The sequence below is a fragment of the Canis aureus genome, chromosome 1 (assembly GCF_053574225.1).
Source record: "Canis aureus isolate CA01 chromosome 1, VMU_Caureus_v.1.0, whole genome shotgun sequence".
Classification (NCBI taxonomy): domain Eukaryota; kingdom Metazoa; phylum Chordata; class Mammalia; order Carnivora; family Canidae; genus Canis; species Canis aureus.
Window position 1 is genome coordinate 66,746,904 of NC_135611.1, and position 1,022,122 is coordinate 67,769,025.

The window sequence follows — 1,022,122 nt, forward strand, 5'->3', positions numbered from 1 at the left end:
ACTTCCTTCAAGAGAATTTTATTAATCAAACTGAAATGATAAGTTTCCTTAGGATAAATGATACCCAATCTAGGCTATGCTTCCTAACATTAAATTCCAGATGATGGCTAGCATGCTTAGACCAAAGGATAATCTTCAGCTTTTTGATCTTGTACGAGAATGACAGGCCTGAGTTTACCAGAAAGTCAGGAAAGCCAGGAAGTCAGAAAAGAAACTGAAAAACACCATGACTAGGACTTTCTGGTATGTTCAGGTTTTACGATTTCTGAGTAAGATTTGAAATTATCTGATTCCTGAATATTCAGACAGCATCAGAGATGAAAAAGTGTAATTTGATTGAAGTTAAAACACAGGCAGGGCAAAGTTTGTTTGTTTGTCTTATGTGTGTGCAAAATGGAACTGGAATTTCTGACTGTCTGGAACTCACCCTATTTGAATAGTGGAGTACAATTTCTGATTTTTCCCCCTCTTCTTGTTTGTTCAGGCCCTTGTGGACCACTGAACAAGTAGGTCAGTTACAGAGTCAATTGGAAGTTCAGAAGTTGAGGTACATCAGAGGAGGGGCAGGAGCATAAAACAAGGCTGTGGGAAGCCAAGGCTTACTATTGGGATTTCAGAAGCAAAAGCATGCCTTATTATAATAGCTGAGCCTAGACGTCTTGGGAATACAGAAGTGGAGTAGCCGTCTTTGCCACTACTCAGTAAATCTTCTTGTTTCAGCCCATCTGATGCTATCAGGCCACCTTAAATAAAACCTTAAATAAAACCAATTTATTTAGAAACCAAAAGCAAAGATCAGGCCAACATTTTTGGAATCACTTAAATTCATCTTCATTAAAAACTTAGAATTATAACATTTTAGAAAGTTATTTCATAAAGACCTTTTTAAAGCTTATTGATATTGTTTGGAGTTTACTCTTTAATTTTGTTGTGGCCAGTCTTGCTAAAGGTTTATGGATTTTAGGGATCTTTCCAGAGCATCAGCTATTATTTTTGATATTGTTTTCCCATTCTCAGCTATTTAAGTTTATAGTTTCATTTTCATTATTTCTTTGCTTCTAGTATCTTAAATTTAATTTTGTCATCTTTTTCTAGGCTCCTACAGTAGAATTAATCATAGGTTATTAATTTTGGAATTTTTCTAATTTCATTTTTTTATAATATATACATTTAAAGCTAGAAATTACCTTCTAAGTGCCATTTTTACTGTATCTTACTAATTTTCATTAGCTGTATTTTTATTTTAACTTAATTCAAAATATATTTTAATTTCTTTTTGATCCTTTTTGCTTGACCTCCATGTTATTTAGAAGTGTGTTGTTTAATCTCCAGATATTTGGGAGTTTTCCAGTCAACTTTCTGCATTATTTCTAGTTTAATTTCATTGTGGCCTGAGAACAGTTTGTCTGAAATTTATATTTTAAATTTGCCATGTACAAAAATAATGAAAATAAAAACAAAACTTTAAAAGGTTGAAAATAAAGAATACAGAAAATAAACAAAAGATTTTGAAAAGATTAATAAATGATGATAGATGAATAAACCTCTAGCAAGGTTAACCAAGAATTCCACCCCGATCCCCACAACAAAAAAGGAAGAAAAAAAGAAAGAAGAAAAAAGAGAGAAGACATGAATTACCATATCACAAATGAAAGAGGGATCATCATCACTGATCCCATGGACATTCAAAGAACAGAGAGGGGATAGTGTGAATAACTCTTCCCTCACATTTGATAACTAAATTAAATGGACCAACTTCTTGAAAGACACAAACAACCAAAACTAACTCAAGGAGAAAAAAATAACCTTAATATCTCTGTACCTGTTAAAGAAATTAACTTCCTAATTTAAAATGTTTCAAAAAAGAAAATACCAGATCCAGATGGTTTCACAGGCAAATTTTATTCAAACATTAACAAAGCAATAACAGTGATTCTCTATTCTCTTCCCAAAAATGGTAGCAGAGGGAACATTTCCCAGTTCATTTCATGATGTCAGCATTAACTCCATTGCTTTCCTATATTCTATCAATAAACAATTGAAATTAGAAATTTAAAAAATATCATATATAATAGCACCAAAACCCTGAAATGTTTGGGTTTAAAAATCTAACAAAATATTTATTGATGTGTATGTGGAAAACTACATAAAATTATGAAAGGAATCAAAATGATCAAAATAAATTAAAATGATCAAAATAAATGAACAAAATAATAAGCAAAATAAATTCCATGTTAATTCATTGGAAGATTCATTATTGCTCAAATGCCAGTTCTTCCCAATTTGAATTATGGGTTAAAAGCAATCACAATAAAAATCACAGTAAGACTTTTGTAAATATTGATGACATGTGCTAATATTAATAAATAATAAATTAACTAATTTAAATTAATAATTAATAACTGAAGGAAGCCAGTCCGAATAGTCTATAGATGGTATGGTCCCATTTATGTGACATTCTCAAAAAGGCAAAACTATAGAAATGATAAACAGGATCAATGAATGCCATAAATTTGGGAAGGGGGGAGAATGGATAGATGAAACTTTACAGTACAGAGAATAAATTTTTAATGTACTAAAATAAAAAAAAATGCTTAGAAGTTTGAGAGACACCAGGATGGAATGTTAACTGTGACTTTACAAAATTCTGAATACTCTCACTAACAGATATGAGGACAAAGGATGCCAAGCTAAGTCACTGTGGAAATGAGTGGAGACCTTTAGCCTCTGCTAGTGCATAAACACTATAGCTGGAAACATCGTTTCCCATGAGGGGTATGGGTTAGCAATTCTAAAAATCACTGTACGTATGCTGGAATTGAATAATTAAGTAAATGAATGAAGAGTGGGAGTTAGGTTTCTCACTTTTGTAATGAGAGATTGCAGACACGCCAAGGAAGAGGCTAGAATAGCGTATGCTGTAATAGATCAGAGTTGGAGACATCAGGATGACCTCTTGTCTAGTGTACTACAGCTACATACGGCTGTTCACAGAAATATTTATAGAAGCCTCAGTTAGTATATATCCATATTGTTCCTGATCTGTCAGCTGAGAGGGCCTAGAAGCAAGGACCACTTGGTGGTAAAGAGCTTGGTTTTTCATTCTATTCTTCAGTACAAGGAACAGAGGCTTCTTGGGGGGAATGGCTGATACTAAGACTGGGGAAAGAAACATCCATGGCAAACCTAAAGCATTACATGGTGCCAGAAACCAAGGAAGTGCTCTGTCATCAACAGCCCCCTGCCCATAAACCAAAACAAACAAAAACAAGAGCAGAAACATCCTGCATAACACGTGAAATGCAATGATGTAGATACATCAAAGAGGCATAGGAGCCAATTGGAAAAACTCCTGAGAGTTAAAGCTGGAACAATTTGAGCAAAAAATAGCATAGTATTGTATTAAATCCAAAATATGAGACAAATATTAATGAGTCCATCCTGATATAAACAAGGACTGGATAAATAACTCCCCCCACCATGAGTGTGGGCTGTGCATGGTGACTCCTTTCAAAGAGAACAATACAAAAAAAAAAAAAAAAAGAACAATACAGATAGAAAGGGATAAAAGTAGTAACTTTACAATGGAGAAACCTCACAAATAGGACCTCGGCCAGTCAGTCAAAGTTAACAAGAGTGATGCTGTGTACACTTGACAGGATGTCATGGGAGTGGTACTCTACCTATGTCTTCTTCCCCCAAACCCATAATCTCAGTCCAACTATGAGGGAAATATCATAAAATCTCAATAGAAAGACATTCTGCAAAGTATCTGACCAGTGTTCCTCAACACTGCTGCAGTCGTTAAAAGCAGCGAAAGACTAAGAAACTATTACAGTGAAGAACATCGAAGCCAGACAAGCCAAGTAAGTGTAGTTCTAAGTGGGACCCTGGAACAGAAAAAAGAGCACAAGATGAACACTAAGACATCCAAATAAAATACGGACTTTAGTTAATAATGACGTAACAGTGGGGGCTCATTATTGTGACATAGGTGTCATAGTAACGTAAAATATTAACAAGAGCTCGACGTATACGCCTTTGCTTGTCTGTAAATCTAAAATTATTCTAAAACAGAAAGTGTATTTTAAAAAAAACAACAACTGGATATTATGTTCAACCACAATGGGTCCTAGCAGTCTAAAGCTGATAAACAAATACATCGTTTTATTGCTACATCAGCCAAAGATGATCAGCGTCCATCATCTCAGTGGGGAACTCCTTCATGGCCAGTGAACAAGAGGATGTGTTTTAACTGATCGAGTACAGATCTACACACTAACACCTACCCTTTCCTGGGTCCATGTTTCGATCCTTTAATGATCCTAATCACAATAAGCTTTCTGTTTCCGTCTGGTAAGGGTTGCTTCTCCCCTTCAGAGGGCCGTTAGGGAATTCCTTACTGGGATACTCTTTGTCTTGCCTGAGCAAGCAAAAACAAACAAACAAAAAACCCCAAAACAAAATAAAACCAAAAAACAAAAAATCCCCTCACTGTTCATTTTATTGGTGGAATTGTTGACATTCTTTTTTTTTTTAATAAATTTATTTTTTACTGGTGTTCAATTTGTCAACATATAGAATAACACCCAGTGCTCATCCCTTCAAGTGCCCCCCTCAGTGCCCGTGTGTGATATAGACGATCATATAGTAACATTTTAAGCATGGCCACTAACTTGACTCAATTAAAGTCCTTTTTACTAGTAAGATAGACTTTAAAAGAAAAAGGTTTTTTAAAATTCTTTTAAAAAGAGATACCATTGAGTGAACTTATTAGCTTTTCCTCGTCTAGGCCAGGGTTTCTCAACTTCGGCACTTTCCACACTGTGGGGTGCTGTGCCGTGCTCGGTGGGACACTTAGCTGCATCCCTGGCTTCTGCCCTCTACATGTCAGGCCCACCCTCACTTTCAGGTATGACTTTGCCAAATGTCCCCTGCTTGGCAAAATTGCCCTTAGTTGAGAACCACTGGGTTAGATCAACACAGAGCTTGAGGCGTCCATCATAGAGTCTCTTGAGTCGGTAGTGGCAAGTAGCACTGAGGCAATATTCATTACTCTCACTGGTTTTGGGGTTTTGTCCTAGCCAGCAATCTTCTATGAGTGATACACAATCCACTTTGTCTCCACCTTACAGTTTGTTGATGGAGTTCCCGTCCTTGGCTCGTGGTGTTTGTGTATTAAATTTCCATAGGGGGGAGAATAGTTTTGCCATCAGGATTTGAAATACCTCATTGACTCAATCTGTGCCGAGTCTGTTTGTCCTCTGTATCTTCTCCTCATCTCCCATGACATAAAGACCGGAATTGGCCAAAACATTGATTAAAAGTCTGTTGCTCTGTGTCATTTCTTTTATGTTACCTTTGTAGTATCTCGCTAACTTATCTTTTGATTCTTTGTTAAATGTGGGGGAGGGGATGTCTTTGAATTCAAAAGAGCCAACAGTCTCCTAAAAGGAATCCTCATTCCTAACAGATCTACTTGTTGTATTTTAATTTATGTGCTGATTGGCTTATAATGACTAATATATTGCTTACATCATTTTGGAAAAGAGCAATTGAAGGATTTCAAAAAAAATTATTACTCCCAAATTAAAAAAAATGTTGATCCTTTAAGAAAACCTTTTTCTTTTAAAGTTTATCTTACTAGTAAAAAGGACTTTAATTGAGTCAAGTTAGTAGCCATGCTTAAAATGTTACTATATGATCGTCTATATCACACTAGGAAAAAAAGACTTCCTAACAGAACGGGAGCACTTTAATAAAACTTAGAAGTTTTAGTTAATGGGTTACACATGTAAGATAAGTTCAAGTAAGATCCTAAAATTTGGTAAATACTTAGAAGTTAGACTGAGTTGGTACTATCTTCCTGATTTTCTCATAGTTTTAAAATAATGTTAATACAATACTACAGTCTAAGCAAGACATAAAGTTATATTTTTAGAGACACCTGAACAGATAACATTACTTTGGGTAACATTACGTTGACAAAGTTTTAGGATTAGGAACATATAAATATATGTGTTTAAGGAAATTGAATTATAGTAGCCACTATCTTTATAAAAGGGATTGATTCTTATAATTTGTTTTTTAAATATTTTAAAAATAACGATTATTCTTCTATTATTTTCTGACCATCTCAATTCAAGGAGAAATTATATTCTCAACTCATGTTAGACTCCACGAAGATGCAATTGTATCAGAAAAACATGATAATATTTGTATCTATTTAAGTCCATCTAATCAAAGATGAAATATTTGCTCCATGTTACAGAGAAGAATTTAATATCTATTCCAAAGCGTGCAAGTGTATAAATCATTAAGGAAAAGAAATAACCCAATAGAAAAATAGGTTGAGAAATCAAATAGGTAATTAATCCAAGAGAGCAGAATTGGCTAAAAATCATTTGCAAATGTTGCTAATCTCACTAAAAGGAAAATAAAAAATAAAACCATTAAAATTTTATTTTGTCAGAATGGCAAAGATGAAAACAATTTATAACAGTACTGCTGAGAATTGTTGGGGTGTGCAAAGTTATTCAGTAAGTGTACCCGCATACATCCTTAAATTCCACATGAAGTCTCTAAGGATCTCTAGGATCTAAAGGATCTCTAAGGATCTAAAGTTCTACACAGTTTTACCTAAAGGCAAAGGTCTGCTATTGCAGATACAGATTTTTTTAATTTGGCGAACGTTTATTGTCAACTATTTTGTGCCAGACATTATGTGAAATACTGGGAATAAGATGGTAAGTAATATAAAACTTCAAAACTGTTAAATAAAAAATTAACTGAGTAGAATTTCAAAGATCTAGTTGGCATAATATTGATTGATGCCTCGGGCAGCATGGATCCAGCAAGCAGGCTGACTCCATGGGGCTACAGAACAGGGAAGACTTTAAAGGTAGAGATGAGGGAGTGGGGGGCCGATCAGTAAATTTCCCAGTGCTGACTGGTTAAAGGTCACATACCTGTGGGGTTAAGAGCACAGCTAGTTTGGGGATTAGGTCTTGCTTGGCTTACTGATTTAGGGCCTTAAGTGATGCCATTTGGGGCATGTGGTTTTCTTTTCAACAACCAATTAAGGGGCACCTGGGTGGCCCTGGCAGTTGGGCATCTGCCTTGGGCTCAGGTCATGATCTCAGGGTCCTGGGATCCAGCCCCACATCCAGCTCCTGCTCAGCAGGGAATCTGCTTCCCCTCTGCTCATGCTTATGCTCTTTCTCTGAAATAAATAAAGAAAATCTAAAATAAATAAATAAATAAATAAATAAATAAATAAATAGGATCACTGGCCTAAATGAATGAATAAATAATTAAGGAAATAACCCAATCAAGGTTAGTCATTGAAAATTTAATTGCCTACTTTCTAAATAGTATTATTCTTTACATCATCCCCCCACATGGCATGATCAGAAAACTATGTTAAAAACTATTAATAGAAAGATCTTTGCTGTAAAAATCATTGTTATTTGTTTAAATAGTCTTTGGGTTGTAGTAAACCTAAAATGTTAGTAGTTATGTAACCATTGGATGGTTTGCAGGGGGTGAGAAGAGGGGAGGGAGGTTGTGGGGGGGGCTTCCTCAAAACTCAATGAAGTTGTTTCTCCTTTCTGCCTTTCAGCTGGGATCCAACGCCTCTTACCTTTTGCCACATGGTGGCAGCATCTGAACACTGTGGCTCATTTCCTTCTGCTCTCCGACCCATTTTTAGGTAAAAATCCAGCAGAATGATTAGAGGGGAATGTCTGAAGGAGACCCCTGTGCCAGGACCCTTGATACCCCATTAAACTATTCCCTGTGACAGAAGAAAATAATCTCAAATGTTTCATTGCCATGTATACAAATCATACATATTTTAGAACATTTTAACTTTTAGAAAAACCTTAACCACCAAGTTGGTAGCCCAAAGAATCAATTTTTGTAACAGTAATGCTTTCTACAGGTAATCATGCTTTTTTCCTTTTTTGTCTTAGAATATTTAGTAATCCTGATTCTTAATTTATGCCTGCTCTCTCTTCTTCAAAAGCAAGGTAAAATATGATTCATGTATTTTTTTTTTGGGGGGGGGGGTAAGGTGAGTACAGTTGGGAGAAGAACTCTGTTAAGGTAGTATTATATTCCATTTTAGAAAATTGCTCGTCACCATGTGAATGCGTCTGTAGGGAGGATAGTACACGATTTTCATGTTTACCGTTCTCTTCCTGGTACCCACCTTGGGATGAATGAATAAATTAATCATGGCCTCTTAATCACCATCTGATAACTCGCCTTTCCTGGAGCTGATGTGTTGATTGATCCTTAATATCATCTTAGAATGATACTGAAAATCATCTGTTAAGGGTACTTCTAAAATAGACTTGCCTTTCTCCCAGCTTGGGTGCTACTGGGCCACAGAGCATTCAGGTGTTTTTTGCCAGCCCTTCTGATCAGGAGACATTCTCCAGCAAGCAAGGCTATGTCTTAGCCCCCTTGCCTGGATGGGAGAGGGAGGGGATCCTTCAGGCCACTCTCCATTTCCCAAACAGGCCTTTTGGTTGGGTTGGGCTGAGATAGACCCTCAGCTCAGCCTTGGCTATGAATTAATCCCCCTGCCTGTGTGTAGTAGGAAAGCAAGTCTCCATACGTGGTACTGGCCTTGCTCTGGGGTGATCTGCTCTGTCCACCTGCCTCTTAGCTCAACTGCTCCCGGGTTGCAAAGTTTTCTGGAGTTGACCCCAGACCATGGGTGGGGCCGTGACTCAGCACCTTGCCTTGGTCTGGGCAAACTGAGTTCTAGAGCCACAGAACTCCTTGTTTGAGGATCTGCATAAGCAGGTCTGCATCCCACCTAATTCCCTGGCCAGAGTACACCCCTGACTTGGTTTTGTACCTGAGTGAAGCTGCTGGTTGGGATTACTAGCTGGGGTACTGCAGGTATGAACTTGGTCTGCCTAGATCCAGGTGCTGGTTATTGCAAGCCCTTTGGCCTTCTCTATCACAGTGAGTTTCTCAGGAGCTCAACACCCCCCCCCCATTTTCCTGCAAATCCTGTGTTGTAAGATCAGAGAAGGGGCTCCTGGAACGTGACCCACAATGCTGGGAGACACTGGCTGTCCCCCCTGGGTTCTCTTTTCCTCCTGGAGGAACTAGAGGCTCAGGCAAGACCTCTTCATGCGGTGCTGTGCCGGCCTGGGGAAGGGGCAGTGTGGGCAACATGGAGCTTCTTCTCTTACCTTCAAATGTAGTCTGTCCTGGTCTCTGAGGGGCAAGTGGGTACTTCAGCCTCAAGCCTCACCTCAGTGATATCTTATTCTTGAATAGATGTTAGTTGTTCTTCTTGTGAGGGGTAACAAATCAAGAACTACCTCTGTATCTTGGTGACGTCATTCTCCTTATATCACATTTTCTTTACCCATTCATTTGTGCATGGGTTCTCAGGTTGTTTCCATGTCGTGGCTATGGCGAACAATGCTGCAATGAACACCAAGGCACAGATGTCTTTCAGAGAGTGATTGTATTTCCTTCAGATATATACCCAAAAGTGGGTTTGCTGGACCCTATGGTAGTTCTATTTTAAAATTTTTGAAGAACCTCCATACTAGTTTCCACAGTGGCTGCACTTGTCTACATTCTGCGGTGGTAAGGGGAGGGGCTCATCTGGAAGTGAGTTTCCTGCCTCTCCCCAGCAGCAGACCCTTCCTTTGGATCAGTACCCAGCTTATCCACAAGGAGGTTTCTGCCCCTCTTGCAGCGACAGATGTCTTCTGTTTCTCTTTCCCCCTTCGCAGCAAGCAACCTTTTGCTGGGACCTGGGGACAAGAGGGTTTTCTGCCCTCCTGTGACATCCAAGCACTTGTGCTTCATGTGAGAGAATGGCCCAGTACTCTATCAGCAGCAGACAGCCACCAAGGGCAGTTCTCAATTATGGGGGGACCTCCTGTAGGTCTCCTGGCCAGTATCAGATCATTTTCATTAGCTATGTGATGAGGCTTGAGGAAAAGAGTTGCTGGGTAAATCTACATTCTTGTTGTGTCAGGGGACCCAGAGATTCTAAACTGTCACATTTGCTCACAGAAAACTTTAAAGAATTTGTTAACATTTCAGTTGTTTTCCTCTTACTTGCATTACGGCTGCCATCGCCTACCCTGTTCTCTCCAAAGGTAAAACTGTATATCTCACCTTTCCTTGGACGTGTTTGGTGCTCTCCAGGATTCAGTTCACCTAGTTGCCTTTGATTGCATTTATCTAATGGGCTCAAACTAAGTTATGACTTTGTAGATTATATGACCTTTATTTCTTACTGTGAGAGTGATATTTTCACATGGTTTCCACCTAAGTACTTATAAGCAGAACTGCATTTTTATATTTGGAGTATCTTGCTTATTCAGTTTATTGGGTTATTAAGAGTGTAAAAAAGACACCTCTTTTGCCATATAATCTAAAATGTAACTGTCCATGATATAGAAAAAGGAAAAATCCTGAAGTCCTTTCCTTCTTACACCAATACATGTTTATGAAAGAAAAGAGTAGCCATAGGAAGTCATATGCCATAGTTGTTTTTTTCCCTTTTGTTTCTTTGATATTTATAAAAACAGTCAGATACATCTGAGTAAACAAAGGACATCAGAGGATAGCTCTCTCTAACACACTAGGAAAACTGACTGCAAGTTCTGGAGGATATCTTGACAGTAGACTTCTTTTTTTTAATTTATTTTTTTATTTTTATTTTTTATAGGACTTTAATTCTATTTAGAGAACATGCAATGTTATATTAGTTTCAGGAATACAATATAATGATTCAACAATCATATGTCACCCGTTGCTCATCAAAAGTGCACTCCTTAATCTCCATAACCTGTTTAACACATCAGTCAACCACCATCCCCTCTGATAACCATCAGTTTGGTGTTTATAATTAAGTGTATCTTTCTTGTTTCGTGTCTGTCTCTTTTTTACTTTTGTTCATTTGTTTTGTGCTTTGGTTTCACATATGGAAAGTAGATTTCAGGTGTGGTGTGGTGTGAGAGAGGCTAGGGGGCAGGTGTGAGGTGGCACTCTTGCTTCCCACTGGGAACAGAAAGACCAGCGATTATTGTATGAAGAGACACAGAAATAAATCATCCATTGTGTGAAATTACATAATTCCTAAAGGTCAGGCTATTATTTGGCAATCACTGATATTGAAAGGAAGGTCTGCTAGCAGACCCTATAACTGTCTCTAGGCGGGCAGGGAAATGAGGAATCTTTTCTACTTTTTCCAACAAAGAAAAGTTTATATTTTTTCTTTTCAAATTTTTATTTGAGTTTTAGTTAGTTAACATACCGTGCAATATTGGTTTCAGGAATAGAATCCTATGATTCATCACTTACATACAACACCCAGTGCTCATCATGACAAGTGCCCTCCTTAATACCCCTCACTCATCTAACCCGTTCCCCACCCACCTCACTCCATCAGTCTTCAGGTTGTTCTTTACATTTAAGAGCCTCTTATGATTTATTTTCCTCTCTCTTTTTTTCTTTCTTTTTCCTCCCATATGTTCATCTGTTTCATTTCTTAAATTCCAATATGAGTGAAATTATATGATTGTTTTTCTCTGACTGGCTTATTTCACTCAGCATAATACGCTCTAGCTCCATGCACGTCATTGTAAATAACAAGATTTCATTCTTTTTGATGGCTGAGTAATATCCCATTGTGTACATATACCATTTCTTCTTTACCAATTCACCGGTCAATGGGCATTTGGGCTCTTTCCATTGTTTGGCTGTTGTAGATAATGCTGCTTTAAACAGCAGGGCACATGTACCCCTTTGAATCTATATTTTTGTGTCCTTCAGGTAAATATCTAGTAGTGCAATTTCTGGATCACAAGAAAGAAACGTTTAATTTCAAATAGATGGTAACAGTTTATTTCTCTACAAAATAACTTATTTTCTGACTCTTATGGATAGGTGTAGCAAAGTCCAAGAATATCTCATGTCTATAATAATTATAAAATAATGCATTCTAAGGTTTTATGCACTAAAGACACTATTTGGGCAGGATTTAGCTGATATAAGTATAATATGCAGATAAAGTGATCTGATACTCTTTTGAGATCTTGGATAATTCAGAACAAACTATATTGACAACAAATTTTATTGATACAGAGACTTAAAAACAAGAACTTCTAAAACGATCTTATGTACATTTGCAGACTTCTACCAGACATCTATGACATTCAGCCATCAGTATTAGTTATGACCCATAATATAGCCTTCTGGGTTTGAGCAGTAATGACAATAGTAAAAATAAAATAAACCAAAGATTGTAGAGAAACCACTGAACCAGAGACAAGATGGCACTTTTTTGGACCAATTTTCTATACAAATTGAAGCTTTTTGAAGCTGAAGAACAAGCAAGATGAATTAAGAAAAAAAACAATAAAGACACAAACTTAGAAGATTTTAATATGATAGTTTCAAGTGTAGTGCCAGCTTGTAGTAGAAGTGCCAAAAATGCCTCACATCAAGAAGATATTTCAGGTAAAGCAGGTTATGAAACCATGAACAGTACAACTAACCGTGGAGGCACTTCCTATATCACAATGACAAACTAAGGCAAAATACAATGGAGTACTATTGCTTGGACAGTAGGATGGTTGTAAATGATAGAACATAATAAGGTAAGGTAAAGTTACAATAAATTTAAGCAAAAGAAAAAACCCCTGTTGTCAACTTCAAAGTCAGCCAGACAATATTCCCAATGGGCCAATTCATACATATTTTATAAAACAGGACTCAAAAGGACAAGTGGTAAAATCTGTGCACTTATGTGCCACTTACAGAACATGAAGAAATGCATGAAAAACTGAAAATATTAAAAAACACATATTTTGTCGATGTATAGTTGTAGAGATAAATCTTAGTATATGTGTTGCTGAAGTAAGCACTGTAGAGGTAAATCTGAAGAAGCAGAGAAATTATCATTAAGCAGGATTACAACTTTCTAATTTATGTAATTCAATAAGAAAAAGCTAAATACGCCAATCTAAAAAGTGGGCAAAGATGGGATGAGAAAAAACAATAATAAAGAAATACAAACAGCTAATTAATTTACAAAAGTGTTTATCATCACAAGAATAAAAAATGAAAATTAAGACTTTTTTGATTTATCAAATCATTGGAAGACATGTAGAAACTATTAGACCAGTGTTACTAGAGGGAGAAAATGGACGCTGTCCTTAGCAGCTCTATGGCAAATTACGGCAGATTTTTTCATAGCAATTTGAGTGTATATATCAAAAGCCTTAAAAATGTTCATGTCTTTGGATCCAGAAATTCCAAATTCAGGAATCTATTTAAAAGACATAATTGAGGGGCACCTGGCTGGCTCAGCAGGTAGAGAATGTGGCTCTTGATCTTGGACTTGTGAGTTTGAGCTCCATGTTGGATGCAGAGATTACTTAAATAAATGAAGTTTTAAGAAAAGATACATAATTGAGCATGAAGGGTAATAAAGAGTGGCATGTAGGGACATTGGAAAAAGTTCTAATTGACTTCAGTTTTGTTTCCTTTTCCTACCAAAATGATGAATTTGGATAATTCTCAGCTCCCTTCTCCAAGATTAATCTATTAAAAAAAAAAAAAAAAACACCAAGAAAAAAAGTGGAAAAATGGAGAAACCTCTGGGGTGATTGTGACGATGGTGGTGGCTTGCACTGGAGCAGGAGACAGCCAAACAGAGAAGAAAAAGAACCTACCTTAATTAAGGAATAAATCAGTGCAGTATACAAGACCCCTGCTTTGGAGTTGCTAAGAAAAACTGGAGGGAACCGACTGACTTCTGGAAGTCAGTCTCATCCTCCTGTTTCTTCTTCCAAACTACCAGCATTGATCAACTATAATCTAAAGAGAATCTCTTGCATATTCTGTTTTTCTCTGGGGAACAAAGGATAAAATCTTCAACTAAAGAGTTGTTTTACTGCATAAGGAGAATTGACTGGGTTTGGGGTTGGGCTTTTCTGCTTAGGACTTATCGACTTCTCACCCACAAATGCAGTCTGACACTATGCAACGAAAGGAATTAGGCTTCCAGGAGAACATGAGCTTACAGGATAAAATATAATGGGCAGAGTTATTTCAAAGGAAAAGGGATATGTTGGATCATAGAGTCCATTAGAAGTGAAATCATTAGAATAGAAGGTAAAAGTCGTTATAATTAACCTATAAACATACTGAACAAGAGAAGACATCACTAGCATAACACAATAAAATATAAAAAGAATCCAAAAGAATGTTGGGTATGAGAATTACAATGACTGAAATAAAAAAAAAAAACAAAGAACCTCAAAAAATCAGATAAGAAACAGAATGGATACCCTTGAGGAACAATTTTATGAAATTGGAAACTAGATGATGAAACTCTTTCAGTGATGAAAAAAGACAAAGGAGGAAAATGTTAAAACAAAAACTAAGAAATATGGAGACTGCTAATACTCACAGAAAAATGAGACCAAAAAAATTGTTCTAAGATATCTAGATAAAAACATACATTTCCCAGAATTTTAAGAAATGATGAAAAACGAAGTGAACTAGAAGAGGGGAAAAAAGAGAAAAGTCACACTTAGATGTATAATAATGAATTTTAAGAATATAAAAAATTAGGATGTCTGAGTGGCTCAGTCGGTTAACTGTCTGCCTTGGGCTCAGGTTATGATCCCAGAGTTCCAGGATTGAGTTCTGCATCTGGCTCCTTGTTCGGCAGAGAGCCTGTTTCTCCCTCTGTCTGCAGTTCTCCCTGCTTGCCCACACGCTCTCTCTCACTTGCTCTCTCTCTCTCTGACAAATAAATAGAATCCTAAAAAAACAAAGAATATAAAAAATCGGGATACATTCTAAAAAATTGCAAGAAAATATCAAATCACATATAATTTGCTTATATACCATGCACCACTAAGTGTATGCGAAGAGACAATGGAGTAGTGTTTTCAAAGCACTGAAGGAAAACCTTTAGTTCCTAGAATTTTTTACCTAGTCAAACTGTCAATTAAATTTCATGACATAACTAAATATTTTTCCTGAACTCTAAGGCCTTCAAAATTTTGCACAGAGACCAGCATTGAATGAGTTTTGGATCAAGTGTTTTAAACAAGAGAAAGGATAAGTCCAAGAGATGTTGCAAGAGATCTATGAAGTTCATGTGGTCAAATGAATAAAATTAATCAAACATCTTGGTAAAATTTCTTTTTGCCTTAGAAAAACACCAAAGATAAATGATGAAAGTGTGTATGTATATCATGCATATTGTAAATGTATAAATATATATGCACATATTTTATACACCATATATTTATATATAAGCATAACTTAAAAATATATATCCAAAATGAAAATGGTAGTTATTATCAACATGATGGGAGTTGGAGGGGTTGGCAGATGAGTTAAGATATTATTGAGGGACGCTGTATTTTTAAAGTAGAGAGAAGCCTCAAATTCTGGTAAACTGTGTCAAAAATGAAATAAAAAATTAATGTGGTTGAAATAGATGAACAAGAGAGTTCCTATATCTATCATATAAGATAAAGTAATCTCTACAACATAAATATTTATTAAGATAGGAGGTGGTCATTACATATGTATTCAATCAAACTGGAAAACTTGATGAAATAGATAAATTCATAGAAAAAACACTTGCCAGAACTTACTTAAGATGAAGTATAAGGCTTCAACCATCTTTTCACTATTTTCTAATTTAAAAAATGGTTAAACATTTTCACATATAAGAAACAGATTGTAAAGGCAGGTTTTACAAAAATTTTAAGAAGCATATAATTCTGACTTTATTTGAACTCTATACTGGAATAATGGATTAAGTGAAAATACTGTCAGTGTATTCCAGAACTCTGCTGCCAAATACAGTAGCCACTAACCCTATGTGACTATTTAGAATCAAATAAAATTCAAATTCATTTCCCCAGTTACATCAGTCACATTTCTAAGTGCTCAATAACTACCTGTGATTACTGGCTTCCATACTGGACATCTCAGATAATTAACTTTTCCATCATTACAGAATGGTGTATTAGGCAATGCTGTTCTAGAGATCAGAACCTTTATAACAAAAACAGACAAAGCTATCATGAAAAAGTAAAATAAAAACCCATTTTACATGTGAATATAGGTGAAAATATCCTAAACAAAACATTATCACATTATGAGTCAAATAGGAATTAAAAAGAGAAAAAAAAACTCAGGTGTAACTAAAGAACATAAGGATTAATTAATATTAGAAAAATTCATACCTGAAATTATACAAATAGACGAAATAAATTACCCGAAGGCACAAGTAAGATGATAAAATTCAACATTTATGTATGATTAAAAGACAAATTAAAACTTAGTAACTGAAAATATAAAGTAACTGCCTGTAACACTGCCAAAATGTATCTACAAAAACCTAAACACCATTATCTTCTAATCATGTTAGACAAATTGGTACTGGATTTATCTTCTCTTTGTAAACAACTGAAAAACAAAACAAAAGAAATAGCAAACAAGGTTTGAGACACAGTACCAGGAAACACAGGACTGCTATCCCTGAGAAAAGCAAAACATACAGGACAAGCTCTCAAGGTGCCCAGGGTTCCTGCCATGAGGAACTTTCCTGACGACAGGGTAAATAAGGGGGACCCAAGCCGAGCATGGCAATCAAGTTGAGTGCAGGGGGTAGAGCACGGAGTCTGGGGAAGCCAGGTAGCTGGCACCTGCACCACAGGGTATCGGAGAGGGCTCCAGATATCTACATAGAGTTCCTTGGAGTCTATGCCTTGACACAGCTGTGGCAAGCCTAAGGTGAAACATCAGAAGGCTGGGCAAAAGCAGCTCCAGGTAGCTGAAGCTTAACGATACCCAAGAAGAAAGGGCACTGGACATGACATTCTTGCCCAGAGCATGGAAGACACTTTTCCTCATTAAAAAAACCCTTTAATGTGTAAGTAGACATTTAAAGCAAAAATAATAATTGGTTGGTAGGGGTGGTTTATAACACATGTAGAAACCAAATGTATGATAAGAGTAGCATGAAGACTCAGTGAGAGTGGGCCTTTCCCACCTGGGTCCTAGCCTCACCTTGGCTAGGTGAGAGGGAAGCACATGCCCAACCAATGACCTTAAATTTGAGGGATGCTGGGATTTGGGGGCTCACTTCTTTCCCCAGGTCCATATGTGACCGAAAGTCTCAATTATCTGCATATCATGCATGGAGCCGGTGCAGAGGGATAGGGAAGAAATCATCAAGGTAGTACAAGAGGGATCAGTGCTTCTCTGCAGGTGATAATGGCAGGCCACAGGCAGTTCTCTGGTTGTGTCCAGTTGAGAGAGTTCTGGTTACTGTGAACATGTGGGTAAGTCAGCAAGTTCAGTGTATCAATATTTTCATGCCTTAAAAATTATATAAAATTATTTTTCTCTGTGCAGTATAAACAGGTCTTCAGCATCTGCTGTAATTCAAATTACTACATTTTATTTTATTTATTCTCAGTATAAAGATCAGTGAACATGGAGAGGTTTGCAGAAGTGCATGTAGCAGTATAATTGGTGCAGGTCCTACAAGGCTTTCTGTAGCTGTTCCTCTAAAGCATGGCTACTAAACTTGAAGAGGACGTCTCCATGTGTCTAGCAGATACAGCTGTTCAAAGTGAAGCTCCAACTTTCTCAGGAACTTGCCTTGATTCATGTGCTTTTGAAGAACTCGTTTCAGATTGAAAGGAGAAAGGATTCAATACTTCTGTAACAAGAAGTCAGATTTGGAATTTTAACAGCGGAATATAGGATTCCTGGGCCATATTTCCCAGGTCTTTTCATGTATAATCATGGCGTTGTATTTTATATTTGGGACATTTAGTGAGCTGAATGGAAGAAAAAACAGAAGCTCTGGGTGTTGAAATATGCCTGGTTATCCTGCTCCTGAGGTCCTTTTCAGTACACTTAACACTGTAAGAAAACACACTTTTTTCAGGTGCCATTGAAATATTCTATAAGATAGACATGTGTCAACCAAAAAAAAAAAAAAAAAAGCCTTGATATATAAAAGAATTTAAAATATGTAATATACAGTCCTTACAATAACTCTCTATAGTCTAGAGACTATAGAACTAAATTAAAAACCAGTAAAAAAAAGATATCTGGAACATACCCCTAATATTAAGAAGTGAAAACACACTTTTAAATATCTCATGAGCTAAAGAAGCAAGCACAATGTAAATTAGAAAGAATTTGTATTCAATGAAAATAAGTACAACACATCAAAATTTGTGAAGCACAACTAAAGTAGTGCTTAGAAGAAAGTTTACACTTATATAAAAATTTTTAAAATGCTCACAATTAATGCCCTTAAGTCATTCTAAAATCTGTATTTAACGAAAACAACAACAAAAAAAAACCAAAAAAAATAAAGCCAAAAAAACCAAAACCAAAACCAAAACAAAAAAAGACATTCTGTAACTGTAAAGGACGTCAAATTAAATGCAAGGTACAGTAAGTAAAAACGAAACAATAAAAAGTGCAAATCAATTAAATACAGAATGAGTGAATAACAAAGAAAATCAACAGAACCAATGATTTTCAAAAGTCAATACGATTGATAAATGTGCAGTTTGATTGGTGAAGAAATAAGAATAGGACACAAATCACCAACATCAGGAATGAATTGAGATAGCAGTACATATTTTACCAACATTTGAAAGATAATAACACAAAAATTTATGCCAAGTTTGAAAACAGATAAAACTGATAAATTTCTGGAAAGATTAAAACACAAGACTGACACAAAAATAAATAGGTAAATATTTAAATAGTCACATGCTGAGGAAAGAAATGGTAAATGTAATTTAAAAAATCTTTCCCTACACACAATGAAAACTCTCCAGGCCCAGATGTTTTCATTAGTGAATTCTCTCAGACACAAAAGGAAAGAAAAATAAATCTTACACGTACTCTTTCTGCAATAACAAGAAAGTAATTATCAAGTCATTTATGAGGACTGCAGTGCTCTGTTATCATCACCGAAAACAAGAACAGGAAATTACAGTCCAATGTGCCTCATGAACAGATACAAGCAAACTAATTGTAATATTAGTAAATTGAATCCAGCAATATGTCAAAAGGGTCAATGGAGCTTCCAGCATGGTGAATGCATGGAAGAGCTGGAAGGGTGTTGCATCCAGAAAGGGCAAGGAAGCTCCTCTCCTCTCCCCCCCACATACTTTGGCCAAATGCATCTTTTCTATTTGGCTGTTACTAAACCAGTAAATATATGTGTAAAAAAAAAGGGAGGGAGATCCTACATTTTGGACAAATATATTTCATTCTAGCATAGTAGCTTAATTTGCCCTTTGAAAATTAATTAATGTCATTTATTATATTAACAAGATTTAGAGGGAAAATGTAAGATCATCCCCATAGGTTTAGAAATCTCACTTGACAATATTCAGCACATTTTTATGATAAAAAAGTAAGAAGGGAAGGAATAGAAAGATAATTTCACAAGATGAGAAAGTACATCTGTGAAAAATCTATGGGTGACATTTAATGGCAAGGATGGCATTTCTCTTAAGAACCCAAACAGAAATGTCTTTCTTACCGGTTCTATATTTTATTGGAGGTAGTAGGTAGAATGATAAAATAAGAAAAATAAAACTGCGTGGATTGAAAAACAAAAAAACAAGTGTGGATAAAAATACTAAGGAATTTTTAAAAAATATTTTATTTATTAATTTATTCATGAGAGAGAGAGAGAGAGAGAGGCAGAGACACAAGCAGAAGGAGAAGCAGAAAAAAAAAAAAAAAGAAGGAGAAGCAGGCTCCATACAGGAAGCCCAATGTGGGACTCAATCCTGTGACTCTGGGATCACCCTGAGCCAAAGGCAGAGGCTCAACCACTGAGCCACCCAGGCATCCCATACTAAGGAATTTTAGAGAAGAAGCTGCTGCATAAATTTAGCAAAGCTAAAGGCTGTCAAGGTGAATATACAATGTTTAATTGTATTTTTCCATACTATCAAGGAACAATTGGAAATTAATTTTTAAAATCTGATTACAATACTTTCCCAGACATAACATTTTTAAGAATATTTTTACCAAAATAAATGCAAAAGATAAATACTGACAAATAAGCATTGCTGAAGAAATTACAGAAGACATAGCTAAATGAAAAGATATACCATGATTATCAACAGGAAATCTGAGTATAGCTAAAATTTCCATTCTAAAACAGAATGCAATTCTAATTAAAATCCCAGCAGATTTTTCCCAGAAACTACAAGAGAGTCCATTTATTAGGAAGAAATAGCAACTATAAATTAATTAATCTAAAATTATGAATATGTACACATCTCTGAAGAGAGCACCAAAATAAACAAAAGAAAACCTAACAGAATTAAAGGAAGAAATTGAGAACTCAACAATATTGGTGGGAACTTCAGTACCACACTCTCAATAATGGAGAGGACAACTAGAAATTGTTGAAAATTAAGAATGACCCAGAAGAACCATTATCAACCAACCGAGCATAATTCACATTTATAGAACACCACCAACAACAGAGCACACATTTTACATGTGGAATTGTACATGTTGGACACAATTAAATTTAATAAGGCTTACTAAGTAGTACTTATTATTAAGTAATAAGGGATGTATCACATATCATACCTTGTGAACACCAACATTTTCTAATATACTTTATGTTGTGTGAACATAGATTTATTTATTTATAATGATTGTTTATGCTCCAAATCAACATCATGAAAGCCAGATGGTATGTGAATATAAGTAACAATGCAACAATAATCAAAGTGCCCATCTATTGGTCAATTACCTGAGCTTAGAGGAAGAAGGGTTCTCAAGTAGATATAGAAAGCTGCAGACAGGAGAAGGGATTGTACTGCATGTTGAAATTAGGTTAACATTTTAAAAATGGTGATCAGAAAAGAAGCTAAATCCCACAAAGAGAAATGCATACTCATCAAGAGGAAACAATTCCGTCAGCATCTATAAGAACATAACACCTAGTGCGATTGAGAGAGGTAAGTTTCAAAAGGGTTGTTTTGTTTTGTTTCATTTCATTTTGAGTAAGCTTTATGCCCAACAGGAGAATTGACTTCACCCTGAGATTGAATCACATGCACTATCAACTGAGCCAGCATCCCTGAAGTTTTTTTTTTTTTTTAAGATTTTCTTTATTTATTCATGAGACACACACACACAGAGAGGTAGAGACATAGGCAGAGGGAGAAACAGGTTCCCTATGGGGAGCCTGATGCAGGACTTGATCTCAGGACCCCAGGACCATGCTCTGAGCTAAAGGCAGAGGCTCAACCACCGAGCCACCCAGGGGCCCCTCCACCCCCCACCCCAAGAAGTTTTTAAGGTTCAGATTATGGCATTTTTGAATGCCAACCTAAAATATTGGGAGTTAAAAAAAGTTGATTAAAAGTCTTCAAGTCCTAAGGAAAATGACTTTGAGATCATGGTTCTATGGGATGGTCCTAAACCAACTCTCTAGTAATCCTTTCCACTCTTTCCTAAACACCTTAGAGTCATTTTAATGGTGAAACATTAATAAATTGAAGCAATGTCCCAGTCTTTAATATTCTAGAATTTTACATTTTTTCAATTTTTTAAAAAAATTTTATTTATTTATGATAGTCACACACAGAGAGAGAGAGGAGAGAGGCAGAGACACAGGTGGGGGGAGAAGCAGGCTCCATGCACTGGGAGCCTGACGTGGGATTCGATCCCGGGTCTCCAGGATCGCGCCCTGGGCCAAAGGCAGGCGCCAAACTGCTGCGCCACCCAGGGATCCCCATTTTTTCAATTTTTATTTAGAGTGTTCTTCCCCTTGTTTCCTTGGTTAATGTGTACTTATCTTTGAATATTCTGTAAAGTCTTCCCTGACTCCTGGTTTAGATTAGGTCCTATTCTTATTTATTGCATTATCTCAAGAACCTATTTGTAGAAGAATGATTAGAATTCATATTGGCAGCTTTGTTATTAATTGATCTTGCTTTAATTGCTTAATGTAAACATCAAAAACTAAAGATAATCCAATGAGTAACCAAGATAAAAGTCATACCTGTCTTTAATAGTGCATCAGTGATTTTTTTCCAGTTTTCCATAGGTTACTGTGAAGTTTCTTATGAATGATAAAATATGGGACAACTACTATGTAAGACTGTAATCAGGCACCTGTTCTGAATATTTTGACTAATAGGAAATGTGTTAAAATGATGTCAATGTTAATACAGGTGATTATGAGGATAGTTTTGATAATGATGGTGGTGGATTTCCACAAGAGTGAAAAAAATTGAGTAGATTACCTTGTGATTATGTGTAATAATTCAATTGCTGGCCTTGAAAAACAGGCTTTTATTAGTGAGAAAATGATTATGGAAGTTGATTTGAAGAGAGACTGCTTAGACATAAAATTGTGCTGATGAATCACGTGTTGCTTCATACTTGAAAGTCCTGTTCCTGACACACCATCAGATATCTAATACTAATCTGATGACAACCGTCATGTCAAGAATGGTAAATTCACCCCTCAATGTCCTCACAGCAACCAGTTTCTTTTTTTTTTTTTTTTTAAGATTTTATTTATTTATTCATGAGAAACAGAGAGAGGCAGAGACACAGGCAGAGGGAGAAGCAGCCTCCATGCAGGGAGCCTGACGTGGTACTCGATCCCGGGTCTCCAGGATCATGCCCTGGGCTGAAGGCAGCGCTAAACCACTGAGCCATCAGGGCTGCCCAAAAGCAACCAGTTTCAATGAGTATTTTAATGCATATATCTGTATATATCTGTATATGTTTATACATATATGTGTGTATAGATCTTAGATTAAACCTGAATAGTGTTTTTTAATGATGAAATAGGATGTACTAGAATATTTAATAGTCAATGCTTATCTTACCTTTTTATTTAACAGTCTTGCATATATAAATAAACTATAACGATATGTATGGTTTTTATTTAACTTCTTGAAAGTGAATGCTCACACATTTCATAGATACAGGTTTTTGATTTACAGAATATTGGCTCAGACTCTACCAGAGGTTATAAGACAAATATTACTTTTCTAAAGTCTGAAAAACTTTTGCATTCAAAATTACTAGTGTGTTTGTATCAATTGTCTATTGCTATGTCACAGACACCCCCCAAACCCAGCAGCTTTTAACAACATTCGCTTATGAGCTCAAAATTTGTGGGGCAGCAGTTAAGGTTAGGATCAACTGGGCAGATTTCTGTTGGTTTTGTCTTGGCTCAGTAATGTGAGGTCAGCACTCTGGTGGCAAAATTGAAACTGGATGGTCTAGAATGATCTCTGTTTTGGTGGTTGATGGGTTGTCATCTGCTTCTCCACCATGTGCCCCTTCAGTAAGCTAGATGGTGCCTGGGATCACATGAGGTCTGCTCTCTAAAAGGCCAAGAGCAGAAACTGCAAGGTCTTAAGGTCTAGGGTTAGAAGTTGCTCACCATTGCATTCTATTGGTCAGAACAAATCACAAATCATCTAAGCTGAAGGAGGGAAGAAATCGACTCTCCCCCTTCATGAGTGGAGCTGCAAACATTTGTGGCCATTTTATATCACCATAGTGATGTTAATCATACAAAATTATGGACTGGCATTATCCCTGGAGGACGACTGTCAAAAATATCAAGGAAAATATTCCTGTTTCTACTGGAGTACCTAATTCTAAGAATGAATTTTGATTCTTTTAACATAATGAATTATAGAAGACAAGGATAAACACCAGAGGTGAGGAATCAAGTTGATGATTTAAACAAGAAAGAATATTGTTTAAAATCTATAGCAAACACACACACACACAAAGGAGAAATGGAGGTTAAAGTGAATAGAAATGATGATATTATAGACTGTGTGAATAGGATGTTTAATTGGAGTAGCTCTCATTTTGTTAAATCTGCCTTGTGGTTTGTGAGGTCTAAGTGAATAAAGATACCTAGGAGCTGTTTACCAGCGAAAACCATTTGTCAAAGGAAGGACAATTGTCAGTAAAGACCAAAAAATGGAAATGGAAGGACTGTCCATGAAGAGGATGAAGATTATATTTGTTAATTACTTAAAATGGAGCAGAGGACACAATGGAAAAAGTTCAGAGAGGATTCAGCGTAGCAAAAGAAAGGGGAGTCTAGTGAAATCTAAGTTCAGATATTTTGAAGGAGGCCATTTGTGCTTGAGAGTATTTGATACCATTATTGAAAAAAAAAAAAACCCTCATTTTTGCTTGACAGAGTGACATGTCTCTAGCTGTTAAGATCCAGGGAAAGGATGTGAAGACCTCAGGGAAGAATTTTGTTGGGTAATAAAGGCAGTCAAAACATCATTGTATATGTTCCTTAAGTAAATCAACTTGATGAACTGTCAACATACTGAAAAAGAATAAAGATTTCTTTACATTTATACAAAGATAGATTGCATTGAATTCTGAACTATCATAGTTTAGGTCACCTCAGGGCAAGCAAGCAGTGAAGCTGGAAAAAGACATAAGTTCAAGAGAAAAGAAAGAGGTGGGTGCAATCTAAGGGTGAGTCTGGAAAGAGTTAAAGCTTCCCTGACCACTGTATATATAGTAGTCCTATGACTTGGACCCCTGGGTCTCAGGCCAAGCCTAACACCTCAGTCATCTTTCTGATTCCTCTTCTCTATCGCTTGACAACTACACTTCATAAGTAAAAATAAGATTTCTTAAGAGAAGATTAGAGACAGTCTTGAGAAAGTTTTCACCTTGATGCAAGTTACTAGAAGAAGAACCTAAAACCCCTCCAGGAGCCTTTTATCCTATTCCTTTATGGAAGAAAAGCCCTAATCTCTCCATGGGGATGGGGAATAATTGGGCAACAAACTGTCACCCTTAGGACACTGGTGAAAACCCACTGCAGGGAGGGAAGGTAACATAAAAATTCTCTATATGTAAGGAAAAGAATAGGAATACGTGCTAGGAGGCTCAGGGCAAGAAGAGGGGACTTAGCACTTGTGCCAGCCACATCCCTGATTACTGCCAACCAGACCTGAAAGGCTTCACCAGAATATGAGAGGACTCCAACACTCCACCTCACCAGGCTGACACGGACAAGTAAAAGTAAGTGTGAAATCCTGCTGGAGGATCTAAAGAAGCAGACTCTCCCTAAAGCATAGTACAGCACAAAGGGAAAATTGAAAGATCAAGATGGAGCAGTGACTTAAAAAATTTTTCTGGCAAACCAGCTTCCAATATAAAATGCAAAGTTTACATGCATTTGAGGCCTCTGGTTCATTGAGCGCAACCATAGCAACAAAACAAATATCACACTCCCACTACAGGCCTAACAGAAAGCCAGGTGTGCCCACATTCAAGCAAAAACTATTTGACTGTGGTATTTATGTCAAAAATTATTTGTCACCTTCCAACTCCAGTGTTTTCTTGCCCAGAAATGTTCTAAATTCCAATAGCTCAAAATTCAGTGTGACCTTTGTACAAAGATAGATAAATATGTGTTATTCTTTTAGATACGTGGCCATATTCAAAAAATATTTTGAGGCAGAAGAAAGTCAAGGAGATAAAGGTACTCACAAAGCTACAAAGAAATTAGCACCAGACTCAGAAATGTCCTGGATGTTTAAACCACCTCAAAAGGAATTAAAAAACATCGATTAATATGTTGAAGTCTCTAGGGGAAGAGGTGGTCAACTTATGAGCTCATATAGGTAATTTCAGCAAAGAAATAACAATGATAAGAAATAAACAGATGGAAATGTTAAAAATCAACACAGTAACAGAGATGAAGAATGCCTATGACACACTCATCAAGTCACTTTGCTGACGCAACAAAAATTGATGAACTTGAAAATAGGTGAATAGAAATTTACCAAAACTGAAATGAACAAAAAAGAGAGGAAGGAGGAAAACAGAACAGAGAAAACAGAATAGGGTGGAAGAAATATCTGAAATATCTGAAGCTAAAAATTTTCTTGAATTAATGACAAACAGGAAACTGTAGACCCATGAAGCACAGAAAACACCAAACAGGATTCGTAAATGAGTATTGCATTCTAACTGCTGAAAATGAAAGGACAGAGAGAAACTCCTGAAGACAAAAGATACAGCAGATCATGCATTATTCTTAGGAGCAACTGAGCTCCTCTTTCTATCTCTGCCCCTCCCAACACTCGCCTATTCAGGATACAACTCATTTGCTAAAGATAAATGAAATTAAGTTATGTTACAAGGGTTATCTACTGCATGCAAAGCAATGTGCTGAATCACAGAAGATTCGTGGAGGACAGAACTTGAATTGACATAAAAAGTATGATAGTGTTAAGTGGAGATGAGATGGGGAAAGATTCAATCAAACGGTGAGTAAAAAAGCAAAATCTTATTCCAAGAAACAATGAATGTGTTGTTGCTATGATATAGAGAACAGCTAGACAAGGTTACGAAGCTCACAGGTCAGCCAACTACTGTCGTCTTGACTTGGTCAAGTGGACAGTAGGTTTTCTTTTTTAAGATTTTATTTATTTATTCATGAGAGACACACACAGAGAGAGAGAAAGAGAGAGAGAGAGAGAGAGACAGAAACAGAGGTAGAGGGAGAAGTAGGCTCCCTGCGGGGAGCCCCACGCGGGACTGGATCCCAGGACCCCGGGATCACCACCTGAGCCAAAGGCAGATGCTCAACTGCTGAGCCACCCAGGTACCATGGTGTTTAATTCTAATACAAATAGCTTTACGATTTTAGTTTTCCATGGTTTTATACTCTTACTGCTTTTGTCTGCATCCTCTCATCAACGTTTCCCAGTGACTGTGCAGAAGTAGAGGATAGTCTTATTATTCTTGTTTTGCAGAAAAAAATTAGAATGAGAGTCTTCAAGTTCATATGGCTAATGCAAGGTTGAAATGATTTCTTTCTCATCTGCATCCTGAGTTACTTTGGGTAAGTGGTTTGATCCTGAGAGTCCTCAGTGTCCTCGTTGTGAAGTAGGATATTAGGGTTCATCTCACATTGATCTTTTGGCATTTGAGTTATTGCACATATGCATGTGCCTCAAATACAAATACAGATTGGGTTGTTTTAGGGTTTGTGCTTCAAAGTTAAATACAGATTTTCTATTCAATAATCGAATCCAGATTTTCAGTGCTATTATTACAAATTTCAAACAACATGAAACAGTAATAATTAGCGGTTATAAAAGTATATGACATCATGTCTACACTGCAGTTAAGGAAAGAGTCAGAGAGATATTAAAAGCCATAATTGGAATGTGAGTTCAGATCAGGTCCTCCAGATAGTAACAAATCCTGCAAAAGAGAAATTGTCTTGTACAAGATCAAATTTATTTTCTTTTTTAGAAACAGTAGTCCAGAAGCATAGAGGTTAGAGCTCCATGAGTATCAGAGACCCAACTGCTCTGCCACCATTTTTGCTACTTCATAATCTAAGAGGGTTTTTTTTTTTTTTTTGCCTCAAGTTATTCCAGCCAGGGGAAAGAAGGAGGGAAAAAATAAGAAAAGATGAATTGTCACTTAGGGATATTTCCTGAAATCTGCAACACCGCACCTTGGCTTGTGGTCAATGGAGCAGAACTTAATCACATAGTCACAACTTGCTGCAAGGGAAGGGAGCTAACATCACCTTTACTCCAGGAAGATCGTCCTCCACTAAGAGCATCGTTGTTGCCTTCTGAAGGAAGAAGGGAATAATGACTCTAGGTGCACGTGCCTAGCAGTCTATGCCATGAGAAGGCGAACATTCACTTGAGGCTTACTTGCAAGCTTCTGATTATTTTTTCTTTGGCTTGTTCAAGACACCCAGATGTACTGTTCATAGTTTTCTGGATTAGAAAATCCAGCTTCTTTTATTGACATTATGATTTATTTTAGTATTTTTAACAGATATCTGACTTCAGGATATATTTGTATTTTCCCACTGTGTGTAAGAACCCAATGTCTACCATGCCTGTAAGGACTGCACAGATCTAGCCCTACAATTCTGTTAAATTGCTCACTTGTTTTGAGATGGGGTCTTATTTAAAAAAACACTTTTTGTTGTGGTTCATCCAATGATCCGTCTGCTTATATGCTTATGGTACAGTATCCCACTGTTGACAGTGGGTATGGCTGGAGACTCTAGTGTCTTACTTTAATCATTGAGGTTTTAATATTGGTTAAGGGAAGTTTCCTCTCCTTCTTATTAGCTATTATTTTTTAGTTTTCCTATTTTCTCTACTTTTTTTTTAGAGACTTTAGACTTAGCTGTACTACTTCTAAAAATACTGTTAATATTTCTCATTGTGATTGTGTTGAATTTATAAATTAACATCTTGATAATGTTCAGTTTTTTCATGTAAGAACATGACATGACTTAAACTTGTTCAGTTTTATTTTATGTCTCTCATGAGTGTGTCTAAATTTAGACTTTTTTTCCATATTAATCTACACATTTAAATGTATTCCTAGATATTTCAGTCCCTTTGTTGACATTTTAAATGGGAACTTTTCTTCCAACATATTTATCCCTTTATGCTTCAGATTGTTTTTACATTAAAAACTACTTATTTATAGATACTAATTTAGTACATGGCCAGTTTATGAAATTCTCTTTTTAAAAATTTTCTAAAGAGTTTTATTTATTTTTTACAGTCTATTTTACTTTTTAAAATTTAAATTCAATTAATTAACATAAAATGTATTATTAGTTTTAGAGGTAGTGGTCAGTGACACCCAGTGCTCATTACATCACATGCCCTCCTTAATGTCCATCATCCAGTTACCCCATCCCCTAACCCTTTTGTCCTCCAGTGAACCTCAGTTTGTTTCCTGTGATAAAGAGTCTCTTATGGTTTGTCTCTCTATCTGATTATGCCTTGTTTTATTTTTCCCTCCCTTCCTCTATTATCCTCTGTTTTGTTTCTCAAATCCCACATATGAGTGAGATCATATAATTGTCTTTCTCTGATTGACTTATTACACTCAGCATAATACCCTCTAGTTCCATCCGCATTGTTGCAAATGGCAAGATTTCTTTTCTTTTCTTTTCTTTTTTTTTTAATGGCTGAATATTAGTCCATGATAGAAATATATACATACCATATCTTCTTTATCCACTCATCTGTCGAAGGATATCTGGGCTCTTCCCACAGTTTGCCTATTGTGGACATTGCTGCTATAAACATTAGGGTGCAGGTGCCCCTTCAGATTATTACATTTGTATCTTTGGGGTAAATACCCAGTAGTGCAATTGCTGGGTCATAGGGTAGCCCCATTTTCAACTTTTTGAGGAACCTCCACACTGTTTTCCAGAGTGGCTGCAACCAGCTTGCGTTCCTATCAACAGTGGACAAGGGTACCTCTTTCTCCGCATCCTCACCAACATCTGTCATTTCCTGACTTGTTCTTTGTAGCCCTTCTGACTGGTGTGAGGTGGGATCTCACTGTGGTTTTGATTTGTATTTCCCTGATGCCGAGTGATGTTGACTATTTTTTCATGTACCTGTTGGCCATTTGTTTGTCTTCTTTGGAGAAATGTCTGTTCATGTCTTCTGCCTATTTCTTGATTGGATTATTTCTCCTTTGGGTGTTGAGTTTGATAAGTTCTTTATAGATTTTGGATACTAGCCCTTTACCTGATATGTCATTTGCAAACATCTCCCATTCTGTTGGTTGCATTTTGGCTTTGTCCACTGTTTCCTTTGCTATGCAAATCTTTTTATCTTGATGGAATCCCAATAGTTCAGTTTTGCCTTTGTTTCCCTTGTTTTTGGTGATGTGTCTAGCAAGAAGTAACTGTGGTGAAACTCTCTTTTTCTTTGCAGCTACCCCTTTAGTGTACTCTCTCCCATTTTCCAGATACCATAATACCATCTGCAAAAATAATATCTCCTCCTCACTGACAATTCTATGCATCTAATTTCTTTATCTGTACTAATGTAATTGTATGGTATCTGGAAAGAAAGTTAAATGATTAAAATGATAGTGATTGTTTTTATCCTATAATTGGCTTTAAAGGAAATGCTCTTAAGGTTTCTCCCATTAAGTATGGTGTTGACATTTGGTTATAGAAAAATAGGTCTTGGGCAGCCCAGGTGGCTCAGTGATTTAGAGCCGCCTTCAGCCCTGGGCGTGATCCTGGAGTCCCGGGATCAAGTCCCGCATCAGGCTCCCTGCATGGAGCCTGCTTCTCTCTCTGCCTGTGTCTCTACCTCTCTCTCTCTCTCTCTCTCTCTCTCTCTCTGTTTCTCTCATGAATAAATATATAAAATCTTAAAAAAAAGAAAAATAGGTCATATAGTACACATCCATATATTAACCTCTTTATAAAGATAGAACATATTTTCTTGAACCCAGAATGCTTGTATTCTTGATCCAGAATAGAACAGTAATTTTCACCACTTCCCCTTTATAGTAATGTGTTTGGAAAGTTGAATAATAAGTGATCAGAAGACCATAAATAAAATGACAGGAGTCAAGAAGTTATATCCCGCTGAGGGCTATTCAGTGTGGTCCATGCCAGAAGCAAGCCTCACCTATGACCTGCTGGGAAACGGGTTTCTAATGATGCTCATAAGAAGACTTTCCAGATGTACTGCTTATATTCATGAGGCCATTATTTTCACTATATGTAGGTGAAATTCAAACTGTGGTTGAAATATATAGAAAGTTGTTTCTCAAAAAAAAAAAAAAAGAAAAAGAAAGTTATTTCTCTCTCAGGTGGAATCCATAGGTAGGAACTTAAGTTATATCTCATGGTTGCCCCATTTTCTGAGATTCATGCAATCTCCAGCTTTGCATTCTGTTAACTTCAAGATGGAATCATTGTCCATAAGCATTGAGATGGAATTACAGCCATCACATCTAGCCACAGAATAGAGAAAGGGATGAAAAAGTGGCCTATCCATTTTTTAAGGGGTACATGGACACCATTTCCATTCATATCCCAGTGGCCGGCACTTAGTAATGTGGCTGCTTATGCAAGGGATGCTGCAATTGCAGCCTTAATTCTGGATATCCATATTCCTGGCTAACAAGGATGAAAGAAAACTGGGAATTAACTGGGAGTTTTTGCCAACAGGCTGGCTTATTCTATTGGATAGATAGGCACACTTCAAGCTTCTTCCTTGCAACAGAACTTCTACTAAATGGATCATTTTTTTCAGTATATAATAATATTTACACATTATTTTATTTTTATTTTTTTAAATTTTTTTAAAATTTATTTATGATAGTCACAGAGAGAGAGAGAGAGGCAGAGACATAGGCAGAGGGAGAAGAGGGCTCCATGCACCGGGAGCCCGACGTGGGATTCGATCCCGGGTCTCCAGGATCGCGCCATGGGCCAAAGGCAGGTGCCAAACCGCTGCGCCACCCAGGGATCCCTACACATTATTTTAAATCCTGGTACATCCATCTTAATTATTTGTACAATACATTAAAAATTTTTTCAATGAGGAGGGAGTGCCCCAATATTATTGGTGATATATTTTGTAATCACAATGTAGGCTAGGAAACTCCTGCAAGGTTTTTGTTGACAGTAGTTTTATCTATACTATTATAGGCCATTTTAACCTATTTTTTAGATTCTGACACAGGAGTTCCAAAATTCAACTATTTTTAATGTTAGCTAATGTATCAAAGACTAGTTCAATATCCTCTGCATGGAGAAAATTCAGCTCTTTAAGGCATTCTATTCCTTCAAATTATTATCACTGGGAATTTTTTCTTTATATTGTTGAAACTTACACATCTGAAATTAAAACCTATTAGACTCTGTCTTTTCCTCTAGGATCTAAAGATATATGATTCAATATGGGGACTAGAAGTTTTTATTTCACTAAACATACTAAAATGTTTCAAAATTTCTTTCTTAGCCTTTGGTGAGAGATAACTGATGGGTAACTGAAGTTTTCATTCAGGGACCTGTGTTTAAACATTTTCTAGAAGACTCACAAGATTCAGCATACAATTCTACTCATTGCTAAGGTTCTTTGTGGTGGTGTAGTAAGCATACACAGCTGAACAATAAGGGGAAAGACAGAGGCAGAGTCTGGAGGAACGTATGCGTAGATTCCCACATGCTCTTTCCTTCCAATGAGAGGTCACACAGAGTGCACTTTTCCCCCAGTAACAGAAGTAACAGCAATATGTGTGTCATGTTTCTGCCCAGGGATGCCCATTAAAGAGACAATGCCCAAGCTGTTTACTGGGAGCTAGTCATGTACGGAAGTTCCAGACTCTACAAGGAAAGCAGATGTTGAGCATAAACCATAGTGTTTGCACAGTCTAGGTACAGTGAATCACTTGTCATTTTACTGTTGACTAAGAACTTTGAGAGCCAAGTAGGCAGATGCCAGCCAAGGGCCAAACTACAAGCAGGTTTATTTAATGATAACATTCTCAGATTTGCTATGTAAATCCTTTTCTGCAGACATAGGTGACTGCCCATACCCTTACATTTCTAGGTAATTACGGTCAAGATATATGTGTAGGAGGGTATTTAATTTAATAGGCACACAAACACAGTGTAAACCTAACAGAAGTTTTATGAAAGGGTTTAAAATATTTATTCATTCAACAATAGAATTTTCAACAGTTTTTTTGGACTATCATGTGGATAAGAAACTTTTGATGATGCTATTCTTAAGATAGGCACCTTATTTTCATTGGTAAGGCCTTCCCATCTTCACTCTGTCATCTTCCGGGAAAAGAGCAAAATGTGTTGATGTGCTGAGATAAAAGCAAATACCATGACTTCTTCCTCCATTTCCCAATAAAAGCCTTGCCACAATCTCAATCCCCAGCTTTGACACAATGGCTTTCCTTCTTCCTTGGACCTGTGTACTACTTGGTTGCTTTTCTGTTTCTTTAGCAGGAGCATCTAATTTCTCAGATCTGTATCCCCCGCTGTGGAAGAAAAGTGCTAGTCAGTTCAGTGACTACAGGGTAAAGAATGGAAAGTACATTATTGATCCCTGGGTATATCCTGAGAGAATGGGGATGTACAAAATCCTAGTGAACAAGACAGCAAGTTATTTTGAAAACATTCTATTAGACAATGAACAAAACATTTTATGGGGGTTACCTCTCCAGAATGGCTGGCAATACAAAACAGGTAAGAATGACTCTTGTTATCATCCTAATGATCTACCAGTATAACCATGGAGTAATCGGGAACTAAGACTCTGTATATACCATACCGCATCTTTGAGAATTGATCCTTTTCTTTTTTCCTCTTCCCCTCTCATAATCATATTTCTCTACTTCTACTCTTCTTCTTCCATAAGTCTTTCTTTTGTGTGCTTCTGTTTTGACTAGAAATCACAATGGTGCATCAGGCATAGCTGCCAAACACAAAGACATCATGTCAGATCTATTGAGCATTCTACGAGTATTCATTGAACTCCTGCTAGATGCCAGATGATGCCATTCTAAGCACTTAGATGAACAAAACAGTCAAAAGGATATACGTTAAAAACAGAAGGTGTTGTCAAATTAACTTGAAATTTTTTGAAGTCCCAATTGTGATTACCTAAACGTGGAGATAGGGCTGCTAGGCAAGGAGTGGCATCTTGCTCATGACGATGTTTCTCTGCAAATGATTGACTCCTTTTGAAAATACATTCTAGCATTTAGTTAGGAGATATACGCTCTGGGCCAAGGATTCATAAATTAGAAAGATATTTTTGTTCTGGCTGACAGAAGCAGCTCATGAAAGCGAGTGGTGCCTCCTGCCTACTCCATACTGATAACACCACCAATAAGGAAATTTCATTGTTGTATTCCAATGAAAAAACTAGAAGATCACAGTTTATCTTAAGTCTGAGCAGTGATCAGATTCAGGAACTCCTGTGGTTGACAAGTCACGCATCTTTGTCAGGGAATGTCCTGCGACCCAAATCTACTCCTATTTATCTGGCTTTCCTTGGCATCAAAACAACCCTAGTTCAAAAGAAATCAGTGACATTAAGTCTACTCTGGGAGGCAGCCCACCCTCAGGGGAGAGAGATGGAGTCTGAAAGGGCTGGTGGATTAATGCCCTTCTGACTCACTGAATTCACACATCAGGGTCAAGCCTGGCTAAACTCTTCCACTGATGAACTGATAAGTGTCCAGCATTTGCTAAGAGCAGTGGGGAGATGGGGTGTGAATAAGGACTTTCAGACAGTTTCCCTGCCATCAAAGAATTTATAACAACACAAGTGAAACGGGAAAGATAGCAGAAATTAAGTGGAAGAAAAAACACAACTACTCTTGGATAAAAGTTAAAAGTGCCAAACGAGGGGCAGAGTGGAGGAGTCAGCTGGACTAATCAGGAAAAAAAAAATGAATTTAAACTGAGGCTTGAAATGTGGCTGAAATTTTACTGGGGAAATAGAAAGTAAATCTATTAGGAAGTAAACAAATAAGCTAAAGCAGTGTTTCTCAGCCTTGGCTGCATATTGAAAATAACTGCCTAGTTAAAAAAAAATATCAAGGTTTAGGTCCACCATGAAAAATTCTATTCTAATGTAATAATATCAGAAATTAAGCCAAAGGACAGAACCTGGAAATGGGGTGGAATAGGGACATATGATTGAGTGTAGGGTGTGTGTGTGTGTGTGTGTGTGTGTGTGTGTGTTTAAGGAAGGGACAAGAAAAGGAAGGGAGAAGGAGATTGAGTGGGAGGGAGTTGTTAGGGATCAATGAAAGAATAAGAGACCAAATTAAAGCAAAATATTTATTGATACTCAAGAATGTTATTGTATAATAAATAATCCCTGCACCCCCTTCTTTCTTCTAGGAAGATTAGCTGATCCCAGAAGGACCGACTGTGGCTATGACTCTGATCCTCTGTGCGTCTCTGTGGACAGTTGGTGGGCTGGTAGGTTCATTTAAGTGGCAAAACAGGTACTAACCATCCCCCAAGGAAAGTGTTCCACCCGAAACCTTAGGGACGGAGAGAGGACAGTACTAGTTCTTTCTAAGAAGGAATCTGTTTCATTGTGCACCTTGTGGCCTTGGTGCCACATCCTCGAATTGGACAGCCGTCATGTCAGTAATGATTCCCTGGGACACGAGCTTGTCACAGAAGCAGAGAACAAGGGCCGGGAAGGGACCAGGGCCTCTGAAAGCCCGGCCTAGCAGGGAGGAGGGAGGCCGACGTGAGGGGGGTCTCCAGGATGAGGGGGGATGAGAAAGGAGGGAACAAGTGATTAGGGCTTTTTCCTCATTTCACCCCAACCAAATGTGTTTGCCTTTCATGCCCTAACACGTCAGGGTGGGTACCACAAATCATTTTATCAATCAGTAATCGAAGGCGTCTGTCAGACATTGAATCCTAAAATAACCAGAAGACATTTTCAAATTCTTTAATTCTATTTTGTGTTTTAGTAATTAAATTAATTTACATATATTTCCTTAGAGACATTTCCCGATAAGAGACAAGAATATATGAAGTTTCAGTTTCTTAGGGTGACACACACCACATATACCTTTACATATTTTTTCTTTCTCTCTCTCTCTCTCTTTTTTTTTTTACATATTTTTTCTAATACCGCACACACTGGTTCTTTTCAAAGACCCACGAATAGTCACGGTTTGGAATTCAGGGTTTCTTATCCCCAGATTGATTCAGGAGTTTGGAGCATCAGGCTGCTCCACTGGGGCATAGGATTACGTTCATAAATGCGTGTCTGTGATAAAAGACATTCTGCATCACCAGTGAGAATCAGCTGAGGCTTTACAGCCCTCTAAATTATAATGTCTAAATCTGCTGGAATAGGTTATATTTAGAGAGAAATGAAAAACAGCTAATTCATTGTCAATTTAATCATCCAGAGATCTACTGTCAACACTTATCCAAAATGTGGGCTTTAAAAACCTAATCTGAAACCAGGGCTTTGTGATATCACGGTTGCACATGAAACTTGGCTAAATACAAAGTATGCAATGTCAACACTCTAACCACACTAAAATGTCTTAGAAAAAAATTACATTTTATGAAAAAAACTTCAATTAGAGGTGTGTCATTCTGTGCACAAGTAGATAACTTCCTTCCTTTTTTTGCTTAATGCTTTGAAAAAAATGAATATTAAATAATATTAAATTAATATTGAATATTATATAATATTAACTTAATATTACATATTAGTTTTTATTTAAAATATCATAGACAAAAAATATCATAGACAACTGCTTAAGCCTATGTCTATGATTATAGGGTTATTTTTTAAAAAGGTTTTATTTATTTATTTTAGAGAGAGACAGAGAAAGAGAGCACGCACACGAGCGAGCACAAGCAGGGGGAGCAGCAGAGGGAGAGGGAGAAGAAGCAGGCTCCCCGTGGAGCCAAGAGCCAGACACGGGGCTCCATCCCAGGACCCCAGGATCATGACCTGAGCTCAAGGCAGACGCTTAATGCAATGAACCACCCGGGGCCCCTGATTGTAGGGTTATTAACAAAAGCATATTAAAGTTATGTAGATGATCCTTAGGGAGATTTTCAATTTTTTTTTTTTTTGCTAGGTTTCTGAATGTGTGATTTTTGCCTACTGGTTTACAGATAACTTAAAAATATTCTCTATCCCATTTGTTAGTATTTGCAGTAATAATAAGTATTTTGCTGTTACAGATATGAATTACTTTCTATGTGCATTGCCCTTCCTTGCTGCGGTTGACTCTGGCATAATGGGGATATCATCGGACCAAGTCATGCTTTTGCCACCACCCAAGGACCAGACAAAGTTTTGTCTTAATGTTTCTAGTTGCCGGTCGTCCTTTCCTGAGATAATGAGCAAGTGGAATGCCTTTTACCAGGTTGCTTTTTAAAGTTTTATAATTTATTTTCTTAGGAGGTGGTAAGAGAATTTTCTGTTTTGTATAGTGCTTTTTGCCTAGGTTTTTGTGTGCATCGTATATTTCCTAAGTGTAAAAACGTAAACTGTCAGGCGAATTATATTATTACATTTGAAGCGGGGTAGTAGGTGGGGCGTTCGTTCCCTCTGAGCCAATATGGCATTAACACAAACTCGATCCTCTCATTCCAAATAAATAATACATAAATGTGAGCTTGCATAAGATATCTGACTAAATGCAAAGATTATTCTGTTTAATTGAATCTGCATGGCAACGAAGAATTAACTTTTAGGAGAAATACAATTATGGAGTTGGTTATTAGAAGAGTCAAATAACTTATTCCAACTGAATTAATAAATGATCATATAGGTAAACTAAACAATTATGTGGCAATCAAAACCAAATATTCAATGAGCAAAATGTGAACATTGGTTAAACATAGATGTGGGCTAAGATGCACAATGAAAAGATGGATTTACTAGTTCCATAGATTATTAGTTCACTACTTTAGATATGATTGGATTAAAGATTCTAATAAAAATGTCCTCCTTTTCTTAAACTTTAGTGGTAACTTTTGCTATGGTAGCAGAAAAACAAATGACAAATCAAAAACAAAATCCAGTATAAAATACTGACTCCTGGGAAAATTGTTGCAGCTCATTTCTTATAGATGTGTTCAATAATATTATTTATAATAGATATTTATTATATTCTTTTACAAAGTGTTAGTCACTGAGAGCTTATACAGTTCTTAGAAACAAAATTCTCCTCTCATGCAGGATATTGCTAAATTATGTATGGGAGTAAGATTAAATTTTAAGGAGAGAAATTGTTGTATTTTCTCAAATATGAATAAATTTCTCCTCGCTGCAGCATTTACAGTATCCTTCCAGTACCTTTGAAGACCTGTTGAAGTACTTATGGGCTGCACATGTTGCAACCATAGATACTGTTGGCAAAATATTTGAAGATAGGTAAGAATGGATCCCAAATCATTTCTATTTAATATGGTAAATGATTTTGGGCCTCACTTATGCCTTTTTATTCCTCTTCTAAAGTGGTAGTCAATGTTCCTATTAAATAATATTAACCATTGGGTATTTTTAATGATGAAGTATAAGTATTTTAGAATGATTAGACTTAGAAAATATTTTATGAAGAAGAAGCAAATTTTGAGAAAAAAAAAACATCTGGTGCTAACCAATTATTTCAGCTAATGAAATAGCTAGCCAACCAACAAACAAATAAAACATATGACCAATTTCTCTATATAAAAAAAGAAAAGAAACTGTCTTCAATATATTTTTTTAAAGATTTTACTTATTTATTCATTAGCGACACAGACTGAGAGAGAGGCAGAGATACAGGCAGAGGGAGAGGCAGACTCCCTGCGGGGAGCTCGATGTGGGACTCGATCCTGGAGTCCAGGATCACACCCTGGCTGAAGGCAGGCACTAAACCACTCAGCCACCCAGGGATCCCTGTCTTCAATATTTTGATCATGGGCACAGTACTGGTAGGTACTTATACTGTGGAGAGTATATACTGGAAAAAGATCAACTAGCATCAAGGTGAGCATGCAGGGTAGCTCAGAAGATTATCAAGCACTCTAGGTGTATATCTAGAGGTTATTATAGACTTAGATAAGAAGGTGCAAGAATGATTTGTGCTTAGCTGTGAATGATACTATATTAGTCAGGGTTCTCCAGAGAAACAGCCCCAATAGAAGATAGGTAGGAAGGTAAAGAGATGATAGATAGATGATAGATAGATAAATGATAGAAGATGATAGATAGATAGATAGATAGATAAATAGATAGATGATAGATGGATAAATAGGTGATAGATGATAGATAAATAGATGATAGGTAGATGGATAGATAGATAGATAGATAGATAGATAGATAGATAGATAGATATAGAACCAGGAAGAGCCTATGTTCCAGTTTGAAGGCCATCAGCCTTCATCAGATTTCCCCCTAATTTAGGGAAGGTCATCTTTTTGTTCTATTCACACTACCAACAGATTGAATGGAGGCCGATTCGCACTGGGGGGGGGGGGGGCAATATGTTTTACTCAGTCAACTGGTTTGAAAAGTGAGATTTCCGAAAAACCCTCATAGAAATACCCCCCAAATAATGTTGACTAAATATCCGGGCACCCTGAGGCCCAGTCATGTTGATGTATAAAATCAGCCATCATCGACACTATCTGGGGGTGGGGTCAACCAATTGGAGAGAGATTTGGGATGGAAATCTGGGTACGGTGCAAAACAGGAACCAAAAATCAGGGTCCTTGGTACTGTCTGAGTAGACAGGTGAATCCAGGCAGGAACGTGGGAGTGTTTCTTACTTATTTCACTGATTGTCTCTCCCACCGACTCCGTCCTTCAGTATAGTAAATAAATCAGCTACAGTAGCAGATTCAAAACACATTTCCTCCTTTACCTATTGATATGGCTTCAAAAACTAGATATTAATTGGAGGATGGAGGAATTTTCTCCCATTGGAGCATTTGTAATTGGATTTGGGGCTGAAGCCAGCACAGCAGTTGCAATTCAACTGTTCTTTCCATTCTGATGACAGGAAATAGGAATGAGATTATTAGATAACGATTTCGGTCTCAGATTGCCAACCTCAAGATTTGACAGATAAGAAGTCATCTCTCTAGACTACTTTTTTCATTTACAGATGTTTCAGGTTCATATCCAAAGATAATTCACTAGGAAATGCAACTTTGTCCCTTGGAAATATGAGAGTCCTTTAGCTAAAGTTCAAGGAGATTGCAGAAATTTTTTTTCTTACAGGTACATTTCTTGTGTCTTATGGGTTTAGATTTTTAATCTTTTTGTATTTATTCCTATTTATGTCATGGAACAGTTTTGAAAGAAATATATTTTTAGCAGGCCAAGTTTATTTAAAAACTCTAAAATCACAGAGCGTATGAATTTTTTCATGAAAAATCTTGAATAATTACATGATTAGTTTGATCACAAGCATATGACCCAAATTTTTTTTCTGATACTATTAGAAGCACTTTCCTCACTAATTATAACAACAAAAAAAGAGTTTTTATTAACTTTTTTTATTCTCTGAAATTTGACCTTCTTACTTGACCTTCTATTTAGGTAGCAACAGGTGACTCTCTCGAATGAATTTTTTAAGTAGCTTCTGTTTCTCAAGTACAAGTAAAAGAAATTTCACGAAGTATCTTCATGTAATATCTCACTTTGAAATACCTCAATTTTTCTAGACTGAGTATGTGGTCGAGCTGTTTAGTAACTTGCTGAAAATCTTACAGCTAGTGAATGGCAGGGCTAATATTTAAATTTCTCATGACTCCATAGCTCATCCTCTTACTTGTAAGCTGTGCTGCCTGCAGTGTACACGGCCTACAGACTAGTTTTACAAGGTCAGTAATTACTAAAAGATAGTAAAAGACATTAAAAGGTTTTAATTAAAGAAGGCTTTCACCTTTTCAATATATAAGGAAGCGGGAATAAAATATAATATTCACTTCCTTGATGAAGAATCTTTTAATCCTGGGGCTTAACAAAATATAATTGAGCTGAACAAAATATCATTCATACCTCTCCTCTCTCCCTCTCAGGTAGGTTAGCAGGCAAGTGAGTGTGACCAGGGTCTCCCTGTCCTAGGAGTTAGGGTAGTGGATGGATGGTCCTTAGAATCTTAGAATCTTAGAAGAATCTAAGATTCTTCTTCAGAAGATTCTTTCCCTCCTTCCTTCCTCCTTTATTTCCTCCCTCCTTTCTTTCCCTCCCTCACTCTCCCTGTCCCTCCTTCCTTCCTATTTCTTTATTTTATATATTGAACTCAGGTGTGCCTCCTTATTTTTGTTTTGGATTATTTTTAGTTTGTCTATGATCCATTTCTTATATGTCAATGATTTAAAGAGTCAAATGGAAGCACTTGAGTGGCTCAGTCCGTTAAGGGTTAAGCTACTGCCTTCAGCTCAGGTCTTGATCCCAGGCTCTGGGATGGAGTCCCACCCATTTGGGGCTCTTTGCTCACTCAGGAGCCTTCTCCCTCCCCCTCTGCCCTCTGCCCCCTCCCCCTGCTTATAATGTCTCTCTCTGCGTCAAATAAACAAAATCTTGAAAAAAAAAGACAAAGAGTCAAATGGTTCTATGAGGTTTTGCCATCCCTCCCACCAAAAATACATAAAAAAATGACACAGCAGTATCCAGGGAGAATGCCACTATAACCACTGGTTACTGTGATATTTAGTACTATATTTCTAAAAATAAAAAAATCCTATAACATTTCCTGATTGCAGATTTAAGTATCCTTTTTATCACGACCATAGGAAATTACCACTCAGTTCCCCTCACCCCTACTCCACACAAATTCTTCCCACTTACCACTCTCTCTGTATAATTGTTTAATGATGTGGATTGAGTCAATGTTCAGTGGCTACATTATTTTAACTATCAATCACTATTCACATCACACGTACTAAACTGATTATAATTATTTTTCTCATTATCTCATTCCCTTTAGAGTTGATCATTTTTTTGTGTGAATTTTTGTTTACTTTCTATCATACACAACGCTAATTACTTCAAATTGGCAAACCAAACAAGTTTCTTCTTAAGGTGTTTAGAAGCATCCGGAATTATATCAATTTCTTCTTCTCGTAGAGGTTTCGTTCAGAACTGTGGACTTGCTCTGTTCTGCCCAGGTGGTCAGATGCGATTCTTAGGTCTCTAGGATCTTTGTACTAGATTGCCTTTGTCTCTTCTTTATGTTGACTCACCCATTTCCAGTATCCTGTATTGTTTTATTTCCTGGATTACTTTGTTGGTTAAGACTTACATATGAGTCGATTCAGAACAGTTGTATAAGAAGAAAAAATTGCAGGTAATTTGCATTCTTAAAATATCATTATTCTTTCATGATTTTTGACTGAGGTTGAGTGAATACAGAAACCTAGGCTAGCAATACTTAAGATTTTTTGAAGGCGTATCTCCATTAGTTTTTAGCTTCACTTTCACTGTTGAGAAGTTCCAATTTATTAGGTGTGTTGCCCTGTATTTCATTCATTTTTTTTTTCCACGAGAATGTAGCACGGTTGATAACTACAGAATCTCAGCGTCTATACAGCAGTGTTTATTCCTCACATGTTTAAGATCCAGTCGGGCAGGTCTGCTGATCTTCCCCGTGCTCACCTCATGTTTGTTGATTTGATTGGCAACACAGGCATGAATGGAGAAGCTCAGCTCTGCTCCATTTGTCTCCCATTCGCAAGCCTGAATGTTTGCCATAGTGATGGAAGAATGGCAAGGGAGAGAAACCAAATTGTGAAAACACAGTTCAAGCTTATGCGGTGTCAAGTTGGCTAATGTTCTATTGGCTAAATCAACTTATATGGCTGAGCCAGGGTAGAAAGCCTCTCTCCTTGCCGTCTCCTTTCTATGTAATAGGGAAGGGACATTGAAGAGACCAAAAACCAGAGATATAAAGACTTTTGAGAAATTGAGGCCATGTTTGCAATCTACTATATACTGGGGCACTTCCTTCAAATCTCATGTGTTACCTTTTTTTAGGTAAAATAATATATTAGAAAAAAAAAGAGAATATATTAGAGTCTTTTATTTACTTGAGACAGTCTTGAACTCTTTACAGTCTACGTCTACTTAAAGCTCTGTGGTCCTGGATCCTAAGATTGGCTGGTGCACCTATAACTGTATTTTAAATTAAAATGAGCTTTTAAAGGTGTGTTTTTATTTATTTATTTATTTATTTATTTTTACTTGACTCTCTCTTAACTGACTTATTAGGTGAACTGTCCAATAATATATTCACTTAAATCATTTAAAAGGCTTCCATTGGATCTGACTTTGCTAAACACCTCTGTGCCTTCAACCACTGCCCTCACTTCTTTCCTAGTGTTTATTTAAGCCATTGTTCTTAGGGCTTGAAGTTTATTTAAGCCATTACAGGTTATTTAAGCCATTGTTCCTCACTTGTGATGAGCACTGGGTGTTCTATGTAAGTGATGAGTCACTAAATTCTGCTCTTGAGAACAATATTACACTGTATGTTAACCAATTAGAATTTAAATAAAGACTTGAAATTCAAAAATCAAAAACAAAAGAAAGAAAATAATGAGGCTGAAATTTGGAGTGGATTAGTTGCAATTGTACCTGTTTCTACTTGTCTCTTAGGTTGGAGTATTATTCTAAAGCGGAAGCAAATTTTGGAAGAAATTGGTGTGTGGCTGTGGATTATTTAGCTGCTTCCCTGTTTCCTACAACTTTGGTCAGAACACATGAATTCCAGGAGGGCCTGCCACCACGAATGCTTGTTAATGGGGATAGAGCCCCCTTTATCAGCGACTTTACTGAATTTCAAAACACTGTCTTGCTCCTTCTAAGTTTTCTTTCCCAAGTGGATAACTTTCCAGGTAAGGGCCTTATAAGCAATATATTTTAATGAAAATTAATATTTCATTGAATAAGGGAAGAAAAAATGATTTTATCAGATACAAAGATTGTTATAATGCATACTGTTAAAGAAAGTCATGGTTCTCCATTGGTATCCATTCCACAGTTTTTGGCCCTTCTAATCCTGGTCTGTCCCTTCTTATGCATCTTTATTGATCCATGAAGCCACCAGACTACTCCAAGTCCACTTTTCATCTGTAAACCCATATATAATCCTTTGATGCTGTTATAGTAGTCCTTTTTTTTTTTTTTTTTAAAAAAAACAACTTATACATTGCTCTTAATTTAGAATGAAATAAAGAAATCTCAAAAGAAAACCCAGCATGATTAATGGGAAAACAAGCAAATTGACTTATAGGCGCTCCCTTCATCCAGCCTTACTAGCTGTGGATGATATATTCTGCTGGAGCTCCTCAACTATAGGGCTTCCTATCAGAATGAGAAACAGAAGGAATCTTTAGTTGTACATTTGAATTACCACATCATCTCAATTTTCCAGGTATGCTCTTATGCAGTGAACCAAGCTGAAAACAATTAAAATATTACTTTTTTTAGGCTCCCCCAAATAATCTGATAGATAAACAAGCCAAGTAAACATAAATACATTAAATACATGTTTTTGAAATCTTATTTGAGTTAGAGTCAAAAATAAGCCCAAACATTTAAGGCCTTCATGCAATTGCAGTTTCTTCTTGCTGTAGTAGTGGTTCCAGTGCAGTATTCTCAGTCAGTGGCAGCTTCCCTTTACACAATGAGGAGAGAACTAAGTCTCCTCCCAGCCTCTGGCTTCTATATTATCTACATCTCACCAGTACAAAGATGCTGTCATGTTTGGAGAAGCGAGTGGGCTAGGGAATTAAATTATTGTCTAAGAACTATTTTGTGTGACAAATCTATACCATGAAAGGAGAAGAATGATTTTTGGTAATCACCTGCTTAACTCTGCAAATGATCAGATGGTGTAATTGCATTGTATGTCTGGGTTGCATAAACTGGATCTTTCCTCTTAAGATATATAAGGTGAAGAACTGAGTAGATAATGGAAGTTGAAATAACTTTAAAGTTTGAAAGTACCGTACCACAAGATTTTTACAAGATTAAGTTTTACTGAAATCTGGCTTTATATCACTTAGTTTTGAATAGCTTTCACAGCAAAAAAATGGAAGATTAAATGTTGAAAACTACTGGTGAAAAAATGATCAGCCTTGATAGTATAATTGTGTAGACGTTGCATAATAAGGCATTTACTATCATCTAGTTGTCATTCTCTTGGCAACCACTCTCCATGCTCCCATTGACACTCAGAGTTCAGTCACAGTATCAAAGGCCTTGGAGTTTTCAGATAAGCAAAGAATAGAGAAAACAAATATATTGAAAACAAAGCATGAGTGAAAACCAAATATTGATATTTAAAAATGAGCATTTTCAATTAATCTTTGGTAACATATGTATACATTTACAATAAGGTTTCAAGGTGTCATTTAGCTACTTTTTAGTTTCCAGAAGTGTTTTCCACAAGACACTTAAGCTAAATTCACTAGATGTAATCTACAAAATAAAATTAACCTTTTCTGGCTTCAAATTAGCTCTTTAACATTTGCCAATTGTAAGAATTGGAATGGGGTTTTTCATTTTTAATTACATTATATTCTCAACCATCTCTTTGCCTATAATGGCATCAAGTTTTAATCCTTAACTCTATATATTCTAAGAGTAAAGCTCATATTAAAGTTGAAAGATAATTTTAGGTATTAGATTTTATTTTATAATAATATAATATTAGGTATAAATTAGTGAGAAAACAAAGCTTGCCTAGTTTTATCATTTTTTTCCATGAGTGACATTTAAAGTAAACAATGAAGACTGAGTGAAGATTCAAAACTATCAGAAGCTGATGCTTCATGTTAATGTAATTTAAAATGCTTAAGAAAACATTGGTGACATAGGAAGCTCCTGAACTTACTTCCTTTCATGAACACACAAAATCTACAGCCGCAGACAGAACAATTCACTCTGATACAAATCCAGAAACTGAGTGACTGAACATTTCTGGAAAATGAGAGAAAAATCCACATTGTGGCAGGAAAGAGAGGCTGAGACACAATCTTGTCATAAGTCCCAGCCTTGACGAAGTGACACACTATAGAGAGGAATCTCACAATTCCCAGCTTCTCCTTAGGGAGTGGTGGTTTTGTTTTTTTGTTTTTTTTTTTTTGGGGGGAGTGGTGGTTCTGGACCCCACATATGGCACTCCAACTTCTAAGGCTTCCATGTGAAGATGGGCTTCCAAAACATCTAGCTTTGAAAGCCAATGGGGCTTGCATCAACAAGACCCAGAAGGCTACAGCAAATGAAGAGACAGTTCTTAAAAGGCTTGTGCAGACTCACTGTGGCAAATTCCCAAGGATCTAGATCAGAGGCTGCAAATTGAAACACACCCAATCTTTTCATTAGAGGCCTGTTTGTTCATTTCAATAGCTACGGACTGAGGGAGCAGTCTTAATACTGTAATACTCTTCAGAAACCACGAACTTGATAGGTGCCATCTTTGCACTCTCCCTTTGTCTTGCTTCAGGATGGAGGCATCTCCTGTAAAGGAACTTATACATACATCTGGTGCCATGTTTCATTTTTTTTTTTTTCAGTTGTCACCCAGATGATACTTCTTGATTGCATGGCTCCAATGGCCAACAGGGCTTAATTAAATTCATGTGTTCCATAGGACTGTAATAAACAAAAGTTGCTACCCAAGTATGCACCTTAAAATCATCTGGCATCCAGGTGTTGACTGAGCTCTACCTCTTTGGGACACTGACAGGTTTTGGCCCACTTTCAATGACTGGGGCCATTAAGAGCACACTAAACAGTTTCACAAAGGATTGAAAGACAATCAAGAGCAAGGGCAACGTTGAATAAGATTTATCTGTTATACAGAGGCCTCTTCTTCAAAACTGGAAGAGGTGGCTGTTTTGTCTAATCCATAGAAACTAGCAGAGAAAGGCAAGGAAAATGAAGACCCAGAGGAATGTGTTCCAAACAATAGACCAGCATAAAGCCCCAGAAAAAGACTTTAATGAAATGAAGATAAGTGGTTTCCTTTATAAAGAGTTCAAAATAATGGTCTTAAAGATGCTCTCTGTGGTCAGGAAAATAATTAATGAACAAGTAAAAATTTCAATAGGGAAATATAAAATATAAGAAAGTACCAAACTGAAATCACCGACCTGAAAAAATGTAAAAATAGAGCAGAAGAATTCAATAGAAAGGTTCAACTGCAGTCTAGTGAAGCAGAAAACAGGATCAGGAACTTCAGCACAAGGCAACAGATCTCATCCAATAAGAGGAGCAAAAAGAAGGATAAGAAAGGAAGAAGATAGCTTAAAGGTATTTCTAGCACAACATCAAGTGGGCCAATATTTGTGTTCTAAGCATCCCAAAAATAGAAGGGAGAGAGAGAAAGAGGCATAAAATGTATTGAAAGAAATGATGAGTGAAAATTTGTAACTTGGAGAAGGACACAGACATACAGATTCAGGAAACCTAGAGAGTTCCAAATAAGATGGACGCCAAAAGACCTACACCAAAACACATTATAATCAAATTGTCAAAAGTTAAAGACAAAGAATCTTAAAAGCAGTAAGAGAAAAACAATTCATTATGTACAAGAGAACCACCCTCTCCCCGCATAAGACTCAGCAGGTTTTTCAGGAGAAGTTTTATCAGCCAGAAGGGTGGCATGATATAATTGAATGCTGAAAGAAAAAACTCCCAACCAAGAAAGAGTACTCTCCCTGGCAAAATCTTCCTTCAGAATTAAAGAAAAAACAAAGTTCTCCAGATAAGCAAAAGCTAAAAGGGTTTAGCTCTCTACTAGACTGGCTTTATAAGAAATGTTTAAGGCACTTCTTTAAACTGAAACAAAAGTGTTCCTAATTAGTAACAAGAAAACATATGAAAGCATAAAGCCTACTTCTAAGGTAAAATATAGTTAATGTAAGATAATCTAACGTAATGGTGGTAGATTCATAGCCTCTAAATTCATAAATTAAAAAATAATTCCATTTACAATTACATCAAAAGGAATACAATACCAAAAATTAATTTAAGCAAGGAGGTGAAAGACTTGTACACTGAAAACTGTAAGACACTAATGAACGAAATTTAAAAAGACAGAAATAAATGAAAGAAATTCCATGTTCATGAATTGGAAGCATTGATATTGTTGAAACTTCCATACTCCCCAAAGCAATCTGCAGACAATGCATTTCCTATTAAAATTCCACTGTCATTTTTCACAGAAATAAACAATCCTTTTTTTTTTTTTTTTTTTTTTTAAATTTATGACAGTCACAGAGAGAGAGAGAGAGGCAGAGACATAGGCAGAGGGAGAAGCAGGCTCCATGCACCGGGAGCCCGATGTGGGATTCGATCCCGGGTCTCCAGGATCGCGCCCTGGGCCAAAGGCAGGCGCCAAACCGCTGCGCCACCCAGGGATCCCAGAAATAAACAATCCTAAAACCTGGATGCAACCGCAAAAGACCCTGTATAGCCAAAGCAATCTTGAAAAAGAAGAACAAAGCTGAAGGCATCTCACTTATAAATTTCTTTTTTTTAAAGGTTTTATTTATTCATGAGAGACACAGAGAGAGAGGCCGAGACACAGGGAGAGGGAGAAGCAGGCTCCCTGAAGGGAGCCCAAAGCAGTACTCCATCCTAGGACCTCAGGATCACGACCTGAGCCAAAGGCAGACACTCAACCACTGAGCCACCCAGGAGCCCCTCACTTATAAATTTCAAGCTACACTGCAAAGCTATAGTTAACAAAACAGTAAGGTACTGGCATAAAAACAGACACAGAGATCAATAGAACAGAATGGAGAGCCAGAAATAAACCCACACGTGTATAGTCAGATACTTTACAACAAAGGTATCAGGAATACACATGGGGGAAAGGACATTCAAATGGTGCTAAGGGAACTGGATAGCCACCTGCAAGAGAATGAAAATGGACCATTATCTTAACCCAAATGCAAATTAATTAAAGACTTGACAGTGAAACCTGGAACCATAATCCCCCAGGAGAAAACAGAGGGTAAGGTCCTTGACATTGGTCTTAATGAGTTTCTGGATTCAACACGAAAAGCAAGGGCAGGGATCCCTGGGTGGTGCAGCGGTTTGGTGCCTGCCTTTGGTCCAGGGTGCGATCCTGGAGACCCAGGATCGAATCCCACGTCAGGCTCCCGGTGCATGGAGCCTGCTTCTCCCTTTGCCTATGTCTCTGCCTCTCTCTCTCTCTCCCTGTGTGACTATCATAAATAAATTAAAAAAAAAAAAAAAAAAAAAAAAAAGAAAAGCAAGGGCAACAACAGCAACAAAATACAAGTGGGACTATATCAAATAAGAAAGAAGCAAAGGAAATTATCAAAAAAAAGGAAATGGTAGAAGTTGTTTGCAAGTCATGTATATGATGGGGGATTAATAGCCAAAGAAAATAGTAACAATCTGATTTAAAAATGGGCAGATCTGAACAGATATTTTTCCAAAGAAGACAACAGATGGCCAACTGGTGCCTGAAAATGCGCTCAACATCATTAGTCATCAGAAAAATGCACAGATCAGGGAAAACCACAATGAGAGACCATCTCCTACCTGTTAGAATGGCAATTATTAAAAAAGACAAGCAGTAACAAGTGTTAATAAGAATGTGGAGAAAAAAGAACCCTTAGGCACTGCTGGTGGGGAAGTAGATTGGTGTTGCAAGTATGAAAAATAGTATAAAATTTTCTCAAAAAATTAAAAATAAAACTACCATATGATCCCATAATTCCACTTCTGAGTATTTTTTCTGAAGGGAATTAGGTCACTATCTCAGAAAGATATTTGCAGCCCCATGTTCAATGCAGCAGTATTTACGATAGCTAAGGAATGGAAGCGATGTGAGCATCCATCAGTGGATGAATGGGTGAGGAAAATGTGATATATACATATATATACATACATAGGTATCAATATGTATAAAATGGAATCTTATCAGCCATAAAAAAATAAAATCCTATCAGTTGCCATGGTTCATGGATGAACCTTGAGGGCTTTATGCTAAGAGTCCACCTTCTAATTCTAGAACAAAGTGGATTTTGCTGCCTTTCCAGGTACAAGGCTGCTAAACTAGTTAGGAAAATAATTTATTTCAGGCAGTTAAAATATATGGTAATTTAAAAGCCTCTGCTTATTAGGTTGATCAACCGAATTGTTAAAGTCTGACATTTTTAGAAAAGGAAATAAAATGAACAATTATACAGCCACTCTGTGGTCTGGCGGAAACGGCTTCTCCAGCAACAGTACCAAAGTAAGTAATAGTCTTTTTTAGCAGGTCCACTGTAAAAGAACACATCTTTTCTTTGAGAGTCCTCGTGTTCCCAATCCCCATAGTTTGCCTATTAACATTTGCCTTTCAATGCATGAGTCTCCGTGTAGGCAAGCCCAAGTGGTAACTATTTCCAAAGCAGCAACTTTGGAAATAGTTAGTGACTTCTTGACTTAGAGAAGCGTCTCGTAGTTGCTGACATTAACTCCCAAGAAATAACTACCTACTACTTTGAGAAGTAAACCTGTTAAAAAACAAAGTTTTAATGATAGATGAAACTGAAAAACCTAGTGACATTTTAGCAAAAACAGTGACTAGAGTTTTAGACCAACTTAAAAATCAACGTGTTTCAGTAAACTGATGTTTGGGGAGTCATGATCATTGTTTTCTATTTCAAAAGTATTGGGTTTAGAAAGCAGTTGTATGATAATGCCTTGATACGTTTGTCTCTTTCCATGCATTTTTAAATAACCAGTAATCAATACTTTAATAAAAATTTTTCTTTGGTGTAAAAAAAAAAGAGTTATTGCCAATCTCTTACTAATAAAGAAGCGGGTTTTACAAGTTTAAATAATTCACCAGCTGGTAAATAAGAAATTTGCACCCTGGTGTATTATTTTAAAGCCCATGCCCTTCTCCTGAACACACCATCCTCTTACATACTGAAATGTATTTTCTAGAAAAGTCTGAAATCTAGTGTCAGCCCTTTGCTTTCTCTTGGAATGTGTTGACTGACTCAGCATTAATCAAATCTGAAGATTGCAAACTAGCGTAACTTGCTCACTAGTTTAAATAGAAGAGAAAAATATTAAATAGAAGATAGCTTGGGTCTCGGGACTTTATAACAGATTAGCTGTAGCCAGAGGAAAAACATGCACCCAAGGCTCTCGCCCACAGATCAGGAAACATACTCTGTCTCCGTGGAAAGGAGTGAACACTGGTGAGAGGGATGGCTCAATATGGAAATTAAGCATTATCTTCCCATCCCCAAAGAGTGTGGGAAGAAAACAGAAGTAGACCTGGGGCCAAGCATTCTGGACACTTTCAAACCCTCACCTCCTGTACATTAACAGATCTAACCTGAAATATTTCTCATGAAAAATCATCTTAAAAACTCATTTTCCCCTTTATTTTAAAGGCATTTTAATTGCTGTGACTTCTACTGATTTATCTTAAAGCATATTTAATATATTCAACCTTAAAAAGCCTCAGTGTATCAACATAGTAAATTTTTTTTTTAAGATTTTATTTTATTTACTTATTAGACACACACACACATACACACACACACACACACAGGCAGAGGAAAAAGCAGATTCCATGCAGGGAGCCCAACGTGGGACTCGATCCCAGGGTCTCCAAGATCACACCCCGGGCCAAAGGCGGCGCTAAACCTCTGAGCCACCAGGGCTGCCCACAACATAGTAAATTAAAATTAAAGCCTTCTTCCCCACCTCTCTTCATTTATATCTCTTGGCCCCTCATTCAATTTTTTTCAAGTGGTGCAAATTTCCGGAATTTGTACATAAAACAGTGTAAATAAATGAATAAATAAAACCCGTGTTCTTTGCACAAATGAGATCATGCTGACTGCTCCTCACTGTTTTATTTTTTTACTGGAAAATTTTCTTGAAATTCTTTGATGTTAGGATATATTGATCTGAAGCATTCTGCTTAAAGGATATGTAGTATGTCATTTAATAAATTTACTATAACTGTAAGCATTATTTTCTGTTATAAGCTATTGGCAATAAGGCAACAATGGCATCTTAGGAATGTTTTTCGGGCAAAATTTATGATTTTACAAATAAATTTGTAGAGAGGAAATGAATTAAAGTCAACGAGTCATATATTGCCAAATGATACTTAAAATAGTTTTCAGGGGTTTATATTTTTGTCATAAAACTGAATTAAGGTTTCTGTTTTCTCTAAACCACTGTCACAGCAAACTCTATAACTTATGTTAGCTCCTTATGTAGAAAATGCTACTTCACTGTTGTATGAATTTATGATTCTTTCAGTGTGTTTATGCACTTTTCCTAGTTTTCTGATTACTTATATTTGTTACTGATTTTTTTTTAAAGATTTTATTTATTTATTCATGAGAGACACAGAGAGAGAGGGAGGCAGAGACACAGGCAGGGGGAGAAGCAGGCTCCGAGCAGGGAGCCCCATGCGGGCCTCAATCCCAGGACCCCAGGGTCAAGACCTGAGCCAAAGGCAGGCTGAGCCACCCAGGGATCCCTGTTACTGATTTTTATGTGAGGAATTGGTCAATAAAATTTAAATGTAAAAACTTCTTATGTATAAGTATCATGTAATGAACATATAATTTTATATGCAAAATACATAGAATTTGGTTGAAAAATAAACATTTTAACAACTGTGTATTAATTTGAATTTACATGTAATAATTTTATCTTTTCCAGGTTCATTTTCACAGACCATATAGGAAACTTTAATGAAGACACATTTTGTAAGGAAGCAAGTTCTAGCGCTTTCTCAAATAATCCTTGAAATCTTTAATCCAGCATTTCGGGGTGTTCCCATTTAATTAACTAAAAATGAACAATTCTAATTTGTTGAGCAATGGTAATTTCAAAATTGTAATCTGAGCATGATCATACAGTTTCCTCGCTTCTGATATTTTCGATTTATACTCATTAGTGCGGATTTTTATCCTTGCATTCTAACTTTAAACTCAAATTAATGCTATGATTATCTTGCTCGATTAATAATTCTTGATTTTTAGGCTTATCAATACTTAATATGTTTAGGATCTAAAGAAAATGACACCAGGCTATTATAAATCCCCGTGAAATCAATAAGCAGAAATTAAATGTATTCGGCTCGTTTGTTGTTCTTTTACGTAGCTTAATTTTGTGCAACTTAGAGCAATATGTCTTGCTGATTTATAACCAAAACCCAGAACATTTTATTTATTTATTTATTTATTTATTTATTTATTTATTTATTTATTTATTTATTTTTAGTTTATTTTTTATTGGTGTTCAATTTGCCAACATATAGCATAACACCCAGTGCTCATCTCCTCAAGTGCCCCCCCTCATTGCCCATCACCCAGTCACCCCCACCCCCCACCCACCTCCCTTTCCACCACCCCTTGTTTGTTTCCCAGAGTTAGGAGTCTCTCATGTTCTGTCTCCCTTTCTGATATTTCCCACTCATTTTTGCTCCTTTCCACTTTATTCCCTTTCACTATTTTTTATATTCCCCAAATGAATGAGACCATGTAATGTTTGTCCTTCTCCAATTGACTTATTTCACTCAGCATCATACCCTCCAGTTCCACCCAGGTCGAAGCAAATGGTGGGTATTTGTCGTTTCTAATGGCTGAGGAATATTCCACGTATACACAGACCACAGCTTCTCTATCCATTCATCTTTCGATGGACACCGAGGCTCCTTCCACAGTGTGGCTATTGTGGACATTGCTGCTATGAACATCGGGGTGCAGTTGTTCAACCCAGAACATTTTAAAATGAAATACTGATGGTCGACTAAAATCTTTAAAGCTCCTACAGCAGAACTGGCACATAGAGTAGGACACCCACCTGCTTTGTGTCTTGGTGCGCGTGTGCTGCCACCGACTGCAGTTTGAAGCGCTCACATGCAGATCCCCACTCTGCTGCAGACTTGGTAATGTAGACTTGGGGGCTCCAGCTTGTCCTGGTGCTGGCTTTCAGGAGGGGGTGACTTCCAGGCCTGAAATCAAAGTTTCATGGGCAGGTTGTCCTTAGGGCCTCACCCGCAGCCACATCTACCCTCTAACTGTTGGAAAAGAAATGCTCCTACCCTCTCTCTCTCTCTCTCTCTTTTTAATTTATTGAAGTTCAATTTGCCAACATATAGCATAACACCCAGGGCTCATCCCTTGCTCTCTTTCTGATGTAAGTGGTGTCCACATCATGGCCCGAGGGATCCTTCCAATTATAAGTCAGATCATGTTTCTGCTCTGCTCAAACCTAAAGTGGCTTGCTACCTCTCCCAGGGCAAAACCCACAGCATTTCCACACATGTGTGTGCTCACACCACTGACAAGATCTGGGTCCCTCACTGCCTCCGCCCGGCTCTCCTCCGGCTCCCCCCTTCCACACTGGCCTCCTTTGCTCTTCCTCAAACACTAAAGCACACCCGGGATGCAAGATTTTTGGAGCATTGTTTCCTTTGTGTGAAAAAAAAAATAAAATGCTCTTCCCCCGAGTCACTGCCTGTGTCACCTCTCCACCTCCTACTGGTCCTTTTCCAATGTCACCTTCTCTGACTTGTCGGGATATTCTTGGACTTTTTGTATATTTTTGCGCCCACTCAACACTCTCTATCCTTTTTATGCTGCGGTATTTTTTTTCCCTTCATCATCACTTATCTCCACCCATCACACGCTGTGTTACTTTCTTTGTTTCTTATCTGCCTTCCTGAACCAGTGTGGGAGCTCTATGATGGCACAGCTTTATTTTCTATCATAGCTGCATCCCCAGGACCCAGGCCAGAAGTTTTAGTAAGCACTCAAATATCGTCTTATTTGATTGGCTAAATGAAAAAAAAAAAAAAAAACCCTGAAAGTTTCAATAAATAAAAAAAGAATCGATGGAGGTTTCAAATGCTACATAGAGATTTGTTTTAATAGGACAACTATAGGCATATGCTATGGATACTGGAAAAAAAGAGTGGAAATCGCCTGACAAAGTGCATAACACATTTCAGAAGACAAAATCAGAGTAAGCAAGGCATTGTCGCTGTCCCATCTGATCACCAGTACATAGTTCAGGAAAATACTTACGCAAATAAAGCAAAAGTAATAAAATGGAATAGGACAAAAAGTAAATTAATTAACTATAGTGGGTGGAGGGAGTAGCATCCCTTAGACGCCTCTAATATGGTGATCTTTGGAAAAGTGGAAAGTACTGGGGCCACGGCCACAGAGGGAGCAGTTAGGAAGCAGTTAGGAAGTCACACTTGTCTGTGAGAAGTGACACTGATGCGTGCAGGATGGGGGCCAGCTCTGCCCAACTGAGAATTCAAAAAAAAAAAAATCATTTTGGACCCATAATACACTTCATTGCAAAGATGCAGAGAAAGGTGAATGAATAGAAAGTTTTTCAGTAATAAAACTGTGTTTTTCAAACCGTGCTTTTATTTTGTATGTCCTATATTATTCCTACACGTATCAGCTGGCTGCAATTTGATCTGTAGACTCATTAGTACAGGAATGATTCTGTACTGCTCCTAATTAGTGTAGAGTATGTTCTTTCTGCATTTAAAGGAGGCATAGAACTAATAAGTGAGCCCCCCGTTCCTCTCTGCTCCTACGCCCCAGTCATGTCCTTACGTTCGGACTCCGCTTCCATAGGCCGCACGTTGGTCTGATGGAATCTCAAGATCCTGTATGATTTCAGTCAAAACAAAGGAAGGAGAGAGAGAGAGAGAATCACAGGAGGAGTGATTCTGAATTGGTTTATTGTTTTAGGATTTCGCACCAGAACCTCATCTCCTGAAATCCTTTTAGTCCTGAGTTTCTGAGTGAGTGGATCTGAGAAATATGTATTTAATTAATTGGTGAACAGAGACTGAAATCAGAACCTTTACAAATTAATGAAATAAAGTCACACCACCCACCTAATCTCTAAAACTTATGGAATTCCAAGGAGCAGAATGTTTGGGGTGCTTAGCCTTGCATGCTGGGACCTGAAGCCACGCACCCATCTGCAACGTGCCTGGCATTTCTAGGGGTGTGCATCCCTTCAGCATTCTAATTAGTTCTAATGAACCATTCACTCCTTGTTTTACCGTTTGGGCTCCTTTTGGCATTACACCCACATAGTGTGAGTCTATGTGGGGTACCCAAACAATGGGGTAACGACCTCAGCTACACTTTTGGTGGAATGAGCAACAGCCTAGATTAGCAAAGAGTTCCTTTGGCTAAAGTGATGATAATCCAAATCCAACTAGCTGGAGCAAAAAGGGGGAGCTAGTGGAAGGACGCCTTGTCCAACGCGATGAAAGGAGAGTTGTTCGCCAGCCCTGGGGCCGTGAGCACAGCCAGGGCTCTCTGTGCCAGCCTCTTGTCTCTGCTTCTCTGTTTTCCGGCTTCATTTTCTTCCCTATTAGAAGCTTTGTTTTGTTTTTGTTTTTTTGCCCTGTCTCCCACATGTTGCTGCTCCTTCTACCAAAGGCACTGGCTGGCTTTTCCTAATTCTAATTGGATAAAAGCCCCAGGAAGGATACCGAGCTACTCTTCTTAGGTCATAGCTCTACCCTTGATGGATTCAGCCGAGGCAAAGAGGCCACAGTGCCGGAGCGCCCCAGCCTTAGTCTGGGGCTCAATCCTGGCCTAGTTAATATACAGGAGGTGGGGGGGCTTGGAGATCAGATCTGGAACAACGTCTCTGCTCCCCTTCAAACCCTGCGGCCTAACTGCAAGGGGAGGCAGCTCCACGAGGAAGGAGAACCTTGACGTAGAAGTGCTGCCAAGTGAACCAGGCCCCTACACCTCTATGGGGAGATTCCAAGGAGAGGGAGGAGGCCTTTCTGCTTCTCTAAAATTGGGGTCTCAGGTGCTTGAGGTTTTAAAATTCCGTACTAGTGATCCATACATTTCTTCGATTCGAGGTAGCATCCACATTAAAAAACAAATAGGGGCTCCTGGTGGTGCAGTTGGTGGAGCGTCCAAATCCTGGTTTCCCTTCGGGTCATGATTTCCGAGTGGTAGGATGATGCCCCCCATCGGGCTCCGTGCTCAGCTGTGAGCCTGTTTAGGATTCTCTGTCCTCTTTATCTTGGTCTCTCTCTCGCCTCTCTAAAATAAATAAATCTTAAAAAACAAACAAACAAACAAACAAAACAAAAAACAAAACAAAACAAAAACCAGAAAAAAACCCAAACAAACCCAAACACCAGAACTAGTCTTGGAGGAATGTGCAGCCTCGCAGAGTGGCCTGCCCAAGAGTTATCTTATTCCATTCATTTTCCTTGGGGATAGAACCTGCCTTTCTTCATAGAAGCTGGAGAGTCCCCTGAACCGACCGCCTTTTTTGGTTAGTTCATGGTAGGCAGCTAGCAAATGTTGAAGAATTGAGTGGTTAATGGAGACCAGCTGCCTAAGGAGCCCCAGCACTGCACACCGAGAGGCCACGAGCCTGGGGATCAAGGCCGTGTAGTTGGGAGTCATGTGGATGTTGATTCAAGTCTCAGTTCTGATCTTGGGAAAGTTAAAATTCGGAAAACATACACACACTCAAATATTTTATATCAAAATGTCTGGTAGAGTGTCTGGCACATAATAGGACCTAAGCAGGTGTACTGAAGAGCCCGGGAGTATGTGCTCATCCTCACCACGGGATCGGGGTCTTCCTCCAAGCCCCGGGGCAATGGCATTGTCCTTGCCCAGGTCACCTGTGCCTGGTTCTTTCTCTTAGCTGAGCTGAAGATTTAGAAACTCAACTGCCTCTGACCCCTCTCAAGAAAGCCGATATTTAAAAGGAAAGATTTATTGGGCTCACTGACAATCCTGACAGGACCCCAGGCTTTAGCTGAGTTAGGTTTATGATGGGAACCACATTGGGCTCTTTCCTCAGAACCTCTGTAGGGTAATTTGAAACGGGCAGATAGGGTAGGGAAAGGCTGTGTCCTAATCCATTTTATGAACCAAGTGTCTGATACAATGTGGCCTTGATGTCCCCTCTGTGTAGGACCGTCCCAAGTGAGTAGACTCTACTGGTGAGCGTCTTTAGATGAGGGCCCTGATACTGATAAGAACTTCCCTGTGGATCTTTGCATCAGAGACCTCACAAAGTTGCCTTGTTTGTCACATCCACTTCCCATATTTTCTGCTATACTGCTTCCTGTTGGAAACCACAGGACCCCCAGATTCAGGAAAACTTGCAACCTATACTTTTGTGAACATCCGCCATGCTTCTTGCAGGCATGGACATTTCTAACCCCCCTTATTCTCCCCCTTGATCTCTTCTTCCATATTAAGTGCCTGGAGCCCTTTCTAACTGTCCTCTACCAAGATGTGGAAGATTGAACAATGGAAAGACCAGTCTACCTACTGAAGTGTTGTTCTTGCTCCCAGAGCCTGAGATTAGGGCTTTTGCAATAGGCTACGGTCCATTTTTCCCATACCTAACTTTTTTTTTTTTTTCTGGGAACAAGTGTAAGGCAAATCTAGGATAGAAAGTTAGCCTTAGAAAATGCAATGTAAATCAGAGGAAGAGGCAGAGATAATTTTCACATAAAAACCCTTAGGAATTATACCTTTTGGTCCCTACTTGCTCCCCTGTAGCTAAACCCATAATGCTAGGTCCTTGGAAATTGGTGAAATGGAACACTTGACAACTTGTACCAGGGCAGGAGAAGAGGCATGAACTTGGGAGGAAGCAGAGGAATGGAGGGACATATGGAATTATGGTCAGTGGATCCAGAGAGGAAGTTTTCTTATTCTCTAATAATTACAGGGGTAGCATCTATGTTGAGTAGTCTTCAAACCCAAAGTATCAAGCTCTTTGGGATGGCACAGGGTTTGTACAGAGTAGAAAAGCATATATCGATGTCGAAGATGTGATTCAAACCTGAATCCAAGGATTGTTTTACACATTCCTCTAGACTCTAAGTGTGTGATAAAGAAACAGATTGTTCGGGACACCTGAGTGGCTCAGTGGTTGAGCAGCTGCCTTTGGCTCAGGACATGATCCAGGGTCCTGAGATCGAGTCCCACATCGGGCTCCCCGCAGGGAGTCTGCTTCTCCCTCTGCCTGTGTCTCTGCCTCTCTCTCTGTCTCTCATGAATAAAAAATCTTAATAAAAAAGAAACAGATTTTTCAATATGGGAGTTTGGGGGCACCTGGGTGACTCAGTCAGCTAAGCAGCTGCCTTCCAGCTCAGGTCATGATCTTGGGGTCCTGGGATCGGTTGGTCTGCGTCATTGTTGTTGGGCTCCCTGTTCTCCCTTTTGCTCTGCCCATCCCGCTGATCTTGGGCTCACGAGTGCTCTCTAAATAAATAAATGAATAAATAAATAAAATCTTAAAAAATATGGGAGTCTATCTCCCCTCTTTTCCACAGTTAGTCCATGGAACCAGGTTATCCGTATACAACTCTATCAGTCGTGCACCATCCATCTCCTCTTGGGCTCTTCCAATACATTCTGTGAAGAAGGAAACTCGATAACCAGGCTTCTGACAGGATTTTCTCAGCCTTACTGCTGTGCCATGAAAGGCTACCAGTAACTTTCACCAATTCTCTTCTGAACCAGCTCTTGGACACCTTGACCTTTATGAAGCCAGACCTCTGGGGTACACCTAACTATATGATTAATAACCAAACCATAAAGAAAGAGAAACATACTCCTAGAAATTTGTGAATACCACAGGTGCCTAGAGGTGCCTTTGATGCTCTGGTTTCTCCTGACAGCTGACGTACTAGATCTGGAATGATCTTCATAACAATCCCGAAATCATTGTTTATCTAAACAATACATTTTACGCGGCTTCCTTACATGACCCCTGGACCAAGTGTTTTGGGAAGATTATAGCAGCACCATATTTGGGCCAATGCTGAGAAATATAGACCTGAAAGACTGTACCTGAATTTTCTGGGACTGCTCCCTCTGAATCATGTGGAGAGCACCAGACAGAGTCTCAATTCACTTGGAATGAAAAGAGCCCCAACATACTAAGAACGGCCCATAAATCCTGGATTTCAATAGCTTTCCACATCATTTTCCAACTTTACTTCCATGTTTCATGTTTATTTAATTTTTTTTAATGAAAAAATAATCTTGACCAGATCATAATTGTTTTTCTACCTTTGGTGACATTAACTTCAAGGGTCTCTAAAGTTGGGATTATTCACTAGGATTTGTTCTAGTATTTCTGTGATTACATATCTTTAAACTCTCGGAATCATAAAAAACATTTTTTTTTGCACTGGTATGTGATTAATTTTGCTGAGATAGTGATCCACTCTGATTTTTAGTCACTTAGTCCAACACTTTATTGAAAGATCAAACTGCTTTGAAGCACTACTTTTATCCTACGCCCAATCATTTCACATATTTGGGTCATTTTTGATCTATCTATGCTTCATTTATCTGTTCTTTCACCATTGCCACATATTTTGTCAATCTTCTGATTTCTTTCTTTAGGTTCATCTTTTTTCCCTCTCAAATACAGGAAAGTCTTAATTTTTCTATTTTGATTCTAGGAAACTGGCTATTTAAACTCTTTCATCTGTGCTAATGGTTCTTTTATTATCTTTGACTTCCTAGGCAAACCATCTTATCACTTGTAAATCATCACAAACTTAATTCTTTCTTTTTCATATTTATATGCTATTGGTTCCCTTCTCCCCTCCCTCTGTCTCTCTTCCTCCTTCCCTCCTTCCTTCTCCTTCTTCCTTTCTTCGTTCTTCCTTCCCTGGCTAAAACTCCCTAAATGATGCTGAACAAGGGCAGGCTGTGATATAATCTTATCTCGCTTATATTATATTCTTCACAGCTTAAATGTGTATCACTAGGTTTGGTTTTGCTTTTGTTTTTTCCTTTAAGTAAATATCTGCTATTGGTTTCATTTACTCATTTACTTCTGGGCCAGATGCAAGACAGGAGTGATAGCTTGTGAGCCTTGTATCAGCATCTACGCACTTCCACTCCATGCGTGTAGGGCAAGGGTAACACCCTTGCCCTTCTCTCATCACCTGCCCGGCTTCAGGCTCAACTTGTCTGCATTCCTTGTACCTTGGAGCTTAATTGTGTTTCAAATCTCTCTAAAAACTGTCCATTGACTCTCCAAGTGGGCAGTTTACCACTCGCCAAATGAAATTCATCAATAGCATGGCTTCTAGATTGCTTGGAGTCCTCTTGCTCTGACTTCTCGAATTTCTTTCCCTTTAGGAATTCAATGGGAAGATAGTGAAAAAGTCAGTTCAACCAACCACTTGGAACAGTTAACAGTTCTTTTAAAAATAAAATGTATTCAATTCTCTGTGTCAAAGCACAAATGAGTCTACTCTTAAGTAATAACAGACGGATGGAAACGATGTATTAAAACTCAGCTTCTACCACAGGTCAGTGATGATAACTCTTTTGTAATTGTTATCCTGTTTGGCTTAGTTAACACTAGTTAATTGGTTCCAGAGTGAGAATATGGATATGAATAGGTCGTCTCTTCCTCCAAAAATGTGAAAACTAAGCACTTACGTTGAAAGAGTGCTTTTCATTCCATTTATTCTACAAATTCTTTTTCTTTTTTTCTTACGTTGGCAAAGAAACTTCCAAAGAAACACTGTTGGGTTTTAGATCAACACTGTACACTATTTAGAAAAAAAAAACACACCCAAAACTCGTATTCTTTGCAAAAAACAAATATTTATCCCACAGGACCACTGCAGGTTTGTGCAGTGGTCCTGATTTCTCAAAAGGTTTTAAACTATGATCAATGTTTTGCCGCACTAGGTCTCATTCTTTCACAGTGAAACGTCATCATTGTTCGGGTCACATTCTGGGCAGGGTGGTGCTGTTACATTCTCTAGGAATTGACAGAGGCTTTGAGAGAAGAGAGATGGCTCTTTTTACCTATGTTTACCTATGAAGCTATCAATCTGAAAATGAAGAGCTGCAATGAGAGGCAAAAGAGCAGTTATTTGGGATTAAAGAGTTGCCATTTGGGGAGTACGGATTCCCGCAGAAGAGTATCTGCGTTGTGGGGTGAAAACAACGAGTTTTTATGAAAAAAGAGGAAAGGGGACAACTATATGATTTGGATAAAAGAAAAAGAAAGTCGTCTATTGTTAGAATTGCTTTTGGTGACACACAGATTGGATTTTACGCTCTAAATCTCTTCTGGTTTTTCTTTTTCTTTTCTTTTTTAATTGAAATATATTTGACAAGCAATATTATGTCAGTTTTGGGTGTACAACCTACTCTCCCGAATTTTCCTTATTTCACTCGACCAGTTCTCAGATTTCTACGGCCCAGGTCCCTGATTTCCAAAGTAAAAGTCGGCTGGTCTGTCAAACTGCCTTTAAATCTAGCCATAGTCTTCTTTTTCTTTATGCTATATTGTCACATTATTGTGACTCTTTGTTAAAAATATGATAGTGTGAGGGGTTTGTGTTAATTTTCAGGGCCTAAATACTTATTTTGATAGGACTCTGCTCTAACTAGCTTGGGCATTTATACTGACTGCCACACTTACCATCCTATTGAGGATGATGTATAACTATTGTGCTATTTAAGAGAGAGAGAGAGTCTTCAAAGGTTATCTCCTTCTTGACCAGCTCCAAATGGAAGTAGCTTAACATCTTAAAATTCTAAAAGGTCTTCAAACAAATAGTCTTTAGTGACACAGACTGTGCTTGAGATTTACCGTTTTGGTAACTTGTCAGGCTGACAGAGACTTTTTTCCAAGTGGGCAGCTGTGTGCCCCCTGATGGCAGGTTGCCTCTCTGATCTGGACATTGCTGGTAGGCTCATCTCTTCCCTAGAACTATTTCTTGGTCCATATGGCCAGAACCTTCTCTAGATGGCTCTTCTCATTCATCCATTGCCATATAGCTTTTTATATGTAGGGCATGTAGTTTTGCAAACAAAAGTGCCAGATGAAAGGAACGGAATATCTGGGTTCTAGGCCTGACTCGATATGTGACTTTGGACAAATCAAATATGTCTCTGGACTCAACCTCAGTTTCTTAGGATATGAAGTGAGTGCTTAGGACTTTATTTCATATCATTTGCTGCTTTAAAGTTTAAAATTCTCACACATCTCAAGGTGACTACTTTATTCCTTTATGACTTATTATCATGGTCCATTTGCTGTTGGGAGAGGCAGTAAGGCAGCCAGGGTAGCTTTCAATTCAAAGTTTCCTAGATTGTTGGGAAATTTAATCCCAGACCTATATATGTGTTTTATTTTTCTCTTCTAGATGAAAGAAGAGAAAATCTCCACCCAGCGATTAAAAGTTGAAATAGAAACCCATACGTGCAGAGGAAGGGAATTGTTTTTTATAAATTTATTTTTTATTGGTGTTCAATTTGCCAACATATAAAATAACATCCAGTGTTCATCCCATCAAGTGCCCCCCTCAGTTCCTGTCACCCAGTCACCCCCACCCCCCGTCCACCTCTCCTTCCACCCCTAGTTCGTTTCCCAGAGTCAGGAATCTTCCATGTTCTGTCTCCCTTTCTGATATTTCCCACTCATTTTTTCTCCTTTCCCCTTTATTCCCTTTCACTATTTTTTTATATTCCCCAAATGAACGAGACCATAAAATGTTTGTCCTTCTCCGATTGACTTATTTCACTCAGCATAATACCCTCCAGTTCCATCCATGTCAAAGCAAATGGTTGGTATTTGTCGTTTCTAATGGCTGAGGAATCTTCCATTGTACACATAGACCACATCTTCTTTATCCATTCATCTTTCAATGGACACCAAGTCTCCTTTCACAGTTTGGCTATTGTGGACATTCCCGCTATGAACATTGGGGTGCAGGTGTCCCAGAATTTCACTGCATCTGTATCTTTGGGGTAAATCCCCAGCAGTGCAATTGCTGGGTCATAGGGCAGATCTATTTTTAACTCTTTGAGGAACCTCCACACAGTTTTCCAGAGTGGCTGCACCAGTTCACATTCCCACCAACAGTGCAGGAGGGCTCCCCTTTCTCCACATCCTCTCAACATTTGTTGTTTCCTTTCCTGTTAATTTTCCCCATTCTCACTGGTGTGAGGTGGTATCTCATCGTGGTTTTGATTTGTATTTCCCTGATGGCAAGTGATGCAGAGCATTTTCTCATATGCGTGTTGGCCATGTCTAGGTCTTCCTCTGTGAGATTTCTGTTCATGTCTTTTGCCCATTTCATGACTGGATTGTTTGTTTCTTTGCTGTTGAGTTTAATAAGTTCTTTATAGATCTTGGAAACTAACCCTTTATCTGATACGTCATTCGCAAATATCTTCTCCCATTCTGTAGGTTGTCTTTTAGTTTTGTTGACTGTTTCTTTCGCTGTGCGAAAGCTTCTTATTTTGATGAAGTCCCAATAGTTCATTTTTGCTTTTGTTTCTTTTGCATTTGTGGATGTATCTTGCAAGAAGTTGCTGTGGCCAAGTTCAAAAAGGGTGTTGCCTGTGTTCTTCTCTAGGATTTTGATGGAATCTTGTCTCACATTTAGATCTTTCATCCATTTTAAGTTTATCTTTGTGTAAGGTGCAAGAGAGTGGTCTAGTTTCATTTTTCTGCATATGGATGTCCAATTTGAGGAAAAGAATTTTATTATGTCAAACCCAAATGATAAAATTCCTTGGGGGAAATGATACACAGTCTAGGCCATGTTTCATAACAGCCAGTTTCAGATACTGATTGTCATGGTTGGACTATAGAATGAGCCTCCTCTACTGATCCTTGTGGAAATGACAGGGACTGGGGCTTACCTATTTGGCCAGAAAATCAGAGAGGAAGTGAAAAAAATCTATGTTCTGAAAGACAATAGAAAGAACTTCTTCTTCAGCTGACTCAAAATTCTTTCCTAATAAATCGAGGTATATTTTCCAATAATATACTAGTTTCATGCGTACAACATAATGATTCAATGTTTGTATTTATTATGAAATGATCACAATACGTCTAGCTAACATCCATCACCAGACATAGAATTACCAAATATTTTCTTTTCTTATCATGAGAACTTTTAAGATTTACTCCCTTAGCAACTTTCAAATATACAATACAGTATCATTATCATTAGTTCTAGTTCTAGAACTCTACTGTAATTAGCAACTCCGCATTCCTCCTTCCACTCAGCTACTGACAGCCATCACTTCACTCTTTGATTCTATGGATTTGACAATTTTAGATACCTTGTAAAAGTGAAGTCATTCAGTGTTTGTCTTTCTGTGACTAGCTTATTTCACTTAGCATAATGTCCACAAGTGCGACATTTTATTTATCCATTCATTTTTCGATGGGTACTTAGCTTCTTTTCATATCTTGGCTACTGTGAATGGTGCTGTAATGACTATGAAAGTGCTAATATCTCTTGAAATTCTGATTTCAATTCTTTTCTATAAATTTCATGCCTAGAAGTGGGATTTCTGGGTAAAAGAGCAGTTTTTTTTTTTTTTAAGATTTTATTTATTTGAGAGAGAGCAAGTGAGAGAGAGAGAGCATGATGGCAGGGAGGGGCAGAAGGAGAGGGAGAAGCAAAATTTCCACTAAGCAGGGAGCCTGATGTGGGGCTTGATCTCAGGACCATGGGCCATGACCTGAGCTGAAGGCAGATGCTTAACAGACTGAGCCACCCACGTGCCCCAAACATGACAGTTCTATTTTTAATATTTTGAGGAATGTCCATACTGTTTTCCATAGTGACCTCCCAGGTTGCATTCCCACTACGTGTATGAGGGTTCCAATTTCTCCAAATCCTTGCCTGTACTTGTTATATTTTTTGTTTGTTTGTTGGTTGGTTTGGTTAATAGCCATCTTGACAGGAGTAAGATATCTCATTATGGTTTTAATTTCCATTTCCCTGATGATTAGTGACACTGACCATTTTTCAAATTGAAATATTCAGACAATAATAAAATTTTAAAAAATCAAAGACTAATTTATAAAAGTATTGCTCAAAGTCACTTTGGATTTTTATTTTATTTTTCACAGATTTTTATTTTACCTTCGTGGATGTATCTTGCAAGAAGTTACTGTGGCCGAGTTCAAGAAGGGTGTTGCCTGTGTTCTTCTCTAGGATTTTGATGGAATCTTGTCTCACATTTAGATCTTTCATCCATTTTGAGTTTATCTTTGTGTATGGTGCAAGAGAGTGGTCTAGTTTCATTCTTCTGCATGTGGATGTCCAATTTTCCCAGCACCATTTATTGAAGAGACTGTCTTTCTTCCAATGGATAGTCTTTCCTCCTTTATCGAATATTAGTTGACCATAAAGTTCAGGGTCCACTTCTGGGTTCTCTATTCTGTTCCACTGATCTATGTGTCTGTTTTTGTGCCAGTACCACACTGTCTTGATGACCACAGCTTTGTAGTACAACCTGAAATCTGGCATTGTGATGCCCCCAGATATGGTTTTTTTTTTTTAAATTCCCCTGGCTATTTGGGGTCTTTTCTGATTCCACACAAATCTTAAAATTATTTGTTCTAACTCTCTGAAGAAAGTCCATGGTATTTTGATAGGGATTGCATTAAACGTGCAAATTGCCCTGGGTAACATTGACATTTTCACAATATTAATTCTGCCAATCCATGAGCATGGAATATTTTTCCATCTCTTTGTGTCTTCCTCAATTTCTTTCAGAAGTGTTCTGTAGTTTTGAGGGTATAGATCCTTTACATCTTTGGTTAGGTTTATTCCTAGGTATCTTATGCTTTTGGGTGCAATTGTAAATGGGATTGACTCCTTAATTTCTCTTTCTTCAGTCTCATTGTTAGTGTATAGAAATGCCACTGACTTCTGGGCATTGATTTTGTATCCTGCCACGCTACCGAATTGCTGTATGAGTTCTAGATTTTTATTTTATTACACATTATCAGAAACACTTAATTAAAGGGAGGACAAATAAATTTCAAAATGTTTATAAAAAGTTTTCTTGCAAAACATGGAAGCTCATTAAAGTTTCTATATAGCCAAAGACAATGCTCCAAAAAAGATAGTAAAGATGTTAAAAAGTTACAAGTCAAATTTAATTTTCCTCTTCAAATGTTAAAAGTTTGAAAACAAAATTCAGTTGTACTAATTTAATTAGTGCAAAATTATTATAAGTTCATGCACTTTTAAAAATAAAAACTAAATATTGATGTTTAAAATTAAGTTTTCTGCTTCAATACTCAACTTATAAGAAACATAAATAGGTAACATGAATAATGCTGTGTATATATATACAATCACAATTAAAGAAATGAAAATCCATAAAACATTGAGATGCCATCTCTCACGTAGCAAACCAATAAAAATTTAGAAATTTACTGATACGGGGATCCCTGGGTGGCGCAGCGGTTTAGCGCCTGCCGTTGGCCCAGGGCGCGATCCTGGAGACCCGGGATCGAGTCCCATGTCGGGCTCCCGGTGCATGGAGCCTGCTTCTCCCTCTGCCTGTGTCTCTGCCTCTCTCTCTCTCTCTCTGTGTGACTATCATAAATAAATAAATTAAAAAAAAATTTACTGATACTTCTTGTCAATGGCTATGGGGAAACAACAATCTTAATAAACATTTCATTTGTAGCAGGAAAAAAAACCCCTCCTATTTCAATTTCTATTTCAATTTCTATTTGTCAAAACCCAAGCCATCAATCTTTTTCTCACTAATTGACTCTTTAATAGTTCCTCAAATAAAGCTGATAAAATTTACATTTCAATTACATTGAAAGTCACTTCTGCATTGTCTGCAAGAGTATGGAACTGGAAATAATGGAAATCCATTTGATGAGAAGCTATATGTTCTTTTAAGAGAATGATGTATGTCAATACAGAGCAATATGAAGAACATAATCCCATTTTTGCAAACATAAAAGGCTTTATTGGTTTAAATTCATTGTGTACTCACTTGTGTGTATTTAATTTTTTTGCAAAAGGGAGTGCCAAATTTTGTTGAAAGGTATTATGTGAAGAACCAAGCCATGTAGGTCAAAAGGTGGTGTTAGAAAGGGTAAGTTTCATTTCATTTAATAACTTTCTCTAGACTTTTAATTTTAAAAATAAAAAGCATTCAATATACTCTAAAATAAATAGTAAAGAATTACCACTCTTGTAAATTAGGTACTTTGGAGAAATTTTTTAAAAAAGTGTGTGGTGTATAAAGTGATTTTGAGCAGAAGAGACATGTCAGGACAGTTAATTGCAAGAAATAATAGTTCTGCAGGATACAAGACGTAGGCCTACTTCTGCCCTTTCAAGACCTTCTATAGGATCAGCAGACCTACGATGCTCAGAGACTTCCTGACCGACATGACTCACCCTTCTTGGAGAAAGTGCTGAATTCATTACCGACTTCTTATTCAAAAATTGAATGCTGATCTCACCAGACTTTGAGAGTTGCTATTAGCAAAGCTATTTTATTTTGAGATTTGGTTTTGCATATTGGTGAGAAAGGCCATAAATGAAGACAATATTTTATACCCTCCTTTTTTTTCTATAGTCAAGAGCTTGATGCTGACAACTTCTTGGCCTAATAATCTCGCCCATCCTTGACAGCCATCAGAAACAGGATGAACAGTTGAGTCTCTGCTATAGACGGCTATAATGGCTTCAAGCCAAATGCAGCTCACAGGCATGACAAGAAAATGAACTCTTCCATTGTCTGATCTGAAAGCTGTCTTCCAAGAGACAGCAAATGCAAAGCGTTATGAATCTTCTAACCCTGTGACTTATAGGAAATGATGTCAGTGGGAAAGACGATAGATATTAACCAGAAGTCTCCAAACGTGAATATTACCCTTTACACATGTTAAGATGAGTATCTTTTCTCCTTTCTTTGTCCTTCTGCCCCATGGTTCTCCTACCAGCATGACAGGTACCACTCCTTTTTATCTTTTTTTTTTAAATTTTTATTTATTTATGATAGTCACACACATACACACACACACACACAGAGAGAGAGAGGCAGAGACACAGGCAGAGGGAGAAGCAGGCTCCATGCACCAGGAGCCCGATGTGGGATTCGATCCTGGGTCTCCAGGATCTCGCCCTGGGCCAAAGGCAGGCGCCAAACCGCTGAGCCACCCAGGGATCCCCCCCTTTTTATCTTGATTAAGTCCCAATAGTTCATTTTCCCCTTGCCTTCGTAGATGTATGTTGTAAGAAGTTGTGGCCAAGTTTAAAAAGGGTGTAGTCTGTGTTCTTCTCTAGGATTTTGATGGATTCTTGTCTCACATTAAGATCTTTTTAACATGGGGGTGGTGCGATGGGTAATAACTCTCCTGCCATTCTGGTTGTACAAGTCTGAGGACCCAACAGGCTCTTCCAAATGTTCAAGGTAGCAACGGAGGCACATCGAGATGCTGAACAAAGGATTACTGTAAAAAAATTAATCTTTAATGAATGCAAGGAATTTGAATATGTAATAGAAGACTTTTACCTTCTTTCTTCTTTCACTTCACCCTCTGCCTTCCCTTCAATGTAAAGGCGGGGCTTCTCTTTCTCCCAGTTGCATGCATGAGCATAGAGAACATCAGGCTGATGGGCCAGCTGCTCTCTCTCAGTTCCAAATCTGAGAATTTCAACATTCCTCTCCTGTGGTGCAACCTCACTGCACACTGAGGTGAACACCTGGCCCTCATTGCAACACCCCATGGAAATTAAGGCATGAGGCACCAAGATGTTCTATGAGTAACTAATGTCTGTTTTCTGATCCAGAGGCACCTTGCTTCCTGCCAAAAATGTAAATACACGAGGCACTAAAATACACAACTACACACATCTATATGAAATAATTTTTGGATATAAGGAAGATATTCTGCACGACACAGAGAATTGACAGGGATCATGACCCACATGCCACTTCCTACTTAACTGACTTCCAGGTATGAGGAACACAGTCTCTCTGAAGGGTTTTGAATCTCTTGATGTCCTGAATTGAACTGATAACCGATCAATTCATAGGAAACAAACAAACAAAAAGTACACGAGATTAGGCCTACGGGACACACTCATATGGTCTTTCTTTCTTTCTTTCTTTCTTTCTTTTCTTTCTTTCTTTCTTTCTTTCTTTCTTTCTTTCTTTCTTTTCTTTCTTCTTTCTTCTTTTTTCTGCAAAGTTTGCTTAAATCTATTGGTTAAATTTGGCGTATCAAATAATGCAATCACAGCTACAAAGAGATTGTGAATTTTGTGTAACTATAAAATTTTTGTGTTCATTCATCCTTCTCTAAATCATTGCAATAAATAACTGTGGTTCCAAAATAATTTTTAAAAATTGTCTATATTGGGGTGCTCAGCAGTTGAGCGTTTGCCTTTGGCTCACGGCGTGATCCCGGAGTGCTGGGATCGGGTCTCACATCAGGCTCCCCACATGGAGCCTGCTTCTCCCTCTGCCTGTGTCTCTGCCTCTCTCTCTGTATCTCTCATGAATACATAAATAAAATCTTAAAAAGAATAAAAAATAAAAATAAAAATTGTCTATAAACCACAGCTCCTGTCCTACCTCCATACTCAACAGTGTCCTAAATAAGCTCTAACTTGCCAATTTCTTCCTCATTGAACCCAACACTTTACACTTCTCTAAAGCAAATGTCTATGAAATGTCACTTTCCTGTGCCCATTATAGTCAATTGAGAAAATTAGCTTTTTCTCCCACTTAAATTCTCTGCTTTTTCTCCATTTCCAAGACCATTTCACCAAACTATAGGCCAGCTATTTGGTAAAATGTTCCACAACTTGGAATATCTGATGTTTGCTCATAATTAGATTTAGGTTATGCATCTTTGGCAGAAATATCACCTAATTTGTACTGTGTTCTTTCAATGCATCAGGTAAGAGAATACAGTTTTAATTTGTCTCATTACTGATGATGTTCACTTGTTTAAGGTTGTGTCTACCAGGTTTCTCCAATGAAATCACACTCTTTCTATTTATCATATATTTATATGCTTATTAATGTTTTATTTTATTATTTGTTATTGTGTATGTTTCATATTGTTACACTTCTTTCACTTAATATGTGAATATAGTATATATGAATATTTTTATATGCTGTATGTTATACACATGTATTTTATATATATATATATAAGATTGTGTAAGTTTACGTTGTAGGTACACATTTGATTTTATAGATATGTATTTGGAAGGTGTTTTGAACCTACATAAATATCTTGTTTAAATGTATTCATTCATTTATTTATATCCCTATATATTCTTGTTTTGTTATTTTATTCAATGGGTTTTAATACTGTATGATTGATTTTAATGTTCCATTGTCTTAGTATTGGCCAGTAGAAGCCTCTGTTGACAGTATATCCATCTATTTTAGAACACTTTTGTTTTCTGGAATAACAAGACATTCTAAGCTTATCTCTTCCCTTTCCTGTCTCATACATAACCAGCCATTTTTCTAAGGCATCCTCTTCCATTTATTGGAAAATGTGATTTTGAAGTCAAGATCTGAGTGGTAGATGTGTTCATCATTTTGGTGATGCCTCTACTCACAATCTCGTGTGTTTCATCTAATCCACCTATATAGAAAATCATGAGTTCACTCCAATACCTCTAATTCTAATCCAACAGCATAGGGGTTATTTTAGTTGTCATACTTTTCATATTTGTAATGTCCTTCTCTAATAGTGAAAAACTCACTTCCATTAGCCTTAAATATGTGTGTACTTAATTTTTCTGTGCAGGAGTCAATCTGTCATCAATGCCGCAACGTTATACTTTATATGGATGGATGCACTCTTCACCCTATATGGGCTTCAATATCCCATGCCAGGTGGCCTCTATCAGTGAATTCCCTCCTCACACAATTTGAACTCAGGCTGTTGATGCTGGGCCTCTCATCTCTGGGAACACCATTCTATCCAGGCTTAGACTCTTTGCACATTAAGACTCCTCTTTGTGAGCACACTTTCGTCACTTCGCTTGGGCTTTTGACCTTCAGGCTCAGGTAATGACTCCTCTTCTTCTGTGCCCAGTTCCCATCTTGCCTTGCTTCTCTAGTTAATTTTTCACTGAATAATTGTTCAGGAAAAAAAGATAAGGGAAGGGGATCATTTATAACATCTTTTTTCCTTTTATACTCCACACCTAATCTATTAATAACATATCATGTTGGCTCTGTATTCATAGTATATTCAGAATATGATCACTTATTACCTTTGCTGTATGATCCAAGATTACAGCATATTTCCTCTGGATGATCTCACTAGCCTCCTTACTGTTTTCTCATTACTTCTGTAGTCTAGTTTTAACCAGAGAAGCTAGTTTGGTCATTCATCTACTCAAAAGCCTTCTTTTTGTTCTCTATTCCATTGCAAGGTTTTTGTTTGTTTGTTTGTTTGTTTTTTAAATAATAATCCTTACAATGAACTACAAGAAGCTATATTATTTGCCTTTATATCTGAGTCCTAGCCCTTGGACTCCCAAATGCAATATTGCCCTAACTATACCTTCTACTTCTTTTCACCTTGTTTAATGGCCTTTTTCTGCTCTTCCAAAAATACCAGTCCTGTTTCCAACTTCCAACCTTTGTGCTTGCTCTTCCTTTTGGTCTGGGATGGTCTTACAACAGATATCCTCAAGGCTCATTCCCCTTTGCCTTCATCTTTGTTGAACTACCTCCTCCTTAGCAGGAGCTCACTGATGAATCTTTTTAAATTTAAGATGCTTGATGCATTTTAGCACTCCTTATCACTTTCCCTAAGCTATTATTTTTTCTTTGCACTAATATTTACTAAGGCTATGAGGTTTGCTTATCATCCAATTCACAACTGAGAATACAACCTCCATGGGGTCACAAATTTCTACTTTTTCTGTTCCTATATAAGTATGGTTAAGGATAGTGACTCTCGTGTAGCAGGCACAAATAAGTATTTTTTGGAATGAATAGTTTTTGTGTGTATTAAATGAAATAAAATTTTTGATGCATAAAGTTTTTAAAAAATACAAACTGTAGTCTAACTAATCTTCCTTCTTCATTAAATCATAAATCATTCCAGATAAGGGAAAACATATTATTCATTCCTTTCCCCCCCAAAGTTGCCATAATTAGAACTACACTTTGCTGTTCAACAGCATTTATTGTTCTTTTTATTTGTCAGTCAATCTTGAACTAGTGACGTATCAAAACAGTGTCTCCTAAATTCTGTCGCATTTGCTAAGATTTCATGGCTGTGTTTTCTTAAAGTCCTTGTTTCTCTGACACACTGTGGTGTCAGTGAGGGTCCAGGGATTTTCCCATAACTGCTAATTAATAATAGTTTTGCTGATGCAAGAAAGACTCATTATTTTGTTTTCTTCCTTAAGTATCTTCTCCTTTGTTTACTTTCACGCCCTTCGTCAGATTACTTTCTTATTCTAAGTTGTATGATTTTCAGTAGATCCTAGTGTCAGAAGAATCAGAAAATTTTCCATTAAACCAAATTCCTAGAAGGGTTCAGTTTTGCTAGGGTATAGAGGAGGCAAAGATATTTGCATTCAACAGTACTGAAAAATGGAAATCTAATTTAAATTTTTTTTTAATTCTAAGAGTATTTTGAGTTGAGTCTTCTGGATTTGTATGCCGAGGTGGAGTTTGGGGGCATAACATAGTTATAGAGATCAACAATCTGGAAGGAAGAAGGGAAGTAAGTAGAATTGGACAGAGATACAAGTCAAGCTGTGGTGCAGGTCCTACAAAGCCACAGCCAATCCAACAGGGATCTTGGGAGGGAATATTGCGGAGAGGATAGAATCCATGAAGCCTCAGATTTAAAGGCACTTCCTATGCAACAGAATGTTCTTCTTCATGGATCTTCCTGGGTATTTGCTAAACTTTGGGGACAGGGCAGGAACTGAAAAAGCTCCATCTTGGTGTGTGCCTGGAGGACAGGAGAGCAGCAAGAAAGGCACACCCTACTCAGAGCTTTCTCCCCATATCTACGCGATGGTACAAAATCCTTAATCTGCTGGTAGAGAGACAGCAAGTCTGACTCCCATATTTAGCTGGGAGAAAGTACAGGAAAAAAATTCCTAACCCTGTGGGAGAGGCAGGTAATCAACCTGTATTTATATCATTAGAAATCCCTACCTTTAGGTGGGATTGCAGTCATTGCTAAAGTGCTAGCTTGGAAACCCAGCAAAGCAGGACCTTAATTTTTTTCCCCATAATTTTCATTTTTTTTCGATAAGTATATTGAGGTACAGGAGAATTTTATAAATTGCTTAGGATTAACCAGTTGACATTGGCTGGAAAATAACAGAGCTTAGATGTATACTCAAGTCTTTCTAATATCAGTGCCGTGTTATTTTACCATACTATCTACCTTTTGGCCCAATTTATTCATTTTATTTTTCCAAATAGTTTGTTAGTGGATATGTTTTGCTTGTGGTTGAGGCCCTATGTAAAACCTGCTATCAAGTTGCATAAAAGCTATAGAAGGGAAGTCACCAAGAGGATAAGCGGGAAGGTGTGACACCTTCCTGTCAGTGCACATTGTATCCTCTGAAAGGAGAGAAATTTGAAAAAAAATTAAAAAAAAAAGAGAGAGAGAGAGAAATTTTGCCCTCTGTGACCCTAAAGTCCTTCATGATAGGTGTGGACTAAAAAAAAAAAAAGAGAGAGAGAGAGAGAGATGTTCAGAAAATAATTTTTCTAACTTTGAAAAAACTAACAAACCTCCAAGATATTGATGGATCAGGTAATGCATTCTAAAACAATAGTTCATTTTTAAATGCTTTAGAAATCCAAATTCATTATCCAAATTTTATTTAAAATCTTTTGCCTCCTGTCTATGGACCATGAAAATCTATTCCTCCAAATTCATAAAATTTATTTAGATAGAAGAACATCCAAAATTTCAATCAGGTTTTATGACCTTTATTAAATTATCAACATTTGTTTGTTATTCAACTGAATCTACATTAAAAAGTACACAATTATTGATACTTATTCACTAATTATTAATTAAGTAAATTAATAGCAATATATAAATTCAAACTTTTAAATATGGACATAGACAATGACAAAATTACGCACACATGCAAGGACTAATTTTTGAGATTATTGTTCTTCATAAATTATCATTGTGGATTTTTATTTTATACAGATTTCCAGAAGCATTTAATTAAAAGAGTGAAGGATGAATTCCAAAATCTCTAGAAACAGTTTCCTTGCAACTGTTGACTTCATTAAAGTTTTCCATAAAGTTAAAGATAGTGTCCCTAGAAAAATAGTAAAGATATGTAAGAGTTTTAGGTAAAATTTTAATTATTATCCTAAGTATTAAAATTATATAAAACAAAATTCAATATAATTCAATGAAATTAGACTGTTTTCATATACATCCTTTAATAAAACAATATTTTGCTCTTTAAAATTATGTCTTAAATTTTTCCTTCTTATTCAAACATGCATACAGAAGTAACTAAAGAAAATAATGAATACAGTAGTGACTGAAGCAATGAAAGCCCCAAAATGAAGTGCTATTTTTCACATATCCGACTCTTGAAAATTAGAAAGTTTGCTAATATTCATTTTTGGTGTCTATGCAGAAATATGAACTTTAATAAATAATTTGTGTTTCTTTTATTCTTGTTTTGACAAGAATGTAATAGCACACTGTGAATTGCTGCTTGGCAATATCAGATCCATGAATTCACTCCTAGTAATATAATCTGTCACTATCCCAACAAATTAGACTAAAAATCACACAATGAATGCCACTTTTACATTACCTAAAATTGATAAGAATATCAATCCATTCAATGGAAAGTTATATATTATTTAGAAATAATGTGTGTCAATATTTGCTGACTTGTGAATATCTCAAGTATAAATGACTAATGAACAATTTGTAGCACTGAGCAGTGCCATACATATAATCTTTTATGCAAGTAGCACAGTTTTTAATCGAATTATTTATTTATTTTATATTTACTCACTTGTTCATATAAAATTTTTTGTAGGAATAGGCCTAAAACTTAATATATTTTAATATATATATACAATAACTAACTTAATATATATTTTAATATATTTGTATAATAAATAACTATATATATATACATATATCAGGCAAGGAATTAAGGTGTGGAAGTTAAAAGATGATGGAGAGAGGGGAAGTTTTACATGTACTTAATAACTCTCTGTAGTGTTTTAATTTTTACCAAGAGGCATATATTGAACATATTGTTAAAATAAGTGTAAGCGAAATTATAGCCACAAAGTGAAATACTATTAAGAAATGGAGAAAAAGTGAAACGACAAATACCCACCATTTGCTTCGATATGGATAGACCTGGAGGGTGTTATGCTGAGTGAAATAAGTCAATCGGAAAAGGACAAACATTATATGGTCTCATTCATTTGAGGAATATAAAAGTTAGTGAAAGGGAATAAAGGGAAAGGAGAGGAAATGAGTGAAAATATCAGTGAGGGTGACAGGACATGAGAGACTCCTAACCCTCGGAAATGAACAAGGGGCAGTGGAAGGGGAGGGGGGCAGGGAGTTGTGGTGACTGGGTTATGGCCAATGAGGGGGGCACTTGGCGGGATGAGCACGGGGTGTTATGCTATATGTTGGCAAATTGAACTCCAATAAAAAAATTAAAAAAAAAGAAATGGAGAAAAAGTAGTACTGGTATGAATTTTCAATAGGACTAGTGTATCAGAAGGGGTTGATAAGCCAATGAGCAAAAAAGAAATACACAGAAGTCCTGAGTCTGAAGCTACTGCCCCTTTTCCTCTATTGATTCCCTGTTAGGAAAAGCATGTTTATTTTCCATTGCTTTATTTGAAGTACAACTATTTCTATTAAAATTCCTAGACTCTTGCCCCACTGTTAATTCCTCTCCAGGGAGGTCCCTAATTGGTGGCTGACAATTGGTTGGAGCTTACACGTCAATAGTTTCAAGAGTCAGGAATCACTCGCAGAGCACAATGGCTAAAATATACAGAAACGCAGTCCAGTTTGCAGTGTAAAGCAAAAGCTGACATTTTCTGATGTCAAAAAAGTAACCAAATGTCACACTAAAAAGTTTGTGCAAACCTATGTTTACTGACTATAAATCAAACGTGCTCAACTGTGAAACTATTTTTATTAACGGTGTGCTATTTTTTCTATACTCAAATTAATTAAAAATATCTGCCAAGTCTTTGAGCAGTTCCTGAATTCTGAGTACCAGTGAGTGCATGCAGTTAGTAGAGAAAGCTAGGAAGCAAGGTAGCTAGTTTAACTACATTCTAAGTTTTCTTTTTTTCCCTTTTTATTGTAGCGTATAGAGTCAATTCAAAACTCCTTTACAAATCCAAAGCCTATTTTAGTAACACTGGCACTTACAGAAATCTAGAGATCTGTTGTGTACAATCTTCAAAATGTACTTAATTCTAACCAGCCATTCAGCGCCTCACTCTACATTCTAGGCCAGTAGAGTTTGTTTGTATCATCTGAGCCTGGATTGGACTTTCTGGGTCTGACATTGTGGCAGCGATGACTGCCAAACAACGTAATTTATGATTCTCCTAACAGTGGGGCTCAAGCAGGAATGAACTTTCCCAATTCCCTCCTATGCCCCATCTAGTTAGGCTGGAGGACTTTTCTTACCAAAGGTATGTGAGATATAGTTAAGTTTGTCACTTCTAGTCTAGGCGTTCCAAAGAGGGTCCCCTTCAGCTCTTTCATTCCTGTGAATTACTTTAGAGGGAGGATACAGTAGTGAAGCTTGGAGCCGAACACGGAGATATCCTAGGTTTCTGAATTACCACGAGGAAAGCCATTTACCAATTGAATAAATATCCTACATCATTACAGGGGCCAGAATTTGAGTCTTGCCATTACAGTTTGAAGAAATTATTCAAATGTTGAAGATTTACTTGTTAAAACAGTGAGTGTTACCCTAAGTAATATACATTCAAGTATATTTAAAATATAATGCATTCATCTTTATTTTGACTCATATTTTATTTCTGAATTCTGTTTTAAGGAATCTAAATTAAAACACACATATGTACGCACACACATATTTTTTTTCCCTCAGTAGAACAAGGATAAATGGTATTTGGGAAATTGAATGATATAGTAATTTTCAAATTTACCATTATGTAATTTCTTCAATGTTTTCCACTATTAGTAAACCTAGGATTTTGAAATTTTGGAGAAATATATCTTCTTCAAAACTAGAAATTGGAGGGGGGAGTCAAATTTTTTGTCTTTGTGTCTATAATTATGGATGATGAGGATGAGGAGAGTTCATATAACAATTTATTTCATGGTTCTGCTAGCCATGGGAAGTGTCATTATTATGTTTATTATCTGTTGCATTTAAAAACAAAACAAAATAAAATAGCAAAATGTGTCCAAGAAAGAAATAGAGATTTCCATCGTCTCCTTGTGAAATTAACATATGGTGGCATTGATCTGCTTTGTGAAAGGGTCGCCGAGGAGATGACATGCTAAACAAGGAAGAGCCTGTAATATGTGCTCATTAACTGAAGCCAGTCATAAATCCACAAGGATTATTGTTAAAACGTTGAAACAGATATCTTAGGAAGTCAACATTTTCTTCTTTAGACAGTCTGTTGTAATGATTTATGATTCTAATGGTATTTAATTAGGTCTGAAATCAACACAATATACAGAATTTAAAGAAAGAAAAAAGGCCCCTGCGTCTCTTACCTGTATATTTATGCACTTTGTGGAGAAGATTCAAAGCAAACAGGACTGTGTTCTGAAAGCCACTAAAATCACTGATGAAGGGGGCTCGATCTCCACTAACCAGCATGCGTGTTGGCAGCTCCTTCTGGAATTCATATGTTCTAATTAAGGTCGTAGGAAAGTTTGGTGGAGCTAAATAATCCACAAATAAAGCCCAGCTTCTTTCAAAGTCAGCTTCTTGTTTAGAATAGTATTTTAATCTAATAAACAAGTGGGGAGAAAAGTATACATTTTGAATTGGTCTACTCAGAATTTTGCCAACTCAATTTTCAAACCAGATAATTTGTTCAAAATGGCATTATTCTACTTTTTAGAATATAGATTATAGAAACTTGCTTTGATTTTAGCCCAGAGATTTGAATTTTTTAAAAGATTTTATTTATTTATTCATGAGAGACACAGAGAGAGAGGCAGAGACACAAGCAGAGGGAGAAGCAGGCTCCTCACAAGGAGCCCGACGTGGGACTTGATCCTGGGGTCATGCCCTGAGCTGAAAGTAGATGCTCAACTGCTGAGCCACCCAGGTGTCGCAGTTGAGATTTGAAAATTTGAAGAGATGTCATTAAATTTTTATTTTTAAATTTTTAAAAAAGATTTTATTTATTTATTCATGAGACAGAGAGAGGGAAAGAGAGAGAGAGAGGCAGAGACACAGGCAGAGGGAGAAGAAGGCCCCATGCAGGGAGCCCGACGTGGGACCCAATTGCGTGTCTCCAGAATCAGGCCCTGGGCCGAATGCAGCCACCAAACTGCTGAGCTACCCAGGGGTCCCCTGTCATTAAAATGTTCAACTTGAAAATTTTCATCTCAGAACATGTTTTTTATATCACATTTTCCCCCTTTTCATAAAACATTTATTTACATTACTTACATAAACTCTGAAATGTGACCAAGTCTCATTATTTTAAAATGTAAAGATGGGGCACCTGGGTGGTTCAGTTGGTTGGGCCTCCAACTCTTGATTTCAGCTCAGGTCATGATCTCAGGGTGGTGGGATTGAGCCCTGCATCAGGCTCCACACTCAGCGGACAATCTGGTTGGGATTCTCTCTCTCCCTCTCTCTCTGCTCCTCCTCCTTCTCTCTCTCTCTCATTCTCTCTAAAACAAATGAACGAACAAATGAATGAATGAATAAATAAATAATAATGAAAGTAAAGACAAAAGTCAAAGAATATTAGCAAAATTTCTGCTGAATTTTGTTCTTAAAGAACACATAACTTTCATTTCAGGCAACCACTAAAAATGAAGTAACAATTTTTCTTGCTTTTTAGGTAGCTTGGTACTTATTTTTGGGTGATATATACTCGAAGGCTAACTTGTCTTTGTTTGTTTTTTCAGGTGTATAAGGTAATGATATGATATTTGTGTATTTTTTGAAATGTTCACCAGAATAGGCCTAGTTAGCATTTGTTACCAAACATAGTTACATTTTTTTTTCTTGTGAAGGGATCAAGATCCACTCTCCTAGCAACTTTCAAATACTCAGTACAGTGTACCAACTATAATGACTATGCTGTACATTACAACCCCATGAACTATGAATAACTGCAAATTTATACATTTTGACTGCCTTTGACCACTTCACCCAACACACACACACACACACACACACACACACATATATATGCCATTATACTATATGATACCAGTAAAATATATATGATGATATTACATATTTTTTATCCATTCATGTGTTGATGGATACTTAGATTGTTTCCATATTCTGGCCATTGTAAATAATACCAGAGTGAACATGCATACCTTTTGAAATTAGTGTTTTCATTTTCTTCAGAAAAATACCTAGTTATGGAATTGCTGGATTATATGGTGGTTCTATTTTTAATTTTTTGAGGAATCTCTACACTGTTTATCCCATGGTAGTTGCAGCAATTTATATTCCTGCTTTCTCACTAAGAAAGAAATTTTAATTTTGAATTTTTAGTGAATAATGTTATTATTTATTTATTTATTTATTTATTTATTTATTTATAGCACACCTACAGGGTTGGAGGGGACAAAGGAAGAGGGAGAGAATCTTAAGCAGGATTCTCATCCAGCAGAGAGCCCAATGTGGGGCTTGATCTCACCACACTGAGATCATGGTCTGAGCTCAAATCAAAAGTTAGATGTTGAACCAACTGAGCCACCAGGCACCCTTGTAGAGAATAATTTATATATATATATATATATATAATTGTATATATATACACACATATTCATACATATATAATTGTACATATAACTACATTATATGTACAATATTCACATATTGTGTTTGTATAATTATATATATACACACACACAAAATCTGTATCACTTGTTTTAACAATCTTCTCACCATATAAGCAACTTGCTATTCTGAAACACTTTACTCTCTATTTCTTGCTTATCACACCCTATGTCCTTCAAGGCTTATTATGGAAGTTATATGGTTTGTTATATTCCCCCTGGAATTACTCTAAGTAATACAGACATCAGGGTCTAGGTATTATGGATTCAGAAAGTAGTTGGAACATGTCCCCTGGTTAGCATCTGTGAAACATGCCTGTATATACATGGTTCATATAGAGCTATGGGAATACAGAGGATGAAATAACTAACCTGTCCTTGATTATAGAAAAATTTGTTGGCCCTCCGTGGTCTTATCAAGTCACAGCCAACTCTCAAGTTTAAGAGGAGAAAACATGAATATATAAGGATATTCAGTAAGGGTCACACAATTTTAATAACAGCACAACTAGACATTGCACAGATTGTAGGAGAGCTAATAGCACGTAAAAGAGAAAAGAGATACAGACATAAGTTTTCAGTTCTCTCTGATAGTTGCCTAGGAGGGCAATTGCTGAGTCACATAATAACATTCAGTTAACATTTTGAGGAACTGTTAAACTTTTTCCAAAGTGGATGTACCCCAAAGATGCAGAGGGATGGAAACAATGGGACACCTGCATCCCCATGTTCAGAGCAGCAATGTCCGCAATAGCCAAACTGTGCAAGAAACCAAGATGACCTTCAACAGATGAATGGATAAAGAAGATGTGGCTTATATATGCAATGGGATATTACTGAGCCATCAGAAAGGATGAATACCCACCATTTACATCGACGTGGATGGAACTGGAGGGTATTATGCTGAATGAAATAGGTCAATCAGAGAAGGACAACTATCATATGGTTTCACTCATATGGGGAATATAAGAAATAGTGAAAAAGACCATAAAGGAGGAGGGGGGAGGGAAACTGAGTGGGGAAAGATTAGAGAGGAAGACAAACCATGAGAGACTCCTGACTCTGGGAAAAACCCCAAACTGTTGCAGAGGGGTAGTGGGTGGGGGATGGGGTGACTGGGGGACGGGCACTGAGGAGCACACACGATGAGATGAGCACTGGGTGTTATACTATATATTATATAGTAAATTGAATTTAAATCAAATTTTTAAAAAGTGGATGCACCATTTTCCATCTTCACAGGCAATATGTGAGAGTTCCAAATACTCTATACCTTCTTCAACACTTGTTATTGTTTATCTTCTAGATTTTAGCCATTCTAGTGCTTGTAAAGTTGTATCTTATATTGTTGGTTTCTATTTCCCTAATGGCTACTCATTTTAGCATCTCTTTATGTACTTATTGGCCATTTATATATTTTCTTTGGAGAAATACCTACTCAAATCAATTTTCCATTTTTTAAAAATTGAGTTGTCTTTTAAGATTGACTTGTGAAAGCTTGAAAATATAAAATTAAAATGTTTCAGATGTAAATCTCTTACAGATATATGATTTGCAAATATTTTTCCCATGCTGTACCTTGCCTTCCACTTTCTTGATGATATCATTCACAGCACCAAAGCCATTTAGCTTTTATGAAATTCATTTTATCTATTTTTTTCTTTTGTCTCATGTGCTTTTAGCATCTCATCTTAGAAGAAAAGGCCTAACCCAAAGGCCAAAAGCTTTAGTTTGAATTCTATAGTTTTCGCTCTTACATTTAGGTCTATAATGCATTTCGAGTTAATTTTGTTGTTTTGGAGGAGATAAACTTTATTCATTGCATGTGGATTGCCAGTTCCCCCAGCACCATTTGTTGAAAAAACTATTCTTTACCCACCAAGTTATCTTACACATTTGTTGAATATCAACTTTTGTTTCTGGACCCCAATTCTTTTCTACTGATCCGTAAGTCTATCATCATGTAGTAACAGTCTGTTCTTGATTACTGTACTTCTGTAGTAAGAGATTAACAGAGATTACCTGGAATCTGTAAATGAATTTAGGGAGTGTTGCCATTTAAACAATAGTGTCTTCCAATCCACAAACACCGAGGATTATCCTTGAAATAATTCTTTCACTTCTTCCAAAATATCTTGTATTTTTCAGTGTAACCAAGTTTTACAGTTCTTTAGCTACGTTTATCCCTATATATTTTATTCTTTCTGATACTGTTGTAAATGTGTTTGTTTTCTTAGTTTCATTTTAAGATTTTTTTTTAATTTCTAGGACACAGAAAGACAATTTTTGCATGTTGATCTTTCATCCTCTTAGGTTGATCAACTCATATTAATTATAATAATTCTTTTTTGGATTTCTTAGGGAAAAAGTATTATTTCTTCTCTATCTAGATTACTTTCATTTCTATTTACTGCCTAATTACCCTGGCTGGAACCTCCAGTGCAATCTTGAATAGATGTGGTAAGAAGGAAAAACCTTGTCTTGTTTTTCATTTTAAGGGGAAAGTACTGAGTCTTTCACCGTTTGATGTTGACTCTAGGTTTTCCTAGATGCCTTTTATCAAGATGAGAAACTTTTCTTCTGTTCCTAGTTTTTTAAAATGCTTTTTTTTATCAAAAAAGAGTTTTATCAAATGTTTTCCTGTCTATTCTGATAATTTTGTGATTTTTGTCCCTTATTCTACTAAAATATGTTGTATTATATTCACTGATTATCTGATACTAAACCAACTTTGCATTCTTAGAATAAATCCTGTATCATCACAGTTTATGATCCCTTTTTATATGTTGCTGGATTCTGTTTACTGGCATTAAATTAAGGATTTTTGTGTTGTATCCATAAGAAATGTTGGCATGTAGTTTTTGTGTAATGCCTTTGGTTTTTCTGTCGGAGTAATATTGCCAATTTGCTATCTATTTTTATGTCTTATGTATTTGTTCTCTTTTTCTTCATTACTGCCTTCTTTTGTGCTAAATGGATATTTTCTAGTGTAAAGATTTATTCCCTGTGCTTTTTTTTCTATCATCTCTCTCTTTAATCTATCTAAATATTAATTTCTTAGCTCTTCCTCTTCACTGATAAGATTACAATTACTATGTCTCTTAAAACAATGTAGTTCATATTGACAGTAATTTATTCTAACCATTTACATAAAAGTTTGCCACAATATAGTTCCATTCCTACTCTCCTGCAGGTCTGCCAAGCTCTAGTAATCTTTCTTCATCCTTTTTTCTTTTTGTTTCTCACACTGGGTAATCTCAATTTACCTATATTAAAGTTTACTGATTTTTTTTTCTGCCAGCTTAAATCTGCTTTTGAATCCATCAAGCAAATTACTCATTTTTGCTATTATAATTTTCAACTGCAGAATTTCTATTTTTTCTATACATTCTAACTCTATTCATAATCTTTTTTAAGTTTTTAAAAAAGATTTTATTTATTCATTCATGAGAGACACAGAGAGAGGGAGGGAGAGGCAGAGACACAGGCAGAGGGAGAAGCAGGCTCCTGCAGGGAGCCCGACGTGGGACTCAATCCCAGGTCTCCAGGATCAGGCCTTGGGCCCAAGGCGGAGCTAAACCGCTGAGCCACCTGGGCTGCCCTATTCATAATCTTTACTTAGTAAAACATTGTTGTCATACTTCTCTTAACTCTTTAGATATGGTTTCTTTACTTTTTTAAACATGCTCATAAGAAGTGATTAAAAAATTTTGTCCATCATCTGAGCTCAGAGGAACAATTCCTATTGACTAATTATCTCTAAGTGTGTGTGTGTGTGGTGGAGAGGCATGCATGCACTACGTTCCTGGTTCTTTGCATGTCTCTCTCTCTCTTTTTGGACAGTTGGACAGTTCAGACACTATAAAGTAGAAAGTATTAAAATCAGATTCCCATCCATACCAAGGTTTGTTGCTCTTTGGTTTTCTTGTCATTATTTGTTTATTGCTTTGCCTGGACCAATTCAGTTATTCATTCTGTGTTCTCCGCAGTGAGGCATCACTGAAGTCTCTGCTCAGAAGTTTAATGGTTAGCTAATGATGAATGATTTTCTTTTTTTAATTTTTATTAATGATTTTCTTAAGTTCCTTCAACCAGTAAGTCTTCCACCTTTTGCTAAGGGGCTCTGTGTAGGTATAGCAGTATACCTTTTACAACCCTGCTGAGGCCTTTTACAACCCTGCCTAAGCCCTTACTTCCTATTTATTCAGGACCTTGGGGTAACCAGAGGTGAGACATTGCAGTCCTCTCGGTTCTTCAGTTCTTGCCTGGGTATACCCTCAGTTCCATTCATGTTGGTGGGTCTTAGAAAAAGACAAATACCTGTAGACATAGTAACAAGTAGCCACCAAACTGTTTTCAGATTGACTTCAATCCATCAACAAAAACTTGCTTCAGTGACCAAGTTTTTGCAAGCATCCAGTAAGTGACATGCCCTCATTTCTGAAAGTCAGCCAGTCAGGAATGGACTCCTCCATAAACATGCCTCTAATGCCAATTGATGGCTATCTCACCTGTGTAACCCTCTTATACTGATTACTCAACCCACTTAAATCCCTAAGAACTCAGCATCTCCTAATAACCCATCTCAAGATGAGAAGAATGCTCTGCTCAGTGATACTGTGCATGACAGTGTAGCTGTCCCTTCCTAGAATTGTAATAAATTCAGCTTTGTTGTTCAATTTCCAATATTGAGGGCTGATCTCATCATCCTTTGAGGGTTGCTATGAAAAATGCTATTTTTCTAGAAGAATTTAGTTTTGCATGTATTTGGGAAAGTCTACAAAATAATATTTTATAAACTACTTTCTATGAACTATAATGACTTAATTTCAATTTCAGTTTTGATGTTGACAACTCCTGTTTACTTTGTTGATTAATAATCTCTCTTCCCCTTGGGAGAGATCAGAATCAAGCAGCTGAGTCACAACAAAAAGATATTATGATGGGTACAAACTTAATTCTTCTCATAGACATGCTAAGAGGATGAACTCTTCCTTTGACCAGTAAAAATCAGCCTTTGAGGTAATATTAAGAAATAAAATATGCCAAGCAATGTAAGTTTCCTGACTGATTTATCTTCACTGGACACCCTTCAGTGGGAAGGATAACAATACGTGGTCAACAAGAAGTCCTCCAACATGAGTGCTTGTATTTTTATGTGTACTTCAAATCAGTCACCCATTCTTTAGTTCTTTCTACACCACGTCTCACTCTGGGTGGCAGGTACCACCCCCAATGCAGTGTCATTCGCTTCCATACCAAGCCATACTCATTCAATCTCGTTTGCTGTAAAATGGGCAGAGTTCTGACATTTTGGCTATATGGCATGGTAACCAAGATGCTTCTTGGATGCTTGCCTCCAGATAGGTGTCAACCATGCTATTTTTTTCTGATTGAAGTAATGCAGAGGTTCTATAATTGGGTTTGCCATCACATCCATTTTGTTTACAGACACCATTTTGTGTTTAAAAAGCTTTAAAAAGTCCTCTTTTACTTCAGAATTCATTTTGTTTTATTGCTGTTTTGTGGTACAAATGTACTTTTCTTCATATTTTCCTCTGCTACTTGTGACATAGTTTTGAGCTTTATCTAGTAAAACATTTCCTGTCAGTTTTCTCTTTGTCATAATACTTCCCCATGTTTGACATATTGGTGAATAGGTAAGTTAAAAAAAGATTTCAATGAAAAATATAGTATAAGATGGAAAGATCGCTCACCACATTTCAACTTAATTATTTTATTTTATTTTTAGAGAGAGAGAGACTGTGAGCGGGAGGAGGGGCAGAGGGAGAGAGAGAGAGAGAGAGAGTCTCAAGTAAGCTCCGTGCTCACCATGGGGCCCAACACAGGGCTTAATCTCATGACCCTGAAATCCTGACCTGAGTCAAAATCAAGAGTCAGGTGCTTAACCAACTGAACCACCAAGTGCCCCCAAACAAAACAACTTTAGATCCATTCTTACCTATTCTGAAAAATTTTACGAGCAACCTTCAAAGATGAGACATGTGCAGCCCATAAGTACTCCAACAGTTCATCAAAGCTACTAGAATGTGACTTTACATGCTGTCCAAGACAAACAATGTTACTGATATTTAGGCAATTATAACAATCTCCTTGAAAATCAATTCTATTTACAAACAATTTTTCAACATTCTAATTGAGGGGAGAACTTTTTTTTTCTAAGACTTTATGAAATATTTAGTGCTTAACACTCTCTACAGAGCTTGATTTCAGGTATTTTAATTACTAGTGATACTGAGTTCATATGAAAGAAATAAACCAAGTGTTTTAGAAATGTTCAGGATTTTGCACTGTTCAGAACCAGGCCTTTAGTATTTTATGTATGTTTTTTTCTCTTGCCATGTAATGAACTTTCCACCAAGTGTTAAGGTTAAGAGTGTTTTATCTAATAATATGCAAATATGATGAGAAATGTTCTCTAAAGGGAAACCCAGTCTTTGGTCATGTACTCTTCACCCATGACTCCTTACTGTGGACATCAGTATTTGATTCCGATTGTCAAGTGCTCCTTCAGTCAACTCATGTGATTTATCAAGACAGTTGAAATAAACTGATCAAATTGACTACAACCTATTACACAATTGTATTTCTATATCAATTATTGCTCAGGTGGCCTGAAATTATGATGAACTAAGATACTTCATGCACTGTGAAGTCATAGTTTCTCTGGGCTCATGTGTGTGTATATAATTTATTTGGAATGAGGATAGTAGAGAGTGTGGCCTCGATACACTATTAGTAAAGAGGATGCCAATAAGGTATGATGTCATACAGCAATCCACTCATACTAATACTGTTGTCGCCACAATATTTTCAATTGGGAACTTTGTTCCTTAGGAACACATTGCTCAACGCTAAAAAAATATCTATGTTAAGTGCTCTTCAAAAATTATCTGGTTACCCTTGAAGAGTATTAATTAAAATAGTAAAAAAAAAAAAAAAAACCTGGTAAAATTCATTCCACTTCTTCATTGCTTCTGGAAATGATGAATGACAGCTAGAAACATTGTAACAAAAATTCATCTGATCCTTGGATGGTGGCAGAAAAGTGACATTGTCTGATGATATCCCCATTATGCCAGAATCAACCGCAGCAAGGAAGGGCAATGCAGAGAGATAATAATTAAGGTCTGTATAAATAAAAAGTTATTAATAGTGTTAACATATAAATGATGTTGTTTTCAAAATAAAGATATCTATCATAAAAGTAAACCTAAAGATCTAGAAATGTGGTAAAACTTTAGCAATTTAGGGAGCTTTGGAAATTTTATATGCAACTTGAATATGCTTCTCTTAAAAATTCTACTCTCATAAAGCAAAATGGAATTATCTTGTAGACTTATTATTTATTTATTCCAGGGCAGATAATCATTGCACTGGAATTCCAAAATGTTAATTAAATTCTAAGGCGTAGTAAGTGAAAAGTTTAGAAATTAGTAATAGAATTAACTAACTAAAGTTTAAAAACTTGAAACCAAAAAATAGTAACAGAATTCTGTACTTTCCTAAGTTTTTATTCTAAGTCTGAAAATCTGATGCAGCTTTAAAATATTGTAATATTTAATCTAAGTATTTCTCTTGTTAACAAGGTTTTCATCTGATAATATAACACAAATTCTTATTTCGGTCTTATGTATTTAAATTAAGTTTTGAGGTGACTAACTTTCCCTAATTGATACTTTTGTAATCGGATAAACTAATCAGTAAATTTAAAAAATATCTATCTCAAAACCCATTTCAAAACATCCAGATTTGGGGCAAACAGATGGTTTTTGTAAAAGCAATGATCCTGGATTTTCCTAATTGGGATCCCAGGTTAAATTGATTTTTTTTTGTGGAAAGTTCATCAATTTGAGGTTTGATGGTCACAGTGAACTCACCAGCCCACCAACTGTCCACAGAGATACAGAGGCGATCTCCAGACTTATGGCCACAGTCTGTATGTTGGGTAGGATCAGCTAATCTGCCTAAAAGAGAGGAAATCCAGAGTCGGGTTCACTAAGCCCCTTTCTAAGCTGTAGGTACAAAATGGAACTCGGTACATTATGTGTATAGGCATAAAGAATTTTGTCAGCCTTCCCATCATTGTCTTTCCTTCACTTCATGACTTTCTGCTTCCCATCTCCCATTCATATTTTTTCCTTTTCCTTCATATCCCTACAATGATCTATTCTCTTTCGTAGGTCCTGTGTTTTCAACCTCTGTAGTATGCGCGTCTTCTATTACTAACTACTCCTTGTCTTCAATATCAAGGAGTGAATATTCATGCATAGTAAACAAGATCCAGGCTCTATTTGCTTAAAAGCAAATCCTTTTTCATTGCTTACCTACTTACTGCTTGACCCTGGATAAATAACATAGGCCTGCCTCAATTTTATCATATACACACTGGAGAGACTAGTAATAATCACTTCAGAGAGGCTCTGGGTTGCTCAGTGAAGAAGGGTGCAAAAAGTGTTCAGCTCAGAGAACATGTGCTTCTGTAAATACTAGCCATTATTCTATTTTTATATATTTTTGGTCATCCCCTCTTATCTCCTACTTTTAAAACAACCCTTTCTGTTTCTTTCTTTTTGATTTTTCTGTACCATCTTCATATACTCCCCGCATATCCCTTCAGCTGTCTCTGGCTCTATGCCCATCTTGTGCCCCATTTCCACCATTTTCACACTGGCTTATTCTCTTTACTCCTGCTAACTTTCTTTTCTCTGGCTTCCCCCTCACACTGTTTAGGTTCTTCACTTGCCACTCCAGCTTCTCTCTTGCCCAGTCCTTGCTCACCTATCAGGTGCCTCTCTTTCTTTTCTTCCAATGCTCTTTTCCTGCAACATTCATATTTTCTTCTTTCTCGTTCCCTTCCCCTACATTCGCTGTGTTATTTATTTTCACCAGTTCTGTGTTTGCCATGAACCTCTTCTGTTTCCCTCTTACATCCTCATTCTAGTCTCTCATTCAGCTTTTCTTGGCCTGCTTACCCTTTGGGGGGCAAGAGGAAAGACCTGGGTAGTTGTGCTAATGCATGGAAATTTCTCAAGATTGTTACTCCTTGTCTGAACTGGAATAATACTCAAGTATGTGAAACATGCCTCTCTCTTGGTTCTTAGGTTTTTGCCTCAGTTGGAAGTTGTTTTACATCTGTTTCTAAGACTCTCTGTCCTTTTAAAACCACTCAGTCTCTGAGAACATTCGCCCATGATGCTAATCTAAGGATTTCTTTATGTTGCCAATTTTCTTGTCTTCCACTCCAAATATTCTGATGTGAATATTCATTCTTGTCAAATTCTCACAGAACTCCTTTATTAGTGACTCCACGTCACCCCCAAGTGTGTGTGCTTGGGACCAAGCCCTTGATCTTGACAGTCAAGGAACATTGCATCACGAACTTTCTGTTATTTGTCAGAGGAGTTTCACTACTGTTCCGGACATCTTCAGAACTTTCTCCTTCTTTACAGCCAAGCTGTACCTGCTTACTGCTGTTTTATGTTCTAAGGAAATGTTTTTCCTTGTCTTCCCATAGCAAGAAATACCTCACCCTCAATAACCTTGACCAAAATTGTTTTCTGTCACACTTGTTTTTCCAGAAAAAAATAATGTTATGTTTGTCACTATTAAAATCAAAATTTTTTTTCCTGAGAATTTACCATATTTTCCAATTATATTATTTCTGCAGCATACAATGTATATATCCTGTCCTCCCAACATTTCTCTCTCTTTTTGTCTTTTTCTCTCTCAAATACCAAACTAATGTTAAACTCTGTCCTTTAGTTCACTCTCTATCTTTCTTCTTGGATTACTTTTTGAAAAAGCCCATCAACACTCTGCCTTTTCTTTCAAGATTAACTCCAAATGTTACTCTATTCCCAGATTATTCCAGTTTACAACATTCACTTTATTCTAGTGTCTTAGGATTCAGCTCTTTTTTTGTCTTATGGTTGTATCATTTCTAATTCTCCTTTTTAAAAAAGATTTTATTTATTTAATCATGAGAGACACACAGAGAGAGGCAGAGACACAGGCAGAGGGAGAAGCACGCTCCCTGCAGGGAGCCTGACGTGGGACTCGATTCCAGGCCTCCAGGATCGCACCCTGGGCTGAAGGTAGGTGCTTAATCGCTGAGCCACCCGGGTGTCCCTCTAATTCTCCTTCTTAACCATGTTGCAAACCCTTCAAGGGAAGGCAATGACATGTACTATCAATTTCTTGTACGCTTGCCACAATCTTCCCTTTTTTTAATCTATATTTCTCTTTGGTGTTGCTTCCTTATCCTGCTTCAGACTCCCAGTATTTTCATTCAGTTCAAACATTATTCCTTAAAAAAAAAAAAATATATATATATATATATATATATATATTATTTATATTTAGAGAGAGAGCAGAGCAAGAGAGCAGGGGTGGGGAGGGGCAGAGGGAGAAGGAGAAGCAGATGCCCCATCGAGCAGGGAGCCTGACAAGGGGCTCGATCTCAGGACCCCTGGATCATGACTTGAGATAAAGGCAAACACTTAACTGACTAAGCCACCCAGGTGCCCTCAAACATTATTCTAATTAAAATTTTGGCTAGCCAATAAAAATGAATGAATATTAGCATCTGCAACTAGATAGATGAATCTCAAAATAATCATGACAACTGAGATAAACCAGACTAAAAAGAGAGCACCCAATATGGAAATTCTAGATAATGCAGTCTAATCTGCAGTGATAGAAAGTGGATCAGTGGTTACTGGTAAAGTTGGGGAGTGAAGGGCATGAGAAGTTAGGGGAGTGGGGAGGACTGGGAGTGACCAGACACAGGGAAGTTCATGAAGATGAGAATACAAAGGAGAAAAGAGAATTTGTAGAATGACATTTATGTCCATTATCTGTGGTGATGAGTTCAAGGTTATGTACATATACCAAACTTACCAAAAATATTTTTAAATGTGCTGTTTATTGTATGTTTATTATATACAAATAAAATGATTAAAAAAAAACCTCTGCTAGGCAATCTAGTAGCAAACATTTAGTGTTTAAGTATTTTGTGAGCATTAGACACTTGTTCCTAAACTAAACCATGTTGCTTAAGGGCCCAATTAAAACTCCCTAGCCCAACTTTAAAGACATCTCTTCAACAGATCCTAGTTGATCTTAAAATTACCACCCACTGCTCTTTCACATCCGGGTTCTCCTGCCAATATGGTAGTCTTCGTCTGGTACAACTTGCTATCATTGCCATTTTTTAAATTTGTATTCCAGCAATTACATTCTAGCAACGACTCCATCAAGTTCTTTGGCCCTACTTTCTTCCCATGATACGCTCAGCCCATGGTTGTCACTCTCTTTCCTGAACTACTCTTGTACTTATAGTCCTTACCTCATCTTTGAGAGACTTAGCATACTATTGGTGAAATACTTTTATGGGTTACTTTCATAATTTGTAATTCTGTATTGATTTTCTCTAGTTATATTATGGAGTTCAACTCAATGAAATACTAAATAAAACCAGCCACTTAAGAAACAATAGAATCCCATTTATTGTATTCTAGAATGGAAATGAAATTTTGAAAGTACCTTGTCCAATATTCTACTTTGCTGTTCATTTATGACAGGACCCAAGGCTGAAAATGTTCCTAGAAGTAGGTGTGTGACCCCTTGGGGAAGCTGGTTATTGTTTCCAGGGAATTTATGTTTGGGGTCCTCCATAACCATATCTCAGGGGTTCAAATATTCTTTTCCATGCCACGGACAGTCTAAGAATGGAAATTATACTGGATGCTGGGAAATTCCCTGACAAGCTTGGTTGTAACATCTGCTTGGAATGTCATCACAGTCCAGAGCTTCAGTCTCTTCTTCTGTCTTTTCTATAATGCTACCAATTTTCTCAGATTCCTTTCTTCCAATACTGTTTTCTAGACATTGATAGTGAAGGTCCCTTATTTCTTGAAACCCATTAAAAAAGATACCTTGGCACTTTCAATATTTTTGTTCCAAAGCATATTTGCTTTCATTCCTCAGTGTAGATGCTATTTTTGGTAGGGAAAACAGAGGTTTTTCTTCTCCTTTGTCGCTCCAATCTATGACTGCAGTCCAATCATGTTTAGAACTATAGATAATGCAAATTAATTTTATACACCCATGTGTATTTAATGTATATCACCTTAACTGTTTTGTTCCTGGATGTACACTTCCTTGCTTAGAACTAGGTTTGGTACCAATAGCACATCAGTTAATAGTTATCGATAGTGAATGAACTAGGTCTAATATGCTGTGTCTCGGTAAATGTGGTAATCACTAGCCATTTGTGGCTATTAAAATGTAAGTTAGTTGAAATTAAAATTAAGAATTCAGTTCTGCAAAAGCATTAGCCATTTCTTTTTTTCTTTTAAAGACTTTATTTATTTATTCATGAGACAGAGAGAGAGAGAGAGAGAGGCAGAGACACAGGCAGAGGGAGAAGCAGGCTCCATGCAGGGAGCCCAATGTGGGACTTGCTCCTAGGACTCTGGGATCATGCCCTGAGCCAAAGACAGACTCTCAATCGCTGAGCCATCCAGGCATCCAGCATTAGCCATTTCAACTGCTCACTAACAATATGTAAGAATATGAGAGCACAGTATGGCTGTTACTATCGTACTGAGTATAGAACAAGTTCATCATTGCACACAGTTCTTTTGGACATTTCTGTGTAACAAAACCATGCATGCAGGGGGTATTCCATAAATACTTGATAAGGATTTGGCAAGAATGCAAACAGTGGAAAAGCAGTAGGAAAGAGAGAAAGAATCAATTTTCAAAAAGATGATGCTAAATGTGCAGATACGACTTCCTAATAAGTTCACACTTAAATCAAAGGATCATTGTAATGAAAAAGAGACATTCTTACCTGTATGATATTGCCATCCATGATGTACAGGCAGTCCCCATAAAATATTTTGTTCATTTTCTGGTGAAAATTTTGTGAAATACTTGGCTGTCTTGTTCAGTAGGATTTTATACGTCCCCAGTCTCTCAGGGTAATGCCAGAAGTTGATGATATACTTTCCATTTTCTATCTTGTAGTCACTGAACTGACCAGGACTCTCCTTCCACAGAGGGGGATACACATCTGAGATATTAGATGCTTTTGCTATGGAAGCAAAAATACAACCAATTATTACACAGGCCCAGAAAATATTGAAAGCCATGGTGTTTAGCCTGGAGATTGAGATTATGGCAAAATGTCTATTGGGAAGTGGAGGAGGAAGCTGTTTTGTTTTTTTGCACCTTGACTAATCAACTCTTTAAATTCCCTTCCTTGGCAGTAGGAAGGTGGAGATAAACAAATGCTTTACCAAAGAGATTAGGGCACCTCCCTTGTTAATCAACTCCCAAATTAAAATAGTTGATAATGTATCAGCCTCTAGAACTTTTAGTAAGACTGGATTTCTTCCTAAACTTATTTTTGTCTCTATCTACTGATCTGTCTCTCATATTAATTATAATAATAAATTGTATGTATTTCCTGGAGTTACTTGAATTTTAAAGGTCAGCTATTTATCCAATTTAATATCTAATTAGTGAGATTTCAGCCATATAAATGGTTAAACAAGCAATTTTAGATAGAATTTGTAAGAAATTTTAGTGTTATATGGGACTTTACCAGATCTCTTTGAAATTTTAGTCCATGTGTTAGTCTAGACTTGTATGTCAGACATGTCAATTCGAATTCCACATAAGCAAGATCTGAGCCAAAGGCTTGTGTGCAGACATTTGATTTGTGGTTATAGAGTAAAGTAAAAGAGGGAGAAAAAAAGAAAGAAAGGAATAAAAGTGAATATAAGGAGAGACTATCAGTTTACCTCCACTAAGTTTACGGGGCATTTTATGTTGTCTAGGAACTAACCAGGAACACTATCCTGAAAGAACCACTGGCTTTAGGGGATGGAATTGTGAAGCATTTTTTCTTTTTAAAAAAATATTTTATTTATTTATTTGAGAAAAGGAGAAAGAGTACAAGTGGGGGGGACAGAGCAAAGGGATAGGGACAAATGGACTCCCCACTAAGTGCAGATTCCCACTAAGCTGGATTCCAGGGCCCTGCGATCATGACCTAAGTCAGGGTCAGATGCTTAACCAACTGAGCCACCCAGGCACCCCAGAGAAACATCTGTGCTTATCATTCACTTGTCAAAGGTGACTCAATGGTTGGGAATTCTCTTGCAATTCAGGTTACACAGACCTGTGTGCCAAGTGAACTCTTGCAAGTGCCTCAGGTCGCAGCAGTGTACAGAAGCCCAGGGCGGTAGATACAAAGGAAAAGCAGATACTGAAGCTAAGCTGTACATTGCACCTGCATGAAGCAGGTCAGAGCTCCACGTGGAACTGTCCTTGCAGCAGCGGCCACAGTCAGATGGGAGACCAAGAGGATTCAGGAGTGAGGCACAGGAGACGTCCTTTCAGAGCCCCTGCACTGTGACCTGAATCATGGGCCATGATTGGGAAGATGCCGGCCAGGGCCTCATGCAGGCCTAGCCCTTCTCTTCGCTCATGTGCTGCGTGTTTATTATAACCACAGTGAGTTGACAGGGAACTCTTTATCAGATAATTAACCCCAAACCTCAGACTTCATTCAACAGATATTGATTGAGTAGTGTCCCCATTGCTGGTGCTGCATCACCCCTGCTCTGCCACGGTGAGCAAAACAGGAGAGATGCTTGTCCTTGAGATGCTGAACAAAGGATTACTGTAAAAAATTAGTCTTTAATGAATGCAAGGAATTTGAATATGTAGTAGAAGACTTTTACCTTATTTCACCTCACCCTCTGCCTTCCCTTCAATGTAAAGGCGGGGCTTCTCTTTCTCCCAGTTGCATGCGTGAGCATAGAGAACGTCGGGCTGATGGGCCAGCTGCTCTCTCTCAGTTCCAAGTCTGAGAATTTCAACATTCCTCTCCTGTGGTGCAACCTCACTGCACGCTGAGGTGAACACCTGGCCCTCATTGCAACAGCCTGTGGAAATTAGGGCATGAGGCTCTGGCACCAAGATGTTCTATGAGTAACTAATGTCTGTTTTCTGATCCAGAAGCACCTTGCTTCCTGCCAAAAATTGTAAATACATGAGGTACTAAAGTACACAACTACACATATACATATGAAATGATTTTTGGATCTAAGGAAGATATTCTGTACGGGACAGAGAGTTGATGGGCATAGTGGACATAGTGGCCAAACCATATGGTCAACCGGGAAGTATACAAGACTACTTTTTTTTTCCTTTTAAGAAAGTGGTTGGAGGTGGTTGAAACAAGTAGCCTAAGTGAGACTTTTGGTTTTGTTTCCAAGTGGAGCAATAACATGTCTACAGATACTCAAGTTAGTGTTGGTTTTGTGCAGAAAGAAAATATTAGAAGTTCATTCTTTGTGTTCTTCCCCAGGCTGGAGAACGGGTCAGGGAGTCCCAAGAGCTGGTATGAGGATTTATATCGACCACAACATTAAAAGCCAATGGAGTTGTTTGCTTTTGTTTTTGTCGTTTTTTGGTTATACTTTTTTTTCCAGGTAGGGAAACAGGTCAAGTAATTCAAAAGCTAATGGAGAGCTTTAAGTGGCCTGAAAACTATGAGTGTCCTACCACCTTGAAAACAAATATGACTTCTTTCTGATTTGGAGACACATACCCTGCAGCCCTGCAATCCTCTGCTTCCTCTCTGCACAGACCTCAGCTGCTCCAAGGGTTCCAGGTGCGGCCTAAGTCTCCTTCTCCTTAATAAAACCGAGGGCCCTACATATGCTGAGGAACTCCAAAGGCAGGGAGATATGGAACTCTTTGTAGCTCTTTTGAATACTGGGGCCCAAGTCACTATCTCGCTCAGTTCCATATGAAAAAGTGACGCTGAGCAGAGGTGGCCAAAGCCATGAATTCTAGAGTAGAAACCACAGTAGCATGTGAGGGGGGCAGAAATAAAGAGCTTCTGAGCCAGAGCACTTTCTAAACACTGAGAAAGACACAGTGAAGAATCAATGAGGACAAAATGCTTTTCCAACAGCTCCAGCCATCACCTATAGTCTAACCCACCTGCCACTTCCTGCTTCCCTAACTCCGAAGTAGGAGGTCACACAATGTCCTGAAAGAGCGATTGGATCCCTTGAAATGTTGAATTGAACTGATAACAGATCAGTCTGTAAGAAACTTTCTTTTATCAGAACATCATTCTTAAGCCTCACGCCTAATTTGACAGGGATTTATTGAGCAGTGACTTTTATTCTTGGTGCTATATCAGCACTGGCTCGCCATGGTGAGCAAGGTATCAGAGATGATGGTCTTTGAGATGTTGTTGGGTCACAACCCTTTCAGGAGCTTCCCTGGTGGTCTTCTAAAACATACAAGGAAGGCAGGGAGAGATGGAATAAAGAGACAAGCCACTCCAGGTTGGCAAATGGCAGCTTTCCTAAGCACCAGAAACTTGCCTGGGAGGCTTGTTTTGAACAGCAGCAAGATGAATGTATCCCTGTGCTCACCTACCAAATCTCAAAATTGATAAAGAGGCCTTAACTGTATTTAGTCACATATATCATGGAGGTATTTTCAATGCCACATCCCTATCTCAAGGCAACATCCTTGGAGTAGTAGCTGGGAGTGGGAAAGGCAAGTGGAATCCATATTTCAAGGACAGAGGGACAGAGGTGGGGGTGAGGAGCCTCTGGGGGCCAGAATCCAGCTCATGGGTCAACTGGTGGTCATGTCTGTTTTTCTCCCATGTCTTTTTGATGTTTTGCCTCAACAGATGTTTAACAAAGGATCATTATAGAAAAAAGAAGGTAATTCTCTTTGTGATAGATGAATTTTACCTTCAATTTGATTTTTTTCAAGTTCTATTGAAGTATAATTGACAACATTTGTATATATTTAAGATATGTGATGCCTTGATACACATATATATTATAAAATGATTACTACAATCCAGCTGATAGCCCTTCCAGCACTTCCCATAGTTACTGTTTCGTGTGTGTTTGTGTTTGTGTGTATGTGGTGAGAATACTTAAGATCTACTTTCTTAGCAGATTTCGAATATAAAATGTACCATTGGCTATACTTGCCGTATTGTACATTAGATCCCCAGAACTTATTCATCTTATAACTGAAAATGTGCATCCTTTGACCAACATCTTCCCATTTTTTCCACTCTCCAGTCCTTGGCAACCATCATCCTACTCAGCTTATGTGAGTTCAACTTTTTTAGAACTCACCTTTAAGTGAGATCATATATTTGCCTTTCATGTGTCCAGTTTATTTCACTTAACATAATGTCTTCCAGGTTTATCTAGGTTGTCACAAATGGCAGATTCCTTTCCTTTATGCAGCCAGGTAAAATTCCATTGATAAGTTCTTACAATTTATATTTTATACATAGAAGAGAACTAGATGCATATGCAAGGCTAGAAGACTGAAGAAGGGGATGAAATATCTTAATGTCTGAGAATTCTGACAGTGGAGTAAGAAGGGTTATGCATAATTTATGAGGTCAGAAAAATATTTTTTTCAATTATGATATATTTAATAATATTACTTTAGTCTTTTAGGCAATGTTGGCATTACTTATCCTAAGAACTCAGGATGGTATTTTTAAACTGTTTTTGACCTCATGAATCTAGATGTAGTGGAAAGTTTAACATTTTATTTCTTCTGGAAGAGGGACCACATGTACATCACATTATATATCTTCTGGTTTATCCATTTTTTCATAGATTCTTTGACTAACTATCCATTTACTGAACATCAAGTAAGTCCAATATATTATGGAGAATGAAAATTTTAAAGGAAACATTTCATTTTTTTCAAGAAAAAAGTCTCAAAAATTATGAACAAAGTTACAGAAGTTCAGAAAAGGGAGTAATATCTGTAGGCTTCACATAGCTATGGAATCATCAGATAAGAGAAGATTTTAAAGAGGAGGTGGTGTATGAGTTGGAGCTCATATACTGAGTTCTATGAGCAATGAATGGTCTGTCTTCTGATTCAGAAGCATCTTGATTCCTGTCAAAAACTGTACATACACGAAATAATGGAACACACAATTATACACATATATACATGAAATAATTCTTGGGGACACACATAGCTTTATCTTTATTTACACACGTAGCTTTATTTTATACACATAGCTTCTCTTTCCATGCAAGTTTTTCAACTCTAGTAAGACATGTTCCAGAAGCAGTTGAAAATAGATTGTGGTGAGAAGAATAAAGTGATACACACAGCATGAGGGAGAACTGATTTAGAAGTACTCAGTTGAATTTTAGGCATAAGTTGGTAGTATGACTAAAGGCTACATCTAAACTTTTTTATTGCCCTTCATGGTTATTAGTTCTCTTGAGTATATGCCAGTTTCACAATTCTTGAAATGAAACTTGATGTCTGTCAGTGCTCCTTGCATTGGGTAAAGAGAGAGGCCCAGAAAAGTTTGGCTACTAATTGTTACCTCCTTCTTACTTATGCAGAATTTTAATATAACTTGGTAGTGAAATCAGTTGAAAGTTTGTTTAATTGCCAATAATTTTTTCTTGGTTGACTATCAATAAGCAGCTAATAAATATTTTCAGCTACTTGTTCTTTGTCAAATCCAATAGGTCTCCTATCACTCATTTTGTTGAAACATCTTCAGGTTTACCTGAAGTTGATGCTTTATATAAAGGGGATGATATAGTGATATAGATTCTTGCTGACACTGAAACAGAAGTAGCCAAAGAATTATTTAATTTTATTAATAAATAAAATAAATATAAATATATATAAATATAATATATATAAATATAATATAAATATAAATATAATATAAATATATTATATATAATATAAATATAAATAAATATAAATATAAATAAATATAAAAAATAAAATAAAAATAAATAAAATTATGCAATTTTCCAGGACATGAGGTGGTTTACTCCATCACAGACACCAGGCACAAAACTAGGATTCCTTCACTTTTGCTATAATTTGTTGTAAAATTCAATAGAAATAATATAAACTAATTAGCCTGCTTGTAGCGTGGTGTGGCCTTCCATCAGAGGTGTGTACAAGTGTGTTTATGTGTGTTATCATTTTGATATGCTTCTAGGTTCATTTGTATATCTTAAGATTCAATTTTGATTTTAACCTATATTCATTGAATTTTATTTTTTAATTTAATTTCAATTAATCAACATATTGTACATCATTAGTTCCAGATGTAGAGTTCAGCGATCTATCAGTTGTATATAACACCCAGTGTTTGCCGCACCATGTGCTCTCTTTAATGTCCATCACCCAGGTACCCCAATCCCCCACCCAGCAAACCTCAGTTTATTTCCCATACTTAGGAGTCTCTCATGGTTTGTCTCCTTCTCTGATTTAATTTATTTTAATGTAATTGCTAACATTTTAAACACCAAAACAATAAAAAAGATAGACTTAAAATTTCATTCCTTTTCCTACCCCTTCCCAGCCCATTTCCATACAAGATGGATGAACCAATTGCAAGAAGATGAACCAACTGCATAATTTCTGGTTTATACATTCTGAGGAGGTTTTATCTTTTTGTAAAAAAATCAACCTATTTACCTATCTCTGTATTTATGTATCTATCTCTACTTCCCCTTCATTTCTTCTATGAAAGATAGAATACCATATATACTCTTTATATACTGAACACCTGCAGGCAGTCTAATACACAGGCAGGAGCAGTGGCAGGAGAAAACCTCAGGCCGTTCCAGCTCCCATTCCACAATTAAGGCATGAGTGGGTGGTCCCATCCTCCAACAGGCCACTGACATGAAGACCCCCTGTGTCTCTATGACCTTCACACCTGCAGCATTTGCCCCCACCTAGATGGTCCCTTGGTGACATTAGGTGCCTCAAGAAAGTGACTTCTGCTCCTGTAGATGGGACCAGCAGAGATTGAATGGAAGCCCAATAGCACCAGAAGAACACAACAGACCAAAATAACTTTGTAAGACTTGAGAAAGCTAAACTGTCATTGGAACCAAGCCCACAAAAGTTGACTGGAATCCATAAGCCAAGCCTACACAGAGTGATTCCCTGCTAAAATGATTTATATAGGATTAAGAGTATCCTAACATGATAATCAAAATGTCTACTATACAATCAAAATCATTGCACATACTAAGAACCAGAAAAAGCACCATTTTAATGAGAAATTACACTTAACAGATGCCAAAATTGAGATGAATCAGATGTTGTAATTATCTGCCAAGGATTTTAAAACAGCTATCATAAAAATCCTTCAGGACTTAAGGGACATTTATAGACACTCCGCTCAATGGCAGTAGAATAAAAATTCCTTTCAAGTGCCAGTGAGAAAGTCACAAAAATAGATCACTGCCTGGACAATAAAATTAACCTTAACAAACTTAAAAGAATTTTTAAAACAGAGTATGTTCTCTGACCACAGTGAAATTAAGGCAGGAATCAATAACAAAAGGATAATGGGAAAATCACCCAGGATAGAAGATGAACAAGCAAAAATCAACTGCATTTCTATATACTGAGAAATGTAAAGTAAAATTTCTGTAAAGTACCATTTACAATTGCTCTAAAGAAGATGAAATACTTAGGTTTACATCTTAAAAAAAAACTATTCATAAACAAAGGAATTCTTAAAAAAAGACATCAATACCCGTAAAGATATACCATATTCATTGTTTGGAAAATCCAATATAGTAAAGATGTTAGTTGTCCCTAAATTTATCTATGGGTTTAACACAAATTTCTTTTAATATCTCAGTGAGTTTTTTTCTAAGTATAAACAATCTTATTCTAAAACTTAGATGGAAAGGAAAAGGGCCTAAAATAGCTAAAAACTATTTTGAACTAGAAGAGTAAGTGGGAGAAATAGTTCTTTCTGGCTTACCACATAGCCACAGTAATCAAGTCAGTGTGGTTCTATTGGAGTAATAGACATAGGGATCAGTGGAACAGAACAGGAAAACTAGAAATAAATCAGCACAAATATGTGCAAATAATTTTCAGAAAATTGCAAAAGGAATTTAATAGGGATAGCTTTTTGGATAAATAATACTGAAATATTTGGACGTCTATAGGCAAACAAGTGAACCTCCATCTGATCCACATACCTTATACAAAAATTAAAGTAGATCTAGGACATAAATATAAAACTATAAAACTTCTAGAACAAACAGAAAAAAATATTTGAGACCTAGAACTAGGCAAAGAGCTCTTAGACTTGACTCCAAAATCATTTAAAGGTGAAAATCCATAAAAGGAAGTTGAGAAATCGGATTTACCAAAAATAAGAAGGATTGTGATTCAATTAAAAAGATAAAAAGAAAAAAAGATAAAAAGATAAGCCATAAAAAGAAAAATGATTAATTGGATTCAACTAAATTTAAAAAGATTCTGTTATGAGGATGAAAAGATAAGCTACAGACTGAGAAAACATTTGCAAATCACATATCCAACAAAGGGCTTGTATTGAGAATATATACAAAAAAATTCTCAAAGCTCAACAACAATCTCATTAAAAATGGCCAAAAGACATGAACAGACTTTTGAAAAAGAGATACAGATGTCAAATAAGCACATGAAGAGATGTTTAACATCATTAGCCACTGAAGACATTGAAAATTAAAACTACAACGAGGTATCGCTAAAAGCCCATTATAATAGCTGATGTAATAAATAGCAATAACACAAATGCTAGTAAGGTTATAGGAAATCGGATCATTCATATGCTGTTGCTAGAAGTGTAAAATGGTGCAACCCCTTTGGAAAATAGTTTGGCAGCTCCTATTAAAGGGAAAGATGGACTTACTATAGACATATGACTCTTAGGTACAACTAAACTTTTAGGGAAATGATCATTTATTTTAACACAGAAAATTGGACACAGATATTCACAGAAATTTTATTTGTAATAGCCTCAAGCTATAATAGCTAAAAACCCAAATAGCTTCAGTGGCTGAATGGAAAAACAATCTGTACATCTCTGCCATAGAATATTACACAGTAATAAAAAGAAATCGTACTTGACCTTTGAACAACATGGTTTGAATTGTGCAGGCCACTTATACGTGAATGTTTTTTCAAAAAACACGTTGGAAAAAATTTTGGAGATCTGCATCAATTTAAAAATCTTCACAGATGAACTACACAGTCTAGAAATATTGACAAAAATTAGGAAAAAGTTAAATATGTCATGATGTATAAAACATATGTAGATACTAGTCTATTTTATCATTTACTCCCATAAAAATACACAGATCTATTATAAAAAGTTAAAATATAGTAAAATTTACACACTTATCCACTGTTCATGGTGCCCTTCCCAGAAGAGAGAAATGTAAACAAATGTTAAAATGCAGTATTAAATCATAACTGCAGCTATAAAGCTACACCAGCAGGAGTGAAAACCTTGCACTTTTGGTGAAATATCTTTTCTATCTCGTATTGAAAATGAAGTTTTTCATTTTCATTTCAACTTTCATTTTCGTATTGAAAATGAAGTTATATAGGTGCAGGATTGCTATAAGAAAGGAATGTCTATGGAATCTAATTTGATTTGGAATAAAAGCAAAGTTATTACATGACACTTAAACAAAAGGAAGGTGAAGTATCTAAAACTGGAGAATTTAATGCCAGCAAAGATTGTTTGATAATTTTAGAAAGAGGTTTGGCTTAAAAAATGTCAATATGACAAGAGAAGCAGCTTCTGCCTACCAAGAGGCAGCAGGCAATTCCCAAGTGCTACTAAGAAAACCACTGAGGGAGGGGTGGGGAAAAATAAATCATTGAGGAGAAGGGATATCTGCCTGAAGAGGTTTTTAATACAGAAAAAAAAAAGCCCTATACTGGAAAAAATGCTACAAAGGATATTTGTTAGTAAGGAAAAGAAGTGAGCACCAGGATTTAGGATAGGCTACCTCTACTGTTTTGTGGAGATGTGCTTGGGTTCGTGATCAGGATTTTCCTTATCTATAAAGCTGCCAACCCCTGAGCCGTGAACAGAAAAGATAAACCCCAACTGCCTATCTTGTGGTTGTACAACAAAAGGGCCTGGACAACAAGAACACCGTTTCTGGATTGGTTCTACTCATACTTTGCCCTGAAGTCAAGAAGTACCTTGCCAGGAAGGGACTGTCTTTTAAAGCTCTTTGGATGTTGAACAATGTCTCTGACCACTCAGAACCTTATGAATTCAACACCAAGGGTGTCAAAGTGGTCTACTTCCCTCCAAATATAATATCTCCAGTTGGGCCTCTAGATCAGGAGGTCATGAGGACCTCATTCTACACTATACTCTATGGAAAGGATTGTCAATGTTATGGAACAGAACCCAGTGGAGAGAATATCATGAAAGTCTGGAAGGATTATACTACTGAAGATGCCAAGATTCTCATAGAAAAAGTCATGAAAACCAGCAACCCCCAAACAACAAATCACTACTGGAAGGAACCATGGCTAGATGCTGTGCATGCTTTCCCAGTATTTATGATGGAGCCAATCAAGAATATCATGAAAGAGGTCATGGATATGGAAAGAAAAAAGTTGGGTTGGTAAAGAGTTTCACAATATGGATCTTGGAGAAATTCAGGAGCTAACAGACACCACATCAGAGGAATTACCAGGAGACGATTTGATAGAGATGAGCACTTCCAACCCAGGGCCAGGAGGTGAGGAAGGAGACATAGGACAGACAGTGCCAGAAAACAAATTGGCATTAGACTTTCTGGCAGAAAGGTTCTGATTATTTGAGACAGCTTTTGGTTTCTTCTATGGCATGGACCCTTCTATGAGGTGGACACTGAAAGTAAAGCAGGTGATGAAAGGATTGGTAGCATCTAGGAACATTTTTAGAGAAACCAAAAAGCAAAAAAGTCAAAGATTATGATTGGGTTTTGGAAAGTTACAGTGAATGTGCCTGCCCCTCCTGCTTCCCCTCCTACCTCTTCTTGCCCGGCCATCCCGGAGAGAGCAGCACCCAGCCCTCCCTGCTCTTCCACATGGTCCTTCTCATCAACCCACTTGCTGTGAAGATGAAGAGGATGAAGATCTTTATGATGAGCCACTTCTGCTTCATGAAGAGTCAGTGACCATCTTGCTGGGCTCATGAGTAAATGTATCTATTCGTAAATTTATCTGTTGTGTGTGTTTTATTCTCTTTGCATGAAAATCTAATCACGGTAGGGCAAGAACTCTATGGGACATTTTTGTGTTATCATCATTTTGTCACCTGAGAATTCACCATGTAGAGCCTCATGCATAAGGCTGGTGTGGAGTGGACAGCCTGCCCTTTCCTATGCACATTTAATACAAAACTGATAATATATTCATTTTCATACTGTTTTACAACTTTGCTTTCAAAGAATGACAGTACTGTGCAGCACGCCCCTCTCTCATCATTGGAGAAACTGGGTATCAGCCTATCAGAGCAGTTAAGTGGTTTTTTAAAAAAGTGTAACAATGTTTCCAATATTGTATCAGGAATATGACTATAATAGTGCACGCCATAATGATCTGTTCGTTAGTTCACAGGCAAGGCTACCAGGAAGAAATTGTGCAAATTACACTAGGCTACCATTAGGCAATGACATTGCCTCTTCTTCATTTTCAATGCATGAATCATTTATCTGTAAATAAATTTAAATTTCTTTTTCATACTATCTTTCCACTGACGGTGTTTTGTTCCTAGACAATACTGATGTAGGCACTGACAGACGATTCATCGTGCCAACAGAAGAGGTAAACTTACGAATGGATAAATAGAGAACGGTAGATGTAAATGTATTTTTTTCTCCCTTATGACTTTCTTAATAACCTTTTCTTTTCTCTAGCTTACTTTATTGTAAGAATACAGTATTTATTACATCCAATATGCAAAATACGTGTTTGTTAATTTACTGTTGATGTTATCAACAAGGCTTCTGGTCCACAGTGGACAATTAATAATTAAGTTTTTAAGGAGTCAAGTTATAGGGGTGCCTGGAAGGCTCAGATGGTTAAGCGTCCAACTCTTGATTTCAGATTATGATCTCCTGGTTGTGAGATGGAGCCCCGCCCCCACCATGTGGGGCTCAGCACAGGGCATGGAGCTTGCTTAAGATTATCCTTCTCCCTCTGCCCCACCCCACTCACGCTCTCTCCCCTTTCTTTGTCTCTCTAACCACAAATAGTAAAATTTTTAAAAAGGAGTCAAGTTGTACATGGATGTTTAACCATGCAAGGGATTGGCGCCTCTGGTCCATATGTTGTTCAAGGGTCAACTGTATGTATATACAACAAAACTGTAACAAAAATTAGCTGCCATTCATTTTTCCCAACAGGAACAACAACAACAAAAAAACCCAAATGCATTGTAATTTCTTTTATATTTAAGAGAGCAACTGTTTGTATTTAAAAATAAGTAAGGCATTTGGTGTATTGCACTTCACATTTCTAAGAATTGAGATTCCCATAAAGAAAATGTAGGTTATTATTGTAATATCGTTAGTATAGAGTGATGTATCATTATTAATTACTTTCTGCAAAATATTAACACATACTCATCCATTCTTTTCTCCACAAATTAAACCTACAGCCACACATCTTGAAGGATGGAGAAAGAGGTGCTTAGGTTAATTGAAATTTCAAGACCGCCAAGGCTAACCCTCTTTGTATAGATATGATTGTGAAATTGGTTGATCAGAAACAATTTGTGGTATTTAAACCTGAACATTTGTTGGTCAAAAGTAGAAAGCAGACATGGTCTAAGTTTCATTATGGAAAACACAAGTCTACTGCACTTTTATGTAACTCAGTTTTGAGGGAATATTATTAGATTAAATGCTATATTTTTTCCTCAGTTCTCACAAGTGCTCTCATTCTAGCAGGAAAAAAAGCTTAAGCACATCCCCCAAATCTGGTTCTATCCTTTATGAATACTGATCCGCTTTGAAAGCATTTCTGCTCATTCTTCCAGATATATATCTAATACTACTGAAACTCTTTCCTGTGCTTTACACATGAAAGATTTTATATATACATGTGACAACCACAAATGGTGTTCTTCCCTCATTTATAACATTGTAAAATTATATGTGTAAAATTTTCAGTGAGAGGGATTTTACTGATGCATAAATATTAATCAGATTCTTCCCCGTGGTTTAACATTTACAAGCATCTTCTAGGAATTTGATGACCTATTAGGAACTAATGGACTGCATATAGTTTGTCCCTGGAAGTTGCTGGCAATATTTTTAGTGATGGGTAATATTGGATTTTTATATTACTCTAGATCATCTTTTCTACTTGATACAAAAACATACTTTCATTCCTAAATTTTCCTGTAGAAATATTAAATTTTCCAATTTACCTATATAATAATTGTTGAGGAGGCAAAAAGCAGAAAATATTATATAGCATTCAAAAATTAAAATAGGCAGAAACCTATGTGTAAAAAAAAACCAGTCATATACTCTCCCTCCAAACGCAAAAAATTAGAAGTTCATTTATCACCAATTTCTGCATATAACTCTTGAAGATGGAATGGAAAATAAATGTCTATACATCTGAATATTTTAAATCACAGAACTGAAATATGATCGGACCACTCTCGAATCAAAATTAGCATTATGATATGACAAATGAGGCAATGCACAAGAGCCAAACAGGGTTACCTGGGCAATCACTCCCCAGCTGGGTGTTATACTATATGTTGGCAAATTGATTTTGTTAAAAAAAGAAGAGAAAGAAAATCACCCCCTAACATACAACATATAAACACAATACAAAGGTATTGATACATGACCTAACCTGGAGCAGGCCATCAACTCTCCAGAGTGAGATAGACATGCATTAGGAATAGGGTATCCATAGATAGTAGTTTGCTTGACAGGGAGTTTGCCTGGCAAATTTTCACTTACAAAGTATCCAGGTTTGGAGGAGAAATTACATCATTCTAGACCATAACCTGGATGGAAGTACAAGAAACAAAGTAAGAAGGTATTACTGTTTGTATGAATATATAAATCCAGGCATGGATGTTTGAGGAATGTCGATACATGCTGTTGTTTATAAACAAGCTGAGTGATTATATAACATGTTTAAATGATAAAATCAATTCATAGAAAACAAGATTAAAACCATGAAAGAAATTAATCATTTATAATACTAAAACACAAAATGATAAAAATGTTAATTGAAAAACATACCATTCATAAATTCAATTAACATAAAGAAAACCAAAGCAATAACAGTTGAAGTGGAAATATTTACCAAAAGGAATAAAGGAATGACAAATATAGGCACCAACACAAAGTTAAGGATGAACTTACTTGAGTAAAAGACACTATATAGATAGATATACAGCTTCGAGGCTAAGGGATCTCTGACCTGGATGCCTTTTGAGGATGAGATTTATCGCACCGGGGTCATGGGGGCTGAAATCCAAGTTCAGCTGTCCCCGAAATATAGAGCAAAAGTTAGGGTGCAAAACTTAATCATAACCATCAGTCATCAGTTTGTCCTCGCTCATTAAATCTAGCAAAAAAAAATGTACTTACATCGAGTTACTGTGGAAGTTGCCAGGGAAGGATATTGTGCAAAACAAAAAACAAACAAACAGAAGTCTCTTTCTGCAGTCTTACATTTCAGGTGGCTTTCTGAACCTATTTTTTAAAAAGGATTTATTTATTTATTTTTGAGGGAGCAAGGAGAAGGAGAGGGAGAGAGAGAGAGAAGCCCAAGGTGACTCCCCTCTGAGCGCACAGCAGGTGGCGGGGTGCTATCCCATGACCCTGAGATCCTGACAGGAGCCAAACCCAAGAGTCAGACACTCAACTGGGGGAGCCACCCAGGCACCCCTTCGAACCTATTTTTTAATGCCAATTTTATTTATTATAGGTATAATTTATTTAATTTAATATTTAATATTTAATAAAATATTCAAATATTTTATACATGGATGATGCAATGTGTTCTTTTCCCCAAACTCTGGAAAGTCAATAGAAGAGAATTAAAAAAAAATTCTGTCATATTAAAAATAAACTACAAAAGTTTAGGGAGGGGGATTCTAGAAGGATCTTGCACTCAGATTACTTTCGAAGGATCCTCAAACTTTAGCTCATTTGCAGAAATGTATACAGGAAATTATAGGCGTTGTGTGGTTAAGACAAAGACAAAGCTGAAGTCTAACCAACCAAGCTGAGGGAAGGCTGTGGCTAGGAGCTGAACGCTGGCTCATACATAGACAATTTTAAGTTAGAATGAAATAGTTAAGTCATATTTCTATCTATGTGTTTTATGGTTCTCTCTCCAATTTCTTCAAATCACAGATCAACTCCTTATTCATCCAATTGTGGCTGTAGGAAGACTGAATTTCACTTTTGCTTTTCTGTGCTCTGCGTCTTAATCTGTGTCATCCTTCCTCTCTTCCTCTTTCTTGTGTTGCCAGCAACCCTGCAACTTACTTCATGTCTCAAAATCCTTTTATGCAGACTCCGCAGTCCTTACTAAATTCACTTGTAGACTCACTATTCTATTCCCCTGTGTTTGATCAGTAGCTGTGGTATATTGAAAAAAGCATTGGCCGACACCATATTGGGGAAGAACAAAGTTGGAGGACTGACACGGCCTGACTTCAAGACCTACTCTAAGACGGTGTGGAATTGCTCAAAGAATAGACAAATCAATGGAACAGACTAGAGAGCCCAGAAAGAACCATACGAATAAAGTCAACTGATCTTTGACGAAGGAACAAAGAAAACACAATGGGAGAAAAAAAAGATTGACTTTTTTAAACAAATAGCACTGAAATAACTGGACATTCACATCCACAAAAATGAATCTAGTAACTCAGAATGGATCTAAATGTAACACACCAGGGGTTAGGGTAGAAGGCAGGATGAACAGTTGGAGCACAGGGAACGTTTAGGGCAATTAAACTACTCTATACGATACTGTATTGGCAGATGTATGTCATTACACATTTGTCATAATCCATAGAATGTACAACGCCAAGAGTTAACCCTAATGTAAACTATGAATTCTGAGTGCTAATTGTGTGTCCATGTAGGTTCATCACTTTGGGAAACAACTGGATTTTGAGTGATGATGATCTATCAGTGTAGGTTCATCAACTGTAGCAAATGTTGATGGTTCATCAACTGTAGCAAACGGGCACAGGGTGTAGATCACAGGGGAGGCTGTGCACCTATGGGATTCGGAGATAGATGGGAACTCTGCACTTTCCAAACAATTTTGCTGTGAACTTAGAACTATTCTAAAGATAAAGCCTATTAAATGAGCAAAGGGGGAGCACTGAATGCTCCCCAAGGGCCTCCTGGGGGGAGGCAGAGAATGTGTGCTATTAGCATCAATTTCCAAAGGGAAAGCAGGCACTGCCATCTGCCATCAGTAACATCTTATGTTACTGTTTGTTCACCATTAAGAAGCAGGAATGAAGCAGCTACTGTGTAAGGGAGTCAGTCTGGCTGGTTAGGGACTCGGAGATGCGGAGAGCAATGAGAATCGAGTCCTGGTTCACTGCATGGAATGGTGAGCATCAGGACACACTACCCCCCAAATGTGGCACCTTTGCCACATTTGTTGCTGAATGCAAATGTTGAATATTTCAGGCGGAAGGAATCTGAAAAGTGGCTGTGGCAGGAAGGACTTTCTGATGCTTCCCGAAGCAGGTCACCCAACCCTCACATGAGAGGTGCCCTTTCTACACCAAGAGGAAAGGAACATCTTGATCTCCCAGACAAGGGGAATATGAACAATCCTATTAAGAAATTTCCCTCAGTTTAGTATATTTACCTCTTATCTTTTGTCTTATTAAATCTTTCCATTCTTCCTCAAACCCAGCGTAAAACCACTTAGGTTTAGCCAGCTGGATTTCCATCTCCTGATGAAGGTTCTCATGTCACATAAAACTTATATTAAATAAATTCGCTGAGGCCTCTGGGTGGCTCAGTCAGTTGAGCTTTGGACTCTTAGTTTCAGCTCAGATCATGATCTCAGGCTCTTAGGTTTGAGCCTCCATCAGGGAGGCTGGTGGAGAGTCTCTCTCTCTCTCCCCTGCCTCTGCCCCTCCCCTTGCTCACTCTCTTTCTCTCTCTTTGTCTCTGTCTCTCTCAAATAAATTAATAAAAAAAATAAATTCACATGCTTTTCCTTTGTTTTCCTGTCTTTTGTTACAGGGGTTGCAGTCGAGAATTTGAAAGAGTGGGAGGAAAAAGATTTTTTTTTTTTTAACCTTCTATGGGAAAAATAAACAGGTAAATAAATAGTCCTTAGGGAGTGAGGAGTATGGAGGAAAAGGAGATGATTAACTCAGCTCTGGGGGCACAAGGAAGCCTCCTTAAGATGACATAGATCCCCAGTCTTAAAGGATGGATAGGATTTAATCTCATGGAAAAAAAAATTAAAAAAAAAAGATTTCATCTCATGGAAATTAGTGTCAGAAATAATAGGACGCAAAAACAAGGGCAGGGAAAGCTCCTGGTGCATGCTGGACAGCCGACAGCACAGGCATAAGGATTTACCCAGTTGCAACACTATTCACTCACCTTAATAGTTACTTATTTATTTTTTTAACTTAAAGTCTCCCTTGAAGAATCCTGTCCTTTGGATCGAAAAAGTTAGCTTTTGGGTGGATTGCCACTTGAAAACTGTCACACTTTTAAGAAGGAATTCAAGTTCTTTCTCAAGGATGCTTCACATTCTACATGCTCCTTGATTTTAGTAAAACACTTCTCCTTGAAAGGTTGCCGGATTCTAGCAGAAATTTTGCCTCAGCTTCTTTGCTTTTTGACTCTGTTTCCAGCATTGTTTAGTCATGGCTCTAAACGTTGCTTTTACCTGGTATTGTGTTATAGTGAGCATTATTACGTGGGGGAAAAATAAGTAAAAATTAAACATTCGATGAGAAAATCTTTAGAAATTTAAAATTCTGACAATTTCATTTCATATTTTCAAAGAGTGAAGCTTAAGTCACCAATGTCTCCCAAAGTATTTATTCTACAGAGTGAACTCATGTACTTGATTTGATGGCAGATGCTATCTCATTATCCTAACTCGAAAATTAGGGAAGGTAAGACAAAAGTCAATCACTCTACATTTATTTCCACCTTATCTTTAATATTTTAATATTATGAAGCTGAACAAGCAAAACGCTGGTCCCTCTTTGTGAACTGCAACACTCATTCCTGTAACGTTGATAAAAAAAAAAAAAATTCTCCTAAAAGACCTCTCACGGTGGGTTCTTATTACTGGAGATAAAGACCCCTTCTTAGTGGCTTTGCTACCCTACAGGACAGCGTTGTCTGATTTATGTTTTCCCCACAAAGCTCCTGATTTTACAGGTTCTCCAGATTCTTTGATACATTTTACATTGTACAGCCTGGACTGGTAATGAATTAAGAGTTCAATCACAGATATAAATCACTGTGATACATAATTTAATAAAAGGAAGTGTGACTTGCTCTAGAGATGTCATCTAGTGTTTCTGCAACAATGGTACTGGGCATCTTCATGGCCTTCCTACACCCATCCTGCTCTTTCCGTGGGGTTTTCAGGCAGCAGACCCCTTGGACTTTCACTGACCTGGAGGTAATAGGAAGCCTCTCTATTCCTTTCCTGGGGCTCATGACTTTTGCTGCCTCTGTTTCTGTTGAATAGAAAGAAGTCAAGCGCAAATCCTTGCCTGACAGTGGAAGCAATAATTACAATAGTTTTACCAGAATTTTGCCCGTCAAGGTCTGTGGATTTCAGACATAGCCGCAAATCCTTTTCCCAAATCCTAACGTTCTATACCAGGCCTTCCTCAGCTCCCGGGTTATACAGAAGCACGCTGCAATTGAAAGTTTGAAAGTTACTCATTTAGCCTAGTTCCAGAATAAATAGTTCCTGTTGGACCAACTTAAAACATTATTATTGAATCATTTGTAATCCTCAAGGCAAAAGTATCCAAATTAATATGGGTATGGAAGGAGGCAGGTTATACCCATTAATTAAAAATTATGCTAAGACTAACTTCATAGAAATCATCACTATATTCCAGATTGAGGTTGTATAAACTAGTTATTACCTTTTAAGATATAATTAAAAGAGATTGAGTGGCGAGTGCAAAGTATTATTTTTTAACTTGGAGATGGTACAAGTTTTAGCTTTTTATAAGCTCCGATTTTACTGAAAGTTAGCATTGGATTAGATATTGTGTCTGGAACACATTTGTGAAGAAGCATAAGGTATAGGATTATCGAATCACTATGCTGCACACTCGAAGCTCAAATAACATTGTATGCCAACTATACTTCAATAAAAAGGAAAGAAAGAAAGAAAGAAAGAAAGAAAGAAAGAAAGAAAGAAGAAAGGAAGGAAGGAAGAAAGAAAAAGAAAGAAAGAAAGAAAGAAAGAAAGAAAGAAAGAAAGAAAGAAAGAAAGAAAAAAGAAAGAAAGGAAGGAAGGAGGAAAGAAAGAAAGAAAGAAAGAAAGAAAGAAAGAAAGAAAGAAAGAAAGAAAGAAAGAAAGAAAGAAAGAAAGAAAGAAGAAAGAAAGAAAGAAAGAAAGAAAGAAAGAAAGAAAGAAAGAAAGAAAGAAAGAAAGAAAGAAAGAAAGAAAGAAAAGAAAGAAAGAAAGAAAGAAAGAAAGAAAGAAAGAAAGAAAGAAAGAAAGAAAGAAAGAAAAAGAAAGAAAAATATTGGTGCAGAAAAGGGAGACGCAAGCTTTGGAAAAATAGAGCTGCTTAGATTTATAAACTAGATGACTAGCAACATCTAGTGGTCATTTCTATAATCAACCCCTTCTTCATTTCCATTGTTGCTTAGCATCCAGTCACATGACAGAAGTTTGGGCAGGGATTTTGAATTAAATAAAAATAAAATAAAATAATGAAACAGTTTTCACAAGCTCTGTAAATTGCCCTTCCTCTCAGCTATCTGTCCAGCTGTTGATGATGGTTCTCAAGGGCCTGCATGGCTGCCATCTGCCCCTTTACCAGGACTCCCTCTTCCGTATCGAAAGCTCTCCAGGCTCAATGAAATATTACACACTGCCTCGAAAAAAAAAAGAAAGTTAGTTAATTCCTAAGATATTTTATTTATAGATAAAATTATAAATTTTTGCATCATATTTTAAAATAAGAAAAAATTAAATAGGGGCACCTGAGTAGCTCACTCAGTTAAGCATCTGGCTCTTGGTTTCAGCTCAGGTCATGATTTTGGGGTCATGAGATTGAGCCTCAGGAGTTGTGCTCCTCCTCGCTGGGCAGGGAATCTGCTTGAGATTCTCTGTCTCTCTCCTTCTGCCCCTCCCCACCTCTCTAAAATAAATAAGTAGATAAATCTTTAAAAAAAAAAAATAACAAAATAAAAATGGGAAACAATGTAAACCTCAATCTAAGCATTAGTTTTAATACATATGTATATATAGTATACACATACACTACAGACACCATTATTTATAACTTTGGGTATATGAGCTATAGAATTTAAAATATTGAAATGCTAAAGAGTGTTCAGCTGCTTTACCTGTCATTAGAAGGGTGGTAACTTTGCTAAACACAGGAGACTGGACTTAATTTTGCTAACGTTAGCCCTAAAAATTAAACTGATATTTTAAGATTCCTGCTGCAGATAATGCTCCATTATTTTAACTGATAAAAATGTCATAGATTTCAAATCATTGTTTATTCTATTCAACTGTTGGAAATCAGGTAATAGGAATAACAGGTTTCGATCCTGGATAACACATAATCCGCCAATGAGGGCTCATACACATACAAAGAAATAATAATAGCTAATAATCACTTGGCACCAAAGTATATTTTTGTGTTTTTCATGGTCAATCTACAATTAAAAATCAGAAGTTGGATAGCAATTAAAAAGTGTCAGGAAACAAATTATTGCTACTAACATAATTCATGCTCTAAAAGATTATTTCCAATATTGCTGATATATATGTTATTGATACTGAAAACATAAGCAGAATTGCGAGCTAAAGACAGAGCGGAAGTGAAGAAAAGAGGCGAATGTTGACCGTGTACATTTCAAGTGCCAGTCACTGGGTGGTGCCTATCTGCATCTGCTGTCAGTCCTCATCTCCATGACAACTCTGGGGATAGATGTCAATAGCTCTTGCCACCCACCCCATTTTTTGGGTAAAGAAATGGACTCCCACTCCTGTGATCATGCAACTAGTAAGTGACAAAGGTGGATTTGAATTCAGCTCAATCTGACTTCAAAATCAATGCTGTTGTAGACAGTGCTGCCATAAACATCGAGGTGCATGTAAACCCTTTGAATTAGTATTTTTGTATTCTTTGGGTAAAATCTTAGTGCAATTGCTGGATCATAGGGTAGTTCTATTCAATCTTAGTACAATGAACACATTCTGTATTATTTCAATCCTTTAAAAGATTTGCCTTATGACCCAGTATGTAGACAATTGCACAAAGAACATGTTCTCAATAAGTCCATTTCATCAAGTTAATGAAAACTTTTTTTAGGGACACCTGGGTGGTTCAGTCCATTAAGTGTCTGCCTTCTGCTCACGTCATGATCCTAGAGTCCTGGGGTCCAACCCCACTTTGAGCTCCCTGCTCAGTGGGGAGCCTGCTTCTCCGTCTCCTTCTCCCCTTGCTTGTGTTCTCTCTCTTTGTCAAATAAATAAAAGAAATATTTTTTAAAAACGTTTCTTAAAAAATCAGCTTCTTCTACTATAGAGATTGGTATATTAAAAATCTCCCATTATAATTGTAGAATTTCCTATTACCATTTCTGCAAAATCTCTTGCTTTATCTATTTAAATCTAAGATACAGAAGGTAAAAAACTTACAGTTGTTAAATATCAGTCAGTGTGTTAAATTTATAGTTTAATATTTCTATTATAACATATAACCATTTTATTTTTGGCACTCATTTGGCCTTAAATCTTTTTTAAAAATCTGATTCCAATAAAGCCATACTAGCTTTCAAACTAAAAAAAAAAAATCAAACAAAACCAATGCTCTCAGTGTTTATCAAATTTTCATATATACACACTAAATTTATACCCTGGGCAATATGTTCTAAATATATCAACAATTTTTTAGTTCTCTCATTTTTTCACATGTCTTGTAAAAATGAATCCAGGATCACACATTGTCTTGAACAATGCCCCACTGGTCGAGTTTGACTTTTATTCATCAGGGAACAAAGTTCTTCATTTCACACTTTTGTTCAACTATTATGTTAGGCCCTCGAGACAAGAGAAAGCTCAAGGTACAAATCTAAGTTAAAAGCAACATACTACATTGAATTTATACAGCATTAGAGTTTCATCTATTTAAAAAAACATGTATTGTGTATTTTACAATGTGTCACTGCAGATTCAAAGACCTAACTACCAGGAACCCAGTGAAAATATTCACAAGTATTCACAACACTGAAGACACGTTATTGCACCATATGTACTATATTTGGTGGAAGGGAAGAGGTAGGAACGATGGTGTCTGCTTGAATGAGTCTTGCAGAACTGACCGAGGAGAGGTTTGACCTCTGCGGTGCACTAGCCCAACTAAGATGGGATGAGAGGAGTGGGTGTAAAGGCAAGAAAGAGATGGAGAGAAGTACATGGACTTCAGGCACACTTAGAAGGTAGTAATGCATCATGGGTAATGACTCTTTATGGCCTTAGAATAATGGGAAATAGACATCGTCACTGGGAAGCAGGAGATTTTGGTGCAGCGAGAAGGAGCTGTGGACTCCTGGACATTAGTCGGTCCAGCCTTACATGTTCCCTTCCACGGTATCATTCTCAAAGAGTTATTAATCGTTCATCTCTTATTTTGGTAACACTTTCTATTTAATATAGTTGTACCACTCTCCCATAGTTATTTTTGACACTGTGAGGTATTTATTGCCGAAGTTGAACTATATGCCTCCATAATTTAGATCCTCAGTCCTTGCTTTGCATGGTGGCAAGGAACCATAAAAATGATTGTGTAAGCTGGGATTGTGCAATGATCTTGACAGTCAATGAGAACCTTTAAAATGGTCCCATAACCTTTGCAAATTTTGACTAAGCATGCAAACAACTTACTATCTGTCATAAATGTATAAGGAAATGAAAATAGCAAAACTAATATTTGTCTAATACACCGTAAGTGAAAGCATTGGGAACGTGGGGAATTAAGGTGTCGTATTTCTTTGTAAAAGAATCATGTGGTCGGTCCTTGCCTCCTTCTCCCGGTGTCTCTTACAATACAGAGTGAGCAAACCTTGGTGAATTGTCATTTTCCTTTCTAAGTTTGGATGGCTTCCAGTGTCGCATCCTTTCAATGTTGTGAAATATCTCAGAGAGTTCCTCTAACATGCAGACTTGTGCAGTCACCACCTCCTCCGCTTCGTTCTCCTTCATGCTGTTGGGGTGGCCTTCACCAGGTTGCCTGGCTGCGTGCTTAGAGTCTCTGATGGCACCCACCCTAACCTACTGTTCCCAACTACATTCATGTCCCACTCAAATTTCACTGCCAGTGTTACTGTCTTTCATTTCTTTGCTGAACATGCATTTTTGTTGGCCCCTTTGACACCTATTTTGAACTATCTAATTTTCTAAAGTGTCAGATGAGTTTATCACTGGGGGACCAGGAAGCAGCACGATTACATGCTTTGCTGTCCTGTCCTGTGTGAACACAAGGAATAACAGATGTGCAGTGTGTGAGCGGCCACCAGCATACTTTCAAAGAAGTAACGTGATTAGTCACTGATCAATATGTACATGTGTGTTCTTTACGTAGAGATTTGCGGAATGAAGAGCTGGCAGCCCTGTTTGCACTTTGTACACTTAGCTCACTTACTGTGATTCTAAAATTTTAACCATGTTGTTAGGGGACTGTTATTATTTGGTGTATTTAACTAAATCATGGTAACTGAAAATTGTGTATAGTGGCAGCATGCAAGACACACACATACAGAGGATTGAACATACATCATGATATGGAGCAACTGGAAATCCCATATGCAGCTGACTGAAATGAACATAGAATAATTTTGGAAAAATTATTTTGAGAGTTTCATAAAAAGTTAAATATATACCTACCATATGACCCAGACATCTTATTCCTAGATATTTATGCATTAGAAATAGGAGCACATATCCACAAAAGGGTTCGTAGACAATTGTTCCTAGTAGCTTTATTTTTAATGGCAAAAAAACTGGAACTAATCTAAATATTCATTAGGAGGTGAATGAATAAACAACTTGTGGTATAGCCACACAGTGGAATGCTACTCAGTAAAATAAAGGTTAAACAATTAATATATGCAATACAGCATGTATGACTCTCAAAATAATTATGCTAATAAAAAAGTAAAAGAAAAAAGTATAGACTCTATGACTCCATTTTTTTCACTGGAATATACAAATTGACTTATAGTGATAGAAGACAGAAAGGAGGGACAGAGAAAAGTAGGGGCAGCAAATGTAAAGGTATGCAAGGAAATTTTTTGGCACTATGGGTATGTTAATTGTGTTTATTGAGGTGAGGGTTTTAGAGCTTAAAGATATGTCCAAATTAATCAAAATTTCCATTGTAAATATGTGCAGTTTATTGTATGTCACTTAAATCTCTACGAAGCTGTTGTAAAAGTAAGTAAATACAAAAATATATTCCATTTTTCTTTGTTTTTTTACTGTTATTTACTTTGCATATACTTTAAAATTGTATTGCTTTGTACTTGTTCAATGGTGATAAATATTAAAATAAATTTATTTTAATATTATTTTTCGAAATTTATTCTGAGCTTTTGTATTATAAGACAAGAATTAATTGATTATTGACACAATATGTTGTAAGTTATTTGAAGGCCCTTAGATTCCCATCCCAATCCCTCCTCAACTTTTACCCCGGGGGTAAGTACTATTCTGAAACTTATTCTCATCATGTTCTTGTTTGATCACACACATGAGTGAAATGCACCACTGCTCCATGTAAAGCTGGATGACCTTGTGCCTATGTGTATGCCCAAGTACCCAGACCATAGATGAAGATTTGTAACCTTTCTGGTGCCCCTGGGAAGTTCTCCTGTACCCCTCGCAGTCACTCCCAACTCCAATGCTGCGTACTTCCTCCTATTTAACAAAATGGTATTGCCTGTTCTTAAAATGAACATAAATGGAATCATACAGCATATAGTATTTTTCTCAGAGGTACAGGAGGGAGAGTCTAAAGCAGGTTCCGTGCCCAGCGCAGAGCCCAGTGCGGGGCCTGGTCTAACCAACTTCAAGTCACGACCTGAGCCGAGATCAAGAGTCAGATGCTTCACCCACTGAGCCCCCCAGGCGCCCCCAGCTTATGCCATTTTGGTGTCTGACTTCTACCATTCAGCATCATGGCTTTCCAATATCTTCATGCTGTTGCGGTATCATCGTTGCTGCCTCAATTTCCACAATTTGTCTGCTCTACAGCTCGTGGGCATGGATCGTTTCCAGTTTGGAGCTATTATGAGCCAGGCTGGTACGAACATCTCTGTGCAGGTCTCATTGGTGAGCGAATGTGTCAGTATTGCTGGGTTTACACCTAAGAGTGGAAATTCTGGGTCACAGGTCAGGCTAGGCTTTGTTTGAGGAGGTTCTGTGATTTGCCAAAATAAATGTATCAGATTAAACTCCCATCAGCAATAAGTGTGAGATCTGATTGCTCCACACTTTTTTCAAAACTTATTATTTTTTTTTTTGTTGTTGTTGTTTTTGCATTTTAGCCATCTGGTGGATTTGTAATGGTATATGTCATTGTGGCTTTAATTTGCATTTCCCTAAAGACTGCTGTGATTTTGAGCACATTTACATATGCTCATTATCCGTTTGGATATCCTTGTATATGAAATGCCTGCTTAAGTCCTTTTCTTCTCTTAAAATTAGGTTGTCTGCATTTTACTTAATGGTTTGTAGGAGCTATTTATATGTTCTGGATATAATTCTTGTGTTGGATGTATATATGGCAAAAATCTTCTCCCATTCTGTAAATTCTCTTTTAATATACCATTCCTTCTTGATTCTTAGATCTTTATTTCTGGATGTATTTTCTTTTTTGGAGTACATCCTTTATGCAGTTTTGTACTGAGAATTCAAGTTACGGCAAATCCTTTTTTTTTAAGATTTTATTTTGTTTTATTTTTATTTTATTTTATTTTATTTTATTTTATTTTATTTTATTTTATTTTATTTTATTTTATTTTATTTTATGTATTCACGAGAGACACAGAGGGAGAGAGGCAGATTCACAGATGGAGGGAGAAGCAGACTCCCTGTGGGGAGCCGGATGCAGGGGATCATCCCCAGGCAGGGATCAAGCCCTGAACCAAATGCAGACGCCCAACCATGGAGCCACCCAGGCGGCCCAAGTTACTGCAAATCCTGTTTTTGGTTATCTGTGAAAGCCTTTATTCTTCTTTTTTAAAATTATTTCATTTGGTTCAAAGTTCTTGAAAATTTCCCCCCCAGAACCCCAGCTTCTAGCTTCTGTTTTGACCTTAGAAAAGTCTAGTGTTTTCCCAATTATTGCCCTAGCCTTATCTTTGTATTCATCTTCTCAAATTTCACTATCATATGATGTATTGGGAAATTACTTTTTTTTTAATCTTTCTTGAGATAAGCTATACTTTTAAAATCTGAAAATTAGAATCATTTATCAATTCTAGAAAATTCTCACATATCATCTCCGAATATTGCCTCAGCTCAGCCTTGCACAACTCTCTTCATTTCTCCTGATTTAATTAGATAAATGCTAGGTCTTCTTAAATTCATCTCAACCTCTTTTAACATCTCATTTATATATTTTATTGTCTTTCTTTGATGCTAAATGAGAACTTAAGGTTTACCATCTCATCAACAATCTCTTCTGTTGTGCCTAACTTTTTTTTAATTATTATTTTTTTAAAAAATATTTTTGTTTCCTTTGTCCTCTTGCAAGGAAAAGACCCCTAAAATGAGTTTCACGTTCAGGTTGTCAATCAAATACGCCAGACACAATAAGCTCACCCAGCATTAAGCTCATTTAGCTTTAATAAAGGGAAGAAAGCAGATTGGAGCACTATGCAGGGAAGATAACCCTGGAAGCTTCAGACATCCAAGTGCAGCATCTCATGTGCCCAATCATTGCATTGCTCTAAAAAATGACAAAAAGGTGATAAGAGTGTCAGTCACATCAGAATAGAGAAGACAAAGAGGCTTGACTGCCCCTCAGTACAAGTATGTTTCCAGTCACCCATGGGGTATGTAGCTAACTCCCATTCTTTTTGAGGCTTCAGAACCCTAATGATAGAATATGTAATAAACAACCATAACAGTCATGCACAGAGTGCTTAAATTGATCCTCTCATAAAATAGGTCAAGTAATACACAGAGCCTTTGGGCCAAGTTTATCTCACGGTAAGTCTACTGGTTCCATAGACAGTACCAGTGGCCGTTACCTCATTTCTCAATTTATAATCAAAACAGACATATATAGTGGCCCTTGGAAGCATAGCAGTGGTCCCTTGGCCTGTGGAGAAAGAGCTAGTCTAGTCGAAAGAGCTGAGATGAATCCCTTGAGTCCCTTCTTCTCTTTCTTCTGACCAATATAGAGCACATAAAACAAATCATATCCCAGCTGTATTGGCATAAACCAGTGCCCCCCCTCCAGGATTTGAAGATTTATAGTATGTTAGGTAGAATCAATTATTAAGGAGAAAAATAAAATAAAATGTGGAAGGAGTTAGGAAGAACCAGGTAGAGTTGAGGTTATGATTTGAGGTAGTGTGTTCTGGTTGAGCATTCTCCCAGAACCTGAGGGAGTGACCTGTGTGGATATCTGAGCAAAAAACATTCCCAGAGAAAGAAAATGCAAAGGCCTTGAAGCAAGACCACCCTGGCGTGTTTGATGAGCAGTGGGGAGGCCAGCATGACTCGAGCTCAATGAGTGAGAAGAGAAGAGGCCAGAGAGGTGACAGCAATAAATAATGTAGGACTTTGTAGATCATTTTAGGAATTTTGGCTTTTACTCTTGAGTGAAGTGGGAAGCAATGTGGCGTGAAATAATACATGTTTTAATGAGATCGTGATGGCTACTTCATTAAGAGTAGATTGATTGGCAGGGAGAATAGGGGAAGGGTTAGTACAAATCGAAGCAGTACAAGTGGTAAAATTGTGGAAATATTTTTACACTTTCATTCTATTAGATTCAGTTTTTAGTATTCCAGCCTATCAGGATATATTCCCATGAATTTTATATATCCCCTTCCTTTTAGAAGTACATGTGTCTTAAGCCTTTGGATAGACATCCGGAAGTGTCATTATTGTGGACTTTGATCTTAAAACACACACTTTGTATATTAAAGTCCTGATTATAAGAGCTGAACACATCTCCAAAAAAAGAACATTTTCCTTTGTCCATTTCTCACTCCTTTCCATCCCCTTCCAAAACTACTTGCCTGATTCAGTTAGGAGGAAGGCAACATTAATAATTGGGAATCTTGGCAGCTATCTCTACAGCCTCACCATTCTGTGAACTTTGGTCATTGTGTCCAGCATTACAGGTCCCTGCTTGTGGCAGAAGGGCAGGAGGACAGTATCTCTCTTCTCTTGGCTTCTTTAGCACGTGTGGCCTTCTTCTTGATAGTGAAGAACTGATTTCAATTGCAGTTCAAGAATTTTAACTTAGTTTTTTATGAGAAGAGAATTATTCCATAGTTGGACATTAATAAAGAACACACACACACACACACAAACAAGTGAAAATTAGAAAATTTATTTTGAACCTTCTAAAAATCTTCCACAGATGAGTGAAGTTGATGAACACCTTTCAATAGCAAGAGAGCTGGAAAGCAAAGTACCTAAAAGGATTTGTATTAAGTTTGGGGTGTTTATATATGACGTCCACGAGAAAGACCCCGAGGGTTTCCAACCAAACTAAGACATGCATTCTCTTGATTTTCCAATCAAAGAACTGGGCTTACTAAAAGTAACAAATAAAAACCACTAATTATTCACAGTTGTTTGAAAAATAGAAAACTGGCCTGTGAGTTTCAGGAGTTTGCCAACATTGCTGAATCAGGAGAGGATTCTCTATGGAATTCAATAATTAAATGTGAGGACATAAGCTTTGAAAAGTTCTTGTTATAGACACAAGCCAGCAAGAGAAGTAAAGGTGAAACCATCTCAGAAAATTTCTGAAGTTGTAAATAACAAACTATAGCATCGCATCAAGTCACTAAACACTCTTTAGGGTTTTGGAAATCAGGATTCATTTCTGCCTAAAAAGAAAAAAAGGTAAGAGGATGTAAACTGTCAGAATATAAACATTTTGAGAAAGATCTCTTACTGTAGGCTTTTTAGTTTCTGTTGAAAAGATGTTTCATGATTTGTTGTCTTTAGAAATTCTTTGGTACCAGACCAATGAATAATTTTTATATCTAATATAATTATGAAATGGAAGATTAGCCAACAGTGTTTTGTACAGATATGACCTATGATCAAAGCCCAAAGCTTGCCATTAAATTCCTGTGTAACTAACAAGGTAACTCCTCTCTCTCTTCATTTTGCTAGAGGCAAAATAATATTGTCCCTGCATACTTAATACATAGTGATACATAAATGAGATGATTTTCCCATAATCCTGACAAGCATTGGTCTAAAGGGTTATCTGGTATACAGTACATAAAATACTACAGCATATTGTCAGATCTTTGGTGATATTTCCCTCATGAACTCTGGTTGTTAGGGTGCAGGGGAGAAAGTTCTAGAAAATCCCTGTGACTCAGGGTCCCTTTGGCTGTTAAGCCTCGAACACTTATTTACAGACAAACTGAAAATGTGAAGTCAAACTCGTTTTCACAGCCCCAAGGCAATCCGATAAGAAAGTGGGGTATTTTAAATCACTCTCAGATATAATTATTTTTTAAAGTTATTTTTAGCAGGCATGATGACAATTCTAGCAAAACGGCAAAACAAATTCTGAAAAACTGAAAATATTTGGTGAGCTTTCATCCTATTTCCAACTGGTTATTACTCAGGAACTGAAATATAAAATTACTGTTCAATTGCTTCATGGTTGGAAGAGGAAACAAGAACCACAAGAAGTATGCACATTAAATAAATATGTCCTAAGTAACAAAAAAATATATATACAAATTTGGGCACAAAGGAACAGACCATGTGAATTCCATATCATAGTTTTCCGTTAAGTATTATCTGTTAAAACTTTCAAGGTTGGTTTTTCCCCTCCTCTGCAGTGGCCAGTTTCTACTGAGGTCTGTTGGGGAATTGTTTTCAGCTTGAAGACGAAGCTTACTTTTCCATTGCAACATTTATGTTCACTGCCCAGCTGGCTTCAGTCGCATCTCATTATTTTTGATGTTTTTTGCTTTTAGAGATTTCTATAAGTAAAGAAAAAACAGAGGAGTTCATCAGAAATGTGTATTGGAAATAGCAGGAAAGAAAACCATGTGCTTTCAAATACCGTTTATAGTACACTCGCATGCGTGTATGTTTTTTGAAAAATAATTGGGGGCACAACAAGAGGAGGCAAACACACACAAAAAAAACAAAACAAAACAAAACAAGGAAGAAATATAAATTCTTTAGGAATAAGACAGGTATTTCTTCTTTTTTTTTGTATATTTTTTTACTGGAGTTTGATTTGCCAACATATAGTGTAGCCCCCAGTGCTCATCCCGTCCAGTGCCCCCCTCAGGGCCATCACCTAGTCACCCCGTCTCCCCACCCACCTCCCCTTCCACCACCCCTTGTTCGTTTCCTAGGGTTAAGAGTCTCTCATGTTCAAGACAGGTATTTAAGAAATACCTGTCTTAAATCTGTAAAGTGTTTCTCAATTTACAAAATGTTTTTCTTTGCATTTTAGTATCTCTTTCTAAAAACTCTAGAACACAGGCAGTGAAAGGTAAACAACTGAATTCGCAGTGAAGAGACTTGCCCAGCAATCACACAGCGAGTAAGAGACTGAAGCTTGATTGTGCCCTCAAAGTGTCTGATCGCAGACCCAACACCTCAGCTGTGACCCTATGCCTGCAAAAAGGAGCCCAAACCTGCTGGCGTTGTAAAGACTGCAGAGGAGGAAAAGAATATCTATAAATTAAACCGAAGGAAAAGCAACAGGTTTTGAGCCTAAGCAGAATGACCTACAGCTTCTAATGAGCATGTGCAGATTTGACCTGAATATAGAATAGCCTCATGTCAAAGCCTCAAATAAAGCGAGCTGCACTGCAAGTAGGACTTCAGTCTGTGTTCAAGCAGGACACCTCATTCCTTTCCATTTGGCTTTGTGGAAGCATGGTGGGTGGAGGGGGGGTTGCTGAAAAATTCCTGACAGCACGCACTATAAGGGTCAAGAGGTGTAGAAAAGCCGTCCTCTCTTGCTCCCCCATACGTGGTCTCTGAATGGCTACCACGTGGCCTGAAGAGGAACACTTGGAGGCTCTTGACATTGAGTTCTCACTAGCCTATGACTTCCTTCCTTCCTTCCTTCCTTCCTTCCTTCCTTCCTTCCTTTCCTTTCCTTCCTTCCTTCCTTCCTTCCTTCCTTCCTTCCTTCCTTCCTTCCTTTTCCCCCTTCTTTTCTTCCTTCCTTTTTTCCTCCTTCCCTTTCTCTCTTTTTCCTTTTGTTTTTTCTTCTTTCTATCCCTCCCACTCCCCTCCTTTCTCCTCTTTTTCCTCTCCCACACAGCCTCCCCTCCCTCCTTTCCTTCCTTCTCTGCTACATACTCGCTCTGTAACCTTAAGGAAGTTACCTAACCTTTATGCACCCCATTTCCTTATCTTTAAAAAGAAGAGAAGGTAAGGGGTAATACTTCCTATTTTACAGGCTTATGATGAGGATTACATGAGCCAATAGATATAAAGAGTTTTACATTTAACACTAAAGAGCTTTACTGTCTTACCAACTGTTAGCTATTTTTATTATATGTGTGAGATACAAAGACAAAAGAGAGTGTTGTGACCTCTGAGGAACTTGCAGACTAACTGGGAAGGAAGACAAGAGATGTCGAAGCAGAAAGACGTGGGGTTTCCCCATACATTGCGTTAATTTCCCTGGAGGTCTCAATTTTCATTCCTGTATCAACATCTCTTAGAGCTAAGTGGGGCTGGGGGTTGGGGGTGCGGGGTGGGGTGGGGTGGGGTGGGCTAGTCAGTGGCCTAATGATAGAAAGCCTGGATTCCGTGCTTTTCTTGATTTCATCCTCTCTCATTATCCGTTTAGCCCCAACTGCTGCCTTTATATTTTTAGGTCTTCCTCACATCACAAACAACAAAAAGACCACCCACTGTTGAATATACATTATAGATGAAAGAACACAGGCTTTTTAGGCAGTACGCCCAGATTTAATTCCCACTTCTATCACCTACCATCTTTGTGACTTTATCTGTAGAAAGGGCTAACAACATTATTTCTCCCTCACAGGATCGTTTTCCATGGGGGGAGAAGGGGGTGAGGGCAAATGACATCGAGATATTGTAGTAGAGAGAAAGGGACTCTGAAGAACTGGGTCTGATTCTTGATTCTAAGACTTCCAGGCCGTATGTCTGGAGGAACATCTCAGTTCCACTTCTCTATCATGAAATGAGTTGTGATAGTAATAACTGAATCACAGAGTTGAGGAAATATCAAACGAAATAATGGCCCTGCAAGTGCTTTGTACAATGGAAACTGCTACAGAAATATTACCTGTTACTGTCATCTCATGTTCACATAAAACTATTATAAGCCTGTAGTCTGAAAGTTCAATCTGTCATCTTGACAGTTATTAGTCTCACTCTCCCTTGTCAATAAACTGATTTAAGGTAGGACATAGTTAAGCAGGAAAATGGGAGGTGAGGGCATTAGAATAATCAGATTATCTCACTATAAAATAATAGGATTTAAATAATCGTAGTTTTGGAAGGGACCTTAGAAGTTGCCTTTCCTTGCCTGATCTGGCCCAATTTTCCAGCCAGTGTAAGAAGTCCCCAAATAACACCTGTGTTCTTGTGGCCGGTTGGAGTTGACAGAATGGATTTCACATAGAATAGGAATTGAGTTCTTTGTGGTGTTACCTTTTAAGAATCTCAAAATGTGTAGGAACTGATTTTTCTGACAATAATTTAGATTTTAAAATTGAAAATGCTTTAAAAGCTTCAACTCTTTTGGCATTCATTAACCATTCCTTTCGGAAATGTCACAAACTTAATATGGAGGTGATGTTTCTTACATTGAACTGAATATTCACTGATTGCTTCTGAATTCACATTTACTCAAACGATCAAATTAACTGAGGGGCGTAGCATCTCACACACCCCTTGGAGACCTAGTCAAACACTCCATCTGCAGGAGAACAGATAAACAATGCAGTTTGGTTTTGTTTTTCTCTCTAAAAAGTATCCTTTAGTGGTTAAAATCGACATCCTTGTAAAAATAGCTTACTATTCAATCCACAAAATAAAGCTTTACATACGTAAAATCGGATGAGTTTTTTGAATGAGAAGATTAAGGTGAGAGGAAAACCTCCATTTCCTCTTACTTTATAGGAATCCAGTTCAAGTCTATCTAAAATTGCTTTACATTCCCTTCTAATACTGATGCTTCCTAAAGAGTGAATTTGAACCACCACTAGTCATACCCCGCTCACTTTCCCTTTCCTGAACTTGGGGATCCAGTCTCTTCAAACTCCCCAACCGGTTGATGAACAGTAGAACCTGCAGTGAGCATATCCACCTCTGGCAGGGAACAGCTCGATTGTGAAATGCGGTTTCCTGGAATCTCTTCTGTACATTTTCAACTGGATTTTCATCCATGTACCCACTCTCACATCTGTACCCATCCTCTCCTCTCCTTCCCTTAAGGCCTTTTGTAATTAAGTCATTGGAGAGATTGAAATAGCTGCTTTATTCTTCCTCTCATCACATTGCACCCCTTTCCAGAGGCGGGTCTTATATTCCTACTCCTGGCAACTGTTTCTACACACAAGAAATGCTTGATAGTTGTCATGTACTATCTGTCAAGTACAAACTGGGAGCCTGGTGCTCATTTCTTTGGTAAAGAAATATTTATCGAGAACCTACCACCAGCCAGGCACTCTTCTAGAATCTAAGGATAGAGCAACCTGATAGAAATCCCTGCCTCCATGGTGCCTTCAGGTGGGAAAGGTGATCCCTAATCAAAGTAAAGAAGCAAAGTGTACAGCATGTTGGAAGACATAAGGGAGACAGGTAGCCCCAAACAGGAAGGTTAAAATTTTAAATGAAGTCTCAACAGAAGGTATCACTAAGAAGGTGGTGGCTAAGGAAAGACCTATGGAAGACGAAGCTGGAAGTCACGTCATTCTCTAGGGGAAGATACACCACTTGGAGAACACAGTCTGTGTAGGTGTTGAGGATAGAGTGCGTGGGGAGTGTAGGAGAAACAGCTGGAAGCCAACGTAGCTGAGTGGTGAGAAAGGATGAGGAGTAGAGAGATCATTGGAGGGTTTGGAGGAAAGGAGTTACATGAACTAAGGTTTTCACACATTCTCCTTGGCTGTTGTGTTGAGAATGAATGGTATGAAGCAAGGGCAGGAGCAGACTGACCGGATAGGAAGCCAGTACAAGAATCCAAACAAGAAACGATGATGACTTGGATTAAGTTGACAACAGTAAACATGTTAAAAAAAAAAAAAAAGTCATGTTCTATACATTGCTTGAGGATAAAACCAACAAGATTTGCTGATAGAGGGGGTGTGACAGTGTGATGAGTGGGAAGAGAAAGTTGTTCATAGTTCCTGCAAACTGCCTCATAGTCTTGCAAAAAAACATGTCAAAGTTGATTCCTAGTTTCTATCTGAGAGCTACCAAATCAGACTGTTTAGAGCAGAGGTTAGAAGACTTTTATTCTAAAGAGCCCGATGATAAGAGCCCTATTTGAAAGAGCCCTATTTTAGGCTTTGCATATAGTCTCTGTCGAAACCACTCCACTCTGCTTAGACAATATGAGAGCCATCATAGGTAACATTAAATGAATGAGTGTGGCTTTTGTTGCAAGTCAACTTTATAGGACCCTGAAGTTTGAATTTCATGTAATTTTCATGTGTCAGAAAAGATTGTTTTCTTTATCTTTTTCAAGTTTTAAAAAATGAAAAAAATATTCTTAGCTCGTGGACGTGAAAAACAGGCAATGGGGACAGACTCTCTTGTTGCCAGTTTGCCCATTTTGCTCTAGAGAGCAGATTCCAAGAAAATGTATTTTTAACACGCTCATGAAGTGACTTTTTTTTATATACAAGAAGTTAGAGAATCACTGCAATAAGTTTTGAAAGTTATTGTCATCTGTTCCTTTTTCCTTTGCTTTGTTCATTGGTCAGAATAAAGACAGGTTTCTTTAAAAAAATGAGAACCAGAATTGGTTTGGAATAACGGATACAAGCAAGATTCTCACCTGACAACCAGAAAAAAGATTAGGAGAAAGGAGAAAGGAAGCTTAAAATGATAAGATTGAAGGTTATTTATGAGGGTAAATAGGGAATTAGGGAGAGACTCCAAAGCTTATTATTTAGAAGTAAACTTGAGTTTAAAATTGCGTTTACCATTAAAAGGGATCAATCCATGATCTGTGCACGATTCCGTAACAGTCAGAGGCGGAGGTTACCGTACAGATGCAGTTCTCTGTTCTACACAAGTTAACATACTGTCCTCAGTCAGGAGAACAGTATTATTTTGTCCTATGAAAGAAAACCACCCACCATTTGCTTCGACGTGGATGGAACTGGAGGGTATGATGCTGAGTGAAATAAGTCAATCGGAGAAGGATAAACATCATATGGTCTCATTCATTTGGGGAATATAAAAAATAGTGAAAGGGAATAAAGGGGAAAGGAGAGAAAATGAGTGGGAAATATCAGAGAGGGAGACAGAACATGAGAGACTCCTGACTTTGGGAAACGAACAAGGGGTGGTGGAAGGGGAGGTGGGGGGGATGGGGGTGACTGGGTGACGGGCACTGAGGGGGGCACTTGACGGGATGAGCACTGGGGGTTATGCTATATGTTGGCAAACTGAACACCAATAAAAAAAAGCTCAAAAAAAGGAGAAAGAAGAAGAAAGAAAGAAAGAAAGAAAGAAAGAAAGAAAGAAAGAAAGCAAACCATCTATTGTAAGCTGCACACCACACACGCAGCTCACTTCTGCTTGTAAGCAACCCTGTGGTTTAGGTCTCAGTTATTATATGAGTTTGCACCATAACATATCTTTTCTAAATTTGATCATCTGATGCTTTGATTGCTCTCTCTCTCTGTTGTCTCACACTCAAATCATAAAAAACATGGGGGAAACAAGAAAAAAATTAATTTACTTGAACAGATCTCTTAATCATAATCATAGTACAAAAATCGTGATCATTCTGGGCTTAAAAATTTGACTTTGATTTTTCACTTAGTATTTCTCAACTTCATCGCTACTTACTGGCACTCTATTATCTTCTTTGTCTTTTATATATTTTTAAAGGATTTTATTTATTTATTTATTCATGAGAGATGCAGAAAGAGAGAGGGGCAGAGACACAGGCAGAGGGAGAAGCAGGCTCCCTGCAGGGAGTGCAATGAGGGACTCAATCCTGGGACTCCGGGGTCACGCCCTGAGCCAAAGGCAGGTGCTCAATGCCTGAACCACCCAGGCATCCCTCTTCTTTGTCTCAAGGTTTGATTCATCCAAATTTTATTTCTGAGACTGAATCAAATAGAAATTGATAGTTTTTATTTCAGAGAAAATATTTTTTGAAAATAGAACCCAAATGCAGTGTCAAGTTCTAGTAGATAGAACTAAAACTACTAGCAAACAGCCTTTGGGTTATCTAAAGAATTTATTGGGGAGGGACACCTGGGGGCCCAGTGGTTGAGCATCTACCCTCTGCTCAGGTCGTGACCCCGGGGTCCCGGGATCGAGACCCGCATCAGGCTCCCTGCAGGGAACCCGCTTCTCCTGCTGCCTGTGTCTCTGCCTCTCTCTCTGCGTCTCTCATGAATAAATAAATAAAACCTTAAAAAAAGAATTTTTTGGTGAAAAAAATGATAAGTTTCCAAGTGTTTAGTGAACATTATGAAAACTATATGAGTGGAGGGAGCAGGAAAAGGAAATGGAGAGGAAGCTAGGACTTCAAACAGGCTACTTCAATAATCCATCTTGGTTTAACACTCCTGACTCCTAACTGCTGGAAAACATATTTCTTCAAATTTCTAACTGATTCCTCAGTAAGCCCACATGAGACGCGGTTAATATGATGCCACCGCCATCAATACGGTGCTGAACAAAAGCTGTTGATTGACTCTGTAATAATAACGTTTTTAGTGTCTGCTCTGTGCCAGTCTCATTACACAATTTCATGTGAGGCAGGTATTTTAATTCTCATTTTACAGATAAAGAAACAAAATCACAGGAAAATGTGACACTCTTTGAAATAAGAGTTCAGGCCTGGGTCTGCCTGGGTGCAAAGCCTGCCTGCTTCCCTCTGTGCCTCCCCGTCCTGCAGGAGGCTTCCCCGGGCCTTGGTGCCCCCGTCCAGCCACAGGCTGAGGGGAGAAGGAGTGAGGAGACAAGAAAAGAAACAGGTTGCTTTGCCTGGAGAACTGCTTTTCCCTTTCAACATGGTAGATGATTTTGCTTTTATAATTAACATTCTGCTGATGAGATCTCCCATTGGCGAAGGCTGACGAGTCAGATTTTCCGTGAAGAGCAAGCACTGCAGGAAATAAATTAATCTACAGGGAAGAAGAGGGGCAAGGCTGTCAGCCCTCACACAACTGCCTGGTATTTCGAAACTGTTGAAAGAATGAAAGGACTGTGGGTTCTCCTTCCAGCATGTTCTTAAACATTTAAACCTTCCAAGAAGAGGGAAATAGGTTGCTATAAAATGAAGAGCGATCTTAGAACATTTCACTTTAGGCTGTCAGTACTTCCAAACTGAGATAGTATTCCCTGGAAATGGGAAAGAACTTCTACCAGAGTCGTTGTTTTGTTTGTTTTAATGAAAAACCTCCCTGGTGTTAAATGGGAGGATGAATGATAGTCCAGATTTTCTGATGACCAGGTTGGAGTGACCCAATATTTTATATACAACCTGTTCTCCAGGCTTCGGAGTAAAAGTCATTGTCGTGCCTGGAATTACACACAACTTACAAGAATGCTGAATTATTGGAGTGTTCCTTTATTAAAATTGAGAAACAGGAACATGTTCTATGATACGTGAAGAACGTGTCTCTTGATGGCGTGCATCCAGTCAGTCGCCAGTCAAGGTCTTTAAGACAGAGCACCAATGTTGTCTAATTCTCTAAGTAGTTCTGATAGAGAACCACCTCATGTTCTATTTCTCGTAATAATAATATAAGGAAAATCTGAAGTTTAGATTAAATATTAAGCTTAAAAGAAAACTCAGTATAAAAATTCCTTGGGGCATCTGAGTGGCTCAGTCGGTTAAGCATCCGACTCATGACTTTGGCTCAGGTCGTGATCTCAGGGTCATGGGATGGAGCCCCAAGTGGGGCTCTGCTCTGAGCACTGAATCTGCCTGAGATTACCTTCCTCTTCCTCTCCCTCGGCCCCTCTCCCTGCTCACACTTTCTCTTTCAAATAAATAAATAAAATCTTAAAAATTTCTTGATTTCCCTATAGATCCGTTCTTCATTTGTAGCTCCTACTTTGACCTCGGTGATGAGTTTTTCCATGGAGCTTGTTTTCTCTCCCTTGTTGAATTTAGTGCAATATGTAGGTTCCTACATGCGGTGAATCACTTCTATGTGAGTTTTGCTTAAAGATGATCAGCAGTTGCATTGCTTGATGTTATCAGAAGAGGCCAGACTCTCATGCTTTCAGAACTGACAGGGCACAAAGATTACTTGGTAGACTTCCTATTTTGGTGAGGAAAGCATAATAACTCAGGAAAATGAAGTGGCCTGTGAAGGGCGAGACCTCTCAGTGTGGTGAGCTGGGTCTAGACCTTAGGGTACCTGTTTTTTGTTTTCTGGCCTCGGGCTCTTCTCACTACTCGACAGGTTGAATTTATGGAGGATGAGTCACGGTATGAATTTAATCTAAAGATGGAGGAAGGGATCCCTGGGTGGCGCAGCGGTTTGGCGCCTGCCTTTGGCCCAGGGCGGGATCCTGGAGACCTGGGGTCGAATCCCATGTCGGGCTCCCCGTGCATGGAGCCTGCTTCTCCCTCTGCCTGTGTCTCTGCCTCTCTCTCTCTCTCTGTGTGACTATCATAAATAAATAAAAATAAAAAAAAAATAAAAAGGGAAATTAGAAATTAAAAAAAAAAAAAAGATGGAGGAAGACTTAGAAGGACATAGCTGAAATGTCCAAAGAAAGGAAATCCCATTAGATAACTTTCTTCAGGAGGCTATAAAATTTGCTCGGTAGACAACAGTCATGTAGGGCAAAACCAAATAGGCATATTTACAAGATTGTCCTTTCTGGCTGAGAAGAGACACATGATGAGGAAATCCCAGTTTAGCCAGTCAGGTCACCAGAAGCAATCTCTGCAATTAATGAGTGCCCTATGCAATAGCCGGAGCCTCTTCAAAACTGACCGACCATCTCCAGATCCCAAATGGCTTTGCTCTCAGTTGAAGGAAGCCACCTCACCCCTGGTTCTGCTTCCTCAGGAGCCACAGTACCCAATGCCTGACCCATGCAGTGCTATAAAGGCCTGGCCCCTGGCCCCTGGCCCCCAGCATAGGACAGCTCTCAAGAGCCACACCAGCTCCAGGGCTTCCGGTGGCATCAGCGAAGTCTGTGCTGTTCCTGAGGTCACTTCCCAGTAAATGTTCCACATGGAAGTCCACCCAGGGTACTAGACATGAAACAACTGAAAACAAACATTTGCACTTAACACGTGTTGTCTACTAAAAATAGAGCTTAAACTGAATAAACAGTGAAGGCCTGTGCTCTTCCTTGAGCTGCCGCAGCTGAGGTAAGATGGGGAAGGTGTCCATCTAGGGGAGGCCAGGGCTTCCAGGCCTCTGCAAAATTGCACTATTTCTTGGACTCAGAGGAGTCAGTGACTCATCTCCAAAGAAGGTTGCCAATTGACTTCCACGACCATGGCATTTGCAGGGGCCATGAAGTTCCCAGGAAGATACAGTTTTCAAAGGGAAAACAAGTGGAAGCAAGTAGAAACCCAGAAACTGTAGGAGCACAGCAGGTGGTCATGGTCAGCACTTTGCAGAAGGTGCTATCTGGAAGCAAAGTTTTTCTTGGCAATCAACCCCTGGAGATGCAGAAGTTAGTTAAAATGGCTATGGTTCAATTGGAGTTTATTATGTCCTGTACCAACTTTAACCTATTTCATCTAATGTAGTCCTCAAAATAGCCTATGGTCTGGCACTATGATCGAGCCAATCTCAGAAAGAAAGAGACGGAGACATTAGCAAATGGCTCGTGAAGCAGGTGGGAGTCACGATTTAAACCCAGTGGTTGGAGTTCAGACTCCAAAGGTTAACCACTTAATCATCCTGCTTTCAGGGGACTGTTCTTTTAGTAATTTATGGACAAAACAATGTACAGACCTAATAACAAAGCTCCTAAAATAAGACGTGGGCTTTGCCAAGCTGCCAAGTGACCAGAACGAGATCGAGGACCCGCAGAAGAAGGTCGAGCAGGAGACTGGGTGAAGCATTTTCATGAGCTGCTCAGAGAAGAGGAGCCGGGCCTGAAGCCCCGACCCAGGGGTACAGGTTACGGCTCCTGCCGCAGGAGAGCAAACTCTCATCACACGGGGTGCATTCAGCCGTTCACGGCGAATCTTCTAGTTATTTACGTTCAATTCCAAAATAAAGAATTCCCTTGGTGTGATTATTAGACACATGTTTGAATTGGTTCTACTTCATCTAACCAGAAGAATAAGATCTGGGTGCCCAGAAGGAGCAAACCTGGAGAAGCAGCACCCCAGTCTTTTTTTTTTATTGGAGTTCAATTTGCCAACATATAACATATCATCCCACCAAGTGCCCCCCTCAGTGCCCGTCACCCAGTCACCCCACCCCCCGCCCACCTCCCCTTCCACCATCCCTTGTTCATTTCCCAGAGTTAGGAGTCTCAGACTGGATAAAAAAGATGCAGTGGAGCACCCCTGTCTTTTTTTTTTTTTTTAATTTTTATTTATTTATGATAGTCACGGGGGGGGGGGCAGAGACACAGGCAGAGGGAGAAGCAGGCTCCATGCATGGGAAGCCTGATGTGGGATTCGATCCCGGGTCTCCAGGACCGCGCCCTGGGCCAAAGGCCGGCGCCAAACCGCTGCGCCACCCAGGGATCCCGAGCACCCCTGTCTTAATAATTTTTTTGTTTTTGTTTTCGTCTGTGACTTACTACACAGACTCTAAAACTATCATTCTTACCCAAAGAGAATGTAGGAAATGACTGACTTATGTCTAAGCACTCACAGACAGGAAAGTTCAGAAAGTTGCCCCTCCTGAGCTCCATGGGGGCTTGGGCTATTCAGAGGTGAGCTAGCTACGCTACATGGTAAATGTTAACTAGAGATCCAACGAGTTTTTTTTTTTTTTTTTCAAATAAAGAGGCATCTATTACACAAGATAAAAATGAAGTCTGAAGAATTATATTCTTGTGACACCTAACTTTTGCATTTTTACATATGGAATTGTTACACACTCTAATTCATAGGGAAGACAGATTCTGTGATTGATTGTAATTACAAATGGGAAGCTAATGAAGGTATTTCCCAGATGAGCATACTAAACAATTTCTCAAAAAATGCATGTTGAAATTCACCTGAATTTTACTCTTCTTTAATAAATTTAGGAGTCTCACTTGCTTAAGGCAACTACTTCTAGGGGCGCCTGAGTGGCTCAGTCACTTAAGCATCCGCCTTTGGCTCAGGTCACGATCCCAGAGTCCTGGGATCCAGCCCCGGCCTGGAGCCCGGCTTCCCCGCTCGGCAGGGAGCCTGCTTCTCCATCTCCTTTGGCTGCATGCCCTGCTTGTGTTCTTTTTTTCTCTCTTGTTCTTTCAAATAATAAATAAATAAATAAATAAATAAATAAATAAATAAATAAAATCTTAAAAAAAAAAAAACACACTACTGTAATTCCAAGTCTCCTTTTTCTTAAGCTTTCACTTACAGGCAACACATCCAAGCAGGTGCTGCCCTGGTCGGTAACATACTCTGCACTATTCATTCAGGGTACAGAGCTGGGGATGTCCCCTACCATCCCAGGAAGATGCACATGCAGGAGTAGATCAGATAAGGTTGTTGTTGTTGTTTTTCCTATGATCGAAACAAAAACTTTGATCTCAGGAATTTTGTTATCTGGTACTTTTTCGGATCCCATAATCTTAAGGAGGAACAAAAAGTTTTCCATGAATTAATAATGGCTTGAAATTCAACTCACTGTAGCAATATTTAGTGCAGTAGTTGTTTCTTTATAGTCACGCTTGATTAGTATTTGAAATTTGCAGGAATTGCAATATGCATGGTTTTCAAAGCCCTTTGCAGAATTTCATTTTTATCACTCAGCAAGAGTCAATGAAAAGGCAATAAGAAAAGCTCTATGGGATATTTTTATAGGAGTGTCAAAAGCCAGTAAGCTAACTACATGAAAGAACCCAGATTGTACAGACAGAGTTTGAGCAGAAACACTTCAGAGGCTTTATATCTAGTATTTTGACTTTTACATGCCCTTGGAGGAAAAAAAAAAGAGTGCTAGCTACAAAACCAAATAAGGAGGGGAAAGGAACAAACCATATGCTTAAGAATAATTACAGTTTCCATTTTCCTACAAATGAAATGTGAAGTTTCAAAGATAAAGTGTAATAGAAATTGTGCTGCTTTGGTGTGTCTAAAATATTGCCAAGAAAGAAAATTCTCATTTCCCTTGCTAACTCATCCCAGATTTCTACAATATGGAAGTTAGTCTATCAACCTCTCCACAAGCCCATTTGTTCTTGTTTTGCTTTTAGTAGAGATGAAAAATTATCAGATCATCTCTAGAAACAAAACTCTCATAATTCAAAGGTACATTAGGTTACTTATCTGACACATCTTTAAATTAAAGACATCTCAGTTACTGTAACCTCTTCTCAAGACATTAATCCTTCTTGTTAATTCTAGCAAAAATTTAAAAAATATTATTCTCTTGATAATACAAGCAATAGTAAATACTTCCTGGCCATGAAAACCATAAATGAAGAGAAAACTCTAATAAGAAGGAAAAGTGAATGGACCTATCATTATTGTGTTTATCATTTCACTGTAGTTACATTTCTTTTTTTTTTAGATTTATTTTTATTTATTTTTATTTATTTTTATTTATTCGAGAGAAGGAGAGAGAGAGAGAGAGAGAGAGAGTAGCAGAGCAGGGAGGTGGTAGAGAAGGAGAAAGAATCCTGAAGCAGACTCCCCACTGAGTGTGGAGCCCCACAGAGGGCTCGATCCTAGCACCCCAAGATCATGACCTGATCCAAAATCAAGAGTCAGCTGCTTAACTGACTGAGCCATCCAGGAGCCCCCGGAACTACATTCCAATGAGATTTGCAGCTGAGGCAATCACTTTGACAGAGCCTTATGTTCCAAGCAAAGCGGAAGTAAGAATCTGTAAATTAGGCCTGTGGCACATAGGCAGTTAAAACCAGTATTATGTGGCTTCACCAACCTCTGGGTACATTGGTGGCTGCTAGTTGAGTTGCCCCACTCTTGCTTCTCTCTTTCTCCAGATTGGCCAAATCACTTTGACAACCACCTGGTGCTTTTGAATCCAGGCCAGCTTGATTTGAGTGCAGTTTCTTGGATATGTCTACATGGAGACTCTGAAATGATACAGGCCAGAGTGAATGATTTCACGAGTAAATTATCAGTCGAAAACAAATGCTTCCCAGAGATAGGACAAGGATAAACATTTATCATATGGCAAGTTATGTTTGTGTATCTGAATCCGAATATTCTCTATGTCAAGGGGAGTTAATGATTACATTTTCATCAATACATTTTGGTAATCTAGGGGTGGGATTTTTGAGAAATTCACCCAAGTGACTAGAATAAGTCATCTCAGTCTCAGAAAATCTGCTTCAAATTCCGTTTGTGCATATCATTTTATTCTTGTGAAACATATTTTTCATTTAAAACATTTTCACTCAGATTTATTATTACAGTTGAATGACCCAGCATTTCATTATATATCACATAATTACATATCATATAATGAAGAGCAGGTTTCATTTCTGCATTCTTTGTAGCTTTTATATGAAACAAATCATAACATCTACTTGAAATTAACCTACATTTTTATCAGCATTATGCAAACTTGACAAAGCTCTTCTAGTCAATTATTATTAATAATAATAATTCATCCTAACAATGAATTATTAAGGCACAACATCAATGGACCCTAAAACACGTCTCCCATATAAGAGATGTCACAGTATTTGATGTTAGACTAACATTGTATGCTTCAAAAGAATCATCAGATAGGAGCAAAAACTAAAGACCTAAATAAAAAGTGGAACTTTCAACACTTTGCTTCTATCCAAATTCAGAGTAGGTTTTGTTGTTGTTGTTGTTGTTGTTGTTGTTGTCGTTGTTGTTGTTTTTAGTTTAATATGGATGCATAAAATTCAAAGGTTCATAGAGTCAAAGTTACCCAGTCAACCATTTTGGTTCACTAAAGGATAGGATGATTAACAGTTTTCCTTAAGTTCCTCCTACAGACTGTGTATAGCATTAAATTTATTAAAAGCTTCACTGAAAGCTTGAATCAAAGGCTTTTAAAGCTTATAAAGGGCCAGTAAGGAAATTGTGGTCTATGATAATTAAATAATTGGCCCAAATAAACCCAATGAATGGTGCCGAGCCTCAGGGATTTATCTCCTGACTCTTAGCCCAGTGCTCTTCACGCCACTCTACAATCCATTTGTTCATTTATCCATTCAATGTGGTGCAATAGTTGACCTGATGGCTCCCATTCTTCACCTCTCTCTGTATCTATGTCCTTCCCATGTAATCTTGCCATGCCCTCCTACTCTGACTTTTGACTCATCCATGTGACTTCTTTGGGATCAACAGGATATTGGCATATGCGACACAGAGACTTGAAAGATAATTGTACAATTGACTTTGGTCATTTCTGTCCTTTCACTACACCACGTAGACATGCCTAGACCAGCCTCCTGGAGGTTGAGAATGACAGAGAGTAAAGTCAGGTTACCCTAGTCATCAGGGCTGAGATAACCAAGAGTCAATAGAAACCCAGACATCTGGGTGAACCCAGAGTACATCAGTTGAAACTAAGTCAAGTCAGCTGAACCCCACAGCCTTCATGAACTAAGTAAATGTGTTTTTAGCTATATGCATTAAGTTTTTCTGGCAAGTATGCAGCATTGTGTGACTAGATAAATGATACCTCCAACAGCCATTTATCTATAGAATCCCAGATACTGGGTATGTGTGAGAATGCAAATCTAAATATAACATAGTCTCAGATTTCAAATTGTTCAAATGTAATTTCTTTTTTTTTTGTAATTTTTTTTATTGGAGTTCAATTTGCCAACATATAGCATAACACACAGTGCTCATCCCGCCAAGTCCATCACCCAGTCACCCCAACCACCGCCTACCTCCCTTTCCAAACATAATTTCTTAAATTGTTTAAGTGTAGAATTAATATAGAGTGTGGTAAGTCATTTGTAGATAATTCTCAAATTCCTTCTTTAATATCAAAAGATGGGATCCAGGTGATAGATACTACAGAGGGCAACTGAAAAGATCAGAGTTAGAATGTTAATATTAAACAAAACAAACCACGACTCCTGTTTACATGTGACTCATCCACAGCCCACAAAAATGTAAGTCCATCACTCAGTATGAATTTTTAAATTTATTATCAGGCCTGACACATAGTTTGTCTTAACACATATCTTTGAAAAAAAAAAGCAGATTCAACCAGCATTTAAGTACTTCCCTGATTTTGATATTAGATGCCTTTGGAAAATGTATTATTATTTCAAATTATTAGATGACTACTAAATCATAGTTTTTCAGGACTGAGCAATAAACTGGATTACAGAAGAAATGTAGCTTCTTGCTTTTTCATATCAAATTCAATTGATAATATTAAAACATTGAGGGGAAATATAAGGTCATGAAAATTATGTGTAGGATAATATATCCCAGATTTCAAAGAAGAAACACAGAATTTGAACAAAGCTCTTAAACCTGAAATCTATAACGTGAAAGGCTGAGCAGATCTAGGCTGATGGTTTGATCATAATGGGTCAAGTAACATCCCCGGTGCATCTTGGCAAACCCCTGGAAGATTGGGCATTTTATAAACACATTAGGGTTTCACTAAGAACCACATTTTGCTAGAGGCACTCCTCACACTGGGCTCTCCTCTATCTAGTCAAGCCATGCCAAGTTTTCCAACCTCTCCTTCACTTTACTTTTTATAGCCAGGCTCCTGTTCCCTAGTCCTTCACATTAGGACTAGGGATCAGGAAGGTAGATGTTTCTTAAGCTACTGATCCTGCCATAGTCTCTCAATCTTGTTTACTTATCATCAGTCCCTCCCTCCAGCACCCTGGCTCTCCAAACCATTGACAGGTATTGACCTTCCCCACAGTACTCCATGCTTCAGTGCTCAACTGCCATCCATTAAGCATCAATCCCTTCCTCTTCCTCTCTCTCTTCCTTGGCTCTCAGAGTCCTCCACCTTGCTTAGAACTCTGCTCCATAGTGTGCATTTTTCACTACATATTCAGCTTCCTCTTAGAACATTGTCTCTACCTCCCTACCTTGACTAAAATCCCATTCTCTATTGAGGACAGCACTTCTCCTGCAAACAGAAATGGCTGCTTAGTCTCCCACACCCTAGATACCCTCAGGTTGGTGCTATTCTGGCCCATAGTACTGTCTGTTGCATCTTTACCTCCTTGCTAATCCCTGCGGCTTTGATATCCTTGCCCGCTAGCTATGCTCCATCTCCTCTCTTGTTGGAATCATCCATCTATTAATCTCTAGTCACAATCCATCTTTCACAAAAAGACTGGGTTATTATTTGCCCTGCCAGCCATGTTGCCCTGGTTGGTGTTCACATCTTCACAGACATTCTTTTCAGCACCTTGACTGGATCTCATTATAAATGAACTTTTCATTTCTCTACCTTAGACTTTCACTCCAAGAATCACACCTGAAACCTGTCATGACAACCTTTTCCACCTCCAAAATCACCAAGTGTCTTTCTCTCTCACCTCATCTCCTATCCTTTATTATCTGTAGCCCAGCCAAGCTCCCATCTCCAACACTGCTTTTGCCACCAGGACAGTTTTTGGACCTCACCGGAATCTGAGCTCCACTGACCCCTTGCTTTCTCTGTACCCACCAGCTTTCTAGGCTCATTTCCCTTTGTTCTCTACACAACATCCATCCTGATTTGAAAACTTCAATCTGGCCAGTAGCATGTCAGACTTTATTTACCCTGCTTTACCCCTCAGCAGCATGTGATGTATCTAGCCACTCCTTTTCCTTGGCCCAGCATCCCTACTACCACTCTGACTACTCATTTCTTGCTCAGCCCCCTTTGTTGGGTTCAACCTTATTTACCTAAACATTGACTTTTAGGACATTCTCAAAGTTTTGTCATTGACACAGTTTTCTTCATACTATCCTGGATAATTCCAACAGTCACGTGGCTTAATTTACTGTTTATGTGTTTACATCTTCAGAAGTGAGGGGAGATTTATTAAATGTGATGACTATAGGCTTGTGTGCCATGATCAGCGCTCTAGACTCCCATTTTTATGTCCTTTAGCTCTACAGTTCCACCACTCTTTCTTCCTATCTCAAGGCTTAGGTTTTCTGTTTGACTAGAACATTCTTCACAAACTCTTCTTCCTTAATTTTACTAAGTCTCAGTTTCCTGCAAGTTTTCCCTCGCCACGTAACAGTTTTGCCAGCACTCTTATTCTCTAGTCTTTGATGACCTTGAAGTTTTATTGGGATGCAGTTTTTACAATATAATTAAATAATACCTGGTTTTAGTGTTTAATGTCTCTCTGTTTATTTTATTTTATTTTTTTATTTTTTTTTAATTTTTATTTATTTATGATAGTCACATAGAGAGAGAGAGAGAGAGAGAGGCGGAGACATAGGCAGAGGGAGAAGCAGGCTCCATGCACCAGGAGCCCGATATGGGATTCGATCCCGGGTCTCCAGGATCGCGCCCTGGGCCAAAGGCAGGCGCTAAACCGCTGCGCCACCCAGGGATCCCTGTCTCTCTGTTTAAAATAAAAACCTACTGAGGATAAGGACTATGCGTGTCCTATTCATTGTTCTCCATCCTTATCTCAGTGTTTTAAATATAGTTTGTATTAAATAACTACTTACTAAATTAATGGAGAAATGAAGGAGTAAATACAGACTTAATTTTTAAGACTTTTTCTTTGGCTAGCTTATCAATGACTACTACATAGTTACATTTTCATATGTTAGAAGTGGTATCCAGTCACTTTTGACATAATACTTAGTATATATTTGAAAGGAACACCTATTTTAACTTGTTTTATCCATAAAAAAACACACATTGCATTGCAAATTTTATGCTTTTAAATAAATTAACTGTTGCAATCACTACAAACACTTTAGTTATATGGTATCCCATATATTTCTGTGGCTCAAGTTAGATTGGTTCCTATCTATGAAAATTATAAATCCAAGAATGGTTATGCTAGGGAAATTGAGAACTTAGTGTGTATACACAATGGCCCCATATTCCCCAGGCACGAGATTGTGACCTGATATTAATGGAAGAAATAAAACTCTGTCAGGTACTGCTTCAATGATATCAAGCTTTCAACCTGGAGATCAGACCCAGAGGAAAATGAGAAAAATAAAATGCGTGTAAAGAATAGAGAAGCACACGGATAAATTTGAACTGGCATGCATCAGGCCTTTCTGACCACTCTACAGTTGCAGTTCAAAAATAAACCCTGTTTATTTTGTATAATTTCCACTTCACTTGTCATTGAAAATGAGTCATTATAATCCTGTCTGCTAATATAAAATGATTATTAAATCATTTTTCATGTTATTCTTAGCTTGTAGTGTGCGTATTGCTTTTAGTTCCCGCTGAAAGCCATGATCCAATTACAAGACGCTGAAAATTTTTCTTATGAACAAAGAAAAGAACAAATAAATATTACCCAAAAAAAGTATTTTTCTTTCTTCAAATCCGTCTTTCATCTCATACCTAAGGCCATGTGGTTGGGGGGAAAAATAATCCTTTTCCAAACAATCCACTGAGATTCCTGGTTTGTGATTACATTTATTTGTGTTCCTTCTCCCAAGGGCGAGGCTCGCTTTTCTTTAGAAAGTCACATAGGACCTGTCTTGGCCCAGGGACTAAACATCACTCACATTTTAAACAACATGAAGTATCCCAGATAACGTCCTTTACTTTTTTACTTGGTAAAAAAAATATAAAAAAGAAAGAAAAAAATCAATCACTCTCCTAACAGACTAAAAAAAGCATCCTCTTCTCAGCTTTTATAAACAACTGCTTCTTTCCACTGCCTGTACTTTTTCACTTCAGAAAAGTGAATCCAAGGGATACGTGGGAAGACATTTCAAGTGATATTTGGGAAGAAATTTCCTATTAAGTAACTTTCCTCCTCAGCATTAAATTACGCTTAAAACAGGAACAGTAGTAATAGCAATTCAGAAGCTATACATTAAAATAAAGAAATGAGGTTCCAAATCCAATCATAAGAAACACAGGTTTGCATATTCAAATTATCGTTCCAAGAGAACATGTAATCCTCTATGCCATCTGTCTTTTAATGTGTGTGTGTTTTCTCTTTTTGTTTGTTATATGGTTGAATCACCATAAATAATTTAGAAGGTTATTAAGTGGTTTTGAAAAAACTAATACATTTCTTATTGTGCATTATAAAGTCTCAATTAAATGGAGGCAAATGTTTGGTTTTACTGAGAAGAATATTTAAATAAGCGAGAATATAAACTGAAAAATAATTTGAAGTTGATCATCCATAGAAACAGTCCTCTCTTTCAGACAATAATCTGAGGTTTCACGTAATCATTCATCTGTACTAATAACCTGCCTTTCTACACAGAATACGTTCTTTATACCAACTGCACGAGAGGCCCTTTGAGCTTGTTCTATCCAATCCCAACAAACCATCTTTGACCCCTTGCCTGTCCCTTGCGGTCTTCGTGTGTGGTTTGCAGGGGTTTTGCCCAGAGCCATGGTTGGCAGGCCCCATCAGAAGCCCACTGCCTTCTCTTCCGCTCGCCCCAGGGTTCCAGAACATGGCCTTCCCAGGTGAGACTCTTTGCTGGCGCCCCTTACCCTCTGCAGCAAGCACTCTCCCTCCCTCAACCATGCACACCTTCTTCATACGGGACCATTCTGGGTGGGCTCTGAGCGGTCAGCTAACTGGGACCTGAGGAGCAAAACCAGGTGCTTGCATATGGCTTGACACTTAGACAGTCTTGGCCCAATTATGGCTAACACGGGGGCAGATCCTTCTCTCGCCTGCTGCAAGTACACCAGAAGTTCAGGACATCTCAGAGTTGGGGGTTTTCTATCTTTCCTGCCCTTTCCCTTGGACAGAGACCAGGCAATAGGCCCATGGAAAAGGAATATGCCTACTCTGCTTCTCTAGTTGTTCTGATAAAAAAAAAAAAAAAAAAAAAAAAAAGACAGCTTTCTATCTCAGCCCTCCAATGCTGAACTTACTGGGACCAGATCCAAGAAGACAAATCCCTGCTGGAACTATTAGAGATCTTATCATGCATCATATATCAAAGATTGTTCCTTGTTCTCTGGTAAAGAAATCATTTACTATTAAGATGACGTTAAGCTTTCATTTTCAAAGACATCTTTCCAGAACATATTATGTATTAAAGAAAGACATCATAAGTATGCATGTATTTCAGTGGCTTCTTCCTACTTCTTCGCTGCTGAAAACAGGGAACTTGACAATTTGACATCTGCAAGTGCTACCATCCTGATTTGATGTTGATTTGACCACCCTCTTGGGAAAAATCAAATCCTAGCTCACGAGAGCAGCAGAACTCAATACAATCACACACTTTGATTTAAACAAGTTTAAGAATTTTCCTTCAGAGTACTCAGGGTGAAGAACCTCTTCACACCCTTTTGTCAAGCTCAATCCAATCTGCTTCTTGCTATTCGAATCTTCCATAAATTTAGCCCAAAATGAAATGGACACTTGAAGCAAGGCTTAGCCAATATATCTTTATTGTAAAATGAGGCCAGAAGCGACAGCTAATCTGTACATTTGTTAATCGTAAGGAGATAAATGAGAAGTCCGGCTGCCCTCCAGCCCTCAAAGATGTTAGCGGTGTCACTCCAGATAACGGACAAGCACGCACAAGGGTTTGCTGTTTTAGAGCTGCTCCGGCAAGGGCATCCCCTACACAACACCAAGGTCAGCTCACTTATAATGTTGATGCATGGCTGCTGGAATAATTCTGTAGAGAAATAAATTTTCTTCTTTCTCTTTATTTTGCCTTCCTGCCAATTTTAAGATTATTAATTCATATGACTATTGTTATGACTTCCATAGCTCCTGCTTTAATTGGAAAATCATAACTCTTCGACTCCGTGTGGGCAGTCTGTGACCAAAGTACAGGAAAATTAATCTTAGTTTGAATTGTAGAAACAGAAATTACAGTAGAATAAAGCACGTGACTTATTTTTTTGTTTAGTTTTTCGTGAAATTAGTTTTTAATCAGTAGACATATGAATAGCATTTGAAAAGTGTCCAGCAGAGCAACGCTTGCTGCAGATGGCAGATGGGAACTGCAGTGTACCATATAATAGTTCTGTATCGAGGAAAACTACTCTAAATTCATTTCTTAAAAATTACATTTGAAATCATTTTAACCTTGTGGGTATTAAAGCACAGCCTTCTGTATAAGTCTTTGAAAAGGTATCCATCCTGGCAACCTGATATAAAACACTGCCATATTATTATTTGAGCTAGAAGTGATTTTGATGAATATGATTCATCTCACTGTTTCTTTAAGTATTCCCATTATATAAAATGTTAAATGGCATGTTTGCCACTGAGGTGTTGCTAAAATGTAAAAATCTCATGCTATTGTGAACCAGCCTCTAACACAGGGTGCAGTCCTTGAAGGCTGCTTCCCACCTCTTCACCTCAACTCAAGCCTGGCAACAATTCCTGCAAACCCTTTCCATGAAGGCTGTTCTTACACCCTGTGCCCCGTGCCCTTTGTAAAGCACCATCTGGGTCTACCATTCCACACCTTCTCTAAATTTCTACAGTATCCTGACATGACCCTATAGTCATCTCCAGGATCCCACTTTGCTCATAATGCGCTCTTCGGCTCACGTCCTCCCCTTGGTCATTCCTCTCCCGACATGACATCAGAAGGCCTTAACGTTTACATCTCTGCAGAACTGTTTTCCTCCTCTTTTTTTTTTTTTTTTAAGCCTCTTGTAAAAACAATCAGAACTTGGATCTCATGGTCCCTCAGAATTGCTCCGTCATCAAGATTGTGGATTTTAGCATGCTCCTCTGTGCTCCTACTTTCTTAATACCAGTCATCCCTCTCAATTTGCAATCCATTTCTGTCTCCCAGCTTCCTTGCCTCACTTTGTCTCCCTACCCAAAGGATCTCTCTACCTTTGTATGTACTTGAAATTTTTGAGAATAAAAAGTTAAAAAAAAAAAACTACACAAGTTGCTCCAAATATCTTTTTCTCACTGTGGTCGTAAGATCCTCACTTCCCATTCTATTCTCGTTGCCAGTCCTCCAACGGTGCTTATTGCTGATTATTTTTTTTAAAGGCTGATAATTTTCCCATTTGTCTCTAAAAAATTTATGTTCCCTGGTGATATCTAGGTCCTCAAGTTTGCTCAGTTATCTGAAGATCTCTGTTTCGGTTCCTTGTGGGGGATCCAGAGATGATATTTCAAATTTTTTCCTCTTTTTAGCAAGCTCGCAGTCACAGCCTGGCATTCCTCAATCTTAGGAGGTCATGTAATCATGTCATTGATGGAGATTGTGGACATCTGAAATCAATTCCCACAGCTTTCCCTGTTTTGTCTTAGAAATGCACTCGAGCTCTCATCCTTCTTAGGAAGGGTCCTGTCCTCTTTCTAAAGCCAGTGCCTCCCCCTTTTGACTTCATCCATTATTCTACCCACTTGCACTGTATTCTCTGACCCTGCTCTCCATTGCCTCATTCATTTTCTGCCAAGCTTTAGTAAGAGTGATCTATTCTTATTGCTCTTTTTCTTTCCCTCCCACTCACTTATTATATGGGTATTTACAGAATGCAATCTGGTTTCTGTTCTTACCACTTGACTGAAAATATTTCCACCAATAACTTTTTAGCCATCAGTCATAAATCCCATGGCTTTTTCTCAGACCTCACAGTTCCTAAGCATTCTGCTGAATGTAACTCTGATAACCATCTCATCATCTGAAAAAAATGATTTTCCTCTCAATATCCAGTAACATTGTTCTCTCATCTTCCTTTTTATTTCTTGGATCCTTATTCACTCATCCGTTTTGCCATCTTTTCTCTTTCCTGCCAACCTCTACATTGGTGACCTCCGAGCCATTCTGATTGCATGTTCTTGATGAAAACTTGAAACATTAAACAGAAATATCTCACATGAGATAGTTTTATAAAACTATGTATGTGCTCTACTACCACATATGTAACTATGTACATTTACTCTACTAATAATATATCCTGTGCATTAAAAAAGTAGACATTTTAAAATGATGAAGTTGATTAAAGTTGAGGTAAAAATATTTTAAGCAAAATTATTTGTTAATAATATTGAGAAAAATGGTTGAATCATTTTCATTACTTTTTAAATCTTGATTAATGTGATACAGCAATTCAGTTGTTTCATAATTCAGCCGGATGATACACTAAGTTTTAGTGGCTCTCACTGCTAAAAATGATATACTTCACAAAGCTACATGGATCCAAATGAAAAAGTACATTGTCAGTTGCTCCAAGTCATGATACATATTTTCAATGATGCCTACTAATTTTGCAAAGATATTGTTGAAATTGGCTAGTAAATTCCTATCTTCCCTGATGTCAAAGTGATAGTTAATATTTCAATATTGGATTTTTTTCATTAATTAATTAGTTTATTTGAGAGAGAGAGGGAGTGAAAATGCTCATGCAGGAGAGGTGGGTAGAGGGAGGAGAGAATCTACAAGCCGACTCCCCAGCTGAGTGCAAAGCCCAATGAGGGCCTCTATCACGGGACCCCAAGATCATGATCCGAGCTGAAGTCAAGAGTCAGCTGCTTAATGGACTGAGCCACCCGGGCACCCCTCCCTATTGGATTTAAACACACTGATATTCTGTGGAAGCTTTTATAAATGGTTAGAAATTTTGTTTGTAAGTTTTTAAAGTTTGCAAGATGAGAAGTTGCATTGTTTCCAGCAATGGAAGCATATAACATCAGAAATATTTTTAAACAATCCATTTTCAAAATATTCTATATAGGATGATTCTTTTGTTATAGCTATTTTTGGTCCTTTTTGATCGAAGGACCAGCTCAAGGACGCACGTGGGCATTCCTCTGGTGGCCGACTACTGATGGGCACTTAGGGCGTAGATTGACAAATTTGAACTCTCAACTCTCAATCAATGACATCTTAGTAACACTGAACTTTAATTTTTTTGTAAAATGAATCTTAATATTAGCACATCTTTAACTTGGAGAAAAATGACTTGTCCTAAGACAATCAGAAAATCTTTAAATGATACAAAAGAGTACCCCAGTCATTCCTCATGTCGCAAGGTATCATGAAGATCCTACTATATTTTATACTTGTGTTTCTATGAATTAATCTCATATTTAAAACACCATTCAGAACTTTGTAAACTTCTGGCTAGGGGTTCTTGGCTGCCTAACCTGCCTACAGTGACAGTGGGAATCTATTTCACAGGTGGAGTCCTATCTTTAATATTCCTTTAGAATCACTTAGAAAAGTCTAGACAATGCAGTTGCCCCATGAGTAGTTGTACTTACTCAGTTCCTCCATGAGGCAATGCTTGTGCTAAAGAGGTCGGTAAGGGATAGAAGAGTGGTTTCTCCCATGCATTAATAAAAAATACTTCATGGATTTTATTATCGAGCGCAGTCTAACAAATACAATAGGCACGTATGTTGGGAAAAAAGCAAGCTCTAGTGCAACTTTGCAGAAAATCTCCCTTACTGAGTCATTTGTCCATACAAATAATGATAACAGCTAAGATTTATTTTGTGCTTAGCAAGTGCCAGGTACTACTTTATGCCTGTTACATGTGTTAGCTTACTGAATTCTTCAGCATTTTTTTCCTAACCACCTTCCAAGAGTATTTTCAGGAAAAGAAATGGTTTTTGTTTTTCACCATATTGCTTCTTTATATTATTTTAGCCATTTTTAGGGAAGACTGGTATACCTAATAATATGTAGGGTTTCTTTTTCTTTATCTCTGTTACAAAAAAAACCCTCAAAAATGTTGAACATTAATTTTAAGGAGGTTTATTTTTTTAAAAGATTTTATTTATTTTCTCATGAGAGACACAGAGAGAGGCAGAGACAGAGGCAGAGGGAGAAGCAGGCTCCATGCAGGGAGCCCGATGTGGGACTTGATCCTGGGTATCCAGGATCACACCCTGGGCTGAAGGCAGACGCTCAACCACTGAGCCCCCCAGATGTCCCTTTAGTGAGGTCTAAAGGTAATGATGTACTGTTGCTTATAGCATAAGAATAAATAGCACTGAAAAACTGTAGACGATTGTCTTCACATTCTTTTTTGCTTAGTTTTCAAAATACATTGTTAATCATGAAGGCTTCATTTTCTCAGTTGCTAACATCACATAACACAGTATAAACTATGGTGAAATTCACTGTCACTTAAATCTTCATTTCAATTGTCTTGAAAATTTCAAATTTTTGGCTGACATTTTGATGGGTATGATTAGTTCATCTTCTCATTTTTCCCCTCCTAATGTGGCTGATAGAGAAGCATGAGAAATGTGAAAACTGTCAGTTCTACTTTTCTTTTTAATCTCTATTGTCTTTTGCTCATATTATAAATACAATATTTTGATAAATTTATCTTCTGAAGTATGTAATAGTTTTAGAAAAAGGCACAAATTATAAGGACAGCTCAATGACATGATATACATTGAATGCATCTATGAAACTACTACCCTGATTGAGAAGTAGAATATTAATAGGCCCCCAGCAGCTCTACCCTGCCTAACCCATCACATTTCCAACCCTTCTTCCCAAAGCTAACCAGTATCCTGACTCCTAAAATCATAGACTAGTTTTCTCTCTTGTTTGGAAGTTTTAAATACTTTAAATCATAGGTTATGTCTTCCTTTGTGTCTGGCTTCTTTCTTTTTATCCCTTACTTCAGAGCATCCTATTGTATGAATATACTAAAATTTATTTATCTGCTCTACTACTGAAGAACATTTGAGTTGCTTCTATTTTTTTAACTATTATAAAAAATGCTGCTATGAATATTTCTATACATGTATTTTTGTGCACACATATATCTCCCTTTTCCCCCCACATGTGCGTATGCTTCTGTAGGCATTTAATTGTTGGGTCATAATGGGTATGGATGCACATTAGATTGCACAAAATGGTTTTCTGGAATATATTCTCAGAAGGAGTACACAAACTTCCAGTTTCTCCACAATCTTGTTATGATTTCGTACTGTCCGTCTTTTTACTTAATCATTCTATGATTCTGTAGTATTATCTCATTGTGGTTTCCATTTATATTTCCCAGATGACAAAATTAAATAGTATTTTAGTGTTTTATTGATCTTTGTGAAACATCTATTTTGTGAAGTAACTATTCAAGGATTTTGCCCATTTTCTCTATTGTGCTGTCTGTATTTTTGTCATTTATTGGTAAAGTTCTTTACATATCTGAATACAAGTCCTTTTTAGTATCCTTTCTCTGTTTCGCAAATAAGCTTCCCCACTCTGTAGCTTGCCTTTTCTCTCCCTTAATGGTGTCTTTAGTAGTATAATCTTTCATTGATTTTTTTTAATTAAAAAAATATTCGTCCATTTTGTCAGATTAGATTTTGCTTAAAGTAAAAAATACAATTTTCAAACAACTAGACCAGGCTCATTGAATCTACAGCACAGTGCAATGCTATCCAATGAAGGGTGCCTATTCAGGTCCCATTCTCAGAAATATTCACTCTCTGGAAGGCCCTGGGCTGAAGGCAGCGCTAAACCGCTGAGCCCCCTGGGGCTGCCCCGGTAGCTGCTAACTTTATAAAAACAAACAAACAATAACAAAAAACAACCATATGCTATGTGTCTCCTGATAGAAAATACATAGTACTCATGATGGAGTAGTTTTCCCAGAAGTTCAGATCTGAATCTTTGAAGCTTCAAGATTTAACTATCAATTCACAGAAAAACAAGTCCAAAGGACATCTCGATAGGAAGCAATTCACAGGCAAAACAATTCTAGAATATATGACATAAAGAATATATATTTTCTAGAATATATGGCATGTGATAGACCAGGAAAGAAACTGATATACAAAAATCACAACAGTCCAGTTTCTGCACAAGTTGCTCCAAATAACTAACAAAAAGAAACCATTTCCAGTCCTCCTCATTGGCAATCACAAACCAACATGATTTATGTTTTGGGAAATTCTATAGAATTCTTAATTCTATGGAAGTAAGTCAGTTTCTCCAACAAATTTGAAAAAAACAAAACAAAACAGGAAGAACCTTTTACATTATTATTTTCTTTGGAAGAACCTTATACATTAAAAGACACTTAAAATATATCATTCAGATGCAATGTGTGCACCTTAGATCCTGACTCAAACTGTAAGAAGACGTTTATGAGACAAGCAGGCAAACCCAAATCCTAACATGATATTTGATATCCTTAAGGAATTTTGTTTTTAAGGATGATGACTATATTGTTTTAAGAATCTCTACCTTGCAGAGAGATTCAATGAAGTATTTGCTGATAAAATTAAATGAAATGATGTCTGCTCTTGTTTTCTCCCCAAAATATCCAGTCGGGCTGAATAGTGAGGGATCTAGGCAGAACAAAATTAAGTCTTGAGTTGATAGTCGATGAGGCTGGGTGATGCGTGTCTGGAGGTTCGTTACGCTATTCTCTCTACCTTTGTATGTACTTGAAATTTTTGAGAATAAAGAGTTAAAAAAAATAGCTCGGTCTGACTTGAGATCAAGACAATAATAGACTTATGTACATCTGAGAACACACAAAAAGTATAGTGTATTTCAGAGAATAGGCTAGAGTTTCTTAAATCATCTCATCTGCCTAAAATTGGAGTTGGTGGTTAGCACTTACTTGGCTGGGATGACATACATAGCTGGATCCCAGAGACTTGAACCCTACCTCTCCAGGCAGTCTGGACAATGTTGCAGGGAGTTGAGGAGGGGGGTCAGGAGTGGGGATGCAAGCTAACAGCAAGGCTGAAAGGCCTGGAAGCATTTGATGGAAAACAACACAGACCAGATCCTCCCATGTGGCCAAACTCACCATTCAACATGGCACTTGCTTTTGGTTAACTATAGGGAATAAAGAGAGAAAAGAAGAAGGTTTGAGTCCAGGTGTCTTGTCCTTCCTTATGTGAAATTTTCACTTGATAAAGAACTGAGAATTTAGATGTATCTCTTGATGGTTTAGTAGTAATGCACGTCTAAGGTATTGCATTGAGAGGAAATTAGTTTTATTCTCTATAACTTGTAGATTGAGCAGAGAGATTTTGAATTCATACTTAGAAAATACTGAATATGAATATCGTTCACACACACACACAAGAATGCATATATACATCACATTTAAAATCCTACAGAAAATGCCTCAACTCACTCCCACGTTACTTTGAAAAGAGAGAAATCTGGTGGACAGTAAATTGATAATAAGGGGTATGTAGGAGCTGAGCATTTATTGATATCTTTATAACACTGAAATCTAGCCTCAGGATCATATAAGCACCTCAACTGCGTTGACATCTCTACCTAAGCACGTGCGCATCTGCCAGTATTGTCTCCAAATGAAAACTCAGCTGACAGAGAAACTGAAAGCGTCAGAGCTGAGAAATGAGACTCAAGGCCTGAAGCAGCTGACAATATCCTCAAATGCAAACCGGGCTAGAGTCCAGGCTGAAGGCTCACTCTTTTCAGACCTGTGTCCAGATTCTTTTTTTCCCTTGCCATTTTATTCATTTCTCTAAATCCCTGACCTCCCAAAGTCATCAGAGCTGTGTGTGACGTTGCCCTTCTTGTAATTACAGAGTTTATGCCCGTTTCTGAAAACTAGGAAGTGATGAGTAGGGAAAACTGAGTGACCAGATAGAATGAAAGCAAAATATCTGTCATTTGTCATTTTCTTCTTCTTCTTCTTCTTTTTTTTTTTTTTTCACCTGCCAGAGAAAAGGTAAGACAGAACAAGAAGCACGATAGCAGGGATAATCACATAGCTTTTGATGCAATCATGACTCAGGTGGTGTTTGAGTTAAAATATCATTTCATTTTGCTCTAAAGTGTAGGCTGTAAACAAATTGGCGACAAAGCAACAGGGAGCATGGAACCGGATTTTAGCAGTGATTTCATTTTCCCACCAGATGGCAGGTCTTCCCCGGATCTTTGGAGCTGCTTCCAGAATCTAGCTATTTCGTTGCTGACAAAGCAGTGAGATTATATCTATGGACTCGGTTTGAATTCGGGAAATCTGCCAGGACTCCGTGGCTCCAGGATTAAATGTCTCTTATTTGAAAAGAGACTTCCATGGGCAGAGGTTTTTTATTTATTTATTTTTTAAGTCATACATATATCTTCAGGACAAAGGCTATTTACATAAACTCCCGGCTTAAGCTGAGCTTCCCAGGATCTCAGCTGGCACTTCTTCCTTGATGTTCAGCACCCCAAGAGGCTGGTAAATGCACTAGCGAGTGCTTCAGAGTATTGTATTTCTTAAAGCAGAGCCAAGTAAGAAGTATTCAAATGCCACCCATATCTCAAGCATTCTCATCTAATCTCAGCTCCTGGAGTATTTACTTAAAACATTTTCATTTTCCTGGCAAGGAGCTATGTAAATACATTCAATTTTTTACCTTTTTTTTTTTTTTTAAAAATATATATACACACATATGTCCTTGAGACATTTTGACTAATGTGTTAGGTTGGAGAGTTTTACTCTCTAACTACATGTGCACAAATATATCACAAACTAATTCCAGAATAAAAGGCTTATCTCAATGATCAGTGACATTTGCATTCAGGAATTATAAGCAATTGAGAATTCATCTACTCCCTGTCTTGCTAGAGAGACACTTGATGCATTTTCGACGTATGTATTTTTAATTTGTGTTTCTAAGAAATTCACATCCCTGACACAGATCAATATTAGTGGACTACTTTTTCAATACACAACCCTAGATGCCATCTGCACCTTCCATAGGGAGCAGGTAGGGACATTCTCGCGGGGGGCCTGCATAAGGCAAAGGGTCTGGCTTTGGGGAGACTTCCCAGGAGGGGAGAGCATGGGGGTGACCCAGGGAGGCACGTCTGAGGTGGGACTCTTGTCCTTCATCAGTCACCTTGGCTTTTTCCTACTGGTGGGCAACAGAAGATGCCTTCCCCGAGCATGACAACTGTAGGAGTCCAGGATATGCCACCCCCAAAGAGGCCGCTTTGGGATACTGATTACTTTGAGCTGTAGGCATTGAAAAAAAAAAGCAAACTGCAAGGAAAGACTGTCCCTGCACCCCCTTTATCTACCTAGAGACAGACCCTCCATCAATCAGAAAACAGACTCTTCGCATAGAACAGTCTAGAAGGTGACATCACACCCAGACAAACTTTGTCACATATTGCCACACCTCCCATCTACTTTTCTAAAGGCTCATCCGTTTTCCCAAAAAATTGTTTTTAGAAATCATTCTTCCTGAATAAGCCTGCTTCCCCCAACCCCTTTGGCCATTAGGATGGTATTTAGGACTAAGTGTAAAGCTGCCTCTTTGTGTTAGTCAGTTCCCCTGGGTGTCTCCCTTGTATACATGAGGTCTACGTGTCAGTAAACTTCTGTCTTTCTCTTGTTAATTTGTCTTTTAGGATATGAGTGAGCCTCAACTAGGAACTCAGAAGAGGAAAGGAGAAATCGCTTTCCCTCAGCTACGCTTGTACCTAACAGAGACAGGCGCGAGCTAGTGAGCAAAACTGTGGGTGAGTTGTACCCTGCCCTAAATCCTCATTCTCTCATTCTCTCCTCTCAACCCTACTCCACACAACGCAGTCTGCTGCAGACCTAGAGAATCTAAACTACTTTGCATATTTCATACGCATAGCAAGAATTAGAATTGACTATAACTTTTGATTTAAAAAAAAACCCCTCATTATCTGGAACTAAATTCACAGCCATTCACAGAGAATAGGTCTGGAATCCAGTTGCCAAGTAATGTAGCATATGTGGATACGATTATGCATAGAAAAGGGAAATTTTCTATGGATGGGGAATTGGGGACAAAATTATTTAAGTAAACAATCCAACAGGGGGAAGCTGCAAGTATTATTTGTGCTAGTTGAAAACAAAGAGTTCTATTTCAAAAGTGAAAAGTCCTTGGTTTTTCATATAAAATTAGACTTTTCAAAAAAATAAAAATAAAATTAGAGTTTTCAATTTAAACTCTTTTTTTATTTTTATAAATTTATTTTTTATTGGTGTTCAACTTGCCAACATATAGCATAACCCCCAGTGCTCATCCCATCAAGTGCCCCCCTCCATGCCTGTCACCCCGTCACCTCCACCCCCCGCCCACCTCCCCTTCCACCACCCCTAGTTTGTTTCCCAGAGTTAGGAGTCTTTCATGTTCTGTCTCCCTCCCTGATATTTCCCACTCATTTTTTCTCCTTTCCCCTTTATTCCCTTTCACTATTTTTTATATTCCCCAAATGAATGAGACCATATAATGTTTGTCCTTCTCCAATTGACTTATTTCACTCAGCATCATACCCTCCAGTTCCATCCACGTGGAAGCAAATGGTGTGTATTTGTCATTTCTAATGGCTGAGGCATATCCCATTGCATACATAGACCACAGCTTCTATCTCCATTGTTCTGTCGATGGACACCGAGGCTCCTTCCACAGTGTGGCTATTGTGGACATTGCTGCTGTGAACATCGGGGTGCAAGTGTCCCGGCGTTTCACTGCATCTGTATCTTTGGGGTAAATCCCTAAACTCTTTATTTAAAATTCTTCTGTAACTTCTGTTCTGTGGCCCAAAGGATTAATCCAGACCACTTTCTGTGACCTTTAAGATTAGTCCACAGCTCCATTTCAAGGCTCCCCTTCTCTGCTTTGGCTCAGTCGTTTCCTGAGTGGGCTGTGGGTTTCTTATTTTCAAGTCCATCCTGCTAGATAATATGCTCCTGGCCATTTTTCTGCTTGCTTACCTTTGACATTTCCAGTTAGTCCTTGATATATAGGTGATGATGTAATCAATCGATTAAGCAACTCATGGTTAGTTTTTTGACTATGCTATCTCTGTAAAATTCCAAAATGCCTGGGAAATATATGCATTGTTCATTTTCCCCTGGAAAACCCTGGACTACCTGTGGATTATATTAGTTCCCTAGGGCTGTTGAAGCAAACTACCACAAGCCGAGTGGCTTAAAGCAGCAGACATCTGTCCTCTAAAAGTTCTGGAAGTCCGAAGTTTAAAATCACAGTGTCATTCCAGGTGCTCTTCAGAGGCTCTAGGGGAAAAACCTTTTTTTGCCTCTTCCAGCTTCTTCTGGTTGTTGACATTCTGTGGCTTTCCTTGGCTCCTGGCTGCACTACTCCAATCTCCGCCTCCGTCTTCATATTGTCTTCTCCTCTATGCTTTTGTTTGTCTAAACTACCTGTGTCTCTGCCTCTCTTTCTGTGTCTCTCATGAATATATAAATAAAATCATTAAAAAGATTGCATAATGGCAATTAGGGTCCACAAGTTAATCCAGGATAAAATCCTCCTCTCAAGATCCTTAACTTAATCACCTCATTGCCGGGTAAGGAAATAGTCATTCTTCTGCCTTATAAAGTGATAGTCAAATTTTCAGGTGATTAAGCTGCTTTTTAGGGGCCACATGTAGCCCACCACAACCTGGGAGCAAATAGTTGAGGCCATAAGAATACAAGGTCAAAATTGGGTCCAGGGTATCTATCACCAACACAGTATTTTCTTGGCGAGACCTACACCCAGATGTTTGTATACCTCTGAGATGGAACCTTTACAGCTAGTACTCAGGTGGATTGCTAATCCTAAGTGAGCTTTAAATAAACAGACATTTTCTAAGGAACAAAGGGATGCAGCAGGAGACAACAGTGAAGATGACTCTGGTGATAAAAAGGTAAATTGGGAGACAGACCTGGGAGGCAGGCCCATGCTGTGAACATTGGGGATGGGGGGTGGGGGGTTGGGGGGGTGGGGTGGGGGGGTGGGGGTGGGGGTGGGAATGGAGACCTCAAATGCATAGAGTCCAGGAAGAATAATTTGGAAGCTAGATCCAAAAGGTGGATCAGAAGCCCAAGCAGAAGACTTAATTTTCATTTCCCAGTAATAAAGGAATTGAGAGAGCAACAGTGAGCAAATAATAAAAATTACTTCCAACTACCTCCAAGGGCTCAGAATAAAGGAAGCACCAGTCAGTGGGAAGGACGAGGGGCCACGTGAAACGGGGAGGGCATGGGCAGTCTCCTCAATGCTGTAAACCTCACAAACTGTTCCAAATACGTAAACTAAAATAAGGTTTTTATATGAACCTGCAGTCTGCCTGCCACTTTACCAATACTCTTCTACTCTGAGATTCCATGATACTGATCGTTAAAAACACAAAGGGTTTTTGCCATGATTAACTGCAGGGCTCACATTCAGCTGGTGTGCACCAGTACTGAGCAGACCAGCACTGGCTCAAGGCATGTTCTGAACAGTTAGCTCCCGTATTGATTGTTTTCTGGTATTGTCTCTGATTGTATGCATGGGCGTGTAGGGTAGGGTTGCAGAAAGAACCACTGGACAAGGGATCCCTGGATCTCAAGGAAGAGATTCACCCCTGACTCCTCCAGGGACAGAAATACAAAAATAATCAGAGTATTGGCAATAGGAAACTCAATTTTTATTTTTTCTGGGCAGGTAGGAATATTTTATCACAATGGACATCTAAAATCATTACAAATGCTTGTCAAATTAGGTGCTGGAAACTCAAATATGAAGCAGGGCTCAAAACAGAAAAAAAAAGTAAGGACTGTATTTGTGACTGAATCCAGGATTGAAGTTACCAGTTTGTCACCCTTGATTAATGAGAGTATCTTGTCAGACAAACCTACTAGTTTGGAAGGCTCTAGTGGATTTGAACAGTACTAAAATCTTTATTGGATAAAGTTCAAAATAAATGTTCATAGTCATAGCCCAGTGATTAAAAAAAATTAGAACAGAAGTGATTAATTAGGTGATTTTAGTCAAACTCAGCTTCCTAGCCAATCCAATTGATTCTTTTAAAAGTCTCTTAATTGGGCTAAAACCTCCCAAAGTCATTAAAAAATGGTGGCCATATGTAAGGGCAGCCCCATTTTGCTAAGTTGCTGCAAACAGACATGGGATCATAAACAACTTGACCATTTTTTTTTTCTGTTGCTATCAGAAAATAAAGCTAGTATATGGTTACAAATGGCTGTGGAGAAGGAGATGACTTATTTATGGAAGCAACCTGTGATGGACGTAGCATTATTCCTCCAGAGAGCATTTATGAGTTACTAGGACTCCAATATACAAATTATAAACCATTTACTACAATATTTTTTAAGAGAAAAGAAATAGGAATTTTGGGGGCATATATATATATATATATATATGGGGCATATATATATATATATATAGGGCATATATATATGTTTTATTTTGGCAGCAAGTGTTCAAACTAAAAATCAAAACCCTTTTTAAATTTTCTGCTCTTGTAATCATGTTTGAAAATATTTCCACCCTTTTCTTCCTCTCATCAAACATACATAGACATGCACGTTTGTTTGCCCATACCTGAAACGTACTTAAATTTTATATATACCATCAATGAGAAACCAATAAAATCCTACAAATACTGTAGCTCTGTAGAAAATTCAGTTTTAAATCTGTAAACTACTACCCAGCTTCACTATTTCTCAACAAACATGTAGTTAATAGACACAGGAGAAGCAAAAGATAATAGTGTACAGCACGTAAATTCTAAACCTATAGGAAAGATTACCATTTTCTTTAAACTTTGCCATTAAGTTTTCTGTTGTGTTATCTGAACTTTTAAGGGTCAAATAATGACCTTCACCTCATTTAAATATGAAAATATCATTTTTATTTCCTTTTGCGTTTCTTCTGATCTTGAAAAGAGCTCCTTGAATGAATCACATTGCTGTTGCTTATCAAATTTCATTTGCAATATTATAGACTTATAATCATTGAGACAGAACCTCCCAGATAGGATAAGTGTTTTATTCCATAATGAAATAAAGATGCAAAATGAAGTGAGGAGGATAAGCCATGTAAGAATGATTTCTCTTTCTCTTTCTTTCTTTCTTTCTTTCTTTCTTTCTTTCTTTCTTTCTTCTTCTTTCTTTCTTTCTTTCTTTCTTTCTTTCTTTCTTCTTTTTTCTCTTTCTTTCTTCTTTCTTTCTTTCTTTCTTTCTTTCTTTCTTTCTTTCTTTCTTCTTCTTTCTTTCTTTTTTTTAAGATATTATTTATTGATTCATGAGAGACCCAGAGAGAGAGGCAGAGACACAGGCAGAGGGAGAAGCAGACTCCCTGCAGGGAGCCCGACGTGGGACTCGATCCCAGGACCCCCGGGTCATGACCTGAGCTGAAGGCCAACGCTCAACCGCTGAGCTCCCCAGGCGCCCCAGTAAGGAATGATTTCTCAGGGCTTGAAGCATAAAAAAGTCTAGAGACACAGCAGAAAGTGTTCCACTAGGAATTTAGAAACTATTACAACCAGCTTCTCCACTTTCCTAGGTGACTTGTGGACGTCATGTGTGTTTACTCTGCTCTCCAGTTAATCCTTTACTATACCAATTCTCGTAATAGACCTGCTCATCTAATCTATTTCTTAATCTGCAAAATGGGAATCACAGCTACCGACTGGCCCCGATAACAGGTCCGGGTGACATGAGGCTGCTCAGGCTCGAGAGGAAACAAAGAAATCACTGGAGCTCAGACACTTTCTGTCAGGTGACACTTAATCCCCAAGCAAATAATAATAACACCAGTGAAAAATGACAAAAGAAATGACTGCTGCAGAAAAACAATTTAAAGAAGATCTTTGCAAGACAACCAGGACAGACACATTACACATGGGAGGGAAGGGGGAAGGGATATGGATCATTGTGGAAAACACAATGGTTCCTGAAGAACTCGGACATAGAATTACCATACGAACCAGCAATGCGACCTCTGGATATTCGAATCCAAAAGAATTGAAAGCAGGGACTCAAACAGCCACTTGTACACCAGCGTCCATAGTCGCGCTATTCACAACAGCCAAAAGTGGAAGCACCTCAAGCGTCCATCGACAGATGAATGGAAAAACAAAAACAAAATGTGGAATATCCACACAGTGGACTATTGTTCAACTTTAAAAAGAAATAAATTGATGACCCATGTTACAGCGTGGATGAACCTTAAAGACTGCTAAGTGCAAGAAGCCAGACAGTAAGGGACACAGAAATACTGTGTGATTTCACTCATGTGGAGTACCTGGAGTCATCAGATTTATGGAGACAGAAAGGAGGTGGCCAGGTCTGGGGGGATGGGGGGATAGGGAGCTACTGTTGAATGGATGCAGAGTTTCAGTTTGGGAAGAGAAAAAAGTTCCGGAGATGGACGGTGGTGATGGTTGTACTACAACGTGAATCCACTCACTGCCATTGAACTTTACACCTAAATTAGATGAAAACGGTAAATTCATATTATGTATATTTTATCACAACGAGGGATATTTCTTCCTGAGTTTTGCAAAGCTGATTTATGAAAAAGGGCCACCATGTAAAAGAACAAATTATTTTAAAAATAATATGCAAGATAAGAAAGGTGATTCATAAAAGAAAAGAAAGCGGGCCATTCTCTTGAGGAAGTTCAGCAAGCTAATAAACGGTCCAGAGAGGGGTACAGTCACCCCCAGGTGACTGTCTTCTCCAGATTAAAACAATGATATCTCAGTTCTGAAGATAGTTTTACATTACAGCCTCTTAATTTCACGTTTATCACTTGGCTGCTAATCTTCAGAGCACCAAACACTCCAGATATGAACTCTAAGCCTGAGAAAATGTCATCACCCTCAATTTTTCTCCCACCCAAAGCCTACTTAAATGAAAAAGCCGGCTTGGCATTTATAAATTTGTGGATGTGAATGAAATGAAGAAAGTTCATGTTAGAAATGTGCTTGGTGTTTAAGAGAAGTTAAAGGATGAGATGTATGGAAAAAGAGTAGAGCAGGATTGAATTGTTCGGAGGATCAGCTATTCAGTCCTTAAATGTAATGGGGATGGAGTATAAAAGGTTTCATAAGATAGAATCTCTTAAAGAAAGATGTGCTCGTGCTTCTTAGTTGCTATGGTATTGGCTTTGTGGGCAGATGTGGAATTCAAACAAAACTACAGACATCTATCTACCTTATTGTGCCCCAGGCTACTTGACATACATGGTGATGAAGATGATGATTCAATGAATTCCTTTCATAAATCTTAGCTCAAATTTCCCAAGTACATAATATATCACAAAAGCAAATCTCATATTTAGAATAAATTCTATTGAAAACAACGTATAAAGAGTGAAAAGCAAGTCTATGTTTTTCAATATTATTTTAGTCATTTCTGTATTATGCCTACAGGTGTACCCTCAGGTAAAAGAACCACAGCTCACTAGTTTTACTTCCAAGAATCTAATATGTTACCCTTTGAAGATTGCTTTTGGCCCAGAAAAAAATAAAGCTAGACAGTAAAGGCAAGTAACTGAGATTTCAAAATAAAACTTTTATTACATCATTGAAATTGGCCAACCTTCCAATATCTGACACAGGTACATTGACCAGAGTTGCCTCTACAACAATAGATTTTTCATTGTCTGCTCCAGGCAATTATCCTCCAATAAGTTACAGAAGCTGCAAATGTCTTTATTGGGTTTGCCGGGATCATCTGGACTTAGCTCAGGAAGTTAAAGAGGGGTTGATCTTTCGGAAATTTCAGTGGAAACAAAATTTGTCTTTAGTAGTCTCTCTTCTTGCTTATTTTCCCTCTTTCAATTCCCCAAATCCCCTTATTATCTTCATGTTATCCCAGACCCTTCATATTGTATCAAACATATAATTTAAAAGCATGGAGGGAAAGACTAACGCAAAGAAATAAAACATAGTGGTGCTTACATCACGATGGCTCCTGAGCTGTAGAGATATTCAAACAGAAACCTCTCTTTAACTTCACAAAGAAATCAGCCAAAGTGACCAAAACAACACTCTTACACATTCTAGCTTGGGAGAACTTAAGTTATTCCCAAACCTTTATGAAAAGCAATTTGTAAATATGTATTAAGGCCTTTAAATATTACTATGCCCCTTGACTGATAATTCTACTTGTGGGAAATATGCCTCAGTAACTAACCTTAAACATAAAATGTTTTATACAGAAAAATCAAAAATAATCTTTCAAAAGGCAATTAAAATCCCAAGTAATGCAGAAATAACTAGGGAAACTGTAGTGAATCTATAAGGTAGATATTCAAAGCCATTTAACAAGATGATCTATAATACTTATAAATATCTTCGTGCTATATAATTCATATGGAAAAAAGCAAATAACAGTACAGGTATATTACAGAATGCATTTGCATTACAGTATCAAATTATATGTGCCGACCCATTGATGTGAACATAATAGATTAGTCATTTACCTTATTATTTGGATTTGGGTCCCAATTCTGATTCAACACATTTAACTATGTTTCTTAAAGTTAAAAGTGCTTAACTGATTGTGTACATCAATTCTTCTGTATTTGTATATAGAAGAATATGGGTGGAATGTATATGGGCATACATTGTATATGGGTAGAATGGTCAAAGATTGTTCATACTACTAGAATAAGATCTGAAAGTATAAAATCCCTAAAGGTAACACCCAAACATAGAACATTGAAGCTGTTTGTTTCAAATTCGGTCTCTATCCAGCTATTTCTCCAAGCTCTCTCGGTCTCCATCCAGCTATTTCTATCCAGCTATTTCTTCCCAAGTTATCCTTTTACCCTCTTTTATTTCCAGCAGGTAATATTCTATCAAAAGCTACTAGGTTGGGCTACATGTGTGAGAAAACCGAAAATATTAGTAGCTCAATGGAGAGATTGTATTTCTTTTCCACAGCAAAATATAACAGAGGTACACTGTCCAGGGTTGGTGTGAACTGACCAGGATCAGGCTCGCAGGCATCTCTCTCTTTCCTCCTCCCTCTTCTTCTCCCACATCTAACACGCTCAAACTCTTGCTTCCTCCTCAAGGCCATGATCACTGCTGAAGCTCTCAGATGTCACCGTCATCCCAGTAACCAGCCCTCCATCCTCCATTGTAGGGACACTTCTTGGCGTTTATGGTATCATTTCGTGCTTATATCTGGCTGGTCATACCTTTGTCACATAACCAATGTAGATGCTAGGAAAAGCTGGGAAATATAGTGTTTAAACTGGCAGCCATATCCTAAAAACCAGGGATTCTAGATTACTGAGGAAGACGTACAGAAGAACAACTAGAAAACAATTAGCCATTGGCCACATAGCCTTACTCTCCATTATATTCTGAAGGCTTCTATAACAGTGCTTTGCACAAAACAGATGTACAACGAGTATTTCATTAATAGCATCTTTAAAATTTAATTCAACTGATAGAGATTATTCAGCCACAAATTTGGGAATACGATCTAGAAATGCCACTTCTAGTCATTGATACTAGGTAATAAAGCAAAGATGTGCTTAAGGATTTATTTATTTATTTTTTTAAGGATTTAACAAAATACACTGCTTATTAAAATATTGTCTTCAAGACTAAAAAAAATGGTAAATAATTAATGACCAACAATACAAGGCTGATTATGTAAATTACTATAGATCCCTAAAACATAATACTATACATGGAAAATGTTGGCTTGATATTAAATTAATTGAAAAGAGCTGATTACAAATCAGACTGAGCAGGGAAGAAAGAAGCTGAAAGAAGATTTATCAAAATTATTAAGGTGATTAACTAAGTAGTGATTGATAGGCAAGCTTATGTTCAGGTTGGCTTATCCCTCTTTAAAAATATTTTTCTCATATATGTGGAATCCAAAAAAAAAAAAAATCAGTACTAAGCTCATAGATACAGAGAACAAACTGGTGGTTGCCAGCAGGGGGGTTGGGAGTGGTGCAATGGGTGAAGGGAGTCAAAGGGTGCAAACTTCCAGCAATAAAATCCATGACTATGATAGTTCTGTGTTGCTTATTTGAAAGTTGCTAGGATATTATGCTGAGTGAAGTAAGTCAATCAGAGAAGGACAATCATCATATGGTCTCACTCATACAGGGAATATAAGAAATAGTGAAAGAAATTATAAGGGAAAGGAGGGGAACTGAGTGGGAAAGATTAGAGAGGGAGACCATGAGAGACTCCTGACTCTGGGAAATGAACAAAGGGTTGCGGAGGGGGAGGTGGGTGGGGGGATGGGGTGACTGGGCATACTGAGGGGGGCACTTGACAGGATGAACACTGGGTGTTATACTATATTTTGGCAAATCGAACTTCAATTAAAAAAAAAGAAAGTTGCTAGGACAGTAGGTCTTCATCACAAGAAAAAAAAATGTGTGACTATGTATAGTGATGGATGTTAACTAGACTTACTGTCATGATCGGGTGACAATACACACAAATATCAAATCATTGTACTGTGCATCTGAAAATAATATAATGTTTCTGTCAGTTATACCTGAATATAAAAAGGAAACAAGGATCTCAATCTCAATTCTGTTACTACGACTACATAACCTTGGGAAAGTCACAATTTCTCAGATACTTAGTTTTCATGTTAACCAATTATGATATATGGTACTTAGGTTAAAATTTGAGATTCGCACTTGAATTATTTCATAGTGAAAAGCAGCCTTGGACTGAAAGCCAGGAAATTAAAAGTCCATTCTCAGTTCCGGTTCTAATTTCTTATTGATTCCAGGCTAGACAAGGTATCAGGAGCTAAGAGCATATCTGTATATGCAGGTGTAGGATATGATGGACTCCAAAGTTTCACTGAGTTTAAAATCCCATGATTCGTTGAGCATGGCCTCTATAAATATTGCATGTGTCAGAATACTGCCATTGGCAAAAATTTCCTCATGTGTAAAACCTGATCCAGCTCTGAGGATATTATGCATTGACTCTAGAGCTCACTACAGTGTGAAACCTATTCTTCCTTTATCTGGAAAAGCATATAATTATTCAGTCTATGCCCCGCACAGGGTGGGTAACTTCTCTAGTCTCTCTTGTTCAAATGTGACAAGAGCCTAAAAATATATGGTGATTGTAAACCAAGCAACTGAGTTTGATATTTATTCAAACCCCAGGATTGATGTTCTCTGTGTTAAGTTAATGGGGGAAGAAAAGTCTTCACCAAACTAGATATGAAGCATTGTGTCTCAGCAGCTTATTTTGAAAGAAGATCTGAAACAGAAAAGAATGATTCATATTCACAAAATGGCTTTATCATATTTTCATTTCTCTCTTAGGATTTTTGCCACATGTTCCATTTGCCTTCCTGGGAAGTGGCGTCTCTAATGTAGCAGGAAACCTACAGGTGAGTCTGTGATAGATGCTGTGATAGGACCAGAGACTTTTTAGAGAATTTGTGAAAAGAGGTTAAGACTCCAATTAAGTAGTCGTATTTTGTAAGGCCCAGACAAAGCATTACCAGGCCACAGGGTTAAATGTTCCTGGACCTTACTAGATTGAAGATGAGGTTTAAGCCATAAAATAGGCCTCCTCCCTTGCACATGTAGCTGAACTGGAAGTTTATTAGAGCATCATACATCATGGAGAATTGCAGCCAGCTCCACTGACCACAGTAATACCATGTCATGAGTTTTACAGAATATAGAGATGAATTTGGAATTTTGAGTAGATCAAGGTATTAATAAAAAAGCACTTTGCTTGATATGTTCTGGGCCACTAATAAAAAGCCATTTCTAACCTGTGTTCGTTTCTTTATAAAATGAGGACACTGTTGCCTAGGGCACTTGAAAACACTGATCAGAAATGTTCTGCATAAACAAAGCGTCAGTGTCCTCATTATAATCCTTGTTATTAAAGGGTGTTACCATAGGTCTGTCTAGGTCTCACCCAACAAACTTTATTGGACCTGGGTTGTGATAAGAAAGCTGTCCTCACAAGGAAGAGGAAAAATTACAGATGTCTTTTCCCAACTAATAGCGTATTCTTATCACCTGCAGTTGATTTTTTCCCCCTTAAGTGGGAGAAAACAAGGACATGTTATAGTTTATATATCATTATTTTGAGTCAGGAATACAATTTTTGTCAAATCCTTGGCCTACATGAACAGTATCCCTTCATATATGCATTTCAAGCACTAATTCTGTTCATCGATGTTTATATACACCGCATACAGTATTTTGTACTGTTAACGTGAAAAGGAAAACATGAAACAACTGACTAATTATAGACATAATTTCGTGGATGCCTGATCACAAATTCTAAACCAGGACGCCAAAGCATTATTAATATAAGAGCTGTTCTTCCAACACCCTGTCTGGATGTGGATTTCCAAACGGTGGCACAAGACATGGCCAAACTAGACTTTTTATCTGATTGAAGGAGGGAAAAGTTTGTTCATTCTAAGACTGACTGGATAATTACTCATAAGAACTTAAGTTAATGGTTAAAATTTATGCAAAAGTTAAAATATAAAGAAGCTGCTTAATATTTATTTCACATTATTTAAATGCTTTACAAATTTTTGATTACTTAAATGCTTTACAAATTAAATGCTTTATAAAACAAGCAGTCCCCAACCTGTGAAGGGATTGTATTTCCACATTTGAGTAAAGTGATTCGGAGAATTTTTCCTTAAAAGCATTCTCAAGCCTATGCTTAGGCTTTAGGACTTCTTCACAACAGTTGCTTTAATGTAATTGAACTTTAGTATCAATAATATTTTTTAAACTTATATTTAATATGTCATTCTTATGATGAAATGTGTATAAAGATGAGGCACGATGCTGTGGTTCAATGACGCTGTCATGAATCCAGATTATAACAGTCTCCCCACTCTGTCATTTTTAGCATGTCAACTGTGTCCATCAGCCATCTCCTCCATGGCTAGAAGATAGCTACCAGCAGAAACTCAACGAGATGCTTCTTAGTTCACATCCACAGAAGATGGAGAAACCTCTCCCTCAACTAAGGCATATAATGTCCTCCCTTCAGTCTCACTGGGCAACCTTGGATCAGGTGCCTGCCCAACTCCAGACCAATAATCATTGTTAGGGAAATTGCCTTAACTTAATCATGAAATAACCCTGGAACTTGAGACAAAGGTATGAAAAAAGAGCAGGTTGAGGTTGTATGAAGAAGAAGAAAAACAGCAATGTATTCTGGGCTTTGGTATTTGGGGTGCAGGTTTAGGGGTCTGGGGAGAACGGCACTAGAGACTATGAGAACAGACGAGGAAAGAATGGTGAATGGTAAAAACTGTTCAAATTAGTGAATTCTTTATAAGTTATCTATTGACAATTTAGGGAATATTCATATTTTCATAATTGAATATGTATGTAGGGTCATGTTTCCAGAAATTATTGCAACCCATTGGAGAATCTTCCTAAGAAATCAGGCTAATGATTATCTTAAAACTCTATTACATCTGTTCTTTTCAAAAGATCTCCTTAAAAAAAATTCTAGTTTCTGGTACGGAAGGCATCTTTCCTTGAAAACTGCCAACATCTATAGAACATTGCTTCCAGGAACACATAATACTCCAAAATTATATCTGGCATTAGCATTATCATTACCAATTAGACTCAGACAACACAATTTGAGCCATAGCACATGATGGGCAATCGCTCCCTAAGTAAAAAAAGACCTACATACTTTGCAAATTAAATGTTATAAGGAACTGATTCATTTGGCTTCTCAGTCTAAGCAAATTTTGGATTTATACTGAGAAACCAATGGAGATGTCAATGAGCAAGAATTATGAGGTTTCCAATACAATGTTTAACATTCATGTTTTGATTCAAAATATACATTTTTTCCATCATCCTACAGAATGTTGGAAGAAACCATAGAGCATAACAAGATACCATTTTTAAAGGCTTTTTTTTGTTGTTGTTGTTTTGTTTGTTTTGTTTTGGTTTTTACCTTTAGTGTCAATGTACTATAACTTTAAATTGTGGGTTGGGCAAACATTCACAAAGTAATAGCAGGAAATAAGCAATATTCTCATCTTACATGTGATGCTTTAGCAATCAAATTTCAACACTACCTCATCCAAGTACAAAAAAGGACTCATGGTAGGTAACAAAGGTGTGTCCTTAAATCATCCCCTTTTTTTAAAAAAAGAGAAAGTTCCATCATCATTTTCTTTTTTAAAAAAGCTAACTGTTGGGATCCCTGGGTGGCACAGCGGTTTAGCACCTGTCTTTGGCCCAGGGCTTGATCCTGGAGACCCGGGACCGAATTCCACGTCGGGCTCCCGGTGCATGGAGCCTGCTTCTCCTTCTGCCTATGTCTCTGCCTCTCTCTCTCTCTCTGTGTGTGACTATCATAAATAAATAAAAATTAAAAAAAAAAAGCTGTTTAAGTTAGCTTTCGCAATATCTAAATGTAAAACAATCAATATGCAAAAGGTAGACATTTGTATGATTTCTACCAGAACAATTGTACAGAGCAGCTGCCAGGTTATAAAGGTAGCACGTACACATCTCATTAACTCGTAGATCAATGTCACAAAGGCAACTATACTATCATGGACAACTTTTACTATACCTAAGGTTATTACAATCAATTTCACTTTTGCAAAAGCACAAAAGATGAAAACCCTTTATGACATTCTCTAACAGAATGTTTCCATGACCAAGTTCAATGTTATTCAAGATGGTTGTATGCCCACTGCTTCTAATGACTACTTTTTACAAGATGATAAAAATAAAGAGGCCAAAATGATCAACATACAAAACATTTCAGAAAGCATTCAGGCATTTTTTAAATGAAGCTTTTGGCTTTTTCCTCTGACTCTGTCACTCAAATGCATCCTCTAGTATTTTTCACTAATTATTAGTTATTTACTAATATTATAGCTACTTTATTTAGCTGAAGAAATAAGGCCTAGAATTAGTGTATTTTCTAGTGTTTTAATATGCTAGTCGAATTTATTCCAAAAGTGAGTTTCATCAGAGTGGTTCATTGTTTAGCCTTTATGAGGGAGCAGTGACGTCACTTTGAACCCAAAATGTGTGTGCTCTGCCGTCCAATTATTTATATCCCAGCAGGAAATGCTGCCACAATTAGTCTTGGGACTTTTTTTTTCTGTTAAGTGGACAATATATAGTGACTTTTCTCTTTTTTTTTTTTTTTGGTCATGTTTAAAATTTTTATTTTTTTAAATTTAAATTCAATTTGCCAACATACAGTATAACACCCAGTGCTCATCCCATCACATACCCTCCTCAGTGCCTGTCACCCAGTCACCCCATCCCCTCGCCCACCTCCCCTTCTGCAACCCTGTGTTTGTTTCCCAGAGTTAGGAGTCTCTCATGGTTTGTCTCGCTCTCTAATTTTTCCCACTCAGTTCCCCTCCTTTACCCTATAATTCCTTTCACTATTTCTTTTTTTTTTCCTTTCACTATTTCTTATACTCCCTATATGAGTGAGACCATATGATGATTGTCCTTCTCCGATTGACTTATTTCACTCAGCATCATATCCTCCAGTCCCATCCACGTTGAAGCAAATGATGGGTATTCATCTTTCCTGATGGCTGAGTAGTTACAATGACTTTTCAACTCAGACATTTCCTTATTAGAATGTTCCTGCCAACTTGTGATTGTTCTGCAATAATAATAATGAAATAGTTCTATAATTTAAAAAGTAATTACCACCTGATATTAGAAAGGAAAAGCAGCAAATCAAAATAATCTGTACTGCAAGTAAAAAAAAAATTCTTCTATTAAATGTTAGAGCTTTCTAATGGAACTTTCTGGGATGATAGAAATGCTATATATCTGTGCTATTTACTACATTAGCCACTGGCTCCATGTGGCTATTGAGTTCTTAAAAGGTGACTGTTTGAACTAAGGGACTGTATTTTTAGTTTTAGCTAATTTAAATTTAAATAGTCTCACATGGCTAGTGTGAGACTAGCTTTAATGTAATTGAACTAGTTTAATGTAATTGAACTTTAGTATCACCATGATATATGGTGTGATATGTTATTAGGTTCTACTATTATTGTCAGAGTTACTGATATATCTAAGCCTTTGATAATATATATACATTTATTCTTGAAAAGACAAAAATGTACTAAAAATGTGACAATCTCTAAAAGCACCAGTGTTTAGGTACTTTATATTTAAAGGGACATCAATGTACTCATCACATAGATTTACACATATATACATACATACACATATATACACACTTAAATGCATGTATGTATATATATTAGTATCAACTGTATTTGCTCAAATTAGTTAGCTGTGATATCAACAACCACCAATTCTTAGGAGTTTACAACAATAAGACTTGTTTCTTACTACTGCTTCTCAGGATTCAGCTATAACTAGGCTCTAGAACCAAGCTAAAGGAGTGGCTACTATCAAGAAATTATCAATTTCTTGTCAGAGAGAAGAAAACAATGGTGGAACCAAGAACAGGCTCTTAAAGCTTTTGCTAGGAAGCGGCGTTTGTCACCTATGTCACGTTTCATCAGCCAAGTCAAGACATTTGGACAAGTCTGATATGAGTGGTGCTGAGAATATTATCTTCCTTCAGAAATAACCTAGCAGAGAAGGATCTGATAGAGAAGGGCAGGAAATATATTATTGTCAAAATAATATATATGTGTATGTATATTCATATAGATACAGATATAGATACACCACAATAAGTATATGTATATACATACACATATATGTATCTATACATATATCTTTATACAGCTTCATTACAAAAGATATTTAAATCATATATATATACATATATACAACAATTATATATAAAACCACTGGAATACAAAAAAATGAAGACTTGAGAATACAAGAAACATAAGGTATAGTCAAAAAAGAAAGAGTATATAAATAGGGAATCATAGATCCTTTATAATTGATAGAGTTGGATTGTAAAATGGATTCTAAAGTTTCTAGTATACCAAAAGGGATATATAATAAATCCTTACATTCATATTAATCATAAAATAAAAATAAATTAATTTCCTAGAGAAACATAGCTTTTATTGGTAAAAGAATTTACAAAAGCACTATGTGATAATGAAAGAAACTACCTCAGAATAAAGGTATATTATAAATATATACCAGTCCAATAAATAAATAGCCCAGATGCCTAGTAGGCATTTAGTAGATACTGAATGAAAAAAAAAAAAGGATGTTATGTTTCCTAAGACAGCATGATAAAAAGTCACTTAATGTGTAATGTTAAAACTCAACAAAATAAATATCTTCTATAAGAAGGCAAATATATAAATAATTATGTGACTTGATACAAGAAGCTTAGAGTATAAAGAAGAAAGAATGGACAAGATCATTTATGTAAGAAAGAAAGAATTATTAGATCATTTCATGGAAAAAGAAACTGGTTCTTTTATTAAGTAACATCAGAATTATAATAAAAGTTTACAAGAACTTTTAAACTAAATTGTGTACTTTAAAGTGGATACTTAGGTAGTTGGTGCAGTTCTATGCATGTTTTAAGGACTTATAAAATACCTAATAAAAGAATTCAATGCTAGGGATGCCAGGAAGTCTCAAAAGAAATATACTGAAGGATTGAAATCATATTAGATATTCCCTTTTAAAATATCTATGTGTCACATACAGAAATTGGTTATATTTTCAGAATTTAGAAATTTCCTAATCTAAAAAAGGAGTTTAACATATAAATAATAAATTTACATGTTAAATTATAAATGCTTATAAGCAATAAATTATGATATTATGCTTATTTACATTATATTATATTTATTCATAATAAATTATAAATAATAAATTTATATATTAAAGTATGAATTTATATAGGGAAGCTAAATGCATACTAAAGGACTAGGGTAAGGGTTAGGATGAGGGTTACAGAATTAGAGATTTCTTCCTTTAGCTTAGTTATTTCTCTCTTTCTATAGATCTGCATTATCCAATATGTAACTACTAGTTGCATGTGGCTATTGAATGCTTGAATGCCAGTCTGAACAGAGATGTGTGTAAGTGTAAGACACATGCTACATTTTTTTAAATTAAAAAAAATTTAACTTAAAAATATAAATGATCACATTAGTAATTTTATACTAACTACATATAAAACAATGAAATCATTAATATTTTGTAAGTAACAGACTAAAGTATATAAACCAAATTAATTTCATCTGTTCTTTTTTTGTCCTTTTTTTGATATGGTTACTAGGAAACTTAAAATTGCATGTATGATTAACATTTGTGGTGTACATTATAGCGCTATTGGATAGATAATTCTCAGAGGAGACATGCTAGAGCAATCTTATACATTCCTAAAGGCTGGCTCAACTTAAATTTAATTAAAAAAGAGATAAAAGAGAGCACAAAGTTATCTATCACCAGTCTAGAAAGACACAGGAACACGTGTGCACCATAATCTGTATCCCAAGATTGGTTGATAGAGGCCTTAATTATTGACAACGTTTACTGAGTACTTACTAAGTACCTGACATAGTACGTAATTTGTCCCATTTAATATTCATAAAACTACTATGAATGAGGTAGAGATGAAATCAGGACCAAAGGCATTTGCTGTGTATTTTTCCATGGTCATCTGTCAAAAATCAGTTTGTCTTTCTTTTGTGTTTCATTACAGTCTGCAAACTTGGGGCTCTTATATTTCAGTAGTTTTCCTTTTGTTTTCTGGTAGAATTAATAGTAAAGAAATGTTAAAACATTAAAAAGTAAAGGTGGTTATGACATGCGTGTATGCAGAAGGACCCTGTTTTTAATGAGATTAAAATACAAAGGAAACTAATTGGTAGGTATATATATAGAGAGATCATAGCCTCATCGCGGGACTGGGGGGGCTAGTCCATGGACACCTTCCCTGATCTGCACCTCGACTTTTTAAGACCCGTGGGTCATTGTGCATTCAGCAACAGACTGCACATTTGTCTTACTCTTGGCATTCTCCCATTCCATTTTGAGGACCTTTATGTTCTCACTTCTTATTTAAAATTTCCGGAAGTTCCAATCCTGCTTTTCCTGAAGAGGTTCATATAAATGTTACTGTTTGTTTTGCTCTCTCTCTTCTACAGTATCACAAGATCAGACCCCCCCAACTGCAGTCGGACTTCATTCTTCGTTTTGTCCTGACATCTCCTCTGTACAGGCCACCACCAGCGAAACCTCATTACCTGTGAATTTTAAAGCTTCGTATAAACTACAAGTATCTCAGAATTCTAATCCTGTTAGAGGAGACCTGTGCACTCTCAAGGGATACCCCCTGAGACGTTCAAGAACTCTCAAAGTCAAGAGTGCTATTATAGCACATAATTTCTTCCTTAACAATGCAATAACGCAGAATGAAAAAATATATATATAAGTGGATCCCTTCAGACTCATAACAGTTCTACAAACAAGGCCAAAATCATGGAGAAAGCTATTTGAGAGATAATGATTACTTTCTTAGCTCTCTATACTGCTCGGCAACATTATCATCCAGTTACTTTCTGGGAAATATTTCACAAAGCAGCAAAGTTTCCAGTATGTCACAAGTGTAAGTGTTTAGAAGATGATGAAGAGAGAACAATAAAGCCCAAGTTCACATAGATTGCCAGCTAGAAAAAAAAAAAAATGGATGGGGAAGTTAACTTTAGCACCTCCCTTTAGAACATGAGATTCAATTTCAGTTGTGGTGAATTACAAATTATTCCATGTTATTGTGCACGAAGATTGCAAAATAATGAAAAGAATTTTGTAACGCAAATGTAAAGGATTGCTCAAGTGATTTAATTGAAACTGGATTGTATTGGGGTGTATTTGGATGCTAGTTGACCACTGCAGCATTCCTTGGAAAACATCTGTCGTTATTCTTAAATCCTTATTTAAGCATCCTTACGTATGCAGTCTAGAGCAAGGTTTTATTGAGGGGCTAATGTAGAAGCACACAGACCAAAATTTAGCACCCAAAATTTGGAGCACCTGCCCACGTGACTTTCAATTTGTGGGACATATCTGAAATCACGGTTTAATTTTCTCGGTCCATGGCAACTTCATATGAGAATTCCAATAAAGTCTTGATCATCATCCAATGAGCTCATTACATTTCTAATTTAGCCCTTGTAATGATTGCTTCTGTCTTTGTGATGCCCACCAGGAATCCCCTAAGTGAATTTCACACATCCCATGTAGCTTTTCTGTTTGTTTGAAGCAACAAACAACAGATTTATTGAATGCAGCATGAACTGTGAATCAATTTTTGGAAATCTTTGTTTTAAAAAATGTTTACTGATATTCTTGGTAAAATAGTTGGTTATTAGACCCATATTTAGCCTCTTTTCTATTCTACTTCTAGAAATAAGAGAATTCCCTCCCTCAGGTAAGTAAAAATGCAAAAAAATATGTTCAACAGCTCCAATATCACAACTGATGAGTTCTTTATTAATGGCTTATGATAGAGCCTCCAAATATTCAAAAGTACATCTTCCCCTGTCCTCCTACCATCTCTCTGCCCTGTAGCACACAACTGCACACAAACACACAATTCACTCTGTTTAGTTCTAAGCCTAGGTATTTAATGATTTTTCCATTCATGCAGATTATAAATTGGTAGAATATGATGTTTCTTTCATTTAATTAGAGAATTACACTTGCAGAGCAAAATAAATGTTAACGAACATTATTTGTATTCCAGGGATTCATTTCCCATCCCTTCTAACTTAAATGCCATGCTGTGTTTCTGGATTCGTTAACAACTCCAGGCACATTTCCCTCCACTTGCCTCTGTCAACCCAGCAAGCTGTTCCTTCTGACTTCAAAGTGTGATAGTTTTTGCTTCATCATCAGTTTTGTAGTCTGAAGGGAGAGTTGGCTTACCTAAAAAGAAACCATACTTTCCAATGAAAACAATAGACTAGGGACGCTAATTACCACTTCCTTTTAAAATACGTATGCCTTTTCCTCCAAAAAGAAAAAGACAAGGGAGCTCTCTCTTGTAGAAGAATAAAAGCAAAGTGTAAAAGAGATCTCCAAACAGTCTTAATTATATTTTTTAAATTCAAGATATTAAAATCACAATACAATGATGAGCTGAATTATTTATGTTTTCAGACAATTATTCCGACCAGAAATTGAAGAGTTTCAAAAATATTAAAATGTTTCTAAACAAAAGTTCCTGAGTTGTTCATCATTTCTACAAATTTACCTGAATGTAGCTCAATGCTGAATGCAAGCGTATCACGTTGTATTCATCCTCTTTGCTCTGCTTTCTTCTAGCAGCTTCTAATCCCGTTGGCAGTCCTGGTCTTACCTGCCTATGGCACATAATCAATCTTGCTTGCCTATCACATAGCCAACCCTGAAGAGTCTTTTCTCCCTAAATAACAACATAAAGTTGAGCTCAGTCTAAAATGCAAATATTAGTGTTTCAAATACAACATCAGAAGACAACTCATTTCCAATTCACTCTCCTGACTTTCCTAAGTGGCTCTCTCGCTGAATTTTAGTCAACTCGTGGCTCTGGAAGGAGACGGAAACATTAATTATATTCAGAAGAATCGTTCAATTTCTTAAAGCTACGCTTCAAATGAAAGGTTTAATAAGGAAATAGACTGAAATAAAACTAATATTTTTAAGCATCCCATTAAGTTGGGTAAATCATTAGAGTTCGTGCTCCTTGGCTTTCTTCACTTTGTTCTAATCAGTGATTTAAATTTCTAAGTTAGTTGTATTTATTGTGAATAAATGAAAACATGCACCAGTATCTGAGGACTTATGTGCTTGGTAGTGTGTGAAATGTTTTCTTACAATATCTTCTTTGATCTCCCCTGGGCACTTATAAGGTATATATCATGTCCTCATTTTATAAGTGAAAAAAGAGTGGAATTAGAGGTGAAGCAGTATGTTCAATGTCACTAAGCCCATACACTCAGGCTTTGGTTTCCACTGCCAATCATGCTTATTTCCCTGGCTTAAGAAGATTTTATTTCTGCTCCATTAGATAAAGAACCTTACAAACTACCTTTATATTCCATAGCAATTACTAACATCACATTGAAATTTGGAACTGAAAAAGTGTTTAATTTTTTATGGTTCACCTAAACATAGTTTAATTACGATTCACCTAAGCATAGTTTAACACCAAAGATGCGATTCTTTTAAGTCGCACTTTGGATTTTTCCCCATTCTTTTTATATCTGCATAATTACAAAATGAATATATGAATAGCCCTTACTTCACTATTTCTCCCTCCTCCCTCCCCACGGTCACTATATCAGAATGGCATGCATGTACAATGTCACGTATATGTATCAGGATACAAGAAAGATCATAAACAAATGAGTAGTTTTGTGATTTTTTCTTTTTTCCTTTTTAAAAAATTATTTATTTATTTATTCATGAGACACACACACACACACACACACAGAGGCAGAGACACAGGCAGAGGGAGAAGCAGGCTCCATGCAGGGAGCCCAATGCACGCCTTGATCCCGGGTCTCCAGGATCACACCCTGGGCTGGAGGTGGTTGCTAAACCGCTGAGCTGCCCGGTTTTTTCAATAAATGGAAAAATACTGTGCATTTTGTTCTACAATTTTCTTTCTTCACTTCATAATACATCTTGGACACTTACTTTTCACTGCATCTACATCTCATTTTTAAAAAATGCATAATATGGATATTTTTAGAGTATATAATCATTATTTTATTAATAGACATCTATATTGCTTCCATATGTTCATTATTTGAAACAATGCAACAATGATTACTCTTATGAATGCATACAAGGAGGGATTTTCTAAGACATATAATGAGAAGCGGAGTTGCTAGGTCAAAAAAGTGTTCATAGAGAGTATAAGAGAAGCTATTTCCTCATACAATCTGATTAACTTTTTTTCTTTCTTTTTTTTAATTTTGCCCTTGATGAATTAAAATAGCTTATTTTAAAATTTGAAAAAAATTATCTATAGTGGGATTAATGACTGCTTTATGTACTTATTGGTCATTTTTATTTCTGTAAATGTTCTATTGCTATAATTTGTCCATTTTTCAAAGACAGTGTTCATCTCTTCATGGAGGATTCTTAAGGAAGAGTCCTTATATTTGAGCTAATAAGTATTTTATTAAAAATTTAATTGGTTGAAGATTAGGTTCTTGGGGTCATTTTCTGGGAAAAAAAAAACACTTGGATGTGATGGTTCATTTCTGTATATCCAAAATCATTCAAATATCTTCCATTCCATAGATTATACTCTCCTTTTAATAAGTATTTGTGCCAATGGATTCTAATTCCTATGGCCTTTTTTTTTCTGGAAACAATACCAATATCTTTGAATTCTAATGTGATTTTGATGTTTCTACTCCCAGAGAAGTCTAAAAATGTAAGCAGTTCTAGTGAATGATTTACAGGTCCAATCTTTTTGCTTGGGTGGTTCACTAAAAGAGGAGGAAAACTCAGTCTTCAAGGAATTCTATAAGAAGTACAATGTGTTTATTAGACTCCTCTTGGCCCTGCCAGCCATCATGTACTTAACAGACAAACGAAGTTATACTAAATCAAGTCGATACCACTGGATAAGTTCCAGAATTCAGTCTGTCTGTGTATAACGATATGCTGATTCAAATGATACACCTAAAGCCTTGGAGTTACTTGTAGCCTGATTTTGAGGATAGAAAAATAATTAAGAAGCTTTAAGTAATTTTAAGATTCTGCTGATAAGAGAATAGAACTTTGACCTAAAATGCACTTCCTTGGGGGAAAGGCAAAAAAAAAAAAAAAAATGTAGCTTGTTAAAACGGCCTCACATAATTAAGCTAATGTGGAAGCCTCAAGACTTAGAATGTTTCTGTCAAGGATCACTGTTTCTGATCATCACACATACTCTGGATATATTTCAGCATGACAAGTATGCCAAGTTGTACACTAGAAATTTCCAAAAGAAGAATTTACATTTTTAGAATGCATTTGAGCCTCTTTATCCCATTTTCCACCATTAAAAAGAGAACAGTTAAAAATACTCAGAGATATCTTAAAAGATCTTTATGTATTATTTTTAAAAAAGCCAACCTGCTTTCCTATGACTGATAAGCAGCTACAAATTTAAACTTCCACTAAAGGATTTTAAGAGATTTTTTAGTGACAACGAGAAGATTATGGATAGTTCCATCACACACATGACATCTGGTGTCTTCTTCCTTGCCAAGATCTATAAATGGCTTAAACTGTCACTTAACTTCGTAAAAAGCAAACTTTTTTTTGAAGCCAAACAACCTAAAGAATAATAATCAATACAGCAACAACTGTAAAAGCCTCTAATATTAGTGGTTATGCGATCACATGCCAGAGTAAAAGGCTTAAGATGAGCTCAAGTTCAAAATAAGAATACTACAGTAGCCAATTTATGGATTTTATTCTGTAAAATCTTTCATGTTTATACATGGTGGCTTGTGTGCATGTCCTAGCTATCTACCGCTGCATAACAAGTCATCTCAAGAGGTAGTGGTTTAAAACAGTATTTTAGGATCTCTCCGTTTCGTGAATCGACTAGGCCTCGTTTCCTGTGCTGTTGTCTGGGTCTGCAGTGTCCACACTTTGGTGGAAAAAGCTAGACTCCGCTGGGATGCTCTGATGATGGACATCCCAGGGGTCTCTCCAACAAGAGAGCATTAAGTTCCTGGTATGACTTCCCCAATGGTCTTCATGACAAACAGTCTCCTCTGTCTCCCAAGGCCTTTCCCTCATACACTCCTTAGATAAAATTCCTGCGAAGCTCACCAAAAACTCACTTTTTTCCCCCCCGCTTAAATTGACTGATTTAATCTTAGTCTGGAAACCCCAAAGCACTCCACCCTAGGGCCCTAATTGAGGCAGGTGCACCCGGTCCTCCCCCCTTTGCTGCACCTTGCCTTGATGTCTCCGTGTTGTCTCTCCAGACTTGCCCCGTATTTTCTCCAAGAAAGCATCTCTATTTCCATTCTCTTGTGGTCTTTTGTTGCACCACAGCTCACCATCTAACACCCCAGTGTTTAACTTAACAAATGTTAATCTAAAAAAATTAGGACTGTGGTCTTTTGTTGCACCACAGCTCACCATCTAACACCCCAGTGTTTAACTTAACAAATGTTAATCTAAAAAAATTAGGGCAATCTTTGAAGACTAACTACCACAGCTAGTCTTCTGGTCAAAGATGATACACATCTCTCCCATTTCCAACTGACACTTACTAGACTCCCTAAACTCTCAAGGTTTCATCCCATTTCAACCTCAGGATCACACGTGAACTCTGGGATCCCATGATGTAAATCAGGTTCAGGTGCAGTTGAGGTTACTTGTGGGGGGCTACCTCTTGATCAGAAGACAGTGAAGTAAAGAAACAAGCTATGTGGCGCCCACATACCTGACCTACAATGGGGAGACAGGATCAGGAGAACCTCAATAGATGCTTCCACTCAAAAAGAGGAGGAAAAATAGGAGCAACATAAAGTCACTGGCCTGAAAAATTACTGAGATGTAGCAAAGCACAGTTGCCATTTCACTTTGCTCAGAAGGCAGGGGCATGTTGCTTAGGATCAGATGATGCTCCCTGGGTGGTTCTCCGTGGCCGTTGGCCTGCCCTGGAGTCTGGACACTACCCTCTCACTCATCTTCCTTCCTTATGAACTAGGTCATATTTGCAGCTGAGGAGTGTTCTCAGCCTATATTCTACCAGGAGGAAGTTTGGGGTTCAAAAGCCTTATTTATTTATTTATTTATTTATTTATTTATTTAGCCTTTTTGTTTTAAATGCTCTGTTCCTTTCTGTCCCAAGTTTTATAATTCCTTTAAAACCTGAGGGTTTGTTATATATAAATTATAATGAAATTATCACTAGACAACAGTGATAGTCACATATTTTCTGAGTGGGGTTTTTACTTTGGGTCATGGGAGGAGCCACAGGCTCACAACAGAGAGATTTTAAAAGCCTTAGTTAGATGTGATTTCTACCGAGAGAAAAAATGAGACAGTCTTTTACGATTTCCTGAAGCCTCAAGAAACTTCCAGCCACCCTTTTGGTCTCATCTTGAACTACACAATGCTTTACTGGTAACACTGTGGCTTTGATTTTTTTTTCCTAAATTAAAAAAAAAAAAAAAGTTCTATTACCCCCTCACCCCCACCTCAAATAATTTCTTGCTCCGTTACAGTCAATGTCTCCCACCCCTGGCAACAAATGATCTGCCCTCTGTTACTATAGATCCGTTTTGCCTTTCTAGATTTTATAAAAATAGAATCATTTACCGTTTACCCTCCAATTGCTCTGGCTCAGCTTCCTGCCTTTGAGATTGATTCAGGCCTTTGCATTCCTTTCCATTGCTGAGTAATATTCCATTCGATGGCTCTACAACAGTATGTTTATCTATTCATGTGGGAAAGAATATTTGGTTGTTTCTTGTTTGGAGTTACAATAAATAAAGACTATATACATAGTCCTGTACATGTCTTTGTGTGGATATATACTTTCATTCCTCCTTGCTAAGTTTCTTCCAGTGGAATGGCAAAGTCTTACAAAAGATTTATAAAGAATTTCTTTTACAAATCTGTCATATAGGGGTGCCTGGGTGGTTCAGTTGGTTGAGCATCCAACTCTTAGTTTTGGCTCAGGCCATGATCTCAGGGTTGTGAGCTCAAACTCCACATGGGGCTCCAAGCTCGCCCATGGAGGGGGGGGTTGTCTGTTTGAGATTCTCTTTCTCTCTTCTCCCTCCCCCAGGCACCTCCCATCTCTTTCTCTCTCTTCTCTCTAAAATAAACATAAATCTTTAAAAAAAATCTGTCATACAGTTTCTTTTTGAAAGTTGTATCATTTAATTCCCATAAACCGTATAAGAGAGTTCAAGTTCCTCCACAAGCATACCAAAAGCTGATCCTGTTCATCTTTTAAACTTAAGCTATTTGGTAACTTGTGATTTAATTACTAGTAAAGATGATTTTAACGTAGAGCAGTTTTTTTCAAATATTTATTGAGCATTTTGAATGACTTCCTTTGTGAAATGCTCAAACATTTTTTTCTTTTCTTTTTTTTCAGTTGTGTTGTCTTCTCATGGTTGAGTTGTAAGTCTTTTGTTTTTAAACATACAACAGATATAAATGTTTTGTTAGTTACATGTATATAATATTTTCTTTCAGACTGGGGCATTTCTTTTTTTTAATTGTTTTTATTTATTTTATTTTATTTTTTATTTTTATTTTTTAGACGGGGGCATTTCTTTTCAGCTTTGATACAGTATCCTGAAAAAGAAGTTTTTGAATCTGATCTCATTCAATTTTACTTTTTAAAAATGATTCATTCTTGTTGTGTCTTATTTTTAAAAAATCTTTGCCTTCCCAAATTGTAAATATTTTATCTTTGCTTCTAAAAATTATATGAATTTAGCTTTTTGATTTGGGTCTATGATTCATCTTAAGCTATTTTTTGTGTGTATGGTGTGAATTTAAGGTCAAGGTACATTCTTTTTTTCCCAATTGATATCCAGTTGTTCTGTAAATACTAGTTGTTTCAAAACCTTTGATAAAAAGATTATCTATTTCCATTGAATTACATTGACACCTTTGTTGAAAATTGGTTGACTATTTGTATGTGCATTTATTTCTCTGCTCCTTCATGCTGCTTTGATCTTAGGTTTATTTTTATTCTAGTCCTACAATGTTTTGATTGCTGTGGATTTATTAGTAGTTTTGAAATGAAATAACATTTGTTCTATAACCTTTTGCTTTTTAAAAAGAAAGTTGCCTTGGCTATCTTAGGTCCTTTGCATTTGCATATAAATTTTAGTATTAGCTTGTGAATTTCTATTTTTATGAAATTAGCTGAATTTTTATTGGAATTGGGTTAAATGTATACATCAATATATATTATATATTATAAATTATCTTTTCAGAATGATAAATCTTTGAAAGTTTTGTATCTAGTATGTCTCTCCTTTAGATCTGAACTGGTATGATCTTTACTATATGAAAGATTATTAAAATGCAAAAATTAAAATATCTCATTTGAACATTAGAGATGAAGAAAAATTGCTGAACCAATATAGGCATTTTTTATTGCTTATTAAAAAATCAGAGGGTTTAGAATACTAATACACACAGCCCCAAACAAAAGAATATCTTTAATGAAAGGGATCACTAGGAGTATTGTGCTTAACATATGTATTTTTTAACATTATATTTTATATATACATATTATTTTTTAATTTAGGCTGCATGCCCAGCATAGAGCCTAATGCAGGGGTTGAACCCATGATCCTGAGACTAAGACCTGAGTTGAGATCAAGAATCAGATGATTAACTGACTGAGCCTCCCAGGAACCCCTATTATGCTTAATATATTCATAGAATACTGACCAAATAACTAGTTACATTTCATAATTAATTACTACTGCTAAATATTCTGAACTAGCCATTTTGGCTTTACATTAAACTTATTCATGGAATTCCCATGTACTTTCTCTGACAGGCTGGAGGTTGCTGACATTTAAGGCACCGAAAGAGCACTTCTAATATCCATTCTCCCCTAGTAGGGGATGTCTTAAGGAAACATCTTTATCATCAAAATTTAAAATATTTTATAAAAACATCAATAACTTGGAAAATTCTAGGTATTTCATAAAATATCATAAATTTTATATTCAATCCTAAGGCAATCCTCTCAAAAAGCCTATTTTATAAACCATGTTTCAAAAAAAGCACAGAGGCACCTGGATGGCTCAGTCAGTTAAGTGTCTGCCTTTAGCTCAGATCATGATCTCAGGGTCCTGAGATGGAGCCCAAGTCAGGCTTTCCACCCAGTGGGGAGTCTGCTTCTCCTTCTCGGCACCCCTGCTCCATTCTTCTGCTCTCTCTCTCTCTCTCTCAAATAAATCTCAAATAAATAAAATCCCTTTTTAAAGAAGTACACGCATAAACAAGTTTATTTTTCTGAGATAACAAAAGGCAAGATTACCCTGTTTTAGTATGGTTTTCAATCTGAACAGTTCTGGGAATATTCAATATAATAGAATGGAAAACCGCAGCTGTGGTCTGATACTTTGTGGAATATAATCTAGAAGTCTACCTACCCAGATAAACCAACTAAAAAATAAAGTGTGACTTATCCTGTGAATATTAGACCAAAATTTTAAAAAAGTAATAATAAAAAGTAGATTTGTTAACATCTTAACTGATGTATTTTAAATGAATCTCTTTGATTTTAATGGCAGGTGTTTATTGGGTGTTTGTTATGTGCCAGGTACTATTCTCGGTGATTTTCCTAAAATAAACTTGCTTAATCCTCACCACAACTTTCTGAGGCAAGATATGATCCCTGTTTTACAAATGTGAAAATAGAGAAAAAAGGAGGTTAAATAATTTGCCCAAGGTCAACAATTAGGAATGATGGACTAAGGGCCTCCGAAACTCCACTCATCTATAGAAGCAATGGACATTGGCAAAAATCAATAGGCTTAATTTTTTTCAGAAGTCTAGAATTAACTAAATATCTTCACCAACCCAAGAATATTTTATTCAAAAAATGACTTAATCTTGATGAGAACTGCAAGCTTTGTGCTGTCTTGACTTGCTTTCGTCCCATTCCTTCCCCCAGCTCTGTCGTAGCCTCAAAACTCAGCCAACTTGCAATCACCCACTGGCACACTGAGTTTGGAACTCCTTAGAGAACAGGACAGAAAATTCCTCAAGCAATTAAAGACATAACTACCATATGATCCAGCAATCCCAAATCTAGATATTTAGCCAAAAGAATTGAAATCAGGATCTGAAAGAGAAAGATGCATTCTTATATCCATTGCAGCATGATTCACAATAGCCAAGATGTGAAAACAAGCTGAATATCCATTAGCAGATGAATGGATAAAGAAAACGTGGAATATGAGTTTAATGGAAAACTATTCAGCCTTAAAAGAGAAGAAAATCCTGCAATATGCGAAAAATATTGTTGAATTTTGAGTACATGATACTAAATGAAATAAGCTACCATAAAAAGACAAATACTGCATGATTCTACTTATGTGCAGTATCTAAAATAGATTCATAGAATCAAAGAGGGGAATCATGGTTGCCAGAGCCTAGAAGGAGGGGAAAATGGACTTATTAATCAATGGATATAAAGTTTCAGTTAAGGAAGATGAGTAAGCAATCATACCTATACAACATCATACCTGTATTCAACAATACTGCATTATACACTTAATTTGTTAAGAGAGTAGATCCTTTGTTAAATGTTCCTACCACAATAAAAAAGATTTTTTCAAAGCCTCATTCTCAGATTATTATCACTCTTACACCAATCTCTCAGCTCCCTGGAAAAGCTCCTTTCATAGCCTGACTCCAGCCAGTCTGGGAACAGCCCTAACATGAGGCATTTATAGAAAACAATCAGCAGCAATTATTTAATATTGCATCTTCCTAAGGCTGTGATGCTAGTTGTAGCAATCAAAATGTAAAATATTAGGTTAACTCTCCATATTATAAATCCCCCCAACTTACTTGTTTTTTTTTTTAACTCTGACTCTCTCCAGCACTCTTGCATGTATACAGCCCTCCCCTCCACCACACACACCCTATATTCTTTCTTTAACCAGAAAGCAAAAACCTTACATCTATCTATCTACTCATGCAGATAAAAAGCCCCAGAAATCACCAAATCATGGCATGTGCCAACATGACACTTGGCTATAGTTGCCATGTCCTTTGTATGACATCATCCTTCATAGCATGTTTCAATGAAATTCAGACTTATTACTGCTGCCAAGGAAATGCTTTTGCCTATCCATCTCAACAGCCCTGCCAACATGTGTGTGTGAAGGACTCCATACTTATACATGTGCTACTTCTGGGATCTTTGTTAAATGTATCATGGAGAACCGATGACATACTGAATATCTTGACAACTAACACAAAATGAGTTTCATTCCCCATTAGTATGAATATCAAAATGCGTGAGCCTCATAAAGGGAAGACATCAGTGTTCAGTCTGAAGTTTAAGGGTCTGAGACAATGCTTGTAAGATAAGAAGTCGGCCTGTCACACTCTCTGGTAGCTAGGTAGATGGAGGATAGAAGATGATTGATAATTGATTGATTGATAGACAGATATCCTGACAGGAAACATGACATTTCTAGGTCAGAGCACAGTTTATTATCACAGAGCATCTCAGCACTGGTGAGGCTATAAGAGGCATCACTACTAAAATTCTGAATAAGTGGCGTTGATATAATTGGCTAATTATTTGGGGGGAAATGAGGATTTTGCACAAATAGGATTGTACCACAGACTCACAAAAGTATGACAATCAGAGGTTGACCAGCACACTGTCCCCTCTTCCCATCTGGAGAGGGAGAGGCTTTTATTCTGGGATAGAAGCAAATACTACAGGAGAAGGACGTCTCTGAATCTCTCTGAAGTAATAAACTATCCCTATCTTGCAGAACATGCTTCCTCTTCAGTCATCCTTTAACCAAATTTGCCAGTGGTCATTCCCCAGAACATTGAGACCATGAGGGAACATGAACGCATTCAGAGAGAATCGCCTTCTAACAGTCAGACCTAGGGATTGAAGCTTAACAGTCTAGTGACTTTCACTGATTTATTTTACAGCTTTCTAATCCTGAATAATGAAAAGATGGGTAGACTGATGTTAATGGGGAAAAAGAAAGCAAAATGTCTTCTTCACCATTATTGGCATCTTGATTAAAGAAATCAATGACATTCATAATTATTGTCTTGCTCTACACCACCCGAACTTTTAGAGTAATCACTTACTGACAGTAACATGGCACTAAAATATATTTTCAGATTGTAGTTCTCTGAAAGGAAGGGTGTTTTGTTTTGTTTTTACATTTTTATCCCTAAATCTTTTCTTGAAAATGTACGACTAAAACAATCGTGCTTCAGAGAGTCTCCCTTGATATCACTGAATAAGCAATAAATTTTTATATCTTACAAATTCTGTTCGGACCAGGTTACTTTACTTAATCCCCATTACTTTCTGTCCACTTGCTCAGAATACAGCAAAAGATTAGGGAAATAAAGCTGACTTCATTTACCTTGATATAGCAAAGATATTTCCAAATAAATTTCAAAATCAAAACAAAATGATCCTAGTATCTAGATCACACTTTAGAAACAAAACTTCAGTGTCCTGAGCATTACTAATGTTAATCATTTAGGACCCTCTCACAGCCATTGTGATTTTTTTTAAAAGGTTTTATTTATTTATTTATTTGAGAGAGAGAGATTTATTTGAGCACAAGTTGAGGGGAAGAAAAGGGAGAGAAGAAGCAATGCTCCCCATTGAGCAGGGAGCCTGACTGGGGGCTTGACCCCAGGACCCTGATATCATGACCTGCATCCAACACAGACACCAAGGTGCCCCCATGATGATTCTTTTCTTTTCTTTTGTAAGATTTTATTTATTTATTTATTTATTTATTTATTTATTTATTTAATTTATTTATCAGAGAGAGAGCACACACAGGGGAAGCAGCAGGCAGAGAAAGAGAGAGAGAGAAACAGGCTTCCTGCTGGGCGGGGAGTCCTACTCAGGGCTCAATTCTAGGACCCTGGGACCATGACCTGAACTGAAGGCAGGTGCTAACCAACTGAGCCACCCAGGCACCCCTAGTGATTCTTTTGAAGTATAAATCATGTCATGCCACATCTCTGCTCTTCCTTTTGATGGCTCCTTATCTCGGTCATAGAAAAAAATCAGAGTCCTTTTAGTGGCCTATAATGACTTTCATGGTCTACCCATCTTGAGTAACAGCTGCTTTTTTGCTTCCTTTGTTTTGTCTTGTTATATCTACATATTCGAACTAACTGATGGATGATTTGATAAATTCAGTGTGATTGGCATGTGGCCTAGAAATAAGTCCTAGAGTAATTTAGCTTTGTATTGAAATTGGATAAATTCTGTATGTAATCTAAAGGGTTTTCCCTGGGAGATTTTTTAAGTGTCATGGAAATGTGCTCTCTTGTTCAGCCCCAGACAAAGACTTATTAAACTTCTTTTGAGGACAATCATACACTCATGCAAGACACGGTATCTGCAGAACAGACTATCCCAGGTCTCACAAAGGAGATAATCTGTGTACACCAATATCAATATTGGCAATGTAGCAAAAGAAAAAAAATGAGGAAATCCTAAGGAATTCCAAGGAAACTAGTCAAGATCGCTCTATTACTTGCCAAACTGAAAGATTCTTCTGAGTGAAATGAGGAGTATCTAGAGATTTAATTCTGCTTGATCTCAGAGGAAGACAAAGCAGATGTAGGGTGACATTAATTTTATAAAATTTAAGCAAAAAGTGGGTACGGATGCCTGTGCACAATAGAGGTATATTGACTTAGCATCTTTGCTTACCTGGTTAGCACAGAGAACTACAGATTGAGTGCAGACCCAACCAGGAAGATGGTTGCAATACCCGTCCCTCCAACAACATGTCAGCAACGCCACTTTTGTACAAAAAAAGAAACAGGCTTGCTTCTAAACGTATGCTACTAATTTACCTAATCACAATGCCTTTCAATGAAAGCAAATGACTTTATTTCAGATCATGAATGTTGCATACAAAATTGAGCTTCTAGGTGAGGTCACGTTAATCCCCTTTAGATAGGGCTTGTTTTTTTTTTTTTTTTTTTTTTTTTTTTAAGATACGTGTTTTATTCCTTTGGATTTTGTTTTTCCAACCATCCTATGATGAAAGTGCTATTGCTCTGTTTTGACAGTGACAGAAACAATAAGCATGGATATAAAGCAAGGAGCAACAGAGCAGAAGAGTTGCTAGAGACAATCTTACACCACCTTTCTGGGAGGTGACATGAGACCATGAAGAGCCCACCAGAAAGGCCCACCCTGACATTGACTACAGTCTAGGAACTTTGGGCAAGTCTCTTCAGCTATAGTGTGGAGACAAGGAGACCTCCACCACAAGGTTGTGTTCCAGGAGCTAAATGGGATGAAGTACACAAAGCCACCGTGTGCTGTTATCACAGTTCCTAGGAAAGTACAACTTAAAAAAAAATTGTTATATATCTATCAATAACCCAATGTTAGAAAATTCTGAGAATCATCATTTTGGATTGTGTTTCTGGCTTTCTCAAAATGCTTCCCATTTTGAACTATTCCCTGAAAAGCCTATGTTGCCAATCAAATCTGAATTACTGCTGACCCCTGCAGACCACTCTCTTGAAGACTGATTACCTTTTAACTATGATTTGAGATTTAGTTTTCATAATAGGAAATAACAGTTTTGCAGAGTGGCCTGGCAGGGCTTTATAGAACAGCTTCAGTCAGGCTGACATGTGCTTTTATTAACCATATTTCCTGTAGCTCCACAGACAATGAGAAATCCACTTCTGTGAGCCGAACCAATTATAACTGAACAGGTACACTTTTTCCCCAGCCTGGTCATGATGTCAAATGTTTGATTAGAAAGATCTTGTGCTTTTAGCAAAATGGGGGTGAATATCTTTCCATTTGCAAGAACAACCTATTTCGGCCTTCCATTTGGTAGTTTCTTAGTATCTTAATTTTGGTCTCTCGATGTCAGATAGGGTTGCACATGCAACGCCCTTGAGATGGGAGAGAAACAATATTGTTTACGCGTTTCAAAACAGACTGAACGAGCTTCAGGGAGGAAGAAGTTGCACCAGGGCACAGAACCAGATGTAGTGTGTGATATAAAATAGAACAGAGACAAGGTACACATGAAGAATATATGCCCCAGGGGAGGCAACAGGAGGACAGACCTGGAAACCCTAGAAAGCTCTTCTCAAGGAGAAGATCAGATACAGGGAAATGTTAAGATGAAACAGATAAACAAGTGGATGGAAATATTGCCTTGTGCATGCATAATGCAGTGATCCAACCACCACAGATCAGGTTTTAGAAGCACAGGACTGAAACAGGAAAGGGTAATCCTGAAAAGACGCAGTTCCTGGGAAAATCCTTGCACAGAAGGTTAAAAAAGAGAGAGAGAAAAAAATGGGAACCCAGTTCTCTCTAGCTGTGAGATCACAAAGACAGAGTAGGCCCCGTTAAATCAAGCATTACAAACAAGGACCTGTCTTCAGCTGCCAGAGAGAGAATCTTGCAGCAAACATCAAGGGCAACCACCATCCCTTCAAAATACTGTAAGTTGGATACTTCCCATTTCTTAAAAATTCTTCAGTTATAGCAAAGCATTCTGTTGATATTTCAAGGATCTCCAAGGAATATTTGTCAGTTACTTTTAACTCTTTACTGACCAGACTACAGAGACAGAATCACAGATTGGTAGACTATTTACGCTAAAAAAAAATTAACATCACTCATTATACTCTAACCTTGTTTTATAGTCAAGAATGAAGAATGCCAAGATTGCCTCATACCACGTGGCAAACTAACAACACAGCCAGGATGAGAATCACATTCTCCTGATTTCCAAACAGTATTTTTTCCCACCACAGCTCTCTAAAATTAAATTTTCAGTATTTTCAAAAGAGAATTGCACCTATATAAAGTCCAAGAGAAGAAAATTCTGTGAATAAGAGAATCAGATCGGAATAAGCTAAACTTAAAAGTTCAGCAGCAGAGAGTTATAAGATGAAGATTCTTTAAAGGAAGTAGAAGGAGAAAAATGCACCCCAGATAGAAGTACCTTTGCTTTGCCCTCTACAACTGACCATTTTTTTGTTACCCCCATTGTTATCCTGTTGGCCCAGGGCAGCATCATATATAGCAATGTCCCCCTACTGGTTTCTCTGTTTCCATCCTTGCTCCCTCTCTAGCAGCAGCACAGAAGTCAGAGTGAGTCCTGTAAAGTGTAACTGTCATTCTCCCACCTGTTCCTCCAGGGGCTTCTTGTCTCATAAAAGATTAAGCCAAACTTCTTACAATAACCTACAAAGACATACACAATTTTTCTCCCCCATTTCATCTCTGAAATCATCCCCTTTTGTCTCTTTCTTCACTATATCCCAGTCCTCGTGGCCTTCCAGCCAAATTTTGGGTACATTAGTCACACCCCTGCCTTGGGGTTTGTACCATCTCTTTCTTCTGCATGGAACACTTACCCCATCCTCTGTCTGCATAGCTCATCTTATCCATTCAAGTCTTTGAACAAGTGTTCTGTTCCCAGCAAAGCACACGATGACCACCCTATTTAAAATTGTTCTATTCATCTTACACTTTTTAAAAAGGATTTTATTTATTTATTCATGAGAGACACAGAGAGAGAGGCAGAGACACAGGCAGAGGGAGAAGCAGACTCCCTAGGGGGAGCCTGATGCAGGATTCAATCCCAGGACTCCGGGATCATGCCCTGAGCTGAAGGCAGATGCTCAACCACTGAGCCACCCAGGCATCCCTCTTCTTACACCCTTGATCCTACTTATCTTGCCCTCTTCTTTTTTAAATAGTACTTACCATGCACTACATTGTATGTACTTCCATTAGAATCCTGAAAAGATGCAGTTCCTGGGAAAATCCTTGCACAGAAGGTAAAAAAAGAGTAGAGAAAAAAATGGGAACCCAGTTCTCACTAGCTGTAGGATCACGAAGACAGAGTTTCAAGCCACATACCAAGCTGTTTTGTTATTGATGCATGTGCCGCATCTAAAACAGTATCTAATATATAATCATCAGGAAAAAGCCGCTGAGTGACAGACTTGTCTAAAAGCAAAAGTCATAATCCCTGGTTTTATTCAAATGGAAATACAGAAGTTCTACATTGGAGAGAGTACCACACAACCGAGTGTTCCTATCTCTGAAGGAAGGAGTCTAATATGAAGAAATGGCAACTTGAAGAAATGTCAGAAGTACATCAGAAATTATTATAAAGACAGTGCTCACTTCAGCAGCACATATACTAGAATTGGAACAATATAGAGATCAGAATGGCCCCTGCACAAGGTTGACAAATTTGTGAAGCATTCCATATTTTTAAAAATTGTTATAAAGATATAGAAGAATTTAATTACAAGATTTAACTAAATGGAATATCAAACCATTTGCCAAGATGGTAAAATAAAAATTCATATTCCTCTAAATTAATATTTAAGTTTAATAGAATTCCAACCGAAATCCCCCCTAGATGTCTTTAGAGAAATTAATGAAATGGCTTAAAAGTTCATTTGAAAAAATAAGGAGCTGAGAACCTAAATAATTAATGCCAAGAAGAAAAAAAGTATACCAATATTATAACATATTAGAAAATACTACTTGTGAGCTACTCGTTTAAGAAAAGCCAGATAAATTAAAAAAAAATAGAATAAAAAATTGAGAAACTGCCTTCAGAACAGATAAGGAATACTTTAGTAAATATATGGAACTGGGAAAATGTTTTAAGCATCTACTTAATTTTTTTAATACAATATACAGCATGCAAAATAAATTCTCATGGATTAAGCAGTTAAATATGAAAATAAATACAGATTTAGAAAAATTATAAGTGGGTCTGATTGGAAGGCAAATCAAGCTCTCCAAATTAAGATTACATAACTAAATTATAAGATGAGCATTTTTAATGCATTAATAATACTAATGTTGTTATTGCTGTTACTAAAAAGCAAACAACCAACAATATGAGATGGTCCTAGAAGCAAAGGCATTAATTCTGTGAGATGAAAGCCTGGAGAGGGTTAAGGGTCAAGGATTAATTATTATTATTAGGGTTTAGAACTTCTATTTTCATTTTTTTAACTTTTTATTTTTAATTAAATATCCCAGGAGCCTGAGATCATGACCTGAGCTGAAGGCAGACGCTTAACCAACCGAGCCACCCAGGCGCCCTGGAACTTTTGCTTTCTGTTCCTAGCTGTTATCACCAGATCTTCAGCAAATTCATTTTACACACAAGTGCATTGTTAGTAGCTCCCTGAAAAACCAAAGAGAGTAAATTGAATTCATGGTTTGGGGCACTAAAAACCAGAGCAATCTGATGCAAGTTGCAGCACCAGGACTGAGACAAAAAATAAACATGAAGTAAAATTGAAAAGCAATAATAAAGGGGACGGCAGGAAACTTTTGGAGGTGATGGACAGTTTAACGGCATAGACTGTGTTGATGGTTTCATGGGTGTATACTAATTACTAAATTCACCAAGTTATGTACATTTATCATGTATAGCTTTTTGTAGATCAAAAATATAAAATAAAATAATAAAATCCAGAAAAAGAATGAAGAGCAATAGAACAAAGGAGACCAAAGGGGAATATATAAATCTCCCACATAAATTTTTGAAAATAAAGGAGGAGGGCACTGGAATGTCAAAAATTATATGAAACTGAGCGCTTGTTTAATTTTATTTGGACATTAAAAAAAACTTGATATCCCAAAGAATGACTGGAAATAACCACATTGCACGTACCCCCATTTACCTATTCATATCCAGAGACAATACACACATGGGTGGACAAACACACATAGTTATATAAACAATTTATTGAACAAGTTGGACTTGATAGGATATAAGAACGAACCAACTTCCTTCTTAAATCCCTTCAAGGTTCTGTAACCTGGTGGTTTTTGTTCTAACTCGGCATAGAATCTTAAGGCAATCCCATAGCTTTTAAGGAACAAGTAGTTCATAAAAATCCACGTTTGTGTATTAGCCACTTAGATCCAGTCCAGTTTAGTATAATAACCAGCTCAGAGAGCTTCTCCAAGACATACAGCTTAATCTCCCTCGAGGCTTCCAAATCTACAAATAGAGAAGAAAGTATGGCTGACTTCTTAATTATTATCTCCTTCCATTTCCTCCCTCTACTCACTAATTCTTTTATTACTTCTCCAGCACAGGGTCTAAGGAGAAAAGACAATCGGGAGAAAGGGTACACAGCCTTGGGTTGCTCTTAGTTCTGTAACTTGGGCGTGGCAGATGTGACAAACTGACCCTACCCATTCCTGGGATACTTTAGCATATCACTTGGAAATCATCCCAGTTGGGAACCACACTGTAACATCTTTGCCCAAGGCTAGCCACGTACAGCCATCATGGTCAGGTCCTGGACTTCGGGAAATATGTCTTTTGTTTAAGATCCCTTCCTATCCCAAGGAAACACACACTTGCTCTGCCATTGATAGAAGTGTAGTTTACTCTCAATATCGCTTAACCCGGAAGGGGAAATCTCCAGTAGTAGCCTCTTACCTTTAGACTTTGTAGATATGGGTCAAATGTCAGTTCTCATTATGGGTCAAATGTCAGTTCTCATTATCCTCAAATTCCCACAGCTCAATGACAAGGCCCTCAAATGGTCCTTTGAAGACCCCATTACATAACTGGCGATTAGAAAGAAAAATTCAACTTTCTTTATCCATATTGTCGGGGATAAAATCTTCACAGGGTATGATTAACTCTGAAAAAAAAAATATTTCCTTGACTTGCTAAACTTCTCAACCTTTCTCTTTCTTGACTTACGATGAGGAGAAAAATTCCCTAGCACTTAGAGAACATTTGCTCCTGGCTTCCAAGATGTAAGACTGGCTAAGACTGTTGGCACCAAACGTAGGACCTTCGTCTTTCAAGCCCTGCATCAATAGTTTAGCAACTCACTTTAAACTCTGGAGGTTCATGGGCTCACCCTCAGGTCTGGGGTTTGGGGCCTCTGGACAAGGAGTCAAATGTAATGATCTATTACGCTACACACGTGATTACATAGGCGTGTATGCCCATATATCACTTTATCACAGACAAAAACACAGAAGATACATGTATGTGTGCCTGAGGCTAATGAATAACGTAAATATAATGTTTATAGGAAAAATATTAAAGTGGTAAGATTACTGGTGATTCTTTCTTCTTTTGTTTTTCTCTATTTCCTAAAATAACATGCCTTACTCGTAAAACCATTTAAAAAGTGTATCTATAGACAAACACATAATAATGTATCCTATTTTAAAAATGTAATCTTGATTCAAAAGTAAAATAAAAGATCACTGAAACAGGTTTTTATATTAACAAAGTTATTTCATGCTAAAGAAAACATCCAAAAATTGGGAAGAACTACTTAACAAATGGTAAAGAGATATTTTGGAATTACTTTCTTAATAAAAGTCAGATGGGAGCTCAGTAGTGTATAATACATATTGTAAGATATACACACATGTACACATGCATAGTAAGTATACACAAGAAATCAAATTTTAAAAATATTAGAAGTAGAGGCTCCTGGGTGGCTTAGTCAGTTAAGCCTCTGATTCTTGATTTCAGCTCAGGTCCTGATCTCAGAGTTCAGAGATCAAGCTCCACGTTGGGCTCTAAGCTCACCTTGGAGTCTGCTTAACATTCTCTCTCTCTCCTTGCCCCTCCCTCCCACACATGCACTCTAAATAGATAAATAAATAAGTAAATAAGTAAATAAGTAAGTAAGTAAGTAAATAAGTAAATAAATAAATAAATAAATAAATAAATAAATAAATAAAATCTTTAAAAATATATTAGAACTAAATAGAATTTTACAGGATCAATTTAAAATCAATAAAAGTAAGTTTAAAGGCAATAAAAATAAGCACAAGTGAAAAGTTAATCAGTTTGGCTTCATGAGAATTTCAGACTTTCACCTAGAAGTATTAAGAAATTTGAAAATACCCCAAAATGTGACAGATTTGCAGACTCTTTTTCATATATGGACTAAAAAGTTTACTTGGAGAAAAATAAAGTTTCTTCCCTCTTCCCTCCTCTCTTTCCTTCCTCCCATCCAGAAATATTTATTGAGTGAGTGCTCTGAACCAAGAACTTTAATAAAACACCAGGGAAAGGGGCGCCTTGGGCGGCTTAGTCAGGTAGATGTCTGCCTTCGGCTCAGGTCACAATCCTGGGGTCCTGGGATCAAGCCCCACATCAGGCTCCCTGCTCAGTCAGTGGGAGAGCTCACATGTACACACATGCTCTCTCTCTCTATCTCTCTCAAATAAATAAATAAAATTTAAAACCACCAAATAAACAAGTACAAATGTGTGTGTGTGTGTGTGTGTGTGTGTGTGTGTGTGTAGATACATCTCCATATCCCCAAGCCTAAAGAAGTGCAGTAGCTCATTAGTATGACAGATAAGTAAGAGAGCCAGTGTAACACTTTATGGTAAATGGAAACCCAAATTAGGAGCACTAAACACAAACCTGTGAACTAGAGGATGGAGGCAGAGAGCCAAGGAAATTTCCTTAGAATAGGTAATGACAGAGTGTAACTTAGATGAAGGATAAAGGATAAGTGTTGAATTCTTGCTCTACCAGTTACCGAGGCTCTCTTTCCACGGATAATTATTCCCTGAGCCTCAGTTTCCTGGTCTATAAGTTGGGAATGATGATAACATTTACACGGACACTGAAAGGATTAAATGAGAACTGTTTATTTAGAATTTAGTGAGTCCCCAATAAACGGTTGTTAACTATAAACAAAAATAACAAAATTCCATTTGGAAAGTTGGGAACTCAGGAGAGAATAAAGTCTTCGCAAACTGCAAATTCAGTACAGTGAAAATATAAATGTGAGGTCTGGTATGGAGAGAAGTAAGGTTTGAGAAACAAATAAGGGACAGATGATTTTTAAAAAATGTAAAGGAAAGCCACAAAGAATTTTTAGCAAGAGACTCACACAGTAAGATTTTTCTTTTATAATGTCAGTGATGTGAATAATGAATTTGAATATAGTAGGACCAGACATAAAAAGACTAGTTGGGAGATGATCTAAAAAATCCAGAAGAGAAATGATGAAGACCTGAAGTAGAAAGGTATACATTCAAAAATGTTAAAGAAGTAGAATCCATAGGATTTAATGACGGATATATGGGAAGAGGGGGGAAAAATTGGAAGAACTGGTCTTTGATGTCTGCTTTAGGCTACTCAGTACATGCTGGTGGTCTACGCAAAGATAAGAACCACAGAAGGAGCATGAATATGATTATCTTTTAAAGATGGTATAGCTGCCCCTTTATGGTTCACTATTGTTTGATTTCCCTCTACTTTGAGGAAAAGGGGAAGGCTACACTCATCCCAAGATTGACATAGACACTATAATTTTACATCATATATAAATACAGTGGATATAGGTAAAGAGAGAGATCTTCATCAGTGCATTGAGTTCACGGTTCTCTACCTTCTCTTATGCAATGAAAACTGGCCAAGTTCCAGAAGAAAGAGACTCCCTCCATATGGGTCCCTAATAGAGGATGCTATGTTTCAGAAAATTTTCCTTTGACAGTATATAGTTCAATGAAATTTTAATTCCACCCCAAATAAGAATATTGATGATTTCCACAATTTTTTTTTCATGAGGAGAAAAATAAGCACCAATCAGCTGTAACTTGAATTTTGATGCTAATCACAAATATTCTCCATGGCACTGAGTCTCTTAAAATATTGCTCATTAGGGGTGTCTGGGTGATTCAGTCTGTTAAGCATCCAACTCTTGATTTCAGCTCAGATCATGATCTCAGGGTTGTGATATCAAGCCCCACATTGGGCTGTCACTGGGGATGGAACCTGCTTGATTCTCTCTTTCTCCCTCTCTTGTTGTCCCTCCTCCAAAAAAATAAAAAATAAAAAATAAAAAATAAATAAAATAAATTATTCCTCATTATTTCTACTGAAGGCCAATAATACAGACATTTGGCCTTGGAAAGTTACCCAATGTTGATAAAGCCTTAATCACCTGTAGAACTGGGTTTTAATCTTGAAAATTACTTTTGGGTTTTCCTGAGGATTGAATGAGTCTACACACGTAAAAAGCTTAAAATAGCACCTGATTCACTGTAAGCACCTAGTTAATAAAGCTCTCCAGCTGCTTATTTTTACGCTTTTTATGTATTTCTTTTGTCCCCTATATTTCGGATTTCCCCACAGAAGTACCTCTTTTTTCCCCCCTCATAAGCGATACACTCTCCAGCTTCATCTCATCCTGTCACAGGACGTCATTTACCATTTATATTTGCTGACACTTGAAACTCCAAATTCAGCCTGGAATTCTTTCCTCAACTGTAGACCATCATTAACTTCATACTAGACGTCTCAGCTCACACATCTCACAGACATTTTAAACTGATGGCACTTTAAACTCTTATCTTCTGCAAAACCACCCTTCTGTCTGTTTCTTGAGCTCCTGATTTAATGAATTTCACCACCATCCATGATGATGGTTATGTCAGAAATCTGGATATTTTCCTTATTTTGTGACTTTCCTATTCCCTACACTTCATCCACCATGTATCATACAAATACCACCTCCTAAAAACCTGAACAGAGGCCGTCAGCGCTCTCGCTGAAATTAGTACATTAGCTTTCTAACTGTTCTCTCTGCTTCTATTCGAATTCATTATCTGCTCTATAATTAGATTTTCCAAAATGGACATTTTAATAGATTTATTAAGGTATAATTGATGTTTTCACCATTGTAAGTGTACACTTCAGTGAATTTAATAAATTTAAAGGGATGGGCAAGCATCCAGATTTAGAACTTTTTCATCATCCAGAAAGTTCTTTCATGCCTGTTTGCAGTTCATCTCTGCTCCTACCCACCACTCTAGACAACCACCACTCTAGGCAACCACTTATCTGTTTTCTGTCTCTATAAATTTGCCTTTTCTAGATGTTTTATATCTAAAATAGAAGTTTTGTTATTATTTCCTTGCTGGAAACTCTAAAGTACCCTCAATTTTTCCTCTACCCTCTGTAGAAAGTACAAATCCCTTAAAAAATAGACCAGCTTAAAGAAGGACTAGTCTTTTTTTTTTTTTTTTCTTAAAGGAGTACAACTGATTTTGTTAGTCTTCATTCTTTTCTGTGCTAGAAGAATGAAATCCAATATTTCCTGTAGGATGGTGAGGTGAAAATGGGAACTAGCTTGTTTCAGGAACTAATGCTTTAGCTGTGGACTTAATGGGGCACCTGGGTCTATTGTTAAAAAAGGAATGGAAGTACAGAAAATAAAATAAATAAAGTAAAATGAAAACCAGTACCTCTTGGCAAAATAAAAAGAAAGGAAGTAATAACTAAAAAGAATAAAGATAAGGGATGGTATCAAGAACATAGTTGCAATCTTTAGGAAATTAGCCAAGGAGAGACGACAGGTCCACAGTCATGCAATCACCTGGTGGCTGAACCAGGCAAAGAAGAGATGCAGTAACGTGAAGACTGAGGCCTGAGCACCGGGAGAGCATAGTGTGGCAGGGAACCTAGCAAGCTGATATGGAGGGAGTCGCATTCCTCATTTGGGACAGTATGACTAAGAAGTAAACCAAACTACTATGGAGCCTGAGCTAAGAAATTTGGTAATTTCCATGCTTTTCCTGATCTGGCCCTCTTTGCTCTTCCACCCTCACAATATTGCTATGCACTGCAGCCATTATAAACCTCCCCAGGATCCTGATAGAGTTACCTCTAGACCCTATCACCAGCCCCTAGTGCTCCTTCTGGCTACATCACACTAAACATCGCTCTGCATCTAACCCTAATTGTCTAAACTCACTCACTTCAACTGGGACATCTAAATATCCTTTTTCTGAGCTCAATCTCAATTTTTGATAAATCACAGTAAATTGTCCCCCAAATCCATGCACTTTCCATCTAATAGCACTCTTCTCTCTGGTTTTCATACCGAGATTATTTTCCTGTGTCTAATCCATTAGACAGAAAGTCTCCTGAGTTTAGATATTGTGTTTCATTCTCTTAATGGGTCTCCAGTGCTTATCACAGCAAATGGCATGCAATTAAGGCTTTACCTCTATGGAACTGAAAGAAGTGTAAATAATTATAATAATAACCATTATTTTAACATTTAAAAAAATAATTATAGGTATAAATAATTTAAAAGAATTTTACAGGGGAAGTCCTGGTGGCTCAGCAGTTTAGCATTGCCTTCAGCCCAGGGCGTGATCCTGGAGACCCAGGATCGAGTCCCGTGTTGGGCTCCCTACATGGAGCCTGCTTCTCCCTCTGCCTATGTCTCTGCCTCTATCTGTGTCTCTCATGAAAAAATAAATAAAATCTTTTTTAAAAAAAGGCATTTTACATACAATATGCAATTTTAATATCTAAAGAAATGCAAACAATAGATTTTTAAATCTTTCTCCTCAATCTTTATTGCAACCATATAATTCTAGTTTTCCTCGATGTAGCAGTAATATACTCCAAATTGTCCTTAGCTTATTGTCCTTATTCTGAGCTCTTTAACATATTGATCTTTATCACTCCTTTCTTTGATAGGGTCATAGCTCCCTTGATGAAGAAAAGTCTTGACAGCCTTTCTCGATCTTGTGTTATCACCTACTTGAAGTGGAATTCCAAAATTATTGGTCCTCCTAGTCCTTGTTTGAGGTCCAGTTCCTTAAGTTGATTTCAGTGAAACTTGAATTGTTACTAACAAGCTTCTTTCTGCTCATGCCAGGAAAGGCCTTAGGCCTTCCCTAAAATTCTAGCATCTCTTACATAGTTTGTGGTACTCTCCAGCTTTTGCCATCACTGGAGCAGTTTAAAAAAAATCCTAAGCATGTTAAACCTACATTTGCAAGAATTACATCAGAAGGAAGTGTCTGTCCTCAACTGATCACTTCTCTGACCTCTGATATCTGCAACAGACCAGACACAATGTCGCAGGCTCCCATCTCTCAAAGACTCAACTTTCTTTAGAAGATGACATCTAAGTACATTAAAGTCGATTTTAAAGGGAACGGATGAGTTCATTTCCGGTTGCTTTTCTTAATCAATCCGTACATCATGTGACTAATTCTGAGAGCTGTTTTACAGGTATAAAACAAGGAATCTGTGAGTAGGGACGGGGACTTACAAAGTGGGCCTGGATGGAGAAGATACTAAGGATTAAGCTCTAAAGCACTCAGATACTTACAGTTAAGGGAAACCACCAGGGAGAAAGTCAGTCAAAAAATTCAAGGAGGATCAACCACTACAGTACAAGAAAACCAGAAGGGCATGATGTCCCAGAAAACAAAGAAAGGGTTTCAAAAATGAGGGAGTGTTCAACTATACCCTTTACTGCTTAGTATTCAAGTAATAGGACTTTGAAAGAAAAAAAAAAGAAAAAAGAAAGAAAGAAATAAGACTTTGGATACCAACCCTCTGTTGGATAGGTCATTTGGAAATCTTCTGTTCAAGAGGTTGCCTTTTAGTTTTGTTGATTATTTCCTTCACTGTGCAGAAACTTTTTTATTTTTATGTGGTCCCAATAGTTTATTTTTCTTCTATTTCCCTTGTCTCAGGAGACATTCTAGAAAAATGTTGCTACAGCTAATGTCAGAGGCATTACTGGCTGACTCACTTCTAAGATTTTTATGGTTTCAGGTCTCACTTTCAGGTCTTTAATCTTTATTACATTTATTTTTGTGCATAGTGTAAGAAAGTGGTCTAGTTTCATTCTTCTGCGGCAGCTGACCAGTTTCCCCAACACCATTCATTGAAGAGACTTTTTCTGCTTGTCTATCCATTCCACCTTTGTTGAAGATCAATTACCTATTTAATTGTGGGTTTATTTCTGGGTTTTCTATTCTGCTTTATTGATCTACGTGTCTATATTTGTGTCAGTGCCAAACGGTTTTGATTACTAAAGCTTCATAATATAACTATCCTGTGATCCAGCAACCACACTACTGGGTATTTACCCAAAAATTCAAAAATACCAATTCAAAGGGATAAATGCACCCCGATGTTTATTTTAGCACTATTTAAAATAGCCAAACTATGGAAGCAGCCCAAGCGTCCATTGATAGACAAATGGATAAAGAAGATGTGGTATATATACACAAAGGACTATCATTCAGCCAGGGTAAAAGAATGAAATCTTGTCATTTGCAATATGGATGGAGCTAGAGAGTATAGCTAAGTGAAACAAGTTAGAGAAAGACAAAAACCACATGATTTTACCCATATGTGGAATTTAAGAAATAAACCAAATGAGCAAAAGAAAAAAAAAGAGAGAGAGAGAGAGAGACAACCAAGAAACAGACTCTTAACCATAGAAAACAAACTGAAGGTCACCAGAGAGGAAGTAGGTGGGGGGATGGGTAAAACCGGTGCTAGAGATTCAGGAGTGCACTTGTCGTAATGAGCCCTCGGTGATGTGGGAAGTGGTGAATCACTATATTGTACACCTGAAACTAATATTACACTGTATGTCAACTGCACTGAAATTGAAAAAAAAAATAACATGTGGACTGAGCATTGACCACAAAATTTGCCAGACAAGACCCATTACATAACTTTCGGCCTCAATCGCTTCATCTGCCAAATAGGGATAATAACAGAACCTCTTTCATGAAGCGGTGTGAAGGATTCAATAAGATAATAATACTTGAAAGCACCTAGCATCATGCCAGTCATGGGCAAGTACAGAACACTGAGTAGCTTGGATCATAGACCTTATAATATTTTATTGAACGCAGGATGCCTGTCAACCCCATGAGAGCAAATTGGGCTTGAGAAGAGTCTAGTGCGAAGGGGAAAAAAAAAAGAAGTGATTATAGTGCAGGGGAGACGCTAGAACCAGAGACAATGAAGAGAAAAATATCTTGGGTAGGGTAAGTCCCATCCTTGGATTATACAATTTGTATGACTTTGTATTATATCCTATTTCACAACTAGTAAGCATGCACTATTTAAACATTAAGGTTTGGAAAGCATTTGAAAACAACAACAAATTTCCATGAAGAACAAATGGTATATGAAGTTTATTTTTCTAAATAAGCTTAACATCACAGATTAAAATTACATTCTGATATCTTACACTAGCAGAACAGATATTTCTTGCTTCTGATACGTTGTGTAACTCCACAATTTTATGATCTGCCCTTTTCAATTCTTTGCATAAATAATGATAGATTTATTATATAGTTCTTGTGGTCTGTGATATACATAGATTTATTCCACTTGGCTAATTTTGTAGCCAATGGCCTTATGATCTTAGGATTTCCTCTATTTTTTTTTCTCGCCTCACCAGATTTTCAATGAGCTATGTGATTGGTCCACGGTAAATGCCTTAACCAATGGCATATCTTACAAAATAGCTCAAAGCAATTTGTTCTATTAGAAGTGCGTATTGATAATAAAGTACTGGGTAGAGATTTTACAAGACATCATGATCATATTTAAGTTAGATTCTGGGTAAAGTATGATAAAAAAAAGAATTCAGTGCTGTAATAAGCTGAGTTTGTCCTTAAATAATTCATTAGTGTGAATCATTTCCTTCTCTTTGAATTTTTAGAGTTTTATGGACTCTCTAGTCTAAATTCTATGTTCACTTTTGCTTACTACTCTCTTCTATTATTGAGATAAATCTCTTAAGTTTTCTACTTTTCCAATTTTTTTTAAAAAAGTCCTGATTTTAGGAAGCCTATCCTTATGCATTCTTTCATAGCGCTCTTGTGCTTATTTTCTGTCTTAACATTTACCCAGGAAATTTGGTTTGGGAAGCAAAACATAAATGCTTTCATTTATATAGGTCTGGAAACACCACCAAAGATTAAAAGTAATGGTTCACTTGCAAGAAACTGAGTTGTAGCAAAACTTATTTGCTCAAATATATAGCTTATGTCTTATCAATTTATTCTAGGTAAGGTTTTTATTCTAAAATAAATTCAGAACTGATATAGTAATGGAAAACTCAGATAAATCAGTTTCTGAAACTGCAAAGCCAGCTGGAATTTACCTCCTCTACATTTCTCCAACTACTCTTTTAGATTTTTTTTTTTTTTTTGGAAAATTTAAAAAACAAAACTGAAGGTAGTGAGTTCAAAGAACAGAACTTAAATACCTAGTGAGCCCACACTCACCTCAGTGAATCAATGAATCCCTGTAGGGATTATAGGAAGTCGGCAATTCAAATGCCCTTACTTTATACATAGTGTATGCTGAACATTCCAAATTACTGATTATTCAGTGATAGCTGGCCATTTCTAAACAGAGATTTCCAGGTTATGAATGTTTAAAAAAATGAAAAATATCCTAATCTTCATACAAGCCAGAAATCTAATGCTAAACAATTTCCCACAAATATCATTCAGTCAATTGCCAATCCACTGGGAAAATAAACAAAATTTTTAAATGACTTTTTTTGCAGCTAAAAACTAACAATCACTATCACGGATTTGGGACATGTTATCACATGGGACACAATATATGTGTCCCAAATCACATATTTGGTGGTCTATTTTAGTTCTTGACTCCACAGACGGGAGAGGGCGGCAGGGAGGAGTATTCACTAATGTTTTTCATCAGTCTTTCCTCACTCCCCTGCTGAGAACATTGTCAGTTGAAAACTCAGAGAGGGTCAAAATTTTGGTTAATTCAAGTATTTCCGAGTAGGAGTACACTTCAGCTTCCCAGAAGGAAAACAGGGTTCTTTGGACATAAACTCTCCAGAGAAAATGAGTATTTTATTATTATTATTTTATTATTAGTTGGATAACATTTGGTAGCATTTATTTTTTTTTTGGTTGACATTTCCTGAAAATCAGGCCATGTCTCCTAATACTTGATTCTAACCTTTTTTTTTTTTTTTTCAGTTAAAAGTCATTTAAGCCATTCTTTGACTATCCAGCTACAAGTATTAGTAGGACATATTATGCCAGAGGAACACTTTAAAAGTTCTGTTTACCCTCCTACTTCCAGAAGCACACAGGGAACGTGTAACTATTCCACACTTTCCTTTGGGTACAGAGTTCTGTCTGCAAGGTTTCAGCTGGAACTTGACTTTGGCTGATTTTCAACTTAGCACTTCCTTTATTCATCCAGTCCCCTCACCTCTCCCCTTTTTCACTTGCTCCTACTACAGTTGGCTGTTTACGGGCTCAGGCCTCTACTAGGCTACAGATCTTGGGCAACTCAACACCCATGGCATCTTAATCTGTATGTGCCTTAACCTTGAGGACAGCTCAATGTCTGCTAAAACTATGCTAAATTTGTCAGCTTTTTAAAGGATGATCATACGTTCCCTCTATCTTTCTTATTTCTCAGATTTAAAATCCCAATTTTTCAGGTGTGTCCATGTTCCGCCATCTTTGCCTTTGGCCTCCGAAGGCTGCCAACACATTACTTTTCCCTGTTCTCAGGGAAACAGCCTTGCAGCTTGTACGTCAGAGGGAGAGAATGCATCGTGAGGAGACAGCATTCCTGGGAAGTGCAGAGTTGCTTACAAATCCAAACTACATCAGGTCAACAAAAACAAAAGCAGAGGATATAGCACTATTCTCTAACGATCTAGGTTCACCCTGGGAGCGTAGAGTCTTTCCTTTTCAGCCACTAATGGTCCCAGCAGGTCAGAAGCGAGTCCTGGCACCGGCAGCAGCTGGTAAGCGTGCTCCCTGCACCTCCCAGGAACTACTGCCTCCCTCTGCCTTTCTCAGCCCTCACTCTCATTCTGGTACCAGGTTTGTTTTCTGCTCAATTCACACTACCCTGCCATACTGCCTCCCTTGCTCTTTGCCTTAATGTCTCCTGTGGGTGTTCTTGTCGGACAGAAATCTAGAAATTCTGGCGGCAAAGTGGGCACTTGGGCATTAAATAGCCAAACAGAGTTAGTGAAATGCAAGATTTCTGGTCCCAGGTGCAGTCTCTGAAGCCGTGGAATATCTCATCTTTCAACCAAAGGTTTGTTTTTCTATCTGGTTATAGGCCCTTTCATCCGAATGCAGAAGTTACATTTCTCCTGTGTGGCACTCGGAAGTCATAGCCATATATTATCTATGACAGGCGAAACCCCCAGTGAGTCCATGTTCTTTCAAAGTCTCTGAAACTACTTCTGACATAGGAACTAACCCTCAGGAAAGGAGAGTTAGCCCCAGAACATTCCCATTTAGGAAACAACTTTCAGCCCATTTATTGAGTCACTTTATAAATTGTTTTCATCTGATTAAGAAACAGAATGCAAAGATCTTACAGATACGATGTCTACATTGTCATAAGCCCAGAAGGAACTTGGACAGGTCACTCAGGATGTTCTCATCCCTTTGTTCAGTCCCCATAAATTATCCCCCCTCACAGCTACCACATTTTCAAAACGACAAAAAAAGTCCTTCCACATAAAGCTTCCTAAGCCCTGCACTGTACTGTCATCTCCTGGCATCTACCCCACACCCCCCTCACCTGCCCCTGCTCATATCCATATTGCGATTCTCAAAGTGCTACTACAATCGATTCTTCGTTTTAGGCATTGCTAAAGGTAGAGAGCAGTTGGGATCCTACCCAGGAAAACAGTTCTTTCTATGTAGCCTCGTTTCTATAACCTGTCCCCATATATTCTCAATTTCTGAACTTCTTAGATGAACCAGTAGGGTTTATAACTGATGATGGATACCTGTGCTCTTCGGTGGCACATGCATCCATCCTGTGGTTTAACACTGCAAGAAATGATCTCGTAAAACTAATGGCCCACTGGGAAGGGGCAGGTAAACTTGCATCATGAGGAATCTAATACTCTTCTCTACATATATAATAAGTTATTTTAATGAGTGAAGTGGGTTTGAATACTTAAACTCTGAATAGGCCTTGCAAATTGTTCCCTGAATTTAAAGCAATATTCCATATGCAATTCAAAATCTTAGAGGCTTGTTTTCAATGGCTGCTTCCTGCCTGTGGAGTATAAAAAGTGTTCGAACCAATCACTTCTAAAAGCACACATAGATAGAAGGGCTTTAATGTAGATATCAGAAGAAACATAAAAGAAATATATGAAAGGATGACACTGTGATGATAAGAAATAGTTGGTTGCAAGACTTTTCAAGTAGATTATGCAGAAGCTGGCGGAGCTTCTGTTTATATTCCAAAAATGATCCACTAAGCAGATTTCTATCTTCATGGTAAAAAAAAAAAGTGTTGAAAATGAGGTCAGTAGGTCCGAGCACAGGTAAATTATAGCATTCTCTGACATTTTAAAGTGATTTCAGAGAAAATACAGTTCTTTATCTACCACAGCAGCATTGATGAAACCAATTATAAACAAAGAATTATAGACCCTTCTCAACTGACTGATAAACTTTCAACCAAGCAGAAGCGTCCTGATAACATCACTGACTTAGGGTTTCCTAGCTTCTTTTTTCACCTTTTCAGGGACAAGAAATCTGTTCCAACATATTATTTCAAAATTGTCCTCCCATTGACTCTCAGTCAAAGTTGTAATGGAAAATAAGAATGCGCTCTTTGCCACACAGTGGCTCCTTAAATGTGTACAATAGTACCGGCCAGCACCGAGTCATTTCAGTTTAGACTGTCACCCAGATCCCTCAGCTGTTTCTCAGGTGAAAGTAGCTCCTAGACTTTTAAGCATTTTAACAAATGACTCAACATTTAACAAACTGCTACTAATCAATATTTTTTAAAATGGGGCTCAGAGGGGCTCCCGGGTGGCTCAGTCAGTTAAGTGTCCGACTTTTGGTTTCGGCTCAGATCATGTTCTCAGGGTCACGAGGTTGAGCCCCGTGTCAGGCTCTGTGCTGGACACGGTCTGCTTGTGATTCTCTTTCTCCCTCTGACCCTCTCACTTGTGCTCTCTCTCTCTGAAATAAATCTTTAATAAGAAAAACAGAAATGAGACTTAGACGAAACCAGGTGGGGTCTAACCAGTGAAAAAGCAATTAGGAATTATCAAGTCGATCTGGAATCCTACACGTATGAATTCAGTCAAAGGTTGCATTAGTTTCATTTTTGTAACTGTGAGATCCTAGAAAATATATATATATATAATATATATATTATATATATATTATAATATATAATCTATATATATATATATATATACTCTTGGTTCCTGACATGGGTTCCTAAGTTCCTTGGAATTACCTAGGTGACAGGAATATACTTTTGTTCTACTGAGGTGACTCTGAGTGGGCTTCTGGATGGGAGCTGGTCACCAGAAAAACCACCCCACAACCAGAAGCTTGGAATTTTCAACTTCTCCCCCACTGTCCACTCTGGAACTCTCCAGAGAGGGAAGAGGGACAGGAAATGGAGTTAATAATTGATCATCCCTCTGTGAGGAAGCCTCCATAAGAATCCCAAAAGTATGGGGTTTGGAGAGATACACCAGGAAGGTAGAATGTCCAACTGTACAGGACACACACTCTTGTGTTCAGGACCCTACCAGACCTTGCTCTGCTTATCTCTTCTTCTGACTCTTCATCTGTATCCTTTACCATATCCTTTAATAAACGAGTAAACGTAATCCCTGAGTTCTCTGAGCCCCGCTTAGGGAACTCATTGCACCTGAGAAGGGGCTTGTCCAATCTGTAGCCTTCTTGGACAGAAGTTCTAGGCAACTGGAAGACCTACTACCTGCAATTAGCATCTGAAGTGGAAGGCAGTCTTGAGGGACTCAGCCCTCAACATGTGCAATCGGTTGCTAGCTCCAGGTAGGTAGTGTCAGAATCGATTTAAGTTTTAGGACATCCACTGTGTCAACAAATTGCTTGGTGTCAGAAACCCCACACATCTGGTGCCAGGAGTATTATGAGTGTGGCAGTTGTGTGAGAGTAAAGGAGAAACTCAGGAGGGGCGTCTGGAGGGCTTTCCAAGTCAGTAACCTAGGCATAACTGGTTGTTCTGTGAATTTCTCTCCTAATAAAACACTTTGATCGTTTTCATTTGATGCTCTGTGAAATGACATTTTAAAAACTTTTAACCTATTTTTTCTATGACTGTGTTCTTAGTAGTTTAGAATTTTCGACTCCTTCCTTTCTGATTATAATGGACAGCTCCAGATCTTCACGTACTGTTCCATTATGTCTACTGCTTGAGAGAACCAGTCCTCGTTCCCTTCCCCATCAATCTTGGCTGTAGTTGTGGCAGCCAATGAATTGATTGAACCAGGAGATGGGCATATGCTCCGAAGTCCCAGGTTTTTTTTTTTTTGTTTTTTTTTTAAGAGGTGCTATTCTCATCAAGTGGTGAAACTATAAGATGCTGGACCCATCATTGTAGTGCGCCTCGTATGAATAAAACCAGTCTGTGATGAGAAGCAAGACCCACTTCAGCCATGTTCAACATCCTGTGTCCAAGTGTCCCTGAGGTTTAGCTGCACCCTCATGTTCTCCAAGGGTGCATGAACTCGGAAATTCATTAAAAAGAAAAAGAAAAGCCACTTTGCCAAAAACAACAACAACAACAACAACAACAACCCACAAGTCCTAACTTATATATAGATTTTTCTATGTTAAGGTTTTACTTATCCACCCCCACTCAACTGATGTCCTATATGAGCTTTCTGCTGCTGCTATGACACAGACATGGTGCCTGTAACAACACACACTCATTATCTTACAGTTGTCCAAGTCAGAAATCCTACCCAAGCCTCTCTGGCTAAAGTGAAGGTGTTGGCAGGACCATGTTCCTCTCTGGAAGCCTTAGGGGAGAATGTTTTCTTACCTTGTCTGGCATCTGGGGACCATCTGTACCCCTTGACTCAACTCTCCCTGCCTTCATCTTCAAAGGCAGTAACCCTGCCTCTCTGTGACCATTCCTCTGAGTGACATCTCTCGCTGGCCCTGACCTCAACTGGGAAAGTTTCTTTTAAGGATTTGTGATTCAGTGGGACCTATCCGGTTAATCCAGAATAATCTCCTCACCTCAGAGTCCTTAATTGTAAGCACACTTGCAGAGTCCCTTTTGCCATCTCCTGTAACATCCTTGCAGGTTCTGGAAGCTGAGCATGGACATCTTGGGAGGGTGTGGGGGAGGATTATTCTGCTGACTGCTAAAGGTGAAGCCAGTATTCCATCTCTCACACCAGTCATTCAGCAATGCAAATATATTAAACAGGAGAAGCCAGACACTCTCCACATTAATAGCAGCCTGTTAACCAACATTATTTGGGACCAACTGTTCAATTTAAAATGACTCCTTCAAGATCATTTTTCTGGAAAGGCAGTTTCTGCTGCTTTTATCTTTTTTTCTGAAGATGAGCTGGAAGGTTCTTACTGGATGTATCCGGCCTACACTCAGAATGCAATCTTGGAGATGTAAAATTAAAAGTATTTTCATACCCACAGACTTGAAGCCTGCGGCTGCTATCATTCCTGAGTATAGAGAGTAAACACAGCATCTCTCTTTGTTTTACTAATTGCTTTGTTTCCCCAAGCTGCTAGCACAACATCTGCCGGGCCAGAATGCACTCCTTGCACACACCAGAGAACCACTGCCCGCTAGATAAACGACCTACGCTCCACGGTGTGAGGGCAAGTGCTTTCCAGGCACTCAGCAGGCGGCTATCAAGAGGCAAAAGAAGAGAGCTATCAAGTAGAAATAAAGCTGACACCCCCACCCCTCCCCAGATCTTTACAATGGTTATGGAGCTGTTGATTCTGTTAGGATCTCACACTGTCTGTGATTTTATTGATTTTGTTTTTCAATAGAACTGTTAAAGATTACAATCCTCAGATAGGCAGACTGTGGGCAGATGCTCATATGCTCACACACAGTTCTGCCAAGATATTTTTACATCTTTCTGCACATAAAACAAAATGAAGACATGTGTTAGAGATGCATGCTATTGGTAACCCCCTCGAAGATGGGAGTTTGTTGTATGCTCATTTCCTGGAGGAAGTACTAAAACAACTCCACCTAGAAAAAAGAAGAGCACTTCCAAAATAAGACAGATTAGCTTCGGAGGCACCTTATAAAACATCCCTAATTACTAAAAACCCATCGAGACGGCAATTTGGGTCATCATATCCAAATGTCATCCCTGCTATTTCTAATTCAATGTAAACTTCTTGTCACATCTACTGGTTAAGCATCAAGATACAAAATGCTGCAACAGCTTATGCTCTGTTGATGTTCATTCATCTACTGGGCATCAGAAAGGCTCATTTCAAATATGGCATGAAAGAGAGAAGTAAGCAAAAAAACACAAACTTGAAGGAGACTTGGAATAAATTGCCTCAAGAAAAATGCTAAAAAAGGAAAAAGCACAAAACCAAAGCCTTACCTTGGGAGACTTAGGCAGTCCCACAGCCCTGTCTTCGGGGAAGGTGAATGGGGTTAACTTTGTCTCCTCCACTGAGGGATGTTTGGGAGGGCGAGGCGGGGGGTGAGAGAAAGAGCTTTCATATCTTCGCATCATGTAATATTGTTCTTCGGTGATCTCTTCCACCAGAGTCCTGACGAGAAATGATCCTGTGTCCCTAGAAAAACTATTGACTAACTGAACTGTCATATTTAAGCGGCTGACAGGAATTTCCCAGCACTCCCTGGGGTTGGCAAAGCCACTGATGAGTAGGTAAGAGTCTGTGATAGCTTCCTCCAACCGCAGTCCCGGGGTAGCCGCCAAAATGTCTTCTTCAATGGAAAGGTCTCTCACAGATACCTTCACGTTGAAGGGCAAGCAGAACTGTGCACAGAGCTCAGAGATCTGGTACTGTTTCTTATCATGAATCACCTCTACGAAACCTCCTTCCATGTACAAAGGGAGCAGTGTTGCCTCATAGGATTTTTTGAGGATTTTTTCACAGGCCAGCACATTCACCACTTTTTTGATTCCCTCACAAAGGACTTCAGTCGTCTCTGAGTGATGCACTAGGAACTGGTCCCCAACAGATACGCATGACAGCTCGTCATGAGGGGGATGAAAGGCTTTGGTGGCCACCACGTGGAGAGGCTCCTTTTCACTCTTTGCTATCTCAAGGTCATAGGCAGTTGGGAACTCCCGAGGTCGCCGCTTGAATTTGCCTTTATAGCTAGTGGGGATCAAGAAGTGCCTTTTAGGAAAATTGCTTCGAATTTCTGAAGCTAAGATCCTTGATGCCTGGTACTTTTTATGGATCACAATGGTTTTCCCAGGCTTTAAAATGCTTCTGGGCAGCTGGTTTCCTTGAGGTGCCTCTATGACTTCAGCCACTATGGGGAACTCTTTACTGGTCATTTCATAGACATCTTGTGTAGATAATAGCTGAAGAAACCAGTTGGCATCATAACTGTCAGTAATGTCCTTGACTTCAACATCTAAACTGGGGAGGATGCGGACTATATCCTTTCGGACTGAAAAAAAAAAAAAGACTATGATATTTTGTCCATCAAAATGTTGCTCTGAGATAGTATTAGAACCTCTCCTGGTGCCATAGATAAATTCCATTAAAAAAAAAGTCAGATGTTCATGATATAACATTTCTTATGTATGACTCTCTTTATTTCACATTTTAAAATGAAGGTCATATGTAAAATCAACACCCATAAGCTCACTTGTGGGTGAGCTTAAAAAAGAGGTATTAACTGGTCCCTTGGAGCCCTGTGAAGCTTATCAAAATCTCAACCTCCTCACTACAACCTGAGGGTAACCATTCTCCTGATTCTAGAGTTGATCATTCCCATTTAAAAAATAGCTTTAGCATGCATGACATAGATAAATATATGTGCATGTGTACAAATGCATATCTTTGTGTGTATATATCTCTTTCAGAAGGTTTATAATATCATTTGAAGTCATGCTCTTGAGGTCCAGCCATAACCCATGAAAGTTTCTTAGAGGACGGTTTCAGTACTTCGAATAAGCCCCTTCCTGCATAAGGCCAAAGACATGCATTCTTTACACAAACTGTAACCTCTTGCAGAACGACACTGCAAGATCAGGGGATATAAGGTACTTATGATTAATATATGGAAGTGAACAAGATGAAATCCTTTTGCAACGTGATAGTTATTCTTTCTCTGCTAATGTTCCATTAATACCTGGATAAAAAAGGAATGTCACAAGATGGGTCACAGTCAGAGGAGCCATTCAGCCATTTAGATAAGCTGGTGGGGAGCTTACCAAATGTATTCTTTGCCTAATGTGGCACAGGGGACTAATAAATCTCGAATTCTTTCTAAGCACCCACTATCCTAAAAGTCTTTGTTTGAGACTACAGAGACACTTAAAAGACTGTCCTAAAATTAGTCATCTGCTGTCTATGCACTATCCCACATGGATGGTTATGGTAGTCTTGAATTAGAAATAAAGTTACTATTAAGAGGATTGTATAACAGTTTATATTTTCTTGACATTTCCTACCACCAGCATTTTCATGATCCATTGTCTTTTCCTAGTATCTCCAGCCACCCTTCTGTCAGCACACTTTCTGCCTTGCATGCTTTTGTAAACAAATAATTTGAGATTTTGAAGACAGAATTTTCTCTTAAAAAGCATTACCTATGTTATTATTTTTTATATTATTAACTTTATGCACCATTTGGAAACTATAACTTTATAATTTGTCATATTACTTGCAGATGCTGTGTAACAGAGTTCCTGAGGGCATAACACGAAAAAACATTATTTTATTTTCTTGAATAGAGAACAGAAAAAAGAAAAAAAAATCAATGATTGAAGGTCTGTAAAAATTCTTCATTTAAACAGATAAAAAGAAAAAAAATAATAAAGAGAGAAACGCCTGGGTGGCTCAGTGGTTGAGCATCTGCCTTTGGCTCAGGGTGTGATCCCAGTACAGAGGATTTAGTCCTGCATTGGGTTCCCTGCGGGGAGCCTGCTTCTCCCTCTGCCTATGTCTCTGCCTCTATCTGTGTCTCTCATGAATACATAAATAAAAATAATAATAAAATAAAAGTACAAAGATAAAAAGAAGGCTAAAAGAACACTTCTTACCTTGGTCAATTCATTGTAGATAGTCTAGCATACCCAAACTATTAAGATCATTGATTGCCACAGACTACCTTACCCCCCAAGGTAATTAAACAACTCTAAACTCTCAGCAAGTTGGATAGACATGAATGAGATTTAAGAATTGTAGAACTAGCACTAGGTAAGGATCATAGCCTCATGCCGTTTCTCAAGTTGAGGAAACAGCAAAACATTGGCAGAACAGATATCATTAAGGACTTTCTGCGGGCTCTAAATAGATCTATCAAAACACAGGGACCCTAGTGTAACCTAGACCCCAATCTATATTTGAGCACTATAGGTATTGTAGGTACAAGAGTCTTTGATTATTTTGTTGACCAATATATCCCAACATCGCGAATGGTGCCTGGTACATAGTAGGTATTCAATAAATGAATTGAATAAATTAAAAACCATTACCAGATCAATGTCCTTGATTGAGTATTAAAGGATATGACCTGTTAAATAAGTAGGCTTCTACATAACATTTCATTGGTAAAAAATGAATTTCTACGGCTAATACATCATAGAAAGTATTGTATATTTCATTTAAAGCCTATGCTCCGTTAGGTTGTACTTTATTTTACTCAATGGCTTATTCGGTGCAACAAATATTTTTACTATTTAATTTCTACAAAACAACAATCTAGACATTTTAAGGTATGAAAATAATCACCATAAATATGCCTTAGTAGAAGATTCAATAAGGAAAAAATAGTACATGCAGTAAAAATAAACGATTCTTCTTAGATCCACTAAAGAACTGAGGTTACAGGGCAAACTGTCACCCCCAAAATGAGAGAAATAGGTGAATATGGACTTACAGCTTATTGGGAGCAGAAAGTACCACTGGATCCAACAACTACTAAGAACACGTTAAGGGTAATTAGCTACTTGCCAGAGACAAAGCCTAGACAAGCTTGAGAGATAAAGCTTCTGGGGTCCAGGTTTAAGGGGGTCCTCCCACACTTTCTTGAGTTTATTCCCAAGAGACCCACCAGGTTCTCAGTGTGAAGATCAGAGAAAAATCCCCTCATGCTTCTGGCAGAGTAATGGAAAAAGCCATAGCATTCAGTTTTCCTTAAGAAAGGTCTACCCTCAAGGAAAACTTTTTTACCACAGCCTAACCAACTTGGGTTTTACCAGAGTTTAACTGATGTAGAGGAAGGGAAATACCCAATTATAATTTCTATCTTTCCACATGGGGGAAGGGAAATACCCACCTCCAGCCCCCACTTGCCATATCCTGTCTCATCTAAGGAGGCATGGGGAAGAAAGCGGAGAAGCACTTGTGAAGGGCACAGGGCACAGGGCACAGGGCCACTAAAAGAGCAGACCTAATTACAGGATTATAGAATGCATCTCCTCCCCTACACCTTCCTAATCCTATCAACAAGACCTCTGTATAGTAACAGGGGATTACAACTGAAGCATTTACACTTCTGTTTAAGAAGAGATCTCTAGGGAAAGACAACAAGGGAGACAAAAAACAAGGACACTGCATAAAATTTTAGCCTCTGACATCTAAAGCTACAGAAAGCAGTAAATACAGACTAACTCACAGCAAGATTAACATAAAGCCTCACATTAAAGGCCTATTTGTCTCGGTTTCTTTTATCTGATACATCATGTCTAGGTTTCAACAAAAAATGACGAACTATATTAAAAGGCAAACAAACAGGGTAGTCTGAAGAGACAAAACCAAACTCAGATATGCAGAGATTTTGGAATTTTCAGATTGGGAATTTAGAATACTATTAATATGTTAAGAGCTCTAATGGAAGTCATGGCAGAAAAGACGGGTAGCATAAGCAGAGACATGGAAATTTTGTAAAGAATTAAAAGGAAATGCTAGGTATTCAAAACGCAGCAGATGTGGTGAAGAATGACTTTGATGGGTGCGTCACTAGAGTGGACATGGCTAAGGAAAGAATCAGTGAGCTCGGAGATATACCAAGATATATCAATAGCTTAACTGAAAAAGCAAAAGAAAAAGAATGGAAAAAAAATGTACAAAACCAAAAAAAAAAAAAAAAAGAATGAAAAAAATGGAGGATACCTAAGCATTGTGGGATAACTATGAAAGGTGTAACATGCATACCATAGGAATGCATACCAAAAGGAACACAAGAGAGAAAGGAACAGAGGTGATATTTGAACTAATACTGGTGGAGAATTTTTCCAAAATTGAGGAAGCTTAGAAAACAGTAAGCTTGATAAATACCAAAAAAACCTACACTGAGGCATATCATATTCAAACTGCAGGAAATCAAAGAAAAAAGAGAAAACCCGAAGGAGACAGAAGAAAAAAAAATCTTACCTCTAGAGGAAGAAGGATAAAAATTGGATTGTACTTCTTTTCAGAAACCATTCAAGCAAGAAGAGAGTAAGAGGCATATTTACAGTGTTTCCAGGAAAAAACCCCCCAGTAATCTAATATTCTGTCTCCACCAAAATTATCCTTCAAAAGTCAAGGGTGACTGAATATGCCAGCCCCAAGTAAATCACTTTGGCACAGAGATTATTTTAAGCTAAAATCACCTGAAAAAAGCAGGTGCAAGAAGGGTATTCTAATTTCTCTTTTGCTTCCTGAAAACAGATAAAACTCCCATGTGAGAGATGCCTTCCCCATTCCAGGAGAGAAGAAATCTCCTTCTACAGGGAGTTAGAGCCCAGCGAATTCCGTCCAAACAGACCTGGTTAAAATAACTCTTACCTTCCGTAAGCCTCCTCACGTAGTTAGTTCAGTTACTTCACGGTTGCCTCTTTTGTTCAAACCAATATAGAAGGATGTAGGTTTTGCCCTTTTGGGGGCTCCCCTTTCACATAAACATATAAATCCTTCTACTTTTCTCTACATCGTCTAACTAATGTCAGTCTAATTCTCGGGCCCAGCCAAAAAGCCCTAAGAGATGATTGTCTCTACATATTTTCTTGAAAACGAGTTTTGTCAATTCTAGGCTTGCAGTTTCTCAATTGCTAGTTCCTCCTACATTATTATCTAATAATAATAATAATTCATATATCTTTTGGAAATTGTCACTTTCTACGTTTGATTTCTCTGTCATTTACTTTCCAAGATTATACTTATTTTTTCCTCAAAAGTGTTTTCACATCTGATTGCTCAGGCAATTGTTTTGTTTATATTTTTGTATCACATTATACTCTTTACTATATAGTGATTATTAGATGCACTAATAATTTCCAAGCTTTGCCTTATTCTAGGCTTTTAAATTAAAATTTTCTTTATAATTCATCCATTTGGTCTCAGTTTTCTTTACAAATATTCTGTGAATTATCTTCCCCCCCATTTATTCAACTTCATTTCAACTTAAGAGAAACTGTACTGTAAATTTCCATTTTTGTTAGCTAGTTCTTCCCTGGTCCTACTGTTGTTTGTATTTATGAATAGAGAAAGTGCCTTTTGGGTTGCTCTCTAACATCTGTAGCAGAAAAAAAATGTCATCATGACCTTCACTGAGAAATCAAGAGTCATTTAAAATAGATATACTTACATTTAATATGGGTCTATTTGTAATACTTTTTCTTATATTTTTATATAATTTATAAAAAATGACTAGCCGTTTTCTTATACTGGATGATGCATGTTACCGAGTGTTCTTCATTGATTTTCATGATGGTTATTTTTATGTATCAACTTCACTGGGCTCTAATACCCAGTTATTTAATCAAACACAATTCTAGGTGTTTCTGTGAAAGTATTTTGCATATGTGGTTAACTTCTAAATCAGTTGACTTTGGGTAAAGGATGTTATCCTCCATAGTGTAGGTAAGATTCATCTAATCAGTGGAAGGCTTTAAAAGCAAAAACTGGCGTTTCCCAGAGAAGAAAAAATGCTGCCTCAAACTACAGCATCAGCTTCTGTATAGCCTTATATATAGCCTGTCAATCTGTCCTATGGATGTTGAACTTATTAGCCCCCATAATTACATGAGCCAAGTCCCTAAAATTAATTAATTAAGTAAGTAAATAAGTAGTACATATTTTTTTCTTTAATATACAATATAATTATATATGATATTATAAATATCTTCCGTTTCCCTGGAGAAACTTGACTGGTAAAATATTTACAGCTGGTAGTATAAAAATAAATATGTATAGTCGGTAGTATAAGAATAAATAAATACATATCTAAACTGTACCTTATACTGTTTGCTGTTTGATATTTCTATTAGCAATAGAATTACTTGCCTAAAGGAAGAAAATGAAATGGAAGCAGGTTAAAGTGTTCACTGGTTCTAAATATCATATTAAGTCACAATATTTTCCTAGGCACATTAGGAGAAGCATCACTAATAAAAATTGAACCTATTATACAAACATAAATGATATCAACTTTGAAGTGATATATTCATTCATATATTCATTCACTTCAATGAAGTGAATATTCATTCTCCTTAGCTATTAAATTTGTAAATATGTTATCATAATAAATCAAATCTCGATATGGTGAGTGAAAAAGGAACTTTGTACTATGTAGTATATATACACAGAAACAAGTATTTTAGTTGCTTCATTCATTAATTCATGTATTTGATTTGTTCAATATTGAACACTTACTTTATCTCATGCATTGAGAAGATAAAAATAAATGCATCAGAGACTGACTCTCATATAAATTATTGAAGATCATGTTTTGTTAAAAATATTGTTTATAAATTATATTTGGGTTTTTTAAAAAGACTTTATTTATTTATTCATGAAAGACACAGAGAGGGGGCAGAGACACAGGCAGAGAGAGAAGCAGGCTCCCTGTAGGGAGCCCGAGGTGGGACTCGATCCCAGGACCCCGGGGTCACGGCCTGAGCCAAAGGCAGGCACTCAACCACTGAGCCACCTAGGGGTCCTTAAATTATACTTACCTTTTAGCAATATTAGCAACCAGTTCTTTGAAGATTAGGTCCAGGAAAAGCTCTAGGCTGGGATTAGTTTAAGTAAGTAGTGAGGTTTATAGTTGAAGTATGTGGCTTTCCAACACTTTGTTCCCTCAAATTTACCATGAAGGCAAAAAAAATAAAAAATTAAAAATTAAAAAAAAAAGAGAGAGACAGAGAAAGAAGAAAGAGAATGAGATTCAATGAATCTATAATGGACATCTGTAATTCTCACACTGAATGAAGATAGAGTTCAGATGAAAGGATGGTCAGAAATTTGGCAGAAGAGAAAAAGGAAAGCTTTTGTGCCTATGGAGCCACAGTTCAGTGAAAAGTCAGCCTTTTTTGCCCCATGGGACCTCCAAAAGACCCATAAATTGAAGGCCTAAGGCCCCTCTGACTGTGGATGAGAAGCTAGGAGTTGCCCGGATTCTGGAGAGGGCTTAACCACATGCCTCCAACTCTCTTCTGGGGAAGACAAGTGGTCACCCCGCCCCCCACCCCTCTTTGAAGGAAACTGTAGATACAGAGTCCCGGAATCTGGAATCTAGGAGGGGGTGGGCAGAGGAGAAACAAGGGACTGAAAACCAGGAAGTCTAACCCTGTGGGGGAATGGTGAAACCCTAAGCTACTACCCCACAAGCTCTCAGAGAGACTCTTCTCCACTGAAACTGAACAAGTCCTAGAAGAGAGGCTCAGGATCCTGAGTGGGGGGATGCTCTGTGTCAGAGCTGGCACAGGGAAGCCGAAATTTCAGAAACAAAGAGCTTGTATGTAAATAGCACCTCACTTTTAAATTAAAAAAAAAAAAGTGTGTCACCTATAAATATGAACAACTGGTAAAAAATCATCAGGCATTTTAGGAAAACAGTTAATGACAGTAACAGACCAAAAAAATATTTTTTTTTCTTTGAAAGAGAGAGAGAGAGAGAGAGAGAGAGAATCTTAAGCAGGTTCTATGGAGCCAGGATGGAACCTGACTCAGGGTTCAATGTCATGACTCGGAGGTCATGACCTAAGCAGAAATCAAGAGTGGAACACTTAACCGCCTGAGCCACCCAGACACCCCAAACTTTTTTTTCGAAAGCCCAAAAAGAGGCAGATAAAATGCAAGGAATACAGAAAACTTTAAGAAATTGTACAAGATTCTCAGGGAGATAAGATATTGCATTCTGAAAACAAGAACTGAGTAACATTTAAAACATGATGTAAGATATAACTCTTGGAAATTAAAAATATGATAGCTGAAATTAAAAATTCATTAAAACGGTTGGAAATGCAGTTGAGGAATTTTCCCTGAAGGTAAACCAAAGACAAGAAAGATGTAAAATAGGAAAGAAAATAGTCCTAGATCAGTATGGGAGCTCCAACACAAGATTAGAAGTTACAGAAAGAGAAAAGAGGGAAAAAATAGTTGAAATTATCAAAGAAATTATCTCAGAAGTGAAATATCTGAGTTTCCATACTAAAAAATGCCATCACGGTGAAAGAGCAGACCCACCCAGATGGTTTTGAATGGAAGTCCCAAGAAAACACTAATATAGATTAAATGCTTTCATCCCCCAAGTATTCACATAGTGAAACCTTACTCCCCAGTTTAATGGTATTAAGAGGTGGGGCCTTTGGGGAGTGATTAGAATTTGATGTGGTCAGGAGAGTGGTACCTCCATGTAGGGGATTAACGTCCTCCTAATCCTGTAAAAAGTCAATGTCTTGAAAAATAGCAATATCTTTATATTACTTGGAAATTTAAATGCCAATACAAAAAGCAGGGACAAAATATTTAAAGCAGTTACTTCAAAGTAGCAGAATGTGGGAAAATTTGGGAATGGCCAGGGACATAAGATGTGCTAATCACTTTTCTATAAATCTTATTACCACTATTTGACTTTTTGACTTTGATAAAAATAGAGATTACTTTTTTAAATAAAATGAAAGAAAGAAGAAGTATCAGAATACTGAAAGATCAGTGTTTGGGGGGGGGTTTGCTATTGATTTATCACTTATCGTACAATATTCAGAAACTGCTCTTCTGATACCACCGTTCTGCTTGGGTAAGATACGTCATGTATCTAAGCAAAAATGGGACCCTTAAATTTTGGAAGGCATTGAGGGTTTTACTTGAAATGAAATGCAGATTTTCAAGTCTTAACATTTTCATCAGGGGAGAAATGATTATCAATCTGTGCATCAAAACATAATACGATTATTAAGTTTCAACCAGCTAGACTTCTGATTTTCAGAAGCAGCTTTAAATAGCTGACTCAGTTTTTCATTTGTAAATATTATGCATTCCATTTGCCACACTAATATGAATGGTATCTTCCCATGAAAGGCACCAACAGATCCTGCTATGACTTAGATGAGACTAGTAGTTAAAGGTCTTGCGCAGTTATTTATATCTATTTTCCAAAGAGATAGAATGTTTTACACATCGTGAAACATACAGTGAGAGTCAGAAGGGCTTCAGGCCTGTAATGGGGATTATGACCAAGAGTTTCCAGGAACTAACACTTCATTTAAACATGTCTTGCTACTTTTTTATGATGCCTAAATTTTCACATCAATAACATACTAAAAAACTAACACCAGGACTAGAATATGGTATATTCCTTCTTTTCTCTATTTACTTACTATGTTCTCTTTTCAGCAAATCAATTTTTCAAAGCTTTTTATAGTTCTCAATCCTTTTCATCTTGCATCCACCCCTAAGGTTTCTCTAAAATAGTCTATCCCTGGCTCAGACCTATTCTTTTTCTTGTCCCTTTAGAAAGGAAGGTCTTGAGACAAGAGGGTTCTCAACTATGCCTGACACTCAAGGCCATTGGAAAGTAACTTAGCAAACAATATGTGACTTCAAGGCAAGTTTGAATCTTTACTATAAGAAAGAAAAAACTAAAACAAGACCACAATTGATTTAAAAAAAAAAAAACAGCCTACATTTATATTTAGAAGAAAACCGCCTACAACCATAATTTTTAAAATTGGACTGTTTGTGTTGGACACCCATCCTCTATTTCCAGGGAATATTGTTCAGTCAGTACACATGCAAAGCAATGCTATACAGCGTCTGTCCTGAAGTTGCTGTACAAAAAGAACTAATGTTTAAAATAATCCCTAAGAAATTAAAGATCCAAAATAAATTCAATGTTAATAGCATTAAAGAATGGAAATTGAACTAAAGAATTTTGGAAAGGACTTTATTTCAACCAAAGACTTTCTTCTGGGACCTTGGTTAGCATGAAATCACATATAAATTCCTCTAAGCAACTGTGTTAGTATGTCGTGTTCATCTGGCAATGTTTATATTTAGTAAACCGTATCATCATCCAACTAGATCAAGCCAGAAGCCTGGGATCAGGTTGGCTTTTTTCTTCCTTCCCATAGACTTCCAAATCTTGCTGGTTGTACTTCTTAAATACCCATTAGGAGCAAGTGTCCTGCTGATATCACTGTTGTATTAATCCCCGATAACCTGCCATAAACCCAATGGCCTCCTTACACTCCTTTGACCCTGTCCCTTCAACTGAAATCCTGTATTAATTTCCTCTTTTGACAAGTATTAACCCCTTAACATATATTTCAGTCTCTCCATGACTGATTCCACTACCCCGTTGCATGTTTTGATATTTGTCTCAACCTGTCCTCTCTTTTCTCATACCAGCTACGCTGGAGCTCCAATATCTTGCTTACTTGCCTTCCTGAAAACTGCTATCACTTCCTGCAATGTTGTGCTCTCTTTCTTTACCTGATAATCTTCTGTTCATCCTCCAGGTCTTAGTTTAAATGTCATTTCTTCAGAGAAGCCTTGTTGATCCCTAATCTAAACTCCTTAAATGCAGCAACCACCTTGTTCGCATGCTTAGGTTCTGGGTTGCTCTACATTTGCAGCTACATAATAGGAGATGACAATGATTTTTAAAAATTAACAAATTTTAAGATGAGAAAATGCGATATCCATTATTTACGAAAATTGAGGAAAATTCAATTATCAATTTCAATTACACATTTTGGGATAGCTAACAAAACACTAACGTGAGGTCTAAAATTTGCTGCAACTTCTGTTTTTTTGCCATATTAAAAAATGATCCTGCCGTGGCCTCAATTTTTTGCAGTAAGTATTAAAATATAATCACTGAGGAATTCCTTACCTGTAACTTTAATTCAGATAAATTAATTAATTTCTGGTTAAATTACTTACATGTAACAAAATTTAACATGTAGTTCTAAAACCTACACAAAGGTTCACATCAGACTTTTTTTCATATTTATGTAAGTGACCAACAGTATCTATGGGAGCAGAGATAAATAGAATTTGAGAGAGCCAAAATAAATTTTTTTTTGAGAGAGCCAAGAGATACCCTCTGACCAAACATTTTTGCATACTGCTTTTTTTCCTCCAGTGTATTATATTTAGTACCTTAATACAATCTTATTTCATTCTCAAAACAACCCTAAAAGGTAGGTAAAGAGCTGTCATCATCCCTTTTGCAAAGACACAGTTTAAATGGCTCAAAGTCACCACCCATTAAGTTATTGACTGAGAGTTAGAATCCAGGACTTTTGACTGCAAATGCAGAACTCTTTGCTCCATGGTTGCCCATTGATGTGCCATAATCTTGAAAATTCAAAATATTAATTCCTTTAGGGTAACAGTGCTCTCTCTGGCTATTCCTATTTTTAAATGCACACAATCCTATATAGGTTACATATTAAAACACACTTATGTGTCAATTAATTTGTCACATCATTTCCTGTAAGTCAGAGGGACTTCCAGCTAATAAGATCTATGACCAATGATGAGTAGCCGGCGGGGGGGTGGGGGTGGGAAGCTATCACAAAAATAGCAGTAAGGGACATATTAGGAAACTATGTATCTTTATCACTTTGTTGACCACCTCCATACAAGAAAGACTCTTTCTAACCAAATAGGCTCTATCTTTAAAAGTAGCTCTTTTCTGACCATGTTTAACCAGCAGTGATAGAAATGACTTGGTAGGTTAACCTGTCTGCACCTGCCAATTACCGCAACTTGCATTTGGATAGCACCTCACAATTTACAGTACGTATTTATACGCATTATTCAATTTGATCCTTGTGCCAAATACATGGTTTACTTATTTATAGATCAGAATCTTACTCTCAGTGGGCTTAAAGGACAAGTCAGGGACAGGGTCGCATTCTTCAAACTCTAAAGCCTTCCTCTTTCCCAAATCCCACAGTGCTCACCCTCGTAGAACAACATTCTCAGTGGATACTTACATTTCATCACACCTTGAATTTCATAAACAGGCTTGAGAATCAGAGCACCATAAAAGCCTTTAGGGAATGGATTTGTTAAGTCCCACTTATTTGAAAAACCTGTAAGCTTCACAGTCCGTGTTCTGTTCTTGGGTATCTTCCATTCAACAATCTCCTTTAGGGTATAAATATGTTCATCTTCACACTCATAAAATTCTCCTTCTTGTGACAAAGGCAAAGTAAACGAGTGATTTTGGTGACTCCTTACCACTCCACAGTTCACCATGATTTCTCCACTGATCTCTTCAATCGAGTTGAGCATGATTTGCTCACCCTGCTTTATAGTGAGATTCTCTAGCTTTAGGTCCTTCTGATGATAGAAACAAGGATGCCCTAGTCTACTTGATCCAATATGAATGGTCCGTGTTATTTCTTCCATAGTGAGGTATGGAGTTTTATCAGCCACAATCTTAAAAAGACCTAAGAACAGAAGAATTATGTAAATTAAAGAGTTGTGAGTTACAAAACCAGTACAATGTAGCTTTTAAAAAGAAATATATTTGTTTTAATCCTGAATTCCTCTGGTTACCATGGTAATGTATCATTTGTAAATTACTGGATCATCAGATGGAAACAAGGGGAAAATACCTAGAAATAGAAAAGCCCCTGTTCTTGAAGTGGGAAATAAGAACGAGATCCTGACCTGCTGTATCCCGACTAGCTGTGTCATCTTGAGGAGGGCATTTAATCTCTCAAAATCACACTTTCTATCTTTAATTTTTAAATTAAGAGGATTGGATTAGATCAGTATTTCTATAACTATATTTTCTGGACATATTCTGGAAGATATTCTGGAAGAAAACTGTTTCATGGTCAAATTGGCAAGCACAAAGTTATCTACCTTGAAGGAGACGGTAGTGATGGTTATACAACATTGTGAATATAATTAATGATGCCAAATTGTACATTTTTAAATGGTAAATTTTATGCTATGTGTATTTTACCATAATAAGAAATACCTACATATTTCCAATTAAATACTTCTCAGAAAATTTAGATGCAGCACTGCTCACAAGAAGAGAATATAATGTGCAGGATTTTGCAAATTTGATTATAATAAAATTCTTGGGAAAACATCCATTGATAAATTACAGCATGCCGTACCATAATATATTGGTGCTCCATATAACTCTCCTAGGAAAAGGCCAGGTTAGGTAGTTGTTCTGGATTGAATATTTTTGGTTATATATCATTCTTCTCATTGCTTCTCTAATTTTGCCAATTTTCACTATTGGAAAATTTTTCCTCTAATACTATTGGATAATCACTAATACAATTAATTTTTTTTAATTTTTTTTTAATTTATGATAGGCACACAGTGAGAGAGAGAGAGGCAGAGACACAGGCAGAGGGAGAAGCAGGCTCCATGCACCGGGAGCCCGACGTGGGACTCGATCCCGGGTCTCCAGGATCGCGCCCTGGGCCAAAGGCAGGCGCCAAACCGCCGCGCCACCCAGGGATCCCCAATTTTTTACTATTTAAGATATAGCTTTTGAGGCTTCTGTGTTTAATTCTCTTTAAATTACTTTTATTTTATGGGCACATCTGCCTTGTAGCATTTTCAGAAATGAATTTGTTGAAAAGTTTTTAATAAATTCCAGAGAAAATAAGAACAAAGAAAAAATTAGGTAATTGCTTTTTTAACACAAAAGTAAATGACTGATTATATTATATACTAGCATAAACTAAGAAGATAATCTTGCTAGATACTCATTAGACAATGAGACAATCTTACTACAATTGGATATAGCTTGAGAAATAATTTATTACTTTACTCAACAAATATATTCCAATTAAATTCATCTATATATCAAATCATTATTAACCAGATTATAATGTCTCCTGTCTATTCTGGGTCGCTGCACAAAGGTTTATGATCCATTACTATTGTAGCTGATCTTTGTTCAAACAAAAAAGGATTTGAGTTATTTTTTGACAGAAACATCCTGAGAAAGTACGTGTCATGCAATCCTGGCAAGAAGTAAGGTAGCATGTGCAACCTGTCCTGAAAAGCTTCAGAAATTGACTAGTGTTCACTCACTGTGTGGTGTGCCTGAAGCCAGTGTAAGGCAAAGAAACATTGACTTTGAAGGAATTTCTTGTTTTATTAGATCTTGCATCAGGGAAAATCCAATAAAAGAATATTCTGGAACTCTGCACAGTAAATGAATCTGTGTGTACGTGTGCTTGTGCATGTGCATACATATGTTTTATCTCATTTGTTCATGAAGATTTTTTGCCAATCATTATCAGGGCATAAAAAATTCACCAATGTTTGTGGAAAGTTAACAAAAATAGTTAGCTACCTAGAATCTCATAAATGGTACATAGTTTTATTTCTATTCTAGATATATTGATGACATAGTCACAGAAGAATTAATTCAGTATCTTCTTTCTTGGGGAATTGGATTCACCTAAGGTAATAACAGACCTAAAATGCTATGAAGTAGAAAAATCCTGAAACCCTAAGGGCCACCGTTATTTCAAGTTAATCACACACTTCAGAGCTGTCTTGTTGGATGTCTCTATTGCAAGAAAAATCTATGAATCTGTGTATTTTCCCTTAGAAGATGATTAAGTACACAGTTTAGCATACTAAGTGGAAGATACAGGAAAATATCTTTGATGAACTTATTTCTTCATCTACTACTGCAGCTGATCCAAAGAGCCCCTCCTTATAAGCAGCCAGTTGATACTATATAAACTAGGGCAAGTTTATATCATATATATATATATATATATATATATGCACATATATATATGATATCATACTGAAACTTCAATTTCATAATAAACTAAAGCACCATAGGCCTGATCAGCTTTAAATTTTATCAAGTTTTCCTATATCTTTTCACAAAGAGTACAATAGTTTTACACTGGAGAAAATATAATTTGCTGCTCTATCAAAAAGAAAGCCACACATTTCAGGAGCTGAGTGATCATAATGGTGACTGGAAAATAAGGCAATAAGTAACTTTCATAAAGTAAGCTAAGAAGTAGAAATAAAATATATTTCAATGTCCAGATTCGACTGTCACCTATTAAGAAGGATATTATTACTTTTAAATTAGGAGAAATTATTCATAAAAAGCATGCACTTGAGAAACAAAAATTATTAGGAAATGCAATTAATAGATCTATTGAAAATTAACTGATGAGTGAATTTAGTCTTTAAGATCCTGTCTCTGAATCTTAAGTTTTTGGAGAGTTTATAATTTTAACCAATTCTTAATGATCTTCAATTAACAGTAGTAATAACGATTGAAATTTGTTTGGAAATTTACAAGTTTGAAAGATTTTTTTCATGCATCATTTATCTTGACAATAATCTTTTAAGGACAATAAAATCAATGTTATTACTAGAAGATATAAAAATGGTCATGATTTTCATTGTCTTGGCTCTAGAATCTCAAATCAGGTCTTTGACAACCAAGCCTTATGCTCTTGCCACCCCACTTGGGTGCCTTCCTGTCCTGCATATAACTTACAAGGATTGCTCAGGGAAACATGTTTATTCCAGTTCACAAATTATGTACATGAGTCTCATTAGCCAGTTCTCCCTTTGCATGAATCAGCCTTTCCAGAGCCTCCAGTGTAAGAAGAACAAGAGCAATTTCCTGGTTCACTGTGCATATTTTATGCTCATCAGACATTTTTTCTACTTGTTTTATCTTATCAGTTCCCACTCAAATAGGGAGTAATTTTAAGAATTAAATTTTTCAATTTAAAATTACAATATTCTTTCCATTCTTTTTATTTTTTAAGGTTTTTTTTTTTTTTTCAAGTAGGCTCCATGCCTAATGTGGGGCTTGAACTCATGACCCAGAGGTCAAGAGTTCCATGTTCTAGCAACTGAGCCAGCTTAGCACCTCTATAGTATTCTTTAATGTGTATGACATAAGATCATCATGAAAATCTTCACAGTCTTTTTCATAGACTAATCTCTAACTTGCTTTCCCAGTTCTAATCAAAGATATTCCCTCCCTCTCTGAGATAAGGAATCTTAGAGTGAACTTTGCCTACTAATTCTCTGAAAGTAATGGCCTAACACAGTGTAAATGATCAGATATTCTGTTCTATAAAAGCTTGGATTTGTCCCGTTGTTAATCGCTACATCCCTAATTCCAAATCCTATGGTTCCCTCTTCTCTGAAATATCCAATAAATTAAAAATTAACATTCGGTAACAGTCATAAGTTTTTTTTCTCCTATTCATTCAAACACACTATTTATTTTGTTAAAGTCAAGCTGAATGATCTGTTGAGAGGTAAGTGATAAATGTCAAGCATGAAATATGTACACATTTTCCACAGTGGATGGCAGCATAAAAGTCACAGGCAGTACCCCTGACTGAAATCTCGCTGTACAGAGCATAACACGGCAGAGTTATGATGTACGGGGAGGAATCAGCCACCACTTAAGAATGCCAAGGGTAAAACATTAACACCTGATTGTTGTTGTATGCAGTAATATAGCTATGTTATGTACACTGACTAACTGTAATCTTTGGGTCCCCACTAACCAGACATTTACGAGGCAAAAAGGGGAATGCACCGAACAGTGGTGAGGATATGTGCTTTGCTGAAAGGCTAAAGAGCACTATATTTTGCTAAGGGATGAGAAAGTCTTCAAAAGATTGCATACAGATACGTAAATTTTACTATTTAAATTTTACAGATATATTATCAAAATGATCACAAAACTGTATTTGAGGGGAAAAGCAGGTACCCAAAGAGGTGAAAGACCTACAGTCCAAAAACTATAAAACACTAATGAAAGAAATTCAAGATGATGCAAAGAAATGGAAACTCATGCCATGCTCATGGATTGGAAGAACAAATATTGTTAAAATGTCTATACTACCCAAAGCAATCTACACATTTAATGCAATCCCTATCAAAGTACCAACAGCAGTTTTCACAGGGCTGGAACCAATCCCAATATTTGTATGGAACCACAAAAGACCTTGAATAGCCAAAGCAATCTCGAAAAAAAAGAAAAACAAAACTGGAGGCATTACAATTTGAGACTTCAAGTTATATTACAAAGCAGTAACAATTAAAACAATAGGATGCTGGCTTAAAAACAGATGCAGAAATCAATAGAACAGAATAGAAAATCTAGAAATAAACCCACAGTTATATGGTCAATTAATCTTCAACAAAAGAAGAATATTCATTCATTAATACAACAGGGAAAAGAGTCTCTTCAACAAATGGTGTTGGGAGAACTGGGCAGCCACATGCAAAAGAATGGAACTAGACCACTTTCTTTCACCAGACACAAAAATAAACTCAAAATGGATTAAAGACCTAAAAGTGAGACTTGACAACTACACAGGCACAGTACTGTCTCTGACATCAGCTGTACCAATGTGTTCCTAGCTACATATCCTGAGGCAAGGGAAATAAAAGCCAAAATAAACTATTGGGACTACATCAAAATAAAAAGTTCCTGCACACCAGAGGAAATAATCAACATAACTAAAAGGCAGGGAAAAGATATCTGCAAATGATATATCTGATAAAGGGTTAGTACCTAAAATATATTTAAAAATGTATACAACTCAACACCCTAAGAACAAATAATCCAATTGAAAATGGGCAGAAGGCATGAATAGATGCTTCTCCAAAGAAGACATACAGATGTTCCAAACACACATAAAAATATGCTCAATATTACTCATCATCTGGGAAATGCAAGTCAAAACTACAATGGGCTGTCACCTTACCACTGTCAGAATGGCTAAACTAAAAACACAAGAAGCAAAAGTGTTGGGAGGATGTGGAGCAAGGAACCCATTGTTGGTGGGAATGAAAACTGGTGCAGCCACTGGGGAAGACCACATGGAGGTTCCTCAAAAAGTTAAAAATGGAACTACCTCCTTACAAGCCAGGACTTGTACTGGGTATTTACCTCAAAAATATAAAGATATTCATTCAAAAGGATACATGCATCCCTATCTTTATAGCAGCCTTATTTATAATAGCCAAATTATGGAAACAGCCTGAGCATTCATTGATAGATGAATAGATAAAGAAGGTGTGGTGTATATACATATGTCGGAATATATATAATACATACATATATCATGTAATATCATTCAGCCATTAAAAAGAGTGAAATCTTGCCATTTGCAACAACATGGATAAAGCTAGAGTATAATCCTCAGCAAAATAAGCCAGTCAGAGAAAGACGATACCATACTATTTCATTCATATGCAGAATTTAAGAAACAAAACAAATGGGCAAAGGAAAAAAAGAGAGAAATCATAAAACAGACTCTTAACTATGGAGAACAAACTGATGGTTACCAGAGGGGAGGTGGGGGGGGGAGCGTGGGGGAAACAGGTGATGGGGATTGAAGAATACACTTATGACAAGAAAAATGAAAAAACGGACAAAAAATAAAATTAAAATATGCAGCTTAGAATGTGCTAGAAATGTACATGTATGATATTTAATTTTCATAATTACAGGATGAGGTATAGCTAAAATAAAATATGAACATTTCACAGATAAAAGGAAATGAAAGTTTGAAGAGATGCCATAAATCTTCTATCATGCCATAGCTCGCAAAATACATAGTAGGTTCTTGTGTCTTTAAAGTTCAAGGGCTTCATCACAGAGTGACCCATTCAACCTTTCATTGGTGTAAATCATAAACTGTCTAGACTTTCATTAGCTGGTGGAGAAGGTTCCCTCCTTGTGGGTGCAGACCTTTTATATCAAGCAACATAAAAAAGTCAACTTCACTGGTATTTGAGGTGTTGACTGGCACCAGTCTCATCTGCCCATGTGTCAGAGGGCCAGATGCCTGTAGGCGTAAGCGAGGCCTCTGAGGGGGGCCTGCAGGCGACAAGGCGACACCCAGTAAGTGGGTGGACAGACCTGCCCGCACAAGCTCATGCTGCGGGTCACCTGGCCATAGATAAGTGGGTTTTCAGGATTCATTATAGTCGTTTTTAAAGAAAGCAATTCTCACAAAATGGATAAATGCCTTTAAACATTTCCTACAAAGAAACCATGTATGAAAATAAAACTAATAGAAACACGGGTGAGCAAGAAAGAAATGAAGGAGTGGACATTTCTACTCCCACTCCAGCTTTGCTTCAGCCAGATTTGGAGGTAAAACAATGATACTCTAGTCTGATGATATATAAAAAGTGCCTGAAACTTCTTTAACCTCTCAAAGTTACCAACAATGTGGATTCACGTCCACTATTATTACAAAGAAATTTGCCTTTAAAATGCAGGTGAAGATATGTCAAAGACACACATACAATCTTAAATAAACGCATAGATATTTGGGATGCGAGTTCAAAAATTTCTAATGAACTGTGCTACGTGAAGAAGAAGACTTGGAGATGAATGAGACCACTGCATAATTTGATTTTGTGTCTTGTCTCTCTGCCAATGATGCCAAGTGTGTCTCACTTATTTCTGTGGGTGTGTGCTTCTGGCTCTTTAAAAATTTTAACTGCGCTCTGTTCTGCAATCAAATTCCTAAAGAGCCTTGGTGTTTTATACCTGTCCAAATAGACTTCCCATTTCACATGCTTCTTGTGGCTTTTCTATCATTTTTGTTACACGTCCAAGACACTTTTTGAGGTCAGCATACCCTACAAAAACTACTTTCTTAAATACCTTAAATCCAGTATTTCCATGAGAAATTCCAGCTCAAGCATCTCAATCCAATTTCAGATTCAGATTGAAATGGGGTCCATGAAATACCTTATCAAAGCAAAAACTCAAAATTCTTGAGCAAAGTATTGAGATATATAATGATAATGTCCAAACCATGAGAAAATCCTCCAGATTTCTCAATAATAGGATTATTATTAAACATCATCAACAAATGAATGACTCCAAACATCTTGTTAGAAGAACACAGAAGAGTCTTGCCAGAACAGCAGAAACAAGAAATGTTAAGTGAAGTCAAAGTTCACGATAAGAACATTTTGCATAGTGATTTTCCGAGTATTTGGGGGAGCAGGAGCCATGTTAAAGATCGTGACCACGTTTGTTCAATGTTGGATGATATCAAGTGAGACTGCGGGCTTCCTGTGTCCACACGCCTTTACATTCACAACGGGCTCCAAATAGCTTGTCGAAGCTTCTAGCAGTGTTTTAATAGTCCTTTTATCTGGAGATAACAAAGAATAACTCCTAAAGCCTTTTGATTCATCAAACTTTGTATTAAAGAACAAAACAAAACAAAAAAACAAACAAACAAAACCAAAACAGAAAAGCAAACAAGCAAAATATTTTCCCAATGACATTTAAACTCCTTGAGAGGAGTGGCCACATAATGTTTAACACATTTGGGTTGTTTAACAAATAATTTACACGAATACTGTTAGGTCTTGAAATCAAATAATAGAACTTGGTGTCCTGTCTACGGCGCTGGAATACTCTCAGGTTCCCAACAAATGGGTTGTGCCTGTTGCTGGGTCCGAGCTGGCTCAGGCCTAGGTAGTGAGGACCAGGGGCAGGTGGGAGGAGATGAGAGGACGTGAGAGCGTCGGGGGAGCCTGGCCAGAGCCTGGCCCCTGGACTGCAGGGCACTGCACCCTGAGCTCTCAGAAGGCTCAGGGGCTCAGGCCTGCGAAGCACCCCCAAGGGCTGCACGTGCTGCACCATCTCTCACTGGGATTTTTTAGGAAGTTCTACAAGAACGCTGCACATCTACTCTTTCTGGCCTCGGGGACTCAAGGCAATAGAACTTCAAGGCGAGCAATGCCCAACTGCCCCAAGAGTAAGATGGAATGGTCTTAAAAATGTTAATTGTTCATTTCAATAGCCTGGGTTTAATTCTGGCTTCAGTCCCTTTCATCACTGTGTAAACTCAAGAACTTACACCCTCAGGGCCACAATTAATTGCCTTTTCTGCATAATGGAAAAAACTCTATCATCTACCTCATAAAATCATTGTGATGATTAAATGAGTTAATACGTGTAACTTGCTTAGACAATACTTCACACGTACCCAGAGCAAGCGCCAAAAAAGCAAAATAATAATATTTCGAATAACATTATTCTCCCTCCTTCTTTTCTTTTTACTCTGGAATTCTAAACCTTTGTGCGATGCTTATAAGGTCAGAGAGATTAGTATCTCCAGTGCCAAAGAGGACAAATATTCCCATCTGGATCAAATTAGCTGAGACAAGATATATAGAATCTATAATTGAGTATCTGACACAGACCGAGCAACAAAACCCTAGCGACAATCATTTCTCCAGATTTTGCCAGTGTGTTGGAACATGGAAATGAGCCCTAGGTGACCTCTGAAGGTGGACTGCCTCTGCTTTGAAGAGCTGTCTGACCCCGTGCTTTGACAAATTGCTGAGAATTTAACCACCATAATTTCATGCCCATAATGAGCAGATTATAGGGAGACGTAAGCACATTCTAAATGCAAATATTGTGCCGCTTGTAGTTTACTCACAAGGTATGCATTAAACACAGTTGCTGAAGTTCCCTTGAACAAAGGAAACAGCAAAATGCCAAAGCATTTTTGAAAATGTGTTTTATTCATGGCCCTGAAAGGTAGTCGAAGCCAACTGACTGAGGAGTATCCCCTCCCTCTATTTTAATGATCTTAATCCCGCTAATGGAATGTTAGTGGAAGGAGTTGGGGAGCCATGTGGCGCTGATTGCGTTTTTCAGTATTGCTCTTGCCTGCAAATTAAATGTACCTAAGTAGCCACCTGTTTATGCTTACGATTATGTAAAGCCCCATATGTTTCCCTCTCTGCACATGGGAGGTAAATATTGAAAAAATTATTCTGGTGTGAAGGGTGAAAACAGCAGCAATTCTTCTATAACTGTCAACATATGCTGTGGTATTTCCTTTAATGTTGTGCTTTGTCTGACATATTTGCTGATTTTTACCACGCGGTGTTCAAAAATATCTGTGACTTGTGGTTATACAAAACAATTAAAAATCAGTTTACATTAAATTCAAATTAGGAAGAGATATAATTTCCTGATGTAACCATAAGTTCTAAATGGATTTCAGAGCTTAGGATTTAAATAGATTTTGATTTGCACGATAAAGAAAACTGAATTTTTTTTTTCTTCTAAATCCCCCAGTGTAAAAAAAAGCAACATTTTCTTCCTAGGCACATCCTTTGGACTCCTTATTACGAAGCAACAGAAAATTAACTTGAATAACGTGAATGTGAAAACTGTCAATGGGTTCTTGAGATGGATGGTCCAGCGCTGTGCCCACTGGACTTGCTCTGGAGGGGAGCTTGCTGAACCCCGTGCAGAAGATGTGACCTGGTACCTGTCAGCAAGAGTTCCTGAGACATCCTGAGAGAAATTTCCTTACTGTGAGATCTGGTGCAGGAAATGCCTGTGGAACTGCCTCAGGCTATTCAGAGATTGGCCCAGACAGAAGCTTATGGGGAAAGACCAGAGGGACTGGACTTGCTATTGTTGATTACTTTAGACACTGAAAATAAATGAATTAGAGTTTTATATGGTTTATATATGATCAAGAGGGATTTAAATATCAACTGTCTAGCAGCCTAGACATGAAAGTCCCTAACTTCTCTTTCTTTTGCAAAGAGACGCAGAGTGTGATAGAAAAAGATGAAAACTTATCTTGCCATCAAAAACTGAGAATAATACACTAACTGCCCCAAAAGGCAGAAGAGTTACTCTCATAATAAGGAAGACAGAGCTGAAATAAGAACCCCATACTCGGTCTCCTGAAACAGAGGAGCCCCTCTAAATTTTTATTTTTTTATTTTTTTTAAAAGATTTTATTTATTTATTCATGAGAGACACAGAGAGAGAGAGAGGGAGAGGCAGAGACACAGGCAGAGGGAGAAGCAGGCTCCAGGCAGGGAGCCCGACGTGGGACTCGATCCCGGGTCTCCAGGATCATGCCCTGGGCTGAAAGAAGGCTCTAAACTGCTGAGTCACCCAGGCTGCCCTAAATTTTTTAAAGGTAACAAGAAGATTAACAATAAAGAGAATTAAAATCATAGAGTAGTTTCTATAGACCAATGTCTATAGTATGTACTTAATGAGCACTTCATTTATTTAATTCTTGGAAGAATTTTAAGACATGAAGAGCACGAATATTTCCTGACTTTACAAATAAGGAAATTAATAAACGAATGCACTAAAACACATTAAGGAGATCATCCAATCTTTTAAAACCTTCGTACTTTTTTTCGTTCTTGACATACATATCAATAGAGACAGAAATGTTTTAACAACATTGAAACTATATCATACACATTCATTTGGATTCCACTTGTTTCGTTAAACATTGAACCATGATTAAACCTCACATTTTAAAATATTTTTTGTAAATACAATTTCTAATGACTGTAATAATATGTAGTAAAGAATGTATCATACTTATCTTTTTCTGCACTATTGGGCATTTAAATTGATTCCATTATTTTGCTATTACAAATAATTCTAAGATGATTATTCCCTTAGAGTTCATTTTAATATGTGGAGCCACTGAAGAAAAGGCCCTTTTGCAGCTAGACTACAAGCTCCAGGAGACCAGGGATCAAGACAAAAGTGTATCTCTGTCATCAATCACTATCTCTGTACATGCACAAAAGAAACATTTGCCAAGTGAGTGGCAGATGGCTCTCCAAATAGAATATCAAATTTAGGTTCAGAAAGGTTGTAACATTCTATACACCCTTCAGTTGGGTTTGAGAGTAATCATTTGACAGTATCTTTCTCCATTTTGTTATCATAATTATAAAGCTTAGTTAATAAATACATGGAAAATTGTCATTATTGTTTTAATTTACACCAAGTCCGAACTAATTTCTATGTGGTTATAAGCCATCTGGGTTTCTTCTATCCTTTGTTCAATTCGTGTTTTCCAATTAGCGTTATACTAGACTATTTAATTGATTTTTTTGTTTTACGTTCAGGGATATCTACTCTTTTGGAAATTGTGTCAGTTTGTTATTAACCTTTTTTTTTTTTACTGTTTTTACTTTTCTGATATGCATAAAGTTCCATTTTATGCAATAAAATACACTGTTCCTTTATGGTTTTTCATTATATTTATGATCTGAAACTTTTTTCAAATAAAATAGTTTTACTTAAAAGGTAACTTTTTCATCTACTTCAACTTTCCTTTGCTATATGGTATTAAGATGATGATCAATTTCACTTATTGTTTTCTAAATTGATAACCATACTACTAAATATTCACTAAATAACCCCAGACGTGTAGTACCAACTTCATTAAATACAAAGTAATATTCTATACCAAGGTCTCTTTCACAGCTATAAATGAATGCTTAAGTGCAGAGTCACTAGAAGTGAATTCAAAGCATTGCTTTGGCGCTTCTACAACTAGTACTACTGCTATCAATTCAGCTTTTGATTTTCTATAAGTGACATTTAGTATAATTTACTATGGCTTCCCATATTATAATCATAATTATTATAACCACAATTATGTTGGCTCTTAAGAAAGTAATTCTAAGGTTTATTTGGGGAGAATAAACAAGTGAAAATATTCAAGAAACTATTTTAAAAAACAAAACAATAATATGATTATAATATGGGAATTCTGTTTCCATGTGTTAATCTCACAAATTAATTCATGTGTGATTGAAATATACATACAAAAAAATCAGTTTTCTGATTCAAGCACTTAAATGTCTTTATTTTTAATAAATAAGGATTTATAATATTTTTAAGTAAATAAGTAAATCATAAGTTAGTCTTATATTATTTCTTATACTAGGTTATAAAGATATTAAGCCTAGTTGTTCTATGCTTTTACCTTGATATTTTAAATAGATTGTCCTTAAGAATTCTAAATGGTTATAATAGGGACATTATTACTATGTTACATATTCTTCTATATATCAATATGTATTTATTTATGTGCATATTTTATATATATTTGTTTTCTAGACATTTTTTACTGTCATTCTGCTAAACTCACTTGTACTGCTGACAGTGTGACCTTCTGACACCCTGTGTCAAGCCCTCCATTTTCTAGGATTTTAAAAGTTTTTAAACTCATGTTGCTAAAAAACAAAAATAAAAAATGAAGCTGAGATAGGGATACTAAAAACTACTGAATTGCATGCTTTACACAGCCGAATCTTATGCTATATAAATTATAGCTCAGTAAAGCCATTAATTTTTAAAACTTGAAGGGGGAAGGGATAGTCAAGTAGTAGATTCAAATAAGCAGTAAGATTGATCCTTTCATTAGGTCCTGGCAGAATGTAAATTGGCAGAGTGCTTATGGAATGTGATTTGGCAATACACATCAAACCCTTTAAAAACATTTTTATTTCTGAAGTCATAATTTCATGTATATGAAATTATTATAATAAGCAGACCTACAGACAAAACTTCAGTTAAAAGGCTGCTCATAATAGCATAAATTGCATAAGTGAACATGTTTGGGTTGGATTTACTAATTACAGTATGTACATATGAAAAACTATTACACAGAAAATAAAAACTACATTCTAAAGAATACTGAATGACACGGACAAGTCCCCTGAAACAGGCCCGTTTCCCATTACGTTGGAACATATGTCTATATGCATGCTCGTGCACAATGTACTGGAAAACAAAGGAAGGAAGTGTACCAAATAGTAATGCTAGAGAGCTCTGATGATGACATGATAGGGAGCTTTAATTCACTTCCCTGCATTTCCTTCCACTTTCTAACGTTCTTCAAGATATATGTGGTGTTTGTAAAATTGAAAAGAAAAATCAATGCATTTTGTAACTTTAAAAAGTTGTGTTCCTTATGTCCACACAAAAAACTTGCACATGGATGTTTACAGTGGTTTTGTTCAATTGTCAAAACTTAAAAGGAATCAGGGAGCCCTGCAGTAGGTGAATGGATGAATAAACTGTGGTACATCTGGACAAGGGGATGTCATTCAGCTTGACAAAGAAACGGGCTAGTAAGCCATGAGAAGACATGGGGGAAACTTGAACGCGTAATACTGAGTTTAAGAAGCCAATCTGTAAACGTCTACATACTCCAGGATCCCGACTGTCTGACATTTTGGAAAAAAACAAAACTATGGAAACTGATCTTTTGATGAGTGGTTGCCAGGGGTTGTCAGGGAGGAAGGATGAACATGAGAAGCACAGAGAGTAACCAGGGCAGTGACAATACTCTGAGCTACTTCTGTAATGATGGATATAATGGGTATATATCATCATACAAGTGTCTAAACCCATAGGATGTGCAACCCCAAGAGTGAACCATAATGTCAACCATGAACTCTGGGTGTTCGTGATGTGTCAGGTTAGGTGTGTCGATTGTAACGAGTGTGCGGCCCTGGTTTGGGGTGTTGATAATGGGGATGCTACGTCTCTGTGAGGGAAGCGGGCACATGGGAAATCTGTGTGCTTTCTCTTCAACTTTGCTGTGAACCTAAAGCTGTTTTTCCAAATAAAGTCTATTTTTTAAAAAAGTTTTCGTTCCAAGGGCAGAACCTCTAAATCGCTAACATGTAGTATTTGTATAAACCTGGTCCTGTGCTTTATCACTGTTCAGTTAAGAGTCAAGGAACTGAAGACCTGGGTAAACAGTTTAAGGACCACCAGATTCTTCTGGTGAGAGTACCTGTCTGGCAATATAGCTGAGATGGCACTGCAAAGACCGAGGGAGGAATTACGCACATAGACAAGTGGGTGGTAAGAGCGAAATGTGAGGAGACAGATTTTTAGAAGATGTACATAAAATAGTAATACAATGAAAACTTATAGAACAGTGCCAGTTGTAGAAAAGCCTATTTTAAAATCATCTTCCTGATAGAATTCAGGTGTGATGCTAAAATGTCCATAGGTGAGTGAAAAGAACATATTAACCTCAAACTCTCTATTTGTCTTCTTCCAGATAATATACATTTTAGTTAATCCAAAGAGCACAAGGTCTTAGAGAAATAATTTGACCCCATGCTAAAGAACAGAAGAAAAATAACGCCTCCTCCTCCAGGAATTGGAAATTAATGTGAAAGTCTGAATTTCTTGTGCACTTAGATTACTTCAAGTCTTCTTGCACAGTTTATCCAGAATATTCCTTTTTGTTACAAAAATATTTTGTATAATAGACATAGTTCAATTTATTTTGCTTAAGTGAGCACAGTGGGAAGAGATGCCTTAAGAGAAGTTGACCCAGAAAATTTGGAAGAATACCCCATGATTCTCGGAATAGCAAATTATCCAAAAGGCAAGAAGCCCTATCTAGGGCTTCTCTGAATCATATGCCATTATAACATCCAGATGGAAAAATAGGAGCAATTTATGCCCTATATCGTGCTTCTTTTAACAAAAGTCCTTCAAATAAACAAACAAAAAAGATTAAAAAAGTTATTCAGCCATAAGTCTATTAAATACATTTTAAAGATTTTTCGCATGACAATTTTTCCTATCAGGTCCTTTTAGAAACTGATATTTTAGTCAGATAAAAAATACCTACAGTCATAAAATGGCCAAACCTGAAAGATTTAGTCATTTCAATGGTACATAAAACACAAAATGAATGACCAGTGAATGTGATATTATATGTTGTCTACCAATTAAGTATGTAGTTTCCCAAATGAAACAATGGGAAAATCCATTTTAAAAAAGTGAATGTATTAAGTATTTTTCATAAGGCATAAAGGAGCAAGTTTTATAAATTCCAGGCATTTGATCTTAATTGATTTCTTGAAGAAATAATTATATTATTAATCCAAGTTTTGCCACTGATTATTCTAAGCACTTTTCCGTATTTTTCACATTTATATTTAAAATGATTCTGAAAAGAATCTTACTGTTCAGAAAAGACAGAGATCCTTTGGGAGCTAATTCTCCATGGCATGTCAACATCTTCAGAAGCTTCTTTGGTTTCCTGACCAGTATAAAAATGGTAGAGAATATCTGTCTCCTGAGAGACATTCGAGGATAGCAAAGTCTTCTTCCTTCTCCCTAAAGGAGAGTTTCTTACATTCCAGGATAATAAAAATGATGTTTTCTAGAAGGCAAGATGGGCAGGTTGGCCAGCAGCCCCTCACACATTTGGGACTTCCCACACGTAGCATTTCTCTGCTGTGCATTTAGCACCCACCTGCCCTACTCTATCATCGCCCCGTGAGACATGGGGCTTAGGGGACAGTAAGACACGAAGATGATGCTGTCTGCTGGGCCATGGCAATCAACCTGCTGTACTCGTCCCTGACCACGTTTCTGGAGGTGTGGGAACTCAACGTGGCAGCTTTGTGGCTGCTTAGGAATGCAGCCTGGACAGGTAAAATCCATTTATCCGTTTATCTGATAGAGATTCTTTTAAGTAGGAAGCACCACCTGAAGCTTATCTTTAAACCATGACTGAAATCCATTAAACATACGAAGGAAATTTTATATTTACTAACAGTCATCTATAAATTTCTATTTCATGTTATTTTAGAAGGATCGACTTAGATCATTTTAATATTACAATGGTTACTGCATATAACAGGAAAATTAGGAAGGATGCCACATATCCAAGAAATCTGTGGATCTTCATCCTAACACTGATGTTGGTTGACAAAAAGATCATTTCACTCCTTTTCTATGATTAAGCATGAAGTGCTTCGGAGCACAGGCTCTGCAGCCGTACTGTTCCCATCTGTATTGGTGCTCTCCCACGCAACACCATTGCTGGAGGCGCTGGACTGAGCATTTGAGATGTGGCTACTTGAAGTTAGCATAGCCCCAATCGAGATGGACCTAGGAGTGGAAAGCATATCTGGATTTAAAAGACTTGGTATGAGAAGAATGCAAAATATCTCTTTTTTTTTCACGATTACACATTAAAAGGATAATATTTGAGATATATATTTATAATAAAATGTGTTATTAAAATTAATTTCACATCTCTCTCACTCTCTCTGTGTTGTCTTGTTTTGCTTTTTATAGATTCATTTATTTATTTAAATGTCTGTGTCAGGTAGCCTCCAAGATAGCCGCCAAGAATTCCTGCCTCCTGTCAGTCACACCCTTGTGCAGTCCCCTCCTAGAGCATGCCAGCATTTGTCTGGGAGATCAAAAGAATACAGCGGAGGTGATGGTCTATGTCATTTCTGAGATTAGGTTATAGAAGACTGGAATTTCCATCCTGGGCGTTCTCTCACTCTCAGGATGTCCACTCAGGAGGAACTTTATGAAATGGGCATGTGCCCAAGAACTGAGCCTCTTAGAACAGCCGTGTAAATGAACTTAAGTGAATGAACATGAATGTGGCTTCACATTATATTTTATATTATATTAGATAATGCTAGCATGGATTCAATGAAACCACTTACCCACTGTTTGGCCTTGGGCAAAGTTCCTCATTTTCTCATATGTAAATGTGAATTCAATTCATTATATATACACATATATACACATACACACCTATGAATAATATATACATGTACATAAAAGTTTTTAGAACAGTTTTATATGTAAAAGTACTTAGAACAACGTTCAGCAAGTTATCAGGGTTCTAATTTGAGTGTATGTAGAGTAGTAGAGAATGTTCAATCTCTAAGCTTTACTATCACATTTCTTACATGCCTCCTCCCTGCAGCAATATTATTCCTATTTAGTAATAAAGTTCACAGAATTAAAATTCATGCCTAAAATTTCAGTCTGGCTATGTAATTTTAACAGTGGTTTTACAGATGTAACCACAACTTTTCCTGGACACGGTTTAGAGACACTTATGTAAATTTGCTGTTGGGTGGGGTGGGTTGAGGGGACTCTGATTATCAGAAAAATGTATTTCTTCTTTGTAACACTTCTTTCCAGGAAATTTCTTATGTCTAAAGAGAAGGCATTTAGTATTCATGCTTCATAATGGTCTTTCCAGGAAGTAATCCAGAAAGTTGGAACTTCACTGCAACTCAAACATTACACAAGTTACCAATCTATAATGTAATTCACTACCAAAAATCAGAATACATTTTTGTTGTACTTGGCAAAAATGGCACATTTTCTGGCTCAGAAAAAGGCTTAGTCAAAAGGGCTATCTTCTAAAAGGGCATATTGTACTTCTAAAGTAGTATGTCTATGTCCATAAAGAACTTAAATAATTGCTTTTTATTTTTTAAAAATATACTCAACAGTCTCTGAAGTGACAAAACAGAGATATATGGAAATATATCATTAACATAAAATACAACCAGTGACATATATTGCAAGTTTAGTTCCTCTTTTTTGGCAAAAATCAACTTCCAATTTGTCCCCTAAAAGTATCCTCACCAAATCTCTACAAAGCTTTCCTTTCTTGATGGTTACTTGAGCTTCCACTTGCTAGAGCTGCACCTATGAAGCTATATTTACTGATCAAAGCCTAGGTATCTTTTTCCAGTAGAACATTGTTATTTACAAAAATTATTATGGGAACCCTTATCAAGGTTTTGACCATCTTTCTCAAAACTTTTAAATTACAATGAGAAATTAGGATCTCTGTTAATACCCTTTAATATAGTAGGGTAGGTGTTGTTAGCAAATAAGGTTGAATAAGGACCTCTGAAAATCCTCTCCTCTTTTATAAGAGCAGTGGAGAAACTGGTTAAAAATAAATGGTCAGAATTAATTTTTTCAGAACTCTGGAAATTAGCCAAAGGATTGCAGTAATCTGGGGGGCCTTTATTGACCAAGAAAATGACTGAGTCTTGGTAAGATCAGCAAACTTTTTGACATTTTAACTTGTGGTATCTCACTCCTCCCACCCCATTCAACTTCAAATTGAAAACTAATAGCTTGCAGTCATGGCAAAACCAACACTGCTGCTGTCACAAGAGGGGGCAGAAAGGAGGTGGAATGGAATTCCTTGAAAGTTCATTCTCAGGGAACTGTTATTTTTTGACATTTCTGATGACTTCCTGGAAGATTCTACTTGCAACATTGTCTTTATTTTGTCTCATTTTGAGCTCACTCAGTAGGAAAAGACTTTTCCTAGGGAATATTTGTCAAAAACAGGAAGAGATAATTATTTAATTTCTGAGGCTGCCTGCAGTTATGTGTAACAGTTGGGGGGGAAATAGGTTAACCTAAACAGTTTAAAAGAAAAGCTGAGAAATGAGATATCCATAAGAATTTTGAAAAGTTCTAATATATTCCTGGATCTAGAAGACCACATGTGTAGGACTGTGCACATGCTTCAGATTGTGTGTATGCTCAGGAAAGAACTGAAAATGTTCTCAATTCTGGCTGAGTTTGAGGCTCCACATGAACGAACAACAGTTTTTACCTGCCTGATTGAGTGTTGAAGGCAGCCCCCAAATGAACACTGAGCCCCTCGACAAAGACTGGGAGATTTTCTGGTTCCAGTTGTTTAAGGAAATCTTTGTCGAGGCATTAATTGCCCACCAACCCACCTGAGCAGACTTCAAAGGCCCCACATGACAAACAAAGAATACAGATTTTACAGATACAGTTCAGAAAAGTTACGCAATAACCAGCAATAACAACAAATCCTGAGGAGGAGAGAAAATCAAATTTCTAGATTTACCACATTATCTTGTTTAAAATATCCAGCTTTGAACAACAGATTATGAAACAGGCAAAGGAACAAGGAAGTTGGACCCATCCACCGTGGGATGCAGGGGGGAGCAATTAATAAAAACTGTTCCTGAGGAATGTTCTAACAGACATTAGATTTCCTGGAGACAGGAATTTATGTATTTATTTTTAAGATTTCATTCATTTATTCATGGGAGACACAGAGAGACAGGCAGAGACACAGGCAGAAGGAGTAGCAGGCTCCCTACAGAAAACCCCCTCCAGGACTCAATCCCGGGATACTGGGATCACAGGGAGCCAAAGGCAGATGGTCAACCACTGAGCCACCCAGGTGCCTCGAGAAAAGAATTTAAATATGCTATTTTAAATGTGTTCAAGGAACCAAAGAAGACTTTGTCTAGAGAACTAAAAGGAAGTATGAAAATGAAGTCTTACTAAATAGAGAATATAAATCAAATTTAAAGATAGGTCAGTCGAGATTATCCAATCTGAGAAATAGAAATAAGAAAGTATAAAGAGAATTGAACAGTCCCAAAGATATATGTGACACCATCAAGCATATCAATATGTGAATAATGGGTGTTCCAGAAGGAGAAGAGAGAGAAAAGCATAGAAAGAATATTTAAAGAAATAATAACTAAGCCACCAGTGTGACTCAGTTGGTTAAGCATTTGCCTTCAGCTCAGGTCAGGATCCCAGGGTTCTGGGATTGAGGCCTGCATCAGACTCCCTGCTAAGCTTCTCCCTCTACCCTCCTCCCACTTGTGTTCTCATTCTCTCAAATAGTGTTTTTTTTTTTTTTTATCTTAAAAAAAAGAAAAAGAGATAATGACCAAAACTTCCAAAATCTGATGAAAAACATTAATTTATACATTCAAAAAGCTCAGCACATTCCAACTGGATAAACTTGGAAAATCATGCCATTCTGATCAAACTATTGAAAACCAAAGACAAAATAGGGAACTTTGAAAATAGCAAAAGAGAAGAGACTCATCAAGTACAAGCATTTCTCAATAAGATTAAAAGCTACTTTCTACCCTGAAACTATGAAAGCCAGAACTCACAGGGATGACATGTTTAAAGTGTTGAAATAAAAGAATTGTGAACCAATTCTCTATCCAGAAAATTTATCCTTTAAAAATGAAAGTTTCTTAAAAAATTAAGAATGAAAATACCACATGATCCAATAATTCCACTATTTACCCAAAGAAAATGAAAACACTAATTTAAAAAGATATGTGCATCCCTATGTTTATTGAAGCATTATTTAAAATAGCCAAGATATGGAAGTAAACTAAGAGTTCATCAACAGATGAATGGATAAGAAAGATGTAGGATGAAAATATATATGTTCATATATATCTGATATATATATTATGCAGCCATATTATGCATATATTATGCAGCCATATGGGATTGTGCCATTTGCAACAACATGTATGGACCTAGAGGGTATTTTGCTAAGTGAAATAAATCAGATTGAGAAAAACACATACCATATGATATTGCTCATATGTGAAATCTATAAAACAAACAAACAAAGAGCAGAATGATACTTGTAAATATAGAAAACAAACTAATGGTTGCCAGAGGGGAGGAGTAGAGAGGGATGGGTAAAATGAGTGAAGGAGAGTGGGAAATGCAGGCTTCCAGTTATGGAATGAATAAGCCACAGAAATAAAGGGCACAGCATAAAAAATATAGTCAATAATATTGGTAGCTATAGTTGTTGTGAGCACAGCATAACATGTGAAATTGTGGAGTCACTACATTGTACACCTGAAACTAATGTAGCATTGTGAGTTAACTACATTCAGATAAGTAAATAAATAACAAAATAATGGAGAAATTAAAATATTTCCAGAGAATGAAAACTGAGAGAATGTATTATTATCAAACCTGCCACACAATAAATCTTAAAGAGAATCCTTCAAGCTGAAGGACATAAGACAGTAAATTTATCCTGTGTCAAGAAATAAAAAGTAACAGCAAAAAGCACTATAGAGGTAAATATAAAAGAAAGCTTGCATATACTTTTTTATTTTCAAATATTTTTTCCTAATTTAAAAGATGATTGCATAAAGAATAATCATAAATCCAATGTTGATGCACACATAATGTACAAACATGTAATTTTTATGATAATAACAACTAGAAAAATAGGGTAGGGAGTAGAGCTATAAATGAGCCAAATTTTACATACTCTTGAAATTAAATTAGTTAATTCCAACTAGGTTGTTATAAATTAAGACACTAATTATAATCCCAGGCAACTACTAAAAAAATAGCTAAAATTATATTTGAAAAAGAAAAAAGCATTGGACTTCTGGTTTCTAGTCTGGTACATAAAATGTTTAGAAGTTGTTACTCTGTCTTGACAAAAAGTAAAAAGCCAAACAAACTGAAAAATCAAGAACTATTCGTAAATCCATTAAAGAAATGAGGTCAGAAGATAAACTGATACCTCCAAAATTGGAGAGACAGATAGGCAAGTACAGAGAACCACAATTTACCAAAGAAACCTCTACAAGAACCAATACCAGACTAGAGAAATCTGAACTATAATTGCTGAATTGCTAGAAGCTCAGAATGGACAACTCCAAGAGTAAAAACTCCAGGGTCCTAATCATAAGGGAGCTCCCATAATTTTGTAAGTTTTACACTTAAGACTTGACAAGGCTAAATGGGTGACGGGCACTGGGTGTTATTCTGTATGTTAGTAAATTGAACACCAATAAAAAAAAAAATAAAAAAAAAAAAAAAAAAAGACTTGACAAGGCTCTCACAGTAAATATCAGAGAAAAATCTTATGTTTCTGGCATGGGGAGGGAAAAAAACCCAAACATTTCAAAATAGGTCAGAACATTCTATTCTTCTTAATAAGTCCTGCCCTTAAGAGACATCATTGGTGTTTTATTAGGACTAACTGACCTGAGGAAAGGAAAATATACAATTAACACCCACTCTAGCCTTCCACTCAGAGGAAATGTACAACTAAAGCCCACTCTAGTCTTTCCATTTAAGGAAATGGAAACATGCAGGTATGTCCTGCTCTAGTCTTCCACATATGAGAAGGGAAATACTCAACCTACCGTAGCCACCTTTTCCCAACTAAGGGGTGGGAAACAAGACTGAAAAGTTCTTGTGAAGTTCACAGTTCAGGCACACAGATCTAGAAAAATACTGATACCTAATCAGAATGTTTCCTTTCCTACCACAACTTACTGTTAGATTACTAAAGTCCTATTAACCACACTGTCTTCCTACACAGTACATCACGTCTGGCTATTAAGAAAAAATTATCAGGCACACTAAAAGACAAAAAAAGACAATTGAAGATGGGACACCTGGGTGGCTCAGTGGTTCAGTGGCTGCTTTGGCTTGGGTCGTGATCCCAGAGTCCTGGGATCGAGTCCCTCAATGTGCCCCCCACAGGGAGCCTGCTTCTCCCTCTGCCTGTGTCTCTGCCTCTCTCTTTGTGTCTCTCATGAAAAAATAAATAAAAGCTTTAAAAACATAAAATAAAAAATATAAACCCACAAAAGGCAGAAAATGTATAGAAGACAAAAATAGGAACAAAGAACAAAGGCAACAAATAGAAAATGGAACCTGCTTGAGATTCTCTCTCCCTCTCCTTATGCCCCTCCCCCTCTGCTTGCTCTCTCTCTCTCTCTCTCTCAAATAAGTAAACAAATCTGAAAATAAATAAATCAATATAAGGACACATATAGATTAAAGTAAAAAGATGGATAACGATATACCATGGTAACTCTAATACCAAGAAAGCCGAAGTACCTATATTAATTTCAGACAGGGCAGACTTCAGAACAAGGAATGTTATTAGTAATAAAAAGGGGCATTACATCTTGATAAAAGGCCACTACTCCAGGAAGACATAGTAATCCTTAATGTGTATAGGCCTACCCAAAGAGTGTCAAAATATGTGAAGCAGAAACTGGAAAAACTGCAGGCCAAAATAGAGGAATCTAATATCATAGTTGGCAACTCTATATTAACAATGGATAAATCCAACAGGTGGAGAACAGTAAGGACATAGTTGAACTTAACAGCACCATCAATCAGTAGATATAATTGACATCTATCGACACTTATCCAACAGCAAAGTACACATTCCTTTCCATCTCACATGAAACATTCACCACATGCAGGGCAACAAAACAGACTGACAAATTTTTAGAAATAGAATCATACAATATCTGCTCTCAGACCAGAGTGGAATTAAACTAGAATCAATAGCAGAAAGATAACTGGGAAAGCCTCCAAGTATGTGGAGATTAAATAACACTTGGGGTCAAAGAAAAAAATCTCAACAGAAATTTTAAAACACTTTTAACTAAATAAAAATGAAAATACAACTTACCAGCTGTCAGATGGAGTGAATGTAGTGCTTAGAGGGAGATTGAATTAAATGTATATATTTAAAAAGAGAAAAGATCTAAAATCAGTCTCTAAGCTTCCACCTTAGAAAACTAGAAAAAAAAGAAAAACAAATCAGAAAGGGAGACAGAACATAAAGACTCCTAACTCTGGGAAATGAACGAGGGGTGATGGAAGGGGAGGAGGGCAGGGGGTGGAGGTGAATGGGTGACGGGCACTGAGGGGGGCACTTGACGGGATGAGCACTGGGTGTTATTCTGTATGTTGGTAAATTGAACACCAATACAAAATAAATTTATTATTAAAAAATAATAAAAAAAGGGTTAAAAAATGAAAAAAAAAAGAAAAACAAATTAAATCCAAGTAAGCAGAAGAAAGATATAACAAAAATTACAGGAAAAAATCAATTAAGATGGAAAAGAAGAAATCAATAGACAAAAAAATCATTGAAAACCCAAGCTTTTTCTTTGGAAATATCAATAAAATAGATAAGCCTCTAGCCAGGCTAAGTAGGAAAAGAAAGACAAGACATAAATTACTAAAATCAGAAATGAAAGAGAAGGCTGCATTATCCACCCCATGGACATTAAGAGGATAACAAAAGAATATTATGAACAACTCCATGACTCAAATTTGATAACCTACACAATATGGACCAGTTCCTTGAAAGACACAATGCACCAAAACTCACAGAAGAAGAAAGAGCAATCTGGCCTAAATCTACCAGTGGAATTGAATCAATAATTAATAATCTTCCTAATCAGAAAGTGCCAGGCCCGGGTGAGTTCAACTGTGAATTCTACCAAACACTTAAAAAAGAAGTCATACCAATTCTTCACAATATTTTTCAGAAGATAGAAGCAAAGGGAATACTTCCTAACTCATTCTATAAGCCAGCATTACTCTGATACCAAAACCAAAGAGATTACAAGAAAAAACTACATACCAATATTTCTCATAAATGTATATGCAATATCTTCAACAAAATATTAATAAAGCCAACCCAACAATGTATAAAAAGAATTATACACTACAACCAAGTGATATTCACCCCATTATGCAAGGATGGTTTAGCATATGAGAGACAATGTAATACATCACAGTATTAGGCTAAGTAGAATATATGATTATATCAGTAGATGCAGATAAAAAGTGACAAAAACCAATATTCATTCAAGATAAAAACAACATTAACAAAAAATCTTTCAGTAAATTAGGAATGAGAAAAACTGCTTCAGCACAATAAAGAAAATATTTTTTAAAAACCCTACAGATAACATCATACTTAGTGTCAAGAAACTAGTTTCCCACTATGTTCATGAATACTATGGTTGTATATATATAAGATCTAAGGAATTGACAAAAAAAAAAAAACCCTCCTCAAGTTAATAACTGAGTATAGCAAAATTGTAGGATAAAAGGTTGATATGCAAAAGTCAATCACTTTCCCATATACAAACAATGAACAAGTGGTTTTAAAATTAAAAACAGAATACTATCTACATTAGTGCCCCAAAATAAATGTAACAAAATATGTACAAGGTCTATGTGAAGAAGCTTACGAAATTACGATGAAAGAAATCAAAGAACAGATGGATGTTACATGTTCATAAAAAGGAAGACTTAATATTATTAAGATGTCAGTTTCTCCTAATTGAATCTACAGATTAAATGCAATGGCAATCAAAATCACAGCAAGTAATTTTGTGGATATTGAAATTGAAACTGTATTTTATATGAAGACAGAAAAGGTCCAGAATAGCCAACACAATGTTGAAGAAGAACAAAATCAGATAACTGAACTACTCAGCATCAAAATTTAATATAAAGCTACACTAATCAAGATAGTGTGGTATTGAGGAAAGAATAAACAAGCACATCAACAGAACAGAATACAGAACCCAGAAATAGACCCATGTAAGTACAATCAAATGATCCTTGACAAAGGAGTAAAAGCAGTACAATTTTAAAACAAAAATTTTACTAGAGACAAGGAATACTAAGTAACAATAAAAGGGTCACTTCATCAAGAAGAGATTACAATTATGAGCACATATACACCTAACATCATAGCTCCAGAATACATAAAACAAAAGTTGACAGTAATAGTTGGAAATTACTTTCAATAATGGATACACCGGGATCCCTGGGTGGTGCAGCGGTATAGCGCCTGCCTTTGGCCCAGGGCGCGATCCTGGAGACCCGGGATCGAATCCCACGTCGGGCTCCCGGTGCATGGAGCCTGCTTCTCCCTCTGCCTATGTCTCTGCCTCTGTGTGTGTGTGTGTGTGTGTGTGTGTGTGACTATCATAAATAAAAAAATAAAAATTAAAGAAAAATAATGGATACACCTAGACAAAAGATTCTCAAGGAACTAGAAGACTTGATCAACACTATAAACCCACAGACATCTGTAGGGCACTCCACCAAACAGCAGAATACCCAGTCTTCTCAAGTGCACACAGAACATTCTCCATGATAGGCCATGCACTAAGCCATAAAACAAGTCTCAAAAAATTTCAGAGGATTGAAGCCATACAAATTATGTCTTCTGACTACAAGAGAATGTAATTAGAAGTCAATAACAAGGGAAAATTTGGGAAATTCCCAAATAAGAAAGGATGTTTAAAATATATATTAAAGTACTTTTTGATTTTAATTTCTGAGAGTTTAAAGTGACAGCTTTAGAGTATAAATAAAGAGATGTTTCTGTTGAAATCAATATAAAAAAAAAAGTTACTGGCCTTAATTTCTCTTTCTCCCTGGTGCTGAGTCTTCCTTGAAAGAAAGTATATTGTAATCATCACCATCATTTTATTCCTCCACTCCATTACATGTAATCCCTGATTCTTACATTAAAACTAGTTTTGTAAATAAATTTTTCTAATTGTGCTCAGTTGATACAAACTTATCATGTCAACTGAAAACTCAAAACTTATTCTAAATAGCAACTCCCTAAATTAAACTGTTAGTCAAAAGCTAAATGTTTTAGAGGGAAATTTGGCTCTGCAGATTTTGGATTTACCAATCTCCATAATCATGTAATCTAACTCCCTATAATAAATATATAATATATATTCCCCAAAAAAAGCTAAGTGTTTTCACTACTCTCACAAGAGATACTCCTTCTACTAGAAGATTCTGATTATTTTAACTTACTAATTATTTATTATGTACATCTTCTCCTAAACACTGTGGCGATTATTCCAGTAAATGAGATTCAGATTTTGTTGTCAGCAACGTTGTAATCTGTTAAGCAGTTGGTCTTCAAAAGACAAGCATACAAATAACTTCAATTATATTCAAAATGTGATAAATGCAATCATTATGACGTGAAAGACTGTAGTTATTCAAAAAAGGAATTGTTACATCCAACTGGAATACTTAGGGAAAGCTTCTCATAAAGCAATGGTTTGCAACCTTGACTGCTCATTAATATCACGCTAGTATCCTTAAGAAACTTTGGTAACCAGACTTCATTCCAGACTAAATAAATCAGAATATCGTAGGCAAGTGGTCTGAGCATCAGGATACTTTAAATCTCCTTAGGTGATTCCAGTATACAGTCAAGTTTGAGAACTATTTCTGTAAAAGATGGCAGGTAAGGAAGGAGTTAAACAGAATTGAACAATGGGTAAGATTCCAGTTGAAAGGAAGAAGATATTGGAGAATCTGGAAGAATGTTCTCTAATTTATTTTCATTCTCCAAACCTGAGCTCGAGTATAACATCCTTTCAAAAGCTTTGAAAACCTTGAATCCACCAATGATAATAAAGGTAACAAAACCTGACACTTTTTATAGCCTTTTCTATAAGACAAGTACCATTCTGAGCACTTTAAATATATTTCAATATTCAATCCTCCCCGAAACACTAGAAGATAGAAAGTATTATTATTCCCATTTTACATGAGAGGAGAGTAGGACACTTGGCAAGGTTATGCAAGTAACAAGTGGCAGAGTTGGAATTCAAATATAAATAATGACTCCCAAGCCATGTTCTGAAACATGACCAACTAGAGTTAGATATTCCTTATCAAGACTCTCATGGAACCCATGCATGTTTCTCCTCCTCCTCCTGCTGCTCCTCCTCCCCCTGCTTCTTCTTCAGGAACCCATGCATATTACAGTCACACCATGAATCACATCATACTGTAAGTGTTTACTAGACTTTTCTCCTCCACTAACCATTTATTCACTCAATCATCCATTCAAATAAATGACTACTGAATAAGTGCTTGATACTAGATATACAAAGTCATATATGTTATACTTCACATGTCAAAAAATTTAATCTTAGGAGAAGTCACCAAACTATAGTTCACAGGCCAAATTCTGCTGGCCACCTATTTTTGTAGATACATGTTTATTGAACCACAGCCATGTTCATCGGTTTATGTACCATCTATAGCATCCTTCATGTTATAGCATCAGAGTGAAACGGCTGTGACAGCAATCATCTGGTGACAAAGTCTAAAATATTTACTATCTGTGTCTTTTAAAAAAAACATTTGCCAACCCCTGGTCTAGAGAATAAGACAAATAAGAAAATGACTACCCAATAAGGTACGTGCTATTGGTGATCAAGTTATTATGGGAACATAAAAAAGAGATATCTAGAGTAGGTTAGGGCATCAGCAAAAGTATTCCAGAAGATATTAAGCTATGATATTTGAGCTATTTTTGGAAGGGTGAGTAGAATTAACTAGACAAAGAAGAACAACAAGACATGTCAATAAGATTAGACTGTGAAGTTTAGCAATTATCCAGGGAGCTAAAATATTTGCAATAGAAACAAAGAGCTTATATATTTTTAAGAGCTATTAGTCCTACATAATTTTAGAAAATATCTTTGATTTCTCCATTTTCACTAGAATAACAAGTAATGCATACTGTTAGAACTCATTAAGTATTCGCTAACAGTATTTGCCAGTAAGTTCTAAGTAAGGGATATTTATTAAAAGGAGAGAAAATATTTGTCTTCTATTGGTCATTAAAATCACTAATGTGGAGAAAAACGAACCCTCCTGCAATATTGGTGGGAATGTGAATTAATGCAGCCACTGTGGAAAACAGTATGGAGTTCCCTCAAAAAATTAAAAATAGAACTTCCACGTGATCCAGGAATTCCACTACTGTATTTATCTAAAGAATACAAAAATACCAATTCCAAAAAATGCATGCACCCCTTATGTTTACTGAAGTATTATTTACAATAACCAAACTATGGAACTATGGAATCAGCCCCAGTGTCTATTGATTGATAAATGGATAAATAAGATGTAGTGTACATATACTGGGATATATATATATATATATATATATATATATATATATATATATATATTTGTATTTGAATATTATTCAGCCATAAAAAGGATGATATTTTACCATTTGCAACAGCATGGATGGATATAGAAATTATTATGCTAAGTGAAATAAGTCAAAGAAAGGCAAATACTATATGATTTCACTCATATGTGGAATTTAAAAAATAAAACAAGTGAAACAAAGAAATAAGAGAAAAAGCAAAAAACAGACTCTTAACTATAGAGAATAAGACTGATAGTTACCAGAGGGGAGGTAGAGGTGGGGGGATGGATGAAATAGGTGAAGGGGATTAAGAGGACACCTGTCAAGAGGAGCACTGAGTAATGTATGGAACTGTTAAATCACTATATTGCACATCTGAAACTCATATAATACTGTAGATGTAAAAAATATATATAAAGAATTCTAATTTTTTTCACCCATTACCCTAGAGTGAAAAAAAGCTACCACTTTTTTTATTATTTTCAATTGTATAGATGTATATTAACAATAGTTTTACAAATGTGAAATGGTTGCAATATACAGTACCTGGAAAATTCATAGGCAGCTCAAATGGTTGTAGAGACTCACAACCCTCAATGTGCTCACAAATTTCAGCTATGATCTTCTTAATTTTGAGACCAGTAATTTTAATCACTTCTCCTGTTGACAAACAGCATTCATTTCCAAACATTTCATAAATGGAACCTTAAAAAAAAAGAAAGAGTTAAAACAGCTTTTTAAAAGAGAAGTTAATAAGAAAGAACAAAGTAGGAGTCTGAAGCCTCATATAAAGTGTTTTTATTCAGTTCCTCTTCTAGCTACCTACTAAACAGAAATTTAATCAAACTTGGCAAAAGGTACAGCATGTACCAAGAAAAATATTAGATTTTCACTCCATCCACTGGGCAAAGTATAAACAACCTTATTTTTGTTATTATTGTAAATTAGATTTATGGTTTCCTCAGCACCTTTAGCTCATCATTCCAAGGTCAGACTACAAACATGTCTTCCATGGCTGGGATTTATGATCTATTTTTGCTGGGTCACAGAATTAGGCCCATATGAGTCAACAATAATCTAAGTATGTATTGCAAACAAGGTTGTAATACAATCCAAGATCCAAAATCAGAGTCCATACACCAGGGCCTTATATTAAGAGCATCACATCTATTTATTAAACCTCTTTCTCTTCATCATCATAAATATAAGACTTTCTGTCCATTTTATCTCTTGATTTTTGACAAGTTGGAAACATCTCTTGGTATCTTTATGGCAATAGGGGGCAGACCAGCCCAGATAAACTGAAAATCTTCATTTTAGTTCAGAATTTCAATCTCTTTCCTAATAAACCTCTTATCATAGACACGAAAGCTAAGCTTCATCCCTTTATTTTCCTTATGTATCTCCTGATGGAAGAAGAGTGAGCAGTGAAATAACCAGAAAATGAGCAACAGTAAAGAAGAGAGGCCAAAACTCTGGATGCTCTACCCCCAAGTAAAAACGGAACAACCCCAAAACTACACTTCTAAGATATTATTACTTTACAACTGAACAGTAAATGAAAGGCTGATGTAAAAAAATAATTACAAAACTGGAGATTTAAACATATCCATTTTTCCCTACCTCAAATATGATATATATCCTCTTTACCACACTAAGATGTGAACAATAGAAATATGAGATTTCAGGTAAGTTTGCTTTCCGAATTCTTCTCTATTGAACCCCTTCCTCATAGACTCTTACCTGATACATAAAAGATTTTTGTAGCATTAATGGTTATATCATAAAAGTTATTAAGCCTGGCATCCAATCTAGCATTAAACAACTCCATGATTATATCAGAGTGTCAACAGGGAGCAGGGGCCACACTCAAATTAGAATAATTTAAGGAGATTTTAACAAAGGGGCAATTTACACAGAGGCACAGTCAGTTCTAGGTAGCACAAGAAAATAAGTATCCTGACCTCACCCCTCTCCCTCCGCTTGATCCTCTGCCAGGGTATCCTCCTTTGGCCAAATTCAGCCAGAAGCCAGAGGACGAGGGAGCTGCGGATGCCACCACAGAAGTCAGCCTCTAAGATGGAGAGTGGGAATGGAAGTCCAGCACACCATCCTTACTGCCCACTATTTAATGAGGACCATTTTTGTAAATATGCTAGTATATCCACTCCTCCAGTTCTGGGTATGTACTTCCATAGCTCCCTTCTTTTCTAATACTATTCCCTCAACTCTATATGTGTTTATGTCTTTTATGAGCTCCCATACATAGTGCTGTCAGCTATCTCAAACCTTTTGTGGAACAACCGGGATATTAAAGACGTAGTAATAAATCTGTAGTGCCATTTTCTTCCAATGAACTTAGAAGAGTTATTTTCTATGATCCTCATTTGGCAATTAATCATGTACTAACGTTTTATATCTTCAGTATTATTTCATCCTGTATTTAACTTTTTATGACTCTAGTTTTTATTACCCACAATTCAAACTTCATGAAAGAAAATACTGCATTGTGTTATTGCATAACTACAACACATCAACTGTCCTTCCTCATTCAGTCAGCAAACTTTAATGGAAACCTACTATGTTTCAGGCATTGTTACTGGCAGTAGGTAACAGAGATAAAGTGCATAATCTCTTCCTCCCAAGGAGCCCTGTCTTGAAGCAAGCACATAAGTACGCATACACTACAATAGATTATAAAAAAGTTATAACCTAGGAAATACAGGGCATTGTAGGAGACTATGGGAAGTATTTAATTACAGGGTAAAGAGACTAGGGAAGGATTACTGGAGGAGACTACAGCTGAGCTGAGTTTTTTTTTTTTTTAAGATTTATTTATTTATTTGAGAAAGAGAGAGAGCATGCGAGGTGGAGGTGGGTGCAGAAGGAGAGGGAGAGAAACTCTCAAGCAGACTCTGTACCCAGAGTGGAGCCCGCTGTGGGCTGGGTGCATGGGCGATCCCATGACCCTTAGATCACTACCTGAGCTGAAACCAAGAGTCAGATGCTTAACCGACTGCACCACCCAGGTACCCCTAGCTGAGCTTAGTTTTAAAGGAAGCAACACAAGATGTTGAGACAGGCAGAGGAAATAGTATTTGAAAAGGTACCAAGATGTGAAAGAGCCTGATACATCCTGGAAATTTCAAGTCGTTTGTTATACCTCGAATGTAAAGTAGGAATGGGATAAAAAAGGAGACTAGAAAAGGAAAGGAAGTCCAGATCACACTGCATCTTTACGAGATTACCAATAAATAAAAAGGTCAAAGTCTGATGCAACCTCAAAGTCAGAATCTAAATTTTCAGTCATCGTGATCCAGGAACTAATACCAATTTAACGAGAGGACGTATGGGTGCTTGCTATCCAAAGTGTGGTCTACTGTTTCACCTGGGAGCATGTTAGAATCTTGGCCAGACCCCAGATCTGCTGAATGAGAATCCACATTTTTAACAAAATCTCCAGACGACACATAAATACAGTAGCATTTGCGAAGCAGTGATCTGGGCCACAAATGTATAACTGAAAATGTCTTTGTCCTGAGACTGTTGCAAAACTACCCAGAAAGGGAAGGACATGCCATACAAAAGCATTTAGTGTCATTGAGGCGGAAGATGTTATAAGTAGGGATGGGGAAAAGGTAAGATTTTAAGTAGGGAAGTGACATGGTAAGCTATTTCTTTGTCACATGAAGTAGAATATTATTAGCTGAAGCCCATCAGGCTTAATTTCAACGCAATGAGAGCAACATACATCAAACTGACTGTCTTGGATTCCTGCCTTTCCCTCAAAGGTTCCATTGGAATTCAAAATTAAAAGATGAATGTATGTGAGATTACATGTCAGTTTACAGGAGTAGAAGTCAGAGGATTCTATGAAGAGATAATTCTGTGAGTTTTAGTCACCACATGAAAAGCTTTTGACTCTTAGGTCTCCTTCCAAGAATTCCTCCTTTTGAAAAAAAAAAAAAAGAAGAAGAAGAAGTCACTTCTTTCAGCCATATAAGGAAAAGAACCTCATGCAAATACTAATCTTTTACATTTATCCTTAATTATTTGTGACTTTTTATTTTTTCTAAACCAAGAATGCTGTTAATTCATTTTTTAAAGGTTTTATTTATTTATTCATGAGAGACACAGAGAGAAGCAGAGACACAGGCAGAGGGAGAAGTAGGCTCCCTGCAGGGAGCCCATGTGGGACTCGATCCCAGGACCCTGGGATCACGCCCTGAGCCGAAGGCAGATGCTCAACCACTGAGCCACCCAGGCGCCCCAATGCTGTTAATTCATTTTTAATGAACAAAGTGGTCACTGACTCAAACACTAGGTCCATGAAAGGTGACAAGAACATACAGTAAATCTCAAATCCTTGAAACTTGAAGGGTTTCCTTCGCTATCACCAACATAATGTCTCCTACAATATATTTTTTCCTCAGTGAAAATATAAAATGGTTAATTTTTAAAATAGCCAACTTTCATGATCTCAGAATAAGCAAATATAACATATGTAATTGCCTTTTAAAAATTTGCTGAGATATGCCCGAACACCATGTTTATGTATAATACAGATGTAGATTTTAATATCGTTTTCATTTCATTTTAACCATGACATGTATTTTGAATATGCAAATCTTGAATCTATTAAATCTTTATAGACCGATTCTTTCCAAGTCAGAGCATATGTATTCGGGATAATGCCAAACATCAGAGAAAGCTGGAACAAAGCAGCCTGTTTTCAGTGATCAAACATTGCCCCTGAAGGCTGTAATGAAAGAGCCATGTGCCTTTGAAATCACCTTTTCTGTAATGCTACTTTGCTCAATAAAAATGACACATTAATATCCTTTTATGAGCTCATCCCTTATTTGACAATCCATACGAGCAATGCTATGATCACATTGGAACAGTCAAAACAATTGATTTTCTTCCATTTCCTATAAAAAGTTAAAAAATTATGTTGTTTAGAGGCTGTTTTTCTCTTTACTCAAGATGTACCCATTCCCTCCATTCCCCCACTTCCTTCCCCTGCCCTACCAGGCCACTCACTTCCCCCCTTACCCCCACACCACTCAAAGTTCAGCCAATCCTAAAGATTCAGCTCATATCCATCATCTTCTTCGAAGTCTTTTTTTTTTTAACTTTATTTATTTATTCATGAGAGACACAGAGAGAGAGAGAGAGAGAGAGAGAGGCAGAGACACAGGCAGAGGGAGAAGCAGGCTCCATGCAGGGAGCCCGATGTGGGACTCGATCCCCGGTCTCCAAGATCAGGCCCTGGGCTGAAAGAGGCACTAAACCGCTGAGCCACCCAGGCTGCCCTGAAGTCTTTCTTGATTCCTACACCTATGTGAGAATTAATTCTCCCCTCTGTTCTCTAAAGCAGTTTGCATGTATCTCCATAATAGCCCTTGTGTGATTATTAACACAGTCTGTTATCGGGATATCATTTTCTACCCATTAATATTATGTCTATTTTAAAATTTATCATGAATTTCTAGAGGTATCTCTTAACTATATTTATACCCATCCTCACATTACACACAACCAGCAATACAGTTTTTGCCACTTAGTAGATAGAGCCTTAGTGAATGTTGAATTCTATGTTGAATTATTATATGTTGAATATATGAAATATATAAAGTGTTGAATTTTTTATGTTGATATATGAACTATATGAATATATGAAATATTATATGTTGAATTAGTTTTACTGTAAAATGACAATAAATTATTGTGAATGTAGTAGAAGGCTTAGTCAACCAAAGCTTTTGCATGAGTTATGTTTTCATTTGGTATGTTTTTTTAAAAGATTTTTTATTTTTTTATTAAAGATTTTATTTTTTTATGAGAGACACAGAGAGAGAGAGGCAGAGACTCAGGCAAAAGGAGAAGCAGACACCACGCAGGGAGCCTGAAGGGGGACTCGATCCCGGATCCCCAGGATCACACCCTGGGCTGCAGGCAGCGCTAAACCACTGCACCATTGGAGCTGCCCTCATTTGGTATGTTTAATAGCAAATGTACAAGCATATACAAGATTAGCTAGACAGGGCATATTAGAATGGGTAATTCTATAATCTGAATCCCTTACTTGTTGAGTTTCCCACTTTACCATTAAGTTTACCATTTTTATATTGCCGAGCTTAAGGGTAGCACTCTTGAGATAATCTGAGCTAGGTGTAGAAGAGCTAAGAAATCACATGTACAAATTTGATTGATATTGTATGATAATGTATGTAGAGCCATGTCAGGTTGGGATTGCCAGTGAAGATGTGTCTTTGCTCCTCATACACAGGTGTGATTACTCTTTCTTTGCTTTAGGATTGTGTAAACTACCAAGACGCATTCCCACAAAGGAAACAGGTAAGTGTGAAATAATCTTACTAGCAATGCTGTCCCTAGGCTTGGTGCTTGATAAGGCATTCAGAGACCATTAGGTGATAAGTTCAATTTTCCAAATGAATCTCTAGGTAGTTTACCATAGGCATTAAAACTTGAAGTGACCTATGGCTGTAAGAGACATTTTCATGCCTTGTATTCCATAAAAAGACTGTCTCTATCCCCTGCAGAGCAAAGTTATTCCCACTATATGAAGAATATGTCTAAAAATAGATGAGCATGATAGTAGAATAGCAGTGTGGAAATAAATAGGCATGAAAAAACAAACATAATTTTACTAGGGTTGGATCCTACCAGTTTACATTGCATATGCCACAGAGAAATCTGAACGTTGACAGGAAATGATATTGCAAGGTCATACAAATTCTCTTAAGCCATTGCCAAAATATCAATATAAAGAGGGCAAAACATGGGCATCAGGTAATAAGGAAAATGATAGCCACACTAAGAAAAATTAAGGTGTACTCCCTCTCACCTATAAAAATATAGGGTTCTTCTTATGAAGAGGGAATTTAAGTGCTATGCAGGAAGTCAAGCTTAAAAGCAGGAATACGCTAGTAAATGTTGGTGAGTCTTAAAAAGAATAAACATGGAGGGATGCCTGGGTGGTGCAGTGGTCAAGCATCCAACTCTTGGTTTTGGCTAAGGTCATGATCTTAGGGTTGTGAGATCAAGTCCTGCATCGGGGTCCACACTCAGTGTGTGTGTTGGGGGAAGAGTTTGCTTGAGATTCTCTCTCTTCCTCTCCCTCTGCCACTGCTCCATTTGTGCTCTCTCTCTCTCTCTAAAAGTAAATAAATAAATCTTTTTTAAAAAATAAGTATATACGTGGAAAAGCAATGAAAACCACAATAGGTTGGAAAGGCTGAAACCTGAGAGCCAATATAGCAGATTAAAATAATAGTGAGGCCAGAAACCAGAAAATGTCCATTTTTCAACCACTCTGTGTGAGTGTGTGTGGCATTTAAATGAACACTAAATAAGTTTTAGTGGCTGAGGAACAAAAATGCATAGTTTCCTATGCTAGCGAAAAACTTGATGCTTGTTTAATGGCAGAGCAATTTAAGAGATTCAATAAAACTGTAATGAGAGTTTGCAAGTTGGGTATTAGGATAGAAGTCATCATTGTGACTCTAACAATTATCAGAGCAAAGGGATTTGGGATGTGTATATATGAAATGAATATCCCTCCTACACATCGATGAAATATTTCCCTATGATGATGAAACAAATCAGTGGTTCTACATCTCCTGACACTGCTATTGACCAATTATCCCCACATTTTACCCATTTTTAACCCTCAAAATGATATCATAAATAGTATTGTAATTTTTTTTACATAAACAATGTTGCATTGAGAACTGGCTTATAATTTACAAAGAACTTGGTTTCAAGTATGTTGTATATATTTTAATTTAATTACCTTTGCTTTATATCCTAGATATTAAATATAGCTATGACAGACCTCTGTAGCCATTTAAAATAATAAACCTGTTCTCTTCATCTCATTTAATGAATATAAATATACTGATTGAATTGATTATACATGGGCTCCAATGCACTATAATGTGTTCATCAAATGCATAAAAATTAAGCTCCAATGTATTATAAATTCTCCTTAAGTTCATTAGCATTGAGTACCTCATTAAGTATTCTGCTTATGAAATATGATTTAGATAATAAAGTTTTAGAAACTTTTTAAAGAATTTTGAAGTCATTTTATGTCAACAGAATTAAATAGTAAAGAATATGCTTGTATTTTGTATGTCTTTCATTTTTTAATATCATTTTTACAATAATTCATTTATATTGCATTTTATTAAAGTACCAGTCCATAATGGATTGGGAAAACAAAAGAAATTGGACCTTCACCAAGATAGTTTGTCCTAAACCATTGAGTACATATGTAAGTACATATCCATAGTCAGTGCAAGGAGCCAGGATGTAGACCTAGGAAGTTAGAAAGTTAGGATGAAATTTGAACACACTGGAAAAAGAAAGTTATAAACTAATCCACTAAGTCTTATGCAGTATTATTAACTCATCTATCTCAATGTCACCAGCAGCCTGAATGCCCTGACTAAAAAACACAGGAATTTTAATCAACTTGACAGTAATTGTCCTAATTGAAAATTATTACATTGGCATTCTAATTTGTACATTATAATCTTTTATTGTATGAGGCAGTGCTTGAACCAAATTGACCCTGGATGCTTTGAGTTTTTGAACCTACATAGCAAAGGTCCAAAGCCGTGAGCAGGTGAAGTGCCCTAGGAGATGAATGCCAAGAGTTCTATCTAACTAGAGTGCCAAGTATTCTGCATGAGAGAGATGGCAGATATCTAGACTATATTCTAGATATAGAATTTTCCCTTCTGAGCATTAATCACCCATGGCACATTTCCAGCTGTATCCACGTGAGGTCTAATAACCCTCCTCAACATGAAGTTCCAGGTGACTGTGCATTAGTTGAAGATGGCATGCCAGGTATGAATCACTTCCAGCCCAGTCCCACACTATGACTTAACTTGTTTTAAGCCTCCTTGGTTGATATTTATTTATTTATTTATTTATTTATTTATTTATTTATTTAATATTTCTAAAGATTTTTAATCCTCAGATCAAGATAATTTGCTGCAAAGGCTTAGTTATAAAGAAGAATACAGACTCCCTGAACCCATCTTTTTTTTTCCCCCGAGAGCATCTGTCTGAATTGAGGCATAAAACCCTTAACTTGATAACAATCACAACTTCGTGTAGCTGGATGACAGCCATAGGATGAGTTTCAGTTTCATTTGCATCCCTAAGCACAGTGCAGCTAGTTCTAGTGATCTCTTGCCTCACTGAGTTTCACTGTCAGACAGGAGCTTTCATGCCATCTTATCCTCTTGACGTTATTACAATGACTAAGTCTGTAGAGTATCTCTACCAAGTAGTTGTCCGGACCATATCTGAACACTTTCACTGATTGAATTCCAATTATTTCAAGGTAAACTACTCTACTTTTGAGCAATTCTCACTGTTATAAACCTCTGCATGTTAGTAAGTTCAATATGCAGTCCTGGAGGATATGCACATTAGAACTATTTTTAGCCACTGGAATAATACAGTAAACAATTCCTTTTTTTCCCCTTATATTTTATTTACTTAAGTAATCTCTACACCCAACATGGGCTCAAACTCACAACTCTGAGATCAAGAGTCACATGCTCTTCCAACAGAGCCAGGCAGGTACCCCACCCCCCAACTTAATTTTCTACATCAAGTCTTAAACAGTCTTAAAATGTTTCAAAACACCTGTCACAGTTGTCCTTTCTAACAAATCAATCTGTCAAACAACTGACATACGTTCTGGGCCACTCCTTGCAGCATAGGTTTTCCCCATGATAAAACTACTTATAGCTCAACTTACATGGAGGTAAATGGCATCCTCAGAGTTGTGTGACATGGGAACATGACTCTCAAAAAGTGTTCCCTTGAGTGTTCCAGGGGAAAGTCAATAGAGCCTATTTAGGATGAAACTTGCCATGAAACTAAAAATCTTTGTAGGAACAATAAGGCAGCCATTTCACACTAGTAACATTTGACTTTGCCAACCAGTGATTTCTATAAAAGCAAAAGTAAAAATGTTCTAAAGCTGAGTAGTAAACTTAAGGAAATAATACCTCATCAGTAACTGGATTCTTCTCGGCATTTCTTCCACCATGAAAGCCAAGACATGAAGTTTATTTCCCCAGTCAAGGAAAGAGATTTAGTCATTATTTAGTTCTGAGATCCAAAGACTATTGCAGTATTGGGGAGATCATAGTCCTGAAAAGACAGATTTTCTTGGATGGGGACAATGGTTTGTTGTTGTTTTTTCTGTATTTCACAACTGCCAAAATCCTTTTATGTGAATATAAGAATCAAATAATGGGAGATGATCATATAGTAGATTGTAGACAAGGAAGACTCACCACATGACATAAAGGAATGGCCGGTCTGGTTGCAAAAAAATAGGATTTTTTTTTAAATTGCAAAGATGAAAAAAAATCCAATGTCCTATTTTTTATTTCCAAAATGTACACTTTGTGCCATACCAGGAAAAAAATTAGTTTTGTAAGTCAAATCTTTAGATTTATAAGAGCTGTTTCTTACTGAGAGAAGTAAAAGCCAGGTCCTAAAGAAGAAAGTCACAGAATTTATGCTTCAAAGTATAGAATAGAAGAATTTCAAGCTATCTTTTGGGAGGCCAGCTGGGAAGGGGAGAGTGAGTTCAATGGAGAGTCATCTTGGAGAATATCAGTTGGGGAGATGTACAGAGACTGCCTAAATAGTCTACACAACATCCTCCATGATCAACTCCAGAAATCTGTGACTGAAGTCTGGGACATTCGGCCATTCCTATAAACACTACATTAACATGAAAAAAATAAGCTCAGTTTCTCAGCTTCTCACTTCTAAGAGCCTCCTTCAATAGCTGCCTGAATGTCCAGCAAAAATGAAGTCTATCCATTTATATCAGAGGTCTTTTTTTTTAAGATTTTATTTATTTATTCATGAAAGACACTGAGAGAGAGGCAGAGACACAGGCAGAGGGAGAAGCAGGCTCCATGCAGGGAGCCTGATGTGGGACTCGATCCCAGGACTCCAGGATCACACCCTGGGCCAAAGGCAGGCGCTCAACCACTGAGCCACCCAGGCGTCCCTATATCAGAGGTCTTTACGTCCACCTTCAGGTTTGACAACTTACTAGAAGGACTCATGGAATTCAGCAAAGCTGTTGTACTTACAGCTAAAGTTTATTAGAGACCAATGATACGGATTAAGATCAGCAAAGGAAAAAAGCACAGAGGGCAGAGTCCAGGAGACAAGTTTCCAGTTGTCTCCTCCCAATGGAATCACATGAACAAAATTTAATTCTACTAGTGGATGGCAGCATATACAAATTATTGCCAGCGAAGGAAGTTCATGTGAGCCTCAGTGTCCAGGGATTTTATTAGAGGTCAATCAAATAGGCATGGAGTCTCCATGTGACTGACCCTAACTGCTCAATGTTCAGGACTCCCCTCAGAGGTCAAAGTAATACGGCATGGCTCAGGACCCCAGCAAAACAGTGACTGGCGTTTACCCTAAGTCACATCATTAACATAAGCTATCTATAATAGCCCAAGTTCCAAAGTATAAACTCTTATCAGGCAGGATATTCCAAAGGAGCCAAAGGCCAACCCTTCCTTTCTTTAGATTGTGCAGAGTTTGAACATCTGAAGACTGCAGAGTTAACCCTTTACTATACACCATTATGTCAAGACTCTGTTAAAGCTTGTCAGAAAAAAAGTTGTCCAAGGGGCACCTGGGTGGCTCAGTCGGTTAAGGTCTGCCTTTGGCTCAGGTCACAATCCCAGGGTTCCAGGATTGAGCCCCACATCAGGCTCCCTGCTCCATGGGGGGTGGGGGCTGCTTCTCCTTCTCCCTCTGCCTGCCTCTCCCCTTGCTTGTGTGCTCTCTCTCTCTCTGTCAAATAAATAAATAAAATCTTAAAAGAAGAGAAATAAAAAATTTGTCCAAGACTTGTAAAGAGCAAAAAAGAATAATAGTTGTCCTTTTAGTGGAGAGCTGAATATCATCTAGTAGACCTTTTAGAAATGGTCTGAGTCTATAGAGATATGCAGATTTGAATGACATTTAATTGACTTAGAGAAAATTGACAGAAATTTAAGTGATATTTAGCTATCATAATGAGTGATTATTTTCCATTGAAATAAAAATAAATTTTTCCACCATACATAAAATTGACCTATGCCTTATAGAAAAGATAGCCCTAAACACTACATATTTAAGGATGATAATCAGGTCTGAATATTGGAAAATTCATTTCAGTATTTCTGATTGTATTTTTGCACATGTGGTTCTCTCATTTAGTGATTTTAATAAAATCTTTCATGTGTTCATCTTATGTTTATATGGGAGTGATGCTTTTATCTTTGTGAAAAATTTGTACCGCATCAATCTCGCATTAGTTGCACAGTGTTTGCATTCTCTTTTTAATATGTCTAGTCATTTGTAACAGAGAGTGGGATCCTGGATTCCCAGAAGTACATTGATAATCAGATATGGAGAGTATTCAATGTCTCTATTTGGTGGAAATGCAGTGTTGAAACTCATGCCACTTATATTTGTAAAGTGGTGTATATGACTTACACTGCAGATTTCTTCTCTTCTCTTCTTTCTTTCTTTCTTTCTTTCTTTCTTTCTTTCTTTCTTTCTTTCTTTCTTTTTGTTTGCCCTGCTTTCCCTTCCCCTGTTTTCTGATTTACTGAAGAATTAAAAAAAATAACTGATAGGTGAAGAGAGAAGATTAAAGATCTATATTGTCTTCAAAATATATTAAACTTATTCAAGTCCTTCTGTAAAGTACAATATGCATTATAAAGTCCCTACTCAAAATGTCTATAGTTTTATTCAATGAGTAAAGATTTTATTTTTTTAAGTTTTTATTTTAATTCCAGTTAATTAACATGCAGTGTTGTATTCATTTCATATGTACAATATAGTAGTTCAACACTTCCATCCATATATGACCCTGGCTCATCACAATAAGTGCCCTCCTTAATCCCCATCACCCATTTGACTTACACCCCACCCCCACCTGACTCTCCTCCCCTCTGATAGCCATCAGTTTGTTCTGAATAATTAAGAGCCTGTTTCTTGATTTGTCTCTCTCTCTTTCTCTATTTTCCCCCTTTGCTTTTTTGTAAAATTTTAAAAATAAACACTGATTAACATCATTATATAGTTATGTGACTTAATATAATTTATTTTTGGAGATCAAGTTATTTTTCTTTTGTCATTAAAATAAATCTGCAACAGATAAAATTTCAGTATCATTTTTTAAGAATGGCATTTTTTACGGAGTGTTACATGCAACTGATGAATTGTTGAAAACTATAGCTGAAGTTGATATACTATATGTTGGCTAATTGAATTCAATTAAAAAAAAGAATGATGTTTTTAAATTTTATGTTCAAAAGAGTCAGACTGAGAAATTATAAAACGCAATAGAATTCTAAAGTCTATTCTAAATATTAAATCACTATGTTAAAGAGTTCACTGTCCTCATAATTTTATAAAGTATTGAGAACAATGAGGAAAGTTTCATACTTAATTGAGCTAACAGGCATAGTATTGAAGAATTTCCAGTATTCAATCTTATTAATTAGTAACTATCATCCACTGAGATCCCGTACAATTCAGAGAACAATACCAAAAAATAAGATACAAAGAGCCAACCAACTAACTAAATAGACAAAAACAAAAGATTCATTTTCTTTGAGAAGTTTACTTTCTAGGTAACTAGAAATTGAAGGCACATACAAATGGTAAAGAAGGAAAACTAGTAAGCTAGTAGACACTAGTGCTAGGCATGAAGAATTGTGGCTAAGCCTCCAAAATTTTTTTGATATTTAATAGAACAGATTTTAGGTAAGAAAAAAATGAGTTTCTGTGCTATAAAAAAGGAAATGTGACTACGCTCTTTCTGAAGACTATTCCTTCCTTCTGGATGGAAATAAAAACATGAAGAGCTCCTGTTATTATATAAACCATTATTGTTGAAAAAACTCTGAGGCAACCACTGACTTCCATTCAGCTCAGCTTAGCCGAATGATTTCTCTGTAATATTAATTGATTATGTTTGAGCCAAAAATCTTTCTCTACACTGAGAAACAAGATAATGAATGGTTGTGAACCCACCCCAAGAAGCTCAATTCAGCTGCTGACACTAACTGCAAAACAGCTGCTTAAACAAACAAACAATATGTATACTTCTCTCTCAAATAGTAATTCAGTGTTAACTTATCAGGATTCACATTTACAGTCTTTATTGGTTCCAGCTTTTCTGTATGTTGCTGTTCTTACCTCTTCAACATGAGACTTCCCTCATAGGTTCTAAGTTGGCTGCTCCTGCTCCTACTACCATGTCTAAATTTCAATTAGTGAGAAAGAAAAACGAGAAAGAGAGATGGCTTGCAATAGACATTTCCTTTGTTTTAGTGGCTTGCAATAGAAATTCTACACATTGAATACTTAACAACCCACTGTCCAAAACTAATCAAATGGCCAAAAATAAACTTCAGAAGACATGTGCAATGTCCTTTAAATGGACAATTGTGTTCAGAGCCAAGACCTTTGTTACTACAAACAAAGGAGAGACTAGATATAGTTAGGGGGACAGTTAACAGACTCTCATCCAAAAGGTGAGGGAAAGGTACTTATATTTCATTATTTAAATTAAGCTGCACTGTGCCTGTAAATCTTACATTTCAGGGGTGGAAGGACGTATATTTTTCTTTGAAACACCAAAGCCAGGAAGTCTGTTGCAGAGGTAAGAGTGCAGATTGAGATTTCAGGGCTGATCTTGATCTCTGCTGAAGAGATACAGCTATCAAACCTACACACATACAGACACCAATGCATGCATAAAATTCCTCTCTCCATTCATTCCTAGGCATTTAACTAGGTAAATATCACAGATAAGAATGCCTCTCTAGAGTCAGATTCAAATCCAGGATCTACATTTAATAGATGTATGATCTCAGGCAATATCTTCATCTGTAAAATGGAGATAGTACCTCAATTTCCTATCTTTAATATGAGAATTGCAATATTACTTTAAATAGTTACTCTGAGGATCAAATAAGATAATTTTTAAAGGCATATGGATCAGGCACCTGGCATCTATATAGGGATAAACAAATATTAGCCATCATGGATATCATTGTTATTATTCCATGTGATGTTAAAATCAAACAAATCAGTATAATGTTATATTATTATAAACTGGTGTGATTTTCTTGACCAAGATAAAAGTATGCTCTTATGGATGAGGGTAGGATTTTCCCTGAATAAAAGATTGATACTTCTTTGTCAGTCATTCTAAGAAATAGAAGATTGTGGAAGAAAAGATAGAAATTTTGAGAATTGAGAATGGCAATGAACTTTATTTCCAACTGTACCAATAAAACTTAGTATGCCACAGATGGGTTATGAGGGTACCAACACACTAAACTCCTTATTCCTTGAAGTGACCAACTGAGGTGGGTCTGGGATGACTAATGACTTTGGCTGGTAACCTCTGGCTGTAAGTCGCCTTATCTATTTACCCACGTGCCAAATAAATATTCCTATTATGTATACATGTCTGACATAATTTAAAGAGTTGGGAGGAATGGTCACTCCTAATGGAAAAGATAAGTGCTTTCTTTTTATGGAAGTTGGCTGAGAAGTAACTATTACAGCTCAAACATTCAAAAAAGCACCCTGAAAGGCACTTTATTTGTATATTTATCAAATTATTCATTTTTTAATCTATTCAAAAACCTAACTGAATACATGCTATATGCCAGACAAAATAATTACGGTAAATGCTACTAATATAAAGATGAGTAAATGACATGTGGACTCAATCTTCATGAAATTTTTAATATACTAGAATGTAAGATATTAATAAAAACATCATACAAATACATGATTATAAAATAATAACTACTATGAAAGAAAAATTCATAATACTAGGATATAGGGCCTGGGCTTCTGGGCTCCATGAATAGTACATATGTATTATATTTATTTATTAAACCATTCAACAAATATTTATTGAGTGTCAGGCATACTAATCTCAAGGTTACAGTAAAGGTTTATTAAAAGATTTTAGCTGGGACTTCTATTTCTGGGAAAATGAAGCAGTCATAAATTTTCCTAACCTCATATATCCCAGTCTAGAAGGTAAAGAAGCTGGCAACCTAGAATGCCAATGGGTACAGACAAAAATAAAGCAAAACAAAACCTCAATAAATCTTGTTCTCTCTAGCTAGATAATCAGGAGAGGAACAGCCCAGTAAGAAAGAAAACTTTTTGATGATTACCATTACACCACAGAAAATAATTTGGTTCCAGGAAAGGATGAGTGGAGACCTTAGAATCCCACCCTTAATGAGTATAATTAGATACTCACCCACCCATTGCTGGGATGGTATCAAAAAAGGCAGAGTTGAGACAGGACTTACATCTTTGTAAGCTAGTAATAATCCCCCACCTCCTGTAAGGGAAACTTTGTAGAGAGAGTCTGGACTTTCTCAGTCCAGGAGTACTGAGGCGCCTTACCCCCTCACCACTTGGGTGATGTCACAAGACGTCTACTGAAAAATCAGGACTTTCACTACTGTGTAATGAAAGAGGCACTTCCCTAGCATAAAGTCATATGAGTAATAGTGATGAGTCACTACCATCCCTCCCATCAAGAGCGGTGTCAATGAAGCCCTACTGAGGAGCCAGTACTTCCACTCTGAGCAGCAGTAATGAAGACCCCTTCCTCTTCATGTGTCAGTAGAGGACAAAGGGGGAGCCTGAACTTGTAAGCCCATCTGATAATAATGAAGCAGTGCACCCCATCCACTGCTGGAGAAACAAAAATTAGTAACTAAATGGAGAACTAGAGATATAATGATAGATTTGAGTCTTGATATAGCAATAGTTATATAATGTAAATAGTCTAAATATATCAATAAAAAGAGGTTGACACAGTAGATTTAGAACATGACTTGATTATATGCTACCTACAAGAGATTCACTTCAAACGTAACAATATAGGCAGGTTTAAAGAAAACAGGATGAGAAAAGATAGATCATGCAAACATTTATCAAAGAAAAGCAGAAGTAGCTATATTAACAAAAGTTATGGTAAACTTCAGAACAAAAAACAATTACTAGGAATAGAAAAAGACATTAGATAATAATAAAAGGATCAATCTAACAGGAAGACACAGCAATCCTAAATGTGTATAAACCAAATAACAGAGTTGTAAATACGTAAAGCAAAAACAAATATAACTGAAAGCAGAAATAGACAAACCCACATTTATAACTTGGAGACTTCAATATCCGTCTCTCAATAGTTGATCAACATATTAGATTATCAGAAGGATAGAGAAGAACAACAATACCATCAAACAGGATTTAATCTACATTTACAAAAACACTATACCTAACAACAGCAAATACATATTGTTTTCATGATTTTCTTTGTTTAAGATTTATTTATTTATTTGAAAGAGACAGAGAGTGGAAGAGAGGGAGAGGAGAATCCTCAAGCAGACTCCTCACTGAGCATGGAGCCTGATGCAGGGCTTGATCCCAGGATCCTGAGATCATGACCTGAGCCAAAATCAAGAATCAGATGCCAAACCTACTAAGTCACTGAGATACCCTTACACATGGTTTTCAAGTGCTCGCCAGGACATATACAGAGATATTCTGTGCCATAAATCAAATCCCAACAAAGTTAAAGAATTAAATTATAGTATTCTCCAACCACAATGAATTAAAAATCAGTAACAGGAAATTCTCCAAGCATTTGAAAACTGAATTCCATACCTCCAAATAAACTGTAGACCAAAAAATTTTTTTCAAGGGAAGTTTTTTTAACTTTATATATATTAAATTTTGAAAATTATATGTTTTCATTCAGAATTATTCAGTTCTGAATGAAAATGTAAAATTCAATATATCAAAGTTTGTGGAATTCAGATAAGGAAGTGCTGAGTGGGAAATATATATAGTGCCAAATGCTTATATATTAAAAAGGGAAGGGGCATCTGGCTAACTGAGTCAGAAGAGCATGAGACTCTTGATCTCAGGGTTGTGCATTCAAGCCACATGTTGGATAGAGAGATACTAAAAAATAAACAGACTTTAAATAAACGAAAGAAGAAATAAAATAAATAAAAATTAAAAAGGGCAACAAGTCTTAAATCAATAATATAAGCTCTTGGGGATCCCTGGGTGGCGCAGCAGTTTGGCACCTGCCTTTGGCCCAGGGCGCGATCCTGGAGACCCGGGATCGAGTCCCACATCAGGCTCCCGGTGCATGGAGCCTGCTTCTCCCTCTGCCTATGTCTCTGCCTCTCTCTCTCTCTCTCTCTCTGTGTGACTATCAAAAAAAATAATAATAATATAAGCTCTTGAAGAACGTGGAACAAAAACAATTTTAAAAAAATCAAATCAATGATTCAAAGAGAAGATTATTTGAAAAAAGTCAATAAAATTGACAAGTCATTAGCAATTCTGAAAAAGAAGATACAAATTACCAATAAGAACACTAAAACAGAGGAGATAGCTACATACCCTCCATCAATGTGCAGAAATCCATTCCATTCCTATACACCAATAACAAAGCAGCAGAAAAAGAATTCAAGAAATTGATCCCACTTACAATTTCACCAAAAACAATAATATACCTACGAATAAACCTAACTAAAGATATAAAAGGCTTGTTGTACTCTGAAAACTATAGAACACTTCTGAAAGAAACTGAAGAGGACACAAAGAAATGGAAGAGCATTCCATATTCATGGATTGGAAGCACAAGCACTGTTAAAATGTTTATATTATCGAGAGAAATCTACATATTTAATGCAATCCCTATCAAAATATCACCAGCATTTTTCAGAGTCAGAACAAACAATCCTAAAATTTGAATGGAATCACAAAAGAACTCCTAATAGTCAAAGCAATTCTAAAAAAGAAAAACAAAACTGGAACCATCACGATTCCATATTTTAAGCTGTCTTACAAAGCCATAATCATCAAGACAGTATGGTACTGGCACTAAAACAGTCAAGCAGGTCAATAGAACAGAATAGAGATCCCAGAAATGGACCCACAACTGTATGGTCAACTCATCTTTGACAAAGCAGGAAATAACATCCAATGGAAAATAGGACAGTCTCTTCAATATATGGTGTTGGGAAAACTAGACAATGACATGCAGAAGAATGAACCTGGACCACTTTCTTACACATTACACAAAAATAGACTCAAAATGGATGAAAGACCCAAATGTGAGACAAAAATCCATCAAAATCCTAGGGGAGAAAACAGGCAGCAATCTCTTTGACCTCAGCCATAGCACGTCTTACTAGGCACGTCATCAGAGGCAAGGGAAACAAAAGCAAAAATGAACTATTGGGGCTTCATCAAAATAAAAAGCTTCTGCACAATGAAGGAAAAGCTCAACAACACTAAAAGGAAGCCTGTGGAATGGGAGAAGATATTTGCAAACAACATATCTGATAAACGGTTAGTATCCAAAATCTATAAAGAACCTAAACGCATTACCCGAAAAACAAATAATCCAGTTAAGAAATGGGCAGAAGATGTGAATAGACTTTTTTCCAAAGAGACATCCAGATGGCCAACAGACACATGAAAAGATGCTCAATATCACTCATCATCAAGGAAATACAAATCAAAACCACAATGAGATCCCACCTCACACCTGTCAGAAGGGCTAAAATGAACAACTCAGGAAACAACAGATGTTGATGAGGATGTGGAGAGAGGGGAACCTTCTTACACTGTTGGTGGGAATGCAAACTGGGGCAGCCACCCTGGAAAACTGTGGAGGGTCCTCAAAAAGTTAAAAATAGAGCTACCTTGTGATCCAGCAATTGCACTATTGGGTATTTACTCAAAGGACACAAAAATACAGATTTGAAGGGGTACATGCTCCCCAATGTTTATAGCAGCATTATCAACAATGGCCAAACTGTGGAGAGAGCCCAAACGTCTACTGATGATAGCGATAAAGAAGATGTGGGATACACACTTACATACACACACGCACACACTTACATACACAGGAATATTACTCAGCCATCAAAAAGGATGAAATCTTGCCATTTGCAACAACGTGGTTGGAGCTAGAGTGTATTAGGGTAAGTGAAATAAGTCAGTCAGAGGAAAACAAATCCCCTATGATTTCACTCATATGTGGACTTTAAGAACCAAAACATGTACATATGGGGGGGGAATAGAGGGGGAAATGAACCATAAGGAACTCTTGATGATAGAGAATAAACTGAGGGTTGATGGAGAGGAAGTAGGCGGGGGCGGGGGATGCTAGTTGATGGGGATTAAGGAGGGCACTTGCTGGGATGAGCATTGGGAGCTGTATGTAAGTGATGAACCACTGAATTCTGCTCCCGACACCAATACTGCCCTGTATGTCAACTAATTAGAATCTTAAAAAAAAAAAAAAAGAAAAGAAAAACAAAACCAGGAAACAATTTTTGAAATGAGAAAATCATAAAAATGCTTAACGGATTAATAGTTGAAAGGGCTTAAGGAGGGGATGGGGGAAGTGGGAAGAAACTAGGTGTGGCCACAAAAGGGCACCATGAGTGATGAGATGATAGAAAGGCTCTGTATATGGCACAGATCCATATCAACCCCCTCACGGCGGGAGTGTACAACCGTTGTACGAGATGTTACAACTGAGGGAAACGGTGAAGCACACCTGGGATCTCTGTCTCACTGCTTATGGCTGCAGGTGAATCCACCATGATCTCAAAACCAAGAATTTAACTCAAGTGTGTGTTTACCTGCCATCATCTCAAAGGAGTTCAACCGAGTATGTGTGTGTGTGTGTGTGTGTGTGTGTGTGTGTGTGTGTATACCACGCAGGCCCTGCAGTGCACCTTTGCACATTAATGACAGAGAAAGCCTGAGTCAAACCCAGAAACACATCCAGACAAGGTGGAGGAGCAGAGGCAGCCTGAAGCAAATGTGGGGCCGCAGAACTGCAGGCGGCCTTGGGGAGCACGCCGAGCCCGGGGCGGGGGTCCCCTTGCACCGCAGAAGACCTAAGCCTCACGCACCTCTGGGTCCCCCTGAGGCCTTCAGGAGCTGCGACCAGCAGACTGTTCCACAGTGAACTTAAATTTTAAATTTACTTACTGTATTTTCTGTGCAAATAGCCACACACGGCTGGCTACTAGATGCTACAGAATTGTCTTTTTCTACTGAAAAATGGGGGAGAAGGGGGGCCGATGTCTTAAATGAGGGCCTAGATTTTGTCAGGGGGAAAGTGCTCCCGAGCTCTGCTAGCTCGGGCGCCCTTGCAGCACCTCGATTGCCCTCTCACGGGGGGGAAAGACACCTTCAAGTGCAATCCCAATCCCACAAGTGTGCAGCAGTCCCCCCGCGATTGCGGCCCAAAGGATCTGGGCGGCTGCTTAGTGACAGTGAGGAAAGGACACCGTGGGAAGAGAACAGGTCGCTCTCCAGATTGCAGTGGACGTGTGCTAGGGATCATGGGACAGCAAGTTTCTTTTTAAGGCGGTGCGACCGCAATATAAGAAGTCGGTGGCGGGAGAAACCTGGACAGTGATTTGGGACTGCGGGCCCCACGCGCCCAGGCCCTGGGCAGAGGTGCTTGCAGACCCCAGGGCTGGGCCGGGGAGACGTGACCAGGGCCACTGCACCAGAGCCTGGGCAGGAGGGCAGCTGAGCCTGCCAGGCCCTCCGCCGCCGGGCCGGGGAGGCAAATGGGCCACGGGAGCTGCAGGCTGCGAGGCTCCGTGGATGCTGACCTACTAACAACACGAAACCCCAGAGGGGACAAGGAGCTCAGTTCTTGATATGTCGTTTCTGTTGCCAGATGCTCATCCTCAAGCAAAGACCGTCCCCTCCAGTTCCTCTCAGACCACTCTTTGCCGAGAGGCTGCACAAAAATTAATTGGGAAAAATGTAAAAGGCCATACTCTTGCGCTATACTTTAGAAATTCTAAATCTGATCCTCCAGGGTGGAGCCCAGGAATATGCAATTTCTTTTTTTTAAGGTCCGTAGTAGATCCCAGCTTTGACTTCGGTTTGAGAAATACTGTTACACATCAGTTAATGAGGTAGGGAAATGAGGACTACCTAAGTCCCTAAGTCAGCCTGAGAAATCACACCAATTTGGGACTTAGGGAAGACTGGAAGAGCAAACACAAAACAAAAGCAACTCTAAGGGTAAATCCCCACTGAGAAGTAGAACAACAAAGCAGCTGGAGCATGTGTGAAGATGAATGTTTCATATTCCTGCCCATAGCAACTCTAGAGAAGAGATGGGGAACACGCTACCATCTGAAGTACAATAATCAGAAATATAATATATAATCAATAATCAGAAACATAAACCCAAGGCGACTAGTTAATACTCAACAGGGTGATCAGAAGCTCACATGCTTTAAACAACTACCGCAGGTCTCACCTACATTTATCTCCTATTAACACGGAAGTTTCTTCATTAGAATAGTGAATATTGGTAAGACCATGTCAGCGGTGAAATGAGTGATGTTGAAACTATGTTGATTAATTCTAACGGTGACACGGGCATGTCTGCCTTGCAAAGGGGCCTAAGAATCTAGTAAGTTCTACATAGGCCCTCTTTCACGGCCCTGATTCAGCGTCTGATTCAAAGCAGTTTTGACATTAATCGGAAAGGTAGCTGGATTCTACTTCTACTTTTTTTTTTGCTAATGCCTTTAATGAACCATTCCTGCAAGGTGCTATCAGAGCTCCTAACAAGACGGACAACAGGGATGACATCACGCTGACACCCAGCTTGGATAACTGCTTTTTTTTTTTTTTTAAAGATTTTTATTTATTTATTCATGAGAGAGAGAGAGAGAGAGAGAGAGAGAAGCAGAGACACAGGCAGAGGGAGAAGCAGGCTTCCTGCAGGGACCCCGACGTGGGACTCGATCCCGGGACCCCAGGATCATGTCCCAGGCGGAAGGCAGGCCCCAAACCGCTGAGCCACCCAGGGATCCCTGGATAACCGTTTTTATGCCTGGCTGCAAAGATGTGTTTTACATTTGGCAAAATTTGACCTAAGGGTGTCTTTTACTGCACGTGACCATGTGTTTCCAAGGGTCGAAGGCAAACCACATCTGTCAAAAATAACCTAATAATGGTGTGTGGCCAAAGCAATTCTGGTCAGTTTGCAACAGAAGTCATATTCTCCAGCAAGTTTGGCATGATTTTTTTTTTATTCTTACTACATAGCATGAAATTAATATTCATCAATGGGTTACTCTAATAAATAGGAGTTGCTGAATTTTAACTGAGCAGTGAGCCTATATTGTTGTTGTTTTTTTTAATCATGGTGTTTTCTTAATAATTCTTTTTTTTTATTGAAAGGAATATACATCAGAAAAGCAACCAGCACGAAGCCCAGCAGTAAGAATACTAGGCCACAGGTCACTTGCTAGATGAATCTATCAGTAGTTAGTTTCGCCGGCAGATTTTTAATGAGAATTTCCAAGCGACCGGCTTAGTCATCCAAGTAAGAAGAAAATGTCCCCTAGGACATTTTCTAGGGGGGGCCTAGGAGCAGAGGCGGAAACTGCCCCCGAGACCTCTCTCCTTGGGGTTACCCCGAGCGCTCATTCAAGCCGCAAGCCCGCGCCTACAATCCTGATGCCACGTCCTCTGGAAGACACGTCGGCTTCAAGGTGAGCCCGTCCACACGGAAACAGGAACTTGTCGTAGGTAGAGCATCTGAAGCTCAGGCGGCCCAAGGTGGGCTCCGCTGGCCGGGTGGCCGAGCTGTGGGTCCTGCCGCCCCAGAGCCACCGCGGGGGGGGGGGGCGGGAACAGCTGGGGGGACATGGGGGACAGCTGGGGGGACACGGGGGACAGCTGGGGGGACATGGGGGACAGCTGGGGGGACATGGAGGACAGCCGGGGGGACACGGGGGACAGCTGGGGGGACATGGGGGACAGCTGGGGGGACATGGGGGACAGCTGGGGGGACACGGGGGACAGCTGGGGGGACATGGGGACAGCTGGGGGGACACGGGGACAGCTGGGGGGACATGGGGGACAGCTGGGGGGACATGGGGGACAGCTGGGGGGACACGGGGGACAGCTGGGGGGACATGGGGACAGCTGGGGGGACACGGGGACAGCTGGGGGGGCCAGGGCAGCATCGCCCCTCCGAGTGCCGCCGCAGCCCGTAGGGGGCAGACTTACTGGAAATGCAGAAGATTACTTTTTCTCATTAAAGTGGACTCATTATTGGGGGTGCCGCTTCTGCCTGCTGCCGCGGCTGGGCTTGCGGCGGGAGGGGGCGGGGGAGGGGGTTGGGGGGCGGGCGGGGGGGCGGGGGTGCAGGAGGGGCTGGGGCCGGAGACCAGGGGGGGGGGGCGGCCGTGTGCACCCGGCAGCTGCTGGGCTCGCTGCCCCAGGAGGGGTGCGGGGGCGCAGGGTGCGGCGGGAGGGGCCGGGGCCGCGGGGTGCTCCGCCATCACCTGCCGCGGGTCCCCGAGCAGGGCTTCCAGGGTCTAGAAGCCGCGTCCGCAGATGCCGGGCCTGCGGCTCATAGGCCACCCCCCGCGGGACCCCCCGACCCCCGGACCCCCGACCCCCGGGCCACGGAGGCGCCCCTGCATCAGCCCGCCCCGCCGCTGCCCCGGCTCCACCCGGGTCTGATGCGGTCACTAGGGTCACAGGCGCCTTGTTCCCTGATGTTTCAAAGAGCGCAAGCCTCTAGCGGATGGGGCTACACGCGCACACACACGTACAAGTCCTCTCCAGTATCCTGCACCCCCACCTCGTGTTTTACTACGGTACACGGGGAGAGCATCTGGGGCCGGAGGGGGGCAGGGCGTGACCCAGGTCCCGGGATCGAGCCCCGTGTCGGGCTCCCTGCATGGAGCCTGCTTCTCCCTCTGCCTGGGCCTCTGCCTCTCTCTCTCTCTCTCTCTCTCTCTCTCTCTCTCATGAATAAATAAATAAAATCTTAAAAAAAAAAAAAAAAAAGAGCGCCTGTAAATGTACCCGATGTGATTCAACTAACCTACAAAAGGGAATGGAAGGGAGGACGGGAAGGGTAAGAGCCGGCCTGCTTCTGACCTCGGTCAGGTTCAAATTTCCGCTATTGTCAAGATTCTATCAGTTCTTTTATCCTGCTAAATGGTAGCAGATTTTTTGACTTCTGAAATAAATGCACACACCATATTTAAATAGAAACATGTTTAGATTACTACGGTATCAATGTTCAAGGGCAGAGTGGTGTCTCCGACGACGCACAGTTAATTCAAAACTCACATGATTTGATTTCAGGAGTTCTGGAAAAAATTATTTAAATATGTTTCGAGCTTTTTCTGATGTCAATTGAGAAGTAAAAAAAAAAAAAGGGTTCTTGAGTTTGTGGTTAGAATTCACACATTGTTTATGGGTCAGGTGTTCGTTCCCTAACCGACACAAATGCTGAATCACTAAAACCAACACTTCTAACCTAGAGTAAAACTCCCGAAACCTAATTACTGTTTATAACAATCAGAAAATTGGATACCCAGTTTCATCACACAGATTGGCAGAAAACTTAATCCATTTTCCAATAAGCTATTTTTCTTTAAAATAAAATCTTGCTAAATAATGGCTGTTCATTACCATTTAAAAAGCATTATTTCATGTAAAATAAATACATGAAATTTAAGTGAATTTCATCTCATTTAAGTAAATTTCATCTCATGGTTTTTGCTAAAATCTTAGTTTTAAAATGGTGCAGTGATTCCAAATATTTTTAGGAGTAAAAATAGATGTCCCAATTAAAATGAAAAGTTTTAAAATTCAAGAATTTGGATGTTGCATCAAAGGCATTTCTAAATATAATTTTTCTGATTTTTTTTTTACACATTACTTGAAGTTACCTTCTCTTCCATCCTCAATACTGCCTAGGGGTCATTGAGCAGTGTCTTACAAAATCTATCAGTCTCATACTTCTTTTTTTTAATTTATTTTTTATTGGTGTTCAATTTGCCAACATATAGAATAACACCCAGTGCTCATCCCATCAGGTGTCCCCTCAGCGCCCGTCACCCAGTCACCCCCACCCCCCGCCCACCTCCCCTTCCACCACCCCTAGTTCATTTTCCAGAGTTAGGAGTCTCAGTATCAGTCTCATAATACACAGAAACAAACTACTGCACTTCAGCCAAAAATTTCTATATTCTTTTCCTTTTGCAAATCCCGTTCAGTGTGAAATAACTGACCCATAATTGGTACCTATTAAAATGAATTTGTGTAATTAATATCCCAAACCAAAATGTCCATTTCACAGATTTGAAAATCTAGCAGACATACAATTTTTACTTAGCTTCTTGCTCAGTCATTTCTTTATTCTTACAAAACAAAGTAAGTATATGAATAATCTATATTTATATGATTATATGCAAAACATATGCCAGCTTTCCATTTTTTTTAACTTTGTATTGCACAGTCCAGGTTGGTACTTCACAATAAATAGGTTAGAAGTGTTTAAGTGTGAGCACTCCACTACAGATGTGAATAATGTACTCCATTGTACAAAAATGTCCATGCTTTGGAACGTCTCCACTTAGTAAACACCACAAAACATTTTCTGGCAGTCATCTTGCTCTGCACCTTTTGTATATAATACAACTGAAATTACTCTTTTCTGAGCTGCTTTGCTTGTTGTTAATGTACCTATTTTAGGACTTTTTCCTAAAATATAGCCTGTTTGAGCTAAAGTTTAGGGGGGAAAAAGTATTCCATTCAAGCACACAAACAAAAAAGCATTGAACTTGTAAAATTCTTTTCATTTTTTAAACCTCAAAAATTTTTATTTTTTTAATGTAATGTTTAATTATTCTGAAAGGGGAACTTCTAATTGATTGGTAGTGTAGGGCCTGAAGGCATTCTAGGAGCCATATTATACAGTAACTGGAATGTCAGGTCTGAGATAACAAAATATGGTTCCAAAGTTTTTACAGAAAAAAATTCAACATCATTTTAAACACTATTATGCCCTAAAAGAATGTAACTACAAATGGAATTTTTGCATATTATCAAATGTAATTTCAATATATATTTTGATTTTGATTTTTAAAAGATTTTATTTATTTATTTATGAGAGACACAGAGAGAGAGAGGCAGAGACACAGGCAGAGGAAGAAGCAGGCTCCTTGCGGGGAGCCCCATGCAAGACTCGACCCAGAACCCCCAGATCACAACCTGAGTCCAAGGCAGACCCTCAACTGCTGAGCCACCCAGCTGCCCCTCAATATATATTTTTCAATTAACCTGAATATTTAAGTTTTCCGAATTCTGTTCTGGTAATAATTTTAGTTTCCAACCAGATGCCACTGACACAACAGAGCAAATTTATATTTATTTAATAAATCATTATCAATTTTAAATTTGAGATGTAACAAGCTTTACTTCATTTTAAAGCTCAGATATAAAAAGTTTTCAATTTTCAACATCTGTGAACCTAGGCTGTCCTGAATCTCAACAGCAGTTTCATACCTGTGAAGCTCAACAGAACATGTTACAAACATGCAGAAAAATTCTACTTCAGAAATGCAATCCCTGTCTTTAATACATATTTATAAATGTACTGGGGTGTCTCGGGGCCTCGGTTAGTTAAGCATCGGACTCTTGGTTTCGGCTCAGGTCATGGTCTCTGGGTCATGAGATCTAGCCCTGCATTGGGCTCCCAGTCAGCGGGTAATCCACTTGGGATTTTTTTACTGCCCCTCTTCCCCACCCCCTCACCATGCTTTCATATGTGCTCTCTCTCTAAAGTAAATCAATAAATTTTTAAAAAATATGTAAATAAATAAAAATATAAATAATTTTTTAATTTATTATTTATGATAGTCACAGAGAGAGAGAGAGGCAGAGACATAGGCAGAGGGAGAAGCAGGCTCCATGCACCAGGAGCCCGACGTAGGATTCGATCCCGGGTCTCCAGGATCGCACCCTGGGCCAAAGGTAGGCACTAAACCGCTGCGCCACCCAGGGATCCCTAAAAATATAAATATATAAGTTCATGCAGATAAATACTGGTATCCTGTTTTCATTTAGCTAAAATTTGTTTCTAAAAATGTGGCAGGCCATATTTCATTAGATTTTTACATAATGTAATTCCTCTAAAGTTCACATGAACCAGTATCGATGTTGTGAATACATACGAAAAAGAGAAAAAGCGGTTTTTCTTATCTGACTATCTAAAGCCTATGAAATATGAATAAATGCAAGTTAAAGGCTACGCTATAATTTTCAAATTTGCCCTGATTTTACTACTGTGTCCTTAGCTGAGTAAGCCTGAAGAAAATTAAGTTCAATTAGCCATAAAATAATTATGTTGACATTAAAACAGGTGTAATTTTTTGCCATATGAACTCTTGTATATGCATCAAATCCATAAAAGTCATGTTCATATAATGCACAATTCACTAAGTATCATTATTCAGGGTACTTATTCAACCATTTTTAGAGTAAATTATTTAATGTCATACTGCTCAAATTATAATCATGGCCATTAATCAGTAATAAGTTATTAAAAACATTGATGATCTATAATGATAGGATTCACTACAGAATTTCATAAACTCTTCAGGTGAGCAGAGCAAGAAAAATTTTACTCTAAGTTTTATCCTTGGGCCGGAGGTAGGTGATACGACAAACAGGTGACCTTGAAAATGGAAATAATAATAATAATATCACAAGATACCTCCAAGGATTAAGTATCTTTGTAACTATAATGAATTAAATAATTTAAATAGGGTTACATGTGTACATGTATACATATGAACACTAAATTTGTGTACAGATGAGCATATATAAAGTTTCATTTATTTATATATGTTGTGCTAGATATATTTAAGTAGAGACAATCACATGCATAAAATATTGTTTATTATATGCTTACACACCCAAACCTATATACAAAGGGCATAGTACAGTTCCTGGCCCATAATAAGCCCTCAGTATATAGGGCTATAATTATAATTAATAACCTACTGTATACTATGTACCGAAAGCAAACATTTATCCCTGACATCTCTTAATCTAGGGCTCTATGTCATTTCTTTTCACCACCGAACTACCCTACTTGCTCCTGCTTCTCCTCCAACAAACAAGAAGGTTTGGGGGTCCTGCGGGGGGTCGGGGGAGGAGGTTGTTGTTGTTGTTGTTGTTGTCATTTGACTTGACAGGTTCCTCCTCTGTCCGTACCTCCAATGTTGATGTTCATTGAGACCAACATATTTCTTTGGACCTGACGTATGGACTATAGGGTAATCCCTGAAATAACAAGTCTTCTTTCATCCATTTACAAATTTGTAATAATAAGCCTGACAAGTTTACTACTCCTCTTAAGACAGTTTTGGTGGCTCAATGTTCATTTGCATCTGAATCTTCTATCAAAGGCTTCAAACAAATTGGACTATAACTGATTCGTGCCTCCATCTCCAAAACTACTGCTGCTCTTGTAATAGCTCTTTAAATTAGTATTTTTTTAATCATCTACTACATTTACTTAATACAGAAACTTCAGGTTTGTTGTCACCTTCTCCCTCTTGCTCACTGCTTTTCATAAATTGTCACGTTCAGAAGATTCTACCCAAAAAGACCATGGATTCTGTTTCCTAGATCTATAGCTGCTTTTAACTTCTGGTGTTTGTCTCACATCTGGACAAACTAGCATGGATGTGAGAAGATTCTTTTGCCTTAAACATCTCAGAAATTCTTCAGCTTTTTCTGCAATTTTCAGATTATTTATAATGCGTATGTTCTACTTTTGTAATCAGAAAACACACTATAAAAATAACACCTTTTTATAGATCCCTATTGATTACAGAAAAATCCAATATCCTTATTACAGTTCAGAAGCCATTTGCAATATGTCCACAAATCACCTGATTATCTACTGTTCCTTGAGCTGTTCTTTTTTATATATATATAAATTTATTTTTTAATGGTGTTCAATTTGCCAACATATAGAATAACACCCAGTGCTCATTCCCATCAAGTGCCCCCCTCAGTGCCTGTCACCCAGTCACCCCCTCCCCCCGCCCACCTCCCTTTCCACCACCCTTATTTCGTTTCCCAGAGTTAGGAGTCTCTCATGTGCTATCTCCCTTTCTGATATTTCCCACTCATTTTTTTCCCTGAGCTGTTCTTGGACCATATTTTGAATGTTCAGACTTGTACACATTCTAAGCACTTTTCTCTGATTTTGAGAACTTCTTATTTATCTGATTATCTTCCATACAGGCTGCAGGCCCCAGCAAAAAATACCACAACCTCTTGTCAAGCTTTCTCTGACTTCTTGGGTAGTAAGCTCTGCTCTCCCCAGTGTTTTCAAAATAGTTCTTGTCTAGTAGAGCACCTTTTGCATTGCTTCATAAATACTGATTTTAAAAAATCAATATCCTTTTACTGACCTATGGCATTCTCAAGGACAAGAACCAGACTTTATTCATTTATAAAGGAAGAAAAGAAAGAAGAACACAGGAAGAAATGAAGGGAGATAAATACGTACTTTTAAGGAATAATTTCCATGATTTCAACACATTTTGGAAGGAGAAAGAATATAATATTTAATATACTCAAAACATGGTACTTAAAATTTTTACCTCCCAAAGGGGAAAAACATCTTCACAGTATTTTAGATTTGGTCTAAAAAACACTTTTGAGCATTATATTTATGGACTCATTGAAGCAAAACTATGCTCTGGCTTCTGCAAATGCGTGGTTTCATCAGCATTTTCCTTCTTGATAAACAGTGAAAAAAATGAGTGATGGTGTCTAAATTCATTGTAAAGAGGAGAATCCTAGCATTGTTTTAGTTGTTTTTTTTTTTTTTTTTTTTTTTGCTAATTTAGATCGGTATCTCCACGTTCCCAGTCCTTTCAAGAGTAAAACTTTTGCAATGTCCAAAAGGTCCTTATATGGTTCTCCACAATTTCCTCTCTGATATAATTTCTGATCACTCCCCCCTTCCTTCCAGTCTCACTGGTTTCTCACTTTTCCTGAAATACGTATCCTTGCCATAACATTTGGCTAAAAATGTTCCCTCAAATTGGAAAGCCATTCATCCAGATATCCGTTTGAATAACTCCTCACCTCTCTCAACTAGAGAGCCTTTGACCTGAGTTGTTCACAGCATGCTTTGTAACTGTGAAGAAAGTGAGATGGTTCTTCTGTAACTTGAATTTAAGGCCTTAAAAAATTCTGGCTAACTCAACTAGATTTTAGATGTAAAGATAAGAGATAAAATTCTTCTAAAACTATGCAGTAAAGTGTTGGAATGATCAAACCCTCACATTCTGAAGAAAGGACTAGCTCTTTGACAGACTTCTAAGAGCTAACACCTAACTCCTTGGAATGCCTTGCTAGAAAACAGTATTTCTGTATATCTGGGTTCTTGGACTAGACCAGATAGTGTATGATAACAATGTGATTTTATGGTGAATGCCTGTTTTTATTCACATGAGTCCTGGATTGGACTGTATCACTTGACCTCTGGAGAGGCTGGAGACTCAGTCACTAAAAGTCTGTTACACAAATACTCCATGCCTGTGTTACAGCTCCAGTAAGAACCCAAGACACGAAGGCACAGATGAATTTCCCTAAATTACAAGTACTTTGCGTTGTGACATATTAGTGCTAAGAGAATTAAGCATACTCCATATTATCTCCACTAGGAGAGGACAACTGGTGCCCTACAAGCCTTTTCCTTTGCTGACTTTAATCTGTATCCCTTCCCTGCAATCTGCCACAACTCTGAGTATAACAGCTTTACCGCGCTCTGTATTTCTAAAAAATCATCAGAGCCAGGGGTTATCTGGGGAACTCCCCCAACACAAAGCACAGGAAGAAACTTTTGTGATCTTAGGTTAGTAACATGAGAATAAAAGCAGGAGCCTTAAAGAAAAAAAATTGATAAATTAGACTCCGTAAACATTTAAAATCTTTTTGCTTCAAAAGATAACATTAAGAAAATGGAAAGACAAACCACAGAAGGAAAGAAAATATTTGCAATTGTATATCAGAATACAGAAATAATTTTTATAACTCAGTAACAAGAAGACAAACAAAGATGGGCAAACAATTTAAAGAGATATTTCATTTTTAGAGAAGGACAAGTTGCTATTAAGCGCAGGAAAAAAATGTTCAACACCATTTGTCATAAGAAAACTCAAATTAAAAATGCAATGAGATACTATTGAGCATAATGTAAAAGACTATACCAAGTTTCAGTAAGGATTTGGAGAAACTAAAATCATAACACATTCTAAATGTAAATGTAAAATGATACATTATTTATAATATCCCCAGAAGGGAATAATACAAGTGTCCTTTAACTGGTGTTGGATCAACAAAGTTAGTATATCCACACAATAAAATACTATTTAGCAATAAAAAGGAGCAAAATACCTACACATGCTACAACATGGATGAACCTCAAAAACACATTATGCTAAGTAAAAAGAGCCAGATGCAAAAGACTGTATATTATATGATTTATTTTATACGAAATGTCAAGGAAGGGCAAATTTATAGACACAAAGCAGATCAATGGTTGCCTGGGGCTGGAAATGCAAGTTACAGTTACTGGCCAAGAGACTTCTTTGAGGAGATGGAAATGTCCTACCATCGGTGGTGGCTGCACAACTCTATGTTACCAAAAATCATTTAATTGTACACTTACAATGGGTGAATTTTACAGTTTAGAATATTATACCTCAAATAAACTGTGAGAAAAACCTCGTAGAAAAAGACAGAAAAACAAACAACAAATAACTTACATAGGAACGTAAGAAAGAGATAGGTGTTTTGCTACAAATAAAACGAAAAACATAAGAAGGGAGTATAGGGGAGCAAGGTAGAAAATTTGCAGTATCATATAGGGTGAGCAGGGTAAGTCTCACAGATAAAGGAGTTAGCCGAGATGACCTCTGGTAGAAGAACTTGCCAGCCCACGGGAAAAGCATGAGCAAAGCTCTATGTCAGGAGCATACCCTCAAGTTTGAGGAATAGTGAAGAAGCTGATGTGGCTGGAAGGAGAAGACTGGTAAACAAAGAACTCAGTTAAATAATGGGAGCAAGGATAAACAAATACAGGGCCTTGTTACCCACTGTAAAGTTTTTATTTTAAGGAAAAATGGAGAGCCACCGGAAGCTTTTCAACAGAGTGGCATAATCAGATGTACGACTTCACAGGGTGACTCTGGATGTTATGCTGACAATAAATTTTAGGTATGAAAGAGTAGAAACATGGAGGCCAATTAGGTGTATATTTTGATAATCCTGTCAATAAGCTATGGTGGCTTGAACCAAGGGGGTAGGAGGTTGAGGGGGGTGGTGGGGAACAAAATATGGGGAAAGGAATTTTGGCATCAATTTTTCTCTTTTTAAAAAGTTAACTCAGAATTTCATAAAAATTAGAAGAGAATACATCAAAATATTAATAGTATTTTTCTGTTTGATGAAGTCATTGATAATTTTGCGTTTCTGCATTTTCCAATTCGCTAGCCACATGTGTGCACTATTTCTGTAAAGCAGAAAAAGAAGTGTTTCAAAATCCAGTTCACTAGAACATGATCATAATGCAAACAAACTTTCTGTTTTGCCAAACTTTTAAGTCAAAATGGTTACATATGTGAAGTGAACGGTGATAAACGGTAATGTTAGCAATATGGAGAGTAGTTAAAGAAGCAACAGGTAGTGTTTCCTGACCACAGAGCAGTGAATTCACTTTCCCATGAACATGCAGTAGCATTATTACCAAGTAACCTTCCTGGCATTACAGGACTCTCCAGTGTATGTCTCTATGTCTAATTATTTTAACTGATAATAAGTACAGTTCTAATCATAATAAACATAACCTGTATCGATCAGGAAAGTCAAGGTTATGCTCATAAGACAAATAGTCTCAAAGTCTTAGAGATTTCAACAATAAAGGTATATTTCTTATTACACTACTTGTCCACTACAGTTAGAGGAAGGCAAATTATCTAATAATTGCAGTCATTTAGGAACCTAAAATGTCCAAGGCTCCATGTTGACATGATCTACCATGATAAAATGTGTTAAATCATGAACTGGTTCATAAAACGCTTCCCTCCAAATGGTACACATTACTTCTATTCTCATTCCATTGGCTAACGAAAGGCCTGTGGCTACAAAAATCAGGAATTGCAATCCTATGAGGTACTCCAAAGGGAAAATGAGAATAAATGAACACTAGTGTTTTTTTTTTTTATTCTTCAAATTTGTTCCTTGGTGATAAACTATTCTTTCAAAGAATTGAACATGATATGATGACACAGGTCAAGTTATCTACAATTATAATTATTCACGAACTGGCTTACCTACTGCTTTAATCTGGGATTTGTGATGGTAATTATGTTATCTCCTAACACAGATCTCTAAAGTCGGCTACATGTTCCATAAGGTATTATCAGATGTGAGATAAGAGAAGAAAATATGAGCTTCAATTCATGTTCATTTCTACATAAAATAAGAAAATTAAGGGATCCCTGGGTGGCGCAGTGGTTTGGCACCTGCCTTTGGCCCAGGGCGCGATCCTGGAGACCCGGGATCAAATCCCACATCGGGCTCCCGGTGCATGGAGCCTGCTTCTCCCTCTGCCTATGTCTCTGCCTCTCTCTCTCTCTCTGTGACTATCATAAATAAATAAAAATGTTGGGGATTTACCCCAAAGAGACAAATGCAATGAAACGCCGGGACACCTGCACCCCGATGTTTATAGCAGCAATGGCCATGATAGCCAAACTGTGGAAGGAGCCTCGGTGTCCATCGAAAGATGAATGGATAAAGAAGATGTGGTTTATGTATACAATGGAATATTACTCAGCTATTAGAAATGACAAATACCCACCATTTGCTTCAACGTGGATGGAACTGGAGGGTATTATGCTGAGTGAAGTAAGCCAGTCGGAGAAGGACAAACATTATATGTTCTCATTCATTTGGGGAATATAAATAATAGTGAAAGGGAATATAAGGGAAGGGGGAAGAAATGTGTGGGAAATATCAGAAAGGGAGACAGAACGTAAAGACTGCTAACTCTGGGAAACGAACTAGGGGTGGTGGAAGGGGAGGAGGGCGGGGGGTGGGAGTGAATGGGTGACGGGCACTGGGGGCTATTCTGTATGTTAGTAAATTGAACACCAATAAAAAATAAATTAAAATAAATAAATAAATAAATAAAAATTAAAAAAAAGAAAATTAAGCTCTACTATTAGTTAATGTAAATGTTTTCTGAAATTTAATTTTAGTTTTTTTCAAGTTTTATTTATTTAAGTAATCTCTATAGCCAACATGGAGCTCGAACTTGCAACTTGAGACCATGGGTTGCATGCTTTTCCACTTGAGCCAGCCAGACATCCCTGTAATATTTAATTTCAAACTTACTAATAATTACTATTAAGAAATCCTAATTTATTCCTACATCAGAGGGTCACATGGCATATATAGTCTACATTATACTGAATCAGATTGGGAATTCAAAAAAATGAGCGCTAAAAGAATTGTCCTAATCAAGAAAAAAGAATCTTTGTTCACCTTTGGTGAGAATGAAAACTGGTGCAGCCACGGTGGAAAACAGTGTGGAGGGTCCTCAAAAAGTTAAAAATAGAACTACCCTATGATCCAGTAATTGCACTACTGGGTATTAAGCTAAAGAATACAAAAACACTTACTTGAAGGGTTATATATGCAGCCCTATGTTTAAAGCAGCATTATTTACAATGGCCAAGCTATGGAAACAGCCCAAGTGTCCATCAATAGATGAATATGGTAGAGAGAGGCAAAATGGTGGAAGAGCAGGGTTCCTCCTTTCATCTGATCCCCCAAATTTAGCTAGATAACTTTTATTTATTTTTTTATTTATTTTTTTAAAATTTTTATTCATTTATGATAGTCACAGAGAGAAAGAGAGAGGCAGAGACACAGGCAGAGGGAGAAGCAGGCTCCATGCACCGGGAGCCCGACGTGGGATTCGATCCCGGGTCTCCAGGATCGCGCCCTGGGCCAAAGGCAGGCGCCAAACCGCTGCGCCACCCATGGATCCCTAGATAACTTTTAAACAAGATGTGGTATATATACAATGGGATACTATTGCAACAACGTGGATGGATCTAGAGAGTATAACACTAAGTGAAATAAGTCAATCAGAGAAAGGCAAATACCGTATGATTTCACTCACATGTGGAATTTAAGAAACAGAACAAATGAACAAAGGGGAAAAAAAGAGAGACAGAGAGACAAACCAAAAAACAGACTCTTAACTCTAGAGAACAAAACTGATGGTTATCAGAAGGGTGGTGGGTGGGGGGATGGGTGAAATAGGTGATGGAGATTAAGAGCACACTTATCTTGATGAACACTGAGTAATATAGGAAACTGTTGAATCACTATATGGTACACCTGAAACTAATATAACATTGTATGTTAACTATACTGGAATTAAAATTTTAAAAAAATTGTCCTAATCATTCATTTACTTGCATTACTTCCATACAATGAATTTTATATGCATCAAGTTAAGTTGATTTAAGAATTGTTATAATCTGATTTTAACGATGCTCTCACGAAATAGACAATAACTTTGCAAGATGCTCACAAAGACACTTGAGAATTGAAGACTGAAGAGCCTACGAAGAAGAAAATGGCAGAGTGACACATCTATTCCTAGTACAAACCTGTCATCAGCTTCATACAGTTGCTATCTAAAGAAACTGCCAAAATCAGATTTATGAAGATTATTTCACATATAGATTGATAGCCACCAACCTGAAGGAAAATCTGCTCTAAGTATGTATGATATATACTGCATATTGTCAATTTGATCCTCACTTTATTCTCTTACAATTTTTATTTCTGTGTGTGTTTTGGAATGGCCATCAATAGCAATAAAGAAATACATATCATAAGGATACGTGCTCATTTTTTTTTTAACTGATGAAGTTTATGATCAAATAAAGTCCTGATCAATTAGGTCACAGATGGGGCATTCCAGCCGTGAGCTCCCTCTGCAGCCAAAACTGGTTTTTCAATTCTCTACTTGAAATTGCTGCTTGGATAAATACCAGATATTTCTATTTCACGTGACCAATACAGACCTGCTGTATCCGGCATGGAAGGTCCCTTCCCCTGGTCTCCACAACCACTCTGTCGAATGCACATCTATCTTCTCTTATCACTTTCCTTTCTGCTTTCTTCTATATGTTGGGGGTGACAGGAATAATTTTCTCTTCCTCAGACAGATCAAGCTCTTTTTGGTCTCTAGATGTTTACACGAGCTTTTCACTCTGTCTGGAACCCTCATCTCCCAGATCTGTTCTTGGCTAATTGCTTCTCAACACCGAGCCTCTGCTCCTAAATCAGCTGTGTAGAGTGGCCTTCCCTGACCACCTTATATACAGCCCCCCCGCCCTCCGCTTCCTCACCCTGAAGAAGGTTAAGGATAGCAGGGCCTTCAGAGCCTGCAGAACTGGTGCCTCCCCACGTCCTCAGCCGCATCTCCCAGCATCCTCCCCTCGTTGCTCTGCTTCATTTTCACTGGCTTCCTCGGAGTTTCTCAATTAGATGAAGAAAGCCGTTATGTGGTTTACATGTGCTCAGTCTCTGCAGAAATGTTCTCCCAGATATGTGCAAGGGCTCATTTCCTCAGTTTACTCTGGTCCCTGCTCAAATTTCATCTCATCAGAGATACCTGCCTTAATCACTCTACCAAAAAAAAAAAAAAAAAAAATCATCCCTTCCTATCCGCCTCAGTTTACTTTCTATCTACTTAGTCTTTTATGGCCCTTGTATATATTTTAAATCTTGCATTTGTTTGTCATTTGTCCCAAATAGAGGCTCCAATAGGATAGGGGCTTTGTGTTTTTCCCCACTATAATTCACATTATATGTTGATGCATATTGCTCAACTGATTCCTAGAAAGTCTATAATGGTTTACATACCCACTGATCATGCCTTCTCTTATTTCTGTACATTCATGACTACAGGTTTTGTGAATCTTTTTAATATCTGTGATCCAGGAGGATTAAGAATGATTTATTACTTAATTGCATTTATAAATAAATTAATAAATTAATAAATAATAATATATTTATATTATTATATAATTTATAATAATAAATTAATAAATTCAAAATGTTTATATGATTTCTAGCATGTGAATTGTCTTTTATATATTTCTCCCATTTTAAAATTTTTATTCTTTTATATTTATTGTTATTAATGATTTTATGCACATTTATGTATTTTTCAATAAGAAAGTTTTCTACTCTACAAGTTCATTTTTTCATTTTTTTAAAACCCCTAGTTAAATATATTCTTCTACGGTTTCTCTGAGTGTTTTTATTGCTAATGTTTTAACTTTTAATGTTTTTTTCTCCATATTTAATTTATGTATGTACATGTAACAGCAGTGGAATTCAAATTAGTTTTATTTTATTTTTTTAGAAATTGTTGATCAGTGTTCCTCATTATATACCAACATTATGGTAATAATAATAATGGTTAGGATTTCCTATAAGATTTCTACAGGCCAGTCATTTTGCTAAATATTTTACATACAACAGCTTAATTAATCTACATATCAATCTCCAGGGTTATGATGAAGCCTATTTTTCTTAAGAGAGGGACATAGCAAATGTCAAATGCTGTAAGTTGACCATGAAATCATCTCTCATTTTTAACAGCTAGGAGGCACAATCTTGAGCTTTAATCCACAGTTTTATGTTTCATATCAGTAAGGCTATTTATAAGTTCTTGAGCAACATGTTATTAGAGTATCATCCTGCCTATTATTCCTGTGTTAAGTTGGGAGCATTCAAACCAGTAAGAGTGAACTTCATGTCAGCCTTTCTCAATTTCCCTCAAACCTTCCTTCCCCCCAAATCTCCTCTCATGGAGTCATGACCATAAGATGGGCAAAATCTGGTTCTACTTTCTATACTATTAGCAGAAGCAAAAAGAAGATAAAGAATATGTTTCAAAAAAAAAAAAAAAAGAATGTATTTCCTTGCACTAAAAACAAAAGACACTAAAATATTCAAAGTAGATGCTTAGAAAAAGATAGTTCACAAGAAAACTAGAGAAGTAATAATATTATCCAACAAAATAGAACTTAATAAAAAATATAAGAAAAAAGATGATAAAAATAGGGTAAGAATATATAACCCTCATTAACATGAAACAACTTCAAAAACAAAAGACAGAAATGAGGAATAAACTAGATAAGTGAACAACTGTTGAAGGATTTCTTTTATTTATTTATTTATTTTTTAAATTTTTATTTATTTATGATAGTCACAGAGAGAGAGAGAGAGAGAGGCAGAGACACAGGCAGAGGGAGAAGCAGGCTCCATGCACCGGGAGCCCGATGTGGGATTCGATCCCGGGTCTCCAGGATCGCGCCCTGGGCCAAAGGCAGGCGCCAAACCGCTGCGCCACCCAGGGATCCCTGAAGGATTTCTTTTATATAATCCTCTCAGCAAATGATAGGTAAAGCAGATGAAAAATAAGCAGTGAGAGCGAGATTGGGACAAAACAATTAAAAACTCAAGCTACTTGGTATATATGGAGCAATGTTATACCAAACAACAAAACATATGCTTTCGTTGAGCACATGTGAAATATTTCCAAAGTAGGATATATTTCATACAATAAAGTAACGGAAGCCTTCATCAATTCCAAAAAACCCCCAACATAATACAGACTATTGCTTTCTAACAACATACAATAAAATTACTAATTAAAAGCAAAGGAATACATAAAGAAAATCCCATAGTATCAGTAAATAGATAAAATAGTCATTAGATTGAAAAGGAATAAACTGTACTGTGAACCTCATAATAGAACACTACCTGACAAAAATCACTAGAAACATTTAAAGAAGTACTTAGAAGAAAAATTACAGTTTTAAAGTATAATCAAGAGAATCAAGAAATGTTCTAAAATGACTACTGATTCAACCTAGGATACTAGACATAATAAGCAAGGGAACAAACAGAAAAATGAAAGAAAATAATGAAAATCAAGTCAGGAATCAATGAAAAAAGCAAAAAAGGAGGGCATATTAACAAAATCAAATTCTGATTTTCCTCCCAAAAAATTCTGTGGTCAGTCAGTAGTTCTTATAAGAGAATTCGTCTAAATTTTAAGGAAGAATTTAAACCTCTTTTTTTTTTTTTTTTTTTTTTTTTGCAAATTACCCAGAAAATAGAAAACAACAAAAATCTCTATAGCTAGTTTTAGGAAGCTAGTGTTGCCTCAAATCGAAAACAGATGAATTTATTGGCTCATGTCAAATATGAAGGGCTCCTGGGTGGCTCAGTGGTTGGATGTCTGCCTTTGGCTCAGGTCATGATCCTGGGGTCCTGGAATTGACTCCCGCATCAGGCTCCCTGCAGGGATCCTGCTTCTCCCTCTGTCTGTGTCTCTGCCTCTCTGTCTCTCATGAATAAATAAATCAAATCTTTAAAAAAAAACCCCACCAAATATTATTAAATGCAAAAATCTTAAATACATTATCAAACTTCTACACTGTATTTTGAAAATGTATATATAACATGAAAGGATTCTTCAACTCAAAAATTCTTTTTTAAAAAAGATTTATGTATTTAGTTTTGAGAGAGAGAGAGAGTGCAGATGTAGGAGTGTGTAAGTGACAGGGCAGGGGCAGAGAGAGAATATCTTCCAGTAGACCCCTGACTGACTCGTTTCGAGAACTCTGAGCTCATGACCTGAGTCAAAACCAAGAGTCGGACACTTAATTGACTGAGCCACTTAAGCTCCCCTCAACTCAAAAATTCTTTAAAGGTAATGTACATTAACAGACTAAAAAAAATCAAAGTACAGTATTATCTTAATCAATGAGGGAAAAATTGAGTTCAATACCTATTTATTATGAAAACACCTAGAAAGTAAGGAATGAATGAAAACCTTCTTAATTTAGTGGAGGTTAAATACCGATTTTAGAATATCACACTTAAAGAATTTTTTTAAAAGATTTATTTATTCATGAGAGACACAGAGAAAGAGAGGCAGAGACATAGGCAGAGGGAGAAGCGGGCTCCATGCAGGGAGCCTGATGTGGGACTGGATCCCAGAACTCTGGAATCACGCCCTGAGCTGAAAGGAATTTTTGATGCATTTCCTTTATGATTAGGAATTCGACAAGGATTTCCATTACTGCTTATATAGCACTGGAGGCCAGGCCTACATTATAAAGATAGGGAAGAAAAAGTTGTAAACATAGTAGGAAAGAGATCCAACTCTTGAAACTTTCTAATAATATCAATATCTATTGGTTATAGGAAACTAATGAAATAAAAAATGTAAGCTATTAGAATTAGTATGAGTTCATCAGCATTGTTGATATTTACTTGCATTCCTCTACCTCAGTGACCCCCAATGAGAAAACAGAAGAAATACAATTGTAACTATATATATATATACACATGTATGTGTGTGCATTCTAGGAACTAGTCTAGGAGACATTTTATTGAACTCTAATATCTAGTCTAGAAGATAGGTTTTCTGTTTTTGTTTTAATGAGAGAAAAACTATGCTCATAGATAAGACCTTACTGTTTAAAAATCTGAAGTCAAATTAAAAAGATCTCTATGTTAGAAATACCAGCTTGAAATGGTTTCATTTGGAAGTCTACTAAATATTTAAATGAGAAGTAACTCTAAATTCGCATATTTTTATAAGAATATGACTTTAGAAGAAAAAGACTCTAGCCATAAAGTTATATTAAGTTTAACATAACTCAGTACAAAAATATGGCTAGGACATTAGAAGAAATAAAAATTATATGCCAATTTCATTCCCTAAGAGAGATACAAAATCTTAAAAGAATAAGAATTAGTAAACCATATTTAGTGATCCCAAATTGGTTCTATTCCATAGGGAAAAGGCTTATTCAGCATTTTAAAAATCAATCAATATGAAAAAATATAATCATCACAAAAGTCACAGAAAGAATAAGTGATAAACATACATTCATGATTTTAAAAAAGCTATTATTAGAAAGTTAGAAATTTCTTTAACTTAAAACAAACATACTTCAAAATGAATTATTGAAATCTTCTCTCTGGTTGTGAATGAGATAGGGAGGCCTTTTATCATTACTCCTATTCAGTACTATAGTAGAAGCACTAGTCAGTTTTTTTACTGAAGAAAAAAATACAATAATTGGAAAGAAGAAATGAGATCCATCAATATTCATAGAGCACATGAATGCATACAAAGCAAATACAAAATAATCTAAAGATATTATTTTTAGAATTCAACAAAAACAACAAAAAAATGAAAGTTTCAAAAGGTACTATTTATAATGGAATGAAAAAAATTAAATTAAGAAAAAAGGAAGTACAAGAAAGCCACACAAGAAAAGCCATAAAATGAAGAGATCTATATAATAACTAGGTAGCTATCTCAGATTTATGGATCAGAACACTTGATGTAAAGTGATGCTAATTCTCTCTAAACCAAGAGCAAAATGCCAAAAGAACTTTTATGGAAGTTCATAAGTTAATTATAAAATGTATATGAAAATTCAAACTGCCCAACTTGAGGGAGAATAGTAAATTGGAAGAACTTATTCTACAGTATAATTCTCAAATTTGGCTGCATGTTATAATCATCAGGGAGATTTTTCAAAACCTGATGGTGATAACTTATCTCTTACATAATTAAATCCTTATCTTTGAGGAGAGACCCAGCATCAATATTTTTTATATTTCCCAGGTGTTTCATGTGCAACCAAGTTTTAGAACCACAGCTTTTGCAGCATCATCATTATCATATCATTATCATATATAATATAAATTGTATATTGTTCCAAACCTGTATTAATTAAGAAGGTAAAATTAATGTAAGGATAGTAATTAGTTGAATGGACAGAATAGAATGGAAAGAGACCCACACATGTATGGACACTGTCTATTACTAATGTAATGCAGTAAGGCAGTAGGAAAAAGGTAGTTTTTCAGTCAAAGTTACTTCACCAATTGGTTCCATAGAAGAAAAAAATAAACCCTGATCTCAACAACAACAACAACAACAACAACAACAACAACAAATCAATTCTGGTAGACTGCAGATCTCTACCAATGGAGTAGATGCTAAAAGAATATCTTCATGAATTTAGGATAAAGAAAATCTCTTTGACAACCCACAAAAAGGAAAATAGTTATAAATTAACTACACTAACACTAAAATTTAAAACTTCCATCATCAAAAGTTGCCATTTAAAAAATGAAATGTGAGTCTAGAAGAGAGGATATGTGCAATATAAGTAACTGACAAAAGATCAGTACTATACACACACACACACACACACACACACACATATATATAGTCTAATCAATAATAAGAATTTATAAAACCCAATAAAGAAATTAGCAAGAGACACGAACAATCTCTTCATAAAATAGCATTTCTGGGGCACCTGGCTCAGTCAGTAGAGCATGTGACTCCTGATATTGAATTTGTGAGTCTGAGTCCCATGCTGTGTTTAGAGATTACATAAAAATAAAATCCTTAAAAAATAAATAAAGTAGCATTTCCAAAAGGCCAATAAACACAGAAAAGGTGCCCAACCCCATTAGTCACTAGGGAGATGCAAACTAAAACCATGAGCAAACCATTATACTCCAACCAGAATAACTGCAATTATGAAGACCAATAACATCAAGTACTGCCAAAGACATGGATCAATTGGGATTCCCATACATACACTGCTGGTGGGAATGCAAATTCGTATAACTACTTTGAAAACTTGTTTAACATTATCTATCAAGGCTGAACATACATGTACCACATGACATGGCAATTCCACTTATTTATATACCCAACTAAATGCACAGAAATGTGAACATACATGTATATACGTGTGAACATACTCGTACAAGAATGTTCCTGACAACGTTACTAGGAACAGCTCCAAACTGGAAATAATCCAAATGCCCATTAGCAATAGGATGGATAAATAAATTGTGATATGGTTAACCAAGAGACTATCATACACACTGAAAGGAATAAGCTATATAGAACATCGTGGATTAATTTTACAAAGGTAATGTTGAACATATATGCCAACCCGAAAAGAATACATACTATCATTTTTCATTTTTTTAAAAGATTTTATTTATTTATTCATGAGAGAGAGAGAGGCAGAGACACAGGCAGAGGGAGAAGCAGGCTCCATGCAGGGAGCCCGACACGGGACTCGATCCGGGGTCTCCAGGATCACACCCTGGGCCGAAGGCAGCACTAAACCGCTGAGCCACCTGGGCTGCCCCATTTTTCATTTATATAAAGTTCATAAATGGACAAAAGTCAGGATAATGGTTACTTTTGGGGAAGCTGGTGGATAATAATTGAGAAAGGGCACAAACTAGGGCTTTCAGAATAATATTTGTAATTTTCTATTTTGTGACTTGTGACATATAAATGTGTTTATTTTGTGAAAATTCATCAAGATGTACACTCCTGTCTCTTATTTGAAGTATAACATAGTAGTAAAGTATTAAAGAATGAAGATGATCAGAACACGTGGAAAGACATGTTATGTTCTTTTGTAAGGCAACATAAAAATGCCGAATCTTCTCAAGTTAATCTATAAACTCATTACAATCTGATGCAAAATCTAGTAGGATTTCTTCTTTTTTTAAAATACTTTATTTATTTATTCATGAGATACACAGAGAGCAAGAGGCAGAGACACAGGTAGAGGGAGAAGCAGGTTCCATGCCAGGAGCCCAATGTGGGACTCGATCCTAGGACCCTGGGGTTATGCCCTGAGCCTAAGGCAGACCTTCAACTGCTGAGCTACCCAGGCATCCCTCTTTTAGGATTTCTTAAGTAACTAATTAATTTCTTTGAAAACTGATTAAAAGGTCTATGAATAGCTAAGTCGATTTAGAAAAAAGGAGTAAAAAACAAGGGGCTGGTCTATACATGAAATATATTTTAACATTTAGCCCAGAACCAGCATTATACTCACAGGGTGATTTGGGCACAACTAAAAAAAAAATAGAGCAGTGGAATAGGAGAAATATTTCAGAGACAGACTAGTCCAGATGTGAATACAAAATAGGATTTAAAGTAACAACACAAAACAATTGGGAAAGGATGACTAGCTTAGTAAATGGTCCTGGGAAATCAGGTTTTTTTATATGGAAAAATCTAAAATTGGATACCTCTACCTTGCATCATGAAGCATCCTCCAAGTGGGTTAAAGACTAAGTGAGAAATAAAAAACTGTAATGTTTATATACAGTAATAAAAAATATCTTTGTAATTTCATATGCAAAGCTTCAAAAGCACAAACCATGAGATAAAAAATGATTTGGGGCTGGCTTAGGAACAAAGACAGATTTCATAATATTGTATAGATTTCAAAATACTTCACATAATTTACAAATGAATTAAACAAAACTCTGCATTAAGCTGATGATGACAGCAGGTGAGTGTGTGTGTGTGTGTCTGAACTAAATGTGACAGTTGTCAATCTTTATTTCATAATATAATATCTAAAACATTACTTTGTCTATGAATGGGAAAGATTTGCCTACCAACAGCTCTTTGACTTAATTTCCCAGTAGTTCTTCTGGATCTAATTCTACCACTATTGTGACCAGAAATGTATTTTCCTAGAAAATAACTCTTTGTCTTGCGTGTATTCAAACTCACTCCTTAAAGATGCGAGGGTATATTTTGTAGGCTTTACCATTCTTTTACTTACTGAATTTACATAGTAAGTCACATCAAAACACACTAACTCATTATTCGAGAATCTTAATTGAACTCTGACTTTACAACATAGATTCTTAAAAATTATCTTGTGATTGGTAGACACTAATTTTTATACCTTCAAATAAGAACATCATTATTTAAGGAATTAGGATTTAGGCCACTACAGAAAAAGTGAGAGAAACAATGGTATAAGCAATATTGTGAAGTGATTAAGAGGCTGCTTAGTTTTTCGTCCTAAGCATTGTGTTTTTATTTTTTTTTATTTTTTTTATTTTTTTAGCATTGTGTTTTTAATAATTGCTTTAAAAAGATCACTAAATTTTATTTTTTTATATTTTGGAAACATAAACATGAATAGTAACTTTCCACTCCTGGAATAATCACTCATTTCAAAGAAGAGATAAATAATCCACCATTCATGATAGACTGTTTGAAGGCCTACAAAAAAACCCTCAAAAACCTTCACTCAATTCCTTTTCCCTACCTACCCCAGAATCCTATCTCGCTTCTTCTCTGGAGCACTCTTGGATCGTAGCCCTTCGTCAGTTAATTACTTCCTCTCTTGGGTGATGATGACCTTTCTTCCCATGGAACTCATATATTTTCTATTAAAATTTCCCCCCCTCCAGATCCCAAGAGTGCAAGTCTTCTAAGCACTTTCTCGCCAGCCAAGAGATGGGAGGGTGCTTACCTTCAAAATAGATGCCTGACTGGACTTCTAGGACTCTTGGCAGGGTCCTGAGGTCGAGGGAGTGTACGAACTCTTCCAAGGACAATGCCATTGCTCTGGCTTGGGTCATGTGCAGACCTGGCACTTACAGAAGCTTCTGGCGTCGGGGGGTCACTTGTTGGCAGGTGTCCTGGCTTATCATTCCTCCTTCAGGCAGGTGAGGATGTCACGCTTGAGTCCAACTGGGGTGGAGTAGTTCGATGTGGGGAGGACTGTGAGGAGGGAGGAGGAGGCAGGGGACAAAAGGTGTGATAGCTCTTTTTGTTCTCATTGTGGCTTCATTTCCTTCTGACACTGAAGCAGAACAGGATGGGGGGGGGCGGGGAACGTGGTAAGCACGTCTGAACAGACAATGCCAAAAAAAAAAAAAAACCAAAACGAGAGTTGATACAAAGCTCCCTCTGTGTGTGGCGAGGCCAGGTGTGCATGCACAGCACGGGCCACACTGTTTGGAGGTAGGGCTGCTTGTGGCTGTTGAACCAGGAAAGAACAGGAGAACAGGCCTGGAGGCTCATCTCCAAAATGGCACCATGTTCATTCCTGATGTCTTTAGCTCATTTCCAAAGTCTGGCTTTATGCCTTATTTGCATACTCTCAGTGCTTTCATATTAAATTTGGTTACAAAAGTGCCTTGTGTCAGCTCTTTTGAGAAATCTGATGCTCTGAGGAGAGAGGATCGAAACCACTTTTTATTCTTCTGCATTAGAAATATTGCTGAATCTTAAAGGAGGTGGGGGAAGGGCACAATATGCAAAGTGATGCAGTAAATTAATCCGGCAAATTAACATGAATTTAGTGATCACCGCAGTATAGTGAAAGTGTCTGAATCTGTTGTAAGGAAACTGGGTTTCCTGGATCTAGCTCCGCTTTTGGTGTACACACCAAGGTGATTTCAGCCTTGTCTTCTCTGTTCTTCATTTGGCTCGATGATTAAATGAAAAGAAAAACAAAAGGAGAAGGAATCCAATGAATCCAACGATTTGTTCCCAGGCTGAAATTCTGCACGTCTGATTCTGTGGCCCAAATTTTTGGGAGAGGGAAATGCCCAAAGTCAAAGGAAGCAATAGAGCCTCGTTGAAACAGATCTCAAAGATCTCCTCCCTCTCGGCCCCTTGCCTTTAGCTGAAACAATGGGTGAGACCTAGTGTAGACAACTCAAGCTGCTATTTTCCAAGCCTCTTTAGGGATGACTAAAGGAAGACTAGTTGGTAGGGATACAAGTGAAAGATGCTAAGAAGCTGCACATTCTCCTATAAATTGGACTCCTGGCTCTCGGTTGAGCAGCTGTCGCAGCCTCAGGCTGCAGGGAGGATACCCAGACAGACGGGGTCAGGGCTCCCCAAGCTCCACCGTATCCTTCACACAAATGACCAAGAGATAAAAACACAGCCCTATGTTGGTATAGAGCTTGCAAAACGCTTTCAGCTCTTATGATCATATTTGACATTTGCAGTAACCTGCGTGGCTTCATTTCTTTCTTGGCGAAATGAGAATTTACTTACAGGGTCATGTTAATGGTTTTTCACTAGTAGCTTCCTAATCCCTCACTTGCAACTATTTTGTCCCCCAGAACTCCTCAAACTCGATCAGTGTGCCTCCCGAGCTCAGGCTCTTCAAATTGGCTGCAAATACTGTTTACAGCCTAACAGCACATCTCACACCATAGAACAGGTTTAAGAAAGGCTGCTGGGTGTGGTCTGGTCCTTAAAAATCATACATCCTTTGGAACTGGTGCTATGAGAAATTTCATTTCACACCTACTCCACTTGCTTCACCTGACCTCACTTGCTTTTTTTTTTTTTTTAATTTTCCCAAGTCAACATTCTTTTCTACCAGCCAGTAAAGCTTTTTTTTTTTTTTAAACATCACCAATATCTTACCATTATCTATGCTACCCCTGCTTCTGGTCTTTCAACACATGACCCTTGGTTTCTGTTACATCCCGATTCTCTTAAATTATAAATCTTAGTTAATTATGCTAACATTCTCTCAGTTTCCCAAACCTGAAGGCTACATCATGGGAGAGGCCATTTCTGGCCTCCAAATCCCTCAAGCCCTATACTTGGTCTCACTCATTCTGCTCTTGTTCAGTATCTCCACTGTTACTACTTTATTTTTTATTTATTTATTTATTTTTTCTGCTGTTACTACTTTAGTCTAGATGGAAATCACTTCTAACCTGGTAAGCAAGGAAATCCTGACCAGAACAGCCAAGACAAAACTGACAAAGTATGAAAAGGTACTTGATTCACCAGGTAGTAAAATAGATGGCTAAAGCTGAACTTAAATAAAATCTTTAAAAAAAAAAAAAATCTGGTTTAGACAGAGGAATCTTTAGCAAGGTCACATTGGATGGCTTATCATTAGTAATTGACTCAGTTGGGATCCCTGGGTGGCTCAGCAGTTTAGCGCCTGCCTTCAGCCCAGGGCGTGATCCTGGAGTCCCGGGATCGAGTCCCAAATCGGGCTCCCTGCATGGAGCCTGCTTCTCCCTCTGCCTGTGTCTCTGCCTCTCTCTATGTCTCTCATGAATAAATAAATAAAATCTTAATAAAATAAAATAAAATAATAAAATAAAATAAAATAAAATAAAAATAAATAAAGCTGAACAACTGAGGGGCACCTGGGTGGCTCAGTTGGTTAAATGCCTGCCTTCAGCTCAGGTCATGATCCTGAGGTCCTGGGATCCAGCCCCACTTCGTCAGGCTTCCTGCTCAGCAGGGAGTCTGTTTGTCCCTCTCCTTCTGCTCCTCTCCCCTGCTCAATCTCTGTCTCCCAAATAAATAAAATCTTAAAAAATATAAATCACAAAAAAATAAAATTGAACAACTGAAACAGTAAATTACAAGTGCAATAATAACTAGTTTAATGAGAGCTTAGAAACAAAGCAGAATGCAAACAAGAATGTACTAAATGAAAAAGGTGAAATTCCAAAGCAGTAGAAAAGAATGTCCTATGCAACAAACAGTTGTCAAATAAATTTTTGAATACAAGGTAGTTCCCTAAAATCCTATGCAACAAAATTAAATTTAAATAAAAATTTTAAAAAGGAAAAAATAGAAAAATGTCTGGAGAGAGCAAGGCAAGAAGCTTTTCTAAGTATTAATGGACGTCTTAAAGGAGAAGACTAATAGATTTGATGATAGACCTAGGAAATAGGTCTCTGAATCAAAAAGAAGCCTTAACAAAATAGGAGAAAAGCACATACTTCAAATTAAGAGTTGGCATCCTGGATGTATAAAGAGCACTTATTAATCAATATACAAAATAAAAATATTCAAGGACTTCTGCTCCCGACTACCAGCTTGTATCTGACCAACTCTCCAACAAAGGGCAACTAGAAAAGGAATGATTTTTTGACACTGTTTGAAGGCACCGCAGAGCTATCAGAGCAGGTGGGACTGGAGAGGCCAAGACCAGAAAGGCAGGGAAACACAAGGAGGGGAACCCAACCTTCTGTATCTCTTTGCATTTGTAGATTAATAATTGGCATCAAGAGAGGAGCCCAGGAGCAGAGCCTAAGTGATGGCTGAGGGGGAGGGAAGTTGAATGTTAAGCAGTTTCACACAGCCAGGGAGAGAAAAATTGGAAAGTGGGGCTAACAAGGCATCCAGGGAAACAGAGAAATGAGTGGTTCAGCACCACTTTTCCCCTTCAGGGTTTGGCTTGCCCATTCAAAACCAGTACAGGGTTGGTTGTATGAGACCAGTTAGAAAGTTATCGCTAAAAAGCTGACAAAAACCAAGCAGCACTTTCTAGCGGTCTCTCTGGTGGGAAAAAAGGGCCTGCTAAGGGGGAGGAAGGATTCCGGTAAGTGCCCTGGGTGTTCAGCTGGGGCCCCTGAGGGCTACTCGCTAAAAGGCAGGGGTGACTATTAATAGACAGGCCTTGCGAACACCCCGGCCCAGATCAGTTAGCTCAGCCCCCATTGCAGGAAGGTGATCTGCCCCATTTGAGCTGCGGGACAAAAGTAAAAGTCAATCCTGTCAGTGGGGAAAGCCACCAGAACCCTATAGTATTTTTAAACACAATGTCCAAGATCTAATAATTCAAAAAGCTCAGATACGGAGTCATGAGACATGCCGTTTAAAATCATTTAAATTAACATGTGGGAAACTAGAAGACAAGAAGGAGAATTTCAGTGGAGAACTGCCAATTATTTTTTAAAAAGTACCAATTGAGGGACCCCTGGGGGGCTCAGGGGTTGAGCGTCTGCCTTTGGCTCAGGTCATGACCCCAGGGTCCCAGGATCAAGTCCCACACTGGGCTCCCCTGAAGGGAGCCTGCTTCTCCCTGGGCCTGTGTCTCTGCCTCTCTCTCTGGGTCTCTCATGAATAAATAAATAACATCTCTTATAAAAAATAAAATATAAAGGTATCAAACGAAATTCTAGAGTTGAAAAGTAACAATAACTGAAATGAAGAACTCAACCGTTGGCTTTCACAGCAGATGGGACGCATAGTGAAAGAGGGTGCTTGACTGGCCACGGGGAAGAAGAAAACAGCCTATATTGACAGAGAGATGCAGAGAGGTCAGCACCCCATTCCGGGATAACAGGGGAGAGGCTCTGGGAAGAGATGGGGGCCACCCACCCCGGAGTCCCCCGCAGGCTGCCAGGGCCTTCTGTGTCCCAAGGCCCACTGTCACCCGAGGGACAGAGCCCACCAGCCCTCTAAGGTCGGGGCTCCTGCAACCACCGGGCAGCTTTCTAATGACCCTGGAGCCCACTCCTTAGCCAGGGACCAAATACACACAGTGAAGCTTTTTGTAGCCAAAAACATAAAATACAATAAAAGCGTACAAGTGGACCAGTGCAGTTCGAACGTGCGTCGTCCAAAGGTCAATTTACCCAATAAGTAAGAGAACGACCATACATTTAATTCATCAAACCCATGGATGGCTCAGGGTGGAGTAGGTCATCACAGGCACTGCGAAGTGAATCTATCCTGAAATCAGTTTGATCGAGTGATTTTACATCTAAACCTAATCAGATACACACACAGAGTTATTTATACCATTGATTGAGGCATTTATTACTTTGGCAAAAGAAAAGGGGTGGGGGGGATCTAAAGTGCAAGAATGGAGGTTATCTACATAAGTTATCCCCATGATTGTAGGCTGCGCTGCCACTAGAAAGCGTGTTTTCAAAGAAAAGTGTTGACATGAGAAAAATGCCAACAACATAATGTTAAAAATTAAGTAGAAAGGAGAAACAGCAGAGGAAACAAAGTCTAGAATAGGTACCAAATGTTATATGTTTAATATGCTTGAGTGGTTTTATTAGAAAAATTAAAAAGATTCAAAGCCAATGAAATACTGTTTTCTTTTGCATAAAGAAAGATTACTTTTTTAATTCTGTCATTTCTAACACTTTCATTTCACTGCTTTCACCTAAGCTGCCTATTACTCTATCCCTCTTTATTATCTGGTGGACATTTTTATTGTCCTTATCTTACCTTTATACTCATGGCTACGCTCTTTTCCTTGAAATACTCTCTTTACTTGGCTCGCCTCAGTTTTCATTCTATTTTTCTACTTGCTCTTTCTAGGTCAGATACATAGCTTCCTTTTTCCCTTCCTTTTAAATATTGTCTTCTTGCTCACATTTATTTGGGGTATTAAATGCAATTTTTACCTTAAATGCAATCAATGTATGATGTAAGATGAAGCACCAAAAGGGCCAAGTTTAAGAAAACAAGGTTTCTTGGACAAAGGGCCCAATGGAGAGCAGGCTGTCCCATCTCTGGCCAATTGTTGTCAGGAAAAATGATAAACCCTGTGGTCCTGGCTTTTAAAAATAATAATAATAAAAAGAATGATGTTTTCTTGTGAAATCACCTTCACATGCTCGCAGTTAATTTGCATTTTTAAAAGTGATGGCCAAATTAATACTTTTATGTGAAATTACCTGATGTTTTTACCAAAAGTTTGTGACTTACTCTCAGAAAAGGAAGTATTGACCAAAAGTAAATCAATTAAAGGGCTCTCCATTATGACCTCTGACCTGTACCAGAACAGCAATGGCTTCTAAATATGTGTCTCTGGCCCTAATTCTTTACTGAGATCCAGACCTATACAAGACTTTTTGGATATTTTTCAAATTTTATATTCAACATGCCCCAAATTGAATGTTTTGTTTCCTCTGCTCCCCACCCTCCACCTCCAATATCTGTTCTGTCCTCCTATACTCTCTCTCTCAAAATAGCAACAACCTCCATACAATTTTCAAGCCAGAATCCTGGGTCTTCTCAGTGACATTTTCCTCTCCATCATACCCTCTTATCAAACAATCAGTGACGACATCCAGGTGTATTGCTGGGATATTTCTCCCACCTTCTACTTCTCCCCAAGGCTATTTAGCACCTACGTGATGAAGGCCACCACCATCTCTTGCCTACATGAGGGTAAAAGCTCTTAGTTCCTAAAACAGCCTTCCTCACTGTGAAGTCCACTTGACCTTTCTAAAGTATTAATCTGACCAAATTCCTCCCTTCATTAAAACACTTCTCTGAAATGAACATAACATTTTTTTTTTTTTGTCAACCATACCTCAAACAACAAAACTTTAGCAGTTTACTCTTCAGCGGTTATTATTTGGGGACTCTCTGTTGCAAGAAATAGGTTGTACGTGACAGGAGCTCAACTCAAGCAGTGTGCTCCACAGGACTTGTGGCCACATCCTGTAAGCGACATTTGCTCCTTTCTTTTAGGAAAAGTAGGAATAAAGACTTGTGACTGAAAGCTTTTGTAAGCATCGCCAGTGGTTGAGGGCATCTCTCTCAAAAAGATGCATTTCACGTTATTCCAATAACTGCAACATGCTTGGAAAGTTTCCTGCAGAGAAGAAATCTCTGTTCAAACCCTGAGCTTGCCTCTCGATGTTTCTACCAAAGACCAGAGATGGCCTTGCCCATTAGCCCACCTAAAAGGAAAGAAAAGATAGAGTTACAGCTAATGCTATGGTTGCTAATCATATCTGCCCTAAGAGAAGTAGCGTTGGAGAAAAAAGAAAAAAAAAGCTAAAAACAAGCTTTGCTCAAGGTGTCCATTCCTTTGTTAAACACTCAGCAGCTACTTCGCTAAAAAGTGAGCAGAACTAGCTGAACATAAAGACCAACAGATAAGCAAATAAAACCTCCCGAGACTAAACTTGGAGATGGATCGTCCTGACTGGCATCGAAATCCCTTGATTTTCTAAAACATTCTCCTCGTTGTTTATTTCTGAAGTGGCAAGAAATGAGGCCTTTCCTAGAAAATAGGAATCGCTCCCTAATTTCGGCTTAGCTAAAATGTGGAATTTATTGCTTCAAGTCATTGGTGAGTTAGGAAGCAGTTGTAGCTACAGGATGAACTGCTTCTGGCTCCTGGTACCTCCTCCGAGCTCCTTCTGGTGCTGGGGGTGCATTTCAGTGAGTTGGTGCTGTAGGGGCAACACCTGACAACTCAAGCCCTCTATCTCCACAGACCCAAGGGCGATGGAAGGAGCACTCCTTTCTCCTAGTTGTGCCAGCGGAAGTACCAGGAGAAGCTCTGACCGATTCCAGCTGGGCTGCATGTCCACCTCTCAACAGGACATTGTGGCTCAGGCATGGGAAATGCGCTGGTTGCCCAAGTCACGTTCATGGATTTTTATTAGGCTGTTGTCCCAGGTAAGTCACAACAATAGACTTGGGAGAAGAGAGGTCTCAAAGGAAAATCGGTGTGCTGTCACCAACAAAAGGAGACAGAGGTGCTTGAGGGGCAAGCTCCTGGGGTGCCCACCGTCGGGGCCCCCGGAGCGATACCTGGCTCCCAACCTGCAGTGCTCGAAGCACCTCCTTCTCCCATCTCCAGCTGGAGAGAGGATTATGCACATTTTAAATTTATAGCAAGTATGAATTATTTTAATAATCTAGAAAGTATGTTAATAATTAAGAAAGAAAATTAAAGCCTGCTGCAAAACTACCTCTTCATATTGTCCAAATCCACATGGCACGTCATTAAAAGGCTTGCTCAATCAAAACCTCTCCCTCCCTCCTCTGGTTTCTCTGCATAAGCATCTCCCAGCCGGTGGGTGTGCCCCTTCCGCAGGGTCCAGGGTCCCGGTGTCAAAGCCCCGGCTCCCAGCCTGCTAATTCATCTTTTGAGTGAAGCTCAATGCAGGGCTCACATTTCTTCCCAGGTAGCTTTCTCCTTGTGGTTATCCTTTTCTCTACCCTAAGGCTTAATTGTCTTTTCCTGCAAACATTTGTTGAACCTTCCTCTGCATCTGTCATCATAAAAGGCACTAAGGGCATAAACAGCCCTCAGGTGAAGTTGCATTTTAGCAGAGCATGCACAGAGCTTGAGAATCCGAGTCTAGTGTATACAGCTCTCCGTGGGGGTGAACAGGCTACTCTATGGGAACACACAGGAGGGACACCCAGCCCGGGGGCTGGAGTACGGTATGGGGTTCTCCAGGGACAGTGTTCCTGAGGCTAATTTTGAGATGTAAGTGGTGGTTGGGTAGCCAGCCCCACTCACCCTGTGGAGGGTTTCCTCAAAGGATGGCTACTTTTCCATGGACTTCGGCCCATCGCCAGGTCGTGCAGAGCCAGGGCCCAGGCTGACACGTGGATGCTGCAAAGAGGGACCGTGTGGATGGGGGCAGCCCGCGAACCCTGCACTGACATTTCCTTGGCTGCAGAGCTCAGCCCCTTCCTTCAGAACTGTAATGACGGATCAGCATGAAAACTCCTTCCTCATAAAAGCTATATTCCATTTTCTCTCTCCAAATGCTGAAGTTTCTGGGATAGAACTCTACGGTTTTCTCCTGACATTTACATGGCATTATTCAGCAACTGCAGGATGCCTGTAGAAAAGACAGTCACGCTTTACCACTTCTTTTCTCTTTCTCACGTACTTGTTCTATGGGAAAGATAAGCAGGGATGTCGTTTACATATCAGTGGGAGAGCAGAGTCTCTGAGAAACAACTCAGTCTGAAGCATCAGGAAAATTCATTTTAATAGATTTAAAATAATTTTGCATTACAAATTAAATATTAAGTTCTAGTCTCTTTAAAAGATCAAGTTTTTCATTTCAGACTTAAAAATGTTAAATTATATTAAATATAAATTATAAAATAAAATCTATTAGAAAATGAAATACTAAATGCATGTTAAATGTGAATTATTTAGTTTGGTAAATTTAACTGAGGCTGTGTATTTCTTTAATCCAAGCCAATTTTGTGAGCAATAGACCCTCTGCTTAACCTGCCAGATAACATATATTGTTCATTCTAAACTTTTTTTCAGCTGGTACCACCAGACTGAGAAAGGGACCAGGTGACTAAAACTCTGGAGTATCAATAGCAGATTGATTATAGGGAGAGTGATAGAGACACCAACAAAGATAAGCAAATATCTAAATGTAACATAATGACCAATGCCTCTCTCTCTCATATATATATATGATATATAAATATATCATATTATATATCATATTACATATGATATATAAATATCATACTTATATATATATAAAATATGGTGAGTATTGTAGGTTGGTCAGGATTCCTACTTCCTAAAGTATTTTAATAACTGAAGACAGTATTTTGCTCACTTGGCAAATAAGCAATATATATGGATGAGGTTATTATATTTCTCAAAGTTCCCCTAGTCTACAAACTAGGCACATAATAGACGAGCTGAGATAATTTCCGAAGTTACAAAAGTTATATATCTAGTGACATGATAACCTGAGTCAGGAACTACTTACGGAAAGAAACCAATTTGTTGAGAAACCATACCTCCCCCTACCCCAAGTAAAAGTCTCAAAGAAAGGGATTAAAAGGATAGCAGTGTGAGACATTTACAGATTCACTTTATATAAAAAGAATGACTTTAGATTTTTTTACTTTTTAGCACATCCAATTTCTTTCCCTTTCTTTCTCTTTCTTTCTTTCCCTCTTTCTTTTCTTCCTTTTTCTTTCTTTCTTTCTTTCTTTCTTTCTTTCTTTCTTTCTCTTCTTTCTCTTTCCTTCTTTCTCTTTCTTTCATTCATTCTGTTTTTTCTTTCTTTTTTTCTCTTTTCTACACATGAAATCCTTAAGAACAAATGAAGTAAAAGGCTTATCTTCATCTCCCTCAGTATGGCTATACTATTCATTCATACATAAATATGTGATACAGTTATATAATCACTGTGTCCATAACATACATATTATTCATAATAATAGAGTTAGATTCTTTTGTCAAAGTGTGAGTTCTATCCTGGAATTCTTGGGCAATTATCACTTTTATAAGCTCTTTATCACCTAGCAGTGAGATGCCTCATTATCTTTTCTGAGATACAAAAGAGAGACTGAAGAATACATATGAGCATTAAATTCCAAGTTAATAATTATGTTCTGCTGTTGTGGAAGTATTCAAATACATGCTAACATATGAATATGTACAAGAACTGGAAAAAGAATTTTAAACAATGGTAGAATGAATAAGTGCATCAGGGTCTATTCCTGCATTCAAATACCATGCAGAGTGAAAAACAAATTACATACAAATGTACACACCAACAGGAGTGAATTTCAGAGATGAGAATAAAAGAGGTCACGAAAAAATACAAATATAATAACATCTAATGCAAATGTATATTTCAATTAATATATAGTGTTATAAGCGAAGAAATAAGAAATACACGAATCAGAATACTACAAAAATTGTAGAGGAGCAGGAAAGAGATGTGTTGTGTTCAAGGACCTCAAAGTTAGTGGTAATGGTCTAGTCCTTAAGCTAACCAGGTGTTCATTATGATAAATATAATTATTATTGTAATTCATTAAATTTATTAAATAAGTTCATAAGCTTATGGCCTTAGTTGTCTAAATAAAATTATAAAGTTGAAATAACCAAAGCAATATACTCATTTATTCATTTATTTGACAGATGTTTGCTGCACTTGTACCATATGCCAGGCCCTGAGCTAGTTGTTAGAGATTCTACTAACCCCAAACAGGCCATGATCTCTTCACTCACGGAGCTAACAGACTAATATTTGTTTATTTGCCAGCAGTGGACAGTCAGATATGCTCGCAAAAAAAATGTCATGAGCAACCATGGACAAAGCTTATCCCCCCTGTCTCACCTTCCTTTGGAAGCCCTACTCCAATCCAACCTGAAGGATGTACTTAGCTTAAAAGGATGGAAGAACTATGGAAGTCACCTTGCTGTTTCCAAGCTTCCATATCATCCCAGAATCCCTTATGTCCAGGACTAGTCTGGAAATCTGAGCCCTCCTTTGAGAAAACTTAGACATCTAGACTATGACTTGCTTCTGTGGTCTAAGTTGAATTATGAACAGACACAATATATGACTGGAAAACATTGAAAAGCATTAAGCCAATGTAAAAAGAAAAGCTATGATCTTCCTGAAAATATGACAAGTGCCATATGCCTTTTGGTATTCTAGAACTTTCCTACAAAATCTTTGTTTGTCTCACTAAGTCCAACCTGTTTAGTATGGAAGTTAAGGCCTCCAGAACCCAGCTCACAACTCCAGGGCTCCTGCCATGAATCCCGTCATTTTGGCAAAGTCACCCTCACTCTTTCGGAGCATGTGTCCCTTATGGGGTGGGAAAGATTGCAATCGTCTGCATTTCTCAGCAACCTGACCAAGTTAGGCATTCCCCCCGGAACAACCTCGGTGGCCACGTGACCGCAGCCCTCTGGCCAGGTCGGGCCCCAGCCCCATTCCCACCCTGGGTATGAAACAGCTGGAGAGACGGGGAGGGAAGAATGGATTCCTTAGAGAAAGGCAAAGAGATCCTGGGTGGGAATAAATAATGTCTCCTATGTTCATCATTTAAGTTCCAACTAGGATTCTTTTACCTCCATGAAGTCTTTTTTGACCTTTAAACTATTTTCAAAAATCTCTTCTTTCATAGAAGTCTCAGTAACTGACCATCTCTTATTATGTGGCCTCTTGTATCCTTTTCTCAGTTTCTGGATTTAAAATTCTGAAGGGAAAGGTCCACGTCCAGTTCAGCTGCAAGCACTTCACAGCTCCAAGTACTGTACTAAGGATATTTTCTAAAAAACAACCCAAATAAATGGCCTTCATGTATTTGTTGTAGCTAATTGAATAATTTGAAACTGATCTAGATGAGGTTGTGCCTCCACCCGCCTCTCTTTTCCTCAATAGGAGAAAACAGAGTGAAGTTGTAGCCACATCTGGCCACAGGTCAATGCAGGGCATTTGTCTCATCAAGAGTCTTCTCTGTTGAAGCAGGACTGGAAATTCAGAATCTTAATCCGTGGAGCATTATTTACTCTGTATTTGAAGTAAATATTGACCACGTAAAGAGGCTAAATATTTTTGTCCTGAGCAAGATTTTATAGCTCATTCCTGAGAATTCAGCCACATGTACTGTATATTCCTAGACTACTGCTATTGAATTGGTAATGACAATCAAGGACTATGTTATTTCCTTGGACTTAGTCTAGAGGAAATATTGCTCTCAAATTCCTTACTGAACAGTACAGAGAAATGGTAGATGGTAAGTCTTATGCTGCGATTCCTCTAAGGGCATATCTGTGAAGATACTAGGGAAAATGTATATTCCTTTTTCTCGTCACTTTTTAAATCTCTACAACATGAATCCCTTATGCTGTGAATTATTTCACATAACGACAGAGTTTAAGGAATAAGTAGAACCTCAAAACATAACTGTATGACCTCTACAAAGTCGTATTTTGCTTGAAATAAAGTATAAAAAATCCCAAGTACAATATTTTATAAATGCACGTAGTTTGGTTAGAAGAGCAACTGACTCGAAACATGATTTGACCTTCTTTATGTATTAGTGAACCTAAAGAATTGCTACATTTTGGCATTGGATTATTTTGAGAATTAGCTATGTACTATTTTTTCCAGCTTTATTGAGGGATGATTGAGATATGAAACTTGAAGATGGGCAATGTGATGTTTTGATAAATGAATACATTATGAAATGACTAAGGCAGTCATTAATGCAATCACACAATATACATCACCTCAAATAATTACCTTTGTATGTGTGTGGTGAGGACACTGGAAATCTACTTTCTTAGTAAATATCAAGTATACAGCACATTGTTATTAACCAGAGTCACCATGCTATCCAGTAGGTCTTTAGAACTTACTCATAACTGAAAATTTGCACCTTTTGATCAATATTTCCTCTTTTTCCTTTACCCCCCCACCCCCAGCCCCTGATAACCATCATTCTACTCTTTTATATAATCGCTTTGCCTTTTTTTTTTTTCCTTTAGATTCCACATATAAGTGAGATTATGTGGTATTTATCTTTCTGTTTCTGGCCTATCTCACTTAGCATAGTCTATACTAGATTCATCCCTACTGGCATAAATGGCAGAAATTTTCTTCTTTTTTGAGGCTGATTCAAATGGAACATTCAAATGGAATGAATATATGTGGAATATCTCACATCATATATTTTATTTTTTTTTATTTTTTATTTTTTTATTTATTTATGATAGTCACAGAGAGAGAGAGAGAGAGGCAGAGACACAGGCAGAGGGAGAAGCAGGCTCCATGCACCGGGAGCCTGACGTGGGATTCGATCCCGGGTCTCCAGGATCGCGCCCTGGGCCAAAGGCAGGCACCAAACCGCTGCGCCACCCAGGGATCCTTCACATCATATATTTTAATCCATTCATCCATCACTGGACACTTAGGTTGTTGCCATATCTTGACGGTTGTGAATAATGCTGCAGTGAACATGAGAGCACAGATATGTCTTCAAGATCCTATTTTTATTTCCTTTGAATATATAGCCAGAATTGGGATTGCTAGATCATGTGGTAATTCTATGTATAATTTTTTTAAAGGAACTTCTATAGTATTCTTTAATTCTTTTGCCAATTTACATTCCCACCAACAGTGCACAGAGTCCCTTTTCTCCACATCCTCACCGGCACTTGTGACCTTTTGACTTTCTGGTAATACTCATTCTAACAAGTTTAAGGTGATATCTCATTGTGGTCTCCATTTGCATTTTCTGATAACTAATGATGTTGAGCCTCTTTTCATATGCTTGTGCATTTGTGTGTTTTCTTTGGGGAAATGACTACTGGTTCATTTACCCATTTTTATGTTTATTTTCTCCTTCTTCTTCTTCTTCTTCTTCTTCTTCTTCTTCTTCTTCTTCTTCTTCTTCTTCTTCTTCTTCTTCTTTATTCTTCTTCTATCAAGTAAGCTCTATACCCACTGTGAGGCTTGACCTCACAACCCTAAGATCATGAGTTGAATGCTCTACCAACTGAGCCAGCAGGTGCCCCTCATTTGCCCCTTCTTTTTTTCCCTGAAAGATTTATTTATTTAATTTTAGAGAGTGAGGAGGGGCAGAGGGAGAGGGAGAAAGACTCTCAAGCAGACTGCATGCCCAGCACAGAACTGGACGTGGGGCTTGATCTCATGACCCTGAGATCATGACCTGAGCCAAAATCAAGAGTCAGACAGTAATCAACTGAGCCACCCAGGTCCCCCTCATTTGCCCATTTTTAATTTGAGCTTTTTTTGGTTTTTTTTTGCTATTGAGTTGTCTGTGTTCCTAATATATTTGGCATTATTACCTCTTGTCCAATTTATGATATGCAAATATTTTCTCCCTTTTTGTAGCTTCCCTTTTCATTTTGTTATGAATCCTTTGCTATGCAGAATCTTTTTAGTTTTAAGCAGTCTCACTTATTTATTTTTGCATTTGTTACTTGTGTTTTTGGTGTCAGATCCACAATATCATTGCCAAGACCAATAGCGAGTAGCTTTTCCCCAAGGTTCCCTTCTAGGAGTGTGATAATCTCAGATCTTTTTTTTTTCTTTTTCCTCTTTTTTTTTTTTTTGATAGTTTCAGTCTTATGTTTAAGTCTCTAATTCGTTGTGAGTTGGCTTCTGTGTAAGAGAAGGATCCAGTTTAATTCTTTTGCATGTGGATATCCTATTTTGCCTACACCATTTATTGAAGAGACTATTCTGTTCCTATTGTGTAATTTTGGCCCCTTTGTCAAAAATTAGTTGACTGGATATGTCTGGGTTAATTTCTGAGCTCTCTATCTTGTTCCATCAGTATATATATATATATATATATATACCTTTTTATACCAATACCATTCTCCTTTGCTTACTATAGCTTTGTAATATAATTTTAAATCAGGAAGTGTAATGCCTCTAGCTTTGTTCTTCTTGTTCAAGATTGCTTTTGCTATTTGGAGTGTTAGGTGGTTCCATTAAAATGCAAGATTGTTTTTCTATATCTGTGAAAAATGCCATTAGGGTCTTCATAGGGATTTCATTGAATTTGTGGATTTCTTTGGGTAGAATGGGCATTTTAACAATATTAATTCTTCCAATCCATGAACATGGGGTATCTTTCCATTTATGTGTGTCTTCTTTGATTTCTTTGTGTTATAGTTTTCAGTATACGAATCTTTCACCTGCTTGGTTAGGTTTATTCCTCAGCATTTTATTTTCAACCTCATGTTACTTTAATTTTACATATATTGAAGTCCCAGTATGATAGTACCTTACTGATGGATCCATTTTTTTTTTTGTCCTTTTTATAGGAAATCTATTTTTAGAAGAACCACAGAAAAACCTTGTAAAGCTTTCTTTGGAATTTTGAATGGAGCTTATCGTACTTTCCCTTTGGGAACAAACAAAATTAAAAACAGACATTAGATGCAACATGATGATGCTAGTATTTATTTGTTGTTGTTTGTTTCTTTTGGTATAGCTGGGCTTGAGAACATATGTGTGACTATTAGCTACAAGCGGAGCCTCCAGTTACCTTCCTCTAAATCTAGAGTTTGGAATTGACAGACAAGAGTTGAAGTTTCAGATTCTAAATTTAGGAAAATTCACAGCCCCCTTTACAAGTCAGGCTTTCAGGACTATCTCTATAAAACAGGCCTTAGGCCTTGACTTGATTATGCTTACCAATTAAAGGCAAGGCAGAGAGACAGTGATCTGACTGGGGGAAGGACAGAGAGACAGACAGAGGGGGAGAGAGAGAGGTAAAAACCACACATGAACCTTTATCCCAATCTAACCAAAAATGAAGCTGCTTTTATGGGAGGAGCAAGCAAGTAGGGGAGAAGAATGGGCAAACTTTTCTCCCAGCATTTAAAATAGAGTGCAGGGGATCCCTGGGTGGCTCAGCGGTTTGGCGCCTGCCATTGGCCCAGGGTGCAATCCTCGAGTCCCGGGATCGAATCCCACGTCGGGCTCCTGGCATGGAGCCTGCTTCTCTTTCCTCCTGTGTCTCTGCCTCTCTCTCTCTCTCTCTCTCTCTCGGTCTATCATAAATAAATAAATCATAAATAAATAAATAAATAAATAAATAAATAAATAAATAAATAAATAAAATAGAGTGCAGAAGTTCCTACTCTACATGAAATGGAAATCTGGAAAGTCAGAAAATCAGCCCTACATTTGCTTAATTTAAAAATTATTTTATATTTTGAAACAATGAGAAAGTGTTAGAAAGAATATCTATATTGTTTCACATTGCAATTAAATTCCTTTACTGAAAAAAAACAAACCTAGGGAAAGAGAAGGATGACCAAAGTTAGAACCATATCCTCTCTGTGGAAAACGTAAATGTTGAGAACAATAAGACAAAGGGAGTAAGAGAAATACAATGGATGGCCTTCATTTCAGTGGTTCAGACAAGATAGTTAATTACTTCCTGCTGCACTGTTAGATTCTAAATCTTATACTTTCAGCTTCCGGTAGAATCCACTAACTCTTCAATCTGCTTAAAATAAAGTTTCTTTTTGCCCAAACCAGACTATATTTCTGTTGCTTGTAGCCAAGGTCCTTAAATAATATACCACCAGGCAATTGTTGCAGATTGTGACATGGCACAGGCCAAGATGGAGGCCATTCAATTGACGGACAGGTCAGAACACCTGATCTCAAAGCCACTGATAAGAAATAGACTCCCAGGACTAGAATCAAAGGATTTGTTTCTACAATATCACTCATTTTGAAATCTAGTCCACAGGTCCAAGAAATAGAAATAGAATGCAAACAATGGAAAATTTCTTAAAGAATTGTATTTCTGGTGAAAACAAAGCCTGGCAACGCATTAGATTATTCAAACTCTAAAATAACCCCAAATCTCACAAGCTGTAGGGTTACCGAAGTGGAATAGGCCCCACAGCTATCTCAGAAATGGGCTAGAAGTCACAGTCAAGAGAGCAGAATGGAGTCAGTCCTCCATTTATATTCTGGGACCATAACACACAGCAGCCATTCCTGGTACCAACCTCTGTGTTACTCAGAGTCCTTCAGTTGCAAGCAACTGGTAAGAATACTAATGAAAATAAAAAGGTGGGATTTATTAGAAAGATAATGTATATGAAGTTGATAAAATACCACCGCAGCACAGGAACCAGGGAATCAGAATCCGGAGTGTATGAGCACTGTAACTAGTCTTCCACACTAATCCTCAAATCAGCAGTTTTAAGTGTTTCCCTAAATCAGTTCCTCAGGATGACCATTGTTCCACATATTTTTGATTTGCCCAGCCCCTAATTTCCTTTCTCTTGGAATCATCATCAGGGGACACCCCCTCTCAGCCATATTGTTATGATCACTTTGTGGACCACAGCTGATTGAAGAGGGGTCCACACCTAGACAAGCTGTGCTAGTGAGATTCCATTCATGAGAAATTCAGAATTTAAACTAAAAGACGTGCTGGAAATTAGGAGTTGTCATTAAAATGAGAATTTTTAAAGAACTGGCCACAAATCTCTGCTTCCAGGTTTGTCTTTCCTGGTTCCCACATTCAAAAGGTTTAATGGTTCAACATTTTCATGGACTTCATGAGATGTCATAATTATTTCAAAAAAAAAATTTCCCTGTCTACGTAAGTTAGCATGAGTCAGTGTATCTCACTGATATCTGGAGAAACCTCACCACCCCACTGACTACTTAAGGTCCTTACTGCAAGATTGGGTACTGATTTTTAAGCAGCATAAATGGCTGGACTAACCTTTGAAGTCAGCTTCTGGGATAAGCCCTAATCCCAGTAGAGAGAGTGCCTCATCATTAATTCCATACTGGCGCTCTGAAGGATGGACTCCTGCCATTAAAAAATAAATGAATAAACAAACAAACCTGTGTATAGCACATTTCCTGAAATTGGCATTTTAATCCTAAAGGAAGAGGATTATCAATCTGATTCTGCAGGTAACAGTAAGTTTTTTTAGAGAAAAAAACTTTTTTTTCTAGACTAAATCTCCTTAATTGACTATGGCCAAGAAGAAAACTGAGAGATCAGTGATAACTGTGGCCCTCAGAAATCCTCAGAAGAGAAGGAGTATTCCACAAAAAAGGTATATGTTTCATCAGAGACTGCTGTTAAGGATCATTATCTGCATAAGGGCATGGGAGTAGCCGAAGTCTTTCTCTGTCCTGCAGGAAAGAAGGGAGCCAGGAAGGACCCCTCACCCCCACCAGCAGCAAAGGAGACCAATTAAATATAAATCCTGTAAATGCAATATAAATTTTGAGTCTTCAGAACGCTCCATTTATGAACCCGGTCTGTCTACAAAGGGGGTGGAGCTCTTAAATCTTGATGTGGTTAAACCCAGATTGGACCAGACTTGGTATTTCCTGCTGTGTTAGCTGAAAGTAACAGCCACCGATTCCAGCTAGATTAATCTGAAGAGCAAAATCATTACAAGTTTTCAGAATTGTTTAAAGGCAAGCTTGCAGCTGGGGATGTAGTGAAAACTAGAACCACAAATCAAAAGCCATCTGGACCTTAAAGTGTTCTCTCTCCATCTTTCATTTTTATTTTCTCTGCATGTCATAGAAGAGCTAAGTTACCCTCCCACGTTCACTTAGCTGGTTTGCTATAGAGGTGGAACTGCAGTTCGAACCTTCTGACTTCTGGTTTTGAGCAATTTCTACTTCACTTTACTCTGCCTTGAGAGCAACTAAGATCAGCCACGCAAATCTAACTCCTTCCGTGTTTTACCAGTTGGCACCAAGTGACTAGGTATTAACTGAATTTGATGAAGAGTAGCATGAAGGCCCCTCTATCTCCCTCCTGCCACCCATCTGCTGCTTTTCCCACATTGTGTAGTAGGTGGAGTCATTGACCAAGAAGTCACATGGTCCCTCCAGGCTTTGCACCTCAATAGACAGACCACAGGCAAGTCGTTTCAACTCTCCAAATCCTGGCTTTCTTGTCTTTAAAGCGAGATCTTAATTGTATCACCCACAGAGCACTGCTGTGAAGTAAAATATTGCACATGCGTTACATCCACTAGCGCCCAGCACATGGTAAACCTGTCGATGGTACCAGAGCTACCGATTCCCAGGTCAGCCCTCCAGAGAGCTCTGCTGTCTCGTCTCCGGTTCTAAACATGAACACATGGTCTTGAGCATTCCAAGAGCAAGACATTTATATTGATAAAAACAATCTTTCAGTGCTTTTGTGGAGGAGGAAGTGAGGGAGAGATGAACTGACATTCATCTGCGACCACATCCAAGCGTCAAAGTCTGGTTTCCCCAAGAGAATGGCCAGTGTTTCTGGGCAGCTGGCGTATCCTCCCCTATTTCCCCAGCTGCATCAGCACCTGCTGAGTTAACCTGTGGCACGAGTCAAAGCCAATCTCTGCCAAAAACAAATCTCTTTCCTCCTGGCATGTTGAATAAGAGATAGGAGTGCATTAAACATTTAACTGAGACACTTCAAGAGGGTCTCAGGTAACAGGACGTGTTTTGAGATTTATTTGGCAAGCGTTAAGTGCACATAAGATACCAGGAGATACACAGGGAATGTTCCTGAGATTTTTTTTTTCTTTTCAATCAGCTTCCTCTGTGACTTTTACAGTAGAATTTATTTTTAAAGAGGCATCATAGTTTTCAGGGTGCCATAATAAAATCTAAAATAAATGTTTTCACCCAGATAAGCACTATTAAAAGGAAAGGATACTGAATTCATTTAAATACATTTGCAAAAGATTGATTTTCCCCAGAGAGTGTACATAGTCTATTTCTTTAATTATTCTTGAAGTTTTGCCTATCAACTGACAATTTCCTACAGAAGGGAAGCAACACAGCCTGGCTTTCCTGACAGCAAAGAGCTATAATAATACTAGAATGAAAATGGGTTTGTCACTTTCCTTATCGGTTCTAATGTCGGAGTTCTGGGAGTCAGAAATGAAATAACCCCCACTCTAGTGAACACAATTGCTAAGAATATATTAAACTGAAAGTTAAATTCAAAGTCAACTTTCTCTAGTTTCTGAAGCTTAGGATGCTCACTTTTAACTCTAAGCAACGGTAGGGTAAGCTATACAAAATTGGAGTAAAATATGGTCTTATTTACCTTTTTAAAAAAGATTTTATTTATTTATTCATGAGAGGTGCAGAGAGAGAGAGGGGCAGAGACACAGGCAGAGGGAGAAGCAGGCTCCACGCAGGGAGCCCGACGTGGAACTCGATCCCGGGTCTCCAGGATCTCACCCTGGGCTGAAGGCAGCTCTAAACAGCTGGGCCACCGGGGCTGCCCTACTTTATTTACTTTTAAGCTTCTCTAGCCCAGCCTCTGCCTAGGTGGCTGCTAACAGCAGGGTTTCTCAGCAATGCATAAGCAACCCATTCAGCCCTCCCCAACCCTTTGCTTAGCCTAGGTCACCAACCCCAGATCTCCTATTTTAGCATACACGTCTTCCTTAGGAGCTGCGGTTTCATTCTTGTCATTGGGTCATAGCTTCCTGAGCCCCATCCTCCCCTCAAAAGCCACCATCTCTGCTGAAGAGTAGTGGTGGTTATATAACATTGTGAATATACCCAATGTGCACCATTGTGATTTGTTCGCTTAAAAATGGTTGAAAAGTGGTCAATGTTACACTGTGTCCCTTTTACCATACACACAAAGACTAATAGCCTCTAACTTTACTCTTAGGTAGCAGAGGGCCTTGCATCCTGGAGGACCCTGGCCTGTTCCCAATAGATCCACCATCTCTATCTTTTTTTTTTAATATTTTCTTTTCTTTAAGACTTTATTTTTTTTATAAATGAGAGAGAGAGAGAGAGAGAGGCAGAGGGAGAAGCAGGCTCCATGTTGGGAGCCCGACGTGGGACTCGATCCCGGGACCCCAGGATCAGGCCCTGGGCTGAAGGCGGCGCTAAGCCACAGAGCCACCCAGGCTGCCCCACCGTCTCTATCTTTGCAGGCCAAAGGCAAAAGCTTTGTGGGCTAACCATAGGAACACAGAATACAACCACGTGTGCATACCCCTCCCCTTCTCCTTCAAGAGTTGGGATACAATTTGCCCCTTGAATCTCTGTGGGTTCATGACTCTCTTGAAACCAATTGAATGTAGGAGATGCTGTGTACAATTTTGAGGATAGTTGACTAAAGGCAATTCATCTTTCTTGCTTGCTCAAGCCCTCGCAGCGGCCCCCTCAGCCACCAGGTGGGCAGTCCCGCTACCCTGAGGCTACCAGGCTGTAAGGAAGCTCACACTGACACAGAAAGACCAATGGAAAAGCCCAAATGCTACATGAAAACCGAGGGGGGCGCAGCCCTCAGCTGCTCCAGCTCCAGCCACGCTCCGACGGCCTTGTGGGAGGCCCCGAGCCAGTGCTATGGGCCAGCCCTTCCCAGACCCCACACTCACCGACCTGCAAGAGGTAGTGAAATTACTGCTGTCCACTTTGATCCAGAAATTGTTATGCAGCGAATAGAGAACCGGAACAGAATTTGGTACCCGAAGGTGGGTGCCATTAAAAAAAACAGGTGACAATGGGTTTAAGACCAAACAGACATCAGGAGAGTCTTGATGAGCCTTTTAAGAAAAGCTTAAAGGGCCTGAAGAAAAGTTTAGTAGAACCTTAAAGATCTCATGAAGGCTGTCTGTGGAATCGTGAAGAAAAGTAAGGAACGTAATATGGAATACTATATTCCATGTAGCGACAGAAAGTTGAGCAAAGCTGTCATCTGAGGTAACATGGAAAATAGCAGATGTACCTAATGAACTTGATGATCCAGCTAAGGAAACTTCTAGGCAGAATGTTGAGAGTAGTGCCTGGTTTCTCCAAGCTGCCTATCCAAAAATGAGAGAAGAGATGAACTAAAAAGCAAATTCTCCAAGTTTGGAGTTGGACTGAGAAAAGACCCCGAAAATAGACTTCTTTTTTTTTTTTAAGATTGTATTTATTTATTCATGAGAGACCCACAGAGAGAGAGAGACAGAGACACAGGCAGAGGGAGAAGCAGGCTCCCTGCAGGGAGCCCGATGCAGGACTCGATCCCGGGAATCCAGGATCACGACCTGAGCCAAAGGCAGACACTCAACCCCTGAGCCCCCCAGGGTCCCAAAATAGGCTTTTCGGCTAGCAACAGCTTCTCAAAATAGGAAAGGATCTCAGGTCATAGATTAAATCCAAAATGTGACTAGAGGATTATCAGAAAGACCTAAGGCAGTGCCTCCTGGCACCTTTCCAACAGGCAGAAGGGCCTCAGAGGACCTTAGGGTCATGGCTTCCAGTCAGACAAAGGGATTCCTAAGAGTCTTAAGAGCATTGTCCCTCAATAGCTTTCCAGGTAAACTCTCGGTGGAAAGGGGCTTATCCTGAAGAAATCTGTGAGCATGAGGTAAACTAGAAATGAATAGCCAGGAAGCCTCTCCAACATTTAAAAAAAAAATAGTATTTGCGAAAACTGAATGTGAAAAAAAAACCTTTGGAGGTGATCCACCTGGTACAGCCTTTTGTCTTTGAGATTTTGTGTGTCTGTGAGCAAGAGCCACAGAAAGGTCCAGCTTATGAGTAAATGTGTCAGGAGATGCCCCCAAAAGGATCTGGGCCCCCCTTGTTGACCGGGTCATGCAACTGGTCACTGTCCAAGGTCAAGGACGTCTCATCCACATCCTTAATTAAAAAGACACAATGAGGAATTGGATTCAGTTTGGAGGCCCAGATACCTGAATCTGAGGGGGACCAAAAACAACAAAATAGAAACATACTGAGATTAGAAATAGAAAAGCAGAATGTGACCACCAAATAAAGCTCATAAGCCCAACAGTGAAGGTATCGTGAAGCAGGGGGTCCTGGGATGTTAAGAAGAAATACCTAAAAACAGATCGCTGTGGGGAGGATGCAATATGTGTTACCTTCTGGTTATAACTCACCCTAGCAGCCCCCGCAGGTCATATCCACCTCTTTCCCCACAGGGTTTTAATGAAGTGGATATGGAGGTATAATTTTGATCCCTAACCTTGAGGCTCTAGGCATGGAGAGGGCTTTAGGTACAAACTTAGCATTTTTCTTTTTTTCTCAGAAACCCCCATGTCTGATTTCATAAATGCAAAACTTAGCATGATACATTTAATTGTAATTTCTTCCCCGGCCTAGGTAAAGTTCAATCTGAAACAATTTCAGAGCATTTCATTTTAATGATTGAAATGTGTATTCAATTCCTATAAAAATCCAAAGCTCCATTCTGAATGCAGTTGACATTCTCCAGCACATCATTTAAATTTCTCCTAGTAATTTTCTGCCTTCTGTGAGACAGTGATATTACATTGCCTCAAGGCATTTTGCATATTTTGTTGATTTTAACATTTAAAGTCCTGGTGGTTTTTACTCTCTCATTATGTCCCTGTTCATGTCCCATATTTCCCTCTACTCCTCTCTAGAGAGCAGTGAGAGAGTTGAAATAATTTGTGTGAGTTTAAAAAGCAATTTCTCTGAGATGGGGACGGATGAGGGTTTGAGACAGGAGCACTGATGAAGATACCAGGAGTAAAGGCAGCTTGCTCTGGTTATGAGGGCTAGGAGGATAACATGATTGAATTCGTCTACTGACGATGTAGAAGTCATCAAAATAAGATGGAAACTGAAGACTATGGTCACTTTCCCTACATTTAGGGAAACAAACAATGAATTTGTTAAACCACTATATTATTCGCAATTTCTTAGGCAAAAAAATGAGAAAATCATGGGGTAAAATGGACAAGGTATACCAGGTCTCTCACCTTTCAAAGGTAAACTCTGTTGAGTGGAGAAGAAAAACTTGAAGGAAAACAGGGGAGAAGAATAAGCTCATCTGATCAAAAAGCAATGCCAAGAACCATTGTATCTTTCAAAAATTTCCAAACACCTCCCTTCCAATGTATTGGCATGAAAAAGAAGATCTTGTCTCAGATCAAGTGATTACTATGTCTATGTATTATATATTTTCCTTATGTAATTTATATCGTAATGTCTAGACTATGATGCACAATTCCAGGAACGGTTAAACTTTATAAATATTTTCATTTTTAATCTTTACCAATCATTTCTTCTCATTAATCTGCTTTTTTTTGGCCTACATCTTTTCCATTTATCTATCCAACCATCCACCCATCCATCTTACACTAACGAGAAATGCCGGTGTGGTAGATTCAAGATGGTCACACATTTTTTTGACCCTTTCCAGTTGAGAGCTAGGATCTATATCCCGTCTTTTTGAATCCAGTTGGGTTTTGCAACTACTGCAACCAATTAGAATGATAGATCAAGCTGAATTAAGGTTTCTCCATTTTTTTTTTTTTTGAGCCAAGACTTAAAAGATTGGAAACTTCTACTTCCTATTTCTTGAAATACTTGTCCTGGGGTGAGTCGGTCACCTCAAGACAAGTTCAATGCCCCTGAGTCTACTGTCGTATGAGGTGGCCGAGGCTAGCCACATGTGGAGGCCCCATGGAGAGAAATGACCAGCTAGCTCTAGTGATAGTCATGTGAGTGAGGAAGCTTCTTGACTCCAGCCACAGGTCATCTGATTGCAAACATGAGTGACCCTAAAAAACAACCTACCACTGAGTCCATCAACACCCAGGAAAGATAAAAATAATATATTGTTACTTGAAGGAACCAAGTTTTGGAATGGATTATTACATAGCAGTAGATGACCAGAACAACCATACACCATGCTGAGTATTGGGAGGCTGCAAAGAGAAAGGAAATAAGAACCCCTCCCTCAAGGGAACAATAGAAAAAAAATTTAATTCACATTATAAGAAGAGTTCTTCTTCTTCTTCTTCTTCTTCTTCTTCTTCTTCTTCTTCTTCTTCTTCTCTTTAGAGAGAGAGAGTGTGTGTGTGTGTGCAGACATGCAGGGCAGGGGAGAGGAAGAGGGAGAGAATCTGAAGAGGCTCCACACCCAATTGGAGCCCACAGCTCCATTTCCTAACCCTGAGATCATGCCCTGAGCTGAGATCAAGGGTCAGACCTTAACCAACTGAGCCACTCATGCACCCCAGTTACCCTTACTGCGGTTAACGAGGGCTAACATAAGGTTTCATAGCAGGATCACTACTGAAGTAAAAGAGAGGTGAATTTCATTATGTGCATTTAAAAAATTATCTGAGCCTTGGCTTCTTTATCTGTAAATCTTGTAAAGATTAAATAGGTTGACCACGTAAAATGCTTAAACGATGGTCTGGCCCCATAGTAAACGATCAATGTGTGTTACCTGCTATTATTATTACTATTCCTGTTTTTATCACCAGTAGCAGCGGCAAACACCTCCATCCCAAGATGAACTGAAAAGACAATAATTCTCTCACTTTAGTTCTGCCAGCCTTGGTGGGGGACAAGTCCACAGCTACGCTTCTGCCTCCCATACTAATGTTCTTTTGAGCATCTTTGGTCTTCAACAGCCACCAAAGAGTTGTATTGTCATACGTCACACCAGTCTGTCTCAAATCATCATTTCTCAGTAGCATCTAGGGGGAGACATTATGGCATAATGTTTAAGAGGGAGTTCAAATCCTGTTTTGAAAATACACTGGCTGTGTGACTCTCTGTGCTTCAACAGTCTCATCTTCAAAGCAAAATATAATTTTTTATCTACCTCAAGCAGTTGTGGAGACGATGCAATGGGATAATATGTGTAGAGCCCTTGGCACATAATATGGAATAAATGTTGTGATTGTGATTATTATTCCTATTATTAACACTGGCAAGGACTACTAATATAGTCCCCACTGCATGCTACTCATTTTTCTATATTACCAATGAGCCATTTCTATATTAGCAATGAGCCAATCTATAGCCTTTGATCATAATTATTACCATTTCTATAAAAAAAACTGAGATGCAGAGATAAGTTGCTTTCCCACTGCCCCTTGCAACAACCTTAGAAAGTCAAACTTGAATCCACATCTGTCTGATTTCAAGCCTCATACCTTTGCTGCTTTGTGATTCCCTCTTGAAAAAAAACATTAATATTTACCATAAGTGGGAATTAATTACATTCTTACTTTATGTGGGTTGCTAGATTTATCAAGTAAAAACTTTAAAAAAATATTCATTTTTATCTGAAATTCAAATTTAGCTGTGTGTCTTATCTGGCAACCTGGTGTTTTTCTGTCTTTCTGGCTGGTAAGCCTAAGAGCATTTTTGCTTTGTTGATGGCCATTGAAAACCAGATATTTTGCCTTTTGCCACTTATATTTTCATTTTCATTTCAGATGAAATTTGGTTGAGGGAAGGATCACATTCTTATAGTGCATATCTTCTATGCTTAAACTCATGGGTTATTACCCAAACAGATTGAAGGTGCTCCTTGGAGAAAAAGACTTTGTCTCTCTCTCTCTCTCATGTTTGTGTCTCCGAACACTACATATAACACCTCTGGACACTCAAACAATGCTGTGGAATGAAAACAGCAGTCAAGGTTTTTAGGAGTCCTTCAGAGGGAAGATTTGAACTGTCAGAAAATGTTTAGCAAATGGTGTGCACAGCAAATATGAAATCGCAAGAACTTTCTATAGGTGTTGGGCAATTTAGAAACTAACACTCTTTTTTTTTCTTCCACAACCAGAAGAAACTCCAAACCCACTCATCCAAACCCTGGGTAGATGCTTTGATGACTTGCTTATTCATGTTGAAGCTCTAAACAGATGAAATGGACCAATACTAGCATATCTAAAATGCTAAATACTTTGGACCAAAGTCTGATTCTAAGTAGTATTATACCGGGAAAGTCTCATCATCATCATTATCATCATCATGACGCTACAGCTACTTGCACACTGTGTATCTTCAAGATTCCATTCAGTGAGAAAAAAATCATAAACTAAGAAAACCCTTTGGAGCAAGCAAGGGAAGTACTGATTAAGTTTCAGTCACAGGAGAGGACAATGGAGCCCCTGAAATAAAATTACCACAAGAACCAAAAGCAGTGTGTTTGGAATGGAGGAAAAGGAAAAAAAAATAAAGTTATTGATCCGTGAACTGGAAAATATGGGAGATCTGACTCAGAACAGACCAGCACTCCGGGGAAGTACATGCATCTAAAAAGCAGTAACCCTGTCAGCTTTGGGTAGCTTCTGCGTGGGGATCTGGTGACACAGTCTCCCTGGAGGGGTGGAGTGATCCACCCTGTGCAGGCCAGGAATAAGAAGTAGCAGCCATCAGAATGGAAGAGAAATGGAGTAATCCAACCCATCGCTGTGAGCTTGAGCAGTGGTACAGTTGACCCTTGAACAACACGGAGGTTAGGGGTGCCCACCCCCAGTGCAGTCGGAAATCCGTGTATAAACTTCTGACTCCCCAAAAGCAAAATGACTGACAGTCTGCTGTCAACCAGAAGCCTGGCCAATAAAATAAGCATTCAGTTAACATATCTGGACATATTCTTACAATAATGTAAGCTAGAGAAGAGAAAACGTTATTAAGAAAATCACAAAGAACAGAAAATACATTTACATCACTGCACCGTATTTATAAAAAAAAAAAATCCACTTGGAAATGGACCCACATAGTCCAAACCCATGCAGTTCAAGGGTCAAATATAATTATTTACTGTGGACAGTTCTCTGCCGTATATGACTTTGTATAATTTACTTAACATCTCTGTGTCTCTATTCTCTCCTCTGTAAAGTAGGGTTAAAAATAAGACCTGTGTCATGTCTGTCATATGTGCTAGGGTCAAGTAACAATATAATCAATGCTTACTGTTACTATTACTCTTTTCCTGTACTGCTGTAGCAGGTAGTGATAATGCTTTCTTACAGCTATTGCCTTGGGAGCCCAAAATAGTTTGGACCTTGAGTTTCTCTGACACTGAGGGGTTGAGAGAGAATTTCCCTTTTGTGGGCCCATCTATCCCAGGCAGTAGAGGAAACACCCAATCTCCTCAGCCTACCCTGGAATCCCGACACCAGTTCTCCGGCCTCGCAGTCTAGCAGAACGCCAGAGCTCCTCCAAAGAACCAACTGGACAGTGGGTGAGAGCATTCTCCAAGCTCAGGGCATGCACTGTGGGGCCGGGACCAGCTCTGGGATCCGGGAGTGAAGAGGGTGGGCAACCTGGCCAATGCTACACACACAGGAATGCCTGTGTCCCTCATGAGGGCCTCTATCTGGCCTTTACCCTCTAGTCCGCCATCCCAAAGTATGATACTGCTCCCCCAAATACACAGGCACAGAAAAGAAACTAATACTAGCAAATCTGTATTTTTCTGTAAGAAAAAGAGGTACGGTGGAAAAGGGTGAAAAGATACACATTGCTGGGGTAAAGAGGGAAGAACAAAATATATTCCATAGATCACTGATAGGAAAGCTTCCCTTGTTTTGCATTTCCATCAAGGAGAAAAGGGACACAACCCTCACGTCTCCTTTTTCAGGACCTGAGCCATTTTTTCCTGGATTCTGGAAGTTAAACCTACATGATTTTTTTCTTTCATTCATGCGGTATAGCCCATGTTTAATCATTAGCAATTCCTGGTGTGGCTGGCGTCAGGAGTTTGATGATAGCAGGGTGTGACATTGGATTTTTTTTTTTTTTTGAAGAAATTTCAGAATGTTCCTTTACCCTCTCAGTAGACCTTATTTGTTTAAATTCCAGAGAATTTATTTGGAAAAATGAAAAACGAAAAGAACAAAAAATAATCCTATATATGTTTCTCAACATTATTTCCTCCTGATGATTCATCTTATTTTGGTTTTGCTGACTCACAATTTCTTTGGGGGGTTTGGGACCCTACAGCAACGAGCTACTTTAGTGCTTCTTTGCTTAAGACAAAACAAAACAAAAAATCCAAAAAATGAACAAACCACAGTCTCCTGGCTAAAGCGCATTTACAGGGATTTATTTATTTCTTTTCCCCCATCAGTACTCAACACAAATACGGTACTTACAATTCATAAAATGACAGCATGCAATGCTCTTTTCAACACTTTCAGAAATACATTTAGTGGTGTGTTTGTGGATGGCAACATGATGTCGATGCATTTATCCATCTGCCTTTTTACTAAATTGGAGATCAACACAGGGTAGTTGATGTCTACCGTGGATTATAAGTGCTGTCCTCACCACTTCTGAAAATGAGTTAGACCAAAAGCTATAAACATGAATCCGCAATATTTTATTTGGAATTGGAAAACTACAAATATCAAAATAGCTTATTCTATATTGCTTCTTCTGTGGAAGAGATATCGTCTGTGGAGACTATGTTGGCTAGAATTTTCTCTCCAAAGACACGAAGCAAACAAACAGAACAGTAAAAGTCCTTTCCCTTATAGAGAAGCCCTTGCCAGTGTTCCTAGGAACCAATGAGTAGGAGCCCGTCACGTAAGACTTTCCACTTCTGTCTATGGCCTGTGAATATATGCATAATTCTGAAGGCTCCGGGGAACTTGCCAAAGCGCCCAGAACGTGAGGCTCCAAGCTCCTCAGCCACCACATCCGCAGTCCGAGCAGCCTTAGGCCAGCAGGCCGTGAGAAGGCCCCAAGTAGAGCCCAGCTAGAGCGGCTCTCCATGGGGATGGAAGCCTCCAGACTGCATGAAGGGGGACACCCTCAGATCACATGACAAGCCAGTATCCAGCGATGCCAGCTTCACATCACTGACGGCAATTGCCTGGAATACCCTGAGCTGGGATAAGGAACACAATTAGCAATGTGGTTTTAAGCCACACACACACTCACACACACACACACACACACACACATGTGTGTGCACAGAACACGGAACACAGCTGTCACCCCCGGGTGTTTGCTGATTTTTGGAGCATAGGGAGAGACCAAGAATCTGGCTGCAGGGTTCAATCCTCACATTGCAAGGAGGCTGAGAACGCAGAGAACTTTCGAAAAGTCAAGATGCTGAAGAGACAACACTTGGAGAAGCACTTGTGAAAGTCAAAACTCAGGAATACGGGCCGAGGAAATGGCTGCGATTTAATTTTAAGATTATGGCTGACTTTTCCTCCCCTACACCTGCCACCACAGCAGCAGGGCTGTGACAGGAACAGGAGATCACAGGTAAGAGTTGCAACGTGCAGACGGCATCCGAGGACTTCTTACAGAAACCCCAGACAACCGGAGGGAGGACCCTAGAAAAATCGGAAGCCAACGGCGCCTATGGCTCTGGCTACTGTTAAATGGCCTATGGACTAAAGCCTGCTTACCTCAGGTCCGATTACCTCATACCTAGCCTTCAACAAGAAAAAAAAAATCACAAGACATGTTAACGGACAAGGAAGACAAAAGTCTCCAGGCAGAAATATGCGGTAGCTTTTTCTTATATGTGGTAGAAATTGTCTCCAGAACAACTGAATTAATCTGCCTGAATTGAGGTGATTTTTCTTCATTGCACATACGGCTTGGTGACCAGATCACCTGTTTGACTTATAAATTGTGCTAAACTTTTAAAGACTGTAATACTGAGTTTAATTAACACATGTAACCTGCTGAATAATACTCTCTACCTTGGCTCTGGGCTCAAATGGCAGGTCGTCAGTGAGTCTTTCCATCACTTAAAGCAGCAGCACCTCCACACGCTCCCGATCTGTTCTCCCGGCTTTCCTTTTCATCAGAGTATTCACCTTTGTCCAACACACTGTAGAGCTCGCTCAATTGCTCATTATCTGGCTTCCCTCCACTCGAAGGTCAGCTTCCTGAGTGCTCTCTGCTTTACTCATTACCCTTTGTAAAGTACCTACAACGGTTAAGTGTTTGGTAAATGTGTGCTCAAGAATGGATAAAGACGCACTCCATCAATATTTATCTACAGTCACGTAAGTATAGCAGATTCCATGATCGTAGTTAACCTCTATTGAATTCTTGCTCTGCACCGAGAACTGTGCTAGACAACTCTGGATTTTACGTGGATCACCTTAGTTAAGCTCTACCACAACACTGTATGTCAGTGCTATTATCTTTTCCCTTTCGCAAATGAGAAAACTGAAAACAAAGAGATGGAGTAAATTATCCAACATCCCCCACAGAAAAATTGGACGTTAAGAAAACCTCTTCGAACTTTAGTTAAATTAGCGAAATTATAAGCCATAAATGATAGGAACCCTCTCACTCTAAAGAAGAACCAATATACACATCTCTGTAAGATTTCTTCTTTTAAGATTTATTTATTCTAGAAAGAGCATGTGAGCAGGGGAGGGGACGAGGGAGAGGGAGAGAGAGAGAATCTCAGGCAGACTCCCTGCTGAGTACGCGGAACCTATGGAGGGCTCAGTTCCAAGTCCCTGGGATCAGGACCTGAGCCCAAATCAAGAACCCAGTGCTCAACCAACCGAGTCATCCAGGTGCTCTTCTCTGCAAGATTTTTGAGAAGGTGTATAAAACATGGGCCACCTGGGTGGAGCAGCTGGTTAAGCATCTGACGCTTGGCTCTAGCTCAGTAGTGACCTCAGGGTTGTAAGATTGGGGCTCCTTGCTTAGGCCCACATCTGTAAGTTTCGCTCTCCCTCTGTCCCTGCCTGATTTCTCTCTCTCTCTCTCTCTCTTTAAAATAAATAAATCTTCAAAGATAAAAGAAGGTATGTCAAACAATTCTGCCATCATCAGGCCACTACGCATGTCCAGTATAAATAAAGGGAAAGCTAGGAATTGGAAGGGGTTTCTCAGAAGTAACATAGTTGTCTTTTTAGGTGGCCATTATTAGATCGGTAGAAAGGGTTACGGCTTTATTCCATCTGCCTTCCTCCCTCTCTCCCTCATCTCTACTCCCTCAAGGGCTCTGCTGCCCAAGGGAACAATCTGAAGAGGATCTCTCACTTCCACACTTGCTGGACTTCAGAACCTCACAGACCCTCCTTAGCTCACGTACCAAGGTGAGGTGTAGCGAGAGGATCTGCAGTAGCTTTACGTGGGTCCTCTGGAGTTTGGAGGCGTGCATGGCCATAGCAGCATGTCTCTAACTCTCACTGGGATAATACTGAAGCTCGACTGAAAAATACCTGGAGTGGCTTCTGTTGGCAGGGCCCAAACACAGGGAGCCACTTGTAGCCCTCACTCCCGGCCATTTGCGAGGATAGAGCAGGGGTTAGGGATCAATCCATGTTGAAGGTCCCCATTTCTGCTGGGGGGCTTCTAGGGCAGAAGCTCGGCTGTCAGAGACTGTGGAATAAACCGAAACCCACCAGATGAAGGACCTGAGTTGAGGATGACCAGGTGTTAGTGAGAGAGGACATCACAGGCATCACAAAACCAAGACGAAGTCCCCACAAGTTCCCTAAAGAATGAAATGCACTACATACTAAGTTTTGGATGTCTGCTCCAGAGCAACTGTTGTGGGCTTTTCAGCAGTGGCCAAGAGAATATAAAATTGTAAGACCAAAGAAGTAAAAAATAAATGTATAAGAAGTTTATACCTAGTTCTAATTTCTTTTCTCTTTCCCTGTGTTGCTTCAGATTTCTTCTATGTCAGGCAAGAGGGAAGAAGAGTAAGTGAACAGACTCTACACTCATGCAAGACCACAAGCCCAGGTCAGCAAGAGCTGGAATAGGAAAGGGAGTGGCTTTTAACTAGATTAAGATTTAAGTCAGTTGTGGTCTGCTCTGGAGTTTATAACTCATGAACTTCTTTTAACTAAAAGTTCTCAAGAAGCTATGGGATCTGTGTGTCTTGGATTTCATCAAGAAACAAGAGGGCAAGGTCAAATTAGACGTGTCGAAAACAATAGTGGAGAAAAATGAAAGTTTCCTGTTGTCCTCGACTGAGATTAGATGATTCATAAATAAATTACAGTGATAGTGCTCGTACTATATATATTCTTAATATATCAGAAAATAATTTAAAAGGGGTATAAAATAATCCAAAAACACTAAAATATGGCAAAATCAGGGGTGGAATCAACTTTCTATTTTGGTACGAAGGGTCTAGGCTTGTAGCATCAGTCCTGTCATAAACAGGTTATTTTTGACATGGATTCCGCACTTAATCTCAGTCAACAATTTTGCGTTTGCTCCAATAGCCGTGTGTGGGATTTCAATTCGTAGTAAAGACTGATACAGTAGACACAGTGGCATATCCAATCTCTAAGAGACTGTAAGATTACCAAACTTATGTGTGAAGGGATAGCAAAGGATCGACTTAGTTGAGAATATAACAACCATGATCATTTTTTTAAATTCAGGTATGATTAACACACAATGTTATAGTAGTTTCACATTTACAGTGTCATGATTCAACAGTTCTATGCGTTTCTCGGTGCTCATCAAGAGTAAGTGTCCCTAATTCCTTTTCTCTATCCCACCCAACCGGTCATCCATCTTCCCCTAGCAACTAGGAGTTAATTCTCTGCATTTAAAAGTCTTGTTTTTTGGGGATGCCTGGGGGTGCTCAGTGGTTGAGTGTCTGCCTTCGGCCCAGGGTATGACTCCGGGGTCTTGGGATCGAGTCCCACCTTGGGCTAGCTGCATGGAGCCTGCTTCTCCCTCTGCCTGGGTCTCTGCCTCTCTCTGTGTCTTTCATGAATAAATAAATAAAATATTTTAAAAATAAATAAATAAATAATAAAAGTCTGGGTTTTTTTTACTCATCTTTTTTTTCTTCATTCATTTGTTTTGTTTCTTAAATTCCATATATGGGCGAAATCATGTGGTATTTGTCTTTCTCTGACTGAATTATTTTACTTAGCATTCTATCTCTAGTTCCATCCATGTTTGTTGCAAATGGCTAGATTCCCTTTTTAATATGTATAATAAGTATAATATAGCAATATATAGTAATATATTAGTATTAATAATACAATATATTATATATTAATATATTAATATAATCATATATAATTACATATTATATATAATATTATATTATGTATTATATATTATATATATTATAACCCTCGTCTTTTTTATCCATTCTTGTCAATGGACACTTCATTTGGTTGCTTTCATATCAAGCTTATCATAAATAACACTGCATAAACATAGAGGAGCATATATTTTTTCTAATTAGTGTTTTTATTTTCGTATTCTCAACACCCAGTAGTAGAATTACTTGATCATATAATAATTCTATTTTTAATTTTTTGAAGAACCTCCATACTGTTTTCCATAGTGGCTGCACCAATACACATTCCCACCAACAGCACACAAGGGTTCCTTTGCTGCATATCCTCACCAGCACTTGTTATTTCATTTGTTTTTTATTTCAGCCATTCTGACAGGTGTGACATGATACTTATTGTGGTTTTAATTGGCATTTCCCTGATGATCGGTGATATTGTGCATCTTTTCATGGGTTCGTTTACCATCTGTATATCTTCTTTGGAAAAAAGGTCTTTTCAAGTCCTCCACCCATTTTTAAAATATTTATGTATTTATTTTAGAGAGAGAGCACAAGGGGGCAGGGGAGAAGGAGAGGGAGAATGAGAATCTCAAGCAGACTCCCTGCTGAGCACGGAGCCCCACTGGGGACTCCATCTCATGACTGAGCCACACAGGTGCCCCCCTCCACCCATTTTTAATTGGAATTTTTTTCAATGTTGCATTGTATACATTTTTTTTAATATATTTTAGATATTAAACCTTTTATCAGATGTATCATTTACAAATACCTTCTCCCATTCAGTAGGTTGCCTTTTTGTTTTGTTGATAGTTTCCTTCATTGTGCGAAACTATTGGTGTAGTCCCAATAGTTTAATTTTGCTTTTGTTTCCCTTGCCTGATAGTTAGAAATATGGTTCTATGGTGGATGTCAAAGAAATTACTGTCTATGTAGGAATTTTATATATTTTATTTACCATGATCATTGACTGAGTGATGCCAGACCCTGTACAAAATACTTGACTCATTTAATCTTCACAATTGACCCATGAGGTGGGTTTATTATCATTCCCATATATTTCACATATGAGGAAACTGAGGCATGGAAAAATTAAGAAACTTGTCACCCATCTAGTAGGTAGCAGACAGGACCTGAACCCAAGCAACCTGAATTCAATGGATGCTTCCTTTAATATTTATGTAAAAAGAAGACCTCTAGTGGCAAAACAGAACTGGTCAAAATTCTGTAAAAGTCGTTATAAAATTGTAAGCGAGTTGTTCCTCTGTGTTTCCTTGAGAGCCCAGAACTCCTAATGCCAGAGGTGTCAGTTTTGAAAAATTTCCTCTGCCCAAAGTTGATTATAGCATTATTATAAAATTCTCAGTGCTTGTCTCTTTTGGAGCTTCAAACTCAGTATGGTGGACAGGGATTTCTTTAAAGTCAAATTTAGCTGGAGGGTAAATATTAATCATTAAAGGTGCACTGGCCCCAAAGGCTTAGTGTTTCTGTTCTTTTATCTTTACACTTACTTCCTGTAATACAAATAGTACAAGATTATATATTTTCTTTTTTTCCTTTTTTAAAAGCCTAAATATATATTGGTTTCATACTTTGTATTATTATTTTAGCAACTCTCTAGTTGAAAGAAATGTGAAGTGCTCAGAAATAATGTATTCACTCCCTCAGCTACTAGCAGTGTTGCTAGCAATGGTTCCCAATTGAATTCATCTCTAGCAATTATCCTTGGCTGAAAGAAGTAGGCTCAGTCAATATTAAGACACTTCCTTGAGGACTGCTGCAATTTAATAAGTAGTCAAAGTTATGGCACAAAGCTCTTGATATCCTTGACTCAGTTGAGACAGTTCTGAAGGACCATCTCAGCTTCAGAAACCCAAGAAACAGGTAAAATCAGGTGAGGCCTCTGCTGCAACTTACCACAATTCAGTTTTATCCTCTGCCCTATTTTGCCTCCCTCATCCCTCATGTGTGTTGTTCTTCAGTAAATGCACTCCCCAGTAAACCTGCATGCAAATCCCAGAGTCTGTTTCCCAGGGAATCCAGCCTAAAAGGGTTGGTACAGGCAGCAAACAAAAAAATTGATTTTGGAGCTAGATCCGCCACTAGCCACGTGACCATAAGGAGCCCATCCCTGGAGGTAGGTAGTGTACTCATAGCCCCCGACATGCACTTGCACCATAACTCATACAATTTTTACCAATCAGGTGAACTAGAATGAGATACTGGTGAAATGGGATGTGCTGGCAGGTGCAGTATCTTAGGATTTTGAGACTTGGGAAAAATAATAATTATAAGAATGATGGAATCAGATGGTTGTTGCTGGGCTAATGGACATATTGGGGAGGATCATGAAAAGCTAATGATGACGAATCACCAACATGAGAGTGTGGCAAAATCAGTGAGTCTCCTTGTCACCACCACACAGAGACTCTCTTTCCTTTAGCTATAGAGAAAAAGCTGAAGATCAGACCCGGGCTTAATTATAAAAGGATTTGCTCCAGAGTAGGTTGACTCCTTAACCCCAGCAGGTACAATATGCCAACGTCAGGGCACTGATGAAGAAAGAGTGGGACTCTGAGACATGCAATGGGCACTTCTGGGAAAATGTACTAAAGGATCCTGACTCTCCAGAGTCCTCGAAACCACTAGGCTACAAAAACATCTCATTCCTCCTTTTTAATGATGCTCATTCTCTCCTTGTTGGAAATCAAAGCATAGGTTTCTGACCTGAAAGACAATTAAGATGTTTGGAGATGATGGTCCCATACGAAGTGAAGTGGAAATATTAAAACTATCAGAACAAGTAATAAAGCAAAAAATGAGTTTAAAAATGGGGAGGCTGAAGTTGATAGTCTACCTAACTCTGAGAAAACTAGAGGAGAACCATATTCTATTGGAGGTCCCAGAGAGCACTCCATTTACTGAAGTGATAAAGAATGTGCTGGGGAGGAGGGCAATGACATTTTAGGAGTTTATTGGAGACTGTCCTCTGCAGACCATAGCTAATGGTAGGGTACGCTGGGGGAGGAAGGAAGCCTGACACATGGAGAGCTACGGAGGGAGTTAATAGAACAGGTATTTCCAGAGTAAGATAAATAGTCCACAAAGGCGTTCGAACCACGCAACTAAAATAAATCAATGCTGAGCACTTGCAGAAGGCCTCCCCAGTCCTAAGTCGTGACTCACCACCCAGTTTCTCAGAGCTGCTTCTTAGAGCTGGTAACTCACTGACCGCAGGAGAGGCTCATTAACCATGAGAAAGGAACCTATAGCACCATGACAGGTATCTAGATAAGTCCCTCAGTCCTTCTCCAAAAGAACCCTGACACTGTGGCTGTATATTGGAAAAATAAAGAAATATTCAAACACAAGGCTTCTAAGGAGGGTCGGATTATTGAAGAGTCCTGGCCTAAATCCAGCTCCCAGTGTGTCTGTGATTCTGTGGATACGTCCAGGGCTCTCACTTGGCTAACCTCCTTCCTTTTTAACCTCCTGGCTCAAAGGGATATCTGGTGGCTCGGCAGAGTCTCTACCTGGATTCCTTGATCTGTGATGTAAGAGCTACCACAGCAGTGAGAACAAACAGAAATCTTCTGAAACTTCCTCACAGGATGGTAAGTCCAAAACAATATTGCCTACGTCTGTGAATATAATAAAAAATATTGAAGTGTGAAGTTTAAATGAGTGAATCACATTGTATATTAATCATATCTCAATAAAACAGTTTAAAAATGGCAACATTGGGAAAGAGTGGACGTTAAGGTTATCCTTGTCATATCCTTCCTTCATTCACCGACCTGGCATCTAGGGAAACCAAGTGGATCTTTTGGGTAACAGTGGTTTCCACCAACTCAAGTAAGGAGTAGCTCCGATTATACTTGTCACTCCAGGTAGATTATCTTTACTGGAGCAAATTAACATGGCCTTGGGAACGTGGCAGATAGCCACTGATCTAGAAGATTAGTTCTTTCCATCCCTGTCAGGAAAGAGGACCTCAGCTTGTTCACATTTATCTGGGATGAACAGCAGCATATATTTATGGTCTGGTCCTAGGGCTGCAGTACTTCTACTGTGCATCATAACACTGTCTAAGGGAGGACCTGGCCATTTGGATATTTTGCAAAAGATCAAATTGGTTCAATGATAAGATGCTATCCAGACCTTGTGAGCCCAAGTGGCAAACACATTGTAGGTCTTGGTAAGAAATACACACTCCTGCGGGTGGAAGATGAACTCCACAGATTCGATGACATAGCACATCAAGAAAGTTGTTAGAAGCCCAGTGGCCTAGGGTGGGCTGAGACATTCAAAAGTAAAGAACAAAGATTTCACCTTTCACCCCCTCCCATATAAATTCTAGAGACAGCATACCCCATGCTTGGGAAACTATATCAACCCATTTACTGAGAAACAAAGAAGCCTACTGGCTTTGAGGAGGTCCAGAGCAAGAAGGGGCACACCAGCAGGTACAAATTATAGTACACACGTCCCTGCTGCTTAGACTTAGGACCTGCAGACTCATTATATGAAAGTTATCTGAGAAAGATTTCATGTGACGTTGGGGTACCTCCTTTTTTAAAAAGTAGGTTCCACATCTAGCAGGGCGTCCAACTTGGGGCTTGAACTCACAAGCCTGATATTAAGACTGGAGTCGATATCAGGAGTCAATGCTTAACCAGTGGAGCCACCCAGGTACCCTGGGGTACCTCCTAGTAGGAGAATCACACTCTGGGTTCCAGAACAATGCCATAGTATCCGCAGCAAAGAATTAATCGTTCTCTGTATAGCTGTTGGTACACTACCAGGCCCTAATAGAAATGGAACTTGTGACCATGGACATGAAGTGGCAAAGAGGCAGACTTACACACCTTGAGTTGGGTTCCCCCAGACCCACCAGTCCCAAGATCAAGCAGGCCTCGCCATGACCAATCTGTTAGAAGATGGAAGTGGTATCACTTGGAACAAACAACAGAAGACAAGTAAGCTGCAGAAGACATAGTGCAGACCTCCAAGCCATGCAGGGCTCTCTCGCCAGGACTCCTCTCATTGAGCGGCTGTCGCTAAATGAGAAAGGACCAGTAAAACGGGGGGAAAGGCCAAGCTAAGTTCATAAGTTGCTTGATTCAGTAGGTGGCGGCACCCTGCACTTAGCCTGGCCCTTTCTGCCCCTGGGTCATAGCCCTTAGTGGTGGTTTCTAAAGGCAGTGGCAAGACGACATGCTAGCAAAGTTTTGGGCACCACTCAACCACGTCGGCCGTCACGGCCAGCAGAGGAGCTAGTCAAGAGTGAGGCGAATCTAGAGTGAGTAGCAGAGGAGGAAGATGTATGTCCCAGACGGTGGTGCCTGCCATTTGCATCGTCCACCTTCCTCTTGCTAGTTTTCCTGCTATTAGAAACCAACCAGAATCTTGGAAGAGCTGATTCCAGACTGGATAGATTCACTGTATGGAGTAAACGGATCCAAGAGACAGGTTGGGGATAGACCAATGAACGCTGTGTATACCACCCACATCCCTTCTCGGAGCCTCGGCGTCTGTTCCCCAGTTGTCAGAAATATTGACTATTGGCAGCTCTTATTCGAGCCCTTCTTTTGGAATTACCCTTGGTCCATGCAAGCTGCCTCCCTGAGGGTTATATCCCTTCCTTCCGGGTAATCTGCAGCCAATGACTGGTCAAAGCAGGTGTGCAGGGCCTCTTTGGCTCAACTGGAGCAACTCTGCAACTCCGAAGGGCTGTCTCAACTCCGTTGCAACTGTAGCATGGTTGAACTCTTCCCTTTGCCCAGCCCTGCTTTCCTCACCCCTTGAGTATGTTGTTCTCCCCCCTACCCCCAATAGATTGCCTGCATGCTTATCTCCACTTCAGGCTCTCTTTTTGGTGAAACTGAGCTGGAGCATTGACTGTTAAAATGATGCTCCTTTCCCCTACTGAGCTGTTGTGAATGCATACTAAATTATTTTGTTGAGGATTTTCTTTCTAAGACAAGAAAGGGTACTTTTACACATATACTTAAATGATGCTTTCATGTCTCTTGGAGGCCTGTGTGTCCGATTTCATCTAGCATCCTTTTCTTTGCCTTCTCCATAGGCGAAGGTGGCCAGAGCTGGGTATCCGAAGGTGCAGCCTAGGAGATCTGACATTTATTCATCTGATATTCAACTGTGCCATCATCTGTTTTCTCTATTTCTCTAGCCTTGGTGTAAAGAAAACCCCTGCAACAGCTCCTTTTAATATGAAACCATGCAAAATCTTTACCAAAGCCACCAATTTCCTGTACCTTTAAGCCTCTTCATCTCATTTCAAGAACCACAAAACACTATCATTAACAAAAGCCAACAGCATTTCTCAACCTAAATTCACATTTGATATTTCAGTTTAAATTTACTACAAAAAACATCTTCAGAAGAGTGTTGTTAAGTTTGCCTGGATAACTTTTCATTGACAACAAAATAAAGTCCAGATTCCTGTTGTGTTAGGTCCTCCATACCTTTCTTTAAATTAATCTCCCCTAATGCTCTCCGGCTAAGCTGACTGATAAACCGTTCACTGATAGGTCTTGTCCAAAAAAGGGATGCCCTTGGGTTGCTCTTCTCTATCACAACTCTCTCACCCATTAGTCAAGCCTGGCTCTTGAATCTTCTCTTCTATAAGGAGCTCATGAAAGTGTTTCTCATTGCTCATGGGAGAAAACCCTAATCCTTAACCCATCCCACAAGGTCCTGTATAGCACGGCCTCCCCCAAATTCCAGCTTTCTCTTGAACTTTGCCAAGGTTTAGCTCTCCCAGCATTTTTCTCTTCATACCACCATGTTCTTCCTCCTAAAGGGTTATTTGCATACCGGCCCTCATTCCAATAACACTTTCTCTGGCCTGAAAACTCTAGTCCTTTGCCTAGCTAATTCTTCGGATCTAAGATCAGCTTTCCTTTCCTCAGGGAAATTTTACCTGGTTTTCCAGAATATACAAGAATTCCTTTATTGTATATTCTCAGAGAACACGTCATCCCAGTCATGGCTCTAGCTAGGCAAGAGTTAAGCTCGTTTACCTTACCGATTCAGTGCTTTTCTAATTGACTCAGCCAAGTTCTTGGTAGATCAGATATTCCCACTTGAGGTGTTTCTAGGAGGAAGGGATGAAATATAGGAATGGAAGGTTTATACAAGTCTTTGGAAAAGTGGAAAGAGTGAAGCCTGGGTGTCTGTGGGGGAGACTATCATCAGAATTCAGGAAATCATAACATGTAATAGTTACTTATGATCTCCACTAGGCTTCCTGACTAAATCACAAGGGGATGCCCAGAAGCTGTTGGCAAAACCTACTACCAGCTGTCTGCCAAAGCTCTGAAGTTTCTTATATCCCTTAGAAAAAAACTACCTTCTGCTTCTTTCTTCCTTCTAAATCTCTTGTGAGCACCCCTCATTAGTGGAATCTAATCTACTAGGAACTTGGGGGCAATCCAGTTCCCAGGCTTCTAGATCAGGGTTGACATATTTTTTTTCTATAAAGGACCAGATGGGCAAATATTTTAGACTTTGTCATGGTAGCACAGAAAGTACACAGAGATGCTGAAGTTTGAATCTCAGATAATATCTACATGTCATGAACTCTTAAATTTTTCTTTAGATTTCTCCCCAACCATTTACAAATGTAAAAACCATTCTCAGTTTGGAAGCAGTAGGAAATAGAAAGTAGCCTGAATTTGGTCCACAGGCGCTTGTTTGCCAACCCTTTTTCTAGATCCTGCAAAACAAGAAGGGTGGATGTGGTGACATGCCAACAGACAACCTAATCGCGAACTCCTAAAACTATGATGACTTTAAAATCTCAGTGAGGCCACAGGCATGAGTTTAGAGGGGAAGTGAAGAGTAGAAGCAGATGTCGGGAGAATCAGAGCCATCACTTCTGAGATGTACTCAAGGCTTCTTGACCTGCTCAGGCTCCGTCTTGCACATACCAGTCACATTTCATAATGGGCTGCTGCTGCACACACCCAAATTTGTCATTCCTTGGGTCGGAGGACACTCGCTTTTTTGATGGTAACCATTCTTACACCCCATTTTCCAAGCCAGTTGGTCTTCCACACCATGGTGGGCTGCTCTTTTTCTACAGTTGCAAACTCAAAGCATCTCTACCAATGGGAAAATAGTAGTTGACAAATGACGAAACAGCCTTTTTTCAAAATCTCGGGGATTTCCATTATGATGTTACCACTGCTGGCTACATGCTTCATCCCTTTTTGCCACAGAGTCTCTAAATACCGCTCAGTCTGCTGGATCAGAGGCCTAGTGGCAAGTTATTCTATGTGGAAGCAGAGACCCGATGCAGACACCTTCTCGCTGCACATATTTCTTGGAAAAGAAGCCTTACAGGTCATCTGGTAGATGCGCCAGAGCAGTAAACCCAAATACAACCTCTTCGGTACACTAAGTGCTAGGGCTATTTTTGCTGTCGGTTGTACAAAGTGAGGCAGCTTATCTCTCATTGAAGAGAGAGTATCCTGACATTTTTCACACTGTTGTCCTATTAGAAATTTCATAAATATCACAGGTCTGTGAGCTTTCACATGTTTTTTTCTTTCTCTCCCTTCCTCAACACGCTTTTTCTTTCTAAGGCATCTATCTGGTTGTTAGCTTCTTCCTAATGACATGGCCCGATCAGTACGCCCCGACATGAGATTCTGTTGCACATCAAGATGATCAAGGTCTGTCTAGACCAGAATAACAGCCATTCAAAGTACCTGCCTGCAGCAGTGAGTTAAAGAGTTTGCACCCAATGGAACTCAGTGTATGATGCCCTCACCAGAAAGACTTGCTCAGAAAAAAATTGTCACTTGACCTAAATAGGCCACATTCTGGTGCATACATAGTTCACATTCTGGTACAAACTTCTTAATTCACTGGGGACAAGCAAGACATGGACCAGGAACCAGTTCACAGATGACACCTGAGACCACAACCCCTATAGATTATAACATGATAGAAATTAGAGCTTTGAGAAGAGACAGCCCTGTGTAGTACTGAACCACTGGGCAAAGGTGAGATGTGGCCAGTTGCATTTACTGGTGGAAACTAAAGGGAAAGCATTTGTTAAGGCAATAGGTTCCTATCACACGTCGGGGGAAGATTTGCTTTAGTAAAGATACCAGCTATTGCTTGCCCCAGATTACCAGGGTCCCATTTCCCGGTGGGGAAATGTCAATGTCTGCATGACTCAATTCCATAATCTACTTAATGGACTATGTCTTAGAGACACTTGTGGAACCAATTACTATATTAGTCAAGATTTTAACAAGGAATGGATGGTATACTTGAACAGTAAATTGAAAGATTAAAAAAAAAAACATTATTTGCAGTGGTGCCAGAACTTTAGGAGAACAACAAAGGTTGGTGAAGCACCCCGAAGCACCCCGAAGGTAGCAAGGGCGAAGAGAGTCATTATCATTCACAGACCTGAAGGGATAAGAGGAGGGAGCAGTGTTACTGGAATCAAGAGAGCAAAACCATGGGGTGAGGCGCTACCCTCCTGGAGGCTGGTAGAGGAGTGTAGCCACCATATAAAATGTGGACCAGCAAGGAGGAAGCGCCATTGCTCCATCTTTCTGCCAGGTGATCCGCTACGGGAGCCTTGCAAAACTCCACTCTTGAATCAGAAAGCAAGGGACAGGTCCTGGGGATGCAGCCCCGGGAGGTTAGCCTCCCCATTGCACACAACCAGGCAGAGAAGAAGCCAGGAGAGAAAGATGGGCACTCATGAGCAGCAAATAGAGAATAACTTATTCACAAGAGGAAGTTTTGATGATAAAATAGGTCATACCCCTACAATCGGGTGCAGCAATTAAAAAAGTGAACTCGCTTTCCAACACAAATACATCCCAAAAACATAATGCGGGAAAAACAGAAAGCACAGCAGGATACCCACACTTTAGCATTTATATGACATTTGAAATCCAATAAAATCATATTTTATGGAATCACAACTATGTAGAAAACGATGTTCTGGCAGTAACCACCGGGGATGCACTGGGGACATCGCTGCTGTGGGTTAAACGTGCCTGAAAATGCCCTCTGCCCCGTCACACCCGAACACGTGGGCAGGTATACTCGTCACCTTGCGTGTGGTAGGGTCCAGCTGTATCCCTCAGGAGCTGTGTTCAAATCCTAACTCCTGGCACTTCGGAATGAGAACTTGCTTGGAAATAGGATCATTGTAGTTGAGTTAATTCAGTTAAAAAGCAGGCACGTGTGGGAGAGTGAGGCCTGGGCCCGGCAGGACTAGCAGCACCAGAGGAGGAGCGGCAGGGGCGCCACGAGAGAGTGGGGGCCAAGCCTGGGAGGGCAGCAGCAAGTCCCCAGGAGCTCCACGAAGCTAGGGGGGCGCCTCGCCTGCAGGTGTCAGGGGAGGCTCCGGGGGCCCTGCTGACCCCGGACCGCGCACTCCTAGCCTCCGGCGTCCAGGCGTGGTTTTCTGTTGTTTGTCACCCAGGCTGTGGTCCTTACCAGCAGCCCTGGGCCTCTCATTCTAGAACCTGAGCTCAGGATTCTTCCCCTGAGTCGGCGACGGGCTTCTGGGCTCCGAGGCCCAGCGCGGGGAGGTGGCCCCTGCGCCTCTGGGCCGGGGCGGCCTGCTTCCCTCCCGCCCCACACACCGGGCCTGGTGCGAGCCAAGGCCCAGCTCAGCCCTGGGCTTCTGTAGGCTTCCGGGCCCCCCTCTGTTTCTGACTGATGGGAACCCCAGGTCTGCGTCCATAGAAGGCTCGGTGTTCATGCAACAGGTGTGTACGCTGCTTTCGCCCATCTGTTTGGACTGGGGCCCAGAAGATCTTGTGCACATTCAGTCCCCGCTACTGAACTGGGGGAACCGCATGGTCGGCTCGGACCCAGGTTTACTTTGGCTGCTGATGGTCCCGAGTCCTCCTGGTTACTCAAGAGTCCCCTGAATCCCTGCGCGTAGAGGTGAGGTGCCAGGGAGCTCAGGAGGGGGAGCCGCCCGGGACCCCCCAGGATGGTCCTGGCAAGGGCCCAGGGCCGGACGCCTGCCCGTCCCACTCGTTTGTCTGCTCTTTTAGAATCAAAGACACTGTCTCATGTTGTGGGGAAAACACAGGAGAAGAAAGAAGAGCACTGCAGGCTGGCTCTGGCTGAAAGCACGCCTAACACACATTTGTTGAAATCCGCCATGTGCACTGTGGCGCATTCAGCCCTGGATTTTGTGACGTGAAGGTAAAAGAATGGAGGTTTCTAGATGAATAATATGAGTAATATGCAAACCCACAGGCTGGACTCTGGATGAGCTCGCGTGGCGCACCTTCCTCACTGGGCCTCCGCCGCACTGGCCATTTTCCCATCACTGCAAACACCCACCTTCTTACATCTGGGGGCCTCGGATGGAAAGGCCCCCCCCTCCTGTGTTCTCTGCAGTCCCCAGGGCACTCGTAGCATCCTCCATTCTAATCCTCTGCATAGTGCGTAGTGACACCCATTCGTCCTGATTATTTGTGTATTTTGTTTTTCTGTCTTCTCTACCTGGTTTCACTCTCTTGGGCAAGGTCTTGGAAAAACAAGATTTGGATTAAAATTCCACCTCCTATTTCCTTCCTTTTGGTGCTATTGCTGTTACCCCAAGAAGAAGGGGAATACCCTGCAAAGGGGTACTTTCTCCACTTGAAAAGGAGATTACAGACTCAGGGGTTAATGACTGTCTAATGTTTTCCTCTGGATTCAAGAAATGGGGAGATGGCCTTGGATAAACTGCCACCGGGGAGTGGTTGAGACATTTTGTAGGTACAGTTGTTGGGTGTGGCTGGACCACACGGTAGGTCTTACGTGTGCTGCGGCATATCCTTTGGTCAATAGAAGAATCTCTCCCTTCAAGATTCATCCTCAAGGAAGCTTTTCTTCTTATAAGAAAAAGATGCATTTGATTATTTTAGAGAGGGCGCATGTGAGCAGGGGGAGGGGCAGAGGGAGAAGTAGAGAGAGAATCTGAGGCAGGTTCCCCACTGAGCATGGAGCCCGAGGCAAGGCTCACTGCAGAGCTCAACCTCAAGACCTGAAATCATGACCCTGAGGCGAAACCAAGAGGTGGATGCTGAGCTGACTGAGCCACCCAGGTGCCCCTTCAGGGAAGCTTTTCAAAACTAAAGTACAGCATCACAACCTGGATATAGACATTGAAACGATCCACCAATCTTACTCAGAATTACCCAGTTTTGCTTTTGCTCAATTGTGTGTGTGTGTGTGTGTGTGTGTGTGTGTATTTAGTTCTATGCAATTTTGTCACATGTGTGGGTTCTTGCATCACCACCACAGACAAGATACAGGATGGTTCCATCCTCATAAGAATCCCTTTATAACCACACCCACCTCCCATTTACTCCCCCCACCCAACCATATTCCTAACCCCGGCAATAACTAATCTGTTCTCCATGTTTAAGATTTTGTCATTTCAAAATGTTACATTAAAAAAATCCTACAGCATATACTCTTGGGATTGGCTTTTTTCACTTTGTTTAATTCCCTGGGTTTCTTTTCTTCTTTCCTTCCTTCCATCTTCTCTCCCTCCTCCCCTCCACTTTTTCTTTCTCCTTCCTTCCTTCCTTCCTTCCTTCCTTCCTTCCTTCCTTCCTTCCTTCCTTCCTTCCTTCTCTTTCTTTCTTTCTTCTTTCTTTCTTTCTTTCTTTCTTTCTTTCTTTCTTTCTTTCTTTCTTTCTTTCTTTCTTCTTTCTTTCTCTTTCTTCTTTCTTTCTTTCTTCTTTCTTTCTTTTTCTTCTTCTTCTTCTTCTTCTTCTTCTTCTTCTTCTTCTTTCTTTCTCTTTCTTCTTTTTCTCTCTCTCTTTCTCTTTTCTTTCTTTCCTCTTTCTTTTTTTAAATAACTAAGAAAAACGTACTTTAATAGCATCCTTGGCATGTCCCACAGCAAGGTCTTGAAGGGCCCAAGCAATCTGCCTCTTGTAGAAACCTCCTTGATCAGACTTCTTAACTTTGACCATCTTCACCCGCGCAGGGCATTCAGTTGTCACTGAGGCACACAAGAAACAATTCTTTCTTCTTTCTTCCTGCTTTGCAGATATTGACAATAGTCAGCAGCCATACATCATTTGGAGAGAAATGTGTCTTTGTAACACACGCTTGATTGCTGTCATTTTTCTCCAGTGCAATGCCAGACAGAGCCCAGCTGTGCCAAGGCAGGTCCTCCGAGATGGAGATGGGATAGGGCTGGGGGGCCACTAGCACTAGGGTGAGCCCAGCAATTTCCCAGAGATTCTTTCAGGTTGTTGCCTGTATCAGTAGTTTTTTCCTTTTTATTGCCGGGTGGTATTCCATCTTACAGATGTATAGCGATTTAACTGATCACCTATTTTAGGGTCTCTGGGCTGTTTGTAGTTTGAGACTAGCAGAGATAAAGCTGCATTCACTATTCTGATACAGGGTTTGTGCGAACGTAAGTTTTCATTGTTCTGGGGTAAATGCCCAGGAGTAGAACTGCTGAGTCATATGTGTTGCATGTTTAATTTTATAACCATCTGCCATCGTCCTTTCCAGAGGGGCCGTACCATCTTACCTGTCTGCCAACAATGTGTGCATGATCCAGTCCCTCTGTATCCTTGCCAGTGTTTGGTGGTGTCATTTTTCTTTTTTTTGTCTTCTTCTGATAGGTAGTGATATCTCACTTTACATTTTCCTAATGGCTAACAGTGTTGAACTTCTTTTCTTTTTAAAGATTGATTTATTTATTTTAGAGACAGAGGGGTGGGGAGAGGCAGAGGAACAGAAACTTCAAGCAGATACCCCCCAAGTGTGGAGCCAGATGTGGGGACTCCATCTGACGGCCCACGGGATCATGACCTGAGCCAATCGTGAATCGGTTGCTTAATGGACTAAGCCACCTAGACGCCCCTGTTGAACATATTTCATATGTTCATTTGTCATCTGCATACCTTCCTCAGTGAGCTATCTGTTCATTCGCGTCTTTTACATATTTTCTAATTATGTCGGTTTTTTTGTTTGTTTTGTTTTGTTTGTTTTGCTTTTGCTGAATTCTGAGAGGTCTGTATATATACTAGATGCTGGCCCTTTTACCAGACGTAGTTTGCAAATAATTTCATCTAATTTGCCCTTCATTGTCTTCATACAGATTTTCCTAGGGCAAAAGATTTTAATTGTGATGAGGCCAATGATCAATTTTCAGCTTTAGGGATTATACTTTGGGGACAATTTTAAGAATTCTGCTCTGTCCTAAATGTGATTTTTTGGGGGGCCTAAAATCAATAGTGCACTTCTTTGAATAGTATGACAAAATAGTAAATGTTGGGTAATTTCTCCTTTTTATTTCTTTGTCAATATTGCCTTTCTATATAAATTTTAGAATAAACTTGTCTACACCTATAAAAATTCTTGTTGGGATATTTATAGGAATCACATTAAACTTATAGATCAATTTGAGAAAAAAATCGTTTTTACTCTTTAAATCTTCCAACTCTCAAATGAATATATCTCTCAATTTATTTAGGTATACTTGATTTCTTTTATCAGCTTTTTATAATTTGCAGCATGTAAATCCTACACATATTTTAGTGAGTATATATCTAAGCATTTCATTTTCAGTAGAGCGATTGTAAAAGGTATTACATTTTTCAGTTTCATCAGGTTTATTGTTAATATATAGAAATGCAATTGATATTTTCATATTGGTTTTATATCCTGTGAACTTACTGAACTCATTTATTAGTATTAGGGCTTTTTTGGTAGATTCTTTGGGACTTTCTACACAGGCAATCACGTCATATACAAATAGGGGCATTTTAACCTTCAAGTCTGTATGTCTTTTCTTTTCTTTTTTCTTTTCTTTTCTTTTCTTTTCTTTTCTTTTCTTTTCTTTTCTTTTCTTTTCTTTTTTCTTTTCTTTTCTTTTCTTCTTTTCTTCTTTCTTTTCTTTTTTTTTTTGTGTGTCTTATTGCAATGCTAGAAATTCCCGTGCTATGCTGAATAAAGTAAACATACTTGCCTTGCTCCTAGTAGTAGAGGGAAAGCACCCAGTCCACCATTTATTATGAAGTTAGCTGTAGGTTTTTTTTAGATGTTATCAACTTGAGGAAGTTTCCCTAGACAATTTTCCTCATGAATAAATGCTTTTATCAAATGCTGCTTCTAAGTCAATTAATTATGATCTTTTTTCTTTAGCTTGTTGATACATGGTATATAACATTAATTGATTTCTGAATGTTAAACCAGTTTGCATACATGGAAATAATTCCACTGTTACGTGCATAATTCCATTTTACTTTGTTAGATTCAGTTGGCTACTATTTCATTGAAGAATTTTATATAAAATTCATGAGATATATTTGTGCTTTTATTATTTTTGAGCTATCTTTGTTGGGTTTTTCATAACAGGTTTAAGTTGGCCTCATAAAATAAGTTCAGAAGTGCTCTCTCCTCTTCTATTGTCGGAAGGAGATTGTGTGATATTGGTGTTATTTCTTTAAATGTTTGATAAAATGTTCAAATAAGCCACCTGGGCCTAGAGATTTTTGTGGGGAACTTTTAATTATGCATTCATGTTTTCAATGGTTATAAGATTATTCAGAGTATCTCATCTTGGATGAGTTTTATTGGTTTGTGTCTTTTCAGGAATTGGTCCATTTTTCCTAAACTGTTCAATCTGTGAATTTTTTAATAGTATTTCTTTTTCTTTTCAATGGCTGCAGGATCTGTAATGATGTCCCATTACAATACTGATATTGGTGATTTATGTATTCTTTTTGTTTTTGTCTGTCTTGCTAGAGATTTATCAATTATATTGACTTTTTAAAACTAGATTTGTATTTAATTTATATTCTCTATTTTCCTATTGCTTTTTTCTGCTTATGTCTTATTTTATTCTTCTTTTTCTATTTTCTTGAGGTAGTAACTTATATAATTGATTTGAGACCTCATCTCACTTAATTAATATAAGCATTTAATTCTGCAAATTTCCCTCTTAGTCCTGCTCTAGCTGCATCTTGGAGATTTTGATATGCTGTACTTCGCTTTTTTTCAGGCCTATCTAAATATTTAGGAGTGTGAAGCTTAATTTCATATGTTTAGAGATTTTCCTATTGCCTTTGTTATTGAATTTTGGTTTGATACTTTCATGGTCAAGGAACAAACTTTATAGAATCCTTTTCAGTTTGTTGAGGTTTGTTTTATGACTCAGGATATAATCTCTCTTGGTGGTGTCCCGTGGCTGCTTGAACAACATGTGTTCTGCTGCCCTTGGGTAGAGTATTCTAAATCTTTCAATTGGACCCTGTCTGTTGATTGTATTTTTCAGACCTTGTATGTCTTTGTTGATTTTCTATCTACTAGCTCTATAGGTTGCTGGTGGTAGGGAGTGTGGGGCATGAAGTTTCCATACATATTGTGAATTTGTCTATTTCTCCTTACTGCATGCATTTTGAGGCTCTGTGTTTCAGCGTGTACAGATTTAGCATCATTATGTCTTCTTTGTGAACTGATATTTTTTATTATTTTGTAATATTCCTTTATGTAGTAATTTTAATTGCTCAGAAGTCTATTGGATGTTAATAATAGCTACTTACTTATTTACTAAATTGAAAGCTTGCATGACTTATCTGTTTCAATTCTGTCACTTTCAGCCTACTTATTTCATTGAATATATGCTGAGTTTCTCGTGTATAGTTAGCTTCCATTTTCTTAATCCAATATGACAATGTATTTTTTTATTGGCATCTTAGACCATTAAAAGTAATTATCAACATGCTAGCATTTAAGTCATTCAATCTTTATCTGGTTCTCACACCTATTTCTCTTTCCTTAATTTTCGGTGTTATGTTAACATGTTTTAAAATTCATATTGATTCATTTATAGAGTTTTTGAGCATATATCTTAATAGAATGCATTATAATATATATATGACTTATAATCTAGTGGTATAATTATATTATCACTTTGAGTAAAGCATGGAAATCTTATTTCTATTTAGATCCCCTTTTCCTTCCTTTGAAGTAGCATTTTCTTAAATATCATATGGTGTTATATTTTTTGCTTCAATCACCAAATAGGATTTATAAAACAGATATATGAGGGAAAGCATTTTCTATTGCATGTACCCATAATTCTGTTCTTTCCATGGTTCTTTCTTCCTTTCTGATGCTTGAAAATTCCTTCCATCATTTCTGCTTGTTTGAAGAAGTTGCAAAAGGTAGGTCCTAGCAACAAAGATAACAGAAGCCAATGATCTGGAAAACTTACAATATTCACTATCAAACCTTTACTGATAGACACATGACATCTCTTGGTTTTAATTTCTTAAATTTAACAAGAAGGGCCTTGGATTTGATAATCTTAAATATACCTCTAATGTCTTTCATTTATGAGGAAAATCAATCCTGATTTCCCAGATGAAAGTATATTTTCTCCCTCAATGACCACATTTGAGCTCAGAGAATACTGAAGTTGACATCGAAAAGTAAATAATTAAGGAATACATATTCACTTTACCATGCTAAGAACTAACATGAAGGTGAAAAGAAATCAATTTCAATCTGCTGTGTTTCAGGTAATTAGATTTATGGAACTGGAGTTCAAGTTCCCACAGTGGGCCAGCAAGAACCCATACTGTTTTGCACCTGCCATGGAAATCAGCATGCACCATCACAATCTGGAAGTGTGGTGTTTCCACAGATGCTTTTCTGCACTTGTGACTCAAACGGTTCAGGCCATCCTATGGCTCACAGAACAAGCACTTCCCTTTTGAGTTCTCAACACTATTATTTCCAGAAGACTTATTTCTAGTCATCATTTTTGGGGTGCTTATTCGGTGAAATGTGTGATTTACCTTCTGGAATACATTTTTTTGAATTTAGTCCAGGTAGGAGGGAGCAGAAAGAGACATTGACCTTGGTTTTTTTCTTTTTTTTTTTTTTCATCTTAGGAGTCAAGATTCATCCACACATATTTTTAAAACAGAAAAATACGTAAGAAGGGCAGCCCTGGTGGCTCAGCAGTTTAGCCCTGCCTTCAGCCCAGGATGTGATCCTGGAGACCCAGGATCGAGTCTCACATCAGGTTCCCTGCATGGAGCCTGCTTCTCCCTCTGCCTGTGTCTCTGCCTCCTTCGCTGTGTGTCTCTCATGAATAAATAAATAAAATCTTAAAAAAAGAAAAATATGTAAGAAGAGAAGGTAAATTGGAAAAGAATATGAAAAAAACTGTTTTAAGAGAACTAAAGTTCACATTTCTTTAAGAATAATTTTTAGAAGATCAAATGGTAAAATAACAGTTAGTTATTCTCCAATGGAAGTCACGAACTGAGAGACTGTGGCTCTTACAGACCACATGAGACGCAGCCTTCTGACAGTTTTTTTTTCTTTTTTTTTTGCACAGGGTTGGGCCAGAGGTTTTATTTGCTTGCTTGCTTTTGAATGTAATTGGTTGTTAAGATTCAACAGTCTTTACGAGCCTACATAAAAACGTAGGGTTCCACACTCTTGAGAGCCGAGACACTGTTGGGTCCATGTGCCCATGCAGCAAACTCTGCTAGGAGGTACATACCAGTCTCCTTGGGCATCACATATGCTCTGGAGTCCAAGTGGGGGTTGGTCTCCCCGCACTGTTCCCTCTGGTTCCTGGCCAAACAGCAGTTGTCACTTATCATCAATCCTGCTATTGTGTTTTTTAACAGTAAAACTGAAGATGGCACAGTATCTAGTATCCATTTTTCAATCAAAATTGGGAAAAGGTTGGGAAGCCCCGGTGGCTCAACGGTTTAGCGCTGCCTTCAGTCCAGGGCGTGATCCTGGAGACCCGGGATTGAGTCCCACATGGGGTTCCCTGCGTGGAGCCTGCTCCTCCCTCTGCCTGCGTCTCTGTCTCTCTCTCTCTCTCTGTGTCTCTCATGAATAAATAAATAAAATGTTTAAAAAACAATTGAGAAAATGGAAAATTGAGGAAATTTTTTTTAAGACTTTATTTTTTTAAGTAATCACTACACCCATTGTGGGGTTCCAACTTATGACCCTGAGATCTAGAGGTGCATGCTCCAGCAACAGAGCCAGCCAGGTGCCCCGGGGTGTTGTTTTAATAAAAATGGGAGATATATTTTTGTAGAGACGAGAAATATTCCTATTAGGAAATGCACAGATTAAGGATGTCTGTTGTAATAATACATGAATGACCATTCTGAAATACCTGTCCTCCTTTCCCCACCCACGGTGTCCACTGGCCCTGCGGGCATCATAGTTTGCCTCTCCTTTTTCTCCACAAATTACAAGGGGATGCCATGGTGATCTTATTTTTTTCCTGCTTTCCCAGTTTGCTTTTGCCTTAGACCAGGTAAGTAGTGGGAATATATGGCCTGTGTTTGCACATTCTAACATCTATTTAAGAGAGGAGCTCTTTGGCCACTCAACTTAAATAGTCTTGTTCTTCGTATTATCTACTGAGATTGCATTTAAGTACTGAGAGGCTTACAAATTTTTTTTGGCCTCCATGCTACATATCTTCTATTTGAATCAAATTAATAAACTTATAAGACTAATAAGACTGGAAGACAAGACAACTACACATCAGAATCAGCGCTCAGTGTTGTGTTAGATTTCAGGTATTGTAGGTTTTCTACAACTGGCAAGTGCATCATGACATGGTTGTCTGTCGCCAAATCTCTCTCCTCCGCCCTCTCCCCCAAGCAGACTTTAACATTTAAAAAAAATGGGGGGCTTTCTGATATTCAACAGGGACTTTATGTTTGCTTCAATGGTTTAAAGACCTTCTACTTATCTCTTGCAGGATTTGATAACAACAGGATAGCCTGGTGTTTGTTCTTTTCCAGGTCAGCATTTCAATTCACTTTGGAGGAAGCTGAAGTTCAGAAGTGTTATGTATCTACTGCCATTGATTTTTGGACAATTTGTATTCCAGAAGCCACTGAGAGCTTACTTAAAGTAGATCCCAAGACAGAGCTCTTCCTTTTAGTTTCAGAGAGATAATAGTCTAATACTCTGCAGGCCTCTTGAATAGACCAGAGTTATGAACACATTCAGATGCTATTGCTCCCATTCCAAGCCTCCTGAAGCTGTGGGCAAGCTTTATGAAATGATATGTAAGTAGAAATCATTCTAGGGGGCACAGCTGGCCTCCTTTTGCCTTCACTCGGGAAAATGTTGGGTAAAATAGCATCTGGCCCCTACACGGAGTCGGGGGTCTGCTAGGACACTGACGTAAGTCTCGGTAGGCTGTGGCGTCTCTGCCTGCGGAAAGATTTTCTGAATATTCTACATATTACCCTGGGGCATGAGGTAGAATTTTGACTTTTGGTTATTTTGTTATGGGAAAGACTGCTGGCTGAATTGCATAGAAATTGAATTAAAAAATGTAGACTTGTCACTCCGCTATGTGAGTTAGGCAAGTCTCAAAGGCCTGCTTCCGAAGCTAACAGATTATCTCATATTTCTAGTGGAGCTACAGTAATTTCTCTCCTGCATTCTGGTATCTCTTGTTGTCTCCTACGTTCTCTGGGTGCAACAGAGCGGATCTGAGAGGGAGAGTCTGTTGACGTCTGACTTCCGAGCTCACCACGGGCGGACCTGGAGCCCTGGAGGTTCTCCGTAAGGGGGCACTGAGTGGGCACCTCAGCACATGGGCATAGACGTAAGCATGCCCTTCCCCCTCCCTGCAGAAAGATCTTTCTTTTGATCTCTTGGGGGTCAGATCACTTGGTTGTGACACAGCAAGATGTTCACGTGAAAACCTTTCTCCAAAGACCACACAGTAGAAAAAGGTTGCACCGGTCAGACCAGAAGCCTAACACGTGTTTTCAAGAGTCTGGTGCACACGCTTCCAGCATGTCCTTAGTGAAAATATCCCGGAAGGGCATGTAGAAGATTCAACTTCATGACAGCCTTCCAAGGAGTGACCGGTGGAGAGATGAGGCCTTTGGCTGTGAAGAGCGTGACCACTTTGAAAAGTGGTGCCCAGACACCGCCTGCCCGGAGGGACACAGCCAAGTCCTTGCCCAGGCACAGGACAACTCAGGGAGGGCCGCCGGGTGTGATTACCTGGGACTCTCTCCCTGTGAGTTCTGCAGAAAACACATTTATACCTCTCCCTACCGTCTCCTGAGGAACTGGCCTCTGTGGTGTCCAGACAGAGCAAGCACGACACCGTTTCCTGTTGGAGACAGGTCTCCTTTTGTTCTTTGCCTAAATTCTGGAGGCCACAAGGACCTTTGAGCTTTGCAAAAAGTAGTATTTATGGTGATTTCAGTGGCATGTGGACACAATCATGTGAGTAGAAGTGGAGTCAGGGTCACGCAGCTGAATCCTCCATAGGATTAACATCCTGACTGTAACTGGGTAAGAAATCTGGGGTGAGCTCGTGGATTTTTTTTTGATAAATGCATCCACGTTTAAATGGAAATTAGTCTTTCTAGGAAAAGATGAAGTCTCTCTATCTAAATTCTTACTAATGAAAGTCACCAATGTTCTAATAACATACACAGCAAATAGAAGTTTGAAGATACCTGTAATGAGACTTTATGAGAAAATCAATTAATGAGGAACAATAAGAATGAAGCGCTAAATCAGAGTCAGATTTGAATCTGTTGACAAATCATTTACTTTCTCCTTAGCTTCAATTGCAACACTCATAAAACAGAAATGACACTTCTTTGTCAAATTTGCTATAAGGAAGAAGTATGAAAATGTATATTACAAAAAAAGACAGTGATGCACATAAGATAGCAATTTAAAAAAATGTCAATAAATTCTCCGGCCTTTCCCCCTCCATTCATCCGGACTTGCTGACATTCAATTAAAAAAAAGAGAGAGAGTGATATTAGTGCTTGGACATTCGTTTTACTTTTAATAGAATTTCTGAAGTGTACCAGTATCAGTGAGAAGAAGCTATTAATTTGGGAATGAAGCCATGAAAATTAAGAGAAAATATGTGCCAACACTTGTAATCATAAAAACTTTATTTCACTCTTACTTTAGTTGAATCTTTATAAGCACCATGTCATGGACTGGCAATCTAGAACGAGGATACTGGAATGCTTTAGTCAACAACAAACTGCAAGCTGATGATGTGCTGTCATGGCTACATGGGGCATATGAACAAGAAAGGTTCACTTGCAGATCCCATGACAATGCACAAACAGGAATCTGGCATCGATCTGTTCTCACCTCCTCTGGTCAGAACCCAAAGCTTGTGCGTGTAAACATCAAAAGAGACACTTTATCACCTTGACAGATCACAGTTTGCTAAAACTTGACTCTGAAAGCCTAGATGCTGCCATTTGTTGACAAGAATCAATTCCTCTAAAATTTAAATGATGCTTAAAGGTACGTTCAGCATTGTGCAAGTCATCAGCAAGGCCTTTGAATGTGTGCAATTCTCCTGTATGATCACCAAGCCATTATTTACCTAATGAAATTGTGAAAAATTACACATTTTCAGCAAAATGTTTTAATTTGGTCCTATATTAAAAGACCCAAATGCCAAGGTGTTTTACATAAATTTAATTCACAAGCATGTACACAAGAGAATCACTATAAAGAACATTGCTTCCTGGTTTATGAATAAAAAGTTTATCCTCTACTTACACTAAAACATACAAAAAATAATCTACAATCTACAAAAATTGTTTACAATTGATTTTAGTGAAAGAAAAAGCTTTCTTCAGAAAAGAAATGATTGTGTGGTGGTAGTATTTTAGCCATCAAAAAAGGAATGTAAGTAACCAATAAATATAATGTGCTTTCTCCATATAGACATATTTACACTTGAGTCTTTGGCTTATGTTTTTTTTTTCTAAAAAGAACTTTAAATGATCCAGCCATCATTGCACATTAAAAGAAAATAAGCCAGTTATATATATTTATATATTTATATAGAGATCTGCTACACTGGAAACATATAAAAAATGAACTTTACTATGAATTTGCACAGCTTTTCTTACTTCTTCCTTAAAGATTTAACATCTTTTATCTAAAAAAAAAAAAAAAGGAGGAGAAAAATGCCACATAGAAAGTATTCATTCATGCAACATGAGGTGGCGAGAAAAAGCTGCATATTCACTGTACAAACACCAATAAGTTCTCATCTGAATCTGTTCTTATTAAATATAATTTATGTGGCACGAAATGTCAATGCTTTCATACGGTAATAGAAACTAATTGAGTCCTTTTTATTAAGATACACAACTTCATAAGAAAAATACTTTTACTTCTCGAATGTAAAAGCCTCCCACCCCCCACATTAAAATCTTCCTGCACGGGTGTCACAGGTACGGTAGGTAGCTGCTGGCTCAACAGACGCACAGGCCTCCGTGTGGATGCACTCTGAGCTCTCACCAACTAAGAAGATTCCAGGTACTCCAACGCGACATCATAGCAGAAACGGTACTGCTCCTGAAAGACGTTAAAGCACAAGGGTTGAGAGATGTTAAGAAAAGGGGGGCTAATGGCCAACCACCTCCAGCAGCACTTGCCCCCCTACATAATAATTCCAGAGTTACCCATTAGTCCTTCCACACAGGAGTTTAGTTTCTGGGCACCTGTATTTCACATTTGAGTCCGATGATTGATGTTTACAAAAAAGACACTTGATGTACAAAGAGATGTCGTCTTTGCCTATTTTCTATCAATTTTTTTGAAAATCTTCAATATTTTCTAATCTAATTATAAGAGTAAAACCTGATCATGACAGAAAAATTGCCCAGGCTTGAAAAATACAAGGAGTCAGAAAAGGGTTCCATGATTCTGTTTCTACTAGAAACAATTCTTGGCTGGGACGCCCGGGTGGCTCAGCCGTTGAGCATCTGCCTTGGGCTCAGGGTGTGACCCTGGGGTCCTGGGATCAAGTCACGCATCGGGCTCCCCACAGGGAGTCTGCTTCTCTTTCTGCCTGTGTCTCTGCCTCTCTGTCTCTCAGGAATAAATAAATAAAACCTTAAAAAAATAAAAAAAGCAACAATTCTTGGTAAAATCCTGCCTGGGTTTTGCTCTAGTCCTTTTTAAGGCATGGTTGAAGGAATAATTATTTCAGAATAAATATAATTACATACAGATATTTGAGAATATAAGTTCATATTTTATTTTCCTTTGAATTATTATTTAACATTTCTTTTCACACTACTTAGAAGTCTAACATATGGATTTGACTATTAGATCGCTTTTATTTTTTCTTTAATATAAATAAGTGCTACAGTAAACATACACAAATATTCTTCTCCAAACTTCAGATATTTTTCTGTAGCAGGAGGAAAAAATCCAGTCACTCACAATTCCAAGTTTTTAATTTTTTTTCCAAGTTTTTAATTTTTGACACAGCTTTTCATTTATCAGAGTATCTAGGTAAATTTTTCAAAAACGGTTAGTGGTTCTTAAATTTTTTTGAGCTTATATATATCTGAAAATTTGTTTCTGCCGTCTTTATACATTTTAAGACAAGTCAGTTGACAAAGTCTGAGTTAAAACTGTGTCTCCTCTAAGTCCATCTATGCACTTCCCCATTATCAAGAGTTATTACAAGTTATGACATATACTACGTAACTCATTAAAAACTTCTCAACTCAGTCCAAGTGGGTAAAATTCAGGCTGGAATGGAGAACAATCTAAAATGCATATTATTTCTAAAGAGAACTTCCAGATGTCTCCACCAATACATGAGGGTAATAAAAACATTCCCTAAGAGGTCTTTATCAATCCTACCTTTAATTGTCAAGTAGGTGTGATTTAAATTAGCCAACCGCTGTGGCAAGTGCATCTGGAGGGCCAAAAAGAGCTTGAAAACAGTTATGTGTCTTTAATCTGTCACTAGCAATTTTGTTTACCCTCTACATTTTCTTACCAAGCTTGTCAGTTCAATTCAACAGCACACTGAATTCATCATTAACACTGATTAAACACAAATCAGAGGGTAGGTGTTCAGTCAGGGTTAATGGGACATGAAATGTAAACATAAATAGGAACTTTCTGGAAGGTTCTAGAAGGCTGAGTTCACCCATAGATTTTTTTTCCTCCCCTCTACATTATTGTAGGAAATCAGAGTTAAAATTCGAATTCTGATGGTAGAAGTGACCCCACTGATGAATTTAGGAAGACGTGGTCTAAGAGACAGAGGCAGCGCTCACGCTAGGAAATCTTCAGCCAGCAAAGAGTCAAAAGACATAACCACTACATGTTGTAAAAAAAAAACCCTGAGAGTTCCACCTCAAAAATCCTTCAAATCCATCCCCCATTCTCTATCTCCATTGCCAATACTCCATCAAAATCAACATCACCTTGTCCAGACAACAGAGTGACCTAAGGGAAGAGCTGGAGTGGGGGTGGTGCGAGGGGACCTGCAGGAGGGCAAACGTTCGTTGTCACTTTGAAAAGTGAAACGGTATAAACGTAGCTCTTCAGATTTTGTCTCAGGAAGCAATGTACGTTTTGTGTGAACAATCCATGGGCAGGAAGTGGTGAGAATATTTTAAAGGTTTATTGAATTGCTCATTTTAGTTATCTGATCATCTTGATAAATGTAGGGCAAGCAACAATTTTGCCTTGGTTTTTTCTGGTTTACCTTTGTGTGAACACCAACTACACAGCTGCTCCTGACCTTATCCCATCTTGCACATACGTGTAACCCACAGATCTCTGCCTTCAGAAGTAAAATGTGCTCGAGGAGTTTAACTTTTCTTTCTCACTGTTCATACAGCTCCACCCAGGTGAACTCCCACAGACACATTCCTACCAGCTCTCATGTCGTGAGCTGTGTTCTGATTTTATGAACCCTGGCAAATTCAGGTGGCGTCATCCGAACCACACACGATAATCGGTAAAAGTTGGAAACCATCAATGATGAGGGCTTAAAATTTATAATTTGACCAGAAATGAAGAATGATAGGTCATGACCGAAATAAATTCCATTTGGCGGTTAGGGACATTCGGTGTCTAAAGTGCTGATGATACAACTTAGGAACATATCCGTTGGATCGATGCTTTACTAGTTAAGCCAGAGGTTTTAATAAATAAAAATAACCGAGAATCAAGACGAGATAGTGGAATTTATTCTTATTATGGAACTATTTACTGACGTTTATTGCAGCAAATATTTATGGCCTCTCACAGGGGAAAGAAGCAACCCTCCACATTTCCCAAATTACGTGAAAATAGTTTTCATCGCTAGCAGTTCCTGTGCTATGTGAGTAAGTTTACGGGGGTAGAGAGAGATACTCAGCAATCCATCAGTTAGGCGGGAAAGTCCCCGCAAAGACTCATTGGCACGTCCTATTCCCTTGGGTGTATGAAGTCAAGCCAATGAGCAGGTCATGGTTGTCTGATCTCTCTGCTCCCTTCCGTGTCTAAGGATCTCTCTGCTCCCTTCCATGTCTAAGGCTCTGTGACTCACCGGGGCTTCCACCATGTTGGGCTTGCTGTTCCTCAGTGTCTTGACTGCGTGGAACACGTCCACCACATTTTGCCGCTTCACCATTTCGACCACAATGCCTATGGCGCAGAACATACCACTTCGCCCACCACCATTTCTGGAAGCAAAGAAAGCAAAGTCCTGTTGAGATGGCAGCTTTTATTCACCGGAGGCCACATATCTTCTAAGTTTAGAAAATGAAAGCAGGATCCCTTTCTTCCCCCCATTTTGTATTAATTTTGCTTTGTACGCATGTGTGTGCAGAGGGCACAGAGCAAGGACACGTGGGGGTGACATTCGCTCCATAGCTTATACTTAGGAATATGCTGTAGGCGCTGGAGGCCGCAACTTAGCTACCTTGACATTGTGGTACATTTGTAAACTGTGTACATCAGAAAAGTGGTTCCGAGGGGTGTTCGGAAGAGCTTAGGTCATAGAACAGCCATATCATAATCAGTGTTTCAAAAATTGTGGAAATGAAGATGGGGAGTTAATTAGAGACTCATGAGACGGGAAGATTCTGTTAAGATGGTATCCACGGAGATCCCTAAGATGTGAGCAGACTCCTTCACAGAGGAAACACGAAGGCTACTGAGGATCTGAGCACCGAGCCCCCGCTGGGCGGGCTGAGGCACCATACTCACAGGCAGTGGATGATGGTTCGGCCTTCCCCTTCCTCGCACTCCTCCTGCCATTTCTCCACCTGGAGTATCAGTTTCAAAAATGACCGTTTGGAGCCAGGCACTTCTCGGTGAGAGGCCCACCCCAGATACTGAAACTGCTGTACCATCAGGTAACCTTCCTGTGGCTGCAGAGGGAAAAGTATGTTTCTGTAAATAAGTTGGGACTAGAATTTTTACTAAAAAGTGGAGGTGCGTACAAATGTACACCGTGATATACATGCCCTTTACCCTGGATTGAGCCTAGCACAGAACCAGTCCAGGTCACAGAGGCAAGAAACATGAGAATTACCTTTATACAAGCTTCTCCCTCACACCCCATATCCAATAATGGGTCACATTTCTTAAATAACTTTCAAATTCTTCTCCTCTTTATCACCGCTGACATCACTGCATATGCCCAATCACCAATTATGATAATTACTTCCTAGTTGATCTCCTTGAAGAAACTTTGATCTCCTTCCAAACCATTCTTACTGCAGTATCCTGATTATTTTGAAATGCAAATATGATCTTGTCATTCCCCGCTTTAATGGCTTCCAAATAATCTTACATAAAATCCAAATTGCTGCAGTGGCTGAAAAATTCCTATAGGGTATGGCTCCACTTCCTTTCCCGACCTTCTTCTCTTTATTATAATGCATTCTAACACATTGGCCTCTTTTTTTTTTTTTTAAGATTTTATTTTTTTATCCATGAGAGACACACAGAGAGACAGAGACACAGGCAGAGGGAGAAGCAGGCTCCATGCAGGGAGCCCGACGTGGGACTCGATCCCGGGACTCCAGGATCAGGCCCTGGGCTGAAGGAGATGCTAAACCCCTGAGCCACCCAGGGTGCCCCCATTGGCCTTCTTTCAATCCATCTATCAGGTCATTTATTGCCTGGGGAACTTTGTACAAACTTTCCATTTGTCCTCCAAGGTCTCCTTCTTGTTTGTGCCTCTCAATCCCAAACACAGTAATCAAGTTGTCTTGGCTTTGTCTGGGACTCTTCTGGTCTTTGAACTGAAACTCATGTATCCTGGGAACCTTCTCTGTCCTGCGAACACCAGCATAGTTGGTTCTCCCAACCCAAATAGCTCCTACCGATCCTTCAAATTTTGCCTCAAAGATCACTACCCCAATGAAGTCTTCTCTAGTCACCCAGCTATGTCAGGTTACTCAAACACTCTGGATTTTGTACTTCTCTAAAATTTCTCTTTTTTGTAAATAAATGATTATACAATGAGATGTTCAATGCTTGTCTTCCCTGATAAAATGTAAGTACTTTAAAGATGAGGAAGTTTCTCTTTCTTCCCTAAACTCTGTATCACTAGAACCTAGCAAAATAGTATCCAAAGAATAGTACCGTTGAATGAATGAATCAAGACACTAAGCCCTCAGATAAATGTAAGAAAGAATTTGTAATACAGGAGTGAGCTGTATCATTAGACATCCGATCTGAATTTCCATATGGTAAGGGCTCACGCATCACTAGGAGCTACTAGTACAACACCCAACTTCTTCTCATGGGTGCATATTAAATATCTGATGGAGTGCCTGATAGTAAATAAGATTGGGAATAGAAAGACAATCGTGCACTAATAAGAGCCAGAACACCAAATATAGAGGAAGATAAGTAAACAAATATGATGATAAAAAAAAACCCCACAGATTTCAGTTCCCATCCTTAGAATATTTTTCATATAAGCAGTTCAATAAAAAGACAATTCTTACTTTCTTAGTTTAGCAGCTATGGTTTCTCAGCTAAAATATTACTAGAACCATAATGGAACAGATGTGCAGACATAATGAGATTCCATTTAAATTAACATCTAAGATATGCATGGATATTATGACATGATTTGGAGTTATCCTTTTTTTCTCCACTGAAATGAGCGACAGAATTGGATATGATTTTATCCTCTGCTTATGGTTATACATACAGACTTATTAGCCAGAAACACATATAGCCATTTCGATGTGAAAACACTGAAACATGACAATCTGAATCATGCACTTAAAATAATACACATACACAGAGCTGCTGCGCTAAAAAACAGAGGAATGCTCTTTAAAAACAGTGATTCTGGGCACCTGGGTGGCTCAGCTGGTTAAGCGTCTGCCTTCAGCCCAGGTCATGATCCCAGGGTCCTGGGATCCAGCCCCTCATCGGGTGCCCTGCTCAGCGGAGGAGTCTGCTTCTCCCTTCCCTTTGCTTCCCCCCACCACTCTTTCTCTCCCAAATAAATAAATAAAATCTTAAAAAAAAAAGAGAGAGTAATTCCATGGACATCACTAATGATTTCTTTTTCAAATTCTGCTTACTATTTGGTTACACAATCTAAACAGTTTTTATTAGCTTTTTTTGGGGGAGGGGTTGGGGGAGAGACCCTAGACTTAATTTGTCATTTAGTGTAAAACATATGAAGACTCATGGAAGAAAAGATTTCTGAGAATTACTTCTGCTGCTTTGCTCCTGGGAAAAGCGGTACCAGTGCTAGTTCTACAGATCTGGGCAGAGCCAGGAACTGGGACATTTACAAAGATGAAATCATAAGTGGAAGGAGAATCAATGATGGCTGTGATTTACCTTTCCTGCTCATGCGTGGAGTTCTCCCTTATGTGGAATAGTGACTGGAGCCTTTCTATAATGGCTGATCCAACACATCCCTTCCTCCTGAGCCAAAGCTTTTTATAGTCATTGTTATTAATTATTTTATTCATATTTTTCAATTATATACCTCTTCTGGGCTGGATATCAATACTAATAAAATGTGTAGTCAACTTTGATGAAAGTCTACATGTGCGCAGAGACCAGGCTCAGACAACCAAACTCAGTTGCCGGTGCATCTGAATTTTGTTTCCAGATATGATACATTAAATAACTGACTAGGACACCCAGCTTTCTGAATTTCTGCCTTCCTGTTTTTGGAATACCTTTTTCTTCTAATACTAAGGTATAAGATGATTACTAGCTTTGGGTCTGATTATATAACACGTATTAAATTCCACTCTCCCTGTTGGCTGATTGGAATTATATACCCCAACATGGTTATGGTGAGTTGCTCTCGATCTGCTCATTTAAAACATTAATGACTTACTCTTGTTAGGTTGCATATCCTAAAAATCCGGTTTATCACATCACAATCCATTGAACAAGACATACACTCCACTTGGATAGGGCCATATCGTAACATTCCTTCTTCTGGCCAGTACTGAGGGCAGCCCTAGAATGATGAATGTTTTGGGAAAAAAAAAAATACAACGAGCATTATTTTTCTCTAATTAAGGTAGTACGAAGCAGATTTTTAAAAATTTATTACTACTTTACTAAGTTGTGTATGAGTACACAGAAGCAACTCATAGCCATTAACCTGGGACAAGTCGACTTCATTTAACATCACGATGGAGGTACAGCCATAATCATACACTAATCTCCAGAAATCTTTCACAGTGTTTGGCAGAGGGTATTGTGTGACGATGAAAGCAGCTGGTTGCCTGTAACTCTGTGAAGAAACAAGGTAGATGGAAAAACATAAGAACTTAAAATGAATGATCGGTTGTACAAGCACATTCGATACATTTCAACGTAGGACCAAGCAAGGTGTAACAGCTCCACATGGACATGGAGCCAGATGCTGTGCAAGCCATGGAAAAATAGCTTTGGGCCACTGGAATGGACTGGCGCTGGTAATTTGTCATACTGATGGTGAGACTTCAAAGTCTCAGCAGCAATTTAAGTCAAGAATTTAAGTTTTATTTTGTTGAGAAAAGTAAATATAGGACAGAAACAAGAGAAGATACTAAAGAACTTCTCAAGGTTAAGATCCTCCATGACCCACCTGCAGGCTTTTTCAGGTTTTCAAAGGTAATCAATCTGAGAAACTGAAGGCACAGGATCCCCTGGTGTGTTTGTATGTATATATGGATGTCTATATATCTGTATCTACCTTCTGTCTGTCTATCAATCATTTATCAACATCTATCAGCGTATTTATATATTATATACATGCATGGGTTCTCTTACATTTCAAATAAGAAAAATCACATATGCCTCAAACTCATGTGCTTTTACATTATATGGATATTATCAGCACATTCTGCTCATCTTGTGGGCATTTCTAATGTATATGAATGATCCAAATGATAGTTCCAATCACTTAAGATTTTTTAAGTGCCAAAAAGTCAAATGTACTCCTTGGCCCCATCTCTAAGGGAATGACTCCTTCTTTATTAAGTGCTCCTTGACTGGGATGTGACACATTATCTCTATCCAGAAGGAGAGGCTATGCTCATCAGACCTGGGCCATCTGTCATTCTGCCGATGAATGATCTATATTTCTACGTATTAACTCAGATAGTTTGTAAAAAAAAAAAATAACTAGACAGTTGCCTGAGACAGATTTCCTTAATGCTGATAAAAATTGTCAGTGATCCCCTAACTCACTTGTATCATATGACTTTTTAAGGCTTTCAAGTGTCTTTTTTTTAAATATATATAGAGAGAGAGCACACAAGCAAGGTGTAGCAGAGGGAGAGGGAGCAGCAGACTCCCCACTGAGTGGGGAGCCTGACATGGGGGTTCAATCCCAGGACCCTGGGACCATGACCCGAGCTGAAGGCAGACACAAGTGGCGGAGCCCCCCAGGCATCCCTCAAGTGTTTTAACATCAGTGTAGAAACTGGTTCTTGAACATTGATCTGGGAAACGCTGCTAATCATGGCAATCTGCTCCATGGAAGATTGTGGGATAAATCTGAGTGCTGACAGTTCATCTGGCTGCTTCCAAATGGCCTCGAGCCTCACAAAGTTACACGCGCATCTGAAGTGAGTGTTTCCTGAGAAAGGTGTGAAGGCTTATGAAAAGGATCAGAAGAAATAAGTAAACTTTCCTTCTAATTACATGTCTGCTCCATGGGAAAGTGAGCTATTCACTCAGTTCTGAGGCACAGCAGAAGGGAGATGGATGAGATGATGGGAGAGAGGACAGATGCTTTCCTGTATCCTTCTTCTGTAAGTACAGGAGTACATCTAAGGCTCCGAAATCACAGAATTCTTGGTCTTCCCTCCTAATTCTTCACAATCATGGCACAAGGGTATGTAACCTTGTGAGGATGTTGCTAGAGGGCAGGGGGCTTGCGGAGTGCTTACCAGTGAGCCCTGTTCTCATAAGACAAACCAAGCCTAACTTTTCCGAGGCCCCAACTACACTACTGAATCCACTGGACAGTCTCAATTATAAAATATATCTAAGTGGAATCATAGGGTATAAAGCAGAGAGCGGAAACAGATAGAGAACAAGGTTCGGTCTTATTGACTAGAAAACAACCTGGAAGTGAAGAAAAACTTGACAGTGATAGATGCCCAAGAGAAAAAAAATGCCTCAGACATAAGCTTCATCAATCTCTTCTCTAAAAGTATTTTCTCCTTCTCTTTTTCACACAGCCTTTAAAAATTCCAAGTCCCGACTCAGAAACAAAGGTTTTGTGTGTTTTCTCTGTGTTTTCGATATTTGTCTTTCCAGACAATTAGAATGGAAGAAAAGGTACAATGAGGATCCAGTGTGATTTCAGTGGTTATGATTAATGACTAGGCAAAACTGCTCATGGCAAGAATGAGAACTTTTTACTTGAGCTTGTCTCACACTATTCTGCTCTGCGTCATAAGGAGAGCAAAGTAACTGGCTAAGACACTAGTCTCAAGAGTAGACGGTGGGCTTTCCGAGTCTCTACCATCAGAAGCTAATTTTGGAAAACACAATAAGAACAATAACCCAGAAAACTTCATTAGTAGTCACAGAGGAATGGACCTGACTTCTAAGTTCTCCTCGCTGTGGTTCCACAATGAAAAGGCAAAACCTAGAAATGTTTATACATGAAGATGATGAACTGTTTAAAACGATTTTGAACCTGGACAGCCTTCTTGCTTCTCTCCATGCTAACCATGCAAGGGAGCCAAAGACTGACTTAAAAGCTTCTTTCCATGTTGTTCTATCTATGGGATGCTAACCTGCTGAGGACGTGCTCTACCATTTACACTTTACGATGGCTGGAGTGAGGCGAGACAGTTCTTTCATTATGATGGATGTATTAACATGTATCTTCGGCGCCTTCTCCTAGTTATTTTTAAAGGGTCTCTATTAATTAATGGCCGATAAAGCAGGTTAGCTATAAATTACTGGAACACTGAATGTCAGAGATAAAGATTTCCCAAATTAACACGAGTTTCGGAAGATAAGGCATTATGTAGTCTTTAAAATTCATCCCTCACTTAACATTCAAAATACATAAGCATGATTTTCTTTTCTGAAAATAATTAAGATGAAAAATATGACCTGCAGGTATTTCCTCTACAGGATATAATAATGGACAACCAAGCTCCAAATCTACAATGGAGCCTAAAACATAGTTCCCAAGAATCTCTGTAGGGGAAATTCAAGATCATTCTCAAATATATATATATATACATATATATATATATAAATATATATATATATATATGTATAAAATATATACATATTTCAATGAACATTTCCATTTTTCCTTTCTAGGCCATTTTAACTTTCTTGAAAAGAAAACCAGCCAGTGTTCATCACATTACATAGCTTTTCATGACACTTTACGCTGACAAAGGCAGCAGTCTCTTACGTCCATAAGAGCAGCATTGATGTAGTTACTACTCTCCCCATCAATTGTAATTAAAAAAGGTAGACATCTGTCGGGTGGCAGCATGTCCATAAAACGATTCTTGTCATGATTCCTTGGCAGGCAGGCTATACTGCAGTCTTCGGCTTGTAGTCGAGGGGTGACCGAATTCAAAGTCTAAAAAGAAAAGGGAACCTAGGTTAAAAGCAAGTGACCCATTTAATAGCATAAGGCAGATCCATCAAGTATGTGGGAGGCCAAGTACAAAGTGAAGGATTTGTCCAAGGCACCGGCATTTGCCATGATGACAGGCCGATAGACTTTGTAGTTAAAGCTAATGAAGCCTGAGAAGTGACAAAGAAACAATGTACACAGTGTTCGCTGTGTTTCCTAAAAGGGAAAGGGAAGCTAAAAGCCGTAGCTACCTGCAAAATGCATCGCTTGACCAAAGAAAACAGAAATAGAGTGGCCCATGATGATGACCCATCATCAAAGTTGGAAACCATCACCTGCAATAAGGTGTTGGCAATGCTGTATTTGAAGATAGGCTGCAACATGCTAGAAAGAGCACTGCACAAGGGATCAAAGTAGTTGGTGTCCAGAGAGACTCTTAACTTCACATTCATACACCTTCAGGGATGTTTTAAGGGCAGTGAAAACATTTGAGGTTATTTAGAGACAATGTTTAGCACGAACTTCAGCTATTATTATTAATGTGCTTGATCTCACATTGTGAGTGACACAGAAGGTTAACATCAGTAAGACTGCATAAAAAAAGGTTGTAAATACACACAAATCACCACCAAGCTTGACGTTTATGATACCTTTCCCCACGCTCTTCCCCGAGTCTGAACTCATTTGCCCTTCCAGATACAGCAGATAGGAGCTCATTAATACAAAAGTGACTCCATAATATGTATAATGAAAGAGACAGGTATTATATTATACCTAAAATAGGGTCAAAGGTGGTAAATTTGATGTGAAAAACCTTCCTTAGAAGAATCAATGATGCCCAGAGTGCACTGTAATAAGTTGTTCATTAAAAAAAAAAGCCCCAGAAATAAGTAAATACCTGGAATTCATCTTTGAGATGTGAAGAGTTAGTCTGAGAGTCTATTCTAATCATATCAAAATATGCAGCTTTAAATTCACAGACAGGTATGGCAGTTTCTCCACATAAGCAGGCTTCTAAAATGGCATCATGAATAAAAATGTACTGTTCCTAAGAAAGAAAAAATCAAACTATTTTAATAAAAACTTTCTGTCATCAAAGCTAGATAGTACAAAGAATTTTCTCTATATAGAGACATCAATAAAGATATCAATATTTTCCTATATGACTTGGTGAGGTTATTGATTCTACACAAAAAACATTTATTGCCTTTGATGAATGTTAGAAATCAAAGAAAAAAAAGTAAAAAGCTATTAGAGATATATCAACAAGCCACTTACCTCTGTCTGGACCATATTGATACGACGAGATCTTAAGGCTTTGACACAGTTGTAGATGTCGACAACACCCTCTCTTTCAGCCATGTCCAGCATGATGTCGATCACGATGTAACAGCCAGTCCGTCCAGCACCAGCACTGAAAAAAAAATTAAATCTAAGGGATTGCAAAAAGCGTGTTCATGCAAACTTATATAAAGATCCATTCAACTGTCAGATAGGTGGGATCAAACTGATTTAGCAAACTGCAAGGTGTGATTTATAGGTGTTATATAAACACTTATTTAATGCAGAGTATTTGCTTTGGTGCAAAATGAGATTGGAACAAGAGTTTAAAATTAAAACGATACAGTTTGTAAATCAAACTGTGTTTTAAAATTACTGTACGTATGTTGTTCAAGTTCCATGGCTCTCTTATACAGTCTTCAATTCTTTGGAAATCTACTGCATAGAACTTCAAGCTCACAGAACTGACCGAGGGGTGGATTCGTGCTTTAAAATTCAACCTCAAAAATACTCTTACTCATATACTTGTGGGTCCTCTGGCCAAATGTGAGAATGCTGGCTCACTGTTCCCATCTGACAGATTCTTGTAAATGCCAAGGCAAAGAAAATCAACTCCAAAACATTGACTGGGAAGTCTGAGGAGTCACATTTCAGAGAAAGTGCTAGGGGTGAGGAAAATGGTGATTACCAACAAGGAGGGGGCCAACAGTAGAAAGGATATTTGAATGGTGGTCTGAAGGAAAAATGAAAATGGAAAGTTGGATATAGAATATACTGCTTAACAGGTCCCAAAGACCGCCACTATCTTGCTGTATTTATTCAGCAATTCAATCTTTATATACTGTGGATTACCTGACCTCTTGGGCATGTTTCCTCAATTTTTTAAAAAAAGATTTCTTCATTTATTTTAGAGACAGAGCAGACTGGGGGAGAGGTGGAGGAGGAAGGAGAGAGAATTGCAAGCTGATGCCCCGCTGAGGGTGGAGCCCAATGTGGGGCTCAGGCTTACAATCCTGAGACCATGACCTGAGAGGAAATCAGGAGTTGGTCACTTCACCGACTGAGTCCCCCAGGCGCCTCTCTTCAATTCTATATGTAAAAATCAATAGCACAAACAAGATATAGTTGGGATTCTTGGGGGCAGGTTCACTTCCCAAGGGGGAGTCAGCTTCCCCTTTTGTATAAATTCACAGATACCCAAGTGTTAGTGAAAAATGAAAGTTGTTTCAAGAGAGTATCTGCAATCTTGGAGCACTTCTATTTTTTTTTTTAATTGGAGTTCTATTTGCCAACATACAGCATAACCCCCAGTGCTCATCCCATCAAGTGCCCCCCTCAGTGCCCGTCACCCAGTCACCCCAACCTCCCACCCACCTCCCTTTCTACCACCCCTTGTTCGTTTCCCAGAATTAGGAGTCTCTCATGTTCTGTCTCCCTTTCTGATATTTTCTACTCATTTTTTCTCCTTTCCCCCTTATTGCCTTTCACTATTTTTTATATTCCCCAAATGAATGAGACCATATAATGTTTGTCCTTCTCCGACTGACTTATTTCACTCAGCATCATACCCTCCAGTTCTAAAGCAAGCAAGTCTTTGGAGAGCAAACGTCCTCTATAAGTCACTCCTGAATTAAAAAAAACTATTTATCTCATTTTCTAAATGCATAGATGGGCTATTAATATTATTTCTTTGTTGTCCAGATTTGGTCACTTCTCTTAAACTCACTGTTAATAAATTTAACTAAAAGGTATTGTGGGTATCTCTTGCTCTTTCTTTCCTTTTTTTTCCCCCCCTTTGCCTACCATCTTCTCAATCACTGTTCCCAGGGTTTGAGACAGGAAAGTAATTGAAGAGTACGTCAGATTTCTTGAGAAGGCTTGAACTGAAGATTTATTTTTCAGGGGACACAGTATCTGATCCTTACGGATGCCTTACTTTTATTTCATTCTCTGTGTTTCCCCTCTCTCGTATGTGTCATTTAAATTCCGAATAGGTTGTATTTTCAGGAAAAACAAAACCTAAGTATAACCTATTATGTAGCTTGGAGGGGATAGTATTTGAGAATGGTGCGCAGCATTTAGGAAAAGCGTTTCAGATTCAGTACATATTTTTCTGTTCACATCTCAAAACGAGGCCATGTAATTTGCTTTTAGTGTCTCTGAATGCTTGTTTTAAGAGAAGTGTCTAATCAGAAGGAAGCATGGATATAATGTTCACATTTTTCTGGCTTATATTTGCTGGATCTCACTGATGTAGTTTTCAAGGTCCTCTGATGGATGGCTTTTTTCCCTCCCTAAATTCTTAAATAGCTGTTTTATAGCACAAATTCTTGCAATTTAGGCCATTTAGTAACTCTGTATGTCTCAAATTTAGTTTTAAAAGCTGGCATTCTATTGGGAATTTACTAGATTGGCAAGAAATCTCTATTTTAACCTCCCATCCCATACAATATGGGATTTGCAAAAGCAATAAAAAAAAAAAAACAACCCACAAAACCCTAAACACAGATGTTACCACTAAAAGACAGTTTCCACACTCCCATTTGTGAACGACACTACACACATCAGGATGAATGGATTTATTTTTTTAAGTCTCTATTCTATACCCGCCTTATAGCTTTTATTTCCCTGCTATTTTATGTTACCCATAGTAGACGTGCGCTGGAACCTTGGGAGCACGCACTAATTTTGTCTCCTAGTTTAAAAAAAGAGGGCTGGAGATAGTCAAGACCATTTGGGCCAGCACTCACCTGCAATGCACCACGATAGGGCCAGCACTGGGGGGGTTGGAGAACTTGACCCGACGGATAAAGGAGAGAAGGCCGGTAGCGTGGTACGGTACCCCGTGGTCGGGCCAGCCAGTGAAGTGGAACTGCTTAACTTCCCGGATCTCATTGTATCCCCTCTGTGCAAACACGTAAAGAAGTGTTTTCCAAAGAACCCAAATCAGGCCATTAAACACAACCCCAGGCATGAGGCCCAGGTGACAGTGAACAATAAATGACTCTAAAAAGACTCTATCAAAGACAATAAAAAGACTCTATCAAAGATCACACTTTCTCTGGCAAAGGACGTTGGCCTGACGTGGTCCAGGAGCTTACCTGTATGGTCAAGTAACTGGAATCAGAGGTCTTGCTCAGTTCTATAACTCTGTGTAAGTTTTATTTGCCTTGACAGTATCTTCCTCACTTGAAATGACAACACGTAAAATTATGAGGAGAACAGGAAAAAAAACCGGAAAGCTAAAATGCTGCCCTATTGACCCAAGGCACTGAGTTTTCGAGTGGTGAATAAAAGCAACCTTCTGGCTTCCAACCTCAAAAAAGATTTTAATGCCTTGCTTATCCATGTTGAAAATGGTTTTGAAGCACAGCATGGAGGGATTTTCCAGGACACTGCTACTTGAGATTGTTTTGTAAAAATATACAGACAGCTCAACTCTTCTTGGGGCAATTTTGTCCTAATTCTGTGAAATAATTCAGCACAGAGTATTATTTAAAGTAACCAAAATACAACATGAAAGGGGAGCGGAATTGCTGCACCTCTGTCCCAGTGGGTTAATTTAAGAGAACCTTTTTTTTTTTTTTAATTTTTATTTATTTATTTATTTATGATAGTCACAGAGAGAGAGAGAGAGAGAGAGAGGCAGAGACACAGGCAGAGGGAGAAGCAGGCTCCATGCACCAGGAGCCCGATGTGGGATTTGATCCCGGGTCTCCAGGATCACGCCCTGGGCCAAAGGCAGGTGCTAAACCGCTGCGCCACCCAGGGATCCCCTTAAGAGAACCTTTAAATGCACACTTTGAAGCTGCTTCTTTTTGGTCAGAGAAGCCTGTGGCTTGTGGTAGTAGCAAAGCTTCGCAAACACAGATAGAATGCTACAGATTTTATGTATAGGAACCCACATTTGCAGCCCCCGATCCCGCCGACTCTATGCAATTCCAATGGTGCCCTGAGCTATCTGGGCTATCTCCACCTCACTCGTTCATTCAGAAAAGGGAGACAAATGCCATGAAATACATGAACCAAACTGGGAAAGTTTAGATTCAGTCCTATATAGACAGACCAAATGTACTGAAGCTTTGGAAGCCAGGGATCGGGTCTCATTATTCTTTCTGGTTCCTACACAAAACCCTGCACACAGAGTGGGGCTCGACAGCTGATATAATGGTGAAAATGATAAACACCCTCCTGGAATCATGCAGATGGAAAAAAATCACTTCCTTTATGACTTTTTAATTAATTAATTAATTAATTAATTAATTAATTAATTAATTTTTTCCTTTATGACTTTTCAAGTCCACTCCACTGGGGAAGATCCTAAGTTGTTCTAAGACCTGATTTCAGCCAGGTCACCTCCTCCATATCAATCCTTTTACTGGAGGTGTTTGCCGTAAGGGCCTTGTTCTTTTTAGTAAACCTCAGCAAAAAAAAAAAAAAAGTTCTTTTTAATATCTCGCAAGGCATGTTCACTCACTGCTCTCTGTACTAAAATGTTCTTTTTTTTTTTCTTAAAGATTTAATTTATTTATTCACGAGACACACACACACACACAGAGAGGCAGAGACAGAGGCAGAGGGAGAAGCAGGCTCTCTGAGGGGAGTCCGATGTGGGACTCGATCCCAGGACCCTGAGATTGTGCCCTGAGCTGAAGGCAGACGCTCAACCACTAAGCCACCCAGGCCTCTCTCTATTAAAATTTTCCCAAGGAATTTTCAAATATGTGCTTTTCAAAACAAAAACAAAAAACAAAAAACAAAAAAAACCAAAGTACTCTTCTCCAGTTCTAACAAGAAAACAAATTAAAAAAAAAAAAAATTCAATGATGTTCCAAGATGTATGCCATTAACGACATAAAGTGTTAGTAATCCAAAATATTCCCATTAGGGCCAGGTGCATGTCTCCACTTACTGATTCACATCATACTCTACGTCCTTCATTACACTTTGAGGATTTAGTCACTTAGGACCCATGTCTCTGCTGAATCTATTCCTAAACACTTTAGAATTTTTTACTATTGAAGAGATTTTTTTTAACGTCTACTTCTGTTTACTGCTAATATACAGAAAAGCTATCATTTCTGAGTATTTATCTTGAATCAGCCACTTCAATGATTATTAGTTCCATTCTAAAGTATCTCTAGTTTTCTTGGTATAAAATAATCTCATGTAAAAATAATTTTAGTTTTTCTAATAGTTAGGCAATTTATTCCTTTTGTTGTCTTATTTCATTTACTAGAACTTCCCAAAATTTTGAATGCTAATGAGACTTATTATCCACATTACACTTCTGATTACATAGCGACCCCTGTAGGGTTTTTACCCCTTAATATGCATACTATAGTTATTGTTGAATCATCTTTATCATGTTGAAGCAGCCTCCTTATTTTCCTAATATAGATTATGTCTTTAAAGAAAAAGTAAGTACTTTACACTATCTATTAATAAAATCCTATGTTTTTGTTCCTTTAAAGAAGATGTGATGAAATATTCAGCTAAATTTCCCACCACCAGTGTAATATCCTTGCATTCCTAGAACACAATCATTATAGGTCATGTTGTGACGTTTTCTTAATTCATAGCTGGGTTTCAAATTTTTGATATTTTATTTTGAACTTTTTTTGAGTATATTCTTGAATGAAATTGGTCTGCAAAGTGTGTGCACACACACACACACACAGATAGAGAGAGAGATTTTAAAAAAGGCAGAGAGGACAGAGAAGAGCTTTAGAGAGTCCCATCTTTACCTGGTTTTGTTATCACAATTATTCTAGCTTTCAGAATATAGTTAGTTGGTTTTAATGGCCTTCCATGGTTTAAATAGTTTTATAAACATAGGCATTAACTATTTGTTAGAAGTTAAAGAAACCTCAACTATAAAACCATAGTGCAATTTCAATGGTAAAATTTAAGATTCCATTTTCTTCTGTCATCTGTTCAGGTTTTTAAGTCTTCTCAGTCAAATTTTGAGAATTAGTCTTTACTAGATATAAATGTATCTAGACTAAAATCTCCATCTCCAAGTTTACATGTATTATTTCTTATAGCTTTCCCAACAGCCAGTATAAGTGTAGCTACATCTTTCTTGTGTTTACTAATATTGCACACTTTTGATTGTCCCTCATTTAGAATTGATAGTGGTTTAATCTTTTATTGATCTTTTCCAAGAGCTAGCTTTTTTTTTTTTTTCAAGAGCTAGCTTTTTGATTTCATTTATTATTTTCTGTTGGTTTTTGGCTTATGTTTAATTTTTCTTTTGTTCTATTGATTTTCTCTGGTTTTCTAGTTTTGTGATTTTTCACATGATTCTAGACCATCTTTCAAAACAGAAATCATTTATGTGTTTAATATGTGTCCTAAGGTTTACAAAGATGCCTGGCACATGGCATGCTCTCGAAAAAATATTTGTGAAATTGAATGAATGAATGAATGCATGAATGGATGGCTTTTATAACAGCATCAAAACAAATCTTGATGGGGACTCTAAGAGAAAAACAATTTCAATAAACATATTTTAGGAGAAAATTTTCAATAGCTTACCCTTTCCAGGGTGAATGTCCTCACTACATATTCAGCAAGTGGTTCCATTTCCACACAGGTTACTTTGAAGTCACCATAAACTTCAGTATCATCAGGCCAATACTTGTAGCATTTAACCTAAATGACAAAAAGGGTATGTAGGTGGGCCTGCATACATTTTAACCAAGATGGTTTAATTCCAGTGGTAGCTCTTTAGGTTACAGTAAAAATATCATAAAAAAACTATAAATGAGATAAAAGCATCTATTACACAATAAATAGAAAAGCTTTGTGTAGTCTCATTATAACATAGAAGCCCGATGATGCAATTAGAACCTATATAAACTCAAAGTTTCTTTTATTACTCAGTAAGACATCAAATAATTTCTTAGCTATCAAAGGTCCACTGAGGAGCACTCATTTGAAATGCTATGTCTATGAATTTTTAAAACTATGGAATGAGATTCTATTCTAAGTGTGTTATGTTTGGCTACTCAACTTATGTTTAGTGAACAAGAAAAAAATCTTTTTTTCTCTTACCCGGCCAACCTCAACTAAATTTGTAACCATCACAATGCAGGCAGACTGTTCTTGCCAGATCATTCTCCAGAAATCATATACTGTTTCATGAACTGGGCCTTTGAAGAAATTAATTTGAATATTTTGTTATCAGAGAAATTTTGTGATTAGAAGAACTAAGTGGTAAGAATATGCATAAGGTAAAAATCACGGTAAATACAATAAAAAATAATATTGAAGGTCTAACACAGAAATGTCACTGAAATAACTTAAATTCAGTTTGTATCTAAATTCACCCTACCAAAACATAGGCAAATACAACTTTTTTTTCAATTCACCTTATATACTTCCCATTCAGAAGCAGATATCACTAGATTCTAGGATATTTATATCTGTCACTAAGTTAGTTTGATACAACCTCAAATACATGTTAAAAATAGGAAGTCTTATACCACTACCAACCAAACAGCATATATTACCAATTAAATCTACCCACATCATTTATAAAACAGGGCACATTCAGGGGTTAATGAAGAAACATTCATATATATAAGCACACATCCCACCCTTATATTGTCATCTCCAGACCACAGAAGTGTCTACTGGGCTACACTCTATTCAGGACAAGAAACAAATAAACCAACCTAGAATATTGTTCACCATGAATGATCTTTCTGACTTTAAAGAGCTTACAATTCAACTCAGGTAATCCACAGATATGTGAAAATACTCAGAAAATTATCTCTTTCAAAACAGCAGCACTCTTGCTTTACTTCCCTCTTTTAAGAAATAAATGCATGGGCTAGGTTTCTTTTCTGATGGTCAGTGGTCAATCTGGAGAGATATCTGGAAGTGTTTTAGGATGTTCTTATTCCCCAGTGTGCTACTGTAACAAGACTTCTCTGCCTTTTTCTTATTTTCTACACAGAATGAACTTGATGAAGTCCCCCTTAGCCCTTGAGACAAAATTTTTTGTAAAAAATATTTTGGAAGAAGGTCTAACATTTCATTATAACATTATTGGCCTTGGACAATACTCCATTCCAGGACCACAAAAAAAAAAAAAAAAAAAAGACAACTTATACCAAGTGAGACATTTCTGGCTTCCCTCAAAAGTAATTACTGTGTTCAGCACTATTGATTCTGGGACATCAGAATACCAAAACCCAAAGCACAAATCAGCAGCTCCTCTTTTATTTTAATTAAAAAATATATCAAGTTTCAATTTGTATATGTTTTACACAGATAAAATGAATCCTATTATACAAATGAATAAAGAGAATAAATAATCCTATTATACAAATCTCTCTCAGAAGATGTGATTTTTTTTTTCCCAGTTAAGTCAGATAAAATGGCTGCAAGTTTGGTTGCTCTAAAACATTTAAAAAGGCAATGTTTTACCTTGAGTTGCAATGTAGTGGCTTGGTCTCTGGTACCCCTAAAATAGGAGAACAAATTGGTTATCATTTTACATCAGTATTAGAAATAAATGAATGAAGGCATAAAAAGATGAAGACAACCACCTGTTAAGATTAAGTTATAGTAAAAAGTCCAGAAATGAGTAGTGAACTCATAGTTCACTTCTCAAACCTAGGTTATCTGAAAGGTAAACATAAAACAAAAATTAAATGTTTTAAGGGCTCAGATTAGAATATGTATTGCGTAATTGAGTTTTGTTTGCTAGAGAATAACCGCGTAGATATTGTTTGGTTTTACTAAAATGTTTATGCCTTCATGTTAATCTTTAGTCATTCATTCCTGGCAAATTGTGTTCAAAAATATTAAATCTCATCGTATCATCCAAAAGTACAACACACTGCATTACAAATGGACAACGACATATTAGAACCATAAAATAATAACAGAACATTCCAATGTTAGAGCTGGACAATGCATGAGTGCATTAAGTCAGAGTCCTGCTGAGATATTTTAGAGAATATTCCCGTACTGCAATATGTTCAGGAATCTGCCAAAACTATTTTGTGTGTGCCGATAATATTAGTTTACACACACATAATTACAGGTACACACATATATATAGGGAAGGAAGAGTTTTAAATAAAATGCATCTTATCCTGAACAAAAAATTTAGCGCTTTTTCCTTTTGAGTGTGCCAAGAGCTTTAGGTGGTCAAGCATTTAATGCTAGGTCAACAAAGAAATTATTTCTGATAAGAAATAAGTTGTTAGTTGCTCTCAATTGATTTGAATTCCAGGACATCATGAATATATCGCACGAGCGTTAACGGTATCATAGGGTTAAGCTTCGAATTTGTTTTGTCTTTATCAAAGGGCTTTGGCAAAAGCCTGTGGGACAATTTGTCCACATTTGCTGTGGGTAACGCGATGCGCATACAAACGCATGTAAGCTGAAATCCCCAATCTAATATTTAAGTGGCTGAGCATCATACTGCTGCCAGTTTGGAAGTTTCCTACTTCTTCTTATACCAGATAGTACAATTTTTCATGGAAAGATTTTTCTTCCAAGCTTTATAAACATTTCATCTCCCGATTTTCATGAAAAAATTTACCAATTGCAGAAGAGTCTTACGTATAATAAACTAACGGGAAAGGGAACATTATAGAATTGTATAGTCATCGGCCAAAATACACTGGGGTCTTAACAGCACGACTGGGCAACAACACAGTCTCACTTGGAACACGGGTTTACCATATGAAGCACAGAGTAGTAGTATGACAAGGCTCCAGTGTATATGTCTTGGCAGAGAATCAAGGTTAAACTGAATAGGCAAAGAACGAGTACATATTTGTCAGAAAACTGTTGCATTTTTTAAAGAGTGGACATTAGCTTAGCCTTCTCTTTTGAGATGTCTGATAAATTTAAAATATTGAGTAAACTCGAGTCAAATGATGACCAGAATTTTCACCAATATACTCAGAGACTATACGTAATAAAATTAATTCAAAGATATCAATGATGACAGTTCACAAAATAACTATAAAACATGAACTTAATAAATGTGACAGAGCTAATTTCCTATTTATGGGAATTAGACAAAGTTGGGGCCTGATTTTCCTATGTTTTATGCAACTATAAATGCATACGACATAGATGCTGCAGTATTTGATCCTTCTACCTTTTGCCTCACAATTAACACATGTTTTGAACTGATGAATCTCAGCACACTTAGGATTGAATTATTTGAAAATAGCTGAAGTTTCATGAGTGCTTTAGATGTGCTAGGTATTGTGCTGAATGTTCAACATGCATTGCTTTATTTAATTCTCAGAACGATGAGGTTAGAACTATTATTATTATCCCCACTGTACACGTAAGGAAACGGAGGCACAGAGGTGAAGAGACAGTCCCAAGGTTCCCGGCATAATTTTGACCAGGGAACATGAATAAAGAGCCTGTCCTTCTTCCATGTAATGCAGTATTATTGTTTCCTCGACAATATTTTATCTTTGAATTGCTAATCACTTTCCATTAAATCAACAATTTGCACGTAGATAACGTTTGTAACCAAAATGTAACAGTGGAGCATGTGATCAAAACAGACTTTTTTTTTTTTCGTTTGCACGGTTCGATATATATGTGTGATATGTGTCTTTTACAAATGCAATTTAGTAATGCTTTTGCCTAAGTAATTTTAATACTTTAACAAGCCAATACCACACACCACAAAATAGTCTTCCTACCCATTTTTAACATCAGAAGTCAAATGTAAAAAGTAAAATTTCAGAAACGCTAATACACATCATACTATCCAGCTTCTCACATGTTTGGGGAAAGGGAAGAATAAAAGCCAGAAACAGAAATCATCAACAAATAAAACTCGAGTACAGAATAACTTGTCAAAAGCTAAAAATGGTCCTGTGTTTCTAAACATAGCAAAGGGAAGGAGGTAAAATAGATCTTCACACATGTAAAGGAGTTACGAAAAAATGAACATAGATATACCGTATGAGGCTAATTAGGTGAAGCATGCAGAGGTAACTAGTAGTAAGCATTAGTAATAACTGTAATTAAGAGTAGTTTTATTAAATATTTATAATAGGGTGCTGTTATTTACATATAGTGGTACTTACATCCCTGTACAGCCAAATCTACAGCCCAAACCAAAGTCAGGTGTGAAAGAAAGCACAACAACGTCAGTAAGTACTAGGACGTAGAACAAGGAAAAGTGTACAGTTTGTTCTTTATTTTAAAAAGCTAGCAATCACTTTATAGGTAATAACAAGCAAAAAGATTCACATGTATAAGCCAACAAATTGGGCACACCGAACTATAAAAATACTTACATCTATATAGTTGGCATTAATGTAATCGGAAGAAGGATCATCCTCAACAGGTTGCAGAATTACTCTGGAGTGGTCATCTAAAGGTTTTGAACAATAAGATGAGCTTATTAAAAATTTCCCCTCCGTTCTGAGACAATGACCTCGGCAGACACCGAAAGGAATTCAGTGGTGGCTGAGAGCTTATCCATAATACACTATTATTCAAATCTCCTTAAGGAAACACAAGAACTTTAATGAGCTCATGACTTATTACACTATCCCATCATCATAGTGAGGAAGCTTTTCGGGAGCGTGGTAATCAGATGATGAGTCATCATTTGAGTCATTCTAGTCCCGCCTCTTAGACGTGGCTCTAAATGGGGGGGATCTTTCCCTGCTGCATGTTACAGCACACGAGCCACAGAACTGAGAGGAAGTTTCAATCTCTGCTCCTGACGTCTCATTTCTCTAGAGGTGAGGTTGAATTCTGACGTACTCAGAAGACGTTTTAAAATAATTTAAAATGGGGGCTGAGTGTGGCAGGTACATCACTGGTTACAAACTAAACGTGTTCCTTTCCTTACCGTTCCTGCGGTTTCATAGGATAACCAATTGGTTTATCCCATGTAGACACCCTGAAGCCTTAATGATGTCCCTAATGACAAATAACAAGGAGCAACGGGAGTCAGGCACTGGCTCCGAGCAAGAAATAAAGGTTCTATGGAAAGAATAACACTCCCACCTTGAATATGCTTGGTAGAAGCGTTGTAGCAATTTATCACTGAAAAGACCTTTCTTTTTCATTATCCTGGTCCTCTCAGCTGTCAGTAACACCTCCACGCATTTATGTGCAAACATAAAATCAAAGAGCACGTTATCTCCACAGGGTGAAGAGTCTGAGTCAATTTAATTAACAAAAATGACGACAACTTCAGAGTCACTGCCAAGGGCCAATGCTGTTTTGATATTATACAGATTACTTTATAAACAGCTGCGCTTTATAAACTCTCTTAAAGTTTAAAACCATATAAGGAGGCCTTGTCGCTTACTACTTAGCTGCTACACACAATATTTACATTCACCAAGAACTGTAGGAGAACTTACATGCGATAATGTTTCCATATCGATTTTTTGCTCTATTTTGATCTTTTTTAGCTACATCCCAAGATGCGGACTGTCCTTCAAAGAAGCTCTGGAAAAAAAAAAGTAACAAGAAGACTGAATTTAACTCCTTTTCTTGATTCAGGTTTTATCTGTTCTGAAGACCAAAATAATAAAAGCCACTTTTCTCATGGCGGAAGGGAGTCCTAGAGTAGTAAACAAGTTCTCTTTTCAGATCTCAAAGTTTGCTGGACTCTTGTTCATCTAGGACTGGACTGAGTTCAAAATAAGGATAAGAAACAACTTCAGGGGGAAAAAAAGGAGCTTGAAACGATTTCAAATCTAAGATTGCTACAACTTTGAGAGATGGAAGTAGGGAAAGCATCACAACTTCAAAACTATTTTTAATGAGTATCTTTCCAATGTTTTTACTCTAGCATTTATAACAGGAAAAAAAAAAACCTGTTTTCCCCCATAATTATTCATTAAATCGTGTGCAATACATCACATGGCAGTTTCTTTGAAGATCATGAAAAGGACTGAGTCTCTACAAGGGACCATATGAAAATCAAAAAGAGCCACCATATCCAAGAATCTTGGAACAGATGAATTTGCTGATTGGTTTAATTACCATATGCAGCAATTTAAAATATGCGTATAGATTTCTTTTTGCAGTAAAACTTAAACTTTGCTCAACACAGGAAATGGGGTCTTCAAAGAATCAATGTCTTTGAAGTGAGGTACACAGGAATACACATGAAATGAACAACAACAACAAAAAAACCATCTTTGGCAGGATATTATAATTCCTTGCACTATTTTGTTGCCACAGCGTAGTGTTTCCGGTACTTGTCTACACCGACTCTCAAAACTCCCAGCTAATTTTATTTGCTCCCAAACTCAGGTATACAGGCAATCTGGAAATAAAATAGAGTTCAGAAGATTCCTCGAGAGGTTGAATGCATTTCAGATGGTCTTTCAAAGTCAAGTACTGCTTGGATCCTTTCACTTTCAGTGCGTGTACAGGGTGGTACCTACTTGGCGGTGGAGAAACTTCCTTCTGTGCCCGAGGCGGACACCTCTCAGGAAGTGTGCAAAGTGGCGAAGGAACTTTTTCCTTTTTCCTTTCTGCTATATTGTTTTTATTGAGATGACAAGTTTAAATCACTCCCTGTGCAGTGTGACTTCTACTTGTATTTTGGATTTAGTAGGAAGGGGAAGTAAGGTTGGAAGAAAACTTTCCCACATCCTTCTTTTGGCTTCTTAGTGTTGTCTGGATTTGCAGTGATCTGTTTTTGTTCTCAGCCACTTCGAACCAGTAAGCCACAGAGAAAACCGAGCATGACAAGTAGGACATGTAGAACACAGAGATGGACCCCACTTCTCACCAGGGGATCCACACGCAAGGAGGCAGAGAGGTAGCCCTACTGCTTAAGTCATTCAAATGGTCGAATCCGTAACAGTAACAGTGGGACTCAAAGGATCCTGTTAATGGATTTTTTCAGTGGGGGAGATATGAGGTCTAACAGAGCAGTTTTTAAATAGCACAGTAAAATTCTGGAATCCAAGTTTTAAGAATTCTTCAAGTGAATTTTGACCCAGAAAGTGTCCCTTTCTTTCAATTTCATCTGCCCCTCCCTTCTTCCCACATACACATTTGAGGATATTCTCATAGACACAAGTTTATATATGCGTCTACGGAGTAGACGTCACTCCTTATTATGCTGAAGGGAGGAAAAGACATTAAATCCCACTATTTGATTAGAAATAAAATGTAACATGGTTTAATAACTTTCACCTCATACTCCTCTTTGAACCCGTAGCTGTCTGATGTCTTCATGAGATTAATGTGCTGCAGTAGGTCGGCGACCCTGATGGCTGGGTGCAGCTGTCCCGTCTGGTAAGGGGATTCCGTTCCCTCACAGAGGTAGCGAGGTACGTCCAGTAGACGACTGGATTCCGCTGTCGCACTATGGTTCTCATCTGGCATTTTTCGGATTCCAGAAGATTAAAAGAAAGACAGAGTTACCTTGTTTAATACATATCTATGCAAAGAAGATTATAAGAACTTCAGATTTTTCTGATCACAGGAGATGAAAAAAAAAATCTAGCACAGGTCTAGGGGGGCTTCCCTGTGAGGACAAAGCCTCTGACAGCAGCTCAAGATCTGAGGTCAGAGTTTACTACATCTAGGTCAGCAGGATACTGGGTGCCGTGAGATGTAGACATCTGATCCACTTTCAGAAGGTGTTAGTGGGAGATTTTGTGGGGTTCTCCTGTTTCTTGCACTTGCAGTCACAGCAGCACAGAGTAGGACCAGAAGATCTGGTTGTCAATTGGAGAGGTTTTTTTTTTTTTTTTTTCACTGTCGAGTGACCTGAACAGCCTCCTTCCCCACCATACCCCACCCTCGCTCAGACCCAGTCTAGGCAACCCATACCCACAGGGCTGCCACCTGGGGCTTCTGAGCATGGTACATCCCAGACTGGGAAACGCGGGCATCCTGCAGAGTCGTGCCCTGGCCCCACTAAGTCTGCTGGCTGGGTTACACACGCGTTTAGACTCCGTCTGTATGCCCTCGGGTTTATTATGATGCCTGTTGATTTTACCATAAATATGTTCTGACTTTTGTGGTCACTGCGTGAAAGCAAGTAGGGTATGTCTCTGGGACAGAATGAGCAGGTAGTGTAGGCAGTTCCTCTGGATCTGATCCATCCAGGCTGAGCTACCCGGCTCCTTCTTTACGTTCCCGTGACCTCCTGTTCTACACCATGTCCTTTCACTTTACTCTGTATTTCAGTCATTTCTTTAGTAATCGATTTCTTTTCACTAAACTCTGAACACTCAGGGCAGAGACAGGGTCATAGTTGTCTTTTTATTCCTAGCGACCGGTGCAAAGCTGTCATTCAATAAATATTTCAGTGAATGAATCAGTTAAGACAAACGGAAGCCCCCACCACCCACATTACAGTGTAGGCCCCACCCCAATTGTATTATGAGCTGAAAATGAAACTTTTAAGTCTCTTTATGTCACAAGGAAGAAATGAACAAGAACATTATACCTATGAAGAATAAATATTATTTTAATGACCACAGCACTAATCGTTACAACGAGAAAAAGCATGCTTATATTTACCACATTTAAACTTACCACTTAAAAAAAAAAAACAAATGTTTTAAGGGGTGTTACTTTGGAAAGCATTATACTGCCATATTCATTAACAGAGAGAAAGTACACTCTTAGGGAGAACTTTTGTTTTTAATGATAATGCATATTGTAGAGAACGATATTTAATTAACAGTCAAACATATTTCAAGTGCTGATACATTTGCCTGTTCTATCACCAACTCTACAAATAGGAAATGGCAAAAAATGAATTGTTGTCCCCATGATAAACATTCTTTCTTCCTGGAGAAGGGAAAAAAAAAGAACCCCACAATCAGATTTGTGTGCGTCTATAATTTAGTTTGATTGCATTATTTTACTTTCTCTTACTATAGGCTGAATGTTTTTTTTTTTTTTTTTCCTTTTCTTCTCTTTTCTTTTCTTTTCTCTTGGCACTTATTTCTAAAAATATGACACTGAATCCAAAAAACCCCTGGTGGATTCTGTTGTGACCTAACCACCCAACTGAACTAATGTCCTTTCGTTGGGTGTTGCCCACGCCTCTACACACAAACATTTGCTAGCAAACACGATTCATGAATACCCTTTACTTCCTATGAGACCACTCTCAACTGATCTATCTTTGCTAAAATATTACAATCAATAGATTGACATAAAGGTTAACATATAAGTTAAACTGAGAAGCCACTGGCTTGGGCACTAGCACAGAATATACAGTTTAGGATGAGAAGCAAAGAGGACGGATAATGTTGGAGAGGCAAAACGCAATCACCCAAGCTGGAATACGGTAGCCCGGGCTTTGTGGGGCAGCCCCAGAGCTCATATCATACCTGCTGGAGCAGCAGAATATTTACAATTGTAAAAGGCTCAGTGAGAAACAGAGAATTCACTCATATTCCAAATCTTACATGGTATTGTCCAATATGAAATAAACAATGCTTTCTGTTTTGCATTAAGCTTTAACACATTAATACAATAAGCATTATTCATTAGAGTAATCACAGATGAATTATTAATCTCAGTACATTTCCACCTCATTACACCACCTAATAATGTCACTAGCAGTGAGAGTACATGTTCTAATCATTGTCCTTATTACACATTTAAGAATAATAACTTCGAATATTTCCTTGATGGAAAAGTTTTCTAGAATTCTTTGCAATGCACTTACCAGTTATAGGGACTTTAACCCAATGAAGCAGTAAAACACAAAAAAACAAAAATATGAATCAATATGAAAAGTTTCTAAGCGCTTTTAAGATCAGTACGTAGGTATTAATATCAAGCAATATTTGAAGCGACTTCAAAAATTGCTTTACAAATACAAAATCAAATGGATGTACAATAACTGTAAACACTATGATTCCAAGAATGATGAAAAATGCAACAAATTATTTCTGCATCTGATATGACTGATGGGATTTAGTTTTTAAAGAATAATTTAAAAAAGCCAGCTTGACTTTCAAAATGAAATAAAATACATAACAATTGCTTATATGAATAGATTTCACAACTATTGTGTTAACTGTAGGCTTCCTTAAACATAAATACCCCTTTTCTCAAGGCAAACTATTGCAATAATCTTTTAAACTTTATAGTTTATAAAACTCATCCTTATTATTTCATTTTCTTTTTATAAAACTGGGAAAGCAAAGACTTATAAAAGGTACTTTCATGGGTTCATATCATGAGTCCTCAGGAGAACTAAGAGTTGGACCCAATTCAACATTTTCTTAGAATATTACTGTAATGAAACTTGAACACTTAGGTAACTAACTTTTCCTCGGTGAGTTTTTAATATTTTAATTGAATTTTACTTATTAATTTGGTGGTGATAGCATTGTATAGTATTCTGCTTAAAAGAAAATGACATTTTCTGAGGCATTTGGTGCCATCCCAATGATCATGATTCCTGGTTCCTCCCTTACATGACTGAGCTACCCATTGGGATGAATTCCAGATTTTTTCAGGATGTATATTCTTTATATTATAAAATTATAAGTTTAATAATTATTTTAGTAAAAAAGAGGTATATTTCACTTAACTGAATTAGTTGTATTGTTCCCTAATATTTAAAAAATGTATTTTAAATATTGAACTCATGGATAATAAAAACATGCACAAAATATAAGATAAAGTTTTATGTTCACAGGGAATTTGAATATCTTTATTTCATAAGAGAATTGGGAACGTTTAAGATACGTTTGTATGGCAATTTCCATATATCTTTGGTTACATCTTAAATACTAGAAACATGAAGGTAAAACTGATAATAGAACTTGTTAACATATAAGCAAGCGGGTCATGAGTCATTGGTATGTAATTAGTCAAGGAATAGAGTACAAATTGAAATGAAACTCATTCCATTCTTTAATATACAGTTAGATCAAACATTAATTTTACATTTGAAAAGGTCTTATTTATCACTAGCAACACCATTTGTCTTAGATGTTGTACAGTGGCAAACCTTGGCTTATTCTAGATTTCTTGAAGGGTAACACATCACACAAGATGCATGTAGAATGCAAAACCCCACATCAATATTGTAGCAACTTTACCTGCATTTATTAAATTCTTTATAAAGACAAAATGCAAGCAAATGTACACATCCTTAAATATTTACTTGGAAATGTGTTCTTTAGTTGCTATAAACTTAGGGGAATTGTAAAAATATTTCCATCAAGTAGATTTTTATATATAAACTAATTATTCAGGTAGCACTGGCCCCTGAGATGTGTGTATTTGGGTTCATTCTGCTAACCTGCATATATAAATGTTAGTGATATACTAAGGGCCACTGTACTTTTGTTCCAAATCTAACAGAACCAAGACTTTAAAGATATGTTGCTTTGAAAAAGCATTTTACTAATTTGAAATCCATTAGATCTGACTGGTTTCATGACAGTTGCTCTCTTTGATAAAGATCATGGCTTAATTTTCAAAATCAAGCTGCTTCCTACACTGTAAATCATTACTGTATAGACAAAGCTATATAACTCATGCAAGGATGTGTGATCCATGCAAGAAAGAACGGTAAAGAATTAGGGCCTCACCTAACACAGCAGTCGGCACAAGTGGATCATTGGGCACTGCAGGAAAACAGAGCTCATGAAGGAATATATTGCCCTAAAGTTATATTTTACATTTTTCCTTTAAAATAGATTTATGCTTTCTCAAGAACTATATTAAACTTTCTTTGATTATTATAACCTGCAAAGGTAAAATTCTCTTTTTCAGCTTGGGTTATCTCAAAACACCAGGAAAGGTGCATCTATAATTAAAGTTCAGCATTCTGTTCAATTTTAACAGCCAGGAAGATTCAACTTGACATGATAAAGATTATAAAATCAGTGGTGAGGTGGTGGTGGTGGTGGAGACCCATTTAGATCTATCAAGTGCAAAGTACTTAGAGAAGTAATTATCTCATTTTCATTCCAAATAATTTTTTTTTCAGTTAACTCGAAGAGATTTAATCCTCTTTCCAAATTCATAAGTGGATATCAATAGTTACACTGCTGAATTCAAGCTTCTTAATAAGGTACTAACATCGGCAATAGGCAAAAAGTTTGGGGAACAACAATGCTTTCATATCATTTTTGGCTAAGTATTAAATCAGATGGTTAGAGAGATGGTATATCTATATTTTCAGCAAAATTACTTTCAACGAAAATAATATTTTATGTTTTTCTCTATCATTTATCTTATAGTGGAGTACAAGTAAAGTAGAGCAAAAAGGCCCTTTTAATGATTAAAATTAAATTTCAAAATGACTCATACAGCATTAGAGCTATTAATTTGCTGTAGATATAGATCAAGGGAAATTATGGGATGCTTTTAGGGCCAGTAATTATTGAAAATTTTCACCAAGCTGAACATTTCAGGAAAAAAAAAAAAACACTTTCCCTTTCTATAAAATGCCATAAATGCACACAACCCGCAAATACTTTATTTTCTCTTCACCAAGGCATACATGTTTAACCTGTATAGGAAATAATACGTCTTTTGTTTGCTTTTTTCCTTATATACATGTTTCAAACCAGAGGAAGCAAACCTCTGGAATCTGTGGTGGAATGCCTTTGCATATGCACGGCCAAGGATAAACTTGGTTTGCCTCCCTCATGCCTCAATTTTACGTGAGGGTTTGAAGAAACAGGCAGGGAATTTAACTTAAAATTTAAGTTCCAAAATAAACACTGTGCTATAGAACAAAGGATATGAAGTTCACAGGAAATTTGAAGATAAACAGTAATATTGATTGTGGGGCAATTATTCAAATCATCTGCCATTAAGGAGTACTTCAGCGTAAACGTCTCCAAAGCCCTGCCTTTATAGATCAACATTAGGAATTTTTAATGTGGATGAACAGATGGATGGATGGATGGATCGTACGATTCCCTGCCAATTCCCCAATGCAAGTAAACTTTGGGATTTCACATCAGATGCTAAGAGCATGTAGTCTCTTCTTTCCCCCTGTTAATGTTTTATTACTGAGATTCTCTAGTAGGAGTCTTTAGTAGAATAATTGAATAATTTTACCCATGCCGATAATTCCTAGAAAGAATTACGATGTTAAAGTTCTAAAGGGACTTTATCTTACACAAAAGAAGACTCAAATGGCAAAATAATTATAAATAAATTCTGAAGTGAAACCATTTTATGTGGGTAATCAAGTATTTCAACTTAGAGCAATGATGTGTGATTTGGCCTTAAATAGCATATGAATATCTTTTATGATACAGTAATATAAGTCACACAGTTTGCAATTAGCCTAAATCCAGTATCGAGACTGAAAACAAGTCTCCCTAAAAATTCCATAATATCCTCTATCACTTTTTCTCTTTCTGGTTGCTTCTTCCATTTCTGTTTTACTTTTTTCTCACTATTCAAAGGTAGTGTGTTGAATTCAAAGTGATTTAAAGGGCTTCAAAACCACCTATTAAAATTTTAATGAAGAACTTACATCTTGGACTGAAATTATGCTGGTCCATGAAGGTGATGGAAAGAGGATCTTCTGCGTGCAGAGTGCTCTGATCAGCGTAACTTCGGTCCATAGCATTCACCATGTGAGTCATCTCCTGCCGGGTGTTCCCCATGGCATCTTTGCGTTTTTTAGCAAGCTTGCTGCCAAGGCAAATACAAAAGGGAGACTTAGTGCGAGGCTTGGAGAGAGATAACACCAGCAGTAAGCAGCAGGAAAGCCCAAGGATAAGAATACATATAGATGTGGTTTGGTATCTCTAACTTTCATCATTTCAGGAATCAGGTTTGATATTCAAACAACATCTGCTGGTAGCTATAAAACTATTTGTCGTATGGATATTTCAACATTTAGGCAGTCAACTGAAGCCTTTCACGTCTTGTATCATTAAAACCGTCATAAATTATCACTATGCTTTATTAAAGCCATAAATAAATACTTCCTTAGTACAACTGTTCAAGGAAAATTTAAGCTAAAGCTACGTTTTGGCTTTCCTCTTGGGCAATTAATTCTTTTGATCACCTTTGAGAAGTTCTTCTAGGGAATAACATGACTAGTTTTTAAGGTTTATTTTACTAGAGTCACCCAAATAAAATGCACAAAGAAATCCCATTCTTCATTCTCTGTTTTATTATTCAGTAAAAATGCAACATATGTAGCATTAGCATATTTAGCAGCAAATTTATAACATTAATCCAAACTTAATCTGGAGAGTTATAGAACTTACCACTGCTGGATTTAATGCAAATACACACACATATATATGTATATGAAAAAATTATATACTGTGTAAGAAAAGCACCCTGAGAAGAGTTTGGAAAATACGGTGTTGACATACGCTACAAATGATCATAATCCTGAGTTATAGTCATGGTCAAATCGTAAAAATGTGTTCTAGAACCAAAAGGCAGAGTATTTACTGAAGAAATGCCTTATAAACACAGCAGGGCAAATGGCTTAGGGGATTTAGAAATTAGTAGAGGACTTCTGAGCTACTCAAATATTGACATCTTTATCTTATATATCAAGGACGTGAAACACATTCTGGGTCTTTGTGGATGTTACACATAAAACAAGCAATGAAAAACTATTAAAGGTATATAAAACATTTACATCACATTAACAAGGCGATTTATACATAATATAAATAAAGGCATTCTAAAAAGCCTGGAGTAGCCAGATTATGTTTATGGCAGCGGTTTATGTTGCCTTGGAATTACTCCTTAGTTGTCTGGAGAATGCCATTTCTCAGCTAGATTATTAACTAGGACATATTCTTCTGATTCTCATTAATATCTGTACTAGAGTAAATGTGCTACAAATATTTTTTAAAGGCTCATTTAATGCTTGTGTTTCTGTCCAAGGGCTTTTCCTTTATAAAATTAATGTGGCAATTTGAGAGCTACTCTGGATTTTCCTTTTCTGAGAATTATATTACTCGGTCTCCAGGGGTACAAACTCAACACACCCAATATACTGATACAACGGATTTGACACTTAAATAAGATTGTCATAAACTAGGCTTTAGGATGCAAACAGCATTAATTTTTTAAAGAAATAATAATAATGGTAATGACACTACTATTAATAAGACAACAGTTGCAAAAGTATAACAAGAACTACCACCACCACCATCACTACCACGACCACCACCACCATCATTTATTAGTAATATTTGCTGTATTCATTGAAAGCGTTACCTCTTTTTTCTAGGTGGGTAAAAACCCTGCACAAAGCTTACAAATTTCAGATAGGGAGTAAAACAAGTGCTGCTGCCAGTGGAAAGACACTGTATGGAAAGGTGGGGACCTTGGAGAACTGCAAAGCCATTGAGGGGGCAACTTGCCTAAGTGACTATTGGCATTTGATCCCAGGATTGAGCTTCTGATCTTAAAACTTTTTAAAGACAAGTCATGAATCTGAATATTTATGTTAAACTTCCTGACTTTTTTTTTCAAGTAGTTTTATTTTTTTGGAGACCCTGCATGGGGCAAATTAAACATCCGCAGGTCATATTTTAGTCTATAGACTTCACTTTCCAAACTTACCTCTACACCATCATAGAAGGTGTTTGTTCTTTGACCTACAATGTTCCTTTCCCTCTAATATCAGGTTATCTTCCATTCTGTCTCACTGCATCGGGGAGGCGTCCCTGATCCCAATACAACCTTCCTCAGGTTAGGTTTCTTTGATAGGTGTTGTGGGTTTGTGTGGGATGTGTGTGTGTGTGTGTGTGTGTGTGTGTGTGTGCTTTAAGCTTGGCATGGAGCCCAACACAGGGCTTAAATGCATGACCTTGAGATCAAGACTTGAGCTGAGATCAAGAGTCAGATGCTTAACCAACTGAGTCACCCAGCTGCTCCTCTGCTAGATATTTTGATGGTGCCATGTTTTGTGCCTTTAACAACACTCATCCTACATCAGTGCAAGTAACCTTTTGTTTCCCCGCTGTGTGTTCCATGGTAGGAAGGACCATTACTCCTAGTACTTAGACCATCTCTGGCACATAGCAGGCACTCAATAAATACTCACTGAATGGATGATTTAGGCCTATTATATGCTTTACACTTTTCATTTGTTAATTTAATGAATTCTTAGATCAAACCACTGAAAAAGGCATGAGGATTCTAGTTGTATAAATGAGTTCACTGAGGCTCAGACAAGTTAAATAACTTGTCCAAGGTTATCTGTCTAATAAGTAGGGAAGAATGGCCTAGTTCTGAGCCTAAGCTGTTCCACTATATGCAGTTGCTGCCTTTTGTTTTTTTTAATGACACATTAAAAAGTGTACCATAATATGAAGCATCTACTTGGCTCTAGGAATTAAACATCAGTTGTTATAAATTTGAGAAGAAGAATGTGAATATAAGCACAAATGTTTTGCCCCTTTAAAGTGTTAAAACAGAAAAAAAAAACTTAAGGAATAATTTCCAATCTTTGTTTCTTGGACAAGAAGACTGGATTCATCTTTCAAAAAATTTGAGATTGAACTCAGGATAAAAATAGCACAGTTGAAATGTGGATTAAAAATAATGTTAAAATTTTGAGGATGGGCAGTTCAAAGCATTTAGAAAAGACAGGTTTAAACTTTGAGGATTTACTTTAAAATGTACATAATTTATATGTATATTTTGTGGGTTAGGAAAGTTAAGAAGCAATTAGTTTGTCAAATGTTCCACAGATAAAAGTTTTCATGGCAATGAAAGACTTTTCAGATTCACAAACCTTTGTTAGATGACAAATTATTGGGGGATATATATAACCTTTGTTACTATTTGCCAGCCATGTGTTTTCAACTTGGTTTTTATATTTGAACCCTCACAACAACCCTGTGAGGTAGGCTTTAATTCAGGTTATTATGAAATAAAAATTAACATTAGAGTTAAGTGTTTTGATCATGAGTGACAGTCACTATGACAATGTGAATGGATGTTAGCTCAAAGATCACAAATGGTTTTCTTTTAAATTGTATTTATTTACTTTTATTAAAAAATCCCCAATTCAGGCTAGGTATTGTTTAGATTTAGATTAGGTATGTTTAAGCAGCTTTTAAAATCATTTATTTGTGACATTCTTTCAAATTATGTTTGATAATGCTAATAGCCCTAAGAATTCAGTAACAGCACCATAACCTACCATATAGCCTAGAATAAAGAAATGTTATCCATCCACTAAGAAGGCAATCCCATTATAATATTGCAATGGTTTATGGTAAGCTTTCTGACATTCTCATAAATACTTTTTAATTCCTATGTGTTTGATGATTTTTCTCTCTTTGAGCAAACTACATATATATACACATATGTATCTATGCTCTGTATATATCTATATATATCTATCTATAGAGAGAGAAAAAATATATAGTATATATATATACATGTAATATGTATGTATATGTGGTGAACTTCAGGGCAGTTAAGCAATTCATTTTGCAACTATTTGAGTTTGACAGATGTGCAAATGACTTTCATTATCAAAGCAGCCAACAGCATAAACTTCTGCAGGTGGATATATGGGTGGGCTATAAAGAGGAAAAGTGCTCCATAATTGTATGAAATGGTACAGTTAATTACCTTTGCCTTCATCAAATGTGATTTAACAAGGATATTATGATTCATCACAATAAGCCATGAGCACTGTTAGTTTACACGGGCTTGTTTTAGCAGATTACAGGAAGCCAAGCGTTTGCAATATTTAAAATATTGGCAGACCTCTGCTATAGTCATTGAGACTCTTATCAAATTTTATTGTAAAGCTAGCTTAAATTTACCTAGTAAAATAAATACTGTGGGATAAATGCCCCCCAAACATACTTAATCACAGTCCTTAAGCTTTAAAAGCTGGCAAATCAAAATTGACCAAGCAATGTCCAAGGATACCATCATTTCTTTGGATTGGATGAATGCCCTGGCATCTAAGGTAATAAACTGAAGATGACTAGAGAAATAGAGAAACAATATTCTCTGTCCTTATTCAAACTAATATTCCATACCTAAGTGCAGGGTGAGCTAAGAGCTTGGAAGAGAAAAGGAAATAGATGAGACTTAGGTGTGTTCTGTATAGGATCACAGGGTTCTTTTTGGTCTTGGTTTTATAAAATTATTGTTCTGTTTAAGTTATAATAAATTGATTCAATTTTTCTTTTCTAAAAAGATTCTTTGTTTCTTTGTCATTGCAACATTATCATTTTATCCATTTTTTTTTCTTTTATAAGAGCATACTCCTTGCCTAGATGGCCAGACCAAAGGTGTTCTGAAGTTATAACTCATCCTGGATTCCTGGAAATGTGGAGAAAGATGTTATCACAGTTAGACCTGACCTGATTTGTAATAAGAGGTACCATGTTTATAATATACAGATTTGACTTAAGTAAATAAATGATGTTTTGGGCTGTAGTCTAAAGCTATTAATGGAAAATTATAAATAAAATTAAAAGTAGCTGAACATACAGAAATACAATATCCCTTTTTAAAAAGATTAACAAAATAAGTTAATGGTTAAACTTTATAGTTTTAGAGTCCAGAAAATATCACCAAAATCACAAACATCTTTAAAGTTTTTGTTCTTGTTTTTTTTGAAAAGGGATACTGCATCTTTAACACATGTAAAGTTGTATATCACCCGTTTTCTACTTACAGGTAGTAGGAGTAAGAATAGTAGCTCCTCCTGGCAAGCAAATCACAGACAGTGGAAAAAGAGAAGCAATGGTGAATGAAAAGCGTGACTCTGTCACATTCAATAAAGCAGAAAAATGTGCGTTAAAAAATAAAATAAAACAAAATAAAAGTCATGTTTTTTTTTTTTTTTGGTTTGCATTTCAATTTGCTCATGCATCTGGTTAGATTTTTTTTTTTTGCCATGCAATTAAACAGACAGATATGCAATAGAAAAATAAAATTTTAAATACATAATTTGGAAAAAATAGCATGCTGATATTTCTCTTGCTGCCAAAAAATTTAAAAATTAAATGGATTGTGTATTTCAACATGCAGTTAAACATAATATTATCTATTACCATCGAAAAGCCATGACAGATGGAACTGCTGTGTATAGAACCTGTTCACTAAATTGACTATTTTTCTCTCAATACAAAACATAAATATCTATTAAGTTAATATAGAATATATGCAGAACGACATCTAAATTTCTAAACAAGTTGTTATATCCTAATGGTACAGAGGTACATACATATATTATGTGAATATACATATGCCCCATGCACTATATATACATGGAGATATTTCCACAGTAGATGTATGTGATCATGATATCATACACAAACATTTACTGTATTGAAACATACTTTCAAATTTATGTTGGGAACTAATAATGTATTCATGCTGCACATTTAAAATATAATACATAACCAATGAAAAATGGCATACATTTGGAAATAATTCAACAGCGTTTAAATTAAAAAAAAATGACATTGCGCTTTGAAAGATGCACTATCCCTTTTCTTAGCCTAAAAACTTACTTTACATATACCCTCAGCTGTAGAATTTTACTAAATTGAATTCCAAACCATATCTTTACACAAAACTCAAAAAATACATAGAACTTTCTTACGTGAGAAATATACCTATGTATATTATTCCCAGTGAGGGATAAAGTCTTGAGAAACTTAATTTCCCATAAAAGTAAAGATCATAAGACTAAAATAGTTTGATTTTACATTATTTTTATTATAAATTTGTGTTTAAAAGGGAAACAGTATATACTAAAATTGATTAAGCTTGATACTATGCAATACTGTTATAAAACCTATCCCTTTGTGTATGTATAATAAATATATTTGTTACTAAATCATACACGATACATTTGAGACATACTACATATGAGTCAAAGTCATTACAAAGCTGCTTATATAAGGGATTCAAGTAATTTAGTTATAATATTATATGTCGGAAGGAAATATATCTAAATATGTAACTTTCTGTCTATAAAATTGCAACTTTTCCTAGTCCTAGAGGTAGTGGTGAGGAAGAGAAAGGAAAGCCCTGGAATACTTTCTATCAAAAGACAATCACTTAAATTATAATTATGAAAAGTCAAACATTAAGCATTTTAATAGAGAGGCCAACCATTTAAATTATGAACCAGAAAAAGAATTTGTTACATTATGCAATTTTAGACAGTTGTCAGAGCATTTTACCCACACAAAAATAATCGTGCTTAGAGCTTGTTTTGGTTTACTTTTAGAAATTTGTTTCAATGTTTTGTTGTGGTGGTTATTTCTGAAACAGAGGGCCATGGATAAGGAAGGTTAAAATAACAAATAAGTGTTGAATAAATAACAAAGAAAACCAATAAGTTTAACCCAATTCTAACAGAGTGAGGACATAATCAGAAGCCAATTTCATGCTCTCATTTCCAATCTGAAGGTACTAGAATAGTTTTAATGGTGAAGCAAAGCTTAGTTAACTCTCTGAACAGTTTAGTCAACTCTGCAAGTATAAATTTAAACTAAATAGAGACATAAAATCTGAAGGTTACAATCAGCCATTTTATTGATCTCGATTGGCAAATTCGTGTTAATAAGATACTTAAATCTTCCTGTCTCGATTATGATGTATTCTCCAACCACAGAGGTAGACAACAGCAAAAAGAGGAAGCACTATTAGGGAAAGCACGTATGTAGCTAATTTAACACAAAACACTATAATGCATACCTAATGTTTCTAATGCAGATGTGTCTTCTCCAACATATATATCTCCAGGGGATAATTGTAAAGAGGCAATACATTAAAATAAACTCTGATGGAATGATTAAACATGTACTATGAGTCTTAACTATATTGTCAATGATTTATTTTGCGTATAAAACAATCCTAATAGTAGATGATTAAATGTTATGTAAGCAACATCATTTAGTATGCGATATAATTCATAAATTTCAAACACTTCTGTACACAAAACTATTTTAGGACTGTCCTCTGCAGGTAAAGACTTGTTTAAAAAGTCCTTCTAAACTGCAGTATCATCTAAAATATATGATTGGAAGGACAGAAGAGTTTTATCAGTTACTAAGACAATGCCTTGCATATAATGACATTTTATAGAACAGATAGAAGCTCAAGTTATAAAGGCTGTATACTTCGAAATGTTTTTCAGCAAGCGTATACTTTAATCTCCTGTTCAGTTTAAATCCCAGTACGTCTTAATATCTTCATAGAATTCCAGAAGATGGCGATATTGGTTGATATTGGATAAAAGACTAGCGCTCAATTAAAAAAAAAAAAGACTCTTCATGTTAATGTGCTGAAATATTTAGTCAGTGAATATTTAATATACAATTTCATAAAATAATATTTAGATTCTTCTCATATCTTACTAGTAGCCAACATTTAGAAAAATAGAGTAAGTACAAAAGAATTCACAGACCATAGTCCAAGTATCATAATAAATATTTTTGCCATTATTAGTAAATAATATTTCAAAATATAAGATAAAGGAGTATCTCAAGTATCTCTGCATTTGAGAAATTTAAATTCATACATTAATTTCAAAGCTAACTGGACAAAAAAATACACGTTTATATCCAAAATTAAACTGCAAAGAACAGATAGGAATTGATTTAAAAACCACGAGAAATAGACTCAGATGCTGGCAACACTGTCAAAGTTCAATTATTCTTGTTTGTTCTATTTTAAAAGAGCTCAAGGAAACAAAACAGTATTTGAAAACTAGTGACATAAATGGTAGGTGATTGGGACAGAACAAAACCAGGTCTTACCTTTTTTTAACAATTAGTATGACAACTAGGAGAAGGAGGATGAACACCAAAATTCCAGCACTAATTCCTGCTATTTTCACCACTCTGTCTGTCTGTTTGGCTGGGTCTGGAATCACTTCTGGTTCTTCTGTTGCTGCTGCTAAATGAATTTAAAAAATAAGTTACTGAAAGGAGCTGATTATCACAGAAATGAAAATTAGTCCCAGCCAAAAATTGCTACAAAAAGACAATGTGTTTATTTTATTTGAATAAAAATAACCTGGATATATAAATGCAAAAGCATTCTACACTACAGCCTAAGAGATTCAGGGTAGAGATAATGGGAAAGCCTTCTGAGCAGGTTTTTTTGTTAATCCCCCAAACTAAAAACCTAGTAAAGACTATTAAAGGGAATGCTGAACTATTTTTCTCCAAATGTCCTTAAAAGTCAGATGCAAGGTTTTTAGCAGAGTACATGGAAAGAGACGGTGTCAGATTTAGGGATGCATTTGTTTGCTGGCTCGTTCAGCAAACACTTCTGAACTCAAGCACACGGTGCTGTGCTTGGCACCTCGCAGTGGTCATCAATGGCACTTGTCTGGGACCTGAGAGGTTAGGTTAAGTAACACCCAGTCTAACTGGAGGAGGTGCCAACTTGTGATGTGATAGGGAAGGTTTGAAAGGAAGAGTTGTTTTGGAGGAACAACAACAACAAAAAACCCTCAAATACATTAAGGAATATTTCACATTCTCTTTAAAAATAAAACCCAGATTATAAACTTGTGGAACAGGACATTGTAAAGATAAAGTTGTTTTATTATTATAAAAATTATTTTCTTTTTCAAAAAATTCCTTCCCTCCCCCTCAAGTTTTTATTTGAATTCTAGTTAATTACCATATAGTGCAATATTGGTTTTAGGAGTAGAATTTAGTGGTTCATCACAACAAGTGCCCTCTTCTTTTTTTTTTTTTTTCCCTAAAGTAGGTTCCACGCCCAGCATGGAGCCCAACACAGGCCTTGAAATCACAATCCTGAGATGATGACCTGCGCTGAGACCAAGAGAAGGATGCTTGCTTACCTGACTGAGCCACCCAGGGGCCCACAACAAGTGCCCTCCTTGGTACCCATCACCAGGTAGCCCATCCCCTGCCCACCTTCCTCTAGCAACCCTCAATTTATTCTTTATAGTGAAGAGTCTTTTATGGTTTGTTTCCCTCTCTTTTTTCCCCTTTTCTTATGTTTATCTGTTTTGTTTCTTAAATTCCACATATGAGTGAAGTCATATGGTATTTGTCTTTTTCTGATTTGTTTTGCTTACATTATACACCTTAGCTCCATCCAGTGTCATTGCAAAATTTCATTCTTTTTGGTGGCTGAGTAATATTCCAGTGTGTGTGTGTGTGTGTGTGTGTGTGTGTCTCACATCTTCTTTATCTACTCATTATATACTCTAACTTTTCCTTTCTCAAAGCTACCATCATCCCCCACATATCACACAATCAAAAGCATGAACCTTATTAGTCAATTTACAAGTTCCACTAATCCTCTGAAGATATTTTCCTTTTGTCTTATTAATGTTGAAAACAAACAAGAAAAGTATTGTTTTACATTTTGCAGATATAAAAACCGAGGCTTACAGAGATAAGGATAGATTATAAATTGCTCAAGGATAGTGACAAAATCCAACACATCTTCTGTCTTTTAAAACATCATTTCTCAATGTTTTCAGATCCATGGTCCTTCCTGCTAAGAATCTGTGTGACAGGACTCCTAGGATGAGGTGTATTTGGGAAACTGCCTTAAAGCATCCACCCCAGCGTGAGGAGATGGTGGCTGAATGAATAAATGAAGCCCTGAATTTAACCTCCTATCTCTCTAATGTATGATTTACAAATTCATTTTAGAAATCACCTATTTTTCTATATTTCAATTCTTTCTTCTTTAGCGTCTCTGTCTTGGCTTCCGAACCCCCCTCCTCTTGCTTGCACTCCAAGTTCTGCACATCTGCATATCTAAGTATCTGCTCCAGTCTCTCCCCAAAAGAGAGGCAAGGTTACCAATTTTTAATTTTTCCAAATAGGAAATCAAAAGTAACTGACATATCTAATATCAGTATCATTTCATAAACACAGTCATCTAAAGGAAAACCAATAGAAAACATAGTCTGAAGAAAAGTGTTAGAGACGCAGTTTACTTTGTGAAACAATTTGCTAGAACAGTCTTAATTTCAGTTAGATAGGATAAAACTTCCCCATGGGTGAGTATTTGATACCTGTTACTCTCAAGTAGGAAAAAGCAAGCCTTCAGCTTGTTTCTTCTGGTAAGCAAGGGAGTTTTCCTTACTGATATGACACTTTCCATATCCAGGCTTCAGGAAATTTCTAATTTCATTAATTGTGAATAGAGGTAGTTCAATGTTTACCACATTTCAAACCATACATTATAGTTCAATTCATCAAGGCATGTATTAATATACTGGCGATCTCCTCTTTCTCAAGAACAACTTTAGAAACACAAACCTATCAGAGTGTATGAAAACAGGTGGAATAGATTTCAATGTTAGATATAAAGCTAAAGAGAATCCATGCTATTTGTAATTCTCAATTGAATTGATTTAAACAGTTCCTGCTTCAAATAGGAAGACAGAATGTTTAACGTAGAAATCCTAAGAAAAAACTTTAGTGCATGCAACAAATCATCATTATTCATTAATTAATGCTGATTCTCAACAGGTTCTAGGTTATGCTTGGCTTTCAGAAGGTCATGATGATTCTTTGTGATCTGACATATCTCACAGAATTAAATGTTTCTGAAACTCTTTGAAAGATCAGTTCTTATTCAATGAGGTAAGTATATCTTTAATATACCATTTTAATTCAATAAAGCACAGATTATTATGGGATACTTTTCTAAAGATATCATGCCATGAGTAGCATATATTTCCCCTAAATCTTCAGAACTGCTAAGCCCACCAGACAACATTCAGAGCAAACACAGATGCAAATATAAACTCTGATCACAAGGTGTGCACAGCCAGTCTTAATACTAGCTGCGTTTACAGTCAGAATGGCTAACCTTAACAAGTCGGGAAACGTTAGATGTTGGTGAGGATGCCGAGAAAGGGGAACCCTCTTACGTTGCTGGTGGGAGTGCAAGCTGATGCAGCCACTCTGGAAAAGTGAGGAGGTTCCTCAAAAAGTTGAAAATAGAGCTACCCTACAACCCAGCAATTGCACTGCTGGGGATTTACCCCAAAGATACAGATGTAGTGATCTGAAGTGGCACCTGCACCCAAAAGTTTATATCAGCAAAATCCACAGTAGCCAAACTGTGAAAAGATCCCAGATGTCCATTGACAGATGAATGGATAAAGAAGATGTAGTATTATATAGAATGGAATATTACTCAGCCATCAAAAAAAATCTTGCCATTCGCAACAATGTGGATGGAACTAGAGGGTATTATGCTAAGTGAAATAAGTCAGTCAGAGAAAGACAATTATATGATCTCACTCATATGCAGAATTTAAGAAACAAACCAGAGGATCACAGAGGAAGAGAGGGAAAAATAAAATAAGGCAAAATCAGAGAGGGAGACAAACCATAAGATACTCTTAGATATAGGAAACAAACTGAGGGCTGCTGGTGGGAAGGTGAGGGTGGGGATGGAGTGACTGGGTGATGGGCTTTAAGGAGGGCACGTGATATAATGAACATTGGGTGTTGTATATAACTGATGAATCATTGAATTCTACCTCTGAAACTAATAATATACTATACATTAATTAACTGAATTTAAATAAGATAAAAAAAATACTAGCTGAGGTTAGTAATTAAGTAACAAAACTGACATAAAGGTGGTGGGTAATAATTGCAAATTCAGAGATTGAGGAATATTTTTTAGGTCTTATTAAATAATTCATCAGAAAATCTATATTAATCTAAACATATTTTCAGAAACAGAAAGCCAAATATAAGAATAAATTTCTGACCAAAGACATCGATAACCTTGCAAGTAAGTGTATCCAGGGTGTAAGGTAATAAGACTTCCATAACATTATGTTCAACAATGTTAATACTTTAAAGTCATACTCTGTATGTCTGTATTAAATACTAGACTTCAATTAATTTTTCCCAAACAGTTAAAGAAAAAAACACCAAATTCATCTATTTGGGTTAAGTAAGGGTACTTCTGTCATGATTACAGCTCTTGTGCAGAGTTGTTCATCAAAGATGCAACATCATTATTAAACTTGAGTATAAAAGGTTAATCAAATTCTCCAGGAACATATGATTTGGTGGCTGTTTTCCCTTGACTGTGAATCCTTCCCTTAGAGTCTTCAGCTGTGTCATTTACTATTATTATTATTACTAATATTTTTTTATTGAATGTCTGTGTAAATTTATTACTTTAGATACTTTTAATCACACAAAGTTTTCTAAGTTCTTGGCCTACTAGAACCAAGGAACATAAATATCCTATTTAAAATCATTCAAGCTTAGAAGATTCATTAATGGAAACACAGAGTAACCCCTAAGTGAGCATTTTCTATTTTCTTCAAAGAGAGCAGAAAGCTATTATAGTGACTGCACCCTTGAGCCCTGTTTATAATTTATGCACATACACAAAGGCAATGTGGAACACCTCTTTCAGAAATGCTTTCCTTTGCCATAAATCTTTACCTTTTTTATCTGTCAAAGAATATTTGAGGAGTCCCCATTGCTCTGAAGCCAAAGGCAGCAGAATTCTTCAGACAGTGAGGAAAAACTAAGGCAGTATTTCCTTTTTATTGAGCAAATTTATATGTTGCATTTTTTTTTGCAAAACAGTTCAGTTATATAAACAGTTTATATAACCTTATAAATTGTGTCCTTCCTCCCACAATATAAAAATAATTTACCTAAAAATGTATGTAAAAGATTTAGATTAAAAATATACAAATACCCCCCAAATACACAAATTTACTTAAATTTAAAAGCTGTGACCACACAAAAATACTCTCCCATTTTCATGATGGATGTTAGAGATGGAAGTCTCTATAATGTATTAGGTGATCTTAGAGCAGCTTTAGAGACACCATCATCCTGTAAATTCCACAAATTTCCAGGTATTTCACTAGTGCTTTCTTTCCTTTTCAGTTGTATTTCTGAAAATTGTTTACGCTCACTTCCCAATCATTAAATGCTATAATCAGAGGGAAGAAGATGGTGGAGGTCTAGGGGACCTAAGTTTCATCTGGTCCCAGAAATTCAGCAAGACAGCTGTCAAATCATTCTGAACACTCATGAACTCAACTGGAAATTTAAGAAAAGAATTGCTGCAATTCTCCAAATGGAAAAGCGACCACTTTTCGTAAGGTGGGAGGTACGGAGAAGTGCTATATGAGAAGATAAAAGGAGGGGGGTGGTCTCCAAAAGCCAGCTACTAGAAGGTGATAGCACAGTGGAATGCCAAATCAGAGCTTTTAGAAGCCTGCTCTGGTGTGGGATGTCCCTGCCTGGAAGGCACTCAGGTGGTGAAGTGGGGTGGAATCCTAGGTGGGGCAGTGTGGCTTCAGGATCCCTGGGGGTCACAGGAAGACGGCAGGTACTTGAATGTGGCAGAGTTTCCAGGCATCCAGTTGGGAAGCTGGCTGAATCACGGGGCCCAGGAGAGGACTCAGTGTGGGGTTGCCATAAACCAGGACCTGCTGCCCCATCAGGCAACCGCTCTCTGAGCAGGGGTCCAGCAAGAGGCAGAACCCTGGAGCAATGACCCTCCCTCCCCTGGGAGGAGGGGTACAGGTACATGCCGCTGGAGCCTGCAAAGTTTGGAGACTCTAAATGGGGGTCGCTTGCCTGAGATAAAAACACCTGGTTACAGGCTGGGTGGGCATGGAGTGCAGTGGGAGACAGGGAGACAGAAGTGATTGACTGTTTTTCCCCAAGGGTGCACTGAAGAGTGGGGGGAGCACATTTTCGGCTCCAGGGCTGGAGGCTGGGAGGCCACTATTTTCATTATACTTATCCTCTGAAGCTGCGCGGAAAGCCTTTAGGGAACAAAAGCTGCAGAGCGCAATCCAGAGATTACTTAGCCTGGCCCCCTGGCAGGGCGGTGCAGGTCCACAAGGGGCAGACACCTGAGAACCAGTGCAACAGGCCTCTCCCCCAGAAGATTAGCAGGAATATCCTGCTAAGACCAAGTTTACAGAACACTGAGAACTGTAAAACTCCAGTGCTAAGGGGGAATTAGTATATAGAATTCATAGTTTTTCTCCTCATGATTCTTTAGTTTCCAGTTTAATTTTTTCTCCTTTTCAATCAATTTCTTATTTTGTCAACTCTTTTTCTAAAGTCTTTAATTTTCATTTTTACAGTTACATTCTATTCTTTCATTGCCAGGGACCTAATCAGTACAGCTATAAGATGTCAGAACTAGAGTTCAAATAATGATTTATAAAGATACTAGCTGGGCTTGAAAAAAGCATAGACGACACCAGAGAATCCCTTTGTGGAGAAATAAAAGAACTAGAATCCAATCAGGTCAAAATCAAAAAGGCTATTAACGAGATACAATAAAAAAATGAAAGTTTTAACTGCTAGGATAAATGAAGCAGAAGAGAGACTTAGTGGCATAGAGGAGAAAATGAATTAGAATAAAGACGCTGAGAAAGAGATAAACAACTACTAGATCACAAGGGGAGAATTTGAGAGATAAGTGATACCATAAACTGAAACAATATTAGAATGATCAGGATCCCAGAAGAAGAGGAAAGAGAGAGATAGAGATAGAGATAGAGAGATTGAGAGAGAGAGAGCACAGAAGGTATACTGGAGCAAATTATAGCTGAGAAATTCCCTAATCTGGGGGAAAAAAACTAGGCATACAAGTCCAGGAGGCACAGAGAAACCCCCTCAAGATCAATAAAAATAGGTCAACACCAGGACATATAATAGTGAAGCTTGTAAATTTTAGAGACAAAAAGAAAATCCTGAAAGCAGCTTGGGGCGGGGGAAATGAGGCCCTTAAGCTACAAGGGTAGAAACATTAAACTGGCAGCAGACCTATCCTTAGAGACCTGGTAGGCCAGAAAGGACTGGCGTGATACGTGATATATTCAATATGCTAAATGAGAAAAAATGCAGCCGAGAATACTTTATCCAGCAAGGCGGTCATTCAGAACAAAAGAAGAGATAAGGGGCTTCCAGGACAGATAGAAACTAAAATAATTTGTGATCACTAACTAGTCCTGCAAGAAACATTAAAGAGGATCCTTTAAGTGAAGAGAGAGCCCAAAAGCAATATAAAACAGAAAGGAACAAAGACAACATATGGAAACAGTGACTTTAAAGGTAATAGAATGGCACTAAATTTATATCTTTCAATAGTTTCTCGGAGTGTAAATGGGCTAAGTCCCCCAATCAAAAGACACAGGGTATCAGATTGGATTAAAAAAGCAAGACACATCGATATGCTGTCTACAAGACTCCTTTTAGACCTAAAGATACTGCCAAATTTAAAGTGAGGGGGTGGAAAACCATTTATCATGCTAATGGACATCAAAAGAAAGCTGAGGCAGCGATCCTTATATAAGACAAGTTAGATTTTAAACCAAAGTCTGTAATACGAAATGAGAAAGGGCACTATATCATAATTAAAGGGTCTATCCAACAAAAAGATCTAAGATTTGTAAATATTTATGCCCCTATAACAGAAGCAGCCAATTATATATGTCATTTAATAACAAAATCAAAGAAACACATTGATAATACAGTAATAGTAGGGGACTTTAACACCCTACTCTGCAATGGACAGATCATCTAAACAGAAGATCAACTTGGAAACAAGGGCTTTGAATGACACACTGGACCAGAGGGACTTCACAGATATATTCAGAGCATTCCATCCTAAAGCAACAGAATATCTATTCTTCTCAAGTGCACATGGAACATTCTCCATAACAGACCCCATACTGGGTCACAAATCAGGTCTCAACCAATACCAAAAGACTGGGATCATCCCTTGCATATTTTCAGACCACGATGCTTTTAAACCGGAATTCAATCACAAGAGGGAAGTATACGTCAATACAATCCTTTCTCAAGAAACAAGAAAGGTCTCAAATACACAACCTAACCTTACACCTAAAGGAGCTGGAGAAAGAACAGCAAACAAAGCCTAAACCCAGCAGGAGAAGAGAATTAATAAGAGCAGAAATCAATGACATACAAACCAAAAGAAGAGTAGAACAGATCAACAAAACTAGGAGCTGGTTCTTTGAAAGAAGTAAGAATACTGATAACCCCCGGCCAGACTTATCAAAAAGAAAAGCGAAAGGACCAAAACAAATAAAATCATGAATGAAAGAGGAGAAATCACAACCAACACCAAAGAAATACAAACAATCATAACAATATAATATGAGCAATCTATAACCAGCAATGAAATTGAATCTGTAATCAAAAATCTTCCAACCGGCAAGAACCCGGGGCCGAATGGCTTCCCAGGAGAATTCTACCAAACATTTAAAGAAGAATTAATACCTATTATTCTGAAGCTCTTCCAAAAAATAGACATGGAAGGAAAACTTCCAAACTCGTTCTATGAGGCCAGCATCACCTTGATTCCCAAGCCACAGACCCCACTAAAAAGGAGAATTACAGATCAATATCCCAGATGAACGTAGATGCCAAAATTCTCACCAAGATACCAGCCAATAGGATCCAACAGTACATTAAAAGGATTATTCACCACAACCAAGTGGGATGTATCCCCGGGATGCAAAGGTGGTTCAACATCCACAAGTCAATCAATATGCTACACTACATTAATAAAAAAAAAGAACAAGAACCATAGGATCCTCTCAATAGATGCAGAGAAAGCATTTGACAAACTATAGCATTCTTTCTTGATTAAAACTTTTTACAGTGTAGGGATAGAGGGAACAGTTCTCAATATCATAAAAGTCATATATGAAAAGTCCACAATGAATATCATTCTCAACGGGGAAAAACTGACAGCTTTTCCCCTAAAGTCGGGAACATGACAGAGATGCCCACTTTTACCACCTTTGTTCAACACAGTACTGGAGGTCCCAGCCTCAGCAATCAGACAACAAAAAGGAATAAAAGGCATCTGAATCTGTCAAACCCTCACTCGTCGCAGATGACATGATACTGTATAGAGAAAACCCAAAACACTCCACCCCAAGATTGCTAGAACTCACAAAGGATTCAGCAGCATGTCAAGATATAAAATCAAAGCACAAAAATCAGTTGCATTTTTCTACACTGACAAGGAGACAGAAGAAAGAGCAATTAAAGAATCAATCCTATTTACAATTGTACCCCAAACCATAAGATACCCAAGAATAAACCTAACCAAAGAGGTAAAGGATCTGTACTTTGAAAACTATAGAACACTTAAGAAAGCAAGTGAGGAAGACACAAAGAGATGGAAAAATGTTCCACGCTCACGCATTAGAAGAATAAATATCACTAAAATGTCTATTCTACCTAGAGCAATATATACATTCAAAACAATCCCTATCAAATTACCATCAACTTTTTTCACAGAGCTGGAATTAATGATCCTACATTTTGTATGGAACCAGAAAAGACCTTGAACAGCCAAAGGAATGTTGAAAAGCAAAACCAAAGTGGGTGATACCACAATTCCAGACTGTAAGCCCTATGACAAAGCTGTGATCATCAAGACAGCCTGGTATGGGCACAAAAACAGATACAGAGGTCAATGGAACAGGATAGAGAACCCAGAAATGGGCCCTCAACTAATGGTCAACTAATTTTTGACAAAGCAGGAAAGAACATCCAATGGAAAAAAGTCTCTTCAACAAATGGTGCTCGGAACATTGAACAGCCACGGGCAGAAGAATGACACTGGACCATTCTCTTACACCAGACACAAAAATAGACTCAAAATGGATGAAAGATCTAAATGTGAGACAGGAATACATCAAAATCCTAGAGCTGACCACACACAGCAACCTCTGTGACGTTGGCCACAGCAACTTCTTGCTAGACCCATCTCCAAAGGCAGGGGAAACAAAAACAAAAATGAACTATTGGAACTTCACCAAGATACAAAGTTTTTGGACAGCAAGGGAAACACTTGACAAAACCAAAAGACAACCTACATTAATGGGAGAAGATATTTGCAAATGTCTTATCAGATAAAGGGTTATTATCCAAAATCTATAAAGAATTTGTCAAACTCAACACCCAAAGAATAAATAATGGGCAAAAGACATGAATAGACATTTCTCCAAAGAAGACATACAAGTGGCCCACAGATACTTGAGAAAATGCTCCACATTGCTTGACATTAGGGAAATGCAAATCAAAACCACAATGAGATACCACCTCACACCTGTCAGAAGGGCTAAAATGAATGAGTCTGGAAATGTTAGATGTTGGTGAGAATGAGGAGAAAGGGGAGCCCTTTTACACTGTTGGTGGGAATGCAAAAGCTGGTGCGGCCACTCTGGAAAACAGGGTGGAGGGTCCTCAAGAAGTTAAAAATAGAGCTACCCTAGGACCCAGCAATTACACTAGTAGGTATTTACCCCCAAAATACAAATGTAATGATCTGAAGGGGCATCTGCACCCCGGTGTTTATAGCAACAATGTCCAAAATAGGAAGGAGTCCCGATGTCCATCGGCAGATGAATGGATAAACATGTCGTGTATATATACAATGATATATTATCAGATATAAAAAAATGGAATCTTGCCTTTTGCAACGACGTAGAGGAGCTAGATGGTATTATGCTGAGCAAAATAATTCAATCAGAGAAAGACGATTATCATATGATCTCACTCACATGTGGAATTTAAGAAACAAAATAGAGGATCATAGGGAAGGGAGGGAAAAATAAAATGATGAAATCAGAGATGGAGACAAACCATAAGAGGCTCTTAACTACAGGAAACAAACAGGGTTGCTGGAGGGGAGGGGAGGTAACTGGGTGGCAGGCATTAAGGGGGGCACGTGACGTGATAAACACTGGGAGTTATGTACAACTGATGGATCACTGACCTCTACCTCTGAAACTAACAACACACTATATGGTAAGTAATTGTATTTAAATAAAAAAAATACTATGCTATAAATACTAAAAAATAAAATACTAAAGCTATAAAAAATACAAGCTTACGTCTCTCAAGGTCCCCAAACCACCATCGCCGATGTTAATGACTCACAAGTCACTGAGCTCCATGCACACTTTCCTCACCGTACGTGACCTCTTGATAGCATTTGCTGCTGCTCTCGCTCCTTCCCAGGGGCTTCCAAGTACTTGCTCATCTCCCAGTTTTCTTATGACCCTGGCCTCTCCTTTCCAGATCTCCCATGTGAGCCCCTCCTTGCTTTGCTTCCCATAAAAATAGGTGTTGCTTTAGAGTTCCTCGGGGAAGTGGACCTCTTGACACTTTCTGGCTCGGTGATTACATCCACTTCCATCACTTCGGGTGCCATCCATGCTGATCGCTCCCAAGTCAACAGATCTCTAACCCTGGGTCGGGGCTCCGAGCTGAACTCCTGACCAGGTCGTCATCTGGTTCTTGTTATATGCCTTCACTTCAGCTAAGGCAGCTACCTTAGACACACCATAACCCAGTATCCTCATACCGCTTTCTCCTCCAGTGAACTCTCTTTCAGTATATGGCACAACTATCCACACAGGTGTTCAAGCCAAAAACCTGGGCAACATTCTTGAATCTTCCTCTCATTTCCAGGATCAGCACTTATTTGTCAACCAAACTTGGAAGCTTTTGAAAGTAAAAGGTGATACTCTCGATAGTCATCAGAGGATAGGAGGCAAAAACTGGAATTGTCTGGGCACACACGTCAGATGCTGATTACTATACTTGTTTTCCTCATACAATCAGTTACAGAGTACTAGTACTTCCTAAATATCTCTTGTGCCTTCTTTTCCCATCTCCACTGCTACCACCTTGAGTCAGGTCAACATCATATCTCACCCAGTTTACAAAGCTGTCACCTATTTTATCTCCCCAATAAATAGACTTGATCAGATATGCATATTCTATTTTGGATGTGGGCATATGTTCCTGAATTGTCTCTAGACATTTGTAGCCCTGTGTTAGCCACTCTTCACAAAGTTAACTGTTTCTACCATCCACCACCATCTACCACCCAATCAAAGTGTAGGAAAATTCCAGAGTCATGGAAAGTACAAGAAACTTGGTATCAGTAAGGCTCTATTTTAACTCTCAGCTCCTGCTCTTACTTGTGCAACAATGAGCAAGTTGGCATCTCTGAGTTAAGACTTCATTTATAAAATAACAGTGGCTATATTATATAGCTTTTAGGAATATCAAGCGATACAATGATGGGAAGAGTTCCTATAAGATGTGGAGCACCGGTACTAAAAGAAATAGTAGAGGTGCCATTGCCCTGGACGTCAGCCCTTTGGATCCATCGCACAAAAACCACGAATTATGAATAGGGGAACTGGAAGTACTAGAAAACAGTTTGTTAGAAATCTTAAGTCTATTGTATGAATATATAATGGTGAGTTTTGTAAAGTACATGTTATTAATTAAACAGTCTGCCACAGTAGACTTCTTAGCCTTACGGGCATCTTGAAATGTGCATTATTTAACTCCATGATTCTTTGAAGTCCTGTGGCTTCATCATATCATCTGATCTTATGGAACTCGTCCAGTCTCAGATGGCTGGCAGTAAAAAACAGGGCCTATCGGAGTTTTATATTGGCAAAAAAGTGAGAGCAGCTATATAGCATGCCTTTTGTTTAAAAGGTTAACTAAAATACGGTTTATGCTTGTTTAATAAAGACATGGGTATTACCTGACAATTTCTGATATGGAAAATAATAGCTCAGAAGTCTATGAAGCCCTTAAACAACTATGAAATAAGAGTATAGAGTATAGATTAACATTACAAAGATTTAAAATTCATTTCACACGGCTTACACACTACATCTTCTTGTAGTCTGTGATTCTCTGATTTTCTTTGATTTTAAAACCGCAGTTTAAGTTTTACCTAAAATCCTGAAGAAATGACAGAAATGCTTTTTTAAAAAACAATAAAATAAGCATCACGTTTTAGGAAGGTACTTGAAGGTGAAAAAAACATGTTCAATATTTTTTGCTTCACAGTGACTTAATGAAGGTCAAATATTTTACTTACGAATTTTTCATTAAGCCTTCCATTCAGTTAAATTTATTCAGTTGGGCAAAATAGAGCCTTAGTGTGTTCTCTTATTTCTTAAACACAGTTAAGTCTATCTGCTGAGCTAGGGCCTTACACAAGACCCTGTCGTCTTGCTTTCTTGGGAAGCCTTTCTGCTTCCCATCCTGGTTTCCTCTGATTTCTCCTCTATATTGCCACAAGAATGAGTTTTCTAAAATGCAAATGTGATTAAATGACTTTTTTTTTATTGCTTTCCACAGAAGAGGAAAGTCACAAGTTCTTGGTATGACATATAAAGCCTCTAAAAACTAGGCTCTACTCAACCTTTTGGATCTCACCTACTGACAATTCCTTTAGGCAATCACATATGCTAATCATACAGAGCATCAGTACTTCCCCAAATACTCCTCCATTTATTTCAGGGTTTGGCAAACTGTGGCCCCATGGGCTGTATCTGCAACTACTACACGCTTGCAAATATTCAGCTTTACAAGATAATGCTAAATCATGACCAATTTATATACCCACCAGCAGTGTACGTAAACTCCATTTGAATTTCATCTTGTATTACCAGGCTTTGTGATTTTTTTTTTTTTTTTTTTTGCCAATTTAGTGGTAGAGAATGACATCTAATGTGCATTTGATTACTGAAATTATTTTTTGAAAAAAAAATTATCTTTTGAGATATTTATTTGAAATATTTATACCTATTTCTTCTCTGAAAGGCATGGTACAAAACTTTGGCCTATTTTTTTTTTTTGTATTTAGTTTTCATCTTTTTCTTATTGACTTATAGAAAATATTTTGTGTATGGATACTAATCTTTTGTCAGCTATGTGTTATATAACTCCTATTGGGTGGTGTTCCTTTCTCTTTATTTATGACAGCCTGACGAACAGCAGTTCTTAATTTTAATGAAGGCAAATAAATCAATCATTTACTTGAATTCATAAAAAGTCTCTTTCTCTAAAAGTTTTAAAACTCTGCATTTCATCCTTACTCCCAGATTCACCTGAAATTGCTTTCTGAATATGATATACACTAGGAAGACATTTCAGGTGTTCCCCCCCAACCCCTCCCAAATATCCAGTTAAATCTGGACAATTTTTTTAATTGATCCAATGGCCTACAGAACCACTCCTGTCCTATATTCAAATTACATAAATGCATGAAATCAGTTTCCAGATTTTCCATTATTTTGAAAGAGGCAATATATTCAGTCTGTGCTGATATGAGGTGGTTTTAATTACCACAGCTTTACAGCATGTTACACGATGGGCATGTTCCCATGCCTCGTCCCTGTCTTGAGCACATTGGCTTGTCTTTACACTTTGCTGTAACTTCTTTGGATTAAAATTCAGCCGATAAATTATCTTTTCACTTCTGTCAAAGCCATTTCATCCCAAGAGTCTTTAAAATTCAAACAATTGTGCGTTTTCTTCCTAACAGTTAGGAATGAGTTAACTCATTCGTTAAACCAAACTGTTGGTAAATCATTGGATATAAGATCCAATTAATTATTAATTATTTGCCCATGACCCACATGTAAGATTGTATTGCAAATATTTTTTCAATAAATCTCAATATACGCTAGATTAGAAACTAGTTGAGGGGAGACATAATCTCATTCATCTCTTATATCCAATGATTTACAGCGACCAACAGTTTGGTTTAAGGAATGAGTTAACAAAAACGTTCAGAATTTGTCAAAGTATACTGCATACATAAAAGCCTATATAATGTAGCATAAAAGCATATTTAAAATGTTAACATTTTTGATATAGATACATTAACACTAGGTTAAGTGAGTTAGTTTATGAAATCTATTATCGTGTTTCAAAAAAAAATTGTCCAACAGGGTGGAAACTGCTAAGGAGCTTCAACATCTGGAAGAGACACTGACAAGGAACACTCAAAATCAGGAGGCATTAAATATTTTTGTTATAACAAAACAACCGATCTGGGTGTGAGTTCTAGGTCTGCCACTTGCAGTTCAGGGCCCTTCAGTAAGCTACTTAACTACTTTGTTCCTTGGTTCCTATATACCTCTTACGTATTATAGAAGGTTCCTATATACCTTCCAAGCTGACTGAAAGACTAAACATGTTAAAATATGTAAAATACTCAGGATAATACCTGGTGCCCAAGAAGACCTCTGTGTTAGGATAAATATAATCAAATCCAGATAAAATTATTTTTCCCAATCTAAATTTCTGAACCGTAACTAATATGAGCTCAGATAAACAGCAAATGGAGAGAAGTCTGATTTCTGAAAATCCAGAGATATTAATGTTACCATTCGTCATTTATCTCATATTTGTTGAATAGTAAAAAAAAAACCTGTACTAGGCTAAACACCAGAAAGAGGAACAAATGCTCCTCCTCCAGAGCATGTATAATCTAGAAGCACAGCCAAGTACTTATATAATCGTACTCAGTAGCAGAACATGGCAAGAACTAAAAAGAGGCGCAAGTGGGACTCTGACACAGGGAGATGCAATTGTATCTAGCTTGTCGACATCCTCAAATGTCTCTCAGAACCATTCAACATCAAAGTCCAGCTCTGATTTTTAGATAAAAAACTCAGAGGAAGTATATACCTTTTTCATGGTCATGGTATTAGTTATTGACATGATAAAAATATAGCCCATGCTTCCTGGCTCCCATCTGGTGCTTTCACTTGGGAGAAATGTGTCTAGCTAGCTATTTAGGAATATTTTTTATCACTGTCTTCTCAGAGAGAAAGATGCCAGAGAGGTATCAGCCTCGATCACTACCTAACAAAAAGAAACAAAGTTGGGGAGATAGAAATACAAATAAATTGGTATTTTGGTCAAATCTTTCCTATAAAAGGATTGGATGGATGGATGGATGGATGGAATCTGGGAGGGTTCTTTGAGGAAGTTATAAGGGCTTTTTGAAAAAAAAGAAAATAGAAACTCCATGACCCACCTCAAATCCAGGAAGGCGTGGGTTTCCTTCCTTTCACCAATAAATAAATTATCTGTTGTCCCTGGCAGTTCCCCATCCATTTCTAGGCTCTGAATAATTGTCACTGAACAAGACCAAGGGTATCTCTGCTCTCATGCAGTTTACATCCTTGTGTTGTAAAGCAGATGATACATAAGCAAACATGCACCTGTCAGTGACAAGTTCCTTGCCAAGAATAAAAGTAGGGAATGAGATAAAGCACCACAGTGACATCTTCAGGTTTGAAGGTGAGGGAAGACCCCTCTGAAGAAAACATGGAGGTGGACGCTGTGGCTTTTTACTGAGATAACAAAGACTGTAGCATATCAACTGCAAATGCTTTGAGTGCCTATGTACTAGGGCATTAAAGTGAGTCCAGAGATTATGAAGATGTCTAGCTGATAAAATAAAAAAAGCTTTTTGAAAGTAATAAAAGAGATCAGAGAATAACAGTAGAGTAGTAAGGGGCCGCTGGCTGGCTCACTTGGTAGAGCATCGTGATTTTAGGGTCGTGAGTTTGAGCCCCATGTTGGGTGTAAAGATTACTTTAAATAAAAGACACACTAGAGCAGTAAAAATTAACTTGGAGAAGTAAAAATAAAAATAAGACAAATAACATAAAGCTATAACCCTGGCCCACATTTATACCAAAGATACAGGAAAGGGAAACAGTAAATGATTAGGAACTACATCTTCCACGTAGCGATTAGTTCATGTGGGACATCCAAGTAGTAATGGCCTATTAAAAGTAAAATAGGTTGAGCTGAGGCTTACTGAGAAGTCGAAGGAGTAAGTTCAACCCAATGATGCTGAATCACATATGCACATATCGTGTTTATAGCAAAGGGGTCTATGGAACAACAACATTTGAATCTTAAAATGTTTATGAAATGATAAATACGGATGTCTGGAGATGTTAGGTGAAAAAAAGCTTCATGATAATGTCAGTGATTTTCTTTTCTCCCATAAACTATGGGATCGGAAGAGTCTCTTCTTCAGGGAAAAATCTGGAATATTAAAATCCAGGCAATGCCTGTAATTAAAAGGCAAATAAATGCACTTGACATTTTTGTTGGCACAGAACTCAGAATGCCAGACCTAGGCCAGGACCAAACATGCCATTCAAAGCACAAACAGGAAAAAAGAAAACACCACACATTTGAATGTAATATAATTTGAAATATTAGAGAAAAGAAATAGAAACCAAACAAAACCTTTAATAGTGCTCAAGTTAGAAGGATGTGGTGTGATCTAAAATAATAAGTATGACTTAACTTTTAACCTATCTCTACTTTCCTTATTTGCAAAATGAGGGGTTAAGATCAGCTGCTTTTGGGGCTGCTTTTCGTTATGAATTCCACTTTCATTTTCAGCAGGTCATTTTCCACTAAGGCTTGGATAATTCATTAATCTGGCATATCTCAGGAGAACACACACATGGTTTAAATCATATTAATAGAGGTTGCACTGCAATTTTCACAGGTGTTTATTTACTAAATTAAAGACTGCCTTAATATTGTACAGAGGAGCCAGATGAAAAAATGATTTTATCTCAGTTCCAGCTTTTCCAGGATAGTTTAAAGTGTAAATTATTAATAAACGTTTTAGAATTTGAGACTGGGTTTTTAATCCTAAAATATCTTTTGGCCTTGAGTGAAGAGATAGGAGTCACATTTCTAAATGGTTCTTTTGAATCTAAAATGATCTATGCATGGACTCTATTTCACGATTTCCATTAATCAAAACATCTAGCAAATATATCCAAGCCACTTTAATTGACCACATTTCGCCTACTTTTAGGTAATGAACTTTTTTCCCCCTTTTTTTAAACAGTCAAAGCCCTTCCCTTGTCTAAATAGGACCCTTTCAGTAAGAGATTTCAATCTGTTCAGTGAAGCCTTTCCCGATCCTTTCACTCTTACTTGCCTCTTCTTAGATTCCTATGTACTTACTGGTCCTATTTCTTATCTGTGCTTTAAATCCTGGCCTAAAAAAGGTAGGCTGCTGTTTTCAGAGGAACAAGCCTTCTGAGGTCACCATTCACCGAGTATATGGACTTGGGGGCAGTTACATGACATTTTTGGATCTATTTCTTTATCTATAAAATGGGCAGTAATATTCTTCTATACCCCCTCTAAGTATTAAGTGAGATAAGGAAAGCTCCTGAAGGTTTGTTTCCTGTATTTTCTCTGTTTTTCTTCTTTGTGAGCACACACCAGCACCTGCCCTCTCCAGCACAGCTAGGGATTCGGGAAATATCTGACCTTCTGAATCCTGTGCCTGGATTCTTCCCTTATGGTAGCGATTTAACCACCAATAATCTGCATGCTGCTCCTTGGGAAATAGTTTCACAGTATAAATGCAAATATGCTACTTAATCTTTTGCCCATGGTTCCAAAAGCTAAGTCACTGGTATAAATTCACTCACACAAGAAGAATGCCCATCAGGGGTGCCTTCAGCTCTCCCAAACTCTGAACGAGATCTTTTCCTCCTCCATCCCTGCTTCACCTACTGCACCCAAAGTTTAAGTTGGGGGGTTTTTGCCTTTTTGCCCTCCCAACGTTTCTTCCCTTAAAACCTAAATCTCAGCAGCCTTCAAACAAGTGGCTTCATTTTTCTTTGACCTTTGGCGTATTTACTTTTTCAATTACCTTCAAATTCAACAGAATGTACTGTTCACTCACTTCTTCCACTTACTGCCTTGAGTTCCTTACGGCTGGTTTCTAAGTGTCTCACTTCAAACGAGTCCTGCTATGCTCAAGGCCCTCTAGTTGATGGACAGAGAGACAGACTCATATACATTCTGAAGAGATCTCTGAGGATCTCTGAGATACTGTCCTCGATCTGTCCTATCTGATCACACAGCCTTGGCTTCCAGTCCTCACTGTTCCCTGAGAGATCTAACCTTTCTTGGATGATATGGATTAATCCCTTTCCACTAGCTTCTGTGTGAACTTGTTCTTTCTTATGGACTTGACTAAGCCTTATATTTTATGAGTATATTTCTTTTCTTAACTCTCCCCCCACCACTACCTCATAGGTCTTCGTATTTGGGGAATATAGAAAGCCAAGCTTTTTCAAAGAAAATTGTTTGCTTTTACAAAGCTGACACACACTTGGTAGACTAGGTGCTGAATCCTGCCTCATCTTAATACTTGACGTCACTGCATCAACTAATGCGCTCTGACACAGAGATTAAAAACTTGTATTACAAAATCCTATCCTCTACACAATTTTCTGCTTTAAAAATACTGAACTTCTCCTCTCTGTAATGAATGGAGTAGTGGGATCTGCAGAAGCAAGGAAAAAGAAAAAGAGCAAGGCAAAGACTGAAATCTGGAAAATCAAGGATAATTTGAGAAAAAGATCTGTAAAGATATTCAGTAATTATTAATAACAATGTCACGTGCCTGGATGGCTCAGTTGGTTGAGCATCCAACTCTTGGCTTTCGTTCAGGTCATGATCTCATGGGTCTAGTGTTGGGCTCTGTGCTCAGCGGGGAGTCCACTTGGGGATTCTCTCCCTCTGCTCCTCCTCTGATCTCTCTCTTGCTCTCTCTCTCTCAAATAAATAAATCTTTTTTTAAAAAATGCCATATGTGCATATTGACAATTACTCCAAAATTCCTAGCTGAAGACTGATGTCTAACTACTTTGACAAAAAATGAGCTGAAGTTACAAATAGAAGAATCAGGTGAAATCATAGCATCTACTCTTTTTTTGAAGATTTAATTTAAATTCCAGTCACTTAACGTACAGAGCAATATTAGGTTCAGGTGTACAATATGGTGATTCAGCACTTCCATACAACACTCGGTGCTCATCCCAGCAAGTTCACCCCTGAATCCCCATCTATTTAACCCATCACCCCCCACCAACCTCCCCTCCTTTTTAGCAACAAGATAATTCCTTTACTTCTGCAACAAAATAATTCCTTCAATTTTGCATGGATAAAGATTAGCCTTTCTTCTAATTCTTTCCTTTTCTTAACTTTTTTTTTTTCATTTCCTCTTCTAGATTATGTTCACTGTGTTTGTTCCAACTCCTTTCCGCATCGTATATCTACGAGACGTCTCCAAACAATCTATTTGTGTCTGCAGGAAACAAGGACGGTAGTGTGGAGGGGGCCCCACCAGGCTCTCCACATTCACTTGCACATCCACGTTGCATCTGTGGTTTCAAGCTGCATTTAAGGGGGTCTGGGGGATGAACGGGCAAAATTCCACCCCCCCCCCCCCATCAAGAGTGGACCCAGAGTCAGAGAAACTCAATCCAAATTGGCACATGAAGGCTGGCCCCATCTCTCTCTGATAGCGAAATGAATGGGCTTTGACAAAGGGTGTGAATTCTCCTGTGAACAGGCAGGTGTCAGGTGATGCGAACAGAGCCCACTGTTTTTTTCTTTTTTTCTTTTTTTTTCTCAATGGTGGACATGTTTAACTACTAATGGACAGTAGGAATGAGCAGGTCTTACTAAATAGTGATGCCAAGCCCATGCTAATTGGAGACATATTCTATCCTGGGTTTCAATTTTATCGTATTCAAAGAAAAAATACTCTTACCTTTGCAAGGTATCCTTATACCACAGGGGGATTTAATAAAGGGAGCCAGTCACAACATAACTCTCCCTGGAAAGGAAACCATGCTGGATGTGGTCCCTCTAGTCATGATATTATAACCCACCTCAGTTTCACTCCTTAATCTCCTCTAACCTACCCCACAGACCTAAAGAAATGGAACAGCTGGCCGATGACCGGGGGCTCCAGTTTGAAACATGAAAGGATCCAAAGTGTAACACATTCTTCTGAGGGGACATTTGATGGTTTCGAGAAGGAGTGAGAGTCTGAAGATTCTCAGGTAGCTCTGAGAAAGAAGGAATGGGGAAGGAAGGAGGAAGTGATGTCCTTATAGAAAAACCTCTTTTCTTGAGGTCTAAGAAGAGAAAGATAGTGTTGGTAAGGAACTGTGAGCTATTTGAATCAGCGAAATTCCTTAATGCATGTTCCTTTTTCACATACTTCTACAACCTTCCTTCAGGACAAAACCTCAGATAACTATGTTATTTTTTGAATCATTTGGTCTTGTGGAACAAAATGGAGCTGGATAGGAGGCCAGAAAAGGATGGGCCTGATGTGCTTCATTTTCTTAGATTTGGAAAACCATCTGGCTCTCAAAGTAGATCAGCAAATTATGATCTTAGGAATCCTCTTGTTTCCCAGAAACATTTTTTTTAAGGAAAAAGATAAGTGGTTCCCTAATATATGTTTGCAATACAATAAATATATAACTTTAGTATTAAGTTTTAAAAAGTGATAATATTTTCATAGTGTGCAAAACTACTAATCTCTACAAACTACAGGATAACTAAAGAATTTACAGAGCATTCTAGGCAGCCCCCCATAGTAAGGACAAACATTTTTGATTTTTCAGCTTAGCTAAGTGAAGATAACCACTCTTGGACAGGAACAGAGAGGGTGCCCGGCTATATTTGTGTGCCAACTAAGATCGGAGAGGACGGTGGGGAACCTTTATCTGAGATCAGTGGTCACCACTCTTATTTGTGAGACCTACACATGGATGTGGAAAGCAATTCCCTCTTTAGGGAGCACCGACAACCTCAGATCTATAGTCCACCTGCATCTACTAACTTCTGACTTTGAACTCACACTTTCCTAAAGTCAAATTTTATCTGTCAAGTCTATCTAGAAGATGGATTCATTCCATCTTCCATTCTTAACCGCAATACATTTTCTCTGTTTTGCTTCAGCTATAGCCTTGGTGTTTCCCAGTTCTCTTCCTATCTGTGGTAGTTATTTTGTGTCAATTATGACTGGGCCAAAGGTCCCCCAATTTATGCTTAAACATTATTTTGGGTGGATCTGTGAGGATGTTTCTAGAGAAGATTGGTCTTCCTCAATGTAGGTGGACTTCCAACCATCCACTGAGGGCCTGATGAGAACAAAAATGCAGAGGAAAGGAGAACTAGCTCTCTCTGTTGAGCTGAGAAATATAGAAAGGTCTTCTGTCCTTGGACTGGGCACCAACTCTTGTGGTTTTTAGGCCTTTGGACTCAGACCTAGAACTGTACCAACTGTCTCTCTTGAGTCTTCAGTTTACAGATAATAGATGTGGAACTTCTTGGCCTCCATAACCATGTGAACTCATTTTTCATAATGAATAATGATAAATCCCCTTTTGGTTCTGTTTCTCTGGAGAATCCTAACATAATACGCTTTGTATTTTTTTTTTTAAGGTTTTATTTATTTACTCACGAGAGGCACAGAGAGAGAGAGAAAGAGAGAGAGAGGCAGAGACACAGGCAGAGGGAGAAACAGGCTCCCTGCAGGGAGCTGGATGTGGGACTCGATCCCGGGACCCCGGGGTCACGGTCTGGGCTGAAGGCGGCGCTAAACTGCTGAGCCACCTGGACTGCCCCTATGCTGCTTCGTATTAACTTCACCACTGGATTGGCCCGCCATCATGTTTATATGTTCTACATTTTGCTATGGTTTCCCATTAGAATTCTGCTGGAAAATATTCTTTTCACAGATAAGATAAAAACAAAGAAACAATCACTTTTCATCTAGTCTATTTTAAAACAGAACTATTTGATCTCTTAGTTTTACAAATAGAAAACATCCCTAGGGCAATCAGATAATCCACAGATTTTAGTCTCTGTCCATCCATATTTTTATTTGCAAAATAGGCATTTAACCTACTCCTGAAGTTCAAAGCTACTTAAATATTCGAAGTCCTAACAGTAACTCGATTCTTTAAGCATGAAAACATTTCAACCCACAAGAACATACTAAAATAATTCCTTGAAAGCAGTGTGTAAACATCTGGACAAATCTTATCCTATCCCATCACCACATACTTCAGCAATGGGAAGTCTATTCTAAGCACATGACCACAACTACTTGCATTGTAACAGATGATGTTCTCAATATAAGATTATGTTGCTATGGTATCAGCAAACCATGATCTTATGAATTCTTTTGTTTACCAGGAACATTAATAATGGAAAAAAATTAATGGTTCTCTATTATGCCTTTGCATTTACAATAAATGTAAATTTAGTATCAACTATGGACATTCATTTACTGTTTTCTCAGTGTATGACACCAAAAGTACATTTTAGCTAATCTGATCATTCCCAGAATTTACCAGTAGACTCTGCAGCATTATCACTATTATTTTTGCAGTTCATTAACATACACGGACAAGGGAACCCTGGGTGGCACAGCGGTTTGGCGCCTGCCTTTGGCTCAGGGCGCGATCCTGGAGACCCGGGATCGAATCCCACATCGGGCTCCCGGTGCATGGAGCCTGCTTCTCCCTCTGCCTGTGTCTCTGCCTCTCTCTCTCTCTCTCTGTCTCTCTGTTACTATCATAAATAAATAAAAATTAAAAAAAAAAAGAAGACTAAAAAAAAAAAACATACACGGACAAAATGAATATGAGAGAATAATATGTGAACTGCAATATTTACCCTTTCAATTAAGGTCACATGCAGTGCTAGTTTATTTTGCAATACAATAAGTATATCTTTGACATATGTGGAATAAATTCTGTAAAGCTAAAGGAATTTGCCAGTCTTTTTAAATTAGATTATCTCCAGCTATTTCCAAATCCCCAACAAACAGTGACACAGAGTTTTGCATTCTGCATGTATGAACTTGGCTGACAACAGAGATTTGCATAAGACATTCTTTCCCTGTGAGGCCAAGTTCCGTTTTTCTTCATTAGTTTCTATGAATTCACATTCCAAAGTCTCTGATTCAGACAGATTGTTTTCTCCAACTTTTGTTATATCAAAGTTATTTAAGCTGAACCTCAAAGGAGGCAAGGCATTCTTATAAATCTTTTGCTAAGTTTTCTACCTTATAGAGGAAGAATAAGTAAACTCATTTAAAAGAAGACGGAAATCAAAGGTTTGTTGATGAGAAAATCCTGGTTCTATTCTAGCTCAAATAAGATAAAAAGCTGACTAAACTGCTACACCTCGGAAAAAAAGGTCATAAAATAATTTTCTATCTACATATTTGTTTCCAACTGCCACCGAACAAATCTACACAAACTTGGTGGCTTACAGCAACATGCATCTATTCTCTTAAGAGTTCCAGGCACTGGAAGTCCAAAAGCAGGCTCACGGAGCCAAAATCAAGGCATCGACAGGGCTACACTCTCTCCAGACGCTGAGTCCCTTCCTCTGCCTCTCTCACTTACAACGGACATGATTGGATTTAGGGCCTATCCAGTTAATCTAGGAAATCTCCCCATGTCAAGATCTTTAACTTCATCCTCGCATCTGCAAATACACTTTCCTTATGAGGTGACATTTACAGGTTCCAAGGATTAGGAACTGCCAATCTGATTGGGTGGCCCTTTACTCATGAAATCTACTTGCTTTCAAATGTGTCTTCATCAGTAATTTTCAAGGTACATACGTTACGTAATCAAGAGAATCTCAGGGGAGAGAGAATCAAGTGATGGTACTGAGAGACAGGAACAAGGAAAGACAAAGATTATTGTTTGCCACATTTGACAGATCTTGCAGGCAGGTCTGCTTCTCTTTATTCTCACATTGTTTCTATTGATAATGCTCCCTCAGGATGCTCCACATCCTTATAAGCATGGTAGCTACAGAAGGCCCTGTGACATGCTTCAAAACTTTACTCTCCTATGTGTATTGTGTGGATGTATTTAAGTCATCTTTCCTTTAAATCAGGTAAGATTACACGATATAACTGTCATAATAGCTGTTGCTCAGCAGCTGAAGGAGTCCCACTGGCTAAGGGATGACAATCCCTCGTGGACTCCAACCTTACGCTCACAAAGCCCTTACTGGGCTCACAGTATCCCAATACTCCAGGTTCATGGGCTTCTTCATCTGATCCAAGCTCTTCTGGATGTCCAGACCTTAATGGATCTGCTCTGTGGCCCTATCTCTCTCTCTTCTCCAACTCCAGTTAAGCTCTTTGGTTCCTTCAACGTCCACCTCAGGTCTATTTCTTCCATAAAGATTTCACCACTTGCCCTAGTGACACATTATCCCTTCATATAGCAGAATCTCATGGTCTTTTCAAACACAGTCTTGATTATTCCTCGTGTTATGCTTAAATATGCATATATTGTCTCCATGACATTATAAGCTCCTTCAAGGCATGAACGGTCTCACTTGAACTGATGTTCTCTGCCCTGGTGCCCAACCCTACCTGTCCACCTCTTGTGAAAGAGACTTCCATCTGACCGAGACTAACAATTAATTAAGCTTGTTATGGACTTTGGGCAAAGTATTTCTGACTAAACGACTTTGCTTACCTAGTAAAATTATAAAGCAGAGAGATGATCTCTTCTAATTCCTGGTTAAAAAAGAGGTTTTGAGTGATACATATTTATTTCTTAGGAGTTTGAATTCCTGAAGAGGGGCAAGCTTTAAACTTGAAATTGGTATTTTAGATAGCTACCCAGAATGAAAATTACCTTTTCAAAGCAAGAGAAATAACTGCTAAAGAAGTGCATTATAGCGTATGCTTTAGTCTTTCACATGACAGCATTTCTGTGGAAACATAAAACTATTTAAAAAAAAAAACTATTTTAAAATGTATATTCAAATAATATGTGGTATTCACATAGCAAGCCTTACTTTTATTTTAACATTTCAAAATATGGGAGATCACAGATAAATATATTTTATCCAAGCCATGAAATATAGAATCGTTATTTGTTAAGCAAATACTTGAGTGTTTTGACATGCCAAGCGCCGGGTAGATGCTGGGGATGTATCACCCAATAAGATAGAGAACCTATCCTTTTAACTTAGAGATGGAAAGAGACAAAAAGAAATTATAATGAATTGTGATAAGTCCTCTGACATGAAAGAGAGGGTACTATGAGAACACATAAGAGAAGACTCTAATTGAGTTTGGGAATAAGAAAAGATAATTCTATTGAGGCCTCAAGGATGTGTGCCAGTGAGACAAAGTTGTTGAATATATAGATATTGCAGTCAGAGGGCTGTAACTCTGAAGAGAGGTCTGAGATAAGAGAAACAGGATTGCAAGCCATTCTAAGCGTACAATAATGTGATTGCAACCTTAGTGAATCCTGTAGCAAGAGTACAAGAGAGGAGGGTCAGATCCAAGTTCTGAGGGGAAGTTACAAATGAAGGCAAGCGGGTGAGTAAGCATTTCAGACAGGTTCTAAGGTCTTTTTGCAAGAAGCAGTTAAAGACAGCTTAGTGTGGCTAACTAGTGAGGCTACACTTAAAATCCAGGGTACAACCAGATAATGCAGGACTTTGTAGGCCAGACTGAAGACTTTAACCTTTACTTTAAGAGAATTTGGAACTCAGTATAACAACTGGAAAAGAGTACTGACATTTTAGGCAAGGCATATAATCAGATTTGGATTTTTAAATGCTCTCTCTGGCTCTCATTATGGAGAATTTAAAAAGAAGAGGAAGAGGGCAATGGTGGATGTGGAAGGACGGGTTGCAGTGACCAGGTGAGAGATGAAGGTGGCTCACTCTTAACTAGCAGCAGTGAAATTGAGGGGGAAAAGTAGACAGATTTAAGAAGTGTAGGCAGGGGACTCAATAGTGCTTGATGACTAGTTGGCTAGGAGAGGTTAAGAGAAGAGAAAAATCAGCTATCATTCCCGAGTAGTTGAGCTACTCAGTGGGTGGCAGTGATAGAAATTGAGATGAGAACAGCGAAATAGGAACAGATTTTAGGGGAGAAACATCAGATCAGGTTTGAAGTTCTTAAGTCTAATGTGCAGTGATAAGGAAATACTGCAGAAACAGGGCTTTAACTCAGAAAAGATGTCTGAGATTAGAGAAACAAGTCTGCAAGCCATCCTAGTACAGAACACAATGGCAGCTGTGGTGAAATTTTAGAGGGAATCCAAATAAGACAAGAAGAGGGCCCATATTCAAGCCCTAAGCAATTCTGAAAGAGGAGCAAGAGCTAGCAAAACATGCTAAGAAATTGTGGGTGGAAAACAGAAAAACCCATGATAGTAGGTTACTACCAAAGAAGCCAAGGAAAGCAAAACTCTTGGTTTTGTCCTATTCTAGGTCTGGATAAACAGGGGAAGTGTTTACCCAAAGGGCTATTTTTAATTGTTATTTTTAAGTCTGAGAACTAGAGGGCAAAGAACATGTTTATCTGGACATTGTCAAATTGCACAAAAGACTAAAGTTCTTTGTTAAGTAAAAATATAGATGTTGTTTTAAATCTCATGCACTGGACAAGTCACTAAGCACCATGTATCTCAAGTGTATAATCCACTTACAGATTCCAACTAGGAACCGACATGGAGTATTTTGGGGGACCAAGTTGAAAACACAGTGATAAATTATCAAAATTCTCCAACAAAAGTTTATGGCCTGTGAGAATTTCATCTACCTATGTACTTTTGTATCATAAAGATGAAACACATTACATCTAGCTTGGATTTTTCCAAGACCTCTCCTAAATCTCTTATAAGTATATGGGTTTTTCTATTGTTACACTTGCCAATGGATCCGGTCTGACATTGTTTCCAGAACAGAGAGGCAGCAGAAAAAACCCGAGTCAAGAAAAATTGCCGTGTACTCTGGAAAGTTACTCTGCTTTTTTGAGGCCTACTTTTCTCATCTTTAAGTGGGATAATTCTTGCTCTCTAGGTTTCTTTTGCAGATTATTGAATATAGATTTAAAGGGTCTGGGAATGCTTGGCAGAAAAGACAACTTCATACAGAGTTATTAGCATCACTATTAGGGAGTAAAAAATTGCTGGCATGCGACATGTCATATACTTGGTCAGAACACATAATTTTGAAAAAATATTATTGGCACCCTCTTTGCATAGTACGTCCCATGCAAATCTTTTTGTTGTTTTTAGGACAGAAAAAGGATTCAGCAGCAGGTGAGAAAGTTACTATTCATTTCATGTAGCTTATTTCCGTTGCAACAAGTAGAACATATCCTCACACTGAAATCGTGGCTGACCCAACACTGGCACCAGGTCCCATGGCATTTACTCCGTTTGTATTTGCTAATTCATTTAAGAAATGTTTTTGAGCATCTGCTATGCTAGCTGCTGAAGGCAGAGTCCCATCTGACCCAAGGCCTGCTCTTAGGGAGCCTGCAAGTAGACAAAGACAGAAGCAAATAATCAAGATTGAGCTCAATGCCACAAAGAAAAAAAATTATTCCTCTTCTAGACTTATATTTCAGAGTGCCCGGAGAGCTTGTGGACTCTTCTCGATGGACCTCACTGCTTCATCTCATCATTCACACCAGTTACTTGCCTGGTCCCATGAACCTAAGTGGCTAACACAGACCCACTGACAGGAGAAGAAAATCCCTATCGCCGTGTGATGACTGAAGTATTCTGACTTTCCCATCATTTCTTGGAATGATGGGTCTACTATTTCCTTTAAAAGCAGACTTTCCTAGCTGGTGTCCCATTAGACAGAACGGTTTGTCCATCGGGCAGACGGGTAATTACTGCCTGGCTGTTCATTAGTTTATTCACTGAAGAAATACGCACGTCGGGCAATCATGGAAGCCAGGCGGTGTAGTTGGCACATGGAGACAAGTAAGATAGCGCCTACCTTGAAAGAGTTCAAGAAGGCTTTCAGGAAACTGCTTAAAAGTCAAAGTGACCTTTAAAAAAATTTTCCCCACAACTTCCTCTCTTGAATGAGTAGTTAAGAGCCTCATAAATGCCAAGTTCTTCTAATACACTAAGTTTTCAATTAACTTTTGCAAGCACCTATGAGGCTTGTGAGGCAGGTATTTGTACCTTTTCTTCAAGATAAAGGTGAGGACACAGAGGTTGGTCTTACCTCCTTCTCTCCTGAAACGTCTGACTGCAAGTCCCACTCATCTGGATCTACCTGCAATTACATGTGTGGTTCTTCTAACCCACAAATACAAGCCTACTACTGCCCTGTCGGATAGCCTACAAAACTTATTTTCCAGGGAAAATAAAAATGAGAATCTGAATCGAATAAAATATTTCTATCAGTGTTCAGTCACTTAAAACAAACACACATAATAATATGGAAAAAACTCACGATATAACAGTAACTATAGATAATTACAAATTCCAAACACAATTATGGAAACTATTTCTGTAGGCATTTGATATGAGAAAGGAAAAAGGCAATAGTTGTTCCTCGGATATTGTTTTAAAAACACTTTTTAATGTTACCATATTGTTTTAACAGTTTTTAAAGCAGAAGAGAGAAAATGAAACTGTAAACTTCTGTTGAGAGTTGGTCCGTTTTGCAGATAAAGTTTACCTCCGAGTCTTACTGTCCGTCTATCGTCTATCACCCTGCAGCGGTTTACCTTGTAGTCTAATGTCTCATCAATTTTTCTACATATTCTTCTCTGAATATCTCATGAACTTTCATGTCTACATACTTTTGCTCATGTCGTTCCCAACATCTCCGATCCGTCCCACGAGCTGGTCTCACATGTCATTTTGTAGAGTTCTGTTCTGTGTCTGGGTCTCCGTAGCACACCTGGCAGGGTTCTCACTACTCAACCCCTTTAAAACATGAGCTACATCTTATTCCTTTTTATTCTCTCAATATGGCAGAGAGCAGGTGTGCCACCAAATTTGGCTAATTATTCTTGTACGTTTCAAAAGTGAGAACATTTTCATTTCACATGATTATTTTTTCCCCAAAAGCCATAATTACTTTTATTAATTTCAAAGCCAGAAATGTGGAGTAAACAAATTAGACATTTTCCTTCAACCATCCACCACTCTGAGTCTGGCCCAGAAGTCGATCTGAAACTTCAGATTATCTTGATAAGCTGCTCTCACAAAATGAACAATCAGAAAGATGCTTCATGACAGCTTACAGCGAGCTCAATGACCTAAGCCATGTGTATGACATTTTGCTAAGTAAACACAGTTTCTTTTTTTCTTTTATATGATGTTTGGATGGTTTCTGATTTCGGGTTAGGATAATAGATGGATCCCGTCTAATACCATCATAAGTCTGTTCCCTAATCTTGTCACCATCCTAATTCTCCGGTGAGCTGAGAATTCAGATTCAAAGTAAGGCTGGCATTGTGCTGGACCACTTGGGAGCAGTTAGCCAATAGAAAGTCAGACTTCTTACCTTTCCCACACTTCAAAATACCTGTGAGTATCATGTTCCAGATGTGCTGGAGATGGAGGACGAAAGATAAAAGATGACAGGATTTATACTCTCAGTAAGGTCACTGCCTTAGCTTAGCTTCCCTAGAAGCAGAGCCTGAGACATGGGTTCAGGTGCTCATGATTTAAGGGAATGCTCTCTGAGGGAAGGAGACAGGGAAGGAGCGCAGGACTGGAAAAGCAGTGAAGTGAGCATATGGTCTCAGCTGGGGTGTGACCTCAGCCTCATCCCATGGGGGAGCTCTGGAGCATGAACTGCTCTGGACTGGACCTCATCCTGAATGAGGGCTCTGCACCCCCATGTCATTAGCTGTAGGCTGACTGGTGGCAGGTGCACAAGTGACCTGGAGCAAAGCAATTTTATTTATTTTAGTTCTAAGTGATTCTGAAGAACAGGGAGGAGCTGTGAATCTTTAGCAGCTGACACCCACAGAAACCGGGGAATGGGTCTGTAGGCTTGGTCAGAGACATCTGGCCAAAGCACTGGAAATAATTAAAGTCACACAAGAGCACAACCTCCGAGTGACAGCCTAACGGGCTCTTTAAAAAGAACAGAAAAGCAGCAAGAAAAGAGACACTTTGAAAGACACACATCGTAAGATTTCTACCGTAATGAGCAGTGTTTCCAGCTCAACCAGAAGTTGTTCGTATTTATCTGTACATCCTGCCTTTTTTTCTTAATAATAAATTTATTTTTTATTGGTGTTCAATTTGGCAACATACAGAATAACAGCCAGTGCTCATCCCATCAAGTGCACCCCCTCAGTGCCCATCACCCAGTCACCCCCACCCCCCGCCCTCCTCCCCTTCCCCCACCCCTAGTTCGTTTTCCAGAATTAGAGGAGTCTTTCATGTTCTGTCTCCCTTTCTGATATTTCCTACCCATTTCTTCTCTCTTCCCTTCTATTCCCTTTCACTATTATTTATATTCCCCAAATGAATGAGAACATATAACATCCTGCCTTTATGTCTGATTCTTCCATTAGCCGACTGTGTCATGTGACGCATGGATGTTTCTTAGTTCCTGGTTTCAGCTGTGCGTCTTGACATGGCTTCCTTGGATTATTTTAATCTTATCAAAATGTCTCAAACTGAAAAAAGTCTGTTTCTTCATTTCTACAGAACAGTCCCACATGACCAATCAGACAGCTGCTGGATTATTCTCTAAAAAGTAGCTCATTATTCTCTGCACAAAGCATGTGCACGTCGGGTTTGCTTTTTACTTCCGTAGGTCAGAAACCAAGTTCAAGAAGAATTTCAAGCTGCCATGAAAAGAATCCTCACAAGTCAAAAACGTATTTGCTAAACTTTTCACATGGCAACTATTGTGAACGTCTGAACATTGCATGACTGGGTCACAGTATCCTCCCCCCTACCCCACCTTATCGAATATTTTTTTCCCCAAACAAGTATTTATTAGACACTCAGTCCAAAGAAATACAATAAGAGATATGGCAGAGAAAGTGATGAAATAAAGTGAAACTTCAAGTTTGGAAGAGATTTAGACAGTATCACATCAGTGAAACTTTTTTTTTTTTTTTTTTGAAGATGGGCTCCACACCCAACGTGGGGCTTGAACTCACAACCCTGAGATCAAGAGTCCCGTGCTCTACTGACTGAGCCAGCAGGGGCCCTAGTGAAACTTTTAACAACAAGAGAAATTGAGAAAAAGAATATATTTTAAAACTTGATGCAGAAGCCCAAGATCGGAGATCAATGAGAGGGCAGATCCAGTGGCCGAAGCAGGGGTAAGAGACCCAAGCCTCTGACTTCGGCTTGCCCCACGTCCGCAAGACGCCTGGTCCCCCTGGAGCTACATTCAGGCAACCCAGAGGCGGACCGACGCTCTGGCTGTGGTCCCGCTACCAGTTCAGAGAACCCAGGTCATCTGACCGCACACCTGGGAGGTCTCCTCTGACGCCACAGCGAAAAGATGGCTCCTGCCCCCTTAAACTTTGCACTTCGTCTGTAAAGGAAATAAATGTACAAAATGATACGCGATGTGTGACCTTAATGCCATGTAAAGGCTACAGAGTGACTGCTGCCAATTCAGGAGGGAAGGAAGGGTTCAGGAGAGAACCGTTCTCAAGAGAAGTTGGTGAAGTGATCTCAATGTAAAATTTCGGGATGTCCTCTGTAAGGACAGATCATGGCAGTTTCCTTTTCCTTGGGGGGTGGCAGGGTAGCTGGGGGGTGGGGTGGGCAGAGGGCAGCTCATGAGAAAAAGCCAGGTAACCAAGACTTGAGTTCCATTTTTAAAATCACCCGTGCTCCTGTCCCCCCCAGCCACCCACCCCAAGGTCAAAGTGAGCTTTGCCTTCTTTTCTCTTCCTTCATCTTTTCTGATGAATTTCAGTTTGAAATTTTGAACTAAGGCAGCGTAAGAAACATAAGAATTTAAGGATGGCAAAGACAGATGGTGTTTCTCTCTACTCTCTTTCCCGGTAAGAAAAGGATCCGGCCGGTTGGTCTAGTCACTCGCCCGAGTCCACGTCCGTCCTCACCCTCGCGTGCCCCCGCGGTGTCCCAGGTTCTGACTGGGTGTGGCCAGGTACTAACTGCACCGTCCTAGGCCCCGCCGGACCACGGGCGAGCAGCCGTCCCCGGAACAAGGCCTTCCTGGGGCGGGCAGGTGTGGTCTCAACAGTTCAGTGTGTCTGGTCCTTGCACCCCCTGTGCTCTCTCAGCATCCTGCCTGCTTCGGACCTCTGCCCCGTCCCTGACTCCCAGCTCCTGCACCACGCAACTGCAGAGGCTTCTTCTGGCTGCTGCCTCTTGCCCCCAGATGGCTTTTGAGCTCTGCCTTCGGCTGAGTCTTCCTCCCAAGGCAAGTCTGCTTGGCTTCTGTCCCAGCTTACCCCTGCTTCTGGATTCTGGGCTGTATTTGGGAGCCTCCGCGTGGTTTTCTTCCTTCTGGCTCCTGGCTCTGTGTGAGGGGTCACGCTGCTTCCTACCAGCTTCCCCAATCATCTAATTCAGCTCAGTTAGTAGGAGATCCGCTGTTTTTGCTAAAGGTCTGTAAAGGCCACCGTTCTGATAGCTTCAGCAAGTCATACTTCTGGGGGACGAGGAGAGCAATTCTAAACTCTGATTATAACCCAAGAAATTCCCAACCAAACATATGGGGCATTCACAGGGTCTGACTTGCCCATAAGCTGATGGTAACCAGCTATTTTTTTTTTTTTAAATCAAATAAACATCAAACATGAACAGTCAGATTAAATGCTCAGGGTGAGAATATTCACCTCTTTAAGAGGATGTTTAGATGCAGTAATTCAGGTTTCCAAGCGCCGAAAGGTTCTGGGGGTCTACAATTTGCTTTTGTTTTTAAAGTATCAATCCCATGAAGAAAGGGGTCGGACGGCAGTCTGGTTACCAGAAAAACATGAGGCACAGGGACACCCATCATGTGAAAAGCCAAAGCACAGGACAGCATTGCCTGGACCTGGTACGAGATCTTATTCCCCTGGAGGATACATACTTTTTCAAAGTTTAATTTTGACTCCCCCTGAGTGTACCCTCAATTGGTTCTAAGCTACGTGATCTTCCCAGGGAAAAAGCAGTGAAGGTTTTACATCAGAATCGCTGATGGGAAGTTGGGTGAAGACAGCATGGGCTCTTGGGAAGTGAAGGGGGCAGTATATGGGGAGATCTCAGAGAAAGAATGAGCACATTGTTAGTACTTCTGAATTGTTTCCAGTCGTTCATATTTCCCGAGGAGAAGCCTGGAAAGCACTACCGATCCTGGTACATCAGGGTAACACCTGGGGCCTGGCACAGACGCCACAACTACGCTTTTAATTTCGAAGTGGATTTTGTTGGGGGCATGTCTGGAGATGCTGAGGTATGGGGGTTAGATAAATTGTGGTAGGAGGTAGCAGTGGTTGAAGTCAGATTGAGAGTATGGGAATCTAGCTGACAAATCTCTTTCTGAGGAGTGTATGCTCTGTTCAGACTTCATGAGATCACGGCTCTCCTCGCCGTGTTCACCTTGCCAGATTCTCTGAGGATTTTTCAACAGCACGTGTCTGCAATTATTGCATGAAGATGAATTTTCGTTTTACTGACACACAGATGTAGAAGTTCAGTGAAATGGTGGTTTTTATGTTGAATAGAACATTATGTATTATTAAGGAAAACGTGGTGAGTAAGGGTCAATTTCACAAATCAAGAAAGGTTTTGTTGACAGTATTGGGTCTGACCAGGGTCCTACCAGGGTCCACGAGGATCTCAATGTCTCACGGATCACACACCTTCATGTAGAAAGGAACGCTCCTTTACCCTTGGGACCAGCTCTCCGAATGAAGACCAGTCCTCCAGTACTAGCTCTGCCCCGGTCCACAACCATGTAGACAGGGTAACTCGATTGTCCTCAAAATATGTCATCCATATAATGTTTTTGATACCAAGAGCAGTGCATTAAAAAAAAAAAAATCAGCAGAAAGAACTATATGCACAGCTGAAGCAATTAGAGTCTAAATGCACCTTAAAAATTTTTATTTATTTATTTGTGAGAGAGTGAGCGAGCAAGAGAGAGCATGAGCTGGGGGAGAGGCAGAGGGAGAAGCAGACACCCCACTGAGCAGGGAGCCCGATGCGGGACTCGATCCCAGGACCCCGGGATCATGACCTGAACCCAAGGCGGATGCTCAACCACTGAGCCACCCAGGCATCCCTAAACACACCTTCTTATAGAGAAAGGCAGGCAAGGCAGCTCAGTCCACTTTCAGAAATAACCTAACAACATGATAGGAAGCGATAACCTCCATTCCAATTGATAACCGATTTCTGATCAGCAGCAGTTCAACCAAAGTGCTCGGTATGAGCTTCCCTTGAACAAAAGGAGAGAATCAAGATCTTCATCAACAAAATGTATCTGCATGGTTGCGTTCTTATATTTTCTTTTTTTTTTTTTCTTTTTTTAAAAATTTTTATTTATTTGTGATAGTCATACACAGAGAGAGAGAGAGAGAGAGGCAGAGACACAGGCAGAGGGAGAAGCAGGCTCCATGCACCGGGAGCCCGATGTGGGATTCGATCCTAGGTCTCCAGGATCGTGCCCTGGGCCAAAGGCAGGCGCCAAACCGCTGCGCCACCCAGGGATCCCACGTTCTTATATTTTCATACTTAACAGGTTGCATTCACTTACACATTCACTGTTCACGCAGTCGGTGCAAAAATATTAAATATCTAGAGCACTGTGAAGTCAGCCAGTTGGTGTAGAGACGGACACAAAAGAAGAAACCGGTTCTGAGTTCTGTGAAACCTCCAGGCCCCAGAGATTTTAAAACAGGCCGTCAGTGATGTTTCACCGCTTTGAATACTGAAGACGGTTAAAGTCTTATATTTTAGGATTCCTCTTTAGAGGATGGAACAGTTGTGTCAGATGCTATTTCCGTTTTGTTTTTATTTTTTTTAAGATTTTATTTATTTATTTATTTATTTATTTATTTATTTATTTTTTATATTTTTATTTATTTATTCATGAGAGACACAGGCAGAGGGAGAAGCAGGCCCCATTCAGGGAGCCCGACGCGGGACTCAATCCCGGGACTCCAGGGTCATGCCCTGGGCCAAAGGCAGGCGCTAAACCACTGAGCCACCCAGGGATCCCTCGTTTTGTCTTTAATTTGAACAAAAAAGGCAGGGACATCAGAAGATAAGCAAGATGTGCTGGCAGAGACTTGGAGTTAAGTATTTAGTCAGGCCTTGAATGAATACTTGGGCATCAACGGAGTCAACCGTCTACATCGAAACATCATACGTGGGCACACGCACTAAGGAAGCCCTGTCTGAAGGAAGACTGTGCTGCTGAGCCATGGGGGCCACGGGAGAAAGACTCACCGTGAAGAGAAGGATGCGAGTGGGAAAGACAAGAAGATTTTGAAATGACTGCGTGTTGTCTGTGTTGAAGAAAAGTCAGGGCTTATTGCCCGCTGCTTAAAAAGCTGTCCTCCCACTCCAAGGACATTATCGATTAACAAACAATTACGTTCTTTTTATGAAACATTACCAAATCCTTTGGCGAGTGGCTTTTGCCACTGTCCGCCTAGACACAGGATGGCAGCAGGGTCTTGCTAGAGCATAAGGAAATCCGGATTTCCACTTTATAATTTGCCACTTGAAGATATACTTATTAACGTATGTCATGCCCAAGTGTGGCATGTCAGAGGTTCTGTTTTAGGGACTTAAATATGTATATTCTGACCTTTCTGTGCTCCTAAAAGCTCCTTGGCAAGATTTTTCTTGGAAGAACCCAATACAGATGGATGTCCAAAATAAGCAGTGGTGCCGCAGATCCAGCTCCACGACGGGGGTTCTCGGAAGGGCAGATGGTGACCTCGGGAGGCATCCAGAAGAATGTATGGGGAGATTTTGGCCTCCCAATGATTAGAGTCGAGGCTCTATGATATCTCAGGGTGGGAGAGGGAGTCCAGACAGTCTGCATTACCAGTTGCTGCATTTTCAGAGTCTGAGAACAACAGCAGAGTGTTCCTTTGTCTTCCATGCAGTTGTGTCCAACCATTTATGTAATGAGGTTCACCTTATTTGAAGTGATTTCCTTTAGCTCTTCTCCTCATATTAAGGTAAGGAACTTTATTGCTTTACGTATGTCGGCACACGGAGTGGGTTCTGTTTCACGAGAGTGAAGGTCTTACAAGAGTTGTATGTGGGGACGGGCAGGGCTGCAGAACCTCTGCCCTCAAACATGCCTCAAAACGTGAACATGGGAGACAGAAGCCAAGAAAACCACTGAGCTTTACAAGATTGATATTCTGCGGGGGGCTCATCCTCGTCCTGGGAGCAGCTACGTCTGGGAAATCTTTGGAGACAAACACCTGAGCCTTTTGCATCACCCGAGTGTGGGATGGCTGTTTGCAACATCATCACATAGGGAGCACGGACTTTGCGGGTGAGCAATGATTACTCAAATAAAATTCAAAAACGATTTAAGAGAAGTGATGCTGTTATCTATACACAAAGGAGAAAAGTTTCATCAAGAAAATGGCCACAGAGAGACTGTGGAAAGGTAATAAGGGGGCGAGTCTCTCAAGACTGTTGATGCTTCATGCACCGCGTGACAAGGATGGAATAAGATTGTCAAATAAATATGGGAAATAAAGAGTCAACAAGATGGAGCCAAACCATATCCATCCCCAAATTATAGGGGGATCCTTGAAAAGGACTACCAATCATCCCTGATTTGATTTGTTTTTTGTTTTTGTTTTTGTTTTTTTTTTTGGAAAGTAAAAGTAAATTACCCCATTTCTCTCTGTCTCCTTCCTTACTCACTCTTTCATTTGTGCTTGGAAGGGAGTCTTGTTCCCACTGCCACCACCTCCCCCACCCTTTCATTCTGGACTAATCAGATCCCCCTACCTCCTCGCAGTGAGCAGCAGTCCTGCATATCTGATCACTAGGGCTGTGTCTCCATCCCTGATAGATCCTCTTTGAGAGGAACAAGAGACATTATATACTAAGTCATTTAAGTCCCTCCAGATAAAGACTGAACTAATTTACATCTCAGGGGAAATTTGAAACTGGAGTCTCCCATACTGAGGTCCCTCTACTTCCTGCAGAAAAGTTAATTTAGGTCATTTTCCGATACCCTGCATGACGAGCGACTGTTCCTGTGAATGGACCCAAAGAAAAGCATGATGCAAATGTGGGGCAAATCAGTCCCCTGAGAGGGTGACCCGGCCGCGGCTCCAGAGCTCTCGGCGCCTCCTGGAACACCTCCCTATCGACGTTTAGGAACCTGTATCTTCAAATAATGCTTAGAAAATCAAACTGAGCGTTTCTTATTCATACGATACTTAAACTTTAGAAGGTCTAGCGTAATTAGGATTTTACTCCCTATTTCTTTCAGTGGAGTCTTTATTTAGAAGAGGAAAAATAAAGAGAAGACAGTTATATTTTAATCATCTACAAAAACCAGTTTAGCATCATTTCGGTCAATACGTGTCTCTTGATCCTGACAACAGGTTGTGCCAGGGAGATGAGCACATCACTGGTTCCCTGGTCAGTTCTAAACCTGAATTCTTCTGAAACTAAAACAGAAATGATTAATAGGTTAGCAATGTGCAATAAGCTTCTGTTTTCTCTGTGATGAAATACTTTAGATGGCCGTGTATATTGTGGGGAACTCTTCTTCCTTAAGATTTCTACAATTGAGAGTAAACTAAAAATTTTGCTTCACAAAAAATCTCCATGTGGCTTTAACACTGGTTTCTGAAACCATATGTTCTTTATCAACGAACAGGATATATAGCTTAGATGTTTCCCAGACAGCATTATATCAGACACCGAAAAAGGACTTCTATCAAAACATCTGGTAAACAGAAGTCAAAGTGAACTTGAGTGCCAACGTGCATATTTTCCTGACTTTTTGGTTCCCACTTGGTTATGCATCTTAAAAGAGAGGTAATTGTTTTTTTTTTTTTTCCAGGATAAATTTAAAATACTGATGCACTTTATGTATTTTTTTCATGATTGCTGCAGCATTCATCTTGTTGTCATTCTGCAAAGTGTGTGAATTTTTCAATTAATTACTTAAAAAAAAGTTATCTTAGCAGTGAGTCTAAAAATACTTTCCACATTTGCCTGTGGCTTTCTTGATGAATTCCAACTTATTCCCCTGGCTACTCATGCTTCCCTCCATTTTGATAATTTTGATACACCTTGTTTGTTGTTAAAAAGCATAAAGAGTACAGTTTTATAACCTCTAGGGATGCTGCACTACTCAACGTAAGAAAGTCTAAAGAACTCTGAAATCAGAGACTGCCAGTGATTAATAAGAGCTTATCACAAACCAAAACAATTCAGAATCCGTAAGAGCTCAGGAATTGTTACAGAACCACTTTGCATTCCAAGATATTCCAGACCAAACTAAAGTACTTCTAGGCTTTCCCTAAGCATCGGACTCCAGTAGAAGCAAGAGCTTGGGATTTGTTAGTTTTTTTCATTCACCAACTTGGAACAAAATGCTACCTATAAATTGAAGAGTTAACTACATTCAAGCGATCGTCTCCTCATTCTTTACGGGACAGTTTTAAAACACATGGTTGTGTCATTATGTAAATCACTTTAAAATAAAACGTAATAAAGTGTTAACCACATTTATTTACCCAGTACATAACCAAAATCTTAGGAGACTGGTATCAGTTAGTAGTGATAAGGGTTGGAGAAACAAGCATTCTTCTATATTGCTTGAAACATAAATCTGTATAATTCTTTTTGATTCTAATTTGGCTGTAATTATTTTAAAAGATATACACATCATAAGACTTAGAAACATTGCTTCTAGGGTCACCTGGGTGGCTCAGTGGTGGAGCGTCTGCCTTGGGCTCAGGGCCTGACCCCAGGGTCCTGGGATCGAGTCCCCCATCAGGCTCTCCACAGGGAGCCTGCTTCTCCCTCTGCCTGTGTCTCTGCCTCTCTCTGTGTGTCTCTCATGAATAAATACATAAATAAAAGCTTTAAAAAAAAGAAACATTGCTTTTAGAAATTTATCCTATAACAAAGAATGTAATGATCATCACCAAGGATGTTTTTTCCATTACTGCATGTAATCGCAAGAAACATAAACAACCTTAAATGTCTACCAGAAGAGGAAGGATTAAAGACACGTTTATACAACAGCATATCTGTATTCTCTAACATGAAAATATTTTCAAGACCTGTTAAGTCAAAAATAAATAAATAAATAAATAAAAGCCTTAAACTCTCTTAGGATGTCAGCAATTTCAAAAATCTCTATATTTTTACTCTATAGGTAGAAATAGAAGTATATAGATATACCTTGATGATCATAAATAAGTCTGGAAAAGATCCCACATTAGGTAAAGGTAAGAATTTTTTACAATACAACATCGGACTAGGGATTTGTTTTAAAAAATCTGGACCAAAAAGCCTACATAATTTTCATATGAGAACATATTTACTTAAGGGATGTCATTCGGACATTCTAGATAATAGCCGATCTGTACACAGGCTGTAAACATTCCAACAAAATGAAAAGGGAAGCATCCTATTTGCAAGAATACATCTCGGCAAGGCCGAGGAATCTGCATGAGGAAGAGGATATTTCATGATTGAGGACAGATGCGGCCACCGATGACTTTTGTCCCCCAAATCACCATTCATCCCGTGCAGTCAGTGCACACAGGGTCACGCCCTCCGCCCCTCGAGTGCCTTCCTGGACTGGGACGCGCGGCTTGGAGCCGGCGGGGACTGAGTGCGCCCGGACGCTGGCCGGTGAGGCCCACCTTGCCGACTGTGCAGCGCTGGCAGCTGGAGACACGGCTGGGCCAGGGCGGCCAGCGACGGCCCGGGATGCATCTGAGGGGTGACTGCGGGTCACCACGATGATGACGTGAAATTTAAATGAAAAAAAGAGAAAACAAACACCTCGACCACAAGCAATAAAGCAGCTGTTACCATGATCACGTTGGAAAAACTGATGAGCCAGGGAAGCCTGGGGCACGGCCTGCGTCCCGGGAGGGGACGTCTTGGCCACACGACCCTCAGGACCTTTGCTTTCTCCCTTTCTCAGCTCGGCACAGAGACCCCTGGGCGCCCGGCTGGCCCAGCAGCACCGGGCAGCGGGCCCTTGGCCATGGGCCGACGCTGCTCACGGCCGGCAGGGGACAGGGGACACCGGCCCCGAGGGCCCGGCCTGCTGGACTGGCCCCTGGGGCAGGAGTGGCTGCCACGAGCCCCGGGCTCCTGGGGACACAGGGGCACGGCCGGGGGGCATCGTCGGGCGGCGGGCAAGGCCTCGGCCGCGATACTAACGGCCACCAGGGCCACCAGGGCCACCAGGGCCACCGCCCGGCCCCGGCCTGGCCCCGAACCGGCATCTTCACAGACGAGTGGGCTTCTTCGTGTCCGTACAGGCTGGGGGGTGCCACTCGGTGCCACCGGGTCAGCACGATGCTCGGATAAAGGGCGACAAAAATCTCAGAAGTGAACAAGGTCCCAAATGTTGAGGCTCCATCGAGAGAGGGAAAGAGAGAGGGGGAGAGAAAGAGGGGGGGGGAGCTCGATCCTGGTCGAAACGGGAGGTGGCAAATCTAGAACCATTTAGGTGTTCGGGCGACAGCATCCACTTTCTGTTTTCAAAACGGACAACACGCTAAACTATGTTATATGCTCCACTATGTGACTTTTTTTTTTATATCTCATTTTCACAAGCCCTGAGAACTTTTTGTTTTTGGAAGAAATGAGGATTTCTCCTTGGTTTCCGTAAGAGTCATAGAGGCTACACGTTTCCTTGAGAAAACTGATCACCAAAAATGTTAATCTAAAAGTTTGACTTAACATAAATTAAAAAATATGTCATTCAGTATCTTTTCCTCCTATCAATCACACATAGTGGTCACTGCTTATTCAAGAAAGATCCAATTAACTTTCCACTCTAATGCCATTTATTCAATCAGAGAGATAATCTTTAAAGTAATCCACATTTCATTAAAAATTGAATAGAATGCATAATATCAGACACTAAAGTGGTAGAGGACAGAGCATACTTTGTCTACTAAGGAACAAAAATCATAAACCAATGCTCTGAAACACATTTGCTGAGTGTTATAATAAGGCCAAACTGGATTTTAATCTTTCTTTTCCCCTACAATAGGATAAAATATAGAAAAAAAAAAAAGAGAGAGGCAGAGCTCTTGTTACCATAATATTGCAATAATCCTTCCCATGTGGGGATTATTAAACAGGTCTCTAAAAAAGACCTGTTTTTAATTGCTAAGAAGAAAAATATTTTAGGTTTTCTGTAATTTAGCATTTCCTTTCTTCAAAATCAAAAGATTAAAACAGGGAATCTTACCGCCACAATATAAAGATACTAATAATTATCTATCTATCTATCTATCTATCTATCTATCTATCTATCTATCATCTATCAATCTATCATCTGTCATCTATCAATCTATCATCTATTATCTATCTATCAATTATCTATCATCTATGTATCTATCATCTATCTGCCTGTGTCTCTGTCTCTCCACATATATGTATACATACATGTGTGTTTCTAGAAAGGCCACATTTCAACACTGCTTGGAAAACTCCTCACCTACATATCCAAGTTCATTGTTTATACATTTTGCTTCCCCCACCACAGTAGGACATCATTCAGCTACATTTCTGCCACATAACAAAGACCCCCCTTTGCTTCGGTTTCCAATAACATGGTCCTTATTTTCCTCTGAGCCCTTGCTGGCAGACACTTTAAACATTCATATTTCTACTAAGTCTGTTAAAGGCAATCTAGGCTTTTTCTCTTATGCCCTCCAAAATTCTTCCAAGCCTCTGCCCACTGCCCAATTCTGAAGTCTCACAGCACTTCCGAGTGCCAAAATCTGCAGTAGTTACTTTTTACGCTGGAACAAATTACCACAGAGCTGTGGGTTAAAACAACACGAATTCATTATTTTACAGTTCTAGAGGTCCCAAGGCCTACATGAGTCTTGAGGGACTAAAATTAAGGTGTTGGCAGGCCTGTGTTCCTCCCGGAGGCTCAAGGGGGAAAATGGTTTGCCTTTTCCAACTTCCTGAGGCCACTTGTGTTCCTTAGCTCAGAGCCCCTTTCCGTTTCCACAGGGCACATCCCTCCAACCTGCTTCTGTCCTCACCTGCCTTCTCCACGTCTGACCTGCCCACCTCCCACCTAGAACTCTTACCATTACGTGGCGTCTACCTGGACCATCCAGACTAATTTCCCTATCTCAAGATCCTTAACTGGACACATCTGCAAAATTTCTTTTGCCATGTAAGGTAATCTGGAGATTAGAGTATGGCCATCCTTGGGAGGCCATGACCGTGCCGTGTTCCACCATAGAGCCGCCAACCAAGGATTACTGTGATTACAAACCACTCTCTTACTTAATACGACATAATTCTCTAGAAATGATAACAGGTTCAGTTTTGACAGACAGCTTGCAAAGAGGGATCGTGGGGAGAGATAATCCTATCACCAGATGTTTTGCCCTCTTTGCTCTAACAGATAATGTTGTTTCCCATCCTTCCCCACCAGTGTCTCGGGAATGTTACATGAGTAGTAAGGTTACTTCATTCTCTTTAGTGACCGAAGCAATATTCTAGAATTAAAGGCAAAAATTAAGACTTTGCTGTTGATAATATTTGAGTGAAACTCTAAATTATAAAATTCTCCCCTATAAACAACTTAACGTCTTCACTTTGATGCCATCAGTATACATTGCCAAATAAACATCTCTGAATTATTCTTAATTACATTACAGAAATGATTACTATCATGGACTTCTGGTAATCATATTGCCTTGGCTGACACGAAGATGGGGGCTGAACATATACTGGTATTTAAACTGGTGATTGTAGACAGGCTGTGTGGAGTAAGAGCGCTGTATTTGAAAAAAAAAAAAGGACAGGGGGTTGGTTCCTGTTCCTTTCAACAATCTATTCTACTTTGGAAAATCAAATCCTAAACGAAATCAGTTTTCTCATCCAAAACGTGAGGGCATGACTCAGATCAGGGATTCCAAACATTTTAGTGTAAAATCATTTTACAAAACATACTAATGGAATATGTTTCACTAATGTAAGTTTATAAGTTCACATTTATTTACCAATACCATTTGCATTATTTATAAAACCATTCGGTAAAAAGAGAAGAACCATTCACTGTTAAATTTGAAATCAGGGGTTATGAGTGGTAGCTGCAGTATGTTTGGGACGTATTTATTTTCATATTCTTTTCATTGCATGTAATCAATATCTGCATTTGCAAATGACACTATCACTTTAAATTTTTTTTTTTTTTAATTTTTATTTATTTATGATAGTCACAGAGAGAGAGAGAGAGGCAGAGACAAAGGCAGAGGGAGAAGCAGGCTCCATGCACCGGGAGCCCGACGTGGGATTCGATCCCGGGTCTCCAGGACCGTGCCCTGGGCCAAAGGCAGGCGCCAAACCGCTGCGCCACTCAGGGATCCCGACACTATCACTTTAGATACTCATTTTGCAACTTCCAGATATACTTAAAAACAGAGGCAGAGGAGAAGTTTTATTTTTACATTATATGTAAAATAAATATATGTACAATATAATGTACATATATACATTATATGTATATAATATACATGTAATGTATATAATATACATGTACTATACATGCAATGTAAACATAATGTACATTATATGTATATAATACACACCACATGTATATTATATGTACATTACATGTATAGTACATGTATATTATACATATAATATACATTACATACATATATTATACAATATAATATAAAAATAAAGAAACTTAATTTCTTTCAGAAATAAAGAAACTGAACAGTAAACCTTAAGGAAAGATATTAGATAATATTCTGCATACAGCAGATTGGTGTATATAAGGATTTTTTTCAGCTTTAAAAGTAGTTTATTACAAACATAGAATACATGCTCTGGAAGTCCCTAAAATGGTTGCAAAATAAACTAGGAATATCTTGGGAATATATAATTGCTAAAAATAATAATAAATGAATATAATAATTAGATAAATAAATTTTAATTGCCTTAAGACCGAGACTAGAATTTATCACTTGCCAGAAATTTCCTATTTATAACCTTTGCTGTTTTTGAAAATTCTCCACTGCTTTAGTAGAATACTTGCATAATACGCATATTACGCATACAATTCATATTGTATTTTTTTCTAGTCTTTAAACTTTTCTCAGGCCGTTATATGTGTCGTGAATTGTACCATAAGTTTTTCCAAGCCAGGACTTCTATATCACATGCTTCCTCTGTTTATAGTAATGAAAATACTTTCTACCCAGTTGGTGGAGGAGGGTTAAAATTTTACTTTTTAAACTTGTTCTCCTTATGAAAAAAAAAAGCAAAAATTGATATAAGAAATAATGAAATTTATAACTCAGGCAAAACTTTCAACATTTTGTTCATTCTAAGAGTATAGTCTAGTTTAGATGGAGGGGAAGCAAGAGCTGACTGGGATACTAACAGGGCAAGAATTTTATTCCTATTAATTTTTTCTTTTTCTGTAGAAGCTTAAAAAGAAAATAAGCACTCAAAACTATTTCTAAATTATTGCCAATAAAATAAATGTAGCAGAAAAAAGAAATTAATGTATCTTTAGGACATTAAAAAGTAAACAATTCTGGACAACAGTATTCATCCATTATTCATCCACCCATCTATGCATTCCAAAGAGATTTATATTAAGCATCAGGCACAGATAAAACAAATATAAACAGATTATCACCTCTAGCCTTGTAAACCTTATAGCCCCTTCAGATGAGTCCTCATTTTACAAGATATCTGAATAATAAACAATGTGGACAATGTCATTAGACTTTGAGTCCATCATAGAAATATTAAATTTTTATTCAACTCTGGTTTTGCAAAAACAAAAGGATGTCTTCGTTTCTCAAACATGTTGAAAAATCTATTAGCTATCAATTTTCTAGTAACTTTCTCTATATTAAAAAAAGAAAAAAATAATTTACAATAGGCCTTTGACAAAGCACCAGGAAATACTGGTGCCTAGCAGAGGTGAGTTCCAAGCCATGAATCACTGATTTAAGCTTTATTAAAATTAGACTTGTTCCCAGCTTGGTTTCACTTAGATATGCTTTCATGTCTCTCAGGCTGTAGTCTATTACTAACATATTTTTCTGTAATTTCTTCCCTTCTGAGTTCAAGAAAAATGAAACCCCAAATCAGATTAATTTTCGAAAGCTAGTACACAGATCGAATAGGTGGGAAGAATGATGGACACTTGTTCCGTTGCAGGAGAACAGGGTTTGAGTGCCAGCAAGAGCACTCAGGCATTCAGATGAGAAACAAAGTCATTCTCACGGATTGCAATTTTTCAGGAGAGTTTTCTGAAAGCCTCTTCCATCCTTGCTTGAGACCAAGAAAAGCCACACCCCTACCCAGAGTTTCTTAAAGGCCAGACTTAACTACCATAGTTGACCTCGGTTTCCATCAGCTTAAAAAAGTGGCATAAAAGATTCTGACATTTCTTTCTGATGCTTTATCACTTCCTTCGACGTGTAGCTGGTGAAACATAAAGCATCTTAGTACAATTTTAAAAATTAAGGTTAGGATTTTGGACCCAGGAGCCCAATTAAATATATATTTTTTCTTTAGATCTTACCCGTGCTTTCACTCCACCCTCTGCCTCGGTTGTGAGCTAAGAGATACAGCACAGAAGTGCGTTTTAAGAGCCGAGATTGCTCTACGTAAGTTCAAATTCATCTGTGGGAAATATGGTGGGAACAAATTCAGTCAAGTAGCTTCTACGCACATGGCCCAACCAACTGGAGCTTCTATGGCTTTACTGCAACTTCTTGACAGACTAAGTGTTCTTTTTCTTCTCATGTTTGTTATTTTTGAATGTCTGATCACTTAAAAAGGCACTTTTATCCATCTGCACACTCAGAGAGAAAAGGGCACAAAGAAAAATTTGACAAAAGCAGCATGAGACTGAATTAAAGTTATGAATATGCTTTAAAAAATCCTACTTCTTATCCAGTAATTAGGCAATAGACAGCAAAAGAGGAAAGAACAAAGTAAATTAAAATATTACCAATGTCTGTATATTCTATTACGTATTTTGAGTAAAATCTTCCAAACATACCTACTCTTTCATGACAACTGAATTTTTCTTAAGATTGGAATGCATGTTTAAAATGCACGCTAGCAATGAAACAAAGCTATTTCTGAGAGATCAGGGAAGAAGGCATATTATCATTGTTTAAAATAAGTAATATGCTGAGTTAAAGATCATCTGACTCAGACCATTCCCTGGACAGGGATACATAAAATGAATTAAACCCTGGTGACAGTCATCCCTCACAACCACACGTCAACTGCAGGTTTATCAAAAGGATGAATAAGCTGGTAATAAGTAAATGGAGGAATGGAAATATGTATGCCTTAGCTTTCGGGATTCCCCTCTTTCCATAGCTTCTGGTGAACTGTCTGGGTTCTTCATTTCTAGCTCTCTCTGAAGGCCCGTAAGGATGTATTCCTAGTGTTCTAGACTGACACCTAAAAGGGATTCCCTATTTCTTTTTAAAATATTTTATTTATTTATTTGAGAGAGAGTGTGAAAGAGGGAGGGGGGAAAAGAGAGAGAGAGAGCACAGGGGGAGGGGCAGATGAAGAGGGAGAGAAAGAGAGAGACTCTCAAGCAGACTCTATACCAGTGCGGAACCCAACCAGGGCTTGATCTCCCAACCCTGAGATCAGAACCTGAGTCAAATCAAAAGTTGGATGCTTAACGGACTGAGCCACCCGGCAGTTGCTCCAGGGAACTCCCTATTTTTAAAATACCACTAGCAATGATTAGGTTATATGGATTTTAAGTGCTTTCTTGCAATCACTGTTTGAAATAATTGGCCCTTGATGTATCCCCTTGGATCCAAACCACTAGTTTCAAACATACTATTCCCAAGGTAAAATACGAATCTAAGTAAGTATCTAAGTATCTGGGATTAAGGAGTTCTATCGATGGGTCATCCAAAAGCTCAGAGCTGTTTGGGCTTAGAGTCGGCTTATTAATCTTCCTTGACTTTACGTTTTTAGCCAATTTGCCTCCCGATTTTCTAAATATCACCCCTTTACAGAACAATGCCCTGAAACAATAAAGATGAGTTGAAGATTGTTCTTGCCATCTCTCTTTTTAGAACTCAATTTCTTAGAAGACCCAACAGAAGACATATCCTTAGCGCTCCCTGACCAAAACCAGCTTACATACACAACCCCAAGGAATCCCTGGCCAGGTGCATGGGATTTGTTTGGATCAGTGGTTCTCAAAGTGTGGTCCCTGAAGCAACAGCCTCATCAGGGAACTTGTTAGAAATGCACATTCTTGGGCCCCTCCCCAGGCCTACGGACATTGAAGCTCTGGAGTTAAGACCCAGCAATCTCCTTAACAAGCCCTTCAGAAGCTGAAGTTTGAAGACTGCTGATTTAGACAAATCTGATTCGTCCCCTTGGTCTGAGCCCAACTTTCTTGAGCAGCTAAGGACACATCATCTTCAAGACCTTTGCACTTACTCCCTCTGCTTTGTGTGATCCTTCCCTACACGGGTTATTGCCTCCGGTCCTTTACCTTACCAGAGAGTCTTTTTTCTGATAACTGTGTGTGAATAGTTATGGCCTAGACACGTACCCCAGCATTTCCCATCCCCCCTTACTGCTTTATTTCTCGCCAAAGAAGGTATCACCCTCTGACATATTTTTATTTTTATTTTTATTTGTGTCTGGTCTGTTTCTTCTACTGGAATTTAAGTTCTACGGAAGTAAGGCCTTTGTTCTCTTTATTTCACTGCTTTATCCCCAGGGCCTAGAACACTGCAAATTATAGGCATAAAATAAATATTTGCTAAATGAATGATTTGAATACTGATATCCAAATGAGATCGGAAGAAGTCAAAGAATGGCTAACGGGTAGACAAACAACAGTCTGCCAAAGCAAACTATATACAAATGGAGATTTGGGATACAATCTATTCGGGAATTTAAATGTTTGTCATGATATAAAATACAGCTTTATTTTGTTAACTTAAAATAAACCCCTCCTTTTTAGCTTAAATGCTATGTTAAAATAAATTTACATATATTACACATGTTTCTGTTCTACCAAATGTGATAGCTTTTATCAGTGGAAATGTCACTTTTCTGAGAAAATAAACAAATTTGAACAACACAGGAACTTCCATTAAAATTAAATTTTAAATAAACAGCTTTCTTTCAAAAAATCCAGCAATTCAGATGAGGGAGAAATTTAACACAACCAAAATAGTTTCAAAATTTAAGCTACTTATACAAACAGATTAAAACACTTCCAATTTCTCAAACTAAAGATTTTGTTTTAGGCTAATTTTAATGAAATTACTTAATATTTGGATTTCTTATCAATTCTTGATTTACATTAAGAATAACTTTATATAAATGAATAAATACATGGTTCTATTATTTATATGCAAAGAAAATTTTAAATGTTATAATATGCTAAATATTATTGAACAAGAGAAAATAAAAATTCAATTGAAATGCATCTCTTGTTATTTAACATGGATAAAGCATATTTCCTGAAGTACTTTTTGAAAATTCTTTGAGTAAATTTTCTTATAATTTATATAGTATTTGCATAAATTGGTATGTTTAAATCTAACCATAGAGGCGTTACTCATTAAGATAATTTCCTTAAGAAAAGAATAGTGCTTGCAAGATAAATTATCTATGGCAACAAAGCACAAGATCTTAGCTACTAATTTGCAAATAATTGTGTGTGCCTGTGTATATGTGTGTATATACATACTTAGAGCACTGGTATAAATTTTAAAAAGGCAGGGAGCAAATCAGCATTCAACAACCGAAAACATTTTCTTTTTAGTGGAGGTTGGAGAGACTCGCCTCTAAGCACGCTGAGCATGCAAGCGGCACAGTACTCCTACCTCACTGCACAAGGGACTTTCCAGCAGGGTTGTCCTGCTTCCTCGATGTACCACCAAAACCTTTCCTGAAACTTACTGTCCTGCTTTTCGAAGATACAGCAGGTTAAAGTCCTTTTCATAGGTTTACAGCAATTCTAGTTTGAGACGAAATATTGTGTAAATTGACTGACTTTCATGTTTTTCATGATTTAGATCAACCCTTCCATTTCATTCCTGCCACACATCTTGCCAATGACTTCTTATCTACACATGAATCAGAGGGCAGCACCACTGACCTCGACTGCAATGAACACAACTTCCTGGACACCTCTTGTCTTGTAACATGTGTTCACATCATTCTTCATTTTTAAAGACATTATAACCTTGATTATTGACTTCATATGTTTGTTTTCTTTTAATAATCAAGCCAATGTCCATATCCTCTTTATGTCTTGGCTGTCATGAGTATTGCGTTCCAATAAGACAGGAACCAATCTATTACCCTGGAATTTTTTTAGGACAATTCTTGCATGTCAAAAAATTTTCAAAATCATCATTCTATTGTAATACATATGCTAATTTTTCTTGGCTTTTATATTGTCTCTCATTCCCACAAGAATTTTCAGTGCCCAAATAAGCACAGTGCACACATTTTTTATTTTTAAAGTGGACTCCACACCCAATGTGGGGCTTGAACACACAGCCCTGAGATCAAGAGTCACATGTTCTACCGACTGAGCCAGCCAGGCGCACCTACACACATTTTAATTATATATTTAATGGGTTTTTACCTGTGTATATTTTTATGACATATTGACCCATTCCTTGCCCAGAAGGTTCCTTCCTTCGTGCCTCTTCCCCTGTCAACATGCTTATGCCATTCTGATCATTAAGTCTGTCTTCAACATGTCGTGTGAGAAACTTACTTATTTTCACACCAAAAAATTTATTTCAAAGCTGACTAATACTTATATGGTGTTAGTTCAAAATGTAGTCAGGCAATAAATTGATTTTAAAGTAAAAAGTGTGGGTTTTTTTTTGTAAGTAGAAAAATGCTAAATGTTCAAAGAAGGAATTAAAATTTAAAAATCTACTTTTTCCCAAGTAAGCTCTATCACAAAAATTCAGTTTTGTTTCTATGCATATATCTTTCATAACTGCATAACACAAACTATAGTAGTTCCCCCTTATCCAGTTTTGATTTCCATGGTTTCAGTTACCCTTGGTCAACTGTGGTCCAGACACATGATACACTTTCTGACTTGTCATCAGAGGCCAGCAGGAGCTCACTATCATTCACCTCACTTCATCTCATCAAGTAGTCTTTGTCAACCCACATCATCACAAGAATAAGAAGGGTGAGTACAGTAAATTAAGATATTTTGAGAAAAAAAGAGAGGAATCACAGTCACATAACTTTTTTATAGTACATTTTCACAATTATTCTATTTTGTTGTGATATTGTTGGTAATCTCTTACTGTGCCTTCTTTATAAATTAAACGTTATCCTAAGTATGCACAGATAGGAAAAACCATAGTGTATATAGAGGGTTTGGTACTATCTGTGATTTCAAGCATCCACTGGGGGTCTTGGAATCTAATACTCCACAGACAAGAGGGGGACTACAGTTTGTTCTTCTGAAATAAGATACACAATGATTGTAATGATTATGATGATGTTAAAACTGCAATTAAGTTTCATGTAATAGTCACAATATACTAGGCATTATTGAAGCATTTCATATATAAATATATATTATATATATAATTACATAATATATATTATATACACACACACACAGAAACTATTTTAATCCTCACAATAATAGTAAGGGAAGGGTACTCTAATATTTCTATTTTGGGAATGATGTGCAAATAATTTGCCCAATACTAAAGAATAGTAAGGGGCAAAGTCAGGACTTGAACCCAGATAGCCAGGCAGCCCGGGTGGCTCAGCAGTTTAGCACCGCCTTTGGCTCAGGGCCTGATCCTGGAGACCCGGGATTGAGTCCCACATCGGGCTCCCTGCATGGAGCCTGCTTCTCCCTCTGCCTGTGTCTCTGCCTCTCTCTCTCTGTATGTCTCTCATGCACCCAGACAGTCCAGGGCCAGAGTCTTTTTCTTTTACTCATGAAGCCACACTATCAACCGGAGGCTCAGAGTATAGCAGAGATAGATTACTACCGACCAATGAGCTCTTTCTCACTGCCTCGCAGTTTCTGGCAAATATTGTATGCCACGTGGTAAGTTCAATTTCCATAATCTTGCCTCTCCTACCATCCAAGTGTCATGTGATATTTGTCATTATAATTTTATATGTATTGAGAGAGGGACAAAATGACGTTTAAACAGCTTGTGTAAGTGCAAATAAATCAATAACCAAATAAGAAAATTTAAAATTTTAGAATCACTTATAGCCTTCTCTTCTCAGCTATAGAAATGCAGAATGACAATATCTAAAGAACCTCTCAGAGGATGATGCAAGGCCCTTCTGTATTTCTGGCTCTATTTTAAATCTGCATAAGCATAGGTGATATATATCTAAATGCCTTCTGACATTATCTTCTAAAAATTTCAGCTCTAATTTTTTGACATATAAGCTAAGCCTTTAAAATAAAATAAATGCCCATACAGTATATGTATCTGTATATGTTTTCTCTCCCTCTTCATTAAGGATTGGCTAATTTTTAAAAATATTATGAGGAATCTTAGTATTTGAATTGAAAAAAGGTTTTTTTTTTCTTCTCTTCTGTAAAGCTTTTTTATTACTTCTCATGAGTCAAGGGAAAAGTCTTTCTTTATTGCCTTTACAAATCATGAGTAAAACACAAATGCTTAATTGAGCAGATTGATGATTAAATGGAGAAAAATGATGAAAGGAAAGATGCCAGCACAAACAGAATATGGCCATTCATTTCTACCCCAAATGAATCAACCACTGCTCATGAATGTGGGTTTAATACCGATTTTGGCAGAAACTACCCAGAGCAGCAACCCTCCGTGGAGTCCCACGTCTGCACGGGGACAGCTTTTTCCTGTTTCTTTTGCTAGAATACACCAAGTGGCTCTGTCTCTCTCTCTCGTTGGCATAATCAAATAACTCTTAAATGAAGGATTATAAACATAGTGAATGCAGGGGACTTTCTCACACCTGAACTCCAAACACTCATTCCAAGATGAAATGTTTTTCCTTAAAGACACTAGGCAACTAAGCTATAATATGCAACGTCAGCAGGAATTACCCTGGTCATCAGCCACCAGGGATCTAATTTCTTGGCATCCACTGGATTAAAACAAATTTTTTTTTAAGTTCAAAAAAAAGAAAAAGATGCTGAAATGGGAAAGGACAAAGATTATTTCACGTTCTCTTTTCTTTTTTTAAAAAAATGTTGTGGTGTGGCACTACGGGGTGAAATGCACCCCTAGGCCCACACCACGCACCTCCGGGACTCAGTTCATATCTTTGAGGTTAAGATAAAATAGCTTCAACTGAGTTGCACAACTCCTGCCGGTACTCTGACACATGCATGGACTAGATGGACTAGCTCTCTTCCTCTTTACGTCTGATGGTCTACCCAGGGGGTAACAGGTCTTTAAACAAGCAGCTTGCTATTCTGAATGGATATGACTGAGCCTTTCCTAAAATGTTGGTTGATCAGCAGCGTAAGACCTTTCAGACACCCGATGGCAGACATAAGCCCTTCAAAGGTTTTCTAAATCCTTCCAGTCCTCCTAACAGCAATCGTCCAGTCAAGTGCTGGAGGATGGTCAGGAGCACCCGTTAGGTTAAAGACACCCGAGGGAGCCAGAGAACTTGGCTGGCAGTTTGGCTGGGCCCTACTACACATACTCTGTAATAGAAGTGCCGCATTTCATTAGCCAGGAGGCAGGAAACAAAGCTCCCTCATTTTAGAAAGCCGGTGAATGGAACCTCAAGAAAAAAAAAAAAAAAAAAAGGCAAAACCTCTTACCTTTTGTAGCGATTCGTACACACTGGGTTTTAGTTTCCTGATGGAGTGAAACATGAGAGAGAACAGTCAGTGTACAGGCAGGGTTTCCCATTTCGTAATCCCGGGTTATACAGTAGGTTTATGAAGAGCAGAACTGCAGTATTAAGGAAACTTTTTTTTTTTTTTTTTTTTTACTTTTTAAAAACATATCCTCAGGGAGAGCTTTAAAAAATCTGAAGTAAGAACTTTTAAAAATGTTTCCCTATTTTCTAAAAGCTCAGGTGTCTGTTTTCCTCTTGCAATGAGACGGGCTATCTTGCCTGGGCCAGCAGCAGAGCACTGTATTTTTGTACTTACCGTACTTTTTAAACAGAAAGAACAATGTGTTTGCATGCCTCATACACATCGGAGCTGGACACAAACTCCGTTTTCACCACACAAGGTAGACTCAGAGCAACACCCAACGCCACATACTCTCACCTGGAGCCCAGCTCTACTATAGAGCTAAATGACAGCAGTTAGAAAGAAAGATCACCCGAAAGTTGTATCACGGTTGCAGTAGGATTTATCTGTTTTGTTTTGTTTTTAGCTGTTAGGGGTTAAATATTTCTCATTGGGACTATTTTCCTACCCCTGCTAGACAGATGGAGTCAAGGAAGGAGAAGCTGAAATGGGAAAAGATGAAGATTATTTCATGTTTTTTCTTTCTCTTTCTTTCTTTCTTTCTTTCTTTCTTTCTTTCTTTCTTTCTTTCTTTCTTTCCTTTCTTCTTTATTTCTTTCTTTCCTTTCTCCTCCTCCTCCTCCTCTTCTTCTTCTTCTTCTTCTTCTTCTTCTTCTTCTTTCTTCTTCTTCTTTCTTCTTTCTTCTTCTTCTTTCTTTTTAATGTTGTGCTGTGGCACTACTCAATGAAATGCACCTGTAGGCCCACCCCACACAGTTCCAGGACTCAGTCTGCATCTTTGAACACAGGAGAGGTTGGAAAAGATGGGGAAGCCAGGGTACAAAACGAAGGCTGTTTGTTTCTAGGATGTATTTGTGACTCATCTTGAGTGGCTCCACGTATTGACAGGCCAAGAGTTTATCACTGTCTCTTAATCACACAAAACACAGCTCGGAGGGGGTGGTTAGTAGCTAAAAATCAAACTGTGCATCCTACACTTACTCATGACCTGAGGCCTTTCAAGTCCCAGGGGACCCTCTGGCCTTCCCACAAAGGCCCAGAGGCATTCTGAGCTCCTAAAAGCAACTGCTGTTGCTTCCATCAGGATCTCTGGCCTCCCCCGGCAGGAACCACACCAATTTTGAAAGTATCCGCCTAGAGAACCGTGAGGCATGTTGTAGCGGCTCTGGGCTTTGACAAAACCGCACGCAGACACATCAACAGTGAGCAAGCAAGGCCGTTCACATGGAGGCTTTCACCAGGCCTCGGGCCTCTGCAGGGTCTGGGAGGTGACGGCTGCTGCAGGGGTGAGCTCGGGACCTGGTGACTGCGCTGCTCCGTGGGGTCTGCACGGAGCTTGGGCCTCTGCAGGGTCTGGGAGGTGGCGGCCTGCAGGGGTGAGCTCAGGACGCGGTGACTGCGCTGCTCCACGGGGTCTGCACCGAGCTCGAGCCTCTGCAGGGTCTGGGAGGTGACCGCCTGCTGCAGGGGTGAGCTCGGGACCCGGTGACTGCGCTGCTCTGCGGGGTCTGCACCGCCACCTCCGCCAATCCCCTGGCTCGCAGCTCTCCGGCCCGAAGTGCGCAAGGGACGCTGGGCTCCTGGGCCACACCCGCCCGCTGTGCTGGGGCTGCTCCCCCTCCCTCCTCCTTCTGCCCCCCGCCCCCCCCCCCTTGCTCCTGCACCCCCTTGCTCCTGACAAATGTTGCGGAGCAAGCAGAGGACCCCCCCGCAGCTTTGCTCGGGGCAGTGCAGAGGCACATGGTGCAGGAAGCTCACCTTCTCCACGCTGCTCATGGCCTGGAAGTAGATGTTGTAGCCCTTGCGCGGCGCCAAGGGAGGGTTCCAGAAGCCCTGGTAGGTCCGGTTGTCGCCCACCGTGAACGGGGCAGGTTCCGGGAGGTTCCCCGGGGGCAGTTCCGCCGCGAAGTAGTAGGGCGCGCCCCCGCTCAGGGCGCTTTGGTAGGTGACAGGCACCTGGTAACACTCCATGGCGCCCGCTTCTCTCTTGGTCCGGTGCGGGTGCAGCTCCTCCACCACAATCTGATAGGCACTGTTTGGAAAAAGACCAAACAAAAACAAAAACAAAAAACCACAAACAAAAACACACATTTAGAGAGTCTACATACTATGATGTCTCAAAAAAAAAAAAAAAAAAAGACGTATTAACATCAACCCACATTTAAAAGCTTTTAAAATCAGTCCTAACCCATTGCATTCTCTTTTTTTTTTTTTCCAGCTACTTTGCAATAAAATACAATTTCGCATGGCTGCTCCTTCCCCCAAACTCAACAGGAGTCACTAAGGAGCTGGAAAAAGAACAAAAGTAAGGAAAAGCACCCCCAAACTCTGGGCAGGCTTTGAAGGCCGAGAAAGGGGCCGGCCCCCTTACTAAGGGAGGTGGCAATACCTAGAGGCACGTAACAGATGGGGGTCTTGGTTCTGGTACTTTTATTTATTTTTTATTTTTTAATTTTTATTTTATTTTATTTTTTTGGTTCTGGTACTTTTAAATGTTTACAGTTAAGGTTTCCCTCTGAAAGGACAAGAGGGGAGGGCTGCCTGAGGCCAGCACCGGGGTGCCCTGGGGTGGGGTGGCCGTCAGGCTGGGGCTCCTGCACCTGCTGCCCTCGGCGCCTGCACTGTGGCCCGGGGCTCTGCCGAAGCCCAAGGGGCGCTGGCGACGGGCACAGATGGATGGAAATCTGTCCTTGCCCCTGAGATAGGCGGCTTCCTCTTTCCAGACGTGTTCCTAATAAAATGTTACAAATTGTAGAAACAGATGGCATTTTCCCTGTTAAAGCTGGAACCTCAGCCTTCTAAGACCTTCTTGAAAGTCTTAAAACTTTCCTGCAATAGCTATGATCTTACGGAGCAAAGCCGAGGATACCTAACAACTGTGCGAGGATACCTAACAACTGTGCAACGCCTGCCTAATCACTAGTAACTTTGTTTTTGATCAATTGCTAAAACGGGCATATTCATCATATTCGTTTGTTGTAGTATATTCTTCGGGCGAACGTTTCTTAGGTGATGTGGTGCACCTGAGAAGGCTGGCATTATTAATAAATTGTAAATGTTTCTGGTGAATTTAATGACCCTGAAAATTAAGAAAGAACGCACTGTGGGCACTTAAATAAATTGAACAGAAATAAACTGTATGTAGGGCTGTTGGAATCTTGAGTGTCTAGGCAAATATGCTCACTCTATATAGGGACAGCCGTCACTGAGTGACTCTCCAGCAGGAATAGAATCTTTTCTTTAATGAACTTCTATAAAAAGAAAGAGGAGGGAGAGACAGAGAAGAGAGAGAGGCACACCAAGAGAGAGACAGAGGGAGAAAAACTGAATTTACATCTATGATAATTAAAAGTTAAATTTTATATCGGTTTAGAATCTGGTATAAAATTCTAACTTAGGGCACCCGGGTGGGGTGGCTCAGTCAGTTAAGCATCTGCATTCAGCTCAGGTCATGATCCCTGGGGTCTTGGGATAGAGCCTCACGTGGGGCTCCCTGCTTAGCGGGGAGTCTGGTTCTTCCTCTGCCTCTGTCCCTCCCCTCTGCTCGTGCTCCCTCTCTCTCTCTCTCTTTCTCAAATAAATAAAATCTTAAAACAAATTAAGAACAGGGCAGCAAATAAATAAATAAATAAATAAATAAATAAATAAATAAATACAAACAAATAAAAACAGGGCATCCCCGGTGGCGCAGCAGTTTAGTGCCGCCTGCAGCCCGGGGTGTGATCCTGGAGACTCGGGATCAAGTCCCATGTCAGGCTTCCTGCAAGGAGCCTGCTTCTCCCTCTGCCTGTGTCTCTGCCTCTCTCTCTCTCTCTCTCTCTCTCTCTCTCTGAATTAATAAATAAATCTTTAAAAAAATTAAAGACAATAAGATTCTAACTTAATATAAACTCTTTTATACCTACAAACAGAAGACCTTCATAGATTAAAAGAAAGAAGCTTTACAAAGGTTTTCTTTTCTTCCTAATATTTCAAGTTCCCATTTTCCATTAAAATAGTGCTAAGAACTTAGTAGCTTGCTATCTCCTTTCCTTTAGAAATAGGACAGAAATTGTATTACTGTCAGAACTCTAGATGTGGGCAAGCCGCTAAGGCAGAGGAATGTGTTCCCTGAAATCACACCTAGTCCATCATTCTCTCTACAGCTGCCAACCTGGGCCTCTGAGCTCCCAGGAAAGCTACAGATGGATACATCTCTCTGAGGGGTCCATGGAGCAGGTGCTTGGCAATTTTAAAATATGAGACAGAGGGGCGCCTGGTGGCTCAGTCCGTTGGGCCTCCAACCCTTGGTTTCAATCAGCTCATGATCTCACGGGATGTGGGACTGAGCCCCGAGGCAGGCTCCGGGCTGGACGGGGAGTCAGCCTGAACGATTCTCCCCCTCTGATCCCTGCCCTCCTGCTCATGTGCCCTCTCTCCCTCTTTTTCTATCTTTCTAAAAATAGATAAATATTCCAAAAAATTAAATACAGGAAATACATAAGCACAACCCTTGGAGAGAAAGGGGAATCATAGCTGACATAGGCTATGTTAAGCAAACCTCATCTCTTTTTCTTTTTCTTTTCAACTCAGAATCCATATGTTATGTTACACACCCGCATATCCTGTGGATGCGCACTTTTAGGTGGACAAGCATACACATGCACGCTCCCCCAACAAGTCAGAGCTCACATTCTTGCCCTCCTGGGCAATAATGATAATTACTCATACTCGTTAATCATTTACTCTAATCCTTAAAAATAAATTCCTCACCCATTATCCCATACCTCTAGAAAAGTCCAGAAAATCTAGTAAACAGTCTTAATTAATTCTGTCGAACTGACATAGGTTGTACATTCCAAATTAAGGAACTCGGTGCAAGACAGCTTGTCTCTCCACATATACTCGGAGCAAAACAAACTGACGACACTGGAGAGGAGTAAAAGAAGAAAAGGAACAATCTGGTCTCGGGGAAAGATCTCACTGAATTTGAGATGAAACCTCAAACTAAAACTCATAAAATTCAGTTTTTAAAAGGAATTAGCCTCCCCTCACTGATTAATCTGTGTGAGCAGGCTGCTGTCCAGCCACACACTTCCACTTTTTTAAAGTCTGTTTTTTCCCCTGCTACTTTCTTATTTATCAATACAAATTAACTAAAGGACAGAAATTAAGGAATCAGAAATCAAATTAGAAGTGATTTGACTGATTACATGAAACAGGCCTGTGCTTTTCCATCCTTGTGATTGTCTAATTACCTAACGGTACTTAACTCTAGCTGGATCTAAATATTATTTGAGCTTAGTACTCTAGCAATTTAAAATATTCCAAAGCCACTTAGATAGCTGTACTTCACTCTGCCCATATTTCATATTTCCCCATTCCTTTTAATTAAAATTTTAAAATATTTCTATAATTAAGTTAAAATCAATATACTGGCACCATGAATCTTCGCTTGATGCTGAAAATATGGTTTCCTTATGTTAAACTAAAATTGATTTCACTTTAATTTGATTAGACATTGGTATGTAGTCATTTTTAGTTTTTTGGGACGCCAAATGATGACTTCTTATCATACGATTTTCCTTCAGTTACAAAACTAAAAAAAATGTACAAGGGGATTTTACCATTAGCTCGAAAAGTGATTATATGGTACATATAGTAGATGGTCTGCTTGGTTTCATGCTTAAAATTGTTGAAGCTGAAACCAAAATTACCTACAACAGCCTGCTGTGTTTGTTGTTGTTGTTGTTGTTGTTTTTGTTGTTGTTGTTGTTTTGTTTTTGTTTTTTTAACCCATTAGTAAGTAAGACCTCTGAGAATCTGGTCTTAGTTTTAGGCTGTGTGACTTTTTAGTGACAGCAAATAACAATTACACAATTGTACACTTCTCATTTTGTACCTAAAATGTCTCCTTAAAGCTTCAGGAGAAATTCCCAGCCCCAGTGTTTTGCTCTTTTTCTTATGAACAGACTTCCCAAGATCTCACAGCCTCTGCTGCTCCTGTGGTCCTAATGCAAACATTTTCGTGATCCAGAGTGGAGGTTTAAATATCGTTTTGGTGACCATGATATTCCCTGCGCTTCATCTCTTCATTCCTTAAACACACAAGCCACGTCCCTCAGGACTTCCTTATTTCTGTAAGAGGAATGATCAGTTTCTGAATCAACAGAGCTCAAATTCTGGCATTAACTTTAATAACTTCTATTTTTAGCCACATTCTACCTCCCTTGTAATATACCATTTCTTTTCGCTCCCACCGCTGCCCTCTTTAGGGGGTATTTATATCTTTAGGTTCCTATTACTGATTTAGTTTTCTTGCTCCCATTTTTTTTCTTCATATACTCCAGACACCTACCCATCCATCCATCCATCCATCCATCCTTCTATCCATCCAGCTACCCATCCACCCATCACTCTATCCATTTAGTGTTTTTTGAGTATTCTTTATATGCTGCGAGCCGTTCATGGAGAACACAAAACACAACCACTTTTCAAACTGCTGATACTTTGCTAAGACAGCGCTTTGAGCATTAATTACTCTCCTCCAACTTTTTACTTTGTCAAAATTATGTGCAGCTCTCCCATGGTCAAAATCCGTACTTTTTACACTAGGGTCAGTATCTTACCACAACTTTTACCTTATACCTCCACTCTTGCTCTCTCTACCTCCTGACGTATAGACTCCACCGCAAACTTGAATGACCACTGTTACTAAACATACCAAACATACGGTGAGTTTCTAGCTTTTCTACTTCTGCTAGAAAACCTTCTCGGACTAGTTCACATCTTAGTGTTATTCGGTCTTCTAAAGCCAACGGAGGTAATTCTACAGGTGGAGCTAGACAACGGAGGGATGAAATGGCGCGAAGGAATCAGAGTCAAGTGGCATGCTTTTTTCCATTCAGTCCAAATTAAAATGACAGATTCATTGAGGAAAACCATCAAGTGTATGGCTCAGGGATTCTGGGCTTGAGAAAAAGCCCCAAACTACTGTCTTTTAATATTTATTGTGCTTATCACTAACATGCTACATTACAAATATTATCTGGTATGCAACTAAAGAGGGTGGCTATCGTATTTTTAACTCTAGGGCCATTCATTCATTCATTCATTCATTCATCAACTATCTGTTGAGGGCCTATGACATGTGCTGCACTATTTTAAGTGCTGAGTTAACAGTAATGAACACAGTAGTAAAAGTCTCTGCTCTCATGAAGTTTACATTCTAGTGGGAAATGCAAATAAATTTAAACAAATACATAATATGTCAAGGTGAAGTAAGTGCTCTAAAGAGAAATAAAGCAGAACAAGGGAAAAAAGGGATAATAAGATTGAAGACTTCTATTTTATATGCAGGGGTTAAGAAAGACCTATTTGATAAAATGCCTTTTAAGGAGAAACCTGAAGAGAAGGTTTCAGCTATGTGGGGTGCTTCTACTGGTTGCCTCCTCCTGCAAAATAAATGACCCTAGAACTGTGGCTCAAAACCATACACGTTTAATACCGCACAGTTTTTGTAGGTTGGAAATTTAGGAGTGGCTTAGCCAAATGGTTCTGGCTCAAGATTTCTCATAAGGTCACAATCAAGTTACTGGCTGGGGCTGCAGTCATCTAAAGGGCTGGAGACAATTACACTACTAGGTATTTATCCAAAGGATACAAACATAGTGATTCAAAGGGGCACCTGCACCCCAATGTTTATAGCATCAGTGTCCACAGCAGCCAAACTATGGAAAGAGCCCAGATGTCCATCGACAGATGAATGGATAAAGATGTGAGATCTATACATATGTATTTATGAATAAGAACAAGAATTAGGAAACAAAACAGTCATCATCAGTCGAGGGACAGTTAGGCTGTTTCCATAGCTTTGCTATTGTAGAAGATGCTGCTATAAACATTAGGGAGCATGAATCTCTTTGAATTAGTATTTTTGTATCCTCTGTGTAAATACCCAGTAGTGCAATTACTGGATTGTAGGGTATCTCTATTTTTAACATCTTCGAGGAACCTCCATCCTGTTTTCCAGAGTGGCTGCAAGGAAAGGGTGGTTGTGACTGCATTTCATGACTATCTCCTAATTACCTAAGAATACAAGGCAGTTAATGTTTTAAAGTGAAAAATTAAGTTTTACCCACAAAATAAACATTTGGTTACCCTAGAATAAATAGGTAGCTTTCTGCCAGCTTAAAATAGGTAAGGTTTTTATTTGGAAAATGCTGCAGTTACATATGCATTCACTTGTTACGTCTTACAATAAAATAAACCGAGTTCACCACTGAGGGACTCTTCCCCGTTTCTGCAATATGCTGCTGCTGCTATGTTCATTATTTGAAAACACAGCTACATCGGGTCAATCTTTTAATAAGTGGGACATTCTATGCATTATAATTTATATCTACTCAGGTTAGAATTGGAATCCGACTATGAAAAACAGAAAATGTTTTAGAAAAAAAAAGGGGGGGAAATAAATTATGCATTCTAGGGAATTGGTTCCAAATGTGGGTAATAGTCCTTCTGAATCATACTAATAATAATTGTCAAGTGATGCCAGTTTTAGGGATAGATCTTAAATAGTTGGTAAGGAGACTCAAAGGTCTAGGTGAGTCAGACAGCAGCTTTTGGCCATTAGAATAATCACATATTCAAAAATTAATTATCTCAAAAAACCCACACTTGCCAGAATTGCACTGAACACGTTCACATTAGCATGTGGACACTTTAAGGCCGGTCCTAGAGGATAACAGAAGAACAAAGTGGTCGGTGACCCTGAGCGCTGCCTTATTTAGAACAGGATGTTTTTGCTGGAGTCTACATTATTTGCTCCATGTACATCACGATAGCTTAGCAAGCAAAACAAGAACTAGGTAACGCACATTATAACTTCTCATATACAAAAGAACTCACAAAGAGAGAGCCTGCCTTCTTTTTGATTCGGGATAGCAATAAAATACAACATATAACAACCTTTGTGATTACTTAATAACCTCAAAAATTTATCTTGGATTCTTAGATGGCCTTTGGCTTTGCTACCACTTGTAAAATAAAAACTGTCGTCACTTCTCATCTAAAGTCTTCGTCTCCTTCCTCTTCTCACGGAGCTTTCTCATGGTCCCCATGAGGTCCCTTCTCATGGTCCCCACGGGGACCACGCTGCATTCAGCCTGGTTTATTCCCAGCTCATCCTCTCTATCAGGGTGATCTTTCCAAGAACATAAAATTGCTCATGACAGTTTCCGCTTACAGTCATTCTGTGGCCACGTTCAGTTGCTGGATGGGCGCTAAAGAGCCTCCTCCTCTGGCCCCCACTTATTTCTCTAGCCCCTCTTCTCCCACAGGCCCTTCCCCCTCAATGATCTGAACTACGGGCAGTTCTGGAATGGACCACAGTCACGCATCCAATCGCTTGCTTCACAATTGTCAGGGAGGACCACCGTGCCTTCTCTTCTTGGCAACCTCTCCCCTTCCAAAGCAACCCTGGCTGAGCTCAGGCTTACATCGCCTTCAAAACTCAGCTCTAGTACCACAGCTCCTAACTGCTGTCTTTTCACTTCTTATGCTGCATTGTTATTCCCTGATTTATGCGTCTGCCATTCCCAACTGATGGCACCTCTGCGATCACCTTCCACGGATTTCTAGTCCAAGTATCCAGTCCAGCCCCTGGTGCATATTGAATGTAATTGGAATCAATGAATTTCTAGGAACCGTTGGTAACTTTAGCTTTCTCGATAACACTAACCTGACCTCAATGTACAGACTCTATACGATGAGGTGCTAGAGGCTTTACGAATTGGAGTTCGTCTGACATAAGGAAAACTGGAGTAGAACAACTTAGATATTTCGACTGGACTTGGGACAAATGGATGGTAAAATGCAATCTGGCAGAGGGTACTAATGTGGTAAAGTAGGGCAAGACAGCTCCTAGTAGTGAGGGCCTATCATAGCAGACAAAACTAACAGACAAGATGCTCTCAGGAGGTTTAGCTGGGTGGTAAATAGGCCCGGCTTTCACTGGGAGGGGAGAAGATGGCCACAGCCCAAGCATTAGCAGGTAAGAGATCTGAATGGGCCAACATAAATAAGAATCTGCCTGAAATGTCAAAAGTCAAATTGTTTCAGGAGTCTAAAGAAGTGATGGGCATCCAGGCAAAGATTTGAAGCACAGATCTATGAAAATGGATTATATCAATTTGGGTCCTCATTTTCAAAGAAATTAGAGCATTGAACAAGATAAGCCTTAGGATTAGGCTCTGGTTATTGGTAGCATTATCAAAGGTAGGGTTGTGGTCAGAGGAAAGAAGACAGGATTATCTCCTGGGAAGATTCAAAAAGCAAAAGAAGCTGGGTACCTGGGTAGCCCAGTCAGTTGAGTGTCTGCCTTCAGCTCACGTCATGATCCCAGGGTCCTAGGGTGGAGCCAGGGGGAGAGTCTGCTTCTCCCTCTCCCTTTGCCTCTCCCCCTGCTCCCACTCTTTCTCTCTCTTTCTCTCAAATAAATCAATAAAATATTAAACAACAACAACAACAACAACAACAAAAACAGCAAAGGAAGTAGAGCTCATAAGAAGCCCAGTTGCCCAACTAGACCAGTCTGGTCCTGCCACCTGGTCCCCACCTATGGGTAGTCCCACATAGCTGGGCAAGTCATTGTAAAAAAAATAATGATGGGCAGGATGGATTAGAATATTATTTGGAAACCTATTTTTTTTCCCTTTTAGTAACATTCTTTTTAAATAGTTATTTGTTTATATATCATTTAATTATTTTTTTCTTATAGCATTCCTGGCTGTAAATTAAGTCTTTGGGGGGCACTAATCTCTTACAATGTAAAATTTGGAGTTCTCGGCCACTGAAATCAATTCCAGAAAAGGCAAAAGGTCTTCCCAACAAATACAAAGTACATTTCTGTGTTAGAGAAAAGAGGATACAAGATTATCAAGGATGATTTCTGTATAACCACTAGTTCAGACTGTATGAATTTTTGGAAATCAGAAATTTTGTAATAAGTAAATGTCAACAAAGTACTAGAAAGGCCTTTGATTTCAAAACATGTTATTGATAACATACTCACTGATTCAATAAAGTTCCTTAACACTGATTATGAGCAAAGGGTTTCCAAGGCTGCAGACCCCTCTGATGGTCCGTGACAGATCTGGGCACAGGCTGTGTGTTCAGTTGTGATCATTTTGTCTTTGATTTACACAGCTGAGCACAGTGCCAGGCACATAATACATAGTCAGTTACTGTTTGTGTAATAAATTGATTACATGAATAAAGAGCTGGTATAAGTGACAGTAATTAGCACGAGGGTACAATAATAATCATACACTTCTGGGTGCAGCTTACATTAAGTAAAGCTGAATTCACTCAAATATCTAACTCTTACAAGATGAATGCAAGTACCTGGTAGCTCATTTAAGCAGCCATAGCAGAACTGAGCACCTAGAAAGTAAATTTTATCACAGGTAGGAACATGTGAATGACCCTGATTACTTGTCAATAGAAAAAGATGTTGAATGCAGGCATTTCCTCCTTCTCCCCTGGATCAGCAATCAGACTCACTCACAGATCACGGATTCCTGAATAGCGCTATACACGTACTTTCCATTTTCAAGTAGCTCGTGCTTCCTAAGTGTTTATATCACAAGTCTATTTAGTCATCCCTCTAGCTCTCCAGCATGGTTTTCCTGTGACTTTTAGCCAGAACAGAAAGGAGTTTTCTTTATGAATTCAATTTCTTCTGTTCATTTTTTTTAAATTAAAAAAAAAAAAAACTTCCTTCCCTATCATGTAGGGACTGGTCCAATGGTTCATTTGTGCTTGCAGGCTAAATGTATTTGCTTTCCACACAGAACAAAGATTAATTTTATTTTCTTAGTGATTATGTAAACAACCTGAGTTAATTATGAAATACTTTCACTGGTTTCTGTGCCTTGATTTACTTCTGGAGGTAAGTATAAAAATAAAAGTATTCACAAACTCTACACGTTCCATAAGGAAATTTGCTTAGGCTTTGGACATTTATCTAATTACAAATGTGAAGAATTAAAATCATTGGGATAATTCAAATCAATTATTGATAACAGCATGGCTCATAATCTGCAAGATGAGGGTAATATGGGAGATTTTAATATAGGACAGAAAAAGGAAATGGCAAATTGAATTTTAATATTTACTAGGAATTCCTGATAAGCAACAATTTAGGAATTAAAAGGTCACATAAGCTGCATTCATTATAACTAATCTCCTTTTATTTCCTCAAAGCTTCCTATTTTTCAATCACTCATATGAAATTATTCAGAACAGATTTAATACATTGGACAGGAGTTATTTTCCCATTCTATTTCTGACAAATACCTTCAAAGCTCATATCCCATAGACACAAACAGAGGAGGTGGAATGAAATGGAACTAGAGGAAAATAAAAATCAAAGAGCAAGGCTCTTAAACAGTACAGAGAATGGTTCAGTTCATGAATATCTCAAAAGCCCCCTTAGAATTTTACTCTTAAAAGTCTATCCGTAGGCTTTGTCCAAATGAAAAACAGACAAAACCAAAACAACACAAAAATAAAACCTTTCTGACAGTCATCGCCAAATGAACATCTCTTAGAAATGAATCACTGTATCGACCACCAAGCAAATATGAGAAAACATCTCTCCTGCTGCTGTTTTCCCCTGTTATTATTATTTTCCCCCTCTTACCTGATTGGTGCCCCTTTAGCCTGTGCTGGTCTCAACAACACGGTTATTGTGGTGGCTGTTTCATTGAGAGAGGCATCGACTCCTTCATAGTCAGGTAAAGTTGGAGCTGGAAGGGATTAATGAGAGAAGAAATAAGTTTCTGTCAACAGAATGATAGTTCAGGATGAATAAATGGTGTGAAACCAATCTCATATTTAACTTTCTAGGGACACCTGGGTAGCTCATGGTTGACCATCTGCCTGTGGCTCAGGGAGTGATCCCAGGGTCCTGGGATCGAGTTGCGCATCGGGTTCCCCACAGAGAGCCTGTCTCTGCCTCTGTCTCGTGTCTCTGCCTCTCTCTGTGTGTGTCTCGTGAATAAACAAATAAAAAATCTTGATTTTCTAAAATATATCTTATTTTGTAGAATAACATATACTACTGAATGTTAACCTTGGGAATCTAAAGCAGCAGAAGATATGAAGCCACAATTTGTTGTTGAAATTTAAATCATCACCTGGTGACCTGGACATACATGCCAGACATTCTGTGAAGGTGCTTTGGCTTTTAGTTTCCTGAGACCTTGAAACCTGCACTGATGGGATGGGAGGTGAATAGCGTCAACCCTGGAGAGTCCTGGTTATGGATCCGCACGTGGAGATGTGGAGACAGAGAGGGTAGCAAGTGAGCCCGAGGCTGCCTGCTGAGTGCTCCTGTGTGTGATATAAAGGTTGTGGAACGGCCCAGTGTTCGTATCTGGACTGCGGCCTGAACAGAAACATATCAAGGAAGTGTGGTGAATGGGAATGGGAACTGCAGTTTTTTTTTTGTTTTTTGGAACTGCAGTTTTTAATTAGCATGAACTAGTGCATTAGCTGCCAGATTCCTGAAAAGAAGTAACTCCTAAATTTTCAAAATATTTGATAATAGTTGGGGGTACAGGAGAGGCCTTCCCAATCTTGACCTGGGCAAAAAAGTGACCTCAAATGTCTTTCAATTATTTCTACGTAGAAAGATATTTTAGGGAGGACATAACTAGGAAACTAGTTATCAGAGACACTGAGAACAAATGGTATCTAATACAAATGTCAAAGTATTTCATTCACTGAACATTTACTGAATATATACAACATGTCAAATGTTATACATGCTATGAGTATAAAGACAAAACATGGTCTCTGACAGTTACAGAATTAAAAGTAGAGATTCACATTTTATCAAGAGTGAGAATCTTTTTTTTTTTTCTTTTTAAAGATTTATTTATTTTCTTGAGAGAGAGACAGAGAGAGAGAACGAGCAGTGGGGAGGAGCTAGCCAAGGGAGAGGGAGAAAAAGAAGCAGGGAGTGGCCTGGATCCCAGGACCCGGAGACCACAACCCAAGCCAAGGGCAGATGCCCAACCGACTGAGCCACCCAGGTACCCCAAGAGTGAGAATCTTATACAAAAAAAAAGAAAAAAAATATAGCCAAATTTTAAGTGATGAAAAGAGAAATCAGTTCATTCGCTAAAACGGGTTCTTAAACTAGTGAGATCAGAAGCCCATGAAGGGTTTCTTATAACTCAGACTGCTGCCCCTTTCTCCTTGAGTTTCTAATTCGATAGGCCCAGGGAGGAGCTTGATAATGTGCTTTTCTAGAAAATTTTCAGGTGAGGCTGATGCTGTTGGTCTGTGGACCACACCTGGAAGAAGAACCACTTGTCTAAACCAGGGTTGGGAATTAGAAAAATGAAACAGAGTCAACTTCAGGATTTAGACGATGTCTGAGCTGAATGTTAAAAGGGCAGTAAAAAACTCGTCAGGACAAGAAAGCATCCAGTGAGATGCCAGAGATGGGAAGCAGATACTTGTAGACCTCATCCACGTGAAAGGAGACGTGTTCTGACAGCTAGAAGCAGGCTACTAGGCCTGGAGCTTTGGGTTCCTGGGTGGGAGTGGTGGATGGGAGGAGCCCATTTAATGGGCACAAACACTAATCATGCATGGATGTTTGGACTTTGTCCTACCAAACACAGTTTATTAGATTTTGAAAAAATTTAGGGAAGAAATATATGTTGTGTAAATATCCATAGAAAAACACATTAAAGCAAGGTAAGTCTGAAGGTAAGGATAGTGCCTGGAAAGATATTTCAATGGTCTGTCTAAAATATGATCTAGATGGAAAGGACATAAGAAAGAGACAAATTATCTGAAGAGTTATTTAGGAAGTAGAATCAACAGATATTAAATATATACAATGTGTATACACATGTGATTGTATATATGCGTACTAAACACACATATACCATGCCTCCAATAATTTGATTTTAATTTTATTTAAATTGTTTTTAAGGGATCCCTGGGTGTCTCAGTGGTTGAGTGTCTGCCTTTGGCTCAGGGTGTGATCCTGGGGTCCTGGGATCGAGTCCTGCATCGGGCTCCCCGCATGGAGCCTGCTTCTCCCTCTGCCTGTGTCTCTGCCTCTCTCTGTGTCTCTCATGAATAAGTAAATAAAATCTTAAAAAAATGTTTTTAAAATGGCAAGGGATATAATTTCTGCACTCAAGGAATAAATAACAATAAATTACCTTAAAATTTCAATTGATATTGAGAATCACGCTACCCATAAATTTTATTAGCCTCAGCTTGATTACTACATGTCCTGAAGACACAGTGATTGCAATCAAGTTTTTAAAGTCCAAATCAAGTACCCATGTACATAGGCTGATTCAAGTAAAAATGCAGTTAAATAATTCAAAGAAGATGCTAGATGGGTATTCTGGTCTTTAATTATACTTTTTTTTTTTAATTTATTTTATGATAGTCACAGAGAGAGAGAGAGGCAGAGACACAGGCAGAGGGAGAAGCAGGCTCCATGCACCGGGAGCCTGACATGGGATTCGATCCCGGGTCTCCAGGATCGTGCCCTGGGCCAAAGGCAGGCGCCAAACCGCTGCGCCACCCAGGGATCCCATACATTTTTTATTCAATAAGAAAACATGTCTAAACCATAATAAAGTTTGGTTCTTGACAGTGCCTATTTGTTTAATGTTCTCAGTTTTACAGGTTCATGTAATTTTGTAACTATCTCTATTGAAGGATCTTACTCAAATACAGCACTCTGCCTCATTCTAGAGGGCGGGAGACATGTTTCACTGTACAATGATATCATTAGATCATGTTTTCTAGTGATTCAATAAATATTTTAAATGGATGATTTAAAATGGTTTCATTAGGAAGTCAACTGGCAACCTCAATATATTGTTATTTTTCTGACATAATGGATGATATTTTAAAATTCTTTTTTGTTAGAAAAAGATAAATAGCTCATATTGGAATAGCTAATATTTTTCAAGATATAAACTTTCAAGGTTTTATATTCAAAATGTTAACAAATGGAAATGTTACATATATAATATGTATTTATTTTAATCATTTTAAATTACTAAAATAAAACATTACATAAGCTAGAAGAGCATTAGGGCATATTACCATGCTAATTGCTGGCCAAATTTAATCAGGTTTTAACTGATGACTTGACTGAAGGAGAAATCGTATCTGTAAATAATCTAGGCAATTACAAACTGATATTGTGAACATAAAATAATGTGAAATTTAGCTCTACTTGTCTATCAACTTAAATTCTCCAGTACCCTAAACCCATTCTAAAATTTAGATGAATATACGTGTGATTTTCTTTTTTTAAGAGAAAGAATGGCTTATATTTGCTTAAAAATATCAGAATGTCAGGGAAAATGGAAAAGAGACAAGGTATGTGTCATTATAACAGCAGATCAAAGATCTCTATCATTCTTTTGATAAAATATACTTACAGTAAATATCTGATACCATAATAACTACCAACTCCTCAAAGGTATAATAAGTCTGTTAACATTCATAATAAATTTTTACGTAATTCTAATTAAGATAAAATGACATTTTTAAAAAGACTGTTGTCAATTAAAAGTGACTATTTGAGATATTTTGGGGTTTGGACATGTAACCAATTGTAATCCATATTCACATATCATTGTTTGACATTTTTATTTAAGTTCTAGTTAGTGAACAGATAGTGTAATACCAGTTTCAGGAGTAGTATCCACATAATTCTTTAACAAACCTTCAATCAGGAATAGATAACTATATTAAAGATTTAGTAAGTGAGATGACTACCCTGAGTATATGATTCTCTAGAACATGCCATTACAAACCAATCCTGTTTGCATTTTATTCCTTTGCATACCTGAGATATTGGTGGTCACATTGATGGCCGTGGCTGGCCCAAAGCCTTTGACGGTGCTGGCTCTTATGAAGAACTGGTAGGTAGTTCCAGGATGCAGATGCATAAAGACATGGTGTGTGCTGTTCCATAAGTTTGATACAGTCTGGGGAGGTCCAGCCACTGGAACTGCAGGATCAAATGATCTTATGCTGCTGTAGCTGACCTGTTTTAAGAAACAGATTCACTATTACACTTCCAATATAAGTCATGCTATAATCTAAATAAACCTCTTTTAAATAAGGTAGCATTCAAGGGTATCTCTGTGGAGTGAATCACATTTTTCTTAAATTTCTTCTCTTTCTCATTTGGATATGTTATTTCATAGTCAGTCTATATCTGATGTCTGTCTGTCTATCCATCCAGCCAGCCAACTGGCCAGCCACTCAGCCATCCATAGATATACCCAGAGGTATCATATCTGACTGGACCTGTATACGTGTTTTCTTTCATCAAAAGATAAATTAATTTACTTAAATATGGGTACACAAAAATACACAATCTTATGGTTATATATTTTAATGTACATGAAATACAGAGTGTTCAACAAATGCTTGTTACAAGTCACATCATCCTACTTTGTCCGAGTTACATAACAGAGTTCATGTAAATGGCACTCGAGTGCTCATACAGTCACATTTTGTAAGACTGCCCTAGTGATTCCCATTCCCATGATGCACTTCATAGCCACGAGAAATTTCAATGTTTTGTGCTCTCATCAACACTGACTATGCAGGAACAGAACTACACATTTGTGCAATTAAGATGATCTTTTCTTCTTTTCAGCTTCTCCTATTTAAAAATAAGATAATGATTTGTAATCAAAATTGAGATAAAGCTCTGGAATAGTCAGGTTTGTAATATATTTTGCCGTTTAGATAGTAATTCTGAATTTATTCTGAAATAACATTCAGTGGCCTCCCCTAAATACAGTATAAAGCATGAGTATCTTAATTTTATAAAAATTCATTCTTTACAATCATCAGTAAGTCTGTTTGAAAAGCTCCATCCTGCTTCCCTAAAACAACAACAGAAACATACATTTACTTTAAGAATTAGAAAATTCTAGGTGCCATCCAATATTTGTTTTCGAATTCAATTTCGGGATCAAGGAATTTGTAAACTAAAACAGAAGAGTAATAAAAATGATTGTGATCCCCTAATCCTCACTTACTTATTTTCCATTATTTCTCCATAACTTTTTCCTTTTACTCTCCCTTCAACCCACATTTCAGTGAACTTCCTTATTGTCCCAATACCTCATATTGAGTGATGACTCCATTTGGATCCAAAGGTTCTTTCCAGTTCAAGAAGATCTTATTTTCAAAGGATGTTCCCTGAAGAGAATTGACTGGTACAGGGCCAGGCACTACAAGAATGTACATTTTTGGTTAGAAAGATCATTACATCAGAAACAGAAAAAGTAAATACTGTAAGTTATACAAGCTAAATTAAAAACTAAAAAAAAAAAAATGTGTTCTTAAAAAGAAAATAAGCTATGTCACCAGTTTTCTGATTTTAACAAATGGGAATTTCAAGTAATCTATAAGCTTCCAATGGAGAAAATGTACAACTCTAAAGTTATTTTTATTCAAAAGAATATTCTATCCCCTTAGAGAGTTGAATAAATTGTGTAGTCTAGTTTTCTCTGTTGTATATCTCTAATAACATGAAGATCTCATTTGTAATTTGTGTCAAGAACAGAGCTCTATTTCCCTGAAAGATATTCTGAAGATTATGATAAGCCCAAGTGTCTCCATAAACAAATGTCATTAAATAATTAATTATAATAATAATTAACATTCCTTGGACTCAAAAGCCAAGTCATATAATACTGACTTGAAATGCCCATTAATAATCAATCTGACTCTTTGTGCTATCCTCATTAAATTTCTATAACTTAGAAAGGACAGCATTGATGATTATAATTTTAAAAAACACGAAGATGAATAGGTTCTAATATCATTGCTTCAGTCTTTTTAAATGAAATTCCCTTTTGCAATGCTAAGCATCAAGCCGTTTTATAACATCAGACTTGTTTCGAACTCAACAATCAGCATAACCAGTGCTGAAGTGTCCCCAGGTATGACAACAGTTGAGGAACCAGCTCCTTATTTGCAAATGTCATAGAACTGACAATGCCCAGTGACAGCGGTGAACAATGTGTCAGTTTCTATTGACAAAATATAAAAATCAGATGCTTTTGCTATTTGCTTTTGTGTGTTTTATCTAAATATACAGTTGCTATTCAGTCACACAAATATCTAGTTTCTCGTTCAGATAATGTTTAAATATGTACCCTATCCATCCTACTTTGCTTTAAAAATGTGTTTTCTTTTGAAATACTGACCCAATATTGGGCAAGTATGGTTTTTAATTAATATTCTTCCTTAATCTAACGTCTCAGTGAACTTCACACATGGCATTATCTGCAAATGTAGTTGTGGAGTATACAGCAATTTTGTGAGGACTGAAATAAATTAGAAATCACCGGATCAAAGGGAATGCGTTGCCTCGTCGCTAGCAACATCAAGAAATTCTGAATGATACGTCAAAAGAGGAAGATTTATTTCACACCAGAAGGAGACGACGAATGATGTTATGACCTCTGGGACAGCTAATCTAATTTGGCACATTAATAATAAATTCATAAAGAAAAAAACCAAAAAGGAAAGAAACCCATAAGCAGAGAAGATGCTGGCACTAAACTTCAGAAGCTTGCACGTGCAGCGGTCAGCTGCGGGCGCGGGGAGAGGCTAAGCAAAGCCTCCACTGCCCACACGTCCCAGGCCCCATTAGGGCAGAGACTGCACAGCTGGCCAGGGCAGATGGGTCCTCACGGCCCTGGGGGCCCTCGGGGGCACTTCTGGAGGCTGCCATGGGTGTTAGTTAACCAACAAGGGTGATACGTGTTGTGTCATTTGAGGAGAGTAAAAACAAGCTTATGATTGTAATTAAGGAAAAGCATTTCTTCACCTTTTTCATAGATGGTGGCTGCGGAGGCAGGACCCCAATTAGGGAGAAACTGTTTATTTGATGGCATTATAATTACTACCTGTGTCACCAACCACAATATGGCCAACAAATACTATATAACACGATGTGGACGTATTTCAAATGGTTCACAAATAAAGTTAGTTAGAAACGTCTGCATAATTCTGCATCAGAAGAGGAGTAGAATTGAAGAGTAGCCTTGCTAGAATTTGTGTATTTCTCTGCTTTTCTTCCCATCTCACCCGTCTCCCCCTCCTTTTATAAGTGGGCTCCACACCCAGCATGGAGCCCATGGGGCCCGAACTCATGATCCTGTCCTCAAGACCCTGAAATCAAGACCCGAGCTGAAGGACAAACATTATATGTTCTCATTCATTTGGGGAATATAAATAGTAGTGAAAGGGAATATAATGGAAGGGAGAAGAAATGTGTGGGAAATATCAGAAAGGGAGACAGAACGTAAAGACTGCTAACTCTGGGAAACGAACTAGGGGTGATAGAAGGGGAGGAGGGCGGGGGGTGGGAGTGAATGGGTGACGGGCACTGGGGGTTATTCTGTATGTTAGTAAATTGAACACCAATAAAAAATAAATTAAAAAAAAAAAAAAAAAGAGACCCGAGCTGAGAGTAAGAGTTGGGACCCTACACCGACTGAACCACCAGCTGCTGCTCTCTGTCCGCTCTCCTTCACATACCCTACTTTGTCCATAAAATGCATTTAAGAGGACCTGCAGGCCATATTTGTAAGAGGGATAAGTTTGTGGAAAACTCCTGGCCCGGACAGTAGCATGCTACAGATCTTGCACCAGGGCTAGTGGACGAGAGAATTACACGTCGGTGCCCTACAGAGCACACATGGACACAGGTGGGCTGGGGTGGGGAGCGGCCGCAGGCAAATTATATTCAGGAACTCTTCACCTTTGAAGAAAGACGATGCTTACATATAATGTCTATATGTACTTTTGATTTGTGTGAATACAACACAAAGTTACTAAGCCCATCATCGTGGCATCTTTGTACTGCAGGGAATGTCACTCTACATTTCCACATCAACAATTTTTAATGGAGACAGAATGCTGACTTTCATTCCCCTGCTTGTGATTTATTTGAGAGCTGTTTCAGCTTTTTATTTTTTTATTTTTTTGCATATAAGAAAGTCCTTTAAAATATAACTTTCAAAATAGAAGAGAGAGGAAAAAGGAAATGTGGGTGGGGCAAGATTATATTAAATAAGCACTGCAGACTTTAAAATATAATAAATGTACATTTAAAAATAACTCTGTATTAGCAAAAAATGTCCCCAAATCCGACTTTTCTGCTGAGCTAACTTCATAATATTGATTGTTATAAATGCGAGGATAAAAAATGAAAACAAAATCTCATACAAAAAATTCTACCCATGCATTAAAAAATATATGCGATAAATTAAATATAAATTCTACCTTAGGGTTCTGGTGGGAAATCATTTTAGCTTTGCTCTCATGATTTATGGATGTCTCTAGAATTCTTTTCATGAAATTATATTCTTTTATTAGATGGTTGATAATTTATTCTTTTTCTATGTATATAGGGCAGCAATAATTTAGTAAGACTGACTTAATTAGATCATCATAACCCATCGATCTTTGCAACCATAGATTATGATTTAGATATTTTGTCCCCCTCTTAGGAACACTGAGTCATATCAAGTATTCTATGTAGAAAATGGAGTTCATGTGGGCAGATCTGAAGACTGCGTTACTCGAAAATACTTTATATGAAGTTTGTCCTTCAGTCATTTAGTTTTACATATAAAACAAAAAAGAAAAAACTCTCACGGTGGAATTATTCTGTGACCTTGCAACTCAATATAATTATAGCCGATAAAAAAAGGTTCTTCAAAGCATAGATGAAAATAAAACTAAAAAAAGAAATGATATTGAAATTGCATACTATATAGTTAATTTCATTTTATGTTTATAAAACTGTATCTCTATAAAATAGCACAGTCATGAAGTTGATGAATTTAGGATATAATTTAAGATTGCATAGCAATTCACCTCCCGATTATTAATTTGGTTGTATGTGCACCCAAAAATACATTGAAAAATTTAATGAAATATGAACAAGTTATATGAGCCTGACTATATTCTTTGCTTTATGGGGAAGAAAGGCAAACTAAAAGCCATATCAAAGTACACCGCCAAAATGAATTATATTATTAGAGAGTGACTGCCAAAGAAGCACAAATGTAGTTGAGTCTAAAACAACCAATTAAGAATCCAAGTTTTTAAAATTTTAAGTGTAGGCAATAAAGTGTGTGAGTACATTCTTATTACTAAAGACATGGCTTACACATGTGTAGTGTAATGCAAATGTTTTAATATTTATCTCACGTTATGAAATGAGATATTTTTCAGCTCTTTTGCATCTGTGCTTAGACTTTCCGTTTCTATCACCCATCTAAGAAGCAACTATGCTAATTATTCTTTTTTATACAATCATGTGTTGGGGTGTGTTTATGTGTGTGTTTGGGGGGGGGTGGATGAGTGTGTGTTTATGTCTTAGAGCAAGTTTTACTGTTTGAAATATTAGGTGCAAGTTCAAGTATGATAGTTGAGGTAATCATGTTTGGTTACCTTACACATGGACAAAGTACATTTACCATAAATAAGTCTTAGGTTTGTTCTTTGAAAATTTTAGAAACATGAGAATAACTCCATGCAAATTTTAGGACAATATTATTACCTTCAAAATCTGAGCTAAATGAGGTTGAAAAGCACTCACTTCTCTTTATGACAACAAAAATAATAGAACAAATCTGGGTGATTTCTACTTTCCAGAGTGAGAGAGCTTGAAGTGATACAGAGAAACTTCTAGAAACAGTGGTATACTGACCTATCTTAAGGCAATTTTATACTTGATAGTCATCAAAATATACAGCTGAGCCTGAAGTTGAGAACTTGAGGCAAACTGGAAACACTTGAGTATGAAATACATCCTGTTTTCTGAAATCCAAACAAAAATATGGCCCTACTGACAGGTGATTCAAGGAGAATTTTAGAAGGGGATGGAACCTGAGAGAACATCTTATTTAAACTTTCATATAGAGATGAAAAATGGAAACCTAGCCGAGTAAATAGATTGGGGAAGGTGATAGAGTTACCAGGGCCAGGACTGAAAACTCAGGAGTCCTGACTCACAGTCCAGCTTTGCCTCCATTCACTAAATAGGCCATGTTTTTTTCCCCAAACACTTTCATTCATAGTGGTAAATTTTGAAAATGAATCATCTTAGAGATGGCTGGGTGGCTCAGCGGTTGAGCATCTGCCTTTGGCTCAGGTCATGATCCTGGGGTCCTGGGATTGAGTCCAACATTGGGCTCAATGCAGGGAGCCTGCTTCTCCCTCTGCCTGTGTCTCTTCCTCTCTCTGTGTGTCTCTCATGAATAAATAAATAAAAATCTTTAAAAAATGAAATATCTTACATGTCTTACTTTTATTATCAGAATATCATCATTTGTACTTTTAATCAAGAAAGGTACTCATTCACATTAATGATGAACTATCGTGCTATAGCAGGTGTGTGCAAATTATGATATTAATATAAATGTTCCTATGACTTAATAATTCTGAAGTGATACACATAGAAATTGGACATAATATAGTTAAATTCCTTGGGTGGTAATTAAAGGGATAAAAGATGACAGCTTGCTGATATTTGATAAGGGCCTTTATTTAGACTTAAAAGCGTGAACTTCAAACCTTCTTTTGTATTTAAACTTACATAAGACCATCTAAAAATGAGTGGAATAGGCAAACAGTGCTCTTTTCAAATATTAAGGAAAATGAAAGCTGCTATTATTGGTTTGTAAAATGCAAAAACCTGAATTTTAGTCAAGTGCATTTCACCAATAGGTAAATGATGTAATGCCATGAATAGTGAAAATTACTTTTGCACATTTGATAGGAAAAACTTAGTATTTAAAATTTAGTGTAGTTGTTACTTTAACATATAAAAACAGAAAACAGTAGGGGTACATTTCATCCAATATTAGATGCTACTCCGAAGGATATTAATAAGCTTCTTTGTTTAAGGCAAACTCTTTTCAAAGTTAACCTTGTTAAGAGTAATTTTGGCGACTCTATAGAAAACTGTAACCAATTACATAATCCCGTTATATAATTCCCCCTTTTTAAAATAATGAAGTATGAACATACCATCTTCATCAGTTTGAATAATCGTCTCTTCACTCTCCTTCCTGCCTTCTGGATTGGTTAGGATCATCTTGAGGCTGACATTTGTATAAGGTGGCAGATGGTTCACAACATGCTGAGGGGCTTTGGGGTCCATGTCCAAACAGTCTGCCTTGCTCTCGTTGTGACCACGGAAGTAATGGTAGCAGATAGTGACATTAAAAGTGTGGCAACGAGTGATGTTATAACCCAAGGATTCCCAGTCCACGGCAATGCGTCTTGCCTGTATCTCAGCAATCTTTAACGTCTTCGGGGTTCGCATAGGTTCTGAAAAATACATCAGAGATGCAGATAGCTGTCACCTTTATAACAAATAGTCCTGGTAAATTCAAACACTGAGCATGACACAGCCTGTGTAAACCTAGGAAAATCTGAAAGTCATCTTTTATTCTCATTTTCTTTATTTACTCATGATCTTATTCCTGAAGGATTCAGTCAGAGACTATGATGTATCAATGGAAAATGTTAATGATCCATAGGACTCAGGAACATGGCAGAAAGACAAAACCCTGAAAATGTGCCCACAATGCCCTTAGAGTCGTTGCTGTTGTTACTGCCCAATTCCCTGTCTCTCTTTTCTTTTGTCGTTACTGAGCAAGTGAATTAGCTAATATATCATAATGGATAAGAGTCAACACGTTCTGCTCCATGATTTGTCATGTCACCAAGCTATGGTGTATACTAATTAGTCTAATTGTAATACTAAACTACCATTTACCAAAAAGTGACGCAGATATTAATTAACATTTATTATTTCAATAATGATGTTGTTCATCAAAGCAGAAAAATATCTGGGAAAAACTGCAAGAACACATGTGGATATTCACACTGTCATCTATCCTTCTTGATCTCTATCTTTTTCTAGGAAACAGTCAGGTCTGACAATCCATTCACTGTCACCCAAACCAAACTGGGAGGTGAATGTCCATTCAACTGGAAAATGCTGGCAGGACTAAACACTCTGAAGACTGGAGTCCATCCATCATCGCTTCCCAAGTGTATTCTTTCTCATGCAAGACTAACTCTCATCGTTGAACTTAATCAAAATAATTACTCTATGAAAGTCATGGCCATGGCAAAATCTACATAGTAAACAAACCAATACACAGCTAAGCTTTAATACAGTGATTTGACGATCAAGGCCAAGGTCAGTGCCATCTTGGTACCTCCCTTAACTCAGTAAGAATAGTCCGTGCTCTTGCTAAGTGGGAGTCAGTAGACAAAAAAGAAGGAAAATAAATAATACAAAAAGCCCAGTTTGGGTGTTTTTATAAATTTTCATTTTTGAGATCAAAATCTCAGTCCTGTAAAAATAGTCAGCATGGTACACAGATGGCAAGCCCAAATTGGGATTCCAGTTCAATGTATTATGTGTGCCATCTGAAATACACTCTGGTGGCCATTTAAAACCTCACAACTACAAAAATACATACATATACATGCAAATTAATCCATCGTAGAATCCAAAGCTTAGATTTTAAATGTTGTGCGCCAGTCTTCTGACTACTCACAGTATCCAGTCTCCTTCTTTCATCACTTTTGTTTTATGTGTTTTACATTAAGCACTGTAAGTAGGTTGGAAGAAAGATGTGGCTTCCTAATCATTAAAAAAAAAAAAACCTCTTTATATGTGCAGCTCTCTGCTCACATTTTCCCACCAGGCACAGAAGGGAAGTGATGACACTTAAGTTCAGTCTACACAGTTCAGTGAAAATACGTTCTTTGGCACCACTGACCACCAAGATGACCAGGCAGTTGTAGTTAGTATCATCCCACAATGTCTAGATAAACCGTGATTTTACTGTCTGCTAGGTAGCAAACTGATAAAATTTAGAGGTAACGTTCAGGTTAGGCCATACTTTGTGACAGAAGTATCTAGAATAAGAAAGTAAGATTTCTCCCTAAAATACTTGCAGTATATGAATGAAAATCTTCCATAAAATGATGACAAACACCAATAAATACTTATTCCTCTGTTTTAGTATTTATTTTTAGATCTAGTATTTCTATACTTGAGAAACCTTTTATTTTGAATCTGAAATTTCCCCCTTTATAAATTTCTGTATTTCTTTTTTTAAAGATTTTATTTATTTATTCATTAGACACACACACACACACACACACACACACACACAGAGAGAGGCAGAGACATAGGCAGAGGGAGAAGCAGGCTCCATGCGGGTAGCCTGACGTGGGACTTGATTCCGGGGCTCCAGGATCACGCCCCAGGCCAAAGGTGGTGCTAAACCACTGAGCCACAGTGGTTTGTTTTAAATTTAAAACAATTTTAAAAGCATAAGAAAGGCATTAAAAAAATTGAAAAAGATGCAAATAAATGGATATTTTGTGCTCATGAATTGGAAGAATAAGTATTATTGAAACATCCATACTACTCAAAGCAATCTACAGATTCCATGCAATACCTATCAAAATTCCAGTGGTGGGACACCTGAGTGGCTCAATTGGTTAAGCACCTGATTCCTGGTTGTGGCTCAGGTCATGATCTCGGGGTCATTAGATCAATCCCCTCATCTGCTTGAGATTTTGTCTCTCCTTCTCTCTCTGCCCTTCCCCATCTCTCTCATGCTCTTTTTCTCTCTCTCAAATAAATAAATACATCTTTGAAAAAATTACAATGGCATTTCAAAAAGAAATGGAACAAACAATCCTAATATTTGTATGGAGCCATTAAAGACTCTGACAAGTCAAAGCAATGTTAAGAATGAAGAAGCTAGAGGCACCTAGCTGAACACTCCCTGTTTTCAGATTACATTACAAAGCTACACTAATTAAAACAGTATTGTATTGACACAAAAACAGACACAGAGATCAGTGGAACAGAATAGAGAAAATTATTTATGGCAAAGGAGCCAGGAATATACAATGGGGAGAGAACAGTCTCTTTAATAAAAGTGTTGGGAAAGCTGGACAGCTGCACAAAAAGAATGAAAGTAGACTACTAGTTTGCACCATATACAAAAACTAAAAATATATTAGACTTTGATATAAGACCTGAAACCATGAAACTCCTAGAAGAAGACATAGGCAGGAAACCCCTTGAAACAGGTCTTTGTGATGATTTTTTTGAATGACACAAAAAAGTGAAAGCAAGAAAAGCAAAATCAGATAAGTGGGACTGCATCATACTAAATAAAAAGCTTCTATAGAGCAAAGAAAATCATCGACAAGATGATAAGGAAACCTACTCAATGGAAGAAGATAATTTACACCTCGTATAACTAATAAGGGGCTAATAACCAAAATACGTAAAGAACTCATACTACTCAATAGCAAAAAAAAAAAAAAATCTAATTAAAAAATGGGCAGCAGATCTGAATAGACATTTGCCCCAAGATGACATATAGATGGCCAAAGGGTATATGAAAAGATGCTAAACATCATTCATCAGTAAGGAAATGCAAATGAAAGACACAATAAGATGTCAGCTCATACCAATCAGAATAACTACTATCAAAAAGAGGAAAAATAACAAGTGTTGTCAAAGAAAAAGGAGCCCTTGGGCACTGCTGCTGGGAATGTAAACTGGTGCAATCACTATGGAAAACAGAATGGAGGTTCCTCAAAAAATGAAAAATAGAACTACCATATGACCCTGTAATTCCACTTTTGGGTATTTACACAAATAAAACAAAACACTAACCTGGAAGACACATACACTCCCATATTTATTGAAGCATTATTCATAAAGCCAAGATATGGAAACAACTGAAATGTGCATGTGTATATACATATAAACAGTGGAATATTATTCAGCCATAAAAATAATGAAATCTTGCCATTTGTGGCAGCATGACTGGACCTCGAGAGTTAACATGCTCAGTGAAATGTCAGGCAGATAAAGACAAATACCATATGATTTCTCTTACATGAGGAATCTAAAAAAAATTAAAAAAAAATAGAAAAGAAAAAAAGTGAATGAAGTTCATAGGTACAGACAATAGACTGATGGTTGCCATAAGTGGGAGCATAGGGATGCATAAATTGTAAAGGGGTTATACATTTATTAAAAATTAAATTAAAAATGTAATTGTGTTAGAGATGTGTGACATAACTTCATTTAAGGGAGTGGGGAAAAGTTACCTAAGTAACTTAGGAGATGAGTAGAGACAATGAGACAATAAACAAAAACAAAAACAGCAGATATTCCTAGTAATGATCTAAAGTTTACAGATGACTTTGGGGTGCAGTCATAGAGACATGATGTTTCTGAACAGCAAATGCAGAGGCCTGTTCAAAGAAAAAAAAAAAAAAACCTGTCAGAAAACCTGTCACACCTGTCAGAATGGTTAAAATCAAAAACAGAAGAAACAACACATGTTGGTGAGTATGTGGGCAAAAAGGAACCCTCTTGTATTGTGGGTAGAGATGCAAACTGATGAGCCACTCTGGAAAACTGTATGGAATCTCCTCAAAAAATTAAAAATAGAGCTACCCTATAATGCAGCAATTGTACTACTAAGTGTTTACCCAAAGAACACAAAAATACTAATTCAAAGGGATACATGCACCCTGATGTTTATAGCACCATTATCTCTAAAAACCAAGTTATGGAAACAGCTCACTGTCCATCAGTTGATAAATGGATAAAGAAGATATGATGAAATGAATTACTATTCAGCATAAAAAATAATGAAATCCTGCCATTTGCAACAAGAAAGATAGAGGTCGGTAGTATAATGCTAAGTGCAACAAATCAGAGAAAGACAAATATTATATGATCTCATTCATATGTGGAATTTAAGAAATAAAACAAATGAACAAAAGTGAAAAAAGGGAGAAAGAGAGAGAGAGAGAGAGAGGCAAACCAGGAAACAGACTCTTAAACACAGAGAACAAACTGATGATTAGCAGAGGGGAGGTGGGTAGGTGAATAGGATAAGTAGGGGGATAGGGATTAAAGAGTATACCTATGATAAAACAAAGAAATAATAGAAAAATAATGAATTAAAAAATAAAATAGACATATGAATGTGAAAAAAAGTGGAAATGAGAAGTAGTAAGGACAAAAGGAAGCTATTCAACACTTTATAGACTAAGAGTCTTAAGCAAATCCTACATCTTCTTGTTATATTATCAACTATATATTTCTACATTTTCTCCCAAGCTAATCATAAAATAGAAAATTAATTATGCTATTTACAAATTTAAATAATTATAGAAATAAATAGAAATGTTCTTCTAACTAATCTTATTATATCCAATTTCTTTTTGCCTTCTGGCTTCCTCTATAAAACCCTTCTGTGGAGCACTGAAAACAGGGAATGTACATGCTATTTAATTCTGCTCTAGTTGAATAGCTATTGGAACTGCTTGAAGAAGTTCTGAATAGCCCTAGAGCTAAGACAAAGTATGCACGAACGTGGTGTTTCTCTAGGCTTGGAAGGACAAGACCAGATGCAAGTGTAGCCACACAGAGGGACCCAATGTCAAAAGCAGAAGCAACTTGGAGGCAAGAGAAAGAAAAGCAAAAATGAATGATTAGGACCTCATGAAGATAAAAAGCTTCTGCACAGTGAAGGAAATCACCAACAAAACTAAAAGGCAGCCTATGGAATGGGAGAAGATAGTTGCAAGCTACATATCTGATAGAGGGTTAGCATCCAAAATCTATAAAGAATTTAACAAATTCAACACCCAAAAACCAAATAATCCAGTTAAGAAATGCCAGAAGACATGAATAGATATTTTTCCAAAGAAGACATCCAGATGGCCAACAGACACAAGAAAAGGTACTCAATATCACTGATTATCAGGCAAAGACAAATCAAAACCACGATGAGATATCACCCCACACCTGTCTGAATGGCTACAATTAACAACACAGGAAACCACAGATGTGGAGAAAGGGGAACCTTCTTACACTGTTGGTGAGAATGCAAACTGGTGCAGCCACTCTGGAAAAGTGTGCAGGGTCCTCAGAAAGTTAAAAAAGGACTACCTTACAATCCAGTAACTGCATTACTAGGCATTTACCCAAAGGACACAAAAATACTGATTCAAAGGGACATAGCACCTGGATGTTAATAGCAGCATTATCAACAGTAGCCAAATATGCATCGACTGGTGAATGAATAAACATACACATTACATATGTGTATATATTTTATATATATAAATATAATGGAATATATATTAGACTATTACTTGGCTATCAAAAAGAATGAAATTAAATATTACCTGGCTATCAAAAAGTAATGGAATATTACTTGGCTATCAAAAAAGAATGAAATCTTGCCATTTGCAACAACATCTAGGGATGGCACTAGAGTATATCACGCTAAACAAAGCCAAGCAGAGAAAGACAAAGACCATATGATTCTACTCATATGTGGGATTTAAGAAACAAAACAGTTGAACATATAGGAAGGGGGAGAAAGAGAGAAGGAAACAAACCGTAAGAGACTCTTAAAGACAGACAACAAACTGAGGGTTGATGGAGGGAGGGGGTGAGGGATGGGCTAATGGGTGATGGGGATTAAGGAGGGCTCTGGTTATGATGAGCACTGAGTGTTGTATGTAAGGGATGAACCACTGAATACTACTCCTGACATCAATATTACACTATATGTTAACTAACTAGAATTTAAATAAAAATTTGAAAAAAGAAAAAAGCAGAAGTAATTCACTACTTTTTACCTTCTTAATCTCATATTCAATAAATAGGTACATAGATAAATGCTACACAGCTTGTGGGAAAAAAAAAAAGTACCTCTACATCCTCAATTTAAAAAGTTATATTTATTATGTAGTATGTAAAAAAATACCTAGGGTTCAACTTTGAGAGTGAGAATTTTGTTTTGGTGTATTTAAGTGCTGCTTACTTTGACCCTCATATAAGTCATATTTTAAAAATTCACATTTAAAATTAGGGAAGGGTAGCTTTATAAATTCTACATATCTGTATATAAACCACTACCATAATTTCAGTAACCAGTACTTTATTAACTGGTATATAACAACAAAGAGTTGTGAAAAAAATAGTTTTCTGAGAGGGAAAGATTCATTCTACAAGGTCAATATAGCATTTCAAAATTTGTATTTTTTTACAGTTGTCTAAATAAATGCAGTTATTACTAAAATAGTGACTTACAACATAATTTTACTTTCACCTAGTGTAATACTCAGAAACACACATTCAACAAAGTAAACACATACACATGCAGCACAAAACTCAATTATTTTGAGCTCTCTGGCATCTGCAATAACTCAGACGAAGTCACTGTCTAATTACATTCTTTCTGAATTGGCATGTGCCCTTCTTTTTTTTTTTTCCAGTTTTTATTGAGGTGGGACCTTTTCAACTACAACACACACATACATATTCACGCATGTACGTTTATATACACGTACTTCCCACATGATAGGCACTCTGTTATGCCACTCCTCTGAATTCTCTGAGGTCTGATGTGGGTAGGCAACTACATACATACACAGGGATTTATATATTAGAGTATAAAGAGCAAGACTCAAGTCTGTTCTACTACTATGACATTAAATGAGAGAAAATTCTATCAACAAATTCAATGATAAAATGACCTAACATCCTCACAATGATCAATTATTCTTGTGCCTTACCAGTAACTTCGTTGTATTTCTAAGATATAAATATATATAAAAAATTAATTTTTTAAATCAAAGTAATAGTTCTAGAATAATCTTGGGTAGAAAAATATTTCCAAAAACTCATTATGTTATATACAAACTGGGTATAAGTGCTGTTTTGAGGACTAAATAATTTAAAGAAATGGCCTAGCACAGGGAATGGCACATAGAGGCATCATAGTAAATAGCATCAATAGCGAACAACATAAATAACCATAACGATGATAAAACAACGGAGATCGTATTCATTGATGCGCTGCCAAGTGTTCTGAAATTTAGTAAATGTTCTTTCTTTCCAATTTTTTACTTTCTGTTTTCAAATCTTTATTAGGTACTCCCACACATGTGATTTTCTAAAACTCTTTCTTTCTCTCTTATTTTTGCTTTTCTAGTAAAAGGACATTTGGGAAAGAAACAAGAAATTGAAGAGATTGAATTTTGTAGGGCAAAATTTTGGCAGAAACTTAGGAAGAGGCATAGCAAGAGAGCAACCTTCAGGCAGCAAAGGATCACATTAAAATATTTTATATAAGTCATTTACCTGTTATAAAACAAAAACAGATTGCCTATCACATAAAGTGCACAACACCAGATACCATGGAGAAGGCTAACATGAAAGAAACAATAATAGGCCTCAGGGAGCTTAACATGTTAAGTAAAGATGGTAGTTAAGAAAAGAAGATAAATAATTAAAATAGGATGATATAAGCAGTATGTGAATAGAATACAATACTGTGGGAATTCAAAAGGGAGAAAGAACTTCCATTTGTCAAATGGAGGAGACATTTGCATTAGATCTCAATGGATAAGGCAAGAAGATCTATAGATGTAGTTTGGTAAATAATACAAAAAGAGAGGAGAAAATGCTAATCCCATCTGGTTGCTGAACAAGTTATCCAGTAGGAGATTAGGTAGGAAAAACTGATTGGAAAAGATTGGGAAAATGTTGGATGGCATGGTAAGAGATTGCACTTGATACCAAAGGCTACAGAGTCACTGAATGGGCAGAAAATTGATATAATGAATTGTTTATGTTAATTTGGAGGTTGTATCCAGTGTGCAGGACTAGAGGCAGAGAAATCTAAAGATTGCAATATGTTAGGGAGATAAAGGGACCAAGAAGTAGAGTGACTTCAATAGAGATAGAGGTAACTTTGGGTTGGAAATTGGTGATCCACGAACAGTTCAAAGTTAAGTTGGTTAAAAAAAAAAAAAAAAAAAAAAGAAGTCAAACTTTCTAAATCATTCTATGTTTTGAACTCTGTGTTCCATATATACCCTGTTCCAACTCTTTCTCCTAAGTCATCAGTCAGAGGGGGATTCAGAGGAAATTAAAAAGATTTATTTATTTATTATTTATGAGAGAGTGAGTGCATGAGCAAGTGGGGGGAGAGAGAGAGAGGAGGAGAGAGAACCTTAAGCAGGCTCCACATCCAGCATGGAGCCCAACACAAGGCTCCACCTCTCAGGACTCTGAGATCATGGTCTGAGCCTAAATCAAGAATCAGATGCTAATGGACTGAGCCACCCAGGCACCCCTGGAATTAAAAAAGTTTGAGGCCATTTGTGATATACCTGGAAAACAGGGTTGGGGGTTTACATTAAGAAGCAGGTGAAGAGGGCAGCCCAGGTGGCTCAGTGGTTTAGTGCTGCCTTCAGCCCAGGGTGTGATCCTGGAGACCTGGGATCGAGTCCCACATCAGGCTGTCTGCGTGGAGCCTGCTTCTCCCCCGGCCTGTGTCTCTGCCTCTCTCTTTCTCTCTCTCTCTCTCTCTCTCTCAGTGTCTCTCATGAATAAATAAAGAAAATACTAAAAAAAAAAAAAAAAAAAAAAGCAGGTGAAGAAACTGCAACTATAAGCAAAATCTGGTCTTTTCCCATTCTACTCTTCAGCTGATGAATCTCAACTCTCTTAATTAACTGCGCTATGGACAAATGTGCAACCAAACTGGGATAAAGCCCTCCTCCATTTATTCATTTCTAATAAATCCTAGGAAAATACTAATTTGTAAATCGAAAAAGAAATATGTGATTAGAAATGTCAGTATTATCTGGTTTTCTTTGTTTTCCCTGCAAAATGTTGATCAGTCGATTTTACTAACTTTTCCCATTCCCCTTTTCCATGTATTGCTCTTCCATTTCCTCACTGAGCCAGTGAAAATGGCCATATAAAATCAAGAAAAAAAAATAAGAAAAGAAATGGTAGAAAATGTACATACACACTTATTGCCAACACCAAACAATTAGCAGGTAAATAAAGAAGTTAATGTATCACTGCCTTCACATAAATTCTAAACAGATCAAGCCTGGGATTTACGCCTGTAATAATTTTTGTGTCAAATACTTAACCCAACCTGATAGGAGAAAATGAAGAATTACTTAATAATTCTCTGAAGGTTAAGAAAAATAAAGGCGACATGAAGAGATAGAACATGTTGACTTTGAGTCCCCTCTCAATGGCAAGATGGTTTAATAAACGGTTCTAGATAATGGATAAAAGGGAATTCAATGTTTTTGGTACTTGCTAAACAACACGTGACATGACAGGTCAATATCCATGTCCTTTTGCAGTGATAATCTCCAGTTATTCTGAAAGAGTTGTAAAAACAAAAGCTTTAGCAGCTACAAGAGAATCAAGAGCAAAGATCATATTTCCTGAGAATCAGTTTTTAATGATAAAACTTATTATCCAGCTGTCAGTCAGAGAAAAACAGAAGATGTCCCAAAGCTCATGCCAAGAAAAAAAAAAAAAGAAGAAGAGGAAGAAGATCTTGTCAAAAATGTACACAAACTAAGAACACTGAAGCGTAACAAGGAGCTCCCGTGCTCCGGGCTGCCTTCTCATCAGAACTCCTCGAAGCGGACTGCAGAGCATAATTTTCATTCCAATCATCAAAACAAATACAGGAAAAGTGAATTTCCTGACTGCCAGGGAAGATACTTGTTAGCATAAAGTAAAAAATAATGGAGATGAAATTTCTGAACAAAGGGGAATTAAAAATAAATAAAGTAAGTAAGTAAGTAAGTAAGTAAGTAAATAAATAAATAAATAAAATATAAATAGGAAGAAAACCCTGGCAGGCCTTGGGGGAGGAAAAACTTAAGGTCTTTGGGAGACACTGCCATTACTTCTCCCTCCCGATGCTTGGTGTTTTTCTTCTTTTCCGTGCGCTAAGGATGGAGGAGGATCAAGGTTTTACACTGCACATCTTTTCAATCTCACAGCATCATTAGTCTTGCCAAAAAGATTTCATCTCTGCTCCCATGGGTCAAATTGAGTTAATGATAAGTTGGCAAGATGACTTGATTAGTACGGTAACATGAGGGAGCCTCAGGTCCAGGAATAATCACAAACCAACTGTCAGCTCTTCTGGCTTCCTGGCTGTGTTGTGAAAATGACAAGCGTGCACTCAGGGGATGGAGAATGACAGGGTGTATGGCTCACTCAGCCCTCCCACAGAGTCACAGTAATATTTACCCAGCGCCATCAGAAGGATACTAAGCACATCATCAAATTAACCCAAAACATGTCATTTCCACTGCTTTCAGAAGTCTGAAGTTTATCAGATAATTCTAATAGCCTTACCATTTGCATCTTCTCTAAAATAACACTCAGGAAAGCATTTGACTTTTAGAGAACCAGAAAACCAAAGTGACAAGGGAAAAATACAAAGATCATTCTTTTCCCAATAGATACATTTTCCTCAATGTCTTGTCATGAATCCTCATTTCCAAAACAGGAGTAGTTGAAAATCTGGGGACTCTTTAAATGTTTTTTTTTTTCCTCTTACATGTTTATGTGACAACATTAGACTGTGTTGGAAGAAACGTGATTACCACCAATGAATCCACTTCAAGTCATCTCTGATATTGCATATTCCACTTATGTGTCATAATTTAAATAGAACTTAAAAAATAAAGCAGTCTCTATAGATACCTGCCTATACTTGAATAGAGCAAAAAAATAGAAAAAAAAAGGGGAAAAGGCATTTTCTTAATTTATGGAAGAAAAAAATCGACTCTTCCTTTAAAAACAAGCTTTATCTTTCATAAAAATATTTAGCAACAGTGTTAATCAGGCATAAAAGGGGGAGTGATTGGTATATAATCCTAAAAAAAAAAAAAACATAAAACGAAAACATAGTAGGTAGTATAAAACATAAGATGGTTTGAGAGGTCTTGTCTATAGAACTCCAGAAGCGATTTTCAATGCCTTTCCTTATCCCTCAAAAGAAGATAAACAACACACTTCTTAGGTTGTCCGAAAAAAATGAGGGAAATATTTTGTACGCCCAGCACACTGTTTGGCCCGTAGCATATGCTTCAAAATTTTATTTTCTGAACAGTAAGGCAAATAGTGCTGATAAATTTTTATATTTGAAGTTAAAAGCCTAATGAAGATAGAACCTAAGAACCAGTTCTGTACAGTAGTTGCAATGCCGATTCCGATCCCTCTTGTACTCACACCGTTGGCCCCGTGACTTTGCAACCTGGAGAGGTGGGGCCTCTCTGTGCATCCTTCGGTTGGGGGCTTGCCTTGCCACTCGCTTTGGGCACAGAATTGGGCCCAGGGTGATGTCGGGCTGGTGGTCAGCCTCTCCAAGGTCCCGGGAGCTGCTGCTTGTTCTTACACCCCCACCATCTCTTCTAGAATGAGACACGCATGGAGCGGAGCCCGTTGCCCTCGGGGTCCAGAGGTCAGTGCAGCCCGGCCAGCAGGCAGCCCCACAGCAGGCCCGTGAGGCAGCCGAGGCCATAGGGCGCCCAGCGGCCTCTCTGGGAGGCCATTACCCCACTAGGGCCCGGTCAACTCCCGGATAATCTTGGGGAGGTCAGCTCAGTGATCTCTCCATTGAACAGCACTTGACAAACCTTCCTGCTTCACGATGGGCTGCACGAGCCACCACGTGCTTATGGAGTGTTCCTTCTGTGCTTGCCACGTGCCGACTCGGTGCTTGACACAGGCTCGAAACATGATCTTAAACGAGGGGTTTTGTCTTCATTTCCTGCATGCCCTCTGAGCATAGGGTCATTTGCCCACTGTGCTCTCACAGATCCTAACACATTGAATATGGAACTAATAATTCTGCACAGGACACGTCAGTCCCTTGTCCTAAGCTGTAGTGACCCAGCTGGTTGGTTTCTGGTACCTACTCCGTCGTCACGACGTGACATTTATTAAGACTGCTTAGTCTTACATATCAACATGGCTTTGTAGGTACATAGAAAAGTGAATCTGTAATGCAGTTTAATTATTTTCCTTCTGAATGGATAGGTCTGACAAAAAACGCATTTACACGCATATTTTCATCCCAACAGTGCTAACGATGCTTTGATGCCCAACTAGTGCTTTCCTCAATGACGTAACTCCCTTGGAAGCGTCTCACACCTGTCCTTGAACCAGTCAATTCAAACTAGAAACATTATTACAAAGTCTATAATTCATATAGTTAATGGAATGCTTAGGGACCATTTTAAGCGAAGCTGTCTCATGACACCAAAGCCTCCATCCCCCCAACCCCTGAACAACAATCACACTATAGTGATATTCCAAGTATATACGGGCCATTTTGCTCTTTACAAAGGTTATGATTTTACTATGTCAACTTAGGTCCTCCTTTTATTCTTTCTGTGAACATATTCAATAGACTAATTTGCTTTTGATCCCATTTCTGAAGAAGAGAAACCTTCTAAATTATACTAAAAAAAAGAGCTATAGTACACAAATTTCAAAAATGATAATGGCTATTGATACACTTTAACATATTTGATTTTAAAATTCAAGTGTCTGGTAACATGCTTGCTTCAGGCGAAGAGAAAGACAGATTACGACAGCAGGGCTGATGATTATTTGTCCATTTCCTTTTCTGAAGCCGCCATTTATTCTCTGCTTTCATGCATGATTAACAGCTTGCAGATCCTTTGCTTGTAATCAATAGTTGTGAAGTTTTATATTAGGTTTAGAGATTAGACAGCCTTGATTATAAATTTCATCGATTTGTACAGCTTAGCTGTAGAAATCCCTGTACATTTTTCAGAGATTAAATTAAAAGGAGATATATGGCCTACACACACCAGAAATGCCAGTGCGATTATAAGGTGTGACCTCTTTATACTCATTCCTCTAGATGAATAAAACCTATCCAGTGCACTAAAACATGAATCAGCATGTCAACAAGCATCAAGCTGAGATACTAAGCACAGTGCAAATGTGACAAAAAGAATTACAAAACTGCAAGGAAAACTGCCCAAGACTATAATTAATACAGGAGACTTGCAAGGATTAATTGCTGCAGCTCATTTGTAAATCAGAAAATTGACAGAGATAAGAAGAATGAATTCCTTAACTTCTACCTGGAAAATGGGAACCTATATTAAAACTGAAGATTCATGATCTCCTAAGATAAAGGAACAAGGGCAAAAATTAGATACGGTCATTTTAAAGTTAGTGAATGATCTAATGACTACAATATTCGTACTCAGATCAGCTTTATGAATATTTGCCCCTTAAAAACTTTTAAAGCACCGCTATACATTTTATGTACATTATTTTAAGGTCTGAAAATGTCCAGGAAAAAAAATCTAACTAATAAACATCTTTACACTCAACAAATGTAGGGAGGGGGCACTAATATTTTCCAAATTCAAAACTTTAGTCTTTAAATGTTCGGTTATGGCTTTTCTATTATGTTCTATCATAGTCCTTGTTCTTCTGTGAAATATCTTTTATTATCCTAATTGATTTTGTCCCCAAATCTGCATAAGTCCCATATATGAAGACACATGTAAGGCAGAAATTATTCTGAAGCATTCTGAAGCATTCATTGCCTTATCTTTGGAACAATTAGGCTTAGAGTATGGACTGAGCCTTGAGCCAATCTATAGGGTCAGAAAAATGTTCTAGTGTGTTTTATACTGACCTTGAAAGCAAATGAAATCCCCTTAAATCCTGTAAGTAAAAAAGTTTCCAATTTATCATTACACACTTTATTGTAAAAGATTTTATGAAGCGGTTTTCTATTAAAAGTTACTAATATTTTCAAATGTTTCCACAGGACAACACGACATGGTGACACTATATGATAATGATGACAAAGGACATTGCCTTTCTTTGTTTCTATTAGCCAGTACTAGTAAGGCTACATTTTGAAGTATTATGCAGAAGCTCCTAATTTCACAGAAGAACAGTAAAAGAAGAAGAAAGTATGTAAAAGTGCAAAAGCACTAAGGAATTATTTTATATTTGTTCTTAGTGGTCCTAAAGGCCTTAGTTCTTCTACAAAAATCTTGACAATATCGTTGGCTTCTCTGTTCTTCAGTTAGTCCCGAATCTACTTACTGCATCTATTTACAATTATTTACTATTTACTATCATCTCTTTACTGCAATCTATTTACTGTATCATTTCAGAAGATCTATGGCATTTCTTGGTCCCTTTCTTTAATCCAGGGCCTAATCTTCTCTCACCTAAACTCCTGGAAATTCTGGTTATTACCAATACTTTCCAGTGCCTTCTTCACCCAGACCTTCCAAAGAGCAGTTCTAATTACATAACTTGTTTATTCAAAACACTGTGGAAGGTTTCCCAGGCTAAACAACTAAGTTAAACAAACAAACACTCTTTCCCTAGAACCCAAGGGTCTCCTAATACACCTTTATCTCGTATACTTCTCCCAAGGACTTGTATTCCTTGGAGAGTACAAGCCAGTCTACCTGTCTGATGCGAAAGCTAATGTGAATTGCCCAATATATGTATTATTTTTCATTTCATTCCATATATTTAGAATATCTTCCTCCTGTAGATGTCCACATGGAAGTACCCGGATGCCCAGTTAAAAATATACTATTTTCCCAGTTAAAGCCTGCCCCAGGACGCCTTACAAAGTAATAAGTGATCTTTAATTCTCAAAGGCTTTTATCTGCACTTCTCTGAAGGCATTTAATGCATAATATCTTCCATTCACCTTGTATGTCTGTGTGTTCAGGTCTCCCATATTAACATGCAAACCTGAAATTGGAAACTATGCCCTACGTGGAGATAAGCAGACATGTAAAATGGGCCTTGAGGTTGAAATAGTGCTAAATAAATAAATGTTAGGATAATGAATCAGCAAATATGTTTGAAGCATATAGGCAATTTTTAAAACACAGAATAAACGACAACATACGTTTTTACTAGAAAAAGCAACTTTAACAAAAATTTAGCTAGTAAATACAAAGGGGCCAGATTAATTCTGTAGGATATAAAAATAAATAAGACATGACCCCTTTCCTTGCAAAACTCACAGTGTGGTGAAAGAACAGGTCCAAACACAGGGAAGCTGCACTTTAATGTGGTTAAGATCAAAGCACTATCGGACCAAAAAGGCCCGCGAAGTTTTACTGATGAGGAACAAGAAGTTGTTTCACCACAGTAAAAACGATCAAGCTCTTTTCCAAAGGATGATGAGGTGTTTTCATTGTGAAGGGGGTCAATATGAAGAACCTCCAGAAAAAGTAAGGCTGCAGGGACCCCCTCATGCATTCCGGGCAGCAAAGGGAAACCTCCACTCGTGCTAAGGCCTGTTTCTCCATCACTGTAGTCACGCCTGCCCGGAGCAGCAAAGCATGCACCGCGAAGGTAAGCGCTTCTGGGTATTCATCTCCAGCTGGATCTCTCCCTGAGCTCTGGATTCCCATATCCATCCCATTGCCTGTCAGACATCTCAGCTGGGATGCCCAATGGGCATCTCAAACAAAATCCGCAAGACTGAGCTCACGCTATTCCACAGCTGTTCCTCCCCTCCCTTCCCATCTCCATAAATAGCTCCGCATTCCAGTTCTCCAGGCCAAAGCCCCGGAGTCATCCGAAGGCCACCCTTCATCTGACGCTTCGCATCCATTCCCTCATCAATTCTCCCCTTTCCCTCTGCAACCTATGTTCGAAATCTGACCGCTTGTCACTACCTCTGCCACTATTTCTTTAATCTCAGCCACTATCACCCGCAGCTGTAATCAGTGCAAAGGTCTCCTAACTAAACTCAAATGAACCCCTGCCTTCCCTTTTTTCTTTTTCCCTCTTCCACACAGTTGTCAGAGGGACCCTGAAGAGCCCCTCCTGCGAGTACCCACCTAGAAGCTGGAGGAACGAGTCAATCATCACAACGGGCTTCTAGGTCCTGCACATGGTACTACCCCCTGTGACACAGTAGGCCGCCAGCCTGATGTGAGCAGGGAATGGGACTGTCCAGCTGCTGAAAAACACAGAAGGCCAATCACCTCCAGAACCCGAGCAGTTGGGGGGGAGGGGGCCCAAAGCACAAGCATGCGCTCTTCCCTAAGAACTGCTGCCCTACAGCAACCTGTGGCTCGTCATAAATCATTTACATGGTGGTTTTGACCCCCACCTTGGGGGAGGTAGCTGCCAGGAGCCTTCTAACAAGAACCACCCTGGATCAGAAACTGCCCCCTACCCACAGGTAGGAAGAGTCCCTTAGATGACTGGAGGCAAACTGAGTCACAGACCACCCTAGTTATCACCTAGAACCTATGCAAGTAGAAAGACAAGACAGCCCTGGCTCCAGGCACCTCTGGGCCTGCCTGCCCTCCCTCCTTGAGAGCGCACGTTCACTAGTAAATGCTTGCTTATAAGAGCTTGGCTCTCAATTCTTTCTTGGCCCAACTCAAGAACTGAGGTGGGGGAGCAGGACTCGCTGCTAACAGCCCCACTCCCAATCTTGGGTCTTCTTGCCTCGGACCCACTAGCCTCAGTCTAATCTACTCTTTAGGTTCTACTCAAACAAGCCAGGCACGTTGTTGCCTCTGGCAGGAGCTTTGCACTTCCTCTTCTTTCTAAAATGTTCTTCCCGGATATCCAGTTGTCTCACTCTCTCTCTCTTGCTATACGGTTTTGCTCAAATGTCACCTTCTTCGTCAACTTTTCCTTAACCATCTTTTTTAAAATCCAGGAACCACCGATGCTTCCTTTTTCTCCCTAGCACTTATTGCCATCTAATATCAGCCATATTTTACTTACTTACATTTTTTATTTACTGTCTCCCCATACTAAAATGCTTGGTACGAAATTATTATTCAATAAATATTTGGGTTGATAAGTGAATGAATGGATGAACATATAAATTAAATGGATCTTAATGCAGTCAGTAAGTTCCTGGAATATAATAAATGAGCTACAATTTTTTTGCTGATTGAAGGTTACTTTAATAGCAGAAAAGCCACCATTAAAATTCTATGTCTGGATTTAGTTATAAAATGAAATTTAAACTACTGACCATATGTATCCTCTGGAGATAGCATTAACATATTTAATGCTTTAGAAGCGGAGTAACAATTTCAATTTGAATAACAAAAATGTCAAGTTACTGGGAGAAATCAAGTGACAGGAGGGGAAAAGGTTATTGGAGAACCTTTGAAACAGGAAGGTGGAAAATCTTTGACGAAAGAAAGTGTACGTATAATGTTGGAAATTTGAAAAATGCTTTAAAAGTTCATCAATTATGAATATCAGGCTAGCATAATGATATTCATTTTGAACTGCCTTTTATTATTTTTTGATCTTTCAAGTATTTTTCTTATTTTCCCAACTAGAGAGCAAGTTTCTCCAGGGCAAGGAACATATTTACTACTTCACTTATTTCTTATTCAGTGCTAAGCACAGAGTAAGAAAGCGATGAATATATTAACTTTAAGCAATTTTACCCTAAAGGAGTTGTTATGAAATCTAAGGACTTTGAACATTAAATATCAAAATAACCCTCATCAAGGCAGAGAAAAAAAAATCCTTGAAGTCAATGGATGTTATTTTCAAAGTATAGAAAGAATAAACTTTTGGTATCTTAGATTATTTGATATTCCAACTTAAAATTTAGATGTTCTATATGAGTTTAATTTGTAAAGAATTTATTTTATTTTAGGTTACCCTGTAGAAGAGATGGTGTCATCAAACGCCTATTAAACATCTTTTTCATTCCATGGAGACCCAAAGAATGCGTTTTTTAATTAGAACCTGCATCCATACTGCCTATGTGGGTTTTGCTGTCAATCATGTTCTGTGATTGCTGTGGCCAAGAACCTTTGAGCACTGCTTTTATTTTACAGTAGCCCGTTTCATGGGCCTATAACAAGTTTCACAAGCATATTGCCTAGCCTCTTTGTTCTATACCTGGTGCATTACCTAGATTATTGAAGGTAGCCAATAGGAGAGTAGAGACTTCCATTTGTGAGACCATGTATGTGCATGAAATAAGGTAAACAGAGTGAGTTGTGGAACGGGCCTGCTGGGTACTTAAGTGCAAATGACTAAACATCCACATGCACCAATTCCTGAATCCAAGAAAAGGGGGAAAAATAATATCTACTTCAAAGAGCCATAGTAAGGATTAAATAAGATACTACACGTGAAGTACTTAGAAAACTACGTGGCACATTATATGAATGAAATGTGGCTGTTAATTCTATTGTAATTCTGGAGTAGGGGTGTAATAACATTATCACCTTCAAGAATAAAATCCTGAAGATGGGGAAACCGAAGTGGTACAGTCGGTTAAGTGACCAACTCTTGGTTTCAGCTCAGGTCAGGATCTCACGGTTGTGACATGAAGCCCTCCTGTCCAGCTCCATGCTCAGCGTGAAGTCTGCTGGAGTTTCTCTCTCTCCCTTCATCAGCCCCCTCTCCCTCCCCACTCTCTCAAGGAATAAATAAATAAGTCTTTTTCTTAAAAAAAAAAATAAATCGGGCAGCCTGGGTGGCTCAGTGGTTTAGCGCCACCTTCAGCCCAGAGCGCATCCTGGAGACCCAGGATCGAGTCCCATGTCGGGCTCCCTGCATGGAGCCTGCTTCTCCCTCTGCCTGTGTCTCTGCCTCTCTCTCTCTCTCTCTCTCTCTGTGTGTGTCTCTCATTAATAAATAAATAAAATCTTAAAAAAAAAAAAAACTGAAGATAGTTGGGAAGAAGTTATTTTTTGCTTTTGTTTTTTCCCCCAAATTGGATTACCTGTTATCTATGGCTATGTAATCCATCGTCTACCTCTGTATAGAAAATAAAAGCATTCATCTATAATTTTCAAAATGTAAATCAAATACTTTTTGGATAAAAAAAAAGTACGTTTCTGAATTACTTTGTCCGTTTTCAGGTCCTTGAAGAATATGTGTGTAAGATACTAGGGAAAACAGCCAAGTAGAAATAAAAACAGCCTCCCAATCTAACAGGAATCTAACAAATAAAAAACTAAAAAGAATAGATAATGCTGTTAAACATAAAGCTTTTCTGCTAAACTGAATCCCTTGAGCCTTCCCATTCATCTTTGTACATGAATGCAAACTCTTTCTCTGCAAGTGAAGTTTCGATGTATCATTAAACGCCAGTGCTGAAAATTTCGAGAATTCTGGTTTTGAATTGTAAAGCTAAGGGGAAAGCTGTTTAAAGGGTTTTGTTGTTTATTTATCTTCCACATGAATGGTTGCTCAAGGACATTGCCAGCAACCAAATGTCATGATCAAGCTGTAGCTATTTATAATATTCTAATATACTCTAATGCTTTCTTGGAGCATTTCAGTATGAATTTTAAAATGTAAAAAGAGAATCTGGTAAGTACAAACCATTTGAGCACCTAAGAAAAAGTACCTTCCTATGAATTCTTCAAAACTGGGTTTCATTTAAAGAAATATCCAAGTGGCTAATTTTTGATTCTTCTGAAATCATAATGATTTTTCTTGAATTAGTACTGTCTATCCAGTCATCTACTAATTCTCATAGGTAAACTCATTTTAAAAACTTAAATAATTACACTTCAACAATTAAGGTTACTTATACTTCACTAGCACATAGGATTTTTGCTTGCTTGTTTTATTAAAAAAAAAAAAAACATAGTTAAGTGGAAGGCCTTAAAAAATCATTAAAATGTAGTGCTCAGCAACTAAGGTATGGCAGTTCCATCCCATTTCTTTTTCTTCTACATGCTTTGAGGGTGCAATTTTGTATGCATTTTCTGAAGTAAAGTATAACTCATTTGTCTGGTTCATCAAGGAATGAAGAACATCAGAAATATATATTTTAAAGACATTTTGTAACATTTTTCTTAAAACATTCACAGTGTGATTATAATTATTTAGGGAATCCTTTTTCAAAAATATCATTCACGCCTTCTGACATATTAAAAATTGCATATTGAAAATATTAACTAAAACAATTATTCAAGCTCATCATCGTGACTGTGGCTTTTTATCTTACTCTCCCGGTAAAGGTAACACGGTCTAATTTGAGTGTTTCTTAGGCTTTTAGAATGCCATTTTCTTCCAACGGGACTGTGCATTTTGCAAAGACACAAATTATGCCATATTTCTTTGCATTGATCATGGATTTAGGCACAATGACACATTTGTAGATGCTCACTTAAAATTAACCTATTGAATGAAGAATAACTTCATTAGTTTTCACTAAATGAACACATTAAATCTGTTTCTTTTAAAGATAATCATCTCTTTTCCTCTGCTTTTGCAATAAACAATCCACAAAATAAAAAAAAATAAATAAAGATAATAATCTCATCTTTTTGATGTTCCTTGGATGAGCTTAGGTTCTCCAGCCCAAAGGAGTACAATGCACAAAGTGATGGGGAAATAAATGGTATTTATCCAATGTCTTTAAGTACTAGTCATGTTCCAGTAAAAAAAACAAACAAAAAAACCCCAAACAATTATAAATTTGTAACTATAAATAATTACAAATAAATTACAAGTCATCAGTTATCTTACCAAAACCTGAAACAAAAAAGTGTTCTTAAATTTAAGTGTTGCCTATTTAAGTTATACACATCACCGCTCTTTTCAAAATATAATGAAAATATCTCTGTTAAATAATAATACTATCACATTTTGGAAAAGCAGGATTGTCAAACTTCTCCAATGGGAAGCCCGATTCCCTCACTGCAGCTCCACATCACGGGGTGAAGACTCACATAGAGAGACATAATTGAGATGACACTGCGTGCTGAGCGAGAGAGCAGCCCCCTTCGTGGACGTGTGCCAAGGACCCGCAGCCAGAGGCCTCTATTTTTCTCTTTGACACAAGTGCATTTCTTTTCATTTGTCAACCATCTCATCATTGCAATTTTCTTTTCATTTCACATAGATCTGAAAATGATCTCAACTGCTTCATCATGTCACCAGGTCATGCCAAAATCAAACCAAAACCCTTAATATCAGAGGAAATATACTTCACTCAGAATTAGTTGTTCCAGGAACCATTTTAAGAGCCTGTATTGTTTCAGTGCCAATACCAGACTGTTTAAAAATTATACTAACTTTATTGCTTCCTCTATAGGATGCTAACATAACAAGCTCATCTGATCATTTTAGTGAAGAAAAATTAGCCTAAACAATTAAGTATTGTCAGTAAAATCCCACTATAAAACAACAGAAGAAGCAAACCAAAATTTTAACTTATTGATGTGATTACATAGTGCAGAGAAAACGTACAGGCATTTAAGTATTAAATCCAGAGTGTCTGTGCTATGGAAAAAGTATTAAGTATAATATTTGCTTTAATGCTCAGAACAACTCTAAAAGACTGGTATCTCCCCCCACAATTTTATAAAATATGAAACTGGAATAGGAAGGGCTTGAGTAACTTATGGATGGTTTGGCCAGAATTAAAACCTAATTTTGGCAACCTGGAAACAATACTCAAGTTTCTAACAGTATACAGAATTTGTATTAAGAAACCTAGAGAACAGAAGTAATAAAGTGTGTGTGTGTGTGTGTGTGTGTGTGTAAAATTTTCCACTGGAGATTAAAATTTACTAGAACAAAATAAATAAATAAATAAATAAATAAATAAATAAATAAATAAATAAATAAATAAATAAAATTTAGTGGGACATTTTAAATGTAAAATATCCACTAAGTTCCCATAATTACATTTAATTTATATTATTGTTATTATAGCTCTTTAAATAATGTCAGAGTAGGGGCGCCTGGGTGGCTCACTTGGTTCAGTGTCTGCCTTCAGCCCAGGTCATGATCTCAGGGTCCTGGGATCCAGCCCCATATCCTACTCCCTGATCAGCAGGGAGCCTGCCTCTCCCTCTCCCTCTGCCCTCCTTCACTGCTCATCCTCTTTCTCTCTCAAATAAATAAATAAAATCTTTTAAAAAACCCATCAGAGTAGCTAAATGCAAATGAACAGCCACATCAACCTTCTAAATGAGCCTCACCCCTCCCATCTTTGCCCTTTTCTACATGTTTCAGAAGTTTAAAATGTAAGTTTAATTATGATTTTCAATGAACCCACTTACATTCTTAATAATTGTTACATTATTAATAGCACACAGCTTCCATAAGGACTGTGCTGGTCCAGTTCTCTCAACTAACTTATTTTCAAGCTGTGTTACTATTCACACATGTTAAATTTGCTTTCTTAATCTGTACATTTCTGTTGCTAAGTAGCAACAATTAAAAATGTATCAGTGTCGCAGAACTGGTTCATCAAAGCCTAAAACCAGTGATGAACATATCCAGGTCTTTAACATAAAGAATGAACAAGAATCAAATGCCAAAATATGATGTGAATCTCTTTGTTCTAGGACGAGCAGTAATAAAAAAAGGACCCGAGCACAAAAAGTGAAGCACAACTTGAGTAGTACTTAATTTTCTTATACTGGGGATCCATCCATCTCTAGGTCTCATCGTACTGTCCATAATAAATTATTGTTAAATAGTGGCTTACATCTATTGATAGCCTCTCACCATTTTCAAAACAAGCTCATTCACCTTTTTAGTAAGCCAAGCAAGTTTTTACTTTACAGAAGGAGAGCAAGTAATATTTTCCATGATAAAATTAATAACTTTAGTTAACCCAGAGAAGGAAAGACCAAAGGTAGATTTCAAATTCATGATATTCTGAGAGGCCTAGAAAGGCACTGAGAAAATTAATGATAAATATTATGCCCTCAAAAAAATCAGGAAAGCTATTGGCAAAATGTCTGCATCAGTGAACACTGTTAGACATGACATAATGCCATCACGGACGCATGTATGATGTAGAGCAGGAACGGTCGTCTCTTGTAAGTAGTACCAGACGCTCCATTTAACAGTTGAATAAATCACTGATGTACAGAGGATGTGCTCTTGATGAATGAGTGGGAGAAACTTGAGGGCACGATGCTCCATAAATTTTGGTACCAGTCATTCCCCAAAACCAAGACTACATACAGATGCAGCAACAAGACAGTGAATTCAACACTGAGAAAACACAGCTATTAATGCAGAGGGGAAGGCTGGCACTTGGAAATGAGAGTTAAATAAAACTCGAATGTCAACATAGATGTTTGCTTCATTGGGAACAGTCAAGAGTCAAGCATAATGCTACCTGAGCCTGACTCACTATTGAGGGAAATCATAAAATGATGACTATAATTGCCTTCTCTTTTCCATGTGTTGAGTGAAAAAAATGGGCAGTGAATAGAAGACTGCCTTTGCCATATTCAGGTCTGTTGATTACGGAGGTGAATGAAGCTCACGTAGGTTTTCCAAATGAAGAATCCAATAAACACAATAAACACATTTTTCCCCTGACACTAACCATGCTATTAAAGAGCATTTCAATGATTTTGAGTGGCATGCCCAAATAATCTGATTTCAGCAATATATTTAATTTATTCAATAGTCTAAAACTACTACATCAAGGCTAAAATATCACCATACTTCATCAAAAGGATCAGAAAGACTTCTTAGGACGATGGAACAGGAGTCCAAATGATACAATCACAAGCAAGTTTACGTAATGGTTTTCTGTATTTGTAGAGGAAGAGATTGGTATCCTATCAGCAGATTATTTAAAAACACACCCACTACTGCAACAAAATATAAAAACATAATTTCTAGTGCTGAAAACAGGAAAAAAAACATTAAAATCAATGTATTATTAAATCCTAAGTTAAAATATTTAACTCTAGCTTCTGAGTAGGATATGCTTGCCAATTGAGAATCTGATAGTTCGGTAAGAGTACTTTCCAATAAAACATTGGTATTTGTCATTTCTGGTTCCACATTAGATCCAAACATTCAGACTATACAGTCACCAAATACTTGCCAGTGGTCATTCCCGTTGACCTATAAGTATGACTAAGTTATAGGAAATAAGGAAAAAAGAAAATACAGAATATATCTAGAACTTAAGACATTTTTGATATTTATCTTTAAATCTATATACAAGTAATAAAATTTCAATTGGTGACTTTTTTTTTCAAATATGAAACAAATACCACTTTCAGGTTTTTTTTGAAAGATTTTATTTATTTATTCATGAGACACACACACACACAGAAGCAGGCTCCATGCAGGGAGCCCGCCGTGGGACTCGATCCCAGGACTCCAGGATCACAGCCCGGGCCAAAGGCAGGCCCCATTAGCTCGGATATTCTCCAAGAATCCTTCCCTTATGCCGCATACAAAAGCACAAATGCTCTTATAGTGCCTTTTGATTACTGTTACCATAGAATTTATACTTCTAAATTACTATTGTAGATGCTTGTCTCTACTACTGGAATGTGAGCACTGCTAATGGTTTTGCTATTTTATTTATTTATTTATTTTTATAAATTTATTTTTTATTGGTGTTCAATTTGCCAACATATAGAATAACACCCACTGCTCACAAATGTTGGAGAGGATGTGGAGAAAGGGGAACCCTCCTGCACTGTTGGTGGGAATGTGAACTGGTGCAGCCACTCTGGAAAACTGTGTGGAGGTTCCTCAAAGAGCTAATTTTTTTTTTAATTCCCAGAATCCAGCACAATATCTAACACAGAGCAGGTGTATCTATAAATGACTTAGGATGAAATGAATGCTCAATTCTACCTGTGAGGTTGGAGGAGAGGGTATTGATGAAAGGTTTCTTTCTTTGTTGTTTAATATTTTACTTACTTATTTATGAGAGACACAGGGAGAGAGAGAGGAAGAGACACTGGCAGAGGGAGAATCAGGCTCCATGTGGGGAGTCTGCCGTGGGATTCGATCCCAGGACCCCGGGATCATGACCTGAGCCCAAAGCAGAACCCCAACCACTGAGCCACCCAGGGGCCCCCTTGGTAAAGGCTTCATAGCTGTAACGCATTTCTTCTCCTAGTGTCTACTCTCACTATCCATGTTGGAACATGGTGAAGTAAATCTTGAAGAGCCAGACAGCTGGTTATGAGGATAGTTACAGATTTGCTTGACAAAGAAATTACTTTTGGAAATGGACTCTAGCTTAATATGCAAAATTTTTAATATAGCATGCTTCATTTGTATTTTATTTGAATGACACCATGCTCTTGCTTTCTGCACTTAGTTTGGATTACACAGAAATTTCATGAAGAAAATGGGGTAAAAACTTGCAAAAATAATCGCATTCACGACTGTATATATGATACGGCTTTCTAACGTATATATTAGGACTTTTTTGGATGAAAACACAGTACTTGGAAAAGGAAGTCATTGAAAAATCAGTACCTTTTTAAAGTTAACATGTGATTTGGCCTTGGATTTTATGACGGAGAGAACACACTTTAGTGAATCACAATGGCTTTTTGACTTAGTGAAGGGAAACCATTTGCTTCTCAAAGTCGTGGTACACCAGAAGCATGTGACAGATGCAACATAAGGATAAGCGGATGGTGGTTTCAGAGCTCTGGGGGAGTCCTGCACAGGTGAGCAGGGCTGGCAATTCCCTTGCCTGGGCAAGATCATTTTCAAAACACAGCAGACAAATGCATCTGTGTACTTAAAAAAAAAAAAAAATGCCTCTAGGGGAAGAGGAGTCCTAATCTCCCTTAATAATTCAGTAAGCCTCTTCTAAACTTGGCGCCTAAATATAGTTTGGCACATACAGTTCAGAGGCCATATTCTTCTGCGTTCAGTTTAGTGATGGATTAGAAGAGCCCGTTTCACTGGGTGAGTGCACTCTGATTTCTGACAGGCAACTGAGAATCGTGTGGGTAGCTGAGATCATCACTGTTCCTACCTCCCTTCCCCACTGGCGCCTCTTTCTGTAGTCACCTGCTCATTTGCTCAAACCCAACAGATGCCGGTTTTCCCCTCCTTCCATACACTCCTATCAATCAAGTCCCAAATCTTGCTATCTCCTGCTCCAAAATTTATCCTGTCCTCGGTACTGGGGGCTCGCCCAGAACAAGGCAGTAGCCTCCTCAATAACCTCCTCATTCCCAATGCTATATGCTCGTTTCCAGGTCCCCGGGCAAAAGCTCCTGCTGCAGCAGTCATGCTGGAAGGGGCCCAAGCCCACACGTGGCGCTTCCCCAGTTGATTCCACCAATTACATACCAGGCGCAGGACACACGCACCCCCAGCAAGCAGGAAAACATGCAGAGCTAGGAGGTGCTGGTAACTGTTTTTGTGTACACACAAGAGGTCACAGCCACACACATGTAAACACACACACAGAGGCCTTAAGAGCCGACCGTCCACAGCCTAAGGCCGTAACACGGTGCTGAATTCAAGCTGTGGGAAGTGTGGTCAGGAGCCGCCAGGAGCCAGGACCGCGCAGGGGAGATGTGGGGGGCAGGAGGCATCAGGGGGCCCGAGGCAGCCCACAGGCCCCGGGCATAAAGGCGGTGGGAAGGAGGGGCTGCGAGTGTGGGCCGGGCAGGGGGTCTGGGGCGGCCGGTGTCCCCAGCGGGGCCCTCGTGTGAACAGGTTGCAGGCTTCACGTTGGTCGCATCCACCAAGCTGGTCATGAGCGCAGCGTAAGTTCATGGTTGAAAAACTTTTTTTTTTTTTTTAAGATTTTATTTATTTATTCATGATAGAGAGAGAGAGGAGAGAGACACAGGAGGAGGGAGAAGCAGGCTCCATGCAGGGATCCCGACATGGGACTCGATCCTGGGACTCCAGGATCAGGCCCTGGGCCAAAGGCAGGTGCTAAACCACTGAGCCATCCAGGAATCCCCATGGTTGAAAAAACTTAAACAGAAATGCCATCCTCCGGGGCGACAGTCCTCCAACACGGCCCTCCCATGCCCTGCCTGTGCCCCTGGCCCGACGCAGGCAGCTCCAGCTCCGGGCCCGGCAGGTGCCCTTCAGGGGGCCCAAGCCTGGCCAACCCCCACCCCGAGATCACGGGGGCTCTGGGCTCCTGGGGCCCTGACCCGACACCATCCCTCATCCGTGGGGCCTTTGGGTGACATCCGCCCCGACCCCGGGGCCCCCGGCCCACAGGTAGGACAGTCAGCACTGAGGTCCTTCGGGGACACACTTGTGCCCGAGTCAGGGCTCTCCTCCCAGCCTCTGCTCGCACACATGGCAAACAGAAGTGCAAACAGCCACAAGGAACATGGATTATAAAACTGAACTTTGGAAGCATCTGGTATAGACTAGAGATCGTTTAAGATTAATTAAAAGAGTAAAGGGAGAACTTTCATGCTACGGTTTTATGGGACCATTTTGCTATTAAAAAAATGGGAATATTAATATCTACCTTACAACAGCTCTCAGGCTTGATGGGACTATGAAATGAAATGATATATAGGAGACAGATTTGAAACACAAGTCTAAAAGTGGGCTTTAGGGGTGCCTGGGTGGCTTAGTCAGTTAAGGGTCTGCCTTCGGCTCAGGTCATGACCCGGGTTCCCGGGATCTAGCCCCGCATTGGGCTCCCTGCTCCATGGGGGGCCTGCTTCTCCCTCTCCTCCCCGCTGGTGCTATCTCTGTCGCTGTCTCTGTCTCTCAAATAAATAAAATCTTTTAAAAAAACATAAAAAATAAAAATAATTAAATTATTCAATTAAGACTGAAAAGGAAGTCCATGATCCTATACCTAAACTAGCAAGCAGCAATATGTTGCAGGAGATAAGAGCCGGGTCTCTGGAGCTGGACTGCATGGCTCCAATCCAGACCCACGACTAGCTGTGTGATCATGGAAAAGTTACAAGCCCTTCCAAGGCTCTGTTCGTGTGGCTCTTAAATGCTGGTAGACAGAGGATCTTGTGTTGAAAAACAGAAGAAGAAATAAAGCTGTTACTAAAATCTAGTTTTAAATCTCAAATTTATAACACTAAATTCTTAAGTATCAAATAATTAACAGAAATAGCAAAGCTGTTTTGATGAACAATTTTATCTGGATTTCAGAATCATGGATGGCAGTTTTCACGATCCCCTCAAGTTCTTCCAGGAAAACAGAGTTTTGTAAAATGCAGCTGGGAAACCAATCTTCTATACTAAGCTTTGTGTGATTGTAACTTACAGTAATCATGAAAATACATTCAATAACAACCAAGCAAAACGAATTGATCAGATAACACTGTTGAAAAGAATGTAACATTTTTAGTTGTGCAGACTTTCAAACTTTAGAAGGAAGAACCTCAAATTAATACGTTCGACTATATTGGCCACAGAAATAGGTATTTCCCAAAGACGGCATTGTATAATCTGCTACGTGTGCATTCTGCAGCATTCTGTATTTTAAATCTCCAGGCAAATTTATTTTTATCCATTAAGATTGACATAGCTTTTTTTTTTTTTTAAATGTAGTCTAGTTTTCAGGATATAAGTATTTACAGTGTTCTAGAGATTCTTGTATTTTCATAATTTAGCTATTTATTTGTGATTGAGTAAATACGATCCAAGTGCAGGAAAATGTACAAATTCCACAAGGGCCTGCCTTAGTGCAGAAAGAAGAAATCCAGGAATTATCTAAAGGTTTTCTTATTACAACAATATTCACAGGCAAACAACAACGATGATAATATATAATAGTCATAGGGACCTTATTCCACTTATTCTTCAATCCATCACATTTTCCAGTAAAGGGATCTTTGACTCAACATGCACCCAATGGCAATACATCTAGGTAACCATGGACTTGCATCATGGCATGTGTGTTGAGCAAATACCATAAACCAGTGTCAGCTGTCCAGTCCCAAATCTGGAAGTAAAAGAAATAAGTAGTCCTGCCCTATATACAATTTTGGTGTTTATATTATTTTCCTTTGATATGGATACTTCTTTTGATGAAGAAAGCTGAATTACACATCATTTCTTCTCTGATGTTAATAATAAAGCTTGAAATGTTTTCCCCAGCTGATTTTCTTTGAGCCATTAACACGTAAGTACAAGATAGTCAAAAGTTTGGGATTGACTCTTGATTTTTTATAATGGCAAATAGATTTTTAAAAATGTACGTTTTTCTTTTAGCTGTGCTCTTAATCTTTCCCTGTTTTTACTACGAAAAATGAAATGATGACATTAGCAAAACTCCATCTCGTCTCCTAAATCTTTAATAGATTTAATACCATCAGTACTAAAATTGATCTTGAGGGCACCCCCTATTAACCTCTTTCCATTGAGAAGCCAGCCCTTTCTTTCTGGGCTAGTTTTCTACCGATTATATTTTTAAATCTGAGAAGGAAATTACCTGTTAATCCTTGGTCATCAGCTTTCCTTAGCTTTGTTTTGTAAAAGTTCAAACTTTAACAGAAGTTCTGAGCCACAATAGCATTTCCCTTCCCCATACATAACTTTTGTTAATCCACTTCACTTATTGGATTTCACTCAGGTAAAGGTCTATTTAGTCTTGAACAGAACAGTCAGAAACATTATTTAAATACTCTAATAGAACAAATCAGCTGCTTTGAAAAAGCCAGGCGAACAAATTAAAGTGACATGAGTAAATTTAAATTTCACCCATCTGCTAGACTAATGCATAATCCATTAATTAAATGAAATCTACTATGAGTAAAACATACTTTTATGGGCTTGATTCTCTCCAGTAATAAAAATGTATTTTTAAAAATATTTAGCATGAACATATAACTAAATAAAAAATAAACTGACATGCCAGGGATCTGTTTAAAAAGTTAGACTTTTTGATTGTTATTTTGTATGTTGATTTTCAAAGCTCAAAGAGACATTCTGTTTTAGATGATTGTTAAGTATCAACTATATTCTCCAAATGAAGAATACAAAGTCTCTTAGAATATAAAAGGTTTTGTGTTTTTAACTTGTTGCTAAAAAACATTTCATAAACTTCTTTAGGTATATTGAGAAATTTTGGAACTATATGATAGTGGCTTGAAAATATTTTCTCAAAGGATTTATTTCTAATAGTGCTGCTGGCTTTGGCAATTATTTCCAGGAATAGGCTAAAGCTGACTGTAAGAAAATAATAGCTAGAAAAGTAAATTTACTCAAGGACCAAATTGACTTCATCCCTAAAGAGAAAGACTTCAGTTCTACATCGGTTTCTCAATCATGGTTTTTTTTTTTTTTTTCTTTCCTATTTCCATATTATTTTCACAACACTAGAATGAGTGTAAGTGTAATGGAAAATGAGTCACTACAATGATTATGAGAAAAGCCTTAATATATTTGTTAGATATTCCCCATGGACATATTTTAAAAATTAATGAATGAGAGCACATATTAAGCAACAGTTCTGAGCCGGGCACTTATTTAAGTGCTTTATATGTCATACTCTTTAATTCCAACAATAACAGGAAGATAAGATTGTTCTTATTGCTATCTCTATTTTAGAAATAAGGTAAAATCTGTTGTCCAAGATTATAGTATTGCAGAAAGAAGACTATATCGTAGTCCAATGAAATCTGAAAAAATGTTATCTGAAATAAATATTCCTAATTAATTTACTAGAGACTACACAACTCTGATTATACAATTATAGCCTTCATCCCATTTTTAAGGATGATGCTATTTGTTTTTTTTTTTTTCAAACCAATTCTAGTTTTTTTGCTATGCAAATCTCTTTTCATAGACAGGGTTAAAAATTGAGATTATATTCCCAATAATGGTATTTTGTTCTTAATAAATACCATTCATAATAAATACCAGTTCTTAAGAAATATTTGAAGATATTATTCTTAGGTCTCCTATGCGGAAATGCAACTTTCTTCTTTTTCAATGAGCCCCAAATCAGAAACTTGTAAGCTGTTTCCACCCTTAAACAAGGGTGTCATCACACATATATCTTTCTGTCAATTTTGGATTGTTTTGAATACAGTGATTCTGCTATTAGAAATCTATCAAAAACACACTGAATACACATTGCCACGTGGGTAGCGTGACTACTGTTTAATGCTAATGCACTACTACAACCTGGAAACCAGGTAAAAGGGAAGATCCGTGCTAATGATTGTATTTTATGTATGTAAGTGCTTGTGGAAAAGTTTGCTTCTTGACTGACAATTCACCGTGATCAGGGCAGAACTGCACAAGAAAAAAGGAAAATTAAAAGCATCCTGTTTGTTGATGAATATTTTAGACAACAGGAGCCAAACCCGCTTTTCACCTTAAATTAAAAAAAAAAAAAATTCATACTTGATTGCAACTATTATCAGAGGCAATATAATGCTAAAAGGAAATTATGACATATTTAATAAAAATATTTACATTACCAAAAATCAAGATTTTAATTACAAAGGAAAAAATGATAAAGATATCATTATCACAGTGTATATATATATATATATATTTTTTTTTTCATTTATCACAATAAATACGTGCCCCCATAACAGTCTATTAGTTGGACAAATTAATGCTACCAAAAATATATCTTAGAGTAAACTAACTAAACTCATAGTAAACTAAACTCACTGAAGGAATATTTTCCCCCTAATCTGTAGGGGAAAAACTCCATTCTCTTTTTTTTCTTCAGAATTAGAAGCTAAGAAGTATAATAAAAAACTAGTTATTTAGAATAGGTTTTTCTCAATCATTCAAAAATATTTATCGAGTAATAACTACTGTCCAACAACGAATAAAATACCTGAGAAGAGTCACAAAGTTCGACTTTACAAAATCATTATAAAATTATTACTTTGTAAAACAAAACAATAATCTAGAAAATACAGCTTCAAAAAATAAATGAAAGTAATACCAATAAGCATGAAATTATGGTGCTGAATATAGCACACATGCAGAGATTAAGAGTTGGCTAGAAGGGAAGTGAGGCAATTTCTCAGTTTTATTTATTTTTTATTTTCTTATTTTTTAAAGATTGTGTTTATTTATTCATGCGAGACACAGAGAGAGGCAGAGACACAGGCAGAGGGAGAAGCCAGGTCCCTGCGGGGAGCCCGATGCAGGACTCGATCCCAGGACCCCGGGGTCACGCCCTGAGCTGAAGGCAGACGCTCAACCACGGAGCCACCCGGGCATCCTGCAATTTCCCAGTTTTAATCAGACAATTTCCGTGCCAGTGGGGACTGAGATTCATTTGATCCTTCCTGAGGCTGACAGCTGCAGATGACAGAAATGTTAAGTGGAAGAATCAAATATTTATTCTTCACAATACAAAAATAAAAGTGATGATTCTTGAATGACCTAATCTGTGCACGTGTCTGTTTATCTCTGTTTTCAAGTATCTCTGGTCAAAATGATTAAAACATTAGAAATGCTAACATTAAGAATTATTTATGCATTCTAGGATAATACTCTTCAGGTTATAAAGAAACATATACAAACTAATCTATACAGAAGCTTTTTGTTTTTTGAAAACAGTATTAGAATGCCATTTTGCATAAAAACTCAGGTAATTTTTTAAAACTCAAAGGAATCCTTTTGTAACAGCTGCTTCCTTCTCCCTAAACTATTGCCGTTTGGACTTTGTACCTTCCAAATGTTGAGTGAATTTTAAATATCTCTTAATGTTCAGGGCTTTTTTTCCCCCACCCCAGCAATCAACATTAAGATTACACCACACCTGCTCTCCTGTTCAAGTTCCACTTTTTTCTGAACTTAGCACTAGACTCTAAGAACTGAATTTAGCTTTCTGATTCATGCCTTTTTAAAAAAAATGAGCCAATAGGATTTTTACTAATCTGTGGCCATCAGTCATTTAACTGCGCCTCTCTAGTGTTCAGAGATGTCTCATTCCATGATAGAAGGGCAGTTAACACCTGTAAGGTAATTATATGTACCAAATGCTGTTGGCCAGAAATATGAATATATAATTGTTCCTGCCATCTGTTAATTGTTCTATTTGAATCACTTATTTCATCTTATACATTTACTTGGCATCTCCATGCTTTCACCAGCCTTTAGAAATACTACATTTGCTTGTAGCAGAGTTTATAAGTCTTTACATCATTCAGATAGGATTTTTAACTCTTGGGGGGGAAGACACAAATTAAATGGATGAAAAAGCATATGTGTGCGTGCATATGGGGAGTGGTCGAGAGGGGTGGAAATGATCCTAATGAAAGGGAAACCCAAAGGCAAGTAAATCCTTTGCAGAGGGTAATAGAAATTGAAAAGAGAAGGTAAGAGTCGATGGGATGATAGCTAGATAACGGAGATGCAATCCTACCTGACATCCTATAAATTAAAAAAAGCACTACCACTCTCAGTCACAAGGAGCCCCCAGCTAAGGGGACTGATAAATTTTCTTCACATCAAGCAGCTGAAAAAACATTCAATGCCCCCCAGGAATCTAGGAAGCCTTGAAGTGGAATCCTGAGGTTGCAGAGAGGGATTCAGAATTTCTACAGATGTTTGATACACATTTTTATCTTGCAGGATTTTAACTACAATAAATATTATTAACAGAAGGCTGAAAATTACTAGCTGTGTGACTTTAGGCAAGTTTCTCCACGTCTCAATGCCTCAATTCCATCATCTATAAATTCAAGGAAAAGTGAAATATGAAGCATAAGAGAGATGATATAGGAAAAACGGTCATATGGGTACCCGGCATATAGGGAGAGCTCAGTAAGATCGCCTCGTATAGGGGTGCTCGGGTGGCGTCTGGCTCAGGTCATGATCTTACCAGTCATGGTATCGAGCCCCGAGTCAGGGCCTCGTGCTCAGCAGAGAGTCTGCTTGACATTCTCTCCTTCCATCTCCATCTGCTCCTCCCCTTCACGCTCTCTCTCTCAAATAAATACATCTTTACAAAAATAATGATTACCTATTATTATAATCATCATTAAGACAACTCTAACACTTGGTGGACCACTAGTATGTTCATTTTTACTGCAGATTAATTTTTCGACGGGCTTCTTTAGCCATCCAAGGATTTGGATACCTTAGGCCGATGGCATGGCTAAGTGGGCTGAACAGTGATCCCCAAGCCAGATATCATTCTCTGGAGCACCCCAATGGAGCCTAATTTGCAATTAAGCTCCTTGAAGAGGTCATTAAGGGAAGAATTTCAACATGAGATCACCTTGGATTAGGGTGGGCCCTAAATTCAATGGTGAGCATCGTCAGGAGACACACTAGGAGAAAACAGAGAGGCACAGGGGAGAGGGCCTGTGGAGACACCTGCAGAGACTGCAGCTAAGCATCTGTCAGAGCGCTCCACGCACAGCGGAAGTCACCAGACACTGGAAGAGGCGAGGAAGGATTCCCCCCCGGAACCTTCAGACATGAGCATGGCCCTGCTGACACCTTGAGTTTAGGCTTCTGGCCTCCAGAACTGGGAGGGAGAAACCTTCTGCCATTGTAAGCCACTCGGTTGGGGTAATTTGTTAAGGCCCCAGGACATTAGCACGCATGACTGAGAGGCAGTTTGTTTGCAGCAGGCTTTTCCCAAGTCAGCCCCAAACGTTCACCCCAGTGACACTGCACAAGCAAGATCACTGTTCTTTTTTTCTTAACAGACGGTGTATTTTACTTGACTGGTTATGGACACGAAGGAGGAGTGCACATACAGCCCAGGGTTGCCGTGTACCCCCTGCCCAAATCTCTGCTATGATTTACGTCTTACACTGATATGGAACCTTTGCCAATTAATGAACTAATATTTATACATTTAACAACTAAGCTCTTTACTTTATTCAGACTTAATTCGATTCACTTAATTTTGATCCAATGTCATCTTTCTGGCCCCGGTTCCCAACCACGATACCAGGCTATACGGACTCATCACGTCCCCTTCAGCTCCTCAAGGCTGACTGTTCCTCAGCCTTTCCTAGTTTTTGATGACCTTGACGGTTTTCAGAAGTACACGTCGGGTATTTTGAAGGATGTCCCTTTACTGGAGCTTGTCCGAAGTTTTTCTCAGGATTAGACTGGGTCTGTGGTTTTGGGACAGGAGACCGGAGAGGCGAAGTGCCATTCTCATCACATCATATCAAGGGTACAGAGTACAGATGTGGCTTGTTGCTACTGGTGCGGACGGCACTCATCTGGCTGAAGTCGTGTTCGTCGGGGTGCTCCTCGGCGGGGCTACTCTTTTTCTCTCCACTTTGCAAACTATCAGCTCTGGAAGAAAGTCACTATGTACAGCTCAGCCTCCAGGACAAGGGAAATTATGTTCCACCTCTGTGAAGGTAGAAGAATTACCTACACAAATTAGTTGGAATTATTCTCCATGGGAGCTTTATTCTTTCTCATAGCATTATGGACTCATGAATTCTCCGTTATTCTCAGGTTATAATCCAAAGCTACTTCGTTTTACTCAAATTATTCCTGCTTTGGCTATTGGGAGCTTTCTCAGTTGCATCCTGTCCCTTTGACACACTCTCCTCTCCTTCCCCTCTTGTGGGTTCTCTTGTTCTTTTTTTTTTTTTCTTCTTTTTTTTTAAAAGTATTTCCTTACCTACTGACACTGTAAGATGCTCCAGGCTCATCTGTTATTTTTCCTGCATCATGCCTAAAATCAGCCATTTCTTCAAGAAGCTCTGTTTCTTGTTACTGAAAATTGGCATTGAGTCGTAGTAGGGATGCTCATGACTACTGGGGTGCTATTACTCTGATGCCCTCTCAACTGACAACCTGTATAAAGGCTATTTCTTTTTTTTTCTTTTTTAAATAGTATTATTGGGATCCCTGGGTGGCGCAGCGGTTTGGCGCCTGCCTTTGGCCCAGGGCGCGATCCTGGAGACCCTGGATCGAATCCCACGTCAGGCTCCCTGCATGGAGCCTGCTTCTTCCTCTGCCTGTGTCTCTGCCTCTCTCTCTCTCTGTGACTATCATGAATAAATAAATAAAAAACCTTAAAAAAAATAAATAAATAGTATTATTTTTTAAAAGATTTATTTTATATGCATATAGATAGAATGAGCAAGCACAGGGAGGGGCAGACGGAGAGGCAGAGAGATTCTCCAGCAGACTCCTCAATGAGCACAGAGCCAGATTCAGGCTTGGTCTCAGGACCCTGAGATCATGACCTGTGCCCAAATCAAGATCCAATGTTTAACCAACTGAGCCACCCAGACACCTCTTCCTTCCTTCTTTTCTTCCTTCCTTTTTTCTTCTTTTTTTCTTTCTTCTTCCTTCATCTTACAGCACTATCTAGGACTTCTAGTGTAATGTTGAATAGGAGTGGTGAGAAAGGACCTCTTTCCCTGTTCCCAGTCTTAAGGCAAAGATACTACTTCCATATATGTTCTGTGCTTTCGGTTAGACTTCAAACTAAGCTGAGGTATGTATCTTTGGCTTATGGTCTTCCCATGGTGAATTCATTCCCCGTTACCTTCCCACATATTCTACGATTGCCTTATTTACTGGGGTATTGCCCCCATAGGGCAGGGATCTTTGTTTTGTGCACTGATGTGTCCCAATCACCTTGAACATCTTCCTGGCACATATCAGGGTGCAATAAATACTTGTAGAATGAATGGAACCTCTTGGGTTGTTTTGGGTATCACTTATTTTAAATTTTAGTATTGAAACATTTCACGTGAGTTGAAATAAATAAATACTACTCGAGAATTTCTAAGTAAATTTGAGGATAGGAAGAGTCAAGGTCGTAAAGATCAAGAAGTAACAAATCGTATATGGACAATGTGATTTTTCAACCTGTGAGGACAATATTGACAACGGCACAAAAGGAACATACCCAAAATAATCACTCATAGCCAAAGGCTCATCTATAATATGAAAAATTTTTATGATAGCTTCTTGTCATCTGTGTTCACTATTTATGACAATAATGTGTCTGAGACCTCAGTGTGTAGAACGCAATGAAAATCTGCAAAATTATTTCACGGAGGAATAAAACTGCCGTGTGACCATGAAACAGAACAAAGCTCTAAGTTTGCTTTAGCATATCTGCTACCATGTGATGTTATTAAAAACAAAATTTATGTCTGACATTAAATATGCACTGGGTTTCAATAACAAGGCCGATAATAATAGCTACAATTTGTTGATTACTTACTGAATTCATTTCTAGGGGTGCTCTAACAAATCACTACAAAGTGATGGTTTAAAAGAACAGAAATTTACACTTTCACAGCTATGGTTACAAGTCTGAAAGCAAGATGCCCAGGGAGTGGGAGCCCCCAAAATGCTGTGAAGGTTGCAAGCAATCCCCGGTGTTCTTTCCCTGGCTGTGTCAGCAGAACTCCAACCTCTAGCTCTGTCTTCACACGGCCGTCTTTCCTGTCTGTCCTCTTCTTCTGCGGATCTCAGTGACTACGTTGAGGATTCACGCTCATTCACTACGATGTCATCTTAATTTATATCCTTATTACACTTGCAAAGGCCTTATTTCTACCTAAAATCACTGGCACGGGGGGTTAGGATTTGAACCTCTGTCTTGGGGGGGATACAATTCAATCCTTTATACCTACTATCTGCCACGAACTAGGCTAGTGTTTTAACAGGTGTTAGTTCTTTTCATCCTCACAACTATGATTGTGAAATAGTACTAAGATTATGAATAGGACTAGGATTATCATACTATCCCATTAGGGACCTGAGATATGGAGAGGTCTACTAAGTCGCCCACGACCACACAGGGAAGCCTCTTAAGAGAATGCAATGGTGGTGGCAGGAGAAACCACAGTGGCAGCTGGGCAGCTGGTATGAAGGAGGCCTCACTGTGCTCAGGCGGCTGTGACCAGCTGCACTAAGCATGCACTGTTACGTGAGCGTAGCATCTCCCCCAACACCCGGAGATGATGGCCTACGACTCGTATTTCATATTCACATACAGTCTTTGCAATAGAACAGTGACTTTTCACCCCCACTGAGGGATGAGCACTGGGTGTTATTCTGTATGTTGGCAAATTGAACACCAATAAAAATAAATTATATTAAAAAAAAAGAATTTTTTTCTTTAAAAAAAGACGTGACTTTTACAACGTCATGCTACTGTTGGCTCACTGTTGGCTACGAGGCAAGCTGGTAGTGGACTACTGGGAACAAAAGAAATAATTCCTTTCTTATTTTTTGCTGAAGAGACATAAACATCTCAACGAGAACACAGATGTGATATTTTGGCTTGTTTTTGGCTGAGGATTTTATCCAGTTGAACAAGGTCATCTCCTTGACTCGAGGCCAAAATGTTACCTGAAGGGAACGTGTCTTCGATGTACCTTAGTTTAGAGTCAACACACAAAGTAAGGTAAAAATGATGTTGCTAACTCATACTAAATATCAGACTGAGCTGAACATTGACATGATTGATATTTTATTTTTAAATGGTACCTTACAACACTTTGCCTTACTTCACCCAAAATGAACTCTTCTGGTAAGCACCGAGAGCAGCAGATAAGGTCTCTTAGTATTTCAGCACTAAAACAATTTCCAATGATTCTTTTAAGCTTCTAGATCGGCTTTATAACAGATCATCCTGGGATTATAAAATAAACCATTAAAAGATTTTTTTTTTTCCAATTACATGAATTATCTACAGGAATCAAGATTTTTCCTGACACCATGAAACCAAAACAACACATGACAATCAGCTGGATGTTGAGGCTAACAAGACAGCAGCTGCCATTTAAAACCAATACAGTTTAGCTTTTTTTTTTTTTTTTGAAATCAAAATACTCTTGGCTTATAAGGAAAGTTCATAAATTTTTGAAATAAATATATATTTATAGAAATTTGGTTGGGCTATCATATTGATTGTATTAAAAATGGCTCTCAGCGCTGCATCACTTACATACTACATGCGGACCCGAATCCCTGGTTTCTGTAGCTAGCCAAAAAGGTGATGGTTATTCATCTTTTCAACTTCATCTTTAGATACTCTCACCCCAACCTCCTCCACTATACTGCTTGAGCACCTATAGGTACCTTCCTTTGGGTTGGAAGGTCCTCCTTTCTTTTTTTCTCAGGCTACCAAAAGCACTCCCATCTTTCAAGTTCAGCTGAAAAATCTCTTTCTCAATGGATGCAGGGCCAGCCATCACTGCCTTTCTGGGGCTCCCATAGTAAGCAAACATCATTTCAAAACCTCAGGGCAAACTCCTTAAAAGTAGTATCTGTACAATATTGTGTTTCTCAAACAAGGGTCTGCGTGCGTCCCCAGGAGACAGAAGAAACCTCAAGTTAATTGTGGCCACCTTTCCCTGGATTCTAAAGACGTAAGACTTTATTTTAAAATGCAAAATGAAAAAATGTAGAATTGAAAAAAAAAGAAAAAATGTAGAATTGAATTTGAAATTTAAAAAAATGAATTTTTAAGATATAGCAGAAAATTCCAAAGGAATTGTCCTGTTGGAGATGAAAAAGTCAGGCTATACTCACAGCAACTCCCAGAGGTAGTCCCTCCTCTAATGCTAGAGACCTTTTGATGGGAAAGTGGGACCGTGAAGTTATGCTTTTATATATTCACAAGCTAATATAAAGCACCATGTTTGTGGAATGAGTGATAAATGAGAGCTAAATAAGCCACTGCCATAAACCACTACTGCAATGTACTGCAGCAGGAGTTCTATTAAAGCTCCTACTGGTGCCCAATTTTGAAAAGTGAGGTGAAAGGGGGCTTATTGATTTCATCAGGAAACATTTTTACTAATTGCATTTACTGCTTATTTGACTCATGATTTGTAGAGCCAGAGATCTTGGCTTAGTATGGGTCTTTTCTCTTGCTATGAAAATCACATAATTTGTCTTTTTTTTTTTTTCACATAATTTGTCTTGATTCATCCTTTATCTGTTTAATTTGGACCATGACTTTGCCTACACCTATTTATTTCTTTTAGTTCTGATTATTCCACACTTAAGTCCAATGTCTCCGCAGTGATGTTTCCTATCTCTCAAAGTAAGCCATCTCTTCATTAAGATAAAACAGCCACCAGTAGTGGTCATGTGTGGCACATTTTCAGTAATGAATTGGCTTATCAGATAAATTTAAAAATATATATTTCTTGCCTTATTGCACTGAATCTATTGCTTCCATGCAACATTGCTAGTTAATTTGTTTTCTTTTGATCATTGATAAACTTTGATTGCCAGAAATTAAATATTTGCCCAAATTACATATTTGCCTAATTAATTTCGTGCTCTCGGATTCTTCTCTTCTTTCTTGCTACATTCATGCAAGAGGCAATTTCACAGTACCTTACTAGAGAAATTACTCAGTAAATGTTTGCTAAAATGAACCGAAGGGAATAAGAAATGCCGTCACTTTTCTGAGATACAGGAGTCAAGGCAAAAGTGAGGCGATCTGTCACTGCTAACAAAAACGGTGTATGCACATAAATGTAAAAACATAATGGCATATTCAACCCATTTACAAGTTGAACACCATTACCTTCAACACAATCTCAAACTAATAGTATTTAGAAAATAATTAAGGTAGTGCACTTTATTAGGCAGGTCCGTACTCCCATTATGTACACACTTCATTGTCATCTCATGACTGGATGTGTCATCATGTCAGTTGAGAACATTAATCTTGCTTAGGCTCAAAGGGGGAAAAAAAAGGTGCCATCCAAGTAAAGCAATGAAGTATCTCCCCGTATCTTTTATGTTTAATGGCTTTCTGAGTGTCATCAGATAATGTCACATTCAGACAATCATCTTGCCAGTTCTGAATATACAACTCTGCTCCTATTGCTGGGCAAGAGGTTTTGAGTAAGAGTTATAATGTGGCATATAACTGGTTATAACATGGTCTAAATCAAAGAACCTTTTTAGAGGACAATAATGCAGGAATTAAGCAATTGCTTAAGTCGAAAGATTAAGGCATCTTCATGTGGAATAAAATGTGATTTAATTACTTTTATAGTCTTTCTATCTCATATTTTTGATTCAATTTTCTCACTTAGCTAGAATACCAAATCTATTACTGCAAACATCACGTTTCTTCTAAAGATGGGCTCTCAATAACAAATCTTGAAATGTACTGTTTGATGTGCCTTTCTTCAAAGCGAGTTCGGTCCCACTTTGTTGCCAGGACATAGATGAATGTCATAATTCACACCCGGTGTCCACTCTCGGGGAGTGGTGCCATCGACTACTGAGTTGTAAGTTGGAAACCTAAGAGCATAGCTCCCTTTACACCTCCATATTCTTCCCGCAAGGCCTATAAATTTTTCCTTCTGTGTCTTTTAAATCTAAGCAAGTCTCTTACACAAATATTGATCTAAGACAGTGAGGTAAAAATAGGTATTATGGGGTAAAAGCGTTTTTATTTAGGAAATGCTGGGTTAAGCAAATCAAGGCTATTTAACATAAGACTTATTGAGCACTGAAAGTGTTTATGGTCTATTTAACACTCCGTGCCACATTATGAAAATTCATTTGGCTGATTACATTAAATAACTGGGAGCTATTTGAACAAACAATGCATTATTACGTCAAAAACAAAAGGATAACTGTGGTTTGGAAACTATATAAAAAAAAGGAGTCATTTCACCTCGACTTTAAGATCCCTAAAACTCTGGACACAGACACATTAATGAATACGGAGACACTTGATCTGAAACACATTCAAACAAATGGATAATTGAATTATATTTTAAAGAACTTGGTTTGAAAGCAACAAGGTTGGAAGGTCAGCTCCTCCACTCCAGAATTATATAATTTGCTGTTGCATGAAAGAGCAATTGTTGTTTTCTGTCTTATAATTTCCATCCATTTCACATCCTCATGGGATTATAAATGCCTACTCTCTGCTCCTCTTCCCAAACACCCTGTGCCCTAATTTTTTCTTTCTTTCTTTTTTCCATTTTAAGACAAGAGAATTGAAGGGAAGGTGGTACATTGAAAAGAAAAAAATCAATTCCCTAAGAAGCAATAAAAAGCATAACTGAAATAATACACTACAAATTGTGGCAGGGATGGAGCTTTGAGCATTCAATTCATGCCGTGGCTTCCTTTCAAAGTCACTGGAAGATAAAGCAGCAATTGTGACCCTGGCAATCTTCCAAATCTCAGCTGTGTGCACTTGAAAAACTACTTCCGTGGTGACAAAACATGGGTGGTCAGGTGGGAGCTGAGCAGAGGACACCCGACCTAATAAAAATCTGTGGGGAGTCATGTTGGATGCGAGAGCACCACTAAGAAAGCTCTAGTCTGCATCTGCTTGTAGCGGGACGACAGGTGTGCATTTGGACACAGGTAGTCTATTAACTGCTGTTCAATAGTAAAATTAGCTCTTTCTGGTCTCAGGCATCTCAGCATCTCAGTATAGAATAGATATCCAAGTCTCACTGCAGTTTTGGCTGAAAAATCATCGAGTGCCCCACAAGCCAGAAGTGAAATTAGGACACCTGCAGAATAAAATGCCCTCCTTCAAGTCAAGTGGAGTTGTATAATAGTGCTTTTATTTCCCCTTAATAAGACTGAGTTTTAAAAGGGATATCCCCAAACCACCATCTCCTAGTTGAGGAGAAAACATGATTAACTCTTCAAGGATTAGTATTTTTTTTTTTACTATATTTATATAATATTAAGTTAGAGGCAGCTAATGCTGTGATACTATAATTCAAAAGTTGCAAACTGAGTCATTAGTGTTTTTATTTGAGCTCTGATTACTGCCCTAAGGAAAACTATTACACTGGTTAATATTTTGCATATAAAATATTTAAATGATTATTGCCACTGACGTACACAAATTAGGTCTTCAAAGGCCAAAAACATTTTCCAGGCAAATAATTATAAAGCAGCGTATTTAAAAACACAAACAAACAACTCTATCTGTAATCAAAGTAACAGAATGAAATGCATACTAAACATATTATATGAAAGGTCAAGTATGGAAATAATGACAGGAGTGCATTTTTAGACCTAGAACTAGTGTCATCAGTTATAGTTGCTTCCTCTGATTCTCTCTTTTCCCAAGGAAGGCCCACCCTGGAGTACTGACTGATACCGTTTTATCACGGACCTTTCCTGAATCACACAGATGGTACCCCCAGGACAGGGACACAAGAGAAGAGTCATTAGTTACGTGTATGGCACACAGGATTCTCATTTCGTATATGAACATCATATTCATTCTGTCTTCCACAAAAACCTTCCCGCCACACACAGTCTGAGATCTACCTATGTTCCTACCAGCCTACTTGATCCAACAGCCATTCTTCGTGTCATGATGTAAAGCTTGATGCCACGTACACCAGGAAATGGCCATGACTTTCCCATTGGCCAGACTTGAGCCCCTGGGTGTCGGCCTCTCCCATTCCAGCAAGAGAGCCAACTCTCCACAGAGAGACACTCAAAAGCCACTAAGACTTTCACATTTACTCACATTATCACATCAGTGAGAAAATTAAGTGGAACTGATACATTTCTAGCAAAGTGTCACGAGTCAGAAATTCAATCTAAAGGGAAAGAGAAACATATTGAAAATCTTATCTAAGGGTATTTATATAGAAAGAGATTAAAAACAGCTATTTAGGGGCACCTGGGTGGCTCGGTCGGTTAAGTGTCTGCCCTCGGCTCTGGTCATGATCCCCGGGTCCTGCCCTGAGTCAAATTCCCTGGTCTAAGGGGAGTCTGCTTCACCCTCTGGCCCTCCCCCTTTTGTGCTCTCTCTCTCAAATAAATAAATTGATAAAATCTGAAAAAAAAAAAAAGCTATTTAAAGTCAAATATTGAAAAATTAACATTTAGGGTCCAGGCAGATAATTTATGAATCAGTGGGATTTTCTTTGCTCTATGTAATACATTTACTTTGGAAAACACAAGTAGAATGATGTGATTTACAAGAAACGATACTGACAGCAAACCTAAGGTCACTTCCACTTCAAAATATGTATTGTTCTGATAGCTAATGTAAACATCAGAAACAAAACTTTTTTGTACGTGACACACACAGATCATAAGCTAAACGAGAATATTAGGAACCTTGATATTTCTCATTTTTATAGACCAAATTTTCAAAACAAAACATGCAGATACATTTTTTTGAAACATCCATACAAAGTGATCACATTTGACTTATGGGCATCTACCCATAATTGAGGGGCAAAATTATATCTGAGACGACATTGTTAAACTTTCTTGGAAGGGGAAAAAAAGGTAAGAGTTTCTATTTTGAGGAAATGTATTTCACAATGTAAAAATTCACACTGGATATCTTAATTAGCATGGCTGTTAAATAGCACAGCCACAAGCAAGTATAAAACCCTACTACTTTCAAAGCTATTCATATAGAAAAATATAGAAAAATTTTCAAGGTAAAACAATAATATATTTGCTGTTTTGGATCTCAAACAGTTACAGCAACTCTATGCCTTTTATTTCCCAGAATGGTCCCAGTGCCAAACATTCTAGCTTTTTGGGCCTATAAGTCATTGGAATTGTATAAAATTCCAAACATTTTAAGATTCAAGCACTGCCCTTTGCAACCAAATTAGCAGAACAATTTTGGCAAACAACAGGCTCTAATATTTTTACATAAAACGGTTCCAATAACAGTATGATTGCCATGCCCACTAACAGAATCGTTCACCAGTGACTAACAGAACTGCACATGTGGTAATGCATATATTTCTATTTCCACGCTTAAATGCATCCACACGACGCCAAAACAAGCACACGTGCCTGCTTACAGCTCTTTGGCATGAGTGACCTGAGAAACGACTCCTGAGCTCTAACTCCTCCAAGTCTTGGAGGCTTTATCTTATTTATTTATTTATTTATTTATTTATTTATTTATTTATTTATTTATTTATGATTTTATTTATTTATTTATGATTTTATTTATTTATTCATGAGAGACACAGAGAGAGAGGCAGAGACCCAGGCAGAGGGAGAAGCAGGCTCCATGCAGGGAGCCCGAGGCGGGACTCGATCCCGGGTCACAGCCTGGACTGCAGGCTGTGCTAAACCGCTGGGCCCTCCGGGGCTGCCCTTGGGGGCCTTTTTTTTTTTTTTTTTAAATAACTGTGCTATAATACAAACCTGACGCTTTCCAGGCGTGCCGTGTAAGGCCGCGAGCAGTGTAGCGACCCCAGGGAGCCCTGTGCAGGCACAGCCGCCCACGCTTTCGTCCGGGGGTGGCGGGGACATGGGGACCCTCCCGCAGGACACTCCCCGCCGCTGGCAGGGCCGCGTGCTGCTCGCACAAGGCCTGGGCCGCGGGGAAGGTTGGGCGCCCGCCAGGAGGCCTGACACCCAGCTCCTTCCCCGGGCGGCCGCGGGGTTCCGGTGGAGCAAGGCCGCGGCCCAGGTGTGACCCGGGTCACAGGGTTGAGCACCCTTGTCTCCCTCTGCCTGGCTCCCTGCCTCTCTCTGTGGGTCTCTCAGGATTAAATACATAAAATATTAAAAAAAAAAAAAAAAAAAAGGAGGCACCCGGAGTGGCAGCCCAGGGGGCTGGGGTGGAGCAAGGCCATGGCCCAGGCCATGACAGGGTCGAGCGCCCTTATTTGCCTCTGTCTGGCTCCCTGCCTCTCTGGGTCTCTCAGGAATAAATACATAAAATCTTTTTTTTTTTTTTTTAAAGGAGACGCCCAGAGGGGCAGCCCATGGGGCTGGGGTGGAGCAAGGCCACGGCCCAGGTGTGACCCGGGTCACAGGGTCAAGCGCCCTTGTCTCCCTCAGCCTCTCTGTGTGTCTCTCAGGAATAAATACATAAAATCTTTAAAAATAAATAAATAAATAAAAGGGCGCCTGGAGGGGCCACATTGGCTGGGGCCCGAGGACGGCGCTGGCCTGTGCCCCGCACAGGGCCCCCGAGCCGCAGGGCGCAGGCCGTCCTCCCGGACTCCGCTCCTCTCCTAGGTGGACCCCAAAACAAGCAAAGCCGCTCAGGAGGCGCGTGTGCTTGGGGAGCAGAACTGCTCAGGGGAGCAGTGCTGGCCTCGCTCGAAAGAAGCCTTTCACCTTAAGCTGGTTTCAGAGGCCCTTTTACCTCTTGCTTCAGGCGAGCTCACGTAGCGGGTTCCAGACACACAACACAGGTTGGCCCAACAGCTGGGCTTTGGTTTTTTAAATTTTTTTCTTTTCTTTTTTTTTAGGACTTTATTTATTCATGAGAGACACAGAGAGAAACAGAGAGGCAGAGACACAGGCAGAGGGAGAAGCAGGTCCCATGCAGGGAGCCCGATGTGGGACTCAATCCCAGGGCCCCGGGGATCACTCCCTGAGCCAAAGGCAGATGTTCAACCACTGAGCCCTCCAGGGACCCCCCCCCCCCACAGTTCTGTATCTTATTCATTGTTCACATGATAAGTAGGGCCACCATCCGTCACCATACAAAGCGCACAGAATATTGAATATGTTCCCTGTACTGTACGTTTCATCCCCAAGACTTCTTTTACAACTGGACGTTTGTACCTCTTCGTTTCCTTCACCTACTTTATGTCCCCACCACCCAACTCCCCACTAACAACCACCAGTTTGTTCTCTACATGTATGAGTCTGTTTCTTTTTTTATTTTGTTATTTATTTGCTTTGTTTTGTAGATTGCACATATAAGTAAAATCTACCAACTGCCTTTTAAAATGCAGTTTCAACAATAGAGATAGTTATATATGTGTCACCAAACAAGTAGAATAAAATGATAAATAAAATCTAGGTGGTGGGTATGTAGTCACTCACAACAAAGTTACTTCAATGGCTGTATGCTTTGAATTTTATGTAGCTGAATATAGGAAAAAGAATCCAGAATTCCTTCCAAATTCTGGCAGTAAATTCAAACCAGTCTGTTTTCCATATCATGAACTGTTTCTTCTTTCTTTCTTCTTTCTTTCTTTCTTTCTTTCTTTCTTTCTTTCTTTCTTTCTTTCTTTCTCTTTCTTTTTCTTTCTTTCTTTCTTTCTTTCTTTCTTTCTTTCTTTCTTTCTTTCTTTCTTTCTTTCTTTCTTTCTTTCTTTCTTTTTCTTTTCCTTCCTTCCTTCCTTCCTTCCTTCCTTTTCTCTCTCTCTCCTTCTCTTTCTTTTCTCTTTTCTTTTCTTTTCTTTTCTTTCTTTTTCATGGGGTCTTCATAATCAATGTGGTGGCAAGTTTAGGGATATGATGTCTAGGGCACTAGCCAAGTACCGTTTAAAATAGAAAACCTCTTAACGGTAACAAATACCTATTTACCGAATCCAAATAGCATCCGAGATACTCTTTTTGAAGCAAAGAGAGGTTCACAATCTAAGGAAGAGGAGCCAAAGCAATTATACTAAATGTTCCCACAAGCTAAATGATACAGTGACACAGAATTTAGTAGATCATATGAAGCTTTCCAAGCCCTGAATGCAAAGATTATATATCTCTTATGAATCATTTCAGAAAAAAATATGAAGTATTAATCAAGAAAAGTAAATGAGAGTTATCCCACAAAACTGGTGTCTCCCACTTCAGGTATTTTCTTGTACATTTAAAATGTAAACACCTGCCACACAGTCGTTAAGAAACTGGTATTTCATTTTCATAATAACTGTAAAATTAAGGGCTTATTATTATCAATGGCAGATATGTATCTGGATCTGTGCCACGTTATTTTTCTTTAAAAGAGCTAATATGGGGATCCCTGGGTGGCTCAGCAGTTTGGGGTCTGCCTTCCGCGTGATCCTGGAGTCCTGGGATGGAGTCCCACACCGGGCTCCCTGCATGGAGCCTGCTTCTTCCTCTGCCTGTGTCTCTGCTTCTTTCTGTGTCTCTCATGAATAAATAAATAAAATATTTAAAATAAAATAAAATATAATAGCTAATATATAACTCAGTGCAAGATAAAAATGGTAATCCTCTACATGTTCTCTTGTTTACATAGTAAGACACAGAAAGTACCTGTTGACTATGTCCTGTCACTGTAAGTACCAAAGACTCAACAATAATTTTATCTTGCCTAGTAGAGATTGTTTTTGGGCTAATCCCAGATGAACATAAAGTAGTTACAGAAACCATATAATTAACTTCCATGTCTCACTTCTTTTCTTGATTCCTACCTGCCTTTCAATTGGGAAGAAGAGCTACATAAACGGTACGGATTTCTGAACAGTGATCAACAAATATGGGAAACCTCATGAAATTTCACTAATTTTATATCATTTCCATAATTTCCTTTCTTATTTAAAACAGTCTGACGCTTCTGTTACATCCACGAAATTAATGTACAACTGACTTATCCAAAACTTCCTAAATTCTCTTTTCACCGCCTTGTTTTATTTATTTATTTATTTATTTATTTATTTATTTATTTAGTAAACACTAGTTGGATTCTTCTCACTGCTCCTCCTTCAATTAAGTAAACTCATCCTCATTTTTCTTTATTACTTTCTATTTGTTAATCAATCTCATTTTTATACAGAAACAATTATTTTTCCACTGTTACTGAAGACTTCAGGGAACTGCCTGCCCTGTCTTTGGAGCATCAGCAATCCTAAGCCTTTCAGACCTTCGGTGTAGTTTTCAGAGCAGCAGTCTAATGGGAGACAAAAGTCTTGTGCTGGGGAAACTTAATGGAGACCTTCTACGATCATTGATCATTAGGGTGCCTTCTCTGCAGGCAGCTCTCCTCACTGCAGCCGTGATGTGAGACACACAAGAAGTGACAAGGCTTCTCCTCCTCCAAGAGTCTACAACCAAAGCGGGTGAGTGGTAGGCAACTGAGCAACATATTCAGGGGCATCTATCAGTGAAAATTCAGAGAGAGAGAGAGAGAGAGAGAGAGAGAGAAGAGAAGAGAAGAGAACAGCCTGAGTGGGGGTATCCTGAGGACACAGTGCGGGCAAGCCTCGTGGGCAGAGTGCAGAGTGAAGAGAATGGATCTAGTGAGAGTTTAGACTCTGGTCAGACACCAATGGGATGTAAGAGTAGAAAGTGAGCCGTCACATTATCGAGCATCTTCAACACTAGATGAAGAATCTGGACTTGCTGCACAAAGGGATAAGCCTTTGTAGATTGTGAGCATGGGAATCAATCCTGATTGAGGGTTGATGCCTGAAATGAGGGCATCCCTCATTTCATTGTGCTTCACTTTATTGGGATTCACAGATAGTGCGTTTTTGTTGTTGTTTTGTTGTTTGTTTGTTTTACAAATTGGAAGTCTGTGGCAACCCTGTATTGAGCAATTCTACTGGCGTCATCTTTCCAACAGCATTTATCCACTTCATGCCTGTGTCACATTCAGGTCTTTCTAAACAAATTTCAGACTTTTTCCTTATTATAGTGGTTATGGGGATCTGTGATCAGCAATCTTGGCTGTTCCTACTGTAATTGTCTTGGGGCATCTTGAACTGCACCCACATAAGACAGAAGACTTAATAAATGTTGTGTGCTTTGACTGCTCCATGCACTGGCCAGCGGTTCCCCATCTCCCTTCCTCTCCTTCTGGCCTGCCTAGTCCTTGAAACACAGCAGTGTTGAAATTAAGCCAATAGGCCTACACAGCTGTTATGAGTTTGGGTGAAAAGAAGAGTCACACGTCTCTCACTTTAAATCAAAAGCTAGAAAGGATTAACAGTAGTGAGAAAGGCACACTGAAAGCTGAGGCAGGCTGAAAGGCCTCCTGAGAAGCAGATATGGAAAGAGTCTGAGTGGGCTGCGCAGAGGAGCCACAACATTCCCTTAAGCCAAAGCCTGGTCCAGAGCAAGGCTGTAATTTTCTTCAATTCTATGAAGGCTGAGAGGGATGAGAAAAGCCGCAGGAAAAAGTTGAAAACTAGCAGAGATTGGTTCATGGGGTTTAAGGAAAGAAGTTGTCTCCATGACATAAGAGTGTAAGGTGAAGCAGCAAGTTATTTCAGAAGACCTAGCTCAGACCATTAATGAAAGTGGCGACGCCAAACAACAGATTTCCAGTGTGGATGACATAGGCTTATATGGGAAGAAGATGCCGTTTAAGAGTTTCATGTGTCCGTGCCTGGCTTCAAAGCTTCACAGGACAGGCGGACTCCTGCTGGGGGCTAATGCAGCCGGTGACTTCAGCTTGAAGACAATGCTCAGCTACCATTTCAAAACTCGCAGGGCCCTTAAGGAGTTATGCTAAATCTACTCTGCACTCTATGAAGGGAAAATGAAAGGCTGGATGACAGGACATCTGTTTAGAACATGACTTGCTGAATATGTGAATATTTCAAGCCCATTGTTGAGACTTACTATTTAGAAAAAAAGATTGTTTTCAAAATATTACTGCTCACTGGCCATGCACCTGGTCACCCAAGGGCTCTGGTGGACACAGACCAGAATAATGATGTTTAGATGCCTACTAACACAACATCCATTCCGTAGCCTACATATAAAGGAGTCATTTCACCTTACAAGTCTTATTATTTAAAAAAAATACATTTTGTAGGGCTACAGCTACCAGAGGTAGTGCTTCCTCTGGTGGATCTAGAAAAGTACACTAAAAACCTTCTGGAAAGCATTCACCATACTAAATACCATCAGGAACATTCACGATTCATGGGAAGAGGTCAAAACGCCAACCCTACAGGAATTTTGAAAAAGTTGATTCCAACCTTCATGGATGACTCTGAGGGGTTCAGGACTTCAGTGGAGCAAGGACCTGCAGGTGTGGTGGGATTAGCAAGAGAACCAGAATTAGAAGTTGAGCCCTAAAATGCGAACGAAATGCTGCAGTCTCATGAAAAAACCTGAACAGACGAGGAGCTGATTCTTATGGATGAGCAAAGAAAATGGTTTCTTTTTTTTTTTTTTTTTTTTTTTAAGAAAATGGTTTCTGAGATGGAATCTACTCCTGGTGAAGAGGCTGTAAAAGATGAAATGACAACAAAGGATTTAGAATATCACACAAACACAGTTGATTAAGCAGAGGCAGGGTCTGAGAGGATTGACTCCAATTTTGAAAGAAGTTCCGCTGCAGGTAAAATCCTCCACCAAACAGCCTTGCATGCTAACGAGAAATCATTCGTGAAAAGAACAGTCCACTGACATGGCAAGCTTCACAGTAGTCTTATTTTAAGAAACTGCCACAGCTACCCCAAATTTAGCAACCACCAATCATCAAGCGGCCATCAAAGCAAAACCTGCAACAGCAAGGTCAGGGGTTGGTTCACATATATATATATATATATTTTTTTTTTTACCAATACAGTACTTTTTAATTAATGTATGTACTCTTTTTTTAGACATAATGCTCTTACACACTTAATAGACTATAAAAGAGTGTAAACATAACTTTTATATGCACTGGGGAATCAGAAAATTCATTAGACTCACTTTATCGTAATATTTGCTTTACCGTGGTGGTCTGGAACCAAACGCACAGTTTCTGTGAGGTGTACGCCTGTATGTTAAAAGCAGTAAGGAAATGGTAAACCTGTTGGTGTCTAGAATAAATTTTATTTTTGAAGAAAAAGGTTGCCTTGGAAGCAGCTGCAGTGGTCTGTGTGTGAAACAATGAGAACCCAAATAGTCATCTCAGACATCTTAAGACTAAAATGTCACAAAAAAGACATGGGCCTAACATCTGAAATGTGGAATTTCAAGAAAGTATAAATAAAGAGCTCCTATGTGCTTTCTGCTCTCAAATGTCCCCCTCTTTATATCATCATAGCTTAAAAAAGAAGCTTTTTAGGCTAACAGAGAAATACACAACTTTGAGGAAGGCCTTTTTGAATAATTAGGGTTCCTTTGGATCATACAGTGAATGCAGTCCATAAATCTCTCTCCTCTCTTCTGTTCTCTCCCTCTTTCTAACTCTAACCCTAAAATACAAACGTATCTCAATCCAGGTCGCCCTTGACCGAGAGTTCCCGATCAGCGTCTGGACTCTGGAATCAACATCCAGGGGCTCTGGGTAAACGGTGGGGGTACAAAAGAGCTGACAGAGGAGACGCCCCAGGTTTCCAAATTCAACGGATGTCACATACCAGTAGTTTGGTTTGCATTTCGTACTTCAGGACACAGTGGGTTTGCTTCTGTTTCCCAAGCAACAATTTTTTAACCCAAATAAACTGGCATTGAGTAATTAAAAATAAAATTGGGAGGACAGAAAGTAGGCTGCCCACAGATGCTGTCAACAGTCAGGGGCTCCTCAGCCGCTGTCATCTCATCATCCCCTTCTCTGCAGTCGAGGAAGACATTTCCTCACTTCCTGTGTAAGGGCTGCTGCACCCTTGGGGCTTTCGTGCAGACGCCCCTGCTTCCTGCCTCTTCAACACTGGCAGGATGTAGGCCTCATTGTATTCCTGGCAATCTAGAAGCAGACGAGTGACACTCATGACGCTAAATGCAGCGCTCACACACTTTTAAGTAAAACCTAAACATATTGTTTAGAGTTGGATGGTCGCAACGAGGGGACTGTATTATAATCCTATAGGAGTCAGACAGGATTTGAAAAGGGGACCTTTGAAATTGTTAAATTAAGAAATGTCTAAGTACTGCTCTTTTCCGTTAATTTCAAATATTATATTTGAAATAAATAACTCAGTACACTTAACGCTAGTCAAATACCTCACAAAAAAGGTCAAGAGTTTGCCTAAGACATCTCTCCTTCATCAGTCCCATATTCAGCCTGAATTACTGCTGTGGCACGTCCTTTGGTTCTGTAAGTGCAACAAAACCATTTTGGATTTAAAAAATAAAAAATTTAAAAAAATTTTTTTAAAAACCCAACAAACCGTTTTAGATACACTGAGTCATATACATGTGCTTTCGCTACAATTTGTGGGAAAAAATGAGTTTTTTTTAAGGTGTAAAGTGATTATCTGAGCTACTAAATACACTCCCAGAATCATTATGGCTAGAATTTAGGATGTCCATTTTACAGGCAAACATTTTCAGGGGAATAGAACAGATCCAAATGATGTAAGTTGATAAATGCAGCTGGCCTTTCGGGTTTAATTTCTTCCTTGGCTTCCACAATTTAATACACTTTTAAATTCATACAAAATCCTAGTTTTCATTTTAGTGAAACAGTCCTACGTCGGTGGAAGTGATCTATATCCCTCAAATATGAAGGGTAGTTACCTCAAGAGGACCACGGCGTTTTGCTCTAAGCAGCAGAGGACTATTCAGAAGCGGGTATTAAGGAGAACTGTTTCTAAGGCTTTCAGCCCGTCTCTGTGTCTGTTTCTTTTCTTCTAGAAAAGTCTAACGACCCGCACTTTTACACTCAATGCATTTTGGCCATCTATTAAATGCATCTTGGTTTCTTGATTGGTCAGAAAAAATTAAGCTCACGAAGGCTTGATGCTTGATAAAATCAAAGTACAAAAAGGAAGATCTAGATTATTTTATTTTGTGTGGTATTTTACTAAATCACATTTAAAATTGTTGTATCATAAGCCAAACTTTGAAAATGTGTAACTAACATTTTATCCTATTAGTTCTAGTAATTCAGATTTACTTATAGCTCAAGGGAACAATTTTGACAAAGCAAATTAAAAGTTCAGTACAAATTATTGACTAATATCATATCTCCCAAGATAAAATAATATCCTTCTACATATATTGAGGAAGAGATACATATTAAAAAAATGAGAAAAGTCCTTTTTTATATCTTTGACTACTACCATAAAAGTCACAAAAAACATACTGAATAATAAGCTTTTCTGAAAAAAAGGAATATAAAAGGGTGATTTTAGAAAACTTTTCGTCACTAAATATTACCTTAGAAAGAAAAATAAAAGCATACACAGAACAAAACAACTTTCAACTAAAACCCATGAGAAGTCAAACAGCTAAAGCGGTACAGATACAGGTCTGAGTGTCAAGTTGAGGTATGGGCTCTGACTACCTTCTAAAAAGCTTTTCCATGAGCTAAAGCACAGTTTTGAGTGGACAGAGATATATTAATTCCATTTGGCTCCAAAAGCATTTTGCATTTATTTGTTTTGATTATAAAACCCTTGTATATCATCTTGGCCTTGGCTCTCTGATAAGTTGCCCTTTTTTTAATGCACTGGCATGAGTTTTAATCATCTGTTTACTTCCTACTTTCACGTAGATGCCAGAAGAAAAACATTCACGTGACCTTCCAATCTTAACTTCAATTTTATGTCTGTTCATTTTTTGGACACATTGTATGGTATACAGCACATCGGCCCATGCAAATGAAGAGACATTTTTTTCTTCTAAGCATCAAATTCTATAATCAATAATCAGCTCTTCTCCCTTATTCCTTAGATACCTCAATAGTTCATTAACCTAAGTGTGTGCACATAGTTATATATTATTAATGTGTGTATTTATACATATAAGTACTTGCATACACAGACGCGTATGTGGTATGCGTATAAAGACCATAGAGATATAATACAACCACTGTAAACGACAATCCATGAACTCGCTTTCTATTCTTTAGTTATCACCCCAGAACCAGAGAGCAGGGAGAGCTCAGGACAGGGGCTCAACAAGCAACACAAATTCATTCAATTTTACTTTAAAATTCAAATTGAGAAGCCTGCAGAGAGGCTGATAAGCTGTCTAGTAGAGTATAAAGCCGACCACAGGCCTTAAGATCTTACACAGGTGGATTATGTGTAATGAAGTAAAAGGAATAAATGTCATCTAAGGTGAACAAATCCATCACAAGTCCTACCCAGGCAAGTCAAACACTGGAAGTATATTGGAAATTATGAATATAACATTCCACTGAAAGTTACAAATATAAATACCACAGAGGATATATACTCCTTTCACAGATATGTGTCTTCCATATGCAAATAGACTTCTTAAAGAGATCATAATACAGAGGAAAATTCTGAACTTTTTTTTTTCATAGAGAAGTGGACTCAAGAAAATCAGAATGTGTAAATAAAAAGAAAATACCAATGAGTCTTACTTTTCAACAAAAATAAAACTTAAATTTAAAAAGGTGTGAACGCTCTTCTATTCGACAACAGGACAATCTAAGTGTCCTGATACCGTACATGCGTTTTTCACACACAGGAGGGTTTTGGCATGATCATATATAGGATAGGCTATACTTTAAGCCACAGCAAAAGAGAGACAATTTGGTACATCGCTTCTTAATATAATTTTATATTATCGCAGCATAACTATTCAAGTGACTTATGGTCACTGCACTAAAATATTGACTTCTCAAATGCTTTTCAAAATTTCTCCACGTGAAAGGAATCAGAAAATTCAGCATTTTTTCCCAAAGCTCATTGGTCCTGAAATTCATTACTCTGTCCCTTCTTTCTCCCATAATGCAGATCCTTCCCCTCCATCTCCCAGATATAAAGGAGCTAAAGGAAACAGCAAGGGGTTGGCATTGAGCTACATGAGAGCACACACACGTGTAACTCTGCTCCTTGCTCTCTTTCCTTCCTTCCAAAACTCTGACTTCTCACCAAACACAGAACGCAGCTCGCCTCTCACAGAAAAGGAAAGGAACTATACGTTGACTTAATAAAATCATTTGATGACAACCTTATTAATTATTGGATGGGAAACCCTAAATGTCATTAGTACGCATAATGTTTTTAATGGTGACCGACTTCACTTAAAACATGATGGTGTAATGCTATGCTCTTCAACACACGTCTGAAAATGAGGCTGTCCATGAGCATTTCAGCACAGAACCACGATTATGGTGACCTCTTTCCTCCCTTGGTCATTACTAGTTATTGCACTGTTTTCAAAACACCAGTTTGGGTGTCCTTCTTATTGACTTACTCTCCTCACCTTTCAGATCATGGTCTCCAGTGCTCCCGTCCCAGGATTTCTCTGACCTCCCTGGAACTTCTAGTCCACTGATCCAACCATCTTTTCATTGGCCACATCCTCTTATGCCCTCTTTTCCCTCCTTACCCAACTTAGATTCCAAGAGCATTATTATAATCACATCCTTTCATGAGCTCTCAACTCCTTTGTTCCTCTTAATACTCTTCTGGAGCAGTCTCAACTCGCAGATAAATCCTATCCTTGGCCTATTCGGCACTGCAATGAAGTAGCTAAAAGTTGAAGGAAAAAAAAAAAAGCATAGCCATGACAACTGGTTTCACATTTGATTTTTGATCCCAAACCTGAGGCGGGCCGTCAGCACACCCAGGCAACTACACCATTCCTTGATCTATTCACGCTCCTAGAGGACCACTTCACATTTTCCCTATCCTCACACTCACTCTTAGCTTAGCTCTTTTTCACTCAGGGGAGGACCTCTTTCTTCACCGTCCACTAAGTGATCCAAAGTCCTCCTTCCCCCAACTCACACCACTGGCTCCTTGTCTTCCTGTCACAGCGCTTCCCAGATTCCCTGTGCTGAAGGACCAGGACCAGCCCCAGTATCCCAGGCTCCTGTGAGCCTACATTCTCATGAAATACAATAAAAATGAACTATTAATAATGAAATAAATAGTAAAGACATTCAAGCATTCACCATGTATCAAATACTAGATTTAACATACACAATCACTACATCTAATTGCTATGAACTCTTAACTCTCAAGTCTGTCTTATCTTATTGCGCATCAGCAATAAATACCTCGCACAGGCACGAGGCCAGTGTCACACTTGGAGTAACGCTTCCCATTTCAAACCCGGCTCTGGATGCTTCCTTTGCTGGGACAGCCCTTCCTCAGAGAGCCCCACGGCTTGCTCGCTACCTTATTCTCCTCAGCTCCTAATACCACCACCTGGGGAGGGCTACCCAGGCCATCGGGTGTCACCCAGGAAAATAAAAGCTCACCATCACATCCCATCCCCTTGCATTACTTTTCCTCCAAGCCTTTATGACTTCAAGTTGCCATTCTTACACAATTATTTTGTATTGTTTGCTCTCCCCATGTAAGTTCAATACCATGAAGTCAGTAGCTACTCTTTGTGCTGAGTTCGCAGCATTTAAATTCTACGTGGCACATAGTAGGTCTTCAATGGTGTTGAATGAACACATGGATTTCACCAAACATATAACCGAAGATAAGCTGTATGGTCTCATCACAGGAGTCTGGATCATGGTGAAAGGTTCTACGGTTTTGTAAATACTCCTGTGCAGCTTCTTTGATAATAATACACTCTTACTGCTTTTTTATACCAGGCCCTGAAATTGGGGCGGGGGTGGGGGAAGCAGACATCAGCTCTCTCTCAAGAAAGGCAATGCGACGGTGGCAGGGGTTAAGTTTTAGCTCTTAGATGTGTTGCTTAGAATAAATTTTACTAAAAAACAAAACAAAACAAACCAAAAAAAAAAACAAAAAATAAATTTTACTTCACAAAAGCCACACAAGAACAAGGACCTACAACTTTAGGATGCCTGGGGGAAGAAATCAATGGTAGTGAGTTTTTATGCCAAAGAAGCACCTACTGAAATTGAAGGCATGAACAATTAAAACACACTGTTTTGTAAGAAAAGTAGAAGTGAATTCATAAGGTCACTGCTCCTTAGGAAGGAACCTGAGTATTTGACTTCAATTCAAATCTGATTGGAAGGTGTGTTCACTACATTAAACAACAAATATACTGATGTGAAATTCAGAATATTAGGAAAACAAATTAAAAGGGAAAATCGTATTTCTTATTCTTGAGGTAAGCAAGTAATAAAAAAATATTATATTTGGAGGAGTAAAAATAATAAAAAGAGTACCTTATTTTTAATAAACATTAATTCTTTCAGATTATATTTGCATTATAAATAAATCTTCTTTTACATTAGATATAATGTGTATTCTATTACTTTATGACATAGATATTTTATAGTTAACATACTAAAAAACCTTTCCTATTAAAAAAATAATTGTAACTAGTCTGTTAAAAGCTAACTTTTACCAAATTAGCATAATAATTGACATTCATTATTTTATATTTCCAGAACTCCAAGCTTGTGGCCTCAGGAACGGCAACCATCTTTTGGGAAATTCTCCTCCTCACTTCTTTTTGATTTGATGGGTGCTCACCACTGGGTCCGGTATGGTACCCGGACCCTCCACATATGGTTGCTGGGGGAACTGTGGTCCCTGATCTGGGTCAGGCAAATCAGGGCCCTTCCACTGGATCTGGAGTTAGAGACTCCTTTTTTTGCAAGATGGGAGACAGCAAGCTACCGAGGTTCAAGTCTGACTACAAAAAAGGCAAGAGGTACCTTTCTGGAGGGATGGAAATGTTCTATATGTTGATTATGTAGTGGTTTGTGTAAGTCATATAGCTATATACTGAAAAAGACAAATTTTACTCTATATAAATTATACCTCAATTAAGCTGATTTAAAAATGTAAAAATCCAATGTACTTCCTTTTACGGAAATCTCTTTTTGTTGTTGTCTTGATATATATATATCAAAATATATATCTATATCTATCTATATATATTGATATATATATGTATATATCTATATCTATATATCTATATCTATATATATACGCCCATTTGATAAAACCATATTTTCCTACATTCTAATATGCAAATATATGAGGCAATGACAAGGTATTAAAATTAATACTTTAATATCATTCTGTGGAGCAGTATGTAGTACTCAATAATTTCATATCTCATTTGCAATAATCTATAAGCATCATATAATTGTTTCAATTAGAAACATGTTTTAATACAAATGAATAGCTTGAGAAAACAGGCACTAGAGAACTAAAATGGGAACATTTTTCCTATTCCAATCTAATTAGCTCATTCTTCTACTTCAGTTTGCTTTCCTGTTATCTTCTGAGGTATTGCTTTGTATAAAAAGTTTATTACTTCCATTTTTAACTATTTGCTTAAAGTAGTAAATATATTGTTACTTACAATATATAAAAACATATACGGTATAGAACATAGAATATATACGCAGCTCATCCAAACTGATACAGGAAACATTTATGAATAAAAATAATACTTAGAAATGCTTAAACATTCTAGTGAAGTAATAATCTGCTTAAGGCTAAGCAGCTAGATTTTTTTCCTGTAGTTCTTATGTTTAAAATTATAAGAAACCAGGGGTCTTTTATGGTTTCAGAGAAGCCATCCTTCTGGCAACAAAAAAGCAAAACCGTAATCTTTTTCCAGGATGGTCCTTCAGACATTCATCACTCAAACAAGTTCATTAGTGCCTTTCTTCCAGCAGAGGAGTTTTATCTAAATACCTATGAATTTGGCAGAGTCCTAAGACTATACTATTGAGAAAAACATAATATTATTAGGAATAAACACTAAGCTTTGAAAAGAAAATGGATGTCATAAGTAAATGTCAATATATATATATATTTTTTTTTATGTCAATAGTTTTCAACACTCATACAGAGAAATCTTCATCGGCTCTTCACAGAGGGCAGAGCACTACAGTTGTGTTTTTAAAATTCTCTCAAACACATAAATGTGTGGAAGCCCTGGCTTAACAAAAGTTCATATGGAAACTACGTAAGATAAACACAATCAATAAAACCTGAGAAGTCACAAAGTGTCATGCATAGGAAATTATTTAATAGACCCCAAATCACTAGCATTTATAGTTTATAGTCATCTCTCCTTCCTCCATCCACTAAAGCAAAGGCATTTCTTCCTTCTGGGTTTCCTCTCATTTCACTGCTCTTAAAATGTATGGAATTTTCGTTATTGTAGAGAATGTTAAAACGAAAATTTACATAATAATAACAGGATGGAGAGAAATAACAAAGGACATGCAAGAATTTAAGCTGATGGGTAAACTGAGCCATAAAATGGCTGTCGCCAATTACAATGTAACCTTAGTGACAAGAAAAAGGGAGGAGAAAAACCCATTACATCCAGTATGGGTTGAACCACTGCAAGAGGACTGCAGTTCTCTGTATGTAGTTTAAGAAGATTGCTGATGAACTTGCTTGAATGATGAACACCTGCAAGGCCATCTTGGAAGAATTAGAGTTGTTATTTAGTGCCAGAAGAATGAAGGAGAAAGAGAACACATTTTCCTTAAGTAGGTAGATGTCTAAAAATTAAAAAAAAAGGTGGTTTTATAAGGTAGAAAATCAAGATTATTGGAATTTAAAATATGCTTTCAAAATTTTCACTAGCATATATTACATACAGGCTAGGAGGCAAAGCCAGATTGGAATTACAGTAAGTAGTAACAATAAAAAAGTTCTTCTTGTAAAGAATTTCTTTTATTTATTTTATTTATTTATTTATTTATTTATTTATTTATTTTTAAGAATTTCTACTCCAGGAATGATGTGGGAGGTACCAGTGATTCCTGTGCTGGGTAACTTTCACAGGTAATTCTCCCTTTGTAAGGAGAGACACAAATGTTCCTCTGTAATCCATTCCAAATCAAATGGTTAATGATGATCATCAGTACTGATTATTCATTTCTTGAGGAGACATGATATTCTTAATGGGTTCCTGACATATTATTAGCATTTCTTCAGTGTACCAATTAGGGCAGAAACCAAGAACTGGCAAATCATGCAACAGGAATACATCGGCCTTCCATTTCTATCTTTGCCAATTTTCCAAAACATTTTAATATTAGGAAAAAAATGTTTTAAAGTTCTGCTTAATATGTTTCTAGCTACACTGATTTACTTACTGAGAACAATCACTAGTGTGTAGGAAATTTATTTGCATGTTAATTAACTTTGGGGGAATAAGATCTGGTTTACTCTAAGATTATATAATGGCTTTCCAGAAAAAGAACAAAGCCAAAGTTTGGGAAAATGACAGAATTTAATTACCTGTCTCCATGATTTCAAGGGGAATTCATCTACCATATCTTACATAAATGACTGATGCATTTTAATCAAAGGGAACCATGAACCGAATCAGCCTGCCTGGTATCATGGCATAGGCAGTCACTGAATATCATTTAAAATCTTTATGAAATAATACCATTGATTATAATAATAGTAATCACACTAAAATAAATATATTAAATGTGAAATATCCCACAGTGGTGTTTTAGATTTATCTGGCTTAGGTACAATATTTTAGTTTTTGAATGGATATTACGTTGCAGTAGCAATACGGTGTTGCTCACATGCAGCGGGCACTTTAGAATATGACGAGCACAGGGTCCAATCTCAATCTACTACTCTCTGTGTGATATTTCTCTAATCTCTTGAAGGTTATATCTTCATTTACTTTAAATGAGGTTAATAATACATACATCATAGGGCAGTTATGAAAATTAAAATAGATAAGGCACTTGGGTAAAGTCTCAATAAATGGGGGCAAAGTCTCAATACATGGAAGCTTTATATAATACCGGTAGTATAATTTTCTCTTTTGAGACACTGAAGCCCATTACTCTCATCGCTTCTCCCTCCTCCTCATTTCTGCCCAAAGTAAATCAGCTTTGGACTCGTGTGCAAATAAATGATAGGTAAGAGAAGAAATACTCATCACTGAATGTCTTTAAAAACAGATCACTTTGAGCTACTCGTAGGCGTTGACTATGTGGAATGGTGTTCCGAGCATCATCACATGCCAGGATTTCATAAGAATTCTGAGATCTTCCTCAGTAATGCTAAGTGATTCTTATCATCCCCCTGGGTGAAAGAAACAGAATGCCTGCTCTGGGGCTAGAAGCAGGATGTAGTCTTAAGACTTTCATTAGCACCAATTTGGGTTACAGGGAATGCCAAGAAGGTCAGTGGAGTTGGCTGTGATTTTTTGCTACAATCAATATAGCAGCAAGCCAACAAGTAAAACCCCCAGGGGCTGGGGTCAGGATGAGGTAACTGGTCTATAATTACTACATGCGGCTGAGTCCTGCTTTTTTAAGCTTTATAATATCATATAAAATCATTTCTGATTTTTATTCCCTTTGATTTTCACAAATAAAAACAATGCAATAGGCCCAAAACATTGAGTGTTAAAAAACAAAAACAAAAAAACTCAAACAACTAGATGTGAGAGAGGAGTGACATAATTCTTCCATTGTTGGTGAAGCAAATAACCAAAACAACTGAATTGGTATATGTCCTATATTCTAGGTTCACTGGACTCTGAAGAATCTGTACTTTGCACTCATAATTCTTTCCAGGGAGAATATGTCACCCCTTCCCTCTCCTGCCTGTCTTGCTCATCTTTCCAGAGGCATCCCAAATGCCACTCCTTCTGTTCAGCCTTCCCTGCAACTTTCAAACAGTTGACTGCTATCAATGCTCTGAAAATGTGCCCTGTCATCACATTACATAAACATCTGTTGATCTGTCCCTTCCTTCCTTGATCTCATATTTTTTTATTGAGGAGTCACAAGTTTATAAATATATAAACATAAGAGGAAGGAAGTGCTAAGCTGGAAAACAGACAAATTCAAGGTCACACAGTGACTGTGCCTTGGTGATCTAGGGGAATTTAGTTAAACTTCCTGTGTTTACTCTGAATCACTCTGGGAGGACAAAACAACATCAACCATTCAGGTCTGTACTAAGGATTAGACGTGATGTATGTCAGGTGATTAGCACAATATTTGGGAAGGAGAATTATGTTTTTAAATGTCAGTCATTATTATAATCAGTCAATAACTCAAATGTGGACTATCGTGTAATAGTACTTTGGTTGGAGCAAGACAAAATACTAAAGGAATGCAAGGTTAAAATAATTTTGATTGAGATACCAGAAGTGTGAAGGCTGTCATTTGGGAATTTGATAAATGTTTGTTAAAGTTACTTGAATTTCCAGATCTCTTGAAAGCTGAATGGGAAGTTAATGGATAGACAGAATTTTGAGAAGCCCAAATAGAGAGGAAGATATTTTCCCCAATTTTATGGATTTCAGCTTTATTCCAATCCATTTGTCGGGTATTCTCAACAGTCAGAACTCAAGAAAGTCCTATATGCTTGCTATACTGTATCATTTAATAGATTTATATAGCCACATAAAAAATAAAGTGGGGAAAAGTAGAGAGAGGACAAATTAAGGTATTCTTTTTTTTATTTTTATTTTTATTTTTATTTATGATAGTCACAGAGAGAGAGAGAGAGAGAGAGAGAGAGGCAGAGACACAGGCAGAGGGAGAAGCAGGCTCCATGCACCGGGAGCCCGACGTGGGATTAGATCCTGGGTCTCCAGGATCGCGCCCTGGGCCAAAGGCAGGCGCCAAACTGCTGCGCCACCCAGGGATCCCAAGGTATTCTTTTTTTTAACCTTACCTTAAACTTTATTTTATTTTATTTTTTTAACCTTTTGGCCAAATTTTATTTTATTGTATTTTAATTTTTTAATTTTATTTAAATTCACTTAATTAACATATAATGTATTATTGGTTTCAGAGGTAGAGGTCTTATATAACACCCACTGCTTATTACATCATTAGCCTTCCTTAATATCTATTAAGTTACCCTATCCCCCATCCCCTCCTCCAGTGTTTCTTATTGATTAAGAGTCTCTTATGGTTTGTCTTTCTCTCTGATTTTGGCTAGTATCCAAAATCTATAAGGAACTTATCAAACTCAACACCCAAAGAACAAATAATCCAGTCAAGAAATGAGTAGAAGACATGAACAGACATTTCTCCAAAAAGAAATACAAATGACCAACAGACACATGAAAAATGCTCCACATCACTCAGCATCAGGGAAATACTGATCAAAACCACAATGAGAAACCACCTCACACAGATCAGAATGGCTAAAATTAACAAGTCAGGAAACAGGGATCCCTGGGTGGCGCAGCGGTTTGGCGCCTGCCTTTGGCCCAGGGCGCGATCCTGGAGACCTGGGATTGAATCCCACATCGGGCTCCCAGTGCATGGAGCCTGCTTCTCCCTCTGCCTGTGTCTCTGCCCCTCTCTCTCTCTCTCTCTCTCTGTGACTATCATTAAAAAAACAAACAAACAAACAAACAAACAAAAAAAACACAAGTCAGGAAACAACAGATGTTGGTGAGAATGAGGAGAAAGGGGAACCCTCTTACACTGTTGGTGGGAATGCAAGCTGGTGCAGCCACTCTGGAAAACAGTATGGAGGGTCCTCAAAAAAGTTGAAAATAGAGCTACCTGATGATTCAGCAATTGCACTACAGGGTATTTACCCCAAAGATACAAATGTAGTGATCTGAAGGGGCACCTGCACCCCAGTCTTTATAGCAGCAATGTCCACAGTAGCCAAACTATGGGTAGAGCCCAGATGTCCACTGACAGATGATAGGATAGAGAAGATGGGGTGTATATGTATACAATGGAATATTAGTCATCAGGAAATGAAATGTTGACATTTGCAACGATGTGGATGGAACTGGAGGATATTATGCTCAGTGAAATAAGTCAATCAGAGAAAGACACACATATATAATAATTTTAGCACATTATTTTGTACTATTAGATACATGAAGGAAACACAAATGATAAAAGAACCCAGACAGAGATCAACACACACCTAATGAGGTGATCCTCATCAAGTAGCAGGAAAGACAATACATTCTTGGCAGATGAAATCTTAGATCAAATCTTCAAAAATCCATATATGTATGGGTTGACCCTGTGACAAGTGGGACATGCATATTCTACAAAGCTATGCTTATTGTATGTTACGCAAAAACTTTTACTGTAGGGAGAATGGTATCTAAGAGGAATGGCTTAAGGTTTACCTTTTAATGGAATGGTCAGAGAAACAGTAATAGATGATGAATGAGCATGTAAAAGCTATAAGAGACAAAAAGAGACAAACTGTATAATATAAAAGGAAATTCCTTTGAGACTTTTATTAGTGGAAAGAAAAGGACAGAGCACAGTGAGGAAAAATTGGGGTCAAAAGATTTTTTTCATTGATAAAGAGATTAGGAACATGAATATTTGTAGGCTGTTTGGAAGAACTGGTGCAATGGATGGAGGAAAAATAGCTAAGACAAATTATTTGAAGGAAACGGTCTCTGGAAAGATATAAGCAGCTAAGATTAAGTGGACTTGGGAAGGGGTTATTACACCTGGAAATCATATAGGATGCACAAGCCACAGGGTCAAGAGAAAGGGAGAAGGAAGCAATTCCTGAAAAATGTTTTACTGAAGAAAGGGAGGTAGGAATAATCAGAGATGAGAGCAGATGGCTTTGATTTTTCCCACTAGAATCAAAGGTGAGATTTTCAAGTAAGATTTAAGAGAGAGCTTAGATGTTTAAAAAGAAATCAAATACAGATGAATGAAAGTGCTGATGGTAAACTGGTCTTTTACCAAAGCCAGTCCATACAGTGCAGGGACTTCCAGTCACAAGGTATCAGGAAAGGGGCCTGATGGAAGGATGAGGCCTGGAGAGAGGTGGCAGCAAGCTAGCTAGCCAGAGTGAGTTCAGCGGAAAATAGTCAAGTAACAGAATCTGACTGGGGGGAGGTGTGCAAGCTGAGAGAAACTGAGGAATTGGAGTTTATAAATGGGACTAGGAAAAAAAAAAAAAAACGGAATCTGAGTAGAGAAAGACCTTGAGGCAAGAAGTTTAGATACCAAAGGGTCTAGGAATGCATGGGGTCTAGGAATGCATGGATGGATGCATTAAAAAACAACTACTCTAAGAAATGAGTTTTCTCTTTGGCTGACTTCGTTAGATCCCCTATGACAGTGGTAGAGGAAAAAGAAAAAGCATGACCTTCGTGGCAAATGGTCACGAATGAGTTTGCGCAAAGTTGGCAGGATGATAAAGACAGCAGCCTTTCTATGTTGTGACTGGCAAAGCCGGAGAGACTCAGACAGAAAGGTGACAGAATTCTCCATACGCCTAGCTCCAGTCTGAGGGAATGTGCACTGGTGACCTGCCTGGGACGGGGTGAGAACTGACCCCCCAACACCAGTACACCAGCTGCTTTTCTGTAAAATCAAATAATCCAACTAAACTAGAATCTGTCACATGCCTTCCAACACTCGAAGTTGATTAACATGAGTTGATAATAAAAAATATATATATATACATATAAATAAATAGTATGTATTATATGTGAAATCAAAATCAAAAGAAGATCAAAGACATGAGAGAAACAAAGTAAGTTACCATGGCAAAGGTGAAAAAATGGCAAGAAGCTGAAGACTCTATGATTAAAAGAATTTTCTCAGTAAGGTACACAGAACAATGTGCAGCAGCTACTGGGACACAGTTGAGAAAGCTATTAATATATAGTATAAGAAAAAATAAGTAAATCTGTTTAATCATGTTCATCTTTCTCTAGCTTGTGGGTTTTCCTATTATGAGTTAGAGCATATTATGTATTTGCTATCAGAAGAAAGAAAATGTTCTTTCCAGTATTTGATTTAAATTACTTGGGTATAAAAAGGTACTACCAGAAGGTGACTGGACCATCCAAACTACAGTTAGCATGACATTTTTTCCACCACAGTTCTACAGATTGAAATCCATCTTTCAGGTTACAATGAATATAAATAAATATGCTGCCCCCTGCCCCTTTTAAGAATCGGTAGGCTTAGAAAGAATTTATGGTAAAGGCATTATTACATTGTCGTTTTGTCAGACAATGATGCTTTAGATACAATGCCTACTAAATGAAAAATATAAAATTCAGCAAGGCCTTGTTAATCATTTCATTTGATGGAAATTTATTCATTCAATATTCCCATGGAAAAATGGCCCTTTTTCCTCTGAAATATTAAAAGAGCTAAAAAAGGGTTTATGACAACCAGTATAAAGGTGTAGTTAGGGCCTCCATTTATCAAAATAAGCTTCACTCTCCATGGTCCCAAGAAAAAAGTGAGACTCCATAAATACTATCAATAATGATGATGGAAGATTAGGGATTCAGAGGCATGTATTCTTTAGCTAAGAACTGATTTATGACCGGAGCAGGCTATGAGTATGATGAAAAATTCTGTAAGAAAAGAGAAAGTTGAGTCAGGGTTGTTGGCTAAGATTTAACATATAGGTCATAGTTTGTATGATTTAGTGATCTCACTAGCACATCACATCTCTTACAGGCATTTGTTAATGATTAATAACATATTTTGAAAAGAGACTATTCAATAATAATAAATTAGTGTTAAATCATGAGTATTTGTGTAATGGAGATTACAGTATCAATATCAACAGCAAAAAATTAGTGAAAAAAGGAAGAAATTAATTAAAATTCATTTTTATTGATAATTGATCATTAGGATCTCTAAAAGATCACTGTATTAAAAAATGACATAGATGACCTGAATAATATGACAAAGAAGATTGAATAATGACAAGATACCATCTTTTACAAGAGAGGAGTGCACATATCCATGCCAAAAAAAAAGAAATATCATTTACTTGGTTAATGAATAGGTTTGATAAATTCTGAAAAGGCATAAGTTGCACTATCTCATTTCAACCAGAATGAAATACAAGTAATTAAAACCAACTGGAGATTTGAAAAAAATAAATGATTCACCTAAGGAATTACTTCATCAAAGAGCAAATAAACATGCAACTAGAGATCATTTTAAAATAATGAAAATGATAACCCAATTTCCAGCTATTATAAATTCTCAAAATGTGCTACTTGGGTGGTGGTACAAGAGGAAAATACAATTAGATGTATAAATTATATTTCATTTTTATAATTATCATGGAAATGATAAGCACATGGAAAAGTAGAGAGAAAAATGTAACAAACCCTCATATACCTAGTTTTAAGTAATTATTAGTTGATGTGTTCATATCTGGATCTATATAATGTCTACACATTCCGTTTGTTAATACATGGTTTAAGACCACTTTAATATATGTCCTCTCTTTCATATCAAACCTTAGTAATTAAAGAAACTAGATCATTTATCCTATAGAGTTTCTTACATTCTAGATTTTTCTGCTCGCATATGCTTAGTATTATTTACACATCTCTCAGTACCCAGAATTTCCTATAAACTGGTGGTTAGCTATAGCAGCTCATTCAGATTCAGGCTTATATTTTTTGGCAAGAATTTTTCATAGGTATCATGTATACCTATCAGAGGCAAAGAACGTTTAATGGCCTCTCCTTGTGTGATGTTAATAGTTATGAATGACCATCAACTAAATCCATTCTCTCTTTGAGTTTTGCAAAGTGGAAATATCATAATTCTATTTCTTCTTTATTCAGTAGTTGGAGTAATCCTATAAAGAGAGCCATCTCTCTTCAGCTGGTTACCCTGAATTATAGTTAATACAGGAAAGACATGTTAAATGTTTGATGTGTTCCCTATATTTACCAGTTTGGAGAGTATTATGTTGGTTTCCTAATATCATCCAAAGATTATCAATGTCAATTTTTAAGTATTATTATGAACTTAAAATTTTTAACATATTTCATATGTTTCAATCTACTATAGTTCTTGCCCTCTCTGCTTTTTATCCCCTTCCGTTTTTGTATTATTCTTTCCTTCCTTCATTTTTTTTTTCCCTTAAAATATCCTAATTTTGTCCAATGGAAGCAACTTCAAGCTCTGTCACTGTGCTACAACCCTAGCAACCTTTTACAGCTTCCTTAATTTCTGGTGTTACAAGATGTTTCTGCCTCAATCTGTATATTTCCTCCTCCAGATGTGTTATCCAGTCATTCCTCCAAAGGACCACAAAAGTTTGGATAAATTAAAAAGTGTAATTCCAGTAATATATTGCTACAAACGATATGATTATTACAAAGCAGTCCTCAGTGCTGAGATGGACATGAGTAAGCACAATACAGTTGTCAGTAGAATTAGTCTTATTATTTTTGGGTGTGAACACCAGGTTTAAGAACTACAAGTTCTATGCCCATGCAGCAATTATTATAAAGCCTTAAATTTTATAGTTTTATTATTTTTTCTCATGATTTACTATGAGTGTATTGTGCTTGCTCATCTTGAGTATTTTTCTGTAGTCTGACACAAAGTTGTAATTCCTTTTTTTTTTTTTTTTTTTTTAAAGTTGTAATTCCTAATACAAGCTAACACTATACCAATTGTACCTGAAATTAAAAAAAAAGAAAAAAACAGACGTGTAATTTCCAGAAGCCCAACCTAAATATAAGATATATAGAAGTCTCAATAATATTTATTAATATGGACAACAGAAAATTTACTTAAGGTCCATTAGCAACAAAATTAAATGCAATATAAGATAGTTGTTATAAGATTATAAACTTAAGATAATTCCTTAAGTGTATAGAATTTTCAGGACTAATTTTTAGATGATTCTTAATTAACTGCTTGCTTATTATGTGTGTCTCGGCCTGTATACACATGTGCACACCTGTATGTACATCAGAGGGGCTGTAGAGCATCATGGTTGAGAATATGGGTCATGGAGCCAGGCAGCCTTACTTTAAATCAGGGCCTCTTCTTTTAGTAACTGTGTGACTCAAGTCACCTAACTTCTCTCTGTTTCAGTTTCTTTGCCTTGAAAATGGGGAGAATAACAGCTCATGCCATTATTGTGAGAAATTAAATGAATACAGGTCTATAATTGCTTATCCTAATTCTGAAATATGATGACACTGTGTATAGTATTTCAATATCCTCCCTGGTGTTCCTGCCAGGGTATTCATGTGTCTGAACACAGTATGTTGCTAGAGATACCCTGGAGAATTATTACGCTTTCGTGTCTGAGCACAGGCTCTTGATTTTTCACATTCTCCTTCATCTTCTTCATTAGGACTGCATCCATGCGACACCTGTCACTTTCTCTTTTTAAATGGAAAAGGTGAGGCTCCTGGGTGGCTCAGTTGGTTAAGCCTCTGCTTTCACTCAGGTCATGATTCCAAGGGTCCTGGGATCCAGCCCAGTTGTCCTGGCTCCCTGCTCAGCAGGGAATCTTCTTCTCCCTCTGCTCCTCACTCATGCACATGCTCTCTCTCTCAAATAAATAAAAATCTCTAAAATAAATAAATAAATAAATAAATAAATAAATAAATAAATAAATAGGTACTTCAAGACAGGTCAGGATGAGGATGATCTCATTTCTTAAAACATATATATTACTTTCTTTATTATCATTTATTGGTATCTATTATATTTTATTGGTATGTACATGTAAGCATATGAAGTACATCATATTTGACTAAAGCACAAGCAGAACCAAGAATGACGTTCCTGTAAGATCAATAACCTGATTATCTGTTCTGGATGATTATGCAGTTCGTGAATGCATATTTGCAAAAACATGCATATACATGTTTGTCAAAACATTATACACATATTTGAGTATCTGATTTTTTTAAATCTCATCCAAAGACATTAAATATAAATACTCAAGAAAAAAATTTTGAGGCATCCATGACAAAATGTCAACTTTTTAAATGAATGGCCTCTCTGTCTAGTTCACCCTAGACAGAAGCTGAGCTGCGTTCATCCTGGAAAGTGAACAAGGCACACATTTAACAGCGGAGGAACAAGGCCACTGAGGGAAGCCTGAATGCTTTATCTACAACACACAGACATTTTAAAATAAGTCACCAGAAGTTAAATTGCAGAGGTCTACATAAATGCCCCAGTTTCTAGTTCCCATTTCTCATTCTTTTTCTGCATCTAAACCCACATGAAACACCAGTGCTCTCAAATACTTGACTCTTTAAGTAACTCAAAACATATTCACCCAGTGGCCACTTCAGATTTCTCCTTTCCTCTTCATAGACCTTTATCAATCAGTCATTTATTATAGTTTCTTTCTTCCCTGCCATTTGAAATGGAAACCTGTTTTTCTTCAATTTCTTTCACTTAGATGTATATTATCGTTCTTTTCCATATGCACCTGGAAAATGTAATAATTGGCAGAAGTCTCACCTCTCAGGTGATCGTTTCTGAAGTTCTTCTGAATTCCTCAGGACTCATATACATGAAAAACCATTTTTGGGCCAAAGGTCCTGCTCTTGATTTACTATACAGCATTCCTCTTAATTTCTGAATGTATATGGAGCTGTCAACAAGGTCAAAATTAGTTTTGGGTGACAAAAGATGCTACTGAAATGCCTCTTAGATTTGAAGAGTTGTAAAATTCAGTGGAGAACAAAAATAACTTTCATGAAAAAAGGAGAGACCATGATAGGAAGAAGAGACTCTGAAACCTAAAGGTTGTCAGTTTCATCTTACTGAGTAACTGAATATTGAGTGTACTTCCCAAAAGGTATGAAGATATTTCAAGGTATAATTTTTCATGTTTTTGATCCAATGAAGTAGATCAAAGTCCCAGACTACAAACTTTCCACAGACTACCTATAGAAGCTCCAAATAACTTCTGTTACCTGGTTATTTTCCTGGTGTAAGTGTAACAACATACCAATGAGGTTTACTCTTAACTGCTGTTTTTTTGTAGAACACGATAAAGCTGGATCAATCCAGTTAGTACAGTTTCTTAGCCAGTGGTGCAAGCTAATTTTATATTTAAGATATAAAATAAAAATTGCATAAAACACTTTTCCTGAGTTATTTTTATAAAATATCATAATCCAATATGATTTTTGAAAGAAATCACAGAATGAAAAGCAAAGTTTATGCACTTTCTGAAAAACCAATCTAGAACTTTTGTATTTTAAAAGAAAATGAAAATAAAATAAAAAGAGGCACAATATCTTAAAAGTCCAACGGTGCCCAAAAAGTCTATTTTCTTCCTGTCAAGATCCTTCCCAACCTGCTGTGAAGACAGCAAGATAAATGTAAGGTGTCAATCATTTCTATGTCAATACATTGTGATGTCAAAACACAGGAGAATGTGGATTTCTACAAAGAATGGGATGCCTGTAAGTAAACACAAAATTTGACATAATGTCTACAAAATGGACAAAACAGGCCAGATCACATTCATTTATAACCTGAGTTTCTCTTTTTTTCAATAGCACAAATTATATATTTTTATAGAAGCATTAAACTTCACTTGTGCCGCAATATGATATGACTCTTTAAAATTATTCTTCATATTTCACAACACTGAAAAGCTCACTGATGTTTAAATATACCTCATATTCTAACAATTAAACATTATCATTCATATTAAGTAAAGGCAATGTACTTAATTAAGCAATCAAAAAGGTAGAAATAGGGATACACTGCATTCATTCTCAAGCACAGAAACCTGGTACTTGGAGGGGACAAAAATATTACTCCTTTTTTATATATAGTACAGAAACATATCCAGTGTATTTGTGGAATTCAAATTTTACACAAAGAGATTAAAAAGAAATTATGTAATGTCCCTGGGGAAAATGGGTGATAATGAAAAAGGTTGAGAAACATTGAATATATCCCCATCAACTACAGAAAGAAGTCAGTAACAGAATATAAGTGGAGGAACCATGAAACGACAGAAATTTAACTCAAAGATGAAAGAAGTCTGAACTCTTAACACTGTGGAGACAGGTCAGTGGAAAAGAGTCGAGTTAGAAAAATTGGGATTTAAGTTACAGTTCAACTTCACATCAGACGTGTCTTTGTCCAATTATCTCTCCTGAACCTCATTTTCCTAAATCTGTAATGAAGATACTACCCAAGCTTATTTGATTTTTTAAAGCCTATTTAAAGATTTTTGAACTAAATAAATAAGTAAATAAATACTTAGTGCAGCATCTAATACATTGACAATAATTAATGGTATTAAATAAATATTAAGTACATAGTACTTATAAATTAAAAATTTACATTGACCAGGTGAAACCAAGGCAGGGGCCCCTGGGTGGCTCAACAGATGGGCATCTGCCTTTGGCTCAGGTCGTGACTCCGGGGTCCCAGGATCGAGTCCCGCATCGGGCTCCCCACAGGGAGTCTGCTTCTCCCTCTGCCTGGGTCTCTCATAAGTAAATGAATAAAATCTTAAAAAAAAAAAAAAAGAAGAAGAAAAGAAACACAAGGCAATGTTTAGTCCTCAAAAGTTTACAAGATGACATTAGAAGACAGATTCAAATTAAAATAGTTTGAATAAAAAGGAGTTCCTTAGCAATCAGAGTGATCAGACTCAAGTTAGCGAAGGAAGCTTTGGAACCTCTATTTCTATAAAATTTTAGGTGACTACACCTCCATCTGTTCAAAACGATTTATACATTCATGAGCCTTAAGGAGAGGAGCTCGACCAGATGGTCTGGAATTCTCTTCCCTCTCTATTATCTTCAGACCTCAAATAGTTTGTGTTAAACACACCAGCTTAAAATCATCTATCATGGATCTAATGGAAAAGATAGGATGCTAGCCCACGTTCCAAAGAACACCATAACTTACATTTTGAAACCATTTGTTTAGCGTGTGAAATTTTGTCAGAAATAACAAATGATGACTGCATTCATAATTAACAGTTCCAGGGCTATCTGGAATATAAATCAGAGAGAAACAATATTTGATGAATGCATTACTGAAAGTTCATGTTCTCGTAGCCCTATGTGAATTGTCAGTGTGTGTTCCGTGGCTCGTTATGATTTATCTTCATCAGCCATAGGCCAAAATTACCAGACTCCAATTACTTTGCTTCCCAGTTTCGAGAGAGAGGGAGAGAGAGAGAGAGAAATTATGTCCGTCTACCACAGGAGATGGCTTAAAATGCCCGAGGTAAAGAAAGTAATCTACTGTTCTCTGACATTCACTGCCTGAAAGTCGTTCACATTAACAACCATTCAAACTTGTTTAGTGCAAGCCAATTGCTTCTATTTCCCTCTTGTCAGTTACAATAGCTTCAATTCAAATTAGGTCTTATAAAATTAAAAAAATAAAATAAAATAAAACTTTGAGCAAAGCCTGACAGGGGCAGATATGGGTCCTGACAAAATGTAATGCCTCTGAATTTACCGACTTTAACATAACAATTTTCAAATTTTGATTCTCACAAACAACCATCTACCCATTTGAACATATGCTCAATTTTATTCTCTTATTTTTTGCCCCCAAGTCAGCGTGTGATGATGGGTGATAAATATGTTTACCAAGATAAACTGAAAAAAAGAAAAATCCTTCACTTATACTAAGTACAGCAGCAGCAGGAAGAAAAAAAACAAATATCCTTAATTTCAACAAAGACTATGCCGTTATTTATGGTTATGAGATAGAGATCAAGTTACATTCCAAACTGCATAATATAATCTAATATTCTATCACTAAGAACTATTATGCTCATATAACAGACCATTAACTTGCAGACAATTCAGAGCTCACAAGGTTAACATCAGCCCTACAAAACGAAATGGGGTGACATTTAAATAACGGTAAGTGCCAATATACTATTACACAACCTAATGGAGATATTAGTTTTGATGTTTATCTATTATGTAGCACTGCAGGGCTCTGATGTTTGACAAGTGGATTCACTAATTTTTGGTATGATTCAAGGCATCAGTCTTACATGTGCGAATACAAATGTACAACATATAATGCGACTCCCAGTGAACTGAGTCTCACCCTTTCTCCCCTCCTACTTTTGCTATATCCTATCTCGTTTTCTCCTCCATGTTGGTAAGTTTGCACTTAAGAGAGAAAAGGCATTGGGGCAGCTATTTCCAGGCTTTGCCAAGTCTGTATGTGGTGGGAAAGCCAGAATGTAGGCACAGCTGATCCATTCACTGAAATTGTTTTATGCTTTTCACGTATAGAGAAAGAGCCCGAGGTAAAAGCAACAGATCCAATTATATTTAGAAATAATTAATTGTCAAATCTGGGGTGAAGGCTGCATGTCAATTCAAGAATGAGTCAAATATCTCATTCTGTGTTCAATTAATAAAAGAAAGAGTAGATGCTTTCCGGTGAACTCTACCCGGGTGAAGTCCATTAATGTTGAAAATTGAGCAGTGAGACGTTAAGGAATCTGCAAATATTGAAAAGATCTGCACAGTAGCCTTCTCAAAGGTGATGATCAAGACCTCAGAGAAAAATAGAACATGGACATCAACACTGACAGGCTCTTCTCTTTTCTCTTCTATGTGACTAGTACAATTTCAGGTGTCCTCGATACTTTATCACTGTTATCACTTTTCTTCTTAAAATTACTTCAGACCATCACCATGAAACTTAATTAAGGTACTTGTGGTGTATCTCTGCCATCATTTATTAAAACAAATCTTTATTTTTCTCATGAGAAACTTTTATCAATGCGACTACATTCTGCTTTTCCTTCACTGTGGTGTTTTGAATGTCTTTGGGCTGGAGCAAACGTGAATGACTTAACAATTTTTCTTTCCCCCATTGTGGGGGGTACATTTATCCCATAAAATGAGACAATGTGATTAAGTAGCTCAGTAAAAAAAAAAAATACTACTCAACTTCCCTTAAAACTTTATATACTTGATGGCAGAGAAAATGAAGAAGTGTCATATTTGAAAAAGGTTAAAAGCAAGCTGAGTTAGCTTAACAATTACAGAAAAAGAAAAAGATTCTTACAAGTCTGTTATGCTGTGACTCCCTCTGACAATCTCCTGAAGTCTTCTTATTAGAATGAGGTTTACAAATGCATAAAATGCAGTGTTACACCGTAAGCCAGTTATAATGAACAACAGCTACCAAATTATCTTACAGATGTGATACAGTAATAAATGTATTAATTTAGTAATGCATTGCAGACAGGCAGGTCTAATAACCACTGTAATCCCAAAATGGTGATAAGAGTAAATGATATCTCATGCTGTCTGCAACACCTGTAATACAGTATGAAAATACTTGTGATGTGTGTTGGAAACCAAGTTATCAATGTTAACTAATACTGTCGTAGGCTATGGCCTTTATTCCCAATGAAAGGAAGCACTGAATTAAAACTGGAGATTAATGAAAAGAAGATGTAATTTTTTTTCATGTGCAGATTTTCTAGTGGTCTGAGTTCAATTCAAGAACACCTGGGTTAAGAACATGTTTGAGAGGAATATGTTCCAATCTCCTCCATCATCTTCTCTTGTATAGCTCACTCCCATCACACACACCAGTACCTTACTGCCCATCATCTTCTGGAGCACACCTGTCACCAACTCTAGTTATCTTTTTCCAGTAATAGCCAATGCTGAAGTTATTACATGGAAATATATATATTATATATATTATTATATATTATATATATTATATATATAAACATCCACATATAAATAAAGATGTTTGAAAGGAAACATTAATGATGAACCAGAGATAGAGCCAATAGTCCAAGACAATAGTTGAAATCCAGGGGTATAACTCTTATCATGGAGACATGGCTACTATTTTTGAATGAAACATGATCCTATTCTCAAGTTATCATAAGTTTGTGTGACCCTATGTTTATCTCTCAGCTGTTTCCTCCATAGAAGAAGATCTTCATCCACTGAATTACTAATTGTATTATACTTTAATTGGGTTTTGTGTATGACATTACTATGAAATTGGTTGTCCAATATATTATGGTTTATTCAGGTAAAACTACAACTCTCCAACCTCTCTAACTTATGGTAAAAAATATGAATCTGTTTTGACACCATTAATACAGAATTAATATATTCATTTAAATTAACTTCAGCATCTTAATAATTAGCTGAGATGAACTGGTTTTGCTGATGTGCATTTAATAAAAATTGTCTCAAAAAAGCATGGAATAAAGATACAGTTGGGGATTGCAGAGGATTAAAAAAAAAAGAAACTTAAAAATCACTAAAGGTGGGAGGAAGGCCAAAAGAAAGGAACGTGTGTAAAAAAGACAGACAATATATATGAGTGAAATTTGCTAAAGAAAAATAGAGAAACAGTCAAGTGTTCTGCATATTTTCAAATATATCTCAGATAATAAAAATGTTCCAATTATAAATAATGACAGTTCAAAGAAGGGAATATAAAACAAAAGGAGATGAAACTTAAGTTGCCACAATTCATTAAAAAGAAAATCCAAATAGCCGACAACCAGATAAGATGTTTGAACTTGGGATAATTAGATATATAATTAAAATAAACAGATATAGAAATAGTTTTATACTCAGGCTGCCAGAAGTGGACATCTAGCAATATTGAATATTAGTGAAGAAGTATAGAAACTGGGACTTAAACAATTTTGATGGTGAGTATTAGTGAATTTTATATTTAAGAGACTTTGGAATGCAATTTGATAATTTCTAGTAAAGGTGAATATGGATATATCATATAGCACTGCCATTTCAATTTTAGTTCTATAACCACAGAAATACTTGTATATGTTTCCAAGAAGACATAGATGGTATGAACAATGTTCATAACAGCATTGTTTATAATTGAAATAATAATGGAAATAATTTAAATGACCATCTATAGCAGAATGATACTGAACAAGTCAGATTTTTCAATTTTTCAGCCATAAAACTAACACACTAGATTAATATGTTTCTACATGAATAAATGTTATAAATAGGATATGAATAGGATAAAAACTAAATAAATATTATGAATAGGATAAAACCCTAAACCAAGAGAAAATGTTATTTGTTCTGTTTGTTTATGTATTTAATGCATTTTTTTTTTTTTTATTTATGATAGGCACACAGTGAGAGAGAGAGGCAGAGACACAGGCAGAGGGAGAAGCAGGCTCCATGCACCGGGAGCCCGATGTGGGACTTGATCCCAGGTCTCCAGGATTGCACCCTGGGCCAAAGGCAGGCGCCAAACCGCTGCGCCACCCAGGTATCCTTTAATGCATTTTTCTAAAATGCCTTCGAAACACTGCATTCTCCAAAACAACATACTGGAAAAAACCCATAAGAGAAATATGAAATAAAAGACATGGGCCAATAAGTCATGGTAAAAGGACTAATTAAAAACACTTAAATCTGGAAGTAGGTTGAGACAGCTGAGAATATTGGCTATAAAATGGATGACAAATGTTATATAATCTCACAATATAAAATAACAATGTTTCCAAAATACATTATTGATTACTAGTCATGTAGTAGTGAATTAGAGTGTTCATGTTTATAGCAAAAAGTTATCATCCAAAATAAAAACTGAATTTCAAAAAATTACCATTCTAACCACTTATTATTTTTCATAATCCATTTTTATAACGCATGTAAACCTTAAAATATACTTGACCTCACTGCTAGATCAGTTTTCCCACATGACAACAAATAATGTTCTTTCATACAAATCTCACAGATGCAATTCTACATAGGTTTGCGTGGAGGTGTATATATCCTGCAAATTCTATGCACGCAAGGTTTAGCATTGCCATGAAATCACCTAGGACTTGTTGGCACATTGCATTAATAAAATTTAAATAAACAAAGAAACCAAAAGAGGGAATGAAAGAAACACTCATGATGGGAAAATTTTACCTAGCTGACCGTCATCACTTCAGTTTTACCTTAGTTTCACATTTTATCGTTAGACGAAACAGATATTTGTTGTGAGGAACTAGTACACACAGAATACATTTTGGAAATTATTTTATCTGACCACTCACCTTTCTCCTTTTTCCTCTGTACACACATACACATACATAACATGCACACACATGCACATAGAAAAAGATGTATAAAATGAAGTTCACCAAAAGCATTTTTTCTGCATGATAGGACTTTTAGATGATTTTGGTTTTTTCTTTGTATGTTTGCTTTCCACCTTTAAAACTATGACAGAAATGTAAGAAAAAAAAGTCAAATTAACTTTGGGTTCTGAAAACAATTAGTAGATATAAACTTTTTTAAAAAACCATTTGCATACATAAAGTAATACGAAGCAGACCCAAAACGTTATACATGGCTAAGAAGGTAAAATAAGCAAGATTTTCATAACAAATAATAAAATGATTAGTGTTTTTTCTGTTTCCTCTATCAAGACAAGTGTTCAAAAGTATCTCTGCCTTAATAAAATTCATAATAAAATTTATTACAGATTCATATGGTACGACGAATGAATATTCAAGTATTTACTGAAAATTAATGAACTAAAACCAAACCTAACCTCTTTGAAAAAGTTTATATCATAAAACAAGTGCAGGTAATGGTTAGATATAAGATGATAAAAAGTAAAATAGATATGTAAAAACTTTAAACTATGTAAAATATCACTGTATATTTATCAAAATTTTTGGCAAGATAAATGAATTTCTAGATTTAGTTCTCAGTTGTAAGAGTACTTCTTCTAGATCTTGGTAAGATAAGGACAAAGCTACTAAAATTCTGACCAACAGGTCTTCCTTCTGGCTTTAATATTAACTGTTCATAGGAGACATAGCTTTTAGAAAATCAATTTGCTTACATCCTGAAGACAAAATAATTTAGTAACAACAAAGAACAGAGAGATATTCACCAGGATTGCCTGAAGGATACGCAGTACAGACATTCCCCTGGACCGGCACCACTCTAGCCCTGAAACAAGCTGAGCCCCAAAGAAGATTTTTTTTCTCTTATCAAAGTATATTTTTCTGAAGCAACTTATTTATCTTTTGAAAGCTGGGTAAGATTATAGATTTTGGACCAGAAGTGTCTGGATTCACATCCCACCTCAACCAGTTAATAATCACATAAATTCAGACAAAACATCTGACTTATCTGAGATTCCTTCTCTACAATTATAAAATAGAACACCACCACCACTTTGCAGGTTCACTGCAATAATTAAATAACATAATCATATTGTAAATACTGAGCATAATTCTTAGAATACTATGTGATTGATAAACATTAATTCTCTTATTATAAATAATATCATAGCTACTGATTGATACAGATTTTGCTTGTACTACTTATCAACTGAGAACACAGTCTATGATCTCCTTTATTAATAACGGATTCTATGGCATAAATAATTTTACCTATTACCCTCTGAATTTATCTATGTTTTTGTCCCCTCGGGTCCCTTTTCTCTCATGTTATTTATCAGTTTAACATTCTGTTCAATCTTGTATATTCTAGTAATTATTCTTGAAATTAAGTAGCAAATACACATATTCTTTTATAAATATATAAATAATAAAATGAAGACTGTGTGTGTGTGTTTTTTTCATTTGTAAGTAAGCCCTATCCCCAACATGGGGCTTAAACTCACAACCCCACCATGATCAAGATTTGCGTGCTCTACCACGTAGGCAACCCATAAAGACTATTTGGATAATGTTTTATATCCTGTAAAATTAACATTGGTATTAGGTTTTCTGTTACCAAAGTTGACTTGGGTTGTCAATAATATCAAGAAACAACTAGAAATAAAGTACTATCGCTTCAGAATAAATATTCAACTTGCCCCAAATTAATCGACATTGGTAACACAAAATTTCTTTGGCATCAGTCCAGTGTTTTCACCTGAGACATAGCCTGTGCTGTGCCTTATACATAAATATGGATGAAAAAATCAACACAACACAAAATACTATTACAACTTGGTTGGTGAAAAATGCAAAATGGCACGGAAATACAGCCAGCAGAAAAGAATTCTATTTAATAGTAAAGATTGCATTGACATATTAATTGCTGGTAAGAACTCTAACAAATGGAATAAACTTTAAACATACAAATTTAAAATAAAAAAAACAAACTACACCAGAAGTTTAGGAAAAAAAAAAGGTTCCTGACATTATTATTTGCCACTGAAAAAGACTGGTGATTCATTCTATATTGAACAATATAAAAGTATTTTTCAACTTGTTATTCTAGTGTCTTTTTCATCTGAGATATTTTGGCATTCATCTTGTTTTCCATAATATTTTTACCTGTCCCCAGCAGGGGTAAGTTACATTTTACAGTCCTTGGTTACTATCGAAAGGTAAATGGGTCATACAACTAGGTGGATTATGGCAAAATTTCCTGAAAGAAATTTCTCCTAGGTAATTTTCAAAGAGATTATATATCACCAAGCAATCCAACTATATAGTAAGATTCAGAACTAGTAAGAATTCTATTAGGGCAAAATTTAAAAGCGGAACGGACATTTCATAAGCTTGATTCTTGCTATAATCACATGCTGCAGTTATTAATAATATCATCATTACGTGGGTGAAACATTTACTATTTGTATATTATTTCTACTTATATGCCTTCCCTAAATATAATTTAAGGACTGATTTTACTTCCTGCACCTGACCTAGCAACTGACTCAATTAGTACTAAATAAAATTTGCCAGTGCAGTTATTGTCAAAAACCACCTATCTTTAAATGACAACTTAACTGAATACTAGTCCAAGGCCAAATATTTTCAGTTTTGAAATTTTTAAGAAATCTAATTTAAAACAACATTCTAAAGGAGCAGAGCAAAGTGATTTTTTTTTAAGCCTGTAAAAAGAAAATGACACTCACAAGTAGAAATCCCCTCCAAACTAAATTGCTGGAAGAAAAAAGCTGCTGAATGATCCATGAGTGCCAGAAAATATGTTCTCACACAGGCGCAATCTTAGATGGAAATCTAGTGATACATCCCAAAATGGAGCAGTTAATTTCATTCTCTCATCCATTTTGATTGAAAAGGAAAAAAGGTTTTTGCTTGAAATCAAACTTCCCAAACCTAAATTAATTGTATAGTTCAAAGTACATGCTTTTATAAAACCCTCAACTATACCTATTCACAGAAATATGTGTGTGTGTGCGCGTGTGTGTGTGTATCCCGAACTGAATTTTCAATATTCACTTGCAACATCATTAGCACTTTTAGTTCTTACATGGATCCTTTCTTTTAATATAATTGTCCCAATTTTAAAGATACGGAAAGCAAGGTAAGAAAGTCTAACTGAACCGTGAATTAATTCAGTCCATGTGCATCGTTAAACACCAATCTCTTCTTTCTACTCTGTTTTTGGTAAATTTATTTTGTAGTATTTATTTTTGCAAATAAATGACTTTAAATAATGTCGAGAAATGATAAAACTTGCTGTACAATTATTATCTGATTTTTCTTATTTCATCATACTTTGATTTTCTCACCATATTACATTCAAATTAAGACTTTATAATTTCACTGAGCATGCAATATTTGCTACAGAGAGGGCATAACTTATAAAGTCATTCCCTACTGTTGAGCATTTAGTTTCTTTCCAATTTCCGCTACTCTATAATGTGTTAATTTAAAATACGCGTGTGTGTGTGTGTGTGGGGGGGGTGTTTTAAGGTAAATTATCACAACTGAGATGACTGATCTAAACATTTTTTATAACAAATGTTACACACTGTTCGGAACAACATGGGAGGAAATGATTCACGTGTGTTTCGAAACACAATAAATTAGCAGTGACAAAACGCCGAAATCCTACTGGATGAATCTTTTCAGGTGATCTAAGGTTTCTTCTGTTTCCTATTGCTTTGTTAGTCAAAATCATTTGAATTAGACTGTGAACAAACTTTTTAAATGGCAGATGGATTTCTGGAGGTATTAGCTCAGATGTCATAATTAAAATTCTAATTTTAAATGACACAAAGATTTATTTCTTTTTTATTTTTTTAAAGATTTTATTTATTGATTGATGAGAGACCCAGAGAAGGAGGCAGAGACACAGGCCAAGGGAGAAGCAGGGGGCGCCCGACGCAGGACTTGGTCACGTCCTGGGCCAAGGGCAGGTGCTCCACCCCAAGCCACCCAGCCCCTGGGCGCCCCCAACACAAAGTCCTGCACATCGTTGGGAGGTCCAGGCCAGGGCTGCCCCCCAAGGCTGCCTGTAGGGGCCCAGTGCGGGGAAGGGTGCAAGGGCCCTAACGGCCACCAGCAGGCCAGTGGGAAATGCCCCACTGGCCACGTTCAAGGTCCACCCACTCATCTCCATGTCCATCTCCATCATCTCCATGTCCATCCCCAGTGTCTGCTTTCCTGAGCATCACCTCCTCTGCGGGCAGAGAGTGGCAAAGACTGAAGGCCTGGGTGCTTCCCAGCCGCCTTCTCTGGGCAGTTAGGAAAACTCTGAACTTCTGTGGGCATTTTCTAAAGAAAATGTATCCTAATTCGATGACCTTACTTAAAATACAAACAGACCTTACGTGCCATTATTAAGTTGCCAGAGAAATGACCTCCTTCTCAGGAGTGCTATTTTGGGAGCCAACGCTGAGAATTCATGTGCCATCTTTTAAAGAAATAAGAGGCCTTTCCTGAGAGGTTCATTTCAATGTAATAAACCTTCACTCCAGGAGATGATACAGATGTCTCAATTAAAGAAGAAGTCATTCAACAACTACTTTGGAAACATCCATGACTACAAAGGACATTTTTGGGGAACAAAACTTGTAATCATACGATTACAAAAGCAAAAAAGGGCAAAATGTTCATGTTTGACACCAACTGACAGATCATGAATGACTTTAGTGAGGCTAGGGTTACAACTGTAGGTTAGGTCTTTTTACAAAAAGAGCCTTCAAAAGAAAGCAAAAATTGTGTGAATCCCTTAGACTGTGCACTGGTACGCATGGACACATACACACACACTAATTGAGAAAAATAATAAAACAAAGAAGCAAGCTACACACTTGTAAGAGAAACTTCCTTCGGTCTCACTATAAGGTATTTTCTTGGTAGTATGATACAGCTCACGAAAGAACAAGGAAGAAGGTCGGATCTAAACTCAGGGCAAGAGTGAGGGCAGAGTGAGGTCAGGAGGGAAGGAGAGGGGAATAGCAAAATAACACCTTAAGTAAGACTTTACTTTTCCTCAATACAGTTAATCCAAAGTCATTTCAGCCAGCATGTCACAACCTACTTCTACATCAACTGGGTTTGAGTGACAAAAATTCGCCAAGCCAAAAGTGATGCAGTATTTGTCAAGAAGATTGAATTGCACTTTCATATTAGTACAAAAAGCGGCAGTGCATGATGATTGCCACAAGTATGAGGTTGTTTAGGGGATAATTCGAGCGCCTTAACAGTAGGTAGTAATGGAAAACGTCTATCTCTTTTTCTTTCCTTTCAAGGTAGGCACTTGTAATGTGCCTTGTTACACTGCCAAACCGTTTCTCACTCCAAACTCCTTAAATACCACCTGTCCAAGCCGAAAATATATTTTTTAACTGAAGACAAATGCACTATTCCTTGCTAAAAACCACAATGTAACAAATGCTTTATTGCCCCAGGAAAATTAAAATATCATGTACTATCTGTAATCTAGGAGCAGCTCTGTTTCACTGTTCTGCTAACGTAGGAACACATTTATTTCTCTATTTTTCAGAATTTTGAGGACTGGTGTATTAAAGGGCTGTAATAATACCCTTTTACTTTTTGAAAGAGTTATTTCTAACTCTGAAATAATTTCTTCATCAGGTCAGTTCTTGATTTTAAATTTAAGGTAACAGTAATATTATCCCATCTTAACTTTATTAGATTTGTACACGTTTCTGTCAAAACATATTTCCAGGAATTCAGCGGATTTCCAAATCTGACACTTTCTCTCATATAGCCAATTTCACATTAGAGGTGATATTAACCTATCTCATTAAAAATCTAATAGGGGATCCCTGGGTGGCTCAGCGGTTTAGCGCCTGCCTTTGGCCCAGGGCGTGATCCTTGGGTCTTGGGATCGAGTCCCGCGTCGGGCTCCCTGCATGGTGCCTGCTTCTCTCTCTGGTGTCTTCTCTCTCTCTGACTTTCATGAATAAATAAAAAAAATCTTAAAAAAAAAACTAATAATGGAACTGATCGACCAATTTTAGAATGTACTTTGAGCCTTTTTACTAAAATTGCACACAAGTAAATAACTGATTAGACTAACATGGCTTTCAAAAAGGCCTACTGATTACTTACAAAACTATAATTATAAAAGTATTATAACCAAAAGAAAAAGTAGTCAGCTAAAAAAGTAGAAATCCAACTTAACTAGCCCATATGATTAACATTATAGTCAAAGACTCATGATCATTTAAGAAATGAATCACTAAAGATTCCCCATTTTCGTTTTAATACTGGGAAATTGTGGAGTCATTTCCTTAAAATGATATTTGTACTGCTGTTTTATAGTCCAGTCTCAATCTTGCTGACCTACTTTTTAGTTTTTAAGAATATTCCACTAAAATCTGACAGAGTAGGAACACTTATTTTCTGCTCTTCACTGACATAGGTGTGTGCTCCCCACCTCTGATGAACATCCTGGGATGGTCTAGATAGTTAAGTCTATCCCTCAGAATCTTCTGATTTAAAGGTTTACACAACCAGACTAATTATTTGTAGCTCATTTTCAAACTCCAGTGTAGAATTTGAGACAATACTGGAAAAAATTAGTTGTTATGACTTGAAGTTCTAGTAAGCTGGCTGTCCAACACTGCTTGTCCTACTAGCCTTGCAACGCATGAGCACGCCAGCCCTGCTGTTATTCCCTTGTGCACAGGACCCTCTCCTGTCATGGTGTGCGGTCCTGGAAGGATGCACATGCTGTAGAAGGGCCCCGTGGATCGCTGAGGTGAGGCATCAGGAGAGGTCAGCAAGTGACACAGGAAAGAAGATAGAAGCGAACTCAACAGACATTAGCCTATTTGCTAGTCTGCCTGGAATCAGCTGGTGGAAACCCACACTAGACCACATTTTGATTCAGCCCTTAGCATAGTGCTCTGGGCTACCCATCATGGGGGACACTTCTATTGCATCTAAGGATGTCACAATTAGACAAACTCATCAGTGTCTATAAAACAGGAACAAGCTTAATTTGTAAATATAAAATGCTGTATATTTCAAAGTCAGTTCTTTGCAAAAACATTAATAGTTTGAGTGACCTGGACAGTTCATGCAATTAGATACTAATGGAAATAGTATGAAATAGCATAACAGTATAATCCCCCCCCAAGAGAATATAATTTTTTCATGTAGTTGAATAAAACAGGGTTGACTTTCTAATTCAAGAAAAGCATACCCATGACTCCCGACAACACGAATGACCATGTGATGACACCCAAATCCATGTATCCCGCTCTCTACCTTCTCTACTTACTGTAGAGCCACGAACGTAACAGCCTACTCAACATCTCCCTGAGAACGCTAAACACGGGTGACTTTTCTTCTAACATTTTCCCCAAGGTTTAACCCCTTCAAGTTAAGACCTGTCGCTACACCTTATTTCCCAAGGCACGATTCACTTCCAGTGTGTCACAAAAATTGACTGATGGCACCTCTCAAATCTCTCTCGACTCTGTTGCCTCATTGGAATTCTTATCTCCACAGCTTCAGTTCAGGCACTGATCAATTCTTCCTTAGACTGAGGTAACAGCCTTCTAATCTCCCTGAAATCTCCTTTCAATCTTTTTCCTAAACCACCACTAGAGAAATATTTTTCTTTCTTTTTTTTTTTTTTTTTTAGATTTATTTATTTATTTGGGGTGGAGGTGGCAAGGGAAAGAAAATCCTGAAACAGACTCCCTGCTGAGCATGGAGCTGGACATGGGGCTGCATCCCAGGACCCTGAAATCATGACCTGAGCCAAAATCAAGGGCCAGCCACTTAACCGACTGAACCATCCAGGCACCCCCACAAGAGAAATATTTCTAGGAAACCTCACACCACTCTACTAAACATTTTAAAATTTTAAAAAAATCCAAATTAATTATTCTTTTAAAAATCACTCCCTACAACAAAATATTTTAATGTATTAGTTGAAAAAATTAAGATGGACAAAAAATAGACTGGTGGATTGATACATGATACAGTGAATAGAGCAAAAGGTGAATTGTAGTGGTAGATGTGTGGGTATTCACCACATAATTCTTTCAGATTTTCTGCAAATTATGATTCTTGAAATACCAGAGAAGAACTGTTTTTAGTGATATGGCTTGTAATGTAGCAATGGCTAATATTTATTGTGAGCCTCCCACGTGCTAAGTAAGCATTTTCCATGCATGGTCTCTGGCGGTGCACAATAATATTTAACATTTTGGCATGTTTTTGGCTCTCCAAAAAAATAGAGGAGGCGATGAGGGGAAAAAAGCTCTGTTTTGTTGCATTTGCCAACATCCATGTAGTAACACTCTGGCTACAGTTTTAAGCTTCCCAAGACCAAACTGCAGGAGATAAACATGAACGTATCATCCTATATTATCTCCAACAAGCAGATAGAACAGGCATAAATAGCTGGAAGAGCACAGATAATGGTACAATATATGAAAATAAGTGGAACGTTCTGAGAACACATTACTTTTGTTCGAAATATAACTGGCATAGTATTAAGTTTGTAGATTTTAATATTGAATAATAATTTAACAACTGGCTGGCAAAATTCCTTAAAATCTAACAATCAAATCTCTGCTTTAGCACATCATTGATTATCTCACAAATATCAAATTGGGAAGGTTCAATTATCGATCATTATTTTACAGATGACAGCATGAAACATTAAAAAAGATTTAAGCTACTTGCCCAGAAGTAATTATTAGAGCTAGCTTTCAATCTAGAATTTGCTGACTCACAAAACCCTATTCTTACAGACTTCTGACTGATGAAATTCTACTCATACTTCAAGGCCCCTTTGTGTTCCCAGAGAGCTAAAAGCACCTCGATTATTCCACTTATCAGTCTAATTAGGTGCCTACATGCCCATCTTCTAACCTCTCCAGGCAGTTCTGTGTAGAGATTCACTCAGGCAGCCTGATTGTGCACCCACGAGTTCATTCCAGTAAGTACTCACTACATGAGAACTATGAGAACCAGGATTCCTCATGCTCCAAGAGGTTACAGATCAGTCTGTGTCTTCGAACACCCCCAATGGACTGCAGTGTCTAGGATATAGGAGGACAGTCACATAAAAGAAAACCAGAGAGTACAGCAGGGATGACAGCCTCGCTTTTCTCATCAAATAGCATTTCGATACTGATCAAATCGCTTCACTACTGTGTGCAAGTGCGCAGAATGGTAATTAATGGGGAAACTGGACTTGATTATTCTCAATTGCCGTCTTGCACAAAAACTTCGTGGCTGCATGTATGCCCTTGCAGCTGCTGGGAAACCTCGTGGATATACTACCTACAGAGTAATTGAGCAATGTGTGTCAAAAAATTTTGAGCCACGTAGAAGAAAGATATGTGCAAACTTCTTAGGGCAGCATTTACAATAGCCAATCCCGGGAGTACAAAATTTCAGTCATAAAAGAGTGGTTAAATCCGTTTGAGTACATAGATCCAATAGAATATTGGCGATCGTTAAAAATGATGGTTAGAACGTCCTATAGAAGGATTAGAAATGAGTGACTATGGTGGCAAATAAAGTAAGCAGAATGTAAAATTGTATACATCCTGTACCTACAACTTCAAGAAAAAACACAGGCATAGAGAAAAAAATAATACTGCATCTACAAAAATGACAATAGTTGTATCAACACTGTGGCACTTTAAGTGCTCTTTGAAAAAATTCTGTGTGCAAAATTTTGTGTAATACTTTGTTACGTACACTTTATTTAAAAAATTGGGGTGTATGGATTCTAATGAAGTCTTTACCAAATCTGGGACTTCCAGCAGGGCAACTCTAAAAAAACAAGCCTAGGGATAGTAAGTGCACCCCTGGCACATTTTTTTCTCCTAAGTAGAGTAGAATTAGTTGTTTTAGAGAGCAGACACAGTCTTAAGATGCACACATGCATATGCTGCAGAATCCACCAAAGGAGAGAAAGAGAACTCTGGAACAATGATTGCACTTTTTAGCATGCCTCAGAAATGTGATTTTTAAGGTAGCAGTTTGGAAACTGCTAAAATTGACTGCAAAATTTTAAAAGAAAATCTGAATCAGTTCAACTAAACTTAAGAACCAAATATTAATTGAATTCAATGAACCCATCTTTTCCAAAAGTAACCAGTTCCCTGATAGAACTGAGTCTTTTTTTATTTTTTATTTTTTAATTTTTATTTATTTATTTTTTTATAGAACTAAGACTTAAAAATGAGTTTTTCTTGGGCAGCCCGGGTGGCCCAGCGATTTAGCGCCGCCTTTAGCCCAGGGTGTGATCCTGGAGTCCCGGGATCGAGTCCTGGGTGGGGCTCCCTGCGTGGAGCCTGCTTCTCCCTCTCCTGTGTCTCTGCCTCTCTCTGTCTCTCTCTCTCTCTGTCATGAATAAATAAATAAAATCTTTTTGAAAAATGAGTTTTTCCCCCAGTGGAGAAGGAAAGAGGAGAGAGAAGTTAAAGGACTACCTGAGCTAGCTGGAAGGAGCATTCAGAGAACATCTGTTCCCAGTTGCTTCCAAAAATGAGCAGAGTTCTGTATTCAGACAGATTTAACGTGAGGTGGAACATAGGGGAAAAATAAACAACCCCACTGAAGTGAAACTGCATTGAATGAGTTGGTTCCCATAACCTGTCACCTGTTAGAAGGAGATCTACATATTAACCAAGTTACCTGTTAAAACCACCTTTGAAAATGAGATAAATGAGAAATGTTGTCTTCTCTTCCCAAGTTCATGTCTAGCTCTCCCATGGTGTCTGGTAGGGGCTCAAATTCACTGATTAAAACCATCAAGGAAAACTAAACCCCTGGCCCAACCCGTCAGAAAGTCTGTTAATAATCTGATATAGATCGATTGCTCTGGTTTAAAAGGACAAGGCTTCATACGCTACAGAGTATTGTGTCTCACGATGGCACCTGGAGGGCTCCTCTCCCTGGCGAGAGAACAGCTACTGTTGTCTTCATTGTGCAGTTGTTAAATTACAGAGCAAGTTGCAATTCACTTGTCGAAATTCACAAATTCATCGATATACCAATTTGTTTTTCAGTTACATTAGCTCTTTCCCCAAAGCACAGTGCTTTAAAATGCCATCAAATAAAGGTGTAGGATGAATGACAACTTAAGATAATATTGTTATTGGAGAAATTAAAAATTTAGAACATTTTCTTAAATTCCCTATATTGTTATAATGTGCTGAATGGCAAAAAAAAAAAAAAAAAAAAGTTAAAAGTCAATAACGTATCCAGGGGCATGTGGGTGGCTGTCCCTTATGCATGTGACTCTTGGTTTCAGCTAAGGTCATGATCTCACTGTCATAGGATCCAGCCTCGTGTTGGGCTCTGTGCTCAGCATGGAATCTGCTTCAGATTCTCTCTTCCCTCTCAGTCTCTCTCTCTCTCAAATAAATAAATAAAATCTTTAAAAAATAAATAAAAAAATCAATGAAGTATCTGATGAAAACTTTTTAAAGACTAGTGCCATTTATATTTCAATACTAGCTATCCATTCCTTTATTCACCTATAAGGTCTACCATAGAGTAGGAAAACTTCTAGGAAACCTGTATATTGTGATTTCCAATAAATGTTACCCTGGTTAAGCAAGTACTTTAAGTGCTCCTGACTTCAAGAAATACCTAATAATCGGTACAGAAATTAATTACTGTTCAAAGGGGCACCTACTATAACCTATCTTTTTGATAATAAATTATCACAGATGTACATGCAGTATCAGTGCAAAATGTATGATGCCTGTAAATTTTGGGGGGCGGATATAATATAACTCAATATAGGACCTACTTAGAAATAAAATAACAAAAAAAAAGAAATAAAATAACAGGTAAAATATAAACTTTCTTTCTGAATGATTATTATTCTTTATTGTGAAGGACTATGTAGAGGTGGGAAATAGCAACAAAGCTAGAAAAATGACACATGAGTTATTTAAACCCAAACTTCACCCATATGATTTGGCTAAGACAATTAAAGTGGACATCACTCAGTGATTTCTAGGCCATATCATACGTAGTGACAGCTGAATTTGCACAGATCTTGCTTAGGGTGACATGAAAGGCATGAATTTCTGCCCTTTGAAGTTCACTTTTTATTGGGTTCACAAAGTGTAATATAACTTACAACACCCGAGATTAGAATTCACTCATTATCTCTCTCCTTTGAATGTGCTTTTTCCCCTCTGCAGTTTATATGCAGGCTGGTGGAGAGGAAAGAGCACAGGAGAACATCGCTACGGCAATTATTAGCTATAATAAGGCCATATCTTACAGGAAGACAGTGAAGACCAAGAAGTGAGATTCTATGATGACCCCATCTTCACATTTAGTTAAGAGTCAAGTTAAATGATGAAAATAACGAGATATATCTTAATAAAGTCATTTTTTCTATACAAGAAATTGTACAGACCTACACTCTCCAAAAGCACTAATTATAACTAGCATGAGTCTAGATAAGTGATTTCCAAAATGATTATAAAGTGCATTCTCCTCCCCACCCTGTCCAGGAAAATGTGACTGCCTGTTTGTTTGTTTGGGGTGGTTTCTTGGGTTTTGTTTTCCTTTTGGCCAGAACTTGATTTAAGAGTTTTCTTTCTTATTCCAAAACAGAGAAAATAAATTATGACTCAAATAAAGAAGTAAACAGGGAGTGATAATCAAAGGCGGAGGTAGATTCTCTGGGTAAAAATGAAGATTATCAAGGACAAGCCTATGCTCTAGTGCGACCATCTAAGAGAGGTCTGAAGCTTACAGGCCGTCTCTGGAACCCATGTTCATAATTAACACATCCCTTACTGTTTATCTGCATCCATAGCTTTTTTTTTTTTTTAACCTAGGTCATATTCTTCTCCAGACACTCTAGTGTTATCATTCAAGACATTATTAATATATCATTTTATTTTTATTTCTATTTCCTGATATCAAATAAAAGACCTAGGGCTGGAGGAGAAAGCCAGGACATTTGATGGGACTGATGCTGTTATTTAAATCATTTCCACCTGTCAGCTTTATTGTAGTATGCAAAATTCAATAAAAACAAATGAAGCCAATAAAAGAGTACTTAATGATACCGTTTACAGACTCAGCAGGTGGTAAAGGACTATGGATAAATAAAAAGTGTCATTTCCACTGGTTACCAAATGCTTTCTAGCCACAAAGTAAGTCAGAAGAAGACAATTTTAAGCCAAAAGCAATGCAACTCTATTTAGTTAATTATACAGCTACTAATCATGTTCCCTATAAGGAAATGTGCCATGACCTGTATGTATGGTTAACAGTACATCCCATATGTGAGGTGAACAACAAAAGACATAGTAGAAAGAGGATTTCATGTTTGTTCAACTTTCATGACCCTTATGTTGGGAGTTCCTACATTATAGACCATTGGAAGAGTCAACAAAAATTATATTATAAATTTATTATTTACAAAAAATATATTATAAAACTTATATTATAAATTTATTATATTATAAATTTCTCTTTTTCTCTTCCACCCTCTATGGAAATTTTGAATATATATGCCCCATGGAAATATTCAATAACATTTCTATAATCCACAGGCCCCTGACAATTCAAAACAACCAAATTACTTTGATGATTTAAATCAGGGTGTGACTTATATTTCCCATTTAATATCTCCATCTGTGCATATACTTTCCCTATGCATTGATAGAAAGGAAAGAGAGAAGGCAAATCATCCATACGGGGACTACTGGCCGTGCACTGTTTTATGCATTATTCCACTAAAGGAATTAGGGATAAGGTTACAGTCTCATTATCACAAGTGTTAATCCAGCGTTGTTCAGAAAAGAAAGATTGATACTGTTTTCAAAGACATTGCTTGAAAAAAAATTTTTCTGATCAGAAGCTATCCCTCTCAACCCTGGATTTCCAAAGTACTTTATATTTCTATTCTATCACTTAGTACATTCTTATTATCACTATGGTTCTAACACTAGATTGTCAGTTCCCCAAGAATAGGAATCCTGTCTTATTAATATACCTTCTGCAGTCTTAAGTGTGGCAATGCATACAGCTCTGGCCCTCATAAAAGTTTATGAAATAAATCAATACTCCACCAAATACACAGTAGCTCTGGAATATCTGCATAATCTTTCATAATTTCTCCTCTAAAATAGTGTGTTATGCTATGGAAATTGCATGCATATTAAAAACATTGCACAGCCAACTTATCTGAAAAAGGAAAGTCAAACAATAAAGTAAGTTAGATCACCTATGAAATATCTGTAATATTCCTTTAATAAAAAGGAACCTCTTCATTATTAAGAATGACAATATTACCCAGGAATTTACAGATACCCTGCTTCTGACCTAAGATGAGAGAGACATGCTATAGAGAAAACTATAGCCAGTATTATTATTTTATTATTATTATTATAAGCATGTTTTCATGCTGTCTCTGCCTCCAGTCTTTCCTTAGCTCTCACCCATCCTCCACAGAGATGGAATAGTCTTTCTGAAAGCAAACCTAGGAATGTTAGTTTGCCTCTTAAAAACAACAGGAGCTCAGTCTGGTTTAGCTTAGACCTGGCCACATGCCATCTGCAGGCTTGGATCTACCGTAGCCCAGAGTTACCCAAAACGCTAACTTGTTTTCAGAACCCAAAAAGCATCAACAGTGTTTACAATTAGGTTAGACATAGGTTTCCTCTGTTTTTAAAGCTATTTTCTGATTTTTTTTCTGCCTTAAAAACACAAAGTCAACTTTTAAGTTTTTTAATGTTTTAAAGCCATCCTTTCTTGGTGACAGCTTCTCTTAAACACTCCCTTGAAAAAGAACAGCTTCTTCTCCTAGATTCCTATCACTTTGCATTTTACTCTTTGTTTATAGGTCTGTCCCTGGAGACTACAAGGGGCTTAAGTGCAAGACATTGCTTTTGTAACTGAAGACCTAGTACTTAACCCAGTGCTGTTAACAAAGAAGCCACTAAAAGTTTTTCTGAATAAATGGATGTCGTTCCAACTGAAATACCCTCTACAAAATCTGAAAAGCAAAAAAAAAAAAAAAATTATCATTCACTAAAAAGACATCTAAAAAAGGATTTTAGGCAAGAAATAACAAATGTTGGTGAAGTTATGGAGAAAAGGGACCTTGTGTACCATTGGTGAGAATGTAAACGGGTGCAGCCACTGTAGAAAACAGTATGGAAGTTCCTCAAAAAGTTAAAAATGGAACTACTATATGATCTGGCAATTCCACTTCTGGGTATTCATCCAAAGAAAACAAAAACCACTAATTCAAAAATATATGGGCACCCTTATGTTCACTACACTATTATTTACAGTAGCCAGGATATGGAAACAAGCCAGGTGTCCACTGATGGATGAATGGATAAAGGAATTGTGGTGGGTACACATATACACACACATACACACTCACATGGGTACCACTCAGCCATGAGAAGAATGAAATGTTGCCATTAACAACAACATAGACAGAACTCGAGGGTATTATGCTAAGTGAAACAAGTCAGAGAAAAACAAATACCACATGATTTCACTTATATGTGGAATCTAAAAAAAACAAGTCAAATGAACAAACAAAGCAAAACTCATAAATACAGAGAACAGACTGATGGTTGCCAGAGAGGAGGTGGATAGGAGGGTGGGCACCATGGGTGAAGGGGATCAAAAAATACAAACTCATAGTCATGCAATAAATAAGTCATGAGTATGTAATGTAGAGGCTGGTGACGATAGTAAATAATATTTTATTGCATATTTGAAAGTTGCTCAGAGAGCAGACCTTGAAAGTTCTCATCATAAGAAAAATCTGTAACTCTGTATGTTGACGGATGGTAACTAGACTTCTTGGGGGTACATCTCACAATTACATACAAATATCATTATGTTGTACATCTGAAATTAAATATCAATTATACTTCAATCTTTAAAAATTTTTACTCTTTTAGATTTTTAAGAAAATTGAATTATTTTCCATTACTTTTCTTATGGGTTTTTTATCTTTAGCTTTTTTTATGTCAAAATTTTCCATTACTTTTTTTTATGGCTTTTTATCCTTAGGTTTGTTTTTTTTTCCACTTCAATATTAATAGCATTGCCTCTTAAAATTCTTACTGAAAACAAATAAGCTGCATAAATATCACATAAGAAATTAATAGGTGTGGGTAGCCTGGGTGGCCCAGCGGTTTAGCGCTGCCTGCAGCCCAGGGCCTGGTCCTAGAGACCCGGGATCGAGTCCCACGTTGGGCTCCGTGCATGGAGCCTGCTTCTCCCTCTGCCTGTGTCTCTGCCTCTCTCTCTCTCTGTGTCTCTCATGAATAAATAAATAAAATCTTAAAAATAAAGAAACTAATAGGTGCACTTTTAAAAAATTTAAAACAGGCATTAACACAAGCCTTTAATTTAAATCAAACAGTATGTCACCCTTACACTGTTAAACCATACAAATTCTTAAAGAGTTGTTTATTTTGTTTTAACCTCAAGGCTGAGTTTCAATGATAACTAGTCTCTGTGATTGATAACTATCTTATGCCACAGTAAAAATCAATATATGGTTCCATTTTGCTGATGAGGCTGTAGCCAAAAGGCCAAAATTTAATTCCTCACCTTGTGGATTCCTGAATAAGCCTGAGTATTGTTTTGTTTGTATTGTTTTGTTTTCCAGTGTGGATTTATAAGAGAAAAAAATGCATTTTTAGTAAATGCTTATGTTTAAAATAACTCTCCTTGTCAATGCTTCATAGATCTCCATGTTTCACTAAAACTTGCCAAGAGCGCTGAACTTCAATGTAAGAGTAAAGAATAGTTTTCCCAACTGTGTAAATATATTATGCTCTGGACACCCTGAACTCTTGACCTTCCCTATGAGGGAGACACTGCTAAAATGTCAGTTAATCATAAAACAGTGCCACAATGGGTTACCCAGAAGCAGTAGGCAATTTAAAAGAGCAATTTTAACGTGCAATTGCCAAAGCATGCAATGAAGACAATTTCTTATGATGGTATATTTTATTTCCATTTAATAAGAGAGAAAGAAACTGTATTTTCTGAGCTTCTATACCAGATGGTATACCCAGAGGAAATTGACACACAGAAGAAAAAAAAAACAAAACAAAACACGCACAGGCATACTTTCTTTGATTGTTCAATGGAGTTCTTGAATTACTTCCCATTTAAAACAACTTCACATTTATACTTTTTTTTTTAAATTCATAAAATGCCTGAAGAAGCATTATGTGAACAATAACATGGGTCAGGCTGTAAGCTAACACTGCAATAATCATACCCCTCAGGTGCACAGAAAAGCGTGAGGCAAGCGTAGGTGGCCACAGCCACGAGAGGCTGTAATTACCACCTCTTCTAACTTGAGAGACCCTGAAGCAGGTAATTGCACTTACCAAATGATTTAAATGTACTCTAGAAAGAAAACAAAACAAAAAAAATAGCTTTGGCAACTAGGCAGGACATTTTCAGAAGAGGATAAAATAAGGCAATATTTTATGCTTCTTTAACTGTTTAAAACACTTAAAACACAGCATATATTTGAGTGTAGGCACACTAATCAATTGCACTTTCAATAAAGAGAAGTGGCAAACATTAAGCAGTGTTTCTCGGGGAGTTGAGTTAGCCATGCTGATACTATTTTTAAAAACATACATTCCTCCCAGATTTTACCTGTTACACTTTCATTTAACATGCCATAATCTTCTGAAAGGGGAAAAGAAATCACCCACACTAGGAGAAAGAGGGAAAAGAATCCAGGCTTTCCAAGTACCAGAAGATGTGTTTTGAGTCCTAGCTGCTCAGTTGTCTGACATTAGAGAAGTCGTTTTTGCTTTGTTTTTCCTGAGTCTTAAATTCACCAGCTACAAAATTGGGAAAATAATATATCTAACTCACAGGTGTGAAAATAAAGTATCATGATAGAGTCACCTCATATGCTGATTATAAAGCAATATAATAACCAATACTTCACTATGAAAATCTACATTTCCATTTTAAAATATAACATTTACTCATTAATATACAAAAATGAAACCATTTGGATTAATTTGCTGTAAAATTATTTATTGACAGATTTCTGCCAAGAAAATGAAATTTACTACTGCCAGAAATAAAATTTCAATGACTTAATAAGCACATTAAAATGGAATAATATTTGACTTAGAAAATAGTAATAAATACACTCTTTGATTGGTACTTAGTAGTCAAAGATTGTTCCTCTGTGATACACCAAAACAAAATAAGAATTTCTAAGAGGCAGAAAATAATCATCATTCCTTTGTTATTTTACAAAAAATTTATATCAGACACAAATACATAGCTGAGAAGTTTTTATACTTATTTTTAAGGCTTCCTGATTGTCACCATGCAGCTATTAAAATAGCTATGTCATAGCAATCAGCATTTATTCAACCCTATGATATGAACACTACAACTAGAGTGTAGCATTCTCTCAGTCTTGATTAAAATGGAATGTGGAACCAGTACTCAGAGCTTCCACAAATTAATAAAGTGAGAACTTTTCCACAGGTTATTTTTGGGGTCTCAAAGGAATCGTTTCCCCAGATGGTGACAAAATTTTAGGCTTCTGAATTCACCACTGGATACTAGCTAACAACACAGTCAGCGTAAGTTGTGTTCTATTCTGTGTTACAGGACAGCAGGCTGAGGCCAGGGAGGTGCTGGTTAAGGCCGAGAGATCTTAAACTTGGGGAAAGGAGTATGGAACTTGAAGAAGGGAAGAAGATGGACATCATACTTTCTCAATCAATACTGACCCTGTATTTAGATATACAATGTTTATCAATTATATCCAACTTCTGCTTTTCAGAGATTGCTTAAAATGAACACAATATATATTTCCATAAACTTTCCCTCCATTTCTAATAATAGAACAAGATTAGTAGATATTCCTAATAAAACAGTAACCAGATTCTCTCAAATCCACAATCCACTTGAAAGTCAAAGCACTTTTCTTAAGCCATCAAACTATGCACCAAAGGCATCTCCTGTGGACATTTATAAATGAATAAACATAGGTGACAAAGACTCAAAACATGTGAAAGAAAGTTTTAAAAACAAATAGACTTTCTACAGTTGGAAGTAAAACTACAGGTGTCAGTGAGCCTGACACCATTTTATGTCACAAGGCTCACAAATTAAATGTTTCTCAAATAAAGAATTAGAAAAAAAAGAACACTATAATTCCAAATGTCAAGACATTTATAAATTTGAAAGCAACTACGAGTGTAAGTTATTTTTACTCTATCCCCTCCCACAGATATGGTTATTCTCAAAATACCTCAAAGCACTTTATAGTCATATTTTTACTTATTGCAGTCAATATGCATTCTCAACATAAGCATTCAATAGGGATAAATCAATGCTCATTAACATGCTGTTTTCATCCAGTTAATGCAGAATAACTAGCTTTAAAACACAATCTCATATACTTGCAATCTCCATTGGCTTGCACACCAATGACCGATATCGAGTAATTCCTGGTTAAACAAAAATCACATTATATTAACAACATATTGTGTGGTTCTGCTAAATTTCAAAGGTCTATTTTAACGAAAACCTTTAAAAGATAAGAAAACAGATGAGATATTTAAAAGAGAGAAGTTTGGGCACAGAAGTCAACAGTAAGTCATCAGCAAGAGCTAAATGATACAAAGAGCCCAAATGTCCATCGACTGATAGATAAAGAAGATGTAGTGTATATAATGGAATATTACTCAGCCATAAACAGAATGAAATCTTACATTTTTTAAAAGATTTTAATTATTTATTCATGAGAGACACAGAGAGAGAGAGACAGAGACACAGGCAGAGGGAGAAGCAGGCTCCATGCAGGGAGCCCGATAACGGGACTCGATCGTGGGACCTTGGGGTCACGCCCTGAGCTGAAGGCAGGTGTCACACTGCTCAGCCACCCAAGGATCCCCGAAATCTTGCCCCTTGTACTGATGTGGATGTAGCTATGGAGTATTTTGCTAAGTGAAATAAGTCAGTCAGAGAAAGACAAATACCACATGATTTCAATCATATGTGGAATTTAAAAAACAAAACAAATGAACATAGGGGAAAGAAAAAAAGAGAGGCAGACCAAGAAACAGACTTTTAACAATAGAAAACAGGCTGCAGATGGCCAGAGGGGAGGTGGATGGGAGGATGGGTGAGATAGGTGATGGGGATTAAAGGGGCCCTGGTGATGAGTGCCGGGGGTTTTACGTAAGCGATAAATCACTAAATTCTACACCTGAGCCTTATATTGCACTGTGTATTTACTTGCTATAATAAGAACAACAACAACAACAACAACAACAAAAACAAAAACACAAAACCAAACCAAACAAAAACGTGGGGAAGGAAAAAAGAAGATACTCGAACAGTAAATCACCGTTCATTATTTTAGTCGGTATATACCTTATAGAGATCAAATGTAGAAAGAAAGGTCATTTTATTGGAAAACATGTGTGGGCAATATCCTCAGTAAAATGAACTCCACTGTTCATCTTTTTATGTTAACATGGGGTATTTAATTTTAGAAGACAGAGTGAGCTATCCTCCAGTTTCCACAAGGTCTCCTAATTTTCAGATTAGTTCTCTGACAAGCTGAGGTTGTGGAGGCCACGTGTCCCTCCCTCAGAAAAGTCACCTACTACAACCAGAACAACCTGCCACATAACCCAGAGTGAAAAGACTGAGTTGTACAGAAACTGTCAAAAGCAAATTGTGTGAATTAGGTTGAGCCATGGAGATGTAAACAATGTCTTCTAGGTCAAGCTGCCTATCAACCACACAATCGATGTACGATACCAAGCAGCAAATTAGTAAACTCTCTGCTGTCGAAATCTCAGACTAACAGTTGAGCAGTTAAACTCCCAGTGAGCATCTTTCAATATAAACATATAAAAATGCATGCAGGTAAACATTAATATATTAAAATTAAGCTGGATTTTAAAATATTTAAAGATGGCCGGATATCAGGTAATTTCATGGGTTTTGCTTTGATTTTAGATCAGTTCTCTTGGTGAGTAGCCCTGGAATACTGTAAAAACAAAAATACTATGAATGTCAAACACATGTTCAAGGAACAAAAGACATTTTATAGGCATTTACATGTTCATAGTTCCCTACAGTATTAGTTTTCGATTTTCAGAGCCTAAATCATTAAATGTTCAAGACACACAGACCCATGCACTAGCTCTGCAGGTGTTTTGACATAATGCTCGATGGATTTAAAAAAAAAAAATGGCTCTCTCGACTAAACTAAAAATCAAACTACCTTCAATAGCAAAATAAAAAATACACTAAAAAACGCACTCGAATAACTGAAACAATTAAATTCATCAGTGGCTTTTAATAAATAGCTAACAATTTCTCCCACTGTAACAATATGGCATAATTAGGAACTACGATATATATTTATGTGATAGTTTTTATTTCACTTTTCATCCTTTCTTTGTGCTTGGTCCACATGCTATTATTTACATCACTTAGTGTCAGCACGGAGAGGGCAGTTAACAAGCCTCGGTACGTCCTACAGCTGGGTTCAAGCTGCTGAGTTCATCTTCGACGATAGGTTTTGTGAACAGTTATCCCATCAAGGCCTTGCTCATGGTAACTTTTTAATCTCTATTATCAGCTTTGGCCTCTGCACTAACCATCACAAAATGACCAAGGGAGACAATTCCCATGTAGCCAAAAGGTATGGAGCATATGCCTGAACTGCAGAAGTTTTCTCTCTCAACAGTGATAGTACCTTCACCAGCATCCATCAGAGATTTTGGACACGCAAGCTGAGCAAAACTGGTGCACGAGGAAGGATCATGGATTCATAATAATACTGAATAATAACAGAGAAACACTGCTCTTAAATAAGTCCAATTATGACACAAAGCTACAATTTACCAAGTTCAATGGGACTCTTCGTGGGACTACATCATGTGCCACATAATAAGAACATTGGATATAGCGTGTATTTTGGACGTCTAATGCTTGACTCCGCCCCTAGGCAGAGTGGCCTGCTAGCCAGTCTTACCTGCACATTTGGTTCTGGTGATTAGTGGAGGTCCTGGGAGCCCTGTCCCACCTTCTCCAGGTCTCGTAAGCAGCACGCGGATCTCGTATTCCGTATCTGGATCCAAATGCCACAACTTGTAAGTTGGGGCATTGACCGCGTGCGTTTCTGTCCAGGATCCCGATGTCATCCGGTACTCCACTTCTTTCAGAATAATGGGACCATCGCCAATGATGGAGTTGGCATTCAGCTGAATCAGCAAATATGTGGGCCCCACACCTAGCAGCTGAGGAGGAGCAATAGGTCTGGGTGGTTCTACAAGAGATGAATGCGCAATCGAATTAGTTAAAAATCCAAAATACTAAAATACCTAGATATATTAATGTCTCTCAAAGCTGAAGGGTTTCATGAATAATTTACTTAGGAGCACATAATAAGTACTTAAGGAAAACCAGAACATGAGTGATCTGGAAACTACTTTTAAAGAGCAGATACTTTCACTGATGGGCTATGACCCTTTTTACCACAAGTTTTCTTTTATTAAAAACATGTTTCTCCAGGAGATAAACTTGTACAGGCACAGAAACCAAGGGGAATAAAGGGGAAATGTTTAAAGATGGATAGCTCTGATTAGCTACTAATAGAGATAGCTGATCCCTCACATTCTGGAGGTCTTAAGACCTCTTACAAATCTCCATATTAATGAATACTGTTGTAACTCTTTATTTCATTCATGAAATATGGCAAAGGAGTGTTTTTGGCTTTACTTTGTGTTTCCCTTCTGCAGAGCTCTGCAGATGAGATAAAGAGGAAGGAACAGCAAAGCTGAACTTAGAAGCCGATGCCAAGCGGTGACTTGTCTCTACACACCCACCACAGAATGTAAGAAATCGAAATTTACACCGAGGCGAAACCACAGGCACTGCGGATCACCAGCCTTTGGGAGCAGCAGGTGATAAGGCAAATGAATCAGACCTTAAACCCCAATGTCAAAGATGTACTACAACTTAATTTCGTAGACCTTAGATATTTGCTTGAAAGAAGCTTTGGCAAACATTAATGTTTGAACTTATAGAAACAAGGAAAGATGAATGAGGGCCCTCAGCCTTTTTTGTTGAATTTAACAAGGATGGAGCTGAACTCGATACTGGACTTTATGGAGGACTGCGCCGCTCTAGCTCTGTCCGTGTGGCCTGTCCACGGGGAACCCCATGTCAGGAAGATGCTCCCATCACTACACTGGGGTCAGATCCTTCCTTGAATCTCAAATGACTTTAAAAGAAACTTTGTTAATGTTAACAAAGCGGTAACTGCCCAACTATTGCTTTAAAGGTTTGTGTGCTCATATGTAGAATTTGAGAAACAAACAGATGAACATATAGGAAAAGGGGGACAAAAGAGAGGGGAGAAAACCATAAGAGTCTCCTAACTATAGAGAACAAACTGAGGGTTGATGGAGGGAGGTGGGCAGGGGACGGGCTAACGGGTGATGGGCACTAAGGAGGGCGCTTGTTGTGGGCCCCTGGGTGTTATACGTAAGTGATGAATCGCTAAATTCTACCCCTGAAACCAACATTACACCATATGTTAACGAACTAGAATTTAAATAAAAATGTGAAACAAAAAAAATAGGGGTAACTGTTGGCAAGGCGAGAAATATATAGTTACTTTCTATATTTTCTGTTCAATTTTCATATAAACCCAAAAATCTAAGAAATAAAGTCGATTTTTAAAAAAAAAAATATTGTGCATGTGTGTGTTTTAAGAACTAAAGCCGGGGGCCCCTGGGAGGCTCAGCGGTTTAGCATCTGCCTTTGGCCCAGGATGTGATCCCGGGGTCCTGGGATCGAGTCCCACATCGGGCTCCCTGCATGGAGCCTGCTTCCCCCTCTGCCTGTGTCTCTGCCTCTCTCTCTCTCTCTCTGTCTCTCATGAATTAAATATATATATATATATTTAAAAAAATTCCTTCCTATAATTTGCTTTAGCTTTTTTTTTTTAAGATTTTATTTATTTATTCATGAGAGACACAGAGAGAGAGAGAGAGCGAGAGGCAGAGACACAGACAGAGGGAGAAGCAGGCTCCCCACAGGGAGCCCCATGCGGGACTTGATCCCAAGACCCCGAGGTCATGACTGAGCTGAAGGCAGACACCCAACTGCTGAGCCACCCAAGTGTCCCTAAATTTTATTTTAAGTAATCTCTACACCCAACGTGGGGCTCAAACTCACAAGCCCAAGATCAAGAGTCACTCCACTAACATGAGCCAGCCAGGTGCCCCAAAGGAGGGCTATTAAACACAAGCACACACTGCTTCCTCCTTTCCTTCAGTAGGGATGGACTGGAGAAGATACAGAGAGAAGGAAGTTATTTATAAAAGGACAGCCAATATCATTCAAACTGGATTTTTTATTTTAATGGCAACACATGCTTCGACTAATATACATTCCAAAAAAAAAAAAAAAAAAAACAACCCTCATAGACAGGTTTTACCTTCTGGTACAGGTTTTTTTTTTTTTTTTTTTTTTTTTTTTTTTTAATGATAGTCACACACAGAGAGAGAGCCAGAGACACAGGCAGAGGGAGAAGCAGGCTCCATGCACTGGGAGCCCGATCCCGGGTCCTCAGGATCACGCCCTGGGCCAAAGGCAGGTGCTAAACTGCTGCGCCACCCAGGGATCCCCTCTGGCACAGGTTTAAAGGAAGCAAGGGTTTTCAGCTGTAGACCAGGATTTCCTTTCAAACCCTAAGAGTAAAACAAGTGTAGTTTCCATTTTATGAACCTCTGAATTACAAATATCTCTAACATAAGGAATAAGACCAGCTGGACGAGATCTCTGCATACTAAAGTCAATTTCAATAGTGTTCCTCCAAAATTCATATGACAAATATTTACTGAGTGACCACTAATTGCTAGTCTGTTCTCTATATACTGGTTATTCATATACTATGGCAAGGGAGACATCGTAGCAACATATCAACAAATTCATTTTTTGGAAGTGAGAATTATGTAGAAAACAGCATTTTATGGTGAGAGATGGTAGCTACTCTTGTGGTGAGCACAGGATAAAGTGTAGTGTAGACTTGTGGAATTGCTCTTTTGTGCACCTGAAACTAATAAAACATCGTGTGGCAACGATACTCAGATAAAAATTAAAATTAAAAAATAATAATAACATTATAATAATTGAGTAACATCAATTTTTTTCTATCCAAAATCATTTGAAGCATATTGTTAGTCCCATCAGTAATTATAGCTCATTATGGCAATAGCTTTCAAACTAGTTATCAGTAAAACCATAAGAGCTTGTACTTCACTATGCTCATGTTTAAAATGAAAATAAAACTAAGATTATATAAGATAATGTATGTACTATGGAAAATCTACACGTAGAATGATTTCTCTTTCTATGAAAAAGTAGTTTTTAACACCCAGTTTACAAACTTTACAAAATAATCTGTTCTTGATGGTCTAAAGATTACTTCAACAATACAGGGTCAAAATTGTGTAGAGGGTGAAGCATTCTGATCTTCACAACTGATTTCAATTGAGAAGTTATAACATGAAAAGTTTAAACAAAACCAAAATAGTAGGGATCCCTGAGTGGCTCAGCGGTTGAGCGCCCGCCTTCGGCTCACGGTGTGATCCTGGAGACCTGGATCTAGTCCCCTGTCGGGCTCCCTGCATGGAGCCTGCTTCTCCCTCTACCTGTGTCTCTGCCTCTCTCTTTCTCTCTCTCTGTCTCTTATGAATAAATAGATAAAATTAAAAAAAAAACAAAATAGTTAGAATTTTCCTTTATCTGCTAAAGAATGACAAAACTAGACATTTCCTATCGTGGAATTTTACCAACTAACCACTTTTATATTTCAAGTTTACAAAAGTCTTAGTAGACAGAAAGAGAAAGTTGATGTATTTTTCCAAACCTTATACTCAAAGGAAACTGAATAAAGAAATGAGCATAATAGAAGAAATGCAAATATCTTCCCAGACTATCTAAATGTTGCACATATTTTAAGAAGCAGTCTGTATTTTGCGAATAAACTGAGTTGCCTCATATGTGCAATGTTTGTTTTCATTCCAGATGGCTCATATACTGACTAATTTAAGTAGTAAATGAAGTTAAATCCACAGCCTAGTGGGGTTCTAACCCAGAGCCGCAAGGCCTCACACACATCACAGCAGAACCACAACCAGAAGAGGTCTCGTATTTAACATGATGGAGTGATTTGTCAAACGAATTATGAATAGCAAACCTTGGTTACTCTATAAATTTACGAGTATTCGGAAACCTGAACTAATAGCTGTATGCTGAAGGATTAATCTCAGCCACCAAAACTCTGCCCGCCGTTGCTGTGGAAAATAAGAAGCGAACGAGGAAGGAGAGCAGAAGGAAGAGAAGGAGAGGGAAAAAGCTACAACAAAACATATTGATAGAAACAAATGAAAAAGTGAAGTGTAGTATTTCTTCTGCCATTTCTGTCCATTAAGGAAATGACACCTAAGAGAAAATGAAATTTGAAGTCAGGAGATTCTAATTTCACGAAATGCACACATGAATAGCTGGGTAAATACGAATGTGTTATTTAACTCCCTGACATTACAGTTTCTTCATTGGTAAACCGGGTATTACTCTAAGAAGTGCTAAAGACTTTACATTTCTAAACGTGTCAACAAGCCCCATATTTGCTGTTATTCTGCTTTGTTTTTCCAGAGAGCATATAAATTTTAAAACCCAAAATTAATATTCATCACTAGTGTTTTGTGTACATGAAGAAATGAGTTTGATGTAATCAGGTGCTTAGCCTGAAGAAGGGTAATAATTCACTCTGATTAGTTTTACATCTCACTTGCTATGGTCAAATAAACAAAAGGGCAAGTCCAGTTGTCAAAGCAGTCGCTCAAACTTGGGACCGTGACAATGTTCAGAGAGGCTCGGAAGCATATAGCTTGATTAACAGCACGACTAGACGTGAAATCTAGCATTAAGGAGACTAGTATACCACTACATACTAAATTTTTTATGTTGGAAGTAAAAAGTAGCCTCATATTAGCATATGTATTTTGTTTCTAGGCCCTTGAGAACAAGGAGACTTATTTATAAAATCTCTATTCATTTCAATAAATTATGCATGAATTTTAATCAGCCAGCAAATGAACAAGTAATTGTTCTGCAGCAATATTAATATTCTTCATAACTTAATACACTATCAGACCCAGAGGTGTGGTGCAAATAAATCCCAGCTGTACACTAGGTATCAGCTAAAGCATGCAATCCCCAAAATACAGGATAAACTTTGCCAATGTTACCAATTAACTTTCAATTAATGACTTAAATTCATTATTCTAGATCTAAACCTATTATACAATCGTAATTGTACATTCAAATTGCTTTATTTATTTTATTTCCGATAATTTCAAAAAGTGCCTTGAAATCAAGATAAGTCATTATGAAACTATATCCTCATCCAATTATTCCTATTACAATGCTCTTTTGCAAACATATGTGTCACTTATTAACATTTGGTTAATTAATAAAATGCAGAATCAGAAATAGAAGCCATAAAGCTTGAAAAATGTCAGTTAACGAAGTAAACATCAAGGCAAATGGCACTTCTACATTCATTCCCAAATAAATAAATCAAAAACCTCTCAATCCTATCACTTTCCAAACTGTTTTATTTACTTGTCAAAGAAGGCTTGACCAAAAGTATCCAGAGATTAGCACCCTCACCATAAAAGCAAGTGGCGGCACTGCACTTGTCCCTTTCGGCCACTGTAACAAATACCAACACCCAGACAGCTTAAAACAACAGAAATTTATTCTCTCATAGTTCTGGAGGCCAGGTATTCAAAATCAGTAACATTGGGTCAAAATCCAGGTGGCACCAGGCCACACCTCCTCCAGGTGACCAGGGAAGAATCAGTTCCTTTCCTTTTCCAACACTTGCTGGCTTTGGGTACTCATTTCATGGCTTGGGGCCACATCACTCCAATCTCTTTGCTCATCCTGCCTTCTCCTCTTTGCCCTGTTGTCAAATCTCCCTCAACCTCCCATTTCAGACCACTTGTGGTTGCATTTAGGGTCCACACTGATAACCATGTCTTCCCATATCAAGACCCCTGACTTAATCACATCCTCAAAGACCATTTCTCCAGGTAAGACAATTGCCATGGGTTCCAAGGATGAGGACCCGCGATCTTCGGGGCCATTTCTCAGCCCGTCCCAGACACGTACTAGGATCTCAGCCTCCTTTCTCAGAAACAGCTCACCTCTACCTTTTCTCCAGTTGTTAAGAAGCTCATGAGCAGAAAATACTTCTCCTGCGAGAGTTTCATAGTGAGGTTCAGAGCAGTGGGAGTTCTACAGAGCAAATAGTTTATCTACACTTTTTTTGCTATTCATATTTCTAAGGGAATAAAAATAAAGATGAATATTATTACTTCGAATGGCTGTGGGAGTCAATGTTGCCCTACCATCTCCAAATTCCTGTAAAAATCAATATTAGACTGTTTGCCTTGGAGATAGAGATTTTATTTACTATCACATATTTCCTTAAATGAATGGATCACTTCAAAATCTATGTTATTCTATTTCTTTATCTTTCCTCTCTTTAAAATTCTGGACCAGTTCCAGTTAAAAAAGAAAATTCAGTAGTTGATGCTTCACATTGTTTCATTTTCTTCCTCATCAGCTATTAAATGCTGAAGTAAAGACCATAGAGACTGTGAACATGAAGAATGACATCAGGGCACCAGATACCTCAAGCACTTATTTATCAGCTACCTTATAATAATTATCAATTGTTTCAAATTATGCCCTAAAAGGATAACAATATAATTGAAAGGTACTGGAGTGCTTCAAGAAACTCAAAATAGTTAACATGGATGAATAAGAAGATGACCTTTCTTCCCATAAGAAATGGAGAGCAAGGTATGGACAATTAGCAGCGTTTTCTTTGGGCGTCTAATATCATATGGATGACAACATACTTTGTTTCACTTTTCCTTAGATGTTGAAACATGAAGTACACATTTGAAAATTTTCAGATTCAGGGAACAAGGTTTCTCCTGGACCCCCATTTCATGAACTGTAATGCAGACCTATTTACAAGAGGAGTAATAGTTCTTTCATGGTTTTTCCACTCCATGATTTCTCAGATACTTCAGATTTCCAGTCCTAATAAATTCCTTAATGAGCCAAATACCTCTCCATTCACTCTTCTGGCTATTATCTCATATTTTTTGCTCGTATCAATGATGCAATTAGTAAGTTCTATATATTACCTTTCAGATTAATTACTACTTTATGTTTACAATTTGTGCACTGATGGATTTTTTTAAGCAAAATAATCTTAAAATGTAATATATTGAAGAACTTTTTTAAATCCAACAATCTGATTGTTAAGACACTTTTTTTCCAAATCATATCATTCAGGAAGCTCCTAAGCTTGACCTGGTCAAATAAAGCTAATACTGGGACATCACACAGTTTGGATGTTGTTACACCTTAGGTTCCGATGCCAGCACCTGGACCAAACATCAGTGAAAAGGAGCGACTGTCATCTATTATCATCTCCACGAAAATCAGATGAGTGCTAGCATGTAGTTGCCGTAGATTATGGAAAGAGTGTGTACTGTGACCCACTGCCCATACGTACAATATTTCACATACAAAAAAACTTCTGGGAACCATGAAGTAATAAATACACATGATTTCTGTTAAGTATATAGAAATACTTTAAAGTGAGAAAACATTTCAACTGGATAGCAAAGCTCTCAGTGATGTATATGTTTGTTTATGCTAGGTATATTTTAAAGATTTATTTATTTATTGGGCAAGGGAAGAGCCCAGTGGGGAGGGCCAGAGGGAGAGGGAAACTCAAGCAGACTCTACACCAAGGGAAAAGCCCCACTCAGGGCTTGATCCCATCACCCCAAGAGCACGACAGGAGCTGAAACCAAGAGTCAGTGGCCCAACCAACTGTGCCATGCAGGTGCCCCTATGTTATGCATTTTTAATTGCTTAAGTTAAAAACTTTCTTTAAAGATTTTATTTATTTGAAGTAGAGTGTGAGAGAGAGTATGAATAGGGGGCAGAGGGAGAGGAAGCGAGTCTCAAGCAGACTCCCCATTGAGCAGAGAGCCCCATGCTGGGGCTCCATCCCAGGACCCTGAGATCATGACTTGAGCCCAAGGCAGACGCTTAACTGTCTGAGCCACCCACACGCCCAGTATGTATTTTTTTTTCCAGTATGTATTTTTAATCACAAATAATTATGTAGAGCTAAACAAGAGTTTCTTCATTCCCTCCCAATGGCTCTTCCTTAAAGGCAGTTGCTCAATGATTAAAGAGTGGTAATGGCTTTGAGTGGGCTGAGAAAGGATTACTTAAGATTACGAAATGCACAGGATAGTCCTATAAAATGAATTTTCTAGTCCAACAGCCTCCTCTAGAGAAACATCACACCGTAAGCAATGTCCATGGCTTATGCTTACCTAAAATTCTATCACATTTCCATTTCTCAAAAGAACAATGGAGCAGAATTTTGAAGAAGAGGTTGAAAACCCTGAACAGGTGACCATGTATTCACATAGGCTTGACCACGGTTGGCGAGGAACAGTTAGATGGCATTTGACTACACAGCAGGCTTACAGGCAAGTGAACTGATAATGTTTTTGGAAAACAATCTACCAATACAATATCACGAAATAAAGATGTGTTTAAAGAGTGAAGTAATCCCACTTCTGGGAATTTAGTGTAAGAGGATAATTTACATCTCTGTTTAGACGAGCAAAAAAGCAAACAATCAAAATATTCAACAATAGGAAAATAGAGACACAAATTATGGTTCAATAATTATCTGTTCAATAGAACTTCACACAACTTCAAGGACTCAAGTTGTTAAATTCATAGAACAATTGTTGGGGGATATTTAAATATTTAAGTCTATTAGAGCTTACATTTTAAAAAGTAAAAAAAAATATATCTCTAAGGTAAAAAAGAAAAAGAAAAAAGAAAACCAGCAACCATCGCCACCAGAAGGAAATACACCAAAAAGCTACTAGCAGTGACTGGGGAACTTTGAGACCATGAATGATTTTACCTTTTCTTTTATCTCTGCTTTCAAATAAAATTTGTAATGTGCTCACAAAACTTTCACATCATTACATTCTCAGTATTTATCAGTATCTAACAAAGTTCAATAATATTATAGGAGAATGAATGGCTGGCTAAATTACACCTTGAGGAAAAGAAAAAGCTGTCACTGTAAGAAAAAGTAAACCTACATAAATTCTATCTACCCCATACAAGAAAATGCAGACTATGACTTCCGTGTGTGAGCCATCATCTGGGGTGACAAGAGTAAAACTTTGGGTATTTGTTTACTAATTTGTTTTCAGATGATGAAATTAAGTCCTCAAAAATATACGATTTACCACCTTGAGCTCTGAACCATGTAGGTGGCAGATTACTCTGACATTGATACACAGCACCTACAAAATGTTACTATTTAATTAAAGGAGTTAGTTGACTGGAACAAAAGAACATTTTCTAAGCAATTGCTTAGTAACCAAGTGGCATCAAATGATTTATCCAGCTTGTAAAAAGGGGTGGGGGGGGATATGCTCAGCTACAAACATGTAATAATTCTTAGCCTTTCAGTCAAATTAATCAATAAATTTTTAAAGGATTTTTCTTGTGAAGAAAAAGTACTTCTATATATTAAACATCTGAATACATAATCCCATTTAGAAATGCTATCAAAATATGCAATTGCACTAATATCAGAATACACCAATAAGTTGAATTTCTTGAACAAAATTTAATTCGGGGTAGGAAAATTCTGAAACTAAATGTGTCACTCTTAATATTAAACAGCTATTTTGTCTTTCAATTCCTGTGTGATATGTATTCTTTTTTTTTTGTTTTAAACTGCAAGATCTGTAGAATTACAGTATTTAATCTCAATGACATGGCTCTTTCCTGCTGCCTAAGTGCTGAAATAAGAAGAATCATTTCAGCAACGAAACTGCAAGTTTTGCATACTGAATTTTATCTCCTATGCATTCCCACGGCATTTTATTCATCTTGATTTGAAAACACTGCTGCAATAACTTTATTACCTGCTTAAAATCAAAAGGCACAGCAGCAGCACACTATTTAAGATCTGCCAGCAGAAAGTAAAAATAAGGTTAAGTTCATATTTAACGGATATGAAAAGGCAGAGGGATTTTGAAAAGTGAAGTTTATCTGCCTTTAAACCCACGTAATCTAACTGCAAGATAACTGAATTTTTCTCTTATTGTCCAAAAACCAGACTCTGCCTCGTTAATATCTATGCAATGAACTGGTTTAGAATCATGAATTATTGCAATGATTTAACAACTTTACAAAAGCCTCCTTCAGTCCCGTAATACACATGGCAGCAAACCACCTATGGTATGATAAATATTAGGGATCCCCTTGATTGAGTCAGTAGCCGATACAAAAGATTTCTTACGGCCACTGAATCCCTTATTTCAGCTTGGTCAGAGTTAAAACTGTTCACGCATTTAGAGGAAAGAACATCCACTCTTTGATTCCAAGAATAACGATCAGGTAAGTAGTAAAACTGGAAAAGTGTTCAACTCTGTTTGGTTCCCTCAAGTCTAGGGCCATAAATAGATGGTAATCATATCACCAGTTCATCAGTCCCCTTTATGAGGTAGAAGAATAATATACATACATACATATTTTTAAGAGACAGGAGGGGAATTGCATCTGTCAATGACAATAACATGGTAAATATGCTTAGGTCATACAAGCTGTTATTCCACTCCAGGTGATAGGCCAAAGGATTTAGAGTAATACCATTTATATTCATTTCACATTAATAAGCACTAAGACACAATGGCTGACTCCGTAAGCCAAGAGGTAGCAATTAAAAGAAAAAAAAAAAACTCCATTGCATCATCTCCATGTGGAGATGATGATATTTCTATCTACACACAAAGGTACACACATGTATCTATGTATATGTACATGTACATGCAATCTGCTTAATGTAATCAAGGCAAAAAACAGTACTAATTAAAAATATCCTGACTCTTCCACAACTAGAATATAAAACACTGGAAAATCTCTTGAGCCTAAATTCTAAATTTTAAGGTATTTTAACACTATGCAATTTTCCAACATTTAATTGTAACCAAACACAATCTATGTTTGCCAGTGTGATCCCTAGGTCTAAATACTCTGTTGCATTGACTCTTATAATACATAATAAGCACATGTTCACTATGAATATGTACTTTGTAATTATTCCAAGTCAATTCAAAACAATGCATGGAGTTTTTATGTGCATGTAGCCAGCAACAGATGGCCATGCAACTAATGATGTAGCACAGTAATGGTATCAGGAGACATAATTCAAGGATCCTGGTTCCCAGGCATGTAAAATCCAAGATTTTACTGACCCCGAGTTAATCAGGAAAACTATTATTTACCTGTTATTTCTACACAACTCTTCAGGGTACAGAACGGCCATCTTTTAGCTAGGCATATCTCTCTATGTACACAAGTGATAGATTTATTTTTTTTATGAAAAATAATTTGTGATGACATAGTATAAACAAATGAGTAAGACTTCAGTCACATAGATACCGCCTCTAGATAATAGGCTTCATATACACACTACTAACTGCAGAACAGTCATAATTTTGGATGCTTTTCTGTTCAAAAAGCATAAATCTTTGGAGACTTTCAAGATCTTCCAAGCAAAGAAAGTGTGCCATCAGCTTAAACAGATGCTACTCAGTTTTATAATGTAAAGATTTGCAATATAGACTTATTTCAAAGGACAAATGATGTAACTTAGCAATTATAGAGCATTTCCTCCACTTTGAGATAAAACAATACAAAAAAACAATTCTATGTCCTATTGAGTTAGAGGTCAAGAACTTTTAATGTGAACAGAGTTCAGAAGACGCAGTCAGTGGGACCAGATCAATCGTCCCTGATGGTGACTAGGTAAGAGTCAGGCAATCCCAACCAGGGTTTAGAGGACAGATTTCTGTGCATTTCTACTTAAGTCTTTGAACTAAGAAAAGCAGGTTTCCATGGGTAACTTGAGAGTCAACAGGTATAATGATGAAAAAAAGGCAATGCTGTAAAAATAGAGCCATCAATGTGGTCACTGTAATTACAAGGACTTGTGAACACCTATTTTAATCATAGAGCTCTATTAGCCTTCCTTGAGGGGACAAAATGCCTGTCTCCCATAGTTAAAGTGCCATCAAAAATAAAATCACCACACCTAGTTTTATAATCAAATGGAAATAGGTAGACAAGAATAATTATAGACCTGTCTGATAAAATAACAAGACATTTAACCATGTAAATGGTTACCAGCCAAAAGACATTTTACACTGCTGCAACAGCTCAACCGGAAAGAGACCTTTGATTTTCATTCCCTTAGACCACCCCTATGTCCACACTATAATGAGGGTACCTAGATGTTGAGAATATCAAAATAAATTATACTATATAAAACATAAAGCACTGGAAGGCAGCCCAAGTCATGAACCACCAATGCACAGAGAGAGAAAGTTTCCAGAATAGTAAAATGAAGTGTGTCAAGACCATAAGTAACACAATTATACAGCTAAGGGACTGGGCTCTTCTTTAGCAGCTACTGCTGCTAAATGGCAAGAAATCTCACTATTCTACTCTGACTAAATATCATGCCTTTTAAAAAGAAGGACACGAAATGGCTACTGACCTAGACTGTTCATATATTCTTTCTGTGAACTTCAAATTTTCCATCCTTCTGCAACATTAGCCAGATCAACTGAAAACTTGCTAGGGGAAAAAAATAATGCGTAAAATGTGCATTTTCATGGACATTGAAGAATCTTGTAAACAGTACTTTCATCAGTGGACTAAAGATAACTAAGAATTGGCTAAGGAAATCTTTAAGTATTATAAAGAGGAGAAAAAAGTACCATGCTTCTTTGGCATCCATTTTTATAAAATAACACACTTATAGAAGTTGGTAACTGAGACATCTCCATATTGTACCTGAAGGGCATCATTTCTTGTTCCAAAGCCATATACTTTTATTTTCAAATATGTATGTTTTGCCTACATTCAAGAGTTTAAGAGTTTGACATTGGGCAAACATCAAGAAGATTAGTTTAGAAAGTAACCATAGAGGTATACCAGATGTATCACTGCTATAAGGCATAATGGTGTGTTGTAAATGTAGAAACACTAATTTGGGTCTAGATTTTTTATTTTTTAATTTATTCATGAGAGAGAGAGAGAAAGAGAGAGAGAGAGAGAGGCAGAGACATAGGTAGAGGGAGAAGCAGACCCCCTACAGGGAGCCTGATGCAGGATTCAGTCCCAGGATCCTGGGATCATGACCTAAGCCAAAGGCAGACGCTCAACCACTGAGCCACCTGGGCATCCCTTTTTTTTTTAATGATTTTTTTTTTTTTTATGTTTTAAGAGACAGAGCATTAACAGGGTGGTGGGGGTTGGGGACTGAGGGAGAGAGAATCTTTTTTCTTTTTAAGATTTATTTTATTATTTATTTTTGGGAGAGAGGCAGAGGGAAAGGATCTTAAATAGACTCTGTGCTGAGCATGGGATCCCAGGGCTAGATCCCACGACACTGAAGTCACGAACCCAGGAGAAATCAAGAGTGGAACGCTCACCCTACTGAGCCACTCAGGCACTGCACAGAGAGACAATCGTCAGCAGGCTCCATGCCCAGAGCAGAGCACAAGGTGGGGCTCAATGTGGGGCTTGATCTGACCATACTGGACTGTGACCTGAGCTAAAAATCAAAAGTCCAACACTTAACCAACTGAGCCACCAGGTTCCCAGGCCTGGATATTTTTAATATTGTTTCAAAAGTTAGTTTATTTCAATATATAAATGTACATCATATTAAATACCTACTCTACGGATTGTGATTTTAAATGCTCTTTATAAATTTAAGTGGCAACTATGTGGTGAGGAAAAGGACAACGGTGAAGCCTGCATTCCCTAAGCCATGGTCCTAGCAACTTTTCTTGAAAGAGATTTATTTCTACTTTATTCTCTCTCTTTAGAGATGCCAGGGACAGCGGTTACCCTGGGGGGTTGGGGGTGAGGCTGGCTTCTGCGGGGCTGGTGGCATTTTTTTTTTTTTTTTTAAGATTTGGCTGTTTATTGGTTGGGGGCAGGGGGACATTCACGCTTCTGCACATGAGCAGGGGGAGGAGCAGAGAGAAATCCAGAAGCAGATTCCCACTGAGCACAGAGCCAGGTGCAGGGCTCAATCCTAGGACCCCGAGATCATGACCTGAGCGGAAGCCAAGAGTCAGAAGCTCAACTGACTGAGCCACCCCGGTGTCCCAACATTCTACTTCTTGATATGGATGCGAGTATACGTAGTTTGTGAAAATTCATCAAGCTATACATTTATCAAACTATATTGTTTAGTGTACAGTGTTCTGTATGTCTTATTATACTTAAATAAGAAATTAAAACACAGATAAGGAGAAAGATAACTGCGTATCTAACTGGTCCAAATCTCCTATTTGCAAACACACCCCCAGCACACAACTCAGAGATCATTAACACAATGTGAATCTCATCCTGAGATTTAAAATTTTAAGTCAGTATTTATGGTAAAATTCAATTTAGTCCAAGTTTCTCTTGAAAATACGTAATCACTGGGAAAAAAAAATACATGTTTTTCCTTCTACACTTTAGTGCATCAGCTCTTTTGACTTCTAAAATTTTAGAATATCTGTCTTCCAAAGAAAAAGAGGAATGTCCATCTGCAAAAGTTTGGGCATTAAAATATTCCAGCCTTTAAGATGGGTCAAACACATCATGAAGGGAGTAACTGAGTTAACAGTCACCTTTGCATATTAAGTATATTTAATGAATATGTTAAGTATATCACTCCATCATATAAGGCATCCAGTAAATTTACTTTCTGCTTTGTAGCTATAAGTTCTTGAGAATGATTTGAACTCATTTATATATGAATATTATTTTTGCACAGTTCATACATTTTCCACAGCATCTCTCCATTATCATCTCCTGTAACTTAACATTATTCTGGAATCACACCAGTTTTAGGTCATCATTAGTGTCTTGACAGTATTTAAACCTGGATGGCATTGCCACTGTCCGTTCACAGAAAACACTCTGTGAGTTCATCCAATACCATTTCTCTAGATTTTAACTCAGGTGGCAAGCACAGAAACGGAGCCACTCTGCAAGCAAGTTGTGTGAAAAGGGGAACTTGGCCCATGATTTGACTTTCCACATAGAGTTTGAGCACATCCCTACCTTGGATATAAAAATAGACTAAGTGGAGGAGAGAACTTCCTCCAGAGCAGACACTGAAAGTTTTCTAATCCTATTACAACCAAGCTGAAAATAATAAAGGTAACCTGCAAAGAAAGGAAAATGAAAATAAAAAATAAGCCAGAGAGTCTGAGATTTTCATGAGACTTGATCAGAGATGGCTGGACCACAGCAAAGCCTATCGTGCTAAGTGCCATCCGGGAGACGGTCTGAAGCTGTTTAATATTCAGATGAAATTAATATTAAGTACAGATGGACTTTCTTTGATTACCAAACACTGTGAGACGAGCAAGAGGATAGGTTACTGAACCCTGAACGATTCCCATCCCCCCAAATCAGGGAGGCTTTGAAATCCAAATCACCATGTATTATTAAAGACATGTTAAATATTTCCAAAGTTTTTGTGCAGATACAGAAGCAATGCATTATTCTTGGTATAAAATCCAAGAAGAAAAAAAAAATCCAAGAAGAATGCCCAGTGAAAAGGGGAGGAAGAAGGCAGCAGGAATATTGGAATAGTTTCTTGGCTTTTCAAAACCACTCAGGTGCCAGCCGTCTAGATTCTAACAAAACCTTGGTAGGCTTGCTGGAATCTAAGTCGAGTGGGCACGTACACTGGTTTGTGTGTGCACATTTCTGTTAGTAGGTCAGAATCTGGGAAAGGGACCTGTGGGTATCACAGTTTTTGAAAGATCCCATATTTGATTTAAAGAGGGTTATACCTCTCCTGCTCCTCTATTGAGAGCCCCAGCTTAAAAAAAAAAAAAAGGTAGGTTCTATAAAAATACATACATACATACATACATACATACATACAAATAAAGTGGTGGGTTATAGCTACACTACGTTTTGTCAGGGGAGGATGTAGTTAAAAACAGTAGGCAAGCTGAGGCACCTGGGGGGCTCATCAGATGAGCATCTGCCTTCAGCTGAGGTTGTGACCCCAGGGTCCCGGGATCGAGTCCCACATCAGGCTCCCTGCAGGGAGCCTGCTTCTCCCTCTGCCTGGGTCTCTGCCTCTCTCTGTGTGTCTCTCATGAATAAATATAGAAAATCATTTTTTTAAAAAGCCACGCAACTTAAAGCAAACGCACTATTGCTAAAATGACAACTGAGTAATCGCAGTCACGTAGCAGTTAGAATGACTGACACTTAAGAAAACCCACCAATCTACCCAAATCTTGCTTCAAGTAGTATTTTTCTGAATGCTACTATGTAAATGCAGTTACGTGGTGAAGGAAAGAGCATGAGCTCTAGAGTCAGACTTGGGTTACAGGCCCTTAGAGCCACATGGTCTGAGCAGCCTTGCCTACCAGCCTCAGGTCTCCTGGGGGTACAATGGGGATATGAAGAGTCGTCAGGGAACTAGAGAAGTAATGTATGTAACCTTCTCTAACAGCACCTAGCACACTGTAGAGGTACTATAATGAGTGCCTTTTTTTTAATTACAACTTATATTAAACATTTATATCCTGTTTTACTTAATTTATATTTACTAGAAATAATAAATGTCTTAATCATGTTTACTATGCCCCATTACAGCAATCAGTTACCAAAACAAGCTTATGAGTTGGTGCTCAGCTACCTTCCTCACCAATATATATGGAAAGGGCAGAGAAATTTTATGTGTAAAATTTGAGAGGAAAACCAAACCTCTAGGGACATGCCCGCTTACTGACATATTTCACATAAAGGCCATCTTTCCAGATAACTTTTTAATTTGTCTTCCTATTAACTACATCTGAAGAAGTTCCATTTAGTTGAGAATGGAAGGAAGAGGCATAAACAGAAGTTTTCTTACTCCTCATGGAAAGAAAGTAGAAGAGAGGAAGGAATTAATAACAGATATAAAGAAGACATTGTAGAAGGTTATAATTTCAAGTCTCTATAGTTCCATGGCTACATATGGACTCATAAGACCCTAAAGATCATGCGTCTTACTTATTTTTATTAGAAACAAGCACAACAATTAACCTACAACTGCTCAAAAGTGTTACTCGAATCAGTGAATAAATTAAGACTGCTTTTATTTTTATAATAAAACGATTTTAGTTATTTAAAGTGAATTGAAGAGGAGCAAGAGGGAAGGTGTAAAACTGGTGATATTCAAAACAAATTCTGTTTTGTTTTGGTATTTCAGATACATTCCCTTATAAGAATCAAAGAAAACACACACATTGAGCAAGAGGGCAAATTTTCAGAACCCACCAGGGAGACATGTGCTCCTAATAACAAAAGATATTCATAAAAACAAGTTCAGTTATATTCGAGGCATGGGCAACAACGAAATGTTTTATTTTCAGTATCCAAAGAAGATTATCAGTATCAAGCGGTTAAGCCCATGGTAGATAAACAAGATACTTTCAAAATACAGGCAAGTGAGGCAAGAAAAGAGAAAATGGACAGTGTTGGATATGTTTTAAAATAATTGTTATAAACATTTTATAATCAATTTAAGAGTAATTTCATTTAACACCTTACGTTCAGGATGGTGAAAGGTCACTAGAATATTGCCAAACGCATTTTTATGAGATCAATTCAATTACAACTGTTGCAACAATTCCATCCACAATTTAGACATAGAATCCAATTATCCATTTCATTTTCATTTATACCTCATGGGCTAGATCATTTATCATGTTTCATGATAATGATCAGGAGACACATGGAAAGTGATTTCTGGAGGTAACAAATTACCTACCGTATTAGCATAGCTTACAAGATCCTGTCAACAACTACTATGCATAAATATGAGGTAATTAAATTTACAATGTGCAGGAGTGTTTGATATGCTACTTGCTTCCTTCGCAGCTGCCAAAAATCTGGGTTGCTAAATGCAGCAAGCCCGTTTGGTTGCAAATCAGGAATCATTATGCCTTGGAACTCCAACAGGTAGCCAGTATGCAGTGGCTCAAGATGCTGAGATGCAGCTTTCATCACCTGGTATTATTACTTACCACCACACTATCCATCATCCCTGCAGAGACAGGTTGGAACGATGGTCCTGGACCTTCACGTTACTGCTCCTTGAACTCCCCCTCATCCATCTTTTGCATCCTTCCTGACTCACAACTAAGTACCCTCTCCTGGCTGCAAAACCAAGTATGAACTCGTAATACCTTAAACCTACCATGTTTCCCTAACAGTAACTGATTTCTCCTTATTATGGAGCCACTGTTCAGAAAAGACTACTCATGCTTTCTTGCTGATGCCAAAAGGTGCTTTTTTTTTTTTTTTTTTTCAAAAGGTGCTTTTTGAAATAACCCGAGTTACACAATTCCACAGTTGTAGGGAAATGGTATTGTTTGGTTTCATTTTGTTTTGTAAGTTAGCCCTCAAAATTGCATTAGAATTTTAATGTTATTGATATTTATTAATATTTACCCATAAAACTCAGAAATACAAACTTATGTAAAGATAGACACAGATGCCTATGCCTGCAAAGGTACAAACACTGAAAAGATAGCTCGAACATGTGTACAAATGCAAGATTTCAAACTGAAATCTATTACACGGTTTCAAATATGTTGGATAGTCAGCAACAGAACTTTAAGGTACTTAATATGTTGAAATTGCAAAACAGGTGTTTATCTTTAACACAATATAAACAAAAGAGAAGGGCCTAAAGTTAGATACAATAGTATTTGTGAAAACTGCCATTTAAAATAAATCTCTCACATTTTTTTTCCTTCTTCACCAATTGCTAAGAGAACCTTCAAAAAATGATACCAGTTACTTGGTGCTTGGCATGCCATAAACTATCCAAGACTAAAGGGTTTTAATTCCGCTCCATCTGAATGCTGTTATAAAAGTTTAATAAATCAAAATGATCAAAATGTTCCCAGTGGCAGATTGGGATTCGGTTTCCAATTCAAATTCTCTGTAATATATGGCTTCTCTGACACCTTGCATTTCTGCCATCTACGTTGAATCCCAAACACCCTGCTTTTCATCATTACCATGCATCAACCAGTCTGGTCATGGTAACTACTTTTTAACACTGCTGCACAATACAAAGAAATGTCATACCTGGTGGGGGTTTCAAGATAGGAAAATTGTAGCAGATGAGAACTCTTTATCTACTTGAAAGTAAATATTTTTAAACCACCTGCTGCAGTGAATGACATTCTTTGAGGATTGAGAAATGCTGCTGGCCAAAAGTCTTAGAAAAAAAATCTTCCTCCTCCCAATGTTTTTAAAAAATTGATGCAAGGAAAAGGTGTGTCGAGGAACATTATTAGCAGGGGCAATCAAATCCTGAAGAGCAGAGAAAGTGAAGTCTTTAGAGAGCTTGCCTCGTTTCTATGAAGTGCAAAGTGTTTACATGCAACAGGAAAAGAGTTTCACTTAGCTTCGGATCCAATCAGAAATCTACACTGAACCAGCAGCGAAAAAAGAATATTTACACATACTACGTTTTACATGTGTTTTTTTATACACGGATAATGTCAGGAATAAAGAAAAAAAGCTATCTTTAACAGGGTTCTCTTTCTAAATTTTCCATTTGATTGAATACATCTGCCTTTATCCATAAGTTTAACAACATGAAAAACTATAAAAATACTGGCTAAAGGCTACGAAATGGGAGCTTGCAAAATGCACAAGTGTTTCTATGCACTAAGCACTTATTGTTTAATTGATCTTGTGTCGAATCCCTATTCAAGTAACATCCTACAATTAGTCAAAGCCTTTCCTCGAATCCCTAAAGATTTTAAAACTGGGTCTCTAGTAACACAACCAAAAGTTTACAACTGAAATTGATCTGTACTGTTAAGTAAGTTTTTCTACAAGTCCTGATTTCTTTCCATTCCGCTGTGTATTTCCCTAGTACCTCAGGCTGACCCTTCCCACTGTCATGATCTCTCACCTGTGACTTGCTCTTTGCCCCCAAACACTCCCTCAAGGTCATCTCAGCATCTCAAGCTCTTCTGACCCTCAGAGCCCCCTAAACTGACTCACTGCGATTTTACCATTCTCCAAATCACCTCCCATCCTGGTTTTCTGAAACAGATACCAAGACACGAGTAACCTACTTTGAAACCCCCCAAAAGTCCCCAAATCGGATTACAAAATGTAATAGTAATGAATAGTCTAGATTCACATTCTTCCACAAGGAGTCTCACAGTGCACCTCTGGGCTCATCTCAGACTTTCCCCCTGGAGAACACGATGCTATAGCCCGTATTTGACAGTCCACAAGAACATATGTGTTCCCATGTCCTCTGCTTAAAATTTCCTTTCCTTATCTTCAACTATCAAGATCCCGCCCTTCCACTATGATGCAACATCATGTCCTCCTCCAGTGCATTCCTGCCGCCCCAGCAAGGCAATAATGAGGCTGTCCTCCTCTGCTCTACACAGTAATTCCACGCCTTTTGTAAGATATTCTGCAACCCATGTTCTTTCTGTTGTCTGACAATTAAATGATTACATCTGCTGGGTGTTGGCCATGGCGCTGGCTACAGAGACACAATAGTGAACAAGCAAAGGGAATAAATAGTGCTGGACTCTGCCAATGTAGTGATGGAGGCAGATGTAAAGAACATAGATATAGCTTCAATACTGACGAAGAAACACTACAGGCGGAAAAAGCAGAGGTCGTAAGATAGAAGACAGCATGCTGTATAAGCAAGTAAGGCAACCCAGTGCTGCTAGAGTCTGGTGAGCAAAGGAGAGTCTCGTGAAGATCCGCAGAGGAGGGCAGAACCAGAAGAAGGCAGGCCTTGGAGCTGGGAAGAGACAGCTGGAATTTATGCCATGCCAACCAAAAGCCATCCAAACCTGGGGAGCATGGTCTTACTTTGTGTAGAATGAGCAGTCTGCCTGCCAAGGGAATAGTGACTTGAAGGGGGCGATGCTGATGTGGGCAGAGCTGTGAGGAGGTCTTTTAAAGAAGGAGGTGACACGATGAAAGTGAGGGCGGTGAAGGCCAAGCAGGTGCTGGGCACCCAGAGGAATATGTAATAAAATTGAGACCGATGAATAAACTAGGCCATCAATATACATAGTTCTGTGTACTGTAGCTCACTCGAAAGGCAGAGATGCTTGACACTACCACCCTGTACAAATACTCATTCTGCATATACTAATGGAAGGCCTTATGCAAAGATCTTCTGAAAACTTAGAGCTAAATAGTTTTGGAGAAAAAAAAATTGTAAAACAAAGTTGGTAATTCTCTCCCATGCTAGAAAATAAGTATCATTTGGCCTTCGGGTATTTTGGGGAAAAAAAAAAACTGAGAAGAAACTAGAATGAAGTAAGAATATGAATGCATGCATATCTTTGAGGAAAAAAAAAAAGAAGTGCAAGTGGAGGAAAAGCAAATACAAAGGCCCTACGGCAGGAGTGTGCGTGGAAAGTCGGTTTGTCTGCTGCACATTGAGGCAGGAGGCGAGTGATAGAAATAGATTTTGAGTGATACTCAGGGGATAGTTCATTTAAGGCTTTTTGTACCAGGAAAGAGATTTGATTTCTTTTCTCCCTTAATGTGAAGGGAAACTGTGAGAGGACTAACACAGTGCCATGAGAGTAGCGATGGTTCCTCCATATGTATTTGAAGATGAATGAACCTGCCAATGGCAATTAGGAAAATGTAAACAACCACGTCAGTAAAATTCCTCCCTAACAAGGGAGCAGGTAACTATTCATTTGTTGTTTGTGTGTTTGTTTTAACACAATGACAGATCCTGTGCCGAAATCACTACATCCGATTCCAAATTATGTAATGCTGCAGAGAGACAACAGAATATTTTTATTTTAAGGCTCAGAAAGCAGAAAATGGCAAGCAAAACAGTTAACTTCCAAATTATATCCTAAATTTAGAAGTAAACCTTTCGTTATACCTGATAAGAGATGAGAACACATCTGTAAAGCCACGATTTCTCCAAAAACAAACATCAGAGCTAAGATAAAAGCTTATATATATATATATATATATATATATGAGAGGTTGTCGCAGACTTATGTGTTAATAAAAACTGCCCACATTTTGTCACAATTATTTAGTCTCTGTCCAGCTCTTAGTCCTCAAACCCGACTTTTAGCACCAAAATGGTACGACTTTTCCTTTTTTTTAAAATAAAAGCTAGTAACTATAAAGGAAACACTGTCCATGCTGAGGACTAACAAAACAGAAATGTTTACCTGTTCTTATTTTGTGTTGACTTTATGATTGTTTTTCATTCTTTCTAGACTAAATGTCTCTTAGAAAAGGAAATAACATAATTTATATTAACCCAGATGGAAAGAAAAGTGCTTTCTGCAGTACAATGATCCACTTGGTTGAACGAGTTGGTTTTCACTGCTTCACCAGGCATCTGACTTCTACCGAACATTCTGTGTTTTCTGTTTGCTGCATATTTCTTAGTTGGGTTTCTTAGTAAGTCAGGTTCCTGATGACATTGTACCGGTCAGGATGTGTATTACCTGGCTTCAGTGGTAAACAGTTTATTCTAAAAAGCTAAGCTCCAAAGCCCACCCGTCAGTCATACGCCGGTCAGGGAGGCCTATAACTACTGACTCTCCAGACGGTGAAGTCGTGGGAGAGGAGAACAGACCAGAACCCAACCTACTGAAGTAATGTCCCAAGTCCCTCTGCAGCACTTACATTGTCATCCTAAAAATACTAGGAGTTAACTCCCTGCCTTACCGACTGATTTCAATCTGTCAGCCAAAGAGCTTCTGTTTAATTGACATTCTAGAAGACTCCCCCAGTCCAACATTATTTACTAAAATTGTCCTTAATAACGGGCTTGAATGGAACAGCAACTTAGGTATGATATTTTCTATTTGTTACAAGATCTTATTTTTTCCTATGGAATTAGAAATGCAACCAAAATCAAAGTCAAAAATCTGTGCTAAAATATTTGGCAATGCTACATTCCCCTATAAAATTAATTTAATTATAAATTGCTTGAGAGCTGGAACGATGTCTGCTGTTTCTTCACAATTTCCTGGTGCCTGTTTCTTAACCATTTTCATGAGTCGGTAAAGGCTGCTAGCTGATTTTCCAATGAAGTTGCAAATTGACTTCATTGCTTCCTTTTTGGTTTGGGGTAAGAGAAAGAAAAATAGTCAGCAGGGAGGGGATATAAATTACAAAGACACTGTTAGCTCTTGAAGTTAACATAACTCCTCTGGAAGAAATGGGTCCAAATTACATTTATCACAAACTCCAAGAGAACAGAACTGAGAGAATCAGAAGCAAAGTACAGGCCTAGGAACAGGGCTCTGAAATCAAATTCCCAGAGCTCACAGAAAGAATTATTTGGCATGCAAATCATCCTGCTTCCTCTTTGATCCTTCTCAAATTCTTAAGAAGTGAGCTCCAACAAAAGCAAACTACAAAAATTCACTACAACAAACAGTGACCAGCACCTCAACTGCTAAACATTACGTGGAGCTTGACACATGAATCACCTATGAAAATACACTAAAAAATCCTTTGGGAAAGAACTCCGACTGCATTTTTATTTTTAAAACAAACAAAATAAATAACAGGAAAATAACCACATGGGCAAAACAAGCACGGCACTTTGCCATTTTCATGAAGTTGCCTAAGAAAACTCAAGAGGAGGGTATTAATAGGAAAAAGTATTTGAGATAATGGCGTACAAAAGGAGACAGAACAGAGTCTCTGTAATAACACAGTACCTGAAATGAGGACATCGAGGATCCTTTTGCTCATTTAGAGTTTAAAAATGTACCAGACACCTTGTACATTGAATCACCTGCATTACAAGTAGCTACAATGAATGAGAGGAGACTCCAAATGTTTCTTTTATCATACTCAAGGGTAGCAAAGTAAAATTTTAAAACATACAACATTTGGACTCTCCTCCAAATTTGAGACATTTGGTTACCCGCCCCCCCCCACCCACCTCCCCCCACTGACGGCATGTGCTTTCCTAACTATACAGGGATAGTCGGGGGAAATTAGTGTGTTGTCAGTTCACGTATTCTTAGATTTTCATTATAGGTCAGAATTTATAAGATAGAGATATTTAAACTGAATTCTCCTAGATAACTCCAAGTTTCCTGTCCAGGTGACTAGTTTTCACAACAGAAGCAAAGAAAAGGGATCTTCAAGCCACCGTTAAGAAAAGGGATCCTCAGGCAGCCCAGGTTGCTCAATGGTTAGCGCCTGCCTTCGGCCCAGGGCGTGATCCTGGGGTCCTGGGATCGAGTCCCGCATCGGGCTCCCTGCATGGAGCCTGCTTCTCCCTCTGCCTCTCTCTCTCTCTCTCTCTCTCATGAATAAATAAAATCTTTTTTAAAAAAATCACTAGTGTGTGGTATTGAGCAGCATGCTGCCAGACTCAAGCTAGACGCTCCATGGCCTTTAACCACCAAAGAACAGAAGTATTAGTACGTGATGTTTTCCACTTCCCAAATGTCCTTGCTTCTAATATAAAAACATTAAAAATGAAAGATTCAGACCTGATTGACATCATATACAAAAAAGGCTAGAATAGAATGTATTGGTCCAAATCAAAATTCACTTGTCCATTCTTCTAAGTTCCTATCTTAAGAGAATAACTCTCTCTGAATAACACTGTGCCCTGGAATCCCACGTACAAATGTTCTCTACTGGATATTCCAGTTGTCTTTCCACTTGCGACCATCCTATTTCTGATACTTGTGGGAGGTGCTAACCTCTCTATCCCCAGGTAGATGAGACCAAAGGCGTATGTAAGTTCACTGCTGTCCTATGACCATGGGGAGACCCTAGTTTAGGACAGAAGACAAAACTATGCACTGTGGAGAGAACTGGAAAGAACCTGGATCTTTCATAACTAAATGAACCAACCCCCTAAAGCCTATCTCTGTACCTTCCAGGTACAAAAGTCAGTAAATACCATTATTTTTAAGCTAGGTGTCAGTCATTGTTTTACAAAGGGAAGTAGCAACAACAATCCAAACCCCTAGTCATTTTAAACACCAAAATTCGTTTTAGAGCTCCACCTACTACGCAGAGGAAGTAGATGGACATCCACCCTACCGACTCTATGGCTAGAGGTAGCCGGGACTCATCAAGAATAGATAAAAATATAAACTGAATACTCTTTACACCCACAGCATTTTGATGATGGCTGGTGGTTGGTATTAAAATTCAAAAAATAAACCAACAACAGAGACAAAGAACAAAAAAAAAAAAAACTGTGTTTTTTCACATTAAATAACTTAAAATGTGATTGGAGTTTCACCAAAAAAAAAAAAAAAAAGAAAAGCCTAAGTAACAAATAAGAATAGAAATGGAGTATCAATGGCAGCAGACAGGACTTCACAGGTTTGGTGTGGGTCAGTCAGTCAGGATGGACGGGACCTTTAATTTAGAGACGCGGAAAGAAATGCAGAAGATGGCAAATGGGGTAAAGGATGAGACTCTGTAACACAATTTAGGACACAAAGTCAGCGCTTTCCATTGAGAGCTTGTAAACACCATTTCAACCTGTATTTCACATTTTCTACCCTTCAGTTTTGTAGAAACATGGAGCAGAAACATCTGCTCTTCATCTCATCTCTGTAAAAACTTTTTGTCAATGAAGATGGGCTTCCACAGGCTGAAGACATTATCATTACTCAAAATGGTCTGGAAGCGATGCTAACGTCATGACAAAGTAAAGTCTGTTCCGGCATACTTTTTATTTTTTATTTTTTTTATTTTTTGTCTTCTGGCTGTGGGAACGCAGAGATCAATACTCTCCAACACAAGAATTTTGCAGTGAAATTTTCATTTGTAACAAACAGAAGCGAAAGGCCCTTAAGCCTGCCCTGTCACTTTCAGTTTAGGAGAAAATGCACTAATAAACTCTTCCCCTTGGGTCATTTTTGACAACAGGCAATACTATGCCAGCTCTTATTAAAGACTATTCATGTCACTGCCCCAAAAATTTCCTTTAAAATTACCATCTTTTGTATCAAAGTAACAGGATGTCAGCTTTAAAAGTGCCAATGAGAGACAGGACCTGTCACCACGGTTGATTCTCAGCACTATTTTAGCACCGGGATCGCTGATCTCAAAGGGCGGGTTTTTTTGGTTAACAATATTTCTTTGGTGGTTTATCTAGACAAACAAGAAAATGCATTGCTTCATATTCGCTTTCAAATAAAACAACGAGCAAAATATCACCTCTAAGTATTAGAGATGTAACCACCTACCTAAAATATGTTGAAAAGAAAAGAAAGCCCCCAAAATTATCAAAGTATGTTTCTAAAAGGTTACTGGACTCCGGATAGCAAAACTGAAAGCACCACTGTATTTCAAACCCACAGGTATCACAGAAAACCCGAAATAAAATGTAGGTTAAACGGCCAAACTTTGGAAAAGAAAAAAAGTCAAACTTTTCTATGAAACCCAAAGATTCCCACTTGTCAATCTTCCTGAACTATGCATTGCACAAGTAATGCTCCTAGAGCAGCCTTCACGCATTTGTCTCCAGGAAAAGTAAACCACGCGTTGATAAAGTGATAAAATCTACTTTTTGATTCAGATAAACAAGAGAGATCTTGTAACACCAAAATAAATCTCTTCTTTTAAAACACACACACATAAGACAACTATCCAAGAAAAGGAAATGGAACTTTAAAAGGGAGCACCCGGATAAAAAGTTCAACTGTGCTTCCTATAAAGTGCTGAATACACTACAAGACCACTGCCTCAGAAAGGGGTGTGCAGGTGTATAGAGACGCACACGTATACACACCTGTCTGCATACATGCGCGCACATACGAGTAACCGCGAGGTGGTCAAGTGCGCTCTGCACCATTAAAGGCCACCAGCCCCTGCAGGGCTGCCATCAAATGCACAGAAGAGCACCCTTCGGGATTGGCGAGCCCCAAAACTCAAGAGCACCCCCAACATCCTGCCCCCATAGCCTAGTAACCACTGGGAGCACCGCCCCGGGACCCTCAGGCCTTCCACCGTGGGCTCAGGTGAGAAAGAGGCTACAGCAGGCTCAAGAGAGACAGGTAGACCAGCATCTCACACGTAACAATTGTCTCCCGTGTCCCTTGCCTCATCGCTGATCACCAAGATACTATCCTGTTTTCCTATTACTCAATTATCTGCGACTGTGATTTCATGAAGTTGAGCAGATGAGAGGAGCAGACTCTAGAGACACAAGAGAAGTCTTATTTAATACAGAGTCAGACCCAATCTACAAAGATTGACTTCTAAAAAAAAAAAAAAATGATCTCTCAAGACAGAAGCCTGACAAAGGCTGGTAGCATTGTTTAATCTCGAGAACGTGAGATAAAGCTGGGGTGGACAAGGAGGAGCCCAGCATCAGGACTCAAGCAACACAGGGTTAAGTTCTGGCTCAGTCAATTATGAGATTTTTGTGGCTCTGGGCAATTACCAAATAGTCTGAATTTCAATTTTCCTCTCTCTAAAGCATTAAAGGTTAAAGTATTAAAAATCAAGTAAATCTTAAAATGAAATAATGTGTGTAAAAGACACTGGATGTCAAGCATTTAAAATAGATTAACTTGAAGATGGATAGATCGTATGTTCTCCTTCCAACCTCCGGGCCCTGACACGTGCCTTGGTCTCTGCGCGGCACGTCTGCTGGCACCCGGACCACTCGTTCCTGCCCCCACATCCACATCCCTCACCTGGACAACCTTTCTCAACCTTCAGATCCTCTCTCAAAGAAAACTCACTCGTGAAGACCTTCCTGGATATGTCGGATAAATCTCAGTTCAGGTTAGACCTTCTTGTTAGGATCTCCTAAACTCCTACCTACCTATCTATCTACCTCCCTATCATCTATCTATCTATCTATCTATCTATCTATCTATCTATCTATCTACCTACCTACCTAGCTACCTATCTATCTACCTATCTATCATCTATCTACCTACCTATCTACCTACCTACCTATCTACCTATCTATCATCTATCTACCTGTCTGTCTGTCTATCTATCTATCTATCTACCTATTTGAGAGAGAGAGATAGAGAGAGAGAAAATGAGCACAAGCACGGGGACAGGCAGGCGGAGAAGCAGATCCCCACTGAGCAGGGAGCCGGATGTGGGGCTTGATGTCAGGACCCCGGGGTCATGACCTGAGCTAAAGGCAGACACTTGAGTGACTGAGCCCCTCAGGCGCCCCAGGATCTCCTAAACAACTTAAGGAGACCTTGGTAGTTTATACTTATTTACATCTGTGTCACCATTGCTTGCTGCTGACTTGTTGAGTCTACTTAACAGAGCTGTATTCCTCTAGATTTTCACACAGATAAGCGATCCCTCACGTCTGAGGGTTCCGTTCCACAGCCACCGGACCACCGTCACTAAGATTTTAATCGTCATCTTTTTTGAGTGTTTATTTTTCTTCGTAACACATACCATAATTTGCTGCTACATTTTCAGTAGTCTTCCACATGGTGTGCCTAACATCCCTCAGGGCTGAGCTCTACATGGTCGGGGGCTCTGCATTTTATTTACAATTTTATCTCCACAATCTGGAACAGTGTGTATATTCCATAATATCAGGAACCCAGTAACTTCTGAATGAAGTTAATACACATTGTGCACTCAGGCTTGTTTCCCAATATTCATCGCAGATATATACTGATACGTGATAACCCCTCATAATTCCTCCGGCAACTCTAGTGTGCAGAAATGTCAATGAGGCGGGTGCCTGGGCAGCTCAGTCAGTCAGGCGTCTGCCTTTGGCTCAGGTCATGACCTCAAGGTCCTGGGATCGAGTCCCACATCAGGCTCCCTGCTCCACAAAGAGTCTGCTTCCCCCGCCCCCTCTGCTTGTGTGCTCTCGCTCGCTCGCTATCTCTATCTCTCTCTCAAATAAATAAAATATTAAAAAAAAAAGAATATTAATGAGGACCACTTAGCAAGTCTAACTTTCTAAGATCCTCGAGGGGGTCATAGTTGGTGAACTTCACATCCACCACCACCGGGTTTTGATTCTGTTAAAATTTACGGATCTACATGGGGATAGAAACTCTGACCTTGTCATGGCTACAGTGCTTTGAAGAAAAACACTGTACCTGTGGAACTATTTTAAACAAGAAAAGCAAGCCTAAATTAACATGAAAACTAGACGGTAGCAATATGGAATAAGGGTGTTTTTTAAAAATATTTTTATTTATTTATTCATGAGAGACACAGAGAGAGAGAGGCAGAGACACAGGCAGAGGGAGATGCAGGCTCCCTGCAGGGAGCCCGATGTGGGACTTGATCCTGGGACCCCGGGGTCACGCCGTGAGCCAAAGGCAGACGCTCAACCACTGAGCCACCCAGGTGTCCCAAGGAATAAAGGTGTTTTGCATGGTTCACCTTATTAGAGCTTTTTAAAATAGATTCCATTCTATGGGAAACACTTGTTAAAACCTTGTTCGACAGATAATACAACGGTCTTACTTTACCTGAAGACATCAGCAGAACTTTTATATAATTTTTTTAGTGACTTGAGATGAAGAGCAACAGGTTCAAAAATCAGTCAAAATATCTACAAGGCTGCTTTTGTTCTAACGAAGCCAAGCAATTTCATGAAGTGAAAGCAAAGCAACCAACCTTACCTCTTACAATAAGTTGAGCGAAATTGGACACCCCGGAACCTCGTTCTGACTGAGTTACACAGCGATACAGATCCTGGTCAGTTTTTGTCACTTCCTGCAATCTAAAGGAAGCAGCAAATCTTCTGTGATTGATGTTCTTAGTCTGGGCTACTGGGATATCTTCTCCATTTCGTCTCTGCAAGCAGAAACCAATCTTTAAGAAACAGGTTCTTAACATTTCCATAAATCTAAAGCATCTTAGCAACCGATTTCTGTGATAAACTATTCTTGTTCCTAAATTAGGAGGAAAACGTCTAGGTAGCCCCACAAATTTTTACCACTATCATTCAACCCCCCAAAAGCATGGAAATAAACTTTGGTATCCGTTAGGGGCATAGCACTGGCATTATAGCTTACTACTATTTTCCACGAAATTGTTATTAGATCAGAATATATAAATTAACAGAACAGTTAATGGCCCCTTGGCATATGATTCACTGCCCCCCTCCTCCTTGAGTATATGCAGGGGGACTTCTTTTAGCCCTTATTCTATACTGCACGTGCTATGTAATAGGTTTGTCCCCATGGGAAGACCAAGAGGATGCCCAATGCAACTTAGTATTCGAAATGTGTAGCATATGATCTGCCACAGAATGACAATAAAATACTGATGAATAATTTAGAGTCAAACCAAAATCTGTACTCTGCAAACTTTATCTCTTTGGCACTAATGACAGCCAATTTATACCATTTAAGAAAAGTAATCAAAAGAACCTAAATGCTAATAGCATATCTGTCAACTTACAAAATGAAATACTGAAAAGCATATTTATGATATCAGGGTACCTCACACAAGACAGTAAGTGTAAGCTATAAAGGAGATGGTTGAAAAAGTCAACTATAATAAAATTTATAACTTCTGTACGTTGAAAGACATCATAAATAAAGTGGGGAAAAAAAACCCCACGAACTGTGATAAGATATTTGTCATGGAAATAATCCATCAAAAGATAAATAGCCAGGTTATGTAAAGATCTTCTACAGTTCAATAAGAAAAAAGACAAACAACCCTATCAAAAAGTGGACAGGCTATAAAAAGAGAAAATGTGTTTGTCTAATAACCAAGAAAAGAGATCCTCAACCTAAATTTTAAAATGTCCATATGTCAAAGACAGAACAAAGGGCAAAGAAAAGTTGTAATGATGAGAAAGAACGGGTCACGAGCCTCAACCTCATCTCTTGTTGGTGAAATGCTAAATATCCCTGGTGTCCTTTCATACGACTTAAAACATGAATTCCTATTATTAGATGTGGAAAACAAAACCCCTAAAATTATTAATGGATGTTCAAAATATTAGACTCATTTTAGAAGATAATTTGCTACTATCTAGTAAATTTGAAGACGGAAATTCCTTAGCACCCAGCGGTCCCACTTCTGCATTTCGACATTTGAATCACTTTTGCACATGTGATCAAGGAGATACGCACAAGAATGTTGAACTCAGAACCACTGCAATATGGGAACAGTTCAATATGGGAAAGATCCAAATTTTCCTGAATAGTGGATAAGTCTTCTTTTTTTTTTTAATTTTTTTTTTATGATAGTCACAGAGAGAGAGAGAGAGAGAGGCAGAGACATAGGCAGAGGGAAAAGAAGGCTCCATGTACCAGGAGCCTGATGTGGGATTTGATCCCGGGTCTCCAGGATCACACCCTAGGCCAAAGGCAGGCGCCAAACCGCTGCGCCACCCAGGGATCCCTGAATAGTGGATAAGTCACCTGAGATTTATCCATTCAATAAAATACAACGTAGAAGTTTATGCAAACTAAAACCGCAGTGTGCTGGCAAAATGCTGAAGAGCTAGCTCTTAACCAAAAATAATAAACTGTTGATTTGTATCATGGCTCATTTTCTGTGGTGTAAATACTCCCACTGTGGCCACTTTCAAATTACCTGTGTAATATCATTTGACTCCTAAAATTACTGAAAATCAGCAATAGCAATCCCAACCAGCTCCACTATTCCTCTGGTGTGAAATACACATATACATGTTTAAACCCCAGATAAAATTCCTTAACAAAAATTAATACATGAAATAAAAATGCAAAATGTCAACTTCTTTTAAATTTGAGTGGTGGGTACATTAGTGGTCATCTTACTGTTTTCCATAACTTTTTCATGGCTGAAATACATTTTTTAGAAGAGTAAATAATAAAAGGATCATTCTATTACTTTCGTAATAAAGTTTTAAATCCTAAAACCCACCTCTCCACATCTGAAACGATGCATTTGTGCATACTATGTGGTATATATGTGCGTATGCCTATGCATACACACACACATTTACCTAAGGACCCAAAGTTCCAACTACAATTTTACCGTAGTTTATTCATTCAGCTTATTGTTAATTCTTTCCTTACCCACCTATCCCATGATTTCTGCACTAAGATCTCTGATCATTCTCCTGGATAATAGTGAAGAGAAAACACAGCTTATATTCAGAAGCCCTAAGATATAAATCCATAAAATCAAGTCTAGATTCTCTTTCCCTCTCTTTCAAACCACACAAACAAAGCCCTTTACATATGCACCTTTCTGGCTGCCCTTTTTTCAATTACTACATCCTTTGATAAGGTCTTTCTAACCAGAAGGCACTCTTTATACCTGCAAGTACTCTCACTTCCTCTACCTCTAACTTATCCCTCCAGTGGTGCCCTCAACCTTTGGCCACCTTCCTCTCTGCCATTTATATTTCTCAGCTCTTCAAGACCAGCCAAGTCCGGTGGCCACCCTACCTTCTGAATTACCTTGTGCATGCACACACACACCCATGTCTTTTAATGCCGTGCCTTTCAAAAGCCCATCTTCTTCTGGGAAGAGATTCTAAGTACCCTCAGTGTTTCCATCTCAATCATCATTATTTCATCTTTCCACCTTAATTGCCATTCATCTCACGATACTATTTTCCTCCAAACTTTTCTTCTATGGCCTTACTCTCCTTCAGGGAAGGCCACCATTAACCAGTCCATCCCTTGGGGACCACTCCACCACAATCCCACTCACCTACATCTCATCTTCGGAATTCTGAGCATGCCCAAGTATCATTCTCATCACAGTTATCTACCGGGCAAAAATGTCCTCTCCACCATAGTCCTGTGAATATTATCATGATCCCAAAACTCACGCTGGCCTCAGTGATGCCCAACAGCCTCTTTTACTATCATAGAACAACCAAGTTCCCCTGCTACGACAGTTCCCTCTAGAACGACAACGGACCATGTGGTTCTCCCATTCCTTCAATCCTCTGCATTTTCAATGAGACCTTACTTGATCCTTTACTTTGCAACCAGACATCAAAGCCTCAATGACTGGCTTTTCTATCTTGAATTTCTTCTAATATATTATTTTTCTCTATATATGTCTAGGCCTAGATCTAGATAGATATAGATACATACTTTTTTTTCTCCTCTTTGTATACTGAAATCACCCTAAAGATAGGTTTTCTAGTCTTATTTGTATGTATATACATATATATTTTTTCTTCCATGCCATCACATATATTATCCTTTTTTAATAAGTGCTCAAGTTCTTGGTTAAAATGAATTAAATTCACTGATGTTTTCAGAGACAGGGATCACGTAAGCCTTCCTTAGGCTTTTATAAATTATTCTAACAAAAATATACTAACCATTAATTAAAATAATAATAAAGAGAAACTACATAAATATAGAACCTCAAAAGCATCTGGAGATCATTTATGCCAAGCTATTTCTGAACAATACCTTAACTTCGAGACATTTAGGGGCCTGCTTAAGATGATTCAGGAGTACACAAAGCCGATTATGTTACATTATGTTTATATTTGTGTTTATTAATATGTTAATATAACTGTAAAATATATGAGCTTATATAGGATATACATTATTTATATAATTAAAGGGCACAGTAGCTATACATGGTATTCATTTTTTGAAATAACAACAACCACTCATCATACCGTTATACCTTCATAATACTTAGGCTTATCTTCAATAACATTTAATAAGTGCCTCCATGTGCCAGATGGTATATAGGCTATTATCTTGGTTCTATTGCTGCTATCTCAAAAAAAACCTATATGATAATTATTCCCATTTAAAAATCATAAAATCAGGATTCAGAAAGATTAGAAATGTGATATGTAGCCTGTTAGTAGTAGGATTAAAACTCAAAACCAGGCTTAATGACACAAAATCCAGCAGTATTTCCTTTAACCTAAACCAAAGCTGCTTTTATTCACTTATATTATAGGCCTAGTCCAATGAATTGATTGTTTATTGTAAAGCCTTGATTAATGCATTGTACCAATGAGAAATATAATCTACTATACTAGGCATTGCATTATTTACTCAGCTTCCAGTAATGCATTACAGTTAAAAGTAGCAAATGATGACATGTACGTTTGAGAAGTCAAAAATAATGATAACTTTTCTTTTATAATCCAAAATAATAGACCTTTGCCTGACTACAAACTATCAATTTAGCAGAATGGGCAGTGCTATGAAGGAAGAAAAAAAGAATGTCAAATTTCTCCCTTATGCAGCCGTGTTTGCATATAGTTTTCTGCTTTTATGTTATTCAGTTCCAGGCTCTTTAGCTTGCTTTAAAGTTTTTTTATATGATTTCTCCATTTTAAGTATCCCCAACTCTGAGAAATGAACCACAAAATTATATGATCCAAGGATTATGACCTAACACGTTGCCTTTTTCTCTCCCCGACTTCCCATATCCTCATAATGCTTTCCTATTTGCTAGGTCTCCAGTACAGGTTGCTGAGACTTGTCACTTACCAAATAAGCCTGGGCAAGTTATGACATTCCCTAGTATTATTACCTCTCTCTTTAAGTAAGCTTCCTCATGCAGGCCATAGGCAGTGTTTATCTGACAAGTTCAGTTCCTGGCTTAAAGTAGTGTAGTGATAATATTGGTTAATTCTCAACATCTATAATAGCCAGGTTATTAGTCAAACCTCTTATACTCAAAGTATGCTCTACAGACCAGCAGCATCAGAATTACCTGTCAAACTGTTACAAATACTAAGTCTAGAGATCACTCTCAACCTACTGAATCAAAATCCACATTTTCACAAGATCCCTAGGTTAATGGGTCAAGACATTACAGCTTGAGACACACTGGTAGAAAGCAATCATGGAGATTCTATTCCTAATAATAGTGAAAGTGTTAAAAATGGGTATGTACCCTGATTCTGGCCAATGAGATTCGACAGAAACAGGCCAATTCACTTCTAGAAAGGTTATCACGTCTCAAGAGAAGACACAGTGGGTCCTCTTTCCTTTTTCTCCATGTTATGACTAAAACTACAAGAGCGGACTGGTCAATGTGAGAGAAAAGGTGACACACTGAGGATGGCACATTGAGGAGAAAGACAGAATCAAGTTCTTGATCAAGTGTCTGAAATGGTATCAACCACTGCTAGACCCCCTTTGCTCTTTCTGGACTTCCTGTTAAGGGACACAATACACTTGGTTTTATACCACTTTCGGCTTGAAATCCTAAAGTTAAAAATATGACACAGTTTCTCTCAGCTTTTCTTTTCAAAGCTTGAGAAACAGAATTAATCCAATTTAATTTAAAATTAAATAATGTAGCTCTTCGAATACTTGCAGGGATTATTTCACTCTGTTGACTTGAAGAAAAAATTAAATTAAATTTATCATTTTATTTATTTTTCACTGCCTTTAGTGGGCACATGATGATATATGATCCCTCCATCCTCTTAGAGCCAGAGAAACTGTTAAGAGGGAAACTGTTTCCCTACATTTGGTATTTAGGTTCCTGTTGAATACATTAAGAGGACTAAGAGGATGGCATATGATTTGTCAGTACTTGCCCTTTTGTCCAGAACTAAACTCAAAGTAAATTTGCACGATATAATTAACTAAGGTTGAAGTGAATCATACAACAATCCAGTCAAATTAATCCCAAGGAACTGAGGGTTCCTTACCAGGACTTGTCTACTATATGAATGCTTTTTTCTTTCTCATGAATTATTATTGTTGTTATTATTATTATTATTAAACAGTTAAACCAAGAATTTTAGAAACACAAAAGATTTTAATGACAAAATTAAAGGCTTAGAAATTTAGACATTTCTAAAATTAGAAACATTACTGCTTTGAGATAAACTTATTTATGTCCATTAGAAATTATTATATTTATTTCAACAGATTAAGCATTTAATAGAAACATAGTGTTCTAGGAAAATTACACTAAAATGACAATACTAAGTTGGCCAACATATTTGCCATTTGGCAATGAAAGGACTGAAGAAGGTGAATGGTACTTGACACAGGAAAAAAAGGTGGCAAATATAATTCTAACTTTAAAATGCAGGGTAAAAATGTACTGGGAATAACAAACTACTAGACTCAATCATTAACCAAGTGTAACAAAATGTAAATTCAGCTACTAAATAAGAAAAAAACATTTTAATCTACGAAGCACAGGTGTCTTTGCAGCCTTGTGGTATGAGGAGCAACATACAGGGAGCATGAGTAAATGGACTGAACCATGCCTGATGGAAGATGACCCCTAGGTTCCAGTCCTGAAACAATCATTTATTATCTTCACAATTCTCATTATATCTCACATCTCCACTTTTAATCTAAAATTGGGAGGGGGGGGGGAGCGGGTATTTATTTGTACCTGCTATGCAACACACATGGTGAAAATATTAATGAGATAATTGTACAAAAGTTCTCTTTGCAAATCCTAATAATAGCAATATGATAAAGAAAATAATCAAAACAATATATAGGTACATAACACATTTAATAACTGTGATGGTCTTTTGATCATTCAACTTGTCTAGGCTACACACAGTCCCAAGTTATTCAAACTAGGTGTCCCGGCAAAGGGATTTTGGAGATAGAATTGAAGTCTATAACCGAACTGACACTAAGTCAAGGAGATTATCCTAGATAATCTGGGTGGACTTGATTCAATTTGTTGAAATGTTTTAAAAGCAGAGCTGAGGCTTCCCTAAAGTTGAAGAAATTCCACCAGTAAGCAGCAACTTGAGTTTGTGCCTGAATATCCCTCCCAAGGGTTTGACCTGCTAACTTCAGACTTGCCTCACCAGCCCCACAGTCACATGAACCAATTCCTTGTAATGAATCCTTTTCGGATTAAGAAAAAAAAAAAAAAGAAAAACATATGTGTGTGTGTAGACACACATAGGCATACGCGTTTAATGTCTGAACACTGACTGATACAGATGGCTTTGTTACCAGAAATGCTTCTGGAAGACAGATTTTGTTTTTTAAGGATGTGTTTTCTGATCTGGTTTGGTTCTGGATTTCCTAGAACTGGCTCTCTAGACCTGATTAGATTTAGAGGCAATAATAATCCAGGGCATGATGTAATAAAGAGATGCAAAATATTACTGTGAGATATCCCTAATCAAATATGTATATAAGGTAAAGTTCTGGGTGACCAGGTATTTGTGACCTTAAAATATTTTAGACAAACTAAAGAATATAAAGAATGGAATTAGCTGGTTGCCTCAAACTACACCAGAGAAAATGGAGAATATAAAGCTTGTGAGTTTATAATTATAAAACTATACCATTCATATTAAGAGGGAAGTCGAGTAGAGCAAAGAGACCAAAACAATTAAACTATTACATTTGAGGGATTCCAGCAACTTGGTGGCAGTGGGATGACTTTTCACTCTTCCTGAATCTGCCACATAAAAAACAGAAGAAACAACAAGGGAAGGTAAGGGGGGGAAAAGGTCCAGACAAAGTAGAGATGAGAACAAAATCAAGAAATCCCAGAAAAGCAAGACATAACTCACAGAAACACAAGAGGTGATTCTTGAAATCGGGGAAGTTTTCCTTAACTCCACATCTCATTTTTAAGTTTCAAGACAACACAACTCACATAAAAATGAACAACTTAAAAGTATCAAGGTCAAATCCAACATAAAATTATTGTAAGTCTAAAATAGAAAAGGAGCAGAGTACAAATCCCAGAGTCCCTGAAAGTCAGGAAAATATGTCCACAAAACATCAAAACTGAAACCTAATATTTCAAGCCATGTTACAACACGTTAAGAAAATGACTCATGACATGAAAGAATAATATAAACTAATATTATTAAACTCATAAATGACAGAACTCAAAAAATTAGAAATGAAAGAAAAAAAGTAATATTAGAAATCTGATTGATCAGAGGAAATAAAATCAACAGGTGATGTCTTAAGCAAAATAGAATGTGGGGGAAAAAGGGGCTTTATTTAAAATGAGAATAAAAAGGATTTCAGAGAAAGCGACTATTAATGATGGAATGCAAAGAAGCTCAGATACAGAGATAACACAAGTCCATACAGAAGTAAGGAAACAAAACAAAACAAAGTACGAAAGTCATAATTAAGAGCATTTTCTAAAAATTGAAAAAGAAGGTTTTGTAAATACATATTGGAAGAACATACCCCATACCTGAGAACAGTAGCCTAGAATGATACAGTAATACATATTCTGGTAAAATTAGAATCTTTAAAAAAAAAAAAAAAAACAGGAAAAAATCCTTTGAATATCTAGAAAAAGCAGATAAATGAATTAAAGGAAACAAATATTATCAGGCTTTGATAGCAAGGCTTTATGCCAGAATGAAATGAAGTAACATACTAAAGTTACTCAAGGAAAGAAAATGTGAACAAAGGATTTTATATCCTGCAAAACTGACTTAAGAATCAAGGGCACAGGGACCCCTGGGTGGCTCAGTCGGTTAACCATCTAACTCTTGATTTCAACTCAGGTCATGATCTCAGGGTCGTGAGATCGAGCCCCGTATCCAGCTCACACTCAGCACGGAGTCGGCTTGGGGTTCTGGCCCTCTCCCTCCACCCCTCCCCCTGCTCACGGTCGCACACATGCACTCTCTCTCTTTCTCAAATAATTAAATAAAATCTTAAAAATGAAAAGAATCGAGGGCACACAAAAAACTAATCAAAGGCACATATAAACTGTTATCAACGTCCCAGAACTCAGGGAATATTAGTTCCATGGGCTAATCCTGAACCTACTAGAAAGTAGGCTAATCCTACTAGAAAATGACCTTGAACCAACTAATGTTACTGGGAAGACATGAGGTACAGGCTGATGGTGATCATTAAAAACACAGTTGCCTGTGGAACTAAATAAACAGGGGCTGTATAAGAGACAGTATAGTGGCAATGGCTCTACGCTAGGAGTTAGATGGTACGAGGATCCAAAATGACATCAGAGTCTAAAAACGAGGAATTACAGAGTATTCTAATTCTCCCTTCCCCTGTGTCACTGAGAACCGAGAATAGTAGCAGGGAAAAAGAAGCCAAAGCTGACAAATCGTAATAGAGAAAACATTAAGTGAAAATCTTTAGGCTTGAACTTGAAATATCAATAAGAACTCATTCCTATTTTATCTTTAAAGACACATTCTACCTTAGTTCTGTTCACAGAAAAGGTCTAACAAAATGAGAATCCACATCACGGAATAAAATGTCTTTACTAAAACCAGACCAGGGCACTGGGTCTGGTGAGGAAAGCGTACAAAATGACAATGCAGCATCTCACAACATCAGACAGCAGGAAATTACCAAAAACGACTGACGTCACACCAGGAGAACTCTGGAGCCAGCTTGAAGAGGTTCTCACTGCCTAAAGATGGGGCTGTCTGAGTTTTAATAGTAGTAATAATAGTAAAAATTACAAAATATTGAAGTCAATTAAATAGGTTTAAGTCCATGAGTTCATAAAATAATAATAATAATAATAATAATAATAATAATAAAAGAAGAATCCATCACCTTCAGAGAATGATAATCAATCAACTCATTATATTGAAAGCCAATAACTAAAGCAAAGATGAGACCATTTATCCTCCCTTTCCTTAATGAAGTACGTCACCGGGTAGTGACAGGTAGATGAAAAGTATCTCTTCCTTAACTAAACTAATACAAATAAATAACAGAATTAGCATATTACAACTTGCAGCCTGCAGCAATTGATAGAGGCACGAAGCATCGATGGCTATGAATCCTTTTCGGATTAAAAAAAAAGAAAAACATGTGTGTGTGTAGACACACATAGGCATACACGTTTAATGTCTGAACACTGACTGATACAGATGGCTTTGTTACCAGAAATGCTTCTGGAAGACAGATTTTTTTTTTTTTTTAAGGATGTGTTTTCTTACACATCTTTCACATCTTTCTTCCTTAAAAAAAAAAAAAAAAAAAAAAAAAAAAAAAGGTAAGAAAGAGAGAGACATGGTGTGCCTCCTGTAACCATACCAGGCACCCCCTCCAATACTGCCAAAGGATCAAACTGGACTCTGGGTGTGGCTGCCAGTTTACAAACAAAATCGGAAGAGCGTGTTTAGGTGAAGAGGACCCTAGTACACCAACCCTAAAATGCAGACGAGAGCAAAACAACAAGTCAGGGGTCCGGGTTCCTCCTCAATAGACAAGCTGTGAAGAAAAGAAAGGGGCAGAGGACAAACCCACAGTTGAAAAGAGACTTTAAGACACTTTTAAGCATTAGGCAAGACTAATTTAGAGCATCTAGGAACGCTCATATAAGTGGAGAAAAAAAAAAAAAAACTATGACCAAAACATACAAGGGCTAAAAGTTAAGAAGACCATTACTTGTAGAGGAAGCGAGCTGGCCCAGATGTGCGGGGACGATCCCTCGGGGACCCCAGGGGTGACGGGCGAAGGCCCTGCCTGTCCTGGGTGGGGTAAACTCCATTATAAAAATTCATTCAGCTTCAGTTCTTATTTGGGGGTGGTTTTCTATGTTTTGTTTTATGATAAAATGGGCTTTATGAATATTAGATCTTTCTGGCAGATTGCTTTTCCTAAAGAAGAAACCCCGCCTGCTAGCGGAGCCCCGCGCTATCAGCACGGGTGGCAGGAAGCCAGTGGGAAGCTGGGAAGTGCTCCATGTGACACACTCAGAGGGCACCGGAGGGCAGCTGGGGGCACAGCAGAAGAGTGAGTTATTCTTGCACAGAAAAAAGCTGTAGATTGTTATTTATAGATGTCAATAGGAAGAAATCCTTGAGCTTCTATGACTGCCGGGCTTTTACAGTCCCGCTCCAGGGATGGATGACAAAGCTAAAGTATTTCCCACACATTATTCATTTATAATCAATTATGTAATCTGCAGACAACAAACTCAAGAGTTTATAAATTATTGAAGAAGGAAAAGAATTCACACTATCTTCAAGGCATCGAACGCCTTGTGGTGGAGAGCCACAGAAAGCCATCCAAAACGACCCTGGGGGTATTTAACAATCCTAAACATTAACTATGATTAAATGTTCTGATGCTCACCATTTATACACATACCCGCCCCAAATGCCACAGGTAACAGGCAAACATCACAATCCATGATACGCGGTTAATGATTTTGCTTCGAGACCCCAAGCCATGGTTCTTGGAATGAAGCCACGAAGGGAGGATATGATGCCCTGAACTCAAATAAACCAACGTCCTGAGGAAAAGCAGCAGCCTGACGAGGACCGACGAGTAGCTTAGCCACCGAACGGCCCATGGGCTCTCGAGGAGAACAGAAGTAACTGTACATCAGCATACAGACAGGGAAAAAGAGATCACCACTGCTTAAACTAAGAATAAACGGAGACAGTTAGAATTCAACAGCAGGCTAGTGTGCATCAGCTCACAAGAGATCAGGGAAGCGCAGCGTGCTTACCACCCCTCTTGGACAGAACTCCCTGAGCGCAGGCTGGAGGGAGACCCGAGGCTGAGGCACCAATGGTCTTCGCACAGATACCAGGACCACCCAGAGGTTGAATTTGGCCATAAACGTCGAACTGTCCTGGCAAACTTTTGCTAAAGCTCAAAAGAGCTCAAAAGAGCCAATATCTCCTACCATTGATTTCTATGTAGGATGACTTATATGAAATAATGAAAGTAAGAAAGAAAAATGGAAACAGGTGGGTCTCACAGACCAGTCAGTCCCAAGACAGACAATGAGAAAACAAACTCATGGACTGGCTCTAAGAAAATGACCTTTAAAAAAATAAATAAATAAAATAATAAAAAATAAAAAAATAACCTTTTGAGCAAATTTAGAAAGCGGTCTTGATCATTTCACTCACATCCTCCCCAATTCCGTCAACTGGTGCCACCAAAAGCTACTTTCTTCTTTCCTCTGCCCCTGTCCTTCACTACTCATGTATTTTTTTTTAAAGATTTTATTTATTTATTCATGAGAGACACACACAGAGAGAGAGAGAGGCAGCGACCCAGGCAGAGGGAGAAACGGGCTCCATGCAGGGAGCTCGATGCAGGACTCAATCCCAGGACCCCGGGGTCATGCCCTGGGCCAAAGGCAGGCACTAAATCGCTGAGCCACCCAGGGATCCCCGACTCATGTATTTTTCAATTCCTCCAGCACTGTCCAGTCCCAGGCCCTCCCCACTGGGTATCTCCACAGCTACCAGTAGGTCCTATCCATCTTGCGTCTTCATCATGGCCTACTCTCAACCCTGCCCCAAACCCCGTTTACCCCGACTTCGTATTGCAAACCTTCCACTTCAGCAGGATCCTCCTCCTGATGTTCCGCCCTTACCCCCCACACGTGCACTGACCTCCAGTGATAACCACGCTCACCCGGTCTTTGCTATTCAAGTCCTCTACGGCCTTTGAAGACCCAATCAAATCTTCCTTAAGGATTTCACCAAACATCCCAGTCTATGCAGCGCTCTCTCGACTCGGAAACAGTATAGTGCTTAGATTCTATATGGTTTTTTCTTACTCAGTTACAGGGGCACTTCTTGGGGCCAAAAGGATCTTAAAAAGCATTCAGCCTCATGCTAAACATCCCCCAGAGCTCCAGCGAGTGCTTATCCAGATTATGCTTGGATACTTCCACTAATTGTAGTTTTACCACCTCCTGGAATAGCTCATACTAGGTCTGAACAGCCCTACAATTACAACGTTCTCCCTTAATAATCAGCTTCTATCTCTCACCATATAGCTTCCAACCACTAGTTAGTATTGTACTTTAGAACCTATACAGAACAAATTAAATCTCTCTTGAATATTCCCAACCGTCTAAGATTATAAGAAGCTCATCAAGCCTCCCACAAATCTCAAGGTAGATTCACATGGTGTCACTTGAGCCATTCTGACATCACATCTTCAACTTTATTCACTGGCCAAGTAATTACATGCCGCCTTTTGTTATTATTGTACTATTTTGGATACGTGTCAGCTGCTCTTAAGGCCAATGAGCTAGAAAATGTCAGGACTTTCACGAAGTCCAGACAGAAGGACAATTTTCAATATCTCTCATTCCTTTTCTCTTCTCTTCTTTCTCTTCTCTTCTCTTCTCTTCTCTTCTCTTCTCTTCTCTTCTCTTCTTTCTTTTTTTCTTTTCTTTTCATGGTACCCAATGTAAGCTAATCACATATTATGTGTTTAGCCAATTAGGTTTGAAGCTATTCCTCTCATATTAGTTTCCAATAAATTACCCACCATAAACTGCATCATTTTAGGCCTTGATCAATTTCCAAGAATTTTCCTTCATTATCATAAATGCAAAGTGACCAGATTTTTTTTTTCTTTCTCAAACGGGCATCGTGTCAGGGATAGTAGAGTGTCTCGTGGAAATGAAATATGCCGCGAGCATCAAGGCACTTCATGTGACAGTATAATTAGGCCTGGAAAAATACCGCAGGCATGGATGCGTCAGAGGGAGCTCCGTGAGCAAGGACTGGGTGGCATTTGAAATTGTGTAGGGACATGTTTCAGCCGCTAAAATTTTTATACTTTCAAATTAACTCATCTTTTTAAAAAAAAACTCATGCTTCTGGTTTCTACCGCTCGCACGATGATATCCGCGTGCGGGACAGGAACAAGGCCGTGACATTCCCTGGCTACACACAACACGAGAAGCCCAGAAGCTTCGGGCCACCCATCTTCACTGGCCCTCAGCTGACAACAGCTGGTACCCTAACAGGTCAGCCTCTCTCGGGTTGTTTTTCAAGAGCAATCTGCATCGCAGTTTACTAATTTTACTCTCCAGTTATGACTCTCAATCCATCGCTTGAATGATCCATTGCTCCACGTGGAGCGACGTTGCCCGTGGCTGAGAAGGCCACCAGCACACAGGTCGGGAGGGCCACCCCCCTCTCCCCCCCGATGCCCGCCACCGAGGGGCACGGGCCGCACCTGCGCAGCCTGGCCCGGCTGCCGGGGCTGGAGGACGACTGCACGGGGCTGCCAGCCACTCATCCCACAGCCTCATTTTGGTTCACTGAGACCAACGGTGTCACCGATCTACCCACATGACTCCCCCCTTGCAGTGACCCCACTGTTGCGTTCTCCGGCCGGCCGATGACCTGTGCTGGCCACGCCGGCGAAGACGGATGGGATGGTTAGCAGGTCAGGCCCTACCCTGGACCCAAGGCCACAGCCTACGCCGGACAGCTGCCCCCCCCCGGGGGGGCTCCCTCTGCCTTCCCTGCAGGTGCTGGCTTCCGTGGGGCCTTCGCCGGGGGTGCAGCCCTCGGGTACAGCCCACCCCGTTCAGTTCCTTTATGGAACCGCAGGACTTACCCCTGATCCGGCAACGCAACACTCAGAGCCTGCTTCCCTGCATCTTCCAGCACAGACCAGTGACTCAAAATCACCCCGAGCCCCATCAAATAACCTCAAATGGACACGATGGACAAAATGCAAGGCGATGCCTCCAGGCTACCGCCGTCTAAGGCTTAGCGGCACCGCCGGTCCCACACGCTCACTTTTCCTCATTCGTTATTGAGGGAAACTGAGTATACAGTGAACTGGATGCAGCTTAACTTCTAGTAGGTGTCTAGGTGCCCACACATCCAACGCCCCGATAGACGTATATGACACGGACCGTCCCGCAGAAAGATGACCTCCGCCCGCTGCCGGCCCGGCCTCATCACCCACAGGCACATACTGTTCTGGTGTCTATCGCCAGGAGTTAGCCTTGCTCCTTCTGCTTCTTACTGCGAAGCTAACCTCTCAGGATGCACGCTCTTCTCTATCTGTCCCCCCTTCTGAAAACATTAAAATTGCCGGGATTTCTCCGTATCGGTGTGTGGATCAGTAGCGCACTCTTTGCTCCTGCTCAGTTCCACTCCACTGCTTGAATGAGCCATGCCCTGGGTACCCATCCTCCTGCGGATGGACCCCGGGGTTCTTTACAGGCATTGGTTATTATGAACGAAGCTGTTATAAACATTCCTTACACAAGTACTTTGTGCACACGTGCCTTCATCTCTCTTGTGTAAACATTTAGGAGTGGAACTGTCGCGTCACGTTAGTTATTTCCTTAGATACTCACTCTTTTTGCCACCATCCCTTTAGTCTTCCTATCAGCAAGCACTGCGAGAAAAGGGCATGAGTAACACTTTTAACCTACAAAAATGTATAACCTAATTTTTCTTCTCCTGTGGGAAAATTACCTGACCCTTCTCAAAAATATAACCAGTTGTTTTTATCATTTTCTTTCAATATAAATTGTACATTAAAATTTCATTCGTGATCTTATATCCTATATGCTGTGTTTTACCATAGCTTTAAGTTATGATCCACAAATTCCCTACCACTGAGGGTTTCTCAGAAACACTAAATAGTATAGTTCTAAAACTTGTTGGAAGCACTGAAAAACATCTGTTCATGTGGGGAAAAAAAAAAAAACCTGCAAATCGCAACCTGACAACAAATGTTGTGCTTATATCTGGAAAACACGCTACTTCATTGGGTTTTATGATCGAAAAGAAATTTGGAAATTCTCTACAAGCAACTAAAGTCTTTATTCTAAGTGCCTCTTCCAACATGCATGAACCTCATAACACACCATTTTAAGCTATGGTCCAGCCAACCTCATAATTTTACCATATAGCTAGCCTGTTGCCACTAAATAGAGTTCTAAAGACAGTCACCCATGTTGTTCTATGCATCAGTAGTTCCCTGAGCATGTACAAGGAGGTTAATTTGGGGAATGTATTTTGTCATTGTTTTCTAAATGTCTAGAACCAATGACCTAATTCTGAGACTTGGTAATCACATAATCTGAGATCTACAGGAAAGAACTCTCCTTAAAGATACATCCAGACCCCCCTATGATGTGTACCTTACGAATTATTCTAGATTAGCTCAGGTACCTCAAGCGTTAGTTTTTGTGAGGTCTGTTGTTTAATTTACCCAAAAATTCGTATGTCATTTTAAACAATAAAAAATATGGGCATTATCAATTGTAAGCTAGACACAATAAACAAGTGGAAAAATTTAGTTTTTAAATGTATTCCCATACACTAATTAATTAAATTAATTAATTTGTTTGTTTTAGAGAGAGAGAGAGATCAGGGGAGGAGCAGAGGGAGAGAATCCTCAAGCAGGCTCCCTGCTCAGCGCGGAGCCAGACACAGGCTCTACCTCAGGGCCCTGAGATGGTAGGTACCCTGAGGCAACACCAAGTCGGACACCCAACCAACTGAGCCACCCAGATATCCCTCCATACATAATTATTTTAAACGTCCGATGCTATCAGGTATTAAGGTTAAAGCGGTTGTACTATATCATTTTTTTCCTTTAAAACATAAAGTTGGCTGTTCTTCTATTTTTTTTTTTTGGTTTTGTACCCCATATTTAAACATTTATCAATTGACACTTAATACTGTATAATGTCAGTGATTTAGAAAACATAAAAAGTTAATCACCATTTCTTTTTTTTTTTAAGATTTTATTTATTTATTCATGAGAGACACAGAGAGAGAGAGAGAGAGAGATGCAGAGACACAGGCAGAGGGAGAAGCAGGCTCCATGCAGGGAGCCCGATGTGGGACTCGATCCCAGGACCCCAGGATCACGCCCTGGGCCAAAGGCAGGTGCTAAACCACTGAGCCACCCAGGGATCCCCTCAATCCCCATTTCTTAATGACACCTACCATGGCAAGGATAACAGCTACTCCATTATCCCACTACTTCTGTGACAGGATGCAGTGACCTACCATTTTGAGTTGCTTCCAATACATTCTCAGTACTGTGAGCAGATAGTTTAAGCAGTTGTTCGCATAAAGATAGTTCATTTAAGGGATCATTTTTACCCATACAAGACCAGTAATATTCACATTCTTCCGTCAAACAAAAAAGGTAATGAAAGCCATGTCTCAGCCATCAAAAATAATGCAAAGACCTAGCTTAGCATCTACAGCTGGAAGGGATCTTAGCTTCTAGCCCCATCTCCTTTTCTAGATAAAGAACTTCTCTATAGAATAGAGTCAATAGTTCATGAATTCTCTAAGCCCACACACTTAACTGGGTTGGAAGGGTTATAGGGTTCAAATTACGGTTAGAATTAACAGTTGGAAAAAAAAATAAATTAAAAAAAAAAAAGAATTAACATTTGGGCCTCCTGATTTTTCGAAGTCATTCTGCACCAAGTAAACAGGACGTGACATCCATATTTATGGGTTGGCTTGAAGATTCATATGGAATCAAGATTCGTTCTGCTCTATTATACTTCTACTACTTTTAAAGATAGATTTTTAAAAAATCACTGGGCACAGTCTGATTCAATATATATTTATATAAAATAACCAGTCTTATTCATTTGAAAACATCCCTCAACTAAGTAATGGATAGTTTTCAATATTTCTTAAGCACGAAGAAGGATGATTTAAAAGAATAACTTAAGGTAACTTAGGTGGTATTACTGAAAAAGTAGAAAAGCTTTTTCAAAGAATATGGTAAATAGGTAAACTGCTAAGGAATTGGGTAGCCTCACTGTCAAAACAGAAGAGAAATACACAGATAGATCCACCCTGGGATGTGTAGAGAAAAGAGGACAAAAAGGAAAGCAGAATAGATGTTTAACAGAATATTTTTATCTCTCATCTTTCTTTAAAAAATGGCAAATGGCAGAAGGAATTACTTTTTAAAACTATAATGAAATGGGCCAATCTACAAAATAGGAAACAAACAATAAACGAGCAGTATTTTGACTGCAACCCACTCAGACCAGCAGGGCCAGAAAGTCTTTGTTGCCACAAGGCAGCTGGTGTCTGAGTCTACAAAACCCTTTTATTTCAATGTCACATTAAATCCTAGGGCATAAAACCAGAGGCAGACTGCAGAGTCTCTGGTTCTCCAAGACAAGACTGTACAGATCACAACTAAAGTCAAATGCCAACTAATATTCTCACCTAAATGGGAAAAACAATTTTAATTTAAAAATGTCTAAAAAATTAATTGTTTATTTAGACTGAGAAGAAAAAGACTGATTCTGACTTGATGTTTACTGATAAAACAGGCTGCTTATTATACAGCACCCTCTCTAGAAAGAATTATCTTATATTATAATATCTATAGGGGAAATTCGCATAATCACAGAAAAAAAAAGTAGGGGCTTCATTTCCTTTTCACATATTCAGAATGATATCCCAATAATTACAAATCAAATAAATTACAGAAGCAGTGATAATAAAGTTTCTATGAGTACATGTGTTGTAACATCCATGTGGATGTGAGAATTTAATGAAATAAGAAATTGATAACATCTAGGACAATATTAGGCATTATACTAGGCATGATTTCAAAAATCACTTATTCTAATCATGACCCCAACCTCCCACAACCTAATGATTATCCTCAACACTAATTTTACCTCTTTAAAAATATGGTAAAAATAGGGGTCCCTGGGTGGCTCCGTGGTTTAGCACCTGCCTTTGGCCCAGGGGGCGATCCTGGAGGCCCCAGATCAAGTCTCGCATCGGGCTCCTGGCATGGAGCCTGCTTCTCCCTCTGCCTGTGTCTCTGCCTCTCTCTCTCTCTCTCTCTCTGTGTCTATCATGAATAAATAAATAAACAAATCTTTTTTTTTAAACAAATCTTTAAAAAATTTAAAAAAGAAAAATATGGTAAAAATAAATGCTGAGGTCTATGTTCAAAAACTATGCTAATCTCAGTGATTTTTCTCTTTTGGTCTCCACTGATATTTTCAGAAATTTAAAATTCTAACTAATTAAATCCCTTCCTTCATTCTGATACAAATAGAACACAAAATAATAATACAAGTGCTCAGAGAGCATTATTACTTAGGTTCTAGCTTCAAATATTTTGCTCAATAGCCATCACCTTCCTTGGGCCCGCCCTCCTGACTTTAGAGCTGATCTAAGTCCCTCCCTCCCCCCCCACTGTCCCAGGATTGGGAGATATTTTCTAAAGACACGGTACTTTCTTTAGTTTCTTGTTTAATTCTCTGGCGTTTTCAAAGGTCTTGGTATGTACTGTTTGCATTTCCTCAATATTTTGCCAATGTCATTCATTAAATGCATATTTACTGAGGATTTAATATGCGCAAAGCAAATGTCTTGACCTCAGAACTGTCATTAACCCTTATGCATAAACACTCTGAAAATAAATTTAATTGGCTCTCCTCCCATTCACATTTCCAGAAGTACTTCCAAAACTTTCTTAAAATGAGTTTTAAAAAATTGGTCAGGGTATGACAGTTCCTACTTAAGTACTGTGCTCTTGTAAATTTGGGTTTTCAAAATATTTAACGAGGATATTTGCCATTTTTTCCTACTTTGAATGGATCTCGAAAAAAATTCTTAGTTTTGCATAACCTTAGAGAAACATCAGCGCTCACTAGAAACTGACCTGAGTATTTATTAACTATATACTGTCATGTGTTTATTCATATTCCCCAAATGGAAATACCTGAAACGAAGCTGCAGTCAATGAAGACAAACCTACACAAGAGAACTGGTTTCTCGCTCCCTCACACACACACATACTAGAATAACAGCAGAAGCAGTACCTTGTGATTTTTTAAAAATCAGGTGTATCTGTTCACCCAGCGGCCCACTTGGCCTTACCTGCAGCCACAACTTGTTGTGCACAGCATCTCTCCCCGTGGCGATACACTGGAACGTAGCATTCTGTCCTGCGTTGACCTCCACGTCCCCCAGACGGAGAAAATGAGGAGATTTATCTGTGAAGGCAGAAAAAAAAAATTAATCTTTTCACACGAAGAAAATGTGCCATGTGACTTTTTCCCAAGAGAATAATGTTGTTAACACTTTTACCTTTGGCCAAGACTAATACCGTATGGAAGAAAATGGGAGTTTTCTTTGTGCTGAAAACCCTACTCCCTCTCACAGTTTTTTTTTTTTTTTTTCCCTCTCAATAGCACTATTACTCATTGCCCCATAATTACTAGAACATTCTTGTATACAGAGAGGGCACTCAACAATTATTGCTGAAAGTTGGCCACAGCATGTTGCATATGGGTGATAACAAAACAGTTACAAGTCAAAGAAAGCAAAAGAGACCTAATAATAATAATAATAATAATAATAATAATAATAATAATAAAAGAGAGACCAAATAAGCAGAAATCAGAGCACAACAGAGAAATGTGACAAAAACATATAGTGGTATCTAACCTACCAACATAGACATAGCCGCTGAGCTATTAATTTACAATGTAAACAGGTCTTTCTTTTCTTCTTTTTTTCTTTTTTCTTTCTTTTTTTTTTGGTCTTTCTTTAAAAAAAAAAAAAAGATTTCAATAGGTATAATTCTCTAGTGCTTCAAAGAACAAGGGAATGTATTTGTTTCTCTCAAGGAGAGTATCAGTTTAATCGCTGCAAAATCCACCTCGGACTCTTTCATCGTTGGAAGAAAAGTTACCCAAAAGCAATACTGGACCCGACGAAAAGAGATGACTGCGGTCAAAACCTACACGACTTACGTAACTGTCAAATCAGTGTTCTCTATGATCACCTTGTAAAACTGGAGCTTATTCATGTTTTCAACTAAAAGTAAATACATGCAGGAAAAGTTAAGCCTCGGTAAGTAAAAGCAAGCACATAGAGGGCCGTATCACAGTGAAACCGCTCTTGGGCTTTATTCATATTTTTATTTTCTTTACTCCTGAGAGCCTTTCTTTCACATTTCTCTTCCACCAAGTGTAAATGAACAGTAGATGGAAACATCATGCTCATGTACTGGTGGACTGAAAGAACTTATTAGCAAACCAACGTGAACTTTGAGGGAGACGGTTTTGTTCCCCTTTTTCTTAGAATGGACTGCCTGGGATAAATGGTCTGACCATGGCCTGCGACCTCTTTCTTCGCACCTCGTCTTAGCATCGGCTTTAAAAAGAGAGATGCTTGAGCTAGAACATGAACCAGCACAGTGGTCCTCCCTCTGTGAGCTCCTGGCCAGCAGCAGGGGCATCACCTGGGAACGTATTATGAGAAATGCACATTTTCAGGCCCCACCCCAGGCCTCCAGAATGAGAACCGAGGAGGGGCCACACATCTGTGATTTGCCACCCCTGGTAGGTGACGCTGATGCACCGCGGGGCTTAATACCAGCGCTCACCGGGAGCGCGGCCTTGCCCCCCGTACAGTGCTCCCCTCCACGCGCACGGTGCTTACAACGGGTGGGAAAATTTCCACCAGGAGGATTACTGAACAGACCATCTAGAGTTCATGGGCCCTGTAAAATGCCGCTGTTGGGAGATCTAGGTAAAGTCTGAATTTATGCCAGCTGTTTTGCATCTGGCTCTACTGAGTGCATGTAATGAATGTCTTTCAGGAAATGCGATGTACACACAAAATTAGTTACACCATCTGAAGACCAACCAATGTGCATCTAAAGACATAATAAAATTATGTGTTAATAAACGGAGTCCTTGTTTTGTCTGATTTCTATTATTTTGTTGTTTCACATGGATTAACCAGATATTATTAAAAAAAATTTAGTCTGAAGTTTGGAATACGGTGACTTATTCATTCTCTTTCCTTCACGCCAACTTTCAACTAAGCAGATCACATAAGTTAGTGAGGTTTCTTTAGGTTTCCTTTCAGTGGAGCTCTGAATTGTTATTCTTTTTTGCTTTCCTAGACTATTTAATAAAACCAAAAGACGGAGCATGTCCTATCCAGAATTTCATTTATATTCACATTTTGTCCTCCGTAGTTAAAGAATTAAAAGAACTCCTTACAGGTGTACCACTAGGTACAATCCTGAGAAATATTTGACTCAAAACTTCTAGAAAGATTTCAGTGTTCTTTTAAAACTGAACAGAAGGCTAGCAGTAACAACAAAAGAGACAGCCACAACCAAGTGATAAACAGTCAACAGTCCTTGCCAATGTACGACAAGTGTTGAAAGGACACAGAAAAATACAATTCTTAATGACAACCTACCACAAGGATAACTCAGCACTTGGATGTCATCAATGGCAATATAACCACTCCTCCCTCCTGAGACTTCAGCTTCAAATATTACCTGTCAGGAAGAAACAGAAAACATTTACAACAGTCATTTTTAAGGAGTTTTCGCAGGTCACAGAGAACAGCTATCGCACACTTATGAAAATTAAATTTGATTTTTACCTTCCAAGAATTAAAAATTTAGCCTTTACTGTAATTTCTTAAATTTTGTCTAGGTAAACAAACAAACAAAAATTACTGAGGTCAAGCAGCTGAAAAAATCATTTCAGCAACTGCTACTGTGTGTTAGAGTTCCCGAATGGGCACCCACTAAGCAGAATGAAGAGGCAAATACAGCTAATCGCCTATCTCTAAATTTTCTCTTGTTGATTTTCTCTGTTTTCGTTATTTAAAATACATTAAGCATTGACAATGTACCAAGCAGTGGGCTAACTAGTGAAAATACCAAATGATCTAAACTTCTAAAAATAGCTAAATTTTCACAAAGGCCATTGGCAAGATTAGCAGTATTCCCGGGAAAAGGAACAACACAATGGAATAGAACAGAGCTGTGTGTTTGGGGAACCAAATGCGTGTAATCTGTATGGCTACAAAGGTTCAAAAAGGAAGGTAAGATTTCAGGGCTAGGCATGAGAGGACCTTGAATACCACAGGACCAAAATCAGGAGGAAGCCTGCCAATAATTACACATTAATAAATATTAAAAAAAACTTTCTATGTTCAAGTATCAGCTCATGTTATAGAGTTTTGTTGTATAATCAATAGAAAGACTTCATATAGCCTTTTTTTTTTTTAAATAATGTGTAGTGTGACTTTCCAAGAGAAACCATATTTAGCGTGCACATCTCAATATTCTATTTGACTATGGGCTCCTTTATTCATGGAGATACACAGATTATTTTGGGAGTTTTCTGCATGACATTTTAGGAAATGTGATGGAAATGGATGTCTGAATTAGGGATATAGTATATTCAAAGTGATCTATTAGAAACACACATGCCAAAAAATAATAAAATAAAAAATAAAAATAAATAAATAAATAAATAAATAGATAAATAAATAAATAAAAAGAAAGAAAGAAACACACATGCCAATAAGGTAGAGGGTGGACTAAAAGAAATCCAGACTAGAAACAGGTGAAAAGCTAGTCGTAGTGAAAATAGAGAGGTACGAAGAAAAAGGGAAGATAAAAAGAACGCCTACGAAACAGACAAATTAAAATTTATTGACTTTTTAGATGTGGTGAAACACAGGGCCATTCTGGCTCCAGGCCTGCACCACTGGGTGGCTGTGCTATGGGGATCCCGAGCCGGGACTAGTGATAAAGAAAAAGGTACAAATCTGAAGGAGAAGACTACGTACCTTTCAAACCTGATTTGCCTACGGTACACCCGGGGGAGACCTACTAGAGCACGAGTGGACAAACCGATCTCAAAAATAAGAGACAGGCCCACTATAAAGCCATATCATCTTCATGGAAGAGAGTCAGTCAGAGTTAAAAGTTAACACGACGGGTGGGTAAGATGTTGCAGGAAGATAAAGAGGAGAAACCCGGTAGCACTGTCCCCAGCATCACCCCTTCCCACGTCCAGGCGGTCCTCCTCCAGCCGCCCCGAAAGCGACGACGAGGGGGTGCAGCATACCGGGTGCCAGTCCGCCCCCCCGGACCCCATCCTGTCACAGACCGTCTCCGGGGCTACTTCTTTCCTACTCTGTCCTTTATGACCACTGATCTCACTGGAACAAGCTGAAGCTGAGAAGTAGGACAGGGTCTTTGTGGGAAGATAAAGACTTCCCAGTGGAAAGGACAGCCGATCTATGAGCGCAGAGATGTGTGTGTGCATGTGTGTGCGTCACACGATTTACATCCCATGTAAGTGCATCTGATAGGAAAACAATGGTCATGTCATTTTCCAAATACTGGAACAGAGGCTTAGCAAGAAATAGAGGCGAGAATGAGACTTTTTTTTTTTTTTTTTTTTTGAGAATCAGAGACATTAAATAAAGTATGACTTGGAGTAGCTGTGGAGGAGGCCCCTCTCCTGGAGGTAAGAAAACTCGGACTTGACTCCCGCCTCTCCTGCTTACAAATGCTTGAGCAAATCCTATAACCTTGTAGAGCCAAATCCCAAATCCTTAACATGGGTATAATGCAGCTTTCATTATAAAGTTTTATGAGGATTAAACGGTAGCAGATGTAAAAATGCTATATATAACCCAAAAGGTAAGCTCATCAGCATTGTTAGTATGAGAGACTCGTGCAAGAGTATCCCAGGAAAACACGTTTTATTTGCTTGAATGATAGTTCAAGAAAAGGGAAGGTACAGAAAGAAAAAGTGAGAAAACCATTTTTGAAGAAAAAAAAAAACCTACATTTTTGTGAACAGACCATATATCGTTGTAGTTAATCACTGTTGGTTATTCCACTTCCGCTGTAGCCAACACTAATTCAATTATTTTCATCTCTTAGGTTTATCTTAGTTTCCCTTTCTCCAGTTATTTTGCTTCTTGTGTTTCACACCGGGATAAGCTTATACAGGTCTACTGCGCCCCCTGAGAAAACACTTCTTATTTGTTCATCTCAATTGTGCTCTTATTCTGGACAGTAAATGCAGCCCTGGATTTAAAAGGGGAGCAAAAGAATCTGTTCTTTATTAAAGGAAAAAAAAAAAAAAAGAAATGTTTCTCTTTTCATTGACCCCGTGTTCTCTGCTAAATGTTGTCTTTGCCTCATTAACAGGAGCCGGAGGAAATTTCTAAGATCAGATTCCTTCGCGACTAAGGATCTAATCAGCTTTATCACCTCAGCAGAGCCCTCGCCTCGTAAGGCTCCTCGGCCCTGTCGGGGGAAGCGACTCTCAACAGCTTAATTATGCCAAGTTTGCTTGAGCAGAAGCTCAGGTCAGATTTAATGCCTGGTGTCAGGTAGTCAGCCAGGGCTTCCCACAAGGACAGGGCAACGGAGGCCAGGTCAGATGTCACCTCCCACCCCCTGGGAGGCCAGCCTGGGGACAGACAGGGTGGACGGGCCCTGCTCCACAGGCTGGGTGCCCTCCACTCCATTACCTGAAATACCCAAGGTAATGAGTCCAATCAACTTTTTGCTACTCTAGCAACATTCTTGGATTATTAGCTAAACAAGTGAAGTATGGTTGAATGAAATAGAGGGGGGGAAAGGCAACCCATAAAAAACCAGGATCTCATCCTTTCGCAATAACTGCAGAGAATGTACCTTGTGTAATGAGGGAAAGCGGGACTCGTGGTCAGGAAGCCTTGGATCTAACTGCTGCAGCCTGGGATCTAACAGCTGTGGCCTGGGATCTAACTCCTGCGGCCTGGGATCTAATTGCTGCAGCCTGGGATCTAACTGCTGCTATCACCTGCAACCACAGCGACTGATTCAGCTGCATTTTCCTATAGCCTCATCTGGGAAATACTGGCCTTGCCTACATCACATTTTTGTTGTGAATGTTGTATAATATGTACACAATGATTTTTTTTAAAGATTTTATTTATTTATTCATGAGAGACAGAGAGAGAGAGGCAGAGACACAGGCAGAGGGAGAAGCAGGCTCCATGCAGGAAGCCCGACATGGGACTTGGTCCCAGGACTCCAGGATCACGCCCTGGGCTGAAAGCAGGTGCTAAACCGCTGAGCTGTCTGGGCTGCCCTGTACACAATGATTTAATGATACACGAACTACACGTAATACAAGATATTGTGGATAGGAGAAAAATCTGGAAAAAAAAACAAAAAACCTTTGTTCTTAATTTTCTTTGAGTATAGTCAGTATTGAGTGTAGGCTCCAAACTCAGAGACACATTCAGTTTACTCTTTTTAAGGGTAACTTTAACTTTTTTTTTAAATTATTTTAAAGATTTTATTTATTCATTCATGAGAGAGAGAGAGAGAGGCAGAGACACAGGCAGAGGGGGAAGCAGGCTCCATGCAGGGAGCCTGTTGTGAGATTCGATCCAGGGCTCCAGGGCCATGTCCTGGGCTGAAGGCAGCGCTAAACCGCTGAGCCACCCAGGGATCCCCAACTATTTTTTAAGGGTAACTTTTTTTTAAATTTTTTTTAAGGGTAACTTTAACTTATGGAAAAATGTATGTAAAGTTGTACTTTTGCAACTCTGTATATCAAGTTACTTTTGTGACTTATAGAAAATCTAAGCCGGTTTCCTTTTCTAAGGAAAAGAAACTTGTTAGTGTCCACTCAGGAAGGGCTTGAGGGAGGATTAAATGAGATATGCTCAGGAAACATCAGCACAGCCCTGGCACCCAGTAAGCACGCTATGTTACGGAGCACCACCATAGAAGAAAGCATCTATTAAAGAACATAGGTACTAAAGTGAAACGTCTTCTCTTTCTTGTCGAAAACTGCATCCTCTGCCCCAATTTGGGGGGTGGGATGAAAGGGGGCCCCTGGCTGGCTCAGTTGGTAGGGCATATGACTTCTGATCCTGGGTTGTGAGTTCAAGCCCCATGTTGGGTGTAAAGATGATTTAAAAATAAAATATTTTTTAAAAGTGGATGTATTGTATTTTTATAAACAAAAGTATGTCAGCAACATTAAGTATAATTGACTTCTCTCTCTCATGTGAGCTTTAAAACTGCAGTTTCTCAAGGATACATCATAGGCTGCCTTCTCTCCTTTTGCCATATTTTCTGCCATGATAGGATTGAGAATGACAAGCCTGCAAAAGGACGAGGGGATTGAAGAAAAAAAAAAGTGTGTAGAGATATTAAAGAGAAATGAAAGTATACAGTGTCACAAAATCCAATGAAAAAAGTTGGAAGTGCAAGAGATGTCAGGACCAAATCCCAGTAAAACATTAAGTAAAATGGAGATTAAAAATACCCTCTTATACATCTTATAACTGGAAGCTTGTACTCTTTGACCAATATCTCCCCAACTTCCCAAACCCTGGTAACCACCATTCTAGTCTCTGTTTCTAGGAGTTTGGCTTTTTTAGACCCCACAATGTCAATGATATCACACCAAAGAGTTCAAACTTCCAGTTATTACATGGATAAGAGATCTAATTTACGGCATGGTGATTGTACTTAGCAATGTTGTATCATATACTTGAAAGTTCCCAGGAGAGTAGGTCTTAAATGTTTTCCTCTCAAAATGAAACGGTATTACATGACATAATGGAGGTGTTAGCGAAGGCCATGGTGGAAATCATCTGGCATCATATATCAAATTAACACACTGCCTTAAACTTACACAGTGTTATATGATAATTATGTCCCAATAAAGCTGGAGAAAATACCCCTTATATGTGCCGTTCAGATTAGGGATGATCAAAGAAAGAGCCACCTGTATGAAGTAATAGAAATGGAAACCATACTGGACAATGATGAAGACAGCAGAGGAGGGGAAATGAATATAAAGACTCCCACAGGAAGTGTGCCTGAATTGGTAGAGAGAAATTTAACTAAAAATGGAAGAAGAGGAGTACCTGGCTGCTCTGTAGAGCACACACTCTTTTTTTTTTTTAAGACTTTATTTATTCATGAGAGACAGAGAGAGAGAGAGAAAGAGAGAGAGAGAGAGAGAGGCAGAGACCCAGGCAAGGGAGAAGCAGGCTCCATGCAGGGAGCCCGATGGGGGACTCGATCCCGGGACCTCAGGATCACGCCCTGGGCTGAAGGCGGCGCTAAACTGCTGAGCCACCCGGGCTGCCCAAACACAACTCTTGATCTCAGGATTGTGAGTTCAAGCCCCCCAATGGCTATAGGACTTATTCTAAAAAAAAAAAAAAAAAAAAAAAAAAAAAATTAAAAATTAAATTAAAAAAATAAAAATAGAAGATATGGGATCAAGAGAAGTGTTTTGATTTTTATTACTGTTAATACTTATTTAAATGGGAAACAAATGTTTAGAGACTGATGAGGATGATTCAATTTAAAATGGTATCTTTGTGTGTAAGAAAGAAATGATAACTCTTAGCGTGACATAGGAAAGGACAGGATCCAAATAATAGATCTCACGAAAGGGCCCTAGTTTTTTGTAATACAAGGACAGGCAAAGATGAATGAAGATATGAGTAAATGTGTAGGATTGGTAAAGGGAGTTTCTACTACTTGGCCTTAATCCTCTCAGCTATGAGGGATGGGCTGGTAAAAAGAAGACTGGTTAGAAATTGGAGAAATTGAATGGAGGAGAATGGAGAGGAGAATCAGAAAGGGAATTGAGGGATCCCTGGGTGGCTCAGCAGTTTAGCGCCTGCTTTTGGCCCCGGGGCATGATCCTGGGGACCCGGGATCGAGTCCCGCATTGGGCTCCCTGCATGGAGCCTGCTTCTCCCTCTGCCTGTGTCTCTGTCTCTGCCTCTCTCTCCCTCTCTCTCTCTCTGTCTAATAAATAAAAATAAAAATCTTTAAAAAAAAAAAAAAGAAAGGGAATTGAACAGAAAAACATAGTAGGATTTCCAGGAGTGTTGTGGGTCCACTGGCAGTTGGTGAACCATGATTTTCTAGTGCTCCCAATCGAACATGGAGGGTGTGTGTGTGTGTGTGTGGTTGTGTGTGTGTTTTAACAGAATTTGCTTGTTTTAAGCTTATAAAAGAAATAGTTCAAAAGAAAAGCAAGTAAGGAGTTTATGGAAATGGCAAATGTCAAAAATGATTATGATGAAATTAAATTTTCATAAGATAAGCAAGTTGATGAGCTGGCCAAAGACAGACGGTTTGATGATCCGGAGCTCCCCATGAGGTTGATGGAAGAGCTCAGTAAAATGAATGAATGAGAAAAAGATGAGTTTGTGTTATGGTCAGAGCGTGAGATGCTAACACATTTGTGACATATTACGAGATCCATTCAACCAGAGCAGCAGGTTAAAATCAGGTAGATGATTTTGGAGATGAAGAGGTGAAGAAACTGTCACTGGACTTTCCATAAAGACAACGAAGTCATGAGGATGAAGGTGGCTGTGGCAGTGGGGAAAGCAACTCTAAACGATGCCAGTACTAAAGTTTATGATGAATGGAAGAAAATGACTTAGGATCTATTGGAAGGTAATAATGAAGATGATGGCATGTTTGAAAGAAGAAAAAAAAAAACTCAAAGGGTAGGAATGTTTCCTACCCTTTGACTTAATCTTAAATTACATGGGGATTAATATCTGCGCAATCAGAGACTATTTGGGGAGAAGTATCCCCAGACTAGAGCTACAAACAGAGCACAATCATAAACACATAATTCAGTGTACAAATAAATTTCTGAGATACATCTCCCCTATGAAATATAAACCCATTGAAGGCAGTGACTTTTCTTGTTCCCCCATAGCCTCAGTGAACCAAACATCAGAATCCTATTGAGAACTGAGGCTGGAAAGAGTTCTAATGTGTTACAAAACAACTAAGTAATATAAGTGGATTTTAGTTAATAGTTTTGCCTCCCAGGGAAATACGAGATAAGGTATTTAGTTCACTTTTACTTAACTCATAAAATTTTGTTGGCATAATAAAATGACTCTCCCTTGAGAAAGTTCCAAATAATTTTCCCAAGCTAATTTGTAAATCATGAAAACATAATTACTTCCTTTGAATAGTTAAATAATGCTGTAAGGAATAAATTTCTGGTGATAGGCCCCAGAAGATCTTATATTGCATAAGTCAAATGTCTGTGTGGAAGCTTCAAAATCTAGAATTTAGTTGCTTTTCAAAGGTAGGGATATTCTATTTCTGCTCATACTTAAAGATTAATATGCACATAACTGGCAGGTGGTAGCAAAAGTCCAATGCACATTAAAATGAGGTGTGGATAGATAGTGGGTAGATAGGCCTGGGAGAGGGAGACAGGGGGAGAGAGAGAGAGAGAGAGAGAGAGAGAGAATCTAAACCCATAGAGCGGCTTCTGCTGAGTGGAAGACCCTGTGACCGTGCAAAAAGACCGTGTGCATTCACGCAGCACAGTGTGGGTTTCAGAATCTCTGGAACCTTTATCACTTGCTGTCACCCGCCGCAGCTCCTTTCACAGGCACCGTCAATCTGGAATTCAGCTTTCGAAACTCCAGGTTCACGGAGATCGCTGGAGCAAAGGCGCTTCTTCCAGCAGCCCTGTGCCTGGCAGGCAGCTTCTCCTATCGAGTCAGGCAATCGTCTAGGAGCCTAACATGAACAAATGCATTTAGAAAAGTCTTTGGGGAAAAAAAAAAAAATAGAAAAGTCTTTGGGGCTCTCTGAAACTAAAAAAAAAATTCTTTTTTTTTCTTTTTCGAAGTAACGAATTCTTAACAGTCCTTCTCTACTGGTTTGCTTACTCGCTTATTTAGTTCCTTGCAGAAGAGAAATCTCTTCCATTGCAACAGGTACGTCGATAGAACATGGGAACAAGGGAACTGCTTCTTTGGTTTTTAAAGCTGCTTCCTAGAACAACTGGGATTCTCATTATGTGTCAACTAAATGTGGGAGAAAACTAAGACATATAATCAAGCCCTAATTGATTTTTCATATGAAACTTTCATATTTCAGGTTTTAGAGACCGTTAGTGACTCCATGAATTACGGAGTGCATAAGAATTAAAAATCAGCTCTTTTCCTTAAAATGTCCTGACATTAAATATGGCCAGTGTCTTAGGAGGACTGGTTCTGTCAAGACTTTACATTAGGACTTAACTGTTTGCCAAGACTCATAAGGGTTCCAGAGATTCCAAAACCTATATGCAGTTACCTGAATACATAGAGGCTTTTTGTATAGTTACACGGTCTTCCACTCTACAGAAGCTGTTGTTTGGGTTCAGATCTTCTCTTTCTTGTACGCGTACGCACGCGCGCACACACACACACTACATCACACACTCCTGTCTATCCACACACCATGATCATAATATAGTAAAGACTTGAGTTGATTTTAGGAAGCAGATTCTATGTATAGTGTAGCCAAGTATTCTTGAATAAAATGTCAGTATTACAAAAAATATCCTGAGGTTTAGCAGTACCAACGTCTACGTGATGAGAGGGCCTGCTACACTACCTAACGTGGAGGAAAATATTGGGTGTACCAAGACCATACTTGCATGAAAGGCAACTACACCATCCATCCATCTGGAACCCTTTGCAGAATGAAACTGCATCACAATATCATACATACTGTGTGATCCACAATAGATATCAGTCCGAGCACATACCAGTGTCCAGGAAGTGGTAAAAATGTAGGACCGGAGCTCAAAGGGAGAAAATAAAACCGAAGAGAATTTACACCAAAATAGACCATATAGGAGAAAAGCCCAAAGAAACCAATTTTCAGAAAGCTCCACAGTGAAATGGATATGGGAACCTAGTACATTCCTATACTTCAAATTACCCCAGGGAGTTGGCTACCCCTGATGTAATCACCACAGTATCTAGAAGATCTAAATAAGGAACTAACAATAATCATTTTTAGAACTTACGCTAGAATATTTAAGTTGATAGTAAGTCTATTACTTACTTAAATTGATTTTCACTCCTAACATCTAACACTTGCAAAAGAACTGTCAATGGTCTCTTTAATTTGAATAGCTATTGATGTAGGGTAAATATGTATCAAAAACACATGACTCCAGAATGTGGCTAAGAGAAACCCAGACAAACTTTTCATCTCCAAAAACAAACTCCAAACTTGAACCCAAAATACATAATACTCACAATTTAAAAACAGAGGAGTTTCTGTGCTCTCTGCATGGTTCCCGTATCATTAAGATGCCTTTAGGGGGAAGAGGCATATATTGCCTCCCCGAAAAGATTTCGGTCTAAGTGCTTGGTCATAATGGAGTCCTACACATACACACCAGAGCACACCAATGGGGAACAGAGCCTCAATTCTACATGACAGAGGGCAACTCAAAGCCCTGTGAGCACCTCCTGGGGCCATTGTGAGGATTAAGAGATTATGCACAATCTAGAAGTTTCTCCATAAAGGTTAATCCCTTCTTCCCTTTCCTGGTGCAGGGACTGACTGTCACAGGTAATAAAGAGGCAAGAAGGCAGTTCCAGGTGGCACTGATGCTGGAGATCAGGAGAAACCCCTGCTAGCTCTTCGGTATTGCAGCAAACTCAGCACGCACACCACCCTCCTAATGTCTCCCACAACACACCTAGAACAGCCCTACACCCAGCTCACTAGCCCACCTTTACCTGACTCCTCCTTCATTCCAATTCAAGGCCCAGCATGGTAAGAAGGCTGAGACTACAAGACTACAGAGCCCACCACTCTCTCTGCAGGCATCCCCAGCTCCGCCGCAGACAGGTGGACGGAGCACAGCGCTATATCCTAAACGCCTGTGATGTGTTCAAAAATAAATTGAAACAGGGCCGCCTGTTCATGGCACAGCCTATTTTATGTTAGGGAATAAGTTTAGCAAAAGAGGAAAAATCAAAAAGGCAATTAGAAGAGGGAAGTGAACAAAAGTTAAGCGAAATAACTCAAGATCTAAAAATGCCATGAAACTCATTCTTCATCCTGTGGGTCTGTCCTGAGATACATAAGCAAGCACCCTACACCATAAAAGATCTGGTATAAAACTGAACGTAGAGAAGCAAAGGGCTTCAAAAAATTCATCAGCAAAATGTCATTTCTGTATCTTTACTATCATAGCTCTACCATCTGGGTTATATTTTATAGCTAGTTGTCTGAGCCAAAAATAAAAGATGACTGGTTAAGGTTGCTATTTCTATCAACATGACACTGAGTTACAGTACTATTTTTCCTTACTTCTAGAGATGTGCCATTTGTCTTCCTACAATCCACAAGCAGAACCTTTTACATTTTAGCACCAACAGTCCAATCTTACACGAAGCAGAAGTACATCACTTCACTTGCACAGCGATATTGGGGAAAAAAATGCTCTCAAACTACATTGTAAGTCTGTTCCTCGCCAAACTTGTGACTCAAGGGCTTCGATTGATAATTGTGGAGCTCAATTAAAAAAAAAAAATTAGTAGTGAAACCCACACATACTGTCACACTGCGTATCTATTACACAGGAAATCTGTTGGCAGCACATACTATATCCCAGAGGAAAGCAATCTTTAAAGGAACCAGGTGATTACATGCCACTCAGCTGATAGTATAACCAGATCCGACTACCTCAAGGCAAAGTTCAACTGGAGGCTAAAGTTGAGTTCTCACATCACACAAGCAAACATATTAATAAATAATTGTTTTTGCTAAGACCACGTGCCAAAAAAGAACTCTTTGCCTTCGTTATATGGGTCAAAGAATTAGGTAATTTCAAAAAGTACTGTAAAAAAAAAAAAAAAAAAAAAAAAAAGTACTGTATACTTTCCCTCCTGGAAAAATAGGTTAGGGTTAGGGTGGAGAGAGATTATGAAACAAAGTTAATTAGAGTAACCAGTTTGTGAATTTAGGGATGTTTCAAAAAAAAAAAAATCATGTTTTTTTTTTTGTCCTATTTTATTTTACAAGTAAATGGCTAAGTACAGTGACATCTTTGACTATAAGCACTATATAGCAAAAATAACTAGCTATTAGTACATAACTTAAGATGTCAGTGCTTTTAAGCTAGTAAAAAGCCTAGTGAGCACTCAAAAATATTTACTAGGGGAAGTACTCAACAAAACATTTCACAGCCAGCTTCTATAGAAGACAACAATGGGGAATTTAGAAGATAGTCTAGCACTGCAATAGGGCCAGGCATCCTAGCTTTGCTTAAAAAAAAAAAAAAAAAAATGGGTGCATACACCTAAAAATGAATTTACACATTTACCTCAACTTTTAAAAAAAATTCTTATTTGAGATATTTAACTAAAAGTACACATTTCATTGAATGCTTTGCAAAATATTAACTTAAATATTTAGTGATATTAAAGAATATATGTTATTAATATATTAATATATTAATATATTATTATATATTATATATTATATAATATATTATAATATATTAATATGTTATTAATATATTAATTCTTAATATATTAAGAATCATATGTTATAAATCAGCAAAGGAAATGATCTTCCTTCAAGAATCTTCTTGTGCTAAAATCTTAAGACAAAAAAATTGTTATGTAGGATATTCAGAGACTGCAGTTATCTGGTATGAGAGCCTCAAATTTCAGTCAAAAAAGGAAAATGACATCCCATATCACAAAGTCAACATCATTTCTGAAGAATACCTATAACCCCTCTGGGTGTCTGGCAATCAATAAGAATGGTTTATCTGAGGCAGAGAATTTTAGAAATCACAATACTGATGAAAAGAAATCCTAGGAACTCTGCACAATTACAAAAGCCTGACACCATATTTTTAAAAAGTGACTGATTCACAAACCATTTTTGTTACCCATAAAAGACAAAAAGAATGGGATAGAAATGGACTTGGGGCACCTGGGTGGTTCAGCGGTTGAGTGTCTGCCTTCAGCTCAGGGCGTGATACCAGGGTCCTGAGATCGAGTCCCACGTCAGGCACCCTGCAGGGAGCCTGTTTCTCCCTCCGCCTGTGTCTCTGCCTCTCACTGTGTCTCTCATGAGTAAATAAATACAATCTTTAAAAAATAAAATAAAATAAAAATGGACTTTAAAAATAGATAGGAGAGAGATAAACTCTATCATCCTTGAGAACAGGAGATGGAAAAGCCTGAATTTAATTGGCAAGATTTAGTTAAAAGTGAGAAAAAGTGAAAGAAACTGCCCTGACCAAGTGCCTTCTTTAAATAAAGACCCTAAAGCATAGAAACCAACTTCAAGTGACTTAGGTGACCTGAAAGAGTCATTCAAATGATCTAGAAGTACCTTAGGAAAATCAAAGTTTTTTCCAGAGACTTCAGAAGGTACTTAACCTACTTCAGCTTAGCATTGCTTCTACATATTGACATGAAAGAATCAACCAATTAGAGAGACCAGGCCATGGTTCTCAACATGTGGTCCTGGCAACAGTAGCATCAGCAACATCAAGGCACTTGTTGGGGATGCAAATACTTGGGCCTTACCCACAGTTTCTGTAAATGGGGGCCAGTGATCCACAGTGTCTCTAGGTGATTCTGATGCAAGCTGACATCTAGGAAACACTCACTTAAGTTGATCTACCTTAATTTAGAGATAAACCGGGCCAGAAGTCTTTACCCTCATCCTATAGTTAGTGATAGAACTATTGGCTCTAAAAACCAGGCTTCTTGCTTCAATATCTTTCCATTTGCACAGAAAATCACTCTGAGTGGTTGTGTGGACAAAGGATTCATCCTCAACCCCAACCACTTGGTGAGCACACTCTCAACACCCTAGCCACTAGGGATATCAAGACTGAAAAAAGACGGAGCCACAACAGCTAGGAGGGGAAGATCTATAACTAAGGTAGGGCACTAACATACAACAAGGGAAAGGGCACATGAATTATGTTCCACCTGAGAGAGGAAACGGTGATTCAAAGAGGAAATGACTCCAGAGTAGAGTTTGAAAGCATAAGGCTAACAGGGAAAAAAGGGTGGGGGGGGGAGATCACAGAGCAAATGAGGTGCATTTGCAAAGAGCATGACAGTAGGAAACTTCTTGACCTATTGGCACAGCAATTTATAGAACATTTAGGGACACTTAGAACAGTAGAGATAAGGCCTGGGAAGTAGGAGGCGGGGAATTTATGTTGCAGGGACTTTCATGCCAGAATCAGGAGTCAGCCCTCTCTCCTGAAGCTCCTATTATGCCTTTGAAGAGTTTTACAAATGAGAGGATGTGACGGGTTTGTGCCCTCCTCCCAAAAAAGACACTGTGGAAGCAACAAGTAGACGGATGGACTGGAATCTCACTGAAGGACCTAAACATCTCACATTGCACCTTAACATGCTTGAGTGTTCAACAGCCAGCCAGTCAAGAAATATTTATTGCACACTGCTTATGTAGGATGATGTGAGAGTTTATCCCTACATTCATATACATATTTATGGAGGGAACAACACAGGTCTCTAGGAAAACACAGGTCTGTGTGTGCCGCACACGTGTGCATGTGTGTGTGTGTGTGTGTATACAGTCTATTCTTCTCTTAAATCCAAAATTTCGCAAAGTTACTGTGCTTAATGTAAATAATCTTAGAGATTTACCATTTTTTTCAGTTTTTATTTAAATTCTAGTTAGTTAATACGTAGTGTGATATTGGTTTTGGGAGTAGAATTTAGTGGTTGATCACTTAACCTTAACACCCAAGTGTTAGAGACTTTAATGTGAGACCCAAAATAATGTCACAAACATTGTTAATATTGATAGTAAGTGAAATTGGGTTATTAAATAAAACTCTGTATTCCTTTCATCCCATGTTAAATTCTGTTTCCGTAGGAGAGTGGTAAAAATTCATCTTTCATTTTCTCTACATGTCACTAAAACCCACAATGATTTGCCGCACTCACCTAATTCGAACTTTCAAGTGTCAAAAACTCAGAAAGGTCTCTGATGTGTTAACAGATCTAAACTTTACTGTTGATAAACTCATAACAAATCTTGGCCGAAAGAATATTAGCCAGATTACAGTTTGTTTAGAAATCAATTAGGACCACTGAAAACTATTAAAATATGATTTTAAGGAGAGACACAGGGAGGAATGTTAGAGAAAATAAGAATCATTTCCTTTTTATTTACAGTTCCAATTATTTCTAAAATAATCCTAGTTTAGCTATATCTGTACTCTTTACACCTATCTTCTTCTGTAAAAAAACTGAGGCCATGAGAAATCCCGTAAAATTTCTATAGTAAGATCGCTACATAATGTTAAATTGAGCGAAGTAATAATTAAAACTTCCATTTGATTATGTTAAAAAGATCAAAATATTTTACACACTCAGTGATACCAAGAGTTAATCATGCATGAATTACTTGGCTAACAGATTAACTAAGTCTTGAGTTTATATTTTCCTTTACCTCTCCCTGAAGTACCCATGATAATGCTAGAGAAATCCAAGGCCATGGGGAAAAGAAAGTGAATGAATCCAATATGGAATGCAAAGATCAGTTCCATTGTCTACGGACCCTGTTAACACACCATATGCATTTCTTCGTTATATCACTATTTACTGAACAGCTGATATGTAACGAGAGATAAACAACATCCCAAACAGGAGGAAAGACGATAAATAAGCAAACACAGGATGGTAACAAAGTTTTTTGGAGGCAAAGAGCTAAAAGACAAAACAGGAGGGACCCCAGAATCAGGGACACCTCTCAGAAGGTAAAATATGAGCAGAGGCCTGGATGTAAATAAGGAAAGAATACCTTTCCAAACCGAGGGAATAACAGGCACACAGACTTTGAGACAAGAACGATCTCGAAACATTCCAGAAACACAGGGCAAAGTGAAGGAGCCCACAGAGGAGCAGCCAAATTCACTTGGAGTTCATCAGGAGTTGGATCCATGGTAGAGATTTGGGTTTTATTCTAAGTGCGTTGAAAAGCCATGGGAGGATTTGGGGTAGAATCCTTAATATCTGACATGTGTTTCAAAAGACCAATGTGCTGTGAGAACAGCCTGCCAGGGACAAAACTGGGAGAACCATTGGGAGGAGATGTTGAGGTGAGGGGGGAGGAAAACCTAGACTTTAGTAGTACTGCCCTAACATTTTCACATTATATGGGAAAAAATATATAATTATCTGTAAGGCATCTTGGAATAAATGGGCAAAGCTGTTCATACTCGAGTTTCCAGACTGTAGGCTAAGCTGTGCCAGTAACACACTCGATAGAGAGGTAAACACATGTGTATATTGCACATAAATATATGTGTGTATATATAAGACATATACACACATATATATAACTAAAATATAATATGACCCAAGTAATAAGACCCAAGTAAAAGTAGTTACCTTGAGGGAGGGATTGGATAGAAGGGGGTGAGATAATACGATGGAGGAGTTTCACTTTTTACTCCATTAACTTAATGTATTTTAATTTTTATAAATATTTATCAAGGCATTAGCTGTCTAATGGAGAAAATCTTTTTTTTAGCCCTCCATATTATATTACTATTCTTTGAGCTATACTTTTGATGACACGGCTTCCTCAAAAGTGTATTTGAAATTCCATTAAAAAGAAAAAAAAAAGATTGGCTTTTATCCTAAGTGTAACGGGGCAGGCTTACAGGAGAGGAGCCACATAATCTGAATCATGATCTACGGCAGCTTATTGTGATGACTAAGGAGAGGAGGGGGAGGAGGGGTGTGGGGGGTGACAAGAGCCAGAAGCAAAGACAATAGTAAGGAGACCTCAACAGGTGTTCACGGGAAACAGGATGCCTCTCCTATGGGGATGACCTAGGAAATGGAGAAGACAACCTTATCTTTGTCACCCCTAACATCTAGCATAGCAAGTGGTCTGCAGCACGCCTTCCACACACAGGTCTTCGGGTAAGAAAGAAGGAGAGAGGGCAAAAGGATGGCTAGCCAATCGCAGGGCTGGAGTGTACTGCTTTTCTAATTTGAGGTGAAGAGGTGAAGCATTCTTCTTGGGGACACTTACATAGTGTCCATTTCTGAAAGCAGCTCACCAATCTCCTAGGTAATTAAAGATTTATATAACCACTATTCTAACAAATCAGTGTTTGGAAGCAAGTAAGGTGGAAAGTATTTTAAAACAAACCTCTTTCTCAGTTCAATTCCAGTATTAAAATACGCTGTCACTGAAGATTCAAATATGTTGGAAGATATTACAAAAATATGAGGTCATAATGAGTTACTCTAAAGACACCTAAGAAACAGTACTTTAAAAGTTTAACATTTAATGGTACAGTTCCTCTCTGAAATCTGAAACAAAATTAACCTAAATTACAAAACTGAATTGCATTCTCTTAGCTTCTCTCTCTTTCTTTGTAAAGTTATAGGCTGAGATCTCTAATCAATTTTTTACCCTGAGCTGGGTTAGCAGTAATTTCTACTTTATATCACTTGATCTGTCACTCTGTCCAGCTCTGAACTTCATTTTCTATTTCACCTGCACAATTATAAACCCCACCTTGTCATTACTTTTTCTACATATCAAACCCAATGCTTAAAATAAAAATCTCTAAAAAAATAAATAAATAAATAAAATAAAAATCTCCAAAAAATCACTTCAAGTTTTGTTTCAACATATTAGATGATTCACTGTTTGATTTCTTTGGATCCTATGATTAAAGATGTAAAAGCAGACATCAATATCCATATGGATTTTTCAATATGTTATATGGATTTGAAATTTTCTAGAGAGGGGAAAAATGTTACAAATAACAAGTGACAGTTAATTTCCCAAGTTAGCCCTTAAAATGTTTCAGTCCATAATATGGCTGAAACACTCTACTTGTACTTGGATTAGCAAAATGCTTACAATACAACATAATCTGGCCACATGTCTACAGTTATTGAAGGGCAGATGCTATATGGGGTCCTTCAAAATCTTGATCAAAACTGTCAACACCACTATGCGCCACAAAGCAAGTTTTCCTTATCCATTCTAGAGGGTGACCCAGCAGCATGCAGGCCTTGAGCTCTTGACATGTGGCTAGTATGACTGATGAAAAAAATTTTCTAATTTTCTTTAATTTCTATTAAATTTAGATGATTATATCTCAATAGAGGCTACACCTCATTGGACATTGCAGGTCTGAAATATGAATTTCAACAAATTTGGATAAAAGCATTTAGGAGGTCTATTAATTATAGTGAAATCAAAAGTAATGAAAAGCAGCCGGAAGGGCACCTGGGTGACTCAGTGAGTTGAGCTCCAGACTCTTGATTTTGGCTCAGGTCATGACCTCAGGGTCCCAAGACAGAACTCCACCTCTAGCCCTGCACTAAGCATGGCCCCTACAGAAGATTATCTTTCTCCTCTCTCTCTGCCCCTCCCTTGTTATCATATGTGCACATACACTCTCCCCCAACCAAAAAAAAAGGATAAGAAAAAAATTAAAATTAAAAAGAAGCAACTGGAGCATCACTGGAAATTTTTATGAAGAGTAATATGAATTTACTAGAAATCATAAAAGTATGTTCTACTCTTGAGGAAAGCTTTGAGTTGGGCACTTACATGGTAGACTAACTATCAAATGGCCCCAACAAGCAAGAGTGTCATGGCTAAACCTAGAACCCAATGCCAGTAGGAACTCAGCCCGAGAAGAGTCTCCATGTGTACAAATGACAACTGATCACAGGCGCTTTATTCGAACAGTGTGATACATGTGGTTCCATTACAGACCAACACCAAATGCAAAGATGTGAGAAGTGCTCTAAAAACGCAAGTCGTCACAACCAAGGAAAGTCGCAGTGGAGTATCTGAAGGCGCCTTCTCTTGGGTGATCTGCGCAAAGGAGCGGCGACGTAGGTAGGACAGTTAGTAGTAGGTGCTCACGTCCCGTAGATAGTAGAAAGAAAGCTGAGAGAGATGAAATGACCTGCTCCCCTAAAAGCCAAACCTTAAATGCACTCGAAGACCTAGAGAATCAGGTGTCAGCTAAGGAGCGGTGGGGCTCTCCACGTCAGGCCCAGGTCCTTCTTTTTTTTTTTTTTTTTTTTTAAGATTTTACTTATTCGAGAGAGAGAGAGAGAGAGAGAGAGAGAGAGAGAGAGGCAGAGGCAGAGGGAGAAGCAGGCTCCATGCAGGGAGCCCAATGTGGGACTCGATCCCGGGTCTCCAGGATCAGGCCCTGAACCAAAGGCAGATGCTTTAACTGCTGAGCCATCCAGGTGTCCCCAGGCCCAGGTTCTAATCCTGCTTATGCCACTTAGAGTTCTGGGATCTGGGTCAGACGTTCTCTCCAGGCATGGTTCCTTCTACGAAATTAAATCACTGGACCACAACATCCGTAGGGTCTCCCCTAGAATTGGGGTACTATTTCATCAACAGGAAAGGTCATGTGACTGGAGGGCCGGGGTAGGTGACACAACTAAGCACACAGCGATGCCAAAGGGAAGACCTGAGGCCAGGCTTGGGGGGGGGGGGGCGGCGCAAGTCAAACCGACTCATGCTAGACCAGCTCTCAGGTCAGGCTCTGATGTGCTTCCTCCAAACGAAGGTTCCGAGCATTGCTGAGTTTGCCAAACCCGCAGGACTTACGTGTGGAAGTGGACACACAAAATTGAAATTGAAAGTGAAGGAATATAGAAAAGGGTAATTTCTGAAGGGGGAAAAAAAAAAAACTGCTAAGCAATTCATGGGAAAATGACCTCACTCTGTTCCAGAAACTGCCAATACGTATTCTAATGAAACATTTCATTATTTATTGTGATATTCACTCTGATGTTATTAATGTTATAAAAGTATGGCTAATTATACATGCATTTTGATATTTAGGTTTTCAGAAACAGGCAGAAACAAAATATCCACACACTAATGCTCACCCAGAAAATAACAAATCGGTATCAGTGATGAGTCAGTACAAAGTAAATAGAAAAAGGAAGAAAGTCTTTGATTTATCCGCATGCCATAAATGCATCTTTGAACAGGCCAAAATGTAATGCATTTCTTCAACCAATTTACCAAGAATAGAAATTGCTAGGTGAATCAATAAAATATGAATTATTTTATGTTCTCTCCCATACTTCTCTCTCATTTATGATTTCACCAAAACCTATTAACTGTTCTATTATTTAAAACTCACGCATTCTATGGGGGAGGTGGGAGGAAGGAGTCTCTCTCTCTCTCTTATTTATATTTGTTCTTCATATCTGTAATGAAATCGGAAGAAAGACACATGGGCATATGCATAGGTAGCATATAAATCAAAAATAGCCACCGTTAGCTAACTCGGTAAACATGAGATGTTGTCCTGTAAAGGGATGAGAGTATTGTAACCAATCCTGTAACATTGGCCTTGAAAATGGATCCGGGCTTTCCTACCAAGTTTACAATCAACCCGCCCCTGACCCTCCTAGGCTGGGATCCCAGGTCATCGCTTACTGTTTGATTCTGAAAAGGTCACAGATGCCTCCCACCCCCTCCTTCATTCTGTGAAACCCAGGCCTACTGACAAGAGAGGGTCCCAGTGACCCCGTTCGGGAATCCGTGGGTTCCTCATGTCATCCTCAGAAACACAAAGATGACTGGGTGTCCTTCTTGCTTGCCGGACGAACCATCCACACCACCCTGAACCACCCTCCCCCCCACCCCTGCCCACCACACACATACTCCAACCAGACTTATGGGCACAATGGCAAGTGTCAGGAAAGACAACTGCTCCTCACCGAGCATCCTTCTGCCAGACAGCACCCAGACCCTTCTGAACAGATCTGCAGCCTGGACCCAGTAAGTAAGTTGTACGAGGAAAGAGACAGCGAGGGATTCAGCTGGGATTTAGGTATGACCGGATCTGATCCTAAAGCCCAGAGTCCCTAAGATCGTCCAACTCTTCCTCCAATATTTACCTCCTACCAATAATGCACAAAACAGCTCCCCAGAGAAGTGTATACTAATTGACCGACCAAGACACAAAACTGCACACGTACCACTCCCTGGTCTGCGGCCCTGGGACTACGGCCGTGCACAGCCCTTGAAACACTGAGTACGGATTCAGTTCCAGTTTAAATATTCCAAGAATAATCCAAGTCCACACACACACATGAGAACGTATTTCAAAACTGTCGGTTGCAGCAGAATACGAATTCTAATTGAAGATTCCTGAAAAAAGATTCGGCGAGTCTTATTGGTAAAGGCATGAACAAAAAGAGCTTATGGGACATCTATTTTCTCTATTATATCAACTACTGGGGCTAATGGACCATTCTGATTTCCTCGTGATTATAAGGAAATGTACAGTTCAGCTCAAATATATACTGAACCATCACAAAACTTCCAGCATCATATTTTAGCGCATGAGAAAAATTCTATTATTCCTCTTTCAGCCTAATGGAATAGGGGAAAAATGGGACAGTGTTGGCAGAGAAGACTGGAATGGAAGTACTCGGTTATTATGAAATAATCATTATGTCAAAGGAATAGATACATTTGCCGGTACCTTCCCCGTGCTTATGCCCTAGAGGTGTGTGATTATCTTATAATCATTTCTGTTTCCCAGAGAAACACATTTTGCTTCATGATACAATTTTTTAAAAGTGAAAAACAGACTACCAGAGGTGCTTTTAAAATTGATGATGATGACTTAAATTAACCTACATTTGTCACTAAATTTCAACGGTCATCCATTATTGAGTACAAAAAGTCATATTTCCTACATGAGGGGAAACATAAAATGCAAAGAAAGAGAAAGAACCATTAATTAAACTTTATATAAAAGCAAACAGAGAACTATTAGAAATACCTGTGATTTCAGCCTTTGGGGGGGAACGGGGTCCATACTCGGAAAGACAAAAGCATCAATGGCAGTCAAAAAAGTAAGGTGGTTTACTTAGATTTGCTGACCGCATTACCAACAGAAAATCATTATTCTACAATAATCGCTGTGCCTCAGTGAGCAGTAAAATTATTTTTAACATTTCATTTGTTTTACAATCTCTAAAACACAATGGCCCCGGTTAAATTACTGTACAATAACCTGATCGTTTCATTTTAAATCAGTATTTTATCCATCGTACTAAGTCCTCTTTCGATACAAATGTTATCTAAAGTAATATATTTTCAATATATTGAACGCATCCTTACTATTTTATTCTTTGTCGGCCACATATTCTCTTAAGACAAAATAAGATAATTAAAGCGTTCAGCAAGGAGTCTATTAACAAAAGCAAAAGATTTAACATATTGCCTTGAGAGAGCCTTTTCAAGTTTCCTTCCTTATCTTGGTAGGAAAGCGAGAACTATATTTTTAACACTCCTGAAGGGGATAATTATAAGTCTTACCATTTGCTTTCCACCGATAAAAGGTATATACAAATTCTTAATGAAGAGGACTAGGACTGTTCCTCCGTTCTGTGATCCTCTTCGGTCATTCCCGGCTCTAGCACCCTCATCACAAGAAACCACCCAGGTGAAATCATAAGCAGAAAGCTCTCACTCTGATGTCACACCCAGAAAGAGAGACCCCAACAATCACTAATATCCTTGTCAAGTGAGAATCCAACAAGAGAACGACGTGGTTATAAGTGGCTCATACCTGACACGCTAAGGGCTAATTATAATTAGTTCAAGAAAGGTCCCAGAGGGCAGGGATTTATTTCCGTCAATGAAATAGACAGCTTAATGAAATACCCTCTAAAATTCAGCTCTAAAATTCCAGAGTTTATCAATCTTCTAAGAAAATGAAACTGGAATCAAATCGTCCTGCAAAAGATGTAACTGCCTCATTCATTAAATTTATTAATTTCTCCATTAGGGTAAGAACTAAATTGCCTGGTTGTAAGCCTGCAACTAACTATAAGTAAATGCTATGAATCTGTCATTGAAAATACATGATGAAAAGCTAAATTCCCCCAATTTTACGTATAAAAAGTATGATGTGATATTTTCAGAAATAAAGTTAACAACGCTCTGAACTGGTAAATATCTGTGAAACGAAAATCCTTACCTAGTATAAATCAAGGATACATAAATACTTAAAATGAGATAAGAACTCAAGGGGCAATTTTTAATTTTAGCACCTAATTTTGTGTCCATCACTGTGCAAGCCAGTACAGAGAAGCGGGGTTAAAGTAAAATACAGAGAGCCCGTTCTCAGGGGCAGAAAATTATTTCAAAAAGCCTCTTTCTACAATATGCCACCCAGTGCATCAGGGCATTGGGCTACAAAGCTAAAAGAAGGACGAGCCCAACAGTCAGAAAAGGCAGGGCCCAGGTAAAATGAGGGTAGTTACCAAAGGACATTAGATGGGCTACGACTGATGTAGCTGCATAAATCGTCTGAAATGCAGAGGAAACACTAAATGTCAGGTGCAGCTGGCTGGAGAGGCTCAAAAGAAGGTTACATTTTAACTCACATGAAAGCAAAAAAGGGTATGATTACAGGCCCCAAAATCAGGCAAAACATTTCAATTCCCCGCAATATTTGCAGGATGCTCCAACTCTGGATAATGAGGCCAACGAGGCCAGGTTATCAAGAGAATGGCACATAGGGATCTACTGAAACGGTGGGAAGGCGAACTTTACCCATACGTGAACCATACTGCAGAGACAATGAATTCAGTGACGGGCTTTGATATGGAAAAATGGGGAGAGGATGTGGCCTGCATGAAAGTTGAGTCGCAACTACAGAGTCTCCAGGCAGAGGCATTCTCAGAATGCGGGTCACCTCACCAAGGGAGCCTGGTGCAGAGTTGGAATACAGAGAGTAAATATCAACAATTCATGCCTAAGCTTCTGGTAGCTAAACACATTTCTGTGCCAGCTTTATTTCTGCAGAATCTTCCTTTACTCACAGCATTCCTTTGACTACCTGCCTAAGCTCTAAGGGGACAAACCGACAGGCGTTAAATGTGAAAGAGTTGTTTTCAAGTTTCTCAACATCATCAGTGTAATATGTAGAAGGCGAAATAGTCTCCCAAAGCAACTCCTCCTGTATAATGAATGTGCTGCACTTTTTCTATGTAAGAAGGCAAAATCAATTTAGCATGCTCTGTGGCTGCAAGAAAGTCTTTAAACCAATTAAATTAACTTTCCCTTCTGCTGATTGTACTTGCTAGTCGATTATCCTCAACCCATAGAAGACAGTCTTTACTTTCGGTCCAAGACAGTTTCCTGGAAACATCTTACAGATAACCGTAAAGGGGGTTATGCTTCCCCATAGAGATGACATAATCCGAGTCGGTTTTTTGATATCAATAAATTATGATGATGTCAATCATGTATTATTAAAACAAGAATCATGCAAATTACATTCATGCACAAATGTAATCATTTTAAATAATAAAATTATGTTCTAGGTCATCTCCTGGAATTTCAGTATGAAGAAGCCTTAGAAAACTTCTAAACTGAAAGGCACCTGGGTGGCTCAGTGGTTGAGCGTCTGCCTTCTGCTCAGGTCAGATCCAGGGGTCCTGGGATCGAGTCCCACATCGGGCTCCCCTGTAGGGAGCCTGCTTCTCCCTCTGCCTGTGTCTCTGCCTCTCTCTCTGTGTGTCTCATGAATAAATAAATAAAACCTAAAAAAAGAAATTCTAAATTGAAATACTGCATTTTTTTCAGACAAATAAAGAGACACACATACCTTAAATAGGAATCTTTATAAAAGGCTTCAGTACATTCTATGACAGTTTACCCCCCAACTTTACCAAGTCACATACAATGACCATAAGTAGTAATTAGCACTGACTCTAAGAGGAGAGCTAATGGCAACACCACCATATTCAACTTGAGCAATTTCCACACACGGTACAGATGCTGGGAATCTCAGAAATATCGTTGATATATGCTTTGTTTTTCATTGCATATACGCTATATAAGACAAAGAGGACAGGACTGAATAGCCAAGGCCTTTTTTTTTTTTTTTTTTAATCTGAAAGAGCTATGATTCTAACTTCAATTGTCAACTTTTGGCAAGTAAGATTTGCTTTGTTCAGGTCTTTAACATCAAGAGCAGCCTTGAAGCAATAAAAAGGGACAGACAAAAGGCTGTCTGAATACTGTTGTCCATGGAAGAAGGGAATAGAAGCTGCAACCCTTTGCCTTGCTAGTAGTGGGAGAAACACAAACCTTAAAAAAATAAAAATAAAAAACTAAAAAAGTCTTCTGTAGTCAATCCAGGGGAACTGAGACGGCTGGCAGGAGACCAGGTGCAGAAGAAACCACAGCCATGGCCAAGTTAAAAGCAAAGGAAACATGGTACCCTACTGGCCCAGAGTCAGAGCAGTGATTACTAGTTAAGTGCTTTACACTTTGACAGGGATAGAGAGGGGACTGACCAGGTGTCCACACTGTAGACATGGTCCTCCCTGGTTCTTAAACAAATCAAGATGAAAGCACCACAGGGAGGTTGAAAGCAGATGATTTTATTCACCCCCACCCTGTTATCAGCTTTATAAGAGTGTAGCCAGAAAATGGCTGATAAAACCAATGTAGTAATCTCTCCTGCTAGGCTTTGATCTGGTTTTCTGGCAGAAGCAGCTATTATCTACTCAAAAAAAGAAAGGTCTGATCAGGTGCAAATCTCTAGTGGCACCCTAGCTGAAGTTCAGAAGCGCTCCCCCCACCCCCCCACCCCCGATCAAAGTTTAAAGCATTCACAAAACACTAGCACACTGGTGTTCTCAACTTTGAAGAAATCATTACTCAGATTCTGCAAACTGTGATAATAATCCCTCTGGTTCTCTTCCAAGACGTTGATGCATAATCTCTGGCCAATGCTATGTGTCCGTAGCCAATTTGACTAGATTATTCACTTTATTTGGAAGAGCTGGGACAAATGTATGTACTTAAAACTGAAACCAAACTGAAAGGTCTAATGTGGAGTTTATCAGAAAAATAAGTGTTATCATACTAATAGCACTCATGATATTCATAGTTCCATTTCCTAAAGTAAGAACTCGATATCAATTATAATGTTTGGGCATGGGTTGATTATAATGGATTTATTCACATATGAGTTAGCCATTAAAATATGAGTCAAAAACAACAGACAGGGCAGCCCCGGTGGCGCAGCGGTATAGCGCCGCCTGAAGCCCGGGGTGTGATCCTGGAGAGCCGGGATCGAGTCCCGCGTCAGGCTCCCTGCATGGAGCCTGCTTCCCCCTCTGCCTCTCTCTCTCTCTCTGTGTGTCTCTCATGAATGAATAAATAAAATTATTAAAAAAAAAACAGACAATGGATTTTTTTTAGTACAAAGTTAAAGAAAATATCAAATGCTTACAGAAAGCGGTAGCATTTAATCTTTGTTAAGTCCCAGAACCCAGTCTATGAAAACCAAAGATCCTCCACCCTAATAGAGTATGTAAAACTGAATTTACAAGTCTTTGAAGTTCAAAACTGGACAGCCTAATGAGCCACAGACCCCAGATTATGAACCTAAATCTCCAAAATTCCTTCGAATTTTCAGTCTAACACACAGTGTCTTCTGCTGTAATCTCTTTAAGACTGAACTGTAGACCAAAGCATGTCTGAGGGTCATGAGCCAAAGATCCTTCTATTTTGGATACAGGAATGTCTAGGGTCATGGGCCTTGAAGATACTTATAGAATTTCCAATTAAAAAGCTTTCTAGTAGAGGACATGTGAATATTGGTCAATGCCAAAGCAGCAATTTATTACTCTAATGGCTCAAAAACCTCATAATAGTATGATGCTTACAAGCACTCTTCTGATTATAAAAATCAAACATTGGTTCAGCACATAACACAAAAACTACTATTATGAAGTTTACACCCCCTCTTTAACAAATGCATCCATAGATAAGTTAGGATTCTGTTTTATTATTATTAGTGAATGTAGTTTATTAAATTCATTATGCTAAGAATAAAAACAACAGAAACTACTCAACTACCATCACTAAAAGATCAAGATCCCATTATGTCAGATGCAAATTTCCCCTCTTCAACATATTTAAATTCCACCTTCACAATAAAATTATAACCTTAAAAGTTAGCCAACAGAATGACAAGGCTAGATAATGACCCACTATTTCAAATAAATCACAACACCAAAATGTGAAAGAACTGCATTCCTAGGACACAGGACATAGGGCTCATTCCTCTTGCCTAGACTGTCTCCAATAAACGAGATCACATCTTCCAGCTGTTAAAGAAATCCACATTCTGTAAAAATCAGAAAACTACAATTCTAATCAAGTATTGGGCTAAGTATGTTTACACTATGGGCCTATAAAGATAACTTAGTAATCACTAAAAGCATGATTGGAGAATACTTTTGAAAGTATTTTAAAATTTACTATCTGTGTTATAACAAACTATTTCCTATGATTTACAATTCTCCTAAATAAATTTAAAATTATATCTCAGTCCCATGGGCAGATAAATCTGCAGAGGCAATTACTGACATTCACACCCATATAAAAAGCTCAGGTTGCTCCACTGGTCACCACAGAAATGAACCTGAAAGCATTTTTATTCTGGGTCCAGACAAATAATTCAGAAATACCTCCTAAGAGTTACAAATAGGTTGTCTCACTATTAAATTTGTAGGCCAGCTCATGGATGAATATAAAGTAAAATAGCCTGATTGAGCGAAAATGAATGTCTCTCTCTACCATTTTAGATTACCATGGAAAAAGTCAAAAGGCAAACCTCTGGTTTGCGCTGACCAACAAAAGCAATACGAATGAACATGGCCTTTTTGTTGCTGGTGAGGTCTGATAACTAAAATTGTTCAATAGAATCAAATTCGAAAGCATCTTGCAGTACTATCAATTCAATTATACTGTAAACCAAGTTACGCTCCTATTTTCCAAAGTGAGGAGTAAGTAGCTCTGTGTGATTGCAGTATCTCAGATGCCATGCATATTACACCTTGTGCTTCAATAGCATGCCCGACACACACCACTACTCCATTGTATTCACCACAACACACTCAGGATGTCGGTATTATCTCTATTTTAAAGATAAGACAACGAAGCTTCATGTTGACTAACTTGACCTAACTCACAGTAAATGAACTCAAATGATGCCAAAGCCTGGGCTCCTGGTCGGCGTGCAATGCTGCAGGTATTATTTCTATACATATTTGTTTACATTTTTCAGGAGTGTTCAGAGCCTTGAGATGGTTAACACTCTATTTATTTGTTTGCTTACAAAAGTTTTTTATTGTTCATTTATTTACAACCAAAAAACAAATTCTATAACATTACCTGGAAAGAGTAAACAAAGAGTTCAAGGACCTAGGGCCTCCTCTGGGCCTATTTGTCTGCAAAGAGGAAAGGGCCAATATATTGATAAGCGAGGACAACGCCATTTAATTTTAGGAATGTTTACAAGAATGAGGGACTGAAAGAAGGAAACCACGCACCAGGAGTTGAAGTCCCCGATGTTAATCATTGGGAATAAGGATTAGACTACTCAATTCTATTTGAAGTTTTGCAGGGGGTGCGCATGGTCCCAATGAGTAGACTTTACATAGAGATTTCATATTTACTTGAGTGTTCTGCAATAAGAATGGACTATGACGACAGGAGATATGGCAATACAAAGAGAACTAAACTGGTTCTCCAGAGATAGGACTTTGAATCTCCCTATCAGTAACTAATTGCATAAAATCACGTAAGTGGCTAATTCAGGACCATAACTATTTTCACCCATAAAGTGAGAAGGTTGGCCAAATTGCTTTCCAAGGCTCCTTTCGGTATGAATATTTAATCAAGTTAAGACAACTTGTTCCAGGTGATGAATTATAAGTAACTCTTAAGATTAAGGATCTTATTTTTCTTAGTCACATGATATATTTTCCTTTCTTTTTTTGGCAAATTAAAATGCAACATGCAACCCTGAAAGGCCCTGAAATGGGATGATATTATATATAATATATATATTATATATATTTATATTTATCCATATATATATATATATAGAGAGAGAGAGAGAGAGAGAGAGGGAGGCAGGGAGGGAGGGAAAGAGAAAGAGAGGGGGCAGGCTCTATATACCATTTATATATAGTGTCTACTTTGTAGATTTTAATCCGCATGATGGTATATGTAAACCTTTTTAAAATTTTAAATACGTACATAAGGCAAGTATTTAATTAAATACTAAATGGTTAAATGTTAAAATAATTTGTTAATATAAAATAGTATGTCTTAATTAGAAATGTCAATGTATTAAATTATTGAATAAACAAGAGCATTAAGATTAGCTCAAGGCAACATATGTAAAGTTTTATGATATCTCTAAGTAGTTTAAACACAAATTTCTGTATTTATGTCTATTAATAGCATCTACCAGGACATCTCACTTAAGACAGCAAAAACATTGTCTTTTTTTTTTTTTTTTTAATTATTTATTTATTTATGATAGTCACAGAGAGAGAGAGAGAGAGAGAGGCAGAGACACAGGCAGAGGGAGAAGCAGGCTCCATGCACCGGGAGCCCGATGTGGGATTCGATCCTGGGTCTCCAGAATCGCGCCCTGGGCCAAAGGCAGGCGCCAAACCGCTGCGCCACCCAGGGATCCCAAAAACATTGTCTTTAACCACTGAAGTTCAAAAGAAGTTCAAAAAAAGAAAACAAATTTACTTCTTTCCTAATTATTCTTTTCTGCTTACAGATGTTCTGCATTCATTTGTTTAGATCCCACCCCCTTTCTAGAAAAGACTAAAGGCAATGGAAAGAATACATGAGTGTAAAATCAGAGGGAGAGAAGGAGGGGAAAAAATGAAAACATCAGTTAAAGCCGGGAACAAGGCTCAGATATGTTTGCTATAGACATTTATATTCTTCACAGTAGAGAGCCCTACATTGGTTTGAAGCTTTCCAGCGATAAATGCCGCATGCAGCTCCTGGGGTCATCAGATTCAGTAAAACAATTCCCTTGGGAGGCAAACGGATGCATTCTTTGAGCTGGTCTCCACAGAGATGGTCTGATTTGGGGATGCATTTTAGAGAATATGGGAAAGCTAGAGGAAGAAAGGACTGCATACCTTTCAGTCTTCTCCAAAGAGTATTTCTTTGAACTATGGGCTCCAATGAGTTCAAGAGTGCTCCCTCTCCAGAAAGCTCTGTGGCATCAAACTATTTAATCATGCCATTTAAATCCAGACGCATGTTTCCATAACTCTAAATTGTAAGAGACCTTGTACTCAGAGTTCAAATGTTCTTAGGAGAATCAAGGAATGTAGCCTTAAAAATACCTCACCGTGTTCAAAAGGGTATCCCTTTTTTGTGGGGTGCTACAGCAAAGGAACTGATTTGCTCAGCAAAGTTGTTCTACATCTTCTCCAAATGAAAGAAAGACCACGCAGGAGCCACCACCCGGAAAGCCTAGTCGGTGTAGTCTGGCACAGTGGGAACCTGAAGAAAAGTTCCACTCATGGAAAAACCAACCCACTGACTCAGTTGATTATTAAAAAAAAAAAAAAAAAAAGGTAATTCGATAAACTAAAAGTTTCACTTTGAGTTAAGCTTAGGAAATGCTACCTGCGAGGCAGAAAGCAAGGCCCAGGAGGGTCCTTGAAGTAGGAGTCAGCGAGGACACACTGAGAACAGAAGATGACCCAGGAGGGCAGGACAGCTGTCCCTGGACGCCACAGTCGGGTTGAGATCATGGAACTATGAACCTGTCTATCAAAAAAAAAAAAAAAATGCTTTTACCCCTTGTCCTCCCTGAGAGAAGAGGCATGCACGAGCCCTGCCGAGACCCGGATTCCACTTACAGACAAGGGAGGTGGGAATGCAATCCTATTTTACCCCTAATGAAACAGGCGACCTCCTCTCTCAAAGCAATATTCCCACTGACCGTGATTCTAGAAACAGTAATAGAGAGACAGACTGAAGTGAGATCAGTAACGGGGGTGGGGAGTCTACGCGGAGCTTGGCGGCCTAGCTCACAGGCCTAGCTCACAACGGAGTCCCGACCAAAGAAGTAAAGGTTGGGGAAAGGACAGACACCGTCTGTGTGGTTGGAATAACGTTCCTGCATGATTCATGAGACGGCTGCAGCCAATCGCTAGGGCTTAAAGTTAATAGCTATCATGAATTAGTGCCAGCCTCCTCGTCCAAACAAATCATATCCTAAGTTCTAGAGAAAACTCGCAGAAGAACTTGATCCCCTTTCTTGGACTTAAAAGCTATTTAAACGAATGGCTGCATGACCCGTGTGCTCTTCCCTAATATTGAGAATCACAAAAATGAGCATGGTATGTGAACATGGGGACAAATACAGCCCCATTGTTTCAAAAACTGAATAAACTGAGTTAAAAAACAAAAAAATCCGGGCAACCCGGGTGGCTCAGCAGTTTAGCACCGCCTTTGGCCCAGGGCGTGATCCTGGAGTCTCGGGTTCGAGTCCCACATCAGGCTCCCTGCATGGAGCCTGCTTCTCCCTCTGCCTGTGTCTCTGCCTCTTTCTCTCTCTCTCTGTGTCTCTCATGAATGAATAAATAAAATCTTAAAAAAAATTTTAAAAAATCCTACCAACTAGTGTTTCCAAGTTCCCAGTGAAATTCTATTAATATTTTAAATGGATGTTTTCTGAGTATTTCCCAAGAAAAGTCACAAGTACCAGAATGTTAGAAAAAGGAAATGCTGCAGTTCTTAATCTGTCCACATTTCAATAAAGCATTTGGCAAAATCTCTGGCACTCCCCTTAGGGGCAAGATGCAGAAATGAGAGATGGGTAACATCTCAGCAACAGCCATTTCGATAGGGATCAATGCAGGTGAAAGCCAAGTAGATACGTACTCCAGTGGTAAACCAGAGTTGTTTTTTGTTTTGTTTTGTTTTTGTTTTGTTTTGTTTTAAATAACAGAGTGATGTCACTTTCTGACTCATCTATCCTCCAAACTGGAAAAAGAGTTTATTAATACATTGTTATCAACAGGAGGAAGCCAACCTCCACCAGGGCACGGAGCTCAGTTTTTAGCAGTAGCCTATTTATTATTATCATCAAACACTTGAAAGAGAACACAACCAGCTAATGCCCGTCACACACACACAAGACCAGGACGCATATCTAACGGGTTTGGCCAAGAAGAGCAGGACAAGGAGTTCTTAACAAGCTGTAATGACCAGATACCTCCAACGAGACAAAAGGTCCTGGGGACAATGCACGATCCTTGGTTTAAACAGAAACCTCCTTATTTCGCAGATCAGTGCTCTTTTTACACTCTAATACATCCAGACCTTAAAAAAAAAAAAAAAAAGTGGAGAATTCTACTCGGTCCTAAGAAGAAGCCAGGATGGGGACCTGTGCCAAGAGGCCAGGGATGGGGGTAGAGTCAGGGGGGCTGGCTCTGGTCTTCAGGCCACAAAGTGCTGTGTTTACCTTTCTCACTCAGTCATTAATCACCCCGAGATATGGCCCAGGCACTTATTTAGAGAAGGAGAAGTAGCTCACACTGTGAGCCATTACAAGTTGAACATAATAGAATTCAGAGCTGGAGATCATACCAGTCCCTGGAGGAACAATTCTCCCAAATTTCTACCAAGGGCAGATTTTTAAAAGACGCCTAGAAAACGGCTTAGTGCTTAAGTCTGTTTTCTGAATGCGTAACAACCTGAATCTAATTAACAACAAAAAATTAATATAAATCAGACCCTAGATTAAGAAAAATAAAAAAGTAATTGATTTGTGATGTTTGAGAAAACAGGAAAGCAATAGGCTCTCTAGCATTAGACACCTTTAATTAAAAACACAAAGTAAATGGGCTCATTCCCCAGTGAATGGCTTTCCTTAGCCGACTACAGAATTGCTTATCAGTTAAATCTGTTACAGCAACAGCCATTTTGATAGGGATCAATGCAGTTGAAAGCCAAGTAGATACACACTCCAGTGGTAAACCAGTTTTTTTTTTTTTTTTTTTTTTTTTTTTTTGCTGCTGTTGTTTTTTTTTCCCCCTTTTTTAATTGAAACCATTGGAAGAAAGTACTCGCCCCAAGTTTCTTTTGAAAACTTTGAGGTCATTGGGCATAAAGAGAAAAATGCTAAGATGCATCCCCAAAGCAACTATTAAAATAATCATTCATCATAATTTTTTCAAGAATAGTTATGCGCGATCCCTGCTACATGTCTCCCTACCAAATTTTGGTTGGTGGCCAGAGGAAAGAATTCATGGACAAAAGCTGAGGTCTATTACAATCACTTCTCACATTCCATCCACGCCATAGCCAAGCATCTCGCTGCCAGCGTATTTGTAAATAATAGTGACTCATTCATTTGGGGAATATAAAAAATGGTGAAAGGGAATAAAGGGGAAAGGAGAAAAAATGAGTGGGAAATATCAGAAAGGGAGACAGAACATGAGAGACTCCTAACTCTGGGAAACGAACTAGGGGGGGTGGAAGGGGAGGTGGGCGGGGGGTGGGGGTGCCTGGGTGATGGGCACTGAGGCGGGCACTTGATGGGATGAGCACTGGGTGTTATTCTATATGTTGGCAAACTGAACACCAATAAAAAATAAATTTATATAAAAAATAGTAGTGACTAGCAGCCTGAAAAGCCCATGGCCAGGCTGTAAAGGCTGTATTATTACTGACTTATCAAAGACCCAGAGAGAGAGAGAAAAAGAGAGAGAGAGACAGGGACAGAGACAAAGACGATGAGAAGGAGGGAGGGAAAGGGGAGAGAAAAAGCACTTGATATTTTCCTCTATTAGTAGCAATAACTTTTAGAGATCATGTCAAATATCAAGGATATTATTATTATTATTATTATTATTTTTAAATAACAATACTTTTTATTTTTGAAGATTTCATTTATTTGAGAGAAAAAAGAGCATGAGAGAGAGCAAACATGAGTAGGGAGGAAAGGCAGAGGTAGGGGAAGGAGAGGCCTTCCCACTGAGCCAGGTAGCCTGATGCACAGGGCTTGATGTCAAGAGTGGGATCATGACCATAACCAGAGGGAGATGCTTGACCCACTGAGCCACCCAGGCTCACCATAATACTTCTTCCTTCCTTCCTTCCTTTTTTTTTTTAAGATTTCTTTTTAATTTTTTTTTGTTCTTCCTAATATTTTATTTCTAAAGTCACTGAAGGAGGATTACAGTTTCTTTTGTTTTTTTAAATAAATTTATTTTTTATTGTTATTTTTTAATATTAAGGATTTTAAAACCTCAACCTCATCTCCTCTGGGCTTGCAGGGGGAGGGGCCGGCTCTGCAGACTCATCCCTGGGCACCTGGCATCCAGGACATTTCAGCTTTCCAGCATCTGTGACGACATTTTATACCAACTGCTTGTCTCTGCCCTGCTTCTCTCTCACCATCCTTCTCTTTATGAATATCCCAGCGGGAAATTTCATCAAAGAAGAAAATAATACTGGGACACCCGGGTGGCTCAGTGGTTGAGTGTCTTCCTTTGGCTCAGGGTGTGATCCCGGGGTCCTGGGATCGAGTCCCGCATCGGGAGCCTGCTTCTCCCTCCGTCTGTGTCTCTGCCTCTCTGTGTCTCTCATGAATAAATAAATAAAATCTTTAAAAAAGAAAAAGAAAAGGAGAAGAAAATACTACTATCTAATAAACCAGAGGTTTCAGAAGCAACTTGGCAGTGGACATTTTGAGAAAGAAATTTAACAATACGGTTAGTTTATCAGGCATTCTCTAAGTCCCAGTGCATCCTTGGGGTATTAAGGTCTAAGGAAATAATACAGTATATGATAAAATAAATACACGTGTAAAATTTAAGAGGAAAATAAAGCCACATGGAATCAACAGATTAGCTAAGTCAACTATGTAATTATCTTAAGTATGTTTTCTGAAAATTATGATCACACACACACACAGGCAAAAATGTCAAAATGAGGGAGTAAAACTTTATCATACTCAAACTTTTAAATTTTTAAACAGGATATGATCGTATACTATGATCACAACTATATAAAAAACATACTTAGAAAAATCCAGAGGATGCTATTAATTATAGTTGCATTATGAGATGTTTGGAACTTAAAATAGTCTTACAATCTGTTTTCCATCCTTTTTGTAGCAAATTACTTGAATGATTCTTTTCAGAAACATACTTTGTACTAGAAACTTTTGGGAAAATATCTAGGTAATAGCAATTTCCTATTTGATCCTTTAAGAGGATTAGAGGTGGTAAAATAAATCTATATTTGCAAACATTCAGACACGTTACATCACAAAGCAGCAATTCTTTCTCTACATCACTAACATCAATACAGGAAGACCGTGTGACATCGCGCTGACCCCACTAGCATGCTCCCCGCTGCGGCACCCTGCCGAGCTGGGGGTGGGGCTCGGCCTCTACCACTAAGGGGGTGGACAGATAACAGGGCAGCCCAGATGGGACTTCTCCAAACACGAAAAGGCAGGAAGCAAGGACTGAGCTTTAGGGTCTAATAGCAAAGAAAACAATCTTTGGTCTTTTGTCCAAAAATAATCAGGATCTTAAGCATACTTAGTAACCAACATAACCCTTTTCCCCCCTCTGCCCAAATATTCACTCCAAATGGACCCTGGAAAGGAGTTTAAAAGACCAACAAGATGGTCCTTTGAAGGTAAACTGATGATAAATCAGTTTTCCCTTCATTTCAATTTCATCACCACACTATTATCACCCTTAAGAACATCCCGGGACTAAGGTCTCCCGAATCAAGGGTTCTGGAACACTGGACTCCGATGTTCCCCAGGTTCCTCCACTTTACCTGGTGATAAAATAACACCTCCCTCCCCAAAGCCCAGGTGCTTAAGAATTACAACTCCTTATCTCTGCCCTTATCATCCCATCACACATCTCTCTCTATTGTAATCCCATTAGAAAACAGAAAGGTACCCAGCAATCAGACCCTTAGGTGCAAACTTAATTTTCTTAGAACCCCCAAGCTTCACTGATGCACGAAACAATTCCTACCACAATGGACTTGCTGTCTTTTTGTGTTTAGACCGAATGGGAACCTAAAAAGGGTAGGTTCCTTCAAGAAATGGAAAGGGTTCGGTGAAGTGGGGAGAGAAAGGTGACATGCATAAAGCGAGCAAAAAGAGAAGAGAAGCAAGAGGAACGATCTCCCTCCCCAGCCGTCCTTCCCCCCGCCACACCCCCCGTGGCTTTCGGATTATTTTGCCTGTGAACGTGGGTGACAGAGCACGGGAAACACAGGGGCGCCTTGGGACCAGATCTTGCCTCCGTTTTAGAAATAGAGTGGAGCTCCCCCCTTAAGGGGAAAAGTCTTCGGGGTGTTTTGTTTTGAAGGAAGGGTAATGTAGATGAGCCACATCAAAGTCTGTAAAAAGCAGCTGCCTCTGTTTCAATAAATATTATCAGTATAGCAACATAAAAATACTAATTACATACGGCAATTACGCTATTATAGACACGGATCTGAGTCACACACGTGCTGGCGGGAGCTCGCTGTAAGTTTTAAATAATGCCTCGGGAAGCTGAGCTCGTCACTGGCTGAAATCCCGCTTCAGTAGCTCGCTGCCCCCACCACCTGCCCCCCAAGGGGTAAAATAAAGGAAACAACCTTCCCAGCCCAGGTCCAGCATGCGGATCTGGACTTTAAACACCAGAAGTTGGTAGAGTCCACGCTCTAGGACCGCTATCCTGTGCTGCGGGCGTGTTTGTGCTCCTGCCGAGGGATCTGGCGGACGTCAATGTCTACAGGTTTCTGTTCTCAGTGTATAGACATTTTAGCATAATAACAGTCATCTACCGTAACAGAGGCCGCGCGGCCTAGTGCACCGTGTGCTGAGCACGCCATCCACCCCGGCCTGCCCAGGCCACGCAACGCAGTGGCCACTGACCAGTAGGTGCCTCCAGGGAGCACTAGGACGCTTCCCTCAACACCTGACGAACACGGTGTATTCATCATGATGGAAAGGAAAAAAAAAGCGGCAATAATACAGCTATGAGAGTAAAAAAGAAATGGCAGTTGGGATCAAAAATGAGTGAGATATGGGCAGCCCGGGAGGTTCCGCGGTTGAGCACCTGCCTTTGGCCCAGGTCGTGACCACGGGGTCCCGGGATCAAGTCCCGCGTCGGGCTCCCTGCATGAGGCCTGCTTCTCCCTCTGCCTGGGTCTCTGCCTCTCTCTCTGGGTCTCTCATGAATAAATAAATACAATCTTTAAAAAAGAAATGAGTGAGATAACTGTTTAACAAGATTAGAGGGGACCCTAAATAGAAGAAATGCAGGTATATTCATCCCACAGATGTAACAAAGGCTGGGGCTTCCCAAAAAGGTGCTACAACAGACCCCCCGCCCCCCCCCGCCCGGGGATTAAAACAGGCCTGACCTTCGCTCAGCAAAGTGTCCAGATTCCTCTGGAAGGCAGAGGGCAAGGGTGGGCACCCCATGTGGCTTTGACCTGCGTGCACCCCTAGACCCACCCCCACCTGCCCTGGTGGCCAGAGCCCACGTGTGCAAACACCCTCACACATCGCGTCCTGCACGGCGCCACAACCAGTCCAGGAAACGACGACGGTGACAGGGAACCAAGAGTAAAGAAGCTCTGCCCGAGGGCCCAGTCTAGTCCACAAACACGAGCCAGAAACGTGTGTTGATCTGGGAGTAAAAGCTCCGTGGGAGAGCTAAAAATCCAATCGGTACATTTTTGATTTATGAGAAGAGCTTCCCAGGCACATAAAGCCGTGTGCAACACTGTTCCTTCTTCTCATATCAGTAATACAGCTTGGGTCGGGGAGGGGGGGCGATTTAAGAGCATGCTTTAGTACAAATCATTATTATTACTATAAATTCACAATATATTGCTAGGTTAAATAATCTCTAACATTTTACTCCATAAATCAATCATTCCTAAATGATCATTTTCAGATACAGAAGAATGGACTGAAAGACAATATAAATCGAAGCAACTGGCATATTTACACTGAAATTAAAATCAGGGGTCCCTGGGGGGCTCAGAGGTTGAGCATCTTCCTTTGCCCTAGGTTGTGATCCCGGGGTCCCGGGATCAAGTCCCATGTTGGGCTCCCTGCATGGAGCCTGCTTCTCCCTCTGCCTGTGTCTCTGCCTCTCTGTCATTAATAAATACATAAAATCTTTAAAAAAAATTAAAATTAAATTAAAATCAATAGTCTGTCCTAGGTAAATAGACTACACAGTTACAGAAATAATTGAATGGCCCTTCAAGGAAGCACCACAGCAGTGCCTCCAAGGAGGCACCCAGGGCCCCACGCCGTTTGCCGCAGAGTAGGGGAGCTCCTAATAGCAGCTTGTCCTTCGCCCTGCATTTCAGTTTTTAGGCCAGCAGCACGTTATACCTCGCCTACTACAACGGCCTACTAACCAGGCCACATGACTCCCTGTGGCCTAGATATGGCAAAAATTAGATTTCCCTAAAGCAAGGCTCTGAAGATCCTCATTACAAGGAAACCTTCGGAGTGGTATTCTTTTTTTTTTTTTTTTGACTGCTTCAGCTCCAACTTGTTAGCCTGACGTTCACATGTCTGCACAATCTGACCCCATTCCACCTGCTAGGTTGCCTGCCCTCTGTTCCAAAACTAATCCTAGATGGTATTTTGTGTGGGCTTCTATAATCCACTGCAAAAGCCCATCTCTCAACTCCCAAAACATCTTTTTTAAATGCCCCTCTCTGTCCTAGGAGTAAATCCTGACAACCCAAAGGCCTCCTCACCTTGAGTCTTGCACAGCGGTGATGTGATGACATGTCCACCTGTGGCCTGGCCTCCCTCCCCTCTGGCCAGAGCCCGTGTCCTGCACTCCGCACGTGTTATTTCACGTGCCGAAGTGGCGGTAGGTTGTCATCCCTGTATGGGTTTGGACCGGATGGAGGGAGGCCTTCCACGACGCAGGGCCTCACGCGGGGCCTGCTTATGGTGGTGACTCCATGCATGGCGCCAGATGCCACAAAGGACGCTTTTACTTTGCACCGAGACTTCTAAAGGTCATTCTCAATTCTGCTGGAGTTTGGAAGGACAAAACCACAACGTCCTAGTTTTTAAAAATCTGCATGATATTTATAGGAAAGGCACACTTACCGGACATTTTATAAAGCACATGGCGTTTTAGAATTGTCCATAATACTTACAAAGTAGGTCAAAAGCATCATCTCCCCTTTAAAAAAACGAAGGAAAACAGGCTGCAAAGAACATTTCCACGCGCCCTACTATACAACTACTTGACGGAACTTCGTGGCATTGCTATCGTGTTTGGCTGACATAAGTATGTGGGATCTGTTTTACATTTTTTTTTTGAAATTTCAATTGATTTCTGGTATTAAAGATTGTCACCAATTAAGAGAGAGGATGGAAAAGTCTGTTAAATAAGATATTGGTTAAGTATCTTATTAAGACCTAACTTATGGGCCAGGCATTGTGCTACGCAGTGGAAATAGACTTGAATTAAAAACAAATACAGTCTTTTATCCTAAGTCTGCATATCGACACACACAATAGTAAGAGGAGGATAGTTCTCCCACCAGAATCTTACAAGAACAGCTAAGAACTGGTTTTCGCCTTCCCTGGGCAACCAGAGCAAACCACACCCAGTGTCCTGAGGACACGCAGGTCACTGTCCGAGCATCTCAGCTGCTTCTAAGGTCAAAAGGTCATAGAGTGAAGCTAAGAATGTGGACACTGTTCACACCCACGTGGGAAACCTGCAGCACCAGGTGTGACCCACCCCGCAGCCCTGCCGGCCTGGCCCGCGACCCGGTCCACGGGGCCCTGAAGTCCCTGCCATCCTGCCTCCCCTTCAGTGTGGGGCCAGGCCTCCCCCAAACACACCCAGGGGAGACTGCGGTCCAGCCACTACTGCCCCCCCTTACGGCTCTCCCTTTACCCCGGGCACCCAGCCGCTTCACTGTGATGCACCTTAGTGCATGGGCTTAGTGCATGAGCTTAGTGCACCGGCTTAGTGCATCAGTTTAGTGCACAGGCTTAGTACATGGGTTTAGTGCACAGGCTTAGTGCATCGGCTTAATGCATTGGCTTAGTACATGGGCTTAGTGCATCGGCTTCAGTTACACTCAACCTGCTTGGAGTTCACGGTGCTCTTGGGGCTGGAGGCTCAGAGCGTCCACCAAATTTGGGAAATATTTGGACGTTATTTTCCCTAATCCCTTCCTGTTCTCTTTCTCCAGCCCACTGGAATCCCACATACACATCACACTCCTCGCCAGCGGCCCGCTCAGCTCACGGACACGCCGTTCAGCTTCCTCTTCCACACTGTTCCCCGCCTCCCTCGGGGGCTTCTCCTGCTGTGGCTCCAGGCAGGGGCAACAACCCGCAGGTGCCGGGCCCCTGCTGCAGCCTCCAGCGCCGTCCTTCACGGGCCCCCGCTCACGCGTGCACACGCCGGCTGCTCAGCACCTTTGCTTGCGAGGCCCGTCCTCTCTGCCTATGTTTCCGTTGGTTAGTGCTTCCAACTACTCGTTACACTTCGGATTTTCCTGCTGCTTTGTGTGCAAGGTAACTTTTTAATGGGATGCTAACGGCCGTGGATTTTACCCTGTTTGGTGCTGGGTTTTGTTGAATCCCGTTGAAGAGTCCCGAGCTGCGTCCAGCATACTCTTCTGGGTAGATCAGCATGATCCTCTGGCGGGCTGCTCTCAAACCTCGTCACGGTGGCTCCAGAGCAGCCTCTAAATAAGGCCATTTACCCCCCTTTAATAAAGCAGTATCATCCTGAGGACTCTACCCAACGTTGCCTGTGAAGGCTCTCCATCCTGGCTGTGGAGAAGGCAAATTCGTCCCACCTGTGAATTCTGAGAATTCTTTGTCCTGCAGCTTTCCAGGGGATCCTCATCCTGCCTCTTCAAGTTGCACCTGTGCAGCTGCTCATTCGAAAGGACCTACACTCTGCAAACCTCCGGCGCTCGCTCTTTCTGTGCATGTTTTTCTGCACTTTCTGCCCTACAAATTCTCACCGCCTTAACTTTCCCAGCTCTAACCTTGGATCCGCTACTCAAAGTGCTGGATTCTGTTTTGGTTCTCCCCTCCCTGTGCTAGGCTCGCATGGATGCTAGCTCCGGGCTGTAAACTGGAGCAATTGGATGGATCACCTCATATTCTCTTGTAGCTTGCTAAATACGGATGTCACTCAAGACTCGTTTCTGTGCCCTCCCACCCTCCCCTCACAGAGGCACCTTTTAAGTCAAGCCCCTGACCTTTCTTTCTTATCACTAATATGTTGACTTTTGTCCATTTTCCTTCTGAACCCCATCTGCAGTGATCCATCCTTTCTGCCACCAAACGTATGCCCCAGCATCACTATAACCCAGACCAGTGCTTCTCAAAGTGGGGTCTCTGCATCATTTGCATCAGAGCCATCTAAAATAAATAAGTGATCGGTGTCCATCGAAAGATGAATGGATAAAGAAGCTGTGGTCTATGTATACAATGGGATATTACTCAGCCATTAGAAACGACAAATACCCACCATTTGCTTTGACATGGATGGAACTGAAAGGTATTGTGCTGAGTAAAAGAAGTCAATCGGAGAAGGACAAACATTATATGGTCTCATTCATTTGGGGAATATAAAAAATAGTGAAAGGGAATACAGGGCAAAGGGAAAAAAATGAGTGGGAAATATCAGAGAGAGAGACAGAACATGAGAGACTCGTAACTCTGGGAAACAAACTAGGGGTGGTAGAAGGGGAGGTGGGCGGGGGGTGGGGGGGCACTTGACGGGATGAGCACTGGGTGTTATTCTACATGTTGGCAAATTGAACACCAACAAAAAATGAATTTATAAAAAAAAATAAAATAAATAAGTGAATATTTTCAGGTTCTACTGAAGATCTCCTGAGTTATCTCTGAGGGTTAGGGCCTCTCAGGCTTGTATGTTTAAGGAGCAAACCAAGTGATTCTTAGGCACTCTGATGCTTACAAACCACTGGGGTAGGCCCTAAATTCTAAAGTTTCCTGTTCCTATCAGAGTTCTAGGAGCTGGGTCGACTTCATGGTATAGAAATGTACAATTACATATTGTCTCACCAGGATATTTCAATCAACACTAACATCAGACTGGCTATAGCTCATTAATTCACTGTCTAAGTGATACCCTTCTAGGAAATGAGCCACAAATCGAATTTATAAAATCTAAGCTCAGTCTAAGTTCAAAAGTATTGAAATAGAATGTCTGACTTAATAAATCACCCAAAAGCTCAAAGTACTTCAACAATGCATTTGATTCTCTATTGTTCAATCAGGGCTATGACATTAAACTTCTTTAAAAAGTTAGATATATTTTTAAAGAGCAATTGATTCTGTAGGGCTATACATTTTTAACAACATACTTGAAAGTTTTAATGAGACTTCTCCGAGATCCTTTTCCTCCCTTTAAAATATCAGCCTCTTACCACATAGATAAATACAGAAAATTTGACCTATATCACCTTAATATACTATATAGAGATGAAATAACTTTTGGAAACTTATTGTAGGGTTCTATATCAAAGTAAATCCGAGTTTAAAAATGGCACAAATTGTTAGGTATTTTATAGTGCTATATCCCGAGGACAATATCAAGGATGTGTCAAACAACATTATTAATTTAACATTTTATTTTTTCATGCATAAACATCATGTTGCAAACTACTAGCACAATGTTTAGTAACCTCAAGACAGTGTTATTAAAAGACACTTGATTTGTGAAGTGGTGACATAACCAGATAGAGAACCATTCAGTTTCATGATTTTCACATTGAAAAACAGCCTGCCATGCTGACTAGAACAAAAAGATGGAGAATAACCAAAATATCCATATGAACCCTCATCAGACACTCTTCCTTGGCTAGAAAGAAATAGATTTTTGATATCTATGGTTAAAATTTGCTTTATTTCAAATAACAATGTTTTAGGTGGTGGATTTTCATTTTAGGATAGAGAAAAATGTTCTGCATTTCCATTAAAATTAACATTTTCGATCACTACCCAGATCTTTTCAGTAGTGAGGGAGGTTGCAATTAAAAAAATAACAAAAATAAGAAACACAGAGTTGCATTTTAGTGCACATGGGCACGAAGCCAATTTAACCCCATTTTCTTCATGGTTATTTCTAGAGCCTTGGTTTCCAAAGTGTGGGTACGGATCAAAGCGTTCAACGTGCCCCGGGACTCTGTTAGAAATGTGAATTTTCGGGTTCTTCCCTAGTCCTAATGAGTCAGAAACTCTGGCCCAGCAATCTAAGCTAACTGAAACCTCCAAGTATTCTAATTCCTGCTCAAGTTTGAGAACACTAGTATGGAGTTTAGTAGAACCGGAGCTGTAGGGTGAAGGACAGAGAATTAGAGGATGCTTGAAAAGGATTCCACCTATAACCAATTTAATTTTTAATCTCTCAAAGTTTCTAAATTATTTAAGCCCCTCTGTATGCTTCTTAGTATAAAAGCAACATATCTGAAACTGTTCATCACCAGAAAAACCTCTAAAGATCGATTTTAGAAATGAAGAGCTTTTGCTTATTTGCAGGAAGAAGGGGGAGTGTAATAAACAGTAAAGGAGATTCAGGAAACAAGAAATAAGAGCAGATACCACTGACTGAGTTCCTACCGTACACCAGGCCCTAGACACGGCACGTAATACACTTTATCTCTTCTGTTGTCAATCTTCACAACAGTCCCATTTTACAAACAAGAGAACCGAAAATAAAAGATAAGTATGCAGAATAACGGCCCCCAGAGAACATCTGCCTACTAACCCCAGTACCTGCGAAGATGCTGTTACCTGGCAAAGGGAAATTAAGACTGCATAAGGAATCAAGGTTGTAAAAGGAGCTGAAGTTGCTATCACCTGGCTTTGAGATGGGGCAGGCACACTGGATTACTCAGGAGGACCCAGTGGAATCATAAAGAGTCCTTAAAAATGGAAAAGGGAGATGAGAATCAGAGGCACGGAACTATAGAAGGGACCAGAGGGATGCAATGTGGGAAGAGTTCAACCTGCTATTTCTGGTTCTGAAGATGGAAAGGACGATGAGCTAAGAATGCACATGAGCAGCCTCTTAAAGTTGGAAAAGGCAAGAAAACATTCCTTCCTAGAGCCTCTGGAAAGGAACACACTCCTAAACAGAACTTGATTTCAGCACCGCGAGACACGTCAGACTTGACCTACAGGAACAGTAATAAGGTCATGCACTTGGTAGTTTTAAGCCATTAAATTTGTGGCTGATTTGCTATGGAAGCAATAGAAAACTAGCAGAGTAAGCAATGTGTGCAAAGCCACAGCATTAGGAAGGGGCTGACCTGTATAATTTGAACTCAGATTCTTTCCACGGGATCTTGTTGCTTTCCCGACAAGACCCACTGATGTCAGCTCCTACAGCCTAGGTGCTATTGCCAATGCTGCCCGGGGTGCAACGCGCGGGGTCCTCGGGATGACTGGACAGACTCCCTCCCAGTGGGGCTCACCTGTCGCAGTCCTTCACCTGGATCAGCCTTGCAGATGTTTGTGACTGACTGACACGGTGTTTCAGAGGACTGACTGCACTCCCTCGTTCTCCCAGTTCTGCCCTTTACACTTCCTCACAGTTGGCCCGTTCCACGTTTATGCTACCAGCTTGGCATGGGATGCATTTGTTTTTACCGTTCTTGTTAAAAGGGTGAAGTTCTCTCAGCACAACTTTCAGCCCCTTTTACTACTTGGGAAAAGCCTATGGTTTTAGAGGCTCATGCCAATGTACTATGGCAGGAGAGAAAAATAAAATATGCTACTGTTAGAAAGGAAAAGATCTATATGGCATTTCCCTGCAGAGATATCTCTGGCTCCCAACAAAGTACCTTAAACATTTTTTGGAATAAGTGAATTGATCCATAAGAAAAGTCAATTTAAAAAAAAAAAAAGAAAAGTCAATTTATATTTTATGAACTTGCAGAAAGCAATTAAGAATCCACAAAGAAATAAATATATACTCCATGTACTTCATACCTAAATACACTGGTATTTACACCAAAATACACTAATACAAACATTAGTTATGCGTATACAAATAAATTTAAGATAATTGTACTGTTGACTTCATGATTGTAATCCACACATTTCTCATGGAAATTATGCCATGTTTTTTATTTTATTAATATGCCATGTTCTTTAAACATAAATTTTTTAATATGATATGTGAAAAAAAATCCAAATACACTTTTTTTAAAAGACTTTGAAATATACTGGCTTAGATGAAAACCAGAATACTTTTTAAAAATATTAAATGCCATTCCTATTGATATTCTAATTGAAGTTTTATCAAAACTAAAATTTGGCATGTGTATAATTGAGGACTTAATTTATCTTTTCTCTTTAAAACACTGACTTCTTTGTCTAACAGTCTTTTGCCTTTATTTTTTCCAGGCTCCAAACACAAAGAAATACAATTACCAAAATATCTCTTTCGTAACTCTAGATTTTTCTGTTATATTCTGTCTATATATCTGTCATGAGCTTCCTCCTTTTCCCCAAAAGAGAATGCAATATTCCTTTCAGGATAAAGTGCACCTGCCCTATCAATTCTTCTTATGCCCATCTCAGGCCACAGGCCATGCTCCTCTGGGTTCCCTAGTACATGACATACATCTAACTTTAACTCTTGAATTTTGGTATAATTATTTGCTGACTCTTTTGCATCCCTCCACGAGACAAGAAGCTACTCCGGGACAACATCCGTGGGTGATCTATATTTCTATCCCATCTAAAAGAATGCCTGTCTGGCATAAAGAAGTCCAAAAACATCTGTTAAAGAAACAAAAAAATGCTTTGGGCGGGGGAGGCAGTCAAAGAAATAGGCCCTGGAAGGAGACGGTTTGGGGTTCAATGCATGACTAACTTTCACTGGTTTGGTGACCTGGTTAACTAAATTGCACCAAGTCTTCAGTTTCCTTCTTCATAAATTGGACATGATATTTCACTTCATCCATTCTTGTGAAGGTCAAAGCAGGTAACGCAAGTAAAGATACCGATATAAAGTAGAGATAGTTGCTGTTATGATAATGACTCTGTAAGGACAGAGAACAAACTGAGGGCTGATGGAGAGGGGTGGGTCAGGGACGGGCCAGGTGGGTGATGGATGCTGAGGAGGGCGCTTGTTGGGACGAGCACCGGGTGTGGTCTCTAAGTGATGAATCACTGATTCGACTCCAGAAGCCAATACGGCACTGTATGTCAACTAAAATTTAAATAAAATAATAATAATAGTAAATGACTCTGTATTCCAGGCTTTTATAGATTTTTACTTTGTTTCATTTGGCTGAGACTTCTGAAACCTTACCAGAAGTACCAAACATCATTTGCCAGACTATCTCACTACAGAAGGAAAGTGCCTTATAAAATTTTAGGGAAAGCAAAACTCAGGCTTCCCCATGAAAATGTAACAGGCCACAGCATTTTTCCAGAAACTTCCTGACTTTTACAAGTTGTTGGGTCTGCTAAAATTAAATGACAATAATGATTAAACTGCCTGAGGAAAGAGGAGATACCTCATTGACTGAAGTCGAATTCAATCCATTTCAGCAATCTTTCTGGGACGGCTTGGCACGGGGAGCTCCTGTACACAGGGCGCAGGGGGGATGCACAGAGAAGGCCGACTCCGTTCCCTACACACACCCTGTGGGTAGATGGACTCAGGTGGGCGATGGTGCCTACTGGGTGTGCCAGTGATAGAGCTTACAGGTGCTTACAGGTGTGGATGGCGCTCTTTTAACCCTTGCTTTACCTGATTTCTCAGTCTCCATCCTATTAACATGTTTTCACAAGGACAATTAAAGATATTTCTATTGGACTCAGCAGTATACAAAGTACATTCCTGAAATTTAATTTGTGATTTTATTTTACTAAATTGAAGTATAAGTAAACAAATATTCTTTTGAAAGGGCAACCACTAAATGCTGTGCATGCCACGCTCATGAGCAGAGCATTTCATTATTCCTAACCCTGCTACTAATCATCTTTCTAGGGGGTCCAAGGCTGATTAAATAATCTTTTCCTCAAGACGCAGTTTTCTCCCCACATCTCTTGATAGATGATGTATAAAGAAATCTTTCGGGGCCCCGGGGGGCTCAGCGGTGGAGCATCTGCCTTGGGCTCAGGGCATGACCCCAGGGTCCCGGGATCGAGTCCTGCATCCGGCTCCCTGCAGGGAGCCTGCTTCTCCCTCTGCCTGTGTCTCTGCCTCTCTCTCTCTGGGTTTCATGAATAAATAAATAAAGTCGTTAAAAAAAATCTTTCTCTTTTTTTTTTTTTCTTACCCAGTGCACCCTGAAGTTAAAATGCTGTTTGATGTCTATTTCTCTTCTGTCGCTTGAATTACCAAACTAGTCTTCTTTGGGGACCCCATGGGTCTCAGAAACTCTAGCTTCTTGATTCTGTCCATAATTAGTGAATTTTGTGAATACTTGCCTGCATTTTGCATAGTCGATTTTATTAATAAGTCAACTCACTAAATTAAAGTTTTAGAGCAAGAGATAAAGCCTGTTGCTTTTCATCTCTCTCATTTTGGTAGACAGAGAGGATAAGTGAAAATAACCGTAAATATACCTACGACAGCCAATAAAATTTTAAGAGTTAGCTAAGTAATACATTGGCTAGGAGCCCAAATTTTAGTTTATCCATTATGATGGCTTAAGACACACTAAGTGTAGAGTTTACATAATATTCGTATAATATATTTTTGCCTCTGCTTTATCCTAAATTCAATTAAGCTCTCTTAAATAATTCATGACTATAAAAATTATTATAATTTTGCAAATATGTATAAATGACAGAGGGCTGATCAACTCAAAAAAGAAATCATAGGCCTTTTGGAACAAAGCCAAAGTCATTAAAAAATATTTTTGTGCAGAAAAACAGTAAGAAACAGGAATATATATATATAATATCCGACATAAACAGGTATGAAATCACATATGTGATTTCATTACACCGTACAGAAATCCTTAAGTTATTAACACAAAATTTTCTTCCACAAGTAACCATATGATTAATCTGCATTTAAGGCACAGACTATATAATAAACTATGTGTATGTCACCATATGAGTATTTTCAACTACTATTCTTCAAATTTAAAATAACTATTAACAACTTTACAGCAACCAGATTGCATTTGCTGCTTAAAAAGACAAAAAGAAAAAAAAAAAACAAAAACAAACCCTTGACTGGTCCAAGAATAATAAGATAATTCAGAAAAATGAAATGAATGAATAAGTAAAGTGCCATTAATGTGACTCACCATTCTGTTTAGCACTCATTTATATACAAGAGCACATAGAATACTTTATGTAGGAAGGACAGAGTGGAAGAGGGGAAATGGATATTTTTATATTAAAATATACTCAGATATATGTTAAGAGTACAATATACACCTGCATAATTTTCTGAGATCCCACATGCTTGGGGTAGGTCTGCAGCTTGGAGGAGACTGCTTCCAGGTTCATTCAAAGACAACTCCCTCTACCTCCTTCTTCTAAAATAGGTTAATTATTCTGAGACTGGGAAAGATAAGCTAAGCCAGACCGTAAGTCCAAGAAGGACCACTTTTAGGGCAATGCTGCTGAAGTGCTGTCGGTGTGTGGTCCAGCTGGCCCTGGACCATTGAGAGCGGAATGCAGTCTTGGGACCCTCCTCTTAATGACGGACTCCCTGGGAGCGAGGTCTAGGATGAAGAAGCCCCTCCACCTCCATGCAATTCTACACGCACAGCAAAGATTGAAAAGCACTGCTCTAGGACAGGGGTCACCAAACTTGTTCTTGAGAGCATCTGACAGAAAATATTTAAGGCTTCAAGAGCCACATGCTCTCTGTCACTTCTCAAGTCTGCCACTGTGGCACAAGGGCACTGAAGACAACAGGTAAAGGAATGAGCATGGCCATGTGCCAGTAAAGCGTTATTCGTGGAAACTGAAATTTAATTCCCGTCATTTTCCTATGTCATGAAATCTTCCTTTCTATTACAAAAACCATTACGGGATCACGAGGTGCAAAAACAGGCCATAGGCCAGGTTTGATCATCATTTGCCAACCTCTCTGTAGAATATGGCAAAACCATAGGGCAGACATCAGTGTGTACAGAGGACAAGAAGATTTAAAAATTGGTCCTGAGGAGGAAAAAAAGAAAAAAAAGAAGAAACAAACCAAGTGATTATAATATCTTAGGCAAATTCGTTTTCACTCTACACATAAAGGTGACTGTTTCAAACCACTCTTAATTCACCAAAATGAAACTTTTTTAGAATTCTGAAAGCAAGGCATATGCGAAGCCAAAATACCTGAAACTTCAGGACCCTATAGCATCACATGGTAATTCCATCCATGGACAGTAGACTCCATGGAAGCAATTCTTTTTTTTTTTTTTCAAGGAAGCAATTCTTTGCAGCATGCTATTCTAGACATTAATAATACGAAGGTAATGTCAAGCTTAACTTTGCGTCCTTCTACAGTGTGTGCTAAAGAACGTGGAAACAATTAAATCCACCAACATCAAGCGTCTCTTCTACCCAGAAGCTCCAATCAACCCCTATGTCCCCTGAGTACGAGTCGAATTCCCAGGCACTATGGATTTTCAGGTAACTTGACCCAACTGCCTCCTTGACCTCCTTTCTGCTCGTTGCCCTCCAGCCCAGGGGCCTCCACAGTGGCTACTCCTGGACACACCGGGTAGGTCCGCACCACATGGCCTGCGCCCAGCCTCCTCCCTTACCTGAACCGCTCTTCCGGCAGATGTCTACCTGCTGGTCCCCTCCCCTTCCTTGTGCCCTTGCCCAGGAGCCCAGTGAGCCCAACCCACCCCGACCATTCAATGTCAAACCACAACCTGCCCCTGCCCCTCACCTCTCCACGGCCATCACCATCCTGCTCGGCTCTCTTTCCCCAGCCGTTACTACTTTCTGGTCTTATTTTGAATGTGGGCTGTGGATTGTCTCCCGTGACCCCCTACAAAAGCTTCTTCACAGTACTAATTAACCTGTTCCTTTCATTCACTGGTACATCGTTAAGTATCCAGAACAGTGCCTGGCATGAAAAGGGTACTTGAAAAATACTTAGCAAACACACGAATTAATTTTTGCTCTTGTGGAAGGCAAATATGACTACTTTTTAAACTATAGGCATAAAAATATAACTGCCCCATCATAAAAAAAAATTTAGTATCACTTTTAATACAATTCTCTTTCCCAAAATAACAATGTTTTTACTCACAGTGTATTTTTTAAATATAAAAATGAGAAATTTTCTTGTCAATTTTCTCAAATATCCTGATGCTTGGTGCTAAGTACAGAAACTAAAATAGTATTTTTCATCATCCTCAATATTTTTAAAATGTTAAGTAAAAGTATGTATCACATTCAAGTGCAGGAAAATCTTAATTGCTACTTGCTTTAAAATATAAAACATAAGAAGTCAAAAAAATGTTAAGCACATTATGATTCTAAGTATTGTAATCTCTGTATTTTAAAAATATTTCTTTAAATTGCAAAAGCAAAAATGTCTTTTTTCTTCTTTTTAGGAGAAACCACAATTTTTTTAAAGATTTTATCTATTTATTCATGAGAGACACAGAGAGGCAGAGACATAGGCAGAGGGAGAAGCAGGCTCCCTGCGGGGGGCCCAATGCAGGATTCGATCCCAGGACCCCGGGATCACGACCTGAGTAGAAAGCTGACATTCAACTGCTGAGTCATCCAGGTCCTGAAACCACAATTTCTATAAATGTACATCTAACTATTATAAATATCATTTATACAATTTTGTATTAATATGCATATACTTTGGAGTTATCATTGCTGATATATTCTTTGATCACTAGACTGCCTTGTTTTTGCTGCTAGGAAAGTATATTATTATATTCTTCTTTTAGGATAAGGATATTATCTCAATGATTTATGTTCTAGATCTACCTAAGCTAAAATAAAGTGGTTTACTTGTATTGTCTTGCCTGACACAGGTAGGCTATTTTCTAGCAAATTAAAAAATGTCTTTTAAGAATAGTGGGCAATGCAGCTAGTTCCAATCATGCTAAGTCCCTACTACTAAACTAAAAAGCAAACAGAAACACACCAACCCCCCCCCCCATTTTTAAATATGCTAAAGGGGGGAGAAAAAACCTGAATACCCTCCGCCCGAGAACTATTTACCCTCCTTTTGCTCTATTCCAGTTACTTGAAACATGTATTTGGAAGAAGTTAAAACTAAAGTCTTCCATGCAAATGCCAACAAACCCTTTTACTTGAGCTTCTTTGAAATTTCTTCAGGATCTGATATTTTTCTAATTGCCCTTCTTGCAGTGTTCTCTCCCCTTAAATTTCCTATCACTCAATTTCAGAGTTTTTCTCTAGATTCTGTGTTCCTCCCTTCCGTCTCCTGTACAGGCCTGACTTGCTGGACTCTTCTATGGACTATCATAAGTGCAGGAGTTCACGAGACCCTCTCTTTACTCTCTTTATTGCCTCTGGGCAATACTAGCTTCCTCTGACTTCTATCAACATCTTCACACTGATGACTTTCAAATCTGTTTTTGTAGTTAAGATCCTTTTCCTGACCTTTAGGATATTCAAACTATGGGTCAACTCCACATGGATGATCCACACTCCCCTAAATCAGCATCATCCACACCCCTTTACACACACATACAATTTGCCTCCTCTCAAATAACTCATATCGCAGTAAATGCCATCGCAATCCACTACACCTGCACAATTAGAAAAGAGGGCATCCCCTCTGCCTTCTTTCTCTGACTCCACATGCCAAACCAACCCTCAATTCCTATCAATTCCATCTCCACACCGTATCTGAAATCAGTTGATTTCAAGTCTGTCCTACTGATGGCCTAATTCATCCATCCCACTCTCTGCCCTGAACTACTAAAAGAATCTCCTAAGTTGGCAGGCTGATTCCAGCTCTGCATTCCCAACTAAATCTTCCAAAGTTACCCCCTTTTTGTCCATTGAACTCACCTCTAGCTATATTGGCTCTTACTACTATTGCTCCCTATTCTTGGCATTCCTTTAAGGAGTAGAGGTCTCTTGTCAGTCTACAGAAGATGCCCAGCTGGGCAGAGGGGGGTATGTGTGAAGGTGTCCCGATGGCTAAAGAGTGGGATAGAAAATAAGTACTTAGAGATCACAGCCATTAGCATCTCTGTCCTTTTACATTTCCCATATGCATGCCACTGCCTGGGTTATTTTTGTAACAAAGTGATTTAATATGGATTGGATACCATTCAGTGTTCACTTGTCTTCCTCTGTTATAAATCGTGGATTCTCTAAGTAGAAATGACTCTTTTCTACCATGAGAGGTTAACCTAATCTCTTCTAAGAGTGATTTTCTTAAGCTGGAAGACTTAAGTTAAAGCTGTGGCATGCAGAGTCCTTGCTTAATTTTATTCCATTAAAATAAAGTGTTCAAACAAATTTCTTTCTAAAATGGAAACAGCTTCCCTTAAAACACTTGGAATATTTTTACACAGAATTTAAAGAGCATAGGATTTCCACTGTCACTGCAGTTCCAAGAGCTGATTATCTCCATTACAACACTCACGGAACAATTATTTGAAGCCTAGGTACCTGTTGAAACAACAGAGGAGTTTATCGTCTGAAAACAAAAACTGCACTGTAGTCAGAATACAACACAGTCATGGACGGTCCTATCCCAGCCCATGACTTATGCAAGCATTAAATTCTCTATGAATGTATTGCATATTTTGCCTGTGGCTTACTTAAAAAGACTAAGAGAGCAGCACTGCGCCTTCTGCTCTTCAGTGGTAAACAGGAGTGATGTAAGAGCTCTTTCCACATAATCCTGTCAAGCAAAACCAAAGTATGACACTAAGAAGGAAGAACATAACTGCTCTATGAGAAAAAAAAATATCTTAGGATAATCCTCAAAACAGCAAGTTTTCTTTAGTTAATATAACTACTGAAGAGAACAGCATTTATCATCAGGGAGGCAAAACTTTACCAAATATATTTTAACTTCTAAAGCTACTCCTGACTCGTTATATTTATAGAACAAGTAATTTCAAAGGATACAGATGATAAAATTATATAAAACACAGTGTTGTCTGACTTGAAGGGAAAACAAAATTATTTCATTGTGAAATGCATAAAATTTGTTATTTTAAAAGTAGCTGAACAGAAAGGAAATCCTGACACACACCCCTCCACAGATTGTGTGGCCTCTGTGAGTCTCCAAAACCAGAGGGTTGAATAAAATAATCACCCAAGCCTTTCAGTTTACAGCATACATAGCACTACCAACTGATAAGGTTAAAAGCCATCTTTATTTCTACCGAGAAGCAACTCTGCACAAAGAAAAGCATTTCAAGATTTACTTATTCAAGAGAATTAAAAAGAATGTTAAATTCCCACAGAAATAATCTTAACATAAAATCAGTACATGACCCCAAGTCCCACTGGAAGGATACTAGGGACAATAATCTAGAGGGGAGAAGACAAGAAATGCAGGTTTTATAAAGTAAAACTTATGAGAAACACGTCTTTCTAATTCACCGAAGGAGTGTAAGGAATGGATTAGATAGCACACCTCTATGCCTATTTCACTATGTCTGTATTTCTTTTCTTATATAAATTGTTTCCAAATGTAAAAATAGCTCTTTATTCTACTCGTCTTCTAAGTATTGTCTTCTTGATTGTTATAGAGGAGACTTAAACACTAAGTTCGAAAAAGAAGAAAAAAGAGGTTGATATGCCTTTTAGTAGATTTGTAAAGAACTTCCTTCTCAAAGCCAGCATTTCATTGATTTATCACTGTCGTTTTAGTGTAGACAAATTAGCAGCTGAAATAAAGTTGACTAATGGAAAGGCTTGAATCACATTTTCCCTTTACTTTTTTTTCCCCCAACTTCACATGAATCACCAAAGAACACTGGATTCACCCTCTACATCATTAGTAGCTTAGAGGATTTAAAGTTTCTGACTTGAACAGTTAGTCTAGGCAGCTTCACTATTACTTGGCCTGTTTATAAAATGGAAAGGGAAGAAAATAAGTCTGCTAGAATCTGGAAGAATTATTTCTATAGAGAAAGTGAGAAATCAACGAAGATATGGAAACAAAAGGAGAAAGAAAAGTTGAGAAAGAAAAAGAGAATTAACTACTTACATACAGTGAGCATAAAAAGATACATGCAGTTTAGGATGAAAAGACTCTCCATGGAGATTGGAAATTAGGATCTCTCAGAAAAATACAGAATCTGCCAATTATCCTAAATATAACTTTTGACATAGGAATGTTTAAAATCCAACTCCCCAATTTAAATAAAATTTTAAAAATTCACCCAGGTTAATCCAAACAGACCTGTATTGCATAATATTAGTATTCTTCTCCTAATCAACCTACTGATATTAATTACCTATTATATGCTAGGTATTGTGATAGATACTACAGGGAATAAAAAAAATATATAAGAATTGGTACCTCAGTTCAACAAAAAATAGTCAGGAAATTATAATTCAGTTGATGATGAATGCCAAAAGAATGACAGCAAGGGTTTGCTTTAGATTTTCCAGAAAGTAGAACAATAAGTTCAATGGAATGAAGTAATTGACACAGAAAGGACAAGTCAATTTAAAAAGAAACTAATTTAGAAGAGAGATTTCCCAGTGGAAGATAAAGGAAAGTAGAGTTGAAAGTAGATATAAGACACTGGACAGCAAATAAATAAAATCTTAAAAAAAAAAAAAAAAAAGACACTGGACAGCAACAGAGACCAGACACTTTCACATAAGGACAATGGGGAGTTAACAAAGGTATTTTAATATTTTAATTTGAGAGAATCAAAGTCCTTCTTTAGAAAAATTAATAGTGACATGGTATCAGTGTGGAAAAAATATATTCAAGGGACTCCTGGGTGGTTCAGTGGTTGAGTGTTTGCCTTCAGCTCAGGGTGTGATCCCAGAGTCCCGGGATCGAGTCCCACATCGGGCTCCCTACATGGAGCCTGCTTCTCCCTCTGCCTGTGTCTCTGCCTCTCTCAGAGTTGTCTCTCATGAATAAAAAAAAAAAAAAGATCTTAAAAAAAAAAATAGATTCAGAAAGTTGTGAGATGTAACAAAGCTCTGAGGATTAGGTGACATGGTATGAAACAGTTTATAGTAGAAATAAAGTCAAAGACTCCATTCAAAAGAAATATTTAAAGGACTCAGGAACTCGTTAGACGTGGGGGTGAACACTGGGATTGAGTTTGGGTAAAGTTCTATTTTATAAGGTTAAGATGATAGACATCAACAAGACAGTTTCTAGCAGGCAGTCAGAAACTAGAGGGCTCAGAGCTCAGGAGAAAAAAAATACATATATGTACACAAAATGCAAATATATGTTAAGTGCACACACACGCACACACAAGCACACACAGAAGGAATGGAGAAGGAGGGAGGGAGAACAATGCACATGCATAAGCCCAGCACTAAGAAGACTATTATAAGAAGCCCTACCTCACACCATGTATAAAATCAATTCCAAAGCTATTAAATACTTAAATTTGAAAGGCAAGTCATTATCTTTTTAAAGAAACATAGAACAGGGTCATCTGGGTGCCTCAGTGGTTGAGTATCTGCCTTTGGCTCAGTTTGTGATCCCAGGGTCCCGGGATCGAGTCCCATATCGTGCTCCCTGCAGGGAGCCTGCTTCTCCCTCTGCCTATGTCTCTGCCTCTCTCACGAATAAATAAATAAAATCTTTTTTTTTTAAAGAAAAATATAGAACAAAATAACCTCAGAGTTGGAAAGGTTTCTTAAAATATTTTTTAAATCTGTGATTTAAAAAAAATCAATAAAATCATCAACAGTAAAACTAGAATTTTGTCCAAGGAACTGCAATAAAAGCCAAGATATAGATCCAAACCCGAAAAAGACACATTTTGTCAAATGATTAATATCTAGACTAGATTTAAACACACACACACAAACTACCAACTGATAAGCAGTAGAGAAACCGATAGAAAAATGGACTAAAGACACAAACAGACACTTGAAAAAAGTAGAAATAAAAATGTCAAACATTTGAAAATATACTCAAACTCAAGAGCAGTCAGAGAAATTCAGATAGTCGAAGGAATGCAAATTTTTGCCACAATTTTACACCACCCAATGGGGAAAAAAATCTGAAAAAGCTAAAACTACCAATCTGAAAAATCTGAAAATATAACAATACCAAATAATGTTGCATCTGACAAGAATATGTAATAAAAGAAATTACATAGTGCTGATTGAAGTACTAACTGTTCAATCATTTTAGCAAATAACTTAGTGGCATCAAGTAAAATATGTATATCCTCCATAATTTTGCCATTTCACTACTGGAGAAGACCCTAGACATGTGCAAGAAGACACATGTACAAGAATGTACACAAAGGAACAATACTGTTTTTTCCCCCAGCCTCTGTGTGCACTCTCTCTCAGGTCAACAAATTTTTTAAAATCTTAAAAAACAAACAAACAAACAAAAAAAAAAACCCACACACACTGATAGCCAAAGTTGTGGTTTTTGTTTTTTTATAAATTTATTTTTTATTGGTGTTCAATTTGCCAACATATAGAATAACACCCAGTGCTCATCCCATCAAGTGCCCACCTCAGTGCCCGTCACCCAGTCACCCCCACCCCCCGCCCACCTCCCCTTCCACCACCCCTAGTTCGTTTCCCAGAATCGTTTCCCACAATACTGTTTTTAAATATAGCAGTTAGGAAATCCAGGAACAACACAAATGTCCATAGGCAGAAGACTGGATAATTAATTTTAGTGTATTCAAAAATGTAATACAGCAATGAAAAAGAGTTACAGTTCCACAAAAAATATGGGAATGGGTGTGGGTGGAGATGGATCAAGTGGCCAAAAATGTACAAAATGTGATATAATTTACAGAATATCTCAAAAACATACGAACATTGACAAAATATTTAAATAAGGTAAGGAACTAGGAAGAAAATGATGAACATCAAATTCAGAATACTGTTTTCTTTGGGATAGAAGAAAGGTTTTAATAGAAAGGAGCTCTCAGGGATCCCTGGGTGGCGCAGCGGTTTAGTGCCTGCCTTTGGCCCAGGGCGCGATCCTGGAGACCCGGGATGGAATCCCACATTGGGCTCCCGGTGCATGGAGCCTGCTTCTCCCTCTGCCTATGTCTCTGCCTCTCTCTTTCTGTGTGACTATCATAAATAAATAAAAATTTAAAAAAAAAGGAGCTCTCAGTCGATTCCAGTGATGTTATTTTAGTGTCTTGGTACATGTACATTTATTTATTGTTCTTTATATCTTGTACACAGTCATACATTCATAAAAATACTACTTTGTATATATTATATAAAACTCTCTATATATTTATATATTCATTAAATATTTGTTTCATATTAAAAATACATTATTTATAAAACTAATACTCTGGATGAGAAAGACCAGAAAAAGAGAGGAGGGATAAATGGTCAGAGTTGGGTTTTTTGTTTCTAAATACAAGTAGATACAGGTGCTTAGATCTCAGGAGGGAGAAGAAGGTGTGGTCACGTCACTGCTGCAGAGAAGTCAAGAGCACAAAGAGTCGATAAAAGCGAGGAGCCTCCGGTCGGGTCGGTCGCTTGGAGACGGAAGCTCTCAGCGCACGGAAGGGGTTGGGGCGGGCTCGGGGGAGGGAGGCTCCAGAGAACCCGGCGGCCGCGGGAAGGCCCCGCATAGCCCCCAGGTCACCCCGCCCCCGGCCTTCAGATCCGCAGGCAAGGGGGCGTCGGGGGGTCGGGGGCGGTAGGGGGGCGTCGGGGGGCGTCGGTGGATCTGGAGGTCGGGGGCGTCGGGGAGCGTGGGGGGATTGGGGGCGTCGAGGCGGTTGGGGGGCGTCAGGGGTGTCGAGGGGGTCGGGGGCGGTAGGGGGGCGTCGGGGGCGTCAAGGGGCGTCGGGGGGCGTCGGTGGATCTGGAGGTCGGGGCGTCGGGGAGTGTGGGGGGATTGGGGGCGTCGAGGCGGTTGGGGGGCGTCAGGGGTGTCGGGGTCGGGGGGGTCGGGGGCGGTAGGGGGGCGTCAGGGGCGTCGGAGGCGGTCGGGGGCGCCGGCGGGCAGGCGGCACAGGCCGGGCCGGGCGAAACGCACGGGGACGCCCAAGGAAGGAGAGCACCTCGGGATGCCGCGCCCTCGGCGGATGGTGCGATCCCGGTCGTGGTGCGGGCCCACAGCAGACCCCACAGCTCCGCCCTGTCCCCTCCGCCGCCGGCACACCGCCGCCAGCGACAGACAAGCCTGCCCCGGAACGTGCTCCTTAGGCCAAAGGGTCAATCGCTCGTTCCACGGGACCCACCTGCGCACCTGGCGGACTTCTCTCCAGGGCCCGGGTCAAGGGTCCCGCGGGGGCGCCCCCACCCCCCGCCCCCATCCCGGGCCGAAGGCAAGGTTCTTCCTCAGGAGCGCGGCTCCCGGGGCGGAAGTGGGAGGGGACGCGCGGAGGAATCGGCCTTCGACAGGGCCCCTCGGGCCGTTGGGCCTTCCGTCCGTCCGTCCGTCCATCCACGGCGCACAGCGGCCCAGGCGGGGCGCAGCAGGTGCAGGTGCGAGCCCGGCAGGTACAGGTGGGAGCCCGGCAGGTGCAGTGCAAGCGTGCGGCAGGTGCAGCTGAGAGCTCTGGCAGGTGCAGGTGAGAGCGCGGCAGGTGCAGGTACGAGCACGCGGCAGGTGCGAGCACGGCACGTGCAGGTGAGCGCAGCAGGCGAGAGCACGGCAGGTGCAGGTGAGAGCGCAGCAGGTACAGGTGCGAGCGCGGCAGGTGCAGGTACAGGTGCATGTGCGAACGCGGCAGGTGCAGATGCGAGCGCAGCAGGTGTAGGTGCGAGCGCGGCCGCCCCCCCGCACCCCCGCAAGGCCACGACCAGTCGGACTTCCTGCCTCCCAGCTCTGTGGCAGCGGGAGGCGGGGTGGCCCGTCTACAGGTGTCACCGCCTCGTGTTGCTGCGGAGGAAACCCGGACGCACAGCCTCTCTCCAAGGCGTCTTATCCAAAGGACTCCCTCCAAATTAAGAGTCCTCTATATTTTTGCTATTATTATCATTCCTTCTCCTTCCCCTCAAACCTGACAAACATGATTCTCCCGGGGAGCGCCTCCCTCCCCGGGCACCCGGCCTGCCCTCTGCAGGTAATCCCAGGGCAAAGGTGAGGCTCGCCGTCCTCAGGTCTTAGCGGTGCGAAGACGGACACTAGGGAGGCGGCTCCAGCCGCGGCTTCTCCAAGCCATCGTGGTGCATTCGCACGACGGCTGATGCGAGGTGCAAGGGTCCTGGATGGCAGGGCCCCCCACCCCCACCCCCAGGCTGGTGAGCTGGCCCCTGCTCGGCCACCCGCGTGGGAAGCAGCTCCCGGTGACCCTCCCGGGCTTTCCTCGGAGAACACGGGCCAGGCTGCACCTCCCTTCCCCCTTGGCGAGTGGCTGGGACGCAGGACCCTATGAGCGCAGACCCCACCTGCTGGGGGACCTCCACGGCTGAGGCTCCAGGCTGACCCGGCCTCAGGGCCTGAGCCCCCCACCCCCCCCCCGCCCGACAAGGCAGCCCATGGGGGCGCGGGTGCCGCGGTCACCACGCAGGGCAGCCCGCCTCTGCCTCCTGCACCCTCTGCCGGACTCTCCTCCCAAACAACCCAAAGACCCCAAACCACACTGACCTCAGACTTCTGTGCCTCACAAGTCAGGCCCATGACTAAGTAACCCACCTGGCCCCAAACCAAGGAGCAAGTGGAGTAAGTGGCCGCGAGGAAAAGAGCGAGGACCTCGGGCCCAAGGGAACCTCGAGGGGGCAGGGGCCCTCCGGCCGCCGGCCACCGTGCAGGCAGGGCGTGCCATTCACCAACTGAGTCGCATTAAAACTGCCAAGGTCATCTGCGAATGGCAAGTCGCTCTACTGTCCGGGACAACTTGGGGCACAGGATGCCCTTCTCTGGCACGAGGAAACTTACAGGGCACGCGTGACACAGGACTTGGAACCACTGGTACCCAGAGCGCATAAAGGATTAGAAGCCACCCAGGTGTAGGAGATTAAGGATTTAACGGGCAGATGGAAGAGAAGAGCATCATCTGGACATCCTTCATCCTTTATAATAAGGGAACGTTCCCCAGCGATCCCAGCAGAAAGAAAAGGCTTTAAAGGAACAAAATTTAGCAATTCTGTTGACAAAGGAAGAATCCTTGAATCCTTTTTTTTTTTCTTTTTTCCTAATGAGAGTCTGTCTGCCAAAACCTGATTACCTTTCATAACAAATAAATCTCGACCTAGCAGAAAGGGAAAAGGGAACTAAGTAACAAAAGTAGGCCTTGCCCCCCACCCCCCAACAGGCCATCCTCCAAACTGTCCAATGTCACAACATCAAGAGTCTGGTGTGAACAGATGGAGCTTGGATAATAGAGGTGCGCATGGCCAGCAAATGCTAAGTCAGGGCCCACCTTTGATCTGCTGAGCTCAGTCTTGAAAAAATGAGTGTTAAAAATCATTACTGTCATCACGCTGCTCTGCTAAATAGACTCTTCTTCTGAGTGAGCCACCAGCAGTTAGGAATCAAAATAAAACAAACCCCATAACCTGAATTCGGATACTTCTCAGTATTGGGATCTAAGCCATTCCATGGAATCTATCACCGCTCCCAATTTCAAGACCCTGACTTCAGCCAGACCAGTGTGGCTGTCCCCTCTGAGTACCTGAAGGCACTATCTGTGCCTTATAACTGGGAAACCTAAACCCCCTTCAACTCCGCCCCTTATATTCCCAGATACAGCTCCATTTTTGTCTGACCAAAGAACCCAGGTGTTGCTTCCTTCTCAGAGTTCCATTGATAGTATGGTTTTCTTCACTCCATTGGACATTTAATTAAATAACAATACAAGACAGCCGATATGGATGTTCCATCTCCCTCAAAAGTCTTGTTTTTTTCCTATTATCTTATCACAGTATTTCCAAACATGTATACATTTTGACATAATTATGTAACAAAATCCCATTTAATCATCACTTACCACAAAAACTTATATAAACACATGGCCAATCTCCTTGGTGAATTTTATATTCCCTAAACAAAAGTATAAAATTATTTAAGATTTTATTTATTTATTCCCGAGAGACACAGAGAAAAAAGGCAGAGACACAGGCAGAAGGAGAAGCAGGCTCCCTGTAGGGAGCTCCATGTGGGACTCGATCCCAGGACCCCGGGGTCACGACCTGAGCCAAAGGCAGAGGCTCAATCACTGAGCTACCCAGGCATCCCTAAAACTATTTTCGTACTTGTTTGGTTTCTCCCCAAATTTAGCATGTAGTAACAACTCAATAAATACTTGGTTGGTTGTGAAAATGAATTGAAATCCAATCCACCAAAGTTCTGAGTTGTCCCTTAAGCATTAAGCTTACTTCATCCAATCAATTCTTAGGCCATAAAAGTACTTATTTTTTTAAAGAAATACTACCAAGTAATATTAAGAAAATGTCTCCTGGGGTGTCTGGGTACCTTAGTCAGTTGAGCACCTGACTCTTGGTTTTAGCCGGGGTCATGATCTCAGGGTCGTGAGACTGAGCCCCACAAGGAGAGGTTCTTGCTCTGTCCCTCTCCTGCTCTCCCTTTCTCTCTCTGAAAAAGGAAGAAAGACAAAAAAAAAAAAAAAAAGAAAATGTCTCCTGAAAAACTGCATGAAAATGAAAAAATTATAACCTTACTCTCATCCCATCGCTTAATATTTCATCAGCAAGTACAATTTGCTTTTGACACCAAGACTGGAAAGTCATTATCAATAAACAAACAGCCCGGCACGGTAGAGAGATACTAGAATTTATCTTTAGGGAACCTAACTCAATTCTAGCTAGTAAGATGACCCTACACAAGTCACTTATATCATCTGTCAGTCCTTACCACTAAAATACAAATCATCATACTCTTCCTTGTGACCTCGTATCATTGTAAGGCTGATTTTTTTAATTTGTCAAACTGCTTTATAAAATACAAAGCACCACGTAAGTATTACACTGTCCTCAGGGCATACCCCACAGTCTACTTGGAGGCACAAGACACAAAACTATATGAAATACTAAAAGCTAAATGTCTAGCCATGTAAGCAACACAGATATGAGAACTGAAGTGCCTAGCAAAGGCTTCGTAGTGACAAGGGAAAGAAAGACACAAAGGCACTTGAGAAGATAGATATACTGTGTGCAAATTCACACACACGCACACACACACGCACACACACACACAAAGTACCTAAATTGTCCAAAGCACAGCTAGAGCAGTTTGCAATTTATTAAGCAGATGGTGCCAAGAAAAAAATAATGATGGTAGAGAGATTTGAAGCAGTTGACTGAAGCTAAATTATGAAGGGCCTCAAATGATGGCTAATCATTCGAAGTTCAAGGAAACACTGGCAAAATCTGAGCAATGCAATTATCAGCAAATTAGCATCCCAAGAAAAGTAACTGATTTATAAGAGTCAGGAGAATGTTACCATTATCAAGATGGAAAACCACCAGAGCTGTGACTGGAGAGTAAGCACCGGAAAGACCAAAGAGCATACATGTGGAATCGTGGATAAGAAGAGACCCAAAGTGAGTAAATAGAAGCTCTTGATGACAATCTTCAAAAAAGGACTTCAGACTTTCCCTTGGATTACAGAGTTCCACAGATGGGGAGAATCTCCCCATCTCATCGTTGACCCCTAGGCCTGTCTCTGTCCCTCCACCATGCCAATCTCCTTCCAGATTTAAGAGCCTTCATTTAGCTGTTTTCTCTGACTCTAATGCATTCTTTATGATCTTAGTGTGCTTACGTCCTTTTTGCCATTCCGATCTCCAGGTTGAAAGTCATCTCAAACAACCAGCTCTCCCTAAACCACCTGGTCTAAGGTGCTTTCCAAGGCCTAACTGTCATTATTCTATCTTAGTTATCTGCATAGCACTTCTTAGATTCTAATCTTTTTCTCATTTAATTACTTATCCCCCGCCCAAGACTGGAATTCAGGGAGAAAGGGAACTTTGAGACCTCAGCACAGTGCATCCCAGCGGCCAGAAGAGTGCCTGGCATAGAGTAGGTTGCTTGATAAATATCTGTCAAACTGATAAAGAAGTGAGTTGTTCACAGTTGACCTTCACAGAGGAAGTCAAAGTTGCTGTTGTCCTCAGGGCTACTCTGGGTTCCAGGTCTTCTTCAGGCTTCTTGGATCTTCCACTTTCCTTATGCTGTGACCGAATCTCAAATCCTTTCAAATATGTTCCTTGTGTTACTTTGCTAGCTTTAGTGCGAGTCTCCCATTTGTAAATACAAGCTTTACATAGATGACTTCGCAGCTTTCATTACCTCCTTTGAACCTCATCAAACGCATGTAAGACCAGCTAACACCCCATACTTCAGGGACTGAAACTCAAAAGATCCCCAAAATAGTCACTCAATGGTCAAGGAGGTATCGACCACTGGGCATGGAATCAAACACAGGCCAGTGACATGCAGCTCAAACCTTTACCCGGTATACAAAGTGGCCTCCATTCTATATTATACTGACACACACACAAAATAAGACTTAATTCGCATGTAGCATGTCACAATACTAATGTAATATATATACATATATAGAGAGTATATAACATTCAATAATTCAATATCATATATATTCAATAATATATATATATTCAATAAATAAAATTATTTGGTAATGTGTTTATTGTTCTGCTTACAATTCCCCTCCACTGCCAAGAGGGGAGAAAACCAGGAAGAGGTGAAAACACAGCAGAAAAAAGATGAAGAGCAACCAAAAAATAAATAAATAACAACAACCACAACAAAGAAACCCACCCTGGTATTTATGGTGCTAAGCGGACTTCATCCCCTTTGAAAGCCTTATATTACGAAGCTCACAACCAAACCAAAAGTGTGTTTTTTTTTAAATAAATATTAACCTGGAGAATCACTGTATCTATTTCCAAGTATGATATTTGTGCTGTTGTTGCAAAATACTCAGATCTAAAGATGTTGAGGTTTGAACTAAACTTTGATCTCCAGGTGCTAGAAATTTTCCATTCTTTATTACTGTATTGAATTATCACTTGGTATAAATTTATGACTACAGACCTTATTTTTGAACATAAAATGAGAATTGATTTACTGCTTCCAGAAGAATTTACTGCTGAGAAGAATGATTTTTTAAAAGATCATTCAAAGAATATTAAGAATCTAAATCTCATCAGGGAATTCCAGTGGTGTGTGCAACGGTTATTTATAAAACTAAATGCAGAAATAACATGTAGCAGCTAGTTTTATAATGATAGTTTTAAAAACACCTTTTGAAAATGATAACAACTAAAATTAATCATAAATTTTCCACTAGATTACAAAAGTGGATGTTTTAATTTACAGCATCCAAAGTTTTGTTTCCCTTCATATCCCAACTTCTATTACTGGCAACAGAATAGATTGTCTTTAATATCGTCTAAAGAAATAGTAAAACAGATACAAACTATAACCAGGCCTGGCATTTCCTTTAGATTTCCTTCCTACAATATTTTCTCCATTGAAAAACTCACAGTAAAATAGATAATTATATCCTTTAATTTTTCCATCATGGTCTAAGAAACTGAAATCCCCACAGCATACAAGTTAAATTTTAAATAAAAACATAATGTCACTCAGTTTTGTTCTTCCTGTGAAGAGCCAGTAATTTTGTTCACATACTGCAAGTAGCCTAAAATAAGAAAAATAAATAAATAAAAAAGCACTCTTTGAAGTGGAAATGGACAGAGGGCACACAAAAATTCAAGTTGTACAGAAACTTGAAAGCCTAAAAAAAAAAAGGAGAACAATTCCAATTAACTATCAAAGTCTGCAGACAAAAATAACTGAATGAAGAATTCATCTTAAATTGTTGTCTCTGCTTTCTTCCATGATATGGTGATGCTGCATGGATATGTGGCACAGCATTGTCAGAGGCATCATTAAACTGATGAGAAGGAAAAACTCAGTTTTTTTTTGGGGGGGGGAGAGGGGTTGGTGTTTGGTTAGGAATCCTGCCCCAGTAGATACACTTTTTAATCTGAGTACACAGAGATGAGCCCTGTAAACGTATGCTAAATAATCAATAAGGAGGTGTGGAGAACAAGGGAGCAGGGGGTGTCCGTGCACACTCAACGAGCCGGGCTGGGTGCAGGGGAGCAAGCACATCCCTTCCACCCCCTTTGGGGCACCTGTGTCCCCAGGCCTCCCGGATAACACCATCTCCTGAAGACAAAAAAAAAAAAAAGTCACATGCTGAACACACACTAGGCCACTCTCCTTACTGCTCGTTACTCGCCAACCCGCTATTAAAGGAGAAGTGAGTTCATTCCTGGGAATGGTTCTCGGGAGCATCAGTGACGGGCCGTGGCCTCCCGCCCACCAAGGCAGGTGCGCGCGGGACCCGGGGCCTCCGTGCTGCATGCCGGGGCTGGGGGCGGGGGGGTCAGTGTACTCTCGGGCAGGACCCCCTCCCTCATTTGTCTGCATTTATTTGCAAACTGTGGGTTTCATCAAGGAGTCGGCCAGAACCTAAAGGCGGCGGGAAGCAGATGCTTTTATAAGTAGAGCAGATCGCCGCGGGGCCCAGGGAGGGGGCGTCCTCACAGGCTTGCAAGTTTCACGAAAACAAGGACTATAATGACACGGGAGTTTGTCCAAACCCACTTGGAGCACTTCAAATGAAACGACTAGGAAGTCATTAGGATTACACATTAGCAGCAAAAGGCTGCTTCCTTAAGAGCCCGTCACACAGAGGGTGTGTAGAGAATGTGTGGAGGACGGGCCAGAGTCCGCGCCCGGGAGCAAGGCTGGATGCTGAAGAGGAAAAGGTGGGAACGGTTCTGCAACGTAGCCCTTGCGTGAAGACAAGGAACGTTCCCTTAGCTCCTGATCCAATACCAAATCCAGCTGAAGGCGGCGGACACCCGAGTCCGCACGCAGCCTGCTGTCCTGGACAAGCAACGGACCCGACGGGCCTCGCGGTCACCCAGCGCGGCCTCCTCCCTCCGGCCACGGACTCGCTGCCTTATAGCCCGGTTTACACTTTCAGGTGTACAGGGCTGTCTTCTCTGTACAACGGGACTGGAAAACGGTCTCCTCCATCGGCAGAGGTGTGTGCTTTTAATCCAGCCGCAGGCCTCACGGGTGCTATCCCCAAAGGATAGCGGCAGCACCCTCCTTGGCAGCTCAAAGATGTGACACAGGCCATTAGGATGCCTCTGTCTGCACAGGAGAATACTCATCTAAAAGTTGTTTCAAAATAGTTTTTATTTGGGCAGCCCGGGTGGCTCAGGGGTTCAGCACCGCCTGCAGCCCAGGGCATGATCCTGAAGACCCGGGATCGAGTCCCACGTCGGGCTCCCTGTGTGGGGCCTGCTTCTCCCTCTGCCTGGGTCTCTGCCTCTCTCTCTCTCGGTCTCTCATGAATGAACAAATAAAATCTTGAAAAAAAATAGTTTTTATTTTAAATATTATTGTCGTTATTAATTTGCCAGAGGTAGGGCCCTGGCTCCTTCCATTCCCTGTGCTCTTACCCTCAGTTCATCTCCTTCCTCACGGTTACAGGATAACTGCAATAGTGCCAACTATCACGCTCTCATGAAAAAACAAGTCTTTTTTTTTTTTTTTTTTTTTTTAAATCAGGGACAGGGCAGCCCAGGTGGCTCAGTGATTTAGCACCACCTTCGGCCCAGGGTGTGATCCTGGAGTCCGGGATCAAGCCCCACATCAGGCTCCCTACATGGAGCCTGCTTCTCCCTCTGCCTGTGTCTCTGCCTCTCTGTCTCTCTCTGTCTCTCATTAATAAATAAATAAAATAAAAATAAATTTAAAAAAAATCAGGGACAAACATCTTTCCCAGAAGTACCCCCGGCAGATCTGCCCTCCTAACTCATGGCTGGAGCGTGTCCTAGGGCCACCCCTACCTGCAAAGGAAGACAGGGCAGTAAGGAGGGTGGAAGAGATTCCTGCAATGTACAAAAAGGAGAGGGGAATGAATACTGGACAGATAACATCTGCAACACTGTCATACCAGATGATGAGCCGGGTCGTTTGTAATGCTTCTACATAAAAAAGTCATAGGTGCAATATACATCTAGTTCCATGGACTGAATTCTCGCCCCCACAACCCCAAATTCATGTTGAAGCCCAAATCCTGTCACTGTATTTGGAGATGGGGCCTTTGGGAGCTAATTACGGTGACATGAAGTGATAAGGGACCCTAAGCTGATAGGCCCGGTGCCCTTAGAGGAAGAGGAGGAAAAGCTGTCTCTCTCCAACAGGTGAGGACACAGTGAGACGGTGGCCATCTACGAGCCCGGAGGGGAGCTCTCACCCGGAGCCAGAGAGCCCAGCATCCTGCTCTTTACACTTCCCAGCAGGAGAGAAGAAAATTTCTGTTGCTTGCGCCACCCCAGGTCTGTAGTGCTTGGTTATGGCAGCCAAGCAAACTAATACTCGAGGAAAGAAAGACCTTGCCTCTCTCCTTCCTTCGGGGGGACTCTACATGGTTGAATGAGGATGAGTATGAATTGGAAATGTTCCAAGAGCTCTTTTCCTCACTCTTTGCATGGCTGGTTCCTAAGCATGCTCCTACTTGAGCCCCATCCCCAAAGATCAATCTTTGAGAGACTTTTTATTTAAGTAAACAGTCACTTGCTTTAAGTCCTAATCTTCTTAGATCCAAAGCCAGCAGTATCTCTGGAGTGTAACAATCACCCCATTGCCAAAACATCAGAGCAATGCACGTTAACATAAAGCTTTAAAAAGGAGACAAAAACAGAAAATCTCATGCCTGCCTGTCCAGTTCTTCCATTTTTTCAGGCCAACAGAAAATGTGAAGAAAATGAGTTGCAAAAGTTCAGTGTTTGTTACTCAGTGAATCAGGAAAAAAAAAAAACAAAAAACAAAAAAACAAAAAGACACATTGTGCTACATTATCACTTTCTAGTCTCTGGCCAAACCCCTGTAGTTTTCAACATGCATCATTTTTGTGATTAATGATGTGCACCCAGTTAATGGAAAACAGCAGATTAGGTTTCCACTAATAGTTCTGGAAGTTATGTCTGCCTGCCTCATTTGGTAACAACCTCACTGTTCATAAGAAACTAATGGATTTAATCCCAAAGCAGGACTGAGTTTTATGCATACAACACAGGTCAGATTTCCAGACTGGAGAAAATTATACTTTTAGAGGTGTGTTGATCTTCCGTTGAAATTTAATACTGAGATAATGTCTCATAATGTTTTGGGTGGTTTTATTTTTTTTTCTTTTTACTTCTACTTGGTGATCCATTCGAAATTTTACAGTACTCACTTGAGGCCTAAAAAAATAGGTAGAATTAGCAACTTGCAACCATGGCAAATATAAAAAATATATAAGGATACTTTCTATAATCAGTATACTGAGCCAAAAAGACATCTGTTGCTCTCAAGACACAGGTGAGAAAGGGTTCCTTATATATTAATATATCAATGCAATGCTTATGTCTTAAGCGAAATTTACATTTGCTTGTTCTCTTTCACCATAGAAAGTGTTGGCTTTCAAGAACTGTGGTTTAGGAAAAACAATGTGGTGTGGTGAAAAGCATACTAATCTAGAAATACAGGAATCAAGAGGCAAGAATGATAGTCCCATTTATGCGTCAAATTACTTTGGAAACAAATCTATCTTTTGTTTTCATTTTCCCCACCATATTTCACATTTATTTCCCTTAAGTCATTTAACAAATGCTATACTGTCTCAAGTTTTATCTATGTGTATCTCACATTTCCCATCTGGACTAGGTTCCCTAAAGGCAGACTCCACAGCTGATTTACATTTTTATCTCCACCAGTGTCCAGCTAGAATGTAAGCGTCCGGAGAAAAGGGACATCGCCTGTTTGCCCCTTAGAGGTTAGAGGGGGGTAACTTCATGATAATAAGCTGTCAAGGAAGCAGACATTTTATTTATTTTATTTACTTTATTTATTTTATTTATTTGAGAGAGAGCTAGAGCACGAGAGAGAAGGGTGTTGGGGGGGGCGGCCAGTGGACAGACTCCCTGCTGAGCCCAGAGCCCAAGGCTGAGCTCCATCCTGCAACCTTGAGACCATGACCTGAGCCGAAGTCAGACTCTTAACCAAATGAGCCACTCAGGCGCCCCCAGTAGACATTTTAACAAACACAAATCGTAGGGTCCGGAGATGGAGCCCTGCAACAGGCCCTCATCCCTCTCCCTCTGCCCCTGCCCCTACTCATGCTTGCTCTCTCTCCCAAATAAACAAGATCTTTAAAAAAAGAAATAAAGGAATAAGCACAAAACCTGAAAAGTACACCATGGAGGAGGAGGGATGGATAGGCAGAGGAAAGAAGATTTCAAGGACAGTGACAATCCCCTGTGATGCTAGTGATGGCTGTCTGCCATTAGACACATGTGCGTCCCCAAAGGTGAACCCTGTGAACTGCGAGGGATGAGCGCGTGTCAGGGCAGGCTCATCCAGTGCAACCAGTGTCCCCGTGGTGGAGGATGGGGATAATGAGGGAGCGGCCCCTGTGTGTGGCCACGTGGGGTATATGGGGAATCTCGGCACCTTCCTCTCCATTTTGTTGTGAACCTAAAACTGCTCTACAAAAATGAAGCCTTGAGAAAAAAGTGACCGTAAAAAAGACCAGCACGCTTTCAAAACAGAAGAAAATGCTGAACATGCACTAAATCCAAGAGTTTGCAAATTTTGTATTTACCCATCACGTTGATTTGACTTTATGGTCAACACATAGTATGTGTCAGACACCCTTCTAAACACGTGTGTGTGTGTGTGTGTGTGTGTGTGTGTGTGTGTGTGTAAAGGTAACTCAATACAACAACCCAATCAGTTAGGTACTGATGTATCAAATAAGGAAACTGTACTCAAAAAATTAAGGAATATACTCCAGGCTGGACAACTGCTACATAGTAGAGTCGAGGTTCACCAAGGAAGAGCTGGCTCCAAAGTCCATGAGCCGTATATTGATTTGGCAGGTCACCAAAATTCATAATTTTGCCTTTGTTTCATAATTTCATGTATTTTTTTTCCTTTTTCGAGTAAGAGTTCAAGTTTCTTGGGGTCAAAAACTGCTATCTCCTCGTTATTGAACAGTCCACAGCATGATCAATTTCCTGTGGGGACATCTTCTGTTTAGCATCTGGCTGGATGACATTTCTAGGAAGGGCAAATCACACCAAAGATATACTACATCTGTTTTAGATTCTTAGTTCTACAGAAAAGGGAAGAAGAGAAGAGCTAGCTTATGGTAGAGGTTTGGATTTTTTTTTTACCCTACTTCTGGGAATATGATTTTTACATAAAAATTATCCTATACTAATTAAAGGTAGTAGCACCCTGGGATAATTTTCTTTTTGATTGTCGTTGTTGTTGAAGCTGGTGATAAGGAGTGTACTGGAGCGATGGTTGGGTAAGGAATGGCTCAGGCAAATAAAGATAGGAATTTCCACTAAAAATACAAAAGAAAAAGGAATTTTAAAAAGTGAGAAGGTTAAACAAAAACTTAAAGAAGTTTTGGAGAGTGTAAAGTCTCTGGAGAATTGAAGAAACTGGAATGAGGAAGAATAGTTTCTGTGCATATCACACGTCTATTTAATCTAGAATCTAGGAAAATTTTTAAAAATATGCAGTTTCTTTAAGAATTAAAAAGTACGTAGGCTTCCTACATAGCATAATGCAATGGCTACCTTTTAATATTAAAAATCCATAAAGACTCTGCATTAAGCAACAGTCAAAAGTTTTTCATGTTATTTCCTAATAGCAAAAATGCTACATAAATATAGTTTACGTCATGCTGGTGTTTCTAATAACTGATATAAGGTACAAGCGGGTATCTAAATGACTGAATCAATAAAATCATTAATCAAGTAATTTATTGGGCACTAAGCACATGAATAAAAATTATTCTATCTGTGTTTTGCTCTCATTGATTGTTAAGTTCTGCAGGTTAAGGAAAAACGATGTGAAAAGAAAAGTAATTAATCACTTAAGTAATGATCTATTGCTCAAATTTCAATCTGCAAGAAAGAAATGTTTACCCACAGGTTCCAAGTTACGTAGTAATCTTCTTCTCTGTCAGAAGATCCCCAAAAAGATTTTACTGGCCAGGTTGAAACTTGCACACGCACCTTTGCGCATCTTGCTTAAAACACCAAAGGTCTACGTAACCCTAGGGAGCTTTGTCAGGCAAAATGAGACTGAATAAAGAATCATCCAGTCCATGGAGGTGTAACTCAACATGAAAATTAGCATCGCAGCAATGTGTGCCCTAAGAAAATGGTATTAATATCAATGACTCAAAGACAGATCTTGCGAAAAACAAGAAAAGGTAATTAATTATACAGATGCTACTTCTTAGTTGTGAAGGCATATTAGAGTGATACCCAGATATATTATTTGTTGGATTCATCAAAATCCACATCTGTGTTTTTCCTAAAAGATAGAACTAACAATTTGACTCCTTAACGAACAGATAGCAGATAGCAAAGTGTTGGACACGGGCAATCTGACTCTAGACACCAAATTTCTAACAATTTTGCTGATTTGTTATTTGGGATTACATTTATCGTAAGGAGGCTGAATCCGTTGGCAGTTTTCTTTTGTTAAATCAGAGCTTTTTTCTTTTCAGGGTTAAGCTCCAATGACAGGTTCTAGAGAAGTCAGTGTGATGACAACGCGTTGTGAGGGTGACCCAGCACACGAGGACCCACCATATCCAGAGATGAGCGTCCAGGCCCTTAGCATTAGTTTCCTACCCTTCCAGCCACCCGCCAGCCACATGCGCCTCCTGGGAGGGCCCTGGGAGGACAGACACTGAGGAACGACATCCTGCAGCTCCGGGATAATGGAATCAACACCCCCTGAAACCTCCACAGACACACAGCCCTGAACAAAGAACCTTCCCAGTGGAACTGTACCTATGAAGTGAGAGGCTTTTTAATAAAACAGAAAACCAACTCATGACAAAGCAATTAGAACAATGCATTCTGTCTCCTAACCCAGGACCTAAAGACAAGTTTCACCTGAAGAAATTGTTCATTTTTAAGAAGCAGAAATGAACTGCTTTTAGCTTATAAATCACCCACTGACCAACTTAAAACATCACTTTTACATATGCATTCTCATTAGGTTCTGTAAACGAACTACAAACAGACAAGTCTTTTAAAAGTTCGAATTTCAAGACCTGACACAAAAATGAATTTTGGAACATGCCCAGGGACAGGTTTCCCCAGCTATCGCAAGCACAGGGTTCTTAGGAAACTTTTCATAAACATAAACAGGGGAAAATGAAGAAGCAATTATATTAATTTGTATGGAAAAATTTTTGAACATCCCCTGACCCCCAATAATAAGCTTTTTGCCTCTTCTGATACCTTAGGTAACACATCTTGTTAACAGATGCACAAAAATAAATCCAGATAAAGCACAGATGCTCACACGGTTCAAAGCTACTGTAGCCTGATGCTAACATGTTGAATGTAGTTCCTGGAGAAGGAGCTTGGTGGGATGCCTCTTGCAGCTGGGCTGAGTGCTGCTTCCATAATGGCTCGCTGCAAAACAGAGTCTGCAGGCAATTTTAGCTTTCCACCTTTTTTTTTTTTTTTTTTTTTTTTTTTTTTCAGAAAAGCGGAAATCCTCTTTAGATTTCTTTCGGTTAGCATACGGTTTACTAAAACTTCACTTCAGTAAAAGCAAAGTGGTGTAAGGTGATGTTTCAAAAAGCAGGGGATAGTGGTACTGCACCTTACGGGGAGGATTCTGAGCAACTCTCCAAACTGGCAAATGATCCTTTTTTTTTTTTTTTTTTTTTTTTTTGTTAAACTATATAAAGTAAGTCTTATGAAACATAAAGGAGATACTGATACTATTCATTGTCTGGTTTAGTCATAATTATATTAAGGATTCCTGGGGTGGGGGAGACATGGATAGCTTTTCCTTCTCTGTTTGCTTATTTTGAAACTCCATGTAACTGACAAAAAATGTAAATAACTATTCAAAATACCTCCCCCTTAGATGATATAATTCATGAAACACTATTTCATGTTTATTTTCCAAATGTTATTGTCAGGAAGTCAGCAAACCCATCCAGTTTGAATAATGCACTCAAATCAAAAAGGACATTTTCTTCCCAAACAGAAACATGGAAATAGATCTGTCAATAAGTAGCTCTTCGTCAAATAACCAACAGACTTTGTACCTAAGACTAGTGGTTTTTTTCAGTTCGTGTAAATATTCTCACTACTTTAAAGGTTGTGTGCCAATGTATTTAAACATGTCCTCAAGAACGGGGCGAGAGGAAGGGGCAAAAGTGACCACCTCGGTTCCAAAGGGCTAGGTCTCACCTCTAAGTATGACGCACAACGAGGTCCAATGACACTAAAGCATAAACCAAAAAAGCGCAGATGCTTACCTGATATTCATTGGGCCAGAAGGTGCTCACTGCTAGCTCAGCCCGAAGCCAATCTCTGCCCGTGAATCCAGTCACATTCCAAATTGGATTGGCAAGAGGTCCCTTATTCACCCTAACCAGGATGTTCAAAGTGCCAGGATTTAACCCTTTCTGGCTGTATAACAGGTAACTGAAATCAATACAGTGAGTGTCGTTCTCCTTCATTGTAGGCAGCTGAAGTCTGGCTTTTTCTCCAGGGTCATGATCTGAGGAGTCCACTATCATATAGGAACCTGAAATGACATTACGTGTAACAGAGCTAAGTAGACATATAAACAAAAGGGAGTACCTAATAATAGGAAAAAAAACACTAAAAATAATGCCAATGCATTTTGAGCATTAAATGTACCTGGAAAGGACTGACTGTCTTCCAGAACAGATCCACAGAAAGAGAGCAAACTGGTAAGTAGGGGAACTCCATTTTTAGTAAGCTGCAGATATTGTTCAAAGTACGTAAGATGCATCGATTCATTTCCTCTCTGAAACAATCTGCTTTACATAATCAGTCAACTGAAGTATAATTAGTAACTTATTCGAAGTCAAACAGAGTAGGTAAGGCCTGGTTCAAATCCAGATCCCAATCCTCTAGTCTTACTAAGCAAAGGTCTTTTATTATCAAACAAGGAAACAAACAGGCCCAAGACTTGATTGGCCTCGTTTACGGGGAGGGAGCATCTTCCCTTTTCCCTATCATCCTTCCCTTGCAGGGAGATGGGTTAACTAAGTTCAGGCACCATCCGTTCTGATTTCAGATCCCAAGATCCTCATTTGCACAAGCTGGGCTGCCGGACCACTCTCTCCTAACCACTCTGAACTTAAGCTCAGGGAATAAGGGTATTTGGCAGTGTAAACATAAGGACGGGAGTTGAAAATGTCCATTTTGTTAGGCCTGAGACTCTGACACAGAGTGGATTTGCCTCCTTGGAGCCCTGCCCACTAAGCTACCAGCTCATCACCTCGGCTGCTGCAGTCCTGCTCCCCTGGAGCTGCGAGACAACTGGTCCGAAAACACTAGTCTAACCTCATTACCTTTCATTTCATGAACATTTCCTGGTTGTCTGTCATAGGACCTAGGAAGTCCCAATGCCAGAGCAGCTCGAGCTTCCACCCTCCGACATAGTCTCAGTGCTGAGTACAAACGTGGGACTTGTACACCGGCTGCTGCTACCAGCCTAGGGACCTCGGCAGAAAGACCAGCAGGTTTCCTCACGTCAGCGTGGACTTGAACGAAGATCCACATCACTAAAATGTCAGTACACCTATTTGTCGCACTGAAGGTGGAACACGTTTGATTGTAATTTCCCCCCCTAGAATGTAATTTATCCAGAACACGTATGAAGGGCATTACTACAGAATCCAGTGTTGCAAGGGTTGCACCGGGACATCTCTTCCTGACCGACGACTCTGCTTCCTCCCTAAAACCTAAGAATGTTTGCGTAACACACTCAGTATTCATGGACCACTAGTCTAACTAGTGCAATTAACCCCCAAAGCAAGCTCAAGTCACAGCAGGTAAGGGGACTCTGACTACCTAAGAAACTGAAATTTCAAATCTGATGAATTCTGCTCTAGAGTTCAGAACGTATGTAAAAATTTCACATGACAAAACGATCAGTTATCAGGCAAAGTACAGACTATGCTTACTATACCGATGGTTCTTGTTATTTCTTCCACTTCATTTTTTCTCAGTATTCATCTCCTCTTGTAACCTCAAATTCTCTTTCTTTTTTTCTCCCTGATTCTCACAGATTGCATGCACATTAATAGGATAAATCGGTCATGTGTATTTGTGGAGAAATTATGTCTTTTTTTTTTTTTTTTTAAACAGGATATCCTGGATCCCAACCCTATTTATACAAGCAGGATGTTTCTATTCTTGGTTATATACTCACGTTCTGAGGTCCATGGCTGATTTGCCAAGATGTCTTTCAGATTCACCAAAGGAGAGCAGACTAATGGTTGCTTTTAACTAAGAACAGGCCTGAGATCTTAGACGGGTTACGGACTGTAACTGGGCCTCAGCTTCTTCACAAACCTGTGGCCTATTTCTCCACTGCCAAAAGAGGGTTGTTTTTTGTTTGTTTGTTTGTTTGTTTGTTTTTTTCAGTGATATATTATGGCAGTAGTGAATTTAAATTATTTTTTACAAGTCTTCATCAATTATGGCTTCTGATTGTCAATTTCAAAGTAGTGCTCTCTAAATGACTTATAGGCTTTCAAATGGTTATTTTCTTCCATTATAAAATAAACTTTGGCATAAACTATGCGCTGTCATACATCTTAATTACATACGGTGATATTTGCCATTAAGACCATTTAGCAATTTTCATCCAGTTGCACTTTTAAGCTATGATAATTTTCTTATTAAGGAAATGGGATGAGCAAAGTATATTAATTTGTAGGGATTACCAATCAGATCATTAGAAAGGACAAAAGTCACAAAATAAAAGCTTGCTCAAACTATTCCAGCATTTCAATACAAGTTAATTTGAAAAAAAAAAAAAGTGCTGATATTTCATCTCTATAGAATGTTTTTGCTAAATGGGCTAATCAATGCGGCCTAGTTAATGCTAGTTTCTGAGTACAATGAAATAATATGCATTTATTGCATGGCTCCAGAAAGGAAGAAGCAAGCACTCGCACCAAAGGGCCAACCGAGTACATCTGCCAACAACTGGTTCCATATAGTGGCAATTCACCCAGTAGACACCATGGAGTAGCTACCTATCTGACATGATATTTACTTTCATCACCCCAAACACAGAACACTGTGCTATTCCTAACAACTTCTAAAAATTACTTCTACAGTCTTCCAGAATAACTGGCTGTAATGCTTAGAGTCAGGAAATTCTACGCTATGCGTTTCCCTCATTCTTTATGAGTTAAGCGTATTTACTATAGTTCTGTCACCAGCTAAGAACTCAGATTCCTAATAAGAGGTTAGTTCTATTTAGTTGTGATTTACCCATCACAAAACTTAATAATGAAACATCTGTGTAGTAACTTGTAATTAATGTAATTTCTTTAATGTGGCCTTACAAGTATTCCTTACAGTCTCTTGAGCAAGAGGTCTCAAATACATCATTTAAGAAATAAAAGAAAAAGTTATGAGGCTTATGATATGAATTTTTTAGGATATAACTTTTCTGAGGATTCTGACAATGAGAATCAAAACCTTGAAAAAAACCAAAAACCTTTAAAGAGATAGATACCTTCCAAATTACACTCCAAAGTATGTAAACTAGATAAGCAATTTCTATACGTACAAAGCTTTAAAAAAAAAGGAAAAAAGATGCCCATCTCATCAATACATTATTCAAAACAGAGAAAAACAGGGAGGCCTGGCTGGTTCAGTTAGCAGAGCATGCAACTCTTGATCTTAGGGTTCTGGGTCTGAGTCTGTGTTGGGTATAGAGATTACTTTAAGTAGAATCTCTTAAAACCAATAAAATAAAATGAAAAAGAAAGAGAAAAGTATTTCAAAGGTCCAATAATAGGTAACTTGTAAAATTATGGTAAATCAGTTTGATGAATAATTAAAGTCATTAAAAATGAATTACTAAAACCACTTGATGGAAGATATTCACAATGTTAAGTAAAATAAGCAAGTTATAAAATACCATACTCATTTTTTAAAAAAATATATACGTAAAATAAATACAATCACGCAGATGTGTGTATTCATATAGCTACACATAGACATGCACGTATGACTGGAAAAAAAGAATATATAACAAATAGTTAACTGTTTTCAAAGGGAAGCTATAATTGTCTTTTCTTATTTTTATGTACATTCACTGAATGTTCCATAATAAACATGCATTAGATTTATACTTTAAAAAAAGAGCAAGACTGCATGAAGACCATCTTATATAAGTAACATCAAATAAAAAATGATAAATACTTCAGAAACAAACATAGGTATTTGCCTTTTAAAACTAAATCCTATTTGCATCCTACAGATTAACAGCATCGGCTTTCAAAAACACACAATACAAACATCAGAAACTTCTTATTTCAATTCACGAAAAGGGGGGGGGCACTGAGTACTTAGACTAAATAGCAGTTTTTTATTTAAAAAAGAATAACCAAAGAAACAAGTCCCATATTCATAAATGCCATAATGTAATATCTAGATGAGTAAATAATGTCCTATGGATTTTATGGATTAATGGAAATTTTATCTTTAAGATATACTTCTAGGAACAACATAATAACACAGGAAATAGGATTAACTGCACGGAAAACAATGAACGATAAATAGGTTTCCATCATTTTATTTTATATTTTATTTTATTTTATTTTATTTTATTTTATTTTATTTTATTTTATTTTATTTTAATTTTATTTTTTTTAGGTTTCCATCATTTTAAAACGCCTTTATTTTTATGTATCCTTAGTACACTAACATAATATTTTTATTAATTCTTATTTAAAATACACTAACGGGGGGATCCCTGGGTGGCCCAGTGGTTTAGCGCCTGCCTTTGGCCGGGGGCGTGATCCTGGAGTCCCGGGATTGAGTCCCACGTTGGGTTCCCTGCATGGGGCCTGCTTCTCCCTCCTCCTGTGTCTCTGCCTCTCTCTGTGTGTGTCTCTCTGTCTCTATCATAAATAAATAAATAAATCTTTAAAAATAAAAAATAAATAAAATAAAATACACTGAAGGTCTCCTGTTAACCAAACTGGAAGAAAGTTCCACTCCTCTGCTTGGTACCGATGGCCCTCTGTGACCTTTGCCAGTGCACCTACTAGGACTCCTCGAGCCACCCTCTCCAGGCCAACGGGGCCCTGGCGACTTTGCCCGCGCACCTTCCAGAACAGACTCCCGGCTTGGTCAGGTCAGAAGGCCTCCCTCATCTTAGTCCCTCGCCAATGCTCGCCCGTTGATCTTCCTCAGCCCCCACCGGTGTTGGGCTTCTCCCGGCTGGAAGCTGGTACAGGCCCGCGTGCTGGCTCTGCACCGTAGTTGTGCCACAGCCTTTGTACACGTTTTAAATAATCCACGCAGGTGCTGTTTACCCCCTTGTGAGGAGAGGGACAGAAAGCACCCAGTCTCTCAGCGTCCCATCGGAAGGGAGGGGCCGCTCGGGAGGTGTCACACTGGGGCTGCGAACTCTGAGACACGGCCGGCCGCAGCGGGGAGGGCCCTGAGGAAGCACCACGAGGCCAGGAGGGGCCGCGACCAGGTGGCCGGGCCAGGGCTGGGCCAGAAGCCACCGACGGGCCGCACGCGCTTGTGCCTGCCCAGGGACGGGCAGCTGCCAGCTATTCGGGATGCGCATGAAAAAGCTAAAATAGAAGCACAATTGCCACAGGAGTAGAAGCACCTTCGTGCTCAGGGCCCTCAGCAGCCGGACGGACGAACTACCAGACACGACGGACACCCGCGCAGCGGGACACCGCCGGCCGCCCAGAGAAGGCCTCAGCGGCCCACCTGCATCTCCGAGCAGGGAGGAGAGGCGGGCCGCGGGCCCAGAGCAAGAGCAGGGACTGAAAGCCAGCGAGGACCTGTGGGTGCTCAGCACCGGGGGACGGGCCAGGGCCCCGACGCCAGCCCCCAACACAGCAAGGCGCGGCTGCCCGGGCGGCGCCAAACGCACCTTTGTGGGAGAGAAACCACCTGATGGCCAAGGGCCGGCAGAAGCAAAACCAACAATAGCGACTGGTTTGTGGCGCTTCCACACGCGATCATTTGATGAAAGGCAGTAACGCCTGGAGGTGCGCGCTGAACAGCCTTCCGAGAGGCACGCTTGGGTATGGGAAAGCCTTGTTAGAGCAAATGTCCTAGTCTCAGGATCCCTTTCCCACTCTTAAAAATTACCGAGGCCTTCAAAGAGCTTTTGCTTCTGTGAGTTGGACCAATATTGACCACATTAGCCGTTCAACCTGAGACGCTCCCAAAAAGCTTATTCGTTATCTAAGGATTAACAACCATCAATCCATCATATGTTAATCTAAATAGCATGTTTTTATAAAAATTACAGATATGGGTGCTGGTTTGGTTGTCTTTTTGTTTTCTTTTAAAAGAAGTTTTTTTTTTCTTTTTTCTTTTTTTTTTTGTTCCTCCCCTATAAACATCTTGCAGTTACCCTGCCCTTGCTCCCTCTCCCCCTGTAATTCTCCTAGCTGGGAAGGCCGGAGTGGAGCTGGGCTGTCGAAGCCTCGTCCACAGAGCCACCTACCTGCCCATTTCCTTGCAGGCTCCTTTTAAAGTTGTACTTAAAAGACTGCCCTCAGAAACGCTTCTGTTTGGCAGAACTTGTATTCAGCTTGGCCATTTTAGGCCAGGAATGAAGCCTCATTTGAAAGAAAACAAAATGAATTTTAGAAATTAAAAAAAAAAAAAGCACACTTTTTTGCTTTTAGCAAAATCTTTTCTAAAGCAAACAAAAAATTATATGAGGAGGGGTGCTGGGGTGGCACAGCTGGTTAAACGTCTGCCTTTAGCTCAGGTCGTGACCTCAGGGTCCTGGGATGATGCCCTAAGTTGGGTTCCCTGCTCGGTGTGGGGTCTGCTTCTCCCTCTCCCTCCGCCCTCCCTCCTCACTTGTGCACGCTCGCTCTCTCTCTCTCTGTCTCTCTCTCAAATAAATAAATAAATAAATAATCTTCTAAGAAATAAAACAATATGAAGAGAGCATTGTTTTACATTTTTGCAAATCTATTTCACGTCTGAGTTAAAAGAAAACAACTAGGTTCTCATTTTTGTTTATTTGTTCAATCTGTTGTAATATCAGGTACTGTGCAGCATCTGGGAAATTGTACTATATACTCATAAGAAAATAGAAGAAAAAAAGGGAAGACAATACCTTAGTGCTAGTTTGACCATGTTGATCCCAAATAGAGTCTTAGAAACCCAGGATTATGTGTAGAGAGCCACTAAATATTCATACACATGATTCCTTTTATCTTTAGGCTCTGATGAGAACATTATCAGTGATTGTATTGAGTCTACCTCACTCCTTCAGTCTCTTCGGGTATAAAGGTGTACTCAATGAAGTGAAAGTCTTCACTGGGATGATGGATGGTTGAAGACTGAAAATCAAAAAGTGCTGAATTTTTGTACATTAATATAAAGAGTGGGTTGGGCCTCGCCGGAGAAACACAACCAACAGGACAGACACACAAGGAAAGAGATTTATTGTAGGGAATTGGTTCACATGATCATGTAGGCTGAGAATTCCAGATCAAGGATAACCAACAACATAGTTCTAGCCAGCATCCAAAGGCTTAAGAAATATTCTATCCTAATAAGAAAATAATTTTTGTGTGTTCTGAAGACCATTTTGAATAGCTACCAAAGCACCAACGTACTGCGCAAAACAGTTATTTTTTGGCATTGAGTGAGATTTTCCTAGTAGAAACAAAGAACATGCCAGAAACCGTTGATGTGAAAAAACCAGAGACACGGTACAGTAATAAAGTTTCATGTCCCGCCAGCCTACAAAGCGGTAATCGGGATCTCTGGGCAGAGAGAATGGTGATGACTGAATTTGTATTTTGGGGTCTCAGCCCATCCGAGACGATATTTGTTGTTGTTGTTGTAAAATTTATGTCTCTTAAGTGTTTCTGTTGCTGTTGCCTTTGTGCTAAAGACAAAGCCCTTACCCTACTTTTCAAGTGTTTCAGCTTTTATTTCCTTTTATTCAAGCTTCTTCTCCTCACTCCATTTTTCATCTGATTAGGTGGCAATATAACATACCAAGTGACTAAAACCAAGAACCTAGGGATCAGTTTGATTTTTTCCACATCCTTCACTTTCTTCCTGTCATCTACTAGCAATTTCTTTTGTCTCTATTTCCAGACTCTGTCCTCAGTCCATCCACACTTCTCTTCATCTTCCCTAATTTCCAACTCCTCCCATGTCTCAGGACGACTAGACCCACTCCTTACAGGTTTCATGATTTCTGTCCTAGCAGACCTATGAGAGCTGTCTACAGACACCCAGATTAAGTTTTTTTCTGGACATACAAATAATCTTTTTTTCATCTACACAGTGCAATGAGAATTAAATCCAGACTCTGTACTTTAGCTTCTCAACTTCAGTATAATCTGGCCCCTACCTTCCTCTCTCACATTATCTCCTTCCCCTTCCTGCCCTTACTCAACATGCTCCACATACACTGAGCTTCTTTCTGCCCCTCAAAAATCCAAGTTTCTGCCTGTGTCAGGTTGGAGTACCCTCCCCTCCACCAGATTATTTTCATCATTCAGGTCTTGGCACAGAGGCCATTTATTGGTGAAGCGTTCCTTGGCCTGTTAACTAAAGTAGTTCCTTCCAAGATTTTTTTTTTTTTTTTGAGAGAGAGAGAGAGAGAGAGAGAGAAATAGAGTGTGTGTACTTGAGCAGGGTCGTGATGGGCAGAGGGAAAGGAAAAGAGAATCTTAAGCAGGATTCACACTCAGTGTGGAGCCCAACACAGAGCTCAATATCAGGACCCTGAGATCATGACCTGAGCCAAAACCAGGAGTTGGATGCTCAGTCGCCTGAGCCACCCCGGCACCCCCTTCTAGGATTTTTTCTAACATGTCGCTCTTTGTCATTTCCTTCACAGCACTTGCTTCTTACTGAATTTGTTTACTTGAAAGACTCCACAAAAAATTCAGAATTCATGTTACCTTGTACATCTAAAAATCTCGAACAGTTGTCTGAAACATTCAGTGTGAAACTGAATGTTTTTATGAAAAAAATCTGACAACTGTTTACTGGTGTTTCCTGTTCTGCATATCCTTAGCACTTGTACAACGCTCTCTTATATACCAAATATACAATATTTATCTGTGCATCTTCCCAGTCCCAGGGTAAGCTTTTCAAGATCAGAAACCTTTTTTTCCACCTACTGTACCTAACAGAGAGATTCTGGGTGAACTGAATTGAAGGCAAGCAAAAGATGAAGAATCTCAAAAATGGTAACTGTATTGGTTTTACTTCAAATATAAAACACAGAGGAAAAAAATCATAGAGCCTGAAATGACTTTAAACAATGTTCTCAATCTTGACAATCTCCCCAAAAGATTCCATCATTTTGGTAAGGTTGAGACAACTGCCCTCACTTTTTTTTTTTTTTTTTTGCAGGGTCTATTATTAACTCTTCAAACTTTTACATTCTATTATTTCTCAAGACTATGTCTTTATTCTAAAGGACTTCACTCTCTACACCATATAGTTTGTTTCTAAACAGACAGAATGTGACACAAAAACGTCACGGCGGGAAAAGTAAACCTGTCCCTCAAACTCCAATACAAAAGGACTGAACTTGCGTCTTAGCAGAATTCAATCTCCAACAACTTTTCCCTCCCTAAAATGTCCCTCCCGTTGCCTTGGCAAAATATAAAACTGTTTAATTCACATTCTGCAGGAATAAAAATTCTTGTAATCCCTGAGAGGAACAGCTTTGTGTTTGTTCTAGGTATCCAACTGACATTTGAAAACAGAACAGCTTCTAAAACTTTCAGACAACACAAAACTCTAAAAAGAAGGCTTCGAGTAAAATTAGCACAACATTTAGCCTTCTTTGACGCCTAGTCTCCTCAGGGAGCTTACCTGCTACATGGGAAGATTTAGGAACCAGACCGAAAATTGCGCCGTAGTTTAATCTCCTTCCTCTACGACAATCTTAGAAAGCAAAAGCATCAGCCTACCTGGCACTTACTTTGACCACCAAAATTTTCCCTTTCCTCCATTGACACAGAAAACCTGTGCAGGAGGCTTATTAGAAGGGCTCATTGCCTTCTCTTTGGAAGAGGCTGCTTTTACAATTTGCTGCGCTTTTCTCTCCAGGGTCTTTCAGGACTCCAGCTTTCCCTACCTTCTACCCATCTCTTTAACTGTCTATTGGGCAAATAGTTTAGTCTTTCTCAGTCTTAGTTTCCTTATCTTGAAATCCTTCAACCCGAGGTCTGATCTCAGGATGAAACGAGATTGTCTACATGCACATTGATTAGGTAGGTCCTCAATATTCATTCCTTTGGATATATTCATTCCTTTCTCCATCGAATAGTAGACAAAATCAAACTGGAAAATGTAGGAAAAGAACATTTTCAAAGATAAAAAAAATGAGATAACAATATTAAGGAGTGGTATATTTAAAATATTTCAATTCCCAGGCCCTTGAAACTTTCTCAACTCTTCTGTTTACAACCTACCTAACCCCTTTTGTCCCAGTGTGTCAATTCTTCCCTCCCAGCTCTTTCCTTCTATTCCTCTCTGATCTTCTTTTTTTTCTCACTTTTTTCTCTATTTTTTGTTTGAAATCTCACATAAATATAGAATACTTTCCCCAGGAACACACACACACTCCTTTACCGACATCTGTAAAGAACCACAGATCTAAGCTTAAGACCTCCTGTTCTAAGATTTGTCCAATTTCTGAAATCCTGGCACTCCTCCCATGGCTCTCCAACCTACATAGCTTTTATGTTATGTGATGCTGAAATGTTTTGAGAAGCAGTTGCTAAAATGAAAAGCAACTTTAGAGAGAATAATCAGAGTTACATTACCCCAAAAAGTAAGGGAGTCTTTGTCCTATAGCCAATTTTGTAATCATCACCTGCCTTTTCAAAGGAACCCAAATTGCAAAGAACAGTAAAAGGTAAGAAAAGGTAGTACAGCCTGCTGTCTCTGGAAACTGTCTAAAGACTAAATATCTTACTAACAATTCCAGCCTGTTGTCTGGATATACCGTAACCCTGTTAATAATAGAAGGCCAGAACTCAGGGTCAGTAGAGAATGAGTGTACAGTGCTCTGTATTTGCATATAAATAGATATTTCCAAAGTCAAAATACTCCATAATCACAGTATGTCTGAAGGTAGCAAAAATTTATTTTAATATATTAAAAGAACTGGCTTTATTTTGATTCAACATTAGTAAGAGACAACTGTTTCTGAATAAGCAATTGGCAAGAAATGATCAATTAGAGAAGAATTCAGGTTGAGAAAAATTTCTCAACTGGGTTCTCAGGTTCAAGGGGAATCAAACTATAGGAGCAACTCAACTGGCAAATCAAGTCCTTTATCAAACTACAAGGACCACAAAAGCTCCCAACCACATTAGAAGATGCTTCACGAAAGGTTCAAAAGGAAAGAATAGTGTATACCCCAGTGTCATCCAAATAAAAGCATGTTCCTCGCTATGAAATGGTTAACAATTCATGCTCTCAGGTCAAAGACCTGATTTTGCAGCCAGTCTCTGACATTAACCATCCCGACCATCCCCCTTCTCTTCTATCATTTTACTGGTGAAAATCTGAGGCCTAGAAGAGATAAGTATTTTAGATATAACAAAAATACCATCTGAGAAGATTGTTATGGGGATTACAGAATAGGAAATAGCAAGGTAAAAACATGTTTCTACCTTTTTTTTTATTTAAAAAGTATTATCTAAACCAAAACTCTGTCTACTTGTTTTTTTGTTTTTTTTTTTTTAAGATTTATTTATTCATGAGAGACACAGAGAGAAACAGAGAGGCAGAGACACAGGCAGAGGGAGAAGCAGGCTCCACACAGGAACTCGACCCCGGGGTCTCCAGGATCATGCCCTGGACTGAAAGCAGGTGCTAAACCGCTGAGCCACCCAGGGATCCCTGTCTACTTGTTCTTGAAAAGGGTGCCTGTCTTAGAAGCTCAAGATAAACAAAGAAAAAGAAAACCAAAAGGGAATGAAAGCATAAAATATGAGAAAAAAATAAGAAACTGCATAAACAGAATGAAGAAAAGAGTCCAAGTGAGAGAAGAAAAAGGTACGTTGCTTACATTTTAAGCTGCAAAAAGACAGGACAACAGGGAGAACATTGTTACAGAGAATGGGGTTATATTTCTTTTCTGTTTCCCCAAGTAGCTTCATAAACAATTCAAATATGATAAAAGAAACTGAGATTAAAAAGGCAAAAGAGAACAGTATCGTTAGCTCCAATGTTGAGATTGGTGTTTGTGTTCACAAGATGATTAATTATCTATAATTTGAGGATTTAATATAAAATAAGATAATCCCAGAGACCCATTAATGAATAACTGGCTCTCCAGGGTCTACATTATTTTAAGGTAGCTCTAGTGGGATTAGTGGCTCCCAATACTAGAGCAAAGTAAAATCCCGAATCATATGACCATTCTAGCCTAACCTATTCCATCTCTGGTGCTGCCAATCCAGCTGTTATTAAAAACAAACAAAAAGAAACCAAACAAACAAAAACAAAAAATCAAACACCACCTGATCAGTTGTGAAAAGCCGTGTTGGCCAAGGGTGAGGAAAAGAACAGCACACAAATTTTTCTATGACTGTTGGCAAACCATTAATTCGACTTCCTCTTAGCAAATACAACCACCCAAGGATATTCCTCCAATGAAATATTCCTTTTGAACATAAGCAGAAAAGCTGCATCATGCAAGTGACCTCCATTCCAACAGTGCTCTCTTTGCCCCGAGAGCAACTTAGGACTGCACTTTAATGTTTTCATAAATGCTAACTTAAGGCTCAATGGATGAACACAAACATTGAGAAACTGCGGAGTTTCAGTTCCCACACTAACTTTTTAAAGCTTCCCTCTGGGGTGTACTGTAGAAACTAAAATAGAAAATAGTTTCAGCCCAAATAACAGTGGGAACGCTGACCAACAATCAAGCACAGGTGTTTCCCAACTCCCCCCAAAGAACGAGGATCTTTCTTTCATGGAAAAGAAGGAATTTTCAGTGGTCTCAAAAATTTGATTTTCAGATCTTTCTACTACTGAGATGTATTTTCAGCAGGTTAAAATAAATGGATACACTGCAAGTACACAGAATAAGATCAAATTTTTCTCCTTTGAGACTAACCAGAAGAACATGTCTCCAACAGTTTTTTCTTCAAACCATAGTGTTACCATGTATCTCTCTAAGAACTCTCTACATGACTTTTAAAAAGCAAGTAATGTTTTTAAAAATAGTCCTACAAAACAGTGACTATAAACTCTGCAAGGACCATGGACGGCAGTGCTCACTCCAACCCTGGTGATCTATAGCTCCCAGCTGCAACGCAGTTCTAGTGGTTAAAGAATCAACTACATGCCCAGACAGAGGAAAGGCAATCTATTCCATCTGGTACTCAGTGTCCTCCTATCTGATTCACAGAAATCTTGCAATGCTTATTTGCCATGAATTACCAGCATGAACTCAGAGCTCACAGTTCATAATGATAAAACATCCATTTTTTACTTATTTTACCCCTCCTTTTTGCTTCGAAGGCTTGTAGTCTCTTTTTCTTCCCTAGTGAGCTCAATCTCCACTTTATCCATGAATTCCTATGATTAACCATACAACTTTGTAGGTGATTCACAAATGTTACATTTCCTACCTTATAGTGCTATGATGTGTAGAGTTTTCCCAAACTCAGTAGTAAACTTCTTAAAGCCTATTGCCTATTATGCTTTTTTGCAAAGTGATCTATACACAGCAGATATTCCATTAATGGAAATGATGTTGGAGTCTAACTGGAATATATTAATTAATAGAACTGCTTACTCCTGTAAAAATATCTAATAAGATACTACCCAACCCTCCAGAGAGAAAGATACTGAATATATAAATTGTTAAGCATTATACGGAATGTCAGGTTTAGAAAAGTTAAGTAACTTGCTCGAAACTCAATCCAAATCTAATACTGAAACCCTTTGCTTCTGTATTATACGGACTATAAAAGTGAGTAAGAAGTTTAGTTTACAAAGAAATAAGAGAACTCAAATATTTTCAAACTGCATGGAAAACCTAGTAGCATAAATTTAAAGTTCTCTAACAGATACCATTTTAGTACTTTTCCTTCCTGGGGCTTCTTCCACATGGATGAGGTATTACACAAATCGGCAAGCGTCAACAAATATATAGCAAAACAAAAACTGTGCTAATCTTTATAAAAGAGAGGCTGGTTATTGGATCATATAATGCCAAGCTATGACCTCATCCAAAAAGACCTGAAGATATGACCTCATCGGAAAGGCCTGAAGAATATACGACCTCATTGAAAAGGCCTGAAGATCCTTCTAACAAAGAGAAGTTGGAGCTGTGATCTGAAGAAGGAGAGTTATTAGCTGACGAGAAGAAAGATCATTGCAGGTGGTAGGAACAAATAGTGCAAAGGACCTGGAGCAGGGAAGATTAGAACAAATAAGAAGGACTGAATATTTGGTTGGTCTGGAGAAAATGAGAGCGATAAGGATAGAGATGAAGAAAATAAAAAGACCAACAAGGACTTATAGGCAAAGACAAGGAAGTTTAAATGTTATAGGAAGACATAAAAAAAAAAAAAAAAAAAAAAGATTCAAGGGCAGCCTGGGTGGCTCAGCAGTTGAGCATCTGCCTTCTGCTCAGGTCATGACCCCAGGGTCCTGAGATCAAGTCCCACATCCCCTGCCGGGAGCCTGCTTCTCCCCTCTCTGTCTCTGCCTATGTCTCTGCCTCTCTCTCTGTGTCTCACATGAATAAATAAATAAACAAAATCTTAAAAAAAAAAAAAGATTCAAGCTGGGGGAGGCGGAGGGTTCCGTTCTAAATCAGATTTTGGAAAATCACTCAGGCTACATCTACATAGAATAGATGGGTGATGGGCGAGTGAAGACACAGCTGCAGCATGCTGGTAAATATATATATTTAATTCAGGTAGCAGATGATGGAGATGATGTGAAGCAACCATCCGAAACCTACATAAGATGCAAAAATCAGCAAGAATTGGTGTTGCGTGAGATGTAGACATGAAGAAGAGAAGGTGTTCAGAATGTATAACCCTACTTCTTGCTCATATACCCAGCTAGACAATGGTAGTGTTCCCTGAGTCTTGGCACACTGGATAAATAAGATTAATTTAAGGGGAGGGGGAGATCAATTCGGATTCTCTATTGTAAACAGTAAAATCTACTGTATCACTTTCAGCAAAAAAGAACATTAGTAAAGGATATGAGGAAGCCCAAGTGATGACTAAGATACCCTCTAGGATCTCTCTAGCGGGGGGACCCACTACTGGGCCCAGACAATATTGCTCCCAATACCCAGACTTTGCCTCTCAGGTCTATGCTTCCACTTTCTGCAGATGGAAAACCCCAAGGTGCCTCCCTTCTGCAGTCAACGGTTTCCTAATCAAAGCTCCTTTGGGTTGTCTGAATGGTGCAGATTTGGTCACCTGCTGGTATCACAGCTATAAGGATGGTTGGAAAGGTGAGCGTTTCACTCGTTCCTGAGGCCATGAGAACTCAAAAAGCAAGAAATTCACCACATATAGGGAAGGCTGCCAAAAAGAATAATAAATAGCATATGAAAAAGAACGGGCATTAATTTTGTTGATACATACCAGAGAAGATGTCAAGTAGGCAGTTGGATATATGATTCTAGATCTCAGAGGAAAGATTTTGGCTATGAACACATTTATGAATCATCTGCATGTATATTCCATAGCGCTACCAAGGAGTGGTTTGGGATTTGTTTGGGTTTGGGTTTGGGTTTTTTGCTTTCTATAAACATTTCAACAGGATCTTAAATACTTTAGAAACATAATAACAGTACATGCGATTAATCAAATTAATGTCACACTGTCCATTACTATGCAACACAGAATACAGCAATCTGGTTGGAAATCTTTTCATCAGTAATAGGGACAGAAGTACTATGGGGGGCAAGGGAGAAATTCATTCTAAGCCTCTAACTTATATGGCTGGCTCGGATAACTAAGAATGTTCCTACCAACTTTTACCAAAATGTTATTTCAATAGCAATTAACCATTTGGATGACTTCCAAGACCCCATAACAGACTCGGTCTGCCGCTGGATGAAAGCCACTTAATCTTGCCACCCACAAGTACACATAACTAGTTGGGGAACCTCAAATGTGTTTACCCCTTCAACGCTCACTAAATCTAAACAGCTAGCTCCTGATTTTTTTTTTTCAAACACAAAACCAAAATTCCCTGTTAAGCATGTGTATATGGAACTCTGATCAGCATTCAATTTAAAAGACAATGTGTTCCGGAAAATTTTTAAAAATTGACAAGATGAGAAAACAGACATATGTATCCGGAGGGGCAAAACTGGAACGAAATAGGACGGAAACATCATTGTGATTATCCTCTTCACTGTAGCTTTGGCCCCAAATTGCTTCCTGGAACACAGAAAAGCACATAAATACCCGTCTACACCTGAGAAATGAAAATAAATCCATGAGGATCCAACGCGCACATCCATGGTGATGAAACAGCTGCAGTGACATCTGCTGCCTGAAGAAATGCACAGTGATTATCAACACTGGGCTTCCAGGGAGGACGTGGGGCTAAGGAGTTCCTCAGGTTAAGAAAAGGTCCCACGTGGGTGGCAGTCACAGCACCAGGCCTCTGACTCTCCTTTTACAGGTAGAGATGGCCTCATGGTCATTTCCGCCGGGTGGTGATGGAAACCCAGGATGGTATCCGGGATGCAGGGCGAAGGTCAGAGTTACCAGCCTAAGGGACCCCCCCCCAGGGGGGGAGGAGAGCCAGGCCTGCAGGTGGGGGCAGGGAGAGGTGGGCACAGGAGCTCCCCCAGGGGAAAGGCAGGAACCTGAGCAATGGCACTCAAGCAACTGGATAGATTTGTTGGGAGGGCCTACCCGAAAGATAAGGCTTCTCCAGTGGCTGGGGTTCCCTCTTGAAAGAAGTCATTTTGCTTCATCATGAACTATGTCTCCGTTCTCTATCCGATCAGTAAAACTAGCTGAGAGCACAGGTCTCGGGTGCCGGAGCAACCCCACAGGGCTCGTGACACAATCACGGGGCCCCCTCTGCGTGTCCAGGCTTCAAGCACTCCCTTAGGGGAGCCCTAGCACCTGGGTGAGCAGTAGGACTCTTACCTTAAGATCCCCTTAATGGGGGGATCCCTGGGTGGCGCTGGGGATCCCTGGGTGGCGCAGCGGTTTGGCGCCTGCCTTTGGCCCAGGGCGCGATCCTGGAGACCCGGGATCGAATCCCACATCAGGCTCCCGGTGCATGGAGCCTGCTTCTCCCTCTGCCTATGTCTCTGTGCCCCTCTCTCTCTCTCTCTGTGACTATCATAAATAAATAAAAATTAAAAAAAAAAAAAAAAGATCCCCTTAATGGGCAAGAAAGCAGGCTCTGTTCAATCCCCAGGGGCCTAAAACCGTTTAAGAGTAAAACTCCTGATTCAGTGTTTCTCAAACATGAGGAAAATACTAAGCTTTAAAAAGGAAAACTTTCTCACTGTTAACTTGTAGACAGATCATCTCGGAGGATTAGCTGATTATGATAAGAGTTTGTTCATCCAAAGAACAGTGATCGATAAAATCCAATTAACATCTATTTAGCATAATAAATTATGTTTTGCGCAGTGTTGCAAATATTACATGTACTAGTGAAAAATATTTACTTGGTTGTTTCCTATTTTACATCTCACTTTGGGGTTGGAGTCTTTTCATTTTGATCACGATGGAACATCATTTCAGTCTCTGCTACGGTAACCCTTGCTGCTCTTCTTCAATAGTCATTTTTAGCCCCTGATCCATGCTTTTGATGGGCCCAAAAATTTAGTAACACATTCCAAATTACAATAATAAGGAAAATGTAAGGTCACTTACTAAAGTTTTTGGCTGATTATTTATATTTATTGTTAACAAGGTTTGTCAAGTTCATGCGTCTAAATTCAGGAGCTGCACAACATTCATGGTAAAAAAAAAAAAAGTATGATATCAGCTAATATAAATACCACAGTTTACTCACTGTAAGTCTCCTACGCTTTATAATATGTATTAGCTGCCACATTGCACCTAAATTCTCCCATCACTTTTATCTACATGAACTACTTTTAAGCCTTCATGAGGACCCTTCAGTAGGATGCAATTCAGACGTTCATTTAGCAAAGATATACCGTTAGCACAAATGCAAATAATGTCTCTGAACTATTCCTCAATGATCCAGGTCATCTTAAATATATAGGAATTTGGGACTCACCAAAATAAAAGCATCCAATTCTTTAAATTTTCAGAGAACTCAGAATATGCCTACAGACTATAGCTTGAGCAGCACGGCCTTGGCTCACCTAATGCTAAATTCAGCCTCGAAGAAAATTTATCATTTACAATACAGATAACTGTAGGCAAGTATCGAAAGGCACACTGGAACAAAATTATGTCGACACGATCCTCAATTCATTTTCTTGGGAGAAAATCCATAACTCTTACTTTTTCTGAAGAAAAACATTTTTCTAAAAAAGGTACTTGGATTAATCCCCTTAAAATAAGAACCACCACTTTATATCCTGTGCCTTCCTCTTTGACCCCAGCTTAAGAATTTAATACTAAGTAGGAAAGGCTTTGCTTCCACTTAAAGCAATGGGGTAAAGGCAAGTAACTAATTTATGTGTTTCCTTTTCAAGCTTAGCATCTAATCTGATGTTCAACTAGAATAACAGCGTGGGCCTTGGTGGCAGAAAAACTTAGGTTTATTTGCCACAAACTGGCTTTCCTCATGATATTTGCATTCTTACTTACCAGGCATCTTTTTCCCTATTTTTTCTTTGCCATTTGGATAACTATCTTTGAGGTAAGTCACCTCCACTTATTTGTGTAACAATGCAAGGTAAAAGAAAGTACATAAATTAAGCAATGCATGATCAGTAAATGAAGACAGCCCCCACTTGCTACTCAGACCAAGATTTCCCTAAATGCCTACCTCACCTTGCCAAAAGTCCAAAAGCCAATTCTATATAAAACTGTGAATAGACAAGTTAGTCAATTGTGATTGCCTGCTAAGCTCTATCTAAAGTAAGTAAAACCATCTCCTGGCTCTTCATCTCAATATTGAAACCCACTTACGAACATAGTTACTTTAAGAAAAATTGCCCATTAGGTGTTACACCTCCGCTCCCCTATCAGATCATCTTCCCTGACTAGTTTGTGCTGCCTGTGGAATAGGGTATATTAAACTGTATCAAAAAGTGTATTAAAAAATGTAAATTGATCCCCACTTTAGAAGAAAGCAGGAAATCCGTATCATGAAGAAAAGGAAAATAGTAGAACCACAGGGGAAAAAATGTTATAAATTCAAAGGACACTTTAAAAATCACCTTTTTATTTTAACAAGTTGATTCTAGCAAATTTTCAAAGAAGAGATCTTTTGACTAGAAGAAATCTTTTAATTGTGAAATCTTCCTATGGTACCCCAATCTACATCGATCATCTTTTCATTGGTGAAACCTCACAAATACTCCTTTTAAAATCAGAAATCAAAGAAGCATGTCCCCTACCTCTCTAATGAATGTTCTGGATACCATGGATGGTGCAGTAAGATAGATGACATAAGCGTCTATATATTTTTATATCAGTAGATAGTTTGTTATCATTAATAAAAGCAATACAAGGTTTTCTGTTTTCTAACATGTAAAGAACAAAAATAAAATAAAACAGAAGATGACTGGATTTACATTTTTTAAAAAGGTTATTCATAAGGTTAACTCTATAGTACAGTGCAATAGCTATTAAAAAATTCCCTTAGAATAAAAAACTAAATAGAAATTCAGCTGTTTAATCCTTTGTCCAAAAACATTTTATAAATTATGTGAAACATAGTTGTTTGCATTTTTAGCTGCTTGATAAAATACACAGGGCAAAGTTCTTACTTCTTCCAAGTTCAGCTGAAATAAACAGGACAGATCTTAAGCTAAGAAACATCTGCAATTTGTCTATTTTTCTAAGCATATAGTTAAAGAAAATGAACTCTGGAGTCACATCAAACTCAGTTCATTCAAATCCTAATTCTAGCACTTCAAGTGATTTTCCCAACTCAGTTCCCCTTTTATAGAACCTGGCTCCTAACTTGCAGAAGAGACTTAACACCACTTACCCTACAGAATTTTGGAGAGGCACACATGGACTGCATTTATCCTGTTAAATGTTTCATAATATTGCATAGAAAAACAACAAATTTCTGTGTTTGATTTCTTATGTGGAGACCTCACTCTTCTCACCAAAAGGAAGCCCAACTCCTCTCATGCATGGATCCTCTGCTGCAAACAAGTCAACAACTGTATTTGGATCAACAGTAGCAAGGGGAATGTGGTCCTCATGCCATTCTCTCCACACCCACCTATGCTGCTCCTCCTCTTAGAAACCCCTCCATCACAAGGTCTCCAAAGAAATCACACTCATCTTTCAAAAACCAACTCAAGTTACATAAGGTTCCATAACCTGAATTCATTAACAACTGGAGACGTGTTGCCCAAATACATAAGGTGATGCCCCACCGTCTAACACACATACAGCCTGACAACAAAATTAAACGGAGATTGTTCAGTCTTTCTCCCAGTCTCTCTAATCGAATCTTATTTCTAAGAGGAGCTTTTGTTTGTACTCCTGGGGAGCACCTGGAGAACAGAAAAATATTAACCTGAATGTATAAGAAGGAGTGGAGGTGGGCTGGGAGGGGGGCAGTAGGTCTCTAAATATACAGCCAAGTGATCTTTTTTTTTTTTTTTTTTTTTTTGCAGAGTTGAAGGAAATTAGGGCAACCATTATGTGATGTGGAAGAGTCCTATAAAAAGTTTTCTTAAGCAAGTTTTCCAGTTACTGGGATATATGTCATATGTACAGACAAATACAAATACATTAATACACACATACCCATAAATCCGCAGAAGTCTTCAGTGAATACATGCTATTTTCAACACTTTTTGATACTGAATATATGCTTCTCTTGTAGTGACACCAAAGGGAACTAAGCTTTCACGTGTGGGCAAGAAGATGCATTTGTGTCTCTATTATAAAAATGGCAACACTTAAGTCTGAGATTGGCACAGAGTATCCAGGGAATGGTGGCTGCTTTCATCCCATTGTCTATTATTCATTTATCCTCTATGTGTTCCCAGTATCCCCAATAAGTCAGGTTATCTTGCTGATGACAATACCCTACGTTGCTACAAGCCACAGCATCCAGCACTCTTACAGAAGGGGTCAGGAATCAATAAGTATTGGATAATTGAATCACTGACATTTGAGAAAATCCAACATCTGAGACACAGATAATTATGTTATGATGTGAAGCTCAGCTTCAGGAGAAACAAGAATGTTTTCCAATTTATTTATCCCCCAACACTGTCTAGGTTTCCTCTTCTGTACATGAGTCAGACTGGAGAGATTATATATGTGCTAATCATCGTGCAAGAGAACACACTACTTGCATTTCTATCCCATCTCACTGATACATCCTGTTACCATGAAGGTGTTTTTTTGTGTGTTTTTGTTTCTTTTTTTTTTTTTTTTTACCATGAAGGTGTTTAATACAACCTTGCCTCTACACCAAGAGGCAGTGAAATAATGAATCTAAATGTATAAGCCAAAAAAAAAAAAACAAACATAAAACAAAATAAATTAATAAATAAATGTATAAGCCTTTTTCCATTAGAAACGTTATATATATACATATATATATATACACACACACACATATGAAATACATATCTCAGATAAAAGCATTCAATTTTAATTACAAAAAGAAGTGGTAGGTTTTTTTTCTTTTAATACCCACTGTATCTATTTTTTAAAGTTATATTTTCAAATATATATCAAAGGCAATAAATGCCTTATTTATCTACTTTCACCTTTGTGAAAGGCGGAAAAGAATGTGCTTTCACCTTAGTATACGCCTACTGTCTCAAAAATGTTCCAATGAATAACAATCAGAAGCAGGAAAGAAAAGAGAAATGCAAGGATATTATACTGCCGTGTTTCCCTGTTAGGCTCTGAGTGGCTGCAACCCCACAAAATTATGTGGGTTTGAGAGGCCTTAGAAATCACTCCATTTGCCATTTGTTTTATACATTAAAAATCTGAAAAACACTGACTTTAAGTGACGTGTCTAAATGACAAATATTTTAAATATTTAAGGAAGCAAAGGAAAACAGAAAGATGAAAATTGAGAAGCAGGCTTTTATTTCTGCCTAATGGTGAGTAATCGTGTCATAAGAGTTGAGGTTCTGAGCCAATCTTCTGATACATCCCTCGGTATAATAAAGCTTCAATTAATTAATTTCCTGAGTACAATGATCTTATTAAGAGATAGTCTGTTGTAAAGTCCCAATCCAAAATTTCATACATCATGTGAAATAGAATTGTTTTCCTTTTCGGCTGCCTGACAAATTAATCCAGTACAAATTCTATTTCTCTCAATAAACAGATCATAGGGAAAGATAAAATACTTATGAAGCTTATAATTGTCCCCAACAATATGGATGGGGTCAGAGAATCAGACCAACCTAATTTAATCCATGTTAAGGGTGTGATTTGTGTACATCACTTCTCCTTTCTAAAACACAGGTCCTTTGCCTATCAAACAAGTAGAGTACAGAATATATTGGAGAGCATTAGCAAAGCATGCAGCATAAGGCTTGGCATATAGTAAACTTATAATAAATGATAATTCCATGCTTTCTATCCCTGTAACAATTGGAAAGGAATGATAAAATATTAATTTTCATGCATCAAAACTCTGACCTTAAGTGTTAATACCTTAACGCTCAAGTACACTAAATACAGTAAATGAGGATGCTAACAAATGACTATTACAATGTTATCTCACTAGCAACAATAATATAAATAGTACTTTAATCTTTAATCCATGAAAGAAATCTTCGTCACACCCCAGCAAGCTTGGTGGGGCCCTGGGAGCAATGGGAAGAGAAGGGAGAAGAGGGATCATCGAAATCATGGTGGCATTGTCTCCTGACCCAGAGGGAAGTCTGATTTCATCCTCTCAAAACAATGAGATATCATTGCGCCTTGCCAAAATGATACCATGCAAATGTTGCTGAGGCAGGCAACGGAAATATGAACTAAATTCATTACTGAGTCAACACCTAGCATTCTGAGGGACCTCCAAACTTGTAGAAAGTGGAAGTAAATCTATAGCAAAGAAAGAAAAACAGTAATTTTAGATTATTTATGTTTTTAAGAAACACAGAAGTCAACCCTGTGTATCAAAGGCCTTTAAGTTTTCCATTTCATCTGTGAAAGTCTGTATAGGAGTCTGTATGTGTGAGGGTGGAGGACAATGGGTATATGCAAAGGTAAAGCAATTTCTTATCCCATATGTTTTTAGCTTAATTACTGTTCTTATTCTCACGTAAAATACAGTTAAAATATATGTATACTAACACTTAGCTATTACAAATTCAGCTAGCGAACCCCATTATTTGGAAATAAACTCTTTAAGAAGTTTAAAAGTCTCCTACATTTTATGTATTTATAACACTTCAGTCTTTACATTGTAGTTATAAGCACAACCCAACATCAAGATATAATATTCCATGAATTAACAGTTAAAACTCTTAAAATCTTGCTTGGTCAGAAAGATAGTAGCCACAGAAATTAGATTATGTCAATAGCCCAAAGATTATGACAGAAAATATTAAGACATAGCTGTCAATATATAGGTCATCTATTATAGATTTCACACAAACACAGATGTTTTGATAAAAAGTTGTGAAGAATAATGGTCAAAAATCACTATAGCATTATTAGATTGGAAACATGAAATGAAGCTATATTATTTCCAAATACGTATTGGCTTATATAATTCACAAAAAAAAAAAATTCTAACTGACTCATATACAAAATAGAAGTCTAATATAAACTAATAGCAAATTATAAAAATTATGCCAAAAATGAGTTATTTTTGTCAAATACTAACATAACACTTCTAAATAAAGTTTCTAATTCAATAGCTTCAAAATCTAGGTCAATGAAAAAAATATCTTCCACTTGCAAATAAAATGGTTGTTAGATATATTAAAAGAATTTCTCTTATTTACATTGATAAGATCTTTAAAACATGACTGAAATTAAAACCTGCCTTTATTGCATTTGATTCATAGTGAATACTAAAACCATAACAATTTATTTTAAAAATTCTATGGGAATTACAATCCAAATATCCCTTTGTAAATGGAAATATTTCAGTTTATTTTAACAAAATATGCAATCAATTCCTATTTTCCTACTTTCATTATATGAAACGTTTTACTAGAAATATAATCCTAACAGCCAAATTGAAGAGAGTTATTTTTCGGTGAGTTATTAAGTATGTTTAGCAATGCTTTTAATAAGTCATGTATGAAAACTTGGAAGCTCTGTAACAATTTGTTTAACTTCGAAATTGGAGGTGGAGCAAATCAAACATCCTGTTGAACACTGATAAGAAAAATAATCACTAATTTGGCTACTGATGAATAAAAATATGTGGGCACCACAGCATACGAATGACTGTGTCCTTATTAAATAAGAAAGTAAATGAAAACCCACCTAAGAATGCTAGTAATTGCTATGAGCTTTTGCAAACAGAGGTTTCTATGCCACACCCAACCTGCCTTATACTACACAAGAAGGCAATTATGGATAAAGAAAGAAATGAAGGTAAATGAGAAATCATGAAAAGAAGTATGAATAAGGCTTAAGAAAAAATTCTCATGAGACTACCAAAGGACTCTAGGGTGAGATACAGAAAAAAAAAAAAAAAAAAAATTCCATATCCAGCCAAGGACAATGGGAAGTACTATACCAAATCTAAAGATATGCGATGTTACTATTCCTCACACTCCTTAGGCTCATTCACTTAATCAAATGTAAGCAGGAAACAAAATGCAGAAATCAATTTGCCCATAAATATTCCCCAGTGGATGTATTTTTTTTTTCAAGAATTTTCAAGAATTAAATTCCTTGCACAGTGGTTTATAATTGAATGTACAACTGCAGATGAATGAGAGATTTTATCAACAGGAAAACACAGAAATTCATTCTAGCTTTATGCTTTCATGATCCCTGCCATCTTATCTTCTTTTTATTGTATCAAATATAAATAAATGAATAAATGAAACGTGTGGTGAATTGTCCACTGGGACAATTTAGGTAAGGTGCTTCTGCTGTTTTACTGCCTTGGTTAACAACAAATATGCATATCTTCAGAAGCTGATACTGCTAAGAGGTAAAGAAAGGTAACCGAGTTATATTTACATTACTCAGCGAAGATCAGTGTACATCACAGGCTTTATTGGGAAGATACATGTAAATTTTTGAATGAAAAGAAGTGCTGTTGAATAAGTGTTACAGTCTGTTTTGTTTTACTTGAGTAATAAGGAAATTTTATGCATTTGAAGTCTGCTCAAGCATTGGGGTTTGGGTTAGGTTTCCAAGAATGGAGACACAGTGATAATTGTAGGAGAAAAGGCCTATGGGTGGGGTGACCATATATGTCTTCTTCCAGGACACTATCAATAACTATGCCAGGTAACAGGGACAAAGCAGGACTATCCCAGGAAAATCACAACACATGAGCCATCTACTCACTGGTTTCAAAACATAAAGCAGCCTTTTCCCCAGGGCCAGTACTGAGAGAAAATCATGTACTAAATCCATGTAGATGGACCTACCCATGCATCCGCTTGATGGGGATGGCAGAGAGGAAGAAATAAAAACTTCAGGCAACAATATGGGAGACAGAAATAACAGACCAGAAGGAGTCAGTAGATGATTGAAGACACTTAATTTTCAGGCACGCCTCGCTGGCTCAATCGGTGGACCATGTGACTCTTGAACTCAGGGTTGTGTGTTCAAACCCCACGTTGGGTGTGGAGATTACTTAAAATTAAATCTTAAAAAAAAAGACAATTTTTCATAGGGCACTTATGGATTTATTCTCAGCCAAGGTAGAAGCTACCCAGGGGACCAATCAGGGTCAGATATTAAATGTTCTGAAACTTCAAATGCTTCAGTGTGTTGTAGAAACCAAGTCATCAATATTATACATGTTGGATGTGCAGAGGTAGAGGATGGAGAGGAAGCTAACTTCATTAAAATTCGAGAACATGCAGACTCATAACACAATCAAAACACCTCAAGGAAAGGAGGACAGAGGGTAAGGATGAGCATCCAAAGAGGTAGCATCAATAAAGCAAACCTTGATTCAATCCAGTAAGTGTATATGAGGTCAAGGTTTTCAATCCAGTAGGCTCAGGGGGCAAACCTCCCACAGAAATGTTTTGCTTGGCCTGAACTATGTTTTATACTTATTGAAGCCAATACTTTCAAATGGAAAATTTAACATAAAAATCAAGATTTGTAGCTTCTCTAGAATATCTGAAGGTAACAGAAACATTTCTGCGTAGCAAAAAAAGTGTGGGATCAGAGGACTCCTTAACCTTTAACCTTCAAACGAAGGAAGTATCACAAGGCCAGTTTTTATTCCCTACCGGCCTAGTAGATCTTTGAATGTGTAAACCCCGTTAGCTCCTCTGGAGCCAGAAAGTTACTCTTTCATCTCCAGTTTAATGTGGTACTCTTCTGCCCCTGGCTCTCTAACCCAGAAGAAGTTGTTTTGTTTGTTTGTTTGTTTGTTTGTTTTGTTTTTTAAAGAAAAGAAAAGTAAAAAACAAGGTGACAGAAAAGATGGATTCAGTTGTTTACTTCTTCAATTCTCAGCACCCTCCATATAGGGATATGCGTGATGCTTTGCGAGGTGCCGAATCATACCAGTGAGGTGTGTCTTGAAAGGAGCCAGGAGCCTGTAAGAGACGGCGTCTAGTTTATGTTTAAAAAAAAAATTGCTCATTCCATCTTGGAGTTGTAACTTGTATCCACGTCCTTCTTGAAGTCAAAGGACCTCAACAGAGAGGAATCTAATCAAGAGTGAGGAATCTCAGCACTTCAAGGAAATAAAAGCATCATTATGTCAAAATTAGCAGTGACATGATATAAATATAAAACAAAGGCATCTGAAAATGCAAAACAGCAGCAGTCCTATTTTATATAGGCAAGGGGACTCGTGTGTTTTATGTGGTAGAAAATGAAGTGTGAATTTAAACACATGTTTAGACAGGTACAATAGAGTGAAATCATCACTCTAATTCCTTAAAGATCTGAAGAAACATTTGATAGATAACTGTTAAGGACATGAGAACTTAAACTTCAAAATCAAAGAAAAATATCTGTATCTCTGAGGATAGATCGTCAGGTTCTCACATAATTTTCACAAGTCAAACTGATTAAATGAAAATTCCTGATAGTTCATTTTCTCACCTAGTTCTTACTAAAAATGTGCCCTAGAGTTTAAAATTTCCCTTCTCTAAATTAGAATTTACCAACCTGAATTCCCCAAACCCTGAGGGTAATAAAGACTTTCAAACATTTTTTTTTCCACTGAGAATTTTTGTCAAAATGAAATCATGCAGTGAAACTTACACAAAATAAAAGCTACACTGTCGTGGTTAAGATGGTAAAGGGTCTCCTTGCACACGCTCTCCAACCTACAGCAGACCCACGGTGCACAGAGATGGAGTCAAAATGAGTTGGAAGTAGGAAAAGGGAATTCTGTGGCGCTCTGGCATCTGTTCCATGTATTTGAAGCAGGGTCTCTCAGCTCTCGGGGTTCTTACAGTTTGATATGGGGCCTGCAGATTAGTCAATAATCATTTAAACCATAAAATAAAACAAGAAAAACATAAAACCTAAAAATCATCTGCTACCCATAAACATCAAAACAAACACAAACACCACAACATCTTTGAGTAGAAAACATTTCTGCAAAGTAATAACGCATTATTTACATTTTCCAACAATTCACTCTCCAAACTACAGGCAGAGGGATCTCTATGAATTACAGATTTAATTGGGTCTCTCTCCTGGTCCTAGGATAAAGACCCTGTGTTATCTCAAAAGCAAAAAGCAAAAACTGAATTAAGAAATTGTCAAAAGTAGTCTGAATAGCGCCTGCCCTCCTTCCTTCACAGGACTTACCATCTGGAACTAGCATCTTTCCAAAGCCTTAGCAAATTGTCACTTTGCTTTCTAAATCTGGATTAGCCTCCAACCTTCCTCCCTTGGAGTCTTCATTATCATGAAACAACTTTAAGGATTCCTTTACTGTGAATATTTGGCCAGGGTCACTTTTTCTGGAACAACGTTTCCTTTTGATCACAACCACTTCCTTCACAGATGCCGATAAGCCCACCTTCCCTAAGTTTCCCTGGCCTCAGATCTAGAGTCTCCTAAATAGTGGGAAGGTCAATATCCCCAGGGTCAAAAACGTCTCCTACAGCCCCATTTAGGTTTGGCTCAAATTGTACTTCCAGCGTGATCACTTAGTTTCTTCGCTGTACTTTCACCTTTGTCAGCCAATTCCTCTTTAAATTACCCATTTTCATAAAACATCATGTAGGGAGACAAAGAGACAATACAACCCCATGTTTGCTGGCTGCTTGAACCGCCCAACAGATGAGCAGGGACCACTCGCCAACAGACTCAGAAAGAAGCGACGTGAGTGCTCGCTCATCATGATGAACACGTGTTCTACATGTAGGGATTTGGGAGCCGACGACCTCGCAGTAAGCTTCGTCCTTTACGCAACTACTCATAATTAATAGACACGGTGATGGAAACTGAGCCACGTCCGTAGGGGACTGTACACAGAAGTACCAGTGAGGACGCTTGCATTTGGTCTACATACTACTATATAATCCCCTATTTTCCAAGCATTCTTACCAAAAAATTCTTTATTCTATCCTTTATTTCCTCATCATGTGAATACCCAGATTTATGTAAATATGTAGAATATCTAGAAGCAACTCTCTAGATTGACGAGTGTTCCCAATAAATAAATGTGAACTCTCATAACTATTATGAACACATATGCCTGAAAATAAGATACACAATCATACTGGTATTAATCACTGTGTTAACACTAAACTCTAGTGAAAGAACACTATATATATTCTGGAGTCTAAAATCACCTCATGATTATCCACCATTAATAAAGTAAGAGACAACAACAATAACAAAAAAAAAAAAAAAACTCTCCAGGAATAATTTACATGTGTTTGGAGAATTTTTGGTTTTGTTTTCTGTCATTTTCACTTTACTTCTCTTCACCCAGCAATTTCCATGCTAAAATGCTGGTTTTCACCCCTTGAACAGACGCCCACCAACATTAGGATGAGCCGTCTCAAAAGTGTGCCGCAGTGTGATGAAAGACTCTTATCCCAGGATGTAAAATTGGCTAAAAATGTCCACTTAATTACTATGCTCCTTGATGAAATCCAGAAAGGGCTTCCACTTCTTAGAAGAGAACTGCATCCCCCCCAAAAAAAACAAACCAAAACTTCCTTTTATCCTCTTACTTTGTATCTAATTTCCCAATATTTCATATTTAGAATGATCTATATGATCTCATAACATTTGCTATATATTTTTATAAGTAATGCACATTCCTTAAAGAAAATATGAAAAATGCAAAAATAATCTAAAAGAAAATTAAAAACACTCATACCACCCATAGATAATCACTGTTTACATTTTAACATTTGTTTTTTGTTTTTTTCTTTGTTCATGGAAAAAATTTTTCCCCCAAACAAATTAGATTCCTAGGATACTCATTCTTATAAATCGCATTTCTTTACATAATATATTCTGAATGTGTTATATCTTTTATTCAATTTCCTTTTACTACCTAACATAGGAATCAATATAAATGGCAATAAGAGTGGCTAACATCATTAGAAAGAGTAGGGCAATGTGCTAAGCGGCTTATAAGTATTAACTGATCCAATTCTTATGACACTGTGAGGGTACATACCATTATTCCTGTTTTATATGGAATATGAGGCCTAGAGAGTTTGACTTGCTCAAGATCACAGAGCTCACACCTGAGGGAGGGCAAATCAAGCCTGGGCCACTTCCATCTAGACTGCCCCGGAATCACACACGCTTGGTCTCCGATACTCAGCCCCCACTGTTTCAACATCAGTCTGAATTAATTAGGCCCAAACTATAGCACGTTGTAAAAAAAAAAAAAAAAAAAGAAAAGAAAAAGAAAAAATATACATATATAATATATATTATACATTTTTCCTGGTAAACATTTAATGAAAATTAAGGAACTAAACATAGACATTTTCATGAATTTAACCCTTTACTGGAGAATTATTTTTACAGAAATAAAAAGCTGTTTTTTCCTTAAGGTAAGAGCTAACTCTGAAGTTCTTTTTTTATTTTTAAAGATTTTATGTGTTTACTCATGAGAGACACAGAGAGAGAGGCAGAGACACAGGCAGAGGCAGAAGCAGGCTCCCTGCAGGGAGCCCAATGCGGGACTCGATCCCAGGACCCCAGGGTCACAGCCTGGGCTGAAGGCAGACGCTAACCACTGAGCCCCCTGGGCGCCCCCAACTCTGAAGCTCTTAAGGGTATAATGACTTCACCGTTGTGCAGCATGGAAACCTTCCCTCTTTATTGGTACAGACAGCCTGAGTCTTCCGTTGTGAGGACGCAAGTGTTCCCCTCCACCTACGTGCAGAACAACCGAGTTCAGTGAATTACACCAGGTCCAAAGGCGGGAGGGTGCAGGCTGAAGCTGCTTAGCAAACCAGTTTAACAAAGATTATACAAAAGTACATTTCTAGCCATGATGCTCCAATTATTTGAAATTTAAAAATAGTAGAACTGAAAGACTTAAGGTTTAATATTAAGTCAGTCCTTTACTTTCCCTTTCCTTACTTATCTAGAGGAAGAAGGCTTTTCATGCTTTTAACAAGGTACAGCACAAATATTTCTATAGAGGGCCTGGCATGTGTGGAGTTGCCTCTCTTTACCAACACTACTAAGGGGTGTACGTGTGTGTATCATATTGCACAATTTTAGCATCTGTAGGGCAAAGAAAAAGATGCAGGCAATTTTAAAAAAATATATTTTCACCAAAGTGCCCAATTCTTCTACGTGTAAACATTTTTATCTACTAGAATTTCATAATTTGAGAATGCAGAAGTCAAGGTTTCTCTAGTCATTCTCAAACCATCCTCTCTGAAGTCGTAACGAATCAGTGAGCCAACCAAAAGGTAAATTGCTTTGGGATAAGTAAGTAAAAGGAAAAATCAGTCCCCACAATGTATGTAACTTAGCCAAATAAAGAAATGTCTAAGCCACAGGTCGTACTCGCCCTGTTCAAGGCTAAGCCTTCTCTCCAAGTGTAGGATCTCATCCCTTTGGAGTCCCCTTGCCCATCAGTGACCTCCCTTCTCTCCTGTTACCTTAGGGAGGGTAACTCTTTTGACCAAACTAGACCCTGAAGAGAGTCTTCTTCATATTACCAGCAACAACAGCCCCCCCCCGCCCCCCATTTAGGTCCAGATTCCTCTCTCTTTCTCTCTACCACCTTCTCTCCCCTCCTCCGCCCAAAATTATTGGAGGCATAATCAATGGGGTTCCTCACTTGCACAGCAAACTCGCTTCACTGCAACCTAGCTTCTATCCATCCCCTCCTGTGGGTGAAACGAGTCCCAATTAAGGTCACGAATGAGTGAGTCCTTAATCCATTAATCTATCAGACATTTTTCATTTCTCATCTCAGCCACATCTTCCCATACAACAAGAACTATTTACTATTCTTCTGCCTTCTTGAAACTCTCACCCCCATGCACCTCCATTCACGACCACTGCTGTTTTCTCCTGCTACCTCTCTCGAGTGCCTCCTGGAGTTTCTTATGGACTCCTCTTTCTCTGCTGACCCATCCATTAAAAAAAAAAAAAAATGTTATCTGGGTCTCTTCCTTCACATCAAAAATTGAGAAGCTTTGCACACAACCTCCCACACCCACGGCCTCAGCCATCGATTGGTGCTGATGACACATAAATCCATATTTCTACTTCTGATCACTTTCTAAACTAGTACACCAAAGGGAGGCCAGGAAATTCTTCAGTTCGTTCTACATCACACAGGTAACTAGAATCAGAGTTGAAACTGAAAGCCGTGCCCCCTGACTCCACTCTAGTCAGGCTTTGTCTACCGTGGTGCACAGCATCTCCAGTTCACAGGGAGGAAAGGCCACATCCCAAAGAAGAGGTAGAAAAAAATCTGAACTTCAGACTTTACATAAGGGTAGTGCCTCTGGTGAAGTGGTGCGGAGGGGGGGGCTTAGAAATTAGGAAGGTTTAAACTTTCCAGACACAATTCAAGAATGAGATGGAGCCCTGAGGCGTTGGGAAGGAAGACAGAGCACAAGGGTCCCTCTCTCATAAATCAAGACACTGCGACAGTTTCTCATCTTCCACGTTGTTCTTTTCGCTCTATTTTCAATTACAGAATAAAGTAATGCAAGGTAGCTCGTATCAGGCTGTTAAATCTGGGCTTTAAGCATGATCATTCTATAGCTTAGGAACTATTTAATCAGCTATGGATCAGAGATCACATTTTAATAGTCTCATCTGATATCACAATATTAAGCAGCAGCAAAGAGGCAAAGCTCGAGATCATAGCCTGCGATTCCTAGCTGCCTTCTACAAGCTGCATGACATGATCCCGGGGGAGTGTGTGCCCCCACAGGGCAGGAAAGGCAAGAGCGGGAAACAAATATGTAGAGATCTATCTCTCAGGGCCCGGGGGTGGGGGGGAGCCCCAGCTCCCAGATATCTGGTTCTATCATGAGCGTTAAGAATTAAGCATTTCTGGGCAGCCCGGAGCGCTCAGCGGTTTAGCGCCGCCTTCAGCCCAGGGCGTGACCCTGGAGACCTGGGATCGAGTCCCACATCGGGCTCCCTGCATGGAGCCTGCTTCTCCCTCTGCCTGGGTCTCTGCCTCTCTCTCTCTGTGTGTCTCTCATGAATAAATAAATAAAATCTAAAAAAAAAAAAGAATTAAGCATTTCTGGCCATTGTCACAGCACACTTCGTTCCCAGCCTATTTATATTTATAGAAGAGCCAGATCTCTGTAGCCAGAAGACAAGACCAACACCACCCAAATAATTATAAATATTCATACTTATTATTCATAATTATGATGAAATATAAATATTCAAGAGCAACTGTCTTTATTTTTCAAAGTGATAGAAAAAATGGTACAATATTTCCATTTCAAGCCCTTTACTACAATTACCTTATTGCTGATCATATTATACTGGTACTATGTTTTATTAAACTGTAACTATCGCTCATGTCTGTCTATTTACCTGGACTGGAAACACCTCTCTCACGAGCCTGTTCTTTCCTAGGAGTGTATGATACAGCATCATCATATTTACGAACAGCTGAAGTACTAATATATTTTAATAGTAACTCATGCTGTTGTTCCACAGCCATTATTCTAGTCTCTCTGCTATGCCTACACGCTTATCAAAACTTCCGTGATATACATGAATAATTACACAGAATAGGACCATGCAAAGAGCCTATACCAACTATAATTTTATTTCAGACTTCTCAATTTATCTCAAAGTTAAATCCAATGCACTTTAATAACCGTTAATCCTCAAATACATCAAAACGGGTCTACCGTTCAAAAGGTAAGAGCTGAGTGCAGCCAAATGAAATTCTCAGCAGTTGTGATAGAGCAGAGACCTGATTCTATTCGATTCAAAATAACCATTATTTACTATACTTGTCCCCAGCCCTGAAGGACGGAGCATACTCAGGCTGGAGCCTCCGACCCTCTTCAGACACAGAGGAGGAGGCTGGTGGTGCTCTCTCACACCTACGTGTGCAAGCTCACCCTTCCTCTCCGTGCACCACAGGTCAAGACTTCCACAGAACTCGAAGAGGTCAATACCTGCTACCTATTCAGAACAATCCAGCAGTGTGCAACTGTCCCAACCACACAGACCTCTTTATTAGAAGGGGGTCACACGTCCCTAAATTTCAGCCAGAGTAGAAGAACGAGAAAAAAAAAAAAAAAGATGAAAGAGGGAACCTCCAGCACAGCTCTGGAGCATCTCCCAAACTAGGAGGTTTAATCTGCCAAAACTTGTCACTAGATGGTGAGACAACTCAATGACACGGTGCTGTCATCCGGAGCAGACTACCTGCAAGTAAGGCGTCTTTCTAAATCTGTTTCAAAGCAAATAATTATCCTGATAAGTCATGCAAACAGCACTCTTGTTCGGCCTAATGGCAAAATATCCAGTGCATTATCTCAGCACACGGCTAGGCAGAAAGATAATACAGAATGAGATGCTTATTTCCATTTTTAAAAATCTGCAGGCGGCAGCTGGAAAGCAATATATTTCCATGGTGAGGAAACAGTTCTGAAATTATAATAGGCGGGTCAGATTTGAAGGCAGAAGGAGAAGATTGACATACATACGGAGGAGAGTCTTTACCTATGTAATATTTATACTCATGGCTTTCACCAGGTGAGCCAGTTAGAAAGGATGTGCAATGCAGACCGATCCTATTTAGCTTTGTTTTGACTAAGATACAAACTTCTCCAGGGTACTGGCACTTAGGTGGCACAGGATTCCACTGGAAGGCAACTGCACAACCCAACGGGTACTTATCATGAAATACAATTTTCAGATACTCCATCCTAATTTGGGGGCCCAGGTGTCTCCCTTTTGAAATAAGCACCCAAAGAAATCCTAATGTGTGAGGTCCTTGGGTCACACTTTGAGAAACAGTAACATGATTTCCTAGTACTGTGTACTTTATCACTGGCAGCCTAAGAAAACAAATGGTGTACAGTTTAAAGAAGTCTTAGGAAAATTGGTTTATGTAACACTAGAAAAATCACTACCTTGCTGAGTTTTACCAAGGAAGAAACAGTTAATTTTAGAAATGATTTCCATCTTCCAGTTTGATAGCCACATGACAGTTTTTCATTTATTCTATGCTTGCATTTTGTGCCTCCTGGATTAATATATTCTATTGTATTTTATAGACATGATTAAATATTTAAGAATCATGCATCTCAATTGCTTGCAAAAATTCTTGTTATAAATTTGCAACAGTACCCACAGTCTATAAATTTACTAATATTTTCATTCTATTCAATTTAAAAGTGTTTTCTACTTTTGAGTACATCTAATATTGCTCTCTATATAATTCAATTTTCCCTAAAGAATAAAATTTTTATAACATTTAATAATAATCCCTAAGTGGAGCGGCTGGGTGGCTCAGTCTGTTGAGTGGCTGCCTTCAACCCAGGCCATGGTCTGGGGTCCTGGCATGGAGCCCAGCTGTCAGGCTCCTGCTCAGCTGGAGGTCTGCTTCTCCCTCTCCCCTCCCTCACTCCCTCCCTGCCTGTGCTCTCTATCTCTCACTCTGTCTCTCTCAAATGGATAAATAAAATCCTTTTTAAAAATTAAAAAAAAAAAAATTCCAAAGTGAAAAATATTTTTCTTTTGTGTTTACAATTCAACAAAGAGTTTACAACACATCGGCCAGTATGTGTCTGCCTGTTATCTCAATTGGTGAGTGAGGAATTAGCCACAGGCTACACAGTACCATGTCAGGAGATTGCTTTGCTGGCATTATCCTTTAGTCTAGAACCAAGAAAAGTTGGTCTTTTTCACAGATATTGTCCACTGTTGTAGTTTTAGTTACTGTTTCCTGAGTAATGCAAGTTAGGAGAAGACCTTCATTAATATAAATATATATATTTAATTTATATTTATTTATATTATATAATAGTAATATTAACTAATTTATAATGTGATTAAATATTAATGTTAATATTTATATCATATATTTAGTTGATTTATATTAATATAAATATATAAAAGACAATTTTAAAAAGTTTCTCCTCAAATATAAGTACTTTTGCATTCATTGCTGCTCAAAGTTACATCCTACAAAATTTTTACAATAGAAAAAGCCATCTGAGACCATGCATAATCTTTTGAGAATGATGAAGCTCAAAGAGAATAGCTCAGAAAAATTCATTGTAGCATAAATATAAGAAAGTTTAAGAAACTTACACTCCTATTTCCCAAAGTTTGTTCATTTTGCTATCAGAAAAACAAGGAATGATTTTTGATCTCCTAATACGTGTAAGGCAAGACTACTAAACCTTGACATATTATTATTTCATTTAGTCCTCACTTAATCTCATATTTGACATGAGGAAGTGATGATAGTCTTTAAGTCTCAGGCCTGTAAGTGGCACAGAATGAATTCCAAAACTTTGCTCTATTCAAGATCATCTTCATGAAATTTCATCAAGTAGTGTCGCAGAGGTAGTGAGACAGCGCTGAGATGTGATGACAGCTGCTACTACTTAACGTCAAGGTGAATCACTAATTAGCTTTTAAGAAACACATCCGGAGCATTAACCTAATGTATACGGTGAATATAAAGGCAATTCACCTCGAAATACATCCTTCTATGTCTTCTACTGCCCTTGGCAGAAATCCTAGACTAATTCTCCAAAATGTTCATCATCCAGAGGACCCAAGTGACTCCTTTCACATTGATCTGAGCATTGATAAAACTTCAATGTGCTTTTAATATGCTTTTAGATAAACACTGATGAAACTAATAGCTAAGAAACCAAGCTAGGTTGTATGGAGATGTTATTACACACCCCGTGACCAAAATTAGCCCAGGCTTGTCTTCAACATAACATCGTTGCCCTAAAGTGTTTTTTTTAGTTTCAGATGTATAAATACAGCCAATCCTGAGCTTCTGAGTAACAGGAAACTTATGTCAAAATTTTGAAATAAATACTTCTAATAAAAATCAGAGAACTATGGTGTCAAATTCACAATGTAAATATATAATAGCTTTTAGGTTTCTAAAAAATATTGAAAATGGGACATTGGATACCCACTGTCCCTATCATTGCCTGCTTACATGTAAGCATCCAGAGCAAATAGCAAATCATTAGGTACATGAAATAGATATCACCAAGTGCCAAGTATCCAAATCTATAAAGACTAGCTTTTCAGTTACTTAGAATGTTTTATGATTAGCACGGTTTATAGGGATTCCAGAATTTATTATTTTTTTATAAATTTATTTTTATTGCTGTTCAATTTGCCATCATATAGAATAACACCCAGTACTCATCCCATCAAGTGCCCCCATCAGTGCCCGTCACCCCGTCACCCCCAGCCCCCGCCCACCTCCCCTTCCACCACCCCTAGTTCATTTCCCAGAGTTAGGAGTCTTCCATGTTCTGTCTCCCTTTCTGATATTTCCCACTCATTTTTTCTCCTTTCCCCTTTATTCCCTTTCACTATTTTTTATATTCCCCAAATGAATGAGACCATATAATGTTTGTCCTTCTCCGATTGACCTATTTCACTGCATCATACCCTCCAGTTCCATCCACGTCGAAGCAAATGGTGGGTATTTGTCGTTTCTAATGGCTGACGAATATCCCATTGTATACATAGACCACAGCTTCTTTATCCGTCATCTTTCGATAGACACCAAGACTCCTTCCACAGTGTGGCTATTGTGGACATTGTTGCTATAAACATTGGGGTGCAGGTGTCCCAGCATTTCACTGCATCTGTATCTTTGGGGTACATCCCCAGCAGTGCAATTGCTGGGTGGATTCCAGAATTTATTTCAACTATTTATAAATTCTACATATAGGTAGTTCCTGAACAAAACCATACACATAAAATGACTATCGCAGGAAAAAAATACATTTATCTATAAGAAGATCTGCTCTCTCATTTTATGCTCATGAATGGTTACCTGTTTTCCTCTGTGCAACTAAATTCGTTTCTCCATTAAAAAAATTAAAGCCAAGGGCACCTGAGTGGCTCAGTCAGTTAAACATCTACCTTCAGCTCAAGTCATGATCTCTGGGTCCTGAGATCAAGCCCTTGTCTCCAGCTCACGCTCAGGGGAGTCTGTCCTTCCTTCCCCACCCACCACCCTCCACCGCCACATGATCTCTCTCTCTCTCTCAAAGAAATAAAAATAAAATCTTTAAAAACAAATTGAAGGGCAGCCCCGGTGGCTCAGCAGTTTAGCACCACCTTCAGCCCAGGGCATGATCCTGGAGACCCGGGATCGAGTCCCACATCAGGCTCCCCGCATGGAGCCTGCTTCTCCCTCTGTCTGTGTCTCTGCCTCTCTCTCTCTGTTTCTCATGAATAAATAAATAAAATGTTTAAAAAAAAATGAAGCTAGGATCTAACTACTTTTTGTTATTTTGTTTGTATTCTTTTATTGCAAAGGTGTGACCTCTGTGGGTCATTAAAGACACTGGGGAAGATTGTGTTATAAAATGTATAATTTTCAATTAATTAAAGGTGTGACCTCTGTGGGTCATTAAAGACACTGGGGAAGATTCTTTGTGTTATAAAATGTATAATTTTCAATTAATACATTGGAAATATTTTATTTAAGTAATATATTAAAGAGGTTGTTTAGTTCATCCAAATAAAGATAGTTTTGTCATTCAAATAAATGCCCCACAAATAGTAAATTTCATAGTTTCCAGTTCATTCCCACATACCCACACATTATCTTAACATTCCAACAGAATATGATACAAACCGGATGCCTAATGAAATAAATCTACTTTTTATATCTTAGAGCACAAAAGGGAACTTTTATGTACTTGATTCGTCTTCAAATCTGTAAGTCTACAGACATCAGCAGGTAATTTTAAGTACGTTTCATTCTAGAGAGGATTTATAAACAGGGATCTAAATTACACTCTTAAGGTGACTTATCAAGATCAATCTTTTGATTCCCTGTTAGCCAAAAATTGAAGAGAAACAGAATGGCTGAGTAATTTTTGCTAAAGCAAAACAGAAATCCTGGTTTCTACATTTTAAAAGGCAGACTGAGAAGCCCTAAATTTCTCATTTTACTAAAATGAATTTTAAATGTTGAATTAAAATTTTAAAAGGGCTAGTAACAAATAAAATAGTATCTACAAATGGAAGTAAAAAGCACAATTAATGCCAAAATTGCAAAGAGAAAAATTGCAAAGTATAAATACAAACATATGTGGTATTTTTCTACAAGAACACAAAATATAAGTTGAGACAATGCATTTAAATATGTTTCAAATGTGCATATACTTTCTCCTTAAAGAGATGTCAGGCAGTGTGCTAATGATATACTATGAATTGAAATTTAGCTGTCACAAAATAGGCATCATAAACCTGAGAAAACTGGTACCAAAAAAGAAAAGTCAAGATAGAAAGAAAAAGAATTACTGCAAGTACACTAATAATAAAAATCAAATTTGTTTTAGCTAATACAACTCTAACCTCTAAAAAGGTAGAAAACCTTCTTCTGTAGCATTTCTTTGTATCACAGGCAGTTATGAGTATCAAGCATTCCATTTGTTGCCCACATATCCCATCCTGTTTATAGTAAAACGGTGTAATATGACTTTTTGTGGCCAATGAGCTGGGACTTGTGTCATTTCCTGCAAAAGGCAGCAGAATGCCCATGAAAATGCTCGAATCCCTGTCTTCTCTTATCACTGAGATAAAGTTCTGTCTTCCAAATGATGCAGATCCTCAGTCAGCATGGGTCTCTGAGGACTGCAGGACACAAAGCCCTCAGTGATCTGCTATGGACACTAACACCAATAAGAAATAAGTTTCTATCACCTCACATGTCACAGCTAATTAGGAGCTACAACGTAATCGAGTCCAGCTCTACTAAAAGACCTTCCAAAAACGAAGAGATGATCATAACAATGGTCTATTCTAAACTATTTGGTAAAACACTGTATCTGCTTCCAAACGCATCTGCATGTCTGGAAGCCTCTTTCATGTCCCTAATATTTTGTCTCGTAAATTATAGTTTCATCAGAAACAGGTATAAATCAGCCTCTCCATTATCTGGAACCAGTTTCTTGATCATTTATTTCTATCACTTCCACCACTAATGGTTGAGCAAACCATGGGAAAGTAAAAATAGTCACAAAACTCTGTCCCAAAAATGCCCATCACGGAGGAAGGCCCTCTTTTGTAACTCTTATTGGAGGAGTCCCAGTGTGCTTCTTTCAGACCTAGAATTAAAGTTCCTAACCCAGTTTGTTTGCATGTTGCTTTTTAATAAGTTAAGACCTTTCCAAATGGCAATCCCCCAGTCACATTCATGGTTAATTATCTTATCAAAGTTACAGCATTTCAGAAGTATGAAGAGTAGATTATTTAGCCAGCCCCTCCCCTTGTATAGATGAGGAAACCAAGGCCCCCAGAGGTAATAATTAGCAGAACAAAAACCTGAACTTTATGGTGTTATTTTAAGCTCCAATTTGGATAGCTAGTGATTTATCCAATAAAAGGATTGTACTCAAATTGTATTACCTCGGTTATTATATAATTATAGAAGTCTAATGTAAAAACTTCTTTTATATTATGTTATAGAAGTCTAACATATTGCGATTCTGAGTCATGACAGGTTTGTTCAAGGATTTTAAACATGCTTAAACATTCTCAAACATTCTCAATTTTAAGTTGCAAATTTTGATATATTTCTTAGAGGCAAATGGCATTCAAACAATTGCATTTTATTTCTTGTGCTATTATGAGGGGCAAATGATCTATGCATAAACTCTCCAGATTATTACAGAAGTTTGCATTACTTCTACTGAATTCATTACATATTTTGTGTTAAGACCGAATAAGTATAAAAACATATCATCAGAAACACATCACTGATTTGTCACCTGCATGAAAATGGGTTCAGTTTACTGTCATGAATATCTCTGACACCTTGATAAGCTATATTGACAAAAATCGAAAAGGAAAGTGAAGATATTACAAGTAAGCTTTATCAAGAGTCAATAATAATCACTGACTACTTCAAAACAAATTCAGCATATAAATAAATTACCTCCTCCAAGCAGCAATGCTTACAGATTTTATCTTAAAGTATATGGGTAACAGTTATCTCACTTCTTTTTTTAATATTTTACTTATTTATTCATGCAAGACACAGAGTGAGAGAGAGGCAGAGACACAGGCAGAGGAAGAAGCAGGCTCCATGCAGGAAGCCTGACGTGGGACTCGATCCCGGGACCCCGGGGTCACACCCTGAGCCAGAGGCAGACCCTCAACAGCTGAGCCACCTACAGTTATCTCACTTGTCCATTTCACCTATGTAAACACAAGTTCAGTGCACACATATTAGTTTAAATTAAGTAATGCACAGTCACAGCCTTTCTACTATATATGGAGTTTCCTAATATGGTGACCCACAGGCCTACAAAGTCTTTAATATTCTGAATCCATGAAAAGAAAAGAAAGGAAAGGAAAGGAGAGGAGAGGAGAGGAGAGGAGAGGAGAGGAGAGGAGAGGAGAGGAGAGGAGAGGAGAGGAGAGGAGAGGAGAGGAGAGGAAGAAAAGAAAAGAAAGAAAAGGAAAGGAAAGGAAAGGAAAAGAAAAAAGAAAAGAAAAGAAAAGAAAAGAAAAGAAAAGAAAAAAAGAAAAAGAGAAGAAAGAAAGAAAAGAAAGAAAGAAAGAAAGAAAGAAAGAAGAAGAAAGAAAAAAGGAAAGAAAGAAGGAAGGAAAGAAAGAAGGAAAGAAAGAATAGAAAAAAGAAAGAAAGAAAAGAAAAAAGAAAGAAAAGAAAAAAGAAAGAAAAAGGAAAGAAGGCAGGAAAGAAAGAGAAAGGAAAGAAAGAATAGAAAAAAGAAGGAAAGAAAGAAAAGAAAAAGGAAAGAAAGAAAGAAAGAAAGAAAGAAAGAAAGAAAGAAAAAAGAGGAAAGAAGGAAGGAAGGAAAGAAAACGAAAGAAAGAAGAGAAAGAAAGAAAGAAAGAAAGAAAGAAAGAAAGAAAGAAAGAAAAGAAAAGAAGAAAGAAAGAAGGAAAGAAAAGAAAGAAGGAAAGAAAGAAAGAAAGAAAGAAAGAAAGAAAGAAAGAAAGAAAGAAAGAAAGAAAGAAAGAAAGAAAGAGGGATCCCTGGGTGGCGCAGCGGTTTGGCGCCTGCCTTTGGCCCAGGGCGCGATCCTGGAGACCCGGGATCGAATCCCACATCGGGCTCCCGGTGCATGGAGCCTGCTTCTCCCTCTGCCTGTGTCTCTGCCTCTCTCTCTCTCTCTCTGTGACTATCATAAATAAATAAAAAAAAAAAATTAAAAAAAAAAAAAGAAAGAAAGAAAGAAAGAAGGCAAACAAGCAAGCAAGTGAGCAAGCGAGAGAGCCCTTCCCTCTTCGTGCCAGCTCATCTATCCAAGTCTGAGTTTATTAAACAGGAGTACTGAGGGGGAATCGCGGACTTCCCCTTCAGCTAGTCACATATGATTGCGACGAACCATACTTCGGTACCGCCACTGGTGAATCTGAAGCAGGTCATTATTAACCTACCTTTACACGTACCTACATTACATATATTTGGAAAATGGCAAAAGAATGTCTAATAAACACTGCGATTCTAGCCTATCGCTGATTTCCTCAAAGTGTTCTAGAAAACCTAGCACAATATGCCACGTGAAGCAGATACAGACACGAATGAGAACCAGCAGGCATCACGGGTCAAATTCAAGTTCTAATTAGGGTTATAATACACACACGCGGTTTTCTTTCTCATCACGATCTTATCTTCATCTCCATAGCCAGGAACAATCAAAGATATTTAGTTTCAAGTCATTTCTGAGCTTAAAGTTCAAGGGCCCTCATGTGTCATTTGTGACTTTCTTTCATTTGAATATGGGCAGAGGTGAAAGGAAAATTGAGGTCACGTTTAACTATGAACAGATTTATTGGAAAGAATGAAAGTACTTTCAGAGGATCGAAAATTAGATTATAGACATTCTTCCAAAGTCTTTTTACAGCTAATCTGAGGTGGAGCCGGCACTTCACGGAGCCAGTGACCATTCACACTCCAGGCCACAAGCACTTCCATGGTTCATACCCACCAGCCATGGTGTCCCTATCTTCAGCTACCAATAGCATTTGGACACTCTGGAACTGTAAGCTTGGGTTTTTTATATAATCTGTCAATATTAGTCTTTTATCACAGAGAGAACAGGTCCCTGTTCTAGTTCAAGGGTTGGGTGTTTTCCAAGACTAAGGACTTATGTAATGTTTAAGTTAAATCAAGAACAAGGAAAACCTGTTAAGACTGGTTTAAACCCTCACCAGGTTTGATATCTAAATGCTAAGCCATTCCTGAGGACTCTCAAAGCAACTACCAGGAGGGCCATAACCAGGGTAATCATCCCCACATCTCAAGTCACGGAGAGTAGTGCTTTCCTACTCTCTCCATCTTTTTGCAAACACTGTGGAAAAAACTGAGACAGGAGATTTCTTCTGTGTTCAAATCACTCAAAAGAAATGAGTTCTTTGAGTAGAAGACAGATAAGCCTTTCCACAGAGTGCACCCGATGGACTAACCCTATGAGAAAAACTTGTCAGCACAAGGGGTCGAACAGAAAAGCCCAAGGTAAACACATAAATGAAATGGACCCTAGATGCTTCTGGAAGGAGTTTATCACCCTGAACAGCTCTCTCACTGCAAAGTGTTGATGTTAGGGCATACATTTGGAAAAGTCTGCAAAAAAAAAAAAAAAAAAGAAAGAAAGAAAAAAAAAGAAAAAAAGAAAGAAAACTTGACTCACTTAAGCACAAAAACACTATCGCCATCCAAGGCAATTCTAACTAACATAGCAGATTTAGAAAAACGCTTAAGTCTTGAACTAAAAGATTCGCATCCACAAATTATGTCTCCCATCTCTTCTCTTGTGATGCATTAAAGTTCCTAATAATTTCTCTGTTTCTCAATTTTAAGTATTAAAGAAAAACTGCCACTCCTTTGCATAATAAAATATTTCTGTGCACAAGGCACCTGAATACAGCAAGTACTAGGCTCAGGGCTTGACAGATGTCAACTGGCACAAGGTGCCTACAGAGCGGACAGCATTCTATCAACTATGGCTGAGCAAGCAAAGGCTTAGAGAAGTTGGCAGTGGGCAGCCTGGGGGGCTCAGCGGTTTAGCACCTGCCTTCGGCCTAGGGCCTGATCCTGGAGTCCCGGGATCAAGTCCCACGTCGGGCTCCCTGCATGGAGCCTGCTTCTCCCTCTGCCTCTCTGTGTGTCTCTCATGAATAAATAAATAAACTCTTAAAAAAAAAAAAAAAGTAGTTGGCAGTGAACTTCTCCACCACAGGAGACCTGGCTGGGAAATGAAGGTCTCCAGAGCAGAGCCCCTGCGTCCACAATGCCTCGCACCTATACAGCAATAACCAGATCGGTGCGGATGTGGGGCCCCCTCGAGTTAGGGCAGATGGATTGTGTGGGTTAAAGCAGCAGAAAGGGGTGAGTTACAGTCACAGCAGCGGTGTCCCTGCAGGGGACAAACCAGCTGCGTCCTCCCTCCTGGGGTCCCCAGATCCGGCCCATGAGGCCCGGGCTCTAGCCTCGGAGGCCGTGTCTGCACAGCCGCAGGCTCGCCTCGCAAGCACAGGGCTTCCCGAGCCCGCCGGGTGCCTGGCCACAGCAGCCGGGCAGCCCCACTGTGCGCCCACCGGGTGCAGCGTGGCACCTGCCTCGGGGCTCTAGACACCGTAGGAAGGCGGCTTCCCTTGGGTGTTCATGTCTCTGAGCCACCTGCTGTGCAGCACCAGGGCCTCGTGGACGCTGTGCCCAGCAGGCGGGCAAGGAAATGCGATCCTACCCTGCGGGGTACTCTCCGGGCGGGTTTTCTAACAGTGCTAACAGGTGATGCTGAGTTCTCCAGGACTCCCCACAATCCCCCCCCCATTAATTTGTCCAGTTCGATGGCATTTACATAAATATTACCAATATCACAGGATCTTAGAATTTTAGATGATATGTAAAATCACTCCTTAAAATACCCAGTTGGGTCCAAAATACCCAGTTGAGTTCCTGAGTCTCAATCTTGTTGAATTCAGGGATTCCCCTATCCAATCATCTCCATCCTGACATGCTTTGGAGTACTTTGAAAACTACCAGTACTGGGATCCCTGGGTGGCACAGCGGTTTGGCGCCTGCCTTTGGCCCAGGGCGTGATCCTGGAGACCCGGGATCGAATCCTGCATCAGGTTCCCGGTGCATGGAGCCTGCTTCTGTCTCTGCCTCTCTCTCTCTCTCTCTCTCTCTCTGTGTGTGACTGTCATAAATAAATAAAAATTAAAAAAAAAAAGAAAGAAAACTACCAGTACTCTGGTCCTATCCCTGGGGATTTGATTTTTACTGGTGTACGGTGGAGCCAAAGGTGATAATTAAAAAAAAAAAAAAAAAAAAAAAAAAAAAACTCCCCACAGAGCCTAAGACTGACTAGGTTTGATCACCTCTGCTCTTTGCTGAGTCTCTGGGTGATGCTGACACAAGGCCTATATTTAAAAAAATGATAATACTGGGGCACCCGGAGGTTCAACTGGAGAAGCATCTGTCGTTTGATTTCAGCTCAGGGTCATGAGACTGAGCCCTGCGTTGGGCCCCATGAAGAGCAGGGAGTCTCCTGGAGGTTCTCTCCCTCTCCCACTGACCCTCCCCTTGTTCGTGCCCTCTCTCTCCCTCTCTCAAATGTATAAAAAAATCTTTAAAACTTTTAAATAAATAAATAAATGATGATAGTACTAAGGATAGCCATGGAGAATATCTCTCCTTCCAAGTTGTTTCATATCTAAATCAAACCCTTAACTTGGGCCCCATTAATACCAGGTCCCAACAATCAAACATGGATCTCTTAGTACATAACAGCAGTGCCAAAATGGAAACCAATAACTATTTTTAAAAAATACAAAGTAATGCCCTATTTGAGATTTTGAGAGAACCTTCAGAAAAAAAATATATTCTCACTTTAATGATTACAATGTTAGATCAATTTTTTAAAGCAATTAAGTGAAACAAATCCAGCACCTAATTTTTGAGACTTGATTCTCTAATGTGTATACATAGCCTTCCCCACTTCTGCAATCAAAAATAATGCAAAATGCATAGGTGTCACCACTAGTAGAATTGCTGAGCTTACATTGTAAGTCACTGGGCTTACATCTACAGAGGTCAGGAAATGATGAAATTTATTTCACTGAAATTTAGATGTGGAAAGGAAGGGTGTAGGGGGTAGGCAAGGAAAACAAAAAGCAGAGACTGAAGGAGAAAAATAACCAAGTTCAGGATGACAGAAAGCAGAAAAAACAAATTGAAAAAGAATCTGGAATGAAAAAGAAAGGGGGGAGGGGAGGGACAGGGCCATGACCCATACTTACTCTACTTAAACAAACAAAACAAAATCAATTGATGTAAGAGAATTCCAATAAAGGGAGAGGTGCCTGAACACTTAAGTATTCTGTTTAAAAAAAAAAAAAAATGCCAGCAAATCTGTGACAAGGCCAATGAGCAAGATCCTGTCTTCACCGGTTGCTTCCTCTGACTAGCTGCAGCTTCCTTTGAGTAATCCTAATTTTCCCCAACAAAGCTTTCCCATTCTTTTCAAGTTACTTCCAATTTATTTTTAACATACAGTTATGTGCTACTGACCCAAGATTGCTACTAACTGGAATGAGGAGTATATGAATCAGAAGTCATTTTGCTTAACTCTTGAGGTTCACAGGACCGGAGTGAGGGCCCAGCCACCCCAATTATAACCTAACTCCAGGTAATTCTATGATCTTCACCAAGCAATTACTGCTAATTCTCTGGGACTGAGGTTTCATATCTGTAAAGTAAGGAAGTGGAACCGGTTTCCTGAAGCACTGCCCAGTTCCAAAGTACTGCAAGCAAGATTAGAGACTACAATAATGGCCTTTAGGATTCAGGTACCAGAAAATCGTTCCATTATTCAGGGAATATATAAGAATAAAACTCTTCACTTCTTCCCAAAAGAACAAAAATCACCGCAGAACTAAACTGCTCAGGTGACTCAACTCACTTTCTTTTAAAGAGCCTTGGCTTTGTGTGCAATCTGAATCCCATCAGCCCTTCAGGAGTCAAGCTTTCTGCCTTGAAGATACAGTAGGCATTTCGCCAACAGGAAAAAAAAAAAAAAAGTTAGCCTAAAAATATATTTCTATACTGATTTTGCCTCCTCCCTGTCCCATCACCCTTAAAGACCAAAGTTTCACGGAATCATTTCCTACTTTCATATTCCTGGGGAAGAAATTAAGTTTTCAAAAGTGCCACAATAATAATGTTAGAAAGTAGGCTCTTCTCCAAAGTAGAAAATGAAAAGGTGCCATATAGAAATAAGGTATTTTTATTTATTTATTTATGATAGTCAGAGAGAGAGAGAGAGAGGCAGAGACACAGGCAGAGGGAGAAGCAGGCTCCATGCACCGGGAGCCCGACGTGGGATTCGATCCCGGGTCTCCAGGATCGCGCCCTGAGCCAAAGGCAGGCGCTAAACTGCTGCGCCACCCAGGGATCCCTTTTTTTTTTTTTTTTAAGGTATTTTTATTTATGGAAATAAGGTTCAATGACTGAGCGCTTGATCGGTAAAACCTTAGTAAAAAAAAAAAAAAAAAAAAAAAAAACACACCGTAGAGACAGATACCTTGTAAGACATTCAAAATATACCAGTCCCCAGTCTGATAAATCTAAATTTAATTCTGTCTTCCACCAGGTGAAATAAAACTGACAATTCTTCATCCTGAAATGCTTGACGTGGAGGATAGTTGAAAGAAATCTACATGTATTCCATATTCAAAAAAACTAAATGTAGTAGAATAAATTTTGATAAACTAGTAGAAACTACTTCCTTTCAAACTCAAAGTACAATTATTGAGAAGTTGGACGGACTATGAAAATTTAATAAATTAAAAAACTAAATTTTAGGGACCCCTGGGTGGCTCAGCAGTTGAGGGGTCTGCCTTCAGCTCAGGGTGTGACCCCAGGGTCCCGGGATCGAGTCCCACCTTGGGCTCCCTGCATGGAGCCTGCTTCTCCCTCTGCCTGTGTCTCTGCCTCTCTCTCTCTGGGTCTCGAATGAATGAATGAATGAATAAATAAATAAATAAATGCTTAAAAAAAACCTTTAGAAGTTCTTAAGAATTTATTCAGTTTATATACTGGCACATGCCGCACAGAGGTGGACGCCAAGTTTCTGAGGGTTATTCTATGGCTACTTCTGTGAGCAAATCTATCCTGGGGCTGAGCACTGTGTTCTGATGATGGGATATAAGCAGAAAGTAGGAATCATGAGTCCCTTTCCTATGGCAGCCTAATAGAGAAACAAACCATTCAAAATTAGAAGAAAAAAAAAAAAACTCAATAAAACAAAAGCACATGGGAGACTGAAAATTTGATGGGAAAACAAACAGTTCAATCATAAAGGAAGTAACAGTGAAGGCAAATAAAGTTTAGAGCTCTTGTTCAAAATAAGAATCCCTCCTATGTCAGCCTGTCTTCCCCCCACCCGCACACACGCGCACACACACACACTTTATGTTTTAAGGCATCCTTATAAGACTGCATCCCTCATATTTATGATCTAAATAAACATTCGCTGATTATTCCCATGTTGAAGATTCAAAGTAAGGTCTTGAATACACAGGATACAATAATGAGTAAGATATGGAAGCTGCATTTCAGGGGCTTAGAATCTATCAGGATGGACATATCATTTGGTCCCTTGCACATAACAAACCCAAAATAAACATCTTTCCAAATAAACATTTTAAAGGACCCCAAGCAGTTGAATGGTAACAGCTTGTGCTCCTATCACAGTACTTGCCTTCCCACCTGCGGAGCTTAATGCACTAAATAAACATCATCATCCACTGGGGCATCCCTGTTATTGATGTAGCTGGAAAGTATTATTCATTCTTTATCCAAATGAGGAAAAGGTTTTGGGAGGTTAAATTAGTTGCTCATAGCTACGAGAATTAACGGTAAAATAGGGAATAGAATTCAGAGTTCCCTAAGCTATTGCTCCAGATTTTTTTTTATCTCCTAAAGAAAATATTTCTATTTTACAGGTCTTTAGGGGTCTTAAGTAGTTTTTCATAGTAGTATTATTCATTAAGCAAAGTCTTTTGAACATCAAGGTACTTCATTTTAACAGGTTTGCATTTTTCTATTTTAAAATCGACTTAAATGAACATTATTTTTTGATGAAAATTTTCCACTCATGAAAACTCCAAGCTTTAAGTTCTAAATTTTCATCTAAAATTCCAAATTGTTGCATAAAAGCCCACCCTCTCCCCCCAAATCATCATTTTGCAAGTTGTTAGTCTTAGGTATTTGTTACCACATTTCTTTAAGAAAGGAATTGATTGGCCTCATTAAAAACATTTAACTTATACTTTAAGTTTAAAAAGATTAGCTTCATGATTCATAACAAAAATATTCACCATTCGAATGAAATTGTTTGCCTTGGAAATAATTTTAAGCATTTAGTTCCAAGAAATAGCACCAACACTTAAATATAAATCCTGTTTTCCCATTTTGCCCTTTGTTAACATGGCAATAACTTCACCATGTCTTGTGGCTATTGTTTCAGTTTAATTGAATTCTTAGAAGATTTCATTTGCCTCAAAACATTTCAAGAGCACAATATGAACAACTCAATTATAATCAGACAACTCAGTGAATTGAAACGGAATAAACAGAAATACTGGGATTTGTCTGAATTGCATCACACTTTTGCACACTCTAGCACTCCCACCGCCCCCATCAGCAAAAAAAACAAAACAAAACACTTGCTTTTTCTTCGATTCTTCCCCCTTGCAATTATTATCCTGCCACTACGTTTTATGAATTAGATCCGTTTAATCATTTTGGACTCTATCTGTACTATACCGTGAAGTTAGTGAAAACAAATGTCTACTTCATCATCAGTCACATGAAATAACTTTTATTACAATAACTTTTATTACAAAGCATTTCTAACCCAAACTGGATAGCTTGTCAGCATATGTTGATTTTATATATTCTCATTTAAGAAGAGTATTTTAATGGGAATCTATTTAGATTTTGACTACAGCTTTAACATTGTCATGACTCTTACAGGTCTGAACTAGTAGTTACTTATAGTGACTTGGAACACCTCAAAATCTACTACAACCTACCACTGTCCTTCTCATGACTCATCAGTGTATTTCCACCCTAGCTCATTTCTTGGCTAAGCAGCCTTCTCCATTCCAAAGGGCAAAATGGGATACTGGGAGCACCCTAACCACTAACTCACTCAACCAAGCACCAACCTTTGCTTCCCTGAATAAGAAGTAAATGTGTATTTAATCCCCTAAAAGACCAGCCATTCCGGATTTCATTCTTCATCCCAAATTCTGAGCTGTTTAATGAATCTGTTTAAGCTCTGAGTTCAATGGCCTTTACTGCAAGGAAAAATGGTTAGAGATTAAAAACTGGGGACTCAGAGCTGCATGGGATGAACATTCGCCCAGTTGTCCTAGATTTGTCCCTGTTATCTCAGGTCTATCCAGTTAGCTTTGTATGCGGTGGTTACAATTATGCACATCCACAAGATCAAAAGAATCAAGTCAAATATTAGGCTTCAGCACATTTGAACACTCAATGGATCCAAAAAGACCAAATGAAAAGTGACAGCGGTACAGCAGGCACACTGTATACATTGTTCATTTAAACCTTGAAGGGAATTTCCAGAGTTGAAAAGTTAGCCAGAAATAAATAAGGACAAAAAAAGACTATTGGCAGTTGATTTTTTTCCTACTGAATTTTAAGTTATTGAGGACAGATAATGATAATGAGGACAAACAATTTTAGGCTGTGTTTTAAGTGCTCACACATGATATTCTGATGAGCATGACTGGTATGAGTGCCAAATTCTGAATGGAAATATGGAATAGGAAAATGAACAGTACATGTACATATAGTTTGGGTGTGTATACAACACTATATGGAAGTACCATACACTATATGGGTTGGAAAACAAGATAGAGAGATAGAGAGAGATAATTTCAAGACAGGAAATGTTGACCCAAGACTCAAAATATGATAGTACATTTTTAGTTAGTATTTCCAAGTCAAAGTAAGGTGAAGAGGGTACACCATGACTTCCTCCCAAAATTTTTGTACTAAGGCTGATAGTTTACCAATTTAATGTATTCCTAGTTTTCACATATATTTTTTTAATTTTTCACCAAATGATCATATCCTTAAATATAATTTCAAGACTTAAGCTTTGGACTTTATCTCTACAGAGTTCTGTTGATTTGCATTTTGATGTGCAGTACATATACATCCATCAAGCACTAATGCATATTCAATGCATCTATAAACACAAACAGGATGATTAGCTGTATGACAAAGTTCTAGAAATGGTTTACACAAAACACATATATAAGCACTTTCTTTGCTTCTCTCACTTCGATGTTTATTCCTTTGGTGTTGCCCAGTAGGGTCACCTGGGGGTGATTAAATAAATATCTATGACCTGGCCCTAATTCAAACCAATTAAACAAAAGTTTTTGGAGCATGTTTTTTTTTTATTAAAAAAACCCATGATTCTAAAATGCAGTCATCTCTGAGAACCAACAACATTCCATAATTGTCTTAAAACATTCCCTAAACATTACTTAAAATCATCTTCCCTTCTAGACCTGGTATCCTATTTTTTTCTTTATGCTAATAAGAATATAATACTATAGATTATTAAAGGCAATTAAACAATACATAGATGTACAGGTAGAGTGGTCTAGAATGTGGGTTTCTCCACCATCCACTCATCCTTATGTTAATGGTAAATCCAAATTTATTTTGAGAAAAACATTTTGCCTAACTACAGGTACCTCTAAGTTGCTCAGTATTTCTTTTTTTTTTTTTTTTAAGATTTTACTTATTCATTCATGTGAGACACAGAGAGAGGCAGAGACACAGGCAGGGGGAGAAGCAGGCTCCATGCAGGGAGCCCAATGTGGGACTCAATCCTGGGACTCCAGGATCATGCCCTGGGCTGAAGGCAGGCGCCCAACCGTTGAGCCACCCAGGCATCCCTGTTGCACAGAATTTGAAGTGCTTATCATTCTTTTAAGTAATAAGTGTGTTTCTATCGTAGGTTTATTTTTTATATGTTGCAATTAATTATATTTCATTTTTCTCTCTTGCTACATTAAAAAAAAAGACTCAAACAAATATGTAGTCCTCATCCTCCAATTTTCCAGGACCTCTCTGGTCTAGGCTTAAAAATTATTTTCATACCTTATTTTATATTACTTTCCTTCTTTTACTGAGAAAAAAAGAAAAAAAGTAGATTTTTTAATTCTACACTAATTTCATCTGCAATGTTTCAATATCCATTGCTGTATTTGTCAGGATGGTACATATTCCTCCGACGACACAGGCCACTACTGGTTAGTTTCCACTGTGTATTTCTCATCTTTGACTCTAGACATAGGAATATGCTTGGTTCAAGTTCTAGGAACTCTTCTGCACTATTCATATGTACCACTGTGCTCTCATCTAGTTTCATGGTTTCACATATTATCTATATACGAAAGACTCCCAAATGGTCCTCTCCCTTGAATACCAGACTTTATATCAAAAAAGTATTTTAAATGTAATATCTCTAAGACCCAACTCTTCTCACCTTCATGCCCATCTCAGTTCATGTCCAATCCATCCAAGTGCTCCAGCCAAAAATTTCTTATTTATACTCAATACCATGACTCCAATCCCATCAACCCTAATGCTGAACCACCTCCTTTGATGACAGCCTAGTTCCAAGTCACAATCCTCTCACCTGGGTTATCACAACAGCTTCCTAACTGGTCTCCCTGTTACTACTCGCTCCATCACCATTGTCTGTTCGTCACATCCTAAAGCCACTTTGACTCTGTTAAGGCAGAAGCCAAATCACGTCACTCCACTTAAAACCTTGCAAAATCCTACAGAAGAGCCCATTCAATCAATGTCACTATTCTGACCCCATCTCCTACCACAACCCTCAGTCTCACTGTTCTTCAGCCAAACTGGCCATGTTACTGTGTCTCAAACACTGGCACACTACTCCTTCAGGGATTTCCCATTGGCTAACCCCTCTGCCTGCAATGCTTTTCTCCTAGACATCTGGATCTTGTTAAGTCTTTCGTATTCTGCAGGGCACTCAGAAATACTGTGTATTTTACTTCTCTAACTTTTTATTATCTTTCTTCCCATCAAAATAAAATCTCTTTGAGGACAAGGAATCTCCTCTGTTTTGGTCATGAATTTTCCAAATGCCTGCAAGAATGGCTGGCACATATACTATTAAATAGATATTTAAGTGAATGAATGAATGAATGAACTGGCAAGTAATAGGTTAGTAAAACTGACTAAATTATCTTCATCATAGTATTTTGGTTTGTTATTCAAAATCTTGAGGAAAGTTAAGAGGAATCTCAAAGTGGCCAACTTCATTAAAGGAAGAAGTCAAGGAAAGAGAATCAAAGTTTACTAGACAAAGAAAACGTACTTAGCTCCCAAATAAATGGAAAAAAAAATGTCCTAATTAACATGGAAGGTCAACTAAAATGAGAACTACATGCAATTTTCATTCACTCTACAGACTTTAATCAACTTCAGAACTGTTATAAGCATATAAATTAGGTTGTATTTTAAACATATTAAAACTCATCCGTTCTTAATGTGAAAAAGAACTCTTGTTTCTGGCTCTGTTTAACTCCAGCACAGTCGGGAATCATGTAATCTGCAGATACAGTGTTGCTTTTAGGATCTGCAGCTTCAAAAATCTTTGTAGAAATACAACAAATTAACTACACATATTAAAGTGAAAGTTATTTCAATAAATATGGATTATAAATTACTTTCATTTATACATATTAAAAAATTATTGCACCTATATAATAGAGAGTAAGTATTGTAAAATAAGATAAATAAATATAAGTTATCCTTTGCCTCTGGACAAAACGAACTAGTTCGTATTGAACCAAACTTCTTTCTTTTTGTTATTTTCACTTTTTTAAAAGATTTTATTTATTTATTAAGGAGAGACACAGAGAGAGAGGCAGAGACACAGGAAAAGGGAGAAGCAGGCTCCTCACAGGAAGGCCAATGAGAGACTCGAACCCAGGACCCCAGAGTCACGCCCTGAGCTGAAGGCAGACGCTCAACCACTGAGCTACCTAGGTGTCCCTGAACCAACCTCCTTAAAAATAACAATTAAAAACTATAGAAGTTTTGGATATTTATTGCAGCATTAATTATGATAGAAAAAAGAACATACATGTGCCTATAGCAATCATGATAATTTTTAAGATGTATGCCACTTTTATATGATAAGAAATGTTTATGTCACCCATATCAAATTACCTTGGAAGATGAGGAAATAATAATCATGCATTATCTAATAAAAAAGGGGAAGAATCATATATATGCTATATTGTCATGAATTCCTTACATAAACATACTTGTACATACATAGAGATGTACACACAAACACCATATACACACAAATATAAGCTCTCATGGGGGGTGAATAAAAATAACATCACAATATTGATAGTGGTTTTTCTCTTGGTTTTGAGGCTTATGTGTGATTTTTAAATGGTCTTCTGATTTATTTAAATATTTGTACATTATACACATACCGGCTTTAAAATTAAAGGAAAAGGAGGATGACAAATTTCTACAACTACAAATAAAAAAGAAATCTTGAAAAAAATCTTTCAGGAACGTGATAACAGAGATTAGACGCCAACATAATTAGTATTAATGTTTACGAGAATCTCTCTTTTTTCAAAGAAGCCCAAAGAATTTCATGTGAACTATGCTATATAACTAGAAATTTTATATATATAATATATATAAATATATATATCTGTGTGTCTATCATAAATAAATAAATAAATAAATAAATAAATAAATAAATAAATCTATCTTAAAAAAAAAAAAAAAAAAAAAACATGGTAGCTAATTATTGGCCACTTTCTTCCTGTCCCTGATATTCTTCTATTAGTCTGTCTCGTGTCAGACTAAAAGCTGGACTCTTCTTTTTTTTTTAATTTTTTTTAAAGATTTTATTTATTTATTCATAGAGATTCAGAGAGAGAGAGAGAGAGAGGCAGAGACACAGGCAGAGGGAGAAGCAGGCTCCATGCAGAGAGCCTGACGTGGGACTCGATCCCAGGACTCCAGGATCATGCCCTGGGCTGCAGGCGGCGCTAAACCACTGCGCCACCGGGGCTGCCCTACTGCACCACCGGGGCTGCCCTGGACTCTTCTTTTTGGAACTTGGTCTGCTCCCTATTCCAGCCACTTTCCCCCCACACACTCCAGTGTCCTTGCTTGCCTCTGGCCCTCTCCAGGCCGTTCTACCTATTATCATGGGACAAAATACTGTGAATCAATTAAATGATACACAATGCACGGCTGTGACCATGTAATTCACTCTCATTCTTTGAAGTATTGACTAGTAACATGATGAGGAATAATTAAAGATATGAGGTCCAATCCATTCACATCACCAACAATACCCTTGTTATGTGTTGCCTCCGATGATCTACTTTGGCAATTTTCAAAGTATGTTCGCAACCATATATTATGTTGGTCTTTACACACGTACCCTCTGGGATAAGGAAAGGCAATTATTAACTTCTTGATTTTTATCCTCAAAAAGAGAACCTTTCTTCAAATCACATGGATGTATATCCAAGGCCTAGGTGTTACTCAGACTCCAGAGCCTGAGTCTTCTGAAATAATCTCCTGATAAAATGTGCTTCAATCACTTCCTTTTCTTCATAAGGCATTGGGTGTATCTCCCCAAAATATCAAATCCTTGACAGGTGGCAGATATTCTCCGACTCCTGGAAAATGCTTAGTAAGTCGTATGTTCTCTGACACTATTTGGCCAGATTAGGGAGGAAAAGGTTTGGGATTCCAGGGTATTCACTTCAGAGAGTGGAGAGAAAATTCCCTGCTGCTTATTTTGTCATGGAATATTTGCTAATATTTTGTTGCCTAATGATGTCTTTTGGGCTTGCTCATTTTGTGTGTTTATACTTGAGGTTTTTACTGAAACAATCAACAGTGAGTTATAGGAAATGGGGAATACAATGAAACTCAAAGGAATTTATCTAAGCTTTCCAACGGACAATGGACAAATGCATGGAAGAAAAAATAGGAGAGCTATGTCCTACTCCAATTCATCCCGGATATGAATCTCTGCAAATAGGATTTCAATCCCAAAACTGTGTGGCAAAATGAATATCAAAAAATGGGTTAATCTAGTAATAGAAATAACTTACAAATATTATATTCTTGGGAGTGAAAATATTCAGAGAAAAATCCTTTGAAAATAAAGGATTTTAAATTCTTTAAAATCTGGACATGATTCTCTTTGAAGTAATGGGGATGAAATTAAAAGGATATAGGAGAGGTCTCTGTAGAAACATATAATTTTTGAGTCAGTATAAGACATCAGACCACAGGAGTGAACAAAGCATAAATTTTGCTCTCCATTGATTAATTCAACCTTCCCCTGAGGACTGTGCCTTACAGAACTCTCCAATTCTGGACTCTAAAGAATTCTGTACTATTCTGTGTGATTTCTCTCATATTCAGTGCCTAATATGTTCCTGGAACATAATATACATACTTGCACCCAGATGGATGGAAATACACACATATACAAGGTTACAATTTTCAAGGGTTCAAAAACCTCTAAAATCTCATTAACATAACATGGAGATGAGATATATCAAGGACAGAGGAAACTAAACTTACCCTTTCCTTGTTCTTCAAGGAGGAAATGAAAGCAAAAGGACCACTATAATCTATTTTTTCATTAGAACAAGAAGTCACAACTAGTAACATGGATATACCTTCAGGGATAAAAGGTTAAAATGTTTCCCAAATATGTAGATATCAAATGAGTACTTCTTATATACCAGTCCTATGAAACCAAAAGAAATCATTCAGTTTGCATGATTGAAAATACAGATTTAAAATAATAATAATAATAATAATAATAATAATAATAATAATAATAACAGGCCTTATCAGACAGATTTAGATTCAGATTCAATTTTTCAAATCTGGATAGTTGCTGGTACTTGTTTGAAGATACTTATACAGTAACAGACACAGTCAGATTTTGTAGCATTAGATACATTTAAGAATTTTTCCAGTTTCTCCACTTTTCAAATGTCAAATGTTGTTGCATGTCTTCTTCTCATGTATTTATGACATTATAGGCTGCAGCTACTCTCAACAGTAAATAAAATCCAAATTAAAATAATGCATTTTTTTATTTTTTTATTTTTTATTTTATTTTTTTCATTTAATTTTTTAAATGTTGAAATAATAATGATCTCAAAGCAATTCAGTAAGCCAAATTTCTTTAAAAGTATAAAAAGGCTTAAAGAGCTAAGAAAAAATAAGCCTTTTTTCAAATTATCTCCATGTCTAAATATCCTATCTTTGTTAAGAATAATATTTGAAAAGTTCAGGTTGACCTACAATACTGTTCTATGGAAATCATTTTCAGACATCATTATGTGTCATAGTGCAAAGCACCTACATTCAATGAATAGTTATGTAGGAAAGGTAATTTTCTGAATTGGACATAAAATAATTCCTAATGAGCTGCTGAAAAATTATAATTGGGAAATGCAATTTATTTCTTGCTTAAAAAAAAAGTAAGTGGAAAGAATTCAAATCAATTTCTTACAGACTAATGAGATTACTAACCAGCCATGTCACCTTGGGCCAAGGGAAAGAAGAGCAATAATATTTATTCAGTATCAACTACACATAGATACTAACAGACACTGCACAAACATTTCTTTTCCTGGTACAACAAAATTGAGAGAGAGATTTTATTATCCCTAATTTACTGATGCGAAAATGGAAGCTCAGAAAAATTATTATGTCATAACCAGATATCAAGCAATAGAACCTGGGTTTGAATTCAGGTTATTCTGATTCCTGGGTCATTTTACCTACTTTTACACTATTTTATTTGTAAAATGAAAGGTTAAATTAGAGGTAATCTCTAAGGTCTCTTTTAGACATAATGGAAACTCATTTTGATGATGTTAAGGGTACTACTGTTCTGGTGCTACCACCCAAACAGTTTATACAACGTGCTGAATTTGGGGACTTCATGTGTCAAAATACAAGGAAAACTAATACAAAGGAACATGTTTTCTATTAGGGTGTCCCATTATTACAGTATAACCTTGTATAGCCAAGTGTCCACAAAAGGTGGCACATACTTAAAAGCACCATGAAGGGGATGGGATGCCTGGGTGGCTCAGTGGTTGAGTATCTGCCTTCAGCTCAAGATCATGACCCCAGAGTTCTGGGATCGAGTTCTGCATCGGGCTCCCTGCACTGAAGCCTGCTCTGCCTGTGTCTCTGCCTCTCTCGGTGTGTCTGCCATGAATAAATAAATAAAATCTTAAAATAAAAAGTAAAAGCAGCATGAAGGAAATCTACATGAAAACTATAAATTGCTTTTGTTGATGACCTATATACCTTTATTCATTCTACTCAAATGATTTCTTGGGCCTGTAGGTGTCGACTTTCTAAACATAGATATAGAACATTTAAAATTCCAAATTCCTTTTGGACAATTGCAATTAGTCCAGTAAAAAATTGGTCAGCCTGCATAAATCAAGAATTAACATGAAAGTCTGCCCTATTTTTTTAAAATGGGAGTCCAGTACAAAGGGTTTACATAAACATTGTGACCAGAGAAATCTGGATTTAGGGTGAGAAATGTGACATATAATAGCAATAGTCAGCTTTTCCAACCAGTTTATTGTCCTCATTGATTTTAGTTTTGAGTAAAAGAGGACAAAAGAAATAGTCACCTCTACCAAGCTAAGGAGACTCTAGCTTCTTGATTTCACTGGTAATGAATCTACCTGAATAATCCAGTTTAAAAAGAAAACAAAAACAAAATCAATGTCTGTCACATAAAGCAAGATTTTACGGTCACAATTATACTCTCAATAGCCAAGTTAAACTATAAAGCATAACATGAAATATCACCTTCCACTGCTGCAAAAACTTAAATTCCAAAGATTCCACATAGCACGTCAAAAAAGCATGCACAGGAACAATGAAATATTATTATACTGTTAAGCATTAGAAAATGTTTAGTAAGAAAGACGATAAGAAAAGGTAACTAGACCAATCCCATTTCTCCTCATGGAAATGCTTCAAAGGGCCAATTTAGAACAGCACAACATGTTAACAGAGTTAATTCAAATCATTTCATAAAATATCCCTTTTTTTCTTTTTCATCAATACTATCATTCCTTCTATTTCTTCATTCAAAAACAATTTGAATTGCAAGGTAATTAATGGATGATCTCAAGAAAACAAGTTGAGAAAAATCTCCTTTACACTTTTAAGAGATTTTAAGTCATTCTGTGTTGGTGGCCATGTTCTTAATATAAATATACCTTGTCACATGACATATTCATTCATGATGGGCTCCTTCTCTTGTAGAGTCAAAAAGCAAGGAAAAGTATATGCCTTTTATATTCTCAACTGTATTTTTGCTCTAACTGGACTTCCTAGGAGCATTTTGTATTTCTTTTGAACTATATAAACACATAGAAACAGATCACTTTCATCTACGTATATTATAATACCATGTAAGTTCAGCTAAATTGAGAAGCATTACAGAGTTTCAGTTTTGAGTAATTCAAACATAAAAACAGAGTGAAAACCACCATTCTTGGGGAAGAAAACATTATGAGTCATTCGCTCAATTATTTATTGTAAGTCTAAGTGCCAAACACAGTGTTAAGCTGCACAAAAGTGAACGTGGTATTGTTTCACCTGATTTGTAATTTTAAGTACCAATCTCTTAACTATTTCATTTTATTAACAGTAGCATATCATTTAGCATTGTTTCAGATATCATTGTTTTAAGCCACAAAACTGAGTCAAAATCAATAGGATTACATTCAAAAGTGTTTTACAGTTTAAACAAGTTTTTATTTTCTATGTAATTCTAAGTTATTTTTTAGCCCTGTATAGAGCAAACAATAGAACCTGAGACAAATTAAATACCCAAATGAAATCTACAATTAATACTGAATTTATTTGTTAAACATTTCAGGGAAGGATTATCTATTTGTTGCAGTAATTACCAATTTAGGGAGCATATTCATATCCTAATAGGCTGGTTCATTACCAACAATTAGATCAAGAATCTCAAATTAACTTTTTCCTTTTTTTTAGACTTACTCCTTTCTCATTGAAGAATAACTTTGTCTTGGCAACTAGTTTCCAGTGAAATTCTAATTGATGCAATCCATACACAGGTATATCCTCCAAAATGTTTCCCTTGTTAGTATCTTTATCAATGCAATGATTTGGGGTTAATACCCAACTTAATAGAGATATCTCTCAATATACAGATTTTTGACCAACATTTTTTATGAAAAAATATCTTTATTTATTAATCAAAAATTCAATATAGTAAACAAATTGTGAATTACATTCAAATACAGTTAGTAAAACCAAAATTATATAAAAGTATTTGGAAAGGACAGAGTGACTGTAAGTGGCAAGTGTGCACATATAGTGAATACAAAGCAATGTATTCCATTTGAAGTAACTATAATAAATTTAATTATCTGGATCATATTAATTGTTGGGACCACAAAACTATGTTTTAAGCATTAACTTTAGCACCCACTTTGAAAAACCTACTCTGTATGCTGTGTTTTAGATACGTTTTAATTAACTGGTCAGGCATTTTGGTTAGCAGTCTCACACATGACAATTTTTCCCATTTAAAATAATAAGAAATTGACTCCTTGTTAGCACTTTCACAGAGAACATCTGATTTTTAGAAAAAGGCTTTGATATTAAGAGGGAGAAGCTTGTAATTAATGATGACCTATTATGTACCAGGAAAAAGACAGTTACTTTGTCTTAAAGGGAAAAAAATGTATGATTATTTCAGAATGTGACAGAAAATAGTCAAAAGCAAACCTTCAATGGCTATAATAAATTGTAGCAAGTGTTCAGAGAGAACTTTATTTATCTTAGAGTATAATATGTACAAATAATGAATACTGAAAAGAAGCGGTGAACTGTGTTAAAACTTTTGTCAGAGTTGACAAAGTTTTGATAGGCTTTTTTACAACATTTTTTAGAGCTTTTAATGTCAAATATCACATTAATGCCAGACTGGCATTATGTTTTCTTTCTGTTAAAATAATGAATTGATCTTAGAATTTCAATATCCTCTGAACAAGAGGCTATAAAAATCATTCCTGACCTTCCGTTTAAGGTTTAAGAGGTTCTATATCTGTCTAGAACAACTTTCTGTGCATTATGTTGATCTTATTGTGGTTTTGATTATTAAGAACAAACACAACTTCATTACTTCTAGAAGAGCTAAGTTTTCTTATGATTGTGTTATCTTGTTATTTTATTCTAAATACTAAATATTATTACAATTATTATTTTAATGTCATTACTATTATACTAAATATTAATATTAGTATATGTATTAGTATATTGATAGTATTCCTCATTCTCGGGCATGTATGCTACTATCTTAGTCCAGTGACCAATCTCCTGCAATTACTCTTTAGATTTTGCCTGCTAAAGGCCCTAAATTCAGAAAAATTAAAATGTCAAGAAGTCTTCTCTTATAAACTGTGGAACTTCCTCTAGGGCTTTGGAAAACCACAAAGATACGGCCCTTTACCTGGTAAGACCAGGGAAACTAAAACTCATTAAGTGTGTTTGGTATGGGCGCTCCAAGTATTTTAACTAGCTCAACATCATTGTTAACCGTTGCTAGAAAGAGCTTCAAATCAGAGAAGTTCAACATTCTGTACATTTTCTTCAGGTAAATGTTACTAAACTAAAATATGTGCCCAAGATAAAACAATTTATAGGAAGGACCTGAGATCTGTTACTCTCCTCGCTGTCCATATATCCTCAGCCTCAAGCAGGACAACAACCAAATCCTTATGAAATAGGAAAGTCCAGTATCTCAATGGAGAACTGATCTCTTCTCCATTACTATAAAAATCACAGCCATTCAGTCTGACTAGCAAGTGGTTTCTGCTTTCCTTCCATACTTTGCCTTTGCTAAAAGCTATAGGCTCTAAAAATTGGGTCAACTAATGGCCTCAGTGGAACCAATGGACTAAGGAAGATCTTCTGACTATGATGTCTCCAAGGACTAGCCTCATGGGTCTAGGCTTCAGCGCCCCCAGACTCAGAGCCAGAATCTCTAAGAATAATGACTCCCTGAAACAGACGGCAATCCTGAAATTCAAGAGACAAGGATTTAGTTAAGCATAACTGAAAGAACTGATGAGGGAAATCTAATTGGAACTATTTGTTTGGAAGATTATTGGTATATTTTTAATGGTCTTGATCGCTAATCCATATTTTCATAAAATCTGAAATGGTATCTTGTTTCCTTGACCCCTAAGATTTTCAAGAATATATTTTTTTCTTTTTTTTAAAAAAATATTTTATTTATTTATTTGAGAGGGAAAGAGTGAGAGAGAGAGAGAGAGAGAGAGAGAGAGAAAGCGCATGAGCAGGGTGAGAAGCAGAGGTCCCCACTGAGCAGGGAGTCCAACGCAGGGCTCGAACCCAGGACCCTGGGATCATGACCTGAACCAAAGCCAGATGCTTAACTGAATGAGCCACTCAGACACCTCTACATTCTTTATCTAAGTTTTTTTTTTTTTTTAAAGGTGTTATTTATTTATTCAAGAGAAACATAGAGAGAAAGGCAGAGACATAGGCAGAGGGAGAAGCAGGCTCCCTGCAGGGAACCTGATGTGGGACTTGATCCCAGGCCCCTGGGGTCACCATCTGGGCCAAAGGCAGATGCTCAACCCCTGGGCCACCCCAGTGCCCCTTTTTCTAAGTTTCTTTATTGTTTCAAGGCAAAGTAGTTAACGTGGTGGATACAAGAAGAATACGCTCTTCTTTTTTTACTGAAATGTAATTTGACAAATCAACTCTGTAACCAAAATGTTTAAATTTTATGAAGTGTTATATTTAATATTGTCTATTAAAAGATACACAATAAGTCCTCCAAAGTGATAATATGTGGATATTACCTAATTTCCAGTAATCAGGCCCATTACTCAACCTAAGTTTATAGGTTCTCTGCTTGAAAGAATGATCAATTTCTAGCAGACTAAGAATCTCAGCTAATCTGAGAGACACAGATAGAAATCCATCCACATTTACAGGTATTTCAGGCGATACCTAGTGGAGATAAAAAATTTCAGTTTGGTTTCTTAGTTTCTGGATACAAGAATAAACAAGGGAGAGTAAAAAAAAAACTTTCAAGTGATAGAAGTTTTTATGAATACAATCCTAGATTTCTAAAAACATCCCCAAACAGAAGTTAATTTTCTGCCTTTACTAATTAACACTCCCTGGCGCTAGATACTAGATATTTTTTATCTTTCTACAAAGCTTATATTTATTAATAAACACTTCTTGTTATACCTGAGTAAATGAATCAGGCCAAAAAAGGAAAAGAACAGGAAGAAGGAGAAAAAAAAGAAAAATCATCTTTCTTGTTGTTTTTCACAAGACTGTATCACTGGACATTACCTATGATCATAAGAGGAATATAGAGGGAGAAAAGGTATAAACCTTGAAAGTAGGGGGGAAAAAAAGAAAGGGGAAAAAAATAATTTTATCTTTCACTTTAAGAGCATGTACCTTTGTCTGAGTCAGGATTGATTAAGATAGTCAATAAATCTGTAAGAGATGTGAATTTGTAGAAGTTCGTGGTGGTACAAACGATACTTGTAATAATCATCCTGCAAATAAATTTCATCTAGTAGAGAAGCAAATGTTTATTATAATAAATGTTTATTATAATAAATGTTTATTATTATAAGCAAAAGTTTATTATAAACTTTTGTTTCTTATAAAGATAACCTTAAGAGTTTCAGATTTATTACCCTGTTGGGCGTTAATTTGTTTAGTATAAAATTAGGAATCTTATCCCAGCATTCTTTCTTTCAGTGAATTATAAATGCTCCCCTTGTTCCTATGGTGTTTTGAACCAGTTATACTATACTGCTGGTTCCCTCATTAATAAAGTAAATATATCCTGACCATGCATTCATCCAATTTTTATGTAACACCTGACTCCTTTTTAGGTTTTCAGTTTTTTATAAAGTCCCTTGCCTTATTCCTTCTATGTCATAAAAGTCAAGGGCAAAACAAGAGAGAATAAAAAAAATTCTCAATAGTAACAACTGCACATGAGAAAGCTAAAAAAAAAAATTTACTGAGGGCATGAAGATTTCCCACTTCTCAAGTTACAGAACCAACAAATGCTTTGAAATCCAGGAACCCCTGACACTGGGCTGACAATGCCCAGTGAGAATGCCACGCTGCTCCAGTAAGGGCTTTATTCATCCAGTCTTCTTCTCGTTCCACAGCTCCCAACTTCTACTACCTACAGAGCCACATGCAACAGTACTGCCCCACACCCACCCCGTCCTTAGTCCCCCCAGTCCCCGCAGCCACGTGCCTCCAGGGGCTGGGGGAGGAGGATGTCTCTGAAAGGATAGGCTGGTCCTCATCATTCACTGCTTTAGGCATGGCTATGTGACACAGTTTTGGCCAATTAGACAAAAAGATAATTGTGTGGATGGGCATCTCAGAAGATTCTTCATGCTGATCAAAAAAAAAAAAAAAAAGACATAATGAAGAGACAACCTGTTTTTCCTCATTTCTGAAGTCAGTACCTAGAGCACCTGCAGACCGGACCCCCGGAGGGGAGCTGGCCCAAAGCAAAAAGATGACCTATCAAAATGCAGGAGCAGATAGACCAATCCAACCAAGACAATGCTGGACCTCGTGGCAGGTAAAAGCAGCTTCCTTACTGCTTAAGGACATTCTAGGTTGGGCTCTTCATTACCTGGAGCTGAAGAACGTGGAAGAGATACACCTTTGCCCACGCTTCCACGTCAGCCCTGCAGTCTCTGCAGAAGCGCCTCTACTCACACTTGCTTACAGAGACTTCACAAGTGGGATCCTTTTCTCCTCCATCTCTACAGACCTGGATTCATTCCTAAGGCATGAAACCTCTGCAGACTTACTTGACCTCTCTGAACCTCATCTCCCTCATCTATAGAGTGAGGTTAATACGTGCCTCAAAAAGGGCTTTTATAAAAATTAAGTGATGAGGCCCCTGGGTGGCTCAGTCGGTTGAGCGTCTGCCTTCAGCTCAGGTCATGATCTCAGGTCCTGGGATCGAGCCCTGCATCTCCTTCTCCTTCTCCCTCAGCTCCACGCACCCCCCCCCCCCATGCTCCTTCTTTCTCTCTCAAATAAATTTAAAAAATTAAAATAATAAATAAAATAAAGCAAATAAAAATTAAGTGAAATGCCATATTTTTCAAAAATGCCTGAGATTAAAGAAAAGTGGTCAGGAAAGCATCTATCCTGCTTGGATAAAACCTCCTCTTTGTGGAAGGGGGAAGAGGTCTGTACAACATACCACGGTTCTCTCAGCAGAAACTAGGTTTAAAAACTGACCATCTTCCAAGATTTTACAAGTATCCTTTTAATGTCCTGATGATGAAGCACATAAACACAGCTCTAAATTTTGCACAATATCAACTATGAGTTAAGTAACATCACATATTCTTCAAATAATCTCCAACTAAATCACTTATCTTTTGTATTTTTTTTTTGTATATGTATTTTTCTTTTCCTGGCATTCTTCTTGTGTTTGAAAGATAATAAGCCTTTCAACTGAGACTAAGAGAATTCCTCAGCCACCATGAGGCAAGTCTATTTTGGGAGAAGAAAAGTATAAGGTCATAACGGCGCTTTGGTCACACTTCCCCCCCACCCCAAGGAAAGTAATTTTGTTTCTTTGGACTATGTATTGATTTTAAGGGACACGTAAGGCACCTGTACAGTCTTTGAAATTATTCTGTATTCTTATCCTAATTCATTTAAGAGGTTGAAAGTTCTCTAGCTCTGACACCAGTATTAATTTTTTTCCTTTCTTTTCTTTCTTTCTTTTTTTTTTTAATACTGACCTGTTTTTTTTCCACTGAGATATATTGGGACATATCTAACTTAGATACATTATGTACCTGAAATATCAGGAAAATATTCCAGTCTCAGCATGCCATCTCTGTCCACAGTAATTTAGACATTCTTCATGCTGCATTTATGTCCACAAGGGTAATAGTCCTTACATTAAAAACCAGCCTTCAAGAAGTGTTTCACCCTTCATGTAGTCCATTACTGCCTTTCCCTCTCTGACCCTGCGCTGCCTCCAACTCCCACTGTTTTTAATAAGCAACTCAAATGTGGTAAACTATCTTCTCTGCGCTAAGGGCAAAAGCACCGACAGATACGTGATAGCATGGTTCAGAAGAACACACTGAAATAAGCCCATAATTCTAATCTTAAAATATCCCATTGCAAACAAAGTCTTAAAGTTATTTTCAAACACTAAACTTTAGTCTGATTCCTGTAGTCCATGAATTTTTCTTCAGCCGTACATGCTCTAATGAGACAGCAGATAATATATGTGTTTCTGACGGTCTGCTTAGATAGACATGTGGCAAGTGTTCATCAAATAACTAAAAATAACATACAGGTATATCAAAGAAAGGGCAAAGTATCTCCCTAGGGGTTGAGAGTATCCTGTAGGAAACCCTGAAGCTCAGCAGCAATTCCAAACAAGTCTCAGGTTCCATTTCTTTTTTCTTTTCTTTTTTTTATATTTTATTTATTTATTCACGAGAGACACACAGAGAGAGGCAGAGACACAGGCAGAGGGAGAAGCAGGGTCCATGCAGGGAGCCCGATGGGGGACTCGATCCCGGGTCTCCAGGATCACAACCTGAGCCAAAGGCAGACGCTCAACTGCTTAAGCCACCGTGATGTCCCTCAGATTCCATTTCATGCAAAAATTAAGAGTCACTTGTAGCTTTTCAACTTTGGAAACAGTATTTTAGAGGAAATAGTAAAAAATCAAAATAGAAAACTCATTATCCAGTGGATTTCAACATCTGTGAGCAACTCAAGGAAATGCATCAGCTACGCTACAACTATGAAGCAGGATGGTACTGTGGCAAGAAGGACTCTGATACTAGACGAGCTTACGTTCGAAATCCCATCCCCAGGTGGCTTTAAGAAAGATATTCACTCTAATCTCAAAAATGTCACTAATTTGTAGGGTTCATGTGAGGATCAAGAAAATAGATCATATCCCTGGTATGGTAAGACCCAGTAAGCCAACCCTAAGGCAGAGCTCACGCTACCAAGTACCTTCATCTCAGAGATGCTTGTGGGAAAGTGTTGAATGTGTACCAAACCATTGTTTTCAAAGTGTCCCTGGGAGACTTCTATCTCTTGAGTGTTTTTCACAGAAGCCGTCCTGACAGAGCTGGGGTGGTGGAGAAGAAAGGGGCAGGGGAAGGGATGTGGGCAGTTCAAAGCACACAGGTTCCAAGGCTATTTATTAGCTACTAGTCCCCTGTGGCTGATTTTACAGATCTGAGTACTGAGAAATATTATTTTCAAAAAAAGAATTCTATCATCAAAAAAAAAAATGATTTGCTAGATCCTCTAACATCAACAAAACCAACCATCATACTGCAACTTAATGTCTCTATTTGCCATCACTCTATACACGTAGCTTCATTTTTCCATCTCTGCCACCTTTTGACTCTGCTAAATTCGCTGCCACATAATTCTGTTCATTCAAATGTGTGAGATTTTGGCAGTTATGACCTTGTAGAGACATGTATCTTATTACCCATTGTGTATAACAGACTGACGAAAAGATTAGGCAAGGTGACCCACTCATTTTAATGACTGATTAAGGTTAGAAATGGTAAGTCAGTGCATAAACTCCCATGACATTTCTCCTGAGGTATATCAAAATGTGATATACTGCAGACAGAACACTGTTTAGTAAATTATGACTGTAAGTCTTCTCTTACAAAACTAAGACACTATCAACATAGAAAATTTAGCTGAAATTATTATACAATCTATAAAATGTTTTCATATGAATCAAATTGTGGAACCCAACATTTTGTTTGACTTTTAAACATCACACGCTCAGGGCAGGCCTGGTGGCTCAGCGGTTTAGTGCCACCTGCAGCCCAGGGTGTGATCTTGGGACCCGGGATCAAGTCCCACGTTGGGCTCCCTGCATGGAGCCTGCTTCTCCCTCTGCCTGTGTCTCTGCCTCTGTGTGTGTGTGTGTGTCTCTTATGAAAAAATAAATAAAATCTTAAAAAATGAAAAAATAAAATAAACATCACACGCTCAGAAGAAAGCCAGGCACAAAGTCATGCGCCCCATGCACACTCCCTGCTGAATACACAAACACATTTAGTCTCTCCAGATAAGTATTTGAAGAAGATACCTTTATTTTAACAACCTGGCTACTAATTCCTGTTTAAACTCTGATATTTAAAAAAAATTTTTTAAGGATACACAGTTCCAAATGTAATAAGTTGACATAAAGACACATTTCTTTTTTTTTTCTCTTTTTTTCTTTTTTTTTTTAAAGACACATTTCTTAACAGCATTATTCATTCTGCATCCTTCTCTGTATAATGCTATTTGTTCTCTACATTCTAGAGTGGACAAGAGGACAGAACTGAGATCTAGTAGGTTCTTAAACTATTAAATCATACCTCACTAGGTTTTATAACAAAGGAGGCATGGTGTCTTATTCCAATCTTCAGATTAACTTAATGACAGAGGGCTTTATTTTTTACTGTATACATAGCATGTGTGTATTTTATGGAAGGAAGTCTGTATAGTGATTTACATCATCATCAGTGCAAAGTACCAGACTGAAGGTGGGATATGATATAGTCATAATTTTAAATACTATCAAATAGGTACTCTAGAGACTCTAAACTAAAATTCAATTAGTCGTTTTACAAAAGGCTGTTAAAAAAAAGCAGTTATAATTATAGTAGGTGATAAGTATATTGAGATGTCAATCATGATCCCCAATCTCAGATCTAGGACAGAACGTATAGTAAAATGGTCATGACTTTTATGTCATAAGCATAAAAGAGTATCTGACAGACAAGGTCACAGATACAGATATATTTGAGATCAAAGAATAATTTCTAGTTCAATGCAACATCTCTCATTTTCATTCCAGGCCTCTACAGAATAAAAGATTGAGATTAATTCAACAAGCAAAAGACAAAAGGGAGAGAAGGAGAGAGGGAGAGAAACCCTAAAGGGAGCCCATCTTGGTTGTATTAAAAACATTTACAATTATTTTTGAAATAAATAAGTGAAATCATTTATAAAGGCAAAAGCCAAATATTAATAATTATGTGAAGATCTTCAAGTTACAATAAAATCTGAACTGAATGTAATATTCCAGCAATGAAGTATTTGTTTCATTCAATTAAATTTTTAGCAGGAGAAAGAAAAACTTTTTTGTTTAATCCTTGACGAAAGTATTTAAAAGTACATTCTACAAGTTGACATTTCTGCCTATGTAAAATGAAACAGTGTCTTGGGACATGGAGGAATAAAAATACAGTTCATGTTCATGAAGAACTTATACTTTAGAGGAGAGAATGACACATCACGGATGATACTATAACAGCTACAAATGAAATGTGTACCAAGTACAGGGTAAAACATTCAGATATGAGGATAGAAGAAATATAAAAGTTCTAAGCCAATTAGAAAAGTCTTTCCAATGCAGATGGTACTTGAGTAGACACAGTAAGAATGGGTAAGAGTTTGAGGAGTGGACAAGTGGGCAGAGAACTGTCTAAGCAGAGGGAAGAGAACATACGAAGGTGCAAAGATGCTCAGAGACCACAGTGTCTTTGAATGTCAGGGCGCGGATACAGAATGGTGGGAAAGGGTTTGAGCCCATTTGAGATGTCCTATGATATATATTTTATTTTAATCTATGACATTTTTAGTTATTAGTTTAGTTTTCCCATAGCATCCCTGGGAGCACTGGCTTTAATCTGATTTTCTGCCAATTTTTAAAAAGATTTTATTTATTTATTTATTCATTCATTCATTCATTCATTTTACAGAGTGAGAAAGACCGCACAAGCAGAGGGCAAGGGAGAAGCAGGCTCCCCACGGAGCAGGGAGTCTGATGCAAAACTTGATGCCAGGACTCTGGGATCATGACCTGAACTGAAGGCAAACGCTCAACCAACTGAGCCACTCAGGAGCCCTGCCAAGTTTTACTAATAAGTAAGACATATAGAGAAAAGTATCGAGCTCACATTTATACAGCCCAGTGATATTCTTCAGTTTGGGCACACCTGTGAAAACACCACCCAGACCAAGAAATACAGTATTACCCAACCAGAAGCTCCCATGCCACCTTCCAAGCACTAATAACCCCTCACCCCTGCTGGCCCCTCCAGCAAGTACATACTAGCCTGACTTCTAACACCATCAATAGTTTTACCTGTCTTTGAAATTTATATAAATGAAAACAGCACATATTCTTTTATGTCCACTTTCTTTCCTTCAAGGTAATGTTTGTGAAATTCACTCATATCATATATAGCAACAGCTCGTTGGCATACATTGTTGTGTAATACTCCCTTCGAGGAATGTATCACTACAAATGCATACTTATCCACTGCAGTGTTGACAGATACCTTTGGATGGTTTTCAGTTTGTACCTATTATGAGCACTGGTATGTCGTTTGGAGAACATGTGTACTTGATTCTGTGGGGCTTGTACCCTAGAATGGATTTACTAGGTCAGTAGGTACAAAGTACATGCACAAAGTTATACTCTGACCAGTAGTTTATGAGAGTTTCATTTGCTCTACACTCTAAAAAACCTGAAGTTTTGATTTTCATCTTTCTGCTGAACATGTAGCAGTTTCTCATTGGTGTGTTGATTCACATATCCTTGGTGACTAAGTTGGGGAGGTGCTCATATTTTCCTGTGATTTCTGGCCATTATCCTAATACTAAATGGCCTAAATTGTTTGGCATACTATTTTTAATGCACTTAGCAATATATCTTTGAGAAATAATCTTCTTCTCTCCTCTTTCCTTGTCTTCTACCCATCTTCATTTTTCAGTTATCCTAACCTATTTGTCCACCCTCTCCTCCTTCTTACCCTCTATGTTTCCAGTCCAAAAAGGTCAATGTCATGGGACGCCCGGTGGCTCAGTGGTTGAGCATCTGCCTTCAGTCCAGGGTGTGATCCTGGAGACCCGGGATCAAGTCCCACGTCAGGCTCCCTGCATGGAGCCTGCTTCTCCCTCTGCCTGTGTCTCTGCCTCTCTCTCTCCCTCCGTCTCTCATGAATAGATAAGTACAATCTTTTTTTTTTTTTAAAAAAAAAGGTCAATGTCCCAGTAACCGTCTAGAGAGTTCAATAGATCAAAAACAACTTTGCATCTGAGACCTAGCCTTCTCACTTGAGGGCTGCAAAATGCTTGATGGTGTTTGTCTGTTTATGAATGAAACAAGTAAGCATGCCTATTTATTTGAAAATAAATAAATCAGTCATAAAATTTTAAGAGGATAAATGTAAATGTCTCCTTTTATTATAATTCATGAACAATGTGCTAAAGAAATATCCAAAGCATTTTAAAGAAATCTGTGAAACAAAATGGAAAAAAAAATGGCATCTAATCAAAAAAGAGACCAATAAAAGGAGACAGATGCACAAGGGTGCTTCGTTTCCTTTCCTTAAAGACCAAATGCAAGTCACACTGGGCAAAACTAAAGTAGCCATGACCTTTTCCCTCCTCTGCATGATTAATTACTTAATGTCCTATTAATTGGAAGATGTAGCTGAATTTCAAACACTTTCATTTTCTGTGCACATCACCCTGTACTGTAACTACCGATTAAGCTGTTCATCAAAGGTGAGCCAACAAGGTCACCTGAGCAGCGTCTCTTCAGCGATTCATTATCCATCTTCAATGGCAATTAACAATGGTAACATTTCCATAAATCAACATCCTTCTGATTATTCTCTGATTATAAACAGTCAAAATGTGTGCATCCCAGCCCACCCCTTTTAATTTTATATGAAAAAAATTCTAAATATACCACAGAGAAAGCTCAGGTGAAATATTACAGGAGTTTGTTCAATTAAAATGTATGAAGAAAATAAGGTTATGCACCTTTGAAAGAGAAATACAAACTTATGCACCAAACTAAATGGGCCTGCTGGAACCACAGGGGGCAAAGATAAGAAGCAAAGGCTGTCAACCACCTAGTACCAAGGTATTCCTCTGGAGAGAAAATTATGGCTCAGTTCAGCTTTGGAGATGACCATTTGCCTACTCAGCCATAGAAGTTGACAATTTTAAATGGAAAGCAGATTTAATTCACCTTACCCTCAACATACACATTACAGGGTGCACCAATAAAAATTTTTCAAAGGATATAGTTACTGTATCATAATTCAGAAATGTAATTTTTTTAGGTTTGGTTTGGTTTGTGTACTTGCGATCTGTTGTTGTTTATTGTTGATATTTTCAGCTGTTTAGCTCTTTATATCAGATTAGTAAATTCAGAAATGCTATTGATAAAACTTGTTTCCTTGATTCACTTGAATTTACATTTTCATCTCTAATGGCTAGTCTAAAATTTCATTTCTAAAATTCACTCATTACAGGAAGGTGTTTCTGAATTTGTAGAAAATTAATTATAAAGTGTTTTTAAAATGTCATCATAAAAGTACTGAAAACGTGTTAAAACAGATTATTACTAATAGGTAATCAGTTTATCAATTATATGTGATTATACATAATTACATAATGATTATATAGTACTGCATAGCATATTAACACATTACATTGTATATTATATATATACGTGATTATATATAATGTATAGTTATAGGCTGCATTTACTTCTAAATATTGAAAGGAAAATAGTTCATGCTTTTTACTATTGTATTTTAATATTCCTGTTAACATTTTTAATTTTAATTTAACTTATTAAATTTAATTTAGTAAGTTATTGCTAAACATACATATGCAGAGCTTGGAATTAGTTCCAAATTAATATGTAGACTTGAAGGCACATATATTATTCTGATACTACTAATAAATGATAGCATTATAAAATGATATGTATATATTACTACTGTACATTAATGTGTTTTTCACAAGAGAAAACACAACTCAAAAAAAAAAAAAAAAAAAAAAAAAAGAAAACACAACTCAACCTGGCTTAACCAGTAAGAAGATGTATTATTTCACAAAACCAGAAATCAAAGGATATATGAAGGTCTAGGTAAAGAATGAACAGGGCTTAGCCCTAGTTGTCTAAAATTTTCCCAGAAAAGACCTTCTTCTCCATTTGACAATTTTGTCTCCAGGCTGCCTTTCCTCAGAGCCAATTGCATGCTTGAGAGCAGAGCAACAATGAGATAAGCATTCTCCCCATCATGGAATATAAATCCTTCCTTTCAGTCTGTTTGGACTAAATCTGTGTAATTTAACTGAATAGGTTTCAAGTAAGCTGATCCTACATTTTAGATTATTTTAAAAGGATTTTGCTTGTTCTGCTTTTATGCGTTTTTTTTTTTCTTGGTTTTGTTTCCATTTTGCCTTTTTATTAAGTAAGAAAAAAAACCACACAAATACTTTTATCTATCCAGTCAGAGATAACAAAAACATAGTGAGCATTCTTGAAGAATACAGGATTATAGAAAAGTTTTTGAGGGAAAGGCAAAGACAACAATAAGGTTGTTGGATGTGGTCAAGTAGCTTGACTACAGTCATTGACTGTAACAAATGATTGTTACACCTAAAGTAAGAAAATGCTACAAATTCCACAGCCATTCCGCCATCACTGGGTCAACCAAACGATTCTCACCTTGAGGCATCTCAGGTGGCAGGTAATGAGGTTCCTGGGCACTAACATGTACCCACTCAAAGTCATCATATAGATCCTGGTGGTAATCACAGGCCCCTGGACCATCATCAAAGGTACAGCCACCTAGAAGAAGAAAAGAAAGATTACCGTTGCATTCTACACAGGTTTGCTAATAATTGAGAATGTGCTGGAGAAGGAAAGATTTATACTGAATATACAATATGTCACTCTGGTTTGTTTGTTTTTTTAAGATTCTATTTATTTGAAAGAGAGAGAGGGAGAACAAGCACAAGCAGGGGGAGCAGCAGAGGGAAAGGGAGAAGCAGGTTCCCTGCTGAGCAGGGATCCCAATGCAGGGCTCCATCCCAAAAGCTTAACCCACTGAGCCACCCAGGTGCCCCATAATACGGCAATCAATGATAATTGATACTCCTGTATTTTACTATTCTTGTTAAATTTTCACATAAAATGAATTTCTCTTAGTGTCTGTTTGAATAGAAACCAGTTTGAGCCTCAAAAGGAAGACAGAGGCACAGATTTTGAAAGATTAAATACAGTAGGAGATACTTATATAGTGAAGCATTCCTGAAAAATACAAACCGTCTAAAATCTAAAGAGATTTTAACAACTTCAGTGGGGAGAAGGGGGGGAAGGGAAAAAGTAAAAATTATCCTTTTTTTTTTTCAGAACATAAGTTCAAAAAGGTGAAGTTAATATTTAAGTCTTACCAAATACCTTGCTTGAAAAGCACACTTTGAAAGAACATTTCAAATAGCAAATGAAACATATAAAGCTTTATAGGGTCTATAAGTGTTTGAGGTCAGTGATACAGTCTTTCATACTTTATTTAGATTGCTTTCATACATACTTATGACTTAAAAGGAGGGGAAAAACTAAAATGTAAAACCGATCAGATTAGCCTATAATCACTCTCACCACTTCCATTTTATTTAATAACTTTTTTCTTTAATAAATGAAGGTAGCCTCTCCTTTATATCAGTCTTTTTCCTGTTTGTTTTTTTTCCCCCTGAGGGGTAATTTTATGACAGAAGTAGAATGATCACTTTTGCTTCTCAACCCATATATACAGGCACACAGAACTCAACATACTTCGTTTATTCAGCTCATGAAAATAAGAACTGGTCTGTATGTCTAATCTTGAAAGAAAATGGATTAGAACTAATGAAAATTCAGCAGCAGGTTTAATGAGAAAAACCAATAACCTGTCTCCTTTCAAGTAACTTATTTGTTTAGTTTCCATGGGGATCTTTGAAAAGAAATTCAGTGATTTCTCTGACCAAACAGCAGACTATGGAATGGTAAACTTCTGGCCTATAAATTCTTCTCTGTAAACAAGAAACTCATTTTTTTTAAACAGAAATTTGTCAGCTTATATATGAATAGAAATTGCATTCCTCACCAATGACCGAGATAAGCCTGAATCACAGGCAAAGAAGGCAAGATCAGAAATGTTCAGATGACATTATGGCCCTAATAACCATTTCCCAAAGCAGAACATGTATGTGGACATCCTTGAATCATTCTTATGACTACATCAATCCTGTAGCATAATCACACTTCAGCAGCTTAAAAGCTTAATAATGTCTCTTAAATATGCCTAAAATAGCCTCTTTATAAATGCTTTCATGGAAAATGATGTACATCTTAATCAATGAAAAAAGGAAATGCATCTTCACATAGCAAGGGGAAAGTTTTTCTCAAAATATAATTTCCTATCACAAACCCAAAGTGACTTATTGCTTTGTAACACATGCGCTCAGGGCCCCCACTGCCCTTTATGACAGTGTTAGTGGACCCCGTATATAAATTTAAACTCCCAATGGAACCTACATTGACTCATTTGGAAGACAAATGACCTTAATTGCTGCCCTTCATATCCACTGTTAATTTTAGACTCCAGGATTCTGATTAGCAATAACCACTAGAAGTATCTGCACAAGAAAAGTGGGTCAACCCCTTCTATCTGTTGTTGCCTATCAATGCCATTATCATTCAAGAGTTTTGGAAATAGTTACTGGGTCCATTTGACTTGATTGATAAGAAATTTTTTAAAAGATGTTTTTTTATACTACAGCTCACAGTTAATTTTAATCTAAGAGGTACCATATATCTATTCACAGCACATAGGGCATATCAATAAATCTCTGATAAATGATTTTTTTAAGTCTTTTTGTATTTTATATTTCAAGGGTAAGTATTATTACTGTATACTGAACTAGATGACAGGAAACAAATAACTGTTCCTGGCCTGATAAATAGCATAGGGGCATAGACAGACATGGGGAGATATTTATATATATACAAAACACACTATATATATAGCATTAAGACCAAGGTCATAAAGCACACAAATGACAAATGAATTGGCTACTTACACTACGGTTGGTTAAAGAAGGCTCCATGTATTTAGGCTTATATGAGTAAAGATAATGCTGGGCTAGAATGGAGATGGCACTAAAACTAAAAACAAAGCAAAAGCAAAGGCATGCAACTTTAAAGAAACATGAGATTGCGGGGGATATCTCAAATATCCTCAAGAATTTCTGGGTTATGGGGGATCCCTGGGTTTAGTGCCTGCCTTTGGCCCGGGGCGCGATCCTGGAGTCCCGGGATTGAGTCCTGCGTTGTGCTCCCTGCATGGAGCCTGCTTCTCCCTCTGCCTGTGTCTCTGCCTCTCTCTCTCTCTCTCTCTCTCTGTGTGTGTGTGTGTGTCTATCATGAATAAGTCAATAAATAAATCTTTAAAAAAAGAATTTCTGGGTTATGAATATGAAAAGTATGTAGGGGACAAGACAGAAACAAAACTAAATGTATTTTAGATATAAAATGCTTAGATTTTATTCTGCAGTTGTACTGACGCCTTTAAAGGATTTTATCCAGTTGTAGGACAAATTCAAGCCATGCTAAAAATAACAGATAATAAGAATAATAAGAACTCTAGTAGTCACGTAGAGTTTATTTTTTTAAAGATTTATTTATTTATTTATGATAGAGATAGAGAGAGAGAGAGAGTGGCAGAGACACAGGAGGAGGAAGAAGCAGGCTCCATGCAGGGAGCCTGACATGGGACTCGATCCCAGGTCTCCAGGATCATGCCCTGGGCTGAAGGCAGGCAATAAAACCACTGAGCCACCCAGGGAACCCCTGTCATGAAGAGTTTAAAGATGGAAAATGAAGGTAGGGTGTTTGGTTCAACCTTACAACAGATAACACGTAATACATCTTGAGCTAATCCCATTATAAACAGTCCCTGTTTACAGTTTTCGGCTCACTCTTCTAACACATAGTCTTCTATAGACATGTTCCCAAGTTCAATATATCTTCACGTATACATAGCATTAAGATCTGCTTAAAGGAGAAGTATCTTTGAAAGATTCTACTTCATAAAAACATAACTCATGAAGTCAAAGTTTCCCAGAGCTAGACGGCAGCATAAAAGGAGGCAAGATGTTCAAGAACTTTCGTGAGGTAGAGGGGATGAAAAATCAGCCAGGAAACCACTTACATTTCAGTTGTTGTATCTGCCACCAGCAAGATTACAAATGAGAATCCGCAAATCATGTCAGAGAAACAGCAATCACTAGTTCCTTGACCCTTGCAGGAAAATTGCTTCTTTTTTTTTTTTTTTTTTTTTTTTTTTTTTTGGAAAATTACTTCTGAAGAGCCATTTCACAGATTGATAATTCCTTCATTCCAACCCACCAGCTAAGGGACAGATCAATCATTGCAGCGGGCTGCTTCCACTATGGCCATCCACCTGTGGGGCTTTGCAAACTGTGCATCTGAAGATAAAAATCAAATTAATTTGGATTTGCCTGAATTTCTTTCCATTCCTAAGCCACTCACTGCAAGGAGTGGTGTAGGAAACATTAGTGGCCCAACCCCAAAACTGTATTGCCTAAACTTCCAGCATTTGGACTCTTGAGCATTATCTAATGGACAAATGGCGGTAGACTCTATGAGAGAGCATGGAAATAGAGACCCTTTCTGCACAATCATGAAAGAAAGAATACTAAACTCAAAGCCTTTTTTTTTTTTTTTCTCTCTTATTGGTCCAAATCACCATCTTATGTCATTTCCTTTCGGCATTCTCTTTATTTTTTTAATAAATTTATTTTTTATTGGTGTTCAATTTGCCAACATCTAGCATAACACCCAGTGCTCATCCCGTCAAGTGCCCCCCTCAGTGCCCGTCACCCAGTCACCCCCACCCCTCGCCCACCTCCCCTTCCACCACTCCTAGTTCGTTTCCCAGAGTTAGGAGTCTCTCATGTTCTGTCTCCCTTTCTAATATTTCCCACTCATTTTTCTCCTTTCCCCTTTATTCCCTTTCACTATTTTTTATATTCCCCAAATGAATGAGACCATATAATGTTTGTCCTTCTCTGATTGACTTATTTCACTCAGCATAATACCTTCCAGTTCCATCCACTTCGAAGCAAATGGTGGGTATTTGTCATTTCTAATGGTCTGAAGTCATTTTCAATAATCAGTGTTGGCTCAATTTTGAACAAAAGTTGGAGAAAAAATAAATTTCAAAATATTAAAAATAAATAAATTAAATTTTGAAAATACAATTTTAAAAACTGGAGAAAAACAGAAAGTCAGTTGGGCCCTGGGCAGCTCTGAACATTCGGTAGAGGACGTTCTTTTAAAAGATACTGGACAAGGGGCGGTGGAATGGTTCAGTCACTTTAGCGACCAAGTCCTTATTTCAGCTCAGGTCATGATCTCAGGGTCCTGTGCCCAATCCCCGAGTTGAGCTCCTTGCTCAGCGGGGAGTCTGCGTGAGGATTCTCTCTCCCAATTCCTCTGCCTCTCCTCATTCACTCTCGATCTCCCTCTTGCTCTCTCCCAAATAAATAAATAAATCTTAAAAAATAAAATAAATTAAAAGATATTGTACTAGGATATTCCACATTCCCCCGTCCAGGGCACTTGTGCAGTCTTAATTTCCTGACTGAGTACAATAGCAAGAAACCTATAGAATTCTCTTTCATGGCTCTTTACTATATATAAAGAACAAGCTTCATTTAGTTGAAGACAGGGATTATTTTTCTTTATGTTTCCTTAAATAGTTTGAAATAACATGGTTTTAAAAAGAGAAAACCTTCGACAAAATATGTTGGCAAATACAATATCCTTAGTGCATCTGTTTTATGATCTTGAAAAATGGACATTATTAATCTTTTCCAACTGTGAATTAAGCTGTGATATACGAATTGGCTCATGTAAGTGATCATCAACTTTGCGATGATCTTTCTTCTATTAAGAATGCACAGAAAGATCAACACGTGTTACATTAGGACACAGGCAATACTGAATTAAACTAACTTTGAACAGGTTATCCTTATCTATGCTAATCAGAAACCATAATACAAAAGTTTACTGGTATAATCCCCAAAACTCATAATATGGAAGCCAATACATTTCACCAAAAAATTCAAAAGAACAAAAAAGGAATTCATTACTAAATATCTTAGATACAATTCCACCTCTATACTGAGTCAATATAGTCTATTCCCAGAGGAACAGGTTATTGGAAAAAGGGTAAAAATTACTTTTATATAAAGTTCTTATTTCCTCTGAAATCTACTGGGTCATCTTAATGTTTTTGTTCTGTTTTCTTTCCTTTTCAACTTTATAGTTTTGGGAATACTGAAGGTAGAAAATAGGAATTAACAATGCCATGATCAATGTTCAGGTAGTTTATATCTGCTCTAAAAATAAGCAATGTTTTTTTCTCAATTTAAGTACTGAAATTCAAGCAAGAAAAAAAAATCCAAATAGATGCAAAGTTCAAATGCCTTTGTGGGCATAAGTTAGAGTCACTGGTCATAATACATTGCTCTGATCCAATACTACAGAGGATCTACTGAAGACAAATTAGGAAAGTCATGAATTAGAGTTGCTTCAAAGATAATCAATTCAGGGACGCCGGGTGGCTCAGGGGTTGAGCATCTACCTTCAGCTCAGGGCATGATCCCAAGTCCGGGGATCGAGTCCCACATCAGGCTCCCCGCAGGGAGCCTGCTTCTCCCTCTGTGTCTCTGCCTCTCTCTCCCTCTGGGTCTCTCATGAATAAGCAAATAAAATCTTAAAAAAAAAAAAAGATAATCAATTCAGATTAAAAAAAGTCTTTTATCCTGCTAGTAACTAATTAGTATGTGAAAATACTATTTGAGCCTAGCTCTTTCATAAAGGAAAAGAACTTGAAACACATTTGTGGAAATCCAAACCCATCATTTATTGATAGATACAAATGATTCTTAATGATGAGAGAAGAGTTCATTTCAAACACACCCATAAATTATCTAATTGTTCATCCCTAACGTACCATTTCTAGCCAAGAATATATGTTTAATATATATAATCCAACATTATTTAGCTCCTAAGACTTCTATTCAAATTGTCTATGATTCAAAGCAAATGCTATCCTCCATCTGACTGAATAATCTTCCTTTAATAAGACTGAATTAGCCAGAATAGAAAATACACCCAAATTCCCTCCCCTTCATCCTTGCAGAAACAGTATTAAAATCTCCTAAACTTCAACTGGTAAAACTTAAGGAATTTCAAGGAACCACCATGTAGGTAGTAGAAGAGAGACTGTTTCTAGACATAGCAAGAAGCAAGCGCTAAACACATACACAGCTTTGCTATTTTTCTTCTTTGAGTTTCAATCTCCATCCCAGTAAAAACAAGACGGTAATAGCAACAGTGCAGTTAGTTGTATGGGTATTAATGATATGCATGTAAAGCCCTACCGTTCAAGTTTTCTTAACAGTAGCCTTATCTTCTCGTGTTCCATTCTTTTTTTTTTTATTTCATTTATTTATTCATGAGAGACACACAGAGAGAGAGAGAGAGAGAGAGGCAGAGACACAGGCAGAGGGAGAAGCAGGCTCCCTACGGGGAGCCCAGATGTGGGACTCGATCCCAGGACCCTGGGATTACAACCTGAGCTGAAGGCAAATGCTCAACCACTGAGCCACCCAGGCGTCCCTCTCATGTTCCATTCATGACAGTTCATTATCTATATACACTATACCAATGCAAACCTATGCACCTATCCAAGCACTAAAGCCTAAGTGAGAAACTTAAGGTTTCCTTATAATTTACCCAAAAAGTCTAAAGCATTTCCATAAAGGCAATATTATATTACCATCAGCAGATATACCCTCAGTTAGCAAATACTTCCTTTAGATCAGGGGGTCAACAAATTTTACCTGTAAAACACAAGTTAATAAATATTTTTGGTTTGCAGGCCATACCATTTCTTTTTCTTCTAAGATTTTATTTATTTGCGAGAGACAGAGGGAGCACAAGCAGGGGGAGAGGGAGGGGGAGAGGAAGAAGCAGACTCCCCACTCAGTGGGGAGCCCAACGTGGTGCTCAATCACAGGACCCTGCGATCACGACCTGAGCCAAAGCCAGACACTTGACCAACTGAGTCACCCGGGCACCCGCAGGCCATACCGTTGCTGTCACAACTATATGTCATTGAGGCAAGAAAGCAGCCACAGAGAATGCCCAACAGATGGGTATGGCTGTATTCAAATTAAATTTCTATTTACAAAAACGGGAGGCACACTGGATTTGGTCGGAGGGCCATAGTTCACCAAACCCTGGTTTAGATCAATCTCATCTTAAGTATTCTTGAAAATTATAGGTATATATGGTCTGGTTAAAAGCTGACAACCAAGGGCCTTTCACTTCTGCATCACCTCCACAGGATTCAATTCCTTCCCCCATATACTAAGACAAGGTGCAGCATCCCCAGCCAGGAAAGCGAACTGGGCAGTCTGAATTACAGACCACCATCTGAACCAAATCGGATGACGTGGTGGGCAGAGATTCAAGTCCAAAAGTGAGAATGGGGAAATGCAAAAGAAACCCTCCAGGTCCTCTAATCTGGGAACACAAAGGGAAATAAATGTTAGACATCATGACTCAGCACATACATGCACGCATGCACGCACATGTCCACGCACAGTATGTGTGAACAACCCACATTCCTTCAACACATTCGTTATCTCATTCCATGGATCACTAATCCAGTGCTCTTTCCATAAATGAAATAAACTGAAGAGTAGTTGTATGAATCAGGGGGGTAGATACGAGGAATATATTAACGAAAAGCACCTCACAGTAGGAAAAAATAATAATAATAATTAAATTGCCCAGTCACAGAGCAAGAAACTGCCACGATCTGAACCTGGGCACTGTGGGTTCTTTACCCGTATCCCCTACACTACGTGGCTCCTCAAAATCAGAATCATCCGGTATATCTCCCTCAAAAGGTCTTTTTCCCTCACGGAGTTACTCAACACAGAGCACACCGCCTACCCCACCGAGCAGAGGGCATGCCAGTCTCCATCATCCATCCCTCGGGAATAAAACATTAGTGAACTTTGAACCACACGACACATCAAAGTCTCTGAGACGTCATGCCACAGGTAGGAAAGGGTCTTCAGCGGGCAGAGCTGTAACAGCCTCGCTGATTAAGTGGTAGTAACTCTGGCAAAGAATTTTATTCAAATAGGGTGACTGAAGGCTAAGAATTTGTATGTTTTTAACACTGTCCTATCATCCTTGTTTGAAAACCTTTACTTTTCACCTCATCTCCCCCTAAACATGCATAAATAAGTAGCTTTTCAATCTTTGAAAACATTAAAATAACGTAAAAGCAATTTGTTCTGGCAAGTTCTAAAGTAGTCTTCACATTAAGCCTAGTTTTAAAACCAGGTGTTTTTTCCCCAAGATCATTAATGTATTTACACAAGTTTCTCTTCCTATTTTTTCGTCCTTTTATCTATTCCAGTAAAATTTCATCTTTTCTGCTTAGCGCTAGGTACACAATCTAGACAAACCCACTGAACAAAGTAATGGAGAGTAAATGTACTGAAAAATAAAATTCCCAACTGAAGCCATATTTACATTTCGGTAAAATTGGAAAACTACCCAAGCTCACACTTAAACATTTCTTTGTTTTGTTTTGTTTCTCATGAAGAGCTTCCTGGTGGGCTCAACTTTGCCCAAATCAGACACAATCTGGCTCATATTTCAGCCATTGCTCTTGACTTTCAGTTCAAGCATTGTGGGTAATAGACCACTTTTCATTTCTGAAGGGAGTCCTGTAAAATGCTGAAGCCATGTAAAATGGAATTCCATGACCCATCCTCCTAGAGGAAGGGTAAAAATCTGCTTTGAGGCTTTGAATTTAAAGATTTACATCAGATTGGCAAAGGGACCTTATATATACTCAAGTGCGTTCTAAGAAGGTCAACAATTCATTTTGTAAGACTTTGAGATACACTTCAAGAAACTGATAATCAACTAATTTGGTAAGTAATTAAAATGCATCTCAAAAGTATTTTTTTCATCAATACAAAGCCCCTTGCCTACCAGAATGTTTCTAGACTTGGTGTAATGTGTAAGGCATAGAAGCCAACGTTTGGGTTTCCCAAACCCAAACATTCATTCATTCATTCATTCATTCATTCATTTATGTGAGGGGCGGGGAGGAGCACAGGGAGAGGGACCATCAGACTCCACTCTGAGTGCGAGCCCCGTACGGAGCTCCATCTCACAACGCAACATCATGACCCCAACACCATGACCCGAGCCAAAATCAAGAGTCACATGTTTAACCAAGGGAGCCACCCAGGCACCCCACGTTTTCCATAGTTCCTAAAACACATTCTTAAAAGTCAAAATTATGTTTCTTTCTGCCACTACCTTTATTTAGAAAAGGGAAGTTGCATGTCATCATTTCAATCAGTATATGAACTACTGATACTGGATATATTAACCAGTTCCTCCCAGTCTGAGCATCGTTCATACAGTCGGCTGGGCCTCTTGCCAGATTCTGCAGCAAACAAGCCACTCACACAAACCACAAGCAAATCATTCCTTTAATGTTGAATGATGTCAGAAACCATATGGCCAGGAATCTCAGCCCCCTTCCTCATAAAGTAAGCATTCCAGGCTTTAACCAAAAGTCTGCTGCAAATTTTACTACAGTCTTTAAAAGCATCAACTTCTAACCAAACCAGCGCTGCAGCCTGAGTCACGCTGACTTCCTCTTCTCCAGGTTCCTTTCTCTGGAGAGTGCAAGTGGTTACCATTTAGTGGCATCACCACATAAAACATGGATTTCTCAAGTAGCAAAATAATGCTGCTACTCATAGACATTTAAGTGGAATGAAAGTCAATGGTCACTCTGACCAAATGGAGAATTTTGTTTTGTTTTGTTTTGTTTTGTTTTAAGATCTCATATCAAGGCGCCTGGTGGAGGGGGGGTGGTGCTCAGCCAGTTAAAGCATCTGCCTTGGGCTCAGGTGATGATCCCGGGGTCCTGCGATGGAGCCCCACGTCAGGTTCCCTGCTCAGCGGAGAGTCTGCTTCTCCCTCTCCTTTGTCCCTGCTCTTGCTTGCTCTGGCTCACTCTCTCGTGCTTGTGCTTTCTCTCTCTCAAAATCTTAGAAAAAAAAAAAAAGTCACTTATTCATTTGAGAGGGAGAAGAAGAAGAAGCCTCCTTGCTGAGCAGGGAGCCCAAGGTGAGGCTCGACCCCGGGGCCCCAGATCATGACCTGAGCCACAGGCAGATGCTTAAACAGACTGAGCCACTCACGTGTCCCAAAGGAGAGAGCCTTAATTGGGAAAATATTGAGCAAGGTTTTATATAAGGCCTCACCAAGATCCAAGCCTGCCTGTATCTTCATTTTCTCATCTCTATACCAACAAAAAAACCAATTTGGCCTCACTACCCCACCTCTACTTCCACTTACTACATAGGAATGCTGTGTCAATTAATCTGAAAAATCTCTCCACAATATTCTGTGGCATTAAAGCTAAGGGCTCTACACATCGAGGGTATCATTAAGTTGGAATCTTAGTTAGCAAAACATCTAGGTGAGATCTTTATTCTTTGTTTCACACTGACATGAAATTTTTAGAGTTACATGACCAATACTTTGGAGGATTAGATGGGGAAGATGAGCTTACAACAGTATCCCATCATTCATGGGCTTTTGTGAAAAGATAGAGCTGCTCTGTGATTGTAATTCAGCTGGATGTCAGAAATTCATGCTACCACTGGCTCTACTCCCCAGTAGAACCCCCAAAATGTAAACTACCACGATCCAACCACTCTTCTATAACAGAAATATTTTAAAGATGTTGACTCTGCCTCTATTAGAATTTCCTATGAAATTCAAAACTATTAGAAAGTGTTTTGGTGCAGAAAAGAGGGCTAGGCCTGCAAGAATAATCTAATAGAGATAAAACGTTAACTTTCTTTTGTTGCAAACTCTAGGCATATCGGGGGCTCCTGGTGCCCGTGAACAGTAGATCCAATACCCTCAGACTGCCAGTGGCCTTGTCTCACCATGTTCAGATCAGCGGAAGCTTTACACCCTATTATTTAACATTCTTATTTTAATTTTTCCTCCAGTTCTTGCTCTGAAACAAAATGACTGACTTTAAATCTATCTAACTGTACAGTTTACTGATTAAAGGCAAACACATTTCTTCTAAATGAAACACAAACACCTGGAAATTTCTAATTTCAAATAGGTGAGGGTAAGAAACTGGCCAATAAAGATTTGAATAAGAGATTAGAAGCACTGTGACGACAGTATTTGAAGTCCGGGATCTGCTGTCCAGTAGGACAGCTTTCCTGTCTCACTTTTCACCTCAAGCCATAGCTTATATTTTGGAATTTTCAAATCTCTAAAAATAGATAAAATAAAAGGCATTATTACAACATGGCCATCCTAGCAAATAACTAGTAAAAACTAATTGTCCCTACATTAACTTCCCGATAAACTTAAGCAAAGCCTGTCACGCTCACTATTCAACTAAAGGCAAATTACAAGAAAAGGGAGCATTTATTTGGCCATAGCATTTGCAAAATGTCAAAGGACTGACAATATCTAGGACTGATAGTACATGGGGTAACAACAGGGAGGCAAATGGCACTTTCTTTGGGAAGGGAGGAAATTTGGTTTTATTTATCAAAGTTGTTCATCACTTGCCCTTTATTTTTTTTTTTATCACTTGCCCTTTAAACCAACAATTATACTCCTAGAAATTTACCCTACATAAATGTTCACATATGTTCAGTCCTGAGGCCTACAAATAAAACCAACTCCCCCTAAAACCAAAAACAAATGATCTGCGGGCTTCTCAATGAGCCCCAAAGACAACAAGACTACCTACAAGCCTGAAGGGCACTTCCAGAAATGGTGCTTGCAAATAAAATCCCAAACTTTGGACGAATGAACACTAGTAAGTAAGGCATTATCATCATTCGTTCACACAGGAAACCAAAATGTTCAACCTTATCAACTGGTAAAGATAAAAACAAAGCAAACTTTAACAAGCAATACAGAATTTAGCAATCATCTAGCAAATGTTAAGACAATAAAACTATCCAAAAATATCAGAGGCAAGGAAATGTTGAATCAAGTGCACAAATGGAAAGAAGGGAGGTGTCATAGGAGATCAATGATATAAAAGTAACCCTCCCTAGCTACCAGTTTTCACCTGGCTATTTAAGCACATTGGGAAAAACAAACACTGGGTAATTACTTATGAGAAGTAACATTTTATGATAAACCATTCAAGATAAGATTGATTACAGCAATAGCATTGTAAGGCAGCCAAAAATAAAATCATCTAAAAGAATGGCTTTGAGTATAACTTCCTGGTATTTCCCTGACATCTAATAACATCACTTAGCTCCTTTTCACTTACCATTTCAGCAACTTCAGGCCTCATCTGAAACTACAACCAGGATGCAAAACAGATTAGGGCATAATCGAGAGCTAAACATGTCAAAAGCATTTCTGATGCTACTTTATCTGCAAAGGATAAGTTTGTGACGTCGTCAGAGAATGCATTTATGGACATGTATCCACAGGAAATGCTTGGACCATGATTGGGATGATCTAGCTACTACTCATAATGTTATTTAAATCAAAATTTTTCTAATAATCTATAAAATCTAATACAATAAATAGCAGGGTAATTGGATAAAATAAAACCTATTCCTAGAAATAGCACTTTCAATTTGTGGAACATAATAGAATCAGCCAGAGAAATCACGTGACACATTTATCAGGGGAATAGAAAAACATCCTCCAACTTCAAGTACTTTCCTAAGTCCTCTTATCTCTCAATTTCATGTTAACTTTTAGTCTACAATTGGGATGTTATGGGAATTTTTACTTAGATCAATATGATGCACAAAGGAAGTAGGGCATGAGGATCATGGCACAGAGCAACAATCAACTGAAACTCTTGGTAGTTGTATTTGACTGAGATTCTTCTGGGAGATACTCTTTAGAGTAGGTAGTAACAGGAAGAAGGGCTGCTGGATTAGAAAAAATAGGTGACAGGGGCACCTGGGTGGCTCAGTTGGTTAAGCATCCGCCTTTGGCTCAGGCCATGATCCTGGGGTCCTGGGATCGAGCCCCACATTGGGCTCCTTGCTCAGCGGGGAGTCCTTCTCTCTCTGCCTCTCACCCGGTTTGTGCTCTCTCTCTCTCTCTCTATCTCTCAATAAATAAAGTCTTCAAGAAAGGAAGGAAGGAAGGAAGGAAGGAAGGAAGGAAGGAAGGAAGGAAGGAAGGAAGGAAGGAGAAAAGATAAGAAAAGAAAAGAGAAAAGAAAAGGAAAAGAAAAGAAAAAAGAAAAGAAAAGAGAAAAGAAAGAAAAGAAAAGAAAAGAAAAGAAAAGAAAAGAAAAGAAAAGAAAAGAAAAGAAAGAAAAGAAAAAAAAGAAAAGAAAAGAAGGAAGAAAGGAAGAAAAAGAAAAAATAGGCGATAGAGACCTGGAGCAATGAAAGCATCTCTTGGGGAAGCACGAGAAGGGGAGAGGTCAGGGGCTGGGTTAAAGACTAAGAGTCCAAGGGCTTGGAAGGTGGGAGTCAGAGATCACTGAGGCGAGGCCTAAATGGAGAGTGAATAGAGTCTGTGACCTACTCAATCTAAATGGCGAAGCCATAATCCAGGTATAACTGGCAGGCCACCCATGATATCATGAATTGTGTAAAGTCAAGGATTATAAGAACTGCCCGTATATACACAGCAGGTTTTCAGATAAGTGAGAGGCATTCAGATTCTTGCTCAACAGGTTTCAATCTCCACCCTGTTAAGGACTGCCCATATCTAAAAGGCAATGTGTGAGGTTAGGATCCTTCCTCCTGCTGTGATCAGATGAACTAGAAAGTATGCCTCTCACCAAAGGAGAATCACCCATTTATAGGACTCTACGGCCCACCTCCACCCATCCCCTAAGTAATCCACAAAAGCAATTGGCTACGTTTCATGTTGGGCTTTTTTCTTATTTTTTTTTGGGGGGGGGGTGATTTGTTTTTCACATATTTGAGGCATCTTATAAAGCCAGACAAAAGGACTCCTTTTTGCTGCGGAAATACTGGCAATAAATAACACGGTCATGTGTTCAAGAAAAGTCATTTCTACCAAAACATCAAAAGGCATTAAAAGTTAGTGACTGGTCATGTGGGCCTCCCTCCCACCACACTGCAGCGACATCTACAAAATACAGTCTTGAGCTGGAAGGTATGTGTGATTTCTTTAAGACCACAGAAGCTCCATGAGTGAACGGCTATCAAGTCTGATTTGGTGGCATTAATTACACCTCCAAGGGTGAAGTGAGAATTGTGTGAGTGAAGGAATAAAATTTTATAGTACTGTAAAACACTGGTCTGGAAGTCTCAAGGGAAGGGAACTGCAGGGTAAGTCATTGAAGGCAGGAGAGTTGACTTCCTGCCCAATCACTAACTTGGCTGAGCCTTCGGTGGTAAAACTTTCTTCCCAGCCTTAAATTTATAATCACAGTAACCACCACGGCCCCCAAAGAAAATCAAAGGAACACACTCCTCTTCTTAAGCATTTAAGATACAAAGTAAATCTCTCCAAGGACCCAGGGTGCCAGGCGTATCATCGTGCCTTTTCCAAATCTCAACGTTGCCGTGGAGAAAAGTCAGATCTAAGCCAGTCAACACTACTGCAGGCATTGTACACACCGGAACATACAAATATGTGTTTTCATTCAGAGAAAGGAAAAGGAGATTTTTTTTAAAGTCTCCACTCTTAAATTGAAAGCAGTTTTATTTCAGTTGTAGAATCCAATCTATTCTTTACATACGGGCGGCTTCAAGTAGATATAAGTACCAGCAGACCACGGCATGTGTCATTTGGTATGCGGTTGTGCAATTACAACCTTTAGATGCACTGGAATTCACAAACAAGACTCGGAAAGGCTTTGTGAACCTCGGAGGGGATTAATGAAAACATCTGGTCAGAATATAAAGTATATCAACAAACAGTTATTATTAACACACACAAAAAAATATTTAACACAGTTCACGGCATATCATACTCAACAAACATTCGTATTTTTTTTAATTAAAAAAAATACAAAAAAAATCATATATATTCTCACCCAACCAGAGGGAGATGAGCAGTGCCAACATTTTGGTGCATTTCTTATGAGGCTTCCCAAGGCCGTATCCTCTTATTGTGTATTGATAACATTTAGGAAAGCCACTCACTCTTTTAAAATTTGCAAGTACGCAATCATTTTGATGTTACAAGGGCTTCTAAGTATAAACTCATAATGTCTAAATAATGCTAAGTGCGTTCTCCTTTGTGTGTATTATTATCTAAATCCGTAAGAATCTCTAAAACAGTATGGGTAATGGTGATATTGAACAGATGCTAATTTATTAATGCTCCTCCAGTGAGCTGGAGCATTACCCTTTCAGTGGGTCACTACCTCTGTCCACTCCTCTTCAGTGCTATTCTGGTCAGGGGGATATTCTTTAGGCACCAGGCATGAGTAGTGATAAAAGCTGTTAGCAGAAGTGAGAGGTAGGGAGGGATGGTGCTGTCACCGCAGCAGGAGGAAACTACAGACACCATAGCAGCTCATGAGGACTGAGCGGCCACCACGTACCAGGCACTGCTCCAAGAACTTCATCCGAAGTAATTCCCATGATCCTCAACTAAGACCTAAAAAGGTGGCATTATTATTACGCCCATTTTATAGATGAAGAAACTAAGGTAAGCTCACAGTTGACCTGAGCCTATGTGATCTGTTCAAGTCTCACTGCTAGCAAGGCACCACCGTAGGATCCAAACCCAAGCAAAGTGGACGCTTCTGAACTTCCTTCAAATGGATGGAGGTAGTAACAAGCACTTCAAAGGGAAGAGGAGCACTGAGCTCGAGGAGCAGAGCAACAAGCAAAGCTGGGTAGGACCAGATCAAAAGTGCAGACTGGACAAGCAGCCACCAACTGAGGGCCGGACACCACCGCATCCTCCACGTGCCAGATGGACGCGAGATGCGAGTGCATGCACAAACTGTGGCAAATCCCAGGAGTTTCCCTAGGAAAAGCAGATTTCATGCTCCAAACACCCCAAGGAGTTGAGCAATGGCTTCTTCTTGGGTCAAGCCGGTGAATTTTAGATAAGCGATGGGCACTGGCCCTGGGTCAGCCCCTTGTCCCGATCCTTCTCCTGGAGAGGAGGAGGAGGCCTCGTCTCATTCCAGCAGCTGTGTCTCAGCTGTCTACTGCCCTCCATGCCTCCAGCAGGAATGTGGACATCCTTTCCGAGATGCCATTGACAGGCAAGAAATTGTTGGGAGAACAAGGATACATGCCTCTTTCGGAGCCCATCTCTTTTGCGTGATAAATATTTTTAACCCAGTTTACGTGAGCATCTACAACCCCTTCCTTTCCTCGGTAGTAGGGAGCATCTAATTTACTAGAACTAGCTATTTGAGGCCGGTGACTATATTTAAGCCCGCCTACGTAGCGCTGGAGCAGGCCAAGCAGGGACATTCTAACCCGACTCCCCATAGACTTCAAAGCAACCCCATCAAGAAAGGGCAGCCCAGGATCACGGGTCTCTGCCAAGTGTCCATCTGCGTGGAGCACACTCACCCGGCATATAAAAAGAACCATCACCTGTCCCTTAGCTCAGGGAAGCCCACCTGAGCCCTGTTCTTTGTTTTTAGCAAAATGCCAGGCTCCATTTGCTCTAAACGTTCATTTATTTAAAAACGAAGGAATCTGAAAGTGTGAAGAGTCGCAGAAGATCCTGAAGCCCGTTGAGTACGATTCTCCACCCACTTTAGGAATGTCCCCTAGCGTCTCAGGACAGATGGCCTCTCGGCATCTGCCTGGGTCTCTTCACACCCTTCATGGTAAGCCAGGACCTCTGTGGCATCAATGGCATTCCCCCACGATGGCTTTGAAATCGCTTGGCCACTGGGATTGCAATGGTGTGACACTCGTGAAAAATGGCATCTTTCCAAAGGCCACAGCCCATGGAGTGTAACACAACCCTTGGACCTCAGAACTGGAGAGCAGACTCTAGGGATCGCTGAAGCACAGGTCACTTTTTGCTTAATCGAGACCACAGTCTCCGCTGAGCAACGCAGGAGGCCTAGAGGTGCACGTCTAAGATGCTGGCCTGTACCAATGACTCCCCCAAGGACTACCCTCCCACTCGGAGTCAACCTCTCAAAACAAAGCACCATTTCTGCTGACTCTGCCTTATTCAAACTGATATCCACTTGTAACTTTTCTCTTTCCATCCTATTTAAGTAACCTTAAAAACCCTGACCGCCCCCCCCCAAAAAAAAACCCACAAAAGGATTAATAAAACTTAATCGGCCACTAAAGGAGGTGATGCTTGGGTTGCACGGTCACGACGGGGATCAGCCTTTAAGAGGGACCACATGGAGAAAGAAGGTCTCCGTGCTGCACCCCCCTCTAAAGCACAAGCCTCTTTGTACTAAACACAGCTGTAGTAATAAATAAACTAAAGGCTCGCAGAAAAAGGCCACATTTTCTCCAACACCTAGTGTTGGGACTAAAAGGAACAGCAAGGTTTTACCGAATTCAGCTCCCTTATCTCCAGATAGAAAAGATATCGTGGCTTCCAGTTATACTGTGGGCTCTTCTAGGGTTACTTAACTTTTTCCCCAGACTCCGAAAAGAGAGACTCTATCTTAGGGCCCCTCTCAACTAGTGCATTTTCGGTTCCCCCATGGCACACTCACTACCTTACAATGTTTAGGGTTCGGCTTGCCTCCATCAGCCAATGTAATGTTTGATTTTTTTTTTTTTTTTGTTAGTTTACACAAATGAAATTTCCTCGGAGTGGAAGATTTTTTTAAAAAATAGTAGATATTGTATGTTAGTCTCCTAATTTTAAAAAATAATAATAAATCGAGTCACCAAGACTCGACTGGATGGCTTTGCTACTACTTCTTTTCAAAACCTCATTTTTCTGAGAGAAATTAGTTCTTTCGTTGCTCTGTCCAGATGATCGAATGCAATAAAGCCAATTCCAAGTTTTTTCTAAGTGTGGTTTAGAATATGAGAGACCAAACACTTCAAGAAAAGAGCAAAGTTTTTCTAAAAGAAAAGAAACCTAAGTATTTTTGGTAAATCACATATTATGGGTCAGACAACGTAGGTATTTTCATTTAATATTTACAATAATTTCATTTAATTTTATAGTATTGAATTTAATATTTACAAATGTTAATTTCTATCATTTTTCATTTAATATGAATATTTAATTTCATTTAATATTTACAAATACAGTAAGGGAAACTGTTCTCATTTCACAGTTCAGAAAACTCGAGAGGCAGAACAATTCATTGATTTGGCTCAGGACACATAGTTATTAATTGATAAATTGAAACCTATAACTGTCTGATTCCAAAGCTTGTGTACTTTTCAAACCATCTGAAAAACGAAAGCAACCAGGGTCCTGACAACATACAGCAGGATGAGGAAGTAGCAGGGACTCTTCAAAAGCACCCAGTCTAGACTAGGTAAGTGGTTCTAAATCCAGGAATCTCAGTTTTTCTCTGATAAAATGTCTTTAATTTCTGCTCACTTGCTCACATGATTCAAGGGTCAACACAACCTGCCAGAGCTATTCTCTGCATGTCACCGTCCAAATCCCCTTCCCAGCCACCTCCTAATTTTCCAATGCCAAGGCTTCCATGTGAAAAATAAAAGGAAGAGTGACTTTTCTTTAAGAAATAATTGCATTTATTCTTAAGAAAGATCTGGATGAGGCCACTGTATAAAAACTTGTCCAAGGCCACGAGACAATTGCCACAATTAAAGAACACTTTCCCTTTTAAAGAACAGTGGTTTACTATTTTAATAAGCACAAAAGAACTGTGCTCATATTTCCGTAGTGAAAAAGGTACTGTTTGAAACATATACTGAGAAGTAAAAGAAAAAAAAAATTTTTTTTCACATATCACTCTCACAAACTACTTTGGCAGAGATGACTCTTGAGGATAATTTCCATTTGTCAAGTCCCCTTCTCTTCTGAAAAGGACAGACTTGAGCTAAGGAGCAGTATCTGAAACCAAGAGGCCACAGATAAGCCTTGCAAAAGAGAATGCCATGAAAAAAGAACCTTAATCCAATCATTGTTATAATTACAATTACATTAAGTCCCCATCTATAAAAGACTCTTATTGTGTATTTGCTCAATCACAGTAGCCTGTGTGAATACAGCAAGATCCATGGCACACAGGAAGTGTTAATGAAAACTGTTGCAAATAATTGAAAATATAAGATGAAAAACTTCATTCCTATGTATGATTAAAAAAAAAACTTGGTTGTATTAAATTTGTGATGGTTAGGATTAAATACTGGGGGCTAATCGTATCTTTACAGGTAATATCAGAACTCAATGAATAGTCCATCCAGTGACCGGTAAAGAATTCAATTCAATAAGCATTTATCGAAGTATCAATAGTACCAGTGCTATACTGGACATTGGGAATACACAGACAAGTGAGTGCCTGACATAACAGGGGCTAGAAAAATACAAGTAAATGATTATAATATAAAAATTACACATCGTGTGTAGAGCAAAAGGATGATAAATGATTCATAAACACTATATTCAGGTAGGTAGTCAACAAAGACTTCACAGAAACTGACGTACTGAACTAAGTTCTGAAGGAAGGACGAAGACCCTAGTACAAAAACAAGGATGACACAAACTGGATTAACTTCATTTTACAGCCGTATTAGGCTACAGAGAGGGATGTTAAGAGGAAATCTGGAGGAATACGCGATACTCAGTAACAACTGGCATTGTAGGTCATGCTGGGTATCGTGGACCTACCTTTATAAGTAAGGGACAAGTGAAATTTGTTTTAAAAAGATCACATGGGCAGTAGTGTAATGAACAGATTGCAGAGGGCCCCACACAAAGGAGAAAGACAAGATTTAAAGAAGTGAATACAATGGCCTGGGTGAGAGTTGGTGATGGTAACCAAGGCTGAAAATCAGATCTACTACTAGAACAGTGGTATAGAAGTGTTTCCTTTTATGCAAGTGCTGGGGGAAATCACAGTGGGGCGTCTGGGTGGCTCAGTCGGTTAGAGCATCCTAGTCTTGATTTTGGCTCAGGTCATGATCTCAGGGTTATGAGATCAGGGCCTGTGTCAGGCTCGGCGATGGGTATAGAACCTGCTTAAGATTCTCTCTCCCTTTCCCTCTGGCCCGCCCTCTGTGTAAAAAAAAAGGAAAGAAAATCATGTAAAACTCTAAAATGATAAGAATCACTTTTTAAAAAAATTAAAATCAGTTTACATATTCAATATGTCTTGGCTTTCCCTTGGAATTAAAATCAGAGGAGAAGGCACGGATACATAAACACATACATATACACACACACATACGTGCACAGAAAAAAGGCAAAAGGGACAGGTCAAAAATTTAGCAGTATCTCTTTCAAACTAGGGGACTACGAGCTTGTATATATTTTCCAAATTCCTTAATATGAATTATTTTTCTTAAAATATGGATCTTATTTATTCTTTCCACTTTCTAAAGGAGGAGAGAAAACATTTTAAAGCAGATGAGAATTTCCCCCGTCATTCATCAAACATTCATTCACTAAGGAAAGACAAATCATATAGAAGTAGAAAATATCTAAATTTCTGATATTTTAGAAATATTTAGATATTTTTAGATATCTAAAATATCTAAAATTCATATCTTCCCCTTTTTTTAATAGTACTCTAGCACGCAAAGAAAAAATACTCTTTTTCCCCCCATCTAAAAACATCTAAAATTCATATCTTCCTCTTTTTTTAATAGTATCTAGCAGGCAAAGAAAAGATACTCTTTTCCCCCCCTTCGGTTAATGTTGACATCTGCAGAATGTGAAACTAGTAAGGTTTATAACAAATGGCCCAGGATTAAGGTTAGGTGGTACATGTAAGGGATAAAAGAGCGTAGGAGTTACAATAGTCAGACAAGACGAGCCATCATGGTCGTACGGAGGAAAACAGCAGAAAGTTCACTCTTAGGGGACCTGCGGGCTCAGCAGGTTAAGAGTTTGTTTTCGGCCCGGGTCCTGAACTCAGGGCCCTAGCATCAACCCCACACTGGGCCCGCTGCTCAGCAGGGAGTCGGCTTCTCCCTCTCCCTCTGGCCCTCCTCCCTGCTTCTGTTCTCTGTCTCAAAAAAAAAACAACAAAACACTAAAATCTTAAAAAAAAAAAAAAAAAAAGAAAGAAAGAAAGTTAACTCTAACTTCAAAATTGCTCTGTGGATAACATAATTCTTGAACCATACACCGCGGTAGCCCATTAGATATCAGCACCTCCAACAAGAAGTTTATAAACTGTTATATACACAGGGAAAAAAATACAATGGTTAATAATACAAATTCAGAAAACAATAATGTTACAGTGGGAAGCATGGGAGTCATTTGATAATACTAACAGGCACAATTCACTTTAATACAAGAAAACTAATTTGTTGGCATATCATTAGAGGTTCTTTCTGAATCTATCACTATTATAAATCACCCCAGCTTCACCAGCAAATATTTAATACTAAGGCAGTAATGACTGAGCCTTCCATCTTGATTTGCTTAATAACAAGAAAAATTCCAATGATCAGAGCAATATTTTTGCCTCTCAGCCCTTCTTCCTTAATTTTCTCTCCTGATAATATCACCACGAATTCAGGGTCCACCTTTTCTCCCTGAGGAACAAACAGCATTTCACAGTGAATCACACCAACGCGATGTGGATGAGAAAAAAAAAAAAAAAAAAACGGATATGGTCCTTTTCATCTCTAATTCCCAGAGACATTCTCGGCAACTCCGCTCCCACTCTTCACAGTCTGGGGTAATGGAATGTGCTACTTCCTACCCATACCCACGAGATGAAAGGGAAAGTAAAAATAGTTCAGGTGCAAGTGGGTGTGTTTTTTTTTAATTAAGATTTTTTAAAAATATACATATATATGTAAAGGATAGATGCCAACATTCCATTAGATACTGTATCTGCTAACCAGAAACTCCATGCATTTTGTCAATAGTACATTCTATGAGCTCTATTGATCATAAAGTCATGACCATTTAGAATCCATTAGGTGCCATTTTCTCAACAGAGTCATGGTTCCTTCAAACTCTCCCTCCTCAAAATTCCAAACACCCCAAACAAAATTTTTTCCTTTAGGAAAAAAATGTGCTTTGAACCAGAGACCACAGTCCTTATGAGAGTGTTTTTCTTGCCCGTCCTGGGCACGCACGCACGGCAAGCATATGCCTGGGCCGCTACGTCTTGCAACACGTCCTCGGGGATGAGCCTGTGTCTCCCTCCGTGCCAGAACACCGCGCAAACGAAGCAACGTGGAACTAACCTGGGAATACCATTAGTCCGCCAAAGTTCAAACGTTGCACAGTGTCTGACTTTTTAATAAAACCGGCTTCCGGCCCACTCCATTCCCCTTCCCGATGCCCGCTTTCCACACTTCCCCCTGCTCCCGCTAACGACTCCCTCCTTCTCTGTAGGGCACTGTCACCAAATCCACACTATGCCCTCAATCCACCCAATTAACTACACAAAAGCTTTAACCTTATTCCCTCCTGAAACTCTTATCAAAACTTTGTGAAACGATCTCCAAATGTCTACGAATAACTAGAGTCCGATAACCCCAAATAAAGTATAAATCATAGTAGCAGGGTTCTTTCTGATCTTACTACATGAAGTCCAGAAAACACTTGGGGGATAAAGACAATTAGGGACAGGGGGAGGGGGGGCCATTACTTGAAACATGAGACGCATCCTATTCAATGTGTGTATTCAGATGAATGAAGGAGGGACATGGAGGCTGAGAGGACTAGATGTGACCTTTGGGTAGTTGGCTCTTTCAAATAATGATAAATAAATAAATAAATAAATAAATAAATAAATAAATAAATAAGAAAGAAAGAAAGAAAGAAAGAAAGAAAGAAAGAAAGAAAGAAAGAAAGAACTAAAATTCAACGGGAAACCGACCTGAGAACCTCCTGAAGACCTCAATTTCCAGCAGGATTGAGGCCGTGGGTGCCCAAGGAGCCAGGGCAAGACCAGTTCTGGGGTGGGGAAGGGTCCCTCACTGCTTGTGTTCCCCCCAAAAAAGAAATCTATTAAGCAAAAATGGTGAGAATAAAACATCTGTTCCTCCAAAGCCTTCCCTCCAGCAAAGAAGGCCCCAGGAGCTCTAGAACCTGTGTTTCCATCCTTCTTCCCACCATCCTCCTCTCGCCCCGGTGGAGTCTCAGGAGGTTGTCTGAGGGAGGTACACGGCTGACGGACAGCCATGCAAACCCCGAATGTGTATCCCATTCACTTGCCGCGACTCTCCGCCACCGCATTTCCAACCTGCGTGCATGTGCACTCAGTCCACCCTGCACGTGGCTTACAGCACGACGGCCCGCTCCTCCGAAAGGAGGAAGGCGAACACGGCCATCGGCTATTAAGTTCACACGGGACAAAGAAAAGAGTCAACTCAAACAACTAGAACAAATTCAAAGAAAAAGATATAGATTGTTCCAGGGAGGTCGAAGTTCTGGGAACGGTCTTTCATTTCATTTCTCTGTGACTATCATAAATAAATAAATAAATAAAAATTAAAAAAAAAAAGAGTGGAGAATGAGAAATTATTGTGTGGTGGGGTATTTTCCTTTCCTTCTTCTTTTTTAACCTAACAGGAATACTATTCTGATAAAGATTCAAAACCTGTTGAATCAGAACAGGATTTTTTTTTAAGATTTTATTTATGTATTCATGAAAGACAAAGACAGAGAGAGAGAGAGGGGCAGAGACCCAGGCAGAGGGAGAAGCAGGTTCCTTGCAGGGAGCCCGACGTGGGACTCGAACCCGGGACCCCGGGGTCATGCCCTGGGCCGAGGGCAGGTGCTCAACCGCTGAGCCACCGGGCGCCCCAGAACAGGATTTTTTACAAAGCATTCAAGACCGTCTGGTAAGCGTCACAAATGCAGGGTTACAATCCCCTTCCCGCAGCAGGACCCAGTCCCTCTACAGGGGACCCCTGGCTTCCTGCCCCGCGCACCAGAAACCCAGAGGGAGTCACTACGTAGTGGAATTAGTCGGGACTCGGGACTCCGTCCTCCGTCGCTGGGACCCCAGGGCCTGCGTACAGACAGCCCAGTGAGAGGCTGATGGTGGTGACAGAAGGATCATCACATGGTGCTGCCCCGGGCTCCGCCATAAGCGTCAGAAGCTAAAATCCTGTTCTTAGAGTCCCCGGGGTATAAGGGCTCAGATCCCGGTCCGGGCTGTAAGAACACCTGGCTCTTGTGAACTAACAATTCACGATTCAGGAGGCTAGGTGCACTCAAACACACCCACACATGCACACGCATGCACACGCACATGCACAAGCATGCACGCACACGCACACGCACACACGCACCGCGAAGCAAGCTGCAGGGCTTACCGGCTCAGGGCCAGGCCGGGAGCTGCTCGGTACCCACACCCACAGCCTCGGGCCTCGGCCCGTTTCCGTCGCCCATGAAGCGGCGCGTGTGCCTCGTCCCGCCCCGTCACCCTCCCCTCGCACGTGTGTCCTCCGCGAGCCCGCCGTGTGCACGCGCACCGAGGGTCTCGCTACCGCCCACGCCCAGGGCCTGTGGACGCCCCCCCCCCGCCCCCTGCAGCGCACTCGGCGGTGCAGCCTCAGCCGGGGCCACCACGTGGAGCAGCCCCGAGAGGCCCCCGCACCTAGGCCCGGGCCAGGCTGACCCCGGCTGACCCCGGCCGACCCTGCTGACCCCGCTGACCCTGGCCGACCCTGCTGACCCAGGCGGCCCAGGCTGACCCCGGGTGGCCCCGCTGACCCAGGCTGACCCCGGCTGACCCCGGCTGACCCTGGCTGACCCCGGGTGGCCCAGACTGACCCAGGCTGACCCCAGGTGGTCCAGGCTGACCCTGGCTGACCCAGGCTGACTCAGGCTGACCCCAGGTGGCCCAGGCTGACCCTGGCTGACCGAGGCTGACCCTGGGTGGCCCTGCTGACCCCGGCTGACCCTGGCTGACCCAGGCTGACCCCGGGTGGCCCAGGCTGACCCAGGCTGACCCTGGCTGACCCTGGGTGGCCCAGGCTGACTCCAGCTGACCCCGGGTGGCCCTGCTGACCCCAGCTGACCCTGGCTGACCCAGACTGACCTGAGAGCCCCACCACCCCATGCCCCCACTGCAGCCCTCCAGGGCCCCTGCCCGGAATCCTGCGCTCAAGCCCTGGGGACTAGCGACGGTCATGCTGTCAGGAGACACAGCGTGTCCCTCGGAGAAGGACAAGGAAGGCAACACACGAAGGAGCAGGAGCGGGAGGGGCTGCGCTGGGGGCTGTGCACCGAGGTCCCAGGGTGGGCCCAGCAGGCACGGGCCACCTGCCTGTTGCTGACTCAGTTCACCCCCAAAGAGCTCCCCGCAGCTCTCTTGCCTATTCCTCTCCCCTCTGAACACTCACACCTTGGTCTACAACCAGAAGATCTTGACTGACACGTCAGTCCCATTCATTAAGAGCCCAGAATGCTTTTTCCCAAGGAACTCAAACTAAAAGGTATCAGAGATGTCTTTTAAAAAAACAAACTGAGCGTTGCTGCTCTTTAGAAATGTTGAAAAGCAAGAGGTCGGGAGGTCAAAGTGACTCACCGACCACCTAGGCAATCCATGGTACATACGGAGCTAAAATCCAAACTTCCAAAATTGCCCTTTTCGTTCTCTAATCTACGTGGTTCCAACGCAACAGGAGGACATGGCCTCCCCACAACAGGCCCCGCTCTCTCGGCCAAATGCAAACCCTCTGATGAGTCAAGTTGGGTGCGGTCCTTTCTGAGCACCTAGGATCAAATTAAAACGTCTGGCTGGAAAGCCGTGGGGAGCCCAGCTTTTCCGATTTTAAAAAGGGGAAACTATTTGTGAATTATTTCTCGCTCCTTCCCACCAGCCCTCCACCGGTCAGTCTGTCTGTCTGTCTCTCTCAAGGCAGGATCTGGTCGTCGGTTAGTAATAACAGCTCTACCCAGCAATGAACAAAAACTACTCTCAGACTCTTCCTGTGACCTAGGAACATCATCAACCTAAAATTTAAAAAAAAAAAAAAAAAAGGAAAAAGCAGAGCTTAACATTTTATGGGGTGAGTCTCAAACATTATGGACAGGCTCTGGGACTTTTTTTTTTTTTAATAGTTTTGTTTCATCAAAGCAGAGGGGGCAGGAGAGTAAGAAAAGAAAAAAATACAACCGTGAGTTTCATGACATTAACTTCCATGCAGGTGTAAAGAGTCAAATAATACATTTCAGAGCAACTTAAGAATTGTATATTGAATAAACCTTTCACCTTTTCATAAGAATCTGCTGGATCAATATTTCCGGATGGGAGGGAGCTGGTGTTTCCTAATAAATATTTCTTGAGTTTTGTAGACTGTAGGACTAGAACGCACAGGAGGCAACACATATATTTTCATTTATTTGAACGTTTAAGAAAGAAAATTACAGACTAAAGAACCACAGCAAATAAATGCTGTGATACAAAAGGTTTTATTTCTACAGCTAGAGTGTGAAGAGCAACTAACGAGAAAGAATGGCAGCCAATGAGAAATTCTTTTTAGTTTGGGCCCACTCACCTGGACAAGTTAATACCTAGAAGACTGAGGGTAAGGTCTGCATCTTTCAACAAAGCAGCATGTTGCTTGACATCACCCTATCCACAGCTGGATAAAACAAGCCTAGGTCAAAAAGGGAGAGTTCGGAGGGATTCCCTCCCTTGTAGGGCCAGCTCTACAGAGCCCATGGCAAAAGTCACAAGGGACTCCTGGTTCTATGCCTCGGTCCCTCACCTTCTCTGACACACATCACATTTCCTTTGGCCCCAGTGATGACAAGGACATGCTTCCTTGTCCCTTCTCCTCCAAAAAGCAGTGGCCACCATCATCCTGTTAGAAACTAAGCCCCCAAGCTCCTCTGGGGCCAACGTATTCCTTTATCTTAATATAAAGCACCCTTGACAACCGATAGTACGTTAACCATCAGTTTTTGCGTGGTTTATGTGCCGCTCAGAAGGGCACTAACTGCTAAAAATACTTCCTGATTTCAAGGATGGTCAAATGGAGGCTGGGAGAAACTTTTGGAATCCAAAACCCGGTCTACAGACTCTCTCATAGGTGCCACAGCCCATTGACGCCAAAGAGCCGCTGGCTCTTCCTCCAAAGGACTGTCCTCTTTCACACCGTCCAGGAGACCTCCAGCACCTCATAGCTGGCCTGCTGAGCCAGCCGTAGTCCTGAAGGCCACCCCGCAACTCCCTTCCCAGCCTCAAACCCACCCATTCCATACGCAGGCCCCAAGTGAACTCCCCTGAAGAGTCTACGGGCTCATGGCTCAGCCACGTCGTGGCTCTGATGTTCAACCTTCCACCACCTGCACCCAACCTACCTTCACGGACCGACATTTACCAGTAAGGGTCCCTGGGAACCCTAGCATTTGCGTGCAATTCACTGAAAAGGAGGGCTTCGTGATTCAATAAGCCCCTATGCATGATATTAAAAGTTTGTTTTAATAAAGCCGTCTCAGAATCTTGAATGCCGAACCATCTGTAGGAGGCGTAGACAGCATACAAAGTTTCCCAAACAGATGTCACCATAGAAACCTCTCTGCGCAATTCCTTCCTCAGATCAGCATCCCTGAGAAACAAACTATGACTTACTGCTTCCCATAATCAGTCCTCTGACTCCTACCTCTGGTCCTTGCACATTTTAGTCCCTCTGACGAAGATGCCTTCCCCCCTCGTGACCTCTAGTGTGCCTGCGTGTTGATCCATCTGTCCAGCACAAACACCTGCTCGTTGTCCAACCCCCCCTGAGATCCCTCGCCGGAAGTAACACCTCCCAAAGATCGCAGATTCTACTTTTCTTTCAGTATCTACCGCCTTCTACATTCTATTAAAGCTATTTTTCTAGTATTTTATTCAATCCCTTTAATCCCTTTGAAAGCAGCATCTAGGCCTCATTCATCTTTTTATTCTTCTCAGCACCCAACGGTGGGTTTTAATTATTTCTTAAGTGAAAAAATTCAAATGTAGCCTAATCCTTATAACTTCTTATAACTCCCTATGACCCCTGTCACACACCGTGCTCCTTCCAATGCTTTTTGCTTTGAGAAAAATGAATTAAAAAGTCAGCAGTTCCAGGACTCACATCTTTAAGATCATATAGGCACAAAGTCTAACATTTTCAAAAGAAAAGACTGTGCTGAACATTTTGTCACCTCATCTTGTCATTTGTAATGAAAAGGACTTTACAACCCATGTTTTAGGGGAGGCACTGAAAACAATGAAAATCATTTGTTTCTGCGTTAGACAGCCTTATTAAGTCATTTTTTTTTCTTAATTTACCTGAAATTAATACACACAGTTCCCATTCCAAGGCAGAACTGTCAAGGAAACTTTTTTTTCCCCTTTTTTTAAAATAAACTGATATACTCTGAAAATTTCAGAGCCTTTACTTTTCCTGGTATCCATCAGGTTCACTCTTCCATTAGGGAGTTGTCCACCCAGCCAGCACGGCCGAGGGGAGACACAAGTTCTCCTTTCAAAACATGAAATATCAGGAAGTTGAAAGACGATGACTTTCCTCTCATACATGCCGTGTCGTGTGTCCTAACGTGCATTAGTACTGGACAGGCCCGCGTGACGTGGGAGGAGCTAGCACTGATTGTATTAATAACCGCAGCAATGAGAGCGAACACTTAGGGTCACTTATCATGTACCAGAGTGTGTGTGCGCTTTCCATGCATTATCTTATTGAACCCTCACAACAGCTCTCTGGAGTAAGCACTATTATTACTTCCACAAATAAGAAAACTTAGGGAGATGTTGACTTATCCAAGTCACACTGCTAGTCATGAAAGCTCCAGGATTTTAATGCCAGGAGCCTGATTCCAGAGCCACTCTCACCCACCAGCCTCTCCTGCTTGCCTTCTTAAGGCCTACAAGAAGCACTGGGCAATCCTATTCATGGTTAGAGAGCTACTCCTCCCCACCAGCACACTTCCTCTTGTTATTATTGACAGCCTGAAGGTACGTCAAGATACTGGAAAGCAATAACGTCTGCGTTCCTTCCTAGACGAGAGAAGTACGTCTGCTAGAAGGAAGACACAGGGTCAACTATGAATATGATCCTCAAAACTTTGTGATTTAATTAACAGATGTATAGGTCAATTAGATAGATTGAATTAATTTATTAATTACCTCTGTGTTCCTCAAAATAAAATTGGAAATCTTTGTCAATTCCTGGATGACCACCACACCGGTATTAGTCCTTTCTCAGAACTTCTCCATCCGCCAGCCTCCCCACAACCAATACCACCTGCCATGGTCAGCTAACGAGCCATTAAACAACAACATGGTTAGCGCTGCCTTTTCTATATACAAAGAAATAAATTGTAAAGAATTCATAGATACCACGGACTGACGAATCATTTTCAGAAGAATTTAATGCATTCACTTGCTCAGGGATAACACTGAGTCCATTCAACTGAAGAATTAGCTGCTTAGGATTCTAAAGCAGGACTGCCCCGTCACTAAGCACTGTACCCTTGGCCCAGCGGAAAGCAACTCCAGCAATCGAAAAATGCAGACTATTAGTAGACTACTGAAAAGACTATAAGCCTACCATTAGATGTAGGAACTTCCAGTTTGTTCTGGAAATATTTATTAAGTTCTAGGCACTATTCTAGGTATACCAAGATCAACAAGACAAGGCGATGTTCAGCTAGAACAAGGCAGGTAGATCTGAGAACGTAATCCCAAGCAGTAGAGGGGATACCTCCCAAAGGAAGGGCTGGAATGACTGCAAGAAGAATGACAGTGTGGAGATCTGTGGTTGACTCATTCCATGCAGAGCAAAGACAGAGCACCTGACCTAGGAGCAACCTTTCAGGAACCACAGGGTGTCTATCGGGTATAAACCTAGGACTTCAAACTGATGACTGCCTTATTCCAAAAAACTGAATGAATTGCCACCATCAAAATTTCAAGGCATTCCTGATAGATAAAAAAAAAAAATTCATATTCTGTGATCCTATCCTACTAATAAAAAATAACAATAACCTGGAAATAAGGTAATACACTTTACTTTTTTACCAGCAGGAGCTAGACTATGATAAAACAAAGGTAAAAGTACCAATTCCAAAGTAATAGCAAAATAAAACTTGACAACCAGAAACCTATCCCATCCATCTCATCTATGAAATATATCCCCTTATAATGCATTCCAGGGCAAGACATGGGCAGAGAAGGGTTTGAAAGAGAGAAGATATCTGTTAATAAAAGAAAAAAAATTGTAAAGTCCTTTCTAGAAGTGGACCTTAATGTTCAGAAAGCAAACTTATTCTTCTCAGTGAGGTGTGCATTATTAAATGATTTCTGTTGAAAGACAAGAATAAAGACCAAATACAAAAAAAAATTTAAAAAAAAAAAGACCAAATACAACTGAGAACACCCACCATGATGAGCCGTGTCTGCATGACATCCAAAGCTATAGAAGGTCTATTTTGCATGGTAGGTATAGTTTTCATGTTTTTAATTCATAAAGGATCAGAATTCAAACCTCAATAGTTCATAGGATTTTTCAAGTAATTGTGATGATAAACAGGTTACTCGTAGGAATAATGCAATCACCTTGTTAAATGAGTGCAAAATTGGGGTATATTTTTATACTGTAATTTAGGCAAAAACCTTAGATTTGAAAATAGTAGACTCTACTGTCTCAGCTTAGCAATGATTTAAGAAAGAAAAAGGGAAAAAAATCTGCAAAAAGAAAATCTCTCAGGAGACAGCGTAATACAGTTTAGTAGGAGATGTAAGAAGAGAGCGCCTAGTTCTGCTCTCTTTAGTCTCATCTAAGGTAAAATAGGTAAAACAGTGATAGTACCTCCCCTCTCCCAAAATTATGTGAAATAATACAGGGGCTCTGAATTCAAAAGTAACTGGACAAGAGCTGAACATAGACTATATGTAATCGATACATGCGAGTTCTCTTTCCAAGTCATCCTCTTTTGAGCTCTGTTTGATTTTATTGAGCATTTACTGAGTGCTTATAAATGAATTTGATTTATTTATAAGTAAATTTGATTTACTCAAGCATTCGCTGAGTGCCTATCATAGGTCAGAGAGTATATTAAGTGCTGGTGATGCAATGATGACTAAAACTAGTCACAGACCTTTAATGACAGCAGAAAAGATAGAAAGGCCAAATAACTAATGCAACATGCTATGTACAATAAGAGAATGTAAATAAAACACAAATATATATACACACAAACAAAAAATAAGGAAAGCCACAAAGAAGTGGCTTTTGGATTTGACCTTGAAATATAAGCAAGAATCTGTCATGGCAAAAAGATAAGAAAGGCCACATCAAGAAAAAGGAGACACAAAATCAGTAAATATTGCGTAAGCAGCCTCATGTGTGCTAAGCTCTGGTCTAGCAGCAGGTATGCCTAGGCAAAAGTTTGGAGATGTGAATACACATGGCATCTTCCAGAAAGAACAAGTACATACTATGAACTCCCTCCCCAATGCTTATCCCACAATCTCACATAAAAATATTAATCAGCACAATCTTTTAAATATTCTTAATTATTGTGCAAATGTTCAGATATTATACTGTGGGCAGTGTTCTCCAGAGTTCTTTATAAATGCTAAATAAATGCACAGTCTTAAAACACAAGTGTCTACCATATCTGAAATATATTTTGAAGAAGAATATAAACTACCTTGGTAACCAAAACAGTCTGAAAAAATGTTTTTTTTTAATAGATAATTAAAAGAACAGATTCCAATCTTTCCAACTGAACTAGTGGTCATAGCTGATGATGTGAGAATGAAATCAGTTTCTTAAATATGCTTTAAAACTTATCAGATGCTACAAATAATGCCAAGAGTATATCAACCAAAATGAAATGCCATTTCAGTTAGGGCAGCCTCATTATGAAGCTCAAGACATGTTCATGTTAAACCATCAAAACAGTCTAGCTTGCTACTGGATCTAATTGCTTGTTTTTCTTTCCTTTTTAATGAAGTAACCGTCTCTTATAAAGCCTCATTTAAGTACATAGAACAAACTAAAACTTAACATGAGATCTCCTTTTAAATTACAGATATCTAACAGTAAAACTGTTTCCTTGTAAAGCCAGGAGAAATACCCAAAATGAATACGACCTGCCCTAAGGATGGGGTGTAGCCATCATGGTATCCTGACATTTTCATGAAAAAATGTACTGTTCTCCATTCCCAGGCTTTGTAGAAAGATGTATCTTTTCTTACCTCTGATAAAGGAAGGAAGGGAAGAAGGAAGGAAGGAAGGAAGGAAGGAAGGAAGGAAGGAAGGAAGGAAGGGAGGGAGGGAGGGAGGGAGGGAGGGAGGGAGGGAGGGAGGGAGGGAGGGAGGGAGGGAGGGAGGGAGGAAGGGGAGAGAAGGGAGGGAGAAGGAAGAAAAAGAGGGAGGGAGGGAGACAAGGAAGGAGAGAGGGAGAGGAAACTCTGTTGAAAACATAGCTCCTTACAGTTTTATCTAAATACAGTTTGTCAGAACTGTCATAAACCACCATGGATCAACACTTATATCACTACCATTTTCAAAGGATTTTGTTTTTAAGAGCTCAAAGAGAAATTCAAAGATCCCACAGAAAATAAATGTTATTCCTTCCTCTACAAAATAGGTAAATTGTGATAACTTGTTATTGTATGCATACTCTGGTATTTTAAACAGGATTTGATTTTTTAAAAAATAAACTGATATAAATAAACCTTTTGAAGAATTACTACTGCAATATATAAAATCAAAGTGCACCTTTGGTATATTTACAAATGCAGTAATGTAAGCGAGAGCCGTTCTTCGAGATACAGCTAAACAAATACAAGCTCTTATTCTAGAACTCTGTGCATTTATTGCAAGCAATGGGCCTTGACAATTTAACATGCTTTATATGACACTGTAGAACCATCCACATCCCTTACAAATCACTAAGATTATCAGCTCTCACCCAAACCATACAAAAATATGACTACGTCCCTGTTACTCCTCAAATCTATTTCAGGTAGGCCATCAATTCAAGATTCTCTAATTTTATTAAAGATTTTTTTTTATTTGTTTGTTCTTGAGAGACACAGAGAGAGAGAGGCAGAGACCCAGGCAGAGGGAGAAGCAGGCTCCACGCAGGGAGTCCGACAGGGAACTCGATCCCGGATCCCCAGGACCACATCCTGAGCTGAAGGCGGCGCTAAACCGCTGAGCCACCCGGGCTGCCCAAGAGTCTCTAATTAATACTTTGACAAAGAGCTCAGTTGAGTCATTTGACCAGAAGCATGAAGCATAAGATCAGTCTAAACCAACGCTGAGTTCACAAATATGCACACGTGACTCAACGTGATGTATCCAATTTCACTTTCATATTCTAACTCTAAACTCTTATTTAGTATTTATCTTGTTATTTTAAATTTTCTTTCTTAACCCAACTATATTCATTTAATTGTGTTCTGACTTTGTAACCCTGACTTTAATATTATTTTAAATGTTTTTTTTTCTTTTTTATTCCCGCAGCATTTTCTAATAGTTTTTGTATGTCTGTTTTTAGACATTTCTAAGTAACTTTTATTCCCTTTTGAGTAAGTATAGAGAAGTGACCGGGGCACAGCGGATAACAGTCACAGAAACACAATGCATAAACCGTAACGGAGAAAACAGGAGGACAGCTTTCTTTCAAGAGGTTTTGTAGAGAGCTGCCCACGTCCCAAGTCCGAGATCTCCGAGGCACTCTCGGAGAGGCTATTTGATCCCAACCATCATCAGCCAGTCTTTACCAATAGACCTCTTTTCAGTCCATTTAGACCACAGCCTGGGAACCACATGGGTAAAACTTCCCTTGCAGAAGGTGGCACACTAGCCTCGAGAACAACCCAGATGAATCGAAGCAAAGATACTATCTTGTCTTTGGGACAACTCACCACCTCTGCAAGTGGGCTGGCGGACGGAGTAAACACCACGGTCTCTGAGCACGATCGTGGCTTTTCCTCCTGAGCAAACCAGCTGCGGAGGGAGAAGGCATATGGCACATCCTAGAGCATGACCAAATACTTCTTGACACCCTTCCTTCTTTTTTGGAGAGATACACAATACAGAGGGGAAGCAGAAGACAGCTGGGAGCAATAGCAGAGCAGATCCATCACCTGATCTCAGTTTATTTACTTGCACAGAACCTGCCACATAGATTCGGCACACACGCACACATATAGATAAAAGTGTTAAATGAGATCGTACACGAGACCATACATCATGAAGCGCCATGAGTGGCATTTCAAAACTCAATAAATGTAAACTAATTTAAAAAATAAGTCCAAAGTACTGGAATCTTTCTTATGCTGCCCCATTCCAAAATTAACTTGGAAAAATAGCTTATTTCACTTCATGAATGTAATGTAAGAGGATGCCTGGGGGGCTCAGTGTGTCCACCTTGGGCTCAGGGCATGATCCCAGTCCAGGGATCAAGTCCCACATGGGGCTTCCTGCAAGGAGCCTGCTTCTCCCTCTGCCTGTGTCTATGCCTCTCTCTCTTTCTCTCTGGGTCTCTAATGAATAAGTAAATAATTTTTAAAAAATGCAATTTAAGTATTCCTCATGTGTAAACCTCGCCAGTCTTCTGGTTTCATCATGAAAATCAAGAAGATGCCCAAGGATGAGATTCTCCCAAAAAGGTTCTATAGTTGTTTAAAACCATTTCAAAGCTTAGAATTTCCAAAAGCTTGGTTTACAATGGTCATCCTGATAGGGTAATATTATGAGCCCCGCAAATGCATAATTAGCTTCTCCTCAATTCGCTGGTCTTCTGAGTATGAAAAGTTTGACTGGAGGTACATTGTACAACTAATAGTAAGGGACTTTTTTTTTTTTTTTTTAGTTTTTTAACAACCTTTTTTATTTTGATGTGAAATTGATCTCGACATAACTGGCCAGTGCCTGAGATCTGAATTTACTAGATGGTATTTAGGGAGAAGCTGGGCAAAGCTCAAGAGTCAGTCACACAGAACAGCCTGGGTCAGCTGATGAAAGGAGAAGAAAGTGATAGTTTTCCATCTTGCTAGTGGGTCACTTTAAAGTAGTTCCTTAACTGTTACTTGAAAGAGAAATGCTGACCCAAACAATCATTAGGGCCTACTGTGAAGGGACAAGTCACAAAGAGTTGATGGATAAAGGGCAGGACAGCAATCATGACTGCTTGTGAAGAGATAAACCCCACTCGTATCAGAATAACTTGGCCCCTAGGCAAAGCTGGACAAAAACTTTCAGAAGACTCAGTCCTCAGAAATTATAATGAAAACAAGCTGTTATGTTTTTTCTGGTCATCAAAAGTCTTCTAGTAAAAATTGAGCTCTCAAATAAACCATACTAGAAACAAACATCTTGGCATTAAGACTGCAGTCTAGGAAAAGAAGCCAATTAATTGGCTTGCCAAAAAAAAAAAAAAAAAAAAAAACAATACGAAAGGCAAGATTTATACTTCTTAGGAGTTTTGGAGAATAACAGGTAAAGGGGCAAAGGATGTAAATGAAAAGATAATCTGTGAGTTCGATCAACTTGGTTGGTTGGGGTCTCAACCAACATTCTTCTCATATAGTGTTTAAAATAATAATTAATTTTTCAGGATAGCCCCCTAAAAATTGGTAGGTAGTTTCTTTAAAAGACAAGTTTTTAAAATTCCATATTTAAATTGGAAAGTGGCAAAGTAGCAACCTTAGCAATTAAAACACTAAAATGATCCAACTGAAGGAATCTTTTAAAATATGTCTCACCTGCTCAAGCTTAAAGAAAAGCAAAATTGAAAACTTGTGGGGGAGGAATATTTAGAGATATATGGAGTTTCTGAAGACAACTTTTGACATTTTTGCTCACTTGAGAAATTGATGTAAAGCTACTTTCTCTAAAACACCTCTCTTTTCCATGCTCTGAGTCTATACTGACACTAATTTCATCAATTGAGATTATTTATGGCACATAAATGAAAGGGCACAGTGGCAGCTAAACAATAAAAGCTAGCAGTCACCAAGTAACTTTTTCACATAAAATGATTCACTGAGCGCTTCACATGCATTATTTTAGCCTCACAACAGCCCCGTAAGGGAGGTGTTATGCTGCCCTGGCTGCAGGAGGCAAAAGTACAGGTACAAGCAGACTTGCCCAGCATCCTCAGGCGGGAAGAGGCCTACAGCCACGCGCTCAGGCCCCACAGCCCTTGTCGGCCTGCTATCTTGCTTCTGCCAAAGGCCTTCCCAGAACTTGGCCAGCCGGGGGTCAGAGACAGAAAAGGCTAGAGATAGAGACCCTCTTACTAGCGAGAAAAGTAATGAGATAAAATGTAATGAGCAGCAGGTGCAGAAATAACGAAGGCGCATCCAAAAGGACTCAGACAGGCGGTGCGGGGCCTGCACAGGCCACGATGACCGGGGCCAGAAGTGACGCCCCTCGCAGAGCGCAGAGGCGTCCGTGGGTCCCGGTCGGCTAGGGTCCCCCAATCTACTTCATGAGCACTCCACAGGACAGCGGTGTCTTGGGTGACCACACTACCACTTCCCACTCTGCTCGGACTGAAGAAAGAAACGGATTTCTGGCAGGCCGCTTCTGAGAGGTGCCAAGGCCTGGCCTCACCCCACCTACTCCCACACGTGGACCCTCTAAACCATTGTAATTCTTCGACTGGAACTTTCCTCTTTTTTTGAAATGGCACTTGGCACTGGGGAGTTCTCTAAGAAGCATGTGTTTTAGCACTGCCTGGGTGCAGAGAAGTTTGAATTAAGGAAACAGCTGGCTGGCGGGGGGCGGCAGGGGAAGAGCCACTCCGGGTTTATCTCCACTTCTGTCCAGCCAACTCCTTCTAGCTCCCGACATCTGCCTTCATCTTACACCTCCTTTGACTCAGGGGTCAAATCAAAGAGCTGCTGCCCACCTCAAATGCAATGCTTTATCGACCTCCAGAGAGGTTAAGAAGGACTAACTAAGGCTGCCCCAAGTGCCAAGTTGTTCTGAGAAAAACCTAAAAAAGTATCCTAAGTGCTAAGTTAGGCTGAGAAAAGCCTTAAAAATTAGGAGTCAATACTCCAAGACAGAAGGTTGAACATACCACCCGACACTAGCTAGCATTACAGAGCTCCCACTGTATGCCAGATGCACTGCAGACAAGCCTCCAACTTCTGCATCAACTCTGGGAGGTGACTTCTGCTTTCCTGCTGAAACTGAACTTTAAAGAAAAAGTAACTCAAATGTGATCGTTTAATTATTATAATGGATCAGTATTCCAGTCAGATCTCCAAATCTTAGTTCTTTCCATTATACCATGATGTATTTTTAATACCAGGAGTACACTGAGACTTGCTCACAAAGGAATCAAGGAATTACTTTAAGAAATGAAAAAAAAGGGATCCCTGGGTGGCGCAGTGGTTTGGCGCCTGCCTTTGGCCCCGGGCGCAATCCTGGAGATCCGGGATCGAATCCCACATCAGGCTCCCGGTACATGGAGCCTGCTTCTCCCTCTGCCTGTGTCTCTGCCTCTCTCTCTCTCTCTCTCTCTCTCTCTCTCTGTGACTATCATAAATAAATAAAAATGTAAAAAAAAAAAAAAGAAATGAAAAAAAAAATTCTTAAAAGATCAAGATTCCGATAAATGATAATAAAGTTATTGACTAAATGGGAACTGAATGTTTAGGAGAGAAACAACAGTTGAACAATTATCCATCTTTCTTCTCTCCTCCTTCTTTAAAATATTCTTGAAACTGAAATTATAAAAGGTGGCATGGAGGCTATGAATGAACAAAGTAAACAACACCTTTTTCTATAAGACCACGAATTCAATGAAGACAGAAATTTTGTCTAATTCACCAGTGAATTCCCAGAGCCATAAATAAATCGTGGCACTCGTCAAATGGCCAATATATATTTTCTTTAATAAAAGAATTAAGAAAAGTGGAAACTACTCACCCTGATAGCACAATGGCTAATTCAACTGTGGAATAATCACAGTAGGTTTATGGTAATAGGCTCTCCTTTAACATACTATCTTCATGATTTCTGCTCTAATTTCAGAATTCTAATGTCTATCCTTCAGGGTAAAGAGAAAGCACTGAGAAAATAGGCCAAACACCACGGAGTAAAGTCCACAAAGAATGGCAGGGTCTATAACCCTTCAAATGATTACACGCTGTTCCTAATTAGTCTTTCAAATGTTTGAGAATTCGTTTGTTAAAAACGAAAACTCAGTTGCAATCAGATACAGACTTCTAAACATCAGTAAGGTTTCCAGAGTAGATAATTAAACATATTTGGCCTGTAATAAACCTCAACCACGTGCTAATATAAAGCATTACTTTAAATTCTGCTTCTGAATCTGATTTAAATTCTGATTCAAACAAGAAGCAAGCAAATGAAAATAGAGGAATGTCTGCATCCTAGCTATTGGCTTTGTTTGGAGTTTGTTGGCCGTAGGCAAAATGTCCAAGTAGTTTAAATTAGCCTTTGGCATCCTTTGGCCTCCAATTTCTTGCAAAGCTCCTCCTACCTAATTTTCAAATCTCTGAAGGGCATCAAGATGTCCATGTTCCAAGGTGTGGAGGTATCCTGCCTCCCCTGAGGATTTAAGGCCCTGCCATGGTTCAGGTCCTCCTTCCTTTCCAATCAACCACACCCCAACCCCTCCCCACCCGAACTGACTTCAGATGAGTGCTAAGAGGGAAACAATGTCATTAAAGCGCACTAACATAGTTTCCAGGTTTAATTTTCAGTAGATAATGTATTTGCATGTTTCACAAGTAAAAAAAAGTAAAAGAACACAGTGAAAATCCCCCCTTCCCTCGATGCTATGTTTTGTGGATCCTTCCTAAACTTCTTTATATGTACATATGTGTGAATACAAACAAGTAGGAATTCACTTTACTTTCTTATTTATTAGAAAACCTAGCACACCGTATACACTATTGAGCACCCTTTTCTTCATCTCTTCTTTTTTTTGGGGGGGGTGGGTACAGAGTGGGAGAGAGAGACAGAGAATCTTAAGCAGGCTCCACGCCCAGCGCAAAGCCCAATGTGGAGCTTGATCTCATGACCCTGAGATCACGATCTGAACAGAAATCAGGAGTTGGTCACTTAACCAAATGAGCCACCCAGGTGCCCCCCCTTTTTTTCTATCTTTAATAAAATCTCTTGAAGATCTTTTTTTTAAAGATTTTATTTATTTATTCTCAAGAGACACAAAGAGAGGCAGAGACACAGGCAGAGGGAGAAGCAGGCTCCATGCAGGAGCCCGACATGGGACCCGATCCCAGGACCCTGGGATCACGCCCTGAGCCAAAGGCAGACGCTCAACCACTGAGCATCCCCAGCATCCCTCTTGAAGATCTTTCTGTATCAGTATATATATGGTACTGCCTTTTTTTTTAACTGTTGGAGAGTATTCCATCATATGAATGAACTAAAATTGAGTTAAGTAGTTCCCTATTGGTGGACATTTCATGGCCTTCAATCTTTTACTATTGAAAACAATAATGTAATGAACATCTTATATATAGATATTTTGAATAAATCCCCAGGAGAGGTATTATTGGCCAGACACATCTACATTTATTTGATGGACACTGCTAAATGACCCTCTGCAGCGTGTGTTCTATTTTTCACACCAAACAACAGCATGTAAGAGAATGCCTACTTCCAAAACCTGTGCTTACAGACAGTGTTATCAAATTTCTGGATATTTGCCAATTTGAAGGGTGAACAAATGGCATTTCTCTGTAATTTTAATTTGCATTTCTATATTAGAAGGGTAATTGAGCATCTCTTCACCTATCTAAAGGTTTGTAATTCCTTTTCTATAAAGAATCTGTTCATATATGAATTTGGGGTAGCCACTTAAGTCCCTGAAAGGCATTTGATGTTTTCTAAGGAGACTTAATCACTGAAATTAGTCCTCAAGTGGTACTATTTCCAGAGAATATGAAAAGGTGAAATGAAAATCTTAGGCAGTGGGGGCACCTTGGTGGCTCAGTTGGTTACACATCTGCCTTTGGCTCAGGTCATGATCCCAGGTCCTGGGATGGAGCCCCACATTGGGCTCCTTGCTCTCCCTCTGTCGGCCACTCCCCCTGCTTGTGTGCCCACGCTTGTGGGCTCTCTCTCTCTCTCTCTCTCTCTCACTCTTTCTTCTCTCTCTCTCTCCCCCTCTCTGACAAATAAAATCTTTAAAAAAAATTTTTTTAAAGAAAACTTTAAGCAATGCAGGGAAAACATACTATTGGGCAGAAATCATCAACAATGAGCTAGGTCAGTCTGGTCCAAGCGTGTGAAGGGGCTCTTTGATAAATAAGAAAGCCAAAGATTAGAAAATTAACCCAATTGGAAAAGAGCATTCGTTTTCAAGCTGGTGAGGACCACAGCTCACACTCAAGGCTCCTCTCCCCAAGACCAGCCCTTGTTCCCTTAAATTAAGGCCTTATGTTTCTCCTCTAAGCAACCTAGTAAAGTATTCATTTGTGTAAGCTTAGGGATCAAACAGATCTATCTTCCACGAATAAGACATAATAATAAAGGTATAACACAGCTTCCAAAAACAAAGGATTAAAAAGATAGATCCACACTAAAACTGATCTCCTAAGAGGTAATCACAAAATTGGTCACTGAAGCAGGTATGTCCAAGGTGGTTATGCAGGAAAGCCAGGCAGCTGGTGTTACTCACCATCACAGTAATAAGAACAGTTAGGAAGGCACCAATAGTCTGCACCCTCACCCCAAAGAGAGGCCTTCAGAACAGAGACCCTAAGAACGCAGCTCAGAAGAAACCTCAGCCCAGTAACTACAGTAAGCCCCACTTTTAAAGAAGAAGCATAACTAACCCTCCAGTGTCATTCAGACTTCCAGGCCCAGACTGACCAACAAGTCCTTAAAAACCAATACCGGTACTCCATCGATATCTGAACAAATATCAAAACAGACAAAGACGAATACTGGTGGGTGTGTCCTTCAGACACCTCACTGGGCTATCAACAATTCTGAATAGAAACGCAGCTCTGGAAAGTTTAAATATGCAAAAGTTAGTTCTGGAGCCATAAATACACTAAGCAGGTGGGCGGTCCTTGCTGGATGCTCTTCTACTCTGCTAGAAAAATCCTCCTGGCCCTGCCACGAGTCCTCTCATTTCTGTCTACACTGCCTACTTCCTTCTGTACGATAGCCCCTTTGTTGTTACCTCTTTCACTATTTTCTGTCTGTATTCTCGCCCTTTCTTCCAGCATTGGTGGAGCCAGAAAATACTGGGGACATAGGGTCTCACATCCCACCCCCCCTTTACTCAGGTCCCCCAAATCACCCCAGGTAAACTACATTCCAAGTAAATGACACATTTGCTTGCTATCAAATGCAGCTTCAGAACAAGCCCCTTGGCCTCCCACCCACAACCACACAGCCATCCATAAGCCTCTCCTTTTGAGAAAACTGGGCCACCAGTGCCCATAAAGTACACCTACTTGGTTTTAAATCCAGATGCGTGTATGCTACCAATTACTGACTCATTTCTCCCACGCAGTGGTGACAGTCTAAAGAATAAGAGTAGGTCTTTACAGATGGCAAAAAAAAAAAAAAAAAAAAAAAGAAAAGAAAAGAAAAAAAGAAAAGAAAATTCAAACTGAAACTGTACAAAAATGGGGAGGCAGTCTCCACTCTGTCCTGAGTAAAATAACTGAAGATGGTCACAGACACATAAAGGGTTAAGGAAATAGCTCTAATTTATGCATTAATTGACTCTTGCATTTTCATGGCTCTAATTAGTATAGCCAGTACATTAATACAGTATCAGTTAAGTAACGATCAGGAAACTTAATGACTAATTAAGAAGAAAAATCAAGATTTATTGTAAAAGCAATTCAAATTCTGATAGCATTAGGGAACAACGCACATATGTGTATTTTTAGCAGAACTATAAAGCCCAGAACTTCAGGAGTTGCAAGTTTAAAAGGAAGCTGGCAAATCAAGTTACGATAACATAGTAACAATAAGAGAAGCTCATTTCCCAGAGGGAAAGAGAGAGAGAGAGAGAGAGAGAGAGAGAGAGAGATTTTCTTTAAAATGATGACAGTGGAAAACATTCTGGTCGTTCTTAAAAAAGAACAACAGGTACATTTGTATGTTGTCTTCACGTAAGTCCCGTCTACATCATTGATGAGCACCAGGGTCCTTAAACCCGAAGTCTTCCTCACTGCATCTGACAGGCCCTTGGAGAAGGGGTGGCGGAGGGGCGGGCGGGGGCAGGGATGAGGACGGGGAGGCAGGAGGCCAGGGGGAGGCAGGAGGGAAGAGAGAAGCAGCCTTGACCATAATTACAATTCAGAGACACAGGCCCTGTGAAGAGGGCATTTGGGGGATCTCTCTGTGAATCAGGGAGCAAGTCCAGTAATCCAAGAGGCGCAGACCACACCGGTGAGGTTGGGCAAATGTAATAAAAGGAGAGAGATGTGGTAATAGAATAAAGGGAGCCTAACAAGGAGAGGGACAGGGCAAGAGGGGCTCTCGGGCTTCGGAGAGAAGCCACCGAGGCCAGACTAGCAGGGAGGGATGGAGGGAAAAATGAAACACAGGTTTCTGCAGGACTCTGGCTACTTCGGTTTGCCTACAAATAACCAAGGAGAGATACGGAAGGAGTGAGGGGAAGGTCGGGGCTCACCCAGGACTACGGCCAGACCAAACTCGAGGAAGGCTCCTCGAAGCCCGCCTCTCTACCGGGTTACACGTTCATCACCCTGCGAGGTCCAGTTTTCTCGAAAATTCTGCTGAGTCAGTTTATCCAGAATCCCAACCCTCAAAATCAGATCAACCTCAATATCTGATCAAATCCCTCAGCTCCCACAACCCTCCTTGGGGGTCATCTCAACGCCCGGCCCGCCATGGGAATCCTGTCGGGTAGTTTCAACCAGAATCCCCCTTATGCTGTGATGTCCCCCTTAGTAACCTTCCCTCCACTGACCCGCACCTGCTCCACCATGAGGAATCCTACTTGTCTGCACTCAGGAACTGAGACCAGCTTTATATGGAGGTCTCTAGCTCCCTGCAGCTTTACCAGAGTTCCTGCATAAAGTCTCTTTCCACCACTTTAAATACTGTCCAGCTCTGGTTTTCTTCAACAGCTCAGAAGAGAGGTCAGGACTTGAGTTATAAATTTAGAGTCATTAAACAGTTCGTAGATGGTACTGGTAGCTATGGGATTAGATTTATTTTTTTTAAGATTTTTTATTTATTCATGAGAGACACAGAGAGAGAGGCAGAGACACAGGCAGCAGGAGAAACAGGCTCCATGCAGGGAGCCCAATGTGGGACTCAATCCCAGATCCCCAGGATCAGGCCCTGGGCTGAAGGCAGGCGCTAAACAGCTGAGCCACCTAGGCTGCCCAGGGATTAGATTAAAAAAATAATAATAATAATAATAAATAAAAATAAAAAATAAAAAAATAAAAAAATCAAGTAGAGAGCATAGAATAAAAAAGAGAAGAAGACCACAATGTAGCACCAAGAACATCAAACTAAAATTTCAAGTTGCAGAGATAATAAATTTCCAGTTTGAGCCAAGCATAGTGGTCAGAAAGGTGGGAGGAAAAACAAGAGAACAATATTAGGAAAAGCATGGGAAGTAGCTTTTTAAGGAGTTTGAGGTTGAGAGTATTCTCCATTTGGGGAAAAAAATAATAATTTTCTCCAAAACCAAGGATTTTCACATATGACTTAAATAGGCAGGTAATTACCGAGCATAAAGATAAAACCTTGAGCCTCAGTTATTTGTGTGTAAAGAATACGTCATTGGACTGCTAGGAAAATGTGTATATATATATATGTATATATACAATGTGTTGTACATAATGTGTACATAATATCTGGCACACACTGAGGCTCAAAAATGAGAATCCCTTTGAATTATAAATTAAAAATGCATTAAAATGAATGTACATCTATTTCTGGGATACATTTTTTTCTTCCTAACAATGGGAAGGTCATACCAAAATATGCCACTTTGGAATACTGATTATTTGGAATTAAGGTTACTAAAGAAACAGCCAGTGGAAGAACATGGGACCCTCCTCTGTCCTCCTGAAAGCAGAAAATAAATTTCCCGACGTGAAGGCACCAGCCCTGCACCTGGAGGGTAAAAGGCATCTTACTGCCAGAGATCAGGGCTGTAAGGCCAACAAGGGTGCCTAACAAACCCCATCACTCCTTTACGAACCGACTACCCTAAGTCGAAACCCCTTTGCTTGTCAATTCTTCGCAAATGTATGGTTTCTTTGTCTAAAAAGATATAAAAGTTGACTGCTTTGGTCACTTCTTTGAGACTCCTATTTCTACAAACTCCTATTCGTACTAATGAAATTGCTCTTCTCCCGTTAATCTGTATTATGCCCACAAATCAGTAGACCAGCCGAAGAACCTGGAAGGGGAAGAAAGGAAAAGTTTCGCTCTCCCCTCCATCACTGTGTGACCGAGCTGGAAAACAAAGCAATGGCAATAGACACACGTTTCCCATACCTTGATTTTTTTTTAATGCTTTGAAATTTTTAGCTTTGCCTTAGGAATGTATACGGACGTTTATATTACCACTACTGTTGTATGGCCCAGTCGGGAAAATTGCAGTAACAGTCAGATTGCTAATTCTAACTTGAGAGGGTCCCCCAAATAATGATTGTTGGTGGAGTAACGCACTCCACACAACGCCAAAGTCTTTGCCTCTCTCTCTCTCTGTGCTTTTGAAACTGAGCAGCAATTAACCTTGGTGCCGCTGCCAGAAACGTCCCGGGACAGATAGGCCTAGCACGTTCCATCTTGCCTCAGTGAAGCCTGGGCCAGTTTTCTTCACTGACAATCCAAGGCTGGTCTCTCACCAAAAAGACACGCAAACTGAAAGATCAGACCAAAAAATCAAAAAAAAAAAAAAAAAAAAAAAGAAGAAGAAAGAAAAAACCAACCCTGCAGATTTCTCTAAGTAGAGGCGATGAACTCACGTATGACTCTGTAACCTACAACTTCTCCGTGATGTTTCGAGATGTCTGGCTGGATAAGCGATTTCCAGATAAACAACAGAAAGGGTAAAACCTCTCCCAGAAACTCCCTCAATTAGCAATCACCTTCATTTAGCAACAGCACCTCTACTATGCCAGCTGCAGGGGAAATTAATTAAATTTAATAGAAGCCACGGGGGAAGTAATTAAATTTAATAGAAGTCATGGATTCCAAATGAAGATAAACTGTATTTGTAATCAGACCTACTGTGTCACTTACTCAACTTGCAGGTCTGTCTGTAAAAGCGTGAGCCAAGTGCAAGCCACCTTCCACCAGAACACCGAGTTCCCTGGAATTGCTCCCTCATTCTCACCTCAAAACGTGAAATGATTGATGCAGTTCGCTATGGAAAGCATCCCTCATTTTTTTTTGAAGTTCTTCTTTCAAAATAATAAATAAAAAAAAAAACACCCTGCACCAGCCTAACAAGTCCATTATGTGTAAACATGCAGACCTGAATAGCGCAGAAGCCATAGCACAGACAAGAAGTAATGAAAGGTTGGCATGTTTGCTCTGGGAAGCAAAACTAGCGGCCCATTCATCTAAATGCAGTTATGTTTCAATTTAACTAAATTACAAGGTTTGAAATTAGCAATGCTTCAAGCGCTCCGGGCTACCGCTCCCACCAGAACACTTCATCTTTAATACCTGCTCCAGCTTGCAAATAAAACTAAGGAAAACAGTAGGGGAAAATGCTCAAAACCTCTTTTTAACAAAGGCCTTTCTAACAACTGCAATCTTATGGTTTTTACCCCTCGGAAAATCTAAAGCTTAATGGAGTCAAATCTAAGTAATACTGATCCTTTACTATTTTTTTTTTCTGTATGTTCTATGCATGGTTATTTAAATATTTATCTTATTTATCATGATAAATTATAAGCTACTTAAGGACAAAAAATATTTTCAGTTTCCAGTTTCTTATCTCTAGAATACTTAGCACAGTGCTTTGTACACAGTGAGGGATTAGAAAATATTTATTATCCCACTTTAATGAGAAAGAGTTGGATAGCATTACTCTCCATGAAATCATTACCAGCACTGGTTTGAGCAAGCATGCTTCTCCTGGTTGCTAGTACAAGACCCGGCAAGAATGCCAGGATTTCCACCTGACCTATGAAATAAGAAAGAATTCTATTTCAGAGTTCTTTTGAGGACTAAATGCTATGTGGCTTATTAAAGCACTTTGTTTAAGACAAAAATACCAATAACTAACATAGAACAGGCATCTATCACGTGCCAGGCACCATGCTAAGCACTTTACATAGATTATCTCATTAAATGTTCACCAAAACCCTAGAAATTAGCCACTATTTGCATCTCTCATTATAGTCGTTACCATTTAGAGGAATTACGTGACCGACTCAAGAACCTAAATAGCTAATTAGTGATGGGACTAGGGTTTGAACCAAGCTTAACCCACTATGGGTGCTTGAAGGTAATGGGAAAATCCGGGCCACTTTCCAATGTGCAGAATCAAGACCATGCTCCTTGATGATAAGAAACACATACAGCACAAAGCAAAGGCCTCTTTTTATTTAAAAGTATCAGTGCCAAGTACATAAAAAATTATTCCATGACTCAGTGAACATCCATCTTTACGTTGTGACGAACATAAATGTCTTGGGGGCATGTACCACATCACACTGAAACTATGTGACTCTCCGCTAGACTGCAGCCCAGTCGATGATAAGGACCTCGCCATTAAAAATAAATAAATTATTTAAATAAATAAATAAATAAATAAATAAATAAATAAATAAATAAAGGACCTCGCCATTAATGACAGCGCCCACCACATAATAGATGCTACACATGCTTTATACACATTTGTGGGCTAAATGAAGAACTATTAAATTTTTTATGTTAGTTCTAGAGGTCTAGAGAATTAATAAATGAATGCTATTTATAGTCATTAAGTTATCTGAGTATAATTCCAGTTGGCCACCTGTTCTAGAAGAGACTTCTCTGGTCTTTTCATGTCACATACTCCTTTCTGCATAAAATCAAATTCTTACTGAGTCCTCTGTACATATTCCTAGTATAGACCTCCTAACGCTTTTTCTCACTTAAATTCCCTACTGTCTGTCTATGTTAAACTACAGAGTTCTTATATTATTCCTTCTTTATCTTTAGCTCCCAGCACGGTACATGGCATATATGAGGCACTAAATAATTATTAGGAATAATTATTTATGTAAGCATCTCTTTATGATGCTAGCTCTTTGCCATTGGGAATCAATATTATTATTATTATCTTTTTTTTTTACCTTGTGTGTTTGGAGCGAGTGTGGTAGAGGCAAGAAATTACAAATAGCATTTACAACTTAAACTGTACGCATTAACCTAGTGCAAAAAACATTAACCAAGCACAACCTTTAAACGTGGCCCCTAACAAAATTTTTTACCTTGTCTAAGCAGCAAAGATCACATCAGTTTCTTGCACGTCTCTTATGCCATCCCAGTTTCACCAAATGTGTTTCAGTGTTTTCACTCAAGTAATTTTTAAACATAAACACACACATGCACCAGGAAGGGGCTTCACAGAATCTTACACTGTACATGGTTGAAAACAGGCTCCTTTAAAACCCCGTTTACAATGTATTCCTTTGTCTACAGAACTTTGCATCATTTAAAACAAGAACTAAACCTAAACTGTATTAATTACAATTTACTATTTTAGTCACTCCCAGTACTTGGTATCAAGCTATACAATTGTTTTAAGTTCTCAACACACCTAAAGCACTTAAAAAGAAAATGTACTATAAGGTGTTATTATCACCAGAAGGACTCATCTCTAATGGTTCCATATAACATTTTTGTGTTGCTTTTTTTTCCCACAAGGGGAACCTGAAAGAAAATGGGAAACCCAGGAAATACTAGAAGAAGTTTAAACAAACAAACAAACAAATAAATAAATAAAGTTACCTAACCTAATCTGTTTCCCAGGTGAAAAAAATGGTATTTTTCCCAACATGAAATTTTTTTTTAATTTTTTTAATTTTTATTTATTTATGATAGTCACAGAGAGAGAGAGAGAGAGAGAGAGAGGCAGAGACATAGGCAGAGGGAGAAGCAGGCTCCATGCACCGGGAGCCCGACGTGGGATTCGATCCCGGGTCTCCAGAATCGCACCCCGGGCCAAAGGCAGGCGCTAAACCTCTGCGCCACCCAGGGTTCCCCCAACATGAAATTTTTTAAATGGACTGTTAACCCAAAATAGGAATAAATATTTAATGCTTGTATGCAGAATGGACTCTATTTGAATTCAACACTTTAAGAGTCCAATACATTCACCCTTAAGTTATTTTTGCCCATATACTTAGTAATAAAAAAAAAAAAAAAAGAACTCTGGAAACAGAAATGATTATTACTTTGATTATTAAAAGTATGTCACCGGGCAGCCCGGGTGGCTCAGCGGTTTAGCGCCGCCTTCAGCCCAGGGCCTGATCCTGGAGACCTGGGATCGAGTCCCATGTCAGGCTCCCTCCATGGAGCCTGTTTCTCCCTCTGCCTGTGTCTCTGCCTCTCTCTCTCTCTCTCTCTCTCATTCTGTGTCTCTCATGAATAAATAAATAAAATCTTTAAAAAAAAAAAAAAAAGTATGTCACCTGCTCAAATTGTACTTGCTTCTAAGGATACAGTTATAATAATAATGATTGAGATCACTATTAAGAAATTCACTGTGAGGCATGATTGTACTTAATTTATTTGAAAATTAAAAACAAATTATCCTCTTCTCTATAAAAGCAATTTAATTTTTTCAAGCTGTTAATGAACCAATTAAACAAAACCATTTATTCTAATGCATGGAAGAAATTCCACTGTTAGAATTATATACCAAGAGAACTTTTTTACATATTGCTTTATGTGTGTATGACAACCACTCCCCTAAGCCATCGATACTCAAAGTATGAGTTCCAGGGACCCTTCTAGGAATCGTAAGGTCAAAACTATTTTCATAATAATGCTAAGACAGTATTAGCTTTTTCACTGATGATGCTGAGGCAATGGCGGGCCAAGCTGTTGATGCCATTAGCATGAATCAAAGCAGAGGCACAAAATTTTACTAGTAATCATTTTACTCTTTATTGGCATGCAACCACAGTAAATAAAATACAGTTTCACTTTAAAATGTCTTTGATAAACCTGTACAAGCTAATTTTAAAAATCACAATCCTTGAGTACATGCCATCCTAATACTCTATGTGATAGAGAGGGAAAGCATGCATAAAACATTTCTACTGCAAATCAAAATACAACGGGATAGCTGTCTCAAGAAACAGCACTTCTGTGACTGAAGTATGAGGTGAACTAGCCATTCTTTTCATGAAACGCTTTTTATTTCAATGAATGACTGAAGACAAACTATTCAGAATTGGGCATGACTGACATTTGTGGGGAAAAGGGCAGGTTAGCCTGTCACTTCATAGAAAATAACTGACAGTATCTGTTGCCAGTGATAAAAATTGAGCTTTTAAATGAAAATTAGTATCTTGAAAATTTTTTCCACCATCTCGAGGTTGACAGTTTTCCAGCACTTAAAACATTCTCTGAGATTAACAAACATGATTGTTTGATTTTATATAATGAAATGTGTCAACATCTGGAAGGTCTGCAAAACTTAGTGGACCAATATTTTCCAACTGACCAATGCATGATATTATAAAAATCGTGTGTGGGTAAAGGATCTACAGAGTACAAAAAAAAAAAAAAAAAAAAAAAAAAAAAAAAAAAAAAAAACAATATATTTTAATGTAACAAAGTACAAAATGTTCACTGATAAAGTTATCAATTCCTCATTGAAACTAAATTTTAGGAAATTACAATCCATAGATTTTTAGTGTAGTATCAAAGATGAATGTCTACGTCATGTGGAAAGTCTATTAAAATACACCTCCTTTTTCTTTCATTTACTACACCAAAATGATAGATCACAAGAAACTGATTTCAGAAGCAGACCCAGAAACCTACTGTCTTCTATTAAACTAGAAATTAAAGGGAATTGTGAAGTATGTAAAGAAATGCCAGTCTTCTCACTAAATATTTTGCTTTGGAAATGCAGCAGGTGCAGAGGGTTCTCACAAAAACATGTTTTATGTTAACATGTAATGGATGTTTTAGTTACTGGTTTTTAAACTTCTTAGTTTTAATTTTTTAAATGGTAAGTATCAACAGACATACACCACATAAAAAGTTTTTTTGCATCCTCAATAATTTTTCAGATCATAAATGGGTCCTTGGTCCAAAAATATTTGATAGCCTTTGACCTAAACTAAAGCAAAGGCTTGTTATCTACTTTATAGCATTATTTTCAAAAGCATTTTGACCGAATCCCTAATAAAATTAAAATATGCTTTTCCTATGCACACTGAGAACGACTATAATAAATGTCAAGCATCAGGTGAATTCCTCATGATATATGATGCAAGTGCTTAGTCCTTGCCCAGAAGTTACTTACAGTCTCGCAAGGCGATGTCTTAGTTAAGGACTATTTGAGGACAGGCCACGTGACAGCTTAAAACCACTCTCGAAGTCTGCACCACTGTTCTTCTAGTTTAAAATGTTTGTTACCAGTTCCAGCACCACCATTAATCCCTGCTGATTATAATTTCCTGTGTCTTTTGTTTGGCCTCCTTTTCTTTTTCTGGACTTTCTAAATCTCACGTCAAAGGTCCTTTTATAAAGAGGGTGCCCTTTAAATAAGCAACACAACCCATCTGAGACTCCGCCCTCTTTTCACTTAAAGTACACACAAGTGTGTTTGACACAACTTTCCGATCACCTTTTAGATCCTGAGTTAATTTGTTGATGGCTACTGATTATGTCTTTACTACCAAAGAATGTTGTGGGGATTCATTTTATGAGCTTTTAGATTTTTTCAAGAGCTTTAGATGAGAAATTCTATACCCATAAAACCCGAGCTCTAATTGCTGGAGAACATAATATAAACTTGCTTGTCTTAAGTTCAAATTCTACATCTACAGTGAGGCAAACCACACAAGAATAAGATCGAGCAAGATCTCTTATTGAGATCCTTCCCAAATAATAAGTAACACCTACTGAAAAATCACAGCAAAATTCTAAGTTGATCATGATTAGTCAACCCATCATTCTTTCACTGTTCAATACTAGGGAGTAACTAAAAAGTGAGAACCGACTACAGAGATAGGACCAAGATCTAACATTGGGAAGGTTAACTGGACCATCCTCACTAAAATGCATGTTGTTCGTTGCTATGTAGATCTCCTATATCGGCTAAGAAACCACCTTAAATGACTTCTGGAGAAGGTTATGTGCTACTCTCCAATCCACTCTTCGTTGCTATGAACTTTTGCTCCATCTAGTCAGCATAATGTGGTGAAGAATAGCCCTGGTTCAAAGTTCTCTATGTGACAAGGAGCACTTATCTTCCTTAAGCCTAGTTCCTCAGACATAAGAAATGAGCTAATAACTAACCTGCAGATTTTGCGACTGAATGATATCATAAAAGTAAGCAACCACATTTTAACCATTTGGAAAATGCTAGCTATAATGGTCTCATCAAAATTTCAATCATTATGTACAACTCTACATACGTCCCTTTTCCTATGGCGGAATCTGAAGACTAAAAGTAATCATTTCATTTCTTTGCCCTGGAATGAAAGTAGAAAAAACCCACACAAAGGGTAGAATTAAACACACACCAGTGTTCCACTCTGAGAGAAGAGTATTGGGATCCACGCATAGGCTCTAGGTCTCCCAACCATCGGCACCCCTCAGGCCCAGCCCCACCCTTTGCTAAATCCCATAATTAGATTATCCAGTTCATAGGGTCAAATGAGCCAATGATTGCAAAGCGCTAAACTCAACACTGAATACAGAAGGAGCCCTGAATAAATGTTAGCTGTCATATTATTATTTTCAGATTGCCTTTGTTCTACAGTTCATTTACTTTAGTTTATAATTTAACAAAAATAAGCCGGCACCTCCCAAAACACTCCTACATAAGTTGCTTTGAATGAAATCCAATACTGTGATAAAGTTTGGCAGAAGAACATATCATGTAGCTATCTTGTTGTAAACTTACTTTTATAATATGTAATAAAACTTGGGGGTTCGGGATGTCTATAAGCTCTAGCTTGCTGCTTCTCTCTACCCTCACTGCATCTAAGAATCACTTGGAAAGATTTCTAAATATTAAAAAAAAAAAAAGAAGCATACTGAGGACTTCACTTGGTGTGCTAAAAATTAATACAGAAAAAAACTGTCCTACTGTCCCATTACAAACTGTTTTTCAAAGTGACCAAACAGCTCTATTAGATAGGAGTTCTTCTATATAAAACAATTCTAGATAATACATGGAGAAGGAACAATATAATAAGTAGATCTCTATTTTGCCCTTTTAAAAATATGAGGCAACTGTCCTCAATGAATGATAAAACCATTAGGTGTAAGGTTGATGAGGAATCTTATAACAAAATAATTGGGCTTTTACCACTTGCAGCCACTAGTCCGCCTTCCCTCCACTGCATGTGAGACCCTCAGTCCAATATTCCTTGAGGTATGATGCAACAGAAGTAGTTGAGGGCAGGGGAGGTGGCAGGATAGGAGGAGGGGTTTGGGGAAAGGAGAGGGACAAGAGAAAGAGAAGAAGGAAAAGAGAAAGGAGAGAAAGGGGTAGAGAAAGGGGAAGAGAGGAAAATGAAGAGTCATGAAAAAGAGGAGGAAGGGGAAAACACAGGAGAACAGCAAGGATGCAGGATGGGAAGAGTAAGTGGAGACTGGGGTGGGGAGGAGAAATGAGAGGGTATGCTTGAAGGAGAGAAGGCAAAGAAGCAAAACAGTTAAGTTCCTGATGCAAGTTGATCCTGAATCTCACCGTGTTCTTGTCCTTTGGTAACTAGGCATCCCAATGCCTTATACTCAATTTTTTGGTTCACTAAAGATAGCCAATGCCAGTTATATTACTTAAAATCTTCAGAGTTCTGAATACAAGTAAAATTTAGAGACCAGAAGAGGGATCTACTTCATTCCTAACCTAAAATATGACAATTCTAGGGCCTATTTCGGGTTGATTATTGATAGAGATCCCAAACGGCAAAACAGAAAGCAAATGCAATCAATTTAACCACATTGTGGAATGATTCAATCAAGTGAGTCTAAGTTTGAACTGTAATAAGAACTTAATAAAATAACCATCAAAGGAATTAAGAAACCAAAAATCTACTTAAGACAAACATATTGTCTACTTCAGAAATATAAATCTGGATTAATGGATCGATCAATGGAAAGAAAGAGGAAGGAAAGGAAGGAAGGAAGGGAAGAGGGAAGAAGAGAGGGAGAGCAGGTAGGGAAATCATTTAAGTCCAGATGCTGTTTAACAAACTTTAATGATATTCAAAAAGGATTGTCTAGCGGTAATTTGGGTAATGACAATAAAATGCTTCAAAAGACACAAGTTCTAGACCGGGCTCTGGCTCACCAACCACAGTATTCTGAAGAAATCATTTTACTGTTCTCCTTTCACATCATACTGACCACTCTGAAAAGCAAAGGTTCTTCTGAAGCTTCAATGTGTTGCTATACCTGAAGCCTTTTGCAAAGAACTGATCCCTTATGTAGAAAATATTAAAGTTTTTTTAAAGTCAATTAATAGCATAAACAAGATTGAAGGTAGAGTACTAATGTAAAATAAACTATTCCAGTAAGTAACTCAGAACCTTAGTTTTTTTTTTTCAGCTCCTAAATGATAGGCTAATTCTATGCATCAGAAAAATAACAAAACGTAATTTCTATAAAATTATTTTACAATTCAGACTTTGTTAATTCAAAACAGGTGTTGCCCACAATTTATCTAAATTAGCAAGTTTTTACTGCAATGCTATTAAGGTGAATGGGAAAAAAAAAATAAATGAACCCAAAATGGGTATATTTGCTCATTTCAAATCTCATTATAAATTCTTATCATTAAGTACACTCATTTTCTTCTAGCCTTATGCCAATCCTCTGCTGTTGTGACCTTGAGAGCAGGACTACTACAGACAGGAAACTGCCGTTCCCACTTAGGTGCTACAGTAAGACATTCTCAGAATTTGAAAACAAGCTCACCTTCCAAAAATGAAAATAAAAAATTAAAATATAAGCGGCTGGTCCCACCTTAAAAATAAATAAATAAAAATTTTAAAATAAAGGTCTATCACTCTGTGTAAGTGCCCTGACTCCAGAATGAGCAGAATCAGATTCAAATCCCAGCTCCTCCACTTGTCTCAGGATGCAATCCGAGGCAAGTTCCTGCCCATTTCTCTACCTCTCCTTCCCTCTGTAGTCCACGAGGAGATCGAGAGTAGCTACCTCCTAGGGTATTAAAAGAATTTGGCTGTGACGATGCACGTAAAGCACTTATTAGCACAATGTCAGGCACAGAACAAACCTCCGACTGACGCCGGCAACCATCATGACACAGTCCCACGGTGGATTCTCACGAAGGTCAGAACAAGTTTTTACAAGTTGACTCACACCCTATTGTCTATAGTAATAATTAAGGTAGGGAAAAGGTATGTAAGCCCTCTTGGGAGAAGAGAAAAACACAACTATCAGTGGTTACGTGAGTCAGGGATCTCCAACAACACACAACCACTGGGGATGGACAATGTAATATCCATGTATATACTTACATAACGACAGGACGACCCCATGGGTGTGCGTAGGTACATACTTACAAAAGAACTTACTATAGGAATTGGCCTCCACAACCACCGAGGCCGAGAAGTCCCACCACCTGCTGTCTGGAGGCTGGAGAACCAGGAGAGCCGGCGGTAGGAGTGAGTCTGAGTGTCGGAGGCCTGAGAACCAGGGCGCCCAACGATTTGGGTCCCAATGTGAGCCCGAGACTTGGGGAAGCAACAGTGTAAGCCCTGGTCTGAGGTGAAAGCCCAAGAGGAGGAGAAAGATGGAGGTCTCGGCTCAGGCAGAGAGTAAGCTGGCCCCTCCGCGCCTCTCGACTCCTGTCACGTTAGGAGAACAGATGGACAACCAGGGACCACCCCTCCCGTGCCGCTCGGCGCGGGCGCATGGAAGACCCAGGCCACGGGGTCCGGGCCAAGGCCGCGGCGGGCGCTCCTGGCAGGGCCGGGTCCGCGGGCGGCCAGGGGCTGTCGTCCACGGCACACAGGGCGGCTCGGACCCCCCCACCTGCCAGGCTGGACTCAGAGGGTCGACACTCTATGATGCAAAGTCTACATTTAAAACATATGCTGGGTTTTGAAAGCAATCCGGGAGAGAGAGAGGGAGAGAGCGCGAGTTGAGCGCGTCCGTGCGCGTGCAGGCGGGCCAGCAGGGAACAAATGCCCTTCGAGTCTTCTTCCTTAAGCTGCTACTAGAACTGCAGCCTTTTTCCTGAACTCCTTGAAAGCGGGACAGCTTAAAATTCCTAGGGGCTAAAAAATAATCATATCATCAAAACACCACTTGCGCTGCGAGCCGGCTCCTCCCCGGGCTGTGCTTCAGCGCTCTCGGGAAGATGACCGACGGACCGGCACAAAGGGATGGGGGCCGAAACCGAGGCAGACCCAAAGGCGGGGTGATCACAACAGGTGGGAGGGAGGACACCCAACAAAGCGCCGCGACAGAGCCAGGGAGAAAGTCAGCGGGCTGCGCCCGGCCCGAGTTGGCCTATCCTCTGGGTCCCGACCACATGTTCCTTTGCTGGATGAAACCCTTTGCCACCTTCGCCCTGGCGGGTCGCTCCCCGAATTCTTCCCCTCGAGCAGGCAAGCAGGGACCTCCACGGCCCCGCCCCCCAGTGGCAGGCTCTCAAAGCACTGGGTGACAGTGGTCTTCTCCACTCGGGCCGCTGAGTGAAACGCGAACCTCCTCTGCAAACAGCCGCACGGACACAGCGGGCAACGTCTCAGCAGCCGGCGGGCCACAGCCTGGGCCCGGTCAGGCGGCCACACCAAATCAGCCGTCACTGTGGGATCTGTCTCCACAGCGCAGAGTGACAGGGCTTCTCCACCCTGGAGATGGCTCTCAGATAGACATCAGGACAGCGCATACAGCTACCGCTATGTCTTTGAATACATAACTCGCAAGCTGCACAACGTCCTCACCGGGGAGCCACCTGACGCGGAGCAGCACACCTCCCAGGGCCTCAAAAGAAGTCAATGAAGACAACAAGGGAGGTAGTTCCAATTTATACATCGTAAGTCATCCTCTTTGTTTGTTTGCTCATGATGAGTCATTCTCCTGAAGACAGATGAAAACAAAATGCTAAACCTACGAAACTCAAAATCTGTTCTGAGAATCCAGAACGCCTAGACAACCCATCAGGACCTAGGGTGCCCGGGATGGGGCGGACCCTGGGAGGAGAGGGACAGGCCCGTCCTCATGATCCACTCAGACAGGCGGAAGCTCCAACACACACACAGGGACGCAGGCTGCATGACAAGTCGCAACAAGGGCCTATGGCACGGGGAAGTACCAGAAGCTCCCTTCCACTCACGAGGGAAGTCAGTCACAAGGGAAGTCAGTGGCAATCAGATCGACCCGCTTCCCCGGAGCATGAGCCACGAAGAGTGGGCAGGGCCACGCTGGGAACAGGCGACAGCACACGAAGCGCTCTTCACCAGAGCACAAGATAAGCTAAGAAGGAAGGCAGCGTGGTGCAAACCTGTGACACTGCCGGCCACGTGGTGAAGAGGAGCACGTGTCAGTGACGTGGGAGCCGAACGCTGAGGCATCGCGCAGGAAAGCACCGCATGGCCTGTAGATCGGTCGTACCCAGGACTTCACAAATGAGACGCCTCTGACTCTGCCCCTCTGGACCACTGACGACTGCCTGAGGCTTCGCTCTTCTACACTTTTGGGTGAAATAGGGACACCTGGGTGGCTCATCGGGTGAGCATCTGCCTTTGGCTCAGGCTGTGACCCCAGCGTCCTGGGATCGAGTCCCACATCAGGCTCGGAGCCTGCTTCTCCCTCTGCCTGTGTCTCTGCCCCTCTCTCTGCATCTCTCATGAATAAATAAAATCTTTAAAAAAATAAAAATACAAATAAATTTCTGAGTGAAATGAGATTCAAACCCCTACTTGCAACTATCACAGTGTATATGTGTCTTCGTGCATGTACGTGTATATATGCATAAAAATAGAAGAGCGGTATTCATATACTTTTATGTATAGTTTATATTTTCACTTTAGAAGTATGAATAATTCCTTTTTAAAAGCTTGAAATGATTTCCCAAAGATATTTCCATGTCCCTTTCTTAAGGACCGGTGCCTTCAGTAAGAACTCCCAACCACCCTGTAATCCAAATTCTATCTGGTCCTGCAGTGAAGTCAAATGTGAGATCCTGACATCAATTTGTTGCCATGGAAATAATTGAGATGTCAATGTTTGTGCATTATGACTGTACTATAGGAGCAGATGGGCTGACAAGGGGGAAAAAATCTTTGCAAATATCTCTCCAATAATTAACCAAAGTGTCAGGTATTACTTTAAATTTACGTTATTATAAAAACTTGAGAAAGATCAAGTTGAACAGTACAAAATACAACCAGTTTCAACTTCTGAATTTTTACTAAGGACGAGATTTTTAAATCATACCAATGAAAGGGCTTGCATATTCTTTTATCCGGTTGATTATGTTTTCTTGCTTATTGTACCACTTTTGTGGTGCCTAAAAATACCCGTAACCAAGTAACTCATCGAGCCAACCATTTACAATATAATATTACTAGAAAAAAATGTATGTCTGGTTCTATATCTGTGAATGTCCGATGAATTTGTTCCAGAAAATTAGCTATTTGAATACAAAGACCAAACTCCTCTGGATCCTCCACAGTACTTAGCCATGTCTCCTGGGGTAAGTGAATGAACAGTCATTTGTGCATTCCCTTATAGAGGATTTTTTCCTTAAAAGTAACAAGTAGCAACATACCCAAGTAAAATAGGCTGGGCCATCGTGCATAAGTGCATGCAGACATCACCGGCACTCTCCTAATCTTCACAAGGTATTGTCATTTGGAACCTCTTACTGTGCCACCCACGGTGAGCCCTTTTTATCCAAACATAAAAACGTTGTTCTTCCCCATTGTGGGCTAATTATGCCATCTGTTTAGCCACAGCACTATTAATGTCACCTCCTCAGCATTCCCACACACACTGCCCTCCGACACCTTCTACTGTCAAACGTGCAAGTGGTAGACAAGGCAAGGAAATCAGTGTCCTCATTTGTATTCTCAATTTTTTGTGCCTGGGCGACGCTACGGTCTCCATGAGGAACCCGAGCATTTGGGTAATTCCTCTCCATCCCACCTTAGTTTAATGGTGCTAGATGTAAAGATAAACAATAACAACAACAACGACCATCAATCCCCTTCTCTACACCAAAATGAAAAACTGGAAAAGACATAAATGTTTTAGGAAACAAACTGGGATCAAAGTCAGGAAAGGGAGGGAGATGAAGAGTAAGTCATCTGATAATCACTGCTGAGCTTTGAAATTAAGTCTAGCAGCTTATTTTTTATATTATAAAATAAAAACAAAATAAAGTTAATAAAAAGGTACAGGGATCCCTGGGTGGCGCAGCGGTTTAGCGCCTGCCTTTGGCCCAGGGCGCGATCCTGGAGACCCGGGATCGAATCCCACGTCGGGCTCCTGGTGCATGGAGCCTGCTTCTCCCTCTGCCTATGTCTCTGCCCCTCTCTCTCTCTCTCTCTCTCTCTCTCTGACTATCATAAACAAATAAAAATTTAAAAAAAATAAAAATTAAAAAAATAAAAAGGTACAAATACCCTCATAGATTAGAGGTATGGAGCCCTATGCCTACTATAGATAAATCAGATAATTCCACACTAAGAAATTAAAAATATAACCTCAGAAAAGATCATAAACTAGATATCTGATTGTTGACTAGAGGTAAATGGCAACCTTATTTAAATTGCTCACAATAGGAAAGCATACCATTTGAAAGAACCAGCACATTTTAAAATGTAAAACCTTGTTAAATTTATGAAAGAAATCCATTATACTCATCTTCTCTGGAGCTCTATACCTATCTCTAACACCAATAAAAAGGCACACACAGAATAACTTTTCTCGTGGCCGTTTAAAAATAAATACATTCTTTTGATTAACAAAGCTCACAAATTTTGGAAATATACACATTTACCTTAAAATTTATATGCACACAGCGGTGCCTGGATGGCTCAGTCTGTTAAGCATTCTACTCTTGGTTTTGGGCTCTGGCTATGATCTCAGGGTTGTGGGACCAAGCCCCACATCCCCACATCCCCCCATCAACCACATCCCCCCTCATCTGGCTCTGTGCTCACAGGGAATCTGCCTGAGATTCTCTCCCTCTCTCTTAGCCCCTCTCCCAGCTCCTGCACCTTCTTGCATATGCCCTCTCTCTCTAAAATAATAAATACATTGTTTTAATAAATATTGTTTTAATAAATATATTGTTTTAATTATATGCACACAGAAAGCTATCCTCATAGCTTAAAAACTGGAACATTTAAAGATGGGTACTAGGAGGTAAAATGATCAGGAGTGTGTTACAAAGGAAGAAAGGGTATTAATGCTAAATGTGCAGAGAGCTTTGGTAGAGTCCTCATCTGAAAAATGAGGAGGATGGATTTCATTAACTCTATGTTACTTAAACTAGAACATCCAAAAAAATCAAAACAACTCCTTATAGATATGGTGCCATACTAAGTAACAGACCTAGTTTCTACAAGGGACAGGACACGGTACCAACACTTGGCAGAGTTCAACATGTCCTGTAGTTTTTAAGCCCACTGCTAGAATGGGACAAAAGAACAAAGGATGAAGGCAGGACACCCACAGCCACCAGTGCACCTTGTTCCACCTCACACCTCACCAAGACCCACCCTGGAGGCGAATGATACATACAGGCCAACCTCCCACTCTCCAAGTCCTTTCTTAGGGACTCCGGAAACATGGCTTTGAAACCACTCTACCCAGAGCTGCCATCACAAAACAAACTGACATCCACAAATACAACAAATAAAGTCATTTGGACCAATAAAGAAGCACAGGTCCTCAGGTTGGCTCCATCCTCTACAGGCTACAAGAAACTACTATTATTCTTTAAAATTCTGCAAGTAATAATCTTTTACGGGTTGCCATTTCTAACAAATAAGTCATTGGTGGTGCTTATCTATCTAATGAACAGCATCACATTGAAGACAGTAGTAGAGTCTTAGTCCATTTGAGCTGCTATAACAAAAGACCATAGGCTGAGTGGCTTATACACAACAGAAATTTATTTATTTATTTCTCACATTTCTGGAGGCTAAGAAATCCAAGAACAAGCCACCAGCAGATTCTATGTCTGGTGAGAGCCTGCATCTGGGGTCACAGATGGTTGTTCTTTTCATGGTGTCCTCACATGGCAAAAGGGGGCAAAGAAGCCACCTGGGTCCTCTTTAGGAGGACACTGAGCCCAATCATGACAATTCTACCCTCATGACCTAATCACCTCCCAAAGACCCCACCACCAAATACTGTCACACCAAGGGTTAGGTTTTAGCATACAGATGATGTGGTGATGTCAACATTCCATCTACAGCAAACAGTCTATAACTAGTTGGGAAATATACAAAGAAGTAGAGACTCATAACATATAATTGATTATATATTTGTTATATGAGCCAATCATGGCTTGAAAATCATGGAGAATGATTTTTTTCCTTCCAAGATAAGTAATCATCAAGGATAAATAGAGTTGCAAATTTGGGGTTCCTTGCCCATTAAGTCAGGGTACAATTTGGGAGATTACAAAATTCTTTAGGAGAAACAGAGATTACAAGATTCTCTAGGAGAAACAAGTCAGTCCTAATTTAATTGAGCCACAATCGCAGCTGATGAAAAACATGTACAAAAAAAGCCTCCTCACTGAAAATGCTAAACATCTGTAATAAATGATAAAACTTATCAAATCTTAATTTCTTCATTTTTTTGCATAAGATCAGAAGGATCAAAGGGGCAGATGGCACTTGTCAAAGTTTATATTAATTTTATAACTATTTATTTATATATTTAGTTCCAAGATAAGAAAAGGAAACATCTCAAAATGGTGGACAAATATTAAAAATGAACACTTAGAGATATAAATAAAAAATAAAATAAAATAAAATAAAATAAAAATAATATTTTTTTAAGATATTGTCATTTGCAGCCATCTTTAAATGAAAATGGTGAAAGGAAAAATACAGCTTGAAAAAAGTTTTTCAAAAAGTACTTTCCCAGTAATCTTTTTCATTTCTTATAATGGACCAATTTAATCAAAATGTTTCTCTTCGACACCCAGATCCATGTATTGTCCAGGTGTTAGGAAAAAAATACTTATATGCACTGGTAATATAAATAGATATGTGTACCATCTGAAAAAAAAAAAGACATTTTTCTCCTTTGTTGTAAATATATGCATACGAAACCCAGATGTCCTAATGAAAAGCCACAATTCATCAGATGTTGGAACATCACAGAGGTAGAAAGGAACAAATAAAGACTATAAAAACTCATTAAAATGACATTGAAATACATTTGCCTAATAAGTCCCCGTAGGGGGAAAACTGCATTAAAATATCTGTTCTGCACATACACCAATTTTAAAAAGGACTGTAAATGCTTACAACAGTCTCAACACGCTGATTTTTTTTTCATTTTTTTATGATGAAAGCACCTGACTACTACCAACATTAACAAGAAAATACACTTAATTTCTAGGAAGGCGAGGCTGATTAATAAAGATAAGGCAAATTTGCCCCAATCAGCAGAAAAAGGGGAGCAAAACACAAAACAAAACCAACCCCTAAGACTGTGATGTGACAAAATGATCTAGCATGTATTAACAACTTTACTGACATATAATTCTCATAACCATAAAATTCACCTTTTTAATATAGTGTACAATCCAGTGGTTTTTAGTATATTCAGAGTTGTGCCACAATCACCACTACGAGATATTACAATTTCATCTCTTTTCCCAACCCCCGTCCCCACCCCTACGTAACGACTGATCTCTTCTCTGTCTCTGCAGACTTACCTATTCTAGACATTGCACGTAACTAAAATCATATAGTATGTGTTCTGTTATGACTGGCTTCTTTCATTTAACACGGTGTTTCTGAGGCTGATCCATGTGTTGACATGGATCAGTGCTTCATGGCTGCTGTTGCTGAATAGTCCAACTAACACTGATTTGTGAAGGCAGTTTCAAGAGATCTGTCGGTTTTCTAATTTCTGGACTCTGTAAAAATATTGCGGGCCAAGAGATGCGAGGACAGAACAGGAAGAAAGGTGTCCTATGAGCATTAGTTTAAAAAAAAAATCAATCAATAAAACAATCTAGAGCAGCATTCTCCAATAGAAACATAATTAGATCCATGTATGGAATTCTAAATTTTCTGGTTAGCAGCATTTTAAAAGTAGAAAGCAGATGGCATTTAATTCAATCTTTTATTTAATCCAGTATACCACAAAATATTATCATGTCAATATGTAATCAATACAAAAATTGAGACATTTTACATTACATTACATTATCTTCATTTTCTTCAGTAGGTATATAATTATATACCTATTATAATATAATAGGTATGAGATGAAGAAAATGTAACGTAAATATATAACATATATTTATTAATATAAATATATATAAATAGTAAATATATAACTAATATATAACTTAACTTTGTCACAGGTCTCACTCGACACTAGCCACCTTATAAAGGGTCAGAGGACACGTGTCTAGCTGCTAGACTTACAAAGTCGAGTAACAGGAGACGGACATCAGGGATAAAACACAATGGTTAGAAAGGATGAAGAATGAGAACCAAAAAAGCAAAAATAAAGTGGAGAATTTAAAAATATCAAAGGCAGAAAAAAGGCAGTAGATTTTAATTCTTGCGTTCAACACACTTTGAGCTGCACAGCTATGGCCCCTACGTCCACACATGACTTGTGTAGAATTAACTCACCACCTGGGTTACCGAGAAGACTCTACTGGAAGGTACAATATACACCCGGTCCTCAACAAGACATCATAGAGAAGGAAAGAGAAAGCGTTCCTTAAAACCCTAAGTAAGAAAAGGGTGCCTCCAACATGGCAATTTCAGACAAAGTAATATGGAAAGAGTCCCAAGGTAGAGGAATTCATTTGCAAGCAGGAGGACCTACGACGGCCCTTCCAAGGCCATCCTGTAGTCTATGCTCTTTTACACCTGACACATGTGTTATTTATTTTTAAAGATTTTCTTTATTCCTGAGAGACAGAGAGAGAGAGAGAGAAAGAGAAAGAGCACAAGCCAGGGGGTGGGGAGAGGGAGAAGCAGACTCCCGGCTGAGCAAGGAGCCCAACACCAGGCCCCATCTCAGGGCCCCGAGATCATGGCCTGAGCCGAAGGCAGACAATCCACTGAGCCATTGAGGCACCCAAAGTTTACTTTAAATAAATGACTTTGTCCTTGAATTCCATGACAAACTTAGAGATAAACTAAAGTACACCTGGAATGCAAGCACCTCTTCATTACTACATAATATTTTAGGCCAAAGGTCAAATTACAATAAACATGAAAGTTTTATATAAACAGTTGTTTTGATGTGGAATCATTTAAAAGGTCACAAATTCAACTATTACATTGGAGACGCAGTCTAACCTCTAGATGGAAAGAAAATGCTAGCTCATAAATGAGGTAAATACTGACATGGAAACCAAAACAAATTCCTTAAGATCCCTAGGACTTCTGAGAAAGAAAGGAGTATAGAAAATTGTGGGATCTGCCTTAGCAGACATTAAAGAAAGCTAAAAGTAAGTTTGGATAAAACCAACAAAGCAGATCTCTGAAATCTCAAAAAAAAATTTTTAAAAGATGCTCTACAGATAGAGCTGGAAATCAAAAGTAATAAAGTAGCAATCTTTGAACATCTCATTACATATTTCACAAAAAACCCCTTAGAAGAAGCTTTATTTTAAAGAAATATAAGAGCTAGTTCGAGCACATTCCCCAGTGAGTACCTGCAACACCAGAATAATCAACTCTTCTAACTCATGACAAAGAAGACAACTCAAACAGTGACACCAATATTTTTTTTAATTTAGAAGAAAATAAGGTCATTGAGGTTTGTTTTTTTTTTTAAGACCACAACAACAACAAAAATATTGCCAGTTCACATGTGTGGGAATAAGAGAGGTCACAAAAGCTATGGATGGAAAGATTAAATCCAATTTGTTCTCTCCATCTCTTGGGTTTGATTTTTATGCTGAAAAAAAGGGGGGGGGGCTTTAGAATTTGCCCCAGGCAGGCCTACACTACTTTTATGTATTAAAAGGCCCTGTGCAAAGCAAATAAGGCCCTCAGTAAAACAATCAAATAAAACTTATATTTTCCAACAAATCCAATTGCTAACTTAAGTCAATTGAGGGTAAAAGAACAGCTGAAATGTGCAGCGGGGGGCAGGGAGAGGTTGTGATGGTACAGAAAAAGCTCAACTTAAAACAAGTCTCCAAATATAAAGTAATAATATATAATCAGAACTTTTAAAAGATCATGAGAAAGAATCTTGGGTAAACAATTGATATCCAACAGCTTATTTTCTGACAAAGAGTAAAAATAATTGTACAATATTTGGTATTTTCTAAATTCATATTTGAAATTCAAATTCCGTTTGTCACTACTATAAGGGTTTATAAATAGCTCAATTTCAAAAATCTTTTTTAATAAATAAATTTAACGACTAAGAGCACGATCTGTGGAAAAACAGTTTTAAATATTTGGTTCTAATTACAACCAAATCCATGTCTATACCATGTTTCAAAGAAACTAAAAATTCTGAGAACTTTTACCTGCTTTCTAATACAATCAATAAATTGCAGAGGTGAAGCTGGTTTCTAAGCACTAGTTCACTACTAGTCAGGGCCAACTACATAATGTGACCAAAGCAAGATGAAAATGAATGCCCCTTCTTTATACAAATAAATAAATCTTTACCTTTATCTTTCTTTTTTCCTGAAGGTCTCAACCTGTTGTCATATTTTTCATTTGCTATTTAAGTCAAACTCCCAGGTGTGCGAATACTCATTACAGTGATTACAGACCCTCACAGGTGTTGGAGGTCCTGTGCTATACACTCCAGAAGCAGGAGGCACATGCTAGAGTCAACCATTGCACATCTATACTCCCTCCAGGGTCAGAGGAATCACTGGGCTTGGAGGAGGGCAGGAGAGCGAGGGGTCAAAACCCCATCCCAAAGAGGATGGGAGGTACTGGCAGGTGGACCACATGTCAGGTGAGGATACCATTCACAAAACCCAAATCAAAGAAAAAAAAATAGTAAAAATTTCAGGACAGCAATCATGGGTCATTAACTCCCCATGAGGGCGGGCCCTCTTCTCAATTTCAGATCCTGTGTGACTACTCTGATTACTTGCCCATCAAACAAGGCTTGGAAATGGTTACTCAAACCAAGGGAAAAAAATGACTAAATGTTTTATTTTGTTGTAACAGCTCCTGCCAGTTTACTTGGTCAAATCTGCCTTCCTGGTATCCCCCTCCGTCTTCATCAACGCCACAATTACAAGCAGGAGTGATCTGAGGAGTGTATGAGGATACACTGCATGTTCAACATCCCAGCCACCATTTCATGTGTCGGACCAGCCATGAACTACAAAGCAAGGTAGTCCTAAAATTTCATGAAGATCCTGGGGCTCCTGAGTGCCTCTCTCAGTTAAGCATTCGGCTCAGGTCATGATCTCAGGGTTGTGAGATCGAGCCTTCTGTTGGGTTCCACACTGGGCATGGAGCCTACTTAAGACAGGTTATTTCCTTCTCCCTCTGCCCCTTCCCCCATTATCTAAAATAAATGAATAAACCTAACCAAAAATGTAAAGGATCTATACCCTCAAAACTATAGAACACTTCTGAAAGAAATTGAGGAAGACACAAAGAGATGGAAAAATATTCCATGCTCATGGATTGGCAGAATTAATATTGTGAAAATGTCAATGTTACCCAGGGCAATATACACGTTTAATGCAATCCCTATCAAAATACCATGGACTTTCTTCAGAGAGTTAGAACAAATTATTTTAAGATTTGTGTGGAATCAGAAAAGACCCCGAATAGCCAGGGGAATTTTAAAAAAGAAAACCATATCTGGGGGCATCACAATGCCAGATTTCAGGTTGTACTACAAAGCTGTGGTCATCAAGACAGTGTGGTACTGGCACAAAAACAGACACATAGATCAGTGGAACAGAATAGAGAATCCAGAAGTGGACCCTGAACTTTATGGGCAGCTAATATTCGATAAAGGAGGAAAGACTATCCATTGGAAGAAAGACAGTCTCTTCAATAAATGGTGCTGGGAAAATTGGACATCCACATGCAGAAGAATGAAGCTAGACCACTCTCTTTCACCATACACAAAGATAAACTCAAAATGGATGAAAGATCTAAATGTGAGACAAGATTCCATCAAAATCCTAGAGAAGAACACAGGCAACACCCTTTTTGAACTCGGCCATAGTAACTTCTTGCAAGATACATCCACGAAGGCAAAAGAAACAAAAGCAAAAATGAACTATTGGGACTTCATCAAGATAAGAAGCTTTTGCACAGCAAAGGATACAGTCAACAAAACTCAAAGACAACCTACAGAATGGGAGAAGATATTTGCAAATGACATATCAGATAAAGGGCTAGTTTCCAAGATCTATAAAGAACTTCTTAAACTCAACACCAAAGAAACAAACAATCCAATCATGAAATGGGCAAAAGACATGAACAGAAATCTCACAGAGGAAGACATAGACATGGCCAACATGCACATGAGAAAATGCTCTGCATCACTTGCCATCAGGGAAATACAAATCAAAACCACAATGAGATACCACCTCACACCAGTGAGAATGGGGAAAATTAACAAGGCAGGAAACAACAAATGTTGGAGAGGATGTGGAGAAAAGGGAACCCTCATACACTGTTGGTGGGAATGTGAACTGGTGCAGCCACTCTGGAAAACTATGTGGAGGTTCCTCAAACAGTTAAAAATATACCTTCCCTACGACCCAGCAATTGCTCTGCTGGGGATTTACCCCAAAGATACAGATGCAGTGAAACGCCGGGACACCTGCACCCCGATGTTTATAGCAGCAATGGCCTCGATAGCCAAACTGTGGAAGGAACCTCGGTGTCCAACGAAAGATGAATGGATAAAGAAGATGTGGTTTATGTATACAATGGAATATTACTCAGCTATTAGAAATGACAAATACCCACCATTTGCTTCAACGTGGATGGAACTGGAGGGTATTATGCTGAGTGAAGTAAGCCAGTCGGAGAAGGACAAACATTATATGTTCTCATTCATTTGGGGAATATAAATAATAGTGAAAGGGAATATAAGGGAAGGGGGAAGAAATGTGTGGGAAATATCAGAAAGGGAGACAGAACGTAAAGACTGCTAACTCTGGGAAACGAACTAGGGGTGTTGGAAGGGGAGGAGGGCGGGGGGTGGGAGTGAATGGGTGACGGGCACTGGGGGTTATTCTGTATGTTAGTAAATTGAACACCAATAAAAAATTAAAAAATAAAAAAATAAAAAATAAAAAATAAAATAAAAAATAAAATAAAATAAAATAAATGAATAGAAGACCGTAGTATATAGGCAGGAAGAGTGACGATGAATATATCAACAAAGAGTTTTGCATTTCTTAATTTAGAAAACAAATCAACAATTTATCTATAATTACACAATTTTAGCTGAAGTACCTCCTGTACGGAATGTACAAGGGACTCCTACTGACCCTGGGGTAACAGCTGACGGTAGGTGCACTTCAGGCCTTTGGAGAGCATAAAACGACCATAAATTGAGAATCCTTGAAAGGCAAAGAGACCAGAAGGCAAGTAGGTTCTTTCCTAATAAGTAGGGAGAAGAATAGTATGTAAGGTCAGATACGGGGACGTTTAAAAAATAAATTATTTTTATTTGGGGGTGAGAAAATAATGATTTTATGAGTTCAAGGGAAAGGGACTATGGCTCATTCTAACAGAACACACGACCGACTATGCAAACTAAGATGAATCAACAAAAAAGGCAGAACTTGCCTAAAAGCAATGTGCGTGGTTCTTTCCTACGGTATTTAATATACATAAAACGTGCATAACACAAAAGAACAAAATAATACAAATGAAATGCACCCTCAAATAATGTCAGGGAGACTACAGCTGAGACTAGACTAAGACTCAAAAAAGATACTAAAAGCAACAAAAGAAGCTTTTTACTATGGCATTTGACACAAGAGAAACAAACATGTTCCAAAAAAAAGAAAAAAAGGATGTCCATATCAGGACAGAAGTATTGTTCACAACAGCAAATCCTTTTTTGCAAATCTCATTCTGTTTGGTTTTGAGAGGGGTAGGATAAATATCACAACGAATGAATGAATGAGTGAACAAATGAGTAAGAAGACAATAAATCCTGCATTTAGATGAGAATTCCATAAAATAGCAAATGACCACTTCTGGTAAGTTTAAGTATTCAAACGTAGGGATGGCCTAAGTATCCACCGATGAAGAATTATACCTACGATTAGAAAACTTGCAGGTTCACACCACGGAAACCGTTTTGCCTAAAGTCACTGATGACTTTCGTACCACTCGTGCCACAGACATTTTTCAGCCCTCACTATTCTTCATGCTTCATCAGAATTCAACACTGATGATGACTCCCTCTTCACATTCTTGGTTTCCTTGATGTAAATCTACAAACTTCCTCCAAACGTTCTGGCCACCCTTAGGTCTGCAGATTTATCTGCCCCTTACTGGCCACTATGTGTTGGAATTTCCCATCGGTGTCAACAGCTTCCATTTTAAGCCAATGCAGATACGCCATAAATTCTTTGACCAAACATCTCCTCCACACTCTAGATCTACGTATCCAATTGCCTAATTGATCTCTCAACCTGCCTGTCGCAAAGGCATTTCAAACCCATCCATATCTGTGCCTCTGAGCTGCACCCCCATCCTCACCCTCAAACACGGTCCTCTTCCAGACCTCCCTCTCTCAGTAAAATATCTCCTCTCATCCAGATATGAAAGCCAAGAAACAAAAATGCCTTCTCACCCTCAACCCATCACCCAATCTTGAGATTTTAATCTTGTAACTTGCCCTCAAATCCATCATCACCTCCTCTCCGCACCCTCCAATACTAACCCAGGGATGAATTTCTCTCTCACTCAGATGACCACAGATGGCTCTACTCATCCCCCATGGTCAATCCTACCTGCTCCTGCTCTACGTTGTCACCAAAATGATCTTTTGAAACAGAAATCCACTTTTATCACCACCATGACCCACCTTGTTAAAACCCTTTAATGATACAGTCCTCATCCGGGACACCACCTTATTCTCCATCCTCATCTCCCTCAGCACTTTCTCCCATTCTACACTCCGTGAACTCCCACGCCCTCCAGCCACATAGTCTTTGTAATGTTGTCTCCTCAAACTTGAATGCTTTGCCCTCCCCAACCCATCTCTCTCCACGGTATTGCATCCTAGTTACCCCTCTGATCACAGCTCACCTTTTGGGGGAAGGTCTTCCAGATTCTCACAGCTGTAGGTACCTTAATGTGGTCTGATTAACTAATTAAAATGCACCTTCCCAGGGCGCCTGGGTGGTTCAGTTGGTGAAGCATCTGATTTGGTTTCAGCTCAGGTCGTGATCTTGGGATCATGAGATCAAGCCCCACGTCAGGCTCCACGCTCAGTGTGGCATCTGCTTAAGATTTTCTCTCCCTCTCCCTCTGCCCCTCCCTCCACTCAGGCTCTCTCTAAATAAGTGAATACATACATATATACATACCTAAAATATTTAAAATACTAAAACTAAAATGAAGCTTCCCCATTAGACTATAAAACACACGCAGTCAGGGACTGAATTTGCTTAGATTCTGTATCTACCATGTAACATAATGCCAGACGATTAGCAGACACTCAGGTTCTTGTCAAGTAAGGAAAGGCTATTCTAATTTGAAAACTCTTACTCGACGATAAAGAGAATGACACTTTTTATTGGTGGTTGAGTCATCAGGGCAAACTCCTTTGGGACTCAGTTTCTGGGAATATTAACAGATGAGTCTTTCTAGATTTACTAAATATATATATATGCAAAACACACATACCACCTTGGACAAAATTTCAGTCTGGCAGCATCACACAAATCTTGAATTCTAAGCTTTTAATTAACTATAGTTTTCAGCATTAGTTTATTGGGCCCTTCATTTAACTGCCTGTCAATACCCCACCTTGACACTTCCTAGCATGAAAGTTTATTTTCAAGCAGTATAATTTACCTCTATTTGGACTGATACACTTTTCAGTGCTCAAGTTTATAATATTGTGGAACCTATTCTCTTTGATGTAAACTTTTGATGTAAACGAAATCGTTCTGTAGCAGATTTATAGACTCCCAACAAACTCATCAGTAATTCCAAAACTTCCCTGGACAGCATCCAAACCTCCCCGCTGGCCATTCGTTTATAGATGTGTCTGTTTATTCCCACCCCAAGAAACAGACTTGCTAGGGGCGTCTAGGTGATTTAGTTGGTTGGGCATCTGCCTTCGGCTCAGGTCATGATCTCGGGGTCCTGGGATCGAGCCCCACGTTGGGCTCCCTGCTCAGTGGGGAGTCTGCTTCTCCCTCTGCCTCTGCCCTTCCCCACAAATGCTCGTGCACTCTCTGTCTCTCAAATAAATACATAAAATCTAAGAAAGAAAGAAAGAAAGAAAGAAAGAAAGAAAGAAAGAAAGAAAGAAAGAAAGAAAGACAGACTGAAAGAAGCAGACTGCTATCAGTTCTGTTCTACTTTCTTTCAATTACCTTTTACCCAACAACTATTTGGAACTTCCTTTTAATCAAAGATACCTCCAGCCCTTTGAAAATTTGCAGTGTTTCTATTGCAATCAGAAAAAAAAAAAATTCTAGAATCTTTGGACCAAACAGAAACACTACCTCAGGCTGGGGAAATTCAATACACACATGAAACACCTTTACAAAACAAAAAAGACTAATGTATCTGATTCAACCAATACGGTGCAAATTCCTTTCCCACACAAGTTCCCTTTGATAAATAAATCTTACAGCTTTGAAACAAGGTAGTTTGTGGTTAGAAATGATAAATGTACTTTTCATATCTGTAGAAAAACAAGATCACAACACCCACGGCAAGATGAGCACAACCAGACCAGTATCTAACCTTGTAAAAAACAGAAATGACCACTATAAATGACCATGTTCCTCCATTTATTTTATCTAGCTAGAATGCATATTAAGCCATCTATCAAGAAACAAAAGGTTATCTTGTGTATTTAGCTGGACGTGTATGCCAGGAAACGTTGCCGTTACACATTAATACGATAAGAATGTGCACAAGGAGAGCACACCTGATTTGCCCAACTTCTAATGACTTGAAAAAATCCCTCCAAAATAATTTATATCCTGACCAGGAAAGCCACTTCCAATACAGTAAATTAAAATGCTAGCCATTTCTTATAATGTTGTTATTTATTAATGCGCTACAGTAGCTTTAAGGAGATGTTCTAACACAAGGGCTGAGGGTAGGGGAAGACACAGGAACATTAAACAATCAAATAAATTCATACCTGTGCCTCCAAGCATCCACTCATATTTTTATTTTAACATAAGTATTCAGATTATTACTTGTGATAGATTACAAGACAAAGAGGAGTTAACGTTGCCGATGAGGTGGCTAATCGGCTAACGTGGAGATGGGGAGATGATCCTGCATAGCCTGGGTAAATCCGATGTAATCATCCGCGTCCTCGCACGTGTTAGGAGGAAGCAGCTGGGAACCTGAGAGAGGGCAGTGCCTGACATTGAAGGCTTTAAAAGATCAAGAAAAGAGCCCTAAGCCAAGCAAGGTTGGCTTGGCTTAAACTTGCAAAAGACAAACCAATGAATAGAGCCTCCCGAAGAAGCCCAACCTTGATGTCAGCCCACTGAAACCATCTGACCTCTGACCTCAGGGAACGTAAGTTAATAAATTTCTGATGTTTAAAGCCACCACCTTTATTGCAATCTGCTGCAGCAGCCATAGAAAACGAATACAATAAATTGCAATGAACAAAAATTTCATATATCCTGTCATATCTTTTTAAAATTTTTTTATATATTTTTATAACCTGTCATATCTAAGCACAATAATAAATTAACCATTTTACTTTATATACCTTGTAGTTAAACAAAAACAAAAAACAACAACAAAAAAACCTCGCGGTCTACTTCAGACCTCATGAAAACACTTACTTCTACTTAGGTCATAGTTTCCTTCTTTTTAATATAATGGAATTTGTTAGAATGTTGTAAGGTTCCTTTGAGCTCTAAAGTTCTTTGTGTCCTTGTCTCATAAATGCTAATTATGAACAGTTGTCTGAGCTTTGGCTTTTTCTATGAAATCATTTTGTTAACCTCTAATGAGCTTTTGAACAAAAGTAGTCATGTTAAAATAAATCTCATGTAAGTTCACAAAATTATTCATAATAACCTACTGCTTTTCACTTTAGGTCCCTAACAATTTCTTTGCTTTACTATGGCACTTCTCTCATCTTTCAAAAAGACCAGTTCCAGTGAAGGAATGCTTCAGCTAGGAATTGCTTGCAGCTTTTTTTGTTGTTATCTCAGAAAAGACAAGGAAAAAATAAAACCAGAACAGGGCAGATTTTTGCTTATCAATAATTCTTAACACACAGATTTTTAGGGATTCAATAAAGCAGTATCCGGAGACGAAACAACATGTTTCCATTTTAAATGACTAAAAAGCCTTCCCTGTAAACTTTATAAGTCCTGATTATATCACTTTAATATGTACAGTTTAAAAAAAAAAAAAGTACTCATTTTCACTACATTTAACCATAGTGAATTTCTTTCTCTTAAAAAAAGAGTAAGCCACCCAACTGTAGAGAAACCAAACTAGGAGGGTTAAGCCACATTACCTTAAGGGCTAACTTAAGTGTCTTTTTAGTTGGACAGTCAAAATATCCTTAGAATACATGGGAGTGCTTTCAATAAATACTATTGAAGGACATCATTTGAAAGTAAATTTTATGCAGCAATATTCTCTTGGCGTTAAATGAATTTAATGCAAGTAACTGTTAAGTCCAGTAGTTGAAAAAATTCAGAGTACACATATGCAACATTTTCTCATTCACTGTCATAAATATAACCAAATAGTAAAGGTTTTTACAGGATATCCAGTTTTCTGATAACTGTCACATTTGCTGTGTAAAATTTTACTGAACAAAATAAAATGCTTGATTCTCAATATATTTGAGAGCAGCAAATGAACACACACACAAAAAAACAGTTGGGCAGAGGATTCTAGATATTATGGAAAATGAGCAGAAAAAGTTGAGACAGACCTCTTGCAGAAGAGCACCAAAGATGATTTGTAAAAGATCAAGCTTACAGAACCAGAGACTAAGACGGTGGTTTCCAGAGGCAAAGGGGTAGAGGAAATGGGGATACGTAGGTCAAGACATAAAAACTCTCTCTTTAATTCTTTATTGAATTTCAGTTCGTTAACACAGTGTCATATTAGTTTCAGGTGTACAATATAGTGATTCAAAAATTCCATACATCACCCGGTGCTCATCACCAGTGCCCTCCTCAGTCGCCCTCACCTACTTCACCCATTCCCCCACCCACCTCCCCCCTGGTAGCCATCGCTTTCTGCTCTATAATTAAGAGTTTGTTTCTTGGTTTGTCTCTCTCTTTTTTATCCTTTGTTTGTTTGTTTTGTTTTTTTTAATTCCACAAATGAGTGAGATCATATGGTATTTGTCTTTCTCTGACTTATTTCGCTTAGCTTTGCACTCTCTTGCAGATGCCAAGATTTCATTCTATTTTATGGTTGAATAATATTCCATTGTATATACAACCACATCTTTATCCATTCACCTATCCGTGGACACTTGGGCTGCTTCCATAATTTAGCTGTTGTAAATAATGCTGCAGTAAACATAGCGGTGCATGCATCCCTTTGAGTTCGTGCTTTGGTATTTTGGGGGTACACACCAGTAGTGTAATTCCTGGATTGAAACCAGGAATTTTTTTGAAGAACCTCCACACTGTTTTCCACAGTGGTTGCACCAGTTTGCATCCCCACCAACGGGGCAAGAGCATTCCCCTTTCTCCATATCCTCACCAACCAATGCCTCCTGTTTCCTGTGTGGTTGACTTTAGCCATTCTGACAGGCGTGAGGTGATAAGTTTGATTTGTATTTCCCTGGTAAGTGATATTGAGCATCTTTTCATGTGTCTGTTGGCCATCTGGATGTCTTCTCTGGAGACATGTCTATTCATGTCTTCCACCCATTTAATTGGATTATTTGTTTTTTTGAGTGTTGAGTTCTTTATATATTTTAGACACTAACTCTTTAACAGACATGTCATTTGCAAATGTTTTCTCCCATTCTGTATGTTGTCTTTTAGTTTCCTTCACTGTACAGGGGCTTTCTTATGTTGATGTGGTCCCGATAGTTTATTTTTGCTTTTGTTTCCCTTTCCTCAGGATACATAGCTAGAAAAAAATTGCTAGAACCAATATTTTTTTTTTAAGATTCTTATTTATTTACTCATGAGACACAGAGAGAGAGGGGGGCGAGCAGAGAGAGAAACAGGCTCCATGCAGGGAGCCCGACGTGGGACTCGATCCTGGTACTCCAGGATCACGCCCTGGGCCAAAGGCAGATGCTCAACCACTGAGCCACCCAGGCTTCCCAGCTAGAGCCAATATTACTGCCTATGTAGGATTCTCTTGTAGGATTTTTATGGTTTCAGATCTCACATTTAGGTCTTTAATCCATTTTAAATTTATTTTCATATATGCTATAAGAAAGTGGTCCAGCTTCTTTCTTTTGCATATTGCTGTCCAGTTTTCCCAACACCATTTGTTTAAGAGATTATCATTTTCCCACTGGATATTCTTTCTTGCTTTGTCGAAGATTAATTGAATATATAGTTGTGGATTTATTTCTGGGTTTTCTATTCTGTTCCATCGATCTATGTGTCTATTTTTGGGCCGATTCCATACTGTTTTGATTACTATGGTTTTATAATATAACTTGAAGCCCAGAATTGTGAGAACCTCTAGCTTTGCTCCATTGCTTTGGCTATTCAGGGTCTTTGTTCTATACAAATTTTAGAATTGTTTTAGTTTTGAGAAAAATGCTGTTGGTATTTTGATAGGGATTGTGTTAAATGTGTAGATTGCTTTGGGTAGTATGAACATTTTAACAATATTTGTTCTTCCAACCCGTAAGCATGGAATATTTTTCCAATTCTTTCTGTTATCTTCGATCTCTTTCATCAATGTTTTATAGTTTTCAGAGTATAGGCCTTTCACCAATTTGATTAGGTTTGTTCCTAGGGGTCTTATTATTTTTGGCACAGTTGTAAATAGGATAGATTGCTTAATTTCTCTTACTGCCACTTCATTATTGATGTATAGAAATGCAACAGATTTCTATACTTTGATTTTGTATCCTGAAACTTTACTGAATTCATTTATCAGTTCCAGCAGTTATTTGGTGGTCTTTCAGGTTTTCTTACATAGTATCATGTCATCAGAAATAATGAAAGTTTTACTTCTTCCTTACTGATTTGGATGCCTTTTATTTCTTTTTGTTGTCTGATTGCTGTGGCGAGGATTTCCAGTACTATGTTAAATAAAAGTAGTGAGAGTGGACATCCTTGTCTTTACCTGTCCTGAGGGGAAAAACTGTTTTTCATCACTGAGGATGATGTTAGCTATGTTATTTTCATATATGGCCTTTATTATGTTGAGGTATGTTTCCTCTAAACCTGCTTTGTTGAGAGTTTTTATAATGAATGGATGTTGTGCTTTGTCAAATGCTTTTTCTGCATCTACTGAAATGATCATATGGTTCTTACCTTCTTATTGATGTGATGTATCATGATGATTGATTTGCAAATAGTGAACCACTCTTGCAACCCAGGAATAAATCCCACTTGATTGTGGTGAATGTTTCTTTTAAATGGATTGTTGGATTCAGTTTGCTAATATTTTGTTGAGGATTTTTTGCATCTATATTTTTCAGGGACATTGACCTGTAGTTCTCTAATTTTTTAGTAGTGTCTTTATCTGGTTTTGGTATCAGGATAATGCTGGCCTCAAAGAATAAATTTGAAAGTTTTCCTTCCTTTTCTATTTTTTTAGAATAGTCTGAGAAGAATAGGTGTTAACTTCTTTAAATGTTTAGTAAAAATTTGCCTTGTGAAGCCATCTGATCCTGGACTTGTGTTTGTTGGGAGGTTTTTTGTTTTTGTTTTGGTTTTGGTTTTTTTCTTTTGTTTTGTTTTTTGATTACTGATCAATTTCTTTGCTGTTTATCAACAAACTTTCAATTACAAGATGAAAAAGAAGTTCTATGGATCTAATGTACAACATGGTGACTATAGTTAATAATACTGCCTGGTCACCTGAAATCCATGCTAAGAGAGATCTTAAATGTTACCATCATACATACACAACAATGATAACTATGTGAGATGATGTATATGGCAACTAACTTGATCATGATAACCATTTTACAATGTATATTAACATCATCACATTGTACACCATTAAAAAATAAAATAACACTGTTTTACATGCAAAAAAAAAAAAAGAAAGCTGTTAAGTTTGGGTTAAGGTGCAATTGGAGTAGCAGCTGTAATAGGGGCTATATTATTGGAGCAAAGAGATGCCTTAAAGGGAAACAATTACAAATAAGTGAAAACAGAAATCAGAAAAGCATTGAATAGGAAAAAAAAGCCCTCCTGAACCACACACACACTCCCCAAAAATCAGGCCAATCAATAAGTAGAAAATGGCCTATCTGAGAAATGGACCAAGCTAATGGAAGGTGAATCATATTCTTTCCTATTTTTAATCATAAGCTAAAGGTTCAGCAGGTATATGTGAGTATGTGTGGAATGAACCCTGGATATTTCTTATTGAGGTTTTAGAGCTAGGCTTTCAATGATTTGAACATAGCTATGCTGATTATGGTTTCTCTACAATGATTTTAACTCAGTTGGTGTTTAGTAAGAATATACCAGAAGCAAATCCACGTACTACTACCTATCTTAGGAGAGGGAAGTAAAAAGTAGAGGAAGAGAGAGAGAAGATTTTAAAAAGGCCAATGAGAGAAACAAAAGGAGAGAAAGAGGAAGAAAAAGAGAAAGGGGGGTATTGAGGGAGGAAAGGATTGAGAGGAAGGTAAGGAAAACAGCAAAAATATCACCAACACATCCACATTTTGCTTTCTCCCCACAGCTTTGTCCTTCAAGAGAGCTCAAAGGCTAAATGAGGTTCTGCTGAGCCTTTGTTCCTAATTCTGTACTTTGTTTTCATCTCTCTCATGAATTCTGCCTTTTAAATGAATAGTCAGTCCCCAGAAGCCTAGTTTTGTAGCTTCTGTTTATTCACATGGTTCAGTATGTCACAGATGGTGCAACACTGGGAAGAGGTGTGTGTGTGCGCATGTATGTTGATCGTTAGTTTTGTCTCTTGCTTCCCTACCCACTTTAAGCAGAGGGAACTCTTTTAATTTGCTTTTATCTTTTTTATTTTGAAAATATCTCAAACTTACAGAGAAGTCACAAGAATAATACAAAGAATTATTTGTATCCTGTTCTTTGTATTAATTGGTTAGTCCTTTACTAACCAATTTTCAACACGCCATCACATTTATTTTCTCTTTATCTTTCCAAATGTTTTAACATTTATTCTATAATCCTATCCAACTTATGTGTGTTTCCTAAACAATTTGATAGTAGGTAGCATACAACAACATGCCCTTAATCCTCCAGTGTTTCCGTGGTATGTATTTCCAAACTACAAGAACATTCTCTTACATAACCTTGACGCTGTTAGCAAACTTGGAAACTTTAACATTGACACAATATGATTATATAGTGCAGGGTTCAGCAACCCTAAGGGTCAACCCCTGGCTTGCCAACTGATTCTGTGAAGACAATTTTGCTGGAACACAACCATGCCCATTCTTTGTGTGTTGCCACGGCAACAATGTGAACAATAACAAAATTGGAGAGTTGGTACAAGAGAGCCAAGATGGCCTACAAAGCCTAAAAAAATTTACTATTTGGTCCTTTACAGAAAAAAAAAAATTTGCCGGTTACAACAGAATTCATAGCCCATATCCCACTGTCAACTAGCTCAAGTATGTCCTTTTTAACTGGATTTCCCAGTCTAGGATTCGATCAAGAGTCATGAATTGCATTTAACTGGCACTTCTCAGAGTCTTCTTATATCCAGCACAACTCCTCAACCTTTCTCTTTCATGACATTGCCATTTTGTCTTTTCATGACATTGCCAAAATACGAGGAGAAAAGCCAGGTATTTTTTTTTAGAATACTCCTCTATTGGGCTTTACCTGACACTTCCTCATGATTCCATTCAGATAATGTGTTTGTCAGAATGCTACAAAAGTGATTTTACATTTCTCTCATGGCAGCAAACCCAGATCACACATCTGCCCCTCTTTAATGGTGGTCATTTTGATGTTCCATTTCTCCACTATAGGCACTATTTTTTGTCTTTGCAATGAATAAAAAACCTATAAGGAGATGCTTTAGGAGCATGTAAATATTTTGCTCTCCCTCAAACTTCTCCTGCCCCCAATTTGGCATCAATTGGTGATTCTTTCCCAAATCAATGTTTACTCTTATTAATGCAAAATGAAAATTTTTCCTAACTTGTGGCATCACAGAATCCAAGATGGCATCAGTTCGTGATTAGAAATCAGATGTTCATAAATACTAAACGACTCATCTATTACTCCCTATCTTTCAAGTACTCTTTAGGGAACTTTAGAACTTTTAGAACTCCTCAACTGGCATGGTCCTAAAGTCTCTCAGGCTACAGACCATTTACTCAGGCAAATGTTCTCAAGACTCAAATCATCAAAATTTCTTTCTCATCCGTATACAAAACCTATCCTGTAAAGCTACCACTTCTGTTCAAAAGCTGTGTTTTTAAACTTTCATTGCTTTTACTTTAGAATGAACATTCCCTTCTATAGTAAAAGTAGAGAAGAAACACCCACAACAGCTAACAGGAAGGCATGTGGCCAGCTCAGCCAGGGGAGCAGGTGACTCTTGATCTGAGGGTTGTGGCATCAAGTCCCACGTTTGGTGTAGACATTACTTAAAAATAAAATCTTAAAAGAAAAAAAAAAAACTAACATGGTTTTGGATAATATCAATTTTCAGTCTGCCCATAAATCATCCCTTTTACTTAATCTACCAAGGCTACAAATAAATCAAGGTTAAATAATCACTATCTCAGGTTTGAGGAATTAAGGCATGAAGTTTACAGACTATCTTAATTTGCTGCAGCTGTCATAACAAAATACCACAGACTGGATGGCTGAAACAACTGAAATGTATTTTCTCACAATTCTGGAAGCCAGAAGTCTAAGATCAAGGTGTCAGCAGGTTTGGTTCCTCCTGAGGCCTCTCTCCTTCACTTGCAGATGGCAACCTCCTCACCATCTCTGTGCCCTAATCTCTCCTAATAAGGACACCAGTCATATGAGGTGAGGACCCAACATATGACCTCATTGTCTTTAAGTATCTCTTCAAAGGCCCCATCTCCCAATATGGTCACATTCTGACATACTGGGAGTTAGGACTCCAAACACATGAATTTTGAGGGGACACAATTCAGCCCCTAAGATGGTTCTATTTAAGATAACCGCCACTGATTTTCTAGGACACAAAACGATACCTGCTTATATACATGGGTCTTCTAATTCCAAGTGGGATCATAATGGTGAAATAAGTGAAAGTCATGTTCTGGGTGGAACCTGAATATTTATTTAAAGGAGCGGTGACGTAGGGGGACGTGATGGCCATTATCAAAGAGATGAAGGCTTCTCACATGGAAGATGCATTTAGAAATTTACCCATTTTAATTTATTCACCAAAGTTTCAACCATGATCAAGAAACAATACATGTTTCAATGGATAAAACTATTTTCCAACCTATCTGACACTAGAAGGAAAATGAATGACCTCAGAAAATAGAATAAATGCTCAGAATAAACCATGGGTTGAAAGAAGGGTAGAGAGTTAGCAAAATGAGGCTACGCATTTGGATTTATATGTTCCCTTTCTCAAACGAAACTTAACTTTTGGACAGAAAGCTTTCGATGGCTCCATCCATAAAAATTTTAAAGTTTTCTCAACTTCTGCAACAGCTTACAACTCAGGATTGCCTCAGGCAGAAGCAAGAAGTGAAATATCTTCATCCCAATGGCTCAGCGTCATTATATTTTTCTCTGTAGCGAAGTGTATGCCCCAAACCGTCCATGATACAGCGGCAAGAAAAGACCGTGCTCAAGAAAAAGATCATGTCTGAGTGCTGCAAAAAACATTTAAAAGTGACTCAACTAAAACTGAAGCCACACGAGGCACTAACAACTTAAGAGCCACTAGTGCTTATGACAGTCCAGCGCCCAGGCCAAGATCGGTTCCTCGCCTTTCCACGTTAACCTTATGCTGTAAAACTTAAAACGGACTCCTTTCCAGAACGTGGCAAGGCGACCCCACACGTGGGCAGGTGATGATACAGAACGAGCGCATCCTCTCTGGTCGGTTTGACTTTCAAGCCTTGCCTTTAGGGGAAGCTGAGTCAGAAGCACCAGCGCACAGTGTCTACAAAGGGGACCCAGCATCAGGCCCCACTGTCGTCCTGCGGCCTCGTGACCCAGGCCAGGCACACAATCCCTCTGTGTCTATTTCCACATTTGAAAAATGGAGATAATAAGAGGTGGTAAGCGCCTCACTTACTTGCTGCAAGGATTATACGAGATAATATATTTGAAGAGTGTCTTGTGCATGGAAACTGTTTAAGAAGGAAAGCTGTGTTCTGTGGGCAGCCGGGAGGCAGCAAACATGTCAGGCAGGGCTCACATGATCAGATTTTTGTTTCAGATCAACCACTTTGAGAGCCCAGCGCGAGGTGGATGGATTAGAGGTCACTCCTGCAGCCCAGGCAGGCGACCCAGTAGGGAGCCTCCTGCACTGCCCACTGACCCTAGCCCGAGGGTCTCAATCAAAGCATCACTGGAACAGGAGGGAGCCAGAGACAGGCAAGCGGGACTTTAAGGAGACAGTGCAGGAGCTGGTGCAGGAAAGGAAAGAGGGAGAAGGATCAGTTGGGTACGTGCAACCAGGGAGGATTATAATCAAGCGAGCTTGAGAGCAAATAATACAACTGCTTTTAAACACGGTAAGCTTGAGGTACACTTCGGGGCACCCCTGCGGGATACCGTCTTTAAAAGATCTGAAGCATCAACGGAGGGGACCGAGCTGGAATACCACTTTGATTGAGAGTCAATCATATTTTACTGATGAGGACAACAGTTTAAACCTATTTTAGAGAGGAGGCGGATTGCACTTCCTAATGCGAGAGAGAGTTTGCAGCCGCATCCTAGTATAAAGGCTGGCGTCAGGTAGTGGTGTTCCGTATCTCATGATGGCATCAAAGTCATTCGATCAACATCGCATTCATTCCTCAAAAAAATCAGCACTGGTTCTGATAGACCAAGTCCTTTTCTTCAAAAATGCAGAAATGATTTTGCAAAAATGCAAAAATCAAAGTTTTCTGCTACGTCTCATTTGTTATTTCGTTCTGTAATCCCCAAAAGAGGACAGTCATAGTGCAGATCTCATTCTGCTGCTCCAGAACCTCACCTCCCCACGGCAATCCTTCTGTGCACCAGCACCTTCTCCTCTCCTACCAAGAAGGGATGTAGTTTTTATTGGGATCATATAAACACACCCTCAAAAACACGTCACACAGTATCATGGTCACGAATCTGTTCAGCATGTCCCGTGCACTGGGAAGCATCCTTTTAGCTTGAGGTCAACTCAACTGAACCTATGTCAGCAGTATTGGCAGTTAGGGGTGAATCTTTGGATAAAATATGTATAAATAATTCACTGGAGCATCTTAAAGTGATTTTAATAAAGCAAGTTTAGTTGAATAAGTGTCTAAAATATGTAGATTTAGGTTTTGGTTTTCAACCCTCTTTCTCCTATAATTTGGTGGTCTTTAAATAATGTAGCTTTTCACTCACGGGTAAGAAGGTATAATTTTATTTTGGTTTGATTCCACAAATTACTGTATATTTTTCAGGTTTATGGCTTACTATTTATTTAAGTCCTGGAAACCTGCAAATAATTACTGAGGAACTTGGACAATATGACATTAAAACCTACAAGATGATAAATGGCATCAACAAGTATGGGTTCTTTCTAAACGGTTTTAAAAAATCAATCTGGAGACTGAAAAAAATCAAATTTGACTAGGCTGTTACCACAACCTAGTAAAAATCAAGATGCTTCCATGTGCTTAGCATTCCAAACACTTAATAAAAAAGGCAATGAAAAGTTAAAATGTGATTTCCAAATTTTATGAAGAAGTCAGAGCAACGAAGCCAAGAAGAATAAAAATGTTTACCCATTTTGGTGTGAAACTACCCCAACTTAAGTTTTAGGAAAAGTAACATACTTATGACTAATAAAGCAAGCCGATTTTATTTCAGAAAAGAAGCTAACAAATTCTGTTAAAGAAAATGCACACAGTTACACTTAGGAGTCTCTAGCAGATGTAGCCAGGGAGAGAAGGTAATAATGTTATTTTCACGGTTGTATTCAACATTTACCATAAAGTTGCCATCTCTCTGCTACAAGCTATAAATTAAAATCTCAAAGCGAAACTTCCAAGAGAAGTCACCACCACCAATCAATTAATATTATTTGAAAGCACCAAAGACAAGGCTACTGTCCCCTAGTCGTTCACACAGCACTCAGAAATGAAAAACTCCCGTGTGACGTGAGCCTGACACACCAGGACGTAGTCAGGGACCCCAGGGAGCCGCTGACAATTCTTGTCCCATGAAGACCAAGTGGAGGCGAGGACACTGAAGCTCCCGCCTCTTCATGGGCCTGCGACACCAGGCCTGGCTTGTGTCCGGGCGCCACCTGCCCCGGAGGTCACCGCAGGTGCCACCGCCCAGAGGGCCTGGAGGCAGGGGCGGGGGGTGTCCAGGTGGGACCCCGACCCCGGAATCCAGCTCCTAGCCTCGTGCCCACGCTGTTCACGAGCTGGGAGAGGTGCGGGCCTGCCACTGCTTGAACCCGGGAACGAGGGCATGCAGCTGGTGTTTGCACACGGTGCCCGGGTCGGCAGCCACGGCAGGAGGCGAGGCCTGGGGCTCAGAGTCGGGCCGTGACCTGGGGCCTGGGATCGAGCCCGCATGCGGCTCCCTGCAGGTGCCCCCCGCTCCAGGGTGGGCGGCGGCCCAGGCCATGACCCCATGACCCGGGATGGAGCCCTGCTTTCAGCTCCCTACAGGTGCCTGGGGCTCCAGGGTGGGCGGCGGCCCAGGCCGTGACCCCGTGACCTGGGGCCCGGGATCGAGCCCTGCATCGGGCTCCTCGCTTCTCCCTCTCCCCGCGCCTCTGCCTCTCTCGGTCTCCAGTGAATAAATACACAAGATCTAAACAAAAAAAAAAAGAGTCCGAGATGCATGGCTGGAGGGTCCCGGAGGCTCCCACCTCAGCCTACCTGCCCCCCCACCATCTGCTGAGGGCAGCTCCCGCACGGCCTCCCGGCCCGCTCACTGCAACCCCCGATGCTGCCCAGGCCACTCGGCGCTGCGCCCTCCCCTGGAGCCTCAGCCTGACGTGCCCCGCGCAGGGAGCTGCTGGGGGGGCATCCGGGGCATCCCCCCCAGTCCGGGGCTCCCCGACCCTCCACATCACGGGGGTTATTTCCTACTTAGAGCTCCTGCTTTCTGTCTTGAGGTTTCAATAGAGTCTCGCATAAACTTGTTCCTACACTGGAGTATTCTAGAAGGCCCCGCCTGAGAAAGCCGCAGGAGGCCACCTGGGACCACAACCACTATCAGTGGCTCTCTGCACCTGTCAGTTCCCCGTGGCCTCCTGGGGAGGCACGGGGGGTGCACGGGGGCATGGGAGGGCACAAGGGGTCACAGGAGGACTCAGGGGGCACAGGGGGCATGGGAGGGCATGGGGGGACGGGGAACCACAGGAGGGCACGAGGGCACAGGAGGGCACGGGGGGCACAGGGGGCACAGAGGGCATGGGGGAGGGGGCACACAGGGGGACACGGGGGGCACAGGGGAGGGGGCATGGGGGGCACAGGGGCACTGCCGTCGGGCCTCACTCTGCCCAGGTCTCCACCCATGGGCCAAGGCTGGCACCCAGGAGCCGTGGCCGGGCTCCCCCCTGACCTCCGGGTCCACCCACGCCCTGGACCCCCAGTTCTGCAGGGCGTCTCCCTCGGTGCCGCACCCCCCTCCCGCAGGTGAGGGCAGCCTTCTGCAGGGTCCCCCGCCCGCCACGCTCCCCGGCCTCCCGCCCACGCTCAGGCCTCTTACTCCACGTCTTCCCCTGCGCCCCGACAGTCAGCCGGCCTACAGACCGCCCCTTTCTACCTCTCCTGTCCTCCTCCGTCCATCCTGTCCCCTTCATTCTTCTTAAGGCTTTTATTTCCTTATTGGAGGGAGAGAGAGGAGAGAGAGGAGAGAGGGGGGAGAGAGGGGGGACAGAGGAGGGATAGAGAAGGGGGAGAAAGGGGGGAGGTAGGAGACAGAGGGAGGACAGAAGGGGGACAAAGGGGAGAAAGGAGGGGGGAGGGTGGAGAGACAGGGGAGAGGGCAGAGAGGGGGAAGAGAGGAGGAGAGAGAGGGGGAAGAGGGGGCAGAGAGAGGGGTAAGGTGGGGAGAGAGAAGGGAAGACAGTAGGGACAGAGGGGGGAGAGGGGGACAAGAGACAGGGAGGGGGAGGGGGGAGAGAGGGGGGAGAGAGAGGGGGGAAGGGGGAGAGAGCACAAGCACACCGTGGGGAGAGGGACAAGTGGAGTCTGAGCCGAGCACGGAGCTGGCCATGAGGCCCGATCCCAGGCCCCAGGGGTCCAGCCCGGGGCAAAGGCAGACACTCTGCGTGCCGGGGCTCCCCAGGCACCCCAACAACCTCGCCGTCTACAGCAGGTGAACCGCAGAGCCGTGACGGGATCAGAATGTGTCAGGCACCTGAGGGCGACTTACTGAATAAGGTCAAGGGCGAGGGCACGGGCGAGGGCACAGGCGGGCAGGGAGAAAGGTGTGAAATGCTTTGTTGATAGTGGGGGGCCTTGACACCCCACCCTCGCAACACGTACTGCCCACGCGCTGGAGAACCAGGGGGATCATGGATGAGGCCACCGCTTAAAAGGCGCGTCGGGCCCAATGTCCTACCACCTGTACGGGTCGGTCTGGGTGGTGGCCGCATGTTGGACGCATCGAACGCTATAAAGCGACCGAGAGGCAAAGCATCTGGTGGGCAAAACTGCCAATTTTTAAAAAGGTTAACGGGTCTCACATCCTGAATCCGGGCAGAGCTCCTGGTAAAGGAGGTGTAGGCCCACGGCGGTGAACAGGTGAGCTAAGTAACTGGCTCTATGTTTAGTCTTAACGGTAGAACAAAGTTAAAGACCATGGAGGAGATGAAAATACACTTCAAAATTACTTCAAAAATAGGATAGTTAATTCGGCCATTTATTTATTTATTATTTATTTATTTATTTATTTATGACCGAGAGAGAGAGAAGCAGAGAGAGAAGCAGGCTCCATGCTGGGAGCCCGACATGGGACTCGATCCTGGGACTCCAGGATCACGCCTTGGGCCAAAGGCAGGTGCTAAACTGCTGAGCCACCCAGGGATCACCTAATCGGCCTTTTAAATAAATCTTCTGCTTTCTGAAACTGGAATTAGAAATGGAAGTCTATTTGACTCCCATATTTATCTTAAAACTGCTCTTAGGACTTTACGCATCAAAATTAGAAGACCATGCTTGCAGGGTGTTTCTGTTCAACGAGGCAGCCCTGGGCTTCGAAGTTCACGCTGGCATGAGGTTCTTCTCCCTTGGCCTCCCCCACTCGTGCTCTCCCTCTCTCTCTCAAACAAAACCTTTTATTTATTTATTTATTTATTTATTTATTTATTTATTTATATTTATGATAGTCACAGAGAGAGAGAGAGAGAGAGAGAGAGAGAGAGAGAGGCAGAGACATAGTAGGCAGAAGGAGAAGCAGGCTCCATGCACCGGGAGCCCGATGTGGGATTCGATCCCGGGTCTCCAGGATCGCGCCCTGGGCCAAAGGCAGGCACCAAACCGCTGCGCCACCCAGGGATCCCTCAAACAAAACCTTTTAAAATAAATGAATTAATAAATTGCAATATTGTTAACTTAGAGGTAGTCCTCAATTTCTACCAAGAATTTTTTTATAAATATGCATTTCAAGGGCCTCCAACAACGAGATTTACGTGCTTGAAGGAATGGGGGTCTTACGGGTATTTTCTCTCTTCCAGTACATACAGCATCCTATTTTCCAGAAGTCAAGCACTCAATAAAGGCTTGTTAACTCACTCAAGAGGGGTTCTAAAATGGACCATCTGGCTGCTGTGTATTTTCTTCTCAGATTTTAACTTGTTCTCATCGATTCGTTCATAAATAAATAAATAAATAAATAAATAAATAAATAAATAAATAAAATGAATAAAAATAAATGAATACGTAAATCCTGCTTATATGGATTTTAGGCATTAACACAAATCAGCAATTCACAGGGTTTCTTTAATGTTGTGGCTTGCTTGCTCTTAACACTTCACCCCGAGTGGCAGGAAGCACGTTCCTGCTTTCCTCAAACAAGAAGACAGATGGACGGACGGACGGAGCCCGGACAGGGCCTGTGCTGGATCATGCGGAACAGTACAAATGCCCTTGAACAGCACAGGTTTTAACTATGCATGGTCCACTTTTACCTGGATTTTCTTTTTCAATAAACACAGTACAGTACCCGAAGGGCATTCCTTCCTTCTTGTAATTGTCTTAATAGCATCTTCTTTGCTCTAACTGTAAGAACACGGTGTGTAATGCCTATGATAAAATATGGGTACTTTCGGTTGCTGGGAAGGCTCCTGGTCAACTGCTAGCAAAGTTTCTGGGGGGTCAAGAGTGAGATGTGGATTTTCAATGGCACTGGGGGGTCAGTGGCCTTAGCCCCTGTGTTGTTCGACCGTCAGCTGTACTTTCCAGCCTGAAGAAGAGGTGGAGCTCTGAGTCAAATAGCCCGGGCCGTACGCCGAACCTCAGCCTGTAAGTAAGACTGAAAATAAATCTATTCAATGGCCCTGGGGCCCAGCTCTCTCTCTCTCTCTCTCTTCATACATCAAACCGCACGATAGTAGATTTGTTTCCAGCACCAATGGATTGCTTAAGGTACCCTGAAATGGGTGCAGAGCTAAAGAAACTTGTGACTGTGAATGTTTGGTCACCAAGGGGAAGGTGATGGAGAAGGAAGACTGGAAACAAAGACTGGTTTATATAGTGTATACATTCAGGGGCGCCCGGGTGGCTGTCGGTTAAGCGTCGGCCTTCGGCTCACGTGACCCCAGGGTCCTGGGATCGAGTCTCGCATCGGCCTCCCTGCTTCTCCCTTTCCTCCTCCCCCTCCCCGACCATGCTCACTTGTACAAGGTCTCTCTCAAATAAATAAATAAATAAATAAATAAATAAATAAAATCTTAAAAATAAAAGAAATAAAGTGGGTACATCAGAAGACAAAAACAGGAACACCCTGGGAGACAGGCCCAACAGAGCTGCTGCGGATGAACTAGCCGTGGGGCCACTTTCAGATACGACGAAGCTAACAGCCAAATCACAGAAAAGCGGTCTCTCTTCCAAAGCCACCAGTGTGCCACTTGAGTTAGTCAGTGAAGTTTTTGCTACTGATGGACACACATGGACGATAAAAAACAAAACAAAACAAAAAACCCACACAAGGTGCAAGAGAATACAGAGGATCCCCAGTGTTTGCGATCAACAAGACACCGATTGTTCTTCGTTGAACGGCTTATTCTGGGAATTCTTCTGACAGGAGAGACCAGATAGCATCTGTCTCCTACAAGTAAAGGCATTGAGCCAATGAGCAGCTCTCGTTCCCCCAGACAACAACAAATGAAGTCAGAGCAAGGAGGAACCAGGTAGTGAATCCTATTCACGCCCCAATGCGTCCACTCCGTGCTTTTCCTCTGAGCTGAGCCAAGGCAGGGCTCACTTCCTTAGATAAATGATTCCAGATCAAAATAAAATTTTACTAACCTGAAGTCTAATTACTAAGTATTTAGACACAGGCCCTTAATGATGTAGTAATGCCATCAACACTGGGTCCAGCCATGTCTCTATTCATTTTTAAATGCTTGACATACATTATATTATCAATAATTACGTTATCAAGACCTACAAGAGCAGCATTTTTTTTTCTACCAAAGTATTTTATTCTATTGACTCATTGAGGTCGCATTTTCTGCCACTCAGAGTGTTTAAGTGGGAAAAAGCAGCATGACTTACATAAAAATAATATAATCCAAAAGTATTATAATTCTGATTTTTAGCGTCCTTTTCCTTCTCATCTCTCTTCCTTAGATATTATGAATTAGTACACTGTAAGTGTAGGAATACTGAGCCGGATTCTCTTCCTGAGTAACGAGGAAACAGAAAGGTAATGGAAATCGAATGCACTGAAGGAACTCCCACTTTTCCCTAAGCACTCAGGTCACAGAGCCTAGGCTGTGCAGTCATGTCATGTTGTGTACAATCACGGCTACCACTTGAGGAGTTGGTCCTCCATCTCTGTACTCTTATCTTCACACAGCGCCTGCAACTAGTTTAGAATTAAAGCATAATTAAACTGAAACCCTAATTAAAAATACTAGACTAATGTGATATGAAATGTCCTTTATTACCACCGGCCAATTATGTCTCAGTTTGCCATTGTCCTCAAATGTGTATGAATTTTATCTTTTCATAAAAATAATGGAGCACAGATTTGGTAATGACATCCTGGGCAGGATGTCCTGGTAATTTCCAGAATCGGTCATTTCCTTTTCAATTAATTTCCCCTCTTCATGGCTCTGTTATACATCCCCAGTGTCCCTTGACTCCCCAGAACCTATCTTAGCTACTGACCAAAGGGTCCTTTGAATACAGTAGCTGGTGAATTCAAGATATACACGTTACAATTGCCGTGTGTATCAAAGAAAACCAAAGATTTTTATTTTTCTCGTTTGGTATTAGTGGGCTTACCCATCACTCTCAGTCTTTTAACAGACCTATATTGCCCCCAAGAATAGTGGGTTTCAGTTCCACTAACCTTTCTTACTATTTTATTCCAGAGAAGTCCTATCAAATAAATGCCTAGCAGCATTCTGAACTCCTAACAGTAAAATTAAGATTTAATTTTTTTAGAGAAGTAATGCTTTTCTATAGGTCATTCATTCTCAATCCTGTCTATAACCATAGGTAAATTTTGAAGTGAATAGTTAGCCTTCAATAAACAACTGTCTCCAAGTTTTAACAAGTTAACAGTCGAATACTAGATATAACAAATTTGAATAAGACTGACTCGGTGCTGCTAATTTCATTGCTATTGAGTCAGTTATCAAATGATAATAGCAACACCTATATGTTCCCATGATCAGAAATAAACTGAGGAAGAAAATATTTCCTGAGTGATCCTTTACAAGGTAATAAGGCACTTGTATATGACTTTTTGTTACTGCCCTATTTTAAAAACAAAGGGTTAAGGAAATATTGAGTTATGCTTCTTAAATGCAAAGAGAGTCAATGAAAATTTATCTCCATTTATATTTTTTCTGATACCGTCCTCAAAAACAAATTTAATTAGCATGGTTCATTCAAATCAAATCATATTTTTAAACTTAATACTTTGCTTCCTTTCATAAAATACAAATCAAATCCACAACCCTAACTGCTCTAATTTTAATTTGCTTCAAAATACATACAAACCTCATAAAAATTAAATTTCCATCTTAACAAGCAGACAATCTCAACAGGATGCTCATAGGATCAAAAGCATTAGAGTGGAATCTCTGAACCCACAATAAAAAGGAAGAATGATCTACATATAACAATGTTAATTATGTGAAGTTTTAATGCTACCCACAAATAAACACAAGCTACATAATTACAATTCAACTACTATACAATAAGGAAAATTATCAGAAAGACCTGGTAGTCTATAAGAACGTTAACCTATGGTTTTGATGAAATCAATCCATAATGACTTTTTTAATGACTTAAGTAATGACATTCTAAATACAAAACCATTGTTTACAATGGCACAGATCAACATTTATCATCTGGTTCTAAACAAATCACCAGCACTCAGGCTAGTTAGTCTTCATTCAGTTCTGTGGCAATCAAACTTCTAACAATTCCCTTCACTTAGGGAAAAATAAGAGTGGAAAGAGAAAAAATTGCCTGGCATCAGAGAGATCCATATCATTAAAATGTTATATCTAACAAATCATTCACTGGAAATATTTGCAGATGACTCTACTTAATATTGTATTGAACACTGAAAATATGCAAAAATAGTTGATTTCAGGTGCACTCATCACACACACAATTACATAAGGAAATGATAATTATCTTAGCTGAATTATCGCTATATATATTGGTATATGAAATCCTGTTGCAAACCTTAAATATATACAATTTTATTTAAAAATACATTGATAAAGAAAAAAAATGCACATACACACACACACACACACACACACAAATAATTCCTCCTTTATGGTAATCATTATTATTACAAAGACAAGTTCCCATTCATGGAAAAGAGACACAGATCTAACTCAATGTATGTTGCTACAAATAAAAAAACAAAAATGAAATAGAACAAAAGGAGAAAAGAAAAAAGGACTATTTGGGCTACAGTAAGGATGCTAGTAAACAAAGGGAGAGCCCACAGAGCAAGGTAGAGGAGCTCTGCAAGGGGACCAAGTCTGGAGGTAATCACTATAGAAAGAAAAGAGAAGCTGACCAAATCCAAGAAGAAACAGAATGTTGCTCCTGCTGGAAACATACTATCACAGAATATAATCACAATAACCAGATAAGCAATAATGCAAAATACCCTCTAGGAATGAAAAATAATCAGCAGTTTTTCTTGAGCACTAAACATACTTTTTAAAAAAAAATCTATGTACCATTTTCTTTTTCATTTCATCTCTGTAAAAGCCAGAAGACCGGTATTATCCTCGTTTTGGACAAAGAAGTTAAACAATGGCTTTAACTAATAGAACTTAGATTGCAACTGGCAGATTTTGAATTTGCATTAAGTTTAATTGGGCTTCAGAGTCCACAGTTAGTTCATTATTCTGAATTCTGTGACAAGATCAACAAACGCTCGCTCCCTAACCCCAACAATGCTGTGCCACACATTTGTTTTTCTCACTAAAGTCAGTATTCGTTTGGGGACAGAACATCCCTAATGTGAAGGAGGACTTTGTCCAACTAATAGAATTCTTAAGTATTCTACAAATTTAGCACTTGTCTCATATCTATATTCTCTTTGTCAGTGAATCTTTATCCTCCAAGTAACTGACCCAGTCTACCCAAAAAAAAGGAAAGGGAATTACGTAAGAATCCTGCCTATAAAGAGAAAAGATATTCCCAAGGGTAACTAGTTAAAAGTCAACAAACACAGATCCTCAAAAGTAGGCAAATCACACTGGTTTCAAGGGAAGGATATACCCAGTGCATACATTTTTCATAATTATCTTACATCTCTGTGCTAGATACCCTGCTAAGCATCCTACATGCATTACACCACTCTAAGGTGAGTACCATCATCAGCTCCATCCTCAGCACTCAACTGAAGATTTTCTATCTTCTTCAAGGTTGCACACTGAATACGTGATGGAGATGAATTATGACTGGCCATGGGAAAGACCAAATACACAAAATGTTAGCTAGGAATTTATTCCAATAATACAGGAGTAAATTGATAATGGGCTGAAATAGGATAAAAGTAGTAAAAATTAAAAGAAGGGGAGGTGGTAGAATCTACACAAAAACTTGATAGATAAAAGTTAAAGAACTTAAGTAATTAAATACAGAATACATTATTAAAATGTATTGATTTGGGGGGGGGCACCTGGGTGGCTCACTTGGTTAAGCATCCAATTTCGGCTCACGTCATGATCTCAGGGTCATGAGGTTAAGCGCCACCTCAGGCTCTGTGCTGGCCATGGAGCCTTCTTAGGATTCTCTCCCTCTCCCACTGCCCCCTGCTTTTCTCAAAAAAAAAAAAAAGTAACATGTATCAATTTTTTAAATTATAATAAACAAAACTGATGCAGTTCTGAATGGTGAAACACAGTAGTATGGTCAATACAAATGTGGAATATCTATTTAGGGAACAAATATGAATTTATATTAAAGAGTATTAAAATAGTCTCATGGCGCTGGGGTGGCTCAGTCAGGCCTCCGACTCTTGATTTCAGCTCAGGTCATGTGATAGAGCCCTGCATCAGACTCTATGCTCAGCAGGGAGTCTGCTTGAGATTCTCTCTCTCCCTCTCCCTTTACTTCTCCCCGACTCGCTCATGCTCGCTCATGCCCACACTGTCTCTCTCTAAAATAAATAAAATCTTTTTTTAAAAGAATATTAAAATAGATTCATCTTTTTCTTGATACTACAGCGTTCAGAAATTAACTCAGGGAATACTACTCAAAATGCACAAAGTTCCTCATTATTTTTGTTTAAAAAAAAAAAAAACTTCAAAGATGTGAAAGGAAACCTAAATATTTAACATAAGTTAAATGGCAAACTAAACTACAATACAAATTCATCCGTGATACAGGTCATAATAACAAATAGAAAATATTAGGGAAAAAAGCATGCACTCATTAGATGAATGAATTGGGGAAAAAACAGAAAAATTATATCTGTGCTATGATAATAACTGTTGGGAATAATTTATGGATCAGAGAGAAGAAATATGAACATGCACACACACACACACACACACACACACACACACAAATAATATGAGATGATTTTCAGTTTGGTTGTAAGTGACTGAAATTAAACCCAAACTGGCTTAGGCAAAAGGAAAAATGCATTGACTTGAGTAATCAAAGGAAGTGATGAATAATTAAATCATGAATATGCAGGGAAGACAGTAGTTTCTCCTAAGCGGTTGAGCTAGAAAACAAAAATCAGGGCTGCCTGGGTGGCTCAGTCAGTTAAGCGTCTGCCTTCAGCTCAGGTCATGATCCCGGGTCCTGGGGTCGAGCCCCAGTGCCAGGCTCCCTGCTCAGGGGGAGGCCTGCTTCTCCCTCTCCTTTACCCCTCCTCCTGTTCATGTTTCTCTCTCTCTCTCTCTCTCTCTCTCTCTCATGAATAAATAAATTATTTTTTAAAAATTCAACTGCGCACATTTAAAAGCTCTTATTGGCTTTATTCAACAACTCATGAAACCGGCAGCACCCAATCTAGCAGAAAGAAAGGAACTCCAAAGAGCCGTATGAAATGAAAGACTTGTACGGACAGAAGGAAGCAAGAACAAGGAAGTTGTACTTGGCAAAGAAGTGGGCCAGTCATTGCAAGGTTACTTTTCTTTAAGGGATGCCAAGGCCATGAGGCAGATTACCTAATGCTGATCAGAGGCTTCCTGGTTGGCTGGTTTAAGAATCCATTTCTGGGAGAGCCAGAACTGTAATTAGGTTTTGGTTTGGTAACACAAAGCTTACGATAAGCAAGTCCGTTTTAGGCCTGGTGTCTTGTTTTTAACTGTTGGAACCATGGATTCTTAAACATGGCAGGGGATCTCCAGGTCCTCTCTCTAACACCCTTTCCCTGCTTTCTCCACAAGGCAAAAAAGATGAATGCCACAAGCGAATCTTAAAATTTCTTCTACCTATTAGCGAACGACTTTCTTGTTCTCTCGAACAAATCCTAGGGTAACAAGAAACAACCAGCGTTGGGGAGGATGTAGAGAAAAAGGAACGCTCTTGCACCATTAGCGGGAATGCACATCGGTGCAGCCACTGTGAAAAACCATATGAGGGTTCCTCAAAAAACTAAAAACAGAACTACCCTATGATCCAGGAACCACATTACTGGGTATTTACCCAAATACAAAAAAATAAAAAACAAAAAAATACAAAAATACAAAATACAAAAACACAAATGCAAAGGGATGCATACACTCCTATGTCTATCACAGCACTATTTACAACAGCCAAACTATGGAAACAGCCCAAGTGCCCATCGATAGATGAACGGATAAAGACACACACACACACACACACACACACACACACGGAATATTAATTAGCCATAAAAAGAGTGAAATCTTGCCATCTGCAACAATGCAGAGTTAGAAAGTATTATGCTAAGCAAAATAAGTCAGAGAAAAGACAAATACCATGTGATTTCACTCACATGTAATTTAAGGAGCAAAAGAGATGAACATAGGGGAAGGGAAGGAAAATAAAATAAGATGAAAAAAGTGAGACAAACCAGAAAAGACTTAACTACAGAGAATAAACTGAGGGTTGCCACATGGGAGGTGGGTAAGGAATGAGCTAACCAGGTGGTGGGCATGAAGGAGGGCCCTTGTTGGGATGAGCACTGGGTGTTGTACACAAGTGAAGAATCACTAAATTCTACTCCTGAAACCAAAACTACAATATATGTTAACTAACTTGAATTTAAATAAAAACTTGGGGGGGGCAGGGAGGAAGAAGTCAGTCAGAGAAAGAGAAATGCCATAGGACTTCACTCATGTGGAATTTAAGAAACAAAACAGGTGAGCAAAGAAAAGCAAGGAGAGAGAGACAGAGACAAACTACAAAATAGACTCTTAACTCTTGAGAACAAACTGATGGTCACCAGAGTGGAGGCAGGTGGGAGGATGGGTGAAACAGGGGATGGGCATTAACGAGTACATTTATGATGAAAAAATAAAATGATTAAAAAATTAAAACATTCATATCTTAAAAAAAAAAAAGAAATCCTAGAATAGGGCTTTTATTTTCCCAATATAGCTAAGCCACCTACCCTAAAGGAGGGCAGGATACCGTGGCTGAAAGTTCCTCCAAGACTACACACAACGAGGAAGGACAGTTTACCAATGTGAAAGCTGGATGCTGCTATCGGAATAAGGAGTAGATGCTGGGCATCCACCAAGCACAGTTGCCTACTCTAGGATCCAAGATAATATGGTATTTGTAGCCTAAACAAATGCAGATAATTATCTTTGAACCACGCTGAGCATTATGATATTGTGATTTATAAAAAATATATATATATAATCTTCATCTCTGTTTCTGACACAGAGCTTCTAAAACCTTTGGAATTTCCTAGGTTGTAAGAGTAACAAAGGCATCTTGATATTCATCAAAATCCCCTTCCAACCACACCTGAGCCGATGTTAATGAGGTCACCTTCAGGGAAAACTCCCCAAGATGGGGGCTGGTTGCCAGGAGAAACAACCCCGTGTCTGGAGGGATAAGCTTTCAATCACACACCCCCACCACCTCCAGGAAGGGGAGAAGGGCGGCAGGTTGAACTGATTACCCAATGTCAGTGATCCAGTCAACCATGCCTCCCTCTGTCATGGATGCTCCACAAAAACCCAAAAAGGATAATGTTCAAAGAGGTTCCAGGGTGGTGAGCATGTGGAGGTTCAGGGAGAATGGCAAGCCCAAAGAACACGGAAGATCTTTGGCCCTTTCTCCATACCTTGCCCTATACTTCTCTTCCATCTTGCTCTTCTTGAATTATATCCTTTCATAATAAATTGGCGATCCAGTAAGTAGAATGTTTCTCTGAGTTCTGTGAGCCATTCTAGCAAATTTGACAAGTTTAAGGAGGAAGCTGAGGGAACCTCCCATCTGTAGGTGGTTGCTCAGACGTGAGAGTGACAACTGGGACTTGCACTGGCATCTCAAGGGGAAGTGGAGACAGTCGTAGAGGACCAAGGCCTTAAGCTGTGGGATCTGATGTTAAGTCCAAGTAGATAGTGTTAGAATTGAGTGAATTGCTTGGTGCTGTTGAAAGAAACATACATGGGAACTGAGCTCACAATCAGAAGCAGTCTAGATAATTCCAAGCAAAACTGGAGGGAATGCAAAGGAAAACCTCCTATTACAGTTAGCTTTGCCAACAGGTAATCCAGATTTAGCATTTCTGGGAGTTGGCACTGAGGGGATGAGGTTCAAGAAGAAAATCATTGTAGCTTATATTAGTGTTAGTGCTATTGATGTTTTTCAATAAATAAATGTAAATGTCATTCAATTATTTGAAATCTGATGAGAATTCTTGAAATAAAAGTGAATGTCAGCTATCATAAAAAATGTAGTAACTACTTTCACTCTTCACTGGCAAATAGGATCCTGTAAAACTGGAACGAGTTTACGGACATAAAAAAAAATTACACTAAGACATAAAGCCATTGATCTTTAATGGGAGAGAAAAACTACTCTATATGAAAAAAATATTTCTCATAAATTACATTCTCTTATTTTATTGTGAGTAGGCATGAGAAAAGAGCGCACTTTAAAAAGAGGGAAAAAAAGAACAATTCATGTGATTCTCTGATACACTTTCCACAAATCATAGAGGCATAAGGTTCGGAAAATATTTCCACAGCAACCGATTTCGGTGCCGTAAATTGAAGAGTACACATTCAGGTATTAAACGAACTTATAAAGACAATTGTAACTTATAAAGACAAATGTCTCTTTCTGAAAATAAAATGTATTTCCTACTCAAGTGGACACAGAGAAATGCAAAAAATAACAAAGAGGTTCCATGATAGGAAAAACATTTTCATAAGTCATTCCGGAGGCAGCGTGTTTAGAGTCTCACACACAATGTGCATCAAGTGCAAGAAGGCATACGCTCCTGTTGCTTCTGATCCTGCAAGAGTCCTGCACACAGAGCAGGTGAGGAGCTGGTCCCTGAGCAAACTTCACTAGAAAAGGACGCCTTCTCAAGGCTGTGTCGTAACACTAAGTGGAATAACACTACCATGGTTTCAGAAACTAAGCCATGCTTATCCTGTGGCTCTAAGACATATAAAGTCAAGGAAAGTATAAAACAATTATCCAATACGTATAACTTTATCATTTTTTAAGTGTCTCAGTATTTGTACCGAATGGCACTATGATATAAAAGGCACCGGCGGGGGGTGGGGGATGCCTGGGTGGTTCCGTGGTTGAGCGCCTGCCTTCAGCTCAGGGCATGACCCCGGGGTCCCAGGATCGAGTCCCACATCGGGCTCCCTGCCTGGAGCCTGCGTCTCCCTCTGCCTGTGTCTCTGCCCCTCTCTGTGTCTCTCATGAATAAATAAATAAGATCTTTAAAAATAAATAAATAAATAAATAAATAAATAAATAAATAAATAAATAAATAAATAAATAAATAAATAAATGGCACGGCACTGGACAATGCACTCCAACTGGTCTTCATTCAATTACATCATACGTGGAAGATCAGGAAAGGAGCCCAAGTATTCTTTATAAGTTCTATTTTCTTGGGGCCCCTGGGTGGCTCGGTCAGTTGGGCCTACTACTCTTGGTTTCGGCAAGGGTGGTGGTCTCCAGGTCATGGTCTACGGGTTGTGGGATAGAGTCCAGCTGGGGGGGCGAGGCGGTCCTGCTTCCTCCTTCTCCCTCTCCCTCTGCTGCTGCTCCCCCACTGGCATCCTCCCTACAATTTGTCTTTCAGATGAATATGTATATGTAAATAAATCTTTAAAAAAGAATAAGTTTAGAGACACCTGGGTGGCTCAAGGGTTGAGCATGTGCCTTGGGCTCAGGGTGCGACCCCGGGGTCCTGGGATCGAGTCCCATGTCAGGCTCCCTGCGTGGAGCCTGCTTCTCCCTCTGCCTGTGTCTCTGCCTCTCTCTCTCTCTCTCTCTCTCTGTGACTATCATAAATAAATAAATAAATAAATAAATAAATAAATAAATAAATAAATAAAAATAATAAATTGGAGTAAAATTAACATTAAAAAAATTCATAAGAAATGTTTAATGAGCTCAGAGGTAAACTTTATCATCCTCCATACCAATATACATATATTTTCAAGAAAGATCCCACAACTCACATTCGAGAGTCACAGTATTGCATTTTTACAACCGCATGATTTCTTTAGGTTTACTGAGGCCTAGGATCGTATTTACCAAAACCGCTACCATATTTTAAAGGCTATTTTAAAACATGTAAGATTTTAAACATATTTTTAGGTGGTGAAAAAGTGCTCAATTCACCAGTTAGAACAGTTCAGGGCATTAACAGTCATTTTAATTCCAAAACCCTTTCTTTTCTCTCCCTGTCTCTCGTGCCTGTCCTTCCCCAGAAACCCTCTGCCAAAAGACAGCAGGCAGGGAAATGCCACACAGGCAGCCTTTAACAGAAATAATGAGACTGATAATGCTGGGGGCGGCGGAAGAAGGTAAGTTTTGCTATTATTTGAAAAGTTAATGCAGGAGAAGTCCTCGCAGTGTTTGCCGACCCCGTTCACTCTGAACCATGAAATTGCCCAGGCCACACACGGCAGATCCCCAGTCGTTCCCCGGGGGGAAGGGACCGTGCAGATGCACCAGGGCCCGAAGTGGACAGGCCATGCACGCTGCACCCCAGGGCAGAGGGTGGGTGCAGGCCAGGGCCACAGGCACCCAGGGCCCCCACCCCCAGGCCTGGGAGGCTCCATCCCCAGGAGACCAATAGGTGTGGTGCTTAACCACACGTGTGACGTCATCACTCCTCCCAAGGGTGAGTCTTGACTCTCTCGAGTTTTCTAGTCGTATGACCTTGAGCTGGCAGCCTCTCGTCTTATGACCTTGAGCCGGTGGCCTCTAGTCTTATGACCTTGAGCCCGCGGCCTCTCGTCTTACGACCTTGAGCCGGCAGCCTTTCATCTTATGACCTTGAGCCGGTGGCCTCTAGTCTTATGACCTTGAGCCAGTGGCCTCTCATCTTACGACCTTGAGCTGGCGGCCTCTCATCTTATGACCTTGTGCCAGTGGCCTCTAGTCTTATGACCTTGAGCCGATGGCCTCTTGTCTTACGACCTTGAGCTGGCAGCCTCTTGTCTTACGACTTTGAGCCGGTGGCCTCTCGTCTTACGACCTTGAGCTGGTGGCCTCTAGTCTTATGACCTTGAGCCTGTGGCCCAATGTGTCTGTGTCTCCCTGGGGGCAAAATCTGGGCGTATCTTGCGTGAGGGCTGCCGTCGCAAGACACTACAGACCGGGGAACTCGGGGAACAAATGTCTTCCCTTGCCCTTGGGAAGCCTTCAAGTCCAGGATCACGGGGCTGGCAAGGTTCTTGGGAGGCCCGTCTCTGGCGGGCAGAGGGCTACCCCCCGGTGACCCCCCATGGCCTCTTGCCCGTGCACTCCCCCGACCGCCCCCTCCTCTCCCTCGGAGGCCACTGGGCCTACGGCCGCGGGCACGCCCTGAAGATGTCCTTTCAGCTCAGCTGCCCCTTTGGAGGTTCTGTCTCCAATACAGTCACATTGGGGATCAGCGCTGGGGCACAGGGTCTGGGGGGTCCCCATAACTCAGTTCGGAAGAGCGCGCAACCCTGACCCCTGCCTCGGACGGCGGTGGAAGTTAAACATGTTCCCTTCCGTAAGGTGCCCGGCCCCTGCGAGGTGCTACCCGTGTGCTTCCTATTAGGCTAAGCTCCGTTACATTTCCATTTTAACAAGTACCCACAAATCGCAGCATCAGGTGGATTAAAAACAGACATTTCTAGTGTGTCTTTAAGAGATCTTGTATCGGAATGGTGATGTCTTCGAGAAAAAAAAAAAAAAATGTAGGGCACATCTTGCTGGAAACCTTTATCTCCATTCAAAGCCTGGGTGGTTAACACAGAAACGTTAGTGGTTCCTAACCAGGAGCACAACCAATACGGAGGCTTGATTTTCTCACATTCCCAGTGGGACACAAAGGCTTTCTGTGTCTCAGGATCATGTGCCCATAAAGAACGGGGAAAGAATGTTTACGAGGAAGCAGACAAAAGCAGCCGGGCTCGCAGGTACCACACCTGGTGGCTGCAGTGTGGTGTGGGTGATGCCGAGCATCTCCAGTTGTTCTGCCTGCGGTCAGTGCCCGAGCCTGGAAACCACGCGGAGGCGGTCAGGCTACTTTGCACAGACTCCAGGCCCCGTGCGGGCCCGCGGGGACACCGAGACCGCCACCGAGACCGACCTCGGGCTTGCAGCCCTTCCTAATAATGCTTTTGTTCTCTTGTGCGGTTTTCACTCGCCCTGCGCGAGCGAGGCTGGCCGGAGCGCCGTGCACACCGACAAGATGGGTGCAGGGGCGGGGGGTGGGGGGAGCGAGGGTGCAGGGGCTCCCCGGGCCTCGCAGGCTGCTCTGGCCCCGCCCTTCCCAATCCCCCGCGCTCTCCCCCACCCAGGGCCTGCCCATCTTCCATCATCCGCAGGCCTCTATGCCTCCTGAGATCTCCCCGCTTCCCTGGTTCACCCCTTAAACTCCAGCCACTGCCTCTCAATGAGTCACAGGCCTCCGAGGTGCGTTCCCACATGGCTGAAAACTAGAAGTACCAGCAAACGTATCACACGGTCACTCTGCAAACACTGAAGCCACTCGACCGTCTCCCCCGCCCCCCGGGAACTCTCCAGAGGTAAGACTTCCCCCAACTGGACGCTTTTCCCATCCTTTCCCGAGTGCAGCCAGTTCCCACCACCTCTCGCCCCGACCCCATGTGTCTCGTTCAGCACTTTATGCCAAAATGAGCTGTAACATTTCTTTTTAAAGATTTTATTTATTTATTCATGGGAGACACAGAGAGAGGCAGAGACACAGGCAGAGAGAGAAGCAGGCTCCATGCAGGGAGCCTGACGTGAGACTCGATCCTGGGACCCCAGGGTCATGACCTGAGCCAAAGGCAGATGCTCAACCGCTAAGCTACTCAGGTGTCCCCAGCTGTAACATTTCTCAAGTCCACATTTCAATAGATAGATAGATAGATAGATAGATAGATAGATAGATAGATAACACCTGACTCTACTGGAAGGCAAAGTCTAAACAGAAAGAAAGAACCTACCCGGCGCCCAGCATACACTGAGCTTACTACAGGTGTGTTGATGTACCGCACTGCCGTAGTTAATGTAACTACTGCTGGGGAATGAATACCGAGTAGGGACCAGGACCTGCTACTTGATGGATCTGCTTGAGGTTCCTTGGACTAGGCTTTCTGCTGACGTTCACTATAACCCTTTTTTCAAAGGATGTAATAGTCTAATTAAATTAGATTCTATACTAAAAAAATAAATAAATAAATAAGCTGTACTCTGGTAAGTTTTGACAAAGATTTCCTGCCAAAATACATCCCTTAAAACCAGTATATTATACTTCAGATAAGACTGAGGAAGTTTTCCCATCAGCCGGAATTACAGTGTGTAAATAAGGAACAACTTTGAACCGGCTGCCCAACAGCTGGAGCACTCAGCAGGAACACCCGAGTAAGAAAACACTTTTGTTTCCCGGGGGGTAAAAGGTGAGAGCCAAACAGAATGGTACAACAGAAACAACAAAACGAGGGAAAAAAAAGGTTTATAGAATTTATCCTGACTCTTTGGGAAAGAAAATAAAATATTACAAGCCTTCAATCGAAGTGGCACCATGCCGTCATGCAATCCAAAAGCATTTTAAAACCTGCCCACGATGTTTTCTAGTAAACATTTCCGAAAGAGCTTGAGACTTGATTTATGTGCCTGAAAGGGAATTAGAGTATACCTCCTACATTTTACAATTCACATTAAAACTGTCATAATGCCCTGCAAGTATGTGGTGGGGGGAGAGGGGAATAAGAGTGGAGTTCCTATTTTTCTGACCTTAGTAATCAGCCAAGTGGTACAATCTTGGCTATTCTCTCCAAAAAAAAAAAAAAAAAAAAAAAAAGGAAAAGAAAGAAAGAGAAAAGAAAAAAGGAAAATACTATTCTCAGTTCTCAACTTTCTATGTGTCCATTCTCTAATGCAATCCATTATTTTTTTTAATTTTCTTCTTTTCTCCATATTTTATTACACATCAACTCAGTGCAGTCTAAAAGAAACTACATGTGTGAATGGCGGAAGTGCACATACACATACACACACACACACACATATATATATATATACTTTTCTGTATTCTAAAGAAGAGAACATTAACAGGAAAAGAACCTCAAAAATAGTGAAGTTTATTACTCAGGGAAGTTAAAGCATGAAGGAGAGAACCAATACGGGAAGGTACCTGAGGGTTTGGGACTGAAATGGGTCATTGTAAAATGACTGGGTTTCCAACAGATACTCACGCAGAAATCTTTACACACATACCTTCAGCGGTAATTGAAAAATAAGAATATCTCATCCTGATGCCGAAAACAGAATTATGCAGGGGAAAAGTAACATGCAGACTTGTTTTTAAATTCCCAGGGCAAAGGCCCCCCAAAACCTACCTTTACCGTTCCCCATATGGGTAAATGTCAGAATTCAAACCCAGAGCTTCAGACAGCACCTCTCCTCCTTCCCTCTCACTACCTCTCAGCAAGCCCCACCATGCCTGTCCACTCCTCTCCCACCTTACCCTCAACAGGTGTCATTGCTCCTTCGGATTCAAAAGACGTCCTCCTAAACGCTCTCACCAAAATCCAGATGGCTCCCTCCAAACCACATTTTTTTTTTTTTTTTTTTTTTTTGTTACGGTGCTCAGAGTGATCCTTATAAAACGAGAATCTGATCATGACCTTTCTCAGGCTTTGGTTCCAACTTCTTCTCATAAAAAAAAAAAAAAAAAAAAAAAATCCCATTACTTAAAGTCAAGCTCCTCTTCCCGGGCCCCTCTCCAAGAATGGAGGATTTCTGTCAGTTGCTAAAATACGCCATATTCTTTGCAGTCGCCATGCTCTTTGCCTAGAATCTTCTGCCCAGGATCCTTCACACCAAGAATTCCTGTTCATAGGGCGCCAGGGTGGCTCAGTCAGTTAAGCCTTCAGCTTGGGTCATGACCTCAGGGTCCTGGGATCAAGCCCTATGTCAGGTTCCCTGCTCAGCGGGGAGTCTGCTTCTCCTGGTCCCTCTGTCCCTTCCCCCTGTTGTGCTCGCTCCCTCCCTCTAAATAGATAGATGATGATGATAGATATAGACAGATAGATAGATAGATAGATAGATAGATAGATAGATAGATGATAGATAAAATTAAAAAAAAATGAATTCCTATTCACTCTTTCATGCTTAGCTGCTCCACGGCAAGGACAATCTTCCTAAGAGACATTCCCCTAGCTCCTTTAAGTACTTTATACACTTAGGATTACTTCATTATTTACGAGTATCTGTTTAACACCTGTCTACCCTAGACTGTAAGGACCATAATAAAAGGTTCATGCTGAGAAGGATCACGTCCTCCATCCCTAAAGCATGCCAGAGTGATCGGGGTGCACGATGTATCTTTAAAGATTCACTGAAAATGTCCTCCAAAATCTTGGAAGAAGTAGACCCAATAAGGAAATCTCATCTTAGGCTCAGCAATGTGACCCTTAGGGTCTGTGGAAAAAAACCACTTTTTCCTAAATTGTGAGTAGAATGTAGGACAGAAAAGTGGCTAGTCCTAAAACCCTACCCAGTGTAAGGTGGAAAACAAGGGGTATTAATTATAAAACTCTACCTATGCTTGTTATTTATTAAATAATTCATCATATGCTTGGGGCGCCCAGATGGCACAGTTAAGTGTCCAACTCTTGGTCTCAGCTCAGGTCATATTCTCAGAGGAGTGAGATCAATCCCCTGACAAGCTCCACGCTCAGCAAGGAGTCTACTTGAGATCCTCTCTCCCTCTTCCTCTCCCCCATCTGCCCCCTTTCACCCCTATCCCCCCCAAATAAATTTTTAAAAAATTTATCATATACTTTATATCCTGACAGTTTCTAGCTAAATGTACATATAGTTAATATCTAATAAATGACTGGTTTTTTTTTTTTTTTAATGTAAAATATCAGGCCGAATGAGGTACTAGAACTTAAATCTCATTTAGGATCTTAGGATGTAAGACCAGGCCTGGAGGTTGAGATTTAATGTTTAGATGGTCTTGTCCTGGAGGATCAGAAGGACAGCAATCTCTGAAATAATAGGATTTCCTCCGGCTTGACCATTCGTAGTAACATACACGGCCCTTCAAATTATTACTGCCCTTTAAGACTCATTATTTTCTAAACAAATAAGTATCGTATAAACCAACCTTAACTGTTTCTAGATTTATAAGAAGCATAAACGTTACACAAGGTTTGATAATGAACTAATGATGATGTCAAGTGACATTTTCACGTGTGGCTTATGGAACTGTTCCTTTTTTTCATCAGGATAAGGTGAATGATCACCCACCCCTCCCCTCTGGCAACCATCAGTTTGTTCTCTATACTTAGAGTCAGTTTCTTGGTTTGTCTCTCTCTTCCTCTGCCTTTTTCTCTTTCTCTCCCCACCGCCCTTTGGTGGAATCATTCTTATTTTATAAAATTATAAACAAAGAAGACCATGGCTTCCATCAGAAAATTGTACTCAAAATATGATTATAGTACTTGGCATCACAGTAAACGAGGGAAGGTCAAGGTGGCTCTGGAATGGGTGAAACATTATGTTCCCCATAAGTCTTAATGGGGAACAAACATTAGGTTACTTGTAAGCTAAAAAGGGGAACAAAATAAATCTATGCCATAAGCCTCCCACCTACACAGTAATAGCATGTGATTAATCACTTATAAAACTGCCTTACAGCAATTGTCAGAATTGGGGATGGCTGAGCTCTGCACCAGCCGTTAAGTAACTTTCCACTTGAGAGGGACAAAACAGGCTAGGGAGAGTGAGCAGCCGAACACTAACCTTGATAGTTTCAGGGTTCTAGGGAATGATGGAAATAAGTGACATTAAAAAATAAGCTCCATTTTAAATATTTTCAGTTTAATTATCCCTGGCTATTCGTTAAAAAAAAAAAAAATACTCTTTAACTCCAACCAGAAAGAAATAAAATTGCTCTAAATACTTGAGATTTTTTATCTTGCCTTCAAATGAGTAAAAGCAAAATTTCACACTTTATCAAATGTACATCAACAGGAGTTATGCATTTAAATACCTCCACTTTCTTGTTTTGACTGAATTCTTCTGTTTTCCTCCTTTCTTTCTTACTCCAACAGCCTTACATATTCTCTCCTAATTTTTATCCACCCATATTTTAATGATCCCTGTTCTCTTAGTTTGCATCTAAAGTGTACAGGCCTACTACCACTTATCAGAACACCCCCCCCCGCCCCGTGCAGCTAACACACAAAGTAAAAACTCATTATCTGAAGGTGGAGTAAGGTCATTCAGTGAATTATCTTAAAATCTGAATCACAGAACACTTTAAAAGAATATGTTTTTATACTTTGAAGTATTTTTTATACTTTTTTTTTTAATATGTTGACTAACAGAACTCCTTTAGAGAATTCTTCCCATGAATAGGTACGGATGCTTTGCTCTTAGCATACTGTTCATCCCCGAAGTGTGAAAAAGTAAAACGATTAGTTCTCTTAGGAACCATCAATAAATCCCCTGAAACTGTAGTCATCTTACTTCCTTAACACTGTTTCTGTCAGGTTGTTAAAAAAAAAAAAAAAAAATCACAGCCTCGCTTCCATTCTAAGGAGCCTAACCTCCCAGCTGTGGGCAATTCCCTGATGCAAAACAGGTCACCTTCCCACCCTGGGGCTCCTGGATGGGGCGGGCCCAGTGAATCTATATTTGGGGCACTCCTTTGAGCATCCTTGCTCTTCCCGCTCTTCCACTTAAACTACCCAGCTCCCCCCAACCCACTGGGGGGACGTTTACTCTGTTCAATAAACAACACTTGGCAAAGAGCAACTCCTCTACCTAATTTGCATCCCGGTACAGTCCTCTGCTTTTCCTAGGACTATGTCAGGGGGCTGCTGGTGAGGCATCAATGCTCCTCTGTCCCGATAACTGCCTGTTCTCTGAACGTCTGATTATGATCATGTTCATAACTCTAAGACTTCAGGACGTATACTGAATCACAAGGTCACTCCACACTCACATACAAAATGCAAAATACGCATATTTTTACCATTATATCACATAAAATGCGAATATATATTTTTACCACAAAAATGTTTATTTTTACCATTATATCCTGGAATCAGGCCGTGGAATAAATAGGGAATAAAAACATAATATCTTAAGAAGTTCGGCTAGATGAGTACATAGAAAGATGACTGAGCAAAAGACCGAAGACAGGCCAAAGACAGCGAGCTGTTTCCTAGCTTTTATTTGTTAAAATACCTCTACTCACAAGTTTTACAATCAATTGAAGGTTTCATGTTTGCTTTTTGTTCCATTGCTGTCGTTTTTCATTAAGTGTTGGATAGGCTTTTATTCCAAAGTCTTTAGATGCTCCATTGAGTATCACCATTGGTTTTTTTTTCAATCAGATTTTATTTACATAGTGTTTTCTTTTGAAATCAGGATGCAGGTTTATTTGAAGACATGTGGGAATAATGAGTTTGTACAGGTATGTCCAAAGTACATCTGCCTTCTGTTGTTTTGTCAAGAGGAACACCAAAATAGGAAAAGTAAATATACATAAAAATCATAGCTTCTTCATTCACTACAACAGTCTGTCATCAACAGGAAGCAAAAGCTATAAAAGTACTGAACAGGAATGATCTTGACTCCTGAAACGCTGAATTGTAAACTTACGAGTTTGAAAAATACCTTTTTTTTTTTTTTTTTTAAGTAATCTCTATGCCCCGCATGGGGTTCGAACTCACAACCCCAAGATCAAGAGTCTCATGCTCCACCGCCTGAGCTAGCTGGGAACCCCTGAAAAATACTTCAAAAGACACTTAATCCACTCATCTCTAGTCAAACCCGGGAGTCAGTTAGTACTTGAAGAGCCAAAGAGCAAGTCATTATAATAATAACTTACGTTTGTTTAGATCTTTGAAGGTGGAAAAGCACATCCACATAAATTACCTTCTTTGATCATTACAACACCCTACATAGTGAGTGTGGTAGTGGCATTATCCCCAAACCCAGGACAAGGAAACAGACCCGGCTAATTAAGTCACTCATTCACCAAATTAGGCAAACCCTGTGTTCTTCACACCCAAAGTGCCGCCCATCATAGTCAAACACCAGCCTTGGAGTTTATAGACTGGGTGACCTCGCGCACTCCACCGACCCTGAGTCACTCCTTGGGATCACTGTGAGCATTGAACGTGCAAGTGTGGTGCTTCCCCGCTTTCTGGTCAGCCCCATGGAGAGAAATTCATTTCATGCTGTGACTCAGGACACAGAGAAAAAGATACAGAAATCTGTTTAATTAAAACCAAAGTTTCGTGACATACTACTTCCTCCATGGTACACAAGCCTATTTTCATTACTGTTGTTGTATTCTCCTCAATTCCGTGGTTTGGTTTGCTTTGCTTTTATTTTTAAAGATTTTTATGTATTTATGAGAGACACACAAAGAGAGAGAGGCAGAGACACAGCCAGAGGAAGAAGCAGTCTCCATGCAGGGAGCCCGACGTGGGACTCGATCCCGGGTCTCCAAGATCACGCCCTGGGCTAAAGGCAGGCGCTAAACCGCTGAGCCACCCAGGGATCTCAAGGTTAGCTTTGCTTTTAAACTGGCCACTCCCTGCCAAACCGAAGCCCTTATCCCCAAAGTGCGTGGTTACAGGCAGGTTGGAAATACTGACCTGATGCCTGTAAAGTACTTGGCCCAGGACACACTAAAATTTTAACTACTGAAAATAATGTTTTTGAAAGTTAACGTCACTCTAGGTTAAGGGGCCTAAAACATTAAAGAAGGATTTTCCCCCTTTGAAATGACACGTGAACAGCCCAGAGAAACATACACCAATGGCTTCAGTTTCTGACACAGTATCAGGTAAAAGCCTAACGCCCACGCACTGCTGTGTCATGTCATCAGGCTTCACCTGGGGCCTCAATCGGTCAAGCATCGGACTCTGGACTTGGGCTCAGGTCATGATCTCAGTGCAGTGAGACTGAGCCTGCATCAATCCCTACATGGGGCACCACGTGGGTCATGGAGCCTGCTTAAGATTCTCTCTCTCCCTCTGCCCCTCCCTCCCTTCCCGCTCTTAAAAAAAAAAAAAAAAAAAAGGGACTCCTGGGTGGCTCAGTAGTTGAGCATCTGGCTTTGGCTCAGGTCATGACCCCTGGGTCTTGGAATCAAGTCCCACATCCTGCTCCCCGCAGGGGCCTGCTTCTCCCTCTGCCTGTGTCTCTGCCTCTCTCTGTGTCTCTCATGCATAAATAAATAAAATCTTTAAAAAAAAAAAAGTGGTTAAGACAGTGAGAAATTACAGATCTTTATCAGGCCCTGATGAACAAACAGTGTTGCCACAGAAAGTAATACTAAGTAGAAGTTGTCTACTAAAAACAAATGCTCTAAAATGGTTTGTCCTGGATAACAAAATCATTTGATTACCTCAGAAATGGGGGGAAGGGGAGGTACTTTCATTTCAATCACTGTGACCACTATCGGTGAGCCTTCCAGCCTTATGCATTACTACAGTATACCTCCCATAATTAAATCTTCTATTATGCTTAACTAATTCAGCCATCATTCTGAATATCAATTAATTGCTACAGTATTATAGGCATAAAAGTAAAGACGGAGGTTAACATTTACTGATCCCGCTCATACACTCGAAATTCATTTATAAAGTAAATCCCTGAGAGTTTATATGAACATATGCCTCTTTCCTATAACCTTGTTTAAATGGAGAAAAACAAAACTTCGAGCCAATTTAGTACTACACCTTTATTAATAATACTAAGTAATACTTGTCTGTATCTCTTCTCCCACTTGGTTTCTTCCAGGAGACAGACCCCTAATTAAGAATTAAAATCTGTATTTTGTTTTTGAACAAACGAGGAAAAATTGTTATGCAATCCAGTTTTAAGTTGTGAAGTTTGGAATCCTTCCAAATTCTTGAAATGGTTCATATGTGAGAGAGAAAAAAAATTTTTCCCCCAGATATGAAAGGTTTTATGTGAAGATATACAGAGAAAAGTCATAGAGAGAAAAACCCATTTTGCCAACTGAAGTCACTTGGGAGCCTTGTCAGCACCTTGTCATTATATTACTAAACTAAAGTCACACAGACACAGACACAGACACACACACCTTCCTACTAAAGGGGAAAAAAACATATATACAATCTGCCAATTTCATAAACTATCTTATAATACACTCCTAAGTATGAACAGCTAACTTTTAGACACCAACTCTTCATTGGCAGAGCTTAACAAAAGCATATAGGGCACAAAAATTTTTCATTTAACACTGTAGGATTAATGTACATGGTGTTTTTCAGAACATGAAATATTCTTGGGCTTATGGAAATCAGTACTGTAAGAGCGAGCACATGTTAAAACAACATTCCACCTGTATGTGGCACTGGTCGAGATCAGAAGATGAAAAAGAATTTCAGACAAGTAAAATAATCAGAAGTAACTTTGGCAAACAATTGATAATTGATCATTCAATGGTGAGAAATAATAACAAAGGATCATTAAATCAAGAAGTCAAATAAATTTTAAAAATATATGCCTTATATAAAAAAATATAGATTTTGTAAATGTTAATCTCATTACATCCAAAAAAGTCCATCAAAGCAACAATGTAAAGGATGCAAATCCATTCACTTTCGCTGGCATGTTTAGTCTTCAAATATTTCTGAATAAGTTAAATGTTGGGTGTTCTTCTGGGCCACAGTGATATATTATTATAAGGATTACATAATAATTTTAAAGCTATCTTGGTTGGAAACCCACCCCTACTGTGAAATATTCTGGAAAAGATGGTGCTTAGCATGAAAATGCACATAATTCAAAAGCACTGAAAAACTTACTTAAGCATACTTAGCACGGCTCTAAGTTAACAGCCCTTAAGGAGAGTGACTACTCACACCAACACTTACAACCAAAGATACTCAGCCTGTGCAGTGAGAAAAACTCCAACTCAGCAGGAAAACAGTCTTCTTAGGGCTTTTCCCGAGAGTAGATTCCACAGAGGTAGATGGCTCCCAAAGCCTTCTGAGCTGAGCATTTCCTATCCATGAACCTAAGCCTTGTTGAAAACTAAATCCTCGCTCATGAGTTTCAGTGGGAACGACTTTCTCAGACTAAATTCTACTTTATTGGGAGAGTGTTATAGAAAAAATCTCGTAATTAAAGAGGAGGCACTCGCTGTACCCATCACCCCCATAACCAAGATTATAATGCATCGAGTAGTAGAGCCAGCCCATACAGCTCCTGAGCCACAACTGTTAAAATTTCCAGCAATTTTGTGAGCCAGTTATTTAACAGTCATTTTCAAGAATTAAATTGTACAATCTTACAGTTGAATAAATTATATTTAAAACAGAGGCATTAAAATAAAGAATATCCTAAATATTTTACTTTTACAACATTAATGTTCTTAAAGTTATTTACTCCTCTTGTATTTATTTGTATGGTGGCAAAACATTATATAAAGGTGTGCTACTACTCATCTCTTCCCAACTGCGTTCAGTGACGTCATTCACATTGGTAATTTGGTATCAGCCATAGAGGTAGCATTTACAACTATGGAAATTGGCAAATGGTTAAACCTGAACATGGGTCTTTTTTTTTTTCCTTTTAAATCCCATTTTAAGCATTTGTCATCATCACCATTACTTCCTCAGTTTTCCATGAGCATTTTGTGGCCATTATTCTTGAGGATTCGCCATGGATAACCTTCTGATCCAGGAAAGCCCAACTAACCAACAGTGAGGGACCGTCCTTTTCCCACATCCAGATGGTACGCTCTCGTTGTTCCTGCCACTCTGAATTATAACTTATCTATTCCAAATAAAAAAATAAAATAAAATAAAATAAAATAAAATAAAATAAAATAAAATAAAATAAAAAGATCTTCCAAATAAAAAAATAAAATAAAAAAATCTTCCAAATAGTCTGTGAGGTCCCTGAGTACAAGGACTTGGTCACTTTTTTCACCTCTTTGTCTTCTATGCAAACACACTGCCTGGTGCAAAAATGGACAATCATTCAATATTTGGTGAACTTATCTCAATTAACAAGAAATGAGATAAACTCTGTCATACATATCTTATGGAGTGAAGAAGCCACTAGTTTACCAGCCTAACAGGGATCCTCCATCAATCATATGAATGCACAAATCAGTCTTGTCTGTCCCACAAATGGTGCCAAAAATGTGCTAATAATTTAAACTGGTATCACCCATTTTAACAAGCTCTTAAGAATGTCATATTCAACATGCTGTCCTATAAAGTTCAAGTCTACTGCCATAATGCACACAATAGATATATCCTTTTCCTCACTGTTCACATAAAAGACAAGAGTCTCACGCTCTTCTGACTGAGCCAGCCAGGCACCCTGAAAACTATTGTTTTTATTTTTATTTTTTTAAGGAATCTCTATGCCCAACGTCAGGCTCGAACTCACAACCCCAAGATCCAGCAAGAGTCACAAGCTCCACCGACTGAACCAGCCAGGCATCCCTAGGCTTTTCTAAAACGTGCTGCAACTGAGGAAGTCTGTGGTACAAGTATGAATGAGGGATGGGAGTAAACAAAGTGCCTCTTTCTGCTGGTCTCCCGAGTCCAAACTGTGAGCAAACTGCTGAGATCTGGAAAGATCTTAAATGGCTATGTAAGTGAAGAGCACAGTCACTGTGGGAAATCACTGTCCTATAAATTACTGTACCTAAGCTGAATTTTTGTACCTAAGCTAAAGGAGTGAACAACAGACCTCAAAAGAATTCCCAGTCCTCACCTGGGATTTGTATCCATGATAAGAATGAGCCAGAAATCTACTTTGCAAAATCTAAGCAAGAAATCAGAGCACATGGGTCCTTCTGGATTTATCTGCTTCAACATTCCTTGGTTACAGGTTTCTCTAATTTCATCATGCCAAAGACAAGAAGCCAGTCTGAACCACACTGGTTAGAATTTACAGTTCTTATATACACCAATATATATGTATATATTTTAAGCAGGTTCTATGCCTAACATGGGCCTGAACTCAGGACCCTGAGATCAAGAGTTGCATGCCCTACCGACTGAGCCCGTCAGGCACCCCACTTCCTATATACATTATATTCAAGTACACTGTCTATTATATAGTGTCTCCATTCCACACACAGGTCTGCCATTCTCAATTTTTTTCCAATTCAGTATCCTTTAGGTATTTGTTGTGACATATTTAAGAACCAGTCTGCTTTCCAAATAATAACTGGGTCATGATTCTAGAGCACAAAAGAAGCAGTCCAGTGTGCGTCCCCTTTTTTTGAATGGTTCCATATTTAAGTTTACAAATGCTACAAGTTTGTTCTGTTGTTTCTTTATGCTTTTTTAATTTTTTTTATTATTTATTTATGATAGAGAAAGAGAGAGAGAGAGAGAGAGAGAGGCAGAGACATAGGCAGAGGGAGAAGCAAGCTCCATGCACCGGGAGCCCGACGTGGGATTCGATCCCGGGTCTCCAGGATCGCACCCTGGGCCAAAGGCAGGCGCTAAACCGCTGCGCCACCCAGGGATCCCAATATGCTCCTTTTTATTAAGGCTGAATTTGGTCAAATGTTGCATCAAAATGATAACATCTTAAAGTCTTTCAATGGTGAGGAGCTTAGGAAAACACCCTCGGCCGCCACTATCTCAAAGACCTATGTTAGGAGGAACATCCAGTCAGAATACAAAAATCACATTATTATGGTAAAGTGAATATTATAAAAGTATTTATGTCGACAAGATTCAAACCTACAGTGCAAAGAGCTTCTCTGACAAGAAAGTTGACAGGAATTTTTAATTCTATCTGGAGAGCAAGCATTTTCATTAGTATAACTTAAGGAAAAGGGAGGTTCATTTCAATTAAAGCTAAAAGAAGTACAGAAAGAAATGAGAACATGAGAAATCTAAAGCTTGAGTGGAACATAAAATCCTTGTTGAAGTTTAGAGAGGCTTTCCTCTGCAGGCCTCTGTGAGTGGCCAAAGAGCAACTCTATAACTGAGAGAACAATTGTCAAAGTTTAGCCAGACCCTCCAACCATATGCCAAGATTCTAAAATGGCTTTGCCCTGTTGACAATGGCTTGAAAAAGTCTTGGGGTTTAAATGGATTTGAAACTACCTGAGCTAGGGAAGATTAAATATCAACAGCAACCTGCAAAAAGGAAAACAAAAAAAATGTTATCTAGAATTCACAGGGAAATAGATGTTCCAAATGCCAGGAATTCATTTACTCAGCATGTGTCCAATGTAAATGGCACAGTACAGGTTACCCTCTTCTCATCCTACAAGCTTTGGGAAAACAATATTTTTTAGGATCTAAGGAGGCATCTCTTCATCTTCTGCTAATGCTTATTATCTCATTTCTTGCTTACACTTCCGATTACTCAACTTTTTGCTTACACTTTCCGATTACTCAACCTAAGTGCTGCTCCAGACTGGACGATGCCCATTTTAATCCTATTCCCATACTTGAGTTTTCGTATTTTATCTGAGATTAAATCTGTCCAGGCAGTAAGCACGCTTGTTTCACCAATGCCCCCAAAATCTCCTACCTTCTCCAACTTGGATAAGAAATGCTAAATGTATCTTCCAAAGGTTTCTAAGGTATTTTATACATAAAAATTAAAGCTTCTGGTACTCTCACTCTATATATGTACAGTTGGGGTTTTGTTCATTTGTTTTTGGGTTTTTTTTGGTCATTCATCCTGAGATTCTGATTCTTTAGGAATCCGTGTAAATTTGCCACTTGTTTTCATAAACATTGAATGATATTACTCATAATGTTTGTTGTGGTCTTTGTTAATCCGCATATTGAGTTATTTAAGGCATCCTATTATCTACTGCTGGTTTTATTTTAAAGTAAAAGATTTAATTAATTAATTAATTAATTAATAAAGTAAAAGATGTGCCAGGTAGAGATTTTTAAAGAGAACAGCCTGGGATAGAATACTATGCAAATATGGGTTAATTTAGTCCACTCATTAGGATGATGATAACAAAAGCTAAAGTGAATGAATTTTATTAATGTGTCAGGCACTCTTCAAATGCCTTAACTCAATATTCTTCAAAAAAAAAAAAAAAACATCCAGGACAGGTAGATAACTGGTCTCATCTTGTTATAGGATGTGGTGCCAAAGCTAACGGAACATGGTCAGGTCCCATAGCAAGAAAATGTTGGAATTCATGCATAATCAGATTCCAAAATCTAGGACTGTAAACATTATGCTATAGATAAGTGGAGTCCAGCATTCCAGTGTCCCTTGCTTAAATACAAAATGGGGATAAAATGTTAGTGACTCAACCAAATTAAAATAAGTTTTTGATATTTGGGGGTTCCTGGCTAGCTCAGTTGGTGGAGCATGCGACTTTGGGTCTTGGGGTTGTGGGTTTGAGCCACATCATCTCTACATTAAATGTAGAGATTACTTAAAAAAATAAAATCTTTAAAAAAAATAAAACAAGTTTTCTAAATTTTCAGTTTTGAAGCTTGGGTCTATAGAATTTGGGATTATTTTTCTTTAGAAAAATGTGCACATCCAGAATCACTTCTCTCCTTCTGTCACACACTGCAGGTCATCTGGGCCTCCTTTAATCCAGAGGTTCAAAATCCCCATTTCCTGGTGGAGCAACAGGTGTATTTCAATGACAATATTGTTGCCTCCTCCAAAATGAATGACTAAAGCACCGGGAATTGAATTTGCCTCTTCAGGGATGCAGGTGCAGGGCCAGCCTGCGGGTTATCTCAGACCACAGATCCCAGACTGTCGGCCTCTCCGAAAGCCTCTGGCCTCCCTGCCTAGAGGCTGCCCGCTACTTGGGACCACGAAGTCCACTGCGGCAGCAGCAGCAGCAGAGAGGAGAGGCAGCCGATACACAGCCCCAACAGCCCTAGGTGACAACAAAGAAGAATCTGCAGCCGAACCACCAGGGCCTCCGCATCCAAAGGTTCACGCTGCGAAGGCACATTTACGTACAACCTGGATGGGGCTGCCCTCCAACCTTCCAGCTCCTTCCCAGAGAGAGAACAGGGACTGTGAGCCTCTGTAAAAACAAACGTGCTTTCTCCTCTGCCCAACTTGTTTACACTTGCTTACACTTCCGATTACTCAACTTTTGGGAAATTCCACTTGATGGAATTTTATTATCATTGCAGCAAATCTCTGCATAATTCTTTTCTGGGTAGGCTCCTAGCTTTCTGTGTGTAGACTCAAGGAGATGGAAAGATTGCTGACACGCTGGCCTCTCCCAGGCGACTTCTAAAGTGGACCAGCAAATTGTGAGGGACGGCCTGCCCTTGAGAGACCTGCATGGGTCAAGGGACATGGCCAGTTACAAAACAGCCCCAGGCTTCACCCAGGGATCGCTAGATATGAAGCTATGCAAAGATAACCACTCCTTAATGGTCATAAAAGTCACATAGATCTACTGCCAAAGTGCAGGGACAATGCCTGCCTTGCCTGCCTGTGTACCCACGGCCTGACACAGCACAGACACTTACCAAATGTCAAAGATACGCGCAGTAGAAGAAATAAAGCACACGAATCTTTTTCGAACCACGCTCTTGGCAGCTAGGCACCCCAGTTCAGGTATCAAGAGCGTTTTCTATTTCTTCATGAAAATATTCAAAGGAAAAACTATACTGCACATTAAATGTGCTATATGATTAAGACATTTGCTTAAAAATTTTCAATAAAAATATTTGATGATCACGTAATCTTGACTGACATATCTGGAGAAAATACAAATACTATTTGGTAGCATTACCAAAAGTAGTAATTGACTTATAAAAGTAGTAAAGTTGACGACTATGTAAGTGAAAATGAACCTGAAGGGCTGCATTTTATGATACAGGATAACAAATTTACTCACTGTTCACAAGAACCATACCGACCTCTTTCCCCAAAGCCTCGATATGTAAACAGATATGCAATGTATAACTGCAAACATACAAAGCATCTATTGGTTTCATTGCCATTGTTCGGCATATTATTTTTGCCCTCAGCAACGATTTATCAAAAATAATTGATATTTTCATGGTAGTTTACGATTTAAAAAAATGCTTTCAAAAGCATTTATTAATTTTACCTTTCAAAATTGTCCTGTGGAGTAACTAGAGAAGATATTACAATCACTCTTCATTGTAACAGTCCCTTCTTAATGACAAGGAAATTAAGGATTCAGCAGAAAGGAACTATCTCCAAATCTCAATACCAGGAAGTAACAAAACTAAGGCGGGCACACGGGCATAGCAAGCATGCTCCATGCACTAAAGGGACTCGTAAGGAGATCTCTAAAGGAAACTCCTGCTCTCTCTGAAACAGGTCGCTGCCAACCCCTTGACCTCATATATTAGCTAAGTATTTAAATGTCAGTTCAGATAAAGGGGCAATAATGGGCCAACCCTAGATAGCATCCTGCCTCAACCGGCCAGGCTGTTAAGCAAATTATTACAAACCTCATCATTCAGGAATCACGCCTGATAAGAATATAAATAAGGAATTAAAAAACAGTCATAGAGAAAGCAGGAAATAGCGGGGAAGAAAATAATAAGTCAGTAACTTACTAGAACACTCAAAGCCGTGTGACTAGAAGCCTCCAGTGACAGAAAGACGCACGCTCCGGTCAAGACACCTTCCTCCCCAACCACCGCCTGCAACCCTATGTTGCCGGGCCAGCTGCTCTGGCCAGAGTAGGGCCATTACCAACCACAGACATGCCTGGAGATGACACCTGGTCTAACGTGGCACAACCACACCTAAGCCCCTGATCCTCAGTCACACTCAGCTTTAGGCCACCAGCCCAGATGTGCGTCCAACAACACAGGCCATATACACCTGGGGGAGGCCGGGCAAACAGCTGCTAGTCCCTACGTATCGCTCGTTATCGAGTACCCCAGCATATTTTGTACAGTCCCCCTCTTGAATGCCGCATGCTGCTCACATATGCATCATAAAGTTAGGCAACAGAGGTGAGAAGATCAAAGCGGTAAGTTCACCTTCGCGTCTTGAGTGTTTCAAAATCAGTTTCCAAAGTGAAGAGTTACTAGATCCTATTTCTCTGGGTCAATTAGCATCATTTACCACTGCTTAGCTTACCCTTTGGCTTCTATTATAAATAACCAAATGCATGCATGCCAACACCTATCCACGTACATATGTAGGATACGTAGGACAATGAAAACCAAGCACTAAGATGGTCTCTTTTATTCACAAACATATCATCACCTCATATTTGGATAATTTTAATTAAAGCCAATCATTAAGTCAGATTTGCTTTTGAAAACACAGTTTTTTCTTTTTTTTTTAAAGAAGTTGAATCCATATTTATTCGCTAGCACTGTTAAATGTGGAAACACAGTTTTAGAACTTCAAAATGCAAACCAAAATAATTAAAGGAAACTCCAGTAAGTTGGACTTATTCGGGACTGAGGCAAAGAGAATAAAATAATGAAAATAATAAAATCCATGTTTTAAAGTGCAGCTTCATTTCAAAAATTATGAACCACTGATCTGCAAGGCACCCAATCAGCCAGGTGCAGAGTACCTCTCCCCCCACTCCGTCCCCTACCCTCTTCCACTTAGAGACTAAAGGCTTAGGCCTCCATGTCTTCCTACTGTTCCCGCTAAGCGGTCCAGAGCTGGGAACCATCTAATGCAACTGTCTTTTCCTCACCATATACTTTCTTCCCCCTCAAAGGAGTGTAAATACACATATGGCTGCACCCTGCTTTGCTTTTGCTTCTCCTGCCTCATTTAATTCTATCTTGAGCAAGCACATTGTACTTGGTTGTCTTTCCAGAACCCATCCCCATGTCTGTTGATAACCTATGGTTTGATGCCAGGGGCCCCACCCCGTCCTCGTGACTTGAGTGGGGATCTAGAGCCGAACCCAGAATCCTAGCAAACTACACCACTCAGTGTACTTCCTTCCTTCCTTCACCTCAGGCGGAGCCTTTGACTTACTGAATCTAATCAGAGTGAACCTCAGTGCCTTCGCAGGTGCAACCGCCACCTAAAGTACATATTTTCATACTAGACTTGAACCGAGAAGCTGGTGGTATGGGAGCTGCCAAAGCTATCATGCCTCTGTATGGAATGAAGCGCCCCAGAGTGCCCTGCGGGGAAGTGGAGGAAGCAGAAAGAGATGATATTCCAAAGGAATGACGTGAACACTTTAAGTTTCACTTGAATCATTAGTCAGGAGAAAAAAATAAATTCCTCTTTTGTTGTAACCAGCCTGAGTTGCATTCTCTGCCAACATGCAACCAAAAAATTGCCTCATTGCTACCTCTATGTATATATTCCACAGTGAATTTTGGCTCTACTACTGACTCACACTGTCACCTGAGGCAAGTTACTACTTAGCCTCTTGAGTCCTCCATGGGCAAAGCAGAGAGGATTCCAATCTTCAGGGATTACTGGGAGGATTTCAATTCCTGTGGAGCAGTGAGCCTAAGGCCTGGCAAGCCGTCGGCCCTCAGATCACGGCAGCTCCTATTGTTTTTGCAAGTGCTCTTCTCCAACACGCGAGAGAATGAGTGAGCCTAATTACTGCCGACAGGAACAAAAGTAGAAGTAGCACAAAGGGAAAGCTCTAGATTTCGTAGTAAAGTTAGAAAACATAACAAGTCAAGTTCTTCAGACTCTAAAGCTCTTTAAGATGATGGAAGTACCTTCCAGAGTTCCTCTCCGTCACTAAGCTCCCCGCCAGCACTGATCCATCTACGGCCAAACCTCCTCCTTTAAACACCAGTGCCTCGTATAAGCAAACGTGAGAATCACTGATTTGTAGTTTATTTACAAGTCCAGCAACTACGTATTTTGTATTTCACACAACACAGGTTAAGAGACGTTTCATTTCCAGCCAAACGTGCAGAGAATTCTGTTGTGTGTTGCCCCAAACTCCCGCTCCCGATACCGTAATACGACCAACTCTTATGGGTTAACATTAATTTATATTTCTTGTTTTCCATTAGTCTCTGCCATAACCACGTCGTTATGCCAGTATTTTCTGAATCACCAGCGAATGGCAAAAACAAATACGGCAGTCGTGATTTAATCAGAGACTTCACTGTTAAAACAGCCAGCCAAAGTAGACACGTTTAGAATAGTAAATGGATAACAAAACACACTTACAGGCTCATTAATAAGAAGGCAATTAGGTCTTCTGGGAAAATTCATTTTCTAAAAGAATGCTAAAGCAAGCTATAAAATGCGAGTAAAATTGTGTTTTGACATGAATACCATACACTGTCTATTACATCATAATTTTTCTCTTGAGAAAACTGACAAGAATCTGTTCTTAAATGAGCACAAAAGATAGTAAAAAGAACACCAATGATATTTAACGCAGTCTAGCTAACTCCCATTCATTAAATTTGACTGTCCTATAAATGAGCTCCTTATTACCCAGATCTTTATAGTACGCTTAGAAGAAAAAGAGAAATATAAAACAAGAAACTGCTCCTACTATTACTATCAGAGGGAGCATCGTTTCCTGTATCAACATATCAGTATGCTAGATAAAAACTACGGGCATATATCAGGTTTGGCTCCTCGATAATCTATTTACCTTTAAATCTGCTCACACAACACGTTCACAGCCAAAACTACTTAGCCTGATTTTTACTCCCTTATGAAAATACTTCTTTCAAAATCGTCAAAGTATTTTATTTAAGAAGTCACCAGTACTGTTGTCTGGGGTGTTAGATTATAATTAAGTAAAGACTGATCAGAAATATAATTCCGGGGAAATTTGTTTCGTCCTGTAATTAATCCCTTCACAATACTCTCACAATTCTACAGTAAAGTGCCTGTGACCAATCTTTTCCAGCTGAGCCGTCTTTGCCCTGAAGCGGTGCTTCTCAAAACTGCACGCTCAAGCAAATCACCTGGGGATTTTATTAAAATGCAGATTCTGCACCAGTAGTTCTGAGAAGAGCTCTGACAGGTGACCACAACATCTTCACAAGGTCCCAAGACCGATGCTGCTGGTCCACAGACCACAATTCGAGCAGCAAAATCCTAGGGCGCCTTGGAGCCGATGAACCCAATGACCATGAAGAGTCCGACATCAAGGCCTGGGTGGGCTGGAGGGCTCTTCCTCTTCCCGCTTGAGTCTGCTGAACGACCTAAGGCGAATCACATCCAGGAGATGGGCCATGGGAAGCAGCTGCTGGGCCACCCCACCACCCAGTGAGCATCAGGGGAATTTCTGGAGCTGGTCAGCTGCCGCTCTGGACAGGGTTTGGAGAACCGGCCTGCGAGCAGCTGCTTTGGGAGGCAGGCCGCACTGGGAAGGGCTTATATAAATAGGCAGCAATCTGGAGGAAGATTTAGTATCTTCACACTAGAAGTACGGTACAATACATTATACACTCTTTCGTTCATTTATCCATTTCATCTGTGAAACAGGCAAAGTAATTATTTGCAATACTCTTTCCAAAATGTAAGTACAGGAGTTTGATTCCGTCTGTGGGTGTCCTTAGCTTCCTTCTCACCCAAACCCGTGGACAACGAAGCTCTATCACGGTTAGGATGTGTGTGTGGGTGTGTGTCTCCAAGATACGCACTTAGATCTTTCAGCTTTCCCAACAAAATAGATAAGAACTCACCTAGACACCCTTTTATGCGGCTTTATTTCTATCTGCGCTCCTCTTAAGAAGATGACTCCTAGAATGACTGACCTGTAGAAAAATGCAGCCAACACCGCCCAGCTCATCACTTTTATTAACAGAACTCTGCAAACACGTAAGGTGGGAACGTGGATTACTTCATTCAAGACTACTTAATGTGCTCCTAAAACAATTGTAAGTGACAAAATAGGCCACTCGTAATTTTTATGGATTATCAACACACAACCGAGAAAGCCAAAAACTCCACGCAGAGTTAAGTGATGAAATGGCAACGTTCCACAGGATCGATGCGGTCTTACACACCCGCCACCCACCCGGCGTGTTCCCAGGACCTCAACACCCTGCAAAACCTCACAAAACTGGGCTGAATTACGTACCTTCAGTTTTCATTACGAAAATATTAACTACAAAACAATTACCGTAAGAAAACTTCACGAAAATCAACATCCCTCTCTCAACAGAATCTTCACGGAACTGAGGAAAACTTGCACCTGGGATGAACCTTCTTTAAACGCATTGTTCATAAAAACACGTTTCTCCGAAGATAGAGTTTAGAGTGTATAAACTACCTCCACAGTTCTCACCAAAATCAAACATCCAAACATATTTTTTCCATTTTCCCAAGCATAGTTGTATGCAACTTATGTCACTTATTTCAAAATAACAAGCAATATGGTCCTCAAATGTGTTCCATCCCCATTTACAAAAAAAGGAACTTAAAGTCTCGCTTCCATTCAGAGATACCTAAGCACAAACACCCCGTGACATTAAAATACCATTTCAGGGATTTACAACTTTATCTCTGGCTTCCATTGAAATTAACATTAGCCTGACGGACAGACGTACTCACTTAATAGGTTAGCAAGTACCAGTTTAAGACACAGCGAACCGGGGAGACCCCACCGCTCGGCACTATGACAAACAAGCATGAGTTTGAGTGAAGAAACAAGTCATGTTCAATAGCAATTATAACCTTTTTAGGCAAAGAGAAACACCATTTGATAAAAGAACACAAAACAAATACAGCTGATCAAAGGATAGAGTCTGAGAGGCATCCACGGAGGGAAATTCTTGCATCCACAGAATGAGAAATGAATGCGTCTGGACGGAGGCAAAGGCTGGCTCCAATAAACAACTCAAAAATAAGGCGCTTTTCTCCCCTCTTTGGAAAATTAAATCAAAGATCAAACGCACAGCACGCACGCACACACACACACACACACACACGCAGAATCCTAGGGTTCTTTGTTTTGTCTTCAGAGCAAGCTGGAAACTCTCCTGGTGCTCCGTGCCCTGGTCTGCAGCTCTCCCCAGCCCGCGGGGTGAGGAGCGAGCGGAGGCAGGGACAGCGCGGGGCGCACGGGGGCAGCCTCGCCAGCCTCTGGCCGCCAGGCACACTGGACACGGGCCCCGACGCCGCCTCCAGGGACCGAGTGTCGGGCTTCAGGGGGCCCAGGAGGCAACGCACGGATCGCCTGTGGGGGGGTCCCCTCCCAGGGATCAAATGCGTTTTCAAGGCCACAAAAATGTGTAGAAGGATGAGCTGTGACAGGGCAACCGGCGCCCGCTCTGGGCCGCAGCCGAATCCCATTTCCAGCCCCTGAGGACGCGTCCAGCCCCGAGGACACGGGCGCGGACAGAGGGGCTGCCCCCTGGGCTGGGGGCTCTGCGGTCACCGGGTGCAGCGGGGGGGAGGGCCGAGGGGGGACCCGCTGTCCAGCTGGCACTAGTGGACACAGGGAGTATGAGCAGCACACAGGCCAGCGCCCAGCAGCAGCCCAACCTGCCTCCTCCGGGAGGCCCGGGCCAAGGGACGCCTTGCGTCCAGGAAAACCAGCAGAGCCGGGGGGGGGGGTGGTGGTGAGACAGGGAGGGGACACCGGGCCTGGGAGTGTCCAGGCCCCGGCCGGCCGGCGCCACAGTCCATAGTTTCCACTGACCGAGGGCCCGAGCGGTGCAGGTCAGCCGAGGCCGGAGAAGGAGCGGAGGCCTCCCCCGGAGGCAGGAAGCACGAGGGGGACGGACTGGACCGCAGGGACCGCGGGGACGCCGGGCGGCCTTGTTCACAGGCGCGGCCCGACCCGGGCCCAGGGCAGCACGGGCTCACAGAGCCACCGTCCCCACCGTCGTCATGCCCACGCCCCGCGGCCCGCCCTGGGCACTGAGGGCACCGCCCCGACACGACAGTGTCCTCCCCTGGCTGCTGGCGAGGCCCGCCACGCCACCCCGCCCGGCAGACCGGCCACGCGCCTCTTCTCCCCTCACGGGACCAAGGTCGCGGGTGCCAGCCCCGCCACGCGCACGTCCCCGCAGCCACCCGCAGGAGGCCAGCGGAGCAGAGCCAAACACCTCGTCAGGGGTCACTTGTCTCCCCGCGCTGCCCACGTCCCCGCACGGCCAGTCTAGGCCTCCGCTCACCACCACGATGGTGACGGTCGGGGAAAGACACCCCCAAACGCCCAACGGCTGCCGCGACAGGCGGGCGTGGGGTGAGCGAGGGAGCCCACAGTCGGGCCGCCTTAATGCAGGGCGACCGCAGCCGGACAGTGCGGGGCTTTACCGCCCACAGGGCCCAGGGCCCCTCACGTGGATCATCCCACACGCTCCTCATAACACCAGGTGGAAAGGTGTAGACGGGGATTAGTATTGCTCCCACTGTACAGATGACAAAGCCGAGTCCCAAGTTCCTTCTCTGTGACTGGTCTGTCAGTCACCTGAGTCCCCGCACAGAAAACCATCTTGCGCTGTCGCATCAAAAGATAATAGCCGCACAACCCCGTGAGTGCCGGTGCATCTTTGTGCATCTGTGCCTCAGTTTCCCCAGATATGATAGTACTGGAATCGTTTTAAGCGAAGGATGAAGCTGAAATAACACAGGCTGATATTTATAGGCTGTTCTGGTTTTAAGGAGGCTCACCATGCAGCATTTTACACTTTAATTCCAAAACCTAAGGAAAAAGTCACAATGATAAAAATACTCTTAAATTTGTGGTTTAAACAAAGCATTTAAACCCCGGGTGGGGCCCGGGTGGCTCAGTGGTTAAGTGCCTGCCTTCGGCCCAGGCCGTGACCCCGGAGTCCCGGGATCGAGTCCCACATCGGGCTCCCCGCAGGGAGCCTGCTTCTCCCTCTGCCTGTGTCTCTGCCTCTCTTTCTCTGCATCTCTCATGAATAAATGAATAAAATCTTAAAAAAAAACAATAAAAATAAAAAATAAACAAAGCATACTGATGAGTATATGACACATCCAAGAATCTTTAGTGTTTCAAAACTTGCTTTTGAAGTGTACTACATTAGAAACCACATGATAATATCTAAAAGTGGTAAACTGGCCTTAATGGATATGATTTAAGAGGATATTTAAAAATTCCAAACATATATTTGTTTTGGTCTTTGAGACCATTATATTGAAATTTCTCAAAACAAAAGTTCATTATTTAAAGTAGAATCCAGGAAAAAAAAAAAAAAAAGAGCAAGAAAGAATCCAACTCCAACCTCTCTATATATTTGCAATCAATCTGACTGCCCTGAAATCTGATGACAGTAGGATACTGAATGGTTTAGGATAATCAGAACGTGACAATGTTCACAAAACTTTCAATGTGTGGAGAAAAGCAGATTCACAAATTTGACTTTAAACGAGGGGGGAATAAAAAGCCTTTCTATCTGGGCATATATGTAAATCCTGAATGGCAAAATTTACCTGATATGGTCCTGCAAGAATGGCATTTATGAGGACTGCACATCCCCTACCTCTAACATAGCATAATGTGAAATGTTTTGCTTTGTCACTAAAGCAAAGCCCGGCACATTTGCTTAAATTACTTAGAGACCTGCGTGTCCAAGCACCCGGCCGTTCATTAGAGATACCTAAACTCCAGGGATCAGAAAAGCCCATCTGCACATTCTGTTGGAGGAAATCTAAGATTCACTAAAGGGTAAATAACATTCGAAACAAGAAATACGAAAGTTTCTCTACTACTGAAAATACAGCCATCAGCTGCTGCGACACAGAGAGCGGCAACCCTGGAAGACAGGAACGGCTCAGCTCGCAACCGGTAGAAGCCAAAGTTTCAATCAGCAAACTACACACCGGGTGGAGCGGAGGCTTGCAGCGCTGGCAACACACACTGTCCGGAAACCAACAGCACCCTAACGTGCCCACATCTAAGCACTTAGAGCAGCACGGCATGTAAGGACTTAGAGAAGCAGGGCACCTAAGCTCTTAGGGTAGCACCACATCTAAGAACTTAGAGCAGCACCGCATTTAAGGACGTGGAGCAGCACAGCACCTATGCACTTGGAGCATTGCATCTAAGGACTTAGAGCAGCACAGCACCTAAGCACTAAGAGCAGCACCGCATCTAAGGACTTAGAGCAGCATGGCACCTAAGGAGTTAGAGCAGCACCACATTTAAGGACTTAGAGAAGCAGGGCACCTAAGCTCTTAGAGTAGCACCACATCTAAGGACTTAGAGCAGCACGGCACCTATGCACTTAGAGCAGCATTGCCTCTGAGGACTTAGAGCAGCACAGCACCTAAGCACTAAGAGCAGCATGGCACCTAGGGAATTAGAGGAGCACCGCATCTAGGGACATGGAGCAGCACCGCATTTAAGGACTTAGAGTAGCAGGGCACCTAAGCTCTTAGAGTAGCACCACATCTAAGAACTTAGAGCAGCACCGCATTTAAGGACGTGGAGCAGCACGGCACCTATGCACTTAGAGCAGCACAGCATCTAAGGACTTAGAGCACCGCATCTAAGGACCTGGAGCAGCGCGGCACCTAAGCACTTGCAGCCACGGATCTACCGCCTTAGAGCAGCGCGGGTGCAGCTCCGGGTGGCCGGCAGGGCCGAGAGGACGCGGCGCCGCAGCTCAGGGCATCGGAACCCGCGCCCCCGCCACGGCGCACGGCTGTGGCTCTGCACGCGCACTCCGGGCGGCCGGGGCACCGCGCCTGCAGCCGCCCGAGCCCTGGGTGCGGGGCCGCGGCGCGGGACGGGCTGCCGGGAAAGCGAGCCCGATCCCATCACCGCGAGCGGACTTTGCTCCGGGCACCCGGGCGGCCGCCACCTCGCCGCCCTGCCGGGGTCGTCCGCGCCCCGCGGCGCCTCCCCCCGCACCGCCCCCGCCGGGCAGCAGGCGCGCTCGCCGGCCGCGCTGGGCCGGGAAAGTTGTGGGGACCCGCGGGGGGCGCCCGGGAGCCCGGAGCCCGCCGCCCCGCGTCCACCTGGTGAAACTTCAGCGCCCCGGGGGGTGGGGGGCGCAAGGTGCGCGGCCCGCGGCTCCGCCGAGAAGCCCACGCGCCCACCTGCCGGCCCCGGGGTGGCCTCTCCCGCAGCCCCCGTCGCCCGGACCCGCTGCCCGGGGCGGCTCGGCGTGGGCGCTCGCGGCCCTCGGTCACGACGCGGTGCACGCGGGGCAGACGGCGCCGCCGCCGGCGCGGGCGGAGGAGAGAGGCCGGGCCGGGGGGAGGGGAGGAGGGGGACGGGGAAGTAGGCACACAATGGTCCCGGGAGGTTATTCCCGGGCCAAAAAGCACCTGGCACAGCGCGCCGGGGTCAGCCGCTTCCAGTCTCCACGTTTCTGACAATGGCTTCCCGGGGAAAAGAAGAAAAAAAAAAAAAAAGAAAAAAAGAAAAAATCCCCGCCCCCCCCCCCCCGCCCGCCCTGCACGCTCCTGGGGCGGCCGGCCAGCAGCGGCGCGGCGAGCGGAGCGGCGGTCCCCGCAGTCCCAAGTACTTTCCCTTCCGTCTCCCCCAGCGCCGCGCGGGGGCCCCCGATGCCCGGGAGCGCAGGGTCCCCCCCCCCCCCGCCCCGGCCGCCCGGACGGACAAAGGGTCGCGGAGGTGGAAGCGCCCCGCGCCCCGCGACCCGCCCCGCCCGCGCCAACTCTGGGGCGCGTCTGTGCCCCGCGCGCGCCCCTCCCCGCGCCCTCCCCGCGCCCTCCCCGCGCCCCCCGCGCGCCTCACCTGCCGAGAACTGGCCGCGGGCCGACCCCAGGGGGGACCAGGGCGCCGCGAGCGAGAGCGCCGCGAGGACGGGCAGCGCCGCCGCCGCATCCATGTCGACTTTGGGAGAAGTTTGAAGCCGCTCGGCCAGGCGCGGCGGGGCCCCGGGGAGCCCTCCGCCCGCCGCCCGCCGCGCGTCGGTGCCGGTGCCGGTGCCGGTGCCGATGCCGGAGCCCGCCGCCCGCCCGACTAGCCCCGGGGCGCCCGCGTCGCCGGCCGGCCGCGGCGGCAGCTCTCCATGCTCGGCGGAGGCGGCTCCCGGGAGCCAGGAGTTACTTTGCTCGGGGAGGGACGGGGGCGGAGCCGGGGGTGACGTCGGCCCGCGGGCCCCGGGAGCTCGGGAGGAATGCGGGCGGGCGCGGCGCCGGCCTCCCCCTCCCGCCTCGCCCCTGCGCCCCCCGCGCCCCCCCCCGCGCGCCCCCCCGCGCCCCCGCCGCCGCCTTTGTTCCCCGCGGCTCGCGGCGGCCCCGCTCCGCGAATCCGGGCGCCGCACGCGGGGCCCGGGGAGCCGAGGGGCCGGACCTCCGAGGCCGAGCGCGGACAAAGCCCGGCGCCCGCGCGGCGGCCTGGCCTCGGGTCCCCGCGCCCCGCAGCCGCAGCCGCAGCCGCAGCCCCCGCGCCCCCGGGGGCGCCTCTCGGCTCCTCGGCCACCCGCGGGGCCGGGACACCCACCCCGGAGGCCGCCCGTGGGTCCCCATCCCGGAGAAATAAAACTTGGGCCGGAATAAACGTCGCGCAACTTTGCAGGGGGCGCCGCGGGCGCGTCTCCCCCTCCGCTCCCCTCCCCTCCCCTCTCCACCCCCCGCCGCCCGAGGTCTGACCCCCCCCCGCGCCGCCTCTTCCCGCAGGGGCGACCCCTCCCCCCTCTCCCTTCCCCCCCCCCCCCCGTTAGGCTCCTCGCTCGCCGGCGCACAGGTGGGCTCCCGTGGGAAAGCGGCCGAGCCCCGCGGCTAAGACCCGGTTAGAGACCTCAGACCCAGGGCTCTAACGCAAGGACTTGGCGCCGACGCTGAAAACGGCAACCGAGGATCTGAACCGGAGGAAAAAACGATGCTATATTATGACAGGAAAGTATGTTACAGTTTGCTAGCTCCTCGGCAGCTTGAAGTGGTTCCACCATATGCCACATTCACTCGCTTCCGTAAAAAAAAAAAAAAAAAAAAAGACGGGTTGGTGCGCATCATATTCATTTTTTTTTTTTTTGGAAACTGCCCAATAAAATAGACGTGGTCACAACTGAATAAATACTTTTTATTGAGGATTAACGTCGTCTTTGCAGTGGCTGGAACGACAGAACCATCTATGGATGGACATCTGTCAGGTACTCAGATGCCTTTATTTAGCCTTTGTAAACAAGACCATGTGAAATTCAATCGGACATTCATATAAATGTGTTTACCGAGCCATATATTCCTCCTTTGTACAAATTAAATATATGCTGTTCATGACCAAGTTATGATAGAACTTGAGACAAATAGACAAATTAAATATATACTGTTCATGACCAAGTTTATGATAGAACTTGAGATAGATGATAGATAGATGATAGATAGATAGATAGACACATAAAATCAGGAAGAAAAAGACTTTTTAAAAATTTTGCTAACAGTAGAAGCTTCATTAAACAGAATTTGGAGTCTTCTGGCTGGCTCATTAGTGCACTGACTAGCCCAACGCTTGTCAATCCAATTCAGCACAATAAAAGTCATTTTTCCTTAGGGTGCAGGGTAAAATTTTTTTTTCGACTCACTGACCTATAACTGGTCAGACATCACTGTTCCTATTTCTTTGAGGAATATTCCTAAATCCTAAATCACAAAAAACAAACAAACAAACAAACAAACAAACTGAAAGGCACACTTTTTTTGGGGGGGTGTTAGAACTTTGTAAAAAAATTTTAGCAGGAATATGCCTCAGGAAAAACAAACAAAAACCTACCATCCATATACTAATTCACCTGTTCTTCTATTCTTGAAAGAAAGACGAAGGGAGTTCATAACCTGGTAGATTTGTTGGTTTAAACACATAAAATGCCTGCTTGAAAAAATTGACATATGGTGCCAGGGGGAAGTCCACACACCCCGTTCTTACCTTGCCTATTCCTTGGGTCAACTGATAGAAGATTCATTTCATTTTAACTATCCTGGAAGTAATAACAGGTAATATTACAGAGCGCTTACAATGTGCTTGGCACTGACCTAAGATACATAGTGTCTCACTGAGTTCAGAGGACAGTCCTTTGACATTGGTAAAATTATTACTCCCTTTTGACAAGTGAGGAAGCAAGAGTAGAGGTTAATTTGGTTATCAGCACATATAGGAGTAGAAAGTGGGTGAAGGGAAACAAAGAAAGGCAAGAAAATTCTCAAAAGGAATCAGCAAACCAGCAAGAACAACTCTCTAAAAGTCAAAGGAATAAAATAAAACTTTTAGACAAGTAAATCAGTCCTTTTGTCCTTAGCTGTCATGAATGCTGGCCATAATAACTAATGCTGGCCAGAGTGGGTTGAAATCCTTTGAATAGAGTATGTTTGTCTCCCACTAAGTTATTTGGCAGGTATTTAGAACTTACTAGATCTCTATTTCACAGAAGATAGAATGAAGGAATATATCAATAAATCCATAGGAGAAGTATGAATTTGGTATGACTTTTAGAAAAAAATTAGTCAACATGCATTAAAGATCACTAAAATGTTCGTACTCTTCTATCTATTAGCTATTCTAAGGAAATAATCCAAAATATGGAAAATGTTATATACACAAAGATATTTGTCATTATCAAAAGAGAACAGTGGAAATCATGTAAATATTCAACAGCAGGCAGATTCATGAACATTATCTAGATAGAGTATCTCACAGCCACTAGAAATAATAGTTATTAAAAAAGAAGCATGTTGCAACATGGGAAAATACATATGATAAAATGATGGGTAAAAAAAGAAGACAGTGCAAAGTTTTGGTTTGCGAAGATGAAAACGTTTTGGAGATGCACTGTAGGGGTGGCTGCACGACAAGGTGTACTTAATGCCACTGAACTGTATATTTAAAAACGGTTAAAGTGCTAAATGTTTAGGTAATATATGTTTTACTACAATAAAAGAAATAGAAGACATAAATCAAAATGTACTATGATTACAACTAAAAAGTAATGAAAAATGAAAAAAACCATAAATGATAATATTGGTAAATTTAATAGTAGATACAGAATAATAAAATTTAATGATTGACCTCCTCTAGTTTCCTACCATTTGGGTAGAGGGTGAGAGTATATCTTTTAAAGAGGACAGGTTTGTGTTCTAGATTGCAGATTTACCTCATACTACCTCCAGTCATGAATTCGGATCCGTGTTTGGGAAAATGTTTTCTGTAGAATCCCAATTTTATCAACATTTCATTAAGTATGATGGAAAATAGAGTCTACAGATCAAGTAAGCTTGGAGAACCCTGAGTTGTGCAAAGGTGAAAGGTTCCTTTACCAAAACAGTCTTCTTTACTACATAGCACTTTTTCCACAGTTACCATTATGGTATTATACACCCTGAATCTGGAAGAGGGGAAAGGATACAAAGCTTCTCAAAGTTTTAGACCATAGAACACTTTGATAAAGAGGTATTGCTCACGATTAGGATTTCAGGGAACAGAGGTGGGGAAGCACTGCCAAGTAACATTTAATATCTCTGTATCTCAACTTCCTTCGTCTGAGAATGAAACTAAACAGATTTTCAGGTAACTAAATGGGATATGGTTGACTCAAACAACACCAGGGTAGGGGCGCTGACCCCTTCACAGCCATATAACTTTGATTCCCCCAAAACTTAACTAACTTAACTAGGAGATTTCCCACTGTTGACCAGAAACCCATGGACAACATAAACAGTTGATTCACATATGTTCCATGTATGTATTATACAGTGTATTAATACAATAAACCAAGACAATGTTAAGAAGAGCATAAGAGAAAATACATTTACAGTAAACTACACTGTATTTATATTAAAAAAAATCTGCATACAAGTGGGCCCATGCTGCTCAAACCTGTGTGGTTTAAGGGTCAACTGTATAGAGTTTTAATATAGATGTAAATTCAATTATAGTATAGATATGAAAGGGGCTGGATGGTACTGGTCGCTGAGTAAATGTTATTTTTCTTTTCTCCTTCCGTGGAAGGATTATGCACAAATTTGTACCCAGCAGGAGCAAAGTTTTTTACCCGATGACAGACCATGAGTACCCACAGCATGTGTTTATAAGCAATTAGATAATATCCTCAGCTTGTTAATAAGAACTAATTGCTTACATATGCTTTTCAGTGTGGAACGCCTATTCACCCACATGATCACAATCTTTCCTCAATGTATCAAACCCTAGGAGAATTGAAGCCAGGGAAGGTAGTAGTATTAATTTCACTTAACTGAGGAAGAAAACCAAAGCTTAGAGGGATTAAGATTGGCCAAGGTTTGACACAGGTCAATAGCAGAGCTGTCTCTTTGACCTGGGCATTCTGACTACGAATCTCCTTCCCACCTTCCTGCCAATGCCTATATGCTTAATTCTCATCTCTAAAAATGTTCATTTGAGTTAGGTGCAAAATTCTTAATGCCAATTAGCCAGACTGAGCCTCTTGGGCTGGCAGGTGGAAATGAGCTTCCATTTTCTCTTTACAAAAACAAAAACAAAAAAAGAAAAAGAAAGAGAAAAAGAAAAAAGAAAAGAAAAACAACTAAAAGCATTTCCTTATTGTAAAATTCTTGCATGGGTATGTATGGATCCAGGAAGGGAGGGGCAGGGAATTTCTGACAACAAAGCCCTTGAACGCAGCAGAGACTTCCAGAAAAGAAAAAAAAAGGGGAGGGAAAGTGCCTGTTGTGTCTTTAAAAACTGTTGTTCTGGGTGGGTGTTGGGTCTTCCACTGTAGGGCAAAGCCCAATTGCTCCCTGGAGTAGTGCTGGGACCTGGCCAATCACTACTTAGAACTTAACATCGGAGCATCCAGGAACACAAATCGAACAGCGAACAGCGATGGCTCTGGGCCTAAGTCTCTACAGAAATCCTTCTCTCTATATGTTCTTAGGTCATTTGGGATCAAATGGAAAGAAATGCACTGTATTCAAAACCAAGTTATTTCGTGAGTCCCTTGAACCCTTTAAAATATCCATAACTGAGGATTAGTTCAGAAACACTAGTCAAGAAAATGCATGCTCCAAAGGTTTTATCCAGGAGAGAAAAAAAAAAAAATTGAGCAGCTTGAGAGCTCGGTGTTGCCAATTTGGAAGAGCAATTTGCCTACAGCTGGATATAATTAACAAGCATGGGTCAGAAAGGAAGCCAATCATAAAAGTGTGAATTGGATTGAGGTGGAGGGATGGGGACAGTGACAGTCACTTCCACAACTGGTGTAATTCTGACTTCAGAGTCTCTCCTCATTTTCAAAAAGCCTAGTCTAATGACGTTAATAAAAAATTGAACTTAGAGAGGGGAAAAATTAGGGTTTTCCTAGAACCCTAGTATGTGGTTGATAAATTACTTTTTCTGGAACACTACAGGGTGCCTTATTCACTCTTTATACTAGCAAGTAATTTCCATGCAAAAAAAAAAAAAAAAACTTTTTTTTTTTCCTTGGCTCACTAGAGGAACAAAAGTATAAAAAGGTACGAGCACTGTAGTATCCCATTGAATACTGTTTGAATTCTTTGGGTCTGAATGGACCAATTATCCCGAGGTATTTTGTTTGTTTGTTTGTTATTTTAGTAAAACCAGGAAAGAGGATAACTCTTACAACTAATTAAATTCATCATGTACTCAATAATACATTTTGCAGGGTTAAGAGCTCATATGCAAAGTTGCCGCCGGAGGAGAATTAACACAGCTGAATGAGAAATCCTCTAATGATTATGCTCCTTCCTTCCTCCCACTTACTTCTGAAGGGGGTTGGGGGCTAGCCTCACATATGGAACCCTGTGGATCTTGCCATCTTTCTTCTCTGCTTATTCTGATCTTGAGACAGAATAAAATAGAATTCTGAACACACAATGTGGTGCTTCCAAGGCTCTGGAGATTTTTCTAATCCTCCAAATGTTCTCCAATAAAATCTTCCCTTTACACTGTTGGTGCTGCCACGGCGTTCCTAACCAGAGGAAGTCTGACAAGAAAATGAGCCATTAAAACCTACACACAAACACAGGGGCTCATTTCGGGGCTGAAGTCCTTTTCAACCAAAGCAAAGAATTCATTTTGTCATGTGCAAGTGTTTATTAAGCGTACGCTACAGTGCTAGTTACTCTATGGGGGATACAGGAGAATTGGTAGTTTACATATGAATTTAACAGACAAAAAAAATAAGAGACAACACAGCATTTTTAGTGTGTGTGTGTGTAATACATATGTACAATTGTGTGCATAATAACACACACGCACGTACACACACACGTCTCCTAAGTGTGAGAGGATAGAAGACAAGAGGTTAGGTCATGGTGGGGGACAGGTGGAGGGAAAAGCTGCAGGGGGATGGCTAGTTTTGAGCTACATCTTGAAGAAAGTGATGTTTGTGGGGCGCCCAGCTGGCTCAGTCGGTGGAGCATGAAACTCTTGATCTCAGGGTTGCCAGTTCTAGCCCCACATTGTGGGTAGAGGTTACTAAAAAGAAAAACAAAAACAAAAACAAAACAAAACAAAAAACCTAACAAAAAGAGAGTGATGGTTATGACTGGCAGAAAAAAAAAAAAAAAAGATCCTGATGCCTAAACCATGTTTTGGAGCTTGAACTCCTTTCTCAAACTGGCTTCCTGTGAAGTAGTTTGCTCTTGATAACTGACCAGTATGTGTCCCTCGTTGACTTCCTTAGCTGTCTATCCTGGCTCTTATTTTGTTGTTGAATGTTTTCAAATCACCTAAGCAGCCCTGTTGGAAGATGCCCAAAATACAGATTTCTCATAACATCGGTTTGTGTGCTTTTAAAGCTTCACAATTGCCTAAACTACATAAACCCAAAAAAGAGTTTGTTAAGAAATAGCCTTGCAAGCCCAGTGGAGTATTAAAATCACATGCACTTTCTTTGGGGCCATAATGAAATAGTCAATTAGCTCTTTTCCCTGTTGACAACTACCACTGATATAAACTAATGGTCCACTGATCTCAGCAAAAAGTCAAAGAACAATAAGCCACAATAGTCTGGGGAAACAATCAGAGGCTGAGTTGGTCTAAACCTCATTTTATTTCAGTTTCTTCATGTGAAGTGACCACATAACTATTTTTTATAAACTTTAGAGAAATGTGTTGGCCAAGGGGAGCGTATGTAAGAAACTATAGTATTAGGGGCACCTGGGTGGCTCAGTGGGCTAAGCATCTGCCTTCGGCTCAGGTGATGATCCCAGGGGCCTGGGATCCAGCCCCACATCAGGCTCCCTACTCGGGGGAGTCTGCTTCTCCTCTTCCTTCTGTGTGCTCTCATTCTCTCTCTGTCTGTCTCTCGCAAGTAAATAAAAAACAAAAGAAATAATAGTGTTAGGTGATTTTTAAAAATACTTTACATGGGGCAGTAGGAAGAATAATGACAACACCCTATTCCACACTCCCCCCCCCCCGCCGCCCCAAATATCCATGTCCCCAGAACAGGTGGATATGTGAATATGTCCCCTTGCATGGCTAAAGAGACTTTGCTGGTGTGATTAAGGTGAGGATTTTGAAAAGGTAATACACCCAAGGAACATCTTGGTGGGCTCCTTGCAATCCACAGGGTCCATTTAAGAGAGAGACAGAGCAGGGTAAGGGAGCTGGAAGGATGGAAGCAGAAATCTGAAGGAGAGAAAATGCTACGCTGCTAGTTTTGGAGATAGAAGAGGGGACCGTGAACAAACGGCCTCTAGAAGCTAAGACGTCAAGTGAATGGATTCTCCTCTCGAGCCTCCATATGGAAGGAGATGCCTCAGTTTTTAGTCTGGTGAAAAACACCGCAGACTTCTGACCTCCAGAACGGTACGGTAATCCATGATGTGTGTAGTTTTAAGCCACTCCATGTAATAATTTGTAACAGCAGCAATAGGAAGCTGATGCACATGGATTATCCCACTTGGGCCTTCTAGCGGTTATACCCATCCTACAGGCTCACATGAAGAATGAGAAAACGGATACTCGAATAGATGAAGCGACCTGCTTAAGGAACTAAGTGGTGGAGCTAATGGGCAGATTCAGGCCCCGACTCCAGAGTCTGCAGGGTTAAGTATGCTGTGTCAAAACACTAAGGTCCAATAGCAAAAATATACTGAATTGCCACAAAAAAAGGCACATTGTGATAGAAAATTTATAGAAATTTAAAAATGTATCTCCAGTCTCCTCTCTTCTGCATTTGCCATGAATACAGTTCTGAGCATCCTGTTACTGTTCCTTTACTGTAAATGCTAACAATCACATTCTATCCTGATATAATCATATATTTAATCAGAGAAACACATAAACTGGGAGATAGCCTTTGTCAGTAGTTATTTGGAAGATTTAAGCATCATTTACATTTGGTATATTTCCTGCCATAACCATCGTTTTGTTGTCTCCTATAGATTGTAAGCTATTGAAGGGCTGAAACTATAGTTGCTATTTTCTGCGAGGCCCACACCCATATCATCCCACACACTTGTTTAAATCTTTTATATGTGAATCTATTGGTCATTAACTCTGGGGATCGTTCCCTCCTTAGGAATTGAACTTGAATTGGTGCATAGGCCGTCACTCTAATTTCCTGGAAGTTAAGCAGTTTTTATTGTTTGTCATTGTATCGCTGCCCATAAAATAGTTACTGTCATAGAAGCGTTCAAATTATGATAGTTGGGGAATGGATGGATGGATGGATGGATGGATGGATAAGACTCTTCAAGGTCAAGCAGTTTAACAGTCCAGCAGAAGAAGGTGTAGAATTCTGAGACAATGAAAGAACAAATCCCTTGAGAGAATTTTTTTTTTAAGAAACAACAACAGAACAGAGTAATAAAGCTTAACTTGCCATTTGATGTTTAAAACATCATTATGACACAAGATATTGAAGACCATTCTTTCCCTTATTCCTTTCCTTTTTTTTTTTTTTTGCCTATAGCAGCAATATTGATCAAGAATGCCAACTTATTAGTTTATATTGTTGTGTTCTTTCTGCTGATGAAATATTTTCTTTTAGGCATGACAAATAACTGTCAACATCATTTATTTACACCCAGAGATATTGAAAGTTTATAATCACAACTCCTCGTTTGAGACTCAGAACTCAGTTCCTAATGCAACAAGGAAATCTGTAAACCTAAATTCCAAGGCATCCTGGATAAAGTTAGATTGCACCCTGAAACAGTTGAGGAACTTTTTGTTTATGTAGGCTCCATGCCCAACATGGGGCTTGAAGTCACTGCCTGAGATCAAGAGTTGCATGGTCTACCAGTGGAGCCAGCCAGGTGTCCCCAGTTTAGGGCTGTTTCAGTCATCTAAGATCTGAGTGCTTGGAGTTTTACCCTTCCTACGTAGGTTCAAGAAGGCAAAGCTAAGGTCACAACGCTTCTTCAAAATTCTGTCTTTTAATCATAAAATACTTCAGGAAATACAAAGTGATCAGGCTTACAGCCTACGATCCAGTTACCGGTTATAAACCCTTAATTTCGTGGATTAAGTTATCTCTCCTGCCAGCCTGCCCCACACAACCTAGTTTTTTTTCTTCGATTACTTAATAAATATTCACTGTGCACCTCACAGTCCTGGGTACCATTCTAGGTATTGCTTGTACAGGAAGGTGCAAACTAGGCAAAAAAAAAAATCTGTGTACTATGTTTATACTCTAGCAGAGAGAGACAGACGATAAATAAATAAAACATCATTACAATTATTATTGCGATATCTGAAAAATGTCAGAAAAAAAAAGACTTTTACTGCATTTTGCTTTTGAAACCATGACTAGGTTCAATGTAAAGTAGTATTTTGACTCTGTATAAGAAAAGAAAGTATGGTTAATGGATAAGAAAAAAAAACTTAATTTTCTAAACCATGTGTATTTATATTTCATGGAAAATTGTGTAACAATAGGGGTTTTCTTTTTTGCTTTGGCTGCTAGGAAACACAGAGCTGAATTTGCAGTTATATTTAGTAATTGTGCAGTTTGTTGGCCTACCTTGTTATATACTAAATTTCTGGTGGCCTTATTTTACTGGTCTACCCTATTTTCCTTTCGCTTTAATTTCTTTACTCATTTATATTTTAATGTACTAGTTTCAATTTTGTAAACTAAGACCTACATCTACCACTAAATAAGCAATCAATCAATCAATTAATTGATGGATCCATCAATTGATCTACCCCAGGGGAATGAGTACTTAGGTTTCGTAGATTCACAGAATAGATAGAAAGGGTCTTAAGTCTTGCTTCTTAATTCTTTCTACATGAAAAATGCCAGGTCACAGAAAGGGATCTGCAATTTCCTAGTGCGTCCTTAAAGCCATGTGCTAATTAACCGCTTCTCGGGGCGAAATGTGAATGGGGATGGTTTCTGCGTTATGAAAAGCTATTGGTTAAGGTGTACTCTATGGTCATGCATCTCTAAATCACATAATTCCACTAGTTTTTGAGTTTCTATCTCCTCTATGTGACATGCTGCCAGTTATCCTTGGATTTTGGAGAGAGAAAGAGATTAGGATGACCCACCGGGTCCTCCAGATTCTTAGCAAAACTGTCAAGAAAAATAAATCTTGGTAGAGAATCTATAAATCTTAGCAAATAGACATGTTTGAGGAGGATAGGTAAGACATTAGGAATGCCTTTAAATCATAGCAACCTACTCCTGTATTAAAAAAAAATAATTACGTGATTCAGATCTAAAGATATGATTTCTCAAGAAGAAAAACGACACCTGAGTTGATAAGTGACAAGACCCATCACAGAGCTATTTTGTCCGGTAGTGATACAGCTGCTGATCAGTTTACTAAGGAGCCCAAGGGCAGATTAATTATTTAGCAGTGGAATAAATTGAAAAGTTGGCCCTAACTACTTCAATACAAATTGAAACACCAGACTCTGCAAAACTCTCAGCAATAATCACAGAAAAGGCAAGTGGATTTGAAACTAGGTTTTGCAATTGTTCTGTCATCACCATCTCCTTTTGCTGCTTCTTCACCCTCGGCCTCCATTTCCCCCACCCCAGGCCATCCCATGACCTCCAATCCTCCTACCCACATGCCTGCTTCTTGTTGACCAATACCCTCCTAACATGGCCATTCCTCTCTGCATCTTTCCCTCTCTCCTTTCCTCCTCCTTCCTTCCTACATTTAATGCTCTGTGCTGGGCATTGAGGGGAACAGAGATGGAGCACAAGGTTCCATACATCTGAGAGCCTAAGTTGCCATCTAATGTTGAGTATGGGGCCAGGGAGGATGACGTGGGGGAAAAAACAATTAGAAATAAAGGCAAATAGGAGAGGCACAACTAAGGTTCAAACAACCTGCTGTAAAAAGCCAGATGAAGAAGCAATTAATTTCTGTCATTTTCTAGCAAGGATGGGTGACAAATATCTTTACTCTGTGTACTCCCCTCCCATCTGTTTCTCTCACTTCTAATGGGGACAATTTGGGATCTGAGTTGTCAGTTTCTGCTACTGAAATGTGAAACTGGAGGATGAAATTTATTCTGATGTCACAGAAGAAGCTGTATTTAACTTAATACAGTGAAAGAGCAGTTTGGTGGCCAAATCTCTATGAACAACAATGATCCAAGTTCCCTGTTGCCTGTTTCTGCTTTGGGACCCCCCCCCCCAATACTAGTTGTTTTCCATCATGTTTTCTCATCTCTCCCTCTCCTCTAACTTCCCAATGCCTTCCTAGGATTTCCCAGTGTTTTTTCTTTTGCTGCCTCACTAGTTTCTGGTACCAGACTCTTCCAGCTGCTGCACACTTCAAGTACAGACCAGCCTATGTACCAGGGCGACCTTCATTGCCTATATGTTATGAATTTAGGGGCATTCTTTAGAGTCCCTAGGTCTAAAAATGCCATCATCTCACGTGTCTTGCCAAACACTCAAATATCCTGTGAGGGTAGAGTAGAAGGTCTATGCGTCGATTATACATCCGTTGGAATTATTTCAAAAATCTAGTGGGGATGAGCTACCTTCAGAGGTGAATTCACTCATTCAGCGTCTATTTATTTAGCATCCTCTTGCAAGTTAACCTCTTACAAAAATGAGTAAGACTTGTCAGTCTCATATGCTGGTTGGGGAAAGAAACACAACTCCGATTTTAGTAAGTGATAATTATTAGGAGGAGGAATCACCAATGTGGCCTTGGGAATTGGGTAAAAGTTTCAGACAAAGGACCACAGATGTGAGGTAAATCTTGAAGTTTAAGTTGGAGTTGGCCAGAGCTAGGGAAGGAGGGGGAAATTTTGGAATTATGAAAACTTTAAAATGGGGAAGTTTTGGGTGAAGGCCAGGATAGAGACTTGAAGCAGCCAGGAATAGCATAAGACACTGTGGGTAGGGGAGAAGAGATAGATTCAGAATCTGGGAAAAAAATGCCAGAAGGGAGAAGGGAATAGGGGAAGATTATAAGACAGTCTGTGACTATTTTAGACATTTACCATTGAGAGCTTGTTTTAAGAGGCAAAGAAGCAAGGCAGCTGGGATTACATTAGTAGGATAATTTGGAAGGAATTCGAATATGAATAATGGAACTGACAGTAGTGAATTGTCAACATTCCTTTTAATGGACCCTTCCCCTAGTGACCCAAGATCTGTGTTGTTTGTTAAACAGAAATATGTGGAAAAGCACACACGTCCTGGTTCTATCATCAACTCACTGCTTGCAAGTACCCTAAACTCCCAGGGATCCACTTCTTCAGATTGCACAGGAAAGCATGGGAAATGATGATCCCTAAGATCTCTTTTTTAATCCTAAAAAAGAGATGGTTATTTTTAGGTCTTGGAAGAATTGTGCTGTGTATAGCACTATCTAAATAGACACAATCTCCTCCTACCAGGAGCATGAGCGTTACCAGAACTTTGGCACCAAGGAACTCAGGGTTTTATTATTTTAAATTTTAAAAATAACTTTTTCCTCATTACAAAAATAACACAGAAAAATTCAAAAGAAGAACTTTGTGAAACTTACAACTCCTACCCACTTGGACACAACCATGGTTAATACTTGGTATATAGGCTACTAAGAATACTGTTATTTCCATATCAAATCAATAGTGGATTATTCTCTACTAGAGAAAGCTGTTTGCTTCTTCTAGAGCCAAGAGGTTTTTACACACACACACACACACACACACACACACAATTGAGCACTTCAAGGGGCTCAACAAATCCAAGCAGATTTCATTCTCCCTAAAAAGTCACTCAACGTACATTAATAAAAGCTAGAAGAATTACAACTCAATACAAATGTCTTCCCTGTGATTTCAGACTAATGATGCTTCTTTAAAGTCCTTTCAAGGAACACACTCAGACATTAACAGGTGTGATCTATGGTGTACGTACCATGTGTCAGGTACCGCACAAAATACTCTCTATATGCTACCTCTAAGCCTCATAATAATACACTGGGGCAGGTATTTTGATCCCAGTTTTTATAGATAAGATTTCAAAGGCCTGAAGGGGATAAACTTCACTATGGCTGCATTGCTAGCAAAGAGCTGACACAAGATTTGGACCCAAAACTTCCTGGTACAAATGTCATCTTCTTACCACAATACCAACATTCACCAGGCTGTTCCCTAAATAATACTAGTGTCCAGCGAGATAATAAAGAGAGTTCCATGGAAAAAGACCTTATTGTCAACTATGTTTGCAAAACACTACACAGGAAAGAAACCTATTTAACTTAACTCTTAGTTATATATATATATTCTTTGTAAATATTCATGTGTACCATTTATTTATTTCTATTTTAATTTTTTAATTGTTTAATTTCTTTGAGAGAGAGAGCGTGCAAGATGGGGAGGGGGAGAGGAAGAGAGAATCCACACTGGGCATGGAGTCTGACACAGGGCTCGATCTCACAACCTCGTAAGTCTTAGTTTGTCAATCCTATTTGGCCGCTACACGTATATTTTCCACTGTCGGACGTTTGGCACATCACGCTAGATACCGAGGCCAGAGATAATGACTGAGGGAACTCGAGAGCCATTCAGTGATCTAGGTTTTTCCTATTCAGTACAACGTACACAACTATTGCCCACTAGGAGCACTTCAGACAGTTCAGGGAACCCTGCGTAACAGAGCATACAAAGACCAGAAGTCCATATTTTCCTCCAAGTCTCAAGTATAAACAGAAAGTGATTTATTGCAAACTTCATAAGGTATAAACCCCGTTACACGGACCCCTTCTGAACCCCTGCGAGGGCCCTAACAATAGTTTCTGTAATCAGGGGCTTTTTGTAACATTTGCAGAGAAAAGATATTATACCTGCAATTGCTTGAGACCTCGTCTCTTTCCTCTTCAGCTTGCCCTGTGCCATGTTTTGCCCCGCTGAGTAATACTGGAATAGGGGTAGACTTTTTGGGTATTCAGTTAACTAGATGAGTTCAGAATGCCTTGATTCTGAATTGGAGACAACTTTGCCTGTCAGGGACACTCTGCAATGTCTGGAGACATTTTTGGGTATCAAAACTGGGATGGGGAGTGGTGGGAATGTTGCTGGCACAGAGAGGCCCAGGGGGCTGCCAAACACCTGGAATTTACAGAATGACCCTGCCTCCCACCAATAAAGATTGATTGGGCCCAAAATGTCAATAGTGTCAACATTGAGAAATCCTGGGTCAGCGGAATAAATTTCTGTGGTTGGTTTGCAATTACATTCATATATAGTTAAGTTATTCCTGGTTGTCCTTTCATGAATATTCTGGGCTGACTCACCAAGGGTCATGCTAGGGAGCGAGAAGACCAGAGACGACTCTACGGTAATTGGCACGAGAGGATATCAGTGATGGAAGAGAAAAAAGAATTTGGAATGTATGGAGCCAGAAGCTAGTCTGGGATAATTTTTTTCAAATATTGAACATTTAAAAGTTAAAAGTAGACCCCTGTTCAAAATGGAAGTCCTTTTCTGGGAGGAATAGACTCACCAATGCAACATGTACAATTATAAATGCAGCATACATTTTTTTCTTTTTGATGAGAATTATGCACGATGGAATTTATAGAACTCCTCAGATGGAAGGGCACATGCCTAACGCAGTACTATCAACATTGTATATGTCTGTTTTTAAAGTCACCTATTTTTAATGCAGAACAACATAGGAGCATCTTGGCATGACATTGCCAACCATGACTTAAAAGGTGGAAATACAGTCTTCCAAATTAACATTAATTTAAAACTCATGGGATCCACCAGACTAGAAGACAGATTAGGTTATCTTTTCATTCCATTTATAGAAAATAGAGGAATTGGGGCTCAGCGGTTGAGCATCTGCCTTTGGCCCAGGGCGTGACCCTGGGTCCTGGGATCGAATCCCACATCAGGCTCCCCACATGGAGCCTGCTTCTCCCTCTGCCTGTGTCTCTGCCTCTCTCTGTGTCTCTCATGAATAAATAAAACCTTAAAAAAATAAAATACAGGAATTGCTATATAAAGAGGTGCTGGGAATGGGGTGAGTTAAAATTAGACAGTAATTAATAAAAACGTGGTTTCCTTGAATTTTTTTTAAGTTTATTTTACTTGTCAGCTTTTAAAAATATACAATTTGTCATGATTTGTTTCATCAATATTCACTGGAATCTAATTTTTAATTTTAATTTATTTTCTTAAAAAAATTATTCACAAAGTTGTGTTAAACTTCAGACCCTGCAAAGCCTAGATATTCTCCTATATACGCACTTTATTTTGATATAAAATCCTGAATTGGTATTTCTTTGAATTCTTTAAAGACAGTGTTTGCTTCCTACTCATGGCTCATTGCATAAAGCCCCACTGAGAAGTCCATTTTTTCCCTCTTCTGCTCTGTCTTACTAGGACTGAAATATTCTCTTCCATTTCCTTTACTTAATGGAAAATGAAGATGCAAGAAAAAAAATCCCATTTCCTCTGTGAAACCTGCTGCCCTAGAGTCACAAACATAATTTATGGATTCTAGCCATGCTTGCATTCCTTGCCATGCCAATAAAGTTTATTGAAATTGGAATTGGAATTAAAAAGCTTAAACCAAAAGAACCATTCCAGAGGTCAGAAAAATATATATGTGTAGGCTATATCCAAATAAGAATGTTGCTCTTCCTTCAGCCAGACTGTAATGCAAGTCAGCAAAAGCTATCCTGTTTTATTTTTTAATCCAAACTAATCATGTTAACATTGAGGAAAATTTTCATTTTTATTTAATATTTTATGATCTAATACTTGTCATACCATATTAGAATGGAGATCCGAGAAAAAAAAAAAGATTTTTTTTTTTTTTTTTTTTTTTTTTTGCCTTATGGCTCGGAGTTCTAGGGCTTTAAGATTTATAGGGAACGTGACAAAAAATATCTGTGGTGAGGCTAAAATTACTAGTCAGGGTGAACATTATAAAAATGTAAGTAAAAATGAATTTAAAAGTGATATGAGTACATTGAATTGGTTGAAACGTAAAATCCCACAGAGAAGTATTTGTGGATTGCTGCAGGAAATCTACATTAAAGTACATTATTTCATGCAGAGAGAATCTTACTGAAATTATAAAGTACTCCTATGGCAAAAAGGAAAGAACAACCCACAGCTTTATAGCAGCAGTCGGGGTAACAGCACACATCTCAAAATAAATCTCTCACACTTGCAGAGGAATAACTTCTGCTAATCAAATGTCTCAAAACATCTGGGCACTACTTGAAGTTCTTGCACATTCTGGCCGAAGAGACAGAAATGTAGGTTGCAACAGGCCATAATAGTATTTCAGAGATGCTGTTTTTGGAAACATTTCTAATTTCATTCATTCTTAAAATGCCCGAGTCTGAGGGGAAGACGCAAAGCTGATGGACACAAAAAGCCCAATATTGTGGATTAGGGAATCTGGGAAGCTAAAATTAATTCATTGGCTGGATCTGTGGGAATAATAGGGCACATCAAGCATGTGAGTTCCTGATGCAGCTTCTTATACTCTACTTGGTGTAGCTCTGGAGAGATCGGGTAGGCTTGGTGCCAGAAACTTCTGGGAGCAGAATGTGTATGCTCTGATGCGGTAGCAGGATAATTTGGTCGAGAATTCTATCAAGCTCCCTGCATTAAGAAGAAAATCTATGTGGCTCTGTGGACTTAATCTTTTGCACAATCAGGAAAAAAGGAAGTAGTCCAATACAAAGAAAGGCTAGCGACCGAGAGCCCGAGAACTGTCCGTCACTGTGACCTGGGTGTGTTTCTTCACCTCATCTGTCACATAGTAGTACAGAGTGATTTTGTTGTTTTTGTTTTTGTTTTTTTGTTTTTTTTTTAATTTTTATTTATTTACAATAGTCACAGAGAGAGAGAGAGAGAGGCAGAGGCACAGGCAGAGGGAGAAGCAGGCTCCATGCTGGGAGCCTGATGTGGGATTCGATCCCGGGTCTCCAGGATCGTGCCCTGGGCCAAAGGCAGGCGCCAAACCGCTGCGCCACCCAGGGATCCCTTGTTGTTTTTGTTTTAATAGTTACATCTTCTCGGGGCGCCTGGGTGGCTCAGTCGGTTAGGCGTTGGCCTTCAGCTCAGGTCATGATCCCACAATGGGCTCTCTGTTCAGCGGAGAGTCTGCTTCTCCCTCTCCCTCTCCCTGCCACTCTGCCTACTTGTGCTCTCTCTCTCCCTCTCTGGCAAATAAATACATACATTTTTAAATAAAAAGTAGTTATATGCTTCTCTTCCTTTATTTAAAAAGTTTTTTTTCTTAAGATTTTATCTTTAAGTAATCTCTCACCCAACATGGGGTGTGAACTCGCAACCTCAAGATCAAGAGCCACATGTTCTTATCACTGAGCTGGCCAGATACTCCTCCTCTTCCCTTATTTAACCTCAGCTTCCTTTAGGGGATTATGTTTAAGAGTCATTTCTACTATATTTTGAAATAATCATTTTGTTTATATAGGTAAACATTTTGAAATTCAAGGGAGAACATGTCAACAAAATGAAGAAAAAGACTTACGTATCGATGACTCACAGCATAACACCAGAATTCATACTTGTGAAGGTGTGGGAAGAGGGATGTGATTTTTTTTTTCCTTTCATATAATATTCTTTGTTTTTTTTAATTGAAGTTCGATTTGCCAACATATAGTATAACATTCAGTGTTCATCCCCTCAAGTGCCCCCCTCAGTGCCCATCACCCAGGTACCCCAACCCGCCCACCTACCCTTCCACCACCCTTCATTTGTTTCTCAGAATTAGGAGTCTCTCATCATTTGTCTCCCTCTCTAATTTTCCCCACTCAGTGCCCCTCCTTTCCCCTATAATCCCTTTCACTGTCTTATATTCCCATTAGGAGTAAGACCATATGATGCTTGTCCTTCTCGACTGACTTACTTCACTCAGCATCATACCCTCCAGTTCCATCCACGTCAAAATAAATGGTGGATATTTGTCGTTTCTAATGTCTGAGGAATATTCCATTGTATACATAGACCACATCTTCTCTATCCATCATCTGTCAGTGGACACCGAGGCTCCTTCCACAGTGTGGCTGTTGTGGACATTGCTGCTATGAACATCGGGGTGCAGATGTCCCGGCATTTCACTGCATCTGTATCTTTGGGGTAAATCCCCAGCAGTGCAATTGCTGGGTCATAGGGCAGGTCTATTTTTAACTCTTTGAGGAACCTCCACACCGTTTTCTAGAGTGGCACATTCCCACCAACAGTGCAGGAGGGTTCCCCTTTCTCCACATCCTCTCTAACATTTGTGGTTTCCTGACTTGTTAATTTTCCCCATTCTCACTGGTGTGAGGTGGGATCTCATTGTGGTTTTGATCTATATTTCCCTGATGGCAAGTGATGCAGAGCATTTTCTCAGGTGCTTGTTGGCCACGTCTATGTCTTCCTCTGTGAGATTTCTGTTCATGTCTTTTGCCCATTTCATGATTGGATTGTTTGTTTCTTTGCTGTTGAGTTTAATAGTTTCTTTATAGATCTTGGATACTACCCCTTTATCTGATATGTCATTTTCTTTTTTTTTTAATATTTTCTTTATTTATTCATGAGAGACACAGAGAGAGGCAGGCTCCATGCGGGGCCTGATGTGGGACTTGATCCCAGGACCCCGGGACCACGCCCCGAGCCAAAGGCATATGCTCAATCGCTGAACCACCCAGGCATCCTAGATAATGTAATTTTCAAATACCTTCTCCCATTCTGTAGGTTGTCTTTTAGTCTTGTTGACTGTTTCCTTTGCTGTGCAGAAGCTATTTATCTTGATGAAGTCCCAATAGTTCATTTTTGCTTTTGTTTCTCTTGCCTTCATGGATGTATCTTGCAAGAAGTTGCTGTGGCCGAGTTCAAAATGGGTGTTGCCCATGTTCTCCTCTAGGATTTTGATGGATTCTTGTCTCACATTTAGATCTTTCAACCATTTTGGGTTTATCTTTGTGTCTGGTGTAAGACAATGGTCCAGTTTCATTCTTCTGCACGTGGCTGTCCAATTTTCCCAGCACCATGTATTGAAGACACTGTCCTTTTCCAGTAGACAGTCTTTCCTGCTTGGTTGAATATTAGTTGACCATAGAGTTGAGGATCCACTTCTGGGTTCTCTATTCTGTTCCATTGACCTATGTATCTGTTTTTGTGCCAGTACCACGGTGTCTTGATGAGCACAGCTCTGTAGTACAACCTGAATCCGGCATTGTGATGCCCCCGGCTCTGGTTTTCTTTTTCAATACTCCCCTGGCTATTCAGGGTCTTTTCTGATTCCACACAAATCTTAAGATGATTTGTTCCAACTCTCTGAAGAAAGTCTATGCTATTTTGAAAGGGATTGCACTGAATGTGTCAATGGCCCTGGGTAGCATTGACATTTTCACAGTATTAATTCCAATCCACGAGCATGGAATGTTTTTCCATCTCTTTGTGTCTTCCTCAATTTCTTTCAGAAGTGTCCTGTAGTTTTTAGGGTATAGATCCTTTACCTCTTTGGTTAGGTTTATTCCTAGGTATCTTCTGCTTTTGGGTGCAATTGTAAATGGGAATGACTCCCTAATTTCTCTTTCTTCAGTCTCATTGTTAGTGTAGAGAAATGCCACTGATTTCTGGGCATTGATTTTGCATCCCACCACTCTGCCAAATTGCTGCATGAGCTCTAGCAATCTTGGGGTGGAGTCTTTTGGGTTTTCTATGTACAGTGTCATGTCATCTGCAAAGAGGGAGAGTTTGACTTCTTCTTTGCCAATTTGAATGCCTTTTATTTCTTTCTGCTGTCTGATTGCTGAGGCTAGGACTTCCAGTACTACGTTGAATAGTAGTAGTGAGAGTGGACATCCCTGTCATGTTCCTGATCTTAGGGGAAAGGCTCCCAGTGCTTCCCCATTGAGAATTACATTTGCTGTGGGCTTTTCGTAGATGGCTTTTAAGATGCTGGGGAATGTTCCCTCTATCCCTACGCCCTGAAGAGTTTTGAACAGGAATAGATGCTGTATTTTGTGAAATGCTTTCTCTGCATCTATTGGGAGGATCATATAGTTCTTGTTTTTTCTCTTATTGATGTGATCTATCATGTTGATTGCTTTATGAGTGTGAACCAGCCTTGCATCCCGGGGATAAATCCCACTTGGTCATGGTGAATAATCTTCTTAATGTACTGTTGGATCCTATTGGCTAGTAGCTTGTTGAGAATTTTTGCATCTGTGTTCATCAGGGATATTGGTCTATAATTCTCCTTTTGGTGGGGACTTTGTCTGGTTTTGGAATCAGGGTGATGCGGGCCTCACAGAACGAGTTTGGAAGTATTCCATCCCTTTCCATCCTTTGGAACAGCTTTAGTAAAATAGGTATTATTTCTTCTTTAAGCATTTGATCGAATTCCCCTGAGAAGCCATCTGGCCCTGGACTTTTGTGTCTTGGGAGGTTTTTGATGACTGCTTCAATTTCCTCCGTAGCTATTGGCCTGTTCAGGTTTTCTATTTCTTCCTGCTCCAGAAATATACCCATTTCTTCTAGATTGCTTAATTTGTTGGCATACGGCTGCTCATAATACATTTTTAAAATCGTTTGTATTTCCTTAGTATTGGTTATGATCTTTCCTTTTTCATTCATGATTTTATTAATTTGAGTCTTTTGTCTTTTAAATAAAGCTGGCTAATGGCTTATATATCTTATTAATTCTTTCAAAGAACCAACTCCAGGTTTTGTTGATCTGTTCCACAGTTCTTCTGGTCTCTATTTCATTGAGTTCTGCTCAAATCCTTATTAATTCTCTTCTTCTGTCTGATGTAGGTTTTACTTTCTGTTCTTTTTTTTAAATTTTTTTATTTATTTATGATTGTCACAGAGAGAGAGAGAGAGAGAGAGAGAGAGAGAGGCAGAGACATAGGCAGAGGGAGAAGCAGGCTCCATGCACCGGGAGCCCGATGTGGGATTTGATCCCGGGTCTCCAGGATCGCGCCCTGGGCCAAAGGCAGGTGCTAAACCACTGCGCCACCCAGGGATCACTTACTTTCTATTCTTAATCCAATTCCTTTAGGTGCAAGGTTAGCTTGTTTATTTGTTTTTTTTTTTTTTTTTCAAATTTTTGATGGATGCTTGTATTGTGATGTATTTCCCTCTTAGGACTGCTTTTGCTGTATCCCAAAGATTTTGAATGGTTGTATCTTCATTCTCAGTAGTCTCCATGAATGTTTTTAATTCCTCTCTAATTTCCTGGTTGACCCTTTCATCTTTTAGCAGGATGGTCTTTAACCTCGTGTTTGAGTTTCTTCCAAATTTCTTCTTGTGATTTAGTTCTGGTTTGAAAGCACTATGGTCTGAAAATATGCAGGGTACTATCCCAATCTTTTGGTATTGGTTAAGACATGATTTGTGACCAAGTATATGTGGTCTATTCTGGAGAAAGTTCCACGTGCACTTGAGAAGAATGTGTATTCAGTTGTGTTTGGATGTAAAGTTCTGTAAATATCTGTGAAATCCATCTGGTCCAGTGTATCATTTAAAGCTCTTGTTTCTTTGGTGATGTTGTGCTTAGAAAATCTGTCATTTGCAGAAAGTGCCATGTTGAAGTCTCCCAGTATAAGTGTATTATCTAAGTATCTCTTTACTTTGGTTATTAATTGATATACTTGGCAGCTCCCACATTAGGGGCATAAATATTCATGATTGTTAGGTCCTCTTGTTGGATAGACCCTTTAAGTATGATATAGTGTCCCTCTTCATCTCTTACTACAGTCTTTGGGATAAACTTTAGTTTATCTGATATAAGGATTGCCACCCCTGCTTTCTTTTGAGGACGATCTGAATGGTAAATGGTTCTCCAATCTTTCATTTTCAGGCTGTAGGTGTCCTTAGGTCTAAAATGAGTCTCTTGTAGACAGCAAATAGATGGATCTTGCTTTTTTATTCAGTCTGAAACCCTGCATCTTTTGATGGGGTCATTAAGCCCACTCACGTTCAGAGTTAATATTGAAAGATATGAATTTAATGTCATCGTAATACCTATTCACTCCCTGTCTTTGTGGATTATTTCTTTGGACTTCCTCTTTCTTTTACAGGGTCCCCCTTAATATTTCTTGCAGAGCTGGCTTGGAGGTCACATATTCTTTCAGTTTCTGCCTATCTTGGAAGCTCTTTATCTCTCCTATTCTGAATGAGAGCCTTGCTGGATAGAGTATTATTGGCTGCATGTTCTTCTCATTTAGGACCCTGAATATATCCTGCCAGCCTTTTCTGGCCTGCCAGGTCTCTGTGGACGGGTCTGCTGTTAATCTGATATTTCTCCCCATATAAGTTAGGGATCTCTTGTCTCTCGCTGCTTTAAGGAATTTCTCTTTATCTTTGGAATTTGCAAGTTTCACTATTAAATGTCGAGGTTTTGAATGGTTTTATTGATTGGGGGGGATCCCCTCTATGTCCTTTATGTGAATGCCTAGTTCTCTCCCCAGTTAGGGAAGTTCTCAGCTATGATTTGTTCAAATATACTTCATGGCCCTCTCTTCCCCTCAGCATCTTCTGGAACCTCACTTATAGGATTCTTCTTTCTCAGGCTGTCATTTATTTCCCTTAGCCTTTCCTCATGGTCTCCTAATTGTTTTTTCTCTTTTTGCCTCAGCTTCCTTCCTTACCATCAACTTGTCTTCTATGTTGCTCACTCTTGCTTTCACCTCATTAACCCTCATCGTTAGGACCTCCAGTTTGGATTGCATCTCATTTAATTGATTTTTAATTTTGGCTTGATTACATCCAAATTCTGCAGTAACAAAGTCTCTAGAGCACATTATGCTCTTTTCCGGAGCCACCAGTAGCTTTATATTTGTGCTTCTGAATTGACTTTCAGACATTGAATTGTAATCCAAATTCTGTAACTCTGTGGCAGAGAGTACTGTTTCGGATTCTTTCTTTTGTGGTGAGTTCTTCCTTCTAGTCATTTTTTTCAGTGGAGAGTGGCTGTATGAGCAGGCTGAGTCAAAAATATCAACCACGACCTAAGTAAATTCCACCCTAGATGATTCTGATGAGGTCAGAGACCAGAAAATGAAAAAGAAGATCAGAACAAAATAAAACAAAAGCACCACTAAAGTGAGAAACAAATTTTAATAGTAAAAATAAAAGGACAAAAACCCCAAAGAAGAAAAAGGAAAAAGAAGAACAGAAAAAAAAATGTAAAGAGGAAAAAAAAAAAAGGAAGAAAAAAGTGGGGGGATCCTGGAGGATGATGGTAGTGAAGAAGTGGTAGTTGAGAGAGAGTGCCGTCTACTTGAGGGGTCTAGAGGGTGATCCTCTTGGTTCTGAGTGCATTAAGTGCCGTATATTAGATGCTCAGTTCCAAATTTATATAAACCAGCAATACTTGTAGGAAGCGCCAACATTGACCACCAAAACATAAAGGAGATTAAAGAGGGGGGCAGAATGGAAATGCAGGGAGAATATAATCTCACAGAGTGAACCAGCATGCTGTTCCACTTGGTTCTGGGTGCTGCTGGTCATGTTTTAGAAGGTACTAACTTCCGTCATTGTTGAACAGGATGAGGCAGAGAAAACAAAAAACAAAACAAAAACCCATACCTCGTACAGCTCCCCAAATTAAATTGAATATGTTGAAGGGAATCCAGAAGTGGAAACTACATCTAGGACCTGTAATCGTAGAAATATGAAAGTCAGAAAGGAAAAAAAAAAACTTAAAAATGAAGAGCTTGTAAAATATTGTAGTTAAGGTGGGGAAAAGAGAAAATATATTGGAAATTTTTAGTCTGATATAAAAAAAGAGTTGTCATGGAAAAAGGAAAAAAAAATTAAAAAGGGAGGGGAACCCTCTGGTTCTATATATTGTGAATCCCTCGGCCTCCCCTGGAGCTTCCAGCGCTGCTGGGTCCAGAACTCGCTCTTCCCCAGTCCTTGCAGCTGGTCTCTGGGGGAGGGGCTGCTGTGCTGACGCTCAGATGTGTGTGCACCTGGGGAGATGCCCCCCACTGGATGCCGGCTCAGGTGAGCTGTTGACCCCTTGAGGCCCCTGTCCCCTGGCGGCCCCCAGGCACGTGGTGGAACACGAAGGAGGACAACACTGCGGCCACTGGGTCTCCAGCCCTGGGGTCAGCTCCCTCGGTAGCCACCCGCAGCTCCCAGTCCACACTGGCCTGGATGTTGGGGGGGGGGGCGCTGACCTGCACAGCTCGGGGCACTGGGGGCAGGACAGTCCTGGCCGTCCTGTCCTCTCCCCGCCTCTCCCCTCCCCCCAGCAGGAGGGTCCTCCTCGTCGTGTGCCCTCCCCCTGCCCCTTCCCCCCCACAGGAGCATCCTCCCCGACCTGTGCCCTCCCCCTCCTCCCTTCCCCCTCCCCCCCCGCAGGATTGTCCTCCCGGTCCTGTGCCCTCCCCACTGCCCCCCGCAGGAGTGTCCTTCCCATCCTGTGCCCTTCCTCCTCCCCTTCCCGTCCCCCCCAGGAGCATCCTCCCCGTTTTGTGCCCTCCCCCCTTCCCTCTGCCCCCTTCCCCCTTCCCCCCCGCAGGAGCGTCCTCCCCGTCCTGTGCCATTCCCCCTCCCCCCTCCCCTCTCCCCCTCCAGGAGCGTCCTCCCCGACCTGTGCTCTCCCCTCCCCCCCAGGAGCATCCTCCCCGTCCTGTGCCCTCCCCCCTAAACCCCTGCAGGAGCGTCCTCCCCGTCCTGTGCCCTCCCCTCTCCCCCCCCAGGAGCGCCCTCCCCGACTCGTGCCCTCTGCCTTCCCCCCTCTCCTCCCTCCCCAGGAGCCTCCTCTGCGTCCTGTGCCCTCCCCGCCTCTGCCCCTCCCGGGGGGACCGCAGGATCACGGGCTGTGCCCCCGGTGCCCGGGGTCCGGGCCTGCACCCCTGGAATCGCTCCCGGGGCTCAACCCCCTTAGCCCGGAGCCCCCGCCCGACCCACCCGCTGTCCCCGAGGCCCGAGGGCTGTGCCCCATAAGGAGATGAGCACCTGGCGGGCCTCCCCCACGGGGTCTGTTCTATTTATTTATCCTCTCATGCCTTCCTGCCGCGCTGGAAGCAAAACCCCTCCTCGCTGGCCTTGGGCCGTGCTCCGCCTCCCGCAGGTCGGGCTGGCAGGTGTCCGCCATGTGCGCGCAGGTGCCGCAGGTGCACAGGTGCGCAGGTGTGCAGGTGCGCAGGTGTGGCGGGCTCCAGGCCCTGCTCTCCCACCGTCCTGCCGCGCTGCCCAGACGTGACAGTTTAATAGTATTTCACCTTTTTAAGAGCTCAGACTTAAGTAAATACTCAGAATTTCTTTTCAGTTTGTCAAATAAATCCAACCTGAGCTGAATGAAAATGAAACTTTCTGAGAAACACTATTACATAAGCGAACCATGACGAAATTAAGTAAGGGCATCTTTAGGCGGGAAGGTCCAATGGACAATTCCTACCATAACGCATGAAATAAAAAAATAAAAAAAAACACGCATGAAATGTCTACCACATTACTCACCAGAAGGAAATCCACATAGGTTTTTCCCTCCTTCTTTCTTTCCTTCCTTTCATTCATTCATTCATTGATTCATTCAGAAGTTTCAGATGAAACCCAAGTCCCTTGGACCTCAGGCTTCAATGCACGTTAAACCCTAAAAGATCTCACTATGCTGACCTATAAGGTTGTTCTACGTAGACCCTGATGAGAGTATTGTGGTGAGGTTCCAATGTAATAGGCATTTAACTTACTCTCTTAGAAGAAGTACATATGAAAGCATGTTTTAGGTGTCCTACCTTAAATATCATCTATTACAATTTTTAGAGTACTGCCCAACGCACTGCTGTATTCATAATTCTTGAGTTTTCTTCTCTAAAGATTACATTAGTTTCATGATTCACAGCCACGCTTTTCAAAAACTACGCGGCCATTCTGTTAAAACTCCAGAAACAGGAAGTCGAAGTACAATAGTTGAAACCTAACAGCCATCTATCCATATTATCAACACTTGGAGAGTTGGTGGGGATCTGTTCAAATGCATGCATATATTTTCCCATACTGAAGCCCGTCGTCTCCAGTACTGCGTCACCATTTCCTTCTTTTCAACATATTGAAATTTCAAAATTGAATCCATAATGTCTTCCCTGCACATTGGAAATCTAAAGTAGTGTGAATACCAAGGGTGTTTTGAGACTCAAATGAAGGCAAAACCTGATTAAACATGAGGTTATTGATTATCTCTGTTGGACACATTTATGGATATTAACACATTTCACTCCAAAAATAGCTGTGTCTTTCATTACAGTGCTTCCCCAGACCCTGCTATGGAAGTATGTAACATATGGTATGCGTACCTCATCACTGTTCTGGAATCCTAAAAGTTCTTGACTTTGATATGCACCTTGCTCCACGGATTTCAGGAAAGACATAGTAGACCTGGACTTCCTCCAGGATTACTTTTGTTGTATTGGTTTTCAACTTTTCTTCCTTATTTCTATTTATTTATTTATTTTATTTATTATTATTATTTTTTAGATTATTTATTTATTTATTCATGAGAGGGGGGTGCAGAGACACAGGCAGAGGCAGAAGCAGGCCCCATGCAGGGAGCCCGACATGGGACTCGATCCCGGGTCTCCAGGATCACGTCCTGGGCCGAAGGTAGGCACTAAACCACTGAGCCACCCAGGGATCCCACCTTATTTCTTTTTTTTTTTTTTTAAAGATTTCATTTATTTATTTATTCATGATAATCACAGAGAGAGAGAGAGAGAGAGAGGCAGCGACACAGGCAGAGGGAGAAGCAGGCTCCATGCAGGGAGCCCAACGTGGGATTCGATCCGGGTCTCCAGGATCGCGCCCTGGGCCAAAGGCAGGCGCCAAACTGCTGCGCCACCCAGGGATCCCCCACCTTATTTCTATTTTTAAAAATCCAATAAACCTGGATTATATGAAAGGTCAGTTATGTTTAGAAATTGATCAAGGGCTAATAAGTCAGGGCCTCCTCTGTGAGCTATTAAAAGCAGAATTAGAGTGATTTTTATGAGAGAGCAGGGAAGAACACTAGATGTCAAACAGGATTACGCATTTGAAAACAAACAAACAAAAGGATATGATTTCTTATTACGGAGGAAAATAAAATATTAAATTCTAGGTAATCTTATTTAAATGAAACTACATAAACCTTAGTTTCATTTTTTCCAACTCATCTCAAAAAGCAGATGCCTGGCACGGTACACTGCCACCAGTCCTCTAAGTTTCTACCATAATCCAGCTGTTTGCAAAGTTTTTGATAGATGGCTCTCAGTGTTCCGGCACCGTGCTCTGTGAATCATGTAATTGTTTACTGTACTGGTCCATTTAACTCCCATTTACCACCATATCTCATACAAACCCACAATATTTATATTTCCTTTCTTTGGCGGATAAAAGAAAACATTTTGTATTTTGTATATATGGGATTTCAGAAGTCAAGTTATTAAATGCAAAAGAGATAATGGGGGGGTCTATGTTAGATCCTTTCCTTCTTTCTTCCCTCCTCTCTCCTCCCTCCCCTAATTCTTTCCTCCCTCTCTCTCATTTGCTCTTTCCTTCAGATGAATATTATTTTTAAGAGACTCTTATGCATGTGGAGCTCTTCTCTGGTAATACATGCTTTTTTTTCTCAGGTGGAAGTTAATCACGTAAGTATTGCCCTGTTGAAAACAATTGTAATGAGCTTTTATCTTCAATTATAATAATGCTATTAGCATTTGATCAAGTGATAATATGATTATATCAATTAAACAAACATAGATCCTCTGTTAATGACATTTGGCCTGGATAGAAAAATGCAAATTGGATAGTGAACTTCTCTAACTTGGTAAAATTTCCAAATCATCTCAGATAGATGGAAATATACATAAACTGCATATATTTAAAGTACACAATCTGACGAATTTTGACGTATGTATACACTTTGAAAATACCAACACAATCAAGATAATGAACAATTCCATCACCCCTAGGAGTTTCTTTGTCACTCCTTCCTCCCCCTCCTTTTGGCCTTCTCTCCGCTCTTGTCCTCAGACAGCCACTGATCCACTTCCTGTCACTAGAGATTCATTTGTGTTTTCTATGATTTTACAAAAACGGAATCATGCAATGTGCACCCCCTTTATTGACTGACATTTCACCTATTATAATTATTTTGAAATCCATTCACGCTTTTATGTGGATTAATAGTTTATTCCTTTTAACATTGAGTAGCATCACATTGCATGGATGTGCCACGATTTCTTTATCAATTTACTTGTTCACAAATCAAATTGGCTATATTGCAGTTTTTGATTTTACAACTAAAACTGCTGTGAACGTATTTGTGTAAGTCTTTGTAAAGATCTAAGCTTTCTTTCTTTTTCTTCTTTTTTTTTTCGTAAATATCTAGAAGTAGAATAGATGGATCATATGGTAGGTGTATATTTAACTTTTCAAGAAATTGCCACATTGCTTTTCAAAGCAGTTGTACCATTTTACATTTCCTTAGGTAGCTTAGGAGAATTTTAGTTATTTTGTGTCTTCATCAACATTTGGTATGGTCTTCCTTTCAGTCTGGGATAGTCAAGTAAGTGTGCAGTGGTATGCAGCTATGGTTTTAGTTTGCATTTTTCTACTGACTATGATGTCAAGAATCTTTTCATGGGACTATTTTCCATCCATATATCTTATTTAGTGAAGTGTTTTCTCAAAATTTATATCCAACCTTTAAAAATAGACCATATTTTTCAGAACAGCGTTAGATTTACAGAAAAACAGAGAAAATGTGAATTTCTTCATACCCTGCACAGCTTTTTGTAAGATTTTTCATTAGTATGGTACCTTTGTTACAATGGATGAATATTGCTTCATTATTATTAACTAAACCTTGGACTCTGTTTAGATTTCCTTATGTTTTAATACATGTCCTCTATTTGTTCTAGGATCCCATCTAGAATATCAAATGATGTTTATTTGTCATGTCTTCTTAAGCTCCTCTTGTCTGTAGCAGTTCTCTGACTTTCCTTGTTTTCAATGGACAAGAGCATTTTATAGAATGCTCCTCTCATTGAATTTGCATGGTATTTTTCTCATGGTTAGACTAGGTTATAGTTTCTTGGGAGGAAACGCAAAGATAAAGTACCATTTTTATCATATCATATCAACAACACGTACTATAAACTTTATCACTATTGATGTTAACCTTGATCACCTGACAAAGGTAGTGTTTGACAGATTTCTTCACTGTAGGGTTACTCTTTCTATACTGTGCTCTTTGCAAAGACAGTACTACATGCAGCCTACTCTTAATAAGTGGGAAGTTATACTCCCTCTCCTTGAAAGTGAAGTATTTATATTTATCATTTGAAATTCTTCTGCACAGGCAACTTGTCTCTTTTCTTTTTTCATTTATTTATTTGTATTAACATGGAACGACTCACGAAAATTTATTTTACACTCTGAGTTATTAATCAATATTTCTTTTTTGTTGTTGTGATTGCTCTAGATGTTCTAGCTTTGGCCTTTGGGAGCTCTTTCAGTTTGTTTTTGCATCCCTTTGACATGCTTCCATGTTCTAAGCATCTCTTTACTTTCTGGTGATACCTAAAAAATGCTCCAGCTTAATTTTCCTTATAAAATTTTTTTAAAAGACTATTTATTTATTTGAGAGAGAGCACACAAGTTGGTGGGGAGGCAAGAAGGAGAGGTCAGAAGCAGGCCCCCCGCTGAGCAAGGAGCCCAACAAAGGGCTCAATCCCAGGATGCCAGGATCACCGTGAGCTGAAGGCAGATGCTTAACTGACTTAGCCACCCAGCCGCCCCTCCTTATAACCATTTTCAAATTAGTTGAAACACAATCGTCTATATATATATGTTTCAATCTTTATACAATGTTTTCTTCTTTGGGTCTGTATTTCCCTTTTTTTTTTAAATTTTTATTTATTTATGATAGTCACAGAGAGAGAGAGAGAGAGAGAGAGAGAGGCAGAGACTCAGGCAGAGGGAGAAGCAGGCTCCATGCACCGGGAGCCTGATGTGGGATTCGATCCCAGGTCTCCAGGATCGCGCCCTGGGCCAAAGGCAGGCGCCAAACCGCTGCACCACCAAGGGATCCCATGTATTTCCCTTTTTTTTTAAAGATTTTATTTATTTGTTTTGAGAGAAGAGAGAGTGAAAGCATGAGCAAAGGGGAGAGACTGAGGATGAGGGAGAAGCAGTTTCCCCACTGAGCAGGGATCCAGATGTGGGACTTGAACCCAGGACCCTGAGATCATGGCCTGAGCCAAAGGCAGAGGCTTAGCTGACTGAGCCACCCAGATGCCCCTCTATATTTCTATTTTTCCATCATTAGCAAACTGTCTTGATTACTGTACCTCTATGCTGCCTGGAGAAAATGTGATATAATTCTTCTAGTTTTATTCCTCTTTCTCAAAAGTTGTTTTGACTATTCTAGTTTCCTTAAATATGCAGATAAATTTTAGAATAAGTTTCTTAATTTCTACAAAACAAAGGTAACTAGAATTTTTAATTGGAACTGCATTGACTCTATACCTAGAGCTGGGGAACCGACATCTTAACAATATTGAACTTCTGATCTATAAACCTAATAGATCTCTCCATTCGTTTAGATCTTTTATTTCTCTTAGCATTGTTTTGACGTTTTTAGTGTCCATGTCTCACACAACCTCTGTCAAATGTATTCTTAATTATTTTATATATTCTATGCAATTGTAAAAGTTATTTTAAATATTCAATTTCTGATGATACATTACCAGCATATAGACACACAATTGATTTTATATCTTGATCTTGTATACTTCAAATTGCTTAATTAATTTATTGATTCTAGTGGCTGTTTTGTAAATTCTAAAAGATCTTCTTCCTATGACCATGTCATCTGAAAATGAAGAGAACTGTATTTTTCCTTTCCACTCTGAATTCCTTTTATTTTATTTTGTCTTATTACGACCTAAAACTTCATGTCTATATTAAATACAAGTGGCGAGGTGGTCATCCCGGTCCTGTTCCTAATCTTAAGGAGAAAAAAAATTGTCTTTCTCCACTTAATATAATGTTACCTATTCAGTATCTTAACCAGAAAGCATTCAACATTTTACTTAAAGTAGTTGTAGGTTAATTATACATTGTGGCCTTTATCAGGTCGAAGATTTCCCTTCTATTCCTGGTAAGTTGAGAGTTTTTACTGGTAATGAATGTTGGACTTTGCCAAATGATTTTTTTCTGAATGTATTGAGATGTTCACAGAGTTTTTCTTTTTTAGTCTGTCAATATGGTGAATTGCATGATTGACTTACACGTTTTTTTAATTTAAAATTTTGCAAAAAATTTAAGAATTATTTCATCTATGTCCATCATAAATATTTGTCTCGTTTTGGTATTAGCATAATAGTGCTAGTATCATAGAATGACATAGGAAGTATTTCTTCCCCTTTAATTATCTGAAATAGTTTGTGGAGTATTGGTATTATGTCTTCAATAAATGTTTGATAGAATTCGCCAATGAAGCTATCTAGGACTAAAATTTTCTTGCTGAGAAAGTTGTTAACTACAAAATCAATTTTTAAGGTACATATAGAGTTATCCAAGGAGGTAAGTGAAATCTGAATAGGACAAACACAAAGAAAACCAAGTGTACAAAGTCATATCAGTGTCAAAATTCTGAAAAATAAAGACAAAACCTCTTGAAAGCAGAAAGAGAAATAATTTTTCACAGTGGTTTTCTCATCAAAACCACAAAGACCATAAGAATGTGGCACAATATTTTTCAAGTGGCTAAGGAGAAGGACTATTAACTCACAGGTCTACATCCAGTGGATATATCCTTCAAGAATATAGTAGAAATCAAGAAATTTCAGGGACACCTGGCTGGCTCAGTCAGTAGAGCATGTGACTATTGATCTCAGGGTTGTGAGTTTGAGCCCCTCGTTGGGAATAGGACCAAAGAAAGAAAGAAAGAAAAGAAATATTCAAATGAAGAAAAACTGAGAGAATTTGTTGTCCATAAATCAAACTTCAAATAGTGGCTAAAGAAACTTTTCTAACAGGAAGAAAATGATTAAAAAAATGAATGCTGAAATATTAGGAAGAAAGAAAAGACAATGGAAGGGTAACAATATGTTTAATTATAATAATTTTTTCTTCATTTCTTGAGTTTTTGAATTGGGTCTGATAATTCAAGTAATAACTATAAAAATTTATGTAGAGGAAATATTCTAAATTTATATAGAGAATATATTTAAGATAATTATCTTACAAAAGTGTAAAGGACTATAAGAGATCTAAAGTTTCTACACTGCCATTTATCTAGTGATATATCAACACCAGTAGGCTGTGATGTTATGTATATATAAGGTGATAACTAGCACAACCAGCAAGAAAAACGTACAAAGAGATATACTTAAAAGCACTATAGATAAATCAAAATAGAGTTCTAAAAAATGTCTATGTAACTTACAGGAAAATGGGAAAAAACAGAAATAAAAAAGAAAGAGAACAAAGAGAGAACAGAAAATAAAATGTCACACTTAAACTGTAACTCATTAATGATTGCCCTAAATGTAAATTATTTTTTTTCTTTTTTTTCCTAAATGTAAATTATATGTTTATATAATTGCATATATATATGCAATTAAGAGACAAATATTGGCAGAGAAGATAAAAATACATGGCCTAATTATATGCAGTTGATCTTTGAGCAACACAGGTTTGAACTGTGGATCCATTTTTTACTGTACAGTATTATAAATGTATTCTCTCTTTCTTATTATTTTCTTAATAACATTTTCTTTCCTCTAGTTTGCTTTATTTTAAGAATACAGTACACAATACCTAAAACATAAAAAAATATGTGTCAACCAACTGTTTATCTTATTAATAGGACTTTCAGTCAACAGTAGGCACAGTAGTTAAGTTTCAGGGGAGTCAAAAGTTATACACAGATTTTCAACTGTATAGGAGTACCCTATATAAGTACCCTGTATAAGTACCCTGTATAAGTACCCAAATCAACTGTATAGGAGTACCATATATAAGTACCCTGTATAAGTACCCAAATCTCTATATTGTTTGAGGGTCAACTGTATTGTCCACATGAAACTCACTTAAAGTATAACAACATAGGCTTTATAGAAAAAAAGATAGAAAAAGCTTCACTATACAAACCTTAATCAAAAGAAAGTAGTAGGAGCACCTTGCTCATAATTGAAATAATATAAAGTATGTTTTCTAATGACAATGGAATCACAAGCAGAAATCAAAAACAAAATGGTAACAGAAAAGTTTTGAACATTGGAAATTAAATAACATACTTCCAAATAATTCATGAACCAGAATCTCAAGGAAAATAAATACATTGAACTGAATGAAAATTAAAAAACAAAATCAAAATGTTTGGGACATAGATAAAGCAATGCTGAAAGAGAAATTTAATGCACTAAATGCTTATTAGAAAAGAGGAAAAGTCTCAAATTGATCACCTAAACTCCCACCATGGGGTGCCTGTCTGGCTCAGTCAGAGGAGAAAGCAACTCTTGGTCTTGGAGTAATGAGATTGAGCCTCATGTTGGGTGTAGATATTACTTAAAAAAAAATAATAATAATAATAAAACTCCTCAAGGACCTAGAAAAATAAGAAAAATAAACCCAAAGCAAGCAAAAGGAAAGAAATAAGAAGAAACAAATAATAGTAATGTAAAGAGCAGAAATAAGTGAAATTGAAAACACAAAAACAATAGAAGAACTAAAGTAAGAGGAAATAGTTCTTTAAAAGATCAATACATTTCACAACTCTAGCAAGACTAACAAAAAAAAGGTACAAACCACCAACACTAATAATGGAATGTAATATCACTACATATCCTGCAGCCATTAAAGGTTCAGTAAAGGAATACTACAAAAAAACTTTGTATTCATAAATTTGACAGCTTTGCCGAAGTGAACCATTTCCTCAAGAAGCACAAACTAATTCAACTCAATATGAAATAGATAATTTGAATAGACTTGTAAATATTAGGAAAATTAAATTTGCAATTAAAAACCCTCCCCCCAAATATTTAGACTCAAGTGGCTTCACTGCAGAATTTTACCAGACATTAAAAGAAGAGTTAACGTTAATTCTCTACAGTCACTTCCATAAAATAGGAGAGAGAGTTATACATCCTAACCCATTTTATGAAGCTAGTATTTCTCTGATACCGAAAACAAACTAAGATGGTATAAAAGAAGAAAAATATAAACCAATACCTCCTGCAAATATAGATGCCAAATTCTTTTTTTTCTGATGCCAAAATTCTTAAGACAATATTAGTGAATAGAATTTAGCAAAGTAATTAGAATTATACACTATTACCTAGAGGGATTTATTCTAAGAACATGAGGCTAGATAAATATTTGAAAAGTTAAAATACGATTTACCATATTAACAAGATAAGCTAGAAATATCACGATATATGAATTAATATAGAAAAACATTTGACAAATTCAAAACCTATTCATGATAAAAAAACTTTTAGAAAATTTAGAATAAAAGATCACTTCTCAAACTGATGAAGAACACTGACAGAAACTCTGCAATAAATATCATACTTAATATTTAATGGTTAAAAATGAATGCTTTCCCGGAAAAATCAAGAACAAGAAAAATGTATCCTCTCTTAGCATTGCTATTCAGCATGGTACAGGAAGTTCTAGCTAGCACACTAAGTTAAGGAAAATAAAAGGCATATAGATAGAAAAGGAAGAAATAAAGTCTCTATTTGCAGATGTTCTACATGATGTTCTACATACACATTTCTAAGGAATATACAAAAAGCAAAACAAAACTTTTAGAACAAGAAGTAAGTTCAGTAAGGACACAAGATACAAGACAAAAAGACAAAATCAGCTGCATTTTCATATTCTAACAATGAATATGCGGATACTGAAATTAGTAATATAATACCATTTATAATCACTCAGAAAAAAATCATGTGAACCTTAACAAAACATACGTAAATCTTGTAAGGTGAAAACTACAAAATGATGAGGAAAGAAACTGAAATTTCTAAATAAATGGAGAAATGTATTTTTTCATGGATTGGAAGTTTCAATATAGTAGCTGTTAATTCTTCCCAAATTGATATATGGTACAGTGCAATTGTGATCAAAATATCAGTAATATTTATGCTTAGATATGGACGAGGTTTTTATAAATTTGTATGGAATGCAAAGAGACTAAGTAGGCTAAAACAATTTTTAGGAAGGATAAAGTGGAGAAATCACTTTACTTGATTTTAAGGCATATAACTACGGTAATCAAGACTGCGATATTGGTCAAAAGATAGACACGTAGAACAATAGAACAGAATAAGGAACTCATACATACCTCTAAAGTATGGTCAACTGGTTTTTTACAAAGATGCAAAAGCATTTCAAAGGAGGAAGGAAAGTGTTTTTTTTTTTTTTTTTAGGAAAGTGTTTTTAACAAATGATGTTGGAGTAATTGGATAGCTATGGGAAAAAAATCCTCCACCAAAATGTCACAATTTATTCACAAATTCATTCAAAATGGATCATCAATTTAAATGTAAAACATAAAACTATGAAATGTTTTAAAGATTATATAGAATATGATCGTTAGGACCTAGGGCTTAGTAAAGAGCCTTAGATGTGACTCTGAAAAACATGATTCCTGGATAAAAGGAAATCCAATAAGTTAGTCTTCATCAATATTAGGAACTTTTCTCTTCAACAGATCCTATTACAATGATAAAAGGACAAGCTACAGACTGAGAGAAAATATGTGTAAGCCTCACTGGGAAAATGACTCATATTTGAATATACAAAGAATTCTCCTAACTCCCCAGGAAAAAAAAAAGGATAGAAATAAAAAAATATACAATTAGAAAATGGACAAAATACATAAAGAAACATATTACTGGAGAAGATATACAGATGGAAAATAAGCACAAGAAAAGATGTTCAGCATCACTAGCTATTACTGAAATAGAAATTAAGACCATGATGAGATATCACTTCACATATATTAGAACAGCTGAAAAAAAGAAAAATAGTGAGGTATCTAATGCTGATGAGGTTGTAGAGAAACTCAATTTCTCAAGTTTGTTGTTGGGAATGTATAATGTTATAGCCTCTCTGGAAAATACTAATGTGACTCCATAATTATGTGGAAATGCAAACTTTCTTAAAGTCAAAGATAATAAAAGAGCAGCCAAAACACAACAGCAGAGTACACACAGCATATACCAGAGACACTTCCTGAAATGCCAAGCCCTGGGGAGTGTAGGACCTCTTTTTAATATGGCATTACTCTTAGGTGCAGGAAACATAACACACTTTCATAAAATGCAAAAAAATAGAAACCTAGCCAAAATGACAATATGGAGGATTGTCTCCAAAAGAAAGGACAGGAATATATCATAGCCAGGGATTTGCTAGAAATACAGATGGGCAATATATCTGAACAAGAATTTAGATCAACAGTCATAAGACTACTTGTTGGATTTGAAAAAAGCAGAAAAGACAACAGATAAACCTTGACCCTGCAGAGATAAAAGACCTAAAAACTGGTCAGGCTGAAATAAAAAATACTGTAACTGGGATGCAAAACAGACTGGATAAAATCACAATGAGCACTGAAGAAGCAGAGGAGAGAATAGGTGATATAGGAGATAAAGTTATAGAAAATAATGAAGCTGAAAAGAAGAAGGAAAGAAAACTATTAGATCACAAAGATAGATATAGGGAACTTACTGATTCTATAAAGTGAAATATATCTGTATCCTAGGAGTCCCATAAGAGCAGGAAAAAGGGGAAGAAGGCTTATTTGAACAAATTATAGCTGAGAATTTCCCTAATCAGGGGAAGAAAACAGACATTCAAGTCTAAGAGGCATCCAGTACTCCCCTCAAGATCAATAAAAACAGATCAACACTGTGACATAGCATAGCTATATGATATTTATAAAATACAAATATAAATAGAGAATTCTGAAAGCAGCTAAGGACAAAAGTTTCTTAACCTACCAGGGTAGACACATAAGGCTTACAGTAGACTGTTCATAGAGACCTGGCAGGCCAGAAAGGGCTGGCATGTAATTCAACGTGCTAAATGGGAAAAATATGCAGCCAAAAATACTTCATCCAGCAAGGCTGTCATTCAGAATATAAGGAGAAATAAGGAGTTTTCCAAGACAAGCAAAACTAAAAGAGTTTGTGAACCATAAACCAGCTCTGTAAGAAATATTAAAGGGGACCCTTTGAGCAGGAAAGAGAGGCCAAAAGTCATAGACTAGAAAGGAATAAAGACAATCTACAGGAACAGTGACTTTGCAGGTAATACAATGGTACAAAATTAATATCTTTCAATAATTACTCTGTAAATGGGATAAATGCTCCAATCAAAAGACATAGGGTATCAGAATGGATTAAGAAACAAGACCCATCAATGTGCTGCTCAGAAGAGACTCATTTTAGGCAGAAAGATGCCTCTAGATTGAAAGTGAGGGGATGGAGAACCATCGATAATGCTAATGAACATCAAAAGGAAGCTCGAGTAGCCATGCTCATATTAAACAAACTAGATTTAAATCAAAGACTGTAATAAGAGACGAGGAAGGACAGTCGGTCACAATAAAGGGGTCTATCCAACAAGATCATCTAACAATTGTAAATATTTATGCCCCTAAACTTGGGAGCAGCCAAAATGCTTAAATCAACTAATAACAAACCTAGATTCATTTATAAGAATAACATAATAATAGTAAGGGACTTTAACACCCCACTCACAGCAGTGGACAGATTATTTAAGCAGATCAACAAGGAAACAAGGGCTTTAAAGGACTCACCAGTCGGACTTAGCAGATGTATTCAGAGAATTTCACCCTAAAGCAGAAGAATACACTTTTTTTTCAACTTCACACAGAACACTCTCCAGAATAGAGCACATATGGCGTCACAAATCAGGCATCAACTTGTACAAAATGATTGAGATCATCCCATTCATGTTTACAGACCACAAAGCTATGAAACTTGAAGTCAACCACAAGGAAAAATTTGGAAGGACCACAAATACATGGATGTTAAAGAACATCTTACTGGTGAATGAATGGGTCCATCGGGAAATTAAAGAAAATTTTTTTAAAATACATGGAAGCAAATGAAAATGAAAACATGACAGTCCAAAACCTTTGGGACGCAGCAAAGGCAGTCCTAAGAGGGATGTATATAGCAATACAGGCCTTCCTCAAGAAGCAAGAAAAGTCTCAGATATACAACCTAAACTTATACCTAAAGGTACTGGAAAAAGAACAGCACATAAAGCCTCAATCCAACAGGAGAAGGGAAATAATAAGAACAGAAATTAATGATCTAGAAATAAAAACAACAGTAGAACAAGTCAATGAAACTAGAAGCTGGTTCTCTGAAAGAATTAACAAAATTGATAAACCCTGAGCCAGACTTATCAAAAAGAGAGGAGAAAGGACCCCAATAAATAAAATCAGAAATGTCAGAGGAGAGATGACAACCAACACCACAGAGATACAAATAATTATAAGAGAATATTATGAGCAATCATATGCCAACAAACTAGGCAATCTAAAAGAAATGGATAAATTCCTAGAAACATATGAACTAGTAAAGCTGAAACAGGAAGAAATAAAAAATATGAACAGACCCATAACCACCAAAGAAATTGAGTCAGTTATCAGAAATCTCCCAACTAAAAAAAGTCCATGGCTGGGGGTGGGGTGGGGTGGGGGGCATCCCAGGGGAATTCTACCAAATATTTAAAGAAGAATTAACACCTATTCTTCTGAAATTGTTCCAAAAAATAGAAATGGAAGGAAAACTTCCAAACCATTCAATGAGGCCAGTAGTACCTTGAACCCCAAACCAAAGACCTCACCAAAAAGAATAACAGACCAATATCCCTGACAAACATGAAGGCAAAAATTCTTTTTTTTTAAAAGATTTTATTTATTTGACAGAGAGAGGGAGAGAGAGCAAGTGCACAGCAGGCAAAGAGAGAGGGAGAAGCAGGCTCCTCGCTGAGCAAGGAGCTGATTTGGAGCTAGTCCAAGGATCCTGGGGTCATGACTGGAGCCAAAGGCTGATGCTTAACCAACTGAGCCCCTCAGGTGACCCATAATGCAAAAATTAGCTAGTCTCAACAAGAGACTAGCTAATAGGATACAACAGTACATTAAAAGGATTATTCACCATGACCAAATGGGATTTATTCCTTGGTTATAGGGTGATTCAACATCCACAAATCAATCAGTGTGATACATCACATTAATAAAAGAAAGGATAAGAACCATATGATCCTCTCAATAGATGCAGAAAAAGCATTTCACAACTTACAGCATCCTTTCTTGATAAAAACCTTTAGGAAAGTAGGGATAGAAGGAACATACCTCAACATCATAAAGGCCATGTATGAAAGACACACAGCAATATCATCCTCAATGGGGAAAAACTGAGAGCTTTCCCCCTGAGGTCAGAAACATGACAGGGATGCCCACTCTCCACTGTGGTTCAACATAGTACTGGAAGTCCTAGCCTTAGCCATCGGCCAAGAACAAAAAAGTAAAAGGAATCCAAATCCACAAGGAAGAGGTCAAACTTTCACTCTTAACAGATGACGTGATAGTCTATGTAGAAAACCCAAAAGACTCCACCAAAAAATTGCTAGAACTGATCCATGAATTCAGCAGTCTTAGGATACTGAATTAATGCACAGAAATCTGTTGTATTTCTACCCACCAATAATGGAGCACTAGAAAGAGAAAGAGAAACCAAGGAATCGATCCCACTTACAATCACACCCAAAACTGTAGGATACCTAGGAATAAACCTAACCAAAGAGGTAAAAGATCTGTACTCTGAAAACTATAGAACATTCATGGGAAAAAATGAAGAGACAGAAAGAAATGGAAAAACTTTCCATGCTCATGGATTGGAAGAACAAATATTGTTAACATGTCTAATTGCCCAAAGTAATCTATGCATCTAATGCAATCTCTATCAAATTAACACTAGCATTCTTCACAGAGCTATGACAAATAATCCCAAAATTTGTGTGGAACCAGAAAAGACCCCAAATAGCCAAAATAATGGCGAAAAAGAAATCCAAAGCTGGAGGCACCACAATTCTAGACTTCAAGCTCTATTACAAAACTGTAATCGTGAAGACATGGTACTGGCACAACAGCAGACACATAGATCAATGGAACAGGACAGAGAACCCAGAAATGGACCCACAGCTGTATGGTCAACTCATCTTCGGCAAAGCAGGAAAGACTGACTATCCAGTGGAAAAAGGACAGTGTCTTCAACAAGAGTTGGTGTTGGGAAGACTAGACAGTGACATGCAGAAGAATGAAACTGGACCACTTTTTTATACATTACACAAAAATAAACTCAAAATGGATGAAAGACCCAAATGCAAGACAAAAATCCATCCAAATCCTAGAGAAGAACAGAGGCAGCAACTTCTTTGACCTCGGCTGCAGCAACTTCTTGATAGACACGTCTCCAGAGGCACAGAAAACAAAAGCAAAAATGAACTACTGGGACTTGATCAAGATAAAAAGCTTCTGCACAGCAAAGGAAACAGTCAATAAAACTAAAAGGCAGCCTATGGAATGGGAGAAGGTAGTTGCAAATGACATATCAGATAAAGGGCTGGTTTCCAAAATCTATAAAGAACTTATCAAAATCAACACCCAAAAAGTAGAAAATCCAGTCAAGAAATGGGGATAAGATATGAACAGACATTTCTCCAGAGAAGACATAGAAATGGTGAACAGGCACATGAAAAAAGTGCTCAACATCATTGATCATCGAGGAAATACAAATCAAAACCACAATGAGATCCCACCTCACACCTGTCAGAAGGGCTAAGATGAACAAGCCAGGAAACAACAGATGTTGGAGAGGATGTGGAGAAAGAGGAGCCCTCCTGCACTGTTGGTGGGAATGCAAGCTGGTGCAGCCACTCTGGAAAACAGTGTGGAGGGTCCTCAAGAAGTTAAAAATAGAGCTACCCTAGGACCCAGCAATTGCGCTATTGGGTATTTATCCAAAGGATACAAAAATAGTGACTTAAAAGGGCACATGCACCCCAAATATTTATAGCAGGCTCAGCCGGAAGCCAGCTTCTCCTCTCCCTCTGTCCCTCCCTCTGCTCCTGCTCTTTTTCTGACTCTCAAATAAGTGAATGAAAAATCTTAAGGTAAATAAACAAATCTTAAGAAAAAAAGCTAAAGCTAATAAATTTTTATCATATTGGCAAAAGATGATTTTGTTAAATGGGAAAATGACCTATATTTACAAAAGTAACATTTAAATGCATCAAGTTTTAACAGTATCGGGAGGAAATACGAGAGAGTATTTGACATAGTCCTGATGTGGAAAGTGGGCTTTTTCAAAAGACTGGGCTGAAAAGAATGCAATGAACTGTTAGCAATTAAAAAAAAGATGGACAAATTTAAATATCTAGAATTAGTCATCTACACAGCGATAAACCAACATATCTATCAATATCAGAGTTCAGAGAACAAACCAAAAAATGGAGAGTAAAATGCATAATTTTGAAGAACATGAGTTGCTAAAAGCATCAGCTCTGGAAGCTAATGAGCAAGGTTCAGATCCCACCTGTGCCTCCTACTTTATTCGTTATTAGGCTTTAAGCGATTTATCCAAACACTCTGCCTCTATCTATCATCTATCTATTATCTATGTATCTATCATCCATTATCTATCTTTACCTATCATCTATCTATCATCTATCATCTGTGTCCACATCCCATATATCCACCATCTTTTCCATTATCTGTGTATCTATCATCTATTTTCTTTTTTTTTAAAGATTTTATTTATTTATTCATGAGAGACAGAGAGAGAGAGAGGCAGAGACACAGGCAGAGGGAGAAGCAGGTTCCCTGCAAGGAGCCCAACGTGGGACTCAATCCTGGGACTCCAGGATCGCGCCCTGGGCCAAAGGCAGGCGCTAAACCGCTGAGCCACCCAGGGTGCCCGTATCACCTATTTTCTTTTTTTTTTTTATTTTTTTATTTTCTATCATCTATCATCTATCTATCATCTATGTATCTATCATCTATTATCTATCTATGTATCTATCTATTGTCTATGTATCTATCATATATTTTCTATCATCTATCATTTATCTATCATCTATCTATATCTATTATCTATCAATCTTATCTATGTATCTATCTATGTATCTGTCACCTATCTACCTACTTATTTACTGATTCATTTAACTTATTGTGGTAAGACAGTTAACAGGAGATTATTTTATTTTAACTATTATAAATATACAAGACTGAAGAGGGCATGAGAAACAAATACTGCTGATGAGGGGGTAAACGGTCGAATTCGGTTTCGTCCCCGCCTTGAGCGTTGGGGTCCTCCAGCCCTGCCCAGCGCCTCACCTCTACGCCCCCGGGGGCACCTGCACCTCCTGCGGGGGCAGGACAGAGGGTCGGAGCCGGGGGCTCAGGGCACCTGTCTTCCTGGCCCGGGACTGGGAGAGGCTGTGGCCCAGGGCTGCTGGGATCCTAGGGGCAAAGGGCAAGCACGTTAACATCCTGCCCTGTGAGTCTTGGAGGACGTCTTGGTCTTGCTCCACCAACCGGATTGCTCTCCTTCTGCTTTCCTGCCCTAAAATGCATCCATGCCCCTTGCCTGCAGCTGCCTTCTCTCTAACTCTCCTTGTCCTTGCAGGTTTATTCTTTTATTAGCATTACTTTCATATCTAGAGGCAGTGGAGATAAACACAAGAGTTCAATCTCCGCAGCTCAAATGCTACTCGTTTCTAAAGTTACCACAAGAAATGTGACTTAATTTTAAATTGAAAACTGAGGGGTGCCTGGGTGGCTCAGCCAGTTGAGGGTCTGCCTTTGGCTGTGCCGGGATGGAGCCCTGGGAGTCTGCTGCTCCCTCTGACACTCCCACGCTTATTCTCTCTCTCTCTCTCTCACGCTCTCTCTCAAATAAATACAATCTTTAAAAAAAATCGAAAAGTAAGATGAAAACTTAAAATGGGTGCCTTCGCTGGGGTCATGATCCCAGGCTCCTTGGATTGAAGGGAGGGTAGGAGGCCTCCCTGCTCAGCCGGGTGCCTGCTTCTCCCTTTCTCCTCCTCTGCCCCCTACTTGTGCTTTCTCTTGCTATCTCTCTCTCTCTCAGATAGATAAATAAATAAATAAATAAATAAATAAATAAATAAATAAATAAATAAATCTTTTAAAAAATTAAAATAAAATGAGTGTTGAATTTGGTGGATGAGGCCACCTCCATCTCTATATTTCTATGATTTTTCAGTTAAGCGTGAATCAGACACAGAGTAATTTGACTGTTTTATAATGTCCACATCCCATATATCCACCAGAGCTCTGTCAAGTATATTTTTACAGCTCCCTTTTCCTTTTTTGATTGAGATTTGCTTCTCAATTTGTCTCACCCGTTGCTTCTGTTTGATGTAGGAGCGCGGCCTGCAGAGGGGGATTTGCCACAGTGAAGAACTCTCAGCACACTGTGAAGGAAATCTTCAGGGTCAGGCTTGGGGACTATCTGTATAACTTATATTTCTTTAAAGTCCACATTGCATGGAATTTATGGGAGAACCAATTTAGTGACAATATTAGAAATGCAAAAACACCAGATAATCACTAGCAGGTCCAGGAAAATGTTAATTGGAATAAAAAAAAGATAATAAAAAACGTCCTTCACTTACATAGGATGTTACTGATTTGTTGGCATCGGTCGACTTTCACAGATGTTTCCTACAAGATTTGAACATGGAAATTAAGGTTAACCAGTGTCACGTGATGTGTAAATACCTACCTTAGGCACATATTCGTCAGTTTTTACCTGTTGCTGGACTGTAATACAGTCCTCTCAAAGGGGAGCTTTATCTTTTCTGCTCTGTAATTGTTTTCATTTCCATTAAAAGAGAAAGATACCAATAATAGATAGAATGAGAGCATGCAATCTATGTTATGTCAGTAAATCCTTGGTGTCTCTTAAAACCTCACCTAAACTTGCAATTCCCTTGACAGAGCACGTAGCAAGGCCTTTCTCCAGCTGCTGTTTTTGCTGATGAGATGCCAAATGTCTTTACAGATACATCTCAAAAGAGAGAGAGAGAGAGAGGGAGAGATGGGAATGCAATTACAGGAACGCTGTTCTCAAAAGAAGTAGTTCAGAGAAGGTAAGTGGTTTTCATACTTACTGGATCACCACACAAATGATGTTCATTAACAATAAAAGATGATTTTATCTGCTTTTTAAATGTCAATTTATATCCAATAAATAATGTGTGAAATATCCATCAATTGCTACTCAAAACTACAGAGCTTCATCCTGTCATAGTTTTGTTGTTGTTGAGAAAAATCTCTAAATTTAAACTTTGAGTATTGTTTTCATTTACCTGGAATCCAATTTATGTTTATACATCAATACTCATGAGTTATACTTTGAAGACTCGTTGTACCACAATGTCTGTAGAGGCAATCGATATGTAAATATTACTTATTTGCATGTACATCATGTTTTTATGTAAATAATGTAAGAAAGGTAGCATTAGTGTTCTAAACTTAATGAACTCTAGAATCTGCAACTAAAATTTCATCAATTTCCTTTCCTGTTTTCAATGTAAAAAAACCAATATCCAAATAATTTCTCTTACTTCTATTTCTCACACTGGATTCCACCTTCCAGAGTTTGCTCTTTATGCATAGGGATGTTAGTGTGGATGAATATTCATATGTGTGTGCATATTATTTGCATTAATATTCTTTAATGAGGATTGGCACATCAAAAATTTCTAGTGTCAAATTTGAGGTTTCAAAAGTATTGACTGTTTGCTTATTGCCATATTCTCCACAAGTTTGCAACCAGCATTTCAACTTGTTATTGTTAGGGCCCCGGTAAATAGAAATCTTGCAAGGTAACTACAAAAAAAGTAAAATAAAATAACTTGTTTTTCTCTCTCTCCCTCTTTCTTTTTCTCTCCCATTCTCTCTCTTTCCTTTTACTCTCTCCCATCTTTCTTCTCCTTCTTCTTCTTTTTTTAAATAGTAAACATAGCAAATTGAGTTCACAGTTATTTGAGATTAGATGGTCTTTCTTATTCATCCCTTTCTAAGCTTACACGTCTCTTCTTTAAAGCATCAAATTGTTACAAAAGTATGTAGAAAAAATAAAACCGCTTTTGAGGCCGGGTGATACATTTTAGTGTTCTTGGATATAGGTGTAAATTGAAATGGAATAAAACAAGCAAGAGCAAACAGGGTAAGAATTAAAAGCACTTTATCTTTGTTCTTTCATTTCCTTTACTACCGAGTGCAATCAACACTTTACAACAGGGTTAATGCACTCTCTTCAAACATGCTATTATTCTTTCACAAGAGCACAATAACTTTATTAGTTATGCTGTCTACAATCTTTCCAAAGTGACAAGACTGTGTGGGTGGGTAGATCACAAGCACTTCTTGGTACCCTCTGTTGGAGTGTTTTCAGTATATACCAACAATAGCAGCGAGAGCCATACAGCTGCAGGTACTCTTAATGGTGGAAGTTCTAATTTTAATTAGTATAATTAACTAAAAAAAAAAGAAAAAAAGAAAAAGAAAAAAACCTAGAGGTTTACTCTTTCTGCTCAGCAGTTATTGAATATTCAGATCTACATCTGCTTTCCATTCAAGCAAAGCTGGAGTTGCATCACTTTGTTTTAAAACAGTCTAGTTTTTATTTATTTATTTATTTATTTATTTATTTATTTATTTATAACTCTTTTTAAAGATTTTATGTATTTATTCATGAGACACACACACACAGAGGCAGAGACACACAGTCTTAGTTTTATTTCATAGGAAGGCAACTTATTCCTGGATAGTTTGCTTTGGTGTAATTTGCCCTCAATGGTTTTCTTGTGTTTCTAAAAACCCTTTACAAAATAAAAACACAAAAATGTGATTTGAACAACATATAAAATATTGCGTAACGTGTCATTATTAAAATTTTTTATTTCAACCTGGTTTTTTTTACAGATATAAACAGAAAATCCTGTCTTGTTGATGCTTTTCTTGCTTTTACTACTACTTTCAAAAGAACTGATAGCAGAAAGCATTATAAGTGTAGAAATCAAAATCAAATAATGTGAATTAAACATTTACAGTATAACATCATATTGGGTAATTCATCACTGTGGTTTCAAATGGGAAAAAAATTGCAAAGGTATCTGTTATGGGCTGAATTGTGTCAATAAAGTCCTAACCCTGGCAGCTATGAATGTAACCTTACTTGGAAATAGGATCTTTAAAGATGTAATCAAGTTAAGATGAGATCATACTGGATTAAAGTGGACACAAATCCAATGGCTGAGGTTTTTATAAGAAGGGGAAATAGACACACAGGAAGAAGGCCATGTGAAGATAGAAATTGGAGTTATTTATTTATTTATTTTTAGGATTTCATTTTATTGGGAAGCCTGGGTAGCTCAGCGGTTGAGCATCTGCCTTTGGCCCAGGGCCTGATCCCAGAGTCCTGGGATCAAGTCCCGCATTGGGCTCCCTCCAGGGAGCCTGCTTCTCCCTCTGCCTGTGTCTCTGCCTCTCTCTCTCTGTTTCTCTCATGAGTAAATGAATTAAAAAATCTTAAAAAAAATTTAATTTTATTTTAATTAAATATGATTCATTAATATAGAGAGTATTAGTAGTTTCAGAGGTAGAGGTCAGTGACTCATCAGTTGTATATAACACCCAGTGCTCATCACATCAGTGCCCTCTTAACATCCATCCCCTAGTTACTCCATCCCCTGAACCCCCTTCCCTCCAAGAACCCACTGTTTGCTCCCTATGGTTAAGAGTCTCTTCTGTTTTGTCAAAATCAGAGCTATTCTGCATAAATCAAGGAATGCCAAGGATTGCCACCTACCATCAGAATCTAGAAAGAAGCAAGGAAGGATCCTTCCTTATAGCCTTCAGAGAGATTATGGCCTTGCTGACATCTTGATTTCAGATTTTTGGTCATTGGTACTGTGAGACAATACATTTCTGCTGTTTTGAGTCCAGAGTTTTTGGTAGTTTCTTACAGTAGCCATAGGAAACAAACACAGTCTCCTTTGACTAAGTGAGATTGCTTCTAATCAAGGAGATTCTGTTATTGGAGAAAAGCCTTAAAGCCCTACAAAGCACACAATTTGTCTGGAAACATAGGCAATGCTGAAAGAACAGTTCGTAGGAGGGGAAGACATAGAAACTGCTTTTGTGCACCATTCCAGGAGGACAATTACCTCCAGGCAACTGGTGAAGCCACAGATATTCCACAATAATGGGGCACATCCTGAGGCTCTTGGAATACTGAATTTCTAAGAAGGGAAAAGGTAATATGTGTATCATCACTTTATCAACTACTTCACATAGGTGATGTTCTCTTTTGAAACCATTTTTTGAGCAATTAGCAAAGTAGAGAATTGTCAAATATAATGAATGAGAGTTTCAAATAAATTTAGGGCTGGAAGTCTTAGCACAAATCTCGACAACTTATTAGTCTGTTTGTCTCTTTCCTTGGCTCTTGCTCTTCTGTGTTTTGGCCCTAGCTTGATACAGCCAAGCATCAGCTTCTGATATTATTTGCAAATACTAGGAATCCCCTAATACTGAGAGTGCAAAACATAGATGATCCAGAGAGGATAATGTATTAGATAAAGAGAATAGAAGAAAAAGATAGAAACAAAATTTTTACAGATTGACTGGATACAGAATAATTAAAAGATGGCACATTCCATCAAGGAGAGGAAGTAACCCTTGGAAAGGAAGCAGGAGAGAGGAAGCACAGAAGTAGTGCCCTGGAAAAATAAGGAAGGTTGAAATAGTATTAGAAGCAGGAAGAAAAAAAAAAAACCCTAAAGTGCATTTGAGAGCAATATTTAAGAATAATATACAGGACTATAACTTCATAAGTATCTTCATGAAATGAAATGATAACCCGATTCAAAACAACTATTAAATAATTATGTAAATACATATCTTGATCAAATATATGATTTAGGTTTATAATATATTTGTGAGAAGATATTTAGAGGTCATAACTAATAATTGGTGTCTTTATATTAATAGAAGTCCTATTGCTAATAGGAGCTTCTATGATATTTCATTAGTATTTATAAAATACTTCAATCATTTCCACAAAATGTGATATAGAATATTATCAGAGTTTTGTGTATACATTGTGTGTGTGACACTGTCTCTGGATAAACAATATAACTTTTTTTTTTCAGAAAGCCTTATCTGCTCAAATAACGTTCACACTCGATTACTCATATGATGAGAACAAAGTCCTCCACTCCTGTGAATAGATAAGAGGCCCAGAGGATGTGAGAAGAGAATGCAGTGGAAGAAACATTTCATAATTTATCAAGATGTGCTGTAAATTATTTAAAAACATAAATATTATCACTATATGGTTATTCCATCCTGTTTGCTCCTCTCTGTCTATGCTATTTTTCCCTTTTCCCAATTTTTCCCTCTTCTACTCTTTGTTAACTTAGTCTTTAAAATCATTAAGTTTCCAAAGTACTATTAGCCTGAAAAATGTACATTCTCACTACCCAGATTAATCTATTAAGCCACTAATCTCATCTCTCCCTCTTTGAGCCACTGTTTTCTTCTTTCTGTTGCCTAGAGATCTGTCCGTGATGTCAAAATTCTCTCTACTACTTATAATTCCACAATGGTAAGAATGGGGATGAGGGATGATGGATATTAGGATATTAGATGAAATTAAAATTTCCTACATTTCCTTTAGACTGTGAGGATATACATATTTCTTTGGGAGGACAGAGTATATATATATAAATATATATATAACAATATATAATTATATATTGTATAATTGTATATAATATATATTATTGTATATATATTGTATATAATATATATTATATTATTATATATTGTAATATATATACAATATATGCAAAACAAATAAACCCAAGACCTGCCTTTCAGGGCCCAGGGCAGACCAGCATTTTTGGCATCTCTAACTCTGACCTAGTCCTTTCTCTGAACACCCACTGCTGGCCATCTTTGTCTAGCTGTCTAGAAGGATCTGTACAGGCGTTTTCTGTTTAAATGCAAAACACATTGATCTATTATCAAATAACATTTTAGTGGGTATTATCCATTATTATCCAATGGCAGGCCCTGGAGGAAGGAGATAGGGCCCTGAGAAGGCAGAGAACCTGTAAGATAAGGATTCCAAGGGAAGAAAGGTAAGTGGAAGGAGCTAAGGGCAAACTACTTTGTAATTTTGATAGCCTTGCAAACTGAAAAGTGCTACAATCACCCCATTGTCCAAAACTTTGCCACAGTTTCTTGAACATTCCGTATTTAATTCTCATCTGTTGCTTTAGATTTGAGTTTAGAGTTTAGAGTTTTAGAGTTTCTGTACGTTAGATTTGAGAGCACAGATAGGTTTTTCCCTCTTCAGTATCCTCCCAGGTACTTTTTCTCTGATACCATTGAAAGCCTGTATTTGTTCTGTACTCAGATGTATTCGACAGATTTGCTAACTGGAGCTATGATATGGGCGCCTGTGTGGCTCAGTTGGGCAAGCATCTGACTCTTGATATCGGCTCAGGTCCTGATCTCAGGGTTGTGAGACTGAGCCCTGCATAGGGCTCCTGTTTAAGATTCTCTCCCTCTAACCACCCCCACCCCCCAATGGCCCAACTCTGTATTGATCACTCACTCTCAAAAAAAAAAAAAAGGAAACATGAAAAATTTGTCTTAAATACCTGTGTCTTCCTTTTGGGTTTTATCATAATTTGACTTCTCTAAAAGATTTTTTTCTTTCTAGGTTCAGTGATAGTTTCCATACACAACCCTTAGTTCTGTTGCAATAACCTTCGCACAGTGACTTTAATTTTACTAATTATGTCTTTTAGTGACTCCGTTTCTTACTATTTTTGCTTGTTTTTTCGTTTTTCACCTTTGACCAGTATCTCCTCAAATTCCCCACTCCCTAACCCCTGGTAACTACTATTCTACTCTCTGTTTCTAGAACTTTGATTCCACGTATAAGTCATATAATACAGTATTTTTCTCTCTCTTACTTATCCCACTTAGCATAACATCCTCAATCCTATCCACGTTGTTGCAAATGCAGGATTCTCTTCTTTCTCATAGCTGAATAATATTCTCTCTCTCTCTCTTTCTCTCTTTATATATATAGACAAACCACATACCACATCCCTATTCATTTGTAGAGAGACACTAAGTTATATCAATAGACAGCATTAGGTTGTTTCCATATCTTGCCTATTGTGAATAATGCTGCAATAAATATTTTCTGAGTTTAATTATTTTTCTTTTCCTCATGAAATCTCTATTCTTCATAACTTTTGTTAGATGTTCAAAGTCAATTAATTAGTGATCAGACCTTTGCTTCATTCTTGCTTGTCTCTCTTTTTCAAGCTCTCTATAATCCATCATGCTTTTCTTGGGATTTGAAAAGCTTGAATATATTAATAAGATAAAGCCCTGCTTATTTATAAAAATTTAACAAGTATTGATTGAAGTTTCTTTTTAAGATTTTATTTATTCATTTATTTGAGAAAGACAGAGCGAGCAGTGGGAAGGAGCACAAGGAGAGACAAGCCGACTCTGTACGGAGCATGGAGCCCAACATGGGGCTTGATCCCATCATGGCCTGAGCCAAAATCAAAAATTGGATGCTCGACCAACTGAGGCACCCAGGTGCCTCTACTGAAATTTTATTATCTACCTGAATATACTCCTATGTGATATGAAAAATATATGTGTGTTTGAGAAACTATGCATATCTTATAGAAATGAACAATTTAATAGCTTTATCTTTGGACTTCTTATATTATTATGCTTTCTCTTATTGCCTAAATCAGGGATTAGCTGGGCTACAGAGTCCGTGTTCTGGTTACTACATTACACTGCTCATAGGACCTGTTGATTATGTTTTCTAAGTATTTTTCATCTGTACTGTTTTTACTATTCCACTGTTATTACTTCATTCTGAGCCTTCTTTAGTAATTAACTAGATAGTTACATGGTAGCCCCCCTTCTCGTCTTCCTGCTTTCTATGTTCTTTTCTTTCTGTCTCTCTTTTTCTTTCTCTCCATCCACCCATCTATCCATATATTTATTGTTTGCTATTTCCCATGTTCTTGACAAATCTCTGTTGATACTACGGAGATACCAAAGTGGTGCCTCCTTTAAGGAACTGACAGCCTAGTCTAGTTCATTACTGTCCAGTTGAACCTCCTATTTTTATTCATTGAAAACCTTTAACTCTTCCAGTGACTTTTAGTATAAGGTTCAAATTTATCAGGGCTTGCAAGACCTTTCACATTTTTAGCACAATATATTTTAATTTAGAAAGAAAGTCAGGAGCCGGGCTGATTGATGTCCTGCAATATGCAGGGCTGTTCTAAAAAATAATAATAATAATAAAAAACCCAAGGACTTATAGAACAAAGAATCCTGCATGACATTCAAATGCCCACAAGGTGTTCAAAACTCCATCTGAACCCAGAGCCTAATTCTGTTCCTCATTACAAACAAAGCTTTTATTTTGTTTAGTTTTTTGGGAATGGTTTTAATAGGCACCATTTTGATGGTAATTCCCACCAAGATATTAAAGGAGCTCAAATTCTAGAAGCCTCTCCTAGTTTCAACTTCCAGGAACCAGAACAAGAAAATGAACAACACTATGAGAAAACCCTGGGGTATTTATTGCCTCTGTTGCCTTCCTGGCAATTGGTTGGACTGAGTGAGTGAGTGAGCGAGTGAGTGTGTGTGTGTGCATGCGCACATGCAGATGGTTTTAGCCTGGCATAGGATGCATCCCAATAAAGCAGTTACAGAATAAAATAGAAAAAGAAGAATTGGAATACTGTTCTTCCTCCCCTGCTCCCCACACTTATTATCTTAGGACAGACAGCACCTGCTCCAAATCCCTGCCTAGAACTTTTGTCCCAGTATCCTTAAGAATACATTTTGGGCAGTAAAACAGCTCTTTCCTTCTGAGGAAATTAAAAAACAAAACAAAACAAAAAACAGGTGGAGACAATCTGATTTTAGGCAGTTGTGTCTCCACCCCTCATTCTCCAAATTTTTGGGACAGTGGTACTTAATCTTAGCCATAAAGTGGTTCCATATCTATGGAACTCTAAGAAATACTAATACTTTCACCCTTAACAGCTTTAGACTTAATTGGTTTAGGGTGTGGCTTGATAATTCTGAAGTAGTACAGTTTTGAACTAGGGCATTATAGTGTAAGGAGTATCTCCTCCTCATGCTAGAGTGAAGCTCTGACCTGAGGATATTTTGGGGGTAAGGAGTGATTCTGGTATTTGGAGCTCTTCATTTTAAGAGTCATTAACTACCCCCCCACCTTGCACTCCCTGATTCATCAAGCTGACACATTGGGACATAAAGATTACCTGGCAGCATTGCAGATACTTTCAGAGCATTGGTTCCCAAATTTTGTGGTCCACTGCAATCAGCTGGAGATATATTTTTTAAAACACTGACATCTGGCTCCCACCATGAGCGATGCAGATTTAATTGTTTTGGAGTCAGACCTGGGTTTGGGATTTTTTAAAGTTCCACAGGTAGTTATAATGGGCAGGAAACCTTGGGAACTAACCCTTGTGAAAAGAGTTCACAATATAAGGAGCATAGCCACTTCTGGATTGTAGATGTCCATAAGGTAGAAATATTAAGAAAAACAGATTGTCAATTTAAAATTAGGGAAGAGGGGCAACAGGCTGGTTCAGTTGGTAGAACATGCAACTCTTGATCTCATGGTCATTAGTTTGAGTCCCATGTTGGGTGTAGAGATTACTTTTAAAAAGGGAAAAGGAATACAATTAGGGAAATTATTAAAAGATGGAGAAGATTTTAAAAAGAGAGGGGATGCATCTGGGTGGCTTAGTCAGTTGAATGTCTGACTCTTGGTTTCCACTGAGGGCATGTTCTCAGGGTGATGGGCTGGAACCCCAGGTCAGGCTCTGTACTTATCCGGGAGTCTGCTGGGGATTCTCTTCCTCTCACCCTCTGCTCCTCCCCCATTCGTATGCATTCTCTCTCTCTCCCCCATAAATAAATAAATAAATAAATAAATAAATAAATAAATAAATAAATAAATATTTTTTTAAAAGGGGGGAGAGAGAGAGAGAGAGAGAGAAGCCAAATTCACACTATATACATATATAAAAATTTCTGGAGCAAAACACCAACAAAGAATCTAAAATCAGATTTATATATCTGATTTTTCAACAGAAAACACTACCTGCAAGAAGATAACAGGTATGTTTTCATAAGCAGTAAAAGAAAATCACTAAAAATATAGACTGTTCAAGCCAAACTGTTTTCAGATATGTCAGCATAATAAAAAAAATATTCTCAAGCATGGAAAGCCTAAAGAGAATTGCTATGCAAAGACTCATGTAGACAAGAGTTTTAGGCAAGGTAGGAGGAGAGAAAAATCCAAGAAATGCTGCAAAAGATATCTGGTCAAAGGTGATTAAATAGCTTTCTGAAGTTTGTTCTTATTGTAGCCATTTATTTAAGACAAAATAAAAAGAAGAAATATATCCACAACACCCCAGAATTAAAAGTCTAGGAAAACAAATTACATGATGGGCATTATTGTGGAGGAAAATTAAAGAATTTGCTAATTTTTTGTCCTTTTAAGGAGGATTTTTTTTCTTTTTAAAAAGATAAATCAGGGTGGCTCAGTCAGGTAAGAATCTGCTTTCAGCTCAGGGCATGATCCCAGAGTCCTGGGATCAAGCCCTGCTTTGGCCTCCCTGCTCACTGAAGAGTCTGGTTCTCCTTCTCCCTCTGCCTGTTGCTCCCCCCCGCTTGTGCTCTCTCTCTCTCTCTCTGTCAAATAAATAAATAAAATCTTTAAAATAAATTAAAAAAAATAAAAGGATGAAGGATTAAAAAGAAACAGAAATGGAAAACAAAAATAAAGTTGGAGAAACATGCCCAAGTATATCAGTAATAATGATGGCAGATTCATGAATTTAAATGCTAATATTGAAAAACCCATATATATTACTTATAAGACACATCGACTTTGTGTCCAAGATAGAACAAGAACCAGATTTAGTCTGCCATCTGAAACAACTAAAAAAATGACAAATGTAGAAAAGAATGGTTTTTAAAACATTGGCCTTAAACAACAAAGGACAATGATTTCTGGCAGATAGGAAACAAATGAGATGGGTCCTATGATCGCTCCAACCTTGAGAGAATTTCCAGATCATAAGGAGGCTAAGAGATCAATGGACTCCCTGATTTGAAGAGATTGAGCTAAGAATTCAGGGAGAAGAATGCAGGTAAATTTCACACGGTAGCTAGGGGTGCCTGGTGGAGCATACTACTCTTGACCTTGGAGGACTCTTGCTCTTAGGATTGAGCTTGAGCCCCACTTTGGGGATAGAGTTTATTAAAAAACAAACAAACAAACAAACAAACAAACAAACCAGAAGTCCACATGGTAGCTAGAGTACCAGAGAGGAGACAGCCACACAAAGATAAAACTCTGGACAACTACAGAGAATCATTCTCTAATATTCATCAAAGTACTGATCAGGTCACGCATTTAAGAAAACTACCTCACTCAATAGTAATTGAGGACCACTCAAAATGATAAAGAGAGCAGGACCCCACATTCATGAAGGATGAGGAATAATACGTATTACTACCAGTCACACCACAGAACTATACAATTCACAAAGCTTTGGGTATCGGATCTAGTCTTAGTACTGGGAATATTTAGACCACACGTGGCTCGAGTCTTGCATAACAGATCTTAAAAGCAGGACACCAAAGGATCAAACTTTTTCTAAGTGACTTAATTTTATCTCAAAAGAAGCTCAAAAATATTTTTAGAATGCAAAATATCCTGTACTTTGCAAGGTAAAATTCATTTTGCCTGATATCTAATAAAAAGTTACCAGATATAAAAAAGAGTGGGAAAAAACACAACCTATAGTTAGAAGAAAAATCAGGTGATCATAAATCAATCATCAATCAATGAGAGCTGCCAAAGATGTCATAATTAGCAGACAAGGACATTAAAACACTTATAACCCCATTCTATATTTTGAAGTAGCTAGAAGATTGAATATTGAGAAAGTTGGAAGATACAACAGAGAACCAAAGAGAATCTCTGCCGATGAAAAATACAAGGTCAAGGATGAAAAAAATATACTAAGTGGTATTATTAACTGGATACTAAGTTCTGCAGAAAAAAAATAGTGAATTTATAGATAAAGCCATAAAAAATATTCAAATGAAATAGGTAGAAAAAAGACTTTAAAAGAAAAGGAATGGTGGAGAATTTCATGTGACCTAGTGTTTAGGTAATCGGAGTTTCCAAAGGGGAAAGGAAGAAATATTTGAAGAAATAATGGTCAAAACGTTCCAAATTTGATGAAAGCTATGAATCTGCAAACTAAAAAAATCGTGTTTGGGGAGAACACAACTTAGTCCACAACACTTTCCAACCTAGGTATTTTTAATTGATTCTGTGATCTTTCAATAAGAAATCTGTTGTGAAAAAGCACAGCGAGATCATTTATATAATTTTAGGTTGTCCATTTAGGTTTTTCAAATTTTGATACTGTCCCTGGAGATAATTGTCCAATGTCTCTATAGACTCTTGTTCTATAGCTTGTTTGCTTGCTTACTTCATCTCAATCCACCCTTTATTTAACACAACCAGTAGAAGGATGTACTTCAAGTTGGACCTAAAACATGTCTTGGCAGGTAGCAGACTACCAGGAAATGAGAGGTATTTTCTGTGACAATATGTCTCTGTCTCATTCCATGCCATAAAAAAGGACCTATTTTGACTCCTTATTTATAAAGCTCAGGCCATTTGTGAGGGTAGCATATTTCCTTTTTTTTCTCTCCTGTGAAAGTTGGTAATTTGTCTTGACTTATCATCCTTATTTGATTTATTTCAAAAGATTTTGTTTATTTACTTAAGAGAGAGACAGAGGGGACAGGGGTAAGCAGGCTTCCCAGAGAGCAGAGCGCCTGACACGAGGACTTGAACCCAGGCCCCCGGGATCATGACCTGAGCCAAAAGCAGAGGCTTAACTGACTGAGCCACCCAGGCGCCCTAATGACTCTCATGATACCCAGACCATCTAGGATAATCTCCCTATTTTAAGGTTAGCCAATTAGCAATCTTAATTCTGTCCTGGTATTTCTTTGTTGTGTAGCTTAATATATATATTCACATGTTCCAAGGACTAGGATGTGGACATCCTGAGGGACAAAGGGGGCATTATTCTGCCTAACAGTGTTTTTTCATAACACTCGTGTTTGTTCTACTGTCTACACTTATTGCCCTGTTTTCATTTTCCTATATTTGTACAAAATGAGTTCACCTCACCCTGCCTGTCATAAATCATATCTTATTCATTTCATGTATGTGCAAGCATCTAGCAATTTTAATGTCTTCTGGTGTATTTGTACCTGAGTTCTTACATGCAGAAATAGAAATGATTTTATTTTCCTATTATGACTCTAAAATTTTATAGTTCAGACTCCTTCCTCCCTCCCTCCCTTCCTCCCTCCCTCTCTCCTTTCCTTCCTTCCTTCCTTCCTTCCTTCCTTCCTTCCTTCCTTCCTTCCTTCCTTCCTTCCTTCTCTGTCTCCTTCCTTCTCTGTCTCCTTCCTTCTCTCTCTCCTTCCTTACTTTTTTGAAATAGGTTACATTTCCATGAATTTTATTTCAGAACCATAGATTGTAACGAAATAATTACAATAAGAAGGGAGGGTTGGTTACCATAAGATTGGAAGCCATTGTGTTAGAAGTAGGAAGCTGACTCTAAACAATAAACTGACACCTCTCCAAGACTAACTGAAGTGCCCCTATCCAGAAAAAAAAGCAAAAAACCCCCCAAACCAAAACAAAACAAAGACAAAAACAAACAAAAAACCAACGTAAAAACATTACCCACCCCCAGCGCACACCTCCAAACACTACAGATAGTCAAGCAGATCTAGGGCTACTGTCAGTCAAAATATTGACCTTGGTTTGTTATTTATTTTAGTTTTATAAGAACCTCTGCTTGCAGACCTGTGACTAAGAGTAGAAACAGAGCTGATCTAATACGTTTGTTAAAGCCTTCAAAAAGCAATAGCAGAAGACTAAGCAAATTAACTGAATAGCTCAAGCTAAAAATGGGCTAGTTTAAAAAAAATTGTTTAGATGAAAACTTAAAATATATCTTAATAGTATGACTACCAGAGGATAATATGCATACATTTTCAAAGTTAAAATATTGTATTCTTGGCAACACTTGTTATGATTTTATAATAAAACTCATTACCAAAAGATTCCTTAATTTTATGGGGATGGTTTATATACAATTAAACTAGAAAGGTTTTTAAATTCTCTGTATTTTCTAATGGAGTAAATCTTATCTTTGAAGTTATAAGCCAAGTATGAGCCTTTCACAGATTTCTTTAGTTTACTTCATAAAGACAATAGAGAGACTTGATATTCTGCTTAAGATTTTTTCTCCCAACTGTTTCCCTTCTCTGGCTCTGTAGTGATGGGGCTGATGGTAGGATAGGGCTGAGCATAAAGTCCTGAAGATCCGATCTCTGTCATGAAGGTTTCACAGTTGGTTCCTTTAAGGGAACTACAGGAAAAAAAAAAAAAAAAACCCAAACAAAAACAAAACCCAAACAAACACTGTGGGAGACGGGGTTGAATAGAGGTATTTCTTGGGAATCTATCCTTGGAATGTCCTGAGGGAGAAGGAATTTCAATGATCTCCTGCTTCTAGAGACATGTGTGCACCTCCTAATCAAACTGTGGCTGAGTAGATGGTGGTCTCCTGCCTCAAAGAAACTGTCAACCAATAACTCAGATTGCCTCCCTTTGCCATGAGTGTTTATACAATGCCCAATGTGTGCCCGGTTGGGTTCACTCACTGCCTATCTCTGCTCCCCTTTCTGGTTTAGGCAATAACAGATAATTTGTAAATTCTTTTTTAGACATGATGCTCTTTTTCCCCATTATTCTGTTAAATGCTCACAACATCTCTATGTGGTTAGAACTATCATTATTGTACAAAGGAAGGAAATCAAAGGACATTAAGGAAGTAAATCACTCTCAAGATGACACAGTACATAAATCTCAAATCCAGTAAATGAACTATGATTGTTTAGTACTAGTTTGCCCAATTCATTCATTCAGTCAACAAAATATCTGAGTACTTAATATATGTGAAGCAGACAGCTGAGTGTTGAGAATGCAACAATCCATAAGACAGAGAAGGTACTTGCCTTTTGGGAACATAAATTCTACTGAGGGGAATAGATGCAAGCAAGGAAATACAGTAAATAGTCAACAATCCGACGATGAGCACTGATCCAAGTGATGATTCACTGATTCTACCCCTGAAGCCGATATTGTATTGTATGTTAACTAACTAGCATTTAAACAGAAACTTAAAAAGAGAACAAAAATAGTTAACAATTCATAAAAATTTTTATGAAAGAACCCAAGGAACCCCAGTAGGGAAGAAAGGTATTCTAAGTAGAAAGTTCAGGGAAACAGGGACACCTCGCTGGCTCAATTAGCATGTGACTCTTGATTTGGGGATTGTAAGTTACAGTTGGGTGTAGAGGTACATTTTTTTTTAATTTTTTTTATTTATTTATGATAGTCACAGAGAGAGAGAGAGAGGCGCAGAGACACAGGCAGAGGGAGAAGCAGGCTCCATGCACTGGGAGCCCGATGTGGGATTCGATCCCGGGTCTCCAGGATCGCGCCCTGGGCCAAAGGCAGGCGCCAAACCGCTGCGCCACCCAGGGATCCCTAGAGGTACATTTTTATTTAAAACTGAAATCTTTAGGGGTGCCAGGGTTGCTCAATCAGTTAAGCCTCCAACTCTTGGTTTCAGCTCAGGTCATGATCTTGTGGGTCAGGAGATCCAGCCCCAAGTTGAGCGTAGAGCCTGCTTGAGTTTCTCTCTCCTCTCTCTGCCCCTCTCCACATTTGTGTGTGTGTGTGCACATACTCTGTATCTCTCTCTCGAAATAAATAAATAATAAAATCTTAAAAATAAAATCTTAAAAAAAAAAAGAAGAAACAGAGAAAGTTCAGGGAAAGTGTACCTGAGTAGGTGCCGCTTCAACTAAGTCTTTAGGAAGACAAAGAGTGGGGCAGGGGGAAAAACTAGGGGCACCCATGGCCTCCGAGGCCTTCACACAAGCCAATGTGACAGATGAATTCCATGTGACTTGCAATACTGGAGAGGTCATGGAGGTAAAGCATCTTTGGGGTAATATAATTTGAATATACATTAACACACATTTTAAATTTGCTTGGATGTTGTACTTTCTTTTCTTGTAGGCTTATAAAAATATTCTCTCATATGTGAACTAAGCTATTTCAAAATCAAATAAATCTTTTCATTTCTTAAGGGTAAGGAGGACATGGGATCCCAGGTTGTGGCTGCTGTTTTTTCTTTTCTTTTTCTCTTCTCTGGGCTATAAGTTATAATGCTCCCTTTTGGATTTTTTTCTCTACTCTGCAGGCAATCACTGATAGAGATCTTTCCTGGAATAGTAATAGGAAAATAATGTACAGCAAAGCTGACGCACCACATTCTGGGCTGTATTGAAGGTGCAATCATAACTTTCAATAAAATAAAAAAAAAAGTTTATTTTGGTAAGATAATATCTTTGCAGCTGTCCTAACAGATACCAGCGAGAAATGCCTGCTGTGGACCGACTGGTGGTGGGAAGCCATCCCAGAGCCCCAGGGCTGGGCCCTTGGGGTGAAATCCCAGAGCACTCAGGTTGAGTGGTGGTGAGATTGCTGCTATACTAGTAAAACCTGCTCGGTAGGCCTGTGCCAGGCTAGCTTTTTATTTGTGCTTTTGTTTTCCTTTAAATCACTTTTCAGTTTCTGTTTCTCAAGTCTGGAAGCAGCAGGCATGTAATTTTGGTAGAACCCTTCTCAGTGAGTTTCTAGTTGTTTTATTGTTTATTTAGAGTGTGGGGGGTGATTAATAATGAAGAGATGAGTACCCTAGGTTAAGACTGGGCAAATTTCCATCTGTAGGCCTGCCAACTCTCCACATTCTAGGAAAAGTGGAGTGGGTAAGCCAATTACCCAGGTAGTTTAGGCAGAAAGGTATAAATAGAGGGTGATGATGTACTTCCTCCACCTCTTGCTCCTGTCTTTGAGGTAACAGCCACAGTGCTCTGCTTTAGTCTGGTTGTGGAAGCTTGAGCCTCTCATGGTTCAAGGTGACTTGTATTGTGAGACTAGATAGACTTTGTCCAGCTCAGTAGTCTGTGACTTCTTTTTATGTGGCAAAAATAATATATATTAGAATATTTCTGAGAATGTTTTTATTTATATATATGTATTTTTATTTTAAGTTTTTTTAGAAAGGGGAATAGGGTAGAGAGAGAGAGGAGAGATCCTGAAGTAGGCTCCACACCTGATGTGTGGCTCAATCTCATCACCCTGAGATCATGACCTGAGCTGAAATCAAGAGTCCAACATTTAACTGACTGAGCCACCCACGTGCCCCTGTGACTAAAAGAATATATGATGTGACCTAAGGAAAGCATGTAGATTGACATGCTGATTCTTGGTATAAAACTTACCCCTATAGCCTTGTCTCTTCTGCTTTTTTATATTGTTAAATCTCTAGCATAATCTGGCATCAATATATTTAGCTCTATTAAAAATTTTCAAGGTTCAGACCACAGGAGCATTTGTAGTTAACTGTGACAGGTATTCACGTGGCTTTCCGTCCTCTTCCCTTCTTCCTTCCTTTCTTTTTTCCACATTTATTTAGTATATATAATATTCCAGGTACTGTGTTACATACTAGAGAAACAAAGTCAAACAATAATCCATATCTTAATCAACTCAGACTACAGTTGTTGGGGAGACAGACAAGTAAATAAATTAATAGTTATGATAAACTGTGGATGAATATTTGGATAGAAGCTGCTAGAAAACTATACATGATAACAGGATAGTATTCTGAATAAGACACTCATGCATTGGGAAAATACACAAAACCAAACAAAAACAAGCAAATAAAACTAAGAGGAAATAGCAAAACTTCCCAGAAAGGAAAATCCAGAGTATCGACCCAGATGCATATAATATGATTTAGTTGTTTTTAGTTTTATAGAACATGATTTATAATTATTGTTGGTCTAGGAAAATAGATTGACTAGATAAAAGAAGTTTAATCTCTCCTTATCTTTCATTGAATTATAAACCCCATTATAATATGGGACATATTCATTTTTTTTTGGAGTAATCTATATTTTATGACACATGATGGATGCTTAATTAAAATGTTTAGAGGAAGGAAATACCACAACTTTAAAAAGCAGTGATGCTTTTTATGAAGAAAAAAGTATTTATGAAACATATCACATACCTCTCTGTATCAGTAAGGACAACACTGAATATAACATCATTTCTTTGAGAATCGAGACTCACAATTACAAGTAATAATTACTTGGTTGAACTTTAGGTGTACATGCAGATAGATATAGGAGCAAATGTGTAATAATATAATCATAATAATAATCTAGGGCAGTCTGGGTGGCCCAGCGGTTTGGCGCTGCCTTTGGCCCGGGGTGTGATCTTGGAGACCCGGGATCGAGTCCCGCGTCGGGCTCCCTGCATGGAGCCTGCTTCTCCCTCTGCCTGTGTCTCTGCCTCTCTCTCTCTCTGTCTGTCATGAATAAATAAATAAAAGCTTTAAATTTTTTTTAAAAAAATAATCTAATTTTCTTTTTTTTTTTTTTTTAATTTATGATAGTCACAGAGAGAGAGAGGCAGAGACATAGGCAGAGGAAGAAGCAGGCTCCATGCACCGGGAACCCGATGTGGGATTCGATCCCAGGTCTCCAGGATCACGCCCTGGGCCAAAGGCAGGCGCCAAACCGCTGCGCCACCCAGGGATCCCCTCTAATTTTCTTTCTTGAAAAGATCCCTAGGTTGCAGAATGATTGCTTCTAATTTTTTTTTTTCATGGATTTGTTTTTCTTACTCATGTATGTAGAAGAGAACTGGTGTATCATTTGGCCCCAAGGGAAATATAATATGGTTATTCTTTTCCAATGTTTTTGTTTTAAGTAGGCTCCACTCCTGGACTGGAGCCCAACACGGAGCTTGAACTCACAACCCTGAGGTCAAGACCTGAGGTGAGACCAAGAGGGGGACACTTAACTGTTGAAGCCACCCAGATGCCCCTCCAATGTGGATCATGGAATAAAAATACATCGCTTTCTCCCTGATGATTTTCTTACCCTCCAGAAAATTCTTCACTCATTGCCAGCTGATTGCTCAGTAGCAGACAAATCATTGTCTTTTTTTTTCAACCTGTCATGACTAACACATAGACTAAAATATTTTTCTATATATTGACGTTAATATTTATTGAACAGCCACTATGTATCAGGCCTTGTTCTACGACTTCAAGATACATCAAGAAACAAAACAGTCAGAATCCCTAATTTCATTGAGTTCATAATCTAATGTGTATCATTAAAGTCTCTCTTCATTTATGGATTTATATTAGTGTAATTGGGATAAGAACACCTATTATTTAAAGATATTATAATGTTTTACAGTTGACAATGCTTTTTTGGAGAATATAATTTAATTAGAATCTTACAGATAAGATAGGTGGATAGGTGTTATTACTATTTTTTTCTTTTTTTGCAATGTACAACTGCAGAACTTGGGCTTTAACAAAGTAAATTACTTCTCAAGGTCACATAGGTATAAGTAGCAGAGCTGCTTGAATCTAGAATATTTAAATATTATAAAGCTGCCTCAGTACTTTTTAATTTAGAAAATATTTCATATTCATTATTAATGTGTTCTTCACAAGGATCTATGTGGTACTAATTGATCCCTCTCTAATTTTCGCACCTGATGGCGGGGATTTGGGTTATTTGTCCAGGGTCATCTAGCTAGTAATGGGAGAGCGAGGAATCCAGCCATGTTCATTGAAGAAAGTAATTTCTGTATGTTAAACACCAGACAAATATTTTCCTTAATCTCTTTGTATTCTTTTAGGCAAGTGGCATCCTAAAAGTTTATAGATATGATATAAATGTTTGAATTCTTTATGGATTAATATCCCATTAAATCGGTCTTTGAATAACCTCTCATATTCTAATAACACTCAGGTATACAGTTTGAATAATGAAGTGACAGCAGCAGGCAGCAAAATCCCAAAAATGTTATGCAATACATTCTGTTTTTCAGAGTCTATTCTATAATTTCCTTAGGTGAACCCATCATTCAGACAAGGCTTTTCAAAGAGTACATTTCAGACGCCAAAATAAGGTTAAAACACCCAGAAACAACAACAATACAGCAACCAAAAAAAATCCAAACATTACTCTAGCCACGTATCCATTAATACAAACCTGTAACTATAGAGCTAGAAATGTACATTTAAAAAAATTTTTAATTGACATATAGTTGACATATATTATTAGTTTCAGGTGAACAACATCATGATTCAACAATTATACACATTGTGAGATGCTCACCGTGGTAAACGTAGCTACTGTCTATCACCACGCAAAGTTACTACAATGCTATTGAGTATATTCCCTGTGTGCACTTTTCATCCCAAACGTACATATGTATATTACTTTTCAATGGGTAGGATTTCTAATAGTGTTTATTACATAAAAGACAGTAGGATTGAGATATGCAAAAGTGTTTTGGGTATCTTCTTGCTTTCTTTTTTTTTTTTTTAGAGAGTTGTCATGTGAGTGGGGGTGAGAGGAGCAGGGGGAAAGTGAGAGGAAGGATCTTACGCAGGTTCCACGCTCAGGACAGAGCCCAACTGGGAGCAAGACCTCATGACCCTGAGATCATGACCTGAGCCAAAATCAAAGGTCCTAGGCTTAGCCAAGTGAGCCACCCAAGGGCCCGGTATCCTCTTTCTTCTTTCACTCAGCGATTTGACATGATTACTGCTGGAGTAAACAGGACCACAATCTCACTGCTTTGTAGAAGTATTTCAGGAGACTGGCTCCTAAACAAGTTCTAAAATGCCATGTGATTCTCCTGCAACTTCATTGTTTGATGGCTTACTTTCCACGGACACACTCGGCCCTCAGCTTCCTCCTCACTCTGCCAGATGCCAAAGCTGCTTGTGGAGAAACACGTAAAGAGCTTCTGCGTTTTTGTTAATAGAAACACTTTGTTTCTAAGGAACTATTTGTTATTCTTCTTGTATATACATATGCATGTTGCCCTGGTTGCCCTGGATATTATTATGGTTTCCTTTGCCAGTAAATACCCCAGGGGAGGGCCCCTGGCCCAATGCCGTTTAGGACTAACCTCAAAATAGCAATATAGCAATGCCCTTGAGGCTGTATGGTCAGCAGGACTCAGACTGGCCTCCTGAACAGCCTAAACGGTCTGATGGAATACAACTATCTTATTCTTTGTTCTAAGACGCTATTGAGGTAGGGAGGGTAAGGGTAAGGTAGGAAATCATCATGTATTAGGCACCTAATATCTATTGGGCACCGTGAGGTGCTTTTCATGTGCTATTTGTCACACACACACACAAAATCCTCCATAAATTACATACGATCCCCATCTTCCAGATGAGAAATCTGGGACTCAAGAAAGTTAAATAGATTGTGTAAAGTTGAATAACAGAAGTGGGATTTCAAACTCAGATGTTTGTCAATCCTGAAATAATGCTCTCCCACTCGTCCTTTGGTTTACTGGCCTTGGTTTGCCCTTAGACTAAATGAAAGTGAATTTCTCTTACGATAGGCAAACTGGTAAAGCAAATATACTTTTCTTGAATGCATTTTTCTTTTACTCTTCATGTCTTTATTGTTGTTTGTTTTGTTGGTAAACATAGAGCAGATCCAGATAGGAGTCAGTTTGGTTAAGATAAAATTTTGTTAAGTGGGGCGAGAGTATGACCACCTAATTGGTTCACTCACTCTTTGCCCAAAACTCTGTTATAATAGGTAAATTGTACTCAGTCCAGATATCAGATGTAAGAATATGTTAGAATGATTCTTCTCCTGGAGGTGTTATGATGTTGATCAAAGAATTAATGAGAATAGTAACTACACTCTAGACTGGGGACTATATTCATATTCTTTACAGATAGCTTCAGTCTAATTAGGGGACCATGAAAATAACTTCTACCTTTAATTGTTCTGATGCTTCCTATCCTTCCACCCTTCTGGTGATTTATCCAGGTTCTACTGCCTGAAATCGATACTTTGCTTCGGAATGCTTAGGAACAAGAGCTTGGTGCTTGCATGCAAAAATAGCCAAAAAGCTCACTTTAAATAGAATGTTTATCAGCAGTTTGTATGGGGACTTTACCTCCAATGTGCTTGCTACTTGGTTTACTTTTCTTGTCTTTTCTTGCCTCTGTGTATATTTAGGTAGGAGGCTTTTTGTTCCTTTTTTTTTCTTTTGACTCATATATTTGTGCTTTTGTGTTTTTTGTTTTGTTTTGTTTTGTTTTATGTTTGGTTAAAGTTATAAGGAGCCCAACTCCAAATGGCTTAAAAAGAAAGTGATTAATCCATTCTGGTAAATGAGAGTTTTAGTAGTAGTGTGGGCTTCAGGTTCTGTCCCATGAAGAATCCAGTTCTATTTTTCTGTTATTTTCTTGGCTCTGGTTTCCTGCAATTTTAGGCTTGCCCTCCGTCTGGCTTGTCTTATGATTATTAATGGCTGCCAGCAGCTTCTGGGATGACCTGCTTCTCCATTCAGGTTTATAGAAAAGAATGAAACCATTGCTTTCCAAATCATTGAAATTTTCCTCTGAATAAACCATGGATGCTCAGAGGGAATGAGTTTAACCTAACTGATTTATTCTAATCAAGCTCATCCTTGGAGGAAGTTAGTTGCACCAGAAATGCATGGTTTCTCTCTCATGGAGAATGACAGATGGTTGTTAGGAAGGAATCCAAATGCCCGACATACTGCATGAACTTAAGCAGTAAATTTGTTTATATTCTCTCCTTTGTTTTGCTACTAACACTGGGGCAAAGAAAGTTAGAGGAAGGTTATTGGGATCTTCTGGATGAGAAAGTTACATTCTTAATGGTAACCATAATGAAAGCAGACTTTCTCCTTTCTGTAAGTGCTGAGACACCTTGTTGTCAAATGCTTTCTGCAAAAGTTGGTATGGTATAACCGAGTGATTTCCAAAATATGCACACCCCCCTTCCCCGGTCATGGCAGGCATCTCCTGGGAATCTTTAGAAATGCAAAGACTAAAACAGAAACTCCAAGATTGGGGCAAATCTGAATTTTAACAAATGCTGCAGTCGATTCTGATCAAGTTAAAATTTGAGAACTATTGACCTAACAATATGTCAACAGTCACTATTGTGTCGTTTCCACGTGTACTTGATGGGATCATATACTCTCATCTAATTCCTATTTGAGATATTGGGGTGGATCAGACAACTGAGTCTCAGATGAATTTTTTTTTTTTTTTAAGATTCTGGTACACACCAATAAGATTTTGGATTCAACCAACATTATACAGCCAGTTCTGCTATGATGATTATGTTTTAAAATGTGAATTTGTTCCAATGCAATTGATATGCTAAGAAACAAGTTTAGGGGCACCTGGCTGGCTCAGTTCTCTGGCTCTTGGGATTGTAAATTCTAGCCTCACATTGGGTGGAGAGATTACTTAAAAATAAAATCTTAAGAAAAAAAGTTTAGCATGAGACAGGTTTTGCATTTGCTGATACATTATTTCATCTTTTAGAAAAGTTAGGTTGAATGCAGGTGTGAAAGTTAATAAAGTAAAACCTCACTAAAATAACGTGCGGAGGCCTGGCCGGGGCAGCTCCCATGCCCTACACTCCTAGTCAGTTGTAAACCCTCCAGGAAGAGGCAGACCTTGCAGCCAATACTGCTTTACTCTCCCCAAGGAGGAAGGCATGCTTTCCTCCTGCCCTGGCAATACCCCAGCCAACAGAGACCGTCACAATTCAGCCAACGAGAAGCCATCACACCTCAACACCCAGTTTACTCCAAGGATCTTGTTGTTGAAAACAGCCTCCCCCACATCCCACTTTCCTCTATAAAAGAGCCTTCTTCTGCCGGTGGTTTTGGCCGTAGCTTGCTCATCCCCAGTACCACTATTAGTACTATTAGTACTACTATTCCCCAGTAAACCCATTTTTGCTTGTAAAAGGATTGACCATTTTGTTTTTAAGGTTAACATAAGAACCTCATAGGACACACAAAATGTACACACCTTCAGCAGCTCACCCTAATCCACATCTGGTGTTGCAACTTCCATTGATTCAGAAACCCTTCCCTCCGATGCTTCACAGTAACTATAAGCTGCAACCCCTCCACAAACAAACATGAGGGCGTTTCCTTGGAAAAGTGCCATATGTATTGTAGTATATATGCATCTCTTATCTATTTAACAAGTATAAAACTGTGCTACCATTTATACTAGGTTCTTTTCTTTCCTTTTTAAAAAATGTTCTACTTGACGATTTTTTTTTGACCAATTTTTTGAGTATCATGCCCCAATTGCATTCTTTTCCATAGTGTGGAGATTTTTAGAAACACAGATGTTGCATTAAAACAGAACTGAATGTAATTTGAACAAAACTTACCAACTTAGAACTGTTGCAATCCTTATTTCAGGGCAAACTTTTTGTTTTATAATCATAATTATCTTTTTTCCTTATTAATAGGCTCACAACACTGAATTTAACGTTTTCATCATTAGAGAATAACAACCTTAAAAATACCACTTTTTTATGTTGATATATTTTGTTTGAATCTAAAATTTCAAGTTTTAGATACTAAAACTGTATTAGTCTACATTAGAAAACATTCTGAAAACATTGCATTTCTCCTCAGTTTCACCTCTTTTTGATAATCAGTTATCATTGCAACATGCAAATACCTGAAAATGCTCAATTATTTTATTTTTTTGGGATAAACATTTGTTGATAAGAGCCAGAAGGTATTTAAATAATATTAGGAGTTTACCATAACATTAGGATGATTTAATAGCAAAGACTGCTATTACTATCATTATTACTATTAATATTTCCTTGGCTATATTTCTTTGTGCGATTTACCCTTTTCCAAAAGATTTTTATTCTTTTATTTTTAAATGAGTCTTTAAGAAATGCAAAATAAAAATGCTTGTCAATTGTAGTCATCTGTTATTGTATGAAGGAGGAAAGTTCTTTGGTAATTAGCTGTGTATATGTTACATGCTGTTAAAACAATTATCTTAAATGTCATTGTTTGAAAGTGACTCTTTGGATTTATTTATTTTTCAGTATATGCCTCACCCTCTCTGATCCCCCTATCCAGTGATTCAGTATCAGGGAAGCATGATTTTTGGAGTAATTAGAGTTCAAGGAGGAAATAACAGTACCTGATGGCCCTTTAAAGCATTGAACAATCAAAGGTGGGTTGTCCAAAATGTACTTACCCCGAACAGAAATACAGTGAAACTGCTAAGCTTTATCTTTGTAATTATTCATTGCTTATTATTTTGTTGTTTGCATATCCTCTATTTTTTTCTAGATCAGTATTAACTCAGATTACAATCTGTCTTGATCTAGACTCTGTTGCCTAAATTGCTCTGTCAATTAAATGCTTTGTGATTATGATGAAAAGCATCATTATAACTGTTAGAACAGAGGTCTGCAAACAAAGCTGTACCCAATGGAGAGCAGCTTCCATCACTGCGCCACGGCTGGTACAGTCTGTGTAAGGGCAGCGCTGACGGTCACTCAGTAGAGAACAATCACTTATATACATCCTTCACTACAGAACACCAGGCCTGTGTGTGTTTATGTATGTAATTTGCCTCTTAATTTATAACAAGAAAATAACAATTAAATTACATTATACAGGATGATCAATGAATGAATTTGTTAATTGGGGAAATTTTGATGGCTTTGTTGATCTGCTATGGTTTGATCTCTTAAATCTGTAGGGTTTTTTTTTAAAGACTTTATTTATTTATTCATGAGAGACACAAAGAGAGAGGCAGAGACATAGGCAGAGGGAGAAGCAGGCTCCATGCAGGGAGCCCGATGTGGGACTCGATCCCTGGACCCCAGGGTCACACCCTGAGTGGAAGGCAGGTGCTCAACTGCTGAGTCACCCAGGTGTCCTATATCTGTAATCTTTACTCTCACTAGTGATGTACAGTTAAGTATTGAGGTATTTGCATCTATAAATAAATATTTTAAAATATCAGATTTTATATTTTGTTCAATGAAAAAGTTCCCTGCAGTAGTCTCAATAACTTCCATTAATATTTGCTCAGAGTCTAATATATCATTAGACATAGGGTCCAATATCATCAACAAACTACTCTTCTCTAAAATAAAACGAACAGTATTTACAAAGACGTTCACAATTAAAAAGTAAATTGAGCACAATTATGTAAATCAGGTCAATGGGCCAGAGTTAGTTTCCGAAATTATAAATTTGTGGCTTCTTCTTTAAATGGTCTATAAAAACCTCCAAGGAAACATCAGGTCATTAACTTCCTTATTTTGTTTTCATTTTTTTTAAAAAAATGTTTTATTTATTTATTTGAAAGAGACAGAGAGTGAGAGAGAGCATGAGAGCAGGGTGAAGGGTAGAAGGAGAAGCAGACTCCCCGCTGAGCAGGGAGTGATGAGGCTCCATCCTGGGACTCCCAGATCATGACCCGAGCCAAAGGCAGACATGCAGCTGACTGAGCCACCCCAGCACCCCAACTTCCTTATTTTTGAAAGATTTTTTTTCCTCACTGACTTTGTAATCTTCTACTTGACACCAAATACCAACTGGACTTTATAAAAGGAAAGGAAAAACACCCAGACACAAATGTCAATCATGCATGTAAACTTTTGGCATTCTATAGTGAAGTTCCCTTAACCTCTTGGTGAATAGACATCTTGAATGCCAAATGGATTTTCAGGGGACACATACAGTGATGTCCATAAAGTTCTAAAGTGAGTGTCCAAATTCTAAGTAATTCTTTCATAATGTACAAAACCCTTAAGTCTTCAACAGGAAGTCCTTATTTTAATTAAAAAGAACCCCTAAGGGGTGCCTGGGTGGTTAATTGGTTAAGCACCGGTGATGGGCGCAGGTCATGATCTGGGGTCCTGGAATAGAGCTCCACCTTGGGCTTCCTGCTCAGTGAGGAACCTACTTCTCCCTCTCCCTCTGCCTGTTGCTCCCTCTGCTTGTGCTTGCTCTCTCTGTTAAATAAATAAATAAAATATTTAAAAAAATAATAAAAGTTAAAAATTAAAAAAACACCCAAACCTTGAAGTTTGAAAACAAAAGCTTATATTTTAGAGAGTTGCTGAGGAAATATCCCATGAAAGGCTGCTTTTGTAAATATAAATTGTTGGAGGGATGTCTGGCTGGCTCAGTCAGAAAAGCATGCAACTCTTGACCTTAGGTCCCTAGGTTTGAGCCCCACATTGGGGGTAGTGGCTACTTAAATATATTTTTACTTTAAAAATAAATAAATAAATAAATAAATACATACATACATACATATAAACTGTTGGGTAGAAAATAAGAATTTTAAAAGACAAGGAAAACATTCTTTTTTTTTTTTTTTTTTTTTACAAGGAAAACATTCTGACATCTCAACATGATGTAGGGTTGATGAATATGTGCTGTCGTGGAAGTCTTTGTTTTCTGGTTCTGACTTGTTTACTAGCTCAAGCTTTGACCTTGGATGGATCATTTCATTCATTTCTTAGGTCCTCGTTTCTCTCTCTTTATGTCAAAAGAAGAGAGTTGTCTACAAAATCGTGAAGTCCTTTTGTTTCGAAGATGTTATAAAATTATCATCAGACCTATGATATTATTTTTTAAAATCACTTAAATGTTTACAGGAAGATATTTTGAATGCACACTGTATACTGAGCTGTTGTGTTGAAAGAACTGAAGACAGTTTCAGAGGTGTCACTTAAGGCGCTATTGCTGTGAATCGACCACTGCCAGAGAGGTGTACAATTTCTCTCTTAAAACTGGTATATTTGCCTCACATACTGATGGAGGAAATAGTACAGGAATGTCTGTTGTTAAAACACAGACAATTAGATATAATTTATCATAATAGATCTGTAGATAACATGGACCATTACCTACACATTACTTGTTAAATTTAATGCCCTCTAGCGCTCAAGTAATTGTATTGAACCTCTCATTTGTATATGTTGTTTATCTTGAGTAAAGTTTATTTCAAAGATCAGTGCCCCTGAGTTAGTCAGGAAAAGGTCAAAGCTCTTAACCGGTCTGATGTACATCAACTAAAAGCCTCAGAGCTAGTGGCATTTCTCGTTAGAGTCTTTCAATTCATGGTAGAAAGAGAGAGAGAGGGAGAGAGGAACCACAGGGCAGGTGTTTTTCTATAGTCGTTCGATTTAGTGATTGTGAGACTAGTAAGCCATTAATTGAATATAAAAACATTGCAAATACATATTTTTGTGCTTGTTTTTTGGGTTGTCTGCCACCTTGACAACTAAGGGGAAAATAATGCATCTGTAGGAGTAGATAAACCTTGTGTCTCTGAGTTTCCTGGGCCTGAAATAATTGGCAGCATGAATCTGAAATGCAGACACAGAAAGTCACCTTTGATTTGATGCCTTTTTTTTTTTTTTTGGCTTTTCATGTTTTTATTTTGGTGCATTTTCCCCCCCTGATATTTCAAATATTACCTTGGTGCTAAAAAATCAAGAAGGAAAATGCAGGCAGAAAAATGAGAAAAATCAGCTCATTACTTCTTTCCCATGTGTGATTCGGCTTATACGATTGGTGTGTTGGACTTTGTACTGTCATTTCACTCCTTTCTCTGCTGACATCAATACTAGGAAATGAAAAGCAAAACTCTAAAGTGTGGGGGGAAAGCACCAATTATTTATGTATGCACATAGTTTGTGAGGATTCCTAACTATTGATCTGCAGGTAGGTGTCTAGGCTGAAGTAGATTTAAATGTGTAGGTGGCTGTGTTGTAGTTTTATATTTATTGTAATTAATATCTAACGCAGGAAGGGAAAGACAAATTGTCACTCTTCTTACTTTCCCCATTTGCCTCTGCAAAAGCAGGAAAGAGAGGGGATTGCTTTCTATCTACTTGAAATAAGACATTTAAACTACAGTGAACTCAAAAATCCTTAGGCATTTTCCTCAAAGTTTCCTTCAGTGAAAATTGATAGGAATCAAAAATTAATATTAAAAAAAATGGCAAGGCCATTGCTCCTAGCAGAGTTACCTGAATGATATGTTAGGTCAAGCAATCTGTCAACTATTTTCCTCTAGATCAGAGGATTAGTATATCAGGCCAGATTCTTATCCTGTATAACGTGGAGCAAAGTTATTTTTGGAATCTGATAGAGTAAATGATTTGACACTCCTAAAAGAGATTTTCTAAGACTTTGCTTCTAAAAATGAGTGGATATTATAGTAAAATATAATTCCTATGCTAAAGTACAGCTGTAAAATCTAAAATGCAGTTTGAATACATTCAGAGTGAGTCTTCAATGCTTTCTCCATTAAATAAAGAGATTGCAAATTAAAAGTACTCAAAAATTGCAGTTGACATTCAGAAACTCATTAACTTCATTCTTCCCCAAAATCACCATAGCAATTAGTCTAAACTTTAATTGACCAAAATTGTTCATCATTAAACCACTGATTTTTAAAAGACTATTTTTTTTTCTGCCTTGGACTTACATTTTTTTAGAATTTTAAATCCATTACTCTGAAATGATCAAGCATGTTTGCATTTGCATTTTATTTGTCCAGAGAAGACCCTTTCACGCTGCTCTCTTCTGCTTGGTCAGATGTGGGTGAGCATTCTGTGCCAATCAGCTATAGATTGCATGACAATCTATCATTCCCCTGATAAAAGGGAAAATTTGTACACAGGGATCCAGTTTATATTTAGAAGTCTCCGTACGGTCTTCTTTGTTAATTCTTAGATATTTCTTTACAATAGAATCTTTACATTTCCATCTCAGTTTAACTTTTTCGGTTTAATATGTTACTTCCTTATGAACAGACTTGACACCTTAAATTGCTCACCTCAACTTAAAATAGACGAACTTTTCCACTCCTTCCTTCATGTGGTCACTTAGTCATTTGTTCCTTCAACAGCATCCAGTACTGACCCTGTGCTAGCAACATGCAGTAAGAAGAGGCAAGGGATGCATTCAACGATGTAAAAGTGCTTATAAAAGCCAGGTGAGCAAGTACACACATATAAATGTGAAAATGTGCAGGTCATGCTTGGGACCCAAAGGAAGGTATGGTTTTTACCATGGGGAGGGAGAGAGTGACACAGAAACCTGTGGATGTAGAGAATGCTTGACCTGAGTGTCCCAAGGTGTTTTCGCCATGTGGTCAATGGATGAAAGTGCTCTCCCTACAGAAGGAGAGCCAGAGAAGAACAGTTGTGAGACTACAGGCTGAATTCAGGAGACCAGGAGCTCAGCCAGGATAAAGCAGAATGAGAAATAAGACACAAGAGTGAGGCAAGGCCCAATTAAATGGATGCTACCAAGACTGAGAGTGCAGATTTCAAACAGCAAAATATAGGTCAGGAGAAGAAACAGCAAAGTTAAGCAAGAAAAAAAAAGGCGTGATATATATATCTTTTTTTTTCTTTTGAAGAGAACACACCAGATACTGGAAGATATGGAAATAAAACATTTCGGAATCTAGCTTTTGCTTCTTGTTAGCAAAGTCTCCACTGACGTGGAATAAAGCCAGAGGTATGGAAGACCGGTAGAGATATTGTTTTCCTTCCTGGGATGACAAGAAAGGTGGACCCTAGAATTCTGAGAGTGTGAGGACCCAAGTGCGGGTCCTTAACTCCGCCTCTTTCACCAGCACTTGATAAATATGTGAATGAATGTAAAATTTATATCCAATTATTTTCTGTAAAAGTCATATGGCAAAAACAAAAACTATAAACCTAAGGTAAGAAAATTAACTAGGTAATTGAAACTATAAACTATATTTTTGAGGAAATAATATATATGACAATAATTGCAAAAAAGGATAGGGGTAGATAAATGGAGCTCTTATTTTGTAAAATTCTTACATTTTATTTGAAGCATTATAAAATGAAGTCTAAGTAGATCATGTTAAGTTAATGATGCACGTTATAATCCCATAAACATCCCCTGAAAATAATGCAAAGATGTATATTTTTTTTTAAAAACTCAATCAAGGAATTCAAAATGAAAAACAAATTCAGGGATCCCTGGGTGGCGCAGCGGTTTGGCGCCTGCCTTTGGCCCAGGGCGCGATCCTGGAGACCCGGGATCGAGTCCCACGTCGGGTTCCCTGCGTGGAGCCTGCTTCTCCCTCTGCCTATGTCTCTGCCTCTCTCTCTCTCTCTCTCTCTGTGACTATCATAAATAAATAAAATTAAAAAAAAAAAAAAAAGAAAAACAAATTCAGTTAACTTAAAAGAAGATATGAAAAAAGGAAGATGATAGACTCCTAACTCTGGGAAACGAACTAGGGGTGGTGGAAGGAGAGGTGGGAGGGGGGTGGGGGTGACTGGGTGACGGGCACTGAGGTGGGCACTTGATGGGATGAGCACTGGGTGTTATTCTATAAGTTGGCAAATTGAACACCAATAAAAAACAAATTTATAAAAAAAAAAGAAAGAAGGAAGACAAGAACAACAACAACAAAAAAAACCTAGTGAGACAAATAGAAAACAAATAAAAACTTTGATCTGATTTATATATTTTTTATTTTAGGCTAAGAATCTGTCTTTTAATAAGTAATTCATTTGTATCTAATATGATCATCAATTTTGTTAGGGTAAAACCTTATTAAAAAACAGAAATTCTTAACCTGGATAAAAATGTAAGGCCCAATTATATCCTCCCCAAAAGAACAACTTTTCATTAAAAAATACACATTGATTGAAGCTAAACAATGGAAAAAAAAGTATACCATGTCATCAGTAAGCATAGGAAATATGGAGTGGCCATATTAATGCTAGACAAAATAGATTCTGGGACAAAAGTGTATTATCAGATATAAAGTGGAACATTTTATAATGAAAAACTGTTAATTCACTAAGGAAATATAACACTCATATATAAGTATGTACCTAATATAAACCTTTAAAATTCTTGAAAAAGCACCTGACAGAACCAAGAGGGATGCCTGGGTGGCTCAGTTAGTTAGGCTTCTGCCTTTGGCTCAGGTCATGATCCTAGGGTCTTGAGATTGAGCCCCAGTCGGGCTCCCTGCTCAGTGGGGAGTCTGCTTCTTGCTTTGCCCACTGCCCTCCCACTCATGCTTGTGTGTGTTCGCGCTCTCATATAAATAAATAAAATTAAAAAAAAAACCAACAAGAGAAATAGACATAGCTAATTATCATTCTACATTTCACTCCTTAAGATAGAACAACTAGACAAAAAAAAATCAGAAAGTCTATAGAAGATCAGAATAATATCAGCCATCTTGAGTTAGTCAACATCAATAGAATACACCCAGCAACTGCAAAGTATGCATTCTTCTTAAGTGCACATGGAACATTCACTAGTATAGTTGATATGTTAGGCCCTAAAATGAGTCTGAATAAACTTCAAAATATTCCTGAGTATATTCTCTGGCCACAATGAATGTAATTAGAAATAAATAACAAGATGTCTAAAAGAGTCTGAAATATTTGGAAATTAATGGATTTTAAATAATAGGTAGATCAAAGGTGAAGCTATGGGGATTATTAGAAAACATATTTAAATGCATAATAATTTAAGTATAATACATAAGCATTTCTGGGATAAGATGGCAAATTTTGTTTTCTTCCTTGAGGGAGGAACTGGTACAGCACTTGCCCTTTTTCTGTAAACAATTTGAAAACCGGACCAAATATATGAAACAATTGTTTTTAAACATTGGCCAACAGATAGCACAGGATTGTCTTTCCTTATAATTGAGTTAAATCCTATCAGTTAGAAGGAAATAAAAGGCACAATGATCAAAGACTTCTCTTCAAAAACAATGCAAATCCAAAAGTAATTAAATAATATTTTTAAATCACTTAAAGAATTTTACAACCTGTAAACTAGCAAAGTATTTTCAAAAAAAGCAGGCAGATAAAAACTTCTTTAAACAAACAAAAACTGGAAGAAATTTGTTGCCAGCAGATTTTTCACCAGAAGAAATATTAAACAAAATTTTTCAGGCTGAAGGAAATGATACCAGATGAAAACCTGTAGGTATGCAAAGGAATAAAGACTGCCAGAAATGGTAAATATGCAGGAAATACAGATTTTTTTTCCTGTGGTAAAATATACATAACATAAAATTTACCTTTATAACAATCTTCAGGTGTGCAGCTGGTTGATGTTAAGTGCATTCACATTTTTGTGCAACCATTATCATCATCTACCTCCAGAACTTTTCATTTTCCACGAAATTCACTTTTTTGTTTAGCTTTTATATTTCACTTTTAAAAAATATACTATTTAACTCAAGAAAATGACAGTGTATTTTGTGATTTAAATATACATGTGGAAGTAAATATATGACAACACTAGTACCAGGTGAAGGGAGATGTAAGTTTACAGTTGCCATGTCTTTACAACATAAATATGGCACACAGTACCATATTATTTGAATGTTGAATGAATCATTTAAACTAGTAACTTAAAAAAGCATATTGTGAAAAAATACATATAGTAAACTGTAATGGAACTACTCGAAATATAAAACAAATAGATACAGCTAATAAACCAACAGCAGAAATGAAATGGAATACTAAAAAATACTCAGATGATCCAGAAGAAGCAAAACAGAAAAAAAAAAAAAAAAAAAAAAAAGCACAAAGAACAAAAGGAACAGATAGAAACTAATTGCAAGTTTGGACTTAAATGCAATCTTATCAATAATTGCATTAATTCCAATGTTTTAAATACTCCTGGGGCGCCTGGGTGGTTCAGCCTGTTAAGCAGCTGCGTTTGGCTCAGGTCATGATCTCAGGGTCCTGGGATCGAACCCCACATGGGGGGGGGGCGGCCTGCTCAGCGGGGAGTTGGCTTCTCCCCTCCTTTTGTCCCTCCTCCTGGTCTCTCTCTCTCTCTCTCTCAGATAAATAGATAAAATCTTAAAAAAAAAAAAAAAGAATTGCCATCAAAGGAAGTGAGCAGGCTGGTGGAGGAGATTTACCCACAAATACTCAGGGTTGCTTGTGTGGAAGGAAGGAAAGCAGAAAGAGGTGCATAGGGAACAGTGGAGCTCCCCAATTTTGGAGAAGATATGGCTGACATACGGCCTCTTTGCTGTTCCTTGCGTTCTTGGGGATGACATTTCTGGGATGAATCAAGCTCCCACCGCATTAAACTATCCACGGGAGATAAACCACTTAGTACGAAGTTGGCCTTTCCTGGGTTTCTACCTTGGCACTAATTTAACACCTTGGTCCTTTCTAGCAAGGTTATTTTTTATTTACGTTTTCGATTTCCTCTGCATTTCAGTGATAGTTGTCTTGGCACACAGTCCCAGCTGCAGACAGCCTTTATTTTTAGGCTTCCCTATTCAGAAAGAGTGGTCCCTGTTTAGGGATTTTGCTGTCATTCTAAGCTTTCCGTGGAGCTACGACCCTGCAGCTTTCTTCAAATTCAAGTCACTGGGGAGGCCTTTTGAAATGCCGAAAAGACAAGACAACATTTTGTACAAAAGAGAAATAGCAACCAAAAAGAGATTCCAGAACCAAGTAGACACCAGAAAAAGGACAGGGAAGTAAAGACAGTGACAGGAGCCAAGAGGACAAAAGACAATACATCAAATCCTTAATAAGCCAGCCAGAAGCATCAAGACCAAGGGCAATAACAGAGCTAGAGGTTCGCAAACAGGGAAGGAAATTCTTGTTTCATAATTCCCAAAAGTACCACCCAGGGTACTGCAGGTCATAAAAGTGCTTCCTATTGTTAAAACAAGGAAGTTATTCTCTGGTCCACAGTATTTGTGAGCTGGTTCATTTTGAGGACTCTCCTTGAAACTCTTTCAGGTTATAGATCTTCAAAGGGGCAAGTACAGTTTTTGAGTGAAACCATCTTACATGGAACCTATGTTTTAAAAAAAAGGAATGGTAGGCTCAGGTAATGTGCCTCGATGCATTTGTCTAAGTATTGCCATATTTTGTGAAAGTTGTTAGATTCCCTTTTCCTGATACTTAGCAATCCCGGCTGTGACGCAGGCTGGATGGGCCAATATGCTGTAAAGCGACTGGGGCGGCGCAGGAAGGTGCAGGTCAAGGCATGTTAACTGGCCTTGACCTAGGGATGTGAGGACACAGTCCCAGAGAGGCCGCCTTGCGGCCTGCTGGAGGGGGCGTGAGAGCAGCGGGGCCAGGACAGGATGCAGAAAGTAACTTACACTGACAGGGCAAACCTGGGTGGGCAAAGTCCCAGCTGGCCTCCACGGCTGCGGCCCCCAGTGAGCCTCCCTTGATCCTGGGAGAGGTGGAGAATGATTGTTCCATCATTTCTTAAAAATAACAGTATTTTAGTCTAAGTGACACCAGCCATCTGGGGTGATTCCCAAGAAAGGTGGAAAGCCCACCTTTGTGCCTCTCTTCATCATTTCAGCTCACTCAGAGCAGTACCTCCCGCCCCCCACACACACATTCACCCTGGCACTGGCCTCTGCTCCCCGTGGGCAGTAGCTGTGGGGTCACAAGGACCCCCAGGGTCCAGTCCCTGCCTCAACTCCCACAAGCCCTGCCTTGTCTCTTCGCTGCCATCTATGTGTTTTTGACACTAGGTACAGTTTCAGATGGCCTGCTCATGGGCCCACAGTTTGCTTTCTCCCCTTCCATTTCTGCTGATTGTCCAAAAGCTGTTCACTGGTCCTCCTGACTTGCTCTGATTTCCTGTATTTATTTCTGTTCTTTTGATTCTTCTCTGTTAACCCATTTTCTTGATTTTTAAAAAAGATTTTATTTATTTATTCATGAGAGAGGCAGAGACACAGACAGAGGGAGAAACAGGCTCCTCATGGGGAGCCTGATGTGGGACTCGATCCCAGGACCCCAGGGTCATGACCTGATGCTCCACCACTGAGCCCCCCAGGTGTCCCTCCTTGATGTCTTATAATGTGTTCAAGTGCTTCTCTTGACCTCCACGTTGGCCTGTCCCTGGATGTCCTGTTGTAATTAGTGGTTGGATGAAAGAAGCTAACCAACTAATACTTGAAATTCATAAAAACTTTGAAGTGACAAAAATCTTGCTCTTTTTCTTCAACATGTTCCCAAAGATTTGACTGTCTTTCCTTACACAGGGACATCAGTGGCATCACTAAATGATGAATAAGTTCCGGGGGTTGTTTGATCATCATGAGTCAAGTCCTCCATTCAGATCCAGGTAGTCACTGGTTCCTACTTGTGAACTGGTGTTAGTTTTACCTCTTTTGCCAGTATCAGCAAGAATTTTGGAGATGAACCATAATCACTATGAGATGCAGCCTTGGAATAAACTAGGTTTATATCCTAGCTTTACTGTAATTTTGATCAAGATAACAATAATAATACCTCTTCCCTACTCTTATCCCAGGGCTTGGTACATACAAACTGCTCAGCATGTATTACTATGAGAGCAATGAGTGAAAACGTGTCAAATATTGCCAAGATTTAGACTGACTTTTAGAAAGATCTTCCATAGCAGATGCCTGGGCTTCTCATTTTCTCCTGTCTACGGCATTCTCTCTAACCCAGAGCAATGAATTCGTATCCTCTGTTGGCTGTGCTGCTCTCTAGAATGTCTGTGTCCACACTTCTGGCTTCCTAGAAATACTATCCTTTCCAACAGTCCCTGCTGACAGGTCCTATCTGGTATCAGGTCCTATCAGGTCCCTGCCCATCAGATGCTTGCTTTCTATGACACATGGACTAGAAGCAGGTCTCTCACAGTCCATCAGCTGGTCTTAGGAACCACTTGAAAAGGTTCCATCCTAAACATGACAAGGCTCTGGCTGAGCCATTCATTCCTCATCACCAAAGACCATCAGGAACAAGTTCAATAGGAAAATGGCACTCGCTTCCTTTACTATCTTCATCTTTTGATGTGCCTCATGCTCCTTGGGATAGGGGGACTCATGCTGTCCTGGCGTGCAGCTCTTCCTTGGCTCTTAGAGCACTTGCCAATTGACATTGTAATTGTTTCTTTTCAGCATGTCTCTCCTTCAAGATGTGAAGCTTTATAAAAACACAGAAAACGTATGTCCCTCTGGACTGTTTTTACATTCCTGATTTCTAGCCCAGGGGTCAGCAGTCTTGGGCAGTGGGCAAGAGCTTGATCTAGAGCTGGGCTGCTTGGTTCAATTTATAATTCCACCTCTACTATCTGTGTGAATGTAGGCAAGTTACTTAAGGGACTTGTGCTTCAGCTTCCTTGCCTGAACAATAGGTCTTTTAATAATGGTGCTTGCTTCTTAGGGAAGATTAAATAAGTTAATATGCATAAAGCACTTAAGATAGTGCTCAGCACAGAGCAAATAGCTATTAAAGTAGGTGCTCAATAAATATTTGATGGATTAATAAATGCCACAGTAGGTCCAGTCATCAGCATTCTGTGGACATCCTATAATCATACTGAATAATTCGGGCTGCCTTGAGAGACCCTTGATTTTTTTCACACATGTTTTTCATTTAGCCTTTTAGGCATTATTGTATTTGTGTCACATCCACTTGTCTAAACATTTAAGGAAGCAAAACAGTGCTACCTAGTTTTAAATACCATTATAATTTGACTTTATGGATTTCTAGAACCTCATATACAAGGTGTCTGATTGCTTCATCTGAGGTTTTATATGGCTGATCGAATCCATTTATTTACTAGAAATGTGGTCATGTGGTATGTGAAGAAGGATGCTAGACTGATGTGTGCGTGTGTGTGCCCGTGTGTATTCATCTGTGTGTGTGTTGTGGGGGTGGAGCTGGCAATGCCAAACATGAACGAGATGAAGCTTCTGCTCTATGGAATCTTGAAATTTAATAACAGAGATAACCATGCAAACATCTAACTAAATCACAAAGCCTAGTCCTCTGAGAGCTTGTGAATCTCTGTATCCTGCTCTGGGAAAGCATAAGCTCTGTGCCTATGATTCTACCCAGACGGGCATCTGAGCTGGAATGTAGGCTCCTAACAGGCCACGTTATCCGCTGGTACAATGCACTACATCTCTGAGCACCCAAATGACATGTTGCCCTAGTAGCACACTGTGAAAGGAATATTATTTTTTTTTCCGCGAAAGGAACAAACGTGGTGCCATGAAGTGACTGAAAAAGATAAGTCCCTAAGTGAAAAGACTTCTCCTAAAAGGACTTCCTAAGAAACAATTTAAAGTATTTAAATAAACAACCTAAACAAATAGAGCATGGTGACTGGGGAGAGTTTAAGAGTGTTCCCCTCCTGTCTTCTCCCGTCATGGTTCTATTGACCTTTAGTGAGTCACTTCTTGGGTTATTTATTTCCACCCCCATTTTAGTGTAATATTAAGAGGATTCCCAGAGGGGAGACTACAGAAGTCTGTCAGCAGCAGGGTCTACTCTGGCAGGAAAACTAATCTATAAAAGAGAAGAGGAATGGATTTCCTTTCCCTATAGTTCAGTATTTTCTTCCTCCACACATTGGCTGAATTCCTCTATCCTACTTCCTCACAAGGGTCGGGGTTGGGTTGCCCCACTCTCAGCTCTCTTCATTATGATTATCAGGGTTAAGGCCGTGTCGCTAATCCTCACAGGTGGACGGGCCTCGGACTGAATGGATGAGGAAGGTCACCATGGAAACATCTGTCCCCAGAGCGAAGCTGTGTGCCCCGCTGCCCAGCCACCTCCTGTCTGCCCTCCGAGTCGCCCTGGAGGAAGCCACCAACTTGGCATCTCCTACAGGACCACGGGCTTCACAAAAGCCATTAAAAGTCCCTGCCAAGGAGACATTCCTCGGACTCAAGGTGGTAATACCTCTGGGTTGAGTGGCTGATGTAGGCAGTTAGCCCTTAGCGCCGTCGAGGAAATGCATACGGGAAACACAACCTGTGGGTTTTCAGCTCCCAGTCACCGCAGGATCCTGGGGCCGCTGGAGATGTGCCCTGGCTGGGGGCAAAGGTCCCCGCTGGGCCGTAAGCAAAACCCCTGCTCGGCCCCCTTCCACAAAGGGCCCCCCCAGGGCTGCTGTGACCTGTCCACCTGCAGCACACAGGGCTGGGGCGCAGTCTCCGCCGGGGGTTCTCAGGCGGTTGCAATGAAAAAGCACGCAAGGGAGGCTGTGTCCCCGGATCCCACCTGGGGCTGCAACGTCTCACCTCGCCTCCCACGAGGAGGCAGGAGGGAGTGTATCCTGGAGGGGAAATCAGGTCTGCGCCTGGAGGTCACACGCTTCGCCCACCCCACCGGGCACGACAGACAGCACCGCGCGCTCGGCAGCCCCAGTCCGCAGGAAAAAGGGTAAGACATCTTACAGCGAATTCAATCAATCTCTCTTTTTTTGAGATGTTATTTATTTATTCATGAGAGACAGAGAGAGGCAGAGACACAGGCAGAGGGAGAAGCAGGATGCAGGGAGCCTGATGTGGGACTCGATGCCAGGACCCCGGATATGACCTGAGCCAAAGTCAGACACTCAACCGCTGAGCCTCCCAGGTGCCCCGATCTGTTTTTAGTAAAGTGTTCTCATTTTTGAACATTTGCTTCTTCTATTTACTTATAATTCAAACTCTGAAATATACCATACATGGTGCAATGGACTGAAATGCGTAACCCTTCCCCCATATTCCTATGTTGAGGTCTTAACCGCCAATGTGACAGTGTTTGGAGATACGGCCTTTTAAAAAGGTAACTAAGGTTAAACAAGGTCACAAGGGCTTATTCCAATAGGACTAGTGTCCTTACAAGAAGATGAAGAGATCGGAGAAAAGGCCATGTGAGGACACATGGAGAAGTCAGCCCTCCACAAGCCAAAGGGACAGGCCTCTGGAGAATATTGTTGGTACCCTGATTTTGGACTTCCAGCCTCTCAAATTGCAAGAAAATAATTCCCAATTGCTTAAGCCATCCTATTCTGGTATTTTGTTATGGCAGCCCTACCAGACCTTTACATACAGAGAACACAAATCTTAACTGTACGGCTTGACAGATGTTTACAGATTTCTTTACTCATGAAATCACTGCAGATCAAGAAATAGACTATTTTAAGTACCTAAGGAAAGGCTAATGTTCCTTCCCACTCACTTCTGTAGCTTGTGCCCGTGTTTTCCGAGCTGCCTGCCTACAGAGAGGGTGTGCTTAGGTCTATCCTCTGGGATGGGGTGGGCCTCTGTCATGGGCGAAAGAGTTGATTCCAGGGATCAGAGTTAGCAAGGCACTGGGCTCAAGATTTAAAGCAACATTCTTTAAGCTGTTTTACAAATGATAAAGATGATATACTCTTCATCTGATTTCTCTGTGTATCTTCAACTGTTTCTGAATTGGAGAGGGAAGAGGGTTCCTTGAATGCCTTAAAACCTAGCATCTTGGTGCTTAGATGGGTATAATTCCATCAATAATGGGTGCTTAAATTCCAAGTTTGGGGTTTTGAAGGAATACCTTACTGTTTTTATGATGAAATGTTTCAATCAAAACCAGATACTGATATAAGGAACCTACCATCTGCTTTCAATAGATTGAGACAATTTACTGTATACCTCTGAAAGACATTTTAATTTAAACTACTCTAGGAAATCACAGTTTCTTTTATTATGCTTGGAGTCTAAAGGCTTTGGGTCTTGCAAACAAAGAGTGCCCCTAGCTGAATCAAATAAAAAACACAACACAAAACTCCCATAATTGCCGATTCCATTTCTATATCTAATGTAGTTTCCATCGTGTTGCATGTCATTTGTTAATCTGATTAAATGTCCCAAGGCTTAAATTGGTAAACTCTAAAACTTCTCACTTTCTTCAAAATGTGATTGAGGATCCCGTCTTGACTTGGATTAGACCCCTGATGAAGAAATTGGGAATGACTGGAAGTTTCAGCAGATTTGAGACTGGCCTGCATGACTAGTGTCTTTTGTCTCAATTCCCAGCCAACAGGGAGGAATGGTTTTGAGATCCATGTATGTACTTATCAATCACTATAATGATACATGTAGGAGGATCAAGTGGTGAACCAACCCTTGAAGATGGGGCAGCTATTCCAAGTGGTTACAGAAAATCTGAATAGATTTGAGAGGGGATGAGCAGCATAAACGCAAAGAATTGCTGAATGAATTTAGAAGGAACGAAGCTATTATTCCGCATGAAGAATCCTGTGTCCAGAGGGAATATGCTCAACAAATGAGAAAATTGGGACTGTAAGGGAAGACAGACTAATTGAACCATATTAAAGGTAAGGCAGCAGAAGATTAAATTCAGGGTGGGTTTTGTTATTTTGGGGGGATTATCCGTTCTAGGGTGGCGAAGGTAAACTTCACCTGGTGGATGGTTTTGAACATTAAGAACTTAATGACTCCCTATGCTTACCCTAGAGATCTCAAAAGGATGTTGGAAAATCAAATGGCATGGCCTGGAGAGTGAAATTGAGAGATCATGAAAACAGAGAAGAAATTAGTCTTCTAAATCCTGCAAATGATAAGAGCCTTACATAAAATAGAAAATAAAAGAGACCAAATTAAGAAACAGGTAAAACTGTTAAAGGGTGCATGCCTTGATTACCTGTGCAATCATCTGTTAACTCTGGATTTATCAAGGTGAATGAGAGACCACATGTATTTCTGTACCAAGAAACCCCAGGCTATAGCTGCTGAAGAACTTAAAACCCATCCTAGTGTCTGAGGAAGATGCTTCTGCTGAGACATAGCAGTAATTGTAGAGAAATAAATATGGACTCTAATTTCTTTAAAAAATTAACTTACAAGGGGAAGATAATTGGATTTTATACTTTAACTCTTTGGACTCCACTTGCAAAGAAATTTAACTTTTTGAATTTAGTTTCTTCCAGGGTACTTCATAAGAGAAGTAGACCTAAATTTGTATATTTCTTCTTTGGTCTTAGTGTTGGAGAATCTCTGTGTTGCCATTTAATTTTACTGCAGAAGATCTATGTTGAACATTTGGGCTAGAAAGAACTTGAAATAGGAGATGACATAAGATGTGATTAGGATATGGTGTGATTTGGAGCTACTTTATTCAGTGAATCTGACCCATTGTAGACCCTTCTTGGATATAAAGTTAGCTATCCCTTTAGTGTTCACAGGAAAATGCCTACATGAGCTATGGTTGCTGTTAGGGTTAGGCCTTTGAACTTGGACTGAATTATACCACCAGCTTTCCTAGTTTTTGCAGACAGCAGATCATGGGACTTCTCAATCTCCAAAATCACATGAGCCAATTCCTAGAATAAATATCCTGTAATAAATCCCTAAACAAATATGTATATGTAGCCTATTCTGTTTCTCTGGAGAACCTTAACACATGATCTGAACTCAGAGTGGTACTTTTAACTTACAATACACTGGAACTTTATTAAAACAAATTGGGCTTTGAACTCCCTGGAAAATAAAACTTTTGTTATGGGGCCTTTTATATTAGGATAGGGTACCAGGAGAAAAATGAATAATTTCATAATCTCTTAGGACATCTTGCCTAAGTTTATGCAAAAAAGTTTACCCGATTTTACCTGCCAGTAACAGTATATAAAGTGCGTGATTTTAACACGCCTGGTCAAAATAGGCTGTTATCACTGTTTTACATTTCTTTTCACTCAGGATAAGCTACATCATCCAAGTAACAAACAGCTACAAAATCACTTACAACTTAGGTTTCTATCTTGCTCAAACTACATACCTTTTGTGGGCTGACTGGGCACTCTGCTGTGTGTCATCCTTCCTGGAATCTTACCCAGGGGATGTAGAGAGTTTTGCATGATCAATTAAATGTCTTGGCCTAGAAGTAAAAAATACCACTTAGTGTTTATGATCACATTTGTCATAAGTAATGCGTGAAGCCAATCACAAGCAAATCTACCATGGGCTTCCTTATAAGAAAGAGAGCTAGAAAATACTTCATAATCAGTATTAGAATTGTTACAAATTTCACAGATTTCATAGCTGAGAAATGACAAATTGCTTTGTTTTACATTCATATTACGAAAGAGGTTGAGACCTTTTTCTCTGTGAAACTTTTGTTCGCTCTTTTGTTCTATATATTAAACTGAGTATGTTGGCGCAGTCCAGTAAGAAAAGTTGACTGAGGAATTTAAGTTGTTCCCAAGTCAACATCAAGAATTTGCCATTCTCCCACCTTGCCCAAGAAATTCCATCTAGGGAAATATCCTGAAGGATAGGGATGGCTTGATCTGCAACACACTATAAGCAACACATCTTCAAATTGCTTCTCTAGGTGCATTGACTACTGACAGTGTTTGGTAACCTATGACTGATTTATGTTTACATCAATATAACATCAGTCATTCTATGTTACTCACTCTGCCAAAGATACCGTTTCTTCCAAGCTGTGTTTGTTAGGCCTCTTTCAATTGAGAGTGACTGAACTCTAATTCAACCTGGTTTAATAAAACAAAAATGTATGGCCTCAAGTAAAAATTAAGGGTGTTTCCTAGGTTTAGGCATGGCTGGATATTTGTGGTCAAATGACATCATCAGAATTCTCTCTTCTTTCCATCTCCTATGTTTGCTTTTCTCATGTTGATTCTTATAGTTTTTCTCCACATGGCTCCAAAGAGAAACCTTCAGCTTATAGAGAAGCTTCCAAACCTGTATCATCTTCGGAACTAGGAATTGCAGAGTGTAGGAAAAGACCTTCCTTTTTCCACATTCTTATCAATTCTCAAAAAGACAAAGCTTAAACTTGCTTGAAGAATATACCCACAGGACTAACCTCTCTCTTTAGGGGCCTGGGGTATACTGATTGGCTAATATTGGTTATAATAAAATTTGTATATTGGCATTCTAACTCCTAGTACCTCAGCATATGATTGTACTTCTTGGACTAGTTTTTTTAGGGAAGTTAAAGTCATTAGGGTCGGTTCTAATCCAATTTGACTGACATTCGTATAAAAAGAGGAAATTTAGACACATCCAGAGGGGAAGACCATGTGAAGGCACAGGGAAGAGGCCATCTGCAACCCTAGGAGTGAGGCCTAAAAAGAAACTAACCCTGCTGATACATAGATCTCAGACTTCCTGCCTTCAGAAGTATGAGAAAATAAATTTCTATCATTTAAGCCACTCAGTCTTGGGTACTTGGTCATGCAGCCCTAGCAGTCTAATTCACATTCCCAGTCCTGTGGTGTGAAAGGATAGATGGGGCTCTTTGATTGCCCACCCACTGAAAACTCCAGAATAGGAGACAGGCAGTCCTCAGGAGGAAAGGAGAGGTCCCAAGACCCAAAAACGGAGACTGGTGCTGGGCACACCACGGTTGCTGATGTTCCCACAGATGGAGGGTAACCAATCTGCCTTGACCCAAAGGTCATGATTTCACAGTAGCATTCTGGAAAAAAAGAGTTTATTGTTTCTGATAGATGTTTCATCAAGATGGTTTAAAAATTTTTGGATCTCTGCTTCAACCACCACAATTTGGTATAGGTTGGAACGGCAGGAGGGCATAGTGCTTACAAGGCTTTTGGATCAATCATGTCTGAATTTGGATACTGAAGCCATCTATTTACTACTAAGATTACTCAGAACTTTTTGAATCTATGTTTTGTCATTTATGAAATGGAGATAAAGAGAGTACTTTTCTCCTACAGTTGTTGTGAGGAATTGTTATTTAAGTTAATTCATGTAAAACTCTTAACACAATGTCAAATACGGTAATAGAAATAGGAGATACTGCCTACTGTTGTTTGCATTATACCTACTCTTACTGTTGCTACATATAGATTGTTCCACACACTAAAATGGCCTGATTGCATATAAGTCAGTCAGAGTTCTGAATTTTAACTTAACCTTACCACTGACATGCAAATGAAGGTGATAGATATAAAACCTCTGAAGCTCATTCTAAAGCATTTTTTGGGAAGATAATAGAAATCATACTTGCCACATTCCACACATCTCAGTGTTAAATATCTTGAATTTGAGGTGCCCATGTGATAACAAAATGGAGATAATCCAGTTTACAGCTAGAGCCTAAGAACAGAGGTCGGGATAGTTGATATTAATTCAGGAGTCATTTGTTTATGCCAGAGATGGTGGTTTAGCAAACTTGAGGAAGGCATTTTTTTCTCCCTCCAAAGTAGGTTAAACAAATAAATGAGCTACCATTTATTATTGTCAGGGAGGAAGAACTACTTCAGCCCTGTGGTCCTTCTAGCTGGACTTAGAATCAGATTGACGTGAGGCAGATGAACAGGAGAAAAATCAAGTTTAACAGGTGTATGTGTGAGGTGTCTGTGTGTTTCAGTTGGTTAAGCATCTGACTCTTGATTTTGGCTCAGGTCATGATCTCAGGGTCATGAGATGGAGCCCCATGTAGGACTCTGCTCTGGGCCTGGAGCCTGCTTAAAGTTCTCTCTCCCTCTCTCTGTGCCCCTCCCCACTCCTCTTAAAATAAATAAATAAACGAATGGATAAAAATAATCTTTATGCCAAACTGCCTTTCTTGGGTCAGCCTACCCTGGGCCCTATATTCTCATCCTACATTCAATAAATAAATGGGTTACTATTTAATATTATATTACATTAAAAAAAGAGACTGGGTAGACTGGGTGGCTTTTCTTAATACATCAGATGATCTGAGCACAGGGCTTGGCATTTTCATATGGCAAATCTCAAAGGGAACTAAGGAGTAGCTGCTCTTTTTGGTCATGAATCCAACTCCTCACTCAGGTTGGCATGTGCATATATTCCCCATTAATTTGGGCCACCTCCCTACTTTCTGGGGGCAGGTGAGTGAGACCCTGTTGAAAATGACAGTTGAGGACAGAGGTGTGGGTGAGATTGCCACATGGATGAAGAAGGAAGAGGGTCCCGTTGTGGGAGTAGGGAGAGTCATCCCAGAAACTGAACCCTTAGTAAAAATGTCTAACCAGTTAGTAAGAAGCTAGTCAGTTAGGACACTGGAAGAGAGCGTTGTCCTCACGCTCAACATGGCAGATAGTGTTAATTAGAGGAGGGGTGGTCAGACGGTGTCATATCCCCTGAAGTGTTTAGTGGGCAGATTGAAAAGCATCTCCTAGTTTCGTCACTTAGCCCACTAATGCCATACACGGAAGGATGTAGTTGCATTCTTACGAATGGGCAGAAATCTACAATGGACAGAGGAAGTGAAGAAGGCCTTCCTTTTCTTTTTAAAAATCTTTCATCTAATGGAGTGATAGCTACATGAGGTTTTATGGGAGGTTTATAACTATTATTATACAATAAAATAAAAAAGTGTTTATTGACCAAATGAAAAGTAGTTCAAGTAGGAGATGCAGCAAATAGAGCAAAGGGAGAAACAACTGATGGAGCCTGGTTCTAGCCAGCTGAGACCAAAGAAGAACATTTCAGAGACCAGGCCATTCTTCTCTCTACTGCTCTAATTTTAGGATGCATGGTGCTTGTATATGTGATTTTGAAGACTTGCCAGTGTTGAAGTGAATGTCCCATAAGTCTACGGTGCTCAAAAAAGTTTAAAATTAATTTCATTAATTGATCCTACCCATTGTCAAACATATTTCTATTATTATATTCTCTCTCCTAATTACTCAGTGTCCCAAATTAGAAGTCTGGAAGTTAGTTTACATTTCTTTTTCATCGCTAGTCAATTCTGCTCACCTTTCTTGCCACCTCTTACCCAATCAGATACAAGTTCTATTGATTCTTCTCTATGTTCGTCTTTTTTCTTAGTCACAGTTCTCTGTTTTGTGATATCCACTGAACTGGAGGTTCTTTGAGGATGAGACCTGTTCTTTATGTTTTTCCTCATTTCAACTCCTAAAAGTATATATAAAACATATTATAAATGTTTGCTAAGTTTTATGGAAATGAACTAAATGATCTCCCAGTTTCATGTCCTGCTGCCCCTAAGTCTTATACTCCTGTCAGACCACACAGCCTAGTCTTCCTCCAATTCCCTGAACTATTCCATGTTTCCTTGTATTACTTCTGTCCAGGATGCTCTTCACAGTACATTATCTGCCTGGAAAGTGGACCAAGTTTCTGAAAAGTTAGTAGAAAAATTAGTGCCTCTGTGAAATTGCCCTGTAGTACCCTACTTTTGTGCAGGTCTTGGAGCACAATGCTAATTGCATTTCTTTTTCTATCTAACACATGACAAAGTATTTCTCAACCTCACTGGTTTGCCAGGGCCATAGAATGTGAGTGGAAAAACTGTGGACACTCTTAGCCTTAGTCCATAAATTCCTGCCTATTGTCATCCTCCATACTACTTTCTACTTTCAGGTAGTTAGGTAAAAAAACCCATTAAGGGGATCTTAGTAGCTGTGTATTGAAGATGGTAGAGCTATTGTAAAAAGGGAACCCAGGTTCCCGAGTTGTTGGTTGGAGGAGAGCTGCCCAACCAGCCTCTCCTGCCTGGGACCATTGTGAAAATGAAAAATAAACTTTTATTGTGTTAAACCACTGAGAGTTTATCCAGTACAGCCACTATAGGGGAGTACCATTTGCTACCCCAAAATATGTCTCTTTGATGTAAGGAATATTTTAGATTGCTCATCATTATTTTTTAAGATCTTATTTATTTATTTGACAGAGAGAGAGAGAGAGAGCACAAGCAGAGGGAGTGGCAGGCAGAGGGAGAAGGAGAAGTAGGCTTCCCACCCCCCCCGCCCGCCCCCGCCCCAAGCAGGGAGTCCGATGTGGGGCTGGATCCCAGGACCTGAGCTGAAGGCAGATGCTTAACTGATGGAGCCACCCAGGTGCCCTATGCTGATTATTTTTTAAGAAACTGCAAACTTAGGAACTCTGAAAACCAAGTAGAAGTTACCTTTTTATAAGAGACTTTTACATGGCTAAGGAAAAATCTCTATTTGTAAGGGCGTCTCCCTTGCTGTACCAGGAAAAGGGAGATGATGCAATCTTTAGGAACTCTTAGCAATGGGGAAAGCAAGGACTTCGATGTGCATGGCAGGCAACCTTACCCTTGTTTTACTGTGCTCTTCTGGGTGACCTCTCATAGCTCACTCTTCGCCCCCAATGTCTTGTTTGGTCTTTAGCTGAAGATGGTTTTAAAGTTATGGCTTTGGCCACTTCAGAGACTTACTACATTTTTCTGGGTCTCTCCCACGTATATGTGTTACTAAACTTTTGTTTGTTTTTCTTCTGTTAATCTGTTGATATCAGTGTGATTATTAGACTAGCCAAGGAACTATAAAGGAAGAAAAATCTTTTCTGTCCCTATAGCTTTGGCAACTGGGATGGGATCTTCACTGGTTGAACATGACCGGCCATGGGGCTGCTGCAGCCAAGAGATCCTGGGACCTCAGTCTCCAGGATCTCGGCCTGTAGAATCCAGTGGAAGTGAGAGGTTTTTTTTTTTTTTTCTTTTCTAGCTTATCTGTAGATAATCGAAACAGGAGAAAATATTTGTGGAATTGGCTCCTTGGGTATAGTGACTCTGGTAAAGATTTGGTAACAAGTATTCTTGTTTCCTATTGTTGTTTTTCTTCCTGGAAATGGTCACCAGTTTCTGTTTTCTCCTCTATGACCTCTGAGAATATTCTCTCTGGTCTTTGCCAGTTGGAGGATGCATATTGATCTGAGGAGGAGCTGAAGAGACTTGGATCCAAACTTAGGAAATAAAAACAAGGTCGGGGGGAGGGAGACACATGTGATTCTCTTTGTTTAGAAAGCTGTTTAAAACTGGGCCTCTTATAATTAGTGCCTGTGCTTTCTTAGGCTGACTCTGGAAGCGACCTTTCTGGATCATGTGAGGCCTGCATCTCTGGCATTCTCCTTTGGGATGCCTCTTGCATCCATGGTTAACTCATAAAAAGGCTTATTGGTTTGGGTCTCTATTAAGATGAATAGGTCCTAGTTATCAATGGCCGGATGATAGAATCTTTGGAGAAACTTCTAGATTGAAAAAGTTTTTTAGGCAAGCCATCAGAAACTCTTAACTTAGGAAACAAACTGAGGGGTATTGGAGGGGAAGTGGGTGGAGGGATGGGGTGACAGAGTTATAGGTATTGGGAAGGGCATTTGACGTATTGGGCACTGGGTACACCTGATGAATCACTAAATTCTAACCCTGAAACTAATAATCCACTATATGTTAAATAAATTGAATTTAAATAAAAAATTTTGAAAAAATATATTTTAAACAGAAATGATTTGACACACACACAAAACTTTTTAGAGTGCTCTCACCTAAACAATTGTCTTATAGGTGCTTATGGAAAGGCTAAATCAAAAAGAAATATAATGGTTAACCTGAAGGACTCTTTTAACAGCATGAAGGAACAGAAATTAGACAATTTTAGGACAAAAATTAACATTCCCATCCAGTGTAACTCCTCTCCTCAAAATTTGGCTCTGATGCAGGCAGACCAAGTCCCAGGACCCAGAGGCGTCAAGAACCAATCAAGAGAGTCCTTGGCTGTGCTCAGGATAGAAATGAAATACAAGCCAGCAGGAAGTGAGGTCAGAGATTATTGAAGATATAAAGAGAGCAGGTACAGACAAGGCATTGGGGAGACTCAGAAAGGAAAAGAAGAAATGAGTCTCATCTTTGCTTATGGTCTAGGGTTTTTACTGAGAGCAGTGATATGGTGGACATGTCCTCTCTGGCATCCAAGAACTGGTTGCACAAGGACAGGTGCTCAGGTGTCCTTTGTAAGTCACTTATGCCCTGGAGCCATGGGTCTTGGTGAGTCAGTGGTCTTGGAAAATATACATTAGGACCTGGCCTGGTCACTCCTTAGATGTTATCTATTGTGCCGGAAGACTCCGAAGGAATCATTCACTTGACCTGTACCAGGAGGACATACATTATTAAGACCTGTGTGAGGTTGGAGTGCAGGTTCTAGCAAGAAGAGAAGCAGGAAAGAGAGCAAAGGAAAAGAAAAGCCCTTTTTTTTTTTTTTTTTTTTTTTTTTTAATGGGTTCCCTTCAGTTTCCTTGTCTTGGTTCCAACTGCCTATTTTAACTTCCCTTCCCCTAAAAGATGTGTAGAGAGCACTCCAGCCTGATTGCCAGGTCCACGTACACAGGTTGCTCCTGTAAAGGAGCCAGGAAGTGAATTTAACAGAAGCACCTGAGACTGGTAGCAGTTGGCTCTGCTGTTACTTCCAATCTGCCCTGCTGTCCAGGGCTCTGTACCCAGGCTCTGCCTCCTTCAGGCCTTCCCATACATACTTTGTGGAAGTATTCTGGACCCCACCACAAAGAACTCAGGTCCCTTGGATTTCAACAGTTCTAAATTATAAAGACCTTTTGTTGGAAATCAACTTGATAACAAAGAGTTTAAACTGAGTTGGAAACGGGGGTCAGTCCCTTGATGTTCAGGCTATAATCCTGTACTTCGGGGAATAGAAAACAATTGTTTTGTCTTGCAGATCTTTACAAAACCAAACATGTGGTTCTAGAAGCAGTTCGAAGCTCATCTATCTTTACCAGTTTCAAATCTCCCTCCATTTATCTCAAAATGCTAGTAGGTATTATATAATATCAGAATATTGGGAACAGAATTGTTTTTCAGTTAAGGAAAGGAAAAATTTAAAGAGTAATTACCCTAGACCTCTAATAATAGACAAATATACCCCAAAACTCCTGGAAGAAAACCAGTATATTTCCTCTGTGCCTTTGTGATATATCTATTTTCTACCCCCTTTGCTGTACGACCTCAGAGCCATTCCTTGAAATGCAAACATTAGGGAGATGTTTCTTATTAAAAAAAAAAAAAAAAAGGCAAGGGAGCAGGAAGGTATTTGGAAATGAGGCTAATGAAAAATCTCAGGTTTCTTCTCCACAAATATTCATAGAAAAAGCTTTAGCCATTTGAGCAAGTGGACCTATTCCAACTGCCAAAACACACAAAATAATTGGATTCAACTGTTTTTTGTAAACTAGTGAGTTTTGTGTTGTGCCTAACTCATGGCTAAAATTTTAAGGTAATGACTGTTGCATCTGTCTGTATGAGTATGTCTCCCTCCCTCCCTCTCTCTCTCTCTCTCTCTAGTGTGCATATATATACATCATGTGTATATATATATGTGTGTGTATAATTAGATGTGTTATATTTTTCTACCTCTGGATTGAGTTGCCAAAGTTAATTTGTAAAGAGCTCTATTTAATTGGCTTCAAATTAAGTGCTTATAAATTAAATATTCCTAAAGTTCTCAGAAATCTAACAAACTGACCCAAACGTGTTTCATGTTTATGTGATCTGGAAATATATTTGGTATTAGAGCTAGCTTAAGTTTGTTGGTTTAATTAAAGTAGACGTGTCCTTGGAGTTATCAGCATTGAATGTAGTGCAGACATACAACTTTTATTCGGCCCAGGTTTACTGGTCTAATATGTTTATGTTACATCTCTGTTTCAAAGGTTGTCAGGAAGCTTGGGATGATGGTGGACTTCATCTAATGCCTCCTGAAGTTTTCATGGGCAGTCTAAATGTAATTTTTTGGAGCAAGTGATTTAGATAGATGTAAGTGGGAAAAGAGTTTTTAGGTGAACTTGTTAGCCATAATTATATTGTATGGTAGGTATGCTTAAAAATAGCTTTTGTTAACCTTAAAAGTTAAAGTGCCAGTTATTTTACCAGCAAAAGATGAGTTTATTCAGGAATAGCAGAGAACTGCAATCTGGGCCAAGCAAGCTGGAAGGAAACCATTGGCAAGTCTGCCAAAAAAGGGAGAGGAATGCTTTTTTAGAGGAGAGTGGGAAGTTGGGAAGGAGGTTATCCACCAAAAGTCCATTGGAGTAAATGGGGCTGGAGGTATAGTGGCTTTTCACTGGCCAGGTTGTGACCATTTCTCATTGGCTGGGCTATTGCTGGGGGTAAAGAAAGAGTGGAACCATCCCTCCTGCTGGATGGTTAGGTGGTATCTAAAGCAGCGTCCATGTCCTAGGTCTGGGTGGGTTTGCAGTTGAGAATGCGTGGTGAGGCAAGAGAGCTCCCCCTGCCGAACCTCCTAACCCAATTTTAGTGAGGTTTCTCTTAATTAATTTTCACATTTTTTTGTTTTAATTGAGATCTCTTTTTGAAAGTACTGGTGATTGGTAGTCAGATTCTTTATATTAGTGGTTTTGTACCTCAGTGCCAGGAAGGACTTTTGATGGTTGTGTCCTCTGTCAGAAGGAAAGTTCTTAGCGGTTGGAAATCACTTAAGGTCACATTGGAGTAACAAGGAAGAGTAGGAGGGAGAACTCTCAGGTACTTCTTATCTAAAGTCTTTTTCTCAAGGTCGTAAGTATTGGGGGTCATCTTGAAACACTGAGCTAGCATCACCTTACTGGGTACATCTTTAAAAAAAATCAACAGGCAACAAAATATAAAACTTAAACTGGTTTTGCGAAACAGAAGAATAACATAACAATTCAAAATTGAATGATGGTCCTAAACCAAGTCTCTAGCTCAGAAAGTAACCAACTGAAATATTTATTGGCACTTATTCCAACATAGGGAAGAAAGGTTCTCCCTGTAAGGGCAAACCTGGGGTCCCGAAGGCTCTCAGAGCAACCGTGAAAGCAGAGTAGTGAATACAGCAAGAGCACACTGGAGGAACTAACTGAGTGTCTTGGGGAAGATACAATGTGGGTATAAATATGAAGCAATAGCTGATGAACTTCTGATAAGACAGCAAAATTCGAAAGACGGCTTAAAATAGTATTGCTATTTCAAAAGAACTATTTGGAAAAAAATGTGTTATTGATAATAGAGCCTGTAAGTTTGCAAATTCAGAGACCATAAATTTGGATAAGAATCCAAAGTCAGTTTAGAGTGTGGATGAGAGAAGATTTTCTTGTAAATTCAGAACCTTCTAAGCTTTCAGAAAAAAGCAAGTGAAAAAATTAACTTGTTTGGAGATCATGATGAGACCATTTCCAAAGCTCATAATCAAAACACAAAGTTTCTTGGGGCGCCTGGCTGGCTTGGTTGGTAGAAATACAGCTCTTGATCTTGGGGTTTTAAGCTCCACATTGGGTGCAGAGCTTACTTAAATAAAACACAAACACACAAAAGAAGAGGCTCTCCCTTTCACAAGGGCTTGGGAAACACAGAGAAGAGCCTGTCTTTCCATGAAGGAGAAGCAGAAGCAACAGTGAGAAGAAGGCCTGGTCTGAACATCTTGGGAAAGCTGTCTCGTCAGATGTCATCTGCTTCAATTCCAGGAAGTCTTTACTTTCAGGTCACCAGATGGTGTGCAGGTTCTATCAGGGTTCAGTGCTTTCTTTACATGTGTCGTGTGAATCCGGTCTCTTCCCTGGAGCTTGGCAGCACAAAGTTTGGTTAGGACCTTTCCAGTGACATTGAAGTGTCTTTCTGGAGACGTCTTTTCCAACACACGATACTTCCAGGTTGCAAGGTGTGATGCTTGTCATCCTCTCCCAAGAGTGCCCTGTAAAAAGATTGCGCTACCAAAGCACGGCTATTTTTAATAGATGCAACTAGGCCTTCGTGCTAGTGAAGTACATCTCCTTTTATCAACTATGGATAAAAGGAGGCAGGGGCCAGGCATACTGGGTGTCCTGTGACCATCTCAAAGGCTGAGAATCTCTGTGTTCCAAAGGGGGCGATTTTGACATTTAGAGGACAAATAGCAATGCTGTAGTCCAAGGTATGAAGGGTTTCTGCGAATTTTGCCAGCTGAGTCTTACTAATGCCATTAGTGCATTTGACTAACTCTGAGGATTGAGGATCGTATGAGCAGTGAAAGTGGTGTCAAAGTAGCATACTTGCCAAAGCACCTGACCAGGGCATGTGTTCCCTGATCACTCTGTAGTTTGAGAGGGGTTCCCAGGTGGGGATAATCTCTTCTAACAGAATTTTAGCTACAGAAGAAGTACTGGCTTGTCTAAAAGAAAAATCTTCAGTCCAGTTCAGTCCAGATAAAACATACAACCCATGACTAAAACATATCTATATCCATGAGATGAGGGGGAGCTGCATGGAATCTATATGCTAAACCTCAAATGGTCCATTGGACGATTTAAAAGACCCACCAGAAAATAAAATAAAATAAAATAAAATAAAATAAAATAAAATAAAATAAAATAAAATAAAATAAAATAAAATAAAATAAAATAAAAGACCCACTGGTGTTATGGACAGGTTTCCCGGAGGTGTACTTTGGACAGGTGCACAAGCAAAGGGAGATAGTTTTTGTGGTCTTATTAACTTTTCCAACCAACACTGGTTCATGAATGTCATAATTTTGTCAGCAGACCAATGGCTTAATGCATGTACAGTTGTAAGTATTGAGGGAATATTAGGATTTCTGGTAAGGCTAGATTGTTATTTGGATAGGTCTTTATTTCTATTGAACCAACAGTTGCTAGATTTTATAATGGTGTTTCTCCTTTCTGGGGCCAATTATTGGGCAGCTGTTGTCAATTTGTCCAAATTGTCATTGAAGAGAACATCCTCTTGTACTGTGTCAGAGGCTTGGCTGTTGGTTTCTGTGAGAGTAGCATTTTTTTAGTGGAAATATCAACGAGTTCGGTTACTCTGGCTTCTAGGAAGTTGAGTGTGGAATGCCCAAACCTTAATAATAGCTAGAGCCACTGGCAAAGGTAAAGTTTGGACATAGGAGCCATTTTAAATCTTATTCCCACTGAAGATAAGTAAATCTCATTTCCATAACATTCCAAAATTATGCGCTACCCAAAGGCATACTCACTATCAGTATAAATGTCAGCATTTTTCCCCTTGGCTAGAGTACCAGCCTGGGTAAGGGCATACAACTCAGCCTGTTGGGCTGCAGTAGCCAAGGGTATAGGTGCTGCATCAATGACTTCAAAGGAAGCTGTAATAGCATCCCCAGTATGATGCTTACCATTTTTATCTTTTAAATAAGAACCCTCAGTAAACCATGAAAAATCTGCATTGGTTAGAAAATTTTTTATAAATTGTCATGGAGAGTCAAAAGGTAATCTGTCAGTGTTAAGCACGTGTAAGGGATTTCATCTGGGTGCAAATGTAGCTCTGTTCTGAGATCAGATGCTCTAAGTATCTAATCTGAGCTTGAACAAACTGCAATTTTTTTTCAGGGACTTTATGTCCCTGTAAGGCCAAAAGTTTTAACAGATGGATGTTGCCTCCTGTGAATAGGTTTGAGAAGGGGAGCAGAGAAGCAAATCATCTAAGTGTTATAAAAAGGTAGATCCTGCAGAAAACTTTATGTCCTGAAAATTAGCTACTACATTTTATGAAAAATAAGGACCCCGTGGAGCCCCCGGGCATTACTGTCCGGGTGTATTTCTGTCCTTCCAGGTGAAAGCAAAAAAGATGTTGGCTATCCTTATCAACTGGAATACTAAAAATGCATATGGCACGGATCAATTACAGTGAAAAATTTGCTTTCAGTAGGAATGGATGTTAGTAGCACATGGGGGTTAGGAACGACACAATGCCAAGAGGAAACAGTGTTATCTGTTGTTCAAGGGTTGTGGACGAACCTCCATCGTCAGACATGGAGTTTTCTCACATGTAAAATAAGAGTATTATAGGGAGGAGGGCAGGGGATAATGAGGCCCTGCATCCTGTAATCTTCTATTATGGGCTTGATGCACTAAAGGGCTTCTTTATCACAGGGCCTTGATTAATTATGGGAAGAGGTTTTGAGGGATCTATTTGAATCTTGATGGGAGGTGCACCGTGGATTCCACCAATATCAGTTGAAGATTTTGCCTATAAAGAGAATGATAGTTGTTCCAATAGGAACAAATGATCAGTGTCCCCAGACTCCTCTATAACGCCATCAAAGGGGGAGCATAGAAGAGATGCTGAAGGGACATTTCATTCTCCTGGTTGGTTATTTTGATTACTACTGCCAGATTTAGCAATTATTTCTCCCTTTTGGAAGAATACTGGAATGGGGGTTTTCTATGAAATCTCAGCCCAATTAGTTCATCGGGATGGAAGAATTAAGGAGAACAATGATGAGCATCTCTCCAAAAGCCTAAACCAAAGGGAATAGGTTCAGAAACAGGAACCTGTTGAGGTCTATTAGAGACCTCCATTCTTGAACTGTTTTAGTGCCCTGAGGCAGGGGAGGCTTTATAGCAGTGGGGTTGTGCACAGAGAGCTAGCTCCGGTGTCAATACAAGCAGAATCATTTGCAATCCAGAGAATAGTTTCTGTAAGCTGATTAAGAGAAAGGGCTGGAAAGAACCCCTGTCGGGGTCCTTGGGTGCCTCAGTGGGTTGAATGTCCCACTCTTGATTTTGTTCCGGTCATGATCTTGGGGTTGCAGGACCCACTCCGTGTGGGGCTCCATGCTGAGTGTGGAGCCTGCCTGAGATTCTTCATCTCCCCCTCCTTCTGCCCGTCCCCCACTCAGAGAAATACATACATACATACATACATACATACATACATACATACATACATAAAATAAATCTTAAAAAACATAAAAAAGAACCCACGTAGTTCCTCAGAGCCACATCATTGGGAATTAAGAGGACATTGGAAAGACTGGCCAGAGGGCTGAGTATACCAAAGTGCTTACACTTATAATCCCTTCTTGTGCCCTGGCCCTTTGCAATAGGAGCAAAAACTAGAAGGTTTTTAGTTTTCTGTAGCGGCATTCATTTGCCAGAGTTGAAAACTGAGAGTTTTAGTGGTCTTTTGGGTGACTCATCTAGCATGTGAGCAAGCTGGTTTGCCACTTTCACTCAATCTGGAGTGGGCAATGTCCCGTACCATCCCGGTTCTTTTCACTAAAAGAGCAAGATCCCAGTTCAGCTCATTAATAAACAGAGTTAAATGCTACCTGGGTGGATTCAACACTGGAAGGAGGACCAGAGCCTTCTGAAAAGAATTTAAAACTGATTGTAAGTTGTCATGAACAGGTTCATTAGGCTTTTGTGTGCAAGCCAGAATTTTGTTCCAGTCGGCAAGTGGAAGGAGCCACTGTAGTCGTTCCGTGGAGATCCACTGTGAGTGTGCCCAAAGTTAGAGGTCCCTTTCTCTAATCACCCTGTGGAATATTTCCTTTAGGCTCGTGTCATCCCATGTCTGGCCTGGTCATCCTTACCCACAAGCATGTGGACTAATTGATTTAAACCTGAGAAACCAGGCTGGTTAGTTTGAATAACTGTGTTAAATTCTCCAGCAAACTTATGGGGGGTCCTCAGTCACTTTAGGAAACTCCTTAACTTTGGCCCACAATTTGGCCTTAGTCTAGGCAACATAAGAGATGTGAGATTTATTTAGGTCCTCAGAAGGCTTACTTTAAAAAGGCAGTTTCACTAAGCTCAGGAGAGGAGTGAGTGGGGAGAGATTCAGAGGGAAAAGGAAGTTCAGCAGATAAAATAGAGCAGAATGGCCCTGGAGGTGGGGCCTGAGTGCAAGGTGGCCACCACCCATCTGCAGACAAAAAAGATGGAAAAGGGGGAAAAGGGGCCGCAGAAGCCATTTTTGCCCCTCTTTCGATTGTTTGCCTCAGTTAACTTAGAAATAGAAATTGGCAATAAGGCAAACTTAGAATTCTGAAAACATCTGGAAGCCTTGAAGTACCATTGAAAGTAGCCGTCCTGGGGTTCCTGGGTGGCTCCATCAGGTAAGCACTGGATTCTTGGTTTCAGCTTGGGTTATCATCTTGGGGTTGTGAGACCAAGCCATGTGTTGGGCTCTGTGCTGGGCGTAGAGCCTGCTTGGGATTCTCTCTCTCCCTCTCCCTTTGCCCCTTCCCTGCAAACAAATAAAATAAATAAATAAAATATTTTTTAAAAGTAAATAAAACAGCCATACTATTCAGTTTTTTTTCCTTTTCCTTTCTTTTAAGGAACCATGGCTTTCTGATTTAATTTTGAGTCAAACAAGAGGAGATCAAAATTCCCCATAATAGCTATTGAGGTTTTAAATGATTTTTGATTAAGTCAGTCTACTTAGTTATAAATGTGCATGCAGAGCGACCATAGTTCTTAAACATAAAACTGGCCAGAGTCCCAGCAAGGGGTGGCAGTTTGGGGGGATATGATCAAGGCATTTTGATGACCAGGATCCCATGTCTTAGAGGTTTTTTAGGAACAACCTGATTCTAGAAGGAATCAGACAAAAGGCCAGCACGGTTCCAGTAGGGCAATCCAATCCCAAGCAGAAGTTGGATGGAGGACTAGCACACTTCCACCAGGCACAATTCCAACTGGAATAGTCCAGTTCCCAAAAGGAGTCAGATCAAAAGCTAGTGCAGTTCCATCAGGAACAGTCTGATTCCAAAGAGGAGTTGGACTTAAAGCCAAATGAGTACTTCCAGAGATAAAAACAAAACCGAGGCCTTAAAACAGATCCCAAATAAAGCCTGCATGGCTCAGACACAAAGCACGGGGCTCAAAATCTGGAAGAAAACTTACCCTCAAACCCTAGTGTCAGCGAGAAAGCAATAAGCCCAGTTGGCTCTTGGGTACTGTAACCTGTCTATGCACCAGCCTCAGAGCTGTTGGGGGTCTTTCCGGATCCTGACAGGCCAGCAAACACTGTTAACCTTAAACATCATACTGCCACTTATTTTACTAGCAAAAGATTTTTTAAATTCAGGAATAGCAGAGAATTGTGATCCAGACAAGCAAGCTGTGGCAACACCATGGGCAATTGGTGCAAACCAGGAGTGGAATGCTCCTTTTATAGAGGAAAGCAGGAAATTGGGAAGGAGGCTATTGACAAAATGTTCATTGAACTAAACTGAGAGCTGGAGGCATCGTGGCTTTTCCTGACCATCTCCCTGCTACTCCTGGGGGGATGAGGAAAGGCCCTCTTCCTTCCGCTGGGATAGTAAAGTAGTTTCTAAAGTAGCATCCATGCATAAGCTCCCTCTGTTCCAGCTGGATTTGCAATCGAGGATGAGTGGTGAGGCAGGAGGGCTCCCCCTGCCAAGTCTCCTGACTCAATTTTCCTGAGGTTTCTCTTAATTAATTGCCATGCTTCCAAAATCTTTTTGGTAACTTGAAACATTAGAATTTTGCTAAGTTAAGTTAAATAGTAGAAATTCATTGAATATCTAGATCATTCCAAATAAATTAAATTAAATTAATTAAATTAAATTAAATTAAATTAAATTAAATTAAATTAAATTAAATAGGGAAACATTAATTACTAAACAAAGCTTTATCTACATTTGGCTTCCTTAATACAGAAAAACGAAGATAAACATGTTTTGTGCTTTATTGGAAGATTATACTATGGAATAGCACAGGTTTCTAGGAATTAGAAAATATATTAATAAATTTGCCAATCTAAAGTATACTGATATAACAAGCAGTTTACAGTTGCTTAGTTTTTACTAGAAATTAAGGTCTCTAAGAGTTAAGAATGTCAATTAATATATGTAACTAAAAGTAATAGAAATAATAAGGGAAATGTCTCCATATACAAGAAAATTAGGATTTGTGTTTGAGTAAAAGAAAGTATGATAAATAAAAACACACTTTCACTGAAGGAAAAAATAAATTAATTTGTCCTAAAGTAAAACTGGTTATTTCAAAATGGGAAAGTGCACTACGGGACAAAATCTGAAAGTGGTGGATTTGGGGAAAGGAATCCTTAGGAATTTTATGCATGCTCAGGACTGGCTAAAACTGGAATCAATTTAATGAGTGAAATAATTTTAATATCAAAACTAAACTGGTACAAAATTAAAATTGGGTTTTCTCTTTGTTAAAAGGACACAATGCCTTATATTATTGGTCCGCTTTTGATGAGAGACTGTAAAAGGATTTAAAAATTTTGTTAAATTTTTTTTTATCTTTTAAGGTAATCTGCTTAAAAATCAAAGATTTTATGTTTTATCAAAACAATTCCCTCTGCTTCATGTTACCTTTATCATCAGGGCTTTAATTATGTAGAGCAAATTCTCTTGATATTAAAAGAGCTAAGCTTTGCTCAGAATAATATAACTTTATTATATATTTACCTGTGAAGTCTCTGTCACTTTGGTTAAATAGCTAAGTATTGTTTCACAGTGGCCTGTGATCTTATTTATTCAAGTGTCCAAATCTTTTCATATTTTTGACAATCCTCCCTAAATAAATTCTATTTTTTAAAGATTATTTTTATTTATTTGAGATAGATGGATAGATAGATGATAGATAGATAGATGATAGAATAGAGCATAAGAGCAGGAGGGAGGAGCGGGGGGGGGGACAAGTGGTCTCTATGCTAAGTCCAGAGCCCGACTTGAGGTTTGATCCCACGACCCTGAGATCATGACCTGAGCTGAAATCAAGAGTTGGACGCCCAACCCATTGAGCTACCTAGACACCCCTCCCAAAGAAATTCTAAATGAAGTCCTTTTGACCTAGAAAAAACTTTGGGATATTCTAGAGGGTACCTGAAATATCTCAAAAACAAAAACAAAAACAAAAAACCTTACTAAACTTGTTAGGCTTATCTGGTACTTTAAACTACATGGAAACCATTGTCAAATAAGTGATACTAAACCTTCTTAGATTATATTTGTATAGATATAAACTAATAAGTGTTCTAGAAATTGTTTGAAATTCCTAAAAATCTGCTATATTCTGGTGTAATGTTATCACGTGTATTTCTAGTTATCTTGTGTATCACGGAAATAACCTCATTTCCTTGTCACCTGCATTGTAGTGAATTCTCACTAGATCTTCAACCATGGCAATGTTTAAGTTTTTATCATCTACAGAGAGTTCTTATTTCACTCTGATGCTTTTTCAAAAGTGTTTGCCAAGTGCCTTATCTTCAAGGAGACACATGAAAGGTCTCCTAGAACATAGGTTTCTGACACCTGTAAGATTATAGAACTAAATTGGGTAAGAATTTCCAGAACCAATGGAAATGCTGGATCTAGGCAGAACAAAAGTTAACACGGGACTGAATGAACTGATGAAGGTGATTGTAATTTTTGTGACTCTTTTGCTGATTTTTAAAATGTTTTGCTTTTCCCAATTTAAGGATTTTTTTCTCTTGAGCTAACTATAATGTTTGGTAAAATACACCTTTATGAACAATCAAACATTTATGTTTTTCTCCCTACCTTATCCCTCCAGAATTTGATAACTTTTAGTGAGGACTCTTATGTTTTCATGGTTATATACTTATTTGCATAAGTTCAGTGATGATCTGCTCTCCTTGTAATAGGACACAGTCGGAAACATCCGTTATATTACTGAGGCTTTATGGAGTCTTGTATTTGAGAGAGACATGCATAGACTCTTCAAGGAGTGAGAGGCAACTTTAAGGAATTAAGGTTGACTTTATGGAGCCAATACAGCACCTTGAAAAAACAGCCTAGTACCTTGTTTACAGGGTTTCTAGCTCCCTTACCAGATGAGGAAAGTCACTTCCTGGCAGGTGCAGGAAACTTGAGGATATTTTGGGGACTTCGAAAAGATTGGAATTCACCCAATCTATATGCACTGCATGTGAGTCTGACAGCAGTTCTTTGGCTTCGCTTCCTGGCCTCGAGAGGCTTTTAAAAGTTCAATCTGAGACACCTTATGAAAAGTTCCAGAAAAGCAGGTTTATAAAGGACCTATATAGACAATTGCTGTTCTTGCTACACTTAGATAATCAGGTCAAGTGTATTGAAACTTTAATGTATTTGGTAAACAAATTAGTCTTCATTTGCCTATTTTTGTTGCAAATGAGAATGATTTTATTTTTATTTTTATTTGTGTTTTTATAGTTCACAGGTTTACCATGAAAATCAAAATGAGAGAGTGATAACCTGTACTCAGCAAATATCAACATAGTAAAGAAATAAATTCCAATATTACAATTATGAGAAAGTTGTAATATATATATATATTACAAGCAACATATGCACACATAACGTGAAATATATATGTAATAACATTCTTATGTATATAGGTATGTGTATTCTTTGTGTGTGTATTCTTTTTAACTTTAAATTTCTTAAATTTAAATTCAATTTAGTTAACATATAGTGTATTATTAGTTTCCGCGGTAGCAATGCAAACTGGTGCAGTCACTCCACTCCAGAGAACAGTTGGGAGGTTCCTCAAAAAGTGAAGCCATCAAAAAGAATGCCATCTTGCCATTTGCAATGACGAGGATGCAACTAGAAGGTATTATGCTAAGTGAAATAAGTCAGAAAAAGACAAATACCATATGGTTTCACTCATATGTGGAATTTAAGAAACAAAACAGATGAACACAGGGGAGGAAAAATAAAATAAGATAGAAACATAGAGGGAAGCAAACCATAAGACATTCTTAACTATAGGATACAAACTGAGGGTTGCTGGAGGGGAGGTGAGTGGGCAGATGGGGTGATTGGGTGACGGGCATTAAGGAGGGCATTGACGTAATGAGCACTGGGTGTTATATGCACCTGAAGAATCAGGAAATGAGGATGATCTTAGAGAGAAAAGTTATTTTGGTAACACACCTTTGTAAATACTATATTCTAGCTCTGATGAGTTGTCTTTAAGCATTTATTATTTGCCTATAAACCAAAGTAGACCCTGAATTCTTCCGGTTTCCGCAAATAGCTATGATTCTTCAAACTAAAGAACTAATTTGTTAGTTTGGATGGAACTAACATTTCCATTTTTTTCCCTCAATCTCTTGATTTGGAATCTCAATTTCTCAATCTTTATTTCTCTATCTCTCTCCATTTTTTTCTCAATCTCTTGATTTGGAATCACTGAGAAGTAAACCTGCCCTTTTGCCTAAAGCTCTGCAAACTGAAGCTAGATGACTTGGTATGAGCTCCAGAGAAATCATCACAGAAGCTCATCTTTAGACAATCTAAGTGCTTGTTCCTGTGTGGGCCACTCAGAGTTTACCTGAACACCCAGTGACATCATCAGAAACATTCAAACTGCAGAAGATGCTTTGACCCTTACAGCTGCAACGGTGTGTTTTCGTTCCTGGCCTTGGTTCTTGAGTTCAGCCAAGAAGGATTCAGAGACAAACTCTTAAGTAAGCAAGGGTTTGTTTGTTTGTTTATTTATTTAAAGATTTTATTTATTTATTCATGAGACACACACAGAGAGAGAGAGAGAGAGAGAGGCAGAGACACCAGCAGAGGGAGAAGCAGGCTCCATGCAGGGAGCCCGATGTGGGACTCGATCCCGGGACCCCAGGATCATGATGAGCTGAAGGCAGGCACTCAACCACTGAGCCACCCAGGCAGCCCACTAGGGCAGTTTCAGGCCATCATCTAAGGGTTTCTCCTACCAGTTGGGAGGGGGAGTTTTTGGTCCTATATGGTCTTTCTCAGAACTATCCTGGCAACCATTTCTGCAAGGTGGGGTTAAAACCACAATGTAAATAAATGTATTATAATGAGGCTATAGGTTACTGCAGGGCCATGGCCCTATGGAAGAATACAGGCGTATCCTCTGGGGTCTGTTCAGGCTGTTTGGAAATTGGCCTCCACATCTTTTCACAGGTTGGAAAGCATTTGTTCCCTGCTCATATCTAGCTGACTGCCTACTCTGTCCCAACTAGAAGTCTTCTCTCGGACTCCCCTCAAGACACACACTGGATTTGGAGTCAGTTCCAATCATTAACTTTTGATTTTCTTTTGCTGCCATAGAAATACCTTACTAAATGGTGTGGGAAACAAAGATAGAAGAAAAACTATTAAATTTCCTTATGACTTATAGCCCATTGACGAGTGCTTGAAACAGGCAGAGGGACCTTCCTCTAGGGACTCAACTGCATCAATGTTAATACTTTGCTGAGGCAACCTTAGCCCAACCCCCAGGATCCTGTGAGTCTACTTTAACATATACAAATTCCTTTAGAAATTTCCTTTATCTCTAACTCCCTATGATACAAGTTGGCAATCATGCCCCAAGTGTATGACTCACCAATATACATCTGGAGGGTCTCATGACTCAGATTTTATTAGACGGTAATAGGTGACCTTTTCCAGACAATAGCTGGTCCCCTCAAGGTCCACATAAAAATGAATGAATGAATGACCGAATGAATGAATAGAAAACATACCAGATGTAAGCAGTCATATTTTTACCCAGTTACTACAGACAGTTCCTTTTTTTCCAGGATAACAAGTGACAGATTTTCAGACTCAAATGTAGTTTTAAAATGTATAATTTGTTATTTGTATTTTCATTAGTTGCAAGTGATGGTAGTTTGTGCGAATTAACGCTCACAGTAGAAGTGTTTTAGTGCTATTGAGTAATAACAGTATGCAATTTGAAAGGTAATTCTGTTATGGCAAGCTTCCTGGGAAAAACAAGTGGCCTGACCGTTCATAAAATTTGGAGTCATTGTTAGAAATTACAAGTTTATTGAATAATAAATACAGTAGTCATTTGGCCTTTAAAAGTGGAGTTTTAAATTGTTGGTAAAAAGAGGCAGTTTCATGCAGTTCTTTTCATTACCTGTTTCTTCTTTTGTCCAAATTATCAAACCCTGGATTGGAAGTAAGAGTGAGTTGTGAAGAGAGCAAAAGGGTAATTGTTGTTCAAGTCAAAATAATAGCTCTTTTAGTTCTTTCTAAGCTTTTTCCTTCATTCCTGGGCAAATAATATATTTTCAAACCATTTTAATTATAATAAATGATTGTTAAAATAATAGAGAACAGAAATTTCCTTTGTTATTCACGATTACTCTAGAAAGTAATTAGTACAAGTAGACTAGGAAGTACTAGTTACTAAAATTTAATATGAAGATATATGAATATTATTGTTATATAGAATCTTATTTTAGGGATCCCTGGGTGGCGCAGCGGTTTGGTGCCTGCCTTTGGCCCAGGGCGCGATCCTGGAGACCCGGGATCGAATCCCACATCGGGCTCCCTGTGCATGGAGCCTGCTTCTCCCTCTGCCTGTGTCTCTGCCTCTCTCTCTCTCTCTCTGTGACTATCATAAATTAAAAAAAAAAAAATTTAAAAAAGAATCTTATTTTATATTTTATCTTTAGAGTAAGATCTCATTAATTTAAACTGATAATTATTTAGACTTAATGATAAGTTAAACATTTTAATCTGAAGTTTGTTTTAAGATTTTAACATGGAAGGCGAAATTTCAGAATCTTTATTTACTTAGTGTTTAAAGAGAAAAAAATGCATAGTCCTTTTTATGAAATTAATGTCAATTACAGTGGATGCATGGCTATATGCCAATTTAAATGTAGGATTTGATACATCAATAATTGAGTTCTTGTTATTATACATACTTGGGGTGGGTGCAATTGCATTTCTTTAAAAATATCAGAGTCTTTTCTGCAATTTGTTCAAGTATTTCTTCATTAAACAACAAGGGACAAACAGTATTTAAAAGATTAACATTAAATCTTTGCTCCTGGGGAAAATATCTACAAGTTAATATGCAGAGTTTCAAAACAGGAGGTTCTAGGAAAACAGTGACCTCAGTTGGTATTCCTCCCTTCCACCACCTACTCCATCCAAATTATCTGTCTCTCTCTTGATTCAAATGGCTGCTGGAACCCATGGAAGAGGTGGGTGGAAAGGGTTTCATCTCTCCCCTTCTGGTGAGGCAGGTGCCTGAGACTATTGAAGCAACCTTGAGCTAAATTTAAATTGTTAAAATCTCTGGAATCTGTAGAGAGCTTTGCCCTTAGAGATTAGTGGAAATCCAGTAGACGATCAACATGTTTGTGGGCCTAATGTTCATTGGTTTCTAAAGAGGAAACCATTGGTTTTTTTTGTTTTGTTTTGTTTTGTTTTGTTTTTTAAATAAAAGAGACTTGGACTAGCCTCAGACTTCTTCATGTGCCTCAGGTGCTTTAGCAAGGACTTCTTGGTGGCTGGTGAGCCACTAGAGAGGTCTCTGACATTTGTGCCACTTTTTTCACTTTGGTACACTCCAATCAGCTTTGAGTTCTACTAAGCAGGAAAAAAATGAAATGAGCCAAAACATTGAAAAGGTCCTGGTAGCCAGAGAGAGGAAGATTAGTCTGAACAAACAAAACATTTCAAATGAAAGTAAGCTCCCGAAGAGGTAGGCAATAATTTGGCTGAAATACAGAATACTGAAGGAGATAGAAGTACTTCTCAAGACGTCTATTTTTGGGGCTAAAATGAACAAACACACAAACATAAAATCCAGTTCCTCCGCTAAAAAGATTTCCTAATCAAAGAATTTATCAGAAGAATTGGAGGAGTGGTAGTCTTTGGTGAAGGTGACAGAGACGGCTATGTCTTCCACAGAAACTGGCCTCTCTTTGTCCTGGGCCTGTAAAGTAGGGAAGAATTCTCCACCCTTCAAGTTCCTTCTAACTGGACTAAGAATTAAATCGAAATGAGGTAGATTAACGAGAGAAAAATCTAGTTTGAAAGCATATGTATAGGGAATCCACACAGACGTGGTTATTCTAAAGACAGTAAGACAACAGGATGCTTATATGAGAGGGGGAAGGGCCTTAGGGAACCAAAGGAGGACAGATCATTAGTGGGAAGGTGAGAGGAGTGGTCTGGAAAATAGAAGTTGCCCTATTTTGTAAATAACTTACCTAGATAGGAATTTGTTTATAGCTTTCTTCCTGGGATGAGCAGGCAATTGAGGGGAACGTAAATAGCTTTTCCTGAATCTGCTAAATTTTGCTTGCCTTTAACTCAAAATAATGTCCATGCCAAAGTAGCCCATGTTGGGACAGCCTGGCCTTGGTCCCACAGTAGATTTTATTCCCCAGCCACTTTTGCGCTTACAAATGCCCTGCAGTTGAGTACTTGCTAATGGAAAGTGAGTGGAAGTGATGTGCACCAATTATAGAACTGACATGCCAAGTTCTAATGGTGATCCCCCACTCTCCCTGTGTTTTAGCTGGAGGTAGATGCCTGAGGTGACCTAGGAAGCCCGGTGTTGAAGGTGAGAAATCTCCATCAGACCAGGTTGACTGAGCAGAGCAGGAGTGCCTGGGTGGCTCAGTCACCTCTTGGTTTTGGCTAAGGTCATGATCTCTGGGTCCTGGGATCGAGCCCATGTCAGGCTCTGTACCCAGTGGGGAGTCTGCTTGTGGATTTTCTTCCTCTCCCTTTGCCCCTCCACCTGCTCATATGCACTCTCTCTAAAATAAATAACAAAATCTTTTAAAAATGTAAACAAGTGGAGTTCAAGAAGGAGAAAAAAGGACAGAGAGAGGAGAGAAATGATTAAACCAATAGTAGAAAACTCTGAGATGAAGAGACCCAAGAGAACATAGCGATTTTCAAGTAGAATTGATGAGAAAAGACATGCACATAAAGATTTCAGGGTAAAATGTTTAAAGAAAGATCCTTTAAGCCTCTCTCCAAAAAAAGGAAAATGATTCTTACATAGGAAAGAGGATCTGACTATCAATGGACTCCTCATCTGTAAGACGTAAATATAGAAGAAATGGAATAACATCTTGAAGGGAGAAAGGCTTCAAGCCAGGAATCCTAATGTACTCATAAAAGATATTCATATTTCAGGGTGTGAGAAAGATATTTATGATTATGCAAACCATAGAGTATATGCTGCATTAGAAGAAAATAATTGAGAAAACAATGTATTCAAACCATAGGTAACATGGAAGACATAGCCTGCGATAGAGGAGAGGATATGTAGCCATACAGCTAACTCTGTATGGATAATAGGCGCCTTCTGATTTGTAAGTGTTAACTATGGAGTCTTGAAACTGAAGGGAATATGGGGCCTGAATATTAGCCTACAACCCAAAGCACTACATTATTCGAGCAAAACCTACGAATTTGCAGTGGGTGGGAGAAGAGAAAAGTAAAAGCATTTAAATAGCTTTATCTGGGGCATGCAGAAGAGGGGAGAAACTAAGTACAGCTCACTGGTGTGGGATGTGGGTTTGAGTGTGTGCGTGTGTTTCTGAGCAAGAGTAGAAAAGCAGGAGCTAGGATGGAATTATAGCATCTTGGTTGAAAAAAGACTTGCCATCTGATTTTTTTAAATCTTATTATTAAATATTCATCCTTTATTTTAGATTATAAAGAGATACAAGTATGGCAAGGGCACAAAGACTAAATCTATGGTTTTTTAAGATTTTATTTTTGAGTTATCTCTACACCCAACATGGCACTTGAATTTACAACCCTGAGATCAGGAGTTACATGCTCTGCCCTTCGAGTCAGCCTGGTGCCCTAGCCATCCGCTTTCTAATAGTAGAAAGATAGGAAAGACATGTGTCTGGTTAAGAGTCTCATTAATATTACCATTAAAAAGTAGAAAAACATAGACCAATTAACATGAATAAAAGCAGAAATCAATCCGTAATCTAACCAGCAAAAATAAGGAAAAGGAAAAAGAAGGAAAGAGAATATAAAAATGCAGTCAATTAAAAAAAATGCAGTCAATTGTATGACTCAACATATTCACTCCCAAAATGACTGCCTTAGGCAAAATCATGGAAGTGAAAACCCACAAGGTTTATAGGAAAAATGGGGTGATGACTCTGGTCCTTAAAACCTTGATCACTGGTGATAAGAAGATTGGAACCTAATTAAAAATGGGCGGGACAGCTTTATACATGCTAAATTGTTAAAATAACACATAAACACTTTAGCAAATATGTTAGATTATCTTAAAAAGACTGCAGTTTGCTGTTGAAAGTGGGAGCTGGAGCTGGAGTGGTTGCAGAGTGACCTTCTGTGAAGGGATAGAGGGAGGGTTATCAGCATTTGCAGTCTTTGGCAGCAGTAAATCTGGAAGCGTGTTTGCCTTTGAGATGTGGGTCCTTCAAGGCACATGTTCATGAGAGATCCTTGTTTCATCAGGATTTAAAATTTCATCCGATGCCTGGCCTTCTTTTTGACTGACTTGTGTATTCCTGCTGGACAGGCACCATCTGTGGGTTTCTCACGTGCACTCACAGCTTTGCCCACAGGGGATTGCAGTGATGTTCGGAACCACCAAAACAGTCGCCTCGTAGCATTAAAAGGAGCCAAGTCTGCAGGGTTTGGTGAGTGAGCTCTTTGTATATAGTAATGCTTTGTCTTTGATTGTGAGAACTCATTGTTGTACTCTTTGATCTTTAATTCATACGCTCAACAATCTATCTTTCAATTTCTCCTTTTTTTTTTTTTTTTTTTTTTAGGTCTTGTCCTTATTGACTTTCACAGCACTTGGAGTCGTCCCAGGCACAAACACTTATTTTTGGTTAAGGCCAGCCAGTAGTTTTCTGCCTTTAAGGATATTCATGAAATGATTCATAAGAAAACATGAAACTTATTTCCAAATTTTTCCATAACATGTCAATCATGTTGGAACAAATTCATATTTTAAAATAATCACCATAGCAGAACTGACTGTATATGATAAATAAGTAACATAAGGGATAAAATGTTCTATCTGTCATTACATCAAATGTTAATTTTTTTAAAGATTTTATTTATTTATTCATGAGAGACACAGAGAGAGAGGCAGAGACACAGGCAGAGGGAGAAGCAGGCTCCCTGTGGGGAACCCAATGTGGGACTCGATCCCGGGGACCCTGGAGTCACGACCTGGGCTGAAGGCAGATGCTCAACCACTGAGCCACCCAGGTACCCACATTAAATATTAATTGACTGAAATCTCCTTTTACAAGAAAGAGACCATCAAATTGAGGTAAAAAAAAGCACAGCTATGTACTGACTTTACAGGAAACATTATAACAAAGGGACGAGCAGAGAAAGATGAGGTAAATTCAAACAATATAAAGCAAGAGTAGTATCAGAAATACCAGAGAAGCTGAAATTTAAGGATAATGCCACTAATCATAATTTAAAAATATATTCTACAATAATAAAATTACTATTTTTAAAGGAGATATACTGATAATTTTCATTACCCAGGAACATAGGAACTGAATAGATAAACTGAAATCCATTAGAAACTAAATTAAATTCAGCAGAATTTATAACAAAATTTTAGGATACCATTTTTAATCTTGAATAGGTCTGGTAGGGAAAAAATAAAAATTGTTTTGAATAAAACAATATTTTATATATATATATATATATATATATATATATATATATACATACATACATACACACACCTGTATATGTATGTGACCAGAAATATAACATTTTTAAATCCCTTCAGTAAAGAAAATATTATAGATCAATCTTACGTTTTAATAGATATGTAAAAAAAAACAAATATTGGAAAAAGAATGTTACAATTTATCAATTGATATACCATGATAAAGGTTTTATTTTTAGCAACGGGTCGTGATTTATCATTAGGAAAACTGCCACCAGAATTTAATCCATGACTTAATATAAAGCAAAGAGAATAAACATCATAATAATAATGTTGAAAATAGCATTTAAAAATTTATTAGGGATTTCCAGTAAAATGTTTAGAAAAAATAAACACATTATAGTTTAAAAGACCATTTACTAAAAATGCAGCTGAAACTTATTTCTCCCTAAATGGTGAAAGTCTAAAAATCCTGTAAAAGTGTTGCCTGACCTGCTCAGTCAGTAGAGCATGTGACTCTTGATCTCTGAGGCGTGAGTTTAAGCCCTACATTAGGTGTAGAGTTTACTTAAAGAAAACAAATAAAATGTTAAAAATCCTAAGAAATCATTGAAATCCCTAAGAAATCATGAAAATGGACCCTAGGATATGAATGGACAATTCATAGGACAGAAAATCCAAAATGTCAATGGATGAAATGGTGACCAAACTCAGTAGGAGTTAGGGGGATGCAAATTAAATGAACCAAGATAGCATCATAACCTGGTTAGATTGGCCAAAATTAAAAAAACAAAACAAAGCGAAACACTGATATCTCCCTACCACTTGTGGTAGAAAAAGAGTATTTTCAGAAATTGCTAGTGGAAATGTGAATTCTTATTTTTGGGGGGGAGGGGGTAGGATATGTAGTAATAGCTATTGTAATTAGAAAAAAAAAAAACCTAATATTCCCTTTTTTTTTTTTTAATTTTTTATTTATTTATGATAGTCACAGAGAGAGAGAGAGAGAGAGGCAGAGACACAGGCAGAGGGTGAAGCAGGCTCCATGCACCGGGAGCCCGATGTGGGATTCGATCCCGGGTCTCCAGGATCAGGCCCTGGGCCAAAGGCAGGCGCCAAACCGCTGTGCCACCCAGGGATCCCCCTAATATTCCCTTTTATCCAGCAATTCTATCTTGGGTATTTAGGCCATAGAAATAAAAGCACCAATATAGAAGTATAAATATATAAGGATGACTAATGAGAGATTGTTCATAATACCACAAAAAAAAAAAAAAAAAAAAAAACAGGAAAAAAAGAGGTGCCTGAGTGGCTCAGTGGGTTAAGCACCCGACTCTTGATCTCAGTTTGGATCTTGATCTTGGGGTTGCAAGCTCAAGCCCCTCAATGGGCTCCATGCTGGACGTGGGGCCTACGTAAAAATTAATAAATTAATGAGGCACGTGGTTGGTAGAGTCTGTTAAGGGTCTGATCTTGGTTTCAGCTCAGGTCCTGATCTCAGGATGGTGGGATCCAGGCCCACATCAGGCTCTGCACTGAGCACAGAGTCTGCTTGAGATTTTCTCTGCCTCTGCCTCTGCCCTTCCTGCTCATGCTCTCTTTCTAAAATATATAAGTAAGTATTTTTTAAAAAATGGGGAAAAAGTGAATATCCACTATGATGGTTGAATTATTGTAGTTGCATATAACGAATCATTTTGCAGCTATTAAAAATGAATTAGAGCTATATTTATTTATATACTATATATAATAAACATATATATTTATTTATATGCTTTGCAGAATTTCCATGAGATATTATTGAGTTGAAAGGGAAAGAACCAGAAAAGTAGATATAATAAGATTATGAAAATCATGAAAATTTGTAGTGAATCATGAAAATAACCTGTCCATATTTATGCATGTATATATTGAGAAATATGGTGGAAAAACTACTGCATTTTCAACATGATTTTCTTGGAAAAGAAAGGTAGAGTAATGTTGTGAAGGAGGGAGGGTGAGAAAGCTGGTATCAAGAACAAAAAAGGTCAGCCCAGGTGGCTCAGAGGTTTAGCACCGCCTTCAGCCCAGGGCATGATCCTGGGGTCCTGGAATCGAGTCCCGTGTTGAGCTCCCTGCATAGAGGCCTGCTTCTCCCTCTGTCTGTGTCTCTGCCTCTCTCTCTCTCTGTGTTTCTCATGAGTAAATAAATAAAATATTTTTTAAAAGAACAAAGAAGAGAAAAAACAGGCAATAACAGACTATCAGAAACCAAAATGTCCAAGATAGGGTCACATTCATGCATCCATGTAGATTAGTATTCTGCTATTCTTATGCTTTCCAGAAGAAGAGATTGACATTGAACCATTACTAGGCTTACCTATAAATGCAGTGGAAGCCCCAATAATGGGCAGCCTTACTCTATCAAAATATCAGGCTCCAAAAAATGTGGAATTACATGGAAAATTCGGGTGTAAGAAGGGTGTGGTAGGTCCAGGCTACATTTATATCCTGCAGACCAGAGAGGGCAATAGGCAGCATGTGTTCTCACCTTTGCTTCTGGAATAGTAGTGATGGCTTCAGGGCTTGGGTTTCTCCCTTTGGAGAGACCCAAAGGAGCCAGCAGGAGTATATTTACACAAGGGTCCCATCGTTCTGCTTCTCTTTCTCCACTTATAGCTGGAGCCAACTATACAGAAGGCTATGGCAGGTGGCCATGTACGGACAAGAGCCTAGAACATTCCTGCTTTGCAGAAAGTGTCCCTAGGTTTGAAAAGACATTCTGATGTCTGGGTCCCAAATGCAGAGATTCTAACTGAATTGGGCTGGGGATTGGGGCAGGGGTTTTGAGATACAGTGATAGAGAAGTACAGAGATAGGGGGAGAGTTTGCTCCCTTGGTCATTCCACCACTCGGCGGGAATTGTAGATTTGTGCTCAATTTTCAAGTCCATCTAATGGACTTTATTACACACCATTATTACACACCTTTATTACACACCATTCCACATGTAGGTTGGTTTCTAGAAGGACCAAGATCCGACAAGGACTCATCATTTAATGCTCACTGGTCAGTAAACTAGGACATAACAGAGTGATTAATTATTAACTCAAAGGCACGGGCTAAAGATAGGCTAATAGGAAGGTGATGTTTGCCATCAGGTTAGTATAAATGAGGTGGGGCACCGGCCAGTATAAAGAGCTGAATCTTTTACTGTGGTCAACGCCGACATCACATTGGAATCACCTGGGAACGTGAACGACTAATGCCGCACTTCCCCCAGGATCCTGATGCAATTGTTCCGGGCAGCTTTATTTATTTTTTTTAATGATTTATTTATTTATTTGAAAGAGAGAAAGAGTGCACACATGGGAGAGGGGGAGGGGCCGAGGGGGAGAGAAAGAGAGACAGAGAGACTCCCCACTGAGCTTGGAGCCTGATGTGGGGTTTGATGTCACCACCCTGAGATCATGATCTGAGCCAAAATCCAGAGTCAGATGCTTAACCTAGTGAACCATCCGGGTGCCCCGGTCTGGGAAATTTTAAAGTTTGTCCAGTGGAACCTTCGTAGCCAGGGTGAAAACCATTGATCTAAGAGAAAATAGCAACCCCCCCCTCCCCGAAAAAAAAAACCTCTGTAGAGGTGTAAAGACACTTTGAGATGGACACCATGCATCTATTTATGCATTCCTGCAGTGCAGGCATTCAACTTAGTCATTCTTTTCATTATACTCAATTCATTCAGTGTTAAGTGCCTACCTAGGTTTTTTGTTTTGTTTTGTTTTGTTTTAGGTTTTATTTATTTAAGAGAGAGTTTGAGAACAGGGAGAGAGAGCACGAGCGAGGGGGAAGGTGGCAGAGGGAGAGGGAAAAGCAGTCCCTGCTGAGCAGGGAGCTCAATGGGGGGGGTTCAATCTTAGGACCCCAGGATTATGACCTGAGCCCCCCAGGTGCCCCTAAACACCTACTTTGTGTTTGGCCCTAAATTAAGTGCAGAGATTCTCAATCACCACGTGATAACAGAATGCAAATCTGTCTTCACTCATTTTTCCTGCGCCTGGAAGGCGTCTCTCTTTCTGACTCTGGCCCTGTTAGAAAGAGAAGCATGTTTTCTACTCTCCTCTCCGTTTCTCTATTTCCCCCCTTTCTCGTGTTTGGTATTAGCAAAGTGAGCAAGACAGAGATGGAAGAGAGACTAGGAAACTCCCATCGGTACTTGCTTTGCGTTAGGCAAAGGGGAGCATCTCACCGTGGGAATCCCACAAGTCTGTGGAGATGTTATTAACTCCGTCTTACAAATGAAGATACGGAAACTCAGAACGTAAGTAACTTATACAAGGTCAAAAAGCCACCTATTTGCAAAGGTAGAATATAAACTGCAAAGTTCTTAGAAAACTTCCAATTACAGTATCTCTAAAGTCAGAGAAGAGTAAAATTATGTCTCTACTGGAAATTTTTTTGTCTATGTGTGTATGAGGGGGGTTTCTGGGAAGGTAACTTCTTTGAAGTCTCTTCATATACCTTAAACATTCATTTGAATTTTTATTTCATCCCCTATGTGCTGATTAAAATATAAAAATCATATTTAGCTTAGTATTAGGAAAAATATTAATTTTTTAGTATAATTGACACACAAAGACTAATCTTATAGTCCTGCTTTAATGGGTACAATTGCATCAAGTTTATTTCAGAAAACTGTGCTAAAGATAACTGACTGTACCTATAGATTTCAGTATCCAGGAAACTGTTGTGCTCTGTCTTGTGATCACTAAATTTCAGGATTTCATACTAACATAAACCTGGGGATACACACGGCCATCAATCCTTTGGCGCTGTGTTTTGAGAAGTCTTGCTGAAAGAGACTCTTACCTCTTACCTGAATTGGAAAGGTATCTGCACCCACTGGCCGGTCTCGCTCTCTGATGATGGGCTTTCCTCCTACTGGTATAATTCTCATCTTAGGAATCAAGAATCTCAAGTGACTCCTAGTCCCTGTTATTAACTCCCTTCGTTCAATTAAAACTTCATTTGCTGTGTGGTGACCATATATGTATTTCAACCCCCCCGTTTGCAGCACTTTGAACCCTTGTAATTAGTCACCTCTTATAATTATCTGTTTAATCTGTGTATTTCCTGCTGGTATAAGCTCCAGGAAGGTAAGAATTTTGTCTTTTTAACTAATGCATCTCCCACACTTAACATTTTTGCCCAGTACATATCAGACATTTATTTTGTCAAATGATTGCAGTATAGGACTTTCCCAAATAATTTACTCCTAAAATTTACTTTTTACATGCCAAGCTTCACTGAACTTGAAGAAAGCCTGAAGTAATTTTTAATCTCATTGTACTTTTTACCATATTGTCCAATCCACTATTTTTTAATTGCATAATATCCTAACAACTTTGGGGAGATTTGTTTGAAGTGTTGCTAAAGGAATGATGACTGATCTTATTATTGCCTGGGAGTTTTAAGAAACAAAATTCCACCCAATATTTGGGATTATTAATATCTTTATATAAAAAATTTAGAATATAAGTGTAGCATCAAAGTCCAATTCTGTTAGTATTAATAACTTCTATGTACTGTAAATTCATCAGTTTGGATTAGGAAGATACCTTTTGGTTGTCCCTTCTATCAAGATCATCTCAAGGATGTGTCAGCAACAGCTGAGGGACAACAGACCAGATCGGTACACATTTCTATTTCTTTGTATGTTTTTATTGGTTTCAGACATATTTTCAAATTACTGGCTTCTCAATCCCTCTTAAAATTGGCAATTGAAAATATAATCTAAAAATTATATCCCTTCTTCAAGTAAATGGAAAAGATAATACATTCACTTACCCATGATTGGGGAGTTCATAGTATTGGGATCAGGAGTGCTGTCAAACTTTCCCTGTGCGTATCTAGTAACCAGATCTATGCACCACTGTATTTCATCTATGATATTATTTCATATGTAATTTATAATTTATTTTTTAGGGAGAGAGTGAGGATGAGTGGCCGTAGTGGGAAGGGGTGGGGGGAGAGAAGAGAATCTTAAGCAGGCTCCATGTGGAACGTGGAGGCCAATGCAGGGCTCGACCTCATGACCTCAGCCAACATCAAGAGTCAGCTAACCGACCGAGCTGTCCAGGGGCCCCCATACATGTACTTTTTATACCACATGTCAAGTTGCATAGTTTTACCACACATGTGTATATATCATTTTTAGCGACACAAGGACAATTTTCTATCATCTCATGGGGTCATCACCTTAACAGAGAGGCTATTTGTCGTCTCAAAAAAACCCAAACAGCTGAGAATATTAAGATTCAGTCTTGCCCAAGGTCACACACACTCAGACAAGAGTTGGAACCAGGAAAAGAGCTGCTCTTTGTCTGGTGCCATCCACTCTGATTTGAGAGTAGAGGCTCTTTTTCACTTTTTCCTATTTTAATTTTCAAGTTCTCGCCAAATGGGAGACGTACAATGGAAATGGTTCACTGCTTTCTCGGGTACACACTTCATCTTGTGAGAATTTATGGAGGGTGGTACTTGAGCACGGAGCCTGCCTGGCAGTTCTGACCACACCTCCCCTGCTGCCCAGCACCCCATTCTCTTATCTGCCACCCTGGAAATGAGCTTTGCCAGGAGCTGCTCCTGCAGGGAAGTGACACTTCAGGCTGGATGGGAGAGGACCTTCTGATCTTGCAGATGGGCCAGCAAGCTGTGTCTGCTCAGTCCACCCACTTTAGATCATCGTCCTCTCCAAGCCACAGTGGACGTTAGCTGACAAGTGGTGATGGTCTCCAAACTTTTCAAGCAGAGAGCCGATGCTGCTGCTCACCACTTCGGGAGGCAGGGTGTGTACGGCTAAGTCACAGTTTTAGGCTACCTAGACACCTGTCTTAGGAGGTGGAGGTAGGAGACCTTCGCCAGGCGTTGGGGAAAGAATAAACAAATAGGCAGGATGTGGTATAGTAAGATGCAGCTCAAAAATAACCTCAGCAGAATGAAGAACAAAGTACAAACTGGGAGCTCTTTTCTAGAAAAGTTTAGAGCGGATCCAACTGGGTATAAGGTAGAGCTGCAGGCCCAGGGAAAGGCTCTGCAGAAAGTCCCATCTGTGTCTGTGTTGGTGGTCTTCAAAGCCAGAGTGAGCTTGTTTGGCCCCAGTGTTGCTGACTCGGGCAGGCCGGGAAGCAGCAGGCGGCCGTCGCAGAGCCGCAGCCTGAGCCCTGCGGGTCAGGTGCAGAGCTGGCCGTGGTCCTGGCCGGCGGGAGGCAGCTGGCAGCCGGGATTGGGGACCCCGGAGGGACCACGGGGGCCATTTGACTTGAAGACTTGGTAGTCCAACTTTCCAAGTCAGGGAGGTCAGACAGGTGGGGCGGAGGCAAGCTCAGAGGGCAAGTTGGATCTTGAAGA

At 38.8% G+C, this 1,022,122-nt stretch overlaps 4 protein-coding genes, 6 long non-coding RNA genes and 1 pseudogene across 25 annotated transcripts; 6 read left to right on the top strand and 5 right to left on the bottom strand.

Annotated features, from left to right (window-relative positions):
- Positions 1 to 17,485: 17,485 nt before the first annotated feature.
- Positions 17,486 to 40,551, bottom strand: LOC144316819 (uncharacterized). 3 transcript variants are annotated; one of them, XR_013382670.1, is made up of 4 exons: positions 40,440 to 40,551; positions 33,213 to 33,356; positions 32,669 to 32,919; positions 17,486 to 17,749 (listed from the first exon to the last, which is right to left on the bottom strand). It is a non-coding gene; the product is annotated as an uncharacterized LOC144316819 (long non-coding RNA). The 3 variants fall into 3 exon arrangements; XR_013382668.1 differs by lacking the exon at positions 17,486 to 17,749 and adding an exon at positions 21,667 to 21,969; XR_013382666.1 differs by lacking the exon at positions 17,486 to 17,749 and having other exon boundaries at positions 32,556 to 32,919.
- Positions 32,698 to 43,343, top strand: LOC144316807 (protein LEG1 homolog). The gene is made up of 5 exons (XM_077902632.1): positions 32,698 to 33,127; positions 34,796 to 34,876; positions 36,626 to 36,810; positions 37,723 to 37,823; positions 43,038 to 43,343. The coding sequence occupies exons 1-5, from the start codon at positions 32,827 to 32,829 to the stop codon at positions 43,303 to 43,305; spliced, it is 936 nt and encodes a 311-aa protein (XP_077758758.1). The 5' UTR covers positions 32,698 to 32,826; the 3' UTR covers positions 43,306 to 43,343.
- Positions 43,344 to 49,364: 6,021 nt separating this feature from the next.
- On the top strand, positions 49,365 to 52,535 carry LOC144316836 (uncharacterized). The gene is made up of 2 exons (XR_013382678.1): positions 49,365 to 49,662; positions 52,110 to 52,535. It is a non-coding gene; the product is annotated as an uncharacterized LOC144316836 (long non-coding RNA).
- Positions 52,536 to 68,302: 15,767 nt separating this feature from the next.
- On the bottom strand, positions 68,303 to 93,523 carry LOC144286515 (protein LEG1 homolog). Of its 3 annotated transcripts, none has more exons than XM_077853078.1 (6): positions 93,154 to 93,523; positions 88,175 to 88,261; positions 87,240 to 87,424; positions 86,236 to 86,336; positions 78,006 to 78,244; positions 68,304 to 68,714 (listed from the first exon to the last, which is right to left on the bottom strand). In XM_077853078.1, exons 1-6 carry the CDS (start codon positions 93,452 to 93,454, stop codon positions 68,584 to 68,586), a joined length of 1,044 nt encoding a protein of 347 aa, XP_077709204.1. In that variant the 5' UTR covers positions 93,455 to 93,523; the 3' UTR covers positions 68,304 to 68,583. The 3 variants fall into 3 exon arrangements, with proteins under 3 accessions (XP_077709367.1, XP_077709204.1, XP_077709287.1); XM_077853161.1 differs by lacking the exon at positions 68,304 to 68,714 and adding an exon at positions 74,194 to 74,553; XM_077853241.1 differs by lacking the exon at positions 88,175 to 88,261 and having other exon boundaries at positions 68,303 to 68,714.
- Positions 93,524 to 121,994: 28,471 nt separating this feature from the next.
- Positions 121,995 to 298,618, bottom strand: THEMIS (thymocyte selection associated). The gene is made up of 6 exons (XM_077902634.1): positions 298,316 to 298,618; positions 252,351 to 252,509; positions 222,546 to 223,004; positions 209,724 to 210,772; positions 136,892 to 137,045; positions 121,995 to 123,637 (listed from the first exon to the last, which is right to left on the bottom strand). The coding sequence occupies exons 1-6, from the start codon at positions 298,422 to 298,424 to the stop codon at positions 123,606 to 123,608; spliced, it is 1,962 nt and encodes a 653-aa protein (XP_077758760.1). The 5' UTR covers positions 298,425 to 298,618; the 3' UTR covers positions 121,995 to 123,605.
- LOC144289219 (U6 spliceosomal RNA) lies at positions 190,652 to 190,751 on the top strand (annotated as a pseudogene).
- A 44,365-nt stretch (positions 298,619 to 342,983) lies between the features above and the next one.
- LOC144316923 (uncharacterized) lies at positions 342,984 to 355,454 on the top strand. The gene is made up of 3 exons (XR_013382740.1): positions 342,984 to 343,362; positions 343,476 to 343,629; positions 352,199 to 355,454. It is a non-coding gene; the product is annotated as an uncharacterized LOC144316923 (long non-coding RNA).
- On the bottom strand, positions 354,002 to 901,288 carry PTPRK (protein tyrosine phosphatase receptor type K). 10 transcript variants are annotated; one of them, XM_077902655.1, is made up of 35 exons: positions 900,995 to 901,288; positions 773,720 to 773,842; positions 700,251 to 700,522; positions 627,434 to 627,515; positions 625,091 to 625,206; positions 605,184 to 605,358; positions 575,306 to 575,599; positions 474,313 to 474,615; positions 468,379 to 468,488; positions 467,084 to 467,285; positions 462,884 to 462,989; positions 451,957 to 452,230; positions 450,037 to 450,073; positions 396,310 to 396,448; positions 395,246 to 395,287; positions 393,210 to 393,239; positions 388,056 to 388,216; positions 386,149 to 386,184; positions 384,267 to 384,278; positions 381,767 to 381,951; positions 379,972 to 380,059; positions 378,889 to 378,965; positions 378,676 to 378,693; positions 376,025 to 376,061; positions 374,645 to 374,742; positions 374,126 to 374,242; positions 370,336 to 370,490; positions 367,583 to 367,718; positions 367,203 to 367,352; positions 366,134 to 366,307; positions 362,861 to 362,992; positions 362,588 to 362,713; positions 359,467 to 359,630; positions 358,805 to 358,940; positions 354,002 to 355,818 (listed from the first exon to the last, which is right to left on the bottom strand). In XM_077902655.1, exons 1-35 carry the CDS (start codon positions 901,086 to 901,088, stop codon positions 355,765 to 355,767), a joined length of 4,455 nt encoding a protein of 1,484 aa, XP_077758781.1. In that variant the 5' UTR covers positions 901,089 to 901,288; the 3' UTR covers positions 354,002 to 355,764. The 10 variants fall into 10 exon arrangements, with proteins under 10 accessions (XP_077758781.1, XP_077758762.1, XP_077758768.1 ...); XM_077902636.1 differs by having other exon boundaries at positions 396,310 to 396,445; positions 900,995 to 901,170; XM_077902642.1 differs by lacking the exon at positions 395,246 to 395,287 and having other exon boundaries at positions 900,995 to 901,170.
- Positions 541,384 to 548,077, bottom strand: LOC144286640 (uncharacterized). Its single transcript, XR_013354618.1, has 3 exons — positions 547,986 to 548,077; positions 545,565 to 545,697; positions 541,384 to 541,669 (listed from the first exon to the last, which is right to left on the bottom strand). It is a non-coding gene; the product is annotated as an uncharacterized LOC144286640 (long non-coding RNA).
- Positions 831,647 to 886,621, top strand: LOC144286676 (uncharacterized). 3 transcript variants are annotated; one of them, XR_013354635.1, is made up of 6 exons: positions 831,647 to 831,729; positions 832,035 to 832,105; positions 839,778 to 839,946; positions 872,640 to 872,735; positions 874,737 to 874,937; positions 885,789 to 886,621. It is a non-coding gene; the product is annotated as an uncharacterized LOC144286676 (long non-coding RNA). The 3 variants fall into 3 exon arrangements; XR_013354639.1 differs by lacking the exon at positions 885,789 to 886,621 and adding an exon at positions 885,042 to 885,203; XR_013354642.1 differs by lacking the exon at positions 874,737 to 874,937 and having other exon boundaries at positions 885,789 to 886,617.
- Positions 901,289 to 914,959: 13,671 nt separating the features above from the next.
- On the top strand, positions 914,960 to 950,029 carry LOC144286733 (uncharacterized). The gene is made up of 3 exons (XR_013354680.1): positions 914,960 to 915,050; positions 945,730 to 945,817; positions 949,889 to 950,029. It is a non-coding gene; the product is annotated as an uncharacterized LOC144286733 (long non-coding RNA).
- The last annotated feature ends 72,093 nt before the right edge of the window (positions 950,030 to 1,022,122 follow it).

What these genes read in the sequence shown, in the direction of transcription:
- THEMIS (XM_077902634.1), bottom strand. Translation starts at nt 298,424, where the DNA reads ATGACCCAAGCCAGAGCAATGGCATTGTCCTTGGAAGAGTTCGTACAC. An exon ending in GTCAGGCATCTATTTTGAAG is followed by an intron (nt 252,510 to 298,315) that starts GTAAGCACCCTC and finishes TTTTTTTTTAAG; the next exon opens with GTTCCATTTATGAAATGTTT. An exon ending in GACTGCCTAAGTCTCCCAAG is followed by an intron (nt 137,046 to 209,723) that starts GTAAGGCTTTGG and finishes GTATCATTTCAG; the next exon opens with AGTCTCCATGTAGACATATC.
- LOC144316807 (XM_077902632.1), top strand. Translation starts at nt 32,827, where the DNA reads ATGGCTTTCCTTCTTCCTTGGACCTGTGTACTACTTGGTTGCTTTTCT. An exon ending in TGGCTGGCAATACAAAACAG is followed by an intron (nt 33,128 to 34,795) that starts GTAAGAATGACT and finishes TCTTTCTTCTAG; the next exon opens with GAAGATTAGCTGATCCCAGA. An exon ending in TGTGGACAGTTGGTGGGCTG is followed by an intron (nt 34,877 to 36,625) that starts GTAGGTTCATTT and finishes TTGCTGTTACAG; the next exon opens with ATATGAATTACTTTCTATGT.
- LOC144286515 (XM_077853078.1), bottom strand. Translation starts at nt 93,454, where the DNA reads ATGGCTTTCAATATTTTCTGGGCCTGTGTAATAATTGGTTGTATTTTT. An exon ending in TGGATGGCAATATCATACAG is followed by an intron (nt 88,262 to 93,153) that starts GTAAGAATGTCT and finishes CCTCTCTTTTAG; the next exon opens with GCAGATTAGCTGATCCTACC. An exon ending in AGTGGAATGAATTTTACCAG is followed by an intron (nt 86,337 to 87,239) that starts GTTTTTTTTTTT and finishes TGTCTTGGACAG; the next exon opens with CATGTAAAGTCACATTCTAG.
- PTPRK (XM_077902655.1), bottom strand. Translation starts at nt 901,088, where the DNA reads ATGGATGCGGCGGCGGCGCTGCCCGTCCTCGCGGCGCTCTCGCTCGCG. An exon ending in ATACTAATTGTTAAAAAAAG is followed by an intron (nt 395,288 to 396,309) that starts GTAAGACCTGGT and finishes TATCCCCTGGAG; the next exon opens with ATATATATGTTGGAGAAGAC. An exon ending in CCTATCGTGGTGCATTGCAG is followed by an intron (nt 367,719 to 370,335) that starts GTGAGTGCTGGC and finishes TTTTTTTTTCAG; the next exon opens with TGCTGGTGCTGGACGGACTG.